General features: G+C 44.9%; 379 protein-coding genes and 13 non-coding genes across 392 annotated transcripts, besides 1 other annotated feature; 201 read left to right on the top strand and 191 right to left on the bottom strand.

Moving 5' to 3' along the window:
* Positions 1-1,054: 1,054 nt before the first annotated feature.
* On the top strand, positions 1,055-2,125 carry PUMCH_002680 (uncharacterized protein; the record flags this gene model as incomplete). Its single annotated transcript, XM_063021680.1, has 1 exon — positions 1,055-2,125. One exon carries the CDS (start codon positions 1,055-1,057, stop codon positions 2,123-2,125), a length of 1,071 nt encoding a protein of 356 aa, XP_062877750.1.
* Positions 2,126-5,343: 3,218 nt separating this feature from the next.
* On the top strand, positions 5,344-6,384 carry PUMCH_002679 (uncharacterized protein; the record flags this gene model as incomplete). The annotated part of the gene is made up of 1 exon (XM_063021679.1): positions 5,344-6,384. The coding sequence occupies one exon, from the start codon at positions 5,344-5,346 to the stop codon at positions 6,382-6,384; it is 1,041 nt and encodes a 346-aa protein (XP_062877749.1).
* A 1,169-nt stretch (positions 6,385-7,553) lies between these two features.
* PUMCH_002678 (uncharacterized protein) lies at positions 7,554-8,549 on the top strand (the record flags this gene model as incomplete). Its single annotated transcript, XM_063021678.1, has 1 exon — positions 7,554-8,549. The coding sequence occupies one exon, from the start codon at positions 7,554-7,556 to the stop codon at positions 8,547-8,549; it is 996 nt and encodes a 331-aa protein (XP_062877748.1).
* A 1,246-nt stretch (positions 8,550-9,795) lies between these two features.
* PUMCH_002677 (uncharacterized protein) lies at positions 9,796-10,791 on the top strand (the record flags this gene model as incomplete). The annotated part of the gene is made up of 1 exon (XM_063021677.1): positions 9,796-10,791. One exon carries the CDS (start codon positions 9,796-9,798, stop codon positions 10,789-10,791), a length of 996 nt encoding a protein of 331 aa, XP_062877747.1.
* A 1,249-nt stretch (positions 10,792-12,040) lies between these two features.
* Positions 12,041-13,012, top strand: PUMCH_002676 (uncharacterized protein; the record flags this gene model as incomplete). The annotated part of the gene is made up of 1 exon (XM_063021676.1): positions 12,041-13,012. The coding sequence occupies one exon, from the start codon at positions 12,041-12,043 to the stop codon at positions 13,010-13,012; it is 972 nt and encodes a 323-aa protein (XP_062877746.1).
* Positions 13,013-13,484: 472 nt separating this feature from the next.
* Positions 13,485-14,027, bottom strand: PUMCH_002675 (uncharacterized protein; the record flags this gene model as incomplete). The annotated part of the gene is made up of 1 exon (XM_063021675.1): positions 13,485-14,027. One exon carries the CDS (start codon positions 14,025-14,027, stop codon positions 13,485-13,487), a length of 543 nt encoding a protein of 180 aa, XP_062877745.1.
* A 2,104-nt stretch (positions 14,028-16,131) lies between these two features.
* On the top strand, positions 16,132-20,655 carry PUMCH_002674 (uncharacterized protein; the record flags this gene model as incomplete). The annotated part of the gene is made up of 1 exon (XM_063021674.1): positions 16,132-20,655. One exon carries the CDS (start codon positions 16,132-16,134, stop codon positions 20,653-20,655), a length of 4,524 nt encoding a protein of 1,507 aa, XP_062877744.1.
* A 479-nt stretch (positions 20,656-21,134) lies between these two features.
* On the top strand, positions 21,135-23,906 carry PUMCH_002673 (uncharacterized protein; the record flags this gene model as incomplete). The annotated part of the gene is made up of 1 exon (XM_063021673.1): positions 21,135-23,906. One exon carries the CDS (start codon positions 21,135-21,137, stop codon positions 23,904-23,906), a length of 2,772 nt encoding a protein of 923 aa, XP_062877743.1.
* A 33-nt stretch (positions 23,907-23,939) lies between these two features.
* Positions 23,940-24,395, top strand: PUMCH_002672 (uncharacterized protein; the record flags this gene model as incomplete). The annotated part of the gene is made up of 1 exon (XM_063021672.1): positions 23,940-24,395. The coding sequence occupies one exon, from the start codon at positions 23,940-23,942 to the stop codon at positions 24,393-24,395; it is 456 nt and encodes a 151-aa protein (XP_062877742.1).
* Positions 24,396-24,838: 443 nt separating this feature from the next.
* On the bottom strand, positions 24,839-26,944 carry PUMCH_002671 (uncharacterized protein; the record flags this gene model as incomplete). Its single annotated transcript, XM_063021671.1, has 1 exon — positions 24,839-26,944. One exon carries the CDS (start codon positions 26,942-26,944, stop codon positions 24,839-24,841), a length of 2,106 nt encoding a protein of 701 aa, XP_062877741.1.
* A 784-nt stretch (positions 26,945-27,728) lies between these two features.
* On the top strand, positions 27,729-30,470 carry PUMCH_002670 (uncharacterized protein; the record flags this gene model as incomplete). The annotated part of the gene is made up of 1 exon (XM_063021670.1): positions 27,729-30,470. One exon carries the CDS (start codon positions 27,729-27,731, stop codon positions 30,468-30,470), a length of 2,742 nt encoding a protein of 913 aa, XP_062877740.1.
* Positions 30,471-31,489: 1,019 nt separating this feature from the next.
* On the top strand, positions 31,490-33,061 carry PUMCH_002669 (uncharacterized protein; the record flags this gene model as incomplete). The annotated part of the gene is made up of 1 exon (XM_063021669.1): positions 31,490-33,061. The coding sequence occupies one exon, from the start codon at positions 31,490-31,492 to the stop codon at positions 33,059-33,061; it is 1,572 nt and encodes a 523-aa protein (XP_062877739.1).
* Positions 33,062-33,352: 291 nt separating this feature from the next.
* Positions 33,353-34,960, bottom strand: PUMCH_002668 (uncharacterized protein; the record flags this gene model as incomplete). The annotated part of the gene is made up of 1 exon (XM_063021668.1): positions 33,353-34,960. The coding sequence occupies one exon, from the start codon at positions 34,958-34,960 to the stop codon at positions 33,353-33,355; it is 1,608 nt and encodes a 535-aa protein (XP_062877738.1).
* Positions 34,961-36,383: 1,423 nt separating this feature from the next.
* PUMCH_002667 (uncharacterized protein) lies at positions 36,384-37,961 on the top strand (the record flags this gene model as incomplete). Its single annotated transcript, XM_063021667.1, has 1 exon — positions 36,384-37,961. One exon carries the CDS (start codon positions 36,384-36,386, stop codon positions 37,959-37,961), a length of 1,578 nt encoding a protein of 525 aa, XP_062877737.1.
* An 816-nt stretch (positions 37,962-38,777) lies between these two features.
* Positions 38,778-39,962, top strand: PUMCH_002666 (uncharacterized protein; the record flags this gene model as incomplete). The annotated part of the gene is made up of 1 exon (XM_063021666.1): positions 38,778-39,962. The coding sequence occupies one exon, from the start codon at positions 38,778-38,780 to the stop codon at positions 39,960-39,962; it is 1,185 nt and encodes a 394-aa protein (XP_062877736.1).
* A 318-nt stretch (positions 39,963-40,280) lies between these two features.
* Positions 40,281-41,477, top strand: PUMCH_002665 (uncharacterized protein; the record flags this gene model as incomplete). The annotated part of the gene is made up of 1 exon (XM_063021665.1): positions 40,281-41,477. The coding sequence occupies one exon, from the start codon at positions 40,281-40,283 to the stop codon at positions 41,475-41,477; it is 1,197 nt and encodes a 398-aa protein (XP_062877735.1).
* Positions 41,478-42,801: 1,324 nt separating this feature from the next.
* PUMCH_002664 (uncharacterized protein) lies at positions 42,802-43,740 on the bottom strand (the record flags this gene model as incomplete). The annotated part of the gene is made up of 1 exon (XM_063021664.1): positions 42,802-43,740. The coding sequence occupies one exon, from the start codon at positions 43,738-43,740 to the stop codon at positions 42,802-42,804; it is 939 nt and encodes a 312-aa protein (XP_062877734.1).
* A 2,740-nt stretch (positions 43,741-46,480) lies between these two features.
* On the bottom strand, positions 46,481-47,800 carry PUMCH_002663 (uncharacterized protein; the record flags this gene model as incomplete). The annotated part of the gene is made up of 1 exon (XM_063021663.1): positions 46,481-47,800. The coding sequence occupies one exon, from the start codon at positions 47,798-47,800 to the stop codon at positions 46,481-46,483; it is 1,320 nt and encodes a 439-aa protein (XP_062877733.1).
* A 147-nt stretch (positions 47,801-47,947) lies between these two features.
* Positions 47,948-55,624, top strand: PUMCH_002662 (uncharacterized protein; the record flags this gene model as incomplete). Its single annotated transcript, XM_063021662.1, has 1 exon — positions 47,948-55,624. One exon carries the CDS (start codon positions 47,948-47,950, stop codon positions 55,622-55,624), a length of 7,677 nt encoding a protein of 2,558 aa, XP_062877732.1.
* A 97-nt stretch (positions 55,625-55,721) lies between these two features.
* PUMCH_002661 (uncharacterized protein) lies at positions 55,722-56,360 on the bottom strand (the record flags this gene model as incomplete). Its single annotated transcript, XM_063021661.1, has 1 exon — positions 55,722-56,360. One exon carries the CDS (start codon positions 56,358-56,360, stop codon positions 55,722-55,724), a length of 639 nt encoding a protein of 212 aa, XP_062877731.1.
* A 671-nt stretch (positions 56,361-57,031) lies between these two features.
* PUMCH_002660 (uncharacterized protein) lies at positions 57,032-59,641 on the bottom strand (the record flags this gene model as incomplete). The annotated part of the gene is made up of 1 exon (XM_063021660.1): positions 57,032-59,641. The coding sequence occupies one exon, from the start codon at positions 59,639-59,641 to the stop codon at positions 57,032-57,034; it is 2,610 nt and encodes an 869-aa protein (XP_062877730.1).
* Positions 59,642-62,176: 2,535 nt separating this feature from the next.
* On the top strand, positions 62,177-62,250 carry PUMCH_002659. The gene has a single exon. It is a non-coding gene; the product is annotated as a tRNA-Val (tRNA).
* Positions 62,251-62,505: 255 nt separating this feature from the next.
* Positions 62,506-63,969, top strand: PUMCH_002658 (uncharacterized protein; the record flags this gene model as incomplete). Its single annotated transcript, XM_063021659.1, has 1 exon — positions 62,506-63,969. One exon carries the CDS (start codon positions 62,506-62,508, stop codon positions 63,967-63,969), a length of 1,464 nt encoding a protein of 487 aa, XP_062877729.1.
* Positions 63,970-64,011: 42 nt separating this feature from the next.
* Positions 64,012-65,346, bottom strand: PUMCH_002657 (uncharacterized protein; the record flags this gene model as incomplete). The annotated part of the gene is made up of 1 exon (XM_063021658.1): positions 64,012-65,346. The coding sequence occupies one exon, from the start codon at positions 65,344-65,346 to the stop codon at positions 64,012-64,014; it is 1,335 nt and encodes a 444-aa protein (XP_062877728.1).
* A 612-nt stretch (positions 65,347-65,958) lies between these two features.
* Positions 65,959-67,140, bottom strand: PUMCH_002656 (uncharacterized protein; the record flags this gene model as incomplete). Its single annotated transcript, XM_063021657.1, has 1 exon — positions 65,959-67,140. The coding sequence occupies one exon, from the start codon at positions 67,138-67,140 to the stop codon at positions 65,959-65,961; it is 1,182 nt and encodes a 393-aa protein (XP_062877727.1).
* A 942-nt stretch (positions 67,141-68,082) lies between these two features.
* On the top strand, positions 68,083-68,898 carry PUMCH_002655 (uncharacterized protein; the record flags this gene model as incomplete). The annotated part of the gene is made up of 1 exon (XM_063021656.1): positions 68,083-68,898. One exon carries the CDS (start codon positions 68,083-68,085, stop codon positions 68,896-68,898), a length of 816 nt encoding a protein of 271 aa, XP_062877726.1.
* Positions 68,899-69,111: 213 nt separating this feature from the next.
* On the top strand, positions 69,112-70,320 carry PUMCH_002654 (uncharacterized protein; the record flags this gene model as incomplete). The annotated part of the gene is made up of 1 exon (XM_063021655.1): positions 69,112-70,320. The coding sequence occupies one exon, from the start codon at positions 69,112-69,114 to the stop codon at positions 70,318-70,320; it is 1,209 nt and encodes a 402-aa protein (XP_062877725.1).
* A 521-nt stretch (positions 70,321-70,841) lies between these two features.
* On the top strand, positions 70,842-72,977 carry PUMCH_002653 (uncharacterized protein; the record flags this gene model as incomplete). The annotated part of the gene is made up of 1 exon (XM_063021654.1): positions 70,842-72,977. One exon carries the CDS (start codon positions 70,842-70,844, stop codon positions 72,975-72,977), a length of 2,136 nt encoding a protein of 711 aa, XP_062877724.1.
* Positions 72,978-73,224: 247 nt separating this feature from the next.
* Positions 73,225-73,896, bottom strand: PUMCH_002652 (uncharacterized protein; the record flags this gene model as incomplete). The annotated part of the gene is made up of 1 exon (XM_063021653.1): positions 73,225-73,896. One exon carries the CDS (start codon positions 73,894-73,896, stop codon positions 73,225-73,227), a length of 672 nt encoding a protein of 223 aa, XP_062877723.1.
* Positions 73,897-74,942: 1,046 nt separating this feature from the next.
* Positions 74,943-75,284, top strand: PUMCH_002651 (uncharacterized protein; the record flags this gene model as incomplete). Its single annotated transcript, XM_063021652.1, has 1 exon — positions 74,943-75,284. One exon carries the CDS (start codon positions 74,943-74,945, stop codon positions 75,282-75,284), a length of 342 nt encoding a protein of 113 aa, XP_062877722.1.
* A 478-nt stretch (positions 75,285-75,762) lies between these two features.
* PUMCH_002650 (uncharacterized protein) lies at positions 75,763-76,266 on the bottom strand (the record flags this gene model as incomplete). Its single annotated transcript, XM_063021651.1, has 1 exon — positions 75,763-76,266. The coding sequence occupies one exon, from the start codon at positions 76,264-76,266 to the stop codon at positions 75,763-75,765; it is 504 nt and encodes a 167-aa protein (XP_062877721.1).
* Positions 76,267-77,165: 899 nt separating this feature from the next.
* Positions 77,166-77,738, bottom strand: PUMCH_002649 (uncharacterized protein; the record flags this gene model as incomplete). Its single annotated transcript, XM_063021650.1, has 1 exon — positions 77,166-77,738. One exon carries the CDS (start codon positions 77,736-77,738, stop codon positions 77,166-77,168), a length of 573 nt encoding a protein of 190 aa, XP_062877720.1.
* Positions 77,739-78,714: 976 nt separating this feature from the next.
* PUMCH_002648 (uncharacterized protein) lies at positions 78,715-79,668 on the bottom strand (the record flags this gene model as incomplete). The annotated part of the gene is made up of 1 exon (XM_063021649.1): positions 78,715-79,668. One exon carries the CDS (start codon positions 79,666-79,668, stop codon positions 78,715-78,717), a length of 954 nt encoding a protein of 317 aa, XP_062877719.1.
* A 1,376-nt stretch (positions 79,669-81,044) lies between these two features.
* Positions 81,045-81,995, bottom strand: PUMCH_002647 (uncharacterized protein; the record flags this gene model as incomplete). The annotated part of the gene is made up of 1 exon (XM_063021648.1): positions 81,045-81,995. One exon carries the CDS (start codon positions 81,993-81,995, stop codon positions 81,045-81,047), a length of 951 nt encoding a protein of 316 aa, XP_062877718.1.
* Positions 81,996-83,484: 1,489 nt separating this feature from the next.
* On the bottom strand, positions 83,485-84,591 carry PUMCH_002646 (uncharacterized protein; the record flags this gene model as incomplete). Its single annotated transcript, XM_063021647.1, has 1 exon — positions 83,485-84,591. The coding sequence occupies one exon, from the start codon at positions 84,589-84,591 to the stop codon at positions 83,485-83,487; it is 1,107 nt and encodes a 368-aa protein (XP_062877717.1).
* A 1,007-nt stretch (positions 84,592-85,598) lies between these two features.
* Positions 85,599-89,348, bottom strand: PUMCH_002645 (uncharacterized protein; the record flags this gene model as incomplete). Its single annotated transcript, XM_063021646.1, has 1 exon — positions 85,599-89,348. One exon carries the CDS (start codon positions 89,346-89,348, stop codon positions 85,599-85,601), a length of 3,750 nt encoding a protein of 1,249 aa, XP_062877716.1.
* A 1,197-nt stretch (positions 89,349-90,545) lies between these two features.
* PUMCH_002644 (uncharacterized protein) lies at positions 90,546-91,082 on the top strand (the record flags this gene model as incomplete). Its single annotated transcript, XM_063021645.1, has 1 exon — positions 90,546-91,082. One exon carries the CDS (start codon positions 90,546-90,548, stop codon positions 91,080-91,082), a length of 537 nt encoding a protein of 178 aa, XP_062877715.1.
* A 1,636-nt stretch (positions 91,083-92,718) lies between these two features.
* On the top strand, positions 92,719-95,775 carry PUMCH_002643 (uncharacterized protein; the record flags this gene model as incomplete). Its single annotated transcript, XM_063021644.1, has 1 exon — positions 92,719-95,775. One exon carries the CDS (start codon positions 92,719-92,721, stop codon positions 95,773-95,775), a length of 3,057 nt encoding a protein of 1,018 aa, XP_062877714.1.
* A 512-nt stretch (positions 95,776-96,287) lies between these two features.
* PUMCH_002642 (uncharacterized protein) lies at positions 96,288-98,396 on the top strand (the record flags this gene model as incomplete). Its single annotated transcript, XM_063021643.1, has 1 exon — positions 96,288-98,396. The coding sequence occupies one exon, from the start codon at positions 96,288-96,290 to the stop codon at positions 98,394-98,396; it is 2,109 nt and encodes a 702-aa protein (XP_062877713.1).
* A 732-nt stretch (positions 98,397-99,128) lies between these two features.
* On the top strand, positions 99,129-100,325 carry PUMCH_002641 (uncharacterized protein; the record flags this gene model as incomplete). The annotated part of the gene is made up of 1 exon (XM_063021642.1): positions 99,129-100,325. The coding sequence occupies one exon, from the start codon at positions 99,129-99,131 to the stop codon at positions 100,323-100,325; it is 1,197 nt and encodes a 398-aa protein (XP_062877712.1).
* Positions 100,326-100,548: 223 nt separating this feature from the next.
* PUMCH_002640 (uncharacterized protein) lies at positions 100,549-101,421 on the bottom strand (the record flags this gene model as incomplete). The annotated part of the gene is made up of 1 exon (XM_063021641.1): positions 100,549-101,421. The coding sequence occupies one exon, from the start codon at positions 101,419-101,421 to the stop codon at positions 100,549-100,551; it is 873 nt and encodes a 290-aa protein (XP_062877711.1).
* A 319-nt stretch (positions 101,422-101,740) lies between these two features.
* On the top strand, positions 101,741-102,274 carry PUMCH_002639 (uncharacterized protein; the record flags this gene model as incomplete). Its single annotated transcript, XM_063021640.1, has 1 exon — positions 101,741-102,274. The coding sequence occupies one exon, from the start codon at positions 101,741-101,743 to the stop codon at positions 102,272-102,274; it is 534 nt and encodes a 177-aa protein (XP_062877710.1).
* Positions 102,275-102,290: 16 nt separating this feature from the next.
* PUMCH_002638 (uncharacterized protein) lies at positions 102,291-102,623 on the bottom strand (the record flags this gene model as incomplete). Its single annotated transcript, XM_063021639.1, has 1 exon — positions 102,291-102,623. The coding sequence occupies one exon, from the start codon at positions 102,621-102,623 to the stop codon at positions 102,291-102,293; it is 333 nt and encodes a 110-aa protein (XP_062877709.1).
* An 868-nt stretch (positions 102,624-103,491) lies between these two features.
* On the top strand, positions 103,492-104,283 carry PUMCH_002637 (uncharacterized protein; the record flags this gene model as incomplete). The annotated part of the gene is made up of 1 exon (XM_063021638.1): positions 103,492-104,283. The coding sequence occupies one exon, from the start codon at positions 103,492-103,494 to the stop codon at positions 104,281-104,283; it is 792 nt and encodes a 263-aa protein (XP_062877708.1).
* A 446-nt stretch (positions 104,284-104,729) lies between these two features.
* On the top strand, positions 104,730-105,860 carry PUMCH_002636 (uncharacterized protein; the record flags this gene model as incomplete). Its single annotated transcript, XM_063021637.1, has 1 exon — positions 104,730-105,860. One exon carries the CDS (start codon positions 104,730-104,732, stop codon positions 105,858-105,860), a length of 1,131 nt encoding a protein of 376 aa, XP_062877707.1.
* An 81-nt stretch (positions 105,861-105,941) lies between these two features.
* Positions 105,942-106,856, bottom strand: PUMCH_002635 (uncharacterized protein; the record flags this gene model as incomplete). Its single annotated transcript, XM_063021636.1, has 1 exon — positions 105,942-106,856. The coding sequence occupies one exon, from the start codon at positions 106,854-106,856 to the stop codon at positions 105,942-105,944; it is 915 nt and encodes a 304-aa protein (XP_062877706.1).
* Positions 106,857-107,310: 454 nt separating this feature from the next.
* PUMCH_002634 (uncharacterized protein) lies at positions 107,311-108,372 on the bottom strand (the record flags this gene model as incomplete). The annotated part of the gene is made up of 1 exon (XM_063021635.1): positions 107,311-108,372. The coding sequence occupies one exon, from the start codon at positions 108,370-108,372 to the stop codon at positions 107,311-107,313; it is 1,062 nt and encodes a 353-aa protein (XP_062877705.1).
* Positions 108,373-109,272: 900 nt separating this feature from the next.
* Positions 109,273-111,252, top strand: PUMCH_002633 (uncharacterized protein; the record flags this gene model as incomplete). Its single annotated transcript, XM_063021634.1, has 1 exon — positions 109,273-111,252. One exon carries the CDS (start codon positions 109,273-109,275, stop codon positions 111,250-111,252), a length of 1,980 nt encoding a protein of 659 aa, XP_062877704.1.
* Positions 111,253-111,745: 493 nt separating this feature from the next.
* On the top strand, positions 111,746-112,645 carry PUMCH_002632 (uncharacterized protein; the record flags this gene model as incomplete). Its single annotated transcript, XM_063021633.1, has 1 exon — positions 111,746-112,645. One exon carries the CDS (start codon positions 111,746-111,748, stop codon positions 112,643-112,645), a length of 900 nt encoding a protein of 299 aa, XP_062877703.1.
* Positions 112,646-112,666: 21 nt separating this feature from the next.
* Positions 112,667-114,883, bottom strand: PUMCH_002631 (uncharacterized protein; the record flags this gene model as incomplete). Its single annotated transcript, XM_063021632.1, has 1 exon — positions 112,667-114,883. The coding sequence occupies one exon, from the start codon at positions 114,881-114,883 to the stop codon at positions 112,667-112,669; it is 2,217 nt and encodes a 738-aa protein (XP_062877702.1).
* A 380-nt stretch (positions 114,884-115,263) lies between these two features.
* Positions 115,264-116,166, bottom strand: PUMCH_002630 (uncharacterized protein; the record flags this gene model as incomplete). The annotated part of the gene is made up of 1 exon (XM_063021631.1): positions 115,264-116,166. The coding sequence occupies one exon, from the start codon at positions 116,164-116,166 to the stop codon at positions 115,264-115,266; it is 903 nt and encodes a 300-aa protein (XP_062877701.1).
* Positions 116,167-116,630: 464 nt separating this feature from the next.
* On the bottom strand, positions 116,631-117,332 carry PUMCH_002629 (uncharacterized protein; the record flags this gene model as incomplete). Its single annotated transcript, XM_063021630.1, has 1 exon — positions 116,631-117,332. One exon carries the CDS (start codon positions 117,330-117,332, stop codon positions 116,631-116,633), a length of 702 nt encoding a protein of 233 aa, XP_062877700.1.
* A 4,031-nt stretch (positions 117,333-121,363) lies between these two features.
* Positions 121,364-124,600, top strand: PUMCH_002628 (uncharacterized protein; the record flags this gene model as incomplete). Its single annotated transcript, XM_063021629.1, has 1 exon — positions 121,364-124,600. One exon carries the CDS (start codon positions 121,364-121,366, stop codon positions 124,598-124,600), a length of 3,237 nt encoding a protein of 1,078 aa, XP_062877699.1.
* Positions 124,601-124,897: 297 nt separating this feature from the next.
* PUMCH_002627 (uncharacterized protein) lies at positions 124,898-127,288 on the top strand (the record flags this gene model as incomplete). The annotated part of the gene is made up of 1 exon (XM_063021628.1): positions 124,898-127,288. The coding sequence occupies one exon, from the start codon at positions 124,898-124,900 to the stop codon at positions 127,286-127,288; it is 2,391 nt and encodes a 796-aa protein (XP_062877698.1).
* A 168-nt stretch (positions 127,289-127,456) lies between these two features.
* PUMCH_002626 (uncharacterized protein) lies at positions 127,457-127,696 on the bottom strand (the record flags this gene model as incomplete). Its single annotated transcript, XM_063021627.1, has 1 exon — positions 127,457-127,696. One exon carries the CDS (start codon positions 127,694-127,696, stop codon positions 127,457-127,459), a length of 240 nt encoding a protein of 79 aa, XP_062877697.1.
* A 249-nt stretch (positions 127,697-127,945) lies between these two features.
* PUMCH_002625 (uncharacterized protein) lies at positions 127,946-128,708 on the bottom strand (the record flags this gene model as incomplete). Its single annotated transcript, XM_063021626.1, has 2 exons — positions 127,946-128,232; positions 128,696-128,708. 2 exons carry the CDS (start codon positions 128,706-128,708, stop codon positions 127,946-127,948), a joined length of 300 nt encoding a protein of 99 aa, XP_062877696.1.
* A 1,326-nt stretch (positions 128,709-130,034) lies between these two features.
* Positions 130,035-130,805, bottom strand: PUMCH_002624 (uncharacterized protein; the record flags this gene model as incomplete). Its single annotated transcript, XM_063021625.1, has 1 exon — positions 130,035-130,805. The coding sequence occupies one exon, from the start codon at positions 130,803-130,805 to the stop codon at positions 130,035-130,037; it is 771 nt and encodes a 256-aa protein (XP_062877695.1).
* Positions 130,806-132,905: 2,100 nt separating this feature from the next.
* PUMCH_002623 (uncharacterized protein) lies at positions 132,906-135,152 on the top strand (the record flags this gene model as incomplete). The annotated part of the gene is made up of 1 exon (XM_063021624.1): positions 132,906-135,152. The coding sequence occupies one exon, from the start codon at positions 132,906-132,908 to the stop codon at positions 135,150-135,152; it is 2,247 nt and encodes a 748-aa protein (XP_062877694.1).
* A 566-nt stretch (positions 135,153-135,718) lies between these two features.
* Positions 135,719-136,933, top strand: PUMCH_002622 (uncharacterized protein; the record flags this gene model as incomplete). Its single annotated transcript, XM_063021623.1, has 1 exon — positions 135,719-136,933. One exon carries the CDS (start codon positions 135,719-135,721, stop codon positions 136,931-136,933), a length of 1,215 nt encoding a protein of 404 aa, XP_062877693.1.
* A 452-nt stretch (positions 136,934-137,385) lies between these two features.
* On the top strand, positions 137,386-140,469 carry PUMCH_002621 (uncharacterized protein; the record flags this gene model as incomplete). The annotated part of the gene is made up of 1 exon (XM_063021622.1): positions 137,386-140,469. One exon carries the CDS (start codon positions 137,386-137,388, stop codon positions 140,467-140,469), a length of 3,084 nt encoding a protein of 1,027 aa, XP_062877692.1.
* Positions 140,470-141,378: 909 nt separating this feature from the next.
* PUMCH_002620 (uncharacterized protein) lies at positions 141,379-143,106 on the top strand (the record flags this gene model as incomplete). Its single annotated transcript, XM_063021621.1, has 1 exon — positions 141,379-143,106. One exon carries the CDS (start codon positions 141,379-141,381, stop codon positions 143,104-143,106), a length of 1,728 nt encoding a protein of 575 aa, XP_062877691.1.
* Positions 143,107-143,286: 180 nt separating this feature from the next.
* PUMCH_002619 (uncharacterized protein) lies at positions 143,287-143,847 on the bottom strand (the record flags this gene model as incomplete). Its single annotated transcript, XM_063021620.1, has 1 exon — positions 143,287-143,847. One exon carries the CDS (start codon positions 143,845-143,847, stop codon positions 143,287-143,289), a length of 561 nt encoding a protein of 186 aa, XP_062877690.1.
* Positions 143,848-144,645: 798 nt separating this feature from the next.
* On the top strand, positions 144,646-147,465 carry PUMCH_002618 (uncharacterized protein; the record flags this gene model as incomplete). Its single annotated transcript, XM_063021619.1, has 1 exon — positions 144,646-147,465. The coding sequence occupies one exon, from the start codon at positions 144,646-144,648 to the stop codon at positions 147,463-147,465; it is 2,820 nt and encodes a 939-aa protein (XP_062877689.1).
* A 1,326-nt stretch (positions 147,466-148,791) lies between these two features.
* PUMCH_002617 (uncharacterized protein) lies at positions 148,792-152,352 on the bottom strand (the record flags this gene model as incomplete). The annotated part of the gene is made up of 1 exon (XM_063021618.1): positions 148,792-152,352. One exon carries the CDS (start codon positions 152,350-152,352, stop codon positions 148,792-148,794), a length of 3,561 nt encoding a protein of 1,186 aa, XP_062877688.1.
* Positions 152,353-154,110: 1,758 nt separating this feature from the next.
* On the top strand, positions 154,111-155,913 carry PUMCH_002616 (uncharacterized protein; the record flags this gene model as incomplete). The annotated part of the gene is made up of 1 exon (XM_063021617.1): positions 154,111-155,913. One exon carries the CDS (start codon positions 154,111-154,113, stop codon positions 155,911-155,913), a length of 1,803 nt encoding a protein of 600 aa, XP_062877687.1.
* Positions 155,914-156,564: 651 nt separating this feature from the next.
* PUMCH_002615 (uncharacterized protein) lies at positions 156,565-157,314 on the top strand (the record flags this gene model as incomplete). The annotated part of the gene is made up of 1 exon (XM_063021616.1): positions 156,565-157,314. The coding sequence occupies one exon, from the start codon at positions 156,565-156,567 to the stop codon at positions 157,312-157,314; it is 750 nt and encodes a 249-aa protein (XP_062877686.1).
* A 63-nt stretch (positions 157,315-157,377) lies between these two features.
* Positions 157,378-158,424, bottom strand: PUMCH_002614 (uncharacterized protein; the record flags this gene model as incomplete). Its single annotated transcript, XM_063021615.1, has 1 exon — positions 157,378-158,424. The coding sequence occupies one exon, from the start codon at positions 158,422-158,424 to the stop codon at positions 157,378-157,380; it is 1,047 nt and encodes a 348-aa protein (XP_062877685.1).
* Positions 158,425-159,903: 1,479 nt separating this feature from the next.
* Positions 159,904-163,944, top strand: PUMCH_002613 (uncharacterized protein; the record flags this gene model as incomplete). The annotated part of the gene is made up of 1 exon (XM_063021614.1): positions 159,904-163,944. One exon carries the CDS (start codon positions 159,904-159,906, stop codon positions 163,942-163,944), a length of 4,041 nt encoding a protein of 1,346 aa, XP_062877684.1.
* Positions 163,945-164,031: 87 nt separating this feature from the next.
* Positions 164,032-165,144, bottom strand: PUMCH_002612 (uncharacterized protein; the record flags this gene model as incomplete). The annotated part of the gene is made up of 1 exon (XM_063021613.1): positions 164,032-165,144. The coding sequence occupies one exon, from the start codon at positions 165,142-165,144 to the stop codon at positions 164,032-164,034; it is 1,113 nt and encodes a 370-aa protein (XP_062877683.1).
* Positions 165,145-165,795: 651 nt separating this feature from the next.
* Positions 165,796-167,202, bottom strand: PUMCH_002611 (uncharacterized protein; the record flags this gene model as incomplete). Its single annotated transcript, XM_063021612.1, has 1 exon — positions 165,796-167,202. The coding sequence occupies one exon, from the start codon at positions 167,200-167,202 to the stop codon at positions 165,796-165,798; it is 1,407 nt and encodes a 468-aa protein (XP_062877682.1).
* A 566-nt stretch (positions 167,203-167,768) lies between these two features.
* Positions 167,769-168,791, bottom strand: PUMCH_002610 (uncharacterized protein; the record flags this gene model as incomplete). Its single annotated transcript, XM_063021611.1, has 1 exon — positions 167,769-168,791. The coding sequence occupies one exon, from the start codon at positions 168,789-168,791 to the stop codon at positions 167,769-167,771; it is 1,023 nt and encodes a 340-aa protein (XP_062877681.1).
* A 372-nt stretch (positions 168,792-169,163) lies between these two features.
* PUMCH_002609 (uncharacterized protein) lies at positions 169,164-170,225 on the bottom strand (the record flags this gene model as incomplete). Its single annotated transcript, XM_063021610.1, has 1 exon — positions 169,164-170,225. The coding sequence occupies one exon, from the start codon at positions 170,223-170,225 to the stop codon at positions 169,164-169,166; it is 1,062 nt and encodes a 353-aa protein (XP_062877680.1).
* Positions 170,226-170,735: 510 nt separating this feature from the next.
* Positions 170,736-171,350, bottom strand: PUMCH_002608 (uncharacterized protein; the record flags this gene model as incomplete). Its single annotated transcript, XM_063021609.1, has 1 exon — positions 170,736-171,350. One exon carries the CDS (start codon positions 171,348-171,350, stop codon positions 170,736-170,738), a length of 615 nt encoding a protein of 204 aa, XP_062877679.1.
* A 524-nt stretch (positions 171,351-171,874) lies between these two features.
* PUMCH_002607 (uncharacterized protein) lies at positions 171,875-172,951 on the bottom strand (the record flags this gene model as incomplete). The annotated part of the gene is made up of 1 exon (XM_063021608.1): positions 171,875-172,951. One exon carries the CDS (start codon positions 172,949-172,951, stop codon positions 171,875-171,877), a length of 1,077 nt encoding a protein of 358 aa, XP_062877678.1.
* Positions 172,952-173,232: 281 nt separating this feature from the next.
* On the bottom strand, positions 173,233-174,042 carry PUMCH_002606 (uncharacterized protein; the record flags this gene model as incomplete). Its single annotated transcript, XM_063021607.1, has 1 exon — positions 173,233-174,042. One exon carries the CDS (start codon positions 174,040-174,042, stop codon positions 173,233-173,235), a length of 810 nt encoding a protein of 269 aa, XP_062877677.1.
* A 2,264-nt stretch (positions 174,043-176,306) lies between these two features.
* On the top strand, positions 176,307-179,090 carry PUMCH_002605 (uncharacterized protein; the record flags this gene model as incomplete). Its single annotated transcript, XM_063021606.1, has 1 exon — positions 176,307-179,090. One exon carries the CDS (start codon positions 176,307-176,309, stop codon positions 179,088-179,090), a length of 2,784 nt encoding a protein of 927 aa, XP_062877676.1.
* Positions 179,091-179,911: 821 nt separating this feature from the next.
* Positions 179,912-180,934, top strand: PUMCH_002604 (uncharacterized protein; the record flags this gene model as incomplete). Its single annotated transcript, XM_063021605.1, has 1 exon — positions 179,912-180,934. The coding sequence occupies one exon, from the start codon at positions 179,912-179,914 to the stop codon at positions 180,932-180,934; it is 1,023 nt and encodes a 340-aa protein (XP_062877675.1).
* Positions 180,935-181,352: 418 nt separating this feature from the next.
* On the bottom strand, positions 181,353-182,402 carry PUMCH_002603 (uncharacterized protein; the record flags this gene model as incomplete). The annotated part of the gene is made up of 1 exon (XM_063021604.1): positions 181,353-182,402. One exon carries the CDS (start codon positions 182,400-182,402, stop codon positions 181,353-181,355), a length of 1,050 nt encoding a protein of 349 aa, XP_062877674.1.
* Positions 182,403-183,306: 904 nt separating this feature from the next.
* On the bottom strand, positions 183,307-184,317 carry PUMCH_002602 (uncharacterized protein; the record flags this gene model as incomplete). Its single annotated transcript, XM_063021603.1, has 1 exon — positions 183,307-184,317. The coding sequence occupies one exon, from the start codon at positions 184,315-184,317 to the stop codon at positions 183,307-183,309; it is 1,011 nt and encodes a 336-aa protein (XP_062877673.1).
* Positions 184,318-184,619: 302 nt separating this feature from the next.
* Positions 184,620-185,381, top strand: PUMCH_002601 (uncharacterized protein; the record flags this gene model as incomplete). Its single annotated transcript, XM_063021602.1, has 1 exon — positions 184,620-185,381. One exon carries the CDS (start codon positions 184,620-184,622, stop codon positions 185,379-185,381), a length of 762 nt encoding a protein of 253 aa, XP_062877672.1.
* Positions 185,382-186,275: 894 nt separating this feature from the next.
* On the top strand, positions 186,276-187,340 carry PUMCH_002600 (uncharacterized protein; the record flags this gene model as incomplete). Its single annotated transcript, XM_063021601.1, has 1 exon — positions 186,276-187,340. The coding sequence occupies one exon, from the start codon at positions 186,276-186,278 to the stop codon at positions 187,338-187,340; it is 1,065 nt and encodes a 354-aa protein (XP_062877671.1).
* A 2-nt stretch (positions 187,341-187,342) lies between these two features.
* Positions 187,343-188,005, bottom strand: PUMCH_002599 (uncharacterized protein; the record flags this gene model as incomplete). Its single annotated transcript, XM_063021600.1, has 1 exon — positions 187,343-188,005. The coding sequence occupies one exon, from the start codon at positions 188,003-188,005 to the stop codon at positions 187,343-187,345; it is 663 nt and encodes a 220-aa protein (XP_062877670.1).
* A 1,486-nt stretch (positions 188,006-189,491) lies between these two features.
* PUMCH_002598 (uncharacterized protein) lies at positions 189,492-192,854 on the top strand (the record flags this gene model as incomplete). Its single annotated transcript, XM_063021599.1, has 1 exon — positions 189,492-192,854. The coding sequence occupies one exon, from the start codon at positions 189,492-189,494 to the stop codon at positions 192,852-192,854; it is 3,363 nt and encodes a 1,120-aa protein (XP_062877669.1).
* Positions 192,855-193,015: 161 nt separating this feature from the next.
* PUMCH_002597 (uncharacterized protein) lies at positions 193,016-193,462 on the bottom strand (the record flags this gene model as incomplete). The annotated part of the gene is made up of 1 exon (XM_063021598.1): positions 193,016-193,462. The coding sequence occupies one exon, from the start codon at positions 193,460-193,462 to the stop codon at positions 193,016-193,018; it is 447 nt and encodes a 148-aa protein (XP_062877668.1).
* Positions 193,463-193,864: 402 nt separating this feature from the next.
* PUMCH_002596 (uncharacterized protein) lies at positions 193,865-194,677 on the bottom strand (the record flags this gene model as incomplete). Its single annotated transcript, XM_063021597.1, has 1 exon — positions 193,865-194,677. One exon carries the CDS (start codon positions 194,675-194,677, stop codon positions 193,865-193,867), a length of 813 nt encoding a protein of 270 aa, XP_062877667.1.
* A 439-nt stretch (positions 194,678-195,116) lies between these two features.
* On the top strand, positions 195,117-196,322 carry PUMCH_002595 (uncharacterized protein; the record flags this gene model as incomplete). The annotated part of the gene is made up of 1 exon (XM_063021596.1): positions 195,117-196,322. The coding sequence occupies one exon, from the start codon at positions 195,117-195,119 to the stop codon at positions 196,320-196,322; it is 1,206 nt and encodes a 401-aa protein (XP_062877666.1).
* A 646-nt stretch (positions 196,323-196,968) lies between these two features.
* On the top strand, positions 196,969-198,816 carry PUMCH_002594 (uncharacterized protein; the record flags this gene model as incomplete). The annotated part of the gene is made up of 1 exon (XM_063021595.1): positions 196,969-198,816. One exon carries the CDS (start codon positions 196,969-196,971, stop codon positions 198,814-198,816), a length of 1,848 nt encoding a protein of 615 aa, XP_062877665.1.
* An 865-nt stretch (positions 198,817-199,681) lies between these two features.
* PUMCH_002593 (uncharacterized protein) lies at positions 199,682-202,060 on the top strand (the record flags this gene model as incomplete). Its single annotated transcript, XM_063021594.1, has 1 exon — positions 199,682-202,060. One exon carries the CDS (start codon positions 199,682-199,684, stop codon positions 202,058-202,060), a length of 2,379 nt encoding a protein of 792 aa, XP_062877664.1.
* Positions 202,061-203,380: 1,320 nt separating this feature from the next.
* On the bottom strand, positions 203,381-204,661 carry PUMCH_002592 (uncharacterized protein; the record flags this gene model as incomplete). The annotated part of the gene is made up of 1 exon (XM_063021593.1): positions 203,381-204,661. The coding sequence occupies one exon, from the start codon at positions 204,659-204,661 to the stop codon at positions 203,381-203,383; it is 1,281 nt and encodes a 426-aa protein (XP_062877663.1).
* A 1,347-nt stretch (positions 204,662-206,008) lies between these two features.
* PUMCH_002591 (uncharacterized protein) lies at positions 206,009-207,934 on the top strand (the record flags this gene model as incomplete). The annotated part of the gene is made up of 1 exon (XM_063021592.1): positions 206,009-207,934. The coding sequence occupies one exon, from the start codon at positions 206,009-206,011 to the stop codon at positions 207,932-207,934; it is 1,926 nt and encodes a 641-aa protein (XP_062877662.1).
* A 270-nt stretch (positions 207,935-208,204) lies between these two features.
* On the top strand, positions 208,205-209,179 carry PUMCH_002590 (uncharacterized protein; the record flags this gene model as incomplete). The annotated part of the gene is made up of 1 exon (XM_063021591.1): positions 208,205-209,179. One exon carries the CDS (start codon positions 208,205-208,207, stop codon positions 209,177-209,179), a length of 975 nt encoding a protein of 324 aa, XP_062877661.1.
* Positions 209,180-209,416: 237 nt separating this feature from the next.
* Positions 209,417-210,010, bottom strand: PUMCH_002589 (uncharacterized protein; the record flags this gene model as incomplete). Its single annotated transcript, XM_063021590.1, has 1 exon — positions 209,417-210,010. The coding sequence occupies one exon, from the start codon at positions 210,008-210,010 to the stop codon at positions 209,417-209,419; it is 594 nt and encodes a 197-aa protein (XP_062877660.1).
* A 2,587-nt stretch (positions 210,011-212,597) lies between these two features.
* PUMCH_002588 (uncharacterized protein) lies at positions 212,598-214,199 on the top strand (the record flags this gene model as incomplete). Its single annotated transcript, XM_063021589.1, has 1 exon — positions 212,598-214,199. The coding sequence occupies one exon, from the start codon at positions 212,598-212,600 to the stop codon at positions 214,197-214,199; it is 1,602 nt and encodes a 533-aa protein (XP_062877659.1).
* Positions 214,200-214,462: 263 nt separating this feature from the next.
* Positions 214,463-222,583, bottom strand: PUMCH_002587 (uncharacterized protein; the record flags this gene model as incomplete). The annotated part of the gene is made up of 1 exon (XM_063021588.1): positions 214,463-222,583. One exon carries the CDS (start codon positions 222,581-222,583, stop codon positions 214,463-214,465), a length of 8,121 nt encoding a protein of 2,706 aa, XP_062877658.1.
* A 697-nt stretch (positions 222,584-223,280) lies between these two features.
* On the top strand, positions 223,281-223,973 carry PUMCH_002586 (uncharacterized protein; the record flags this gene model as incomplete). Its single annotated transcript, XM_063021587.1, has 1 exon — positions 223,281-223,973. One exon carries the CDS (start codon positions 223,281-223,283, stop codon positions 223,971-223,973), a length of 693 nt encoding a protein of 230 aa, XP_062877657.1.
* Positions 223,974-224,167: 194 nt separating this feature from the next.
* On the bottom strand, positions 224,168-225,103 carry PUMCH_002585 (uncharacterized protein; the record flags this gene model as incomplete). Its single annotated transcript, XM_063021586.1, has 1 exon — positions 224,168-225,103. One exon carries the CDS (start codon positions 225,101-225,103, stop codon positions 224,168-224,170), a length of 936 nt encoding a protein of 311 aa, XP_062877656.1.
* A 6,573-nt stretch (positions 225,104-231,676) lies between these two features.
* Positions 231,677-233,578, bottom strand: PUMCH_002584 (uncharacterized protein; the record flags this gene model as incomplete). Its single annotated transcript, XM_063021585.1, has 1 exon — positions 231,677-233,578. One exon carries the CDS (start codon positions 233,576-233,578, stop codon positions 231,677-231,679), a length of 1,902 nt encoding a protein of 633 aa, XP_062877655.1.
* A 1,598-nt stretch (positions 233,579-235,176) lies between these two features.
* Positions 235,177-239,427, top strand: PUMCH_002583 (uncharacterized protein; the record flags this gene model as incomplete). Its single annotated transcript, XM_063021584.1, has 1 exon — positions 235,177-239,427. The coding sequence occupies one exon, from the start codon at positions 235,177-235,179 to the stop codon at positions 239,425-239,427; it is 4,251 nt and encodes a 1,416-aa protein (XP_062877654.1).
* A 494-nt stretch (positions 239,428-239,921) lies between these two features.
* PUMCH_002582 (uncharacterized protein) lies at positions 239,922-240,497 on the top strand (the record flags this gene model as incomplete). The annotated part of the gene is made up of 1 exon (XM_063021583.1): positions 239,922-240,497. One exon carries the CDS (start codon positions 239,922-239,924, stop codon positions 240,495-240,497), a length of 576 nt encoding a protein of 191 aa, XP_062877653.1.
* A 1,102-nt stretch (positions 240,498-241,599) lies between these two features.
* On the top strand, positions 241,600-242,238 carry PUMCH_002581 (uncharacterized protein; the record flags this gene model as incomplete). The annotated part of the gene is made up of 1 exon (XM_063021582.1): positions 241,600-242,238. The coding sequence occupies one exon, from the start codon at positions 241,600-241,602 to the stop codon at positions 242,236-242,238; it is 639 nt and encodes a 212-aa protein (XP_062877652.1).
* Positions 242,239-242,715: 477 nt separating this feature from the next.
* PUMCH_002580 (uncharacterized protein) lies at positions 242,716-243,780 on the bottom strand (the record flags this gene model as incomplete). Its single annotated transcript, XM_063021581.1, has 1 exon — positions 242,716-243,780. One exon carries the CDS (start codon positions 243,778-243,780, stop codon positions 242,716-242,718), a length of 1,065 nt encoding a protein of 354 aa, XP_062877651.1.
* A 503-nt stretch (positions 243,781-244,283) lies between these two features.
* PUMCH_002579 (uncharacterized protein) lies at positions 244,284-245,033 on the bottom strand (the record flags this gene model as incomplete). Its single annotated transcript, XM_063021580.1, has 1 exon — positions 244,284-245,033. One exon carries the CDS (start codon positions 245,031-245,033, stop codon positions 244,284-244,286), a length of 750 nt encoding a protein of 249 aa, XP_062877650.1.
* Positions 245,034-245,804: 771 nt separating this feature from the next.
* Positions 245,805-249,326, bottom strand: PUMCH_002578 (uncharacterized protein; the record flags this gene model as incomplete). Its single annotated transcript, XM_063021579.1, has 1 exon — positions 245,805-249,326. The coding sequence occupies one exon, from the start codon at positions 249,324-249,326 to the stop codon at positions 245,805-245,807; it is 3,522 nt and encodes a 1,173-aa protein (XP_062877649.1).
* An 853-nt stretch (positions 249,327-250,179) lies between these two features.
* On the top strand, positions 250,180-252,411 carry PUMCH_002577 (uncharacterized protein; the record flags this gene model as incomplete). Its single annotated transcript, XM_063021578.1, has 1 exon — positions 250,180-252,411. One exon carries the CDS (start codon positions 250,180-250,182, stop codon positions 252,409-252,411), a length of 2,232 nt encoding a protein of 743 aa, XP_062877648.1.
* Positions 252,412-253,194: 783 nt separating this feature from the next.
* PUMCH_002576 lies at positions 253,195-253,267 on the bottom strand. The gene has a single exon. It is a non-coding gene; the product is annotated as a tRNA-Thr (tRNA).
* A 384-nt stretch (positions 253,268-253,651) lies between these two features.
* Positions 253,652-254,497, top strand: PUMCH_002575 (uncharacterized protein; the record flags this gene model as incomplete). Its single annotated transcript, XM_063021577.1, has 1 exon — positions 253,652-254,497. The coding sequence occupies one exon, from the start codon at positions 253,652-253,654 to the stop codon at positions 254,495-254,497; it is 846 nt and encodes a 281-aa protein (XP_062877647.1).
* Positions 254,498-254,603: 106 nt separating this feature from the next.
* On the bottom strand, positions 254,604-255,410 carry PUMCH_002574 (uncharacterized protein; the record flags this gene model as incomplete). Its single annotated transcript, XM_063021576.1, has 1 exon — positions 254,604-255,410. The coding sequence occupies one exon, from the start codon at positions 255,408-255,410 to the stop codon at positions 254,604-254,606; it is 807 nt and encodes a 268-aa protein (XP_062877646.1).
* Positions 255,411-256,139: 729 nt separating this feature from the next.
* Positions 256,140-257,147, top strand: PUMCH_002573 (uncharacterized protein; the record flags this gene model as incomplete). Its single annotated transcript, XM_063021575.1, has 1 exon — positions 256,140-257,147. One exon carries the CDS (start codon positions 256,140-256,142, stop codon positions 257,145-257,147), a length of 1,008 nt encoding a protein of 335 aa, XP_062877645.1.
* Positions 257,148-258,408: 1,261 nt separating this feature from the next.
* Positions 258,409-260,301, top strand: PUMCH_002572 (uncharacterized protein; the record flags this gene model as incomplete). The annotated part of the gene is made up of 1 exon (XM_063021574.1): positions 258,409-260,301. One exon carries the CDS (start codon positions 258,409-258,411, stop codon positions 260,299-260,301), a length of 1,893 nt encoding a protein of 630 aa, XP_062877644.1.
* A 107-nt stretch (positions 260,302-260,408) lies between these two features.
* Positions 260,409-260,858, top strand: PUMCH_002571 (uncharacterized protein; the record flags this gene model as incomplete). Its single annotated transcript, XM_063021573.1, has 1 exon — positions 260,409-260,858. One exon carries the CDS (start codon positions 260,409-260,411, stop codon positions 260,856-260,858), a length of 450 nt encoding a protein of 149 aa, XP_062877643.1.
* Positions 260,859-261,658: 800 nt separating this feature from the next.
* On the top strand, positions 261,659-262,933 carry PUMCH_002570 (uncharacterized protein; the record flags this gene model as incomplete). Its single annotated transcript, XM_063021572.1, has 1 exon — positions 261,659-262,933. One exon carries the CDS (start codon positions 261,659-261,661, stop codon positions 262,931-262,933), a length of 1,275 nt encoding a protein of 424 aa, XP_062877642.1.
* A 263-nt stretch (positions 262,934-263,196) lies between these two features.
* Positions 263,197-263,220: a sequence feature (Short protein (PUMCH_002569, WPK25259.1) was converted to a misc_feature.).
* Positions 263,221-265,364: 2,144 nt separating this feature from the next.
* Positions 265,365-266,846, top strand: PUMCH_002568 (uncharacterized protein; the record flags this gene model as incomplete). Its single annotated transcript, XM_063021571.1, has 1 exon — positions 265,365-266,846. The coding sequence occupies one exon, from the start codon at positions 265,365-265,367 to the stop codon at positions 266,844-266,846; it is 1,482 nt and encodes a 493-aa protein (XP_062877641.1).
* A 103-nt stretch (positions 266,847-266,949) lies between these two features.
* PUMCH_002567 (uncharacterized protein) lies at positions 266,950-267,726 on the bottom strand (the record flags this gene model as incomplete). The annotated part of the gene is made up of 1 exon (XM_063021570.1): positions 266,950-267,726. The coding sequence occupies one exon, from the start codon at positions 267,724-267,726 to the stop codon at positions 266,950-266,952; it is 777 nt and encodes a 258-aa protein (XP_062877640.1).
* Positions 267,727-268,158: 432 nt separating this feature from the next.
* On the bottom strand, positions 268,159-268,231 carry PUMCH_002566. The gene has a single exon. It is a non-coding gene; the product is annotated as a tRNA-Ala (tRNA).
* A 10-nt stretch (positions 268,232-268,241) lies between these two features.
* On the bottom strand, positions 268,242-268,315 carry PUMCH_002565. Its single transcript has one exon. It is a non-coding gene; the product is annotated as a tRNA-Ile (tRNA).
* An 862-nt stretch (positions 268,316-269,177) lies between these two features.
* Positions 269,178-270,062, top strand: PUMCH_002564 (uncharacterized protein; the record flags this gene model as incomplete). The annotated part of the gene is made up of 1 exon (XM_063021569.1): positions 269,178-270,062. One exon carries the CDS (start codon positions 269,178-269,180, stop codon positions 270,060-270,062), a length of 885 nt encoding a protein of 294 aa, XP_062877639.1.
* A 400-nt stretch (positions 270,063-270,462) lies between these two features.
* Positions 270,463-270,534, top strand: PUMCH_002563. The gene has a single exon. It is a non-coding gene; the product is annotated as a tRNA-Glu (tRNA).
* A 364-nt stretch (positions 270,535-270,898) lies between these two features.
* Positions 270,899-272,566, top strand: PUMCH_002562 (uncharacterized protein; the record flags this gene model as incomplete). Its single annotated transcript, XM_063021568.1, has 1 exon — positions 270,899-272,566. The coding sequence occupies one exon, from the start codon at positions 270,899-270,901 to the stop codon at positions 272,564-272,566; it is 1,668 nt and encodes a 555-aa protein (XP_062877638.1).
* A 201-nt stretch (positions 272,567-272,767) lies between these two features.
* On the bottom strand, positions 272,768-274,348 carry PUMCH_002561 (uncharacterized protein; the record flags this gene model as incomplete). Its single annotated transcript, XM_063021567.1, has 1 exon — positions 272,768-274,348. One exon carries the CDS (start codon positions 274,346-274,348, stop codon positions 272,768-272,770), a length of 1,581 nt encoding a protein of 526 aa, XP_062877637.1.
* Positions 274,349-275,125: 777 nt separating this feature from the next.
* PUMCH_002560 (uncharacterized protein) lies at positions 275,126-276,847 on the top strand (the record flags this gene model as incomplete). The annotated part of the gene is made up of 1 exon (XM_063021566.1): positions 275,126-276,847. The coding sequence occupies one exon, from the start codon at positions 275,126-275,128 to the stop codon at positions 276,845-276,847; it is 1,722 nt and encodes a 573-aa protein (XP_062877636.1).
* A 1,126-nt stretch (positions 276,848-277,973) lies between these two features.
* PUMCH_002559 (uncharacterized protein) lies at positions 277,974-278,729 on the bottom strand (the record flags this gene model as incomplete). The annotated part of the gene is made up of 1 exon (XM_063021565.1): positions 277,974-278,729. One exon carries the CDS (start codon positions 278,727-278,729, stop codon positions 277,974-277,976), a length of 756 nt encoding a protein of 251 aa, XP_062877635.1.
* Positions 278,730-284,920: 6,191 nt separating this feature from the next.
* Positions 284,921-286,948, top strand: PUMCH_002558 (uncharacterized protein; the record flags this gene model as incomplete). Its single annotated transcript, XM_063021564.1, has 1 exon — positions 284,921-286,948. The coding sequence occupies one exon, from the start codon at positions 284,921-284,923 to the stop codon at positions 286,946-286,948; it is 2,028 nt and encodes a 675-aa protein (XP_062877634.1).
* Positions 286,949-290,595: 3,647 nt separating this feature from the next.
* Positions 290,596-291,654, top strand: PUMCH_002557 (uncharacterized protein; the record flags this gene model as incomplete). The annotated part of the gene is made up of 1 exon (XM_063021563.1): positions 290,596-291,654. The coding sequence occupies one exon, from the start codon at positions 290,596-290,598 to the stop codon at positions 291,652-291,654; it is 1,059 nt and encodes a 352-aa protein (XP_062877633.1).
* A 765-nt stretch (positions 291,655-292,419) lies between these two features.
* Positions 292,420-295,632, top strand: PUMCH_002556 (uncharacterized protein; the record flags this gene model as incomplete). The annotated part of the gene is made up of 1 exon (XM_063021562.1): positions 292,420-295,632. The coding sequence occupies one exon, from the start codon at positions 292,420-292,422 to the stop codon at positions 295,630-295,632; it is 3,213 nt and encodes a 1,070-aa protein (XP_062877632.1).
* Positions 295,633-296,470: 838 nt separating this feature from the next.
* On the top strand, positions 296,471-297,406 carry PUMCH_002555 (uncharacterized protein; the record flags this gene model as incomplete). The annotated part of the gene is made up of 1 exon (XM_063021561.1): positions 296,471-297,406. The coding sequence occupies one exon, from the start codon at positions 296,471-296,473 to the stop codon at positions 297,404-297,406; it is 936 nt and encodes a 311-aa protein (XP_062877631.1).
* A 184-nt stretch (positions 297,407-297,590) lies between these two features.
* PUMCH_002554 (uncharacterized protein) lies at positions 297,591-298,652 on the bottom strand (the record flags this gene model as incomplete). Its single annotated transcript, XM_063021560.1, has 1 exon — positions 297,591-298,652. One exon carries the CDS (start codon positions 298,650-298,652, stop codon positions 297,591-297,593), a length of 1,062 nt encoding a protein of 353 aa, XP_062877630.1.
* A 637-nt stretch (positions 298,653-299,289) lies between these two features.
* On the bottom strand, positions 299,290-300,327 carry PUMCH_002553 (uncharacterized protein; the record flags this gene model as incomplete). Its single annotated transcript, XM_063021559.1, has 1 exon — positions 299,290-300,327. One exon carries the CDS (start codon positions 300,325-300,327, stop codon positions 299,290-299,292), a length of 1,038 nt encoding a protein of 345 aa, XP_062877629.1.
* A 1,527-nt stretch (positions 300,328-301,854) lies between these two features.
* Positions 301,855-304,857, top strand: PUMCH_002552 (uncharacterized protein; the record flags this gene model as incomplete). The annotated part of the gene is made up of 1 exon (XM_063021558.1): positions 301,855-304,857. One exon carries the CDS (start codon positions 301,855-301,857, stop codon positions 304,855-304,857), a length of 3,003 nt encoding a protein of 1,000 aa, XP_062877628.1.
* A 164-nt stretch (positions 304,858-305,021) lies between these two features.
* Positions 305,022-305,255, top strand: PUMCH_002551 (uncharacterized protein; the record flags this gene model as incomplete). The annotated part of the gene is made up of 1 exon (XM_063021557.1): positions 305,022-305,255. The coding sequence occupies one exon, from the start codon at positions 305,022-305,024 to the stop codon at positions 305,253-305,255; it is 234 nt and encodes a 77-aa protein (XP_062877627.1).
* A 523-nt stretch (positions 305,256-305,778) lies between these two features.
* Positions 305,779-307,992, top strand: PUMCH_002550 (uncharacterized protein; the record flags this gene model as incomplete). The annotated part of the gene is made up of 1 exon (XM_063021556.1): positions 305,779-307,992. One exon carries the CDS (start codon positions 305,779-305,781, stop codon positions 307,990-307,992), a length of 2,214 nt encoding a protein of 737 aa, XP_062877626.1.
* A 337-nt stretch (positions 307,993-308,329) lies between these two features.
* PUMCH_002549 (uncharacterized protein) lies at positions 308,330-309,127 on the bottom strand (the record flags this gene model as incomplete). The annotated part of the gene is made up of 1 exon (XM_063021555.1): positions 308,330-309,127. The coding sequence occupies one exon, from the start codon at positions 309,125-309,127 to the stop codon at positions 308,330-308,332; it is 798 nt and encodes a 265-aa protein (XP_062877625.1).
* A 184-nt stretch (positions 309,128-309,311) lies between these two features.
* On the bottom strand, positions 309,312-309,383 carry PUMCH_002548. Its single transcript has one exon. It is a non-coding gene; the product is annotated as a tRNA-Asp (tRNA).
* Positions 309,384-309,808: 425 nt separating this feature from the next.
* Positions 309,809-310,669, top strand: PUMCH_002547 (uncharacterized protein; the record flags this gene model as incomplete). Its single annotated transcript, XM_063021554.1, has 1 exon — positions 309,809-310,669. One exon carries the CDS (start codon positions 309,809-309,811, stop codon positions 310,667-310,669), a length of 861 nt encoding a protein of 286 aa, XP_062877624.1.
* A 544-nt stretch (positions 310,670-311,213) lies between these two features.
* On the top strand, positions 311,214-313,151 carry PUMCH_002546 (uncharacterized protein; the record flags this gene model as incomplete). Its single annotated transcript, XM_063021553.1, has 1 exon — positions 311,214-313,151. The coding sequence occupies one exon, from the start codon at positions 311,214-311,216 to the stop codon at positions 313,149-313,151; it is 1,938 nt and encodes a 645-aa protein (XP_062877623.1).
* Positions 313,152-313,454: 303 nt separating this feature from the next.
* On the top strand, positions 313,455-315,440 carry PUMCH_002545 (uncharacterized protein; the record flags this gene model as incomplete). The annotated part of the gene is made up of 1 exon (XM_063021552.1): positions 313,455-315,440. One exon carries the CDS (start codon positions 313,455-313,457, stop codon positions 315,438-315,440), a length of 1,986 nt encoding a protein of 661 aa, XP_062877622.1.
* A 267-nt stretch (positions 315,441-315,707) lies between these two features.
* PUMCH_002544 (uncharacterized protein) lies at positions 315,708-316,841 on the top strand (the record flags this gene model as incomplete). Its single annotated transcript, XM_063021551.1, has 1 exon — positions 315,708-316,841. The coding sequence occupies one exon, from the start codon at positions 315,708-315,710 to the stop codon at positions 316,839-316,841; it is 1,134 nt and encodes a 377-aa protein (XP_062877621.1).
* Positions 316,842-317,299: 458 nt separating this feature from the next.
* PUMCH_002543 (uncharacterized protein) lies at positions 317,300-321,481 on the top strand (the record flags this gene model as incomplete). Its single annotated transcript, XM_063021550.1, has 1 exon — positions 317,300-321,481. The coding sequence occupies one exon, from the start codon at positions 317,300-317,302 to the stop codon at positions 321,479-321,481; it is 4,182 nt and encodes a 1,393-aa protein (XP_062877620.1).
* Positions 321,482-321,777: 296 nt separating this feature from the next.
* Positions 321,778-323,136, bottom strand: PUMCH_002542 (uncharacterized protein; the record flags this gene model as incomplete). The annotated part of the gene is made up of 1 exon (XM_063021549.1): positions 321,778-323,136. One exon carries the CDS (start codon positions 323,134-323,136, stop codon positions 321,778-321,780), a length of 1,359 nt encoding a protein of 452 aa, XP_062877619.1.
* Positions 323,137-324,446: 1,310 nt separating this feature from the next.
* Positions 324,447-325,301, top strand: PUMCH_002541 (uncharacterized protein; the record flags this gene model as incomplete). Its single annotated transcript, XM_063021548.1, has 1 exon — positions 324,447-325,301. The coding sequence occupies one exon, from the start codon at positions 324,447-324,449 to the stop codon at positions 325,299-325,301; it is 855 nt and encodes a 284-aa protein (XP_062877618.1).
* Positions 325,302-325,322: 21 nt separating this feature from the next.
* On the bottom strand, positions 325,323-326,057 carry PUMCH_002540 (uncharacterized protein; the record flags this gene model as incomplete). The annotated part of the gene is made up of 1 exon (XM_063021547.1): positions 325,323-326,057. One exon carries the CDS (start codon positions 326,055-326,057, stop codon positions 325,323-325,325), a length of 735 nt encoding a protein of 244 aa, XP_062877617.1.
* A 1,746-nt stretch (positions 326,058-327,803) lies between these two features.
* PUMCH_002539 (uncharacterized protein) lies at positions 327,804-329,036 on the top strand (the record flags this gene model as incomplete). The annotated part of the gene is made up of 1 exon (XM_063021546.1): positions 327,804-329,036. The coding sequence occupies one exon, from the start codon at positions 327,804-327,806 to the stop codon at positions 329,034-329,036; it is 1,233 nt and encodes a 410-aa protein (XP_062877616.1).
* Positions 329,037-329,479: 443 nt separating this feature from the next.
* PUMCH_002538 (uncharacterized protein) lies at positions 329,480-331,954 on the bottom strand (the record flags this gene model as incomplete). The annotated part of the gene is made up of 1 exon (XM_063021545.1): positions 329,480-331,954. The coding sequence occupies one exon, from the start codon at positions 331,952-331,954 to the stop codon at positions 329,480-329,482; it is 2,475 nt and encodes an 824-aa protein (XP_062877615.1).
* A 1,058-nt stretch (positions 331,955-333,012) lies between these two features.
* On the top strand, positions 333,013-334,929 carry PUMCH_002537 (uncharacterized protein; the record flags this gene model as incomplete). The annotated part of the gene is made up of 1 exon (XM_063021544.1): positions 333,013-334,929. One exon carries the CDS (start codon positions 333,013-333,015, stop codon positions 334,927-334,929), a length of 1,917 nt encoding a protein of 638 aa, XP_062877614.1.
* A 918-nt stretch (positions 334,930-335,847) lies between these two features.
* On the top strand, positions 335,848-337,425 carry PUMCH_002536 (uncharacterized protein; the record flags this gene model as incomplete). The annotated part of the gene is made up of 1 exon (XM_063021543.1): positions 335,848-337,425. One exon carries the CDS (start codon positions 335,848-335,850, stop codon positions 337,423-337,425), a length of 1,578 nt encoding a protein of 525 aa, XP_062877613.1.
* Positions 337,426-338,274: 849 nt separating this feature from the next.
* Positions 338,275-341,205, top strand: PUMCH_002535 (uncharacterized protein; the record flags this gene model as incomplete). The annotated part of the gene is made up of 1 exon (XM_063021542.1): positions 338,275-341,205. One exon carries the CDS (start codon positions 338,275-338,277, stop codon positions 341,203-341,205), a length of 2,931 nt encoding a protein of 976 aa, XP_062877612.1.
* Positions 341,206-341,613: 408 nt separating this feature from the next.
* On the top strand, positions 341,614-343,863 carry PUMCH_002534 (uncharacterized protein; the record flags this gene model as incomplete). Its single annotated transcript, XM_063021541.1, has 1 exon — positions 341,614-343,863. One exon carries the CDS (start codon positions 341,614-341,616, stop codon positions 343,861-343,863), a length of 2,250 nt encoding a protein of 749 aa, XP_062877611.1.
* A 497-nt stretch (positions 343,864-344,360) lies between these two features.
* Positions 344,361-344,732, top strand: PUMCH_002533 (uncharacterized protein; the record flags this gene model as incomplete). Its single annotated transcript, XM_063021540.1, has 1 exon — positions 344,361-344,732. One exon carries the CDS (start codon positions 344,361-344,363, stop codon positions 344,730-344,732), a length of 372 nt encoding a protein of 123 aa, XP_062877610.1.
* A 313-nt stretch (positions 344,733-345,045) lies between these two features.
* PUMCH_002532 (uncharacterized protein) lies at positions 345,046-345,849 on the bottom strand (the record flags this gene model as incomplete). Its single annotated transcript, XM_063021539.1, has 1 exon — positions 345,046-345,849. The coding sequence occupies one exon, from the start codon at positions 345,847-345,849 to the stop codon at positions 345,046-345,048; it is 804 nt and encodes a 267-aa protein (XP_062877609.1).
* A 560-nt stretch (positions 345,850-346,409) lies between these two features.
* PUMCH_002531 (uncharacterized protein) lies at positions 346,410-348,149 on the top strand (the record flags this gene model as incomplete). The annotated part of the gene is made up of 1 exon (XM_063021538.1): positions 346,410-348,149. One exon carries the CDS (start codon positions 346,410-346,412, stop codon positions 348,147-348,149), a length of 1,740 nt encoding a protein of 579 aa, XP_062877608.1.
* A 286-nt stretch (positions 348,150-348,435) lies between these two features.
* PUMCH_002530 (uncharacterized protein) lies at positions 348,436-349,464 on the top strand (the record flags this gene model as incomplete). Its single annotated transcript, XM_063021537.1, has 1 exon — positions 348,436-349,464. The coding sequence occupies one exon, from the start codon at positions 348,436-348,438 to the stop codon at positions 349,462-349,464; it is 1,029 nt and encodes a 342-aa protein (XP_062877607.1).
* Positions 349,465-349,827: 363 nt separating this feature from the next.
* PUMCH_002529 (uncharacterized protein) lies at positions 349,828-352,611 on the top strand (the record flags this gene model as incomplete). The annotated part of the gene is made up of 1 exon (XM_063021536.1): positions 349,828-352,611. One exon carries the CDS (start codon positions 349,828-349,830, stop codon positions 352,609-352,611), a length of 2,784 nt encoding a protein of 927 aa, XP_062877606.1.
* A 1,330-nt stretch (positions 352,612-353,941) lies between these two features.
* On the bottom strand, positions 353,942-354,952 carry PUMCH_002528 (uncharacterized protein; the record flags this gene model as incomplete). The annotated part of the gene is made up of 1 exon (XM_063021535.1): positions 353,942-354,952. The coding sequence occupies one exon, from the start codon at positions 354,950-354,952 to the stop codon at positions 353,942-353,944; it is 1,011 nt and encodes a 336-aa protein (XP_062877605.1).
* A 4,344-nt stretch (positions 354,953-359,296) lies between these two features.
* On the top strand, positions 359,297-359,764 carry PUMCH_002527 (uncharacterized protein; the record flags this gene model as incomplete). The annotated part of the gene is made up of 1 exon (XM_063021534.1): positions 359,297-359,764. The coding sequence occupies one exon, from the start codon at positions 359,297-359,299 to the stop codon at positions 359,762-359,764; it is 468 nt and encodes a 155-aa protein (XP_062877604.1).
* Positions 359,765-359,894: 130 nt separating this feature from the next.
* PUMCH_002526 (uncharacterized protein) lies at positions 359,895-361,133 on the bottom strand (the record flags this gene model as incomplete). The annotated part of the gene is made up of 1 exon (XM_063021533.1): positions 359,895-361,133. The coding sequence occupies one exon, from the start codon at positions 361,131-361,133 to the stop codon at positions 359,895-359,897; it is 1,239 nt and encodes a 412-aa protein (XP_062877603.1).
* Positions 361,134-362,711: 1,578 nt separating this feature from the next.
* On the top strand, positions 362,712-367,400 carry PUMCH_002525 (uncharacterized protein; the record flags this gene model as incomplete). The annotated part of the gene is made up of 1 exon (XM_063021532.1): positions 362,712-367,400. The coding sequence occupies one exon, from the start codon at positions 362,712-362,714 to the stop codon at positions 367,398-367,400; it is 4,689 nt and encodes a 1,562-aa protein (XP_062877602.1).
* Positions 367,401-368,501: 1,101 nt separating this feature from the next.
* On the top strand, positions 368,502-369,410 carry PUMCH_002524 (uncharacterized protein; the record flags this gene model as incomplete). The annotated part of the gene is made up of 1 exon (XM_063021531.1): positions 368,502-369,410. The coding sequence occupies one exon, from the start codon at positions 368,502-368,504 to the stop codon at positions 369,408-369,410; it is 909 nt and encodes a 302-aa protein (XP_062877601.1).
* A 539-nt stretch (positions 369,411-369,949) lies between these two features.
* On the bottom strand, positions 369,950-371,266 carry PUMCH_002523 (uncharacterized protein; the record flags this gene model as incomplete). Its single annotated transcript, XM_063021530.1, has 1 exon — positions 369,950-371,266. The coding sequence occupies one exon, from the start codon at positions 371,264-371,266 to the stop codon at positions 369,950-369,952; it is 1,317 nt and encodes a 438-aa protein (XP_062877600.1).
* A 1,459-nt stretch (positions 371,267-372,725) lies between these two features.
* PUMCH_002522 (uncharacterized protein) lies at positions 372,726-374,045 on the top strand (the record flags this gene model as incomplete). The annotated part of the gene is made up of 1 exon (XM_063021529.1): positions 372,726-374,045. One exon carries the CDS (start codon positions 372,726-372,728, stop codon positions 374,043-374,045), a length of 1,320 nt encoding a protein of 439 aa, XP_062877599.1.
* Positions 374,046-376,213: 2,168 nt separating this feature from the next.
* On the top strand, positions 376,214-378,280 carry PUMCH_002521 (uncharacterized protein; the record flags this gene model as incomplete). The annotated part of the gene is made up of 1 exon (XM_063021528.1): positions 376,214-378,280. One exon carries the CDS (start codon positions 376,214-376,216, stop codon positions 378,278-378,280), a length of 2,067 nt encoding a protein of 688 aa, XP_062877598.1.
* Positions 378,281-378,428: 148 nt separating this feature from the next.
* On the bottom strand, positions 378,429-378,953 carry PUMCH_002520 (uncharacterized protein; the record flags this gene model as incomplete). The annotated part of the gene is made up of 1 exon (XM_063021527.1): positions 378,429-378,953. The coding sequence occupies one exon, from the start codon at positions 378,951-378,953 to the stop codon at positions 378,429-378,431; it is 525 nt and encodes a 174-aa protein (XP_062877597.1).
* A 165-nt stretch (positions 378,954-379,118) lies between these two features.
* PUMCH_002519 (uncharacterized protein) lies at positions 379,119-380,222 on the bottom strand (the record flags this gene model as incomplete). The annotated part of the gene is made up of 1 exon (XM_063021526.1): positions 379,119-380,222. One exon carries the CDS (start codon positions 380,220-380,222, stop codon positions 379,119-379,121), a length of 1,104 nt encoding a protein of 367 aa, XP_062877596.1.
* A 191-nt stretch (positions 380,223-380,413) lies between these two features.
* PUMCH_002518 (uncharacterized protein) lies at positions 380,414-381,631 on the bottom strand (the record flags this gene model as incomplete). Its single annotated transcript, XM_063021525.1, has 1 exon — positions 380,414-381,631. One exon carries the CDS (start codon positions 381,629-381,631, stop codon positions 380,414-380,416), a length of 1,218 nt encoding a protein of 405 aa, XP_062877595.1.
* Positions 381,632-382,145: 514 nt separating this feature from the next.
* PUMCH_002517 (uncharacterized protein) lies at positions 382,146-382,856 on the bottom strand (the record flags this gene model as incomplete). The annotated part of the gene is made up of 1 exon (XM_063021524.1): positions 382,146-382,856. The coding sequence occupies one exon, from the start codon at positions 382,854-382,856 to the stop codon at positions 382,146-382,148; it is 711 nt and encodes a 236-aa protein (XP_062877594.1).
* A 68-nt stretch (positions 382,857-382,924) lies between these two features.
* PUMCH_002516 lies at positions 382,925-382,998 on the bottom strand. The gene has a single exon. It is a non-coding gene; the product is annotated as a tRNA-Val (tRNA).
* A 497-nt stretch (positions 382,999-383,495) lies between these two features.
* On the top strand, positions 383,496-383,569 carry PUMCH_002515. Its single transcript has one exon. It is a non-coding gene; the product is annotated as a tRNA-Val (tRNA).
* A 104-nt stretch (positions 383,570-383,673) lies between these two features.
* On the bottom strand, positions 383,674-385,899 carry PUMCH_002514 (uncharacterized protein; the record flags this gene model as incomplete). The annotated part of the gene is made up of 1 exon (XM_063021523.1): positions 383,674-385,899. One exon carries the CDS (start codon positions 385,897-385,899, stop codon positions 383,674-383,676), a length of 2,226 nt encoding a protein of 741 aa, XP_062877593.1.
* A 3,884-nt stretch (positions 385,900-389,783) lies between these two features.
* On the top strand, positions 389,784-393,755 carry PUMCH_002513 (uncharacterized protein; the record flags this gene model as incomplete). The annotated part of the gene is made up of 1 exon (XM_063021522.1): positions 389,784-393,755. One exon carries the CDS (start codon positions 389,784-389,786, stop codon positions 393,753-393,755), a length of 3,972 nt encoding a protein of 1,323 aa, XP_062877592.1.
* Positions 393,756-393,798: 43 nt separating this feature from the next.
* On the bottom strand, positions 393,799-394,305 carry PUMCH_002512 (uncharacterized protein; the record flags this gene model as incomplete). The annotated part of the gene is made up of 1 exon (XM_063021521.1): positions 393,799-394,305. One exon carries the CDS (start codon positions 394,303-394,305, stop codon positions 393,799-393,801), a length of 507 nt encoding a protein of 168 aa, XP_062877591.1.
* A 554-nt stretch (positions 394,306-394,859) lies between these two features.
* On the top strand, positions 394,860-400,598 carry PUMCH_002511 (uncharacterized protein; the record flags this gene model as incomplete). The annotated part of the gene is made up of 1 exon (XM_063021520.1): positions 394,860-400,598. One exon carries the CDS (start codon positions 394,860-394,862, stop codon positions 400,596-400,598), a length of 5,739 nt encoding a protein of 1,912 aa, XP_062877590.1.
* Positions 400,599-400,781: 183 nt separating this feature from the next.
* Positions 400,782-403,076, top strand: PUMCH_002510 (uncharacterized protein; the record flags this gene model as incomplete). Its single annotated transcript, XM_063021519.1, has 1 exon — positions 400,782-403,076. One exon carries the CDS (start codon positions 400,782-400,784, stop codon positions 403,074-403,076), a length of 2,295 nt encoding a protein of 764 aa, XP_062877589.1.
* Positions 403,077-403,564: 488 nt separating this feature from the next.
* On the top strand, positions 403,565-406,111 carry PUMCH_002509 (uncharacterized protein; the record flags this gene model as incomplete). Its single annotated transcript, XM_063021518.1, has 1 exon — positions 403,565-406,111. The coding sequence occupies one exon, from the start codon at positions 403,565-403,567 to the stop codon at positions 406,109-406,111; it is 2,547 nt and encodes an 848-aa protein (XP_062877588.1).
* A 647-nt stretch (positions 406,112-406,758) lies between these two features.
* PUMCH_002508 (uncharacterized protein) lies at positions 406,759-408,690 on the top strand (the record flags this gene model as incomplete). The annotated part of the gene is made up of 1 exon (XM_063021517.1): positions 406,759-408,690. One exon carries the CDS (start codon positions 406,759-406,761, stop codon positions 408,688-408,690), a length of 1,932 nt encoding a protein of 643 aa, XP_062877587.1.
* A 1,052-nt stretch (positions 408,691-409,742) lies between these two features.
* PUMCH_002507 (uncharacterized protein) lies at positions 409,743-413,843 on the bottom strand (the record flags this gene model as incomplete). Its single annotated transcript, XM_063021516.1, has 1 exon — positions 409,743-413,843. One exon carries the CDS (start codon positions 413,841-413,843, stop codon positions 409,743-409,745), a length of 4,101 nt encoding a protein of 1,366 aa, XP_062877586.1.
* Positions 413,844-419,298: 5,455 nt separating this feature from the next.
* On the top strand, positions 419,299-420,825 carry PUMCH_002506 (uncharacterized protein; the record flags this gene model as incomplete). The annotated part of the gene is made up of 1 exon (XM_063021515.1): positions 419,299-420,825. One exon carries the CDS (start codon positions 419,299-419,301, stop codon positions 420,823-420,825), a length of 1,527 nt encoding a protein of 508 aa, XP_062877585.1.
* Positions 420,826-421,513: 688 nt separating this feature from the next.
* On the top strand, positions 421,514-423,067 carry PUMCH_002505 (uncharacterized protein; the record flags this gene model as incomplete). The annotated part of the gene is made up of 1 exon (XM_063021514.1): positions 421,514-423,067. The coding sequence occupies one exon, from the start codon at positions 421,514-421,516 to the stop codon at positions 423,065-423,067; it is 1,554 nt and encodes a 517-aa protein (XP_062877584.1).
* Positions 423,068-424,565: 1,498 nt separating this feature from the next.
* Positions 424,566-428,306, top strand: PUMCH_002504 (uncharacterized protein; the record flags this gene model as incomplete). Its single annotated transcript, XM_063021513.1, has 1 exon — positions 424,566-428,306. The coding sequence occupies one exon, from the start codon at positions 424,566-424,568 to the stop codon at positions 428,304-428,306; it is 3,741 nt and encodes a 1,246-aa protein (XP_062877583.1).
* Positions 428,307-428,692: 386 nt separating this feature from the next.
* On the top strand, positions 428,693-433,396 carry PUMCH_002503 (uncharacterized protein; the record flags this gene model as incomplete). The annotated part of the gene is made up of 1 exon (XM_063021512.1): positions 428,693-433,396. The coding sequence occupies one exon, from the start codon at positions 428,693-428,695 to the stop codon at positions 433,394-433,396; it is 4,704 nt and encodes a 1,567-aa protein (XP_062877582.1).
* Positions 433,397-433,715: 319 nt separating this feature from the next.
* On the top strand, positions 433,716-435,656 carry PUMCH_002502 (uncharacterized protein; the record flags this gene model as incomplete). Its single annotated transcript, XM_063021511.1, has 1 exon — positions 433,716-435,656. One exon carries the CDS (start codon positions 433,716-433,718, stop codon positions 435,654-435,656), a length of 1,941 nt encoding a protein of 646 aa, XP_062877581.1.
* Positions 435,657-435,833: 177 nt separating this feature from the next.
* On the top strand, positions 435,834-437,171 carry PUMCH_002501 (uncharacterized protein; the record flags this gene model as incomplete). The annotated part of the gene is made up of 1 exon (XM_063021510.1): positions 435,834-437,171. One exon carries the CDS (start codon positions 435,834-435,836, stop codon positions 437,169-437,171), a length of 1,338 nt encoding a protein of 445 aa, XP_062877580.1.
* Positions 437,172-437,851: 680 nt separating this feature from the next.
* PUMCH_002500 (uncharacterized protein) lies at positions 437,852-438,907 on the top strand (the record flags this gene model as incomplete). The annotated part of the gene is made up of 1 exon (XM_063021509.1): positions 437,852-438,907. One exon carries the CDS (start codon positions 437,852-437,854, stop codon positions 438,905-438,907), a length of 1,056 nt encoding a protein of 351 aa, XP_062877579.1.
* A 448-nt stretch (positions 438,908-439,355) lies between these two features.
* PUMCH_002499 (uncharacterized protein) lies at positions 439,356-439,577 on the bottom strand (the record flags this gene model as incomplete). Its single annotated transcript, XM_063021508.1, has 1 exon — positions 439,356-439,577. One exon carries the CDS (start codon positions 439,575-439,577, stop codon positions 439,356-439,358), a length of 222 nt encoding a protein of 73 aa, XP_062877578.1.
* Positions 439,578-441,473: 1,896 nt separating this feature from the next.
* PUMCH_002498 (uncharacterized protein) lies at positions 441,474-442,745 on the top strand (the record flags this gene model as incomplete). Its single annotated transcript, XM_063021507.1, has 1 exon — positions 441,474-442,745. One exon carries the CDS (start codon positions 441,474-441,476, stop codon positions 442,743-442,745), a length of 1,272 nt encoding a protein of 423 aa, XP_062877577.1.
* A 118-nt stretch (positions 442,746-442,863) lies between these two features.
* On the bottom strand, positions 442,864-444,564 carry PUMCH_002497 (uncharacterized protein; the record flags this gene model as incomplete). The annotated part of the gene is made up of 1 exon (XM_063021506.1): positions 442,864-444,564. The coding sequence occupies one exon, from the start codon at positions 444,562-444,564 to the stop codon at positions 442,864-442,866; it is 1,701 nt and encodes a 566-aa protein (XP_062877576.1).
* A 469-nt stretch (positions 444,565-445,033) lies between these two features.
* PUMCH_002496 (uncharacterized protein) lies at positions 445,034-446,155 on the bottom strand (the record flags this gene model as incomplete). The annotated part of the gene is made up of 1 exon (XM_063021505.1): positions 445,034-446,155. One exon carries the CDS (start codon positions 446,153-446,155, stop codon positions 445,034-445,036), a length of 1,122 nt encoding a protein of 373 aa, XP_062877575.1.
* Positions 446,156-448,114: 1,959 nt separating this feature from the next.
* PUMCH_002495 (uncharacterized protein) lies at positions 448,115-449,635 on the top strand (the record flags this gene model as incomplete). Its single annotated transcript, XM_063021504.1, has 1 exon — positions 448,115-449,635. One exon carries the CDS (start codon positions 448,115-448,117, stop codon positions 449,633-449,635), a length of 1,521 nt encoding a protein of 506 aa, XP_062877574.1.
* Positions 449,636-449,749: 114 nt separating this feature from the next.
* On the bottom strand, positions 449,750-452,218 carry PUMCH_002494 (uncharacterized protein; the record flags this gene model as incomplete). Its single annotated transcript, XM_063021503.1, has 1 exon — positions 449,750-452,218. One exon carries the CDS (start codon positions 452,216-452,218, stop codon positions 449,750-449,752), a length of 2,469 nt encoding a protein of 822 aa, XP_062877573.1.
* A 1,918-nt stretch (positions 452,219-454,136) lies between these two features.
* Positions 454,137-455,081, bottom strand: PUMCH_002493 (uncharacterized protein; the record flags this gene model as incomplete). Its single annotated transcript, XM_063021502.1, has 1 exon — positions 454,137-455,081. One exon carries the CDS (start codon positions 455,079-455,081, stop codon positions 454,137-454,139), a length of 945 nt encoding a protein of 314 aa, XP_062877572.1.
* Positions 455,082-455,421: 340 nt separating this feature from the next.
* PUMCH_002492 (uncharacterized protein) lies at positions 455,422-455,838 on the bottom strand (the record flags this gene model as incomplete). The annotated part of the gene is made up of 1 exon (XM_063021501.1): positions 455,422-455,838. One exon carries the CDS (start codon positions 455,836-455,838, stop codon positions 455,422-455,424), a length of 417 nt encoding a protein of 138 aa, XP_062877571.1.
* A 913-nt stretch (positions 455,839-456,751) lies between these two features.
* PUMCH_002491 (uncharacterized protein) lies at positions 456,752-460,288 on the bottom strand (the record flags this gene model as incomplete). The annotated part of the gene is made up of 1 exon (XM_063021500.1): positions 456,752-460,288. The coding sequence occupies one exon, from the start codon at positions 460,286-460,288 to the stop codon at positions 456,752-456,754; it is 3,537 nt and encodes a 1,178-aa protein (XP_062877570.1).
* Positions 460,289-464,102: 3,814 nt separating this feature from the next.
* PUMCH_002490 (uncharacterized protein) lies at positions 464,103-465,290 on the top strand (the record flags this gene model as incomplete). Its single annotated transcript, XM_063021499.1, has 1 exon — positions 464,103-465,290. The coding sequence occupies one exon, from the start codon at positions 464,103-464,105 to the stop codon at positions 465,288-465,290; it is 1,188 nt and encodes a 395-aa protein (XP_062877569.1).
* Positions 465,291-465,459: 169 nt separating this feature from the next.
* Positions 465,460-466,296, bottom strand: PUMCH_002489 (uncharacterized protein; the record flags this gene model as incomplete). The annotated part of the gene is made up of 1 exon (XM_063021498.1): positions 465,460-466,296. The coding sequence occupies one exon, from the start codon at positions 466,294-466,296 to the stop codon at positions 465,460-465,462; it is 837 nt and encodes a 278-aa protein (XP_062877568.1).
* Positions 466,297-470,315: 4,019 nt separating this feature from the next.
* Positions 470,316-470,426, bottom strand: PUMCH_002488 (uncharacterized protein; the record flags this gene model as incomplete). Its single annotated transcript, XM_063021497.1, has 1 exon — positions 470,316-470,426. One exon carries the CDS (start codon positions 470,424-470,426, stop codon positions 470,316-470,318), a length of 111 nt encoding a protein of 36 aa, XP_062877567.1.
* A 409-nt stretch (positions 470,427-470,835) lies between these two features.
* PUMCH_002487 (uncharacterized protein) lies at positions 470,836-471,069 on the top strand (the record flags this gene model as incomplete). Its single annotated transcript, XM_063021496.1, has 1 exon — positions 470,836-471,069. One exon carries the CDS (start codon positions 470,836-470,838, stop codon positions 471,067-471,069), a length of 234 nt encoding a protein of 77 aa, XP_062877566.1.
* An 82-nt stretch (positions 471,070-471,151) lies between these two features.
* PUMCH_002486 (uncharacterized protein) lies at positions 471,152-472,582 on the bottom strand (the record flags this gene model as incomplete). The annotated part of the gene is made up of 1 exon (XM_063021495.1): positions 471,152-472,582. The coding sequence occupies one exon, from the start codon at positions 472,580-472,582 to the stop codon at positions 471,152-471,154; it is 1,431 nt and encodes a 476-aa protein (XP_062877565.1).
* Positions 472,583-473,449: 867 nt separating this feature from the next.
* PUMCH_002485 (uncharacterized protein) lies at positions 473,450-474,028 on the top strand (the record flags this gene model as incomplete). Its single annotated transcript, XM_063021494.1, has 1 exon — positions 473,450-474,028. One exon carries the CDS (start codon positions 473,450-473,452, stop codon positions 474,026-474,028), a length of 579 nt encoding a protein of 192 aa, XP_062877564.1.
* Positions 474,029-474,312: 284 nt separating this feature from the next.
* Positions 474,313-474,969, top strand: PUMCH_002484 (uncharacterized protein; the record flags this gene model as incomplete). The annotated part of the gene is made up of 1 exon (XM_063021493.1): positions 474,313-474,969. The coding sequence occupies one exon, from the start codon at positions 474,313-474,315 to the stop codon at positions 474,967-474,969; it is 657 nt and encodes a 218-aa protein (XP_062877563.1).
* Positions 474,970-475,389: 420 nt separating this feature from the next.
* Positions 475,390-476,313, top strand: PUMCH_002483 (uncharacterized protein; the record flags this gene model as incomplete). The annotated part of the gene is made up of 1 exon (XM_063021492.1): positions 475,390-476,313. One exon carries the CDS (start codon positions 475,390-475,392, stop codon positions 476,311-476,313), a length of 924 nt encoding a protein of 307 aa, XP_062877562.1.
* Positions 476,314-477,118: 805 nt separating this feature from the next.
* Positions 477,119-478,795, top strand: PUMCH_002482 (uncharacterized protein; the record flags this gene model as incomplete). Its single annotated transcript, XM_063021491.1, has 1 exon — positions 477,119-478,795. One exon carries the CDS (start codon positions 477,119-477,121, stop codon positions 478,793-478,795), a length of 1,677 nt encoding a protein of 558 aa, XP_062877561.1.
* Positions 478,796-479,030: 235 nt separating this feature from the next.
* PUMCH_002481 (uncharacterized protein) lies at positions 479,031-480,728 on the top strand (the record flags this gene model as incomplete). Its single annotated transcript, XM_063021490.1, has 1 exon — positions 479,031-480,728. The coding sequence occupies one exon, from the start codon at positions 479,031-479,033 to the stop codon at positions 480,726-480,728; it is 1,698 nt and encodes a 565-aa protein (XP_062877560.1).
* Positions 480,729-481,045: 317 nt separating this feature from the next.
* PUMCH_002480 (uncharacterized protein) lies at positions 481,046-483,952 on the bottom strand (the record flags this gene model as incomplete). Its single annotated transcript, XM_063021489.1, has 1 exon — positions 481,046-483,952. The coding sequence occupies one exon, from the start codon at positions 483,950-483,952 to the stop codon at positions 481,046-481,048; it is 2,907 nt and encodes a 968-aa protein (XP_062877559.1).
* A 3,031-nt stretch (positions 483,953-486,983) lies between these two features.
* PUMCH_002479 (uncharacterized protein) lies at positions 486,984-488,186 on the top strand (the record flags this gene model as incomplete). Its single annotated transcript, XM_063021488.1, has 1 exon — positions 486,984-488,186. One exon carries the CDS (start codon positions 486,984-486,986, stop codon positions 488,184-488,186), a length of 1,203 nt encoding a protein of 400 aa, XP_062877558.1.
* A 421-nt stretch (positions 488,187-488,607) lies between these two features.
* On the top strand, positions 488,608-490,389 carry PUMCH_002478 (uncharacterized protein; the record flags this gene model as incomplete). The annotated part of the gene is made up of 1 exon (XM_063021487.1): positions 488,608-490,389. The coding sequence occupies one exon, from the start codon at positions 488,608-488,610 to the stop codon at positions 490,387-490,389; it is 1,782 nt and encodes a 593-aa protein (XP_062877557.1).
* A 509-nt stretch (positions 490,390-490,898) lies between these two features.
* On the top strand, positions 490,899-492,479 carry PUMCH_002477 (uncharacterized protein; the record flags this gene model as incomplete). Its single annotated transcript, XM_063021486.1, has 1 exon — positions 490,899-492,479. The coding sequence occupies one exon, from the start codon at positions 490,899-490,901 to the stop codon at positions 492,477-492,479; it is 1,581 nt and encodes a 526-aa protein (XP_062877556.1).
* A 1,018-nt stretch (positions 492,480-493,497) lies between these two features.
* PUMCH_002476 (uncharacterized protein) lies at positions 493,498-494,538 on the top strand (the record flags this gene model as incomplete). Its single annotated transcript, XM_063021485.1, has 1 exon — positions 493,498-494,538. One exon carries the CDS (start codon positions 493,498-493,500, stop codon positions 494,536-494,538), a length of 1,041 nt encoding a protein of 346 aa, XP_062877555.1.
* Positions 494,539-495,615: 1,077 nt separating this feature from the next.
* Positions 495,616-496,569, top strand: PUMCH_002475 (uncharacterized protein; the record flags this gene model as incomplete). Its single annotated transcript, XM_063021484.1, has 1 exon — positions 495,616-496,569. One exon carries the CDS (start codon positions 495,616-495,618, stop codon positions 496,567-496,569), a length of 954 nt encoding a protein of 317 aa, XP_062877554.1.
* A 299-nt stretch (positions 496,570-496,868) lies between these two features.
* PUMCH_002474 (uncharacterized protein) lies at positions 496,869-497,036 on the bottom strand (the record flags this gene model as incomplete). Its single annotated transcript, XM_063021483.1, has 1 exon — positions 496,869-497,036. One exon carries the CDS (start codon positions 497,034-497,036, stop codon positions 496,869-496,871), a length of 168 nt encoding a protein of 55 aa, XP_062877553.1.
* Positions 497,037-497,197: 161 nt separating this feature from the next.
* Positions 497,198-497,875, bottom strand: PUMCH_002473 (uncharacterized protein; the record flags this gene model as incomplete). The annotated part of the gene is made up of 1 exon (XM_063021482.1): positions 497,198-497,875. One exon carries the CDS (start codon positions 497,873-497,875, stop codon positions 497,198-497,200), a length of 678 nt encoding a protein of 225 aa, XP_062877552.1.
* A 1,177-nt stretch (positions 497,876-499,052) lies between these two features.
* Positions 499,053-499,126, bottom strand: PUMCH_002472. The gene has a single exon. It is a non-coding gene; the product is annotated as a tRNA-Asn (tRNA).
* Positions 499,127-499,379: 253 nt separating this feature from the next.
* PUMCH_002471 (uncharacterized protein) lies at positions 499,380-500,960 on the top strand (the record flags this gene model as incomplete). The annotated part of the gene is made up of 1 exon (XM_063021481.1): positions 499,380-500,960. The coding sequence occupies one exon, from the start codon at positions 499,380-499,382 to the stop codon at positions 500,958-500,960; it is 1,581 nt and encodes a 526-aa protein (XP_062877551.1).
* Positions 500,961-501,003: 43 nt separating this feature from the next.
* On the bottom strand, positions 501,004-502,107 carry PUMCH_002470 (uncharacterized protein; the record flags this gene model as incomplete). Its single annotated transcript, XM_063021480.1, has 1 exon — positions 501,004-502,107. The coding sequence occupies one exon, from the start codon at positions 502,105-502,107 to the stop codon at positions 501,004-501,006; it is 1,104 nt and encodes a 367-aa protein (XP_062877550.1).
* A 459-nt stretch (positions 502,108-502,566) lies between these two features.
* Positions 502,567-503,289, bottom strand: PUMCH_002469 (uncharacterized protein; the record flags this gene model as incomplete). The annotated part of the gene is made up of 1 exon (XM_063021479.1): positions 502,567-503,289. The coding sequence occupies one exon, from the start codon at positions 503,287-503,289 to the stop codon at positions 502,567-502,569; it is 723 nt and encodes a 240-aa protein (XP_062877549.1).
* Positions 503,290-504,003: 714 nt separating this feature from the next.
* On the top strand, positions 504,004-504,339 carry PUMCH_002468 (uncharacterized protein; the record flags this gene model as incomplete). Its single annotated transcript, XM_063021478.1, has 1 exon — positions 504,004-504,339. The coding sequence occupies one exon, from the start codon at positions 504,004-504,006 to the stop codon at positions 504,337-504,339; it is 336 nt and encodes a 111-aa protein (XP_062877548.1).
* A 277-nt stretch (positions 504,340-504,616) lies between these two features.
* PUMCH_002467 (uncharacterized protein) lies at positions 504,617-505,819 on the top strand (the record flags this gene model as incomplete). Its single annotated transcript, XM_063021477.1, has 1 exon — positions 504,617-505,819. The coding sequence occupies one exon, from the start codon at positions 504,617-504,619 to the stop codon at positions 505,817-505,819; it is 1,203 nt and encodes a 400-aa protein (XP_062877547.1).
* Positions 505,820-510,441: 4,622 nt separating this feature from the next.
* On the bottom strand, positions 510,442-512,235 carry PUMCH_002466 (uncharacterized protein; the record flags this gene model as incomplete). Its single annotated transcript, XM_063021476.1, has 1 exon — positions 510,442-512,235. One exon carries the CDS (start codon positions 512,233-512,235, stop codon positions 510,442-510,444), a length of 1,794 nt encoding a protein of 597 aa, XP_062877546.1.
* Positions 512,236-513,901: 1,666 nt separating this feature from the next.
* On the top strand, positions 513,902-514,285 carry PUMCH_002465 (uncharacterized protein; the record flags this gene model as incomplete). Its single annotated transcript, XM_063021475.1, has 1 exon — positions 513,902-514,285. The coding sequence occupies one exon, from the start codon at positions 513,902-513,904 to the stop codon at positions 514,283-514,285; it is 384 nt and encodes a 127-aa protein (XP_062877545.1).
* A 184-nt stretch (positions 514,286-514,469) lies between these two features.
* On the bottom strand, positions 514,470-516,929 carry PUMCH_002464 (uncharacterized protein; the record flags this gene model as incomplete). The annotated part of the gene is made up of 1 exon (XM_063021474.1): positions 514,470-516,929. One exon carries the CDS (start codon positions 516,927-516,929, stop codon positions 514,470-514,472), a length of 2,460 nt encoding a protein of 819 aa, XP_062877544.1.
* An 851-nt stretch (positions 516,930-517,780) lies between these two features.
* Positions 517,781-518,224, top strand: PUMCH_002463 (uncharacterized protein; the record flags this gene model as incomplete). Its single annotated transcript, XM_063021473.1, has 1 exon — positions 517,781-518,224. The coding sequence occupies one exon, from the start codon at positions 517,781-517,783 to the stop codon at positions 518,222-518,224; it is 444 nt and encodes a 147-aa protein (XP_062877543.1).
* Positions 518,225-518,780: 556 nt separating this feature from the next.
* On the top strand, positions 518,781-519,410 carry PUMCH_002462 (uncharacterized protein; the record flags this gene model as incomplete). The annotated part of the gene is made up of 1 exon (XM_063021472.1): positions 518,781-519,410. The coding sequence occupies one exon, from the start codon at positions 518,781-518,783 to the stop codon at positions 519,408-519,410; it is 630 nt and encodes a 209-aa protein (XP_062877542.1).
* A 16-nt stretch (positions 519,411-519,426) lies between these two features.
* On the bottom strand, positions 519,427-520,530 carry PUMCH_002461 (uncharacterized protein; the record flags this gene model as incomplete). Its single annotated transcript, XM_063021471.1, has 1 exon — positions 519,427-520,530. The coding sequence occupies one exon, from the start codon at positions 520,528-520,530 to the stop codon at positions 519,427-519,429; it is 1,104 nt and encodes a 367-aa protein (XP_062877541.1).
* A 523-nt stretch (positions 520,531-521,053) lies between these two features.
* PUMCH_002460 (uncharacterized protein) lies at positions 521,054-522,688 on the top strand (the record flags this gene model as incomplete). The annotated part of the gene is made up of 1 exon (XM_063021470.1): positions 521,054-522,688. One exon carries the CDS (start codon positions 521,054-521,056, stop codon positions 522,686-522,688), a length of 1,635 nt encoding a protein of 544 aa, XP_062877540.1.
* A 29-nt stretch (positions 522,689-522,717) lies between these two features.
* On the bottom strand, positions 522,718-524,037 carry PUMCH_002459 (uncharacterized protein; the record flags this gene model as incomplete). Its single annotated transcript, XM_063021469.1, has 1 exon — positions 522,718-524,037. The coding sequence occupies one exon, from the start codon at positions 524,035-524,037 to the stop codon at positions 522,718-522,720; it is 1,320 nt and encodes a 439-aa protein (XP_062877539.1).
* A 412-nt stretch (positions 524,038-524,449) lies between these two features.
* Positions 524,450-525,475, top strand: PUMCH_002458 (uncharacterized protein; the record flags this gene model as incomplete). Its single annotated transcript, XM_063021468.1, has 1 exon — positions 524,450-525,475. The coding sequence occupies one exon, from the start codon at positions 524,450-524,452 to the stop codon at positions 525,473-525,475; it is 1,026 nt and encodes a 341-aa protein (XP_062877538.1).
* Positions 525,476-525,607: 132 nt separating this feature from the next.
* On the top strand, positions 525,608-526,237 carry PUMCH_002457 (uncharacterized protein; the record flags this gene model as incomplete). The annotated part of the gene is made up of 1 exon (XM_063021467.1): positions 525,608-526,237. The coding sequence occupies one exon, from the start codon at positions 525,608-525,610 to the stop codon at positions 526,235-526,237; it is 630 nt and encodes a 209-aa protein (XP_062877537.1).
* Positions 526,238-527,054: 817 nt separating this feature from the next.
* Positions 527,055-529,631, top strand: PUMCH_002456 (uncharacterized protein; the record flags this gene model as incomplete). The annotated part of the gene is made up of 1 exon (XM_063021466.1): positions 527,055-529,631. One exon carries the CDS (start codon positions 527,055-527,057, stop codon positions 529,629-529,631), a length of 2,577 nt encoding a protein of 858 aa, XP_062877536.1.
* A 128-nt stretch (positions 529,632-529,759) lies between these two features.
* On the bottom strand, positions 529,760-532,555 carry PUMCH_002455 (uncharacterized protein; the record flags this gene model as incomplete). Its single annotated transcript, XM_063021465.1, has 1 exon — positions 529,760-532,555. The coding sequence occupies one exon, from the start codon at positions 532,553-532,555 to the stop codon at positions 529,760-529,762; it is 2,796 nt and encodes a 931-aa protein (XP_062877535.1).
* Positions 532,556-532,993: 438 nt separating this feature from the next.
* PUMCH_002454 (uncharacterized protein) lies at positions 532,994-534,571 on the bottom strand (the record flags this gene model as incomplete). The annotated part of the gene is made up of 1 exon (XM_063021464.1): positions 532,994-534,571. One exon carries the CDS (start codon positions 534,569-534,571, stop codon positions 532,994-532,996), a length of 1,578 nt encoding a protein of 525 aa, XP_062877534.1.
* A 736-nt stretch (positions 534,572-535,307) lies between these two features.
* On the bottom strand, positions 535,308-543,251 carry PUMCH_002453 (uncharacterized protein; the record flags this gene model as incomplete). Its single annotated transcript, XM_063021463.1, has 1 exon — positions 535,308-543,251. The coding sequence occupies one exon, from the start codon at positions 543,249-543,251 to the stop codon at positions 535,308-535,310; it is 7,944 nt and encodes a 2,647-aa protein (XP_062877533.1).
* A 1,035-nt stretch (positions 543,252-544,286) lies between these two features.
* PUMCH_002452 (uncharacterized protein) lies at positions 544,287-546,314 on the top strand (the record flags this gene model as incomplete). The annotated part of the gene is made up of 1 exon (XM_063021462.1): positions 544,287-546,314. The coding sequence occupies one exon, from the start codon at positions 544,287-544,289 to the stop codon at positions 546,312-546,314; it is 2,028 nt and encodes a 675-aa protein (XP_062877532.1).
* Positions 546,315-546,540: 226 nt separating this feature from the next.
* PUMCH_002451 (uncharacterized protein) lies at positions 546,541-548,658 on the bottom strand (the record flags this gene model as incomplete). Its single annotated transcript, XM_063021461.1, has 1 exon — positions 546,541-548,658. One exon carries the CDS (start codon positions 548,656-548,658, stop codon positions 546,541-546,543), a length of 2,118 nt encoding a protein of 705 aa, XP_062877531.1.
* A 355-nt stretch (positions 548,659-549,013) lies between these two features.
* On the top strand, positions 549,014-549,922 carry PUMCH_002450 (uncharacterized protein; the record flags this gene model as incomplete). The annotated part of the gene is made up of 1 exon (XM_063021460.1): positions 549,014-549,922. One exon carries the CDS (start codon positions 549,014-549,016, stop codon positions 549,920-549,922), a length of 909 nt encoding a protein of 302 aa, XP_062877530.1.
* An 80-nt stretch (positions 549,923-550,002) lies between these two features.
* On the bottom strand, positions 550,003-551,250 carry PUMCH_002449 (uncharacterized protein; the record flags this gene model as incomplete). The annotated part of the gene is made up of 1 exon (XM_063021459.1): positions 550,003-551,250. The coding sequence occupies one exon, from the start codon at positions 551,248-551,250 to the stop codon at positions 550,003-550,005; it is 1,248 nt and encodes a 415-aa protein (XP_062877529.1).
* Positions 551,251-551,662: 412 nt separating this feature from the next.
* PUMCH_002448 (uncharacterized protein) lies at positions 551,663-552,688 on the top strand (the record flags this gene model as incomplete). Its single annotated transcript, XM_063021458.1, has 1 exon — positions 551,663-552,688. One exon carries the CDS (start codon positions 551,663-551,665, stop codon positions 552,686-552,688), a length of 1,026 nt encoding a protein of 341 aa, XP_062877528.1.
* A 147-nt stretch (positions 552,689-552,835) lies between these two features.
* PUMCH_002447 (uncharacterized protein) lies at positions 552,836-553,216 on the bottom strand (the record flags this gene model as incomplete). The annotated part of the gene is made up of 1 exon (XM_063021457.1): positions 552,836-553,216. The coding sequence occupies one exon, from the start codon at positions 553,214-553,216 to the stop codon at positions 552,836-552,838; it is 381 nt and encodes a 126-aa protein (XP_062877527.1).
* Positions 553,217-553,625: 409 nt separating this feature from the next.
* PUMCH_002446 (uncharacterized protein) lies at positions 553,626-555,407 on the bottom strand (the record flags this gene model as incomplete). The annotated part of the gene is made up of 1 exon (XM_063021456.1): positions 553,626-555,407. The coding sequence occupies one exon, from the start codon at positions 555,405-555,407 to the stop codon at positions 553,626-553,628; it is 1,782 nt and encodes a 593-aa protein (XP_062877526.1).
* A 362-nt stretch (positions 555,408-555,769) lies between these two features.
* PUMCH_002445 (uncharacterized protein) lies at positions 555,770-556,486 on the bottom strand (the record flags this gene model as incomplete). Its single annotated transcript, XM_063021455.1, has 1 exon — positions 555,770-556,486. One exon carries the CDS (start codon positions 556,484-556,486, stop codon positions 555,770-555,772), a length of 717 nt encoding a protein of 238 aa, XP_062877525.1.
* Positions 556,487-556,990: 504 nt separating this feature from the next.
* PUMCH_002444 (uncharacterized protein) lies at positions 556,991-559,033 on the bottom strand (the record flags this gene model as incomplete). The annotated part of the gene is made up of 1 exon (XM_063021454.1): positions 556,991-559,033. One exon carries the CDS (start codon positions 559,031-559,033, stop codon positions 556,991-556,993), a length of 2,043 nt encoding a protein of 680 aa, XP_062877524.1.
* A 760-nt stretch (positions 559,034-559,793) lies between these two features.
* Positions 559,794-562,424, top strand: PUMCH_002443 (uncharacterized protein; the record flags this gene model as incomplete). Its single annotated transcript, XM_063021453.1, has 1 exon — positions 559,794-562,424. One exon carries the CDS (start codon positions 559,794-559,796, stop codon positions 562,422-562,424), a length of 2,631 nt encoding a protein of 876 aa, XP_062877523.1.
* Positions 562,425-562,500: 76 nt separating this feature from the next.
* Positions 562,501-563,313, bottom strand: PUMCH_002442 (uncharacterized protein; the record flags this gene model as incomplete). Its single annotated transcript, XM_063021452.1, has 1 exon — positions 562,501-563,313. The coding sequence occupies one exon, from the start codon at positions 563,311-563,313 to the stop codon at positions 562,501-562,503; it is 813 nt and encodes a 270-aa protein (XP_062877522.1).
* A 2,827-nt stretch (positions 563,314-566,140) lies between these two features.
* Positions 566,141-567,829, top strand: PUMCH_002441 (uncharacterized protein; the record flags this gene model as incomplete). The annotated part of the gene is made up of 1 exon (XM_063021451.1): positions 566,141-567,829. The coding sequence occupies one exon, from the start codon at positions 566,141-566,143 to the stop codon at positions 567,827-567,829; it is 1,689 nt and encodes a 562-aa protein (XP_062877521.1).
* A 1,135-nt stretch (positions 567,830-568,964) lies between these two features.
* PUMCH_002440 (uncharacterized protein) lies at positions 568,965-570,371 on the top strand (the record flags this gene model as incomplete). Its single annotated transcript, XM_063021450.1, has 1 exon — positions 568,965-570,371. One exon carries the CDS (start codon positions 568,965-568,967, stop codon positions 570,369-570,371), a length of 1,407 nt encoding a protein of 468 aa, XP_062877520.1.
* A 3,600-nt stretch (positions 570,372-573,971) lies between these two features.
* PUMCH_002439 (uncharacterized protein) lies at positions 573,972-575,459 on the top strand (the record flags this gene model as incomplete). The annotated part of the gene is made up of 1 exon (XM_063021449.1): positions 573,972-575,459. One exon carries the CDS (start codon positions 573,972-573,974, stop codon positions 575,457-575,459), a length of 1,488 nt encoding a protein of 495 aa, XP_062877519.1.
* A 66-nt stretch (positions 575,460-575,525) lies between these two features.
* PUMCH_002438 (uncharacterized protein) lies at positions 575,526-577,250 on the bottom strand (the record flags this gene model as incomplete). The annotated part of the gene is made up of 1 exon (XM_063021448.1): positions 575,526-577,250. One exon carries the CDS (start codon positions 577,248-577,250, stop codon positions 575,526-575,528), a length of 1,725 nt encoding a protein of 574 aa, XP_062877518.1.
* A 1,132-nt stretch (positions 577,251-578,382) lies between these two features.
* PUMCH_002437 (uncharacterized protein) lies at positions 578,383-579,087 on the top strand (the record flags this gene model as incomplete). The annotated part of the gene is made up of 1 exon (XM_063021447.1): positions 578,383-579,087. One exon carries the CDS (start codon positions 578,383-578,385, stop codon positions 579,085-579,087), a length of 705 nt encoding a protein of 234 aa, XP_062877517.1.
* A 20-nt stretch (positions 579,088-579,107) lies between these two features.
* Positions 579,108-580,451, bottom strand: PUMCH_002436 (uncharacterized protein; the record flags this gene model as incomplete). The annotated part of the gene is made up of 1 exon (XM_063021446.1): positions 579,108-580,451. The coding sequence occupies one exon, from the start codon at positions 580,449-580,451 to the stop codon at positions 579,108-579,110; it is 1,344 nt and encodes a 447-aa protein (XP_062877516.1).
* Positions 580,452-581,119: 668 nt separating this feature from the next.
* Positions 581,120-582,448, top strand: PUMCH_002435 (uncharacterized protein; the record flags this gene model as incomplete). Its single annotated transcript, XM_063021445.1, has 1 exon — positions 581,120-582,448. One exon carries the CDS (start codon positions 581,120-581,122, stop codon positions 582,446-582,448), a length of 1,329 nt encoding a protein of 442 aa, XP_062877515.1.
* Positions 582,449-582,522: 74 nt separating this feature from the next.
* Positions 582,523-584,157, bottom strand: PUMCH_002434 (uncharacterized protein; the record flags this gene model as incomplete). The annotated part of the gene is made up of 1 exon (XM_063021444.1): positions 582,523-584,157. The coding sequence occupies one exon, from the start codon at positions 584,155-584,157 to the stop codon at positions 582,523-582,525; it is 1,635 nt and encodes a 544-aa protein (XP_062877514.1).
* A 638-nt stretch (positions 584,158-584,795) lies between these two features.
* On the top strand, positions 584,796-586,670 carry PUMCH_002433 (uncharacterized protein; the record flags this gene model as incomplete). The annotated part of the gene is made up of 1 exon (XM_063021443.1): positions 584,796-586,670. The coding sequence occupies one exon, from the start codon at positions 584,796-584,798 to the stop codon at positions 586,668-586,670; it is 1,875 nt and encodes a 624-aa protein (XP_062877513.1).
* A 1,133-nt stretch (positions 586,671-587,803) lies between these two features.
* On the top strand, positions 587,804-587,896 carry PUMCH_002432 (uncharacterized protein; the record flags this gene model as incomplete). The annotated part of the gene is made up of 1 exon (XM_063021442.1): positions 587,804-587,896. The coding sequence occupies one exon, from the start codon at positions 587,804-587,806 to the stop codon at positions 587,894-587,896; it is 93 nt and encodes a 30-aa protein (XP_062877512.1).
* A 504-nt stretch (positions 587,897-588,400) lies between these two features.
* PUMCH_002431 (uncharacterized protein) lies at positions 588,401-588,889 on the bottom strand (the record flags this gene model as incomplete). The annotated part of the gene is made up of 2 exons (XM_063021441.1): positions 588,401-588,550; positions 588,884-588,889. The coding sequence occupies 2 exons, from the start codon at positions 588,887-588,889 to the stop codon at positions 588,401-588,403; spliced, it is 156 nt and encodes a 51-aa protein (XP_062877511.1).
* Positions 588,890-589,131: 242 nt separating this feature from the next.
* PUMCH_002430 (uncharacterized protein) lies at positions 589,132-589,524 on the top strand (the record flags this gene model as incomplete). The annotated part of the gene is made up of 1 exon (XM_063021440.1): positions 589,132-589,524. The coding sequence occupies one exon, from the start codon at positions 589,132-589,134 to the stop codon at positions 589,522-589,524; it is 393 nt and encodes a 130-aa protein (XP_062877510.1).
* Positions 589,525-590,821: 1,297 nt separating this feature from the next.
* PUMCH_002429 (uncharacterized protein) lies at positions 590,822-591,100 on the top strand (the record flags this gene model as incomplete). Its single annotated transcript, XM_063021439.1, has 1 exon — positions 590,822-591,100. The coding sequence occupies one exon, from the start codon at positions 590,822-590,824 to the stop codon at positions 591,098-591,100; it is 279 nt and encodes a 92-aa protein (XP_062877509.1).
* A 930-nt stretch (positions 591,101-592,030) lies between these two features.
* On the top strand, positions 592,031-593,350 carry PUMCH_002428 (uncharacterized protein; the record flags this gene model as incomplete). Its single annotated transcript, XM_063021438.1, has 1 exon — positions 592,031-593,350. The coding sequence occupies one exon, from the start codon at positions 592,031-592,033 to the stop codon at positions 593,348-593,350; it is 1,320 nt and encodes a 439-aa protein (XP_062877508.1).
* A 1,397-nt stretch (positions 593,351-594,747) lies between these two features.
* PUMCH_002427 (uncharacterized protein) lies at positions 594,748-601,596 on the bottom strand (the record flags this gene model as incomplete). The annotated part of the gene is made up of 1 exon (XM_063021437.1): positions 594,748-601,596. One exon carries the CDS (start codon positions 601,594-601,596, stop codon positions 594,748-594,750), a length of 6,849 nt encoding a protein of 2,282 aa, XP_062877507.1.
* Positions 601,597-602,264: 668 nt separating this feature from the next.
* PUMCH_002426 (uncharacterized protein) lies at positions 602,265-606,050 on the top strand (the record flags this gene model as incomplete). The annotated part of the gene is made up of 1 exon (XM_063021436.1): positions 602,265-606,050. The coding sequence occupies one exon, from the start codon at positions 602,265-602,267 to the stop codon at positions 606,048-606,050; it is 3,786 nt and encodes a 1,261-aa protein (XP_062877506.1).
* A 105-nt stretch (positions 606,051-606,155) lies between these two features.
* PUMCH_002425 (uncharacterized protein) lies at positions 606,156-607,193 on the bottom strand (the record flags this gene model as incomplete). The annotated part of the gene is made up of 1 exon (XM_063021435.1): positions 606,156-607,193. One exon carries the CDS (start codon positions 607,191-607,193, stop codon positions 606,156-606,158), a length of 1,038 nt encoding a protein of 345 aa, XP_062877505.1.
* Positions 607,194-609,236: 2,043 nt separating this feature from the next.
* PUMCH_002424 (uncharacterized protein) lies at positions 609,237-609,701 on the top strand (the record flags this gene model as incomplete). The annotated part of the gene is made up of 1 exon (XM_063021434.1): positions 609,237-609,701. One exon carries the CDS (start codon positions 609,237-609,239, stop codon positions 609,699-609,701), a length of 465 nt encoding a protein of 154 aa, XP_062877504.1.
* Positions 609,702-610,401: 700 nt separating this feature from the next.
* Positions 610,402-616,761, top strand: PUMCH_002423 (uncharacterized protein; the record flags this gene model as incomplete). The annotated part of the gene is made up of 1 exon (XM_063021433.1): positions 610,402-616,761. One exon carries the CDS (start codon positions 610,402-610,404, stop codon positions 616,759-616,761), a length of 6,360 nt encoding a protein of 2,119 aa, XP_062877503.1.
* Positions 616,762-617,013: 252 nt separating this feature from the next.
* On the bottom strand, positions 617,014-617,838 carry PUMCH_002422 (uncharacterized protein; the record flags this gene model as incomplete). Its single annotated transcript, XM_063021432.1, has 1 exon — positions 617,014-617,838. One exon carries the CDS (start codon positions 617,836-617,838, stop codon positions 617,014-617,016), a length of 825 nt encoding a protein of 274 aa, XP_062877502.1.
* A 4,640-nt stretch (positions 617,839-622,478) lies between these two features.
* On the top strand, positions 622,479-623,051 carry PUMCH_002421 (uncharacterized protein; the record flags this gene model as incomplete). Its single annotated transcript, XM_063021431.1, has 1 exon — positions 622,479-623,051. One exon carries the CDS (start codon positions 622,479-622,481, stop codon positions 623,049-623,051), a length of 573 nt encoding a protein of 190 aa, XP_062877501.1.
* Positions 623,052-626,778: 3,727 nt separating this feature from the next.
* PUMCH_002420 (uncharacterized protein) lies at positions 626,779-628,572 on the bottom strand (the record flags this gene model as incomplete). Its single annotated transcript, XM_063021430.1, has 1 exon — positions 626,779-628,572. One exon carries the CDS (start codon positions 628,570-628,572, stop codon positions 626,779-626,781), a length of 1,794 nt encoding a protein of 597 aa, XP_062877500.1.
* Positions 628,573-630,021: 1,449 nt separating this feature from the next.
* On the top strand, positions 630,022-630,915 carry PUMCH_002419 (uncharacterized protein; the record flags this gene model as incomplete). Its single annotated transcript, XM_063021429.1, has 1 exon — positions 630,022-630,915. The coding sequence occupies one exon, from the start codon at positions 630,022-630,024 to the stop codon at positions 630,913-630,915; it is 894 nt and encodes a 297-aa protein (XP_062877499.1).
* A 158-nt stretch (positions 630,916-631,073) lies between these two features.
* On the bottom strand, positions 631,074-632,453 carry PUMCH_002418 (uncharacterized protein; the record flags this gene model as incomplete). Its single annotated transcript, XM_063021428.1, has 1 exon — positions 631,074-632,453. One exon carries the CDS (start codon positions 632,451-632,453, stop codon positions 631,074-631,076), a length of 1,380 nt encoding a protein of 459 aa, XP_062877498.1.
* Positions 632,454-633,571: 1,118 nt separating this feature from the next.
* Positions 633,572-633,898, top strand: PUMCH_002417 (uncharacterized protein; the record flags this gene model as incomplete). The annotated part of the gene is made up of 1 exon (XM_063021427.1): positions 633,572-633,898. One exon carries the CDS (start codon positions 633,572-633,574, stop codon positions 633,896-633,898), a length of 327 nt encoding a protein of 108 aa, XP_062877497.1.
* A 7-nt stretch (positions 633,899-633,905) lies between these two features.
* PUMCH_002416 (uncharacterized protein) lies at positions 633,906-634,238 on the bottom strand (the record flags this gene model as incomplete). The annotated part of the gene is made up of 1 exon (XM_063021426.1): positions 633,906-634,238. One exon carries the CDS (start codon positions 634,236-634,238, stop codon positions 633,906-633,908), a length of 333 nt encoding a protein of 110 aa, XP_062877496.1.
* Positions 634,239-634,977: 739 nt separating this feature from the next.
* PUMCH_002415 (uncharacterized protein) lies at positions 634,978-635,910 on the bottom strand (the record flags this gene model as incomplete). Its single annotated transcript, XM_063021425.1, has 1 exon — positions 634,978-635,910. One exon carries the CDS (start codon positions 635,908-635,910, stop codon positions 634,978-634,980), a length of 933 nt encoding a protein of 310 aa, XP_062877495.1.
* Positions 635,911-636,067: 157 nt separating this feature from the next.
* Positions 636,068-637,549, bottom strand: PUMCH_002414 (uncharacterized protein; the record flags this gene model as incomplete). Its single annotated transcript, XM_063021424.1, has 1 exon — positions 636,068-637,549. One exon carries the CDS (start codon positions 637,547-637,549, stop codon positions 636,068-636,070), a length of 1,482 nt encoding a protein of 493 aa, XP_062877494.1.
* An 859-nt stretch (positions 637,550-638,408) lies between these two features.
* PUMCH_002413 (uncharacterized protein) lies at positions 638,409-638,990 on the top strand (the record flags this gene model as incomplete). The annotated part of the gene is made up of 1 exon (XM_063021423.1): positions 638,409-638,990. The coding sequence occupies one exon, from the start codon at positions 638,409-638,411 to the stop codon at positions 638,988-638,990; it is 582 nt and encodes a 193-aa protein (XP_062877493.1).
* Positions 638,991-639,119: 129 nt separating this feature from the next.
* PUMCH_002412 (uncharacterized protein) lies at positions 639,120-639,593 on the bottom strand (the record flags this gene model as incomplete). Its single annotated transcript, XM_063021422.1, has 1 exon — positions 639,120-639,593. The coding sequence occupies one exon, from the start codon at positions 639,591-639,593 to the stop codon at positions 639,120-639,122; it is 474 nt and encodes a 157-aa protein (XP_062877492.1).
* Positions 639,594-640,106: 513 nt separating this feature from the next.
* PUMCH_002411 (uncharacterized protein) lies at positions 640,107-641,468 on the bottom strand (the record flags this gene model as incomplete). The annotated part of the gene is made up of 1 exon (XM_063021421.1): positions 640,107-641,468. The coding sequence occupies one exon, from the start codon at positions 641,466-641,468 to the stop codon at positions 640,107-640,109; it is 1,362 nt and encodes a 453-aa protein (XP_062877491.1).
* A 550-nt stretch (positions 641,469-642,018) lies between these two features.
* Positions 642,019-643,077, top strand: PUMCH_002410 (uncharacterized protein; the record flags this gene model as incomplete). The annotated part of the gene is made up of 1 exon (XM_063021420.1): positions 642,019-643,077. One exon carries the CDS (start codon positions 642,019-642,021, stop codon positions 643,075-643,077), a length of 1,059 nt encoding a protein of 352 aa, XP_062877490.1.
* A 220-nt stretch (positions 643,078-643,297) lies between these two features.
* Positions 643,298-647,947, top strand: PUMCH_002409 (uncharacterized protein; the record flags this gene model as incomplete). Its single annotated transcript, XM_063021419.1, has 1 exon — positions 643,298-647,947. The coding sequence occupies one exon, from the start codon at positions 643,298-643,300 to the stop codon at positions 647,945-647,947; it is 4,650 nt and encodes a 1,549-aa protein (XP_062877489.1).
* A 37-nt stretch (positions 647,948-647,984) lies between these two features.
* On the bottom strand, positions 647,985-648,752 carry PUMCH_002408 (uncharacterized protein; the record flags this gene model as incomplete). Its single annotated transcript, XM_063021418.1, has 1 exon — positions 647,985-648,752. One exon carries the CDS (start codon positions 648,750-648,752, stop codon positions 647,985-647,987), a length of 768 nt encoding a protein of 255 aa, XP_062877488.1.
* A 94-nt stretch (positions 648,753-648,846) lies between these two features.
* On the top strand, positions 648,847-650,208 carry PUMCH_002407 (uncharacterized protein; the record flags this gene model as incomplete). Its single annotated transcript, XM_063021417.1, has 1 exon — positions 648,847-650,208. One exon carries the CDS (start codon positions 648,847-648,849, stop codon positions 650,206-650,208), a length of 1,362 nt encoding a protein of 453 aa, XP_062877487.1.
* Positions 650,209-650,218: 10 nt separating this feature from the next.
* Positions 650,219-652,672, bottom strand: PUMCH_002406 (uncharacterized protein; the record flags this gene model as incomplete). Its single annotated transcript, XM_063021416.1, has 1 exon — positions 650,219-652,672. One exon carries the CDS (start codon positions 652,670-652,672, stop codon positions 650,219-650,221), a length of 2,454 nt encoding a protein of 817 aa, XP_062877486.1.
* A 515-nt stretch (positions 652,673-653,187) lies between these two features.
* PUMCH_002405 (uncharacterized protein) lies at positions 653,188-653,640 on the bottom strand (the record flags this gene model as incomplete). The annotated part of the gene is made up of 1 exon (XM_063021415.1): positions 653,188-653,640. The coding sequence occupies one exon, from the start codon at positions 653,638-653,640 to the stop codon at positions 653,188-653,190; it is 453 nt and encodes a 150-aa protein (XP_062877485.1).
* Positions 653,641-654,850: 1,210 nt separating this feature from the next.
* Positions 654,851-655,486, bottom strand: PUMCH_002404 (uncharacterized protein; the record flags this gene model as incomplete). The annotated part of the gene is made up of 1 exon (XM_063021414.1): positions 654,851-655,486. One exon carries the CDS (start codon positions 655,484-655,486, stop codon positions 654,851-654,853), a length of 636 nt encoding a protein of 211 aa, XP_062877484.1.
* A 783-nt stretch (positions 655,487-656,269) lies between these two features.
* PUMCH_002403 (uncharacterized protein) lies at positions 656,270-657,007 on the bottom strand (the record flags this gene model as incomplete). Its single annotated transcript, XM_063021413.1, has 1 exon — positions 656,270-657,007. One exon carries the CDS (start codon positions 657,005-657,007, stop codon positions 656,270-656,272), a length of 738 nt encoding a protein of 245 aa, XP_062877483.1.
* A 402-nt stretch (positions 657,008-657,409) lies between these two features.
* On the bottom strand, positions 657,410-658,090 carry PUMCH_002402 (uncharacterized protein; the record flags this gene model as incomplete). The annotated part of the gene is made up of 1 exon (XM_063021412.1): positions 657,410-658,090. The coding sequence occupies one exon, from the start codon at positions 658,088-658,090 to the stop codon at positions 657,410-657,412; it is 681 nt and encodes a 226-aa protein (XP_062877482.1).
* Positions 658,091-659,198: 1,108 nt separating this feature from the next.
* Positions 659,199-660,575, top strand: PUMCH_002401 (uncharacterized protein; the record flags this gene model as incomplete). The annotated part of the gene is made up of 1 exon (XM_063021411.1): positions 659,199-660,575. The coding sequence occupies one exon, from the start codon at positions 659,199-659,201 to the stop codon at positions 660,573-660,575; it is 1,377 nt and encodes a 458-aa protein (XP_062877481.1).
* A 107-nt stretch (positions 660,576-660,682) lies between these two features.
* PUMCH_002400 (uncharacterized protein) lies at positions 660,683-662,653 on the bottom strand (the record flags this gene model as incomplete). The annotated part of the gene is made up of 1 exon (XM_063021410.1): positions 660,683-662,653. The coding sequence occupies one exon, from the start codon at positions 662,651-662,653 to the stop codon at positions 660,683-660,685; it is 1,971 nt and encodes a 656-aa protein (XP_062877480.1).
* A 486-nt stretch (positions 662,654-663,139) lies between these two features.
* PUMCH_002399 (uncharacterized protein) lies at positions 663,140-664,069 on the bottom strand (the record flags this gene model as incomplete). The annotated part of the gene is made up of 1 exon (XM_063021409.1): positions 663,140-664,069. The coding sequence occupies one exon, from the start codon at positions 664,067-664,069 to the stop codon at positions 663,140-663,142; it is 930 nt and encodes a 309-aa protein (XP_062877479.1).
* Positions 664,070-664,476: 407 nt separating this feature from the next.
* PUMCH_002398 (uncharacterized protein) lies at positions 664,477-665,529 on the bottom strand (the record flags this gene model as incomplete). Its single annotated transcript, XM_063021408.1, has 1 exon — positions 664,477-665,529. One exon carries the CDS (start codon positions 665,527-665,529, stop codon positions 664,477-664,479), a length of 1,053 nt encoding a protein of 350 aa, XP_062877478.1.
* A 610-nt stretch (positions 665,530-666,139) lies between these two features.
* PUMCH_002397 lies at positions 666,140-666,211 on the top strand. Its single transcript has one exon. It is a non-coding gene; the product is annotated as a tRNA-Gly (tRNA).
* Positions 666,212-667,653: 1,442 nt separating this feature from the next.
* PUMCH_002396 (uncharacterized protein) lies at positions 667,654-669,984 on the bottom strand (the record flags this gene model as incomplete). The annotated part of the gene is made up of 1 exon (XM_063021407.1): positions 667,654-669,984. The coding sequence occupies one exon, from the start codon at positions 669,982-669,984 to the stop codon at positions 667,654-667,656; it is 2,331 nt and encodes a 776-aa protein (XP_062877477.1).
* A 486-nt stretch (positions 669,985-670,470) lies between these two features.
* Positions 670,471-671,517, bottom strand: PUMCH_002395 (uncharacterized protein; the record flags this gene model as incomplete). Its single annotated transcript, XM_063021406.1, has 1 exon — positions 670,471-671,517. The coding sequence occupies one exon, from the start codon at positions 671,515-671,517 to the stop codon at positions 670,471-670,473; it is 1,047 nt and encodes a 348-aa protein (XP_062877476.1).
* Positions 671,518-673,850: 2,333 nt separating this feature from the next.
* On the top strand, positions 673,851-674,441 carry PUMCH_002394 (uncharacterized protein; the record flags this gene model as incomplete). Its single annotated transcript, XM_063021405.1, has 1 exon — positions 673,851-674,441. One exon carries the CDS (start codon positions 673,851-673,853, stop codon positions 674,439-674,441), a length of 591 nt encoding a protein of 196 aa, XP_062877475.1.
* A 251-nt stretch (positions 674,442-674,692) lies between these two features.
* Positions 674,693-675,232, top strand: PUMCH_002393 (uncharacterized protein; the record flags this gene model as incomplete). The annotated part of the gene is made up of 1 exon (XM_063021404.1): positions 674,693-675,232. The coding sequence occupies one exon, from the start codon at positions 674,693-674,695 to the stop codon at positions 675,230-675,232; it is 540 nt and encodes a 179-aa protein (XP_062877474.1).
* A 493-nt stretch (positions 675,233-675,725) lies between these two features.
* On the top strand, positions 675,726-676,517 carry PUMCH_002392 (uncharacterized protein; the record flags this gene model as incomplete). Its single annotated transcript, XM_063021403.1, has 1 exon — positions 675,726-676,517. The coding sequence occupies one exon, from the start codon at positions 675,726-675,728 to the stop codon at positions 676,515-676,517; it is 792 nt and encodes a 263-aa protein (XP_062877473.1).
* A 90-nt stretch (positions 676,518-676,607) lies between these two features.
* On the bottom strand, positions 676,608-677,225 carry PUMCH_002391 (uncharacterized protein; the record flags this gene model as incomplete). Its single annotated transcript, XM_063021402.1, has 1 exon — positions 676,608-677,225. One exon carries the CDS (start codon positions 677,223-677,225, stop codon positions 676,608-676,610), a length of 618 nt encoding a protein of 205 aa, XP_062877472.1.
* A 424-nt stretch (positions 677,226-677,649) lies between these two features.
* On the bottom strand, positions 677,650-678,132 carry PUMCH_002390 (uncharacterized protein; the record flags this gene model as incomplete). Its single annotated transcript, XM_063021401.1, has 1 exon — positions 677,650-678,132. One exon carries the CDS (start codon positions 678,130-678,132, stop codon positions 677,650-677,652), a length of 483 nt encoding a protein of 160 aa, XP_062877471.1.
* A 413-nt stretch (positions 678,133-678,545) lies between these two features.
* Positions 678,546-679,520, bottom strand: PUMCH_002389 (uncharacterized protein; the record flags this gene model as incomplete). The annotated part of the gene is made up of 1 exon (XM_063021400.1): positions 678,546-679,520. One exon carries the CDS (start codon positions 679,518-679,520, stop codon positions 678,546-678,548), a length of 975 nt encoding a protein of 324 aa, XP_062877470.1.
* A 799-nt stretch (positions 679,521-680,319) lies between these two features.
* PUMCH_002388 (uncharacterized protein) lies at positions 680,320-682,746 on the bottom strand (the record flags this gene model as incomplete). The annotated part of the gene is made up of 1 exon (XM_063021399.1): positions 680,320-682,746. The coding sequence occupies one exon, from the start codon at positions 682,744-682,746 to the stop codon at positions 680,320-680,322; it is 2,427 nt and encodes an 808-aa protein (XP_062877469.1).
* Positions 682,747-683,151: 405 nt separating this feature from the next.
* PUMCH_002387 (uncharacterized protein) lies at positions 683,152-684,357 on the bottom strand (the record flags this gene model as incomplete). The annotated part of the gene is made up of 1 exon (XM_063021398.1): positions 683,152-684,357. One exon carries the CDS (start codon positions 684,355-684,357, stop codon positions 683,152-683,154), a length of 1,206 nt encoding a protein of 401 aa, XP_062877468.1.
* A 2,080-nt stretch (positions 684,358-686,437) lies between these two features.
* PUMCH_002386 (uncharacterized protein) lies at positions 686,438-687,382 on the bottom strand (the record flags this gene model as incomplete). Its single annotated transcript, XM_063021397.1, has 1 exon — positions 686,438-687,382. One exon carries the CDS (start codon positions 687,380-687,382, stop codon positions 686,438-686,440), a length of 945 nt encoding a protein of 314 aa, XP_062877467.1.
* Positions 687,383-687,982: 600 nt separating this feature from the next.
* Positions 687,983-688,054, bottom strand: PUMCH_002385. Its single transcript has one exon. It is a non-coding gene; the product is annotated as a tRNA-Met (tRNA).
* A 1,070-nt stretch (positions 688,055-689,124) lies between these two features.
* PUMCH_002384 (uncharacterized protein) lies at positions 689,125-689,394 on the bottom strand (the record flags this gene model as incomplete). The annotated part of the gene is made up of 1 exon (XM_063021396.1): positions 689,125-689,394. One exon carries the CDS (start codon positions 689,392-689,394, stop codon positions 689,125-689,127), a length of 270 nt encoding a protein of 89 aa, XP_062877466.1.
* A 227-nt stretch (positions 689,395-689,621) lies between these two features.
* PUMCH_002383 (uncharacterized protein) lies at positions 689,622-690,836 on the bottom strand (the record flags this gene model as incomplete). The annotated part of the gene is made up of 1 exon (XM_063021395.1): positions 689,622-690,836. The coding sequence occupies one exon, from the start codon at positions 690,834-690,836 to the stop codon at positions 689,622-689,624; it is 1,215 nt and encodes a 404-aa protein (XP_062877465.1).
* A 783-nt stretch (positions 690,837-691,619) lies between these two features.
* Positions 691,620-693,395, top strand: PUMCH_002382 (uncharacterized protein; the record flags this gene model as incomplete). Its single annotated transcript, XM_063021394.1, has 1 exon — positions 691,620-693,395. One exon carries the CDS (start codon positions 691,620-691,622, stop codon positions 693,393-693,395), a length of 1,776 nt encoding a protein of 591 aa, XP_062877464.1.
* A 60-nt stretch (positions 693,396-693,455) lies between these two features.
* Positions 693,456-694,088, bottom strand: PUMCH_002381 (uncharacterized protein; the record flags this gene model as incomplete). The annotated part of the gene is made up of 1 exon (XM_063021393.1): positions 693,456-694,088. One exon carries the CDS (start codon positions 694,086-694,088, stop codon positions 693,456-693,458), a length of 633 nt encoding a protein of 210 aa, XP_062877463.1.
* Positions 694,089-695,554: 1,466 nt separating this feature from the next.
* On the top strand, positions 695,555-697,897 carry PUMCH_002380 (uncharacterized protein; the record flags this gene model as incomplete). Its single annotated transcript, XM_063021392.1, has 1 exon — positions 695,555-697,897. The coding sequence occupies one exon, from the start codon at positions 695,555-695,557 to the stop codon at positions 697,895-697,897; it is 2,343 nt and encodes a 780-aa protein (XP_062877462.1).
* Positions 697,898-698,075: 178 nt separating this feature from the next.
* Positions 698,076-699,512, bottom strand: PUMCH_002379 (uncharacterized protein; the record flags this gene model as incomplete). Its single annotated transcript, XM_063021391.1, has 1 exon — positions 698,076-699,512. The coding sequence occupies one exon, from the start codon at positions 699,510-699,512 to the stop codon at positions 698,076-698,078; it is 1,437 nt and encodes a 478-aa protein (XP_062877461.1).
* Positions 699,513-701,953: 2,441 nt separating this feature from the next.
* On the top strand, positions 701,954-702,976 carry PUMCH_002378 (uncharacterized protein; the record flags this gene model as incomplete). The annotated part of the gene is made up of 1 exon (XM_063021390.1): positions 701,954-702,976. The coding sequence occupies one exon, from the start codon at positions 701,954-701,956 to the stop codon at positions 702,974-702,976; it is 1,023 nt and encodes a 340-aa protein (XP_062877460.1).
* Positions 702,977-703,368: 392 nt separating this feature from the next.
* PUMCH_002377 (uncharacterized protein) lies at positions 703,369-704,823 on the top strand (the record flags this gene model as incomplete). The annotated part of the gene is made up of 1 exon (XM_063021389.1): positions 703,369-704,823. The coding sequence occupies one exon, from the start codon at positions 703,369-703,371 to the stop codon at positions 704,821-704,823; it is 1,455 nt and encodes a 484-aa protein (XP_062877459.1).
* Positions 704,824-705,720: 897 nt separating this feature from the next.
* Positions 705,721-706,266, bottom strand: PUMCH_002376 (uncharacterized protein; the record flags this gene model as incomplete). Its single annotated transcript, XM_063021388.1, has 1 exon — positions 705,721-706,266. One exon carries the CDS (start codon positions 706,264-706,266, stop codon positions 705,721-705,723), a length of 546 nt encoding a protein of 181 aa, XP_062877458.1.
* Positions 706,267-706,725: 459 nt separating this feature from the next.
* PUMCH_002375 (uncharacterized protein) lies at positions 706,726-707,814 on the top strand (the record flags this gene model as incomplete). Its single annotated transcript, XM_063021387.1, has 1 exon — positions 706,726-707,814. One exon carries the CDS (start codon positions 706,726-706,728, stop codon positions 707,812-707,814), a length of 1,089 nt encoding a protein of 362 aa, XP_062877457.1.
* Positions 707,815-707,933: 119 nt separating this feature from the next.
* PUMCH_002374 (uncharacterized protein) lies at positions 707,934-708,773 on the bottom strand (the record flags this gene model as incomplete). Its single annotated transcript, XM_063021386.1, has 1 exon — positions 707,934-708,773. One exon carries the CDS (start codon positions 708,771-708,773, stop codon positions 707,934-707,936), a length of 840 nt encoding a protein of 279 aa, XP_062877456.1.
* Positions 708,774-708,968: 195 nt separating this feature from the next.
* On the bottom strand, positions 708,969-710,126 carry PUMCH_002373 (uncharacterized protein; the record flags this gene model as incomplete). Its single annotated transcript, XM_063021385.1, has 1 exon — positions 708,969-710,126. The coding sequence occupies one exon, from the start codon at positions 710,124-710,126 to the stop codon at positions 708,969-708,971; it is 1,158 nt and encodes a 385-aa protein (XP_062877455.1).
* Positions 710,127-711,680: 1,554 nt separating this feature from the next.
* PUMCH_002372 (uncharacterized protein) lies at positions 711,681-713,036 on the top strand (the record flags this gene model as incomplete). Its single annotated transcript, XM_063021384.1, has 1 exon — positions 711,681-713,036. One exon carries the CDS (start codon positions 711,681-711,683, stop codon positions 713,034-713,036), a length of 1,356 nt encoding a protein of 451 aa, XP_062877454.1.
* Positions 713,037-713,077: 41 nt separating this feature from the next.
* Positions 713,078-713,347, bottom strand: PUMCH_002371 (uncharacterized protein; the record flags this gene model as incomplete). Its single annotated transcript, XM_063021383.1, has 1 exon — positions 713,078-713,347. The coding sequence occupies one exon, from the start codon at positions 713,345-713,347 to the stop codon at positions 713,078-713,080; it is 270 nt and encodes an 89-aa protein (XP_062877453.1).
* A 372-nt stretch (positions 713,348-713,719) lies between these two features.
* On the top strand, positions 713,720-714,643 carry PUMCH_002370 (uncharacterized protein; the record flags this gene model as incomplete). Its single annotated transcript, XM_063021382.1, has 1 exon — positions 713,720-714,643. One exon carries the CDS (start codon positions 713,720-713,722, stop codon positions 714,641-714,643), a length of 924 nt encoding a protein of 307 aa, XP_062877452.1.
* A 1,025-nt stretch (positions 714,644-715,668) lies between these two features.
* Positions 715,669-717,378, top strand: PUMCH_002369 (uncharacterized protein; the record flags this gene model as incomplete). The annotated part of the gene is made up of 1 exon (XM_063021381.1): positions 715,669-717,378. One exon carries the CDS (start codon positions 715,669-715,671, stop codon positions 717,376-717,378), a length of 1,710 nt encoding a protein of 569 aa, XP_062877451.1.
* Positions 717,379-718,022: 644 nt separating this feature from the next.
* On the top strand, positions 718,023-720,791 carry PUMCH_002368 (uncharacterized protein; the record flags this gene model as incomplete). The annotated part of the gene is made up of 1 exon (XM_063021380.1): positions 718,023-720,791. One exon carries the CDS (start codon positions 718,023-718,025, stop codon positions 720,789-720,791), a length of 2,769 nt encoding a protein of 922 aa, XP_062877450.1.
* A 27-nt stretch (positions 720,792-720,818) lies between these two features.
* On the bottom strand, positions 720,819-721,550 carry PUMCH_002367 (uncharacterized protein; the record flags this gene model as incomplete). Its single annotated transcript, XM_063021379.1, has 1 exon — positions 720,819-721,550. One exon carries the CDS (start codon positions 721,548-721,550, stop codon positions 720,819-720,821), a length of 732 nt encoding a protein of 243 aa, XP_062877449.1.
* A 1,229-nt stretch (positions 721,551-722,779) lies between these two features.
* On the top strand, positions 722,780-723,568 carry PUMCH_002366 (uncharacterized protein; the record flags this gene model as incomplete). Its single annotated transcript, XM_063021378.1, has 1 exon — positions 722,780-723,568. The coding sequence occupies one exon, from the start codon at positions 722,780-722,782 to the stop codon at positions 723,566-723,568; it is 789 nt and encodes a 262-aa protein (XP_062877448.1).
* A 761-nt stretch (positions 723,569-724,329) lies between these two features.
* On the top strand, positions 724,330-724,512 carry PUMCH_002365 (uncharacterized protein; the record flags this gene model as incomplete). The annotated part of the gene is made up of 1 exon (XM_063021377.1): positions 724,330-724,512. The coding sequence occupies one exon, from the start codon at positions 724,330-724,332 to the stop codon at positions 724,510-724,512; it is 183 nt and encodes a 60-aa protein (XP_062877447.1).
* Positions 724,513-724,842: 330 nt separating this feature from the next.
* On the bottom strand, positions 724,843-725,810 carry PUMCH_002364 (uncharacterized protein; the record flags this gene model as incomplete). The annotated part of the gene is made up of 2 exons (XM_063021376.1): positions 724,843-725,603; positions 725,807-725,810. 2 exons carry the CDS (start codon positions 725,808-725,810, stop codon positions 724,843-724,845), a joined length of 765 nt encoding a protein of 254 aa, XP_062877446.1.
* Positions 725,811-726,098: 288 nt separating this feature from the next.
* Positions 726,099-726,725, bottom strand: PUMCH_002363 (uncharacterized protein; the record flags this gene model as incomplete). Its single annotated transcript, XM_063021375.1, has 1 exon — positions 726,099-726,725. The coding sequence occupies one exon, from the start codon at positions 726,723-726,725 to the stop codon at positions 726,099-726,101; it is 627 nt and encodes a 208-aa protein (XP_062877445.1).
* A 774-nt stretch (positions 726,726-727,499) lies between these two features.
* PUMCH_002362 (uncharacterized protein) lies at positions 727,500-728,174 on the top strand (the record flags this gene model as incomplete). Its single annotated transcript, XM_063021374.1, has 1 exon — positions 727,500-728,174. One exon carries the CDS (start codon positions 727,500-727,502, stop codon positions 728,172-728,174), a length of 675 nt encoding a protein of 224 aa, XP_062877444.1.
* Positions 728,175-728,985: 811 nt separating this feature from the next.
* Positions 728,986-730,023, top strand: PUMCH_002361 (uncharacterized protein; the record flags this gene model as incomplete). The annotated part of the gene is made up of 1 exon (XM_063021373.1): positions 728,986-730,023. The coding sequence occupies one exon, from the start codon at positions 728,986-728,988 to the stop codon at positions 730,021-730,023; it is 1,038 nt and encodes a 345-aa protein (XP_062877443.1).
* Positions 730,024-731,391: 1,368 nt separating this feature from the next.
* PUMCH_002360 (uncharacterized protein) lies at positions 731,392-733,764 on the bottom strand (the record flags this gene model as incomplete). The annotated part of the gene is made up of 1 exon (XM_063021372.1): positions 731,392-733,764. One exon carries the CDS (start codon positions 733,762-733,764, stop codon positions 731,392-731,394), a length of 2,373 nt encoding a protein of 790 aa, XP_062877442.1.
* A 326-nt stretch (positions 733,765-734,090) lies between these two features.
* On the bottom strand, positions 734,091-736,112 carry PUMCH_002359 (uncharacterized protein; the record flags this gene model as incomplete). The annotated part of the gene is made up of 1 exon (XM_063021371.1): positions 734,091-736,112. The coding sequence occupies one exon, from the start codon at positions 736,110-736,112 to the stop codon at positions 734,091-734,093; it is 2,022 nt and encodes a 673-aa protein (XP_062877441.1).
* Positions 736,113-736,662: 550 nt separating this feature from the next.
* PUMCH_002358 (uncharacterized protein) lies at positions 736,663-738,432 on the bottom strand (the record flags this gene model as incomplete). Its single annotated transcript, XM_063021370.1, has 1 exon — positions 736,663-738,432. The coding sequence occupies one exon, from the start codon at positions 738,430-738,432 to the stop codon at positions 736,663-736,665; it is 1,770 nt and encodes a 589-aa protein (XP_062877440.1).
* An 822-nt stretch (positions 738,433-739,254) lies between these two features.
* PUMCH_002357 (uncharacterized protein) lies at positions 739,255-739,626 on the top strand (the record flags this gene model as incomplete). The annotated part of the gene is made up of 1 exon (XM_063021369.1): positions 739,255-739,626. One exon carries the CDS (start codon positions 739,255-739,257, stop codon positions 739,624-739,626), a length of 372 nt encoding a protein of 123 aa, XP_062877439.1.
* Positions 739,627-739,819: 193 nt separating this feature from the next.
* Positions 739,820-740,410, bottom strand: PUMCH_002356 (uncharacterized protein; the record flags this gene model as incomplete). Its single annotated transcript, XM_063021368.1, has 1 exon — positions 739,820-740,410. The coding sequence occupies one exon, from the start codon at positions 740,408-740,410 to the stop codon at positions 739,820-739,822; it is 591 nt and encodes a 196-aa protein (XP_062877438.1).
* A 433-nt stretch (positions 740,411-740,843) lies between these two features.
* On the bottom strand, positions 740,844-741,974 carry PUMCH_002355 (uncharacterized protein; the record flags this gene model as incomplete). The annotated part of the gene is made up of 1 exon (XM_063021367.1): positions 740,844-741,974. The coding sequence occupies one exon, from the start codon at positions 741,972-741,974 to the stop codon at positions 740,844-740,846; it is 1,131 nt and encodes a 376-aa protein (XP_062877437.1).
* Positions 741,975-742,460: 486 nt separating this feature from the next.
* PUMCH_002354 (uncharacterized protein) lies at positions 742,461-743,468 on the bottom strand (the record flags this gene model as incomplete). The annotated part of the gene is made up of 1 exon (XM_063021366.1): positions 742,461-743,468. The coding sequence occupies one exon, from the start codon at positions 743,466-743,468 to the stop codon at positions 742,461-742,463; it is 1,008 nt and encodes a 335-aa protein (XP_062877436.1).
* A 1,446-nt stretch (positions 743,469-744,914) lies between these two features.
* PUMCH_002353 (uncharacterized protein) lies at positions 744,915-745,352 on the bottom strand (the record flags this gene model as incomplete). Its single annotated transcript, XM_063021365.1, has 1 exon — positions 744,915-745,352. The coding sequence occupies one exon, from the start codon at positions 745,350-745,352 to the stop codon at positions 744,915-744,917; it is 438 nt and encodes a 145-aa protein (XP_062877435.1).
* Positions 745,353-746,157: 805 nt separating this feature from the next.
* Positions 746,158-747,645, top strand: PUMCH_002352 (uncharacterized protein; the record flags this gene model as incomplete). The annotated part of the gene is made up of 1 exon (XM_063021364.1): positions 746,158-747,645. One exon carries the CDS (start codon positions 746,158-746,160, stop codon positions 747,643-747,645), a length of 1,488 nt encoding a protein of 495 aa, XP_062877434.1.
* A 517-nt stretch (positions 747,646-748,162) lies between these two features.
* Positions 748,163-750,172, top strand: PUMCH_002351 (uncharacterized protein; the record flags this gene model as incomplete). Its single annotated transcript, XM_063021363.1, has 1 exon — positions 748,163-750,172. One exon carries the CDS (start codon positions 748,163-748,165, stop codon positions 750,170-750,172), a length of 2,010 nt encoding a protein of 669 aa, XP_062877433.1.
* An 84-nt stretch (positions 750,173-750,256) lies between these two features.
* On the bottom strand, positions 750,257-750,931 carry PUMCH_002350 (uncharacterized protein; the record flags this gene model as incomplete). The annotated part of the gene is made up of 1 exon (XM_063021362.1): positions 750,257-750,931. The coding sequence occupies one exon, from the start codon at positions 750,929-750,931 to the stop codon at positions 750,257-750,259; it is 675 nt and encodes a 224-aa protein (XP_062877432.1).
* Positions 750,932-751,379: 448 nt separating this feature from the next.
* On the top strand, positions 751,380-752,852 carry PUMCH_002349 (uncharacterized protein; the record flags this gene model as incomplete). The annotated part of the gene is made up of 1 exon (XM_063021361.1): positions 751,380-752,852. The coding sequence occupies one exon, from the start codon at positions 751,380-751,382 to the stop codon at positions 752,850-752,852; it is 1,473 nt and encodes a 490-aa protein (XP_062877431.1).
* A 955-nt stretch (positions 752,853-753,807) lies between these two features.
* On the top strand, positions 753,808-754,578 carry PUMCH_002348 (uncharacterized protein; the record flags this gene model as incomplete). Its single annotated transcript, XM_063021360.1, has 1 exon — positions 753,808-754,578. The coding sequence occupies one exon, from the start codon at positions 753,808-753,810 to the stop codon at positions 754,576-754,578; it is 771 nt and encodes a 256-aa protein (XP_062877430.1).
* Positions 754,579-754,940: 362 nt separating this feature from the next.
* PUMCH_002347 (uncharacterized protein) lies at positions 754,941-756,074 on the top strand (the record flags this gene model as incomplete). Its single annotated transcript, XM_063021359.1, has 1 exon — positions 754,941-756,074. The coding sequence occupies one exon, from the start codon at positions 754,941-754,943 to the stop codon at positions 756,072-756,074; it is 1,134 nt and encodes a 377-aa protein (XP_062877429.1).
* A 174-nt stretch (positions 756,075-756,248) lies between these two features.
* PUMCH_002346 lies at positions 756,249-756,322 on the bottom strand. The gene has a single exon. It is a non-coding gene; the product is annotated as a tRNA-Val (tRNA).
* Positions 756,323-756,552: 230 nt separating this feature from the next.
* Positions 756,553-757,671, bottom strand: PUMCH_002345 (uncharacterized protein; the record flags this gene model as incomplete). The annotated part of the gene is made up of 1 exon (XM_063021358.1): positions 756,553-757,671. The coding sequence occupies one exon, from the start codon at positions 757,669-757,671 to the stop codon at positions 756,553-756,555; it is 1,119 nt and encodes a 372-aa protein (XP_062877428.1).
* Positions 757,672-759,500: 1,829 nt separating this feature from the next.
* On the top strand, positions 759,501-760,208 carry PUMCH_002344 (uncharacterized protein; the record flags this gene model as incomplete). Its single annotated transcript, XM_063021357.1, has 1 exon — positions 759,501-760,208. The coding sequence occupies one exon, from the start codon at positions 759,501-759,503 to the stop codon at positions 760,206-760,208; it is 708 nt and encodes a 235-aa protein (XP_062877427.1).
* Positions 760,209-760,345: 137 nt separating this feature from the next.
* PUMCH_002343 (uncharacterized protein) lies at positions 760,346-760,748 on the bottom strand (the record flags this gene model as incomplete). Its single annotated transcript, XM_063021356.1, has 2 exons — positions 760,346-760,660; positions 760,746-760,748. 2 exons carry the CDS (start codon positions 760,746-760,748, stop codon positions 760,346-760,348), a joined length of 318 nt encoding a protein of 105 aa, XP_062877426.1.
* An 815-nt stretch (positions 760,749-761,563) lies between these two features.
* On the top strand, positions 761,564-762,028 carry PUMCH_002342 (uncharacterized protein; the record flags this gene model as incomplete). Its single annotated transcript, XM_063021355.1, has 1 exon — positions 761,564-762,028. One exon carries the CDS (start codon positions 761,564-761,566, stop codon positions 762,026-762,028), a length of 465 nt encoding a protein of 154 aa, XP_062877425.1.
* Positions 762,029-762,190: 162 nt separating this feature from the next.
* Positions 762,191-763,360, bottom strand: PUMCH_002341 (uncharacterized protein; the record flags this gene model as incomplete). Its single annotated transcript, XM_063021354.1, has 1 exon — positions 762,191-763,360. One exon carries the CDS (start codon positions 763,358-763,360, stop codon positions 762,191-762,193), a length of 1,170 nt encoding a protein of 389 aa, XP_062877424.1.
* A 64-nt stretch (positions 763,361-763,424) lies between these two features.
* Positions 763,425-763,498, bottom strand: PUMCH_002340. Its single transcript has one exon. It is a non-coding gene; the product is annotated as a tRNA-Ile (tRNA).
* Positions 763,499-765,181: 1,683 nt separating this feature from the next.
* On the top strand, positions 765,182-766,816 carry PUMCH_002339 (uncharacterized protein; the record flags this gene model as incomplete). Its single annotated transcript, XM_063021353.1, has 1 exon — positions 765,182-766,816. The coding sequence occupies one exon, from the start codon at positions 765,182-765,184 to the stop codon at positions 766,814-766,816; it is 1,635 nt and encodes a 544-aa protein (XP_062877423.1).
* Positions 766,817-767,128: 312 nt separating this feature from the next.
* Positions 767,129-768,469, bottom strand: PUMCH_002338 (uncharacterized protein; the record flags this gene model as incomplete). Its single annotated transcript, XM_063021352.1, has 1 exon — positions 767,129-768,469. One exon carries the CDS (start codon positions 768,467-768,469, stop codon positions 767,129-767,131), a length of 1,341 nt encoding a protein of 446 aa, XP_062877422.1.
* A 905-nt stretch (positions 768,470-769,374) lies between these two features.
* PUMCH_002337 (uncharacterized protein) lies at positions 769,375-770,382 on the top strand (the record flags this gene model as incomplete). The annotated part of the gene is made up of 1 exon (XM_063021351.1): positions 769,375-770,382. The coding sequence occupies one exon, from the start codon at positions 769,375-769,377 to the stop codon at positions 770,380-770,382; it is 1,008 nt and encodes a 335-aa protein (XP_062877421.1).
* Positions 770,383-771,970: 1,588 nt separating this feature from the next.
* On the top strand, positions 771,971-772,981 carry PUMCH_002336 (uncharacterized protein; the record flags this gene model as incomplete). The annotated part of the gene is made up of 1 exon (XM_063021350.1): positions 771,971-772,981. One exon carries the CDS (start codon positions 771,971-771,973, stop codon positions 772,979-772,981), a length of 1,011 nt encoding a protein of 336 aa, XP_062877420.1.
* Positions 772,982-775,029: 2,048 nt separating this feature from the next.
* PUMCH_002335 (uncharacterized protein) lies at positions 775,030-776,307 on the bottom strand (the record flags this gene model as incomplete). Its single annotated transcript, XM_063021349.1, has 1 exon — positions 775,030-776,307. The coding sequence occupies one exon, from the start codon at positions 776,305-776,307 to the stop codon at positions 775,030-775,032; it is 1,278 nt and encodes a 425-aa protein (XP_062877419.1).
* Positions 776,308-777,133: 826 nt separating this feature from the next.
* On the bottom strand, positions 777,134-778,924 carry PUMCH_002334 (uncharacterized protein; the record flags this gene model as incomplete). The annotated part of the gene is made up of 1 exon (XM_063021348.1): positions 777,134-778,924. One exon carries the CDS (start codon positions 778,922-778,924, stop codon positions 777,134-777,136), a length of 1,791 nt encoding a protein of 596 aa, XP_062877418.1.
* A 446-nt stretch (positions 778,925-779,370) lies between these two features.
* On the top strand, positions 779,371-782,214 carry PUMCH_002333 (uncharacterized protein; the record flags this gene model as incomplete). Its single annotated transcript, XM_063021347.1, has 1 exon — positions 779,371-782,214. The coding sequence occupies one exon, from the start codon at positions 779,371-779,373 to the stop codon at positions 782,212-782,214; it is 2,844 nt and encodes a 947-aa protein (XP_062877417.1).
* Positions 782,215-782,713: 499 nt separating this feature from the next.
* PUMCH_002332 (uncharacterized protein) lies at positions 782,714-783,829 on the top strand (the record flags this gene model as incomplete). Its single annotated transcript, XM_063021346.1, has 1 exon — positions 782,714-783,829. One exon carries the CDS (start codon positions 782,714-782,716, stop codon positions 783,827-783,829), a length of 1,116 nt encoding a protein of 371 aa, XP_062877416.1.
* A 137-nt stretch (positions 783,830-783,966) lies between these two features.
* On the bottom strand, positions 783,967-785,601 carry PUMCH_002331 (uncharacterized protein; the record flags this gene model as incomplete). The annotated part of the gene is made up of 1 exon (XM_063021345.1): positions 783,967-785,601. The coding sequence occupies one exon, from the start codon at positions 785,599-785,601 to the stop codon at positions 783,967-783,969; it is 1,635 nt and encodes a 544-aa protein (XP_062877415.1).
* Positions 785,602-786,019: 418 nt separating this feature from the next.
* On the bottom strand, positions 786,020-787,384 carry PUMCH_002330 (uncharacterized protein; the record flags this gene model as incomplete). Its single annotated transcript, XM_063021344.1, has 1 exon — positions 786,020-787,384. The coding sequence occupies one exon, from the start codon at positions 787,382-787,384 to the stop codon at positions 786,020-786,022; it is 1,365 nt and encodes a 454-aa protein (XP_062877414.1).
* Positions 787,385-788,023: 639 nt separating this feature from the next.
* Positions 788,024-788,596, bottom strand: PUMCH_002329 (uncharacterized protein; the record flags this gene model as incomplete). Its single annotated transcript, XM_063021343.1, has 1 exon — positions 788,024-788,596. The coding sequence occupies one exon, from the start codon at positions 788,594-788,596 to the stop codon at positions 788,024-788,026; it is 573 nt and encodes a 190-aa protein (XP_062877413.1).
* Positions 788,597-789,304: 708 nt separating this feature from the next.
* Positions 789,305-790,639, top strand: PUMCH_002328 (uncharacterized protein; the record flags this gene model as incomplete). Its single annotated transcript, XM_063021342.1, has 1 exon — positions 789,305-790,639. The coding sequence occupies one exon, from the start codon at positions 789,305-789,307 to the stop codon at positions 790,637-790,639; it is 1,335 nt and encodes a 444-aa protein (XP_062877412.1).
* Positions 790,640-802,363: 11,724 nt separating this feature from the next.
* PUMCH_002327 (uncharacterized protein) lies at positions 802,364-804,130 on the bottom strand (the record flags this gene model as incomplete). The annotated part of the gene is made up of 1 exon (XM_063021341.1): positions 802,364-804,130. The coding sequence occupies one exon, from the start codon at positions 804,128-804,130 to the stop codon at positions 802,364-802,366; it is 1,767 nt and encodes a 588-aa protein (XP_062877411.1).
* Positions 804,131-813,471: 9,341 nt separating this feature from the next.
* On the bottom strand, positions 813,472-814,917 carry PUMCH_002326 (uncharacterized protein; the record flags this gene model as incomplete). The annotated part of the gene is made up of 1 exon (XM_063021340.1): positions 813,472-814,917. One exon carries the CDS (start codon positions 814,915-814,917, stop codon positions 813,472-813,474), a length of 1,446 nt encoding a protein of 481 aa, XP_062877410.1.
* Positions 814,918-815,608: 691 nt separating this feature from the next.
* On the bottom strand, positions 815,609-815,911 carry PUMCH_002325 (uncharacterized protein; the record flags this gene model as incomplete). Its single annotated transcript, XM_063021339.1, has 1 exon — positions 815,609-815,911. The coding sequence occupies one exon, from the start codon at positions 815,909-815,911 to the stop codon at positions 815,609-815,611; it is 303 nt and encodes a 100-aa protein (XP_062877409.1).
* Positions 815,912-816,635: 724 nt separating this feature from the next.
* PUMCH_002324 (uncharacterized protein) lies at positions 816,636-817,493 on the top strand (the record flags this gene model as incomplete). Its single annotated transcript, XM_063021338.1, has 1 exon — positions 816,636-817,493. One exon carries the CDS (start codon positions 816,636-816,638, stop codon positions 817,491-817,493), a length of 858 nt encoding a protein of 285 aa, XP_062877408.1.
* A 356-nt stretch (positions 817,494-817,849) lies between these two features.
* Positions 817,850-818,995, top strand: PUMCH_002323 (uncharacterized protein; the record flags this gene model as incomplete). Its single annotated transcript, XM_063021337.1, has 1 exon — positions 817,850-818,995. One exon carries the CDS (start codon positions 817,850-817,852, stop codon positions 818,993-818,995), a length of 1,146 nt encoding a protein of 381 aa, XP_062877407.1.
* Positions 818,996-820,507: 1,512 nt separating this feature from the next.
* Positions 820,508-822,175, top strand: PUMCH_002322 (uncharacterized protein; the record flags this gene model as incomplete). Its single annotated transcript, XM_063021336.1, has 1 exon — positions 820,508-822,175. The coding sequence occupies one exon, from the start codon at positions 820,508-820,510 to the stop codon at positions 822,173-822,175; it is 1,668 nt and encodes a 555-aa protein (XP_062877406.1).
* Positions 822,176-822,186: 11 nt separating this feature from the next.
* PUMCH_002321 (uncharacterized protein) lies at positions 822,187-824,415 on the bottom strand (the record flags this gene model as incomplete). The annotated part of the gene is made up of 1 exon (XM_063021335.1): positions 822,187-824,415. One exon carries the CDS (start codon positions 824,413-824,415, stop codon positions 822,187-822,189), a length of 2,229 nt encoding a protein of 742 aa, XP_062877405.1.
* Positions 824,416-826,980: 2,565 nt separating this feature from the next.
* On the bottom strand, positions 826,981-828,243 carry PUMCH_002320 (uncharacterized protein; the record flags this gene model as incomplete). The annotated part of the gene is made up of 1 exon (XM_063021334.1): positions 826,981-828,243. One exon carries the CDS (start codon positions 828,241-828,243, stop codon positions 826,981-826,983), a length of 1,263 nt encoding a protein of 420 aa, XP_062877404.1.
* Positions 828,244-830,798: 2,555 nt separating this feature from the next.
* Positions 830,799-832,460, top strand: PUMCH_002319 (uncharacterized protein; the record flags this gene model as incomplete). The annotated part of the gene is made up of 1 exon (XM_063021333.1): positions 830,799-832,460. One exon carries the CDS (start codon positions 830,799-830,801, stop codon positions 832,458-832,460), a length of 1,662 nt encoding a protein of 553 aa, XP_062877403.1.
* Positions 832,461-832,776: 316 nt separating this feature from the next.
* On the top strand, positions 832,777-833,181 carry PUMCH_002318 (uncharacterized protein; the record flags this gene model as incomplete). The annotated part of the gene is made up of 1 exon (XM_063021332.1): positions 832,777-833,181. The coding sequence occupies one exon, from the start codon at positions 832,777-832,779 to the stop codon at positions 833,179-833,181; it is 405 nt and encodes a 134-aa protein (XP_062877402.1).
* A 398-nt stretch (positions 833,182-833,579) lies between these two features.
* Positions 833,580-834,047, top strand: PUMCH_002317 (uncharacterized protein; the record flags this gene model as incomplete). Its single annotated transcript, XM_063021331.1, has 1 exon — positions 833,580-834,047. The coding sequence occupies one exon, from the start codon at positions 833,580-833,582 to the stop codon at positions 834,045-834,047; it is 468 nt and encodes a 155-aa protein (XP_062877401.1).
* Positions 834,048-834,255: 208 nt separating this feature from the next.
* Positions 834,256-836,274, bottom strand: PUMCH_002316 (uncharacterized protein; the record flags this gene model as incomplete). Its single annotated transcript, XM_063021330.1, has 1 exon — positions 834,256-836,274. The coding sequence occupies one exon, from the start codon at positions 836,272-836,274 to the stop codon at positions 834,256-834,258; it is 2,019 nt and encodes a 672-aa protein (XP_062877400.1).
* A 4,504-nt stretch (positions 836,275-840,778) lies between these two features.
* On the top strand, positions 840,779-841,735 carry PUMCH_002315 (uncharacterized protein; the record flags this gene model as incomplete). Its single annotated transcript, XM_063021329.1, has 1 exon — positions 840,779-841,735. The coding sequence occupies one exon, from the start codon at positions 840,779-840,781 to the stop codon at positions 841,733-841,735; it is 957 nt and encodes a 318-aa protein (XP_062877399.1).
* A 105-nt stretch (positions 841,736-841,840) lies between these two features.
* On the bottom strand, positions 841,841-843,022 carry PUMCH_002314 (uncharacterized protein; the record flags this gene model as incomplete). The annotated part of the gene is made up of 1 exon (XM_063021328.1): positions 841,841-843,022. One exon carries the CDS (start codon positions 843,020-843,022, stop codon positions 841,841-841,843), a length of 1,182 nt encoding a protein of 393 aa, XP_062877398.1.
* Positions 843,023-844,190: 1,168 nt separating this feature from the next.
* Positions 844,191-846,026, top strand: PUMCH_002313 (uncharacterized protein; the record flags this gene model as incomplete). The annotated part of the gene is made up of 1 exon (XM_063021327.1): positions 844,191-846,026. One exon carries the CDS (start codon positions 844,191-844,193, stop codon positions 846,024-846,026), a length of 1,836 nt encoding a protein of 611 aa, XP_062877397.1.
* A 57-nt stretch (positions 846,027-846,083) lies between these two features.
* Positions 846,084-848,012, bottom strand: PUMCH_002312 (uncharacterized protein; the record flags this gene model as incomplete). The annotated part of the gene is made up of 1 exon (XM_063021326.1): positions 846,084-848,012. One exon carries the CDS (start codon positions 848,010-848,012, stop codon positions 846,084-846,086), a length of 1,929 nt encoding a protein of 642 aa, XP_062877396.1.
* A 751-nt stretch (positions 848,013-848,763) lies between these two features.
* PUMCH_002311 (uncharacterized protein) lies at positions 848,764-849,222 on the bottom strand (the record flags this gene model as incomplete). Its single annotated transcript, XM_063021325.1, has 1 exon — positions 848,764-849,222. One exon carries the CDS (start codon positions 849,220-849,222, stop codon positions 848,764-848,766), a length of 459 nt encoding a protein of 152 aa, XP_062877395.1.
* Positions 849,223-850,378: 1,156 nt separating this feature from the next.
* PUMCH_002310 (uncharacterized protein) lies at positions 850,379-851,359 on the bottom strand (the record flags this gene model as incomplete). The annotated part of the gene is made up of 1 exon (XM_063021324.1): positions 850,379-851,359. One exon carries the CDS (start codon positions 851,357-851,359, stop codon positions 850,379-850,381), a length of 981 nt encoding a protein of 326 aa, XP_062877394.1.
* Positions 851,360-851,694: 335 nt separating this feature from the next.
* PUMCH_002309 (uncharacterized protein) lies at positions 851,695-854,598 on the bottom strand (the record flags this gene model as incomplete). Its single annotated transcript, XM_063021323.1, has 1 exon — positions 851,695-854,598. The coding sequence occupies one exon, from the start codon at positions 854,596-854,598 to the stop codon at positions 851,695-851,697; it is 2,904 nt and encodes a 967-aa protein (XP_062877393.1).
* A 1,049-nt stretch (positions 854,599-855,647) lies between these two features.
* On the top strand, positions 855,648-856,646 carry PUMCH_002308 (uncharacterized protein; the record flags this gene model as incomplete). The annotated part of the gene is made up of 1 exon (XM_063021322.1): positions 855,648-856,646. One exon carries the CDS (start codon positions 855,648-855,650, stop codon positions 856,644-856,646), a length of 999 nt encoding a protein of 332 aa, XP_062877392.1.
* A 186-nt stretch (positions 856,647-856,832) lies between these two features.
* Positions 856,833-858,683, bottom strand: PUMCH_002307 (uncharacterized protein; the record flags this gene model as incomplete). The annotated part of the gene is made up of 1 exon (XM_063021321.1): positions 856,833-858,683. One exon carries the CDS (start codon positions 858,681-858,683, stop codon positions 856,833-856,835), a length of 1,851 nt encoding a protein of 616 aa, XP_062877391.1.
* A 934-nt stretch (positions 858,684-859,617) lies between these two features.
* Positions 859,618-862,152, bottom strand: PUMCH_002306 (uncharacterized protein; the record flags this gene model as incomplete). Its single annotated transcript, XM_063021320.1, has 1 exon — positions 859,618-862,152. The coding sequence occupies one exon, from the start codon at positions 862,150-862,152 to the stop codon at positions 859,618-859,620; it is 2,535 nt and encodes an 844-aa protein (XP_062877390.1).
* Positions 862,153-862,916: 764 nt separating this feature from the next.
* Positions 862,917-864,404, top strand: PUMCH_002305 (uncharacterized protein; the record flags this gene model as incomplete). The annotated part of the gene is made up of 1 exon (XM_063021319.1): positions 862,917-864,404. One exon carries the CDS (start codon positions 862,917-862,919, stop codon positions 864,402-864,404), a length of 1,488 nt encoding a protein of 495 aa, XP_062877389.1.
* Positions 864,405-864,707: 303 nt separating this feature from the next.
* Positions 864,708-866,357, top strand: PUMCH_002304 (uncharacterized protein; the record flags this gene model as incomplete). The annotated part of the gene is made up of 1 exon (XM_063021318.1): positions 864,708-866,357. One exon carries the CDS (start codon positions 864,708-864,710, stop codon positions 866,355-866,357), a length of 1,650 nt encoding a protein of 549 aa, XP_062877388.1.
* A 487-nt stretch (positions 866,358-866,844) lies between these two features.
* On the bottom strand, positions 866,845-867,519 carry PUMCH_002303 (uncharacterized protein; the record flags this gene model as incomplete). Its single annotated transcript, XM_063021317.1, has 1 exon — positions 866,845-867,519. One exon carries the CDS (start codon positions 867,517-867,519, stop codon positions 866,845-866,847), a length of 675 nt encoding a protein of 224 aa, XP_062877387.1.
* Positions 867,520-868,347: 828 nt separating this feature from the next.
* PUMCH_002302 (uncharacterized protein) lies at positions 868,348-868,995 on the bottom strand (the record flags this gene model as incomplete). Its single annotated transcript, XM_063021316.1, has 1 exon — positions 868,348-868,995. The coding sequence occupies one exon, from the start codon at positions 868,993-868,995 to the stop codon at positions 868,348-868,350; it is 648 nt and encodes a 215-aa protein (XP_062877386.1).
* A 1,355-nt stretch (positions 868,996-870,350) lies between these two features.
* On the top strand, positions 870,351-871,019 carry PUMCH_002301 (uncharacterized protein; the record flags this gene model as incomplete). Its single annotated transcript, XM_063021315.1, has 1 exon — positions 870,351-871,019. The coding sequence occupies one exon, from the start codon at positions 870,351-870,353 to the stop codon at positions 871,017-871,019; it is 669 nt and encodes a 222-aa protein (XP_062877385.1).
* An 85-nt stretch (positions 871,020-871,104) lies between these two features.
* PUMCH_002300 (uncharacterized protein) lies at positions 871,105-873,603 on the bottom strand (the record flags this gene model as incomplete). Its single annotated transcript, XM_063021314.1, has 1 exon — positions 871,105-873,603. One exon carries the CDS (start codon positions 873,601-873,603, stop codon positions 871,105-871,107), a length of 2,499 nt encoding a protein of 832 aa, XP_062877384.1.
* Positions 873,604-874,543: 940 nt separating this feature from the next.
* Positions 874,544-876,892, top strand: PUMCH_002299 (uncharacterized protein; the record flags this gene model as incomplete). The annotated part of the gene is made up of 1 exon (XM_063021313.1): positions 874,544-876,892. The coding sequence occupies one exon, from the start codon at positions 874,544-874,546 to the stop codon at positions 876,890-876,892; it is 2,349 nt and encodes a 782-aa protein (XP_062877383.1).
* Positions 876,893-877,127: 235 nt separating this feature from the next.
* PUMCH_002298 (uncharacterized protein) lies at positions 877,128-878,492 on the top strand (the record flags this gene model as incomplete). The annotated part of the gene is made up of 1 exon (XM_063021312.1): positions 877,128-878,492. One exon carries the CDS (start codon positions 877,128-877,130, stop codon positions 878,490-878,492), a length of 1,365 nt encoding a protein of 454 aa, XP_062877382.1.
* Positions 878,493-878,537: 45 nt separating this feature from the next.
* On the bottom strand, positions 878,538-881,726 carry PUMCH_002297 (uncharacterized protein; the record flags this gene model as incomplete). Its single annotated transcript, XM_063021311.1, has 1 exon — positions 878,538-881,726. The coding sequence occupies one exon, from the start codon at positions 881,724-881,726 to the stop codon at positions 878,538-878,540; it is 3,189 nt and encodes a 1,062-aa protein (XP_062877381.1).
* A 1,284-nt stretch (positions 881,727-883,010) lies between these two features.
* Positions 883,011-884,594, bottom strand: PUMCH_002296 (uncharacterized protein; the record flags this gene model as incomplete). Its single annotated transcript, XM_063021310.1, has 1 exon — positions 883,011-884,594. One exon carries the CDS (start codon positions 884,592-884,594, stop codon positions 883,011-883,013), a length of 1,584 nt encoding a protein of 527 aa, XP_062877380.1.
* Positions 884,595-885,155: 561 nt separating this feature from the next.
* Positions 885,156-887,006, bottom strand: PUMCH_002295 (uncharacterized protein; the record flags this gene model as incomplete). The annotated part of the gene is made up of 1 exon (XM_063021309.1): positions 885,156-887,006. The coding sequence occupies one exon, from the start codon at positions 887,004-887,006 to the stop codon at positions 885,156-885,158; it is 1,851 nt and encodes a 616-aa protein (XP_062877379.1).
* Positions 887,007-888,365: 1,359 nt separating this feature from the next.
* Positions 888,366-889,697, top strand: PUMCH_002294 (uncharacterized protein; the record flags this gene model as incomplete). The annotated part of the gene is made up of 1 exon (XM_063021308.1): positions 888,366-889,697. The coding sequence occupies one exon, from the start codon at positions 888,366-888,368 to the stop codon at positions 889,695-889,697; it is 1,332 nt and encodes a 443-aa protein (XP_062877378.1).
* Positions 889,698-889,757: 60 nt separating this feature from the next.
* PUMCH_002293 (uncharacterized protein) lies at positions 889,758-891,065 on the bottom strand (the record flags this gene model as incomplete). The annotated part of the gene is made up of 1 exon (XM_063021307.1): positions 889,758-891,065. The coding sequence occupies one exon, from the start codon at positions 891,063-891,065 to the stop codon at positions 889,758-889,760; it is 1,308 nt and encodes a 435-aa protein (XP_062877377.1).
* A 315-nt stretch (positions 891,066-891,380) lies between these two features.
* Positions 891,381-892,724, bottom strand: PUMCH_002292 (uncharacterized protein; the record flags this gene model as incomplete). The annotated part of the gene is made up of 1 exon (XM_063021306.1): positions 891,381-892,724. One exon carries the CDS (start codon positions 892,722-892,724, stop codon positions 891,381-891,383), a length of 1,344 nt encoding a protein of 447 aa, XP_062877376.1.
* A 1,223-nt stretch (positions 892,725-893,947) lies between these two features.
* Positions 893,948-894,214, bottom strand: PUMCH_002291 (uncharacterized protein; the record flags this gene model as incomplete). Its single annotated transcript, XM_063021305.1, has 1 exon — positions 893,948-894,214. The coding sequence occupies one exon, from the start codon at positions 894,212-894,214 to the stop codon at positions 893,948-893,950; it is 267 nt and encodes an 88-aa protein (XP_062877375.1).
* A 770-nt stretch (positions 894,215-894,984) lies between these two features.
* PUMCH_002290 (uncharacterized protein) lies at positions 894,985-904,680 on the top strand (the record flags this gene model as incomplete). Its single annotated transcript, XM_063021304.1, has 1 exon — positions 894,985-904,680. The coding sequence occupies one exon, from the start codon at positions 894,985-894,987 to the stop codon at positions 904,678-904,680; it is 9,696 nt and encodes a 3,231-aa protein (XP_062877374.1).
* A 190-nt stretch (positions 904,681-904,870) lies between these two features.
* PUMCH_002289 (uncharacterized protein) lies at positions 904,871-905,617 on the bottom strand (the record flags this gene model as incomplete). The annotated part of the gene is made up of 1 exon (XM_063021303.1): positions 904,871-905,617. One exon carries the CDS (start codon positions 905,615-905,617, stop codon positions 904,871-904,873), a length of 747 nt encoding a protein of 248 aa, XP_062877373.1.
* Positions 905,618-906,963: 1,346 nt separating this feature from the next.
* Positions 906,964-908,181, bottom strand: PUMCH_002288 (uncharacterized protein; the record flags this gene model as incomplete). The annotated part of the gene is made up of 1 exon (XM_063021302.1): positions 906,964-908,181. The coding sequence occupies one exon, from the start codon at positions 908,179-908,181 to the stop codon at positions 906,964-906,966; it is 1,218 nt and encodes a 405-aa protein (XP_062877372.1).
* Positions 908,182-911,933: the final 3,752 nt, after the last annotated feature.

The raw sequence follows: 911,933 nt of genomic DNA, 5'->3' as shown, positions 1-911,933 counted from the left end.
GAGATCATCTTCTAGTCGAACCATTTGAAGCTTGGACTTGTAGGTCATCGATGTGATGTCGTCATAATTGACGATCTTGAGAAGAAGCGTGCTGTAGATGGTCAATATGTCTGCGTACAAATGGACCGTCTTTTTCAAAGAGATGAGATATTGTCTTGTAGCGGCGTTTAGACAGAGCTTGAAAAGATGCGGGTTTGCCCGGATAAGAATTTCGTCTTCGGGCAGCACCGAGGCGCCGGAAATGGTCATGGTTCGGTCGCCTATTAGATAAGTCATCGGTGTTATGGGGGTGAATGATTAGTGAGCGGTATCAGGTGGATCAAGGGTGTTAGATATGGGCTGGATACAGGTCTAGAGGATAACATGGGGAGAAAAAAAAAGTGGTAATTGCGGGATTTTTTTTGAGGAAAAAAGCTCTGTATTTATACATTACTCGTGGTCGTGCATTTCTCTCATTTGATCTTTGGATGTTTGGTGGTCTTTGTATGGATTGATGAGGGTTGTTGGGGTATGGAATAGGTAGACGAGACATGGGTAGACGTTCAATCGAGAGAGCAACTAGGAGAAAAGAATAATTGAGTGAAGAATAGAAAGGAAAAATGGGTATGAATAGAACGGGTAAGGATTCGGACTTGGAAATGGAAATGACTGATCTCAATCTTACGGTTATATAGATGTTGATGAACACCTCCAACACTGTATCAAGCAGCGCACCGAGTTTCGACACTACTGGTCAAATTGCTCACACACCGAGTCTAATAGATGCACTCAATTTTTTTTCTAAGTTTTCTTCAATTATCGGCCTCTCACTGTTCCGACCCTCACTCGTTCGATGTCATAAAAGGAATAGCGCTAAGAGCCAACAATTCCCGAAAATAAACCATATACTCCAATAGCCCAGTTGTCAAAAAATTATCGAACACTCACCCCACCAAGAAAAAGAAAAAATACGAATTCACTAAAGCTTACACTTTTGTTGCTAAACCAGCACCTACATATACAGCCTCACATAGTGTACCTGAATATTCTCGTACTACTCTAATAGTTCATAGAAATGACGTTTCTCGGCCTATTCGGCAACAAAAAGCTCGACTATGAGCAATTCGAGAAACAGCTCACCACCTTAAGCGGCGACATTGCAAAAACCCGCAACCAGCTAACGTTTTTGCAACGAAAACGCTCTTCAACTCGTTCTTCTACGATCCTATATCTATCGGTAATCTACGTAGTGATCGTGGCTTACAGATATAGGCTAGCGCTGGCAGGGCTTGGAATTCTCGCAGAGAACAAACTGGTGTGGCAACTTTTCATTGGGTGTCTGCTGCCGCGAGACTTGATGGTGGCCCTTTTGTCACCCATTGTGATCGCAGCAGCAGTCTATTTGATCGATACTTTATTCAGGTGGTGGATCCGAAGCAAGGAGCGGCTGTTGGGGAGCATGATGAAGAAACACCGTGAAAAGCTCGAGGAATTGAAGCTGGTGACCAACTTCAGCAAAACCAACCTGCTCTTGCAACGGTTTGACTCTGCGACAGCCACAGCTGCTGCGCCGGAAAAACAAAAGCTTGTGAGGGAACCTGGCCCGGGCGGCAAATCAAGACCCGAGGCTACGCGGCCTCAACCAGCAGCAGGTTTGCAACAACCATCGAATGGACCGCAGGTCCCCAATCACCAACAAAAACGGGCTCCATTGCTGGTCAATCCACAGCCCGTTGCTGCTCCTGCTACTGACGCAGGAAATGCATCGCCTGCTGGCTGGGCAGTTCCGGTCAAAAAGGGCATTCAGGACCGGTTGTTGGACCTAATCATCGGGTCGGAGCACAACGAAACGGTGGAAAGCCGATATGCGCTTATTTGCGCTCGATGCTATACACATAACGGCCTTGCGCCACCTGGCTGTACCGATCCATTTTCTATTGTGTACTTCTGCCGCAACTGTTCGTTCATGAACGGCAAGGTCGAGGCACTGGAGCAAAAAATAGAGAAGGCAATCAATGATACCACGGAGCTGCAGAAAAAGGATGAAGATGTCGAAAAAGCAGACAAAGAATCAGGAGTTGCTGAGGCGGTGGACCTGGAAAAGAGTTCGGACTCTGCTGAGGGTTCGGAGCTGACAAGCTCCTGAAAGTGATTTTGGGGAATCTAAATTCACAAGTTTCGTAATCGGGTAATGATTTGCGCTGCTCAAGCCAGCACAATTGCTATCTTACTTTAAGATTGAGATTCCTCTACATTTTTTGACGTCTTGAATAGTTAATGAGGCAAATCTCACATGAGGGATATCTTTAATCAATGAAGTGTAAGGCATCAATTATTTGTGGTCCTTTTTCAACTCATTAGATTGAGGTTTTTTGTTGTGTAGCCGGAATCCCAAACTTACCCACTGAAAAAAACGTGAAAGCTTCTTTACCAGATCACTACCGAACCACAACTCCATTCTAAAAATTAGAGGAATGTGTTGTCTGTTTAGTCTTCAACAACATTACCTTCCCACTCGAAAGATGTATACATGATTACCTCCTTTGGTCCTGATTCACGACGATGTCAGGCCCACCAACAAAAGCGGATGTGTTAGCTATTTGATTACGAAGAAAAGACGATTCTTTCTATTTTCTTTACTGTCGCATGGCCAAATAGGCGAAGCGAGGGGCAACCTCCATGGTCTGTCTCAGATCACCAAGCTTTGATGCGTAGGACCAGTATCTTGATAAACACTGTCCAAAAAAACTCTCACTTTTGTTGTATACATCAACAATCATATCGGAAGTTTCACGGACCAATGATGGCTAGACCGTGTGTCTCTGGGGAGGAGAATAATCTATGAACTTTGGATATACTGTAAAAGGAAGCTAATGTTTATTTTGTTGTTTGAACTGGTCATGGAACCTTCGCTCACTTTGCAAACGCTATCTCTGATCTCTTGATTCGTTCCCCGTTCGTTCGAGACTCTATTTTATTTTGTCGATTCACCAAGTACAGCGTTAATTTTATCCTATAAACTAGCATTGCTGAGCTGGCTATTTCATCCGCGGTTTGACCTCCGTTCTAAATCTCAATCCTCCACGATGGAACTTGCTCTATTTTCTTGGCCAAGAATGAATCTCCTCAGTACATTCGTGTACCCAGAAATCAATACCAGGTCTGGTCATACATTGTCCAACCTGCATATACACGTTTCAGGTTCAAAGGCAGAAGACCAACCTCCCATTCGCCAAAGACACTAGAACCATAAATACAAAGATGCTAAAACCAATACATACTAATATCCTGATCCAATAGATTTCCTCGAAACTTTTGGGAGTATTATACCAGAGAAAGAGAAACAAGGAGACAAAGGTTGTTATTGGAGCATAGTCGTGAATAATTAGTGGTATTGGAACAAATCTAGGAATCCCAAAGCTGCGCATAATGTGCAAGCTCCACCAGACACCTTGATACTCACGTTTGTAGAGTAAACTGAGTTGCGAGAGATTTTCACCAATACACACTTCTAAATCGCCAATGAGCAAATCAAAAGATGCTTCGGGCAGCTCTGGGAGCAGGCGAAACCGATTTTCCTTCCGTAAAATGTCCTTGAGATCGTTTTGTAAGACTTCAACTACACCAGCCCATCTCTCTGGTTCTAACCTCACCAGTGGATTTGAGCCGTTTTCATTGCATCCATCGATTTGATCATACACCACTCCCAGGTTCGATACTCATCGACTCTAGAGAAGATTTTTGTGGCAAGAACCTCTGTAGCCAACCTGTTGGTAGTCGAGTATTTACGCCCTCATAGCTCAATCAAACGCTTATTCGCTCTAAGACGAAATTCAAGCTGGAATTTCAAATAAAAATCTTCAATGGGGACTTCTGTCAACCGTTCAGATGAAAAAGGGTCTTCAAAGCCGTCACTTTCCTCTTGTTGTCTCAGGTCTGAACCAGAATGAGACTCGGAAATGTTCTGCCTTTCGAGATCAGGTGGGCTCTGACGAATACAAAATGAGAAGCAATTCGAAATACATTTGATCATTAAATTTTCGTTTTGTTACTCTAATTGGCGGTGTTGAGATGATCGCGTAAGAAGATGCTAGCGGCTGCAATTGATAGTTGTAAGCGCGCTGACAACACTGACTATACAAATTACATGACTTGAATTTTAACATCAACTATTAATACATCTTGTTCTATAGGCAATTACTGTTTATCGTTTGATCTTAAGTACAGGTTTCCGTATTGTTCTGTATCAACGAGCAGAATATTTAGACTCACTGAATCAGCGCGATTGAATCTAAGTCAAATCAAAAATGTCGACTAGAAAGCAATCTGACTATATAACCGGAAATCAAATTAGGATGAGGAAACAATTGTTGTTCGGTGATTGTACCAACAAGAGAAGCCTTACTACGAAATCCGGTGCTGGCAAGAAATCGCAGTAGTTAAAAAAGCTCCAATTGATCCTTTTCATCTTCTACCGTTTCAATGGTCTTCTCAATGGTATGGCATTTTTCATCAGACGTCTTGTTTCAACATTGAGCGGACAAAACTTGTTTCAACCCATTACCGAAGAGAAGACAATAACACATTTGAGACTTCTAGTCAAATAAGTTTATCGTTCTCTTTTTTAATTTCTGTGGTTGTTGTTGAGGTAAAATTGAATTGGGCATTTCCATAATACCATACACTTTCTCGTTTCTATAGGACAACTGGGTTTACGTTGATACCAAGGCACACTGCATCTTAGAATGAAACAGAATCATAGCTAGAACATCAAACTGTACATGTGTCTATTGAATGGGAGACACTTAGATTTCAAAGAGAAGGAGTATGCCATACTAATAACCTACGCGTAATTTTGTAAACACACGCAGCTTAAAACGAATTACTAGCGGAAGTACTTTACAAACGGGAAGACTCCCTTATTGATACGCGCTGCTCAAGACACCCACATCTCAAAAATATTTTGTTGCAGGTAGTTCTACACCTTCATCTCTTAGCTTGATTCTGTCCGCAAATCAATTCCCAACAAAAAGTCCCTCAAAACACCTCCTATTCGTGGGGGTCTAACTAACCAACTTCTCCTAAATAATATATGTATCCTATCATTTTGAAAGTTTTCGTGTATTATGCTTATTAGAACAGAGCATAATGTGAAGCACACCCTAAACCAAATGAATGATAGAAAGTAACATTCAATGCAAAGAGAAAGTATGCTAAATTTTAAATTGTTTAATATGTGTAGTCAATGCTCGCAGTGCACTTTCATGTCTGTTCTGCTTCTGCACTGCTTTCAATTGCAGCCCCTAGCATCTTCATACGCAATCGTCTCAGCACCGCCAATTAGAGTAACAAAACCAAAATTCAATGATTGAAAGCAACCCTCAGGGCCCACCAGAGGACGGATTGCAGAACATCCCCAGGCCTCGACTCGGTCCCGTATTGAGACAACAAGAGGAAAGTGACGGTTTTGATGATCCAAATTCATCCGAAAGATTGACCGAAGTCCCCATTGGCGAATTTTATCCTAGATTCCGAGATGAGATTGTTTTCATAGTGGAATCCCATTTGATTGAGCAGGAGAGACATTTGAAACCAACCACCATGCGTGCCTACAGAAAAGCCGCGGAGGGTCTTACCAAAAGAATCCTCACTGACATCGACGAGCATCGGATCTGGGAGGCCAAAATGATCGATGAGATGAATGATACGAAAAACGCCCGTCGTGCGCTGCTATGCCTGAGACCAGATAAATGGGATTATAAAGTTGACATATTGGAACTAAATCTCACAACCAATCTTCATATGGCAAACCGGATGAGCCAGTGTTCAGACTTGTCTGCAGAGTTATCCAACCTGCTCATTGAGAAAATAGACATATGTGTTGGTGAGCACCTCTCACAACTCAGATTACTCTACATGCGTGAGTTTCAGGGCGCCTGGTGGAAGTTTTACCGTATGATTGAATTTGGGTTTCCTCGATTGAGACAGACAGATTATGCCATCTTCCATGGCATTTGGTTTCTCATTGCTGGCTTCTTCCACGCCCTTTACTGGTTTGTCGCCCCTCTGTGGCTTGAGGAGGATGATATTAATTTCTTCACAGTGTTCTCCATGCTTGATATAATTGTTAATTGTCTTATGTTACCGTTTTCTAGTGGAAAGTTGGCCTTCTACCTTTGCTCATTTCGCCCCAGTGTGAAACCATTGTACGAGCATGCGACAAAAAGTATTGCGTGGGCTGAAGGGAACTGGCCATCTTCAAGATTTGGTTTTGAATTCACATGGTGCTTCTGGAAGAAGAGAAGTGATGGATTTGTTCCGCAGGTCGGACCATATACCGATGTTGAATACAAGGGAGGTAAGTATGTTTTGAAACAGAACCTTCTGCGAAGAGTGTCAGTTTAGAATACTGTCACCACAAGTTGAAAGGGATTCTGGATCATCTAAACGCGGGCTACATCGCATTGGTGGCTCTCGTTGGCTCTAGAGTAGTCAGTGGGTCCAGAAACGAAAAAAGAGAAAAAAAAGTCTCGCATATGAATGATCTACCTTCGAGCTATGTGTGGTGTTGCAAATGGTAATCTTTATCTCAAAAAGTTTCCTTCATGTTCAGAAATCATACACATCATACACATCCTTTTAATATTGTCGAACTAGACATAAAAGATTCGATCATTAATCCACTAATCTAATGACAAACCCAACGCATGATTTGATCCTAAACCTATCCAACTACAAGAAATTTCGAGTATTCTTTCACATGGTGCTCGAATCTGATTGTCTGCCAGCACATCAATCAGTCTATTTGATTTACTAATAACTCGGTACATTCCCTCTTTCTCTGTCCTTTTGAGTAATGGTAAAGAGAGGCACTCAAAGTAATTGAATTCTTCAGAATGTTGAATTTAGGATGATGGCTTATGTGCAACTGTGCCTCCTATCCATTGATACATCCGTACCTCCGCATAGAATTGAGTATGACAGCATTGTGTGCCGTACTAAATCATTGTTCATTCTAATAATAATACAAAAATCAATTAAGGAAACCGGCGATTTAGATGATGAGAGCTCTATGGTGTTTTTTATTTGTTCGCGGCTTGGCGATTGAAGGTTGTCACAACTTTTTTCCGTGCACAAAAGAAGCATTTAGGCTTCTCTTGTTGTATCGAACTACCAACTTTCAATTGCTCCGTCCAAATTCATCTCATCGAGACTCATCCCATCATCATCAATTCTGCTGGATAGATCTTGAGTAAATATTTTCGTTTGTTACATATATTTTATCGTTTTGATTTGATCAGTCTAAATGTTATGCTCGTTTAAACAGAACAAACTGGATATCAGTGCTTAAGAATGAACCAGACCGAGTAAAATTCGATGTGAATAAATTTCTGTAACATATGCAAGATTCTAAGTCGTATTGGTTCTGGAGAGGGTGTTCCTAGCGCGCCACTACGTTTGTATCGCCCTACACTACTTTAATTTGCAGCCACTACTACTTTCTCTTGAGACCGACCCTACACCACCAATCAGATATATCGAATAGAAGAACAATAAAATACATTTTCAAGAGAATGGGTGTCGTTCCTCGTCTGCGCTCACCAGATATTGAAATGCAGAGCACTCCCGAGTCTCAGTCTGGTTCAACCCTGAGAGTACAAGAAGGAAAAGATGCTTTCAATGATCCATATTCAGCTGAAAGGTTGACTAATGTGAACATCAACAATTGTGATTTAACTTTCCGGGCCAAAATCCGTCTGATAGTGGACAATCACTTCGAGTTGAGTGATTATTCAAAGTCAATCAAGCTGGCCCACAGGCTGGCTACAAGGGGCCTTGCAGCACAATTGTTCACTAGGTTCGATGAGCATCAAAAGTGGGAGGACTACATGATTAAATCGATGAATAAAATGAAACTTGGCCTTCGGATAGCTCCACCGCCAGAAAGTTGGGTGCGCGAGATTGACATCTTACATCATCATATCACCGACATATTACATGATGACAATCGCTATAGCTTATGTCCAGACTTGCATAACGAGTTCAGCGATCTGCTAACAAGAAAGCTAGATGCTTGTCTTCGTGAACACCTCTTGCAACTCAAGTTACTCTACACGCGTGAGTATCAAGGTGTATGGTGGAGGTTCTACCTTAAAAAAACATACGCGTTTCCTAAATTGGCCTCAGTACGACAAGCTGTTGTCAGTGGTCAGAATATTCCCGTCTTTGTTATCGTGTTTTGCTTCTTCTGGCTCATTTTTCCTAAACTAATTGAAGGAAACACAATACAGAAGACATTTGGATATATTTCTTTGTGCCTCTTTGTGATCGTGACTCTCTTGTCTTTTTCAACTGGACGGTCCGCCTTCTACCTTTGGTCATTTAGCTCCAGTGTAAAACCATTGTACGAGCGTGCGAAACCGAGTATTGTATGGGCCGAGGCCAACTGGACATCTTCAAAATTTGGTCCAGAAGACACATGGTGCTTCTGGAAGGATGGTGCTGATGGATTTGTTCCGCAGGTCGGACCATATACCGATGTTGAATACAGGGTAGGTAAGTATGTCTAGAAGCAGAACCTTCTGTAAAGGGTGTCAGTTTAGAATACTGTCACCAAAAGCCCAAAGGGAGTTTGGATCATCTAAACGTGGGCTACATCGCATTGGTGGCTTTCGTTGGCTTAAGAGTAGTCAATGGGTCCAAAAAAAAAAAGCAAAAAGTATCAGTCTTAAGTATGAATCAGGGTATTTATCATCGAATTCTCATATAGTTTAATGATTTCATCGTCAACATCGAATTTTAAGCTGAAAGTGGTTCTCTCTATGTGAAGAACAAATTCACACTGAACTTAGGACAGTAATGTTCCGAATACAACTTAACAAATATGATGGTGATTCCTCTCAGCGAAACCTGAATAGAAAATCTAACACATAATCTAGATCCTGGTTCTGAATCTTTTACTGTTACAAATGGTGCTTGATTTTGATATCATGAAAGCAAATTACATGCACATCAATCAGTCTAGTTGATTTACTAGCAGCTCGCTATATTTCCCCTTCTACTGTCCTTCTATGAAGTGGTAAAGAGAGGCATTTATAGTAATTGGATGCTTCAGAATGTGGAACTTCTGAAGAAACCTGCAGGTTCTGAGCGCCTGTGTCTCTTGGGCATTAATACATCCGTGCCTCTGCAGAAGAACAAACGAAAAGAGTGTGACAGTATTGTATACAGTATCCGTTCTTTGTCTACCCTAATAATAATTACAAAAATCGATGAAGAAAAGGATAGGTTTAGTTGAAGAGAGCATTTGAATGTATTGTAATTGCTCCCAGTTTGGTGATTGAGGATTTTTACAAGTTGTTTTCCGTGCACATATGAAATGTTCAGGCTTCTCTTGTTGAACCGAAACACCAACCAACAATTGCTCCATCAAACTCATCCCATCCTCGGCGGTCTTGCTGGATAGCTTTTGAGTATGCTTTTTCGTTAATTACGTAGATTTTATCGTTTTGATTTGATGATTCTGAATGTTATGCTCATTTGAACAGAGCAAAACAGATTTTTGTACTTAAGTATAGACCAGACCGAGTAAAATTTGATATAAATCTCTGTAACATTAGCAAAACTTTGAGTCTAGTTTTTTTGTGGTTTGTGTTCTTAGCGCGCCGCTACGCCTCTGTCGCCCCTTCGCTTGCAGCACTTACTCTCAATTGCAGCACTTACTCTCAATTGCAGCATTTACTCTCAATTGCAGCCACCACTATTTACTCTTGAGACCGACCCTACATCACCAATAAGACGTACCAAGTAGAGAGAATGGGTGTCGTTTCTCGTCAGCGCTCGCCAGACCTCGAGAAGCAAATCATTTCCGAGTCTCAATCTGGTTCAGTCCTGAAACTACAAGAGGCGAAGGATACATTTAATGATCCATATTCGTTTGAGAGGTTGACTGAAGTCCCCATTCAGTGGTTTTATACAGTTTTCCATTCAGAAATTCTTGGTATATTGGTTGACCATTCGAGGCTGTTCCAAGGTTTTTCAGGCTTTGACATTGATGAAAACTGTGCGGCTGCAAACGGTCTTGCCACAGAAATTCTCACTCAATTCGAGAAGCATCAAAACTGGGAGACTAGTATGATCAAATCGATGAATGAAATGAAAATCGGCTTGCGTTCGACCACATCGCCAAGACCATATAGATGGGTAGATGTTGTTGACAAACTACAAAATGACCTTGACCGCATTTTACGGAAGGAAAATCGGCTTGACCCAACTCCAGAGCTCTGTGACGCATTTTTCGATTTGCTCATTGGCGACTTCGAAGTCTGTATTCGTGAACATCTCTCGCAACTCAAATTACTCTACGAGCGAGAGTTTGAAGGTTTCTATTGGAAGTTGTACGTTAAGCGCCACTTTGGGATCTCTAGACTTGTTTCAGTGCCACAAGATATTCACGATTATGCTCCATTAATAATCTTTGTCGGCTCGCTCCTCTTACTCTGGTATAATACTCCCAAATATATCGAGGAAAAATGGTATTTCAAGATACCAGGATGCATTGGTTTAAGCATCGTTGCATTCATGGTTTTAATTTCTTTGATGGATGGGAAGATCGCTTTCTACCTTTGCTCATTTCGTCCCAGTGTGAGACCATTGTACGAGCATGCGACATCATGTATTGCGTGGGCCGACACCAACTGTCCATTTGCACTATTTGGCTCTGGATTGACATGGCGATTTTGGATGAAGAGACGTGAAGGTTATGTTCCGCGGACCGGACCATGTACCGATGTTGAAAACAAGGGAGGTTAGTATGTTTAGAATCGAAACCTTCTACGAAGAGGGCCAGCTTCAAATACCGAATCCACGAACCAAAAGAGAGCTCAGATCATCTAAGGCGGTCTACATACTCTGAGGCTGTGATGGGGAGCATGGATGGCTATCGTTGGCTTAAGAGTAGTCAACGGGTCCAGAAAAGAAAAATAGAAAAAAAAATATTAGTCTTAAGTATGAATCAAGGTATTTATTTTTGAATTCTCTTTTTTTTTGATGAATATATCGTCAGCATCGAACTAAAAGCTCCTAGTGGTTCTCTTCATGTGGAGAGCAAATTCACACTGGACTTCAGATACAAATGTTCATAAATCAGAACAAATTTTGTTATGATTCCTCTAGGTGAGACCTGAATAGGATATCCAACACATAATCTGGATCCTGGTTCTGAATCTTTTACTGTCACAAATGGTGCTCAAATCTCATGTCCTAGCTGTACATCAATCAGTCTATTCGACTGAATAGTTACTTGGTTCATTTTCCTCTTCCACTGTCCTTTGAGTATTGATAAAGAGAGAGATAATTTTGGTTATAGAATGCCTAGAAATGTGGAACATAGGTTGAAAACTATGCGTCATATACACCGTTGTCTCCTGCGCATTAATACATCCGTACCTCTGCAGAAGAACAAACGAAAAGAGTGTGACAGTATTGTATACAGTACCCGTTCTTTGTCTACCCTAATAATAATTACAAAAATCGATGAAGAAAAGGATAGGTTTAGTTGAGAAGAGCATTTGAATGTATTGTAATTGTTCCCAGTTTGGTGATTGAGGATTTTTACAAGTTGTTTTCCGTGCACATATGAAATGTTCAGGCTTCTCTTGTTGAACCGAAACACCAACCAACAATTGCTCCATCAAAACTCATCCCATCCTCGGCGGTCTTGCTGGATAGCTTTTTAGTAGATATTTAATGTACTTTATGAATCGTTTTTGTAATTTTATGAGCGTTTGGGCGAAATCCGTTGCTGCTGCAGAACAGAACGGAAAACAGTACTTAAGGTCGAACAAGACCGAGAATAATTCGATGTAAATAGTTCTTTGTAATATAAACAAAATTATCATTCATTTTAATTTTGTAGTTGGTGTTCCTAGCGCACCGCTACGTCTGTATCGCCCTTCATTACATTCATTTGCAGCCACTACTCTGAAGAGGACACACTACAACCTTCTCTTGAGACCCACCCTACACCACCAATCAGATAAATCAAATAGAAAACTCTAGGATGAGCCTCATTTCTAGGATCAGACGTCCTCGTCAGAAGCCATTAGATATCGAAATGCAGAACACCTCCGAGTTGCAATCTGATTCTGCCCTGAGACCACAAAAGAAAAAGGTTGATATTAATGATCCATCTTCACCTAGAAGGTTGACCGATGAACCCATTAAAGAGTTCTATACATGTTTCAAGAGTAGGATTAATGTAACAATGTCTAAGCATCTGACTGAGCTAAGTCGTATTCCAGGCATAGACACCAATGCCATAGAAGTGGCTGCAAATAGTTTTTCCACCGAAATTTGTACTAGAATCGATAAATACCAGACCTGGGAGGCTCTTATGATCAAATCAACGATCGAAATGAGAACTGGCTTAGGTGTACCATTTAGGCCAGAACCAAAGGATTGGACAACACAGCTCAATACCTTCGAAGACGACCTCAATCGCATCTTGCGGAGGAGAAATCGGTTCGGCCTGCTTACAATGCTGTCTGAAAGAATTTACGATCTGCTCATTGCAGAATTACAAAAGTGTACCAGTAAACATATCTCGCAACTCCGTTCGCTCTATCAACATGAGTATCAAGGTGCATGGTGGACCTGTTACATTATGAAAGAGTATGGAATTTCTAAAGTCGTTAGAGTACCATTGATCGTTCAAGATTATTCTCCGTTGGCAACCATATGCAGCTTGTTTACCTTCTTCTGGAAGATAACTCCTAAGCAGTTCGAGGAATATTTTTGGTTCAGAGTTTTAGGATGTATTGCTTTGAGCATCGTTGCATTTCTCGCTTTAGTGCCTTTGGCGAATGGAAGGTTGATGTTTCGCCTTTGGTCATTTCATTCCGAGGTGAGACCATTGTACGATTGTGCGATCCAATATCTTCCGGATTCCGATACAAATTGGCCATATCCACCATTCGGTTTTAGAATCACATTGTGCTTTTGGAGGACGGGTGGATTTCTTCCGCAGGTTTAGCCATTTGTTAGAGTTGAATGATGGCAGGTGTGTGTGTGTGTGTGTGTTTAGAAGCTGAACCTTCTACAAAGGGTGTCAGTTTCTTATACTGTCACCACAAGCCGAAATGGAGTTCAGATCATCTGAAAACGGTCAACGTCTTCGTAGGCTGTGATGAAAAGCAATGGTGGCTTTCGTTGGCTTAAGAGTAGTCAACGGGTCCAGAAAAGAAAAATAGAAAAAAAATATTAGTCTTAAGCATGAATCAAAGTAATTATATCATATAATTCATTTGACCTTGGTAATTTAAACACACCAAGCTATGTTCTCTCACTCTGTAAACTAACATCACACCATACCCAAAGAACAAATAATGGGACAGTAAAAACCTATGATTCTGGCATACAACGGCGCAGTGAATAAAAATTTGGTAGTCATTAATTTGATATGTAACAAATGGAACGTTCGCTCAGCACACAAACTACAGCACAACCTAAGACAACTCCATGATGGCGTTGACCATGTCACCCTTGTGCTTTCTCAAAGCAGCAGCAGCCTTACCTCTGGAGACCTGGGTCTGCTCCACAATGATGCCAATGTCGTTGGCGTCCAATCCGGTCTCGTCAACCTCACCGAGCTCCTCCTCAGCAGCGCCGCCGTTCAAAGCAGCCTTCTCCAAGTCAGCAGTAATAGACTCAGGGCTCTTGTCCTCAGCAGAAGCACCCTCAGCGGCAGCAGCAGCAGCACCAGAAGCAGAAGCCTCTTGAGCAGCCTGTTGGGCAGCCTGAGCCTCAGCGAGTCTCTGGTTCATGTCGTCAACCTTGGCCTCACCGAACACAACGTAAGTGCCAGCTGGCGACTTGTACACATCTGGCTCGTTGATGGCGTAGATGATGTTACCTCTTTGCTTGAAGGTGACTCTGGAAATACCCTTGATTTGCTTCAAGCCGAGCTTCTTGATCAAGTCTCTGGCCTTCTTCTCGTTCTTGGAGATGACGTTGACGTCGGCGCCTTGGGGGATTTCTTCGATGGACATTTTTGGTTGATTGGGTTTTGTTGGAAGAAAAAGAGTATGTTGGGGGGTGGAAAATTCGCGGAGGGATTGCGGAGCGTCGGAGAATTTTCAGTGCTGCATCTTGTCATTGGTGGATCTGGAATTGGAAATGAGGGAAAATTCTCATTTTTTTTGTTGAATAGGATTGATATGAGAATTGGATTGGGTTTCGGAGGGATTTCTGATTGGTTTTCTTGATTGGTTTTTGTGTTTAGAAGTTGGCAAGTCTTTGATCTGATGGGTTGCACAGTAGTAGATACAAATTGCGCTGTGATGAATGATAATTGTTTGAGCTTGACATTCCGTATGTGTCAATTATGACTCTTTTTCTGGAATTTTTTTTCTTTCGCTTTCAAGGTCAAGTGGTGTGCTTGTTCGTTCATACAGTGTGGCTGAAGATTGGAGTTGTTGGTGTTAATAAGCCATGCGGATTAGATGGCCCCATTGGATTAGATGAGCTGAAGGTTTACAATTTTAGTCGAAATTTACGTTTGGGAGTATGATTTTCGAGCAGTTCTGGCAATTGTATCATGGCCCTATACCACGAAAATGTAATGATGGTATCCACGTTGGAGGAGCGCAATGAACAAACAATACCTTATTCTATTGTGATTGATTTTTTAAAGATAGAGTATCAACTCCATAGATCCAGAATACCTGAAAACTGGAGAGAATAACTATACCTCTATTACGTCGCAGAACACAACTGCTATGAAATATGTACTCTGAGACACCCTCGACCTGGGGATTTTCCGTCACAATTAAATCGAAATGAATTTTGTTTTATGGATTGTATAGTGCGAAGTGCCGAAGCATGTTAAGAGACATACACATACTACTGTGCACATGTTACCTATCATACGCACATGTAAAAGAAGGAATGAAGAGAATACTCTTTAGTAAGTGTAACGAGACTCTCGAAATAGCCCAGTGAAGCTTCAAATTACAAAAATACAGACTCGAGGATGCTAGTGTCTCACTGCAAATGGGAGAGTTGACTAGTATACGCGCATCAGACTCACAGTGCAAATTGAATAGAAATCTGCAATTCACTCTGGTGGAAATTTCAGTCGTTCCTCCAAGGTATGTAGATGAAAGCCTCTCAAAGTTGAACAATGTGTAATTGAAGAAGTTACACCAAGGTACAGCATTCTCTCAAGAGTTTGAAGTAGAATTTTACAACAACGCTATATTGAAGTAATGCATGTAATCAATGCGGCGTAGCATTATGAGTGTGGTAGTGTAGGATAGTAATGGGAGTGCAAATGTGTGGTTGTTAGTCATACACTGTAACAGCAGCGTAGAGCACCATAAACAAGACCGCCAAGATATACCACAATTGGTTCAAATATCTAGACCAGTTTCGCCCAATTCAACAACCGAAATTGCAAAGATTTATCAAAATAAACCCTCAATTTCACTCTCAATCCCAAAACAAAGCCCACTGCCAAGTACCCACACACTCTTATTTACAGATAGTACCAAAGTCAAGTAAAAAAGCCCACTGAATATTCTCACCATTACTTAAACCAAAATCTCCATTTCACCCAATTCAGAGCTATTTCCGTTTCGACTGCACATTCACCACCCAAACCCTTCTGAGCTTCCATCAGGTACATATTCGCATACTTGCAGTCTTCTACATGTAGAATACATCCGCTCCGCAGATTCCGTCTATCCATCCCTCGCCGCCGGAAATACCTCAACGAACAAAAATTTTAAGCTTCTTCCAAAGAACCAAACAAATGGAAGAAGAGCCGTTTATTTTTAGTTGCCCCTTTGCTTCTAACGCTTCCCCAAGAAATCCATACGGACTTACCGTCTGTTCAACTGGGCCGATTCGTAAATACCGTGCGGCGCATACAGTCCCGTCCGGCAGGGCCCACAACCCAATTTGGCAGTAGTATATAGCTTGCAGCGGGCTTTGTAATCGCAACCGCTTGCCTGCAGTACCACAGCTATTACTTCCGAACCCGACCTTTCATTCCACCAGTACTACTATTTCGCATCACCTAGTGTCTATCAGCCATCTGGAGAGATTCCGTTTTTCCTAGAAGTGGCCAATCACATCCCAGCATTTCAGCACATGGCTCATAACCAACACGCTCCATCGCTGCTGACGATGTCGGAGCCGGGCTCCGATGAGATCAAGCCGGAACTCATTATGGAGCAGGCCGGAAACGTTCAAAAGATGGAAACGAAACATGACTATGCATCAGAAGATGCCCCCTCCGCTCGTCCGACGGTCCATGATCTCTACAAAACTCCTCCGAAGACAATGCGTGACCGCTTCGAGCTTTTTTTGTTCAAGAAGGGTTTGGGAGAGGTGCCCACGTACTTGGCCGAGCTAAACAGCCGAATTCCTCGTGAGGTGTTCGTCAACTACGAGTTGCCGCCCCGCGTGGCGCTGGCCGGTAAGCCGGCCGTGAAGTTCCCTTCCAATAAGATCCGTACTACCAAGTATACTCCGCTCCTGTTTCTTCCCAAGAACTTGTATCTCCAGTTCGGAAAGGTGGCCAATGCGTACTTCTTGGTGCTTGTGATTTTGGGTGCGTTCACCGTGTTCGGTGTGGCCAGTCCTGGTCTTGCGGCAGTTCCGTTGATTGTCATTGTCGTCATCACCGCTGCAAAGGATGCATTCGAAGATTACCAGCGTGGGCTGTCTGACCTGGAGTTGAACAACACCGCGACTCATCTTTTGGTGGGTTTGCACAACGTCAATGTAGAGGTGGATGATATTGGCTCCTGGCGTATGTTCAAGAAGAGCTGTACTCGTGGAACCCGTAGAGCTTTCCGCGGAATCAAAAAGGCTGTTGCATTTACGTTCGGCCATCGTAAAATGAAGGAGCAGCTACGCCAAGAGCAGGAGGCCGAGAAGGCCCATGCTTTGCACAGAGTATCCACTATAGTGTCTGACTACTCATACACTGACCCAGTCGCTGGTGCTACTGCCGCTGGGAGACCATCAACGAGTTCACGTAATCCTCGTAAGTCTCATCACCTGGCTAGAGCAGCTACCACCAAAGTCGTCCCTGACTGTATCCTTAATCCACCTCTTCAGCAGAAGTATATCGAAAGTGGGGGTGATGACACTCACTTTAAGCTGCGAAGATGGAAGGATGTCAGTGTCGGTGACATTATCCGTGTGCGCGCCAACGAGGAGGTTCCTGCGGATATTGTGGTCCTCTCTGCCTCTGACTCCGAGGGTAACTGTTTCATCGAAACTAAGAACTTGGATGGTGAGACAAACTTGAAAACGAAAAGCAGTTTGGCATGTGGAAGCTCGTTACAGCGCTCTCGTGATTTACACAACACTAAGTTCTGGATTGAGTGTGATGGACCAAACCCTCACCTTTACCGATTCAAGGGAACCATTCACTACGAGAACTACAGCGCCGATGGTAGACTACTTAATAATGACGAGATGGAAGCCATTACAAATGACAACGTCTTGCTTAGAGGCTGTACTTTGAGAAATACAAAATGGATTATTGGTGTTGCCATCTACACAGGTCTTGAGTCCAAAATCATGCTAAATGGTGGCTATTCCCCCGTTAAGATCTCCAAAATCTCGCGGGAGTTGAACTTGTCTGTCATCATTAACTTCATTGTCCTTTTCATTTTGTGTTTCGTTTCTGGTCTTATCAATGGTCTATTTTACAATGAAACAGACACTTCGCGAATCTATTTCGAATTCGAAGCATACGCTCCTACTTCTGCCGGAAACGGTGTCTTGGCCTTTTTTGTTGCACTTATCATTTATCAGTCCTTGGTGCCCATTTCATTGTACATATCCATCGAGATCATCAAATCCTGTCAAGCCTTTTTCATTTACGCCGACGTCAAAATGTTTTACGAAAAACTCAATTTTCCGTGCACGCCCAAATCCTGGAGTATTTCAGATGACTTGGGCCAGGTCGAATATATATTCAGTGACAAAACGGGAACTCTTACTCAGAACATTATGGAGTTCAAAAAATGTACCATCAATGGTAAGTCTTACGGATTAGCTTATACCGAAGCCAAACAGGGTATGGACAAAAGAGAAGGTATCGATGTGCTCAAGGAGACCGAGCGCTGGAACAGATTGCTTGCCCAAGATAGAACGGAAATGGTTAACAATCTTCAATCTTTCGTGAAAAACGATCAATTCCGTGAATCTGCGTTGACTTTTATTTCGGACGAGTATGTGAAGGATACATTGGTGCCACACAGTAAGATTACAGACCAGAAAGCAGCAAATGAAGATTTCATGCTTGCTTTGGCGCTTTGCCATACCGTAATGACCGAGAAAAACAAAGAAGACAAATCTTTGAATGACTTTAAAGCAGAATCGCCGGATGAGGAGGCCTTGGTTTCTGTTGCAAGAGATTTGGGAATTGTATTCAAAAGCAGATTCCGTAAATCGGTTGACATTGAAGTTTATGGCCAAAGCAGGAGCTATGAACTTCTCCACATCATTCCATTCACGTCTTCACGTAAGCGTATGTCTTGCATTTTGAAAGGTAAAGATGGCAAGGTAATGTTATACTGTAAAGGTGCCGACAACGTCATTTTCAAGCGCCTTACGGCAGACCTGAATGAGGAGATGTTGTCAAAAACCGCATTGCATCTCGAAGATTTTGCCAACGAGGGTTTGCGTACTTTATGTATTGCTCAAAAAGAGGTCGACGAAGAGCATCTCGATGGTTGGATCAAAAGATTTAAAGCCATTAACAATTCTTTGGATGATGACAAAGAAGAGCGCATTGATGTGTTGAACGAAGAATTGGAGCGTGATTTGACCTTGCTCGGTGGAACCGCCATTGAGGACCGTTTGCAAGAAAAGGTTCCGGAGTCTATCTCTATTTTGAGTGACGCAGGTATCAAATTGTGGGTTCTCACCGGTGATAGAATTGAGACTGCCATCAACATTGGATTTTCGTGTAACTTGTTGAGTAATGAGATGAAGCTTCTTGTGGTTCGGCCAGAAGACGGTGTGCTGGATGCTAGCTACATCGACAGGCTCATCACCGAGTATTTGCAAGAATATTTCAATATTAATGTTGAAACCGAAGATCAAGTGCAACATGAACTTCAAATCGCTCGTGCTGACCACTCAGTCCCTACTTCCAGTACTGCCTTGATTGTTGACGGTGCCGCACTCTCACTCATTTTCCAAAAGAACACTACTTTGAAACACAAGTTTCTTCTTTTGGGTAAACAGTGTAAATCCGTGCTTTGCTGCCGTGTGTCTCCCGCTCAAAAAGCTGATGTTGTGTCTGTGGTTAAGAACAGTCTTAATGTGATGACCTTAGCTATTGGAGATGGTGCCAACGATGTTGCCATGATCCAAGCTGCCAACGTCGGTGTGGGTATCGCTGGTGAAGAGGGTAGACAGGCTGTCATGTCGTCAGATTATGGTGTGGGACAATTCCGTTTCCTCACCCGTTTATTGTTAGTTCATGGAAGATGGTCATACAAAAGACTTGCTGAGATGGTGCCATCTTTCTTCTACAAGAACGTGGTGTTTACCTTCACTTGTTTTTGGTACGGTATCTACAATAACTTCGACGGCTCGTATCTCTACGAGTACACCTATTTGATGTTCTATAACTTGGCATTCACCTCTCTTCCAGTTATCATTTTGGGAGTATTCGACCAGGATGTTTCCGATTCAGTGTCCATGGTGGTGCCTCAGCTATACCGTGCTGGTATTCTAGGTGAAGAGTGGTCCCAATACAAATTTGTGTGGTACATGTTTGATGGATTATATCAATCTGTCGTTGCATACTTTTTCCCCTACTTGATGTTCTACGTCACTTTCCAAAACCAACAGGGCCTTGGTGTGGACCACCGTTTCTGGATAGGTGTGTTGGTTTGTACCATTTCCGCCACATCATGTAACATCTACATTCTTTTGCAGCAGTATAGATGGGATTGGCTCTCATTGTTGATTAATGCCATCTCGATTTTGCTTGTCTACTTCTGGACCGGAATCTGGTCCTCGAGACCCTGGGCCAGTGAATTCTACAAAGTGGGCGCCGATCTCTACGGAACACTTGGATTCTGGGCTTGCATGTTTGTGGCAGTTTTGGTGTGTTTACTCCCCCGGTTTATTTTTGATTTCTCCGTTAGATACTTCAGTCCAAAGGATATCGATATTGTCCGTGAGCAAGTTCTCGCAGGTAAGTTCCGCGACTTGCCATTAGGCTTTGACCCTACCAACACAGCAGATATCGAGAAGCAGCGTCTTCTCGAAAGACTTAACGATGGAGACACTGAATTGTTGCACAAGCTCGAGGAAGTTGTTGAAGGAGACAATGTCTCCCGCCGCAGTGCCGACTCCACGAAATTCTCTAAGGCCATGAAGTCCGTGAAGAGAAAGATGACTGTTTCCAGCAGACCCAGAAAGAACACTGTGGAGAGTCAGACAAGATACAACCAGCAACTCTTAAGTAAGCCTTTGAACTTGAGCCAGTTGCGGATGGAAATGATCAAGAGAGGCGAGTACAAGACCGCTGGACGCAACTCGCTTGACCGTATCTCTACCACGCACGGCGTTCCAGGTTTGACCAAGGCTGAAACCTTGCTTTCCTACCATCCAAGAAATAGCATCACCTTTGAGTAATCCCCAACTCGATTTTTGTTTCTGCATAGACACCAAAAAGAGGTGCATTCTTTTATATTCTACAACATCAAATATTTGACCGATGTACATTAATAGACGATTGATTATAGTGTTTTGTAGACTCCAATATTGCATACAACAAAACATCAATACTTTTGAGCTTTTCTGAGATATTTCAGTTTTACTAAATTGAGTATCTAGATTAAGAGTACACTACGAAACAGAACATCAGCAAAAAAGGAGTATGCAAATTAATTTACCCTGTATTAAGACGATTCTAAGCATTTTCAATCCAATTCAATTCGTAGATTACTCATTTGTACATATTAAAAACCAAAAACTCAAATTTCACTGCCTGCACAATACCCACATACATATACCATCCCCAGAAACAATCCATCCCATAAATCCCAACCTTCCCCTGCCCCTACCCCAAATCTGGCAACACCTTCGTTTCAAACACCCCAGATTACCCCTAGATGGTGACTTTCACGCTTCTCGCGCCCTCTCTCGGCGCTGAATCGTTCAAAGCAGTGCTTCTAAATTTCGACAACGAAATAAGGATCTTGGCGGATCCCAGCTGGGACGGCTCCAATCCAGACGATGTGTTGTTCATGGAGAAAACGCTCAGCGAGGTTGATTTGGTTCTTCTATCGCAGCCGACGCCGGAATTCATCGGTGGATACACAATGCTTTGTATCAAATTTCCACACCTTATGGCAGCCATACCGGTGTATGCGACCGTTGCCGTGAGTCAGCTTGGCCGCGTTGCCACTGTCGAATTTTACCGGTCGCGAGGGCTCTTGGGACCGCTCCAATCGGCGCTTTTGGAGGTCAGTGATGTGGACGAATGGTTTGACCGCATAACCCTGGTAAAATACTTCCAAAACATGACCATGTTGGAAAACAGGCTTTTGCTCACAGCCTATAATTCAGGTTACTCTTTGGGTGGTGCCTTCTGGCTCATAACAAAACGGTTGCAAAAAGTGGTGTATGCGCCAACATGGAACCACTCTAAAGATTCGTTCTTGAACGGTGCTGGATTCACAGGTTTGAGTGGCACGACGCCGCCGCAACTCATTCGGCCAACTGCGGTGATCACCAGCACGCACTTAGGACTGGCCATGTCTCATAAGAAAAGAACAGAGAAGTTCTTAGGACTTGTAGATGCCACTCTTGCGAACGGTGGAGCTGTCTTGCTCCCTGTATCTATATCGGGCCGTTTCTTCGAGCTCTTACAAATAGTAGACACACATCTATCCAATCTACAAGGTGCAGCTATTCCAGTGTATTTCTTGTCTTACTCCGGAACGAAGGTTTTAAGTTATGCCTCGAATCTCTTGGACTGGATGTCCACACTGTTAATGAAAGAGTATGCCGGTCAGTCTACCGGCGATCAATCCTATGCTCGTTCTCCCTTCAATCCCTCTAAAGTCGATCTTCTCCTGGATCCCAACGAGCTTGTACAGCTACCGGGCCCCAAAGTTGTCTTCGCTTCTGGTCTCGAGTTCCGTAATGGTGACCTTTCACTGAAGACTTTGGATTATATCTGTCGTGACGAGAAGACAACAATTATCCTCACAGAGAAGGCTGCGTTTAATACAGACAATAACATTGCCACCGAATTGTACAGTGAGTGGTATAAACTCGCAGCAGCAAAAAATGATGGCGTAGCTGAGGATGGTATTCCTGTTCCATTAGAGAAAGCATTTCCATTAGACGGCTGGACAACAGAAGAGTACCTTTCGCCCACTGAGCTCAAGGACTTCACGGAGAAAGTCACTCTGTCTAGAAGACAGAAACTCATGGAGAAGGTTCGTGATAAGAAAAACAAAAATATCCTTAATGCCAATGACGATTCGTCATCGTCAGAAGAGGAAGATTCCAGTGACGACGAGCAGCTCATCACCAACACAATTGAAGCTGGCGCATTGCCCAGTGCAAATGCAGTTTCAGCCAGCAGTGCCACTGCTGCCATCAATACTTTGGATGTCTTTGTGACCGACTACGTGACTGATAACTTGACTAATAATAAGCCTATAGATTTCAAGGTTTCAAACAAAATGAGACCCAAGCAAGCCATGTTTCCATTTGCAGACTTGACAAAGAAGAGAAAATTTGACGACTATGGAGAAGTCATTGACCCCAAGCAATTCACACACACCGATGAATCTGCAGCCAACAGCAAGCTTATTGACGAGAGTCGCCGTAAGTTTGATGATGAGAGAGGCAGATGGAATGGAGAAGATGGTCGTAATGGACGCCGTTTTGATAAGCAGAAGCAACTAAACAGAGACAACAAACTCACACCTCAGGAGGCACTTAACAACGAGCTTCTTCTGAAGTATCTCGACACATTACAACATCCGATGAAGCGGGTGCCATTTGGCAGTGATCTGAACGCTGCAATCCGGGTCCGTTGTGGGCTTTCGTTCGTCGACCTTGCCGGAGTGGTGGATTTGCGTTCTTTGAGCACGATCTTGTCAAGTTTGAGACCCCGTAATTTGGTTCTTCTTCCAGACTCAACATACAGCAAGGATTTGGATCCTAGCTTGAACGGACAAGCCTTAGTAAAAGCAGCATTCCAGAAACAAATCAAGGATCTGAAATCAACCACAGGTGACGACGCCGAGCCATCTTCATCACACTTTAACCTCCTCTACAATGCCAGAAGTGCTGCCTCCACTGGAACCAGTAGTGAGCTCAAAGTATTCATTCCCGAGAACAACAAGTCGATTCAGGTCGGTGGTGATGGTCTAGGAAGAAATAGCGAGTTCGAAGTGCAATTGAACGATGAATTGAGTGCGGCTCTCATGTGGCAGAAACTTGAAGGGCAATACAAGCTCACTCATGTTAAGGGAGAGTTGGGTGTCTACGAGTCTAGTATCAATGTAAGCAAGAACAACGACGGCACCAACGCCATTCCACAATTGCTCCTCAAACCGCTCCTGGCGCCAGAACAGGCAGCCTCGCCTACATCGCAAACGGGAAGCAGTGCAATTTCTGGATCCACTCTAGCCATTGGAAATGTGCGACTCACAGAGCTTCGTAAGAAGCTTCTTTCGCTCAACATGAACGCCGAGTTCAAGGGTGAGGGATTGCTTGTGGTAAACAATGAAGTCTCCGTGCAGAAGCTCGCCACCGACAACGCCCAAGGTGAGGATGCTGGTGACATTTTGGTGGATGGACAAATTGGACCTCTCTATTACCAAGTCAAGAAGTGTATTCGGGAAATGCTTGCCTTTGTGTAAGACACATACAGACGCGGAAACAAGGATGAAAAAATGATGAAAGGAAACAATAAACTCGAATTGTCTCAAAAATTCAGTTTACCCCAAATTGAGATTCGTCTTTTTTTTTTGCAGCCAGTCGTGCACGGCCCAAAAGTCCCCAGGCCAATGAAATGCACATTGTACCTAATCCCCCTACCCCCAACACAACCTCCACCAAAACATCCACAAATGCAGCCCTACTCCCGTGACGGCGGCACCAGAAGGTGTTTCTACGAGTTCCAGACCTTCATGGCCTGCTACACCTCTGCCGAGACCTCCACCAGCAAACAGTGTACTCCTCAATTCGATGACTACTACGAGTGCATACACGGATTCAAGGAGAGAGAGAAGGCCCGTTTGATGGTCAAGCAGTTGAAGGCCAACGAGGCTTCGGGCGAGGGTGTCAAGGCGCTGGACTTGTACAAGAAGTCGGGTGCTGTTTACGAGAACTTGGAGTTGGTGAAGTGAGTAGCATTACGAAAAATAGAAAATACATTCAATGGGAAATTTTGTAGGTATATGTGTAGAGTTGCGATGGAAAGAAGGGATAGAGAAATGATGGATTGGCTGGTGAATTGGATGGTGAATGGACTTTGAATTGAACCAGGGAAGAGATGAATTGAGAGGATCTAGCGGAATCGAATTGGGACAGAACAAGAATTGTACAGAGTGAGCTATGAATCGAGAAAAGCACGAACTAAAATATCTATTTGAAAACAGTCGGAATAATTTGATGGTCTGTTGATATGAATTCAAGGAATACTTTTGAACCTAGCTCAATGAAGCAGTCAACCATTGCAAATTCGGTATCTCATACTTAAATAACTACGATGAATATTTCTATAATTTCAGTACACATTAAAATCTTTGCTTCTTGTTCATGCCATCCATACAATTATTACTCTCACTGTCTATTTAGAACCATTCTCCTTACTGTTCTTCATTATGCTCCGGGCACCGTCCTTGATGATGTTGCAGTAATGTTTATCGAGCAAAACGTTCTCCCACAATACCGCAGATCCAATGTTGTTTCTCTCCATCTCCACTTCCACGCCTTCCTTTTCGATTCCAAGAATGTATCCACCCTCTGATGCTACACGATCCTCAGAACTCCACATCGAATTCAACCCGCTTCCATATTTGCCCACGAGTTTGGCAACAAACTTCAAACTGGCAATGGAGGTCTTCTCGGGCATCTGCAAGAGAGAGATATATAATCTTTTAACGAATGGCAATGCCCGCGCCAAGGAGCCATTTCTCGAGCGGAAGAATATAAGGTCAAGACACTTAATGAGAAGCTCGGCGTTGGTCGAAACATTCACAGCAGGCTTGTCTGGAACCTCGGACTCCGATAATGGGTCCGCGAGACGTAAGGATTTATGCGAGAACTCAAGATCGGGGCTTACTGCGACGTCCACGAGAATAAGATGCAAGGTGGTGATGAACGACGAGAGGTCAAACGAGATAGGAAGACGGCCAGCCTCTCCGTGATTGAGAACCAACGAGAAAGCAGCACTGATACAAAGAAGAAGTTTCCGCACGTCCTCACTGGTGTAGAGACCACCAGTGCTGTCATCGTCATCCACATTTTGTGGAATTCCATACAACTCGGTCTGTATGGAGTGCTCTTCAGTGATATTGTTCATTGTCTCCTTCAACACTTCGAGGAAGTCTCCAAGAAGATCGAAGTTGGCCATCTGACCAAAACGAGCAAGTCCCTCCATGACTGCGGCCACAAGACTTTTGGCAGAGGTGTCTTCTCCCAAGGAGGCCACCTTCAAGATCTCCAAGTAAAGCGTCAACACCAGTTTAAGAGTTTGCGATTGAAATCTTTCTCTTTCTTCTGCAGTTATGGCTTGCTCGGCTTTACGCATCTCCTCCTCGATACCCTTGAGCTCCTTTCTCTGTTTTCTCTGTTTCTTAGACAAATGCACTCTATCCTTCTTTTTCATCTTAGGTGCTGCATCCTTCTTTACGCTGTTTGGGTCGTAATCGTCAAGAAGCGCCACACTCAAGAATACATTGATCACTGCCTCGTCAACGCGGAACTTCTTGTCTTTGATTACTTTGCAGAGAATTCTCACGATGGTATGTGTGAGACTACCGTGCTCTTTGTCGTCTTTGAGAAGTGTCTCCAATGTTCGGAGACTCATAGTGAACACCTCTAGATCAGACGCAAGAGCTGGCTTTCTATTAAGACGTCTGATGGGGATGGTGAAAAGCTCCTCGTTGTAGTTGAAATGACGCAACGACGAGTTACAGAGCTCACAGGCTGCCTTGGCGGCGATTTGTCCCAGCTTGATCTGTTGTGGAGTCACGTTTTTGCTGTTTTGCGAGTTCAGGGCCGAAATCCGCGCTTGGGTGCCCAAAAGCTCGACGTAGTCTCTATAATTAGTGACAAGAGTCTGCTCGAACTTTCTTTGTCTGGCCACATCTTTACTGACCTTCTCCTTCTCCTCTGCGCTGGTCAACGCTCTGATTCTGTAACCTGGAGCCAACGATTTGAACACAGGGATAAGAGCCAAGATGGCAAGTCTACTTGTGGCCACCTCAGGTGCCAATGTGAGTTTTCTCAATGTTACTAAGGAAGACACATTCTCTTCAGGATCCTCCAACACTCTAGACGCTAGACGGGCGATTTCCTCTTTGATTTTGAGCAAACGTTCTTGTGGAGTTAACTTGGGTCCTTCTGGTTCCTGAGCTGCTAGCTGGGCTGGCTCTTCTTCTTGAGGTTCTTCGGTATCTACCAATTCCTCCTCTGATTCTTCATCTTTCTCAATTTCTTTTGGAACTACATCACGTACAACACGCTCGACCTTTCCGCCTCTCTTGATGGGCAAAGCTTCTACTTGGCGTGTTGTATCGCCCTTTCTGGGCTGCAATTCGAAACTTTGTTCCTCATTTTCCCAGTCATCTTCGGCAGATTTTGCCTTGAAAGAACCAGGAGTGAGGAGGTCGTTATCCTTCTGGAAACGCTTGCTTTTTTGGTGGTCTATCTTCGACTTCCGCTTAGCCATTGTGTTATTTTAGTGGTATTGGATTTGGGGATGATCATCGGAAACTTCACTATGTGTCACGTGACGAGATGAGCATCGCTGAAACACAATAGTACTAAAATGTGGCTATAGTATCTTATGTTTCGATTTGGTTCGGAATTTCTAAACATTGTGTTGATGTTTCAAATTGTTGATTTGTTGTGCTGAGGTTCAGTTTGGCGGTGGTAGAGAGTAAAGCCGACTAGCGAATGCGAGTGACAAGGAAATGAAGGATTCGAACATAATGAATTTATTGAAAAGCCAATAATTTATTTGGGAATTGAACTGTGAATATTGATTATCAAGCTCCAAAACCGACCTTCCCAACACCTGGTGCATCATTATGATGTTTTGAGGATTCCAATCTAATGAAGTAAAATTGATTTGTAGCAATGCCGGCGGTCCCGACAAGAGCGCTGTTTGTAAAATTATCATTTCCTTCACACTTAGCAAATTTCTAGATCAAAACTTCTCTACACTTCCTTCACAACTTCTGAGTAATTTCTTGAAATTCAAGATAATCTTCTACCGTAACACAATATAAACGATTCTAAAAATTCTCATAAAAGTTACATCTCACATTAACCTACAATCATACGCATGTATTCGTCTTTCTTGTAAAAATTTCTCTTCGAGGAATTTATGAGCTCTGATCTTGAAGTCGAAAATTAGCCGCTCATGCATAAGCGAGGTTCTCAACCTATATATACCCCCAGGTGCCGCCAAGGAATACAATTTAAAATTTTTTGATACTTCCACCAGATTCATGAAGGCAATAGTGTTCGTGGCTGCGACAATTTTGCTTCCGCAATTGGGATTGGGATATCCTTTCGATGACTCAATCAAGAGAACTCAAGAATTGACCATTGATGGGGGTGAAACCTCGGAAAGCGGAAATATCCATGAAATAGCATTAGAGGAGAATGAAATCTTTCAAGCTCAAACATTCAATCATGAATTATTGAGCAGAGCGCCGTATGGTGTTGAAGACTGGGATGTTCAGACGATGGGACACTTCAGCCAAAAAGCCGGTGATGAAGACAATTCGGCAGCCCACACATATATCAAGCGCGCAACAGGGAGAGATACATTCAATTATTTCAACATCACACCTCACACTAGAACTGGCGTGACTCGAATTCATGACCGTGGAATCTTTGGAAAGGGAAGTGTGATCGGTATTATTGACTCTGGAATCGACGCAAATCATCCATCTCTTAAAGGTAGGGTTCTTCCGGGATATGACTTCACTACGGATTCTCCGTTGGCAGAAGGAAATTCCGATTCGACTGGACATGGTACATTTTGCGCTTCTCTTGCCGTTGGAGGCTTCCAAGCTTTCCAGGGTGTTGCACCCGAAGCAAATGTTCGTATGTACAAGGTCGAGGATCTGGTGAATGGGATTTTTAGTCAGGATCACTACGAAGAACTCGTTCGCAAAGCCATGCTACGTGCTTTGGACGATAAAGTGGACGTACTCTTGATTTCCCAGGGCCTCAATATTCCTGTTGGAAATTCTCCTACTGTAGAAGTTGTTTCTAGGGTCACATCGCAGATCCCTGTTATCGTCCCTGCCTCAGACTTGGGCCGGGAGGGATTCTACTCTGGAAAGAACGGCGCGGCTTCTGATAAAACCATCGTGGTCGGATCATATACTTTAGCTAACGCCCTCGTGTATAATTTCACGTTGACGAATGGGACTGGCGACACGTCCTTCTCATATTACACGAGCGATGGAACACCGTTTGACACATCTTCCTCGTATAATGCTACAATCGTTAGTGACGTTTGTGATTTGGAAAAATTACCAGCGGATGGTTCCGGAAGTTTCCTTATCGGTTCAATAGAAGAGTGCTCGCCACAAGTGGGTATAAAAGCGGCTGAAGAACGCAACTACTTGGGTCTTATCTTGGCTTCGAGCATATCAATCATTAAAAACTTGCCTCGGAATTCATCAAAGCTCAACTTCATTGGAGTCATGCTGAATGCCGATATCAGCGAGCGCAGAAGTACTCCTAAATTTGGAACAATTAAGTTTAACAAATCAGCCCCATTTTCCTATGGCGCAGCCCATACAATGGAGCCAAACTACATGTCCGACTTTTCTTCTTGGGGCCCAACTTTTGACCAGGGCATTTATCCTCACATTGTCGCTCCCGGCGGCGATGTCTTTGGCGCAGTGGCCGACGGTGCCTACACTATGAAGAATGGAACATCTTATGCGGCTGCTTATGTAGCAGGCGCACTAGCACTTTATGTGAGCGGCAATAAGAATGTTTCCAGCGAGCAGATCAGGAGATCGCTATTGGCTACAACAAAAGTCTGTGCAAATACAATATACTTCCTTGACGGCTCGATCCGACCAGACGCCTACTTATATGATCCATTCACCAAGCAAGGCTCTGGGTTACCTTACATGCCCAATATGTTCGATGCCCAAACAACATTTCTCTCTGATCCGCTCATTAATCTCAACGACACCGAGCATAGGGTTGCAAACCACGAAATCAAAATTCAGAATACTGGAAATCGCACTCTCGATTATTTGATCTCTAGTCTCAGTTCGGAGGTGATTAATGCCACAAACGCAGATGGTCTGATTGCTAGCCTGGATCTCTATCCTATCCCTCAGAACCACAGTCTTCTTTCTTATGATCCCGTGCCTCGATTCCCAGAAAATGAGGTAAACTTTTCGCGCACCCTGTTTTCACTCAAACCTGGTGAGATTGGATCGTTCAATGTCACCATAAGACCAACTCCCGACTTGAAGTCGTCTCTTTCACCAATTTTTTCAGGTTTGATCAATATCACGTCCTCGGAATCTCGGATGTACTACATTCCCTACATGGGGATGGAGTTTGACTCTTCCAAAAAGGACGTATGGAGTGAACCTGCTGCTCTTGGAACTGGCCAAGATGACAAGTTTGTTGCGGCAACAGACCAGAATGGAAACCTAGGAGTTTTGAAGCTGCCAGTCGTCTATGGTCCCATTTCATGGGGCTCGTCTTTAATGTCTTTTGACTTAGTGACGGCAGACTACGATCTTACTTCATACAGATGGCCAGCTACGGCCGGTGATAAAGGCATGCTTGGTCCGATTTCTCTGTTGCTGAGTACCAACGAAAGTATTTTGTTTCCACTTGCATCTACGCCAGTCTCATCGCCTAAGACATATAGTATTGATTCCTTTGCTGACGGAACTACTATTCCGAAGGGTGAATACAAGATCTTGTACCGAGCCTTGAAGGTGTTCGGAAATGCCAGCAACATTGACGACTGGTCTTTGCGGTTGACTCCAAGATTCACACTTGAAAATGACTTGAAGGCGAGCGTCAACATAACCAAAAATAGTACCACGAATGGGGCTAGCTCGGCGCTGCCGGGACGTTCAACGCTGTTGGCGCAGACTGGAACTTCTTCATCAAAGAGTCGTGGCGGAAGTGCTGCGGGCTATAGTATTTCCTCTGCCTTTACGTTCCTTGCATTGGTTTTGGCATTCATTTTCTAGCGGTTCTGGACTAAACTAAAGCGAGGAAACAGAAACTATCTACGAGTAGCCAGAGGAAAGAAGAAACTATCTTTGAGTAGTCACAGGAAAGCAATTCCGTGGACTGTTCATCACACTCATTGAATCTCCCATGTATATACATTTAGCGAATCTATGGGTCAGTACACCCTATAATGAATCACACAAACACACAACTCGTAAATGTATAGGTACCAACGCTCACTCAAACAGCATGAGAGAATACACAAGCAATTTGATACCGCTGACCAACATAGTCCCTTCTCTCGTACAGCTTTATCCTTACTTCCAAACTCAATCAAATATACAACTAAGTCCCAAAATAAGAAATCCACCATATCCCCTATCACACCAAATCCTAAACCTTCATTGCTTATTAATTCGCACCTCGTATAGATCCACGAATCGGAACTGCCGCATTTGGCCATGGCTGCAAATCAAATCACACGAGCTACAAATCACACCAAACGTCCAGAAACAGCTGACCATGGAAGCGCGACCCGGACCAATCCCAGAACATCAACCTTCCATAAAAAAAATCACCCCACCGGAAATATCGCTGACGGTCGCACCCTCAGGTCCATTCGTTTAGGCGCTCGCAAAATGGAAGCTCACAGTACAGTTCCGGCTCGTAATTTAGCCGCGCCGCAGCACCGACTATATAAACCCGACCAATTTCCCACCCATTCCAACCAATTTCCAGCCTGCAAAAAAAATTGTCCCACCACCCAGTCAGCCCATCGGATCTCGGCTCATTATTTACAGCGGCACTGCAGACAAGAGCATCAACACTGCAGGCAAGCAACGTTCCCGGTTCGTATAGCACTTTTTCGCGTCCTTCGTATAGCACTCTTCACCACCCACTATAAAGGTCGTGATTACCACCCATTCGTAAATAGTGTGCATTTCTTCCACTTCCGCCAACAAAGTCTCCCTATACCTTTGTAGCAAAACCTGCATTTTCCACTGGTTCGAAGCACTGCCCCCTTCCCCTCCTCAAAATGTCGATGGAAAGTGCTCTAAACCACACCCGTCTGTTCGACGTCTCCCAATCCGGCGTCGTATCGCTTGTTTCCACCGCAAAGGACTTTTGGATGTCGCTTTCGTGGTGGCAAATCGTAGTCTCGGCCATCGTCACCATCTTGACCTATGATCAGGTGATGTACCAGATCCGGAAAGGCTCTATTGCCGGTCCCAAGTTCAAGGTGTGGCCCATCATTGGTCCATTTCTCGAGAGTTTGGACCCCAAGTTCGAGGAGTACCTCAGCAAATGGAACTCGGGCCCCTTGTCGTGTGTATCTATTTTCCACAAGTTTGTAGTCATCGCCTCCACCAGAGATCTTGCCAGAAAGATCTTGTCTTCGCCAAGATACGTCAAGCCATGTGTGGTGGATGTGGCCATCAAGATCCTTAGACCCACCAACTGGGTGTTCAAGGATGGTAAGGAGCACGTGGACTACCGTCGTTCGTTGAACGGTTTGTTCACGCCTAAAGCGCTCGAGATCTACTTGCCTGTTCTTGAGAAGTACATGGACATCTACTTGGAGCGTTTCTGCGCGTACGAGGGTCCAAGAGAGTTTTTCCCCGAGTTCAGAGAGTTGTTGTGTGCCTTGTCGTTGAGAACCTTCTGTGGTGACTACATTTCCGATGAGCAAATCAAGCTTATCGCTGATAACTACTACAAGATCACTGCCGCCATGGAGCTCGTCAACTTCCCAATTATTATTCCTTACACCAAGACTTGGTACGGTAAGAAGATTGCCGACGAGACCATGAACATTTTCGCTGACTGCTCGGCCAAGGCCAAGAAATACATCAACGAGGAGAACGGCGAGCCAACCTGTACTATGGACGAGTGGATCTACTTGATGAAGCAGGCTAGAGACAACAAGGCCGAGGACCCTAGCTCCAAGTTGTTGATCAGAGAGTTCACCGACAAGGAGATCTCCGAGACCATTTTCACGTTCTTGTTCGCCTCGCAAGATGCCTCTTCCTCTTTGGCCTGTTGGTTGTTCCAGATCGTTGCTGACAGACCAGACGTTGCTGAGAAGATCCGTGCCGAGCAAATGGCCGTCAGATCTTCTCCAGACGAGCCTTTGACCCTTGAGTTGATCAACAAGATGACCTACACCAACTGCGTTGTGCAAGAGTCTTTGCGTTACAGACCTCCCGTCTTGATGGTGCCATACTTGGTCAAGGAGCCTTTCCCTGTCACTGAGGACTACACTGCTCCAAAGGGCGCCATGCTTATTCCTACTTTGTACCCTGCCTTGCACGACCCCGAGGTTTACCCTGAGCCTGACACTTTCAACCCAGACAGATGGTTGAACCCTACTGGTGACATGAACAAGCGCAGTTGGTTGGTTTTCGGTACCGGTCCCCATGTTTGTCTCGGTAAAGTCTACGTCATGATGTTGTTCACCGGTATGTTGGGTAAGTACGTCATGAACTCTGACATGACTCATCACAAGACCGAGTTGTCCGAGAAAATCAAGGTCTTTGCCACCATTTTCCCTAAGGATGACTTGATCATGGAGTGGAACAAGAGAGACCCTCTTGCTGCCTCCGCATGATTCAATTATTTATCTTCTCGCCATTCTTTTCCATGTCTGCCGCCAGCGTGCTGTTGAGTATTGAGGCATGCTATATAGGCACCACCATTTTTTATTAATTGCTCAATTTAGATTTGATATTCCTATACAACTGTTTGGCTGCTCTAGATGCTCAACCATGTAGAATGAATGTAGTCAAATTTTCACACATGTAGAATGTAGTCAGATATTCTACCGTTACATTTTTCTTTTTTAGATTACTGTATTCGTCTTTACACACATACACACGAGAAGAAACGTCTTCTAGAGTTTCTAAGCGTCGTAAGTAGAAGCAGAGATGTTACCACCTCTACCGGTCCAGTTAACGTGGATCCACTCACCCTTCTTCAAGAAGTCGTTCTCTTGGCCTGGCAAGACCTGGAAGGTGTGGGCACCGAAGTAGTCTCTTTGAGCTTGCAACAAGTTAGCTGGCAATTGAGCAGATCTGTAACCGTCGTAGAAGGACAAAGCAGTAGAGAAAGCTGGGACTGGGACACCGTACTCAACGGCCTTACCGATGGTAGATCTCCAACCCTTTTGAGCCTTAACAACAGCGTCTTGGAAGAATGGGTGGAACAACAAGTTCTCCAAGTCTGGGTTCTCTCTGTAGGCAGAGGTGATCTCACCCAAGAAGACGGATCTGATGATACATCCACCTCTCCACATCAAAGCGATGGCTGGGTTGTTCAACTTCCAACCGTACTCCTTGGCGGCTTCTCTGATCAACATAAAACCTTGAGCGTAGGAGATAATCTTGGAAGCGTACAAGGCTTGCTCCAAGTCGTCAACAAACTTTTGCTTGTCGGTGATTGGAGATTGCTCGTCCTCAGATGGGCCGGTCAAAACCTTGGAGGCTCTCTCTCTCTCGCTCTTCAAAGCAGACAAACATCTGGAGAAAACAGCCTCACCGATCAAAGTGACAGGCATACCCAAGTCCAAGGCGTTGATGGCGGTCCACTTACCGGTACCCTTTTGACCAGCAGTGTCCAAGATCTTCTCGACCAAAGGCTTACCGTCGGTTGGGTCGTCGAAGTACATGATGTCTCTGGTGATCTCAATCAAGAAAGAGTCCAAAACACCCTTGTTCCACTTGGCGAAAACATCACCGATCTCCTTGCTGGAGAACTTACCAACTCTCTTCATCAAGTCGTAGGCCTCGCAAATCAATTGCATGTCACCATACTCGATACCGTTGTGGACCATCTTGACGTAGTGGCCGGCACCAGCATCACCGACCCAGTCGCAACATGGCTCACCATCGGACTTAGCGGAGATCGATTGGAAGATCTCCTTGATGTGAGGCCAAGCGTCTGGGTGACCACCAGGCATCAAAGAAGGACCGTGACGGGCACCCTCTTCACCACCGGAGACACCGGAACCAACGAAAAGGATTCCCTTGTCCTTCAACTCCTCGTAACGACGGTTGGTGTCTGGGTAGTGGGAGTTACCACCGTCGATGATGATGTCGCCCTTCTCCAAGTGAGGCAACAATTGCTCAATGAAGGCGTCAACAGGCTTACCGGCCTTGACCAAGATGACGATTCTTCTTGGTCTCTTCAAGTTGGCGACGAGCTCCTCGATGGAGTGGGCACCGATGATGGACTTGCCCTTGGCCTCGTTGGCAAGGAAGTCATCGACCTTGGAGACGGTTCTGTTGTAGGCCACGACGGTGAAGCCGTGGTCGGCGGCGTTCAAGATCAAGTTTTGGCCCATGACGGCCAAACCAATCAAACCGATATCACCACTGGAACTGTTAGTACTGAGAATTGCAATAAAAATTGGGATAATGCGCTTAAATGAGAAAATGGTGAAAACGGCGAAAAATAGGCGAAAAATGGACCGAAACGGACGAGAAAAAGACCAATCGAGTTCAATTGACATCAACGAATCGACCAGTCATGGATTCAAACCACATTTCCCACGTATTACACCATTGACTGGAGTATTACGAGAAAAATCAGGTCCACGCCGGTCTCGGCCCGAACACCCATAAAACCGAATCCAATTCGGGACCCGAAGCGGCCCCCGCCAACTCACCATAGAGCGGTCCCTTTCAGAAATTTCAAACATACGTTGGAGCAGACATTATTACTTATACTATTCAGAAAAAACGGTATGGTGGTGGTAAATTCGGGCAGGTGTGCGGCCTTATATAACGTCAGGGCCAGACGTGGTCTGGCACACAAAAGTCCGAGCGGTGCGAATTTTGGGCTGTCTTTGCTGCGGTGTGTCATTAGGAGTCGGGTTGAAAACGAGGGTGGGAAATTTTGGGATAGGGAGAAAATTGGCGGGGGAAGGGGTCTATTTATGTTTTTGTGAATTGCTTTTTTGGAATTGTTGTTTTGTGATTGGTGGGCGTTTAGTTGGTATGGTTTGGTCTGGTGGTGGTCTAGTGTGAGTGTCATGTGTAATCAGTAATTAGGCCTGGGAGGTGCGTTTGTTGGAGAGTATTAGATGAAAGATGAGGATTGGAAGTGGACATTGGAAGCAGGAAATGGAAAAATTGGCCAATTATATTGGCTTCGATTATGATTGCGCTTTTCTACACGAAACATTATTGGCCAGCATCTATCTTGTTCATTTTGTTCGTTGTCTTTGGGCCGAGTTACGGCCTTGATAGTGCCTGGTGTTGCCGCCACGAAACGTGGAGGGCGCTGGAATAGAGGAGATGGTGGGGAACCTCCACTTTCTCTGTCAAAGTATGTGGGGGCCCTGTTAGAGTGATCCTTGTCATAAATTTGACTTAGGTCCAGTGTGTCTCTTGTCCTTTTTGTGTTTGACTTGCTGAGGTAATCAAGCGTTGAGAATACCGCAGAAGAAGAAGTAACCGCAAAGTAATAGAACGAATTGAAGCAAACGCCCACCAGAAAAAATAAAAATAAAAAGAAAAGAGAGGGGAAAATAAGAAAAGATTTCGAAATTGTAAAAAAAGGTCAATTGACCTCAATCATCTATTACATCACCTCTACTGTACTCTGTTCTATCTACTATATATCGCATATAAGAACCACGTCGTTCCGTTCCTCCAGTGCCGAGATTTTTTTTCCTTCAACCACAACCACAATTCTCAATTCTGCGTTCGTTTTCCTCAATCCATTTTTCTTGTCTTCTCACATTTTCCTCTTGGTCTCCCACTGTTTCACCCTTACCGTTTCAGATCAGAAAGTTGCAACCTCACGTGAGATTGCCTGATCGGGGATTGGGTGCAAATAAAATGGCAGTTGGCTCCCAGTGCCTCCTACAGCAAGAAAAGTTCCCAGGAAATTCCCCGAGGCTGTCCGAAATCTTCCGCTAAATAATCAGAATGCCCATTCCAACTCCTCACGGTGAAGTTTTGCAAGATCTCGTCATCAGAGACGCTCCAATTAGGGAGAAATTGGCCCAGGAGGCTCAATCTTTGCCTGTTTTAAAGCTCACAGACAGACAACTTTGTGACTTGGAGTTGATCTTGAACGGAGGTTTCTCTCCCTTGAACGGTTTCTTGAATGAGGACGACTACACCTCCGTTGTGGAGGAGATGCGTTTGACCTCCATCAAAGATGAAAAGACCGGAAAAGGCTTGTTGTGGCCAATTCCTATCACCTTCGACGTCAACGCCGAGACCGCGCAAAAGTTGGCTGTGGGCTCGCGTGTGGTGTTGCAGGACTCCAGAGACGAAAAGAACTTGGCCATTTTGACCGTGCAGTCGATCTACCAGCCAAACAAGCAGAACGAGGCCGCCAAGGTGTTCCGCGGTGACCCTGAGCACCCTGCTGTCAAGTACTTGATCGAGACCGCCGGCGATGTGTACATTGGTGGTTCCATCCAAGCTTTGGCCTACCCTACCCACTACGACTACGTCGACCTTCGAAAGACTCCTAGCGAGTTGAGAGAGGAGTTCGCCAGATTGGGCTGGGACCTGCAAAAGATTGTCGCCTTCCAGACCAGAAACCCTATGCACAGAGCACACAGAGAGTTGACTGTCAGAGCCGCCGAGGACATTGGCGCCGACGGTCACATTTTGGTGCACCCAGTCGTTGGTTTGACCAAGCCGGGTGACATTGACCACCACACCAGAGTGAAGGTCTACCAGCAGATCTTGAAGAAGTACCCTGAGGGCTTGGCCACCATTTCGTTGTTGCCTTTGGCCATGAGAATGGGTGGTGACCGTGAGGCCTTGTGGCACGCCTTGATCCGTATGAACTACGGTGTTGACCACTTCATTGTGGGCAGAGACCATGCTGGTCCAGGTAAGAACTCTCAAGGTGTTGACTTCTACGGCCCATACGATGCTCAAGAGTTGTTGGCTCAAGTCGAGGACGAGATCAACCACAAAATCAAGATTGTTCCCTTCAGAATGGTCACCTACTTGCCTGAGGAGGACAGATACGCCCCAATTGACACCATCGATGTCACCAAGGTCAAGACCGCTAACATTTCCGGTACTGAGTTGAGACAACGTTTGAGAGACGGTTCTGAGATCCCAGCCTGGTTCTCGTACCCAGAGGTTGTCCAGATCTTGAGAGAGAGCTACCCACCTCGTTACAGCCAAGGCTTTGCTGTGGTGATCAAGTCTACCGACAAGCTCGGAGAGTTCTTCAGCACCGCCTTGCAGTCCATCTTGAACCAGCACAGTGGTGGTCGTCGTGTCACCAAGTTGGACGATTCCAACAGCAGCTCGTACTTGGTTAACGAGTTCGTCAAGGGTGGTAACGGTGTCATTGTTCTTCTGAACGCTGATATTGCTCCTATTGCTGCTGCCGTTGGTAAGGACAACTTGATTGTTGTTCTGGCCAACCCAGAGGACAGCAATGGTGCCCAGCACTTTGTGTTGTCGGAGGACATTGTTGGTACCTTGGCTGCCGTCAACGCCTACCTCAAGGAGCAGGGGTTCCATGCGTAAGTATTTATTTCATCGGAGACATTTAGACAATAGATAATTTGAACAAGTCAGTGGCTATCGTAGGGTTGTGCTCGATTTTGTGATATTGTTAAGAGATTCGACTACGATTATTCAAGAGACGATTTTTCCGTATCTTAGAATTGGCTTTGCTTGCAGTATTCATGCCTTTTTATTGTGTAGGGATCTTTTTGCTGATGAAAGAACGGCCCACAATGAGGAATTTTGCAGCCACTGTTTCAGATTTGCTGGGCTCCCCGAGTGCGCCGATACGTTTGCTGAAATCCAGAAACTATTTATGCTATTCGAGCTTTGGCTAACTATAAAAGATTCGACTGTGCCAGATTCAACAAAAGTCTCAAATTTGTGCATTCTTTGATTTATGTACAACCACCGCTCCAAAGACCAATATTACTCACTAAAGCACCAAAACATATCTTAACAAAAAGAATTCATAAAATCTATAGGTTATAGTGTTGAATCAAAATCGAAAAAAGAAATACACTTATTTTGTTTTCGATACTGCTGTCTCATATCTATCCCCATTTCGCTCTGTGCTTTCCTGCAGTACCCACACCTAATCACCCCAGCCTACATTATCAGTACCAGAAACTACCCCATACTTTCTCGCCACAAAACGGATTTTCGCTTGAATTCTCAAGCTCACTGATCTAGTGTATACCAAGGGCTCCCAACCTGCACTCGCCAGGGCTCATAATCGTATATGGGAATATATAAAGCCCCACTGGATTCCACCCAACGTCATTACAAACTGCACAGTGTAAATTGCCAGAAACACAATATCAACAGTAAGAAACGATGGAGCCAGATTCGCTTTTGGTGCTTCTTTCAGGAGTCAGTCTCCTCATCTTTGTCGTCATCGCCCTAGTGGTGCTACAGCTCATTCTTCCGAATCGCGATGGTGAATATCGCCCTTTACTCAATAGTGTATTTAATTCCGGCGATGTTGATCGAAATTTCTTAAATGACGAAGAGTCGCTCATGCAGTTAGCCGAAGAGTTTGACTACGGAACGCTTTCGCCAGAAGAACAGAGAGCATTCCTTGAGGGAGAAGAGTTTCTGAACAATAATCCACCTAACCCGGAACACGTGAGAGGCCGGTCGTATACTCGAGAAGACGAACTCTTGATCAAGGATTGTGGCATCAATGCGTTTGAGTTCGAGCAAGAGAAAGAGATCTTGGCGGCTCGGTATATTGTAGAAGACCGTACCGAAGTAAACTTTCTTAATAATGAAGCGCTGTACTCAACTGCGACTGCAGTGCTCAATCATTCACTTCCGTCGAAGAACCGAAGTCCAGATACAATCTATTTTGAGGTGAAGATCTTCGAGTTCCCTGAGGATTCCCCGAACGCCCACTTTGCATTAGGCCTAGTCACAAAGCCTTACCCTTCGACGTTCCGTCTCCCGGGCTACAACAACTTCTCCTTGGCGTACGAGTCTACAGGGAATCTCAAAATCAACAAGCCCTTTCCTACGCCGCTACAGCAACATCGCGGCGAACAGAGCCAATTCAATGCTCAGGTCCTACCGCCTCTTTCGCAATCTGACATAGTCGGATTTGGATACATGGTGAGTTCTGGAACTATATTTATTACGCGCAATGGTAAAAAAATCATGGACGTCATGAAGGGCTGCTATTTGGATATGTTCCCAGCCATTGGGTGCTTCTCATGTAACGCAAAATTCCAGGCAAACTTTGGTCAGATGGGATTTGTTTGGATCGAGGCAAACGTTCGTAAGTATGGCTTTTTCTCGACCGGAGATCGGAGACTAACAGGCCAACGTGGACTAGCTTTTCTTCCAGAATATGGGAATTCCACACTCCAAAAGGACAAGCTCTTAGGCAAGGGAGATGATCTTCCACCCGAATATCCAGAACATGAGTATGACTTCTTTGGAAGAAGAGTAGTGGAGGGTACTTCTGCACAATTGCAAAGCACGAAAAAATACGAACAATCGGAGTACGAGGACAAGGATTAAATTGATTTAAGCATCTCGCTGGCCGGGAAAACTTTCAAGCTGATTTGTGACTTTTGACGTGACTTCTACACAATCGAGTCTTTTGAGAACAATCATGAGAGCCACAACTACATCATACGAACCCAATCAGCACATTCCTTTCAGGACCACAATTGGACAAAGCGCATGTAATACAAGGTCTCGGTTTTCCCAGAAAAATGGATTTTTTGATAACTCATTCTTGGAGATATTTATCTCCTGTCAATTTTCCAGAGACTATATCCAGGACCAGCCAATCACTACCCACTTCTCCAACCACACAAACCATAACAATCACAAATGATAGAATCGAAGGTCCCGGTTGCAGTAGTATCGCGTGCTATTCGACGTTTCCATATTAGCCAGGCACTGCGGCCTGGCGAAGCAGTAGCTTCTCCAGATTCATCAGAAACACAAAGCAACATGGTTTCTGTATTCCAATTGCCGAAATTGACCGCAGACAGCAAACTCACACTTGAAGCCGTTGGAGAGCCGCCATCTGCCGCCTCCGTCTCTCTTCCTCCGTCGCTAGCCGTCAACATCCGGCGTGGTTCTCTTTTGGCTGTGCAAGGGAAGTCTGATAACGTCAGTATCACGCAGACACGGTTCGAGCCCTTGAAGAGAATGTTGTATGGTAATCTAGCATCCAGATTTACGCAAATTGTGAGCACCGAGCCTGTGCAATTGTTGGTTTCCGCAAGGGCCGACACTATATTACCAAGAATATTCACCAACAAAACCATAAAAGCAATTGCGCCCATAGAATTGGACGGCAAATCCGATTGGGCTTTGTTCAGACGCGACTCCTTGCATGTTTATAGTGGGCCATCCCTCTTAATCGACACATTGAAGATTCCACAGAAGATTTCACGGCAATTAGCCAGAGATTTGGGCTCCAAAGTAAGAACAGAAACTGGCCTTTTCTCGTGGTTGCGTGCAGGGTACACATTTGTGGGCGGAAGAGGTGTTATTGGCGTAGTGGGTAACGGGCTGGTCTATACGGTCAACGTCAATGCGGGAGAAGACTTTGCAGTAAACAAGAGTTGCTTGTTGGGAGTTTCCATAAATGGTCCTAAAGATTTGCAGAACAGTATCGTAAAACTCGAGCAGAAGACACAAGCCATTCCAGCAGTCATCATGCCTCCTCCTAAGGTAGCGCAGATCCGCACATGGACGGATTTTGTGATAAACGCCAAACACTACGCATGGATCGCTGCAAAAGGCATCAAAGACGCCTACTTTTTTGTACGCCGTCAAACCAGAGAAACACCTGGCTTTGTGCGCATCATTGGTCCACGCACTGTCTTGATTCAGGCAGGCGAACCTCATGACAGATTTGAGCGTTCATTTGAGCTCCCCAGCTTGGAGTCTTTTGGCACGCCAATTGCATCTGAGGAGAAGCCTATCCCTAGAATTCCAGCTGATTACCTCAACACTGTCACTGTTGGTCCAAAGGGGGTGACCATTGAAAGTACAGACAGTTTTGTGAAGAAGTGAGGGGACAATATAAATATTCTGTAAATTAATGAATCCATGAACATATTCAGGAATTGCATACACTTGTGGAAAAGATGTATCTCTAAAATTAACAGCACTATCTAACGAAGCTGAGAATCATATAAAAGCAATGAAAACCCGAATGCTTTGATTTGTATTTTCTATGTAAGCATTTGCACAACTTCTCTGTAAAATCCGAGTTTCTGTCATTGCCAAAAATATCCAGCAGGCTAATCAAATACTGAATATCATCACGCAATTAAAAGTCTACAACATTCAATAACAAACATTAACTGATTAAAATCGCTCTAGCTCAAAATAAACCGGGTGTGGTCCGCGTCCCTCCCGCTGCGGAGTTCCACTTGACACCAACAACAACGAAAGATCGCGAAGAATGGTGCAAGAGAAATTTCCGGACCCATGCATAGTACAAGGCCAAATTTTCTGAGAAAAGGTGGCCATGTACCTTTCTTACAAAAATGTAGAAGTATCAAACAGTAGTGGCCTGAAGTACAAGCACACTAATATCTTATCATGCAAAAAAAATGATCATCCGAGTGACATGTTGTCAGGGCTGGACGAATTTTGAGGACTGTTGGACCGTGTGTTCAAGTCTACACTGTCATATGCCTTCAGATAGCTTTCGATCTGGTCCGGGCCTGGAAGAGGAAACGACCGGCACAAAGACGACGAAACCACGGGAAGTGAAACCCGTCTCTTCTTCTTCTTTTTCCGCCGGCTTTTCTTGCCATTGCTGCTCTTCTGTGGGTTGTCCAACGAATCAGACGTTTCCTCCAGCGAAGCGTTCCGCTCGTTGCGTCTGCTGCGAGCGTCGCCAGGCTTGTCAGTAGTAGCTTCGTGGCCATTCAGTAGAATGATCAGAGCCCATTGTCGGTCGTGCTTTTTCATGTTTGCACGAGACAACTTCTGACCCCGGCCATTTGCCACAGCACGGGTTTTATCAGAGGCGGATGTGCCATTAGCCTCACCATTCGTTGAGGCGTTACTGGTGCTGCCTCGACTGCTGCTGCCGCTATTACTGCTGCCATTCGCCTTTGTTAGAGGTTTAGCCATGGCGCCGCTGTCGCCGGAAGAGTTGTCGTCAGAGACGGAGCCTTCCAATTCTCCATCCATCTCTACGTCGCCATCATCGTTATTTCTGCCGCTGTCGGTACCGCTTGTGGTGGCCTCGGCCGAATTTCTGCCGTCAGTAGTGTAGTCACGTACCGAGGTTGATGCAGTTACTGGACGAGACCGTAGCGAGAGGTCAGTGAGGGAGCCGGAGCCTTCAGAGGCGGTGAGCGAGTTGAGCTCGTAGTCGGATTTAAAAAACCGCGACTGGGCAGGCGCCTCCAACGACGCTCTGCTCCAGGAAGATTCTAGCCCAGCTAGAACTCGCCCTAATTTGGTTGGAGGAGGGCTTTGATTCTGCGCCCGGTCGAGGCCTCGGTCGAGACTCTTTCGCCAAAGCCTTGGTAGCGATACTACGAGGCAACGCAGTCAACGAGTTGACTGGTTGCGGAGCCGTGGTGACGGCGGGAACATCAGCACGCAGATTGGCCGAGTTCTTGCGCCCCGGTACCGAAAGTACTTCGCCACTCGAGGCGTTGTTTGCGCCACCATTTGCATTTGATTCGGAAGAAGAAGGTGCAAGCAGCAAGCTTTCGGCGGTTCCAGCAGGGTTGACCGAGTATTTTGACAACACCTTGGTGAGCGCCACGTACATGGACAGCCATCTAAACACCTTCAAGTCCTTCTCGATGTTGCGCGGTCTAGGGTTGTCCATGGCCATAACGGCATTAAAAAGACGGGCAGAGGAGGTTCTGTTGACGGTGATGGGCCTGAGAAATTGCAAGTTACGGCGGATTCTACTCTTCTCCTGGGTGGAAAAGGTCTCGCCCACCAAATGCTCCAAGACGTGCAAAAGATCGACCGACGTGAGCACGTAGGTATCCTTCTCAGCCCAGCGAATGCACGAGATCACCAACGCCTCCAGATCGAGCACTCCGTAGTCCGGCGCAACCGCCTCACACTTGATGCGAAAAACATTACAGCCCTCTCTGTCGACAACCATGCGCACCAACCGGCGCTCATGGAGCAACTCCTTCTCCGACCACGCGGCCGGCATATCGTTGAAGCTGGGATCCAACTCCACGCGCACCGGAGTGTTGATGGCATCCAAATTCTCCCGAATGTACTCGGAAGAAAGCCTACTGTTACGAACTAGGATGCCAGGAAGGGGCGGCGCAGCCACGGCGACCATAGGTCCAGGACCTTTCTTGGTCTTTTTTACTGAGATGTCCAACACGGTGATATATTTGTTGGTGAGATATGGTTAGGTAAAGCCTCAGGTGTGGTTTGACTTTGTTCCGGTCGATGCCTACTCAAACAGATGAATAGAGGGTTGCTAAGTCCGGAAAGAGGGTAAGAAAAGAGCCCTGAGAAGAGAACAAACGACGTTGAGAAATTCGAGATGTACAGAGTCCAAACGTTTGGGATGCTGTTCACAAATGGAGAACTTTGATTCGTTTCTGAGGCAAATGGAGAAAAAATTTGGGCGCATGGGCGCAGTGGCACACGGCGGGTTTAAATTGTGGTGTGGCCAATGGCGCCTGTGTGGGCAGGTAGGGCAAGGAACATCGGGGTGCACATAGCGCCGGACGTCATTGCCGCTTCTGCACAGGTGCACACGGCACTGCATCGGAGAGTGGAGTGCTGCAGACAGATACAGCATGGTGTGTGGACATGAGACATGGCCTGTATGTGCTACTGTGACTATGCAGTCATGACGATGTTAGTCCTGCGCGTACTGCAGGCGCAGCTGCCTTGCTCGTTTCCGCATCTCTCATCTCATGCGCCGTAGTCTCCACAGCAACAGCACATTCATTGGCATCCGCCGCACCAGTGGAGGGTCATCGAGTCTGCCACTTGTGGCACCGTACCACGGAAGCGAATGTGGGAAATGCTTGGGGGACAATGGGCTTCAGCCACCATTGGCGAGGGGGGGGCTGGATCGAAATTTTTCCTAAAATTGACGATGTTTCATTTTGGGAAATGCTTGGAAACGCTAGGTGACGTTCGCCCTTGACGGTTGCTCGGTTGGACTACTTGGTGGTCTATGATCTGGGTGGGTACTTGTAGTTTTATTAATACCTCGGGGTGTTGCTGCTAGGGCCTTGCTGTGGTGCAGGGGCACCAGTGTCAATTGCGATGTCAAAACGATCTAGAGGCGTCCGCGGTAAACTGAGACATGTTTGTTGGAAGATTTGCTATTGGTTTTAGAGTGAGTATTTTTACCTTATTGTTCTACGTGGTTTATTGGTTTATGATTATTGTGTTGTTCCCTAGACTGCATTAGCCCTAGACTGCATTAGCCCTAGACTGGGCCTGAGATTTGAGTTCGGCCCTAGAACCCAGCCGCAGACATGCTCTGCGCGGCACTACATTTCATCGCACTCGTCTCATGGCACTACGTCTAATGCTTTACGTCTCCCGGCGGCCTTAGATTGAGGCCAAGTGGATACGAGTCGAAATTGGCGGATCTACAGAAATTTTTAGTCGATTTGGTGGGTTTACGGTTCCGCCCTTGGATCGGCCGGTTCTCCTCGAAGTACCCCTCGGTGTTAGTCTCCTGTCACTGCGTTGCCTTGTGGTGCTGCCCTGTGGTGGTGCGCCATGGGCCAATCATAGGAATCGCTACCATCGTCTTATCTTTCCGTGGTTTCCTAATTTGTCTGCATTATTCCGCCTTTTGTTTTGGTCAATCCATTCGCATTTTTAGTTGGCTTAACTCCTGATACTGCGTTGGTCCCAATTCGTAAGCTCTCAACCATCCTGTCATGGTTCGTGACCTTTCAATGACATCCACAGAACATTCGTTCGTGAAACCTTCTGCTTTCAACCCTTATTAGTCAATATTTTATTTTGTCTATTACGCTGTTTTCGCTTAGAGAATCTTGATTTAATACATTCTTAAACTTTCCCTCTCTCGCCTTCTCTTTCAGAATAAGCGCCTCCAAACCGTCATCTCTCGCCCTCGCAATATTTCACAATACTCGTACTCTCAAGTCCGATGTCCTGCCTCACATGGTTAGGAGCCATCCCAACGGTCCACGCTAATCCTACCTGGAACATACACATGTATTCTGATGTAATGTTGCAGGGCTGTCCGTTCGCTTGTTTGGCCAAATCGGGCAACGATAATTTCATGAGTGCTACCCCGATACTATCTACTGAAACTCAAAATGGAAAAGCCAAGTCTGGCCCGCATCGGTAGTGTATTTTTGCGCATTCATCCCGCATTAGTCAAATGTATCCATTTGCGTCGGGATCCGCTAATCAGCCCTGTGCTCTGCCACATTTTTTTAACCCATTAGGCTTGAAAATGGCATTAGACTGCAGTTGGGCGTTTCGGGTCGAAGCTCCACACCCTGCAGGTTGTTCCAATTCTGACTGAACATGTCGCTGGCTCTGAAACGCGCCACAAAGTGGCTCCAGTGGCTACAAAAAATTGCTGCTTGTAATCGAGATGCTTCCCCTCCCTTCCATTTTCATGGCTTTTCCCCTAGAGTTCCGAAATTCCAAAACTAGTCAAGTAAACACGAATACCACTGTGCGGCTCTCTGCAGGCCCGCGGCTTCTGAAACGGCCATTTTGCAGTCCCCTTTTTGCAGCCAAATCCGGCAAATTGGGTCACCTCCATTACATGCGCCTGCTGGGCGGGTCGCCTCGTAAATCAGGATAGCGCCTCACATGTCTTGACTTTGTTTTGATCCTACGGGATTCGGGGCGGACATTGAAATCTCTTATCGGAGTTCCGTTACGGAGAATGAGTTCCTCGACAAGTGGCGCAGGCAAGATGAAAAAGAACAGATTCTGCAGGGCGGATGTTGGAGCTTTTCTCTTGGGGCTGTGAAAGTGCATCATTTAATATTTGAATTTGGCTTAAATTTCCTTGTCACTTTCACAGTCTTGCTCTTCCCAGTAGTCTTATAGAATGAAGCTTAAAATCTGACAATGTCAATGACAATATTGACCACGCTGACAACTACCTCTAGGCATACAAGCACCACCACTATGAATTCCAAATTTTCTTCCTGCGAATGGCCTAGCTGTTCCTTCAACATCTGCAAAAGATCGGAAATGACCTCCAACCGCTGGTTCAAGAGCTCGACACGCTGATTTATATCCAAGTATCCGCGTGTGGCCTGGTAAATGGGCTCCAAGTGGGGCTCGGCCCACATGAGCTCCGGCAGGTCGAGCACAGATCCGTGTAAATTGATGTTAATGCGTAGAATAAAGAGCTCACCGATAGACTTCATGGTTTCATCTCGCGTCATCTCCACCTTACCGGTATGAGCCACCTGCTGTGGAATATCCTGGGTATCCTCAATGGTGTTGTCAACCAATTCCTCAAATAAAGAAATTTTTACTGATTGCGCCAACGCGTGCGAGATAGAAAGCTTTAGCATATAGTTAGAGTCATCACGAAGCGTGATGAAGTCGTTGTAAATCCGCGGCTGGTACGACGTGGTGATATAGTAGTTAAACTCCTCTACCTGGATATCCTCCATCAGGAGCTTCTCGCTCTCAAACCGCGCCAAATCTTCGAGGAATGCCCGTTCCTCTTTGACGGTGTAACCCCACATGATCACCACACCATACTCGAAAATGAATACATCGTTCTTCTTGCCGAACTCAATTTCTCCTCCATCATCAGCCAATCGAATCAATTTCTTCCCATCATCTTCAGCAGTGTCTCCGCGCCAATCCTTATACGTAAATGGAGTATACAAGCATTCGTCAAATAACTTGGGCAGAGTGTTGTGAATCCGTTTACGATCTTTGAGCCACCGTAGCAATTCCTTCATCTTGTACAGTCCACAAGTACAGTAGGCGGTCACTCTGGGCAAGAGATCTCGATGCACTTTCCCTAAGATTTCAGCATCCTTTCGTGCGGGCCGGTCTTTAATCTTCGTCACTTGGGAATACACACCCGTGCTCGGCCGAGTGGAGTTGTCGCGCTCGTCGTCGGCCGCTCCATCGTCGTCAATGGGTAGTTGCGGGTCTTCCGGTAAAAGACGGAGTTTCTGAGTTGTTCTGCTGATTCTTTGGAGTCCGATTTTCGGCAGCTGCGAGATTTTGGAGGTCGCACGATTGGCCTGGTGCACAGCCCCGCTTGCCAGCAATAGAGGCGTCTGTTCCAGATGTTGCAGCATAATTTGTGATGTAGGTTTTGGATTGGAGGTTAATATAGTGATAGAGAGGGTCCAGTTGGGGGTGGTGAACTCACGTGATACGTCACGTGATCGGATATTTACCATAGTTTGCCCTTTGGTCTGGCGTAATCCTTGATTCCGTAGTCAATTAATAGTGCAATTCTTCCGATTTAGATTTAAAGTTGTTTACATCCGCTTTTCACTAAAATTCTTTATGATTTCCCATTTTCTACCGGCCATCGCAGATACGTGATGAGATGGCCTCCATTGCACCCGTACACCAGCCGATCCCAGGATGAGATGAGGGATGAGATGGGGAAACCTCTCCCAACTCAGATCAACCTCCAAATGAGTACCAAAAAGAAAACTAGCACTGGTCTCGAACGACAACATGCATACCGTTCGTTCAAAGAAAGAGTGGACCTGCTAAAAATAGAGCCCGCACGTAATCTCGCCGTCAGAGCGTCCGATTTCGTCGAAACTTCGCATCTTCTAGTCACTTTGGAACACTGGAAAGAGGTCAATGTCAGTGGAAACTTCACCGATTTCTTGTACGAGGTGGAGAAGTTGTGTCAGACGTTGCCGCAGATTTTGCACCACCAAAATGCCATCTACAGTGCATTGGAGAAACACATTCGGGTGCTAGACATCAACTCGTTGCAGCCATTATTGGAGATTTTGGCGCAATTCATCCATGACTTGGGTCCAGACTTCATGGCGTTTTACGAGCAGTTCTTGCTGTTGGTGATCGATGTCTCCCAGAAGACCAACCCTAACGATTCCCAGAACATCCGTAACACTTCCAATGTCTTGGAATGGACTTTCAACACTCTCGCATATGCATTCAAGTACTTGGCGCGTACTCTTGTGCTTGATTTGGGGCCTACATTCGAGCAGCTTCTTCCTGTGTTCGAGATGACCAAGAAAACGTACGTGGCGCGCTTCTGTGCTGAGGCCTTGTCCTTTCTTGTGAAGAAACTGAAGCAGCAGCCGCTTGAAGATCTCGTGCACCGTGCATTCAATGACCACAAGCAACTTCTCCAAGAAAACCTTTCGTATCGCGAGGCCATGATTGTGCTTTTCAGCGAGGCCATGAAGAACACCCAGAACACCTTCCACTCCAAGTCTGCCACCGTCTTCGCGGTGCTTCTTGAAAACGCAATGGCCGCCGGCCGCGACAACGACTCGTGCATCGACGCTCTATGTGACATTATGCTCAACATCATCGACCACGGCTCGGCCGACGCCTGTGTCAAGTTCTACACTAGCGCGCTGAACCATTTGATATCTGTGGTCGCCGACAATACCTCCTTGAAGCGGTTAGGGTATGTGTGCCAGGTGCTCCTTTCTCTCTGCTTCGCGGAATCTGGCAACAAGGTTCAGGATTGGGACGTCATTTTCGGTGTTGTTCTGGCCATCACTGCCAACTTCGATGCGCTCTATGATGAGAACGACCCAGCCTCAGCGGCTGTTCTTGCCTCTATCACATCCTTGTTTGCCACCATTGTGCGCAATTGCAATATCAAGTACCTTACCAGACACTTCAGCGGTATGGCTGAGTATTTGATGGCCAAGGAGGAGGGTCTTTTTTTCGTCAGTTTCTACGAACTACTCATGATAAACGCAAAAGAGAAGGTTGCCGGTTTTGGCGCTACTCAAATGTTGCAGGCAGTCATCAACAAGGCTTCATCCGATAAAATCCTCTCCAGACTTGCCCTCTGTTTGACTAAGGTGGAACAGCAGAATCCAAGTATTAAAACCGACATCACTCTACCGCACTATCTCTCCACTCAGCTTCTTGAGGCCGTGGCAAAGGATTCTCAGACTCTTGCTAACGATAACGACCTTCTTGCATTGCACTGGAAGTTGTGTCTTCTCATGTTCTCTTCAGAGCTCAAAGACAAAGACTCCATTCTACTCACTCTCCTCACAAACTTGTCTGCATCCAAACCCTCCGTACCAGCCTTTGTTCATGACGTGATCGGGATCACGTTGGTAGCTGCCGTGCGTGGTTTGAAGCACGATGAGACTGCCACCAAATTCATGGATCTCTTTGAGGTGTTCACTGAGAACTTGGAATCGTCTAGACAATCCACTCTCTTCTTGAGTGGAGCTACTACTCTTCTTGACGAAGTGTCACAGTTGGCAAAGGATACTCTTCGAGAGAGAAAGTCTGCTGTCATCTCTTCTCTCACCAAAAGCTTGAGTCTGCCAGACATCAAGGTGAGAAGAGCAGCTGCGGAGCTCATGAGAAAGTACTTGGTGGCCATCAACGAGAAGGTACCATATGTTGTTGCCCAGGCGGGCATCATTGACAATGTTCCACTTACTGTTGAGAATTCAAACGATGTCAAAATGAGAATCCGTTTGATGTTGAACGATTACCCAAACCAGACTGGTCTCACTAATTCCGACCATCTGCAAATAGCAAATTACATCGTGGGTCTTTTGAGCAATGGTTATCAGCCATGCTGGCAGGCTGTCAACGAGAGCATTCAGAAACTCGCGGCTACCAATGTCCTGGACGAGTTATGGGCTCGTTTCCATGCTCTTCTTCGAACGGACTTTGCTGCTCAAAGCAACTCTTACTGGACCGGCGATGTGCCGTTTGGTAGTGATGGAGATGTCTTTGTTGGACAATTCCAGTCGTCGCACGAAAGATTTGCAAAGTACTTTGACATGCTTTCTACTACTTTTGTTCTTTCTGAGAACGATATTTTGCATGATTTGTACGAGCAAATCATCGAAAGCAGTACAACAGTGCAATACAATGCTTTGATTAGAAACCGAGTTATCCAGGCTTTAAGTGCTATTCCTTCCGTTGCCGAAAGAAACGGTGCTGCGTTGATCGAGTTGGTAATTGAGCTTCAAGATGACGACCATCAAGGATGGATGTTCAAGGATATCAATGCCTTGTGTAGCATCTTCCCTAAGTTCAAGAGAATCGCCAAGGTCTCCAATAACCAAGAGCTTTTCGCCGCTATGACCAAGCAGGTTTCCTCCAAAGACGCAGCAACCCAAAAAGCGTCACTTGAGGTACTCTTTGCATGGAACAGACCCGAGATCAATAAATACAAGGACAACTTGCTCAATTTGCTCGAGGACAAGCTTTTCCGTGATGAGCTCCAGACTCTAGTCAGCAAAAGCTCAGAGAGTAAAATCGAAGATAGCGATAGAGAGGCAGTGGTTCCTGTTGTGCTCAGATTACTCTATGGAAGAGCCAAAGGTGTCACAAACAACAACAGTAAGAATGGAAGAAAGTTTGCCATTGCGTCTGTGTTGCCCAACCTTCCAGACGAGTATATCCGCCAGTTCTTGCTGATTACTGCTGAAAACTTCGACTTTGCCGAGTACTTCGAAACAGAATTACTTCCACAAGCCACACAGAAGGATTTGCGCGCTATGGTCGGATACCTCAACATGCTTTACGAGGTTTATGTTGGCCTCGGATACAAATTTGCCCATGTACTCACCTACACCATTCAACCTCTTCTCTTCACTTTGGTGAATGCTCAGAGTGTGCTCGAACAGGCTACAGAAGACGAGATTACCATCAAGACTGCTAAGACTATTCGTCAACTCGGTTTCAAATGTCTCAATCACCTCTTTAAGGTCACTTCTAAGACTTACAACTGGAAGGACGAGGCGCCATTGATTTACGAGAGAGTTATCAAGCCCAGACTTACACATTTCGAAAGCGAGAACGCTCAACAGCCATCTTCGATGATGCAAATGATGCTCTCGTGGATCAACTCCCCGGAGCTCGTCTCGCTATACTACTTCGACGACTATGCTCCAGTAAATGCTATCGTCGCGCTTCTCTCAAACCCAATTGCCAAGGACACTGTCCGTTCTGCCCTTCTTGACTTTTGTATTGCTTGCTTCACTCAAAAAGATGTTCACGATGACCAATTCTACTCCGTGTTGGCGCTCTTGGTTGATGGTCTCTTAAATGTGCTTCCTTCCATTATTCAGAATTCGGAGGACAAGGATATTAACCTGAGAGCCTCTACGCTCCTTTTGTTGATTATAGAGGGTAAATATGTTGAAGCTCATTCGACTAAGGGTGAGTTGATCAAGTCTTGTTCCCGCGCTTTGGAAAAGCCTGCCATTCAAATCGGCATCAACGACAAGGTCAGCATTTTGCTTTCCTTGGCATCTGTTGTCGAGGACTATGATAGTTCCATGGAAGAATTGTCAGGACTTTATGAGACCTGCTCCCGCTCTCTTCGTATTTATAAGGACAGAAACATGCGCTCAGCTTTGGTGAAAGTGTTCGAAGTTTTCGGACGGAAATTCGAGGATCTTGCCATTGTTTCCGAGCTTTTGGCCTCTCTCAATGCCTTTTCTGAGCGCCGCATGTTGGAGCCAGATTATGACAGACGTATGCAAGCCTACAGAAAGCTCAACGAAGAGTTGTACTCTGAATTGAATGTGTTGCAATGGACTCCAATCATCTATTCCAACTTGTTCTTCATTAATGATCCAGAAGAGATCTCGATTCGTTCGAATGCTGCCCATACTCTCACCAGATACATTGACTGTATGAACTCGAAGACAGAGGAATCTGCTGCCGAATACGTGTCCTTCTGGCACTCAGTGATTGTATCATACTTGAGAGCTGGTCTCAAGAAGGACGCTGAGGAAATCCGTGATGGTTACATTAATATCCTCGCTCATGCTACTCGTGAGAACAAGCACCTCACTGAACTCCAATCCATGAAGGCGCTTCTTTCTGATGACACTGAAGAAGACTTCTTTGTCAATTTCAATCATGTTCAGCTTGGCCAGAGGCAAAAAGCACTCAAGATTCTCGAGGCAAACAAGAACCAAATCAGTCCTGAGTGTATGTACCACTATCTTCTTCCAATGACAGAGGTCTACACTGTTTGCCAAAATGAGCGGTATCTCAATTTGTGGAACGACGTTAACGATGCCTGGCAGCAACTCACTCTGATTCTCAATTACAAGGATTTCAGACAACTTTTCAGAAAGCACATCACTGCCGCCGCCCGGGTCTCAGACAACGAAAATGAGTTGAGAGACCGGTGTCGTTTGGTTGTGAGCATCTCTCGTGGTCTCAAAACTTCGTTCGATCAGATCAGACTTGGAGCCGAAACAGATCACTTCCATGCCGTTCCCGATGACATCGAGGTCGTCCACAAGCAGATCATGGATGATTTCCTCGCACCAATCATGAAGCTTGTGAACATCCGTAACGATGACACTATCGTGCAAAGAGCGCCATTGGTGGAAGCAGCTGTCAACTGTTTGTTGTGTGTTTCTGATAGCGTTGCAGAAGCTTCCATTGCCGGAGTATTGACAAGCACTTGTCAAGCATTACGTTCCCGTACTCAACACATTCGTGACGCTATTCGTAAGGCATTGGGCAAGGTCGCTCGTATCTTGGGTCCGAAATACTTCAGATACATTGTCAAAGAACTCAAAACTGCGCTTTCCAGAGGTTCTCAGATACACACATTGAGTTACACGCTCCATTCTATTCTTGTCGCAGTCAAGGGCGAGTTTTCGACTGGAGATTTGGATGAGTCTGCTCTGTTGATCGTAGACATTATTATGGAGGACATCTTTGGTGCCGCCGGTCAGGAGAAGGATGCTGAGGGTTATGTCAGTAAAATGATTGAGGTGAAATCGAAGAAGAGTTACGACTCTGCTGAGATTTTGACCTCGAACATCAACTTCAACAGATTCCGTGCAATCATTGATCCATTCAAAATGCTCATGAGGGAAAACCTTCCATTGAAAACGAAGAAGAATCTTGACGAGCTCATCAAGAGATACGCAACAGGGCTCAATTTCAATCTGAACGCTTCAAAGATGGACGTGCTTGTCTTGTGCTACGAGCTTCACCAGCAATCAACCTCTGTGGAAGAACCTGTGAAGAAGATGAGAAACAACAAAAGAGGATCAAACGACGACCATTTCCTTGTCAATTTGAATGCCAAGCCTGTCAGAATGGTGAATGATAATTCTCAAATCATGTTCACTCTTCAAACCTTGGCCTACGAGCTTATGCGTACCGCTCTTGGAAAGAACAGAAATCTCATGACCGTCGGAAACCTCGAAGGTTTCTTCCCACTCATGAGCCAAACGCTCGAGCTTGACAATGAATCTGTGTTGTGCTCCTTGTTCCGTGTACTCAACTTGATTATCACATTGCCATTTGCTGAGGAGAGAGATGAGTTCTTCGAGAAAGCCGCCTTAAAGGCATTCAAGATCATTCAAGATTTGCCCTCGACCTCGCCCGTGGTTTCTCAACTCAGTTTGAGATATCTTGCCTCGATTATCCGTCACAAGCCCACGATTGAGTTGAACCACAGCAGTCTTACCTATCTTTTGACCAGAATCATCCCAGACCTCGAGGAGCCCCATCGTCAAGGTCTTGCATTCAACTTCTTGAAGGCTGTCGTGCTGCAACACATCATGCTCCCAGAAGTCTACGATGTCATGGATAAGGTGTCCAATATCATGGTTCTGAACCACACTGGCGAAATCCGTGCCATGTCCAGAAGTTTGTACTTCCAATTCTTAATGGAGTACGAGCAAGGAGAACAGAAGTTGGAGAAAGCGTTCAAATTCTTGGTCAACAACCTTAGTTACCCTACTGAAGATGGACGTCTTTCGGTTATGGAGTTCATGCATTCGATTGTTTTGAAGTCATCGCCATCCTTGTTAGATCAATTGAGCGTGAGTTTCTTTGTTGGTCTTTCTAATGTTCTTGTCACTGATGATGTGCGCAAGTGTAGAGAGATGGCCTCCGAACTTTTGGCCTTCCTTTTCAGGAGATCTGCAACCAGCGCTACTCTTCGGTCAATGGAGAAGCTCTGTTTGGCGTGGTTGAACAACACAAACAATCCATTGCTTCAAAGATGTGGTCTTATGGTCTACAAGGTATATCTCTCTGAGTTTGAGCTCGGAAAGTCTACAGAGATGGACAAGCGGGCCCTTGCCGTAATAGTGGATGTGTTCAAGCGCGCTAAGAACGATAAAAGCGAACACACTGATGGATCTGCTTCGTGGGAAGAGGTTTACACTTGTATGAACGTTTGGGCTGTCTTGTGTAAGGAGCAGAAGGACGAGATCCTCAGCGCCAAGTACGAGAGTGTCTGGTTGGATCTTTTCGAAACGCTTCTTTTCCCACACACATGGGTGCGTCTTCTCAGTGCACGCTTGGTTGGAACCGTCTTGAGCAATCTTTCTGATGTTGAGTTTGAGATCACTCCTCAGCAGCTTCAGACTATTACTTACAGACTCTTGAGACAGCTTGCTGCACCTACCGTGTCTGCTGATTTGGGAACCCAAGTTGTCAAGAACATGATTCAAATCATCACCAAGTGGGAGCAAGATGGAACCAAGTACATTCAAACTGCGAAGGCTGAGAGCGCCGACTCCGAGGAGGCACCAAAGTTCGAATTGGCGACCGACTTTGCAATTGACCGGTTCTGTAAGATCATGAGACAGGAAAGATCAAGTCTGTCTTCGAATCTGTCTTCCTCTTCGGCTGTGACCGCATCTATCCAATTGGCCGCTATGGTTTCACAAATTCTCACCCCCGAGAGGTTGAAGGCTGTCGCGCCGAAGATTATTTTGGGTCTTTACATGATTGTCGAAAACAAGGCATACACGGCTGAGGAAAACGAGCTTTTGGAGCTTGGAAACGAATGTCTCAAGATCTTGGAAGCCAAATTGGGCACCACGGGCTACATGGAGGCATACACCGAGGTCAAGATCCAAGTGACGCAGCGGAGAGAACAAAGAAGGGCTGACAAGGCACAATTGGCCATCAAGGCGCCTGAGGCAGCTGCTCGCAGAAAAATTAAGAAAAACGAGCGCTTGAGAGAAAAGAGAAAACATCCAAGAGACGAAAACGGATACTTCAAGCCTAAAAGAAGAAACCCAATCCGCTAGCGGACTTGGAAAAAACATGTAGTATAGATAGATCAATATAATTTGCATTGATAACTTCCTATAGTTTTAGTCGAGTATATTCGTACATTCAATAAGTCTATTCGGTTTTGGCATCCTGTTGCTGGGTAGGTGCTGTGGGAGAGCGGATTTTGATGGTAAAACGAGGTTGTCCGTTAGCGCCCTGCGCAACAGAGTGGGTTGTGGTCTCGGTCTTGGCCTTTTTGGCCGGAGGCATCTCCGCGGCCTCCTCTTCCCTGGCAGATGGCAGGTCATGTTCCCTTGTGGATTGAGCCAACCCAGGATCAATCTGGGCAGCAGAAACCACGGGCCGCAGATCAGCCGGGGCAAAATTGTAGTTTGGGGCCACGTAGTTCCCTGAGGCCGCTGCCTTGAGGTGGTCGTCTGCGTCTCCCATGTGGTCATCGTTCTCGTCGTCGTCGTCGTCGCCTGCTCCCTCGCCGCCATCGACAGAATCGTGGCCGTTTTCCTCGCTATTTCTGAGCAGCCGCTTCTCGTTGTAGGCGAGCAACTCGCGCGCAAACCGCTCCTTGTCCTGCTCGTGTTTCTTCAAGAACGGAGCCTTGACCGCTGGGTCCAACTTCTTCCACGTATCGACCAACAACTTGGTAAATTCGGTCGCAGGAAGCTCCGGGTACTCCTTCTCGAACTCGCGGCGGAGGTTCGGTTTCTCCTGCTCGCAGAAATACAAGTACGCCGTCGTGGGCCGCTTGGGCATATTAGGATCCTTGATGATCTTGTATGGGCCACGGGTGCGTTTGTCGACGGGCCTTTTCGGCGGCGTCGAGTCGTTCAACAAATGCGGCGACGCTGGTCGGAGTATAATGTCCGCCTCGTCCGAGCTCTGGTACTGGTACACACGATCTTCCAATCGTTCTAGAAGAATGGCATACTCGAGTCTGAGCCGACGGATGGAGGTACGGGTGCGGGAGAGGGCAAGGGTGGCGATCTCGTTGCTCTCTTCAACCTCGGCGATTCGTTTTTTGAGTTCCCCGCATTTCTGCTTGAATTTGTGTTCTGGAAAGTTAGTTTGGCTGAAAAAGTGCGAAAAAAGACGCTCTGAGGCCCGGGAAAAGGCGGAAGCGGGTGTGGGTCTTCACATGGGGGCTACATACCTTCTGTTTCGACGCCCAGATCCTTGACGGTGCCCATATTGTGGTTTTGTGGGGTGTATTAGTGGAGGTAGTAGGAGTTAGAGAATGTATAATGTGTGGAGGTGCTAGGTGCACTCCGGCTAAGGGAAACTCAATGATAAGATAAAATTAGTACTGCTAAAACCAAAACGATATAAAAAAAACTGAAATGCTGCCTGTGCCGCCGAGGTTCGGCACGTTTGACGGGCGGATCCAGGAAAAGCTCATCCTAGCCGGCGGTGCCTGACCACTGGCCTTACTTCTCTTCGTGAGACACTACGGGCGACAACACCTCGTAGTCGGAGCCGAAGTCGCTGCCGGTCTCTTCGTCCGCGTCGCTGACGCTGACCATGTCGTAGTCTTCCGTTTCAGCGTCGTCGTCGTCGTCGTCGTCATCTGCCAAGTTCAAGCTTTGCACTTGGAGGCCGAGCTTGGAGTCCTCTTCTTGGGGAGAACCGGCGCTGGAAAGCCTGGAGCGGGATTCGAAATACAAGGATTCCTCGGTCGCGGTCGATTGATCAAGTTTCTGTACTGAGGGTACTGAGGTGCAGAGCTTGGGGTACACCACTGAGTGACGAACAGACTCTTGTGGCGAAGTGTTCAATGCCTCCAACTCGGCAACTTTAGAGGCAACGACAGGTCCTGACACTTTTCTGGCTTGCTCTACTTCGTTGTCTGGTGAACTTTGTTCGGGAACTACCGTTTCAGTCAATACTTCCTCGGTGTCGTCAGTAGTCTCGGCTGAGGCATCAACGGTTTCTTCATTTTTCTCAACCAACACCTCAGAATTGCTAGTTGATCTAGTTTCGCTATCCCCCTCTTTGGCTTCGTTATCCAAGACGAAATTCTCTAAGCTGGACACATTTTGATCGGATTTCAAATCAATTGAGCCAACAAAGACACCCTGCTTCAAATCGCATCTACCAGTAGAAGTGCCACTCTTCAAGCTTACCACGCAAGGGTGCTTGAAGTGGGCACTGCTGATTGGAATGTTGAATGTGACCGTTCTGTTTGGTCTGATGCCTCTCTTGATGTTCAAAGGCTTGCTCGTCAACGATCTGCCGAGGAAGTTCGACAATTCGAATTCAAGAGGATCGCATTCGAGCACATCACTTCCTTTGTTTGTGACTCTCAATATAGCCAATTGTGGGCCTGTAGGATAAAGGAAGATGTCAACAGGGTGACCAGTGGGGGCTTGTTCATTTACATCAGACTTTTGCTCGACGATGGTTTTTGAAGCCTCGATGGGTTCTGGAGTTTCCTTCTTCTCTTCTGCGACGACAGGTTTCGTTGCCTCTGTCTTCTCTTCCACTGCCGAAGTCGTAGGATTCGAGTTTGAGCGACGTTCGAGATCCTTCACGATCAAATCGCTGCAGTAATCTAAGAAATTGTTTAAGCCACGGGATTTCAACTGCTCCAAGAGTGGAGTTCTCTTGTCGAAAGTTGCGTTATCTTCGATGATACTGGACAACAGAGATTTATCTGCAAAGTTTGCAGTTCTGTAGCACCCCTTAAACACGAGAGGTTTGTGTTTGCGGATGGCCATCATTGGATGCATTTCAGTATGAGTGGAGTTCTTCTCGTCGTGATAACAAGCAGAGCACATATCGTAGTTGCGGCACATAAGACATTTGTATCTAATTCCGCGAATGAACTCGCCTTCGGTGTCAGGGTAACAAGTGTCGCAAGTGACATGCTCATGCACTACTGGCAGTTTCTGAGCTTGAGGGTTTGGTTCAGCAGCAGAAGGACTGTGAGGTGTTGCAATGAAAGGGTTTGGTTCACCGGACATTGGCTGTCTTGGAACAAACCCTGGACAGAAACCCAGAGGGGCATGTGGGTTGGCTGAAGCATGAGCCCTAGCTTGAGCACCGCTACAGAAGCCAGGAGATGGCATTGACCATCCCTGAGAGTCAGTGTGGGAATGATGGGAACCAAACGATCTAGCTCTGGCACCAGTGCAGAACTGGCGAGGGATGAAAGGCCATTCCTCGGGGCCAGAGGAGGTTGGAGGATTCTGAGGTTGTGCAGAATCAGTTGGCTCTGGAGCGCGAGGAGGCTCCGCGCCGCACGACTTGTTGATGGCCTCAGCAAGCAGCGAGGCGTTTTGGTTGATTGCAGAGGCCAAGGTCGAGGCGGTGCCATTCAAGATATGGGAAATGGCGGCAGCGTTCTCGTTGAGCGCCTCGGTCAAGTTCTGCACCCGTTTACGTCTGTAGTCATGATTAGCAGCGGCAGTGGTGGCAGCCGTGGTGGCGGCCGTTGCTGCAAGATTACGGAGACCGAACCAGATGCCCGAGTTCTGGAACTCATGAATGGCATCCTTCAACTGCTCGATTGGTTCTTGGTAAGGGAACTCGGTGTCGTTGGAGCCATTGAAGTGCAGCTGGGGGCCAGGTTTTGCAGTTCCGTCATTGGCAAAGACGTTGGGCTCGCCAACAGGAGGATCATCGAATGGAGGATCCTCTACGGGCGGGTCGTCAAACTCCTCATATTTCGGAGCGGGTGTCTGTTCGGCGCCGCCACTAGCGCCTCTGGGCACAGAGAGACGCTTACCTGCCACATGGCTCTTGACAACCAACAGCACATGGCTTTTGACACGCAAGCTCCGCTTCATGTCGTCAAAGTCGGAGGCGGAGTCCAACGTCACATACCCCTTGTGTTTCTTCGACTTGCGCTGCACCACCAACTGGGCCATGAAGTCATCGTCCACAAGGATGTTCTGCCCATAGATCTCGTTGAACACCGCCGCCACAAGCTTTTTCTTGGACAACACCAGCGACCGCTCGACCATTCCGTGCCGCTCCTCGGACGAGCCGCGGTCGAGCAACACCACACGCACCAAAACGGACTTGTTCTTTTCCATTGTGGGTGGCAAAAATCTACAAAGAAAAGGGGGACTATAAAGGGTTGGAATTTACTGGTTACTGTTGTGAGGGGGGCGGGAGGGGGGCTATTTATACCTGAGACTCGATTTGGGAAAGCAATGGGAAATATCTGCGGAATACTTCTGCTCACTGAAGTAGTAGGTAGTAGAGGGACCGATAAGAGTTGCCTCTGAGAATGGGAAGTGTGGGGTGGCGGTCATGTGACGGGTGATTAGGCAAGGCGAAGTGGCAGCGATTGAAGTTGCATGATTTTGAAGAAATTTAATATTGTTGTTGGTTATATTTGGTTCTGTTGCTATTGGAAATGTATTTCTTGAATTTTTGTTTGGTTGGTTTGATTGGTTTTCTGGTTTGGTGGTGGTTGGATGGTGGTTGGGTTTCGGTGCTTAGACACAGGTTTTTGCAGCCATAGCTAAGTGTGGCTGAACAGACTCCAGGAAAAAAGTATACTTCGTGGTGCAGATTTGAGAGGAGGGAAATTGGAGCTAAATTTTCATGGGATCTTGGCGGGAAATAGATTTGTGAAATTGGATGCGTTCTGTGGACCCTTGAGTTCGAGAGGTTTGTTCGTTGTACGTAATTTCAATTGTTTCTATTGAGAGGTGCAGTTGATTTGGTTGCGAGAATTAGACCATCGCTAAAATTCTGTATGAGAATTAGAACATTTCTGAATGTCATTGTCTGAGATCGTCGTGTTTGTATTTTTAAGTTAGGTAATTGTTTGTATGCGCCACTGCCGATATCGTCAGCACCATCACATCGAGCTTCTTTTAAGGATTTGTGTTTCTGGAAAGAAAAAATATAGAATGGTCAAATTATAAATCCAAAAATCCTCAAGTTGGCCCGTTTTGCACTTGTCATTTCGAGGCAAGTGAAACCGTAGTCTGCAGGTCCAGGCGTATGATTTGCAGCCAAAACATGTGGCACACGGACCAATGTGGATAAATGCAAAGCTGGCGAATTAAAAATTTTCGACGAGGTCGGAATTGCTCTAACCATCTATATGCTTCGGCCCGCAATAGTCTCAAATAAAGCACCCTGATACAAATGGTCATGTTCCCTCATCCAAGCTACTCACATCCTACAACAGGCACCAGGCACTTGTCATGTCCACCAGATCGAATCTCACCTCTAGTCTCTCACAGATCACCTATCACCTATCAAATATCAAATATCAAAGATCAGATATCAGATATCAAAGATCATATCTTCAAAAAGTCGCCAATCTTCTACTACACAATCGCCCACACTACAACGGCTGAGTCCAAAACCCACCTTCAACACTTCCCAAACAACGTCTCGCCAAGCAAACACCACAGCCTAAACCAAAAAATTGGCTGTTCTTCAAGCCTCGATGCCTCCAAATAATCACCTTCACACATCTCTCGTCTCTCCACCACCTACAATTACCTCACGAATCCTCACACAATCCAAACCCAAATCTACCCGAAACCTCCACCACCTAAATGAAAATATACACGGTCCCTGTCTAAAAAATTTAATTTCCGCTGCCCCAAAGCTCATCTCGGATAGATGGTAACGAATCGGACTCGTTATCCCGGGCCTCCTGCAGGACCCAGCCACTTATCATGAGACCCCGTAAATACATGCCTGATCAGGAAACGACATATATAATACACGGTATCTGACCTCAAGTTGAATACCGCAAAAACTTAGGAACAAATGTCGTTGCAGCTCAAAAAAAGAAACATCAAGCTCTCCACCGTAGCACTTGCCAGTGCCGCGATCGTGGTTGCTGGTGTGGTTGTGGTAAACACTTTCCCCCATGTTAAATCCTCGGTGATGGCAATTTTTTCGAAATCGAAGCCTGCGCCAGATTCCGAGTTGGAGGACTCGTTGGTGGATGTTTCGGAGTGGTCCGACGAAAACCTCAAGAGCTATTTGCAAGAAGTATGTATGCTACGCTGGATCAACCATAGAATGTACTAACTTTGTAGAAGGATGTGACTGCGCCTGTGGACGCGTCGCATGACGATTTGGTGTCGCTTGCAAGAACGATCCATGGTGCCAAGTAAATTGTTGGGTAACTTTGTGGTGAGTTTCGAGTTTGTGGAGGTCATCAGGGACTGTTGAATGTGGTGTAAGTTAGTAATGGATAGTAGCTGCTCAATTGGGGCGGATGTTGACACATGACTTTATATTTATATAAATCCAATTGATATGGTTGGTTTGTGGGTGGATGTAGGTATTGTGGGTGAGGGACCTTACTGCTTTATAAAGGTTGGAGAGATCTGTAAAATGAGCAGATTTCTGATACGATCTATCATCAATCACAAGCAAGTGGGTTTGTGATCGGTGACTTGTGATCGTTGTGTCTTGTCTCATGATCTATTCTATTTGGTTCCGATGAGTGAGTCATTAAAGAACTTGTTCCGGCAGAAAAACAGCTTCCTGTCAGAGTCAAGAAAACAAAATCGAACTTTATACCCTCTTCAAAATCACTTTACAACTATATTGTCTTATTATTCTTCGAAGATCAAGTTACAACAATTGGTTTCGTGGTCTAGTTGGTCATGGCATCTGCTTAACACGCAGAACGTCCCCAGTTCGATCCTGGGCGAAATCATTGTTTTTTACCTTTTTTTATCTCAATCCCCTCCTCCCTCATTCTCTTACTTTGTGGATACATTGTGAGTACCTTGAAGGCATGTAATCTCGTATCTTTAACAGAATCCCACCGTAGGCTTCTCGGTTCCCAAAAAAGAAAGCTTTACCAAATTATAAATCTGATAAATTTGTGCCAATTTTCATTTTTCTTCCATCCTTCCATTGTATAGTACACCGAGACCAGTTCTCCAGATCATCTCTCCATACTTCATAAATGCATGAGGTAATCAGTTTCGCCAACTCTCAGTCGGCAGGACATCTTCTCGCCCAACTATACAATGTGCAAGAGTCTCACTTAGCATACACGAAAGAGAAGAAACTCACCCATTCCAATAATGTGTTTCTTGCTCCAACCAAAGTGAATGGACGCACAAACTACTATCCCCGGACACTCAACGTCGAATTTTCCGGCGGCTATGGATTCTTGGGCAAATACGAGTACCATGAAAAATCAACCGACGTGTCCGATCTCGCAGAATTGTACGGTGGTGTCGTTATGGAGAAGCAACCAAAACCAGATAAGAATGAGTACCAGAAATGTCTAGATGCCGGCAAAAAACCCGATAGAAGCATGCTAACAGACTCAAATACTCAATGCTGGACATCATACAACAAGCTCATCTACCGACCCTCGTCGTTGTTGGAGCTACTGGAATTTAACCATCCTGATGGATGCAACAAGCGCTTTCCTCGCCTACGTTTCGACGACTTTCCAGTGGGCCAGACCGCATACAAAGATGTCCAGTACGATGCGGATGAAACCTTTAGAAGAAACTTGGAGGCTCTGGACAACATCCAGGGCATAAACTTTGTTACCGAATCGAATAATGCCTGGGGTGGGTTCACCAACGAGCTCATGGTCGATGTAAAGGACGAGTATTTCAATAACGGTGCCAATAGCAAACACAACTTGTGGAGTTATGGATTGTTCTCGCCCAACGTTGGCACCAAGAACATTTTGACCGAGATAAGATCTTTTGTGGGTCTCGCCAACTCCTCCACTCTTTTTGTTCCTATCATGGTGCCCAGTGCTTGCGCAGGGTTTTTTAATGCGAATTATGATTCTTCGAACCTTTGGCATCGGGGTGCGGTTCTGTCTTTGTTGGTCAATTCTATTTGGGGACTCAATTGTCAGGAGAGTCTGCCTATCAGAATGGCCGAAATTGAAGCAGAACTTCTGCGCGGCTTCAGCAAAAGAACCATCGTCAACGAAATAGAGATTTCGGCCAAAAAGCCTCCCGCTCAATTCGGAATCGTCCAGGATGTCAACATTATGGACTACTACTCGAACCCCGAGAAAATTACTGCTCCAACATCAGACTCAAACAAACTCAGTCTAGGAGTTTCAAATATTGAAGGGTCTCAGCAACTCTCGTCGGCGCTTATAGGCGATGCATCCTCAGAGAATGCTACCTTTATTAACAACCAGATGAAAGAGGTCGTCGAACAGGATTCATTTCCACAAATCTTAGATAAAGTGTCTGATTTCTCTGTGTCAATGAGGCAATCCACCGCTATCCGCCACAAACTCAAGGAGTATAAACAAATTGTCTCTCGGGTCAGGCTACCGCACCATCTCGAAATCATTGGCGAAAAGGGCGAACTTATCGAGGAGATCTCTGCCCTCATCGAGGAATATACTGTGGGCTACTCTGACGAAAGTGATTCGGATGATTAAATGAAGCTTTGTATATATGTATGTATATGTAATTTTAGGAACTTAGATGGTCTTCTCCACCAAGAAAATACCGTACTTCTCCTTCAAGGTCTTCATGATAGGATCGTTGATCTCAGAAGACATTGGAGCCAACAAACCCTTCTTGGACAAGGTACCATCCAAGATTTGCTGGGTAGCAACGGCACATGGAACACCGACCAACTTGGCCATGGAAGAGTAGCCCTTAGGGTCACCGTAGTCGACCAAAGTGGAGGTTCTGGTCTCCTTGGAACCATCAGCCCACTCGATGCCGAACTTGTGTTGCAAGCAGACCAAGTCTCTCTCGCCCTCCTCGTATTGCATCAACTCCTCCAAAGTGGCACACAAGGTGTCCAATGGGTTACCTCTTGGGGTGGTCTTGGTCTCAGAGAACAAGCCCAACCACTTGAAACCAGAAAGAATTCTCTCTCTGTCGGCAGCGTCCTTGAAGGAAGCCAATTGGTCAATCTTGGCCACGAGGTCTTCCTCAGAGCTGGAGGCAGCGCCAATCAATTGGGCGAAAGCGTCCTTCCAGGCAGTGGCGGTCTTGAAAGCTGGATGCTCAGCATCCTTCAAGAAGCCCAAGTCAACCAAGACCTTGATGAATTCTGGGAATCCCTGGAATCTCAAGGTACCTCTGACAACAGTCTCGGCCTCAGGAATGTTGTACAACTTCTTGTAGGTGGTGGAGTCTCTGTTAGGGTAGGCAACGAAAGCAAAACCTGGGTAGATGAAGTATGGCTTGGCGGTGGCCATCAAGTCCTCGGACTTGACGTTCTCCACCTCGCCGTCCTTCCAGTAGGAGGCAGAGTTGGTCAAGGCCAACAACACACCTCTCGAGGACCACGAGAACTTGTAGCCCAAGGGGTTGTCGGAGTTCTCGGGGGCTGGCAAACCACCACAGTACGACAAGAACGACTTGATCTTACCGCCGGCGGCATGCACCTCCTCGAATGTCTTGACAGCGTACAAGTGGTCGATACCTGGGTCCAAACCAATCTCGTTCATGACGGTGATGCCAGCATCCAAGATTTGTTGCTCCAACTCTTGCAACTTAGGGTTGATGTACGAGGTGGTCACAACGTGTTTCTTGTTCTTGATTGCAGCCTTGACCACCAATACGTGGTAGGTGTATGGAATCAAGGAGATGACCAAGTCCACCTTGGAGACAGCCTCATCCAATGCCTTCTCGTCATTGACATCGAGAGAAATGGCATCGGCAACCAGACCAGCCAATTCCTTGGCTTTTGACAAGGTTCTGCAAGCGACGGTGACGTTGACGCCGGGCGTTTGAGAGAGGATGTCGACGGTTGGCTTGGCGACAAAACCGGATCCGAGAAGAAGAACTTGCTTGGACATTGAGGGAGAAAAAATGTGGTTTGGTGTGGGATCGGGATGAAAAATTACTGGCAAGTAATATATGGGGGTTGGGGACTGTACATAGACGTTTGAGATTTTGTGTACAGGTCGGTGCCGTAAACCGCAGTGACTCACGACGATAAGGAATTTACTGATAGGTATAGGTGAGTGTGGAAGATGAACGGTGTAACAATCGGAAAACGAAGAAAACTGTAAATTTAACGAATTCGGGTGAGGGCCCCATTGTTCCTTCTCGACTTTGGCGGATGAATTTTTTAGATCAATCAAAGTTGTTTTTTTTGGAAGTTTGTTGTTTTGTTTAAAATTGTAGTGGTCTCAGAAAATGTAAGATCTCAGGGAAAACAGTCATTACTTGTTAAAAAAACCAAACATGCAATCAAATCCTGTTTTGCTTAGATATTCAAGCACTTACGTAAATCATCTTTAAAATCACTCACTGGCATCTCAGACTCGACGAGAAACATAACCCGGAAAAACCATCACATCTCCGAAACGATAATTCTGTATATCATTCCATCTCGCTCCAAATCCTGTTAATACATATATCAGATCGAAAACTCCTACAAGAACTACCGGGATATTATATTAAGTCTATGTGGTTTTCCAGATTTTGTCGTTGTAATGCTTCACGAACGCAATGGCATCACTGATCTTGCCATCCTTTGGAACCTCAATGTCCGAAGCAAATGACTTGATGGGCAATACCAAAACGTCGGAGACCAACTTGGGCGTGGTCAAGTCATGGAACTCCTTCCAGGTGACAGACTTGTAGATGGAGGACTTGACGTAGTCGTTCAAGATCTCAAACACAACGTCAGTCCAAGCACCGCTTCCAGTCCATCTGGACAACTCCAATTGCATATCGTTGGAGTTACCGTGCAATCCCATGTACTCGCCGTCCTTCAATTGTCTCTTCTTACGCAAGGTCTTGATGGTGATCTGAGCAATAATCTCACGCAAAATTGGGTGGCCCGGCTTAGCTTGAATGACAAACTGGCCAAACTCCAATCTGCGGTGGCTCTCCATTCTCCACTGAGGCGAGGAAGATTCACTACCAACACTGATAATGAGACCGATTTCGGTGGGCGACACATTATCTGGAATCCAGTTTGGAATAGGCTGTAATGGCAAGGTATCAACGTCGGCGTAGACACCTCCGCGAGCGAAAAGCACCAAGTACTTGAAGAAGTCGATCTTGAGGATGACCTCTGGCAAAGCCTCGAAAGCCTCGATGATCTCGGGAATGTGGCCATACAAATGCTTGATGAAGGCATAACTGGTATCATCGTTGAAGATCTCGTGCACGAAACCCGGGTTTTTGCCAGCCCACTGGGACTGACCGTCACGGTACAATGGGTTGAACTTCTCATCATTCAAGCCGTGTTTCCAAGTCTGCCAGATGTAACCAGGGAACTTGGCATCAGGATCATAAGGCAGCATGAAAATGAGCTTGTCACGGATGGTCATATCTGGAGGAGGAACGCGCATGGAATGGATCAAGTCCAACATCTCCTTGTTCTGTTTCTCCAAGACCGTCAAGCGGGCATCTTGGCTCAGCATGAACTGGCTCTGCAACTTCTCCATACGTTTGTAGAACTCGTCTTGTTTCTTATCGTTTTCAGTAAACACCAGCGAGAAAATACCCAAGTTGTCCAACACCAACGCATCCTTGGACCGCCAGGCACTCCAGCGCGAAACGGCAAGAAGCACGAGAAGAATGGCCACGGTGATGATGATGGGTTTTCGGCGCAGGGCAAGGGTCAGCTTGTTCATTGTGTGTGGATCAGAGGGAATGTTGAGCAGAAGAATGAAAGGAGAACAGAAAGAGATCCGAAAACGAAAAATTCACGGGGTTAGGATCAACTATTATCCACAAATGCCGGCCACGGAAACAGGGGAATGTTTTGTGCAGAAGCGGGCGGACACAGTGACAGGTGAAGTGATTTGATTTGACAGTTTTCTACCAGAAAGTGTCAAAAGTGGATCACCTAGAGAAGAAAAAGTCGAGGGCGGATCGGGGCGCCTTTATATGTTCCAAACTATGGTTATGAGCCCTGCAGAAACTTGACAGACACAACAAACGATCAGATCCAGGCCACGTCTCGATAATACACGAGCCACGGGTTTGTTTTAAGTGGTGGATGTGGGAAGACACGAAGAGGAGGAGTGCGCGTAATAAGCGGGAGGAAAATAACGGGAATGAAGGAAAATAGAGGTGCGGCTGAACTTGGAAAAAATGGGGGTTTTGATGGTTTTGGATAGGTGGCGATTCCTTATTAGGGTGTGTTTTTTCTTTTTCTTTTTTTTGTCGTTGGACTGTGTGATTATTGGATAGGTTGTATGGATTAAGGCGATGGGGGTGAAGGGGTAGAAAGCGTGGATCGGAAAGAGATGGAAACGGTATTTAGTGAGTATTGGACAGATAAATTACGTTTGAATTTATTGTGATGTTATTTTGTACGTACGTTCTTAGGTGGTTTAGGCAGAAGAAGCAGACGATGGTTTTAGGGATAACTGTAGATTATTCGGAGTGGAATCTAGTATGTGATTTTTAGAAGGACCAGAAGGATATGTAAAAGAAAACTGGCTCGATTATTACGGGAGAGTACAGTTCTGGAGGGAACTTTGTCCCGTTGACTGGCCAAAGTAAACCTCATGCTCATCGCAGAATGCTATCTTCCATATCATATCAACTAAAAGAATTTAAATTTCTAAATGATAATTTGTACGGCTATACACATACATTTGCAGCAATCAGCTGGCACATGTCTACCAAAGTACCCAGCTCTGGCAGAAGAACAAACTAACCTAACAGACAAAAGAATTACTATAATCCGAACAAATGCTGCAAAAAGAATTTCAAACAATACTCACTACACCAATTGTCTTCGGTTCTATATTCTGTCCCTCATACACTCATCTCACACTGAATGTATTGCACTCATCAACCACTACTCTTTTTCTACTCTCCAACACCACATAATGGTCGAATTGTACGGAGGCGCCATTTCCTCAGAATTGCCCGCAGACGCAATCGACGTCTCCACATTCCGCCAAATCCCCGACACTCAGGAGGTGTTTCTTCTCGAAAAACCGACCGGCCTCGACCAGTCACTCATCTTCGACCTTTTGGAAAGTGTAGACGCACAATCGCTCGCAGAGGTGGTGGCCGTCCACCTCGAGGATATTTTGGAGGAGCCAGCCACGCTCGTTGCGCCCCTCGAACTGTTCACCAATGAGAACTTGGCCTGTGAGTCTCACTCGTATCTTGTCAAGCCGGGTCCCTCCAAGCTCGAGTCCGACAATGCCAAAGTGTATATGCTATTAGTTATTCATCGCGTAGAAAAGGTCAACACCGATATAGTCATGAGCATGAACGTTCCCGTCGAGAGCGGCGAGGTGACCGCAGAAGTGTTCAATAAGGAAGCAGAGAATGCCATTGGCGGCACGTCTGTGGTGGGCGAAGCCTACAGCGTGATCAGAAAGGCGGCTGTGACACTTAAGGTTGAGGATTGGGCTCTTTTTGCCTAGAGAATTGCAGCTGGCCAAGAATTCTACGACCCAGATCTATAAACGTCAAAGACTTGAAGCATGATCGCGTAATGCTTAATTAGAAATGCATCGCTCAAGTCCTTTTTCACAAAACCATTTTTCATTTTGTCGCGAATTTCCGGTACCAGAGGTAAATAGTTAATTCTGAGATGGTATCTGCCTCTGACGTCAGACCACAGCCCATTATGGTTAATGACCCTACTAGAAGTTGCAGACACCGATATGGGATCACGCAGATCTGAAATTCCAATTCCGGCGTTTTTCCTTGCCAGCCGCGCTTATAAGCCGTCCAATTCCGGCAGCCTGAATACCATTGCCCTCTCCACTTTCGCACTACTTGTGTTTGTGATCCTTGAATCCATCTTATTACCCTTAGTACCACAAGCGTTAGCCATGGAGAAACAATTGTCGCTGTCAAAAGCAGGCACGGCGCCTGCAATTGCAGACGGGCCTCCTCCCCAATTCATTGAAATTCCTCCGCAATTTCTGCAGCCGCCGGCGTACGCGGGCCAGACTTTTCGTGAGATTGTGTTCTGTGATGGCCTATTCGGCTCAGACACAAAAGCGTTTCCCTCCTACGATAGCTATAGGCTATTCAAGGAGTATCATAGCATTTTCCGGTCTAATGACGGTTTTGAAACTGCGAAAGCCGATCAGAATTTGGCTCGTGGGTTGCCATTGATGGTGTCCAAGCGCAGCTGGAGCATTTGCGGCGGCGACCACAAGTACCTCCGGTTGTACGAGGCGCTTCCGAGTCCTGAGGCTCGAGACCGGCTCTATGACAAGGCCGACGATCGCAAGATCGCCGATGTGAGGCAGAAATGCTACTTGCGCTACACCCGTTTCCGGATGACCATGACTGATGGCACCAAGGTGATTTTTTTCTACCACAATTCGCTCCGAATCTTGGACTTCGAGTTCCAGGGTGGCCGTTACCGCTTTTCCAAGACCGACAATGGCTACCGCACGCATTTTTCGTACGACTTGTTCTTGCTCCATCCACAGCAGCCAAGTCTTATAGACGGTATGACCAATTCTGAGCAGATTGCGGACTCCAATCCGCTCTTGGGAAGCAGGACGCGCTACAGTTTCGGCATGAAGCCCAAGGGAATCAAGTATCAGGACTTGGTATCGCCATACCTCATGGGCAAGTTCCAGTCATGTAGGAGTGAGACGTTCTTCAGCAAGACGAACAAAGCATCTACATTGATGCTATTTTCGCCGATTTCAGGGGACACGAGTACGAACACGTCCGTGGACCTTCTATCGTTGCAACTCACCGCAGCTGCGATCATCTTGAAGAACCACGAATACGACATGAGATCAAATAACCAAGCTGCTTCTAATAGTGCTACTGCTAATGCTAACGCAGCAACAGTATTGGCTATCTCTCAAGGATAGTGGCTATCAATGATTGCTTGTGAGTACGGAAGAGCTAGCAATGCCGGTCATTGACTAACTTCTAAGTACGTTTCAGTGGAACTTCGAGCACCGAATGTTGCAAGTAAATATTCTAACCTTTGATTTTGAGTTTTATGAAATTCTTTAATTCAAGTAGTTACTCTTACTGTTACCTGACCAATAGAGCCCCAATTGGAAGACTACACCCGGAGAAAAACCTGTCCGAAAACTAATTTCGAACTTTCTTATTTCTGCCAATTAAATTTCACTCATCTATACCGCGACTTCTTTCACAAGATGTGAACCCAATAGTATTGACTATAACCTAACAGTGCTATCAGAAAGACCCCTTCCACAACACCATACTCGAAAATAAACGTGCATATATAAAATAAAAACATATAAATAAGCATACCCCCGCCATCCGATTCGCCGCCAACATTTTTTTTCATGCATCACTTTCTTCCTTCCCCCATACACCTACTCCATACTAGCCGCACCATAACACTCTCTACCGAACCATGTCCTTAGAAAAGAAGATCATAAACTTCCTCAAGGGCCCGAAGAAAGGCGAGGCCTACGAGCTCAAAGCAGGACTTGTGTCCCAGTACAAACATGAGCGGAAAGACGCCATCCAGAGGGTCATTCAGGCCATGACAATAGGCAAAGACGTTTCGGCGCTCTTTCCCGACGTTCTCAAGAACATCGCCACGTACGATTTGGAGCAGAAGAAGTTGGTGTACTTGTACTTGATGAACTATGCGAAATCGAACCCGGAATTGTGTATTTTGGCCGTCAACACGTTCGTTCAAGATACCGAAGATCCCAATCCGTTGGTGAGGGCCTTGGCGATCCGTACCATGGGCTGTATTCGCGTGGAGCGGATGGTGGACTACATGGAGATTCCGTTGCGCCGTACATTGGAGGATGACAACCCCTATGTGCGGAAGACGGCGGCTATCTGTGTGGCCAAGTTGTTCGACTTGAATGCTGAAATGTGCATTGAGCTTGGCTTCTTTGACGCTTTGAAGAAGCTCTTACAGGATCTGAACCCAATGGTGGTGGCCAATGCCCTCAACGCGTTGCACGAGATCAAAGACATGAACCATGACCAGAACTTGAAGGTCTTGACTGTAGACGCAGACCTCGTCAAGCTTTTGCTTGCTTGCTTGAACGAATGTTCCGAATGGGGGCGTATCACCATCTTGTCTTACTTGGCCGAGTATCCCTCGCCTGACCCTGAAGAAACATTGCACCTCATTGAGCGTGTAATCCCCCAGTTGCAGCACGTCAACCCCTCGGTCGTGTTGTCGTCCATCAAAGTGGTTGTCCACCATCTTGACGGATTGGCGAACCAGGCACAGAAAACCTCGTTTTTGAAGAAACTATCCGCCCCAATGGTCTCCTTGGTCTCTCTGCCTATACCCGAGGCGCAATATGTGGGGCTTAAGAACATCAGAATTATCTTAGAGAAATATCCAAGCTGTCTATCCAAGGAGCTCCGAGTCTTTTTCATCAAGTACTCAGACCCACTCTATCTCAAGCTTGAGAAATTGGACATTCTCATTCGTTTGGCTTCTGACTCCAACAGCGCCTTGCTTCTAAGCGAATTGAAGGAATATGCCATGGAATTCGAACCTACACTCATCACAAAGGCCGTTCATGCCATCGGAGCTGTAGCCATTAAGCTTTCTGACTCCGTTATTCCCGCCGTTAACTTGCTTGTCACTTTGATGGACCAGAGAGGCGGAGAATTCATCATTAATGAGTCCTCTGTCATCTTGACCCAGATTTTGAGAAGATACCCAGGCAGAAACGATCTCATTACACTCATCGTTCCTGTCATCAGCCACCATGTCGAGCAGCTCACAAGCAACCCTGCTCTTTCTGGATACGTCTTTTTGCTTGGTGAATACCCTAAATACTTCACTAGTTTGAGAGAAAAGCTACAACTTTTGACTGACGAATTTCTTGAGTATGATGCCTCCTTGCAACTCAGCATCATCACAGCTGTGGTCAAGGTATGTGCCAAGGTCAACAAGACTGGCTACTCCCTGTTGCTACAGGCAGTGCTCGACAAAGCAACCAAGGAGTGTGATAATGCTGATGTGAGAGATAAGGCCTTTTTATACTGGAGATTCTTGTCTTCGTCGTCACAAGATGAACAAGATAGACTCCTCAATGCCCAACTCCCACCCATCAAAACAATCATTCCATCCTTCAACCCGGCTGTATTGGAGGACTTAATCAACGAGTTATCAACATTATCATCAGTATACCACAAGCCAGCATCGACATTCATTGTATCTGATGAACACAAATCTAAAGAGAAGAAGTCGCGCAGATCGTCCAACAAGTCCGACATCAGTGACTTGGCCAACATCGCCAAGCAGGAGATCATCAACAATGCCAAGAACGAAAACTTACTTGACTTTGACGATGACGAGCCCCTGCCTCTTACCAGCAGTGGTCCAACTTCTGCCATGGACGAACTCGACGACCTTTTTTCAATTCCAACCACTCCACAGCCCAAAACAGGAGCTTCAAAACAGGACATCATGGATCTATTTGGTTCGTCCAGCAGCTCAGCACCAAGCTCTATGCCTCAAGCTAAGCCAACCGCTAAGATCAATAGCGATCTTCTAGACTTGATTTAGGCTGGCATAGATAGCGATCCATGAAGTAATTTATAAATAAGAAATCAGTGTGCAATTTGTAAAGCTAAACTCATTATTTTATTGATTGTTTCGAAACATACGTCACATCAGAACTAAAAACCCAGTTGAAGCAAATGAATGCAGCGTTTCAGATCTATCCATGGACGAACTGCTATTCTACTAAGTGAGTTTCTGAGAATTACATCTAAACCACCGGTTCATGAGTCTCTAAGAATTACACCTAAAATTATATCCGAGTCGCCGATAGAAGCTCCTTGAGAGCTTGTAGCTTTTGCTCCTTCAAGTTCGCCGTCTCCTCCACCTCTTCTGGACCAGATGCCGAGCTCAAGTCTGCACCTGTTCCTTGAACTAGTTCTAGAATATCCTTTTTCGCTTGGTCCATAGCTCGTTCGATCTCCGCGGTCTGAGCTCGCTTCTCCTCAATCTGTTTCTGTAATAGCATAATCAAACTTTCACGTGTCTGGTGTGGCCTATAGGTGTTGAGCAAGTGGTTCATATTGATGATAAGTCTTTTCAAATGCTCAATCTTGATGTAGAACTTGGCAGGCTCAACAGCCACAGAACCCACCAATTCCAAGAAATTGAGCAAGAGCGAGTCCAAGAGTTTGTGCAATTCCGCGATTTTCGTTTTGGACGTGATGGTCTCATCTTCATCCTGATACAATTGGGTAAACCCTAGACTCTTAAGAGAAGGGATCTTATTCTCGAGCGACCACACGCTACCGTATCCTCGGTATTGGTCTGACTGGGGGATTTCGGGTGGAACTTGGAATTTGAGTGCGCCCAGAGCCTCTTCCGGTGATGTCAACTCTGCAAACTTGTCTAAGTTGGCTTTTGTGAAGTACTTATAGTATGGGGGTGGAGGGGGATAAAGGGAAGATATGAGATCGTCGGACATTGCTCGAGATGTGTTGTTATTGGACGAATGTGATTGGAAGGTTTGAATCGGCCTGGTTTGAGTTCGGTTGTGGTATTAGTTCCACAGTGACAATTGTAGTGATTTGAAATAGAATGATGGTGCTATGATAGTTACGAAACTTGCCGAAGGACTATGTAGTACTATCAGAATTAGTGAATGAGTGGTTTTACTTGTACTGATTGTAGTAATGGTAGTAGTATTGGTAGTAGTTATAGTAGTAGTGGTAGTCGTATTAATAAGGTGGTAGGAACTGAAATATGTGGAGATCACACAATTGATCCTTTATTCTTAACTTTTAGTTGATTGAATATTATTTAGGTTTTCCAAAAATTCAAAATGATCAATTTCTCATAGATATGGCTTACCGCTCTGCTATCTTCATTGTTCACTACTTCCATCATTCCACTTATCTCAAGTACCTCTAATATCATCATCCATAAACATTACTTTCTTGAATTACGATTCATTTTTTTAATTTCCGTAGCTCAGGTGGAAATCGAATATTACTCTACCATCAGTTCGATCTATTGACAAGGAGCCGAGACTCAATTACACAGAATCTCCCCTTAGTGACAAAGCCAAATAAAGTCAAACATTTTTTGTTTAATTCCTCTTCATGAAACCTTGAAAGATCACGACAAATCACATTTGTGTCGAGCCGATTATTCATCCCAGCTCGACCATCTGTATTAACCTTAGCAAAAGCAAAAGAATCACAACAAAAAAAGAGTTTGGGCCAACTAAACTTTTTTCTAAGAAACTTCGAAGTATCTCCGGCACCAATTTTCAATCTATTTCTCCTAACCCTCCAGTCTACTCTAGCTGAACTACACCAAGCACCAAACAGAATCACCGCCAAAAAATATGAATACAGAAAACAACCCCGCTTTTCAAAAACTATATAAAGACCCCAATCCCGCCCTCTCACATTCCAATTCTTCCATTTTTTCTTCTTTCATGATACCTGCACCTCTCCCCATAACCATCCTTCTCACTACTACTACATTACTAAGTAGTTCTACACCATGAACATCGATGATCCCATGATCACAGATGACCAGCCGGCACAGGTCGAGGAAGATATGGAGCCCAAGAAGAAGGAACGCTTCGAGGTAAAAAAATGGACCGCGATTGCCTTCTGGTCCTGGGATATTGTCGTTGATACCTGTGCCATTTGCAGAAACCACTTGATGGAGCCCTGCATCGAATGCCAGCCCAACAGTATTAAAGAAACCACCAATTGCGTTGCTGCGTGGGGTGTCTGTAACCATGCGTTCCATCTGCATTGTATTCAGCGGTGGCTCAAGTCTAGACCAGTGTGTCCTTTGGATAATGTAGCATGGACGTACCAGAAGTTTGGAAAGTAGATGTGGATGGCTGAGAGATGCAAGCTTAGAAGTTGGGCATTCTTGCGGTTTAGATATTTGCACGAGTGGGGCTTGGAGAAGTGTATTTTCTAGGACCTAGAAGCTACAGCCCAAAATTACGACTAGCATTTCCACACGCTGAAGGCTTCTGCTGCGAGGAAGGCCTTTTGATGAGTTTGAGTGAAGTATGTGACGATTGCAGGCAATTGACGGCGAGTCCGAGCGCTTGGTTCTCTGACTCTGGGTAATGATATAGCTAATACAGCAAGGTTAGATTTTCTTTCGTGAAATCATACACAATACTAGAACGTAGGAGGCGAAAATTTTCAGAAAAACTGCAAAGAGGTTGCTTATAGCATTACCTCTAACCGTAACCACTATTAAGTAGCACAACAGTAGAGTTTAATTAGAGTACTACAATAACCCAACAAAGGTATGAACAGTCAACTCACCAAATCGTACATTAAAATTCCATGATTTATTGTTCTCTGGAAAACAGTCCTAACGTCGCAGTCTGGGAACAATTGCTCTTCAATTCCCGTAAACTTTGAGTGACGGCATCGTCACTTGAATGCCCCTCGATCTCAACAAAAAATACATACTCCCATTGCGCTCTGCCAGAAGGGCGCGACGCTATCGAGTGTAAATTGACGTTGTTTCTTCTGAACAGATCTAGCGCTTGACACAATGCGCCGGGATCGTTGTGACCGAGCACAAACATAAGCGATGTGATGTAATGCTGACCCTCAACCCTGGATGGAGAAGAAGACGCATTCTGTGCGAGAACAAGGAATCTTGTGGTATTCTCCTTCTTGTCTTCAACATTGGGCACTAGTATCGGCAATTCATATAGTTCGGAGCTCAGAATTGAACTGATACACGCAGACGTGTTGGAAGTATCTTTGGCAACGATTTCTGCCGCCTGCGCCGTCGATTGGGTATCTACGCGGGTCCACTTCTTGACCGTTTCGTTACTGTTCATGAACGTCGCAACCTGGCCCCATACCTGTGGATGTGAATATACGGTGACAACGTCTGAAAGGTCTTTGGCATTTGTGAGGAGATTGTGATGGATTGGAACGAATTGTTCCGCTACCACTTGGAATTCTGGCTGACTCTCAGCCAAGAACCAATCTCGAAGAAGATCGTATGTGAAGACAACCTGGCCATTTGTGGAGTTTTCCAAGGGCACCACCGCATACTGGGCCTCGCCTTTATTCAATTTTTCAAAACATTCAGCGATTGACAGCTGAGGTAGAAGCTGTGCTTGGTTATTCTTGCCGAACTGCTGAACTACAGCCTATTGTTAGTCTACCGAGTGATTTTAGAGAACAAATGAGACATACTTGATATGTATACGTTCCGACTGGGCCCAAAAAGGCAATTTTGGAGCTCATATTGGGGGACTTCACCAGGTGTGGAGTAGTTGAATCAAAGGAGATCAAATAAAGTGGGCTTCACGTGATGAGAATCAGCAGTAATTCTTCAGATATACAGATGAATTATGATAGTCATAGAGATACCGTTAATATTGTTCAAGTACCCAAAAAGGTCTTCTCATCTCCAATTGAGGTGGCAGTCATTCCGATGACTACCGTCTGAATCAAAGAAGAAAACTTCGTTGAGCACTTGCACAAGATAGCGAAAAACAAAATAAAAAACAAAGGAAAAAACAACAAACAGCTGAAGATCTTCACCACACGCACCAGAAAATGCTATGGGTCTAATCCGCAACCTTTTCTCTACGACAGATCGTTGGTGGCTCTTTATTGTGGAAGCGCAGTAACAAATCTGGAAGGCCAAGGTAAACCCGATGTAAGCCGTATTTGAACTATTAAACAGAAAATGTAGTATATATGAAATGAAGAGCAACGAATACGCTTACTCGTTGTTAATCAAACCACGCTCAGAGACGTAGATACCATCCAAGAACTTACGGATATCCTTGTTTCTGACTCTGCAGACTTGTTGGATGTCAGCAGCGTTTTGAGAAACAGCCTCCAAGGAGTTACCGGACAAAACCAACTCATCCTTTTGGGTGGTGGATTGCTCAACGGTGACACCGTCGAAGATCTTGATTTGTCTGACTCTCTTCTCACCCAAGAAGTTTCTGATCTCGACGTAGTCTTGACCGTCAACAGTAACAACGTTAACGTTGATTGGGAAATGCGCGTAGACGTATCTCATCTTGTACTTGTAACCCTTGGTGACACCAGTGATCAAGTTGGCAACCAAAGACTTGACGGTTCTCAAAGCAGCAACGTGCTTTCTGTCACCGTTAATGACGGTGATCTTGATGGCCTTGTCGCTGACCTTGCTGAAAGCAACGTCGATGTGCTTCAAGTCCTTGGTGAGCTCACCTCTTGGACCGGTGACCTTGATAGATCTGGCCTTGATGGTGACGGTAACGCCCTCAGGAACTTCCAAGATTTGGTCGGTTTGAATGTACTTCATTGTGGTGTAGCTAGGTTGAAAAGTGGATGTGCGGATGGGTGGGTTCTTATATGGGGGTGGAAAATTTGGCGAAAAAGTCACGTGTGTGGTGCATACAGGAAACAGATGCCTGTTCGCACACTTGTGACGGTGAAAAAACGGTTAGGGCATGAGCCGCGACAACTGGATGTGTGAGGGAAGTGTGGATTTGAAGGTGTAAATTGAATAAAGTCATCTTCTTACGTTATTCTGTTTCTTTTATCTTGATAGAAGGTGAAATTTCTTTAGAATGTTTTTTTCCGGGCGCTTTTTTTACAGAATTTATTCATATAATCCTTGATACTCGAGACTGCAGATAAACGCATAATTTGCAGCCATAGACCAAAGTTGGGTCAGATTGTCTTCTACCGATTCAAAGATGTTTGGCTGATGAAAAACGACAAATATTGTCTATGTTTGTCATATCTGCTCGTAAACTTTGCTTCTGACGAAGGAATGATTAATCAATCAGCACCACAAGTAACAGAATGTTCTACTGAGCAACATTTACGTTATTGCAAATTGGCTTTTGGCTTTTTTCTTGCTGAATATTGTCGAATTCTATGTAAGTAATTATACAAGAAGATTTCAACATCCGAGATACTGATTGCTGTCTCTGGCTCCGGTGAACAGATATCGATTAGCTTGAAGTACCAGCTCTTTTATGAGCTCGAAGCACTCTACAAAACCAATAGGTATGGGAATCACTTTCTAGAACTCTAGCGATATCTCCTATGAGCCCATGCTTTTTCCAATGAAATCTACATCAAGCTTTACAAGCTTCATTCAAAACAGATTCACTAGACTACTTACCCTAATTAAATCCAAAGAGACTTGAGGCATCTCCAAAGGATGAAAAGATTCGTCTGATTTTTTACCGCAAAACTAGATTCACAGCTCTCAATTTACAAGACAGAGAAAGCTTTTCAACGGCGAGAGGGCTAGTTTCTCGTTTGTTCTATCTCTTCGCAAACATGAAGAATTTGTGGTGCGGTGGCATTAAAGGGAAGGCTCTGTAATTCCAATTCTCTTCGGCAAGTTGAGCCAGTTGGCCGCCCAAATACAATTTTCCGTCGTTGGCAGCCCATCGAAAAATTTTCCAATACAACACCAGCACCAAAATATAAACACACAAAGACACCATCATAATGATAAATGAAACGTGCACACCTTTTGCCTCAGAAAATGGAACTTTGAATAACTTGGTTCTGTTTGGCAGGCCAATTACGGCCCCTATTGCACCATACAATATGGCCCTCGAAACTGAGAAGCTGTAACTCATTATGGTATTTCTTTGAATCAATTTCCTTAAGGAGTGGAGGATGGCCCATACCGGCTGCAAGTATGACTTATAATACCAAGTTGTTTGTTCGCACCAGTGAATGTGGTATAGTTTGATTTGGCCAAAGGCAATCTTAACAGCCGCCTTTGCACTGGGATCTTCAACGCGATCGATGTTGGCGTCAATTTTGGGCTTCATTTCATTGAATGCCTCATTGTATTTCTCAATAACTCGAACCCATTCTATCGGGTGCTCCTTCAAAATATTAGAAGATAACCGATTCATCTTTGACAATGAATCAATATGAGACGCGTGTGCCAATCTTAAAGTGTTGAAATCTGAGATGATAGCTTCTTGATATCCTTGCCTGTGACCCTGAAAACATTTCATTGAATCAGAATTGAGACCTTCGCTGGCCAGATCAAAAATCACCTGCCACTTGTTGCACCAGGCCTCATCTGGGTAGTGATCCAACTGAAATTCATATGGTATTGTTGTTATACGTTCCGTTCGCTTCTTCTCGATATCTTTTACTAAGTCGGACCAGTCAACATCACCTCTGTATCCATTAATGTCCTTACCGCTCTTCATCCTAAATCTGTAATTTTCATATTGACTTCTATCTGCCATTTTGAAAAACAATTCTATAGCAACTATTCAATCGAGCATGAGTATTTCAATCAACTGATCAAAGGGCACTAGAATTCATGAACGTGGTATGTCTCAAGTATTCACAAACTTAAGAATGGACGTTGATGAAAATTGAAAAGCCCACATAAGAGGGAGAAAACTGGTCTCCTTTTATAGACGAGATTTCGCAACTTCCAATCCCAAATAATATTTAGACACCTGAGCGGGAATTTTAGCTTGTTGAAATCATAGCATATACTCTATGATTTTTCTAGCAAGTACAAGTAGACTTCAGCTGCAATGGCAAGAACACAAATGAAGGCACTCCGAGTTGAATTTATTGAAAAACAGCTGCTCGCACAAAATAAATGTCAAATATTGAAAGTGATGAGATCGAAAGAGAGGAGTCAAATTGTTCGGGTCAAGCGGAATCAACCCATCTTAGGGGATAGCCAGGATTGGAAATTGCAGCATAGAAGAAAAATACAGATAGAATTTGTGAGAGACAGCTGATGAAAAATGAAGATAGTATTACGCTCCAAATTAATCAACATTGGTACGATTCACGATATGGTATCCCTTTCTGGATACGATCTATCAGGTATTTATCTCTGAGTTCAATCGGTACCCGGATTTGTTAGAGCAATCGTTCATTCCTAATTATCTGTTTACTCGAATAATACTTCATTTAGAATCTCAGTATTAGTTGCCGTATGTAATCGACCGTAACTAGCCATACTTATAGCCAATAGGTCAGATCTTCGCCAAGCCAACGAACGCTACATCTGGTTCTTTAACGGCCATCATTGGGACATCCAAGGCTTATCGAACGGTCGCCCTAGCGGCCCGACGCTTCTGTATTGCTCTATCGTCGTTATCCAGAGCTTCTCATTTGATGTCCCTAACATTAAGTTCGATAGATGGCGCATCTCATTCGATGTCTCTTGTCCTAGCATCAACAGCTATCTCACTATTTTTTTGGTACTCTAGTCATAGTACACTACGAGTTACCGAAGAAAGTACCAGCTCTTGTTAGACTCCAAACGCTCTACGAATTCAATAAGCATGCGGATCTCTCTCTTGAAAAATCTTGCAATATCTGCCCTGAACGCAAACTCATTTTCAATGTAATCTAAATCGAACTTCTACAAGCCTCATTTGAAACAGATCGCTAGATTACATACCTTAACTAAAACCAAAGAGACTTCAAGCGTCTCCAAAGAATGAAAAGATTAAATACTGATTTTCAGTGCATATCAAGACTTTCAGCTCTCGAAATACAAGACAGACAAAGCTATTCAATGCCGGAAGGGCTATAGTCTCGTTTGTCGTATCTTTTCTCGAAAAGAGAAGAAGAAAATTGACGGGTGGCTGCATTACAGAGATGAAAATTTGTGGGTTGCTGGAATTGAAGAGAAGACTCTGTAATTCCAATTCTCATCGACAAGTTCAGCCAGTTGGCCGGCCAAATACAATTTTTCCTCCTTGGAAGCGCCTTGGAAAAACTTCCAAGACAACAACAGCAGCAAAATATAAACACACAAGGGCACCATCATAATGATAAATGAAATGTGTATACCTTTTGCCTCGGAAAACGGAACTTTGAATAACTTGGCTCGGTTTGGCAGGCCAATTAAGGCCCCTATGGCACCGATGAAAAAAACCTTCGAAAATATATAGCTATATCCCAGTATCACCCGTTTCAAAAACGTTTTCTTTGCAATGTGAAGGATGGCCCATACCGGCTGCAAGTAGGACTTGTAGTACCAAGTTGTCTGTTCGCACCAGTGAATGTGGTACAGTTTGATTTGGCCAAAGGCAATCTTAAGAGCCGCCTTTGCACTAGCATCTTCAACGCTATCGATGTTGGCATCAATTTTGGGCTTCATTTCATTGAATGCCTCATTGTATTTCTCAATAGCATGGGCCCATTCTACTGGCTGCCCCTTCATAGTCTCACCAACTACCCATCCCTCTACCCATCCCTTTTCCATCCTTGACAATGAAGCAATATGAGACGCGTGTGCTGATCTGAACGTGTTGAAATCGGAGATAACAGCTCCCTGAATTCCTAGCCTGTGACCCTGGAAACACTTCATTGAGTCAGAATCGAGACCCTCGCTGGCCAGATCGAATATCTCTTGCCACTTGTTGCACCAGGTCTCTTCTGGGTAGTGATCCAACTGAAATCCATATGGTATTACACCTTTACGTTTCTTTCGCTCCTCCTCTAAATTTCTTACTAGTTGGGACCAGTAATAATCACCCAAGTTTACACCGTATTTGTTATTGAATCTGTAATCGCCATATTGACATCTATTTGCCATTTTGGAAAACAATTCTATAGTATCTATTCAATCGAATTTGAGTGCTTTGTTCTACTATCAAACGGAACTTGGGTTTAGGACTGTGGTACTTCTCGAGAATCTACAAACCTAAGAATTAAAGTTGATGAAACTTGAAAAGGCCATAAAAGGGGAAGAAATTTGCTTCCTTTTTATAGACGAGACTACTCTTTCCTCCCCCTCCTTTCCTCCATGTAGGTGTTTCAGTTTTGCGCAACTTCCAATCCCAAGTAACAATTAGGCACCTGAGCGGGAATTTTAGCTTGTTGAAATCATAAAGAATACTCTATGATTTATTAAGTAAGTACAGGTAGACTTGAGCAGCGTTAGCAGGAACACAAATGAAGGCGCTCCGAGTTGAAACAAATTATTATAGAAACAGCTGCTTGCACTTAATAAATAATAAAAATTGAAAGGTACAAAATCGGAAGAGAGTAGTCACATTATTCCGGTTGAGCGGAATCAATCCATCTGAGGAGATAGTCAGGATTGGAAACTGCAGCATAGTAACAATACTGAAGGATATAGGCAGAAATTGTCAGTTGATGGAAAAGAAAGTTGTCTTACACTCTAGATGAGTATACATTGGTACGATGAACGATGTGTTATACATTTCTGGACACGATAAATTAGGTGTCTATTCCTCAACTCAGTAGCTACCCGGAATACCTCTAACACAATTCATACTGGAAGACATGTGTGTTCGCACGAACATCTTCATAAAAAAAAGATTGTTTATTCAGGTATAAAAACGATTGATGTCTAGTCTTGTTCAAGTTGAAGGACAGTTCCCTAGGTTTGAAATTGGGTTAAATAGCACCAAGTCCGAGTTTGCTCATTGGACCAAGAATGAAAGCAAATTGAGGGATTAATCAACAATAGCTGGATTCAAGAAGTCAAGAATTGAGACCAGGTCCTAAGATTATTGAACGTTCTTATTGAAACTTATAATAAAATTAGCGATGACCGATGTATCCTCAGTCACAGAACAGACTTTCCGAGGACCGTCTTTGCATCAACGCAATATATTCATAATGATATTCTGTTCGGTTTTGAAACAACCATAAGCTCAATCGGTTACCACGAAATAATGTCCGTCCCCTGTTAGTCGCCTTATTCTTAGAAATGAAGGTGGTCAATTGAAACATGGATTTCTCTATTAGGGTCTAAGTCTCTCTTCGAACACACTAAATGTCTTTTCTAGCATTGTGTTTTGGAGAATTGCACTCATGACTAAAGTAGACGCATTGGAATTCACTCTCAGCTCAAAAAAGATACATCGTGATGCATACCACAGATTCATTCAATATTCGAAGTCAGAAACACCTCACTTAATTGATATTTCTAGTTAAAATACTACATCGTAAAAGTCCGAAACAAATTGCCTAATTGGTGGCCGCCTGGCAAATGCACCGCACACCGCACACGGCGTCTACATCGCTCACGTTTATACTTTTTATTTTGTGACTAATTAGTTCTCTTGCTCGTCCAAGGTCTTGAACTCGAAGTACTTGGTGCCTCTAGGATAGGTGCATCCGTTCTCGAGCAACTTGACATAAGCCTTAGTGAAGTCAGCGAAGAAGAGGTCCTGGTTGGCAGCGTACTTCTTGACGCTCTTGACAAAGACAGAGTCCTCCTTCAAAGCCATGTCACTTGGCAACATCATGTATTCCTTGGTCTCAACGTCCTCGTACTGCTTTGGTCCGTTCCAGTCTCTGACTCTCCACTCCTTCAACAATTCCACGTAGTAAGCGTTGTTGAACATGTTTGGCGAAGGACCCCATGGACCGTCAAAACCAGATCTCCAGGTGTGACAACGACCCAAACAGTGGGCACCGATCAAGGCCACGGTCTCCTCATCAGTGAAGCCGTACTTGCCGAAAACGTCTCTGATGTGGGAAGCGCCCTGGGAAGCGTCTGGCAATCTACCGTTAGCTGGCACCTTGGACTCGTCAGTAGCATTGACACGGCCTGGTCTCCATGGAATCTTAGGGCCGCCGGCCTCTTGCACACCCACAACACCACCCAAGGTCCACAAGTCACCTCTACTGATCCAGGGGTACTTGACCCCGATCTCGGCCAAAAAGTCTCTTCCGACCTCCAAACCGGCGTTGGCGCCATCGGTGGACTCAGGAGAGTAGATCATGGTACCACCGTAAGAACCTCCAGAGTTCTCCTTCTTGTTGTAGGTACCAGATGCGTGCCACGAGAGACGCACCAACAAACCGTAGCGACCGGCACCGCGGTCGGCGTCGTCCTCGTCGCGCACCTTCTTGGCAATGTCGTTGTAGACCTCCTGGAAGTCGGCGTACTTCTTGCCTTCTGGGCACATGGCGTTGTTGATGTTGGCGGCGGTGGTTGCACCGAACAAAGCCTTGATGTAGTTGCCGCCGTTGTTTTTATTGTTGTTGTTATTGTTGTTGTTGTTACCATTGGAGCTGGAACCGGAGTATTTGTAGGACGATTGGTTATCGTTGGCAGCATAGAGGGCCAAACCAGCAGCACCGGCCAATCCAAGAAGGACGGACGACGCGCGGGAGGCATGTGCCGATGTCTGTCTAAGAGCAATGGTAGCCATGATGCGAAGAAAAGGAGAGATTAATTACAATTCAAAAACGGATGGGGGTGGGGACGCCGGTGGTATTTATACCTCCAGGGCCGGCGGTTTCTGCAGGACAGGGTTTTAGCCGGCTGGTGTGAAATGTGGGGCCAGCCTTGCGAAATTACTAAGAATGGTTTAGGTGGTGGTGGGCGATGAGGTGTGGATAATTCTGGGTGCTTACGAGGTCAAATGGGGAGATAGTGTCGAGGATATCGGGGTTATATGTCCGCAATTTTGTTTCGTTGTATATTTCTGTGCGTTGTTTCCTCCTATTTTTGTCGTTTCGGAATGCAGTGTGTTTGCTGATTGCGATTGCATGCGGGTTGGGTGGGAAAGATGAAGAGACGTAATTGGAGGTGAAGGAGCAGCTTGACAAGGTCGGCGATAATTTCATGTTAAAATTCAGACCCAATTGTATCTTGTCAAACTTTTGGGTTTTGCAAAAATTCTATTTTCGCGCCGAAATCTGGACCCCTTTTGTTTCAGATGTACCTATCCTTATCTGTGCGATGAGATGCCCCAACTGGCCCAGGACAACGCGCAGAAAACGGAGACTTCGCAGAGATATTTGATTTAGGGCAGTGCTACAACCTATGGAAAATCTTTCAGAGAGTCGGCTTTTTTTTTCGGATTATCGCTCGAATGGCTCAGATTTTGCACCCACATGTTCGCTGTTCCACGGTCCTGCAGGAACGCGCATAACGCCAATTGCAGCCGTGGTTATTGGCTGCAAGACCGGATTTATCGGGATCTCCAGGTGGAGAACTGGCTACTGTGATAGAAACAGATTTCGGTGATAACGAATTTTGGAAGGTGGAAATTTTAGGGCCAGTTATGGAATTGGCAGATTTTCACTGGTAAAATCGCTTTTTCGTTGAATAATGTAACTTGCTGGGTTCAGAAAATACATTCCTTCTACTAAACACAAAGGTCTATTAATTTTGCTTTCATTTCTCAGACTACATAATAATACATTACCTGGCTTACGCTTCAACTTCATCCAAGTACTTCTCAATCGTCAAGGCGTCCTCATACACAAATGATCCCTCTTCATTGTACACCTTGGCGTTCGCGCACATCAACCGGAGATCGTCCATGAACTGTTCGAAAGTGTCATAGCGCTCCTGCTGCAAGTTCTTGCGGATCGGCACGATTGCGACCGGCTTTGGAATCAATTGATAATAGTCGGGATACAACTTTTTGGGCGGGAGTTTGCGGAATATTTCGGCCACAGAGTGACCATCGTTGGCATAGAGTTCATCGAGTCCATCCAAGATCAGATATCCTCTTTCTGTGAATTCATCGAGCCCGTCATCGGCCTTTTTGTCATCTGCTTGATGACGACTCTTCTTCCACGATGGCTCATCCTCGGGCTCACCGCTCTCGCTACCTGCGCGCTTTTGTCTGCGAGCCCTCTTTTCCTCTAGTCTCTTGCTTGCCTCTTCGATGGTATCGTCTTCTGCCTCTAGTGCCATGGTCCATTGCTCCTCTGTCAACCCATCGTCGTACTTGATTTTTTTCTTTTCTCTCATCCTGCTGAGATCTTGTGGATCCTTCTCGAAATGGTGTGCGATGTTCTCTGTGATGTCTTCAGGCAACTCCTCGCGACTGATCAATCTTGTACTATATCCTCCCTCGCGAGCAATCTGGTTTTCCACAAGAACACGCTCGGCGTCAATCTTTCCAAACAATTCCTTCTCGTATTCAGTTCTGGCCAAGATCTCGTTTAACTCGTCGTCGTCCAAAGAATTGCTCTCCTCATTCTCACGATCACCCTGCTCTGCATCAAGCAATCGTTTAAGGAACTCCTCTTGTTCTTCGGCGGTACTCTTGTTGTCGAATTTACCAGCTTGAATGACCTTACCATCTATGTCTAGTTTCTGGTGGGCTCTTTCAAGAATGATTTCTTCCACCGAGTCATTGGTAATCAATCTCAAGATTCTCACCTCATTCTTCTGACCAATTCTATGGGCTCTATCTTGGGCTTGCAAATCCTGATGAGGATTCCAATCGGTATCAAATATAATGACAGTGTCTGCCGTTTGCAAGTTCAAACCCAAACCACCGGCTCTCGTAGAAAGCAAGAAACAGAAATACTCAGAGTCTGGCTTGTTGAATTCTTTCAACATATCCTGTCTGTCGTCGGCCTTGGTGTTACCATCAAGACGCAAGTACTTCAAATCCTTGATCCTCAAGAAGTCCTCAAAAATCGTCATGACTGTTGTCATTTGAAAGAACATCAAGACACGGTGATCACTGGCCTTCAACTTAGGTAAAATTCTATCCAAGAGCTCAAATTTACCAGAAGTTCTCCAAAGAAGTTCGTTGTTTGTTCCCATTGGATTGACAACATTCTCCACATCATCGAAAACAAAAGGATGGTTACAAATCTTCTTCAATTGCATGACCTTGTTGTTCAATCCCTTGATTCCAGATTTGTTGGTCTCCTCAGTGGCCTGGTTTCCAATGAAAATAGCGTTGTGCTTCAACATTTGCTGATACAAGACATACTGTAAGCTCGACAAGTTACATTTCAAAACCTTCTCGATCTTGTCTGGGAGATCCTTCTCCACATCCTTCTTCAATCTTCTCAATAAGAACGGTCTCAAAACTTTGTGCAATCTTCGAATGACCAACAAACTCTCTTCTTCTGAAAGCTCGATCTTCTCTTGAGACCCAGTGTTGGCAAATGGTGTATTGAACCATTCATCGAAAGACTTCACCGATTTAAAAATCTTGGGAAGAACGAAATTCAACAATGCCCAAAGCTCAGGCAAATCATTCTGAAGTGGTGTTCCGGTCAAAATCAATCTGTTCTTGGTTCTGTAGTATTGCTTCAAAGTGATAGATAACTTGGATTTCGTGTTCTTCATTCTGTGACCCTCATCGATAATCATATGCGAGTAGTAGAAACGACCCAACATGGCCTTTTCCTTGATAATGTATTCGTAAGTTGTCAAAACAACCTGAAAATTACCGATTCTAATTTCATGCGCAAGATCCTTACGTTGAGCAGGGGAGCCCTTGAACACCACCACGTTAATGGAGGGAGCCCACTTTTCGAACTCAAGCGTCCAGTTAGTGATTGTTGAAAGAGGAACAATGACCAAGAACTTGTCCTCGCCCTTCTTCTCAATCAAATATGAGACCAACGAGATGGACTGAATGGTCTTACCCAATCCCATCTCATCAGCCAAAATACCGTTCAACTTGTTATTGTACAACGAGACCATCCATTGCAAACCCTTGAGTTGATACTCCTTCAATTGACCACCAATCAACATCTTTGGCTGCTCCTTAATCTCTTCCTTGATACGATGAGCGACCTGGTAGTAGTCGATCTTTTCTCTCAACTCATCTGTGGCTTCAGCTTGAGAGTCGTCCTCAGCTTCATCATGCTCGGCTTGTTGAACACGAACCGCTTGAGTCAACGAGTCCAAAAAGGTGTTTGTCTGTTTCAACAAATGTGTAATTCTATGGTCCTTAGTTTGATCCAACAATTTGATATAAGCTTCCTCATCGTTGGCCTTCAAGGCTTGCAAACGCTGCTTGGCAGTCTTCTCCAATTTCTTGGATTCATCCTTTTCGGTAATAGCATGGAAATTGTTGATAGCACGGAGAAATTGCATTCTCTTGATGAACTTGTTGCCCTTTGTTTGCAGGTGGTCTTTGGATGTGGAAACAAGTTGTTCGATCTTTTTAATGTGCAAACGATGCTTTTGTGCTTGAGCCTCCAACTTGAACTGATCTTGCAATTGCGAAGACAACAAATGTGGTTGGGGCTGGTCAATTTTCTCTCTTATGTATAAGCCTCTTCTTCCTTGTAGCGAGATGGCATTTGTGGCCAACTCTGGCAGGTCGTATTGAGCTGTCAAAGCGATTTTACGGATGAAGTTATTCTTCAAGCGCTTTTGGAACGCAAGGGCTTGTAGCGACTTCAACTCTACTACGGCATTGATTTTCAAGGTATTATTGTCAAGAGCATCGGCGTGTTTGGCGTTGAAATCGTAGGTGCCCAAGTTTGCAGGGAAGTTCTCCAACTCCAGAATTCTGTTCAGGATCTTGGCAGAGATGATCTGTTCAGTGTAGTAATTACCCAATGGTGCTGCGGTAGGATCGCTTGAACGTTTACTAGCAGCAGACTCGATGCCCACAGCATGAGCTCTGGTCAAGAAATCGGCAGTGGAAGTTCCGGAAAAGTATTTTTCTATAATTTCGTCCACGCACTTCTGTGTGTCAGGTGTGACTTCAGATGAGGGCTCTTCACTGCCATAGCTAGAACACAACGAGGCAGGCAAGTCCATATCACGCGACAAGTACTGAAGACCTATGAGTTGTTTTTCAAGGAGTTGCAGGTCAAGGTCGTTATCGCCAGCCTTGTCGAGGGCGCTTTCGATGTTTGCATAGAGTTTCTCCTCCTCCGATGCAAGAGAGTCATATTTCTCGCTCACAAGCATGAACATGTTCTCCAATTGCTCTCGTTCGTCCGCGTAGACGTCGGAGAAGCCCGGTGCCAGATCAGCCTCGTGGTATTGCAGAAAAGACCGCTGCGTTTCGTGTCTATCTTTCAATTCTTTGGTAAGACGGAGAAGCAGCTGGTACCGCAAGATGCTATCATCGAGCTCCTTACGAGTCGATGGAAAGCGGACCGGTTTTGGGTCTGTTGTGGTTGCAGCAGTCTCGGCTTCCTTCGTTGCAGATCCGTTTGTGTAGCTGCTTACAGTTCCGTTCATTCTATATAGAGTATGTTTACGATTAGTGGATGGAAGTGATTTACTGGTGATCAGTACACTGAGTGAGTTTTTTGTTCTGTGAAAGGACCGATATGTACACCGGTATGATAATGAATGGTCGTTGAAGAAATCAACAAGAACTTCGTCACAAATGGAGCTTTTTCTGGATTTTTTTCGCGAAACGTGGACAACAGAATGCAGAGAACGCAGTGACACCACACAGAAATCGGATTAGCGCCGTTTGGGGTTGACGGCAGATGCAATGGAGTTGTTATTTGAAGAAGCCGAAGTTCGCGTAGACATTTTCGGTAGTGCGCGGCAGGATTTTGGAGAGAGTTCTGGGGGGTGGGTAAATTGGGGTGAAAACGATTTTTTTTTTTAATTTTACTTAAATTTGAGGTTCTTGGAATTATTGGATTTTTATGCATGGCTTTTTTTTGCGTTCTTAGGTTGGTTACGGTGATGGATATAGAATTGGTGGTGGTTCAAATGGTCAAAACGCAACTGAAGAGAAAATCGAAATTTTAATGATGGACGAATTTCAGACAACTAATGTAAAGGAAGTTTTTTATTTTCGTTTTTCGATCAAATCTACACTTCTTTATCCTCTGACGGGGTTCCTTCCACAGCACAGTGTCAGATATCTACGCCTGAGCTTCGAATAACTCAAATGCTCAAATAATATAAAAGAAGGGTAAAATATCTTTTCAGTAGAAAGAAAACAGATTTTTGACCAGTGTGAGGTCAAAAAAAACTTCCTGTCTTGGAATTCAACAGTTGCAACCACTCCATTTACACCAGGCCAGTGCATAGAAATACACTTGACTCCAATTTGGTTAATTTCTCCTTTCGAGTGCTCAAAATCTCATTCTCATTATCAATATCGCATTGGTGTCACAAGGGCCCTACCAGTTCCTCCATCCCACTCTCATATCTTCTCTACTAGCCAACAACCAGACCCAACTTCAATCAAAAAACAGAAACTCCCTCAAATCCTTCCCCGCTTCCTCCAAAAAAATATATAAACCCCTAAATCCCCCCTCGTACTATTTTTCTGGCAATATGTTAACGGTCGTATGATGCCTGCACCCAACCCCCACCTCGACCCTCAAATGCATCTACAGAAAGTGAACTGATCTCTACTACTTTACCATTCCCCCTGGAGAATATTCAACACATCTCAAATTAAACAAAAACATGTTTCAGGTCATTGGTCTTGCATCCCGGGCCTCTCGAACACAGGCAATGTTCCGTTCTCTCCGCTTCAACTCCTCCAACACACAAATGAACTGGGTGGACTTTTTCAAGTTGAGAACCGAATCAAAGAGAATCAACGTTGCGGCATCGTCGCTCACGAGTTTGATGGGTGCGTTTGCTACGTTAGCATATTTGGGAAACGTCGAGATCGATGTCGAACAGCCTATTTTCGGAATTGATCCATTCATGGTTCTTGGAGCACTGGTGGTCGTGGGTGGTGTGGCTGGATACTTGGTTGGCCCCTCGTTTGGCGTGAGAGTGTTCAACATGAAAAACAGCAAGGTGTTGCCTGCGTTCAAGGCCAAGGACCAGATCTTTTTGCAGAGAATCAAGCGGAACCGCGTGGACCCCTCGTCGCAGTCGTTTTCCAACCCCGTTCCAGATTACTATGGCGAGAGAATCAACTCGTTGAGTAAGTACAAGCAGTGGTTGCGGGACTGCAATGCATTCAGAAGAAAGACAGAGGAGTTCCTCTAGTGGTATATAGGTGCTGGCAATTGCCGGCTTAATGAATGTTGTAAATGGAAAGGCGTAGGCGGGTATTGAAGCAAGTGTTGGTGAGACTGGATTGAATTGAAGATACTCTGGGTTGACCCTCTTGCTTTCAGGGTAACACATGTGAAGTTTGAAATTGGCAAGATTGGTGATTGCAATTCATAGGGTTGGTAATTGAAACAGCAAATTGGTGATTGAAAGAGCAAAAACGGTGGTTTAGGAGTGCAACAGTGTTAATTGCAAAACAAAGATTGCAAATTACAAATTTGATGATCGGATTCACAATCTCGGTCTTGGAGGTGATTGGATGTAAAATATGTCGGTAGCTTTCATAGAATGACACCTTGACGAGACCAATTCAACTCGAAGTTCTGGTGTTTTTTGAGAGACTTTCCGAAACAAATTGACCATCAAAATTCACACAATTCATTTCTATTGTCTGTAGCTTCTACCGCTAATTCACGTAACCTGTTCGGTCATCAATTTCTCCATATCTCAAGCTTCTCTCTCAATGCGTCTTTCCTCCCAGACAGCTTCAAAATCAATAGATTCTCTGCCACTTTCAACTGCTAGAGCCTCGGGTTCTCACCACACAACATCCAAAAGAGAGCAGACTCATCTTAGGATAAACCAAAATTTTCCACAATTATTAAATCAAATTTCCAGGCGCCGAAATCGGAAATCCCTCCACTACACATCCATCCAACGGTCGCAATACCCGCGGCGGACTTTGCAGCCAACTCCGAAAGCGCCGGGAGTGTGACTCAGGAGTCATCTCCACAAACGCGACACAAGAACGGACCAATTCGATTTTGGAAGCAACGCGACCATCCAACGGTCTGGCTGCTGTTTCACGGCTACTGTTGACGGAATTCCAACGTTTTCGGTCGTTGATAATTGAGTCCAATTAAGGCCTCAGTACTGTCCTACTAGTGCCATACCGACTATACGAATGTCCATGGAATACCGTACATATTACTTTATACCCATCCTCAAAGGCAAATTTCCGCATTGAATCAATTGAGTAAATCAACTACAACTAAAATAGCATTCTCAAAATCTCAATAGATCACATATTGACCAATCTGTTTGGTTGGGCGTTCGGAGTTGGCAGAAGTCATCACCGAGCCCCCGGTTTGAGACTTCCGGGGCCCAAACGCCAGTCTTGTATGCCGTCCTATACTATAATTCAAATTCACCAGAGCCAATAAAACCACGAAAAAAACGCAGAAAAATAGATAAAAAATTCATTTATACAATTTCCTAGCGACAACTTTCTTATTTCCCCAATTTCAATTTCTTTCTCGCTCTTTCACTGACCCAAACAGGCCTCACCCCTAATTAACTATAGGTAGAACAAGTATTGGGCATCGGCAATTCAATTGAAAATCCCCCTCTCCTGCAGACAGGCGGCTGCGATCGCACACCCCGGAGCACCCGGAATCGAAACCGACAAATAGAAATCCCTGCAGAGGCGCCGCAACATGCACGCTCGCACCCGATGGCTTATAACAAGGCCCTTCTCCACCCTTTCCTCCCCCAACCACAGACTACTCGAATCGAGCAATCTGTTCCCGCCCTTTCTTTCTATAGTTCGTAGTTCTTACCTCTCTACATCATGCTAGGTGCGTTTAGAGCTGTCGCTCCCCGCGCCCGCGCCAATAGAGCTCTCCATAGTAAACTTGCCTCGATTTCCAGTACCAGAGTTGCTTCCCTTTCTGCCCTTTCAAAAACATCCATGGGTAAATTCGCCCGTGGGTACGCCACCGACTCCTTCTTGCAGCTGAACAATAGCAATTACGTCGAGGAGATGTACGAGGCCTGGCGCCAGGACCCCAACAGCGTGCACGTTTCGTGGAACGCATACTTCAAGAACTTGGACGCCGGCCAGGCTCCAGCTGCTGCGTTCACTGCTCCACCTACGCTTGTTCCTACTGTTGCCGGCGGTGCTGGCGTCGGGTTCATTCCTGGCGCTGCTCCCCACAGCGAGGACGTGGTGACCCACTTGAAGGTGCAGCTTTTGGTGCGTGCGTACCAGGTGAGAGGCCACCAGAAGGCGCAGATCGATCCATTGGGCATTTCGTTCGGTGCCAGCAACCAGTCCATTCCCGCGGAGTTGACCTTGGACCACTATGGCTTCACCGACGCCGACTTGAACAAGCAGATCACTCTTGGTCCCGGTATCTTGCCCCGCTTCGCGGACGGCAAGAAAACCATGTCTTTGAAGGAGATTGTCGACACCTGCGAGAAGTTGTACTGTTCCTCGTACGGTGTGGAGTACATCCACATCCCCTCCAAGGCCCAGTGTGACTGGTTGCGTGAGAGAATCGAGATTCCTCAGCCTTTTAAATATTCCGTAGATGAGAAGAGACAGATCTTGGACAGATTGATCTGGGCCTGCTCCTTCGAGTCCTTCTTGGCCACCAAGTTCCCCAACGACAAGAGATTCGGTCTCGAGGGTGCTGAGGCCATCATTCCAGGTATGAAGTCCATGATCGACACCTCGGTCGAGTACGGCGTTGAGGACGTGGTCATCGGTATGCCCCACAGAGGTAGATTGAACATGTTGTCCAACGTGGTGCGTAAACCCAACGAGTCCATTTTCTTCGAGTTCACTGGCTCCAAGGAGTTCGACGAGGGAAGCGGTGACGTCAAGTACCATTTGGGTATGAACTACAAGAGACCAACCACCTCCGGTAAACACGTCAACTTGTCTCTTGTTGCCAACCCTTCGCATTTGGAGGCCGAGGATGGTGTTGTTTTGGGTAAGACCAGAGCCATCCAACAATACAAGAACGACATTGGCGAGTTCTCCAAGGCCATGTCCATCTTGTTGCACGGTGACGCTGCCTTCTCCGCCCAGGGTGTTGTCTACGAGACCATGGGTTTCGCCAACTTGCCTGCCTACTCTACCGGCGGTACTGTCCACATCATCATCAACAACCAGATTGGTTTCACCACTGACCCACGTTTCGCCAGATCCACCTTGTACCCATCTGACATTGCCAAGTCTATCAACGCTCCTATCTTCCACGTCAACGCTGATGACATTGAGGCTGTCACCTTCATCTTCAACTTGGCTGCCGAGTGGAGAGCCACCTTCCACTCCGACGTCATCATCGACGTTGTTGGTTACAGAAAGCACGGTCACAACGAGACCGATCAACCTGCATTCACCCAACCTCTCATGTACGAGAAGATCTCGGACAAGAAGTCTGTCTTGGAGTACTACACCAAGCAATTGTTGGACGAGAAGACCTTCACTGCTGAGGACATCAGCGAGCACAAGAAGTGGGTCTGGAACCTTTTGGAGGAGTCTTTCGGCAAATCTAAGGAGTACCAACCAACCTCCAGAGAGTGGTTGACCACCCCATGGGAGGACTTTAAGTCTCCTAAGGAGTTGGCCACCGAGATCTTGCCCCACCTTCCGACCGCTGTCGAGGAGTCTACCTTGAAGAAGATCGGAGATGAGATTTCCCAAGCTCCAAAGGGCTTCGAGGTTCACAGAAACTTGAAGCGTATCTTGAACAACAGAAAGAAGACTGTTGAGACCGGTGACGGTATTGACTGGGCTACTGGTGAAGCTTTGGCTTTCGGTTCGCTTTTGTTGGAGGGCTACCACGTCAGAGTTTCCGGACAAGATGTTGAGAGAGGTACTTTCTCTCAACGTCACGCCGTCTTGCACGACCAACAATCCGAGAAAATTTACACCCCATTGAAGCACTTGTCTGAGGACCAAGGTGCTTTTGACATCTCCAACTCCTCTTTGTCCGAGTACGGTGTCATGGGTTTCGAGTACGGTTACTCTTTGTTCTCCCCAGATGCTTTGGTGCAATGGGAGGCTCAATTCGGTGACTTCGCCAACACTGCTCAAGTCATCATTGACCAGTTCATCGCCGCTGCTGAGAGTAAGTGGAAGCAAAGATCTGGTATGGTCTTGTCCTTGCCTCACGGTTACGACGGTCAGGGACCAGAGCACTCCAGTGGTAGAATCGAGAGATACTTGCAAATGTGTAACGAGGACCCTCGTTACTTCCCATCTCCAGAGAAGCTTGAGAGACAGCACCAAGACTGTAACATGCAAATCGCCTACCCAACCACCCCAGCCAACTTGTTCCATTTGTTGAGACGTCAAATGCACAGACAGTTCAGAAAGCCATTGGTTCTTTTCTTCTCCAAGCAATTGTTGAGACACCCATTGGCCAGATCTGAGTTGACTGAGTTCACCGGCGACTCCCACTTCGGTTGGATCATCGAGGACCGCGAGTTGGGCAAGTCCATTCACAACAAGGAGGAGATCAAGCGTATTGTCTTCTGTACTGGTCAAGTTTACACCGCCTTGCACAAGAAGCGTGCTTCCTTGGAAGACAAGACCACTGCATTCATCAAGGTTGAACAATTGAACCCATTCCCATTCGCACAAATCCGTGACGCCTTGGACAGCTATCCTGCTGTGGAGGACCTTGTCTGGTGTCAAGAGGAGCCATTGAACATGGGTGCTTACAGTTTCGTTGCCCCACGTCTTGCTACTACCCTTGCTAACACCGAGAACTACAAGGACGCCACTGTCCGTTACGCTGGTAGAGACCCATCTGCTTCTGTTGCTGCTGGTTCCAAGACCATGCACAATGTCGAGGAGGAGTCTTTCTTGAAGGATGTCTTCCAAGAAAACTAAACCCGTTCTATATATAAGTCATATCGTAATCAATATTGAGAGTTAGAGTCAATTGTCTAAAGTGTACTGGGATATTATCTATAGCGCTGGTTTGAAATAACATCTAGAGCACTGATTTGCATTGGTTGTGTGAGTATGCACAGTTTATAGTGTATGCTCTTAGAGAGCCAGTGCTTCAGCGAAAACGAAAATTTTCAGCGCTCATTGATCCGAAATATCAATATTATCCAAAAACGAAAACCGCTACATAAATTTTTACGTTTAGTTGAAACTGATAAATTACCTGAAGCGACAGGACGAAATGCTGGCTCATCGAGCTACTGGCCACTCCAAAACCAGAACAAATAAACGCAAAAAATGACCTTATACTGAAAACATTTTAGTTTTGACACAAAAAAACTTTTGTTCAAAAAAAAAATCAGATCTCGAAATCTCAATTTCCCAGATTGGCGACACTTATCGTCACATGACTGAAAAGCTGGGGAAGAAACCACTTACTACAAGACCCACGAATGACCGCCGATATCTCCTGGTACAAACAAAAACATGTCCTCAAAATCGGCGACGTCTGCCGCTACACGATCCGGTACACCCGCACGGACCCGCATATCTCCGAGATCTATCTCCGAGTAAAGAACATGGAACAAACCACCCTCAGAGCCATCCATCTCCTCAACGGGCCGTTTATGCTCTACTGTCATGTGACGCCAAAAAACTACAACCAGAAAAAGCCGTTTGTGCCGCAGGATTCGGACAGCAAAAAGGGGAACAGCGAAGTGACCTTCCGGAACCAAATCAAACCAGGACAAACGTTCAATGTTCGGCTATACTTGAACGATAACAGTTTGGCGGAGACGCACGAGGACGGAACGACCACGCACGAGTGGGAGTGTGACATTATCTCGCAAATTGTACTTAACCGTAGAGCATCGATAAGAGTAGTGGTAATGGTAGGTAACGATTTAGAAGAAATGCGCCGGCTCAATCGGTCGACGCTCACTTCGCTCAGCAAGGGCGACTTCAAATTGAATCACACGCAGCTGTGGAACAGCGACTGGGGGACGGTCCTATGTAAAGACTTGCAGGTGGAGTGTAAGACCACGGCAGATTTGTGGCCCAGTGTTCCGCTGACGCCCAAAGATAGGCCGCTTCATTTGGTGGTTGTCACCCATGGTCTCTTTTCGAACTTGACCGCCGATATGTTGTACCTCCGGGACTCTTTGTATGGCATTAAATCTGATGGGGCCGCCGACAACGAAGCCATCTTTGTGGCTGGCTGTAAGGATAATGCGGGCAAAACAGAGAAGGGCGTGCACCGTTTGGGTGTGAATGTAGCAGCTTCTGTAATTGATACTATTGACGACCTCACAACATCGGGATATACGGTATCTTCGATATCGTTCGTGGGCCATTCCTTGGGCGGCCCTGTCCAGGTATATGCTCTCAAGAACATCCTTCAAGTCAAGGGAGCTCTGTATTTTAAGGACCAGAATATCAAACTCAAGCACTTGGTCCTTTTGGCGTGCCCCATGCTCGGTGTTTTGAGCGAAATGAGCTTGATCATCCTGTGGTTCCTAGACTTGGGCACTCTTGGGAAAACAGGAAGAGATTTGACGCTTCTGAAAAAACTACCTTCGATCACGAATGGTCTCTCCCTGTTCCATGCATTGCGCCCGATTCTAGAAACACTCCCCGATGACCCGATCCAAAGTTGTCTCAAGCAATTTGAGCTGCTCACATTGTACGCAAATGCCATTAATGACGGCATTGTCCCTCTTCGCACGAGCGCCCTTCTTTATTTAGACTGGGAGGGTCTTGGCGAGGTGCGGCAAGTGAAGAGCCATCATGGTCTCAGTGACCAAGAATCGATAAACCCAGAAACTTTCCAGTCAGAACATTCAAACGAAAATCCTGCTTCGTCAAACACGTACGAGCCACTGGTTGGCAGCAACGATGCAGGGCCAGGGGTTGCAGAGATCTCGGAGGAGACCAACTCCAATTTCTCCGATAAATACGCTACCTTCCTCGCTCGCATCTTCAGTTTGGATGCGGAATCTGCTTCATCTGCCAAGAAGAAGAAGCGTCTTTCAAGATTGAAGAAATACTCGAAAATATCCGCCAAAAGTAGCGACACCCGCCTCTCCGAGAAGGCTGAGGAGGAAGAAGCCAATGCTCAAAACGAAAACGAAGACGGCGCGGATAACGAGGAATTCGACACTCTCCATATTCCTCCCAAAGCATCTGCTGTCGAATCTGCCATCAATTCATTGATTTGTCCGATTCCATCCAGAAGGTATGTGTTGGAGCCGAAGTCAAGATCGCAGGTCATATTCCACGACAAGTTCTATCACCACGATAGCCTCCCTGAGCAAGAACCCAAGCGGGTAGCCGGAGTCTCCAAATTTTTCAAGTACCGCGACTGGAGAGTGGACAAGCAAGTCCGGATTGCACGAAAGTACCATGCTCCTGACGTTGCTTGGCGCAAGGTTCTTGTTTGCTTACCACCGGATGCACACAACAATATTGTTGTGCGGAGAAGATTTGCAAACGGGTATGGGTGGGGTGTCATTGAACACTTGACAGAGAATGTGTTTGAGAAAAAACTACAAGCTAAATTTTAGCTGCTGTGCTCGTTGCCGCTAAGACATCTCACTAACATCTACATTTGCGATGAGCAACTATATTTGCCGAGAACGTGTATGTTTCGCTAAAAAAAGTGCTACTTGAAATCATGTTCTAACTGTGGAACGCAAAGGCATTGTCTATTTCCTTTCAGCGCAGGGCATTTCTGAAATTGATTTGCAACCACTGCCCAAAAATAGGCAGATATGCATACATTCTGATTTTTTGATTCACGTGACCCATGTTTCAACAGCAAATGGCCCCTTTGGCTCCAATTAAAGTTTCACGCGACGTAAGCCCCTCTTCACTTCTCAGAGAACGTGGGTCTCACCTTATCAGTTTCGTAACCGGCCAATATTGACATTGATAAGGGCTTGTCCTGCAGGCACTCCAGGTAGGATCAACGCCTCACGGTTTTTCTCAGAAATCTTAGATAAGCTCTTTTTTTTTTCTAAGCTCTTTTGGAAAGAATAACAGCAAAACTTTTGTTTCATTTGGTGGTTTTTTTTTGAGCGAACTCATTGACAAATACTCAATTACCTTGCCTTCTTCGAGACTCAAGAAACACCGAAAAGAATCTCAACTAAGGATCTAAAACAAAACAGTGGAATTTACAGAATCACGGATTTCTGGAGTTCGCCTTTATTCTCCTATCGCCACCTATTTCTCTACTGATTCACCGTCGGTAGTCCTACCACTAGAAACCTGGAAATTTGACTCTTCGGAAGTTAATGGCCGGTGTTCGTTTTGTCATTGTCGGTGCTGGCCTCATAGGGCCTCGCCATGCCGAGCTGGTCTTGGAGATGCCCGATTGTTCGCTTTTTGCGGTTGTCGATCGTTCGGCCAATGGCCCATCTGTAGCTGCCAGGTTTGGCGCTTTGCATTTCAACACAGTGGACGAGATGTTTCTATATTGTGACGAGTATGGCGTAGATTATCCGGATGCGGCTGTAGTGGCCACTCCGAACCATTCCCATGCGTCTGTGGGGATCCAATTGGCCAGCAAGGGCATTCATTTGATGGTCGAAAAGCCACTTGCTTCAACCCCGGAAGATTGCGTTGCCTTGATCGAGTTTTGCGAAAAACAGGGCGTCATTTTGCTTGTAGGACACCATCGCCGATTTAACCCTTACATCGTAGCAGCCAAAGAGCATATGGCGAAGGTTGGAACCCCAGTGATGATTCAAGGTGTTTGGGCATTGAAGAAATGCCAAGAGTACTTTGCCGAGAAAGAATGGCGCCGCTCGAAGTACCATGGCGGAGGGACCTTGATGATCAACTTGATCCACGATTTGGACTTGTTGCAGTATTTATTGGGACCCATCCAGCGTGTTTACGCGGAGCTCTTGCCAAAACAAAGAATGCCAGAGGCTGAGGACAACCATGTGGATGAAGGCGCTGCGCTCACTCTTCGCTTTGCAAATGGCTGTTGTGGATCGTTTGTCTGCTCTGACAATGTGACCTCACCATTCAATTTCGAGGCTGGCACTGGTGAAAACCCTTTGATTCCTCACAACCAAGATATGGCAGGCTTCTATCGCATATTTGGCAGCCATGGTACTCTTTCCGTTCCGGATTTCACCCTATATCATCAAAATGATGTTCCCGAGAAGGACCATTCTTGGTGGAAGCCCATCCAGGCCGAAAGATTGGATGTTGTCTCCAGCGTGGCTCCTGTCGAAGAGAGCAGCGGCTTCATGACTCCCCCTCCTTCTTTTGATGCCAAAGAAATGCTATTTCCCACAGGCAAAAGCCAGCTTCCACGGCCATTTGACCTCCAGATGGAGCACTTTGTCAACTTGATCACTGGCAGAGAGTCCGTGAGCAAGTGCTCTGGACGCGACGCCTTGAGCGCCTTGTTGTGTATTGAGGCTGTCATGAAAAGCATTGAGACCGAGCAGCCTCAAGTTGTCCCTACAATTGTGTAGATCACCTTTTAGGTGATGGGTGGGTACGGCCGTGCTCACAGAAGAAAACAAAAAGTAAAGAAAGAGAAAAAAAGAAAACTAGAAAAAGGCATCCCTTCAATTCTCCCTGAAATTTTTCCCCGGCGTTTTTTGTATATCACATATCTACTAATGTATCTATTTCATCAATTTAGAGGTCATAATAAAGGTACACACATAAATAAGTCAAAGAACAGTCATACTATCAGTCAACGTTTGTCTTGGAGTACTTGGCGCGGATCTGATTGAAGATCGCAGTCAAGCCAAACTTCCTGTTGAGGATCTTCTCCACCACAAACCGTGGACACCAGTACATGAGGTAACCCAAAAACAAAGCCATGTGGCCGCGATAAACATTGAGTTTTCCACGCAACGTCACCAGCTCGAAGTCATCGGCCACCTTCCGTGCATAGACCTCAGCCGGCATGGGATTGTTCCGGGCAGCCATCTGTTGTCTCTCCTTAACGGCCTCCTTGATGCCAGGAACCTGGTACAAAGACGTCTCCGGGACTCCCCTCGTATCAGCAATATTGGTCTTGACTCCACCAGTGACAATGTTGAGCACCCTCACTCCAAAAGGCTCCAACTCCGGTCTCAACGTGGCCGCGTACTGGTGAATAGCCGCCTTGGTAGCACCGTAGATACTGGAGAAGGGGAACGGAATGACTGCACTCACAGAGCCAGTGTATCCCACCACACCCTTTGCCTTAATGAGTAGCGGGATGAACTCACGGGTCAATCGGATAGGCGCAAACACGTTCACCTCAAAACACTGTTTGAACATATCGTCGGTCACATCCAACGCAGGAAGTGAGCACGACTGACCTGCATTGTTGTAGAGAATATCGAGGTACCCATCGCACTCGCGCGCAATCTGGCTTTTGAGGTTCTCCACACTCTCCGGGGAAGTGACATCACAAACAACCGGAATTACCCCATATTCCTTGAGTGGTTCCATTGGCTCCAGTCTCCGGGCACAACTGTATGTTTTGTAGCCACGCAGGGCGAATTCTTTGGCGGCAGCATAGCCAATGCCCGAGGAGGCGCCGGTGACGAGAGCGACTTTTTGACGAGTCATTGTGTGGATAGTGTAGTAGTTGGTAGATGTGTTTCTGATTGTGCAGACTGCGGGGTGTTGTGTGAGAAGGGCGATAAGCGATAGCCGGAAGATGGTTTACAATTATGTGATTTTTATAGTTGGGAAATTCAAAACTTCTGTTGTTGTAGCGAGAACTAATTGAAATTCTTTCACTTTTATCTGTTTACTCTATTGATCTGTTTCAGTCTTCTATAGTAAATTGGCCTATCCATATGGAGTGTTTCAGATATGAAACACATCCCAGACCCCGAATTGAATGCACAATTTACTTGCTTTAGTGAGTATTTCACTTTCTTCAATGCAAAATTTACTTCCTTCAATGCAACCAGAAGAAGAACTTGTATGGTCCTTGTATTCCGAAACAGGCATAGCCCTAACCAACATGAACCTGGCTCTCAGTCATCCGAATGCAGACCAGACAAAGCTCCGGGCTCTAAGAAGTTCACTTCTCGAAACAAACAACACTCTACAAGAACAGTTGCGTTTCTTGATCCAGGCGCTGCCTCGCAAGTCTTCTCCTCCACATGAAGATGGACAAGACTGTCTTGAGAAGGCAGTAAGACTCATTCAAGAGGCTTCAATGTATACGAAGCGACCTAATATACCCAATTCTGAGTCGACTCTCGAGTGTGTCAACGGAAAGTGGACCAGAACGTACGGAGGACAGCCATTGGATGATGCTGGACAACGAACCACGGCTGTGGGACGACTCAAACGAGACTACGATTCGCAAGTGTTGAACATCCTCAGACTCGAGCTGGAGCGCAATTCCTTGCAGTTGCAGGTTTTGGTGCTTGAGAACAGGATCAGACTGCTGTCAGGAAAGCGATAGACACAACCACCCGAACCTAAGCTGCTCTACGGAGCTCCTGCGCAATTTTTTCTGCATCGAAATAGTGCATGAACTTGACCGGTTTTGCCTGCCCTGGACGATCCACATGTAACACTGGGACATCGTAACAGTACTTGTCAAAGGCAGCAGAGTTGCTGGGGTCCATGATATCGACCTTCTGGAGCTTTGTGTTCTTCAAGTCACCTTCCGCGAGTACCTGGTTGAGAATGGCATCTGCGTTTTTACACAACAGACAGGTTTCTTTCGTGAAGAACGTCAACGAAACCTGTTTCCACACGGGAGCAGATGAAAATTGACGAGTGAACGAGGTGAAAGTTTTGCTGAGCATCGTAGTGTGGCCAAACAATTGTGTGACGTCAATCAGTATAGCTCGTACTCTACAAATTACAAGACTACTGAGTGTATTAGAAGTAATACCTACAATGTAGAACTCTCCACATAGAAGAACACATTTCAACGACACAGATACACTCTCAAAACACAAACCATCAAGAATAATTTCAGATTTTCACTGCATTGTCAAAACATATCTCCGAAGTACGCATTGGGTCGAACTTATCCCATTTGGGCATTTTAACGCCTCATGGTTTTACCTCAATTGAGCCGCAGAGGGGCGCAGTATCCAATGCGGACGTCAATGTTGTAGCTATCGCCGAACCGGGCACAATGTTAATTTCCAGTGCACCAGAGCCGGATTTTTTAATTTTTCCGCCGCCGTTATTTGATGGACCATTCTCCACCGTAAATGCACCATGTCCTCACAACCCCAGGTCCGGCGTGCACACAAGAGCTCATCTCTCATCGGCGGAGCTCATCGAAACCACCACTGCCGACTCGGAGAAGTATAAATAGCGCCCGTTGTGCCCCTCGCCAATTCCGCCAACCAGAATATTTTCCAGCGCGCCGCTCTTCGATTTGCCCAATCCAGAATGATAGGGTGTCTTGGCACATGGGCTTCATAAGGCCGACTCCGGATTATTTCCAACGTGCGGCTGCTTCATGCAGGGTGCTGGCAACGGCTTGGCTTAGGCCTTCTGGTTTTAAGGCATAACCACTTAAAAAAAATTTCGGCAGTTGGCATTCGGTATCCCTCGTGTCTTTTGAGTTCGGAAATTGATTAATCCTTGTTGATACCACTGAACTAGCTCTTATTTATCGCATAGTAGTACCTCCGATCTCTAGTACTGGTTGCAAAAATGGCACAAAACAGACGCCACCTTAACGACAATTCGTCTTTGGACTCGTCGCAAGATACCTTCAAGGGCTTGCCTGTTGGCAGCATCAGACTCTCGGGAGAGACAAACGAATATGTGATTGTGGGCGACAAAAAGTACCCTACCCATGAATTCATGAGAGCGTTCGGTGGAATGTTGTTCAACCAGCCTATTCCTCCGCAGGCATGGAATTTCGGTAATCCAGCATCGCTCGGTTTGAGTGCGTTTGCCATGACGACCTTTGTGTTGTCCATGGTCAATGCTGGAGTATTGAACATTCATAAGCCACAGATCGTCTTGGGCCTTTCGTGTTTCTACGGAGGCGCAGTGCAATTTGCTGCGGGAATCTGGGAGTTTTTCTTGGGAAACACTTTCGGTTCGGTGGCCTTGACACTGTACGGTGCCTTCTGGTTGGCGTACTCATCGCTTTTCTTCGAGGCATTTGGTGTTGCTGCTGCCTACAAGGGCCACGAAGACCAGATGCGGAACGCCATTGGTTTTTTCTTGCTCGGCTGGACGCTTTTCTCATTTATGCTTTTCCTTGTCACGCTCAAATCCACGGTTCCGTTCATGTCGCTTTTCATTACTTTGGTGATTACCTTTATCTTCTTGACCTCCGGTGAGCTTGCCAATAACAAGACATTGACCAAAGTTGGAGGAATATTTGGAATCATTACATCATTCATTGCGTGGTATAATGCCTGGGCTGGTGTGGCCACCAGGCAGAACTCATACTTCACCTACTACCAAATGCCTCTTGTGAAGAGGGACTAATGTTATTTCGCGGTGTGTTGAGCATACCTTCGGGCGGGAAGACGATACGCAGGGCGGTAACGACATCCATCCTGTCAATGTACATAGATTAATTAGAGACAGCATAGTTAGACGAACAAAGACAACAGTACTAATGAAATCGCATCAAACACAACAGCACCGATAAATCCGTCACAATAAATGGATAAGGATCGCTCTAAAAATGACTCTTAAAGTCAGCACCACAACCATGTACTCTGGTACTGTTATCAGTGAGTATGCCTACTAGACCCAAGAAGCAATGACGAATTACTACAATGAACACATTTTAAACCAATCCAACAAATTTTCCATTCACAAATCACGATAATTTCGCAGATTCAAATTGCTTCTGCCGCAAAAAAAATTGCGTGCCTCTACTTTCCCGACCTCTTTCTCCTGATTATTCATCACCTACCACTACCCTAATGAAACTTCTGATCTTGGCTTACGCAGCCCTCTCGCTCGCGGCACTAACACGAGTCAACGACAAGAATTTCAAGGAAGTGGTAATTGACTCGGGCAAATATGTTCTTGTCGACTTCTACGCCGATTGGTGCCGTCATTGTATGAACTTAATGCCAGCTATAGAGGAACTTGCAGAGACGTATGCAGATGTTCCTGAGGTTGAGGTCGTGAAAATCAATGGAGACGAGGATGGCCGCAAAATGACCAAGAAGTACGATCTTCCGGGGTTCCCTACGTTGCTCTTGTTCCATGGAGAAGAGAAGCCAATTGAGTACGAAGGACTGCGCGATGCGGAATCGATCAGTAACTTTATTCAATTGGCCTCCAAGATCCGTTTGCCATCTGCAGCGGAAGAGGTTTCGTCGCTGGTCATCCAACTCACGGACTATAACTTCAAAACTGACGTCTTGTGGGCACCATACAAGACACTTGTGCTCTTTTCCGAAAACGACAAGAAAAGCAAGAAACTACATTCTATCTGGAACGATTTGACTGGTGTTTACGCAGCCGAAGAGGACCAGGTTCGCTTCGGAAGAGTGGACCTCGATCCTAAGAACAAGCCCCAAATCAAGAACATGCTCACCCTGTTTGGCGTGACGCACTCGCCCATGATTCTCTTCTTTGACCCAGCTAAAGTTGACGCTGATGGACTTAAAAGACCTGCGTACTATAGCGGAGATCTCTCGTTGTCTGGCTTCACAAACTATGTGAACATTGTAGCGGGTCTCGACAGAGACACCGAGGGACGTCTTTCCGATTCTGCCGGACGTAGTCATGCAATTGAGCTGTTGTTTGCAAAGAACCCCGCAGACGTCTTCCCGTTCATTGCTCAACTCGAGAGCCAGATAGAGAAGTCTGGTGTGGAAGCTATGATCGAACAAAAAGTGCTTTCCCTGGTCGATGACTTGAAAATGTTGGCCTACTACAAAAGGGCCGTGGCACACTACATTAAAGACGGAAAGGCTAGCTTGGAGAGAGAAAGCAACAGATTGAAGACAATCTTGGCTGGTGGAAAGGCCAATGTGGACACAGCAGCGCTTGATTACATGCAAAAGCGGTACAATGTTCTCAGCTCCCTTTTGAAACATTGATATAGTCGATAGAATTAAAATTAAGTTGATGTATACACTGTATCATGTATATCCGTAGTTCGTGGTCGCCAAATTCGACCTCTACCACTCGATAGGGGTAAATTTCTGCACTCTTCTGACATAGTTTGGCCACACCTTGCCGTCCTTGAGGATACATTCTTCTATTATGGGCTGAACGTTGTTGGGGCGGCAACGGGCAAGCCAGATGTTCTTTCCTGACTCACGCAAATAAATAATGACATTGGCGGCAAATTTGTGTCCGCCCACATGGTTAACGTATGCAATACGTACGCCCCCTTCTCTATCGTCAGAAGCGTCTCTGTACAAACCTTCGTCTCTGAGATTGATCTCGAACTCCTTCTTCATGATAGGGGCGGTGATGCCACACTTCTTATCTCTGGTCTTGTGCGAACAAAGGAACACATAGCTTTTGCTTCTGTCCACCTCTACCCTGACATCTGGGAATGCCTCGTACTTCACAGAGGGGAACTCGGTAAGGCCATCAGCTCTAAATTTGATGAGATCACCCACGACTCGGGTAAGCACCCCAGATGCATTATCAAGAGTGATGTTCCGCACCCACACGAAAAAGGGTAAGAGCAAAACATCGCCTCTGGTCTCATTCATGTAGTCCTCTTTGCACTCCAAGTCATTAGAACTGAGCGAGCTACAACTGACCTTGATGTCTGACGACTCTCCAAGCCCTTCCAATTTCGAATTCAGTGCCCATTTTGCGACCGCATTTGCAATTGTCTTCAGCTTCAGGGTGGCGTCGTGTTCCCAATCACATTTATTGGTGGGAACAATAGCATGCAATCCAAAAGGCAGAGTATTGCCGTACAAAGCAGAATTGTCATCATCTTTGAAGGACAAACTAGCAGGGAATTTGGCCGTGCAAGTCAGACACTCCATCGAACAGTCTGAAACCTCGAATCCTTCATTCTTGATGGATTCTTCTGCATTTGGACCCCGTTTCAAGAAGCCTAGAAGTCCCATTGTGAATGATTATGTAAGTAGAAGGTGAATGTGAAAAATGGTTTGAATTTCCAAGCAAGCAGGGGTACAAAGGAGGAAAAGCGAGTGGTATTTATAGTTCCAGAGTCGATTTCGATGTGTCTAATCTTGATGGCCATATTGGTACTGTATGAGGAGGCTCGGTGCATCTTCGGATACGGCTCGGGATGTAATCCACACGGCGGAATCTGAACATAAAGGGACTGTGGCCCCGGGAATTTAAGGGGCACGGACTATTTTTTGCTACTTTATTTATGTGCTCATATAAATGGCTTACTTTATCTCAACGGCGTGAAGAACGTATCTTACTGATGAGATGGCTTGTGAGATATGGTGTGACTGTACTTACAGATGACATATAGAGTGTATATGTATGGCTAGAGTAGATTACAAGGTTTGGTGGAATCGATCAATATTTTTTTTTTCTTTTTTTTTTTTAGTTTTTGGGTAGACCGTTCGATGTTCTCTCTTTTGGCCAGATTGCAGTAAAGCCTTTCAGTTTTTTTAGAGCTTGATACTGGGACATGTTGTAGATGGTCGGAAGTTTGGCAGGATGCAACAAGGGTCGTTTGCAATCATCACACTGCTCCACATGATTGGCTTTTTCTTCGTCTTCTTCATCCTTAGTTGTATCTTCAATAGTTGGGTTTTTGGCCGGAACATCTAGGGGATCGGTGATGTCTGTGACTACTTCCTGGCATTTCAATGGCCTCAACTTACTAGTAACGCAATACCATTCTCCAATGCCATACTTCATGACCATTCTCTCCCGCGGCCTCTTTTGAAAATCCTCCGGTTTTGTGAAGGTACCAGTATTCGGATCGAACCATACTGTTCGATACCATGTGTTGAAATAGAGGAACTCTGTGTGGCTCAAGAATATCTGGCCCACTTCACCGTGATCCACATTGCACTTGAGACTCATCATCAGCAAGTTTTCCCTCTCGACCTCCAAGTCGGCTTCACCGGTGGATAGTATCAGCTGGAGAAAATTGGGAACCCCGATTTTGCCTTGGGGCGTCGCTCTTGTGATCTCTGTGAGCTGTACTTTCACTACGCTGCCTTCGCCTAGGATCTCACTGTGGCAGGGTGAAACTGGGAGGAGGTCATTCGATCTCTCAATAGCAAAGTCGCTATAGAAAAACTCCACGTATGGAATTGGTCTGTCTTTGAACTTTTTCTTTAGTCCCATGGAGAGACGGCTGTTCTTGTAGAGGTTCTGGAGTCTGAGGTCTGAACTTAAGGTGTCACCATATTGAAGCTCCTGTAGAGTTTCTTCCACGTCCCAGTACTCTTGGACTCTCCGGGTGAGAAATGTCCCCGAGTCTAGTAGGCGAAACACCATCTGGTTGTATTTTTTTCCGAGAAGGGAGGAGTACCTCTTCTGGGCCTCCTCTATATCCTTAACTTCGACGATCTCGTAGTCCTTGGGGAGACTAGAAGCATTGGACAATGAACTCAATAAAAGCGAAGATAATACGACAGAGGTGAATTTCATTCTGGGCGAACGAAATCTCTTCCAGGAGAGTTTCAAAACGAGGGTTTAAGCGAAGAAATAATCTGAATATCATGCCAGAACGAGAAAGAAAGAGTCAGTGGTGTGAAGAACAGAAAATATCATACTGGGCGGAGAGTCTGTTTATATGCGTTCTGACAATGCCATGCTGGATTATGTTCTGCCAGTTCGGGAAATTGGCTGCAAATCTGGTCGATGTAGTGCACACACGAACACTTAAAGACAGGCACCACGAGGCTACAAGACAACGAGAATAGCTTCGGGCAAGGACTAAAAATCACAGAAGTGCCATTTTTACCATGAGAGAGTACCAATTTTCCATGTCTATAAATTTCCAACTTGATGCCTCATTTCCAGACAGCATTCTGCACACCCACATGACATCACACTTACAGAGCAGAAGAGTAAACCCACCACAACACGCACAATCAGCAAAGTGAGCCGATGCGAAATCGCAGCCTTCAACGTCAAAAATCTAGATTCCCAAAAGATTCCCTTCTCCCAAAGCAACCAAAAAAAACCATCTGCTCAATTTACCCCTTCTGATCGATTCTCCTGTCCACTGCCACTTGCTGCCATCCCTGATCCAGGAACCTGATCCAGATGTATATAAATACCCTAATACCCTAAACCCCGAGAAACGCACACTCGCCAGTGCCAAAGAGAACAAACTGAAAGCGAAATTCGAGAGAATCCACTAGTCTTCAAATAATCAAGAAGCCGTGAAAAATTAATTCAGCAACCTCCCTCCCTTTTGTACTTCCTGTTCCCCGTCTCCTGCACCCGCACGGTTATCTCTGTTGTTCCTTCTCTGTCACTCTACTACTGTCTCCCACTTCGCACTCACCCATTTTCTCCGTCCACCCCCACTTCTTCCATACCATGTCGCTAGAAGTCTTGGATGGGAAAGTGCTCGCCAACCCTCCGCACCCGGAGTACTTGGCCTGTCTTCCGGAAACACTTGAGCAACAAAACGGGCATCTTACGCCGACATCCAACTCGTGGGAAGAACCCCAATCGGAGTCTTCCTCTGTAGACTGCGGCGACACGAGGCCCAGTTCCGTAGAAGAGCACCACCGCGAAAGTGCGGTTGTGCCCGCAATGTATAAGTTGAAGGATATCGAGCTGAATTCCGAGCCGGTGCCTGTACTGACACAGGTTCTGCCCCAGATGGTCATCGACCACAAACACAGCGAGCTGCACCCGGGGGAGCAGGAGCCCGCGCAGAACCGCGCGACGGAGAACTTGGCCGTTTCGCATTCTCGCAAAAGCGGGCTTTCGCTCCAGTCCGACCTTGCGGCTGCACACTCCATTGGTTTGGCACCTTCCAATGCTGAGGCGTCGCCCACGCAACTCACCCACTCCCGCAGCCTGTTGCTGACCAAAAGAAGACACACGGACTCTGCGGTGCCCAGATCGCGCACTTCTGTCGGAGAGCTGGTGCTCGCAGCCAATGTCTCCAAGGAGCTGCGTCCTGCTAACATCTCCTCCTATAGTCTGTTCAAGTCCCGCACGGTGGCCGACCTCCATCTGCAAACAAAGCAGTCGGTCGCCGATAACGAGTACGCGCGTATGCGCACGTCGCTCATCCGCCGCTCCACTTTGCGCCGGAATGGTGCTACCGAGCCCGACTACGTCATCCTCGGCAACAAGATCGACGAGGGCCACCGCAACTTCGTCATGGCCTACAACATGCTTACCGGTATCCGTGTTGCGGTCTCCGGCTGCTCCGGTGTGATGAAGAGCTTGAGCGATAGCGATTTCCGCTCCACGAAGAAACTCACCTTCAATGCCGACGGTAGTGAGCTCACACCATCTTCCAAGTACGACTTCAAGTTCAAAGACTATTGCCCTGAGGTGTTCCGCGAGCTTCGCTCTCTTTTTGGCATCGACCCTGCCGATTACTTGATGTCTATTACGGGCAAATATATCTTATCTGAGCTTGGCTCTCCGGGAAAAAGCGGGTCCTTTTTCTACTACTCGCGCGACTTCAGATTCATCATCAAAACAATTCATCATGCTGAACACAAGCAGCTCAGAAGAATCCTCAAAACTTACTACTCGCATGTCAAGGAGAACCCAAACACCCTTGTTTCCCAATTCTACGGTCTTCACAGACTCAAAGTCAACGGCGGAATGAAGAAGATCCATTTTATTGTCATGAACAATTTGTTCCCGCCGCATCGTGATATCCATCTCAAGTATGATCTTAAAGGCTCTACCTGGGGTAGATACACTCGCATTGATACCACTAATAATGACAAAGACAAAGACGGGAAGGAGGAACAAAAGAAGGATATATCTGACTATACTTTGAAGGACCTCAATTGGCTAGAAAGAGAAGATAAGATCAAATTCGGGCCTGAGAAAAGGCAGATCTTCACCCAGCAACTTGAGGCAGATGTGAAATTCATGAAGAAAATCAACGTGATGGACTATTCCTTGCTTCTTGGAGTTCACGACGTCAAGAAAGGAAACTCCTTGACTACGGAGAAGTTGTCTGTTTATGAACCCAAGTCCAATGTTCGGTCGGAATTGTTCAAAACAAACCCTCGAGATATCGATCGAGGTGTCGACTTGCCTCGCTCTGTGTTCCCTGGAAGATCGAAATACATATTCTACGGGCACGACGGAGGCATCAGAGCCACGGACGAAGAAGACAAGCCACTTCCTGAGATATACTACCTCGGCATCATTGATTGCTTGACAAATTATTCTTTTAAGAAGCGACTCGAGACTCTCTGGAGATCTCTTAGCCACTCACGCAGCACCATATCCGCAATACCCGCCAAAGAATACGGAGATCGATTCGTCAATTTCATCAGAGCGGGTATCTCGACGAATAAAGTTAAGACTAGTTAGGACAACGGTGTCCTAACAGCCGAGAAGCAATAACCATACGTCCCCACTATTTATATGCATCATTTTTATATTCAATTCGGCCAGTTTGTTGTGGCAACCTTCAGGGGTTGGCGCATCACAGGCAAACAACCAGCGGTAAGAGCACCTGGCTTATCTTTTGTTGATTACTCAGGCTTAAATGAGCTCTGTGACTACAATTCCGCTATTTTGAGAAACTCTTCCATTATCCATTAAAGAGCATTACACCTCAATAAACGACCAGTTCTTTTTGACGAGATCGTTGAATGTCTTGCTTCATACTAATCTAACATCCAAATTGATTATGACCTGTAAATCTGATGCAACAAGGCTCAGTTCCCTAATAAATCTTATGGAATCATTTATTTTTTTCCATTTTAGTCTTTCTCCATATACTACTTTTCAACTCGATTTCTAGGTACACTCTATAAGTCTGTCTTTGTAGATCATTTTACTTCACCTCTTACTACATCCAATGGACTGCAACACACTATTAAACGAATTCCAGATCGTCAAGGTTCTTCTGGTTGATACTCAAACGAAATCGTTGGTTCTTCTCGGCAAAATAAACAGCCAGGATGCAATTGTCACCTTTGAAAAGACAGCATTCTCCGCCTCTTTAGAGAACAACGCCCAATTCAAGCTCCAAGATATTTTGGAATCGACCAAATTGATCAATCATAATGACATCTATTTCTGGAGCATGGGTCTTCTTGTGCAAGATCTCGATGCTGCCCCAGGGACAAAAGTAAACTTGATCTACCCAGCTACAGAGAAGCATATCCGCAAGTATGAAACGCAAAAATTGCACATGGTGCGGGAAACTGCTGAAATGTATGAGCAGAAGGTTGCTCCTTTTGTAGAAACACAGAAAGGAGACAGAATACAATGGGTCTACAATATTATTTTCAAAGATAAGGAATCGGAGTCGTTCGTGCACAATAACACAGATCCACAAAACGGGTTTGTATTACTCCCAGACATGAAATGGGACCAGAAAACCATGAACGCATTGTACTTGGTTGCAATTGTCCGTAGAACAGATATTTCTAGTGTAAGGGACCTCAATTCGTCACATATTGAATATCTAGAAGGCATATTGCGTAAGATAAAGGAGGCGACATGCGAAGCGTTTGTAATGGAGGAGGACGAGCTCCGAGTGTTTGTCCACTACCAACCATCTTATTATCATTTCCACATCCATGTGGTCAACGTCGCACACCCAGGCTTGGGCAGTGGCCTCAACGTTGGCAAAGCTATTTTGCTTGACGACATAATTGATAACTTGAAGTTATGCTCGGATTATTACCAACGCAAAACACTTACATACCACTTGGGGGAACTGCATCCTCTCTGGGAGATCTTGAAGAACTGAACGTGACATGCATTATATAATTCAATAGTTAAATTCCGATGCCTTAGACTTTTCTGCGAGTCTTGCAAGACGCAACATTTTCTTACGTGGGTCTTCCTTCTTCTTGCCCTCATTTTCACCGGACTTGCTTCCCAACTTCTTGGGGGTTTCACGAAGACCAAACGCCTTGGCCAAGTGTCCCAAATGCAATGTTTTGACGTTGAAGTACATTTTTTCCAGTCCAATGTGGGTTGCATATGCTCTAACATGGGACACGAATGCATTGGAGGCTTTTTCAAGAGCAGCTGTATTCTCTAAGAGCCATCTTTCGACCTCAAGATGCCAAGTGGTGGCATGCATATCCCATTTACCGGCTTTGGCCTTTGGATCCTTCTTTCCGGTCTTGTTGTCTGGGGCATCTTCTTGAGAAAATGCATTCTCAAGGATGGTTTCGTATTTCACGATTCTGAGGGATCCTTTCTTTGGATGTACCACTCTGAGCTTTCCATCCACGTAGCCTTCTTCTTCTCCAGGCAATAAGAAAATGGTGGCTTCACCGGCCTTACCAAGTCTGGCAGAACGACCGATTCTGTGCAAATGATCATCGACAGTGAATGGTGGATCATACTCCACAACGTTAGAGATGTTTGGCATATCCAATCCTCTAGAAGCAACATCAGTACACAACAATACAAAGTGTTTGTTGCTATTGGCTGCTGCGTTGGAGATAAATGCCAGAATTGTAGCAGATCTGAGTTGTTGGGATAATGATCCATGCAATCTGAATACAACGGAGTTACTGTTAATCTGAGGGGCTGTTGAGTACACGATCTCCGGTTTCGTTGGCTTCTTGTTCTTTTCGTCCCCCTCCTCATCTTCATTCTCCTCCACATCCTTCAACAAGGTTGTCTTACCTCCATGAGCAAAGACATCAAAGTGATAATCAACGGAGTTTGCGCATGAGAGAAATACAATGGATCTTGAAACCTCCTCACTGTGCAAAGGAACATTTTTCAAACATGCAGCGAGCGTGACCAAACGTAACTTTGGAGGAACAGTCAAGACTTTGAGGACCAATTGATCTGGTGCGGTGGCATTGATTTCGGACCCTCTGTCAATTGAAATCATTTCTGGCTTCTCCAAAATGGTACTTCCAAACTGTTTCACATCATCTGGCATGGTTGCAGAACACAAGATGTTGACTCTTCTGGGCGGTAGCTCGATCCATTTATTGCTGTTGATTCTCGAATGTTGTGAAAGATGGTCTGTAATCTTTGTGATGGTCTCCTGAAATCCAAGCTCAACAAGGCGATCACCTTCATCCAATACCAACCATCTGACTTGTGAGACATCGAGAGAAGTCGTGTTTTCAAGATGATCTGCCAAACGTCCAGGAGTTGCAACTAAGATATTGACACCTTTTCTGATACGAGCTTTTTCGGACTTCTTCTTTTCTCCTCCAACGACGACACCAGGAACAATATGGTGGTGACAACGAAGAATAGACTCCAAGACCGCATGAATCTGGACAGCCAATTCTCTCGTTGGAGTCAAAATCACGGCAAACAAGCCACTCAGACGAGTGATAAGATCGGGCTCAGTCATGAGTCTGTGAATGATCGGTAGAACAAAAGCAAGTGTTTTACCGGAACCGGTTTGTGCTTTGACAAAGTAATCTTGTTGGGAGTCAATCATCTTGGAAATAACGGCTCTTTGAACTTTCGTTGGAGCGACATATTTCATGGACGAAGTCAAATGTTGAGAAAGTTTCTCGGTGAGTCCCAAGCCTTCGAATGTACTGTCATCTTTCAATGGTGCATTAGAAGGTTGATGAGATACTGACTCTGCTGTAGTCTCCTCCAAGGTTGGGCCCTTTGTCTGAGCTGTGAATAAAGACGAGACATAGGTATTGTTTATACCACCCTTTTCACCAGATTTCTCTGTAAACTTCAATTTTTTGCTCTCGGCCAGCTCCTCTGGGTGGGAACGCTTTTGAGACCCAGAGCTACCTTCCGAGTTTTGTTTGTCCTTTGACTGGCCATCTCTATTAGGCTTGTTGAAATTGCCTTTATTTTCTCTGGGAGCTCTCTTGGCTACGGCAATGGAGTTGACTCCTGATTTAGGACCGGCTCCTTCTCCCAGTTTGAATTTGGCCCGTCTTTCTCTCCAACTAAGACCTCCAGCTTTAGGAGCTGTCTTTTTAAAGGTTTGAGTGCCATCTGGGATGGCAAAATTCATAATCAATCCATCGTCATCCATTTTGGCGGCTAGATCAGATGATTTTGTGGAGATGTCAATGGGTGCGATGAGATGAGATGGGGATGAGATGGAAGTATACTAAGAAATAAAATTTAGTGTATTGTGAGGTCGCTAAACGAATAATAATTTTAATTTAAGTATTGGAGAAAACTCAATCTCATTGGATGTATTTTTTATTGTGCTTTCAGTATTTTGTATTTATTACCTGTCGCTCTGGGAATGTGCAATTCAACTGCATCATGTCAGATTCTTGTAGATGAGGAAATTTGAAAATGTAATAAATTGATCTTTCGCCTGAAAATTCATTCAGTTTCTATTCTCTATACCTGGATAAATCCTTCTCATTGTTCATTTATTAATTCTTAAGAGTGAAACTATACCTAAAGCTCATCCAAACCCAATGCAGCCAAATTGGCCTTTTTCAATTCCTCCAAGAGCACATCAAACAGCGACTTGACTTCCACAGCAGCTTCACTAGGCTTGTTCATCTTCTCGGTAAGACCCCTGGTCGAGTCTTCGCTAGATTCATGCCACGAAAATGCTTCCCACAGTTCCTCGTTAAATTGCTTAATATGCTTCAAACACAAACCTTCACCATGAGCCAAGGGCCCATTGGCACCTCCTTGGGGTGCTTTGGAAGCAGTCTGAAGAACCTGGACAGCACTGGGCTTGGGAGCAGAAGCAGCATTTTCGTTTCTAATTTGTGCGGTTCTTGCAGCTTCAACATCATCAATGTATTTGAACAGCGCTCTGAGTTGTGCAGTTTGATCGAGAGGAAATAACACAATCCTCTCTTTTCCATCCTGGACATCAATGGCTCCAACATACAAGTTCTCGTTGGTGGGATCAAGCACACCCTGCAACGAAACCTTGTCAATTCTAGCACCGAGTTCCTGTGTTCGACTTTCATCGTAGAACTTCAGTGTGTCCATTGGGACTTTGAGCTCTACCACTTTACTGATTGGCTTCACTAGAGCCTCGAGCAGCTGTCCCTCAAACGTTCTGTTGTGTGGTCGACCGGGGAATTGGAATGTATGAAGAGTTTGAGATTGTCTCGATGCAACGCTGCTATGAAAAATGGGCACGGTGTGGATGATGGGATCATCATCATCTTCGTCTACAGCCATATCTGTGTCTATCTGATTGGATTCTGGCGCGGGAGCGAAGTCTTGGGGCACGTCCGGCATATCTTCGTCTTCATTGACGAAGAGATTTAGTTTTGTGTCGGACATTGGTGTTCTACGGTGTGATTTGTTGTGTTTGTGGAGTAGATGATGTCTCATCTGGGCATCTCATACTGTATGCACAGGTGTAGGACTGGCTGCAAAATGAAGATGGGTGCTGTGGATTTATTTGTTTGCACTTGACAAAATTACTTACTTTTTGACTCTATTGAGTGATTTCTTTATCGTAAGATTTGTCATTTCTTATTTGTTGGTGTTATGTATCATTACATAGAACATCTACTTGAGATAAACCATGCAGTTCAATTGCAAAAAGATGGAACTCTTCTGACTCAATTCGAGATATTTATACTTTTATTGAGGAGATGAAGAAGATTTTTTTACCTAAAATTAGTACAGTGATCTGTTTCATTCTACAGATATAATTTGAAAAAGGCTTCAATAAAACTATAAAACCTAAAAACAAGGATTTTTTTGTTTGAAGTTAGAGAAAAAGAAAGAATGTCCAGTCCAGACTGGACTCAAGAATTGTAAGATTTCTGGAGCGATTGTAGCAAAATACTTTAGAACATGGGTTGACCAGGTCTCAAGTACAACCAGTGCCATCTAGCATCAGCGTCAGCGTCAGCATTTGCATCTCTCTTAAACATGGGCTGACCAGGTCTAAGATACAACCAGTGCCATCTAGCATCGGCATCGGCATCGGCATCGGCATCGGCATCAGCGTCAGCATTGGCATCACGCTTGAACATAGGTTGACCAGGTCTGAGGTATAACCAGTGCCATCTAGCATCGGCATCGGCATCGGCGTCAGCATTAGCGTCTCTCTTAAACATGGGTTGGCCAGGTCTAAGATACAACCAATGCCATCTGGCGTCAGCATCAGCGTCCGCGTTGGCGTCCCGCTTGAACATTGGCTGTCCTGGTCTCAAGTACAACCAGTGCCATCCGGCATCAGCTTCTCTCTTGGAGTTTCCAATAGCTTCTCCACCATGGATCTGATCCATAACAGTGGAGTTCAAGAAGAGCATCTTGTTTGGCACGCCGTCGGTGTCCTCAACAATTACAGGAGTAATGTCAGAACCAAAATCAACAGCACCAATAACAGCCTCAGCAGGCAAGTTGAGGCTGTCAGAGCTAGCGCCAGCAGTCTCGAAAGACATACCACTAACGGTAGTGTTGGCAGAAGGAGTGGCATCCTCAACAGGAGCGGCCAAAGAGAGAGCGGAGAAGGCAGCGAAAAGGAGAGAGTAGGAAAGCTTCATTGTGTTTCTGAGATGAAGATGAAGATCTGATTGTTTCTGGTTTCTTCAAGACATTTGGGAATTTGCTAGTCCTTTTATATTTTTTCAAAACCTGTGACACCTCCAGTCTCTGTTTGAGATTTTTTTGCAACTTCCCAATTGGTGAAGTGGGCGTTCAGTTCCCCATCCGCATAGCTTGATCGGTGGGCTGTCTTAGTGTAAAATCACTCATTTTTTGTTTCAGGGTTTTTTGCAACTTCTTAAACTGGCAGTGTTTTGGCGCCAGACAGGCCGGGCCTGCAGTCAAGAGCCAGATCAGCCGAATGCGGAAGTTGCAAAAAGATCTGACACATCCTTAATATAGATCTTCGTAAAAGTGCACCAATGAACATCTTAGGACTAATTTACGAGACCTATTCGCAGGACAAACTATATTGGAGAGGAGATCCTGAAATCCAATTGGCGATTTTCAAGCGGCAATCGTGAGGCGTTTCTGGTCTTGGGCGACTTTTGTGCAATTTGATTCTCTGAATACAGACAAATGTGATCGAAATCGGGCATGATATTGCAGACAAGCAAGATTAATGAAACTCGTGCTCAATGGCTGTAGTGATTCGATTTATGCCAGTATTATGTACAGTTGGGCTTGGCTAGTTTCATATCTGTGAGTAAGAGGAGCACTAGCTCGAAAGAACATATTGGTGACAGTATAGAAGCTAATTATACTTTCAGAGGTATCAAGTAATCAGGCCAGAGAAAAAATGAATCGTCTTTAGTTTAGTGGGATGTGAGGAAGAAATATTGTATTGTGGGAACATATACTAATTCGACTACCACATACTAGAGAAAAGACAGGGCTCTATCTAGAGTATTATTCTTATGAATGAATTCGATATACCTTTTATCTTGGTGCTAATCTTGAAGCGCTTTGAAGTATGTAGTTTCGTCTATTCTGTATATGAATTGTATTCACTCCAAGCTGTAGTGTTTGCTTCATGAACCAACGAAGATCTGAAGATCTGAACAACAAAACTTTGAATATTTTGTGAGAATATCTCACCACACATTCAAAGATTCATTGTCATTGTCTTGTCTCAATGGAAAACTTGGGCAAAATAGCCACTTTGACAACGCATCGAAATTGAGTCATTGAAAGATGAAATATGAAGTTTTGAGCAAAACCTCTTGTTGAAGTCTATAAATTAAAATGCCCACAATTTCAGGAGGATGGATATCGTTCGACAGCAGTTCATTGCCCAAATACCCTTATGTAGTCAAACTATTTTCCCTCAATTATAAATTTGTAAATTCATTAGCAAAAATTGAAAAAATAGTTATTCTTCAATTCAATGATCAAAATTGCCTGATTCTCGACTTAGTTCTTTCTGGGCCTAGATCAACGTCAGGTATAGTAGATTCCCAACAAAACAACAGCTACAACCTCAATTCTAAATCAAACAAATAATCTAGATGCCAGAACCTAAACTTTTATTAGGATACGCATTCATTTGCAAATGCTTTTGTTCCCAATGTATTTTGACCAATCAGAGCTAGAGAACGATGAGGAATCGAAGAACCCCGAAAGAACAAAGATAGAAAGATTGCAGCCTTGCATCTTTTCTTAATAAAGATTAATTCCCCAAATCGAAGAATCCTCGAGTCGCTTTTATGAGTCACTAAATTTAGCCGTGTCTCAGTTGTGTATATATGGTGTTTACTCTTATCTAATCGCGCCCAACCCCACACTGATAAGATAAGGGCACGTTGACAGACAGCCAGCAGACAGGGAGCAAAATGTCAGCGTTAGTTTTTTTTTGAATTGAAGTATATGTAATAAATATCATTTTTATCTGTTTTGTTAGGCGACGTAGAGAATGGGGCTGCCAGCGCACCTCGCCAACCAGCCGAGTGGTATCAGTGAGTCAGAACATCGGTTCCGCTCAGAGACGCCACAGAGAACAAAAAATATGTAAAGATTGGCCGCATCAGCTTCTCTTGTTCAGCGACTTTCTTCTCTTACGCGTGCGGTCGGCCTCCTTGTAGACCTTGTTCTTCAAGAAGTAGTTGTTGGTCTTGAATGCCTCGGGAGGGACAAGCAGCTCGTCCTCAGGGCAGTCAAGCAACACCTCGTACTGGTTCTCGCAGAGACGCTCAGCACGGGGCATGGCGGCGGCCGTGCGGAACGCGGTCTGCTTCTTGTTTCTGGCCAACGACGCAGCCTCGGCATACGAAAGTTGTTTGTAGTGGATGTCCACGAACTCGTCGCCCTCCTTCATCGACACAATGACCGATTGCGACTCCGTTCTGCCGGGAATGGTGAACGATCTGGGAATGTCTCCAGCAGGCTTTTGCTGGGTCTGGTTGCCCTTGAACCAGCCGAAGGTGAGTGCTTTCAACATATTGTTTGATGGAGTGGAGTGACTATAGAAGATCGGGTGTCTGTTCACGATGGACTAGACTGTGGAAGCTTTTGGTGTAATTGTATGGAGTGTATTTCTTCCTTTTGGGTGGAGGAAGAAAAGTAGTACCAAAAAATAACAAAACACCCGGGCCGCGATTGCTAGTTTATATCAATAGTGGCACCGTGGAGGAGCCACGAGTGTGGGCCTGTGCACATGGGCCGGATGGGGTGCGCGGGACTGCAGACAGCGCACGCTGCCAGGTTTATTCTGTCGCAGGCTGCAGGCTGTATCCGATAGTATGGGAGGATTTCGCAGCATTGCCAATTGGGAATGGGTAGATGCTGGGGTTGGAAAGGGATAAAAAAAAGATTGGAAGGTGGATTTTTGGTGCCGTTTATATACTTTTCGTGGGTCGTGCGCGGTTCATGATTTCCCATCCCCATTGTTCTATTCCATTTACAGATTCTCATCCCGTTTGTTGTTGGTCTATTGTTAGATGATCCATGTGGGCCATGTCTCTAGTGTAGAGCATAATATCCTAGTCACATCAGATACAGTAACACAACGAAATACACTTTTTCAAGAGAAATGTGAAGCCGCCAACGGACCAATAGTATCGTGCCATTTTATTGCTGTGCTTTGTCTTTTCTGCGCATCACCCCAAATGTGACTCGTGGGAGCTGGGTGACCAGTCACGTCTAGCAACGGCAATGCCGATGGCTCTTGGCTGGGTGACGACGGCCAATTGCGCGTTGGCCGGGTTTGAATTTTGGATCTTTGCTTTCTCGAGACCAATTTTTTTTGTAAGTTTTTGTCACATCGCGGTCGGTACTTTGGTTGTGTATCGTCTATCACTGTGTATTAATGTGTATCACTGTCTATGTATATACACTTAAGTAAGTGAGCCTATAACACCGTGACAACTTTGCAAGAGTTGAAATAAAAATCAAGACAATTTTTTTTTGAAAAACCAAAAGGAGAGAAAATCATTTCTCGCCCTTATCTCCTCAATTTATCCCCGTTTGTTCCCTCCCATCTTTACTACTCATGTCTCACCTCAACCACCATCTGAACAGTACAACCCACTGCCATATCATGGATGGGTGGACAGAGGTATGTAATGTCGCCAACATTGAATAAAATCACATGCACCGTGTTCTCGGGCTCACAACCGCACTTTCGTATATATATATCACGACCCCCCAGCCCTCAATTCGATCTCTTCGTCTCTAAACCCAATGAACACACATTAACGCCCAGGTATCTCGTATCCCCGCCACAGCCGGCACAGCTTCGTCGGCCAAGTACGACGCACCCCAAATCACCGCGCTCCAATTCGACACAGTGTCGTCTCTAGTCTGGTGCGGAGACTCCTTGGGTTACACTTCGTCGTTTACGCCATCTATAGAAGATGCCTCCTCGTATCTGTCATCACACCATCTTTCGTTGTATCGATATACGCGCTTCCGCGGTCTGAACCTCCGAAACCCCATCATCAAGCTAGCGAACCACCAGCGCGGTGTTTTGTCGCTTCTGAACACCTCCATCAGTTTCAACTCGCGGCGTGGCCCTTCCCACGCTATCATCACCGATAAATCATTCAAAGATGCACCTGAGAATAGCCGCAATCCTTTCGAGGCCATCACATGCATGACCTTGGCTCATTCAACCTCAAATGACTTGATTGTCGGAGGTAACAATTCGTTGTTCAAGGTGGACTTGAACAGACCGACAACATACCTGTCTTTCGCCCATGACGGCGGCCTCTCGTTCATCAATTATTCGTCCAAGTTATTGACTTTAGGCCGCTCGTCAGGTGCGTTGGAGGTCTTTGATCCAAACTCGAACAGCTCAGTAAAGATCTTCCTGAGCAACAATGGCTTGTTGTCTGACATCGATGTCAAGGGGAATTATGTCGCTACATGCGGCTACTCGGCACGTTCCAAACGGTTCGGTATGTCGGGGCCCCTAGAGTATGTTGCTGACCCATTGATCAATCTCTATGACTTGCGCATGATGCGAGCACTTTCTCCACTTCCGTTTCCAGCGGGCGCTAGCTTCGTTCGGTTCCATCCTAAGCTACCGAACGTTCTTGTGGCCGCATCTACTTCGGGCCAGATTCAATTTCTCAATATGTTTGATCAGCTACATGTCAATTTGTACCAAGCTGATTTGACAAACTCAATGGACATGAATTCGATATCAGCTCAAACAAGCTCATATCTTTCGAACCTAGAAGTCAGTGAAAGCGGAGAGTATTTGTGCTTTAGTGATGATCACAAGACTATGCATATCTGGTCAGTTAACTCTACTCCAAATCACAGCTTCGTCAATTACGGCACCGCTCTCGATAGACCCACTGTCGTAGACGAACCAATTTCCTCTTCTGAAAAGGTCACTTTAGATGATAAAATGCCCCTCAATGCTATTGGCTTGCCCTTTTACAAAGAGTACCTTGCTTCTAAATTTCCTGCCGACATGATATTTACTAAGGAATCGGCGAAGGTTCCTCGAAAGAATTTCCCGGAGCAGGTGCCCCCGAAAACTAACGGACGAACTTTGCCTGCGCCCCAACCATATGACAAGAACAAGCTCGGGCCGAGATACATTGTCCCTGAATATGAATCATTGCAGGTCAATCAACGCTTTAAATCAGGAAGAAAGCCCGCAAATCTTACGAAAATACCGAAATTTATCAGTGAAAGGGAAATGACATCCTCTCCAGTGCCTTCTCTCAGGGGTGAATCTGATTACAGCCATCGTGTCGAAGGCCCTTACCAGGATTTGCAAGAACATGATAATGATAACGGAAATGGAACGATGGATGAAGATCTCGATAAGCCTGAAGACTCCGTCTTCCAGTACAAAAGCTCAACATCTTATAAGCCTCCGCCCTGTTGTGAAAGACTCGAAATAAGATATTCTAGATTTGGTGTGGACGACTTTGATTTTGACTACTACAACAAAACCAATGGAGCCATAGCAGGCCTCGAAAATCATTTGGATAACTCTTATGTCAACTCGCTTCTACAAGTGTACAGGTTTACACCAATCTTTTACAACACAGTCACGAATTCTTTGCTCCGTGAGTATCTCCCGAATGACGAATCTACAATAATTTCAAAAGAAAATACACATGGATCATCTGTGTTGAACGAACTTGCGTATCTTCTTGATATGATGCACAATGCAGGCTCCAGAAATGTCAGTGTCTCTAACTTTTCCTCTGTTCTCAATGAAAGCAGTATTGCGAAGACCTACGATCTCCTAAACACAGATGACGGAAAAAGCTTGGACGCACACAAACTTCAGCATCTTCTCATCACATTTAACAAATTTCTTGTCGAGTCCGTGGTAAACGATTATTCGAATCAATTCGGGATCAATGTACAAGATCTTACTGCCACTCATTACAAACTCGAATTCACCTCTCAATCGAAAGAGCTTCTTAACACACAAGTTGGTAATCAAGCTACACTCGACTTAGTGACCCCTCCTCGCTACATACTTAACAAATCAGGGAACCAATCAAACTCCGGAAATACTCGCTTTGCCAATATCAGTGGACTCAAGAAAAATAACAATTTGTTGACGTACTTGAATTACTCCTTGAATCAACAGCGAGTCATTCAAGCATCTCCATCCAATCCATTTCCCGTTGAAGTCAAACAAAGCCTTTTGAGTGTTGGCCCTCTATTGCTGATTAATCTTCCCTTCTCTGATCAAGAAGTTGATATGATCAAGGGGTATAAAAATTGGCTCGTACCTGAATTTTATACGGTCAAGACAGCAGATAACGGTGTGACATTCAAGCCAGTTGTAACTCACATCAATCAACAAGCTTTCAAGTATGAATTGCAAGGTTTTGTATGTGAAGTCCTCGTCGGATCTCCAACTTCCAGTGGTCAGCACAACCTCATATCATTTGCAAAAGTCAAATCACCAGCGCATGGAAATGACCAATGGTTCTTGTTCAACGATTTCCTAGTAATGCCTTTGCCAGAAAAGGAGGTATTCGATTTGTCTCATGCATGGAAAAAACCTCTTGTTTTAGTGTATGTCAATGTTGATGATCCTCGCAACCAAGGATTTTCATACTTCGACAGACATATGTTTTCGAAAATGCAGGGTCTCAACGACCTGATTTTGTTCAAAGACCATTTTGCATGTGGAATAAGAGAGGGATTCAAGAAAGAATATGAGCTCTTGACACAGGAAGAGGCACCCAAATTTGGTTCACTTGTAGCCATCGACGCAGAGTTTGTCTGCATGAAGGCTGCTATCATGGAATTGAACTTTACAGGTGCCAAGACCGTTGTGAGACCAGCATTGCTCTCACTTGCGAGGATTTCGGCTTTGAGAGGAGATCCAGGTCCCAAGAATGGAGTGGCATTCATTGATGACTACATTGTTCATACGAAGCCGATCCATGACTATTTGACGACATTTTCGGGTATCGAAGAGGGCGATTTGGATCCCTCGAGATCCAAGAAGACATTGGTGACGTTGCAAACGGCGTACAGGCGACTTTGGCTTCTATCGAATATGGGGTGCGTCTTCGTGGGACACGGCCTCAAGAGCGACTTCCGCTGCATCAACTTGCAGGTTCCAAGAAGCCAAATCCGCGATACCGCCGAATTCTACTATCTTCCCGAGTACCGCCGGAAGTTGAGTTTGAAATTCCTAGCTTTCTGTGTTCTAGGAAGGTCCGTCCAAACAAACAATCACGACTCAATTGAGGACGCACACACGGCGCTTCTTCTCTTTGAGAAGTATCTCGAACTTCAGGCTGCAGGCGACTTTGAACATACGTTGCAAAGGGTCTACAATGATGGCCAGCAGCTTCGGTTCCGTGTCCCAGAGATTCCCTCCGCCACGACCAATTGAACTGTACACATCAAAAACGAAAAACACGAAAAAAATTAGAAAAGCAAATAATCCATAGACCAGATCTTTCCAGAGCATCTACTGTAGGACCTTACATCTTATCTCCCTAGGCTAGGCAACAACGGCGAGAGCCAAAGTAAAAAGAACAAATGCAAAAAAAAAAAGAGAGAAACAAAACCAATTTCCTTTTTCTTCTCACAAACTCCCATATCCTTTCCTCTCACTTCCTATCAAAGCCTTTCCTGTCTCTCACCTCCCTTCTCGGTAATACTTCCTTGTCCCAGGCCTCTATACACGATGACAACCGGAACCTCTTATAGTACACTCCACAGTAACTTCACCCCACATTATTACCTCCGCCAACGCCACCAACAGGCACTAAAACATATAAATAGGCGAAATCCACCCAAGAAAAGTCGTCTCCAGCATTTTCCCTCCGCATTGATATCTCAGGATATGCCTTTTCTGGAAGACCATGAAGCCTCCACCCCCAACCCCATGGCAAACTCCGACGCTGGCCCAGAAACACAGGGCGGCGAGTCGGACGACCAATCAGACGCCAGCTCGCAGCCAGAGCTCAGAACCGCGGACCCAAAAAGCATGAGCACGGACGACGTGCGCAGTATTTCGTCTGGAACGCAACTGCTGCCCAAACAGAAGCAGGCGCCGGAGCCTCCGTTGGAGCGCACAACGTCACACAATTCCAGCACCGCGGCGAAGGCCAAGCGGCAGCCCTCGAAGCGGCCGCAGCAACATGGTCGCTCGCAGTCCAATAGCAGAGTGAGCTTGGCACTCAGTACATCATCTAGCAGTAGACCGCTAGGCACCTTGAGTAGGTCCAAGTCCACAGATCTCATTCTGCGGCCGGGACATCCGAACATGAAACGTAGTAATAAATCGTATACCAAGTTGACGTCGCTACATCCGGCGAAGTCGGCGTCCAAGGGCACGATGAACAGAGCCGTCAATTCGTTGCAGCCGCTCACAAAGACGTTGCTGAACGGGTCGCTCAATCGCGGCTCTGGCGGGATGCATCCGTTGACGAAGACCATTCTGAGGGACTCGGCTAAGCACTATGCTCTTCGAAAGACGGTGCTGAACACATCTCAGAAGGGTATTGGCACGTTGTCACGTAACAAGTCCGAGAACTCCATAAAGTCGAACAAATCCAACACGTCCCTCAAGGGAATCAACGCTCAGCTTGGCGGGTTAAAGTCGAGCGCCAAACGTGGAAAGGCAATCCTTAAATTAAATGAGGAGTACCCCGATGAAGCATATGAGGATGTCAGCGATGATTCAGAAGAGGGCGAAGACCTGGCATCGGAGCAGCCCAGACCAAGACTTGAGAGACCGGATGTTCGCCCTAATATCTCCTCTGAAGGTGTAGCAGATGTTGTCAGTAGTGATGGCCGCTCTTCCGCAACCCCCTACCAGCTCCAACTGTCGCCCAAAAATGAGCCGCTGCTAAACGACTACAAGAACACAGACAGTTCCTCGGAGGATTTGACCTCTCGCAATATGTATGGAGGCTCGTTCCTTTTGTCTCAATCTACTGGCATGACTAGGAAGATTAATCCATCATCAGAGCCCATGGACTATGCAGCATTTACAGAGAACAATAGCGCAAGCAGCAAAGCTCTGGACCGATCCGGGGGAGGCATTGTATTCAAAACTGGCCAAGCACGGGACGTGGAGAGTGAACCAGTGGTCACTAAAACCAATGCGGCCAAAAACTCGTATCACAATAACCAAACTATTTTCGGAAATCTTCAACGTACAGATCTGCAATTCTCCAATCACAAACTGCAACGGCCAGCTAGCGAAAAGAGTTTACAGAAACAATTGTCTAACAAGAACTTCGCTGGCTATTTGGAAAGCAACAATGGCCCTTCCAATTCTGGGCCTGAAACAAGAACCCAGCAAAAACTTTGGTTGCAACGTGAGAATTCTTTGATGGATGTGTCATCCAATTTGGACCCTTCGAGACTATCCAACTTCTCGAATCTTTCGTTGAACAAACTCATGTTCGCCCACAACATGAGCAGCGCCAATGTCCGCGATATGCATCTATCAAGACACGGGTCCAGCGCAAGCCACGATTTGCTCAACTCGAAAGGTGAAACGAGCTCCCCGTTCCAAAACGAGCAGGCCAGCAATTTCAACAACTTCATTAACATCATACAAAACGTGCATCAAAACTCCATACAATCTCGAACCGAATTTGAACGACTCAATCGAGAATATGTCAACGTGCGGCGTCATCTGAACCCCGTGGCGGCTAGCTTGGGCCGGATAGATCAGTACTTGAAGCACCGTGGTGAAGAAGGAGAGGGCAGCTCACAGAAGAAGGATCCAGCGAAAAAGAAGACGAAAAATGAAACCACTGAAAGTCAAGAGCAGTACAAGCTGCAGTTGATCCACAGGCTTTGGCAAGAAGCGTTGCACACAAGTTCTGCCTCGAGTGTGTCTCTCCGGCGGTACCAGGATGAACAGCTTCTGCTCCAACAACAACAACAGCAGCAGCAACAACAAGAGCAAGAAACCAACAGACAAGGATATGAGTCTACAAGCAACCGGTTGCAGAACGAAGACGCATCTTCTGCAAGGGAAAGACTCAACAGATTGAATCTCAACGGTACCATGGCCGCCAATAGGACTGTCAAGTCAGGAGGCCCCATCAAAAGATAGCATTGAAATGAAAACGAAAGGAAAGGAATAAAAATTACAATAACCACCATAGCGAAGAAAACTTTAAACTCGAACGGAAAATTCCGCACTACAATTGCCCTGACATTACTTTACATTAGAACACAGAGTGTCCCTCGAACTATATACTATGAAACTGAAAAGCACCGCTTAACCCTGTCTTTGCTTGTGCTTACCGTTGGACTTGCAGTAAACAAACACTCTGCCCTTTCTCTTGACCAAGTAGCAGTCAGGACACATTTTCTTGACGGCAGATTTGGTTTTGAAGGTTCTGATTGGGCTCAAGAGCTGAGTGGTGGAGGCAAACACAGAGTTGCACACAGCGAGAGGCTTGGCCGAAACACGAAGGCTAGGAAGCGACCTCGAGACAGCAGCAGCGATTCTGAACATGATACTGTGGGTGTGTGGAGAGGGAGTGAAATAATTGGTTTTGTGTAGCGTGAGATGCACGGGTGTTTTTCACGATGGGGGATAAATTTCAAAAGGAAAAGCGATCTTGAAGTGTGAGACAGATCTCATGACGTAGTAAATTGAAAAAGAGCTCTAGAGCTTTATATTATTAACTTTCTTTACAAAACAACATACATCAACAGTTTCCTCAAAACGCATTAGCATTACTATATGAAAATGATGGGTGACTTAGTGTCTTCTGGACTCAGCAATGATGGTGTTGATCTCCTCAACCTTCTTCAAAGCTCTCTTGTGGGTACCCAATCTCTTCTTGGCCAACTTCTTGGCTCTCTTCTCACCGGCGTTTCTGATCAACTCGATCAATCTTCTCTCGTATGGAGCCAAACCGGAGACCTCAGAGACGATGCTCTTAACGAAAGCACCTCTCTTGGAGACACGGCCCTTGAGGTTGACACGTCTTGGGGCGACCTCCTTGGCGGTGGTTTTGTGACCCTTGTTCAATCCGACAGCGATACCTGAATGTTAGTATATACGTATATCAATAATAAGGGAGAGGAGCTATGGAGGGCGAGAGAGGATAAGCGGGCAAAAGAATGATTCCAAGGGATGCATCGGTGTTGCAAATGCATGAAAAGTATCACATTTGTGGAGAGTTTTCACGATGTAGCTGATTATTGAATGAGATAGACTGTTTCGATGGGGTGGATACAAGTCACAGTGAAAAAGCATAAAAAGCGATGATTGGACAAACTCTTCCACCACTCTTCGACGGGCTTAAGTCATCTCGAGCCATCTCATCGACAATGCAGACTTTTCTCTATGTAATTCTGGGGAATCAGTGGAAATGGGTTTCTCGATGGATCTTCATCAAAAGTCAAGAAAAGGCCTGCTTGAAAAGGCACATTATATTGGGGAAAGTGATAATCCGGATCTCTGGTCTATTTGCTCCTCTGCGGTCTGACGGTGGCGGTCACATACCAGTTCTAGCCATTTTTACGATAATACAAGTAAGAGAGAAAAGCGAGATGAAGAAAATTTTTGTGTGGTGGTAGGGGCCTGCAGAGGGCCGCGCGGTGTCGGACGGTGTACTGGAGTGGCCGGGGTCACGTGCCGCCTATATGGGAGCTTAACTATGGGGCAGCAGTGAGAAAGTGGTGCGGTGTGCAGGAAACGAACCATCACGTGGCGCCAGTGACTGTTCTCTTGTTAAAGTGATATTGGCTGCAAATTGATTACAGGCGAGAAAGAGAGATACAGAGAGAGATACATGAGTTGGAATTACTTGATTCTTGAGGGGATTTATACGTGGTGGTGCATTGTTGGCGAATCTGATAATTCATTGATTATTGCCTGAAAGTATGAGATTTATTTGAGAGTAGTTGAGATTCAATTGAGAGTAAGTGGTTGGTGAATGTGACTGAGTGAAGTATACGATAGAGTGAGGAGAATCTGGTTGATTGAAAGTGAATTTGCTCACAGTACAGGTGAATTTGCTCAAGAGTTTCAAAAATGATTTTAGAGAAAAAGGTGAAGTTGATTGATGGTGGTATTTATGAGTGATGGTTAACAAGCTTATCCTAGAAAGTAGACGAGTGTATCGATCAAGAGTAATTAAGCAGCGGTTAGAACTGGAAGAGTGAATTTGAGTAAGAGTATTATTTAGAGAGAGATCTACTTTGATTTTGAGTGAACGGGTGAACCTGATTAATGCTTATCAACTCTACTCCAATTGATGTACTGTCTATGCCACCAAAACCGATTGTAACTACTTTAATATTTCGAAATTATGATTGCGCATAAAACCTACATAGATATAAGTTCATCAAGCGTGCACTATGAAATGAGGCAATTTTGGGTTTCTAATCAACGGGTATATCTGATACACTCAGAATTTCAACTTTCAAGAGCTTATCTGATAAATCTTATCCTTCCACCCAAGGTAACCTCGTAGACAACAAAACATAGAAAAAACTCTAAACAACACCAAACATCAATAAATTTGCTAATTCTTCACTGGAGTTAAAAACTGGGCTCGAGGAAACCTCAATACTTCCAGATAATGAGTGTCCGCTACCAATTCCCTAATAACACCAGAATAGACCTTACAATCCTCTTTTCTACAGACAGAACAAATATGAAAAGTATGAATTCACCAAACTGCTCTGTAATTACGTGAGTGCAATTATCGCCTCACAACACCGAACACCTCCTATTATTCTCAATGAAGGTACCCCTAAGGAATAAACAACCTTCGCACGTCGTTCTCCATATGCGTGTTCATTATATATACAAGACAATCACCGACAAACGGTCAATGCTAGACTGTGATTTCCGAGAAGTCGAATCCGCGCTCCTCCAACTTAACCACCAACTCCTCCATGGTCAACCAGGAGTGGTCTCGAAGGTAGCTCTTCTGCGAAATTGGTTCATAATTCTCTCTGTATACGTATGGGAACAAAAGCTCCAAAAGCTTCTCCTTGGTGGCAGTGATCTTCTTGCCAGACTCCAGGATGTGATAGATGGGCACGTCGCTGCCTTGAGAACGCTCGTTGAGCTCCTTCTGCTTCAAGATATCGTATTTCAATTGCCAGCCCTTGATACCGATGGTCTTGACGCGGGCCGGCTTCTCCTTCAAAAGATAGTTATCAATGCCGCCCTCTCTGTCCACGTTACGCAAAAGCGTGGTGGACACACGGGTGCACACAAGCTTGTTCAATGTTTCCGACCACAACTTGGCCTTCACCACGTTGGGCAAGTGGAAGCTTTTCGTTTTGTTGCCGCTCTCAGAGCACAAGTTGGATGCTCTTCTTTGCAATCCCGCATACAACCCTCTGTTTTGTCTCTTGAAGAACATGGGCTCATATGCATATTTTGGGTACTTGTGGCCATCGGCGGGGATGGTCTGTCTGGGCACATCGTCACCGGCCTGGTAAACAGTGGTGTCTATGGGTCTGGCGTACTTGGAGATCTTGAAGTACTTGTCTCTGCCACAGACAACGGCCGAACTGGAGAGGGTTCGGAGTCCTGTCTGGGCGGATGTGGTGGGGGCGGCCAATGGCACGCACGGAAACGATCTGAGGAAGTTCATGGGGTGTCGCCAGAGGGTTTGAGTTGTTGGAGGGAGGTTGATGCAAGGTGAGTGGTGATTTTTTCAGGCCAGTCACGTGACGCGAATAATTAACGGTGAATACAAGAAAGTTCAGTTGATTAAATAGCGAGAAGAGAATTATATCTATTGTGAAATTAGGGGCGGGGATCGATGTATTGGATTTGCGGTTTTGGATCGATGGTTTTGGGTCGGTTCTGCGTGAATGTGGTTCGGACCAGGTCTTGGTGAAATTAATGGGGAAATGAATTGATCTGGGGAATTTTTTAAACAGATAATTAAAGCTGGTAATAAATGAGAGTATTTCAGAGAAATATTGTTCGTATTTGTCCTCGCTTTTGGTGGTACTCATAAGGCTAAACATGGAGAGTGAGTGCAAGAATGGAGGGAGAGAAGAATTGATGATGAAGAGTCAAAGAGACACAGAAAAGAGCATTATATCATTTGTATTTGAGTTCACTTCAAATTGGAAACTCGAGGATGATGCAGTAAAGTGGTGTTAGTCTACTGATGAAGGGAAACAGAGTTGACGTTTAAATGAAGAAAATGCGGAAGCTGAATGAACGACCCATTGATTCATCTCCGGACGATCCAAGTTGTTTCAGACTCAAAGACATGTTGGCAGCACTGTGTTTTATCAATGTAGTAGAACCAACAATAACGAGAGGGAGTTGGAATCGTTTGGAAATAAACACAGAAGACAATAGAAAATTGAATTAGTTTATCCGCGCAATTTTGAACTGCTTTTCACTTGACAAGTATGGGCAGCACTGAGTCTGATACTGTACTAGTGTTCACATACTGAAGGCAAGGGCACAAAACTTCATTATTTCAATACGAAACACACATCACTGCTTTGCAATATGAACATTACCAATATTCAATGTTGCCCTCGGTGAATCCATATAGGTAGTATCTAGATATTGACAACCAAGATACCAATGAAATAGTAATAAGAATATCAATCACTAATGCTTCATAATTCATAAAGTTTCAACACTTACAAGTCGCATCACCCTACCATACATTGGCAATACTGAGTGATGCCTGTCTAATAAGTATACCAGTATACCCTAAATTACCCATCACTGCAGAACCATCAATCCCACAGACAAAACACACAAAACATACTAAAAAAGAAAAAAAGAAAAAAACACAAAAACACACAACAAATAACCCATCCACAATCCCACCACAAACCATCCAATCATAGCCCCATATACAATTTCCCACCTCCCTCTATACCTACTCCCATCCTTGCTCATAATTACCAGTAATTAGCTTCTAGAGCCACTACCACACCATCGATCCATGACAACCAGGTGCCCCCACCGTAGCAAAAAAAACATAAATAGCCAAGCTTCCGCACCCAAACGCACCCCAAAATTTCCCACCATCACCATAATGTAAAGTTAAAAAAAGAAATAAAAAAATTTCCTCGCTCCTCTGCAATTCCGCTCATTTGCCTAAATGGCTACTGCCTACATCTAGCGCCGAGCTTATCTTGATGCACACCGATACTAATTTTTTCTCGCCTAACCTGGACCCCCCCACCACCACCGCATCTCTTCTTCTGCTAGATACACAAATACGTCCACGCACTGAGGAAATAATACCAATTCCGTGCCCAGCTCCGATCCCGTGCTCGTAATTCCTTCCACATAGGGATTTGCTCCTCCGAAGTCTTCTTGTTCGGGCCTTTTCGCCGTTCCTTTCCTTCGTATTGACTGCCAGCACCTGATCCGAGTGTTCTTCCCAATTGCGGCCTGAGACCCTGTGTTTTTCTCGCACGCGTTCCTCCTCACCTCCATCCAATCATCGGTGTCCCTTTCGGCTGTCGCTGGCTCTTATCTGATTCGGCCTGGCTCGATCCGTTTGCGTAGAACCCTCTGTAAATCGGACCTCTAGAAACAATATCCAATCTGGAGAAAAAAGAAATCGTTTTCTTTCTTTCTTTCTTTCTTTCGGCTTTCCCATCACTAAATCATCAGTGCACTTGTTCTTTATCAGTGGCTGTCACCATTACCCTTGTCTCCCACCTCTGTCTATTCATAATCGCAACCCTTCTCCACATATCCTAACATGAGCGACTTTGCGAAAACAATCTTGGGCTTCGGTCCGTTTTCCAAACGCGAGGCCACGCCTCCCAATTACTCCGACGACCTGGCTCCGCCGCTGCCCCAGGTGTTGCACCATGCGCCCAATGAGCCCCACGGGTCGTCGAAGTTCTTGCCCAAGAACCTCGCATCGACACCCACCACGGCCGTGTCCAGCCAATCGTTGGCCTATGGAACCACCACGCTTCTGGCCGAACAGAACAGTAGCCAGGGCCAGAAGCCCGGTGCGTTTTTGAGCGACTTACTGCCCTACTACTCCAATGACCCCCAGCAGTCCCATTTCGGCGCCAACGTCTCCGCTGCTCAGGAGCAACAGCACCACCTTCTTCAGCAACAACACCATTATGGTACCATGACCGGTGCCGAGGTTGAAAAGGCGGCTGCTTTGAAGTCTGAGTATGAGCTGGGTGTTGCTAAGGGAGTGTCGTCGTCAACGTCCTCTGGCTCGTCCACACAGCCAGTCATCATTACCACCGATGAATCTGGCCATGCTCAAGATTCCAAGACGTCTTCGCAACCCAAGGGTAAGTTGCGCGTGAGCATCATGGGTGCCCGCGACTTGCTCGTGAGTGAGTTCTCTCAGCCCTATATCGTTTCTACGTTCGAAAGCTCTGAGTACGTCAACAATTCTGCCCCTACCAAGTCACCCATGCCTAAGAGAGGCTTGCCCATGACCCAACCTAAGGACAAGAGGCCTGCTTTGTACCAGAGACAAGCGTCTCATTTCAACGTTTCTGGCGGCTCCTCCGACCAAGTATGGAACCACGAAGCCGTTTTTGATGTTGTTGGAACCAAGTCTGAGTTGGAGATTTCTGTCTATGACGCCGCCAAGGATGACGCATTCTTAGGTCAGGTTAGAATCTCTCCAAACACTGAATCCTCTGCTTCAAGCGTTTCAAGCGATGCTACATGGTTCCCGTTGCATGCCCGTATTGTCGGCGAAAGAGTCACCGGTGCTTTGCAGATCAAATGGGAGTTTACATACTACGACTCCAAGAAGCTGTACGGACCGGACGACTTTGAGGTTTTGCGTTTGTTAGGTAAAGGTACTTTTGGCCGTGTCTACCAAGTGAGAAACCAAGACAATAGCCGTATTTACGCCATGAAGATTTTATCCAAGAAATTGATCGTCAAGAAGAAGGAAATAGCTCACACTATCGGTGAGCGTAATATCTTGGTCCGTACTTCGGCAGCTGCCTCTCCATTCATTGTTGGCCTCAAGTTCTCGTTTCAGACACCAACCGACCTCTATTTAGTTACTGACTACATGTCTGGAGGTGAATTGTTCTGGCACTTGCAGAAAGAGGGCAGGTTCAGTGAAGACCGTGCAAAGTTCTACATCGCCGAATTGGTTCTTGCATTGGAGCATTTGCACGACAACGACATTGTCTATCGTGACTTGAAGCCTGAAAATATTCTTTTGGATGCAAATGGACACATAGCATTGTGTGATTTCGGATTATCCAAGGCAAACCTCAACAACGATGGAACTACAAACACATTCTGCGGTACTACCGAATACTTGGCTCCTGAAGTTTTGCTCGACGAATCTGGATACACCAAGATGGTTGACTTCTGGTCTTTGGGTGTTTTAATTTTCGAGATGTGTTGTGGCTGGTCTCCATTCTATGCCGACAACACGCAACAGATGTACAAGAACATTGCCTTCGGTAAAGTTAGATTCCCCAAAGAGGTTTTGTCTCAAGAGGGTCGGTCATTTGTCAAGGGCCTTTTGAACAGAAACCCCAAGCATCGTTTGGGAGCACTTAACGATGCCCGCGAGTTGAAGGAGCATCCATTCTTCCAGGACATTGACTGGAACTTGTTGAAGAGCAAAAACATTCCACCACCTTTCAAACCACACTTGCTGTCGGAGACGGACACATCGAACTTCGATCCAGAATTCACCAATGAGTCGACTTCGGTGCTCAAGAACAAGATGGATATGGGATCGACTCCTTTGTCACCAGGTATCCAAGCCAACTTCAAGGGATTCACATATGTCGATGCCTCTGCCATTGACGATCACTTCGGAAAGTCTCACCGCCATAATCAGTATCGAACCTCCGAGTCTTTCATTCCGGGCAATCCAAATCTTCCGCCAGATGACGAGGTTATCGAGGACCAGATTGACGAAGAGGATGAAATGGACATTGACCTCGAGCACAACATGGAGAGCGAAGAGTTTGTCAATGGCCGGTTCGACCTATAATACCGTTGACACGGACGCATTAGAGGCCACAGCTGCCCATCACCACTGTTATTTACTGTACATTATCATTGTGCTTTTTATTTTAGGTGCTACAGACACTTTCATCAACAACTTTTAATTCATATTATAGATATAGAAATAGATATCATACGCAAGAGGGGCCAAGGCGCCAGCGAACTCGTTGACTAGGATACGAAAAACTGATCCATAGAAGGAACTGAATTGTATCTTAAATTAATTCTACTCGATCCTGCTAAAAAAACCAAAGACACATCTGCTTAGATAGTGTTTTTGACACATCCCATATCACAGTCATACGAGATGTCTCGAATCCAAAAATCGACCAGCCATCGACTTTTCAAAATTGAAAGCAACAACCGAAAGAAAAATCAAGCTAAAAAAAAAAGAATTGCTACATTCTCCAAATTATCGATAGCTACTACGGACTGTCTTACCAGCGCTCCTGCAGGAACGACTATCTACAACAAACACACGAACACTATCTTTCTTTGTTGCGGCAGGACCCACGTACAATATTGCGCTCAACACCTCCTGTTTAGGAAACAATGAGCACTCTCAGGACAAAGAAACCCCGTCCCAGGGAGGCCGGCCCCCACAGGGATGGCGCCGCCTACACTGCCAGAAAGAAAGACAAGGTTCCTCTCCACGACGAAGCAGACTTAGTCAATTTTCGCGCGGACTCGTTGACGCGGCTCATCACAAACCAAGATTACATGGAAAACGCGACCCTGAAGCCGTTCCACACGTCGCATATCGCCCCACCGGCTGTATTCCCTACGCACACCAAGAAAGCATATGAGGAGAAAGCTACAGACGAAGAGATTGAAGCGCTCGTGAAATCGCTCAAGCCGGAGGAATTGTGGAGCGGCGACATTCGCTTGATGCGCGCGAAGGCCAAGCTTATGGATGAAGAGTGGGCAGACATCCAGAAGACAGAGGAGCCAAATGTAGAGACGGAGTTTAGCGAGAAAATGCGGGCCCAGCGGGAAGCCGTAGAGCGGCTAGCGAAGTTGCAATCGTCTGGCGAGGGGCTTGGGGCGATGGGCAATGTAGAGGAGTCCTTCAATGCGATTCTCGAGGAGTACGAGAAGAAGCTCGGCGCGAAGTGTAAATTACAACAGAGTGGATTCAACAAGCATTCCATTCCGATAAAGGAATTGGCGCCTGCGGTTGTAGTGGAGCAGGCGCCTCCACTATATAATCCTCGCCTGATCAATCTGTACTTAGGCATGAAGGAAGAGAGTGAAGCTGAGAAAGACCTTGCGACGCAAGAAAAGACAGAACCGAGTAGGCCCTCGAATATGGGTAGGTCCAACAGTGGCTTCAACGATAACGGCTTCGAAGAGTTTGGCTTCCTGTTGGGCGGTTCTGAGGATCGTATTGACAGCCGACCAGAAAGCACGTGGAACGGTGACCAGATGAGTGGCTCACGCAACGAATCCGATGAATTCCTTAAGAATGACTCGGCCTCATATAACCAAGATTACAACAAAAGCGCACAGTCTGGGTATGAGAGCGAAGCGGCTCTCAACACAAGCGCACAGGAAAATTCCGGTGCCAGCAAACCACCGCAGAATATGGACGCCGACCCAATGGTGGATTTGAACCAGTTTCTCACAGATGGAGGGGACGACGAAGAGATGGATGAGATGGACGCATTGATGGACTTTGACCAAGGCAACAACAACGCCGCCAACGAAGGCGAAGAGGAGCCATTCGGGGTGGACTTCCTCAATGACATGGAGATGGATTTGAACTAGAGTTTGATCCTGTTCTGGATAAAAGATAAATGTATATTAGATGAACACAACAACCATTTGGGACTAATGAGTACCATAAAACAAAAAAAAGAAAGGAAAAGAAAAGAAAATGCAAAAGGAAACGAAAAGAATGGAATGGAAAAACAGAGTCCTATACTTGATGTCTCAGAGGCAGCTAGGGCTCACTACGAATTTGCACCCAAAAGCACCATTACCAATTGACAAGCCAGTCAACTCCAAAAAAAAAAAAAACAATCATGAAAAAGAAAGAAACCAAACCACCAAACAGAAAATCCACCCAAAATCCTTCACACTTCTGCACCCCCACACATTATCCCGCACACTATTTCCCATCTCTCATTTCCCATTTCCTATTTCTCATTTCCACATGGCTCTAGTCGCATACACACTATACGATAAGTACTACCAATAACCACACCGACAAATACACAATGGACGACCTCCACCCCGCAGAACCCGTGCGCAAGGCGCTGCTACAGCAGCAGCTACAGGTCCGCACAAAAATCAAGCACCAGAAACTAAAATCCAGCTTCGTGGGCTACATTGTAGTGCTCACGTTCCTCGCAGTACTACAGTTCATAGGCGTCTATTTTTTCACGCTGGGGTTTCTTCTTTCGAGGCAGGTGCTCCCGAACATCGCGCTGTGCGCTGCCGAAAACGGCGCTTCCAATTGTATGGATGCCCGCTTCTCGAAAATGGTCGTGGTGGTGATCGATGCGTTGCGGTTCGACTTTGTGATCCCGGTCGAGGGGGCCGCGGAGGCCGCGGAGGGCCGGCTGAATGTAGTGGATCTGGCCAATCCGTATTTCCATAATAATTTCCCCGTGCTTTGGGAGCTTGCGCAGGAAGAGCCTGCAAACGCGGTGTTGTTGAAGTTCATGGCTGATCCGCCAACGACAACGCTCCAGCGATTGAAGGGGCTCACGACGGGCTCGCTCCCCACGTTCATTGACGCGGGCTCAAATTTCAATGGAGACGCCATCCTCGAGGACAATTGGCTCTTGCAGCTCCATGCAAATGAGAAGAGGGTGGCTTTCATGGGCGACGACACCTGGACGGCGCTCTTCGACCAGTACCTTTGTCCCGCGCTCAACTTTCCGTACGAGTCGTTGAACGTGTGGGATCTCCATACCGTCGACAACGGAGTTATCGAGCACATGTTTCCGCTCCTACATCCTCAGAACAGTACACAGTGGGATGTATTGATTGGCCATTTCCTCGGCGTGGACCACGCGGGTCACAGATACGGACCCAACCACCATGCTATGAAGGACAAACTTGCCCAAATGGACTCCGTAATCCGTCGCATAATCAGTGAGATTGACGACGAGACTCTTCTTGTAGTGATGGGCGACCACGGCATGGACAAAACGGGAAATCACGGCGGAGAAAGTCCCGACGAGCTTGAAAGCACGCTTTTTATGTACTCCAAGCAAAAAAATACCGCTTTTTGTCGCAAAGATGACTCTTTCTACGACACCTCCAGCTTTGGCAAGAACTACCGCCAGGTCAACCAAATCGATCTTGTGCCCACCATTTCCCTCTTGATGGGGTTGCCTATTCCTTTCAACAACCTAGGATTTCCTATAGAGGAGGCTTTCGGCTCTGTCGAGGAACAATTGCGCGCGGGATATCTCACAACACAACAGATCATGCGCTATAGAAACGAGTCCACTGAAGTGCAAGGTAATCCAGAGGTCGTGTCGCTATACTCCAAGTTGACTGATCTTTACAATTCACTTGAAGATGGTTCCGAATCTTCTACAGCGTTACTTGAAGGGTTTGCCGAGTTTCAGAGTTTGTTCTTGGAGTACTGTAAAGGCTTATGGGCTAAGTTCGATCTAGTTCTCATGAGCTTGGGCATTGCCGTTCTCATCTTGTCCTTGACTGTGCTCACCACATATTCTAGATCTATCCCTTCCGTAAGGGTGCTGACTCTCTCATTTGAGTTCATTGGCTCGTTCATTGCAATGTCGCTTTTGGGACTAGTCCTAAGTTTATCCATTTATGTGGTTCTTCGTCCTCCAGCCGTTTCACTCAAGACCTGTCTCTTGACTGGATGTGCCGCCGGCATCACCATCGGATTTTGGGCACCTATCATGGACCGTTTCAGCATTCTGTGGCTCTGGCACCAAATCTGCGACTTTTTTGTCTACAATCTCAACTTCTTCTCGTTCATGGGATTGTTCTTTATGTTCCTGCACTGTCTTATTTTTGCGTCCAACTCATTTGTTGTGTGGGAAGACAAACTAATCCTGTTATTTATATCGACTGTGGGCTTCAGCTGCTTGTACACAGCTGCCTTTGGAAACATGCCTAGAGCACAAAAGATCTTGGGCATTGCCCATTCCTTAACCTTCATTGTTCTTTCTCGTATCGTCACGATGATTAATTTGTGTCGTGAAGAGCAAGGAAGTATTTGCATTCCAACATTCAAAACTACATGGTGGAGTGTTCTACTCTTATTTTTATTAGCATTTATTGTTCCCAAGATCATCAAGTCATTCTACAAGCTTTCCTCCAGCTACCACTCTGCAGCACCATTGTGGATAGAAACAGGAATGACTTTCTTGATGTTGATGAACGCCTGTTACTGGTCTCTCGAATTCATTGAGAATGACGATTACTTACAAAAGTACGTGAGCAATTGGCTCAGCTTGGAGATTATTAAATCTTTTAAATTGGCAATAGCACGAATTGTGCTTTTTATCGCATTGATTCTTGCCAACTTCAGCTGGACCCGTGGACCTCTTTGTGTGAAGATAGACTTTTCTAGACTGTCAACTTCGACTAATGAAGGAGATGCCAGTCATGGTTCCGAACCTTCAGAATCTCCACAGGAATCTGAACGCCCAGCTGCCACGATTTTGGGGTATGAAAATGTTTATGGCTCCTCATTTTTCTTGCTCGTGATCAACGTGACCGTTGCTGTTCTCATTGTAACAAAACCACTTGGAGCTATTTCTATCTGCATCTTAATTGTCCAGATTTTGTCTCTCCTCGAACTCTTTGACATCTTAGAATTGAGAAGAAATCTTATTGCGCCCGTTACATTCGGCCTTTTGGGATATCAGCATTTTTTCAGCACGGGGCATCAAGCCACGCTATCATCTATTCAATGGGACGTTGGTTTCTTGACTACACAATCGATTGTCTTTCCTTTCACACACTTGAACATTTTGTTGAACACGTTCGGCTCCTTTTTCATTGTGTGCATCTCATTACCGCTCATTACTTTGTGGAGACTTCCACCAACAGCCAAGCCAATTACTATCTTGTCACAGATCGTGACTAACGTAACTACATTAATGACCTATCAAACTATGACGAGTATTATGAGTTTCGTCTTCGTGGCTCATTTCCGGAGACATCTCATGGTTTGGAAAGTCTTTGCTCCTAGATTCATGTTGAGTGCGCTTTTGTTAATTGTGTTCAACGTGACGCTTACATTGGTAACAATGTGGTTCTCCACTAGACGCCTTTTGACACAAGTCAATCGGATTTTTGGCAAATGAGTATCAGGTTTTCATAATAGACGTTGATTCGATACCGGCCCACCAATTACAGCCTTTATTTCTTTGTGCCCTTGGGCATCTTTTCTTTATTATACAATGACAATATAGAGTTTTTGATGAGTTTATTCATTGTAGGATTGCTTTTGGGGTTCTAATGATGCTAGCTTTTCAATGCGAAAACAGCTTGTTCCTCACATTCCCGTCTTGTTCGCCGATTTTTCAAAATTTGTTCAACAATGACACTTTTGTAGATAATGTGAAATTCCGACTAAAATTGCGATAAAACTCCAAATCCATGACAAAAAGATTCTACTCGAAAAGATACTTCAATAAAATCCATTTTACATCCATTTTGACTTTTCTGGGCTGAAGCTTATTGTGAGCCGATCAGTTAACACTGTTCTGTCATTGAAACAAGTACTCGAAAGAACTCAAAGGCCAATACACAGACCCTCTGTCGATAAAAAGTCTAAGAACATTTGGAGAAACAATTTTACCTACTATCCAATTTTTGCAGATTAAACCAAAGAAGACTAGGGTCTTTCAATTACAAGATCCTTTCAGTATGGCAGCAATCAGAACTTTGCATAAACAAAAGATATCTCAAACTTCAGATGTTATTGCATGTTCACAAAATATACTAATTCACTCAAATTATGACGTTCGTGTCAGACCTCTAGTCAGAAGACTTAGTCAAGCATAAGTCTCACTTTGCACCAGAACACAAAAATACAAGAAAATTCGGAAATCGAAATTATTCACATTCATCGTCGTATCGATTTTCTAACGAAATCCTAGTATCAATTACACTTAGTGATACATACCACATCAAATCGCTTCCCCGGATTTCAGACTTGTACATTTATCTAAATTGAAGCAAGGAGAAATACAAAAAGTTCTATCACTAGGATGGCGACGGAGATAAGACTATCTATTGAAGAAACGAATAAGCTACGGGCTCAATTGGGGCTCACGCTACTTCCAACTGAAAGTTCAGATCGTAGTATTACTGAACAGAAACAAGCTAGAGTTCCATTTAGGGACGATACAAAGAATGAAAACCATACCAAGTCCTCGCTTTCTATTGAAGAGACAAACAAGCTACGTAGATCACTAGGGCTACGGCCTTTAGAATCCGAGCCATCTGAACTCAAATCAAATGATAAAACGACACTAAGTTCAAGCCAAAGTTCTCATGTAACTACATCTCGGAAAGAGCCCGAGCTCCAGGAAAAGGAAGGTATTCAAATCGCGCATTCGGCGAGGCAACTAGCCAGTATCCAAGACGGAGAGGTATTCACTCTAGAGGATAAGGATATCTTGGACGAAGATGAAGACCGGTTTGAGAACGAAAAGCTAGTAAAAATGGATAAGCAGGAAAAGATTGACCGTGAGAGGAGGAAAATGGGACTGTCGCGGAGTAATTTCTCTAATCTAATGTACAATAGCGAATCGGATCAGGACGATGAGCCAGAGGAGATCCGAGCGGTTGGCTCCAAAATTGCTCTTCCAAAAGAAAAATCAAGCACTATCCACGATATCCCTACAGAGAATGTGGTGACTATCTCTGGCCTTTTCGGGGACTTAGATGAGGAGCCGAAACCTAAGGAATCCAAAAAACCGCCCAAGTTCAAGAAAAGCAAGAGCAAAGCGTCTTCGAAAAAGAGATCCCTTGATGTTGATATAGACCAGAATATTACAGGTGCGACGGAAATGGTGACACTGGTGTTGACTATAGAAGAAGAAGATTTCGATGATATTGAAGATTCCTTGGCCAAGTCTCGAAGAGAAAAGGCTAGGGCAAGAACGCATATGACTGCCGAGCAGATAGCAGCAGAGGCAAAAATGAATCTGAGACTCGATGCCATCTCTGATTTGAAGGATGGAATTGTTTTCGATGGCACCAATGACTTTTTAGAATCATTGAGTTCGCTGAACGCTGCTCCTGCTGAGGTCACCGAAGAATCTTCCAACATTTCTGGACCAATTAAAGATGAAGAGGTCAAGGAAGCAGTGATGAGTCGCGAGCCAGATGAAGCCAGCTCAGTAGCGGAGGATGATACAACCCAACTGCCTGAAGTTGATACTACCAAGAAACGAAGTCATGAGTCAGAAGAAGAGAATCAAATTGAAAACGAGCAAAAGCCAGAAGAAGCGAAGTTTGCTTCTGTTTCGTCAACGCTTAAGTACTTGCGCCAAACCTCAGCCACCACTAGTGAAGCCGAGAAGCAAGCCTACAAAGTGAAGAGAGAAAAAGAGAAGGAGCAAAGTCTTGTTCGTATCAAGATATCAATTCAGGAGAGAATAGTGAGGGAAGAGCTAGAGAAGGACAGCTCGTATGGGCGAATGTCGCAGGAAGAAAAGGACAAGACGTTTGATCGTGTGCTCTCCGAACGATTAGTGAGTGAAGGTATCATAGCTGACGTCCCTACCTCTGGGCGCTACAATCGTTACAACAGTCAAGTTGACGACCTTGCTGACTATAATCCACAAGTGCATGTCACTCATAAAGACGACAAAGGGCAAGTCCTTGACCAGAAGCAGGCCTGGAAGGTTTTGTCACACCGATATCATGGACTGGCTCCAAAGCATGCCAAACGGGCCAAATTGAAGAGTCGGTCTGAAAGAACTGTTTAATTGATAGGAAAAAGCATCCAACGACAAGGCCCATGAATGAGTATCACAGGCAAAGGTCCACGAATGAGAACTTACTTCAAGACCTGCTAGGAAAAAATCTATGCTACAAGTTCAACACTATCTTTAATATGGGTATATTGTATCTATATTGTGCATTTGTCGACCTACAGACATGCATCCTTACTCCTCGGCCAAGATGAACTCCTTGAACTCAGCATAAGCCTTGTCCAAGTCATCGTTGACAATAATCTTGTCGTGAGCACCGGTCTCGGCGTACTCAAGCTCAGCGGCAGCAGCAGCAATTCTCTTGGCGATGGAAGACTCAGTCTCGGTACCTCTACCCACCAATCTCTCCTTCAAAGACTCGATGGATGGAGGGCTCAAGAACAAGTAACGAGCATCGATGGTGCTCTTCTTGACAGACTTGACACCCTGCATGTCGATGTCCAAAAGACAGATCTTGTTCTGCTTCGAGACGTCATCCACGGCCTTGATGGAGGTACCGTAGTAGTTGTCGGAGAACTGGGCCCACTCGATGAACTTCTCCTCGTCGATCAACTTCTTGAAGTCCTCGACAGTGGTGAAGTGGTAGTCGACACCGTGTTTCTCACCAGCTCTTGGAGATCTGGTGGTGTTGGAGATGGAGAAACCAAACTTGTCTGGGTACTCGGCAAACAACTTCTTCAAGAGAGTGGACTTACCGGTACCGGAGGGGCCGGAGATAACGACTGGTCTAGGCATGATGGACGAGGTGGATGGTATTTTTCAAAACAGAAATGTGCGCGCGTTGTATGCGACATGTGGCTGCAAAAAATAGAGTGGTAGCTGAAAAAAAGGAAATGAAATGGAGGAAAAAACAATTGAGGAGAAAAGGATATTGGAGAAAAGGAAGAGAAGATTTTTTTTTTCGAACTTTGAGGTTTAGAATTTGAAGCTGCCCTGTTTTGAGTATATGAGACGATTCTTTCTTTTATCTGCTGGAGTAGGGGATGAAAAGCCCAAGAAGTATTGTGACCAGCGAACGCAGGAAGAAAAAGGAAACATAATAAAGAAAAAAAAAAAAATGAAAAAAAATGGATAAGTGTAGAAATTTTGATGATACGTAAGAATGGTTTCTTGATGTGCACTTTGCGTTCTGAATAGGAAGGAATAGTCATCGAACACAAGAAGTTTTATAAAGCGCCCCAGCAAAAAAAAAGAGAACTCCGAAACTCAACGCAAATATCATTTTCGAAATTCAAAACAACCCCAAATCAATAATTACCGTAGAAGAAATAGCTACAGACACAGCACTCCTACCCACTCACTGCACTCTAAGTACAATTACCGAAGACAATACACAAACACACCAACCCCGTCCCAAAATATCCCCCGCAAAAAAATCAAAACCCCCCAAAATCCCCCAATTAATCCGTCCAGCTCCTCCTACCCACACCAAAAAACCCCCAACCCACGCCATTTCCCCCTTCGCATACCCCATCTCAATATCCACCACTCTCACCTGAAAAACTCTCCTCCACCATCTCTCCTCCACCAGCCATGGACCACGTGAAACAGGCGCTCGGAGTCATGTACTCGGCCTCGGCACTGCAGCAGCAGAAAAAAGAGGCCACCCACTTCTTGGAAGCGTTCCAGAAAACGCCCGAGGCATGGCAAGTGGCCCACGAGCTTCTTTCCGATCCCGCTTCGCCGTTGGAGTTCCGCATGTTTGCAGCTCAGACGTTGCGATCCAAGGCCACCTACGATTTGCTGCAGCTTCCGCACGACGCGGTGGTGCAATTGCGCCAGTCGATGCTTGATCTTCTCTCGATCTATGCAGCCAAGGATAAGCTGATCCGGGTGCAGCTATCGTTGTGCCTCTGCCAGATTGCGTTGCAGGACTTGCAGTGGGCCAATGCTATCAATGATGTTTCGGCGCGGTTGACCACGTCCGAGGAGTGTGTGCCGGCGTTGTTGGAGTTTTTGAAGATCTTGCCGGAGGAATTGACCCTGGCCAATAAGACGCCATTGACGGACCAGGAGTTCAACAGTCGCACAAAGGAGCTCATAACAAACAACGTGCAGAATGTGCTTGTGCTTCTCAAACGCATGGCGGACTCTGGCTCCCACTCGGCGTTGCTTTTGGACTGCTTAAATAGTTGGATCAAGGAGTGCCCCATTGTCGATGTGTTGAGCATCGAATCCCTCGCAAAGTTGATGTTCCACTCTCTTACCGTAGACGATACTTTTGAAAGCGCAGCCGAGTGTCTCTGTTCTGTGTTCAGGGAGACCAGGGACATAGACAACTACCAGCTCATCGACGCCTTGTACCAACAACTCTTGAGTGTCCACGATGCCTTCACAAAGAACCCGGGCAAGTTGGACGACCCGGAGACAGTCAGCGGCCTCACGAGGATCTACGCGGAGGCGGGCGAGTCCTGGCACGTCCTCATTGCCAAGAACGCTTCCCACTTCAAGCCCTTGGTCCAAATTCTTCTCGAGTGCTGTAAATACGACCAGGACTTGGATGTGGTGAAGTACACGTTCTACTTCTGGTACCAGCTCAAGCAGATGTTAACGCTCCCCAAATTCGAGGCGTCTCGCGCAGAATTGCTGCCCATCTATTTGGAGCTCATTCTGGTCATCATCTTCCACCTCCGCTATCCTACAAATCTGAGCGACAACAACTTATTCGATGGCGACAAAGAGGCCGAAGATAAATTTAAGGAGTTCCGTTACGAGATGGGTGACGTCTTGAAGGACTGCTGTGCTGTTGTGGGACCCCAAAGAGCATTGAATGTCCCATTCCAGCAAATCAACGACATGATCAATCTGCAAGGTGGCCAGTGGCAACTTTTAGAAGCTCCTCTCTTCAGTATGCGAGTCATGGCCAAGGAAGTTTCCAAAAAGGAGAAAACCATTCTTCCCACCATCATGAGACTATTGGTTCGTCTCCCAGAGCATCCAAAGATAAGATACGCTACAACGTTGGTTTTGGGACGCTATTCTGAATGGACCGCAAACAATCCGGAATTCTTGGAGCCACAATTGAACTACATCATTGAGGGTTTCCTGGGAGACGTCTCGTCGACTACGGATATTGTCAATGCAACTTCCCAGGCACTCATGTACTTTTGTCAAGATTGCGCTCCATTGCTCATCAACTACATGGAACAACTCTACATGCTTTACAAACAAGTTCAAGATAAGCTTGGTACTACAGCAGTTTATGACTTAGTGGATGGATTGTCTCATGTCATCCGTGAAATGCCTGCTGACAAGCAATACATGGCTGCGGAAACTTTCCTTACACCAACATTAATGAAAATATCTGAGCTCAGCGCGGGTAATCCTCTTGATGAGGCCGTCACGACTCAGCTCAGAGATGAGGGTGAAATCCTCAGCATATACCAAAACATTGCGCGTTGTTACAACTACGAGGTGTCAACATGCCCCACTGCCAGTTTTTTCATCGAGAAAATATGGCCAATTATTACTACTGTACTTTCAAAGTTCGGAAAGTCTCTCAAAGTGAGCGAGTTCTACCTCCGGATCATTAAGAATGCTGTTCAAGGTTGCACGACATACCTCACTCCCATTATCGGAGAGATTTGCAATTTGCTTCATGATGGGTTTAAGGCAACACTTTACGGCTGCTACCTTTGGGTGACAGGCGTTGTCATTCAATGCTCTCCTGAGTTCGCAGAAAGCCTCCAGGCCATTTTCCAGCTTGCTCTCTCGCAGTCCAATGCGTTTTTCCAGATCATATCCAAAGATTCAAGCGTAGACATCAAAAGCATGCCGGATGTCGTTGAGGACTTCTTCAGTATGGCTTCCGAGCTTCTCATGTACTTCCCTCCAGAAGTAACCTCCAACGAAGAACTTATGCGCTCGATCTTCGAGGCTGGAATTCTTGCATTGGAAAGCAGCGAAGAGTACAATCCTCTCATGGCGTGCGTTCATTTTTTCATCGACTATATATCCTGGGCGTCCGAGTATCCCCCAGTGTCATTGTACGAGGGCGATTTCGAGGCCGTCAAGCAAAACGTCAAATTATTCATGTCTGTCGACACCCACGTCGAACGTCTTCTACAAGCCGTCATCAGAGGCCTCATCTTCAAATTCTACAACGATGCCGATGGAAATGATCTTGTGATTAAGATATTGGGGGTTGCTGCGGACCCCAATCAGTCCATTGCGCGTCTCAACACCGCTATTTTGACCCTTCCTAACATCAGTGAAAAAGAAATTAGCAAACTCATGGGCTCCGTCTCTGTTGCTCTTCCCAACAAAGACATGCGTCGCATCCGCATTGCCATCAAAGACTTTGTCAGCTGGTATACTCGCAAAAATGTGAACACTCGTGCCGCGTTTAATTGAGAAGCCTGGACGGGCAACCGTTTGTGCACATGCCTAATTGACCTCTTTGCGCGAAGAGGCGGGTATATTTTCCTGATGCTACTGGATGGCTAGAAATCCCTGTCAATTCGATTGGAAACGGCAGTTCTCATCGCATACTTTAATTACACATACAGATTCTTTAATTAGCTACGTTACATTCCATCTATTTCGGGAGTCTCCTGGCAATAATCAGGGAGTCCTGAACGAACTAAATCAAACATAGTCTGCAGTCAAAGAGAATGAACGCCTGCTTTTGCAAACCAGCAAGCTTATTATAGGTGCAAAAATTTTCTTGTGCAAGTCAGACTGCTCACAAAACGCCCGTTCAGCATTGTGACCTTCAAATACGCTGGACGACTGCAGACAGTGCGGAGCGACTTGACTCATATACACTATTTGAGACGTTGTCATTTTTAGCTGCAGGACAACGCGAAAATTTCTTTTTCAACTGATGCCAATCCAGCAAAAGGATTGCCCGATTAGGCTACACAGTTGTTCGTTACGGTTTGAATCCTGCACAGCACCCATGTGGCTGCTTCTGCCCGCCTCAACCGTTCATTCCCGTCACATTATAAAAAGGCAGCTGGATCCCGCTATTTTTTCTCTTCGTCAAACAACCACATCGCACTCTCGCTTTAGTCTTTCGCTCAATACTCACAACAATGCAATTCTCCACTGTCGCTATCTTCGCCGCTGCCGCCGCTGTTGTCGCTGCTGCCCCAAAGAACGGTTCTAACTCCACTGTTACCTCCGTCTCTACCGCCTCCAAGTTGGTCACCATCACCTCTTGTTCCGGTGGCTGCTCTTCCACTGCTGCCCCAGCCAAGAACGTTACCACCACCTACATCGCTGGTGCTAACAAGCAATACGCTGCTGGTGCCGCTGCTTTGGCTGCCGGTGCTTTGTTGGCTTTGTAAGAAGCTTCGATGAACCTTCTTTCTCTGTTTTAATAGACTTCTTGTACCAATAAAGTAAACTTAATTTTTTCAACTTGGTTTGTAGCTTGGATCGTAGAAACGGCGTATGGCGCTGCATGCAGGTTAATTTTCAACGGTTTCCGCGCGCTACGGTTGTGGCTGTTTTTGGCAGGTGTCAAGCATTGCGTGTGACAGTTCTTGGCAACTTTGACCTTTTAGGAGACAAGACGTTTGAATCGATTTCCATGCTATACAGAATATATTCAATGTATAAATAAATTTAAATGCTATATATAAATGTCTTGAAAGCTACACTAGTGCACACCTTCAGACTGAGATGATGCAAGGATAAATGTATGGTCGCGCAATTCATGCGAAATCGTCCGACTTAATTTGACAGAATGAGTTCATATTCGTGATTCTCTTTGGGAATGAATTTCGACAGAAGTCCCCCGGCCCGTCTGCGACTGAACCAGTTGAGTTTGCGTATGACGTTCTGACGTTTCACGTAGTTGAAGTCATCGACGGTGGAATCTTTCAACGAGAAGCTGTTGATATCACTTTCATCAACACTGGTGAGCTCGTGGTCTTTGATTTTGGGCGGCGTCCAATATTTTAACAACAAAGAGTTGAGAACCACGCTGATAGAGCTACATGCCATGGCACCCGCTGCTGCAACGGGTGAAAGCATCAAATTGAAGGGAAGGAAACAGCCCATTGCAAACGGTAACATGAAAACGTTGTAGATGGAAGCACAGAAGAAGTTCCACTTGATCTTACTAAAAGTGGCTTTTGAGACATCAAGGGCAGTTACGATTCCATAGAGATCGTTGGTGCTGCCTTCTGATCCCAAAAGTACGATATCCGCAGAGTCCACCGCAATATCGGTACCAGAACTGATTGCCATTCCCAAATCAGCTCTGACAAGGGCCGGCGCGTCGTTGATACCGTCACCGACAAACGCGATTGAGACATTCTTGGACCCGCCAAATCTTTGTCTAATATCATCCACAATTTTGTCTTTTTCAATCGGCAAAACATCAGCAAAGATGCTTCCCCTGGGTATGCCGACTTGGTCACCAACTTTTTGCGCAACTTTGAGACTGTCTCCTGTCACCATGCCGACTTGATAATGTCCAACACTTTGTAAGTATTGGACAACGTCACGGGCACAAGGTTTAATCGAGTCGGAGAGCTCCGCGTATCCGCAATATTGATCGTCTATCACGACGTGGCAAATACTTGAAATGGAGTCCGCCAACTCATTTTCAAGCACTTTCGCCAACAGATGTCTCGCATCTGGATAATTCTTGACAATGAGCTTTGTGTTACCAACAGCAATGCTTCGAAGAACTCCATTTATGTTTACATTGGCGGAGAGGCCCATACCCGGAGTAACAATTAAGTCTGAAACGGCACCATCAAATGTATCTTCTTCGAAAGTTTTCTTAAGTAAACCCCTTGCCTTTTTTACCAAGGCTTTGGCTGTTGGATGTTCTGAGTTTGCCTCTAACGAGCCGATTAGACTCCAAAACTCCTCACCCGATAAATTTAGTTTGTTCTCGATTTGCTTGAAATTAACGACTTCCATCTCTCCGCTTGTCAAAGTGCCGGTTTTGTCAAAGAGAATTACGTTTATATCACTGGCCTTCTCCAAAATGTCACCGCCTTTGATGAGTGCACCGTGGCTTGCTCCAACACCAGTACCAACCATAACTGCAGTAGGTGCTGCAAGTCCTAAGGCACATGGACATGCCACAACAATAACAGAAATAGCAAGTTTGAAGCAAACAAAGTACTTTCCGTTGAGATCTTTGTGGAAGATGGTAGGAAGGACATTTGCGTAAAACTTTGCGCAAACTATCCAAAAGACAAGAGTGAGCACAGACAAACCTAAGATAAAGAAGACAAATCTTGCGGCAATGTAGTCGGCAAAACGTTGAACAGGCGCTTTGTTAACTTGCGAGTCTTTAACGATGTTGATAATCTGGTGAAGTTGCGAATTTTTACCAGCTCCTGTGACTTTAACGTAGATGACTGAAGGTCCATTGATAGATCCTCCAATTACCCTGCTACCGCGTTCTTTGTGCACTGGGAGAGATTCTCCAGTTACCACTGATTCGTCAATTTCGGTGTTACCATAAATTATGATACCATCAACTGGCATTTTGCCTCCAGGGGTGACAACAACAATATCTTCATTTTGAATTAAGTCAATTGATAACTCTCGTACTGGGAACTTTGAAAGGGCCTCAGGCTCATTAATGTCAAATTCGCCATCAAACACAACAATCAGGCAAGTGGTAGGAGTCAATGACAATAGACGCGACAACGCAAAGGAAGTTGCACCTTTTGCTTTGTTTTCGATCCATTTACCGAAAGAAACAAAACACACAAGCATCACTATAGTATCGAAGAGCACTTTCGGAGGCTTGCTGGATTCACCAGACCATACTGAAAGGGAAATAGAAGTGATAGAGAAACAATACGTAATGCTTGAGGAGATACAAACCAAGACATCCATATTGGCACCATGGCCCTTGTTGAGAAGAAAGAATTTGAATCTTTTGAAAAATGGCGCCCCCAATACAAAGAGAACGAAAGAGGCTAGGGCTAGTTGCAAGATACTCACAAGGAAGAGACCGTCCATGATCATGAACTCCTTCCAAAACTGTAGACCTTGAAGTGCATTGAGGACGATGGTAGGTATACCAAAGATGAGAGCGAGGAAGAAATTTTTACGCCAGAATTGAATGTCGTTAGCTTTAGATAGTATCTTCAATTGCGAAGCCAATGACTGGTCAATAGAGTTGAATATCGTGAAGTTGAACTGGTCGTCAATAGCATTCAATGCGTCCACTAAAACTCTCACGCCCGTCACATCCGGGCAAATACGGACCTGTAATATGTCTATTAGACTTTCAATGTTCGAGCCATTGAGGTTGCTAGTCTCGTCCTCCGCCTGTTGACTTTGGAATTTGAAGTGAAATGAGAGCACACCCGCAAGACTGTTCAAGACGGCCTCAACATTGTACTGAAAAGTGGAGAGTTCTGTTGCATCTGTCAAACCATAGATCTGGAGAGTGAAGTCCTCAATCTTACTTGCAGAAGTATTGCTATGTTGTGGTCGAGCAGGTAGCAAAGCGGCATCAAAACCACAGTCTTCAATGGCTTGTCGTATCTCTTCTGCATCCACTTCATCAGTATGTGTTACGACCGCCTCATTCGTTATCTGAGAGACATCCGCTGAAATGACTCCATCCATCGACTCCAAACGCTCCGTAATCGAAGCAGAGCAGGCACCGCAGGTCATGCCAGTCACTTGAAAAATGGTATTTTGCGCATTTCCCGAAGCCAGTGACGTAGACTCAATTGTAGCGTCAAAGCCGCAGTCCTCTACAACAGATAGAAGAGACTCCGGAGATACCAGGCTCGCATGGGATATCTTGGCCTCGTTGGTCAAAAGTGACACCGAGCACTTCTTGACGCCCTCCTGTTTCTCGATTGCTTCTGTTATACTGGAGGAACATGCACCGCAAGTCATGCCTGAAATCAGTAGTGTTGTCTGGGAAAGGTCACCAGAAATGTCATTATTTGGGGCATTGGTGATATGGCTGATGAGTGCTGCATCAAAACCACAATTCTCTATTGCCTCGACCAAAAGTTTGGGGTCGAACGGTTCGTTGTACGTCACTTTTGCCTCATTGGTTAGTAGAGAGACCGAAGCTAGTACAACTTGAGGGATTCGCTCCAAGGCTTCGGAGACAGACGCTGTACATGCAGAACAGGTCATGCCCTGAACAGATAAGATGGCCTCGGACATTCTGTCGGCAGTAGAAAAGAGGAAGGGATGTGTTTGACTGAATATGTAGTTAGTAATGCAAAATAAGGAACTGTCATGGGAGTGCAGATACGACCGGCTTAGGTCCGAGCCGGACTTGGCCCACATTGGCCCTGTGGTGTTTGGGAGGAGAGATATCGTAGTCGCGAGTTCGGGAGATGGAAATTTGCATGATTGGAAATTGGCAATAGTACTTTCCGGGCTCAAAATTGGCTTTGGGGTGACGTTGGTGTGGCCCAGGTAGCATTATACTTTGTGGTTCTTCTGCAGGAGCGATGGAATAGATAAAGCAGGTCACCTGGAAGCCCTTGCAATTACGAGGCCTAATTGGGTAGTTGGGTGAGAGCTTGATTTGTATTTTTTTTTCTTTGTTGTATTGGAGTGGGAAAACAGATTAAACGAGAGAAGGTATATTTGAGTCATGGGTTAAAAAGGGTAGGTGTTGTGGTTGTCTAAGAACCGGTTACTGATTGGTTACAGAGACAACTGGTTTGTTTGAGTAGCAATTTGGCGTCAAAATTTACAAAGGTTGTGTTTTTGATACATTTATGCCAAAATGTGGCTCTAAGTCCATACAATTGATCCATTCGTCAACAAGTGACTAGTATTTTTAGGCTAAGCACGGTGACTATCAACTCTTTTAAAGTAAGCACTAAACACTCTTCCTTTTTAAGTTAAACAGACTAATTGGAAGACACGCATCAGGTGCGAAGCATCTATTTTATATTCTAAAATATTGTCTTTACTCAGTCATGCTCTTAATCGAATTCCGAGAAACTGAGTCAGTCCGGGAGACAGAAAGCGCAAATGTGGCCCAGGTGACGTGAAATTTCGTGGCACACAAACAAAGAAAAACAGAATCCATAATTCAAACACAAATTCAAACACAAAACCAAGTCCAAAATTTAAACCCTAGAGCCAATTTTAAAGAGTCTTTGCAGATCTCCCATCGCACCATCTCACTCCCTCAGTGCCAGAGTACCAGTAGCCTCTATATTAAGAGTACTACCAAGAGTGCCATCGCAATACCATCAGAAGCATCACAATTTCCGCCCAGACCTAAATAAACACACAAACTTTCTACCATAAAACAAACATCCAAAAATAAGAAAAGAATCTTGTAATTAACAAAACAACTCCGATCGACTACCATCAACCACAATCATCTACAATGTCCCACAATCAAGCACAATAACACACAACCAACTACAATAGCCACAATAGCCACAGCCCATCCCACTAGTAAATCCTCCCCAATTACAAATCCCTCACCGCCTCTATACCCTCCCCCCATTATTAGCGTCTCCCCCAGGAATAGATGGATCCCTGCAGATGAGTGCGCGCTATAGCTAATCCTCTCGAAAAAAAAACCCAGCCAAGGCTCGAACTTCAGAATACCAAATCCCGTTTTTTTTTTCCTCTCCGTTTCCCAGTGCCTTGCCCGTGCGTGTGTGCCATCTGGTGACTGCCACTTCTGTCGCTGCGTAGTAGTTTCTGCGGCCGTCCTCTATTAGTCCCCGCGGTGCGTTTTTTTCTGTCACGAACTGCCTTCTTGTGTGGTGAAAGTCAGCTTTTCAATCACTTTTGAGGCTGTGACTTTGGGAGTTTCCGGGCTGTCCACTGGTGTCACCTTGTGTGTGCGCAAATAACTCTTTGTGTGGAGCATCTATTTTTTTTTCGCTTCTTTTACTTTTTCGAGGCTTTGCTCTTTTGCCTCCCGTATTCCTGTTTCGAGTCATACTTCGCTTTCGGTGGCTCCGTGACCCTGGGTTCCACATTTTCACATTCGTCAGCAAAGAATCCCGTGGAAGCTCCACAGGCCATACACGTAGATAAAATCGCCGTTTCTTTTGGTCCTGCTCTGCAATGACGGAAGCTAAACCCAAGACCACAGGCACTTTGGCCAAAATCGGACGTCTCTTCAAGGCCACCACTCCCGAACCCAAGACGCCGGCCAAGAGCCCTACTCCGGGAAGTCCCGAAAACGACACGGTCGCCGCGAAGATCCCAGCCCCACGCGGCCGCAAGCCGCACGCTCTGATGATCTCCGGGATGATCAATGGAACTGGCGACACCGACGACGACGTGCTCGCTCCGCTTCCCAACGATCGTTCACGCACAGCGTCTCCTCGCTCGGCTGTGTCTCCTACATCTTCCAAACCCTTTCAGAGCCTGATAGACTTGTCTCAACCTCAACCGACTCATTTGTCTGTCACACACATTGAGGAGGATCCAAACACCTCCCGCTCGTCTCCGGCATCGAGACTGTCTTCTGTGATCAGCTTGCCTCGCAAGAACAACCTGTTCATCAAGCCAAAGCTGTCGTCGATCTCGCGCTCTTCCTCCACGAAAAGACCAAACGAAAAGGAGAACCTCACCATATCTCCCTCGGTTTCCAGTACGCAATTGTCTGCTGCAGCCACGCCGGTCCCTATAAAGCCTAGATTCAAGATGTTTGAAGATGGCTCCCACGAACATAACTTGCGTGCAGCTAGACGTCAAGATAAGATCAGTAACATGTTGAAGGATCTACTTGGAGCCAAGAAACTCCGTAATGAAGCCAAGTCGGCGGTGCCGAACATTCTTCTGCCTCAAAATAAGCCAGAAGATGAACCTCCCACCTTGTTTGCAGGTCTTGTCAGCCAGGTCAAAAAGGAGGGAATGCCTGATGCCAACGCTAAGGATCCCGAATTCAGCCAACAGGATTGTCGCTCGTTTGTTCAGAAGTATGGCCAGTGCCAGGAAGTGATTGGCCGTGGCTCCTTCGGTGTGGTGAGAATATCCCATAAGAAGGCTGACGCAAAGGCTGGTTGCCATGACGACGCCTTGTACGCCGTCAAGGAATTCAAAAGAAAGCCAAGCGAGTCGGAGAAAAAGTATTCTCGGCGTCTCACATCAGAATTCTGTATTTCGTCTTCATTGAAGCACATCAACATCATCGATACCCTAGATCTTCTCAAAGATGCGAAAGGTGACTATTGCGAGGTTATGGAATTCTGTCTGGGTGGTGATCTATACACCTTAATTATTGCAGCAGGCAAGTTAGAATATGCCGAGGCTGACTGCTTATTCAAGCAGCTCATACGTGGTGTCAATTACATGCATGATATGGGAGTCGCTCACAGAGACTTGAAGCCTGAAAACCTTCTTTTAACACAACAAGGTGTTTTGAAGATCACAGATTTCGGTAACGGCGAGTGCTTCCGCATGGCATGGGAAGAAGATATCCACTTGAGTGATGGAGTGTGTGGCTCCAGTCCTTACATTGCACCTGAAGAATTTACACAGAAGCACTTCGATCCTCGCTGTGTGGATATCTGGGCGTGTGGAGTGATCTACATGGCCATGAGAACAGGAAGGCAATTGTGGAAGGTTGCCAACGCGAAAGACGAATTTTTCGAGGAGTACATTCAGAAACGGAAGAACGCTTCTGGATACGAGCCTATCGAGTCGTTGAAGAGAGCACGGTGTAGGAACGTTATTTATTCGATTTTGGACCCGATTCCCGACAGAAGAATCACCGGAAAACAGATTCTCAACAGTGAATGGGGCCGCGAGATCGTTGTTTGTGCCGCAGGGAACGGCGGCGTGGCTGCTTCCAACAAGTCTCAGGAGAAGCTCAACAGATCGACTGTCAAGGTCAACGAGCTTGCCAAACAGACCGTGTGAGGTAGTCTGATCCACGGCTCCACCAAGAGCCTTTTCGATGGAAAACAATTGGAAGGTTGTATATGTATAATTATAGGGAATAATCATGGGACTCAACAATAAATATAATTTAGAGACCGATTCTGTAAGCGCAACCAGAGTGTCAAAGGGCTCAGTGACCATTGGGTGCAAATCGAAACAACGACACCAACAAACAGCCACACGTGTCCAATCCAATACAGACAAAAAGAAGGAATCAATCTCCATACAAATTCCAACCAATTTCTCCACCTCCTGACCCAATTAAAAAAACGCTGTCGCACCATTTCCTCACTATTATTGACACGTCTAATTAATATGTCTCTACGCGAAGTATCTAATCTCCTACACCTCCTTGTAAACACCACCAAACACCACAATGGTCGAACTTTCAGACTTCCAGAGACAAGAAAAAGTCGGCGAAGGTATGTATCTCATCTTAATCCCCACTCCATGCTTATGTAACCCTTTCCCTCCAACAATATTCTAATCCCAGGTACTTACGGTGTGGTCTACAAAGCCCTAGACACTAGACACAACAACAGAGTCGTAGCGCTCAAGAAGATCCGGTTGGAGTCTGAAGATGAGGGCGTTCCTTCCACAGCCATCCGTGAGATCTCACTCCTAAAAGAAATGAGAGACGAGAACATCGTTCGTCTATACGATATCATACACTCAGATTCGCACAAATTGTACCTTGTCTTCGAGTTCTTGGACTTGGATTTGAAGAAGTACATGGAGTCGATTCCTCAGGGCGTCGGCTTGGAGCCGTCCATGGTCAAACGTTTCATGCATCAGTTGGTCAAGGGTATCAAACACTGCCACTCGCACCGGGTGCTCCATCGTGATTTGAAGCCTCAGAACTTGTTGATTGACAAGGAGGGTAACTTGAAATTGGCAGACTTTGGCTTGGCTCGTGCATTTGGCGTGCCGTTGCGTGCCTACACTCACGAGGTGGTGACCCTCTGGTACAGGGCACCGGAGATTCTTTTGGGCGGTAAACAGTACTCGACCGGTGTTGACATGTGGTCTGTGGGCTGTATTTTCGCCGAGATGTGTAACAGAAAACCTCTCTTCCCTGGAGACTCGGAGATCGACGAAATCTTCCGCATCTTCCGTATTTTGGGTACGCCCAACGAACAAACGTGGCCCGAGGTGACCTTGTTGCCAGACTACAAGCTCACATGGCCCAAATGGGAAAGGAAAGATTTGGCAACACATGTGCCTACCTTAGATGCAGACGGAGTGGACTTGTTGTCGCAAATGTTATCCTATGATCCTAGCAAGAGAATCAGTGCTAAACGGTCATTGGTGCACCCTTACTTTAACGACGACAACGAAGAAAACTACGATGGCTTTTTGCGGTCTAGTGGTATGAACTGAACATCTTTATTATATAAATAACCATGCATATTTGTTTAAGAACAGCGCCGTCTGGTTGAACTTCTACAACCAGCAAGCGACGAGAAGAATAAAAATAGTAGAATTGATGAAGAATCTGAGCTGGTTTTGGGGCTCCTCCGGCTCTTGGCGCAAAGTCTCGACTTGCGGGGCCGACTGGAGGCTCTCTTCCTTTTTTGGGGTTTCGGGTATTGCCATCAGAACTGGTGACGGAGTCTTTTGATGGGGAACCACAGGTTTTGGTGTTGAACTAATAAGATCTTCGTGCGCAGAGATCAATGCAGAAAAAGATTTAGTGTCTGTTTTGGCCTTCATTTTGGCTAAAACGTGGCCAAGCTCCGTGATTTCGGACTTCAACTCGCAGACTTTGTCGCGAATAGAGTCGCCGCTGTGACCAACTTTGCGAAGATATTCCAAGTCCCGCTTATTTTGCTCTTCGAGTGTTTTGATTTTGGCCTGCGAACTTTTCAAGTTCTCGGCGATGCCATGGTGCTGCTCTTGCAACTGTGAAACGGCGCCAGCAAGCTGGAAGTTGTCGTACTCCAGCCTCTCTGCTTCTTCCGGGCTGAACGAAGCAAGTTTCAGGTAGTCGTACTCCATGAGCGAGTCCGCGTCATAATCGGAATCATCCAAAGACTGGAATTTGCCAATAGTCTCTACGCTGTTCAACTCAAACAGTTCTGTAGACAGCTTCGTCAGCACCGGCTTATGCGTAAGCGGATCGGGCAAAATGGACAGATTTGTATAGACGTATGATAGATCTTCGTTCTTGACAGATGCATCAGCCGTAAACGACTGGGTATACACATTAGCCTCGGTATCGAGAACGCCAGCGCCTCGAAGCATTGCCGAAAGCGTGTTCAGCATCCGTTTATTGCAGCAGGACCGAAGCAAGTACCGGTCCAAGGAGCCGATCTTCGCCAACGCCAGCGGGTCGTTTTTGAGCGAGTGTGGCTTCAAATGTAGGAGATCCTCGATCTGAGCTACGAGTGACAATTCGTCAGTGTCAATGGGCATTGGCCCGTGGCCGCCAGGATGTCGCAACTGCCGCGGCATTGAATCGTGGAACGACGGTTGCACCGCGCCGCTCATCTGATGTTTGTTGGGATAAAAGTGGGACTTTAGCAGGGTCCCTAGGTGGTAACGAGTATGTATTTGGGACCTTGCCGCTTTGGGTCATTAGTGCCTTGCTGTGTGCAGACGGGGTAATGCAAGCACTAACCTTAAATCCAATTGGGGTTGCCTTTGGGAGAGATTGCCCAAATTTAGGAGAAAGGATTTTTTTTGGGTTGTTTGATTAGTTTGTGTTTTTTAAGAAAAAATGTCTGTTTCTGGTTTCACCCCTGGGATCGTTTTATATGTGTTCACTGTAGTATCTTATGGCTGACCGCTGGTGGTGATGGTAGGACCTTCCATTCAGATGCCATGAAAATTAAGGTCACTGGGACCAAGCCACGAATGGCACGCTCCGTGTTTTATTTATGCCGGGCGAGAAATGCTTTGGAATTATTTTTTTTGATTTCGATGGTTTGGAAATTTTTCACGAAACACTCAAAAGATGTTAAATAGTAAAACTGAAGCCTCGCTGTCTAAATACGACCCGAAACAAAGAATACGGGTGGTACTTGCACTTACACTACTGGTGGTCCGACGCCAGCCTTCATAACCCAGATCGGCTGCAGTTCCCCATTGTTGGACAGAAGTGGTCCGAGGCAGTTGCAGCAGATAATAGCGAGTACCCAACGACAAACGACAAATAACAAACGACAAACGCTAGAACCTAATCATCACAAAAAAACTCCACAAAATTCAAAACCTTATCAACACCGAAATGCTCAGCGCCCCCCAAAAAATGACCACTCTTTCCAGAAAAATCATATCCCGCCCAGCACGCCTCATCTGGTCCGATGCCCATGACAGGTGCGAAAAGGGTCCTGTCTCAGAAATGGGCTTGACAATCCGAAACCGAATCGCGGGGCTGCGAAAAAAACACAGATCAAGAGTCGGACCGAGTCGCCCATTCCAGAAACGTATCGCTGCATGTGCCCAATCGGTCTGTTTTCGTTTTACATTCCGCCCATGGTTCTATCCGCATGAATAATCTGCCAACGGGTTGTGTCAAGCTGCATCCAGGGCGATGCTTCCTGCAGGGCAGATGTTTTTCAGAAAAGCGAGGCATCTCCGTCAATCGTACGTTTTCGTAAAAACAATAAGGTGCAAAATTGAGGATTGCCTTCTTATAATCGTCTAGAATATATTTGTGTGTTTTTATCTCCAAAAAATCCCTCAATTATCCCTTTTGCTGCCTCTTCACGCCAACCTGGCCCCTGCATCCCATTGACATCAAAACGCACTGTTAGCGCCGCGCAGGGACATCTGTTTACCTTTAGCCGAATCGGGCGGCCCACTGCAGTTGCCATGGTATTTGACCAAGACAGATCTGCAACCGTTGGAAAAATTTATCGGAATTCTAGACGCAAACCCCAATTGCCTCCCCAATCCTCTGCGATATCCATCCCACCTTGTCCCGTTGCGTTTAGTGTGCTTTAGCCCTCCTCGGTTCCTGCCGCGATGAATGTTTACAAGCGCTACGTTTCGGGAGAATACGACAAGTACTACCTCCAACAGAATCTGTGTCTGGACAAGGGCCACATTCAGATCCGACCGCTAGTGGGCCACTTCGACGTTTCCCCCAATCCTCACTCCAAAATACAGTCTACAGCTTATTGGCTTCTGGTGTTTCCCCAGGCCGCTTTTTTTTCAGGCTTCGACCCGATCTTCTTCGGCCATGTAGTCACCGTCGTGTACAAGAATACGGCGTCCAGCAAAATCAGCACCGTGTCCGTCACGAAGTTCGGCTGCAATGTCTATGAGAACATCGTGTTGGACTCCAGCTCGCGCTTCTGGCCTGCTTGCGAGAACTTGTCGGAAAGTCATCGCTCATCGAACGTGCGCAAGGCGCTCGCGATATCGAACTTGAAGAACTTCAACAAGTTGTGGAACAACCGGGGCATCGTGGAGTTCACCCGGCCCTGGGATGAGACGAACGCTGGCGCTCTAGCGAGCAGCATGAAGTTGATGGATGGCTACACGCCCACAGAACTAGGGGAACGCCTCCTCGCGCTCGGCCTCCTCCAGGTGCTGAACATGTCGTCTGTGTTGGTCGATCTTGTCTACGATAACATCAACGGGGGTGAAAAGGTCACCGCGCAGAATAACGCATTGGTGTCGCTACTAGGGACCCAGATGGACCAGCTCTTCGATCCTTTGCTTGAATACTCGCCCCAGGCAACGGACTACATGTATGTTCCTCCGACCCATGCTGATGCACGCGATGTGTTGTTCTCGAACGCTCTCACAAACGATGTGCTCAAGGAATTGCTCACTGTCCAGACAAACTACACCATGGGCTTGGTTGATATATTGCAAGATTTTATCATTCCCTTGCGAATCAGCCTTTTGTCAGACTCAGCTCCTGACCCATCTCCTGGCGAGGTCAGAGTCAACCAGGTCTTTCCTCCTACTATCGACGAGATTGCCAGAATCAATTGCATACTACACAACTCACTCAAATCCGCACAAGCACATGGATACATAGAGGTCTTCAAAGTCTTGGGTTGCTTGCTTCCTAGTTTCTACAATGCCTTTGTGAGACATCAAGCCAACATCCGCAAGTTCAACCTCAAGTATATGAAGTTTCTCAAACAGAATAACGTTTTTGAAGACCAGAAAATCAACAAACGTAGATACACTCCGCAGCAAGTGGAAAGTGTCATCTCGGGGTCTGTTTTTGAACTACCTAAGCTCAAACTTATCATCATGAGACTATACCAGAGCATCATCTCCCATCTTGAGAACTCTGGAATCGAAAACCTGGAATTGGACCCTGAGCTCACCTCTAATTACAAGACCATCATCGAAACCATCAATGCATTGGGCTTTAGCAATGAGCCAGTGGAAGTCCCAGCAAAGAAGCGCATCTTTACACCATCAGGAAGGCTTCTAATAGAGATCGCAAAAGGCTGGCCAGAGGAGCTTCAGTATGGCTGGACAAACAGAAAAGTTCTTGCAGTTTATGAAGTCGTGTCAACATTCACAAAAACAGTCGAGATCCTCATCATTTTCACTGATTATTTATTATTTCTTGACATTGCACAGCTTATTCCTGGAAATGAGCGACTCAAATTTGCTGATGTGATAATGAACTCCTTGATCAATCGAATCCCACTCCCGAAGCTCTCATACGAAACTGACTTGAGAGTGAAATACTGGTGTGATATAGATAGACTCATTGTGAAGTCGTTCGATGGAGTGTATGGTAAATGTTTGTCTTTGACAACTTATGCTGGCAATTCGTTCAAACTGAAGCAACAGACCCAACCAACATTTTCACTCATCTACGATTTCCTGACCGAGTTAGAGTCTAACAGTACTTGCAACAAGATAATGAGTTCAATCACCAAAGCCCAAATTCTTCACAAATCTACAGCTTTCCATCTATTCAACTATTCTGAACCTGACCTCACTCGTTACTATTGTGCGCATGACCAAGAGGAATACAAGAACGAGAAAATGAAAGCGCCAATAGTCATTCTACTCAATATCTCTAAAAAAGAGATTGAGGACATATTTGCAACAAACCCTCAGGTCGGAATGGTGATAGCGTTGTCCTCATTGAACGACTACACCATGCATATTTTCGGATACAATAGACAAAGAAGCTATGAAGTCAAGGAGGTTGTTTCAATTGAAAATCTCATAGAGTTGTTGAAAGAAATCATTGCCAAGAGCATGTGCAGCATTTTCCACTCCAGCACAATGTCTAAGGAATTGATTCTCTCTGGAGAGAAACTACTCGAATTGTTCTACACCAGCAACTTAACCAAACACCACAGCATGGATAAGGTTGATGATAGCAACTCCCATAAACAAAAGCTGTCTAGCGAAGGTAGTAGGGACTCTAAGACAGAGGCCTTCCAGGCTTATTCGCAATATCCCACTTCCATGGCCATTGATGATAATTCCGAAAGTGTGCTGGCAGGCCTCGTAATCAAATCATCTGAGTCTACTGACCTGGGATCTGGGCAAGAATCAAATTTGAAAAAGAGAAGATCAGGAGTTTTTAGCATCTTACTGAAATTAAAGACAAGAAGCAAGAGTTCAGACCTCGGTGCCCATGAAGACGAGCACGATGATAACGATTTGGAAGATTTAGATCATCCAGAGGGAAAGCAAATTGTATACAAACGTTTGTACAAACCGGAGCCCTCTTTGAGAGAGGATACTACGGTCATTTGCGATCAGAAGAAACTGGAAAAAGAAAATCCAGACAGGGCCCAGGAAAGAGCTATCGAGTATCCGCTTCCTGACATAGCTTCAAAACCTAAAATGATCGGCGAGCCCACTCGGAAAGTGTCAGTACACTCAGCTTTGAGCCGCGAGAGATCACTCGATTTTGCCACCGAATTCCAATTCCCAGCATCGCCAGAGCAGAAACCCACTACTCGTGCTCCCGCTCCGACGGTGAAGACTGGCGCGGTACAGAAAGATACACTGAACTATGCATCGAACATCGAGGAGGCAGACTGGCAGAGGACCAAGTTGAGAACAAATCGCCATGAAAACAGGAATTACGACAAAGAAACTACGGTTTCGGAAGGCCATTGTATTAGGCTTCGTACTCTACTCTCTCCGCCTTCTGTCAAATCGAGTAAGACTGAGATTAAAGCCGTAAAGCCGACATCATCAGCCCTTTCAACACAGAAGTTTACCGCGCAAACAAATCTTCTGCCACCCTCGCCGCCAAAAATACCACAGTTGGAACCATCGCGAGAGCCCATTCGAGACGTTGAAGAAGAACCATCAGCTCCTCAAGCAGAGATAGATATTGAAAGAAATGATATGAGAGCCGATTCTTCCAAGGGAATTTCTGGCTCACTTTACAAAAAGTTCAAATCATATCAATCGCTTCCAGACTTTCTATTGAGCAATGACTCCGAGCCTAATTGGACTGTAGTCAACGAAGCTTCAGTCACTCAGTCGAAGCCGCCAAAGTCATTGACCTCGAGCAGTTTAGGGTCTGATATACTCCAAGCCCGTATTTTCTTCGAGCTGCAAACTGATCTCAAAGCTCAGTATGTCTTTGATGACAGCTTCTCGGTCGAAGCAATGAATAAGCTTCTTCTGGGCACAGACAGTTTCAACGATATCAAGAAAAAGGCTATGCTGCAATCCCCTTCGTCATCCGTGGTTGTTACTGAGTTTGGCCGCCAACTTGATAGAGAGTTTTGTTCAAAAATAAGTATTGACGACTTCCATTTTGAAGAGCAGGACGACTACGATGGAAAAACTATTTACGCTGAGCATGAGCTGCTCAAGTCGCCCACTTTCACGCCGGGACTGTTCCAAGAAATGGTCAATGCTGATAGGGAAAATACTGGATACCAAAGTGAGGAGTTTGCTGCATGCGGAGCAGTCTCTTCTTCGTGTAGTGACATGACGCTTTTCAATGAACACCGCACGGAAAGTGTTGAACACGGCCTTTACAAGCGAGACGAATTTGCGTCTCTCATGTATTTGTCAGCGGTCCTCGATGGAACAGTTACTGTATAAGTCTTTGTAATTGTTAAGTTATGGTATGATATGTTTATGGTACTATAAATGCGATGTCTCAAATCTAGTTTTTATTCGTATTCTTCATTATTGCTTCAACTGCTTGATGACAGCCTCAACGATGGCGTCACCCACCTCCTGGGTGGAGCTCAGACCTCTCAAGTCGGCCGTTCTGATACCAGCATCAATAACGTCACCAACGGCTCTCTCCAAAGCGTCAGCCTCCTTGCCACAGTCCAAGGACAATCTCAACATCATAGCCACAGACAAAATGGTGGCAACAGGGTTGACCTTGTTGGCAGGCAAGTCGGGAGCAGAACCGTGGCATGGCTCGTACAAACCGAAAGCGGTGTTGGTGTCAGGCAAAGAAGCCAAAGAAGCAGAAGGCAAGAGACCCAACGAGCCTGGAATGACAGAGGCCTCATCGGAGATGATGTCACCGAACATGTTGGAGGTGATGACGATACCATTGAGCTTGGTAGGGTTCTGGACCAAGATCATGGCAGCGGAGTCAATGAGCTGATGCTGGATGGTCAATTGAGGGAACTCCTCGGACATGACCTTGTCGACGGTCTTTCTCCACAAACGAGAAGAGGCCAACACGTTGGCCTTGTCCAAGGACCACACAGGCAAAGGTGGGTTGTGTTGCAAAGCCATGAAAGCGGCCATTCTGGTGATACGGGTCACCTCGCTCACAGAGTACTTCTCGGTGTCCCAGGCCTCGTCGCCGTTAGGGCTCTGGTCCTGTTCTTGTCTCTCACCGAAGTAGATTCCACCCACCAACTCACGCACCACCGTGAAGTTGGTGCCGCGGACAACCTCCGCCTTCAAAGGCGACAACTCCAAGAGCTTCTCGGAAACAAAGTTGCATGGACGCAAGTTGGCGTAGAGCCCCAACTCTTTACGGATCTTCAACAAGCCCTGCTCGGGTCTGACCGTGCCAGTACCCCATTTAGGGCCACCCACAGCACCCAACAACACGGCGTCCGAGGCCTTGGCCGAGTCCAACGAAGCGTCGGGCAATGGCTCGCCGGTGGCATCGATGGCAGCACCTCCGATCAAGTGGTTCTCGAACTCGAACTTGATTTGTTGGTGAGGGGTGTTTTCCTGGATGGCCTGGAGGACCTTGACGGCCTCGGCGACGATCTCGGTGCCGACGTGGTCACCGGGAAGAAGAGTGATTTTTTTAGTGACGGCCATTGTGTGGAAAAGTAGTTGGGGTGGAAATTTTCCGGGGAAGACGTGGGATATATGAGGTGGAAAATTTCCCCGGTAGCGGGCCGGAGTGGGTGCGGAACAGGTGAGACATGGGAGGTCCGACAAGGCGGAGGGCCCGAGGGAGAATGGAGAAAATTGGCTGAAATAGGGAATGGCGGATAGGGATAGAGAATTTTTTTTAGTGGTTTTGAGCCCTTTTTGTTTGGTTTCAGATTTTGGCTACATGGCGCTTTTGAGGTATATGGTTATGTGGTGAGATTTAGTGGGACAGACTAGAGGATGGTTAATTGTGGATGGAGATAACTTAAAGGGTTCATGTTTAAAATGAGTAGAAAAAAATTGGTGGAATTTATTAAGTTTGAATTCTTTTTTCAAGAAAATGAGTCGTTGACAGTACATACCTCTTGACTTGACAGAGGGATCAGTAGAACCTCGAGCAGCTCAACCTAGAGACTTTGTATTGTGTGGTTTCATGAATCGTGCTACTTGGTTCAGACAAAAATGCAATGCTTTTCAATTACAATTTCAACGGCTGTCTTTAGAAGATTTTATTGACTTCATACAAATTTGTACACCACAAAGGGCTCTGGTCATAAAGATAAATACAAGATGGAAGAGAAGGGTTCGCCGCGATTAATGACCGCTCCATTCAATGGTGTTCAAGTCAATGCCATCTTGCACCATCTCCCACAATGGAGACATTTGTCTCAAGAACTCAACACGTTCATTGATTGCCTTGATGACATAGTCCACCTCAGCCTCTGTGGTGAAACGTCCAATACCGAAACGAATAGAAGAATGGGCCAATGCATCGTCTGCGCCAAGGGCGTGCAAAACGTACGATGGCTCCAATGAAGCAGAAGTGCAGGCGGAACCAGAGGAAAGAGCGATATCCTTCAAAGCCATGAGGAGAGATTCTCCCTCAATGTATGCGAACGAAATGTTAACACATCCGGGGTATTGCTTGGACTGGTCGGAGGCAACACCATTGAACTGGGTCTCGGGAATCAGCAACAAACCATTCTTCAACTTGTTGGAGAGCTTCTCGATGTAAGCCTTGTCGTAGGCCAGCTCTTGGGTCATAAGTCTAGCAGCTTCACCGAAACCGGCCACCAAGGGAGGAGCCAAGGTACCAGATCTCAAGCCTCTCTCCTGGCCACCACCGGTGATGATAGGGTCCAATCTAACTCTAGGTCTTCTTCTGACATAGCACGCACCGATGCCCTTGGGACCGTAAATTTTGTGCGAACTGATGGACATCAAGTCAATGTTCATTTCGTTGACGTCGATGGGGATCTTACCGTAGGCCTGGGCGGCATCGGTATGGAAGAACACCTTGTTCTCTCTACAAATCTGGCCGATTTCCTTCAAAGGTTGGATGACACCGATCTCGTTGTTGACCGCCATGACGGAAACCAACGCGGTATCCTTGCGGATGGCCTTTCTCAACTCGTCCAAGTCGATCAAGCCCTCGGTGGACACAGGCAAGTACGTCACCTCGAAGCCCTCGTCCTGCAAGTGTCTGGCCGAGTCCAAAACACACTTGTGTTCTGTCTGGGTGGTGATGATGTGTTTCTTGGTGTTTTTGTAGAAGCGCGGCACACCCTTGATGGCCATGTTGTTGGACTCGGTCGCACCAGAGGTGAAGATGATCTCCTTGGGATCCGCACCAATCACGTCCGCAACGTGTTTCCGTGCAGCCTCCACCTCCTTCTCGGTTTCCCACCCGTACGAGTGCGTGGACGAGTGCGGGTTACCGTAGAGCCCCGTGTAGAACTGCAACATCTTGTCCAACACTCTGGGGTCCGTTTGTGTGGTGGCCTGGACATCCAAGTAGATCGGTCTTGTGCCGTACTTGGACTCGTCTCTGGTGGCGGACTTGAGCGAGATTGTGGATCCGGAGGGGGGCGTAGGCGTCGATGTTGGAGGGACGCTGGTGGCCAATGATCTTCTGCCCAAACAGGAAGCGGGCTGGCTCAGCGCAGCGGTGAGGCTGCGGAGATTTCGCACGGCCATGCGTTTGATGATTTCCGACATCATTGTGTGTTTTGTGTGGGGGGCCGGAGACGGGTGGTGGTTGTGTAGTGGGAGATTACGGGGTTGATGACGGAGCTGCGATGTGCGGGTTAGGAACCATAGAACGGGTGGTCCAAAAAATGAAAAAGAAGGGGAGTGGGTGCGAATGGAGGAGGGAGGATGGGAGAGAGGAGAAAAGATGGACGGAGAATAATTTGGGGATATTTAGAGGATCGGATGTTGTGGATTTGCTTTTGGAAAATTGGACCTGTGGTGCTTTTGTTCCGGTGGAGATTTTTAGTGTGGAAGTGAGCGGCGATTAGTAATGGTAGTAGGGAGGTACTGATAGACTTCCGAGAAGCTTATTAACTATGTAGGAGATCAAGAAAAGAAACTGAAAAAAGAAAAAAAAAAAATAGAAACGCAGACATTCAAGGTAGGGTTTCGGCGAGACGCTAGCGGGCTGGCGCGAGAGATTAGGGAATATTTCTAACATACACAAGAGGGGAGTCTGCAGACTTTCCGTGTTTCGTAAACCACAGCATTTGAAAAAACAATATTCATGAAATGGAGCAGAAAAAACAAACACATTACTCCTTTTTCTGTCTGGCAGCCTTCTTCAAGGCCCTGGTGCGGATGCTCTTGTGCATGTCAAAGTTCAACTTGTTGGCAACGCTGGAGTAGACACCCACAGTGGACTCAATGAAAAAGTGCATGAATGCATGGCTCCAGAATGGAGTCGACGTGGCATAACGGTCTTGCGCACCGCAACGTTTTCCAACGGATCTCAAAGTGGCCCTGACGAACAGCTTAGGGCCAGGAATGGTAGCGCTTGTTCTGCGGATCTTCGACATGGCCGAGGCGACGAGGTACGACACCACCAACTCCACATCAACGCCTTGCGGCTTCAATTCTCCGGCCAAAGCTGCAGACCACTGCTGCAAGAAAGCCTTCGAGCCAGAGTACACCGCCAAGTAGGGCGTGGGGAGAAGACCGCCAAAGGAGCCCATGGTCAAGATCAATCCACGCACGGACTTCTTCTCCTTGACGGTGGCCGTGATCACCGGAGCCACGGTCTGGGTGATTTTCAAGGTCACGATGTTGTTGATGGTGACAATGTCCGTCAATTCCTTTTCTGCGGTCTCCAAGAACGGAACGGGAATACTGTGCGATTGGCCCACATTGTTGACCAACACCGTCACTGGAAGTCCAGCAATGGCTTTCAGAATGGCCTCGTAATTCGCAGGATCATCTACAGACGCATCAAATGCCACCACCTTGGTCTGGACAGAGTACTTGCTTTCGATCTCGGAAGCAATGGCCTCCAACTTGGCCAAGGTTCTGGACACCAACACAACATTCAATCCCTTTGCAGCCAATTGGAAGGCGTACTCCTTTCCGATACCGTCCGAGGCGCCGGTGACGACTGCCCACAGACCTTTTTTGGCTCCGTACTTGTTGAAGTTTGTTGGAGCAGAGAGGAAGAGATCGTAGACTACAGAAAAAAATTGGAGACCGAACGAGATCAATTTATAGGCGCCCACAACCGTGGCAAGGGCTACAAACGCTTTGCCGAGGGGCGATTCGTGGAGAGACTCTATTGCTGCAAACATGGAGAAAGAGTAGTAGTAGTGATAGATCTATGGGGTTGGGTGAGGACCCGAATGAGTGTTTGGTGGGACGATTCGATTTTGTGTGGGGTGTATTTTATTTGAATGAATTTGAGAGGAATGCTTTGATTTGAGATCATTTATTTCTCAATTTATAGATGAGGATTCTGGCTTCAGACAGTTTTGGTGTTTCGTTGCTTAAGGTTCGCTATTTAAGTGGTCGTACATATCAGGGACCTGACTAAAGTGGTACCCCATAAAGAAACCAGGGAAATGAATAATCGGGAGTTAAATTGAATTAGTAGAAAATATATGAGTGGCAAGAGTCAGGTGACTGAAAATTTTTTTCTCCAACACCTGGATTTTGATTGCCAACTAGATGTACGAGAATTCTTCTAGTTTTTCAGAACACAACTCAACATTGATGGCGTCTCTCTTCGCGTAGAGGTCGAAAGTGGAAAGCGTGCACTCAAGCTTGATTGTTTCAGCTTGTAGCTTGGCAAGCTTCTCATTGATTATGGCCTCCTCTCGATAATTACTTTCCATTTGGGCCACAGCTTTCAGATCTTTAATGCCCAATATAGAAACCCAGGGATTGCTTGGTCGCGTAGCTTCAGTGTATGGCGACAGAGATCCATTTCGGAGACTATCATTACGGATCTTAGGATGGCCACGGTCAAACTTCGTATCTGGCCGGTCCTGCTCCCGGCGCCGAGGCGTCTCGTCTGATCTCTCTCCTCGGGGCTCTATGGAGCCTGAATGTTCTCTTGAATTGAAGGGCCTTTCCAGAGCTCCGTTGTGTGGACGATGGTTCTCACGGGCATCACTGTAACTTCTTCGTTGTTGATAGGGATCTCTGCCCTGATCGTCTCTGTGATCTCTGGGGTCTCTTTGATCTCTTTGGTCTCTTTGGTCTCTGGGGTCTCTTTGATCTCTATACTCCCTCTGGTCTCTTGAGTCTCTCCGATCTCTGTATTCTCTTTGATCTCTTTGGTCTCTTTGATCTCTCAGACCTCGGTAATCATGACTAGATGTGGGCTCTTCACGGTCACGTGGATCATAATCCTGATGATCTCTCAGACCTCTTTGCTCGCGCTGATCTCTATATTCTCGATCCCTGTGGTCACGACCATCTACGGAATCTCTATGGTCCTTGTAGTAACCCCGTGTTGATCCATTCTCGCCATGATAGGAGCCCAGCTCTCTACCATGACCATACGACTCTCTACTATTCTGATAGTTGCCTCTCGGACGACCGCTGCCGCCTCTTCCAGAGTAAGATGAGTTTCGAGAAGGACCTTGCAGATTGTAACCCCTGGATCCTCGGTATCCGCCTCTTCCACGGTCTCGGAACAGATCGTAGCGTCTATCTAGGTCCTGCCTATCGTTGCCACGGTACTGCGACTGTTGTCCGTAGTAGTCTGAGTCGTTGTTCATTAGAGATATGTAGTGTAGGTTTTAGAGTGATACTGTGAAGGAAAATGGGGTACTACATTGAAAAAGTGGAGGACTTTAAGAATAAAAGTTTTGATGGTCCAAATGATACTCTCTAGAATTGATGAGTCTCATTCGTCAATATTTTTGTTTTTGTCTTTATCCCCTACAGAAGTCTTAGTGGTTTGATCTGAAAATCGTCGCAAAAATGAAGTGAAAGTTCCTGATCTGAAAAATTACCAAGAGAGAGAGAGAGAGAAATATATATATATATATATAGAGAGAGAGAGAGAGAGCTTTGTTCTGAGTGAAATGGCCGTAAAGTTCAGTAATATGTCATCTTATGCTTTACAGCCAGCATTGACAACAAATGTATCGCTGTCGCAAACCACTTATCATCATATCTAATAACACTATAATCTCTATAAATAATGCGAAGCAACAGTAGCAAACTGTCTGATTTTCTAACGTTTGGCCGGTCTTCATCGAAGCCGCCGTTCTAATACACCGCCTCTACTCAAGTGCTTTGGCCTTGAGAGCCGACAGCAAGTTCGTATGCACAAGTTCATAACATCCGAGGAAAATAGCACCTCCAGCACTCACCCAGCTGGTTCTAGGACCAACGCCCTTCCAAAGCACTCCATATCCCTCCTCGGCAATCATCTGTTTGACCAACACCGAAACCTTTACACGCTCCGAGTGTAGCATAATTCTAGTTTTAATCACATCGAGTGGTGTCGTACTAGCAGCAGCCACACCTCCCGCAATGGAGCCGCAGATAGCTCCCTTTAGGAGAGACAACTCGGCATTGTCGTAGGACGACCAAAGCAGCTTCAATTTCTCGTATAGAGGGAACTGAATGACAGTGAAAGGAATTTCTCTCATGATGGTGGTATTCCAACCACGATACAAACCCCTAATTACACCTTCTCCGGACTTGTTCTTCAACAAGTATTGCAAGTTAGCCCAAGAGGTAGACTTACCACCAATACCAACTACACCGGCCTGCGTTCTCTGCTTGATAACCTCAGCAGGCACACGAACCAAACACGCAGCCACCTCTCCAGACATGGCACTGACCATATGGCTGACTGGTGCTGGAAGCTTATCTTTGGTAGAAGCCTTCATACCATCATAAGTGACAAAAAACAAGGATGCAGATGGGGCCAGCGCTACCAATGCCGTTCCCAATCCTTTGTAAATACCATGCCATCCTCCGTTGGCGAAAAAGCCTCCTCTAGCCTGTAAACGAGTCTTTACTGTGTCGATGGGAAAGAAGGCAAGATCGGTGGAGGTACCTGCGCAGCCACCAGCCTTATATTGTTAGTAGATGTACATGATACATTTGCGGATGTTTACATACCACTAGAGACGTGAAAAACGCCGTGTTGTCCATGGTCTTGTTGTACCTGTTGGAATTTTCAGCCGAGATCGGGAGAAGAATAGAGACTCAATGATTCTGGAGTAAAGAAAAGATGAAATTACAGAGAAAAAGGGTGATCTGATTACGGAAAGATCCATTAAATTGTCTAATTATTTTTTCTGGTCTCCATAGGTGTGCAATTATCGTATTCGGTTCTTTTACTTGTGACTCTGAGACATCTGAGTCGCACTGTTCCAAATTGAGTCATCTTGAATCGATATGGTCGTACTCATCTAGGACACACAACGAACAGCTTTCCCATCCTTTTCTTCTTGGCATATTTTAGAATCACGGCGTCGGCCTTCTTGGTTGCGGGAATGAACTCCTCCACGTAGGGCAAGAACTCGTCGTAGTCCCAATCCTTGGTGATCTTGAACATGTCCTTGATCCGGGCATGGATCTCCGGACTAAGCGTTTCTTTATTTAGATATTGTAATCTTCCTGCCAACGGCCTGTAGAAGTGGCCCCGTAGAACCTTCAAGTCCAACAGCGCATTGAAAAAGGGCGGGAGACTCGACTTCCATTGTAGTAGTAGGTCCTTGTCGCTAGTAGCGGTCGCCAACTTTTTCAACGACATGATTCCAAACCATTTGGCAATCTCGGGTCTATTTAAAGATAGCTCATTGTCCTTGCATTCACAAAATTTCCCGGCAATTGTTTCTAGTACCAGCCGAGTAAATTTACTATTCTCACTGGCCAAGCGAGGCGCCATTTCCTCTAAAGTGAAGCTCGACCACTTTTCAGCAATTGCCACCGCAATGATCGTATAAAGCACGTTCGTGACAAAGTCCGGAGATAAAATCACCGCGATACCATCGATCTCACTTCCACAAAGCGCATGCCATTGAGACTGGAAACATGTGCGGGCGATTGGCGAGCTCTGCATCAATGATTCCACAGAGAGAGGTACGGACCCGACAAGCAGCTCTGCTGTACCATCGTAGAGCGGCAACCCGGCGGTCTCAATTTCGCCCAGTGAAGGTGTAAGCTCGTATAGATACGAGCACAGACCAACAGCAAGAAGACTACTGGAGGAATCGGGACCCAGACCCATCAATTTCCGACCGACGGCAGGAACTTGCAAATCCTCGACAACGAGTTGTGTGTTCGAATGGTTCATTTGTCTGACTGTGTAGGTTTCGGACTCGGTACAAAGAACCAAGTGGTTTTTCCTTGACAGCGGCAGCTTGAATTCCAAAACGTTATCCGGCGTTTTCAAGTACTCGAGCAACTCCTTCGGGAGCTGCATGAGCTTGTATTTGTGGTCATCTGAGCCGCCAATTTGGCTGTAGACAGAGAAAGACATGTCTTAGATCGTAGATACGCGTCTGGGAAGATAAGATAGAGATAAAGTGGGATAGATCAAAAAAAGTAGTAAAATGATGTGTTTATACTAAATTGTGAACAAAAGTCGAATTTGCGATTTCCAAACGGATTGAGTTATCGTTTGACTACTTGACTGTGTCTTATGATACGGAACTAGAAGCAGTGAAAAATTACCACTCTACAATGAAATGCCTGGAGCATCACAATAATTCAAATTTATTTGCAGCCAAAATATACATACTGATGAACCGAATCCCGAAACTAGGTCTGGGTCTCAAGGAATGCGTCAATGTCGATCTCATCAACCTTGGCGTGGCCAGCCAAAGTCTGTGCCTTCTTGTTTTCCTCCTCATAACGAATTCTCTCGATTCTCTGCACAGCACTCCAGCCCTTCACTGGAGCCTTCAACAGGAATGGAGCCAACCACCGGGTCACTTCCTTGAAGTGGTCACCCAATGACACTACCTCAAGAATCAAGTCCTCAATACAAATGAAGCCGAGGTCATCGCCGAACTTCTTCTCGACGTCATCGTTGTTATCAAGCTTTGTGTACGGAAGCTCGGAGTCTGAGTCTGTGTTAGGAATCTCGGCTCTCTTTTGGAACAAATGACGAACAGAGGCCAACGAGGGAGTACCCACGACGATGTATGGCAGAACCACTTTCAAAGCGGTCTCGACGGCAGGCGACATCTTGATGAAGACACCCTGGTTTGGCTCCTCCAATCTCATCACTTTGAGAACGGCGAGGGCTTTCTCTGGAATACGTTGTAATTTGTTTTGGGGAGTGATGCGAATGACAAATAAAAGACGAGGGTCGACCTCCTTAGCGGAGGAAACCTTCTTTTTGTTTTCGTGCTTCAAGATGTTCTCGATTCTCTTCTTTTCGATGGTGCTCAAGGCATTCTTCAAGGCCAAGGTTTCTGCTCTGACGAACTTACTCTTGGGGATGAGTCTCTTTCTTTCAGCTTTTTCTTTGAGCACACGGGCGGCTTCTTGTTTTTCGATTCTTTTACGGTCGGCATTCTTACGTTTGCGCAAAAGGACCTCTTGGTCGTTGTTGAGGACAGCCATTGTAGATCAATCACAGTAGTTTTTTCAATGCGATGAGCTGCGAGATGAGCATGGGGTACAGATAAGAGATGGGGTGTGGGAGGGAGTGAGAGAAACAAAAAGAAAAAGATAAAAGCTGAAAAGTTGAAGAAGTGAATCTAAGGAAGATATTATCGTTGTGTAAAACTAGCGTTTTTTTTTTTTATGTCAGCAACTTTCGTGGTAGTTGTTGAGCCCTGCTCCATTCTGTCTGAAATAGCATCCAGAGGAACTGAAGACATGACGTTTACACGTCAAGAAAGTGACAAGAAACGAAGAACGGGAATATCTTCCCACTCCATGATTCATTCGAAAATGCTTACTAACATAGACTCGGGTGTGGAAGTCGAGGTGCCACTGTCTGTAACAGGTATTAACCCCGAGAACGTAAATGGAAAGTTACGATTTGCGGCGCGATTCATCCATTTTTTAAGCTAGGGATACATACCATTGTCGCAAAGATTAACTAAGGCAACTATCTCCGAACCATGGCAGCCACTGGCTCGCAAAAAGTCTAAATCGTGACAGATAGGACATTTTTCGCCCGAATATTCGATTCTTTGCCACGGCACCCCTATCAGACTACTGCTAACGTTGGCTGTAAAAGCGCCTGTACACATCGCATGAAGTCTTAGTCATAAGAAAGCGTGCATTACGCCGGGACTATTCACAGGCGAAAAAAAAAATGCGGGTATGCGCTCTGAGAGGCTTTGCGAGTGCACAGCAATAGATTTGATTTGATGGACATGTGGTTATTACGTGAACTAGCCAGCTGTAGATTACTCAGAGGAGGAGGAAAACTCACGCAACTTTTACCGGCCGTCCCCTGTAAATTCTAGCCGGGTTATGTGTCAACCTTAACAACCAACCCAAGTGACACCACCCGCACACGAACCAAGGTGTTTGACAGCAGGCTCCTTTTGTGCTGTAGCTTGGCATAATTTTTCACCTATCTGACAATTCCGCGCCAGATTGTTGACCGTTTCTCGCCTAGGTTTTGTCCGTCACAATGTGCGGGTAAAACTGCAGGTCGCTGATGAGGGAACGGCTGCAAGGCAATGGTGAGCTCAATGTAGACTACAGTCCAGGAAAGCGGAATGTGGGTATGCGGTGGAGAAGGTTATGGAAGCATACGGCAATTAGAGACTCTCAGGCTGCGGGTTGGTCGACATCCATACCCTACCCACCAGCAAAAACGCAGACCACGGAAGCGGAGTTTGCAGCCCTTGGTTAAGACAGCACACGTAGAAGCGCTAGCTTGTTATCTGCAGCGGCGCTTCAGGATATACGTTTTCGCGTATGCACGCCGGTCCTGGATGGCAGCGGCACTGCAGGGCGGGTAATCATGCGACCTGCCTATCTCGACTGGGTCAAGATGGATGCAAACTGACCCACCCTCAATGAGGCAACCGGACGAAGAATGTAAACCCCAGATTGAGAGCGCGCCATTGGCTACTGCCCAGTGTGCATTATCGAAAACGATCAGAAGAGCCTAATTGAACGAAACGACATGGCCTGGTTATTCGGAAATAGTGCCGCTTTCCTCCCTAACCCCCCTTTATGTTCGTAATTACTATCTGAGACTTCAAACGGAAGGCTCGCCTAAAGTAGCTTCGGCTAGCTACCTTTATTACCAGATGTGTCAACGCAACGAAGCCCTGAAGGCCTCCCGCGCAATATAAAATTCAAATTGCTCTGCATCTACAAGATTAGGAAACAGCAAAGACACACAGTCTACCAAAGTGTGACACTCTCCGCTTCGAACGCACTATCTTTCCGCACAATCTTCCCACCCCACCCATCTCCAGGTCGCCATTGATGCTATCTCTGTGTACATTCCAGTGACTTTGGATGACGCATCAACGCCAGCACACCTGCGTAGATCCCCTATACATGTGCCCAGGATTTTCTTGTTTGCAAGCGTCGCAGATTCGACCGCCGCACGCATGTTGCATTCTGCACTAGTTCTTTGTTCTTTTATCCTGTGTGCAGCGAATGTGTCGTCTCATTACATTCCACCTTCAGCTCCGAACTTCACCATAACGCTCCAACTCTCTGTGTTCGGCCCTATTCCTGGGGCGCTGGTCGTGTTTGCATCCTCGGTCTTTTCCTAGCTACTTGTCCTCTTCCCCTGTAAATCTTTGAATGGTTTGTCTCCGACTGCCACTACCTCTTCCCTGTCATAATAGCTCCCGCTCTCCTGTTCTCCGGTAGTGTGGTTGATATCCTGCTCTTAGCCAGCGCTCATGGACTCTGTCCAGCAGTCCCTAGACCCCCGGCTTCAGCCCGCGTATAAGCTGAAGCCTGTGGGGACCGATCCACTCGAGGGCCCGTACTACTCGCTGGTAGCGTATGCTGGTCGTGTGTATGGGAAACTAGCCTACGACCCAGCCGCTGCCTTCGACAAGTCCGACCATGCTGAACTCATATCGCCGTATCTGAAAGGCCACGCCTACCACATGTCGCCTGTGCATGCCATGGGGAACTCCAACGGCAGCATCGGGAACATCAATCTCAATGCGCTCTCCAGCCATGTCCATGCCTCTGCCAATAGCAGTATCAGTGCGAACGGCAATGGTGTTGGTGCGCCCGCCAATGTCAATCTCAATGGCTCGGACTCGTTGTATGCCTCGCTGGGGAGTATTTATCTGCATCTTCCTGTTCAGCAGCATCAGCAGACGCCGCAGTCGCTCTATGGCTCTGCGGTTGCTGCGCCTGACCTGGCCAACATGGGTATCGGTGTGTATGCGTCTGCCCATTCACTACGACCGCTGGCTCGGACGGTTCCCTCTGATAGCTCTTTGTTTGTTGCTTCAGGCAACGGCATGGATGCATACGCACGGGCTGCTGCCGAGCCTTCGGCTAAATATTCCCACAACAACTCTAATATCTACAACTCTTTGCAGTCTGTTCCGCCCCACGCCGGCGGCGACGCACAGCTGTCTCTATACTCACAGGCTCGTCCGCAAAACCTGGCCATTGGCGGCTCCTCATACCTGGCCTCGTATCCCATCCCTTCGCAGGATCCCAAGGACTCGCACTTAAACATGTCAAATGTCCATCTCATGCAACGACGGCCTCCACACGAGAACCAACTGTACATTTCGCACTCGTCTTATGCCTCTGGAGACGGGATGAGTGCAGATATGATGCACACGCTGGCTGATGGAATGAGCTCGCTCATGACACTGGCTGCATCTGCCAAGTCTTTGAAGCCCACTTTCAAGGGTCATGTTGCGGTGTCGACTCCTCAAAAAGACTACGGGTTTGTCATGGAAAACGACACTGCCCTCCATAGCACCGACTCGCCGGAACTGCGGCCACGCGACCGGGCCGGTGAAACTCCCCGTAAAAGAGCCCGCACTCAGCTCTCCGATGATATGGAACATCACTTGAAGCCGCTTCTGTTGATCGCTGCTAGGTTTTCTTTTGATGATTTGGCTGCGAGACTACGACTGCTCGACTCCAATGATCCTGTGTTCGGTCCTTTGAATAATTCGAAGGATATCCGCATGGAGAGGCATCATCAGCTTTTTGCTCTTGCTTGGCTCACTAAACAATGCGAGGTTTCTTACACGACGGTGATCACTAGAACTCGAGTTTATGCTCGATATGTTGACACCTGTGCCAACCAAAAACTTGCCCCTCTCATGCCTACCAATTTTGGAAAACTTGTCCGTGTCATTTTTCCCAACTTGACGATTCGTAGACTCGGTATGAGAGGCAAGTCGAAGTACTATTACGCCGGACTCAAATTGAAGGGTGATCCTGAAAAATCTTCAACACCTCTTTCTCCTTCTTCGGCCAACGGTGTTGACTCGCCGCAATCAGTGAACGCAAATACTCCTGGTGAACTCGAAAGTATAGACACAAGTGCTCAGGCCTTAGCCTCGATCGAGTTCAATCAATTTAATCAGCACTTTAAAACTATCGAGTTGAAGTATATCCCCAACTTATTCAGCATGATTGACAATTCGGTCAATAGTGGGAATATGGCGCAACCGTTAGACTTGCCTTCAATCTACTCATACTTTCCAGACGACTACGAAGTTGACTACTCCTTGGCTGAGAATTTGCAGACATTGTACCGCGCGCACTTGACATCAACATTTGAACTGATCAGATACATGCAAGCCGATAAATTGTTCGAAATGTGCTCCACATTGCTGGTTGATGTGGGTGATGCTTCGAATCTTTTGTCAGATGAAGTGTTGAGCGACTGGGTCAAAGATTGTGACACGGTGATGTATCGCGCCGCAGTGAAAATGTTGGCTAGATTGCATTTGCAAAACGTGCCTGCCAGTATCTTTGATCCACTCAAAAAGTTGGCTCGGGAATTGCGGTCGCGGTTGGTAGAGACAATGTCCAAACATTTCCCACAACATTTCGTAGAGCTCAAAGTGGACCTAGCTTCACTGTTCCTCGAGATATTGTCCAGGCTCTTGCGTTGTATTGAGTCGGGTATTCATATCTCCAATATTCTTTCCAATCCGAACGAGAAAGTGGTGATGCTTAATGACTGGTTATCTCTAGACATTCCGGATATCATTATGCGTGAATTGCCATGTGGCAGTACGAACACCGAGTTGCTCATAGAAATCTTAGATACTCGGTTTGTGAAACTTATGGAGGAGCATCTGACTACCAAAGGGCCAATCATGGCAAAATACTCCGAGTTTTTGTTTGATCTTCCAGAGAAGTTTCCGAAGGTCAGTCCCTGGTTGTTTTCGTTACTCGCTTCGAATGTCCTTACCACTTGCATCAGAGAGATGACGCTTGCAGGGTCAAGAAGTTTCAAATCGTGGTGGATTTTTCGGTGCTGGGTTGATGAATTCATCAAATGGAGTATGGAACTAGGCGGGTATCTCTATGACGACTACAAGCCAAAACTCGAGCCAGTAGTAAAGTCCGAGGCGTTTGACGGACCGCTAGGACTCAACCACTCCTATTCACAGGACCTGGCAACTAATGACAGTAACTATGTCGATTTGTTGGAGCTCATTGATAACGGTGGCTTCAACTGGATATAAAAGACCTTCTGGTCCCGTGTACCACATCTTACAATATTTTATTATTCATTGGCTTATATAGAAATTTCACGACCATAATTCGTGTTAGGCGTAGCAAGGCTCCGGCGAAGTAAATGCGGGAGAGAGGTTAGGAAGTTTTGGATTTTGTAGTTGTTTCAAATATTTCTTCTCTCATTAAAGAGTTTCATTGACATGGCTTAGTTTTGACACTTCTGAATTGAAGATTTCGGCGAAATGAAACAAGCCAATGGCAATAGAGATGGTTTTAATTTCTTACGATTTCTGGATGAACCATCACTTAATTGGAGGTGAAGGTCGAGTATTTGCCTCATACGTTCTAGAACACAAGTAAGTAGAGTGAAGCAAAACCCTCTCGAAAGAAACTAATTGAAACACGCCCCGATTTGACGAATTTTCCAACAAACATTCAATTGTCCAAATATATTATGATTTTCACGTCTCCATTTTTCTGCGGTAATATTACCTCACTTCAATTCTACAAACCAACCGAGGCCAGTAGCAATACATCGAACACTACCAAAACGAAACCAAAAACAAAAACAAAAACAAAACAAAGAACAAAAAACAGCCAACTATAAAAGAACATTCTTTTCCCCCCCCTACCCAATAATCTCCCCATTTTTCGCAGCTCCATTGCTCTGCTCTGCCAGATCCCGATCTGCTCCTGCGTGAAACACTCGAATCTTCGAGAACACCCCAGTACATGCCAGAAACCCACTCCAACTGAATATACCTATACTTCAACACACCACGGCCTACAGTCCCGCACTAGACTTTTTTTTTCGCCAATCACAACCACAATGGTCAAAGAAACAAAACTCTACGACTTGTTAGGCGTGTCCCCCTCCGCCTCGGACACAGACATCAAAAAGGCCTACAGAAAGACGGCCCTCAAATACCACCCCGATAAACCCACCGGAGACACCGAGAAATTCAAGGAGATCTCCGAGGCGTTCGACATCTTGTCCAACGCAGACAAGAGACAAGTCTACGACGACTACGGTATCGAGGCTGCCCGTGGAAACGCACCCGCAGGCGGCAATCCGTTTGCTGGAGGAGCAGGTGGAGCAGGCGGCCCGCAATTCAATTTCGGAGGCGGTGGTGGCCATGGCTTCTCGCAGACAGATGCGTTCAACATTTTCTCGCAGATGGGCGGGTTCGATATGGACGACGGTGGGTTCAGCTTCGGCGGCTTTGGAGGAGGTGGTGGCTCGCACTTTGGTGGCATGAACGGCGGCGGTATGGGCGGTGGCATGCCTGGCGGCTTTGGAGGCGGCAGATCGGCCCGTAGACCCGAGCCAGACACTGTTTCCATGCAGTTGCCGGTGACGTTGGAGGACTTGTATGCGGGTGCTACCAAGAAGATGAAGTTGAACAGAAAGGGCGCCGACGGCTCCAAGGAGAGCAAGATCTTGGAGGTCAAGATCAAGCCCGGCTGGAAGGCTGGAACCAAGATCAACTTCGCCAACGAGGGTGATTACCAGCAAGAGTGCCAGGCCCGCCAGACTGTCCAGTTCATCGTCGAGGAGAAGCCACACCCATTGTTCAAACGTGACGGTAACGACGTCATTGCCACGGTTCCTATCTCGTTCAGGGAGGCCTTGTTGGGCTTCGACAAGGAGATCACCACCTTGAGCGGGCGTAAGATCAACATCTCCCGCTCCACACCAGTGCAACCCACTTCATCCAACAGATATCCTAACCAGGGTATGCCAATCTCCAAGGAGCCTGGTAAGTATGGTGACCTTGTTGTGACTTACAAGATCGACTTCCCAGTGCACTTGAACGCTGCCCAGAAGGAGGCCATCAAGCTGGCTTTCTAATCCAACTTTGCTCTTCAGCACCATAGACCACATGTACAGATTCAGATCCACGGAGCCATTCTGACAAGTAGGCCAGCATCCTGCTTGCTATTCCGTGTCCCAATTCCAATGAAAACATTAATGATCTCAAAGCCCTGGTGGTATGACATTACCTGGGGCTCCACAAGCTTGCTACGTAGTTTGAATTGAACATAAATAGAAAATTTATAGAAAAATTTGAAAAAAATGAATAATAATTATAAAAAAAGAAGTAGTTATGTAGCTCTTAAACCAAAAGAACATCTTGACATCTGATGTCTCTACAAAAAATAAAAATACAGGTGGAATTTAATAAAATTACACAATTATAGATTGATTGATAACCTGAATCCAAGTTGTGCAACAGAATGCATTCAATGTGGTCATTGCACAGCTAGGTTTACAAAGTTGGAGCATCTGCCTCAATAGCAGTAGCATCCTCTTGGGGGGCCTCTTCTTGAGGAATTGGAGCAGCATTTTCCTGAGGAGCGAATTCTTGAGCAGGTGCCTCTTGAACAGCAGCTTCCTGAGCAAAGCCCTCTGCTGGAGCGCTGTCCTCTTCCATGTATTCATCTTGGGTAGCAGCACGCTGTGGGAACAGAGCGAAGGTAATGTTCAATTCTCTTCCACCGTAGTTGTAGAGGTCCAAGTTCTTGATTGCCAAGTCTGCTAACTCCTGCAGCTCAAACTCGACGACAGCGTTTCCGCTGGGTCTGCCACCATCATTGTACTGAACTTCGGCGCGGGTCACACGGCCAATGGTCTCGAACAACTCGAACAAATCGGTCTGAGTAGTGATGAAAGGCAAGTTGCCAACGTAGATAGTGTTGGAAGGGTTACCGTTGGAATACACACCGTCTGTGAATTCGGTGTTGGTGAAAGCAGGTTTTCTTCTCTCGCCAGGTTCTTTTCCGTGACGAACCTCGAGAGTTCTTCCTTCGAGAACATAGTTTTGGAACTTGGCGACGGCGTTGTCGGCATCGTCAGCGTTGCTGAAGACAACAGTACCGAAACCACGAGACTTGCCGAACTTGTTGGTCATGACGTCAGCGCGGATGATATCTCCGGCTTCGCGGAACATGTCCTTCAATGTGTGCCATGTGGTGCTGAACGGCAAGTTACCGACAAAGACCTCAGTGCCCGGTCTTGGAGCTTCATTGGAGAATCTCTCCCTGCGCTCGCGTGGCGGACGCTCATCTCTTCTATCGCTTCTTCTCGAGTCCTCTCTGCGGCCGCGGTCTCTGTCGTCTCTCTCTCTTCTTCTCTCGGATGGAGGAGGCTGGTCCTGTCTGACGAAGATCTCACGTCCCATGAAAGTTGTGCGGTCAAATCTACGGATGGCCTCGTCGGCGTCGCGCTTACTATCGTACTCCACGTAAGCCATTCCTCTGGAGCGTCCCTTGTTGCTTATGACTCCGGCGTGAACAATGCGACCTCCCAGACCAAACATGTCCTCGATATCTCTGTCAGTGGTCTCGAACGAGACGTTTCCGATGAAAATGGAGTTATCGTAGTTACGGTTGATCTCCTCCGAGCGCGGTCTTCTGCTGTCTCTGCTGTCTCTGCCAAAGCCGCCTCTTCTGTCGTCTCTGCCGAATCTTCCCTGGCTTCTGTGGTTTTCACGCGGAGCCTCGTAATCTCTTCTGTGGGAGGGAGACCGAGATCTGTTTCTGGCCGGCGAGGGCGAACGATCCTGGGTATTAGCATGCGGAATTTGAAAAAAAAAGGTGTATTCACGGGGAAATGATTGAGAAAATGCCAGAACGGCTGTCCCAATTTAGCTCTAACCAAACTGTATCAATGCATCGGATATGAGCCCTGGGGCTACTCCTCGGTAGATTGCGAATACCCGAATTTCTATGGGAGCGGGATTACATACTCTTGAATAATCGTCTATGTCTATATTATCCATGATGGTGGTGATTGCAGTTGGTATATGAGAGATCCTCGATTTTTCAACTGGCGTGGGTCACGTGCAGCGTGGGGAGTAGGTTTTTGGAAGACGTGGTTTTGTTTGTGGAATTTTTTTTAATGTGGCAATAATTTCTTGATCAATTAGAAGGATATTTACTCTCCGAAATTTTCATGATCTTGTTTTTCTAGCTGCTCAATTGGCTGAACGCATGGTGTGGTTATCAGTCGATACTTGTCTCCGGCCACAGGCATAGATCATTTTAAATATTATTACAAAGTCCGTTGTGCAGTTGGGTTTCTGTCATTGTTCATGAAGGAATGCAGTTGTATCGTTTGACAGACAATGCACTCCACCTTACTCAGGAGTCTCGTCCCTTTCCTGACTTACTTCCTCATTGCACCAGTAAGCGCCCATAAGGTCAGTATGTTAATTTAGAAGATTACTTCTCGGGGAAAGGTAACACCAAACGTCTCTCCACCTCGGTTTCTTTGTTCACCTCCTCTTCTCCATCAAACTTGAGCCGCACCTTACCGTCCTTCTTAGTTCCCACAACCACAGCAGGATAGAACGTGGTGGTTTCAGGATATCGCGCCAACACTTTCGTTCCATGGGCATACTGTATTAGATTGGGCACCTCGGCTTTGGAAGGAATTAGGAGAATCTCCTTGTAGTTGGCCTTGAACGTCTGGCCCGGGTTGTTATTTTCATCGGGCTCAGGGTCCCGGATCTCGTATTTCATGCCGTCGCCTATGATTTTCGTGATCTCGCACTGGATCCACTCCTCCAAATGGCGGCTTTTGAGCTTGAACGCAACCTCTGACCCCACAATTACTGGCTCATCCGAGTCGTACTTCGACTGCCAAAAGATCCGGCCTTGTTTCTGCGTCGAATTCTTTTTCCCCTTCCCCGTAGAGCGCCCGATCTTACCTGCAACCTGACTTTTCAGGCTTCTTGGAGGTAATGCAGCCAACTCTTGTTCCTTGCGCTGTGCCTCCTCTGCTTTGGCAATGAGCGTTTGGAGATTCTGCTGGGATGTGCTTATTATTCGCTTGGCGGTGCCGATGTTGAGGTTGTGATCTTTGAGCTCGTCTTTGAGTGCTTCTAGTTCGGCGTCAGTTAGCGATTCTAGCGACTTTTCTGCCGGATCGAAGATTGGATCGAACGTTAGAGATTCATTTGCGTTGCAGAGGTCTTGGAGCGACGAAACTACAATGTCCCAATATCCGTCTGTGTCGCTTGTAGCCATGTTGATTGATATGTCAATAATGAGAGACAGGCTATCAATATATGGGGTAGATGTGCGTGTGAAGACGGTCAAAAAGTGAATAGGCGAATTTAATGAGATTGAATACAACTGATTATTGTTTGTTTTTGATCCTAATTTTTTTGCATCATCTGTACAGTTGTGGTTCTTCTGCTTTCTTAATACTTGGTCCATATCCATATACATCAGACGGTAACTGCGATAATCTAATTTTTAGCCAAGATTGTTTATTTTAAGATTCAATTTGCTGAGTTTTGGCTTGACGGTTGACAATTCCTCTTTCCCTTTCGCTTTCAATACGTTCAGACTGGTAATATTCGAGACCCAATCCAATTCAATAGGACCTAACAAACACTCGTGTTGAATTTTGTTTTGCATAGTATCTTTTGTAATAAAATTTCAGTACCTGACTATAAATACACTTCCCTCCCCTCCAAATATTACGCATTAATACCTCCCGCATATCTCCCCGGATAATCCACCAGACAATGTCTTATCTCACTGACTATATATTTGTGCCGCTGGAAATTGCACAATTAGTGTCGACTTTACTAACATGTCGGCGCATTAGGCTACGAAAATCTCATCTAGGCGTGCTGCTTGATCTTGCAATATATACATTTGTCTCGTGTTTAGCCAAAACAGTAGCTAGTCTATTGTATCTGCTGCAATTGGCTCAGGAGCAATATGTAGCCAGATATCCGCTATACTACAGTATGCCTTTGCTGTTTTTGGTGTCATTGATTGGCATTGGAAGTCTTTTCTATAGCACTATGCTTCTACATCAAATGCTAATTTGGCGGAACAAAGAGACGGAGTGGAGTCTCGTTTGTAGAACAACATTGATAGGTCTATTCGGGACTCTAGCCTATGTTCTCTTTTTGTATTTCCACCGGATGGCCACGATCAATTTGCTTGATATCGCCGATTACTTGAGCTTTGTCTCTGCATTGACCTGGGCCTGCAGAATTATCCCACAGGTGTCCGTGAACTGGTTTTACGACACTTTTAATGTTCTTCATAAGTACTTCTTGCATCTCGAAATTCTGGGATGTTTGTGGGTCCTTGCGTCGTACTGGTTACTGGGAAGAACTGGCTTGAGGTGGTATAAAATGCCATTGAATGCTCCTCTGAAGTTTCTGGCCATGGTAAATTTATCAGCCTGTATTTTATTGGTGATTGAAAAGAAGATGTATCCGTCTCGCTCTTTGGCGTATCATGCCATTCCAAAGCAAGAGGATCAATGTTGATCGCTTTGGTACATGGAGGAATTTTGGCAGAATGGCAATACTGTGGATGTATTTTCTTATAGAAAAGAAATCAAATGTTAGTTTTCAATTGTTTGGAGTGGAACGCTCTTGAGCTAACATTAGGGGAAGTTCTCCATTGAGGGCCTATTCAGGGATACACACTTCGTCATCTTCTATTGAATGAATCATGTACAAATTTTGGTAAGATAAAACATCATACCCCTGACTGGCTTTTCAATTTTCAAGAAACAGGAATTATGGTGAATTGAGGAAGAAAAGTTCATCAACATCACAGCAGGAAGGGTTTCTTGTCTGATGTATGGTGATTGTAATTCGCAATATGATGTTATGGCCTTAGCGCCGCCGTTTATTACTTTCAGTAGTAGATTTTACTCCCCTTCGACTGAAGGTAGCTAGTATCTATACCGACCCGAACATGAACTGAGCGAATATGTAACCATGAGAATAAAAGACAAGTAGTATTACAATGATCGAAACACAAATACAAGTTCTTTCGAATTTAATTTTTATTCAAAATTTCGCCAACACCAAATACAAAAGGGCTTCACTTTTTCACCACCAATTACCCGGACCCATCACCTATTAGTCCCAGCTATTACATTTTTCACCCATCCACATCACAACTACATCTGAGTTATGGTATGTGAATGATGAATATTTATTCAACCTTATCTACATTATCTGAAGCTTCGGCTAAGAAGAGAAAAAAGTTCTGACTAACACATACAAGACCTTTCTTTTATGATGACGCTGGTATCCTAGCCTTCACATAGCACCCCAATTCGGTTATTGCTTAGTAACCCCTTTCTTTGTTCATAAAGACCCCTCTTGGTTTGTAAATCTCGTAGTTTCTTCTCTCAATCTCTTTCTGAAATGGCCAGAACACGATCTGTCGCCGCATTGACGGCCAAGTCCGTTCCTAGATTCCATAGTGTCAAAACTGCATCGGTGAAGGTCCAGAAACCCGCTCTAGGGTCGAAAACAAATGTTGCTGGGACCGAAATGAAATTGGAGCAAAAATCTGTGGTTGCATCCACTTCATCCAATCCCATTGTATCGGCTGCTTCAAGGAAGACCAAGCCCCATATCGAAACGTTCTTCTCTCATATTGAAGTACCAAGCGACTTGTGTCTTCCAGCTGATTTTGTGACGTATCACACCCCGGAATTCATCGAGGGCGTCAAGTATATTCTAAGCGTAGATCCGTCGTTGTATCCGGCTACTGTTCATGGTAACTTCACCGTATTCGCTCGCGAGAATGAGCCAAATAAGAAAGGGCTGGACTTGATTAATCACTATTGGTTTTCGTTAATTACTTCTATTCTAGGCCAGCAGATATCTGGACATGCTGCCAAGGCTATAAGGGGCCGGTTTGAACAGCTCTTCGATGGAATTCCTACACCAGAAGCGACACTTAAATTGCCTCAAGAAACCGTCAAAGGCGTAGGTCTCTCTAATATGAAACTAAAATACGTCATCCACATAAGTGAAACATTTGCTACAGGAGACACCAAGCTTCTGGACCCCCTGTTCTATGAATCGGCGCCCACTACCGAGCTAATAAAAGAGCTCACTCTTCTCAAAGGAGTAGGTGAATGGTCTGCTCGAATGTTTTGTCTCTTTACTTTAAAAGACTTGGATGTATTTGCATACGATGATCTCGGAGTCGCTCGAGGTGTAGCAAGATATCTCGAGGTAAGACCGCTGGTTTTAGAGGCAACGAAAGTCGGTGTCCATGCAGATGAGATTCTCAAAGCCGGTCTCAAAAAGAAAGGGAAATTTGCCAAGGCAGATTCGAAGCGCGATTGGACGCCCTTGCACGATGAGTACATGAAGTTCTTAGCAGCCAAATTTCAGCCGTACCAACTGATCTTCATGCTTCTAATGTGGAGACTCTCTGCTACCAATACAGAAGTGCTACTGAAGCAAAATGTTTAATTTCATATGGCTATTATGAGAGCACCGGACACTAATGCTACACTTGTGATAACAAATGATGTTCGGACATGCGAAACGCTGGCCTCCAGAACCTCACCCCATACTTCAATGTTGTGTGCGCTCCTTTCACGTTCGTAGATTATTGAAAGTTCTTCTTCAATCTGCTCGTATCCATAGTCGAGATCCTGACGATGCAAGAAGCGGAGGTCTTCGGCCTTAAATCCTCTATTCTCTACCAAGTACAGAATGAACTCGTCAATTTTTAGGTCGACGCTTTCCTCCTCCTCATCTTCGAGCTCAATATCTGGATCTTCTCGATCATGATCGACTATGTAGCGAGTCCATGAGCGTAGGTCGTGTTCGTTTGACATTGTTCGTTCCAAATTCGTAAACTTTGAGACAAGAGGTCGATTGTCGCCCGTCAGTTGCACTGAGACCTCATAGGATTTGGACGCCAAAAATTCTTTAATCCATGCAGTGGGCAGCACCACTCTAGCCTCCAATTCCGGCACTGGTGCGAGGTCTGGGGAGTCTTCTAGGGTTTTGTGGTCTGCCAAAGGTGAGTTGTGAATGCTTCTCGCAGGCAATTCTCTGACACCCAGAATTATGGCACCAACAGAGACAACAGTGAAGGCACAGGTTAGGATCGCATCACAGAATCGCATGTTTCAGGGAAAATCCCAAAAGAAATGTAACGGTATTGAAAAAAGAAGGAAATTAGAGGTTTTGTAAACGGCTGCAAAAGGTGTGCAAAGAGTGCAGAGAGCAGTGCGGAGCTATACGAGGCGGTACTGATTTGGGCGATAGGGGCTAACCAGTGCATGGCGCAAAGTGGGTTCTATCATTGCAAAAAAAATAGGAATCTTTGATCGAATGAAAAATTACATTTAGAATGTCGAAATCGGTCCAGGGAAGATTTTGGCTTTTGGGGTGTTTTCTGCAGGAACGATGCAAGCATCGACGCTTTGGGAATGGATCTGAGTTAGGTTTGCAGCCCCGCGGTGTCCATCCTGCAGTCTCATTTACCTTAATTTGTCAATTTCAAGCTTGAAGTGATCTGCGAATGGGGAAAAAAAATCGAAGCTGAACTTTTGGTCAATCTCACTCCAGCTCGCACATGTGTATCCAGGCGATCTTTGAAACGAAATTCAAGACTTGTGGCCAAGAAGACCTAGACCAAGAATCTGGCCGACATACAAGGCCAACAGAAGCATGGTATCGTTGCTACCAGAGAACTAGGTACTGTTAGACAAGGTCCTAAATTTGGCGTCGGAAAGTTTTTGAAGAAAAAAAACAACCAATCTACGCCCAATGCAGTTTTTGGCGGAGATCATCACCGGCCGCTCAGAGCCGCTCGGACCCCGCAACACATCCACCTTCTTGACAGGGCCCAATGTCACTAGTCAGGGGACAACGGACCAATTAGAACAGAAATGAGGTCAGAAACCCAAACCCCAAAATATTTTTTGGAAATTGGCCACCCTGAAAAACTGACCCCGGTCGACAGTCGCACCTTCGTACCCGTAGAACCTTATTTAGCCTCCGCGCCGCATTTTTCACCTGACTGCAAAAGAGATCTTAAATTAGCAGCAACGACATGTGGATTCCCCAGCGACCGAATCAAGTAATTCCCCCCAGTGCATTTCCATCCAAATGTCGAGCCACACAATCTAAAATAAATATCTTTTGCCGCACTCTTCCCCGTCGCAAAGTCTATTCTTCCTCTGTAACTGTGTTCCTTCCGCTAAGCATGTTCCTGTCTTTTTTGAGGGTCTGCGCATCCAGATAATGCAACTGTCGATACCACTTTTTCTGCCGAGCTAGACCTCCTAAGAACACACACACGACTATCTTTGGCATCGACACGAGCGCTGCGTTTGAAACTCTGTTCCGCATCCTGTCCTGTCTATCTAAGCTCCAATTTCATCTGGATTGTGGTGTTCTCTTCGTAGAAACCGTGGAAACCATCTCCAAATATCCATTCTCTGGCCCTGGTGTTTTGCAGCAAAGACATACATTGAAGATTCGCAAAGGCTTCTTTTTCTGTTTTAGAATTCATCCTCCACTTTGTTGGCCGCTTCTCTCTTTCTCTCCTTGCTCTAGTCTATCTGAGTACCTACTCTGTCATTCGCTATTAATAACCACAATACCATGGACGCCGTCACTAGAGGCGCCAAGTTGGGCCACCACAGCTCCTCCAGCAGCTCAATCTCGAATCCCCGGTCGATCCCGGACCACCCGGTCGATAGCTCCACCGACTTCATCCTTCTGGTCGAGGATCGTCTCAACAAGCTAGCCAAGAAGCCCGAAAGCCCGTATCCCTCGAATCGCGCGCCGTTCAGCTTCCCCAACGGCGAGACGTTCACGCCTCGACTCACTTCGCAAAAGCGCAACAAGCCCAAGAAGATCTTCCATGGCCACAACTTGCCTCCGACAAATAGACCCAACAACGTCCTGAGGCTGAACTCCATACGGCTGGACATCCAGTCCCACTTGCCCCGCAGCTCATCCATGGTCCTGCTTCCGCTGCTTCGATCGTTTGGCGATATCCCGGGCCCGCATCCAGCTAGTGGCCTGACCACTTCTCTTTCCAAGCATTCGTTCTTGACGAGAAGTCCTTCGATGAACAATGTGCGCACCAAAAAGAAAGACTTGGCTGCGTTCATTCGCACAATGAAAACCGACACACCTACAAACATTGACATTGGCGCCCTACAGTCGTCGTCACATGTGCCTCAACCTCGCCTTAATTCTTTGACCAATAACCGCTACCAAAAAGGCTCCAACAATATTGTTGTCCTGGAGCTGATGCTCAAAAGCCCAGACCTCACTGCCGAGAGCTCGAACTTCAGAACCCTCAGTATAGGCAACAACAGCTCCCATTCTACCAAAGTGGGATCTGACAATACTCCAAGCTCCAATCCATCTAGTGTGTCAAACTACAACGTCAATCGTTCGGACTCAAATACCCCGGAAACTTCCGTCTCGGCTTCAGATTTGGCCACGGAGCCCGTTGTCAAGTCTGAAATCTTGGCAGGAACTGCTCTAAAAGATCTTCCAGAGGAGTCAAAAATGAACTCGTTTTCGCCTTCGAGAACTGAATCTGCAACTCTATCAGTGGTATCATCTCGGTCATCATCATTTGCAAGTGCTGACGAATATCCGTCCAGCGAGAGGCTTGATTTTGAAACAAAACCTCAGGCACAAGGCACCGCTTCAGAACAGAGTTCTGCCGACGATGATGTCTCGACAAGTGATGCTGATTCGGTCAGTGATCATCCAAAATTGCTCGAATCTCCTCCTGTAAACGCGCAATTAGATGAACTGGTGGGGCTGTCCCAAGCTGAACAAGCTGCTGGTCATGAATTGACACTGATAGCTGGCAACAGCTCGGATTCTGTCGATCACTCCATCATAGATGCAAGCTCCAATTTGTCTCTGAAAGTAAACTCGTCGAAATCATCCATAAATCCCCCTGAAAATAGCTCGGAAGATAACAGCAAGAACACTATTGAGATTAATGCAGGTGTTGAAACTCCTTCTACACTTAGCTTTGTTGATACAACAAGCTCCCCAGCTTCCAAAGTTTCGATGAAGACGGCTACTAATGAGACAGAAGGAGAGTTAAGCCAAGGTGGACAACCAGACGAAACAACAGAAGAGGTCACGAGACAGTCAGCTCGTTCGTTTAAACCTGCTAAAGACACTGAATCATTGCCCTCTCCAACCGTTTCAAAAGAGAATACACTTCATGAAGCCCCATTGTCGCCGGATTTGGAGGAGAAGCTTCAGAGAGCGGCTCTGGAGTGCGAGCTGTTATCTCAACATGTTGGTGCTAGATTATCTAAGTCTCAGAATCGTGATTCTGAAGTGCTGAACGGGGAAATGCCTCATGCTCATGAACAAACTACTGCAAGTGACCTATATGAGTTGAAACAGCCCTCATCATCGTTGACTGAACGCAGAAATCCAGGTCTCTCGTTACCTTTACCCACCATGCAACACAAATTTGTCCCTCCTTCTGGTGCAGGCACACCTAGATCGACTGATACCCTTCCAAGCCTTCTTAAGACGGAGGAGAGTGAGTTCAAATCGCCAATTCCCCATTCTGCTCATAGCGATCATGAAAATTCTCCAAGCAGCAGAGTCTCAATGTACTCCACTCAGCAATTGCAAAAGTTCTTCGACGACGACCAAAAAGAAGTACCGCCCAGAGGCGACATCCTGGCGATGGAAGCCCACAAACGCTACTCGGCAACATCGTCATTTGGCTCAGCGCTCCCAAGCCCCAAGGCTTTCCAGCTAAAAGCATTTCCAGAAAGTCCAGATAACTCAGAGAGCATTCTTAAGAACAGACTCTCGTTGCTTGGTGTGGTAAACGTCGATTTTGACAAGTCCTTGCCCGCCTCGCCAGCAATTGAGAATGTGAAGGATAAGTGGAATCTCTCTGCTTTGAGCGTTGAGTCGCCTTCTCGTGAGTCTTTACAAATCAAATCTGAGCCCAAAGCATCACCCAAGAAGGAACAAAACGAGAAGGGGAAATCAGGCTTCAGAAAGATGTTCAAGATTTTTTCTTCCAAATCCAGTGCAAAACTCACCAAATCTTCTAGCGCTTCTTCTTCTTCTCTGTATGCTGAAGCTCATAGCAAGAAAAAATTCCTCTCATCATTCAAGCTGACTTCCAAATTGTCTCCAACTTACAATGTGAATGACGACAAAAACCCAATGGACATAAAGATGACCAAGCCAGATGACGAGGCTGCTTTGCCTGTCGAGAAACCGTCATATGATTTGCCTGCTCTTGAATTCGAAGACATTTTTTTCAAGGATGTTTTGGTCAAATTCGACGAGGTTGAGCAACAAGCCCAATCTGAAGTAGATCGTTTGAAAAGAAACAAGAGCATCAACAACTTGTTTTTGAAAGATGACGAGCTTTCTAAGGATCAAATCGCCAACCAACAACAGAAAGATGCGGGATACTCTGACGACTTTTTGCCATTAGATGCTGGCAAAAGACCCGACTTGGGTGGTTCTGGTAGACCATCATATGCATCGTATTCGGAGGAACTAATCGCTGAATTGCCCATTGGATCGGAAAAATCCCTTGTGCTCTCAAAGGAAGAGATTGGAAGCATTCTCGCCAATCCCGGTAGCTTAACGTACCAATTTTTGCGTTCGCTCAGACAATATGCTGATCTGAATGAAGTTACAGTGAAGTTGACTGGGTTCGATCCGTTGAACGATACTCAAGTGGACACCTCTGGACCAAAGGCCCCAATTCTCAGCCATAAGAAGAACTATAGAGCCAGAAAAAGCGTCAAGTTCGCGAATGTGATTCACATCAGTGAGACATTCGACCCAGACATGTACAAGCGGTACAACAGATCGGTGACGCATTATTATTTGACGGAGTTTGCTGAGGTGAACCGAATCAAAAACGAGTTGAACTACTATAAATGCCACGAGATGCTTGTGCACCAAAAATCTCAATGCAACACTCATTTTTTCTACTAATTGGGAGTCAAGCGTCAACGTACCTGACTTGACTAGACTTGACATGAACAATTATAATTTAATGCTATTTATTGAATACTTCTCGTAGCCTCGTAATGAGATACAATTCTGTCAACAACATCTAAAGCCCAGATTACTCTTTCGATTCTACTTCAATTCTACTAACTGCCTCTATACGTAGAGTAGCTGAAGTTACTTAGAAGCAAAGGAACATGGTAATGATGGTCAGGCGGATCTGCAACCTCAAAAGTGATCTCGACGCAGGGAAAAAACGTCCTGCTCTCCATACTAAGTTCATGGAAATACTTCCCGGTCAAAAACTTGATTTTGTAGATTCCCGGTTTCAACGTCGTCCACACACCAGACTCAATTCCAAGCTGAGATTGCTTTTCCGATGACGTGGATGGATCCGTGACCCATGTTTTCACACGCCCGTCTGCATCGGTCTTGCTCAAGGCAAAGGGTTTCGGTTCTGGGCCGAAATTGTACGATTCAACCTCGCTCAAGTCGGCAATTCCGGCTGAGAGATAGTAGATTGAGCAGGTGACATTGGCCGCTGGTTTGCCAATGGCGGTGTCTAGTATGTGGCATGTAATTGGACTCACCATTGTTGTAGTTGAAGTAGAAGAGTAGGTGGTGGGAACTGATAAGAGATATAGGGAATGGATCGCGGAGATTGCCGAGATCTTATCGGGAAGGGAAAAATGATTGCGAATTTTGGAAATTCGGGGAGAGAATTGGGAAGAAAAAGGTAGAAAACATCATTGGATGCAATTGTTCGTGTTGTTTGTTTTACGTACCTGTAGGCGTATGTTTAGTTTGTCTTGGATTGGTGGTATAGTGTATCCGTAGTGTTTTTGCTCTGAAGAGAAAATTTGACGTAATTTGACATAATTTGTCAAGTAGACGGTTTTAGGAAAATGCTCTTCCAATCAAGTCAGCTTTGCTTGGACTTGTTCGGCTCTCGTGGCGGTACGCTCATTGAGCTGTTCATTGATGAGCCTTAGCTCTTAAGGCTCCTCTTCATCGGATAGAACCCACACAACTCCGGGATCTTCTACATTTCGACGTTCTCCGCGCTTTTTCCGCGCCGTTTCTACCCACAAACTGTCATCGACGGCTGCAATCTCGTGTGACGTATAGTACTCCTCGTCATCAGTATCTTCGTCGGAAATTAAGATAAACTGCTTCTCGGCAGACTTTCTCTGATCAGCTAGCAGCACTTTCGGAGCTCCAATCGTAGAGATAAGCTGAGGGGCCTCGTACTTCCATGGCTTCTCTAGAAACTTACGTGCAGCGAATACAGTCTGCAACCAGTCCAATTCAGCCTCTAACGTCTGGAAACTCCTGTGAGATGTCACATGGTCGACCAGAAACGTTGTCGCATTGGAGTAAAAGGTCAATTTGCCCACCACTTCTAGAGCGTTTCCCTCTTGCAAGGCCAGCTTGAACAGGGAACAATTGGCTTTTACGGTGAGCATCAGTTTACGGCCCAGGTAATCTTCGAGGGAAATTAGATAAAATGGCGGCCGGCTCGAATATTCCATCATATGGTACAGTAGCACGGTTCCTCTGATCTTCACAAGCTGGACAGGATAATTGCCCACCATGATATAGCCCTCAGCATGTTTTTTTAGCCCCGTGACGCCATAAAACTCCAAAAGACATTTGCTTTTGAGAAGGTCACGTATAGTCAACGGAACAATGCGTTCATGTGTTGGCGCCATGTGAAATAGCGACGGAGAGTAGTAACACACGCCGCCTTTTCGGAGCGCTATATGCGACTCGCCCGGCGCAGTATCTGCCCGTAGCTCATGCTCCATGCAATTGTTTAAATAGTGTAAATGTTGTGTTTTGGCGGAATTAGAGAATAGTCAATGTAAGTGGTAATTGGGGTAATTGGAGGTGATCGCGTCGGAAAAACCCCGAAGAAACTTTAAAGTCTGGCTAATTGTAGCTGCTAGAATATGACGGTATCTCAAAGTCCGTGGTTTGGTATCATTTGTTCGAGTTAGCGGGAATCTTCCCAGAAAGATACCGTTTATAGTGGTGAAATACAGTCCCAATACAAATACATGGACCACACCAAGAACGATTGTGCCAATAATTAGACGATTTTGTCGATATAGTAAAAATTTATTGACGTAATTGAAACAATTCCAAACTATTTTATTCATCGGAAAATTATTTCTGGGGATCGCTTATCTCTAGTCTCCCCAACTCATCGCTCATCTCATCTCGTCTAATCTACACTCACCAAAGATGCCATTGTTTGAAACAACAGGATGGAACGTGACCGCAGATAAAGTGGCCTTTGGCGGAGCCGAGGAGCCAAAGAAAAAGTCCAAGCTGAAAAAAAATAAGAAAAAGGCCCCCTTGACAGAGATCCAGCCAACAGAACAGGACCTACCCCAAAAGAGAAAGAGCGCTGAGACAAAAGAGCCCACAGCCAAGAAACCAAAGACAAAAGAGAGCTCTCAACATGACAGCCAAACCAACGATGCGCCAGCTAAACTGGCCCCAGGCCCAATGCCTGTAATGAACTCCAAGTTGACTGCATTGCAGCAAAAGATGATGGCCAAGCTTTCTGGGTCTCGCTTCAGATGGATCAACGAACAATTGTATACGTCGTCGTCTGAGTCTGCACTCAGTCTTGTGAAAAACCAGCCAGAGCTCTTTGACGAGTACCACCAGGGGTTCAGATCGCAGGTGCAACTGTGGCCCGAGAACCCCGTCGATGTGTTTGTAGAACAAATTAAGGGTAGAACTCATAAGCCAATTAGCGCTCCAGGCGGTTTGCCCGGAAACTCTCAGAAACAGGTGGTGATCGCAGATATGGGCTGTGGAGAGGCACAATTGGCCCTTGACATCAATAACTTCGTCAAGCAATACAATTCGCAGAAGAAAGGTAAGGGCAAGAAGGATCGCACCAGTGGTCCCAGGGCCCCAACGAAATTGGACATCAAAGTGCACAGTTTTGACCTCAAGAAGGCCAACGACAGAATCACCGTGGCCGATATCAAAAAAGTGCCATTGAAGGATGGTTCTTGTAACATTGTGATCTTTTGTTTGGCATTAATGGGTACTAACTTTTTAGACTTCATCCAAGAGGCCTACCGTATTCTTGCACCCAACGGAGAGCTCTGGATTGCCGAGATCAAATCGCGGTTCTCCGAGTCCAACAGTAGCGGCTCCAAGCCTCAAAGACCCGAGGAGGTCGGTAAAGAGTTTGTTGACTCTTTGAAATTGTTTGGTTTTTTCCACAAGAAGACAGACAATGAGAACAAGATGTTCACCAGATTTGAATTTTTCAAGCCATCAAAAGACATCATTGCACAGCAGATGAACTCTCACAAGAAGACCAAGTTCATTGAAGCCGAGTCGAAGAAGGAGGAACTCGAATCGAAGAGACTGAAGACCGCCGAGGGCAACTGGCTCTTGAAGCCCTGTATCTACAAGCGGAGATAAACGTTCTGTGACCGAACAAAGGAACTCAAAATTTAAGGAATGTTTACGTGTAATTGAAACCAGAATTTCCCTTCCAATGGCTGGCTTCTGCAATACTTGGCTGCCACAGGTGCTGCCACTACCTAAATGGAGACTCAACAATAATACTTGAGAATACGCTCATAGACGCGGTCGCGCACAAACGCGTTGCACAATAACACTGCATTTTAATGAATAATCGTACAGCTACACAATAAACATACATGGTCCGAGATTAGCTGCTGGATTTTACTCTGAAATGGGGATCTGCACCAGGTGTTGTTCCTGCAGCTAGTAACGTCACATTAGCGTGTGAATCACAGATGTGCAGATATCTCGTACATTAAAAGCCTCCTGCCGTAAATCACTCGCAAAATATACAACTATTCCCTTCACTGATCAAACACATCTTTTTCCCTTTCATTTTGCAGATCGGGCCCTCACACATCCCTGAACAACCCTGAACACCCAGTTTCATTCCCCCAACGGCTGCAGTCCTGCAGAGAGGCCCGCAACCAGCAATTTGCAGCCAGCTTCTGGCTTAACCGATTCAGGTGGTGCCAGCCATCTCTAAGGGTATCCATTTATAAGCTGTCAAATGTCCAGGGAATCTACGTCTCCATAGATAATGGATTTTTACGAACCAACCTTTTTGTTCCGTCAAAACGCTCTCAGAAGAGCCTCCTCACCCAAAAAGAACAACTCCACCAACCCATACCTCAACGAAAACTGCTCCACATCTTCACTGTGGCTTTTGAACAGCGATATGACAAACGACGTTTCTTTGACCAACAGGGTTTGTGCCTTGGACAGGGTCAACATCAAATCCAACTACTGGAAGATTCCTGATAGCGAGATGAATTTGACCGCTTTGGCACTCAGTGATCCCGACGCAGCCAATCCGTCTTTGGCTATTTCGAGCGCCAACTCGGAAAGTAATCTTTTCATTTACGAGCTCGATCCTTTCCAGCACTACTTGACGCATCACACCACCATTTCGCTTCCCAACATCCATAGTCTCTGCTGGGTCAAGAACACGCAGTCCAAATTTCTTGTTTCTGGAAACTCGAAAGGATACGCACATTTGATCTCTGTTCCACGTAGTGGTGACGAGGACGAGAGCGCCGAGATTGTCAAGAGATTCAACCACCGTAAACACTTGAAGCTTGTGAACAAGGATTCGGCACTTTCATCGCATCAAAGCACAACGGTTCCAAACCTAGGGTTTCTCTCAGACAAGTTGGTGACCACATACGACGACACCTTGTTTGTGTGGAACATGAACGATGTGCACCTGGCCATGAGACCCAAGCCAGAATCGATTTCGGTTGTTCCCGGAATCACCAATTTCGACGCTCCAATCACCGACTCGTCTACACTTGCACTTTGCGGTGCATTTGGCGTGACTCTTTTCGACACCAGATCTGCGCAACACAGCATTCCAAAATCGAGCTTGGCCATGAGCCACGATGCAAAACGTATCAAGACAAACCTTGTCAAGTGGCACAGCAGCAATGAATACACTTTGGCCAGTGCGCACGCCGATGGAATGGTTCATCTTTGGGATATTAGAATGAACGATACATTCTCCCAAATCTCTGGACACAAGGGTAAGACCATCACAAGCATGGCATGGAACGGCAACGACTTGTTCACTGGTGCAAGTGATGGTATGATTGCCCACTGGGACCTTACAACCGACTTGGACACGACAGTAGACTTGTCTAGCCATGCGGAAACACTCAAGCACTGCTCCCTTCGAGAGGGTATCAATAGTGTTCATTTCGATGCAGTGACCAACTCGCTCGTCCACTCTGTATCTGAGAGACAGTGCGGAACCATTCTTCCAGCGCTGAACAACAAGATCGTCGGAATGTGTCAAATTTCCGACGGCGACAAAACAGACGCCCGCTGCAAGATCCTCCTGATCGACGGAGCCGCATTCTTGGGATTGCACGCCAAAATCTACGACGCAGCCGGCTCTGCTGATGGCTCAGGCGATAAACAATACTACTCCCAGGAAGATCTTGCGCTCATGTCGCAAGGAGTCTCTGACGAAACCCTTGTTGGTACAGAGGACAAGTTGTTTGGCCCACTCAGTCTCAAAAAGAATCTCGACGTCGATGAGGACGTGGAGCGCCATGAAGTGGAACTCTTGGGCATTAGTGTTCCACCCGCCGGAGACTTGAAGAACGAGTTCAGCGCCAAGAGCCTTGATCCATTCTACAACTGGCTGCCTAGTCTGCCGGTCAGATCTCTTCACTCTGTGGATTCCAGCACAGACCTACAGGATTCGCCTACACTTTCGAACATTTCCAACAACGACTCTATCTTCACGCTCTCTACAGCCACAACGTTCTTCGAGGAAGAAGTTGCGCCCACGAAAGATTTTCTGCTCAATGCGCTCGACAAGACGTTGGAGGAGATCCGCGGGGAGTATGCGATCGATAACGGCTTCCATAACATATATGTCTAAAATTAGGTCTACGGGCCTAAGCCTTTTTAATTTGCATTAGCCCACATATGGGTATCAATAGAAACATAGCTATATCGGTGTAGAAATCTTTTGATTCAGAGAAATCCGGCGATTTTAAAATTTCAAAAAATGTCAACTCCCCTCGTCTTCAAGTCTTTAAATCTAGAAGTATCTTGAACTATTCACTCTGATCCTATATCTCATATATACCCACAGTACACAGCCTATCCGAAAAAAGAATCCAAACTTAACCTCAAATTATTTTCAATTTTCGCTCATTCCAATTGACGTATCCCGATCATCCTCGCCTATCACATCAAACGAGCGCAATGCCCCTGCTCGGATTTTTCGCTCATGCACCCACCAAGTATGCATTTGCGGTTCCTAACCGTCACCGGCCAGGGAACAAACATTCCCAACACAAACAGGGCCACCGTAGCCGAAACAGAAAAAAAAGAGAATATATAAACCCTCCATCCCGCACTCATTCGCTCCAATCTTTTCTGCCCAATTTTCCTATCTCTCATGCTCACGTCACCCCCCATATAGCCCCCCCATAGGAAATTTCATGCCCGCACCTGTGCCTCCCACGCTATTTTCTATTCCAACCCACTGCTTCCACTAATCAACCACCTTTCCTCGTCAGCCCGCATCCCGCCCCATCGGAACATCCCTGCCGGTATCTGCTGCTGCTAGCCAATCATCGTGCGCCTTCCCCGTGTCTGGCCCTTTCTTGCTACTCCTTCCGAGCGTCTGGCTTCCGAGTTCGTCGACTTTTACTCGGACTTCCAACAACAGCATAGTCAGTGACTGCCACGACGCCAACGAAAACTAGACCCGCCCACATCCGCTCATCCGGCCGCACATGCCTACCATCAACGTCAAATTGGTGGCTGCCGAGTCGCTATACAAGCGCGACGTCTTTCGGCAGCCAGATCCGTTTGCGGTGATAACCGTGGATGGATCGCAAACCAAGACCACCAAGACCGCCAAGAAGACCTTGAATCCGTACTGGAACGAGCTGTTTTCGCTCAATGCCAACGAGGACTCCATTCTCGTCATCCAGGTGTTCGACCAGAAGAAGTTCAAAAAGAAGGACCAGGGCTTTTTGGGCGTGGTCAACGTCCGCATCGGCGACGTGATCCACATGTCCTTGCAGAACTCCGAGGAGACCATCACGCGCGATTTGAAGAAGCTGAACGAGCACTTGGCCGTGAGTGGTCGTGTGATTATTGTGTTGAGCTACAACCTGGCCTCTGGAACCGGAACTGCCGCCTCGGCTTCTGCTCCCGTGGCTGGCGCCACTGCTGCTGGTGCTTCCATTGCGGCCGCTCCGGCCTCAATGCCTCCCGCAGCCAACGGTACTGCTCAACCCTTGGACGCTCCACCTGCACCAGGCGTAGATGCTCCATCCAACGGCGACTCTCTGGCAAACAGACAGTATTCGTCGTTCGAGGACCAATATGGTAGATTGCCCCCTGGATGGGAACGTAGAACAGACAACTTCGGCAGAACCTACTACGTGGACCACAACTCTCGCAGCACCACTTGGCAACGGCCAATGGCTGACCAGTCTGAGACTGAGCGTGGCCAACAACGTGAGAACTACACCGAGGCCGAGAGACGACAACACCGTGGCCGTACTTTGCCCGGCCAAACCCCTCAGTCTCCTGTGTTGAGCGCGACAAACTCCACCAACAACAGTAACAGTGGAAGCGTGACCGTCAACTCTAGTGGCGCTAACACCCCAGTGAGTGCTGCTGCAGCTGTTTCCATGGCCGCTTCTGGCGGTACTACCCGTGGTTTGGGAGAATTGCCGTCCGGTTGGGAACAACGTTTCACTCCGGAGGGAAGACCATACTTTGTGGACCACAACACAAGAACGACCACATGGGTGGATCCTCGCAGACAGCAATACATCCGTACCTTTGGACCAAACACTACTATTCAACAACAACCAGTCAGTCAGTTGGGTCCATTGCCATCGGGATGGGAGATGCGTCTCACCAACACAGCCAGAGTTTACTTTGTTGACCATAACACCAAAACGACTACATGGGACGACCCTCGTTTGCCATCCTCATTGGACCAAAACGTTCCTCAGTACAAACGTGACTTTAGACGTAAGGTTATTTACTTCCGTTCTCAGCCTGCCTTGAGAATCTTGCCCGGTCAATGTCACATCAAGGTGAGAAGAGACCATATATTCGAAGACTCCTACCAGGAGATTATGAGACAGACTCCAGATGACTTGAAGAAGAGATTGATGATCAAGTTCGACGGTGAGGAAGGTTTAGATTACGGTGGAGTCTCCAGAGAGTTCTTCTTCTTATTATCTCACGATATGTTCAACCCATTCTACTGTCTATTCGAATACTCGAGTCATGACAACTACACGTTGCAGATCAACCCTAACTCGGGAATCAATCCCGAACATTTGAACTACTTCAAGTTTATCGGAAGAGTTGTTGGATTGGGTGTGTTCCACAGAAGATTTTTGGATGCTTTCTTCGTCGGTGCCTTGTACAAGATGATGTTGCACAAAAAGGTTGTTTTACAAGATATGGAGGGTGTTGACGCCGAGTTCTACCGTTCTTTACAATGGATTATTGACAATGACATCACGGACGTTTTGGATCTTACATTCAGCGCTGAGGATGACCAGTTCGGACAAATTGTCGAGGTCGACTTGAAGCCAGGTGGAAGGGACATTGAGGTGACCCAAGACAACAAGCATGAGTACGTCGAATTGATCTGTGAGTGGAAGATTCACAGACGTATCGAGGAGCAATTCAAGGCATTTATTGACGGATTCAATGAATTGATTCCTCAAGAGTTGGTTAACGTTTTCGATGAAAGAGAATTGGAGTTGTTGATTGGAGGATTGTCCGAGATTGATGTTGAGGACTGGAAGAAACACACCGACTACAGAGGCTACCAAGAGAGTGACCAGGTTATTCAATGGTTCTGGCAATGTATCAAGGAGTGGGATTCCGAGCAGAAGGCCAGATTGTTGCAATTCACCACCGGTACATCCAGAATCCCCGTCAACGGTTTCAAGGATTTGCAAGGATCCGATGGTCCCAGAAGATTCACCATTGAAAAGGCAGGCGAGCCACAACAGTTGCCCAAGTCGCACACCTGTTTCAACAGAGTCGACTTGCCTCCCTACACTTCCTACGAGAGCATGAAACAGAAGCTCACATTGGCCGTCGAGGAAACCGTCGGTTTCGGGCAAGAGTAGTTTGTGCAAGCCAGCTCCGGAGCCACTTTGAATAAAAAAAAAATCCTCTTCCTCTTCATTTCTCTGCCCCAGCAGCCATCTACACCAGGTTCCTACGGATACATTTAATTAAGTACATTTCAATGCATATCTGATAACAACGTCGCAATTGGAAGGCGCCATTACAACCAATGGCATCCACCAATCGCAATCTAACTACGAAATCCAATTACGACATTTAACCATTCCAAATTGTGTCAGTGCCAAGTCCGGCACAAACTGCACCCGCCCTCGTTTTGATGTAATCGTGCACCCTTTGCTTCTGCCTCCCCTCCTAGTCATGGTGTACTGCAGCCAACCGCCATCTTCCCTTCTAGGTGCAAATGGACCAGGATTGCATTATGACAAATGCATAAAAGCAACTCCATGTAGAATGATACCATTCGAGGGGATCGCTCGACGCTCGTAACTTCTCCGCAGAGGGAGGGGAGGTGGCCAGTAGAAAATAGTATATATAAGCTGACGAATTGCCGTTGCTAGAATTTTTGTATCCTTCTTCTTTAGATATATTAGTAGCGCTCTGACTGATACATCTATAGCTTACTGCATTAATTCACAGCAACACTTTATCCAGTATTTTTCCCTGCGTCGGCTTTTTTCGCTTCCAATTCAATATGCCTGACTTGTTCGATAATTTCTTCGGCAAATTGTCTTCTCGCTGGAACGGTGGAAAGACTACACCACACTACGGAGGCTCTTCTCAGGTCAATTCCGGTAAGTACTATAGCTACCACCAGAATGCCACCAACAATAAGTATTGGATGCCCACCGAGAAGAACATGGTCGACCATAGTGAGGAGAAACCTCCTATGGACATGAACCTGATCCGGAAGGGCTCTGTGTCCAGTATGTTGCTGGAGGAGAACAGCAAGTCCAGAAACTCCAGTATTTCGGAGTAGAGCCAGCTAGGTTGGCGTCGCTAACGAAACTCATGATTAAACAATAAAGTTCACTTCTTCCTGCTGCTGGGTCATGTTGACGTCAGTTTCACTTTCAAGTCTTCCTGAAGTTGGTTATAGTATATATTGATGTGCTTGAATATAGTCGTAACCACTGTACATATTTGTAGAAGCAACATGAATTCCGTATTTGCAGATGTGGCCCTTATAGAGGCGCGTGGCATGGATGCAAATGCTCTATTAATTTGAATATATTGCTCAGGTAACGGAACAATTACCGTAGCGACGAGGTATCCCCGAAGGCAACGCTGATGAGAAATGAATAAGGAAAGAACGTAAGTGCTAGGATGTGTAGCCGGGAATATGGCGTCGAAATTTTTCATTAGAAACAGCAGAAGAGCCGGCGTAGGAACGACCGTTTGTTCCGTTGTGCGTTGAAGCTGGAGGCATCCGAATGCAAATCGCTGTCACCATAGCCCGGATGGACACCATTTCTGAATGGAGAGGCGCTGGTTGTGTTGGCAGCTTCATTGGTTCCACTGTACGCGCCATATGTCAACGAATGTGGTCTATCGTTCCGTTGCAGTGATGACAAGAGAGGCTGGTTTTGGGCCAGGTTGAAGGGGGACCTCTTGCTTCCAGAATTGATAGCTCCACGACTCGTGTCCGTTGGCTTGCGAGGCTTTTGTGGAGGGTGTGGGTTTCCGTACCCATGCAAGTTAGCCTTTTTGTTGAGAGCAGCATCCCAGCCGCGGCCGCCGTTCAAATCCATCCAGTCGTAATGTCCATCTTCCTTCTCTCCAATTGATTCAAGGGCTCCGTCCATTAAGTTGAGCAAGTAAGCGTAGTCCGGGTCTTCGTCAAACTCGAGGTTACGCACATATGTGAGGTACTGCGCAAACTGAATAGGAAATCCGTAGCAGAGCTCCGAAATGGAAGTTGTTTGCTTGGTCAAACCAATTTTCTCATACTTCTGTTTGTTGGTGGGTGCTTTTAGTCCCTGCCATGGAAGGGAGCCCCTTAAGAAGTACATGAACACATGGCCAAGACTCTCCAAATCATCTCTTCTCAGCTGCTCGCGGCCCAAGTGGGTGTTGATAGACATGTATCTTGCCGTGCCGCTCAAAGCCTTCTTCTCTCTGAAGGGGATGTGGGCTTTAGTCTTAGGGTCTCTATATTGCTTAGCCATGCCGAAGTCAACAATATAAACCATGTTGGCATGAGGGGTGTTGGGCTTTCCTATCAAAAAGTTATCCGGCTTCACGTCACGGTAGACAAGATTATGTTCGTGAATGTCCAGCATTCGCTGAAGCATCTGCTTGGCCACCTGGACCACCGTCTTGGTCGAGAACTTGCGCCCGCACCAATCAAACAAGTCCTCCAACGAGGGCCCCAAAAGATCGATTACTAGAATATTATGTACACCCTCCTGGCCAAAAAAATACGCCTTGGGCACACCACTGACGTCGCCCAAGATGCGATAAGACCGGTACTCATCGCGCAACTGCGGAGCCTCACACTTCCGAGGCTCAAACTTGATGGCGATCTGCTGGCTGTTGAGGAGGTTGATGCCCTCGAAGATGATCCCGAAGGAGCCCTCGCCAATCTTCTTGCCGACTTTGTAGTGCACGCCTACTCTGTTTCCTCCACCAGATTGGGCCATTGCGGTCAGTTTTCGGGAGAAAGCAAGATGCGCGCGGGATGTGTAGGTGAGCGCCGGGGTATTGACCGTGAAAACGGGGAGCTTTTCACGGGGATTCGCTTGGTTCGAATATACTGCTTGGATCGAACAAACCTCGGATTCGGGCCGAAATTGAGCGGGGAAAAAAGTCGCGAGATGTCACAGCCACTGGGATTCGCAAGGACAAGGTGTTCCTGGGAAATTTTCGGGTTGTGGGTCGGGTATGGTTGCTTTGGAGGGACTGGCAATTGAGTGTCTGGTTAAGCGAACTGGAAAAGGAATTTTCCCAGGGCCCGGTGTACGGGTGTGGTGTGGGAAGCGGGTGGCTCCATCTTTCGGTGGTTACTGTGGGGAAGAGAGGATAGGGAGAGATGGAGAGTTGAATTTTGGAATTTTTTGTTTTTGTTTTTTGGTGGGGTTTTTGTTTTGGGGATTTTTGTTCAATTTTTTTTATTTTCTCTCCGAGGGTGTGGTGTTGTATTGAGGTGGTTGAGAGTGTTCAGAAGTACTTGGATCAATGGGTGAGGAAATCTATTTTTGTAATTTTGTAGTTTTTTTTTCTATGAATTGTTTTAGTGCAAAATTGTTTAATCTTATGGAAGACGCGCAAGATAAATGAAGTTCCGTCTCCTTTGTGAGACCCTATTGTTAGTAACTCATAGAGAATCACCACTAGAATACTGAGTCAGGAGTGGGACCGGGTTAGGATACTAGAATAAAACATATCAAATTAAATAATTGATTGACGATGTAAAGACAACTTAGAATTTGTCGGGCCGTCATTGGTCCGGTTACTGGTTCTAAGAGGGCCCACAGATGTACCCTAATCTAACTAGATCGGTAGATCGAGACATAAATAGTCCTAGCGAAAATTGAGTTTATCGGGGAACGACTTTGGGTCTTTAAAGTTAAGTAATAAAAGAGAGAATTGGACACCAAACATGTATCATAGATCTAAGAAGGAGATAATCAGACCAGATGGGTCAAAGATATACTTATGTCACTCCATAAAGACATTTCGCTTCTTCAGTATTATTCAACTTCAAAAATTTCAAGTCATTTCAGCATACATATACCTTAAATTGAGGTCGCTGTATCTGTGTATTCGCCCCAAAAAGACCATATCTCCATTCACACAGCAAGAACAATCCAATTTTCAGCACCAATAACTTATATTCAGTCGTACCATCGATTTTGAAAAAAACAAAATTTATCTTATTTGACACTTTTCAAAAAATATTCTCAACTTGACACCAATTCCTTATCGCCCATTCCGCTTACTAACAGCTCCTATCAAATGGTTGCAAATTCCCCCAGATCCACACTACAATGACTGATCCAACGGACTATTCACACATCTTTCTAAGTCAATGGTTTCCCAAACTCCCCTGGACCATTGTCGAAGATATTCTCCGCAGACTCCCGGCCGAACTCATCAGCGAGACGCTTTTGCATGTTCCGTTTCTTCGCAAGTTCATCATTGAACTATTCTACACCAACGAGATCCATCTCATCCTCTCTCCGGCCAGAAGACCGCATTTGTGTGTTTCGGATGGTCAGAAACAGGAACTCATCGATATCACCACGTTTGGCGAGATCGACGATTTTCTATCGCTCAATCCAGACATCAATCCGGACATAGTGAAGGTGATAGCCAACCAGGACTTCCGCTCGTTGGAGGAATTGTTGACGAAACATCGCGAGCGGTTTGCCCGCTGCAAGAATCTACAGGTCTATGTGGATGACTACGAGTTCACCGAGACCGACTTGGCGTTCCTCTTCTCATTCAGGAATCTCCTGAAGTTCCAGACGTCAAGAGTGAAACTCAGGCGAACAAAGAAAGCGTTATCGGCGTTGATGCTGTCGCTGGTGAATTTGAAAGATCTCGTCTTGTTGGGCCATGAAGTTTCGAATTGGTCCGAGGTCACCTTCCCTTCTAATTTGTTGCATCTAGATCTCTCATGGTATTCGGCCTTAGACCATGCCTCAGTCAGGCTTCCTGAATCTTTAGAACATTTGTATTGGAACCAAGTGGGCTTCTATGATTCCACCTTCGATTCGGTTGCATTCCCTTGTAATCTCAAAACCCTCATGTTAACTTACAATAGTCTTCACGAGCTCAATGTATCTCGGCTTCCACAGACCCTTGAAACCTTAGACCTTTCGGCAAACAGTCTACAGAGGTTTGTCTATGATGCAAGTAATCCCAGATGGCCGCCGATGTTGGAATCGATCCTATTGAACAACAACATCATCGGCGACGACACGCTCAAACAGCTCCAGCAAATAGAGTGGCCGCGAAATTTGCGCAACTTGCGCTTGGATATGAACTCCTTCACTACTCTCGAGTATCTTGATACGTTGCCAGAGGGCTTGACGTATTTGGATTTGTCGGATACCGCCCTTCGCACATTGGAGGTGAAGCACAACCATGATGAGTATCCATACTTCAACTTTCCCGGTTCGTTGGATGTGCTTAATATACAATGCTGTAGAGATTTGAGGTATGAGGCTAGATCTTCTGCTTCGTCATCTGTACAATCAAGGATCAAATTTCCCGAAAATCTTCGGACTCTAAACATGACGGAGGCGAATTGTGAAGACCTCGGCAACTTCATATTTCCCAAAACACTCAAGTCTCTCTCGCTAGCTGGAAATCGCATTAGGGATATCAACTCTTACAACTTGACTCTTGACGGAGTTGAAATTGTGCATTGGTCTCATTTGAAAAACCTAAGGGAGCTTGATTTGTTCTACAATCTCATATCAGATCTCAAAAACTGGCATCCTCCAATTAACTTAAAGGATCTCAGCTTAAGGAAAAACGAGTTCAAGATTCTCTCCTCTATTGACACTCCTTTATTCGATTCAAAGTTCAGGGACAAGTTCAACATTCAGGTATTAAACTTCGACGAGAACCAAATCCATACGTTGGACCAGAATCTCTGTCTTCCCAACAGCGTCAAGTGTTTTACTCTATGGGGCAATGCATTGTCACAGTTCAATTTCACCAAGGCAATCGGTGACCATCCGAATCTTGATAGGTTAGACTTGACCCTCAATCAAATCGAAAAGCTCTCAATTGTGCCTTCTGATGCTCAGTATCTGTCTCATTTGACTTCTTTGGATTTGACAGGCAATGAGCTAATTGGCAAATCTATGACAATCGATAACTTCTACGCACTTTTGAAACAGCTAGACATCACACCACTACAGCACAAGCGCAACCTCAAGACGATCCATGTGTTCAAGTAGTATGTTTATAAACGAATTTATAGAACCGAGTCACAATAAGTTGCCCAAGCGAAGCTGGTACCAGTATCATTTGTGACTCTCGAACTACAACAAACAATACATTAATCCAAAGAGGCAACTTCGCAACAAATCAAAACCAAACAAGTAAACATTCACCTTTGGAATTCTCGCTATTTAATTCACCCGCTTTTTTATTTTCCGCCTTTTTCTTCCTCGTACTCACACTCAATCCCAAATACAAACGCGCCCACTGGACTCTACCCATTCCTCATGGCTGAACCACTAGAAAAGTTCCGGCCCGGGTCCAAAGCACTCGCGTACCATGGCCCTTTGGTGTACGAGGCCAAGGTGCTCAAAATCCACGAGGAGGGCAGTTCGGTAGTGGATATCGGCGACGGCAAAACGGAGCCTCTACTGGCCAACAAGATCCCGGCCTTTCTCCGCGAGAAAGACGCCTATTTCTTGCACTACAAGGGTTGGAGCTCCAAATGGGACGAGTGGGTGTCGAGCGAGCGGATCATGGAGTTCAACGACGACAACTTGGGCCTTTCCAGAGAGCTCCGGAATGCCCGGAAAAAGACCATTGAAAGATTGGACTCGGGCCGAGAGAACGACAACGAGGAGGCGGCAAACGCAAGCAAGAAGCGGAAAAAGCCTGCGAAGGCGTCGACTCCACAGCCGGCCGGAAAGACGAACGGGCTGAGCAGACGGAAGAAGCCAGAAACGAAGGCTACGTACGAGGTGTTGTTGCCCATTCGGCCCAGATTGAAGTGTATATTGGTAGACGATTGGGAGATCATCACTCGCGACAGAAGACTTGTTGATTTCGAGTCGACAACGGCGGTCAGCAAGATCCTTCAGGCGTATCTCAAGCACAAGCTGCAGACCGTGAGCGAAGAGGACTACGAGATCGCGAAAGAGGTTGCGTTTGGGCTTCGAACGTACTTCGATGAGTCGTTCAGTTTGCGCCTCTTGTATCGTTTTGAGCGGCTACAATACGTCGAGGAACTCAACCGCCGAGGAGCGTTCAACGCCTCGGACATATATGGTGTAGAGCATCTACTACGGCTTTTAGTGAGTCTTCCTGGTTTGACAGCCCAAACGGCAATGAACTCCATCAGTCTCAACGTTCTATTCAAGCATATGGAGGATCTACTGGACTTCTTGGATGACAACATAGAGTCGTTCTCCAGTGTATACTGCAACGTCACTCCTCAGTACGACCGTCTATCACGAACACAATAATAGCTTAAGAGGAAAAATGTACAAAATAAAGGAACATCGGGATAGAATTCTAAGTACAGAGGACGGCTGTCTTGCGTTGCAATACAGTTAAAGAAACATACAGATCTACAACAAAGCAATGATAATCATCAATTCGTATATTTTCATAACTCGTTAAAACGTAAACTAATATGTGCACTATGTTACATGGCACAGATGTCACCTCATTCGATGACAGAACTCCCAGGAGCTCGGGCTTCAAACAGGAACAGACTTGTAGTCGACCTCGACCATTGGATTCTCGTTGTTACACTTGACCTGCAATTCTAACTTCCAATGTCTGTCGTACATGTCCTCTTCCTCCTTGTCGAAGCCGTGGTCGCCTGCGTCCTGGAACTTCCAGGTGATGGCCTTAGGAGTTTCCTCCATCACAGCCTTTCCAAAGTCCATCTGGAAACCAGAACACTTGGCCATGTCGGGCATTAAGTGGCGCTTGATGTGGTGTTGAAGGTTTCTTCTGAACTTTCTGGAGTTCTTGTTCATGGTGGGCTTGATCTTATCTAAATTGCCGTGGACCTCCTTTAAAATGAAGGGTGGGTAGTAGTTCAAATGAGCGTGGCAGTAGTCGAAGTCGTTGTCCCAGGTCTCGTCTCTGATGTACGACTCAAAGGCGACGATATCGTCGAAGTCCTTTCTTGGAGGAGGCTTCAAGACTGTCTGCATGGTTCCATCCTCGCTCTCGATGGAGGTGATCGAAGACGAGCGGGATTTGGGGATGGGCTTGAGGTGTTCGAGTTTCTCCATGTTGTCGAAGTTCAACTCGACAACTTGGGTTTTCTTAGATTTGGTCATGGTTGCGGTGGTTTTTCTTTCTGCTGGAGAAGTTCGTTCGTAAAAGCACTTTGAGGGCTAGCTTGGGTTAATTATGGAATGACAAAAAACCTCGACGGGGAAACAAAACTCAAGTGGTGGTTTCTGTTCCGAAAGGTTGATGTGTGACTCCAATAATTGTATGGTGGTGGAGATTGGAGTAGTGGTGGCTGCAAATCTGGGTCTTTTATATCATTGATGAAACGTCTCTCTGCAGTACCGCTGCCCCCTTATCCGAGCAAAGGTCTGGTGATCACTCCACAGCTGGTCCTACAGGTCTCTCCACCTTTTGCTCCCCCCAATTAGGCCCGTCAGCGAATCCATGAAACAGAAATGTCTCTCCACCTTTTCTGGGTACAGGCCGTCCGGATGGGGAGCACTGCCTAAGCCAATCGGAATTTGGGCGGTCATGAGCACCCAAGTTGGTTGGAGCCCCTATCTGGCGCCCAGAAGGCCGCAAGTGGTGAAAGTGGTGAAATTGGAGAAGAATCGGGTTTTCTTTTTCTGAGAACAGGCTGGTATTGGATCCCACTTTCATCAACGGTGAGGTGGAAATTTGGGGTGGATGTGTGGAAGGAGGGAGGAAGTGGAAGCGGGGGGATTTGCGGTCGATATACGAGACGGGCGGTTTGTATTTGGTATGTGTTCGATTTTGGTAGATGGATGGATCGGTGGATTTGACAGGTGATAAGGCTATGGGGGTGGTGGGCGGAGTGCACAGAGACGTTTCGAGTGATAAGCGGTGGACGTTGTAGTGGAGTGATGGAGTATGGGGTTGGGTGTGTCTTTAGTGCGGAATAATTGTTTGTTCGAATTGGGTAAGGGGTCTGTTTTGTGTGGGCTGCTTTGTTTGTTGATCCGGTGTTTCTGGATGGGTGGTCAACACTGAGTCATTGTGGGAAGAGTTTTGGCATTGCTGAGAATATATTTAATTAAATCTTGATTTGTGAAAAATTGGAGAGGTAGAGTGAAATCTTAGATAGTGAAAACATTTAGGTGGTCGTCGAAATGCATTGGAAATCGTATTTTTGTGTGGTTCAGGTAATTCCTGTCGTCAAGTGAGAATCGACAAACATGAGCTGGGAACAAGCCAGATGTGTCGAAAAATTGAGAATGCAGAACAAAAATTGAAAAGGCCAAAACACAAAACACCAAACAAAATTCAAAACTCATCAAACCAGAGCTTCGTTATCCAAGTTCCCACGCAAAACGTACTACGATATCTATACGAGCCAACACATCAGCCAATCACCATACCAAACCACCAACAAAAAACCAATCACCTAAAAAATCCATCTCCATCAAACAAACTCAAACCTTCTCGAAAGAAATAAAAAAAAAATGAAAAAAACCTTTTCCTTCAAATAGTCTATTTCCCATAACCTCTCGCTCGCACATTCGCACATTCTCACTGGCCCATCTGGCCCCACATTGGCCGCCCCCGTGACCTTCTCCGCTTTTGTGCGTGGTATTACCCCATACTTTCTGCCACTGTTCTGAATAGACTTTCTCAGCGCCAGTTCCTGCCATATTCCAGCGCCTACCTTTGGGGGCTCTACGTTGGAGTCTAAACGTTGACATCTGGTAACAGAGCCCGACTGTAGTTATTTAAAACCCCCTATTCTCACTCACTCTTTAATCTCCCTTTTTCTTTCTTTCTTTATTTTTTCTTTTCCCTTTCTTTACTTTTCCCTTTCTTTACTTTCCCTTTCCCTGTTCTTTCCCTATTCTAGGCTCATCTCTATTTTCTTTAGGTATTCTTCATCTTCTAGTAAACTCAGATCTCTCCGTAGGCGCAAACGTAATCGGGCCCACGCCTAAAATTCCAAAATTCCACGCTGGCCTCACATTTCTGTAGCCTATTCGCACTATTCGCACTCGCACTGCACTATTCGCACTACTCGCCCTCGCTGCGCTCTCCCTGGCGCCAGTGGTGTGTACTCGCATCTCCAACTTTCCGCGCACCACTGCCGCACTCACCACTTCCGGGGTCCTCCTAGGTCTTTTCACACCAACACAACATCCGTCCCACCGCCGGAGTTTCTGCTGAAGTTTGCTGTTCCAGACTGCTCGGCGTTGCTCGTGTCCACACTCGACCTTTTCTGTAGCACCTCTGCCTGAAATTCCACACGCAAGTCGCTCGCCCCCTGTCGTTTCCTGTGTGGGTGGGTGTTATTTTTTGTTCGTTTTTTTTCTGGCAGTCATCCCTTCCTTCCACTAGACCAGTGTTGCCTCTGCTGTGGGAACTCGTTCGCGCGGTAGTGATATATTCCGAGCCTCTGCCCGGTTCCCTTTTTTTTTTTTCCGCTCGGTGCTTGTTTGCCGGTCGCTGATATTCTGTTGTTGTGGCCCGCTTTTACCTTTTGCGGGGTCACCATCGAGTCGGCACATCGCTACCCCAGTCGGTGAAAAACACCCTGCGCACGTCTGAAAAGTTCCTCCACCAAATCCCCTGGGCGCTTTATTTTCCTCGTATCGTTCGTTCTGTCTTTAGAGTCCGCACCCGCGCCGTCCTCTGTCCCTCGGGCTTCGTTCTTGTTCCAGCTCCCCACACGTCGGGCCCTCCAGAATGATATCGTCCAAAACCGAGGCGAAACGGAAAGATCCGGTCTCGCGGCCGTACAAATGCACCATGTGCGAGAAGGCCTTCCATCGGTTGGAGCACCAGACCCGTCATATCCGTACTCACACCGGAGAAAAGCCCCATGTCTGCTCCTACGCCGGCTGCCACAAGCGCTTCTCGCGTTCCGACGAGTTGACCAGACATCTGCGCATCCACACGAATCCAAACAGCCGCAGAAACAAAAACTTGTCTCGCTCCATCGACACCACCATGTCGTCCGGCGCTTCTTCGGCGCCTAGGTCCCTGGCCGCCATGTACTCCGCCATGAGCCATTCGCAGTCTGCCAGCGCATACGATCATCCCGATCCCGCCTTGCACAGCTCTTCCGGCCTGTCGTCTTCGTCGAATTCGTCGGTGTCGCTTCTGCGTCAAGGTAGATATGACCCCGCGGCAGCTGCCCTCGCAGCTGCACACTTGGGCGAGATCCAGGTCTCAGATCTACCTGTTAACACGCCGGTGAGTGCTATGTCAGCGCAGAGTCTACAAAAGACTGCTGCCGAGGCGTTGAAGTTGGCTGCCATTCCTATCCACACCGACCCTGCCTTGTTCGAGGTCGATGCGCGGTTAAAAAAGGAGGAGGCGGACGATCAACTTCAAAATGCGAGTAATACGAAAAATTCGGATTTAGACTCAACAGACGCTGACACAAAGTCTCCCCCGCAGCATAAGCTCCCGATATCTGCCAACTCGACAATGAACATTGACTTGTTGGCCTCGGCCGCGACTCAGGAGCTTAAGACATTAGAGCGGTTCACTTCGCCTACCCATGAAGAATTGACAGCGAATTCTCGTTCACTCCCCTCGCTTACCAAATACTTCAACTCTGGGAACCAGGCACAATTGGGGTTCGTCAACTCCCTGAACAACCTCCAATACTTGTCAAACATTGCGTTAACATCTCGTACCGGAAGTTATACAACCCTTCTGGAGTCGGGATCCAGCAGTGGCACAAACCCTAATCTGAAAAGCCCACTTTCGCCTCACGCAGGCACTGCAAAACCGGCTTTCTCAACACTTCTGTCCTTACAAAAAATGACTCCATTGAAGCCACAAGTACAGCAACCTACTCCGAGTAAGTCGCATGTCTTAGAGTCAAGTGATATGGATTACGTTAAACAAAGGTTGAAGAAAAGCAGACCCAATTCACCAACCAATGCCTTCACATTGCCTGCTTCACCGGTGTTGGGGCTATCTTCAGCAAACACTCCAATCATTTCTGCCAATAATTCGATGACTAATTTGTCCTCGTTTTTCATGACTTCGATACACCCCACATCAAATCTGACTACTAGTCAAGGTGGTCGTGATAAGGCATTAGAGCCTTCAAAAACTCCACCCCCTCCCGCAACAAAGTCTGACACTTCCGAAGAGGGAATGGAAGTCGATAGCCTGCCTACTCAAATCGCAAATAATCTTCCTCCATTGAGAAGTTTAAAGCTAGATTTGCCCAAGAATCTCAAGATGCCCAATGCTTTGGGTGGTCTGTTAAGAGCCAATAAGCGAACTATTTCTTCTAGCTCTGTTGCTCTGCTTACTATGGACAGCTAATTATTTTGGGTATCATGTTTTATATTTTTTTCTTGGAGTAGAATTGGCCATGGGCCTAAAATCTGAGGGTCTAAACTTATTCGACTATTTTGACGTTGGGGATTAGAAGCAGGTTGAATTCTTTGTTTTGCGAATCTGTATTATCAACTATATTATATACTTTTATGTATCTAATATTATCTATTTTGTTTCTAGTATTTTCTTCTCTGTTTCTAGTATTATCTTTTTTGTTTCTAGTAATAGCTATTTTGTTCCTAGTAAGATTAATGTCCACCAACGGCCCAAATTTCATCTTCGTCTTCAATACGGTCGCTGTATAAGGTTTCATCGTCTCCACCAGCACTAAGCCTCTCTCTTTCAACAGAAGCTAAACGAGAGGCAACCCTCTTAGTGTAGTCACCGATTGATCTAGGCTGAATTTCGCCACCACATGGAGGAACGATTGGACTTTGAGAAGCCTTCTCAAACCAACTGGAGAACATCTTCAGTTCAGAATCTTCGACCAAGTTAAAAAGCGCCAAGTACGCTTTCTCAGCTGCCAAACGAATAGGAATAATGGAATCTCTCAAACAAGAGAACACAGTTGGAACTAGAAGATCAAGGTATGACTGTGCAATGCTAGAGTGCTTCTTTCTTGCAATAGTTCTGATATCAACCAATGCCAATCTTCTGGTGTCACTCGAATTCGAAGCGGGCTGAACACCATTGACACAGATTTGTTTGATCAATTCTTGTTGTGACTCAGCAGGCACTTCGAATTCTGTAGCATTTTCGTCCTTTGCGTTTTGCTTTGGAGACTTTTTCTCCTCGTGTAAGAGCAAAAGCTTGCCCATAGCCACAGTAGCGTTGTCACTCACGTATGGACTTGGACTGTTGGCGCAGAAGAGAACAAAATCAACGATTTCATGCAAGAGGCCGGTACTGAAAATGTGCACAGGTGCGTCTCTCAAGAACGAATTGATGGACAAAACACCGAACTTCAATTCGTCGTCAGAGCTACGTTTGTTGAGAATCTTGGTCTTCAAGATGTTTGCAGCCTCCTCAGTGGACAACACCTGGGAAAGGGATCCCAACAATCTTGCATAGGCCACTGCCGATTTCTCATTGACATGAGAGATCTCTTCTTCAACAAGAGTCATGATAGAGATCTTGGAGGCATCGCTCATGTTCGAGCCTCCCTTGAGAACAACCTGCAACATGGCCATAAGGAAAGAGTTCTTAACATCTTGCTCTTCGCTTCCACGGGCACCACTGACTAATTCAGTGACTAGGGAGTCAACACGAGGCTGAAATTCTACCAAAATTCCCAAAGCAGTCACAGCACCAGATCTCAATGATTCATTTGACGAGTCTGACAAGGATCTGACAAAGGTTCTTTGAAGCTGTGGAATGAATGGTCTCAAGAATTGTGGGATCTTCTTCAACAAATTGATCAAAGCACTCAAAATGGCAGATTTGATGTCGGAGGAGACACGCTCACCAATAACACGGATCAATGGACCCGTGATTGGAGTAGCAAATGGTTTAAGGTTGGCTGCTGGAGTTCTATCAATAACCTCCGCAATCGACAACGCCGACAATGTCTTCTGCTCGCTGTTTCCATACATCAAACCATGAGAGAAAATGGGCAAGACACAGTTAGGTCCCTTAGGCAACTCGAAACCAGGCAAGGTCGTACCTTTAACACCAGCAATCATCAAAGCTTGATGGGCTGGTTTGACCAACTTCTCCAACATCGACTTGTCTTGGGCCTTGACCAAAGCGGCTAAGGCAGCTTGAACGCCAACAACAACTTCAGGGTTCTTGTCACCCAAGTAGAAAATGAGTTGAGACATCATGTCCAGAACATAGATTGAGTAGTCTAGGTTTGTGTTCTCAAAGAAGACACTCAATCTCTCGGCAATGGCTGCTCTCTTCTCGGCGTCTTGATGTTTGACAAGAGACATCAATTGCTGCATAACAGGGTGAACACCGGCATCATCTTCGACGGACAACAAGGTCTTGTCGAAAGCAGACTTGACTTCAGCAACCTCAGCTTCAGAACCATTCTTCTCCGTGTCGATAATGGCTTGAAGCAATGTGTTAATGATCGAGGCAAGTCTGGAATACAAGGCGGATCCGGCAACAGCAGCCAAAGAGGAAAGGGCCTTCGTCTTGAACACATCAATTGGTGGGGACATCAATGTTGGAATCAAAATTGGGAAAATAACGTCAGCCTTTGTTGCCATAATCTCTTGAAGTGCAAACAAGGCATTCTCGGAGTCATCAGAATCCAACTGGTTCAACAAACTTGGCAAGACTTCGTCAATGACAACCTTACCCATTCTATCCTGGAGAGCCTCAAAGGCTTTAGCGGCAGCTTCACGGACGCTAGGAGAGGCATCCACCAAAGCATCCTTAATGATATTAATGAATGTATCTTTGTAGGACTCCAAAGCATCCAGGGAGGCTGAAGTAATCAACTCTGTAAGCGCGATACAAATACCCAACTTGGCGTCGGTATCACTTGATACAAGCAATTCTTCCAAAGATGGAAGCAATTTCGCCAATGCATTTGCACCGACACGACGAACGACATCTCCAAGAGTTGCAGCGGCAATGGTTCTGTTGACATCGTCACTGGAAGCCAATCTGCGAACAAGAGTATGCGTCAAACTTGGAATAATCTCCTTGATTGTCTTAGGAGTGTTGGCCACCAATGCCTTCCAAATATCGATTGCTGCTGCTCTAACCACACTGGTAACATCAGAGCGGCAAACGAAGAGAGCAGCCAAGATTCTATCACGACGATCCTGGCCCAAAACACTGACGAGGTTTCTGTTGACCTCAGCTTGCTCCTCAGTGAGCTCGTTCTTTCCGGAGATTCCGGTGACTTGGAACAACAAGTCACCTGTAAGCTCAACCGACGAAAGACGAATACGGTAGGATGAATCGGCAAGACCTTGCTCCAACTCTGGAAGCAACAAATCAACCGCCTTCGAGGCGTAGTTCTTGACGATCAAACGTCCTGCCTTCAAAGCAGTCTCTCTGATTTCTTCATCGGTATCAGCAAGACCTTGCAAAATTGGTGGAATGATACGAGACAAGTATGGAGCAAATTGAGAGCCAAAACACACAGGCAAATACAACAACAACGGAATGAAGCCAGCACGAACGTGGGAGTATGGCGATTGAGCATTTGCCAAAATTGAAGGAAGCATTTCGTCCAACTTAGACAATCCAAGGCCGCAAATGACCTCTGAGAGGGCTTGAGCAGAACCAAGACGGTCTCCAGCCTTGGATGGATCGTTAAGGGTACGAATAAGTTTTGGAATCATGTCTGGGAACTGTTCCTCACCTAATTTCTCGACCAAAGAACCCAATGCTCTGGCACCAGTGGATCTAGTTTCAGGAACAGGATCAACCATGGCAATTTCAAGCTCGGCAACCAAGGCTGGCAAATATGGCTGGAGATCGTTACCATCAACCAAAATGGCCATATTTCCGACAATTTGACAAGACTTCTTCTTGGTGGAAGCAGATCTATCTTTCATACCTCTATGAATGACATGGATGATAAGAGCCAAAGAAGGACCATCGATGTAGTGAACGAATTGAGTTTTGATCAACTTATCCAATGCCTCATCAGTGTACTTGGTAGGGTCTCCGATGGCGTTGATCAAATCAGGAACAATCTCCTGGATTTCAGGATTTCTGATAACCTCACCGAACCTCTTAAGGGCTTGCTCTGAAGCCTTACGGACTTCCTTGTGAGAGTCGTTCAACACACCAACAATCTGTGGCACAATAGTCGACAATGAAGCGGACAATTGAGTTGGATCAAGGTAGGCCATAGAACCAAGCAACTCAACAGATCCTTTCTTCGTTCTCCAAGCAATATCATCCAAATTCCTGATAGCAAGAGGAATCAACTGCTTAACACCATAACTTGTTGTACACTTCATGATTTGTCTAGCTGCCAAATCAGTTGCATCACGGACGGAGTTGTTTGAATCTCCCAATGACTTCAAAATGACAGGAAGAAGCTCGATAACATAAGGCTCAAACGTTGAGTTGAGAGATTGCGACAAGCAATCCACCAAGAAAGCAACACCCTCACGATACTCAACCTTCTTCTCATCAGAAGCCGCGATAAGGTTTTTCATGACATCGTTGGCAAAAAGAGCCTTAATATGAGCACCTTTGACCAAACCAGCAATACCGTACGCAGCACCCTTTCTCACAGCCAAGTTCTTGCTATTCCAGAGTTTCTCAAAAAGATCATCGAATTTGTCTTGCAAGACATCCTCGAAAGCTGGGACAAGAGGCGCGATACATTCCGAAATCGCATGCTGAACATCCTCAGATGGAGTGTCAAGAGTTGAGAGCAAACGGTCGAAAATGAGAGCCAAACGGGAGTCATCAGCTTTCAAGTGACGACCCAAAGATCCATAAAGAATAATCACCGACTCCTTGATTCTATCTTGAGTCTTTGAGTTAATGTCAGGGGCAGATAAGGCTGCCTCGAAAGTTGGAATAAGTGTTTCAACAAAGTTGGCTCCACTGATCTTGATGATCTCAGTTCCAGCTTCTAGAAGTTCCTGACAGACCAATGGCTCTTTGTCTCCCAAAGTCTCCTTTTTAACCAAGAAATCGAAGATCTTTTCGATGCTTGACTCTGACTGACAGAGCGAGCTGAGGAGACGAAGCGAAATGGCTAAGGTGGATCTTGACTCCCAATGATCACGTTGGGAAGCATGGTTGTTGATAACAAGGCCAAACTTGTCTCTAGGAGCGGGTGGTGGAGTCTGCTTTTCGATGAAAAGCGATAAAATCGTATCTAAAGCGCTATCAAAAACGTCTTGATGAGACTCTTGTAATGCAATAACGGCGTTGGCAATGGCGCGCGCTATGGTGAGTCTCATACCAGAGTGAGGTTCGTCAATGAAGGTCAAAAGAGAGGTGATTGAGTCCGGAGTTAACACAAACTCGTTATCTTGCCAGATCGTCTGCGCTGTTTCAGCGACAACATGATCATTGTCGTGCATAGCAATCCAGATTTGATCTGAGTAAGTCAAATAATCTCTCAAGTCAAACTCAGCATCTAATCCCTGAAGAATGGTGGTTTTAACATAAGTGTCAGTGCTGACCACATTTTTGAGGAGGATTTGCAAGTCTTCGGCACTGAAATTCATTGAAATGTATTGGCACAAGGTAAGGAAACATTCCTTGGCCATTTTCGCTTTCGATGAGATTTTCATAAGACCGAGTAATGATTCAAGAATAGGACGACGAGGAATTAATCCATCGGAAAACATATCCAAAGCCGACATGATACTCAAGGCTAAAGACAAATGTTCCTCCTCGGGGTCTTCGTTCGAGAATTCGGATATCACTGCCAGCTTCTTTGAATTTTTCAATGCAACTTCTCTACCAATGTCAAGGACCTTGGTGACCAAAGGCGCAATGTAAATGAAGCCATCAGTGTGAAACCAATCATCGACCATAATCTTTGTTCTGAACAATACTTTTCCAATCAAATCGACCAATGGTAATTCACAGAAGTTTTGAGGTACACCTTTGATATCGAGTGCTCTCAATGTGACTGCTCCTGCAAGCTCAGATAAAGGCTCAAGTCGGTGACAGACTTGAGACGCTTTAATGAAAGTTCTTGTAGCACTCTCCCCAAGAAGCTCGTAAGCATACTGAGTCTGCATAAGATCAATCATTCTAGAAATAGCAACAGCGAACCAATCACAACCGAGAGCCGAATAAGGACCTGTGAAGAATTTGATCAAACTAAATGCCCTATGGTAGTGCTTGATCAATTCATTCAATTGCAGGCGCACTTTCAGTTCTGTGGCAAGTTGTTCGTTGACAAGAGCTTGCTCCTCCCTTGTCAATTTTTTGTTGCTTTTGCCTTTAGAAGAAATTTCTTTCTTCAAACTCTCCTCCCATTTTCTGGTCTCGTAGTCCTTTGAGTTTTTGTCCTCGACCTTTGGCTTCGATCCAGCTGTGTTCAAGATATCAACCACTAACTCGCCTTCTGGAGCCTGCCAAATTTGGAGCATTTCAGCGGTGATCTCCTCCAAGTGCTCGACAGAGAGATCCTTCTCGAGGGCAGCCGTGATGATAGGCTCAACAATAGCAGCTTCAATGAAACTCAAAGTCTTGATCGAAGCGCAAGCGGCTTTGTGGATGTCACTGTCAGCCTCATAATCCTTCATTGCCGCGTATGCCTGGTCAAAGAGACTCTGGGCTTTGGCTTTGACGAGATTCTCTGGGACAACGCCGGCACGCAAAAGGAGACCAATCCACTGATCTTTGATAGAAAATTTTGCCAAATGTGCAACCACAAGCAATTCGCATAAGTTCTCTTGTTTGACCAGAGCATCACTGCTTTGGAGGACACAATGTAAAGTGGGGGAAAACGTTCCATATGATAAAGGAAAACCAGAGGATTCGTCGCCGAAGCCAACAGATCTGATGGATTTAGCGATTGCAGAGCTCAACTGATTCTCATTTGACGAGAGAAGCGTTGGTAGAGCATCAATTGCAGCTGTTTTAGTCTTATTGTCGACAGCATTTGAACAAGAAAGGAAGAGTAGTGCTGCACCAAATGACGAGAAGTCTTCTACTAATGTTATAGAAGCAATCAAAGATTGCAAGCACCAGAATTGTTCCGAATGCAGCAATTTCGTAAGTACTTTACTGCTTGTTAAAATCGAAACTTGGTCACCGGAGCTTTTGAGAGATTCGAGGATAGTTGACTTCAAATCTGTTGTCAGCTCTGGGAGAACAGAAGTGAGCGCGATGCAGACATAAGCGGGTGTAATGCCCTTGGCAGTAACGGTTGGAAGCGGAGACTTTACCGCTTCTTCAAGAGATTTAATAAGAGAAGGTTGTAGTTTCTCCACAAACGTGAGAACAGAAGACTTCGGCTCCTTACTTGTACGTAAAATGCCTTCGCCCGTGACACCAGCCCAAATGCTTTTGGTTGAAGCTTTGGGGCTGCTGAAGCCTGTAACGAATTGAGAGAGGTGCTTCTCTTGGTCAGCAATAGTCCATTCGTTGTCCAAGACGAGGAGGAAATGTTTGGAGTATACTGTCACTATTTCTGCAAGAAGAGTCTCATTGGCTTCTTTGGCAGCCAAGGGTTGAAGAGCCTTCAAGACATGTTCTGTCACAGGTTCCAGGACTATCTCTATTTCTCCAATAGCCTTGATTAATTGAATCTTGATATCATTATTGGTTGAAGACTTGAACGTTTTAAGAATCTCGTTGACAATGGAGTTGACGTCTTCTGGGGTGATGCAAGGCAAAGAAGTGTGGAAGATGTTAGCAAGGGTTCTGAACGACAGCTGAGATACCCATTCCTTGGGGGATTTGGAAGCATTGAGAATGTGGGTCAAAAGTTTAGACTTGGCGAAATCTTTACTGATATCGATGCAGCCACTTGTCTCGAAGAGAGAAGGAGCAAGACCGCAGAGCCCCACCTCCGACGACCTGACGATTGCCTTCTCCAAGTTGGGGAGGATTGTCGAGGTGAACGTGGCGCTGTCCACAAAGTGTGCGATGTAATGTTGGGTGAATGCAGCAATGGCAAACGGTGCCGGCGCTGATTTGGCCAAAAGGGCGTTTTTTACGAAGTAATCTACAATTGAAGCCCGCAATGGTTCGTCCGCCTCGACGCTGTGGAACATGTGCGGGTGAGAAGGCTGCAAGTCGTGCAACGCGTCCACAACGACGGCGATGTAGGCAATGGCCGCGGAGGCATGGGTATCCTTAGTATCAGTAGAGACGGCAAGCATTGTCCTTATGAACGCAGCCGAGGCCTCTTGGTCGGCGTTTTGAAGCAACTTTTTCGTGATGGCCCGCTTGGTCTGCACCACGCAAGACTTCTGGATCCGTTTCCGGTGCGAGGGCTTGTGCACCAGCAGCTCGCCCGTGCAGCCATCCAACACCGAGCAGAGCAAGTACATCTGCGACTCCAAGAGCTGCTTCAACGCCGTCTCAAGCCCCGAAGCCGGAACCAACAAAATTAAACTGTTCACCCATGCAAGCAACGAGAGAGCATCTGTAATGGCCGAGTTGAAGCACTTGCTAGCTATGGTATGGATATACTGAGCGAACAACTGCAAGTACTGGATGTCGTGGGCTACGTAGGCCAGCAATGTGGAAATGACCTCGGCGCGCGATTGCGAGTCCTGGTAGTAATTGTAGGTGCTCAAAACCAAGCGGGCCACCTGGCGCTGGGCCTTTTTATCTTCGTCAGAAAGCGATTCTGAGTATTCGGCCAAGTGAAGGCGGATCTGGCTCAAGGCAGCCACACGCACAAGCCTGTGGGACGAGGCAAGGGCATTGGCGGCGTGTTCTCTTATGGAGACCCAGGATTTGACGTCCATTTGGGGGATTGAATTGGGGTATAGGGTAGATTTTGGGTTGCAGTAGATGGAAATTTTTTAGGACAGTGGATGGGTGATCCGGGTCACGTGAAACTTTTCACTTTTGATTCAGTGGTAGTGAAGGTAATGAGAAAGTATGTGATGGGAGGTATTTATCGGAGTAACAAAGCTTTTTTTTTGAGTTTTTATTGGTCTTCCAGTTTTTGTGGTTTCTATTTTTGGAGAAGTGTTGGTTGAGCTTTGGAGAATGGCTCCCTGTGAATGCTATAGGTCACAGACGGTTGTAAATGGATTAGAAGTGAAGACATCCAGAACAATGTCGATTTTCTTTAATTAAGTTCGTTGGTCAATTCATTCATTTTCCTCCAGAAATTTATGTATAGTTCGGTATGACAGGTTGAAGTACACTCATGACCTAAGAAGAAGTATCAACGTTTACCACTATAGGAAATCCAGAATTTTAAATTTCAAATTTTTCTTTTTTCTTTTTTCAATCTTACAATTCGAAAACTCTCGAATTTTTCATCTCCCACTATTTGTCCTTTAAATTCCCTCTAGCTGTATCTGTCTCATTGAGTACCCCATATTTCTACCCATACACTACATATAAAGTACATCACATACATCACTTAATCCTCCTACACCTTTCATTTACACTGCTCTCCACCCCCTAATTCCACTCAGTCTCGATCACAAAATGTTGGTAGAGGAGATCCCCAAAACAATCAACCCAAACTCGGCCACAATCTACTTCCTGTCGCTGATCAATCTCCAGGCCAGACCAACCCAGAAATCCGCCGAAAACCAGTCCGAGGACTCCGCCAGAAGCGAGAAAAACAGACCGAAAGTCAACTACAACATCACAGACTTGCTGAATGCGCAGACGCAGCTAAATTACAACAGCGGTACCGTGAATGGTGGCACCTTCAAGTCTTCCCACCAGATGCAGTTGGAGAAACTCATCACCAAGAGACTCACAGAGCTCAATAAGGAGTCGCCCAACCCCACATTTGAGCTTCCGAAGATGTTTGCGTACACGAGCATCCACAAGACGTTGAGTGCGGCCGATAAGAAGAAGATCCGCCACGGAAACTCGCTGGCTGCCAAGAAGATCCTCGCCGCACGGAGAAACTTCAACTCGTATCTCGATGAAGAGAAAAATTGGATCTGGACAAACACCATCCAGGGCGTGCATTTTTCGTTTGCGGAACAGAACTGGGAGCTGGCCTCCAAGAAACGGAAGAATTACAGCGAGCCCGTGTTGAAGCCCAAGGTGCGGCTCTGTTCCATGTGTGGTTCGCGGAGCCCGTACTCTAGATGCGGCGCTTGCGGGCTCTACTCATGTAGTGTTCGGTGCCGCCGGCTTCACTTCGAGCTGAGATGTGTGTAGTGGTAATAATATAAGTAAGGATAGGAAATAGAAACTACGCTCTAGCTGTGCTTCACAGAGAAAAAAAATGGTATCGATTATGAATAATAAGAAGAAGATGTTCTAGAACCTGTCATAGTGTTTAAGTTATTTATCTAAATATGTAAATCGTACCTCATTAACGTCATTTCATGCTAGCAATAAATATTCGACTCTTACTCGCCGTGCTTAAAACAGCAACGCTTGCCGTAGCGACAAGAGCCATAACGGGTCCAGTTGGCACAGGGCTTGGATCTCCAGTTGGATGGTCTTTCGACTCTCTTCAACTCAGCCTCACCATGCGCAAACTGACACTTGTTGCCATAAGGGCACACGTTTGTCTTCATAAAAGACATGCAGAGCTCAGTCTTGTACAATTGGGTATTAAGAGACTTGTTGGTAGCTTTGGATGTCTTGGAGTAGCTCGAGCTGCCCGAGTGGGAGGAATGAGCCGACGAGGATGTGGAAGAGACGGAGTTATTTCTGGCCTTGTGGGGGTGCGGAAGTTTCTCGGTGGTGAAGTCCATGTTCTGACTGTTGTCAAATGTGTAGAACTCATTGTACTGAGGCTTGGTGGCCTTGTGGAAGTCCAAGTTTTCCTGGGTCAAGGGCATGAGAAGACTGTGAGGAAGAAGGGACTGTGCGTACTCTAAAGATGAATCACGAAGAACCGCGGTGGCAGCCAACCCGGGAGGCGGATTGCTTCTTGGTTTGGAGTTCCAGCCAGCGAAGGCCACGTTGTTGGTGTTGCTGTTCGATGGTTGATGCATGAAGGGGTGCTCGTGCTGATGGAAGTCTGCACCGGGACTTGGATGATGGTTGTAGTGATGAGCCTGGCCGCTGCCCATGGACTCGGAGTTGTGTCTGGTGGCGGCGGGAGGCAGCTCGAGCCACAATTCAGGCAACAAGTCCTGTTGGGCGACCATGTTAGAGAACACCAGAGTCTCGGAAAAAGACAGCGAGGGCGAGTTGTGCGAGTACGATTCCAGCGCCTCGGACGAGTGTGTAGGAGAAGGAGCCGTCCACTTGGAGTTGGAGTTGTAGCCCTGGTCGTTCCAATGGGTGTGGGAAGCTTCGACGGAAGGATGGAAGTAGGAGAGTGTATCCATCATGATTAGGTTTGTAGCAATGGTGTGTGAGAAGCAATTAGAGATACGGCGCTCTTTTCAGAATACTTTTGGTGGAAGTACAAAGAACAAAAAGAAAAAAGATGAAATGCCACTTGTAGATAAGGAATCGGAGATGCGCTTCTAATATGAACAACGCAGACACGAAACAGAGAGAAGAGTTGATAAACTAGACGGCAACGAGATCACGAGCGAGTCCAGTCAAAGGCAAAAATGGGAAAGGAAAAAAAAAAAAAGAGTATCTGAGGTTTTTTGCAGCCGATTATATAGGAACCAAATGGGGGGTACCAAAAAAAGAGGAGAACGGCGGCTTTTCTGCAGTCCGGCAGCGGAGGGGAAATGCGATTTGGAGGCAGCCACAGATGGGAGGAGTACCGGATTATTGAGCGGCGTGTCTGCAGGAGCGTGCAGGACGGGAGTGGAACTCAGTGTACGTAGGCCCAGTGCACGAAAGGTTAAAGTGACTGGAGACGAAACGAGATTTAGCCTTTGCAGGTGAGGAGAGGAAAGGGTTTCTTTTTGTGTATTTCACTAATCTGGGGAAGACGTTGAAATACCTTTTGGAAAATAGGGGGAACGGGTTTAGGATTCACTGTGTATGGTGAAGGTGATCAGTGGTGATTTTCAGTGGTCGGTAAATTTGGTGATTGCCAGTAAAGTTAGGTGAATTAAACTTTTGTAGGCAGCAACTATGATTGACAACTTTGACAGAATTGTGGTTGACAGAAACGGAAAACTTGGCGATACAAAATTTCAGGTTGGCACAAATTTCAGTGGTTTCTGGTACTATTTGAAGAGATAGTAGGTTGTAGGCGGTAATTGATGGTGGCCAGTATTGTAGCCGTCCGTAGTACAGTGAGCAAATAACGGCTCCAGATGCAAAATTCCAATATGTATGTCACTCGACAGAATGCGGAGTTCAAGAACAGCGGAATCAAAAACGTCTAAAAAATTGTATGGATTTCTTTTTGCAAATAACAGTGCGCTAGCTCAGGCAGACGCAGTCCTATTTATGTTGCTTCAGTATTGCCCAGAGACGTTACAGCACAAAGCCGTCTTCGGAACAGTTTAGACACAGGTAAAGTGAGGCTTTGATCGGAGCAGTTGATCAAAGGCTGGAGGGTGGTGAACAAGAAAATTAACAGAATTAAGCGTACTTGCAGAAGCAAAAAAACGTGGAGAGAAAGGGTTCTGTCAAATCATCCGAAACACTCGCCCTTTATATCCTATTCTGGTTTTCGATTGTAGGGTTGAAAAATCAGGTGAGCCGACAACCCGGCCATGGCACCACTGGCCAACGGCACCACCGAGGGTGCGATCCCGAGGGTGCGCAGCCAGTGCCCAAACCTTTTGGATGCGGAACGAAACTGGTTGAAATGCTGGAAAAATTTGTTGTTGGCAGAAGAAATTTTCACACCATCAAAATTTTCTCTTTGTTCTTTAGTGGCTGCCTGAAATCCCCTGGCCAATTTCTCTATGGGGGAGCTGTGGTTGGTTATCTCGCTTATCCAGTGCGACCCCCGGAAGTGGCTTCTATTTTTCCGAGTATCCTTTTCCGTCATGCCGCACACCTTCTCTGACCTACCCACCATCCCAAAACTGCACCCCGGCGCAACAACCAACAATGCACTTAAAAGACAAGCAAGCAGATAAGACTATGGGGTCCGCATACGAGGGAATTTCGCATGCTCCGTTCGTCCCCCAGGTTTTCTTTGGGGCCAAAGGCGGCCGTATGTAGGATATGTTCTTCCCAACCGCTGGGTCTGTTGTTGCATGGCATATTTGTGGTAATTGGCTGCAAATCGTCAATGGGGTTAGGCCACTTAATGGAATTTTGGGGTGAGGCCTCGTATGGTTATGGATAAGTAGACCGAAGGAATTTGTTGGATTGTCACAGTGTTTGGGGTGGTTGGTTCTTATTTGGTGAAACGGCGTATATATTTTTGTTTAGTGTTTCAGTTTTGTGTTGTTCCGGGACCATGTGTGTAACACTATTAGTAGGCACATTAATGAGGAATAAGTTTAGAAAAAAAGGGGGAAATACTTCTGATAGAAAATAAAATGAAGAATACAAAATGAGAAAGCTCTCCGATATGTAATTCAATGATTATGTTGTTCGTTTGTGTTTTTTTTTTTTGCCAATATGGCCCCTATCCTTCTTCCAAAGATTAGTGGTCATAGTCAATGAAGTACATCTACATCCGAAAAAAAGAAACCAGGGTTCCGCGAACTAATCGAAGTTGTTCCTGCTTTTTTTTTAGGTTTTTGTTTTTCAAAATCTTTTCTCTTCACCTCGATCGTACTACTTTCAATACTCGCCGCATCGGGAAATTCCCATTTACCACCAATGCGGATATTCCGTAGCCATTTTCGATCCATTGTTCCCCTCCAATGTTCTCCAATAATTTCTCCGCCCAGGCCTGTATAACCACGCTCGTGTGCTTGGCTCCAAACGGTGAGTAGCCGCATTAGCGTTTCTTTTTTGATTGACGGATTGCTGACGCCGTTTTGGTCCAGTTTCCCTTCTGTCGGTGGGCAACTGGACCATTGGTTGTAGACTGTAACCTATGAATAGTGACAATATCTCAAAGAAAACGGAACTTCGACAATTTGGTAGATGAATTTTTTCTTGGTTTTGTCAGGAACTTGGTGATTTAGCAACGTTCACTATTGAAGTTACCTTTCATATCGCACATATTTCCATTTGTGCTCCTACGGCTGAACACAACTTCAAGGATTATTCGCTAGAAGAACCTGCCAACGTTAAACTCCGGCTCCAAATTCTAGAAGTTTCATTAATTGCTCCCGGTGAATGACCTCCGTTCACCACACTTTCTCCACATACTCTCACTACTGGCCCTACCCCTCGCCTCCCCTCGCCTAATTCTGTGCCTTATCCCTATCTCTATGTCTACGCCCCATCTGTCACTAATTCTCCGCCAAATAGCTCCCCACACATGTACAGTGGCAGCTTAAGCCCTGACACATCCATGCATCTGCTACTGCTGTCAAGGCGACCACTGCGTGGCACAGAGGCCCCGATGGCTTCCACCAGATAAGGTCCTACAGAGGGGTACCAAAGGGCTTGTGGGGGTAATTAGACTACTTGTGATACTAATATGTGGGGAGAATCAACTTTATGGAAGTTAACCCTCACGATTTGACTACTGAGTGTGGAGAAATGGTTGATTGATGCGATGGGGAAATCTACAATTCTAGGGCAGCGGTGTTTGTTCCTTGTACTGATTTTTGCACTCGCACCCGCACGGTACCGCACTGGTATGGCACTGGCACTAGAATTCTAGGGCCACAGTGCGACTGGGGGACTATTCACTGTTCGCGGTCCCCGCAAGAAAACTAACTTCTAGACCTTTCGAAGTTTGGTTGCGAAAAAATCTGAGAGAATTTTGTTTTTTGTTCTGTCCAATTAGAGTTGTTTTTATTTTGTTTTTTTTATGTTTTCTGGGGCACTCCTGGTTATCGCTTCGCTGCCACTAGAGTTACTTCGAGTCGCTATCTCTTATCTCTGGTAGTTATCTCCGATAGTGAAATACAGATCAGAGTTGACAACGAACATTTTCGAATTAGATTGACACGAAGGTTGTTCGCCTCATTTTAACAATTACAATTGCATCAATCTTGCAACCGTCATTAAATCTGAGTATTCATTTATTGTAGAATCCACTACGTACTAGCATTGAGTTTTGGGCAGTGTCAACAGTAAAGCATTACTCGATTTTGCAAGAAAAACACGAAGAGATCGCATTAGCACAATTTCACACATAGTTTGACATTGCTCTCTCACTGAAATACTTAATGTGATTCTGGACGAATGTCAATCGAGGAGGAGACAATACTGACCACTTTGCGGCATGAAATGGAACAGAAACGTGAGTTTCGCACCCATGGGATCTTGCGAGCGTGAGCGCGGTTTGTTTAGCTTTGCTCAACCTCTCCCATATGCTGTGAAACGTGACTAGGTCTTCATGAGACTGTTTTTTATCCTCGATCTCTGGAAGGCTTCTTAGTATCGCTTGTATTGAAATATTTACTCTTTGCTCTGATTAATTCATCTAAGTTGACTAGAGAAACTTACAGCCAAGAGCCTTCTACTGTTAAGGGATCTTATCTAAGCTGCTGTGATCCTTGGCATGAATTGAGTCAGAGGTGTCAGCAACATCTGAGTTTCAGGAATTCTGAGGGTTGGTGTTGACTCTGAATTAATTTGTTTGTCAATTTCTTGAGTGGAGTTATCTTCAGGCGTTTCAGAGCGATCAGCGAACCCCTGAGAAGAAGCAACGTTTTGTACATGCCCTTCAGATTTTTTCTCTTTTACTGACATGGATTCTATCACAATAAGTCTTCTTTCCATTCTCGAAATTGAGGAAGAAAGGATGGTTAGTTGATGTAAAACATCCAGTAATTGAGTTGGCGCATTGTCGCTCGTTTGTTTCTCTCCAAGAGTGTCACCTTCCTGAAAGACGTGACCATCAGTACCAGATGGTGCAGAAGCATTCGCAGCCGGAATCCTAGCTAAGTCAGAAGGCATGACGTCATGGTGTAAATTGGATCTTGGAGTTTGTTTCAATTTTAACCCCTTGGCTTTGGCTTCCCGTTCACGTTTCTTCGTGTAGTATTCGTGAAATTCTTCGTATGACTTTCCGCGTAAAGCTTCATGCTCAGGTGTATTTCTGAGTTTGTAGTCAAGAATCTTCTTTCCATAGAAGTCCACTCTCTCAAAATGGGGTGCTTTTTGCCACTCGCTATCATTCACGAAATAGACGCCATCGCCTCTTGATTCCTCTTTGGATAGTAATGCATGCAAAACAGAGTTATGTCCTTGGTGACATGGCATATAGATGCCCATCTTGTGACCGAGCCAATGAAGGACATACGCGTAAGAGAACTCTGAGCCATTCCAAATACACCCTGTATTTGCAAAAGCCACTTCGGGCGCAGGACGAGGACAAAAGGAGTAAGACTCTCTATCTTGCCATTCTTCCAACATAGTGAGAATCCTGTCATATCTTTCATCTCGGTGGTAGGGGCTACCACCAAATTCTGAAACAAAAACAAATCGAGCCTTTGGTCTGTCAGGAGGAGAGGACATAAATGGTGCCATTACGTGTAAGATCAGGTTCAAAGCCCTTGAATCTAGTTTTAAAGGACTACTTTCCATTTTGAAGTACAAGCAGCCAGAAATTTTGCCTGAAAACTTTCTTAAACGTCTGCGTGAAAACTCCAGAATAGTTCTGGTCAGCAGCATATCACAATTTTCGAGTACTACAGTGCATTTTTTGGCTTTTTTCTTCAACTCGACTGCCAATTGTTCATAGATCTTCTCCTCCCTTGAAAAATGAAATAAATGTAAATGTACGCCTCTGCGAACCAAGTCGAACAAGACTGATCTTCCAACTGTTGAGCTTCCGTTCATCACATAATACCGGGTTTCATCCAATTTGTATTCACTCTTAAGTTTCTTAGGCTCTCGTGATAAAAACATGAAACGTTCGTTTAAACTGCGGACGAGAATGATGGTACCATACCATATCACACAGCAAACCAAAACCGAAGTCACCAAAAAAAGCATCTCAGAAAGAACTTATTGTGTTTATGATGTATTAAAGAGGTATCGCCTCAATATATATAAAGAGGAAATGATAGGCGTTTCTTGCATACAAGTGGTTCCTGCCTGCAATTGTTTCATACCTGTATTCTATGCTTGAGTCTGTCCTATGAAGTCCAGATGTGATAAAACTTTGAAAGATAAGTTCAAAAATTCGTGAGTAGCTTTTTCGTGTAGCTTTCAAACTGCAAGGCTTTCAGGCTTAGAGGAGAAGTCTCAAAAAGATTTAGTCTTTATCTGGTGCGCCTATATATGAAAAAGGAGGCTCTTGGACGATATTCCCGCAATTGTAGAAATCAGACAGTTTTTTCTAGTTTGAACTTACATTTTCCTGGAATATGCAAGCTCGTAGAAAATGATCCTCAAAAGTGCCATCCCCCACAGTCGGTGCAAAGCGAGGATTGGGATACATACTTGAGAACAACAAAACCATAGCAACGGTCGCCAGTTGTATCTCATACGTCATTTTAGGAAACTCGTAGGGTATTGCAACTAAATTTTCGAATTGAGAATATCGGGATAGCTGTTGATACCAGGATAAGAGACATCGAATGACAAGCTCTAGATAACGACGATAGGACATCACCGAACCTTTGGGCCGCCATCGACGGGTCGTCGATAGGCTAAGATAAACCGAAGATGAAATTCAAATTATAGTCGGCTGATCTGAGGCTTATCATCGGATAGCTCGCGGCCCACCCGAGATCTGACTAGTAGGTGAGATCTCGGGATATAAGTAGTGCTAGCTACGGTCGAGTATATAAAGCAACTAATAAAGGTTTTCTAAATAAAGTGACAGCTGAGAAAAACTATCATTGGACATGAATGATTTACCTAACAGACTAGGAAATCCAAAGAGAGTTTTCAAGAAGCTAGAGACGCAGCAATGTTAGTTTTTTAAGTTTATTAAGGAGTGCTATACGAATATAAATTTACAGTGACACCCGACTATTAGTCATCATATCCTCTCTTTGCTGATCTACCCCCTCGCTCATTACTGATTCGGATGTGCTCTTGTCTGAATCGGATGTACTCTCGTCTGATTCAGATGTGCTCTGTAAATTCGCTGACCTAGCTAATTTTTTTTTTTCCTGCCAATCCAAATACCAATCATAGCAGACCAAAACACAATCAATGAGATGTAAAATATGGAACACTCCCTGAAAGACTATAATGATCCAAGTAGAAACGGATGCAGTCATAAAGGAAACCTCCAAATTGAGAGACATCTTCTCGGTATGTATCAGCTTCTCTCTGATATCGTTGGAATCACGTAAGCCCGTTCTGAAGACTGCAAACAACAACAAAACTGCTCCCGAACAAAAGAGCATACTGGTCGAAATCCGGCCCCTAAAAGACTCTAAATAATACCAACGACGAAGTTTTGGTATGATCGGCTCGTGCCGATCGATCAAACTCTGTTTAAACTCCAGTAGTTGCCGTACCACCTCGCTGTTTTGCTGACGCATTAATTCGAGGTGACTCTGAAATTCAGTCATTAGCAAACTTTCTCTTGAGAACCCGGTGCTACTAAAGTATTCCATTTTCATCGAGCTCAACCTATCAATTTCCCACTGAATGGCTTCTTCATAAGACTCGATGCTAAGATTGAGTTCCCTGATTTGCATGTGCCATGATTCGCCGTTCAGACCCTTTGCTTTGATGATTTTCTCCTTGATATCAGCGACACGACCTGTGAGCTTCACAGATTCTGCTTGAATACCGGCGAACGTGGCATCTTGTAGAGAAAGATAAGCGCTCAAAGAGGTTTTATATTTTCTCTTGTCCGAATCCCGTAGTTGATCCAAAACCTCGGTGGGTAGTTTGTGCAATTCGGTTTCTTTGCACGATTCCATGGATAAATAGTACTTAACATTGAATTCAGAACAAGCTGTGCCTTCGTAGTGTAGCCGAGCTTCAACGAGAGCTTCTGCAATATACAAAATTGCTTCAGAGCATTCGTTCATTCTCCTGCAGAAATTGGCCCATATAATAAAACTTGGAACAAATAACCGAAGACAGATGATTCCAACACTAATGTAGTATAGAATAGTAATCGCTCTGTAGGGTTCAAAAGACTCGAACATCCACAACCTGAATAAACAAAATAAGGTAGTGGCAGTCCAATAGTTTTCAGTTTTGAAGACAAAAGCTCTTGTCTGACCCAATCTTTTAGTTCTAGCCTTCCTTAACTTCTCCAATATGACATCGTAGGTGTTACAATGTTTCTCCTTAATTTCTTCTAAGGTTTTTGAACATAAGTAATCGAGAGTTCTTAGTTCCTTATTCAACGCATTATGGTCATCTTTGCTTTCATTCCACAAGATCAGCCAATTCTGCTTAATCAGTTCATCTAAATCGGAGATTGCGGGTGGAAGGAGAGTATTGAGCAAATCGTGTTGTTTCATGTCAATTAGAGTCGTGCGGCCCGAGTCTATCTCCATCAATTGAATCCGGTGATGATCAGAGGATTTAAAGGCAGCAGAAACTTCCGTAAGCTGTTCTGCAGCACAGTTTCTTCTTCTAATCGAGAGATTCTTATGGTTTTTGATGACCTGTTCGAGTTGATCTCTTTTCTTGTTCAATATGAATAGTGCTGCCGTCTTCACTTCATCGTCGTAGTTCATCAGATGAATTGCCGATTCCAGAAAAGAGATTTCTGACTCCATATGTTTCAAAAGACGCGGATATTCAAGATGACATGAAAAGAACTCCTTTGTGGTGTATATTTTCTTTCCGCCAGAAAGGGTTGTGCTGATATATTTCAAAATTTCACAATCTTCCATGATGTTATCAGGAAGAAAATCATTATCAATTTTGATATCAGGATCCATTGCTTCAGAAATAGGTGCTTCAGATTGGAAGGTGCTAGGATAGAACCGGGAAGGTACTCAATCCTAGATCACTCTATCTCGAAGAAGCGCTGAACGAACCAGACAGAAAAGAAAAGTGAGGAATAAATATCAAGATGTATCGAGATACTGTCTCTTTATATATTTTCACGACTCACTCCGTGTGTTTCAGGTGTGTTTCAGCCTGAAACACTCCATGGCGACGATGCCATTTTCTTGATCAAAGACTGAGACTTTGGCAAGAAAAAACTTGAGTGACAAGGCAAATCTTTCACAAATATTGTGCATTTTTGGGGTATCTCATTCTCTGGGTATGAAAGCAGTCAAGGTTCAGTTTTCATTCCTCAACAATCAAAACCTAGGCTGATTGCTCGAATTTGAAGATCAAGCAAACTTGCTTGATATTCAGAACAAATTACTTGAGTTAAGGTAAACACTTTCGTATTGGCCTTAATCCTATTAGGCTAACGAGTGCAGTAAGTAATCTGCTAAACAATTTGTGAAGACAGTATGGATATGAAAGATGACAGAATTGAAAATCTCTCCAAAAATCTCATAGACTCAATGGGCCTTAGGATTTACGGTTGCTTATGTTGACTTGCGTGTTGGTGTATCCGCAGTATTGGATCTACAGTTAAACAAGCCTATCAAACGATCTATTTGTAGCGCAAAAAATTCAAAACCAAAAAGATTGCAGCACCACATTTTCACACATGGTCTCCCACTGCATTACTCAGTGTGGCTCTAAGTGGCTTGACTAACGTTGATCGGACGGGAAACAGTACTTTCCACTTGATATGGCCGCAACCGCTATAAAAACACGTAAGTTAGTTAACAAAGAGTTTCTTTAGCCGTTCGAGCTATTGCTGATCTTTACTTTGTGATAAATTATTGGTACAAACAAGGTGAAGCGGAAAGCTTGCAAGCAGGCATAGTTAGTAATACGGTATGCGAAAGTATTGACGAAGCGATTTACGACTGCAAAATTTCTTCTGTCAAGTGAGAAGCACTTTGTTGTCGCTCCAGTAGTGGAGCTTGAATATTCGCTGGGCTACTTTTGGGGCCAAGCTGCCTGGGGCCTCAAACCTTGCATTGAACGGATTTGTCTCACGAGTTCTGCGGATACTTTTTCCATTCAATATTTCTGCGTAACTTTTGCAGCAAAATTTTCCATAGACGCTTTTTTGGGGAACCAGTGGTTCTCAAGTAGCTTTTGTTTTCCTATAGTTAGATTGAGTAGGCAGATGAGTGTGAGATTGGAAGATTCAATTTTGCCGGGTTTTTCTGATCTCCGTTTTATCTTCTTTTTGCCTTTCTTTTTGCTTCTCCTCAATACTCTGACCATGTATCTTTCGATTCTGGCACCCGTGCCATTTTAACAAGTCTATCTAGAAATCGAAGGTAATCGCCAGATTTTTTTTCTTTGTCTTCTGCTACCTCCTTCATCTCTCTTTTTTCTTTTTATTTTTTTTTTCTTTGTTCTCTCTTTCATATCACATAATTGTTTAGCTTGTGTTATCGCTCTTGTTTACTTCATCGCTGCAATATGTACTACTACGCCTTCACAATCTAGTCCTAGAATGGCTATACTCAATAATCTACGGGAGATCAAGGACTGGATCTCGTCTGCCTCTCCCTCAGCGGTCCCGCAATGGGAGACAGATACTCTCCTACGATGTGCGCCGAAAAAATCGCCTGGTTCAGTCATTCCTGGCGGTTTGGACCATTCTTCAAGTACAAAAACACAACCAGGCCGTCCATCTGTCCCGCTTGACGCGTCGCGAATATCGGATAGCAACGTATCACATAGTACTATGGGATCATCGGCTTCGATGCATAAGAATGGCGTTTCTGGCGCTTCTATGCTCTCGCTTCTGTCAAATCAGAACTCACTGAATAGTGTGCAATTTGGGCTGAATAACAATTTAAACACAACAACTCATTTAAGAAACCACAAGGACTCTTCTCGAAATATAAACCACAATATAAACGTCATCAGTGATGATGAGGATAAGCCAGATGACGATGATCTCGAGCTTCTAGATGATCTAGACTTCCCTCTTCCCTCTAATACCCCTTTGCCAAAAGTGAACCCAAAACGGCCTCTAGATCATTCCTCGATGAGTTCTGCCCCTTCTTCCACCCAATTTGAGAAGCCCATGAACTTTTCTGGCTCGTTCTCCATTATAGACCCTGTAAAACTAGGCCTAACAGATTTACTAGATTCAGCGTCATTTAAGGAGCCACGACAAAAAAAACAGAGAGTCGAATTGACAAGCGCGGAATATTCGGCTGCTTCATCTGAGACGATAAAGAAGAAGTCCAGTGGGGTTATTTCACAACTCGAGGGCGTCTCTAAGCTGTCACAACAGAGCATTTCTCAAGCTTTTAGCCGGCTTATTCCCTCCACATCACAAGTCATTTCCGCATCTGAGAGATCCGCGAACACAGATATCTCTCAGCTACATAAATACATCCGCCTTTGCGAAGCCAAGATACAACTTCTTACAAAACGCAATGCAGTTAATGATTCCACGTCTCTTTCGCTCGATGCAAAAACACAGTGGATCAAGGAAAAATACGAACCTAGAATGAAAACCATCTCATCAGATATCCAATCAATACGCCCGGCATTCACGTTCCTAGATCCTCCTTTGGATGAAAAGAACTTGTCTAACGTCAACTCTGATATAGAGACAAGTCAATTGCCGCCTGTCAGAAAATCTTTATTCGATTCTTCTCCTCTCAAACCCGCTGTTGATGACTCTCTAGAGCACAGCCGAAGGGTTGAGATAAAAAACTCAATTAGTGTTGATCATATTGCCGAATCTATCGAAGACTCCGAGAGCCTTATACAAGAATATCGACCAAATGACTACACGTCCAATATTGAAGAGGCTCGTCGGATGGTGCAAGAAGAAAAAGAGAGGGCTTTGCACACAAAGACTTATGGCGCAAAAGATGATGACTCGGAAGATGACTTCGGCGCTAATTATTTGGATGGTCTTGTCTCCTCGCAAGATGAATCAGATAACACCGATTTGAGTGGCTTTGTCGTCCGTGACAATGAAAATGGAAATATCAACAGCCCTAATTCTGTAGACAACACATATCTTGGAACGCAAAACACTCAGGATGATTCTGCAATTGGAACCGATGACGATCAAGGCGATATCTCTGAAATCGAGGCTCTGGTACCAATACAACACGAGTTGCAAGACTTACTTTCAGGTGATGACGAACAAAATTCTAATCAGACGCCTGATGCTATCGAGATTATTGACGATGACAATGGCCCGATCGATTTCACGTCTCAGCTTAATGAGAATCGTGACGAGATCGTACATATCCCCTCAGAGGATGAACTAGATGATGAGGATATTGATGGCCTTCGCGAGTTGCTGCATATCAAATTGGAGCCCTCGCAAAATTCTCTGCCAAAACTTATTAGCGAGAGTGATTTCAGTGATGACGATGACGAATTGCTTCAGCTCACGAAGAATGTAAATCCTTCACCATCAGATCTCAACTTGATGGCGAGCGACGAGAGACGTGTGATCCCGGGATCTGAGAAATTCATTGATGAAATTTACACTGTACTCAATAAGAATTTTGGTCTTGCAAAGTTTCGACCAAACCAACTCGAAGCAGTTGTCGCCTCTCTTCAAGGAAAGGATGTATTCGTACTCCTTCCAACTGGTGGTGGAAAGTCTTTGTGCTTTCAATTGCCGGCCTTAGTTAAAGGCGGCATCACTCGTGGAGTGACAATTGTTGTATCTCCTCTTATCTCTTTGATGCAAGATCAGGTTCAACATTTGCTCGAGAAGAACATCAGAGCTGGAATGATCAGTTCGAGAGGAACAGCAACTGAAAGAAACACTACCTTCAAAGCTTTGACTAGCGGTCAATTGGATTTGGTATACCTTTCACCCGAAATGATTAATAATTCAGGGCGAGTTCAAAAAATCATTTCGAAATTGCATGAAAATGATATGCTCGCAAGGGTCGTAGTTGACGAGGCTCATTGCGTTAGTTCTTGGGGCCACGATTTTAGACCAGACTATCAGGGTATGAATTTCTTCAAGCAAAACTATCCTCGAGTACCTATCATGGCTCTTACTGCGACAGCAAGTGAAAAGGTCATTCTCGACATAATTCATAATTTGCAAATGGACAATCCAGTTATGTTGAAGTCAAGTTTCAACAGAACCAATTTGTTCTACACAGTGAGAAATAAGCCCCCTGCTATCTATGAATGGATCAGCAATTATATACTCTCCAAACACAAGGGCCAAACGGGAATCATATACTGTCATTCGAAGCAGTCGTGCGAAACGACTTCTCAGAAGCTTAATGAATGCGGGATTAGCTGCTTGTACTACCATGCGGGAATGGATTTCGAAGAAAGACTCGATGTTCAGCTCCAATGGCAGAACAACAAAATTCAACTCATCTGTGCAACAATCGCATTTGGTATGGGAATTGACAAGCCAGATGTCAGATTTGTCATTCATATGTATATCCCCCGAACGCTAGAAGGATACTATCAAGAGACAGGCCGTGCAGGCAGAGATGGTAAAGAAAGTGATTGCATTATGTTCTATTCCTACAAAGATGCTCGCGCGCTAAATGGCCTCATCCAGCGCGATAAGAATTTAGAGGAAAGAGCTCGTGAGTGGCACCTAATCAAGCTTCGTCAAATGGTCCAATATTCCGAGAACAAAACAGATTGCCGCAGGCGGCAAGTTCTCCATTTTTTTAATGAGGCATTTGATGCGAAAAAATGCCAGAAAAAGTGTGACAATTGTTGCACTAATACAAAATCAATTATCAAAGATGTCACTCAGCATTGTGTGAATATAATGAAAATGGTTCAAGCAATTCAGAACGACAAAGTCACAGTTCTCCATTGTCAGGACGTCTACAAAGGCTCCAAAAATAAGAAGATCGTGACACAGGGCCACCATGAGAATGAGTTTCATGGTATGGGGAGAGATTTGGATAGAGGAGATATAGAAAGAATCATATTCGAATTGCAAAGTCTCAACGGATTAGTTGAATACCAAGTGATGAGAGGCGGGTTTGCTACTTCGTACATCCGGCTTGGCTCGAAAGCAAATGAGATTTTGAAGGGGAAGCAAAAGATAACCTTGAGTTTCACAGAAGTCTCCAAAGCTCCTACTGCACCGTCAACTGGCCCACGGCTCAAAGCAACAGGAAATGGGCAAGGGCTAGACAATTACAGGTACACGGACTCTTTTGTGAGCGCACTTGAATTTAAGAACCAAGGAGAGCTGGAAAAGGAGAACTACAGCTGGCTGAGCTCGTCGTCAAAGATCGTGCTACCTCAAGAAACTTTCAACAACGCGGTTAATGATTCGAATAGTGCTATAATTGAATCTGCTTTCACAGAGCTTCGCAATTTCCGGCAGCAGAAGCTGTCTGAGAAAGGGTTTGCTCGGTCCAGCTACTATGTCAGCGACGCGCTTCTCAAGGAAATGGCTATCAAGCTACCTACAAATGCTCGAGATTTTGCAAAGCTAGAGAATGCGTCAAAGGATCAAGTCACTACGGTATTTGCGGACTTCAAAAAAACACTTGGCTCATTGGCGCGGGCACGTAAAGGCGGGTCGCAAGACCCTCGGACAACATCACAAAACTCTTCGCCATATTTCAAGCTGCAGAAAGCAACTCAATCCAATAGGAGTCACGGCCGTGCAAAGAATCGGAACTCACAGTCGGGCTCAAGGAACAGTGGCTCGCGGCGTGCTAATGAATCAAAAGGGCCTAGTCAAAGCACCTCCAAACACATTCGGCAAATGCCAATTTAATAGTAAAGTCATGAATTTATTTATTCAAGAGAGATGAGTGGAAGTGTTTGCTTCTGAGACACGACATCTAGTTGCGGCGGTAGAATTATAGATCAAGTCCACAGTAGAACAAGAAGAACAATGATTCTTTAAGTAGAACAAGGAGAACAGTGTTTATTCCAGTAGAACAATGTCTATCCAAAAAGAGCATTGTTCATTTTAATAGAGCATTTATTGCATTGATGTGACATCATTCGATTATCACATATTGCTTCAGTGAGACAATACTAGATGTCATTCACGGCCTATGCATAGAGAAAAAACGAACACCGTCATTCTAATAAAAGTTCCCCTGAATGTATCCGAATTTTAATTCTTCTCTTTTTCCGCAAAATAAAATTTTCATTTCTTAGGGTTTTCAGATATCGAAATCGTGTATATTCTCCCACTTGCACACCGCACTACCTTTTAGCGACCTTGAAAAAATTTCACTCCTCCCAACTATTTCACCTACGATGTTCACGAGGACGAACCAGGCCGGCTTCCCCCGCCTAGCGGGTTCTATCCAAAGTGTTAGATTCGCCCGCAAAAGGGCTCCCGAATACCCCTCCTACACCATGCAATTGGCGCCCTTGGGCCACAAATCAAAGGACCACAACGGTGTCTTCAGAAGACATTTGAAGGCATGGTTGGGCCCCAAGAACGTGGTGGGTGAGTACCACGAAAACAAGTACTACTACGTTCCGCAAAACAACGTTCCCAACTACGTTGTTCCGGACGGAAACCCACTTGTGTCTTCGACGGAAACCTCCAACGTGCGGGGCTACGCCAAGCGGAATCCCAGTGTGAACCCGTTCCCACAAAACCCTAGCTGCAAGACTGCTTCGATGGTCTCTGACGACTTGAAGAAGGAGATCTACAGCGATCACGAGAAGGGCGTGCTGGCACAGGAACTTGCTCACAAACACCGGATGAAGATTGCCAGGGTGGAGGCCATTGTGCGTCTACAGAAAATCGAGCAGGTTTGGAAAGAAGAGGTATGTTTTTTTTTTTTTCGTTTTGTTGCTTGCTTGCTTGCTACGGTACAATGATGAACATTTGATTAGTCTTGAAGACTCCTACATGGTTAACACTTTTTAGCTCTAGATCTGAAGTGCCAAAGCACGCAATGCGGTTCAAATCTCGCTTTCTTTTTTGTTTAAAAAACAATTATACTAACTACAGAACAAAACCCTGGAGGAGCTTTCTAGATTCTCGTCCATCGTCAAGAAGATGTTCCCTGTCTTCAACTCGGCCAAGGATGGTGACAACCTCACGGAGATTCCTACGCCGCACAAGACGTTGAACCAGCGGTTCTTGACGATTTCCGAGTCTGAGCCGTTCGGCCCTGTTGACGCTGCGCGCGTGTTCGACTTGGAGCCAGCTCTGGAGACGCTAGAGAAGTTGACAGAGCTCACAAACGAGGAGATCAAGGAGACCAAGAAGAACAAGGTGATTGTCGGTGTGCAGAAGCAGGGCGACGACAGCCAGTTCCGGTTCACGCTGGCCACTTCCGGACAAGTCGGGTACCGTTACGGTGCCTCCAGACGTGATACCAAGAAGAACAGAGCTGTTGGATTCGACACCGCAGGTAAGATGATCTACACTGTGGGTTTGTAGAGATAATATGTACATAGAATACGCTAATGGGATGCATGAAAGGAACTGAGATGTAGGCAGCAGTGGGTCCAGGTCTATGGACAAAGAGCACGGAAACTAAGCTAACCTAACCAAGTTAAATCGAGCTCTGATTTTGTCCAAATCAACGAGTAAAATTAAATCTATAAAAAAAACCGTTTGTCAATTCTGTTCTCTCCATTCTGTACTTTTCCCTGTGTTCTGATACCCTCCCATACAATAATACGCGGTCTGCTATTTTAGCCTCACCGCCTTACTAGTATCACCAAAAGAGCCAGACAATTGCCGGAACCCAAGTCAATTAAAACCAGAAAAACCATAAATTCAATTCCTTTTCCAAAACCATAACACCAAAAATAAACAAACCACACAAATTAAACGCCCCCACCACACTATCCCCCCATTTCAGCTCCCCCATAACCAACTCCCCTGCACACACCCATAGGCACTTTTTCGCTTCCACGTCCTACACCTCACTCCAACTCCAGAAACTCCATCATTCCTAACAACCACACCATGCTCTTCCGCATCCTCGAGATCTTGGCGCTTCTCCAGCTCGTGGCCGCCAATGCCTTGACCTTCAACTTGCCCGCAAAAGAGGCCGCCTGTTTCTACATATTCACCGAGGTTCCAGACACCCAAGTGTCGTACTACTATGCGGTGCAACAGGGCGGTTCGTTTGACGTGGACTACTTCATCAAGGATCCATCCGGCCACGTGCTTCTCTCGAAAAACAAGGAGAGACAGGGTGACTTGGTGATCACGGCGCAGCATCCGGGCGAGTACGAGTTCTGCTTCTCCAACGAGATGTCCACGTTTGCCGACAAGGTGATTGATTTCGAGATCAAGTTCGATGGCGACGCGCACCAGCAGTTCCGCGCGTCGATGCCGGAGCAGCCCAACTCGAAGCCCATCGAGCATGTGGATGCCATGAAGAGAACGGCCGACCACATTGACCAGCAGTTGGAGGAGCTCAAGCGGTCGTTGCAGTACTACAAGACCCGGAACAACAGAAACCAGGCCACCGTGCGTTCCACGGAGTCCAGAATCTACTATCTTTCTGTGTTGGAGGTGTTGTTGATGGTGGGAATGGCGGTGTTGCAGATCACAATTGTGCAGTTGTTCTTCAAGGGCTCCAGAAAACAGTTGGTCTAGGCGTGTATAAAATGTATCAAACAACGAAATGTGTTCGGGCTGGTGTAGTTTTGAGTCGTGTGTGTGTTCTGTTGTATTGAGTGTTTTTGGTATGTGTTCAGTGTCAATGAGATTCTGTGAGATATGGATCGATTTTGTTTTCAAGAGTCGGTATCATTGATAAGACAGACTCTCTTTTATTATTGCGTTATTGATGTATTTGTTTTGATTATTATCACTCTTTCGTAGTTTCACAGCTAGTCTCATTGCGTTTCATTCTAGGTAACTGCCTGAAAGTATCTGCTTCGGAGAAATCAAACAAATTTCCGTTAACAAAATAAATACATAAGCCAAACGGACTTCCTGATTCTTTTTATGAATTTACTATATGATGCGATCACTAATGTACACGAACGAGGTCTCATTAGCTGAGTTGGGGTCTGGACAGAATCTAACGATACTCCTTCTCTATTATTTTATGCAGCCAAAACAGGCCGTTTACTGTCCAATAGGGCAGTTTCTCAAGTAGTCGGCCTTGTTCTTAAGGATTCTCACGGACTTGAGGAAAATCTCCAGTGGAGACATGGCGCCAGTAGACTCCACGTTGAAGATGAAATGGCTTCTCTTTCTGCCAAGCTTGACCTTGCCCTCGAACTCCTCGTGCCTCAACACCTCTCTCGAAACTGTGTCTTTTCTGGCGTCGGCAACGTAGGCGGCGCCATTCTCGTCAATCTCAATCACACCGGAGGGGAAACACTTCTGGAATCTCTTGGCCAGCTCTCCCACAATAGGCTCCTTGATGTCAATGACGGGCATCAATCTGTAAGAAGCAGTTGCTACAGGAGAAAACTTGGCATGGTCAGAACCAATTCCCAAAATACAGTGGACTCTTAGCGAAATCTCCTGGCCTGGTCTCAACTTAGCGAGCAAGATGTTGGGGTCGCAGGGAGCAACAGGAGAGTTCTTGAAGAGCTGTTCCTGACGGCCCTGAGGAACAAACTTGAGGTCTTTGGCATACACGCTGGAGTTACGGTACAATATCTTAGGGTCGGTGGTTCCCTCAGGAACGTTGTCTCTCTTCGAGCAGCTCACATCAAGAGTCATGACATATGTATTGGCATCGTTGAAACGCTCGTTCTCGTCGGCTGCAGGGTCGATCCACTGCAACGTGTCTGGATCCACGTTCAATGGGATAAGTCCGATTCTGTGGGCCAACACCTCATCTTGGATCACAGAGGTGTTGTTGTAGATGTAGACGGTCTCAGCGGCCACCGAAGGCACCTCGGCAATCATGATTCTTCTGAAGGCATTGGCGATCGAGGTGTCGATGTTGATGAGGTCGAAGTTGGTGGATCTGCCGGCGAGATGAGAAATGTTGATCTGCAAGTTCTTCTTGAACTCCTCCAAGTCCCAGGCATTTTCTTCGCTGGAATGGCCTGGGAAGTCGGTGGACGTGGTGTTGGTCACACGGTTGTACTCGATACCGACAATATCGGACATGTTGGGGGGTATTTGGGGTTTTGGATGATAGCGATATTTTTTTGGCTCATTTCTCATCTCCATCTCCTGGTGCACGGGTGCGATGTGGTGCTCTTCTGCATTATCTGGTGCAGAGCTGATTACGAGGATATGTGTTCTGTTTTTTTGTTTTGTGTTTTGTTTTGTTTTTTTTGGTCAGATGAATTGGATGGGATTTTTGTTTGGATTTTCGTGCTAGTTTTCTTGACAATTTAGGTCCACTTGTGCTTGTGCCTTGATGAGTGCTTGCAATACAATTAGTCAGTTCCCAGAAATATCGAAATTGTCTAACTGCTTCTACTTTCGTTTTATTTGCTTTTCTCGGTTTGCTTTACCTTCATGCATATTAATTGATTTTCCGTAATACATCACTCAACTCATTACTTGTCATTCAATGTTGGGTAGAATTGAATAGCGCCAAAAGACATAATGTCTCCTTTCTTAGCCGTGCGACTCTCCATTTGCAATACTTTGTCCACCAATTTCTTATCAAAGCCAGGTATATGCTGTATCTACCCTCAGACCACATTACAACCCATCAAGAGACCTCACACTAAATTCCGCAGTAGAAAGTGAGACGTACGGCTCAGACTTTCTTGAGACGCTCCGGAACTGCTCAGAGAATCTCCTCGTACATAGTCAGGCAGCGCCCGCCTCAATGTGTACTGCAAGCTCCCCCAAAGGTCAATGGTGAGCAAGAACACATTCCCGTCAAACCCGTCCGAGAGTGCATCGTTGTTCGCCGAAACCTCATCGGACAACACACTAACGGCCCTGCTTTGCACCACTGCCAGATCATCTGTCGCCCACATCACACAAAAGTATATGTACTGAATGCAGAAGATTAGAACATCGAACACCAAGAGCTCCCAGCGCCCAGCTGGAACTCTCTCGCCTATAAACTGCACCGTGACTCCCCCATGGAGCATATGGTCACCCATCTTACTGCTTGTGTATGGTGCATAGAGTAAGTGACTGATGATACTGAATAGTCCACTGACGACCACCCCTGTAAGCAGAAACATCCGCTGCTCCTGCCGATCCGTCTCATTGAGCATCAAATGAGGAATCTGTTTGGATGGCACCGAGAGAGACATCTGTGTAATTAAGCGAAGAACCAACGGAAAGAACGAAACATCTCGTAGGTAGGCAACGCCGATGAGCACGCAGCAAACAGAACCAATGAGGCTCCTCAATTCCGCCAACAGACCCCTTTTCTGTTTTTCTAGACACGTAGCATTGTTGACGATGGTCTGTTCGACTGTGGGGTATTGTTGAGTTAGGAAGTCTTGGACCATTTGGAGTCTAGACTGGGCGGGTGGGTGATTTTCTGTCTCGTGATTGGATGGATGTGTATGATTGGCGGGAGCGAGTGCTGGATGGTTATGGGAAATGGTGTTATCGCTTACAGATGCGTTTTGATTAGGAATACTACTAGGTTAGAGTAGAGTATGCATACGAATGCACTATAGTACATAAATGTTTAAACCACGAATAGGTGAAGATAAGAATTGATAACTTTCAAATGTTTGCATTTTCTATTGCTCAATATTGTGCAATCGTGCAATCTTGCAATGCATGATTCTGCTTCATTGAATGCATTAAGGCGGTTTCAATACACATATCTGAGTGCAAAAAGATTGCAGCACCACAATTTCACACATGGTCTCCCACTGCATTACTCAGTGTGGCTCTAAGTGGCTTGACTAACGTTGATCGGACGGGAAACAGTATTTTCCACTTGATATGGCCGCAACCGGTAGTTAATCCGATTCATTTGACACATTTACTCAAAATCACTTACAACTAGCATGCGCTTTTTGTTTCTGTCGATGTGTATCGGAGAATTGGCATCGCCTGACTTTGTTAAATTCAAATATCCAGCAAAGATTCGATCCATCTATATCTAGAGTAACCGAAATACCGGCCTCTGGACTTTTAATTAGAAATATTGAAGTTCGTTTCGGTCAATTTGCAATACTACTGTTTGAATCAAGTTGCGAATTTTCGATTCTGTATTCTTCGATTTAGTATTGTAGTGTATTACAAAGTTCTATTAGCTAATTTACCTATTTCCCAAAGCTGATCGACTCTATCAAGTCCCCTCCCAAATTCTTAATCTGATCAAGAATGTCCTGTTTGTCGACCACAACCTCATCATTTTCGCCCGTTGGCTTGACGTCTAAACCAAGTGTCACCCGGAATTTCTTCTTGGAAATGGCAGTTGGAACAAACACTCCACTGACATAGTTGGTCTTCTCACCAAATGCAGCGGGGCACAAGCGCGTGGAAAAAATGATCTCGTTACCGAACCACTTGGAAATGAGGTCCACGAATGGCTTGGTCAAATCATACTTGGTAGTGAGGTCAGATGGGAACGAGGTCTGGTGCGGATTGAGGTTCTTGAGCTGGTCAGCCTTCTGAACACCGGATGATTTCAACAAATCGTTCTTTTTCATCTTGATAACAAGGTCAAAGTCGTTCAATGCTGGTGTGAAGAACAAGTCAAGGCCAGATTTGCTGATCTCGTTTTCCTTGACATGGTGGATCACAACACGGGCCAATCCTGTCAATCTACTGGCGATTGGGAGGGTGAGCTTGTTAGACCACAAAATACCAGATGGATCATCCCTGCTTCCAACGAAGAATTGAGTTTTGACTCCAACAGGATCACTCTTTCTGATTTTGTCGAAGTTTTCTTGGATGAGCTGATAGGCTTGAACACTCAACTTGTCACTCAACTTGTTGTCGAGCTCATCCACCTCTCCGTCGATTCTTTTAACCATATCCAAAATCAAAGCATCATCCTTCCAATTCCAAGAAGCAATGAAGTTGAGAACTTGCAAGAATCCCTTCTCCACGGAGTTTGGAACAGTGTATGCGGCAGGATCAAGGAATGGCTTCAAAGCGATGAGCTCCACCAACTCGTCTGTGAAATGACACAAGAGGCCATGAGCGTCTAGCCACTTCTTGAATAGTCTCACTGTAGGAGAATAGTATGGGAAGCTTGTGGAGAGGATACCAATTGTACGAGTATGCTTGACTGATCCAATGTATCTCTGGTTGAACTTGAAGTATGCCTCTTGGACAAATTGTTTGTCAGTTCCAGCATTGGCGACTGCTCTCAAGTAGATGATTTCGTCTCTTTCGGTAAGAACCCGCAAGCGGAATCCAAAACCGTCTGGGGTTAAAATGTTCAAAAGTGACACGTCCTCGTTGAAGGGAATAGTGTCATCCTTTGTCAAAAATGAGGTGTAGTTGGTCTCGTTGCTCATAACCTCACTGATTCTAAGCAAAAAGGCAGTTTTGGTCTTTTCCAAGGCCTTGATTTCGTCGGGCCATCTGGAAGAGCTCTCAAACTGGACAATTACGTCGTTCCAAAAGTCAGGGTTACTGACAGCAAAGGCAACAGGTTGCAAAATAGATGTTTTGCGGACTCCGGAAGAAGCGGGCAAAAGTGATTTGATACCCAAAGGCAATTGAAGAGTGTACATAATCTTCGACAAAGTGTCAAAGGAGTTCTTTAAAAGAGTGAAATTAGTCGTAGAAGTGGTAGGGAGCGATGAGTTGAACAGGGGGGTAGGGAGTAATGCATTGAACACCGATGAATGGCTGGTCAAGTACTTCGAGATCAACGGATGGAAGTGAACGCTCAATGCGTAGTTAACGATTTGCGTGATCACTGGCTGAAGAGGTTCGGTGGTCCAGACCACACAATGCTGGATAGTACCGTCCTTGAATTTTCTCAAGGATGTTTTAGAGCCCCAGAAAGCCCTGAATTTTGCGGCTTGTTCGTCTTCAGTATCGTTGGGTCCCTTGGTGACAAGCTTGTCACACTCATCAGGATTCAATTGGATGCCGATCACATAGCTCTTGCTGTGCTGGTGTGTGTTGTTTCTTTTGTTGAGTGGGAAAGAACTGGCAACCTTCTTATTCTTGATCATGATACATGTAGTTCTCTCACCCAATGCGTTCTTCAAAATGGAGAACAATTTGTTCTTGATGTAGTTATCATATGTGATAAAAGTGATTTTCTCGAGAGCTCCGTAACTGTCGCTCAATTCATCTGGTGTTTCGATAGTGTACGAGACATCGTACTTCATGGCCTCCACTGAGCCTACATTTTGGAGAAGAATTGAATCAAATCTGTCAAACACAACATCGTTTAGTAGTGTGAGGGTATTGATGGCATTGAGGCGCAACTCCTGGTAAGTGGCCTTTGTCATTTTCCATAGTAGGTTCAATTTGACGCTCTTGTCAAAGATTGTAGGAGTGTTGAAGCCTTGCGCGTTGTACACGCAAGCAGAGGTTTCACCAAACTGACTAGTGAAAGAAAGGTATCCCTGTGTGAGGTCCATTGTTGCCAAGTATTTGATGACACCCTTGAACAATTGATATGAGGAGAAACCATGCAAAAGGATTTTGTTTCCGTTGTTACCGCCTCCCGATAAAAGAGCACTAAGTAAAATGGCGAATTCGAAGTGGCCGAAACCTCCCTTGGAGATGGAAGAGCCAAATCCTCTTTGTTGTAACCACAATCTTCCCAAAGTGCAAGCATCTTTGAATGCCTCAGTTGATTTCTTGTTTGCATACAAGAATTTGAGGTAGTAGTCGTACGTCGTAAGAGACATGAGCGACGAGTTGTAGTATGGTGTAGGGGGTAGTTCTTCGGCATCACTCTGAACACGAACACAGTTCTTATCTGGGAGAAGCTTCTTGGCCTCAAAGACACCGAATGGAAGAGCCACAAGAATATTAATGGTAAACTTGGTTTTGTGGAACGACAAGTCCTCTTCGTTGTCGGTTTTGATACTCTCGAGTCGAAGCACAGGACACAACACATCGTCATTGAGATATAAATACGAGATCTTCACGGGGAGATTACTCTTCTTGGTGATCGGAATCAACTGATCAGCCAAGTATGCAAGATAAAAGCTTCTTTTGTACAAAGCTCTGTAGTTTAAGTAGTCCTTGGGCTGGAACAATTCCTTGGGCATCGTAAGGGCAATGTCGATGGCCATGCCGTTTGCCTGTGCAATGCCAGTTTTCAAGCCGAAAGAGCCAACTAGCGACACATCCTCGGGCTGCAAGAACGAGAACCGGTAGTTTGGGTTCGAGGGCTTAGGGTCTGGGAATGGAATGGCGACTCTCTTGGCCTTGATGATCTGTTCCGCCTCCCTAAGCGTCAAGTTTTCCACGGGCGGCACCAGCAGAATGCAGTCGTAGAGTCTGTGGAGCACCTTCTCGGCACGCACAATGTAGGAGTCCTTGATTTTCACCTCGCTGACAAGCTCATCGATCTGGAGCTTGAAGATGTTGGACTTGAACAACTCCGCGGTTTCGCGCGCCAACTGCACCTCCTGAGCGGTGATTTGTTTCCGCTGTTTCTTTGTGGGAGGCCCGTTGTGTGTGGTTTTGGTGGCGGTCTGCTCGGCGGCTACAGCGGCGCCGTTTTCTGCCTCATCGTTCAGTTCTGAGTCTTCGTCGATGTCTTCGTCGCTGGAGTGGTTGGGAGCGCCGTTCAGCAGCACAGACTCCTCGACATGGGACGTCTCGGGCGTGGCTGCTTCGTTTTGAGATCTCTTGCCCATATTCGTGGAACGGAGAAGACAGAGATGGAATTTTTCAGTGGTGAAGCTGCATTTTTGAAGAAATGCGAAAGCCTGGAGATGGCTCACGTGACTGCGCTGACAGGTTTCTTCGGCCGGGGGCTGTTTTGGGGTGGGAATGTGGGAGAAGGAATTTTTTTAGTGGAGTAGGATGTTGGTTTTTGGCGTATGGCGATTTTTCATCAATTTGTTTTGGTCTGGTTTGGTTTGGTTTGTGAAATCTGTGTGCGATGGGGGAAGCCTTCTCAATCCAGTACATTGGCTGCTAAATGGAAGCGCGAGAAGAGGTAGACGGAATTATCGGAACGCGCCAGCCACAGAAGGAAAAAATCGGGATTGATTCGGGGGAAGAATTTCTGTTTTATACATTGTGGTGGAGAGAAAATGTTCCTTTTTTTCGCAGTTTGTGTATTTGTGTTGAAGGTAATGAAGATAATAGATGGCCTACAGAAGAAGGGTCAGTAGAGACGGAACAAATTTCTCAACGGCGAGCAAAATATAATCATGGGCGCCGAGTTAATTATTTCGTATTGTGATTTTTTTGGTTTTCGGTCGCCCAGGATTTCTAGAACACATTTGAGATTCCGTACTTAATGCATCTTTCTGACTGAAATTGTAGAACCTGATCAATCGTACAACAATTCTTCTCAAAGCGAATCAAGAAAAAATCCAATTTAACATGCAACCAAATCAAAAAACATTCAATCCAAAACTCCATATTATGATACAAAAAGAAAAAAAAATGAATTATCGATCACTTTAAACTATCCATCACTATCAGATCACCTCATCTATACCCCACATTACCACTGTCCACCACGCTTCCCGCCGACAAATGACCCAACGCTACTACTCGGACGAAATCGGGCTACCTCCCTCCGACCGGTCGCTCTGGAGACTCAGAGTGTCCGAACTTGGTGCTTCAAAATGGGAGTTTTTGACTGAGGAACAGGCCAGGAATGATCCGCAGAAGAATAGCACCAAATACCACTTGAAGATGGACACGTTCGAGCCGCCAGCCGCAGAAGAGAGCATTGTGTTTCCAATTGATGCTGCCAAAAAAGGAGCCGAGTTTTTCAGCCTTCTTCAGGAGGAATCGGGCGTGGTGCTTCATCAGTACATCGGCCCGATGTTTATGACCACGGGCTGGGTGTTTTCCTCGTATTTCACAAACTCGCCCATAAATCCCGTTGTTAAACATGAATTCATCCGCTACATCGTCAACAATGCGCATCCAGTGGACGGTGGTTGGGGTTTACATACTGTAGATAAGTCGACCTGTTTTGGAACCACAATCAACTATGTCCTCTTGAGACTTTTGGGACTCGAGAAAGATCACCCAGTGTGTGTCAAGGCACGAGCAACGCTTCACAAACTAGGCGGTGCCATTGGCCTTCCACACTGGGGTAAGGCATGGCTCGCGCTCTTGAACTTGTTTGGATGGGAAGGTGTGAATCCGGCCCCGCCTGAATTGTGGATGCTTCCATACTCCATGTTCATCCATCCGGGCCGTTGGTGGGTACACACTCGTTGTATTTATTTGCCCTTGGCGTATTTGAGTGCAAACAGAAGCACCTGTAAATTGGACCCTCTTTTGGAGGAAATCCGGTCGGAGATCTACCTTCCGCGCCAGTTGCCATACGAGTCCATTGATTTCTCCAAGCACAGAAACACCGTGTGTGGTGTAGACCTCTACTACCCCCACTCAAGAACTTTGGACACATTGAACTGGGTCGTCTGCAAGTACGAGAAGTACTTGAGACCAGATTGGCTCCTCAAAAAGTCTAGCAAGGCCGTGTACGAACTTATCAAGAAGGAGTGCGCAAACTCCGATTATTTGTGTATTGCGCCAGTCAGCTTCGCCTTCAACATGATCGTGACGTACTTAGAAGAGGGCCCAGACTCCTACGCATTTTCACGGTTCATGGAAAGAAGAGAAGACGTGATTTTCCACGGACCTCTGGGAATGGCCGTCATGGGTACCAATGGTGGTCAGGTGTGGGACACTGCCTTCATGTGTCAGTACTTGATTATGGCAGGACTAGAGACTGATCCCAAGTTCCACGACATGATCATGAGAGGATACCACTTTTTGCGTCGCTCCCAGTTCACAGATGAATGCGTGGATGGATCTTTCAGAGACAAGAGAAAGGGCGCATGGCCGTTTAGTACAAAAACCCAGGGTTACACCGTGAGCGACTGCACAGCAGAAGCAATGAAGGCTATTCTTATGATTGAAAACAATGATAGCTTGGGTAAATATATTCCTATGGAAGACAGGATCGCACGCAAAGATCTCGAAGATGCAGTGGAGCGTATTCTCTTCATTCAAAACACTGGTTCGTTTGAATTCGGTTCATTTTCTTCATACGAACAAATTAGAGCCACTCCCGCATTGGAGTGCCTTAGTCCAGCAGAGGTGTTCAACAACATTATGGTTGAATACCCTTACGTTGAATGTACCGACTCATCAGTGTTCGGGTTGGTTAGCTTTTCTACATACCATCCAGACTACAAACCAGAAATCATTCTGAAATCGATAGACACTGCAATTGCATATATTGAGGATGCCCAGGACAAGTTCGATGGCTCGTGGTACGGCTCGTGGGGAATTTGTTACACCTACGCGGCCATGTTTGCCGTTGAGGCTTTGGAAACTGTTGGAAAAGTCTACAGCACATCTGAGCACGTGAAAAAGGGCCTTGATTTTCTTATCTCAAAACAAGAAGAAGATGGTGGCTGGAGTGAGTCGATGAAATCCTGCGAGACACATACTTACATTCCCACCGGACAGACGCAAGTTGTTCAAACTGCATGGGCTACAATTGCTTTGATTCTTGGTGAGTATCCAGACCGCCGCCCAATTGATAAAGCCATTCAATTGATAATGGAGCGCCAATCATTGCATGGTGAATGGAACTTCGAATACATTGAGGGTGTGTTCAACCATAGTTGTGCAATCGAGTATCCAACATACCGATTCTTGTTCCCAATTAAAGCATTGGGGCTCTATGCGCGCAGATTTGGAGGCAATGCCGTTCCTGGTGGAAAGATCTTTCTGGAGTAGGGTGCAAACTTAGTGTCGATAAAGATACTACCAAAGAATAATTATGGAATTTTACGATGATTTTTTTATTGGATTCAGATTGTGGAACAATTTTTTTTTTGATACTTGCCGAAACATTTTCCTATCTTTCTATTCTCGCTTAATCCGAGATTCGCTTATCACCCCACTGCTCATTTAAACGACTATCTACCAGAACTTCTTTTCACCAATTTGCACCTACAGCCCGCAATTGAAGCAGAGCATGTGTCAGATGATTCCAAAAGTAGCCAAAGACGAAAAAGACTGTTCGAGCGAGAAAATTGAAACTATGAGCGACTATACCTTGATTTCGGAAAAAGAACCAATCACTCCTCAAGCCAGAGACTTGGAGGCCAACAAAGACGACGTCAAAGGACAGCAAAATACCACCAGACGCAAGTTTGTTCTTTCTTTGCACATGGTTCTTGTTGTTGTCACATTGACGTTCTTTGGTGTTTGTCTTTACCAAGATATGAAAAGCTCGATCTTTGTAGCGAAGAAGACGCCCGTGGCCGAGAAACGTCCATGCCACATGATGAACAATTGAAGAATTGAATGAAAATCGTTCGGGGTGCGGAGTAGAGTTGAGCTTTACTCACCAAGCACTGAGGGAAGGTATTCTTCAAGTGGTACGAGGAACATTAACGAAATCTACCTAATGAATGTAAGATGACAAAAACATATAATGTATTGTAGAGACATTACAAGAAAAAAAAGAGGATAGTTTGAGTAAAACTATTACATTGAATGGGGCCAAAAAAGAAATGCCTTCAGCCAGATTCGAACTGACGATCTCCTCATTACTAGTGAGGTGCCTTACCAACTTGGCCATAAAGGCTTCCTTGTTGACTGAAAAATGGTGGTTTACTACAACGTACAAAACGCTATTCTTGAGCTTTCCAAACTACTTCGTCTGTATTTTTTAGTCTCTATTCAAGTATTCTCTCGAAGGCACCTGTTTTGTATCAGAAACGTTTTCATTCAGCAAAGCGTCCATCGTGTTCATCTACGTCTCCCGGAACAAGATCAACATATCTATGAAATAAAAGAAGAAGTACTGGCAGAAATATCACCAGTTTTTTCTTTAAATTAAAATTAGAGAAAATCTCTCAAGCTCCAAAAGTTCACCCCGATCTCTTTTATCAGTATCGATGTGCGCACGACCTGTACTTGAAAAATTCACCTACACTGTGAACCACCAACTCCAACGTCACCAAACAGAATGTGGGGACTTTCCGCTCTTTCGAAGCCCAGAATCAACGTGGGCCAATTCCTACAGAGCATCAGAAACTCGTCCTACTTGGGCCAGCTCCAGCACCAAGAAGGCGCCGTCAAAGGCTACAAAAGACTCGGAAGAGGTCCAGCCTCCGGAAAGGGTAAGACCTCCGGTAGAGGTCAGAAGGGTCAGAAGGCCCGTGGCTCTGTTCCGTTCTTATTCGAGGGTGGTCAAACTCCGTTCTTCAAGCGGTTTCCTATTGTGGGTTTCAAGAGACCTCATGCCAAAGAATACAACTTCCTCTCCATGAAGAGAATCCAGGATTTCTGGGACAACAAGAGAATCCCCTTGGAGGCTGGCCAGACCTTGACGATCCGTGTCATGCGTGAGTGCGGCTTGATCTCGGGAACCATGAAGGATGGTGTTAAGTTGATGGGCTATGGTGGAGAAGAGTACACTGTGCCGCTTAATATCGAAGCTTCCAAGGCGACCGAGTTTGCTATTGAGAGCGTCCAAAACACGGGCCATGCCTACACCAGTGTTTACCACACCAAGTTGGGCTTGAAGGCACACTTGAACCCAGACTACTACCTCTTAAAAAAGGGCTACGTTCCATTGCAGGCACGCCCAACGCACAAGAAGGATGTTGCTTACTACTCCAACCCAGACAAGTACGGATACTTGTTGAAGGACCCAGACATGTTCTTGGAGAAGATCAGTGTTGGAAAACAATCCAGAATCACAAAGGAGGTCAAGAAGTCTTCCTTGGAGAGAATGTTGGAGGGTGCAAGCAAAAAGGTCCACGGTGACTTTTCCCAGTCGGCCATTGTCGACGTCTCGAGCTTTGCTTAGAACTTGTATATATAAAGGTACCTTGTATTATGTCGATGTAGGATACTATGAATAAGAAAGACACCCATGCAGCAGATATTGATGCAGATATAGTTAAAGAATGGCACTACTTCTTCGGTATATCGACAAACGCTTGGAGAAGCGACTCCACTATGTCTTGTAGCACAGACAACAGTAGTTCATGGTGGGTCTCACCAGCATTAAAGTCATATTTAAATTTCCTCACTGCGAAAAGAGTAGCTTTTCGCGTCATTTGATGGATCTCTCGAATGGCGATTTTATCTTTGGCCGAGGACAGACCACTGGCTGTAAGACCGCGAAGCCTGAGACCCAGTAGTATGATCTTATTGATTGCCAGCGAGATTTGTGCGGGGGTCGTGAGCAGCAGGCTTGTGTGTGTAGTAGCCTCAGAGGGCGATTGCGTGAAAGACTTCCTGGAGCTTTTGTTCTCAAGGACTCTGTCAAAGACACTGGTATCGGATCGTAGCGAGCCCCATTTCGTCCTGCTTACGTAATATGTATTTTCTGAATCCTGGGTCATTTCCCGAAATTCTAGTGCCTGGGCGATAATGGAGAAGTCCAAGCAGAAACATTTAATTCCGCTGGACAGTTCATCCACATAGAACACCACAAACAGGTCTCCGTCCAGCTCCGGACATTTCGCGAGTAGACCGACATTCATATTCTGGCATACTAACGACCGTATGAAAAACGCCTCTGTGTCATTATCGTCAGAGTAGACTGGGTATGGCCCATTTGAGACCAAGTAGAGCGGGATGAGCTTGTAGTTCACCAACGCGACAAAAACAAGATGAGCAGGCGCTCGGAGATATGGAGCATCTTCGGGACTACAGATCTGGATGTCCCGGAAGTCCGATTGTGCTGTTTTGAGTGTGAGCGCTACTGTAGGCATACTCCAACGGGCCTTTGATGAATTAAATGTAGAGAATCGAGACTGTATTCGAGTAAATTGGGGGTTGAGCAATGGTTATGATCAATTTGAATAGTTATATTAGGCACATTGTGTGTGTAACTGGATATAGATGGTTGTAGGTGCCAGTAGTTGCAAAAGGATAGAGTGGATCCGTCACATAGGGACTGGATCCAATGAGTACGTAGTAGATGATGATTATCTAGGATCGTACGAGATAATAAAATTGAAATGATTTTGTTGAGTGGACGAAAATTCGTATGCTAGGTGTAGACGAACTGGTTCTGTTCACTGGTCTGATATGCTGTACCTTTATCTTCAGAATCGTCTGAAGACCAGAGAAACAAGCAGATACATGCCTAAAATCATAGAGTTTCGAGATACAATAACAAAGAAATAGAAAACTACAAGAAAATAACTTTATTTTCATGTTTAGTCGCAGATTCTGGTATCACTAGACTCTCCCAATGATATTTGCAACCACATGGTCCCATCACCCTAACAGCACCGAATAACCAAAGCCAAATCGACACCGATAGGCCAAAAATAGGACAAAAACACACATCTAAAACCAAAGCGCCAAACCCGTGAAACCAAAAACCCTCCCCAAATAAATTCCCATTCCCAGACCCTAATCATTTTCCCATATCCCCCCACCTTTCGAAACACCCTAGTGCGCATCTCGCCTCCACCCATCTACAACCACCACCAATGATGAGCTCCAACGTCTATTCCGTCGCGAGAGTATACGCAGACGTCAACAAGTACAAGCCGCAGGAATACTGGGACTACGAAGCACACAAAATCGAGTGGGGCGACATCCGTAACTACGAGATCGTCAGCAAAATAGGCAGGGGAAAGTACTCGGAAGTGTTCGAAGGTGTCAATGTGTTGAACGAAGAGGCATGTGTGATCAAGGTGTTGAAGCCCGTCAAAATGAAGAAGATCTATCGTGAGGTCAAGATCCTCAAAAACCTCACGGGCGGCCCCAACGTCATTGCTCTTCTCGACATTGTTCGGGACCACAAGTCCAAGATCCCGGCGTTGATTTTCGAGCAGATCCGCAACGTCGACTTCCGCATTCTTTATCCGAAGTTTACCATCGCAGACATCCAGTACTACTTCACCCAGCTTCTCATTGCATTGGACTTCTCCCATCTGATGGGGATCATGCATCGAGACGTCAAGCCGCAGAACATCATGATCGATCCGCAGAACAAGAAATTGCGTCTCATTGACTGGGGCTTGGCCGAGTTCTACCATGCTGGAATGGACTATAATGTGCGTGTGGCCTCGCGGTACCACAAGGGTCCAGAGTTGTTGATCAACCTACAACAGTACGACTACTCGCTTGACTTGTGGTCTGTGGGATGCATGTTGGCTGCCATCATCTTCAAGAAAGAGTATTTTTTCCGCGGTGACTCCAATAACGACCAGCTCGTCCAAATCGCCAAGGTGTTGGGCACCAAGGACTTGATGGCGTATGTGGATAAGTACGGCATCAAGTTGAGCAGTGAGTATGACTCGATTCTCGGGAACTACCCCAGAAAGCCCTGGTCTTCGTTTGTCAACAAGGAGAACAAGCACTTGGTGCTGGAAGAGGTCGTGGACTTGATCGACAAGTTGTTACAGTATGATCACCAGCTCCGTCCGACGGCGAAGGAGACGCTAGAGCATTCTTTTTTCCAGACAAGTACTGAGTCCGCACGCCAGCTGTAGTTGGCGGCAGACTCTCAGCCAATCCATCTTCATTTCTTTCGAAAGAACTGTCGGATCTCGTGTTATGTAGCAGCGAGCTGGGATGGTCACATCCTCCATATCCTTCCTAATCTAATATAAATTATTTGACAGACGTACTCCTTCTTGGGAAGCAGATTTGATGATTGAGGCAGCCCATCGGAGATTTGTAGTATCGAGTAGAGACCTTCCAGGTACGGTCTTTAATGGGATAGTCTTCAAGGGTCTCGTATCCAATAGTCTCGTATCCAATAGCCTAGTGTCCAATGGTCTAGTATCCAATACTCTCAATTTTCATAACATACACACATTAACTTCTAGTTCAAAATGTCTCCCTTCCTTTTTGAAGTCTCACACTTCCGTCTACATACACCAAAAACACTGCAATTACCCAGCAAAACGGACCACATTCATTCCGCTAAACCTTCCCAAACCATCTCAAACCCCACTCCCCCGATTTATCATTTAGCACCACCTTCCTACGCCAAGTTGTGTTTTGATCCTGACCACATTCCGAAGGTGTTTTAGTCCGAAACCCTCGATTACCCCGAAACGTCTACATAAACACTAGATCCGGTAACTCCTGTCAGTCAAGTCCTGTCACCAAGCAAATATCAAATCACTTTGGGTTAAAAGGGACGGTGCTACTGTAGATGGTGGGTGCAACAGCGCGTCCTTCTGCAGGAAGACAGATTGAGGATCTGAGCAGTAGGTCCCGCTAAAACCGCTGATTTGGGGTGAAAATTGGAAGAAAAAAGAGACGGAAACCGAGAAAAATACTTGGATTCGATCTCTGCATTTCCTTACTCAATTTGTGCCACAATTGCCCAGAATAGCCCGCATATCTGTTGGTTCCTAAGACCCTGGTGCCTCATGCATGGTGCAGGACTATTTAGATGTTTCAGCTTGTCTGCACGCCTGACACCCGTGCAACCTCTGCATTAAACGCGTTACCCTAGAAACCACCGTACTGTAGCGGATGGGAGATAAGTATACTGGCCATCAGTTACTACACTCTCTGGTAAATCGTCTGCTAGCATCTGGGCTCGTAACCAAAGATTATCGCCAGATATAAATACGTCTGTTTCCGCCGTTCAGTTCCCTCGTTCTTGGCTTTTTTTTGCTGTTGTAAGGTCAGCCAGCAGTTGCAAACTACACAATCGAGGCCGCATTGAGCGCCAAAACCGCAGAGAAAAAGCACCTCTACCCTCTCTAACCCACACTCTTTTCCAAGGTCACAATTATGGCGGACGAATGGGTCTCGACCCAACACAGAACCATGGCCAGATGGGTCAGTTCTAAGGTCAATGTGCAAGTGACCGATCTCACCCAAGACTTGGGCGATGGCACGATATTAATTGCGCTCGTAAATATTTTAATTGACGAATCGGGCGGCGGATATACCCTCCAGCCCGTCTATAAACGGCCCAACTTCACGCTTCAAAAGGTGGAAAACGTGGACGACTTCTTGAAGTTCTGCCGGCTTGTGTTGAAAATTAACACATGCAACATCAGCGCCGAGGACGTTGTGGGCGGAAACCTCAAGCTTATTCTCGGCCTCATCTGGACCCTCTTTGTGTTCCTGATATCTCGCCTGGCGTCTGTGTCGAACGATAGCCGGTCTATCGCAGACATCAAGACGATCTTGATCAAATGGATCAACACGATTGTGCGCAGCCGCGCGCTTCCCGAGGTGACCAATTTCAACAAGGATTGGTCTCTTCAGCAGAACAACAGGCCGGACCTCATCTTTGCTGCGATTTTAGACTTCTACACTCAAGATCTCATCGTGTACGACGCGTATGTGTCTGGAAAGAAGTACGCTAACTTGGAGATTCTCATCGCGCTAGCAAAGAGCCAATTGGATATCCCAGATCTCGCAGAGTCGCTGGACTTCAACGTTTTGGTGCCTGACGAGAAGTGTGTCATTTTGTACTTGCTCCAGTGGTATCTTTGCTTCGAGCGGGAGGAAGAAGAATCTGTGCCAGCAGAAATGCCGGCTCTCCGATCCAGCGAGGATCAAGTCGCCTCCTTCATCTCACATATTGTCTCCGCGGTGAGATACAGAAACAAGTATGAGACGAAAGCATTACGTCTACTGAATCAAATGAGTACGCAGACCCAGAAACTCAGGTCGCAGGCTCTATTCTTTGAGAATCCTCAAAGTCTATGCGCCCTTGAGCAGTCCCTAGACAGTTTCTGCAGTCTTCTTCTGGCCAGTGAACTGCTTGAAGAAACTCTAAAAAATAAGCAGGACTGCTCATTCATAATTGATCAATTCTCCGAATTGTTTGGTCGCCTCGATCAGGTATGCCAGTACAAAATCGAAATCAAACCCATGTTCTGTACAACCGAACTACCTGAACTTAATAATCTATTCCGACAAGCTCTGTTTGAACTCAAAAAGTGCGGCATTACCACCGGATATGAACCATTCAAGCAACTATCGCTAGCGCATCTATTATCCAAAATCGAGTCATTGGACACCATTGATCATGAACTATGCTCAGCAATTCAAACGCAGTTGAGCCAATTGGGTCTTTCCGCATTAAGCAACATCGACTCGAACATTGAATTTCTTCTCAAAAATTTACGAGCAAGGGGTAAGCAAGTATGCGACGACACCAAGAGATATGCCGAGGCATTGCAGCAACTTCGGGATTGTAAAGTAAAATTGTGTCATTACGAGGAAACCATCGCGCAAAGATTCTCTATCTCCGAGCTTCAAGCACTCTTAGCATCTATCGACACAATAGAAGTCCCAGACACACCAGACACACCACAGGATTCCGAGTATATGGTATTCAAAGACTTGGTGAGCGGGCTCAAAAACCAAAAGAACATGACATTTTACGACCTCAAACAATTTCTAAAGAATTGCCTCACCCAGGATTCTTACAACAGCACCGAAGTGAAAGAGTTTACAAAGCTTGTTCCCACCAGGAAGCTTTTGACCCTGTCAGAAAGTGACGACTTCTCATGTCTTCTCAATCTGGATGACAGCGACCATTCCACAAATATATTCGATCGTGTGCTGAAGACTCTCGAGTACAAGCTTTCCGGCACACACAATCGGCTCTACGATATCTCACTCTTTATCAGTCAATTGGAGAATGGGTTTTGTATCAATAGTTGATACACCCGTGCACCACATATATTCGCATCAACTATGCAGGAGCATCGACTGGTGTTTTGAAATTTCAGTCTTATCCATCGTTTGGAGTAGAGTATCTCCAGGCACAAATGTCCGAATTTACCGTCGATGAGCCGCTCACTTCAAATGTGAGACCTGCAACAGATGCACTTTTGACCATCAGAATTATAAAATCTTTCCCCTACAGGAACGTCAAAAATCATATTCTTTCTTCAGTCAACCTCAAGGAAACTACGCCCTCGCAGCTCTTGGACCAAGTCAAAACCATCATTATGTCGACCGGCTCTCTCCGGCCTTATCGTAATGTGGATTACGATACCGTGAAAGTGTACACCCATGCACATGGAACCAAATCGATGAACTTGGTGATCAACTTTGGCAACGATGAAAAGGATATTCTTGTTTGCAGAGACGGCGATAAGGCTGTAGACCAGGAACAGTCGCTTTGGGACTTGGGTGTCGAAAATGAGACTGAGTTGAGTGTATTCAATTACAAAGCATACCTTGAGTTCCAAGAGAACCCGGAGGAGAAGTGGTGAGATGTTTGCGAACGCGAGCAGAGAATTGCATTCGAGACGAGATGAAAGACTACGCATTAATTAAGTTATAATATCACGAATACTAATTGATTAGATGTAGCATGCTTTTCAGGGCAGAGGTACCATGCCATGTTTGAGTGCTCTTAGTGACTAGAATCGAAGAAACATTTGTCCGGCTGAGTATAAATTGACCTAAAATTAAAGTTGGCGCTGAAGAATATGTGAGCCCTTCATAACAGGTCTAGATGTAACTGTTCTAATAAAAGGTACCATAGATTTATATGATAAGATACAATCCAATAAAGGTCACTTCTTATCAAAAAACAAGAATCAAAAATCGAAAGTCGAAGGCAAAAAAACATATCTCCTGATAATTCTTTTATGTGTGAATTTCATCCCTCCCATTTATTCTAGACTCTTCTCTATGTCTGTTATCACCTCTGTCATGTACATAGATGACATTTTGCAACCAACACGTATCACCTTTAAGTGACACCTACGTCTTCTTTTAGGCCAGGGGCAAATAGTATAAAAAGGTTATATTGCTCGCATTCTCAATTCGAGAAACCAAACGTGACTGATCCTGGATGCACTGACCGTTTCGGTACAAGTATCCATTACACAGCTTACTTAATAAGACAAACTGGAAACACATCCGGAAAATCTTGCTTAAATTTACCAATATCAATTGGACGTAAAAGCTCAAATCGTTTTGATTTTGGGTGCGGCTACAGATTCTTTACTAGCAATACATCTGGTTCTAAGATTGAACCTACTTGATATCTACCACTCATCGCAGAATGCGGTTGCCTTACGTCACTCTTCTCCTTCTAGCATCTGTGATCAGTGCTCGAATCATAGACTCCTCTGCGGAATTGATTTGTCCGTCCGAGAGTCCACTGGACTGCTACCCCCAGTTGTTTGAGCCAACTAACCAATGGCAAGTAGTCAGGGAGGGCCAGCAGATCCCACCGGGACTACATGTGCGTGTAAATCTCGAGACAGGGTTAGAGGAAGCCCGTCTTTTACAGCAGGACGATCTGTCGAATGCTGAAGTAGTCCTTGTAGATACAGACACAGACAAGACACCAGAATTGGATCTCAACAGCGACGAGGTGAAGCAAAAACTACAGGAGACCATCAACGAGTATCGTGAGCGTAAAAAGGCATTCTCAAAAAATAAGATCTCGCATGCTGACCTCACCGATTTCGATCTGTCTGTCAATGAGATCGTGGGCTACCAGCCAGGAGACAGCACCTATAGACTCGAACAGGCGCTTTCCACATTGTCGGAGTTAGGCCATGACATAGAGTTTGGCGCCAAGTTGGCCGATAATGCTGTCATCATACACAGTATGACCGGCTTGGCTGAGGAATTGCTTAGTTCCACAGAGAAAATTTCCAACCCAACCAATGTTCGCTTAGCGGAACTCATTTACAGAGTAATTGGTTCTTCTCTAAGGAATAATCCCGAGGCAGTGGAAGCTGCGTTGGACAAACAGCCTGTCTCGTTTGTTGATGGATTATTCAGTCTCTTGTCTAATCTGAAAATACCAGACGTCATAAAGAAACGTGCTCTAGGGATTGTCCAGGCTCTTGCTGCCAACAGAAATTTTGCCTATCGTTATTTCAACGACCAGAATATCTCAAACGCTCAGGGTTTGCACAATTTAATCACCGTATTCCCATCCTTGGGAGCTTCTTCACAAGTTCGCGCAGCAAACATACTAAATGATTTGAATTTGCTTCCTAGAGCCGAGAAACGCGAAGAATTCGACGAGTCCAATGTGGCAAGGGAAGTCTCCAAGTACATCCAGAGCTTCTTGTCAGGACGCACAGCCGTGCCAGAGGAGCAAATGCAAGTATACTTCAGATCCTTGCTGGACCTCCACTCCAAGGGCGATCACCCGGTCTCAAAAGAGTTCTTGCAATGGCTCAGTAAAGAATCTGAAAACCGTAAAAGTTCTCTTCGGGAGAGGGACTCGGATCTGCTGGAGCTGAGCTTTGACGGATTACTCTTGAGGGCCAGACATGGAATATTTGGCAATCCGTACGCCAGAAAGGATGAACTTTAACGATAGACAATTCAAATAGCACGATCAAATATTTACTTAAAATTACAGACTGTAGATTGAGCATGGACCTAGGGACAGATAACTCCGGCACATCTAATTTGCAGCCAACGATACAATCACCGCGCCAAAATTCAAACTCGCAAACAATTATTTAGTTCTCAAACGCACTCAATTAGAAATCGTAAATGTCACGAAAACTTAGTTTACGCTTCTACAGACCCAATATCTCAAGGTTCTTTATTACATGTATGCTACAGAGACGCTTAGTCGAACAAACCGAAACCCATGTCGTCGTCGGACTCCTCCTTCTCCTCCTCAACAGCCTCCTCAGCGGCCTCCTCAGCAGCAGCACCAGAAGCGGCACCACCAGCAGCTGGAGCACCAGCTGGGACAGAAGACAACTTCTCGTTACCCTCGGCGATCAACTCCTCAACGGACTTGCCCTCGACCTCAGCCAACAACTTCTCGATCTTCTCGTCCTCGACCTCGATGGAGACGGACTCCAAGACAGACTTGATGTCTGCAGCGGATGGGGTGGTGTTACCGCCGGTGACCAACAATAAGTAAGCAGCAATGTATTTCACTGTTTGTTAGTATAAAGTTTTTGGGAAAAAAGGGACCATTGGAATGGGAGTTTCGTGGAGACCGGAAATTTTCTTGCTTCAACTAGATCATCCAGGTTGTTCTGGATATGTGCTTGGATAGGTGAAATATGGAAAAAGGGCTATGGACGAAATACTAGTCAATTTGGCAGTCAATCAACATAGCGGTTTTCACACAACTTGTATAGTCCCATTATTGGGCAGAATTCGCTTCTCCAGTCTCTAGGTACGGGGTCATTTGAACATACTCTTTGGTGTAGTTGTTGAAGAGTCTTCGTGGTGGAAACTAAAAAATGCGACCAGGGTGGAAAATTCACAGTCACAGATGTCACGTGACCCGATTGATCTGGGAATATCGTCTAGTATAAATGATAGTAATTAATTATGTAATGGATATTATTGGTGAATGTTTTGATTTTTATTATATTTGGTCCTCCGTTGTGTTGCTGTGTCTCTCCTTTTGTCTTGTAGCGGCTGTACTGATTGAAGGAAGGCCAATGGATATACACAGCAACAAACGCTCATAGATAAATTACTGATATGAAAAAGAAAATAAAGGAATATTCTAAAACGGAATTTCATGTAGAGGGAACCTCTCACTTTCAGTAGATCAACGCTCGTTCTGTCAGTCAGATGAGAACCATCTAGTGGATGCCAATTCATGGTCTAGGAAAACTAATATCTACCTAAATAATCTCAGGTCTACTTTATGGCGTAATTCTGTATTGTTATCTAGTCAATCGTTTGGTTAATGTTGACTCAAACTGCTCGTAGATCTTGAAGTTAAACCTAGAAGAGAGATGCTGCAAATGCTCTTGTCAAATAAACCTACTAATAGCTATGTCGGTGGAAGTTTGGAGATCTCTACATTACGAAACACTTTAATGTTCTCGTATTGGATCTTTTCGGATTTGCTAGATGGCCGAAGAGGACTAGCATCCTGTTAACTCTATTTGAGTTTTTCGTAGATTCATGAATCGAAACGATGTTGTGTCTATTTGAATTTCAATGCACAAGGAAATAGATGAGTTGAATTAAACTCTTCTGGAATACTAGCGCCATGATGAATGAACTCTTCAAATTGATTCTTCACTTGCTGCTGAACCATACCTCAAAAGGGTGATGCTCAGAGCAATTAGGCACATTTTGATGTTCATCTTTTTCATTTTATTTCATTTTCGATTTTTTTTTAATCGTTATTAATTAGAATTCCAATCAAGTGTCGTGGCTGTTTACCCAATTGAGCTGCTTATCTAAACGCCCAAAACCTTGTCTGATGAACTTTGACAAGACTATAATATCATTGATTTAAAGATTAGCTTCTTTTAACACCAGCTTCTATTGTTCTTCAACGCCCCTTCCCCCTCCGGTCTCATACTATTTTGCTCCTTTTATTTTCTGAAGAACATTTTATGCATAGGTATGTTTTCCATTTTCAATTGTACCCATAGACCACTACTCACAGTAAAGAAATTCTCAACCCCGTAGCTTCGTCTTTTAGTTTCTTTTCACTGATCGATCCCTTTTTCAAATTATCATCGGTTATCTGCTTACATAAGATCTAGAGCCACCTAAAAACACCTCTACTAAACCAGCCAGTATCCTCTATCAAAATCAAACAAAAAATCGGAGATCCCACCAAAAATTCTAAAGAACTAGGCCTATATTTCATACACCTTCAACATTATTTTGATCTGCCGCAGGCTGTTCTATTACTAATACCATTGATCTCGCAGTTATCTTCCTGCAGACACCGAGCACGTCAACTACTTACCGATAATCGAATATATACCCACTGTAACCTCTATCTAACCACCCAATTCAACCAAATGAGCCGATCCTGGACCCCCAAATCGATTCCGCAACTCACCAATGAACAGGAAAGTCTTCTTTTGGAAAGAGTCTGCCAATACTCGCTCGCCAATGGCCTAGTAATGTATCCACCGGGATTCACAATCTCTAATGCTGATATAGCACCAGTGACGCTTTTCCCGACCCCGTTTCCTAAAGATTTATTCGAACATGCTGTGAAAGTACAGAAACTGTTTAACAGTCTCTACGCACAAGTCGTTTCTGGCCAGAGAGAGTGGCTTTTGGAGATCTCCAAGGAATTGGCCAAGTTCGACCGTGACTTCACTGGTCAATTGTATAAAACCTATATTGAATCTGTAGAATTGAGTGGCGGAAAGCCTTTGCAGCCGCTCTCGCTCGGGCTTTTCCGCTCAGATTATATGTACGATGAGATTGAGCATTCGATTAAACAGATCGAGTTCAATACCGTCTCTGTATCTTTTGGAGGGCTTTCCACCAAGGTTGGAAAATTGCATCAGTATTTGAACAGTAACGGCAGCTACAATCCTACCGAAAAGTTCTATGGCGAGGGTATTCCAGTGTCTAACTCTATAAACGAGTTGGCTCTGGGTCTAGCCGCCGCCAACGCAGCATACAATGATAAAGTTAACAAATCACAGAAGCCGCCCGTTGTTCTCTTTATTGTTCAGGACAATGAACGTAATTGCTTTGATCAGAGACACGTGGAGTATGCCTTACTAGACAACCACCTGACCTTGTCATATCGGTGCACATTGGAGGCCGCCAAAGAGTTCACTTTCATTAAAGACGACAAATTGTACATCAAGACCACTTCGGAAGAAGTGGGTGTGATCTACTATCGTTCGGGTTATAGTCCTCTGGACTACGAAACAGACCCAGAGTTGACCTGGAGCAATCGCTTATACTTAGAAACCACATATGCTATCAAGTGTCCTTCGCTACTCACTCAATTGTCAGGCACCAAAAAGGTTCAGCAGGCCTTGACGAGTGCTGAGCTTGTGCAGTCATTCATGCCTGAGCTCAGCTCACAAGCAACGCAGGAGCTTCTAGACACGTTTGTCAAAATCTATCCTTTTGACGACTCTGAGGAGGGAAAAATCGCCAAGAAATTGGCATTTGAGTCCCCTGAAAAGTTTGTCTTGAAACCACAAAGAGAAGGTGGTGGCAATAACATCTACAAGGAAAACATCCCAGCATTTTTGAATAGCATTGACGAGTCTGAATGGGGTGCCTACATCCTCATGGAAATAATAAATCCCCCAACCTATGAGAACAAGATTTTGCGCCTGGGCCAAGTACATCAAGAGCACATCATTCTGGAGCTCGGAATCTTTGGAACGATTTTATTTAACGAGGACACCGGTGAGGTGTTGTCTAACGAAAATGCCGGACATTTACTCAGATCTAAAGTCAGCTCGTCGAATGAGGGAGGAGTTGCTGCTGGGTTCGGCTGCTTGGATAATGTGTACCTTCAATAGACCAAATAGGTAGATAAATAAAAAATAGAAGTTTTAGAGCATTTTTGTTTATCACTCGATTTACAAACATACTAATCATCAGTCTTCATATCATGTGCTGGCTTTAGTCTGCAAGGGTAGTTTTTGCATTCCAGATTCTAGACTTCACCGAATTGATTGGCAATCTGAGATACTCTCTTTTCTTTACCTCGTTGGCTATTATCTCGACATTTGGGTTCTCAGTTTCAGAAAGATCGGGTAGGTCCTGGGCCGTAGGCTCTTTCATTATTGGACCATGCGAGCTTGTCGGTCTGCCAATTTCGCCAAGTTTCTCATGATTATCCACGCTCCAAAGCGCCATCCCTACGTTGCTAGTAAACATAAAGAAAAATGTTAGACCTGGAATCAATTCCAACACCAGTGCCATCAATCCGAACTGAATGTACTCGAGACGGAAATGCCAATAACATTTGTTTTTTTGTTGGTCGTCCCATCTCATGAGCGTAAAATATCTTTCATGGATCCCATACGCTTTTGCTGGCGCTCTCGCTACCAATATAATGAGAGGACCGAGGATGGGTATGAACTGAACTACAAGAAGAGTCAATTCAGCAGCAAAGGTTGGAAGAAATTTAGTCAAAAGTAGGCTCGGCAAATCAAAATTTCTTTTCGATTGCTCCTTCATGATGTTGTGGCAATGCACCACATCGTAGAGACCCTCTCTGCTCAAAATAGCATCAAACATAACGCTCTGAAACCTTGGAAACAATATCAATTTCAGGACAAGCGACACAATTTTCCGAGAAAGATGGAGCGTCGAGAGAAAAGATGCAATGAGCCCAAGCGGGCCTAGAAAGAGAGTCAGCACAATAGCATACGTTGGAAACACAAAGAGAAACATTCCCCAGACAACAGACAACAGTAGCACGGCCAAAGGCACAAATAGAAGTGCAAACACCAGTAGTAGCAGGGGAGTAAAGAGTAAGTATTCTATTCCCTAGGTGTTAATATTTGAGAGGATTTTAATTCGAAACGCCGCCATGATACGAATTACTCAATCGAAGAGTATCGGCCTGAAAAATCACCAAAATCAACTGTTTTACATACTTTAAGAGGATAATTATATGCCGAGTTCCCAAATATAGATGAAACCATTGATTTCTTTTAAGAATAGCTTATAGAGCCTGGGAGTGTATTTGCAGCCACGCATGAGATGCGATTTGTCTACTTCTAGGTTGGCCATAGTGAAATATAAAACGAAGACTCTAGGACCCAAAAAAACAAGAAAAAAATGTCAGAGTCTATCTACAACCATCAAAAGATGAAAAAAGAATGGACGAGTCCGGAGTCGAACCGGAGACCTTTCGCATGCTAAGCGAACGCGCTACCAACTACGCCACACGCCCGTGTGAGGAATGGTCCCTAGCAGGATCGAACTGCTGATCTTGGCGTTATTAGCACCACGCCTTAACCAACTGGGCCAAGGGACCTTTCTTGTTGAAGTGAAATTGAGTTGTTGTCTGACTGTTGACTCATTTTTGGTTTTGCCGATCTTGATAAATATTATGCACCTCTACTCTTTGTTCTTAATGAAAAATAAATTCGTGATTGATCAAGAATAGATATGCTCGTCCACAACAAGAAGGTGCTCTTCAAATCACAGCTTTAATTCCTCGGCGCAGACGGCTGGGGACCAGCGGTAGTGGACTGGTATTCTTTTAAATGTACCGGAAAAAACATCTTTTCGGAATCTCACAAAAAAGTATGATTAAATCTGACACACTTATTGGCATCTACCACAATCGATGATCTATATCTACCATTTATGCCCAGATATAGGTTCAGGTATACTTGCCATGCCAAAGCCACAAGGTAAAAAAAAAAGACAGAAACTTTAATGGTCCACTTCCACAACCTCTTTCAGTTTTGATTCACTTCTCCACTACTTCTCTTTCTATTGCTGGTAATTCGACATTGATTAGTAATTGATCTCACATCCAATTAGCTCAGCTTAGTTTTACGTTGATCATACACACAATGACGAATCCACTCTTTCTTCTGCCGTTGCTTAGTCAAAACGCCCTCATATACTCAGGGATACCATTAGGCTCGTATTTTGTTCTGTCTGCAGGACATTTGTCTGGGATTTCTAATCAATCAAATGGCAATTTCAAATGGAGAATTCAGCGATAGCACATACCAAAATTAGTCAGACAGAAGAATATAAAAAGGGCTGTAAAATCGCTGAAGAAATTAATTATCATCATCCCAATCACCTCTTCTTTCACCTTGAACGAAACAAACTAAATACACATTGAACAAAGAATTCAAATCAAAACCAAAACCAAAACAATGACTAAAAACTCAATTGCTATTTTCGGTGCCAACGGCGCTTTAGGAGCTCCTCTCTTGGCAGCTTTGGAAAGTCCTCTCTTCAAGGACAAGTTCGAAAAGCCGGCTATTCTTATCACCAGAGACGCTTCTGGTAAACAAGATACCGAATTCATTCGGTATGTATCCGGCGACCTTGTTGCCGATCCCGAAAAAGTCGCAGAGATCGTAAAAGGCGTCGATGTAATTGTCTCTTTGTTGACCTTCAGTCCAGAGGTTGCAATTGCCGCAGAAAAGGTTGTTTTCTTAGTGAAACCGAAGGTGTATATTCCCTCACAATTTGGTGGCGATATTTCGAAATTGCAAGATGTCTTTCCGGGGTTCTTGGTCGAGAAGGATCTCCACAGTGAAGGCTTAAGATCAAAGGGTATTAAGGTCGTCGACATCCTCACCAACGTATTTGCCGGCGGACCTTGGATCTACGAAATCAATGCTCATTTTGGCATCGATACCGAGTCCAAGTCCGTCACTTATATTGGGTCGCCCGATGCGAAGGTTTCCTTCACTCACTTGGATGATGTCGGCCGCGTTATCGCTGCTGTGGCGGTAAGAGATCCATCTGAGCTTCCAGATAAATTATTGGTCCAGTCTGGAGTAGTTACTCCTGCTGAGGTAGCCAAACTGTGGGAGACCAGACATGATACTAAGCTTGCCGTGAAGACTCCAATTCCCGCAGAAGTTGCATTAGAGGACGCCAAGAAAGATTGGGCCGAGAATGGCTTCCAGTTTGAAAAGTTTTTCCACTACTCACAGGTTCTCATCGGAAATGGGTATGTTTATTTGGAGACAGACGACAATGAGTTCATCAACCCAGGCCAATCATTGTGGAAATGGAAATCATTTTAGTGGTGTTCTGTCTTAGGTTTTATACTCAAATTAATTTTTAAACTCAATCTTATCTTACAATGTGGTCGAATACTTCGATCTTTTAATACTACGTTTGGGCCATCATAGAAGCACGAAGCATAGTTCTGATTACAATCCTATTCGCAGCTTAATAGCTTGCAACTCCAGTAACTTTGTCTGGCTTGATGTTGAGCACCTTGCATTTGATTTTTCTTCTGGCTTGTAGTTTGACTAGTCGATGATGGGATCATGTGACCGCTCTAACAGTCTCCTGGCTAGCCTTTGAATGATATAGTTTCAACAATAATATCGCCCGCTCTTCTTCAGACTCTGGAGCTACGAAGATCAAAAATAATAAAATAAGGTTATAGACTTCATTGCAATTTTAAAGTCAAGAAAATCCGATATGGTGTAATGGCTAGCACAGTTCGCTCTCACCGAGCAGATCGGGGTTCGATTCCCCGTATCGGAGTTGATTTTTTGGTTGTATCCCTTATACTTTTCGATTCATTTTCTGTATCCCAGTCCTGGTCTCTGCATGTCAGTTCATGGCAAGCGTCTCTTTCTACAGATCCACTTCACTCTGATGATGTACAACAAAATATAGAACGAAAAACAACGCACGCACAAATAAAATCGCATGCTCAAAACCTTTTTTTTTTTTTTCTTTTCAATTTCGTCCCTGATTCAAAAAAAACCTCTCCCTCCCTCTAAATGAATCTGCCCTCATACCCCAGAGACTATGAATCACTGCTGTAGCGGAATCTCCCAGACCTACATATACCATATTTCATCACACAACTTTTCGACATCCACTTCTCCCTAAAAACACAACCATGTCTGCAGAAGAGGCCCAGAAAATCGACGAGCTTTCCCTCCAGGAAAACGCCGCCCCCGCCGAAGTCATCTTGGGTGAGGACGGCCAACCATTGTCCAAGAAGGCATTGAAGAAATTGGAGAAAGAGAAAGAAAAGGCCCGCAAAAAGGCCGAGAGAGAGGCCCAGTTGGCCAAGGAAAAGGCCGACAAGGAGGCCCAGGCCGCCAATGATCCCGCCAAGGAAAACTACGGCAAATTGCCCTTGATCAACTCCGGTTCGAAGACTGGTCAGACTCGTGTCCAGATCAACACCTTGTCTGCTGCCAACGACGGCCAGGAGGTCATTTTCAGAGCCCGTTTGCACAACTCCAGACAGCAGGGAGCCACCATGGCTTTCGTCACTTTGAGACAGCGTCTGAGCTTGATTCAGGGTCTCATCAAGGCCAACGGCGAGTCTGTGTCGAAGCAGATGGTCAAGTGGGCCGGTTCCATCAACTTGGAGTCTATAGTTGTAGTTCACGGTGTTGTTCGTAGCGTCGAGGAGCCTATCAAGTCCGCTACTGTCCAGGACGTTGAGGTGCACATCAGTAAGATCTACACCATTGTGGAGACTCCAGAGCAATTGCCAATGTTGATTGAGGACGCCGCTCGTTCCGATGCTGACGCAGAGGCCGCTGGCTTGCCTGTGGTCAACTTGGACACTCGTTTGGATGCCCGTGTGATCGACTTGCGTACCCCTACCAACCAGGCCATCTTCCGTATCCAGCACGGTATCCAGGCCTTGTTCCGTGAGTTCTTGTCCGAGAGAGGCTTCACTGAGATCCACACCCCTAAGATTCTTGGTGCTGCCTCCGAGGGTGGTTCCAACGTGTTCGAGATCAGCTACTTCAAGCGCCTGGCTTTCTTGGCTCAGTCTCCTCAATTCTACAAGCAACAATTGATTGCTGCCGACTTCGAGAAGGTCTACGAAATTGCCCCTGTGTTCCGTGCTGAGAACTCCAACACCCACCGTCACATGACCGAGTTCGTCGGTTTGGACTTGGAGATGGCTTTCGAGGAGCACTACGACGAGGTCCTTGCCTACTTGCAAGACTTGTTCATTTTCATTTTCACAGAGCTTAAAGCTAGATATGGTGCGGATATTGCCACTGTTCGTAAGCAATTCCCAGTGGAGGAGTTCAAGTTGCCTGCTGATGGCAAGATGGTCAAGTTGCACTTCAAGGAGGGTATTGCCATGTTGAGAGAGGCCGGTAAAGACGTCGATGACTTCGAGGACTTGTCTACTGAGAACGAAAAGCTCTTGGGTAAGTTGGTCCGCGAGAAATACGACACCGACTTCTACATCTTGGACAAGTTCCCATTGGCCGTCAGACCATTCTACACCATGCCTTGTCCAGAGGACCCACGTTACAGTAACTCCTACGATTTCTTCATGAGAGGTGAGGAGATCTTGTCTGGTGCCCAACGTATCCATGACCCAGAGTTGTTGAAGGAACGTATGGCCGTCCATGGCGTTGACCCATCCACGGAGGGTGTCTGTGACTACATCGATGCTTTCACCTACGGATGTGCTCCACATGCTGGTGGTGGTATTGGTTTGGAGCGTGTGTTGATGTTCTTCTTGGACTTGAAGAACATTCGTCGTGCTTCCCTCTTCCCAAGAGACCCAAGAAGATTGAGACCTTAGATGACCAGAGCGTATATAGAAATTAATTGAGTTGTATCTTCGCGTATCCCCCCACTGGCCATTGTATGAGTGAGTGGGAAGAATGTATTGTTTATTAGAATTCCTTTGAAATATATTGGTGGTATATATGTAATTTACATCTCCGTCTTCCATGTACAAGATCTAAAACATCAGACTCATTATGCTCTGTAATTGCCCTCCTTAATGGTTTCTGTCCGCAGTTCTAGGCTTAGCCCTGAGAATATTGTCAACTCTCAACAAGACTTCTGCAGCCTCGGCGGCGGAGGAAACGACAGCTCTTTTCAATTTGAAAGACTCCACGATTCCGAGGTCTCTCATGTCGGCAACTTTGCCGTTTGTGAGGTCCAAACCAGAAGTGGTCATACCGTTGTAGATAGCAGAACGCAACTTGGCGACCAAGTCGGAAGAGTCAAAACCAGCGTTGTCGGCCAAAATGGTTGGCAAAGCACGCAAAGCACGGCCGAAAGCCTCGATAGCCAAGGACTTCTTACCGGTTTCATTTGCAGCAGCTTGATCCACAGCCTTGGACATCACCATCTCCGAGCATCCACCACCCAAGACAGTTCTAGTCTCTCTGGTAGTTTGGGACAAAACAGACAAAGCATCATGCAACGAACGTTCAGCCTCGTCCAAACCTTGTTCTGTGGCACCACGCAAGACAATGGTACAGGCTTCACCAGCAGAAACACCAGAGAATTTAAGGAAAACATCCTCTCCAATGAGAATCTCTTCGATCAGAGCACAAGTTCCGATACGGACATGTTCTGGGTTGTCGAAGGTAGACACGACCTCAGCACCGGTCACAAGAGCCAATCTTTCCACACCGTCAAAGTCAGCATGTTCGATGGAGTTGATTTTGGCATCGGTGAACAATTGTTCTGGGTAGTCGTAGATGAGTTGTCTATTGATGAAAACATTGATGCCGAATTTCTTGATTTTCTCGATTTTGGCCTTCATCTTCTCCTTCTCGGCACGTTCCAAATCAGCAAGCTTCGAGGTCAGGTCGACCTTGAACTTGGCGCCGAAGATCTTCACCTTGTCGGTATCCAACGAGGTGTTAGCCACCAAGATACGGGCATCGGTAATTTTCTTTGGCTGGTTTATTCCAAAACGCTTCTCTAAAAGGAAACCCTCCTCCAAGTAGGAGTCGGACATTCTCCCTCCCACCTTTTTAATGATCTGGATGTGGTCCAAGTTGGTGCTGCCCTTTAAACGCAAAACGGCAGAGACAGCCAACTCCGAAAACTGGACCTTGTCCTGAGACAAGATCTTGGACGAAAGGGTGGTCTGCGCGATGTCGATCAAGTCTGCACGGAACTTCTCCTTGTTACTAGCATTGTCTACAGCTACGTTCTCCAACGCCTTGACGGCAGCCGTGCGAGCGATGCGGAAACCCTCGATGATGGTCTGCGGATGGATTTTCTTCTCCACCAACTTTTCGGCCTCCCGCAAAAGCTCAGCGGCCAAAACGGTCACGGAGGTGGTTCCATCTCCAACCTCATCATCCTGAACCTTGGCAATGTTGACCAAAACCTTGGCGGCGGGATTGTCGAGAGGGATCGATTTGAGAATTGTGGCACCGTCGTTGGTCACAAGCGACCGGTTGGGATCGCTGGCAGACTGCAACAACTTGTCCATACCTTTTGGACCTAGGGTGGACTTGACCAAGTCTCCGACGGCAATGGCGCCCACGAAAGCAGACAACCGGGCATTTTCGGCACGCTCTTCACGTGCCTGGTCTGAGAAGATGTTGACAGACATGGTAGCACGGGTTGTGGGAGGTGGTGGGGGATAGTGTGGATCGGTTGGAGTATAGAGGTATCTGTGGTGGGAGGTACGGATTAATTTCGGAGACGAGTGGGAGGTGGATGAAGATGAGCTAGATTTTAGGATTTACGAATTTTTGTCTTTGGGGTTTTTGACATTGAAAGGTTTTGATATCAGCTCTGGATATTTGTCTCTTTATTAGTGTGTTTATTAGTCTGCCTGTTTGCTTGTTTGTTCGGTGTCTGAAGGTGATACTCAGGATGGGCTGAAGTAGTGGTAGAAGCATAGGTTTCTAAGGGAGATGAAACAGAATTTCTCAAAACTATATTATTTAAATAGGAAATTTTTCGTTTATTGAATTTTGGGACTCTTCTCTTGAAATGATGTATGTTTCTACAGTACATGGCTCTATGTCTCTCTAATAACGGGTCCAAATTCTTCCACTGTTCTCACCAACATAGGCCATTGCAACTTTTTAAAAAGTAAAAAAATAAATAAAAAGAATATCTCATTTTTTCATTCCTGAGTCCCGTTTGCATTGTACGCCTCTCACCTTAAATGATGTTCAGCGCTGGTCTACTTCCATCTCACGCGTATACCCCATCAAACTACGCAATTCTACAATATAAACACCAAACGAAATAAATAAAATGAGACCGATTTTTCCAATAAATCGATAAAATCAAATTTGGCTTTCCGCCAACCACCTTCTTTCCATTTCGATCAGATTCTACTCTTTTATTACTTTCCTGCAGACAACGCGCTACTTCAATGACCTGTTTCCACCATTACAAATCCCAACTCTACACACCTCCATCATCAGAGTCTAGCGATCTTCTTTGCCGCAATCACTCTCGTAGATCTTATATAGAAGCGCCTCTTATTCCAATTCTGCCTTTTTCTTCCTCCAAATCGGCAAACTCAAGTAATTCAAGGATTACATTCTCCACTTTCCACCAACACACATTCATCCAAAACACAATGTCGTACGACCCTAAAGGCACCGTCGCCAAAGTTTTCGAGCCCCTTCTTGCAAACGAGCTCGCGTCCACTTACGGAATCTCCGACGATGCCCAGGACACCGCCGAGTACATCAACGACAGAATCGGCCAAGGTAAGTCTGCCGCAGAGATCTGTCTGGACGTCAAGGACGTGATCAACATCCCGATCGACGAGGCTTTCATGGGCCGTGTGTTCGCTGAAATCACCCGTTTGCAGCAGCTCGAGGCTTCGGGACAGCCACTCACTCCTCAGCAACAACAACAACAACAGCAGCAGCAGCCACAGCACCAAGAGCAGGCTCCTCAAGAAGTTGCACAACCTCAAATGACTCAGAGTCTGTTCCCTGCTGCTGCCCCCGTTGCTCCTGCTACATCCGCTGCACCTGCCCCTGCCATTAATCCATTCTTCCCCAATGGCGCCCCTGCTCCCACATTCAGCACTCCAGTTGGCGGAGGGTCTCAGCAAAACCAGAAACCAAAGGTGTTCCCTTCTGGCCCTGCAATGAAGGGCAACACCCAGAAAAAGGGCCATGTGGACTTCCACAAAGTCGGCTCTGAGCCCAGAAAGACTGGCATCCAGAAAGGAAAGCCAACCCGTGGCGGCGTGGGTAAGGACTATGACTCCAAAACAAACCAAAGAGCCACTCAGAGAAAGGGTATCAACGCTGCCAACTTGCAACGTACCTTGAACGCCGGCTCTGATGCCACCGTCAACATGCAAACGTTTACCCAACGTCCGCCAAAGGGCCGTTGTCAGGAATTCCCACACTGCTCAAACATTGCTTGTGAATTCTCACATCCTACTAGAAACTGCTTCAAGTATCCAGAATGTCCCAACCCACCAGGAACCTGTGACTATTTGCACCCATCTGAGGATCAGAAGTTGATCCAGGAATTGGCAAAGACTAAGACCGCTTTCAGAGACCGTAGAGCCCAAGCTGCTGTCACAGTCGACCTGTGTAAGTTTGGTGTTCTTTGCTCCAAAGAATTGTGTCCTTTCGGTCACCCAACTCCAGCCAACAAGCATGCCAAGGTCATGGTTCCAAAATGGTGTTCCCAACCAAGAGACTGCAGTGATCCCGAATGTCAATTCGCTCACTCTTCTCCCAACTACCAGGCAGAGCCTGTTCGTTCGACTCCAGCACCTCGTCCAGGTGCCAAAGGTGGTCGTCTGGCTAGAGTTGCAACCACCTTGGAGCAATGTAAATTCGGCAAAGGATGCACCAATTCATCCTGCCCAAAGAGACACGCTACCTCGATGGTTGCATGCCATGGTGGTTATACCTGCACACGTATGGATTGTACTTTCGCTCATCCGATCTTGGAGCCTTGCCGGTTTGGAGACGAATGCAAGAGCAAAACCTGTTTCTACATCCATCCTGATGCTCGTGAACATCGTCTCTTCTTTAGAGGTGACGGTCTGGAAAACACTTCCAATAGAACGTTTGCCGTTCCTGAGGACCAGGTAATGGAGCAGGCAGTTCAACAATGATTTTAATTTGAAACAAAAAAAAAAAATAAAAAAAAAAATACAAGAATAATAAAAAAAAACTTAAAATTACAAACATACTCTCGAGCTGCAGAGATTGGGTGTTGATGTTTATTCATCAGGCCCTTCTCCCTTGAACATTGCATTATAGTTAATGGCTGGCCCATTTTCTAAGACTTTTAGATCATAGACGACAATTTTACGATTTACGAACGGTTACAAAACTCTCTGCTTGTAGGCGGCATCGTGTTGCCATCTCTAAATAGTTTTGAAAAAGTTTCGGTACACAGTAGTCTAAGAAAATATTGCATCATACTATAAGAATCTGTTTTGTCAAGAAAGAGGGAATAGGCCATTAGCTAAGATGCCCGTTATGTTTAAGATATGTCACACTTGAATGAGAATAGTCAGGAGTAAGAAGTGTGGTGATCTCTGATGGAGAGAACCTTTAGATAATTTAGATACACCCATAAAATATATAGATAATTAACGTTTCATCGGTAGTTTTGTTTGAATCTCGAATATTGTTTGGCTTGTGTCTTTTCGCATTGTCTGAACATTTGCTCCTAAAATTGAAAAATTACAAAACAGAAGTCACATTGAACAATATAACTACAGAAAAGAAAACGGATAAATGATTGAGACAAAAACGGGAGAATCAAGTGAAGCTCGAAATGAAATATGGTGAATGTCTCAATTTCGAAGTTGTAATTAGGAAATCCCGCCATAAATCATATCACTTGGACTCGACTACATGGGTGGATTGGTTATTGATATAAATTGGATCTAGGCAACAAAGAGCCATTGAAAAGAAGCAAAAATAATTTTTGTCCTCAAATTTCTTTTTCTACATATTGCATAATCATCGCTTCGAGCCATCTGGCTGGATAAAGAATCGAGCCCACAGCCACGATAGAGACAAAAAAATAAGCATAAGAAAAATCAAATGAAATACAAAATACCAAACAAAAGCAGCATGTAAGACTTTCTCAAAAAAGCGAAGACAAGTCTCAATTCACTCAACAGTTCAGATTTCGATATGAGCTTGAAGCTGAGAAACTCCGACAAACAGCCTACAATTAATTTGAGTGAGAAGTTATGTATTACAGAAAATTAATTAACATAAAACTTAGTATCTTCTCTTACCACCCTTAGCAATGTCAGCGTAGGTGTCCAAAGGAGAAGCAGCCAAAGCTTGAACGGCCCACAAGTTAGGGGTCAAGAAACCGTAAGTGTTACCGATGGCAATGAAAGCAGCCTTCAAGGTGTTCTCGGTGGTTCTGGTAGAACCGGAAGAAGAAGTGTAAACATCCTCAACACCAGCCAATTGCATCAACTTCTTGACGACTGGGGAAGCAATGATACCCTTACCTCTTGGGGCTGGGATCAATCTGACGGAGACGGAACCACACTTACCAGTGACCTTGGTTGGCAAGGAGTGAGGAGCACCCAAGTTGGAACCCCAGTAACCTCTTCTGATTGGGATGATGGACAACTTGGCGATGATGATAGCAGCCTTGATAGCGGAAGCAACCTCCTTGGCGGTCTTGATACCCAAACCAACGTGACCGTTGGAGTCACCAATGATGACAACAGCCTTCATTCTGGTTCTTTGACCGGCTCTGGTTTGCTTCTGGACAGATCTGATCTTCATGACCTCGTCCTTCAACTCTGGGAGCAATTGGTCGATGATTTGGTACTCCTTGACTGGCAAAGCGTGCAAGTAGATCTCCTCGATGGTGGTGATCTTACCGGCTTGCACCAATCTACCGAGCTTGGTGACTGGGGTCCAACCCTTCTCCTCGTCTCTTCTACCTCTTCTTGGGCCTCTACCGCCCTTCTTGCCGAAGGCTCTCTTTGGTGCTTCAGTTGGTGCAGCGGACATGATGATTTATCGGAATGTTACGTGGAAAGCCGGGGTGGTGGTTTTCGATCGATAAAGGATGGAGGTGGTAGGGAGAGGATGGAGAATTTTTCGATGGGGTGCGCGCATCGGTGGTGCGAGGGCTGAAGCCCTAGTGTCAATGTGCAGGGGGTAATATCCTATGAGGCCTATATTGTGAGATAGGCAATGAGACACAATAAATTGTGAAAAATGTAAATTTCAATATCGTTGATTTATCAATAGCGTGGCATTATTGTTCTTTCATTTTTTAATTTTCTGCTTTTCGGTTCATGGTGGAGGTGGTTAATCCCCTCTAACTATAGTACCTGAGGTGCTTCCACCCTAACCTAAACGGTCAATGTAGCCAATTATCGTCGGCCGACACACGGTAGCAATTGTACCCCTTTATCCCCAAGTTCCCCGTCCACCTGTCAAATCTCGGGCCGATTTAAGGTATTGGCCATGGCAACGCCCCAGCGACGATTATGCAAAGGCAATGATTTAAGGATTGTTGCATTCACCACAAAAGCCACCACCAGAATTCATCCGTGCTTCGAATCCACAGTCGCTGGTGTCTCACGACCTTTGGTGCCTGTGGTCAGCGACAATTAGATGTAGGTAGCTCCTTAAGGTGCATATTTCGGCGGAGTTTCTGTTCCTCATCAGGGCAACTGTATTGGATGTTGATTCAGTATTCCGTGTAACGGTTATGGTGCATTTTCCCAATTGGTCCGATGGTGCCCCAGTCTAGATCATTTGGTGAATTGTCTCCTGAGTCGAGAACAATTGTGCATGATCTTGCGTCGATGGTATGCACCATTAATAATTCAAGCTATTTGCAGGTTAAAAATATTTTAGGTTTTGTGTCATTTCCTCAAATGGCTTGGTATATTCTCTTGTTCATGTCAACAGTACGAGCCCTGGCCGATGCATGGCATTTGCCCGAAATTGCTTCATTAGCCGCCGCGCGTTCAATAATTCCAAAATGTGGAACAATTTTCTCCACTGCATGTCAAGCTATTTACGTTTTGGAAGAAAATCCGCGTTTCTGTTTCGGTTCGACGATTGGTTGCGGGAGTTGGCGGATTCCGCCGTTTGATTTGCCAGCGTCCCCATGTGCAACTCAAAAAGAGTTCCCGTCAGACCTCTGCAAGTTCCAAAAAGAATGAAAGACGCCGAAAATGATCAGTAATAGGCAATATCTGAAAAAGCCAAGTGAATCGCTGTTGCAATGGCAACCAGACATGCAGGCTTCTTTGATTTCAAATACTTTCGAATATGATTCCGCACCCCAGACATGTTGACCCATGAAGATCAGAATTTGTTTGATTCGATATAAAAGCATTGAATCCATGAAACGAAAAAGATAGAACCACCAATCCCCGACTCGCCTGGTCAAGCCGTTTGTGTGGAATGTGCTCTTCAACAATGACTTCAAAAAGCGTATGAGAGCACAAACAAGACAGAAAAGCACACCTAATCCCTTTGGATGTGATACAGAAGTATTGATTCTAACATCCAGAAAGTGTATCTGAACGTTTGGTTGTGTTCATTCCTGATTTTAGGTTTCGTGAAGCTTTGAGTCTTTGAAACGGATAGCGCCATGAATATATCCAAAAGATTTTGAGACAGGGCGCCTTCAAAACCATACCTAAACCAATAGGAACTATAATTTCCGAAGAAAATGAAGTATTTGTCCTCAGTGCAGAAGGGTATGTCTGACATAGTGGCCTTCCACCCACAATCACTCGAAGAAGCCTGAGACACAAATCCACCAAAAAACATTCCATGGATTCATACAAGGGCCACACTACATCATCCAAGTCAGATCAGACCAGGGACTTGAGTGTCTCTCACAAAGATCGGTTCAACGGAGCCCGCCAAACAGTCGATGGACACCTGAGCTGCCAGAAAACGACGGCATCACACAATCCAAAGACATCTAGCAGAAGAGAAGTTCCACCGCAGAAAAGTAAAAAAAAAATCAATAAAGCTACGGTTCAATCTACCACTTATCTGATCCTATCTATCACACCACCTTGGTGTAAGGGCCCGATCAGCCAGAAAGACGTCTTTCCTGCAGTACAGCAAACCTCCCCCCCGGGATTTGATAGCAAACACTGTACCAAGCAACTTTTCAGTAACTACCACACTATTTTCCACCAAACACCCCCATTTCTTTAGAACAACCGGACCAATTCCCATTGTCGTTCGTCTCTAAACCACACCCGCACATAAATATATTCCCCTGCAATTGCACTGCACCCATAGCCCCAATCTTATCTATTCGTAAATCAAACCATGTCTTACGCCGAAGCCGCCGCCTCTGCCCCAGGCCCTGCTGCCCCAACCAAGCTCCCCAAGCCAGCCGAGCTCGAGGTGACCACCGACCCATCCGGCTCAATTGAGACCGTTGATGCAGAGACATTCGAGAAGGAGAGAAAAGAGGCCGAGAAGGAGGCCAAGGCTGCTGTTGAGAAGACCAGCAAGGAGGTCAAGGACGTAGCCGAGAAGACCGGAAAGGTCAAGAAGGCTGCCGGCGTTGTTCGCGACGAGGCCGAGGACCTCAAGAAGGAAGCCAAGAAGGAGTGGAAGGACTTCAAGGAGAGCTCGTCTGTGGAGCAGGTTGTGGACCACGTCAAGCAGCAGCTTGCCAATGTGAGCGCCTATGTGAGCCAGACTTTCAGCAGCGAGAACGTCGCAGCTGTGTCGACTGAGTTGCAGAACCCTGTAGTGTTGGGTCAGCTTGCGGTGCTCGGTGCCGGTGCCGCCGCTGGTTGGTACATCAACAGTGAGAGCCACCGCATTCGTTCCGACAACAAGTACGTTGTGGCCATCCACGCGGGAGTGATCACCGCCGCCGTTTTGGCCGACATGTACGTCTTCCAAGCCTTGTACCCTAAGTACAAGAAGTAAGGGGAGACGGCGGTCGCAAATATATAGTCAATACAGTCATCCATTGGAAAGGCGGTAGGGTCTGGTTTGAGATGTGAAAGCGCATTGACTGCGAGAAGAACCGTGTTGTCGGTTCTAGTGGCATGGCTGCGTTCTCGTTTAGACACTCTTGCACAGGTTTCGAGGATATGATTTCCTCGATCCCGAAAGGGCATGGCTACGCTCTCGTTTAATTAATTCAGCATTGGTTTTGAGTAAATGACTCTCTTGGTTTCGGAAGGGGCCAATTAGGCAGCTTTAGGCGAGATCATAACCCACCCAGACAGAGAGCACTGATGCATGGGAGAAAGCGGCGATTGGTTTTGGAATCGGGTAAGGTAAGTTAATTTCTCGGAAACGGAGACTATTGCTTCAGAGTTTACCGAGTTTATGATTCCGGCGGTACGAGGACATTGGGAACCAGACCACCAGGCCAGATTTACCAAACGTCTCGAAACCAGAAAAACCAATAAACCCTGATGTTGAGGCAGTTTCCACTGAACTCGTTTCCGCCAGTAAATAACGACGCTAAATATTAATTGCTTAAGAACAAGCGCTAATTAACAAGTGGTCAAAAACAAGTGCCGAGCATCAAGCGCTAAGTATCCAATACATAGTCAAGTACCAAAATTCCATACAAATCAAAATCAAATCAAGACCAGGATCAAATACAAAGATCAAAATCAAATACTAAATCCATCTTTAAAACATAAACCAATACTAAATACATACCCCCAGTGAACGCATACATTGCAGGCACCACACACGTCACCAAATGATCCACATCTGGCAAAATCTTCGGACGTCGCCGCCTACTTAGCCTCGTATTCACTAAACTCAGTCTGCAGCATTATCTCGAAGAATCATTCCCACAGCCACGACCACCAAAGTGAGCTGATTTTTAGCCGCACCCATGGCCACCGTTGGCATGGAAGATCCAGTGCCCTTGGCGAAATCGCTCGAAACGAAAGGGAACATGCAAATAAACACAACGGTGAAATTTGCAACGCCGTCGTCCATGCCGCCTCAGATCCAAGTTCGGTCTCTGAGATAGCATATTTCCACATTGGTGCTTGGTATCTCTCTGTAGGCGCATGTCGTCTATTCTCAGGGCCAGTTAAACTTTTCAATTCTGCATGGATCCCAATGGCGACAGGTTCTGCGTCATTGGAGCTGCACTATGCCAGTGCCTGAGTAACACGCATGGCATATCAAGGGCTTGTTTCTTTTCGTTTTCGGAACTATTAATTGGAGGGGCACTGAGACGGAGCCTGGCTCCGAGTGGGTTTGGCAGATTGAGGGAGGGTCATTTACACGGATGTATTAGGAATGGGGAGTGGGGATGGAGGCATGACGGGCATGATTCTTTTGTTCCTTTTACGTTCTCATTCATCCTTTTACAATCTATTTTCTGGGTTTTTCTTTTTCTTCTCTGTGTTATTGCTTTTGGCCTGTGGACCGTAGTGGCACTGATCATCAACGGCTGTCGTGGGGTTTGATGTTTGGAGCCCGAATCGTGCTTCTAGCTGTGCAGCGCGTATGTCGTTTTCGGAAAAGCCTGTAACGAAGCTGACGGTAGCGAGGGGTGAAGGATAGGAGAGGCCAGAGGTCACCGAACGGATGGAGCGTCGGCAAAATTAAGGTGTGTCTTGAAATTGTCGGCGGCTGTTCAAGTCGGTCCCCTTCTCTTTCTCTTTTTCTTTCTTTTTTCGTTCCACCTTTTGTGGCTTCATTCGACAGATGCTTTCTAGACGAATAGGACACCGCTCCATCAGAAGCCCCAGCATGAGCGCCGAGCATATCCAAAACCTAATTAATCTGCCTAGCAAACTTCACCACAACATAGGCTATAGTTTCCCACGATAGTTTTACCAGTTCCGGGCCCGCAACCTGGGCTCCACTGGCTCTATCCGCCTGGCCCAATTCGTTGAATGTGGACCAACACGCGAGTGCCCCTGTATCCCCAGAGGCGAGGCATGGCACTGAATTGGCCCAGTTGTGTTTCCAGCAGACGCTTCGTAGCCAGTGCTCCTACAGCGATGCAAGATATCCGTACAATGGACCGTTCCAAACCAGAGGCTATCAATGGGTACTCTCGCACAGAGTGTGTGTTGTCCCACAGACTTAGGTGCGTGTGCAGCAGAAGTAGGCGTCACTGCATGTGCACCGTCGCCTTTGTCTGTATTGCGGCACTTCCCACATTGTTTTCCGATACAGGGGCAACACTATTTGACCATTAACTATCAGTGGCTGTTTGTTCCAGACGCATTCCGATGCGGCCCCAGATCCGGCCAGCCGAAGAATGAAAGAGGGTTAGTTCGCCGCTAGCGGCTGGAATGATCAGGCCGGCTTGCACCGCCAGATCTATGCAAAAACCACCCACCCACTGGAATGTCCCTGTTTAGCCGCTGCGCCGCCAAAGCCGCTTTTTCCAGACCATCATACCACTCCTTCCCGGCGGGGAGAACAAGAAAACCACTCATGCAAGAGTTGAAGCACAATGCGGGCCGTGCGGCGCCTATGCAGCTGCCTGTTTGTGCACAAGAGCCTCTCATGCATGACGCACACCCGCGAAACCATCTGCCACCGACCCTACACTAACGCACCCAACGGGCCACGAACCGGACGTCAATATAGTTCTTTTGGCCGCGACATAAATACTCTTGATTTCCTCCACCAGGCGTGACAACATCTTGGCCTCCGTTCTCTGCTATCTGCTCCATACATCGTTTCCACATATTCGTCTCCGTAACTGTTTTTGCCGCGGCCTTTTATTTTCTCAACTCCCTCGCCAGATAGCACCGCCTGCTTATCCTTATTTACCCTGGGCTGCTACTTAGTCTACTTACTTAGTCTTGGAAGACGAACGAATTCCAGGTACCGTCTTTGGGAATTCTTCCGACCGGATATATCGTCGTCCACGCCTCTGACTGCTTCCGCGCCACGGTCCTCTCGTCGTCTGATCCACTTTCCGCCGTTCCGTCGCTGTTCTGGTTCTGTTCAGTGTTGGCACCAAATCAAGGGGTTATCTCGGCCACAATCCAGCCCTGCAACTCCCATCTGTAGACTCCCGCAAGGCACATACCACGGAGGAGCTTCCAATTGACGAGTCTTAGCAGACCAAGACCGCTCGTCTGCCTTTTGTCGGCGTCGTTCATCACACACGCACAGACGACCAAAAGACACTGTTCCCGGCTTCTGGCCACCACGCTCGATCGTAGTCAACTCCAAGCAAAATACTAGACACATACCTACAAATGCCGGATAGAGAGATTGGACTTCATTCTCTACCGAAGGGCAAGGGTTCGTCCTATGGAGACCAACATGGCATAGACGAGGGCTACGGCCAGTTCCCGCCGCAGATGTCCTTCCACAACCAATCAGTGCCGCAGGCCGGTGACTGTGATCCGTCATTTTATAATTGTATTGGTTCGGGCTCGGCGCCTCTTCCCATCGTGCCCCATGACCAGGACCTTCCTTACTATCCGCCGGTGTCGTCGGACTCGAACTTCATGGAAACGCCCCAGCGCTTCACGTACTCGGCAATGGGCGATCTACTGTCTCTCCAGCCGTCTGTAGAGTATACTCAAGATGTAGGGGCTGTGTCCACCTCGTACAACCCAAATATGTACGTTCCTCAACCCGAACGTATGGAGGCAAGGAGTAATAATGTGTATGGCCAGAGCCTTCCCAACTTTGTGTACAACCAGGACACGCTGCTTTTGGAGCCGTCGCTGACCACGGCCCTGTTTCTGGGAGTCACCGGCCTCAACTCCTCCTACTTAAACAATGGTTCGTCGTTGGCCAGCAATGACACCACAAGCACTGTTCAGTCCTTATACAGTCACGACAACAATGACAACTTTCAATTCGCACAGTTTCACAACTCGAGCTCGGGCGCCATTCCCATGCAAATGGATGTTGCAAACAATAGTTCCCCAATGCCCGTCGCACAGAACAACATCAACTTCGGCCATGCCAATAACCACATCCAGGTTCCTCATCACTCTGAGTTTGATCGCGCTGCCCTTCCATATCGCCCTAACCAGACTCGTGGTTGGAGCCAGCCTGGAAGAGAACAGACGAGCACGCTGGATTCGGGATACAGCCCTGAAGTACAATTGCATTGGATGAACACACAGAAAAACGCTAGTTTCGATGGACTTCCAACTAAAAACAAACGCGATGATTTCGGTGCGACTTCAAGAAGAGGAATGGGAAGCAGCTCAGCTATAAGTCTCAACATGAACTATCAAAATGCACCATCAATTGGATCAGGGAATCAAACACCACAGAGACTACAGCAACAGAACTTTACAAAGCAGATTCCTACTACACTGCAACAAGATAGACTACAGGAGCTTGAAAACGCTCAACCTATGACGGAGCACAATGCAAAGGCTGCCATAAAGCAAAGGCACATTGAGAAGTTTGCGCCGATCACAGGTTTCGAAGCAACCATACGTTCTGTCGAAAACACACCCTTCGATGTCATGGGCTCCGTGGAATCTATCCCTATTATCAAGACACCTAGGGATAGCATTCAAGCCCGGGAAGAACAAGCACAAAAAAGTAAGAAACAGTATAAGATCGTCCGTGGAGGACTTGGTGGACCCAGCCAAATGCCCAATTCGCTCAACAAAATTGTTCAGTATGAGCCACTCCAATTGAACATTCTCTACTCCTCCCATCAAAGGGTGAAAAAGTTTCCCTGGTCTGACGTCGAGATTGAGCAAGGCCGCCGAATCATCAGAATGTACCGGCAACAAAAAGGTACTACTATCGAAGTTTATTTTCATGTTGTGAATGCCGATGTGAAACTTGACCCACCTTTCGATAACATGGAAGACGTGGATGAGGTCGAAGTCTCGGTGATACGGTCAATTGAAACACAAAAGAGTAAAACCAACACACGAACAGAGCATTTTATGACGTCGGTGGATTTCATTGAAATTATAGAATGTCTCATTGGCAAAAGATCGCAGGATAATTCCGAGAGACGCAGAGAGAGAGGCAGGATCCGGCTGAATCTCATGCGGTTTTGGCTCAAGACGCCTCTCCCGTCCAAAAAAAGCATTGCCATCGGCGAACACGACTCAGCGGTGGTGGAACTTGCCCTGAAAATACGCAAATACTCAGTAAGTAAGCCGCCGGGATTCAATAAGGAGGTACGCATCATGCCATGGGATAAATTGGCTCCTGCAATGTTGCGAGCGTTGGAGTACTATTTTGCCGAGGTGCCGCTCGTCGATGGCCACAAAGAAGGCATACCTTCCAATAACTAGCTGATGATGAGCCATGGCTACATTTCTGCATCCATGCACGGTAATAGCATTTATTGAAGGAAACTAGTAGTGACCATGCAGGATATGCGTCAACGTCGATCGGAGGCCATGCACACTCCGCCTGCACCTGCAGGTGTCTGTTGATGTTTCTTGAGGCGACCCGGCAGTCAGAAAGCCATTGACCAATACCAGAAAAGCCACTTTTCTACAGCAATTTCGACAGCGCTAGTGCATTCTTGTGAGAGAGTGCCAGTATGTACCATAATACACATTTGTAAACCAACGCCCTCTCGGTTGCATATACACACACGGCGGCATTTTCCATGTCATCACGCAAAGCGTCTGTTTTACTCTCTGGTCCGAATCTTGCAGAAATGGCTATCGGGGGGTTACAATGGCAGCACAAGATACGGAACAGCAGTTGGCGGCAATTTTCGTTCATGTGCGTCTTTTGCATTTGCATTGAAAACAAAGGCTCATGCACCCGCTAACAACAAGACCATTCAGACGTGCTTCAATGCGCCAAAACAAACCTGGAACCTACGTCAACAGCACAATTGGCACCAAGTTCTTCGTTGATCTTTTAGAGGTGATAATCTGCCTTTGAGGTTTGCCTTGCCCGGTACCTACCAGATATGGGTCAGTGTATGCGCGGCGGAACTTTAAAGTGAAGATTAGGAAAAAACAGTCATGCGCGATCTTTCATGGGACATATCGGCGCAATGGCATATGGAGTGGCTGTACTACATAGGGGTTGGCAGATATGGTGATTTTACGTAGCGTATGTCTAAGAAGATCGGTTCTCGGCTAGCCGTTCTGGGAAGGAGATTCAAGAAGATAAAGCCATCGCCGTGCTCGCGCTCGTAACTGAAGGTTTTCCAAGATACGTCTAAATGCCTACAGGATCGGGGAGTGCACACAATCTTTCTCAGGTTTAAACCCGGCACATAGGCCCGCTGCATGGTGGCTATGAACTCTCCGGTGAATCGGAACTGCAGAGAGCGGAATTGTAACCTGCAAAAGCTCCAAATGGGGAATTCGACTTGGAGTTAGGGTTAACTTTAGACGCTATTGGAGAATCGCTCGTAACCTCTGCAATACTGCCCCTCAGCGGCTGTAGCGCGTGGGTTAGAAGACTATGTCCCTCTTTTTAAATCTTGACAGAAACGAAGGCTATAGAGAACGTGTGGCCTGCTCCGGTTCAGTGGGACTCGTTTGATACGGGTGAATCCGTCAATCTGAGCTCGTACTGACAGCTGGTTGCTGTGACGACCATGCGCATTGTCTCGTCTGTGCTTTGTTGTGTGTGTAGATATCATTTGCCATGGCTCAGGTTCCTTGCAGATGCGCAGTCCAGCGGTTCTGCACAAAAACGAGCATTACTAAAGTCCTTGATTGGCAAACTAGGATATCAACCAAATGAGACTGTGGGGTGAGCTTAGGCGCCATGATATATACAAATCAGCAGAAATTTAAGGCAGTTACTCTTAAATAGTTCTGGAATGAGAGTGGTGTCGTTGTATCAGGGCATATCCAATCTTCAAAATTTCACTATACACGAAACAGCGGTTTAATGCACAAGTAGTGTCATAAACGCTGGCTATTCCAACGCCGAATGGGGAGAAATTTCCAACGGCATATGCTGCGGCGTGGGGGAAGTTGGGTCGTGTTTTAGGCGAAACAGAAAAGTCTCGGAAATGTGCTTGAACTTTCTGAATGAAAAAGTGATCTCGGTAAAAGTGTCTCAAATAATGGCCAAAATAGTTTCGTTCTTGTTCCTGTTTCTTCTAGGGCCGTTGGGCGGAGTTAAGCTTTATTTCCGTGGTATTAATGGAGTGAAGATGATCACTTTCTCTCCAATTTTGCTGCTGGACTACAGTTGAGCTTGAGTTTGGCGGAATCGTATGGCTGACAATGATTGACCGCGCTGGCTGTTTCTTCGTTTATTATATGTTTATGTATTTACCCGTGTCAACTTGTGTGATTTAGTTACGACCCAAACCCTTCAGAAGTCCGATCGATGTTCTTGAACAATTCGAAACGTTGGCGCTTTGATTAAAATTATGGATACACGTTTCCAGGCACAAACACTGACAAGAGTTTCAAGCAAAATGAAATGGATGCCTATGCGATAGGTTTCGCCAGGGGTTTGTTTCTTCAATACAGTAGGAAAGAGGTTTGGGAGCGACGAAACTCTTGCATCTCGGAGAACGAGAAACATCCAAAGTAGAATAAAAAACAGAGCAATTTGAGGAGCTTAAATCACCGGCTGTGAGCCTTCATTCTATGATGTCAATCACAATTGAAATTTATGATAGCCGAACACATATACTCTAGAAGTCTACACCCCACGTGCGGGTACTTCTATTGCACGAAACGTATTTCAAATTGGAAATTTTCGATAATCACCACTCGAAAACAGTAATTCTGCGCATCGATGTCAATGTCTGAGGAAACCCGACTAGATCTTGACTCAGATCATAATGAAAACAACCGGGAACACCAGGAACACCAGGAACACAATACACAGTAGACACAGCAGACACAATAGAAAAGCCAGTTTCCGTTCCATACTAAGTCACTCAAAAAAAGAAAAAAAAATCGACTAGGCGCCCGTCAAGTACTGTATCGGGTTTGACTGACCCATACCGTCTGATACCTTTTCGTCACCGTTTAAACAGAAACACTCGAGAAATATGCCAAATCTGACAGTTCCCATTATTCTTTTGATTTATTTCAGAAATGAGTCAAAGCCGTCAGTCAAGCGCCTTTAAAGTACGCTATCAATGTCAACTTTTCATGTTCGTTCACTTGATCGTCACCAGTCAAACAGGAACACTAGACCTGGCCAATTTCCGTATTTTCCGAATCTATTCAATCACGCCAGAAAAGACCTCCCAAAAAAAAATACAACATCAACCGCCCGCCCTTTATTTACTATCCGAAGTACCTGACCTCACTTTTCGCTTACATTTCCTATTCCAGAACAAAGGGCCACAACGAAGAAAAAGCAACCAGAAAAAAAGCAAAAAAAAATACGACTATTGAAACCGCACTCCTAAAACGCCAGAAAACTCATCGCCAAAATTTTTCGCTCCCCCCTTACCAGCTCCCCTTTTGGGAAGGCACCTTCAAGGTAATTTACCCCAAAGTGTCAACAATCCCTAATAAGACAGGCCTGCCTGCAGTACCTCTTCCACTTTTGAATTAGGTCTTGTCCGATACCTTAAAACTTTAAATTTCTTCTCCAGCACTTTCAGCCGCGCCTACACCCGAATTTCCGGACATCCTCCGTATATTTTCTGTGCCTTTACCCGCGAACTACAACCGATTTCGATCTAGAACTCAGACAAGCTCGGCTATCCGTTGCTTTTGCAGTATTGTCCCACTTATCTCCTACACCAAAGGTACTGATTTCTCGCACGCCAGAGACGAGACGAAAATTTGGAAAAGTGCAGGTTTTTGTCAGAAACACATTCCATCAATCTCCGTTTTTTTCGTATCCGATCGTCGCTTTTTTGCCATTCTTTCTGTGGTTGAACCTAGACTGAACCCTTAATCGCACCCCTCTCGATCCTCATCTCCAGGATAAATCATCGTAGCATTCGATCCGATCTTTCAGTTGAAAAATATATCTTCCCTTCAAGATGATGCCCGTCAACCCGTTGAACAGCCGCAGACCCGCCAAGTTGTCGTTATCGTCCAAAGCCCGTCGGAACGTGCCATTTCAACAGAAAGATACATGCAACCGGCTGGAGGCCACGTCGATTTTCTCCGTGGCATCGCAGCTGTCGGCACCCTCGTTGCATCTGAAAAATGAGGACAACTACGGCATCACACGCGTGGACAGTTCGTCGTCGTTGAACTCGATCCTCTCGACCCAGTCGCAGTACAAAATCACCCTCAACTTGTCGCAGAAAGACATCTCGCTCTTGAGATACACCTGGAACAAGATGTTGGTGGAAGAGCTGCTCGACACGCCCGCAAAAAGCACCGCTGCTCGGTTCACCACCCCGGGCTCCATCTGGAACATCGTCAAGGACAAGCCCACACAGATGACGCCCAGACTGAGCATCAGTGCGTCGTCTGCGTTCTGCTCGCAGCTCTACTCCAACTTGCTCGCCAAGGCGCCGGAGTTGGAGGTTGCATTCCCGTCGTTGAGACACCAAGCCGTTGCGTTTGCCGGAACCATGGCTTTGGCCATCAACTCGCTCGACAACTTGCTGTCCTTGGACGATTACTTGATCGAGTTGGGCAACCGCCACCTGCGGGTGTTGGGTGTCGATCCCATGCAATTCGAGCTCATGGGAGAGGCGCTCATCCAGACGTTCCAGGAGCGGTTCGGCAAGAGATTCACCCACGAGTTGGAGCTTCTATGGATCAAGTTCTATCTCTACCTCTCCAACTCCATTTTGCAGTTCGGCTTGGATCCCCGTCTTAAGCTCACCAGCAACGACTTGGCTCCGCTGGAGGTATACACAGAGCTGGTGTTCACCAACGACTCGGACCACTTCTCCATGACCAATTCCACCAGAAGAAACTCTATGGGCACGGAGTTGCTGTCTGTTGCCGCACGGTCACACATCGAAGACGATGCCAGAAGCAACATCACCAAGTCTAGCTCCATATTCGGCATGAGGTCTAGCAAGTCGGAGAAGAGAAAGTCACGGTTGGGCCGCAAAAAGGGCGAGTGTGTCGTTATGTAGAGACACAAATCCGGCGGTTCCGGCTCTGTTCCGATATTTATTCTCTTTTTGCTTCTCTGCTCCGTTGGGCTTGTCTAGACGTTCTGTTCTTTTCCAGCCAGTTCCAGATTTGGTCACACACAGTCATTGTCTAATTCCGCGCCGTTTGCGCGCCCACGCAATTCTTTGAACATCTCAAATACACAGGATCATATCTCAAGACTCATCCCTCTCACCTTGTTTTTTTTTTTCATGTAGAGTTTAGGCTTCATTTTGTCAATATTCAATGAAACATAGAGATGTTCGTTCCTGCACCGCAGAGAAACACCTTCGCACCTCGTCTTTCACTTTACTTTGAATTACAGTTCGCAGCCAGCACTGCCTGCAGTACCGACGCGTATAATTACCGCCGAATCGAGTAATGTCCCACAACTAACGTCCATACCCAGCGACTGCCACACCATCGCATAATTCCAAAAATAAAACCTCAATCCAAAAAAATCTCCCCATTCAAAATCACAACGTCCCCCGAATTCCCAGAGTCCCCACCGCCAATTTACCCCTTGCTGCAGCCTCCACCTTCCTGCAGTATCGCGCGATCTGCTTTCCTTACATTTCCACCTTTTAACCTGACCCAGCTGCTGTACCTCTTTCAAGTCGGCTCTCCGGACACTTCAACCGCCACCGCACCGTAATTTAAAACCATCTCAGGGCTCATAATCCGCCTGTCCAAATCCAGCCTCTCAAACGGCCTCTAGACCCCACAAAAGCGACTTCCCAATCCAGATGTCGACCGTCACCGACGACTACGAGCTGGCGTTGTGGGACAACTCGTTCTATTCGTCCGCCGCGGCCATCACGCAGCTGTCGTCGTCGAACCACATCTACAACTTGCAAAAAACCGTCAACATTCCCAACTCAGAGCTGTCCCAACTGATCGCAGCAGGCCTTCTCGAGTCGCCCTCCGGCGATGCGGGCACGAGTGCTGCCAAGAAGAAGACGCTGCTCATGAAGGTTTCTCCGTCCATGCGCGCGTTGGAATCCGCGCTCAATTCGGACGCTCCGGCGAGGAGCGCGCCCGAGGTCATCTTGGAGGAGAACGAGAGTCCCGACACACTGGTCGTCGACGGCAGCACGCGTGTGCATTCGGCGAGCCAGGACGCTGGTCTGGCCAAGGGCAGCGTGCACTCGGGCTTCACTGCGGAGTCCGACGAGACGATCCGGGCTAACTCCGATGAACAGTCCACCATGGACAAGGCACAGATAAAACCTCTTCCGCTTCCCAAGACGGAGAATGGGGCACAGCTGCAGCACAGAATGAGCGGTGCGGCTGAAAAGTCTCCGCCCGTGCCTCGGAAAGAAGTCAATGTGGCCCAACAGAACTTGAACAGGCTCGAGGCGCCTTTCGAGCCCAAGCCCGCGTCTCGGCCTGTAAAGTCGATGCTCGACGCTGCTGAGGCTAGCCCCCAGAAACCTGCTCGTAAGGAACCTAATGCTCTTTCAAGAGGCATCTCTAGCAGCTCTGCTGGAGCATATAGCTCCAAATCTTCATCTGTGTTTGGAACTCCAAAGTCGTCTGCGCATGCGTCTGAACAGATCCCGCCAAGCAGCCCTGCGCCTATCTCGAAGCGGAGCGCGACATCGGGCGATATCCCCAAACTTGCCAGAAATGCTTCTAGCTCGGCGCAGTCCACAACATCCAACAGCAAGAGGTTCAGCTTCCGGGGCCTTTTCAAGCTGAAATCAAAAAACCACTCGCTCAATAACATTAAAGAGGAGAAATCCTCACAACCCAAAAAGATCTCTGCCAAGTCGCCCTCGACTCCAAACTTCAAAGAGTTGGCCCGCCCCGAAAGCTCCAAAGATACCGAACCGGGTCCCGCCGAGAACTTCAAAGGTATGTTCCGCCGGCGGAAATCACAGAGCAGCATGGACTTTTTGTCCGAAGACTTGCCAAAGACAATGACAAAGTCTGCTACTGACATGGCCCTTTCCCTGCGGTCGAAGCCGCTTCCCAACATCCAGAATGAGCAAGCAGATGATCAGAGCAAATCAAGAACTTTGCCGAAGCTACCCGAGCCAAGGAAAGCGACAACCACCGCGAAAGAATCACCGCAATTGTCTGACTATGTTCCATACATGGACACTCCGGTAACAGCAGTTCTCAGCCGGGAGAGTAATACCATCAGAGAAGTGGACGATTCAGACTACCTGCTAGGAGTTCACGAGATTCAACCTGAATTGAAAAGCGAGACCTGGGAGCCTCAAACGCCCGTGGCTGATGTCACCGACGAAGTTTCACAAGATCTACACAACTTGTCCTTGATGAAAGACTCTGAGGACATTTTCGGCTCACCTTTCTTGGTGCCAATCCCAAACCAAGACTCCAGGAGATTCTCCTTGCCAAAGCCTCTGAGCGACCTTGTGTCAGAGCTGGACTCTCGATCCAGGCTGAATTCTAATAGAGCATCTCTTCCAGTGAAAGAGCAATTAGTCGGAGAGGCTTTGTTTCCTAAATCTTTGAATCCACATGAAGTCGAAAGCATCGTTTCGCTTGAACGGTCCATCTCCATGCGCTCCCTTCGATCGAATGGGAAGCGGAGCTCCTATCTCAATTACAATGGTTCTGATGAGAACATTTTGTTGGGCTCGGAGGTCGGAGTCGTGCGCCTGGGTCTGATGAAACGGTCTGGCTCCATCCTCAAAAATTCACTGTCATCCAAGAGTCTCCGTGCCGAAGTGCTCAGCCTGATTGACGCCGCTTTAGAGGGTAACACCACCGAAGAACAAGCAGTGTACTCGGAGCAAGGACAAGACGGTACCACCAACAACAGCACTACCATAGAGCATGAGACCAACAATGGAAAGGTAGCTACATCTGCAGCCAGCACGACAAGCTCTCAAGACAATTACAGCGAGCTTATCGAATTCTCTGACTTCATTGATTTCGACAATCTTGATTTCAGCGCAACACACGATTTCCTCGACGAAGATCAATACAATGCAGCTAGCCCAGAGCCTTTGCAAGTTCCTACATATCCTGCCTCGGCGGATCAAATCGAAATTTACGTTGAGGATGAGCTGGTGATGGATCAGGCCGACGCAGAATCTCATACAACATCTCCAAACCCGCTTCAAAGAAAGATATTCCAAAAACAAAGCGAGCCAGAAATCATTGCCATCAGCTCAGGAACGGATCACGACGAGCTCTCTCCTCTGCCTGATCTCGCTGGAAATACAGCTCCTGAGACGCTGGCTACTGATGATTCCAACCAAAGCTATGACTACTCTTATGGTATTGGCATCCAAGATTCACAGCAACGCGAAAGCCCAAGTTTGGCGGCTCGCCCATTCTCAATGTCTTTCAAAGGCTTCAACGGTTCCTTGGGCAAAAGTAAAGTGATGAGGAAACACGGCCTGCATCAGCTGCTTCAATTTTCTAACGTTTCTTCGGAGGAATCCTCTGTCGTAGGTCAAGGATTTGGTTCTTCGGATGAGGAATTCTCCGAGGACGAACGAGAGACCACGGACGACTTCACTAATAGCTACAACCTGAGCCCCAATGAGTCCAGGGACTCTCTACAGGCCAACCAGGAACAACGCCAGAAAGCATCCAGCACGTCTGCAGAGCGGAGAAAACAACACCTCAAGAATGTTCTCCAACTTCAACCCCCATCGCAGAGCATGCCGTTCCGCCATGACCGCATCCCGTCAATATCCGATCAAAGCGCAGCGTCGAGTCCCAGACTGTTGACATCTTTTATCGGGCGACTCAGAAAGCCGCCTTCGCCAGCGGCTCCGCAACCCACTGTCCGCTTCTCGTCTCGAATCATCTTGTACGACACTTACCACCCAGACGAGTACGACAGACATCCAGATGTTGCTACATGTAACCAGTTGACACCCCTTCTAGCACAACAGATCAAGCTGGAGCTAAACGAATTTAAGGCCGAGATGACGATCCATGCCAGCAGCCGGGAAAACACCCATTTCTTCTAGGTTTCAGAGCCATGGAGATCTCAATGCATTTGCTATAATTAATGAGAACAGTATTTATCGTTACGAATATAAATGATTTAAATTGGAGTCCTTAACTACAAGTGAGAAGATTTCTGTTTATAAATTCTAGATGGTTGGATTGAATGGATCAGTTTACTGCTGTATTGATGCAAATGTGTGTGACTGTCGCAACCAGTCCCAACCAAACAAAAAACTCTAAAACAAGGAATCAAACAATGAATTCATATATTATGTTTTACCGAACTGGTTTATTTCTGCACAATCTGCTGTGTAGACGGCCACCCTAAGCCTCCTTTCTCTCGACCTTATCCTCCTTCAACTGCTGATAGTAGTTATCGTGGGCGCTTCTGAAAATGGCATCGAGCGCCTCGTAACCGCTAGGATCGATTCTGGCCACGATCTGTTCGGGCTTCTCCATCACCACTACGACGTATCCATCCTCGTTCCTATCCACACACGTGGTTCCAGCCCAAGGAGCAGCGTCATACTCCTTGAGAGTGATCATTGGCGGTTTTCCGTCGATGTGTTCTGGATAAGACATACTTCACAGGTTCAAGTGTGGTCGTTCTGTAAGAAGTACAATGAGCTACGTTAAATCGTCTGAATCAGTACAAAAATCGATCAATGTGATGAGAACGGATAATTAAAACAAAATAATCGAAACAAATTTGAGAAATTTTTTCCGATTCCATTATGTCTCATCGCTAAATTCCATCCTACCCCACACTTTTCGCCATCTCCATCGCCATCTCCATCGCCATCTCCATCGCCTCATCGCCATCTCATCTCATCTAGACACTACAGACCACCTACAACCATGACCACCGTTGTGCCTGGCCAGTATCTCGAGCCAGAATACAAACCAAACGACAATGGCGGCACAGAGGAATTGTGCCGCTATTTCCCAGGAAAAGGCGCCGCCATTTCGTCCGTCAAAGTCGGCGCACACACTCTTCCAGTGGTGGTAGCAACCCTACTAGGCAGAAAAGTGGTGCAAGAACTCAAAGATCCTGCCGAAGACGACGCAGAGGAGGATGCAGACGACAAGAACAACCCCGCAAAGCCAAAGTTCCGCAAGTTTTTGGTGTCTGTTGTCGCCGGAAAGCAGAGCCAGTATAGCGAATACGCAGACCAAATCGAAGCCAGCGCCGTTGCTTCCGTGCGCGCGGCCGCCACAAACTTGCCTCGAGAAGGCGACATTGTGTTGGCCCGCGTGACCAGGCTCCAGCTGAAGCAGGCTCACTGTGAGATCTTGTGCGTGTATGGCCATGGAAACGTGTCCTCGGATGGCGGTGTCGGGTCCATCGGCACAAATGCGCATATGTCGTTGCCTATGGGCGGCGGGTCGCAGATCTTGTCTTCATACGCCGCCGTTGCGTCCAGCCAGAATGCGATGCCGGGCGCTCAGCCAATGGACATCGGGGAGGCGTACAGAGCACTCATAAGAACACAGGATATCAGATCTACAGAGCGCGACAAGGTGAAGATCATCGACTGTTTCAGACCGGGCGATTTGGTCAAGGCCGTTGTGCTCTCGTTGGGTGACGGCTCGAACTACTACTTGACCACTGCTAGAAATGACTTGGGGGTTGTGTTCGCCAAAAGCGAGGGCGGTGCGGGCGACCTGATGGTTGCCATTGATTGGGAGACCATGGTCTGCGAAAAGACGGGTGTGGTTGAGAAGAGAAAGTGTGCCAATCTCTTTTCCAGCGCCGAGGCCGCTGGCGAAGAATCGTCCTCCAACACTGCTTAGAGAGCTGCATTTCTTTCATTATATAAGTGTATATTAGCATTAAAATTAGAACTATTTGGACAATTCTGGCTCAGTCGATACCATTAAATATGTATATGTATGTATTCGTCTTCAATGACGAGGTAAACACAACGAAAGTTGTGCTCGCAAATGTCTAAGTCTAAGGACACAGATGTTGTGTCACCTAAAGTTTGTACCAGTCAACAGGCATCCGTTGTTCAGCGTGGGTGCCGCGCAAATCTTCTTCAGCCAAACCAACTGTGGCGCCAAACTCCTCGAAACGCTTCATGTAGAGGGCTTTCTTCTCCTTGGCGATTTTGAGCATCTCTGGCCAGTACTTTTCGTGGTCGTACTCAAAGTTGACTTTTCCTCCGAAGTCTTGATCTAACTGCTCAAGAGGAACGTAGTTGGCGAATGGCTCGTCGTAGACCAATTTCTGTCTCGTTAATGGATCGATGAACGGATGGATGATGTTCAAAAATGTACGCGCGAGGAACGGAATGTTGGTCAAGAGAGCACGTCCCAATCTCTCAGGATAGTGTGTTTGAAGAATATGCAACACCTGTCTACCAGTGCTGACAGGTGGAAGCTTCTCCTTCACAGTACAGACAGGGGTAGGCTTGAAGTCAATCAACAACAGCAAAGTGTCTTGGCCCGAGGGCATGAAGTCAATGACTCTTTCAAGCAAGAAGACATTGAGCTGGATCTGACGAGGACCGGACTTGGTGTTTTGTCTGCCGGGCTTCAAGTAGAGGCAAGGTCTAGTGTTGTTATCGTAGCCCAAAATCACCTCCTTGCCTGTTTCGTTTTCGACAGCAACAAGCTCGCTGTTCACCTCATTGTCATCAAAGACAGCTTTGGAGATGCCGTACTCTCTACGCCAAGCAAGCGTGCCCAAAATTCTGGCGATAGCGTCTGCTTGCACCCAAGTGGTTGCACGGAGATAGCGCAAAAAGCACTCTTTAGTAAGCCATGCCTTCTCATCGGAGGTAAGAGGCGTAAATCCGTGGCCCTCGGGTGCATCTTTATGGGCTTTCTGGTCCTCCTCCAGCTGGGCAACTACCAAGTCGGGGTTCTGGAAGTGTTTAAGGACAAACTCGTATTTCTCTTTCTGCTCTGCAGTGAGTTCGGCGGGCGTTGGAGTCTTGGATTCGGGAGCTGGGGCCTGGAATGGGACATACGTCACCTCCTTGTTGACCTCGACGGAAGCTACCGGTTCTGTTTTCTCGGATTTGAAGAACATCATGTATGGTGTCTAAAAGATGGCTTGAAATGTGACTGGGACCCTGTCACTACGCGAAGATCTGTGTATTTTGCTTTGACAGATGTGAGTTTGGAATGGAAGCTGTAATGGAAGAAATGGGGACACAACAACCGGAATATCTAGAACAGGGAATGGATTGCAGTGGATCAATAGCGCAACTAATAAACGGAGGCAATGGACGGATCGGGTCGGAAAAAGTGTCCGTATTTAAACGGAATATTGGAAGCATAGACGGGCCTGCAGCCAACACGCGCGCGACTCGGCATCTGGTTACAATACTGCCGACGGCAAACTATATACCAGGCAGAAGCTTCAAAAACAGGACAGATACGGGAACAATTGGCAGGGCTGAGGCCTGAAAGCTTAATCGGGTGTCTCGACCGGCTTCCAAGGCCGCCCTGAAAGCCTTATACGAGCGAGAAGGCGCCGCTGGCACGGTGCCGATGTCTCCGGTTTGCAGGGTAGGGTCGCAAGAAAACGCATAGCTGCTTATGCATGGATGCCATCAGAGACCTCTTGCTGAGGTGATGGGTCAGAACGCGGAAGTGATCCGCAGGACACGAAGGAACGACAATCATATTACGTAAGCAGTTTTTTTGCAATTTGTAGAGGGCAAGTATTACTCATGATTCGTAGACCAGAGCACCACTTGATCGTCAGCGGACGCGAACGTTAGGAGCTTTGGATTGAAGGCTAAGATCTTGGCCGCCGTAGCGTCGGACCGCAAAATCGTATAGGGTCGCAAGTCAACCTTTTCGGTGGAAGCCTTGAGAACCAGAAGATCAAACACAGAGATGTTGCCGTTGGACATTCCTGCCATCACGAGCTTTCCGTCCGGAGTGAAGCACACACATCCGGTGGTCGAGTAATCTAGAGCAGGCCATGATCTCAGACCCTGCACCACGAGATTTGTAAGAAGCTTCCCCAGAATGGCGTCCAACACGTAGTGCTTGTAGGAATCGGTGCCGATGAGGAGGTATCGGCCATTGTTGGAAAACTCCAACTTGGTCCACTTCTCTCCGCCCGCAGGGATCTCAGAAACCAAAAAAGGCCCTTTTTCGTACGCGGCGCCGTCATAGAAGGAGACTGTGCCTTTACTACCATCTACGGTTGCTGCAGTTGCAAATACAATGCCTCTAGGATCACTGGCGACAATACAGGCAGAACTTACACCAATACTTCCCGTTGGAGCAGACAAGCGGAGGTCCCAATTCTTCACCGTGTGGTCTGCCGAAGAGGTAATGAACTGGTCAGAAACAGGATTGACCTCCAACTGGAGCACCTGGTCCTTGTGGCCTTTAAAGTAGCGTAGATAGCTTTTGGTGGACAATGCCAAGTACCGAATCGAGTGATCCGGATCGGCGGTGCCCACCAGAGGCGTAGACGCATATAGGCATTCGTACGAATGTGTGAATTTGGCAAGATGGGCGCCGTACTTCTGCGAGGGAACCTCGATATGGCGCGTTCCCTTGTAGCAGTCGTATACCTGGATAGACTTGTCTACGCCGGCGGAAACAAGGTATTGGCCGGAATCGTCGAAATCCAAGGATGTGATGGAGGCGCCGTCGTGGCCCGCGAGTGCTTTTGAGGGCTGGAAGGTGGCTACAATGGCGTCTGTGATGGGAACCGTCGTGGTCACTTTTTTCGATACAGACATGGAGAAATTTTAGGATGTGACTGGAATTTTGGGAAGAGCGTGCTGAGATTTACTATATTGAGTAAGTTAAAGGAGAGGAAATGTGGTGGATCAATGAATGGATTAGGTTGTGTGAATCAGTATGGAGTAGTAGTGGGTGCAAAATATGGGGTAATGATCTGGCAATGAGGTGGGGTTGGGAGGAGTCGGGAAGAAGAAATTTAGAAGAATTTAAGGAGTGAGTTTTAATTGTGAAGATTGTGGGAATCGTAAATTTCACTGTTGCATTGTGAATGCTGTGGATGTTTTAGTAGATAGTGTATGGTGTATACGGGATAGAGATGTACAATGGATAGAGGTGTATAGTGCATGAAAAGAGTTCGGAAAAGTGTTTCTTGTCGAAATTGTTTTGAAAGGTTTGTCGACTATCGTACTGTTTTGTTAATTTTTGATTTGGTTTGTCATTTGAGACTTGGCTGTGGCTTCACTCAAGAAATACGAAGTTGGAATTGATACACGAAAAGGAAGAACTCAAAAAAACATGGACTTTGTTTTTCAGGAATCTGGATTCGACGCTCACAAGTTGGTGTTAGTGAAAATCTTACGGCTCATCAAACATTTCCATTAATGACTAGGAGATTATTGTAGAGCTACAACTATCTAGTAATGAGATCGTATTCAGCTTATACTTATGATCTCCCTGAGAACAACCAGAACAACATTGAGAACGGAAACTGGTGAATGGAAATTTTGCAATTTAGTTTTAGAATTGGGCACACAACTCACCAGAGAGTCCATATTGCCTCTTCCTGTAATACAGATGGAGTGTGAGCATCTCTGCGTCACTTTGTGATTTCTCGCCTGACAATCTACAAATTGCTAGATTTCATTGGAATAGCTCTTCTGGAACTATTCAAATTCATTGAAACCAATTCGTCACAGTAATGTTCGAAATCACAAACCCTCTAATGAACTCTCGAATTTACAATGAACTCTTGAAATCACAATGTACCCAAAATTAAAAGTGATTTATGGCTCTTCAATAAACCAAATCCAACCACACAATCCTACGCTCCCCAGTAACTATCTTTGTGATATTGAACACCTCCAAGATCATTCAAGATGGTGCAGAATATGAACAATCACATGAAACCAAAACCTCAATTTCAAACAGTGCCTTTCTTTCTAACAAAAATATATATTAAGGTTAACAACAATATCCCGCCGGTATTCTATCCTCATTATCACCACCAATGTTATACTTACCGTCTGTCAACATTCTGCGTTTCCAACAAAACATCCAGAACCTCAAATTCAAAATAATCTAAATCTAATTCTTAACCTCTTTCTTCCACTATTTTCAAAAATTCCCACCACTTTTCGCTCCCACTACCCATTATTCTTATCTACCTCACGTGAGCAACCCTCCCCCACAGTATTTAGTATTTGGCAACCCCTATACCTACAACCAAACTACATTCCCACCAATTACCGCCAACAACAAATAAAATCCCTCATATTCCATTCTCAAAAACTATATAAACGACCATGGATCCGCCCTTCCAAGTCAGATCCATCCTGGCGTACAATTCCGAACACGAAGATGATTTGTCCTTTGCTGCCGGCGAAATCATCACCGTGACCGAGATCGAGACGGACGATTGGTACATCGGCACCTTGGATGGTCGCCTGGGTATGTTTCCCAAAACATTTGTGACCATTGAGTCGCCCAAACCTGTAGAACCTGTAATTCTGCCTCCTGCTTCAAAAATACAATCTGAGTCTGCTCCCGTGAAGGAGGCGGAGAGTGATGCCGGTGCCGATATGCCCGAATCCCAATCTGCGCCTTTGCCTACTCCCGCTGCTGTTCCGGCGGCTAGTCTTTCTCCAGTAACTAAGGATCATACAGTAGTTAAGCCACCAGTGCCTTCTGTGCCTCTTCCCATGCCAAACACACACAGAAAGGAGGACCCGTACGCCATCAACAAGCAGTTCATCGGCGCCGGAAAATCTACATATATTCCACCGGTGAAGCCGCGCGACCAGTCCAATGTTGTACATGGGTTCCATGATGTGGCAGAAAATTCCGAAATATTCCGCGAACAAACCGAGCACAAGGAAGAGGAAGATGCCGGCCCTCAGGTGAGCGTAAAGGAAAGAATCGCATTGCTTCGTAAAAAACAGCAGGAGGAAATCGAAAAGGCTGCTGCTCGCCAGAAAAAGAAGGACGAACAGAAGGCGGCCAAAGCTGCTTCGCTTAAAAACCAAAACACCGCCTCTCTGCTCGAAAGTGTTCCTCCGTCTTTAGTTTCTGCTACCTCCACAGGCAGTGTTGGCGACGTAGAGTCCGAAGCAGGTCTTGATATGTCGAAAAAGGACATTACCACCGCCGAGCAATCTCACGCAACAGAAAAACCACGAACATTGTCCACAGGAGGTACTGTGAATGAAGATACCAATATGCACTTCGTCCCCGTTACAGCACCAAAGGACATCGATGACGGAGATGCCAAAAGCGAGCCGTCAGAGACCGAGGAAGCCGAGGAAGCTACCAGTGCCACAGTAGATGAAGCCGAACATCACAAAGATGACGAAGGCCAAGAAGGTGCAGAAGAGGATGCGGAAGGCGAAGAGGACGGGGATGAGGAAGATGAAGAGGAAGCCAAGAGACGTAGACTAGTCGAGCGCATGGCCAAGATTTCAGGCGGGAGAAACATGTTTGGTATGATGGGCATGTCAACACCTTTCGGCGCACCTCAGAAAGAATCTTCTAAGCCAAAGAGAAGCAATCTGCTGAAGAAAATTCCATCAACTCAGGAGAATCCAACGTCCCCAACCTCCGCCCCTTCAGTACCGATCGTTCCTCCACTGGCAATGCCGCTACCTGGCATGGCACAACCTCTTCGCCAGGCTCAACCTGAAACTTCACATACAGTAGTAAATGATGATTTGTGTCATCAGGGCGAGTCTGATGACAATCTGGACTTTGTACACGTGGAAGCAGCTGGCGAGGCCAACGAGAAACTCGAACTGCAGGACACAAAATTGAGCTCATATCCGGAAAGTGTTTCGTCTCCTAGACGTAGTATTGATGCCACGAGACTCGAAGAGTCTGTTTTGGAGGGAGAGGCAACTGGATATGAAGCGGACGAAGATGTGTCTGATCGCGGTGGACTCGTGACACAAGATGAAGAACTTCCGCCCACATCCAATAGAATTCCAACACATAAGTTACCTCCTCCCCCTCCACCATCTGATTCTCTGAGAGCTCCGCCACCAATTGGTGTCTCGATGCCTCCTCCTCCCCCACCACGCTCCTCTGTGCCACCGATCCCCAGAACTCCAGCAGTCCCCCCAGTCCCACCAACCAGCTCAGTCCCACCTGCTAACTCTGCTCCACCCGTGCCGTCATGTATCCCACCAATTCCCTCAGAAGCTCCACCTGTGCCGGCTTCTCCACCTCAAACTAAGTATGCTCCACCACCAAATCCTCTAGTGTCCCTGGCTCAAACTGAGAAAAGCATTTCTTCAGCTGCTGGACTGTCCATGAAAACTCTCAGTGCAGATGGGGTCGTTAATGATTTTGAGGCGAGCTACGACACGGGGCTAAGTTACAGTGAACCCCCCAGACAGTTCAACACCACAAAAGCCAAAACTTTCTCAAATCATGTCTCATACGCAGAGCCAGATGCTCCGCCACGTAGAAGAAGCTCAGTACACGATGGTCTCAGAAGAAGCTTTTCCCTTGGAAGAAAATCCCTGACTTCCTCAATCAGAAGTGATAGCGATCTGATTGAGAAAGACTTGGAAGATATAAAAAGGGAGTTGAGTGATCCTGCAAACTCCAGTGGCTGGTGGATTGAAGATAAACTCCCCGAGCTTTATTCGTCAAAGCGAATTGAGGTCCAATTCGAAGTCGACACCAATGACGTGCAGAAAAGACATCATCGAAACGTCATTTACAAGGATTTTTACATTCTCTACAGTGATTTATCTCAGATTGTTCTTGAACTTCAGTTTGACCAGAAACGTCCAAGAGAAAGCGTTCACTTGAACGGGTCTCGCATAGTAAGAGCCCCACCAATACAAGAAGAAGCTCTCAAAGAGCAAGGACATGCTGTTGGAAGCCTAGTAATCAAAACTGCGAAAGGGCTCATTGGAAGCCAAAACAACGAGTCTATCGTCAATATTATTTTCGACTTGCTCGACTGTGAACCAAGCGTGTTACAGCCAGTGGGAAAGAAATCGTTTGGAGTTGTCATTTACAAAGCAGGTTCTCATCTGGTGGCAACATATGCAAGCATTATGCCGGGAGATATTGTTTGCATGAAGAATGCCAAGTTTGCTTCGCCCAAAGACCTTACTGTAGGAGAGACCAGTCTCTACTCCAGCGTTGTTGTAGCATACCACCCGGAGAACAATCTGATCCAGGTCATTGAGGATGATAAAGACGGAAGTGTTTCTACGGGAAATTACAAGCTTGGAGAGCTCAAGTCCGGGCAGGTTCGTATTTTCCGGGTGGTGGACCGGGAATACGTTGGATGGGACTAACCGCCGAGACAAAATCCAAAATTAAGTAGCATACGACTCTCAATCAACCACTGTTTTTTTTGCTCCATTTAGAAAGTACTACTGCTTAAGTATATTATCTGTATTTGTACCATTACATAGAACCATATAGCTCTCCTGTACTAACCAGTCACTCTTATCTAAGCATGACTTCAATAGCCGACGACGAACCGGACGAATGGGACAAGCGCATCCTCAACACCGGCTGCTACGAGGAGAACCTCGCCTTGCAACTCTGCCATGCCGACAAGGGCGATTGGCGCAAGTGTCTCGGCGAAATGGCGGCTTTTCGGAAGTGCTGGGACCAGAACAAGAATAACGCGAGAACGAGCACCGTAGACAATCCGAGCGACAATTCGAACGATAAGGCAAGTAATTAGTTTACAGTAGTAACATAAAATCTATATATTTTAGTCAAAAGGGCTCCGACTGAGCCATGTACATAGCCAATACCAGATACACCAACCAATAATCCAGCCAATGGACGACGTTTGTGGTGCAATATCTCAGTATATAAGGAAACCTATATAATGAACGATAAAGTTTACGAATTTGAACAATTGAAAAAATACCAAAAGGAAATGTATGGCTTCATTGAGTAGTGAAGAGTAAGACTAGGAAGAGCAACAGAACCCAACCACACCATCAACGGGACCAGAACCAGCCGAAAAAAATACTTGAACAGATCCAATTGCAGGAATTGAGTCGATTTCCACCCCAATTTTTCCATCTCACCATTACATTCCCCAAATTACCCAGCCGCACTCTTTCGTCACCCTTTATATACTCACTAATATTAGCGCTACTACTACTACTACCACCACTACTACTACTACTACCACTACTACCACTACTACCACCACTACTAATTATTAAGTATCTCTTTCCCAAAACACAATTGCAATGTCGCTCCACAAACTGGACTTTGTGTTTCTGGTGAAAGCCAACACCCCCAAAAAATCTCTCTCGACGCTTATGTCTGCGTTGCTGACCGCAGGCTTCAACTTCCAGGCCAGACCCGGTTCTGCCCACTCCACGTTGTTGTTTGTGCAGCTTTCCGCAGCCTCATACACAGAATTGGTGCAGCAGGACCTCGTGAAATGTTTTGAGTTCGGTGTCACCGTGAAAGACGACGCGCCGGCAGACAGAACGCAGCTCGTGTACCACTACTTGACAGGAAGCAAGCAAGTGAGTGGGATGGGGATCACGCCCGGTAGGGGCGAGTGGGCCTTTGTAGATGCGATCATGCCCGTTTCGGGCTACTTGTCCGATGCGTCGCTCGGCGCGCGCACGCAGAAGAGCTTGGCCTCTGCTTCGTTGCAGACGTCGACGTTCAGGAAGGTGTACGGCACGGGGATCGCTATGTATTTCGAATTTCTCAAGCACTACGTAGGTTATTTGGTGCTTCTTTCCGTTTTCGGCGCGGTGGCCTACAGCAAGTCGAAGAACTACTCCATGACATACACGTTCGTGAACTTGGTGGGCAGCGTGGTGTTCATCTTGACGTGGAAACGCCGCGAGCGCTACTTGGCCAGCGTGTGGGGCGTGCAGAACAGCCACAAGCTCGAGCAGCACGACGCCGAGGTCTCCAGCTTGAACAAGGACTTCGAGTTGAAGTCCACATACAAACATGGCAAGAGACATGATGGTGCGCGCTTCATGAAACAGTGGGCGTTTGTGCCGGTGGCGCTTGTCTTTGTGACGGTGTTGTTTGCCGTTCAGATGCTCTGCTTCACCGTTGAAATCTTCACCGCAGAGATCTACGATGGTCCGCTTCAGTCCCTCTTGAAGTTAATTCCAACGGTCGCACTTGCCGTGTTCGTTCCCGTTTTAACCATCGTGTACAAGATGACCGTCAACAAGTATGTGGCATGGGAATGCCACGACAACAAGTACTCGCAGTACGACTCGTTTCTTGCCAAGACGTTCATCTTGAACTTTTTGACGGGCTACGTGCCTCTCTTGGTGACATCTTTCGTGTACTTGCCCTTCGCCCATCTCATCCAGGACTACTTGCCTGAAATTAAGGCCACCCTCACCACTAAAATCCCCGAAAGCAAGTTTATGCTTCATTACTTGGCCAAGGTGAAACGTCAGGAGGACTTCATCATCAACCAAGATAGACTTAACAGCCAATTTTTCTTTTTCATGGTCACCAATCAAGTCATAGCTTTGGTATTGAAGTATGCGTTGCCCCTCATCTTGCCTAGAGTGATCAACTTTGTGAAGACAAAGGTTCTTAAAAAGGAGCCAGAGGCTCCTATTTATTACTCTTCAGAGGAAGACAAATGGTTGGATACCGTGCGCAAGTCAATCGCTTTGCCCGAGTTCAACTTGCATGACGATTTTGGCTCATTGGCGTTACAGTTTGGCTATCTCGCGATGTTTGGCCCAGTGTGGACTTTGGCCCCTGCCGTATGCTTGATTTTCAATGTTATTATTTTTAAGCTCGATACCTGGAAATTGGCTAGTGGAAAGTATTACCGTCCACCTGTACCTTCGAGACGCGACCTGATTCATCCATGGGACCAAGCATTCCTCATCTTGGCTTGGTTGGGGTCTGTGATCTCACCAGTTGTCACCTCTTTCTACAGAAACGGCACCAAACCTCCTAAAACTTTGGGTCAATTTGCTTTCGACAAAGCTAGCATCAACGTATCCTCTTCAGTTTTGTTGATGTTGACTCTCTTCTTCTCTGAGCATCTTTTCTTTGGTCTTTACATTATCGGCTCAAAGGCATCAAGACTTATTCTCACCAAGGAGGAGGAGCTCACGAATTTCCTCGATAATGACTTGAGGGTAAGAAAGGACTACTACAGCAATTTGGTGCAATTGAAGGCTGACGTCAGTGACTCGTCAGAGTGGAAGTCACAAACCGAACAAGAGGCAATGCAGACTGCACAAGCCGCTTCACTGACTGGTATTTCCAGCAAGGGCGAAGAACAGGCAAATTTGAGAGCTAGAAAGGGCAAAGGCGACAAAATTATCAACGTCAAGGACGCCGAAGGCCACACGACTGAAGCCATTATTGATGACAACCAACATATTCCAATGGAGGATGTTAAAGAACTAGAGGCTAAGTTAGCACAAAATGCCAAGAAGTCCAAGAAGGCTTAAAGTGCCAGGAAGGCCAAAATGGCTTATCGTTTATAGTTTCCAATGATACCATTCTCAAATACAGAACTGTTTCCGTGATCTGAATGAATTATATGAGTAGATCATACCGTAGTTCTATTGACTTATTCTTTTAGTTATCATTTCATGGTTTCATTGACTTATTCATTTAGTGATCATTTCGTGGTTTCATTGACTTATTCTATGTAGTGTAATTAGGAAGTGATTTCGACCAATCTTATCACTTATTCTAACAACAGAAGCGTTAGTGTTACCTGGCCCGCCCATGCATGTTTTAGTTTCATTCTCAAATGCTGATTCATTTTCGTTGCGGACCCAATCAATTTCTAGGTGGACGGGCGCCGAAAATTGAAGTTCCAACACGAACAGACAGGGCGCCCTGCTTGATTGCAAGCAAGAAATCGCTACTCATACCCATACTGAGCAGCAAAGAGGTCGAGTACTTCTCATCGAGTTGCTTCTTCAAAGTAGACAAAGCAGCAAAGTCCTTATTCTCATCGAGATCACCAGTAGATTCAGCAAACAGCCCAATGGTCATGAGACCCCCCAAGTTGAGGTTTTTGCTCTTATTTAGAAGAAACTCTACAGTCTCATATAATTCATCTAGCTTCTCAAGCGAGTAGCCCGACTTCTGGTCCTCGCCCGAGGTATTGATCTGCAAGTACACATTGATTTTGGCAAAGCCCGTGCCCTCGCGAGCCGAATCGAGCTTCCTACATTTCTTCAAACTGTCAATGGTCTCAACCGCATACAAATTCTCGATATGGCCACCCAAATCCTTGCATTTGTTGGTCTGAAGGCCTCCAATAAAGTGCCATTTGATGTCTTTTGGCAATTCCTTGGCTTTGGACACGAGCTCTTGGACGTAATTTTCACCAAAATGACGCACGCCATGGTCATACAATGCTTGTATATCCGAGGATGGTTTCAACTTCGATACTGCCACTAGTGTGACTGGTTTTCCTACTTCGGCATTTTTCACCTGTGTTTCGATAGAAGTGTAGTTTTCAATGAGTTTCTGTTTTCTCTCAGGAGCAGCCTGCACAAAAGACATGACCGATCGTTTAAAAATTGACGATATGAGCTTTGGCGAATGATTTGTAGCCAAGTAGCGCATTAATTAGTGATTCCTGATATCGCAACTGTAAGTAGTGGGTATAGACCCGTACACCACAGAGGGCATCGACTTCAGAAGTTGGCAGACGTACTGAACGAAATTGAAAATTCAGGAATTTCATCTGTCAAGTTTTGCAAGCCCGATGGTTCTCTGTTCCTAAGAGTTCAAAAAGACAAAAAGAAAGCTCCGAGACGGGGAATTGAACCCCGGTCCTCCGCGCGACAAGCGGAGATTCTAGCCACTAAACTATCTCGGATTCGATGTAAACTAAAATATTACTGATTATCATGACCTATAGCATAAATTATTGTACTTGAACGTTGTTGTGGAGCATCTTTGTACTTGATTTTGTGTCCAGCAGTCTCTGAATTCTCATAGGCATCGCTCCGCCATATAGGTGTTTCAGATTTCGCAGTCACACTCATTGTACATAGATTCAGCGATTGAACACAACAAATCATGGCACAAAATGAGAAAATCAATCAAAAAAAAGAGTAAAAATCAATCACATCTCATCAATTTCCCTCTCTCCCAAATCTCTCTCACGCTCCACCACTAAAACCTCATCTCTAACCTCATCCCTAATCCCCACCCCCCAATCTGCCCTAGCGTGGGAGGTCCGGGTGTCTCCCCCAAAGTGAAAAGTTACCTATACCCTCATCTCCAACCCAACCACACAACATGACTGATTCCATCTATACCGGTGAAGACTTCGAAGACAAAGTCAAAAAGCAAGTCGAGTTTTACTTCTCGGACTCCAACCTCCAACAGGACAAGTTCTTGTGGAGAATCTACGAAGCCAACGATGGCTGGGTCGAGTTGAAGACCCTTTTGACCTTTGGCCGCATGAGACAATACAGACCGGAAGAGAAGGTTATTGCCGCTTTGAAGGCTTCCGACAAGCTTGTTTTGTCCGCCAACGAGGACATGGTGCGCAGAAAGGATCCAATCAAGGACTTCAACGAGGTCAAGAACATCAAAAAGAGAAATTCCGTTCACATCGAAGGGTTCCCATCCGAGACCACGCAAGAGGAGGTCGAGGAGTGGTTTTCCGAGAAGATCGTGCCTTCTTTGCCCAAGGAACAGGGTGTGTGCTCGATCCGTCGTATCAAGAACCGTGCTACCAAGGAGTTTTTCGGTGTGGTTGATGTCGAGTTCAAGACCTTGGAGGATGCTGAACACTTCTTGGGTGTTTCTGTCAGCTACCCTGAGGGCATTGTTGCTGAGAACGAGGTTGAGGGTAAGCAGCATATCTTGAAGAAGATGTCTCTTTTGACCTTCAGAGAGATGAGAGAGTCCAGCAAGCGTTTCGGTGTCAACGAGGTCACCAAGAGAAGAAACTCGTTCAAGGACAACAACAGAAAGAAGCCTAGAAAGGATGACAGAGACGAGAAGACCGAGGAGGCCATCGAGGAGACTGAGGAGAAGGCCGACAAGACTGAGAAGACTGAGGAGGCTACTGCTGAGGCCGAGAAGGCTCCTGAGGCCGAGGCTGCTTCCGAGACCGACAAAGTCGAGGAATCCGCTGCTGTCGAAGCTTAGAGAGGTGTACACCTCCGGACCGGTATTGATAAAAGAATGTTGTGTGATTCGGATTGGCGGCAGGGCGCCCCGTTTCGAATGCTTTGAAGGCTCGTATATATTATATTGCATGGCGAATGTTTATTGATGGTATGGTGGTGTAAAGAGGGATTGCTTACTGGTTGTTCCAGAGCCAGAACGTTTCATATGGACCAGAATTGTCCCAATTGAGGCAAATTTTTCAGAAAGGAAAATACTTCGAGTTTATGTAACTTTCCAATAGGCGCTCCTTTTGGTTTTGCTGCCATATTCGCAATAGCACAGCTTAGAGGAGCAACGAAACAGACCCAATTTGGCAACAGTAGCACGAGCAAGAGAAACAGAAGGATCTCCAAAACCACAAAACAACACAGAAATAATTCCAACCATTTCAGCGGTTCCAGATCATCTCCCTCATCGCCCCCATCGCCCTCATCTCCCTCATCTCCCTCATCGCTCACTCCACACGCGCACTCTTCACCTACTCATCTATTTACCTAACGCGTACCAACCAACACGTCTCACCATGCCCACAGAAATAGACACCGCCACGAAGGATTGGTTCCGCACAAAGTTTGGTCTGCTGGACGAGATCACCCTCGGCAAACTTTTGCTCATCAAGGACCTCTTCAACCTCACAAACAACGATGTATACGTCCAATGGGAGTCCTTCGTTGTAACTCAAGGAGACGGCGATATGGACCTCAGCGCGCCAAATCTCGACAGATTCCAGCATCACCTACAGAGTTCCCTAACGTATGCTCACAACAAGCGAACTCCGGCGTTGAAGAAGGTCCGGGACCTTGCAGGCAACAAAAGAAAGGCACAAGGATTCGACTTTTCGTCCAGTCCGCAGACGGTAGATCCCAGTCCTCGGTTGAAGCGTAGAAACGATGTTCCCAGTAGTGAGCCGTGGTCATCCCCCTCGAAGGCAGAGGTGCCTCTGAGTCCCCGTGCAATGGCTCTGGCCGAGTCAGATACTGTAGTTGAGTCTTTGAATCCGTCTGTAGAGGTGGGAGAATTGGCTCTGTCGGTGCAGATTGCTGCCAATTTCGACCCGGAGAAGTTCCGCTTCCGTACCATGGCGATGAAGTTGTTGGAGAGTGCCGATGTGCTCGATGAGCAGATCGATGCTGTGAGTCTGCAGCTCCTGGAGATCTACAAAAACAGTGACATTCTGCTTGGAAACCCATGCATGAGCTCGCAGCTCGATATTATTTGCTGCGGCCGTATTGTGCCCGACTCGCCGCTCTATGACTCCATGCCCGCGCTGTCGTTGAATGACAAGTCGTTGTTCTTGGAGACCTCGCGGTTCGGTGGCATTGGTCAACGTCTTCCCTTGGACTTGTCAAACTTGAAAGAGTTTAGTTTCTTTCCCGGTCAGATTGTGGGCTTGAAAGGCCGCAATCCAACCGGCCGTGCGTTCGTCGTCCACGAGGTGTTATCATTGCCTTCTCTCGGAGCTCCTGTCTCCTCGCTCGCCGAGCTCACCGAATCTGCTGATTCGGATCTTGGCTCCAAAGTTTTCGTGGCGGCCGGTCCTTTCTCGAATCTGATTACTTGCGACTATACCAAGCTCGAGTCTCTCGTTACCAAATTGAACGACGTCATCAAGCCCCAAGTTGCGATTCTTTTTGGCCCTTTTGTGGATTTGGCCAACAAATCGGTGCAGGTGGGCGACATCGAGGTTTCGGGATTGACTGCAAACCAACAACCCAAGAACCTCGACGACGTATTCAGAGCCATGGTGACACCCATATTGAAACAGATTGACTCACTGATACAGGTCATTTTGATGCCCTCTCTCCGAGATGCTGTTTGCAAGCATGCGTCGTATCCACAATCTCCGTTGGACAGAAAGAAGCTTGGTCTACCTAAGAATTTCAAGTGCTTTCCTAACCCAAGTGCTTTCTCGATCAATGAAGTCATGTTTGGAACTTCAAATTTGGACGTTTTTAGAGATCTCAAAGATATCTACAAGTCTTCTGCCGAGGACAGCTCGATTTCTTCCAACAGGTTCGAGCGAATTGCCAACCATATTTTCGATCAGAGACGATACTATCCAATATTTCCCGGATCCATTAAGACAAGCAATGATCAATCAAATTCCGCATTATACGACGGTATGATGAGCGAGGAACTAAGTGAAATCGAGGTTGGAGGCTCGTGTCTTGAAGTACCATACATGGGGCTCTCTGAGCTTGGAGACTCACTCCCCGACGTCATGATTATTCCTTCCGAGCTCAAATATTTTGCCAAGGTGATCAAGGGAGTTATTGTCGTCAACCCGGGACAGTTTATTAGGCCGCATAGAGATGCAGACCGCACAGAGGGCAGTTATGTTGTGCTTAACATTCAAGGTCCTGATGCCAATGCACCCGACAATGTCGAAAAAGTGGAGAACTCGGATTTGTACTACCACAATGTGTACAAGAGAACGAGAGTGGATATTTATAGAAGTTGAGTTGTTCGAGCGAATCAAATATAGTTGTCAACACTAAATGTGCTACTAGATTACAGACAACTCTTAGCAAATAGAACAATCTATAATGAAAAAGTCCCAAAACTTTTCAATTAAATAAGTAAAAAATGCCTTATGTGTGATGCTCCAGCTTTTATCCAAGCTACTTCATTATTCAATCTATCCTTCATATAAAGCACCGGTTTTTAAACATAGAATATCTTAAATTCACGTTCGCTCCATGGGATCGAATCAAAAATACTCCAAAATAAGAAATTCATCTAGTTCACACTCAAAATATCCTTAATGTTTCGTCGCTGGTACTCAATTGCTGTGCAGAAACCCATTCTGCTACGAGATTACCAACTAGATGCGGTGAACAAAGTTCTCGATGCGTTTAAAAACGGGGTAAATCGACCAGCCGTTGTTTTGGCTACAGGAGGCGGTAAGACAGTCGTCATGTCACACCTTATCCCGAAGATACAGTCTCCCTCTCAACAGAGATCAAAGACTTTAGTTTTGGCACATAAAGAGGAGCTTGTGAGACAGATAGCACAGACGCTTCGGCGCGTAAATCCAACTCTCTGTGTAGATATAGATATGCAACGACAAAAACCGTCGCCCGAGGCCGATATCATTGTCGGATCCGTGCCCACATTGGTGAGACTAACCAGGCTTAATTGGTACGATCCCGCCCAGTTTAAGGCTATTGTATTGGACGAGTGCCACCATGCGACTGCCTCCTCGTGGACGAAGATCTTGGGCCATTTTGGCGCCTTGGAACCGTCGCTGGACACGAAAGTGGTGGGCTTCACAGCTACTTTGGAGAGGGCAGATGGACAGTCTTTGGGGAATGTATTTGAAGAGATAGTCTATGAGCGTAACTTGCTAACTATGATCGAGCAAAATGAATTGTGTGACGCGCGTTTCCTGTCAATCAAGCTTGCAATGAACCTCAATGCTGTGTCGGTAGTCGCGGGCGACTACAAACAGACAGAACTCGATACTTGTGTCAATACCGAAGACGTCAATCTCCAGCTAGCCTTTGCATATAAAAGAATCAGAAAAAAGCTCCAGCTCAAGTCCACGCTCATTTTCTGTGTGTCTGTGGAGCACTGTAAGACGCTCTGTGGAGTGCTCCAAGCTCAAGGCGTCAATGCCCAGTATGTCAGTGGCGAGACCGTGAAACATGAAAGGCGAGAGATTTTAGAAGATTTCAAGTCGGGCAAAATCGACGTTTTGTGTAATGTTTTGGTGTTCACTGAGGGCACCGACATCCCGAACATTGATTCTCTTATCTTGGCGCGGCCCACCAAGTCCAGACCGTTGCTCACCCAAATGATTGGCCGTGGTCTCAGACTTCATCATGGAAAAGAACATTGCCATATCATTGACATGGCAGATGCTACCAGTCTTGGGATCCTGTCTGTGCCTATTCTATTCGGACTACCAGCTACGCACAACGTGAACAAGAAAACTTTCAAGGACTTGGAAGAAGAGAAAAAAGAGTATGATCAGGAAGCTGAGCTTGAGGCTGCAATCGAGCGTGAGAAGGCTATCCAAAATATTCTACAGAGATCTAATCGTGAAGCTAACTGGCAGATCAAGTTAGAAAAAAGAGGAGGGTTCGCAGACTTCCTCAAACTTCAGGAGACTCCAACTAATGCTCTGAAGATCTTGAGCAAGCTCTTTTATGAGGACTACAACAACAACTGGGTCAGATTGGAACGGGATGTTTGGGGCGCCCAAGCAAGCACCGTTAGGAGAATCTGGGTCGTGGAAAACACGGACGAAAACGAATCTGATACATGCTCATTGTATTTGGTCGAGAATGCCAGCAGGCAACAGCTTCTTGCGAGCAACTTTAAATGCCAGCGTCAAACAAAACTGCTTATCAATACCGGCAAATTGCCCTACTTACTAGGTATTGTGTCGCAAAGCAATGGGCGCTCGCAAAAGTTCAAAAGATTGAGTTCACCGGCCACAATCAAGCAGCAAGACCTCCTCTTTAAAAAATACAAGGGAAAAGTCAAGGGTGTCTTTGGGGCCGGCGCGGTATCCCACTTCGAAAAGCTGTTAGAGACCTTGACTCAACGGCAGGTAGACGAGTTGATCGTGGCATCTGACTACTCCATGGATTGCTGGTTCGTTTACAAAACCCTTAAGAAATTGATCGATGCCGAAAAAAATAAAATCAAGGAAGGAGAGAAAGAGGCGGGAACGCAAGAGTTCAATGAGAGAGCATTAAGCGAGAAATCGGAACTTGGAGAAACCCAAATCCGTTGGGATTAGTGATCCATAATTGATGTCCCGCACCAAAATTCCAAGTCGCCATCCCCGTTTTCTTCCTTTATGTATCTACCATGTTGAGAGCCCCTCTGAACACACACAAGAAGTAACTCGGTTCGTACCCAATAAAATCCCAACCCAAACCATGTTCTTAAAGAATAAAATTCAATTCTAATTCTTCCTTCTTTTCCCGACCCGGATCGAAAAATTCGCGTTTGTGTACCTATACCCCAGACCACCTACTTGCTTACACACTCTACCCACAACGCCATGAAACTCAACATCCCATGGCTATTATGGGCCATAATATCCTCGGTCTACGCTCTAGAAGCCGCCGAGGCCATATCGCCGGAAAAACAGCTCAGCACCTCCGGCCACACCAACAATTGGGCCGTTCTTGTGTCGACGTCAAGGTTCTGGTTTAACTACAGACACATGGCCAACACGCTCAGCTTGTACCGTACGGTGAAACGGCTCGGTGTTCCCGACTCGCAGATCATCCTTATGATGGCGGACGACATCGCCTGCAACCCCAGAAACGCCTTCCCAGGAACAATCTTCAACAACATGGACCAGGCGATCGATCTCTACGGAGACGACATCGAGGTCGACTACCGCGGCTACGAGGTGACCGTCGAGAACTTTGTGCGGTTGCTTACGGACCGCTGGGACGAGAATCAGCCCCGGAGCAAGCGGCTACTCACAGACGAGAACTCCAATGTGTTCATCTACTTGACCGGGCACGGCGGCAACGAGTTCTTGAAGTTCCAGGATGCGGAGGAGATTGGCGCGTACGACTTGGCCGACACGTTCCAGCAGATGCACGAGAAGAAGCGGTACAAGGAGATCTTCTTCATGATCGATACTTGCCAGGCCAACACCATGTACCTGCGGATATATTCGCCCAACATTCTCTGCGTGGGCTCTTCCAGACTCGACGAGAGCTCGTACTCGCACCATTCCGACATGGATGTTGGTGTGGCTGTCATTGATCGTTTTACGTACTACACGCTAGAGTTCCTCGAGAAGATCGACAAGAACTCGCAGACTACCATCGACAAGCTCTTTGAGGAGTACACGTTCGAGAACGTGCACTCGCATCCGGGCATCCGCACCGATCTCTACGGCAGAGACCCTGCTACCGTCAGACTTACCGACTTCTTTGGAAATGTGCAAGAGGTCACCGTGCGCGACAAAAACGAGCTGCTTCTCTCCACGGTCAAAAGCACACGCATGCAAGAGGGACAATTGCCGGTGGACGACCATGAGATCTTGCGGATTCCCATCTCGAACAAGGGCTACGAGTCTACTGCCTTGCACCAGGTCTCGAAGAAGGAGTCGCAGATCATCATGGCTGTGCTGGTTGCATTTTTGGGGCTTATTTGGGCCGTTTCCAAGGAGTAGCTTATGTCCCGTTTTCTACAGTCACTCATCTACAGTCACTCATCTACAGTCACTCATCTACAGTCACTCATCTACAGTCACTCATCTTTCTTCGCTTTACAAACTATAATGATACAATACATACGATACAAGGCCGAAACATTGCATATGCTCTACTTCTACGATAAAAACAAAATGTCGTTTCCATTCATTCTAAGTAATTAAAACCTTTTTCTTACTATTAGCTGCAACTTTACCAGGACCCTGTCTAAACCTACACATAACATCCTACTGTTTACACTTCAGATCAAGAGAATACTACATCTTCAGCCGGCGGCACAAAACGACGCAGCCCACTAATTAGCGTCTCTTCCCCATAAACCACATCTCCACATCCCTATTCTCACCCTTTCCCCCTTTTTCCCCGCCTTTTCCCGCCCTTTACCGCTTAAATCACAAACCGTAAACTAATCAAAACGATGGCTCTCTCCGGCGATGCGTTCCACCGAGCCATTCTTTCCGGAAAAAAAGAGTCTCGCCGTGACGTCCTCCTCCTGTTCAAAACGCACGTGAAAAAAGATAACGTAGAACTAGCGTCGGTGCCCCGATACTTCGAGGCACTAGCCGTATCCATGAATCTTCTGGATCCCGAGCTCCAATTGCTCGCGTTCAGTCTGGTGTGTCACTTGGTCAAGCGCGTCAGCATCCAGGATAAAATCGGCACCATTCTCTCGGATGTGAGTGCGGTGGTGCTACCGCTAGTGGTGCCCAAGATAGCCGATGCCCGAAGCTCCGTGAAGATGTCTGCGCGGCGGGCGTTGGAGGCGTACTGGCTCAGTTCGCCGCGGAAAACGGAACGCGCCGTTGCGGAGATCGGGTTGAAGAACGGCAGCCTGCTTTTGGCCAACGAGTCGGTGGTGTGGTTGAACACGCTTTTGCTGATCAACGCCAACTTGGATCTCCATGCGTTTTTCGAGCCGCTCGCTCGCGTGTTGGCGCGCTCTCCGGAAGACGCCATGCTCATCTCCAACGTAAAAATTCTCTTTGCCAACTATTTCGATCTTAAACACAATCGCCTCCATAGGTTTGAGCTACAGAAGGTGCTCGAGGCTTTAAACGTAGATGCTGCATTGCGAACCTCCATCATAGGCACCGATTCGCTTCTTCTGCGTGAGTATGAGAGTAAGAGGGAACTGCCTCGCGTGCCCGTGAAGCCCGTTCTGACGTCTTCAACCCTTCCTGAACGCACTGAAGGTAAGAAAATACAGGTTTTACCAGAGAAAAAGTTCGTCAGTCAAACTCCGAATGAGCCTATAAAACCTGCTCCTGAGGCAAATACAGATCTAGATGTCTTACTATCGTCTCTTGTCGGGTACTCTTTGGAGGACAATGTTGAGCCCTTGAATATGGAGAATGAAGAGGAGCTCAACGGCGCCTTCGCCAGCTGTATGCCCTGTTTTGAAGGTAAGGAGACTGAGAAGAACTGGATTGCGCGAGAGAAATCAATATCCACATTGCGGGCAGTATTCCGCGGTAACTCTCGAACTCTGTTTCCGGATGCTTTGCAGCTCAATCTAAAGCAATCCGCAGACGCAATTTGCAAAGGACTCATGTCTCTCCGCACCAGTTTGTGTTTGAATGCATGCCAGTTTGTGAAGGAGTTGGTTATGTTCTTGAAGCAGGACTTCGGAGCATTGTTGGACTTATTTTGGCCGACCCTTCTCAAGCTTTGCTCAAACACCAAGCATCTCACAAGCTCCAACGCACACATCGTCATATCCGCAATTTATGCCAACACGTTTCTCTCAAACAAATTGGCGCAGAAAATACAATTATCTGCGCGGGAGAAAAGCGCAAACGTGAGAGCCTACTCCGCGTTCTGGCTGCAAATCTACATGATTAGGAGCCACAAAACTTGGCCAGTTCCTCCGAGCTGTGAAATTATCGAAAGCGTGCTTTTCAAGTTATTGCCAGATCCGAATGTGCAAGTTCGTCTGGCTGCAAAGGATGCTTTCTGGAGGTACTACGTTTTTGCTGTTGACGCTGCTTCTAATCTATTGAGTCGTTTGGACTCCAACACAATCAAAGCTTTGGAAAGGTCTCGCCCGAAACATTGTGGCCAAACACCTTCGATGGTACCACCTCGCAAATCAAGACCATCTATCAAGGAGGCCATTATGGCAAAAAACAAAGAATTGAGAGGGCGACAATCTATTTCTAGAAGCAGTTCCCGAAATGGACATACACCATTATTCAACACCCCGAACCAATCCACCGACGACATATCACAACATGTCTCTCAGCTGCAAGACGAAAGGTCAAGCAGCAGAGCTACATCCGATTTCCTTAGGTTTCAAGGAATTCACAATCGCCAAAATGGTCACGAACACGATTTGAAACTGTCTATACAAGCATCTCGGGATAGTTCATCATTGACCTCTCAAAACGGCAATCTTAGGCAGCTGTTCTCGCTGCAAATGATGGCTTTAGCTGTTTCGCAGCCAAATCTGGATTTAAGAGCATCTGTACCAGAGACAGCAAATGGCCATCTTGCTCAGAAAGAGCCAGAACATGTCAACCTTGATACCATCAAAACACTACTTTCCTCAAAGGGATTCAAGCAGATTCAGAGTGGTGTCGATCAATTGAAGTCTGTCTTGTTGACCCAAATGTTGTTGCCAAATGACCTCAAGGCCCAAATACTAAGCGTTTCTGTATCTCATCCCCAATGCTTCGAAACGCTTTTATCAACCAAACTTGAAGCAGCAGGACTTGCGGACATTCTTGGGCCTGAGGAATTTGTTCGAACGTGCTTCGTTACTACGACAAATCGTGATGAGTGCTGGCTGCTCATCTCGGGTATTTTGAAGAGTGATGAGATCTTAGGATCAATAAACTCTCTTTTGATTAACATCTGTGACATGGATGCAATTCGCAGCAACAAAACCTTGGTCATGCAGCTCATCAAGTCAAAAAGCTTAATTCTAGCCACTCTGATGCATTGTTTGCTTCGAATTATGGATTCTCGACTCACAGAACCACACAGTCTTACAGCAATTGTGAGTACTTTATTGAACTTAGTTCCTATCGTCTACCAAACAGATATCATCGACTCATACAAAGAACTTTTAAAGAACGTGTATGAGTCAAATGAAGCCGATTTCATGGCGCAGTTGAATAAAACTACGCAGCAGAATCGAAGTGCTATAAAGAGTCTACTTGGCCTTGAAACGGAATACAAATCAGCTTTTGAAGATGCATCAGCACTCAATCCGTCCGAGTTTACCCTTATTGCTCCGGGGATGTCAAATTCCTTATCTCCATTAAAGCACCCATCTGACTTCACAATGCTATTTCCGGCAAAGGCACCAACATCTTCTTCACTGGCTCCTAGCTCTCATAGTATACTGACGGGGTCACTCAATGAACATCAAGGAAACAATCACGAAATTGATGATATAGAGCCTTCCAATGGGAAGTCAAAAAATCAATTTCGGAACGATTTCGTTAATGTGCAAAATGAGGAAGAGGTAGAACCAGAGCATTTTGACAGAACGACTAGCGTTCCGAGCTTACCTCATCCAACAACACATCAGCGTTCATTCCAGAATATTTTTGCGAAATCTGATTCTCAAGGTCTTAAATCCGACTTCGTGGCTAAACTCAATTCTGATCCTGCGAAGGATTTGGTGGATGACTTTGCTCAAGTGAAACTATCAAACTTCTCGAATTCTATTGAATCGTTTATCGAAAAAGTAGACCCTTTGAATTGCATGTCCACAAAGAGCCGTCCGATTCAGATTTACGAGGACCCCAAAGGCGGGTCACCTCAGAAAGCGAAAGATTACAAGTACACAGACCTCAATTGGTTTAACTTTCTGATCGCACGTTTATCTATGACAAATGACAGTACAGATGAAAGCGGTCTTGATTCGATTTGTCAAGACCTATCTAAGGGCTGCATTACCTCTGGCCAGCTTGCGCAGATCCTCAAAAACCTACAAGATGCACAATATGACGATGCAGCACATTCTTCGCAATTGTTGGAAGTTGAAGATTCATTGTGGCTTTATCTCAGTTTTGAAACCTCCGAAAAACTCACTGCATTGATGATTTTAAAGCAATTATTGGTTTGTCGTCATTCAATGAATTTGCCCCGTGTATGGTCTGCATTATTGGAGATCATTCTGCCAAAACATTTAGAGAAGATGAATCTCATTGAGCTGGCTCTCTCGGAGGTCTTCGAAGAAATGATGTGTGGAATGTATCCAAGTTTGGACTTGTTCGCGGTAATTTTTGGGACACTTGAAAGCCGTTCCCAGATTCAAGAAGAGCTCCTATATTTCCTTGTTGACTCATTGCACCGGCTCCTGAAGGCCAAACCATTCCTTTTAATCATCAATCACGAACTAATTCTGGCCATGGATAGTGCACTTCATCAATACTTGGCGCATGAATCATCTCGCATCAGAAAGATGGTCTATAAAACCTATGGTGCTTTTGTAAAGGCATCTGCTATGCTTGCAAAATCGACCGAGACGAGTTCTGTTGATCATAGTGACACATACCATAGTATGACCAGCGTAATACAGGGCTTGTCAAGCTCTGAGCGGAGCCTCGTTGAATTTTATGGAAAAGATGATGTGTCTCCACGAGTATAGAATGATGTATATTTATTATTGTATTAATTTTCCCTCAAGGATTTTTCCTCTTTGTAAAGAGGCATACTTGACATGTACATGAGATCAAGAGATTCCGGAATCATAAGCACATCAGACTTGTAATTCGGAGATGGGGCAGAGCAGAAATGAATTTTTTTTGACTAGACCCACGATTTGTGAAAGAGAGACTAAGGTATGTAGAGGAAGTTGCTATTTTGGCTCCTGAAACGCTTTCCTCTGCTCAAGCAGAACCAGCTGCTGGCAGAGTCAAAAGATTAGCGGACAGATTCGTCTTTTCAGGTCTCGCTTGCTTGTTGAGTAGATTCAGGCGTGGGAATTGATTTCTTTCCAGGAACCTCTGTTTTGACTGATTTGTCGCCAGAGTCGATTTTAGGTAACGACAAACCGCGCGCATCGTGCTCCGGATCTTTGATTTGAGGAAGACTGATCGTTTTCCCGTTTGAATCCTGGTAGTAATTGTCGAACGTGCAAGGCATCTGGGACGAAGCTGACAAAGGTATCGGAGTGGCTCCAAACATCATCCTGCCGTCTGTTGCCAGCAAGGGCAAATGAGACCCATAGCTGGACCAGATCCCAGGAATGGCACTCAAGGGAGGCAATATCGGGAAGGATTGGTTGTTGTCGGAAGCCAGTCTAGGTACCAACATGTGTATTGGCACGGCGGGATACTTCGGCAAGGGTGACTGCTCAAGAATATAATCATCATTTCTAATGATATTGACAGGACTGCTTTGTAGAGGTGGGAACGCACCGTGGTGGAAGTAGCCAGGAGAGGGGCCAAAGAAAGGAGGGTAAAGTATGTCCTGGCCAGCAGAAGGGTACGGCACCTCTCTGTCAATGTAATCCAAGGGAAAGTCGTCTTCGTTGATATCGCGGCGAAGTTTCTTGACAACAGGCACTTCTGGCGAGGTCTCTGGAGAGCGCTTGCGGTCTTTCGACTCCAAGGGAGTGTTAGGACGGCTTCCGACTTGGTCGTAGTGTGTGCTTTCGGAAGAGGCGGTGCTTGGAAGGCTCAGTGCACTCAAAGGAGGAGCTCTGAATTTCGCCTGCGCCAAGTGGGCAGTCAATTGCTCCTCAAGCGACTGAGAACTGCCCGCCTTGTAGTTGAACGAAAGCGCAGGTTCTCTCAGGGCGACTGAAACGGCTAGTTGGTTTTGACGTTCACGCTTGATGTCTCTCTCCAACGCGTCCGCCATCAACTTGTCATGGGCGACGTTGAACCAAAAGAAGACCTTCTGCTTCTTTTGAGTCCGGATACACTTGTTCTTGTGCAAAAAGTCCAAGAACTCCAGCTTTGGGTTCTCCAACACCGAGTCATTCCCAACGCGCAAGTTTCTAAGGTCCAGGAAGACGCCCTCCTCGAACTTCTTCCGATCGGTGATGGTCCGGCCGAAGTGGTGGAATTTGTACATGATACATCTCACGATATCCGTGCCGGTGATGAAAAAGAGCCCGTTCCATCTCACGCAGCTGACGTAGCCCTCTTCGTTGTTCAAGCAGTATCTTCGGATGATCTGGTTCCCAAGCCAATTGGCCGGCGCAGTGAGCAAAAAGAAGCGCATATCCTCCACCAAACGCACCGCTTCGGTGGTGGAGACCACCTCGTCCGTCTTGGCTTCCTTGTCGTTCGTCATCTGCTCTGGGGTGTGCGTTTCAGGGCTGGCTGATTTAAGAATGTTTCAGATCACCAGCGATGTTTCAGATATGAAATCGGAGTGAAGCGATGGTATTGGCCCAAGCGATATAGAGCAGATCCTGAATAGATTTACTTACTGTGCAAATGAATTGCAGGCCGTCTTTTTGAAATCAATTTTCCAAAGATACGCAGTGGAACTTGGGTTTGGATCGAATACACAGAAACCCAGGATTCGCAGATCCAGTTGCAACAAATAATCTCGGAAAAGTGATCGGAAAGATTTACAGGCTGTATTTTTCAATCTGGTCGCAAATTTCTCCGAATAAATGAGCGTGTGTTCTGTCACAAGAAAGATGAATGGTAAAGTACTCACATTCGAGTTTCAGATGTCAAGATGAAACAGCCGGGTGTGCATACAGCCCGAATCTTTCCTGATCAGTTTGAGTGGGCGCCCATGTTCTGCAGGTAGAGGAACTAATTTCCGGGCCTATGATTTGAATAAAGACACGATTGGTGGAATATTAGGATTTGCGAAGAAAGGACTTGATTCTTTTTTGTTATTTCATTCTAATTGAATTGATATGGGATACATTGCTGGCTTCTGTCGTCAAATCTGCTCGGAGTGTATTACTGTATGTGATTCTGAAACACTGGCGATTGAATCTCAATTGTGGTATTTACGAACGGGAGGCGGTCACATCTTGCATTGAAAAATGTTCAAAAAATGATAAATGTTGTAATGTAGCTTTGGGGCCTTGATAAAATCTCTCATTTGCCAAAACGGGGCCCATTGCCTTTACTTGCTTGTATCGTGTAAAATATAGGGGAGAATTACATAATTTCAATTGATCCCAAAAATTGAATTCTAGTTCAGCAATAGTCTAACGATGTCTGAGCCATTGTTTCCTATATTTATCCTCGTGTCAATGTTCTGTTCTCATTTGGTAGCTCCTGCTCCTATATTAGTCAAGACATTCAGCAATCCAAGTTCTGTGTCCCTATCGTTATCGCTTAGCATTAAACCTGAGGCTGCTGTATCAAGTAGGTGTTGTCATTCATGCTGTAGATCGGGAAGGTTGAACCAGATAAGATTCGCACAAGTGACAGAGCAAACACGATGAATGAAGTAAAATTTGCGAATCCCCCTTTCATAAAATTTGTTGGGCCGGTATTGTTGCTCGACTCGGCTCGAGCATTAGTTTGCGAGAATCAATTGTTCTGCCAGAGGACAGAACACTTTTGGTTCATATATCCCACAGCAAGTCACTCGAAATCAACCCTAATAATTTTCAAAATTGTTTCCAAAGCATGAATCAACATTCCTGGCAGTTGCAGCTACCACTTCTTGCAGCTGTCGCCGCGCATGAACAAAACTCTGGGCAATGGCGTACACACACGAACACTGTGGTCCAGGCAAGTAGAACCAATGGCGCAGTCGTCCTTCCAGGTTTCAGCGAATTAATTAGCAGTCTTCAATGCTCTCAAGAATGCTATAATGGATATCCACATAGGCGGTCTGTGGATTCTGCCGTTCCATATCAGTATTCCCAATACCCTGGCAATAGACCGCAACCTCATCCAGTACAAGGAGGTGCACCGCAGCCACATAGATTCCAACCGCAAGGGTATGTTTCTCCGATATACTCACTGCTGCTTAATTCGGCCACTCACAGCCCACCCTTTTTCCCGCCGAATCAACCTTCCCAATCACCCAATTATGTAGCTCATGTAACACCGCCATCAATGTCATCGTGTGGAAGCTCTCCAAGACATAACCCAATCAAACAGAGAAGTCCAGAGCCTATTGTATCCATTAAACGTGACTCAAGTGTGTTGATGAAGATTCCCAAGAAAAGAGGCCGCAAGAAAAAGGCCAACACAATCTGCACCCACTGTCTGCTGGAAAGCACACCGGAATGGCGAAGAGGGCCAGAAGGCTCTCGGACCTTGTGCAACGCATGCGGATTGTTTTATCTGAAACTTGCCAAGAAGTTTGGATCCGAAAAGGCAGGCACTTTCATGAGATCCAAAAAAGCAAAGAACGAGATATTCGATAGATTGGTGCCCAGCGACGAGCAAAAAGATGAGATCATCAAGTGGTACCAAAGCCAGACTGAGGGAAATAAATTAGAGTTGGGAAACGTAGCCATTGCGTCGCAATGATACATTCTTGTATTAGAACACCTACCGAGTTTTGCTCAAGCCTGTGATGCGTCTGTTAATTTGCGAGGAGGCAAAGTTGACGGCACTTAGCTGTGCAATAAGTAAACATAGATGGGAAGTAGTTAATTGGAGATTGTCCTCTGAGGTCAGGCTCTTGTAGTTTGTTAATAACTGGGCTAAGTGCACGAGAACCCGATCATGTTCCGGTCCTTTCGAGCCTTCTTGAAGAATCTTCTGCACTCTGTTTTGCAATTGCGCTAAAGACAGTACCAAGATCTCTTCATTTTTTTGTGAAAGCTCTTGTTCCTCTTGGGTATAGTTGGGGTGGTTTTGTATGGTAGATACTGCCACAGACTCGGCATCGCCGGGTGCAAACAGAAGCTGCAATTGCTCGCCGGTTTGAACAGAGAAGCACTGTATGTTCTCAATGTCTGACGCCTTCAAGAAGAGTTCCGGAATCGGAAATCCATTGTTGGAGAACTGCTCAAAAAAGGACCGATCTGGAACGTCAGCGGCCTCTGTTGAATAAACACCAACCATAGAGAGCTGGCCGGACACCTTCAGTAAAAGCTCAAGCTTCTTTCTTAGGAACTCAAAGTCCGGTGAGCCATTCCTTTCTTTGAGATCGAATGCCTCGCTCAAAATGAGGTTACAGGCTGGCCGCTTTCCGAGCAAAATCCCATACTTCGGCAGTGCTGTCCTTGCTTGATGGTCTACGATATGAATGCAGGGTGTAGCCCTTAGTATTATTGGCATTGGGGAGTTTAGGGTATGTGAAATGGGCCAAATTGGGGTATCAGTGTGTGATAAGATAAGTAAAAGTAGGGCGAAAATTGACCAGCAAAAGGATTGATTCGATGAGCGACGAAAGAAATTATTTGAGATTATGTTCAAATTTCAATGTTAGAATTTTTTTCTCTCTCTATTCCACACATTGCTTCTCTTTCGACATTCATTAGAATCACACGGTGCTATCTCACATATTGATCTTTTTGAACCAGCAAACAACTTTCAGTTATTAAGCGCCAAATTCATCTACTTCTAGAACCAGATAGTTCAACCCAGTCCCATGTGATCCACAAGCTTTGGTCATGAAGTAACAAGGTAGTATCAAATACATCTAAATGTTTTAAATTTTCTAGAAAACACTCACTCACAAAACGCTCTTAAAAATAATTGCCACGAAAGATCCCCAAATTGTATTTCAATATGATGGTTGGTTATTTAGTGCTCGTGTGACGAGGTGCCCTACTAGGAAAGCTTATCACTTACCGAAAGATGAAACAATAACACCGCCTTTTGCGCGCAAATCGGGAATCAAACTCCCATAATAAAAAAATAAAAAAATATGCAAACTACATTTGAATCTTTGTCAGAAAAGGACAAGAACTTTTATTAATTTTTGAATAATTACCTAACCTCGTTTAGCACATCTCTCTGAAACAAGCCCCATACTGTGGCGTATCTGCTCGAAAACAGGGCAAGCCACAACACCACCAAAATCGTTGCCAAATAATACCTCGCACAAAAACCAGTTCCAAAAACCGCCAATTCTTCCCGTCCACATTCCGATCTAAAAAATTCCCCATCAGCACAATCCTCATCGCTCTCCCCCTCTTTTTGCAGCCATCCGCATTTCACATCTCTCCTGCAGTCAGCCAAAAATCTATCTCATCACCTACTCTTCTTTTGAAATGATAATGTCAGTGCATGACCCGTTGAGTCGGAAACGAGCCATTCTGACCGAAAACGTCCCCGATGAAAAGAGGCTCCGGTCCAACCCCGAGTCCGACGCTTTTTCCGAGAAAATGTATAGTCTTTTTGTCAAGTCCGCCATGGAGTCCATGGAAAAGGTATGTCAGATCCGTTTGCCTATGAAACTTTCCTAGCCATTCTCTGCTTTGTCACCTGTCCGGTTTGTCACGACTTAGTCTCTTCGCGCGAAGCTTTTGGTGCTCTTGATTCGGCTTACTAACATTGCAGAACGACTCTCTTCAGATCAACTCGCTCACAACGAAGATCAACTTGCCGCGCTCGCACAAGGATAGTATCTCGTTGGCCAACTTCGTGATTGTTTTAAAAAATTTAACCGTAAACATTTCTAAACTCGATAATGCCCCACTGGCGGCGCTCATCTCTGCTATCTTGGGCTACGACTGGATCCACTCATCGCTCGCAGACCAGGCTGGATATGCCGAGTTTTTGCAGACATACTCCAACTTCTTGAGCGTGCTTGTTTCCTCTCTACCCAAGTATTTGCACGATGTGTTAAAAAAGCTCATTCGTGGCTTCTGTAATGTCCACGATGAGTCGTTCCCTCATCACAAAGTGCTCCAGTCCTTTGTAGCATACTTCCCCACCAGTGTCAATTCTATTCCACAGCTTCTCGTCAAAAACTTTCCTCATCATTTGTCCAGTTCCGCAAAGGAGTTGACCAACTTCGTGCGCAACACCCTTAGCATAATCAGATACTGTCCTGACTTGCAGTTCAACATATGGCAGATGGTGGTCGAATGTTGCATCAAGCTTGACGTCGAGCTCCAGAACGAGTTGGATGACTTGGATGACGATTGCATAGAGAGTCTTATCGATGGCTCCGACGACGAGATAGATGATGACCTTGCTGAGGGAGATGACGACGAAGATGACCAAATGGTCGAGGAGGTCTATACTGTTTCATCCACCAAGAATATCCGTAAATTGGTTTACAAGCTCGACTCGATCATGGAGTTGCTCATCAAGGCAACCTCCTACTCTTTCACTTCCGAGGAGTTGAGCTCCGGAAATGGTGTCGATCTTTTCAACACCCTCACTTCATTATTCAAATCACACATCTTACCTACACATTTCACCAAGTCCATTCAGTTCTTGTTGTTTCGTGTGTCTCAATACCAGCCTGAGTTGGCTGACTCTTTCTTGGTTCTTCTCATCGACATTGCCTTCAACCCATTGGAAATTGTCGAAAAAAGACTCAAGGCCATGCAATACTTATCGTCATACATTGCAAGAGCAAAAAACCTCACAAAGCACCAGGTTGTGTTCATTGTTAGTTACTTGATCGGCTGGATCACCAAGTACATCGACGAACGTGAGCTGGAAGTTCATGACATAACACACTCGACCTCTTCATCTGCTGGTGGTATGGAGAGATTCAAGTTGTTTTATGCTGCATTCCAAGCCTTGTTATACATTTTCTGTTTCAGGCATCAAGACCTTACTCGCTCGGTGGAGGATCTTAGGGCCGGTGACAGCCAATGGGAATGCACCTTGGACAAGTTTTTCCAAAGGGCAATCATTGCAAAATTCAATCCTTTGAAGTATTGTGATGAGACCGTTGTGTTCATCTTCGCCAAACTTGCCACGAAATTGAATGTCTGTTACTGCTACTCTATCATTGAGCACAACAAGAGAGAAAGAATGACTCAAGGCAATTTGAACTTGCCAACATCTTATGGTAATTTCAGACATAAACAAGAATTCTTGGATCTCGAAGCCTACTTTCCTTTTGACCCAATGGTTTTGCCCAACTGTAAGAAGATCATCAAGGAAAACTACATCGAATGGAGAGAGGTCAATCCGACCAGTGAAGATGACGATGATGAAGATGAAAGCGGAAGTCACAGCGATGAGGAAGATGATGACGATAATGATGAAGACATGGAAGATGGTGAACTCGATAGTGCTGCGGAAGATAGCGAAGATGGATTATCTAGTGATGATGACGATGACGAATAGATTCTCATCTTTCTTGGAACACTGACTGGAAAATCCATTAGCAACTAGTCTCTCATAGCATTTAACAATACACTCCTTGCATATTTGTGGCCCGCTCTGTAGAAGTGCCTTCAAAATTCCCTCATGACTATTATTCTGAAGCCACTTTTTCTGAATTTGGAGTTTCAGAAAGTGGCTCCTCTCAAAACCAAGACATCCATTAGGATCCGGAATCCCCTAAGTCTCATTGTACACTCGGTTCTAAGCAACCTTTTCAAATATCAAAGCTGAACTTAGAGTAGCTTTTCAATTCTTCATCTGAGATCAGAATATTACACCAAGTTTCAATGTACATAATGTGCTACATTGTCAATTATATTTCCTTTTGTTTATTAATTGTAACTCCTAGGCTTCCGATTTATTGCTTGATCTTTTCGTAAAATGCATCGATCTCTATTCCTTGACTACTCAATTTTCATATTCTTAAGCATCTCGTTGGCTGTCGTGATTGTCGGTTTGCCCTCGTCATTTTGATGCTTAGCACTCTCGGGCAACGCCTCAGTTGGTATTTGCTCTTCGAAGTCGATATCCTCTTCTTCGTCTAAATCTTCTTCTGCATCCTCATCATCAATTTCAGGGTCTTCCAGGTCATCATCACTTGTGTAGTCGTAATCTTCCTCTTCATCTCCGTCTTCATCATCGTCGTCGTCTTCATCCTCTTCATCATCATCTAATACTTGATCATAGTTTTCGGGCTCGTCGTCATCATAGTCATCCGTGAAATACTCGTCGTCATCATCGAATGTTGCATTTGCGGAGTCTGCCTCTTGGCCAATTTGAATATTAGACTTCATGGGCTTAGGAGCAGGGTTTGTGTAATTGCTGCGAGCCATGAATGACTTGAGAGGAGATGAAAATGTGGATGAACTTAGGCGATCCGATTTGAGTGACATTCCTGGAGGACTTGACTCGCGTGCTCTTGAAGCTGGAAATTTGGGAGAGCTTGCGACAGAACGCCCTGGCAGTTTGGGTGAGCCAGGTGTCGACTTTGGCTCAGTACTATCGTCGTCCTCAATGTCACTCAAATCGCTGAGGTAGTCCATGTTCTCGCGCCAGTAGTTCAAATCAGTGTACTTCTCGTCAGCACGGAACACATGCTCTGTAGAGTTGATGCTTCTGGGGGAGCCTGGGCAAACCAATGGCCTCGAAACACTTTCATCCCCATCATCTTGGGATCCTTTTTTGCTCATATAGTCATCTAATTGATTCTGGTCCCAATATCCGTTGAAGTCTGTGATGTACTTGAGTGGAGGAAAGAATTGGTCAACCAATTCTCCAATACGTAAATATGTCGATCGATATCCTGCTAACTCTAGCAACTCCATATGCACTTCGCCATTGGGATTGATGGTAAAGATTCTGTGCGATGGAATCTTCACACTTCTGTAACTGATGGCATCTGTGATTCTGTTTCCAAACCCAGCATAGAACGGGGTTCTATCGTCTTCTTCATCTTCATCATCATCCTTTCCTTGGTTTTGGAAAAAAAGGCTCTTGATATCACGAAGGCATGCCATTTTGAACACCTCAGGTTTCTTCAAAATGATTTCTCGTTTTAGAGCTGCCATAGTTCGATCTGGACTCAAAATCACAGGACCTTTCGGTAACCTCATGCCATCTTGATTGATACTATCCAAGTATTGCCTTGTGGTGTCAGCCTGGCCAGCAGATCTGGCAGTCAAGTAAAGCACATTGTATCCATTCTTATTGATATCCTGGAACAAATTTGCCACACCAGGATGAGTCCAATCTTTACCAAACATATTAAGCACATGTCCAAGAGCGTCGGACTTGGTGATGGTTCCGTCAATGTCCGAAATGACAATGGGTGTGGTTGACTTCCAGAGATAAAGATCCGATTCAATCTGGGATGTTCCATGAGAAAGTTGGAATCTCAAACGATTGCGGCCATACTGTAGTTTCATATTTGCCAATTGCAAAGACGTGAGTCTCAAAGTTTTGATGTAAACCTTATCCTTGGAGGGATCGCTGTTGGGAAGAGCATCACCATTATCCTCGGCTTCAGGAGCAAAAGTGAGGTCTTGGGAATCGAGAGCCTCGTCCATCATCTCAAGTTCGGGTTCCTTGTTGATGATCCGAATTCTACCATCGGAGTCCTTCTTAATGACGCTTTGAAGCAAATCATACTCTGTGAAGCCAGGCTTGCCCTCATCGGACGCGCCCAAGTCGGAGCCCTCCAATGAGCTATACATTTCCTTCAAAAAGATGTCGTGGACCATTTTATCGGACAGAGCGATGTTCTTTTCGGCACTGGGCTTGTATCCATCCATATCTAGGATGACATCGCCATTGACGTCGATCTTGGATGGAATGTTGAGCTTCTTGGTCAACTTCTTGACCTTCTCGAATGTCAAGCGCAGCGCCTCGCTTCTGGGCGACCCTGGCGAGCCTGGCCGTTGCGAAGGTGGAGGAGAGTTTGACAAGCGGATCTTGCTCTCGATGTCGTCTTTGCCCTTTGGAGAATTCAGATTCAAGTCAAGATCTTCCGGCTCGCTGCGCATGTCCAGCGTCCCCGAAGAGGGACTCATCTGTGGAGAACTGGCGGCACTGATCACTGGAGAGGTGACTACGGACAGAGAGAGGTCGTTGGAGTCCGTTTCGAACACGAAAAAGGCCTCGCCGCCCTCGCCGAGTTTCATGGGCAAGTCCGTCTTGGTGTCATTAACATACACGTCGATTTTCTTGTCCAGCGGCTTTAGAATTTGGAACACACCGAACCGAACGTGCCAGGGCGAACATTGAAGCGTGCCGTCGGGCTGCTCGATGACGAGAATGTCAATTGCGCCCGAGAGCGTTGCCGGGTTGAGCGAGTTCCACTGGTTGTATACGTAGCCTCCAAATTGACCCACGTATTGCATTTTGGTGGGGGACTTTGCTACTACACTAGGACTGCTTCACATGATGCGACTAGTAGTGGGTAGGGGAGGGAAGCGAGGATGTGCGATAAGAAAAGATGGGGATGGATGGGGTCGGAAGATGGGGAGAGGTGGGTGTTTGAATTGTGAAATTATATTTTAATTGATTTCTTTTTTTTTTCGTTTGGTGTGTACGGTTTGAGTGGGTATCGGTGGTAGGGAAGTAATATCGAATGCAACCATTGGCGGGAATGAAAAAGTGTTTTGGAAATCAATTTTGGGCAACTGAAGAATTCTTGACAAAAAAAAATGGGTTTTGGTGTGTTTTTTCGTGTAATTTAGGAGGTCACTACTGACATTGGCACATTAAGAGGGTATTGCCAAGACCAATCAAAAATTAAAAACTGAAATAGACTACTCATATTTTTGTAGTTGGCTCCAAAAAAACTACTCCAAATTGCTTAATCTCAATGAAGTTAATAAAAGTCTCAATTGGTATTCTCGAACCGTTTCATGCTTCCACTTCGCTCTACTAATTGCCGTCTCTTGCCGCAATACCCATCACAATATCAACGATAAAAATAGAGCAACAATCTTGCATGAAGATTCAGCGTTAACAAAAACACGGCAATTTTAGCAGAACTTCGAGCCGGGCATACAACCTATACCTGACCGTCTAAATGACAGAATAAGTCCTGATGGTTGCCGCACCCCAAACGCTGGATGCAAGTCTAACGGTTGTCTCAGTCGTAAATATGTGTCACACTGCGGAAAGCCAATCCAGAACCAAAAGAGATTGTCAAGGGGCAGCCCGTGGAACCAATTGAGTATGAAAAATTTTTTTTGCCCGTCGTTGCCTCTGAAATGTTATCAGTAGCCGGCATTTTCTAGGTTCCGTGCTTAGTTCACGGCTAGGGTCCATAGTGTATGCGGCCCCGTACCAATACCGCGACTATCCTGTGTTTGCCGCGAAAGGCCGCCAGTTGCCGCCGCTATCCGAGCCTAGCCGCGACCACAAATAGCCGGCAAACGACAAAACCCAGCAATCCGTAAAATATAAAATGATCAGTGAATCTCCGAATTTGACTATTTTTCATCAGAAATCATCACCGTCAAATAATCATACCATGGCTCCTGTTATCACAAGACCCGGCTCGGAGGAAAACCTCCTGAACATTTCAAGCAACGACCTGTTGCCTCTTGGAGAGTTTCTCTTCATCAGAATTCTCCAAGCAAACCCCAAGCTTCGCAGTGTTTTTGGAATCCCGGGCGATTTCAACTTGAACTTGTTGGAGCACTTGTACAGCGACTCACTCGTCAACGAGGTCGAGTTCATCGGTATTTGCAATGAACTCAATGCCGCCTATGCCGCTGATGGTTACGCCAAGGTCATCAAGGGCTTGAGTGTGCTCATCACCACTTTCGGTGTTGGAGAACTCTCTGCTATCAACGGAATTGCCGGCGCTTTTGCTGAGTTCGCTCCCGTGTTGCACATTGTTGGAACCTCCGGTGTTAAGGCGATGGCCAAGGCAGATGTTGCAACTCCAGGCAACATTCACAACATCCACCATTTGGTTCAAAATAAACACCCCTTGCTTTCTCCAAACCATCACGTTTATAAGAAGTGCATTGAGGACATTTCAGTAGCTTCTGAGTCCTTGGACACCAATGTCACTGCCAACTTGGAGAAGATTGACAAAGTTATTTGCACTATTTTGCAAGAAAGCAGACCCGGGTACCTCTTCGTTCCTAGTGACATTCCCGACATTAGAGTCCCCAAGAGCAGATTGACTGTTCCTCTCGATTTGGGTGAATTGAGAGACCCTGTCTTGTTGGAGCAGGTCTCCTCGAGAATCTTAAATAAATTGTACCACAGTCAAAAACCCTCTGTTGTTGGCGACGCTTTCATGACACGTTCCAGAGTTGAGGCTCCTTTCAGAAGTTTTGTGGACAAATTGCCCAATGACTTTGTCAAGTTGTTCAATGCTTCCATGGCTCGTAACATTGATGAGACCTTGCCTAACTTCGTTGGAGTCTATGCTGGAAACATGACTGGTGACAAGAGTGTAGTTGCTAGCATTGAAAAAGACACTGACACTTTGCTAGTCATGGGATTCCTTGATAATGAACAGAACAGTGGAAACTATTCTCAAGACTACTCTCAAATCAAGGACGTGATCAAGATTCATCCCGACTATGTTTACATCGACGAAGAGTACATCATGATCAAGAATTTTAAAACCGGCGAAAGGGCTTTCTCGATTGGAGATTTGATCAAGAGACTTGACAAGACCGTCGATGCTAACAAGTTCCTTTATAACGACCACACTCTGAGTAACATCCCAGCCAAAAAGCCTATTGTTCAACTCTCTTTGAATGATCCAGTTCCATCCGAAGTGATCACACAGAACAAATTGGTAGACTTCTTCAATCAATACCTTCGTCCTAACGACATTTTGGTGGTTGAAACTTGCAGCTTTTTGTTTGCCACTCCAGACCTTGTGTTCCCAAAAGGAGTTGAGTACTATTCTCAACAGTTCTATGGGTCTATCGGTTATGCTCTTCCAGCCACATTGGGTGCTTCTCGTGCCGAGAAGGATTTGGGAACCGAGAGAAGAGTGATCTTGGTTCAGGGAGATGGATCCGCACAGATGACGGTACAAGAATTGTCTTCATACATCAGATATGATATCAAGGCACCTGAAATTTTCCTTTTGAACAACGAAGGTTACACTGTTGAGAGAATCATCAAGGGCCCAACTAGATCCTACAACGATATCAAGGATGATTGGAACTGGACCGAATTATTTAAGGTGTTTGGTGACGTTAAATGTGAAAAGCATGAAAGCAAGAAAATCAATACTACTAGCGATTTGAAGGAATTATGTGACCGTCCAAAGACCTCGAAAGTGGAATTTTTCGAACTTCGACTCGCGAAGTTCGATGTCCCACAACGGTTCCGCGACATGTTCACTTGAGCACAAAGTGTGTATTTATGTATAAATAGTTAAGTCAAAAATTTGAAATTTCGAATATCAACTAATTTGCAGCCACTTCCGAATCGGATGAGCCGCGATGAGATGGGCGATGAGGGTCATTATCACATGCAAAAGACGATACACACTGCTGATGCAGGTGCAGTTGTAGTATGTACAGTGCCGCCGTTTGACAGGTTCGATGCAAGTACGTCCTTTTGCTGTATAAAAACCTCGGCATTCTTCAGAAAAACCCAAGTATCTTACTTTTCAGAGAACATGATTGATGGACCAAAATTTAAAGAAAAAACACCCTTTACACCTGCCAGAATCAGACCTTCTCCCAATCTAACGTCCTGCAGAAAAGCACTGTTCCGACTCTGATACCTCGAAAATTAAAGTAGGCCAAACTTATGTGCAGGTTAATAAACGATAGAATACGATCCCAACAAATGAGCAACAAATAAGCCCCTTTACGTGAAACGGCGCCGTCATTCCCGAACACACGACTACACAATTGGACAACAAAGATCACATAAATGAAACACTGCCATCCATCGACGAATCTGTTCATCACCCACCATGCACCAACCATCATGCACCGACCTTATCGGAAACAGGCCTGCAGGACGTGAAGCACCTCAGAAACTAAACAGTAGCATCGATGAACACAGCATGGGACACTACAAACAGTTCTGCCGCCCGCCCTACATCTAGAACGAAAACACCAACTTCCAAAAAAGATCCAGCCGCAAATCTCAACGGTTTCCATTTGCAACGCCGATCTCTCTGCACCAATTATGTCCCACACAGTCACACGATAGCAGCGCAGCACGCCTCCTGCAGGACACGAGGCGTTCCTTCCCCAGACCATATATAAGTGGAAAATTTCCGCATCTTCTACCATTCCCAGTGCAAGCCATGGATACAGAAAAGGTACGCAACGAGACGTTTCTCGATTCGCACGTCGACACCGAGAAAAACTACGAGCTGAGCTCCAACGCCAGCATCGCTGCCGGCCAGTTGAAAAGAACGTTTTCGGTCTGGTCGGTGCTTGGTATCGGTTTTGGCTTGACCAACTCCTGGTATGGTATTTCTGCATCGCTCGTCACCGGAATCCAATCGGGCGGGCCCCTTTTGATTGTGTACGGTATCATCATCATTGCCTTCATTTCGTACTGTATTGGCATCACTCTTTCTGAGCTCTCGTCGGCCATTCCTTCTGCGGGTGGACAGTATGTGTGGACCAGAGTGTTGGCGCCCAAGAAGTACTCGTCGTTCTTGGCCTACTTGTGTGGCTCCTTGGCCTGGGTTGGTTCCGTGTTCACCAGTGCGTCGATGGCTTTGTCTCTTGCCCAGACCATCTTGGCGTTCTGGAAGTTGACCCACGCAGACTACGTCTCCAAGCCATGGCACAACTTCGTGTTGTACCAGCTCATCAACGCGTTCGTCATGTTGTTCAACTGTTACGGTAAGATCTTGCCATACATTGCCAACGGTGCCTTGTACACTTCGTTGTTCTCATACACCGTCATTTTGATCACTGTGTTGGTCTGCGCCAGAGGCAACTACAACTCGGCCAACTTCGTGTTCGTGGACTTCCAGAACAACACTGGCTGGAAGAGCGCCGGTATTGCATTCATTGTTGGTTTGATCAACCCCAACTGGAGTTTCTCCTGTCTCGACTCTGCCTCCCACTTGGCTGAGGAGGTCCATCAGGCTGATAGAGTCATCCCAATCGCCATTTTGGGAACCGTGACCATCGGTTTGACCACTGCATTGACCTACTCCATCGCCATGTTTTTCAGTGTCAGAAACTTGGACGCTATCATCAACAACGGTACTGGAATGCCTATTCTCGACATCTTCTACCAAGCTCTTCAAAGCAAAGCCGGTGCGCTTTGTTTGGGTACCTTGATGTTGCTTACCGGTACTGGTTGTACCATCTCCTCCCACACATGGCAAGCTAGATTGTGCTGGTCTTTCAGCAGAGACAACGGTTTGCCATTCTCCAAGTACCTCTCCATTGTTGACCCTAACTTGGGAGTTCCATTGAACGCCCACTTGTTCTCGTCCTTGGTTGTTGCCGTTTTGGGCTGCTTGTACTTGGCTTCCTCCACCGCCTTCTACTCGATGGTGGTTGGCTGTATCACCTTCCTTTTGTTGAGTTACATGGTGCCAACCTGCTGTCTTCTTTACAGAGGCAGAAACAACATCAAGCATGGATGTTTCTGGCTCGGAAAGTTGGGTTTGTTCGCCAACATCATGACTATTGCATGGACCATTTTCGCCATGGGCTTCTTCTCTCTCCCATCCTACATGCCAGTTACCGCCGGAACCATGAACTACGTCAGTGCTGTGTACGCCGTGTACTTGGTTTGGGCCTTGGGATACTGGTTCTTCCCAATCAAGAAATACTCTTGTAGAGAGTACTTTGCCGGTGGAGTCAGTCACAATGAGGAGGAGGAGTTCCCAAACGTTTGTTTGACCGAAATTTAGAAAAAGCATTGTAGATAATATGTCTCGACATGGAGACAACCTTTAAACTATTCAAAAATTTGTTTGTTTTAATACCATAATTTCTTAGACGTTTTGTAGAAGTCGATAAAGCATTACACTACAGAGACGTGAATCTTGTGTTCAAGGACTAGTAACACTGGTAAAGTTAAGTTCTAGTGCATAAAATAAAAAATACACTCAAACTCATGTTTCAAGGAAAACAAAGTTTCCCAAAGACATGAATCTGATGTCCAGAAATTGAACCAGCACTGATGAAGGCAAGTTCCAAAGCACAAAAACAAACGTGCTCATACTGGCGTTTTGAGGTTATTCAATTTTCCAGATGTCCGAAAACTTCATTGGATCTCTGAAATCAAAGTCAACTCATCTCAACAGATACCAACGATCTTCTACTTCAAAAGCTACAAAACTACAGCGTCATAAATATCAGGACCCACTGACACCTCTCTTTCATCTCTAAATCCAGACAGGTTCTTATTGAGTCCATGTTATTCTCTCCATCAGCTATCGCACCTATTACTAAAGGGGTGTAGATAAAGTGTCGGCGTGGTGCCAAAGCAAGAACTGCCCCAGAACCACAGACCTCTATCCACAATAACGGTGCACTGTCTATTGTGATGGATCACTTTTGGACAAAGTTAATGAAGAAAATTTCAGTAGGCCATACCTTCGCGTATTTATACACCCAAGGCATGTGGCCGGGTAACCCCAGAGCACTGAGTGCGTATGTACTATTCAACTCACCAACACAAGCTAGAAGCACATAAACTATACTGGATTGACCCTCATTGTAGTAACTGAGGTTCATTTCGGCTAGAATACTAAGAAATGTCGCTCTTTGGTGCAAAACCCGCCGCGCCTGCGGCCACTCAGCCCCAAACCACGGGGTTTTCGTTTCCAAATCAAAACAACACCCAACCCACCTCCGCCAATACCACTGCATCAAACACCTTGTTTTCCACACAGAATAATGTTGCGTCTGCAAACACAGCCTCTTCTTTTGCGTCTGCACCGCCCCCTGCAACGAAGCCTGGCCTTCCGTCGGAGATAGCACCAAACTCATCCTCCAACAAGATCTTGAAGGACTTGTTGGATTCGGCCAACAACTTGCCGCGCTTGAACCACGGGAACTTGGGTCTGATCCATCTTCCATTGAACGAGTTGCAAAGGGAAACACAGCAGTTGCGCAAGAAGGACGACACCACCCATTCCAACTTCACAAACGCTCACTACTTGTTGTCTGCCAGCGGCGTCAATGCCACTGACATCGAGAACCAGTTGAAGAATCTCTCCAACAACAAGTCGCTTGGAAGATACGGCAGCGAGCAGGAAGTGGCGGCCGCTTTGAGTCACCAGGGGAATGATCTCGACACCATCGAGAACTATTTGGTGGCTAAGAAGGACGAAAGCATATTGGCTGCCATTGAGCAGTCATTGCAGACTGCATCGAGAGACTTTGATCAGTTCATTAACCAAAACATATCGATCGATTGGAAAGTGCGTAAAGATGATTTGAAAAGATCGTTGGGCATACCAACTAACGGAAAGATCACTAGTGAGGAGCTTTCCAAGTCTTTCACATGGAACAAGTCCTTGCCAGGTAATTACAAGATTCTCGCGCCATTGAGTGGAACTGCGCCATCTTCCGTGCGCCAATTCAGTCGCGAGCGCTTCGAGAGCAATGCCCGTGTAGTTTATCACTTAAACGAGTCTAGAATGCAAAACAAACTGTTTCCTGTCTGTCTCAGCTTCGAGGAACTCAGCAAATCTTCGGTCGACCTCAAGTCGAAACAACTAGGCGAGATTTGGAGAATTCTTGCTGAATTGACTAATGAGAAGTTCGCCAAGACGTCCCAGGAACAGCTCTTTTTTGAGGACTACCAGGTGAAAGAAAACAGCATCAACACGAAGAAAAAAATCGTACAAAACTCCAGAACCTACTTGGAGCAACAATTCTTCAACTACATGGATGAGATCTACACGAAGGACGAGAAGAAGTCTCCAGCATATCTCCCCGCAACAAATGTCAACAAGGTCTCTTACTTCATCGATCAAGTTATCACAAAGAACAACGGCCCCGAGCTTATGAGCACCACTTTGAACTTCAATGGTGTACCTATATGGGCCCTTTTGTATTATCTCCTCAGAAGTGGTCTTTACGAAGATGCCATTGCACTCATGAACACTAACAAAGATGCATTTGATAAATTCGATCGCAATTTCCCTATATACTTGAGTCAATTTGTTAAAGGCGGCTCGATTGGTTTATCATCGGAGCTTCAAGAGCGCATATCAAGCGACTATGGCCAAACTTTCCAATTTCTCACTGAAGATACACCAGGCTTTGACCCTTTCAAATACGCTGTCTACAAAGTGATCGGAAAGTGTGATTTGGCAAGAAAATCACTTCCCTCTGCATTGAACTTGAGTGTCGAGGACTGGCTCTGGTTCCACTTGCTGTTAATTAATGAGTTCAACCCAGATAGCTCTTCCAGCTTGCTCTTCGAGAACTACACGTTAGAGAATTTGCAACGCAAGGTGATCTCCTTAGGCCCCAGCAAATTCAATGCCTCATCCAACAACCCGCTGTACGCGAAGACGCTTACATTGATTGGATTGTACGAAAACATTGTTCAGTATGTTTTTGAAGCTGTGAACGAAAGCGAAGCGGTCCATCTTGCTATTGCCTTATGCTACTACGGTTTGCTAAGAACTACTAGCACTCACAGAGATGACTTGATTTCAGTAAACCACAAAGATCAATTAGAGATTAACTTCAGCAGACTTCTTGGGTCCTTCAGTCGCTCGTTCAAAATCAGTGACCCCAAAGTTGCAGCTCAATACCTCATTCTTATCTGTATGAGCAAAGGCGGCAAGTCGAATGAAGAGGCAGCAAAATGTCATGAAGCCCTTCGAGAGCTCATCTTGATTTCCCGAGAATTTGGTCTTTTGTTGGGTGAGTTGAATGCCGACACGGGAGAAATTGAGGCTGGTATTTTAGAGAAGCAAAGAGCTCTCATGAACTTGCCCGATGTGCACAACTTCTACCGCCAAATCACGCAAATCAGTGCCTCTCGCTGTGAGGAAGAGGGCCGCATTTTCGACGCTGTGCGTCTTTTCCAACTCTGTCAAGAGTATAATACGGTGGTTGCATTGATCAACAAGTTTTTGAGTGAGATTTTGGCGATGACCGAGTTAGACAAACCACTCCTTGTTCATGATACCTACAAAACCACCTCCGGAGAGATTCGTCCCTCTGAGACAATCGAGAATAACTTCATCCTTCTCAACAGACATATTATGAAGGTATTCGGAAACAACAGCAGCATCTTGCAGAAGATTCTGCCAAAGGAGAAGGAAATCAATGGATATCTTCTGCCTATCGTTGACATTCGCGAGCAATTCGTGCGCAAAGAATGGCAGGCTACACTTGACTCCGTTAAAAACTTGGGCTTGGTTCCAGTGGTGGAGACTGACGATGTGGTGCTGATCAGGAACGCAGCTGAGGCTCTCAGCAACTATGACGTGAATCTTGTCAAGGTTGTACCCTCTCTTCTCTTCATCGTCATGACCTGTGTGCTGCAACTTCATTACGCTCTCGTGACCAAGAAGTTTGGGTTGGGCGGGCGTGAAAGACAGGAGGACGAAAGATTGAAGTTGGTCGCAAAGAACTGTATGGTTTACGCTGGTATGCTACAATACAGAATGCCCAGGGAGACGTATAGTCTCTTGGTGAACTTGGAGTCACAGCTCCAATAGTCTTGAAAAGAAGGAAAGATCTAGATGTTTCAAATAAAAATATGGAGGTTTGGCATGGCCGGTTGTAGTATTTAGAATAATTGAGTGCATAATCAGTAACACCGTACATAATAGCACGACCCACAGCCGTTATTAGGCAACCAAGGGGAAGGACTAGTCCCAGCCAACAACGCCAGTCAAAGCTAATTAATAAAAAAGAAGCATTGTATGAATACGTTACCAAAATACACGAAATACAAAAAGAAAAAGAAAAAACAACGAAATTCAATTCCTCTATTATTCGTAACCACCTCAACCCATCCCGCACTATAACCACACATACAGCCTCGTCTCCTCTATGCAACCCCGTTATCTCCTACACACTGTGTGACCTCACATACTACGTACTACCATCTACCCTAATCCACAATGGCCAACGTCACCACCAGCTCCGTGGCCGGAGTCGTGGCCGGAAAAAACCCGCTCGTGTACAGCGCCTCGTCGCCCTACACCATATTTCTTTTTCAGGCGGTTCTCATCCTTGCGTTCTGCCAAATCCTACACTGGCCATTGAAGAAGATCAGACAGCCACGGGTCATCGCAGAGGTCATCGCAGGCATCATTTTAGGGCCCACTGTGATGGGCCGCATTCCGGGCTTCTCGGCGATGTGTTTCCCGCAGGCGTCCAAGCAGGGGTTGTCGCTTGTGGCCAACATAGGCATCATTCTATTTTTGTTCATAGTGGGGTTGGAAGTAGACTTAAAGTATATAAAGAAGAACTTGACCGCGGCCGTTTCGGTGGGGATCATCAACATGGCCATCCCGTTCGCCATTGGGTGCGGAATTGCCAAGGCTTTGTATAATCACTATAAAGAAGAGGACCAGGACGTCTCGTTCACCACGCAGATGGTGTTCATCGCCGTGGCCATGTGTATCACGGCGTTCCCCGTGTTGGTGCGTATTTTGATCGAGCTCAACTTGATTGGCGATCTGGTCGGTACCATTGTGTTGTCCTCGGGCATCATCAATGACTTGACCGGCTGGATTCTTTTGGCGTTGGTGGTCACCTTGGCCAACGCCGACAACGGCATCCAGACGCTCTACATTTTGCTTTTGGCCGTGGCGTGGTTCTTTGTGTTGTTGTACCCGGTCAAGTACTTGTTTACGCTCTACTTGAGAAGATGGACAAATGACCTCACTTCCGGGCAACCGTCGCCACTCCTGATGATTCTCATCATTTCCATGGTGTTCACTTCTGCATTCTACACAGACATCATCGGTGTCCATCCGATTTTCGGTGCGTTCATGGTCGGTGTGATCATACCGCGTGACAACGGATACGTCATTCGCATCACCGAGAAGCTCGAGGACTTGATTTACATTTTGATGATTCCAATCTACTTTGCTGTGGTCGGCTTGAGTGTCGATTTGACGAAACTCAACAAGGGTATCGATTGGGCGTTCTGTATTGCCGTCATTGCCTTGGCTATGTCTGGTAAGATTATGGGCGGTTTCATTGGCGCCAAGCTCAATGGTTTCTGCTGGAGAGACTCCCTCACGGTGGGTGTTTTGATGTCTTGTAAGGGAATTGTCGAGATTATTGTTTTGAACGTCGGGTTGAACGCCAAGATCATCTCCGAAAGAGTCTACTCCATGTTCGTTGTGATGGCTGTTGTCACCACTTTTTTGACCACTCCCTTGACCATGTGGGTCTATCCCCCAAAGTACAGAAAGGGCACCAGCAATTGGAGCGATGATAAGAAAGGCAAGGAGGGCGAAAATGAAGAGATGCTTTCCGAAACAACGACAAAGCTATCAATTGCCTCCTTAGACCGTTTCGGCTTCTCGGGCGTTTTGCTTCTCTTGAAAAAGATCGACGCCATCTCAAACCTCATGCTTCTTTTGAAAGATTTGGAGAAGGATAGACCCGGTGCAAACATATTCGCAATTCATCTTCGTGAGTTCACATCACGTACCTCGCATTTGTTAGAGGCCTCTTCCGCTGGAGACTCGTCCAAGAACGAGCAGGAATACGCAGACTCGATTTCTATCTTATCTATCGTGAAAGCCTTCAGCACCATGCTCGATATCAACTTTCTGGCAAAGTCACTCTTGTCGCCAATCAACAGCTTTATGGTTTCTGTGAATGACCAAGTTACAGGTCCAGGAAACTTTCTTCTCACTTCTGCTTCTCCCTCTGGTCTCTTCCAAGCTTCCACTGAGGGAGATTTTGAGATGTACAAGCAAGTTCTCGAGGAATGTAAATGTCACGTTGGAGTTCTTATTCCAAACACCACTAAGTTCAGCGAGGGTACCAAGACCATTCGTTTGATCTTCAACCAAGACGACCGTTTGAGTTCTTCGGACCTACTTGCATTACACTTGGTGCATAGATTCGCGCTGGTGCATCCAGATATCCATGTCTACGTGCGGTCTACAGCTAGTAGAAACAAGGAGTTTGAGCACCAGTTCGAAGAGTATCTCGAAAGCAGTCGAGAAGATGTATTTCTACACATCAGCTACTTCAAGACCCTCAGTGATATCATGGAGAAGAAGGAAGAAGAGTTTGGTGGGTCACTTTTTGTGGTCTCCAACGAGTTCATGGAAGATCACCTCGAAGACATGGTGAGACACGGCCAAAGCAAGGAGTTTGATACACTTGTGGTGAGAGCCAAATGATTATGTTATGATTTGTTTTTAATGAATGATTTTTCTAATGCAACAACAAGAGTACTTGTAGTGATGTAGCCAACGAAACTAGTGACGCAAAAAAAAAGACGAGAATATTGCCTGAAAAAGTAGCAGATTCTCAATTGTGTCGTCGCCGCCATCGACAAAAAAAAATGTGCCAAACGTTTCACATCAAAAGACCTAAAATTCCGCACATCTGAAAAATCCTACACCGATGTCTCCGAAATGGCCTCCATGCGTTTTTTGCCCCAATACAGAAAACCAGACCCGGTTGACGTTCGAAGAGCATATGATTGGGCCGCGTCCTGCACGCAGACGGGTTTTCCCTTTGGGTTCCTAGACTTCACATGTTGTGGGTGTGCACACAAGCACAAGCCTCTGGTGCACGCTCAAGCGAAATCGTACACCGATATTTTTACCCACCAACTGGTTCTTCTTTATCGCCACCTTTCCCCGAATCTTCTTCTATCCCATACTGATCTATCATGTCTGACGTCAAGACCTACACCATGGACGAGGTGAGCAAGCACAACACCGCCGATGACTTGTGGATCGTATACAACGGCCAGGTATACGACGTCACCAAATACTTGGATGAGCACCCCGGTGGTGAGGAGGTCATCTTGGACTGTGCTGGAACGGATGCCACCGAGGCCTTCAACGATATTGGTCACTCTGACGACGCCCACGACATCTTGAAGGGTTTGTTGCTTGGAAAGCTTGAGGGTGGTGTTACTGTTCAGCAGAAGGGTGTTACCACCGGCAGTGGCTCTTCTGACGTGTCTGGGTTGCCAACCCCATTGATTGCCATTGGTGTTTTGGCCGTTGCTGCTGGTGTGTACTTTTACATGCAATAGAGGGACACTGGAGCGAGCTGGCGGAGAGGATGTGCTGCTGGTGGATGTATAGATCTCAATAGCTGGGTTATTTAATTGGTTAAACCTTGGGTGCGTGTAGTGTGCGACGCGGGCGAGTGTTTTTACGTCCGTTGAGTTTTTTTCTTTCGTGTGTTGGTTTCTTTTTGGACCTTTGGGTTCTCTGAGGTCTTTGCTTGTGATCCAATTCAGGATTAGGGAGGGGAAGACTAGATGGAAATCCACGCGTAGATACTTTAGATACTCTTCAAATCGAAGGCTTTTCAATGAACTTGATTGTTTTTTCGGTGGCCAACTAGCCATATCTCTTCGCGAGGACTTGTTCCAATTGCGAGTGCTCTGAAAAGCCCCAGAGCTCAGCACCGCGTAGAAGACTGGCCACTTTTCTGTCGGGCGTTCCATCCCATAGCTTGGCGCTCTTCTTGTAGTTATGCTGCGCTGCTGCTCTCGCAGCCTCTGGGGTCTCAAAGGTGACAGTAGCCACAACGTAGCTGTCGTCACTACTACAGAGCTTGGACGAGGAAACGGGCCCGAATTGGGACATCAAACTACAAATCCGCTTTTCGTCAATCGCCGCTTCCTTTTCTGCGCGGAACTTCCACCTCACACGCACAACCCGCGGCCGTAGAAGCCCATCTGTGTATTTGGGTGGAGGAAGATCTAGGATCGTAGAGTATTGCAGCCGTTTCTGCAATTTTTGCTGGTACTGTCGACGAATTTTGAGACCTGCTGTTTGAAGCTGGGCAAGATTCAGAGGCGGTGCTCCATCATATTGGCGCCGTTTCCGCTGCTGCACCTCTACTTCCTGTTGTTGTAGCTTTTGGCGAAACGCAAGTAGATCGTCTCGAACATCGGCGCTCTTTTTGTTTCGAGAAGCTCTCAAATCGTCGTATTGTTTCCTCAAGGAAGGGCTGCTGAGAACAGAATGCACAAGACTGAAAAAGTGGAACTTATCTGGCGCTTCGGGTGAACTGTTCTTATCTGGATGGTACTTCAAGGCCATGCGCCGATACTTTTTAGTGATGTCTTCGGTGGAGGCGTCTGGCTCGACCCCCAATTCATGGTAGATGTCGATATCTCCGTCCAAAATCCGGTCCATTTGTATTTTGAAACAAGCTGGAGTTGGAATCTGGGGTAACGATGAGATAAGATGAGATGGGGTTTGAGTATGGCGGTCTGGAAGAAATCTTAGGCAAAAAATTGAAGAAATTTTTGTTTAGATCTCACACAAGTAATCAGTTACGTAATGTAATTCGGTTCTTCAGTTAATATGTTAGGTCAGTACACATGAGCCTTCACGAGAGTGTCTTTCCCATCTGCATTCAATCCAGAATAGAGAATTTGCATTGAATAAAAGCTGTGTAAAATAAATCCCTCGGAATCTGGACAACTTTTCGTTCAGACCCTCCGATCATTGTTCGTTATGTTTTTTCATCGAGCATACAGCTACGCAATGCACTCTACAGAAAATGCACAAAGAAAGCAAAAAACACACTTTGCCTTAAAATCAAAATCAGCGATTTTTCCCAAATCGTCAGGTAAACCCGCTCTGGACCTAGCATCGCTACGATCGTGTGCTTGTGTAGCCGCACCCGTACACCGCACCACCAGACTCCAACTGAAATTTTCCCCACCGTCAGCAGAACCTCCAACACCAAAATGTCCCTAACCTCGCCCTTGGGCATCACCTATGGTGAACGTACCGCCGCCTTTTTCGCGGCCCCTGAGGACTTCCGCAAATACAGAAAGAGCATCAACAAAAGGCTCTTGAAATTACGTCACGAACTCGGAATCGTCACCAAGGATACTCGCAACTACCAAGAGAAGGAACAAACGTCCTCCATTTCTGCGTCGCTGTACGAGGCCGATGTACGCAACGGTCTTCTTCTTCTTTTGCTCGCAGAACGTGACGTCGTCCATGCATTGGAGGTGAAAAGTCAACTCGAGGTGAGTCCCGAAAGATCCTCGTCGCACCGGAAACTCATGTCGACGAAATTGAAAAAGGCGGTTTCAACGTGTAGAAAGCTCTTGGACGTGACCCAAAATGAGTCTTCGGCCGTCAGAAGACTCGAGCTTTACTTGTATGCTGCCCTAGTTCATGGAACTTACAGTCTCAACAAGCAGCGGTGGAGCGAGGCGCTCTACAATTTTTCTATTGCGAGATGTGGGCTTGAGCTTTTGAGCTCCCGTAGCAACGAGTCTGGATTGGCGGAGCCAGCCCTGATGTCCAAGCTGGCCATCTCTGAGCTTCTCGATACCTTGGTGGATCCCTCGTTGAACTTGACGATTTCTCAGCACGCTGCCATCGATGATAATGCTGCTGATGTTCGCACCATCGCCAGAAAGCATTGCCGCGACGGCACTGTGGGTTACTTAAAGCCATGTTTTGACCTCATTGTGGACCTTGACAGCTCTTTCGTTGAAGAAATTGAGGAGGAGCAAGTCTCCAAGACCATCACCTGGAGACAACACGAAGCTACTTTGCACAATGACGAGCTTGCTGTAAAGCTTGCCCGTGTCAATCGCTTGGACTGGCGCGCATTCAGTGAGCCTGAGCAGTTTGACGGGCTCTACTCACAGTGGTCCGCCTTGGTCGATCTTCACACCGCTGACTTGTCCAGTAACAAGGATGAGGACGACGAAATGCGCGTCCAAGACGGTGCCATTCTCTTGACTTATCTTCGTTACAATATGTTCTTTGTCAGGGTTCGGAGAGACCTTCTTCTCGTGGACAAGTTGTCAGCACAGAAAACCGTCAGTTCTACCAAAACTCTTCGCTCCAGTAAGGATGTGTTGCGTTTGTACTCTTCCATTGACCTGACTGTCTCTGAAATTAAAGACCTTCCAGGTGTTTACAACGACGACGAGCTCTTCCAATCTTTAGAAAACTTGAGTCTTTTCTTCACTGCCAAGCGGTCTTTGGTTGTTGCGTTATGTTATTCTGCCGTTTACCAAGCTGATAAAGCCTTGACCATCCTTCTTCATCTCAAGCGCACTTTTTCCGTCAGCGAGGATTTCTACAAGGTGAGTGAATTTCCATACGATGTCACAAGCTACTCGCAAGCAAAAGACTTGGAGCAAGTCATTAATAAGAGATCCATTGAGGTCTCGGCTTTGTCCCAAGTGTTGAAGTCGCAACAGCGTCACGAATACGAGTACATCTCAGATAACGTCAACAAGTTTGACTTCTCCCTAGACAGCATAAACCATGTGATCAATGCAGACAAAATCGGAGGAATCAACCCTGTTTTGAGTAAGCCGGTCTTATTTGATATTGCTTTCAACTACATCGGGTATGCTAACGAGGAAACGATTCAACCTAAGGTCGAAAAGGCTATACCTGCCAAGCCCGAAGAAGAAAAGAAAAAGAGCGGTCTCTTTGGTCTTTTTGGCCGCTAAGAGGGGGTATTGATGCTGTATATTAATTATATAAAATTGAATGTATTAATTCGGAATGCAAAAGATGAACTTGGATTCGAGGATTGTGTTGATCTTCATTTAAAGAACACACGAATCAGCAAGATATAAATGACAACTTCCTTGTATATGATCGTGGATCTCTTTTTTTTTTCATCATGTCCCATATTTATTTCTTCTGTCCAAACTCTACATACTCGATTCTTCATAATTACACTCTTGTAGATCTACAACTAAGAACTACGAGTACTTTCGCTCCTTGTCTGCAATGTCTGGCATGTCTGGCGCAACAACACTCATACTATGCGTCCTCGGCCTATATTCTCTGTTTTTGTCGTGGTCTTTGCTTCAAGAACGAATCAATACAAAGCCCTACGGTTTTGACGGAAACGCACCCATCTTCTTTGAAGCACCCCTAATTGTGAATAGCATACAAGCCCTATTTGCTTCGCTAGTTGGAATCGCGTATTCCTTGATTGCATATGGCCTGAACCCGTTTTTGGTGTTCAAAACTCCAAAAGGAGGAATCAATACCCTCTACGTTAGGAATTTTGTGATCATAGCCATCACCTCCAGTCTTTCGTCGCCATTGGGTTATGAGTCGTTGAAACATGTCGACTACGTGGCCTATCTTTTGGCCAAGTCATGTAAATTGTTGCCTGTGATGTTGGTTCATTTCATTCTCTACCGGACCAGATTTCCGTTCTACAAGTATGTGGTGGCCGGGCTTGTGACCGGCGGTGTGGTTTTATTTACTCTTGGCAAAGGCAGCGGGAAGACGCGTACTAGCAATAATGATGGAAATGTAGTCTTGGGGATGGCACAGCTTTTGGGTTCAATGCTTCTAGATGGGTTCACCAACTCAACCCAAGATCAGATGTTTCGCGCGAAAAGCGATTCTCGCAAACTTACGGGAGCGTCGCTTATGTGCATCCTCAATGCTTTCGTGTGTTTACTTACTGTTAGCTACATTTTGCTATTCAAGTTCGAGCAGGAAGCTGTGTACACTATGGCTTTCGTCAAAACATATCCACGGATTGTCATCGACCTGGTCTCTTTTGCGTTACTTGGCGCAATCGGGCAGGTGTTTGTTTTCATCATCCTTGAAAAGTTCGGGTCCTTAGTACTTGTGACGTCCACCGTGACGCGTAAGATGATCAGTATGATCTTGAGTGTGGTATTGTTTGGCCACCATTTGACCCAACCGCAATGGATCGGCGTAGCAATGGTCTTTGGGGGTATTGGCTATGAGGCCTATACCAAGATGGGTCCGAAGCCCAAGACGAAATCGGAGTAGGTTAATAGAAATGAAAGAGGGATTCAAGCTGCAGTATTTCAAAAGATTCTTTTGTAGAGAAACTGGACATGAAACATAAATTAGCTTGAAAATACAGTAATCTAGAATACAAGGTCCATCGTCTCCATCGCCAATGGTATCACCCAGAGGTGAGCTTCTACCTAAGAAATGAGAAGAAAAACAACCAGAAAAAAACAAAAACCTTCAAAATGCCAATTTCCCCAAAATAACCAACTCCCGCCGAAATGAGCCAAACCCTCACCTTCAGATTTGCAACCTTCGATTCCTCCCTCCGTACGCACTACACTATCCAGTCTCCAAAATTCTCCACATCAATTACCAACTTGTACATACCACCAACCCATGTCCCTAGACCAGGAATTGGCACTTGAACACTCCGTTCATGCAGACCACTATGTAGAAATTCCCTCGGACTCCCTTGCGCCAGCACACACCGAAAGCTGTGCCTACTGTGGTCTCGAGTCATCTCAATCTGTAGTCAAGTGTGGAAACTGCCACAAATGGTTTTGCAATGGAAAAGGCAAGCTCGGCACTTCTCATATTGTCATCCATATGATCCAGTCGAAGCATAATAGTGTGATGCTTCAGGAGTCGTCGCCGTTGGGTGCTGAGACTTTAGAGTGCTATAACTGTGAAGTGAAGAATGTATTTACACTTGGGTTTGTGGCCGCCAAACAGGACCTGATGGTTGTTCTTTTGTGCCGTATGCCGTGTGCTCATCAGCGCGATATCAACTGGGCCACTGATGATTGGCAGCCGTTGGTGGATGATAGGGCATTGCTTCCGTGGGTAGCGCCGTTTCCTTCTCCGGAGGAGTCTGCGAATGCGCGGGACGTGCTGATCGATGAGGTGCGTCAGGTGGAGGCACTTTGGAAACTGAACAAAGACGTTTCTTTGGAGGAGGTGGTCAAGAACTCGGAGCCACGCAAGCTTCTCCCGGTGCTTTTGAGATCTCAGGACGGTGCCATTTACCACAACTCTTACATTCCTTTAATCGAGGCTGAAACAGCAGCCGAAAAAGCATCTACAGAGTCGCAGGTCTGGGATTTGTCGTCTATAGAGTGGTCGGAAAACTCGGCTGGGGCCCATATCGCAGAGTTCGTCCTCTCGCCATACGAGTCTAAAAATGTACATATATACGAAGGTGAGGAAGTGAAGCTTCACTTCCGTGACATCAGAAGTCACGATGGTGAAACATGGACCGGCCAGGGCACCTTGATTCTGATACCACGGCCACACAAAGACCGATACACTTTCCGCTTGAAGGGTGGCGAGAGCCCGCCACAAACTAGCTCCGGCGCTGGTTACTCGATTGAGTTTTTGTGGCTGGGAGTGTCCCACTTCCGTATGATGAGAGCGGTACGATCATTTGCAACAAACAAAACTTCTACAAGTGCATTCATATACCACACAATTCTAGGCCACGAGGTTGAGCCGGTCGAGTTTTCGACTCCATTGCCAAAGAGCTTGTCATTTCCAGCTCTGACTGGACTCAGGCCTTTGAATGCATCTCAGGAGGCTGCTGTTTCGGCCGCTATAAGAAAGCCTTTTGTTCTCATTCAGGGTCCACCGGGTACCGGAAAATCTGTCACTGCTTCAGCTATCGTCTATCATCTATCGAAAATGCGCCAAGGAAAAATTCTTGTTTGTGCGCCGCTGAATGTTGCTGTGGACCACATTACAGGAAAGTTAGAAGATCTTGGCTTGTCTGTGGTAAGAGTGTATTCGAAAAAGCTAGAGGGCTTCGAAGGTAGTACGGAGAACTCTTCATTGCATTCGCAGGCTAAAAAATTGCTTCTGCGCAAAATGAAAAATTTGTTGTCTAAACAAGAAGAAGGTTCAACTTTAGCCACTAAAGATGCTGCCGAACTCAAGTGGAAAATCGCCGAAATTGAGCGTAAACTAATCAAACAAGCTCAAATAGTTTGCTGCACATGTGCGGGTGCAATGGATGTGAGATTGCAGAAAGAAGTCTTCAGATGTGTTTTGATTGACGAGAGTACACAAGCCTGTGAGCCAGAAATCATGATACCAATCACAAAAGGTGCCAAGCAAGTAATTTTAATCGGTGATCATCAGCAGTTGGGTCCTGTGATATTGGACAAGGGGGCTCGTAAAGCCGGTCTTTCGCAGTCTTTGTTCGAACGTATGATCGCTTTGGGGCAAATCCCATACAGACTTGAAGTCCAGTACAGAATGCATCCTGCATTATCTGAGTTCCCCTCCAATATGTTTTACGAGGGTGCCTTACAGAATGGTGTTATTTCTTTTGACCGTGAGTGGCCCGGATCTACATTCCCTTGGCCGGTTCCTTCATTTCCTATGATGTTTTGGGCAAACTACGGTAAAGAAGAGGTGAGCTCTCTTGGATTGTCTTATTTAAATCGTGTGGAAGCAATGAATGTGGAAAAAATTATTAGCAGACTATTTCGTGATGGTGTGGAACCCTCTCAAATTGGTGTTATCACTCCTTATGAAGGTCAGAGAGCATATTTGACTAACTTCTTGCAACTCAACTCACTGATGTCCGACAAGAGATCATTATATGAAGAAGTTGAGATTTCTTCTGTGGATGCTTTCCAAGGCCGTGAAAAAGACTTTATTATTCTATCCTGTGTGCGTGCCAATGATGATGGAAATATCGGTTTCTTAAGAGACACACGTCGTCTTAATGTCGCTATCACCCGTGCTCGGTATGGTCTCATGATCCTTGGTAATCCTCGCTCATTGAGTAGAAATAAGCTTTGGAGAAGCTTATTGATTCACTACAGAGAAAGAGGTTGTCTCGTTGAGGGACCTCTAGAGAATTTGCAGCTTTCGGTCGTTCCTCTCAAGGAAGATTCCGAACATATGAGTGGCCCGAACTTTGACAATGACTTGTACATTCCGGACGATGTGCAAAGTATGGTTTCATATGTTCCAGAGTTTGAGCATTCTATGCCTCAAGAGCCTATGGCAGAGACTTATGATGACCGTTTATGGCCAAAACTTACTTCGAATCAAGCTTCAAGACTCGACGGTGACGCTGTTGCAACTCATAATGTTAACCATGACAGGCTAGGTGAGGACCTTCACCAACCATTGAAAGAATTTGCTAATGTCTTCAGTAGTGCTTTAAATATATAAGCTATGGCTCTTTCGTCATTGTAAAGGAATTTTTCGTAGTTAAATTCATACCGTGGCATAAGCTGGCTCTCCATTCGGGTGGACGGATGAGCCATTAGCATGTCGAATTGGCAATCCTGTGAAAGCTCAAAATCAATGTCGAAAAATATTATAACTTCCTTCTCTAAATACAACTCTTTACAATTGTCTCTTTTTGTTTTGTTTTGAAGCATTCCCGCGGCTATTATACATTCGATGCGATTCGACCTTAATATGAGTAGAATTGAACATAAATAAACTCACCCTCAAGTATGGCAGCTTCAATGTTAACCATATACACACAAAGTCCTCATCCCAATATTCTAATTCCGAGCCTCGAAACTCAATAAAGTTACATTTGAATGGCTTTCTCTCGATGTTTGAGAGGTGAAATGAAGCACAACTCTATAGTGATGTTGAATACTGTTTATTATTAGATAGATTGGACGCCGCTCATTTTTTGAAACTTAGAAAAGTTTTTCAAACGAGTTCTGTTTAGGTATGTTTGATTGCATGTCTCGTTCCGTCGATTTAAAAACTTTCAAAAAGTCAACGTCACCAAAAAAAAAAATGATAAACGCAACGTAATTTATAAAAAGGTAGCGTGATTGTCTAGACAAGAACCACTTCGGTTTTCTGGGGCTTCTTTGAATCTTGTCAAGAAACGATATGGCATGGCCTGATCACCGGTTCTGTTTTGTTTCGATCTTGTAGTTCTGACCTCTAACCAGGATCTCGAGCTATTTGAAATTACTGTCTACGACCAGGAGGCCATACGCAAAGCATGCGTTGGAGACCTTCGGCCTTTTTCGTCGTCGTACTGCCTATTTTTGCCGTACCCAACTAATTGCTTCGGAAAGTTGCCCGATCTGTAACACGTATAGTAAGCACTCAACCCGAACGGCACCTGTACTTTGCATATTTTGCTGTTCTCATTGATTCTAATCCTTTGCTAAGTCACTGCTTATTTGTGTGTTTTGAATTTGCAAGACATGGGGCAGGATAAAGCAGAATGTTAAACCTTGAACATACGAAGTAAATAGTGAATTCTCTGGGATGAAAAAATGAGTCACAAGTCTGTTTCTAGCTTTATCATAAGTTCGAAAAGCAACTCGGTCTTTTTCATATGATCACATATGATCACATGCCGAGGTACAGTGAAGTCTAGGTATGATATGTTTATTCCGAAAAGATTAAATAAATAGAGGTATAATTGCGCCAAAAGTTTTGTTTTTTAGAGCACCAATACTAATGAATGAAAATTGTCACCTCTTTGAACGAAGGAAAAAGTAAAACCAGTTACTAGTGACCCTTAGAATGCAGAGAACGAGGCTGCGTCGAACTCGCAGTTAAAAGCAATGTCTTGAGGACATTCAGGAATGGCCTCATTTGTAAGAGAAAACATATCAAGTTGGTCGTTCCAGTTTTGAGTCACATCTGCCTTTGAGAATACAAGATCGTCTTGCTCAAGCTCCTTGATAAAAGCACTCAAGTCGAGATCATCTGCGACTGGTGTGGAAAGGGGGCTTGGGAGAGAAGGCTCTTGAGAGAAATTTTGAGGTTGAGCGTTTTGCAATTGGTCAAGCTTGATGAATGGCTCAGAGAGACTTCTTTTATGTACCTTCAGAGAAGTCTTTGGGCCTCTGTAAGTCTTGAACTGAATTCCGCCAGCGGATTTTCTTCTAGACTCAGAAACGGAACGGGCTCTCTTATGTGTGAGATTTGGAGTGGGGTATACGTTTGTTTGTGTTTGAAGTTGTGTTTTTTGTTCAAAGTAGTTGTTCTGAGGCTCGGCAACCTGTTCATTGTAGAAAGGCTCCAGAATCTTTTGAGTTTGGAAATTTTGAGGTGCATCGAAGTCACAGTTCAAGTTCAACAAACCTAAACCGAAAAGATCGTTTTCTTGGGGGATATTGTTTCCGTAGTAGAAAGGCAAATCCAATTCCTCGCCGTATGAATTGTTCAGCGAGACGGAGTCACTTCTTCCGACATATGTGGGGGAGGAGATGACGGAAGTGTTTGCCGACAGAGCCGCCGACATAGACGAGAAATCGCTGTTAGACGAAAGTGAAGCCAGTTCATCATCGCTAGACTTGACCGGGCTCAAATCCACGAAAACAAAGTCTTTTGGCATTCCTGGTTTGGAGCGAGGTCTCTTTGAAGGTGGACGCTTTTGCAAGAAAGACTTGCCAGCGGCGGAAATTCTCAAAGAATTGTTCAAACATTCAAGAGAAGAATTGTTCTCTTTTCCAGATGGACCGGAGCACGAGGCTCTTTTGACGCGCCACAATTTTTTACCGTTTGGTGGAGGTGCAACTTGCATGCTGAAATGTTAGAGACTGGTGCTTATGTACTAAAGGTTTTGCAGCCACATACTTTGATATAATAGATGAGTAAAGTTAACTAATTTATAGTTCACACTGAACAAGAATTATTGTGGAACGGGAACCACATATATATATACATTTATTCAAATTGCAACTGAGGAGAAATTGAAAAATGGGGTAAGTTACCATTGCGTTGTCTCACAGCTTGAGATCGCATACATCGGATACAAGAGGCATGATACGGCCTTACCTGCGTCATGCAGCACTTACATCGTTCGGTTTTGAGCTCCGAAACTTGGCCTATTAAGGCTAAAAGAGGGTAGGTAATTGATGTACCCCAGATTTAGTTTGGCATCTAGTCTGGCGTATGTGCAGGTCATGCATCTACCGGGAGAGCCGCTACCGTAAGGCACTGGGGATTGCATGCTATCGTTCTTAATTTAAGCTTAATTGAGATCAACGAAAACTTTGGAACAAAGAAGTCGGTCCAGATCACGTATTTAGTCTCTAGAATATAGATTTATTGTACTATTTGCAATTCTCAAGCTAAGGCCTTTAAAGGATCTCTATACCACAGCCCCGACCCTTATTTCTCAAAACCTCCTTGACGTTAGGTACTTTGCCTCTTTAGGCAAGTATATCTGCACACAGGATGCACGAACCGTCTGGGGTATGCCGGCCAAAAGGCACAACCTCATTTACTTGATTAGGCAAGTCCGGTTTATACAGCACCTCTCCGCTTTGAAACGGTTAGAGATGAGACTTGGAGTGGCTATCCCCGCCTAAGACTCATTATTCTTTCCGCAGGACCGACTCAAACAGACTAAACTCAAAATACGGACCGAGGCCGTATTTCAAAATCTCGCGCCCGGGTAGTTGGACATTTCATCCCTTCAGTCCTAGAATAGAAGTCTGATTCAATAAGATTCTCTCATACAGACTGCACGGCTAAACACTGCGACTATACTGTTTGTCAGTGACTAAACAAGAAATCGGTAGCAATGACGTTTATGCAGCCAACCTAATCGGGTATCTGATACTCGATTAGGCCTAGTTTAAGCGTTCTTGCAGAAATACGACTTGCCCGATGTTACAACCTTACCCATTACGTAATGCGGACGAGGATTGGACTTGGGTTTGATCACTTGGCCAAGGTAATGGTCACCAGAGAGGAAGAACAACGCGTCATCAGCAAACCACCGTTAGGAGGGACAGGCGCGTTTAATTTTCCGCCAAGGGTTCCACAATCCCACAACAAATTTTGGTCCAGCTTATTTTCAAGCCTACCCATTGTGGCACTTACCCGCATTCACCAATTTAGATTGTTCCATTCGCAGCAGATCTGATACACCTGTACATGTGGGAAAAGGTACAACAGATTGGCTGCGGAAAAAAATCGCCGACACAATTTGTCATTTGGCCTAACTAGGCTCGACTGTGGCGCAGCGATAAGCTTTATGGAAGCGGAGAACTCCAGAGCCGTGATGTGCTTAAACGGGCGGACTTATCCTGCAGACACCCCAGGCTTGTGCCTAATCGGGCCCACGGCATATACTCGAAGCCGATCCTTACATCGTCGACATAAGCGAAGCAATCTCATGTTTAGGCTTCTCCACTTTTCGTCTCCAACTGTAGCCCTGATAGACGGAGCTTAAACGGTCGAGGCATTGCAGGTAGGTCGACGGCGCCTGCACCTATATGCACCTTATAAACCTAATCGGGCCGAGTATGCATGACGATTGCAGCCTAAATCTTTAGAAGCAAACGTTGTTGTCAATCAAACGCTTGGAAGGTCCTGGGGTATATGACGTAAACCTTCGATGACGTTTCTTTTCATCTTCCAACCTAAAAATTGTGAGACAGCGAAAAGCAAGGCTGACTTTTTCCATTCTTCAGCAATGATGCTTGCAAGTTGTTGACGTCCATCGGCGCAATTTGGGATGCCGATTCAATCCACCTCGCCGTAAGGGGTATAATCATTCCGATCTCCTGTGCTACACAAATGCAGGTTATGTCCTTTGAGGCCGCTTGCGCGGCTAACTTTGTGGAGACGCATTCTGAAGAACCGAGGTCTCATAGATTTGATTATCCGGATGGTCCGGGCGTACCAAGGCAAACGTCATTTTTATGCGGAGCAAGTAGATTGGAAGATTTGAAAATTCTGAAGAATACAAGTTTTTGCTCCGATTTTTCGTGTTCATTTTTTGGTTCTTTGGCCAAGCCGACGAGGTGAAGTCTGGAACTTGCGGCTCACAGTCATTTTTCTGCGGCCAACTTTAAATTATGCCGATGCCAGACGAGGCACCACGCGCAATGGATGCCTGTACGCATCTTGTATCGGTAATCCACTAAAGCGGAATAAAGTGTGGGGGGAAAAATGCCCAGGAGGTCTAGCTCGGAAGATTCGATGTGACAATTGAGAGTGAAACTCGACTTCTCGGACTCCGGCGGGTTACAAATTCTAGTAGCCAATTTCTGGAGCTCTTGTGGTGTAACGTAGGAATTGACCTTGACTTTTTGTGTCTCTAAATAATCATGTTAGTGCTCGCTCCGCTTCAATGAAGACAGAATCCCACGAAACATGAAATTGAGATAATTATGCTCAGTAAAAAAAAGGTAATACTGTCATAGAAACCTGTTGTCTTGATTTTGACGATCTCTTAAAATGTATGGCCGTTAATCACTCTCGAACTCAGATCAATGATATATCCCCAAGCCTACCACAGTTCAGCTAGGATTAGACGGTAAATTGCTGAAAATCCTCCACTCATGAAATTAAATATTTACAAGAACTAAGCATGAAGTCCGATACCCGAAGAAAAATGGCGCTGCCTCCATAAACTAGTTGCCAGAACTGTTCTTCTTTTCTTCCTCCAATTTCTTCTCCTCCAAACCCTTCCGAATCCTTTCCTTCGCCTCTGGCGTGTATTCCAATGTCCTCGAGTCCGTATGGCGAAATTGGAATCCGATTCTTTCCTGTTTTCGTCTTTCCACCTCTTCTGGCAGATGGGGTGTGTACTTGATGAACTCAAAATCCTTCCCAACAGAATTGAAAGCATACATTCCAACAGCCATGGCTATGGTGGCCACTATGAGCTTGTGTGAGAATGGTGCCGAGGGCGGAAGCTTGTTCATTCTGTTGGAGTACTTTGTTAAATGAAGAGATCTGGAATGGGTGCGAAAATGTATGGTGTGTCGGAGGAGTTAGGGGAGTGAATTAAAAGAAGGTTTTCTTTATTAGTGCGGGATCGAGAATTCATGCGATAATTTGTTCTTGTAAGTTGATATATTTGGATGTTTGATATCTGATTCGTTCGGTTCAGTGGTGTCAGCTTTGCCTAGTTTTTGTTAAGTTCAATGAATTAATATATTATTCGAGGAAGACATCGAAGCAAAGATCTAGCAAATATGGAATATGATCTCTTTCTGGTTTTGTTGTTAGAATCGTAATCCAACTCTGCGAGGAGTCGTTGGTGGCTAGCAAGTTGAGCCGTTCAACACTACACATACAATGAAGGATCTTGAGGTCTTCAAATATAAAGCGACACTGATAAGTATACCATCGACAGCCAATTTAGGAAGATTGGATATTACCTCTTGGATGCTGATGGGTGGGCGTAACTCCGAATTCGTCAAGTAATTGAAGGTCATTTCCTATTTAGGCAATTGGTGAGCCCAACAAGGTATCGCTAATCCCGAATGAATCGGACAATTTACCGATTTGAGGCAAATCAGATGATACGATCGAGCAACAAGAACATTCTTGCCACGCTGCATTACATCGATTCGGTGAAAGATTCCCGTTAATGGCCATGGGTTTCGTGCAAATCTCTGGCCACATAACCCAAAGCGGCTCAACAAATTTTCTAGAAGGCAGGTGCCAGATCGTCAAGAATGTTGGGAAGTATTCCAAGTTTTCCATCGCCAAATTCTTCAGGGGCAACTTTTCTCTCTTCGGTTATACTTAGCTGCGTAGTACATTGTGAGCCGGAGAGTCGAGCGAATACATAAGACCGCCAGGATTCCATTTCCAATACTTCCCATTCGTATATTCCTTATGTTCTTTGTTCTAATCACTATTTGATGCTTTTCAATTTGTGTCAGTTTGTCGAAAGAAGGCTCTGCATGACCTACCGAAAGACAGGCAATGTCAAAACGGCGTGCATAAAAATTAATTTGATCCTTCAATTCATAAAGAAAAATGATCCTACTCAACTTCAACCCAAAACCCTTTTTTTCTCAGACCACCCTCTCTCATTATGCTCCCTATGATTTATGCAGCACACGACCAGCGGACCTAAACCTGACTCTGCAACCAGACACTCTCCACAAACCACCCAATGGCAGCATTACCCAAAAGAATCATCAAGGAGACCCAGAGACTAGTCTCGGACCCCGTCCCTGGCATCACTGCCACACCGTCCGAAGAGAACTTGCGGTATTTCCAGGTGACCATTGACGGACCTTCGTCGTCACCATACGCCAAAGGTCGATTCGACTTGGAATTGTTTTTGCCTGATGACTATCCTATGTGTGCGCCTAAAGTGCGGTTTTTGACGAAAATATACCATCCCAACATCGACAAGTTGGGTAGAATCTGTCTCGATGTGCTCAAGGATAATTGGTCGCCTGCTTTACAGATTAGAACCATATTGTTGAGTATCCAGGCATTGCTAGGTGCTCCGAACCCAGACGATCCGTTGGCCAATGACGTTGCTGTAGACTGGAAAAGCGACGAGGCTAAGGCTATTGCAACTGCTAAAGAGTGGACAGAGAAGTACGCTGTTCCAAGCACTGACTCCTCGTAGCTGGTCTCTATCTTATATACATCTGTGGCTGGTCCCCAGCATACCAATATATTTCAAACTCTGAGTTTGCCATTGTAGGATTGTGTTTTTTGCCGAGATGGCTGCCAGTAATGTAGAGCATGAGAAGAACCTAACAAACTGGCAACGTGAGTCCAATGGTCCAATTGTACAGGCCTAAAATCAAAAGCATGGCCACGAAACTGGACATGACAGAAACAGCTCCATATGTGTAAGAAGGTGACATTGTCAAGGCACAAAGCTCGACAATGAAAGTAGACACGGTAGTGAGACAGCCACAGAAGCCATCATCGAGCCCCACAAGAACATCACAAGCCTGGGAATGATCAACAATTGGAATTGATGATAGTTTTGATTTTCTTCCTCGTATTAGGAGATTGAAAATTGTAAGAAGTATAGACCCGCAGAAATTGGCGGTGTATGTGCCCAAAGGAAAGTCCTTCTTAATCGGGTTCAATTTCTTTGACAATGCAAAACGAAGAATGGCTCCCCATGGAGCAAAGAGGCAGGATAGCGTCCACTCACGCCATGTGTTTCCTTTCTTCAAGGCAATGAGAACGATCACGACTATGTAGGCAGCCACACCAAAGGCAGAGCTAAGGAGCTCCAAGAAATAGTAGCCCCTAGGCAGGAGCGAGTAATTGAGACGCTCAAGGTATCTAGACGCATGCTTTCCCGCGCGATATCCCGCAAGGGAGAGGCCCAAATGTGTAAGGACAACCTCAATTGCGCCCATGACTCCATAGCCAGCGTTTGGATACTTTGCAACTACCGGCGGAAGATTCGCAGCTTTATTGAACATCTCAAGGATCATGCTGGAAAAACTACTACACAGACCACAGAACCCGGTCGTGATGCCTACGTAAAAAGGTATAGCTCCCTTGGTCGGAAAAAGAGGCAGCTTTCCGTCGGCCGCCAACAACAACTGCAGCCACAAAAGCTCCGATTCCATCGCCATGCCCATCACATAACAGGCCGCAAAATTCGCCCACACCAAACCCCCGAGATATGCACCTGGATAGGATGTAAGTGCAATTAGACCCTTTCTAGCTAACACACCCCAAATCGAGCCGCATGCAATGTTCAACAATGTAGCCGCCAACGAAGACTTCACAATGGGTCTGTCAAGATGTAGAGCATGAAGAAAATTCGCTCTTTCCTTATGTGGAAACCCTTCAGGTAGTGCTTCAGACACAGATTCTGCTTCAAGTCTAGATAAATTAGACTCTGTGTGTTGTCTTTGCTGGGCAAGATTTCGTCGAGAGAGTTGGGAGTATGCCATTGGTTGCTGGTCGTTTGACTGTCCCGCCGCTTTGGGATTAGAAATTGCTGAATTCAGAGACATGCTCATTTGAGTGGGACTTGTTATCAATGTGTCAATGAGTAGTCTGTATTGGGACTGTATGACTCGTCTGCAGGTGGCTGCAACTTTTCAGGGTGCATTATTTCTGGGAGATAATCTACGGTGATACAGTACATTTGTTACATTGGGAGAATATGTGTGTGAGTGCAAAGCATTTGAAGATGTATGGAAATTTCAAATGAGAGCGAGTTTTGGAGCGTTCTTCTCTTTTTGATAGATGCACGATTCCGCTAAGACAATTCCGCCACGACAATTCCTTGTCAGCAATAAAAGATCTTCGTATCTGCATTGGGCGGCGCCGAAGATGCTTTAGCCTTCTATCTCCTACTGTTTTCCTCGTAATATTTTGACAAGTCTATTTTTGGTTGGGGCGTTCGCACCGGCGAACACACATAACCATCGCTGGCTAAATATAGTCTTCGATTCATCGAAACAAAAACAACTTTATCTCAGGATTGAGACACCAATATTATGATTCAAGCCGTAGTAGTCGTTTTCCGTTAATTTTTGCCCTAAAGGGCCATGCACTTTGAATTAAAAATAGACCACGGGAAAAAAAATACATTTACTCATTTTAAAAAATCGAGAACGTTCCGAATACTTGGGGATCTTCGCATTGGAAGTTTCAGAAATCTCTTTTTCATAATTTTATTAAACCCCAAAAGACTGTTTCCGCTAGAAAATTTTGGTCCACCCCAATTAGTAGATTAATAAATCTCCTGCAGACACCACGTTTAGCGTTCGTACTCCTGCGCGAAACGTTATTCTGCAACTCCAACTACGATGTCTGTCAAAAACACAACAAAGAGTCGAAAACTTAATTTAGAAATTTCTCAGAAACTCTAAAGCCCACAACGCCAAAAATCATCAATTTTTCCCATCGACATCTATAGACATCTATGCTCATACGCGTACTAGCGGAAGTCTCAACAAACGTTTACCTGGGCATCTAACGCAGATGTCAAATCAGAGCCCAAGTGCTCCACCACCACCATCATGCCCAAGTAATCGAAACCAACTACCTGACGGATTCCCACCGCTTGGCTATTAATAGCCAGCCTCACCAACTACAACTTTATTTTGGCTAAGAAATTAGGTTGTTATTTCCTGCTTCCTGGCTTAACCCTTCATTTCCAGCTGCATCTCCCCTGCAGGCGAGAGACGCGAATGGGCTACTTCGGAGAAGAGGGAGGCAAAAAAACCCGGTGCAACTAGATCGCTTTAGATCCTATATAAGACATATTCGCCCTCCCAAAGGAGCCTAATTGTATCTAATTTGGTCATCCTGGATTTACCCCTGCTTTTGTCCATCCTTCTATTCCCATAGCCCTTGGTGTGTACTTCCTTTGACGAATCAAAAGACATCACCTCTCACCATTCCAGCCTGGAGCACTCAATATTACCCAAAATCTTGGATCAAACCAGTCCTGCCCATTCCTTTCATCCTTTCCAATTTATCATCCGGAGCTCGCCGTTGTACTCTACGGCTACTCTTCTGAACACGTTTGATCTGCGCAGAGATTACACACATCACAACCACAGGCGTCACCACCGCGCACCATCACCATGGATCTGTTCCTATACCCAAAGAGTCCCTTCAGCGATTCGTTTGCTGAGTCGGGCTCGGCGCGATCAGAGACGCTGTCCATAGCCTCAACGCCTAGCATAGTAGGTACTCCCAATCTTGAGGTGCGGGAACCGCCCAAGCCGCAGAAACTCCGCTTTTTGGATGTCCAGTCGGACTCCTCTGATAGCCTATCGCCGTTCAATGACCACAACGCTACGTTTAGGCCGCCTGGTGCCGCCAGGCCGCCAGGAACACCACTCCACTCCATGTTCCCACCCGAAGATGAGCCGACGGAAATGAAAAGACTTCGATGGGGTACTACTCGCCGGGCGGCTGGCCGCCCCAAGGGTGGGGTTCACCGCTCTCGTACGCTCAAACAGCTCTTTAACAGGGACTCTCCCTCTAAAAAGTCCTCATCTTCTCATGCCCACGGCGCCAAATCAAGCAATAACTCAAGTGATTCTGAGAGCGCTATAGATGACTCTCTAAATATTATAGACGATTATGGAGACGATCCTGCTGCAGCCAAAGATCCTAAGGATCGCAAATCCGAGGAGCGGACACTCGCATTTAACAGAACTCTCCCGCAAAACCTACTAGATCCTGAGACGGGGCTTCCGGCTCAGGCTTACCCAAGAAACAAAATCCGGACAGCCAAGTATACACCTCTTTCCTTCTTTCCAAAGAACGTCTGGGGCCAGTTCTCGACCGATATCGCAAATGGGTATTTCTTGTTTGTGATTATCTTGGGTGTTTTCCCTCTTTTTGGTGTCCCTTCACCTGTTCTTGCGGCTGTGCCGCTCATATTCATTGTCTGCGTCACAGCGCTTAAGGACTCCATCGAAGACTCTCAAAGAACAGCCACAGACATGGAAGTGAACAATCAATCCACGCACATACTCACGCAAGTACGCGAAACTGCGCTGGGTTTCATCTATAAGAACCAGAATGTGTGTGATGAGAATGTGTCTTTATGGCGTCAGTTCAAAAAATGGAACACTCGCCGACTCTTCCAGTTTCTCGGATTCATGAAGCGTATTACCTCCAAGAAATCTGAAGCAGTCAAGTTAAAATCTGAAGCATCCAAGAAGGCAACCACACAAGACCGCAAGAGTTTCGATAGTGTTGCGGAGTTCAATCGCTACTCTATGGTCTCGATTGCAACCCACAAAACTCACAAAAAACCCAACTCCCGTGTTTCCTGCGCCCTGAGTAAAACCCTAGCTTTTTCGAAAAAGACTTGGAAGGAAGTTCGTGTCGGAGATATTGTGAGAATCCAAAACAACGAAGAGGTTCCGGCTGATGTAATGATCCTTGCATCCAGCGACGAAGACAATTGTTGTTTCGTGGAGACAAAGAACCTTGATGGAGAAACAAACTTGAAAGTTAAACAAGCTGTCAAGCTCACTGCGGAGTCTGATTTGAAACGCGCAGACGATTACATGGGAATCGATTTTCAGATCGAATCTGAAGGTCCACATCCAAACTTATACCTGTATCAAGGAGCTGTGCTATACGATGATGATGGTGTTCTTGGAAAGGAACCGGTAACAATTAACAACATGATGTTGCGGGGATGCTTTTTGCGCAATACCAAATGGATTACGGGTATTGTTGTTTTCACTGGCTCAGATACCAAAATCATGCTTAACTCAGGGCTCAGCCCTACAAAAAAATCCCGGTTGTCTCGTGAATTGAATTACTATGTTCTCCTCAACTTTATCATTCTCTTCATCATTTGTTTTTTGTCTGGTCTCATCAGTGGACTAATCTACAGAAATCAAGATACCTCAAGAGAAGAATTCGAATTCGGTACTATTGCAGGTACACCCGCAAAAAATGGTCTTGTGAACTTCATCGTTGCAGTTATTTTATACCAATCACTTGTTCCAATTTCACTTTACATTACCATTGAAATTATCAAGTTGATCCAGGCTTACTTTATTCACTGTGATGTCGGTTTGTATTATGACAAATTAGATTTACCTTGCAATCCGAAAACCTGGAGTATCTCTGATGATTTGGGCCAGGTTGAGTACATTTTTAGCGACAAGACTGGAACTTTAACTCAGAACTTGATGGAATTTCGCAAATGTACCATCAATGGTATCTCCTATGGTCGCGCTTACACTGAAGCATTGGCTGGTCTCCGCAGAAGACAAGGAGTTGACGTGGAGACGGAGTCTAGAATTGAAAGGGGCCTCATTGCCCTCGATAGGGTCGAAATGCTTTCTTCTTTGCGCTCCATCAGCTCGAACATCTACGATGACGACCTTACTTTTGTCAGTAAAGAATTCGTTTTTGATTTGGCGGGCAAATCAGGTGATATACAGAAACATGCCGCTGAAGAGTTCATGTTAGCTTTATCGCTTTGTCATTCTATTCTTTTGGAGGATGACCCTAAAAACCCCGGAAAGACATTGTTGAAAGCGCAATCACCAGATGAAGCTGCCCTTGTGGGTACCGCAAGGTCATTAGGCTTCAACTTTTGTGACAAGACGAAAAGAGGATATGTTGTCCGCATTCAGGGCCAAAAGCGTGAATATCAAGTTCTCAACACCTTAGAGTTCAATTCGACGAGAAAGAGAATGAGCGCTATCATTAAACTCCCGAGCGACAACGATGCTGATGAGCCTAGAGTTGTCTTGTATTGTAAGGGTGCGGATTCTATCATTTATTCCAGATTGCTGACAACTGAAAATGATCCTCAGATGCTCAACGAAACATCTCAACATTTGGAAGGTTTTGCAACTGAGGGTTTGAGAACCCTCTGTATTGCTAGAAGGGAACTCACTTGGGCTGAATATGAAGAGTTCAATGCTCGCCACCTCGAGGCTGCTGCTTCATTGACTGACCGTGAAGCCAAGATGGAAGAAGTTGCCGATTCCATTGAAAGAGAACTTGTCCTCATTGGAGGAACAGCTATTGAAGATCGTCTTCAAGATGGTGTCCCAGAGTCTATATCGACCTTAGCTCAAGCAGGCATTAAGCTATGGGTATTGACAGGAGACAAAGTGGAGACAGCCATCAACATTGGATTCTCTTGTAATCTTTTGGGCAATGATATGGAGCTTTTGGTCTTAAAGACTGACCTCCTGAGTGAGGATCGAAAGACACACTCTATTGACTCAGGGGACTCGGATGTTGAAATTATCGACAAACTTATTACCGGCTATCTCATGCGCTATTTCCAGATGACGGGTTCGATCGAAGAACTCGAAGAAGCCATGAAAGACCACTCCGCGCCATCGGAGGGATTTGGTGTAGTGATCGATGGTGACGCTTTAAAGCTAGCTTTAGCAGACCCAGAAATCCAGCGCAAATTCCTTCTCTTGTGCAAACAATGTAAGGCAGTTTTATGCTGTCGTGTGTCCCCTGCTCAGAAGGCAGCTGTTGTCAAAATGGTCAAGGATACGCTTGATGTTATGACACTTGCAATCGGAGATGGCTCCAATGATGTCGCAATGATCCAAACAGCTGACATCGGAGTGGGAATTGCGGGAGAGGAGGGAAGACAGGCGGCTATGTCATCCGACTATGCCGTTGGGCAATTCCGTTTTTTGACGAGGCTTTTGTTGACTCATGGTAGATGGTCCTACAAACGTTTCTCCGAAATGATTCCTTGCTTCTTCTACAAAAACATCAACTACACGTTTTCTCAATTTTGGTTCAGTTTCTTCTGTGGTTTTGATGGAACCTACATGTTCAATGTAACATACTTGATGCTCTATCATGTTGTTTTCACATCGTTGCCAGTCATTACTCTTGGTGTGTTTGATCAAGACGTCAACGCGGCGGTATCGATGGTCACTCCTCAATTGTATCGTTCTGGTATATTGAGAAGTGAATTTACTGAGAGCAAGTTCTGGATTTACCTCATGGACGGAATCTTCCAGTCCCTTGTATCGTTCTTCTTTCCTTACTTGGTCTATGCCAAAACGTTTCAGACCCACAATGGGTGGGGATCTGATCACCGGTTTGCCATTGGAATTTTAGTGGCCACCATATCATGTCTGTCGTCAAACTTATATGTGTTGTTTCATCAATACAGATGGGATTGGGTTTCGTTTCTACTGGTCTCCGTTTCTATTCTTATTATTTTCCTCTGGACAATCATTTGGACGTCAGGATTGTGGTCCTCGGAGTTTTATGACACTGGTCGCATCATGTTCTCACTGGGCACCTTTTGGGCCTGTTTTGCCATTGCAGTCTGTGTATGCCTCTTACCTCTGTTTGTTCATGATGTGATCCAGAGGTTATTTTATCCTACAGACAGTGATCTTATCAGAGAATGTGTCAAAAGAGGAGATTATAAGAAGTATCCCGACAATTATGACCCAACAGATCCCTTAAGGGCTGTGGTTGATGACAAAGTTACGGAAGACCTTCAGGCCTCGCCTGATACGAGCGGCACTATGGCAAGTGAAGCCGAATTGACCAAGAGACATTCTACGATTTTGCAGAGGGGCCAAACGAAGTCAATCTATCACGACAATATGTCTATTATCGACACATACAACCTTGCGCCAACCGCAACAGCAATGACCGATGAGGTTTACGAGTTGAAGGAGCTCAAGTCCAACAATTTAGAAAAGCAGAAATCTCACATCAGAGTATCATTAGAAACCAGTGATGTGACCACAGCCATTGGTCTCCGGAGATCGATGGATACACCCCGGCCACTCTAAACGAGTTGTCGTACATAAATAAATAAAGATAATATTCATATTTATCATTTCAAACATTAGTCATTTTAGTTTCTTCGGATTATCTTGTTATTGGCTGCAAATCAGTGAAGCTAATGAGACTGGAACAGGAAATCATTAAGGGCGGTCAAAGTTCAAAATCAATATGGGCGCATTTTTTTTTTTCTTTTTTGGTGCTACTCCATTGCTACGACAATTGCTGGGCCAACGCAACTTTTATCCGATTGGACGCCAACAATCTCAAACGAGAGGTATGCGAGTAACTGGAAGAAGTGAAGATCGATAAATCCGAAGCCAAACCCCGCCGAGACGAAACTGTGATTTTTAAGTCTACAAAAGGCCTTTTACGAATTGAATTTTGATATTCTGTAAAAATCAGTGACAGAGTTCGGCGATAAAAATTTTCTAATTCACAGTTATCACCGTGAACATTGGCGTTGACGTAAAATCTCAAATAAAGCGGAATTGCAAGATATGGACAAGAACAAAGTAACAAAAAATGCAAAAGTAAAAACGAAAAGACAAGGAACAATTTCACAAAACTCACCAAAAAAGTCAAACAGAAACTTTCAATAATTATTCACGTAGAGATCTACCAATTTAACCACGTCTCCTATCACTAAAGCCGACCCAGAGAGCCATCTCCAGCACTTTTACACGAAAACATGGATTTTTTCCCTACAAAAAAACGCGCCTGCAATCCACAAAAACTACACATGCTGCGAACCACAAAATCAGCCTCATTGACCTAAATTGATGTCTCCACACCGAAGGTCCACGGACGGAAAATTGATACCTTGCCTTGCAAAAGAAATGTTAGAAACACCCCGAAAAGGGCGTAGCACCTGCACAGAGGGGCTGGTACACACGACCAGATGGTGATCTGACCAATGAGGCGCGGCGAATCGCCCCGACATTCACCGGGTCACGTGTGCCGCGCGTAGACCAACGAGCTGCGGAAGAAAACCCTCGCGAAAATTTTCTGACTATATATAAGGTACAGCTACCCCCGAGAGTGCGAATTTTTTTCTTCTTCAGACTAGTTTCTCAGTACAAACTTCGTATCTAATATATTCTATAAAAATGGCTGGTGACAACTCTTTCCTTATCGACTTCTTGATGGGTGGTGTCTCTGCCGCCGTCTCTAAGACCGCTGCTGCTCCAATTGAGAGAGTCAAGTTGTTGATTCAAAACCAAGATGAGATGATCAAGCAAGGTCGTTTGGCTAGAAAGTACGATGGTATCGTCGAGTGTTTCAAGAGAACCGCTGCTGACGAGGGTGTCGTTTCCTTCTGGAGAGGTAACACCGCTAACGTTATCAGATACTTCCCAACCCAAGCCTTGAACTTCGCTTTCAAGGACAAGTTCAAGAAGATGTTCAACTTCAACCAGAAGGAGAACTACTGGAAGTGGTTCGCCGGTAACTTGGCTTCCGGTGGTATGGCTGGTGCCACCTCTTTGGCTTTCGTCTACTCTTTGGACTACGCCAGAACCAGATTGGCTAACGACGCCAAGTCCACCAAGGTTGGTGGCGGTGACAGACAATTCAACGGTTTGTTCGACGTCTACAAGAAGACTTTGGCTTCTGACGGTATTGCTGGTTTGTACAGAGGTTTCGGTCCATCCGTTGTCGGTATTGTTGTCTACAGAGGTTTGTACTTCGGTTTGTACGACTCCTTGAAGCCTGTCGTTTTGGTTGGTCCATTGGAGGGTTCTTTCCTCGCTTCTTTCCTTTTGGGTTGGGCTGTCACCACTGGTGCTTCCACCGCTTCTTACCCATTGGACACTGTTAGAAGAAGAATGATGATGACTTCCGGTCAAGCCGTCAAGTACAACGGTGCTTTCGACTGTTTCAAGAAGGTTGTCGCTGCTGAGGGTGTCGCTTCCTTGTTTAAGGGTTGCGGTGCTAACATCTTGAGAGGTGTTGCCGGTGCCGGTGTCATCTCCATGTACGACCAATTGCAAGTTATCTTGTTCGGTAAGAAGTTCTAAGTTAACTAGGAGTGCGCATATATATTTACTCTGATATTTATACAGTTAATTTGAACCTTTTATTATCCATTCGTAGTTGTCTTATTTCTTCGTCATCATTGCTTGTTGTCCACTGCATTCTCCAGAAGGTTTGTAGCCAGTACACTCATCGCCAAATTCTATTTTTGTTTACTTTGTCAAAGGCTTCTGCTTCAAATGGCAATATGGCACACGATGATATTCGACTTCATGTTTAGTAACCTTGCTTTGCTGAGATGTGCCAATAAGAAAAGATAGATCCTTGACCACAGATTTATTTGATTAAAAAGAATCGTCTTAATGTTCGAGCTACAATTTTTAATTTTTATAATCGTTTAATTGTAAAAGTATAATTTTTGGTCTTCACCTGCAAATAATGTACCAGGACATAACTCCAGAAACAATCGAGGTGACATATACCACTCCAGATTATGTCAATTCTCGATGTATCGAAGGGCCTGTTTCCTGATATCCCCCAAGATTTGTTGGCTCAGACCGAGATAGTATAAAAAAAAATCAAACTATTTCTTATCGAAGTGCAAGTACAAAACATTGCATCCGCTTTGCAAATTGTAAACGATTTTCTCGTTCTTCGAGTAGCCCAATTTGCTCAAAACACCATCACAGTTAGCCAATTGATGGAAACTGTTTGAAGTAGATGGGCTTCCGTCCACGTCACTGAAAAATGTCACTGAAAACCGGCCAGGCTCGAAGATTCTCAAAACCTTCACCATGACGCCCACAATATCAACCGAAGAGTTGCTAGAGAATGGGAAGTTGGTTTCGAAAGAAGCATACGACCAACCGCTTTCAGGTGTCACATGAAGAGTATAGTAGTGACCGTCCTTGGTGTCGCTCACAGAGTTTGACGAGAATCCACAAGGAGTGAAAGCAAAACCATCATGGATGAAGTGTGGCTTAGCGTTTTCGCCATTCTCCTCTTCGTCAGAAAGCTCCATGTTGTCACTCAACTGAGGCGAAGGCATAGCGCCTGCTTCAATGTTGGAAACTTCAGGAAACAGTTTGACGAAGGAGCCGTCCAAGACAGAGTCTAAACCAGTCTTCTGCATGATTTCGGCACCAAAGTCATGACCCAAGTCATGATCTTCGGAGTCACTTTCGACAAGACTCTCAGCACCAGGGTTACGTTTAGCAACGAATGCCTTGGTTTTGTCCTTGGACAAGTTGGTCATCAAAATCTCGAAAGTCTGATCGTCGCTTGGCTGGGAAGACTGTGAGGTATTTCCAATTCCTCCCACATACAAGTACCAATGATCATCTGATGACGAGTCACCTAAAACGTACAGTTTTCCACGCACAAAGTGATCGTTGAGAAGCTTGACCTCGTTTTTCCAGTCGGTGTGGACATGGATCTGTTTTTGAGGAAACATGAAGCTTCTACGGGAGTAAAAGACCTTGTAGACCGACTTCGAGTCAATAGGCGAGGTCAAAGCGTTGCTCGAGGCACCAATGTAGGAACGAGCAACCTCGAACAATTCATCGAGACAAGCCAAGGTTGTGGTTGTACCGCAGGTCTTCAAGATCATCTTGTGTGGGAAGACGAAGAGAGAGGACTCAGACAACAAGTATGCGTCAACCGAGGGCGACGATTTCATGGACAAGATCTTGCAATTGACCAAATCCAAAACGTGCTGCCATTTTTCCAACGGAACGGCTCTCAAGCCCTCCTTTACGAAGGACAGAGGGATTTCAGAAGGCGATGGCCAGAACCAGACTTCAAGGAGCTTTTCAGGACCCTCAAAGGCGAACGAGGAGTCCAAGTTAGCAGACAAGACATGGTCGACATAAGTGTCTTCGGAGTAAGCAGGAGCGACCATTTTTTAAGATTGAATGGAGTGGGTTGAAACTTACTTTGCGATTAGATTAGTTTCGACAGAACCGAAGAGAAGAAACAAGAAAGCGGCTCTGGAGGAGGGACAAGCGAATGCTCAACAAAAGACAAGCCGAAAGAGGGCGGCGAATATTTTTTTTTTCTGTTTTCAAGGATGATCAGAGTCTATCACTAAAGGCGGAAGGGGGAGGGTCAACAACCGATAGTGAAGAGAATAGGCGCAGAAAGCAGCGCTAAGAGTGGATACTCAAAATGGGATAGTGTGAATGGGACCAGGCGAATGTTAGCCAGGGTGAAGGAGTTTGCTGGGGATGTGGGAGTTCGCTCGTGAAGGTTTCTTCGGCATAAACCACTTGATTCTTCGTCAGAAGGCGGTCAAAATTGGGGCAAGAGCAGGTCTTTCTACGAAAGGTGTCTTGCGGGGTTTCCAGTTAAAGGAGATGAGGTGAAAAAAAAAGCAGCGGTGGGCGGCCGAAAGCAAAAGTTGTCAGTGGAGGGTGAAAGTATAAGGCCGACTGAAAAATTGTAGAGTCAGAGTGCATTGGCACTGCAGGCAGCACCGCTTTTTTTTTTGCAGCTGCGCCCTCTAGGCATATGGGAGAGGGACATATGATAGGATAGGAGGGGCTAGGGGTGCGGGATTTACAGTTGCGGGATTTTTTTTTAGAGGAGTGTTTTGAAAAAGTTGTTTTGGTGAAACGGAAATTCTCTCTGGTTTTTTTTGACGCTGGCACCTCGACATCTGCGGGTTCATGCATCCCGTTATCTTTGTGACTGGTCCTGCAGGGCCCCCACGATCCCTTGCTGTTAGTGGGTGACTGGCAGAGGATGGGAACGGGAGGGATATTTCTTTACTTTGTTTTTCATTATTCAATCTTTCGTTTTTGCTCTTTCTTTATTTCTTTTCATTTTTATTTCTTTTCGTTTCATTTTATTCTTTTTCTTTGGTGTTTCACATTGACATCGTCTATGGATGGCTTGAGGTGTAAATCACCTGGGACGTTTGACCTGCGGCTGAGAGTGAGACACGTTGTGGCCGTTGCCAATGCAGTTTGCACCCATTTGAGTATTTTAACGGTTTCGGATTTTTTCCTCTTTCAATTGTTTTGAAGCAGAAATAATGCTTTTGGTTGGTCTCTTTCCGTAGTGAGTTGTGGGTATCCAACGTCACAAAATACATAACAACAGCTAGACTTAAAACACGGAATCAGTGGCCGATTTCTGCAAATGACCCCAATTTTTGTCTCCCACATGAATGAAATAGTCGGTCCCATTCCATCACGCAAAATTTCAATCCCCACCTATTATCCATTTATCCATATTTGCAGCCACTCATCGCACTACTATTAGGCAAGTATTACCTCTCGTAAATGGTCACTCCACAAGAGTCTTGATGTAGCCTGCGCCAACAACAACTAATATATTCATTTTTTCTCGCTTCCACCATGCCATTATTCACCTTTGACGAAGAAGCCCTCCTGGCAGAAGTCTCTGCCATCGATTTCGAAAGCGAAGACCCAGTGGCATACCAGCCGCAAGAAGAATCGCAGCCGCTAGGAATTCCAATCACTCGCCGTCCCTCGTCTGTTTATAGGAGACTCTCGGTGCGGTCGTCCGCGCCCCGGAGCGTTGGAATCACCATTCCTGCTGACTTCGGCCACGACGCTCCAAACACACTCAAACGGCTGCTTTGCGACTTCGAGCCCATTCGCGTGTTGGGCCAGGGCGCCTACGGAAAGGTCCACTTGGTGCGCGACCAATTGAATGGAAACTTGTATGCGCAGAAGCAGATCCGGAAGCCTCAGATTGACGTTCAGGTGACCGATGAAGATACCACCAGTGACTGGAAGTCGGCTCATGTGCAGCGCACCATTGCCGAGCGTCAGATCTTGAGTCAGATCTCGCACCACTCCAATATTGTCAAGCTCTTCTATGCGTTCCAGGACCACGACAAGTTCTACCTTCTTTTGCAGTACATCCCTGGTGGAGAATTGTTCCACCATTTGACCGCGGCAAACAACACGCTCGGAAACGTGTTCTTGGAAGAACATGTTGCTTTCTACGCGGCTGAAATGGCCCTAGGCTTGAAACATCTCCACCAGTTGGGTATAGTCTACCGGGACCTCAAACCGGAAAACTGCCTTCTTGACACTTCCGGACACTTGGTTCTCACCGATTTTGGCCTTTCGAAGGCCATTGAGGTTGGCGAGACGGAGCTAGAATGCCGCTCCATCATCGGTACCCCTGAGTACATGGCTCCCGAGATCCTAAAAGGCGAAACCTATGACTATCCAGTTGACTGGTGGCTGCTTGGATGTGTCATATATGACATGATGATGGGCAAACCTCCCTTCACGGGAAAGTCGCACAAGGTCATCCAGGACAAGATCATTAAATCGAAGCCCCACTATCCAATGTATTTCTCGCAAGATGCTAAGGATCTTCTCGGCAAACTTTTGCAGAAAAACCCTCTGAAGCGGATTGCTGTGGATGCCTCTTGGAACACCTTTGCAAGCCACAGATTTTTTAGAAAGATCGACTGGAAAACAATTGAGGACCAACTGGCCCAGCCCCCAATCATCCCTGTCATTACGGATCCATCACTTGCAGAGAATTTCTCAGAGGAATTCACAACGATGAAGATCAGCAACTATGATGTTGGGCCTGGACAGATGGTAAGCAACAACGTCTCTGCTTCTCCGCATATGTTCAAAGGGTTCAGCTACACTGCTAGTCACAGTTACATCGAGAAGTACAAAGCATAGTGGCAGTCAGAAACAATAACCTATTTAAAGAAAGGAATTGCACCAACCCTCGCAGATTTATAGATTCATCGGTATTTGTATTATATGTATTTGGTATAGTGGTCATAATTGTAGTAACCTACAGGATATTGTATGTTCTCACCCAGCATGCTTTGCAGAATCTCAATGGAGATCCGAAACATCCTGTTGGTATTTGCCCTAACGTTTTTATAATGATATTTACGTCAATTACCTGAGCTCGAACAGCCGCCCCTTGTTTTGAGGAAGCAATTGACGCAAAAGAGATCAGCGGGACAATTAATTAGAGTTTTTGACCCGAATTATCAATGTATTCACTGAATTCTACGAGTTCAGGAGTATGTGATTCAAGATGTAGATGTTAAAGATAACGTTTCAAGGACGGCTCTCATATCTATTCAGAAGAACATGGGACAAGTATTGGCATAAATAAACCAAATGATACTACGAGATCCACGCACAGCATGTTTTTAATATTATTGATGCTCACAACTAGACTTATTGAGTTAATTCTCGTCTTTAAGGTGATATTTTACCTCTCTTTTGCAGCCTCGATCACCTTGCCTTTTAGAAAATGAGCTACAAGACGCTCGGTTGAACTAGGATACTGCGAGCCTTTCTTTCTGTTGAATATATACCGTTAGGATTTTATCTTGCTCAGTACTCGAAAATTATATTAATTTTTCGAAATCACAACATCGTTCGGGTGCTATCGGTGAGATTGTCCGTCATACGAAACTAAGATTAAGAGTTTTAGGACAGTGGAATGATGTATCCCTATCCAACATACTATCGTGAGATATGATGGATCTTGTAAGATCCGAGTTTAAATGTGAGTCTCATTCGCTTGCTCGAAAAATTCCAATTATTGCACTACTCCGTAACACAAACATCACGATGTCTGTCAGAGAAGGGTTTGTGCTTTCAACTTGGCCGAATTTACAGGATTCCGGATGCTATGTTACCTAGCCAACCTATCGGCTTCACTATTGAATATTCTTCAGTTCAATAACTAGATTCAATCCATTTCCTCATTTCATCCTCTCTGCTGCACATTGAGGTGTCATCCTGCACCTTCTCGTATTTAGAAGTATTATAACCACTACTACTTTCTCAAAACTGCACTCTGATTTTTCATGGTCTGCTCCAAAAAGCTGGAACCAACCTAAATTTACTTCCAGTTCATGCCTTTACGACCCGAGGAAGCTTCGCCATCCTCAAAAAGGGCCAGGTCTCACCCGACTAACTTGAGTCAACCTCGAGGAAAAGCCGTTGGGCTCTTAACATTCCTCAAATATCAAAGGAATATCTGCAATGAGTATTTGGTAAGTCTCTTCAGGGTTCGGACATTGATGATGACGCGCTGCTGCTACTGATATTGTCTGGAGCAATGCTAAACAATGCGGTCTCATTTTCAATAATGACAGTGACAAATTTAGCTGTGCAGCCGGACGAGAGCAGATTTGCTTTGCAATTGTCACTTATCTTGACGTGCATGGAGTACCTCATGTCGTTGGTGTGGTTGACTAAAAATTGGAGATACGTTGAGCTGGCGCTTGGCCGACTCGGTAATAGCTATGTACTCTCTTCCATCTTCGGTAGATTGAGTATTACATTGCTCAAGCTAAATTTCTTCCCGAAAATGTATTTCTTCTTTTCCAGCCACTCTCTTCCTGGCTCTCGAGGGGCTGCATTTGCTCGGCAGTACTCTTGGGTGCTGTCAAGGTTGCTAGTTGTCAATTGCCAAATCCCAGTTATCAGTTGCCAGTTGCCAGTATTAAAAACTGGTTCAATTTTTTGAAAATTAGTACATTGATATTTTCACACTGTTCTTTTAATACTAATACTTCATATATTAGGCCTCTAGACAGTATCTGTCAGTGTTCAATCTAAGCCACCATCTCAGCACCCACCATATACCCTGCAATGAATTCGAGACCAATACTCAATCATCAAAAACTCAATTCATCGAAGTATTATTTTTTTCATCAGCAACAACCAAAATCCAAAATCTAAAAAAATTCCAGCCTTGCTCCCCCGTATGGCTGCAACACTATCCCCCAGTGCTGGTCCGCGCACTACCGCCACCTCCCCTGATTAAGTACTATTGATAGCTCCCTACTCCACAATCAACAACACCAACTACAAAGATGGATGAACATTTGATTGCCACCATCAACAAATTACAAGACGCGTTGGCGCCATTGGGCGGCGGCTCCTCCTCTCCGGTCGATTTGCCCCAAATCACCGTTGTGGGCTCCCAATCCAGTGGTAAGTCCTCTGTGTTGGAGAACATTGTTGGAAGAGACTTCTTGCCCCGTGGTACCGGTATCGTGACACGTAGACCCTTGGTCTTACAGCTCGTGAACAGAAGACCCGGCATCAACAAGAACGACGACCTGCAAGTCAACAAGGTCAACGATAAGGGCGAGGCCTCCGAGAACAACTTGGAGGAGTGGGGAGAGTTCTTGCATTTGCCCGGAAAGCGTTTCTACAACTTCGAGGAGATCCGCGATGAGATTGTGCGCGATACCAATGCCAAGACCGGCGAGAACTTGGGTATTTCTCCAGTCCCTATCAACCTTAGAATCTACTCTCCACACGTCTTGACGTTGACCTTGGTGGACTTGCCCGGTTTGACGAAGGTGCCCGTGGGCGACCAGCCCAAGGATATCGAGAAGCAGATCCGTGACATGATCTTGAAGTACATCTCCAAGCCCAATGCCATTATCTTATCTGTCAACCCTTCCAACTCGGACTTGGCCAACTCGGACGGCTTGAAGTTGGCCCGCGAGGTCGACCCAGAGGGTGCTAGAACCATTGGTGTTTTGACCAAGGTCGATTTGATGGATGAAGGTACTGATGTGGTTGACATTCTCGCAGGTAGAGTGATCCCCTTGAGATTCGGCTACATTCCGGTCATCAACCGTGGTCAACGTGACATCGAGTCCAAGAAAACCATCAGAGATGCTTTGCGCGACGAGGCAAACTTTTTCGAGAACCACCCCGCATACAAGGCAAAGCCTCAGTTCTGTGGTACTCCATACTTGGCCAAGAAATTGAACACCATCTTGTTGCACCACATCAAAAGCACCTTGCCAGACATCAAGATGAGAATCGAGGTTTCGCTAAAGAAATACCAACAGGAGTTGAACATCTTGGGCCCTCAGTTGGAAGAAAGCCCTACTTCGCTCGCATTGAATATGATCACCAACTTCTCGAAAGACTACAATGAGATCCTCAATGGTGAGGCCAAAGAGTTGTCCTCGCATGAATTGAGCGGTGGTGCTCGTATCTCTTTCGTGTTCCACGAAATCTTCAAGAACGGTGTCAGTGCTATTGACCCATTTGACCAAATCAAGGATGCTGACATCCGTACCATTATGCACAACACCTCCGGTTCTGCCCCATCTTTATTTGTGGGAACTCAAGCATTCGAGGTTCTCGTGAAGCAGCAAATCCACCGTTTAGAAGAACCATCGTTGCGTTGTGTCAACTTGATCTTCGATGAGTTGGCCCGTATTTTATCTCAGATCGTTTCTCATCCACAATATGCTCGCTACCCAGCATTGAAGGAGCGTTTGTCTCAGTGCTTCCTCCTGTTCTTGAGAACCGAGCTCGTTCCAACGAACGAGCTTGTCACAGACATCATTAATGCCGAGGAAACTTACGTCAACACAGCCCACCCTGAATTGTTGAAGGGTTCCCAAGCAATGGCCATGGTCGAAGAGAAGTTCCACCCAAAGCCACAGGTTGCTGTTGACCCTAAGACTGGTAAGCCATTACCACCATCCCAACAACCTGCTCCCGCACCTCCCGCCAACAAGGAGGAGGCCAACGGATTCTTTGGTGGCTTCTTTTCCTCGAAGAACAAGAAAAGATTGCAGCTGATGGAAGCTCCACCACCAGTGTTGCGTGCTTCTGGAACCATGAGTGAAAGAGAGCAGATGGAGACGGAAGTTATCAAGCTTTTGATCTCTTCGTACTACAGCATCGTTCAAAGAACTGTGTCTGACCTTGTTCCAAAGGCCATCATGTTGAAGTTGATCACGCGGTCTAAGGATGAAATCCAAAAGGAGTTGTTGCAAAAGTTGTACAGTGCGCCTGATTTGTCAGACTTGGTCAAGGAGAACGAAAACACCGTGCAAAAGAGACAGGAGTGTTTGAAGATGGTCGAGGTGTTGCGTAATGCTAGCGAAATTGTTTCCAGTGTCTAATTGTTAGAGAATCTCATGTACGTAATGGGTTTAATTAATTCATTGATATGAACGGAGACATAGTAAGAAGTCGTAAACATAGATTTGGTTCATCTGACTACCAAACAATCATGTTATTATAGTAAAAATTTATTCATATCTCATTATTTTAATCAAGAACGTAAACTTTGAAAGACAAATCCTGACACTCCTCGAGCAATGCTTCTGTCCCCTCCCAAGGCACATTGAAAATCCCACTATTGATCTGAGGCATGTTCACGATCGGGTGACCCGAGTCAGTTTTCTCCACGTTTTTCATACTTCCAAGCTGCCGCTTCAAATCGTCCAAAGCTGTTTTAGTATAGGATAATATCTCGGCTGGTGTATTATTGAAGTCACTTGTGAACAAGCACGCAACAACCGGTCCACCGGAACCACTTTCAATGAGAGCACATGATCCCAATAAATCGTGATTCTCCTTACAGTGGCTTTTATATGACTTATAGGCCTCAGGATATCTCAGCCGAAACTGATTGGCTATTCCGCCTCCCCACAGACCAAATGGATTGCAGGCATGTGCCAAGATGGTCGTTTTGGATGAAGATACAGCGGAAAACAAGTCACCTCTTATGTATTGAAGAGGAGACATTGTGTAACTCCGTTCTGAATCTGAAATATGGGGAAGATAAGACATCGATACTGCATATTGTACACTTAGTTTAAACGATAAAGGTGTATCAATAAGAACAGATTTCGAGGATTGAAAACTATCAATTGATCGCAATTTAGGAATATATACATGGATGGATCGTATTTAGCGACATTGAAAGCTTATCCCAAAACAGGTGGTCGTAAACTTCTAATTGTAGCTCATAGACAAGGACTCACCAGGACTAGTGTGTTGTACATTTGCAGCCACAAATCCGCTCTCACTACCACAACCAAATAAATTTTCGACAGTCTGGGTGCTGAGGCTCTTCTCTCCGTAAGCTTTCGCTTCTGCGGCGCACTCAAAAAGAAATTGGTTGGAAACAACTGCAGTGTTCATTTTGCCCTGGTCTTGAGGAGCCACCATGAAGAACTCAACCCGGTCTCCGATGCTCAACTTTGCCTCAGGTGAAAGCGCCAACAAGTCTGCTTTGGCGCCCCAGCCGCCTCCGCCGGCGATGACCTCGTATCTTTTGCAAACGCCCAGCTTGTCGTAGATCTTCACGTAGACCTTGGTCTCTTTACTGGCCAAACTCATGAGTTTGGTGTTTTTCTCCAAGAACAGCGACGCCGGCAATTTGTTGACGCCCTTCAAAAGATTCCCGGTGCATTTTGTCACGACGAGCGGCTCTTCTGACGTGCTCAATGCGGTCCAATTATCGTAGATGGTGGCTTTATTCAACAGAGGCTCCAAGTTGGGCAAGGTGACAGTGAGCCCGCACAAGGTCTGGCCGACACTCGAACCCGCCGTGACCAATTCCTTGGGCTGGAAATAAAATAGCGTGCTGAGCAAACTGGTGTAAAACGCCGTGTTTGCGAGCGGCAAGCTAAGGCTCATCTCCTTCAAGTTCAACTCAAGCGACGCCTTGACATTTTTCCAGTTGACCTTGGCCCCAACTGGATGGACACCATCGCTCTCCCTAAGCGGAGCAGGCTTATCCTTCTCCGACAAGAGCACAGAGTCTCCGATTTTCATGAGTTCATTCATCCAGAGCTCCGATACTCCATTGTCGACGCCGTTGGGGACCACGCGCTCAACACCGGCCACCACGACCTGCAAATTCTCATTCTGGTTCAAGTTGATTGCAGACTCGATTGTTGCGGAGAGATTTTGCGGCGTCGCTAGTATAAGAACAGACTTTGGCTGGAGATTCAGTGGGATAGATATGGGTGTGTTGGGAGCCACGGTGGTTCTTGCAAAAAATGCTGCACTGGGGGTTATTGACGTAGCCAAGCGGCGACGGAGAGATAGCATGCTGTGAATTTGTTTGTGTTGTTGGGAAAAAAGTGATATTGGAGATCAGCCGCTGCCTCATCTATGGAGTACCGCTGCGCATAGTGTAGATATAGAGGAGCAAGGAAACGGGAAATTGAGAGTGGGCTTTACAAATGTATGTATCCTTTAGAATTTTATATTGATGCTAATTATGTTATGTTCATACGAGTTCATGGCTCCACTTTTTGTCTCTTCAGATTGGGAAGCTCCTCTGTGCTGGAGCCGGTGTCAGTAGGTTTATCTGTCTGCTCCGATTTGTCAGATTTGTCAGTCTGTTCGGCGCTCTGGGAGTTCTCTGCCTCTATCATTGGCAAAACAATCTCTTCAATTGTCCTGAAGTTCTCGGCCAAGTCCACCTCGGGGCCCTTCTCAAAGACACTCTTTAACACTGGCCCCCATACCCTCTCATCACGGTCGGTGAAGTCCGAAACAGCGAAGACATTTTTTCCCAATTCCCAGTCCGATTGCTTTGTTCTGATCAATTCCACCATGTGCGCCGAGGAGCCCACGGCTCTGCCCAAGTCACTGATCAAACTGCGGATGTATGTTCCAGATCCAACGGTGGCAGTGAGATGAACACAAGGCAAGGCTTTGGCGGCAGGCGTCGAGGGATCGAGCAACTTGGATTCGATTTTCGTGGATTTCTCCTCGGCGGAATAGTCGGCATTGGCCATGAACTCCTCGGAGAAAAAGAGCTCGTGGTCATTGAGGGTCGGGTTCTTGAACAATTCCTTACCCAACTCCAGAGGCTCTAGTGGAGAATACTCCGTCGAAGGGCCAAAATCGTCATGGATCTCGAACAGATGCACCTGCACGTCTCTTGCAGCTATTGGTTTGGGAACAGGGATCCCGCTTCTGGCATACTCGTACAACGGCTTACCGTCGACCTTCAACGCAGAGTAAATTGGAGGGGTCTGCTTCGATTTGCCCACGAATTTGAACGCAGCCTTTTTCAAATCCTCAAGTGAGACATGCTCTGTTTCTGTTTGCGTGACCACCTCGCCCTCCGAGTCGCCGGTCGTCGTGGACTGTCCTAGAAGCGCTTTGGCCTCGTACGTTTTGGTACACTCTCCAAGATAGTACTGCAACTTCTTGGTGCCAGCACCCACGCCAATAATAAGGACTCCACGTGCAAGAGGGTCTAGCGTTCCGCCGTGGCCGACCTTGATTTTTGTGTTTTTCACTCTGTTGGCGATTTTGCTGGCCAGCCATCTGGTTCCAGAGCTGAGATCATTGTGGACTCTCTCTTTGGCCTCGACCAAGTCCGCGGCGAAAACGTCGGAGCTGTTGAAAATCGATTGGAGTTGAAGAATTAATTTCGACGACGTGACGCCGCTGGGCTTTTCTACCGCTAGGATTCCGTTCATGTTTCTGGGGAGATATCTCATACCCCAATGAGATGTGCGATGAGATACAGTATTGGCTGCAAATCAAGCATTGAAGATTACAGGTCGTTGTACGAGACCCGAGTGTTGTAGTGGCTTATTATGTGGAACAAATTTTGCGTTTGGTTATTGTATTTGAACTCTATTTGTTATTAATTACTTTGTTCATTCGTTTGAGTGGTCAGTGAGATCTGGCTACCACTTGATTGTATGGCATTCATGGCGTAATTTATTGGGATGATGCTTGCTGAATCAATTGAGAATTCTCTCTTTTGTAGGTTTTGAGGAGTTGAGAATGGTCATATCGAGGCGATGTATCCCCGAGGTGGACTCTACTGCGTCGTAGCATCCCAGAAGTGCTTGTGCAACAGTCAAAATGCCTCCATTTTCTCGAGAATTGATCAAAACGTTTCTGTATTGTTCAGTTGATTCTTCTTCCCAAAAATCGCCATTGTTTCTGCATCTTCTCCAATGACCGACGAAACGGCAGCAGACTACAAGAAGGAAAGCATACAGACTAGCGAGACGACATGAGAGGCGTTTTGTCCAAAGGCTGCTTTTTTATTTCCCTTGTCAACGGTATTTGAAAATCTAGCAGGAGAAATCCAGTCCGACTCAACAGGATCATCTTGAGGTCTGGATGGCGAGCTTCAAATCCTAAATTCACATTATTGGTATACGCATCAAGCCTCTGGCCCATTCTACTACCCTTTTTAAGTAATTGACTCCCAATGGTCGACAATAGAGTAACTGTAAGTACATCAGCAAAGCTCACCAACGCAGAAGTCCACGTCAAAGATCGATTTTCCTCAGCAATCAAGGCATTAACATGGGTCACAATTTCGCGGAACTCTGCGTCGCTCACCCATTGCGGCACTAGTTGTGTTTTAGAAGTGGTTCCGTAGACATAGCCCTCGTGGATCCCATATCCCGAGGTTTCGGGACCGGAAAGAGCCGCTGGTTCATTTCCTGGCGTGTACGTTGAGAATTGAGGAATTGCCTCGGATCCATCCATCACATCGTATGCTCTGGGGATTCTGACTATTCTTGTTCTGTGATATACTGGATCATCCTGCGAAACATAAGGGTTCGGGAAATGATTTACGACAAGATTTAGAGGTAGGTCGTCATCCTTGTCTGGTCCAGTGAAATTATTTTTCCGAAAGGATTGACCAGGAACTACATACTCGTGATAATTGAAGTATACCAAATCTTGGGATGAAGTCATAGATGTTTTATGCACAGGCGATCCAAATGTGCATGAAATAGAGAGACGAAAAAAGAGCAAAAAAACAATGATTTCGCCCAGGATCGAACTGGGGACGTTCTGCGTGTTAAGCAGATGCCATGACCAACTAGACCACGAAACCAATTGTTGACTTTAGAATTTTGTTGTTTAATATGATGGCATTTTTTTGTCTGACTGATTGCTTCATTATTGTTATATGCCTCGTTAATAAAGTACTTGACGTCGCTTATAAAAAAAATATAAGAAAGAAGGCAATTGATGCCGCGACCCAAGTAAGTTGAAATGAAGTCTCTTTGTTTTCACTTATACTTCATGTTTGTAGTCACTTTCTCCGGATCGAGATATAGATTCAGGAATTTAAAACGGTATGGAATGGGCTTAGCTCTCAATCAGATTTTGGTTTAGGTATTAAAAATTTTAAGATTGCTTTGGTGAAATTTCTCGGACTTGATGCCTCTAATTATGCAAAAAGAATCTAAGATTTCTGGTTTCCATACCTTGCCCAAAATTCTACCTAAAAGAATGGACAAGCTCTTTCAAGAAAACTCTATTTATTCAAATAAAAACAAAATGACTTTGCTGATTCTAGTTATCACACCCCTCAAAAACCCAACGATTGGTTCCATGGTCTAGTTGGTTACGACATTCGCTTCACACGCGAGAGGTCTCGAGTTCGATCCTCGATGGAATCAATTTTTTTTGTATTTCATACACTAATTAAAGTGTAATAGAACTTCATTTTTTATTGCTATAGGTCATTTTCTTGATTCTAGTGTAAATTTTGGTTTGCAGATACTTACTTTTCATCTCCTGAGTCACTATCCATGTCTAGCTCTGGAATCTCGATCTCAGATCCACCCTCGGACTCATCGTCATCAATCTCGACTTGTGGTTGAGCAATTTCTACTTGAGGCTGTTCAACCTCAACCTGAGCATCAACAACCATCTCTTCAACAACTACTTCATCTTTGGTATCGGATGTATTCACTGTGACTTCTTTGAAGATGAGATGCTCTGGCGCCTCGAACGTAGTCTGAGTCTCTTGACTCACCTTTGGCGCATCAAATTGAGTAACCACGCTGACTATTTTCTGCTTTTTTGAGGCTGGCTCAAGGTAATCATCTTGAGAGTCCAGGTCCTCATTGACTGGTCCAGCATTTCTTTGGACGATAGGAAGCGGCGGGAAGCGAGGGTTTTGCACGAGTGACAACTTAGTTGAGTTGGTCACAGAGTTTGCGATTGGGTAAATAGAAGCAGAATTTGCTCCAGGATGCAACAGCGAAGCAACAAGCACATCGTTAACTTCGGTAGGAACAATTCCATACTTGGACTTTGATTTGTGCAGCACCGCATCAGAAACGATAAACTTGCTGAGTTTGTTGTATTGTGTTGGGGCCACGGGGGTCTTTTCGATTACGTTTTGAAGGAACTGAAGTACAACTTGACGAGTCAGAGATGGAACGTTTCGTTGGAAAAGATGCTCATGTGCAAGAAGGTCTGCAAGTGCCACAGCGCCTCCTTTTTTAGCGTTTTTTCTAGCAGACTTAGAATGTGTAGAAGAAGCAGCATTCTTAGCGCTGGATGATGGCTCGCTTGGCGCAGCTCGGGGTTCCACGAGAAACAAAGCAAGGTCGACAATACGACTGATCTGGGAAAAGTCCTTCAAATAGGAGCATAGCTTGAGGTATTTGGATGTCGTAGATACAATCGAACACGAGAGATCCTCGTTGGCCAAAACCTTCTCACCATCAATGCGGTTCTTTTGGAGGAAGATAAGCAGCTCCAAGCTGGCTAAGATATTGGACATGTGAGGAATGAGCGACACCGAGTATTGGCCAGGCAAAGAGCCCAAAACATGGAGTGCTGATTGGTGCACCCGTTCAAGAGAGATATTGACGAATTCTTTGGCGGAAACGTCCCTCAATTCCCTCTTGAACTGTACAAAACGGGTGTTTATGGAGAATGCCAGGTCAAGAATGCCAATCACTGATCCCATTGGGACCACTACAGCGAACGATGTGGGCAGAAGAAGGTACCCCTTCAACAATTCGAATAGAAGAGCGATACGAGTAGAAATTGAAAGAATACTCATTGGCTTGTTGATGTCGATTTGAAGACCAGAAAAGATTTCTGTGTCGTCAAGAGCTTCAAGAGTCTTAAGCACGCGCGAAAGATCGTCATCCTCAGAGAGAGAAAGGAAACTAGAGTAGATGTTCAAAGTTCTAGCCAAATTACTGAGAATACGGTTGACATCTTGGGCCCAGAATTTCTCCGGTCCATCCTTCTCGATGATCGTCAAGGAGGCCAAAAGCGAGCATACAGATGCACGCAAGCTCTTTGGGAAGCTCATGAACGATTCATTGGAGATTACCTCGAGGAGCTTGGCTTTGATCTTATTTCCATATGGACGTGAGGTTGTAGGGTGCTCGCGGATCAATGTTGCAAGTGAAGACACCATCAATTCGGGACTTTCAAGCATTCTGTCCAAGTACGCAGCCAAAAGTGGTCCCAAGTTGGGTGTAAGGACTTCACGGGTAAGAGTTGGTTTTCCACGAATATTCTTACAAAGTTTGTTCAAACACTCGACTATCGAGCGGAAGATTTTTGGGTCTCTGGCTTCTGGAGCTGACCCAGCCTTCAAGAGACTGGAGAAAAAGAGAGAACCCTCAGAGGACAAAACGACAGAGTTCTCAATGAGGACATTGATGATGTTGGCTCCGCACCACATTGAATACGGTTCATGTTTTTTGAGAAGGCCTACGCTTCGACTAGTCAAGTGCTTCAAGTCAACTTTGGAGATGAGCGAGATTGCTGCATTTTCAGCATGAAGGGCTTGAAGAATAGGAATTATGCTGCTCGGCGTCAGCTTCAACTCGGCGATTACTGCCGTCAATGGGAGAGACATTGTCGATTTAGTCGATTTCAAACGAGATGCACCTGCACTGTAGAGAGATGAGTGGGATGAGGACTGAGATGAGTATTGAGATGAGTATTGAGATGAGTATTGAGATGAGATGAGCATCGATGAACTTTCGAACTAAGGTACTGAAAATGTGAGTAATTAATTGAGTCTGATAAATTTAGACTTTGCTATTTTTTGTTTTTTGAAATTTTTTGTCTGTGTGAGCGCCAACTCAATCTCGGTCAAATCCAATCGAATCTGCGGAGTGAGAAAGGAAATTCAGGAACTTACAATGATATTCTAAAATTGTTTATTCTAGTGTTATTTAGCTGATTAGAAAACACCCGACAACAAGTCAGTGAATCCGAATGGTTGGTAAGCAGTACCTTCACCCTCGAAGAACTTGGACATAGATTCAACCCAGTGCAATCTCAAAGAGTGCAACATGGCAGAGGTACCCTCCATGACCACGAGAATGACGACAGTCAAAACCAACCACATGGCGAAGAGGAAGACCGTCATGATGACACCGACGACACCGGTGAGTCCAAATGCATTGTTGATCGTCATTGTCCACAACACTGTAGACAATTGGGCATGGGCTAAAGACAAAGCCCACAAACGCAAGTAGGAAGCTGTGTGAGAAACACAGTTCAAGCAAAATTCAATTGTGTGGATAATTTGATGAATAACAACATCCATGAAGTTATGCTCCTCGTGCTCCCCATCCTCGTGCTCTTCGCCATGGTTCTCATGTTGAGCAACTTCTGACTCAGTGTCCTCATCTTCAAGCAATGCCTGGTATTGATGTTCCTTGGCTTCCTTGTTCATTTGAAGCTTGACGAAGAGTGGCTTGACTACGATCAACCATGGAACACAGATCAAGGCGACCGCCAAAAGAACCATCTGAACGGATGCTTGGCCCTCATACAAGGGTTCCAAAACATTTCCTGGAGACAAAAACATGTTAATCAACATGTTCAACAATCCGGGTGGCTGCTTTTGCACTTCAAACCAGTTGACTGTCCACTTGTACACAATACAGAGGGACAAGTAACCGAAAATACCTTGCATGAACAACAAACCAGGAATGAAGTTACCAAACACATCGATCATGTTCTTGAAGTAAAGAGCGTTTGCAAGAGAGAAGAAATAGGAGTAAGTCATATGCATGTATCCCATCAAGACAGACAATTTCATCTTGTAGGAGTTAGAGAACAACAAAGCATTCTCGGAGCCATGCCATGCAGAGTCCAAACCGAAAGCGTAGACACCGACCTGTTTAGCGTGGATAGTCTCGCCGATTTTGAACTCCTCGGGCCATACCCAACCGGAAGGGAAGAAGTCCATCGACTTGGAAAAGACATCGTTGTACATCAAACCTGTGTACATAGAGAAAATACCCATCAACAACAAAATGTATCTTCCCAGGAATGCCATGTCAAAGATTTCGTCACGCTTCATGGCCGTGATAGGCTTTTCGTAGTAGACCATGACCGCAGCGGCCATGAAAAGGATAAGACCATGACCCAAATCACCGAACATGATGGCGAACATGAAAGGGAAAGTGATGATGGTTGGAAGACCAGGATTAACCTCTCTGTAAGAAGCAATACCGTAAGTGTCACAGATGGATTGGAAACCAGCAGTGAACTTGTTCGTTCTGTGGAAGGTTGGTGGTGTTTTTGTGGTCTCCAAAACGTTTACAATAGTAGGAACAGAGGTGTTCAACGACTTGACGGAATCGCTCAAGTTTTCGATTTCATCAGTGGGCACCCAGCCCTCAGCAATGAGAGTCTTTCTGGAGTTGTCGTAGTCACAAAGGTTCATGGTTTGGTAGACTGCCTTCTCCTTTGCAATGACATTCCACCAGCGACTCAAGTCTCTGGAGATTGCGACCAACTCACTATTCAAAGCGTTCTCGGTTTGAGAGAGAACCGTGCTCAAGTCAGCAAGACGCACATCAAGAGATTCAAGTTGCTCCTTTCTCAACTCAGAAGATGCATCGACAGAGTACAAGTCGGCGTCAAGAGACTCGGCGATTTTTCTGATACGGTCGTAAATCATGTTACCGTGCGAGAAAATAATGAATGAGTTCTTATCGACGTGGGTGTTTGACTTAGGGTCAAACACAGGCTCAGGCAACTCCTCGGTGTGATAGTACAAGTTACCTCTCAAGATACGCCACAAAATCTGCTGCAAAGTGCCTACTTTTCTACGATCAATGACACCGCTGATGAAGCGGGTCTGATATTCTGGAGCTCCACCGTTTTCCAATTGGCCAGCCTCAGAGTCGGCACCGCTGTGGTCTTGAGCACTGTTGGCAGCGAAGAAGTTGTCAACGGCCTGCACGGTGTATTTGTATTGCTTCAAGTCCTTTTGTTTGGCGAGCAAGGTGTCTGCGGAGTCGGACAACTCCTGGACTCTAGACTCCAAGAGCGCAGCGTTCTCGACATGCTCGTCGATTTCGGCCTGGCTACAAGCAGTGAGGTCGGTGTATGGGTACTCTGTGGCCTGGATGCCCTGCTTGTCAAGCTCGCTCTTCAAGTATGTGTACTGACGTTCGATGTTGTCGAGCTTGCGCAAGTCCAGCACGAAAGCACGCTGGAACTCGCTGACTTTCGAGTTCAAGTCACGGAACTCGACCAAGTTGAGCTCTCCGATCTGGTGGATGACATCGCGAGATGCCTCTGCCGGAACGTAGAGCTGCACCAAGGACATTTCCACGGAGCCTGGGTGGTTAGTATGTGCGGACGAAAAAAGTGGTTCCCGGGGGAGAATTGAGTTTCTTTATATATTGGGCATGAATGTGGATGGCGGTCTACATACGGAAAACACCCTCGTACTTCTCAGACATGGTGGGGGCGAAATTGATAAGGAGGAAAGTGGTTGGTATCGGTAGTATTAATGGCGGGAAGGTGGGTCTAGTGTACCGGATCAATTTGGGAGCATATTGAGATACTGAGGGAATAAGATCATGGAGGACACTAGGTGATTTTTATAGGTTAGAATTTTTATAGTTTGAAGAAATGAATTTTACAGGTTGCTTTTTATTTTATTTTTGTATAATGTCATTCTTTGGTGGCCAGTGTGGTTCTGTGCTTTTTGTGGATTGGTTGGTCAGTGCTGATAGTCTATTTCCTGAGAGGGATTTGGATTAGTTTGGGAGTTTGGCCATCGGGAGCGAAGAGATTCGGAAGGAACAATTTGCAAAAGTATTCTGGATTAATATTCTTAATTTGCACTTGAGGTGGTGTGTAGGTAGCCCTTGTGGTGTGGATTTGTAGCCTTTGAATTAGTATTGGCTGAGGCAAGTTTTGTGAATAGGCACTTACAAACAAACATTTTATTTAGTTAAAGGTATCGGCAATTGATGCTTCTATAAATGTTTCATTTTTGGGAATTTCTTGCTGTTCATGTTCCCCGGAGGTGACTGATCAAACTCACTTTTGACGTGCAAAGTCAGATTACCAACAAAACTGTCGATCATACTATAAACAATATTAAATTGTGGAAAACGATCTACACATCTCTGAACGAAATTCTTAATTATTCTTCTCAATTCAAAAAGAGCTAGTGCCATATTCTTTCTTCTTAAAATAGTGATACTCATTCACTATCGATCTTTGGTCAACATTGGACTACCGTCGAGACATATAACACACATCCTTGTTTTGACATGAAATTTTCAAACAAGATTCGAAATCCTCTCATTACTCAATTATTCATCAATACTCAATACTCCATTGGATCATTGCACATTGGCTATTCTCACTCTAATTGTAGTACGAGACACATACCAAAGAATACACACCGCCCGCTACAACAAACAAGAAACCCCAAAATTAGATCTCCAAATTATACACCATCAAGTTATCCTTCAACTGCAAAATCTCCTCGCAGATTCTGACCGCATCCCAGTACCCCACCATCCATTTGGTCAATGCAGGAGATGAGATGGATTCACTAGCAGCTCATCTCATCAGCTCATCTCATCATCGGCCATGAGAAACCTTCGACTCCTCAATCGTGGCCGAATTGCTCCACAATCACTCACATATCCCGACTTGCCGCTCATCGATGCCGTCTTCGATCCGGTCTTCGATACCGTTATCGTGGCGCTCGGCAGCGAAGAAGCGCAGCTCATCGAGGTCCAACAACTCATGAAGGATGGCCTGTCCATCATTTTGGCAGCGTTCCCATCTCTGAGCATCGCCTTGTTGGCATTTGCTAACTCTCCGGACGCTGGAGAATTGTCCTTTGTGTTTGCCAATGGTGATATTGTGATAGCCAGATACGACCTAGGCTCTCCCAACTACGAAACTACCACTACTGAGATCGTTGGTCTGATTGACTGCGGCATCAAGGCTGCCGAATGGGCCTCCGATGAAGAAACCCTCTCCTTGATCACAAACGAGAACAATCTCCTCGTCTTATCCAAGTCTTTCGAACCGATCGCCGAGAAGCAATTGGACCGCAATGATTTGGGCCACACCGACAACAAACACGTTTCTGTTGGCTGGGGTAAAGAAGAAACGCAGTTCAAGGGAAAAGGTTTCATGGAACGTGAGCGCCAGGCCATCAAGCACGCCGGCCTCGACTTGTCTGAAGATTCACCACTCAGAGATCCTACTGTGGCTCAGGTGCAAAAGGGTTCTCTCCTGGATAAAGATGATTACAGCGTGAAAATCAGCTGGCGTGGTGACTCTGAGTATTTCGCAGTGTCTACTGTTGAGGAGACTCTAGACACCGGTGATCTCCGAAGAGTGATCAGAGTCTTTTCCCGTGAAGGAGTTTTGGACTCCGTTTCTGAGGCTGTAGACGGCTTGGAGCAGAACCTCTCATGGCGCCCATCTGGCGCTTTGCTCGCCACCACCCAACGCACCACCGATGAAGACGGCGATGATGTACTTCAGCTTTCGTTCTTCGAAAGAAATGGTTTGAGACATGGCGAGTTTAACACTCGTCTCAATCCATACGACGAGACAGTGGAACGCATTGCTTGGTCTTCTAACAGTGAAATTCTTGCCGTACAGTTACGTAGCAGAGTTCTCTTGTGGACTACCAAGAACTACCACTGGTATTTAAAACAGGAGCTCCACGTGGATCTCGACATACCAAACAACACCATTTCCTTCATCAAGTTCCATCCAGAGAAGCCGTTGCAACTCATGGTAGGTACTTCCCTCGGCGGCATGTTGATGTACAACTTTGCAGCTAGCATCGCTTCCGGTCCAACAGTTGTCGGATCTGATATTGGAATGACTGCAGTTGTAGACGGGACTGATCTTAAAATTACACCACTCGCTGTCGCTAACGTTCCGCCTCCAATGGCTTACGCAGAATACACCCTAGAGTCTCCGATGTTGGATGTTTCGGTTTCTCAATCAAACACTTCATTCGTTGGTTTGCTCAGTAACTACAATGTCCAGATCTTGACAACTTCCCTTGAAAATTTGCAAGAGAACTTGGAGCCAAAAACATCAACAATCGAGAAATTCCAGTTTGCTTCAGATTCCGACTTGGTCAAACAAGTTTGTTTTATTGGAAACAATTGCGTTGCGATTCTTATTGATACCACACAAGCTTCTACTGTTGTTTTATTCGACATCACAGATCTCTCAATGCCCTCAGCAATTTGTGAGCTCGAAAGAAGAGCAGTGTTACTCAAGAGTCGCTCTGATTTTGAGTCAGCCATTGTGCAATACATCGATGGATCTGTAGTCGAGATTTCCTCTTCTGGATCTACTACACTTGTATCTAAATTGCCAACACTTTGCGTGGACATTGAGGTTTCGTCATTGCAATCAGAGAGTACTGAATTGAAGGCTTTTGGTCTTTCGAGCAGCGGCAAACTATACTGTGGAGAAGAGCAGCTCACCACTGGTGTCACTTCGTTCAAGGTCACAGAAAACCTCCTTGCATTCACCAACTCCCACGCGCAGCTATTATTCATCCATTTAAGTGCTGCTTGCAATGCTTCAAGCTTCCAGTTTGTTCAGACTGCAAACACAAGCTTGGATGAACGTGTCAGACAAATTGAACGAGGATCCGTGCTTGTTCTGTGTATTCCTTCTAAGCACTCGGTCATTTTGCAAGCACCAAGAGGCAATTTAGAAACAATTTGCCCTCGTATCATGGTTCTTACAGGAGTGAGGAAGTTCCTTGAAAATCAAGAGTATCTCAAGGCGTTTATTGCCTGCCGCACACACAGAATCGACTTGGACATCTTGTATGATTATGACCAGACAGCATTTGAACACAATGCGGAGAAGTTTGTGCAACAAATCAACCGTGTTGATTACTTGGACTTGTTCGTGTCCTGTTTACATCAAGAAGACGTGACTGAGACGAAATATCGGGATACTCTTCTCAATGCTGACTCGCTTGAAACCAAAATGAACGAGATCACTTTAGAAGAAAACCAGGTTTCGAGCAGCAGAAAGATGATCATTAACAAAGAGACAGAAACATCATCTTCGAAGATCAACAAAGTATGTCAAATTGTTTTGGATATCTTAGCCAAGCCCCAATTCGAGGACAAGTTTTTGCAAACGAGAGTGACTGCGTTTGCTTGTCAAGCACCTGCTAATTTAAAAGGCGCTTTGTCGCTTATCAGTTCTCTCGGAGAGACAGACCTTCAAGATTCCATGATTACCCACCTCTGCTTTTTGCTGGATGTGAACAAGCTTTACAACCATGCTCTAGAATTATACGACATTAAAATGGCTCTCAACATCGCACAAAAGTCTCAGAAGGATCCAAAAGAGTATCTTCCATTCTTGCAGAACTTGCATGTACAAGAGCCCTTACAAAAGCAATTTTTGGTTGACGATTACTTGAAAAACTATACGAAGGCTTTGCAATGGCTAGCTGACATGGGTGCGGATGCAAATGATCGTTTCTACGCTTACATTGTCGAGCACAGCCTTTACAAGAATGCATTGCTCATCTGTAAGTATGATGAAGAGAAGACTAGGAAAGTGTATGACTTGTACGCTGACTATCTTTTCGATGCGAAGAACTATGTCGAGGCAGGCCTTCTATACGAGCTTCTCTGCAAACACGAGAGTGCTTTGGAGAGTTTTGTGCTTTGCAAACGTTGGAAGGAAGCCCTCTCGATCGTCTACAACATAAAGGACAACGATATCCTAATGGAGACCGCCACAAAATTGGCAACTGCTCTCACTGATGACCACCAGTACTCTCTGGCTGCCGAGATTACCATGCGCATTCTAGGGAATGTTGAAGAGTCTGTTTTACTCTACTGTAAAGGCTACAAATTTGACAGTGCAATCTACTTGGCCACTGAGCAAAATCGTCAAGAGCTTCTAGACGAGGTCGTTGATGTGCAACTAGGAGAAGGTTTCGGCACGATCGCGGAGTTGATTGCTGACTGTACCAGTCAATCCAACTCACAATTGAACCGTTTGCGTGAGTTGCGTCTGAAGAAAGAAACCGACCCTTATGCATTTTACGGAACTCTGCATGATGATTTAGACACACCAGATAATGTCTCGGTAGCTGCTTCAGAGACGTCAACGACACCTTCCTTTTTCACGAAGTATACTGGAAAGACTGCTGGCACGGCGAAAACCGGCGCATCACGTAGAACATCCAAAAACCGGAAAAGAGAGGAGCGGAAGCGTGCTAAAGGAAGAAAGGGAACGGTGTATGAGGAGGAATATCTTATCAAATCCATTGGCCGTTTGATCGAGCGTTTGGACCAGACTGAAACAGACGCTCTTTCGTTGATCGAGGGGTTGATCAGAAGACAGAAGATCCATCAAGCTTACCAAATCCAGCAAAACTGGGGAACACTCACAGCTTTCTTGAAGGAGCACATCACCGAGATCCACAACATGAGCGAGCGAGACAGGGAAAGAATCGATGACGACGGCAACGTGTATTTCATTGATGAGATTCCTATCCCTACCATTAAGGAGCTCAAAAAGACGGAGATATTGGACTTCTAAATGTCATATTATAGTTTTAGCATTTTAATACAGGCGAGTGGTATCAACTCTGGTTGGATAATAAATCAGGAAACAGCATTATTGCGTTTCGTAGACCATCGGTCACGGCCATCTTCTTACTGGTGCTGTACCCGACAGCCCTCTGCTTACAATCTAAAGAGTACCCTTTCCCCTCTGCATCGACAAACGTGCCATCTTGAAAAGTAATTCTCACTGTGGCTCTCTGCTCGATGGAATATGTTTCTTGTTCGGTATTGAAGTCATCGGCAACACTACAGCAGTCTAGAATACTGGACGACCAGCCATTGAAGCCGAACGCTTCATTGACCAAACTGACGAGAAGACGCGTCAGGATCTTGCGGCCACGGCTTCTTCTTTGCTTGTGATCGTTGCTTGCCTTCAAAGCTTCTAAGCGGGACTGGAACGTGCCGATTTTAGATTTTGCCCACGCCGATATCTGCGGCTGTTGGTCTAGTTCGCCTTCATCTTCTGACTCCTCGAACAAGGATATGTCTGGAAAGAGTATTGACTCTGTTTCTTGTTCAGACATGAAGTAGATAGAGATACGAAATGGGTTTATGGAGTAAACTTTGGATAAAAAAGGATGAACTTATTGAAATGTATTAAGAGAAGAATTGTTGTGAAAGAAAAATAGGAATTGAATATGCGATCAGTTGGAAAGTGATCATTTGCAATGGCTGCAAATTAGTGCTCCAACTAGCACTAGATAACAGATTTCAAGTTTCAGCCATTCCACCGAGAAGAAAACCCTTCGAACGTGATCAATTGGGTCCAGAAAATATACCAAATATTAAAAGTGTTCTTTTTTGATCGAAAAACGCGGTATTCTGGTACCACATCTGGTCAGATCACACCCAGTACCAGAACCACAAATCGGTTAATACCAAATCGAATACTTAATCTAGAATATATACCAAAATCAAATCTCAATCTCAAAACGAATCAGTTTCCAATAAAAATCGTCCAGTATAAAAAACTCCAAAAGTGTTCTCTCTACATTCACCTCCCATTCCACGTACTCTAGTAGTACCACTGCACTATATTCACTCCCCACCAACTGAAAAATCCCCCAATTCCACCACCATGGGCTACTTCAACGGCATTTTGCGCCAAAAAGATCCAGTAAACAACGCAGAAGAGGTCATCCAAACATACGCCAACCGTCTCCAGCATGCCACGTTGATGAACGACCGCAAATCGGCCGTCAAAGGCCTCAAAAGCTTCAGTAAAGACCATAGGGAAATGGTCGTGCAACATGGATTGCGTGCGCTTCTCATTGCGTTGGAGAAGGACGCCGGCGACTCGCAGGCCGTGAAAGCGGTGTTGGAAACGCTTCTCATTCTCTTTCTACGTAGCGAAACCAGTAACGAAGATCAGGCACTAGGCTGGATCTCCAACCAGTCCCGGCTCCAGAACGGGAAGTATCCGTCGCCGCTCTTGGTGGAGGATATTGAAATAGACCAGTTTTCGATGTGGATTGCCGATGAGATACTCTCGCTGGAGGCACACATCCAGACGTTTCTCACCATTCTCCAGGAACACGCTGGGTTCCAGATTAGATTATTTTCGCTTCAGCTCCTTGAGGCACTCGTAGCTGCACGTCCCGTAAGAGCCAAGGAGAGCTTGATCAATATTCCCCTTGCGATCTCGACCATAGTCGCTCTCTTGGGCGACCTGAACGATCCCATTCGGAACGAAACCATCTTGCTCTTGATGGCGCTAGTGAACAACAACTTCAACATCCAGAAGCTCGTAGCATTTGAGAACACCTTCGAGCGCATTTTCGAGATTATCGAGGAGGAGGGCGGCATCCGCGGCTCCATTCTTGTCCAGGACTGCTTGACCCTTCTCACCAACTTATTGATCTACAACGCCTCGAACCAAAAACTCTTTTTGGAGACTGAGTGCGTGCCGAAGTTGGCGCGACTCATCTCAGAACCCATCGAAGATGACTACGATGAGGGGCTTAAAGACGACAATGGTGAGCCCATTCCTCTTCCTCCTATTGTCTGGACAGAGCAGCGGCTCCAGAATATGATTGTGGTATTGGAGATCTGTAAATCTTTTGTCGACCCTGATAACCAACAGCTCCTCCAAAATCAACAGAAACTTGAGTCATCGGGAATCTTCTACTCTGTGCTTAGGCTAATATTTTCCCCGGTCATGGGAAACTCCATTCGCCGGACTGCCCTTCAGGTTGCTGGCGACATAATGGCAGAGAACACCGACTTGCAGCTCAAGTTTTCCCAGTTAGATGTTCCATATTTGGACCCTTCGTTGCCCATCCAGGTGCAGAGGTATGACATGGCAGTGCCCGCCCCTGTTGCGCTTGTGAATTGGGCTCTCTTGATAAATTCGGTTCATGTCTTTGAAATCCGTCTCGCTGCGGTCCATTGCTTGTCTTGCTTCTTCAAAAGCAATTCAGAGGCAAAACTCGCTTTTGTAAACGACCAGATCAAGGCTCGCTCAAACCCATCGTATTATCAGGAATTGCAGAATGCTTTAAATGACAATGAACAAAGCAATCAGCCAGAACCCTCGGATTCGCAGTCACAACCTACACCTATTGCAAACATCTTCAGCACCTTGATGGATTTTGACACAGATGTTAAGCTCAATCCCTATAGCGTTTGGTTTGCTGCGAATATACTTGTGAATATAATTGAAGATTGTCCTGAAGCGAGGGAGTTGGTTCGCAGTCTCAAAGACGGTGACTCTGATAATGGAGAGGAGGTTTTGACCATAATCCAAGCTGTTGCTGGAAAGCTTACTGCAAATTTAGAAAGTTCTGATCCAAGAATTGCCATTGGGTGCCTCATGCTCCTCTCATTCTGGTTGTTTGAAGATTTTGATGCCATCAATGACTTCCTCCTGGATTCATCTATCATCAAGTCTATTCTAGGATTCCTTTCCAAGAACTCATCCGAGTCATCGCAATTAGTCCACGGATTAGCAACAATTTTCGTCGGTATAGTTTATGAATTCAGCACAACCCTGTCGCCAATTCCACGCGCAAGCCTCTTCGAGTTGGTGACCAAAGCTCTAGGTGCTGACAATTACTCCTCAAAAGTCAAACAATTCAAGGAAAACCCAGTTTTCAAAAATTACGATGGTAGCATTGAAACCGGCTTCGAGAGAGATTCCACTGGACTTCCAGAGCTCTTCTTCATTCCTGAATATGTTGAACTCGTCAAGGAAAATTTCTTCGTTATCAAACGTGCCTTGTTTAGAGGACCAGAATTTGAGCCAAGAGTCAAACTATCTCACGAAGTTTTGGAAGATCTTGAGTCAAAAAACGCTGAGTTTATGCTGGAAATTAAATCGTTGAAAGAATCATCCACCGCAAAGGAGGCGGAGCTCAAGAAATTGATAGATGAAACGGTCGCAGAACAAACTACCACGACCGAACTCCTTCACAAGACACAAGCCGATTTGGATGAATCCCGAGCATCAGAAACAGAGATCAGTGATAAACTCGAAAAGTTAGCAAAAGAATTGACCGAGTCTCAGAATCAACGTCAGAAGTACGAGAAGAGCTCTGAAGAATACATTGCTAAATATAATGCTCTTCTCAAATCTCTGAGCAAAAATGAGGAGGCTCTTAAACGTACCACCAAAGTCCTTGCAGAAGTGGAAGAGGCCAAAGCTAAAGCTGAGGCTGGCATCAACAAAATGAGTCGCGAATTATTCCAATTATCCAAGCAGAAGGCTGATGCTGAAACCAACATCTCGAACTTGGAAAGCAAACTTTCGAAACTCAATTCAGACCATGAAAAAGCTGTTAAAGAGCTCAAAGAGCAAGCAGCAATGGCGAATCGTATCAACGATGAACTCAGATCCAAAATTAGATTCTTAGAAGAGAACGGTGGTCCTGGCGTTCAAAGCAGATCGAGCATTTCAGGATCTGAGGATACCAGTGTGCTGCAATCGAAGCTTCGTGATCTTCAGAATCAGCTTAGCGAGCAACAAGAAGAAAACGATAATCTCCTCGAAAAGTTGCGAAGCGCCGCATCTGTTGTCCTGGAATTGCGCCTGAAAGATGCGACTAACAAAGAACAATTGAACTCTTTGCAAACAGAGCTTGCAAAAGCCTATGAAGACCTTGAACTCTATTCTCAACTTTTGGATGAGGTAGGAGCTCTTGACGTTGATTCGAAGTCTACATCAGAGGAGCTCATCGAACTAAGAAAGCTGCTAAGAGAAGAAATTGATTCATTTATTGACGAGCTTGGAGAGAACAACACTACAAAGAATGATGTTGATCAGAGCAAGGACCTGAAAGACTCTGATACAGAAGTTATTCCCGAAAAGGATTCTGAAGAGATTCAAGATGTTTCGCTATCAACATTGCAAGAAAAATCAAGCAATAATCTGCACAATTCAAGCGATGCAGCTGAAGAAGTCAATTCTGACGAGATTACACAAGAAATTCCGCTGAATAACACAACAGACATGGATGAGGAGTTCGAAGAAAAGTCTCTCATGAGGGACGCTATTGGATTGTTAGCACAATTGAAGGAGAGGCTTGAAGCTCAAAAGCTCATCAATGAAAAATTGGAATCAAAGCCACTGGAACCAGAATTGAGTCCGGTACCTTCTCCAGATCTCAAGAGATCTGTGTCTCAGACCTCGTTGGTCGAGAAGCTTACTCTTGATAACAAAGACGAAGAATTGCAAGCCGCGTATACTCGCATAGCTCGGTTGGAAGGAAACATTCAGGCTCTTTCAATGAGCGCCAAAGAATCTCTTACTTCATTTAACTCTTCGCGTGATTCGTTGCAAGCTCGCGTCACAGAACTCGAGTCTATCAAATCGAAATTGCAGGAAGAAATAAGTAATCTCGAAATAACATACAAGAATGATCTTGCTGAAAAGGATGAGGCTTTTGACGACTTGGAGGGCTCCTACTTTGATCTAGAGCTTCTGATGTCAAATGCTGAAAAAAGCAAAGAAGAGCTTGAAATCAAGTTCAAGCAAATGAAAACAGAGTACATTGTTAAAATCGGTCAATTGCAGGATGAGACAGTGTCTCTCAAGAAAACATTAGCTGACACAGTGGCCGACCGAGATGCAATTAGCCTTGAATTTGCACAACTAGAAAAGCTGAGCAATAAACTCGATAGTGAATTGAAAGCCAAGGAGGCCCTTTTGCAGGCAATAGCTGACAAGGGTGCGGATCTTGCTGCGAAAGATGCCATTGTTATCGAAATTAAAGAGAGATTGGCCTCAACAATTGCCCAACTAGGTGAGGCTGCACAAAAAATTCGTTCATTATCAAAAGAAAAGGAGGATTTTGAGAAGTTGCACGAGGAAACTGCTAAGAAGTGCAAGGAAAGCTCTCAAAAGATCCTGGAGTTGGAGGACTTACTCAAATCAAAAACGGAGGAATCTTACAAAGCCGAGAGCGACAGGAAGAGACTCAATGCATTGCAAATTGATAAAATTCAAACCAGCGAAGTCATTGAAAAGCAAAGAAATGAGATTAGTGAGTTGAAAAATCAAATCACCGACTTGGAAGGGAGTTTGAAAGAATCATTGCAAACACTTGAAGATGAAAGAAAGACCTATGCTACAGCATCAATCAACACCACACTGGCACATACGGAGCAAGTGGCTAAACTTGAAGAGTCTATCACACACAATCAGAAGTTGCATGATTCCGATATTAAGTCGTTCGAAGAGAAGGCCGAGAACAGAATCCAGAAACTTAACGCTGAAATCGAGGATTTGAGAGCAGAGTGCAAAGAACTAAGTGAGAGACTCGAACTTTCCGAAGCAAGTGCGAAGACTTCCGAACAGAACTCAAAAACAGCTGATGACGAGTCCAAAGCGACTGAATTGCATGCGCTCCAAACAAGCCTCGAAGAGGCTCAGGTACAATTGTCAGAGAAAGCATCCGCTCTTGCCACCTCCGAGGCTAAGCTTCTTGAGTTGACCACAAGCTTGAAGAGTCAACAGGAAGCCGCTAGTCATGAAACTGCTGAATTGGAGAACCAGATTAAGGTTCTCAATAGCAAGGTTTCTGAATTTGAGGCCAATAGGTCCGATTCAAGCGCTCATCAACAATCCCTACAAGAAGAATTGACTAAGCAAACGGATTTGGCCAATGAAGCACAGGCCTCTGTAATAAGCCTAGAGGAGCAGATTGACTCACTCAAACTTGAGGTTGAAGATTTCAAGAGAACGGCGAACGAAGCGGAAAACGGTGCCTCGAAAGAGGAGGCAGCACTTTCATTCAAGACCGCTATTGAGGATTTGAAAAGCACTCTTGCAGAAAAAGACACACAGTTGCAGGAGGCCAAGGCGCAAAACGATATGCTTATTCAACATTGTGAAGATTTGAAGAGCAAGATGTCACAGGCCGAGAAACAAAGCAGTGACGACAAAGCCCAATCCGACCTCTTGGCCGAAGCTATCTCGAGGGCCGAACAGCTTGACGAGAGTAACCGACTCCTCGAACTACAAATCTCCGAAATGAGAGACGCCGAGAAGCAGCTCCAGGAGAAGGTGGACCAAAGTGAGAGCGCAACTTCTGCTGCGAGCGAGAAACTCACGGAGACCATCTCCGAAAAAGATGCAGAGATCCAACGCCTTCTCGAGCGTTTGGAACAAAAGGAAGCTGGTGTGGTAGATGAAACCAAATTTGCAGCCATTCCTGCAGGAAGCACCGGTGAGGAAGAACGAAGCTCCACCACAGAAGCCGAACTAGTGGAGGTCTTGACGCTCTGCGAGGAGCAAGAAAAGACGATCCAGAGACTCACGCGCCGTCTTGAAGCCCTCGACTTGCCAATTTCCGATTCCGAGGAACTCGACTTGTGCTAACCCCAGCACAAAGCAGTCAATAGCAGCTGCACTGCCTGCAGGTCCACATCGACAAAAGCACCAGCTGCTTTGAGTAATCTACGCCTCTCATCCAGACGGATCTCCACCCACCTACTAATGAAATAGTTCCCCACATACATACACACACATACCACCTCCACCGCATACACCCCCGCATATATCATGATCCTCCTCATTGACTCCTACGACTCGTTCTCCCACAACTTATGTCGTCTCATACAAGATAATACCCATCAAGAGGTGATCACGATCTTCAACGACACGTTTGCGCCCGCGGAGTACGAGGCCGCGTTCCAGAACTGGATCCGCCATTTTGACTATATAGTTGTAGGTCCTGGCCCCGGCCATCCCGAAGATGCTGCCGACGTAGGTATTATACGGTACATCTTCCAATACTTCTCTGAACACCCGCAGGAGGCGGTGCCCGTGCTCGGCGTCTGTTTGGGGTTCCAGAGTTTGTGTCACGAGTTTGGAAATAAGGTCGAGCGGCTTGCAAACATTAAGCATGGCCAGATCTACGAGATGAGGACGCAGCCATGTGAGTTGTTCCCCGAGGGAACCAATTCTTTCCCCAGTGTGAGATACCATTCGCTCCACGTGAACAAAGATAGTTTGAACGATGCAATTGTGCCGCTCGCGGTGTGTAGTGAACCCGACGGAACCGAGGTGCTCATGGCAGGCCGCCATCGGTCGATGCCTTTGTATGGAGTGCAGTATCATCCGGAGCTGATCTGTTCGGAGGAGGGTGATGCGTTGGTTCGTAATTTTAGCGCCATTGCGGCGAGCTACAATGCTCGCATGCGCCCTGGTTTGAAACAGGACCAGGTCCACCTCTCGTTGAAGGACAAGGCCATGGCGCGGTCGCGCGCGGTGCACGATGACTGGCTTGTGCCGTCGGGAGTGTTCAAGTCGGGCACGGTTCCGAGGGTGGTTTACAAGGAGTTTTGCTTCTCGCAGAAGGATACCAAACCCATAGACGTTTGTGAGTATTTGTCCACTCAGGGCACCGATTTCGTATTTCTCAACTCTGCCGCAGATCCAGGCGACTGGTCGATCATTGGCCTACCGCTCGAGAACGAGAGCGAGATCATCACCCACTCCATAGATACCCCCGACGTGGTGAAGGTGCTGAAGTATAAGAGCCCAGATAGTGTCACCCAGCCAATTAAAAGCATAATGAAGTTCGTGGCCTCTCGGATGGAGGACCGGTACGTTTCCCGCAAGGACCTTGAAGCTCAATTAGGCGCCAGACAGGGCACACCGTTGCCGTTCTTTGGTGGCTACATGGGCTTGTTCTCGTACGAAGAAGGTAAACATCTTGTCACCAAAGACATGGAGCCCATCTGCGACCAAGGCACTCCCGACACCAAGCTTGTTTTCATCGAACGATTCATTCTTTTCAGTCGGAAGACTCAACAGTGGTTGCTTGTCTCAATTAGGCAACACGATGATGAAGAAGAGAAATGTCTGCAATTGATCACCGATTTGACTCAAGTACACCCAGATCTTCGCATCGACATCAATTCGGTTCATTCAAAAGTCAAGGACTATTGCAGACCTGAAGATCAGGACATCGAGTATACATTCCCCGACAGAGAGATTTACAAGAAGCAATTCGAGCTCTGCCAAGAGTACCTTCATTCTGGAGATTCGTATGAACTCTGCCTCACAACGCAGCTGAAGATAAAGCTTCCCTCGTATTTAGATCCATGGCTGATTTACAAGATTCTCGCTCTCCGCAAGAACCCCTCGCCCTATCTGTGTTTTATGAACTTCGATGACTGCGTTCTTCTCTCATCTTCCCCTGAGCGCTTCCTATCATGGCGCGACGGTGACAAACAGCCAAATAAGAAGATGGCCGAGTTGAGACCAATCAAGGGAACAGTCAAAAACAACGAGTCGACAACTTTAGAGGACGCCACTCGCATTTTGAGAACACCAAAGGAGATGGGTGAGAATCTCATGATTGTCGATCTCATTCGTCACGATCTCCAGACATTCACCGACTCGGTTGTGGTCGATGCTCTCATGGCCATTGAGGAGTACAAGACAGTGTACCAGATGGTAACGGTGATCCAGGGCCTTTTACCCGACGTTGGCTACAAGGGAATCGACATTTTACAGCTGTCATTACCTCCTGGATCCATGACTGGTGCTCCAAAGAAAAGATCGGTCGAGCTCTTGCAAAAGATCGAGGCGTTGCAGCCCACCATGAACTCGAGCGGTAGAAGAGGAATCTATAGCGGAGTAGCGGGCTACTGGTCTATCACCGACGACGCCGACTGGTCTGTCATTATTCGCTCGATGGTCCACTATAAGAGTGACCGGGAGAACAATGACGAGTATGGCATTTGGCGGATTGGCGCTGGAGGAGCCATCACTGTACTCAGTGACGAGCAAGGTGAATGGGACGAGATGCAGCTCAAATTGCACAGCACGCTCCAGACGTTTATTTAGTCATGTGAACAGAGTCAAGGTTTGCATTCATTTTATTTACAGACATGTACATATCTTATTATAGAGCTTACGGTATACGCATAAGGATCTCAACAAACCAGAAAATGATTGACGAAAATCAAAACCCTAAAGAGAATTTGAAAAAGCTGTTTCTGTTTCTTTCTTGAAAATTTCAGAAAGTAGCACCACAACCTTAAATTTGGTACCTCCAGATACTTCAGTTAGTGATAGCAAGACATGAATCAACAACACAATAACGTACCCAAAACCAAAGAATACTCACAAACAAAAAATAAACATTCTCAAAATTAACCTTCTCAAAATTCATCATTCTCAAAATTTACCTCCCTCAAAATTAATCACTATCCAAAAACCCAGTACCCAGTACCCAGAGCCAGCGTGCCGGACTCAACTTTCGTCCAGTCCACACCTCAGAAACAACCTGAAAATTCCCCATACTACCCCCACCAAACACACCCCACCACCCCATGTCTTTCTTCGGCTTCGACCCCTCCGGCCCGCCTCCCCAGCAGCGCCACCCCGGGCCCCAAGAATCGTACGATTTCCAGGAAACCTACGAAGGTTTGGGCGAAATCGACGACGGGCTTGATGACGCCATGAACAACGAGACATTCGGCGTCTCTTCCGTCGGAAAGAACTTCGACTTTGCCTCCTCCGTGCCTGCCGCCGCCGCGCCCTCTTCCGTTCAACCGCAGCTTTCGTTTGCTCGCGCTGCGGCCGCCAACGACGACGACTTCATGAAGGATTTGTGGGGCGACAGCACTCCCGAGCCCAAGGCGCCCGCGCAACAGGCGCCTGCCGCGGAGAAGCAGGACGGAAGAAAGATCTTGAGCTTGGAGGAGATCGAGGCGCAATTGACGGCGATCGACAACCCTCTGCAGAGAGGCATGGCTCAGGGTCCAAACATGCAGCAGCAGCAGCAGCAGCAGCAGCAGCAGTTCTACCCGGGCATGCCTCCTCAGTATGGTGGATACATGATGCCGCAGGGCTACATGATGCCCCATCCGCAGTATGGAATGCCTTATCCTGGCCAGTTCATGCCGCCTATGCCTATGGGCCAGCAGATGCCTGGTATGCCCCCCATGCCGGTAGGATCCATGCATCCCAACCAGGGACCCCCTGTGTACGCACAGGCTGGTGCTCCTGGCATGCCCGGCCCTCCAGGTCCACAGTCGAGTTCTGCTGCCAACACCGCTTCGCAAGCACAACTTCAACAGCCTCCACAACAACAGCAGCAACAACAACAACAGCAACAACAGCAACAACAGCAGCAGCAGCAACAGCAGCCACAGCAACAGTTTGCTCCAGGTGCTGATGTTAACATGGTCCAGACGCTGGCTGCCAAACATCCAGCTCAGGACGCTGCTGCCTTCCAAGCCCCTGTCAACCAAAGACCACAGTCTCATGCTGCAGACATGTCTCAGTTCCCGGTCTTGGGCGCTCCACAAGCCCAGCCACAGCAGCTTGGATCCGGGCCTGAGATCTTAAGATCTGCAGACTCTCCCCACTTGGCTCATGGCCGTCACCATCCTGCAATGGAAGACTTGCTGCCTGAGGAACAGCAGAAGTTGGCCAAGCGTCAAGAAAAGGTGTCGCGTATCATGCGCTATTGCGGTGTCATGAACCCCAAGGACAAGGATTTTGTGACCCGTTTCCAGCTCTCGCAAATTGTCACAGACGACCCTTACAACGAGGATTTCTATGCACAAGTCTACAGAGTCATTCACCCCAAATCTGCCTCTGATGGATCTGTGGTTCCCGTTTCGCAACCAAACTCCATCGCCCAAGCTTACTTGGATCAAAGTGGCCACAGATTAGGTGGCCGTTTCAAGCGTGCCGATGTTGCCTTGCACAGAATGCAACAACAAGTTCAAAAGGCTGTCACCGTTGCCAAGGAAAGACAAAAGTTGCCACAAAACGTCCGCGAGGGTGTTTTGGGTAAAGTTTCTGTTGGTTCGGGTAAGAAACCACGTCAACAATTGGTGATTTTGAGTAAAGCTGCTCAAAAGGCCAAAGAAGCTGAGGATTCTGGTGAGGTCGAGATCCCAGTGGACTTCAAGAAGGGTAGATCCGGCTCCATTGCAGCTCCTAGCAAGCCAATTAAAAAGTACACTAAGAAAGACATCATGTCCATTTTGGAGGAGATCATCAGCAACTTGATGACATGCGAAAGTGAATCCAGATTGACCAATGACGTGGACACCACCAAGTTGTGGGAATCTCTCCATGTTTTGGATCAGAAGTCATCATCAGGAGACGACGAACTGTTCGTGAACCCATTCATTCAAGCACTCAACTACTCGAAGGCGTTGAAGATTCTACCCAGATTGTTCAAGTTTTTGACCAGAGACCAAATTCTTACCGTGGTGACCTTGATAATGGCTAACTTGGAGAACTTGAAGGTAGTCAAAGATGGTTCTTACACAACATATGCCGACAAAAAGGTTCCAGAATCCATCACAAAGTTGGTTGATGTGTACACTTTGACATTCTGCAAGGTATTAATGAATGCTGTTCAAGAGTTCAAGTTCACCGAGATTGTCGGCTTACTTCATATTTTGATTCAGCACAACGTCCTTTCTTTTGTGTCCACGACCAAGATCGGATTGTCTGTTGTGACCTCATTGTTGTCAAGAGCAGAGTTGATGACAGGAGAGGGTCATATTTCTGCCACCGACTTGTCTGCCTGGACGAGTTGTTATGATGAATTGTTTACTGCGTTGGAGTCGCGGATTGCCGCTATTTTCTCACCCAACCAAGCGGACACTGAAGATGACTATGTGTGGCAATTCTTGGCCACATTGTCTTTGGGAGGTAAGTTGAGTCACCAGAGAATCATTGTGGACGAGGTGAGAGATGAGATCTTTGGTGTGATGAACCGTGCCAAGGCACTTGATTGCAGCAACCCCGCCAATCTTTACAAGAAGCAGAACATGTTGAACAACTTGAACATGTACTTGGTGGTGATGGGATTGGTTGCGGACGAGAACGAGATCCAGGAGTTGAAAAATTAAACGTTTCTTTATGTGGGGACATAAGAATCACAGCACTGAACAGTATATAAGAGGTTATAGTTAACAATACTGATGCTACACTAAGAGGTTGTCGGTGAGAGTAGAAATGTAGAAATGCAGAAGTTGCAAATAGTAGAAATATGCAAACGCATGGATTTGTGAATGTAAAAGTCACAAAGGCAAATCTTCGTTTGATTGTGCTTTGAAATAGAAGCCCAATTGTAAGAACAACGAAAAAATAAGCAACGGGGAAAATTAGTAATATAAATACATATTGATGTATATATTCAATGAAAGAGAAATAAAAAATACTTCCTTGTACCAACCTTCTCCTTTTTTAAGTTCTGTACTCTGAAACGGTCTGTCTGAAACTGGCTGCAAATTGGCAGATGTGCCTGCAGTACGCACCTACAGTTTCCAGCTAACCAAAAAACACAATCCACCACCACCACACACAATAACGTCTGGCTGCACCGGCCAAAAAATCGAAAACCACCAACAGAGTCAAAAACGACTCCGGCCACCACCGCAATATAAATACCCCCAATCCCCCCGTCGATTCTCCCTCCCAATTACTCATCTCACCTACCTCACAGCTAATAACCACCAGGGTCAGTCCCTGCAAAAGAGCCACTTTTCTTCCTGAAATGCTAGATGAGCTCGTCCCCAGTGGCCGGATCTCCATCATGAAAGACGAAAACCCCGTCTTCACCCACGGCTACGTGCACGGCCATGTCCACCACCACAAAAATCATATGCATATCCATGGACACATCCATAACCATGACCATGTACCCCACGACGCTGCAAAACCGGAGCCGGAATTGGAAGGAGCGGCCGCAACCGCGGAATCGTGCAAACAGTTCCAGAACGAGTTCGATTTGTGTGGAGACATCTTCTGCGAGGAGTTGGACGACTGCTACTTTGACGAGTGCGATGACCCGGCAGTCAACGACAAGATCGGCGAGGCGTCGGGGCTGGTTCTCGACAACTGCTTTTCTGGATTCCACTCGTCGCCGACAGCATCGGGCGTGTATGCTGGGAGAATGCCTGAGACAGAGACAGAGACAGAGACAAAAACCACACAGCCGTTTGCGATGACGCAGGAGGTGGGGCCGCTGCAGAACAGGTTTTCGGGCAGTCTCTGCGAGTCGCAGAGACCGCGGCTCAACATCTTCGAGAACTTGATCAACAACGTGCAGCAGAACGTCGAGCAGTTCACCGCCCAGCCGGCAGACAGACCGGCGTACCCGGAGCCGTTGGTCAAGACGGAGGAGCCAGACCTGGCGCTCCACCTCCACTTCCCGCACCACTGCCACCTGGACAGCGCGGAAAACCGGCTCAAGAGTGAGTTCCATACCCTCCACCAGTCGTGCTTCCATGCTAAGATCCCCGTGACGGGGGCCCAGATCACTAACGAAGACGTCAAGTTTCCGCCCGAGAAGAACGAGCAGTTGGACTTTGATTTCTTTGCGCAGTTCAACAACTTCAACAGAATGATCGGCGCCAGTGGCGGCCTGGACCAGATTCTCCCGTACGCGCTGCCCATGAACTCCTACAACTGTCAATGGGATAGTTGCACTCACTCCGTCGATAATTCCTCGCTTGTAGACCACGTTGTTGGCGCTCACATGAAATCGGAAGAGAGAGTGCTGCCGTACAACAACCAACACTCGAACTTCGAGTGTGAGTGGGACCATTGTAAGTTCATAGATGCCGACTGGAACGTCTTTTTGGAGCATCTCAGATCGCATAGGGTAGAGCCTGATGGATCTACGAATGCTTCCGTCGACACCCACTATGGCTCCGCCAGGACGGAGCATGTTTCTCCGATCCTCACTCCAAGATCAATTGAGGCAGTATCTCATTCTCCACATAGCGCACAAGACGCTACGAAAGATCCTTACGCCTTGAATATCACGAAAATTCATATCTGCCCAAAGCCAAAGCCGAACACCCAAATTGCCGACGATAACTTCACCTGCAAATGGCACATCGGAAAAGACGGTGATGGAAACCCCATCATCTGCAACAAGACTCACAAAGACGGCGGTGCTCTACAGAAGCATCTACAAGATGACCATATAGGGCTGAAGAAGTCACAATACGAGTGTTGCTGGGACGGCTGCGAGCGTCACAACGGAAAGATCTTTGTACAAAGACAAAAGCTACATCGCCATATCCATATTCATACCGGGCACAAACCTTGCAAATGTGACATTTGCAGCCAGCTGTTTGCTGTTCCCGCCATGCTCAAACAACACATGCGTGTGCACTCAGGAGAAAAACCTTACAAATGCGAGGAATGCGGGAAAAGCTTCGCGACCAAGTCTTCTCTCACCATCCACACACGGCTTCATTTGGGGATCAAGCCGCTCAAATGTCCCTGGCCCAATTGTGACCGATACTTCCGAGAGAACTCCAACTTGACGAAGCATTTGAAAAGGCATCACAACTTCACTTGCCCAGTCTGCCTGCAAGTGTTTGACAACCGCGCAGAGTTTACCAAACATAAAAGGACTCATGGTCAGGTCGCTGAAAATGACCATAGCTATACAGTTGTGAACGTCACCCAGTAGTGGTCCTGCTTAAATGAGTTGTTGAAGAGCTGTCGGTTTCTTTTTGGTTGATATATTTCAGAAAATTGTATTATTAGAACTATCCACAGGGTTTGGTTGGAACAAATGTGTTTTCACAGTCGATTGTAGGTATATTCCAGATAGCAATTTAAATCCCCAGGAAACATAATTTACGTAGTAATATAGACAAAACAAAAATTATTTACATTGTCAAGTTCAATTCTAGCAATAGTTTTGATGAAGCGCCGTTTCAAGATTGGGTATCCAAACTCTCATATGCCATATCTACCACAGCAGATAATTTCGAATTCACTCCAAAACAAAATCTCAACAATCTCAATTTATTCCAAGAATTCAATTAAATCATACTTTCCAAAAAAATCCCAAAACCTCATTTATTGATTAGTCCCTGTTCTGGTCCATATCTCCACCCCAGACCTATACACACTCCCCAAATTTTTCACATACACTTTTCACCAACACAACATGAGACAAACCGCCAGACTTCTAAAAGGGCTCAGCATCGCGATGCCCAAGGCCGAGATCCCGGCCTACGTCCCGCTCTCGTTGACTTCGGTCTCCGCTTCCCAGCTCCCCAACAACACATTTGAGACACAACAACTATACTCCATCAGAAAGACCAAATTCGGCCACTGGCCCGTGTACAAGAAGATCCAGAACACGAAAATCACCACGGAGGTCAAGCGTGTCGAGGGTAACGTCAAGTTGTTCGCCGAGGAGTTGTGCAAGATGGTTAACAGGGGCAATGTTCTTGCAAGGAACGTGAAGGTGAATGAGCTCACGGGAGAGGTCAACATTAAGGGAGACCACGTGGACGAGATCAAGGGGATCTTTGACAAGCACTTGTGATTTGGTAGTGGTTGTTGGTCATGTAGTTTGATATGGAAGGGATACAATGGAAGCTAGGACTGACCAACGGTTGCAATTGTTACTTGTAACTTGTAATTTGTGCCTGGAACCAAGAAGAAATAGATTAAAAATTCGTGTAAATAATGCAATAACGTAATCGCCGCAAGCAAGCGTGTAGTCTTTTATGCCAACGTCGAGCTGTTTTCTGAACTAGGGGTGGTGCCTGGCTCACTCGTTCCAAAGGCTGCCTGTCTGATCTGGACAATCCAGGGATCGTTGAGAAGTTCGGCGGCGCCGGGTCTCTTGCGTGGGTCGTGCTCCAAACATCTGGAGAGGAACGCTCTTCCTGCTTCACTGAGCTGATCCGCCGAGGGCAACTGCGGCTTATGCCCGGCAGCGATATGGTACATGATAGCCCATTCATTGTCCAAGTTGGCCCATGGCCGTCTTCCAGTGGCCATTTCAAGAACACAGCATCCAAGTGACCAGATATCGGTCACACCGTTCCGAGGTGAAGACTGTCCGGTAATAACTTCGGGCGACATATACATTGGAGTACCGGTCATGGAATTGAGATTCTCTGGATTACCTCCTCTTCTTGAAGACGAAGATGAACTGGTTGCTGGATTCCGTGTCTTGCCAGTAGCTGCAATGACCTTTGCAGCACCGAAATCAACAAACTTGATCACACCATTGTGATCGAGAAGAATATTCTCAGGCTTGATATCTCTGTGAACAACATCAGACTGGTGGAGATAGGCTAGACCTTCAAGCATTTGAAGGGTGTACACCTGTATGACCATTTCATCCTCGATTCTGCCATGCGCGAGAAGGCCTGAAAGCGAACCACCTTCACAGAACTCCATGAAGATGTACACCTTGTCACGATGAACCTCCACTCCGAAGTATTGGACCACATTCGGATGGTTCAACATCTCAAGCACGGTCATCTCCTCCTTGATAGACGGAATGAGCTTGAGCGACTGGCTATCGTGGAAAACAATCTCCTTGACTGCCATGACACCACCAGTATCCAAATTAACTGCAGCGTAGACTTGCCCAAACGAACCACCGCCAATAAACCGACCCTTTTGCCATCTGATAGAAAGACTCGAGAACGAGGATGCGAGGAGGGTCACATAGTGGTACTCCAGATCCAGAACATCCAAAACACGGCCAATGGAATTAAGTTGTTCCTGAACATCAGTTCTGTATCTTTCGATTTCTTCAATTTGACCCATGACCTCGTTCTGATACGATTTCAACACCTGTTCGTCATCCACAGTATTTTCAATTCCTTGTCTCAGCGAGGTCCACTTCAACAAACGTCTTTTCTCAGCCTCACTAGACCGAGCACCCATGATATCGAAATGAGAAATCAAAAGAGACATACAACGAGCCACCTTCAATTTCAACTTATGGAATAGCTCTTCACTCAAGACTAGGACATTAAACCCGCGAGTCATCTCCATAGCAAACTCGAGTGCTAGGACACACCATCTAAAAGTTTTGCGATCTGTTGGAATACAATCGTCGCATATAAAACTGACCCACTCAATTGACAAATGAATCAAGCGCATAATGACAGTGGACTTCCGAGATGCATCTGACCACTTCACAGAACTCTTACCGAAATCTCGAGCATAAATGAAGTAATTGTTCACAAGTTCTTGGTAATTGCCATCACTTATGAGGATCCTGCATTTTTCAATTAAGATGCTGCTTGAATCCAAGACCGCTAAGGCCATTTTAAAGAACATCTTGTTAATTCTACTCAATTCCTGATGAACCTTTGTGAGGGAAGAACGTTGTTCAATAGGATCCACAAGACATCCGAAATCAACTTCAGATACAAAGTCGACGAAACGATCACGTATTATGTGAAGATCGTAGTATGGAAGTTTCGTAATCATGAGCATCTGGCCTTGTTTCAAATCTGTGACAGGGACTTCATCAATATGCAAATTAATCATTGCACCATCCCAAACAATAGCTTTCGGAGGACAAAATGCCAAGACGTAAGAATACTCTGATGAATAATCTTCTTCAGGACTTTCATAAAATTCTTCCGAATAACTGTCTTCTTTGATTGATTGGAGAAGATTGGAAAACTCAGAAAAGCCTCTGTTGAGACCAGTGCCAATGAAACGGCCATTTATAATTTTCAAGATTTCTCCCTCCTTATCACTCAACTCTGGACTAGCAAAGAAATACATTCCTTGCGCTTCAACAGTCCCGGTATAGACAAGAACATGATTAGATTCACGAAGAATTTCTAGGATGCTCTTGGTTCTAGCACCGCTCTTTGCAGTGATTTCGAAAATGACAGAGTTCGTGAACTCTCGCAGTATTTCTCCAGTAAATCTAGCGAGCTTACGACGAAGCTGACCGAAATTGTCTGTAGTGGAAGAGTACCACCTGATAAGGTCTCCAGAGCCATTAACTGGCTTTGGAGGATGATTCATTTGGTTGAATAAATAGCCAAGGAGCTTTTGACAAAGCCTCGACGTTATAGAGGTGATATTTTCGGCTACCAAAATTCCACCACCATCGATATAATGCCCCAAATTCATCAAGAATTTCCATGCATCTTCAAGCTCCTCTGGCTCCTTGTTGGTTCTGAAAGTGTAGGGTGAGCGGCTACTATCAATAAGTTTCTTATTCAAGAGCAGAAGATAGTAGTGCACACATTTCAAAACAACTTTCTCGAACTCCTCGATGTCCTTCTCGAATAAGTCTCGAATATACCAAGTTTTATTTGCATCTGATTTGCAATACTCCATAATCCCGCTATTGAGCTCTAAGGCGATAGTAATGTAAGATTTAAAATCATCGAGCATTTGATCAATCATCATAAGAGTAGGATTTTGGAGTTTCATGGCATACTTCATACGAAGGGTGATGATCTCTTTGATGAGTCGCATGGGAACAAGACATAGATCGATCAAATGGTGAACGTAGTCTGGGAGCTTCAATTGCTCGAAAATGCGACAAAGCCTGATGTAGGTGATTTTTGACTTGACCATCCAGGGTGCGAGTGGTAATGAAATGCGCTTGCGGAAGATCATGTGCACATCTTTCTCTTTGACTATGCGCTCGGCCAAAGACTTATTATCTTCCTCGAAGATCTTCTTCACCTCGTTTACTTCGCTTTTGTTATCTGTCAATTGTACTTCCTCCGCCATTGGAGTTGTGACAGTACCTCCACGAGTGATGTCAAGGTCGTCATTTCCAATCCAGGAGGCGAAGGACTTTGTTTCACGGTCAATAGCGTCTGTGATGGATAGCCAAGCGGTGAGAGCATCAATACGGTCTTGGAAAGCTTCGCTTCTGCAAGATGGTTTATCATGTTTCATTTCTTCCAAGGTGCTCCACAAATCGCAGGCCTTTTCGTAGTCGTCTAGAATCTTCACGATTTGCTCTCGTGGGCTCGGCGCGCCCGACTCGTAGGAGATCAGGTAGTTCATCACCTGATCAATGAGATTGTCCACCAAGTTTCTTCTGTACAAGGTCAATTTTTTCTGGTCGTCTTCTGATCTGTTGAACAACTTGGCTCTGATCCCGAACCAGAGGTTCTCCTTATAGTGCGTATGGGCAAAGCTCTCTTGGCCCTGTGCCGAGTTGGGGGCGTCTATAATTTTAGTCTTTTCGGAGCGCACCACGTCACCGGTCAAGACCGAAAGGAGCATGGCCTGCCACTCCAACCGTTCCAAGACCAAGGGGTCCTCTATCGTGTGTTTGTCGATGGTCTGATTGTTCTTATCTATGCTGAGTCTGACACCGCTACTCTTCATGAGATCGAAGGCCAAGCTGTAGTCGACCTCATTTTTCTCGTCGGCGAAGTCTGTTAGAAGGTCTGAGTTGCCGTACGACGAGAGGTCGTCGTCGCTGTCGTTTTTGAGGTCAAAGTCCTTGATATCTAGAGCGGCACCACTGATGCCCTTGGTGTAGTAGTCGTCTGTGCGCTGGTTTCGTATTCTCTTGAGGTACGCCTTTTCCTGGGCAAGATACAGATTGGAGTTGCCGGCGATCATCTGGCTGAGCGAGCGGGCTCTCAACGACCCCTTCCGCGACTCGGTAAGCGTGCTGCTGGGGCTAGATGTCTTCTTTGCATTTTGACTGGATGCGGCGCTGTTGCTCTTCAAGCTGGGACCGGAGCCGGTGCTTCCTCCGCTGGAAAGCGAGCCATGACTCGAGTAGCTTTTCGTGAGTGGAGGCCGTCGAGACGAATTGATGGAGTGTGTTGCACGCAGAGTGTGGTCTTTGGGGGAGTAGCCTGTCATTGGATAATTGGCCGGACTGTGTGTGTTGGGCTGACTATATATAATATATAGAGTGACTATAGAGTTGACTATATGTGGTATATAGGGTTTACTATAGAGGGTATTACGGGTTTAGATTAGATAGGGTTCTCGAGATACTAGGAAGAATTGCGTGTTTGCGCGTAAAAAAGGGAAAGTAGAGGAGTAGAATGTATGAGGAGACCACGGGGGCAGTGCAAGTATCGAGAATGGCACTGTGTGGGTATGTTTGGTGGAGTATGGGGGAGGTGTCTTGCTGCAATGGGTGGTTGGGGTGGATTAGGCCTGGTGCACGGGTGCGTGTAGTTGGGAAGTGTAGTGGGATTAGGGGATTGTTTGGGGAGTAATTTTGGATGAGTTTATTTTTTTGATTTTGTGCAATGTTTGTTTTGATTTTGGAGTGTGTTGGTTTGAACTTTTGCAGTCAGTTAGAGTATAGAGTGTGATGTCTTTGTAGTGAATGTGCACTAGTGTGGTGAGTATGGCTGGTGTAGTGGATATCGCTGGTATAGGTGATATCTGAGGGATCTACTTGTGAACGGTGTAACTTTAATTTTTCAAAAGAATCTTTTCTTCTAGCCTTTTATAATTTGTCGTGTTTGTTCCGGTTTTTCCAGTGGAAGTGTGCTGGTTCATTGTGCTTGTATTACCTAGAATGTGATGCGATCTAATTACACCCTCACGAAGATAATAGTTCACTTTCTGTTGAAACTTCTTTTAGTCTTTTCTTTTAGTCTTTTCTTTTAGTCTTCATTTTTATTAGTTATGAACATGCTTGCCCAATATCGCAACAGTTGACAGTTTCTTGTGACTATGGTTCGTTCAACTAAACTCTAGTAAGTATCTGTACTTTCTTAAAGACCATACACCTCATACTTATGAAACAGTTCTCATATTTTCTGAAATTGCTACGAGAGGTTCTTTCAAATTGCACTGCCAGAAGTATGCTTGCTCATTATCCCTGCCACCACTATTACACTGATGTGTATTGCGTAGCTGCTTCTCACTGATTTCATTCAAAGAGCGTAGAAATAGTCCCAAACAACAGTTAATTGGTCTTACTATAATTTATGTAGATTCATGTTCATAGGGCGCTCGTAAAATCGGCTCTTCCTCTTTTGATTGGCACTCTTAGTTGGGTATTGTCTAGACTCATCTGAACTGTTGGTCCCATTCAATTCATTTTCAAACAAACCGTCCTCGAATGTTTTCAATTACTCCTCAAAAATACTCACTCTACTATCACATTAATTTTGTTCGCGTATAACTACAATCTGATTCAATTACCAGGAAGTAATAGTGCCCATACATTATCCATGCAACTGCAATATGACGACCTTCAACACCCAAAATCAAAAAATAAACCAATTCCATTAACCTCGAAAACAAAAACTCAAAATAAAAATGCTTCTCTCCTACCTTTTCCAGCCTACGTCTACAGTACAGGCGTACACCATAATTTTTCAGGCTTCTACAACAGCACAGTAACAGCAACACCTAAACCCATATATTCTCACGTACGTAGTACCAAAATGCCATGGTCTCGCTTTTCCATATGAGTACCCAGGGGTCTCGCTGGGCACATTTGGATACCGGCATCGCAACGATCAATCTGATGCTAGATGTCAAGTTGGACGCCATCATAGATCTCCAAAGCGTGCCGTCAAACGCTGCAGTATTTGCGATCGTGGCCAATTTGATAGCCAGCCACTTAGAGAAACCGGATACGAGGGTTGTGCTCATAGAATGCTTGAAGCCGTTCCATTGGCAGTGGCTCCAGTGTCATGCATCGTACCAGGAGTCCTGGCGTCTTGAAAAGCGGTTGGTTCTTTACCGGTTGGACTCCTTTGCTAAGCTTTTCGCTTTTTTCTCGCAATTGCCCATGGAAAACACTCAGTCAGGCGCTACTCTTGTCTTGATCTTGAATTTCCACGAGCTAATGGAATACTACCGGCTCCAGCTCGCAGCCAGTCATGAAGAATTGCTTCTCAAGCATCAAATCGAGAAGAATAACGTGCTTATTGCCAATAAGGACAAGGCAACAGAGGAAGGCTACGACCTGATCGAACTTCAGGAACTTCCTAGAAATTCTGGTCTCCTAAAAATAAGTCCGTATCATCGCTTTAAGGAGCACTTTGACTCGCTCATGCTGCTCATCAATGATTTCACATACAGATACTCGGGTGTTGTGGTGATGCAAGGGTACATGTTGCCAAAGTATAGGCAATACAATAAAACAAAACTCGTGGCCGAGTCTTCTCAAAGAGAAACGCAAACAGCTAGCGAAACGTCAAACATGGCTCCGCCTGAAAAACAGTATTCTCATTCTAGATTAGTGTTTACTCCGGTCACTTTTACGCGCGAGCTGGAATCCGACAACAAAGCAGCTTCTAGAATTCTACTATACAATGACTGGTACTTCAATAGTCCCCATTTCCTCTCTGAAAAACGTCCGAAAGAGGAAAGCGACTACCATTTTGTGTTCGTTGCAAAGATAACTAATTTTCAGGGTCTACAAACTATAAACGAAGCCGTGTTTTTTGATTTTCAGAGAAACCCCTTTCACAAGAGTATCGAGGCACTGCAGGATCCCTGGTTCATAAATCTACTGGCGACGCAAAATGATGAGGGAGATGAACAAGTAGAGGAAGAGAATCTATCAACTTTACTCCAGACCACCACGCAAAACTTGAGCCGCAAAAGAAAACATAGAAGTCTCAGTATGCCTTCATCACCTCCTATCACAGCTTCACAGTTGAATCTACATATAGACTATCATGGTGATATCGATGATGCTGAAGGCCACGATTCTGATCACTCAGACGCTAAAAGTGTCGAAATCAATATAGAGGCATATTCCTTTGATGGACGCCTGGTAATTGAAGAATCGGATGTTGAGCTGATTGGTACAATTTACGGCAATCTAGAGGACATGGACTCTCAGGACTCCGGTTTTGGCTGGTTGTCGCGTCACACTTGAGCGTCTTTTGTATGGTGAGCAAATAACTACGACCCGCTTCAATTCAAGCTGCGTTCTGAGTTCAGCTGGTAGTAGATGCAGTTGTAAGAGATCGGTACGAAATACTTGGAGGCTCCCTGGCATTGGAGTGATATCTTTTGGAACCCGATTGTGAGAGATGTTGAGCTCAATGATTGAATTCGACAAACCAACAATCAGCTCAAGTGAGTTGTTGCTCAAGTTTAAACTCAGTAGAGCCAGAGGCCAATTTCCTTCGAGGAGACCCTGAAGAGAATTATTCGAAAGATCGAGTGATTTCAACAGCTCCGGGAACTCGAAATATGTCCAATTATTGATGGCGTTGTATGAAAGATCTAACGTGATCAAACCCAGTGGCAAACTCAAATCGGAAACGTTTTTGATGTTCCAATTGTGAATTTGCAATGTACGCAACATTGTAAAGCTCGAAAGGTCTAATTTATCGCATGAAGGTGCCGAAGCATAGCCGGTCCCATCTAATTTGAGTCTCAAGATATTTGAGAATAGAGCTGAGTTGGTTCTGATTATGTCGTATACCATCAGTTCAAGGTTTGGATTAGCGTTTACTTCATCCTCAACATAAAAGTGAAACTGTTTAATCAATGGATGCAATGCTGGCGGCAACATTCTCAAAAAACGTTTGAATGCCTCGAGCTCTTCTAGAGTCGTGCTCTCCTCCTTCTGGATCCCAATAATCACACTGATTTCTCTCAAGACATTGAATTCCAGGCTCGAGGATGTAAGAGAATTCCAAAACGCCGGTTCAGTCTCAAAAAAGTCATGATGGCAGAATCTAGAGAGGACTTCTACAGAGTGTACCTGTAATGCCCTAGGCAACAGATGAAGCTCGTTGTGCCATCTGTTGGTGACAATGTTTCGTGATACCAAAACCGACTGGACTAGGCGCTTGAATGACAGTGGAACCAGCGGAACCCGCTCAATTGCATCGAGTAGACACGAAAGCTTATCATGTTCTAGAAATTGAAGTATGTTGATAAGGATGTCGTCAGGAAAGTCGTATAGTCTCATTCTGTGCATAGTGATAGGTCTGAAGTGAGTCGAAAACAAGCAATCAAAACATAACAATAATAAAAGAAGGAGGCACTCACAGAGTCGTCTAATACGAAGAATACAGCGAAAAAAATGACCGTTCCTTGTAGTATTTAAGTGTGGATTGTGGGGTACAAGGGTGCAGGAGATCACTTATCAGTGATGATCTGCTCGGCAGATGTGCAGGCCAACTTTTCAGCCAAATTTCAGCCACAACAAATACATACCGATAAATCTGCACGTCGAAGAATACAAAACGGGAACACATCTAGGGAGCCGTTGCATATTCTATTTTAATTGAGCTTGACATAAATGCTCTGAAAAATCAACTTTCGGTTGCGGCCATATCAAGTGGAAAATACTGTTTCCCGTCCGATCAACGTTAGTCAAGCCACTTAGAGCCACACTGAGTAATGCAGTGGGAGACCATGTGTGAAATTGTGGTGCTGCAATCTTTTTTTGGACCCAGTTCAGTATTTTTTTTTTTTTTAATTGCTACTGACAGTTATTCCTTCAATTCTTTTATTGATTGATCCTAGAGTGTAGATGTTTTTTTTTCCTTTGTTCAAGGTCATATCACAAGCTTCACAAGAAAACAACAGCAATCCTAAATTTTAACTCGTGCAGCTTCGAATAACTTTGACAGAAGATTCAAAATTGATTCATTATGCTTGTTGATCTGTTTGCCCAGGTAAGTTCTAGTTAGAAGACTTGTAGTCGATTCTCTATATACGCGACCATAGCTAGCCTTGTTTGTATCCCGATTTGGCCCGTTAGTCAACTTACGAAATGACGACTAGAAATCTGAAGCAAAGCTTCGATGCTGGCCTTTTTTCGTTACCAAGAGCTTCTCATTCGGTGTGTCCTTTCCAAGTGTCAATGCCGAGAGCATATCTTGATATCCTCAATTCAGTAATCTAGCGAAAATATTCTATGAGGTGCCTATCAGTTTCTGTGCCATCTCTTTATTAGGAGATAAAAAGTGATACACTTGAATGTGTGCGAGTGAAGATTTCGGATCCTATTTGGCTCATTTTATTATTTTTGAGTGGTCTTTAACCACCATGAGCCTAATGAGGCCCTTTGAGTCTATAATTGCACTAAGTGTCGGTGCCCTCGGAATATTCTTTAATGACCAAGCGCTTTCCGTAGTTTGAGCCCTAGTAAACGATATCTATAAATCTTAAAATTCCCCTAAATTGATTTGATTTTCTAATTTCCTCTGTTGCACCCAAGAAGACTTTGCATAACATACAGGTATGAAACAATCGGACGCAGGAATCACTTGAATGGAAACACCTATATGGCAGGAAAACGCTGTCAGTTCCCATACATATCAGGACCATTTCCTTGTAATTTTCACCTGACACAAATCAAGTCCTTTTGAGAATGGTTTCCATCATGGTTTTCTTGGTGTCTTCGATTTTCATTTGCAGTGTGCTATGGTATGCTTCCCGTACTTTCATCCGCAAATTGGACGAACGTTTCATGTTTCTTTCGAGAAAGCCCAGAAAATTTGAGTACAAACGCAACTTGAAAGGTACTCGGTATCTTGTGATGAACGGGTGCTCTGCAGTTGGAAGAGCAGCCTTGCAAAACTTGGCAGACAGAGGCGCCTCTTTGCATTTGATCCATTCTCCTAAGGAAGAGATCATTTACAATGATTTGGCAGTCAACTTAAGGAAGAACGCCAAAAAGTGCACCATTGTACTCGAGAGATGTGATATACTGCTGTGGAAATCTATTGACGAGCTTTCAGAAACCCTCTCTGAATCGGCAATCAAGTTTTCTAGCTTCTTGTATTTCCCAACGGAGGGTGCTTCTATAGACTCAGATTTAGGGGATATGTCCTATTGCTTTCTGAAGTTGAACCTAGCTTTGGACTTGGAGTTTAATAAACCAAGTCCTCGTGTCGTATTTGCTGCAGAGTTTGGTGGTCATCCCTATCGCCGAGATGAAACGTATGACGCGGTCTTCACTGAATTGGAAGATTGGCAAGATCATGAAGCATATCACAGTTGTCCGTTGCCTGCGCCAAAAGTGGCTTTTGCAAATACAGGGTGTATCTGGAATGACTCACGGTTCTCTTTTGCTTATACGCTTCATTGGCTCGGTCACAAGATGAAAGCTCGTATGCCATGTCACCAAGGAGAGAATTCCGTGATACATGCATTACTATCAAAAGAGAAAGAATCAAAGGCGGATGGCGTCTATTTCGTCAATGATAGCGAGTGGTGCACAGCACCTCATTTTGAGAGGGTAGACTCGAAAGGAAAAAAGATTGTTGACTTTCAACTTAGAGTTACACCTGAGCTTGAAGAATATCGTGGAAAACCTAGAGAAGTCTATTTCGAGTATTGCAAAAAGAAATCCCGTGAGAAAAAAATTGCCCGGCGCAAGGAGTTAGGATTGCCGGACTGGTTTGATTATGAAACAGAAGACGCTGATCCGAAAGGTTCAGTCAAAGGAGTTCATCAGCCCGAAGATATTCTGAGTGTCGCTGCTACAAACAGTAGCAAAGACTCGAAACCTAGCCTTGTTGAAATTACTACCATTGACGAGAAAGACTCGAGCAAAAGCGCCCCATCTCAATCACTGGCTGTATCGAGTGGTCAGCTGGAGGCCCTTGCTTCTTCGATCACGAGAATTGAGAAGACTCTTCTTGAAATGAACTTCAAGCCGGAGTTAGAAGTCATCTCTTCGTCAATTACGAGATTAGAGAAAAATCTGGACAAAATCATGATGGTCCTAGATGCCATCTGCTCCCTGATGACGAGAACGGAGACAGATCATGTATCCTTGCCAGATCAAGAGAAGAACTCAGAAGGGGATGGACAAAACATTGTCCTTTCTCAGGAGTTGGCTGATCACTCTGAGACGCCTGAAAATGTTTCTAGTCAAGAAATTGACCAATAGCTTAATTTATAACAGGAGTACCAGCTCTTTCAATATGGAAACTCGGATGTTACTGTCAACTCTGCCTCAATTCATGCCTAGGCTCACAGCTGTTTAACAGTGACTCAACAACAGTATGTGGCTATGGGCTGCGGATCACTCGAGTGCTGAACCATAAAGAGCAAAAGGTAAATATTATAATACAAGCTAACTCAGAAGTCTTTTACAAATCGGGCAAAATTGCAGTGTCATGGATTAGTGACGTCTCTTAGCATATGGGAGAGGTTAGGCAGAGCTTATAAAAGCTGGACCCGCGCTCAAAAGCCCCGATGAACACAAAGGTCAGATTTTGATTGATTTCATGCAGCTAAGAGGTTAGTCTTGTTTCTCGCTGGCTCAATCATTTATTGTCCTGAGGCTCATTAAGTATTGCAGTGGGAGACCAGTGGGAGACCATGAGTGAAAATGGAGCACTGCAATCCTTTTGCGCTCAACGCCTTTCTTTTTTTTTCGAACAAAATAAACGAGAGACTGCTTCAACTTTTCAGTATCATTTTTTTTTCTATATGATCCCATTCTATCTCCCATTGCGTAGAGCGCAGCTTCCCATTGCATCTCCCTATGCACTCTTGGGATGAGCATCGCCTTTTTCGAGCCCCCACATTACACAAAGAAACACACATAATTTCCCGGAAAAACACCGCTCATCATGGCTACCGTCATACCGCCTCCCTCCAAAAAGCAAAAGAAAGAGGCCAAGCAAGTTCGCGAGGTCGACCTCATCCCCTCCGATCTTCCGAATGTTCTAATAAAGTTCCAGGCTGCCGATTCAGGAGATTCGGTCGGCGGCTCGTTGAGAGTCCCTGGTGGCATCACAGAAAAGCAATTGGAGGAGCTTTTGAACCAGTTGACCGGTACCAAAGACGACCCAGTGCCGTACTCGTTCTCTCTTCTCAACAGCGCCAATGATCTGCCCGAGTCGAGCTTGGTAGACATCAAAGACAATCTCTACACATCGGTGCTTAAGCCGGGTATCAAGACCACGGAAGACTTCATGACCATTGTTTATACGCCGCGGGCCATCTTTAAAGTGCGCGCGGTCACCCACTCCAGTACGGCCATTGCTGGCCATAGTTCTACCATTTTGTGCTGTCAGTTTGCACCCAACGATTCGGGCCGTATGTGTTCCGGCGCTGGTGACTCTACGGCCAGAATCTGGGACTGTAACACCAATACTCCTTTTAAGACCCTTTCTGGCCACACAAACTGGGTTTTGTGTGTAGCTTACTCGCCCTGTGGCACCATGATCGCAACAGGATCCATGGACAATACCGTGAGACTTTGGAACGCAGCTACCGGTGAGGCTTTGGGAGCGCCATTGCAAGGTCACGCTAAATGGATTTCCAGTTTGACGTGGGAGCCATTGCATTTGGTGAAAGAAGGTGAAACACCAAGAATTGCCTCTGGCTCCAAGGACGGCACCGTCAAAGTGTGGGACTCTTCCAGAAGGGTCTGTCTCATGACTCTCAGTGGCCACTCCAACGCTGTGTCTTGTGTCAAATGGTCTGGCTCCAACATTTTGTACAGTGGCTCGCATGACAAAACCATCCGTGCTTGGGATATCGAGGCTGGTGGTAAGACCATCCAAATTCTCAAAAGCCATGCCCATTGGGTCAACCATCTTTCGATTTCCACCGACTATGTGTTGAGGAAGGGTGGTTTCGACCACCAGTCCTCTAGAAGCTCTACCAAGACAAACATGGCAGAGTTGCGCAAAAAGGCTTTGGCAGAATACGAAAAGGTGGCCAAGCTCGGTGGTAGCGTTAGTGAACGTCTCGTGACTGCCAGTGACGACTTCACCATGTACTTCTGGGAGCCACTTAAATCATCCAAGCCAGTTTGCAGAATGACCGGCCATCAAAAGCTCGTGAATCATGTTCTGTTTTCTCCGGACGGAAGATTCATTGCATCTGCATCATTTGATAACTCCATTAAGCTTTGGGACGGTATCAAGGGTACCTTCATTGGTTCTTTCAGAGGGCATGTAGCTCCTGTCTACCAGACTGCTTGGTCTGCCGACAGTCGTTTGCTTGTCAGTTGTTCGAAGGATACAACTCTTAAGGTATGGGATGTTCGTAGCAGAAAGCTCAATGTTGACCTACCGGGACATGCAGATGAGGTTTACGCTGTTGATTGGAGTATGGACGGGCGTAAAGTGGCCTCTGGAGGTAAGGATAAGATGGTAAGAATCTGGTCATCGTAGAACCATCATATTGCACTTTATATCTCATAGAAATTTATCCATTCATGTCAAACTGTCAAGTTGTAACAGAGAATTACGTATATGGTAGAAGAAAAATACTAGTCTCTGAATTAAAGGCTCGGCATTATATTTTTCTTTGTCAAAATCTAAATGAGATAATCAGCCATACATTCTTGAAGCTGAATAGGGTAAGTCATACTTCCTGTGTCTTGATTTGCCTAAATTTGTGTAATCGAATACTACACCTTTGCACAGTATATGATGACCTTGAAGTTTAGAAAGATCTTCAAAATTAATTTGCAACCGATTAATTATCATGCAGAGCCATTTGTGTATCTTGAATCTTCATCAGTTTAAATCTTAAGTTGCTGAAAGACTATTGGCTGACATACACCACTTGAATTTCATTTTGCAGCCAATTTAACAACCGCAAATAAATCTAATGTTTTTTATGTTATACTAGTGTCTCAGAACAATTAGCAAGAGACTCCAGTCATCACACAACTACCTCTTTGTACATGGTACCTTCCGAGGACAGTTTGGACATTGTAGGGTTGAGCGATCGATTGAATCCATTCATGGAAGATCTACTGATTGCGGATTCATATTTGTGTACAACTTATGCTTATCTCGAGGAAAACTCTGCTCGGATCGCTGATAGATAATTACTAGATCCTGGCGATTCCAAGCTGGGAAAGACTTCGGTCCATTTTAGAAAAAATGTCAATCACTTTATCCTAAATTCACAGCTTTCCGGTATTAAATCAATGGAAAGTTTTCTTATTGCGCTTGTGCTATTCAAGAACATGATCGGATCTCTACCAGTATTAATACAAATTTTGGAGAACGGCACATAAACTACAAACCAATAATGCAAACGAACTGAAATATCAAATCTTTTTTGACTCATTTTGAATGAAGGCGACATTTTCATTGTAGACAGGGCGACAGATCTCTTCAGGAAACGAAGTAAAGTAAAAGTTTAAAATCAAAAAGAATCAAACAAGTAAAAGAAAACAATCATTTTTGTCGTATTATCGAACAGACGCCAGAATTGTAGAAGGACTGAAGAGCCTTAATCTCGAAATACATTGAGGACATAGCCAGGACAAATAATGCCCGACTTCCTACAGATCGCATATTTCGAATTACATCAAATTTAAAATTCAACTAGAATCTTTAAACAGTTTTAAACCCAAATTCAGTTTTGTCTACTTTTTTATCCACCGTCGTTTCGCGTAGCATAGTTCTAGCTTAATAAACATTCAGATTCACACACACAATCAACAAAAGCACAAAACATTTAAACAAAAAGAAAAAAAATATAAACAAAAACAATTCCGCTCTCACCTCCAATCCACCGCCAAATCCATTTCCCACCCCGATATCGCCCCGGCAGCAATTACTCAATCTGCTCGGCTATACCACCCCCCACATATATGACCAGATTGGACGCACCTACATTTCTCCACCAGACGTTTTCCGCCAATTGCCACCAATGGGACTCGTAAATAGAAAAGCCCGGTCCAAGCCGAAGGAACAGGTCGTTCCCGCCAAGACCGGTATAAAAAAAGCAGAGTTCGACCTCACCAAGAAGAAAGAGGTTGGTGTTTCCGACTTGACGCTCTTATCGGACATTACGGAGAAAGCCATCAACGAAAACCTCCACAAACGGTTCATGAACGGCACCATCTACACATATATTGGCCACGTGTTAATTTCGGTGAATCCGTTCCAGGATTTGGGTATATATACGCCGCAGACGCTCAACATGTACAAGGGCAAGAATAGATTGGAGGTGCCGCCCCATGTGTTTGCAATTGCCGAGACCATGTACTACAACTTGAAGTCGTATGGCGACAACCAGTGTGTGATCATTTCCGGCGAGTCCGGTGCTGGCAAGACGGAGGCCGCCAAGCAGATCATGCAGTATATTGCTAATGTTTCTGTAGACGATAATCTGGCCGGAGCGCCTAGTGGTATTTCTAAAATCAAGGATATGGTGCTCGCCACCAATCCGCTTTTGGAGTCGTTCGGCTGTGCCAAGACGTTGAGAAACAACAACTCCTCTAGACACGGTAAGTACCTTGAGATCTACTTCAACGCGAAGAACCAGCCCTCGGCAGCACACATCACCAACTATCTTTTGGAGAAGCAGCGTGTGGTGCAGCAGATCGAGAACGAGCGTAACTTCCATATCTTCTACCAATTCACAAAGAACTGTCCTCCTCAGTACCAGCTGAGCTTTGGAATCCAGGGGCCAGAAACATACGTGTACACCTCCGCGGCTAAGTGTGTGGATGCCGACGGTATCAACGACGCCAAGGATTTCAAAGAGACCCTTGACGCCATGAGAGTCATTGGTCTCAACGAGGCTGAGCAGGACAATATCTTCCGGATGTTAGCATCTATCTTGTGGATCGGTAATATCTCATTTGTAGAAGATGAACAGGGCAACGCTGCCATCCGCGATGAGAGCGTCACCAACTTCGTGGCTTATTTATTGCAAGTCGACGCCCAGACATTGGTCAAGGCTTTGATCGAGCGGATTTTGACAACGTCGCATGGTCTGAGAAGAGGCTCCACATTCCATACTCCCTTGAACATCGTCCAGGCTACAGCAACTAGAGACGCCTTGGCAAAGGGTATTTATAACAATCTCTTTGAATGGATTGTCGAGAGAGTCAACTTGTCTTTGAAAGATCAGGCTGAGAACTACGAGAAGAAGTCAATTGGAATCTTAGATATCTATGGCTTCGAGATTTTCGAGCACAACTCCTTCGAGCAGATCTGCATCAACTATGTCAACGAGAAATTACAACAAATTTTCATTCAACTCACATTGAAAGCCGAGCAGGACGAGTATGTCCAAGAACAAATTACCTGGACACCTATCGATTACTTCAACAACAAGGTGGTGTGTGATTTGATTGAGGCTACCAAACCAAGACCCGGTTTGTTTGCTGCTTTAAATGATTCCATCAAGACAGCACACGCTGACTCAGACCAAGCTGATCAAGTCTTTGCTCAGCGTTTGGTTCCTCTTGCGGATGGTAATCGTTATTTCGAAGACCGTCGTGGTAAATTTATTATCAAGCATTATGCTGGTGACGTTGCTTACGAAGTTGCTGGAATGACAGACAAGAACAAGGATAACATGCTTAGAGATTTGTTGGAGCTCTTATCTTGTTCTCAAAATACTTTCATCACGGAGTCACTTTTCCCTGCTCATCTCTTGGGAACCTTGATGGACTCAAAGAAGAGGCCAGAAACAGCGTCAGATAAAATCAAAAGAAGTGCTAATGCACTCGTTGATACTTTGTCTCAATGTCAACCCTCGTACATCAGAACTATCAAGCCCAATCAAACAAAGAGGCCAAAAGAATATGACAATCAACAAGTCTTGCATCAAATCAAGTATTTGGGTTTGAAGGAGAATGTTCGTATCAGAAGAGCCGGATTTGCATACCGTACAACTTTTGATAAGTTTGTGCAACGGTTCTACTTGTTATCCCCTAAAACTGGTTATGCAGGTGACTATATTTGGAGAGGAGATGATATTGGTGCTGTGAAAGAGATTCTCAAAAGCTGTTTCATTCCATCCTCTGAGTATCAAATGGGAACAACAAAAGTCTTCATTAAGCAACCAGAGACATTGTTTGCTTTAGAGGGCATGAGAGACAAGTATTGGCACAATATGGCTGCAAGAATTCAAAGAGCATGGAGACATTACGTTCAGCGCAAAGTGGATGCAGCTATCGTCATTCAAAGAGCATGGAGAAACAAAACCCACGGAAATAAGTTTGAACAGGCCAGGGATCGGGGTAATCAGATGCTTCAAGGAAAGAAAGAAAGAAGAAGATTATCGATGTTGGGATCTCGCTCCTACATGGGAGACTACTTGGGGTGCAATTATCCAACAGGTTACGGTCGCTTTGTTGTCAGTCTGGCTGACATAAGAGACCCTGTTCTCTTCTCTGGCGAAGGTGAGATTCTCTTGGCTAAATTTGGGCGTTCTTCTAAAAGACTTCAAAGATCATTTGTTCTCACGAAGTCGTCTTTGTACATTATTGCGCATGAGCTTGTCGAAAATCGTCTACAGCTCCGTCGGGAATTTGTGATTCCTCTTTCAGGTATAAACTATATCGGCATGTCGCTGCTTCAGGATGATTGGTTGGCTATTTCGCTTCACGCTCCTACACCTACCACTCCAGATGTCTTCATAAACTTGCCTCTCAAAACTGAATTGGTTCTTCTCATCACTGAAATTAACAGAGGCATTTCTCTTAATATTGAGCCCACTGTCAAGTATCAGAAGAAAGCTGGCAAGTTTCACACTGTCAAGTTCGTTTCCGGAGCAGCCCCTGACAGGGGAGATATCTACAAGTCTGGAACCGTCACTGTGCAGCCAGGTCTTGATCCTCGAAGCGTGAATCCTAAGAGACCACGTCCAAAGTCTAAACCTGTGGATTACAGTAAGTACTACAATCGTGGTGCATCGGCTCAAAGAAACAACTATTCTCGTCCTGTTCCACAACCTACAAGACAAGGAGACTATTCTCAACAGCCACAAGCTTCTTATGCTCAGGCAAGACCGGCACAAGTTCATCAACCTGTGGTACAGCAACAACCACAAGCTACCCAGCCACAACAACAGCAACAACAGCAATATCAAAGACAGCAGCCGCAGCCACAGCAGGTGCAACAAGAATCGGTCCAGAAGGCTGTTCCTGCCCGCCCTGTCCGCAAAGTGGCCCCAGCACCTCCAGCAAAGAAGTCTGCACCCCCTCCTCCGCCACCCGCCTTGGCTGTTGCAAAACCCAAGTTCCCTACATATAAGGTTATCTACGACTATGATGGATCTGTCGCAGGCACAATGGCGCTCACCAAAGACGATATTGTGTATGTTGTCCAGGTGAATGGCGAATGGGGTCTTGTGAAAGACTTGAACGAAACGAAAGAGGGCTGGGCTCCACTCACGTATATGAAAGAGTGCGAGCTCAATCCTAACAGCATCGCAAAGTCTGCACCCCCACCACCGCCACCCGTGGCTCAAAAATCGCAGCCAGTCGCACAAAATGGAAACGGAGGTAGTTTAGGAGCCGGGTTGGCGAATGCTCTCAGCGCCAAGAAGAATGAAGAGGTTCACATGGCAAGCTCTCTTGCAGATGCGTTGAAGAAAAGAGGTGCCACCAGAACGAGCAGCGATGAGGAAGCCGATGATGATGACGATTGGTAGTCAAGCCAAGAGTAACAGTGTTCTAGGCGGAACGGTTGACTCTATAAGGATCCACATAGAAGAAACACAATAAACAAACATATTTGGGAGTATGCATTTATGCCAAAATCTATAAATTTCTAGTTTTGACCCACAACTGAAATTTTTCAAATATCATTTTTCCCCCACCTACTTGACCCCAGATTTACATATTTCAACTCTATACTACAACCAAATCGACCAAAATCGACCAAAATAGGTCAACTGTATATCAATTCCATATCTTGAAATCCCCAATTTCATACATATCAAATCAAAATCATCATTGCCATCGCAACTGGAGAGATTATGCCATTTGCGCTATCGGCCAAAACCTTACACCCAATTAAGCCAGAAAACTGACCCCGATGAGCAAACAAAAGAACAAAAACTCGCTCCTAGCGAGCCACGCGCGCGCCTCGCCCACCGTTCTCGCCAAGGACGAACTTCTAGCCATGAAGTATGTGATGGACAAACCACAAATCCCAATCTATCCATTGGGCGAGAAGCCGCCCCAGACGTATCCGGATTTCTGTCCGTGGGACGAGCCCGACCTGAAGAACGAGAAGCTCAACAATTCCAATTTCTTGAACAAGGGCTATTTTGAGAGTCCGCAGGTGTCGAATGAGTACTACTCCGCACGGAACCTAATACAAGAGACGCTTTTTTCTTCGTCTGCAAATTGCACGAAACTCTTGAACGAACTATCTTTAAACTTGACCAATGCGTTTCGTACCCGTAATGAGGTTATCAATAAGATCAGCCACGATTCTGCAAGCTTCAAGCTTCCTCCAAGAGTGACTCTCACTGCTCTAAAGAGGGAGGCTTGGCTCAAGGACTTGGCAAACCCGGACATTCCGCTCCAGAACGTTTCTTCCAAAATTCCGCACGGGATCCGTAATAAGGTTCTCATAGAGTGTATGTCCAACTACAACGTTCCAACCTCGCGCGCCTTGTGGTTCACCAAATGTGTATTATACAGCGAGCAGCTTCTCATACGTAAAAAACTCCAGGCAAAGGTCAATTCCGTGAAGTTGAATACCGCCATCGATATCATGGAGGCGCGCTACATGCTGGAATGGACGCTGCATGTCACAGACTATTTGCTCAAGTTTTCCCGGGAGATGGAAACGGTCGCGACTGCTGAACGCAAGGCGCAATACCACCTGAAGCTCAACTACCTTCTCTCTTTTGTAAAATCGCTATACATCGAGTGTCTCATCAACAAGACAGCGTTCTTGTCCGGAATAATAAACTTCCTTCGCGAAGACCTTCCGTTTAGACAAGAAGACCTTCTGCTTCTACTTGAGTTATCTAGAATCGATGGCGACGATAATGAGGCATCGATCCAGAGCATTCTTGACAAATTGAAGCCCATGAACTACGGTCAGATTTTGGTAGGATTGACTCTTGTGAAGACCTTCTGGACCGATATCATCAAAGAAGATTTCTTGTGTAAAGCCACAAGTGAGGCTTTGCTCCTCAACTATTTTCTCATTGAAAAAATATGCTCGGAAGACACAACTTGTCTGCCTACCTCGGAATGCTTTTCCACACAAGCTCCTTTGGACTTGAAGAATAACATTCTTAAATTAATATCTACTTCCATCACAGACATGTTCAACTATAACTCGAATGTTTTCATTGTTCCGGAATTCTGGATTCTTATTGGAGATGTGTTGTACCATATCCTTATGAGTGATGGAGACTCCTCAGTCAGGAAAGAAAGTATTGAAAGCACCCTCAAATTGATCAGTTACCGAAATGAAAGCTTGATGCTTAACATGAAGTACAGTTTCAAGCGTAAAAAATCGGCCATTCCCGCTAGAATGGCTAAAAGTGGCCGGAAGAATTCCTTTCTCCTGCCAGCACTTCGCTCTGGACGCTTAAAAGATAAATTGGATCAGCCCCTCGAGACCGATTTCACTTATTTCGGTGGCTCCAAAAATGACATTCTACGTTTCATCAATCAACTCGACAAGAACAAACTAAATAACTTCGTGGTCCTGTCACTCACGCCTAAACGTCCATCTGATGTTGGGTATCTTGATTGGAAAATAAAGCTCAAGGTGTCTGTTTATTGGTCTGTGTCTGCATATCGAGACATGGGCTCGTCTTCTGTGAGGATTCTTACATTTTGCAACTTCTTGAAGCGAAAGGTCTTGCACGGGATTACAGGAAGGGGAAGTGCGGCTTTGAAAGCAGAAGTAGAGAATGAAATACTAGAAAGTGTCTTTTCTCTTGCGTCCGAGCCCAGAAGCTCATTTAATATGAAGAAGCTATATGTGTTAATCAATGAGTTGTATCAACTCAAGATTATTACCATATCATCTTACCTCAGAAAAATCATTGCTTGCGGAATTTTTTACGCAACTCCTTCGAGCGAAAAAGAAATTGACGAATTCTCCCTCGACCCGCTTGTCAATTTTCATATTTCAATTCTTCAGAACTTCCCTGTTCTTAACAACAAACAATGCGATCACATCTTGAAAAAGTGGACAAATGATGGGTCCAAATTCAACCGGAATTTTAAGAGAGGTATTGAGTTAGCTCAAAAGTATGTGGTGGACGCCATTGTTCAAAATAAGTTTGATCCAAATTATAACGAGTTCCTCGAGCAAATTTCCGAGCTTGAGATGGGTGTTAAATTTCTAATTGTTAATTGGCTCACAAGTCAGATCAAAACTACCATATCAAAATCACCCAAGCTCATTCATTTTTCCCCATCAACTATTGCGAATATCTTCCGCTTTTATGAGACGACTGATAATCTTACTGTGTTTTACAAAGCTTTGGTGAAGTTTCTCCTAAAAAATGAAGACAAAATCATCATCTTCTACCTAGAAACACTATACTTCATCTGCAAATTGTTGATTAGTCACTACCCTTTAATCAAGCTAATAGCGGGGCAAACACATGAGACCTCTAGTGTTGCATCTGAATTATTTAAGTTGGTTTTGCTTTGCTACAAGGACATATCGTCTCGAGAAACAGATGTCTATAGGTTTTCAGAAATATGGGACTTCATCGCTAAGTCCATGGAGAAACCAAGTACAGTCGAGAAACCAAACCGTGAATCTCTCAGAAGCCTCATTTTCGACAAGGATACAGCAGAATCTCCTCTTAGTATCCAAACACATGCTTTAAGAAGAAAGGACTTTTATTCTCCAGAGCAATTTCAAGCTGATCTACATGACTTTGTCTCTAGCAAAACAACCTATTTGACAGAAGACGAAATCAAGGATTGCTTGCAAGAGACTCAAATTCCTCAGGATGAACTCAATAACGCATTCACTTCGGGTAGCCCTAATTTCGAACACACAATTCTGCTTTTGCTAGAAGGTTGGTATTCCAGAGATAGCAGTAGTGAAAGCGTGGATTTGTCGTATTTCAAGCTCATTGAGAATCTAAGAAAATTAGTCAAAGCTTCTGCCGGAGAAGAATTCTACTCAGCGATTTCTTCGTTTTTTCTTACGAAGAATGAGACAAACTGTGACTTAGCAAGAATTACAACATTCTTGCGGAAGCTCTTGAGTTTTGAATTGTTCCTGATTGTTGACTTATTGACGATGATCGAGAACTCACTTTCAAGAAGTATAAGCTTCTGGAACACCATCGTCTCGAGCCTTTTGTTTGAAAGCGCGGAAGCTCTGTTGCTTCTAGCAAGTCAGACTCTTCTCTACGAGGTCTTGCTCAATGACTACAAGCTGAAGAACCTCGAGCATTTATATGGGTACGCAGTTGCTGACTTGAAAGCAGAAAGATACGGTTCCAAAATCCAAAAGCAATTGGAGATCATTATGAGTAGCTTGATTCTCAATCAAAGAACATGTCTGGAGCTTCTCATAAAAGAGTTTGAAACACCTTTTCTTGTTACAATTTGCAATAAACTCATCGGAGAATCAGAGCCTATTGAGAACATGTCACAGATTTGTTCGGCTAGTATTGCGCCAGATGAATTCTCTCTACCAGTGTGGCAGCTACTCTTAACGGTTCTCAGCAACAACGCTCCTCCCTCCAGATCACTTCTCGGTGAAACTGCTCTATCTATAATACAGAAGTCACGCTTCCTGTTTGGAAGCAGCAATTCTTTTTTTGGAGAACTATTCGATACATTGAGCTGGGAGTATCGACATGAACTCTTCTACTTTTTCGAGGAGTCTTTCTTTGCCAGCTGTGACTTATGTTTAGACGAGGATAAGGCAACGGCTGATCTAGTTGTACTCCATGTTGCACCTGCGTCACAGAACATGTTGGCAATCTTCAAAGAATTCTTCAAAAAGTTTTCCTGTCCATCCGTTGAGAAGTTCGAGACCCTGTCAGATCTCTTGTTGCAGATCTCCCTGTTTTTGAAGAAGTTGACTCTTTTTTTAAACCTGAACGTGGTCAATGAAAGGCCTGATGAGAGCATCTACAACATGGTGTCCATTTATCTTAGAATTCTCATCATCCACAATGCCACACTTGCAGAAGAAGCAGCGCGCAGTGATCTGATAAATTTAGAATTCTTCCAGGGTTTGGTGGATCTCCTCAATTCAGAATACCTAAGTAAAGGACATGAGAAACTTCAAATTCTTCTTTATGATTTGCTTCTCATGATGAAGAGTACCCTTACTCAAATCTTGGCCACAGCTCCTAGCGAGTCCCTGTTAGAAACACTTCCAGAAGTGAGCCAAAGCGAGGGTTCTGGAGACCAAATGAAGACATACAACGCAGCCGTGGTTGCTGAAATTTCAAACATCATAGGGATTCTCAATTTGCCGGAGCCGAAGACGAGCCTTTTGGCCGGAGCTCAAGGGCGGGAAACTGACTGCATTGTTACACTTGACGACGACGAGCTCAACCACACTGGCGACATCTACATTGTGAACAACGAAAAGCTCGAGATTGTTTCAAATTCAAGCGACTCCATCAGTATGACCAGTCCCTTCGGCGTTCCGAGTGAAGAGCCCAAGCGCGTGTTCAACATGAACAGTGTTGCGCTCATCGAGAACCCCTCGTCGGGAATCAACAATGGATGTGTCAATCTCGCATTGTTCGATGCATACTCCACCAAGGAAAATCCACTTTAAATCGTTTCGCTGTCAGAACACTCCAGTCAAATGAACAATGAGGCGACCCTAATGGTTATAGATAAGAACTCGAAGCCACGGAAAAAAGCCGAAACAGTCAACGAATCAGTAAAATTTAGAATCAATTGCCATTTTTCTACATTTAAAGTAACCCCTGGCCGATCCGCCAGCCTTCATATAATCCCAACTACGAACCTTAATCCCCAGAGTTTTGGTTTGCATAGACGCACCCACCGATACTAAACCTACCACTTCGTATTCAATTCTTACCCCCTTCTCGTCCATCCATACCCCCACTTTTTCGCCGCCAAATAACTGCATGTCTGAAGATCCCCACACGCCAAACGGGATCCCATATGGCGTCCCGGATCGATCTCCATCGCCGGAATTCTCCAATGATCCACCGATTCCAGGAACAGAAATCAAGCCCGATCTCTTCAATCTCAGCGCAAACTTCTCGACGGAGTCGCTATCGCTCGACGCTGCCGATACGCCTGTGACGCCCTCGGTGCCAACGTTTGGTTTCAACTCTTTTAAGCGGTACCATGGAAACGATAGTTCGCTGTCTCTAGGTAATTCTCCAGTGGTGGCCGCTCCGCTGCAATTCTCGCATCAGCGTGCGGGCCTGAACCTGGCGGCGTCCCGGCCACGGCCGCGGTCGGCGTTTTTTGCTGATGGGTTTGGTGAAGCCATTGCGGAAGATAACGTCCATAGTTTCGGCGGCAATCTTCTGAGGCTGCCGGCCATTTCCGCGGGCCGCCGTGATAGTCGGCAATTCGCCGATGCTTTTAGTAGTTTCAATGCGTTCAAGCCGGCGGCTTCAGAGCGCCGTAGTAATCGATCCCGCTCGGGGTCTCCTGTAAGAGCACGCTCGCCTGTAAGATCATTCAACACTTCGCCGCAGCGAAAGGGCGGGTCTCCAAAGAAATCATTAGCATTCAATTTCAAGCCGCAGGAACTAGGCGACGGCTTGTCGAGTCCAGCAGCGCCGGGCTTGAAACCGGCGCAGAGAAAGGGACACAGGTACAAACACTCGTCTGTGTCGATGAACATATTCCAGGAGCCGCTTCCGATTGCGGATGCCAACCATCAGCCGGATTTGATTCCCGATCTGTTTCTCATCCCCAACGTCCGCGAGCTTCTCTCGAGCACTACTCAGTCTCAGAAACTCAAGCTACTTCTCGCGGGCGCACACGCATCGACAGCAGCGTTGGTGTTTCTTGCCGGTACTCGCCTCAACCAGCCCACATTCTCTACGCTAGCGCATTTGGTCTTTTACGACTCACTCGGCTCCATTATCATTGCATGTGTGGATGTGATGTCCAATTTCGAGGTGTGGTCCAAGCCTTCGATCGCGTATCCATTTGGCTTGGGTCGGCTTGAAGTGCTTGCTGGTTTTGCATTGAGCACCTCACTGATCATGGTTGGATGTGATCTTATAAGTCATTTTGTAGAGGAAATGGTTCTCGAACTCGTGAGTCCTTCTACGGAGAAGTCTGCAGAACACAACTCTCACCACATTCACGCATCTGCGTCCGGCTCGACCAATTGGTATTTGTATTACTTTACTATTGCCTGTGTTGGTCTTGTATCCTGGCTATCATCAACCTGCATTGCCGACAAAACATCCATCACGCAGCTCCTAGAGAGTGCTGATAGGAGCTCAATGAAAGATAACACACTACAAGGTCAAGATAAGGGCATTTTGGACGCCGACCCTGACAATTGGTCCTCACTGCTGGGTTTTGCAGGACTCAAATCGAAGCTGCAGAGACTAATTCGTCTGGCGTCCAAGAATCCGATCCGGATTCTCACCTTGGTGGATTCTTTGTTTCTCTTCATGGTTCCATTTGTGCCGAAATCACTCAAAGAGACGTTCGGCTTTGATATCAACGAAGCATCCACTTTCGTAGTTGCATCTGTGTTGTGTTATGTCGGCTGGACTATGGCACTGACGTTGGGTGGCATTCTCTTGATCTCTTTCCCCTACTCGGACTACGACTACAACGTGTTGAAGGCGACTATCTACGACGAAATTGTCAACTGCACGGGCTTCAAGTCATCTTACGCCATTTCCAAAATCTTCCTTGCGAAGGCCAATCACCGGTTGTACATTGTTGGCATCGACGTGTCGATGAAAGGAGGCAGCAGCGATGACGAAGCTAGACTCACATTTGATATCAGCAGAGTCATCACGGACTCGATCAAGAAATTCGATGATGAGAGTCAAGTTGAGACCACTGTCAGCGTCTCCAGATGAGTCAAGAATGAATCATAAATTAGATGAGATATTGGCTGCAATTCTGGGCCTGCATGTTCCCCAGTTTATGTGCAGTCGTCGCCCGATATGGTATGTTACTCATCTAAGCGCGGTGCGAAATTTTCCAGATAAGTACCCACCACTACTCCCATACTGAACGCTTATCGCACATTTACAATGCTTCGGGCCACCTTCTTACGGAACAAAAAACTACCAATCAGAGTCAAGTTGACTCCATCCTTGCATATCCGTCACGCAAGTTCCATCTCAGATGCCTCGGCCGATTCTGTCACTGGAAAGTATGTGGAAGATATCATTAAACCCTACACCGTCACCACCTACGCTCGTCCTAATCTAGTCCTTACCAAAGGAAAGGGGTCCTACATGTATGACCTTGAGGACAGGGAGTACGTTGACTTTACTGCGGGCATTGCAGTGACGTGCTTGGGCCACAGCAATGAGGAGGTCACGAAGATCATCGCCAACCAGGCGCTGACGTTGATGCATTGTTCCAACTTGTACTACAACTTGCCTGCTGGAGATTTGGCCAATAAGCTTATTGTAAAGACCATTGATGCAGGCGGCATGGCCGATGCCCAGAGAGTGTTCTTGTGCAGCTCCGGAACAGAAGCGAACGAGGCTGCGCTTAAATTTGCCAGAAAATACGGAAAGAGCATCAGCGAAGAGAAGACGGAAATCATCGCCTTCCAAAATGCGTTCCATGGCAGAACCATGGGTGCGTTATCTGTCACGGCCAATCCTAAGTACCAACAGCCATTTGCACCTTTGATCCCCGGCGTCCACACTGCTGACCCCAGTGACATCAAGAGTGTGGAGAAGCTCATCAGTAAAGAGAAGACGTGCGCTGTGATCATCGAGCCCATTCAAGGAGAGGGAGGTGTGAACTCTGTCGATCTCGAGTTTTTGAAGCAGCTCAAGGAGCTCTGCGCAAAGAACGACGTCGTTCTCATTTTCGATGAGATTCAGTGTGGACTTGGTCGTACTGGTCAGTTGTGGGCGCATTGCGCCTTGCCCAAGGAAGCACATCCAGATATCGTGACCATGGCCAAGGCTTTGGGCAATGGCTTTCCAATCGGCGCGGTGATGATCAGCGAGAAGATCGAGTCTAAGTTGCAAGTGGGTGATCACGGTACAACATACGGTGGTAACCCGTTGGGTGCCTCTATTGGTTCTTACGTTGTTGACCAGGTGAGTGACGCCGACTTCTTGGCCAATGTGAAGGCCAGCAGCGACAAATTTGTCGACGCATTGAGCAAGATCGCAGAGGAGAATCCAGACAAGGTTGTTGGGATCAAGGGAAGAGGCCTCTTGTTGGGCTTGCAGCTCAAGTCGTCCGTGGATGCGACTGCTGTGGTGAACAAGTGTCGCTCGTACGGGCTTCTTGTCATTACTGCAGGAGGAAATGTGATCAGACTTGTGCCCGCGCTTAACATTCCAAATGAAGCTATTTCCAAGGGTATGGACATCTTGGCGCAGGCCATCAAGGAAGCCTAATGCTAGGATATGTCGGCTTATTTAATAAAAGAGAAATGCATTTGAATTCATGTAAATTTGGTTGGGAGTATTGTGTATTTGATTTCTTGTAAATTGGGGTCTATTGTAAATTGATCTGGATCTGTTGCGTATTTGGATCTGGTGCGTAATTAAGTAGATCTCCCATGGACTGATCTGGAGGCTCTACTAGATCCATACAATTACTGCTATAAATTAATTCAAAATTTTGGTAAACCAGTAAAAGATTCTCTTCATCCAATTGAAATTTCGCAATCTCATCCAAATCTCCTAAGAACTCCTTTTCCCGTATCTCTACTTCGTTCCTCGAGATCACTATATACGTATCGCAGATAGAGATAGGCACACACACTCAATCCAACGTCTGCCGCCATTAACAATACAAAACCAAAGCAGAAAATTGCCAATAAACGGCCAGTGCCTCAACCCTCGCCCAAAATTTTTTTTGGCCATTTTCCCGCCATTTTCCGTTAATTTCCGCCAAATCCCGCGTATTTCCCCATCCTGTGATAGACCCCATACTCCCGATACTTACTCCCTATACTACCCAATACTACCCATAGTACATCCCGCGCACACTATAATCTACCCCCATACTAACTAGTCTCTCCTTTCAAAAACACATCCCCCACACCCCCCACACAACCCCCAATTCCCCCCACATGACAGTGTCGTTCCTGGTCCCCACGCTGGACCTCGACTACTGCCTCGAACAGCTTCTAGACCACAAGCCGCCCCGGCTTTTGCCCGAAGACACCGTGCACCAGCTCTGCCATCTGCTCAAAACACAGCTTCTCAGTGCTCCCAACATCATCTCGCTAGCGACGCCGTGTACGGTGGTGGGCGACATCCACGGCCAGTACCACGATCTTTTGGAGATCTTCCGCATCGGGGGTGCACCGCCGACGACCAACTATGTGTTTCTCGGCGACTATGTAGACCGCGGGTATTATTCTGTAGAAACAATCACGTTATTGGTGGCCCTTAAGCTTCGGTACCCGAGCCGCGTGGCTCTCATTCGGGGAAACCATGAGTCTCGAACTATCACCACCAACTATGGGTTCTATACTGAGGTGCTCAACAAGTACAGTGGCTCGCTTAAGGTGTGGAACTACTTCACGGACTTGTTCGACTACTTGCCGCTTGGCGCGACCATCGACGGCACGATTTTCGCCACGCACGGGGGGCTTTCACCTTCGTGCCAGAAACTAGACCAGGTGCGTGTGATCGACCGTTTTAAAGAGATTCCTCATGACGGCGTGATGGCCGATTTGGTGTGGTCCGATCCAGACCCAGATATCACTGACTTTAAGTTGTCGCCGCGCGGCGCCGGGTACTTGTTTGGACGTGATGTGATGGACAAGTTCTGCCACGAAAACGACTTGGTGCAGCTCGTGCGCGCGCACCAGCTCTGCAACGAGGGCTTTGTCAGCTACTGGAACGGCAAGTGTCTCACGATCTGGTCCGCGCCCAACTACTGCTACCGGTGCGGGAACCTGGCCAGTGTGCTTGAGATCTCCCATTCGAACTATGCGCTGAAAGAGCGCAAGGACCAGACCTTTTTGCCAGGACAGTACTGTAACGTGTTTGATGCTTCTCCGGAGAATACAGAGGACACGCATGAGGGCCGCAGTGTCAACGGCATCGGCGGCGCCACGGACATCCTCACCACTTCTCTTTATGAACGGCCGGGCCGTCACGTCGAGTATTTCCTCTAGAGACCAACATAGTGCATCGTGGTTTTTATTTATTTCTGTCGGCTGTGCGGGCGTGTGCGTCGCGCAAGCCTGTGTATTTATTCCTTATGTGGTCATTGGCCTTTGGTGTTAGACCACCACATCCTTTAGCATGCTTTATATTCCGTGTACAATAGTGTATAGATATATCAATGATATAAAGATCTTGAGATAACAAGTATGCAGCGCAAATTTGCAAGATTGTGTTCCTCAACTTTGATGGTAAATCTTGAATTCATGTTTAGACTCTAGTTGCAATTTCATCCGCTACTAGTAAAAAAGGCATAGAATATTTAGGCCGCAGCAACAACAAATCGAGTCAAAACTGCTCCGTCCTCGTCAACAGTTGACGCTTTAGTAGTAAATAGAATTGTCGAGCAAGACACATTCTAAGCCGCAGTCAAAACACTTCAATAATCAGAATGCTAGATCATCCGTAGTACAATTCAAAGTTAAACCCGTCATGAACCTCATAGTCATCGAGGGTGATATGATCCTTGTATATCTGATGACCTTTCTTCAAGATCAATTTCTCATGGGAAGTGCCGAGTTGAAGCGACAAAATCTTTTTGAGGTCGCCTATGGTATCTTCCGGAAGACACTTGACAGCGATCTTCTTTCCTAGTCTGTCGTTTGCCAATACTTCGATCATGATGTAGTTAAAGTTGTAGTATCTGGGGTACTTGAAAATGGTGGATCAAAATGAGTTGATTTTTGTCGAAATGGATACTGGAAGAAATTCGCTGTTTGGATCCATTTCAATTTATTTTGTTTTATTTCATTTGACTCCATGTTGCTTTCTCATTGTGGATACTTACATGATTTGGTTTCTAGTACCCTGACCATGATCTATGATCTAAATAGCATGGTGTATGGTCCAAATAGTACAGTCTAGAATTTTAATTTGATTTTGAGCACGAATACAATTTGAAACGTTGAAATTCAATGAAATACGTTACGTGGCCTCGTGATTTGGGTATCCAACAAGAACTTACACGTGCTGTTTCATAATCAACATGTATTGCAAGCCACTTTTTAACTATCTGTTATTTTTTGCTTTAGTATTAAGATTTTTTTGATCGGCATTGGGGATTTCGGGGTTGTTTGGGTACCTCACGTGTATGGCATTAGTTGGTGACTGAGAATGAACCCGACAGAAACTGGAGTCCTGCGAGTTTGAATGGAAAATCTAATTAATCAAGGTCATAGATTGGCTTTCACAGACATGAGTTCTGCGCCAGTTGATTTCACTTTGGCTGGGGTTTGTTGAGAACGCTGAACTAATTCTGCCGCATCCAAATGAAATCAGAGACATGATTATGGATTGCTTTACAATGATGCGGTTATCATGACCAAAACCTACTGTGGGCTGAATGTAAACGCCCATCTGAACAAAAATATCTTCCATTCCGGACAGTTAATGGCTGCAAAATCAGATTGTTCCTGTAAGACTGCAGGTGAAGGTTTCACAATCCTAGCACACTATCAAAACAACTATTTGATTGAAATCAGTGGGCTTTATACAAGGGATACCCTGAAACTACATTTATATCCATCCATATCTCAAACTAAATCTTCGCCCGGTCAATTCATCTCACAACCGAAGTCCCATTGCACAATGCATGCAAGAACTAAGATAGCCACCTCACGAACATACCGATACACCAAACCCATAAAATTCCGACTCATAACAAACCATACCGTTTTCTCTGTGACCAATCACATCGCCGCCCCAATTCACATCTTTCCCAAACATTTAATGGCCATTGGTCATGTCTCAACGCGGAATCAGATAAGCCCATCTGAGGTGCACCCTGCATCCACCATAACACACCACAGATTCAAGCATCAAACAATTGAGATCTGCAGCAATTCGGCACAGAAAAGCGAATTATGTTCAGATTTCAATACGAAGCACAATTAAAAACTCCCCAGAAGCAAAACTTCCGCTCTCCCACAGCCACCACCATCACCATCATCAATGTTGCGCCTAATTCCGCACTCCCACCGCTTTTCACTGCCTCATCGAAACCTGCACTGGACCCCATCCTTATCATCAGGGCTGCGCATTCCTCCAAACCCATCGCATCTGCAAACTCATCTCCAAGTTTGACAGTCATCGCGCTTCCAAACCATCGCGCCTCATCGTTTCGGAAAATCCCCTCTTGCATACACTCATCCCCTCCATCGCCTGTCTTTGCCGACTTATGAGTAAATGTCATCGGTCACCTTCAAGGAGCCCAAAGAGTATCTAGTGGCTGCACTGGTCTCACAGATAGCCGGAGTGCTTTCGCTAGCGGTTTGGTTGTTTGCACAGCTTCCGCAGATTCTCGAAAACTACCTCAACCAGTCTGTTTCGGGCGTTTCGCTAGCGTTTTTGGCCTGTTGGATCGGCGGCGATGTGACCAACTTCTTGGGCTGTATCTTGACGGGCGCGCTTCCGTTCCAGACGTGTTTGGCGTCGTATTATTGCTTTATCGACTTGATTCTTTCGCTCCAGTTCTGGTACTACACCCGCGTGTATCCCCGCCAGAAGGTCCACCACAACATGTTGCAAAGTCCCAACATGATGCGGCCGGTAACCTCTGCGGAGAGTGTCAGTAGCCGGTCGATTCCGCGGCTCAACCGTTTTGATTCTTCTGCTCATCACAGTCGCCTGCTGCGCTCACACTCTGTGTCTTCGTCCATGAACGCTCCAGACGGGATCTTCCTGCGTCTTTTGGCGGGGTCTGTGCTCAGCTCCTCTTTCAAGGGTGCAAAAGCTATGCCTGTAGATTTAAAAGATACTTCGGAGCCTCTCCTTTCTCTCAAAACATTACAGGCTCTCTTGGCGCCAGTACAGTTGGTCGCAGCCACGTTTGTAGCTCCGGGAGACGAAAAGGCGTTGATTGGCACCATTTGCGGATGGTGTAGTACACTCTTATATATTTCCTCGCGCTCTCCGCAGATTTGGAAGAATTACTGTTTGAAGTCGACTCACGGTGTGTCTCCGTACTTGTTCCTCTTCGCGATGTTGGGAAACTCATTGTACACAATTTCCATTCTCTCGGATCTCTATTTGCTATCCAAGTATGAGAAATACCTTGGAGACGTTGACTTTCATACCGTGTTCAGATCGCAACTTCCTTTCTTGGTAGGAAGCTCCGGGACAGTGTTCTTCGACTGTATTTTGCTTATCCAGTTCTACGTGTATGGCCTGCAGAGCTCAATCGGACACAAGTCTAGGAGCAACAGTCATCCTGAAATCCGTCATCGGTCGCATTCTAGAAAATCTCAGCGTCGCGTGTCACCCAGCGCCCACTTCACCAAGCCAGACTGGTACACTTACCTGAATAATGGCCAAGACCGAATGGGTATATACGAGGATTTCAATGAAGATGCTCAAAGCGAGAGCCGCTTCGACGAAAGCCGAAAGTCGAGCTTTCTGTACTACAAGAACGCCGCCTACGTGCCGTCAAATGAGAGTACATCTCTCCTCCAAAACTCAATATCATCTCCACCTTTGCATTATGTGATGTCATCGTCACACATTGAAAACAGCTATCAGCAAAAAAATAGAAAAAGCTTCGCTGGAGCGTTCTCGTCTCTTGCGAAATCCTTCTCGCAAAATCTGTTTATCAGATCTGCCTCGATTGGATCTTCACACCAGTCTATCTCAGCATCGCCTGTCCGGGACACTTCTCTCATACCGTCTCTTGTGGGCACCTACTCGTCGCTTTCTAAAAGGATGATGGACGAAAACAAAATCCCGTTTCTGCCAATTGACTTTTTGCAAAGTGACTTCTTGCATCGTGAAAGTGATTTAGATAGCAATCACTGAGCTTCACAGAACATACATTAATGCGATTCATTCATAATCTGTATATTAACAGTAAAACTTTAATAATTTTGGTAATTTCTATGGTATTGTCTAGATATTCAGTGGTATGAACCGGGGATCATTTCACCCTCCAAGCAGATTGTGGAATGGCCTGAAGATGCACAATTTTTCTTTTAACCCAGAACCAGATGACTATGCCCAAAAATATGCAAATAGCGCTGGTGTAATAGTAGCCGTCCTGAACAAGGATCACTTTGCCGCCGTTGGACAAACATTCATGCTTTTGAGCCTCGGAATGAATCAGATACTCGGCTGAAGATGTCACCATCTGGCACTGTGCAATTGTGAATCTGTCTATCAAATAAAAGATGATAAGCCGCGGCCAGGTTCCTCCATAATTGGATAATGTGTTGAGGGTGGTCATGTATGTACCGCCAATAGATGGATCGGCAATCTTGGTGTGGAACGCACACAAAGAAACGAATTGAATGGTGCTCATAAATGAGTTGAACAAATGCTGGGCAATGATGAGTAAGAATAGTTTGTATGGGATCTGGCCATTTTCGACTTTCGGAAAGAAAAGCAAAATCAAATGGGCAATGAAAGCCGCCAATAATCTCCCAGCAAAGCCAAGAAGCCAGGGGCGGAGCGGTGTCTTGCCCGATGACCATCGGCCAGCATAGAAGCCGAAGATCATCTCGAAAGGAAAGTCAATGAGAACGGTGATTGAGAGGTCTTCTTTCGAGAGCCCTTTCTCCAAAAGCTTCAAGTTTGTGGCGGCCTCGTTCACCTGGAATCCCAATTTGGCAAGTAGAAGAATGACCACCAAGGTGTGGATGTTGGGAAGTTTTAGCACCTCGATCATCGACGCATACACGGACTTGAGCTCCTTCCAGTACCGCGCGTACTGGGACGTAGGTCTGTTGTGCGAGCCTTCGTTTTTGTAGACGGAGTCCGAATACATGTCGAAGTTGCGTTTGCGCAAGTGGGCGGGTTCTTCGGGAATGAACAACATCACCCCCGTCACCGTGATGTACATCCAGCCCCAAAACGTCAAGTAGGCGCCCAAATCAAACAAGCCCTCGGGTTTAGGAATCGCGCGGAGGTACTTGTTCGCGAAGTCGGGCGAGCTCAAGGCGAGAAACACCGTGAAGCTCAGAAAGTAGCCGCAGTTCATGCCGATGGTCTGCGCGGTCGACGCAAACGACAAACTCTCCGGAGAAAGGCACGTCAAGGCCCAGCCATCGACGGCGATATCCTGCGTCGCACAGAGAAAGATCAACGTGAAGAAGCAAAGGGTGATGGTGCCTAGGTACTGCGCCGGGTCGTCCATGAACTTGTCAATGACAAACCCGAGATATATAAGTGTCGCGCCCGAAACAAGCTGCACCGGAAGAATCCACGACTTGCGCCGGCCCAAGCGCCTACTATATATTGCATCTACTACAGGGGACCACAAGAGCTTGAGCGAATACGGATACAGCGCCAACAGGAACACACCCACTTGCAGGTACGAAACCTTCGACTTGAGAATAAACGGCACGGACCCGAAGGCTAGCCCGACCGGCACTCCTTGGAGCGTATACAACACGATAAGAATGACGAAGTTCAATAGATCCTTCCTCGGTAGTTTCGGCAGCCCCGCCACGTGCAACGGCGGCAGCTGGCCGGACGGCGGCACGGCGATCGGAAGCAAACCATCGTTTTCTTCGCCGAAGGCCTCGTTGTTGGCGTACTTGTAGTGTTCTTCTGCCGCCCACTTTTCGTCGGTGGAGTTTCTGCTGGAGGCGGAAACGGTGGGCCTTTTATGTACATCCATGGTTATGAGCGTGTGCGTGGTTCATGGATTGCGTGATTTTTGCTAGCAGAGCGTGTTTGGCCGTGCGCAATTGTATTTTTCAGTTTTGAGTACTTGATAAGATCGCGCTTCCGTATAGGGTATGTAGGCAGATCTGGGGAGAAATGGATCTGAAAAATGAGAAACAGAAAAAAAAAATCAACTTGTATTCGAAAAATTGAATGCGCTTATTCTACGGCATTGTTGTCAACATCTGTATTACTACGGCACGGCGTGCATTCTATGGAGAATATGTCTCTATTAGTAATAACCAGTTCTTTTTACTCTTCGAATTTATATGGTAAACGACAGGTCCAACGAACGTTCTCGTTGTTGAACGCGTCGGTAGCCATCCTGACTCGTGCCCAGCCATCTCGGACTCATGATCTAGAATGGGGAGGCAGTGGTCGAGAAAGGAGGCGGTTTATGTGCAACGGAGGCTCGCGCAGAATTACAAGCCCAAAACCTTTCTGGAAGCTCTCATGACAATCTCGGTGTCTGGGAAAGCAAAGTCCTCCAACTCCTTGGCGTATGGGGTTGGCACCTCGCAACCGGTGACTCTCTCGACTGGGGCATCCAAGTAGTCGAAGGCCTCGGACTCCATGATCTGGGCACAGATCTCGGAACCGACACCGAAGGCTGGGAAACCAGCCTCAACAGTGACCAAGTGGCCGGTCTTCTTGACGGACTCAACGATACCTGGAACGTCCAAAGGCTTGATGGAACGCAAGTTAAGAACCTCGGCCTTGACGCCGTAGTCCTTCTCCAACTGCTCGGCAGCCTGGAGACAGTGGAGCACGTTTCTGGTATGCGACACCAAGGTGATGTCGGTACCCTCTCTCTCGACCTTCAACTTACCGAAAGGAATGACGTAGTCGGTGGACAAGGCCTCCTCGGAGACGTCGAAGACGTCGTTGTAGGCGATCTCGTTCTCCAAGAAAACAACAGGGTTGGGGTCACGCACAGCAGCCTTGAACAAACCTCTGTAGTCCTCGGCAGAGTAAGGAGACACCACCTTCAAACCGGGGATGGAGCCGTACCAGGCAGCGTAACACTGGGAGTGCTGAGCACCGACACCGGCAGCGGCACCGTTGGGACCACGGAAGGTGATGTTACATGGCTGGGTACCACCAGACATGTACAAGGTCTTGGCAGCGGAGTTGATGATGTGGTCGATGGATTGCATGGCGAAGTTGAAGGTCATGAACTCACAGATTGGCTTCAAGCCGGCCAAAGCGGCACCGACAGTCAAACCGGTGAAACCCATCTCGGTGATGGGCGTGTCCACGACTCTTCTCTCGCCGAATCTGTCGAGCAAACCACGGGAGATCTTGTAAGCACCGTTGTACTGGGCCACCTCCTCACCCATGAGGAACACGTCGTCGTCTCTGTCCAATTCCTCGGCAATGGCGCTGTTCAACGCGTCTCTAACGGTCATGGACTTTGGGCCGGAAGCACCGGAGGCCATGCGCAACGCAGAAACGGCGGCTGGGTTGGCAGCGGCAGCAGCGAATCTGTTGGTTCTGGCGGCAGCGAGATGGGCTGTTTTGGCGACACTGGAAAACTTCGACATGGTGTGCTGTGTATGAAATCCACTGGAACTGGGGTGATGTAGCCGGGAGTAGGGGGGCAACGACAGAAAAGTGGTAGTAGGAGAAGGGAGGGTTGTAGGTGGAGGGGGAGTATTAGTGCGGAAGGAAGAGGACCGGCGCGCACGGATGTATAGCTCCGCGGCCGGGAGCCATTTGAGGGAAGGGTACGGTGGGTGTGAGGAATGTGTGGGATGGGAGATTGTTTTAATTTTTTTGGCGGTGGGTTTTGGTGGGATTTATGGGCTTTTTTTTTTATTTTGCTGGCGGAGTTTTGGGATGTAGTTTGGGTGGATTGTTGGAGGCCTTGATGGAGATGGATGTGTGTTGAGAAGGGAGAGGGATGCGAGATGAGAAGGATTGAGATGGGAGATGGAGATGAGATGAGATGAGATGAGATGAGATGAGAGCGTGAATTTTGGTTTATTGAGACGTTTCTTTTTTGTTTATTTGTTTTTGCTTGTTGCGTTGCTTTGTGTTTCTGACTTGTTCTTGTTCGTCCGCTTTTGTCCTACTTCCTCGATCTCATTGTTCCGGGCTTCATTGAAATGTAGTAGCACGATATAAATTTCCCAGTTGTTGGTTCTTGATTGTTGGTTGTTACTTTTTCTTTCGGTTTTTTTCATTTTTCTCAAAATCCTTTTCGTTCATGTGCTTTCGTTTCGCGCTTGTTCAGTGTCTAGCTCGTTCCGGGCTCGTTTGATTCATAGGACTTCCAGTTTGATAGCACGTTCGTTGTAATTATAAATTTCCTCTTTACAATGGATTCCGTCTTGTTGCGATGTTCTTTTTTACTCATTTGCTTTGTTCTCTGCTTGTTAAATTCTTTCCTCTGTCAAGCTTCATAGATAAGACCTACGACAGATACCGATGTCTGCATTCTCGAACTACAAATTGATGAAATTCAAAGCTAAAATTGATCTAAATTTTCTCAGATGATACTTCACCAGTCTCTACTTTCTCTGATTATCCGGAAAGGTCGAGGTCGATCGATCTTACGGGGATTCTGACGATTCCATTCACAAATGAATTGAAGACCGACGTAACAACATATAAAAACAGTGAAGACAGGCCCAATTCGGAAATTCCCAGATTCCCAACACCTACGTAAACACACAACTTATATTCAGAACGTCTTTGACCAAACAACCTATGCTCTTGTGAATCATGTCTATCTCCTACATGGGCACAACCATATGGGTCAGACGTAACTTTTCCAAATTTTTGGGTTTCCCTTCATTGAATTAGCCAGATGCATAACCTTAGAGAGCCGTCTCCTATTTGAGTGATAAGCTCGCACAAGTCCAAATCAATGTAATCACATCTTCCAAAAAAATACATTTGCTATCGCCGGAAAAATTGCGCATTCCAAACAGTCTGTTCTTACTTATCAATTCCTGTGTCATGGCACGCAACCACATAATTGATCCGACACATGTTGAATTAATCCGCCCGGAGTTCTGGCCTCCATCACGATCAAACAACAAAGCAAAGCGAAGTTCTCCTATTCTCAAACCACCCGACACTTCACATATCCCACTTCAAATTCACCTCGAAAATTACGAGCTTTTTTTTGGGCCCAATTGCTCTACTCTACCAGGCAGGTCTACATGGAGGCTGTGGCTCCCAAGCGTCCAGAAATTAGTACCATTTTATCGACCGAAATGACCCATCGCCATCGCCATCTCCATCTCCATCGCCATCGCCAGCCATCATGGCCCTAGGCTTTTGGGCCAATTTCTCCGCTCCCATCGCCCATCCCCGGGCACCCGTTCCACCCGGGTCTCGGCCCCGCGAGACCCAACGCTATAGATTGTGTGTCAGTCCTGCAGACAGCGTGGTTCGATAAGGTCCCCCTCCCTGTACTCTATATATATATAGTGGCTGCTCATCTCCTCCAATTGTACCCATTCATAGTTGCTGAGCGATCCATTTCCCACACCATGATGATCAAATTGTCGCCCATCCGTCTGCTCATCGCACGCCCCGCTGCCATTGGCCGCACAGTCCGCCCCACCCGCTATGTTCCGATGAGCAATGGCCCATCTCGCTTTTACACTACAGCATACGAAGAGGCATCGGAAGATCCTGCCGCCGCCGCCGATGCCACGGCCACCGTGGTCGCCGACCAGAGAGACATCAAGAACTTGATGCATTCGGCCACGTGGTTGGATGCGTTGACCGAACGTGAACGCCAATTGAAGGACGGCAAGACGTTGGACTCGTACAGCTACGTCAACCCCAAAACGACCGCCGTGACGGAGAAGACCCGCTCGGAGTCCTTCTCGTATCTCATTTTGCCCTTCAAGGATGACCAATGGCTCTGCGACTCGTACATCAATGCCTTTGGCCGTTTGAGAGCGGGCCAGTTGTTCCAGGACTTGGACGCCTTGGCCGGAAGAATTGCTTACAAGCACTGTGCTCCTGCTGAACCTGTTAATGTGACCGCGTCCGTCGACCGAATCTTGATGTTGAAGAAAGTGGACGAGATCCAGAACTACAACTTCGTGTTGGCGGGCTCTGTTACGTGGACTGGTAGATCCTCGATGGAGATCAGTGTCAAGGGGTATGCGTTCACCGAGTCCATTCCCGAGAAGATCGTCGAGCTGGAGTTGCCCAGCGAGAACGTGTTCTTGGCTGCCAACTTCACTTTTGTAGCCCGTAATCCTCTCACCCATAAGTCCTTCGCCATCAATACCCTTCTACCAGTCAACGAGCAGGAGTGGCTCGACTACCGCCGTGCGGAGTCCTTCAACGCCAAGAAGAAGCTTGCCGCCAAGAACAAGTCCATCATCGAACCTACTGATGAAGAGAACAGACTCGTCCATGACATGTGGAAGGCCTCGAAGACGGTTCAGCCCAGCGTCAACAGCTCCGTTCAATTCATGAAGGACACCACGTTCACCTCGACCTTGTTCATGCAGCCCCAGTACAGAAACAGACACTCGTACATGATTTTCGGAGGTTATCTCTTGAGAAACGCCTTCGAGTTGGCCTACTTGACTGCTGCTGCCTTCACCTCGGCCGGCCCAAGATTCGTCTCGTTGGACTCCACTACTTTCAAGGCACCAGTGCCTGTCGGCTCCGTCTTGTCTATGACTGCTTCTGTTTGTTACACCGAGCACTTGGGAGAAGATACTGGATTTGAGAGTCCATTCAACTTGCCGCCAACGAACAAGCTCTCGTCGAAGCCAGACTCGTTCTTGCTGGAGGCTGGTACTTTGGTTCAAGTCAAGGTTGACACTACCATCAAGGCATTGGACTCGCCTGAATCCAAGGAGTCTGGCTGTTTCATCTACTCCTTCTTCGTGCCACACAGCTCGTACTCTGACGCAGAGGAGCACTGCTCTCTGGTCATTCCACAAACCTACTCTGAGATGATGAGTTACCTCGAGGGAAGAAGAAGAGCCTTGGACACCGCCAACTATGTTAAGAGCATCCTGGGCTCTGGCAAGGGTCTCTAATTCAGATACAACCCATTCCCTAATTGCAAGCGATCTTCTTGAAGTTCTGCTTCCCATTAAATTATATTAATACACATTATAGAATTAGTTCTGGCTGTCGCCGTCTTCTTTCAATTAGGTAAGTGAGTCTTCATCGTCCAAGATCTGTCCTTCTGTTGCCGAGAACTCTTGTCTCTGCTCCCGAGACGAGTCTTTCAAGCTACCCTTTCGGGTAAAATCCACGAGCTTCGCCTTGTATGCTTTTCTGTCTTCTTCGAAATGAAGGTTTCCCAAGGGAGAGTTTAAAGGAGAGTCTGTTGGGAAATAGGCCTTCGTTGTGGATTTAGGATTAATCTCCGAAGTTTTCGTCATGGAGCTGGACGCATCCACATAGTCTTCATTCTTCCAGTGCATGATGTCACTGTCATTGGGAGCGCTATGTTTGAAAGCTTCGCCAAGCGAGTTCTGTGAATATTGGCCAAAGCTGGGATCTCGCTGCATGTCTTCGTGGTTGTCTAGTTTAGCCATGAGACTATAGATCGAGGACGCCTGTGTTTGGTTTGTGGTGTTCGGGCTTTCCTCGACGGTATTGAGTAGGTGGTCCTTGGATCCGCTGGTCTTGACAAGGTCGGTTCCCTCGGCAATGTTGCCATCACTGTCCAATCGAAGAACATTGGCAGAGGAGGTGTCTCTCGTCAAGTCCCCGAGAATAGATTGTCGGGAGACCCGATTGGAGTTGTTGTCGTCGACAACCCTCACCGAGAAGAGCTGCTCGGTATTGATGGTGTTGAGAGACATATCGGAACGACGGTGCTGTTCCAAGAGCATCTTCTTCACGGCGCTGGAGTCAGACATGTCGTTTGCGCGCCAGGACTTGGTTGGCTTTCCTCTCTCGTCCAAGTAGGCCACGTTCTCTTCTTCGGAGTCGACGTGGGTCTCACACAGAATATCCGACTCGTTGTCTGCATCAAGCTTCATGGCGTTGAGGGCGCCGAGCTGGCGCGCGATTTCATTATGGTCATCAAGATCATACGTGGTGCCGAAACCCGGACCGGTGAGCTCGGGCTCTGTTGGAGAGGCTGAGCGCTTCTCGTCGTCGTCGTCGTCGTGTCTTTTCCGGAAACAACAGAACAAAAGCAAGCCGAGAAGAGCAAAGAGAAGCCCGCCAACGATACCGGTGACCAAGCCTATAATCAAGTTCTTCTTGTTTGTATTTCCACTTTGAGGAACACTCAGCGCGGTGCTTGTTGCAGTAGCAGTTGCTTGAGCTGTTCTAGAAGGTGAAGAGGAACTGGAAGCGCTTGATGTTGACGAAGACGAGGATGTACGAGAAGACAGCGCTGACGAGGAGGAACGAGTGATGGCGTCAACGCCGCGAATCACAAACGAGAGCTCATCGTTGAGGTTTCCTTGGCTGGCCTTCACACTGACGAGAGCTTGCAGCAAGTCGCCTGGCGCATTGCCCAAAAGCGTCATGTTGGAGCTCTCGTAGCTGAGCCACGACGAGTTTGACGAAACGTCGATTTTGGACGAGTTGTACTCGGTAAAGTACGTCTTCGAGAGCTGGAGCAGGAAAAACTGGCCTCTGGTAGCGTTTGCATCCGGCAAGGAGGATACAGTGAACAACGAGCCGTAAGACGAGATCTGGTAGGGCAAATTGACGCTGTTTCCAAATACATCTTTGACCACCACGCTGAAGTTCGCAGCGGTGGTGCTGTTGGGGAAAGTTCCCGACAACTTGTACTGGTCGCCCAAAGTGACAAAAGAGGGCGCATCCTGGAGGTACACCGCCGAAATGTTCTGTTGCAAGATTGGCTGCTGGTCCAAGAACACGCTGGAGAGCACCGGCACCGTTTCGTTGAGCGCGGAGCCTAGCGTACCATTGAACTTAACCGGCTCGGTGAACGAGGTGCTCAACAGATGCGCGCCCACGACCAAGTTGAAGGTGCCGACGGCGCTCGCGTATCCGGGCTGGTCTGCCGCAATGAAGCAGAAATTGTACGAGAAAGAGGGCGCTATACTAGAGACTACCTGAGGGACCGTTCCGGAGAACGTAAGCGAGTCGGGGTCGAAATTGACCCAGTTGGGAAGCGGCGTTCTATCCTGCGAGCGGCCATAGTACGCCTTCACGGCCTCGGCCGGATTAAACGTATTCTTAGAGAACTGGATGGAGAACTGCTGGCCAGGACGCACCACAAGGCCATCCTCGCCATTTGTCTGGCCGTACTTGGCAATTGTGGTAAACATCACGTCCGGAGAGCTGAGTTTAATTGGCTGACTGTTGGCTACTAGCATCAGGTAGCTATTTGAGAGCGTCAGTTTGTCGTTCGAGTCTGTGCCCTGCAACGTGATCTGGAACGTGCCGATGTCAGACGACGAGGGGGTTCCAGAAAACGTTCTGGAGCTGCCGTCAAATTTAAGCCATGAGGGAAGACCGCTCGCCTCGTACGCGACAGCACCATTGGTAGAGGAGCCGTAAGTACCTTGAGCCAAGGTGAACAGATAGGACAGGCCTACAAGCGCGACATTGGGAAGCTGTTCGTTCATGGGCCAGCCCACATACAACGCAGCGGAAAACGCCAAAAAGAACACCCACAAGAGCATTTTCGGGCAGGATCTCAATGGCTGCAAATTTCACGATAGACCTGGGAAGTGGTAAAGAGGGACAGGGGTGGAGGTTCCAGGCGGGACAGAAGAAGAGCGAGTTTATGGGAGTGGCGGAGGGAAAAGACGTGTCACTAAAGAGTTGAAAAAGGTCGGTGGTCTGAATGAATGGTGCACCTGCCATGGTTATAAAGGTACCGTGTTTCAGGTTCGGCAAGGCCTGTGCTGCGATGCGCGATGCATGGCTGGCTGCAGGAGCGGTGTGGTGAGGATTTGACATGGATAGGGGTGTTTTGTGTGGATGGGGAGGGAAAGGATTAAAATTATTGGATCGCGTGAAAGACTTGTATAGTTTGGTGATTTTTTTACTCTTTTTTTATGAAATTTCCAGATTCTATGGTCGTTTGGGGCCGTCAATAGGAGATATCTTCCTGCACCATGTTAGCCGCACGACATATAGTGCCTTCAGATCGAGATGGGGAAGAACAGTAGTTCTCTCATCGAGGACGAGATCTGGGTCATATCTTGAAATCAAATTAAGTAGTTTTTACATTACACTCATTCCTAAGTAAACTCTTACAAAACATTATCATAAATCTCACAGCTTCCCTCCCATTTCATGTATCTGTTCTTACTCTGGACCAAAGGCTGCGGTAGCCGCGCGTGCAGTTCTATTTCAAAAGGAGGTTCATTGCGTCCTTATCGAGACATCGATGCAGAGGATTCCCCAAACGGAAATAGCGGCTGTGTGTCCCCAAAAAGCTCCCAAACAGCCCCGTTTTTTTTGTCCACAAACAATTTTCATTGATTGATACAATAATTAAAAAATTTATCATTCTTCATGTGTCTCTCCCCCAGTGTGGCTACCTTTCTGCTATCCCCCCTTGTGTTTGTTTATACTAGGGTGCCTGAACGCGAGGTGCGAGTTGCAATAACAACACGCGTCACAACGGCTGGCGCGCTTAAATTTAGTTCTTCTTTGACATGCAGCTGTGCTTATTTTTATATGAGAACGGTTCACGTACTTAGTTGTCCTAATGTGGTACAGTAATGGAACCAATTTGTGAGTACTTGATTTCTGTCATATTCCATGTATTCTTTTCGAGACGATAAAATTTGTAGATCTTTTATTTTGACCAGATTTTGATTAGATTCTGACACTTTTACTTGCTTTTTTTGTTTTTTCGTTTTTGTCAATGTATGTTATTATTGCTAGATTGTTGTGAAAAGTTAATCTGTTTAGTGAAATTCTCATTCCACTTCAAAAAATGAAAATGGAAAAAGAAGCCGCTCACGAATTTAAAGCATCAATTGGGCTCCTCTTGGGTTTCTTCTGAAATTTTACTGAGGAACTAATTAGTTGTTTTCTACGATAAAATGATCTTAGATAATTGATAGAATCTCTATCGAAAAAGTTGCTGGTTTTTGAGGAACAAGTAAAGCGACGCAGAATAATCCCTCAATTCTAGATGATAGAGCCCTTCATCTGTTCTTGTTGTTGCCGTCTGTTCCAGGTATTCCAACTTTCTACCTAATGGTATTGGTATGTCTAGATCAACCAGCCTCAATGAAGAAGTTTTACATGAAAACCATCAATGGAAATATTCGTGTAGTTTCATTTGATGTCGAAACTTCAACTTGTCGAAAATTTTCATTTCACCAAAACCTACCCGATTCAAACAGCTATTCTTTCCTGACAAAGAAATCAAGATTCTAGGCCATCTCGAGAATTCTAATTTCCTCATCCAAATCAAGAAAGAATACATTTCCTTGCATATCACAATCTGCAAATGCGATGGTTCCGGGTATGCGTCCATTTGAAGCGTAGACTGTAAGCAATATCAAACACAATTTATCTATCTATATACTCTATTATACAAGGTCAAGGCAGCTTCACCGCCGATCGTGGAATCTGTAATCAGTTGAGCCACCGAGGCGCAATGTATACCAAAAAGACCCCAAAGTATCCAAAAGCAAGCCCCACCAATTTCTCGGCCAACAGGTGGAAATACATGTTGGTCATCAAGAGCATGAACCACCAAAGCGCCATGAGCATCAATAATGGAACTTCAGGATTCTGCTTCACGAACGACCATACCCCGAGCCGGGTCTTCTTTGACCCGAAAATACGACGGAAGTCAGAAAACAAAGAGCTGGCGCCATTCCAGTGTTCCGTCAACTCAAAGAATAGGTAAAGCGACGAATGCACTAACAAGAAAACGTGTCCCAGCGGGTCGTGGCCGCCCTCCCATGAGCCTCGAAGTCGCCGGCAAACCTGCGAAGACACAGTGGTAGACTCGTAGATGGTGTCCAACTTCAGGAAAATTTTGTGGTCGAGAAGTTTCCCCTTTAAGTACCTCAACAATCGATCCTCGGAGATGCTGGCACACTTTCCGCCCGTAAAGAGAAACACTTTATCCATGATCGGAACGCCAAAGCACCATTGTGTGAAGAGAATCCACCAAACGGTGGCAACTACATATCTTAGCGCAGCCGTACATAGACGAGCTACAGTCATTCTTTTACCGTGTCCATTCTTGTCGTTTACGCCACCTGTCGAGTCCAGAGAACCCTGAATCGCCTTTACGATGTAGAAGAAAAACACCCCGAGGGTTGTCCAAGCCCAGCCCTTTTTGACGAAATACTGGTTGAAGATGTTGCCCTTGTCGTTGTAGTAATTGTAGACCTCTTCTTTTTGGGAAAGCACATGGAGCAATTTGCCTGTGATGAAGTTGAGCACAAACGAGCCAATGTAGAGGACTTCGGCGGTGCTCAACTTGTGTCGGTGGAACACATTGAAGAGGGTGTTTATTCGCGAGAGATGGTGGTACCGTTGTTGGTACCGTTGTTGGGTGTTCAGCATCTTGGCTTAGTTAGATTGTGGAGAACACCTCACAGAATTAAGTGTGGAGCAGGGTAAATGATGGTTTTTTTTTTTTTAGAAATGGGAAGCGAGTTTGGAATGTGAGCCAGAATTTCAAATATTTCCGAGACGAATCATTTTTCTTCTCTGCCGATTGTCGTTTTGGAAGTTATTCAATGTGTGTAGTGTCAGAAGTGGTATTAGGGTATTGTCCACTCAATATAGTATGCGATGAATCTAAATTGGACGAGAGCAACTAGCAAAGATACATGTGTTGCACCATCACATTCATCATCAACTTTTCGTTAGATATCACATCCATCTGCGTTCCAATACTCTATTAAGCCTTATCCACAGAGCCGCCATTCTGTCCATTCTCAGGTATAGAAATTTCAGGAACCTGAGCGTCGGCCGTTAAGCCCAAATTATCTTCCGTTCCATTTTTCTCCTGGCCGGTCTCTTCTGGCTGTTGCCATCTCTTCACCATATCGTTCATCAATGCATTCATGAACTCTGGATTCACGACGCTCTTTCGAAACTCTTCGCTCTGGAGTAGTGTCAAGATATGGAGGCAGTTTGGATAGACCAAGTACCGGGAATACTTCTCGTCTTTCCAGTACATCAAGTACTCGAGATAGGCGATGAACGTTGGATCGTTGAAGTACTCCGACTGGGCTAGATAGTTGACGTACTGGATGTTCGCCAATGATTGGACGAACTCAAGCTCAACCTCCCATCTTGTTGGTAGGTCGTCCATGGTGTGGTGTGTGGAGTGGTGTTGATAATGTATTAATGAGTAGGAATGGAGCGACAGACTGTAGAAGGAAACGCAATTTAGCAAGGGGAGATACTGCGATGGCCGGCGATGAGATGGGTGTGGCTCGGAACAATTATTTATCCGGAATTAGTTTCGGTGTTAAAAGTCTTCGGAAAAACTCGACCGTGCTAAGTGATGGTACTGTAGGTTGTACCCCAGAAACCACATACCTTTTCCAATCTGAGACACGAGCTGTCCATTTTCTCGCAACAAAACGGAAAAATAGCAGTTCTTGCACATAGCCAATTACATCCTAGTCAAACTCGACTCTAATTCTTCCATCTGTTCTTTATCGATCAAAACCAAACAATGACATCACCTTCGTTGGAAGACGAACTCAAACATCTAAAATCGCTCAATGCGACAGTAGACCTCCTCCTTGACACTGCAAGGGATACACAGTCCAAAATCCACTCCGTGAAGAGCGCGACTGATAGCACCGCAGCTCTTCTAGAAGATTGGATACGGATTCTTAACCAAACACAATTCACGCGTTCTGCTCTTCAAGATCCGCAATGGAAGGGCTCGGAAAGCGAGGAAATCGACGCGGAATTGCACAGTGCGAGGGAGGCCGAGTTGGAGGCGGAACTACAGGCCATCGAGAACGAAAACGAACGGCTAGCAGCAAACCTTCGGTCTCTTCAGAAGACTCAGGACCAATTGATGTAGCGCCGGCAGCTACAGCTACAATAAGCTCACACGATTTTATAGTTCCACTTAAACAAGTAGTTCTCCGTTTCATTCTCTTAACCATACTTGTGCCTTAACCAGTCTCTTCTCTAGATGTTACTACTTCCAATACATTCCAATAATTTATCATATCTATATCATTTCGTTACTAAAATACACGAGTCTACTTGTTGACACTGGTAATCAAGTCTCCAGAATCCACAGAGTCACCCTCCTTCACCAAAACCTCACCGACAATACCGCTGACTGGCGCACTGATGATCATCTCCATCTTCATGGCACTCAACACGGCAACAGGGTCACCCTTCTTGACCTCAGAGCCCTTCTTGACTCTGGTCTCGATAACAACACCGGCCATTGGAGCACCAACATCGTTGGGTTGAGAAGCCTTTGGTCTGGCAGTGTTCTCGATGGAGATGGTCTTGTCGTCAACAGTGACAGATCTCATCTCACCGTTCAACTCGAAGAAGACCTCTCTGGTTCCGGTTTTCTTGGAAATCTCACCGATAGCCAACAACTTGATGATCAAGGTCTTACCTTGCTCAATGTCGACAACCATCTCCTCGCCAATCTCCAATGCCTTCAAGAAGTAGCGGGTTGGCAAGACGGACAAGTCACCGTACTTGTCGACGGTCTTTCTGTAGGCCTCGTAGACCTTAGGATACATGATGTAAGAGGCAATGTCGCACTCAGTGACACCACTGCCGTAACGAGAAACCAATTCTTCGCGCACAGTGGCGAAGTCAATAGGCTTCAAGAACAAACCTGGTCTCTTGTCCAACTTTGGTCTCTTGTTGCCCAACATGTTGGTTCTCAAGGGCTCTGGGAATCCTCCGTATGGAGTACCCATCAAACCCTCCATGAAGTCCAAAACAGAGTCTGGGAAGTCCAACTCAGGAGCCAACTTGATGACATCCTCCTCGGTCAAGTTGTTGGACACCATGAATTGAGCCAAGTCACCCACAACCTTGGAGGTAGGGGTAACCTTAACCAAGTCACCCAAAAGCTGGTTGGCAACCTTATAGTTCTCCTTGGTGAGCAACCACTTCTCGCCCAAACCAAGCTGTTGGGCCTGGAAGATCAAGTTGGTCAATTGACCACCTGGGATCTCGTGTTGGTACACTTCTGGGTCTGGTCCCTTCAAGTCGGCCTCGAAACAAGAGTACAACAAACGCATTTGGGCCCAGTAGCCGTCCAACTCTCTGACCAAGCTCTCGCTCAAACCATGGTTGACGTCGCCCTCGAAAGAAGCAATCAAAGCACTGATAGATGGTTGCGAGGTCATACCAGACATGGCGTTAGAAGCAGCATCAACAACATCAGCACCAGCCTTGGCAGCGGCATCCATACTGGCCACACCAGTTCCGGCAGAGTCGTGGGTGTGGACGTGGATTGGCAAGTTAGGGTACTTGGCTCTGATGCTTCCAACCAAAAGAGAAGCGGCTCTTGGCTTCATGGTACCGGCCATGTCTTTGATACCCAAGAAGTGGGTACCCATGTCGACAATCTTGTCGACGACATCCAAGTAGTACTCCAAGTTGTACTTCTTACCAGGCTTCAACATGTCACCGGAGTAACAAACAGTGGCCTCGACGACACCGCCAGCCTTCTTGACAGCCTCAACACCGACTCTCAATTGGTCCAAGTCGTTCAAAGCATCGAAAACTCTGAAGATATCCACACCGTTCTCCTTGGCTTGCAAGACGAATTGGTCAATGGCGTTGTCAGGCAAAGAGGAGTAAGCAACACCGTTGGCGCCTCTCAACAACATCTGGAATGGAATGTTAGGAACCAACTCACGCAACTTTCTCAAACGGGCCCATGGGTCCTCGTGCAAGAATCTCATGCTGACGTCGAAAGTAGCACCACCCCAGCACTCCAAGGAGAAAGCACCGTTCAAAGCGTGGGAAGTGGTTGGGGCAATGTTCAACAAGTCAACAGTTCTAAGACGAGTAGCCAACAACGATTGATGGGCGTCTCTCCAGGTGGTGTCGGTGATCAAAGTACCGTTGAACTCTCTGACCTTCTTGGCAAATTGCTCTGGGCCAACCTCCAAAAGGACCTGTCTCCAACCACGGGGTTGAACTGGAGTGTCCAAATCAATTGGAACACCAGTGATAGGATCGTGCAAGGTTGGGATGGATGCATCGGTGGTAAGCTTTGGCAAACCAACTTGACCCTTGATGGAAGAGCCATTGACGGCGACGTCTCCCAAGTAGTTCAACAACTTGGTGGCTCTGTTCTGGGACGAAACCATCTGGAAAAGAGAAGGAGTGTCGTCAATGAAGGTGGTCCAACAGTTGCCGCTGATGAAGGTCTCGTTTGTGAGCAAAGCCAAGAGGAAAGGAATGTTGGTCTTCACACCTCTGATTCTGAACTCGATCAAGGCTCTCAACATCTTTCTTCTGGCAATTTCATAAGTAGAACCAGAACAAGAGCATTTCACCAACATAGAGTCGTAGTGGGGAGAAATGACGGAACCGACGAATCCGTTACCACCATCCAATCTCACACCGTTACCACCAGAGGAACGGTAGACCTCGATCTTACCGGTGTCTGGCTGGAAACCCTTTGCTGGGTCTTCAGTGGTGATTCTACATTGAATAGCGAAACCACGTGTGGTGATTTTGTCTTGGAGAAGACCCAATTGTTGCAAAGAAGCGCCAGCGGCAATTTGGATCTGGGCAGCGACAATGTCGACACCGGTGATCTCCTCGGTGATGGTGTGCTCGACCTGGATTCTTGGGTTGATCTCAATGAAGTAGTGTCTGTCTTGCTCATCCACAAGGAACTCGGCAGTACCGGCGTTTCTGTAGTTGGCAGACTTGGCCAACTTGACTGCGTCAGTCAAAATGGCGTCACGGACGGACTTGGGCAAGTTCTTGGCAGGCGCAATCTCAACGACCTTCTGGTGTCTTCTCTGCACGGAACAGTCTCTCTCAAACAAGTGGATGACGTTACCGTAGTTGTCAGCGAGCAACTGGACCTCGATGTGCTTAGGCTTGTCCAAGAATCTCTCTATGAAACAGGTACCGTTGCCGAAAGCAGTCAATGCCTCGGACTTGGCTCTGTTGAAGGCGTCGGCGATAGAGTCGCCCTCTCTGACGACTCTCATACCACGGCCTCCACCACCGAAAGCGGCCTTGATGATGACGGGGAAACCGTACTTGGCCACGAACGCCTCGGCCTCCTCAGTCGAGTCGATTGGGCCCGGGGTTCCTGGCACAACAGGCACGTCGTTGGCCAAAGCCAAGTTTCTGGCGGAAACCTTATCTCCGACGGCATCGATGGTCTGGTAGGTAGGACCAATCCAAGCAATGCCGGCCTCCTCGACCTTACGGGCGAAGGTGGAGTTCTCCGAAAGGAAACCGTAACCGGGATGGATCATGTTGACGTTGTGCTTTTTGGCGATCTTGATGATCTCGTCGATCTGCAAGTAGGCCTGGACGGGAGAGTATTGGCCCTTCTTGCCGATGACGTAGGACTCATCGGCCTTCAATCTGTGCATGGATAATCTATCCTCGTGGGCGTAGATGGCCACTGTTTGCATGGACAACTCGTGGGCTGTTCTGAAGATACGGACGGGGATTTCACCACGGTTGGCGACCAAGATTTTGTTCATGGGGCCCAACACCGTCAGGTCGGTTCTCATTTGCTGGAGCTTGCCCTGGTCTTGGGTGGTAGGCGATACAGCAGACATTGGGGTTTCTGTAGAGATGAGTAGTAGTAGTGGATTATTATAGGACTTGAGGGGTCCGGAATATTAGGGTGATGGCGGGGAAAGGAGATAATCCGGTCAGATGAGGTTCCGATGGATGTTCGTTTGACAAAGCCTCAGGAGTCCGGGTTTGCCTTTCTTTTTTTCAAAATTCGATTTTAGAAATTTGAAAATTCAAAAGTATCGGGTAATGGGGGGATGCCGACGAAGACTTATATATATAGGGCAAGATAAGGAAAGACAGGTGCAGGCACAAGACGAACTATGGGCGTGGATGGGTTGCGTTGAATATCCAGACAGGTCCGTTTCCACAGGTGGTTCTGCAGTCGTTTAGATGGGAAGTTTAAAAAAAAACGGCGGTGATGGAGGGGGCTCAATGCCATTTAAATACCCATGGCCTGTTGGCATGGAACCACTTTGGCTACCTGCAGAATGCCTTTAGGGAGGTTGAACTCCGAAGCCGAGCTCTGAGTCAGATGGATGTGTACAGGCGGATATGTGGGCATCAGAGTAGTGAGCCTGAACAGGGCCGAAACGAGGGACGATCCAATTGGACGGAGAATGTCTTTTTTCCGGTTGCAAAAGTGCGCTTTTCGCATTCTATTTATATCACTTTTGTCAATTGATTTCAATATCATTTCTCTAGAATATGGAAGTTATACCGTTCTCTGACGTGCAGAGATGCTCTTCACTGGGTGTGGATCCGGACTATTCTGCTCCATCGGAGTTGGCCACGGAGTCATTTGCCCGAAGAAAACAAACCCCAGTGACGTTTTATCAGCCCCAGAATGTCCAATGGTATTGGCAGGATTCCGTCTAAATTTGCGATAATACCTGCACTGATTTTCCAGGTTCGTTTTCTGCGATGACGTCGCCCTCCACTCAATTGAGCGACGTCACAATTGAGCCAGATTGGACCTTTTATTTAAAGACTAACAACCACGAATAAATACAATCACATGGTGGAGAAGTCGAAGTCGAAAAAAATTTATAGCCTTATCCAATTCAAACCTTACGTGGACACAATGGTGGATGTCATTGACCATCCCAGTGAATTTCTCCGGCACACACATGTCAAGAACAACTTGAATCCGGCACGGAGCCTGCACATCGCCTGCAGACGAGCGTTTCGTCGTGCACAGACAATGACATTCAGAACTCTATTGGCTTGAGATAATCGGGGGAACATTCCTAGCTCCACGAACGATGAGTAACTCGTTGCGAAAAGTACAAGTATAGCTGTTTGGGAGTTCATGGTTCTTGTGGCCTACAATTATTTGCTTTTGTACTTCCTCGGCAATACATCCATGAAAATGGTTACTTGCAAGAAATACGAGCTGGAAATGATTCTAGGAGTATTTAATTAAGATGAGGAATTGCGAGGTTCCAAGTCTGGCGCAAAAATGCGTCTTCTCAGAGGGGAACGTGAGTAGCACCTTGGAGCTGAAGAAACTCTTGACTGCGGACTTAAGAGATGGCAGAGTGCCGGCCCAGAGGAGTCCTAATTCCGAAAGCAGAAGTGGAAGCAACAAAATAGAAGAGAAACCATCTATTGCTTTGACCAGATTGTCCAGCCGCACATTCGAGCTTTGATCCCAACTATAGGGGCATGCGATTACAAATGACTAATTTGCCCTTCAATTTATCCGAGTGCGATGCAGCAATCGGCCAGAATGAATATGCGAAAAAATAAGTTACCGGTACAAGAGGGTACAGCGACATGAGGAGAACAAACCCAAAAAAATAAAATACACTAGAGGGGGGGCAAATGAAAAAGAATGAATAAAAAGAAAAAAAAAAAACAGCACATTCCACTCTTGCGTTCCCGATGGCAAAGTTCGCTATTTCGGCGTTAGATTCGCGGAAAATTACACGATAAAGTGTCTCCCCACCACGATGGCTTGACTCGTAAAAGTTGCTAGGGCCCAAGTCTCCCCACTGGTAAGACATGCACATCTAATCTAACCGCATATCCCCCTGACTCATCGCCCTCAAGCACTGGAATTGGGAAAGAAATCCCATATATTCCAACACATGAACCGATAATGCCTTCCAAAAACAAACCTGGAAAAACCATCCTCATCGCGCTGCCATCGCTCAGCGCTCTACTTCCTCGTTTTCAGCCCTTTGTTCCTCGCGTCCGGCACACAGCCCCCATCTATCCCAGTATACCGGCCAGTTGCGCCGAATCGCATATTCGCAGCCTTTATCAGAAGGACGCCCCTGCAGACAACACAACCGTTCGGCGGCATTGGCCCGATAGATGAAAAATTTATAAGCCCATATGACAAGGAAGTACATCACCGGCCTGCGTGTGCGTTCCCCTCCTAATACCACAGATATATAAATGGCTAGTGGCAGCCACATCTGTTTGAAAGGCCACACTACGTTGACTTTAATGATCAGAAGACTCTCTACTACCGCTTACGCTACATTCAAGAAGGAATCCGTCACTAAATTCAGCAACTTGGTAAAGGCGCTGGCCGTCCCCAAGAAGTGGCAGCCAACCACCGGCAACTCCTTCCGTTCTTTTGCTGAGTACAGATTGAAGGCCGTGAACCAGCTGCCATTGACGATCAGAACTGCCAAGAAGGCCAACTAGGAGCTGGGATCCTGGTGGATTTTGTATCTCATGAAGCAGACGATTCCTTCACTGGTATTGTAGGAGACACATGTGACGGGGAATTTTTCACTGGGTGCAGGTGTCTGTGCAAGTTATACCATCATACTTTAATTCTATACAATTTTGCTTTCACTGTGCTGTAGACCATTAGTTATCGATAGAATATTTTCGAAATATTGGATATCAGTGGCGTAATACTTGGACTTTCCCATTTTTCGCTTCTGCAAACTACTATATTGTATATCTACGAGGCGTTTCATTCAAGCTACTCACTTCCATGAGATTGGAAATCAAGAGTCAATAGAATTCCGTGCGACTCTAAAGAAATCGATGATCATCTACTGTGAAGTATGTAGACATTCTTGTTGTATTAGAGTTGAATAGTAATCCACTGGAATATGCTCACTGCAGCTATTAGCTTATGTAATGTAGAGTATTCATACAGTAATCCTGACAGAATTTTAGCCTCTCTCTGCTGCATTTCTCTAAAAGATAAGACAGTATTTGCATCACCATATACGTCTATCCTTCCATCTGGATTTATCCAAGCTGACGATGACTTCCACAGCGGTTCGGAGTTAGGTGCCGTCTCATCGATAACCACGAAACCATTAAACACTACAAATAAACTAACAAAACCAAAACAAAAGAGTCTAGAAGAATATCGAAAAGACCACAATCAACAGCCAATCATCTCCTCACCACAAAAAATCTCAAATCACCATTTCTCCAGCCAATAATCACTATCTCCGCCTCTACAGCAACTCCATCCAAAATCCCCCCTAAATCAACTTACCAGAACATACCTCTTCATCACCTAAACCCATCTAACCTAGTCACATGACATCACGTTCGAAACCAAGTGGGAGCAGTTGTCGTCACTTCAATGGTAATCTCGTGATATCGCACAATATACACCGAGATGAACCTCACGGTCACGTGGAAACACCTCTAACTATGGCTACTGTTAGTACGGATGGTCAAATGCACCCCAAAAGGGTCACCTTGCCGTCCACTCAATTGATTATGCTCAAAAAGTAGCCGCTTTCCTCTTCCACTCCCCCCAGCCCCTGTACCTTTATCGAAAGTCTTCTTGATCTCATCATCTTCCCCGACCGCTATCTACCTGTACCACTACCTATTACGCACTAATCGCTATCATTTTGCAGCCAGATGCAAGAGACACCTGCTGCTCTATTAGACCAGTTGGTCTACATAGACAATTTTTTCAACAATTCGGACACGCCGAATTTGGACGCGGACGGCCAACTATCTCTTGATTTGGCCGCGTTTGCCGACGAGGCGTTTGTGTTTGCTGATGAGGAAAAGCCGAACAAGCCGTTCTCGGACGACGACGACCATGCGGCGGCCAATGATCCACAGGAGGGAACTAGCTGGCTCAACCATAACGAGATTCTCGGCGGCAACTTGCGTGCGGACTCGGCCAAACTTGACGACCACGATGGCCCTGGCGGCCTAGGTATTGGCCCTGAACCGATCGACGCCGATGTGTCTCACTTGGATGACTTTTCCGAAATGAAAAGCAATTGGACCGCGACGGAGCGGAACCCGCAGAACCATTTCAGTGCCTATAGCATCAGTGATAAATCGCGGACCTCGAAGTTGGGCAAGAGAACCTCGCAGAACAACAATGGCCATTCTCCGCCGCCGCCAAATGTGCTGGAAGCACCGCGCCAGTCAATCCCCGACCTCAGTAATATTCCCAAGTTCCCGGTCCCGCCGGGCGCTGAGATGTCTTTGAAACAGGCTGGCCTTTCTCTGAACCAGATCGATCTACTCTCGGCACTTATCGCCCAACACCAGACATCGGTCCAGGTCTCTCCAGCAACGACGAGCAGTCGAGGAGAAGGTTTGCGTGCCGGCGTTGGCTCGTCAGAACCATCCGTTGCTTCCTCGCAAGCTTCGGGCCAGAGTTCTACCTTCAATTCCACTGGCATCACCCGCTCATTTCCAACCCATTCTCTAAATCACGATGCTGGCACAATCAAAACCGAGAGTCCCAGTTCCGTAAACGGGTCGGAATACAGCAGTAGCGGATCCGTGTCCGGTCATCAAACGCCGACCCATTCCAGTAGCAGTATCCTGGCGGAGCTTGACAAAAGGAGACGGAGCTTAGCCGCTAGTGCAAGGTTCCGGATCAAGAAAAAGATGAAGGAGAAGGAGTTAGAGGAGCAAATTTCGCTGCTCAATGACTTGGTTCGCAATTTCGAACTCAAGATTGATGAATTGGAGCTCGAAAACAGGTTGCTCAAGAATCTCATTATAGAAAAGGGAAATCAGAATTCCGACGAGGAACTCAAGCTTCTCAAAGAAAGAGCAAAGCGTAGTTCAAAGAGATGATGGTGCCGGAAGCTTATTCATGTCTTTAGTTCTAAATCTACATGCTACTCGCTCTATTTTGTATCTACTATTAAACGAACAGTTTTGACTTGGACATCGTGAAAAGCATTAATATGTGCGAGGTGAAATCTATAAATTGTCTATGTCTATAAAAAAGAATCCGTAATAATTATGTTAAGCCCAGAGACACAGGCTCTACCTTTTCTTGGGACGAACGGCGCATTTTAAACCGCTTGATGGTTTTGTTCCAGCCGGAGTAGTCTTTGATGTTCTCAACAAGAGAGCCAATTGAGGAACAACGGGTCGAACAATTGGGCGTTAGCAGAGAGGAAGAGTCATTGATGCGAGCACGATTGGGGGTATTGGCGCATTTGCTACACAAGCTGCCGCTATCTCTCGACTCTTCGTACACCTTCAACGCCTTTTCCCATTCATCACTGAGGTCGATTGAGCACTCATTGATACAGGCGACACTCAGGCGCGGAATGAGCAGATTGAGCTCAGAGGAGGTCAACTCTGGTGCGAGGATATCCAGACACCGCCGGCGAGTGATTTTGTCATTTGTGAGCTCCCTGGTGTGAGAAATGAAGTCATTGTAGGTATCCAACAAGAGCTCGTATCCTAGCTTTCGAATGAGAAGTAAATCGGAATGTGAAGGTAGGATATGAGGCAGAAACATCAGCGCGACCTTGTATGACAAATTGACCTCCTTGGTGGAATCCTTCGCCAAGAACGCACGATGGATGAGCAGCCAGTGCTGTAGCACCTCCAGATTGTCTCTTGTAGTTTCATCCGAGAAGAATGCTGTATCTTCCTGAGTAGAGATACTCTGAAGCAAACGGTCAACTTCGACGAAGAACTCTAGGTTCTCCATACAATGAGACGACTTTAGGAACAGAATGAACGACCCGCGGTTAAAAGGACCGCAGTCATGGAGGTGCACATCATTGATCACTTCATCTAACGTTGGAATCGTATAAGTAGAGGTAAACTTAATGGCAGTCATCGATACAAAGACCCGGGCGGGTTCAGAGATCTGGGCCGAGGATATTGACGAGGCCTAGAGGATATGTACTTTGACCGGAGACAAGTTGAGATATGGAGAAGCGATACGTTTCTTTAGTTCTCCTTTTTGGAATGGTGACAACGTGGGTTTCCAAAATAACAGATTTATCAGCTTGGGAATTGGTCAATTGTAGTATCGAAGCAGACCAGGAAACAATTGAGAGCGATCTGGTTCGATAATAGACGCAGCACACTTGACACTGATTGATTAGTGTTTAGGGGCTGAACGAGAACAGGACTGGTGCTCGGTAATACAGAGGAAATATATAGAGCTCCAGAGAGAAGGTGGAAAGAAGCTTGAGAGGTGTTAACAAGTAATCCGAGAAAAAAAAAAGAACAGAATCTCCCGGAACTGTGTGTCTCACAATTGAAAAGCGGATTCCACCCTCCATATATGAGGCCGGGGCGGGTACAAGTCCCGAAGAGTGACAGCCAGGGCCCATGTAAGCAGCGGGCACTCTGCAGGAATGCGTCACTGAAGCCTCTATTCGGATAGCGAAACATAGGCTGGCTTGCAGGACCATTTGCGCGCCTGCAGTATGCAGTGGTTATGAGACCACCACAAATTAGGAGCCCGTATATGGCGAGGATAGTTTGCAGGAAGGTTGAATCGTTGGCCAGGACTGTTTGGCGGACACACTGAAGATCACACAGTACAAACCACACCAGAGATAAGGGGAATGGGAGGGGACCGATGGTCGGGGCTCCGAATAGGCTGGAGAGAGGAAAAGATGGGGAAACTTGAAAAAAAAGGAATCTTTGATCTGGCGAAGGTCACTGTTTCTGCGAACCGGGTATTAATTGCATGTGTGGATGTAGGCAATAAGTGGTGGGCTTTGGTGGGAGTGGTTACGCTGGAGCGTCAGCTGGTGTGGATGGCGGGGCGGTTTTGGAGCATAGGGCAGGGCTGCAAAATCTGGGACCCGTAAAAGTGTGGATGCTAGATAACTGTTAGAGTACTTGACAATACCAAATTACTGTAGTAGATGGCAATTTACAAGGGAATGAGGGATTGAGCTAAAACATGAGTGATAGTAAGCAATATCGATGAATAGGGGAAACGTTACGAAATTTAGGGGTCGAGTTTAGAGAACAGAGATTAGAGATACTGGAGAATAGGGATTAGAGGTCAGAGATAGATTAGTGATCAGAGATTAGTGCTCAGTGATTAGTGATTAGTGATTAGAGACTAGAGATAGAGACTAGACACAAGAGTGAGAGGTGTGGTGGCTGTAGGTACTCCTATTTCGCCTTCTTTGAGAAACGTTCCCATCAATGAAAGTAAGTCATTCATGGACTTTCGGTCTGCACCTACACCGACTTGATGGATTTGTAATGGCATAAATGGGTAATCTTCCTGACAAATCAATGCTCTCCCGACCACAAAATACGCACAAAAGATAAGAAGGGAACACACACAAAATACTATCAATTTTCATGGTTACCGTGCCACTTCTGTTTCCGTACCGTTGCTTCCGACAATGCGCAGCTGACAAGATAATGATTTCGCCGATCAACCAGGTAAATTAAGCTTCCAAAACGTTTTCGCTGCAGCATAGCCCACAATGCCGCAATTCATTGCCACCGCATGTAAGTCCGAATGGGTGCGGCCCCTATTTGACTGTGGGAGTAGGGAATAGGAGACTAGGCAGTGAGATTAGCACAGTTGAAAGAACTAGAAGATTACCATCAGAAGAAATCGAAAGTCAACATTTCAATTTGTCGAGTGACGTAATGGAAAAAATAAAAACCATTTCCTCGGTTGAATTCTCCAATTCCCTTATCAGTAATCAGTACTATTTGTGGCTCTAATCCTGGATGCATCAATTCAGTCTGTTGCGCATAATGCAGATGCTGCACATCTTCTAACTAGACCATTGTACTCCTCATTTAATGGGCGATGCTGGATTACATATTTGCGCATTTTCAGGTTGATTCCAAACTGCTCATTCCTAAAGGTTTCCCACCGAGCAGTGCATCTGTTCCACATCGAGACCGTTGCAGTTGAAGTGCCGAGAAGCGGTTTTTGGTCTCACCATGAACTGTTCTGATGTGTCTTTCTTGGTACTTCGCAGCTCATAACCTGGCGCATAGTCTGATTCAAGAGTGAAGGGCCCCTAACGACTCCCCCCACAAACCAGACTAGGAAATAAAAAAAAACTTACTCCAAAGTGCAATACCACATCCACATTCCATTCTAATTTTTTTTGCCGCCTTTTGCCTGTATCTCAACGGTCGAATTCCACATATAGCCTGAGATACGAATGTGAGACGCGGGGTGTTGCATGGTTGATCTCCTTGTATGCATGTTGAATGACCTTTGAAAGCCTCTGTTTAGCCGCAACACATCGCTCGCTGGCCCACGATAGATTGGAATTTGGCCGTATCAAATGAGCGACTCACCTTCGGAGAGAAATACCTTTCTGCCGAGCAGCACCACGGACAAACGAAATCGTATTTCTTCTTGCCGGCAATGATGGCTGCGCGATTAATTGCAATTTTACACCAGTGTGCTGCCACGTTGATAGGGAGGGTAAACACCTCAAATTGACGCACCTTATACGCTTTTCTGTTGAGGAATCGGGCTGAGCAGATTAATGAATCTGCAAGTTGTCTGAGCAAATTGCAACATGCGGCATTAATTCTAGGGCCGCATTGTGTCAAGACACTGCGATTGTGCACATTCATCTGCTATCATGAGCCGATGCTTGAATTTGGGATTTAAGTGATGTAAGTTCATTTTAGTAGGTGGTGCATGGTTAGTGCAATTTCGGCTGCAATCCACATCTATTTACCACTAAGCCACGGTAACGAAAAAGAACAGGGCAAATCTTTATCCTTGGTGTCTGAAAAGTTTCGCAGATCTAATGCCGTTTCAGGGTCATCATTTTTGATGTCATTGATAATCCCTTACATTTGACCATGGACATCTGATGTTTCTGGCCGTATTAAGCCCCTGTGCTTTTCCAAGTCCCATTTATAATCAGGATTCTTCGAACAAAACACACCCTGGACTTTTCTGTTGTGCATCGACGAAGACATGTTCTGGTAACATACTGTATCCTGACTAGGTTTTCTGGGGAAATTGGACTCTCCACATTCTCACATACCGTCTTGTTCATAACCGCTGGGGGATTCATAACTTGCAATTACGAGCAGTGAGCGCATATTGGACGCGTTCCATGATAGAAATTGTTGTGAGTAAATTTCTTTCCATTTTCATTGGAAAAGTTGCGATACGTTCTTCATCTCCCTTGGTATATCGAGGCCTTGCTGAAGTAATTTGTCATGTCTGATTTGAGTATGAGCAGTATCACATTCAACCAAGGGGCTGATCCCCTCCTACGAAGAGCCTTCTCCACATCGTAATCTTCAGTACTGCCGTTATGTACAACGGTCCATACGATTACGTCAATGGAGGATTGGAGCAATTTTGAGAAATTCGGGTCGGACTCTTGAAGCACTCACTATACCCAATATGGTGCAGAGGGCATGTAGGTTGTGTTTCCTGAAGTTGCAGCTATATGTCTAAAATGTGGACTATTGCAAAACTTACAATCAGAGATGTATCGCATTTTGTAGCGGTGGATTTGATATTTACTCATGGGTGAATGGTGGGCTCTGGCTGCTAGCTTTCTTTTGTCCTCGATGAATAGCTGTACAATACATTTTACAATTTTCAGTTTCTGAAACGGATATCCCGTTGCAATCGGCATTCTATACAATTCTGGTTATTCTGGTGGTCTACGCGATCGCTCATGAAGTGTTCACTGTTGGTTTCCTGTGAAGCATAGCCGATACGTACCACGCCCAAATCTGCAAGCGAATAAAAGAAAGAACAAGATGGCTCATCTTTTGCGTTTCAAACACCGGGTGAGTCACCGGATCCAGTAGTCAAACTGCCTCAATGGGCAATACACCCACATCTACAAGGGCTCGTTCAAGATGTGTATTCGCTATTTAATCGTGGTTTTTGTTGTTGACAGAAATGGCCTGGTATACCATAATCAAGCCCACGGATAAGAACCCGAAGGTCAACACGACTGTGTTCAAGTCGTCGTCGGAAATCATAGTGACAGGTAGTAGTATCGATATCGGTTCTGACCACGGTGTACAGGAACCGTGGAGTAATTAACAAACAGACGCGAAATTTAGAATACAGAAAAGCATCGAATATACATATATGTATTTGACATTTGTAGATGAATTTGAAGCGTGCTATTTCGGGATATTTAAATAGGGCTGGCGGTTTCCAGACACACGGGTTACATTCTATAGAAGTGGTAACCTAATAGGATCTAAGGAAATCCATGGAACCATGTAGTCAGAAAAATCCTGCCAAAATTTATCGACTGAATTGATAGACCAAGAAAAGAGAACGGAAGAAGCGATCCATCTTACAGAAGATTACCGAAGCCAAAGCATCTCCGCAACTCACAGTTTATCAGTGCAGTATACACTTCTTCTTCAACGAGACAGAATGAGACAGCCGCTTGAGGAGCTTCTCTATCAAAAACTCATCCAATCTCCGGTATTCAACTCGTGGGTGAGGAGAATCCATGCTCGTATTAACAGAATCCCACTTGAAGAGCAATCTTTCAGTGCTCACAGAATCGTAGACATCAACGACTACACACCAACCACCTGGCACAAAATCAACGCCTTCAGAATCATTTTTGCGGACGAGCTCAAGAAGGCATTTCTATTTCGATGATTCAATCATACTATCACTCTGAGATATCCACATAGTGGAACCGTGTAACAGACCCAAAGTGTTCTCAAACCAGAGGAATTCATTAAGACAGATCATCTTGTAGAATAAGGGTCGTGCTTTTGAGATCTTCAAGGTTGAGAGAACTTTTGTGCTTGACTCCGTGGGTATCTTCGATGGCAGTGATTTCAGAAACAAACTCGATTCCATTCTCCGTTTTTCGAAACGCGCCCAAGAATATATCTGAAGAATTGCTTTTTGCAGATTTCTGATTTTCAGGGGAATGGAATTCATTAAGGGAGGCTGCTTTGTGGCCCTGCAAGGCAGTGGATGCAAAATTAGGAATAGAGCCTTTGCGGGAGTCAGCCGAAATATTCTTTGCGAGGCGTGAGTCGGAACTGCTAAGTTTCACAGAGCTCAAGCCCTCGGAAACCTTTCTCACTTCATCGGTATCTTTGTTCTGGGCAACATTCTGGTACATTGAAATTAAATATTCATGCTTGAACGCTTCGAAGTCGTTTGACTCGGCGAACTTCAAAAATAGGTTTAACTCTTTCACACTGTTGGTGTTTGTAGGCAGATACATGAACGAAAGGCCCAAGTACTCCAGGTAAAAGGCCAGTTTTTGTTGTTTCAGTAGAACAATGGAGAACCCATAATCGGGGGTTGTGGATATGAGATGAAAGAGCCCTTCTGTGTCTTCAGTGATTGCAATGGTTGCATCTGGTTGTAGGAGGGCAAATGCCTCGGATTTGGCATCAAAAGACCGTAGTTCAACCGTATAACGGCAAAGCACCTTTCCAGAAAGAGGCATCGCCGTTGCGAAATCGCCAGTCGTCAGTGTCTTCAGCTCGGAATCGCATGCAGACTCAAGCCTGGTCTCTGGCGAGAGTAGTTCTGGGACAGAGGGCCTCTTGACCGTATAACTCCGTAATAGTTCGAACGAGGCCTGTTGGGAATTGAGAACGGGCGATAATGGCTGGCAGAACTGCAGACGCAACTCCTTCTCGGGAACATCTGCAGCGCTCTTCTCGTTCACCAGCTCGTACAAACACCGATATATACATACAGTAAAGTTATCCACCTCGTTCTTCTTGATCTCCTCATCGACCACAAACTCGTAGCAGTCGCCCAGATCCCCACTGATGTCGTCCCAACGAATAACCTGCGTGCCGTCATTCTTACAGTATAGCCTCACATTGAGTTCCGGGGTAAGGAAGAACAGTCTTTCGTCTGTGTTGTGTTGTTCTTCATCTAGAACATCATCTCCCTCGTCGTCATCGTCACCATCCGAATAATTGGCACTTAATTCGCCTTCCTGGTATGCACGAGTAACACATAATTGGTAACAGAACGGCGCCGATGTTTGTTTGATGGTGAGAACGGAATCGTTGTACAAACATTCAAGAGCGCCTTTTGGCGACAGCAACGACCGGGATAGAAATAGTCTTCCGGACGGTATACTGGCCACGTCGTCGGACGGAGGCAGTCCTATGAATTTTCGAAGAAAGTTCATGTTGTGGCTGTATATGTCAATAGTACAGGAGGGGTGATAAAGACTGAGGTCGGGAATAGGTGTAGTAGTGGTGGGTTGTTAGTGAAGATGGAATAGATAAGAAATCTTGAGTTTATTATATTTAGATTTTTGTTTCTTTTTATTGAAAAAAGTAACATTAAGAAAATGACTGATTGACAGGTTTCTTGTTTGGCAGAATATCTTGAGTAATGCTTGATTGTGACCTTTGACAATAACGAATGAAGCGAACGAAGAGATTAATGCGTGTGAAACGGCGGATATTAAAAGTCGACACTTCTAGGCAAATGTTATATGGAATTCAGTTTGTTCAAAAATCATACCTTTGTTCGTTTGTGCGTGAACTATGGCTGGTACACACTAGCCTAACTAAAAGAACCCACTGTTTGTTGAAATGACAGTGCCCTATTGGCAGCAAAGAATCGACAGTCGGAAGTGAACAAAAGCAGTAGTTTGTTTTGGAGGTGCTTGAAAAATATTTGAGAAGTTCGACCAGTATTGGTGTTGAAGTATCACAGAACAAGCAACATCATATACCGTGATAATTAAAACCACCATCAACTCGTGAATAATCTTAGACCAAAATTTCTGTTTGTCGTGCCATTATAATTCATCAAGACATTTCTCCCCGGCAAGTTCCCCCAAGCCATCTACAACTGAAGTGAGGAGATAACAATACAAAAGCATAGGAAAATCATTGAAAAAGAGACAGCCCATCGATAAAAAAACTCGCCAACAAGAATTTCCATTATCCAAAATCAATAATATTGACGTTTGAAATGGCTGCAAAATCTATCCCTCACGTGATTCCATCTTGATCTATGGCATCTCTCTACTATCTTCCCCATCATGATTTCACGATTCCGCCAGGGCCTACAGCTCTTATTCAGGCGATCCAATAGTACAAAACCAACCGGCGAAGAAGTCTTCAAGCAAAAATTGGCGCTTGCCGAGAAGGCGGCCAAGGAAAGACTCCCCGAATGGGAAAAGAGAGAAGAGGCACTACGAAAACGGTACGGCCACTGGAACCCGACCCACAAACTCTCCCGCCAGCAGATGGTCGACATTCGTGAATTCAAAAAGGCGGCTCCGCACTTGAAAACCGTGCAAATAGCAGACCATTTCCGGGTGAATCCTGAAAGTATACGACGCATTCTCAAGTCGAAGTGGACTCCTAAAGAGAAAGAACTCGAGAATATTTTGGAGAGGGCAGAGAAAAGAAAACAAAAAAGTAATGAGCGGAAACGTCTCTCAAAATCGGAGCTTCTGGGAACTTTTGGCCAACTAGGGCCACAGAAGCCTGGAAACAACTGGCAACACAAAAAACACCACGCATACTCAAGCCGCCGGAACGGAAACGATCCTCGAAAGTCTTCGCCCAGAGATAATAAACCGTACACAGATACTATTGGAGACTTGTTGGATTAGTCCGGTGCCACACCCGTACACCCTCGGCTCTTGACCGCTCTCACAGTCGGCCCCCATTTCTTACCCCAGGTATTACTGACTAGTTCACTTGTACATACCAAATCCTGAGGTAGGAGTGTAATTTTGAGTCGCCAAGTGTCTGTCTTCGTGCGCCCAACACATTCGAATATCTTGAACTGTAATACCTCCTTATCGAGCGTGCTAGCACGGATTAACATCCTAACTTAACTGTCTACAGATATACATCACAAAACGCTCCCAGTGCATCGATAAGATCTCGAACCATGTCTGTTCCGAGAATCACAATACCCGAATCGGCTTTTGATCCCGCTGCCTATAATCTCAACAGTCGGCAGCGGCCCAAAGTGAGCACACTTCTGTTTTTGCTCCAACTAACCAGAGGCTCCGCTTTGGGAGTTTTAATTGCATACTGCGTGGGCATTTTCGTGTTGAGACCTCTAATGGCCAAAGCCACGTTCCAAAGATTGGACTATCTCGAAGAATGTAGAACAAAGCTTCGAGACTTGTACCTCAACGTCATATGCCGCGTAAAGAACATACCAATGATACGGTTTGACAAGTCTTCGGGAGAAGGCAAGGTCTTGGTTGATGCCATTTGTCAAACAGAGGATTTGGCTACACAAGCCGAAGCCGCAGCTCCAGTCGACACCCTTGGGCAAGATGTAGTTGTGGACAAATTGGGTAAGCTCAATGATGCGTTGAGAAGGGTCTCTGCGTATCTGTCTCAAAACGTGCCACATTTCAACGTCGTCAACTTCACTCTCAAGGACTTGCGCCAGAAGAGCGACTTGGTGATGTTCAACCAGAACGAGATTTTTGCTGCTCCACCTTCAGCTGCCAGAAAATCGGCCAACGTGGCCCAGGATGTGAAAAATGACATTAGGAACATTAAAGGTATGTTCATGAGTGGGCAAGCGTAGGGCGTGTTAGGTTGACTGACACCGTGAAACAGTGCCGATAATGTATGAAGGTTCAACTAACACCATGAAACAGTACCGATAATGTACGATACTGTGTTAAGTAACGACTTAATGGATCACAATAAATATATTTTCTGCTCGAGCAGCAAATTCAGAAGATTTTACCTTTTAAATGTAGGGGACTATCTTAAGTGACCACCAGTAGATCAATCAATCAATAGAAGACGAATGCACACCATAAGTGAAGCATTAGAAAAAAGGAGGCATTAAAGAAAATTAAATTAATAGACCTCTCTTTTTTCATTTCCTAATCTAATATTACTTGCACATTACCGCATCATTACATCATTTAATACCACCCATTCTCGCACCCATTATTCACTATCTGTGTCTAGACTCAACCAGACACAATCAGTAGACATGAAGGATATCTTTGCAGATGACGACGTTGACGATTCAGACTCAAATGAGCTCAGTGACGTTGCCATCGACGACGAAGAAGCAGAGAAGCAATTGAACGAAGCCCTTGTTGAAGAACTAGGCGAAGACGAAAACGACGAGGAACAAGAAGAAGAAGACGAAGAAGAACAAGAGGACGAAGAAGAGGAGATCGAGGACCCGGACGACGCAGAAGACTTCGACGAAAATGACGCGGAGCGGTACGATTTACAGGACATGGAGTCTGACGAAAGCGATGAGTATTCTGCACCAGTAGCAGCGCCGGTGCGGTCCAGCAGGCCGTCGAGAGAAATCAAAAAACGCCAATTGACGTTCTATGAAGAGGACGAGTTGCTCGATAGCGAGGAGGAGGTGGCAGCACCCAAGAAGAAGCAGGTGAAGCTAACGATACCCAAGCGATCATCTGCCAGGGCAGCGCTGAGAGCGCCCAAGAAAGAGGTGGACGAGTTTGCTGATTTCGAGCTGGAGTACAAACCTAAAAAGCTTACAGAACGACAACGTGCCAAGTTGGAGGAGGATCCAAATGAGCGCTACGAAGACCTGATGTTCGCGAGAATGGACCAACAATTGTTGGCCTTGAACCGGAAGATTGTGAAGCGAGAGGAAACAGCCGAACAGGCCGCTCTTCGAAGAGCGGAAAACGCCCGCAAAAGACAGCACTACAAGGTCAAACAGCTAGAAGAGGCCAAGAGAGATACCCTCAACAAGTTGTTGAAGCGCCGAGCCACGAAAACGCGCGAGAAGGAGGCCGAGGACGAGGATGCAGACAGTCTGACATTAAAGCCTCGAAGGCCTGTCGTCAACCATCCGGCCATGCTTCGATGGGTTAGCCGGGCAGAGGGAATCGTGCTTGCCGCTTCCGAGCCGGCCTTTTTCGAAACGTAGCGTCTGCGCCAACCGTCAAACTGGCGTAATGTTTAGAGCCGGTCTAGATATTATTTGCCAAAACCTTCATTTCTCCAAATCTCACCATCACCACTCCTGTCAGCACCACCCTGAGTAGATCTTGAAAAGGGAACACCACAATTTTAAAGATCACAAGAACGAACAAAAAATTAAAACACTACACAAAAGTAAAAAAAAACAAAGCACATTTCCCGATCCGCGATAACACAAAGTACCGGCCCACGCATCATCGGCCTCCTCATCCTAGCACCCCCCCACCAACTAAAAAATAGTTACCCACTTAGGTCGCACTCTTGACATCTAACGGTCACAGTCAGCCGTCCTTACCCTGCAACCTCCAACCACACAAACCGTTACCGGTGAACAATCTTAGCTTGTGTTTTTCAGTTCCCTCCCCTCTGTATTATATATCTGCCCATCTCTCCATCGCTCGGCCTGAGACCCCCACTACAGTGTCTCTATCTATACCGAACCAACAACCACTCTTTTATCTTCAAGCCAAAGGCTAGGCATAGTGACAGCCGCTAGATCTTTTGATAGTGCTCCATTCCATCTCTTTTATATATTCCGGTTCAGATCTCGCGATCGTCTTGTTTGATAGTTTCCTTTGGGTATTGTTTGACAAGATCGGGGAACCCAATTGCTGAGATTTAACAGTAAACATCCTCGGCTCATTCCCAAACGAATTCCCCAAATTGTCTATCCAATCTTTAAAGTGCAGAATTGAAACTCATCGTCGCTCTTTTCGTCATAAGCAAGACTCCTCACACACCTTCTTACCCCCATGATGCTGAACTTCTACGTAGGTATGCATAATAACCAGAACGGCCCGCAGAATTCACAAAACAGAATGGTTTCGGGCGGCCAGTTCGACCAGCGACTGAACTCGCAGATGATGGGCTCGCCTGTCATGGATACACAGCAACAGGCAACCCGCAACCAACGAGCAGCCATGCAGCTGCAGTTCCAGAATTCGGCGGGCGGAGCCGATCCTTCGGGCGGCCAGAAGAACGGCATGGACAAAAAGCAGCCGGCCCAGTTCAAGATCATCCCGAACAATGCCTCTGGCCAGGCCTCTTTCCAGAACCTGACGCAGCCTCTGGGTCAGGGCGTAGGCATTCTGCAGCAGCAGCTCCTGATGCTTCAGAGGCAACTGAGCTCACTGGGCCAAGGCGTAGACACCCAGGAGTCCAGTTTCGGTGACAACCCTCAACCGAACCAGATGCAACAACCTCTGCAGGCCACAACGCAGCCGCTGATGCAAAGCCAGCAGAGAGTCCAGCAAATGCAGCAGCAACAGCTTCAACAACAACAGCTGGCCCAGCAACAACAGCTTTATCTTCGACAACAGCAGCATCAACAACAACTCTACCAGCAGCAGCAGCAACTACAGCAAATGCAGCAGCTCCAAATGCAGCAGAACTTGACCCCTGGAGGCCAGCACATGATGCCTCCTTCTGACAAGTCGTCTCCTGGAAAGACTGGTTCTATTCTGGGCCCTTCGGGGGCTGCTGCCAAGGCGGCTGCTGCTCCCAACGCCTCATCCCAAGCCACCCAGATTGAGGCTAACATTCGAATTTTCAAACGGAACTTAGGTAATGCTGCGGTCTCCCGTATTCTTGACTTAGTTGATATGATCAATAGTGAGCCTGTCGATTCTTCTTCCACATATGATTTCTGGCAACACATTTGTCTGACATACGCCATTCCACAGGCCGCATTTAGAATCACTGTCCCAGTGGAGCCCACAAAGGTAGATGAAGAGAAATTCAATGCTAAAATGCAGCTGTTCACCCTTACTTCCAATACCGCGCCGCGGTTTCTTCTCGCAAATGCGATTGCCCAAAACGTAGCCAAGAGGGAAGTTACCATGCCTGGTCTACGTTTTCATGTATTGAACAGCGGGTCTGTATTTATGGCTTCTAGACTATCGATTATACATACCTATAAGGATGGGTCTTCGACCTATCTCTCTGGTGTTTGTCGGTTTGTATTGAGTCGCGATTTTCGCATCGAGCTGATTGACTGTCATATTTTGACGTATTCGAGCCAGATCTCAATGATGCTGTTGGAGAAAAAGTGGCAGACAGGCTGCAAAACAGAAGCGAACCCCCGAGACCTCGTCAAACGCTTGTTTACTGAGAGTATGGCTAAATCCGCGGCTCTGGATTGTGGGTTCGATGAAAGCGCCATGCGAATCCTCAAAATCAGCGACGTCATGACGCAGCTACGTCCTCTCATGGCCTTCACTCTGAACAATAAACTCAATTCTCCAATAAAGGCCCTTGATGCATACATGAACGTCAATGGCCAGAACACCAACTCGACGCAAGCAAGTGGGGCTGGTGGGCCAGCAGGAACGCCGATGACCCGGCCCATGCCTATGGAAATCAAAAGCCAATTCAAAAAAAGAAAGGCTTCTACTGCTGCTCCGAGTCCACTCAATTCCGAGCCACGATGAGTATATATGAATGCAACCGCTCACAGCAGCTCAAACAGTATCTACACAAATACTACGGATCAGAATTTTTCTTTCGCATAAGTTGTAAAAAACAAAAACAAGAAAAGCAAATGTTTCAACAAATACACCTTTTCCTTTCCTTTTATTCCTTGTATCTGCTTTTCCTCTTACTCTTCTCTATATCCGCTATCTATATTAACTACACACTACTCATCAACACAAACGATGGGCTGCAATGACTCCCGACCACAACTTCGAGGACGCCTATGCAGCACCTCTTGCAGAACTTCTACGGCCACGCACACTCGATGAATTCGTAGGACAAACACATCTCGTAGACTTGCACCACGGCCAAATCTCGGGCTTCATTCAACTAGGATATCTCCCCTCAATGGTTCTAGCGGGACCGCCGGGAGTAGGAAAGACGACGCTTGCAAGCATCTTGGCGGCCAGCGCCAACTACATTTTCATTGAGCTCTCGGCGACCGATTCCACCGTGTCGGAGTTGAAAGAGCTACTGAAGAGCATTAGAGAAGAAAACGCGAAGCGTCTGCGACACTTGGGATATGATAAAGATGGCCGATTGCGTGTCGCGGTATTTATCGATGAGATACATAGATTTCTGAAGATCCAGCAGGACTTCCTTCTTCCGTTCATTGAGAGCGGGGACTTTGTCTTCATTGGAGCGACCACTGTAGAACCGCACAAGCGGATCCGTAGAGCGATATTATCGCGGTGCCAGTTGTTTTGTCTCACGGCTTTGGGTGAGCAGGACTCGCTCCAGATCTTGCGCAGGGCCATTTTGAACGAGAACATTCGCCGGAAACGGAGCAGGGCGCTCTGCTTTTTGGACTATTCGGATATATCTGTGATGGACATTGCCAGGTATGCAAATGGCGACATGAGAAGCGGCATCAACTGTGTTGAATTGCTTAGCTCGAAGTTCACTGGCTCTGAGTATAGGATCGAGGTTGTGGGACAGTTCTCTAGGCTCAGTGAGGATATTGTGCGGAACACAATCGAGACACTCTACAAAAGTAGGTTGGGTATCAAGGACGTATCGAATCTTGGCTTGGTAGAGCTGCTCCTACTGTGTATTAGTGGAGAGCTGTTGGATGTTTCCTCCGAAGGTGTTGAATTGACTTCAAAATCTGAGCCTGGTGCTACTATCGCTGATTCAGAGAAGCAGCTTCCTGTGAAAATCAAGCTTTCTCCCTTCGTTTTGTCTCTCTTTGAGGTAGAGAGGTCCGAGCCAATTCCTGTGGCTATTGAGAGTGACTTCAAGCTTCCAGATAGAGAACGTCACTGGGTTGAGGCTATGAACTGTTCAGATGATAGTGATGAGGAAATTGGAGCAATCCCAAGAACTTCAGACTCCTCTTCGTTGCAATCGGTTGATTTCGAATCGTCTTACAATGACTATCGGTTGTTTTCCGCCATTTACGCCATGTCTCGCCTCCTCGAGAATGGCGAGTCTGTTCTTCTCATTCTAAAATACTTGATTTTATTCACCTGCTTGTTTTCGGAAGGCAACGGAGGCGAATTGCAGAGTGTTGTTGGCTCCATGAAAGCTGTAGGCAAAGCAGCGGTGAATCCTTCCCGAGTCCTCAGTGATTGCATTGAATTTCTATGTTTCATGCCAAAATCAAGAGAAGAACTGCTTGTTAAGCGCATCGAACGAATAAAAAAGTCTCTAGCCTCGAATGCGGCATCGGACATTTCGAAAGAGGGAGTCCACGACCCGCTTCTGTTTGAAATTGTCTATGACAGAGACTTAGAATCGCAGTTACTTGCACCAGTTACCAGTTCTCAGTCAGCGGGTCCTTTCACTGCTCAAAATGAGTTTAAGGTTGAATTGATGAGTTCCATGAGTCTGAACGACCTAAGAGAATTTGAATTCGGTTTGGACTCATCATTTTTGACAGCTTCATGAGCGGATTATATTTATATGAGTATAGTTGTAATTGCATAAGAATTTTGGACGTGGTCAATGATTTTCTGCTGATAGATTTGGTACAGATTAATTCAAACAAGAGGAGACAAGACTATTGAAATATACTTCAAAACACCTTAGCAACAAGTTCTACAATGAATCACTTTAACTGTTTTCTATGACAAAGATATGAACTGATTTTGAGACACTGCCTAGGCTTATGATGCCAAAAGAGGCTATGATACAAGTGGTGCAAGAAGAAATATGCAAGGTAAGAAACGGTACGTTAGGTTTGACATGACGATTAGTAGCACCATTTACTCAGCTGCATGTTCAGCTTCGTCATCATCATCACCGCCCAAAGCAGCGAAGATGTTGGATGCAACGGAATCGGTTCTCTTAGAATTCTCACGTGGAGCAGTAAAAGAAGAATTGCTCTCTGGAGTTGGTCTGTTAGACTGCGATCTGGACACAGAGGTGAATCCTCTGGCATCCTTGGTTGGGAAGCGGGATTCCTTCTTACTTCCCCAAGAAGAGTCGTTTCTAGTGGAGTTGGATCTTGAGCCACTTCCACCACCATAGCCGCCACTGTTGTAGCCACCCTTGTTTTGTCTTCTCTTCTCAGCTTGAGCCCTGCTCTCTTCAATTCTCTTCAACTCTGCTTCGTTGTGAATCTCCTTGATTGTCTTGGGGCCAGCATCTTGCTTAGCTGACTTCCAATTGCTTCTTCTCAAGTCTTGCAAGTCCATCAACATGAACTTAATTCTTGAAGAGAGTTTACAGTTGTCCAAAATTTGTTGGATGTTGTCGTACACCAATGTCAATGCAGCCCTATTACGCTCCAGGGCCTCGAATCTTGGACCCACGGTCTTAATTAATTGAGCCAAGTTCTCCAAAGAGTCTTCAGAAGGATCAACGACGTTCTTCGACTGGTCCCTCAAACAATGCAAAATAACTTGATCATTCAACATGTTCAAGATATACAAGTTACCAATGAATTTGACAAGACCCAAACCTCTTCTCTTAGCGGCGGCCATTGCATAATATTCATCAGACATCATTTCTGGCTCCAATGGGGAGCCATCAGGGTTAGTCGGAAGCTTGTCAACCCAACCCTTCTCGTACTCGCTTTGACAGGTGGCCAACAAAATTCTTCTGGCCATGTCACCACCAGTGGCAGGTTCGCCGGTCTTGGAAATGATGTTAATATCCTTGACCTCGTCAGGAATTTCCTTCAACAACTTTGCGCAGAACTGAGCGTAAACGGAAGACCAGAATGGCTCATCACAAGCTTTGGCAAAAGTAAGAGAAATCACTTGTCTGACAGTTTGTGCGTTGTCTTCCCAAACGGATTGCTTGGCAATAGCCATCAAGTCCTCGGTAATAGGCTCAAACATCTCCAAAGTCAATTTGTTCAATGCAGATTTGACCTTTCTTTCAATGTCCTCCAGGCCAAGCATGACACTTCCATCTGGAGCAAGTTTGACTTCCTCTGTCTTTTGTCTGGATCTTGGTACCCATCTGTTGGCAGAAGGCACGAGAGGAGCAACCTCAACTGCAGGCTTAGATGGTTCATCGTTTTCTCTAGAGTCTCTACCACGCTTGCTTTGGTTTCTGTTTCTAACAGACTTGTCTCTGGAAGAACCGGTGTTGGATCCACCTCTTCTCTTCGAGCCACTTCTGGAGTTTTGTCTGCCGTCGAACAGACCCAATCTGCCTTGCATGGCACCATTGAAACGTCCGCCCAGCATTTGACCACCGAATTTGTTGGAGTTCATTCTTTGAGTACCAGAAGCAGATTTCTTGAGGGCATTGATACCAAGGCTCTCGAGTTTATCCTTCCAAGCATCGTCTACTGGATACTGGACGACGTCACGGAACTGGAGCAAGAACTGTGGGTCGTATCTGTACTGTTTGGCGCCGGCCTTCCATCTGGCATCAACACCAGTCAATGGGTAGGGGTATGTGCAAGAGAATGGATCTTCAATGAACTTGACGGTCTCCAACCTGTTGAAGAATTGTGTAAGATCGAAGACAGCGGCTTGTTCAGACTCATCTTCATCGGCATTCTCAGTGTTCTCCTCGTCATTTGCATCTTCGGCGTTTTCAGCTGGCTCTGTCTGCTCAACAGTCTCGGATGCTTGTGGTTCGGAAGTTGCCTCTTTGGTTTCAGAGTCCTCAACCTGCTGTTCAGCAGATGGTGCAGCTGGCTCAGAGACTGGTTCAGCGCTCACAGGAGCAACAGGCTCTTCTGCGGATTTTTGTTCAGTCTCAGCCTCCTCGGCGGCGGCAGTGGCAACGGCAGTGGCAGCGGCGGCGGCAGCAGCAGTGGCAGCAGCCTCTTCTTCAGCCTTCTTGGCGGCGGCAACAGCGGCAGCTTGGGCTTCACGCTCATGCTCATCCTTCTTTGCCTTTTCTGCGGCCTCGATCTTGGCCTTTTCTTCATCCTTCTTTTGCTGAGCAAGCTTGGCCTTCTCCAAAATCTTCTTTCTGAATTCCTCAGCAGCGGACAGCTTGGCAGAAGCAGCAGAAGCCTCGGGCGAAGCGCTAGCAGGAGCAGCGCCAGACTCGGCAAGAGTGGCGGTGGCAGCAGCAGGGCTTGCAGAAGAAGCCTCGGCTACAGTTTGAGCACGAGCAGGAGTAGGTGTAGATGAGACAGACGAAGATGCAGAGCTCTTGGTCTTGTCCTCCAAGTCAATTTGACGACCCTCCTTGTCAGTGATCTTAATCTTGCCGCCAGCTGGAGAACCTTGGTAAGGCTGCATGGTGGCATGACCCTGGGATGGCAGTTGAGGAATGTAGGCAGGGATTTGGCCCATGGCAGGCATCATTCCCTGGGCGTAAGGGTACGAGTAGTAGTAGCTGTTGGCGCCGTACACAGGAGGATAGGTGTAACCCTGGTACTGCTTGGGGTGGCCACCCTTCTGGTTGTAGTTACGCTTGTTGTGGAATTTCGTGTTGTTCGCACCGCCCTGGTAGTTTTGTCTGTTCCCCGTGTGGCCGGAGCCCTCCTGCGCGCTTGCGCCCTGGCCCAGACCAGAGTGATGCTTGTAAGGCTTGCCAGAGTACGAATGCTGTGACTGGTGATGAGGGGCAGAGTGCTGCTGCAGAGGCAGGCCGGTTTGGGGCTGCGACTCGGCGGCGTCGTGAGAGACGGGCTCGGAAGCAGGAGCAGATGCCTGTTCCGGCTTTTCCGGCTGTTGTTGTTGTTGTGATTCAGACATTATGAGAGATGATCTGAGGGGGAAAATTCAAGCGGTTCCCGGCAAACGATGGACGAAAGGCCAAAAAAAGGTGCGGGGCTTGGAATTGGACGGGGTGGTAGCCAATAAACGCCAGATTCCGTCCTAGTTTGAAAAAAAAGGTCCGGTGGTGGGGGCGTGGTCTCCGAAAAGCAAAGATGCAAGAACGTCAGGGGCAAACAATTAAGCGAATAATTCGATGCCGCAAGACGCAGGGTGGAGAGAAAGAGGTCCGTGTGGCGCTACGTGTGGTTAGCGCTCCGAGTCTAATATGAGGACGGATTGATAGAGTAAGTGCTCTGGATCTGAGGCCGAAAATTTTTTTGTGAGGGTTGGGGCAAGCACGACTCTGGGGGAGTGGACCAGAGGTGGAGGGAGAATTGGGGGCAGCGGGACTTTGAGATTTTTGCGGGCGGAAATTTTTTGAGATTGGGGGGGAAATGCGGTGCCTTTTATATTTTGAGCGGTTTTTTTTGCTTTTGCGACGAATGTTCGCGTGTTTGTTTGGTTGGTGGTGGTAGCCTTTGGTGCCTCGCTCCAGGTGAAACACCTGAAAAACTACATACCTGAAAAATATGGCCTGGGACTGTGTGATAGTGAGAGAGAATAAGGTATGGGTGGGAGCACTATTGGTGCAGAACTTTTTAGAAGGTGATTGAGAATTGTTTATATATACTTTTTGTTTGTTTGTTCTTTTGATGACTTCTTTTTTTTATTGTCTTGTTGTTGCATCGCGATCTGATGCGTTTGTCCAGATCTTGGTTGAGACTTCTGATGTCATGGTTCTTATTCATGCCAAGGAATTGGTGAAAGATTCATGACAGAGAATTTGTGACGAAGTATTAATATCAAAGAATTGATGGAAGATTTATGTCAAAGAATTGAGTCAAGATTTGATTCGAAAATTTTAGTAAATCGCATACAACTCGATCAAGATCATGTAATTACCACGGCCAGAAGTGAATCTGTCCAGCGCATGCCAAGATCAGCATCGACATTCCACTGGATTTAGAGTTTCCGTGAAATTGTGTCTCAAGGGATCATTTATGTTTATTAGGATATACCTGGTCGTTCTCGTATCCATAAACACACGCTTCTGATGCGAAACTAAATGATCTGTCTATCCATGTGCCTTGATTTGACAAGTCAAACCTAGTCGCCATTAAATCAAACCAATACTTCGAAAGATTTTTGTCCTGGGACCGCGGAATTATGAACTGAACTATTGTAGATCCACGTAGATCATCCAGGGTAGATCGCCATACATACTTCTTCAAACACCAAGAGTGAAGGTCACGCAAAAACGAGATATGTTCTGGTTTCGGTCGTGTGCAATACTAACTTTCTCCAAAATACAAAGCGAGTGAAAATTCCAGAGACTCTCGGTTCAATGATGACTACCAATGGAAGTAGACTTCGATTTGTTTCAAAGATGATCACCGTGCAAACGCACAAAGTAGCTTGACCAATTCTCATGACCATAGAGATTTACAGGCTTACTCCAACACGAGATCTGCAACCCATCACGAGAGATCAGACAACACAGGGTGTATAAATCAGAGCCAAATTCACATCTTGTTGACAAAATAAACTTTTCAGTTCCTCGAGCACTATGGCGATTCCCTTATTTCTCATTTGGATGTTTGGCCTCGCCGAGCCAGAGAGCCCACTCAATCATCTTCTGTGGTATTCTCCTACAATTGCGGACTTTCCGAAACTTATCGGCCAGATCGAGGACCTCACGCAAGGAACAGAGCAACTCCTTTGCAGGACCAACTTCTTGTACTACAACGAGCCCTTCAATGTCCAGGACATGAAGCAGAAGGGCTACTTTGCGGAGCCGGGATACCGGCCAGAGAACTTCGGAGCCACTCCGGAAATGATCAATTGGTTGGGGCGCTACTTTATCAATTTCCGCAACACCTACAATATGGACTGGCATGAGCTTAAGTATACTATCTGCCCAACTGTATGGAAAGATGCTGATGGCAATTACCACGGAGTTTAGGTGTCACGCATTATTGAAAACCCAATAAACAAACCACATATACTTGTCATTCAAATGATTGTTCGTAGATTTTATTGTATCGTTTGTATAACGATAAAACACTCGATAAGAGTTCCTAAAGAAGTGCAAAAGACTATCGTTGAAATGACTTGATCAGCTTGTATGCCAAAAGTCCTAGTACGAGAAGCAGAAATAGCAGCACAATGAAGAACTCTTTCCCTGATTCTCTCTGGAAACACAGTATCGCCATTACCTCCTTTGTCTCTCCGCAAAGATCTGCCTTTTGTTGCAAACACCAGTCCTTAGTGCACAGAAGGCAATCTTCGATTTCAGCGACAACTTTGTTGCCAGCGCATGAGCATTTGCAGTACTTTTGGTATCCTACAACCATAGTAGAGCATGCTAGAAGGAGAAAGAAGTTCATTGAAGAATTGAAAAATTGTTTTTGTGTAAGAGTGTCCTTTAAATATGAACGTACGTGTCCAGTTTTGTCTATGAAAAAAGGGAGTGTGGTTGTACAATGGATGTAGTATTGGAGTTAACTGAGGAATAGAGTCTAGTATGGTAGATCCTATTATAGTGGATAGGCAGACAATATAAATGAGAATTGGGGATCAAGAAATAGTCTGTTCATGTCAACTTAACTCAATTTAATATGATTACAATTTTGTATATTGAAATTAATCACATTCCCAATTGTATTCTCGTTTGTGATCTTTTCCTTTATTAAAGATCTGCTTTGATGCTTCCTTCACTGGGAATAGTACCTCCTCCAAGAAGTAAAGTCATCCAATTACTTACAACCCAAATAAAAAAAATTAAAATCAATTCGTACTCCAAACCTCTACAAAATTAAATCCCATTCATTAATTCCTCCATTTCTCGACTCTTCCACTGCCTCACCACTGCCACCACTCCCACCTCTACCCCAACTTATCTTCCTGTACAATTCACACCTTCTAACAACGGCAAATCTACACCCTATCTATCTCTCCTCTTCCCACAATGGCCGCCGTCGACACGCCCTACGTCCACGAAGGAGGCATCAAGCCCTATTTCGAGCAGCAGATCCAAGACGCAGAAATCAACATCCAGACCACCACCCAGAACTTGCGCCGGTTGGAAGCACAAAGAAACAAGCTCAACTCCAAAGTCCGCCAGCTAAAGGACGAGCTCCGCTTGCTCCAGGAACCCGGCTCGTACGTCGGGGAGGTGGTCAAAGTCATGGGCTTGAAGAAAGTTCTCGTCAAGATCCACCCAGAGGGCAAATACATCGTCAACGTGACCAAGGACATCGACATCAAGAAGTTGACGCCTTCGTTGCGGGTGTGTCTCAAGTCCGACTCGTACGATCTCCATAAGATCTTGCCCAACAAGGTCGATCCGCTTGTGTCGTTGATGATGGTGGAGAAGGTGCCCGACTCCACCTACGACATGGTCGGAGGTTTGGACAAGCAAATCAAGGAAATCAAGGAGGTGATCGAGTTGCCCGTCAAGCACCCGGAGCTTTTCGAGAGTTTGGGTATTGCACAGCCAAAAGGTGTGATTCTCTATGGCCCTCCCGGCACGGGCAAGACGCTTTTGGCAAGATCGGTGGCCCACCACACCGACTGTAAATTCATCCGTGTGTCTGGATCGGAGTTGGTCCAGAAATACATCGGTGAGGGTTCGAGAATGGTGCGTGAGCTTTTCGTCATGGCAAGAGAGCATGCACCATCCATCATTTTCATGGACGAGATCGATTCGATCGGTTCGTCCAGAGTCGAGGGCTCCTCTGGAGGAGACTCGGAGGTTCAAAGAACCATGTTGGAGTTGCTCAATCAGTTGGATGGTTTCGAGAGCTCCAAGGACATCAAGATCATCATGGCTACCAACAGATTGGACATTTTGGACCCGGCCTTGTTGAGACCCGGCCGTATTGACAGAAAAATCGAGTTCCCTGCTCCTACAGTCGCTGCGCGCACAGACATCTTGAAGATCCACTCGCGGTCCATGAACTTGACCAGAGGCATCAACTTGCGCAAGATTGCCGAGAAAATGAACGGATGCTCTGGTGCCGACGTCAAGGGTGTCTGTACTGAAGCTGGTATGTATGCATTGAGAGAGAGACGTATCCATGTGACACAGGAGGACTTCGAACTAGCTGTGGCTAAGGTTATGTCCAAGAACGACGATGGTGGTGTATCCTTGGCTAAGCTCATTAAGTAGCGAACGAAAATAAATAGAAGTTACGAGAACGAGTAGTTTGCATCATTGATTTGAATGGAATTTTCACGTATCAATTCTTAAATCCCTATTGGTATGGACAGCGCTACCTTCATCTTTATTAGAGTAACCTACTTATTGACCCAGAAGAATCTACTAGAACGATTAATAAAAAGTAAAATAAATTCATCAATTTAAAAGAGATTCAGATTTCTCACAAAACCACTATTCGTCAAAAAAATTAATCTCACACATTCTATGTCTTATCTGGCCCCAACTTTAGACGGAAGTTTCAGTCCTGCAGACACGTAGAAAAAACCACGTACTTAACTAATTAGTCTGTCACAGAACACTCTACTTCTCCACCAACACCACTTCTTTTTCCTCAATTTGCAACCGCATCGACTCCTCTTGTTCCGCGCATATGAAGAAAATTCTCCTTGTACCGCTTCTCCTTTTGAGTGCCGTGTCTGCGTCGGATTTGAATCTGCGCATTCAAAAAGCACAGAAAGCGCTCCTTTCCAGTGGTCCCAGCTTTGATCTCCTTGCCGATTATGAAAGATTGGTACTTGATATCCGGAGCGAAGTGCTTACGTCTGCCGCAACTGCGCAGGTTTTCTATCAAAAGGCATTGGTAGAGATTAGTTTGAACAAAGTACTGGCTGCAATTGGCGATCTCACCAAAGCGTTGGATTTAGATGACACATTTAAGCCCGCCGCAAACAAACTCATCGATGTGTGGATGGATCGGGGCCTGTTTGACGAGATCCGCGCCCGTTTTGATCGTAAGCTGCACCCAGATGTGTACCTGAAAATGGATATGTGGGACGAGGCCTGGGCCAAGATCGAGGCGCTTGTGGGCGGGGACGACGTCCCAGACGAGGCGTTCTCGTTGTTTGACGATGTGATATTTAGACTTGCGCCTGAGCTGGCGTCTGCGTACGAGCTACGGTTGAATTGTTTGAAGAAAAGGCTTCAAAACACTCCATCCGAGTCTAGAGACGATCTTTATAGTTCCATTGTAGCCGACTTCTCCAAGCTTGTGAAATTGCTGCCCCAGCGGAACCTCAGCCAGTATGCGGAGTTGGCTCAGTACTTGTTGTACACGCGTGGAAACTTCCAGGATAGTTTCGGCTTGGTTAAAAGCTGCTTGCGCATGGACCATGACTACAAGCCATGTGCCATGCTATCCAAATTCTACTCACGGATGCAAAGTATACTTAAGCCTGCTGAGGACTACTTCATCCGCGATGAGTACCTTTATCATCCTTCAGGTGACTCCGTAGACATTCTGAAAGAGAAACTTGATCAATTTACTATTGATTGGTCTCTAGTCTATTCTGAGTTATCTGCGCCGGTGAAAGTACCAAAGCGTGAGTTGAACACGCTCCCAAGTGGAGTCAACACGAATTTCAAGTACATTCTTTGGCAAGCGGAACAATTCGCGGTGCTGGAGTTCGGCGACAAGAATGGCGCCAAGCATCTTCCTTTCATACGCACTTTCAAGAGACTTGCTTGTGAAGCTAGTGTTATGGCAAAGGGCGACTACAAGACCTACTGTAGCGACGTTGATGAGTCGAAGGGAAAGTTCTTCCCAAAACATGTACATAAGATCGACTCATACCTCAAGAAGGGCAAATTGCAGGAGGCACGTCAAATTCTTCAGGATTTCAACAAGAATGTCCAGAAAACTGATATGTTCCAGAGACGGTACGAGCCTATTCAGCGAGAAGAACAAAGACAACAGCAAGAGCAGCAACAACAACAGTTCTTCCATCAACAACAACAGCAGCGTCAATGGCAGCAGCAACAGCAACAGCAACAACAGCAGTCGCATATGGATCGCTCTAAGGACTATTACAAAATCTTAGATGTGCCCAAGGATGCGGACGAAAAAACAATCAAGAAGGCCTACCGCTCCCAGACTTTGAAGTTCCACCCAGACAAAGTCAAGAAAAGCAATCTTTCCGAAAAAGAAATTGAGGAAAAGATGCAAGAAGTGAATGAGGCTTACGAGGTCTTATCTAATCCTCAGGCCAAAGCTGACTACGACAAAGGTCCTCACGAACAACCACAAGGATTCCACCAGGGTCATAACCAACATCACGGACAGGCTCAATTCCATCAAGGTGGTTTCCAATTCAACCCTGAGGATTTCATGCGTAAATTCCAACAGGCTGGCTCCAACATGCGATTCCAATTCTAACCTCCGACCAGTTGCAGCAATCCATTTACCGCATCGATACACAATCCCGGACCCTATGACTCAAAGGTAGACCATTGTGCAGACCGCGGAAAATCTAGCTCCATGTTTCCACTAAAAAACCCAGTGACACAAGGTGCCACACAATTACTGAGCCGTACGAGGAAGTGTGCCACATAGGGCTTCGCCAAAAAGATAAATCTGAGAATATCTGAGACCTATTTTACGGAGAAACCACCAAAATCGGCCTAGCTCAACAAATTCTCAAATCCGAGACTTCTCAATAATTTTCATGCCAGACACTCTGTTCGCTTGTTCAGATTTGCAACCAGTATTCGATCTCGGATAGCTCCGAATCTGGCATGAGCATCCTGCACCCACCAATATCTCAGAGTTTAAGCCATAAAAATGCCGAGATGTACTGGGGTCCCGAGAAGATATAAAGCGGAACTGTCCCCCTCATATACTCGTATCTCACACATTTCTGGCACCCAATTCGCTCCCAAATTGCCATGAAATTGACCCTCGCTTCGTCGCTCGCCCTTTTGGCGGCCGTCAATGCCCTTCCCACGCTGCCAATTGACAAACTCCAAGCACTCATGGACGACTCCTTGGTCATCAACCCAGATAAGGTTGGTACCTCTGGCTGGAACTGGCCCCCTTGGTTCAAGCCAATTGTGGACTCCGAGAAGTTGCAGAGTCTGATCACCGCCGATGCATTGAAGGCTAGAGCGGAGATCTTGTACAACATCTCTCAGAGCTCCGTCAAAGAGTACGGACATCCCACCAGAGTCATCGGCTCCAAGGGACACTGGGGAACCATTGACTACATTTTGGGCGAGATGAGACTGATGTCCAACTACTACACTGTCGATGTGCAGAAGTTCAAGGCCCTCGATGGTGCCGTCAAGTCGTTTTCCCTTTTGATCGATGGTGTTAAGCCCAAGCTGTTGCTGGCCTTGTCATTGACCCCACCAACCCCACACGGTAAGCCAGTGCACGGAAACTTGGTCTTGGCTGACAACTTTGGCTGTCAATTGAGCGACTTCCCTGCTAACTTGACCGCAGGCAACATTGTCTTGGTTGCAAGAGGCGAGTGTCCATTTGGCGACAAGCTGAAGAATGCCGGTAAGTCCGGCGCAGCTGGTGTCATCATCTACGACGACGACGCTCCATTGCATGGAACTTTGGGTCCTCCTACTGGTGATGAGGTACCCACCGTCAGCATCAGCACCAAAGACGCTAAGGAGTACATTGATGCTCTCAAAAAGAAGCCAACCAAGGAGTTCGAGACTACTTTGTACGTGGACTCGTATGTTAAACAAATCACGACTTTGAACGTCATCGCAGAGACTCGTGGTGGAGACCACAACAACGTTGTCTCTTTGGGTGCTCACTCTGACTCCGTGGCCGAGGGACCCGGCATCAATGACGATGGCTCCGGTACCGTTTCCTTGCTCGAGGTTGCTAAGCAATTGACTGGTTACAAGGTGAAGAACGCTGTTCGTTTCGCATGGTGGGCTGCTGAAGAGGAGGGACTTTTGGGTTCTTACGCTTACGCAAACTCTCTCAGCCCAGAGGAGAACGCCAAAGTGCGTCTCTTTATGGACTACGACATGATGGCTTCTCCTAACTACGAATACCAAGTTTATGACGCAAACAACAAGGACCATCCAAACGGTTCTGGTGACTTGAAGGACCTTTACGTCAACTGGTACAAGGACCACGGATTGAACTATACCATGGTCCCATTCGATGGTAGATCTGACTATGTTGGATTCATCGATGTGGGCATTCCTGCTGGTGGAATTGCCACCGGTGCTGAGGGAGTCAAGACAAAGAAGGGACAAGAGAAATTCGGCGGTGAGGCCGGTAAGTGGTTCGACCCATGTTACCACCAGCTTTGTGACGATTTGTCCAACCCAGACTATGGCGCTTGGGTTATCAACACTCAATTGATTGCTCACTCTGTTGCTACATACGGTAAGAGTCTTGATGACTTCCCTGTAAGAGAGCTGACCACCAAAGCTGCTGCCATTGGTAACAAGTTCAGCGATAGCCTTAAGTTCCGTGCAAGCTTGGCAATCCTCTAAGCACAAGGACCATTTGCACCACTCAGATTAGGTACACACGGCAGAGACCACGTACATGAGCGTCTGTCAAAAGGACTAGACGTGCTGTTTGAAGCTCGAAGAAAACTGATACGCTCGTTGATAATTTAGAATGGCTCCGTTCACTGTAGTTACATGACTAAATACACATCTACACGCAATTCGGTAATCCTAAGCTAGAACCAAGCCCTTGCAATTGAGGCAATGAATTATATAACATCTTCGACATCTTTAGATCAACAGCCCTGCAATTAAAGCATTGAGAATACATTCCATCTACTATATCTTTAGATCAACCGCCCTGCAGAGAACGGTTTCGAAATTCCGAGCAGCTTCTCCAAATAGGGGTCGATGGTCCGACAATTGTGTCAAGACCACAATCCAGGCGAACTGCTAAAACCCGAAACTTTTCTCTTCTTGCGGCAATTTCTCGCCCAGCTTTCGCTTTATCGGTCCAGTTGACTCTGTTCGCAGCCGTGGGACATGATACTTGATGCATGGGCGGGACATTATTGCCTTATCGGGCGTCCTTGTGCGACAGTTTCATAGACGCATAATCTATGGGAGTTTGCTCGAAATGAAATTTTTTTGGAATTTGCTTCAGAAATTCTAGTAAAACAGAACTCCACGAGAGCCCCCACGTCCATTTTCTATTTGATTCTTGTTGTTCTCCATCTGATATTGGGGGCTTTCGTGGGGGAAGCTCGCGTGGGGGGCCAGAAATGCCTACAGACGTGGGGGAGGGGCTTGTAACTGAGCAGCGAGCCCAGCTCCTGCAGGACAGCAGATTCTCTACTATCGCTCTATAAAAGAGCGCCTAATTCCGCCATTGAATTTTCGTAATCATCTGTGTGTGCATATCAAATCTCAATCTTCTTTTCCTCAATTACACCAAGAGAGGATAAAGCCTAATTCTGAACGCTACATACATCTCCATATTCCCAGTTAACATCCCCAATTAACATCCACCTACATATCTCTTATCTAGTATCACCATATAATGACTGTTATCAGACCAAAGGTTCTTAGACTCGGCCCCTGGAAGTTCAGCGAGAAGAGATGGAGCGAGTTGGCCACCATTGCCGATGTTGTTGACTGTGAGTCTGCCAACAGAGAGGAGTTCCTCAAGGACTTGAAGGGGAAGTACAGCGATATCACCTCGATTGTGCGTACCTTCTGTTCCATCGGCGTCACCGGCCGTTTTGACGCCGAGTTGGCGTCGCACTTGCCTAAATCTCTCTTGAGTGTGTGCCACAACGGTGCCGGCTACGACCAGATCGATGTTCAGCCTCTTACCGACCGTAACATCCAGGTCTCCAACATCACCACTCCTGTGGAGGCTCCTACCGCCTTGACTGCAGTCTACTTGACTCTTGCTGCCATGAGAAACTTCCAGTGGGGCCACGACTTGTTGGTCGAGGGCAAGTGGGAGAACGGTGGAAAGTGCGCTGGCGTACCTATCGGATACGACCCAGAGGGAAAGACCCTTGGTATCTTGGGTATGGGTGGTATTGGCCGTGCTATTCGTGACCGCTTGCAGCCTTTTGGATTCGGCAAGACCGTCTACTACAACAGAAGCAGATTGTCTGCTGACTTGGAGGGCGACGCCGAATATGTGTCCTACGACGACTTGATTGCAACAAGTGACGTGATTATGGTCAGTGTTCCATTGAACCCAAAGACCCACCACTTGTTGAACGCCGAGACCATCGCAAAGATGAAGGATGGTGTTGTCATCATCAACACCGCCCGTGGTGCTGTCATCGACGAGGCTGCTCTTACCAAGGCATTGCAAGCCGGCAAGATCGGTGCATTTGGCTCTGATGTGTTTGAGTTCGAGCCAAAGGTGTCGCCTGAATTGTCCAGTTTGCCAAACGTGGTTTCCTTGCCTCACATGGGAACTTTCACCGTTCAGGCTATGGAGAACATGGAGATCTTTGTCATTGACAACGTTGAACAACTTTTGAGAACCGGCAAGGTGAACACAATTGTTCCCGAACAGTCCGGAAAAGACTTTGGCCACCCAGCCTTGCTCGCATAAGGGGGCGCCGAGTGTATTTTATAGATTTCATTGTTAATTGGTTCCAGGAAATACCATACCTAATTCACAAAAGATGTGTAAGAACGAAGGAAGAAATGGTGCGTAGAGCATTAGGAGAGGCAACTGTAAATTGAAATCAAGGCCGATTTGGTCCTTTCAAAATTACATTTTGTCATGAACTGTGTTTCCCTGTTCAGAAATTTGTCGCCGACTGATTGTCAATATTTGCAGCTCGGGTCGCATTAATTACTCTCAGGCTTGGCTGACTCAAGGTGCATAGTCTGGCCAAGCCTCAATCTGCGTAATCATAAAGACAATTCTCAGCCATATGACAAATTCCACGAACAATAAATCTGTCCCCATTTTTCAAGTCGATTGTTCAATCAAAATCGCCAATCCCAAATTCCCCCTCCATTCGGCGCAAGCCACTATTTAAACCGTTTAGGGTTTTGCACTAACATGGTTTGCTCCCTTCTCACACGCATGTACTGGCTGCAAATGATACCCCCACATGCGCAAGTGAAAAAAATGGCAAGAGATGAGTGAGACCGGTGGCCTAGACATGGCGGCTTATCCACAAATTTCGTTTCTCAAATTTTTTTTCCCGCATATCTTTTCGCTGCACCGTTCTTGTCTGCGTCGTCCATCGGGTTTTCGCTCAAATCAATCTTATCGCCGTTTCGGACTTCCCACACACGGCTCTGCATCTACAGCCCTTGTTCACACTGAAAATTCTCAGTTCCTACCTGAACTTCACCGACTGATTTGCGTTCTCTCCTCGCACAGCTTTATTTCTTTGGCAAACCATTTGCTGAGCATCCATTGCACTTTGTCTTTCCCGCTGTACTCTATCCGTGTGCTGTGCAAGTCGAAGCCTTCATTTGTACCTACATTGAGTCACCGAGTATTAGACTCCACACATCAGGCCGTTGTAATTAGTACGAGAAATACGGGCCTTGCAACCTTTTGACTTGCATATTTATATCCGGTGCTCAATTTTGTAAAAGAGCCCGAAGAATTCTGTCCCAAACCGGTCTCTGTTGAACCGTCCACCCCATCTTCACAAACCATACAATAATGTCGGACCATCCGCACTCTCTCGGCGCTGGCACTTTGGAAGTTGACTATGAGGCCCTTCCAGATGACGCCAGCATAGCCGCCCACCTCTCTGCTGGCGCTTTCGCCGGTATCATGGAGCACACTGTCATGTATCCAGTAGACTCGTTGAAGACTAGAATGCAAATGTTGGCTTCAGGCGAGGCCGTGAACCGCTCCGTCATTTCTTCCATAAGCAAGATCTCTTCTAGCGAGGGTGCTTACGCCTTGTGGCGTGGTGTCTCGCTGGTTGTGCTTGGCGCTGGACCTGCTCACGCAGTCTACTTCTCTGTGTTCGAGGCCACAAAGACATTCTTGGTCAACCAATTGACCAAAAAATCCAATAATAAGTGGGTCACCGACGAAACGCATCCTTTGATTGCCTCTGCCGCTGGTATCACCGGAACAGTGGCCTCCGACGCCTTGATGACTCCATTCGACATGTTGAAGCAGAGAATGCAGGTTGCTCAGGCCAAATCTTCGGGACTGAATCTTTTGAAGACCGCCGTTAGCATCTATCTGAAGGAAGGTCTCAGCGCATTCTTCATCTCGTATCCAACCACTTTGTTCACGAACATACCGTTTGCTGCCTTGAACTTCGGTTTCTATGAGTATTCGTCCTCAATTTTGAATCCAACCAACACATACAACCCATACTACCATTGTCTTTCTGGTGGTATCGCTGGTGGTATCGCTGCTGCATTGACAAATCCTTTTGATTGTGTGAAGACCGCTTTGCAAACAAGAGGAGTATCTAGTCATGAGTCCCTACGTAACGTAAACGGATTCATCAGTGCTGCTAAGGTCTTGTACCGTCAAGGTGGCATGGCTGCATTCATGAGAGGTTGGAAACCAAGAATCATCTTCAACATTCCAAGCACTGCTATCTCTTGGACCGCCTACGAAATGGCCAAGGAAGTGTTGTTGAGGGACTAAATGTATATAGCTTAATGAATTCATTAGATTAGAAGTGGATTTTTTTTATTTAAGAATGAATGGCGTGTTTATTAGACGATCTTCAATACATTTTGACGGCCTGCTCGGCTCACTCAAATTATGTTCGCAAAATCAAGATATGACGTATTGCTTTCAATACTTAGTTGGTTGATGGGCATAGGTAGACTCTGCTCTGGCCAGTTCAGTGCAATTCGTCCTCTGAATTCATGAAATGCTAGTATCTCTCAATCAACAATTCTCCCGATATGCCAGTTGCTGAAACATAGAAGCGCATAGCTTCACATTATTTGATGCGGCTGTTTTGAAAGCTTCTGTGCCACAAAGGAGAAGAAGACACAGCTTCCTAGGAATCCAAGTAAATTGAAGAACGCACTGCGTGAGTAAGATTTCTCCTCCTCTTCGGTTCTAAACAGAGAGAAGATTCGACGGATGCTAGCCACGATCATCTTCTAAAGAAACACTTGACCCCACATATCAAATCAGTTCACACTCAGTCAGTTTCATACACTAGTGAGGTTTTTAAAAAAATTCTTCCAAAATAATACGAGAATGGATTAGTTCTAGGGACTCGGTATATTTGCACCCATTCAAATTATTCTATCAATATTTATTCCAGCTTAGATCTAGCCTCAGCCAAGACGCTCTGGACGACAGAGCGGAAGTCCTGATTGAATACGCTCGCCTCTTTTTGAAAAAAATTCTGGGCTTCTTCAAAAACTTGATTGAAATCCGCTCTCTTTTCTCCGCTCATTGCCAACATGAATCGATCTTCTTCTGCGGTCCTTAGCGATCCTTTCTTGACACTCCCTAGCGTCTGGTCCAATTTAATCAATTCCGAGTAGTTATCATAGATGATGGTTTTTTTCTCCAGATCTCTGAAGTTTAACTTCAGTGCGAGTTCGTTTCTTATACGTAGCATCTCTGGTGCACTGGATTTCTTGATGAACTGATCTAGCTCTTCTGGATCTTTCAACTTTTCAGCGGTTGACAAAGATTCACTTGGATCAGGCTGACTCTCTGTTTGCTTCTCATTGGTTTCACTTTTCTCGGCGTGGAGTTTGTAGAACTCCTGTAGCTTTTTACGGTGTGACAGAACTTTCCTGGTTCCCTGCGATATTTTGGGCGATTCCGCTCCTGAAGGAGCACCTGCATCTTTTCGCAGCTTCTTGTTGTAAGAAATTTGCGGAACTGGGCTTTTTTGGCCTTCCGCTAGAGAAGTGCTGGATGTTTCTTTGGATAATACATCGGGTGTGCTTATACGAGATGTATTGGCTATGTTTGACATACTATCGTAGTAATTTCGGTGTGTATCTTAGTAATTGAGTTAAATTGTACAAGTATGTTGGGTCTATCCAATGGTCTGTTTAGTTGAGTGTGGTTTAAATTCTGTTTCGGTAGTGTGAATAGTACCCCACTGACAGCTCCAAGTGTTCGTGGGGTAGCACAACAAATAATACAAATGGAAAATTTATCGAAGAGAATTCGTCGTTCCGTGCAATTGGACAAGAGATTTCACTTTGCAAAAGATATTGTACTCTATTGTTGTCGAAATCATAGCTAGACACTACTTTTGGTAAATAGAATACACAGAAGCTTTGTATTGTGCATCAGGTTATTATACTCGCTCAAAAAAGATTTCGATTTCGATCTTTAGTTTTATCGACTTTTTGGAAAACAACCTGGCTCCAACAGTTTGAACATTCTCTCTGGGTTGTGATTCTTTGTCAAAAAAGAGAAATTTACTGAAATTAGTTAGAATAAAATAATTGGCAACAAACCCAAAACAACCGAAGACAAATTTCAAGCAAATTTTGAAGAACACTACATCAGCATCATCAGTCAATTCCATCCATTCAATTTATACTCTGAGTTTAATCCTCCAATACACCCAGTCCATGCCTAAACTTACCTTAAGCACCATATAATCATCAATTATCAAATGGCGAATTTGTCTACATTTACACAAACAAAACAAAAAAAAAGAATCCTGACTCATGACATTGATCGGTATCGGGTGCCAAGGCCGCAAATTGCACTCAAAAACCCATAAGTTACAAGAACCTACAGGCCAACGGGCTGCGTATCCTCCCATGCTCCGAGGAGCTGCTTTCTGATGGACACGCCCAGCGTAACTTTCTACGCTCAGGAACCTCTCAAGAGGAAGAAATACCACGAATGGTTGCCCGCGCTTCACCGAATTTCCCACCCATTTTGAGACAAGCTCGAGCAGCAATATTCAAACACGAAGTTCGAACATGAGCCTTTGAACAGGGGTATTTGCGGCTTGCCATGAGAAAGGTAGACCACTATGCCAAGGCGCAATAATCTAAGAAATTTTTCCGTTCAAATTATTTATTGATCTTGAATTGAAGCCATTTCCAGATTTCTAGAGATTGCGAGCGTGCTCGATAGACAATCACCATAAATGCTTATTGATTTAGTCGAGCACGAAAAAATATAAGCGACCTCGGTGAGGATCGAACTCACGATCTCAAGATTAACAGTCTTACGCCTTAACCAGCTTGGCCACGAAGTCTCGCTTGAATAATCGCGACTGAAAATATGTTAAGACAATGCTTTTGGTTACTCAGTTTTTGTCCATTTTTGGCCATGAAGATCTTGAATTTTGTTGGTGATCGTTGACTGCCGCCAATCTCAAATGTCGGACCCAAGATCCCATCGCCATCGCTGGCCGTGTTGCCTCTTTGGGATTGACACATTGTTCACGTGACCTCTGTTGACATCTAGAAGTGGGTTTTGTTTCCCCCGGAATATACAATTAACCGGCGATGGCGATTTTGAATCCAGAGCCGAAGGAGCGCTTCCACACAACCTTTGTCAGGTATTTCTTGATATTTTCCTCTTCCATCAACTCCTTTATTTTCGTGACTGTTCTTCTCGTTGGAGCGCTCTACCATCATATCTTAGATAAGCTTTCCGGCCGAGAGAAGAACAATCAACCCAGGAAGGACAATGATACAGAGAATTATAAGGTGAGAGAACCATTTCCAAACATCGAAAAGATGAAAGTCACACTCGATTTGAGATATTATGCCCAACTCCTAGATCTTGATTTGGAAGAGTACACCATCACCACCAAGGACGGCTACGTTCTTACGTTGCACAGACTAATTGATCCTAAGGATAGTGATGAGCAAAGGACAAGTAAGCCTCCTCTTTTATTGCAGCATGGCTTGTTGCTGTGCTCGGGGGCATGGCTCACCCCGGGTCGGAACTCTCTAGCGTACTACTTCATGGAACAGGGCTACGACGTGTGGATGGGCAACAATCGTTGTGGTTTTGAGCCCAAACATGAAGAACTCCCGGGAAATTTGTTTCACAGCGAAAAGTTTTGGGACTGGGATGTCAGATGGCTCGCTTACTACGACTTGCCTTGTATCATTGATAATGTATTGCAACACAAACCCTTGCATCAAAAATTGTTTTTAATTGGCCATCTGCAAGGCTGCACCCAGTCGCTTTTGATGTTGAGAAATGGCGAGCTTGCCCAAACTCACAAGAAAATCGAGTGCTTCTTTGCATTGGCTCCAGCCGCGTTTCCAGGTGCCATGTTCCACGATAGATCTTTCATCAAGTTCATGCACAACCGTTCCCTCAAGGGCTTCCGATTCGTTTTCGGCAGTTGCTGCTACTTGAAACTCTTGGGGGTTACTAGGTCTCTCATTGGCACTACATCTTTATTCAAGACACTCTCGTATATCATGTTCAAATATCTCTTTGGATGGAGCATCAAAAACTCTTATCATGATCAAAAAGTTATACATGTTCAGTTCTTGTTCAATATTAGTTACATCTCTTCAAGGCTCATGTCATGGTGGCTTTCCGAGCCGGTCGAGGAAGGCTTCCTGAACCAATTGCAACCTAAACAGGCTTATTTGGATGGATCGAATGCTGCGTTTACTCCAGCTGCTTCTTTGATCACCAAACCCGAGCAAGACGGAGTGGAAAGAGATCCCGAAGAGAAAACATCGGCCTCTGCTCAATTGGAGAAGAAAGTTTCACGCTCATCCATCAGCCATTCCTCACCTGCCAAGAAAGAAACCCTCTTGAAGGATGACTCGAAAACGTTCTTCCCCTACAAGGAGGAGTGGTTTACTTCAACGGCATTGGCAGAAATTATCCCCATGGTAGCTTTCATAGGCGGTGAGGACTTTTTAGTCGATGGTCAAAGATTCATCACTCATATGAGACACTACGAGCGTCATTACTTCCGAGAAGGCGGAAACTTGGAACTATATGAGATTCCTGACTACAATCATTTAGACGTTATTTGGGCACTGAATTGTATTGGCCAAATTGGTATGCCAATCGATGAGAAAATCAAGGCCATTCTTGCTCAGAACAATTAGATATTCAAGTTATTTTATGTATCCCCTATATCTTATAAATAATTCATGCATAATCAACATTATCATTGGCGACTCTTTCGTCCGCAAGTTGTAATGCCAAATAAATAGATTCCCAGAAAGCAGCAGCACTAATATTTTGAGCGATGTATACACCTCCCTCCTCCATTTTAAGCGGATCCATATTATCATTGATCATGACAGTTTGTCCCAATTTCTTACCTTCAAGAACAACATCAACCTGTCTTTGAATGTAGCGGAAATCGCATTTCTCAGTGAAATCATCCGAAAGCGGATTTGAGCGATCGAGCATGGGAAGAATAGCGAAGAGAGCAATGGGATCATGGATAGGAGGGCCTGGGCAAGAGGGATATGCCGCTTTGTAATTGTGGGCATAAGATTGCAACACAACAGAGAAAAACTCTCTTAAACGAGAATTGTTAGGCCCAGCGGGATTGTAAATTCTACTCATCACTTTCGGGGTAGCAAGGACTGTATGGGTCAAATTGAGTGGTACCAAGACGATCTTGTTCATGAAGTGAGGGTGGGCAAATACAATCCTTGCAGCATGAGGGTCACAGAAAATATTAAATTCTGCGTAAGGAGTGATATTTCCCATATTGAATGCGCCTCCCATAATTGAGACCAAACGGATCTTAGAAGTCACTTCAGAGTACCGTTCTACAAAGGTGGCCATATTGGTCAAAGTGCCCGTGCAAACAAAACAGATCTTCTGCTCATACTCCTCTACAGCCGCCTTCATTGCTTCAAGGTAAGACTTGTCGCTCGATTCATGTATGTCTAAGCTTACAGGCAACACTGCATCCCCCATTCCAGTCTGTCCATGAATGTGTGCAGCATCAGGAGCGTCGATGAGCAAGGGATGCTTCTCGCCCGAATAGACCTTTACGTCATCCTGTCTAAATTTCAACTCATTGAGTATCGCCAAAGCGTTGAAAGTGGTGCGCTCTAGCAGAACGTTGCCGTACACAGAAGAGATACCAACCAATCTGAAGCGCGGATGCAAGGCTGCAAGGAGAATTGCAAAGGCATCATCATTGCCCGGATCACAATCGAGCCATATTGGGACCGGCTCGCATGCTGTCAATGCGTCATAGGCTGTTTCATCTTTTGTTTCGACTGTAGGCATAACTTGCTCAGCGAGATCGATTTGTAATAGAGAATTTGCACTTGAGTAAGCGGCAGTGAGTGCTTTATCAAAATAAATTCACGATTCGTAATAAAAACGAAGTGGTTTGTGTGTTTTTGTGTATTCGGTGGCACCTTGCCTCTATTTATATGTATTAGGTGGCTGACCAAGCTAAGTAGCCATAGCTACCCCACATAGTGGCTGCAAACATGATGCATAGTCGGGACGTTTCACGTTGTGTGCAGTGCCGCGGTAATACTGTTGTAGTATGAGCGCGGATCATTTTGTAACCGAGATGCGATTCAATGATCTAGAAATAATATTGATGTGGAATTGGCCTTTTTCCGAATCCAATGATATGTTCTTGAATGATTTCATGCTTTTGTATTCGTGATAATTCCCGAAAATACAAGGCGAAACCTACTTTAGATTCTGCAGTCTTGGTTAAAATTAAAATACTTACTGTTCATCCTCCACCTCTTCAACTGGGACAACAAAGGCACCGGACATATAGAAGGCAGGCTCCTCGATGTTGCAATGTTGGTAACTCAACACACCAACACCACCGGCATCCAAAAGCAATTGAGGGTTTCTGTCAATTGGACGACCCACCCATCTGGCGGCGAAACAACGCAAGATGTGGCCATGTGCGACTACAATGACATCACACTCGACATTGTCCTCGATAGCCTGTGCATGCACCTTTCTGATTCTTCTGATTAAACGGTCAAGACGGGCTGTGACGTCTTCATGCTGCTCACCATTCTCACATCCGAACTTCCAAATGTTCCAAGTCTCACCGTCCTGATCGAGTCCTCTCAGCTTACGCAATTCAATGATCTCGTCGGTCTTGAGACCCTCGTAATCGCCGTACTCCCATTCTCTCAAGTCTTCATCAATGACAACTGGGATCTCCAGTTTAGCCGATTCATCCACACCTTCGAGAAGGAGATCGGCGGTGTGAGTGGCTCTAAGACGAGGAGAGGTCAAAATCAACTTAATGTTTTTGGGCTTGATCATTTGGAAAGGCGTGCTTCCGATCAAATGCTTACCAGTATTCCTCATCTGCTTGACTCCAAATGGTGTCAAATCCAAGTCGGTGACTGAGGTATACTGACCGGATTTGGACCAGACTGTCTGTCCATGACGAACAAAGATGAGTCTAGGGGTGTGTTTAGTCATTGTAGTATATGGCAGTGGAAAATTGGATCAGACCCTGTAAGGTTATACAAGTCTGTGTCACGTGGGAAGTGTAGAAAGGGAATATACGTACGTAGAACGAAGCTAAGATGACGAAAATTAATCAGGGCTATCTTTAGTTGTGTTATGATGTATTTGTTTGAATTCTTCTTTGAAATTTGCTTGGTTGTTTGGTTTTCGGCCGACATCCATGCGTGAATGAACAAAGGAGACAATGTGCTCTTAATTACGTTCAAAGATTCATACTTATGGGAATTCCCGGATTAAGAATGGGCGAAAAAAAATTGAACAAGAACGATCTTGATCTTAACCATGATTGAGTGAACGGCGACAATAATTGAATGTGCATTTGACTAAAGGACCATGAAAGTGGAAAGCAAGGTCTCCCCGAACAATTCGCGCAGAACAATATCAATCATAGTACATTCTATTTTCCATTCAAGATGGATTTGTAGGTGGAAACTTCCTCATATCACGTTGTTTCGACTATTGATTCTGTTCGATACAAAACCGTCATGCAACCAAATTCCACAAGATAAAATTCAAGCGAAACAAAGCTCTACACATTAACTATAATTCCCTATCATTGACCTGATTTCCAAAGGAAAACAAACCTCTGAATGTAAATTGCATCTTATCGCCCTTTACCCCAGAACACTGCGATATACTCATCTGTCTACACCACATAGATCTCCAATGTCCAAAGCTGAGCTCGCAGAAAGAATCCTTTCGGTCTTGAAAACCCTTCCCAAGGACAGAATAAAGCACTACGCTTCCTTCAAAGACGTCCAGATCGCCAGATTCCTGGACGCTGCCTTTATTGAGAAGACTCCCGAAGAGGACTTGAAGCTTCAGTACATCGCTCTTCGTGACTTGGTCAACGACAAGTACAAGAACTACTACAAACTCGACGACAAGCTTTTGAAGCCCAAGGGTAACCCACAGTACTACGACAGAATCATGTCTGAAATCAAGGGCGAGAAGAAGGAGACCTGGCTCTCTGCTATGAGAACGGTTGTGTTCGGAAAGTGAGCGACAATGTATATATATTTAAGATAGGCTATAGGAACGAAATAAATTGGTAAATAGATATTTCACTTTTGAGTCCATGTAGAGATCTGTACATTTTTCATTTCTTCATACGATTTTTCTTCTCCTTTCTCACATCGCCTTTGGTTCTTGTGTACTTGCCCGGATCGGCCTCAGGTCCTGTCTATTGCTAGATGAACTGAATTAATAGTTTGTGAAGTGTTAATCCTGCCGTTTCTAAAACACTTTCGCATCTGAAAAATCCATTTGCAAAACAAGAATGACGCTTGCTTTGCGCACTCGTGCATACCTTGGCATCACGCTTTTGGCCCTACTATATCTCTTGTGGAAAGGTCTTTTTGGCGGCCTTTTCGGGTTATTCAGTCCCAGGCAGACAACGTCCGATCTGGCCGATGTAGGATCTGAATTTCGTCGAGTCGAGTTGGAAACGCAAAGAATCGATTTGCCCTTTTTGGATCTGAACACCTTGAGATCTCCCCATTGGAATATCGCTGGAGATGTGGTCATAGACAACTACAACTATGTTGCCTTGACCAGTGACAAGCCACACCAAGCGGGCTTACTATTCAACAAAAATAGCTTTGATGCCGAGTCTTTCGAAATGGAATTGACTTTCCATATTCATGCTGCATCCAAGCTCAGCGCTGATGGAATGGCGATCTGGCTCACAGAGAAGCCATCTTCAATTGGCGAAGTTTTTGGCGCACGCAGCAACTTCAATGGTCTTGGAATTTTCATCGACACATTTCGCAATGGCCCCACTGGCCATTTCCCATACGTCAGTGCTCAGTTCAGTCGTGGCGGCTCCGAATACAATAAAGATGACGACGGTTTGAGCACTCAGCTCGGCGGCTGTACTGCCAAGTCTTTGCTAAATCCAAACTCAGGGAAAACAAAAATGAAACTTTTGTACTTGAAGAATGGATATCTCTCCGTCCAATTTAACTACAATCCTGATGAATTCGATAATTGGCACAAGTGTTTTACAATCTACGATGTTGATCTTCCTCGGACCAGATACTTGGGATTCTCTGCTGAGACAGGAGAGCTTTCTGAGAGTGTTGAGCTTCTAGGCAACACTGTCCACGCTTTGTTCGAGTCTGACCAGGATGTATATATCGACTCGCCTGATCAAGTGGAACGCTATGCAGAAAAAGCAGTCGAGGAGCCTCAAGATGTACCAACAGACAGCCGGAATAAGCATCAAAGAAGAAGAAAGTCTGCTCGCCGTATGAAGCTTACTGAGGATCGGGTTCAACAGAGAGCACGCGCTCGCAGATTAGAGAAGTATGGTGATCCAGATGCCACGTTTGTCAGAAGGTGCTGGTCAAAGTTCATGAAAGCTGTAAAAATCACTGTTGCGCTTGCCTTCTTGGCATGTTTTGGATGGGTGGTGCGCCTTGTATTGAAGACACGGCGTCAAAAGCGTCGCTCCACACGCTCAACCGGAATCCTCAGCTAGATAAATTAGAGGAGGATATAATTAGATTTGGGTATTTATAAAAGTTAATGGTTTTATGTTAACCTGGGTGTAGATGAGAAAGACTGGACGCCATATTGACTTTTAAGGCAGGCTACCAGATCGGGAAATTCACACCAAATTCGTGGATTAATCTGCCTGCTCTCTTGCTAATTTTGCTGCCATCGAGGAGCCGTCTTCTAGTTCTTCCAAATATTATTTCTGCCTATTGCACTTGATGTTCTTGACTAGAAAGGCCCTAATGCAGCAAACACGAACAATTTCACAGAACTCATAACAAAACCATAACAAAACCACAATGAAATTAAAATAAAAAAAGAATCCTCACAATTCATCAACCGCACCTATTCCTCCCACATTCTTCATATTTTGCACCCATTCCTCACCAGGCATCCAGCCTCGCAATCACCAGTCTGTGCCCACGTGACCAGGGTGAGAATACCCCCACCGTTCATTGGCTCCCACCTCTCCTGCTCCCACTACACGCCTAACTAGCAGAAACACTATACCCCAGTTGCTTTCATAACCCAAACACATCACACACATCATGTTTGGAGCCGTCCGTGGTGCTACCCGTACCGCCACCCGCATCAGCGGCAAAAGATTCTACTCTGCCCCCCACGAAACCCCATCACCACAAACCGAGATCGACCTCACCAAAGTCATTGGGTTCGCCTTGTTGGGCGGTGCTGCATTATACTTCTACCGTAGTTCCAAAGAGCCTGTGGTCAAGACTGCCGCTTACAAGTTTGTAGAGGAGCGTCCTCAGCTCAGAGACGAGGACTACTTGAGAAAGTACAAGATTTCCTCTGTGAAGAGTTTCATTCAAGACAAAGGAGGTATTGGTCAAAGACGGTTCTTGAACCGTCGCAGTGATGTTGTTCCTCAGACCGTTATCCCAACACACTCGCCTTTGGGCGACCAGTTCGGTGCTGGTATCAAGACTGATAAGTTGGGTCCTAGAAGGGAGAGAATCAGATACTTTGCTCCTTTGGAGAACTAAGCTGGACATTTAGAGATGAATTTGAGACGGGGTTCGTAGAGTTGAAGGGAGTGAAGGGAGACAGCATGAATCTGCTGTTTCCATGGGTTTTGTTCTGGTGTAGTGGCATGGCGAAGCACAGCCTAAGCCATCTTGCGTTGTCATTACGTTGAATATTTGCATGAGACAGCACTGCGCTGTCGGTTGTTTCATAATATAAAAGGAAATGAATGTATTTGTAGTTTGAAAGTATTGGAGTAGAATGAGTGGAACCAGGATGGGCATAGGTAGTTAGATATGAGGAGAATCAACATGTTTATTCTTCGACTTTCTGGCTTCTCCTACATTTGCTTTTTTTTTGACTCGATTCTATGAGGCATCAATACACTCATATCATTGGTGTGTTTCTACGAAGCATCCTAAATCTGTTTTGGTGGCACTTTGGTTAAACGAAGAGCGAACCAATAAGTCGAGCTTACACTTCATAAAGGTGACATATCGAGCTTAGCTAGAAGGTGTTTCTACATGAACGGTGATTCCGAAAAAAGAGCAAAAAGACCACAGCAACACAATTTCACAAGTAATCTCCCACTGGGCTCCACCTGCAATACTCAATGTGGTTCAGGACGAATGATGATTGAACGGGAGACACGACTGACCTCTTAACTACATGGATTGAATCGAAACATGAGCTTCGCGTCCATCTGAGCTTTTAAGCGCTAATTCGATTTTCTATTTCTGCCTAACCTCTCCCACATGCTGAGAGACGTCACTAATCCATGACACTACATTTTTGCTCGATTTGTAAAAGACTTCTGAGTTAGCTTGTATTATAATATTTACCTTTTGCTCTTTATGGTTCAGCGCTCGAGTAATCCGCAGCCCATAGCCACATACTGTTGTTGAGTCACTGTTAAACAGCTGTGAGCCTAGGCTTGAATTGAGGCAGAGTTGACAGTAACATCCGAGTTTCGGAACTCGTAAGAGTTGGTGCTGGTTCTAAATTAAGCTTTTGGTCAACTTCTTGAGCAGAAACATCTTCAGGCGTTTCAGAGTGATCAACCAACTCCAGAGAAGGGACAATGTTTTGTACATCTCCTTCTGAGTTCTTCTCCTCTCCTGAAAAGGAGACAGGATCTTTCTCCTTTTTTGCCATCGAGGCCTCAGACACCGGCTTGGGGCTAATTTCAAGAAGAGTCCTCTCCATCCTCTTGATTGACAAACAGATGGCTTCTAACTCCGGCTTGAAGTTCATTTCAACGAGAGTCTTCTCAATTCTCGTGATTGAAGAAGCAAGGGCCTCAAGCTGACCACTCGATTCAGCCAGTGTTTGAGATGGGACGCTTTTGCTCGAGTCTTTCTCGTCAATGGTAGTAATTTCAACAAGGCTAGGTTTCGAGTCTTTGCTACTGTTTGTAGCAGCAACACTCAGAATATCTTCGGGCTGATGAACTCCTTTGACTGAACCTTTCGGATCAGCGTCTTCTGTTTCATAATCAAACCAGTCCGGCAATCCTAACTCCTTGCGCCGGGCAATTTTTTCCTCACGGAATTTCTTTTTGCAATACTCGATGTAGACTTCTCTAGGTTTTCCACGATATTCTTCAAGCTCAGGTGTAACTCTAAGTTGGTAGTTAACAATCTTGTTTCCTGCCAAGTCCACCCTCTCAAAGTGAGGTGCTGTGCACCACTCGCTATCATTGACGAAATATACCCCATCCGCCTTTGATTCTTTCTCTTTTGATAGTAATGCATGTATCACGGAATTCTCTCCTTGATGACATGACATATGAACGTTCATCTTGTGACCGAGCCAATGAAGCGTATAAGCAAAAGAGAACTGTGAGTCATTCCAGATACACCCTGTATTTGCAAAAGCCACTTTTGGTGCAGGCAACGGACAAACGTGATACGAAACAAAATCTTGCCAATCTTCCAATTCAGTGAAGACCGCGTCATACGTTTCATCTCGGCGATTGGGATGACCACCAAACTCTGCAGCAAATACGACACGTGGATTTGGTTTTTTTAAATCCAAGTCCAAAGCTAGGTTCAGCGACCGAAGGAAACAGGACATATCCCATAAATCTGAGTCTATAGAACCACCCTCTGTTGGGAAATACAAGAAGCTAGAAAAATAAATCGCCGATTCAGAGAAGTTCCTTGAAAGCTTGTTAAGAGATGATCTCAGAAGATACTCACATCTCTCGAGTACAATGGTACACTTTTTGGCTTTCTTCCTCAAGTTGACTGCCAAATCATTGTAAATGATCTCCTCCTTAGGAGAATGGATCAAATGCAAAGAGGCGCCTCTGTCTGCCAAGTTTTGCAAGGCTGCTCTTCCAACTGCAGAGCACCCGTTCATCACAAGATACCGAGTACCTTTCAAGTTGCGTTTGTACTCAAATTTTCTGGGCTTTCTCGAAAGAAACATGAAACGTTCGTCCAATTTGCGGATGAAAGTACGGGAAGCATACCATAGCACACTGCAAATGAAAATCGAAGACACCAAGGAAACCATGATGGAAACCATTCCGGAAAGAACTTATTTTGTGTCAGATGGAATGTACAAGAGAATCGCCCAAGTATATATGTCGAGGAACTGATAGCAGTTTCTGCCTGCAAGTGGCTCCTGCGTCCGATTGTTTCATACCTGTATGTTATGCCAGCTCTGCTTGGGTGCAAAAGACTCAAGTAGAAAATAAGAAATCAAAGAAGAGTTAAACAATTCTTGGGCAGGGTTGTTTAAGAGCTCAAACTACATAGGATACCCTCCTGTTTAACAAAATCTCGAGAACGCCGAGTCTATACAAAGTGTACTTTTGGACTCGAGAGGCCTTAGTATGGGTATTGCAAGTGGTGGAAATACACTTCAAAGCTGTAAAAATCAACCAAAACTGGATTTATGTCTTAACTTGAGCACCATTCACTCGTAGATTGTGACTTCGCTAAATTGGGATTCATTTTAATGGTCGCCAGTCGCGTCTCCTTCCGCGATGAAGGGTGTGACATCATTTTGGTCCTTATCAAAAAAATGGCACAAAATCTATTTGGCACCTCGTATAGAATTGTCGCTAGATTTCCGAACTAAGGATATCGAGATAAGCTTTGGAAATGACGCTTGGGCAAGACACAACGAATGAGGAATTCTGAATCACGACTATAGACCACAGAAGGTGTCATGTCTCTATTGGCCTGGTAATTGGGCATACGAGGACCAGCCAACATCTCGTTAGTAAGTCAGGTAGAAATTTAAATAGGGCTATCTATGGTCGGTTGTATAGAGCAACTAACATAGGTTGTCTGACTAGAGAACAAATTGAGAGAATACATGACCAAAGATTGATACCCAGAGATTCAGATCAAACAAACAACAAAATAGTACTCTACGAGTTACCCAACAGTTTTGGACCATGTTAGATTCATCGCCTCCTAGCGCTCCCTGTATCTGGGGAAGCAGACTCGAAGCTAGGATATTAAACTATCGCTATGTCTTACATTGAAGAAAGGACATTTTTCTGTCCTCTGGAATAAAAAAAAATATTATTAAATAGTAATTATGTGAATACACTTGGTCTGATTTCAATTATAAGCCCAAGTTTCACAAGAGCGGATGGAATCCTTATTGTGGCAAAAGAGGCTCATGTCTCCAGTACCTCCTGAACCAGGGAATACAGGTTCTAACAAACATTACCCCCTTACTAACAATTAAAGCAAGGCAGAATGTTCCCCCAAAAATGATAATCAGCCAAGAAAAGAAGGGGGCAGAACTCTTGGAGAACTCGAGGCGAAGACACTCAATCTCACTAGGATTTGTCTTTTTCTTTATCTCGTTTGCCTTCTGTAACACACCGGAGAAGATGGGATACAGCCACAAAACTATCCTCGAACAAAAATCCATGACAGCTGCAGCTCGACACCGAATATACTCCAGAACATATTGATGGCGGAGATTCAGTGAGATAGCGTCGCGTCGATGGATGAAGTTTACTTTGAACCTCAACAATTGCCTGGGTACCTCGCTGTTTTGCCAACGAACAAATTCGAGATGGCTACAGAATTCAGGCATTTGCAAACTTTTTTCTGAAAAACGATTGCAGCCAATTTGCTTATTCAGGGAGATCAACCTATCAATTTGACTCTGCATGATTGTTGCATGAGGTTCGACGGATAAATCAAAATTCCAGACCAGCATATTCCAAGAGTTGCTGCTCGAAATTTTTGACTCTATGATATCCCTCTCAAATTTAGTGGAAACAGCTTTCATCTTATTAGATTCTTTCTGGATCCTCTCAAACGCGATTTCCCGCTGAGAAAGATCAGGGGCCACAAAGTCATTATATGTTTTCACATCAGAGTCAAGTAGCTTATCCAAGACCTCTGTGGATAGCTTTGAATGTTCAGTGTTTTCGCACAATGCCATAGAAGTATAGTTCTGAACATTGAATTCAGAAAACGCCTCGCTTTTGTATGGCTCAACTTCAACAAGGAGCTTCTCCAAAAATATAGCTGCCCGACAGCACCGGTTATAATGAAAGAAATAATAAACCCATGATAAAGCGCCAGGTCCAAACATTCGTGCAAAGTTGACAAAACCAATGATGTAATACAAAATTGTCGAAGATTTGTAGGCCGCAGGCGTCTCGGAGGCATACAACTCGTAGGCAACTGCGATGGTTTCCCATTTCCACTTCTCTACAATTTCGGAGATGAGAGGACTTGTTGTGGCCAACCTTTTTGTTCTGGCATCCCTTACAATCTCCAACAAGAATTTGGAAGTATTGCAATGCTTCTCCATAACTTGGTTCAAGCTCGATAAACAGATAATATCGAGCTTCTTAAAAAGCGCAGTTATGGATTTATGGGCCATCGCGTCCTCTTCATTCAATGCCCTTCTAAAATCTCTCCGTTTCTCATTTGATTGGGAGCTCTCGAAGTTGGGGTTTCCGGCGCTTCTTTGTCTCTCGTCAATGAAACTCGTGCTGTCCAAGTTTACATCCATCAATTGAATTCGATGATGTTCAGTTGATTTCAAGACTTCAGAATATTTGAAAATATTGCTAGCTGCGCAGTTTCTTCTTCCTATCGAAAGATTCTGATGGTTCTTGACGATCTGTTCGAATTCTTTTCGTTTTGCTGTCAATAACAGATGAGAAGCTTTTTTTGCTACATCACTTGGGTTTTGGAATTTTGGTTCAAAATTATCCAATTCTCCCTGCAAGTATTCCAAAATAGAAGAGTATTCAAGTTCACATGAGAAAAACTCCTCAACAGTGTACATCTTCATGTTTCCATGAATGGTTTTGCTAATGTAACCAAGTGATTCGCACGCTTCAGTAAGATCCTCAGAATTTTTCATTTTCAAATAATCTTTCAAGCTCATTTTCGCTGATTGAGACAGAGGTGTTTCAGACATATCGGCGGTCAGCGACAATCGGGAAGTCAATCAACACAGACTCACTCAATCACAAAGACGTCTTGAATGTACCAGTACCAGATTGAAAGAATTATGGGTGTAAAAAAGATGAACGTATATGAGTTCCGTCTTTCTTATATTTGGGCGGAACACTGTGTGTTTCAGAGTGTGTTCACGGAGTGTTTCAGAATGCAGACCAGAACCAGGCGCCACATACTGAACACATGACAGGAGCAATACTATTACCTTGATTAGCAGGACCTGGATTTATATTATAAATTATTGAAAGAAATACTGAAGGTACTTCTGAATGTCGTACAATTTGCGATGCTTGATTCCCCTTCTATGGAAGCAATCACGGCTCAGGTATCATTCCTCGGCACTAAGATTAAAATCAGTCTCTCGTATACCACAATTGAGAATATTTGCTTTACTTTGGTGTAGCGATCAGAAAAGAAAATACAAGATTGGGTTCGAATCAAACCCTTGTGTGTTGGATGTAATACGTATGCTAACTATTGTACTGCGCAAGTCTGTTGAATTATATATAAATGTAAAAATAGTTGTCGAAGATTTCATTATCATCAGACCTCTATTTGGTACCTCATGCTGTAGTACCGCTGAGTTGTAAGAAAATCAAGATCGCTTTGAAGCTGGGATAAGACATGGGCCTAGATAATATAGAGAACGACAATAACAGCTCTTAAGGCCTGAGATGGCTCACTGGTATCTCTCGAGCTCACTAGTGGGGCAATTAAGGATATTATAACTGCTATCTACATTCGATTTTATAGAATAGGGAATACAAAGCTTAAAACTAAAACAGTGACCGAGAATACGTATCAATACTCATGAAAGTTCAACCTCACATCCGCTATCAAATTCATGTCATTCTTAATGCGTAAAAAATTGTTGTTGTGGGGTCCTTGCGAAGGTTTCCTGATGACCTTAATCAAAGGAATAAAAGAGAGCATCCACACTTTGGGGTAAATCAATAAAACCATTCTAAGAAACAGCTCTCCGTTGTAGTTCATTAAAAATAAACACATACATAGGTGCGAAAAAAGATTGCAGCACCACAATTTCACACATGGTCTCCCACTGCATTACTCAGTGTGGCTCTAAGTGGCTTGACTAACGTTGATCGGACGGGAAACAGTATTTTCCACTTGATATGGCCGCAACCGTAAGTCAAAATTTTAAAAGGTATAACACCAGCAAAATGTAATGATCTATCTCTCTCGGACTTCCACAGTAGTATCGCATTCAGATGTTAAATATTTATATTTTGAGTCATCGGATTGGTGAAAGTGCACTCTCGTAGGAATACTATCTACTGATCTCACTACCTACAAGTGCAAGTGATCTGATATACTTATCTCCACGAATATTCATTGTCAAGCTTCTTACTTATTCCTCTCTATTTCAATTGAGGTCCGCTTCTGGCGAAAAATTTCTCCAGCCAATTCAGATTGACAAACGGAAATCACCAAACGGAAATCTGTCAGCGGAAATAGGTGACACCATAAAAATCAAAGGTGAAAAAATTCTGCAAATGATTTAACCAATGTACATAACTTAAACATTTATTCAACACCATCCAATACTCACTACTTCCTCATTCAACGTCTACAACTGTATACTGTATGGGGCCGTATCTTACCCCATGCTCCTTTCTCGTGCTTTAAAACCACTTTCATTTTACAGATCAATTGCAACAAAAATGGCCAAAATTGAGTGGGCTGTGACTATCTTTGACAAGCCAGGTGCTGACAGAACAGCCGTGCGTCCTCGCCATGTGGCTGCCATTCCAGACGCCGTCAACGCCGGTGTGTTCACCGCTGCCGGTGCCATCTACAAGGATGTGGAGAAAACCCAATTTGCTGGCTCCACGTTTCACATGATGGCCGAGTCCAAGGAGGAAATTGCCGAGATCTTGAAGAAAGATATTTATTACGAGGAGGGGATCTGGGACATCGACTCGATTGTGGCCTACCCTGCTGGAATCGCTGTGCGTATTGCCAAGCCCATGGCTGGTGTTAAGATCTAGATGTATAGTTTGAATGCAATTTGATATTTTTAGTTTGCTTGTACACACTGTCGTTTCTGGATGATCTCAGTCGTATGGAGGGCGACCACTAAATTCTTCGAGGTGCACAACCCTCTCCATAATGCTACAGTAAAAGTCAAGTAAGTTCACATGTGATTATTCTTTCATCTCAGGCTATTCCTATCTAGCTGTATAAGTCATCATCTTCGGCATCGGCCCCAAAGGCAGCACCAGTGCTTTCACCACCCTCTGCGTTTTCGGAGAATCTGAAGTTGGTGAATTGGCCACGAGAAGCCTGTAGTTGTTGTGCGTACGATTCGTACCTACGCAAGTCGGCGTCTGAAACGGAACGCTTGGCGGTCTTCATGGCCTCCTCAACATGAGCTCTGGTGATGAATGGGACTGGGTCCTCTTCTTCCTCCTCTTCCTCAGTCTTGACCTTGTCAGTCATTTCAACATCACCTCCCTCTTGTGCCTCGGTCTTAGCACGTCTAATCTGGGCCTCGATGGAGTCCTTGATAGCAAACTTGGCAGATCTTTGCACAATGTAAGACAAATCAGCACCAGAGAAACCGTTAGTGATCTTGGCGATTTCACGCAAGTCCAACGATGGCTCCAATGGAGTGTTACGCAATTGAGCTTGCAAGATAGACAATCTTGCAGTCTCGTCTGGCAATGGCACGTAAATTAATTGATCCAATCTTCCTGGTCTCAACAACGCTGGGTCGATTTGGTCAGGTCTGTTGGTAGCACCAATGACAAACACGTTCTTCTTTGCATTCATACCATCCATCTCAGTCAACAACTGGTTGACAACACGGTCAGAAGCACCGCCGGCATCACCATGCGATCCACCTCTAGCCTTGGCGATGGAGTCCAACTCATCCAAAAACACGACAGTGGGGGCAGCAGCTCTAGCTTTGTCGAAGATGTCACGGATGTTTGACTCTGACTCACCGTACCACATACTCAACAACTCTGGACCCTTGACGGAAATGAAATTGGCAGAAACCTCGGTTGCAACAGCCTTAGCCAAAAGGGTCTTACCAGTACCGGGAGGACCATAGAACAAAACACCCTTAGATGGTGCCAAGCCAAACTTTTGGTATTGGTCTGGGTGCAAGACTGGGTACTCGACGGTTTCCTTCAACTCGCTCTTGATACCATCCAAACCACCAATGTCATCCCAAGTGACGTTGACGTTCTCGACAACAGTCTCACGCAATGCAGATGGGTTAGAGTTGCCCAAAGCAAATTTAAAGTTATCCATGGTAACACCCAAAGAGTCCAAAATCTCGGCATCGATAGTGTCTTCATCCAAATCAATGAGATCCATCTTCTCACGAATCTGTTGCATGGCAGCCTCAGAACACAATGAGGCGACATCGGCACCAACAAAACCATGAGTCTCGGAGGCGATAGCTGCCAAGTCGACATCATCAGCCAATTTCATGTTTTTAGTGTGAATATTCAAGATTTCAAACCGACCAGCAGCATCTGGAACACCGATATCAACCTCTCTATCAAATCTACCGAATCTTCTCAAGGCCGGGTCGATGGAGTTAGGTCTGTTGGTGGCGGCAATGACCACGACATTGGATCTGGCCTTCATACCATCCATCAACGTCAACAATTGCGAAACCACTCTTCTCTCAACCTCACCATTAGTCTTGTCTCTCTTTGGAGCAATAGAGTCAATTTCGTCGATAAAGATGATGGCAGGAGAGTTCTTCTCGGCCTCTTCGAAAGCTTTTCTCAAGTTGGATTCGGATTCACCGGCCATTTTCGACATGATCTCCGGACCATTGATCAAGAAGAAGAAAGCACCAGTCTCGTTGGCCACAGCACGAGCCATGATGGTTTTACCAGTTCCCGGAGGACCGTACATCAAAATACCCTTTGGTGGCTTGATACCGATGGATTTGAACAATTGAGGGTGTCTCAAAGGCAACTCGACCAATTCTCTGATCTGGGCCATTTGCTTCTTGCATCCACCAATGTCGTCGTAACCAACCTCGTTGATGTTGTTTTCTTCGTCTTCTCTGTTGATTGGCTCACCCTCACAGTGGATGATGGTGTCTTGAGAGACAATGGCATACTCATCAGGCTCCACCTCGACAACCTTGAACTCGACCTTTCTCATACCACCTCTGACTGTGAATAAGTCGCCTTTACGCACGGGTCTGTATGCCTCTACGAAGTATGGCTTCAAGTACACGTCGAACAAAGAACCAGTGATACCCTCCACGGTATCCTGGATTGGCAAGACGGAGATTCTAGTGGCATACTTGATGTCGTGGCAAGGGTGCACCGTAACGATATCACCCAACTTGACACGCAAGTTGTTACGCACACATCTGTTAATTCTAACTACTCCGTTCTCGACCTCCTCGTCGATCAACACAATCAACGCGGTGTCCTTCCGCTTCTTGCCCTTGACAATCACCGTGTCACCACGGAAAAGCTCCAAGAGCTCCATTGTCTCAGGAGACATGGTGATGACGGAATTGTCGTCGTTGACAGCGTCGTCCACAATCAAGGCGTTGTCCTTCTTTTTTCTGCGCAAAATGGCGGTGGCAGTTTTATCCTCTTTGGCTTCGGCGGCGCCGGAAGCGTCCAACAAATGCTTTTTCGACTCGGTCATGGTATGTGTATTACTAAGAAGAAAAAGCGTATAGTAGGGATCCACTATGCGGTGAGTGGCAATGTAAGATCTGGTGAGGGAATGTACTGGTGTGGTGGCATGAAAATATGGGGGGAGCGGAATTGGCCCAAAAGTTACGGGCGCACGTCTTCAATAATTCGGCGATTGCAGCGAAAATTCGGCAATTGATTTGTTTATCGGTACTGATATAAAATTTTGCTTTGGATTTGAATTTTGGAGGTTTTTGGGCTCACAATGGGTATTCGGCTGGCCCAATACGACGGTGCGACTCTGAGAGGTGTAAGTTCCATAGGGTTCTTTCAGATAGCCATGAATTGCAGCAATTGAAATTTCGAATTCTTTGTGATTTTGAGAAAAGAAATTCAATTGCATTGAGATTCGTTTCGAAGAAATTTGTGTAAATTTTATCCGCTTTCTGGTGTGTTTGTGTTCGTTTATGTGCTTCCAGGCTGCAGTGGTAATCGCCGAGGCCCAGTATAATTTATGCCAGCTAATGGTAAGAGTCGCTGTGCCCGGGTCTTTTGCAGGATGGTCAGAACTCACCCCCATAAACGCCTCTTCAAGATTTCTTGCAATAAAATGTAGAGAACGAAATTAGGACCAATCGGAGAAACCCATTTCTTGTCGGAGATAAGGACTTGGGCAACGACTAAAATGCAAGCTAAACAAAACTATTGAAAGGGATTTGTTCGAAATATCGATCAATTTCAACTCGTTTAAGATTGAAATTTCCTTTCTTTCAAAGGCACTCACCTGCCTCCAATCGTACCATCCTCACCAGCCCTCAAGCGCTCCCCCACAATTCCAATTGAATACACCCTATTCTTACAATGGCCTCTTCAGCGCTGTGCATCTTCTGCAAAATTCTCAAGGGAGAAATCCCATCCTTCAAATTGTTGGAGACCAAGTTTTCCTACTCGTTCTTGGATATCCAGCCAACTGCCGAAGCGCACTGTCTTGTCATTCCCAAATGCCATGGAGCCAAATTACACAATATCCCAGATGAGTATTTGGCAGATATCCTTCCAATGGTCAAGAAATTGACCAAGGTGTTGCAACTCGATGAGAACAACACCCCGGAGGGCGAGGGTTACAACATCTTGCAAAACAACGGAAGAATTGCTCACCAGGAAGTGGACCATGTCCATTTCCATTTGATCCCCAAGAAGGATCTGAAGACTGGTCTTGGTGTTGGCTGGCCAGCTCAAGCTACTGACTTCGACAAGTTGGGTAAGTTGCACGCATCCTTGAAGGCTGAGTTGGAGAAGTTGTAGGGGCGGCAATGTCACCAGGTAGTCTCCACCTATACCAAACGTTATTGATATTGAATTGAATTGAATTTGATTGAATTCGATTGAATCTAATCGGGCAATTGCGGTCCCAATGTAGATGTAGATTGTGTACTTCAAATGTAGAAGCTAAGTTTGCAAAAGAGACAATGGCGTAGAAAGTGACCGGAATTTGAGAAATTCTATACAGCAATCCTCTTGATTTTCTTAATTGATTTGTCTTTTATCATTTCATGTTTCACTGCTACACCTCTACCAGAATCGAATCAGACCCTGCACTCTTTGTCTGCGAACGCAGAAAACAAAAAAATAGCATTTGTATTGGATGTTTTTTGTTTTGCAAAATCAAATCATTTTCCCTTCCCCAATTTAGCATACGTGGCACACATGGTCATTCTTGCCACTCCACACTCTAGATAAGCCTCTCTACACTACTGTAGTACCTGCTTCACATTCAGCATACTACTCTTCTTTAAGCTACAGCAATAATCGATCAATCACTATACAATAGCAGTATTTGCTCACATCTATCAATTCCATAATGTCACAGCCTGAATCGGATTTCAGAGCCCAGTTTGGAAACTGGACTTCTCGCATAAATACAAGAGCATCGAACTCTTCATTCCCAGCGTTTCTGGATTGGGGAGACTATGTCAAGTCGGGTGCAAATGATCTCTACGATTCTTTGCCCATGTACAACACTAGCACGCTGTCAACACAAGAACCCTCGTGGTTCCAACTAAGTAGGTTTGAGAGAATAGTTGGGTTCGGGTGCTGCCTCGGAGCCTCTATCCTCTGCTTTGTGTTGAGTTTCTTTTTGTTTCCTGTTCTTGCATTAAAACCGACCAAATTTGCTTTTCTTTGGCTGATGGGCTCCCTATTATTCGTGGTGTCCTTTGGTATTCTTCAGGGGCCTAACGCGTATCTCAAACACATCTTCAGTGCTGGACGGGTCGTGTTTACAATTGTGTTTTTTGGCTCGGTGTTGACTACCATGTATTGTGCAGCAATTCTCAAATCCACCATTTTGACTATTCTAGCAAGTGTGGTGGAAATCTTCGCCATTCTCTACTATGCGTTCAGTTACTTCCCCTTCGGAGCGACCACCATAACCTGGTTCACGAGCTACTTTGTTGGCTACATTGGAGGAGTGTTCGCCGCTCTCTTTTGATGGATCTTCTAAACCATTATATGTACACTTCCACCTCAAAGTCCTCTTCAAGCTCCGTGTCTCCCACGGTTTGGTCCAAACGTAGCGGTTCACTATCGAAAACTAGTCTCGGATTCCGAACTGTAGCCGGATCTATACCCTTTTGTGACAAATAGTGTAGCAAGAGCTTGTTGATTGGGGTACTTGAGTTCACCTCAACCTCAACGCGCTTGTTGTCTTTCCCTTTGAGAGCAATGACAAAGTAATTATCGCTGTTGGCTTGTGTCGGCGTCTCTTGTAGAGGCTGAGTTACCGGTACGTCGTCCTCTGATTCATCTTCAATGTCAATTACAAGTGTGTCAAGTTTGACTTCCGCCACACCTTCCTCAGCATCTTTGAACTCAGGGTATATCGACTCAAAGTCGAGGACATGTTCAGTCGGTATTAATAAGCACGTAATAACTGTGATACTGCCATCCTTCGATGGGTTAATGCGAAGCGTGCTGGGTTTGGCAAATCGCTTGAGTTCGGTTCGTCCCTCCACCCACACCAAAGCCCCATCTTGCCAGCAAGACCGCGCCGCCCGGCTTCTTCGATTTGCATTCAACATATCATTTATCAAGTTTTCAAAAGTGTAGTTTCCATGGATAGTCTGTTCCTTCTCGAATGTTGGGTGTATCTTAGAGACCACGCGAACATTGTAATGTCTTTTCAGTTCGTCAGTCAACTTCTCCTTGGAAAGGTGACTGAAAAATTCGTTTAAATCCGAATCTTCGTCGCCCTCCAAAGCAACCGTTTGAATTTGCGACAGCCGTAGGCTATTACTTTGCAGGCTTCTAGTTTGGCGCAACTCTGGCAGTGTCTGTTCTTCTAGAGAGATTGGTGCACGCATTGTCTCATCCGCAGAGTAGAATGTATTTAGATCATCGTTGGGACTGATACTTCCCAATTGGATTGTTGGTTGTGGAGATTGTGGATGTGGGGTTGTAGCCGAGTCGATGGGCAGAATCAATGCCGCTTTGTCCTTTTGCGAGTCAGCTGACTTCAGCTTTTTCGCCTTCTTGATGACAAAGAAGTCGTCGTCATCGAAGACGAATTTCTTCTTCTTTTTGGGCAGCTTTTGTGTTTCTGTGCTGCTCATCTCTGGAGCGTATATAGAATGCAATGCGAATGAGGATGAGTTTATGCTGAGGAATTTTGGCTTAATGTATTGTGTGCAATCAAGTTTATTTAGATTTGTGTCAATTATCTATTATTTCTAACATTTTCATGTTTTTTTTCCGAAGTGATCAGAATTCTCGCTGTTGTTTGTATGTTGACAAATTTGCTTGGATCTGGGTATACTGAGGACATAATTCAAACCTAGTACGAAAACAAGAAGTGAAAATTGGATAAAAATATCCATTATCAATTTCGAAGCTGAGTTATGTTATGGATTTGCATTGGCAAAACATACAAAATTTCCGTGATGCGTATTTTGATATATGGGGTGCCTCTTTGACGTAAACAATAACATCTTCACACTACGTAGAACACTCTTGCTTATAGGAAACTTTTCACCAGTTCCAATAGCCAATTACATTAAAATAGAATTCATTGAATTGAAGGACTAAATTCGATTCCATTAATCACCCTTGCAATACTCAAATCTATAGCTGTTTAACATGACTCTAGATCCGAATCAAATCTTGCTCAAATCCGAAATTGGCCGGATCAGTGAGATCAATTACGTCGCCAGATTCAACCAAAACTTCGGCTACGAAGATGGTGTTTTCGAATTTCTTTTAAGTCAGAAAGATCTATGGGCTGACAAGCTATTCTACGTTCCCGAAGAGCACTTCACTCAATGGGTCAAGTCAGAAAGCCATCCTGTCAAAGATGTGCCTACATTGAAAGCTGACCAATACATTTCAGATTACGAGCTGCAAGAGATTACAAAGGAGGAGTTTATTAGCAGATTTCACCCAATAGACAACGTAGACATCAAAGTGACAAAATCTGGGCTGGCCTTGGATTGCTCAATTGCAAATGGTGAAAGCGCTCATCTCAAAGAGAGCACCGGTCGCGAAAGTGTAGCTATAAATGTGGGTGGCCGTGTGACCTCACTCAAATGGACTCACTATACCTCCACATCTTATCTAGCCGTCTCTATATTAGGAGGCGAGTCGGATCTAGAGAAACTAGTCGCAGATCCAAATTTGAGTATATTCCCCGACGCAAGAAGGAGCAAAGGCGCCCTCAAGGCGGCTATTCAGATATGGGAGTACGACCACGTAACGTCGTCTTTGGTTTTGAATCAAGTGATCGACACCTCGGCCTTTGGAACGACTTCATGTTTGCGATGGGTCCCTGCGCATTTTGAGCTGGATGTGATTGGCATACTTTCAGCCGTCTTTACCGACGGTAACCTTCACTTCTTCAAAATCCGACCAAAGACACCAGGACATCAGTACCATGAAGCTACCAAAAGCTCTCATATGATATCGGCAACAAAGCAGCGTCGCGAAGATAAATCATCATGCACTCCGATAACTGCATTCGATTTTGTTGATCATCTGAAGGTAGTCATTGGCACATTCGATGGTTCAATCGCAGAATATGTAATTCCAGATCCAGCCACTGACGGTGGATCGGCTTCTATTCCATCTTTCAACCAGTTCGTTTCAGATGCGAGTGTCAAGTCTGTCACAGTAGGCCGGGTGGGGGCTGCACATGTAATTTTAATCCACTCAATGGGGAATCAAAGCTTTGCGTTCCATTATGAGAATATGAGACTCGGTCGAGCAGATGTTACCTATACAAACTCTCTTGTCAGACCGACATATTGTGAAAACCTCAGATGCTTCGTTTATCCAGACAGCGCGGAAAGTTTTAGTATATTCTTTGCTAGACATCCGCAACTGAAAGGTTCATTGATCATGAAATCAGAGCTCATATCATCATTTCATACCAGTGAATTTTTGAGTCATCCTTTTGCAATTGTCGGAAATGTTCTTGGACAGGTTTTCGTCGTAAACATGTCTCGGCGGATATTTGCATTGCCTAAAGGTCAGCTGAAATTCGTTAACCCTCTCAAAATTTGGACCCTTCACAAATCCTCAGACGGTTCTGGATTGGTTTTAAATGGAGATTATGAGCTAGTCCCTTCGGATAGGAGTTCCGTCATGTACACTTTTACTCCACCAGAAATTGTCATTTCGGCTGCTGCATGGAACGAGAATATCAATGGAAGCTCAGTATATGCCATAGGAACTTACAGTGGTTTGCTTGTCGTGGAAAAATTAGACACTGGCAAGTAATTATTCAATCATAGATTTTGTTTATAGAATCAATACCTTGGAATGGAAGGGTCAATCTCCGAACTCCATCTATCAATTCCTCCAATGAGGTCGTATACTTTTTTTAGCCCAAATTGGTCCTTCAATTTTCTAAGTGCATATCTTGAATCGTTTCCGTAACGACACATGACCAAGATATTGTCCAGTTCAGGACTGAACTCATTAGGCAAGATGTTTTCTAGCGAATCAGCGCGCGATAAAGTCCGCTCCCAACCTGAGTTGACAGCATTTGGGAGACGTGTGATTTTGAATTGCTCTTCTGGCCGAACGTCTAAGATAATTGTTTTGGGATCTTGAGCTAACAATTGCCGAGCTTCCTCGGGAGAAAGCCGCTCGTCTTCGGAAACGACGTTGTATGAGATCTTGCCACAAAACGACAGATAATTGATAGTGCCACTGAGGATGTCTCCCTTAGAGATTGTTGGATTAAGCCCGCAGACCGCACATTCTTGCTTGCGGCCTCTCATTCTGAACGACCTGATTGAATGCTGCGGAAATGCAGAGTATTGTAGAAGGAAAGGCAGAAAATTATCATCATAATAGTTCGTCAACACTTTAATTGCTTCTGTCGCTAGCATAATTCCCGTCAATCCAATAGCAGGGCCAAATACACCAGAGTCACCACAGGTCGAGACGGACTCAGGCTTTGGGGGTGTTGGATAGAAGCAACGATAACATGGGCCCTCGTTTTTAAAATTCAAAATTGTAACTTGGCCATGAGTCTTGACACCGGATCCGCTGACAATTGTTTTTCCAGCTAGAACACTTGCATCATTGATGAGGTATCTAGTAGCTGGAGTATCTGTGCAATCCACCACAAGGTCGTAACCTTCAATGATATTAAAAGCGTTGCTATTTTCGAGTCTCACAGGATGTGTTACGATTTCCACATTCGGATTTAGTTCGTTCAAGTATGACTTGGCCGATTCACATTTTAGTATACCCACAGATGTGGTTCTGTGAAGTACCTGCCGATGCAAGTTGCTTTCATCCACTGTGTCGTTGTCTAGTATACCAATTTTCCCGACTCCAGCAGCTGCAAGGTAAAGAAGCGCAGGGCACCCAAGTCCTCCAGCACCCACGACCAATATTTTCGCCTGTCGGAGTTTTAATTGAGAAGGAAGGGATCCAAACTCAGGCACAATCATTTGTCTCCCATAACGCCTATATTCTTCCAACGAAAGAGAATCCAGGATTTTCTCGCTTGGAACGATAGGCGATTGACCAAGCTTCAATTTCAAGGCATTGTTTTCTTCCTCAAGTTGTGCAACCTTGAGACGTAAAGCCACTAACTCTTCTGAATCGTTCATTATGGAAGTGTCTATGTAGCTTTGTCTCTATATGTGAGAGCTGCAGATCAACTGCATTTATTTCGATTAATAACTATAAACCCAAACGGATCTTGAGTGTGTAAACCACTATATCTCTTATGCACTAGCGATGCCACCTGAAATGCACCTGCAGAGACTCATTCATCAAGGCCAGTATAAGATAGTGAAATTTCCGGATCAGCGATCAGAAAGCTCATGAATTTTAAAGATTCCAAATTAAATCTTAAAGATTTCAAAACTTTTTTCAACTATACCAAAAATCAACCGCATTGACCGTATCAATACTGCTCGGATCATTTCACACCAGATTGCTTATCTGCAGTGTCGATATGGACGCTATCGAAACCTGGGGAAATGAACGGCTTCCGACAATACGAGGCTTCTTAGAGGCATGATGAGAGATGCAGAAGATTATAAGTTGACGCTTTTTGATTTGCCACATGAAGTATTGGAACAGATATTCTGTCGCGTTTCGGGGAAAGATATCAAACTGTTATCTTGTGTGAATCGAGAATGTCGAGACAAGGTTTCTTTCTATCTATTCAGAAAAATTCGTGGATCGTGGGAGCAGCTCATGGAGCTTGGCGACTCCAAAGTGTCTTTTGACCAAAAGAATTACGTGCGCGATATCGAAATTACATCTGCAGAAGCGAAATATGAGTACCAGACCAATGCTCTCCGAAGAGTACTCAACCTGTCGGTGTTTCCAAACGTAACTGGCGTGAGTGTAAATTCTAATAGTCTGTCTTTCTGGCTAAAAAACCACGATTGCCCGAATATCTCAGTGCTACTGTTGTACCTGGCGAGTTCATCTCGTGGTAGCGAGAAGTTATTCCACCTTTCTCATGTAGACCTGTTTTCCAACTTGCGCAAGTTGTATCTCAGCAACTACAATTTCAGATGGGGCCAAGACGACGAGGTTCAGCCCTTGTCGGCGCTTCAAGAGTTGAATCTATACAATTGTACCTGGGAGTACCCCTTCAACCTAGCACGGTTCAACCAGCATGACACACTCACATCGCTCACTATCACATATTCCGATGACAATACATTTGTGCTTCTGGAAAGATACCTCGACTACCTCCGAACGCCTTTTCAAGGCCACCTGCATTCGCTCCGACGTGTGGATCTAGCCTTCACTCATTGCAGGCTCTACAATGGCCATCTTAGCCCTACGGTATTATACAACTTTCTCGAATGTTTCAGCGGTCTTGAGGAGCTAAAACTTAGAGGCTGGGCCACAAATTTGGAAAGCTTGCGATATGTTCTCTTAGCGAGAGACTACGAAGATCCGTTCAATCTTCGAATTGAGGTTGGCTACGAGGATGAGAAGGCGATCATGCTTTTCCTACACCAGGTAAAAAAGCACAACTTAGAAGTCAAGGTTGCGATCATGGATGAAAGCGATCAATTATAGATAATCACATAACAATGCATTTATTATTTCTGCTCGTTCTCAAAGTACTCTTTGATCTTGTTTTTGCAGCCAAACCCGTACACCCCAGTGAATTATTTCAGTTGAGGAATCATAGGTAAAAAGAAAAGAAGAATGATTCTCCCAATTCTCCTATTGTTTGCCCCGCTCACGGTATGGGCGAATACTGAGACATGCATGTTCAAAATACCCTACTACTACAATATTCCTGTCGACACAGAGTCCCAGAATCGACCGGGGATTGCACAATTGAATGAATCAACATACGTAATCGACTCCCATCCTATACTCGACATAAACAATTATCAGCTTTCAGAGAGCAGCCTAAAATTGCCTTACGATTACAGCTCCAAAGATCCCCGTCGTTTGTTGGTCAAACTTAATAACTATGGAAACGACACATATGATGCCAATGATGTAATCAATGTGAAATTGTGTTGGCCCGCCACGAGTCCTTTCAGCTTTCAATTAGACCATCATTTTGTACTCACACGCGAATTGAATCCAGAGGCTGCCACTAATCAGATGGATATCTATGTCGAGGTGATATATAGTGCAGATTTCTATGCGGTCAAACCTATCGAGGAAAACACTGTGCCAGTCATATTAGCAATTAGCAAACTACCGAATCGGTTCGTGCCAATTCCGATTGAATTGTATGACTACATCTTGTATGCGATGGATTTGCTTATCTTTGCAGTGACGCTTCTACCCATTGCTCAACGGTACATAAGAAGCATATAAAGTGGACACAATATTAGCAGCACAGGAGTGGCAAATCACTGAGTCATCTAATAAAACAATGCATTCAAAAAAGTACTGAACCTAGGATGGACTCAGACTGAGCTCAATCATATCCTCAGCGTAATTTATGGAAGATATCATGCCATCGGAGTTCTGCAGTCAATGAACTAGGCCAAGTCAAGGACATCAAGGAAATGAAGAAACAAAGCGCAAAAACTTTTTCTTTTTCAATTTTATTTACCATCAACAATCGCTACTTCTCAAACCCTACATTCTCTAAATAAAACTCATCTGATTCTCATAACCCATTTCAGCCATATAAGCCTCTTCTAGAAGTACATTTCTGCTGCAAAAGCCCTGACCGTGAAATAATCACATTGACCGAGCGCGCGCTAGTCATGTGAATTTTTGGGCTCCTCTTGCTTCAGTTCCAGTCTTCGTTTCCTAATATAAACCACCGTGCACTCCACAGCAACTGTGTAGTGCAGGTACCACCGTATTTAAGGTACAACTACTGATTACTTCCACCACCCATCGATTACTCGTATTTTGCGACTTGAATCGGTGCATTGTCTTCTTTAGTGTTACTCCTAGACAATTGAAGTTGCTGCTGCGTTCTTTGTGCGACCAAATCGTGTCAATTGCTCAAGCTATCAGATTACTGTTTGCTCCTTTGAACAACCCATTTAAAGCATCTAGAGCTGTGGTATCAAGCCAGACGTCATCCATTGGGCTCTTCCCTGCAACAAGCACATACCAATTCTCCGAGAAACTCACATTGAGAGCGTTCAAATACACCACCTGATTCTCCCAAGCCATGTTTAAGAGAAAGTCTAGATACAACGTGGCCTATACCGGCGTCGACCATGTGCCGCTTCCTTCACAAGAACCAGATAGTGGAGCCACGGCTGCTGCACGCTCAATTGGTGAGTCGTTGAAAAAAGCTCAGCCAGAACTCTACGGCAAGCCTCAGGCCCAACAGCAGGCAGCACCCCAATCGCGCAATTCGAGTCTCTTAAAGCGAAACTCGTTGCTTCTGTCCAACAACAAGGCTGCAGCCTCTCCAAAGCCACAGGCTAGAACTGGTGCTCACCAGGCCCCCACCACCCACAGACAAGCACCACACAGGGCGCCAAATGGGTCGAGTATCCAAGGTGAGTCAACTAGATTGAGCTCTCTCAATGCAAATAACGAGGCTCGTTTGCGTGACTTGAAGTTACTGCACCAGCCGCAAGGCCTCGACCATCAAGCACCTGTCAAGATGATAAAGAAGTACATCCCAACCCCCAATGGTATCCAAGTGATTGAGGTTCCAGAAAGTTCGTACAAGCAGGAATTAGCCCGCTCTAACTCAATGCGCTCTGGCTTAGCCATTCGTAGTGGTCTGTTGTCTCGCCATACAAGAACACCTTCTCTCAACTCATCCTCTGGTCATAGACCTCCTAAAGTTCAACAGAATGTCAGAAAGTCGCCTGGACTGCGGCTCTCGTCTTTCACAAATCAACCTAGCATCGCAGAGGAGCCCGATATGCTAGCGGAATCAAGAGAGGAAACCATTCAAAGAATCAAAGAACTGGCTTACCTCAAGTCTGAGCTCGAGAAGGAAAGACTCAGAGCGAAAGAACTCGAACAACAGCGTTTGGAGTACGAGCAGCTCGAAAGCTTGCGCGCTCAAAACGAAAAAATGTACAAAGAACTTCAAACATTGAGGGAGAAGGATCATTCTAGCGAGCCTACTAGCAACGAATCTCCATTACCTAAGACCGTTGATCCTAAGTTACTTTCGAATAACGTCGAGGAGCTCCCTGTATTGAACTCGGACTTCGTGGATTTTTCCAATCTCTCTGATAGGGCCGAAGAAGGTGATGACGAAGAAGAAGATGTACCAATTACTCACGTACCTCTTGCAGTAGACGAAGTAGATTTGAAACATGCCAAGAATGGGAATTCTGGCTCTTTCCATCGTGACTCATTTGTTGAAAGTGCATACACAATTGATGACGACTTCTCTTCCCAAGAACACCCCACATTCACTTCGGAATTGGAAGTTCTCGAGACATATGAAGATCAAGTTCCCCCTCCGCTTGCGATGGAAGACAAAGATTTTGGCATCGAGGAGATTGCTACCGAGCATTTTGACTCACCAAAGCTCGTCGACCAACAACTACCAACTTTTGAGCCGCCAGCCATTATTGCGGACCCAGACGCTGATGAACAAAAGACTATTCTGCCCACCTTTGATCCTGTTCCCGAGGTTATCAAGGATTCTATTCCGATCCCAAATGTTGCTTCTTCTATTCGATCCATTTCTAGCATTGATTCAAAATCAAAGCCTATCAAATCAGCAATGAAAAATTCAAACCCCAAACCATTATCCAACAAACAGGGAGTGGTTAGCCCGGCAGAACAGGCGTATCTCTCTTTGACGACCGCCGAAAACACACGGCTCAACTCGAAGTTATCAGCATCTCAATTGAATGGCGGCGGTTTAGAACCTAAGCCTACCGTTAAATCTCCTCCTCCCTCGGTGACAAACACTCCTCTGAAAAGAATGTCTCAAACACTCAGAAAGCAACCTAGCGCTTCCAGTTTTGCTCCTGGTGGTATGTCCAATCGGGCCATGAGACCTAGAAGACATTCTGACATACCTCAGCATAAACCCGTAGAAGCTACAAGAGATGTTCAAAGCGGTGGCATGTCCTCTAGAAAACTCAGAACCGAGCCACAACCAATTGCTCCCCATCCAGCTATGAGCCCCAATTATCAATCACCATCGAAGCAAAAAGCGGCAGCACTTTACGCGAAAGCAAATTCGCGTCCTATCTCTCATTTCGAGCCATCTTTGAGAAGAAAGTCCTCATTCTCAAGAGAAGCTGAGCATCCAGATGGCACTCCAATCGAGCCTCCTCCTAAGCCTCATATGCAATCGTTGCGGTCGCCTGTTTCTAAGCCATCCAACACTGTGCATAACACTGTGCATAGCACTGGGCCTAGCCAATTTCCAGCCTCAGCTGCTGGATCACATCCTGTCGTCATTCCTAAGCCAGACCCACTTGCTTCGATACCAAAAGGTGTGCCTCCAGCTTTGAGAGGACCTCAACTGAATCACGGAGGAAACACTAAGTTTAGGTCCAAGATTGTCGATTCCGATGACGAAGACGGAAATGTTCCATTTAGTTCTAGCATTAAGCCTTCGCGTTTTGTTGATTCTGATGACGAGACTCCAGCTGTCAATGCAGTGCCTGTCAGCAATGTCAGCAATACTAGCAATGTTAGAAATACCACGATGAGGCCACTTAGGGAGTCAAAGACTCTGAAGAAAGACGAGCCACCCAAGGAAGAAAAAAAGAAGAAGAAAAAGCTCTTGAAGAAGCTTTTCGGGCTCGGCAAATAATTTAAGAACTACGGTGTAATAAGTAGAACTTACCATCTCCGATAAATAATTAGATACAAACCGTTACGATGTAATGTATTTCACGTGTGTGTATGCTGAGTATATGAAGAATATGGAGATTGCTACGTTCAATCAAAGTCAATGAGGTTATCATTGGCTTTTTTCGAGGAGTGTTGGGTATCGGTTCTGATATCATGAAATTGGCGGAGATGACGGCTATCATCCGTTTTTGAACTGACTGGATCTGCTAGTGCTTGCACCTCTGCGGCAAATAGGAAATCCTTTTCGCTTTCGTCAATATCTATCGCGCTGAAGTCATCATCTCTGTCATCATCATCTTCAATATGAGATTTGCTGCTCTTTCGAGATTTCAAAGACGAATTGTCACTAGATAATTGACCTGGATGTGCTGCCGAGTCCATACGGCGGCGGACCTTCTTTGCTACTTCTCGCCCATCAGCCAAGAGCCCATCGAACATATCTCTTAGGTTCCTCATAGGATCAAATCCATCCGTAGGGGTATCAATATGAATGGAACCACGTATGGTCGAACTGAAGAGAAGCTCATATGTCTCATCTGCAAGTATAACCATTCTGAAGGTTGGGAGATTGAGAAACACTGGCAATCGAGGATTCAAAGCTGCATTGTGAGATAATTTGTGGTCCACGGGTAAGTCGCTGATGAGTACGTCCTCTTCGTGTGGTTGCGCATATTCAAAAGCTCGTTGGATAAACGTGCTGGCTGCAGATAAATAACGCTCAATTTGCATGCTTTCAATTTTTTCCTTGTCTATGTCAATGTTTGACGGTATAGGAATAGGATCTTGGTTCGAAACACCAACTGCTTCTTGTTGTTCACATATCTTGTCAGCAATTGCGTTTTCAATCGCCGTAGCAGTAAGTGCATCATGCAACTTGCCCATTTCCCAAGGCAGAGTGATAAATAGAAGATCTTCTGAAATTGTAAGGATACCCTCGCGATCAACTTTCCCATTTTCACAATACAAGGCGAAAAAATTGGATATTGACGTGAGCAAATCAGGTTCTATGAGTTTGTTGAGTCCAATTACCAAATCTTTAAGGGAAAGCTTCGAGCTATCCTCGGAGCACCAGTGCTCAAATAGCCTTTTCAAGAAGCGCTCTTGTTTCTGGAAAGTATTGTCATCTGTTGGCTCCGGATCTATGAAATCGCATATTTGGCTCATGAAAATTGTGAACAGCTCAAATTCCATAAAACTCGATCCTCCACTCACGGTGATTTGTTGGCGTACAATGGAATAAAACCTGTCGTAAATAGAAGACACATCATCGTTCGAAAGATTTGCGATTCTAGGTAAATTCCGCAATTCAGTGCGCTTCACAAACTGAGATATATTTCCGAAAACAGTGTTCCGATGCTTTGTTCGATGCTTCTCAACCATTTCGTCGGTGATGACTGAGAATTCCCTGAACGCAACCAGGAACAAGTCCATGAATTTTGTCCTTTGTGCATTCTTTGGATTCGTAGACGAGGGCTCAGAGCGCTGGTCAAGCGAAGTGAAGTACTTCTTGAGGATCTGAATAAATGTGCCATCATCTGTTGTTTTTATAAGCTCCTCTCCATTTATTTTAAGAATGGCTAGAGCCACACGAAAAAGGGTGGTTGGACCTTCCATGAAGAATACATCTAAGATTCTGAAAGCAAAAATCAAAGGCATCGAGGTGAGATAGAGGCATAAGAACCATGGAAGGGAGATGACTGAGAGCTGGATGTCGTGCTTGGTAATGTGATTCCACAACACAGGCATCGTTTGCTCAACAAGAGACTCAAATACTCTCTGGTCGAGTAGGGTACCATACATAGTTTTGGAGTAATAGCCGGGAATGATTCGATCGCAAAGCGTGTTCAAACACCAAAAGGCCTGCTCCTCTGACATATAGATCAAAAGGGCCGCGGTGACGATATTCATAGCCTGGCAGTAGCCTATATCTGGGTTTTTCCAAGAGTATGCGACAAGGACTCGGCGCAACCTCTCAATTCCTTCTGGATCTTGGTAGGCTGCATACTCAGGCAAGGATCTATACAAATCTTTAGATATTTCCTCCACGGCAATCGAGTGTTTGTTTTCGTTATCTGTCAATAGTTTTTCGTATTCGTCCTTGTGATCAATACGCATATACATGGAACCACAATTGAGCTCCCAAATCTCACCACGAAGACGATTTGGTAATCCCACCCGCACCAACTTTGCAAATGTCGGGGTTTTAATAAGCGACAAGTTGCGGCCATCTGCTCTGAATAAGTCAAACCAGAGCTTCATTTTGGACCTGTCGCGCAACTCTCGCAGGTTTCCGGGATATCCAAACGTTAGTCCCAATCCACTGGCTGGAACTTGGTTTACGGTCTCTGCCGAGGGCACATGGTTTTTCGCCAATAAGTACTCTGAGTAGCATGTCTGCACAAAAAAAGCCATATTCTTGGCCTGTGGTTTGTTGGACTGAAGGGCACCCATGAGCTGCGAAGAGAAAAGCTCGCTTTCAGAGCGTAGCCCTACGAGATACAATTTCACGTTAATATGAGAGTGGGTGTGAATGCCCAACGCAAAGCCATACGAGCTTGCGGGAAGTCTCTCGACCTTCTTTATAGCCGAGAGATGGAGCACGAACAGGCAGCTTCTACCATCATATATATCTTGAAAAACCAAAAAATGGGGGGTCAAATACACTTTCCCCTGCGGATACGAATTCGTGCGGTAGGCCGCTTTTGTCGAATCCGCCAGATACCCCACTTCAACGGCAGATTGGTTGAGTACCTTCTCTCCAAGTGGAAGCCTATGCTGACGGCAAAAGAGCTCGTCTGGCGACACGCCGTCACTGTCTTTCCGCTCAATTAGCAGCGAGATGGTTGTGACAGCCTTGTCGCGGAGGCTCTCGAAAAACGACATGGTTGTGGGCGGTGTGCCAGGTGGTCTTGGTCAGTGAATATGTATTAGTCTAGGTGGTGCAGTGCAGGCAGTTCGCGGCGATAAGAATAGGACATAGGGGATATTGGGGGAATTGGAGCGAATACGAAATCGAGATTTTTGAAAAAAAGATCAATTGGATTTCACTCTGTACATTTCTGGAATTTGCTTTTTGGTCTGGGCACAATTACTTTTCTACGTCTACACGAGATCTGTGAACTTGACACTGTGGGTACCGAATGTCCAGTTTCAAAGTGCACTTCTAATGAGGAGGAAAAATGTTAACAAATTTAATGTGAATCGACTGAAGAATGGGGCATTGCATGACTAGACTACATTGTATGTTTCCGAGATACAGGTGAATATGATTAAAATTTAAAAAATTTAAAAACAAGAGAATTAAAGGTACCAGCCACTTCTCTAAAGAGAGTATCTGAAGTAAGGGTTTTCGAAATCAGTCAAGTCAGCAAACTCCAAGTTGTCGTGTTGCTTCAACTCGGAAAGGTCCATGACCGCAAGATCCTTCTCCTTCTTCTTGTTGAGTCTCCAGTAGTTCAAGTAAATCAAGGCCAAGAACAAAATCGAGAACGCATCACAAATGACAAAACTGATCTTACCTCCAGTGTAAGTTGGTGCTTGCTTGGAGATAAACGTTTGTGGACCAATAAGGTTACCCACACAGTAGCCAATAAGGAAAATGGCATTTGTGGAAATCTTCTTGGTGTGCCCAGCAGTGTTGGAGGCGAAACAAGACAAAGCACAAATGGTGGTGACAGGGTACACGTACATGACGTAGTAACCAGCAAGTCTGACGTGTTTGTTGTGGTGGAATGCCAACAAACAAGAACCCATCAATGCAATCACCATGGCGAAGATAGAAATAGCCATACGGTGCTTGAAGAATCTGACACTCCATGCAAGAAGAATACAACCAACGAATTCCACACCTCCAGTAGGCATGTTCATGTACAAGGACTGCTTGGGGGTAAAACCAAAGTCAGAGTTCAACAAGATACTGGCGAAGTTTGTCAAGGCACCGTTTGGAATGTTGTTGGCAATGGCGTAAGCAAAGAAAAGCCAAGTGTTGATATCAGTAAGGGCCTCAATGAATTGATGCTTCTTGAAGTGCTTGTTACCGTAACCTTGCTGGTTGGATCTAATTCTTTCAACGTGGATGATCTTCTCCTCTTCGGTCAAAAACCATGCCTTAGAAGGAGTGTCTGGAACATGGAGGAAAAACAAGATACCGGTGACAATTGTCATCAAACCGGTAACAATGAACAAGATTCTCCAGCCCTCAACACTATAGCTGTGAGAGTGCTCTGCGACACCGTAGGCGATACCACCACCGATGATAATACCAAGACCGTTACAAGAAAACCAGAAAGCAGTTCTAAGGAATTGCTCCTCTTGCTTGTACCACTGACTGGTCAAAAGCACCATAGCGGGGGTGACTGCAGACTCGAGCATACCCAAGACGACTCTCAAGGTGATGATACCGGCGTAGTTGGTTGGAACAGCATGCAAACATAAGATCATACCCCAAAGAACAATGAAGGCAGAAATGGTTTTGGAAAGGGGAAATCTTTGAAGAAGAGCATTGGCGGGGAACTCGAATAGAAGGTAACCCAAGTAGAACGCACTACCACACCACGAGTACATCGTTCCCACCATATGGAAGTCCTTCTTGAAGCCCATGACGGCGGCATAAGAAGTAGTGGTCTTGTCCATGAACTGGAAAGCGTACAACAAACCGATCAATGGAATCAAGAAAAAGTCGATTTTGCGCAAAACCTTTTTGTTGGCCTGCTCAGTGATCTCAACATGTTCCTTACCAAGGACCATGGCCATGGCCTCATCTGCATCAGCCGTGATGGCAATTTCCTTACCGCGAGCAGAAGAGAATACAGCGATCAATTCATTTTTGCCCAAGTTCTCTTGTGTGAACGATCTGACCTGTTCGAGCTCGGGAGTGAGTTCTTCCTTTTTGATAGACATTGTGATATGGAATAGGATTGAGACTGAGAAGCTACTCTTAAACCACGACTATCGATGTCTATTACAAAATCAAATCTACAAAACTGTGCTATTTCTACATCCTTTATAAGTTTTCCGCTATCTTGCGTTACGAGCTTTGTACAGACTAGACCGGACTTCGATGAGAGGCGATACCATTATCTGAATTACCAGATTAATAGATGCACTCCCTGGCGGCCCGTCTGTCGCCTATCTTAGGTGCAGGCCGGACCATATTGCGCAGACCTCATCGGAAGCAAAATAGATAAAATACTCGATCCAGGAGAATGCGTTCTGGGCAGCATTGAACTCTGGTAAAATCTTACAAAAAATGACCGCTGGATTTCATTTCTCCCTTACGTTTCCCCTTAGAGTTTTGCTTCAAGTCATCTATGACATGACGTCGTACGAAGAAGAGAACCAATCAAAACGGTGCGGTATCTGCAGGAGAGTGGCTGCAAACCGATCTGCAGGCCCAGCGCCGTTTGAAATTACGATAACAGATTAAACTAAGCGCTTGCCAATAGCCTGTATCCGCTCTCCCGCAACGGATAAATCTTCTCTCATCATGCTTCGAAGAGTGATGCGAGGGCAGTTTGCAGGCAGCCCTGACGTGTCGTGTGTTCGTAGATAAGACGTAGTGGATTTACATTGAGATATGAAAAATTTTAAACTATCGTAAGATCATCGGCCCGAGAATATTCGAAAAGAGTCGTTTCTATTTCTTTGAAGCAGATCGGCTAAGATTGCCTTGACTGTTGAGGCGTTCATCCTCAGTCCGCCCCTCGCTTTGTAATTCAGACACAGTCATGAACTGTGAGTAGTTAGCAATTTGCTTGAGGGGTGTAGAGCCAACCTCGCGATGCCTGTGTCGAAATTTATTGCCAATAATTTTACCGGTATGGGCAAGAACTATTTTGATCAAGTCTTTTTGTAGTTGCGAAATGAAATCTTGACTGCTCCATGTCTTGTCTGAATAGTGAATGCGAGGAATCGACAACGTAAGATTATGAACATCAATAATGTTGAGATGTTTTGGCGCCCTGAAACTAAGGCAGAGTTTGAATTTCAGTACCTGGAAATCTCCCACAACAAAATAAGTGGACGACCTGTTCATGATCAACAGAATCTCGTCTGAGTGGTGTTCCTCTCTTGACTTTCTGAGTAGCACCTTCTTCCATTTGGATGAATTCGTCGCAGTTGAACGGGATGTTTGCGAGCTCATTTTGGATTCGGTCTTGGATTCAGATCTTGATTCAGTCTTGGAATCAGGTTTGGAATCCATGCCTCTGGAACCTGATGCGTCATAGCTGGGGCTCGAACGATGACGGCTACTCCGAGCACTATGTTCAGAGCTCATATCTGTACTGTCATCTCGTTTTCGGAGAATTTGTCTGAACTTGTTCGCGAATTGCGAGCTCGATATAGCAGAGCTATTGGCGCTATCGAAACTCACATCATCAGGGTCAGAACCATCGCTATTGGATGAATTTGGTGTGACAGGACTTTCTTTAGTGGGATCTTCCTTGGGGAAAAGGTAAGTTACAAGTTTTGTTGCTGTATCATAGTCCAATTGCACGTGCAAGGGTTGGATTTGAAGCTTTGCATCACTCATCACCCTTATGCCTCCGACAGGAGAAAGCATAAGCCAACTCATCTTGATCATCGACGACATGTACTTTGGTGTCTCGCCATTTTGAGACAACGGACTAAGTAGAACTGGGTAAGGCGTATTTGGTTGCAAATTGAACCCTTGCATCATAGACACCTCGACCAGATTCCAATTTGAGCCGTCATGTGCCTCGACACGAGTGAAATGCGAGCTTGCGAGCGCTAGATCAACCAATGGAGCTCGGTCATCGTTGAGCAAATGGATAATGATTTGATCAGCCATGAGTGACCAATTCATCATTGCGGCCTTTGTAGAACTCTTGGAGCCAATAAACTCAATACTTCGTATTAAAATGATGAGTTCAATTTTCATCTTCTCAATTTCTAGACGTAAATAGTCACGTTCGCGTTGATGGAAGTCAGAAATGGCACCAGTGTACTCGTTGATCTTCAAAAGAAGACGTCTGCACACTTTAATGTTTTCTTGCAAACTTTTCAATTTTTTAGAAGTATCCAAAAAATCAGATACTTCTGAAACAGCAATGATTTGCTTGACCCGTTCCCTCAAGAAATTCTTTGTTTCCTTGCCGCCCATAATAAGATCGATCATAATGAAGTAAATTGCGGAATATTGCGAGGATGTTGCATTTATAACCATTTTTGCTAGATGAACAACCAATTCACTAGATCGAGTTTTTTGCAGTGAAATTTCCATTGAAAGCATGTTTGGCTTTGTCATGGAAATTGCCATCGTTGTCTTCTCTACGACTAGATTTTTTTGCAAGGTTCCTTCTTCGCAGTCTTCAACATCAATCCAAGGGGGCCAAGATGATGTGTCACCGGAATATGAATCGACTGGATGGGTCTCCTGACCCTGATTCTCTGCGGAGTCAAAAACATAAACAAACGTATCTTTGAGTAAAACACCATGTCTTGTCTCTATTAATGACATCTCTTTCGCATCATCATGTATAATAACACTTGTTCCCTCAATGTTGAGCGAGGCTATGCGAAGCTCAATGTCATTAGCCGTAAGAATAGTGCATGAAGATCGATCAGCGTCACTTTGTAGCTGAATTTGAGGTCTTATGAACTTAACAAGGTAATTATGCTCTAATTCGTGCTCATGTGATTTCACTTCATTCATGTAGCTCTCAAAAGCTTGAATGACATCATCACCGCACTTGAGGGCTTGCTTTGGCATCGGCTTTGGCGCTTCCTTTGAATCATCCTTTGGCAAGTTTTTGAGAATATTCTCCACCAACTTGACAGCTTTGGTTGACATTGACAAATGAATACTTCTCTTGTCTCCAAGAAGTGATAAGAAGGTGGTGAAGAACTCTTTGACTTCATTGTTCCATTTCATTCGCAAATTATGGATCAAAAACCTATTGTGGTATTCGTTGTTCGAAGCTTCTGTCTTCGTCATTTCACTTGCAGCTTCCAATAAGTTTATGCTCTCATGAATGGACTCAGATTGAGTCGTAGATTTGCAAATAGATGTGCCGTCTTTGAGTGATTCTTCGTCAATTGAACCAGCTCTATAAGAAGTAGTGTCAGCTAAGGTATCGTACTTGACCTGTAATTTCTCCATCTTAGCTTTGCCTGTATCAATTGCCTGCTTGAGCGAAACGGTCTCTGCATTATCCGATGAGTTTCGAGAAAGAATATGTTCTAAAACTGCTTCATTCTGAGTAATTTCGGACCTGGTTTTCGTGACTTTGCGAAGAAGAATATCAGCTTGAACTTTTCTCGGAGAATTAGATCCGATTCTGCAAGTGTGTGAGGGCTCACTTCCAAAAGGATACTTGGTTTGAGATTCTGTAGTGAATTCTCTATAGTAATTAAGCTTTGGATATTGGAAAAATGGAACAACTTTGACCAGAGGGTCTGGTGAAAGAATCTCGCCATACTCAAGTTCGACGAAATCATTTAAGTCAATCCACAGATAGTCAACATCACTATCTGTATTTCCCTTAAAGAAATGTAATCCATGTGGCATTGCTCGCAGGGCCAGTCTCTCACTGGCGAACAGATCAACTCCTATCAAAGTATTAGTCTCTCCCGTAAAATAGGATAAGAGCTTTCCATAAAGCGAAACGTCACTGAACTGAGCTTGAACCAATCGTATATCTGCATCAGAGACGTCAATTTCACCGGCATTCATTTTCAATTTGCGGACCTTCTTGTCTATTCCAAGTTTGTCATTAATGTATCTAGCCACCTCTTTTCGTTGATGTAGATCGATGATGCAACTGGAGAACTTTCCTTTAATTCCAGTTCCAATCACCCTGTGATTCTGTTCTTGACTTCCACTCGACAATACCATGTATGATATGACGAGTGGTTCAAGAATCAATTGATACTTGAATGTGAAAAGGTGAGGTCCAAATTTTATGGAAGAAGACTTCTTTGCTTCTCTAGTGAAAAGCAGTCCCTCACGAATTGGCAATGAAATAGAGTCTGTTAAAGTATTCCACCACACAAAGAAATATTTCATAGTCATTGGAGATAGATATGCGTAGTTGTAAGAATTCCCTTTCTTTGAGTTGGAGGTGACAGACACGGCAAAATGAAGATACTCTGAGCGATAACCTATGAACGAATCCGGATGGTATTCGTACATGGGGCCAGTAACGCAGACATCCCAATGCGGCTTAAACTTGTTAGTTCGTTTCATATTTCCGCTCAAATCACCCAGGTTCTCATTGACGTTTCGTTCGAATAGAACTCCAAGTCTCCAGACTACTCGTTCATCAGATGTCAATTTCATGACCTCCTTCTGGAATTTTCGGCTTTCCATGTCATCATTGGCTGTAAACTCATCTAGATCTGCGTAAAGAAGACTCCAAGACCCCCTTTCAGGAAGAGAATAATTCGGTATTCCCAAAACGAAGCCATCACTTTCAAGGAGTAAAAACTCCTTCGGATCTTCTGACTCGTTTATCTTAAGTTGTACGTTATCCTTCCACGAAAAGACGAATCCAGAATTCTCTGCTGAAAGGGCATACGGCGAAAGAGAGCTTTTGATATGCAAACAGAGTTCATTCTTTATATTGAACCGAACCTTACCATGAGCATTCAAGGCTAGCTTGTCCCACCAGCCAAGAGGACTGTCATCTATCTCCGGTTTGGTAAAATTATCAAGAGCCAGCATTGCGCTCAGGAGGGTAGATTGATACGATTTATTCCAACTCATGACACAAGCTCTGTCCGTAGTCAAATTTATATCCAATTGGAACATAAATTTGACTGGCGTCAAGGTTCTGATAACATCAGAGCCATAGAAGTTATTCTCAAGATGGATTTCCGCTACAGCTGGTGAGAATGGTATGTAGATATGTCTGAGCTCCTCAGGAATGGCAACGAGCTTTTCATTCACCACAAAGGTTCCTTTGAAATCAAACACAGGTTTTCCAAAATCGCTGTTCAAAGGAAATGAGAGAATTGGTAATAAAAAGTCCTTGGCACCAGCATACACAAAAGCACTCTTGATTTGTACTAATGCTGGCACAAGAATAGAGTAGTCAAGCTTTGGGGTACCCTTGCCATACTTGTGCAAGAAGTCGTGGATATCGGGGAGCTTTGGATCTTGTACTGAGATGTCAAAGTCTTTGAAAATCATGTACATTTGAGGTGGACCAGGAGCATATTCTTGAATTGAATATTTTTTAGCGAGAGATTCTCGAACACGGTCAGAGCCCCAGGTCTTGTCCCCACGAGCTCTCCATAGTCTCAACTTGGCTCTCTTGAACACTTGATACTTGTGAATCCAAGCCGAAGAAAAATCAGCGAGCAAACGATCTCTGGCCATTTCAATCTCTTTCTCAGCCAACTCTTCAGTGAAAATAGGCTGATTTTCTGGCTCGTTATCTGTCTCATTTTCTGGCTCCATTTCTCTCGAAGCTATAGGACTGTCGAACGATTCACTAGATAACTCTTGATCTTCTTGTATAGGCACTGGTGGTTCTTTGGTACCTTCGGTATGACAATGATTTTGTAGGCCAAGGGTTAGTATCTCCGTAAGTTTCTTGGACGTGTTAGTCCGTGTTCTTCTACGAGCAACAAACCTATTTGGCTCAGGAGTTTCTTTTGATAATCGATCTGCAGCTTTTGCACGAACCTTTTGAGCTTCTGCTTCGAACAAAGCCATCTTTCTATGGCGATCAATTTGCTCTATCATTCCCAATTCGTAGATAATAGCAAGCTCAGTCTCAAAAGCATCATTTTCTACCGTCAATCCAAATGTTTTGGTTTTCCATTGAATATGAGGTAATTTGACAGCTTCCATGGTATGAACGGGGAAACTTGTGAAGTCATGGATACTCTGAGACAAATTTTTGAAGTTGAGCCGGATTTGCCGGGCAGCTTTTGCCATGGTGATGAGATTATCGATCACGGTGTATACCAAAAATTGGAACGGAATGTTGAGTCTGACAGTACGTGAAGTTAGAGATATAGACAACTGCGAAGCAGCGTCCAAGTTCACAGAAAACTCAGATACTGTAAATAACCGAGACCAGAGTTTCGTACTCGGGTTTATACAATAGAGCCTGCAGTGGTTTATTTGGCATTGAGGGGCCCTCAAAATGTTCGTAAGGTCTACGTTATCAAGCTCGAATAGAACGTCGACATCATGCGGTATTTGGGCTACCACTGCCAAAGAGGAAACATGAACATCAAACAAGAGATATTTTGAATTATTATCCAACTGTTTTTCTTGTTCTTCTGTAAAAGTTCTTTCAATCTTTGGCGCAACCATTTCAAGAAGAATCTGAGCATAAAGAACACACCAAATTAAAAAGATGTCAACTTTGGCGTCAATTTCCGGTATCAGAAGCAACATGCGGTTATTTTCACCTGACAAGTTGGTCACACTGCAATCAGGAATTGTCAAAACTTGTTGTACTATGTTGACTTCCTTCTCGCAATTGAACGAGTTCAAAGTGTTGAGATCGGAATCAATGCTTGAAATATCATCAGCTTCAGCATCGTTGGTGTATCCCCCTCGTCCGTGTATAAACTCGGAGGAAGAGTCACTCAAAGTGCTAGCTTCGATATTTTTTGTTGAAAGCTGAACATCTTTATCCAACTTATTGTAGAGAATATTAAGCTCGTCAAGCGATACGGAAACACCTCTTTTAATTTTGCCTAAATCCACCTGTTCGTTTAAATTCTTATCGTAGAACTCAAATGAGGGGAGCATATCATTACAAATGATATAAGCCAGAAGGTAGGAGCCTCTTAGCTTGATGGATCCAATGTTAGGAGGCAAAATCGAAAACAAGTCTAGAAGCTCTGACTCAGTATGGGGAATACTTTTAGCCTCGGTGGTTCGGCCCTCTTGTTGCGATACGGACAATTGAGCACAGGCAGAATTTTTATGGGTAATTCTGGCTTCTCGGATTCTTCGAATCACATGGAAAATCATTGTATTTACAGACTTTATCCAAAGCCGTTTGTACCTCACATTAAGCAGATACAGATTTTCTTCCACGCAATATGAGACAAGGGCGTTACAACGAGAGAGGTGTAATGCATTTTTCTCGACATCAATAGATAAGTTTTTGATTTTGAGGTAGCTCCTGAAGACATTATTGGTACAACCAGACTTCTTTTGCATGAGCAAATTAGAGAGACTTTTTGTTGAAGACTTGATGGTGAAAGCTTTTAACTCGGCATTAGACACCACATTGTTGATGGACTGTCTTTCGAATTTTTCTGTATGAACTTCAGGCATGTGGAGAGTTCCCTTCAAATCTACCACAGCTAACTTGAAGGAAACCCTACGCAACATCATTAACCACTTCTGATATTTTGCAAGAATATCCTTTGGTGCCACTTTTGGCGCTTTCTTTTTAGCGTTGCGGCATTGTTGATGAGCATTCGAAGCATCCCAGAGGAGATCGAATTGGTCAAAGAATATATTCAAAATTGGATTCATCATAGTGAACGTAGTGGATACGTCTATAAAAAATTTATCCGAGTTTTCTGTGTCTCTCGCACGATATGCATCCGTTAGATTCACTTCTAAAATGTGAGAGAACGATGGGATCTCAAGGCATTTCAGCCCTATGTGATAGATTTTAGCAGAAGTGACATTGGAGTAGAGTCTGATCTTTGTCTCTTGTTTGTATGATTTATCTTTTGTTAAACTCAACGAATAGCTCGAGGACAAGACTTTAACATCGTGATATGAGATGGTACTTTCTTCAACTTTAATCAGAACTGAAGAGATCAAATCCACAAGGCTTAGTGCCTTGGTGAATTTCATTAATAATTCCTCTTTCGATGGTAGAGGTTTGACCGAAACAGGATCCTTGTGTGCTTTGTTGGTTTTTATGAAAGATGACAACTCCGGCACCTTCAAGCTACCAAAGGCTAAGAGAAACTCGAAATTGGAAACTTTCATAAGCAAAGAGCGACTGTTGTTATTATCAAGAGTGAGGGCACTTCTTGCTTGGATTTCCAAGTTGTGAAAGAGTCGAACTTCTGGTCCATCAGTGCCTGCTCTCAAATATCCATCAAGAGCCGACACTGTGAAGCTAATCGTGGATTTTGACAGGTGAAAAGTGTTCTCCAATTTGAGGTAATCAATAAAAAATGACTTTTGCTCGCCCATTGCATTGTGATTGTAGCTGATCTGGGAAACATGGAGACCGATTTCGTTGATCCAGCCTTTCCGAAAGAATATAGAATAGAGCCATTTGGGAATTTTGAAAGATACGCACTCTAGGTCCGAGCAAGAGCCACAGCTTTTGGAAGGCTTCTGGGCTGATTTCTTGTCATCCGAGGACGAAGTCTGCACAATCACCACTTTAGCAATATCCACCACAAGAAAGCGGAACGGCGTATCGAAAGACCATGAGGGATTGAACTTCAAGCCAAGTCTTCCAATGGATATCTTCGCATTCGGGAGTCTAAAAGAGACACCACAGATGGCCATCCATCGGAAAGCTCTTACCTTCACACGTGGAATGGCATTGACCAATAGAAGACAGGCAATATAAACTACGATTGCCCATATCAAAATGGTATACGCTGACCACATACTTTGTCGTTCTGGAATCAGTTGTTTGTTCTTTCAGTGCCGAGGCTAATACCAAGATCCAAAGAGATAATTGTAGCAAAAACAGAATAATCAATTGACCGAGAGGACGAAAAGTACATCAATTGCACGTCGAAAATCCTTTTAGCTGCGCAAATGAGATGCGGAAAAATATCAGGTATTCCTATTGGTAATTCGGCTATCGCCTGAGGCGGAAATCTGGGGTTCTGCTTAATTCGGAAGTGGGGCAGGTAAGATGAGATGGCAGAGGAGCAAAGCGTAATTTGCAGAATAGAAATAATTTGACTTTGTGCAGAGAAACACGTACAAAGTTTATTATTTTTTTTTTCTTAAATATTGAGTTTCTTGGTGCACTTATGTATTGATGCTGTCAAGGCTTGTCCTAATTGGGCATGGTAATGGAACCGGACAGCGGCGATAAGAAATTCGGACATGCTTATATACCCTTCTGGAAGTCGACGTCGAACGTGAGGCTCAACTTAGACTTTTAGCAGAGTTTAGTGGACCCAGAAATTCCACAAGTTTCCTAATCCACACATTGATAAACAAAATCCGAATGAATTTCCATCTTGGAGGAAAGCTGCAATGACTCGGTCACTTGCCTGAGAACAACGTGAAAACGAGAAATTCCATTGTTGGTCCCGATACAAAACCCACCAGACAAATTCTCACTGATGAATTTGTGCCAGCGTAATTTCACATATGTATCTGTTGCACTAGACGAAATGCCATTATTCTACTCTCAATATTCGCTCTCCAAATACCCGAACCCAATCGAAAACCATGACTCGGCCATACTGAACATGGAAAACTTCCAAGAATTTACGAATCCTTCCCTCAACAATGAAAAAAAAAAATCACCTCCAAATTATAAAGAAGCACTCAGCCCTCTTATCTACCCTACTATTGCCTCCCACCAGTTGATCCTGTGTGCGGTCCCCGCACGACTGACAGGTCCCCTACAAAGAGCGCTCCAACTTTCCAAGAGCTTCTACTCCCACCAAGTCTACACTGCCAATGTCGATCCTATCCAAAATGGCTTGCGGTGTATCTGCGCGAAGCGTGCTTCGGTCCCGGGGCCCGTTTCCTGCTAGACTACCCATCAGTCCCGCCATCATACACCATACCATAAGAAGCATTTCCACCAACACAATCAACCGTCTTTCCTCGCTTGAACAGGCCGCAAACGCCGAGATTGCCAACGCCGAGGTCCAGGCAGAGTTCTACAAGCAGCTTCTTGCCAACAATTATCCGCAGATCGTGGTGCAGCGGTTTGAGACCGCCGGGGTTGCCACCAACCACTCGTGTGCGCAACTATACTTGGAAGCGTTGAAGAAGACTGGAAACAAGGCCAAGGCGGAGCAGATCGCTCTGGAGGTGCTTTCGGGCTCCTACAGTCAGTCCAACAACAACGCCCAGAGTCCGTTCCCGTTCCTGGCTGGACTGGGCTCTCGTATCGATCCAGTGCATGTAGTTGTCTCCGAGAGCGGCTTCTCTCTTTTCTCCAAGTGGCTCAAGTGGTTGATCCCTTTGGCTCTCTTCTCGTACGGAGCATCTACGGCATTCAACTATTTGGTCGAGAATGGTACGTTCTTCCGTAGCTCCGACGCAGTAGACAAATCTGTGGATGTGTCCCAATCAAATGTTCGTTTCAAGGATGTGTGTGGATGTGATGAGGCCAGAGCCGAGCTCGAAGAAATCGTCGATTTCTTGAAGGATCCATCCCGTTTCACTGGTCTTGGCGGTAAGTTGCCCAAGGGTGTCTTGTTGACTGGTCCACCAGGTACCGGTAAAACCTTGTTGGCTCGTGCCACCGCTGGAGAAGCCGGTGTGCCCTTTTTCTTCATGTCTGGTTCCGAGTTCGATGAGTTGTACGTTGGTGTTGGTGCCAAGCGTATCCGTGAGTTATTCAACCAGGCTCGTGAACAAGCCCCTGCCATTATTTTCATTGATGAGTTGGATGCCATCGGAGGAAAACGTAATCCTAAGGACCAAGCTTATGCAAAACAAACTTTGAATCAATTGCTTGTGGAATTGGACGGTTTCAACCAGACTGAAGGTATCATCATTATTGGTGCCACTAATTTCCCCGAGTCTTTGGATAAAGCCTTGACCAGACCTGGCCGTTTTGACAAGGAGGTCATCGTTGACTTACCGGATGTTCGCGGTCGTGTTGATATTTTGAAGCACCACATGCTCAATGTTGAGACTGCCGAAAACGTTGATGCTTCTATCATTGCCAGGGGTACGCCGGGTTTGTCTGGTGCTGAGTTGATGAACCTTGTCAACCAAGCTGCCGTTCATGCTTCTCAATTGTCTGCACCCTCTGTTGATATGAATCACTTCGAGTGGGCCAAGGACAAGATTCTCATGGGTGCTGCTAAGAAAAAGATGGTCATCACAGAGGAGTCAAGAAAGAACACTGCCTACCATGAGGCTGGTCATGCAATCATGGCTATGTACTCTCCAGCTGCCACACCCTTGTACAAAGCTACGATCTTACCCAGAGGTAGAGCTTTGGGTGTCACGTTTCAACTACCGGAGATGGACAAGGTTGACATGACTAAAAAGGAATGTTTTTCGAGACTTGATGTTTGCATGGGAGGTAAAATCGCAGAGGAAATGATTCATGGTCCAGAAAATGTTACCAGTGGTTGTTCATCTGATTTATCCAATGCCACAGGCATGGCTAGAGCTATGGTGACATCTTACGGTATGAGTGATGTTATTGGGCCAGTGAGATTGAGTGATGATTGGGAATCGTGGTCTCCCAAACTCAGAGATATGGCGGATAATGAGGTGAGAAACTTCTTATTGGAGTCAGAAAAAAGAACAAGAAAGATGCTTGGCGACAAAAAATTGGAGTTGAAGAGGTTGGCCGAGGGCTTATTGGAGTATGAGACCTTGACAAGAGAGGAAATGGAGAAGGTCGTCAAGGGAGAATCAATTAACAAGGCAAAGACGATAAGCAATACGGTTATCAAGTCAAATAGCGGGAGATTGGAAGTCATAAATGATCCAACCCCTGTCCCAGCGGAAGCTTAATGAAATATATATTAAGAGCATACATAGATAGCGAAACAGGCGTTTCGGAAATGAATAATACCATGAGCACACTCGTAGATCATTCGGATTAAAGTTAGCCCTTTTGTAGAATTGTAAACTTACTTGTTTATTAAACATAAAATTGAATACTATACAATGAATTTTTGCTGATGAAATCTGAGAAGAAGCCCAAGAATTGTCTTATATATGCAGATGACTCGAGTCCCTAACGCTGTCCATTTTGGAAGAAATTTTGTAGCTGGGAGCTCAAACCATTGTTTCCGTAATTGCCCTGGTATCCTTGGTTAGGAGGTGGAACTTGCCCTTGAGGAGGATAGCCTGGGTTTTGAGGAGGCTGGTTGTTGAACAAACCAGACAATGGATTTGCGCCTTGGGAGTATGACATGTACTCTTGTTGACCACCCATGGAGCTGGTTTTGGCATAGAGCTCGTCGGACTCTCCGGGGCGATTTGATTTTGGTCCATTTCTAGTGGAGTTTGTTGGCATCTTCTTTGACATTGCCTTCGAAGAGATACCAGTACCAATTTCGATATCTGGCTCATCAACGACCATTCCACTGACGAGTGGTTCACCACCGGTACCTCCCCATTGGGCTTGAACAACCCACTGCTTGTCAGCCTCTGTTAACCTTTGGATTGGGATGATGGAGATACCATGCTGGTAGTTGCAACAATCTCTTGGTCCAAAACCGACACCCCAACGTGTTCTCAATGGGAGAGCGCCATCTTTGTTGAATGACTGGATAACTGCCTCCGCCTCTTTTCTGGAGAACACCTTCACGAAAGCATGTTTTCTCTCCATATTCATAATAATAGACTGAACCTCCGCATATGGTCTCAAATGAGATGCCAAAGCCCTCTCATCCATTCCTCTTGGCAAACCACCAATGAACAAGGTTCTAGACATGACCTTGAAGGAGCCCGCTGGCATTGTGTTGTCAAATCCGACGTTACGAGGTCTGTAGTGTGGTGCGCCAGGGTCGTTAGTTTCGCCTTCTTCGGTAAATTGACCTGGTTGAGGGCCTCTACGTTGTTGATAAACACCGTCATCTTGTCTGTCAAAACGTCCTGTTGGAGATCTAGAACGGTTTCTTCTCGAATAATCATTCTCGCGACCTCTTCTATCATCGCGGCGGTCAAAGGCGCCTCCTTGGTTTGGCTGGTAGCCCCCATTGCCACCATAGTTCTGGCCAGCGTTATAGTTTTGGCCAGCGTTGTAGTTTTGGCCGCCATTGTAGCCTTGGTTTCCGTTGTAACCTTGGTTGGCATTGAATCCGTTGCCGCTGTTGTAGTTTTGACCACCATTGTAGCCTTGATTGTAGCCTTGGTTACCATAGTTCAGCTCTCCGTAGTTTTGGCCGTAGCCTTGGTTCGATCTACCATAACCTCCTTGTTGTTGGTTGTGACTGTTGTACCCATTCTCCATGCGATTTGGTCCGTTAGGTCCACTTGGTCCATTTGGTCCATTGCTTTGATATTGCGAGCCTGGTGGTGGTGGTGCATTGTTCATGGTGGCATTTTGGAGTGGAGGTGTGGAATTAGATGAGGTAGCTTGCATTTGAGACAACATGTCGAAAATATGTTCTTTGTTAGGAGGCTGGTTGGAGGCTTGTGGCACAGGAGGCGAAGGCAGAGGCTTAGCCAAAGCGGACAATTGTGACAAAATGTGGTTGGCATTCTGTGCGGGAGCAGCAACTTGTGTGATTGGGGAGTCATTAGAAGGAGCAGCACCTTGGGGCTCGCTCTTTTGAGCCAAAGTGGCCAATGCCAGAAGAATGCTGCCTGAATCAGTTGGTGGCTTGATTGGCTCGACTGGAGCTGCCTTGGAGCCACCAGCAGATGCTGGAGAACCAGGCGGCGTGAGAGACTTAAAGTGCTTATTTCTCATTCTCGAGATGCTCTCGGGGCTAAAGGTTTGAGCTCTCTCCCAGATGTCAACAAGTTTACCTATTTTGGCATCTGTGGCAGGATTGATCAGCAAATCCATAGCGTCGTCAATCAAGGACTCGATCAAACCACCAATCTTTACGACACCAGCAGCAAAAGTACCGTCAGGGGCCAGACTGTTGATGGTTTCGCCCTTCTTTTTAGCCTCGTCCATATAAATTCTTACAATGGAATCAACAACATACAAAGCGCCTAGTTTATGGGACGAAGGGGTGGCCTTACAGCATGCGTAAAGCTCGTCGATGAGTTTAGACTCATCTGAGACATTCTGGACAGCTAAGTCAGTCAACTTCTTAATACGGGTACCAGAAACACCAGGAGCCTTCAACGTAGGCAACTGTCTCAACACGTCGCCGAATTGATCAATGACTGACATTATTTCTTGGATATTAATCTCGGATCAGGAAGAAGAACCACTAGTCCACGGATTGGGAGACTATAATCTATTGCTTATTTCTAAAGGGGGGGCTAAAGAAAAGTTATGATATGATTTACAGCACCTAACTTCTTCTACTCCTACCAAATAGTTTAATGTCCAAAATTCTATGGATACGGGTTTCACGGGTCGATTACGATAATAAAGGCACCTACCGGGATTGGGCCAATCTATTTCTAGCCTTCAGTTGGTCTGAATTTGAGAGTTTGTGGAAGAAGAAGGAGGAGGGCACACATGACCGCTATATATACTCGGCGCAGGGTATTTGGTATGCACACGCCCGGATGGTGCAGCCATGCTGCGCTTTACGCTGCGCGCTCCCACGTTTACGCGTGCGCTCCCTCTACTGAAAAAATATCCAGTCTCAACTCACAGATCTTGTAGAACCCCCAAACCAACCATGTTCCACAAGCAGGTTTCGAGGCTCTATAGCACCGGATCAGTGCAGCTGCTGGCAAAGATCCTGTCGACGCTTTTGTTGCTGAGACCGCCCGTGATTACGGCCGATTTGCCCAAGTTTGAGTCCCAGTATTACAACTACCAAAAGGAACTCTGGAAGAGATTGATGTGGACCTTCCCCAAATGGTTCTACTTCAGAGAGGGTACTTTGGCCGAGCAAAGATTCCGTGAATTGAACAAGAACCCAGTACACAACAATCCAAACATGGAATTCATTGGTGGAAGACCCATCATCAAGCATCAAAGAGACCTTCGTTTCAAGCAGGTGCTTCGATTGCCCAAGCCATACCTGGAGGGCGAGGAAGGTGAGGTTGAGGGCCTGGAGTCTGACAAGCCTGTTGTGCCTAACTCGCGGACCACCCCAGCCGATGCTTCCAACGACACCACTTCTTTGGAGAGAAAGTTGGCCAGAACGTTGTACTTGGTGATCAGTGAGGACCAGGGTAAACTGTGGGCCTTCCCCAACTTTTCTTGCGAAAACACCCCGCTACATAAAGTGGCTGAGGAGGGATTGTATGGCCTTGGTGGTACTGAGATCAACTACTTCAATGTGTCTCCTACCCCATGCCATGTTCAAACGTCTGACAAGGGCAAGGAATTTTTCATCAAGCTGCGCATCTTGTCTGGTTCCTTCGTTGCCCAGAACAAAAACACTACCTTCAAGTGGTTGACTAGCGAGGAGCTCGGGGAGCATTTGAGCAAGAACTACTACGAAGACATTAAGCATTTGATGAGCGCAGTATAGACATTGTACATAGCAGATTACAAGTTCATTATGTGAGTTTTTCTCTATAATTCAATACTTTATAATACTTATTCTTACATTTAGGCATCCTTCTTGCCTCTCAACACCTGTTCAGCAGCCCATACTGAGCGGTCGAGGGCGGCGCCCACAGTTAAAACACCCGCTATGGAACTCACAATGCCCAAGATAAACCCAGACCATGTCTTGGCGTACTCCTCTCTGGTAATAATTCTCATAGGGGAGATGTCAAAGTGGAAGAATACACCAGGAACTCCACCCTGTGCATGCATGGTGTTTCTGTGGTCATCGTCTCTTCCTCCCTGGATCGGACGATCGTGTGTTATTACAGAAAATTGATTGGTGTCGACAGGATCACGCTTGTTCTCCAAAAACTCCACTCTGGTGGCCACCACAGACAAGTAGTACAGCGCTACGTGGTTTTTTCTGCCCACATCAAAAGTGAATCCATCAAGTGGATGGATGGATGGAACCTGGTCAATGTCGGAGTACGCAAGGGCTGCAGACGAGCCAGGGTCCTCGCCAAAAGAGAAATGGTCGATCTTGTGTTTCATGGAGAACTTCTCGGCGTACTTGCCCCACAAGGAGAGATCATGCAGATGTCTGCCTCTGCTGGAGAATGGTGCGCCTGGAGCAAAATGCAAGTTACCAGAAATACGGTTGATTTTCGCAGAGCCCTTAATTCTACAGCCCTCGTTGTTATTGATGCGCTCCACCATCTTGGCTACGTACCCTTCGTCCTCACACTGGCTGATCTCCGAGCCGTCAAAAAAGCCCCACTGTTTGGCAGCATATGCCAAGCGCACAGATTCACACGTATTACAACAGTATTGCGACTCGCTTTGCTCCAAAGCTCCGTAACAGGAACCACATGGCGCACCGTTGTTTCTCTCCTCCTCGCTCAAACCTTTACAGAGCTCATCGAAGTTGCTCGACAGCGCCATGATGGGCAAGTCATCCTTGACCTGCTCGCCCAGTTCCAAAATACGGAACATCTCGAAGCCTGACTGGACAACGTCCAAGTGCAAATCGCCTGTGAGGTCCAAGATATCCAAGGTAAGCACACCACAGGGGATCTCTGGGAAGGTGATGTCCATGTTTATGTCTAGCTGCTTGTTAATGTCTCTATCGACGACCAACTCGGGTCTTATCACCACACTGGTGTACTCGTAGTATTCATTTCTTATGAGTAGAAGAACGATGAGCACACAGATCATGGTGATCATACCACCAGAGGCGGTTTTCACACGTGCATCCTCCACTGTTTTGGCAAACGCATCTAGCGAAAGGAGCCTGGGGTGGGATGGCATTGGTGGTGGTTGTGTAGTGGTGACTGGAGATAATTAGAGTGTGCGGCGGAAGCCTGAAAAATTATGTGACAGATTGGGGGCCGCAGATCTTCAGCGATAAGTGCATAGTGCCAAAGGAGAGATCTGGGGTTTATAATTTTTGCTTTTTTGGAATGACTTGATTTTAATTTCATTTTTCTCTTTTCATTCCTGCAGTTCTGAGGGCCCTCGATGATTGTTTCTGAACACTGTGTCTCTACTCATACCTATAAATCTACTCACTATATATCTCATAGTATGCCACATACGTTGTATAGTACTGAAACTAGCTAACTTTCCCTTCGCTTTATACCTCTCGCTTGGCAGAAATCCACAGTTCGTTTGTTAAATATCAAAACTCAATACATTCGCTCAAACAAAATTCACCGTCTCCATGTCTTATCTCTCTTCTTTACGGCTCACACCCGTCAAAGAGACAGATCGTAGTGGAAAACAGATAAAAGCAGAGGTGTCGGCACTCTGCCTAAGCAATTCTGGCTCGAAACTCGTCACGGCGCGTCTGGACAAATCAATTAAAGTTTGGCGTGTCACTGGGGGTTCTATCTCTGACGCCGTCACTATTGAAAATGGCCATGGCAGAGGTGCCACAAGCATTTGCTGGAATCCAAGCACCGAGCTGAGCTTTGCGACGGCTGGTCTTGAGCCTCTGGTGAAAATATGGACCCCCTTGGGTCGTTTGGAAAGGGAGGTTGCCGCTACAGGCCGGTGTAAGTTGGTCCAATATTCTTCCGATGGTAGGTATTTAGCTGTCGGAAATGACAACCGCAAGGTCTTTATATATTCTGTGCTAGCTGGTTATGGCAAGGTGGCTGAATACGACGCTGAAAGCGATGTGAACGATATCAAGTGGTGTAATCAGGGCAGCGAGATACTTGTTTTGGCACTCCAGAGTGGAGCCGTCCAATTGCTCAATTGGAACGGAGAGCACATATCGGAGCTCCGCAAGCTTACTTGTAGGTTTCCCGCTACCTGTGTAATGTTCGATGTCCAAGGAAGGTATGTTGCTGCTGGCTCTCAAGATGGCCTGGTCTACTTCTGGAGAACAGATGACCTCATCTGTGTGAAAGTTTTACAATCTACTGGTCTGGACATTTGCAGTTTAACCACAGATAAGGAAGGTGTGTATATCTGTGTGAGTTTCGTTGGGGATTGCTCCTCCAAGGTGTATGACTACGAGTCGTTGGAGCAGGTTCACGACCTCCAGGACCTGCGAGGATTGCGTCTGAGAAATGCTGTGGCCTGGTTTCCTAGTAAGTTTATGTTCATATCAACGCAAGATCGGGGTCGCACGATCTCCTTCACCAAAAAGGACCGAGTCGAAGACCGCAGGCAAGACGACAATGGGCCAGATGATCGCAGGAGAGACGACCGAAGAAGAGATGACCGGCGCGCACGGTAAGAAACCTACATCTACAGAAGAAAAAAAAAATCAATTTGTGCTCGTACATTGGCTACATCCAGGCAATTGGCCTGAACTATAACATGTCCGCTCAAGTCAGACAACTAACATTCGCACCATCCATTGCTGCTAATAACAGATACCCAATTAGTAGCCCAGACTGATCAAATAGTCAGCCAACTTCTCCACAACAGTGGTGGCCTCTGGTGCCTGAACACCTGATGGGTAATGGGCAATCAAGATGGCCTGCTTAGTCTTGACAGCAACAATTCCGGTATCTTCCTGCTTTCCATAGATGGATCTCTCGTCTGCTCTCAACAAGAAATACTTCTGGCCCTCGACGTGGAGACCGTGGGCCTGCAATTGCGAAGGGTCATTGTAACCCCCGGCAATGGCTGTGATTTCTTGCGGAGCGATTTGGAAGGCGCCGGACTCGGCCCAAAGAGAGTCGCCGGCGACGGAATAAATGGCAGCCTTGTCGATTTTGCCGGTGCCGGTGAGACTGTCAGTGTAGGCGTTCCAAGACATAATTGAGGTGATTGGTAGGGTATAAGTGTAGAGTGCACTGACTTTCGTAGCGGTGTATCTGGGGTACGGGTGGGCTAGCCAGATTCGGGTAGTCTGTTCTGGGCTAAAATAAAAAAAAGTCGTCATTAGATTGATGTATGTTAGAATGATTTCGGTCTGTCCGAATTTAGGTCTTAACTCTCTTTTTTTTTTTTCTTGTTTTTTTTTTGGAAGTTTACAATGTAACTTCTTGAGTCTGCTCAATGACAGTGAACTCAATACTTGGACAATCAATAGGACTACTGGAGGATGGTCTTCCCACGGTAATAGAATACTTTAAATCTTATTTCGGTGAAATCCTTATTCATTCGCAGTAGAATTAGTAAGCTCTTTTTTCTCATTGAAGACAAACTCTATACAGACTATCTATCTAGAGAATCTCAATTTCCTCCTGAATTTTTCTCTTTTTGGCTGGTGGCTCGTCTTCGTCGTCAATTTCAATAAAACCGGCTTCAAGCTCGGGTCCATTGTCGTCGTTCTTGTCCTCGTCCTCCTTGGGCAACTCAACTTGGGGCTTCGGTCTGAGCGTCAAGTCCGGAAGGTCAAAAATGGAATCCCCATCCACAAAATTGAGATAAAGCTCGAGATTCTCCCAATTGTCTTCTTCATCTTGAATCAGAAGGATTTCGTTGCTTTTGAAAGACTTGATGTCGGCCAACTTGGATTCTAAGTTATCATCAAAGTCATAATCATAGATTAATTCGCCCTGTCCAAGAAGAAGAGAAATATCATCTCCATATCCATACTTCTTAATGATCTTCAGGAGGAGATCTTGAACTGTCATCTTCAACATGTCCTTAGATATGTTTGCAATGCCACGACTTACTTGTCCACAAGACGCACATTTCTTGGATGGCGGTCCAACTGCTGCGGAAGTAGCACGCTTGTTTTCCTTTATGCTGATGAAGGTAGTCTTGGCATGTTTTGTTTCGAAATTCGAATTCCAATAGTTCAAAGAGGCAAGATCACTGAAGCCACTTATGATAGCATTTGTCGTGGCAATTGCAGGAATGATATTTCCTGCAATTTGCTTGATATCAAACTTGGTCTGAAGGTCAATGTGGAATGCATGCGACCGCAAGTTGGCAGCGGCCGATACAAAGTTGAGGGTGTCTTCGTCGTCTTTATCGAACAGTATATCAAGCTCTTGATTTTCATTCACTCTTTTCTGGAGACGAACGATGGAAACCCAGAATATGTACAATATCTCCAAGAGCGTGCAACTTCTGGCATCGTCAGACAAAATAGATTCGTTGGATGCGTCTGAAAGCATATCCATCAAGGGACCCTTGTAGGTATTTTCGAAATCCAAAACTTGTGGCTTCTCTCTGTTTTTCCAAAGAGTTTCTAGACGCAACGATTTTTCTATATCTTCGTCGTAAATTTTACGGATCACTTGTGAAGGGAAGTCTTCCTGGCTGATGAGGCTCTTCAAAGCAAACAACTCATTGGCTTCCTTATTGATGCGGTCGATCTCCTCGGAATCATCCGTTTCACCTCTCAATTGGTCCTGCAGAACTTCTTGCAAAGTACTGAATGAGAATAACTGTTGAAACAAGAATTCCTTGGCCCACACTATACAATGCACCGGTTTCGAGGGAGTGGATCGAATTGTACAAACCGGAAAAGTCTGTGGGGTAGCCTTCTCCAGGCAATCAAAACATTCGGTTTCATAAGGATAGATTGGCTGGACCTGGCCATCGAAACCAGTAGTTCCCGATTCCATAAGAGGCTTTCGCAAGAAAAGAGCAATTTTGTTCACATATCTTCTGGCCTCCAAGTTGTCTAGCGCGTTGTAAATGTAGTCAAATTGATTGTACCACTCAAGAGGGAAAGCTTTGGTATCCATTACGTTACCATGATAAGGGATAAGTTTGCAGTCAAAGTAGTTGAACGACTGCACGTTTTTGGCAACAATTAACGACTTCAGCTTGTCGATATCCTCTTTCAGGAACAAGAATTGTCGATTGAGATTAGAGAGCGTGATCGTGTCCAAGTCTATGATATGAATCTCTCCGAATCCAGACAAGAGAAGGTCCTTTAATAGCTCACAGCCAATTCCTCCTGCTCCCACCATGAGCACCTTGGATGCTCTGATTTTGGAGAGTCTTTCTGGGCCGAGAATTTTTCGTAGATAAGTGTCTTTGCCCATGTTTGATAAGAAGGTATTGAGGATCTCTTGAAGAAGGATCTGGGGTATTAGGTGAAGTGAAAAATACGGGAGCGAAACGAAAATTAGTTGACCGAAGCTCTGACACAACTAATGGTGTATTTTTTTTCTTTGTTTATTTATTTTTCGAGGTTTGTATTTGTGCACTTGGTATACTCTAAAATCTCAGATTGTCTTTTACATTGATTAGTACAAATACTAGGTAATTATGAGTAGGAGAAAGAGATCAAACCAGTGACTGTAATTTGCTTCTATTCATTTGAAAATCGATAACTAACTCATTTCATCACATTGACTACGTGTTTATTCCTATAAGCTTCCTTTTTTACAATGTTTTCCTGCGCTTAGACACTGACAAACAAAGACAAGACACCCTTCAAGTACTGGAAAATCTCATCTCCTCCCAACTTACTCTCACCATACAATCTGTCCACAAAGTTGATTGGAACCTCGCCCACAGTGAAGCCCAAGGCTCTGGCACGCACCATCATCTCCATCTGGAACACGTAACCCTTCGACTTGGTCTCGCTGATGATCTTGGCCAAAACGTCCTTCTTGTACAAACGGAACGAGCCAGTCAAGTCGCTCACATTGGGTCTCAAAACAGTCGAGGCAAGGAAGTTGGCGCCTCGCGACACAAGCTTTCTCTTCAAGTCCCAGCCATAGACTCCACCGTTGCCAGCGTAACGGGTACCAGTAACAATGTCGTAGTTGTGCTTCTTCTGAAGAGCAATGAACTCAGGAATGGCCTCGGGGTGGTGCGAGAAATCGGCATCCATGATGATCACGTAGTTTCCGGTGACAAACTGCAAACCGTGCACGTAAGCAGTACCCAAACCCAACTTGCCAGCTCTTGGTCTCAATTGAATGTGGTCTGCGCCGAAGACGTCGATCAACTTGCGGGCAATCTCTTGCGTTCCGTCCGGGGAAGCGTCATCGACAATAACAACCTCCCAGTCGATTTTGGCCTCGCGGAAGGTTTTGTCCAAGAGATACACGAGGATGGGCAAGTTTTTGCGCTCGTTGTATGTGGGGAGGATGATCGAATATTTGTCTCCCATTTTGTGTTGATCTGGTGTGGGTTATGGAGGAAGTGGGTGTTCGAGTTGAGTAGGTGTCGCACTGCGCTAGTAATACGTGTAACGTGTGGTGTGGGTAGAGACTACGCATAGTGTGAGTGGAAATAGTGAACGATCGAATCGAAATGAGAATCCAGAATATAGAAAATACACATGAAGAGCCGACAAAAATTGCTTCAATTCTTTCTATTGATTCGTTATTGCTGTTTACAATTGTTTCGACCGAGTATACTCTTCGTCCTAGTCCATTTACAAAGAACCATTTATAAGAAATACAAAATATATACTATCCAATCGACTGCAGATATTCTCTTGCTGTCTTTATTTTTTCGAGAATACATTGCTTGTATGCCTACAAGCGTAATACACCAACACTTTGCCATTCTTGTCCTATTCCCTTGAACGCAGTAATAAACCCAAGTAAAGCCACATTTCTCCCTGAAATAAACTCCATCCCACATAAAAAGATAAATTATAGAGTCTCGACTAAATGCCAGTGTTGTTCAAACTCAAAGAATTGATTTGGCTGCTAAGCATGTTAACACCTCCATTGCCTATCCCGTTGTCTCCCTTGTATTGATAGCCTGGATGCTGGCCATACAATCGGGGTGAATTACTGGCCGATTGCAGGTGCTTTGGGCGGTTTTTTTGATTCGCGTGTGCGCCTTGTCCTGGTCCCTGCAAAAGCGCCAAGTGTTGTGGTAAGTGGCTAGGAAGGTGTTGTTGTTGTTGCTGCTGCTGCTGTTGTTGTTGTTGTTGCTGTTGTTGCAGATGCTGTTGTTGTTGTTGTTGTTGCTGTTTAAACTGAAGTTGTTGCAATTGTCCAAGGTTGGAGTACAAGCCGTTGCTGTTCATTTGCACTGGTATCTGAGGCTGCAGTTGGATGTTGCCTTGAGGCAGTCTATTTGTTTGCGAGCGCTGTCCGTTGCCATAGTTGCTATTCAAGTTCAATGGCTGCCCGCTTGCGGTAGCAGCCGCTATTGCAGCAGCTGTTGTGTTTACAGTGTGAATATTTGCTTGGTTGGCACCATGATGATTTGTCATGTTTCCGGAATGGGAATGCTGCATTTGATTTGCGACAGATGCGGGCTTAGCTCCGCCGCACTTCAAACAACAGAGATTTTTCGCAAAGTTGTGATAATTACAAGCCTCATTGGTACACTTCCAATCACCAGCACGGAAGGGCACGCTATTATTGTAGTGCATTCTTTGAGAGTTTCCATTGTTGTGGACCTGAGAGTAATTAGTATTGTAGTTGGAATTGAAATTACCAGAGTTGTTTTTCACCTGGTGATGAGGGGAACCGTAGTAGTCATTGTAACCATTGCTTGAAGTGTTGTTCTGTTTGTCCTCGAGTTTGTGGCGTCTCATCAAACCATTATCATGAGAATTGTTCTGTGGAGCATTGTAAATCTGCTCCTGGATGGCCACCGCTGAGGTAGCGGGGAATGAACATCTAAAGCAGGCGATTCTTCTCTGGAAGTTAGAGAAGCCACAAGATGGGCAGTTCCAATCTCCTGGACGTGGTCTGTTCTTCAGGGAAGCAAATGGCGTGAGCAACTCAGATGCCCTATCGAGTATGCGGGTTGAGGATGCCAGAACTTCAACGACCCTGTCCATAAGCAAACGGCCGTTCATGTACAATGATTCGGCAGCCTCTTCGTGCTTCGAGAAGATGGCGAAGCCACAGATGCTCTTTGATTTGTGTGCTGTTGAGTTCTGATTATTCTTAGCATCATTGTCGACATTCTTGAGTGTCCAGAAAGCGACAGGTCTACACCCATACTGGGCAAACCACAGCTCGAGCTCAGACTGCGTCGTCTCAGCAGGAAGATTGGACAAAAACAAGATCTTGGAGCGTTCGGCTAAAAACGCCTTTGCATCCTGCGCCGAATCGTATGGCTTCGTGAGAACCAGTTTGTGCGCTTCGTATGGCACCGACTTCTTCACCATCTGCACCAAGATAGCAGCATATGTCTCGACAGCTTTGGGCACATCCTCCAATTTGTCTTCCGACCACCCGAGTGGAACGTCCACGCTCAAGGCGGTGATCACGTTCGACAAAGATGAGTTGGGATAGCTCATGGCCTCCGGATGAACGGCCTGCCATTTCAGATATTCGTTGCACAAATCGAAGACCCGGGGATGCTGCAAATACGCAGGCATCACCACACCCTTATCTCTAGCCTCGCGAGGGAGAGACACTCGCAACATTGGCAAGTCGACGGTGACGAACGAAAACTCTCTTCCATTGACCTGTTCGCTGAGTTTCTTGTCAAACTCGGCAATAGCGTCTTTGAACGAGAGACCGTTCTTCACTTCATCCCACGACACGTTGTATTTGTCCAAACAAGCAGGGGTCACGGGGATATTCTCTGGTTTGATCAAGATACTCTGTGACGGCAGCACCTCCAATGAGGTTGCCTCTACAACACACCAGGAGATGGCCATGAGTTGGCTGGCATCTCTGAATGCAGAAGCCTCGTCAAGCGTGGTGCTGAGATGTATAGCCACGTACACGTCGGCCATTGTGTTTGGGGTAGAGTTCAGGGTTGAAAAATAGGTAGATAGCAGTAGGGTACATAAGGTGTCTCAGGCAAGACATGGAGCTACCCTGCAAAACGGAAAGTTGGAAATCGGGGTGATGTAGAAAAATGAAGTGACGCAGTTGGTCTTTATATAATTTGATTCATGAGTTTTGATTTTTTTTTCTGGACTCTCTTGGAGGTGGGATTGTTCCTTTATCATCATTCATTGGTAGTAGAGCGTCAATCACGAAATAGCAGTACTCGTCGAAAAGACGTGAATGTGATCATATCATAATTTCGTGTTGATCAAGACTTTATTCAAATATTTTTCCTCGGTTTGGTCGGTCTGATTTCTGAACAATACGAAGCCATGAATGTGCAATGCATGGTTAGATCTCATTAACCAACGCCGATATCTTCCTGGGTAGTGTCCCATAAATCTAAAATAAAAGTCATATATCATAAATAAATACTTTCAAAAGCTGTGCTTAGCTAAATTCCAGCAACACATTTGTTCAATACTCACTAAATCCAACACCGAGCCCTACTGGGTCACATAGAGCAAGACTGACAAACAGAAGAACCTCAACCATTCTCGAGCACATCATCGTCAAAGAATCTACGACAAAAATCACAACTTTTTCTCTTCTCTCCACTCCACCGGCCTCATTCTCTCCAGAGTTCCGTATACCCGCGTCTGTACCCTTTTGTGGCCGCGTTCTGAGCCGCATAATTAAGCGATTGGTGACTAGTGACTACTCATGGACGACGACAACAAACTCTACGGCCCGAGCCAGCTGCGGGTGTTCCAAACACAATTGGCGCTCTCGCTCACGATCGGAGTGTTCACGTTTGTCCTCTTCTGTTTCTTGCGGCGGAAATGGCCACACATGTATGCGGTCAGAACGCTACGCAAACCGCTGATCCAACAGCATTCTCTTCCCAATAACTTGTTCAGCTGGATCATGGCGGTCTTGGCCATATCCGATGAGGACGTTTTGGAGTTGTCTGGCCTAGACGCGTATGTGGTGTTGGCCTTCTTTAAGATGGGCATCACTGTATTCTTCCTCTTACTGATCCTCGCCATGTTTGTGCTCAGTCCCATTAGATATTACTTCACGGGGAATTACGATAAAGATAGCATTCCATGGCGTGTTTTGGCCAGCTTGGAATCGCTTCTGGGCTCTGGAAAGCCTCCTCTTGATGAGGACTTTCCCAGGTACCTATGGGTGTACCCTGTGTTCACCTACCTCTTTTCCATCATTGCCTATGTCAAATTGTTTCATTATACCAAAATCATTATTCGTACGAGACAGAAGTATTTGGCATCCCAAAACTCGATCACGGATCGAACCATTAAGCTAGAGGGCATCCCCAGAAAGTTGGTCAAGCGCAACGACCCAACTGTTTTGAAGAACTTCATTGAAGATTTGGGCATAGGTCGCGTTGTGGATGTGAAGCTCAACTACGATTGGACACCTCTTGAAACTCTCTTTGACAAAAGAAATGATCTCATATCGAATTTGGAGAAGCTATATTCTCAATTCTTCGAATTGAAAATCGATTTGTACAACGAACATAAACTACCCAGAGTGGTACCAATTAATCCCCAAGACCTGCTATCGTCTCCTACTCCATCCAAGCGGCGCTTAAAGAGGAGGATAGACTCATTGTCGCAAGAGCTAGCTGGGTTGGACTCTCAGATCAGAGCGATCCAGTGCAAGTATGACCCTAGACTGTCCACATTTCCTGTCGGCGAGGATTCCGATATTAAAACTCTCCCGTCCGCGTTCATTACTATGGATTCCGTAGCATCTGCCCAAATGGCTGCCCAAACAGTCTTAGATCCAAGAGTTTACAAGCTTTTGGTCACTTTGGCGCCCGCCGCGAAAGACATCAACTGGGAGAACCTCAATCTTTCGTATTACGAAAAAGTTACAAAATCTTACATGATCACTTTTGTGATCATTCTTAGTTACTCTGTGATTTTTTTTCTCGTGACCTCCTTGTCGTCTTTGCTTGACTTAAAAACCATTACCAAATTTTGGCCTGCTCTTGGCCATATGATTGCCAAGTCCAAATGGTTGAGTACTTTTGTCACTGGTATTTTACCAACCCTTGTCTTCTCCGCCATGAACGTTTCGCTTCCCTACTTGTACAGGAGCCTTTCTTTGGCTCAGGGATATCCTCTGTCAAGTGAAGTCGAATTGTCGTCGCTACTGAAGAACTTTTTCTTCATTTTCTTCATTTTGTTCTTAGTGTTCACTATCACCGGTACATTATGGGACTATTTCACATCGATAGGAGACACGACAAAATTTGCTTCACAACTTGCTAGCTCTCTCAAGAAGCTTTCATTGTTTTATGTGGACTATATTATCCTTCAGGGCCTTGCAATGTTCCCGGTGAAACTCCTACAAATTGGAGATTTTGTCATCTTGAATATTGTTGCGAAGCTCTTCTTCTTCAAGAATTTCTTCTTCAGAACGCCTCGTGATTATCGTTTCTTCTACTATACCCCTCCTATGTTTGACTTTGGGCTTCAACTTCCACAACACATTTTGATCTTCATCATCATTTTGATTTACTCTGTCGTCTCCACCAAGATTGTTGCTAGCGGGCTAGTATATTTCTTGTTGGGTTATTTCGTTTACAAGTATCAATTGATATTCAGTTTTGTCCACGCTCCCCACTCTACTGGGAAAGTTTGGCCAATGATTTTCAGGAGGTTGATTTTTGGAATAGTCATTTTCCAGCTCTTCATGTGTGGAACCTTGGCTTTGGAGGGTGCAATATTATTGTCGATTCTCTGCACGCCGTTGTTTTTGGTAACACTTGTAGTTGCATGGAATTTTGAACGTTTCTATGTACCTCTACACAGTTTTATAGCCTTGAGGGCAATTTTAAATCCCACAAACTACGAGAAAGAATTTGATGATGACTTGCTGCTGTCTCCTGCCTCAAACAGCATGATTAATGCTAGCACAGACAGCTTGACTGGTACAAGCTCCCAGCGGCAACAGGAAACCGTGTTGAATGATGGAGAATCAATCGGGAGCTCAGCCTCTGAACTGTCTTTGTTGTTAGAAGGAGATCATTCCATTGTCCATTCTCTGGATCAATCGGGTCATCATAGCCGTAAATTCTCGACTATAGATGAAGAGAGAGAACAGTTTACTGACTATACATATCCAAGGTTAATAGACCCTCTCGATGGGCCGTGGATTGGCTTTGAGGGAAACTACATCTCGATGGTGGAGAACAAAAATGACGTCAAACCGTTATTACAAGAAGACTTGGAGAACGCGGAATCCAGAGGATCTCCGGTAAATTCTGTCTCCAGCGATAATTTTATTTTACGAAAGCACATTCGTGTTTCAGAGTGGGAGTAGACCATTTTTTCGTTGCCGCTGTGATGATAAAACATATTTAATATAATGAGTTAAGAATTCTATAAAAGTCAAGGTACTAGTCTGAAATTCTGCGTCGTTTTTTAGTTGTGATAGAATTGAGTTTCTCCCGTCTGAGAAAACTGTTCAGCACATATGCTGGGCGAGCTTCAGAATAATCACAACAAATCCCAAATCTTGTGCAATTGTTGCAAGTTGGGCGTATCTCATCGCATTTTAAGTGTTTAATTCTGCATATCCAACAACCCGTTCTCGATCTCGCCATGATGTGCTTACGTTTATGCTTTTTAGATGATCCAGAATCATTCGATTTTTTTGCTGGTAAGGGTGTTCTTGATCTGTTGAAATTCATGTCTGAATCTTCACCGGCTGCCATGAAGAAAGGTTGAGCACCACTTTCAAATGATTGATTCATCAGAATGGGAACCGACAGGATATTTGGAGTGTTTATTGCAGAGTCGCTGAATACAGATTCCAATTCCGGAACAGGATTAAAAGACATATCCTGTCTTAGGTATTCATGCTGCAAGTTCATGTATCGTAGGCTATTCTCAAAGTTGTAGTTCATTTCGACATTGTTCAAATTCGATTCCAATGACTGTGCTAACAGTTCATAGTTTTCTTGCTCTTCGCCTGAGACAAAATAATTGTGGCCGAGGCCGAATTGAGCTGGTCTCATAGGAATGTAGTATTGAGGAATGGGAATTGGGTTTGCAGGTTTGAAACTAGGAACAGCTGAATCAAAAATACCAGCAAACTCTTGAGGTATTCCTAGTTCATTTAAAGTACCGTCTGATTCACAGTATGAATTGAAAGAGACAGTGTTTCCGTCCATAGATTGAGACGGCTCAAAAAGGTATTCTGGCATCATCTTCGATAGTTTAAAAGTGGCTCAAAACCTGATTGACAACAGAGTATAATTAATTTTTGGCAAGATGCGTTTTAAGTAGTTTGAATTGTTGTCTTTTTGTATTTCTTGATGGAAAGATGAATCACTGAAAATAGAGCTCTAGATGGAGACAGAAACGCTCATTATTTATTTGTTTTTCAAACCCCTCACTTTATCGTCAGTGGCTGAGACATACCTCGATCGAAATTGTTTGATTGAGGAACAATGAAGCCACTGAGGACCGAACGGATGCGTCTAGCTTCAACTTTGCCGCTGCCACATGGTACAAATAGCCGCTTGCATTGAATAATGAATTAGAAAAATCTTGAAACCCACGAAATAAACATTTAAACATTATCATAATAAGTCTTATAATTATTGGATGAGCTATTTGGGAATACATCTGATGGTCCGAAAAACCTGGTATCATGGGTGAAGGGAGTCTGACAACCACGAGCATTAACCATCTTACTCAAAATTTCTGGGCATTTTCATTCTATAAGCTCCAGGCATCGGTCTTATCTATTGTTCGGAACATCGGTCCCGCCGACCTCATAAAATTGTGACGCCAACAATGCATACATTCAAAAGGTATGGATAAAATGATCCGCTCAAGATAAATCCCTTGAATCAATAATTCGAGTAGGTTTTATCCTCATATTACTCTAGTTACATTCAGTATTGGAGATACTATGTTTTACCACAAATTAGCCGACGAAGACGAGCGAACAAGACCACCAAGGTTTTTCGTTAAGCTAAGCCGTACAGACGAAAGTAATTTTAGAGATTGGAGGTATTGAATTGAAAAATCTCATATGCGAAGCAACTGCATCTTTTTATGACTGCTTTTCCTAATGTCAAAGACATTCAAATAAAACAATTATTGAGAAAAGAGTGCACTCGTAATTTGGTAGAAATGAACTAGATTCACATATGCTCAGGCCATTGCACCCCCTTTCTGCGGACGTTCGAGCGCATGACCATTCTAGGCAGAACAATGGAAGACAGCCACATGATGGGCCCGTTAGGTTTACGGAGCAGAACTGCTCTAGGCATGTAAAACGGTCTAGGGCTTTTGAGCACTGCCGCGATAAAACGGCAAAATACCTTGGCAACGTGTGTGGCTCAAGGGTTTTGAACTGATTGATCTGTAGATAATTCAGATAACGGACCAAGCGATGCGATGAGTCCGGGGAAGCACCGGTTTTGTTCGCACGGGGCTCATTAATTAAAGCAGCCTTCTTCTGCAATTTCGCTAGAGATGTTTCTCAAATTAAAACAAAATGGTTCATCTACTATAGTAACTACAGCATGTTGACAAAAACGTCGGAGCAGGAGGGAGGCGTATTTTATTGATTAATTCTGATCGGATATCATTTTGTGAATAACTCCGATGCACAGTTACGAATGTCGACCGCTTTTGTCGAGATGCTTCGATTTGCAGCCAAATCCCTAATACTCTATGGGTCGCGCACGACCTCCCATACTTATTCTCAAGTCTCAGGTCTCGATGACTTTTTCTTCTTCACATATTTTTTTTACCCATCCGGAATACCAGCAAGACCAATTGTACCTCTGTTTGGTTAAGCACAAATGGCCGGATGCAGAGAAACAAGACCAGCTAATAATCTGATGGAGCCAAGTCCGTGGCTTCCTCGGTTCGCTTGCTGGAGACAAACGTATAGACTGTAGAATTTATCGTATCTGTTTGCCCTTTCAATCTGCTATTGCACTCACACCACCAACATCATGTGTTCGATCATGATGGTCCGTTTAGATTACATGTGGGACAATTTTTCGGCACGTAAAGCAGACTACAGCCGTAATAGTGTACCTAGATAAAGGAGTATTGTATCATGATCGTTCATCGGAAGATACGGAGAGAGCTCATTCATTCTCGAAAGCTAAATTAGTGTTGTTCGTGTTGGCAAAAGAAGCTTACAGTGATCGACCGGGTTTGTGTCGAGCATGCAACTCAATCGCCATTGCTAACAATGCGAAAAGTTTCATGCCCTTGATTTTGCCAAGCAAATGCTTTTTAAGATTTATTACTACGAGAGGTGAAACATTTCCACCGAGCCACATGGATGGGTGACACGTTCATTAATTCGTAATAAGAGGGGATATTTGTCGGATCCAGATGAACCGCACCAGGATAGATTTCTCTTTTGGTCCTCATTAATCGCTTACTTCGCGTAGTCATTCCACGGCCATGTATTCTTGAGTTGGGGCGGTGACGATCTTTTTACAAAAAATAACTACGTTTTGAGTCACCCCATTAAATGTTATTTAGATTCTTGTCATTCCTGCTTAAAAGACACGAGACCGGCGGTTTCATCGAATGTAACTATAGAGATTCAGATGGTCAAGTGACAGATAATAGTGTTTTGATAGATTTTGCCGGAAATTGAACTATTTTTTCCCAGAAAAAAATTAGAAAACTACAGATACGCGAGACTTCTACTCGGCGGATATAGGTTTCTTCTTTATCAGTGGACCAAAAAAATAAGGTTTCAAGCGCTACAGGATCCAACACCAAGCGAGGAAGGAACACGAATAACAAACAGGCAGCATAAGACCAGAGAAAATTTTGTTTCATTCCTTCAACATTCCTCGTAGGAGAAAAAAAATATCAAAAGAAGAAATTGCGTAGTTCAACTTCTTCTCACTCAGTCTACATTCTCTACACCAACCCTCTGACAGAACGCGTACCTGCCAAAACAGACCCACGTCTGAAACGGTCACGTGACCTTTGTTGGTAGTAAACTATCAGATCAGGTCAGCCGTACCCCCTTCTTCTTCAAAACTAATGGCATCAAAGATTTTCCCAAACGGCGTCCGCCAATTGGAAATCTCCAAACCGACCAAACTCGGGCATAAGGAGCCCACTCTCCGCGGGCATATCATCTTGGTAGCAAAATTTGACTTCGTTGCAGAATCTGGAGAAGAGCTTTCTGTCTCTAAAGGTGATGTACTTAAGCTCTTAGACCGTCTGCCCAGTGGCTGGGTGTATGTTTCTTCCATTGAAAAGGTCGACACTGCAGGACTTGTGCCTTCTTTATACGTGGATATCGCCGTGAACGACTCAAATCATCCCATCACTACTCTGTGGTTACACGAGACGAAAAGGGATGCTGCTAAAGCCGCACAAAACACATTCAATGATGTGCAAGTGCAGATGCTTTTGAAAACGAATTTCCCGCTCACTATCAACAATAGTCCTTACCCATTGACTGCCACTGTTGTTTGTTACCTCGCCTGCCAGGATAGGTTCTGGTACAGAGTTGATGTGACTTACAGCACAGGTGAGATTGGGTACCTTTGTCGGTTTTACCTGGATTTTTTTGATTTGCACGCTATTTTGCTCGAGTACGTAGCCGAGTACGATGCGGCTCAATTGTCAAATGCGTCAAATCTTGCAAGTTCCCTATCTTCTCCAGATTTGAACACCGAGCAGGCCCCTTTCAGATTGCCACGTTTACCTGAGCCGATCATGAATCAAAATCAAAACCCAGAGCTTCAATCAGAACTCTTCTCCAAGAGGTGTAAGGAATTGAGTACTTATTTAACAGTCTTGGCCTCTGATAAACGTATTCAAGTATGTCCTGCCTTTGTCAAGTTTTTGGAAACGGACTTCAATGGACAGCCCGGCTTCGTCTCTGAAGAAGTTTTGAATGACTCAATTGAGGCTATATCTCAGCAGATTCTTCCTGGATCAAAACTTGTGGCCACTCAAATGAACACAGAGCCCGCCAAGGCTTCCGACTTGAATAAGTTTGCTGATATCAGCTGCTACTCTGCGCTGCCCAAAGGTGTGCAAAGAACAAAATCTCTCAACTATCAGTCCGGTGGTGCTCTGAGCAGTCCTTTGGGTAGATCCAAATCTGTGCGCAATGCAGAGCAAAAGCCTCCTCTCCCTGATATCAATCTTTCAAGAAGTCGGACGATCAGCGCCACGGAGGCTTTGCGGGCAGCTCAGGGAATGGACAGCACGTTCACTCCCCCTCCCCTTCCACAAATGCCACTTCCAAGTTCGAGTCCAAGAACTCCGCCAAGAAACGTTTTTGGGCCACAGCGGGTACCTTCTCGGTCGAAGCCTCATTCTCAGCCTCAAGCTAATTCATATTCCCACCCCAGCGCACCCTCGCAGAATCCCCCTAGCGGATCTCCCTTAATTAATAATACCTCCAAACCCATTTCTAATTTTTCACCCAAGCTTGCAGCTCCAAATGACGCTCCAACACCTATACAACAAAGCAATGTTTTGATTCGCTGTGAAATCAAGACACCTTCCAACGATGTGATTGCAGTCAAATTCAAGCAGGCTGAGATTACTAGCGTCTATGCGTTCAAAGCGCTTCTCTCGCGGAAAATAAGGTTTTCGAATGTGTACATTCGGTTCGAAGATAAAGAATCTTATGAGGAGCTTGAATCTCTGGACTTCGAATTATTTTCGCGGTTGAAAAAATCGAGTGTCGCATTTGTTCTTCTTACCTAGATAGCACAGCGATCGTAATTTTCCCTTTGCTAATCTAACCGAGCCGCATTAACCACTCTATTGTTCCCTACAGCCAGCCCAATTCAGTTCATTCCAACACATTGGCGCCACGTGAGCGGCTCTTTTGATGTTGCCGTTAACCGTATTGATCGCCGTTTATGCCGCCAATCGTTCGTGCGCGCTCTTATTTGCAGTACCGATATGAACGGCTTGATCAGGAGAAGTGTGTCTTGAATTGGGAAGTCTTGTGAAACAGTCAACAAACAGATACGCTCACATTCTGTTAAACCCGTAAATGAGTGGCCTTACTAAGTACTATGTAATGGGGATATGCCACAATGGCTATCAATTCGCAAGCTGTGAGTTTACATCCATTGAGGAACTCTGGGTGTCATATACTGTTATGTTACAACGAATGAGGTGTATACCGAGGATATTTTTCTTTTCGTTTTTTATTCTTCTCTGGGAACTCAATTTCAGGATGAATGCTCTGACCCTTTTTTTTCGCCCGTTTCTCGAAAAAAACGAAATTCATGCAGAGAAGAGTGCCGCCTACAAGATGAAATTCAGCTGTAGCATCGCTTATCTTAGCCTTCACGCAATTTTTGACACGCTTTATTGTCGCTTCAGAAGCTTAATTTCAGGGCCACGCATGAAATACGTTTCAAGAGTGGCTGTATTTATAATGTTACCACATGAATTATTTCCCAACTCGGACGCATAGTATCAAGTCGTCCTCTGACAGTAGATTTGTGCTTCTAACCAAAGCAAGTATTGTTTCGTACCCTCCATTCCAAGTGCTGTGTGCAGTCTTGTTTACGTTTCGTCATCTGCAATGTTGCCCGCCGTGCAGACACTCCATGTTATGGTTATTAGCCCCAGTGCGTGCGTCAAACGGCCATGCACCGAAGTCAGAAATATAGGGAGCTATATATCACCCAGGAAATCTCGCCCAGCGAGGAAGGTGGTGTGGGCCCTGAAAGTTTTTCAGTACTGCTAATTCACTCCTTCGTTATCCTTTCCAGTATTTATTTGCAATATTCGCCCCTTCGTCATTTCACATCACTTTCGTTTATTCTGATTTTTAACCACATCCCAATTGCAATACTATATCATCATTTATTGAACGTTTCTGATGTCTTCACTTACTCTCGGACACAAACGCAACAAATCTCTGAAGTCCAGCAAGACGCTCCATAAATTACTGATCTCTGCGCCGATCTCAGACTCGCAATGCAGCCCGATCTCACCAACGGTAAGAAGTCCTTTGGCTGGTCCTGTGGTCATTCTTCGGGCTAGATTTGATTTTGAAGCCCAAGCTATTCCTGAAATTTCAGTTCGTTCGCAAGAATTGTTCATGCCTATCGAAAGGCGTGATGATGGCTGGATCCATGTTCAACTTCTAGACAGAAATGCGAAAGGACTCATACCCAGTCTGTACGCCGAAATAGTTGTCAATGATCCCAATAACCCTGTCACCATGGATTGGTACAGTGGTGCTATGGAAGGCAACATTATCAACAAATATCGTATTGATCGTACCATCGTCTCGCAGGTGCTCCTGAATGAAACACATCGATTGTGTTACAAGGTAGAAGCCGTTATAGAATCTGACCGTATTATCAAATGCTGCAAAATCTATGAGGATTTCAATGATTTGTTGAATTTGGTAAACAAAAAGTTTGGCTCAATCAAGCAGTTTTCCATTCCAGCGCAATTGGTAAGTCATGTAAGCCCGATCAAGTGCAGCGAAACTACAAAAAGGGACATTATGACTGTTGCGCTTGGACTCAAGAGTTTCATTCTGGACCTTACTCGGTTCTTGACCCTGCGTGATAATCTGCTTCTTGCAGATTTCCTACTAAAGGACACTGCAAATTTGAGGCTGAAGAGCAGCAAAACACTCTCGACTGCCCCACTCATTTTAGACTTGCTCAACCAAAACCTTGGAGGACTACTGCCCATTCAGCGTTCCCAATCATTCTCTCCTACTGCTCCCCTTCCACTTGGAAGCAGACCTATTACTAAAAGATGTGCTTCATCGCCCAAAGAAAGCGATTCCTACAAAAGTACAAACATAAAATATCTGGCTTATCTCGCATCCATCCAACAAAATAGAACAGAAAAATTCATTGCATCTGTTCCTCAGTCTGAATCAATTACAAGCATACTGTCGCTTATTGAGAGTTATGACGTCTCTAGTTGGGATGTGTATGATGAAGGAAGCCAGTCTTCTGGGATCGGCCGCCTGCATGGTGAGGATCGGCCAAACGATCTAAGTGCACACCACAACTTCCATCCCCTGCATTCCTTGAGCAGTGGAACAGAAATGAAATCCGGTAATTCGCTGTGGTCAGAAGTTTCCGAGCCCAATTCTGCTGAACCGATCACCCCACCATTAGGACACCAATCTCTTGCCTCTCTTGTCTTGCCCATTCAAGAGAATGGAACTGCACAGGATTTCGACTTCAGTCCACTCAAGCCCCAAATGCATCAGGAGTTTCTTAAATCACCTGGGCAGATGGGTCAGGCATATGAATAGATGGTTCATGGTTTTTTTTTCGATTTCTCTCGGCAGATCTGGAAGTTTAATTAATTTTCGGGGGATCAGCATATGAAGCGCAAGTGCGCGAATTACCGCTGATTTGGCCGAAAAATGATCCCGCATGCATCTCATCCAATGTATAGGAACACAAAATAAACGTTATTTGTCTTGATATTTGTGGTCCAATGAAAATTGCTCGCACTCATCTCGGATATAGGGTGTGGATGTTATATCCCAATTAAAATCATTCACGTGTTCAAGAGGTAGTTTGGTTTTCTCACAAGTGTCATCGCAGTCCAGACACTGCCCAACGAGCTCAGAGACTTGTTTAAGACATAAATGACGATCTTTGATTGGCCCACTCGTAGATCAAAAAGATTTCATCACAAAGAATAACCTTATTTTTTGAGATCTCGGTATTGATTTCCCCACAAATGACCATCAAAACCTCCTTCTCCCCGAGGTTGTTGACTTGACTACGCTATCACAGCAATACCCCAGAGGCATCTTCAGTTCGAATGGCCTGACGACTCTGTTGTCAATGTAAACGCGACTTGTATCTTTCCGCGCGACTGGTAGTAGACTGGCTTGACAGATGCGCGGTGTAGTTCTTTATGTGGTCGTTACTGACAGTGTATTGCATATAGCACCTGTGAGGCCCTTATGCAGTCCTCTTTGTCTCAAATAAGCTCAGACAGCTGCAGGTTCGTAACCCTTAATTCATGTCAAGCGGCACTTTGATCACATACATCAAACTCACTTTCGAGGCCCTTGAATACTTTGCTGCAGGTAGAAGCTCTTAGATACTCTAAAAAGTGGAATGTAGTGCTCAATCCTGACCCTGCCTTATAAAGGGAGCTGGTTCCCCTTTCCCATCGATTCGCTTCCACACGTCCAACCTCCAGAGACTTTTTCCTCCTCTACCACTCAATCAATTGAAACCGTCATCACCTACAAGTCGCCCTAATTTTCATCGAATTAGCCGATCACTAGATATCACACTCGCTGATTTCCCCTGCTTTTGTCGCCCTTCTCCAACCACAAAGCTAATGAGCGATACAACAAGCCTCGAGTCAACTGACTCTTCAGTATTTGATTCAGCTCCTCAAAGTCCTGAGCAGTGGCTGATCAGGAAAAGCATTCATGAAGATGCGCTTGAGGCAGACCTTCCGATTCCGAAACAGTCACAGAACCGCGAGTCTCGGTTCTTTGACTTCATCGAATCTGAGCTCTTTGCTTGCGCAAACGACAAGCGGCCTATATCAATTTGCAATCTTAGCCCATTCTCTCCTTCGTTGCAAGTCCCTTCTGAGAAGAATACTCCACAAGGCCGAAAGCTTCCGAAGCTTCCGCAACTCCCAAGCTATTCCTCTCAAATCAAGCAGAACAAGGAGCTTGATGTCCCAGTTGCTTGGAATTCTTATCCTGAAGCACGAAGAGAGGAGCTTGCCGAGGAGGCTCTAGAGCTCACCTCTGGGTATACTTTACCCCGAAGGGACCTTGGGCGCTCTCAGCCCATCAAAACGAAGCCAAAGGTAAAATCGGGACGCAAAAACATACTTAAAATCAAAATCTATACCAACATTAATGACGAAGTCTTTGTGTTGAGCCGAGCAAAAGGCGAACTTACTAGCATAACTGAGCTTCGAGGAGCCATAATCAGAAAGTTGGAGAAAACTTACGAGCTTTCTCCTCAGTCAATGAAATTGTATCTCACTTTTTTTGACAAGAAACTTAAGCCAATCGAGCTTTTCAAGGGTGATCCAGCTAGTTGCTTGTATGGACCCTTAATTATGGAGTACATCTCAGGGAAGGACAAAATACATGTGATGGCAGATGTATCTGGAAAATGTTAGAAACTTTAGCTATATAATTATATTTGAGAATGTAATCTACGAATCTTCTTGTTCCTATTGTTGCTGCGGGTATCATTCAATTCTGGACTTGACGAGTGACTATCACTTTAATTTGAGGGGGACGAAAGAAGCTTTTGCGTGGCTATGACGACACCCAACAAGATAATTGTGGTGCGTAATCTCATACCGTGTCGTTGTCAATTCATCATTGGATTTGCAACCGTATCCCTTCTGGGCGTTGCGCAGTGCGACCCAGTGATGCTGGCTATGAATATCGGAATGAGCAAGAACACACGGTAATAAAAATCAGAATATGCCGAATTATAATTAAGACGGAATGTGAATAAAAAAGGGGACATGAGGGTCCTTTTTCAATCATCTTGATCCCCAACTTTTCCCACATCTTTGATCTGGGCCCGCCAAAAATTAGACTTCACTCATTTTGAAGATGTTCCGGATAATGACTATATAAAGAGCATTTTCCTTGCAGATTGGCAGTGTTCATATCGGGCCCTGTAGAATGTTTCTTCGTTAGCCACCATTTGACTTCAATCCTTCGAACCACCCCTGATTTAGCCGCTAGGTATAGATCACGTTATGCAGGAAAATACTTGAGAGGTCTGAAAGGAATCTTAAAGGGGATCCAATAAAAGCAAACGAACATTTGCAGTGAGAAGATTCGAAACAGGTTGCTCAAATCCATAGTTTCCAAAACTTTATGGGATCGCTGTGTTTTAGCTCGACAATATGACAACAAATGAGATCTGTACTGAGTGCAGATTCATCGGAATATGTTACCTCGACCCCTTATCCAAAATACTCGCCTATTTCGGCTCCGCTTGCAGCTCATGAGGCCAGCTTGCTATTGCAATGCGGACATTTCTGACTCTCATGCATTTGACAGATGTCAACTGCACCCGCGAATATTGGACCAGCTTGGCAACGGCGTTCAAACATAACACTCCCATGTCACAATTAATATTGAACTGGAGTTTTGCGCCAAAGCACAATGAAAATAAAACCTGGATCGCCTATTTTAAACAGGGTATAGTTGAAAAAGTGATGAGTCGGCATGTCAACAACAATTCCACAGGGCGGGAGGGTTCGAGACGCACAATAATATGCGGATGTGTGTTTGGGTCCCAGGTGCAGTCCTATTTTTCCAAGTAGGGCCAGGTGCATCCGTGGGTCATAACCGGATGCTAAGACCTACAAAATGTCGTCATCATAATAAGGTCAATTTTCCGTTCCGAGAAAAATAGACACGAGTGTTTGAAACGATGTCATAACAGATGGTTAGATCCTCCCATGGATGTCAGATTGCTTCAGCTGCATCTGGGTGCTGCACTTGATTGCCTATTTCAGTAAATTCAATACAACCAGGTGGACTCAGCCATCCGGATTCCGGAATCTCAAGCAAAATTGCAGTCGCGTCAACCAAGCGTGTTCTGAAGTACTCTTGGCGGGTAAATATGGGATCTTGTGTCTGTTGCCAGGCTAGGCTACAGGTGCCATACCACAAATAGACAGATAGAGGCTGAAAATAAAGTGCCGTTTTGTTAATTCGATTTTTTGCTTCCATTGTAATCTATTGATGGAGTACCGTTATGCTACTTATTTTTCAGATGTAGGTATCTGCCGCGCTCCGCCATTTCAAGTATAGTGCTGCACGTTCTCTAATAGAACCAGCAGATACGTTCACTCATTCCACCACTTAAGGTCCCATGCTCATTCTTTAGACATGTCTGATATATTCGCAATGGACGGCTACGAAGCCGATCTTGCTGTGGGCTTTTCCAAATTGAATTATCGTCTTCTTGATGAAGACGCTGCTCCTGTCAGTCCTCAATCTTATCCAGAGGTTGTGGTCGAAGAACACATAAGTGAAACAACGTTAGACGGTCTGGAAACTCACATATTCAAGAAAACAACTCTATTCGGAGAACCAATTCATGGCTCAGTCTTTCCGTCAGTCAAGAAGGACCGCAACTACGTGGAATCGGAGCCGACGAGTGATAGTGACACAGTTGCGGATCTCCTCCCTCGTTCCATTCCCATCCTCACCCGAAGACAAAGCAGTGCCTCTAGATTCTCGTCGTCATATGAGGTGGAACTTCACGACTCTTTTGTGTCCGCTTCGTTGAATCGGAGACACCTGGTGAAGCATTACAGACCGAAACTTACGGACTTTGAAACCATAAAGGTTTTGGGGCAGGGCTCCTACGGAAAGGTCTTGTTGGTGCGAGAGAAAAGTACCGGTCGCTTGTTTGCTCAGAAGCAGTTGCAGAAGGCTTCTCTAGTCATTAATGAATCTAACGAGATCCATGAAAAGAACTATCAACGAACACTCAATGAAAAGACAATCCTTGAGAAAGTCAACCATCCTAATATTGTGAAGCTTTTTTACGCTTTCCAAGATAACAACAAAGTATACTTAATCTTGGAGTACTTAGATGGAGGCGAGGTCTTTCATCATTTGGCGCAGCAACGCTATTTAAGCGAGAAAGATGCTAGTTTCTATATCGCCCAAATAATATTGGCCCTACGGTACCTCCATCTCAACTTGAAAGTTATCTACAGAGACTTGAAACCTGAGAATTGCATGTTAAACTCTTATGGTCATTTGGTTCTCACGGACTTCGGTCTATCTAAAGTTTCTACAGACGAAAGCGACAGAAAGCATTCCATGATCGGAACAGCTCAGTATATGGCCCCGGAGGTCATCAAGGGCGAAAGTTATGATTTTTCCGTGGACTGGTGGTCTCTTGGATGTGTCGCTTACGACATGCTTACTGGAGGTCCACCTTTCACGGGACACACCAATGAAAAAATAATGGACAAAATTGTCCACTCGAAAAAGTTTCTCAAATTTCCATTCTATTTATCCTTAGATGCAAAAGACTTTCTCCGCAAACTTTTGCAGCCAAATCCTCAAAAGCGGTTTGATATAGACAATGACTTCGAGAAGTTGAAGCAACATAGATTCTTCAGATACCTCGATTGGGAGATGTTAGTTGATGAAACTAATTACGAAGACATCATTCCTCCAATTTTGCCAGTCATCACTGATCCAGTTTTGGCAGAAAATTTTGATGAGGAGTTCACAAATATGCCGTTCACGCCCCCACAGAGCTCTTTGTTGTGTACTGACAGCGATGTATTACATGTAAAAGGGTTCACCTATACAAATGAGAGTTTTTTGGCAAGTGTCTATGCAGCAAAATCGTGAGCCTAATGTTCTTCAAAATGTTTGATAGACGATTATTTATTAATGAATTTATTTCTTTCCCATCGATCAGTACATCTGGATATAAATCATATCAAGAATAGCAAAGAAGGATATGTAAATCAAGAATTCTGTTAGAATTGAAAATTTGTAGGATCTAGTACTCTGTAAGTACAAGTACTTGACGCAGAACAATTTGGTGATAATCATCATCAAAATGATCAACGTTTCGATCCAATGCAGTGTTGATGGTTTGATGAATGGCAAGGCTAAAGCAAGAGTGTTAAGAAATTGCCAGGTCATGGTGTTGAAGAAGTAGATTGTAAGATAGAAACTTGACATTTCGGGAATTGGAGCGCCAAAGCGGATAAATGAAGGATCGATTGAAGCGTGTACAGCCTCACTGTCGCTATTCCACGAGTCGAGGTATCTGTTTGCAAATTGGTTGAATCTGAATACCAGTTGAGCGTTTGGTGTTAGAAGATGGGATCCTCCTCGCTCCAAATCCACCGACAGATCATCATAGGTACTGTTGTACAGGAAATTAGAATCACATACTCTAAGAGATGTGCTATCGTAATTGATCGTGTAGTTTGAAAGTTTCTTCCTGATGGTGGCATTTGTTGTACTGGCAGATACGTTTGATTTGACGGTGTGATCGTGAAAGCATGAAAGCCAGCAATACCATCTATAGTTCGGGAACATAGAATTTGACGCATGGCAATCGCTTCTGAGCAGTGATTTAGAGGCTTTGCTTCCACGGCGAAAGTCGAAGCCTGCTCCACCCCCAAATTTTAACCTGCCCCCATTCGGAAGTTTGTAGTCAACGTTTCCTCCACCTCCGCCTCCGAAGTGAGTATCCTGAGTTTTGAGTGTGGATGTATCGTTTTCGGAAGATACACTGCACAAAGAACAGTTCTCCTCCGGAGACTGGTCAAGGTTGAGAGAGTTAGAATCCAAGTCAAGGTTCATCAGGGTTTTGAACTTATCGTATTGTAAGTATAGTGTGTTTTTTGGTGACACGGCATAGAGTCGTTCAAGCACATCAGGACATCCATTGTGCTGTGAGTGGAGGTCAATAGGAAGCAGCTGAGTTTGTTGCATTGGTGTAAATGAAAATGTGTTGAATTTAAAATCCGAGTTTGAAACCGTTGGAGATTCCGAATTTGAAGAATTGGCGTCTTGCACCAAGGTGGTAGTGCTGGAAGGACTGTCGTCGTCAGAAGAGAGAGAGTTCCCGTCAAAGCGGGATTCTTTCAAGGGAGACGAGACCAAGAGACTCAGTGTCTCGTCAAGAACACTGTTGGCGGGTTTCCGGTAATCCCAATCGCCGCAATTATTGATGTACATGTCATAGTACCGCGTGAACTTCTTATAGTGAGCTTCGTATTCACTAGGTGTGAATAGCCACAAAAGCCACACAAGTTTTTCCAAAGCAATTATGGCGCCCACCATACAAGCAACTGTCCTCATAAGTTCTGGCTCCACCATGTATGAGAGGATCATCAACACTAGAAATCTTGTGGCCTCTTCAATTAGCGAGCCCCATCTGTCAAACGCGCTATTCAGAGGATACTCCGGTAATTGTTTTGTTTTACGGCTCTGCACTGAAATATGTCTAATCGCAATGGCAGTCCGATAAAACCCTTGGGTCAAAAGTGTGAGGGCCACCACCCTGGCGCCAGTATGAATGTTGGGAAAGGTGGAACACAAAAACCACAGCGACCCTGCTAGTCCAGCTAGCCCCAATAAAGACGCGGGTGCAACAAAGGCGTGGAATTCTTCCCGTCGCATTGGCTGGTCTGGTTCGGTGGTTCACAAAAGGCGATTTTCTATGTCCAAAAGTGTGGTTCCCAATTAGGTTTAAAATAACACTATGTAGATACAGTGCGGAACAAGAACAAGCTTTGGGAGAGATGCCATTAGATTGGATATTTTGGGTAATAATGTATGGGCGTGGAATTTGGGCCAGAAACGAGTTTATTTGAAATTAGGGTTTTTTTATAGATATTCGTGGAGTTTTGAAGTTACTCTGCTCATCTATGCTTATCACACATACATCCCATCATCTGGGCCTGGCCTATGAGAAGCGCGGAATTTGTAAGCACCCACCGCTTGAAGATGACCGTGTTTTAATAGCGATGATGTGGATTTATAAGGACTTCCCAAATTTTGAATCGTTTATTTTCACTTCGATGTGATTTCGGTCGAGAGTTTTTTTTCTACACAAACTTCGTTTGGAATTTGAGCATCTAAAATGCCTTGGCCCTACAATAAATTAGAGGGGTGACATACAGTGCAAGCTGGGATAAAACACCCCAATGTTATGTGCACTTCAAACTGATTTTGCAGCCGATGCAAATACGAATTCTATGATTGGGAACCACAGATACATTTGATAATATCATCGTTACATTTGAAGTAAATGTCGTAGACTCTTCATTTTTCGCATTTATTGTCTGTCCAGTCTATTCCCACTCCACGTGAAAGGAAGTGTCAGAAGCGAACCTTTTACAATTTTCGCCAATTTAACAACACCGAATCAAGAGAGTCTTTTCAAGAGTACGTTCGATGACTTGTGTTTACAAATCACTGTACCTAGATATTCTCCATCTATTACTAAGACTATTTGCAAGGTTGCATTCTCATAAATAGAAGAAAATCGAAGTCAGGAGGCAAATAAAATTTGAGCTTTGGATCTTTATCGGCTTTTTTCTTCTTTAATTCCAATTTTTGCTTTTGCTTTTGCTTTTTTTGTAAGTCTTCTCTTTCCCTCTTTATCTGTCATATTGCTTATGTAATTAACTTCCCCACGTATTCTTCTCACAGTCTTCTTGATAGAACGAGACTAATCAATTGCGACACCAACCTTGATTCTTTTTGCCATCAAATAACCTTCAAACGTCCCAAAATTTTCAATCAAGAAATGTCTGCCCTGGTCGTGCCTCTAGAATCTAACCCTGAAGTATTCTCTGAGCTTGCTCATACCATTGGTCTCTCTCCAGTTTTGCAGTTCCACGATGTGTTTTCATTGACTGAACCTGATTTGTTAGCATTTCTTCCGCAACCACTTCTAGCAGTTGTTGTTCTCTTTCCGATTTCCGCTGGATACGAATCGGATCGTAAAGTAGTGCCTGGATCTGGGGCAATCAGAAGTCCCTCCATTAATTGGTTCAAGCAGACAATCAAAAATGGTTGTGGTCTATACGCATTGCTTCATGCCTTAGCCAATTTAACCCCTGACTATATCGTAGAGGATCTGGTTCTCAACAAGCTCGTGCTTAGCAATCTTCGTCCGGACCAATCTGATGATGAAATTGCAAAGCTTGTTGAACAACTCGAGAACTCCATTCAACTCGACGCTAATTTTGGGCTGAAAGGACAGACTGAAGCTCCTGAAGCAGACGATGATGTTCTGTTCCACTTCATTACCTATGTTTTCGGCACTGACGGGCACATATATGAACTTGATGGGCGTCGTGATGGACCGGTGGATTTGGGAAGCAGCGAGCTGGAATCAAATATATTAGGAGATGGCAAAGTGGCAGAGCGTGTCAAATTCTACATCGACCATACTGAGGATCAAGACAAGGATAAGTTCGCAGTGATGTCAATTGGTCCGAGCTTTTAGGTCAACAATACGCTCTGACTTTAAACCTGGCCTTTAATATCCACTTTCTTAAATCTTCCTTGGTCAATGATCGCTTGCAACTTGGCCCGTGCTGAGCCTAAGTCAAATTCCGTTCCAGTATCAAACTGTTCAAGTTCAAAATTTTTGCAAAACTCGGTGTATTGTGCAACATCTTCGAAAGCAAGTTCCAGCAATATGTATTCGCGAGGCAACTTCTTGTAAGCTTTACTCATTGTGTTCATGGCTATCAATCGCTCTTTAGTTAGAATGAAGTTTTGTATCAATAAAACTGCACAAGGTATGTTAGCCGTCAAGAAGTACCTGAACTCTTGAAAAAACTTATGGTAATTTCCCTCTATCAATAATTGTTGGAATCCAATGACTTTGTATAGACACTCGCGATGCCTTTGGTATTTCTTGGCCAATCTGTTAACGTCTGTGGCAGCATCACGAGCTAGGAGCTCGATGTGAATTGAATTTATCCCCGCATTATTCCCGGTAATCAAAAAATAAAGAACAGAATAGCACTGAAACTCATACGTTTGCATATACAATTCTTCTTCCTTGCTGGAATTATAAAGGTTTCTGAGCTGGGACAGGCACTGGTTGAACTCTCCCAAATCACTATTTTCAATTGCAATTCTTCCATGAACCTCGTATACTTTTATAGCAAAAGTGTTTTTTATATGCTGCACGGTAAGATCTTGACGAATTGCTTTAAGCTGGTCATTGATGTAGTTGTACTGTTTGTTAGAATTTCTGTAATTGTCGACGACAAATTTAAGACTCAGTTCTAGAACAGATTGTGGTCTGACTGTTGATGGATCAGGCGCTGATGTGAGTCGTAAATACCGTTTCTCGAGGGCTTCCAGTGTACCCCGAATCGGCTTTCGAGGATCTACGATTGGCTGTGGTTTTGTGGCAATGTCTGGGGAGCCGAAACGCGCACTTCTTTGATTTTTACGTTCATTCGAATCGAATTTCTTACTTTTTTTCGGCAAGAGCCCGGTTCCAAAGGATTGTGAAGGTGCAATCTCAGGGGCATCTTGAACTAGCTGCAATGGTGCTGAGGCGTCGAAAATAGGAAGTCGTTGCAAATGCCATGGATTCGACCATATTTTCTTCTCTTTGGCAGCGACATAGATAAGCTGCTGTATTTGATCGTTAAAGATAGTCCGTTGAGCCGCATCTAGTAGTTCTGCTTGCTGGAAGGATTTGTTCACGAAATCCAGGAGCGATTGTGGCCAGTTGGCTTCGTTCTGTGGACCAGAACTGTTCTTGTTGCCGTTTTGTACCTCTGTCTTCCTCTTCTTTGGTTCCTTCTGACCCAATCCAGTTGGGTTTACTTCATTGTATGGTCTCATTATTATGCATTAAGTCGTAGATGCAATGTCAGCGCGGTTATGGCTCTGGTGTCAAATTCAATGCTTGGGAAGCTTACGTCTATAACTGTCTATGTGAGGGGATGCTCATTCAGGTGAACTTATCCAGACTGATGAGGCAGGGCGATACCAAACTTGCCGAACAAATCGGCACAAATTGTTGAATATTTAAATAGGAAGCAAATTTCATCGTCATTGAGCTAACGATTTTCAATTCAATCTAAAGCAAAACAATTTTCTCGACTGTTTGAATATTGGGAGAATTTGGTTCAAATGTGTGAATATACTAAAACTCGGAACCATAGCCCATGTTCAGCTACTTTTAGCGTAAATTTTTTTGATATATTGTAGAAAGAGTCAATGTTTATTTGATGAAATACGCAAAAAATGAATAGATTGGTAAAAATCATTGCTCAACCCACTGAAATAGAGCTTTCTAGAGTCCATATGAGAAGAAAATACAACCTCACATTCACAATTGTCACTCAAAAATTTATCAAATACGTTCCATGAAATCAAAATATTTGGTCTCATATGTTTTTATTGCTTTCATACACCACCGGGATTTCGTGACCAATATTTACCTCTTGTCTATCATGTATTCTCGCATTTAGATAGCGAGCACCACTATTAGATACTAGGTACCTACCATGAAATCAGCTATATTTCAAGGTCGACAGTCTCTGCAGCCCCGAACAGCACACAAGAATATAGCACGAAAAAGGCCACAGACTCAATCACCACAAATCGGCCCCTCTCATGGCCCGAGCTTCTCTAGTTGGAGCTTAGATGATCTCATTACCAACTACACAGTTAGCGGATCTCTCCCAACACCTCTTTCGCCTACCCTACCGCCACGTTTTGACCTGAAGAAATTTGAGCCGGAGGATAATGAACACGAGGAGGACGACGACTCGAACGATAGTGATATCGAAGGCATACCTCTATTACCTCCTGCCTCACAAGGCCCTAAGATCGTTCAACCTACCCCAAAGGCACCAGCTAAGGTCAAATCTATTCCAACTCAGAGTGCTCCGCAGCCTATAGTCACAAAGAGTGGCAATGTGAAGATTTTAAATAAGCTCCATGATCTCGAGCGTCCGCGACTCTTGGTAAGAATAAACTATAAGGCGCTGCTTTCTAGATTGAAATCTAAGTTCACTGTGAAATCCGGTGACGAGTCTAATGCTACCAAAAGTGTTGAAACACCTAGAAAAGAGCCCGAAATCAAGGGGAAGAAGGAGCTGGACGTTCGTCATACCAATCCATGGCTAAAGACGGTCAAGGATCTACAAACGCAATGCGATAGAGTCGCAAAAACAGACTTTTTTTTCTCGGTCGTGCTACAATTTGATTCCATCATGTGCTCCGTGATCGCAAATCTGGCCGAGGAGAAGCTGAAGCTCAGTAGATCGATTCTCATCGACCGTTGGCAGCATATACACTCAAGCATTCCTCTATTCGTTTCTCGGATCGAGAAGCATTTGAAAACAAATACCGTGTCAGATAAAATGAAGTCAATGTTATCTTTCTTGGTCGCAATCCTAGCAATTGCTCGCGCCCTTATACTAAAGCGAGTGAATTACCAACTCGAGCTCCAGGTAGATCAACACAACAAGGACAACGGTCTGGACTCAAAACAGAAAATATGCGATTTGCAAAGGCAAGTCATCGAGAATCACCATAAGATGGAGGATAACTTCGCTCAATCCCAATCATTTTTCTCCTTGAGTCCTCCACCTGCAACCGTTTTCCCTCATAGTTGGCACAATAGAGCGTCCTCTATACCCAGGCCAAGTGGTCTCATTTTATGCCCGTCATCAGATAAGTATTTTCTTCCTTTGGGATCGTATTCGGACATCCGCGAGGCCCTTGCATACTTGCACTGCTGTGTTCGAGAATTTGGCGAAATTTTTGGATCTGAAATAAATGGAGGTGTCAGGTACACCTTACAATCCGGCCAAAAAAGGCCCCGTTAGAATTGGATCTAGTTTCAATCATACATGCTTAATTCTTGATTCAAATTGTCATCAATGCTATAAAATGTAGTATGCTAAAAAAGTTTACGATCCTTTGGGATCTTTTTATCATCATCAATCTTTTTCCTCTCCATGTACTTCTCTTTAAAGATCCAGCTGTTTCCCATGTTTGTTTCTCCGAATAACTCACCGAGTCTGAGCCAGGCGGCAGCTAAATGCAAGTCTTTCTTGAATGACTTTGACTTGTTGCTCCAAAGTTCACCTAGGACAACCATCGCATTGGAATATCCAACGGACGCAGACTTGGCGAAAAACAGCCTTGCCCTTTCTTCGTCTTTCTCAATTCCTTGACCATGGAGTAAATTTTTGGCAAGAGCAAAGTAGGCGCTACCTAAAACGTTGTTATCCTTTGTGTTAAGGAGCACAATTTTCTTTATAGTAGTTGGACTCAACGTTTCAAAATGACTGTTAAGTTTGAATGGATCATTGCGTTCGTCCGACAAATTATGATCAATGATGGATATCAATCTATCAGGCAGAACCTCAGCCAATTTAAACACGTAATTTGTCAAGACAGAATCATCACTTGGAGGTGTGGCTTCAAGCATGTAACACACCAAGATACAACGGCAAAGCCAACGAACACTTTGCAAATGGTTTAACTTGACACCTTGTCCTAATTGTAAGGCTTGTGAGTATAGGTACATTGCCTTTGGATAATTTGTTGGCGGATTCGCCAAAATTTGGAGTTGATATGAGGCTTCACGGTGATTTCCTTCTGCCCTAAGAGCCATGGCTTTCTTCAAGTTCAGCTCTACTTGAGCGTCAAAAAATGAGGCAAAGTTAAATACAACCTGCGCACAATCAAATGATGTCACAGAATTGGTAGATGAAACGGACTGGCCCGATGCACTTCTCTGTTTCGCTTGTGCGTCAAGGGCGCCAGCTTTCGGTAGAGATACGGTAGAGTTTACATGAGAGTTGAGTTCTGGCCTGCCATTCTTAAAGATCTCATGTGAGCTGGATCTCTTGGGATTCCCGAAAGAGGAGCCCTCCAAAGATGTAAGCGAAAGTGCAGAGTTGGGGCTAGTTATCGCGATGTCTCCATGAAGCGAGTCAAAGGAGGAATTGGCAGGTTGGCGAACGACTCCACCAGGAGCAGTCATTACTGGCAATTTACCGGACGCGCTATCAGTGCGAATAGGAACTTTGCTTGCAGATCGAAGTCTTTCCATGCCTAGAGAGGAATTGGCTCGAATGGGCACAAACCGAGTGTCCAAGGTCAGGTTCGATGACAGGGAATTTGTATGCTGCATGCCCATAGGCTGAGCGGTTTCTACAGTTGAATCTTCTAGCCCCAATCTATCAAGTAGCCTACCAGTGCTTTGCACCAGAAAAGTCGACTCCCTCCTTCGGAGCCAGGTGTCATCGTTATAGTCATCAGGATCAAGATCCAAGCGATCTAGAAGTCGACCACTGGTGGAAACAGAGTCAAACAGATAAATGCTCTCATTGTCTAAATTCTGCTGTAGGTCTCTGACACGATTGGACCCACCAGATATGGAATGTTCTAAGGAGTACTTGGTATCTTTGGCAATCTCTGTCTGGAGGCGATGTAGAGGCGAACGAAGGGGGTCTGCTTTTGGATCATCCACAATTCTTGTACCTCTCCTGTCGGGATCCGCATATGCGTCCATATTCCCGGACATGAGACGAAGGGGAGAGCGAGGAGATAACGTTGCACACTGAATAGGGTGTCTAGGGTCGTCATGTGACTGTAGCAGGAGTAGGTGGAGCAGAATGAAGGAGAATTCACGGCATTTTAAGCAAGAAACAATTAATCCGGGCGAGAAATAGAACTAAACTTTTTTGATTGGTTTTTCATTGTATAGAAGCATGTAATGGAGCCAGTGTTAGTCGCTAGGCTTCGTCGCTATCGAAGAGAGAATGCACGGCCACCATTTGTACCACATAAAAGTATAGCACAGAACCACAGCATTCATCAGATTAGGGATTCAATTGGGAAATCAAAAATTACTCCATTGAAACTTAAGATTTCACGAAAGCCCCCTTTCATGAGCTCTACAATGGCTACTCGCGAAAATTAACGATTTGAGTTCGTGAAAAAAGAAATCAAATCAGTACACTTAACCGTAGAAGAATTCTTCCAACTAAATTGAAAATATCACTCTTTTCCTTTAAAATATGTCTGCTCTCCCCACAGCAATATTCCCCTGAGTGTATCTGTATCTGATCCACCCCGCGCATTAGTGCGGCTTCGGGTATAAGCGGAACTACTCAGAACAATCTGTCACATATTTTACAACCCCATCGCCTATAGTACAGAATGTTGTCAGAAAAAGTCAGAAACATCATTGCCGAACACCGGCCAAAGATATCTCCCGAAATTGACCCTTCAACCCTCTCCAACTATACCGCTTTCAACATTGGTACCGTTTATCTCAAGTTTGATGTCGATTTCGAAAAGAAGATCGTAGCTGGTGAAGTCCGCTATGCTTTGGAAAACATTGGGGATGCGAAGGAAGTGATCTTAGATACTTCGTACTTATCGATCCAAAAGACTACCGTGAACGGAAAAGTGGTTGAGTTCTCCGTGCACGAGAGAAAGGGACCCTTGGGATCGCCCTTATCAATCCCGCTAGATGAGAGCACTCAAATTGATTTGGCAATTGAGTTCGAGACTACATCGCAATGTACAGCATTGCAATTTTTGGAAAAAGAGGCCACCGATGGAAAGAATGCTCCGTACTTGTTTTCCCAGTGCCAGGCCATCCATGCTAGAAGTTTGTTCCCGTGCTTCGATACTCCTTCCGTGAAAACTAAGTACGAGTATGAGGCTACATCTGAGCTTCCAGTCATAATGAGTGGCCGCCCACAGTCCGTTCAGGGCAATGTCTATAAGTTCTCGCAACCAATTCCTATTCCTTCTTACTTGGTCGCAATTGCGTCTGGAGATATAGACAAATTGCCTATTGGTCCTAGATCGCATGTTTACTGTGAGCCAAAGCACTTGGGTGCTTGTCAGCATGAGTTCAAAGAAGACATGGAGCCATTCCTTGTGGCTGCAGAGCAGCTCGTTTTCCCATACCCCTGGGATCAATACGATGCACTCGTGTTGCCACTGAGTTTTCCCTACGGTGGTATGGAAAATCCCAACGCAACATTCGTGACTCCAACTTTGATAAGTGGCGACAGACAAAATGTAGATGTTATTGCTCACGAACTTGCTCACTCTTGGTCTGGAAACTTAGTGACAAATTGCTCTTGGGAGCATTTTTGGCTTAATGAAGGCTGGACTGTGTATTTGGAGAGAAGAATCCAGGGATCTATACACGGAGAACCCACCAGACATTTCTCTGCAATTATCGGCTGGTCTGATCTTGAAAATTCTATCCGTGCCATGGGTGACTCAGCAAAGAGATACTCAACTTTGGTGCAAGACTTGAAAGACAGGAGTGACCCTGACGATGCATTCTCTACTGTTCCATATGAGAAAGGTTTCAACTTGTTATTCCTTATTGAGCAAACTGTTGGCGGCAAAGAGTCATTCGATGCATTCATCCACCACTATTTCAAGAAATTTCAGTTCAAATCCTTGGACACCTACCAGTTCTTGGATGAATTGTATTCCTTTTTCTCTAGCAAATCAGACCAGCTAGACTCAATTGATTGGAAATCGTGGTTATACAAACCAGGTATGCCTCCTACTAAGCCAAAATTTGACACTTCTATGGTTGATGTATGTTATTCCTTGGCAGATAAATGGTATCACGCAGTGAAAAATGAAGAGTCTTCCGACTTCCACAAACTCTTCAAGGCACTGGACATCGAATACTTCACAGCCAACCAATCTGTCGTCTTCTTGGACACCCTTGCCTCTTATGAAAAGGATGGCAGCCTCAAGTGGACCTCCAAAGCTTTGAATGCATTGAGCGACATCTACTCGAGCTACTCCAAGAACAACAACGCTGAGGTGTTGTTCCGTTGGTATGTTGTACAAGTTCAGGGCCGCAACACTGACTTCTACGATAAATTAGGTGAGTGGTTGGGAACAGTTGGAAGAATGAAATTCGTCAGACCCGGCTATGTTTTGCTCAACAAAGTTGACTCGAAATTAGCTGTCGAATATTTCCGTAAATTCGAGAGCCGCTACCATCCCATTTGCCAGGCTATGGTAAAGAAGGACTTGGGATTGGCATAATCACGATCTAGCACCCGAGAGCAGAACATGAGCTAGCCATTCCATGCTGCAAAAGACTTCTATGCCAAGAGACCACTTTTTCATCTTTGATTAATTTTTGTATGGGTAAGTTTGGATCAATACAAATCAAAAGAATACTTTTCATAAGAGGCGGTAATCACGCCCGAGGAGAAAACTTTGGTAAATTTACTTTCACGAATGCAATGAAATTGCCTGTCATTTGCAACAAATTCGGTGGCTGAGATAGCTGCAACATCTATATATAGTAATTGGAGTTTGACATAGATAACAAGGCAATATTTGCAACGCTGAGAAAGCGAATTTCGGGAAGCTACTTGTTGAGAATAAAAACTACAATTTTACGCAATCGAAGAACATTTCTTATTTTTTGATTTGAACGATTATTGGCCCAAGCTGGACTTCCTCGCACCATTTCTTTTTTTACATTATTCACGCCTCATCACATCGACTCAGCCCTACATAGAGTCACTGCAGCAGGAGAGGCACGGGTGTCCTGTTACTTTATCTTCTCGCGACTTTAACACGAATCTTGTACTAACACAACAATAATGTCGTTCTCGTTGTCGTCTATTCCAGTATGTTCAAGTCACTTTTAGAATCGTTGTTAGCCCCATATTGAAGCATTCAGGATCGTGGAAAAAAACCAGGGAATGTGTCCCATTTTCACTATGCTTCTTACAGAACAATATCCCAACTAACGCCAGCTTTCGCAGATTTCCGAGAGATTCAGCTTGGAAAGAATCAGATCCGACTTTGGATCTGTCCAGTCCAAGATCTCCAAGCTCAGACCTCCTCAGGAGTTCTTTGACTTCAGAAGAATCTCCAAACCTAGCAGTTTTGGCGAGGCTCAAAGCAGAGTTGGCTACAACTTGGGATACTTCCAGGCCAACTACATCGCAGTTGTTTCGTTGCTCTTTGTCTATGCTTTGGTGACCAACTTGTTGTTGTTGTTTGTCATTCTCTTTGTCGCTGGTGGTGTGTTTGGTATCAGTAAGTTGGACGGCAATGACTTGGTGTTGCCTATTGGCCGGTTCACCACCTCGCAGTTGTACACTGGTTTGATAATAGTGGGTGTTCCTTTGGGGCTTTTGGCCAGTCCAATCTCGACTTTGATGTGGTTGATCGGTGCCTCTGCCGTCTCTGTGATGTCCCATGCTGCCTTCATGGACAAGCCTATTGAGACTGCTTTCGAGGAGGAGGTATAGATGTTAGTAAAAGAAAGAATTAATAGAATATATTTAAGCGGGTATTTATGTGTATGTTTTTGTTTTGGAAACGCGTATGACTACGTTGATATTTCTATGGTAGATCATATACCTGTCACGATATGACCGGAATCTCTATTAGCTGTGTCTAAAATTTGTCTACGATAAGAGAGCGCTTGGGCTAGTTATGGTCCGAAATCCAGAAGGACAGACATAACTAGGAGATTACTCGCGTTTCTTACAACAGTATTGAGGGATATCCGGGTATCTACTGAATGTCCGTATTTCTCTAACAAAGTATTCACATGATCCTATGTATGACAAAGTCGACCGAACAGCGAGCAAGCTGTTGAAGTCTTGAATGATTTCTTATCAAGGACATAGAGTTATTGAAGGCTTTCTTACATGCGTTCATATTTGTACAGAGCTGAGGTCACTAAAGCCTCAGGTGACTACGATGTTTCGGCTCTTGCCAATGGGTAGATGTATTTCTATACAAGGTGCTTAGATGTTCAACTTGGTTCTTCTCCAGTGTCTTCTCTTAGCGTTGTATCTGATGGTGTTGTCAGTCTTCATTCTGATCCACTGAGGCAATGGTCTGTTTTGCTTAGAGGCCTTGGCCAACTTTTGCTTGGTCTTGAAACTCTTGTTAGCCTGGAAGTTAGTATATGTTATTCGGATATGTCCTGAGCTTTTTGCAACTCAGACTTTAGATTATATCGAACAGAACTCGGAGCTACGATCTCCAGTAAACTCAGGATGTAAAGTCTTGGTTCAATACATGAGCGCATCATCACGAGTCGCAATGGGTTTATCTCTTCGCTTGAGGAAGCATCTCATTGGAGGGTGAAAAATTGAAGGCAGTGTAGTAGACACATAGACACATCATGAGGGAACTTCAAACGACACAAATACGAATTGCATCTAGATACATCCATTCGTTCACTCTAGTTTGTTCATTTTCTGGGTTTGCCCCATTGTACATACAGGCATCGTGTTAAGGAAGAAAGCTGTGAAGTGGAGCACCAGAAGTTTTTTTGCTTAACAAGTGGTAGGTGGACTGTGCAGGTGCAGCGAGGAATGAGCTGTGACTGCTTTTTTTTCTGGTAGTGGTAACGTGCGACATCCTACACATTTGGCTCGGGACATGGCCGGTGCACGGGTGCGGCCACCCCCCTCGCAGTGAAAAATTACATCGCAAAACCACCCATCCTTAACCTGACCAACACACCAAGATGACCAGAACCTCCGTTCTCGCTGACGCCCTTAACGCCATCAACAATGCCGAGAAGACCGGTAAGAGACAAGTCTTGATCAGACCATCCTCCAAGGTCATCATCAAGTTCTTGCAAGTCATGCAAAAGCACGGTTACATTGGTGAGTTCGAGTACATCGACGACCACAGATCCGGTAAGATTGTTGTCCAATTGACCGGTAGATTGAACAAGTGTGGTGTTATCTCCCCAAGATTCAACGTCAAGATCGGTGATGTCGAGAGATGGACTGACAACTTGTTGCCAGCCAGACAATTCGGTTACGTCATCTTGACCACCTCTGCTGGTATCATGGACCACGAGGAGGCCCACAGAAAGCACGTTTCCGGTAAGATCTTGGGTTTCGTCTACTAATTGTGTACAAATAAACTTTTGGTGTGGAAACACCTGATTCGAATACTCCTGCTTGTAGTTTCCATTTTAGCATGTTGTGTTTTTTTAATGTAAATGAAATGATCAAAGTTATTTTGGGTACACTGACTATGGTCTTTGGAAGGGCAGTGTCGAATGTAGATGTCATAAGCACCATTTAACGCTGTGAGGACAAGAATGCGTACAATACGATAAGTAAAGTTCGAGATAGTGACAAAAGTCGAAGAAAATCCTTTGATTAGTAATTGGAGCATTTGCGAATCATCGTATTTTAGTTTTACTGTCCATAGCCGTCGAAACTTGCTAGCTCTGTCGTTCAATGACTACGCTTGTAGGCTGCAAATGTACTATTTAAGGTAGGAAGTTCAACAACGAAATATGCGGTGAGTAAGCAGATTATTTACACAATAGAAATGAATAGAAATGAAAAGAAATGAAAAGAAATGAGTGGGAAACAAAGTACTAATAATTTATTTTATCTTTAAGTCGCCCTAAACCCTCTACTTTGACCTTGTGATACATGCTCTGATGGCATTGACTAAGATCACTACATCATCGAGACGGGAACAACATATCAATTAAAATCAATCTCAATCCTCAAATTCCAAAGAATGCTAAATTCCACAGCCAAAATAATATTGTATTTCGTTTCCTCATATCTCCAGGTTCAGATGGCAGCTACGGCGCTTCGCAGTAGGGCTCTTGCCCTAGCCGCTCAGGACCACCATACACTCCTCCTACATCCCAGACTCCACTGGGAAAAATTCTCAAAGAACAGTTTTACTCGTACTCCATCAATACGTAACCACAGGTAAACATGTCTGCTGGTATGTGAAACAATTATCGACAATCGGCCATGTGAATTGAACAGCTATAACCTCAAATATTGAAAACCCCTCGTGTTTATTTCTATCTCATTGACTTCTGATCGGAGATCATCAAATCTGGAAAAGCCCTTTAAAAGACACTTTGCCTGAGTGACATCGAATCTGGAAAGACCATTTATGAGCTCGTAAGCGAAGGCGACATTAGCTAAAGTTTTGATGATCTTTTCAGTGACTTCCAGGACCTCATCTCCATAGCTCAGTTTTCCAGAGAGTCTTCTCGTGAAGCTTCTCAAATCCATGGCCGACCATATTAATACGTAAAACAAAATTACTAACAGACAGACCGTTCCCAAGTTTTCGGTGTTGCTCGTATCTTCGCCTCTTTCAACGATACCTTCGTTCATGTTACCGATCTCTCTGGTAAGGAAACCATTGCCAGAGTTACCGGTGGTATGAAGGTTAAGGCTGACAGAGATGAGTCTTCCCCATACGCTGCCATGTTGGCTGCTCAAGACGTCGCTGAGAAGTGTAAGGAGGTCGGTATTACCGCTGTCCACGTCAAGATCAGAGCTACTGGTGGTACCAAGACCAAGACCCCAGGTCCAGGTGGTCAATCCGCTTTGAGAGCTTTGGCTAGATCCGGTTTGAGAATCGGTAGAATTGAGGATGTCACCCCAGTTCCATCTGACTCTACCAGAAGAAAGGGTGGTAGAAGAGGTAGAAGATTGTAGGAGTGCTGGGTTGTACCGGTGCTTCGTGTCTTGCACCTCAAATTAATGTGTAATTTGGCCATCTGAGCCGGGCTTGGTGATAGCTTCTGCAGTATATGGTTCATTCATAAATGTACATTTTCATGGAGTTTTTTTGTAGGAATCCGTAGTCAGAATTCATCTAACGAGAGTGATGACTTTTGTTGATTGTGAGTTGATTAATTCACACTGTCGTGAGTTCATTTGTGTCTAACAGAGCTGGATTCGATGTGCAAGATTCTGGGTTGATATTCTACTTCTACTCAGTATTGATGCCTCATGACCTCGGAACAAAAAGGAATGGCCCTGACAATTCAATGGCAAAATTGCATCAGAATATTAAATGATTAAAATCTACTCATATTTGAATTCATATACAACAAGTCATCCGTGCATTATGTCTTGACTTCCCGTTTTTCCCCTCTGATTACATATGTAGGGCCCTAATCAAGGGTCTCCATATTCATGTCCACAAAACAATTTACAAGATAAGACAAATTCTCAAAAGTAAAAGATTACACAATAATTAAACGCACTGCTACATCTGGCACCACTTTAATATCGCCGGTCCCTTATGAAATACCTCTTTCGGAGACATATTGACGGTTCTGATTAATCCCGGGTCATGAACATATTAAGGAAATATACAGCAATTCTCACTTTCGGGAAATTACACCCAGAGGAAGCAAAAAAATGACACTGGGGTTAAACGCTGCGTAGAAGGAGAGTGTCCCAGTTAGGCAAAGAAACCCAGAGTACAGTATCGCTGCGCCTCTGCAGGAGAGTTTGCAGCCAATTTGTGATAGACCAAGTGATCTTATCAGATGTGATGGGTGTATAAATAAAACGCTGAATTGCTGAGAACAATTCATTATAATTCCAGAAGTTTTCAAATCAATAGCTATTGATAAAATGATCTCCGATAAACTCGTTTTACCCTTTGCGGGTGCTGTTATCTGCTTGTTGGTACTATCATCTAAGCAAGTACGTGCCATTGTAGCAAAATACTTTCAAAGTCCTATTTTAAATGATAAGGCAAACACCGAGACCAAAGAGGAGAAACCAAAACAGACAATGCAAAAGCCAAGTCCGCTCATGATCACACCGGAGCAGGTGAAAAACTGGGACGACCGGCCATGGAGACCATTCAGATGGCCTTACCACCAGACCATGTCCATTTATAAGTTGGATATCAACCACTGGTTGGACATGGACAAGTACTACTGGCACTACATCCAGGAGAAGGAGAGAATCTGGCACAAGTACGGCAGGGAGAACATTGACTGGCTTCCTGAGTCGGAGGACGCTTGTCTCGAGTTGATGGAAATTGTTACCGAACATATGGTTGACAGATACCCACTTCTTTTCACCGTGTTGGCAGACAAGAAGGAAAAGGGTAAAATCATCCGTAACGAATTGACAAAGGAGATTTTGGATATGACTTTACCTTTGAAGGAGCACCCTTTGATGTACGTCACGAAAATGGCCAAGGAGGACTTTTATGTGGTGTTGAAAAACCCCACAGATGGGTTGCACTACTTGGTCGCTGCTGCAGTTCCGTTCCCTGGTGGATCTTTTGGAATCAACCACAAGATTGGAAAGCACCTCGACATCATCCACGATGACGTACCTTACTACCATGAAAAATTGAAGAAGTCCATGGAAAGATGGTTTGAGAAGCTTGATGAATTCTCCCCCGTGGAGAGAGCTTCGTGGTACATCACCTGGGACCACAAGTTGAAGGTGAACAACATCTACCAGTTGCCCAAATTTGTACCCAACTTAGAGTCAGACATGAAGTCGACTGACCCTAAGGACTTCAATATTCGTGTCGAGAGACAAACATTGAGAAGATTACCCAGATCTCGTGCCATCATCTTCACCAATCACCCCATCTTCTACTCTATTGATGAAATGAAGGATGAGCCCAATGTTCCTTCTTTGCTTCGCAAGATCATCTACGAGGCCCCGGAGAGTATCATCAAGTACAAGAACTTCCAATTCATCAGAGACCACATTTCTGGGTACTTGGACTCACTCATTAACCGCCAGAAGGACTTGGGGCTCATAAGCGACGACACTCCTGTCAAGACACTCCCTACGTACCCGTTTGCACATTGGACCAAGACTGACTTCGATATGCACAATGGATGGTCGAACCCCAAATTCCCAGAGAAAAAGCCCGACTACAGAGAGTCAATGCAGGCAGAAACCAAATTCGGCAACGAGTAACACACTGGATGTGATACAATAGCTACCAAATACAATTCAATAATCTTGTTAAAGTGATAGACTAAATTGACTTCTATGACACCGTAAGCATGTAGTTTTATCTCCTCTTCTTTGCATCCGCCTTTGCTGCTCTTCCCAGACTTGTACTCTTTGTGGACTCTTCAAGTGCCTCTGGAGCTTTATCAGACGTTTCAGATGGTTCCTGAGGTTGAGCAGCCTTTGGGTCCTTCAACTCGGCTGCGAGCTCAGGGTTGAAGTACGAAAGGATAGAGGGTCCCACCATGACCAAGATACTTACAATAAACAACATCGTCAACGTTCTGTTGCGGAAAATGGGCCCCAAAGGACTGCCCATCAACATTGCGGTGAGCTTACCCTCGTGCGACTCATAGTATTCGGTGTACCCATTGAGTTGCACTGTCAACGGTGCGCTGATACTCACAGTCGTCATGGAGGACTCGTTGTAGCTGGGACTGGAAATGTCGTCCTCGTATACAGAGACACTGTCGCCAGCAACAAAGACCCTGTACCAAGGCTTTTCCACGTTGAAATCATGAGAGCTGATCTCCAATCGATACGATCCCTGCTCCAATTCGGCCACGAATCTGAAGTTCTCCTTGACAGGAACCCGAATCAGCTCAATTGGCAAAGTGTCGAGGTGACGAAACACGACGTCGAATCTGGATTGGAAATTTAAACCATTCAAGATTGGAGTGCTTGTTTGGCTTTCAGCGGCCAAAAGCGCATCTTCAGGAATTCCGGTGAAATGACCAAAGAAAGTTACGGCAGCGGCATTGACAAACAAAAAGACACTTACCCCAAGTGCGAGAAGCATTTGAACCATGCTAGATGGTGTATTCAATTCTAGATCAGTTGCAAAATGGTATCGGTCTGTGCCGTTACCCGCACCGCACCTGGCAGTATATAAACTCGCGGCTCTGCCATCAAGTTTTAAAAGGCTATTGTACGTGAATGCGTATTATTGTAGGGCTGTAACTTATATCCCCAGGGTTGCGGCTCTCTACAACGCATCCTAGAGCACTCCAGTCTTATCTGTGACGGGGGAGGTTTCAAGGCGCAGTCGGTCAGATTCCGTTCATTTCGGTTCTGGTTGCGACTGGGTGGTAAAGCCCTTCCTGACATTCCTCGAGAGAGTTGTCGTTGTTTTTTTCGGTCGTTGTGAAGAATCCTCGTAGGTCTTGTAGCTTGTTTATTTGTGGTTCTATAATGCTCGATTAAACCGGATTGTGGTGTATTGAACTATGTTGAGTCTGCAAAGTAACAACGCTATGTATCGTTCCGAATTTAGAGTAGCGATTGCAGTCAATGCACCATTGTTCCAATTTGGGATCGAGATTTGGTTTTGTTGGCTGGTACTTATGATAAAGTCAATTATACTAGTAGGTATACACGCGGCCTTTGGAGTCCCCCAAAATGAACTTGAACCGACCCCTTGATATTTTCTCTTCTTCATCTGTCTTTGTTTCTTTCATCACCATCATTGTTGTAATCGAGTTCAGCATCATGGCAGACAAGTCGTACTTTTGCGTCAAAGTAAGCTCAAATCCGGTTGTCGTACCCTTCAACTCGTACACACGAATAATGTGATTAGGCGACGAAAAGGAAACCGACAAGAACTCCGAGCTCCAAAACGAATGGAGAAATTCGGACTTAGGTGCATCGAGAAGTGATGTATTAAACTGCGCAAACGCAACACTGGTCACTTTTCCAGGCTCGATACATTTTTCCAACAACAAATCACCATTCAATGTGTACACCGTTAAAGTGTTCGAGAACTTGTTACTGGACATGATACAAAAATGACCTGTGTCGTTTGAGACTGCTATGAGTCTCTTGCTCTGAGACTCCTTCTCTTCCGCAGAAAGTATCTTTCTCACAAATTTGAAGCGAGCCATATCCCAGAGAAGTAAGCCGCCATGTGAATCAAGGCTCAAACACACATTGAAAGACTTGTTAAATGAGAGAGATCGAATTGGATAAAGATGACCTCTCAAGACATGTTGGAGGGTGATCTTGGAACCATTTTCAAGATGGATTCTCCACATCTTAATTACTCCATCGACTGATGCTGTGAGAAATTGTTTGTTCCCAATCGGCAAAATCGTTAGAATTTCCGCCGGATGCAAATTAGAATGGATCATGTTATTCACGATGAGAGCACCGGCCTGGGAGCGACAACCAACTGTGTGAGGCTTTCGAATTAGCATCTGGTCTTCTGAAGACGTGCAACTATTGCGTCCAATCCATCTGTTGGTCTTTGAAATACTGAACTCGAGTTTCTCAATTGGAATCCGCCACTTGGACTCGAAACTCAATTCGAGTTGTCTCAGCGATGCATCGCTGTCGATGAGGTACCTATTTGCCATGTTAAGTATTTCTTTGGGCGGATGAGGCTTTGAAAACAACTTCAATGGTGTCTGACCAAAATTATTTATCATTCCAATTACAGCACGTTTCTCCACTTCATCATCGATATTGTCGAGATTGATGGCGCCTTCGTAGGACAGATGATGGAAAACGTTAAGCGCATCCACCGCTTCTTTACCATTCTGTTTGAAACCAAATATGAGATCAATCCATTTGTGTAGATTTTGAGAAACGTACGGGCTTTCAAGGGCCTCCCTATTCATGTTGATGAATCTTTTAGGATCGCCGTGAGCCCATGTAGGAAGCTCGACATGATTAACAGATTTGCCGTTCTGAAGCTTTCCAAACTCAAAATGATTGGAGTTTGTTAGAAATTCGGGAAGATAGAAGAACTCAGGGGTAAGTTCACGAACATCTGTTGTGTTCTCTTTCGACGCTGAAAGCCAAGCTTTTTTCACTGAATTGAAAAGTCGATCAGCATGGTCGAAAGACCCACCTTGCAAAAGCAAATATGACTGAACAAATGGCTTCATTCTGATCAAGTATGATGCAACAATCATTGCAGAAGAATAATGTGTTCCGTAGTGGAAGGCTGGAGAAGAAGGATCTTCAAAGCTCTTGAGCGCTTCATATCTTGTCCGGAACTCTTGTGCTCGAGTTTCTGTTTGGGCTCCCATAGGTTTCGATAGGTCTCGAAATGATCGTGGATCATTTAAATCAAGATTCTCGCTATCATAGTCTGCGAGAACCCATGGAAACACAGGGTATTGCGAGAGGTCATTGAATGTTCGGCCCGCCATAGTATTGATAGCCATCAAATAGAAGAAATTGCTCATCTTGCCCTCCTGCCATTTCCTTGTTAGTTTTTGAAGCTTGGATGCGACAGAGGAACTTGAGGAAAACGCAGAAGCAAACCTGGAAGAGAAGAAAGATCCGGACGAAGATGCATCCTGTATTATCAGCAGAGGGGAAGATGAAACTTCCAATGTGGCAGCTAGATCTGTATCTAAACTTTGACCCGTTGTATGTGATGAAAGACTTAAATAAATTGAATCTCTTAATTTGCTAGAGAGGCAGGTGATCAAAATGCTTGCACCATCACTGAAAAACATTTCTAGCCCAATATCTCTCAAAAGAAATTTACGACGAGAGATATTACTGAGGGTTTCAAGAGGCCAACTCCATGTTCTGTGAGCTTTACCATTCGCCGAAGGAACAGTAGGTTTGATTAGTTGGATGAATGGGTCTCTCAACTCTCTAGGTGCCTCCTCAACGTCAATAACGTTTCCATCTGTGCAATGAAAGTAGTGCTCGATTAGATACAAGTGGCTATGGCCTAGAATCAACAAGCTTTCTATCGAATCCAAGCCCTGTATTCTAGAAACATTGAACAAGTTTTGAATGTGATCTCCCAAATAAAGACTTCTGAGTACTTTTCTGTTTCGATCTTCGTGAATTGTTTTGCTGTTTCCAAGGCCCTCTGCTTCGCCATTTTCATCTATCTCTTCGTATTCTTCGAGATCTAAGTCTAGCAATGAATGTTCAAGAATACTTAAAGGGTTGGTTTCCTTTTGGGGAAATCCAATGTTAAGTCCTTTGAGGGAGTTTTCCGTATGGGCTTCCAAAGGCTTCACAGGGACACGGACAGCATACGAGAGCCGTTCCGATTCAGGAAGATGATCCTCCAAAATGAGTAGTTTCCGCATTCTGTCCGCACTTTCAGTGTAATGGAGGGTATAAGAAGCGTTTGGCAAATCTGAAATGCCGAAGATCCTCAAAATCTCGATTTTAACTGAACTGAAGGAGGCCGTTGCATAAATGTCAGCCTCTTGTTTGTCCAGCTCTTCTCTCCCATACTTCGTCAATTCGCCACTGATACAGGTCGCTTTCACTAAGCTAGAATTCGATTTAAACTTATCGATGTGTGAGGTTGAGAGGTTTCCAAACAGGCCACCATTGCCCAAAACAACTCGCACCATATCAATCATTTTGATGGATCCGATGTCATCTAACTTGCGCATCCTGAACTGCCAACTTTTGTTGAATATAAGCTTTATAGTTGGATGCTTCTGGAGGTATCGAATACTGTCCTCATCATTTTTGCTAACGATGTTTTCGAAAAATTCTTTGATTAGGTCTCTCGAATTGTTGTAGTCTGAAACATCAATGAGACGATCAATAATATAATCAAAAGTATCATTTCTCATCATGACCAAGGCACGCACGAAGTTGAGAACATGCTCCAGGATCTGTCCTTGACTTTCTGTGGACAATTTTAGGTAGAAGCCCATTATGATGACAATGACTTGATGCATTGTTTCATCGCTTATGATTTCCGGCTGTAAAAATATGGCTTGCTTGTAAAGACAATATTTCACTTGTTCATCTAAGGCTTCACGTGCAGAAGCGTCACTGAAGTTGCCCGGAACCTGAGACAAGTGGTCTTGCTTATCATTGATTTTGAATAACCTCACAAGGATTGATTTCCCAACAATATTTCCTAGAACTCGTTTCATTTTAGGGGAAACATCATTTCTTTCGAGTATACCACAAGCACAATCAAGAAACAAATCGAGATCCGTCATTGGGATGAGAAAATTAAGCTGCACATACTCATCGTAGTATATCTCTAATAAATCACTACCCCCTCTGAGTACCTCTGCCTCTTGAAAAATGAATTGAGATGACAATGTGAATACCATGAGGTGGTCGAATAATTTGGGAAATATGCTCTCGTAGATCAATTTTTTAGTGATATCATTAACAGACTTTAACATCGATATGATAAGTTTAAAGTCTGGTAATCTTGTGACAAAAATGGAAGTTAATGCCAGGAGGAACTTTTCTTGAGTGGCACGAAACGATTCTTTGACATCTGCTAGCGCATACAAACGGAGTAACTTCACATATGCTACAATCTCGAAAGCACTCTCAAGCCATTCCTTGCTAAAGAATACCCTCTGAAGTGCCAGTGAACGCGAGTTCTCGGAGATGACAATGCTTGACAATTGATTGATCACATGTAGAAAGTCAAAAGTTGTATCCAAAATTTCGCTGTTGTAGCTTTCGACACTGATCACTTTGCTTGCGGGAGAATTTGGAGCGCTTAATACCTTACCCTGTTTTTGTGCCAAGACATAGCCACCCACTAGTGCTAAATTGTTAAGGAGAAGAATTGTCTCAGGTAGGGTGATTTTTTGACTCTTTTTAACAAATTCTTCCGATTCTAGGATTTGATACACATTTGGTTGCTCACGATTGATATCTTGGTAATCTGACTCGAAAGCAGATACAAGTAATACAGCGAAAACTCTCTCGTCATTCCACCAATCCTTCAAAAAGTATGTCAAAATATCCATGCCTCGTGACTGCCTCATGAATTTTCTAATAATTGGGACGCCAAGCACTTTTAATAGTTTCGCTAATAATGTGAGCCCAGCGCAAACAATTTGGCCAGCAAATTGCTTTGAATCGCTTTGAAACTCGAGAAGAAGCAGAATCCAATAGACACTCATAGACCTTGAGAACTTCCGGAGTTCCTTGATGGTCAATTCTGAATCACAGAACTTATCAACGAGGGCTTGCAATACACTCAATCCCGTTCTCTGAGAGCTAGTGTCATGCTCATTATGATAGAGGCAGAGGATGATAAACTCTGCAAAGCATCGTATTGTATCCACAGACGGATCTGCCCTAACGAGAATGCCTGTTACTTCGTCAAGCTCTGAATTAAGGGCTTGCTTGGTGTTTTCGCAAAGTACTTTTCTTCTCAATGCTTGACAAACTTTACTGGACATCTTCATTTTCAAAAAAGTATCTTTCGGTTGTCCTTGACCGTTGTCGAAGAGCCCCTTCAAATGTGCTTTCAACGAAGAAAAGTCTTCAGTTTTGTCATAGATGTCAAAGTTCATGACTAGGTTCTTGTACCCACTAATGTTCGAGATGAGAAGTTCTTCCGAACGTGGATTCTTAATTGAAAAATGATCTAAAAAGCACGAGAAAAGACTAAGATCTGCGGGTATTTCAACTCCTTGCAAAGTTGAAGTATTCTGGTCGTCAACTGTGAACTTGAGACTTGAGTCGAAATTGTTCTTGTAATAAATAGCCATGAAGGAGAGGATGTAATATCCCTCGCCTTCTTGGAATTCCTTTGCCAGTGCAGGGTGTCCCTCAAGGTAGGTGAGAAAGGTGTCAATGAGTTTCAAAAAAAGGCAACTTTTGGCCTGTGTCAGAATCGAGTCGTCCTTCATCAAGTTCTCGAGAGCCACCAAGAGAAGGCCGCCACCTCCCAAAACGTAGAAAGAGCTGCTTAAGGGAAGTGTTCGGTTATAATAAATATGAAGCGATTGGTTGATTTCAATTGATTTCAAAAAATCACTGGATAAGAAATCAAAAACGAAGTCACGCTTTAGAAGCTTCTTGTGAGATAAGATTTTTGCCACCATGGATTTGCTATGGCTTTTTGTACTGTTGAGTGTTTTAGTCGACCTCAAAGAATTCAGATTGTTCAGAAGGAAGTGATTGGCAGACTGTTTAGAATCTTTGATAATGTCACGGACACGAAGTTCGAGCATCGCAAATTTCTTGTTCTCCATTTGAATAAGTATTTCAGCAATGACACTGTCTGAGAAATCTTGTCGAGACCATTCGTAAGCAACTCCCATAGCATACATGAAATTTATCCACTCGAAAGATAATGGCAAATCGAGTACAAAAAGGTCATTGAGTAGCAACTCACATTTTGAAAAGGGACTATGGGGGTCATGTTCTTCTGTCAAAGTTCCTATGTAAACCTTGTTCCAATTAGAGGGGTATTGAGATAAAGCAGGGCATGGTATTGACTCGCAGTACTCTCCATCAATGAAAAGATTAAGGTTCTGATACAGATCGTATGTCAAGACCATATGGGTAAAGCCTTGGTTTTCGAGATGTTTCGGTTCCAACGCAATATTGAAGGATAAGCTCATTCTGCTATTGCTCTCCCCATTATGGATCACCATTACGAATTTCTTGAAATCAATTAATTGCATCTTGAATACGACATCATGCGAATCATGAGAGCTTGTGAACAGGAAAAGGGAAGTACATATGCTCTCGTCGCTCAATCTCGATGTGTTGTTAGACCAAGCATTGAGTTTGAACCAAGAACAAATGGTAAAGCAGTTCAGCAGAGGCGACTCGCTCGAGAATGGAAGCGAAATGTGTGTTTTCAAGAAGTTATCAAATATTAGAAATGTTGGCTGTTCTGGAAACTCGTTTTGGGCTGATGCTAGTATCTGGAGGTAAGTTTCACGTAAGCGGCCGTCCTTGTCACATCCAGGGCCGAACACGATCGGAGCGAGCAACTGCTTCAAAATGACTGGGTCGCATCCGAACTCCATAAATGATATTAGAAACTCTTGTTTAAGCCTGAATATTTTCTCCCAGCGTTCTGAGGTCAGCAGGACATTACGATCCAAAAACGACACCATATTGCCAACCAAAAAGGCGAGGAGGCCATGTCTACAGAGTTGGAACTTGAACGATTTTAGCGAGGTGGTTGCTTGGTGTATGGTCTCATACATGAGCACTTTAAAGTTGAAATATATCTCGTTATCTAGGCCATCCAATCTACCAATGCACGCCTGCAATGCATCAAAAGCTGCGGAATCATATGGAGAAAGAGAATCTGGATATAAAAGAAGGACTTCGTTGGCGACTTGGTTCGAGATCACAGCCTCAACTGCCTCGTGATCTAGTTCCGTCTGCCAATTGCATAGGAAGTCCTTATTGATGGAGTAGCCAGGAAGGGCATCGTCACAGAGCAAATTGACGATATCGGATTCTGGCCCGGGCTCAATTGCGGCCTCCGGAGTCATTCTGTGGGCGGCGGTCTTTGGAAATTGTGCCAATTACAAGAAACGTTATCGTATATTAGAGACGATGTGTGGGGTTATCTACACGCATATCTTCAGTACTGGGACAGACAAAATGTCAAGTGTCAAATGTCAAATGTGAAAATAACAAATTGTGAAAATTTGGAAATTTTTGGAGTTGTTGATGATGAAATTGAATGATGAAATAGATGTTAAATTTATTTTGGGGCGAGCTACAGGTTCTATAATTCTGTGTGACTCGGGCTTGATGATCTACAGCTCATCTAATGAAGCTGGCTAACATCATAACTACGCGTACTGGAATCGGAACGCACAGAAATAACAACCAAAATATAAATTAAAGTCTATTTTCCACTTCGCGCCTTTGCCGCCGCCGCAATTGGTTCCGTATAATTGACAATTGCCTAGCGTACCCTAATTCAGTCTTGGGCACTTACTAACAAGAACATAAAGGACATTTACCAACCAATAGAATCCGACAAGTCCGCATAAGTAATTGAGTGGAATACTTTCGCCTAACCTTTATCCGTCATTTTTTTCATGGTGACGCAGCAGAGCGAACCCAAAGAGTATCTGCGTGGACACCCCCCATATAATACGGCTCTTTCGCGTATGACATCAGTGGCATCAACAAACACGCACCACACACCATGAACGACCCCTCCAATCCTTTGAGCCAGTCAATTCTGACCCTCGGCTCCTCCGTATCCAACATGACCGATGCACTCGACACATCGACCGCCAGTCTTATAAATCTCTTGAAGCATCTTCGTAGTACATGGAAAGAGCTCTTGGATCATACGTTTGAAAACGGCGAAGTAGCTTATATAGTTCCTAAAATATTCATTGACAATTTATTCTCTCTTGAGGCCGACAACTTGACTTCTCTCAAAGACCAGGTTGGTAGTATTGACTTCGCTGGTATTCTCAATCGAGATGGAAATATGTATCGGGCTGACGAGGAATCGGTCGAGGTGACGCCGATATCTGCGAAGGCCTTCAAGACGTTGAAGAGCGAGTTTGGCTGTAAAAACTTGCCCGTCACGAGAGTCATGTGTCAACTGGACGACGGTCTGATCCAGATCGAAAGGTTTCCCCCAGTGTTCATCATTCACACATTGCCTAAAGCTTCTCATCAAACCCGCTACGGTGGCTTCAACGACAGACTAGGGTCAACACATAATATCCAGTCTGTGACTGTTTCACAGCTGTGTACGTTCCAGGACTTGGTCGAGGCGATCCGTCAGACATTGTACAAGGATGGCCGCACCAAGATCCGTGCGTGGTTCATCACTGCCGAAGACGTCGAGAGCATTCCCGCGTCGTTGACGGTGGCGCTGTTTGTCAACTCCACGTATACTAAGAAACTAGTGAAGCCCGACATGTTCAATGATACGCTACAAATGCATGAACTTGGCGCCTCGCGCGTGCATGTGGTGGCTGAACCAACAGACGTGACCTCCAAGACTTTTGTCATTGATGCGTACTTGAGCTCACTCAACCCCTCTGCATACGACTCTTCCAAGATTCTAGAGAGCGGAGGCCACCTTGGTTTGTCCAATCTTGGAAACACCTGTTACATGAACTCCGCCTTACAGTGCCTTGTACACATCCCCGAACTCAACTACTATTTCCATCTCAACCTCTTCAAGAATGACTTGAATACCCTGAATCCACTTGGTTGTAATGGTGAGATCGCTGCCACATTCTCCGGATTGTTGCACAAATTGTTCGACGTGACATCGAGCAATATGAACTCTATAACCCCAAGAGACTTCAAATCTACCATCGGTAGGTACTCTTCCATGTTTCATGGGTATCAACAACAAGATTCTCAGGAGTTCACAAGCTGGCTTCTCGATACTCTTCACGAGGATCTTAATCGTATCCAAAACAAGCCATATTTAGAAAAGCCCGAGTTGAAGGACGACGAGACCGAGAGCTTAGAAGCATTGGCAAGAGTTGCAAACGTCTGTTGGGACCAACATAAAATGAGAAATGACTCGGTCATAGTCGATCTATTCACCGGTCTCTACCAATCGACGCTTGTTTGTCCTACTTGCAATAAAAAGTCTGTCACTTTTGATCCTTTCAACGATTTGACGCTCCCCTTACCACTAAGCACAAAGTGGTACCACACAATCACTATCATCGACTTGAGAGAAGGAGAAGATATCATTCCATTGAATAAACTTGAAGTCGAATTACTGAAATCTTCCAACTTGAATGACTTGATTGATTATTTGAGTGCATTTCTCAAAGTCGAAAAGAGCATTCTCTTCCTCTATGAGATATTCAAGGAATTATTTTACAAAGACTTCCAAGCAAAGGCAACCGAGTACAAGTTTTTACCCGTCAGCGAGCTCATTTCCGCTGAAGACATTATTTGTGCTTATATCATTCCTCACAACCCATCAGTTGATGTTATATTACCGGTCTTAAACGTTGTGCCTGATGCTGATTCGACGTATCACTATTACAGCCCTTTTGCTTTTCCATTGTTTGTTGTATTGAGTCCGGCAGAAACAATGAATCTGGAGATAATCCAAGGAAAAGTTGAGAGTTTGGCAAAAGTTCTTATGAAAGACAAACCTTCTAAATCTCTCGAAGCCTCTGAAATAAGTGATAAATTTGACGAGTCAGAGATATCTCGTGATACAGAAGATTTAGAAAGATCTGATAATATTGATGAGGAAAAGGATTCTTGTGAAATTGAGCTCACGCAACAGTGTGAAGATTCTCGTGAAATTGAGCTCACGCAACAGTGTGAAGATTCTCGTGAAATTGAGCTCACGCAACAGTGTGAAGATTCTCGTTCCTCCACGGAAGCTCAAGGTTTTGATCTGGAGCAGGTGTCACCTCAACAAGAAGATTCTGAACGCCTTACTATTCCTGCCCTCAAAGCCGAGCCTCGAGAAAATCCCTGCTTCAGTCTCCATGTCTATAATGACGAGCCTAAGGCTCGTATGGGCTTCAAGTACAGAAACCAAAAAAGGAAGCACACACAAGAGGATTCTTCTCCATTCATACATATACCTTCGGATCGAATTCCCTTCGGAAACTTGCCATTGTTGGAAAAGAAAGCATCAAATGATCATAAAACTTCCACCAGACGCCAATCGATCTTCGACCAAGATGAAAAAGACCTGATGATTGTCTCCGATAACGAAGACACCGACTTCATTCTCGTCGCAAAAGAGCAAAATCTCAAAGACTCTGCCATCATGTCAACTGAAACAGATATGATTTCTGAAGATACTCCTGAAGATGCGACGGTCAATGTGAGTGCAAGGCTGAGCAGTCAAGGGAATTACGAAGACAATCTCCCAGAAAGATCAGAGACGAGTAGTGTTCCTTTGGTGACGAGGAAACTGTGTCTTGTTGCTGAGTGGTTTCGAGAGGTGTACGAAGAAAACTTTGAAGACCCCGCCTGGGAAGATATTCCACAATTACCTAACCCAGAATTGGAAGCAAACAAAAGACGCCAAAGAATCAAAGAAAAGGCTTCACTCTCACTCTATGATTGTTTGCGGAATTTCAGCTCTCCAGAAGTTTTGGACGAGCAAGACCTGTGGTATTGTCCACGTTGCCAGGATCATAAGAGAGCCACTAAGACGATTCAACTCTGGTCTACTGGGGACATTCTCACTGTGCATTTGAAGCGTTTCCAAACCTCTCGTTCTTTCAGCGATAAATTGAATATGGTCGTCGATTTCCCAATTGAAGGTCTTGACATGTCCGAGTTTGTCAGTTCGAAGCCCGAAGATGCCAATCTTGTCTACGATCTCGTTGCTGTAGACAATCATTATGGTGGCTTAGGAGGCGGGCATTATACTGCCTACGCGAAAAACTTCCGTGATGGAAAGTGGTATTATTTCGACGATAGCAGGGTGTCTGAAGTTGACGATCCAAAACAAGCTGTCAGTAGTGCAGCTTACTTGTTGTTCTACAGAAAAAGATCTGCGAAACCTTTTGTTGGTGGCGAAAAGGTAGAAGCCTTATTGATGAAAGGTAGAATCGAATTTGATGAAGCCTTGGAGCAGTCAAAAGATCGGGTGAGACAATTTTTAGAAGAAACCGATTCTTACAACAATCAAGAAGCGCAGATTTTGTCCAGTGAGAATGAGCTGAACTTATCTGACAGCGGGGGCAACTTGAACTTCAAAAGTCTAGATGATGACGACTTGTACTCTGATATTTTGGCCGATCCAAAGGACCATGAACCTCATAAGATGGCTTCAAAAAATATGCGGTCACCCGCAACAGCTCAAATTCTGAGTTTTGACAACGAAAATCAAAGAAAACAAAGGTTGATCTCGAAGGATAGCAACGAACCTAGGGCTATTAACATCAATTTAGGACTCTCCTCTTCGGCGTCTAATCTAGCTTCGCCAGAAGTCTCGTCTGATGACAACATTGAACCTTTGGGTGGATAGACTACAAAGTAATATATTTTGCAACGTTTCACTGACTTTGAGAATCAGGACGCATGTAGATTAAGTTTCTAGTTAGTTATTGTACCCTACTTTAAGCACGCTGCTTTATGCGAATTTACGTTCTCTGGCGATTTGCAAAGCATTTTGAATCGTATCCAATGTCACATTTGCTCCACCGCCAATAATGGTGACGTGCCTAAGGGACTCGCCAGATGCAGTGACATTGATTCTGGATTCAGAGCAAAATTCCTCCGCCTCGCCCTCCAAATCGGCGAGAAGAATCGACCTTGACTCGTCTTGATCCATGAGTTCAACTACACCAAATGTGGAAGAGACAGCAGCATCCAGTGACAACTTCAAAGGAGAAGCAATATCTTTTCTCTCGTCAACGTAGAATCTCTGTTCGGCTTGAGTCAAGTGACCAAAGTTGCCTCTGGACCTAATGGGAATGCGAATGTTGGGGTCAATGCCTGAGTCGGCCAAGTAGACTCTCGGAAGGGATACGTTTTTCAATGCCTCGATGGTGGCGTAATGAACAAGATCGAAAAGCGGTCCCGAGCGCGAGAACACTTTGATATGGGCGTACAAGATGTAGCGGAAGTTTTTCTTGGATATGTTCAACTCCTGGAAGGACTCCTGGTCTACCTCATCGCCCATGTCTTGGGGATACAAGATGGTCAGGGCCGAGTCCTCCTCCAAGATTTGGTAGCCTGGAGTCACGGAAAGCAGCAGGAGCGGAATCAATTTCAGGTGGAAAATGGTGTCGTGAAGGGTCTGTGACAAGATCATCTCCTCGTCTGTGGGAGCGCCGCTACGACCACGACTGATCTCGACCACGGGGTAAATCGACGCATACTCTTCGTCATTCAGCTCCTCGAAGAACTCAGGCGACTTGCTTGTTTCAACTACACCGAGACTGATGCCGCAGAAGGCAAAGGCGTCTCCGTTTCTGACGGTAGCCAGCCCCACGACAGAATTGGTACCGACGTCGTTGAAAGTTCCGGGAGTCGAAACAAGGGGACGGAACTCGTCGAACTTTCGGAGGCTGGGGCGCAATCCTTGTACCAAATGACGTTGGAGTAGAAGATCTGGCGCTATTCTTGAAAGCACTTGTGGAGGGAACACCGTCTGGGGATATGACATTGCAAGAAATGTGTAGTATGACTTATGTATAGTGCGACTAATGTGTAGTGCAACTGTGATGTGTATGTATTAATGAAAGGGACAGGTGTGGTGGAGGTGTGTCGAATTGGTGGTTGCAACCTGAACAAATATCGAGTGAGTTGCCTATATGTATGCGATGAGGAAGAGCCTGGGGTAGAATAATGAGACTGGTATTGTTCGGTGCAAAGATAATAATTTCGAGGCATTAAGGAGAAGTTAGAATTTCAAATGCGTTTAAAATATTAATAGTGTTTCTTTTCATGTTTTGACTGTTTCGTAAAGGTGTGTGTGTGTATGTTCTAGCGATAGACCAAATGAATTAGGTGCAACGATCGTGAAGAATTAGAGTCACTTGTTAAATTGGGCAGTCCTGAATCCTGAGTTTTCGAAAAAATTGAATCTCATTGGAATTTGAAACCCTGCCAAATGATTGTAGATGTCTCGTACCTACCTCCAAAACGATGCAACGAATGTATTGTGCAATTCGGGCGTGCTGGTCAATTGTCTTAGTTTTGATAATTTTGAAATGAGTGAATAATACGTTGGATTTTTCAAAAAAAATAAAAATTGGAATTGGTTGAATGTGACTGGGCTGAGTTTTTTCTGTAATTTTGCAGAGAATGGCGCATTCGATGATAAAGAATAATTTAAATAAAAATTGCTCAATGAGCAAAACTTAAGTCATGGATTACAACATTGATACCCTTGAAGTGTCCTATCCGTTGTTATCAAATTCATTCGGAAGCTTTCTTCGATGGAAGGTTCTAATTTCAATAGAATCAGGCTAGTGTTCCAGAATCAAAGGTATACGAAAGTGAATAGAACAAATTAGAAAAGAACTTAAAAGAGATAAAAAGAGCGAAGAACGAGAGCTCGGATAATGACCGTCGTTCCAAAGCAATTTTGAACTTCCGGCTTCTCTGTTTAATTTACACCGATTGAGTAAAAAGACCCGCAACCGACTACACTACCTACTATTTCCAGGCAAAATAATCGACTGACAGACATACTCGAATGAGGCTCGTTGGTGCGATCTATACTAAAATTTAGATAGGAAAATCTGGCCCTCCCAGACTTGCATGTTCATTAGCATTATGTTGGAAACGTACCAGTCTCCATATATCGTTTGTGTTTTCCGAATTCGGAATAAGAACTAAAAAATGGTTCCTCACAGAAAGCGCCGAACCGATATGTTTATATCCGAAAGGCCGTTATCCAGCCAATTAACAAGTGGCAGAGCTCAAACCACAAGCCGGTGTAATGGCGGAATATTCAGTTACAAGTCATGTCAACACTGCACGTAAGTGATTCAGGAATGGAGGTGGAAGCTGGGGCCGGAGTTGAGGAAGGGAAGAACAACGGCGGAGTTCCTTGAAGGCAATTTGCCGCCTTTAAATTTCCTTTTCATTTTCTATTTTAATTTCGATTCCAATTTCACTCTCACTTTTAAATCAAATGTGACTTTGAAAAAATTGACTCTGTTTTGAATTTATTGGAGGTCCGAAGGGGAATAGGAGAAGATAGGAACTCCATATAGTGCGAATCGTTATCTATTACTGTAGCCTAGGCCACACACACAAAGCACTCGAACTCGAAAGTACAATTGTGATTTACTTACTGATCCAACCTCTTAATAAAATAAAGAATAGAATTTCGACCAAAGAATTCGACTACAAGAAATCATGGACCAATGCTCGGACCTGGCCGTCAGCAGCTGGGTTGCCCCTAAAGCCGAACACCCCACCCACACAGCTAATACAATTGGCACCAGTAGAGTTCATCCATCTCAGAAGTCACAGCACAAGTTTCCAAAGAAATGGTAATTAGAGAAAGAAATTCCAGTAAAAAACAAGTGGATAAAACCCCCTCAAATGCAATGTATATTTATTCCCTAAACTAACAAAATGTCCATTGGACCCACCGATCCAAACGTCACCGTTACAGGGCCGAAACAGCACTCGGCCCACCGAACCGCCTTTTTGCGGAGGAGGGGGAACATGGGTGTGACTGTAATCATGAACCATGGGCCAGTGTGCCAGGACCTGCGGATTATTTCCTTTCCACCCCATGGTCGCGCCGTCCTGCGCCGGCCTGCACGCGCCTGCACACGTCTGCACAGAAACCCGTTTTCTTACTATCTCCGCGCCTCCCATTGGCCAGCGACCCATTTATCAGCCACCGTGCAGGCGCCAGCGGGCACCACACACACCCGCATTCCTGGCCTTAACCACTCAGGCGCACCGCAGTAGGTCTTATCCCCAGGCATGCCTAATTCGCTACAGATTACACTCCAGTATATTTGCAGTGATCCTGCCGGCTGCCCCGACCGGTTTGGAAATTTTTTCCTTTCTTCTTTTTTCCCCAAGCACCTATTCTCTTCATTTTCGATTTTATCCCTGCCGCGGTCTCTATTCTAGTAGCTTAGTATCGTATTCGTCCATTTGCAGGCCCCCTACTCTTCACACATCGGTCCCTCTTCTTCATTGATTGTGATTTCTAGCTTGCCTGATTCCTACTGATAACTGATATACTGCCGCCCCAAATAGATTGTATGTACGTCTGCTGGTTCCCGCTGTGAGCTATTCTTTGTGTTTTTATTTTTTTGTGTTGCATTTGGTCAATGTTGAATCTGTTCTCTTTTCTGGGTTGAGCCCTACTCATTTTGGTGGGATGCACTGGGACGCACTAAGTTGCAGTTCAGCCCTATGTCGCCAACTGATCTGGTGTCTGGCGCGCAATGCGCTGGTTGTGAATGCGGACGCCGCGATTTGCCAGTGGCCCGATGTGCGCGGGAGCATTTCTTGGAAGTGCGGGTGTTCGCGGGTCTGAGCATGGTCCCAAATGGCGTTTGTGGCAGATCATGGGCATTTTGGGGGTTGCACTGGAAAACGCCTTGGTGGACTTTCGCGGGGTCCCTGGCGTTTTACCACAGACTCGCAATTGGTAGCCATTGGTAGCCATTGGAAGCCATTGGCAGCCAATGCTCGCCTTTTCTAGCCATTTCCAGCCCTCAACAGATCTCTGTGCGCGCAGTTCCCATCTTCGCATTTGATCAAAACTCAATTTTCAGATTCTCCAGATCAGATCAGATTATCCGTCCAGATCGACAAGGCAACACATGAAAAGCTCACAAGCGCTCTAATAACCTTGCACACTCTCTCCTCTCCAATACTAACTACTCCAGGATATGGCCTCTTACTTACCACATGACGAGTTGAAAACAAACGTATACACATACGACGAGGTACCCGAGAACAAGTCATGGGCTTCCGCTTTGCCTGTGGCCAAGGGTCTCTACAACCCGGACCTCGAGAAGGACGCCTGTGGTGTCGGTTTCGCCTGTCACTTGAAAGGTGATGTCTCCCACAAAATCGTCTCCGACGCCCGCAACTTGCTTTGCAACATGACCCACAGAGGTGGTGAGTTGAACCCAAAGGATGGTGACGGTGCCGGTTTGTTGTCCTCTTTGCCTCACAAGTTCTTGACCCGTGAGTTCAAGTACCACTGCGACGTGGACTTGCCTCCTTTGGGCCAGTACGGTACCGGTAATGTGTTCTTCAAGAAGGACCCGGCCGTGTTCGAGAAGTCCAAGGCCACCTTCGAGTCTCTTGCTCAATCCTTGGGCTTGAAGGTCTTGGGCTGGAGAGCGGTTCCACACGACTCCAGCATCTTGGGCCCTGCCTCTTTGTCCAGAGAGCCTTTGATTTTGCAGCCAGCCGTTGTCTTGACTGAAACCTACGGCAGCGAGATTTCCGCCGAGGACTTCGAGAAGTCACACAAAAAGAACTTCGAGAAGAACTTGTTCATCTTGAGAAAGCAAGCTTCTCACACCATTGGTTTGCACAACTGGTTCTACATCTGTTCCTTGTCTTCCAAGACTATTGTCTACAAGGGTCAATTGGCTCCAAACCAGGTGTACGCATACTACTACGACTTGGTCAACGCCGACTTCGAGGCTCATTTTGCCCTTGTCCACTCCCGTTTCTCCACCAACACCTTCCCATCTTGGGACCGTGCTCAGCCATTGAGAATTGCTGCTCACAACGGTGAAATTAACACCTTGAGAGGTAACAAGAACTGGATGAGAGCCAAGGAGGGTGTCATGGCCTCCGAGTTGTTTGGCGACGAGTTGGAGAAATTGTTCCCTATCATTGAGGAGGGTGGTTCCGACTCTGCTGCTTTTGACAACGTTTTGGAGTTGTTGGTCATTAATGGTGTTTTGTCTTTGCCTGAAGCTGTCATGCTCATGATTCCTGAGGCTTGGCAAAACGACAAGCAGATTGACATGAAGAAAAAGGCCTTCTACGAGTGGGCTGCTTGTTTGATGGAGCCATGGGATGGTCCTGCTTTGTTCACCTTCGCCGATGACAGATACTGTGGTGCCAACTTGGACAGAAACGGTTTGAGACCATGTCGTTACTACGTTACCGACGATGACAGAATCATCTGTGCCTCTGAGGTCGGTGTCATCGATGTCGAGCCTGAGAAGGTTTTGCAGAAGGGCCGTTTGCAACCAGGTCGTATGTTGTTGGTCGACACCATTGAGGGTCGTATCGTCGATGACCGTGAGTTGAAGAACAAGGTTGCCTCCCGTTTCGACTTCAAGTCATGGGTGACCGCTTCCATGATCACTTTGGAGGATTTGGTTGAGAAGTTGACCGCTAGAGACATCAAGGTCTCTGGCCCAGCTTACGACACCACTCACACCGTGCAAACTGACCCACGTTTGTTGGCTTTCGGATACTCTAACGAGCAAATGAACACCATCTTGGCTCCAATGGCCGAGGCTAAGGAGTCTCTTGGTTCCATGGGTAACGATACTGCCTTGGCATGTATCTCCGAGCAACCACGTTTGTTGTACGAGTACTTCCGTCAATTGTTCGCCCAAGTCACTAACCCTCCTATCGACCCTATCAGAGAGGAGATTGTCATGTCTTTGGAGTGTTACGTTGGTCCTCAAGGTAATCTTTTGGAGATGAAGCCAAACCAGTGTGACCGTTTGTTGTTGCGCTCCCCAGTCATCTCTAACAGCGAGTTGAGTGCCATTAGCAACATTGAGACTGTCGTTCCAACTTGGTCTGTTGCCTCCATTGACATCACCTTCGACAGAGCCGATGGTATTCAAGGCTACATCAACAAGATCGAGGAGATCTGTCAAGAAGCTTCTCGCGCTCTTGCTGACGACAAGAAGATCATCATTTTGACCGACAGAGCCATCTCTGTCAACAGAATCCCTATCTCTGCCCTCATTGCCACTGGTGCTGTTCACCACCACTTGGTTAGACAAAAGCAACGTTCTAAGGTCGCTATCTTGCTCGAGACCGCCGAGGCTCGTGAAGTCCACCACATCTGTTGTTTGGTTGGTTATGGTGCTGACGGTGTCAACCCATACTTGGCCATCGAGACTTTGTGCAAGATGAGAGACGAAGGCCTCTTGAAGTTGAACTTCAGCAACGAACAGATCTTTGCAAACTATAAGGAGGCTGTCGACGCCGGTGTTTTGAAGGTTATGTCCAAGATGGGTATTTCCACTTTGGCTTCCTACAAGGGTGCTCAAATTTTCGAAGCCTTGGGTATTGACAACTCCGTCATTGACCGTTGTTTCGCTGGTACTGCCTCCAGAATTAAGGGTATCACCTTCGAGTACATTGCTCAAGATGCATTCTCTTTGCACGAAGCCGCTTTCCCTACCAGAGAGACCATCAAGCCTCTTGCTTTGCCAGAGACTGGTGAGTACCACTGGAGAGATGGTGGAGAGAAGAAGGTGAATGACCCAGCTGCCATTGCATCTCTTCAAGACGCTGTCCGTAACAAGAACGAGCGTGCTTACGATGCTTACTCCAAGAAAGAGTACGACGCTATCAAGAACTGTACTTTGCGTGGTTTGTTGGACTTTGACTATGAAGGCGCTACCCCAGTTCCTATCGACCAAGTTGAGCCATGGACCGAGATTGTCCGTCGTTTCTTCACCGGTGCCATGTCCTATGGTTCCATTTCCATGGAGTCCCACTCTACTTTGGCTGTCGCTATGAACAGATTGGGTGGTAAGTCCAACACTGGTGAGGGTGGTGAAGATTCCGCCAGATCCCAGGTCAATGCCAACGGTGACACTATGCGTTCTGCTATTAAACAGATTGCCTCTGGTAGATTCGGTGTTACCTCCTACTACTTGGCTGACGCCGATGAGTTGCAGATCAAGATGGCTCAGGGTGCTAAGCCTGGTGAGGGTGGTGAGTTGCCTGGTCACAAGGTGTCTGAGAGCATCGGTAAGACCCGTCACTCCACTCCTGGTGTTGGTTTGATTTCTCCTCCTCCACATCACGATATCTACTCCATTGAGGACTTGAAGCAATTGTTGTACGATTTGAAGTGTGCCAACCCTCGTGCTCGTACCTCTGTCAAGTTGGTCTCTGAGGTTGGTGTTGGTATTGTTGCCGCCGGTGTCGCCAAGGCTGGTTCCGAGAACATTTTGGTCTCTGGTGGTGATGGTGGTACTGGTGCCGCCAAGTGGACTTCTATCAAGTACGCTGGTTTGCCATGGGAGTTGGGTCTTGCTGAGTCCCATCAAACCTTGGTCTTGAACGACTTGAGAGGTAGAGTTATCTTGCAAACTGACGGTCAAATCAGAACCGGTAGAGATGTTGCTATTGCCTGTTTGCTTGGTGCTGAAGAGTGGGGTTTCGCCACTACTCCTTTGATTGCCATGGGTTGTATCATGATGAAGAAGTGTCACTTGAACACTTGTCCTGTTGGTATTGCTACTCAAGACCCAGAGCTCCGTAAGAAGTTCAAGGGTACCCCAGAGCACGTTATCAACTTCTTCTACTACATTGCCAACGAGTTGAGACAGTACATGGCCAAGTTAGGTTTCCGTACTATCAACGAGATGATTGGTAAGACCGAGGTCTTGAAGGTCCGCGATGACTTGCGTAACACCAAGAACGCCAACATCGACTTGCTGCCAATCTTGACTCCTGCTCACACCATTAGACCTGGTGTTCCAACCTACTGTATCAGAAAGCAAGACCACAAGTTGCACGTCCGTATTGACAACAAGTTGATCGATGAGTCCGAGTTGACCTTGTCTAAGGGTTTGCCAGTTACAATCGACTGTGAGGTTGTCAACACTGACCGTTCTGTTGGTACTACTTTGTCTTACAGAGTCTCTAAGACTTTCGGTGAACAAGGTTTGCCACACGACACCATTCACGTCAATGTGAAGGGTTCTGCTGGTCAATCGTTCGGTGCTTTCTTGGCTTCTGGTATTACTTTGGAGTTGGAGGGTGACGCTAACGATTACATTGGTAAGGGTTTGTCTGGTGGTAGAGTTATTGTCTACCCACCAAAGGGCTCTAAGTTCAAGGCCGAGGACCAAATCATTGCCGGTAACACCGGTTTCTTCGGTGCCACATCTGGTTCTGCTTTCATCAGAGGTGTTGCCGCTGAGCGTTTCGCTGTCAGAAACTCCGGTGCTGTCATTGTTACTGAGGGTACCGGTGACCACGGATGTGAGTACATGTCCGGTGGTCGTGTTGTTGTCTTGGGTTCTACTGGTCGTAACTTTGCTGCTGGTATGTGCGGTGGTATTGCTTACGTTCTTGACATGGCCCAGGACTTTGCAACTAAGGTTAACCACGGTACTGTCGGTTTGTCTTCTGTTACTGAACCAACCGAAATCGCCTTCTTGAGAGGCCTTATCGAGGACCACCGTCACTACACTGGTTCTGAGGTTGCCGACAACATCTTGAACGACTTCAACCGTATCTTGCCAAGATTTGTCAAGGTCTTGCCTCATGACTACAAGAAGGTTCTCGAGAAGGAGAAGCAAAAGGAGATCGACGCCAAGCAGAGCCAATTGAACACTTTCTTGAAACTGATCAAGGAGGACCCTGAGTGTGATGCCACCAACGGTGAGGCTGCCAAGATCAAGAAGGGCCACGTTCACTCTCACGCTAAGTCTGAGCCAAAGGTTTTGGATGTTGAGGACACTATTCGCGACTCTGAACTCGAGAAGAAGGCAGTTGCCAAGATCGACAAGGTCAAGGGTTTCATGAAGTACAAGCGTAGAAACGAGAAGTACCGTCCTGCCGAGGTCCGCACCAAGGACTGGAACGAGATGACTTCCCGTTTGACCAAGGACGAGTTGAAGCACGAGACTGCCCGTTGTATGGACTGTGGTGTGCCATTCTGTACCTCTGACACTGGATGTCCTATCTCTAACATCATTCCAAAGTGGAATGAGTTGGTTTTCCAAGACAGATGGTACGATGCTTTGCAAAGATTGATGATGACCAACAACTTCCCAGAGTTCACTGGTAGAATTTGTCCAGCCCCATGTAACGGTGCTTGTGTCCTCGGTATCAACGAGGACCCAGTCAACATCAAGTCTGTTGAGTGTGCTATCATTGACCACGGTTTCGAGCAAGGCTGGATCAAGCCAAACCCACCTCACCACCGCACTGGTAAGTCTGTGGCCATTATTGGTTCTGGTCCTTCTGGTTTGGCTGCTGCCGACCAATTGAACAGAGCTGGTCACTCCGTCACTGTCTATGAGAGATCTGACAGACCAGGTGGTTTGTTGATGTACGGTATTCCAAACATGAAGTTGGACAAGGGTATCGTGAAGCGTAGAACTGACTTGTTGGCTGCCGAGGGTGTGGAGTTTGTTTGCAACACCACCGTTGGTGAGGATGTTACCATTGAGGAGTTGAAGGCTTCGAACGATGCCGTCGTTTACGCCGTTGGTTCCACCATTCCTCGTGACCTCAAGATTCCAGGTCGTGACTTGAAGAACATTGACTTTGCCATGCAACTCTTGCACAGCAACACCAAGGCTCTCTTGGAGAGCAACTTGGAGGAGATCCGCAAAACCATTGCCGGCAAGAACGTTGTCGTCATTGGAGGAGGTGACACTGGTAATGACTGTTTGGGTACCTCCACTCGTCATGGTGCCGCTTCTGTTACCAACTTCGAGTTGTTGCCAACTCCACCAAATGCCAGACCAAAGGACAACCCATGGCCACAATGGCCAAGAATCTTCCGTGTTGACTACGGTCACACTGAAGTCGCCGCTCACTACGGTAAGGACCCAAGAGAGTACTCTATCTTATCCAAGGAGTTTGTGGGCGATGATGAAGGAAATGTGAAGGGTATCAAGACCGTGCGTGTTGAGTGGAAGAGATCCGACTCCGGGGCTTGGCAAATGGCCGAGGTTCCTGGTTCCGAGGAGTTCTTCCCTGCTGACATTGTTTTGTTGTCTATGGGTTTCGTTGGTCCAGAGACCGACAAGCTTGAGATCAGCAAGACCAAGAGAGGCACCATTCCAACATTTGATCCATCTGGCTACAGAGTTTCTGCCACTGATAACTTGTTCGCTGCCGGTGACTGTAGAAGAGGACAGTCATTGGTCGTGTGGGGTATCCAAGAGGGTAGACAATGTGCCCGTGAGGTTGACTTGTACTTGATGGGAACCACCAGATTGCCTGGTAATGGATCCATTGAGCAAAGAGACTTCCAGTTGTTGGAGAACTTGGCCGAGAAGGTCTAATAATACTTGTATGTTTTAATTTTTATACGAATGGACGATAATATTTAGGTATTGTATTTTATATGTGATTGACGAGTGTATCCCACACATCAATACAGTCCAACTTCTATCTGAGCTCAAGAGAAGAATTGTAGATAGTTTTGTATTTTATCGATCGAGAAAAATTGTTCGGAGAATTAAAATTGTATTTGGATATGTCAATGACTTCGCTATCGTTGCTGTGTCAACGGAAGTTATTAACAGTCCTAAAGATTAGATAGTGCTCCGATATGTATACCTTGGCAAAGGCGATGTCAGGATTCTACATCTTTGTTGTTTCTCCAGCATTACTGGCAGAGCATTTAAAAAGTCATAACCTTCGCTTTTCTTAATTTGTGGCTCCATGAGCTTCACGACTTTGAGCCGCATTGCAGCTCCAAAAAGAGATTGGATTCTCTCTGTGAGTATCATAACAGTCTTCGATTTTGCAACTAATGTATTGTATTGCATTCTTGAATTCTGAATAATATCATCAACATCACATTCCTTATCCTCATTTGCCATCTGCCATATCCGTGGCTCTAACAGTTCGAACAGTTTTTTAAATTCTATTTCGAGCTCCTTTACTTTATTTTCCATTTCATCAACAATTCTTTTGTCTTGGAGGATGAGACGTGTGAAATTTGAGAATACAACCATTTCCGATTCTAAATAATCATTTTCTTGTCTCCAATTTTGATTCATGACCTTTTGAAGACGTTCTATTTGCTTTGAATGATAAGCTGCTGATTTCACATCGTAGTTAAGGAATTTCATTGTTTTTCTGACATTTTGAGCAGCATCCACCGATGTGTATAGATCTTGTTCCAACCGCAAAAACTGGACACTCGTTGTTGGAACTTGTCTCACTTGATAATTTGCGTGATACCGATTCGATTTGGGTTCGAGTAATCTGTTCTCTGACCTCATAATATGAGTCAACCGTTCAAAAATATGTTGAATATGATCAAGTGCAAGCCTGACTCGAAATATTGGCACAGCAAGTGAGTCATGATCGGAGTTTTGACAGAATTCCTCAACCAACTTAGAAATGGACATCCTTTCAATAGACGAGACCTATGTCAAAGTAAAATTCATACAAGAGGATGCTTCTTTGAGGTGATTTATATTCATCATTGCAGAACAAAAAGTTCGAAGAATCTTAACGAAGCATAAAAGCTAATAGCAACGATTTTCAGGGAATAGTACTAGTGTCTGATTTATTGGGACTGATCTGTATATCAGCGGTCTTTTCAAGAGCAACATTGTAAAAGGAAATACGAAATATTTCTAAATTAGGAAAGAATAAGTTTGCAGAGCAGATGTCTAAAGAAAGTATACGAGCAGACTCACGCCAGAAATAAAAGTCAGATAGTATGCTCTGGCAGGACAGCGTTCCAAAAGAATTATTATAGAGACTTGAGAGGCAGCAAAGTTACTTGATCAAGTCTATTAAAGAAGGCCTTACTGTTAGGTTGGTCATTCATGTATGATGATCTTTTCTCTCAGTTATGAATTGAGTTGGAATACGTCTATTATTTGGTCGAGATAATCGACCATAGCTAGCCCTACTTACACCCCGAGATCTACTAGTCAGATCTTGCAAGCCAATGACTATCTCAGGTTTATCAACGGGTCATCGGCGGGCCATTGATAGGCTGTCATGACGATCCGAAGCTTCTGTGCTGTTTACGTCTTATCCCCGAACTTTACATTTGAAAGATTTCATCCAAGCGCCGACATCTAACTCGATATACTGATTCGGTATTCTAGCGGTTTTACTCCATGAGTTGTCTTACTGTTAGCACTTAAGATAAAAAATTAGATAATTATGTATTTTATCGATTGACAGCAATCAAATTGTCTTAGAATTCGATGACTATACTTTCTTCGTTGTGTCAACAGCAGTTTTTAGCAGGTTTGAAGACCGTGTAGTATTTTCATATAGAGGTGATATCAGTATTCTACTCTTTTGGTTTATCTACCATCACTGGCAGAGCATCTGAAGAGTCATCACCTTCGCTTTTCTCAAGTTGTGGCTCCATGAGCTTCACCACCTTAAGTCCTATTGCAGATTCAAAAAAGGTTCGGATTCTATCTGTAAGTATCTTAACAGTCTTCGATTTCGCAACGAATGAATCGTATTGCTTTTTTGATTCCTGAATTATCTCATCAACATCACATTCTTTATCCTCATTTGCCATCTGCCACATTTTTGGTTCTAACAGCTCGAACAGTGTCCTAAATTCTATTTCGAGCTCCCTCATTTCCTTTTCCAATTCATCAACATTTTCTTGTCTTGAAGAATGAGGCGGGTAAAATTTGACAACAAAATCATTTCTGATTCAAGATTATCATTCTCCTGTCCAGGATTCTTTTTCATATTGTCTTGAAGACTTTCCATTTTCTTTGAATGATGTGCTGCTGATTCTACCCAGTAGTTGAATAATTTCATTGTTTTCTTGACATCTTTAGCAGAGTTCACCGCTTTGTATAGGCCTTTTTCCAACTGCGACTTCACTGAGCTTGTGTATCTAGATACATATCCATGTTGATCCCTGCTCTCAATCTCTTTTTCTTGGACCAACTTTTCTAAAATATGTTTAATATGATCAAGTGCAAGGGTGATTCGAAAAAGTGACTCAGCAAGTGGGTCTTGATCAGATTCTTGACAGAATTCTTCAACCAACTTAGAAATTGACATCAATTCAGTAGATGTGGCCGTTGTCAAAGTAGAGATTATAGTATAGGGATGCTCATTATAATTAATTTATATATCATTGCAGAACAAAAAGATCGAAGGATCTTCACGAAGTTTGAAAGCAAACAGCAAGGTTTTTCAGAGATCAGTGTCTGATTTGTTGGAGATCTACGCATCGGCGATCTTTTCAATAGCAGCGTAAAATACCCTTCAAATGACGTTAAGGAGAGTTATTGATACGTGTTATGTTAATCGTTCATTTTCTGTTGATCAGAATGTTGATTTGTTTACTTAGTTATTACTTTGGTAAGAGGACTTTTATATGTCGCTTTACATAATCGAAGGAAGCTCACACTATTTTTATCCCGATCTGACTATCCAGTCAGATAACGAGATGCCATTAGCCCCGATTTGGCCCGTGCTCTTGTATCGTCGTACTCCTGAGCTTCTCATTCGAAAGATCTCATACAAGCGTCAACATCTAACTCGATATTCTTAGTTTGGTAATTTAGGGCACTACTCTATGAGTTAACAAACAAGTCGAACTTGAAGGATTGTTCATTTACCATTAGAGTGATGTTAACGTTGACGTAGACACAAAAGTACACTGATTATTAGAATCGAGGGTTCAATTGGATCACTCAGTAATAAGTACTCTCGGAATCCGGTGCTTGTTTTGTTTTGTTTCGATGTTCTTCTATGTATTCACAATTTAGACACCATCAAGGTAGAGTGACAATGTCGGTATTTTTTTGAAAAAATTAAAGGACAAAAATTGACCACATAAAATCGATAGATTCCAGATATACAAGCTCTCATAAAAATTATTTTAGTTTTGAGTACTGACTATTTAGGCGCACTTGCTTAGAGTGTGGTAATTACTATTCCTATTTAGGTTAAATGAGCATTTACGACGACCACCAAACACTCGCACAGATCGGAAGCAACAAGCCAATTACCATTGAGTAAGCAATTCCCCTTCAAACCCCTCACTCAACCCTTGAAACGACAGCAACAGGCAAATCTTATCATATCGATCTTGTTACGTTCGAAAGGCAAACAGTCCGCTGGTTCTGGGTTGACATGTAGGCAGCCCTGCAGGACTGCCCTCGGAAGGTCCTTGACTTTTACGGCACACAGCTCGACAACGAAAAAGAAACAGGAGATACTCCAAGACATTAACTCTGGCTGCTGCAAATCTATACTTATCTCGCCAATTTCTCTTTGCAACAGATCAATTGCGCTTGTCAGTTTTTCCGCCCATACACCATTCCAGCAAAACAGGGCCCACATTCTGCGATGGGACTAGGAACTCCAGGTCTTGCAGATATCAACTTAAAAAATTGACGACAACAGTGTATGCATGCTAGGAACAGGGAATGGATGGAACCAGACAATGCCAAATGATGCAGGGCAGTGAAAACTCAGCGGACGATTCCAAAATAAGAACCATGCAAACCTTCGATGAACTGTCCTTTATTTTTTTCGGGCGTCGTTGCCTCTCCTGTTGCTTCTGTCTGGATTGCGGCAGCCAAGACTGTCGCCCCATCAAATTTTCAGGGTACATGAGACATCCCACTTAGGAAATGTAATAACAGTAGTGGGACGGGGTACATCTGCAGCCCTGGACCAAATAACACCTGAAACCAAAACAGAGTGAATCAAATCTTGAAAGAGAAAAAACTGCTTCCGTTTTTGCCTCAAAAAATTCACATCTCGTCGATTTATCGCCAATCTCTCTTTCCCTTCCCTCGAAAAGACCGACATATACTGATTCGAGGCGGGCATGATGCAGGGAGGATATGCATTTAGGCGCAGTGGATGCAGTGCGGGCCACTAATAGAGGGCCATTTTTCCCTAACTTCTGTGGTCCCCGATTGCACCCACAGTATAAATAGCCCCTGAATTCCGCCGCAGGTTTTTAGACGCCGACTCGACTCCTCGACTTCTCTTTCGCTATGCAATTCAAGTCCTCTGTAGTTGCCGCCGCCTTGGCTGGCCTGGCTCTCGCTGCCGTTAACAGTATGTATATTTCCCGATCCAGGTATTCTGTCATATGATCCAGCCCTGAAAATTTTATGACATCGGGTCGGATATGGATCTTCCATGTCCAGCAGTTCTCTATGTATTTGTGTTTGGTCGCTCATTATCAATTAGAGTACTTCGATATCTCCGGTTATGTTAGATGGGGTTCTATTCACTGCCTTGAGCTCTGCACTGATATAGTTGTAGATGTTGATTTGAGCCCGAAACATAATTCACATAGCTTTAAGGAACATAACATTTCCACCAACGTCACCGAATTCAATTGATGATCCTGCTGTGCCATCAATGTTGTCTTTACAGTAACTAAATTACTAACTCACCAGATTCTACCTTGACCACTGCCACTCCATCTGTTGACCTGGCCTGTTCCTTCAGCAGCTTCACTGCTACCGCCCCATCCCAGGTCGCCCAGGTGGCTGCCTGTGCCACTGCCGTCGGTGACATTTTCATCACCGGTGACGCTTTCGGTCTGATCGACATCACTGGTACCCAGCAGATCTTCGGTAACTTCAGAATCAACAGCACCCAAAAGGCCACTGCGTTTAACGCCCCAACCTTGCAATTGGTCTCTGGTGAGCTCAGAATCTCCGACGCCACCGTCTTGGCCACCGTCAACTTGGCCCAATTGTCCACCGTTGGCACCTTGACCTACAACGCTTTGCCCGCTTTGCAAGACACTGGTTTGACCACCGGTGTCACCTCTGCCGAGGCTATTACTTTCGCTAACACCGGTTTGACTTCCTTGAGCGGTGTCAACGTGAACTCCTTGAAGTCTTTCGACGTTAACAACAACCAAGACATCGAGACCATCAACTCCACTTTGCAGGCTGTCACTGGTGTTTTGTCCATCAACTACAACGCTGCTTCCGTTGCTGTTGGTTTGGACCAATTGTCCTCCGCCAACGACATTTCTTTCCAAAACATTGGTACCTTCTCCGCCAAGAACTTGACCATGGTCAACGGTTCTCTTTCCTTGGACTCCAACTCCATGGAGTCCTTCAACTTGAACACCTTGACCAGAATCGGTAACTCGCTTTCAATCGACAAAAACAGCAAGTTGACCCAGTTCAACTTCTCTTCTTTGGGCTACATTGGCGGTGCTCTTAACATTGTCCAAAACGACCAGTTGACCGACTTCTCCTTCTTCCCCAACTTGACCACCATCGGTGGTTCTGTTAACCTTGTTGGCGGTTTCAACAACGGTTCTTTCCCATCCTTGTCCAAGGTTGCTGGTGGATTCAACTTGACCTCCACCGGTCAATTGAGCTGTGCTGCCTTTGTCAAGTTGAACGGCAACGGTGCCATCAAGGGTGACAAGTTCTACTGTCAAGGTGCTTCTTCCACCGTGTCCTCTTCCTCCTCCAAGGCTGGTAACGCCAACGGTGGCTCTACCGACACCGCTGTTGCCTCCAGCAGCGGCGGTGCCAGTTCCACCACCAGAAGCTCCGAGGGTTCTGCTCTTGCCAAGGCTGGCTTGTTTTCCTTCGCCGCCTTGTTTGCCGGTGTTGGTGCCTTCTTGTACTAAGCACAAACTCTAAAATTCTCTACGTCTTTAATTTTTTCGAAACCGTTCACGCGGGTCATTTAATACATTCAGCACACTAAGATACTGTAGACTCAGCAATGACAAAAATATCCCATGCCTGCGTCGATATACAGCCGTAAAAACTTGACCCGCCCTTCAGTGTAATTTAAGCCAGCACTAGTTAGATGCCTACAATCCAGATCAAGAGGCTATAAGAACAACGAATTAAGAACAGAAGAACCTTGTTAGGTTGATCATTCATCCTGAATGATCTTGTTTACTCGGTTATTACTAGAAAACCTGTATTAGTGGCTCTCTATAAGAGACCATAACTAGCTGTACTTATAGCCAGATCTGACCTACTGGCCAGATCTTGGGCAAGCCAATGAACGTCCCCTCTGGATATCCAAGGTCCGTCATTGGTTCTTCTGAGGCTTGTCGACGGGCCTCTAGCGGCCCGATGCTTCTATAATGCCTTATCGTCGTTCTCAATAGCTTCTCCTAAAAGTGCATAAGGAGATGCGATGGGAAGCTGCGTTCTACGCTACGGGAGATAGAATGGGATGATAGAGAAAAAAAAAAATGATATTGAAAAGTTGGAGCAGTCTCTCGTTTATTTTTTTAGAAAAAACAAGACTGTTGAAAGCAAAAGGATTGCAGTGCCCCAATTCCACTCATGGTCCCCCCACTGGTCTCCCACTGCAATACTAAATGAGGCTCAGGACAATTGATAATTGAGCGAGAAACAAGACTGACCTCTTAGCTGCATGGAATCAATCAAAACCCGAGCTTCGTGTTCATCAGGGCTTTTGAGCGCGGGTCCAGCTTTTATAAGCTCTGCCCAACCTTTCCCATATGCTGAGAGACGTCACAAATCCATGACACTGCATTTTTACTCGATTTGTAACAGAATTCTGAGTTAGCTTGTATTATAATATTTACCTTTTGCTCTTTATGGTTCAGCACTCGAGTGATCCGCAGCCCATAGCCACATACTGTTGATGAGTCACTGTTAAACAGCTGAGCCTAGGCTTGAATTAATTGAGGCAGAGTTGACAGTAACATCCGAGTTTCGGAACTCGTAAGAGTTGGTGTTGGTTCTGAATTAAGCTGTTGGTCGATTTCTTGAGCAGAAACATCTTCAGGCGTTTCAGTGTGATCAGCCAACTCCAGAGAAGGGACAATGTTTTGTCCATCCCCTTCTGAGTTCTTCTCTTGATCTGGCAAGGATACATGATCTGTCTCCGTTCTCGTCATCAGGGAGCAGATGGCATCTAGGACCATCATGATTTTGTCCAGATTTTTCTCTAATCTCGTAATTGACGAAGAGATGACTTCTAACTCCGGCTTGAAGTTCATTTCAACGAGAGTCTTCTCAATTCTCGTGATTGAAGAAGCAAGGGCCTCAAGCTGACCACTCGATTCAGCCAGTGTTTGAGATGGGACGCTTTTGCTCGAGTCTTTCTCGTCAATGGTAGTAATTTCAACAAGGCTAGGTTTCGAGTCTTTGCTACTGTTTGTAGCAGCAACACTCAGAATATCTTCGGGCTGATGAACTCCTTTGACTGAACCTTTCGGATCAGCGTCTTCTGTTTCATAATCAAACCAGTCCGGCAATCCTAACTCCTTGCGCCGGGCAATTTTTTCCTCACGGAATTTCTTTTCGCGATACTCTTTCACGACTTGTACTGGTTTTCCACGATATTCTTCAAGCTCAGGTGTAACTCTAAGTTGGTAGTTAACAATCTTGTTTCCTACCAAGTCCACCCTCTCAAAATGGGGTGCTTTTTGCCACTCGCTATCATTGACGAAATAGACTCCATCCGCCTTTGATTCTTTCTCTTTTGATAGTAATGCATGTATCACGGAATTCTCTCCTTGATGACATGACATAGGAACGTTCATCTTGTGACCGAGCCAATGAAGCGTATAAGCAAAAGAGAACTGTGAGTCATTCCAGATACACCCTGTATTTGCAAAAGCCACTTTTGGCGCAGGCAACGGACAAAAGTGATATGAAACACCATCTTGCCAAACTTCCAATTCAGTGAAGACCGCGTCATACGTTTCATCTCGGCGATTGGGATGACCACCAAATTCTGCAGCAAATACGACACGTGGATTTGTTTTTTTTAAATCCAAGTCCAAAGCTAGGTCCAACGTCAGAAAGCAATAGGACATATTCCGTAAATCTGAGTATATAGAATCACCCTCCGTTGTGAAATACAAGAAGCTAGAAAATTTGATTGCCGATTTAAAGAGGGTTCTTGAAAGCTCGTCAATAGAATCCCACAGCAGTATATCACATCTCTCGAGTACAATGGTACACTTTTTGGCTTTCTTCCTCAAGTTGACTGCCAAATCATTGTAGATGATCTCTTCCTCAGGAGAATGGATCAAATGCAAAGAGGCGCCTCTGTCTGCCAAGTTTTGCAAGGCTGCTCTTCCAACTGCAGAGCACCCGTTCATCACAAGATACCGAGTACCTTTCAAGTTGCGTTTGTACTTGAATTTCCTAGGCTTTCTCGAAAGAAACATGAAACGTTCGTCCAATTTGCGGATGAAAGTACGGGAAGCATACCATAGCACACTGCAAATGAAAATCGAAGACACCAAGGAAACCATGATGGAAACCATTCCGGAAAGAACTTATTTTGTGTCAGATGGAATGTACAAGAGAATCGCCCAAGTATATATGTCGAGGAACTGATAGCAGTTTCTGCCTGCAAGTGGCTCCTGCGTCCGATTGTTTCATACCTGTATGTTATGCCAGCTCTGCTTGGGTGCAAAAGACTCAAGTAGAAAATAAGAAATCAAAGAAGAGTTAAAGAATCCTTGGGCTGAGTTTTTTGAGAGCTCGAAGTACATAGGATACCCGCTTGTTTAACAAAATCTCGAGAATGTCGAGTCTATACTAAGTGTACTTATGGACTCGAGAGGCCTTGGTATGGGATTACAAGTGGTGGGAGATATACTTCAAAACAGTGAAAATCAACCAAATCTGGATTTTTGTCTTAACTTGAGCACCTTTCACTCGTAATTTGCGACTTTGCTAGATTTAGATCAATTTCAATGGTCACCAGTCGTGCCTCCTTCCGCGAAGAGTGTGACATTCTTTGGTGTACGAAAAGATGGCACAAAAACTGTTTGGCACCTCGTATAGAAGTATAGTACTATCGCTAACATACTAAATTAAGGACATCGAGATAAGCTTTGGAAATGACGCTTAGGCAAGACACAACGAATGAGAAATTCTGAATCACGACTATAGACCACAGAAGTTGTCATGTCTCTATTGGCCTGATAATTGGGCATACGAGGACCAGCCAACATCTCGTTAGTAAGTCAGGTAGAAATTTAAATAGGGCTATCTATGGTCGGTTGTATAGAGCAACTAACATAGGTTGTCTGACTAGAGAACAAATTGAGAGAATACATGACCAAAGATTGATACCCAGAGATTCAGATCAAACAAACAACAAAATAGTACTCTACGAGTTACCCAACAGTTTTGGACCATGTTAGATTCATCGCCTCCTAGCGCTCCCTGTATCTGGGGAAGCAGACTCGAAGCTAGGATATTAAACTATCGCTATGTCTTACATTGAAGAAAGGACATTTTTCTGTCCTCTGGAATAAAAAAAAATATTATTAAATAGTAATTATGTGAATACACTTGGTCTGATTTCAATTATAAGCCCAAGTTTCACAAGAGCGGATGGAATCCTTATTGTGGCAAAAGAGGCTCATGTCTCCAGTACCTCCTGAACCAGGGAATACAGGTTCTAACAAACATTACCCCCTTACTAACAATTAAAGCAAGGCAGAATGTTCCCCCAAAAATGATAATCAGCCAAGAAAAGAAGGGGGCAGAACTCTTGGAGAACTCGAGGCGAAGACACTCAATCTCACTAGGATTTGTCTTTTTCTTTATCTCGTTTGCCTTCTGTAACACACCGGAGAAGATGGGATACAGCCACAAAACTATCCTCGAACAAAAATCCATGACAGCTGCAGCTCGACACCGAATATACTCCAGAACATATTGATGGCGGAGATTCAGTGAGATAGCGTCGCGTCGATGGATGAAGTTTACTTTGAACCTCAACAATTGCCTGGGTACCTCGCTGTTTTGCCAACGAACAAATTCGAGATGGCTACAGAATTCAGGCATTTGCAAACTTTTTTCTGAAAAACGATTGCAGCCAATTTGCTTATTCAGGGAGATCAACCTATCAATTTGACTCTGCATGATTGTTGCATGAGGTTCGACGGATAAATCAAAATTCCAGACCAGCATATTCCAAGAGTTGCTGCTCGAAATTTTTGACTCTATGATATCCCTCTCAAATTTAGTGGAAACAGCTTTCATCTTATTAGATTCTTTCTGGATCCTCTCAAACGCGATTTCCCGCTGAGAAAGATCAGGGGCCACAAAGTCATTATATGTTTTCACATCAGAGTCAAGTAGCTTATCCAAGACCTCTGTGGATAGCTTTGAATGTTCAGTGTTTTCGCACAATGCCATAGAAGTATAGTTCTGAACATTGAATTCAGAAAACGCCTCGCTTTTGTATGGCTCAACTTCAACAAGGAGCTTCTCCAAAAATATAGCTGCCCGACAGCACCGGTTATAATGAAAGAAATAATAAACCCATGATAAAGCGCCAGGTCCAAACATTCGTGCAAAGTTGACAAAACCAATGATGTAATACAAAATTGTCGAAGATTTGTAGGCCGCAGGCGTCTCGGAGGCATACAACTCGTAGGCAACTGCGATGGTTTCCCATTTCCACTTCTCTACAATTTCGGAGATGAGAGGACTTGTTGTGGCCAACCTTTTTGTTCTGGCATCCCTTACAATCTCCAACAAGAATTTGGAAGTATTGCAATGCTTCTCCATAACTTGGTTCAAGCTCGATAAACAGATAATATCGAGCTTCTTAAAAAGCGCAGTTATGGATTTATGGGCCATCGCGTCCTCTTCATTCAATGCCCTTCTAAAATCTCTCCGTTTCTCATTTGATTGGGAGCTCTCGAAGTTGGGGTTTCCGGCGCTTCTTTGTCTCTCGTCAATGAAACTCGTGCTGTCCAAGTTTACATCCATCAATTGAATTCGATGATGTTCAGTTGATTTCAAGACTTCAGAATATTTGAAAATATTGCTAGCTGCGCAGTTTCTTCTTCCTATCGAAAGATTCTGATGGTTCTTGACGATCTGTTCGAATTCTTTTCGTTTTGCTGTCAATAACAGATGAGAAGCTTTTTTTGCTACATCACTTGGGTTTTGGAATTTTGGTTCAAAATTATCCAATTCTCCCTGCAAGTATTCCAAAATAGAAGAGTATTCAAGTTCACATGAGAAAAACTCCTCAACAGTGTACATCTTCATGTTTCCATGAATGGTTTTGCTAATGTAACCAAGTGATTCGCACGCTTCAGTAAGATCCTCAGAATTTTTCATTTTCAAATAATCTTTCAAGCTCATTTTCGCTGATTGAGACAGAGGTGTTTCAGACATATCGGCGGTCAGCGACAATCGGGAAGTCAATCAACACAGACTCACTCAATCACAAAGACGTCTTGAATGTACCAGATAGAAAGAATTATGGGTGTAAAAAAGATGAACGCATATAAATTTCCCTTCTTTTTATATTTGGGCGGAACACTGTGTGTTTCAGAGTGTGTTCACGGAGTGTTTCAGAATGCAGACCAGAACCAGGCGCCACATACTGAACACATGATAGGAGCGATACTATTACCTTGATTGGCAGGACCTGGATTTATATTGTAAATTATTGAAAGAAATACTGAAGGTACTTCTGAATGTCGTACAATTTGCGATGCTTGATCTCCCCTTCTATGGATGCAATCACGGCTCAGGTTTCATTCCTCGGCACTAAGATTAAAATCAGTCTATCGTATACCACAATTGAGAATATTTGCTTTACTTTGGTGTAGCGATCAGAAAAGAAAATGCAAGATTGGGTTCGAATCAAACCCTTGTGTGTTGGATGTAATACGTATGCTAACTATTGTACTGCGCAAGTCTGTTGAATTATATATAAATGTAAAAATAGTTGTCGAAGATTTCATTATCATCAGACCTCTATTTGGTACCTCATGCTGTAGTACCGCTGAGTTGTAAGAAAATCAAGATCGCTTTGAAGCTGGGATAAGACATGGGCCTAGATAATATAGAGAACGACAATAACAGCTCTTAAGGCCTGAGATGGCTCACTGGTATCTCTCGAGCTCACTAGTGGGGCAATTAAGGATATTATAACTGCTATCTACATTCGATTTTATAGAATAGGGAACACAAAGCTTAAAACTAAAACAGTGACCGAGAATACGTATCAATACTCATGAAAGTTCAACCTCACATCTGCTATCAAATTCATGTCATTCTTAATGCGTAAAAAATTGTTGTTGTGGGGTCCTTGCGAAGGTTTCCAGATGACCTTTGTTAGGTTGATCATTCATCCTGAATGATCTTGTTTACTCGGTTATTACTCTAATTAGAAAACCTGTATTAGTTGCTCTCTCTAAACGACCATAACTAGCTGTACTTACAGCCAGATTTGACCTACTGGCCAGATCTTGGGCAAGCCAATGAACGTCCCCTCTGGATATCCAAGGTCCGTCATTGGTTCTTCTGAGGCTTGTCGACGGGCCTCTAGCGGCCCGATGCTTCTATAATGCCTTATCGTCGTTCTCAAGAGCTTCTGATTCGCTGTCGTTTCTCCTAGCGTCCAAACGCCATCTCGATATCAATAATCCTAAGTCGTAGTACTCTAAGAGTTACCTAACAAACCTAGATAGAATAGAAAAAACAATACAAAACAAAAGACAACAAAAAACGAAAACGAAAACGAAAACAAAAAAAACAAAAAACAAAAAGCAAAAGACAACATAAAGAAACAAAAGCAAAACATTCATAACTTTCAATGACTCGCACCGCTCTATAATGGGATCTGCACCATTGTACAATTTCCCCCCGTTTTTGGGCCCCTCTGATACCCAGTCGCACAGTCACTCCTCTATATATACCCCCACCATCTCCCTACTACCTACTACATCTCATTCCCTCTTCTCTACCCAAAACCCACAACCACCCACCATGAAGATAACGAGCTTTGCCATGCTTATCTTTGCCTCGTGCATCGTGGCCAAAAACCTCGTCTACTTGGAAAATCTCGCCGCAGCCTCCAGCGGTGAAGCCAACCAAAAGAGAGCACCCAAGAACGTGGTCGGCATCCACGAGTTCGTGGAGGGAGTCCTGGAAGACGAAAGCAACTTCAAGCTCGACGAGAGAAAAGTGATTTTCCACGATGGAAGTTTTATCGGCCACAAGGATAAGAGGCTGATTCCCCAGAGACCGCTCCAGCCAGTACCCTTGCTTCAGAGCATTCTCTCGCAGGTGCTGCAAGTGTCCATCTTTGCGCGCTACGTGCGGGACGACGAGAAGGTTCTAGCCGAACTCGAGGATCCGGCTGCGTTCACGTTGTTCGTTGCTCCTTCGGACCAGGCCATTGCTACCTTTTCCACCAGTTATAGCTTGAAGCCTTGGGAGTTCCCTGAGGCCGTTCCGGGCGACGCAACTGACGATGAGGTCATCGGGAGAAATCTTGATTCGTTCATTAGAGCTCACACGTCCCATGGCGATCCAAGCATCCAATCGGACAACACCCTTTCGGGGACCTTGTTGAACGGTGTCCCATATAAGATCGTGAAACTGGACGTTTCGAGCACCTATGTCCTCGAGGTCGACGGACAGAAGATTGCAGTCTCGGACGTGCGCCTGGCAGGCAACGGCATCGTCTTTGTGATCGAGAAGGTCTTGGTGTCTGGCAAGAAGTAACGCCGAGACGCAAGCTCTGCTCCGCGCTCCACTCGTCATGTTTCAGTTCTACTGGTTTGGTTTTTCACTTTTTAAAATTCACGTAAATCGGCGGCGTGAAGACGCTGCCCTAAATTCAATTCCTATCACGTTTAATATATTACTTCTTGTAGCGCTATCTACTTCAACACTGTCAATCCCTGCTCTTCGACGTTAGCGCCAGAATGAGAAAATTCAACCTTCCACTTCAACTTGAGCTGTTTATCGGCGATGCTGTTGACAGAGAAGTCTTGTGTCAAACCTCTTTGACTGAAGCTGTAGACAGTGTCGCCGCTCTGGGGCCTCAAATCCAATTTGAATCCTTTAGGTGCGGCCACCATAAGCTTGAAGTGATTCATCGGACTGCTTCCATTGTTGCTGACGTAGAATCGTCCAGTGGTTGCACCCGACTGCTGGGCGAACTCAATCTCTATCTTCAAATCATTGGAATCATGAGCAGTAATGATAGTCTTTGGCTCTGAAGTCTGGACTTGAGATGGAGTTGATGATGGGAAGTTCAAGGCAAATGGGTCCAATGGTTTTGCTGTGTTGGATTGAAGTTGAGGCGAAGGAGAGCCCAAGTCACCCAAAAGGTCAAAGTTGGAGCTCGAAGTACCAGCCTGAGACGTTGCAACTGGCACCGGTTGTCTCAAAGTGTTGCTTCCGGTGGCTGGGTTGCTCAAGGATATCGAGCCTCCCGCGCCGAAGAAATCAAGAGGGTTGACTTGGTTAGGTTTCGACGAACCCACAGAAGAGTCGGTAAAAGCCAAGTTGGACAAATCTGAGAGCAAATCCTGATAGCCCTGTTCATCCTTACCTGTAGTGTCCGAGCTGATTGGCTCATCATCGAAGTCAATCAAGTTCAATTCTTTCTTTGCGTGGGTGGAAGAGGAAGCAACATTGATGTTCGAGGCCAGAGCAATATCGCCAGACTTCATGAACTCGAACTTTTGCATCAACTGGTTGATGACATCGTTGAGTTGTAGCAATTCTTGAACATACTCCTCGTCGTTGTTTTCATCTTCGATGATCTTAGTCACAATTGGACGAGCGCTCTTGATGGAGGCGTACAATTCAATGAGAGTGTCGCTGTCCTCGGTGATTGGAGTGTTTGTTTCTTGAGCTGTGGTCAACATTTCCTCGAAAATCTCCGTCTTACGCTTCAAGCGGGCCACATCTTCGGAAACCTGCTTCTTGTTCTCTACGACATTATCGTCCTTGAAACCGGCCATGATTTTCATCAACCGGTTAGCCTCCTGCAAATCTTGCGGCTTACCTCTACGAATGAGCTCCTGTAACTTAGCACTATGGACTACAGCCTCCTCCTTCTGAATATCCTCCAACAGCTTCAAATTGTCCGATGGGTTCAACACGGCTGCGTCTTCGGTCTTGACGTCCGGGAAGATGTAACCCTTCTTGTTGAGCAACCGGCGCATGTCACGAATGTAGGTGAAGTCTTCTCTATACTTGGAGGTCTTACAGATGGTCTGGTACCACTCCTCGATCTGGGCCAAAATCATGCGCTGGATATGGGTGTATCTTAAGGTGGGACGCTCTGGGAACCGTTTGACCAACTCGTTGAGGAACTCCTTTCTGGAGATTTGTAAATGGAATGGGTATCCACAGTTCTTGACCAAGTTGTCCAAAAGATGGAGCGCCAACTCTGCAGTCTGCGGATCTCTCTGGTTGATCAATTTGACAATCGCAATTGCGGTTTCTCTGGGCGCAGAGCCCTGTCTGGCATTGACATAGTCACAAACCTCCAAGTTGAGTTGCAAGTTGGGCTCGGTCAACGTGGGGCGACATGCACGGTCTGAAGGGTTAGTATTGACACAATTGAATAAAGCATAACAGTTTATTTACCAATGACTACATCGTCTGGTGTATAGATGAAGACATCGGCACGATTGCGGTCGAGAACAGTCAGACTACGTCAACAAGACACAATTGAACAATTGAACGAATGTGAGTCTGGGCACGTGGTAACATTGGAACAGCCAACATACAGATTCTCCGCAAAAGCTTTGGGTTGATGCTGGAGAGCGAATATCCCGACGACGACATGGTGGTGTTCTAGCTCGGCGACTAGGGAGATACGGATCTTGGTCAGTGGGGTACAGTCTCAGTGGAGCCAAGACGTGAGGCAATAATTTGAGAATTTTGGGGTGAGGAATATATAAAGGGGTGCGAAACCGCTGAATTCTAAAATTTTGAGAATATACATTCTCTACTTCTTTGACCACAGACACTGCCATTGTCGTGTTGTCGGTACTTTGAGCCAAGTGTGTGCTGATAAGCACTCTGTAGTCGATTGGAACAGATTCTGTTTTATGGGGGCTGCTACAAAATAATTACATGAAATCTAGATTTTGATATTTTGAGTGAAACTTCTAATCTCTTGATGAGTTGCATAGAATGGGAACCAAAGTGTTCGTTCTTGCTCTATTGTGGTCAGACAAGGTATCAGCCGGAAGGCTAAATGGCCAAGACGCCAATAAATCGTATATTGCCAAAATCAGTTCACACAAATTGACAACTTCATCGCAATTTCCGAAAATCATACCCAAAAAAATACATATGTTTCCGCCGCCTATAAGTACCCCTGATTACTGCACCCCATGCTATCATCAATACTCCAATGTCCAATGATCCGCTTCAACTCAAAGGCCTAGCGGTCAATTTCGACTATCTCATGTACAAAATCAGCGACCGCATCAGCACGCTCTCCGACCAGACTCATGCCGCGGTGCTTTCCAAAGCAAACGCAGTGGAGAACGACTACTTGGCAGAACAGCTTCAGATAGAGACCGTGCTTGCTGAAATCGAGACGTGCCACAAAGATTGTAGAGAACTAGAGGGTCTATTTGCAAAACTAGATCAATTGTATACATTTGTTGACGAATTTAATGACCGTTTGACCGTGCTTGAAGCTGGCTTTGGTACGGCCACTAACAATAACAGATGAACTGCACTCATACCATATCGTGCCGGGTGTACACGCCCGTGTCAGTAGCTGCCGCCTCGTGCGGTGGTATTTTATAGTTAGATTGTTTTACTGGCGGCTCATTCACGGCGCCAACGGCCTGTGTTGGCTTGGGGACTCCTGTTGACGTTGCATTTTCCACCAAGTGCTTCTCCAACAACACAAAGTTCCGCAGGTTGGCCTTGTACATGATATTGATAAAGTCGCCGACCAACGGAATCAAGCCAATCAAGAAATCAAAGATCACGTTGGCCATCATCTGCAGCCGCAAGTTCATAGGGAGGCCTCCCTCGATTTGCTCCGCCTTCCGTATGAGCTGCATGGAGAAGAGAAGACACAAAAGATCGCCGATCCAGGGTATGAGCCCGATGATTCCCGCCCATCCGAGCCGCACTCCGCAGACGCCCAATTGCAAGTCAAGGCGGTAGGCCTTGCGCTTGACAGAGTTGAGCACCTTCAAGTCGTTCTTGGCCAAGAACCCCGGAAGCTTCCGCTTTCTCTTTGCTCCTTTGCGTTGGTAGAAGTGGAGATCATCCTCGGGAATCTCCTCGAAGTATGGGTCCTGCTCCTCGCCTATCTTGAGGACCGAATCTAGGTTGGTCTATTGTTAGTATGCGGCTGATCTGGGAGCGTTGATCTTACCTTCAATTGGGAAGACATACCTTTTTGAGGAAGAACTTGTATACAAGCTTGCTCATTTTTCGATTGTGTGTGGCTGGACTCGCAAAGCTACGAAATCGAGATTATCTTAATTGTTGTTTCGGGGTGTCAATTGATGGATGTTGGTATGATGTCTCTCTCTGATTGCTGGGGCTTACCTGCAGGCAGTACAGCCTTGTTTCACATTGGAGAGTCCTGATACGGAAGCTACAGCAATAGTGAAGTGGAAAATCATGCATTTATGATTTTAAAACATCTTTTTTATAGACGATTTTTGTTCAGATTGGAATGTACAAGATATTTGTGTCATTATATACGTTGTAACTATTGTTTATATGTATGTCATCCTTCGTTACTCTACGTAGCCAAAGTCGCCGCCTTCGGCTGCTGTTTTTATGTGATTAATTTTTGGCAGCTTTTTTGGCCGCAAAATACAGCTTGCGCATGGCACGGAGATCTGGCGGCTGCTCAATACACATTTTCTTGCGGAACACATCCAAGTCCTCTTCAAGAATGTTCTCCCAGTAAACATTGATCAAAGGCTTGGAGTTGAGGCCGCACTTGATTGCCCAAGGGTAGTAAATACTGTACAAGCGCTCCATTTGATGCTTTTTCAAGTGGAATGGTGCGAAGAGTGCCCCGAGTCCTGACATTGGCATGCCAATGTTCATGAACTCAAAGACCTTCACTGCAATCTCTCCCTCAATGATGATTGGCAAGCCAGTTATTGAGTGGTAGAAGTCGTGACACTCCCGGTAGCGCTGATAAATATACGCCAACTCTGCATCGTCAATGTATCTTACAGGGACTCTCGTGTCGGGCGAAACACCTTCCTTTTCTAGCCATTTGACGTATGTGTTGCCGATTGTGTTTGGTGGAAGAGACTTCAAGTAGTCCAAGTCCAAGGATGTGCTTGTCATTCTAGGTCTTTCCTTCAAGATTTGACGACCTACTGGGTCCGAGAGCATCTGCTTTTGTAGTCTTCTCAACACAGGTTTGATTGCTGTAGATTCACCGAGGCCAACAATAAACTCGTTTCTCTCAGGATGAAAGTATGCACCAATTCCAGAACCAACAAACATCATGAATTTTTCAACATTGTAGAGTGGCACATGGCTCGGATACTCTGGAGCGCGTCTCTTGAAAGTGGCTTCGGTGAGCATCTTATCGAATCGGGAGTTGGAGTCCTCGTAGTGAAGTTTACCGGATTCCATCTTCGAAGCAAGCCTATTGTTCTCGCTGAACATTAGAGATGCCATTGCTGTAGTCAATACGCTAAGGCCAAAGGATCTTTTTTGTGCGACTGAGCGCAAACCTAATCCCGAGGAGAGCATTGTGCAACGTGAAAGGCAAGAGACTTTTTGGTAGGGTCTTGCGAATCAACCTTTTTGTCTCGAGAGATTGGGTTGCAAGTAAGTAGACCAGTATTGGAAATCAGCCGATTCACTTGGCCTGCAGGTAGTATCACGCGGGTGGGTACTGGTTGCAAATTCACTTATTGTACTGTTGAAAAACAATACCCAAAACTGCAGCAGTACCCATTCCAACAATTAAGGGATGTGTTATGATGCCATATATTCCCCTGTTTTTGAAAGATGTTCCTGGTTGCGAAATCGGACCGGAATCATCGGAGGGTGTGGGTAGAGATACTTCGTCAAGAGACCTAGCCAGGCGCTTATCTTCATCATTGAGTTCTTTTTCCGAAAGAGATCGAAGTCCATTTTCGTTTTCGATGTCTTGATCCTGATCTATTGGCGATTGTTGTGGGGAGATGGTCAACTGGTGCTCAAACCTTCTTTGAAGATCGAGATCGTGCTGGATTCGTAACTCGTCATTTTCAGCCCGAAGATTCGAGGTCTCATCTTTGAGAGCACTCAATAGTCTTTGCAGCTCCCTCAATTTATGTTCATGGTCCGAGATAAGCTTCGCAGAGCGGGCTTGCTCGGATTTGAGAGCCTTCTCAGCTTCGGCTGTGGCGCGCTCAGACTTTTCCATTTCTTGTTGGAGGAACTTAGAGTTAATTTCGGTCACCTTAGATGAATAGTTTGTAAGTACAGTCTCCAAAGACTTCAAAGCAGCGCTTTGTTGTTTTATCTTCACCAAATTTAAGGTTAGCTGATCCAATGACGACTGAAGCTCCGGCGAGTAAACGATGTTAGAATTATCAAAGAATCCAGCGTCAGTCGGTTTCAGTCGGTATACAGCGCTATCCATGGTGGGAATGAGGTCGCCAAACATTGCATTCTCAATAACTGTGTTGGCACCTGCCGAAGACAGATCGCTTGGCGAGTCACCAGGAACCTCTGACGTTGCGGCAGGATCCTTTGATACTTCGCCAAATATTTGAGAAAGAAACTTCAGCATGAACTCATAGTGTTTTAAGTCAGAATCCGAGAAAGAGTCGATCACCGAATGGGTGAGGCCCGGGAGAGCAGTCAGAACGGCAGATTTGGGCGTGTTGGACATAATATTTATTGCCTCCACCTTGGCACTGATCTGTTTGTGGTTAGTCTCCACCTGAATGTTGAACCCGAGGTTAATTGTGTCACCTACCTTCACTATCACTGCTTCCGTTGAGATTTTCTCCAGGTTGACAAAAGTTCCGTTCGAAGAGCCCATATCCTGAATATATAACTTCCCGGTCAGTGAGTCTACAAACATGCATGCGTGATTTCGACTCAACACGCGTGAGTCGAAGTAGCCATTGGTAGAGTTTGGTTTAACCTTAGCTCCAGTCGGGCGCCCTAGCTTGCAGGTCTCTGGAAAATAGGGTACCTTGATGTGTTTTGTATTGAATGTGTCATTCAAAGAGACGAGCGTCACGTAATACTCGGCTAGCTGCCTTCTGAGAGGTTTGTGTTTTTCAGTCGGAAGGGTCGACTTCATCGGAGGTAAGCCTGAGAACGTCGAGGACGTCGATACTTGCGAGCGTGAGTTGGATCGACGCCGACGATGTTCCTGTGACTCCAGCATTTTCCAAAGCTATTGTGTTAAAGATCAGGTGGTTTGGTTTGGCGCAAATGTATGGCGGAATCAGGGGTCTAGACTTGGTTTAATGGTGATATTATTAAAAGGAGGCAAAGAAGAAAAGTAGTTGGAAGCAATGAAAAGCTTAGCTCATCAATTCTTCGGGTTGATAGCTCAGTAACCGGAGAGACGTCACTAGACTCGGTATATGTGTGGTATGAATAGATAGGTTACAGGTACACGAAAACAATAACAGAGGAGGAAAATGGTGAGTGTAGGGCGAAGAAATGGAGCGGTAGCAACTTGGGGTTTATGGAAAAGATTTTGTATTTCTTGGTCCCCTGATTTTTTTGTGAGCTTGAACGGCGACTTTTGCTATTGATTGTTGAGTTTAGAAGAGTAACTCTGGTGACAAGGCTATTACATCTCAGATCAGAATTCGAGAAGTTTTTTGGTTTCTGAGATTAATCTTGATTGAAATTTATCACATTTATACAATTTTCTTTTGTCATTGCCGATAATTCAATCAGCAGCTTGGTTGCGAGAGTACTGGACCAACGGAATATCAGAGTCTGAATGGAGAATACCATAAGAAATAGAGAAAACCTCATTACGTTCAAACTTCAAAATTTCAGGAACTTTTTCAATTTAATTCACCTTGATGCTAATCGAGTCCTCATACATTGATTCTATCTCTGCAGGCTTTATCTCCACATTAACAAAACCAAACCGTTTTCCACCTAGAAGACTGTCAATGGCTGCCTGATCAATTGTCAACGAAATCCAAGTCACCTTGAAGAATTCTACCCTCTGCTTAGGTTACAAATCCTCTTAGATCCCCCCTTTATATATAGCACTGACCAGAATGGAGAACAATCACATCTACCAGCTTCTAGCTCAACCTCGTTTGTACAACTACTCCTCATATTTGGAGCTGCTACCTGGTGTTGACCAAAAGGAAGCAAACACCTTGGAGCTATTCTCATTTGGAGACATCGAGCATTATTTAAAGTACACAGATCAGTACTTGAGCCTAGACAATGTACTCATAAGAAAACTCATATCGCTCTCTATACTCTCTATAGTTTCTCGCAATGTTGGCAACGAAATCCCTCTCAAATCCATTCTCACTGAACTCCATTACGTGCCTTCAATCGAAGACCTAGAGGACCTTCTCATACAAATGATCGACATGGAATGCTTCCATGCAACGATAGACCAGAAAAAAGGTACCGTATATGTACAACAGATGCTAGTACTACGTGACGCATTCAACTTGGAGACGCATGCACTGCTCAGAGTTCTTACAGAGGAAGACATCGAGCACAGATCGGTGGCATGGGCCCGCCGTGTGCTTCAATCGTGGATGGATGCAAAGATCTCACCCGCAAAGGAACAGCTTCTGCTGGAGCCTCCGGCGCCAGAGGACAAACTCGTGATAGAATAATCATACTCGTATATTCATTGTACATGGAACCTCCGATTTCTTCAACGGGCTACATGAGAAATGGTGGTTTATATGATGGCATTCGCGACCCATTTTCAAAATTTTCAAAGCTACCGAATTTCAAAGTCTCTATGCCTTAAATATGCGACTGACAACACCAGCCAAACCGCCCTCTTCCTTCTGCTCAATCTCATAGACACCGTAGCCGGCAACACCAGTGCCGAAGGTCAACAAGTACATGCAAATCTTGTGGAAGGAACCGTAAACTCTCAATGGAATGTAGTCGATGATACACGACTGGAAGCCAGAGTGAACGTGGTACAACATGAATGCAGCAAGGGTTGTGTCGATGATGGTGGAGGAGGTGCCTGCGAAAGAAGAACCAACCAAAGGCAACAAACCGACAGCAACGATTCTCTCGCTGGTCCAGTGGAAAGAGCCATGCGACTTCAGTGGCTTAGGTGGAACATAGGCCTCGTTGACGTTACCGGTAACACCTCCGGGAGGCTGGGGGATGGTGGTTAAGGATCTGGCGAAAAGGCCGGCTCTAGCAAACGAAGATGGCTGGATTTGGCGAAGACCTACACGTGTGACGGACAACATTATGAGACGTGAAAGTGGTAGAGCGGAAGGTTTTCTGAAGACCTGGGGTTGTAAGATACTGGGGTATCCATATGTAGGAATGCCCGGGTTTTCTTACTTCATGACAATATGATTGGCTCTTGCGCGCGAGGGTAACGGAAACACACTCGGAAGAGAACCTCGGGAACAACAGAAGAATGCCGGAAATGAAAGTGTGATGAATTTTTTCTTTTTTGTTAATTTCATGGAGATTATCAGATGATTTTTTTCACAGAATTTCCTCGATGAAATTTCATTATGCACTTACAGTCCTGTTGTGAATTGTATCGGTGCTAGTTCCACACCCGGCTATTCGGTTGGAATCTTTTGTTAAAAAGATATTAAAGCACTCTAATTTTTTTTCCTTCCTTTTGGAATGGAACTGACATCAAATTGAAATTGTTTAAGCAGAATTGGCGCTGGAGCAGGGTTTCCTTTGTAACCTTTGTAACCTTTGTAACCTTTATAACATATATACATAACGAAAGCTATTGTTTATTCTTCGTCTTCATCTTCATACGACTCAATGTCTGGAAGCGGCTGGACAGGACCAACGCGCTCCTTAAGAGCCTTCTCAATGACTCCCAATGGGCCCTTGTGATAGATAATTCTGGTAAACCGGCGGATGAGATTATCGTACCAACTACGCTGCCCTTTGTCAAAAACATTCAAATCCTTTCTCAATGCTTCACATCTCTCAGACTCTTCGGGTCGTTTTGTTTTGGTGTACATGAGTTGCAAGTTCCCTAAGACCCCGTCAAGAATAGGCGACGCTCTGGCATTTCGAGAATGCTCAAAGTAGATGTCGTGAACAATCTCCTCGCTCCACGCGATTGCACTCTCTTTGTGATTGGTGGCCCATAGAATCTCGCTGATATGAGCCTTGATCTCGGCCAAAGACATGTTTAAACCCTCTACATCACAGTTAATCAATGGATATGATGCCTGGGAACGTTCTCCTGACACTATGCGGTCCTTGACGGTAGTAAGGGCCTTCAAATTTGCCAAGTAGATATTCAACGCTTTGTTGAGCTCCTGCTTCTGTTGCTTTCTCGAAAGCGTGGACGCATATTTGGCATGGCAGAACGCAAGGGCGTTCAAGGAGAGGAGAAGTTCATCTGTGAGCTGCGAGTCATCTTGCAACAAGAAGTCTTGGTCAATTCGGACGCTCTGAAATGTATTTGAGAGCATTGCGATGGATCGTTCCAAATACTTGAACTGCTCTGCCGGATCATCTGTGACTCTACTCAATGTTCGACAGCACTGCGACATCTTCTCAGGGTCACCGATGTAGTTGAAAATCTCGTCATCGTCAGCAATTCCTTTAAATAGCGCTAGTGCGTTTCTGAGCAACCCTTTCGCCAACAATGCCCGCGCATATCTGAGCACAATGTCTACGTAGAAGTTTGCGAATGCTTTGGATTTCTTCTGGAGCAAAACGTCTGATGAGAGCAACGGAACAGTGTAGTTTCTCAGGCCATCGGGCAAAGTCTCGCCGAACTCCAAATCCGGATCATCTTTTTTTGCCAACTCGATCAAAAGCCTTCTGTAGTGTTTCACGGCGTATCTAGGACTCTCCAACACATCGTCTTTACCTATGGCCTTCACAGCCGTGACCGTATTATTGACGCCGATCTCAAATGGAATATTCTGTCTATCAACAGCATCTCTGTACAATAGAAATAGCGAAGCACTGCAAATAATGAGGCCTCCGGCGTACGCAGCAGTGATTACGTTTAGGATTGGCGCCCATCGTTGTAGAGCAGCACTCGATGCATATCTTCTATTTACGATTTGTGGCTGCCGAAGAGGCCGGAAGTTTGCTGGTCTGGATATTAGTCTCGCCCGACCGAACATTGGGTGAGAATGGTTAGAGTATATGGTAGTAAAGTAATAGAGAGACTAGAGTGGAGAAGATAAAGACGGCAAGTGAGTTTGAGAAGGAATTTGATAATTTGAATTTATATAATAAAACAGATAAAAGAATTGAGTAAGAAATTGTGCTCTCAATTTTTGGGTCTTTTAGATCAGTACCATTGTGTATTCTACTAGACACTTACTACATTCACGCTGTGAGATGGTAGCTTTATTAGAGAGATGGACATCACACAACATCACACTACGAACCCAATTCAATTTTTGTAATCATTCTCTTAATTTATTCTCAGTTTCTTCAATCCATCAATCTTATCTTTTTCACAAAATTCCTCGCAGAGTAAAGCATCATTGGAATCACATTCTCACTTGTCTGAATTTCCATGCCCCACACATAGGCGACTACTAGGAAAGTATACTATTCCACACCCTTGACGATATCTTGATGTAACTCCATAAATTCTTTCAGCATCAATTTCACCACATTCCTTTCTTGTATACCGTCTGATTCAATTCCACAGACTCATGGCTAATGGCTGAGGAAGACTCTCGACGATACCGTTACATCCACTATGTTGTCGATCACTGCCTAGCCAACTGGGTCGTCACTGATCCCAATCGAGTGTCGCCTGAAAAAAGGCACAGAAATTACCAGGCCGCAACCGAGACGCCGTATGTGTATCTATGTGGAGGCAGATCATTCTTGGTCAAAAAGAACCCGTATGGATTGGCGATCGGGTTGACTCTCATCACGGCCGGGATTTTGTATTGGGTCTTCGAAGCTCCATGGGCATGGCATCACCAGAGCCCTGCTGTCGTCATTATATTCTCTTACTTATGGGTCTTGACGCTCTGCTTTCTAGTGAAGGCTTCAACCAGTGATCCTGGGCTTCAGCCAAAAAATATTCACTTGCCCTTCGATAGCACCAAATTGCTCCTGGAGTCCGGGCCAGATGAGTATTTTGATACAATCTCGTTGCCTTACTATTCAAACCGTACCGTAGGCGCTAGTGTTAAGTATTGTGCAACGTGCCACATATGGAGAACTCCTCGAATGAGCCACTGCCTGGTGTGCAATGTGTGTGTGCAAAACCATGATCATCATTGCGTGTACATCAATAATTGCGTTGGGGCGGGGAATTACCGTTTCTTCCTTTGGTTCCTCCTCACCACGGTGATCACCTGTTTCTATCTTGGGACTTTCATGTTTTTGCGATGTTCCCGATATCGGAGAATGGAAGGGTACGAATCTTTTGCAGATTTCGTGAAGCACAGCCCAGTCTCGCTTTTGCTAGGTCTTCTCTCGTGTGTGGGCGTGATCTATCCGTTACTTCTCCTACTATTCCACACCTATTTGACGGCAAATAATATCACAACCCGCGAATATTTGAATAATGCTCGAGGAAATCCAGACTATGTGAATGTGTTCGATACCCATTCTATTCTCAAAAATCTAGCCATCAATTGGCTCGCATCGCCATACAAAAATAAAGTATATCATCCTCGCGATACAATCAGAGAAGATTTAAGCACCATGATATTGCCACCCCTCTCGTCGTTCAAGATCTCTAGATTTGCTACAAATAACTAAAGTGAATGATAGTTTTGAAGATGCGAGTTGTAAAGACATTGAGCAAATTTAAAGGGATTTTTATTCTGAAGCTCTATGATTTATTAAACAAATAGAAAGTTCGGCCAGTTCATGCTGTCATAGTATCTTTTAACATGGAGGAAGAAAAAAACGTCTTCAGTACAGATCACTAAGTGTATACCCAAATAAATGCTACATTTCAAAAAGAGTTAATATTTAAATGTTTTTGATCTCCCATGTGAATAGATATGTTAGTATAAATCTGGTCAGACCTGTCTCAGATCTACCCCATACTTATTCAAAAGGTAAGACAGAACGATTGTCTTCACGTATGCAAGAAAAGAAGCCTCAGCTCAACTTGCCTGATATACTTGGAATCACACCATTGTATCATCTCATTCCTAAACAAGAATTAGTGCCTCTTCTATGCTTTTCTGATGTTTCAGTTCCTAATCCTGATCTTACCCAATATCTCCCCCAGGCATCACAGCCACTTCTACTGCGCGTGTTAGATTGCCTAGATTCAAATGAGAATGATGAAATATCTGCTTGTTCGGATTTGTTGCTGGAAATTGGTGCTTATGAGCATACGGATGTAAGTAATGTCGTCTTTAGAAGACCAGTCATGGCTACCCAGACTAAAAGAGAGGTCGTTCCGAATATTTCTAAGCTTGAACTCGAGACTTTGCAAGCAACGAGCCGGATCAAATTCGAAGACCTCGTTCTCAGGGATCAACAAGTACAATTAGAACTGGATGATGCGGAAGATATGAGAGACATTCCAAAGAGAACGAACAAAGAAGCTTTTCGAGAACATGTCAGAAATTTCGATACCAAGTTTCGGAAACTCAATCCCACAAATACAGGTAAAGCTCCAAAGAGCGTCAGAAGGGAACGACTACCACCCAGAAACACGTCTCTTTCTTTTCCTCAACTCAAAGATGCAAGAGTTGCCAGCATCTTGGCAATCGTAGATCAAGTGATTAATGATGAAGGTAGTATGAATGCCTCAGATCAAGTACCTGACAATGCGGAAATCAAATTACTTCATCCCGCAGATATGGAAACGATCTCAAAGAACTTAGACGCTTTGTATAATTCCGCGGAATTCAGGGATCTCAGTATTGACATGCTTCTTAAGGTACAAATACTATGTATGCGTGATCTTTCGCAACCCGGAAACATTAATCAAAGAAGTATGGACGATTTGAGCGCTTCTCTCATGGCATGCTCCATTCTTCTCCGTACTCTCAACAGTCAACTAGATGATCGAAGGCTTTATATGGACTCTCGTTTGGGAGAGGCCATCAACTTCTTGTCAAAGCTAGTGTTTGAGATCTTTCGTTCTAAAAGATGCGCACTCTTAATTCCTCAAACAGTCGAAACTATGAACTTTCTAGCGCCTCTTCTCAAGTTGAATCTGGGAAACGATCAGGTGTTGGGCAGTGTTGAGACTTTTATTCTATCACTGATTTTCGAAGATACATGCTACAATGGTCTCGATGATTTGCGGAATTGCATTATTTTACTTCTCGTTCAAATTTACACAAGCGCTCCAAGCCATAGGAGTTATATTATCAATGAACTCTTAATGAAATTCAAGGATAATTCTCAAGGGAGAGCCATTTCAAGTGCCTTTAGACTTTCGAATGGTTCCTCGATTCTGGTATTTGCAGCTTTGCTTGTAAAACTTATAGAATCACAAGATTTAACTCAACTCAAAAAGAAGCTAGACCTCTTTTCAGGTCAAATCAAGACCTTGGGCGAGGAGCACCATATTTCACAGAAAAGGCTTGGTCTAATCGATACTATTATATCCTCTGGTGAAGATGTGCAATTTGTGACGAATCAATTGGTAGACTTCGTCCTGCAGTTCCTTGCCCTGAATGACTCTTCAATTAAAGATCGCTTCGCAACATTGCTCCAGGAACTTCTAGAAATGGCCTTTTTACCTGAATATCCGGGAGCGCCTATTATCATTTCTGCTATAAGCCAGAGACTCTTAGAAGATTTTCGAAATGGTGTATTTGCAGCAGGTATTGAACCTTTCGTATTGGAAATCGTAAGCAAATGTGCAATAGTAGTCTTGAAGATGAAGATGAATGCTTCTGAAGTACCAAATTGCGAAGGATCGATTGATACCAATATTCTTGCAGCTGCGTCAAAGCTACACAAAAGCAATTTATTGAGCTGCCAAAGAGTGTATTCTGATAAATTCGAGTATCGGGTCCAAAGTTCTCTCATCTACTTTGCCAAATTATTCAATACACTTCAAAGGCACCGAACATTCAGCATATTCTACCAAATCGATGTGGATTCAGAATCTTCCAAGCTCGATCATGTTTCTACAAGAAATTTGGATATTTTAGATGAATTTCTGGACATGCTCGTGAATGGACACACACTGAGGTTCTTGAAAGGATATGCTCAAGACGACGAAAACACTCAGAAACTATATGACCAGATGTTATTGAGTACCTATTACATCAGTATTTATGATCATTTCTTAGAAACGCTTTGTATGAGTTTAGAGTCGCACAGGGCAAAATTGGCCTCAAAGGCAATTCGAGTGCTAAGTCTCTTAATTGACTTAGATCCTAAGCTTCTACTGATCAGTAGTATTAAAATCTCAATTTCTAATTTGTTGCAAGAGGGTTCGCCTCTCTCCAGAGATGCAGTTATTGAGTTGATTGGGAATTACATGTTCACAGGATCAGAGCTACTTGAAAAGTACTATCTTTTAATTGGCTCGCGCATACATGATGACAGTAAGCTAATTCGCAAACGAGTAATACGATTGATGAAGCGCCTTTATAGCGAGTCAACAACTTCTGAATTGAAAGTTTACTCGTCGCTCAAACTAATCAGGTGTCTTGACGACCGAGAAATGAGTGTCGTCAATCTTGCAATCAACTCGATAACTTGCTTATGGTTTAAGGAGACAAGCAATGAGAAGTTGCAGATTATTCTTAGTGAAGTTGTTCTGAAAGACTCTCGTCTGTGTCGACTCTTTCAGGACTTTATTAGAACAATTTTGACCGGGAAAGATCAGGGTGAATATGTATCTGATATCAAGAGCATCATTGGCTTTACTTTCAATTCAATTGTCAATGATATTGAATCGGAATCTCTGACGTCCTTGATTTCCCATTTGAATCTTGCCATCGCTTTTGCCGAAGTCGATGGAAACTTGATAAGTCAAGCCGATTTATTGACCGTCAGCCCATACATTGTTTTACCTGAATCACTTGTTGGAGGATCAGCACTACTCATTCTCAAGTTATTACGAATAGTTCTTCCGACTTGTCGAGTGTTGCGTCCAGACTTCGTGACGACTACCCAAACAGCGCTATTACAAAACCTTACAAAATTCTCTTCTTTGGAACTTTTTGAAGCTATATCGGTTGTTCATGAACTATGCAAAGTACAAAACGACTTCACTCGTGAACTAAAGGCCTCCATTTCATCAATGAAATTACTCTATTCAATGACAGATGCCGGATACGCCCTAACGAAACCGGCTGAATCGCGGAAATTTGTGCGTTTGATAAACTTGATAGGTGCCTTTGTGTCTACTTGCTCTTTTGACAACTCTCGTCCATTATTCCAAAAACACAAGGTATTATTGCCAGGTGCCCGGGATGTGTCAAGCTCATTTGTAGAGCTTTTTTTAATGATTTACCACAACAATGTGAACTTAGAAATCAGAATTGCTTGCATTGACAATGTTCTTCGGATCGCCAATACTCATCCTGTGATGTATTCTAACCAAAATCTTCTCAAAACTGTCGATAGCATATTTAGTGGGGCACAAAATGATATCAAACTCATAGTTGTTGAATGTTTGATGAGTTTTTTGCACAAGGAAGATGAGAATGCTAAGCTTCGCGCTGGGTTTAAGTCCACTTCGTCAAAAAGTATTAATTTCAATGGAGCCAGCTTCGACGATGTTGTTCCACGATCCGTGAATGACGAAATTTGTTCAAATGTTGCTCAAAAGTATTTACCAGCGGTGCTCAATATCTGTATATCACAGCCGAACGCAGAAAGCCCCGTTTTGTTCATGCAGCTCGCTCTCAAACTTGGTCTAGCAAATCCCAAGGTGTGCATCTCCACAATTATTGCTCTAGAAGCATCTCACAACAAAAAGATACGAGGAATTGCCACAAGTTTACATGTAGATTTATTCCAAAAGCATGAATCTTTGGCAGACTCGAATTATCTAGAGGCTTTCAGGTTGGCTATCTCTTACGTCAAAGCCTTCACGAATGGACAAATTGATCAAGCACCTCACTTTCTTAGAAATGTGTATCGTGTTGTCAGCAGCGCGTACATATCCAGAAAGAAGTTGGTATTGACTTTAATGAGAGTCTTTGAGAGCGGCTTCTCTGCTCAGACTTTAGCAGACGCTTGTTCTAAAAGAGACGAAATTATTTTCCTCGCTCTTAACCTCCTGGCTGTCAACTACACTTGTCTTGAGGAAGTTTGCATCATCTTACATACATTGGATCGCGTCATCCTAAGCGATGGATATGATCTCTCTGATCGTGTAACGGATGCAATGGGTCTTCATCAGAAAGGTGGCATGATGATTGAAAATTTACAAATCATTTTTGTCCAGTGCCAATCGATTCTAGCTCTCATTCAATTGCGCTTCGTTTTGGCCACAACATACAACATACGTCCAATGGTAATGAGGGAATTTAGGCCCAATAAACCTAACTTGGATTTACGCCAGCAAACCAGGATCTACAAGCAAATTGACTTCTCAGTGAAAGAGCTCGGTCTCAAAACGAATCTCTCGGTCCCAGCTAAATTTGGCCCTATCTATTCAAAAGTGGTGCATGCTATAGCGGACCACGTCATTTAAATATGGTAGTTTTACATTAAATAGATATGTTTGCATCTTATGAGGTACCAGTAAGTACGATCCGAGGCTTTCTGTGAGGCATTGCCAACAAGTCAAAGCCATTTCTCAAGACGATACGGACCGGCGTACCGTGTTGAGCAATCCTTAGAGCTGCCCTTTCCTTAGCTAATCTATCTAGTGATCGGTCCAAAATAAGGCCGTTTGAGTCATCCTCATCTCCAAGGCCGATATTTCCTTTTAAGTAGTTTTTCACCGCCAAAGTATGGGCGGTTGTGCGAGCCTCCCAGTCTTGGAATTTCTCAAGATTTTTTAGGATTTCCCTTCTGGCAAGAACTCTTTTCCTGGAAAGCTCCTCGTAGTCGTTTCGATCATTTAGCGATACCATCGTAGGCACATGTTTAATCCAATCGTGCTGGTTCAAAAGAGTCAACTGTCCTCGTAGGTTATCGACGTCGAAGTGGAGCTTGCTCCTGTCTGCCAAAGTGACCGACCTCTCGTCTTTCTTCATCCTACGATGAAAAGGTTCGTAGACCTCATCTGCCAAAGGATCGACGGTATTGCGGTGCCTTCTATGCGGCAAATCCAAATCCCGAAACTTAGGAGGCTCCCTTTGAGCCAATTCGGGCTGTGCTTCAGTCACTTGAACACGTCGGAGCTTTGTTTTATTGGGCTTTAGCTGTCTATCCAAGTAGATGGGTTGGTTCAGGCTGAGGAGAGCATTGCCGTTATCGAAATTCAAGAGTCTGGTATTGGAGGAAGCTAATTCGTGGTTCAGGCGCAACTTCCTTTTTTTCCGTTCCGCCATGAAGAAAGTGCCGAGGCGTTAAATATAGATCTGTCTATTTACTTGAAATATTGGGGAATGGTCGCGCGCATCATAGAGACTCCCTTCTTTCCAAATGTCAGAAGGATTGAGAGAGCGAAAAAAGGTCTTTCTGACTCATGTCGACAATGACCATAATTCTGGAGACCAACAATTGGTTGGGAAAAGAGCAGCCTCGCCTAGACTCTTCAGGATCCTGGTCGTGGTACCTGTTCTTGCAATAGTTGCGTTATGGATAGTCACATTCAATTATTTCGAAAGAGTTCGGGTGAAAAATGCATTGAATGCGTGCTCATGGGAAACCTGGGAAGGATGGGAAGGGGAGCAGGCAAACACTAGACCGCACAGATTGGCCATTTTGGCCGATCCTCAACTTGTAGACGACCATACCTATCCGCACTTGCCCAAGATAATTGACAAAATTCTTCGCAAATTGGGCGACAATTATCTCCATTACAACTACAAGTATTTGCAGAGCGAGCTTCAGCCCGACTCCACTTTGTTCATTGGCGATCTCTTTGATGGTGGTCGTGATTGGGACGATCAACCCTGGATCGAGGAGTTTGAGCGGTTCAATAGAATCTTCCCGCAATATGCGGGCCACAGAAGTTTTCGCGGGCTTCCTGGTAATCACGATATTGGCTTTCAAAATATTTCTGTGGCTACCAGAAAGAGATTTGCCGCTCATTTTGGCGAGCTGAATGACTTCTATGTTTTGGGAAATCACACCTTTCTCCAATTCGACACAATCTCGTACTCTCACGAGGATCCTGAGGTTCACACGGAGTCTCGTGAATACGTTGAAGCTATCAAATCTGCCATTGACCCTCTGTTGCCCAAGATCATGCTCACACATGTACCTTTGTTCCGGGATCCAAAGGTCGAGACATGTGGTCCTGGACGCGAGTCCCAAAAATTATTCCCGCTCATGCGTGGAGTGCAATATCAAACAGTTATTGATTATTGGGTCACGGACAAGCTCCTTCATGAATTTGATCCACTAATCGTCTTCAGCGGAGACGATCATGACTACTGTGACATGACGCATCTCGATTATGATGACCAGTCAAAATATCTAGCTCGTGAAATTTCTTGTAAAACACCTTCAATGACCAACGGCATCAGGTTCCCAGCATATCAATTGCTCTCCTTAAATAACCCAGTACTGAATGAAGCTGGTACGAATGCTTTTGAAAAGACTTACGAAACCAAAATGTGCTATCTACCCACACCATATGTGAATGTCAAGGTCTATGCATTCGGCTATATTGCTACGTGCATTCTTTGGTGGTTACTAGTTTTCAGATCGGCAAGTGGCACTCAGAGCGTGTCTCCAGGTGCTTCACGCAAGCCTGCTGACTACATTTCCTTTTCATTTCAATGCATTGTCATTTTGGGTTTCATTTTATATCTTTTGTCATTATACGTCGACATGTAAGGCCCGCCCCTTACTTCCTTCCAAAAATTCTTTCAAGGTAGCTTGGTGTAAAATCAGTACGTTTTGAAATATATTGTCTCACAGTAGATATCTTGAGACCCGCTAAGTGACCTTCAACTATCAAAGAGTTGATGAGGTTAGGTTGTACTGTGAACAAGTTACTGATCTCTCGCAAGAGCTGGAATTTTTCGCTCAACTCTGCAATTTCCCAAGAATCAATGACTGATTGGTAACGAATGACGTCTTGAGTGAGAACAATACCACCCGTAGTATTGACTTGGAATCTCTTGAAATGGTCCAGTATAAGGTTCAAGGTAATCATTCCTATTTTGATAAGAGAGTTAGTGTAGTTTTCATTTGTTAGATGAACCTTCAACAATCCTTGTGTGTGAATGAGGAAATCAGAAATCGCTTCACATGTTTCAGTGTAGTCTTGGTTGGAGTCTATCATTTCGCAAACAAAATCTTTTTTCTTCTGGGTAGTTAGTAAGTGGCTTATGCGGTCAGTAACATATCCCATAACACTCTCTAGGATGAGATTCAATGACAACTCGCATTTTTGGATGAATGTATTTGTCAAACTGATCATCCGGCTTCTCACCGGTAAGTTGTTTACAGTACAGGGAAGCAATATGCTTTTGATGCATGAAGAAAGCATGAAAAGAATCTCGCTAGTAAGACTGAAAATTCGCAAACAATCTAGTCTTGTTGTCTGCGCCGTAGTTGCATTTGCCTTTTCCTGGACAGCTGTATCATATGCAACCTCTAACCCACATGCAACGTAGAGTCCTCCGAAGTCTAAAACAAGGAGCTCGAGAATTTCGAGAGAGAAATCAGCGGCTTTGTGTGGTGAGAGCTCAAGAACTCTAGCGATTGTCTCGATGGCCAACGATAAGACGACTCTTGTTTGCGATATGCTAGGAAGTTCTTGATCTTTTGAAGGAGCTTCGACACGTTCTCTCAGTATGTCTAGACGGGTCTTCATAAACTCTCTGAATTTTCTCACTCTTCTGCTCTCCACAAGGTTGAATCTACTATGTTCTTGGACAGTGGTTTGAGTGCCCACAACACTCATGTTCAACGCGGATGACTCGTTATCGATGCCCTGTAGCTTTGTTTCCAATTCTTTTCTGGACAAAGCACGTTCATTGACCGAATTAAATGGATGAGCAATACCGAAAATAACGTTTTCAAGCATTTCTTTTTCGAGATTGAAATATGAATTGTCAGAGAGTGTATCGATGAACAAATCAGCAAAGCACTGGTCCAAAGTGTTCCCAATATCATTGTTCTCATCGAACTCATTGGTGACGAAAAAGTCTTTCATGTCTTTTGTGAAATCGCCAATTAAGATATAAAGATCATGTAGTACTCGTACATGCGCTAGAGACCCTGCCTGTTGTGAGTACAGTAGGAGAGTGGACACTTTATTCAGAATCATCTGCGCATAGATTCTTTGTATCATAATCTTGAACACAGGGGTCGGGTTCTCGAACACAGTTTGCATGATACGAGCATGGAATTTGATGGATACTTTAAGTGAGTTCAAACGATGTTCTGTTGCCTCATTCTTGAAGAGGTCATGTACTTGAGTGCTTGGATCATCCAAAGCTTTCCATAAATCATCATTATCAAGAAGAGATACGACGCCTTCAGTCTCGGTTTCATCGTCAATGATCAAGTCACTCATGTTGATGAAAGCCAGAACAACACTACTGCCTCCGTTGAACTCGAAGAGAAGTTTAGCGATACGGCCCATTTCTTCATAATCTTCATTCTCAGATGCAACTTCAAACCGATCAATGAGAGCCTTTTCCATGGTTTCACCGTATTTCTCAATGGTCACTTCACATTTGGCCACCTTGGGTATGTTGCCTGTGAGACTATTTATTTTCTTTGCCAATCTTATGAGATTCTTGACAGTTGTAGCACATTTCATTTTTTGGTCCATGGAGTTAGCCACGCGGAGCTTCTCAAGAGGCTCGTACTTCTCCTTGGTGTAAAAGCCATGGTAGGCACGAATCAAGAAGATGGCTTCCATGGAGCGCTCCCGCGAGTTGGTGATTTTGTTCAAAGCCTGGTTGAGCGGATCGATTTTCTTACTGATGCTAGAGATTTCGCGGTCCAACTGGTCAAACTCCGACACGATGGATTGGACCTGCGATGATAATTGAAGCACATTCTTGGAGTGATTGAGCTCATAATCCTCCACTTCCTTCTGCGCAGCAACTTTCTGGCGTTGGGCTTCCTCGGAGAGCTGCTTCAAATGTCTCAATGTCGACTCAAAAGTACGGATGTATGGCTTTGGATCTAGATACTCTAGGTTGTTGACTTCGGCGCCCTTGCGGATGTGATCTTTACTCAATTCCTCCACAAACTCGGTCGTTGTTCTTCCGTCGAGAAAGTTGTCGAGCTGTAGTAGGCTACGCACATCTTCCTCGAGGTCGTAGATGGCGAAACTCATAGTTGAAGTGTAGTAGTCTTATCGAGGACTTGTGTGTAGTAGCCAAAACAAAGATGAGTGGGGGGATAGGATCTGGAAATGAAAAGTCAAATTAGGATTGGATTCAGTGGATGTTTAATAACTTCTAGTTTATTGAACTCCCAGGAGATCAATTTTTTTTGTAGGTATTTGTGCAAATTGTGACACCGCTGCGGATCTGACAGTTTCTCTATTTCAAGCAGTGATCGCTAAATCCACAGAAAAGTGAAACATCGCAAACAGTGCTGTAATGCAATTTTTACTTAGAAAAACAACAACTCGCCGTTTTTGTCAACATTTCAATAAGCCTCGTCAAAATACGATTGCTTCGAATAGATCTTGTTCTCATTCTTATTCTCATTTTCAATTCCCCCAGGTAACCTCTTGTTAACTCTGACCTTTCTCACTACAACTATGAACTACGATAAACTACGATAAACTACGGTGATCTACAACATAATGAAGATAATTAGATGTTGTATTAGTATCTAAACCACTTAGGCGTTAACCTTGAAGGTGGTGTGACACTTACCACAGTATTGTCTGTCAGCGTGGTTGGCCATGAAGATACCAGAACCACAGTTAGGACACTCTCTTCTCAATCTCTCGACCTTTCCGTCAGAGTCGACCTTGTAGTAAGTCAAGACAGCCAACTTGTGCTTTCTGTGCTTGTGCTTGATCTTCTTTGGGGTGGTGTAGACCTTCTTCTTTCTCTTTCTACCACCACCTCTCAATCTAAGGACCAAGTGAAGGGTGGACTCCTTTTGGATGTTGTAGTCGGACAAGGTTCTGCCGTCCTCCAATTGCTTACCGGCAAAGATCAATCTTTGCTGGTCTGGAGGAATACCTTCCTTGTCTTGGATCTTAGCCTTGACATTGTCGATGGTGTCGGAAGACTCCACCTCAAGGGTGATAGTCTTACCGGTTAAGGTCTTGACGAAAATTTGCATATTGGCTCGTCTGCAGCGGGTGTTGCTTCGTTCTTACCAACAGTGAGGAAAAAAGAGATGAGGCTTCTCTGCGAAAATATCTCGCCAGCGGCAGGCAGGTGCCTACTGGCGGTACTGCAGACAATCTCATCATCCTTGGTGCGCACCATTAGGGTTTGTGCCCTAAGTGGACCAGTTTGAAAAGTATAATTAATTTAGGATATTTTCGTTTGAATCGCCAGATGTTACAGACGATAAGTTTATATGTTTAATGATTTTGCTAGGCTTTTTTGTTTCGGTGTTGGCAGTGGGAGATCATCTGAGATTGAGAGATATTGCAAGAGAGTGGTCGTTGACATGATAATTCAAGCAATTTGAAACGCGTTCGAACTCAAACAATCCAGTATAAAATTTTCAATTATTGGAATCGTCTAACATTTGCACCCGACTTGAATAGTCGTTGGGGAGAGGTAGATTAGTCTCGCTCACATTCACCAATTGAGAATTTAGAAAGCGCAAATCCTTTTCGACACAATCAAAATCAATGTAGAGACAGAATTACTCGCGAATTACATTATTGTATTATGTATTTCTCTTCACAACTCAAGTCCATTCCAATATGTCACTTCTATGGGTTTTCTTCTCTATGCACGCACCTGTCAATAGAACTAGACATACATGAACAACCTCATCAAATTGCAGCAATTGATGTAAATTTCTTCTGAAATATTGGAAATGACTCCACGAATCAATTATCGATGTATTTCCTACGATTGCTTCGTGCCTTATCAATATTTCAGTGTCCACAATGGCATAGCATCTCCCCAGCAATACATGATATCTTGGGCCAAGGAACAATTTATTCAGTTACGTTCATAAACAAACAAAATGTCTATCCAAAATTGAAGACACTTTATTTGAGTCTGTTTATAACATAGACATCCACCACATATCCGGGGTTCTATCTTGGCACCGTTCGCGTTTGCAGCCAGCCACTTGGAAATTAGCCAGTCCTAATAGCACTAGCAACAAAAGAGAGATGTCCATAGGCGACAAGGTGCTTAAAAACCGTCGCAAGCGGTATAGCGCTAGGGATTACTACTCTGATTATGATTCCAAACCCCCAGTAAAACGTGTCAAAAGTCAACACAGGCAGCGTTCCTGGTGGAGCACACTATGGAGAACACTCTTGTGTAAAACTTAGCTCGGACGAGTCCGAATGAAATGTCCATTAGTACCAATCGTCACCGGAATCCTCTTCGATATCAATTGCCTTCTTATCGCGTACGCTTTTCGTGTTGGTAGTTGTTCTGTCAATTAGTCCTCGCAGCATCAAAAAAGCCTCGAAGCTCTGCAACGAGGCACCCTTCTCTGATCCACCAATCCCCTCAAATCCAACAATTCTTGAAACTTCTCGGCCTTGTTTATAGATCACAACAAACGGGAGTATCTTCACCTTGAGTTTACTAACTAGGAATGGCGCGTCCTCAGCTTGTATTGCCAAAACTTGAATGGGCAAGTGCTTCTCGGCAACCAAACTCAAGAGGTCATTCATTGCCTGGCACCTACTGAAGGCAGGTTGGTAGAAGTGGACGATGGCTGTGTTTGCATTTGCAACAGTATCCATGAGCTCTTTCTCGTTGTTCGTGTAGTGTACTGTTCCAGCTAGGTCGCCAAAATCCTCAACTGCGCGATCTATCAGACGAAATTCCTTTTTCAATTGCGAAAGGCGTTCCTCCCTATATGTCTCGAGCGCATCGTCGTTCTCCAAGCTTTCTAGAAGCTCCAGTAGCGACTCTGTATCTGAATTTTCAGTGGCCTCTAGCTTCGACTGCTGATACTTCTCCACGACTTGAGAATCATCCATCTTGTCTATAGAATTATATAAATGTATGCTTATGAAATGCTGAAAACTGCAATAGGAGTAAAGTAGTTGTTTTCACGTCTGTTATCAGTGTTTAGATGAATTCGCGAGTTGTGAAAGAGAAGCGAATTAAATCGAAGTAATCGAATCATTTGCAAGGATATACCAAAGAGTTCCACAATTTTCGGAGAGAAGTGCTTCATTTAAATTTCTTTGAGTAGTTCGAGAATGTGTTTGATGCTTTGAGTATTGCGTTTGACCAACTCTTCGTACGAAGCGGTTCGGACGGAGCCCGTTTGAGGATTCTCGAGAAGTCCAATGGACTGCTTGAGAGAGTCGTCTATTCGCCGGACCGTCATCAAAATCATATGCAATTCTAGGAGGACCAGTTCTTGGTGTTTGGTCAAAGAAGTCATAATGTATGCCAATAAATCTGGGTTCTGATGAGGGTGTTGAGACTTGGAGACGAATTTGGTTGATCGGAATTGAGTGCTTGTTCAATTCATTTAGGTTTTGATATCTCAACGAGCAGGCCCACGAGAGATTCCGACAATAATTGTAGGTGGTTGAAGGGAAGAGGTTGGGGTCACACAAGAACTGTTCCTTGGACACAGGTTGGGATTTATAGTATAAATTAATTTGGGTTCTCTTTTGTGGTTCTCGTCGGTCTCTCAATAAAATCCCAAATGATTCCTCTGTCTGTGGTCAACGCCAGCTAATGCCCTATACATGAACTCTATGATGATATGCAATTTTCTATAAATGATGAGGCAGCGCCGCTAGCGTCTATAAACAGGCCTTCTTTTTTTCGAGCGAAGCTAACTGCGTCTTGTACTGTTTGCGGTCCATTTCTCTGTCCCTGATGGCCTCCCATAAAAGCTTCCGTAACTCATTATTCTCGTGAATCAATTCGATTTTAATCCTCTCGTTCTCATTGAACTTCCCTAGTAAGAAGTTGAATTCCTTACAGAGCTTAAGGTATGTCGTCTTGAGGGCGGTGAACGTGCCGATGAGTCTGCTGCTACTGGCGATCGATTTCTTCAATGTAGCCACAGTCTCGACACACACCGTCGATGCAGTTTTTTGTTGGGGCTCGAAAACCTTCTCGTTGTCGTTTTCGTTTTCGCCCGAAGTCACACTTTCTTGTTTCACATAGCTTTCAAAGGGGCTAGTGTGGGGCAGAGTGTTGTTGGAGGTGTTCACGCAAGGGGTTTCCGAGCGTTTGGCCTCGATGCAAGGGTCAATGCGTGTTTGCAAAGCTTTGTCGATTTCCTCGTCCAAAAAATCAGCTACAAACTGTGCTGAGTCGTCGGTGGGGAACTGGATCATATGTGGGTTCTTGTCGAACGATGCAAAAAGCGACGAGTCGGGCTCGCCGGAGGGAAAGAAGTGGTCATCGAACTGGGCACTGAATCGGCGGGAATCGTACCCTTCTTGTGATGACTTCGCTCTTTTCCTCCCATTACTTAACATCGAGACTTCGTACCGACTAGAGTTACCTGGCTGAGGACCAGAGATGAGCATCTCAGGTGAATCCACAAAGCCGTCTGGCTGCAGGATGCATATTGTGTGGTAGGGGTGGTAGGTGCGGATTTGAATCACGACCACGCTACTGGTGGGAGACGTTCGTTAGCTTCGTGTAATGATGTATTTACAAATGATCTATCAATAAATAAATAATGCTATGTTTGGATCCGTCCTTGCGGTGCCTGTTGTGTTTGGATGTACCTTTGGTGGTGGGTCCTGTATGCGCCACACTTCCGAACAGCTTGAAATAATGAAGCTGGGATCTGCAAGAAGTCTTGGAAATTCATAAGTGGAAGTGAGGTTGTCGTCGAGTAAAGTTTTCGGCTCGTTACATTTATCTTGAGAGCCGCCATGTAGAAGATGTAGAAGAGAATTGAAGAAGTTTGAGACTGTTCGAAACTAGTTTCTCCAGAAACCCTTGAGTCTCTGAACCTGGCTTAAAACGGAGTTGGTCTTGACAGTCACATCATTTACAAGCTCGTGGGTCAAGTCGTTGACCTCGTCAATCTCCTTCAAGATGGATGTTCCGACATCTTTTACGAGCACCTCGGACTGCTCCAACTTCTGAGAAAGAGTGTTGAGGACCAACTCGAATCCCTTCTTGCCGATCGTGGCATTCTGTCCAAATCTCTCCACAGACCAATCCTCAATCCTGTTGCATATACTGGACCAGGACAGGAACGCCGTGATCTCTGCCTCTTGCTCGAACTTTGTACGTCCCTCGGGGAGTTCAGAGTCAGGCGTGTATGTGACAGTCTCATTGACCAAGAGAAGATGGCTCATTGTCATATTGGAAGACTTCATTACCAAGGTCTTCTTGGCCAAGTCCACCTCGCTAATTTCACGAACATATGAAAACTCATCTCCGCCGACAAGAGCACGGAGCCAGCTAGGAATAGGTTGTTTGCATGCGATCAATCTCTCAGTACGTAACACGTTGGTGACGGGGTCGATTTCTCTGTTTAAGATGTCTACACTCACGACGTGTGTGGAAAGCTCGTTGGGGTATTTTTGCCAGTTGGCGGCAGTCACTTGTTCCCACGAATAATCAAAAATGTGCAGACTTTCAAAGAGCTTCATTGTGGTTGTTGGTGAAGAAAAGAAGTGGTGTACAGTAATGGAAAATTGTAGAATCAGACTTTGAAAAAATAAATGCGGGCCGGGAGATAACGGCCTGTGTAGAGGGTGGTGGATACTGATGAGGACGTTACAATCTGGGGGGCAAGTGTGCACTCCTGGCGTCGGAATACTTTTGACAATTCAAGTATTGGGGCTCGGGATATCGAGGAGTTGATCATTATTGAGGCCTAATCCATCTGGAACGAGTTGTCTTTGGTATTTGGTGTTGTTTCTTTTAAAATTTGGCTTTAAACTCACCGGAATTTCGAAGAGGATGGATAATCATCGAACCGGTTCTCTGCAGGAATTTATCCTCGTATGACTAGTCGCAGCCGCCTTCTATCGGAAGATATAGGGAAGTGGTTTCGAAAAAGTAATTCTGGTCCAGAGAAATACAAAACTTCACAAGATCGATCGATTGAATTGTTGAATTGAATTCAGTTGTTGAAAGTTTATTTGATTTACTGCGAGCCGTTTTGTACTTTCAATTTGATCTTGCAATGGGTTGAGAAGCCATTGAATGTGTGAAGAGTAGACTAGAATACCAGTGCAGTAATGACACCAAGCTGCAAAGAAGACAAAAAGAAATGGGTCAAAACAATTGGCTTCAATAAATTGTCTCATACAAAAAAGACCTTAATTTAATTATGCGAGGGCTGACTAAATTAGTAAGGACACCATTTCCAGTAGGAGGCAAATCTAGGCGCCCAAGTGCCAGAAAAACGAGGTCATTTTCCAATTTGACAAGCAAGTCTGACGCATTTCTGATTTTTCAATGCAAAACTTTTATATACTCTCTTTTTGTTCATTTCGCTTGAGAAATGCATATCCTTGTCAAGAGCCTCTGCTTAAATAATCAATACCATGTCTAGATCTCAAAGCTATGTAATACAAGGCAAGAGCATCACAACCCAAACATACCCAACATAGATAAATTCTCAGATAAAATAAACAAGCTTACTTTTATTTTCCTCTGCTTTTTATTCCGTTCGCCTCTTATTTTCACTCACATCAATCAAGTACTCACATCCTTTCTCTTCTTTCCCCAGATTACATCCATACTACAACGATGCTTAGACGTTGCGCCAGAAACTTGGCCACGGCCGCTTCTAAGGTGGCCTCGCCTACCTACAAAACAACCGTGCTCCCCAACGGTCTTACGGTCGCTTCTGAGGCTATGCCCGGTACAAAAACGGCCACCGTTGGAATGTGGATCAATGCCGGGTCTAGAGGTGATAACAATGCCAATAGCGGTACTGCCCACTTTCTAGAACATTTGGCCTTCAAGGGAACTTCTAAAAGATCTCAATACTCCCTAGAGCTCGAGATCGAGGACTTGGGATCTCAGATTAATGCTTACACCTCCAGAGAGAACACAGTGTATTATACTAGATGTCTAGCTAGAGACTTGGAGCAGAACATAGACATTTTGAGCGATCTTCTCACCAAGTCCAAGCTAGATAAGCAGGCTATCGAGAAGGAGAGACCGGTTATTTTGCAAGAGAGCGATGAGGTCGATAAGATGTTTGACGAGGTGGTGTTCGATCATCTCCATGAAATAGTGTATGATCGCCAGCCTTTGGGCAGAACCATTTTGGGACCCCGTGAGAAAATCCGCACCATCAGTAGAGATGACTTGCTTCAGTACATCAAGACCAACTACAAAGGCGACCGCATGGCCCTTGTGGGAGCAGGCTGTGTAGACCACGAAGAGCTTGTGAAAAACGCCACCAAATACTTCGGCCATCTCGAAAAGAGCGAGAATCCTTTCACTGCTCATGGTGATGATCTCCCCATTTTCCACGGCGCGGAAAGAAGGATTCAAGACGACTCCTTGCCTGTGACTCACGTCGCTTTAGCTGTTGAGGGTGTGAGCTGGTCGGCGCCAGATTTTTTCACATCCTCGGTTGCCAACGGTATCATTGGATCATGGGACCGCTCCATTGGAATTGGTTCTGACTCACCTTCTCCTCTTACTGTCACCGCAGCTATGGGTGGCCCCGGTAGCACTCCTATCGCTAACTCCTACATGGCTTACACAACTTCTTACGCTGACAGCGGTCTCATGGGAGTTTACTTCACTGCTGACAGCAACACTGACATGTCTTTATTTGTCAATGCAGTGATGGGCGAGTGGGCTCGTCTCAAGTCTGGAAACATCACTGATGAGGAAGTTGAAAGATCAAAAGCTCAATTGAAGGCATCTTTGGTATTGGCCCTCGACGACTCCACCGCCATCGCTGAAGATATTGGCCGTCAATTGGTTAACACAGGTTTCAGATTGTCCCCTGAGGATGTCTTCGAGAGAGTTGAAAGCATCACAAAGAAGGATGTTGTTGACTGGGCCAATTATAGACTCAAGGATAAGCCTATCGCCATGGCAGCTTTGGGAAATTGTACCTCTTTGCCATCCCATCAGGAATTGAATAAGGGCATGTCTTTGTAGAGACATATCTAAATTAGCACGTACATAGACCAAGGACTTTCGATTATTTATGCACGCCTGTAAGACTCTTGCTTGAATTTAGAAAAATATTGTGTGTATTATACAAATTAAGTTGCCTCCTCTGTTGTACCTACTTCGACTTCTCCCTCTGCATCCTCATCATCAGATTGTGTTTCTTCTGTGAAAATAGATTTGCTCGCAATTCTTTTCATGACCTCTGGTGCCTTGAACACTTTTCCAATATTTGTGATCCATCTGTTTCTCTTGTCTAAAAGTGACTTCAAGCCACTATTGGCTGCTTGCTGCTGAGGTGTGCTTGTGGGCTCTGTAATGGTCTTCTTTTTCTTGCTCTTTGCTTTGAGTCGTTTTATGTAAGCTTGATCCACCTGCTTGTCCAAGTCTTCAGCTATGGTGCAGTATTCCTGATAAGCTAGGTGCTCTTTCAAGATTGGAAGCAATGCCTTTTTCCGTCTACGATTTCTCACAACCGCACCTTTCAACTCTTCTTGTAAAGATCTTATCTCGAAACATATTTCATCGTCCTCGCGATTGAGAATCCAGTCCTCAGAATCGACCACGTTACCTTTTCTTGGTTTCTCCCCGCTTGTGGAAGGTAAGTTCATGAATATACCAATGTATTTCAATTCTCTCTTCAACCTTTCTTCCATTGAGTAGAAGTCATTGTTTTCTGCAATTGTCTTGTAAGTGTCTGGAGAGTCGAGCTTCGAAGCAGGTTCTCTTGAAAAAATGTCTTCGCCAAGGCTTGACTCCTCTTTTTTGATAATGTCAGATTCCGATTCCTCTTTATCATCATCTCCTTCGTTACTTTTGCACTCATGAACACTCATTATTGCCGATAACAAACGATTTGATAGAGGCCCACAAGAAACATCCTCAGTTAAGAGCTTCTCGTCATTGATCTCCTCGAAATCGCCTTTTGGTCTAAATGACTCGATGGGAGGTCTTACTGTTGCTGGCGAGCTCAATTTCGAGCCTAACGCAACATCCTCCTCCCCCCATACGTCAACGTAAAAGTCCCCGAGTTTAGGTATTAGGTAAGGCGTTACCAAGGGATCATAATTTTTCTCAAAGCCCGGTGGGATGACAAAATCCTCGTTCGCAAAGGTAATGTCCTCGTTGGAGAATGGACGGAAATATGACTCTATGTATGTTTGATAAGTTGTGAATTGGACTTGGTTTTGGGGGACCTTAGTCTTGGAAAAGTCCATATCAGGTATTTCTCCAGGTAAGTACAGCTTCAAATCATTCTCAGGATAAGAGGCCACACCGATTCTCTTTTTCAAGTACTCTTTACCTTGTGTCTCCAAGCCATTATGCTCCTCTGAAAATAACCCAAGCTCGGCAATTGCTGAAGCTGAGAGCGATTGCGATGTAACGAATTCACTATGAGGATTCTTGAGTCTGCTGTCATGTTGTGGGGTGAATGACCCAGTTTGTTCTGGAGGGACTGGATCATCTTTCGAGTTAAGATTTTCCTCTTCTTTCTTTATTTCGGGCTCTGGTACTACACTTCCATTGCCAGAATCAATGGCCGCAACCTCCTCTAATTTAGCTTGTGTTTTGTCCGCAGTAGATTCTAAGTCACCATCTTCGTGTTCATTTGAGTTGGCTTTGGAGTTCGATTCGGCTACTTCATCTACAGCCGAACTCTCTTCTTTGAGTGGTGTGCTTTCTTCTGCATCATCAGGAGCAACCTCTCTCTTCGGTCTTTTGGCAAGTGGTATGCTTTCTTCATCGTCAAGATCGGAATCTCCACGTTTCTTACTTTCCGCAAGCTCTTCTGTCTCCTTGCTGCTCTCTGCCTCAGCATTTTGTTCCTCGGCACGTTTCGCAAGGATAACATCAATCTCTGAAACTAAGTCTGAGTCTTGCGCCTCGGTAACATCCAAGCTCTTGGCCAATTTAGCTAGAAGTTTGTTCAAGTTCAGAAGGGTATTGAGGCTCGGGAGCTCTCTTACAGCATCACCATCTAGTAATCCAACCAGGGAGTCATATTTGAGTCTGAGTTCGTCTAAAATGTCGTCAAGACCCGCTGTAGCCGCACCAATAAGTGACATTTACGGTGTGTGTTGGGTTCTTATATAATCAGTAGAGCCTCCAAAAGTGTGGGGTATTGAGTTCGAAGATCCAATTTTCAGGCAACTGAATTTTGATTCAATAGCTAATTAAGTTAAAAGTTAGTGGTTTGTGCTGGAATTCTATCCTGACTATCTAGATCACTTGATGTTGTTTCTTGACTTGAGTTGAAAAAGATAGGTGCACGGGTCTATAAAATAGTGTAGAAAACGAAAAGCCAGGGTATCGATAGATTCAAGTATTGAGATAAATTATTCTTTGATAGAGAATTTTCTCGGAAATCAAATGTCTTGCATACTTAATGAATCTTTTTCACATCTGATTGATTTCATTCTCGATCAGATACACCTAACAATTGAATACTCTCAGCTTCTGGTCTCATCTGTTGACATGGGGCAGATTTCAAACTAAAATCTATTCTACTTTTTAGCTGAATCGGTGACAATTGCATTGATTTATTTACATGTTCATGGAGAAATGCTCTTGATGTACTCGCTCTCCTTCTTCTCTTTGTATGACTGGATGTAGTTCTGGACAACGTTGTGACGCTCCATTGGCGCATCTTGTGGTCTCTTCCAGCTTTCAGGGAATGCATACACAGGCTTGACTGGCTTGTGTTGCTTGGTGTTGATAGGAATATCCTTGAAGTCGTTCTTTGTCAAATCCTTAGACTCTTTCAAGAGCTTGTTGAAAGTCTCAACCAACCAGCGGGCGTTTTGAGTGGACTCGGGAAATCTGATGGAGGAAAATTCCAAGGTACGGCTGTGTTGATCAAACTTCTTGCCCGATAAGAGGATGAATTTCTTCTGTTGATCTTGCTTGAGGTTCAAATCGTCAAGCTTGACAGAGAGAGTGACCTTAGAGTTGAACTCATTTGGCGAATCACTGAAGTCCGACTGGAATGTGAGCTTGAGAGGGTTTTGAGCAGTCTCCTTTGGACGGTACTCCTGGCGGTACTTGGCCAAAAGCGGCATCTCGAAAGCAGCAGTTCTGAGAGTCTCGCGCTTCAGACGCTCCTTGTGTATCAGATCACCTCTGTCATAGACTCTTTGGTTGCTGAGTTTAGGAGGAAGGCCTCTGAGGTTCGAGGGGGTGTTGTTCATGACTCGCTCCTTGAAGTTGTCGATCTCGTATCCATACTCCAACTTTGGGGCTCCGCCCTTCAAAGAGGTGACTGTCGACAAGATAGCTCTTCTTTCAGCGTTGTTTGGAACATACTTTTCGGCAAGATTGGTTTTTCTTAAGTTGTGGAGCTCAAAGACTCTGTCGGCAGGTAAACCGACCCATTTGTGTGGGTTCAAGTACAACGCACTGGCGTCGGCTTTTTTGGCGTTTTGTGCTGTTGAGTTGAGACGAGTGCACGATTTGAGCACAAGGCCGGAGCGCCGAAACGACATGTTTGGGGGTTTTTCGTTGGGATTGGAGGGAGACCTTGAACTGAAAATTTATCTGTCTGCACACTGAACAGGGAAAGGGTGGAGGAGAAAATGTGTACCAATAAATAATGGGATTTGAAAAGTGAAAATTAAATGAGAGTATCGAAAAATCCTTGGATGCGCTTCAAAAATTCATGTTTGTTGTTTCCTTTTTCTTTGTCTCCAAAAACTCGAATGAACTTCGAGTCTACTGAAAATGGCCGCCAAACAAACCTTGCACAGGAATTACATTTTCATTCCAGACATAAACTTGAAGCTTGGCTGTAATTTTCCGAAAAATTTGGTCTACTCTTGTATAAAATTGTCGAAACTGTGTCTGATTATGGCACCTTACAATCTGATCTCGATCAACATTCATTGGTGTAAAGTCATACATCCTCCTCATCTGCGTCGTCCAAGTCTTCTCGAAATGCTGTTTCAGATCCTTGATGTTCTAGCTTGACTCTTTTGGCAATAGGTAACGAGCCATCCCCCAGCTCGCCATACATGTTGTCTGTCCTTCTGGATTTAGTGTTACTCACGAAGTTCATAATATTCATGGTATCTTTCTTCTCTTCCTTCTTGACACCTTCACCTTTTACGTTTCCTTCCGATTCCTCCTTTGGCGCTGCAGTTCTTTTTTTGGGGGAGAAGAACGACGAAATCGATTTTTGTTTCACCTTCACCTCCTTGATGACCTCTTGTGAATGATTCTTTGGATTTCCCACGGTGTTGCTAACGATGTGCCATTTTAGCTCCTCATAGACGGGATTTGTGTCTGTGTTCAAACACTCCAACAACGAGTCATCCCAACCACCTTTTGGATCGAGCCACAGATACCATTCCTTTGAAAACTCTTTGATGAATATAGGTTTCCTAGAGTGTAGCCACTTCAAATCATTCTTGTCCTCGCCCGTTGCTGGTCCTGTAACGATAGAGAATGAAGAGAAATATTCCTGTGAGTGGGAGACAAGGTCCGTCTTATTGTAGTTCGTATTATGGGCATACAATCCAGCCAAGAATAATAGCGGCTTGTCGGAATGCACGTAGTAAGGCGTTTTCTCGCCTGATTTCGTGGTGAGCCATTCAAAGTACCCCGTTATAGGAACAACACAACGCTTGTGCGCCCGGGGCTGAGTCCAAACCGATTTTGGCTGCGATAGTGTCTCTCTCCTGCAATTGAAGAGCTTTGCTTGCTGTGCCTGAACTTCTCTTGAATAACTAGCACCCAATCCGGATCCCTTCTTGACTGGCAGCAGATCCTTAGGTTTAGCCCATTCTGGAAGTACACCGAATCTCAGCGGCTCTGCTACATATTCGTAAGTGTTGTCATTGTCACGATTCACGTAAATTATCACACCTGTGGAAGTAGGTGGGATGTTGTAGGAGCCATTGAAGCCAGCACCCTGTACCGATAAGATAAAATTGTCACCATGATTCATTTGATTCAATCTATTGGAATCATCTCCGCAGGAAGAATTGTCTTGTTCGTGTGTTCCGCCGCTGCTTTGATCGGTTGCTTCATAATCTGAAGATTGATCAACGGTCTCTTTGAAGTACTGCGGTAGATCTCCAATTGGCTACTATGTTAGAAAGGATTTGCATTTGCAATTGTGTCAACATACCATTGGCAATGCATAGCGGCCACACATGACTGGGCGACAATTTCAGCGAATCTATGGGGTGAGAGAGCTAATCGATAAGATAGGAGCAACTCGAGATATACCGAGAAGAATTTTGCATGTCAATGTAGCAATGAAATTTTGAAAGGCTATCTTTTCTAATCAATTTATAAATTAAGGAGAACGAACATAACGAATTGGTTGCTGAAGTTGCATTCACTTCATGATTGGAGTTTATGGAGTTCGGATGCAAGTGATTGGAATAGCCACTTTTGAATTATTTTATAGAATAGCATTCAATTTTAACGTGTGATCCAATTCAGTCCCCGGGTAAATGCAAGGTCAACAAAAAGTATGAACGAATGTGCGGAAAGTATAAAAATTACGTCCAGGAAGACAGATAAATCTACGAAAGACAACTTCCGAAGTTGGGTGGTTGGTGTAATGGTTAGCATTGCTGCCTTCCAAGCAGCAGACATGGGTTCGATTCCCGTACCACTCAATTTTTTTTCGTATTTGGCATCTGGCACCACGCACAGATCGCTCCATGCGGATGTCTCTTCTTTTTTTTTCTGTACGATTCCTTTTTCAGATAGATCCCCTTGCTTACTAGCAGGTCAAGTGTATCAATTGTTAGTCCCGGGATGTACATTTTCATGTAAGGGAGAAATTTCTTCACACAATCAGAATAATGTGAACGAGAAACTAATTTAAGACCGCATGTTTCTGAATTTAATAGATAGCGCTCAATGAACATATTTGAAACTTGATTGATCAAGTCCCTCATCAAGCGTCTGCAATACTTTGGCAAATCCAAAGCCCGAGATAGTTCTACGAGAGAAGTTCTGTACGTGTAACGAGAAAATGCGCTTGAGCCGAGTTCCAGTTCCATTCTGTAACTGGAAAATACGTACTTGCTATCATTCATCATTCGCTTGAGTGATCTGAACTTTTGAAAGCCTTCAAGTGCAAACACCCTTGACTTGGGTCGAAGATTAACAACGCTCAAGAAGCAATTGTCTGGAAACTTAATTTTAACGACAATTACGCGCAGCTTGAAAAATAATATCACCTCTGGCGTTGAGAACCGCGCCGCTGCCTTGTCACCGGTCGATCTCTGAAGGTCTGTGCTTGTGAAAATGTTATCTTGAAGAAATATGTTCTCAAAGGTTATTGATCCTGGAGAAACCATTGAATTTTGCTTCAATGGGTATGATATTTTCATCGTACTTGAGGGGCTGATTTGGCGTGGCCGAGCTTTAGAATCTTCATCTTCTGACAGCACATGGACCTCCAATATGCCCGGCGAACTTGACCTAAGGACTTTATTTGGAGAACCGGGTGGCGCCAAAGTATAGTTGTGAAATGACCAGGGATTTTCTGACTTGTCAATTGGATTTAGCAGCTTCTTGGGTGACACTACGCATGGGACAGATAGAAAATCGGGAGCTGTGATAGTGAGAATTCCAGGAACTTTTTGCTTCTCGAAGGTCGCTTGAATTCCGCCAGTAGTTTGAGTGGGTATCTCGGCGACAGAAGGTAAGCACGGATCTCTTTCTTGGTTCTTCAATTCTCGGATTAGGATCAGTGCAACTTCGTCTTCTCTGAGAAGGAAATGCGCCATTTTTCCTATTTTGATTCTTTGAATGCGATTGGATTATGAAGGGGCAGGCGGATTTTGGTGTTAAGCAAAGTATTTGAGTATCAAACAGATTATGGAACTGTACCTTAATTCAGGAGGAAGTCTGACATAGAATGTGTCAACCTGCAGATGGTTTTCTGTTTTTTGCAGCCAAATGTCTATTGAAGATTTATTTCCAAGAGATCTCAGATTGTTTGGGTAGTTTTTATATTAGCCTTACATAATTCACCAGGAAAATGATTTATTTTTCTTGCACAGTTGTGATAGCTTTTCACAAAGGTGGGCTCTTCTGAATGAAGACCCTAAAATCTATTCGATTCGATGATCTTTTCAGCAACTGAATCAACGCTCGCATTTGCGGATTTGCAATTCATAACGATCTGAATTAATTTTCTAACGCTGATCTCCAATTGCTCAGTGCAGTTCTCTTCCAATTGACGGAGCACCTCATGGCGTTCGGCTGGGCTCATGAAATTCAAATCTTCGAACACCTTGTTGATTTCTTCAAAGGTCTTAAGTCTTCTCAAGTTTATCACTGCAGTAAAGTTCTCGACCAAGTTCATGTGATCAAGGGCGCTGTACTGAGATGTCGTTCCAATGATGAGCAATCTTCTTCCATTGGGTGGGTATTTCTTGAGATACACAATCAACATCTGCAAAATCTCGTTGGAAAACCGAGGTCCAATAGGAACATAATTGATTAACGACTCAATCTTATCAATGACAAGAACGTTCAATGGAGATTTGTAAATGTCTCTCATGACATTGTCAATTGCGACCATTTTCTGTGGCTCACTCATACCCACCAAGCTCTCTGCACTGAGCATTTTCACAAGAGGAAATCCAGACGTCATGGCAAGCTTAGCTGCAATGGCAGTCTTTCCAACACCGGGATCACCATGCAACAATACACTGACGAGCCTCTCCGAGTCGGAGGTCTTTACTTCCGTCACATATGACTGAAGTCTGTCAAATACGTGTCTCACATAGGGATTAAATTCAATCATACCGTGTCTGTAGGCTGACTTGAAATCATCCTCATCTATACCAAACGCAGGTTTGACTTCGTTCAAGGCCATCATAAAAAAGCTTCTGCTAAGCTTAACATTTGCATTGCTTGCCATTTTTCCGAGTTCTTCGCCTCTTTGTTCGTAAATAGCAAACGATGACGCTGAGTTGCACAAACCCTCGAGCTCTGCACCTGTGTAATTCTTAGTCAATGCTGCCAATTCGTCAAAATTGACGTCTGAGTCCAAAAGCTTGTTATCAGCCATTTTTTTGGTGTGAATCAACAAGATCTCCTTACGGCCTTTCTCGTCAGGCAAGGAGATCTCGATTTGAATCTCGAAACGTCCAGGACGAAGCAAAGCGCTATCAATCAAGTCCAATCTATTTGTCATACCAATGATCAAAATATTGTTTAAGGGTTCAACACCATCCATCTTCGCCAAAAGCTGGTTGACAACGTTATCACCAACACCAGTCCCTCCGGTACTTCCACCACCTCTCTGTTTGAACACGGAATCCAACTCATCGAAAATGATGATATGCAATGGAGAATTCTTGCCCATGCTCTTCTCATCTGCCTCGGCATTCTTGAAGAGATTACGAATATTCTCTTCGGAAGAACCAACATACTTGGAAAGCATCTCAGGACCATTGACAATTTGGATTTCCTTCACGTTCAACATTTTTCCGATCTGACGAGCGATCAATGTCTTACCAGTACCTGGAGGACCGTACAAAAGCAAACCTTTAACGTGACGCACACCAAGCTTTTCAACAAGTGTAGGTGATACTGTTCTCGAAGCGAAAGCACGACGGAAAATTTGCAGGAACTCCAGATCTAAACCTCCGATTCCCAAATTCTCCAATTTGAAGTCAGAGTTGATAAGTTGATTGGTAGGGGCAGCCTCCAACGAGCGACTATTCTCCGATTGTTGAATTTGAAGGAGAGATCTGTCAGCTGGCGAGAATCCAACATCAGTTCCCTCTTTAATGAGCACACCCTTCGCAGAAATATCGGTAGAAGAGGCCGAGGTTGGTGCTTGCAAGTGTGCAATGTCTACAGGCAGGGTCTGACGAACCGTGACCATGAGAATTTGACCACGGAACTCCATGGTGATTGGCTGACTGGGCTGCAAAACCTGGTTTTCGTAACTGTTGAAAAACTGCTGCACAAGGTCCTCCTCCTTAACGGTCATCTCACGAGCTCTAGCAGATGATCGGAAATCCACGAGAAGATCGATTGACCCTAGATAGATATCTTCATTGGGTTTCTGTGTGGCAATGTTGTATGATTCTACGGTAATCTTCTGGCCTACAGATGCTCTGATCCACTGACGAACATGTCCTGCCAAACCCACGGTGCCGGGTTCCATGGCAGGGCTCTTGCTGATGGAAAACACGAAGAGGCCATCCAAGATCACGGTTTGTCCGTCGTGCAATTGAGGGAAGTCGTTGGGGTTGACAGCGATTCTGTTGGTGAGTGCTACTTCGTTTGAAGGCGCGTTTGCGGCTCGCAAAGCGACTTTATACTGGGTGGACCGAGGCTCGTTCGGTCTTGAGTGGGAGATTGTAGGACCTCCGGTAGAAGGGTTGTTTGAAACCCTGTTGAAGCCGAATTTCTCCATGTTTAGACGTATGATTGATTAGATTGTAAGGCGAGCCAAATATACCTGTACGTCACGTGATTGATACCATTCTAAAGATTATTCAAGAGGATGAATCTACTCCTTAAATAATATTTATATTAGCATAGATAGTTCAGCTCAAGCTCTTTTGTAAATTCTAATTTTTTTTTTTGTTATGTTCTGCTCATTTCTTTAGATCTGGATACCATTGCCTACGACGCTACAGCGTGGCATAAGTTGACACGAGTGATATCAAACTGCTCGGTAAATTCTACTATTAATGAGGCTAACAAATTTTTCCAAGATAACTGTGGTTACGACACTCGATTGTAGCTCGATTAAATCAGATCTTTGTAAATCAGCCAGGTCTCTAGCAACTAGGCTACACTTGTGTATTTTAATTCAGATCACATTCATTCATAAATAAAATTATTCATAATTCATAAATAGAGCGGACTTCTCAGAAGCTCGCATTTGGCCGAGATCTTACTTGGAGGTGTCAACAACGTATCTACCCAAGATCTTACCTTGCTCCATCAACTCGTAGACTTCTGGCAATTCAGACAAGCCGACAATCTTGATTGGACACTTGATCAAGCCTCTGGAGAAGAAGTCGATAGCCTCAGCAGAGTCAGCTCTGTTACCAACGTAAGAACCTCTGATGTTGACAGACTTGACAACGGACTCGAAGACAGGAGCGACAACCTTGGCGCCAGCTGGCAAACCGACCAAGACGACAGTACCAGTGGATCTGACGTACTCAACGGATTGTTGCATGGCTCTCTCAGAGACAGAGACGTTGATGACACCGTGTGGACCACCGTTGGTGATGTCTTGGACAGCCTTGACGACATCCTTGGTGGTAAGGAAGTCGACGAAAGCCTCAGCACCCAAGCTCTTGGCGAACTCGGCCTTGTCAGCACCACCATCGATACCGACAACTCTGTAGCCCATAGCCTTGGCGTATTGGACAGCCAAGGAACCCAAACCACCAGCGGCACCAGAAATGGCGACCCATTGGCCGGCCTTCAAGTTGGCAGTCTTCAAAGCCTTGTAAACAGTGATACCAGCACACAAGATTGGAGAGATCTCAGCCAAGTCGGTACCTTGAGGAATTCTGGCAGCGTGGATGGCATCGGCAGTAGCGTATTGTTGGAAAGAACCATCGTGGGTGTAACCAGACAAGTCAGCGTCAGCACAGTTTGGCTCGCAGGTGGTTTGACAGAACTCACAGGAGTTACAAGAGGAGTTCAACCACTTGACACCGGCGTAGTCACCGACCTTCCAGCCCTTGACGTTCTCACCCATGGCGACAACAACACCGGCACCCTCGTGGCCACCGACCAATGGCAACTTGGTAGCCAAAGGCCAGTCACCCTTCCAGGCGTGCAAGTCGGTGTGGCAGACACCGGAGTACTTGACGTTGATCAACAACTCATTTGGCTTTGGAACTGGAACTGGGATGTCCTTGTAAAGCAATGGACCGCCGTTGGTCTCGAAGATAAGAGCCTTTTGGGTAGTTGGGACAGACATTTTCTTAGTTTAAGTTTGTTTGGGGAAGAAAGGTTGTTGGAGAGCTGAGGTGGTTGTTCGTTGTGTTGGTATGCAACTGATGGAGAAAAGAGAAAGCTAGAGGGATTTGAACCCATTTATATACCATTGATGGAAGGTATCATTACTCCTCTTTGATGGCATAAGTCCGTGTCAGGACCAACAAAGGGAGGATAGGGCAGATCGGACCTTCCGCCGAATTGTGGGGTCCAAACGTGGAGTACATATCTGGAGTTAAGAGTGGTGGAGTGATATAGGACAATGGCCTGTAGACAATGGGTGTCGAGCGTGTGTGTAAGGTGGTTGAGGTAGTGGGCAGCGTCGCGCCGTTAGGACCACCCCGCTGTCTGCAGTAGTTTTCATGAACGAGGCGGAAATTGGATTAGTACCCCCCTAAGGCATATCCCAAGCCAGCGAGTTCCGGACTTTTGCATTTCGGTGAATCAAGAGGGGGGCAATTTTGGGGCTGTTTTTGGTGGTTTGATGGTTTGGTGGTTTGGGTGTTCTCAGATGTCCGATGCAAGGAGCGGCGATTGGCAGTCAACAGACTGGATCCGAAATGTAGCTTCAAGTGCGAAAAGCCGAACCAACGTGGGAGTATTGGATACATGGGATACATGGGATACATGGGACATAGGTGAGACAACTAGATGGGTATGGTATTGGGTATCATTTGCAATTGAGTTGACAAAACTCTGAATTCTAAATTCTGTAAATCTCGATTTCAAATTATCTTGCAAATCCTGTCTTGGTTGTGAATAATTGCAATGAGCCCAAATTTGGGAGTTGGTCTGGTTAGTCCTACTCTCGGAGTTACAGACCCAGGAAGAGGGTAGAGAGGGTTCGTCGCCCTTTACCGTGTAATACAGTGTCAGTCCATGCACTGGTATACTAGGATACCAAACGGCGGCGCTATACGATTTCTACTGTTGAGCTTGGTTTGACTTGAATCCATATGGAAGGAGATTTTCCAATGCCATCTATTGTCTGAGGTTTGGGCGACTGGCTGCGAAACCTCCAATACTTATACTGGCTGCAAAACCACCATAACTTCTACTGAGATACCCTAGAGGTTGTTCTATATACCGTGCAGCCACCGTTGTGGACATCACATGATCTTGGCTTTATAGTTTGGATGAAATTAAATTGACAGTTGACCATTGTAGTTACCACACTCAGTAGCGTCAGTGCGAGTGGTTGCAGACTGATGGTAGATACAATCAGCCCCTATTCCATTGTTTTGTCATTGTTAAAGTTTATAAAATGTACACCCATTTTTGCATTTCCTTTGATTGATTTTGCGTGGAGATGTGTACATCCATGGTACGACCAATATTGGCATACACTTTCCAAAGCGCTAGAATGGTCGATTTCCAATTGGGGATTGTAATCAATTTTTTGAATGAAATTTGATTCGTCTTACAACAAAAATACCTGTTCGTTTAGCGTCGTATGCGTTTCTATACGAATTTTTCAGATTCCATATGTACGATACTCATGCGTTTGAGACACCGCATACAAAGCACCGAATGAGGATAAAATTCCCGGCGCGCAGTGGGTATCAAACGGTGAACAATACTACAGCCATTGCATTGATATGATGCATGATACCTTACAAATCGATGTCCTTGTCAATTGCTTTCCTGGAGATAATTGCCACATGAAAATTCACGTCTTACATCATTGAGCCTCGTATCGGTGATGCAAGGAAGCCCATCGAGTGTGTATAATGTGTGCAAATCCTAGGGGAGAACGGTGTGAAATCTGTGTGAAGTATGTGTGAGTCTGGGTGAGATTTGTGTGAAGTTTGTGTGTAGTGACTCAAAATCATCTGAATAATCAGTGCGCTCTAGAACGCCCAGGCTCTGCGTCAGAATCCACCAGATTGTTCTTGTCAACCATTAGAAATGCCTGTCTACTAACTGTGGCTCATCCGGGAGATGCCGATCTCGGCTATCATTCCCGCCTCCTTCCAATTCCTAGAAGCTTTTGGTAGCAGAATTGAGCGCAGAGACGCAATTTCCACTATCGCAAATTCAAGGGTTTCTGCGCGTTGCTCTGCTTCCTCACAATTGACTTTCTCTCAACGATGAGTCTCCCAAGACTGAGGTTCTGGACTGCAGGCAGAGAGGCACATCGGCATCCCAAGCCCAAACAAGGCAATTGTGCGGACACCTGCCACGGGGCACCTGCACAATCCCGGCTCTATAAATACAGCCACAAGTCTCACCAGGGCCACACTTCCAGATTTCCAACTTAATCAATTCTGTCTTCTGACAACACATAAACAAAAAAAAAGAATCCTCACATACACAATGTCTGCCGTTATCCAAAAGCCAGCCCCAGCATTCAAGAAGACTGCCGTTGTCGACGGTGTTTTCGAGGAGATCAGCTTGGATCAATACAAGGGTAAGTGGGTCTTGTTGGCCTTCATTCCATTGGCCTTCACCTTCGTGTGTCCAACTGAGATCATCGCTTACTCTGACGCTGTCAAGAAGTTTGCTGAGAAGGACACCGAGGTTTTGTTCGCCTCCACTGACTCCGAGTACTCTCTTTTGGCTTGGACCAACGTTGCCAGAAAGGATGGTGGTTTGGGCAAGGTCAACATTCCTTTGATTGCCGACACCAACCACTCTTTGTCCAGAGACTACGGTGTCTTGATCGAGGAGGAGGGTATTGCATTGAGAGGTATCTTCTTGATCGACCCTAAGGGAACCTTGAGACAAATCACCATTAACGACTTGCCAGTTGGTAGATCCGTTGATGAGTCTTTGCGTTTGGTTGAGGCTTTCCAATTCACCGAGAAGTACGGTGAGGTCTGTCCTGCCAACTGGACTCAAGGTGCTGATACCATCAAGCCAGATGTTGCTCAGTCCAAGGAGTACTTCGGTAAGCAACTGGAGTAAGCATATTTAATAGAAGCTTAGAATAATAGATTGATAGATTAGCGGACTGTAGAATGCTCATATTGGTGATTTGGAAACACTCGAGCCTTATGGTAGTTGTTTAAGGATAGTAAAATGTATTTTAACTATACTCAATTGTAGATACCCAAATATGGTCACTTGATTGAATTTATTCTGTTTTTAATACAATCCTTCTTTCTTGCTGAATATTCAACTATACTCCCCTTTGAGTCCCAACTAAAACTAACACAATGTCAGAGGTATTATTCTACAAGTTCCCGGTGACTCCACAGGTGTTTTTCCGCTCGCGCTTCACGTATGGCCTCGTCAACCTCAAGCCGCTTGTTCCAGGTCATATCTTGGTTGTCCCACTAAGAACCTCGGTTCTTCGTTTTGGTGACTTAAACCCCATAGAAGCGCAAGATTACATGGAGAGCTTACAATTGATTCAAGGATTCATCACTAAAGTTTACAAAGCAGACTCTTTGAATCTTGCCATTCAAGACGGTCCTGAATCCGGCCAATCGGTTCCCCATTTGCACACACACATCATTCCTCGATATGTGAACGACAAACACGATGACAGCATACATCGACAACTAGAACGGACTGATTTGGCGAAATCCTACGAGGAATTTTTCGCCCGGAAGGCCAATTTCCAAAAGCTGCCTGGCTTCATTTCAATTCCTGACGAGGAGAGACATCCACGCACGACGGAAGATATGGCTGTCGAAGCGCAATGGTTGCAAGAGGAGCTAGAAAAATACGTTCAGGAGAAGAAATCCCAATAGAGCACTGTTGTCTAATCAACAGTTACAACTAGACTAGAGGGTGGTGTAGTGCCCAACAGGGTCTATAAGCAGATCCCTGATCCATTTTTTAGAGGCAATTCGATTTGTCAAATGGGTAGCTTTGAATTTTTCGCCCAATCGTGGCTTTCAAAAACTATTGTGATCTGAGTTAACCTTATAGAACCAAGGTAATTGATGGATAACATGCAAGAGACATACTGATTTCAATCTTATTCTCGATTCAGTTTTTTAATTAACAAGAATATTTACGCAAAATCCTCTCATGTCCAGGTGTTAGAGCCCAATGCACTTTTATTGATTTTTCACTTTCTCCATGTACACTCTCTGCTATCACTACTTATCAATTTACACATAAAATCAACTTAGGACTATTTATATGAGGAATAACTTACCCTCGTCAGCACAATTGTAAAGCACATTCCCTCAGTTCCACCATCCACATCTGCATTCTCGCTTCTAATACTTCATTACAATGTCCAGCAGTCCTCTAGACGAGATTCAATGGAAATCGCCAGAATGGATCCAGCACTTCGGACTCCATTCAGCAAATGTTCTAGACTACTTTGCAGAGTCGCCTTTCTATGACAGAACCTCGAACAACCAGGTTCTTCGCATGCAGCTACAATTCCAGCCCATTCCCCCAAACGTACACCCACAGAAATACTTTCAATCTCGGCTTACAGAAATGACCGGCATCGAGTTTGTGGTTGCATATACGCGCGAGCCTGATTTTTGGGTCGTTCGTAAACAAAATCGTTCGAGCCCAGAACATGCTGCTCCTCTCAATGATTACTACATTATCGGTGCCAATGTGTACCAAAGTCCAGTGATTTATGACATTCTCTCTTCGCGGTTGCTTTCGAGCGTGCTCTCGATGAAAAAATCGTTGAGTCTACTAAATTCAATGGCATCGTTTTCCATCGCAGAGGGAGGGCACACATACCCAGATCAAACCGAGTCCAGTGCCTCACAGGCGAGTGGGAAGCCTCTGTCTGCAAGCATGTACACAAATACTCCTACTTCAATTTCCAATCCTGGCACCGCTGCTGCGACTGCCGGTGGTGGAGAAACCAACATGCCATCCATTACTGGAGTCGTGGCCAACAACGAGATCCTGTCACAAGCTTTTGACAATCTATTAGGCAGTATCTTGGCGACTGGCACAGAGAAAAGCATATATTTGGACGACATTCCGTTGTATGGCAAAGGAAGCACGGTCGAGATGTTGGGTGTAAGGCTCAATCTCAACGATGACACTGAATAGACGAACATCAAGCCATAAATGCCTACTTCTTTTAACACTATGTAAATCAATTGCGTTCATTGGAAACTATGTAGGAATCTTCCTCGCCATTTAAAGCTCGTCCTTGACTGGAGTAACTGGCAATTCACCACAGTTGACGATCTTCACCTCCAACTTTGGTCTGTCGGCACCAGTGGTTTTGGTCTTCTCAATGGTGTCAACAACATCGAAGCCGTCGACAACCTCGCCGAAAACAACGTGACCACCATTCAACCAAGAGGTGACTACAGTGGTGATGAAGAATTGAGAGCCGTTGGTGTTCTTGCCTGCATTGGCCATCGACAATCTGTATGGTCTGTCGTGCTTCAATTGGAAGTTCTCATCGTCAAACTTGCCGCCGTAAATGGACTTGCCACCGTAGCCTTGGCCAGTCTCGAAATCTCCACCTTGAAGCATGAAGCTAGGGATCACTCTGTGGAAAATGGAGTTTTTGTAGCCAAACTTAGGGTCCTCGGAAATAGCCAATTGTCTGAAGTTCTCAACGGTTTTTGGGACAATGGTACCAAACAAGCCAATGGTGATTCTGCCTAAGGCCTTTCCGTCTTGCTCAATGTCGAAGAATACCTTGTGAGTAATTGGTGGGTTTTCGGGCAATTCAGCGGAGGCGGCCATGTTGAACCATGCGAAAAGCGCAAAGATAGCTGCAAATACCGAGACAAATTTGGTCATTGTGGGAAGACAAACTAGTTGGAGAGAACAGGTGTTGTGTGTGGAGAGCTCACCTACTATATAGTGTAGGGAGACTAAGGACAAAAAAATGAAATAAATGTCGACTTGATTAATAAGATCAAGAGATGGATGCGGAATTTGGGGTTCATTTCGTTTGCAAATATTTTGTATTGTTAATCCCTTTCTTGTTTCCTCGATTCTTTGGACAATGCTTCTCTGTACTCATTGTACCTCAACTATGTATTTCTAAGAATCAACAGGTAATAAATTTATCAAAAGAATACAATCATTATTCATTGTCCTTGTGGCCAACGCCCACCTTTAGGTAAGAAGTGTGAATAAAGGATAAACTCACGGTAGCTACATCATCTGTGAAAAAATGTCCATGACTTCAGAAGGCAGAGCCCTCGCACAATATATACAATTAAAAGACTCTCTCATCGCTGACCAAACCAGCAGCACGGTCCTTGGCGAACTGTTGTCTCTCCTCCTTTCTCTTCAATGCCTTTCTCTGGGCCAACACCTGCTTCTCCTTTCTTTCACCTCCGTTACGCTTCTTGCCCCTTTGGTGCTCACGCAAAGGCTCCAAATCATTGATGAATTTGTTTTTCCACCTCAACATGTAACGGCGGGTAGATACATCGATACCCATGGCCTTCATCTCCTTCGAACTGGTATCCAAGAACTTCTGTAAATCGCCTTCAAACGAGTCGTGGTGCTCTATGGTATCTCTTCCAATTAACTCAAAAAACGTTTTCAAGTCGTGGACGTTTTCCTTTGTTCTTGTGGATGTGTTCGTTTTGTAGCTCACTAGCGAAGACGAGAAGAGTCTCTGCGATGTGAGGCCTTGGGCGGCTAGTGGTTTTATAGAAATGACATTCAGTCTAGCAAGTCTCGACAAAAACATCTTGTGCTTTGAGGGCCACGATGTGGATGTATGGGTAGGTACAGATAGAGAAGGGTATTACTGGAGGTGAATTTTTCAGCGCGGAAGTATGGAGTACAACTGGAAAAATGAACATACCAAGAAAGACTTCAGTCCGTTTGTTATCAGCAATTCACAAAAAAGAGAATGACTAATTCCAATTTGATTCGACAGTGTTGATTTCTTGTCGTATTTTTTTGTAGCGTCTACGTTTCTGTTGCGAGACCTTGTCGATCGTGCTTCACAATTAAACAAACAGTGTGGATGATAACTGATAACAAAAAAATTGATTTGATTTCATAGATTCAAAACGTTTCAAATCATGAAATACACTACGAATACTTCAAACAGTTCTGCTCATCATGACTATAGCACATTTTTATTTACCAGGTTCTTTACAACAAACCCTTGTTTTGGAACTCCTTGTACAAAGAGTTACCCAATCTAGCAGGAGACTGCTCGACAACGACACCAGCAGCTTCCAAAGCGGCGATCTTGGACTTAGCGTCACCCTTACCACCAGCAACGATGGCACCAGCGTGACCCATTCTTCTACCTGGAGGAGCAGAGACACCGGCAATGAAGGAAACAACAGGCTTTGGACCCTCTGGTCTGGTCAAGTTGTGTTGCTTCAAGAACTCAGCAGCCTCCTCCTCGGCAGTACCACCAATCTCACCAATCAAAATGATACCCTCGGTCTCAGGGTCCTTCAAGAACAAAGTCAATGCATCGATGAAGTTGGTACCTGGGAATGGGTCACCACCCATACCGATAACCAAGGATTGACCCAAACCGACAGAAGTGGTTTGAGCAACAGCCTCGTAGGTCAAGGTACCGGATCTAGAGATGATACCAACACGGCCTCTCTGGTGGATGCTGGAAGGCATGATACCGATCTTACACTGGTCTGGGGCAATAAGACCTGGACAGTTAGGACCGACCAATCTGGTCTTAGATTGGGTCTTCAACATCTGGGCAATTCTGACCATGTCGTGTTGAGGAATACCCTCGGTGATGGCAACAGCCAAGGAGATCTCGGCCTCGATAGCCTCCTCAATAGCACCAGCAGCGATAGAAGGTGGAACGAAGATACCGGTGGCAGTGGCACCAGCCTCCTTCATGGCGTCCTTGACAGTAGCGAACACTGGTCTGTCCAAGTGGAGAGTACCAGCCTTCTTAGGGTTGGTACCACCGACAACCTGGGTGCCGTAGGCAATAGCCTGCTCGGCGTGGAAAGTAGCCTGCTTACCAGTGAAACCTTGGTAAATGACCTTGGTTTCCTTGTTAATCTTCAAGTTTGGGATGGTAGAAGCGTAGTTCTTGACGCATTGAGTGGAGGCGAACCCACGGACAAATTGCTTGGACAACATGATGAATATGTGATGGTCTCGACTTTGGAGTAATGCTCTTTTTCAACAAAGACTAGGTACGAACTGGAGGGACACGTTGAGAAGACTTGTATCGCATCGGGGGGATAGTCTCCGGGTGCACACCCGTGCCTCCGTCACCGACCTTGATCTCTCTTTTTCTCCTCATCACAGCGGTCGCGCCCGAGTATTCCCGGGGCCAACAACACAATTTCATGAGAAATTCATGGAATTTATAATTTAAAGACGCGTTCCTGTGAAGAGTTCGTGTAAGTGTATATTTTTCCGTGTCACCACTTCAAATTTGGACCACTTTGGAGCACTTTACCGTTTCTTTTGGAGGGGTAATGCGTATGGCATTGGCTCCCCTCGGTGCGGCGATTACACAGGCTCTTTCCCGGTGCTACAGCCTCACCGTTAGACGTGTTGGGGCGAGTCCAATTAGCAGGAAGACTAAAATTTTACATCGGCCAGCTAAAAGTCGCATTTCCGGAGCTTTTCTGCGACATTGTTTCGAAGGCAGTTGAAATATTGCGTATTTTTTCGTATTCCCCTGAGTCCGAGTCTCGGCTGCACAAAGGGCTGAACAGGGAAAGATGCGTATCTGCAGGTTCATGCTTGGACTAATTTGCAGCCAGTCCTCTTTCAGACCATTCTCACCGAGGAGGTGCATTCGATGCGATTCCTGAACTAAACTTGAGAAATTATTAACGTAGAGATAAGAATCAGCATTTATTGTATTGATTGATGTCATAATTTAAATGAGTGCTATTCGTATTCTATTTTTGTTCCTCTTCGTGATCTAGTAATTAAACAAACTTTTGTAGTACAAGCAACGTGAGTTTAATAGTTCCCAATCCTCGCGGGATATCCATAATTCCCCAGCAACCTTCAATCTTGCAAACACTCCACCACCTTTCCAGCAAATCATTTCTGGCTGTAGCTCCTTGGGGGGCGTGAGAATATTCACTGGTGTGGTTTGTCCCTGCTCTGCTATAGCATCTGCTCGGTCAAGATCTATAACGAATTCGGTCTGCTCATCAATTTTTTTGAGCTCCTCGGGACTTAGCTCGATCTCGTCTTGCGATGACGCTGTTTTCTTTTTGGCCTTCAAGGCTGTGATGAGAGATTTCCGTACACTCTCCAGTTTCTCTTTGTCCTTAGACAACATCGAAACAAGGTCTTCCAAGGAACCTGAAGATAAAAATCGAGGCCGCCATATATTGACTCGGTCATTGAGTAATGTCTCGAACGCAGGAAATTTGGCGAGTCCACCACCAACAACAAGAATGTTATCATACAATTTTTTGGCTCTGTTGAAGTCAAGCGATATTCCAGCATGCGTAATCGACTCGATGATAGCCTTATCTAGTGGTATTGACAGTGCTTTCTTTGTAAAAAACAATGCATCTTCTGATTCGGGTCTAGATATGCCAGGATTTCCCAGTTTGTAAGCGTGTCTGCCATCAATCAAGCGTTGAAGTAGGTCCACATCTGGAAGCTCCGTAAAGCCCTGATTAGCTAATAGAAGCTCTTGAGCTTTGGAATATGGATTATTAAGCTCACCAGAATAGTGGTCAACTGGGCTTGGAAACAAGGGCCGGGGGTCAATCTGCGAGGAGATCCCAAATAAGTCAGGGTAGAAAAGACCCAAGGGCGCTAACATTGTCTCATCATAAACTTTGAACTGGTATTTTTTTGTCTCTTCATCAGGCTTCTTCATAAAGAAATTGTACAATTGAATCGCGATTTCTGCGTCATCAAAGGTGCAAAACTTTTCTTTCAAACGTTGAGCCAATTCCCAATCGTCATTGTGTCTCAAATTTATTGAGTTGTAGGGAAAGTCTTGCTGCAATAACATTTTCGTGAAAGCCTCTGTTATATGATTTCCTCCGTAATTCAAATAGATTCGTGAATCACTGATTATCATTCCCTCGTCAACACAGGAAATGGAAGTCTTCTCAGCTCCAACATCAATTACGCAAGCAGAGGACACACCTGTTCCGAACGTTGCAGCGACACTTTCTTGAATTAAACCGAACTTTGCAAAACCTAAGGTCGAAAGTAAAATTGTCACAAGGTTCTCAACCATTTGCTTGTCATAAACGTCTGGGATTACCAACATGCATTTGAATTTCGAGTAGTCGTCGCCAATGTCAAGCTTTTGCAAAGCATAAGTAATTATACGGATTATATCACTTAGAACCTCTTGGGCCAGTCTATAATCGTCCGGACTTTGGTTAAGCAAGCCACACTTAATCGGGTAGCGCAATCTCCAGGCACTGAAATTTTCTCCATATGGCAAACTCAAAGCTTCTTCGCCCACAAAGAACTTCTTTTCTTTTAATAGCTCTGATTGGGCACTAATGTATGTCTTGTCATCAGGGTTATTACTCGAGCTGATGATTTCGGGCGTTTGTGTAGCATTGAACTGCGCAGCACTGTCTCGTGAATTCGGATTGACTCTTCTTTTGTAGTACCGCATCCGTGCTCTGAAGTCCTTCGTCACCAAACTCTTGGCTGACTCAAAGGTCTCACCGAAGGTTAAAACACCATCCTCGTCATATATACGCTCAGGCTCAACACTGGGAACTATATCAGAATCGAAATTCGGCACTGCGATTACCATTGGGAAACATTGTGGATACTCGTCCGACGCTCTACCGATACGCAAATTGCGTGATCCTGGGTGAATGACAATGGTATCCAGACCAAGCACGCCATTCTCATCATCGTCATTATCATCATTATCATCGTCATCCTCGTCGTCATCATCTCTTTTGATGCCATTGGGCTTGGGTGCCAGTTCTGAAGAATCCCCTTTTGAGTTTCTGTTCATGGATATCTGATCATCACGCTTCAAATAATCTGTGAAGTAGTTCTTCTGGTTGACAAGTGGAACTTGCCGAATGTTTGTGTACGGAAAGCCATTCTCGTCTTCGAACCGACCAATTCCTGTCTTTTTCAAGTTATTGGCGATAGTAGCAGCTGCCTTGAGTCTACCTTCGCGTCGACGTTGCAAAGCTTCTTCAGTTATTCTTTTCGGACCACCACCGCCTTTGGCTGGCTTCTTACGCTTCTTTTGGTTCCCCAGCTGTTGCTCGGAATCACCATTGTCTGGGTTTTCGTTGTATGCTCCGTCGTTCTCAGTATCGAAGATCGGAGCAGGCGAGCTTTCAAAATCAACGGGCATGTCATCGTCTGCGGCGGTTGGCAGACTAGCTGACATATTCAATTAGTGCTTGGTGTGCTAGAGAGTGACAGGTTACTATCTATTTGTGGAGTTAGGTTGAGGTGAGATTACCGAAAGAATTCAGTTGACAAAATTCGTGCAAAAATCACAGATTTAGTATGGAATTGTTGAGAGTATGCTAATATTTTTATTTGAACTGTATGAATTGGAAGGAGATAATTGGTCGTTCGCTTGTGATAGGAGAATCGTTCTACAACATGAATGCGCTACTTCAGAAATGTGTTTCATGACAACTAATAATAATGCCTTATATATTTTGGGTGTATTAACTGAAAATTTTGCTTTTTGAAAAGCTGACAGTTACCGATACGACGGTAGACTGGAAAACGAAATAAAAGATCATGGATTGTTGGTAGCTTTAATGCAAAAGCATAGACGAGATCAATAATTGAGAGTTATCTTCGTGCGAGCAGCTGTGACTGGAGTAGAACCACGTGGGTTGGGAGCGTTTCGCTCAACACTAGAGTCTCTTGTGAACTTGTCTACGCTGTGAAGTCGAGCTGAGGAGGGGGCCAGCGAGCTAATAGCAGATGTACTCATCAGCTTTCGGTGCTTTGAAAGATTCATGACGGTCTCTGCCATATTATTCTCATTGTGGTAGTCCCAAAGCTTTCGCTTCCACTCCGCCAAAGAGTTGTGAAGTTCGAATAATCTCATCAAACTCTTCTTGCTATCAGAACTTTTGCTTTGAGAAGAGCCACGACCCATTTGCTTGTGAAGAATCTCATACTCACGGTAACGCAGACGAAACTTCTTTGCCAACTGTTCGTAAAATTGCAGCTTCTTCTCTTGGGTAGATATAGCACTAGAAGGACGTGCTGGAAGTTGAAGAGATTGTTTGGCTACAGCAGGGTATTTTATGGATCCTCCGAATGCTTCTTCTTCGTGACCATCTTCAGTTACTGAGTATGGCAGAGTGTATGAGCCACTGCTTTGGTGACTGTGCATGCTATTGACCGAGCTGACGCTATTGGTGCTTGTGCTACTATTTGACCGATGTCCCTCTTTTTTAGCCTTCTTGGAATGCTTATCCTCGTCAGAGGAGGACAGGCAAACGGTCAGAATAGTCTCATACTTTCGCTTAACTTGAGTTTCTTTCAAAGGAGAAACACCCAAGCGAGATTCTGGCCGTTTTCTTTCAGATTCGACACCAGGAGATTCAGTCCCGGCTCTTCTAGCCGGCAAGGAAGTCGGTTGCGGAGATGAAGGTGTTGAGCCCTTTTTACCACTGCTCAGAAGTATACCTCCACCAAGCGCAGTGGCCCTCTTGAGAGGAATATTATGCACCGACTTTTCGACAATTTTACGTCTGAGAGGATGAGTGTCCAGAAATCCTAATCTGGTCAAAGCATTTTGTACATTGTCAATGATGAGGCCCCTCTCGAAGGGAGTATAAGCAGTCCATAACCAGGGACGTAACTCTTTGTATGCTTTGTCTTTGAGAATGAGCAATGCTTGATTATGCTTTTGAGGAAGATTTTGCAGGGCAATGGACGGATAAACGTCTGCCTCAGTGAATGTGTTGGCAGCCGAGAACAGCTGCGTGTGTGTAGAAATAAGGGAGTTGAGTTCCGAATCAGGAACCATGCGATGCAGATTGAGTCTAGCCACAATATCAGCCCTGCTGATAGGCCCAAGTGCCAATAGATGGAGGAACTTGGAGGCAACGTCTGCCGAAGAATCCGAAGCGTTCACAGCGTACAAGCCTGACTCAAGCGATGAGTCGGGCTTTGGATATGCTGCAGGACTCTTGAGCTTCTCTGGGTCGGCAAAGGCTTCGGGCGTTCTCTCAGAATTGTTGCCTCTTCGAGATAATGGCTTGGTCGGCAGTAAAGACGAGGAGAGGGCCGCGGACCTGGAGAACTCTTTAATTTGTTTTGGATCTGTGATGACATTGAGGCGATTTGCTACGGTTCCTGTGAATTGAAATCCGCTGTCTCGTGATTGTGGCGAGTATACATCTAGCCGTAGAGTTTCTTGGGAGAAGGAACATGGATAGATCACAGTGGGTGATAGATGTATCAGCTGAGGTTAGCAAAGAAAGAAAAGAGAAAAAATTTGGAGTTGTGCAAAGACCACCAATGCTCATGACTGATAGAACATTCGTCCGTAGTGCTGCACAACTAGTCTAAGTGTTAGGGCCCAGGGCCCAGGAGCCTAGTGGGTACCTAGGTAATACATACATATTGGCCGTTTTTCACCACCAACTTGGGCTGAAACGCAGATTCTTGCGAGGCTAGAAGTGCCAGTACAACGTCGGGGTTTAGCTTAACCGCTAGAGCTGGGGCTGCTGGTGCCGGGTGCAAAGTCTGAACTGACGGCATTGCGCCCACGTTATTTTAAGGTTAAGGGAAGGGATTTGGGAAGGGTCTTGGGAAAGAATACGAGGAATTATATTTTATCTGGAGAGCAAAACGAACTGGTCGCAAGATTTGGGATCGGGGCCCTTTTTGGAAAAATGTGCTTTTGAATTGGAAAAAAAAGAAGTGGTTTGACTGGAGGCGAAATGTGGTAGCGTTACCCAGGACAGGCCCAGATGGCCCAAACAGGATCCTTCCAGGCGGGGGTGCGAAATGGGTCTGCCCTGACCCACAAGAATTGAGGGCCCAGATTGCATGAAATAAGCGGAAATTAAAATAAAAATTATTCTTTAATATCACCTAATATATGTGGGGCTGGTCTTGATTTTATTTATTTGATTTTGGTCAGCAATTTTCATGCCAGCCTCAGCGCTAACCCGTTACTACAGGATCCCATCACTTGGCCGCTAATTGATCGGCCTTAGGCAAGGCTGAGACATATGAATAACGTTCCGGTATCGACACTTTATATTGAAACGTCATGCATGAGAGTCGGTTTCTACTAAGTTTCTTGACGTCGTTTCATTATGGTGTGGCCTCGGTTCTTTGATCAGTCATCAGATTTACGACCCATAATCTGCGAGTCTTGCCATGTCACCTCCCTGAAGGATTCGAGTAATAACATCTGTGGCTCGGGTACAGTACTGCTGTGCGTCGCGGCTATATTGTTACAGCGTTGTGCAGGCTGGCATTTGTCGGAGTTCTTCACCAAAACCGTTGCTCGGTAATATTTGCCAATTTTGTCGAAAAAAAATTCTGCTCTATCTTTAAAAGTATTGGTGCACTCTTGTCGATGTGCTTCTTCTTGCAGTCATCGCTTTGCAGGCTGTTCTACGGATTTTGGTCCTCCTGTCTCTTTCGGTCATAGTACATACACTATTCCGGCAAAGAAGTCCGATTATGGTGTGTTGCCCCTGCCAAGTTCGACCATCTTTGCATGGGTGTATCGAAAATGTGTAACCTGGCACCACAAAATCTTCTCCGTTTGAGTACATCTTGCTTAAAAATTATTCGACTTGGCTCGTTTTTGTTGCTTTCAGATTGGCTTCAGTAGATCGACGGATCCCCGTTATGTTATCTGATGCAGGTCGTAATTGACTGCCCAACATAACTCGACAAGGGTCTGAGAGAGTCATGTAGCTCATAAATGAGCATATACTCTACATGCTCTTAGCTATATGAACTGCTTTTCGATAGATTTGGGTTCTACAGTTTGCATACAATTATCCAAGTTCAATGCTATGTTACACAAGTAAAAAAATTTTGAGTATCCGAGAGATCTGTGAAGCTCTATGAAGTAAGTATCTCTACTCATTGAGTTCGAGTTCGTAGCTAAGCCTTTGTATGGAAAAGAACTTATAGAAAACGGACAATGGCACGATCTTCATGATCTTCTCTGATTTTTTCTCTCTTTGGAACGAATTAATGTGGTAAGAGGAGCCAGTGACTTTGAAGCCGTTTCTCAAGTACAAGGCAGGAAGAATTGGATCAACGGAGTACGCGTCTGCCAAAAGGATCGTCTTGATCTTCTTACCGTTAAACTTGTTGTCTTTCGCATATTTCTCACTTAATTCCAATGCCTTGATCTTGGCATACTGAAGAAGATCTTCCTCCAATCCAGCCTTTGCGTAGGATTTTCTGACATGAAGACCGGTGATCTTAGCGTAGAATACCTTGTCTGAAGATTTCTCGGGCTCTGGAACAACGGTAATGACAGCAATAGGTGAGTTTCTGTACACGATCAAATCAGTGCTTCTAGAGCCACTTTCAATAAGAGTCGAGTCCATGTCTGATTCTCTGGCATTGGCGTAAATACGCAATGGGAAACGGAACACCTTGGCCATAGCCTCATCAGTGGACATCACGTCACTCATATTTCTGAACTCATCAGTGATAGTGAAGGTGATCACACCAATGAAACCTCCAATAATAATAAGGGCGGGAAAAAAGTTGGTGAGAGCGAACTTGTTCGCCCAGAGTAGAGAAAGAAACTCACCGAACGAGTCGGAAATTTGATAGATGTCCCGGAAGATGTAAGCAGTGATTCCAACGAATAAGGTCACCAAAACCAATTGCAACAGTGGGTCCCAAACAATACGTCTGTTGCATTTACTTTGCAATTGACGATAGTAATCACCATGGAGAGTCAAAGCCAGGAGTGCCAATGAAGGTTTCATGGCCACACGGGCAATTGTAGACTGTGTGTCTGCATCCAATGGTTTATTGAGGTCCAAATCAACTTGTGCAACCATTTTTAATTGTAGTTAAAGATGTGTCAGTTGGCGATGATAGGAAGTCCCATCACAGAGGAGATGCCAGTGTCTGCATATAGAACTGCCCGCCTCTCATTCCTTGCACGTGGTGTTATACTGAATTGGATATAAATGGTGGCGCTAGGATGTGTACAGACGAGACTGTGAACCAGTTAGTAAATTTGAGAAGTTTCAAGCTTTGTAAAGGGTTTTGCTCTATCCCCGATCTCTTGTTGTGGTCACAAATGTGTCTTGGCAAATGCTTGAATTAATCGTGTGCCTATATGCATGCTTATCTAATATCATATAGAATGGTTGCAACATTTGGCGTGAGCGGTTGTTCTGTTCCCTAAAATGTTTGCAAAACCATTGAGGAAGAGACTGAATGGCACTCATGTATCGCTTTGGACTCATAGATAAAATTTTCTTTACTTGTGGATCATTTTGGTAATCTATGTCACTTTAGTTCGAGCCTGACAGTAAGCGAAGTGCTTCGTGACGGTATGAGCGAATAGACTTTTAGTGTTCGATTAACTGGACTACATCGTAATTCAAAGCTAGTTAAGAAGGCTCATCCCGAAGATATTGAAAACAAAAAAATAGCGCCGCCCGGTTTCGATCCGGGGACATCAGGGTTATGAGCCCTGCGCGCTTCCACTGCGCCACGGCGCTCAACTTGAAGGTTGAAATGCACCAGTTAAATAAGACCCTTGTAAGAATATTTTGTTCGACGAGCCTTGCTGCAATTCTTGTATAGCTGCTTTGAAGTTTTCATAAAAATGGAATCTGGTCTGTCAAAGGGATTTCTCGGAGAACAACGTTCCTTTTGTAAGAAGGCGTCGGTCTTAGATAGCAGGATAGATGGCGTCTCGGAGGTCCTTTCTTGTGGTTAAAGTCTTTATTGCATACGTTCATGACACAAATTCTGTTGGAGTTCCTTTTACAATATTGATAATCCTTTCCTATTAGTTAAATGAATACTTAACCCTGCCTTCACACCAATGCATCAATGCAAAGCAGTAATTTTCTAACATAGAAATAGTTATCCTGAGTAGCCTATCAACTTCAAATGTTTCGTATTATTGTATTGAACTCTATTTATTCCAAACTTATCATTAACTTTATGATTGGTGTGTTGTCAAAATGTCGCTGTTCCTCATTAGTTTTAACTTTTGCGACCAAGATACCATGATTTGAGAAAATGATAATACTGTTTAGAAAATCCATTTTTCATGCTAAAACAATTCTAGCAATGTCATCAAATGCCGGTGAATGAAATTCGTGGATGGCCTTTGCACAAACATAGAATCCTCAAAGGTACCATCCCTCATTTGGTTTTGATGAACCGTATCACACATCATTGACTTCAGAAACTCAGCCACATCAAAAACATTGATATGCTAGCTACAGAAGATATGAAACTCAGAGAATTAATTTAATTCACGATAAAGGCTATACACAGATAAATGAAGAAAGAATCATGGCTGAAACACGAACGTGTTGACAGCTTTCAATTGATGGTCCGCAATATATTACCAATAGTAGCGTCTTAATACAGATAAAATTAAGTGAACTACATTGCGGCTCAATGCGGTTCACCTTGAGTTGAGTGGAACGCCTTCCTATGATTCATGGGAACCAACAAAGAGATCTTAAAGAATGATATCAAGAGGTTGAACTCCAAGATGGGTTCTGCCAAAGCTCCAAAGCCTGTACTCGGCAAATTTGAAATGAGATCGTCTTTAGTGGTGTTTCTTTAATGGCTCCACCACAAGCTTCTCGAAAGTGAACATTTGAGAGATAGCAGACTGGCGATTCAAAAGAGCCAACTGGTCAATACCTTCATTGTAGAGACGAGTTATTTGTTGCTCATCTGCAACGTTTTTGTGTTCTTTGAAATCGTGCTGAGCCTTCCGTCTGAAATACTCTCTGAAGTTGTAGTTATCAAACTTGGAGGCCTTAGACAAGATGCTCTTGTACAACTGAAGAACCTGTTTCGATGTAGGAGCCATTTTGTGAGTATGTGGGAATCAAAGACTAGTTATGACTATGATGAATAATCGTTTTGGAGGTAGTCCGACATGCAGGTCCAGTGCTATAGAGAGGTGGAGACCGAAGGGTTGTAAAAGGGTGCGTAGAATTGTTAAGATTAGTGGAGATTAGGTCTATATTTAGTGTGATCTCAATTGAGAGTCTAATTAGTAGGTTTATTTTCTCTCCCGACATCTTGAGGAGTTCATCATGTGGTAGTCTTTTTAGGTCCACGGGCCTTCGAAGACTTCTTGCTAGCTTCGGTCATCATCTCTTCAAATATTCTGGCTTCTTCGGCTTCCTCTTCAGTTCTCTCAGTAGCCAACATTTTCTTTCCGAAGAATAAAAGTGCATCTGCCCGGGCGATCTTCTGCTTCTTAGAAAGACTCTTGTCCTTAAGGATATTCTGGGTCACTCTATTGAGGATTCCACTGACCTCAAATTTGATTGAGGCCCAGGCAGTGGCCAAGAATTTTCCGGTGAGAAGTCTTTCAGCCTCCATTTGACGTACTCGTTCACTTTCGGAGAGCTCGGCCTCATTGGACTCGTCAAGAGCACTGTGATTCATCAATTCTTCCGCCGAACGCTGCGCGTCTAATGCCGACTTGAGAATCAGGAATCCACCCTTTACTCTCTCCGTTTTTCTCTTCGTAGAGGTTATGATTTTGGAAACTCCAAATGTTTTGAGAGCCACGATGGTGGCGTTAGCCTGCGCGACGTAAGTTTTACCTATCAAGTGAATAAGTTGTAGACCAAACGACTCTAGCTTAAGCTCCTCAAGCTCGGTTTGGAGATTGGCCTCGAATTTGTTGAGTGTGCCGGAGGCAAGTGCTTCCTCATAGCGCTCAATCTTGGCTATCAAGGTTTGACTCAACTCGGCCACACGTTTGTCGGCAATCAACCTTGATTCTTCCTGCAAAGCGGCCAATTTCTCATGCCTTTCTCTGACGGAGGAGTTCTTAGAGGTGTTGGGGTGTTCTACTGAGATGTTCTCACCATTGCCAATGGCTAGCTGGTCCGGATTAGCTTCCGTAGCTTGTGGAAAAGCTTCCGGGTCCATCAATTCTGCACTTTTGGTCATTTCATTTAAGATGGAGATTTCACCAATCCATTCAACGAAGCTGTCTCCACCAAATATCATCTTGAAGAAATCATTCATGTCGAAATCCTCTGGCTGTTCGCCATTTGCGCTCTTCTTCAAACCCTCCACACCAACTTCATCATACAAGACTCTCAATTTTTCATCTTGCAAAACATTGTATGCTTCATTTAAGGCTTGGAATTTGGCAGAGGCCTCTGGGTCACCTGTGTTTTTGTCGGGGTGTAGTCTCACAGCTTGCTTTCTGTAAGCTTTTTTGAGCTCTATGTTTGTGGCAGTGACTTCCACACCAAGTATCTGATAATATGTGGTATCCTTGGGCATTTGCAGGGTGTTGTATGAAGGTGGTGACACAATTGATTAATGTTAACTTAGATGTTTCTGGCGAAATAATAAACTAAAAATACAGTGTGCGTATAGATTGGCTGCAGTACCAATTGCTTAGATAAGCTGTCTATGTTATATGCTTTGCTAATTCGAAGTTAGAGATAAAGAATTGTTTATAAAAACGTCTTTCTAATATTTCTTTCAATAGGATTTTGACTTTGGTTGCATTTTTGATTCATTTTTATAGATCACGACGGTAGTTAAGGTAGATGTTTCAGGTTTCTGGAAACACTTCACCTAACATCCGGACACCAGAACAGAACTACAGATTATGTAAGCTGTGGCGGACTCTAAGGTAGACCTAGCAGAACAATATCAATGACAGAACAATGAAGATAACAAGCTAAATTTTGAAAATTATCTTGATTCCAGTCGTGTTATAGAGGTAGCGTATGACAATTCCGTCCCCCTATCTTTTCCGAAAAGGGCAAGAGTGAGGCAGGCAATAATGGAAATAACCAATCTTTCCATTGGATATTTTTTTTTTCACGCTTAAACCTGCAACAGATGCTTTCCTAGCAAGAGTGGTGCCGCACCAGTAACCCGGCCACCGAGTTCGATCTCCGAAGTTTTCTCCGAGACTGATCTCCGACACCGAATTCCGAGATCTATGCCACACTTTACAGTATATGAGTGACGATGGTTCTGATGACTACACATTATATATAAAGAATAATTGGCCCGTCCAGTAATTAATGGTTTGAAAATTCATTAAATATTATGACTTCAGAAAATACAACTCAAGAACATACGCCCGACAAAGCCTCCTTATCGTCCCTGTCGCTACATTCTGAAGCCTTTGAAGCAATCGAACTTGAAGACCAGGCGACTTTGAGTAATTCGCACAATGAGGAGGACCAGACGCAAATTGAGCGTGCTCTAAGTCGTAAATCCACAAAATTAGAGGACAAATTAGGTCAGGTACATGATAACATCCTCCCAATGAAGCAACTCATCGTGTGCTTCTTATCCTTATCGTGCAGTTTGTTTGTATCATTTTGCGACCAATCGAGTGTTGCAATAGCGCTTCCTTTAATTGCAAAAGACTTGAATGCTGCCGATAGCATCAATTGGGCAGGAACTGCTTCTCTTTTGGCCAACACAGTATGTCAAGTCCTATATGGTCGTCTTTCTGACATCTACGGCCGTAAAAACATTCTCCTTGTTTCCATCGTCATCCTTCTCGTGGCAAATTTGCTCTGTGGCTTCGCAAAGAGTGGACCCGAGTTCTACGTCTTTCGTGCATTGGCTGGTATTGGAGCAGGTGGAATTCAATCACTAACGATGGTCATCGCCAGTGATTCGGTCACTTTGAGAGAGCGTGGAAAATATCAAGGTATTCTTGGAACGAGTGTGGGAATGGGCAACATCGTGGGACCTTTGGTCATGGCTGCTCTCACCGAAAAGTCAACCTGGCGAGATTTTTACCGCATTTTTCCTGGTATTATTGCATTAACTTTTGTCATAGTTTGCATCTTCGTGAAAGGAAATCAAAGCAAACAATTGAATTCAGTTCTCACCCCCAGACAGAAGCTAATGAAAATCGACTATGGGGGAATGTTCCTCTCTTGCGCGGGATTGGTGCTCCTCTTGGTGCCTTTGAGTGGAGGTGGAAGTACATTCAGATGGGACAGCACCTTAGTTATTGTGATGTTCGTGGTCGGTGGACTTTGCATCGTGGCCTTTGCAATTTACGAGCTAAAGGTGCCTGAATTGCCAATGATCCCTCTCACAGCCATGAAGAGTGCGACGCTCACTATCCTTTTGATATCAAACTTTCTCTTTGGAGCCGGCTACTTTGGATTCTTCTATGTTATTCCGTACTACTTCCAAATAGTTCGTGGATACTCACCAATGCGCTCAGCTGTCTTGCTTATTCCTATGCTTACTGTGCAGTCATTTATGTCAACTGTGGCAGGAACATTAATGTCAATAACGGGACATTACATATACATCATTGCCTTTGGATACTCCATATGGTTGACTGGATTGTGTGTGACGTTGAAGTGGGGAACCGATAGTAGCATCGGCTTGATTACCGGAACGCTTATCATGATTGGAACTGGCGCGGGGTTCATTTTCCAGCCAAGTATTGTTGCCATTCAGGCAAACTGCAAAAAATCACAGAGAGCGGTGATTATTGGTTTCCGAAATGTCTTGAGGTCCTTCGGAGGTGCTTTCGGTATCGCTGTGAGTTCTCTTGTCATCTCCAACACACTCAACAACTCCATTAACAAAGAAATGAGTACCGGGTTTTTACCTCAGTCGTTTTTGCTAAACATGAAGTCACATGTGTTCTCTCACCCAGACTATTCAGGATTCAGCCCGCAACAAATTCTTCATGTCAAACAAATGTACATGCACTCTATAAGGGACTCATCCTATTTCCTCATTCCTCTTCTCGCTCTCTCGCTTCTCACTTGTGTCGTTATTAGAGACAATGGACTCCATTGCATCGACGAGCCCAAAGAAGAGAAGAAAGAAGGGCAAGTGTAAAAAACAATGCATCAAAATCATTTATAGATAAAATACAACGTCATTTTTAGTTCAATTTCATCACAACTTTTCAAAAAATTGTTTGAATGCACCTGTGTTTGACCCTTTAGCCCATTCGGATTGCACATTCTCCTTCAATTTGTGATACTGTTCGAACACAAATTGCTTGGCTGGCCTCTTGAATTGCTCATATTGAGCTTCCATGAATTTGAATTGGCCAGAGTTTTTATTTGTCCATTCATGTGGAGAACTGAAACTGGGGTTGTCCAAGATCAATCTAGTAAGTATACTTGACAACGAAGTAATACCACCAACAATTTTTTCAGTAAATAGGGCACGGTTCGTCCAACACATCTGGTAAACAAGCGGCAAATCTTTCGAGAAAAACCTCTCCATACCTCGCAAGTAGACTGTGAAGACGATAAGCACTAGAGAAAACCCAAGTGTAACTTTAAGGGTAGTGACAACAAGACGATACCAAAACCAGAAAACGGCTTTAAAAGATCTCCAGACGACATATAGCCCCATCACGGTGAGAATTGCATCGTAGGCCACTGGGAACTTTTCGCTGAACATACGAGTTGCAAACGCAGCGTGTTCGAATGCGTCTTGAGTACCGCCGAAAAGGAAGAAATAAGCGGAGACAAGCGATACTATGAGGTACGCATTACGTTTCGAAAAATGTTCAAGCATGTTGATGAAAGTTGACTGAGGTGGCAATCCGGGGTAAAGTACAGATGGCAGGTGGGTAGGATTGTGAAACACAAACGGCTGAAAAATAACAATTCGAAATGTTCTAAGCGGCTTCAATTTATCATTATTTAAATAATGAAGAAATAGGGCCTTGCTCTTTGAATTTTTTTAAAATTTTTCCTGTTCACCTGTGGGTTGTTCATGTTGAATGAGCAGTGATCGCCGTTCCACTCAGACCATAGGACCTGCGAAATTGTTTTGCAATTTAGGGTCAGAAACAGTCAGTTGAGAATTTGTTTGAGTTGTCAAATTGTTGGTTCTTCGGATCGTACACCCATATTATTCTCGTTGAAACTATCTTCCTCAAAAACAAGCTGCTGCTCGAAACAAAAAACCATCAAGCCTGAAAAGGGACCGATTTAATCTCAAACCAAAATCCTAGGAACAAAAGAATCATTTATTTTTCAGTCACCTGAATTGTTCTGACGGCTGCAAATTCGTGAGATACCTCATCTCCTAAAGGCTTACCCGGCCACAAATCGAAAGTATAAAACCCATCGCACAGGCCCACAATTTTTTGTTCTCCAGAAAGTTGAACTCCGGAATTCTTACTGAGTGCTCTTCGTCTAACCCTTCGGGATCTTTTTCGCTTGGTTTCGGCCAAAGCGGATGCAAGGGTATTTCGCCTATTAATTTAGGGAGATATCTATTGTATTCGCCAGGATCTGATACTGGAGGACTCGGGCAGTGTTGTGTAGTCCAAGGGTTCCGGTCAGATAAATGTGGCTACAAAGAATATGTCCGAGGTTTGAAACTCGGGGGTGTCCCGTTATGTCACAACATTTCCTCTGAATTTGTCCACAATTTTTCAGTAGGATGGCCTGGTGATAGGTATTGTTGTATGTCAGATAATCTTGATGAGATGCAAAGAAACAATATTTTTCGCTCCAGGTTAAGTGTAAATTTTAGTTTTTTTAGTTGTATGTTCGAAGATCAGCACATTCTGCTCGTTGCTTTGGTGAACCACCAGGCTGAAGTGGGTGTATTCATTTAAAGAATGAAGACCAAATGCTGACTTTCAAAAAATGCGCTTTTACCCTCAATGCGGCCATGTGAACAATTCGTTCCAGAAGGCTAGGGAATATGCCAAGGAACCACATTTTAAAAATGTTCTGTCTGGAGGCACTGTGCTCTTACGACCCTTATCGTTACCACAAAGACCCTGAGATCTGATAAGCTCAAACCACCCATCATACCAGAAACACATCCGGCCAAAACCAGCTTTTTAGATTTAAACCCGTCGAACAGAATTCTGATTTCATTTTTACGTGGTTAATTTTCCGTCATGCAACTCCCAAGTGGGCTTACGTAGATTTCTTGAGTGGTGCACACAGTTACACAAGAGTTGATCTCTCTCATATTATTAGAATACATAGGCTTGCTGCTCATTCTTTGTCCACTTATCTATGTTTCTGAAACGTAAACAGCCCATTCCTTCATTACTGGACCTAAAGGTTATCTACAACGATGCCGTAGACAACACACTAAAATACCATTCGTTGGAGCAGGCAGGCCGACTAGAAGAAGCACTACGGGGATGGAAGTCCCTTCACACGTCGCTACTCTACAAGATTGACACTTTCGAGAAAAATAAACCTCGTTTGACCGCCCAAGAAAGCGAGGTCATTGCGGAGTTAAAGGGAATCCGGGACGAGAACGTTAAGCATCTAATTAGAGTACAACTAATGCTCGAAGAGCAAAATGGAGGACCCAGGAAATCGGCGCCTGCACCCTCACTGAATCCACACAAACTTTCTGTGCCTTCTTTGCGGTCGGGGCTGTTACTGGATCGCACTTTGAGCGGCAACGGACACCAGCGATCTATGCAACGTTCGCTTCGACCCAATCCACCCAAGGCTCCATCTTCTACATCTGACATCATTCAGGCTGCCGCCAACATATCATGGGGCCTTCCCAAGCCATCTCCAAGCACTCGGAGCGAGCCAGAGCCATTTGCGGATTTCGATCAAGAGGAGTTCTCGGGCTCAAACTGGGAGAAGGTGAGTCGCGGCGAGTCAGTCTCTCCTTCCACAGACTCCACCGATTCAATTAATTTGATAGATTTAGATGAGGGCGAGCACATGAGTCACTATTTCGATAATCATGGTGATGGCGATTATAGGCGGTCTTTTGAGAGCTTGTCTATTTCAAGACCAACCTCTAAACCACCACCTCCCCCACCCAAGAAGAGAGGGGTTTACATTGCTGCTGCAAAGTTGAGAGAGACTCTCGAAAAGCCACTTGTCCCTGAAATACAAGTCACTCCCAATATGCTGAAGCTGCCCAATATGCTGAAGCTGCCCAACATGCTGAAGCTGCCCAATAGCAGCACCTCAAAACTAGTGCCCGTTACTTCCCGCGAGCCGCCACCAGCCAAGAAGTACTCATACACACAGCCCAAGCCAATGAATGTTCAAGAGATCATGCTGAAAAGCAGAAGCAAACTGGAACAGCGCTCAACTAGCGCCAAGTCGCACACCAGAAGTTCTGTGGCCAAGGTGGTGAGTCAGCCAGCCAAACCCTCACCTGTTCAAAAAGGCCAATCATCCCAACCCAAGTCACTGAATATCACATATAATTACAAGCCATTAGAAAGGCCTACAAGTCAAGGAGTCCAAAAACCGAAGGTTGTGGTGAAAAAAAAGGTAGCTTCCAACAAAGAGCCAATTAGAAAAAAGGCAGTTCCTTCGAAAGCTAAGCTAGAATCCAGCCCAAATACACCATATCATAACGGAATCTTTGAAGATTATGACGAAGAGATTCCCGAACAAGAAACATCTTCTGATGAGATGACACAAGAGGAACAAGCAGCCCTCATTAAGTCAATTAAAGGAATTGACGAAACCGCGGCAAATCAAATACTCAGCGATATCATCGTGCGTGGTGATCCCGTAGAGTGGAATGATGTAGTTGGCCTAGAGAGTGCAAAAAACTCTCTTAAAGAGGCCGTTGTCTACCCGTTCTTGCGTCCCGACTTGTTTAAAGGTTTGCGTGAACCAACAAGAGGTATGCTTTTGTTTGGACCCCCGGGAACTGGTAAAACCATGTTGGCAAGGGCTGTTGCGACGGAGTCGAAATCTACCTTCTTTTCTATCAGCTCTTCTTCCCTCACCTCCAAATATTTGGGAGAGAGTGAAAAACTAGTGAAGGCCTTGTTTCTATTGGCTAGAAAGCTTAGTCCGTCGATCGTGTTTATCGACGAAATCGATTCGATTCTAGGCCAGAGATCCGAAGGTGAAGCTGACAGCATGAGAAGAATTAAGAATGAATTTCTTGTCCTGTGGTCTGACCTTTCCTCGGCAGCAGCTGGAAGAGATACAGACGAGGACGTCTCTCGTGTCCTCATCTTAGGTGCCACGAACATGCCATGGGCCATTGATGAGGCTGCGAGAAGACGTTTCGCCAAAAGAGTATACATCCCTCTTCCAGAGCGTGAAACTCGCAAGAAGCAAATTTCCAAGCTTCTTGAATTCCAAAACCACTCTCTACTGGATTCTGATTTTGAAACCATTATGGATCTAACCGAAGGTTTCAGTGGAAGTGATATTACTCTTCTCGCCAAAGATAGTGCCATGGGCCCTCTTAGAGCTTTGGGTGACCAGCTCCTCAGCACACCAACGGAAGCTATACGACCAATTCAACTTCAAGACTTTCTAGAGAGTTTGAAGTATGTCCGTCCCTCTGTTTCAGAGGAGGGATTGGAAGAGTACGAGACATGGATGTCCAAATTCGGCTCTTCAGGTGCTTGAGCATCTCAAATCATTTAGCATATTCGCATCTATACAAGTCAATACCACAACTTGGATACACATACGCAAGCATTTTATTCAATTGATCCGCGAAGAGAATCTACAAGAGTCCTAAAGTTTTCTCTATTGATACCTAAAGTATCCTATGTATGTCACTAATTCTTTAATTTGTTTGAACTTAAATGCCATCAGTGTAACCGCTGACGACAGACTTGGCAAATCCACCCTCCTTGACGGCCAAATCATAGTAACCGTAAATAGTGGTAACACTCAACAAAATAGAGGTACCACTACCCAAAGTGCCTATCAAATCACTGACGACAGATAAGGCACCAATGGCGACACCACCGAAGGCGGCGGCGGTTGGAATAATCTTCTTCAACTCCTTGTAGGCGCTGGTGTCTCTGTGACCAGCAATGACCAAACCTTGCTCCTTGAATTGCTTAGCAACGTCTCTTGGAGAAGTACCAGAGATCTCAATCCAAGTGGTTGAGAAAACGGCACAGGAACCCAAGACGAATGTGATGTAAACAAAGGTCTTGATTGGGTCCACCATTGCATCTGTGAGAGACATTGGTGGTTGAATGTAGTAGGACAAACCGCTGACGGCGTACAATTGGGAGGAACCGCCCTTGCTACCCCAAGAACCCAAAATCTTGACAAAGGCGTTGTTTGGCCATTTCATGAAGAGCATTTGAGAAATGAGGAAAATGTTAGAGGACAAAGCAGATTGCAACATGATTGGGGTGTTAGAAGTGTAGAACAAACGGATTGGGTACATGGCGTAAGGACCTCTTTGTCTGGTGGATTTAATTGGGATCTCAACTCTGAAACCCTGCAAGTAGACAACAGCGAAGAACACGAGTACAGTGGCCAAGACCTGGAGCATGTTAGGCAAGTTTTGTCTGTAGAAAGCCTCCAAGAGGGCTCTCTTCTTGTCCTTTCTGGAGCCCAACAAGTGGAACAAGGCGACAACTGCACCGTCGAATTCAGCGCCCTTACTGGAAGCAGAGGTGGTAGGAGCAAAAGCCTTCCACATAACTTGCTCACAAACGTTGGTGGCAGTGAACAAGGAAATACCGGAACCGAGACCATAGCCCTTCTGCAACAATTCGTCCAACAAGATGACAATGATACCGGCAAACACCAATTGCAAAACCAACAACAAGCACACACCAGCACCCAAGGAGCTTGGTGGACCGTACATACCGGTCAACACATACACGGTGGCCTGGCCAACAGCCAAAAGCATGGCAAAGAGCTTCTGCGCGGTCTGGAACTGCTCTCTGTCCTCCTTGTTGGACATGTCTACGTGTATCAATTTGGTACCTTGCAACAATTGGAACACCATGGATGCAGAAACAATGGGAGTGATACCAAGCTCCATCAAAGTACCTCTGTTGGAAGCCAACATCATTCTGAGCCAGATCAATGGGTCGGAACCATCGGAGGAAATAATACCGTAAAGTGGAATCTCAGACATCACAAGGAAGATCAACAAAGTGACACCGGTCCACATGACTTTCTGGTTGAAAGGCACCTTACGTTGAGGCGCAATGACCTCAGGGACCAAGGGCTCGAACGGCTTGACTAAGTCCAACACACGGAAACTCATAGTTAGGGGTGCTTGGGAAGAATATGTGGAGGATGTGGTGAATTTTCGTGAGTGGTACTGGGAGACCCTCGACGTGTTCGCAACGGGGTCACGTGATCGGGGGAACCAGGACCAGATGGGGGTGGGAACACGAAATTACTGTCATACGTAATAGTAGGTGCGTTTAGTATGGCTTGAAATTTTTTGAGTTGGGAGATCGATGGATGTTATTGGGATAGACTTCAGGTTTGGTTTTGTTTTTGTTCGGTATTTTAATTATATATGCTGGGCTTGCCTTTTATCTGATTCTTATGTAGGTTAATTGCAGCCCATGAACTGATTTCAATAATCGGAGAGGTTTATGCACCGGAGAGCGGAGCTGGCCTAAACGAGTTTAAAATTTCACCAGAAAAGAAAAGGAGTTGATTTTTTGTGTTTAGAACCCTTTCACGATATACCAATTATACTAAGCACTGTACATGTGCTGAAGTAAAGGCGATGCACAAGGGTAAGGGAATATTGCTGTCGTGGAGCTTTTGTGGCCTCTTCAATTCTACATGATTTTGAAAATATATAATCTGAAACCGTGTATCTTTGACGAGTTGAACATGTCTAGTGTCATCTTTGCCTAGAAACTATAGTCAAGCCTTATTGGAAACGAAAAAATATTTACAGCGCGATTCTCACTACAATCTCGCAATGTCGCAAAAAAAATGCTTATTCATTAATTTTGACCGTGATTGACGAGGTTCACATCTACCCTTGACAAAACAGAAATGAAGGGAAGGGTTTTCAAACGTGAGGCACTTTTTACCAGCAAAGAAGCTACTTTGAAGTAAGAATACCTCAGAAAATATTTGGATAAATTGTCAAATACAAACACCAACCATCAGAGCGCTCATTTGATACACACTTCCTGTTGCCTGGACCAATTTCTCAACCACCCTTAATTTCCACATCCACTCAATCCATACAGCGCAAAACAAACCAGCACTCAGCACAGATTTCAATCCTGCATTACCGAAAATTGAATACATAAACCAAGATCTATCGTGATTAGACTTAAGACAAAGACACCCACCGTTCACCGTTCACTACTACTTAATTACAGAATGACTGATTGGGCTGATATGCCGCCATCCAAACCCGAAACGGTTCCCGCTGACAAGCTTCCAAAACGCTCTACACCTCCTAGTTCCTCTCAGAACACTCCCAAAGAAATTTCACCAGAACCCTATAATTCCTCTGAGGTCCTCTCATTCTTGAGTGACCAGTACAACACAGAAATTAACGCTGCCAAACAGGACAAAGCCGGACATAAATACCGGATATATCGGTCGCTTGATTCTTCATCGTCCTGGAGTACTAAAACAACCTCTTCTGGCAAGAGATCCATCCAGAATGATGAGTTTAACTTGTTGCGAGAGATTAACCGGGAATTGACAAAGAGAAGTCAAAGACCTCGCAAAAGTACTTGATGTTTTTCATAGAATTGTGCTGTTTCTTTTTTGAAGATATGATAATTGAGCCTTGGTGCTATACAGAAATTGTGGTTTCGCCAATATCTGGCTGAATATCATCAAGATTAATTGACCCGGACAACATTAATTTTCCAATCCCGAAGTAGAGTAGAACCAAACAAGATTTCAAAAAACGCAGAAAAGCATACTAATTCTGATTCTGTTTAATACTCATTGCAAAAATTGTTTATCACGGAGACTAAGCCGACGACTCTGAAATAAACACCCTCGAAGAAAAACCTTATCAATTATCTACGATACAGATGCCTCATCTGGAATCTCAAAGAAGTCAAAACGGACACCGAATTGGCGCTCTTGTCGCCATCAATTTCCCCCGGCCATATCCTGTCCCAACTGCTTAACACCGACTCTGATGGTCTTACACCTCCGAGATAAGGCATCGGTCGAAAACGCATCACAACTGGGCCAAAAACCAAGCGTCAATTTCTGAAATTACGTGATATGGAATTGCGCCCCTCGTGGATGCGGAGATGTGAATCATTGTGCATATATTAAGGTTCAAATTCCAGCCACTTTCAAATATCACAACTTGTGGAAGGGCAATGGGCGGACCAGTAAACGCGACATGTCAATCCTAAACAAGAATTTCTCTTCAATCGCAACCCGGAAAATACCGACGACCGTTCGGCAATCCTTTCACGGGCATTTTTGCTGCCTCTCGTCCGACCCTCACAGGCCCGGGGCTTGTCGGAACATGCAGTCACTTTCGCACTGTGATCTACCCCAGACCCACATTCCTAAAGCGTGCACCCCCGGGCTATCCCATATATAACCCCAGTCTAGTCTAGGATCCCCCAGATTTTCTATTTACTTGGTTTTTCCTGTTTTTCAAAGCCTGTAGATAGATAAACGCAAGACAACCCGATTTCACCCCACAAAATTCCTGTTTCCTAGACTCGATTGTAAACCTTCGTATCAAACATGCCTCAATCCTTATCGGAACAGATGAAGGTGGAAACCGACATCATTACCCTCTCCCGCTTCATTCTTGAAGAGCAGCAAAAGCACGCGCCAAAAGCCACAGGTGAGTTGACTCTCTTGTTGAACAGTCTTCAATTCGCATTCAAATTCATTGCACACAACATCAGAAGAGCCGAATTGGTCAACCTTATCGGTATTTCTGGTACTGCAAATGTTACCGGAGATGTGCAAAAGAAATTGGATGTCATTGGTGACGAGATTTTCATCAATGCCATGAAGTCATCCGGAAACGTCAAGGTCCTTGTTTCTGAGGAACAAGAGGACCTCATTGTTTTCGAGGGTGGTGGCAGATATGCTGTCTGCACAGACCCAATTGATGGTTCCTCTAACATCGATGCTGGTGTCTCCGTCGGAACCATCTTCGGTATCTACCGTTTGAAGGACGATCTGACTGGATCCATCCGCGATGTTTTGAGAAAGGGTACTGAGATGGTGGCTGCCGGCTACACAATGTACGGTGCTTCTGCACACTTGATGATCACTACCGGCCGTGGTGTCAGCGGCTTTACCCTCGATACACAGTTGGGTGAGTTCATCTTGACCCTGCCAAACTTGAAGATCCCACATTCGAGAGGTATCTACTCTGTCAATGAGGGAAACTCCCACTACTGGCCAGAGTACACCAAGAAGTACATTGAGGACTTGAAGAAGCCACAAGAGTCGTTGGGCGGTAAGCCATACTCCGCACGTTACATTGGATCTATGGTTGCAGACATCCACAGAACATTGTTGTACGGAGGTATATTCGCATACCCTGCTGACTCCAAGCTGAAGAACGGAAAGTTGAGAATCTTGTATGAGTGTTTCCCCATGGCTATGTTGATGGAGCAGGCTGGTGGAGCTGCCATCAATGATAAGGGAGAGCGTATCTTGGACATCTTGCCTAAGGGCATCCATGACAAATCTGGTATTTGGTTGGGTTCCAAGGGTGAAATTGACCGCTACAAGGAGTACATTCCATGAACAGGTGCTTGGGAATGTACTTAGCTTATTTATGTAATGACTGGAAATGAACTGATTTCTACTACAGACTTAGAAAATTGAAAAATGGAAATATTAAACATAGAAGATAAACAACAGCAAGCAATTGCCAATAAGTAATTCCACCCTCTACCTAAGCATTGACGCACCGATCTCCCAATGACTCAATATCCTCGCAACACACCATTTACACACCCACACAGTCACTGCAGCATCGACCGAGTCACAGACTATAATTGTAACTTGAACCACGCATCTAAGTTGAGAAGAATCTTCTGACTAACCAACACAATAGACACTCTCTACCACGTCTTATTTTTTCCAAGGTTCTCTAGCCTCTTCCCATAAGCATCCTTTTCTTTTGTGCATCAGACATGAAGTCGGTCATAAACCGAATCTCCCACAGAATACGAAATTACTTAGCTGCCCGTCATGATCTTAAACACTTGAAAGCGTTAGCGTTTGGTATAGCACTTATGAGTTGCTTGTCTCTGGGCTCTATAATGCTCTTCTCTCTATTTGCACTGGCCCTCCACAATTCAGTGGGATTGTCGTACACAGAGATCAATTTGATTGTGTCATTGTCGGCTGTCGGAATGTACTTGTGCCTTCCTGGTCTCGGGTACTTGGCTGATTGCCATGGTCCTGCGTTGCTCTCGTTGATTTCCATCTGGGCCTTCTGTCCGGCTTACTTTGTCAATTCCACCATCGTCAAATTTGTAGCTGAAGGAGAGCAGACACTTACTCCTTTGAGTATCTTCATGATGGCTGTTAGCTTCTGCTTCATCGGTTTGGCCACAAGCTCTTTGTACTTTTCTAGTTTGCTCACCTGTGCAAAAATATACCCAAACTACAGAAGCTTGGCCATCTCGTTACCGGTGACCTGTTACGGTGTCTCATCCTTGATCGGAGCTCAGCTTTTGAAGCTCCAATACTTTCACCAAAAGAGCGGCGTCCTTGACTTGTACAAGGTCTTCCGCTTCTTCTCCGTGCTCTACTTTGTGGTAGGCATTCTCAATTTCGTTTCGAACTCTATTGTATCAATTGAGCAAGAAGTCATTTTTGGCGACGAGGAGCCGCTTTTGTCCTCCAGCGAACAGTCTAGCCTCCAGGGATCTGAGTCGTGTCTCCCTGATGAAGCTTTGACACCACAAAGATCTATGATTGAGCCCATAAACCATCATGAAAGATACGTTGCCTTTTTGAAGGATAAGTCAGCCTGGCTCTTTTTGGTATCTTTCTTCTTCTGCGTAGGGCCAATGGAGAGCTTCCAGAACAATTTGGGTCTGATTATTGCCTCGACGACGGGCAACTCGGCCAATTTAGAAAACCAAGTGTCAGTGGTGGCTGCGCTGTCCACAGTTATTAGACTTTTCGTGGGTGTGGCCGCAGATTGGGTCTCAAGTCCCAGCAGGAAGTATCGGTTGTCCAAGGTTTGGCTTTTGATTATCTTGGCGACAATTGGAGCGATCGGACAGCTCGGACCTATGATCGGTCTCGACTTCACCACTGTATCTATCTTTAACGGTGTGACATACGGAGGTGTTTTTACGACATATCCTACTATTATAACCTCGATCTGGGGAGTCGATATCATGGGCTCCACCTGGGGCTCATTTATGGTTGCGCCAGCTCTAGGAAGCATCTCATTTTCGCTATTGCACGGAGCGCAAATGGATAGGTGTCCATCTGATATTGGGATTGGTGGAAACAACGGATGTTTGAACGACTACTTCAAGGTCACGGGCGCCAGTCTTGTTGCCAGTATTGTGTGCATAATGATTGTTTGGCGCTTCTTTTGGATCAAACGAGGCATTACTTCCTTGTAAACACTACGTTGGCTGCAAAACCTACTCATCCCATAGAGTTTTCAGACCCTCAGGCCTAGCATTTAAACAGACATCTTCGATAGGGAGACGTCTGATATTCATGATCGCATTTGAACCAAATTTGGTTATACTTTAACGACATTCATAAACATTCTAGTTCAGTATTGTGCATCAAGTAAGAGTCTACCTGCATACCACCTCAGACCAATATTTCATTGATTCAGTGTGTACACACCTATTTTAGATAACTTTATCCAGGGTGCCAGAGAACAAGGTGAGAACATCCGAATTGTAGATAATCAAACGAACTAAAAATAGACGCTGGCTGATAAGGGCAGCTGGTTGAGATCAGCCTAATTTAAGGTTTGACCAGAATTGAGGATCATTTTTTGCAAGCACCCAACGTATGCAACCTGCTGGGGCCTGTACGCTTAGAGAAGCCTGTCCAGCGAACAACTTGGACTCCCACCCCAAACTGACAATCTCAGATATCTACAAAAAGAAAAGCATACAATTACGAATAGAAACAAAGCAAAGCAAGTACGTCAACCATGGTTGTCCACCCCTATCTGAACACCGAGTGCCATTGACGTTTATTGGCGTTTCTTAGGTGTCGCGATATGTGCAGCGCAGGCGTCGCGTTGGGGTTATGAGAAGGCGAAGGGTAAATATGTCAGGCGGCATTCTCGGAGCTGCCACGACAAGTATGGCCAAAAAAAGCCATAATGCAGGGCTAGACGAGAAAAAAAAAACTTTGGGGCAGCGGCCGCATTGATTAGGTTCAGTTTTGTGCCAGAACATGATCGAGCGCCATTCAGGAAAATAGAGCCGGGCAGTCTGGTTAGTAGTCGCACAAAAAAGAAAAGGTGCACTGGGCGTAGGCAGGACCAGGTTACATCAGAGACGGCAGAACTGAGAGTCTATGGCAGCGACAGAGAACTGGAGCACATATAGAACGACAGAATGGCAGAACGACAAAAGCACAGAGTCCCTTGCGATGAAACGTTTGTGAGTGAGCGACCCAGAAACAAATAGCTGCGTCAAGTAGCCATTGTTTGTGTCAAGAAGCGGCTGCAAAGATTGCATCCTGTGTGGAAGCACAAAAAAAGACGTGCAGACACTGGAATGAGAGAAAAGGCTACTACAACGGGAAGCGATGCTGCGGAAGGAAAGAGGAAATGGGGGACGCAACACCGAAGAGCCCATCCACAGAATTTTTTTGGGGGCCAGCATCCATCTCCTGAGCAAATGCAAAAAGATTCTGCAATGAATTAAATAAAAAAACCAACGAAACACTGTTTCTTCGACAGAACCACCCGTATCTGCACTGCTGCACGATTGGGCCCTTTGCAGCCGCTTTCTCGCATATCCCGCAACAAACAGGACCCATACAAACACACATTGGTAGCCACGCTCCAGCACACACCAGTACAGTACCAGCATTGGAGCTCTCTTCAGTGCCAGATACCAGTGCACAATGGATCACTCTATCACCATTGTCCACCACTAACGACTACCAATGACCACAAAACAAAACCTAGATTACCAAAATTTAAAATCTACAGCCAAAAATATTATCTCCGAACATTTCTACTCAAGATTTGTCCAACCTTCCACCACATCCAACAACCTCGTGGGCCAAAACGTGCTGGTACGTGTCCTCAGTGCCAGCACCAGAATATGCAGAGGATGCATTTTTTTTTCAGGCTACCACAGTGGATGGGGAGAGGAGTCCTGCAGACAGCAGGGTTGGCGACGCACCCGCGTTGTTCTCGTACCAGGCCAGGCCGAAGCGAAAAAAACACCGTGGCTATATAAGTAGCGCGCACCACCCGCATCGCGTTTTCTGGATTGACTTTTCTTTGTTCCTTGAAAACACACTCTTTCCTCACACAAATCACAATGAAGGCTATTATTCTCGTCGGCGGTTACGGTACTCGTTTGAGACCTTTGACCCTTACTGTCCCCAAGCCAATGGTTGAGTTCGGTAACCAACCTATGATCACCCACCAGATCGAGGCTTTGGCTGAGGCCGGTGTCACCGACATCGTCTTGGCTGTTTCCTACAAGGCCGAGGTCATGGAGAACTTGTTGGAGGAGTACAAGGCTCGTTTCGGCATCAACATCACCTGCTCCAAGGAGGAGGAGCCATTGGGCACTGCTGGTCCTTTGAAGCTCGCCGAGTCTGTCTTGAAGAAGGACGACTCTCCTTTCTTCGTGTTGAACTCCGACGTCATCTGTGACTACCCATTCAAGGACTTGATCAAGTTCCACCAGAAGCACGGTGCTGCTGGTACCATCGTCGCCACCAAGGTTGACGAGCCATCCAAGTACGGTGTCATTGTCCACGACAGAGACACCCCAGACTTGATCGACAGATTCGTCGAGAAGCCAGTCGAGTTCGTTGGTAACAGAATCAACGCTGGTATGTACATCTTGAACCCATCTGTTCTTGACTTGATTGAGTTGAAGCCAACCTCCATCGAGAAGGAGACCTTCCCAATCTTGGTTGAGCAAAAGCAATTGTACTCCTTCGACTTGGAGGGCTACTGGATGGACGTTGGTCAACCAAAGGACTTCTTGACCGGTACCTGTCTCTTCTTGTCTTCTCTCTCTAGAAGAAAGCCAGAGAAGATGTGCAACGAGAAGTTCGTCCACCAAGGTAACGTTTTGGTCGACCCATCTGCCAAGATCCACCCTAACGCTTTGATCGGTCCTAACGTCGTTATCGGTCCAGGTGTCGTCATCGGTGACGGTGCCAGAATCCAAAGATCCGTCATCTTGGCCAACTCCCAGGTCAAGGACCACGCTTGGGTCAAGTCCACCATTGTTGGTTGGAACTCCACCATCGGTAAGTGGGCCAGAACTGAGGGCTGCACTGTCTTGGGTGACGATGTCGAGATCAAGAACGAGATCTACGTCAACGGTGCCAAGGTCTTGCCTCACAAGTCTATCGGTGTCAACGTCGAGAAGGAGTCCATTATCATGTAAACGCCTTTATACCTTACCTTCTGTCTTGTATTCTACTCAAATAGCAACTTATATCAAAATTCATAGACTTTATTCCATACATGACATGTCTTAACGAAACAACTTTTTCTATGTACAATTCAATCAACAAGAGTGGTAACGTACGAAACGAAGTTTTCTCTCAATGGTTTACTCAAGGGCTGGAGATTGCTCAAGTACGATACAAGGAGCACTCTTGAAATGATTTGCTCTCCGACCTGACCCATGTCCTGCTCATCCTTCACGTTGTTGTGCAATTTGGTACTCTTTGTGTCAGAGATTACCCACAATGTCTTATTCTTAGGGAAGGATCCTCTGAAGTTCTGGAAGACAGTTCTTAACTCCTCCACGCCACCAGCAACAGCATCACGGAATTCCTTGGCCATTGGATTGGCGAGAATAGACTTCGTGAGACCATCCTTCATATGTTGAAAGTCTGTATTTCTGATCGGTGTGATTCTGACCGCATATGGAACGACCTGGGAGATCTTATCTACCGCGTCTTGCGAAAGCTTTTTATCATCGAGTAATGTCTTTACCGTGTGATCTGGGTTTTCCTTCAACAATTCCTGAATCACAGATTTCAATTTTGGCTCATCCTTCGCGGAAATGTAAAGACCAACTCCGTAGACCTTGAACCCCATAAACGTGACAGATCTCACTCCAGAGGCGATAAGTTTGTGGTCCGAACTCAAAAATGGCAATTGTTTGCTTGAGAAGTATGTCTCGAATGGAGTGATAGCACTATCAACTTCGACACCGTCCAAGGAGCGATTGCTTACGTCATTCAGGATAGGAGATCCGTTAATGAGGAGTGAAGCTGTAATTGCGGCAACTGAGGCCAGCAAAATGTGCGCTCTTGAAAATTTTCTAGCAGTCGCAGTTCTGACAAAAGCGCCAGTACGTTTGACGTTGTTTATTCTGCCAAATACGCCCCACATGATTCGATAAGCGGAGATTAAATGGGACCAATAATGAGATTATAGTGTGGAGTGAGGTAGTGCACATGCCTCCACTGGCTGCAAATTATTGAAACATACTTAAACACACATCGTCAGGATTTAAACAAAGCTTGATGTGGCTTTGAGAAATTTTCTCAATGATAAATTGAGTGACTATATATCTTTTTTTCAGGGTTATTTCATGGTGCGGATGGCTTCACTGACCGCCTGCGAGCTCTCAATTGTCAAGCCACTGGCTACCTGTGATTTGTATATTCCTTCCCATTTTCCCCATTCCTGCTCTAGCAGTTCTACACCATCTGTGAGCCAGTCGTTTTGAGCAAGCAGGGCCACCAAGCATCCCAAAAGGGTATCGCCTGCTCCAGTGACATCAACAACCGATAAGTTTGCATTCTCTGGTGGGACAGCGAAATACTCTATGGTGATACCTAACGTTTTTCCTTCTTCATAGTTGCGACCTTTCGAGATCAAAGTGAACGTTGGCTTGAATGGAGATGTCGTGGGCACTGATTTATAGTCATTAACGTTTGTGTTAAGAGAGAAGAGGACACATCCTCTTGATCCCAATTTAACCAAAATTTTTGGTATGTAGGGAAGAATCTGGACTGCTTGCTGCACTATTCCTTTCTCAAGCATGTGCTTCATAGCTTCGTTTTTGCCGGCGAGAGAGACCATTTTCTCTCTGAATAAGGAATCAATTCCCATCAGATCCAATAATGGAAACCAAGAGTCATAGTCGTCAAAAAATTCTCTTTTGCCAAAAGAACTGTGAATCACAGCGAGTTCTTCAGCAGTAGGAGTGATCATCAGAATGAGGTTCTGTGGGTACACTTTTAAACGAGACGTATTCACCTCAACCAATCGACTCAGCTTTGGGGCCGAAGTGGGCTCTACTATGATCCGTGGAGTAATGGGAAGACTTGAAGCAGCCTCAAGCACAGCATCCAAACCATTCTTCAGGAGATTACAGTCAACAATTATCAACTTCGGCTGTGATTTTCCAATTTCACTCACGATATGATCAACGCATTGTGGACTTTCAATGATTCTCATATCGGCCGATGCGAGTAATAAGTGTCCATTCGAATCAATGCTTGCCACATACTGAGCCGTTTTACATCCAGAAAGGGTTTTGACACCATTATGATCAATTCCATAGTCCTTTAAAAGGGTCAATATTCCCGCACCGGCAATATCGTCACCCAATGCACTCACAAGACGAGACTTGTTGGTGAGATTTTTTGAGTTCAACGAGTAATGATTTGCTAAAGCGACATTGAAACCAACACCACCCACAGAAGATGTGATCAGGCCAGGATTCGAATCTTGCATAACCACATCCCCGGTAATAGTGCAGATAGTATCTTGTGCAATCAGTCCTATAATCAATGTTGAAATGGGCTCTGAATGAGTCTTGCCAGACAGTGCTTCCAGAACTTCTTTAGGGGTATTTTCTTCGATCGGAGAGGCTGCCGCCGCCTCATTCTTCTGAAAAACAGGTTGCAAAAGTGACTGATACTGTTAGTAAGGTCAGAGCATAAAATTTATGGTTTAAATACATACCTCTGGTCCAGTTTCTTCGAAAGAGAGGAGCTCTTTTGCAATCTCACAAGACGCTCTTGCATTATTGACAACAAATTCTTTGTTACATTCAACAGAGACTCCTTGAGTTGCAGCTGCGATCTTTTTCAATAGGAATGGTGTGAGTTCCTTGCCGGAAATACCTTGCGAGAATGCATCCTCATTTGCGTACTCGATGATATCGTCAATATAGTCGCTGGATAACGCAGAATCTTTTGGAGGAGGCACGCAGACGAGAGCACCAGAGGTAAGGCCCATGACAGTGTTGTGATTGTATACTACAGATGCAATATCTCTCCAAGCACTGAAGCTATAGGGAGAAACAACACCTGACTCACGACAAAAGAAGCCTGGGATTTCTACTGTTTGCCTTCCATCATCGTTATAAGTTCCAACGAAGACGCCTTGAGTCTCCAAATATTCCATAGTGCGTGGCACATCCAAAATCAGCTTGGGACCCGAACATACTACAGTTACCGGAGTCCGGCCAAGTTCAGTCAAGTCAGCACTTATGTCCATGGTAATGTGGCCATCACGGTGAACACCTCCCAATCCGCCAGTCGCGAAGACTTGGATATTTGCCTTGTGGGCTAGAATCATGGTGCCTGCAATTGTAGTCCCGCCATTTTGCTTTTGACTCATAACCACCCCAATATCTCTTCGCAGGACTTTGTTGACATTGGTTTGTGAAGCCAAATATTCGATTTGTTGCTGGTTCAATCCCACATGTGGTACTCCTTTGATGAACGCACAAGTGGCAGGTATACAGCCATTACTACGGATCTCCTGCTCTACCTTCAAAGCCATATCAAGATTTTGGGGGTGAGGAAACCCATGTGTGATAATTGTGGACTCTAGAGCCACAACAGGTCTCTTTTCAGCAAGTGCCTGTTTGACTTCAGGAGATGTGACAATGCTCAGAGATATCGATCTAGAGGGTTGTAACTTTGACAATTTCGATTTTGGAGAGCAACTATAGACACGAAGCTTCCATAGCTTAGCAAATCTTGTATTTGCACTATACATCGGGGCCTTTTAGTCTTCTGAAGGGTATAGTCTGGGGTAGAAAGGACCTATGCGATGTCATTAGCATTGAGGCAATGCCGACCTGAAAATCTAATTTTTTATCGAGTTTTTTAGACCCAGAAGCAATTCAATTCTCAATTCTCAAATTTCAAATATGTACCGATGCTATGTTGTCTGAACTCAATTTTCCACCGATGCTTATCAGGTATACTGCCTATACTGGTAGACTATACACTTATAGAATATAATATTTACACCACCACAACCCTGCTTTCCTAGATGCCTTTAATCCAAGAGCTACCGTCATCTCCAAACGACTCATTGATTGAGAAATGTCTTCGATCATTACAGCTCCGAACCCAGGATTGGAACTGGTTTGTAAGCGCATCAGACATCAGAACAGAATCTCATCTACAAGAGGCATTGGAGATACTCGAGACCCAAAACTCCGAAATTGGCGACGAAAGAAGGCTTCAAATCATCATCGCTATATCTCAGTACGCAAATGAGAACACCCCTTGGAGCAACACTGATCTAGCCAGGAAAGCACTCTCAGTCCCTAGGGCCCTTGTAGAACCGTTGCTCCCGAGACTTTTCAGTTATTTTCAGGATAGACTCTTGAAATCGTCACCCAAAGTCACTCTGGATAGAAATCCCAGGGCCGCAAAAAATAGAGGGTTGAGACCGATCTTGGGCCACTCTACGCCGACGTCAGAGTTGGATCTCAAGCGAAAAGAATGGAAAGAGTCCGATAATTTGTACATGATTGGATCTGTATGCTTCTGGATGCATTACGACACATCTCCAGAGTCTGTGGCGCTAATCGCGGCTTTTACATTAAATGTCATGGATGATTCAGACCCAGCATTTAGAGCACAAGGGTGTTTCCTAATTCGAAAACTAATTGAGAATGGGTTTTTCATGAACATACATAAACTGGGACTTGTGCTGCTTTTTAAAGAAGAAATCCGTGTTTGTTTTAACTTCTTACCTCGCTTGACACCTGGGTCCATTTCTCTAGGATTAATGAGGGCCGCGTATCCAACCATAGTCGCTATTCTTGATGAGGAAAAAGAGCAGAAAAAGGAAGCCAATTCAAGAAAATATTTGTCCTACTTGGAGATTTTAGATCTGAATATTCTCGGGCTGATCTCGCATATTCAGAGCCATGCAGAAGAGGCAAGCAACAGCCTCATTCAGTACTTACTTTCCTTCGGAACAGAGTTGATCAAAAGCAGTATTGGCGCTGCAGTTCTTGCTTGCTTTTCGCGACTCAACGCAACTCTTTGCCGCCTAATCACAGACCCTATTGTCGTCGACTCTGACAATGGACCTCTTGTGGTCGAAGCAGCCCTCAATCTACAAAATACCGTTCTCTCTGAAATTTTGCATGCAAAACCGGGAGCTTCAGATCTCCTTTTGAGTTACAAGTACGATTTCATTGCAGCATGGTCAGTCTATCAGACACGAGTCTTGCGCTACGGTGTCGGCACTCCCGAGTCGAAAGAATTGGTCCGTTCAAATTTCGCCCTTCTTATCGAATTGGCCAGGCAAAACGAAACTACATTCCAAGAATTGGAGGAGGATTTGAGAGCAATTAAAGAGCAAAACACAGAACTTGAGCTGTGCTTTTAGATTCTCTATTATTCTATGTACATTTTTCACAAAGGGCCTTTCTACTTTTGGGCCTGCAAGGCCGATACAACCTTAATGTTGGTATCAAGGAATCTGTTCAAACAGTTTGTGAGACATTTTTCCTCGTGTGGGGCCAACATGTTGGAGGTGATGGGAACATTATCGTTGCATTTCTTGAAACACATATCTGTGAAGTTGTGGATGGACATTTGAACCTTAGACTTCGAGTTTTCAGATTCTATGAATTGCAAGATGTCTTTTCTGGAAGACTCATCTAGGTTTTGCAAGGCAGTTTGGGTGATTTGAGACATTTTGTTTGTGGGATGAATGGATCAGTGGTCACAGTGATCTCGAAAGGCATAGAGCTGGTGCACGGGTCAAATCTGAAAAGTGATCTTCTAATTGATAGACTGGGGAAAAATACTCGGCAAAATAAATGGCATTTTAGATCTAGCAATATTCTTTATCCTCTTCATTTCCTAGCGAGTTTTATTTTTTGTAGTATCTCGCGTCAAAGACCACCGTTCATGATAGTGATGCATTAATACATACTTCCAAGACCAATCCTAGATCAGTGATCCACTAAATTAACATTACAAAGAATAGTGTCGTTTAAATACGACGCACATACCCAGTCCCAGAATTGATCGTTGCTGCCATCGCACGAAGAGATCAATACTACAATGACAAAAGCCACAAGAGTTGGCAATCTCCTTGCGGTGCACGAGATGCCAGGAGAGCAGTCTTGCTCTCAGATACAACAAACATATGTGCGAAAGCTCCAGGCTGATCTTGACAGAACAAAGAAGTTTGTAGATCAAACAGATGAGGCCACTGCTCAGCTCGAGGACGAAGAAGACAAAGAAACGAGGGCAGAAGAAAAAAGGGATAATGCAACCGAAGAAAACGGACAAAATAATCAATCCAATGATATTAATCGCAAGGCCCATTTGTTGGCGCTCTATGAAGTTTACAAGCAGCTTCCTTATCTGGCGATCAAGAACGATCTGATAGGGATCGCAACAGCCACGAAACTAACCGCAGAGGCTGTAAATGAACAAATACGCACATCAGAGCAGTTTGAAAAGGAGAATGCTGCTGCAATTGAGGACATTGAGTCACTCAAAACGATACTTTCAGACTACCAGAAGGTAGTGACGCTACTACAAAAGCGACTCGAGAGCCATCCAGCAAGGATGGCCGAACTACAGAACAAAATTATAGATTTAGATACTAGAAAAAATAATTTGAGCTCGCTCAGGGCAAAAGCTCGCGAATCCAGCGGAAATGCCAAAAAAGTGGAGGATCTGTTGTATGTCCATGCACAGAGGTTGATTGTCAAGCTCCATGCAATGATGGATTGGGAAAATACCAGTGTGGCAGATGAAAGCACGTTTCGCACAAACATATTGCGAAGCAGTACTTTTCTCAAGACTTTGGTGTCTAATCTTGTAAGTTTCGAGTCCACCTGGGTATCAGTGGGCAAGGGCACCTCCGAGGAGCACTTGGCCAAATTGATGATACAGCATGGTATTTTACAGGAAAGAGATACGCAACACGAAGGATTTGAAGGCTACGAAGTGGCATTACGAAGGTATGGATATTAGAATAGAATCAAAAAACCGATGATCGAAACACTCATATTACAATTCTGTTTGCAATGAATGAAAACTATCAAGCGGATATAATTATGGGGGAAAAAAAGAAAAAAAAAAAAAGAGAAACAAAGAAAGAAAGGACTTTCCGCGACTACTTGGAGCTGCTCAAATTCCCACAGCCGACATTGAGAAAACCTAATAGATCCGAACATTTCACCCGCAAAAAAAAGAAGAAATTACGACAGGGTAACCCACAAGACATTGAGCCGTAAAAAATTTCCTTGGTAAGTGTCAACAAACATGAAAGTCTATTCAACCAGAAATCGGTACCCGCGGAGTGACGGCATTGGGGTCCTCCAGAGATAAGCCATTCCTGTGGGACCACCAATAGACGAGGGCAGACCAGTTTCAAGATCGTGGTCCCGAAAATAGCCGAGGCGGGCATACTAACAGCCAAATCTCGGTATATTTTGCATCATATCATATTTTTGCGAATTCGTGCCATTTGAGCCAATCGTCGCGGTAGAAAGTTATTGCACCGCTGGTGTGCTTCCTTTTTGTTGCATCCTAATCATGGTATCTGTGCAAGATTGGTCAACAGACCCTCGAAACCCGAATCTCATAACGGGCACAAACTTTGAGATGCGCGAAACGAGCACCAAAAAACGTCTCCCAACCAACCAGATGCATGGCCGCCACTTCTGAATTGGGAACCAGTTGTCGTTGCACCGGCACAGATCTTGCGTTCGGTTCCTATTTTAGTGGTCTGTGTGTCGGAATCTTCCCCGTCAGGCTCCCCCCATTATTCCCCAGAGTTACCCCATTCCGCAGCCTCGGAAAGATGCGCAATAACAGTATGGCCTCCACTCAACGTCTGGAGGGGGATGCAATAATTTCTGGGGTAGCATGCATTGGAATGCTAGGCCATCCCTGCCCACCTATATAAGTGGGCCATGTCCGGTGCGTTTCTCTGTTTGATCAATTCACTTATCCAACGCTACCCAGCTAACTAGAAAATCGATTAGTTTTTTCAAATGCCTCACACTCAAAAAGACATCTGGTGGAAAGACGCTACTGTCTACCAAATTTGGCCTGCTTCTTACAAGGACTCCAACGGCGATGGAATTGGTGACATTCCAGGTATCATTTCCACATTGGACTACGTGAAGAACTTGGGAACCGACGTGATTTGGTTGTCTCCAGCCTATGACTCTCCTCAAGATGACATGGGATACGATATTTCCGACTACGAGTCTGTTTACCCAAAGTATGGTACCATGGAGGACATGGACCAATTGATCAAGGAGTGCCACGACAGAGGCATGAAGCTCATTTTGGACTTGGTCATCAACCACACCTCGTCTGAGCACCAGTGGTTCAAGGACTCCAGATCTTCTAAGACAAACCCCAAGAGAGACTGGTACATCTGGCAACCAGCCAAGTACGACGCCGACGGCAACAGACAGCCACCCAACAACTGGTCCTCTCACTTCTCCGAGAGCGCTTGGGAGTGGGATGAAGGCTCGGGCGAGTACTACCTTCACTACTTCGCCAAGACCCAGCCAGACTTGAACTGGGAGAACGAGGAGACTAGAAAAGCCATCTATGCTTCTTCCATGACCTTCTGGTACGAGAAGGGTGTCGACGGTTTCAGAATTGACACCGCCGGTATGTACTCCAAGCAGCCATCATTTGAGGATGCTCCAATTGTATTCCCAGACAGAGACATTCAACCTGCCGGCATGTTCACCGACTCTGGTCCAAGAATCCACGAGTTCCACAAGGAGATGTTCTCCCAAGTCTCCTCCAAATACGACTCCATGACTGTCGGTGAGGTTGGCCACTGTTCTTTGGAGGACAAATTGAAGTATGTCAGCGCTAAGGAGGGCGAGATGAACATGATGTTTTTGTTCGACCTCGTTGACGTTGGGTCTGGACCCAACGATAAGTTCGACTACATTGGCTACGACTTGGTTGACATCAAGAAGGCTGTCGATAACATGAGTTCTTTCATCAAGGGTACCGACGCATGGTCCACAGTTTTCATTGAGAACCACGACCAAGCCAGATCGATCACCCGTTACGGTAACGACAGTCCAGAGTTCCGCGTCAAGAGTGGTAAGTTGTTGGCTACCATGCTCACCACCTTGACTGGTACCCTTTTCTTGTACCAAGGTCAAGAGATTGGTATGACCAACGTTCCTCTTGAGTGGGATTTGGATGAGTACTTGGACATTTGTTCCATCAACTACGTGAAGAAGTACGGTGGATCCAAGACTCCAGAAGAGTTCGCACAAATGAAGAAGAACATCAACTTGCTCGCCAGAGACAACGGCAGAACCCCAATGCAATGGGACGACTCTGAGTACGGTGGATTCTCTACTGGTAAACCATGGATGAGACCCAACGATAACTTCAAGACAGTCAACGCTGCATCTCAAGTCAATGACCCAGACTCCTTGTACAACTACTACAAGAAGGCATTGACTGTCAGAAAGGAGCACAAGAATGCCTTGATCCACGGTGAGTTGGAAATCCTTGACTACGAGAACAAGCAGGTCTTCTCTTACCTCAAGGTCGGTACTACTGAGACCGCCTATGTTGTTTTGAACTTCACATCCTCGGATGTGAAGTTCAACAAATTGGTCGAGGGCGACATCGAGTTGGTCCTCACCAACCAAGACAAGTTTAGAGAGGGTGTGTTGTCGCCATATGAGGCCAGAGTCTACACTGTGTCACAATAATTTTATAGATTGTCATTCCGATCAGTGACTTAATTATTGATTTTAATGTTTATGAATTGATTTTCGCACTTCGAAATGTACTTACTAAGCTTTGGCCCCGTCGTCCCAACGAAAATTAATGCCGGTTTGCCGCCACCCAAAAGTCTGCGCCAAGTCTGCAAGTGTATATATAGTACTCCCCGCGGAAAGGCGTAGTGTTCGATCAGGTCCAAGAATTTCAAACGGCTAGTGAAGTGGTTTCAGACGAGTTTTGAGCCCAAAGGAAAAACGGCGTTTATCAGTGGGTGTCATATTCTAAGAAAAGTGCCCATAACCGCCCCCTTCTTTTTTTGTAACATCAGTTTCACACACAACCCAAAACGGCTGTACTGCAGTGAGGACGTATTATTGCATCCTGCTTCTACAGACAGGTATCAACCTATTCTATCAAAACACCACCATTGTGGGTCTCCTACTAATTTACCAACTCGGGCCCAATTCCTGTATCGGTCGCTGAAATAATTTCTGGAATTACTCGCCCAAGTGTGCCGATATCTTTGTCTAGCCCAAAACTCAGATTCCGGGTACCCCACTTTCTAGTCACCGAAACCAAATAACACGGGTCTCACTTAAAAGCAAGTTCTATTCTCAAAAGAAAGATAAAGATGTCGGGAACCCCCGAACCCACCAAGAAAAAGAGAAAGAGAAACACCATTGTGTGTTTGCGTTGTCGCAAGAAGAAGGCTCGGTGTGATAAGAACTTGCCTTGTAACCAGTGTATCAAGGCTAAATGCGCCAGTGAATGCACCTATGGTTCAAAACCCATATGGTCGACCTCGCCCGAAAACAGGGCCACGAATCAGCCAGCACATAGTACGGTGCAGTTGGAAACACCCATAGACTACTCATCGAAGGTGTACCCCGAGAAGGAGGTTTTCATTCCTCGCAACTCGAACCCTCTCCGAATTCATCTCGAAGACAAACAATACCTTGTTGGCGTTAACCCCATGGTGCGTTCTACAGACATGATCAATCTCCATATGGATCTTTCGCGCGTCGAAGACTATACGCATGGAAGTAATGACCCCAAGAAGAGCTGGTCTCTTCCCTATAGAGGTATCAAGGTCGCTGCGCGTCCAATTGGGTTCAATGAAGTGTCTCAACAGGAGCACGGTGCCAGTTTGTTCTGGAGTTACAGCTACAACGAGGAGCGGTTGCGAATCTTCTTGGCGCAGATGTTAAGAACCCGAGACCCCAACGTCTTGAAGACGACCGCGGACTATTTTGGAGCGCGCTTCATCAGCAACTCTCCCCAAAGTCAGCAAGATGCGAAGGCAAAGGTTACATTGTATGGCCTGGCTCTCGGTTTGGGCTACAACCTCGATTGCTCAGAGCAGGACCATTTCCATATCTTGCTCGGCAAGATCTTTCCGAAGAAAGTTGTTCTCGTCACATACTTAGAGTGGTTTTTTGCAAAAGTCTACCCGGTGTACCCAATTGTGGATGAGGCTTGGATATACGAGCAGGTCAACCGCTTGTTCACCTACTCTATGTCTGGCGAAGTCTTACTACTGGTCAACTCGGGATCGCGGGTTGATTTCCTTATTCTTGGTATTATCCTCTTAATGACGAGGTTGGCGTATCTTTCACAGCTAACTAATATTCGAACTCAGAATGAGGTCACCTTGATGTCAACCCGTATTGGTAACCTGTCGATGGCAGACCATCCTATTACTTTAAGCGCTGTCGATTTTGCTTTTGAGCTCATTCATCAGGGAAGTAGCCGCCGAAAGGTCTCTTTCCTTTATATTCAAGCTTGCATGTTTAAATGCATCACCAAAATGCTCGCGCTTGAGAACGAGGCTGCTCTTTATGCGTTTGACAGTGACTGTAGCGTCAGTCATCTTGTGCTGATGGCTGTATCCCTCAGCTTAGAACGAGATCCCGACAATATCACAAACTTTCCGGGTGAAGCCAAGCATCGTAACTTACGAAGAAAGATATGGTACACGCTTCTTATCATTGACTACCAAACAGTCACTATTTACCACAGCGCTCGCTGTATTGCTCCTGACTCATATAACATTGTTCTCCCTGCTTTTACAAAAGAAGGCTCAAATTTGAGCGATCTCGAGTTGGAAGAAGCATCAATTGCACACTTGCGCGATACTTTTCGTGCATTTGAAGCGGCTGAAGATCTTATTGCCTTGAATCTCAATTTGCAACTGAACTATCCTGTCATAACAGTGTTGGAAAAACTACATGATCTTGAGGTCACAGTCGCAGAAAAGTTGGGTACTACGGGATCTATCATTGAAAACGCCCCTTCCAATAGATTTACCCAGGTATTGGGTGCCTCAAAACTCCGAACTCAAGTTGTTTTGCGTCTATTCATGGCTTCGATTTATTATTTCCTTCATATCTACTACCTGTATAAGGATGATCAAGACCTTGAATTTTTCTTCTTCAGAAAAGTTCTACTCATTGTGTACTCAGAACTTGACTGGCTATCTATGGAGCTTGTGGTCAAATCACGCGAATTTTTTAATTCAAATTTTGCTCTTATCATGAGTCCTATTATTCTGATTTACATTCACATCTATTCGATGGTGTCGCTAGGGTTTTTTGTCCGTTTACGCTGCTCGATGATAATATCGCAGAACTCTCCTGAAAAATTGGCTCATTACCAGCAGCTATTCAATCACAATCACAGCAAGGTAATCTCAAAACTCAAAGTCACAAAGCTTCTAGGCGAAAGATACTTTTTTGCGTGGAAATGCTCAAAAACGCATGATTTTGGATGTCAAGTCATATACGGAACCTCCTTGTATGAGACTAGTGTTGAACAGCTTGAAAAGACAGCCTTGAAGTTGACAGACCTGCAAATTCTGGACTTGAGCGCGACAGTTTCAATCGAGACCCCATTGCAATTTGATGATGCTCAGTTTCTTAGTGATCACTGTTACGCCGATTGCGATAGGGTCGAAGAGAGGTTCCTCAAAGGCAAAGACTTGTACAAAAATATCCAGACAGACAATTTTTGGATTCAACTCAATTCTATCACAGAAAAGGATCTCGTCATTTTTGGACTTTCGACAAATCTCAAGACATCGAAGGAAAACGGCGAAACACATGTGGTATCCACTAATTCAATTCCAGGTGTGACCCTGAATGTTTTACCTCAGCCAGATCTGATCTTTTCTAATACGGATATGAAACCCGTTTTGACACCAGGCAATGGAGCAAAGTATCCACTTCTTCCTTCCATGTCTAATGGTGGGCCAGCAATGACAATGTCCCAACAAGACGCAAACATTTACGCATCTGATATAATTCCTGAACTCAGAGACTTGTTGGACTTCAATACTATGACGACAGACTTGAGTCTTGACGACTTTTTTGCGTGTTCGTTGAAGCCTAATAACATGCCCTAAATAGTATATGTATTCTTTTTTAATTACTTAGACACTGACCGCTGAGTGGTGGTCCTTGTACATGAAAAACTGGAGAAAGATAATGCAATCTTCGAAAATTGTTCCGAGCGAACCCACCAACCAACTAAGGTTTAACATGACATACTCTGAGTCGTTTCTGTAAAACAAGATTTGACCCGCGTAGGTGAGGTTTCCAAGAGTAGAGAACAAGAAGAATAACAAACTCAAACCCTCGACGGATCTTCTTTTGTGGTTTTGCAAGATTTGGGGGATTCTAGCGCCCAAATAGAGGAGGGCGGAGAGGTAGCCAATGACTTGAGGACCCCATGCTATACTTGATGGAACATCTCCTTCCTTGTTGTTGTCTCCCAGAGTTGAGTCCGACAAAAAGTACCCGAGACAGCCAGCACCGACAACAAATAAAATTGGAAGCACGTATTGGGTGAACACACCGAACAGCTGTGGCTCAAGGGCAATGTTGGTGAGTGTGGAGGACCGTCTCCTGATCAAATGTTCAGACTCATGCGACCCAGATGCAGAATGTGTTCTCGAGCTTTTCCTACTGTGTTGATGCTTAGGGTAAATCTTGGCATAGTAGAAGTAGGAGAAGATCATGAGCGAGTCTGCAATACAGAACCACACTGCAAGAAAGATAACCTCGGGCAACAACCCAGCCCAAACCGCGCCCGCCAAATTGAGCAAGTCGCCCATGAACCAGATGGAAATGAATCCAATGGCCATTCCATCAGCAGATTTCATTCTCCATTGTTCAATCAACTGAGGCAAGAGAAGAACAATCCAACATGCAAGGCTAAAGGTTAGCAAGAACAAAAAGAGCTAGCAGAGGTAGCAGTACATACGAGGTAGACCCCATGATTCCAGAAACAGCTGTTCTCCAACCATTGTCGGTTTCAGGGAGGGATTGCTGAAGAAGAAAGAACATGGTCAGTGGTGTAGATGGACAGTGCGGAATCTTCCGAGATAAGCTTCGGACTAGATAAGCCACACAAAACGATGCGACGTTTTTTGTTTCGGAGGAAAAGGAGCCGGTTCAATGCTTCAAAGGATTCTCAACCTACGGTCTTCCTTTTTTTTTGTTAAGGGTCATTCATCATATGTCATTGGCTGCAAATATGCATACAACGTGTTAGGGCAAAGGTGGGAGCTGCTTAGAATTGTCGTGTTGGGTGCGATTTAAAAAAGTCTTGTATTTTGGTTTTGTTCAATCGAGAAAAATATCTGAATGTATGCTTTTCCCTTTTTAAAATTGGTATTGAGAAGATACGCTTCTAGATGACATCGAGCCTTGGGTACGCCAGATTGTTGGGCAGAATGAGACTTCGAATGAAAAAGATATATCGCGAAAATAAGGGTTTAAAAAACATTGATGGTTTCTGACTAGAAAGATTAAACTAGGTCATCATGCTAGCCCTGGAAATTGGATTACTACAGTTTCATCACTCAACAACTACTTGAGGCAAATCAGTAGAACACAAAGCGAAAAGATATACAAGCAAGATTTCTCGGAGTAAATCAAAAAAAAGCCCCAAATATTTACCTTTATCCCTAATTTATTTACCCATAAATTGGACCCTCGAATGTAGCAGGCAACACCCGTACACCCAAGTTCATACATAAAGTCCATCTTCGCACCATGAAAATTTTCTTCCTTAAGTTTTTTCTTCCTTACACATATACAAAAATGGTATGTTCTTAGAGCTGAAACTCTTCTACAATCGCATGATGCACCAGGGAGCGGACGTACGGTCCTAGTGAGTGTTTGTCTGCGGTAGAGGGTGCTCTCATCGAGGTCGCTTGTGTCCCTTTTACTGTTTTCTTTGTAGAATCGTATCATCGACCCCGATGGTCCCCTCGGCTATCAGGTATAACTATTCAGGAATGTGCGACCGCTTCTTGGAGCACAGGCTGAGTATTCTTATGAATACTGTAGAGTGACGTTTTCTTTTTATAAAGACGAAACTAACTCAATGACACAGCCTCCATCCAAGAAAGTTGCCCCAGCTCCTTTGGCCACTAAGAAGGCCACCCAATCCCAAGCCAACCCATTGTTCGAGAAGACCAAGAGAAACTTTGGTATTGGACAAGCTGTCCAGCCAAAGAGAGACTTGACCTCTTTCGTCAAATGGCCAAAGTACATCCAATTGCAAAGACAAAAGAAGATCTTGAACTTGAGATTGAAGGTTCCACCTGCTATTGCTCAATTCCAAAAGACCTTGGACAAGAACACCGCCACTCAAGCCTTCAAGTTGTTCAACAAGTACAGACCAGAGACTGCTGAGCAGAAGAAGGAGAGATTGGAGAAGGAGGCCGCTGCCATCGCCGAGGGCAAGAAGGCTTTCGACGTCTCTTCCAAGCCTTTGGTTGTCAAGTACGGTTTGAACCACGTAGTTTCCCTTATTGAGAACAAGAAGCCAAAGTTGGTTTTGATTGCCAATGACGTTGACCCAATTGAGTTGGTTATCTTCTTGCCAGCTTTGTGCAGAAAGATGGGTGTTCCATACGCCATTGTCAAGGGTAAGGCTAGATTGGGAACTTTGGTTCACAAGAAGACCTCTTCTGTCGCCGCCTTGGTTGACATTGCCCCTGAGGATGAGGCTGAATTGGCCTCGTTGGTCTCCACCGTCAACTCTAACTTCGTTGAGAAGTACGAGGAAAACAGAAAGCACTGGGGTGGTGGTATCATGAGCAACAGACACAACGACAAGAAGGCTAAGCAAGCTAAGAAGTTGGCTGCTGCCACTGTTGTTTCCGCCTAATTTCTTCATCAACCTCCTTTACATATTAATATAACTCATTTTCGTTTAATTGTGCTACATTCACTTCGTTTTAGTCTCTTTGGCTGTGCCTTATTTACCATCTAGGTCTCATAGGTTTTAAATGTCCTGCATGTAATGTTTCTTGAGCCGATCGCTAGGTGATACAAAATGCGATAGGTTCTTCAATTATCTCATAAATAACCAATACAAAAACACTTACAAATATCCGTTGTGTATTTCAATTGAAGATTTGACAAACATGTCTTGAGTATCGTAGAAAATCGACCATACACGTGACCAACGTGACTGTTTGACACGCGCACGACCACAAATTTTTACTACTCACTCTCATTGAGGGAAGTGAGTACAGATTTTTCCATACTAGGACAAACGGTATGTCACACTCAAACCCAGCTATGGAACCCAGGCTATACCGTCTATTCAGCCAGGAATGTTGCTGTCGTTAACACGTTGTTGAATATCGAAACATTGGTACCAATGCCCTGCTTTCTCGGTTCTCAGATTAATACAACAAACACCGACGAAAACCCTCCAAGACATCTGAACAGTGACTTCTCCGGTCGATGACCTTTTGATTCTTTGATCACTTATGCTCCTCGCTAGCTTCATCTTTTGGCGCTCTCTCATGCTGCCATGGTATCCTTTGGAGAAGATTTCTTGAACAACAGTCATCGAAACTATATAAGCCTTTGTTTCATAGTGCCAGCTATCATCATGTTCCTTTACTAACTTGCAGAAAAATGGCTAAGTCTAAGAACCACACCGCCCACAACCAGACCAAGAAGGCTCACAAGAACGGTATCAAGAAGCCTAAGACTTACAGATACAGATCTTTGAGATCCGTTGACGCCAAGTTCAGAAGAAACCACAAGTTCGCTTTGGCTGGTACTGCTAAGGCTTTGGCTGCTGCCAGAGAAGAGTAAACATATTGCTCTTGTATAGTTTCAGTATTTAATGGTACTCTAAGTCTTTGAATTTTTGTTGTAGAGCAAGAGTGGAAAGATTCGTAGCCAATGAGGATACAATCAAGCATGTCGTAGAACGTTTCAGTACACCTCCATTAGCATTTATGGAATGCTGATACCTGAAAATGGTGTCGTTGTCGTTGTTAGATGATTTGTTGAATAAAAGAAGCTTTTCGACATAGACAGTTCTTGTCAAGAAACAAGCAATATTTCTCCCGGGAGGTGGACAATCTACAAGCACTGAAACGTACAAGATATATATTACTTTTGCATTACTACACCACACACCTAATCCAGGGTCTTTTGAGTACCTCTCAACAAACCAGTTCTTCTGGCGGCAATCAAACCAGCCTTTTGACCTGGAACGGCACCTCTGGAGATGGTAGAAGCCTTACCAATATGTTGATGGTTACCACCACCATGAGGGTGATCAACTGGGTTCATGGCCACACCTCTAGTTCTTGGCCAGGAGTTTCTCTTGACCTTGTACTTGTGGAATGCTCTACCAGCCTTCAACAATGGCTTGTCAATTCTACCACCACCGGCAACGACACCGATGACACCTCTAGCGTTAGAAGAGATAACCTTCTTGGCACCAGATGGCAACTTGACTCTGGTCTTACCCTCGTCTGGGTTGTGTCCGATGATGATAACGTAGTTACCGGAGGTTCTACCCAAAGCACCCTTGTCACCAGCGTGCTCCTCGACGTTGGAGACGATGGTACCCTCAGGGCAGGCACCCAATGGCAAAACGTTACCGACGTTCAAAGAAGCCTTAGCACCACAGTAGATGAATTGACCGGTGTAGACACCCTCGTTGGCAATGAAGGTCTCCTCTCTCATCTTGTACTTGTATGGGTCTCTGAAGGCAACCTTGGCCAAAGGAGCACCTCTACCTGGGTCGTGGATGATTTGCTTGACGACACCGCGGATGTAACCGTTACGTTCAGCATAGTCCAAGGATCTCAACTTAGCAGCACCCTTTCTCAATCTGGTGTTGGCAGTGAAGATGGAGCCAGCACCCTTTCTCTGGTTACGAATAACTCTACCTGTGGATGTTAGTAATGTGTTGAAAAGTGGTAACAGGGGTTCTTTTGGGGGTTTTCTTCTGTCTTTCGTAACAGCAAACGGAGACGATTGGAAGTGCGTAGGACATTGGGGTTTGCAGCAAAATATGGGTTGTCAGGATATTCCCGGTAAAGATCATCTGTTTGAATGCTTTGACAGCATTTAGTGGTGCATTTTCACATACCCATTGTAAGTGATTGGTGATAGTTTCGATTAGACAGAAGGGCTTTTTTCACTGTGCGAAAGTTTTTTCGGTGCGATGGACGGCAGGTAGGCAGGGCTCGTTCTAGGGTGTCTGCCCTAGTTGATCACGTGCTGCTTTGTATACAGTGCAGTTGCCTATTAGCTAGATAGGTAAGCCTAATTAATTGATGACAAGAATAATATAGACTTAGAATTATTTCAAGGCCAGATTTCGGTGATTTTAATTTGTCGTAACATTCTCTATTCTTGCAATTTTTTACCGGTTGTTGTGTTTACCATCCTGTTCCCCTTCTGATGCGGACACCAATGTAACGAGCAAACTCATCGAAAATCTCCTTGAGATCATCGGCAGTAGTGGTTGCTAGTCTATCCTCGGCAGACATTCCGCCGGCTGCATTGGCCAATTTCATGGCATCTTCGGGCGAGAGATCCTCTGAATTGAGTAGTTTCTCGTCTTCTGTAGATAAGTGGTCCACAAATAGGTCGTAGAACTCGCATAACTTAATCAAGTCGAGCGGCGGAAGTTTCTCCAAATCACCTAAGGTTTCTGGGAAGTTTGCTGGTGCAGGTTCGCCATCTTTATTGCACAATGGGGCTATCTTCTCCCCAGCCAGGCTATCCTTCAGAAGGTGACTGTTGTACACTCTCTTAATGCTTCTGTCCTCCAAGAATTCTAGTTGGTTCAGGATCTCAAACACTAGTTGAGCAATATCTTCGTTAGAGGCAAAATCTTCGGGGTCGAATTTGGGCTGCTTGTTGTCGATCTGGGCCATTTTACTCTTGACATCCTTAACTTGTAGTTCCATAAGTTGTTTTCCTGTCTGGGCGGTCAATTTCGACTGCTTCTGCACCAATTGGGTGAGATCCTTTACTTGTTGCTCTAAAGAGGGTTCGGACATGGTTAATTGATGTAATTGTTGTGGAACGGTGTGAGTTATTCTTATCTCAAAGAAGCAATTGACAATCTGGGGAGGTATTAGACTAAGGAGTGTGCACAAGGAGCCGACCGCATAATTCCATCAGAAGCGAAGGGGAATTATTAATGAGACTAAGGATAGACTCATTTCAAAGAGTATGAATTTCATCCCGATTCCTGATCTGATTGACATTTGAAGCCCTTCTTCAGTATGTGAGAACATCTCACAATGAATAAGAACACCATGTTCTGTGGTCACACCTTCGAAAGATACTGCACAACAATGACAGGAGAAAACACAATTCTATGTATGAACTCCAGATGGCTTGGTCAACATCGACCATTTCGGGATCATTATTTGCCCATTCTGTTTCAGATCGTGTTCACCAGCCAGCCGCATTTGTGTTTATCTGCAGGACTGGAATCCGTATTTGCAACCATTAGTTCTGAAACAAGGGCATTTTCAGGTCATTAGATAGTGCTCTGAGAGTGTATCAATATCCCAGTATTAAATTTTGTCTTCCGATTTTGGGATTCTCTGCACGATCATTTCTTTTTCAAAAAAAATCGACTTCAGTTCAGTCGAGATCCGCCTCATTTCTTGACACATGACATGGTGCTGGTCAAGTTACCAAAACGGCCTTCCAATGATCATCTCAGCCCCAGCACACACTATAAAGGCACTGCATTCTCCGCACTTCGTTCAAACTCTTGATCTTTTTTCTCCCTGAACAAGATTTTCGATATTTATTTAGAGATGTCAAAGAGACTTATCAGTGTTCTTCCTCTCATCTGCCTAGCGGGCACCATTGTGGCCTCATTCTTCGTCAACCTTAGTGGTATCAAAGGAAACACACTTGCATCCAGATTCTATTTTGCCACGGCCACTCTCGATAAAGAGTACTTTTGGACAATGTACAACTTGTGCACCAAAAATGCCTTGGGTAAATTCGTGTGCACCGCTGTGAGACCTGCCTTCCCATATTCTCCCGCAACCAATTTCGATCCAATGATGGTTCCAAAGCCATTCAGCACAAACGTGAATTTCTACTACTACATGCTGCGTGTTAGTTATGGATTTTTGCTTGTTGCTCTCGCTTTTGAAGTCGCAAGTTTGATTCCAATGTTAGAAATCGCCTACAGAGGTCTGGTTAATGGCCTCTACGCCTATATGGTGACTGGTCTTGGGCTTCTCCTGGCCATTGTGGGTGCAGTTTTGTCAACAGTGGTTCATGTCAAAGGTGTCAATACCTTTAAGAGCGCAAACGTCGCGGCACGAGTAGGTGTACCCATGTTCATTTGTATGTGGGTTGGTGTTTTTGGAACCATGATCGCGTTTGTGAGTGTCTTCCTCTTCCGTTGCAAAAGATCTGATGATGAGCCAATGCATTTCGAGGAAGAAAAAGCAGCAGAGTCCATCATCTCTGAATAATTAATTTTTAGTTCTCCAAAATCTTTAATATAATCTAATTAATGTGTACATCAGCACGTATGTAGACAAACAATGGTAGATGGGTTGAAACCTAAGCTGGATTTCCGAAATCGAGTTCCAACCGGAGAAATTATCGTTAAGCCAATTTTTCACGTCAATTCTATTGATACAATGTCCCGTTCAAGTCTCGAACTCTTCATTATTTTGTTTAAAATGTTGACATATACAGGCTCACTCAAGACTCCAGCTACACTAATCACAATCCTGATTTCGTACCTGTTGCTAGAATTCTGAATCTAGCATCGTTTATCTTCAGCTAGCTTACTCTTCTCTCCATCAAAAGTTTCTTTCATTTGGCTAGAGATCCCCTGTACATTCATAGATGAAATCATTGTTTACCTACCCAATACTTGAAACATCGTGGCTTATAATTGTGACTGAAAATGCCGGTCATTTCTATTACAACAAAAATACTCAAGAGTCAGTATGGCAGCTTTCAGAAACTAACATCACCAATTTTTCATCCAGAATAGACTTCAACGAACTAGCCATATTATTCGGGAAAGCCAATGGGGCCTTATACCCTCCAGTTTCTAAGAATATAGACAGTGGTCAATCAAAGAAAAAGAAGTCCGACGAAAAATCGAAACCATTTGTTTCACAAGATAGTGGGGACGACTTTCCTTTGGTTTCAAATGTCGAAGAACTGATCGAAGCATCCAAGAGCGACAAAGATATAGAAACCTCTTTTCAAATAGATCCAATATCTGCAGCCCCAAATTTACAGTCGGAGATTTCCGATCTTGGATCTATGGAAGAGAAACCATCAGGATTGGATCTTGGGTATGGTAGTTCCGAGAGTGATGAAAGTGGAACTGATGATGATGATCAGAATGATGATCAGAATGAAAATGCCTCTGAAGAAAGTGACAATGACTCCGATATTAACGCCGGACTCGATTTAGGTTTCAATTCCGATGACGAATTTGGCAGCGACATTAACAAAGACCTTGGAGAACCGGAAGAGGTGAAAGAACAGAGCCGCCAGCAGTTTGACAAATTGTTGGATGAATTCTCCTCTGACATTTCCATTTATGATCCATGGTTCATCGTCGAGGAAGAACTATTAAGCAAGCTTGTTTTACGCCCGGAATACTTCGAGGTCGAGGAATCTCTACGCGAAGAATTCTACAACAGTTGGGCCAAAACAAAACAGGAGATTTCAGCAGACGCAGGTACAATTTGTGTATCGCTGGATTCAAATTCGAATTCTGACGCAGACCTAGCCTTACTAGCAAAACTGAAGTCTGATAATAAAGCCAACTCAAAAACGCAAGAAAAACACACCAATTCTACACCGTTATATCCTACAACAACACAGCTCTTCTACAAATTCTTGCAAGATTACAAGACTGATGTCAAAAAATTGTACTACCTGGATTTTGCAAAGCTCCATCACACCGAGGTGTCGCAAATGCTATCTAAGATAGGTATCAGCAACCCGGGGGAAGTCTACCGAAAGCTCCGAGTATCACTCAATGATTTCTCTAAACTCGAACGAGAAGCAAAAAAATCAAAATCCACTCACATCAGCAATTCCGTTTCCTCAATATCAGGGGAAGGGAACCTGAAGGTTCTGTATTTATGGAATTTTCTAATCAACGCCAAGGTACCGCAGAACAAGGATGAAGTCTTGGCACCCGAAATTGGCCCAGTTATTCCCTTTAATCAATGGATCAGGATCTGTAACCATCACAGAATTCCGCTTTTGGTGGCAAACAGTCCAGTTAATTTTGTGCTAGGCGACGAAAAAAGATTACAGTGTTACAAAGATTACTTCAATGATTGAGGGTAAGTGATCATCACTAACATGGCTGGCCAGATTAAATGATTATTATGGGTTCAGATGACTAATTAATGGATATCAGAAGATGACTAGTCATGATCAATAGATCTGGTTCAAATAGCCGCCGACCGCCAATAATATAGAAAAGCGGGCTTCTGTTGTCAATTTGTCATATTAAACTCTGGATTGACAGCGGTGTTGCCCTTTACGGACAAATTTCTTCGGAAGAGTAAACTTCCGTCCCTTGCCATTCCGTGTCTTTTATACGCATGCACACTGTCTCAGGGCATAACGGTCTACTGAGCGCAATTAGATTAAGTCCAGGACTAATTAAGCAACATTCGGGGAGCGAAATGGATTTTTTCGTCCAGTAAAAAAGAGAGATCGAACCTTGTAATCAAGCTAAGAATTCAATTCTCAGGACGATGTCTTACTCATCTTTGCACCTAGTGCTTGGGCTATAAGCTCTCGCCCTCCATTTGTCATCCTGCACCCAAGCACGGGCTCTTAATTTCTACGGACGGCCCTACCAATGTAGGCGCCGCACCGACGGCCCTTGGTTTCCGTGATTTAACGGCAGATCTCTATCCGTCTTAGTACATAAATGGAGACGAATCCAGGACTCCACATACCATTAAATTGAAATCATTGGATTGCTCACTACATTTTTAACAGAGTGTGCTTGGTTAGCGACACGCATCAATTTTTACAGACCATATTTTTTTGCCTAAATTGGCCAGTGGCTGCAACAACCCTATTTTTGCATCTAAGGAGGGTCCATCTAACATAATGACACCTCAGATTTCACTGGTGTTCAGAATCCCTCTGATGAAAAGATCGAAGTCGACCGCAGAGGCACCAGATAAACAGCCTTCTAATCCTTCGTTTTTCAGAAGATGGAAATCATTCTCGGGTGCTCTATGCCCTACCACATCCAACAAACCTGAAAACATCACTGTGGTGAGTCGCGGTCAAGCAAAATCGAAACCAATTCTGTCGTCGCAGGCGATGACAGAATCCTCGCCACGTCCTAGTCGTGTCATTGATCGTGTGCGGGTGCACTCACTACCCCTGAGTAACTACAGTGGCTCTCAGTCTCTGTCATCACACCTGCCTTCTCATGTTTTATCGCCAGAGTACGTGCTCGATATGTGCATAATTCCATCGCACAATTCAAGCATTCAGACAAGCCCTACAGAGATTTCATTTCTTGAGAAGTATTGAATACCAGATATGCCTGAGCACAGGTGCCAATACATATACGACAATTACGACCGCCTGTTCATAGCCCGATTATAATTATTTATTTGAAAATAGTTTGAATGTGTAAGTATAATAATTGCGATTTGCTACCTATATCCATGCTCGAGGTTATATTGGCGGTAAGGCGGAGCGACAGACTGGACATTGCAATTTTTGTATCATCCAATCCTCCAAACATGTCAAATGGAAAATATGGTGGCAAGGCGTGACTAGAACTTTGCTCATTAGAGGGTTTGCGATTTTGTCAATGGGCTTATCTGCGACAAAAATTGGCAATGTAAGCGCAGACATGCAGATGGCACAATCAATCTCGCATAGCAGGAAATCACCTTGTTGCTCCTCGGGTTTCAAGTTAGCTAGTATATCAGAGGAGAACCCTGTCTCTAGATCCTTTAATGTAAGAGTTGGTTGATAATTGTACTGTTCTGGAAGCCATTTGCTCTTCACCCAAAACCTTGCCCCAAATCTTTTTTGACAGAATAACAAAACTAGTTGAGCCAGCAACCAGCATGTTATAACTATAACTAAGACGGGATCGTAAGGGTGCCTGAATGGATTGGACGGATTCAAGCAAAGGTAGTAAAGAGGAATCAATCTGACTAATGCAGTTCCAATGCTGAATTCCCAAGACAATGTTTGAGATTTGTTTTTGAGAGTGTTTCTCAAAAATTGAGGGAAAAGATAGGAATTGAAGACAAGGAGGCAGAAGTACTCGAAAAAACGAAGGGCCCAAAGACTCCAGCTGAACGCATTCAAAGCGATCACAGTGACAGCGAACGAGATAAAGAAACTGATCATAAAATATTGCATGGGGTTTGTAGCACTTTGCACTATAGTATCACCTTGATTTGCTGCCTCTGCGACTGGCTGTGTCGCAGGTGGAGCTGCAGCTGCAGCTTGCGTAGTGTCAGTTTGTGCTTCCAAGTCCCTATCACCACTATTTCTTCTGACCAAAGATCCTCTGAGAATTTCTCTCCAAGTGCTTCCTCGCTCGTTTGCCTGAGTGGCACTTATTGTCAACAAGTATCGAAGTTGAAAAACATAGAACAATAAGATGTTGAAGACTGCAAGACATGCACAGATCAAATATAAGTCTGTCAACCACATTACCAGGGTCATAATCATTGCGATTAACAGATCATACCCACTGAGAAGTCCGATCGAGAGGGTTGAGATATTCGAAAGACTACTTGGAGTCCGACTATACTTCGTTTGCCTCATGAACAACCTGAGTTCCAAGATGGCCAACAAAAATACGAAAAACAATGCTTTGCGCAACTGGGAATACTTGACCTCCTGTCTAATTCCGACGAAATCCTTGTCGGTACTACTCTCAAATAGAATTCCACAGTCTGGCGAATAGAAGAGCGATTTCTTTACTTCAATCCGTGGGATTCTCTTTGGTAAAGGGAGTCCCTGAGGGCTCTTGAGTTCATCATCTATGAAACTCAATTGCGTCTTATCGAATTGTGTTTTCTCAAGTTGAATGTAAGAGATTAATTCACATTTGGTTTGTGCCAGCTCCACAGTTCTACCTACATCTTCAGCAGCAATATCTCTGTCAATGTTGGTCAAATTGAGGAGTTTAGATACGAGAAACTTGGATTTTTCGAAATTTTCCAGATTTTGCGTGAAGTGGGGTAACGCATGGAGACCCATGAATTTAGCGGACTTGGTAAGACCAACCAAGGAGCCAGTGTCTTGGAAATACACAGCAAACATGTCGAACGTGTTGGAGTCTGTCCTTGGATGGTTTCTTAGTTCCACCAGTAGCGCCACAAGTACAGCATCTTTGTGAAGCCCCAACTCGCTTTTGTCAATGTCGACATCCGAAAGAGTTGATTCTAAAGATCTAATTTGTAGTATGACATCACCTTCAGTGTATGTGGTGATATTTCCGACTTTTTCAATGGTATCACTAACTTCCTGTGGCGGCAGATTGTTTTCTGGATCATCTTCGTAGCGCTGTTTCTCTTCTTCATATTTTTGATTCCGCAAAGCCTCGTAGAATTCTTCCAAAAACTTAGGTAGCTGGTTCAGGTACGGTTTTAAAGGAGTTGAAGGTTTGGTAATTGTGAAGTCGCCATAGACATCTCCTGAAATATTTAGCAAGTAAGCTGGCTTGCCGGGTGATACCCGATCTTGGGCCCAGAAGCTTTTAACCTTGCTACTCACAATGTCTGGGAGTAGAGAGTCTTCTTGTCTTTCTTTCCAAGGCTGTCCTGGTGTGTAATCACGGAAAGGCCAGAGCAGAGCATTTCTATCCGCCAAGTTATCTTCATAGGACAATTTGAGACCTGTCAAATTGCCATATCCAAGCCCATACTGACTTTGTGTGACTGTTTCTTTTGCTGTCTTGAGGATTTCTTTGTAGCCATTGAGGGCGCGCTCACTATAATCAGTAACAGGATATTTGCCGTTTTCAGTGAGAAGTAAAAAAAAGGCAAAAACGATAACGAAATAGAATGTGTCCCTATTCATCGTGGCCACACCTAATGTCTCTTAAGTGTAACCTGATTGATACACTTGGTGCACTGTAGGTCACGTGCCATCAGCTTGTGCATCGAAAATAGATAAGAAACTAAAGCTATCAGTAATCAAAATTTTCAAGGGGCTCATACAATTTTTATAAAACAAATTTCAAGAGTAAGTTGATTTTAATTTCCACGGCATCCGTGAGATTGCGCGGATCAGCTAAGCTAGTTTAGATAAGGTACTGATCAAATTGAAGCATATAGTGTACATTAGCTGTTTTTTTTTATATATTCAAAGGGAACTCGGAGAGTTAAGGTAGAAATCGAGGATGTTTAAGCAGTAGATGAAGGCTTTTGAGTTGTTGCCAGCGACAAACTCGAAGCGGAGGAACTTGACAAAGTCAGGGATTGGCCAGATTTAGTCGCCGAGGAGCTTGAACTTGAAAGCGTCTTTGATGAGCCGGACAGTGATGTAGTCGATGCTAGCACCAGGGTGGACGCCAGTGATTTAATCAGTGATTTTGACGTCAGCGTAGAAGTTGTGCTGAAGAAATCGTCATCGTCATCGTCTTCATAGACACAATCACTGTAGAATGAGTCCATGCCGGTCGTTGTGTATTTCTGTACACCCGTGGATGTAAACGAGGATACCATGGTGACCACAGTGGTTGCTTGGGTAACCTGACCCGCAACAGTCGTCTTATAAGTCACTGTCGCCTTTGAGGTGACTTTCAAAGTCGATGTAGCTACCGATGAGGTACCTTCATCATCGGTGTCATAATAGTCGTAGTCTTCGTCACCACAATAGATAGCATCGCAATTGGCCTGACAAGTTGTGTCATAACCTCCCAGAGAAGAGCCCTGCCACCATGGAGTTTTGGTAGTCGAAGCTGGTGGAGAGCCACCTTGTCCGTATACAGCAGTTGTTGCGAAAACGAAGTCTGTGTCTTCTTCACAGTACCATTCCTCTGAAGGACCTGTGGAAGGGTAGATGGTCTTCACAACATAAGTGACCACTCCATTGGAAGTGAAAGTTGATGTATAGACACCAGTATTGAAGCTAGTGTATAGTTGAGAACTGATTGTTGGTGTAGGCGTAGGACCCGTTACCACCTTGGTCGTGACTGTCGTGCTAGGAGAAGCCTGCTTTGAATTGGATCCTGGTGTTGCAGAGGCTGATCCGGATCCAGTAGTGGTTTGAGAATTAGAATTTTGTGTCGCTGAAGTGGTAGTCGTCTTTTTGTTCCACCAATTATCCCAGAAATTTGTTTTCAGAGAGGTAGAGCTAGCAGTAGAGTTCAGAGTTGCCTGCGCTGAGCTCGATTGCTTTGTAGCAGAAGCCAGAGAAGACGAAGCCGAGGCTGAAGTTGAAGCCGAGGCTGAAGTTGAAGCTGAGGCTGAAGTTGTAGATGAAGTTGACGAAGAAGACGAAGATGTGGTAGATGTCTTTTTTCCAAACCAATTATCCCAGAAGTTGCCTTTTGAAGAGGTTGTTGAGGATGAAGGATTTGCACCAGTAGCCCCAGTTGACAGTGATCCTCTTGACAGAGGGCTCAGACTGCTATTGGTAGTTTGGGAGCTTGTCGAGCCCAGCAGAGAAGCGGACGAGCCCAGCAGAGAAGCGGACGAGCCCAGCAGAGAAGCGGACGAGCCCAGCAGAGAAGCGGATGAAGTCTGGGAAGCTCGAGACAGACTTGATGCACCAGAGGCTGCATTCGTGTTGGAGGCAGGGGTAGCTGTCTTAGAAGCAAGTTGACTGGAGAGGCTACCCAACCAATCACTTTCGTCGTCGCTGTCATCAATGCAATCGTCGTCATCACCGTTGCTGGTTGAACTTGAAGTGGAGCTAGAGGACGATTTGCTGGATGATTGAGAAGCGGAGCTTGAACCTGATTGGCCTGAACTAGAGGATGTCTTTCCCGGAAAGAGTCCAAATAGACCTCCATCCTGGGTCGTACTTGAAGAGATGGAAGCACTAGAGATTTGCGACGATGATGATATCTGAGAAGGTTGTAGGCCCATGAGAGATCCAGCAGGCGATGTGGTCAGCACACTAGAAACTCCAGTTGAAGTTGTGCCAATATTTGCACTGTTTGTTGACGAATTTTGAGATCCGGCAAGCGGGTTTGAGAGGCCAATGGATGCCCCAACTTGAAGAGTGGCTCCCACATTAGCTCCGCCTCCTGTCGAGGCGCCGCCACCAAGCCCATTAAGTGCTCCGAGCAAAAGATCTCCTATTCCTCTCTCATCTAGCGAGTCTACTATAGCTCTTTTCTCGTTTTGGGTATCATCCAAATTGTGAGGTTCTCCCACTGCTGTACTAAGAAGAACAAAAAGAATTAAAAGACTCTTCATAATGTAGTATAATAGATAGTAGACGAATGAAAGAGATGATCAATTCTTTTCACTAGCGAATCCTGGGCCAGAGGATATTGCTTCCTATAAATCAGACTCACGCATTTACCCTTCCTGAGTATTACTGAAAGAGGAAATACTCATTTGCAGCCACTTAACTCGAATAGGCAGGAACAAGATCCTGATTTCGAAATTTTCCTGTATACATTGGGTTTCACTCTGAAGCTAGTAACCATACCTCCAAAAGGAAATATCGACTTTTGTAATATTCAATTACCCTTTTCAGAAAACAACTGGTTTGAGGATCAGAAGTTTTTGGTGTATTTCAAAAATCAGGTTTCAGAAATGCCTCAGTAACCGTTAGATGTAGTATAGGCTGCTGAATCTAGAATTGACTAATTTAGAAATTTGTTATTTTAGGTTCGCTGAGTAAATGATTACTTTCGTGGATCAGATTAAAATTGATTACGAAAATAAAGTCGGAACAAAGAGGGTATATTTCGACTATAAACTACCACTTGAAAAAAATAAAACCATCATATGTGTGCGCTCATTTGAGGAAGAAGTTCATTAATCCCTCACTTAAATCTAGGTCGCCTGCGGCCAAAGATCTCTTAACGGATCTTTTCAACTTTGCTTGCAATGCTCTCTTCATGGCTCTTTGCCTAATTCTATTAGGCGAGCAGCAACACTGCTTAGCTGAAGTAAATGCACCTGTTGGTGATGCTGAAGATGAGGTTGAGCTGCCAGGTTTAGAACCAGACAGGCTGCCCCCAAATAGTCCGCCAATCAAAGATCCAAGGCCAATACCTGCACCAGTTGATGAACTTGAGGACGAACCAGAGGAAGGTGACGAAGTGCCGGGCCGAGATCCGGACTTAGGGAAAAGAGAATCGAAAAGGGTTGCAAGTAGTCCCTTTCCAGATCCTGAAGACGAAGAATTGCTCGAAGAGGAGCTAGAGGGCGTAGAAGAGGAGGGCTTGTTTCCTCCGAACAAGCTACCAAGTAAACTAGAGAAAAACCCACCGGAGCTGTTTCCACTCAGTCCAGAATTTGAACTTGAGCTTGAGCTTGGTTTTGGTTTAAATAAATTTCCTAGAAGAGTCAGCAAGAAGCCGCCAGAGGATGAGGAACCGGTGGTGGTGCTTGATCCTGAAGGTGAAGTTTTTGGCAGAAACAAACCAGATAAAAATCCACCAGTGGATGTAGGTGTGTATGCTCCCGAAGTAGCTTTAGGTGCGGAGTAGAGAGGAACACTACCGGTAGCAGTCGAGGGATTTCCCTTGAAATTACTTGACAAGTCTGAGAGAAGGCCGCTTGAGCTTGATTTGTTGAGACTCGAGTACAAACCGGAACCAACTTCAACGCCAGAGCTCAAAAGACCTGCAAGAAAAGACTTATGTGTGGAGTTTGAGCCGCCGCCAAATATTTCTTTGATCAATGATGAGAATGAACTTCCTGCAAAGAAACCTGAGACGAGTCTTATAATCAAATTGAAAATCTTTTGAATGAGACCACTATTCTTAATTGCTGTGAATAGCTTCCCCCAGTCAATGCTGCGGAAGATCTTCCCAAATAGATTAATAGAGTATTGAATTAGCGATTGATTTCCGATGATTGAACGCACGATCTTCTGCACTAAGCCGGAGTTCGAAATGGCCTTCACAATGGATATAATGGAGCTTAAGAGATCTCTTTTAGACATGCCATGAGTTTCAAAAAAAAGGTCTTCATCAAATGCTCTCTTTCTTTTTGGACTCATTGCTTCTGAAAATACTGTGTGAATAAAAGGCTCGGTTTCGGAGAGAGCATTTCTGGCGGCAAATTGGCCTTCGGCCTGCGATTTCTCTGCAATGCTTTGGGCTGTGTGGTACAATTCGTCATTCAATTCTTCATTGTTGAGGACAGAGTCGAAGAATTCGCCCAACTTTCCACTTGCTCTCAAAGAGTTGACGAGTAAGGGCTCATCCACTTCTCCATTTGATATGAGGTTCACCGTGCTTTCCTCCAAAGCGTCATGTAAATGTGGAGCGTTTACGAATTGCTCCACGAAATCATCCATGAGATTGTGCTTGTGAAATTCCATCATTAATTGATCGATGAAATCGTCGTCATCTCTCTTTTGAATCGAGCTAATTGCACCATTGTTATAACGGTCATTTATAGCGACGATGGAGGAAAACACATAGTCAAAATCAATGCTTTCGAGACCGGATTCGCTTCTTTTGATAATGTTAGAAGCCGAGCTTCCTATTGTTGGTGCTGCTGTGACACTGGTAAGCCAGAGGGATCCAACTGCGAGGATGGTTGCGACTTTCATATGAACAACAAAAATCTAGATAAAATTTTCTTTCATCAACCGAAGAGAAATTCGAGTCAAATACAGGGAACTTGCGTGTGTGGGACAGCAGTTTTATATGAGGACTTAATTTGCACCCTACCCGAATCAGGCTATTACCCAAAAGGGTAATGGGTAGGGTATGGTTTGAAGGATCCTTTGCAACGATACATACTGGAAAGAGTAATTGACTTCTGCAGGAGAAATTTGAGTCTCAAATTGGTAAAAAGAATAATTCTAGGCACAATCGGCTTTTTTCTGCCGTTTTCTCGCAAGTTGCATATTGCTACATCGAAAGGTATATCTCTTGTACGGAACTTATAGCCAGGGGGAATTGGAGTGGTTGTTATTGCACCACATCCTTTGATTTGACAGGATACTTTTGGAAGCCTCCGTTTTGACTCTCTTTGTTAGGTCTGTTCGACAAACTCAACTTAAGTTGTAGACAAAGCAAAGATATCAAGATAAATTTTCTACTCAATACTGGTATGAGGATTGCAAACCTAATTCACCTTTCCCTGTTGATGAACTGCGTTTTTGGATTTTCTTTTAGGTATTTGTTATTTCGTAAAGAATCACTGAAGCTATGAGTAAATACGATTCGTATGACACAGGCGACTTTCAACTAATAATCAAAATTTAAAGTGCATTCAGTGTATTTGGAATTCTAATGAAATTATGTCTCTTTTACTTCATAGTATTCTCTGGAACCAATTTCAAAGTTTCGTGATTCTTTGTTTTTTGGTTGTTCATTTAACACATCTCACGTGAACTCTCCTTCGACATAACCTTACTACTAACAACATGAGAGCCTCGATTCCACGGCTTCTACGCCAGAGACGTCCCGAAAGAGCCGCAGAGCCGCTTCTACCGCCATTGAAACTCTACAGAGCCATCCTCCGTGCTCATGTTCACAAGCTTCCAAAGGAGCTTCGTTATCTTGGTGACGAGTATGTCAAAGCTGAGTTCAAGGCGCACAAATCAACAGATAATCCTCTTTACATTGTTGGATTTTTAACGCAGTGGCAGGACTACTTGCGAAGCATCGATGGTGGTAGCTGGCATGAGGGTAAGTTGACACAAGGTGAGTTGGAGAAGATGTCCCCTGAACAAGTGGGTCAATTGTACGAACTTATGCAAGAGACTCAAAGACTTGGTCAAGAAAGTCAAGAGTAGGCGCATGTGTATTGTGCCTTGAATCCAAAGGCTGATCCACCTGTATCCATAGAGTTCTTTTGAGGTCACAGTAAAGGGCATATTTTGTAAATAGAATAGAATAAAGTTACACCATAGTGTACTCTGTACTACAATTTCCGTTTTCTACCTATACTAGTGTCTATTTGTGATTTTCAATATACAATCGCTCGAATTACAAGCCCTTACCATAGTCACCCTTAGCGAAGAAGTCCATGATGATAGTTACAATCTCCTCCAAAGCTTTCAACCACTTCTCCAACTCCTCGTTGACTTTGGTCTGGTCATCACCCAATTTCTGGAAGAAATCCTTTCTGTATGGACAAGCCATCATAGCCACCTTGAAGATAGGCTTGACCAACATTCCATGGTACTTGGACAAAGTCTTGTTGTAGGCATCAGTAAAAGTGGCCTGCAATTCTTTGCTTGGGTCGTTCACAGTGTTTCTCATGGCCTGTGCAGTGAATTGCAATCCTCTGACCAACCACAAAAGACCTTGAGTAGCCTTCTTTGACTTGGTGCCTGCCTCAGACAAGATCAAGTCTTGCAAGGTGGAAGCTTGAGCAGGGTCAGCCAAGAGCTTGGCACGGACCTTCTCGATGTTGCCAGTCATATCCTTCTGGACAACAGCGAAAGCAGTGGAACCCAACAAGTCAAAAAGCTTGACGAGAGCCTCGGAGGCCTCGAGGAAGGCAGCAGTGTCGATTTTGGTGTCGACGATTGGAACGTCAGCGAAAGATTTCTTTCCGTCAAAGAAGGTAGTCATGGTGCTATTTGGAGGTTGTTTCTGTCGAAAAAGTTATCGCGACGTATCGGGCAGGACCCACGTACGACTGACACAGCCGCGCGTTGTAGATAGAGGAATCTCCGAGACTGGGGGAGTGAGAGATTGGCAAGAAAAAAACGAAAGAAAGACAATACGTACGGATGGCAAGGCCGATTTTTATGGGAAAATTTCTTATTGTTTCGCGAATAGAATCTGTCAATCTACTTTCTTCAAAACTCGTGATACCATTAACTCTCTAGTCATGTAGCTGCACCGAAGAAAATAAATGGAAAGCCGAAAAGAATTGAATGGATCGGAATACAAGAATCCTACTGACACTCATCCAGAATCCCTTCCTATTACCCGTTTTAACCATTTAAAAACCATTGAAAACCATACATTTTCGCTAAAAATACACTGATTGTTTATAATATTACCACTCAAGATCCTCCGCCCAACGCACCGATTTTCGGTCGTGGTACACTGACATCTGACTGTTTGACTTCAGCTTGATCTCCTCGAATTCACGCTTAGAGTAGAATCCCACCTTTTCACATTTATCTATCTCCTTGCTCCACAATCGCTTGCCATAAATGGCCTTGATGATTGCCATTTTTGGTGCAGAGGACATGGGGCCAGTGGTGTTGGTGGGAATCTGAACCACCTCGTTTATATCGTCTGGAAGAGGAAACCCTTCACAATTGGACGAGTTCAATTCTGTACCAAACTGTGTCGCATCGCTCACAGAGCCAGTCAGTGAGTCGACTAAGAATATGCTGCTGTTCTTTCTGTGCTTAAGAGCCGGCTGCTTGGGCAGATGAACGGCCCTAGGCACACAAACTCTGTTAGGAGAAGTCACCAGGACCTCCAGGGAACTTTGGCCTGACAATACTGGAATGGATGAAGTGTTTACCATTGAAGCTGGTAATAAACCATTGGCCAAAGTAGACGTGGGCAATGGCGGCGTGGAGCGGCGCTTACGGAAAGGTGTTTTTGGACCGGAGTCTATGAGCTTGCGTTTTGACGGCTTAGCAAGAGAAGACAAATTCTCCTTATTTTCGTTATAGTACTGACTTGGCTCTGGTTTTTTTGGCTCCTGAAGAAAATTATCGAGATGGAGATCGAACGCATCGAGAGACCTTTTCTGAAATCGGCTTGTAAAAGCTCGAGACCGGAGGTCACTATCCATATCGAAGTCGCCCTCTGTGTCGTCACTTAATTGGTTCAAAAGCTTTTCGATTTTGTTGTTGCGCAAGCGATCCTCGTGTAGATTGAGGCCATCATGCAATTGTCTGTGTTTTCTGGGAGAAGTGGCAACCAGGCCACCTTCTCGTAGATGCTGAGTCATCAGAAATAGTTCACTGGAAAACAGCAGGTGGCATCCCAAATCTGGTGTTGATTCAAGGGAAAGACTCATACAGGGTCCAGGCTGCAGAAGGGTTGTTTTGTCTCTCTTTGTAGGGCTAGGACTGAATTCAGACTCAAGCAAGTCAGAAGCATCCAAGGCATGAGAATCTAGTAGAGCTGAAGTGTCAAAGGACACCTCTACTGAAGAAGAACTCATGGCACAAACAAATCTGCAGATGAGAGATCTGGGACCGTAAATAAGAGCGAGACAGTTTGGGGATGTTTACAAAGCGACCACAAATGGCAAGGGTACAAGGGTGCACGGGTGTTATTCTGCGCTGGTTTTAGCTATTCAGGAACCTAAACCCTTCATACAGAGACATCAGTATTATATAATCGAGAAGATTTATCACGAAATTGTTCTAATGTGACAAATTTTTTTTTGAGTTCGTAGTTGACAATAAAAAATTTCCATTTTGGTAAATTAGGCAGATATTTCTTTTTCGAACAGACTGATAGAAGAGTCCTTATGAGGGCGAGTGGGTGTAAATCTTGAGCGAAGGAACTTTGGACCATTCATAAACTTAAAGTCGTATCAGAAAAATCTACATTGCCTGAATTTCTAAATTAGTTTCCTTTTATTTAACACAAAACGACATAACCAGCACTTTTCAGTGAACAATGCCATTACAAGTTCTAAGACTCAACAAGTGAAAGTATACAAGACTTTGTACTCGATCACTACCGAGGAACCGTCCACAACACTGGTTGTGGTGGACATGGAAGTCAAGTAACTTCCAGGAGGCACGGAGAATGGAGTTGGTGTGGGCGAAGTAGGTGCAGCAGTTGGGTTGGAACCTGAAGCATTAATTCCAACAGATCCAGTTGTTGCAACGGAGCTAGAGGTTGTGGTGGCAGTAACTGGAGCCAAAGTGGAGGAAGAAGCCGAAGCCGAAGCCGAGTTAGGAGATAAAGCCGAACCGGAGGAAGTGGAAGAAGCTGAAGCCGAAGCCGAATCTGAAGATAAAGCCGAAGCAGAGCCAGAAGCCAGAGTTGATACAGAAGCCACGGCAGATGCAGAAGCAGTATTAGAAGAGCTTGTGGAAATTACGGGCGACGAGCTAGTGGACCCAATTGAAGCAGTTCCAGAAGAAGTACTCGAACTAGAACCGGAATCAGAGGTAGAGGAGACAGAGCCAGAGGAGACAGCACCAGAGGAGACAGGACTAGAGGAGACAGCACCAGAGGAGACAGCACCAGAGGAGACAGCACCAGAGGAGACAGGACTAGAGGAGACAGGACTAGAAGAGACAGGACTAGAGGAGGCGGAAGAGACTACAGTGGGAACAGTCAGAGTAGATGACGCCGTAGAAGAGAAGGGAGTAGAAGTCACAGATGGTACATCTGAAGAAGAAGTCGAGGTGGTGACGGCAGCAGCTGTACTGGAGGCAAGGGCGCTACTAGGAACCGTTCCCAAAAAAGTGGATGTGATCACACTGGATGTTTGACTTGTTGCTGTGGCTGGAATGAATTGTGTTCCACCAGTAATTGCAACGGTAGTTAATTGACCATTGGTGGTGAAGATGTACTCCGAGATCGTCACCAAGGCAATAACACTGGATGTGACTGTAAGGACACCACCAGCGGCAGTGTCGGCCCTAGAGAGACCAAGTGCAGCGAGAAGAAGCACCAAGGAGGAGATTCTGGCCATTGGTGGTTAATGTGAAATGAGTGGAAAGGGTGTGAGAGGAGTAAAGAGAGGATCCACGAGGGAGATGAAACAGTTGCAGAACAAGAGAGGAAATAAAAGAAAAGGATTGAGGAACGGGGCCGGATCTTCTCATTGCTTTATACTCCAATAAGGCCCTCCTTGGCTCAACATTCCTTTAGCTGGCGTATTCTACATTTGCAGCCGTGATTGAAAGGGCTCTGTTCCTGCAGCGCACTTAGCCGTTGTACAGGGGTAAAAGGGTGGGAATGCAGAAGTGGGGGACAACGGCAACATTTTAGACCCAAAGAGAACCGGTTTTTACTCAAGCCAGCAGATTAGGACCACTGACTTTGCGCAGGGTCTAGATATTCCGGTTGAGCCAGACATGATCATGGAAGCTGCGTCTGACTATCGCTGGTCCTTTTGTACTAATACGGACGGTACTGCACGAGATCCCTGATGTGCAGGCGCGAAAGTGCATGACTGCCCATCTGTGCATAAGGAGTAAGCAGAACGTCATTGTATGCACTGTTTTTGTACCTAGGTTACGAGTAACGGTTGTTCTTGACACCACGACCCTTGAATTTTTGAAGTCCCTGAAATAAGGAACGGGTCATCCACCACCAGTTGGAATGTGAATTAATTTCAGTCACGAAACCCACGGAACTACCAACTAGTCGGGCCTAGCCAGCTACATTTATTGGATCTAGATTAAGAATTTTGGAGACACTAATGGGTGCACATTAGCAAACTTTAATTGAGTTCAACCTAACGCGGTGAAATAGACGTGGCTGGCTAAAGACACATTGAGAGGTCTTTCGCAACGCAATAGTTCCTCGGCCAACAAACTTTGTTTTAAAAAAATAAAGTTGGAATTTCCACAATTTTTTTTGGATATTGATTTGATCGCGTTCCCTTTGCTACCAAAATTCCAGGGACATCTTCGACTACGTGTCGCCGCTAAAATCAAGATGTGCCTCTTCCATGCAACAAGGCACAATTTTGCCAACAGATTGTTCCACAGAGCAACAATGACGTGGCAATGACGGGATGTGTTTGGCGGCTATATTTTAGAAATTCTGATGACATAAATCCACCAAACAATTGTACAAATCCTGATGAAAAAGTATAAGATTGTCTAAATATGAACGATTGCGCTCAGGAAGCCGAGCATTTATCACAAAGATTTGTTAAATATGTCTGATACTTTTATTCAAAAAAATGGCTCTTGTGGGAAAGCACACAGCATGTCTGGTTTCTTTGTCGTAAAGAGGGTTGACACCAGCAGTGACATACCCGCAAATGACCATAAATTTTAGCGCAATGTCCACACTATCAATGATCGGATTCAGGGGAAATCACTTTAATCCTAAAATGGATCGCACGCCTCTGCTAGGCCCATAAAACGATACATCGAACGATTCTCCGTAACATACGCTGAAAGACTCACGACCCACCAGTTTTTCTCTTGATATCATCCACTCCTGGTTTAAGGTGCGGAAACTCGTCCACTAACTTCTCCCCTAGAACATCACGTAGCTTTTTGAACGCAAGCATTTTGCCCTTCAACCTAGCATTTGTCTTTGCCGTCACCTCGACGAATTCTCTTGTGTAAATATCTGGATTTCTACCGTCTTCGATATAGCTCACCACATCCAATGGAATCGGGAATTGTTGCGCAAACGGACTGTTCGTTAGCCCCGAAAGTAGACTCACCACCTGGTTTGTCTTATGTGTAAGAGCTGTATGTGACTGGGGTGTTCCTTGGAAATCGTGAACCATCACTCCCAATTCGATGAGAGACTCTACAAGAGACTGTAGGTTTGATGCAATAGCAGCTAGCGGCTCATTTTCGGTGTTTTGATTGAACTCCGACGTAGTCATGGCAGAAGGAACAAGTGAGATAGAATGCGAAAGTGCAACAATGAGAGGTCAATTCTACCTCAGAGGCTTCAAATGTGTTTAGATGGGAACTGTACCAATGGGAGAGTGTACTCTCGATATAGACGAGTAATGGATCCCTACAATGTGATGTACTTCAGTGTACACCAGTGAACTTATTTTTGTAAATGAGATAAAGATATGCAGCGATATCGTGTGTAATCACGAGCGATTATTAGTAGTTGAATCAACCCAGTGCTAGGAAGTTCATGTACTGTATGCGGTAGAACCAACAGTCGGATATCGATATCTATGGCAATCGAAAAAAAAAAAGGAGTTCCCTATTTCTCACAGAAGTACCCCCTTCTATTTATTATTATAAAATTCCACCATTTTTTTTTCTTCAATATTTGCTGCCGTCACCAATATCAGCCGTGAACGTTCGTACTCCCTGCACCTCTGCCCACAAATATGCACTCTCCCTCCATCACTGTATGGGATGTAAAGCGAACTGCTTAATCAACTGTAAAATCGGCCTGGAATACCTTCCTTTTCTCTGCAAATAGATATCATTTCACGTTACAGTGCTCAACTTTGGTCACATGTTTGACGCTTGATTCGAAAAAATTTTTATTCTCACACAGACTCACATTTCCTTCCCATTGCATTTTACAGCAGAATCCAATACACTGCCGACGACCTATTCACTATAGGCTTTGGAATAACAAAACAAATTTGTCATTGCTTTGGATTGTTAAGTACCGATACGCCAAAAATTGATCGAATACTTTAATTTACATTGTAGACGATGGATCTGGGCATTGTCACTATCAAATATAGTCCCTTGAAATGGGCACTGATGCAAAATGGGACTTCGTTAAAATTGCCAAATGACCCCGGCTCAAAGCAAAACTCACGATCCAACTCTCCAACAAAATCCGCACAAAACCTTTTCTACACCCGAAGGAAGCATGTGCAAGCTTTGTCTTCACTGAGTTTCATAAAGCCAATCGAGGATTCTCTCCAAGCAATGAAAAATTATCAGCCAAATTCTGAAAACAGTTCAATATCTTTTGAGGTGCTAGAACAAAACTGGTACGGAGATGTTACGAATGTTGGACAAAGACTTAAACTACTACGGGACACTTTTAAGGTTATACAGACGGTGCGCAAAAAGAAGGCAGCAGGCCAAAAAGTTGACTTTAAACCAGTTTACGATATCAGAGCTTCACAAATTGGAAGTCCCCCACATCTGGATGATGAGGGCCCACGTCCTAAGACCGAAGATGAAGATGAATACCGCGTGAAGGTATATCCTCCACCCGCAAGGAGAGGACGCCCAAGGAAGCGGAGAGGTAGAGAGAGGAAAGTTCCTGTCGGCAGTGAGCGTTCGACTCCTGCTCCTAGGGGTAGACCTGGGCGAAAACCAAAGGATCGTTCATCACTGCCACTGGTGGCATTGAGTCAAAGAGCTGAGAGATCTACCACACCAGCACAGCCGTCTCATTTGGGAGATAGCTCAGTTGTCAATTTCGAATCTGATACGCCATCGCCATCACCAGCGCCTGGTGCTGTCACCTCGGATGCAAGTTTTGCGCTGAGCTCACAACCGGAGACAAGCAAGGTCCCAGAACCACAAGGCCCGCCATTAATGTACCTGCCTCCAATACTTCCTAGTCAACGCCTCCAACTTGTACAAGGCATACCACCATACAAACATATGAGAGAAATAGAGACGGGAAACTCAACTAATGAAGTCCCTAGTGGCCAGACTCCCACTAGGAATATTTTAGAGGCACCGGCAAATTCCAGCGTTGGTGGGCCACAAAGTATTCAAGCAGTCCCTTCCGAAGCTGATGCTCCTCATGCGCAAACTATGGAACACAGTAGAAGGGAGGAAGTTCAGGGAGGACCTGAAGCCTCAGAAATGTCTGCAGTGTTCCGACAGTTGGCAGAAGGCCAGGCAAGTCTTCCATCGCTTCCTAGCATTAATGGGTCGTTTCTTGGGCAAGAAGCACGGCAACAATATAATAGTCAATTGCCACTAGCACAATCCTTTGCCAGCACGCCCAACTTTCAGACCCCATACAAGCAGCAAATTCCATCAGAAGTTCCAAATGTACCTCTAGATACAAATTCTACCTTCTCTAATGGGAATTCAGTGGATTATGATTTACATAGAGTTGAGATGGAGCTAGCAGCGGCTCTCAACCTGCCGTTCGATCAAAAAGCCGACACTCCCAATCCACAAGCTGGCAACTCTGACCAGTCGTTTATCAACCGCCTTCTCAATTGAATTTAATAACAAAAATGATGATCGGAGTTCAAATCAATTTTATGTAGACAATTGTTTAGTTTAATGACAACCGAGTGCCGCCTCACCTGTAGGTATTCTCTGCAAATTAGTAAGCTTTGAAAATATGCAAAAAATTCATTGAAAAAAACGATATCAAGCGTTAGGCTGTCATCTTTCCTATTTCACTAGAGTCTCTGTTGCTCTCATATGTGCTGTGTGTCTCACATTCCGTAGATTACATTGATAGGGCGACATGCAGTCCCCAGCAGTCCCATTTTGCTATCATCATTCCAAGAAAAAAAAATCATTGTCGACTTAATTGAAAAGCCCATACGTGTCAAGATTAAAGATTCTTTTCGTCACTCCCCTTGTCTATTTTAAGAATAAACGTTGGCCCCTTCATACAATCCTCTTCTGCTTTATCTACAATATATACAGTGCGGACCTTCGCTACGGCTGATTACTCACTTGAACCTGTCCTTCCAGCTCCATCCTAAACAAACGAATCTGCAAGCTTATGTCTGCACCTACAGCCGAACTCCGGCAACATCCTATGCACGTGGCTTCTTCGCCCAGTTTGGCTCTAGCACATGAGCAGAGTATAAACAGTCGATTGGCCTTGCGTCGAAGAAACAGCTCCTCAGGTCTCACAGAGCGGAAACTGGCAGAAGTGCTCTTGGAGTCTCTTACCAATAGACTGAACGATGAGTATCGGAGAATACAATTTCCTACAAAGGAGAAGAGCATGTTGTATGAGCAGAGAGTATCGTTTGACACCATAAATATTGAGTACAATGAAGACGAGTCTAGTTACGATTTTTCTGACGACGAGATGTACCTCCTGGATCCCGGTAGTCGTGTAAGGAGACTCTCTGTTGAAAGCAACCTCCGAGGACGTGAGCGTGATAGAGACTTTTTCGCAGGAAGATCTCCCAGCTCGTCTCCCACTAGAATGATGTCGCCATTGAGAGGCGTAGATATGGCCTTTTTGTTCAACAAAAACCAAATTCCATATCCGACAAGACCTATTATCACACGCAAGGGGTGCACACTCACGAGAATGCATAAGGACTTTGAGAACTTGTATTTAGGCAACCTTTTAAAGAAAGGCTTATGTCCTGTGTTACCAGGAAGAGTAATTTTGGTATACGTCAGTGGCAGAATTCATACATGGGTCTCTATTGATTGGATTCTCCGAACATTTGTTCAACACGGAGATACAGTCGTGATATGCTCATCTCTTCCTCACTCCTTAGCTGCACCCAGCACTAAGCTCTCAAGATACTCTTCTCCAGCCAAATATCCCCCAATGACCGAGAGAATGCGCCTGCGACAAAGAAACCATCCTCAATACATCAAACAGATCGCCACAGATATTATGAGGTATGCACAGTCGGTGGTCGATCCCAAGGTCATTGTCAAATTAACAGTAGAAATTGCAGAAGGAAGAACTAAGGAAGTTCTCAAGGATATGTATCGCTTGTATGAGCCAAATATTGTTTCAACAGGCTCAAAAATCAATTCTAGAAACAGCGCGCCCTTGAAGTCTTGGAACTCCTCGCGTCTTAGTGACAGACTTGTCAAAAACTTCCCCTTACCAGTCGTTGTCGTGCCTGCCCTGAACATGTCATTTTATGAGAAATGGTTGGCAGCGAAGATACTGGGTTCCACCTCTATGAGCCAAACTTCAACCTCACAACTATCCATGAACAGCATCTATACAAGCGAGTCATCTCCTCCTCCCATGATGATGCCCATAACCGATTCTGCTCGCAATATGAATACCGCATTATTCTCCAGTGATGAAGAGTCATTTTCGGATGATTCTGTGAACAGTGACATAAGTGCCAATAGCGAGTCGTCCCTAGAGTCTGCATCATCATTCCATGAAATTGCTGATTTGTATGATGATTATCAGGACGAGGTTCATAGAAAGCTAAAGACGCTTGCAGCGGCCGAGGTCAATGAGCACTACTTTTCCAACTTCATAAAAACAATCTCAGATCTGTCCTTGAGATTCTGCGAGGATCTACGGTCAGTCAACCCTGACTTCAAAGGACAAGGTGCAAAGCTCGCGCGTATTATTACGGGTTCCAACAATTTTGGTGCCATTCCCTACAAAACGAAATCATTGATTCCTCCGATTGAGCCTCAAAAGACTACTAGCAATTCGAGTCCAGGAATTTCTATTGCAGAGTTAAAGAGAAGTCTCAAATTGAATGCTGAGAAAGCTCGTCAGAATCAAGAACCAATTGGAGGAAGTACACCCCAGATTGTCATTTCTGATGAAAGCGTTGCGCCTCCACAAAACAGATCATTGAAATTTCAAGAAGGGGAGCGCAGCTCAAAACTAGCTATTACGCGCCCACTCAAGAAGTTTCTTTCCAACGAAGACTCTTATGAGACTAAGGTTAAACTTGAGCCCAGTAAGTCACACCCTGATATAAGGACTCTCAATAACGGAGATTCAGAGAAGGATGCCAGCAAAAAGAAGAAGAAAAAGAAGAAGTTCTGGAAGCTCTTCTGAGTGTCACATACATTTTTGTTCCGTTCCTATTTAAGACACAATTCGCCCCTACATCTATTGAATAGACATTGTTATAGCATTGTATTAAGATTTTTTACACTCGAATTCCGATGACGTTGCGAGCATCTCAAATGTGTTTCTGGCGTAGACCAAGCTCGTCATTTCGTTGCCACGGTATTCCTGGAGGCCCATATCGAATTCAAGGTCAGAAGCAAAATCGAGGTATTGATTTGCCATGTTAAGACTAAACCTCATAACTTGGGCTCTGAAACTAATCTTCTCAATCTCAGTTTGAAATGTCACATTTTCGATGTCGAATCCCATGAAATTTTCTAACTCGAATCCAATCTGTGTGAAATCGATCTTGGGAGAAAGAAGGTGTTGGACCTTACTGAAGTTGTCAGCGAGACGATGTAATTCTGTCAAGGCTTCCAGTAAATATTTCGAAGCTTTTCTCAGAGCCTCTAGCCATTGGCAAGCGGTACTGGAGCCTGTCTCTTTTCTGTATACTAATTGTTGTCTGCCATACTTCATCCGTGCTTTGTTCTCGACAAGCTTGTTTCTGACACGCTCTTCAGTTTCAGCCAATTGTTTCAATATATTATAGAATATTCTTTTGAGCATACCCACAATCATTTCAATTGTTTCTTCCGCCATACTTGGGGAATCCTCTTGTAGGCCGGTGAAAATCTCCGAAGCCAGGTTTAATTTCTCTCTATCCCAAAAATGTAAGCCTGCTATTTCTATAGTTGAAACCATTTTTAATTGAAAAAAAAAAGGATTCTGTCAGCGTTTTTTGGATACCCGTTCTGTTATACGGGATGATTTTGGACTATACTATGGATGATGCATAATTTGGCTATGGATGATGCATAATTTTGCTATGAATATGTGTTGAAGAGTCTCTATCAAAAACTTTCTGAAACCTAAAGAAAATTTACAAATCATAGTCTATATTTTCAGATCAATACGTGCTGGATACTCAATGTGTTATTCTCTGAAGGTTGTTTTAGAGCCTCTTATCTGACACTTGATACATCATCCTGCATTAGGATTATGTCTTAATAATTCTATACCACAAAACACAACCAAAAAGTATTGCTCATTTCATCTTTGAATACTTGAATCCGGTGGCAGTGACAAACAAAACCAGACAGTTATCGTCATATGGCCAACATTGTTACTTATTTCCGAGTATTCCCCTAATATGAATATAAACCTATCGTACTTCGCTTGTCTCTTTCTCCTAGCTTTTGGCGCTGCAAATTTCGTGAGTTTGAATGATGAGCTAATAGATAGATCTTTGAATTTGCGTGATGATCTGAGCAATGTTATGGATGTGGGTTCAGATGTTCAACAAGAAATCTTACAAGGCCAAACACAGTACCTTCGATACACCTTGAATGCCAGCGATTTTACAGGACAGAATAACACAGGTTCATATGCACATCTTTATATCAGTGGTAATATAGCACTGTGGCCCGCCAGCTATAACTTCTCTGAAAGCGATGCTCTCGACATATGTGTTGGATTACTGGACATTCTGCAAAGCAACGTAAAACCTCTCAATTGCAGCGGCTTTCTGCTTGGATTGTACGGAATTCTAGTACCTGTCAATGTAACCTCTCAAAAGGATATCTATCTCTCAGTCTCAGCTCCTAAGTCAGCCAACGTGTCTGACCTGTGGCTGTACCTTTTAAATCTTTCTCCGGATCAACTAGCGTATTCGTGGAATGGAAACTCATACTTGGATCTCCTTGATGCTGACGATAATAGTGCGCTTCTTGTTACGGGGCCGTTGATGGGCCGGCCTCTCAATTCATCGTCGCAAACGTTTTCGAATTTGAGTGCTGGGTTTCAAATCTATTTATATCCAGCTGATTACAACGGTTTAGAAGGTATGATTTTAAGTTATACTGCCATCACCAATGGCCCAGCCATATATGCTTCCTCAAACCAAACATTGGAGATGACCAATAGAGGAGGTGGATTGCATCAGCAATTCTACATTGGGGGTTTGAATGCGTCTACCTCATATGTAGTGTACCTTACCAGTTGGAACGAAGACCTTGAAGTAAAACAGGTATACCTCGGCTTTGAATTCCGAACGATGGACTCAGCGGCTTGTAGAATCATCTACAACCTAGACTTCTGTGACCAGGTTGCATACGCGGTGCCTGTTTCGTCTCGTAAGGAATACAATTCGACTGAGGCTCTAAAAGAGCTCTACGATAAGGAGGTTGAGCATCTCTACGCGAACTTCTCGAAAGCTTTACAGCAAGTGCCATGTAATGCGTCGAACGGAACGGCTTACTCTCCCTTAGTGACATGCACGGATTGTGTCAATCTGTACAAGGCATGGCTTTGTGCCGTGACCATCCCAAGATGCTCTACTTTTGACATAGGATACTACACCGATAGACCAGTGAATGAGTCAAGAAATGAATTTGTTAACGAAGTCGTTCAGCCCCCTTTGCCATATAATGAGATTCTACCATGCATTGAACTATGTCAGGACATGGTGAGGACATGCCCAGCACAACTCAAACTATCATGTCCAGTCAAGCAGGATTTCGTCATGCAATCATATGGAGTTTTCTCAAATTCTCTGGCAAATGATACCTGCAATCTAATAAGCAACCAGTATTTCAAACTCACTTGGAAAGCATGGAACACATAAGCTTAAGCATAAAAAACTCTTTGGGAAGCAATTTTGACTGATGCATTGAGCATGGTCGTACTCATAAATGACATTGTGGCATCTTGAATGACTTTTAAATACTCATAAAATGAAAAGCTGTATACGCCTAACTGAGCATTGCTTAGATTTAAAGCTAATCATCACAATTTTTGATATTCTAACGGTTCTAGTTTCTAAGGTCAAGTCCCTTCAACAACTAACAAGAATAGTCATGAAGTAGTGAAAAGCGTATTGCGCGTCCAAAAAAATATTTCGTAAATACCTAATCACTCTTGAAGAAGTATAACTCATTTTGTTTATATCTGCCACTAATAACATTTTTTTATTTTGCTAAATATATTCATCTTAAAATCTTCAAATTCGTACTATCCTCGTGGTAGTACATCTGTCAAATTTAACAATACAGAGAAGATTAGCATTGTCCTTGCATAAAGATGACACGCTATACAAAGAGATTTACCATTTTTTTTTTGAAAGTTTCGGACTTTTCATGACATATTGATCTAATTGCTCCTCGAAATGAATATTTTAATGTCGATTTATGCTGTTTCTTTGTTTTTAACTGACAAACGCGTCCAGGTTCAACTCCAGGGGTGGAGAGATTGCGTCACGTGATTATCAATATGGCAGCTACCTTTGATCTGTTCCATTATTCAATCTTAATCATCTAAAATGGCAGCCAAAGATAATCTTCCATGGTATGTAAGCAAGTAATTCATCATTGAGATACATAACTAACAGAACTAGGGTGGAAAAATATCGTCCCTCTTCGCTTGAGGAGATATACGGCCAAGAAGAAATCGTGAACACAGTACGCAAATTCGTTCACGAAGGCAAACTACCTCATCTTCTCTTTTATGGACCTCCTGGTACGGGTAAGACTTCTACCATTACGGCTTTGGCGAAGGAAATATACGGCAAAAACTACAAGAACATGGTTTTGGAGTTGAACGCGTCTGATGACAGAGGTATCGATGTGGTGAGAAACCAAATCAAAGACTTTGCCAGTACGCAGCAAATTTTCAGTCGAGGCTTCAAGTTAATTATCCTAGATGAAGCTGACGCTATGACAGCCGTGGCCCAAAACTCCCTTCGTAGAATTATCGAGAGGTACACCAAGAACACACGTTTCTGTATCCTAGCCAACTATTCGCATAAACTCAACCCAGCGTTGCTTTCAAGATGTACGCGTTTCAGATTCCAGCCAATTGCACAGGAGGCAATCCGGGAAAGAGTGAACAACGTGATCAAGAAGGAGAACTTAAGCTTGGCTCCAGATGCCGAGAACGCACTTCTTTCGCTCTGTAACGGTGACATGAGAAGGGCTCTTAATGTTTTACAAGCATGCAAAGCCGCCCTAGACAACGAGGACGACGTTATAGATACAGACATGATCTATGAGTGTATAGGAGCACCCCATCCACAAGACATCGAGGCAGTTTTAGATCTGATTCTTAAAGACGACTGGACAACATGCTTTTTAACGTTCAACAGGTATAAGACTACGAAGGGTTTGGCTTTGGTGGACTTGATTCTGGGCTTTGTGGATATTTTAGCCAAGTACGATTTGAAACCTCAAACAAGGATCGCTATTTTGAAAGGACTTGCTGACATAGAATACGGTATTTCCAAAGGTGGAAACGAAAAGATTCAAACCAGCGCTGCCATTGGTACAATCAAGGAGGCAATGGAGGGCCAGGCATAGAAATGTACACTCTAAGTGGCCTGATGGAACTTGGGGGAAATTTACTAATGAGAGACTGTGTATTCTTTGGACGCTCAAACTTCCTTATGTACTTGTTCATTGGTCTGTAGGCCGATTGTTCAAGCTGGAATTGTGAAGAGCAAAACCCATTGTCATAACGATAAAAATATGTAATTAGCAAGGTCAATTTTCTTTAGCGGGAAACTCATTGACACAATTCTCATATATTTTTTCTATTTTTTATTTTTATTTTATTGTTTGAAACATACAAATTTCCACGGCCACATCTGAAACACATATTAAGCATACCTTAAGAAACATCTGACTACACAGAAGAGCAACCAAGAGCAACCACCCACACCATGACGGACTTGTCTAGTATTGATACCGTCTCAGATATATTCCCATCATATCCTAGATCAGAATTGGCTGCTCGGTTGCTTTGCGCTAACTCTGTAGACGAGTTAATAGAAGAACTATTTGCAGAGCAACAGCCCAAGCCGGCTCACTATGATGTTGGGGTATACCGCCTCAAGGATATGTTTCCAAAAATGCCTCTTGATGTTTTGGCCGCTCGATTGCAAAAACACAATGGGGATGTGATGCTGTGCATTGATGGCTTGATGACTCCAGACGTTGCTCATCAATTGAGTGAGCTTCTTGGGATTCCATTGGAAAAACTGAGGAAAAAGTTGAATGAAATAAAGAAGAAAAAAGGAGCTAAAATCCCACTGAAATTATTATCTGGATCAAATGATGAGACTGTAGATCCATCCAATAAATTGTTGCTACAGGCTGTTGCTGAAATCATCTTCGAAGATATCGGGCTGGCATGGAACAGTGCTGAAATTGCACAGAGAAGAGCCACCCAGCAAGAGATTGAATTGAAAAGTCAAATTAAATTTGAGCCTTTGTTGCAGAGGCTCAATTACAACTTCTTGAAGCGCTCATTGAAATTCTTCAACAATGAATTGGGCAAAGTTTTGGAGGTGTCGTACATGTTTATAGAAGCTGGTTTGGAAGAGTTTCTGTTCACTTTCGATCCACGATACTCAGGAGCCAGTGCCTTGGTGCCGTTAGCAACTCCTGAGTCTTCTGTTTGGGGCAGAAATCAATCCGCGCAATCGCAGGCGATTGCAAATGCGAAGGTCCTGGGTCTGAGAATGGCTCCCCGGGCGCTTTCCACTAATCAAAGCTCCTTCTCCACGTATCTCGACCTCCACGGCTATACAGTAGCGGAGGCGATTTCTTTAGTGGAATCCACTGTGGCAGCATGGTGGGGCAGAGAGCAGGAATTGAGAGTTAAAGATGGCCGTTTAGAAAAACAGGGTGCTAAGGCCAACTTTGTCGAGTATCTTGTCATTATTACAGGCAGAGGATTGCACTCTCTTGGAGGCCCAAAAATACGCACCGCTGTGATCAAAGTGCTCAATGGTCAAAATTACATTTTCCAGGAGCAGGTTGGGCTGCTTCATGTTCAAGGAAAACGTAAGTGATCTTTTTCGTAGGCCCACCTATTTATTGACCTTATGCTGTGCATAAGTCATTTCAATTCACCAAATTAATACGCAAATACAAGAATTTTTTTAAAAAAAAAGGTATTAGATTGATCGGTAGCCGAAAAAATTACTTCTTATTTTGCTGAAAAAGAAAGTAGAAAAAGATAAAGCTGATTTCGCCCAGGATCGAACTGGGGACGTTCTGCGTGTTAAGCAGATGCCATGACCAACTAGACCACGAAACCATCTTCGAGAATTGAAAATTGGTTTATCAATAGATCACTATTTTTTAAGGACTTCCACGGTCTGTATGACCCGTATCTGACACCTGATTTTTAGAATGAGTATCAAATGCCTTTTAAAAGTCAGATTTTCTTTTTGACCACTCAAGAAGAAACACCTTGCTCATTGTAAGATATCTTCTTCCGGGTCAACTACATTAGCTCCGAAGAACCAACTAACGCCTTTAACTTTATTAATCTCTCCACTCTACAAAAACCTCGTCGGTTCTGAATCTCTGAGTGCACACCGTATCTTCCAACGCATTTGTCTGGCCAGAGCGGTAAGCTAGTAGCCCGGCGTGTGCAATCATTATACCGTTGTCTATGCAAAATCTCTCGTCGGTCGAATAAACAGAACCGTTCTTACGATCCTTGACCATAAGAGCCATCATTTCTTGAAGTCGCTCGTTGGAGCCTACACCTCCAACAATAAGGACCTGGTTACTCTCGACATGTGCCATTGCTCTTTCGGTAATTTCCACAAGCATCGAGAAGAGCGTTTCCTGCAAGGAAAAGCACAAATCCTCAGGGGTGATTTCCTCTCCGGTTTCCTTGTCTACGAGCTTCTTCTGTTGTGGTCCAAACATCTCTTTAGCAACACCATCAATGTAGCCAAGAATACCTGACATCGACAAGTCCATTCCTTTGACTGTGTACGGGAGTTGAACAAGGTGCTTACCTCTTTTCGCCATTTGTTCGATGTTGTACCCAGGAGCTGGCTCATTTGGGATTTTAAGTGTACGCGCAAACCTATCGAGACAATTTCCAATTGCGATATCGAGCGTCTCACCAAAGATTCTGTATCTCTGGTTCGAGTAGGCAATGACCTGGGTATTTCCTCCACTGACATATAACACGATGGGATTCTCGGCCCCAGTTATCTCTCTGCCCATTTCAATATGGCCAACGCAGTGATTCACACCCACCAAAGGCAATTCCCATAGTTGAGCCAAAGTTCTTGCAGCTATGACTACACTCTGCAATGGAGCGCCCATGCCTGGCCCCTGGGTGAAACAGATGCAATCCAAGTCTGCACCTGCCACGCCAGCATCGGCAAGTGCTCTTTTAATTATTCTCACCACCCAATTGCGGTGATGTCTAGCTGTATCTCTGGGAAGAAAGCCCTCTCCCGGTGGAGTGATGTATGTATCTCTGACATTAGATAGAATCAGAGCCCTATTTTCAGGTGTGAGTTCACCCAACGGATGCTTGATGACGCCAACACCGAGTTTGTTTGCAGAACCTTCAAGGCCGAGGGCCAAAAAGTGATCTTTGCCCGGCCGGACGTATTTGTCCAAGTCTATAGGAGCCATTATTGTAGGAGAGAGATGAGAATGTGGAATTGGAGATAAGGAGAGAGAATACAGGGGTTTGAACTTTTGAGACAAATTGTAATCGAAGTAATATTACACAATGGACTAAATTTAATGGCAATTTTGTTGGTGTCAAAAAATTGGACTTTGTGAGCTTTGTTCTATTAGGTTACAAATTAAATGTCATTTCTAGCCCCCATCTCTGGGTCCCACCTTGAGATTGAAAACTTTAAAGACACTAATCCGAAGTCTCGTCAGTTAAACAACAAAGGATCAAATCTCAATTTCGCTGCGATCGTTTTCGTAAATTTTCTATAATAATGAACAATCTATTGAAAGTACTTGATCTGGCAAGAATTGATCTGTAACATTCAATGCCTTCAAGCACTCTCATCACTACACTACATCCGTAACAACATAACGTTCGACAAAAGTAAACTACAAATTGTAAATTTAACGCGTTAAATCCTTCATATTATTATAAACCGAAACCCAATCCCTTAACAAGAGCACTTAGAGCACTTGCAAGAAGAGCTTTGAGTTTGACCGCACTTGCACTCAGAACAAGTGCACTGAGCACATTGACAGGTGTTACATTTGCAAGGAGAACAGGAGCAAGCCATTTTTGATTGTGTTATTGATTGATGAATTGATTGATAGATATCGAATAAAAAATTTGGAACCCGGTGGATTTGGACTTCCTTATATAGATTTACGCGATTTGTGCGGTGCGATGTTTTCGCGGCACAGGCCAGTTTGCGAGAATTGTGCGAGCCAAAGAAACGGCTCGCCTGCAGGCTGCGATGTTTTTGCGGCGTCATCATGAATACCTAATTATGATTGTGACATAGCATGAATGACGGTGCAACATGATTGGATAGTGAATTTGTTGCTCGTGATCTCTGGAATTCGGAAGATTCGAGAACCTCAGGCTCCGGTCATGAGTTTGGCAATGGAGGTGGATGTGACTCCAAACGCAGATGTGCAGGAATTTGCAACCAAACAGCGTCAGAGCAGAGGGGGCGTTTTTGATAGGGCAGGGCTATAGCCGAAGTAAGCTCAATTGATTCAAGTCAGACTTCTTGTTACATGGACCAGACTTTGCCTTTTTAAATTGGTTTGACAGGTGTGTTCCATTGTAGTGTATACGCTGTACGTCTTTTTCTATTTTTGCTGCTTGGATATTATGCATAGTGATACAACAATGAGCTTAACGGTAGCCCCACCATGACCCTTAGATAATGCCCCGGGGCAAAATTGCTAGCAGATCCAAAACTTGCAAGCACGTGTATGTAGTTGGCGACATACAGATTTCATCTCGATCATTTGGTCCAGAATTTGCGGAATTGTCAATTATTCTTCGTTGAAAGGATACCGTTATTTTCGAGTATAGGCATCATTATCTAGGTCACTCTGTCACTTGCTAGGAAGCACCACGAATTGTATTGCCCTCAATAATTAGACAAAAGTACCAATTTCGATAAAAGAAAAAACAATTAGATCCGAACACTCAAAATTTCTTCATGATTCTTGAATTTCGCATGGTTTTCGTACAATTTTTCGTGATGAATTTTCCAGAATGACCTGGCTTGGTTCTCCACACTATTTACATCCACTGTTTACATGATTGGAGACGCGAAACGTATATCTACACTTAGGCAACATTCGTCTCTTCATTTACCAGAAACTCAAAACCTTTAATTTGGTTGATCGGTTTCATTGATTCTATACATTACTTCTGTCTCCACGTCTTTGCATACTTGTGTGTTGCAGTTTCTAAATTCATTAACCAATCTACTTTTATAGCCTCATCGAGCATATCATACAATATGGACCAAGCGATCTCGACAATACAGTCGCTGTGCCATTCTATACAAAAAATGGAGTTTCTGTCACCTGGAATCTTCACAAACGCAATGATGTCCAGACCTGAACTCACAACATTAATTCGAGATGCCCTGCCTGGAGAACTGCAATTATATAAGATCACACCAAAACTGGGAAGCTCTCATACCGCAGTCCATAATGAAAATGCAACAAATCGACGCCACTCTGTCAAGCACATGGAAGAGGCCATCGTGGAATTGGGACCTGTTCGTGTCGATGGTCGTTCAACCTACAGCGCTAGAATTGGCGCCAAGACGGCAGTCGACACTCCACAGGTTCCTGTGCAAATTCCAGTTCTTTCTGAAGAGATGTCGCTGCCTACTAAACAGAATGTTGCCTCTCAATATAGTCTTCTTTCGAGAAGAGTCATAGACAGCACTGATCCAAAGGAAATATGCAACGCAATTTTTTCTTTGGATGACTCTGCGCCTCATTTAAAGGGATTGCAGCATTCTAAAGAAAAGGCGGCCCAGTTGTTGGCCGAGTACGAGCGCCTAAGTAAAGATGTGGGAAGTCTACGCTCCCAGAATCTAGATAAAGCCAGCGAAAATGACCCGATTTACGAACTACTGACGCAAGACATCAACGAACTTATAGCGAAGGAACAGCTCGAGGTAGACAGGCTTGAAAAGGAAGTAGATCGGATATGAGAGTAAACGCATCTACCCATACTAGTCCGTAGATTACCTGCAATCAGGAACAAACACTAATTAAAGTTCTGAAAATGAAACATCCCTACAAAAAGATTGTCTTATGTATAAATTAATATCTAACTAGTGGAAGATACTTAGATGGTAGACAAAATGTCAGAGTCACCAGCGTCCAAAATGGCCATGGTTCCGACTCTGAACAACTTACCGCAAACGGTACCCAACTCGTTGTTACCACCCTCGAAGTAGTAAACTTGAGTCTTGGACAACATAGCGTAGTACTCCAACTCAGACTTTCTCAAGACTGGGGTGTTACCAGCAACGACAATCAACTTAGCCTTACCGGTTCTCAAAGCCTTGACGGTGGACTTGTAACCCAAGGAGTATTTTCCGGATTTCATAACCAAACCCAACTTGGCGTTGACATTGTCAGAAGTCTTGTTCTTTGGGGCCTAGCATGTTAGTATGGAGGTTTCTGTATGATACCTTTGGCATTAGCACAAGTGAATGGCTTCAACCAGAACAAAATATACTGACCATCTCTGTGATTTATCTGTACACTCCGGTCGATGAAGAAGAAGAAGTTTGTGAAAATTCGGTGGTTGGTCTTCGCGCAGGGCCTGCGCCAGAGAGGCAAGAAAGCAGTCCTGGATGATCACGTGAGACATCCAATTTAGGTCCCCGTCTTGGGTGCGTATGTCACGTGACTGGCGGGTTTGGGACATAATTTAAAGAAAGTGAACAAGAACGGGCCATTCTGGAGGGAAATAAGTATAGGTTTTGCAATGCAAAATATCTTTACAAGCCAATGAACTAATATGCTCTGGTTTTGTAAATTTAGATCCCCTTTGAGCTCGTATTATCGCACTCTTTCCGCTAGGTCTGTCTCTCCATATATACATTAGTAGAGGGAGGTCGCACCCACCTGCATGCAGCCACCGCACCTCTCTCCATTGAAAATTTTCTCTTAATCTGAACTTTCTCTCCTTTCTCAGCTAATCAAACTGGTATGTGTCCACACTGAAAACACGCTAGAAATGAAGTCAATGAACCCTGAATTAGCATGAAACCATACGATCGATAACAGTCACCTATTATTCCACGATATCCCGGTCCATGTGCCTTCAAACCTCTCCTTAGGTTTTGCCCTTGTAGAACATCTCCAGAAGGCAAGCGAAACGGAAAGACATCCTTTTTTATATCATATCCATCTCGATTTTCATTGGTGCCGAGTCCATGCGCTGACTTTTGTCCGTTTTAGCTACAAACTAGCACAGTCCAAAGGAAAGCAAGTGACTGTGTGGCGACTTCAGTTCTTCCCTCCCCCGACCATCATCATACTAACAAACAGCACCATGAAGATTGAAATTGACTCCTTCTCCGGTTCTAAGATTTACCCAGGTAGAGGTACCTTGTTTGTCAGAGGTGACTCCAAGATCTTCAGATACCAGTCTTCCAAGTCTGCTTCTTTGTTCCACCAAAGAAAGAACCCAAGAAGAGTTGCCTGGACTGTTTTGTACAGAAGACACCACAAGAAGGGTATCTCTGAGGAGGCTACCAAGAAGAGATCTAGAAAGGCTGTCAAGCACCAAAGACCAATCTCCGGTGCTTCTTTGGAGTTCATCAAGGAGAAGAGAGCCCAAAAGCCAGCTGAGAGAAAGGCCACCAGAGAGGAGAGAATCAGAAAGGCTAAGGAGGAGGCTAAGGCCAAGAAGGCTGAGAGAAAGGCTGAGATCGCTAAGAACGGTGGTGTCGCTCCAAAGGGTTCTAAGATGGGCCAAAAGGGTGCTTTCCAAAAGGTCCAAGCTACCTCCCGTTAATCTTCTTCCCTTTCATTGTATAGCGCTTCCGAGCAATTAATGAATGCAAACTGGTAAAAAAAAATACTCAATGTAGGCTGTCCGCGTGTAAGTTTGATTGTCGATACATCATTATGTTCAAGGCTTTCTTTAGCCTATATATGAGTTCTCTTAATTGGAATTTCATAGAATATATTCACCATATAAAAACTTGTTTGAGTTGTTGTCCTTTCGGCTTAAAACAATTTCTGTCCCTCCCTTCAGTTTGAATCCAAAGTAAAATGACTCAGTACTATGACAGTAAACCAATCGTTTGTACTCGCGAGTTTCTATCACCATGATTACTCCTAAATATATCGATGGTTCATTGTTATGGTCAACTCCAGATAGTTCATATTGCTTAGACTTTCGTAGCACCATCTCTATCAATATCTTTCCAAAATCGGGGGTATCTTCTGACAATGTATCCAAATGAGTAGTGAATGCGTCACTGAGATAAGAAGCTAAATTCATTCGTGTTATGTCGTCTCCGTTTCCGGTACACATCGTTGATACCTTGATATGGTTAACGCAACTGAAGGCAATGCCAGCGCCAAGCACGCCCGCACAACTGACTCTTCCAGGAATGCGAAAAAAGGTTCCTCCTGAAGAAGACGCTAATTCGTAGCCCTCTGAATTGAAGTGCATAATTCCAACCGTATCTTGAACGTTGCACTCGTCGGTTGCCGATTCTGCTTCCAGCGTCGCTGCTTCCAAATCACTCATTTTTTTCCGCTTCCCAATAGAAAGATTGCTATTTGTCGTTTGATTCTTGCGTTTTGTTCGGGTATTATTGGGTTGATCTGCCTTGACATCTGATTCTTGTGCTTGTTGTCCGAACAAGGCCGCAATTCTTTTGTACGCTTTTCTCGTTGAGGGTCGAACCAAATCGGCCTCATCTTCAATTCCCATACCTCTAAATTTCTGTAAATCTCGATACTCCATCATAAGCGGCCTCAGGAGCCCCAACAGAGATGATATTGAGTCTTTGGCATACTCCTGATCGAGCCAATTCACAGCCTCCAACACTGTCTCTGTCGGATTGTCGTTGCTTATTTGCAATAGTGCAATTGCCTCAGTCACCTTTTCGTGCCTCACTCGGATGTAAGAGGCATCCAGCGAGCCATGTCCATTTCTATCGACATTACAACCGAACCCAGTATTGGTTAATGGATCCTTTTCCACTATAGATGCGACATCCTGTATCAGATCACATTGTAATGCTGATTTGATGAGCTTCTTATATGATGAATTGAGTTTTGGAGAGTGAAAACCTGCCCCCACATGAACTACAAGCAGATCATCAAAACCCATCTGTCATAATTGTAGAAGGAAGGAGATTTAGGAAAACAAAAAGAGTAAGAGATACAAAAAGAAATGGTCCCTAGCAGGATCGAACTGCTGATCTTGGCGTTATTAGCACCACGCCTTAACCAACTGGGCCAAGGGACCTTTGTATATACTCCGGGGAACAGCAGTTTTATATGTCATTGATTTTTTTTGCGCTGCTGCTACTAAATTTTGCAAGAACTTCAGTGATGAAATATACGAGTAAGCTTTAACTAGGTCCTTTTTACAATTTTGACGTCCTAGGTAATTGATTGGGTGTTCATTGAATCAATAAAAGCAATTTCTTTCGATTTAGGCTGCGGAGTATCATGGAATTTAGTCATTTACAATAAGACGGATAATTGGTTTAGTGAATAGTTTTAATTTCCTCCTTCTTAAGCACCCCTCTTTAGAACACACACTACGTGCTTCCTGCAACTTCTGTCAATTGTTCCATATAGGGTCAAGTGTTCAGAATTCGCGAGTCACGAATCAAAGGAAGGTTCTAACTGGTAATTTCAACAGGAGAGAGCTATTCTTTTTGAGGCAAAAAGTTTCTGTGAGTACGGAAATATAGCGACGTACGTTCCAGTCTTCTCAAGAAGCTCCGAAGTGTACATTTTCTCATAGCCTATTTTAACTTGACATGTTACAATTCGTCAAAATTGCGATTAGGTCCCCTTACACGTAGAATGTTCACACCCCTTCACTTGGGTACAAGGACTCTAAAAATGGAACAATGATGGGCTACGTCATACCTGTCAGGCCCCACACAGTGGAATGGAATCACAATCGAAACGCGAAATTACATCACCAAAATTCTCCAATTGATTCAACGAGAAAAACTTTCTGCGGCTGTGTTTTTGATTTTTGTGAAACTATAATTAAATCAACTCTGTTAATTGTTTCAGTACCACAGAGTGACTAGAGATGATCATCGGAACAACCCTAACTATATGATCTCCAGAAAACCGACTAGCAACCCAGCAAAACAGTCCTCGCTGGCGCCCAAAATTTCGACGCGGATGTGACGCCTGTCGCCCCACAAACCTCCACGCTACTCCCCTGATCAGCAATTGACACTTGTATGCGATTAGTGGACAAAATGCGACACCCTCGTTTCTGAGGCGGGAAACCAATTTCATGGGTCACAATACAAAAATAATTGAACTTTGGAAAAAGCGTCCGGTGGATGTCCTGGATATTGCAACTTCTTCCATCTTAATTTCCCAGATTACGACCTTCAGGTACAGTGTTCGTACGCTGCCAGATTAATTAATCTGTCCATCTGCAGGCCTCGCATTGATGCGGCGTTGAAACATGACATCAATGCCTAATGAGAATAGGAGAAGAGCCGCCAAGAAAGGCGAATTCGAGTGCAAAACGGCTTGAATTGAAACGTCTTTTGGTTTTCAAATCAGCCGTCTTCTAACGCCGGCGCCGCTGTTTTTTGTGCCCGCAGTTTGCGGCTCGCGTGTGCCATCTTTATTAGCACATTTAATTTAGCAACCGGCATGGTGCCGCACCGTTTAATTGCATCCACTCCGCCACTTCTATCCAGATCTTGTCACAATCTATTTATTCGGCCCTCTCGCCATCTCAGCCGCAACGACCCATAGCTCGTTTGCCCTGTTTTATATATTGCCGCCCACCTCTCCTTTGCATTTTTCACTAAGGTGGCGCTCATCTCATCTCATCTCTCATCATCTGTACAGTAACTCATCACATCGGTATAGTCACTGTTCAAGAACTCATCAAAATCTATAGCCCTACACGGAGTACAACCAGACACTTCGATATCATACCATGCGGCAGATTCTTTGGGGCCGGGGCATTCTAAATGACCTCCGATGTCGTGGACCTTACTACTGGTCCGACCTTAAAGATGCATACAACTACAGAGTGATCCCCTCGGTGGTGTTCATTTTCTTCACCAACTTGCTTCCGGCGATCGCATTCGCTCAGGATATGTTCGACAGAACCGATAATTCGTATGGTGTCAATGAAGTGCTCATGAGCTCTGCCATGGCTGGTGTGGTCTTTGGGCTCTTATCGGGACAACCCCTATGTATCGTGGGTGTGACTGGACCCATCGCCATTTTCAGTTACACGGTGTACGAAATAATGAAGCCAAGGGGAACGCCTTTCTTTCCCTTCATGTGCTGGATCTACTTGTGGGGAATGGTCATGCACTTCATCATTGCATACTTCAATTGGGTGTCGTTCATGAAGATCATCTCCAACTTCTCTTGCGAGGTATTCGGTTTTTTTATTTGTATCGTCTATTGTCACAAGGCTGGTGAGATGCTTGTTCGTCAGTTTGAAACTGACGGCGTTGCAGCTGGATTTGCCTCGGTCACAATCGCGCTTCTCATGGTCCTTTTCGGTCTTGGAGCTACGGTCTTTGGCTCCCAGCTACATTACTTTAAACCTTGGATCCGTAAGATTTTCGTTGACTATGGTGTGCCTCTCTCGGTCATCTTTTTCACGGGCTTTATCCATTTTGGCGGCTATTTGGGTGATGTGCATCTCTCTAGACTTGCTACCAGCCGCGCCTTCGAACCCACAACTAATTCGGCCGCTGTAGGTAGAGCACATGGCTGGTTCATTCATTTTTGGCCTGGAGAGAACATCTCTGTGGGTGATGTTTTCATTGCTGTGCCATTTGCTCTCCTCTTGACATTTTTGTTCTACTTTGATCATAATGTCTCATCTCTCATGTGTCAGCTGAAAGAATACCCATTAAAGAAACCCGCTGCTTTCCACTGGGACTTCATGCTTCTCGGACTCACGACTGGTATTTCTGGTATTTTGGGAATCCCAGCTCCAAATGGCTTAATTCCTCAAGCTCCTCTTCACACGGCATCTCTCGTGGTTCATGATCATAATGGCAAACCAATTTCCGTCGTTGAACAGCGTCTTACCAATACTCTTCAGGGCGTTTTTACATTTGTGTTGATGACTGGGCCATTTTTGATCATATTAGGTTTAATTCCCCAAGCAGTTTTGTGTGGTCTTTTCTTCATTATGGGTATCAATGGCTTCCATGAAGGTGCTGTGATTAACAAAATCAGATGGTTGTTTTTGGATAATGACTATATTGAAAGCGATCCCGATGCCTTGCCTATGTGGAAAGAGTTGTCGCGCATTCCGAAGCACAAGTTAAAATACTTTTACATTTATCTCACCTTACAATTCGTTGCTGGTGTTGCTGAATTCGCAATTACTTTGACTAGAGGAGCAGTCGGGTTCCCAGGTGTGTTGTTGTTCTTCATGTTTTGCGCAAAATGGCTCTGGAAGTATATAATTCCCGAGGAGGACTTGGAGTATTTAGATGGCGCAGTGGCCGAGGACTTCATCATTAAAAGTTTGGAGGTCCATCCTAGTGACGGTGAGAAGCTGCAATACGATTCCGAAGCTGACGATAAATTGTCGGCCTAAGGACATAATTTAATTCAATCCATAATTTTTTTGATATTCTGATGTTATATTTGGCGGTAGATTAGTATTGACAACTGAGTTTAACTCTGTATTATCGAGTCCTCCGTGGAGGAATCAGAAATCAAACCGGCTAGCCTTCAGCTAGGCGGTTAGCCTTCAGCTAGGCGGTTAGCCTTCAGCTAGGAACGGCTTTGGGTAAAGAATATCAAAAATGGGCATGAACGAAGAGAATTTTCAAATCATAATGAAACCCATATGAGTAGCAAATTCTATTCGTTCACAAGTCTGACGGCGCTAGGATTATATACTGAATCAAAGAACGTTGTCTGGCAATAACCACTGCTCGAAGTTGTACTTAACTCTCAATTGAATCTCAGTCGCAGTGGCATTGTAATCCTCCTTGCCATTCAAGTAACCAATTTCTAGGTTTTCACATTGTTGAACTGCTGTAACGATAGCTTTGTCCAAAGTTTCCTCCTTCACCTTCTCGTCTTCCTCTTCAATGGAATTTCTAAGACCATTGATGATAATCTCAACTCTTTTAAAGTTCAAAATCAAGTCCAAGTCGACCCAACCCTCAGTTCCCATATTCTTTCTCAAGAAAAGATCTCTTATCAAGTTCTCCAAAGAGAAGTAGTAGTCTATTTGTTGGGTCAAAGCTTGTTGAGGATTCTGTTTAGGGCTCAAAGGTGGGGGAATTTGGACAGGCATAGGGGCGTAAGGCATGCCACCCATCATAGGCTGTGGGTGATGAGGAATGAAAGTCATGGAACCTTGCATTGAGCGACTGTTGGGCCCGGTGTAACCAGGCATTGCAAGGTTTCCATTGCTACCGTTTCTTCCGTAAGAATTCGACATGGATCTGTACTGTTTGTTATTAGCCTGGAATTGCTGTGGTATCATAGGTTGATAGTACCCATTACTCTGGTGGCGATGCAAAGGCAACTGTTGTTGCTGAGAGCCCGAGGCTCTGGAACCATAGGATCCATTTTGGTACTTTTTGTAACCTTTTTGTTGATTGTAGTTAGAGGAGTTAGTGGAGCGCTGCTTAGCGTCGCCAGATTGTTGTTGTGAATGGGCCTCGGAGGAAGAATGAAGCGCATCAGACTCAGAAGCACCGTCAGTAGCAACAGTTTCTGAGTCATCTTCCTTGGATGCATCGTCCTTCTTCAATGATCCTTCAACATGAGGGCCGCCACTGGTGGACTTCTTTCTAGGAGCCTTACTCTTCCGCTTTCCCTTTTGAGAAGAGCCGTTTCCACTACTAGATGGAGCATTTCTAGGACTAGTGAAGACCACTTTGGCGGTGATTGGAATCCATTTGTTAGACTTGACGAACTTGGCAGAGTTCTTGTTAGAGTTTTGTGCGGCTTGAGGAACCTGACCTGGCGTAGGGAATTTTTGTTCATCAACCATCGATGCGCTGGACTGTGTCGCCGTGGAACCCCACACAGACTTGGCAGGAACAGGAGCCGGGGCCAAAGCCTTGCTGGGTTTCTCGGTTTTCTCGGTTTCGGTGGACCTGCTTTCCTTTTGCTCGGTTGCAGGTATGGTTTCGCTTACATCGGAGTTCTGAGACACTGGTTGTTCCGAAGACTCCTCGGGTTTTCCGGGAACTTTGGTCGATGCTGCATCGGCGTACGAGACAGACATTTTTGTAATTATTGCTTCTTTTTTTTTTTAAGATTGTGTGCTTGATGACTAAGTTGTTTGGATGAAACTCAGCGACAATTTTTCTGGGAATGGGGTTTTGCTACGAAACCAAATTGGTTCAGCAATTTTGAATGACGACGATGAATAAATTCACAGATTAAATACGTGCAGTTTGCTGACGAGAAAATTACTGGCCTTTTTCTGGGGAAGTTCAGCGGATGGAAAGTAGATGGGAATCCACGAACTTTCAAGGATTGCAGAAGATACAATGCAGCCTGCTCGAGTATATATGAAGCAGATAAATGCGAAGGTCGATCTAGATAGTTTTCGCAGCAGAAATGGGCCGGAGGGGACTATTTGGATCGGAGAGGTGTGAGTGGAAAAAAAGGCGAGGTGAGAAAAAAGTCAAAAAAGGTAGTGAGGACCTGCACCGGCCCTGGCCATAGATCGACGGGTTGAAGGACGTTGAGATGCGACAAAAGTCACATGTGCTAGTGAAAACAAAAAGTATTAATAAAAAACGGAGAGTTTCAACTCTGTGAATTTTTATTTTTGCTATTTGTTTTGCTATAATTTATGGAAATGTTTCACTTGAATGGAGTGACTCTGGTGTCACTGAAGTGTGTATGGAATTAAGCCTCAGACGATGTGAGAGTTAGGGCCAGTGACCCTAAAGCAGAACAAAACCGAAACCAGCAAGTCAGATAATGAGACGGGCAGTATTTTCTAATGCAACAACTTATCCATAATATACATTGGATTTCAAGTAATTTAATTTGTATAGTCAGTTTTGGTAGTGCACTTACATGTCGCCCCCGCTTCTACACTACTTTCAATTATAGCCACTAGCGTCTTCTTACACGACTGTCTCAACACCGCCAATCAGAGATAACAAAGATTATTTAATGATCAAACCCGTTTTGGATTTTTTCTCATTTTGGGCTCGTCAGCGCACATCAGGATCCGGATTGCAGAGCATTCTCGAGTCTCAATCTGGTTCAGAGATGAGACAACAAGAGGAAAGTGACGGTTTTGATGATCCATTTTCAACTAAAAGGTTGACGGAAGTCCACATTGGGGAATTTTATCCTAGACTCCGAGATGAAATTTTTGACATAGCGAATACTCATTTGATCGAGCTGAGAGAATGTTTGAGCCCACTTACCAATTATTCCTACAGATACGCTGCGGAGGGACTTACCGAAGATATTCTCTTTGCAGTTAATCAGCATCGGAGCAGGGAGTCCTATATGATCGATGCATTGAATCGTATGAAGAATGGCCTTTTTGCGCTGAATTACCTGAGACCAGATGAATGGCTAAAAGATGTTGATTTCTTTGAATCTAAGCTCTCCTTTATTTTGAATCAGCAAAACCGGTTTAGCTTGTGTCCGGACTTGACTGCAGAGTTGTGCAATCTGCTCATTGAAAAATTAGACTTCTGTCTTCGTGAACACCTCTCACAACTCAGATTACTCTACAAGCGTGAGTTTCTAGGCGCCTGGTGGAAGTTTTACCGTATGTATTATTATGGGTTTCCTCTATTGAGACAGACAGATCATGCTAAACACCATGTCTTTTTCTTTCTTATGGTTGGATTCTTCTACGCCCTTCACTGGTTTAACTCTCTGTGGATCGAAGAGGATCTTGTTTGTCTTTTTACAGTGGTCGCCATAGCTGATATAATCATTTATGGTCTTTTATTATCGATCTCGGATGGAAAGTTGGCATTCTACTTCTTTTCATTCCGCCCTAGTGTGAGACCATTGTACGAGCATGCGACATCATGTATCGTATGGGCAGAGAGCAACTGGCCATCTTCAAAATTTGGTTCTGAGTTTACATGGCGATTTTGGAAGAAACAAACTGATGGTTATGTTCCGCGGGCCGGACCATTTACCGATGTTGAATAAGAGGGATTTAAGTATGATTAGAAGCAGAACCTTCTGCGAAGGGTGTCAGTTTCAACTACTGTAATCACAAACGGAAAGGGTGACCGAATCATCTAAATGCGGTCTTTATCTCATGAGGTTGTGATGGGGAGCAATGGTGGCTTTAGTTGGCTCAAGAGATGTCAAAAAAAATATTAAGCTTAAGTATGAATAAAGGTACCTAACTCCGAGTTTTCATTTGATGTCGCTATTGGTTTAAGCTCAAAGAGTTCCTGTTAGTACGATCATTCATGTCGGATGATCTGTTTACTCGGTTATTACTTTGGTTAGAAAACCTGTATTAGTTGCTCTCTATAATCAACCATAGCTGGCCATACTTATAGCCAGATCTGGCCCACTGGTTAGATCTTGGCCAAGCCGATGAACTTCACCTCTGGATATACAAGGGCCATCATTGGCTCATCTAAGGCTTGTCGAAGGGCCTTTAGCACCCCGATGCTTCTGTAATGCCGTAACGTCCATATCCAGAGCTTCTCATTCAATGCCTCTTGTCCTAGCGTCGAAAAGCCATCTCGATATTCTTAACTCGGTATTCTAGTCTTAGTACCCTATGAGTTACCCAACAGTTCTCTCCATGCCGAGAATCCATGCACACTAAACTCAAGCTTCGAATTTTGTAGAATAAGAATAAACATTATATGATTCTCGTAATTTTTCAACGAACCCAATGAATGAATTGGGCCCTAGACTTGTTTAACTACAACAGAGCACGGATATTCTTGCTCATGAGATTCGATATCCTGCAGGTAAACCACCTGCACATCAATCATCCTAAATCTCTACTTGATTCACTAATGACTTGGTTCATTTACCACGTCCACTGTCCTTCTAGGTAGTGATAAAAGAAGGATTTACTGTGATTGAAAGCTCCATAATTTAAAACTTAGGACAAAAATGGTTATGTGCACCGGTTTGTCTCCATCGGAATGTTACATCCATACCTCTACTAGATTTGACAGACAGTCTGACAGTATTGAGTACAGTACCAGATCATTGTTTAGCCAAATTATAAATACAAAAATCATTAAAAAGAACCAGAGATAGGTTGATTGGAGCTCTTTAATGTATTTTAATTGTTCCCGGTTTGGTGATTGAGGGTTGTCCCAAGTTTTTTTCCGCGCACATATAAATTAATCAGGCTTTTTGTGTTGAATCAAAACATCTACCAACAATTCCTCCATCAAAACTTATCCCATCCTCGGCGGTCTTGCTGGATAGCTTTAAGTAGATACTTCATGTACTTTATGATTCTTTTTTTGTAATTTTGAGAGCATTTGGTTGAAATCCGTTGATGTTTCCGAACAGAACGGAAAACAGTACTTAAGAATGGACAAGATCGAGTAAATTCAATGTAAATGAATCTCTATAACATAAGAAAATTTTTAACTTACTGAAGTTTCGTAGTTGGTGTTCATAGCGAGCCGCCACGTCTGCATCGCCCCTTCCCTACTTTCTTTTGCAGCCACTACCGTCAAGTTAAGCCACTACAACCTTCTCTTGAGACCGACGCTACGCCACCAATAAGATTAATCAAACTCAAAATTCTACGATGAAATGGCTTGAGAGATTAGGTATCCATCGTCGTCGGCCCTCATCAGATCTCGAACTGCAGAACACCTCCGAGTCTCAATCTGGTTCAACCCTGAGCCCACAAGAAAGCCAGGAGTCTACTAATAAACCTTATTCAGCAGAACGGTTGACAGAATTTCCAATTGAAGGTTTCTATTCTAATTTACGGCGTGATTGTGGGATTATAGTGGGTCACCGTACCGAGGAGCTAAAAGCTTCAGGCTTAAATGTGGATCTCATTGAAATAGCTGTAGAAAGGCTTTTGACAGAAACTTTTGCTAGAGTCGATAAGTATCAAACCTGGGAGACGGCTATGATCAAATCAACGAATGAAATGAGAAATGGCTCAAAACCACCTTGGAGGCCAGAACCGAAGAAATGGGTAGAAGATCTTAAGCTCTTGAAAACCGATCTCAAGAAAATCTTTTGGGAGACAAATTGGTTATATGGAGTATCAGCGCTGTCTTCAGTTCCTTTTAATTCGCTCATGAAAGAATTAGACGTCTGTATTCATGGTAATCTCTCGCAACTCAGTTTGCTCTACACACGTGAGTATCAAGGTGTCTGGTGGAATTTTTACATTATGAACCATTATGGAATATCTAGAATTGTTGATATACCAAAGGTCATTGACGACCATGCTCCAGCAGCAAGCTTTGCCGCCATTTTTGTCTTCTTCTGGAAGAATACTCCAAAACAATTTGAGGAAAAGTATCGCTACAGGATACCAGTATGTTTCGGTTTAAGCGTAGTTGCATTTTTCATTTTAGTGTCTTTGGCGAATGGAAATGTGCTCTTCTATCTTTGGTCATATCACCCCGATGTGAAACCAATATACGAGGAAGCGGCATCATACTTTGAGTGGCCAGACGAAAACTGGCCATCTCCGCCATTCTGTTCGAAAATCAGGCTCCGCTTTTGGAGGAAGGGTGGATATCTTCCGCGGGTCGGACCACTTGTTGATGGTGAACACAAGGATAAGCAAGAGTAGAAGCGAAACCTTCTGCAAAGGGTTTCAGTTTCAAATACTGATATCACAGACCAATTGGGCGATCGCATCATCTTAAAGCGGATTTTATCTTTCGAGTTTTTAATGGGGAGCACTGGTGGCTTTAGTTGGCTTGAGAGAATTCGATGGATCCAGAAAAGAGAATAGAAAAAAAGTTGGTCTTAAATATGACTCAAGGTATTTATTTCATAATTATTCATGTGGTGTTGCTGATGGTAGTTTTAATCTCAAAGAGTCTGCGACACACCTAGACTAACTCAAGCGTCCAATTATGTAGAAGAAGAATGAATACTTCAATATGATTCTCCTATTTTCAGAATAAACTCAACGAATGAATTGGGCCCTTGACTTAATTAACTACAGCGAAGTACGGGTATTCTTGCACATGAGAATTGCCAAAGAGAGAAACTCAGTGGCTTGTGGGTGGAAGTTATTTTAGGAGTACGCGTATACAGCGATCTAAAGCATTGGATTGATTTTCTTTCTTTTGCAACCACATCATACAACCATCGGAGATACTCCTATGTCTCCGAAGCGCATCAAACAACACTCTGTTTCCCTACCACAGCGGTGACAAATCGTAGACTATTTCAGATTGGGATTATATGTTCCTAATTACTACTGATATTTATTTGCTTTGGTCTCAATCATTTCACTACCGTCTAGATGCTGTCAACAAACAGAGTGAACTCTACAACGAAAGACAATCCTTCTACCGTACAAAACGTAGTTTCGTATCGCGATTGAATGGCATCCAATTAACTCAGAATCACAAAATAAACATAAATTCTCGAGATGGAATTTTATTCCAGGTTTAAAACTTTACTTGTATTCTGTTTCGTGCATCTAAATTTGCAAACCCTCGGACAATGAGTCAAACTGGAACAAAACCACCAACAAGATTTCATAAAAATCAACACATGTTCAATCAATACTAAACAGTTACCCCCAGAAATCACAAGATTACCAAATTCTGATTCTTCACCGAGTATTGTCGTATCTCTCATATTTCGGCTCTCGGCTCATTACTCCACACTCCATCTCCACACATAGTAGTACCATACTTCTACACATACAACAACACCTTATGTCGATCCTCGCCAACCCTGCGTACCGACCTCTCCTTGAGATCATTCGGTCATCTCGGAATGGTATTGTATACGGAGGAAAAATCCGTTTTTCCCATGCCCTCGTGATCAATTTGTTGTACCGACTGGGTCCATTGAAGCCTCGTTTGAAGCTGGTCTTTAAGGCGACCAAAGATCACTCGCTTGTATTGGCACTGTTTGCTGTCATCTATAAATGCGCATTGAACATCTTGAAACAAGACTCTTTCATTGGTTCGAACTCTAGTGTGGTGAAGTTCATTGCTGGAGCTCTAGCTGGATGGGTGGTCTACTCACAGCACTTCAACTTGTTCAATGCGGGCATCACCCATCAGATCACATTGTACTGTTTCTCTCGAGTGTTAATAGCTTCTGGTAAGATCATACTCGATAAGTACTTGCAATGTACACAGCCAACTTTGCGGGTCAGGGGAGAGTCCGTGAAATACAGAGATCTCACGGATGTGCACGCGCAGCGGTTCAAGAATAAAATCTACGGAAAATCGTGGAAGTACTTTGCGGTACTAACATGGGCGCTAGTGATGATGATCTACGACTATCAGCCTCAGTACTTACAATCGTCGTTGCGCCATTCGATGGCGTACATCTACGACGTAGAGTTGGACACATGGAGCTCATGGAGAGATTTCTTGGGGATTTCGGGCTTTTGATCAGGAATGTGAATAGACTTATAGTAATGGCGATGAATTATGGTATGATCTCTGCAGCATGAAAGTCGCCTCCAGCGAGCCTTTACAAATGATTGTTGGAACGTATTAAATTATTGAACTAAATTATTATTAAACGGGGTGGTATGTTGGCCTTGCCGTCCTAGCACATACGGGAAGAGGCCAACAATACACGAATTGCCAGTCACATTTGCCAGAAATCCTGACTGGTAGTAAGCCGGAGGGAAAAAAGCTCTCAGTTAATAGCCTGATTCTTCTGAGAGGACTCCTTCAACTTCTCCTTCAAGGCCTTATTTTCGTTGCGCAACAAACCAAGCTCGACCATCAAGCTCTGCTTGTTGCTAAAGCTGACCATGTTTAAAAGAGCCTTGTTCTCACAACTCAACACGTTCATCTTGTTTGTGATACGGTGGGCCAACTCCTGAGCATCGAAGGAGCCATGGTCAGTGATGGTCTTGTCCTTGCTCATGACAAGACCAACGAGCACGGCCTCCAACCTGGCCTTTGTCTCGTCTAACTCCAAGGTTCTTTCATTTAAGGTGCGTGTGAGATCTTTAAACAAGTGATGAAAGTTTGTTGGCATCTGCACCTGGTCATTGTGGGAGGAGTCATTTGCAGACTTCAACTTGTCGTAGCTTGTCTTCAACTCAGACAACTTTCCGTTCAAGGTCTTGTTAACTTGCTCCTTAAACAAGAGTTCTATTTTCATGGCCTCTAAGCTGTCCTCATCGGCAGACCGCATGGAAGTGTGACTCGTTTGGTATTGCAGCAGATGTGGCGACACCATACTGTGAGCGTTGTTGCGACTCGATGCTGTGCCCTGAGAGGCAGGTCCTTGAGAGAGAGCACCCTGAGAAGTGTATCCAAAGTTACCATGAGAAGGATTTCTGGCAGCGTATTGAGAAATGAGAGGTTGCTTCGTCTCGATGGCTCTGCCTCTAGCATCATTGAAGGGAGCGTAATTCCCGGTGCTGGAGTTGACAGTATATCTTTTCTTCTGAGAATAGTTAGATTCAGACTGAGATGCGGCGTTCTCAGTAGCTAATGTCATCTTTGTCTTGAACGGGTCGTTCAAAGTCAATTTGTCCATCGTCTCAGGAGTAAAGTAATCCGTGTCATAGTTACTGAAAGAGGAAGAAATAGTGTTTGGTTCAATTGCGCCGCTCTCACCAGCCCTCATATCCTGAAGCCTCGATAAATTGTTTTGCATGGAATGTTTCACAGGCGTGGGATGGTAGAGCTGGTGGTTGATAAAGTCGGGCAACTGGAATTGTGAATCAGCACCAGAATAGCCACTGTTCTCTGCGTTGGAAATCAGAGAAGCAACAGAATTGTTCCACAACTGGTTCTGTCTGAATGACGAGTTGACCTGCGACGAGTCCTGCGACAGAGAACAAAAAGCCTTCGCTTGATTGGACTCGTATGGAGTCATCATGAGCGATGGAAGCAATGCTTTTTTCTCATTTTTTCCGTCCATGTTGCTAGTCTGATAGTCATTTGAGTTACCGATCATGGCTATCGAGTTCGTGACCTAAGATAGTTGAAGGGATGTGTCCGATGTTTGGGAGCTTACAAAGCAAGAAATGTTCCGTAGGCTATGAAAAAAAGTCACTGGAATTATCAGAGAATTGGGGATAAAAGTGGGTCTTTTATAGTTTTTAAGACCAGTTCCTTGATTTCCGGGTGCAGGAAGCTTCCCTTTTGGTCAATGGCTGCAAAACTCAACCCCCCTTTGAGATATCGGAACCCGGAGAAGGCTAGACAATTCAAAAAAGCGAATATGTTCAAGGAAATGCCAAACGGTTTTCAATTTTCAACTTCCACATTCTCTTTTCGAGTTTTTCGCTTAATCTCGCTTAGTTCTCGCTTACACCTAAGCGGTTTCATATGTGAAACCGCCTACTCCGTAAACAAATACACGTCTTCAAAATGCCATATACAGAGCCTTAGGAATAAGGACTAAGGCGTTGTTTCTCTCAATTCAATTAAAATCGTCGAGGGTTAGTTTTTTTTGCCCCATACATACACTGAGCAATAGCTACTGGTTGACACAGAAATCGGCCTTGCCTGGAGATCAATGGAAAGTTTAGATCAGAATTCGTAAGGGTCTGGGTTCAAAGCAAATTTAGGCGAGAATAGGCGAGAATAGGCCGAATTAACCGCAGTGCATATCAGACACACAGAACACAACCTTGACGCGCCCTTAGTATAAATAAATTTCGTGTATTGTGGAGGAATTCATGGTAATATATACAGAGAGTGCCCTAGGGCACCCACATCACATCATCCTTCCTTTTAGATGATCAGTCCCGAATATAAAGCTAGTACAGAGAGCATACTTATGGGTTAGCAGACAAGTACTCGCTGATCTTGGCACTCAAGACAGGATCCTCCTTGATTCTTAATTGCATCTTGGTGGCCTCAGCGAAAGAAGTAGCTTGCACCTTCTCTTCAAAAGTTCTAGCCAATTGGGAACCAACCTCGAACAACTCGACAGCCTCTTCAGGCTTGTCAGTCTGCAACTTAACTTGTGCAAGAGAAATTCTTGCAATCTCGGACTTAGGGTCCAACTCGCAGGCCTTGGTGAGCAACTCCTCAGCGATTGGCAATTGTTCAAGACCCTCTCTAGAAATCAAGGAGGCCTTGTTGATCAATGGAATGGCACCAACACTGTAGTTTGGCAAAGCATCTTGCAATCTAGCAGCAATTTCGTACTGCTTAATGGCACCCTTGATGTTGTTGTGATCAGCCAAGATCTCACCGTAGTAGTTCAAAATTTCAGGAGAAGTTGGGAACTTCAAACGAGCATCGGTGAAAGCCTTCTCAGCCTCATCGAAGTTACCTTGTTTGTAGATAATACATGCCAATTGGATGTAAGCGTAGAGGTTTTCTGGGTTGTATTCCTTAGCCTTCTCGAAGTTCTTTCTAGCAGAGTCCAAGTCGGAGGTGAGGTAGAACATTTGACCCAAGTGGTAGTAAACATCGGGGTTCTCAGGGTTCATGTCAAGAGCACGCTGGAAGTCGGCGAGAGCCTCAGTGAAAGAGGATCTGTCGGCGTTGATTAAAGCTCTGGTAATGTAGGTTCTGGCTCTTGGCTTCAAGGCCACAGCCTTCTCAATGAGCTCGGAAGCTTCATTAGGAACGTTCTTCATGAATTGGAAAGCAGCAACATATTCCAAGGCAATGGAAGCCTTGGCGGCCTCAGGGGACTCAGCAGTCAAGGTGTCAACATTGTAAGCAGCAAGAGCTTGGTTCAAGAAAGAGTCAGCCTTTTCGTAACCCTCAGCAGTGTTGAGGTTGATGTTCTCCAAGGCATCATACAAGTACTTGTCAGGGATCTCAGACTCGGCGGAGATGCCCTCAGGGGAGGTCTCAGGAACATAGGTGCCGAAGAAAGAGCCAATGGTGGAGGCAGATGGCAACTCAGGAACTCTGTTCTTCATGTTTTCTTCAACAATACGGATGGAGTGCTTTTGCAAGACCTTCTCCAAGGACAGCTCTACGGATCTGGTGTTGAAACCACCGAAGATGGTCAAAGCAGTCAAGTCAAGCATGGCCTCTGGGTACATCTCCAAAGCCTCGTAGGAGTTAGCACGACGCAAGATACACTTGGCGTAGTCGCGCTTGATTTCGATAGCAGCAGAAGCATCGTCAATGACCTCCTTGTGCTTGTTCAAGGCAGCGTAACAGGCGGATCTGTTGGAGTAGAAGACGGGGTCTTTCTTGATCTGCAATGCAGCGGAGTAGAACACAATGGCATCCTCGAAGATCTGAGCCTTGTACTTCTCGTTACCGGCGGTTTTGAGTGCCTGGGCCCACTTCTCCTTGTCCTCACTCAGAAGCAGCTCAATGACGTCGTCCGAGTAGGCAGGGAAGCCGTTGGCATCGACGGGATAAGGAGGCTTGGCCTCTGCCGTCTTCGGTTTCTCTGGCTCAGCGGAAGAGGAAGCGTCCGACTCCTTGGCGGACTTTTTCTTCTTGTTCTTCTTCTTTTTGGAGGCGGGCTCACTGGGGCCCTGTTCCACCGACAGCGACTTGTTGAGGTAGTAAACACCGGCCACACCGGCGAGGGCCACTACGGAGGCCACGATGGCGGTCCTGTTTCTGGCGAAAAACGACGTCTCGGACATGATGTGGGAGAAGAAGGTAGTGGTAGGGGGTAGAACGGTGGAAAATGTACAGTAGAGTGCGAGTCCCCAGATCCAGGTAGAAATTGCTATAGGGAGAATGCGAGGGAGAGAACGCACACAGGGAAGGCACTTCCGCGGGGGTACAAGTGCGGGACAAAAATTTGGGATTTTTTTTAAAAAGAGCACGCTCCAAAATATTTCATTGCGAAAGACCCTCTATTTATATTCCCTGCTAGTGGCGTCTGTCACTCTTGCTTGGGTCTCCCAGGCCCTCGCTCACCCCGGTCGCTGCCGCCACCATACAGGCGTGAAAATTTATGTTACGCACTCTTTCACCTACACTGTGAGATCAGCACCCTACAGTACCATCGCTTCACCGCTCCACATTACTCCCAAAAATTAGTTAGCTGGTGGCTGATGACAATCGTGTGGCATCCCAAGCACAAATGATCCCGCCGCATATTTCCTCTGCCGTCGAGCAGTATTCGGCCCAGCTCGCGGAGTTCTTAGCTGCCAAATTTGTAGATCAGGCCCTTCTCCAGGGCTTTGTCACCGTTCTCCAGGCAAAGTTCACGGCGTGGATCGCTGCAGACTTGGCGCAGTTCCGCGCGCAGTTTGATGTGGAAGGTCCTGCCCAGGTGGACTCCACCACCTTGGCGCTGATCGAGCTTTTGCAGACGATGTGGGCCAAGTTCCACCATCCGATCGTGAAGTTCTACCAGCGCCAACATGCCGAGTTGTTGGCGCTTCTGGCGGAGTCGTTTCGCAACAGCGCCAAGGCTCTGAAGAGCGGCCAGCCGAAGGCGAAGCCCCAGTTGAGGGTCGTCGAAATGCGCAAGTTGAACGAGGCCTTCACAAAGCTTGTCACCACGGCATCGGCCTTCTACGAAGACGAAATTGTTCACATTATGAAGAACTACTCTAATCCATTGATCCCCAAAGGTTTTCTAGACGATCTTGCCCTTGGAGCCTCAACTGGCTCTGCTAAATCTAGTGTTGCAGCTCTGCAAATGCGCTTGACTCAGGGCCTGCAAGACGGCCTGCAACAGAATCTGCAGCCCCTTCTATCCACAAGCTCCGACTTCAACTCAACTCTTTCTTACGCAGTATTCTATTGTTTGTTGAACCTAGGCAATTTGAGCAGACATGCGGCCCAAATTGATCTCACGTACGTGCAGCCCGTAAAGAGCGTCACTGCGTACTACAAGAATCTCAAAAGCGGCTCTGCTGATACCAGCTTGGCCAATAAATTATATTTGAAGCCTATGCGCTATTACTCGAAATGCATTGGAATCTTGCCGACTATGCATGAGCCATACAACCACATGGGTGTGATCCACAATGCTCTCGGGGAGAAATTCACGGCCGCAACCTGGTTTTTGAGATCACAATTCACCCGTGATACGGCAACCACGGTTGGAAGATACAACATTCATGCTCTATTTACTAAACAATGGCTTGAACACCTGTACAACGACACAGTACACAAACCACAAGCATCTCTCACTGCTTCCGATGTAAACAACATCTTGATGAGAATTGTTGCTGACTATTTCTTCACAACGGCTTACAGGAAGCCTCTCTACTCATGTAAAGTCGAGACAGACTTGCTTGACATTCTTTTCACAAAGCCTCAGACCCGCCACATAGCGGCGATTTCAACCCTAGTCACTGACCATATTACCATGCTTATATGCTTCTTAACTTTGGCAGAAGATGAGAAAAAGTTTGATGTCGCCAAAAGATTCGGTGCTTTCACATTCAAGTACTTCCAAAAGTATCTTTCTTCTGTGTGTGTATTACCCCCAGACCTGATTAATCTTGAATCGCTTTTGAGAAATATGAGGCTTATATTTGCATTTATCAGAAAAAGTGACAATGTATCTCAACGCATTGACAACGAGTTCATAAACACTGTGGCCAAGCTTATGAATCTTATAATCGACAGCGACGATGAAGAGGTCAAGATGAATGCTTTAGAATCTTTCCAGAATCTGGAAGTACCAGTGAGGTCACACTACTTTGCAGAAGATGTGAACTTCAAGGATTTCACACCCATTGGCTGTCAGTTCAAGGACTTCAACGATTCACATTTGTTCGCAAGCAACAACATTGATCTTTTGTATGGTTCTTACTTTTACACACTGTCTGGACAAATCCCAAGCTTTTTGGACAATCAAGCAGTACTCCGAATCAACAAAGAGTTGGAGCTTGGAAGTACACAAAATGATTTTGATCGTCAGCGAGTAATTGCTGGCGAATGCTCCAGATATGAGACCCTCATGAGAATCAATGCCATTGTGGTGATGTCAAAGAAGCTCTTTGGCTCGCGATTATCAACGGACGGTGATCAAATAGTTGCCGAAAAGATCGAAGTACCTGCAACGCAGACACCACCAAAAGCAAAAAACACGAAAACAAAGACAAGAGATCCTAAGCCTGATACTCCTAAGCCGAAAAAACCAAGCAAAAAAACCAAGGCGAAAGAGCAAACACCGAAAATCGATGTGGCTTCCAAGGATCCAGATGTTTCAGAAATTCGCGTTTCCACACCAGAGAAGCCAGATGCACCTTCCACATTCAAGGAGATAGAAGCAATGATTATCGGCCACGCGCCCAAGATCCTAGTGCGCAAATCTGGCCAGGCCTCAGAGAACACGGGAGGTCTTGCCGAAATGGTTGACTCAATCGTATCCGAGGAAGGATATGCACTGGATGCTAAAGACGAGGAGTCTCAGGTGATAATCGCCAGTGTGGAGAAGAAGAAAACGCAAATGAATGAACCTGCAAACCAAGTGGGTGCTGCCAACCCCTTGGGGCCCACAACCAACTTGCAGACCAATTTACAAACCACCGAGCCATTACACATCTTGCATCCGCCAGAACCCAGAATGTCTTATCCTGCACAACATCTAGAATCTTCGGCCCCGGTTTTTGCACCTTCTTGGTCGGGTTATGTTCCAGGACAGGCGCCAAGCGGGCCACAATACGCGCCAATGCAGATGCCCTTAATGCCCATGAGCTACTACGCGCCAAATTTCGGAATGGGGATGAATCCGTCTTCGGCACAAAATCCGAATGTGCCGCCGCAAATGCAGCCCACTATGGGTAGTGGACCGTTCGGTTTTCCATATGTTGGCGGAGGTGGATTTCTGTCATCTCAACCTGATCCCAACTATAGCAGCGGTGGTACTGTTCAGCAGCAATACGGAATGGACCAAGGAAGACCTTGGACGGAATCTGATCGGAACTATCCGGGCTATGGCAACATGTATCCTCAATACCACTAATAGTCCTAGTCCCATGCTCTAATGCTCCACTGGACGCACGAACCTAATACCATACAGACGAAAATTAATGTAAGCACTGGCAACGAGCCAGCGACGCAAATATCGGCAATACCTTAATCTTTGTATACATAAGTTAGAACTTGCTGCACGACGAAATTATCTACATGAGATTTCACTGCCAGTCTCAGGGTGCATTGCGTGATGCACTCTAACAGAACAACGTCCACCATAATTTGGTGAAAACAGCCGAGCATCGAAAATGTTACCTAAAAAGACACTTCTTAGATCTCCTATGCGGCTATAAATTTTTTCACTCCAAGTGGCGCGATCGCACAGCCCATCAAAGGTGGTGTCACCAGATCAAAAACTGGTTTTCGAAGCCATCGCCCTGCAGACAGCCGCGCGTCGTATATGGGGAAATTACCATACTGTCCTTTCCTTTTTAGACTTGTTTCTTCCCTAGATTCAGCCTCAAAAAAAGCGTACACCCTATATTCACATGGCCAACATCACCCACCGTGTATCCCAGCAGACCTACGAGGTGGAAACTCCTCCTGCGGATGCATCTATAGAAACCTTGAGTGAATACTACTGGACCAAGGAAGCAGAACCTCATGCTGCAAGAAGAAAGGAGATTTTGGCCAAACATCCCGAGGTGACCAAGTTGACGGGCCACGAGCCCTTGACCAAGTGGTTGGTTGCGATGGTCGTGGTGCTCCAGTTTTCTGTGGCCTACTATTTGAGAGAGACGAACCCCTTTACTCTTAAGTTTTTCGCTTTGGCATACGTGATCGGAGCCACGTCCAACCAGGCCATCTTTCTCGCAATCCACGAGTTGTCGCACAATCTTCTTTTCAAGAAGCCGCTTGCCAACAAGCTTTTTGCCATCTTCACCAACTTTCCCATCGGGATTCCATACTCAGCGTCGTTCACTCCATACCACCAGTTACATCACAAGTTCCAGGGAGATGAGTATTTGGACACAGACTTGCCAACCCGCTTCGAGAGCATTGTGTTGCTGAATGTGTTGGGCAAAGTGTTCTTCGCGACGTTCCAGATCTTGTTCTATGCTCTCAGACCCATGTTCATCACCAACATCCGCTTCACCTACATCCATCTCTTGAATGTGGTTGCCCAGATTTTGTTGGATTTGGCGATGGTGAAGATGTGGGGCTGGAACTCGTTTTTTTACTTCATCATGTCGTCTTTCCTCGCGGGCTCCTTGCACCCTTGCGCGGGCCACTTTATCTCGGAGCACTATGTTTTGAATAAGAACAATGTCCCTCGCAGATCGATCTCTGCGACCGAGAAAGAGAATGTCTCGCCCCAGCTTCTTCCCGCCGAAACATATTCATACTATGGTTCTTTGAACTTGGTGACCTGGAATGTAGGCTACCACAATGAGCACCACGACTTCCCATTCATTGCATGGACCAAGTTGCCTGAGCTTAAAAGAATTGCCAGTGAGTTCTATGATCCTTTGCCACAAGTAGATTCTTGGTGCCGCGTTTTGTGGGACTTCTGCTTCGATGACGTGAACACCTTGTGGTGCAGAGTCAAGAGACCAGGATCTGAGCGCCACGGTTCCAGAATTAGGGGGTTGGATAAAAATTAAGTTAAAATTCGTTTGTAACACACATTGGGCTTTTTATATCATGATAAAATATAGAGTATGACATTAGCGTCAACCCTGTAGCATCGAACCACTCCTATTTCAAGTTTTCCAAATTATCTATTAATGCTTATACTTATCTACAAGTTCTTCACCATTCTGGCAACAACATCGACACCATCCTCGTGGTAGGAAGACAACTGTTCCTTGACGTAGTCAACAAAGTTGTCAGCGTCAACAAGATCACCCTCGGTACTGTCGTCACCACGACCCAAAATCTTCACTCTGACCTTACCGGCTGGGAATTCTTCCTTACCCAAGATGACGGCGACCTTAGCACCAGACTTTTCGGCAGCGTCGAACTGTTTACGTGGGTTGACCTTGGCTTTGTAGACATACTCAGCGTTGACACCGGCAGTCCACAACTTCTTGGCAACGGCCATTCTCTCCTTCAAGAAACCAGTCCAGCCTTCGCCACCACCGAAGGCCATGATGAAGACGTCAGTGTGAGTTGGAGACAACTTGTCCCAGTCCTTGGCGGAACGAGCCTTGACAATGGAGAACAAACGCTCAACACCAAAAGAGGTACCGACACAAGGAACGGTTTTACCGTTTGAGAACATACCAACCAAGTTGTCGTAACGGCCACCAGCGGCAACAGAACCAATACCGACGTACTCACTGGCATCCTCGACTTCCTTACCAGCCTCCTTACCTTGAGCCTTCTTCTTGAGCTCTTCAGCGTTGGTAGGTGGAGCAGAGCCAGCGGTGACAGCCTCGAAAATCATACCAGTGTAGTAGTCCAAACCACGGGCAAGCGACAAGTCAAATGACAAGTGGCCCTCGATAGAGAAAGCCTCGGCATATTCAGCCAAACTCTCCATATCCTTGATACCTTGTTGAGCGGCTTCAGAGTCCTTCAAAAGGGTTGCAGAGCGCAAGTAGTCGAGAGTCTGAACAATAGAGCCAGAGACCTTGACGAACTCACCGATCTTGTCGGCGACTTCCTCCAGCTGGCCCTTCTCCACGGTCATCTCCTTCTTGACAGCTTCCCATGGCAACTTGTCCAATTTATCGACAGCAGAGGAGATTTTTCTGACATCCTCTTCCTTGACACCACAAGCCTGGAAGATACCGTCCAAAATCTTTCTGTGGTTGACTTTGATCTTGAAGTCACGGATACCCAAACCGAGCAAACCCTCACAGGTGACAGCCAAGACCTCGGCATCTGGAATCATGGTATCGTAGGCGCCTGCAACATCAAAGTCACACTGGTAAAACTCTCTCATTCTGCCTTTGGTCATGGCAGGCTGGTCTCTTCTGTAGACCTTAGCAATGTGGTATCTCTTGATGTTGGCAATGCTGTTGGTAGCCACAAAACGGGCAAAAGGAACAGTCAAGTCGTATCTCAACGAGGTCAACTCACCTCCCTGATCTTCCAAGTTGTAGATCAACTTGGAGTCTTCACCATACTTTCCGGTCAAGAACTCCCGGAGCTCGAACACTGGGGTGTCAATGGTGACACCTCCGTGTCTCTTGAAAACTTTAGAGAGAGTGCCGAAGATCTCCTCACGGAGAACCATGTCCTTATCGGCCCAGTCCTTGGTTCCTTTTGGGGTTTTCAAGAGATACAGATCGTTTTTCTTAGACTTCTTTTGCTTGGCGCCCGCGTTAACAGCTTTGGCGACCTTGGCGGGTGCCGGCTCGGTTCCGGCGGCAGAGGTAGACATTTTTCGGACGGAGTTGACGGTGCTTCGAAGAAAAAGTCTGATCATGGGTTGTGTGAAAAAAGTGAGATAGCTTTTGGTGCACGGGCCTGGCTGGGATGACGCTGACAGCCTTGAAGAAGATGGAGGTGACTCGATTTTTTTTAGTGTTTGGTAGAGGATGGTGGGATGGATTTGGTGTTCCTTTTTGAGTCAAGGATATCGGTACACTTTTCAATTCGTATGGTGAGTATCACTGATGGTTGCTTAAGAAGGATGTGCAACACTTGAATAGAATTACAATGTTTTATTACATACAGCATAGAAGATTAGTTCTAACATATAAATAATGCATTAGTGCTTCCAGGCCTATTCCGTGGAATGCAAACATAGATAGACTATAAATAAATAGGGCCCCATCCGAAACCAGAAGAAGTGAAGAAGTGAAGATTTTATGTCCCAAAGAAGATTCCCTGCTGATGCTTGCTTAGTCCTCATTTATGCCGTTGGATTTAGAGTAGTTGAGGCGCATCACACCGTCACTAAGAAGTCTCTTACCCCAATTACCTGCGGCGGGATCACCAGTCTCATCTCTGCACTGCTTCAAGAAGGGGAGTAGGGACGTTCCACCTGTACCTCTTTCTTTTGCGCCCTCTTGCTTTTGCTTTGCCAAACCAGATCTTAAAGTCTGCAGCGATCCCATGGATGGTGCTCTCTTGGCTTGCAAGACGACGTAACGAGTCACAAGCTGGATGTGCTTGTCTCTGAACAGCTTAAGCATGGCCAAACAAGCATCGTAACTCAATGTAAGCTCACTGTTCGCCTTGTTAGCCATGACCACTTCACGAATGGTGGACGACTCGTCGACCATCAGCAAGAAGTCGCGGTGCTCGCGGGGCATGTATTGTCTCATTTGAATCAAATACTCATTCTTGGGGCTCAGTTGCTTGAAATCTTCAAAGTTGTCCACGTTCGAGTCAGCTTGGTGTGGAACTGGGCGCTTACCAGTGGAGAAGTGGTGAACACTGAGAAGGGCATCCAAGAAGGATATGAGCGAGGATTGGGCATTCAGGCCTCCGGCGTATGATCTGCGCTTGGATTCAGTGCCGTAGAGAACGCCGTCCTTGTCCAAGCCCACCTCTGTCATGTTCAGCCAACCCGCCAAGTAGGGTCTGATACGGAAGTAGAACACGTAAGGATCACACATCTCCTCCATTTTCAACAAAATCGAGCCTAGGTGGTCGACGCTCTGGGCCAAACTTTGCAATGACTTGATCAACTCGGGGAAGTCACCGTTCTGTGCATGTTCCATACTGTCCAAGCCGAACTTCACAGTCTTGGCACCAGCCAACTCGAAAAATACAGACACGAGGTAGAACCACGACTCATCGATGGAGCCGGTGAATGTGTTGATGGTGGTGATGTTGTCGAAGTCCATCTCGGCAGTGGAACCGCCAGAAGGAATGATTTCCTTGAAGTTCCAGAGACAGAAACTGGCGTATGTTCCCAACGGAGGAAGACCCAACTCGTCTGCGGTCTCCACTAAAGGACGAGCAATCAGCTCAGGCAACTGGCTCACGGGCTGGTCGGTTCCCCAAACGTAAGCATGTGCCAAATAGCCCAAGACCTGATAAGCTCTACGGAAGTTTTCCTTGGACCCAAGGCGGTCGGTGGACAAAACTGGAAGTTTGTCAACATAGGTTCTGATCTTCTTTGTCAAAAGAACAGCCGGCAAGTTTTCCACGAGTCTTTCCCAGGGCTGATAATACTCATCTGCAATTCTGGTGATAGGATACTGGGCAGGAAGAAACCCGGTTTGAGGGTCTACGTCAAACGACAGAACGTCAAGCATGGCAGAAGTGAAACGGCGCGAGGCAGAAAACGAAGAAACGAAACGAAACGAAACGAAACGGTGGGTGTGGTGAACTATGGGGTGAGCAACCGTTGGGGTCTTATATTGAAAAATCAGTTAACTCCGGCCGCGCACGTGACCTCCAGATGGAGAACAGTGCGCGCAGGATCGCTTCTGTCAGATGTATGCGGTTAGGGTCTCCTCTGGAGTTAGGTCGAAAGAGGGGGAAAGAGTTGCGGACGAGAGGGTATTGATAAGGGAATTTGGCGGCCGTGCGTTTTGGTGGATTTGATGCGACGTTGACATTTTTGACATTTACTGGTGAGTTGCAGTCGTGTTTTGGCCCGGTGCTGGTGTCTCCTTTTAGCCATTTCGCAGCTGGTCTCACCTGATATACGGGATGATATGGTGCGATTGGAGAGAGGTGTAGTGCTAAAGAGACAGGGCAATTACATGCAACAAAGAGGCGAAAAAAGGAGAGACAGAGAGGATACACAGATGATGAATTCGCTTGGCCATTTTTTTCGTTTTTTTCATTAGTGATCAGTCGGGGATATGCAAAGATGAATGGTTTATTAGCAGGTATTGAGCTATCTAATTACTCAGACTGATCGAAATCTATTTTTTTTTCTTTTTCTTTCATTGGTACCGATTCCGGAGTTGATACCGAGTACGGACTCGTTGACTACCCCTGTGATACCCGTGGTCCAGGAAGCTTCTACTTGTGTAGACCCTGTGGGAGGTCGCTGAGAAGGGTACACCATTCCTAGACACTTTGTCTACTCTGTCTGAGTTTCGTAATTTAAAGTAGCGCATACGTATAGGCTTGGCTGTATAGCTTTCTTGCCTTCGGTTGTAGTCCCCATGTATACTCTGCATGCCCTCTACCTTCCTCCGATAGGTCTCTTCCAAACGATCAATTTCCCGATCTATCCGTCTGATTCTCGCAAAGAGATAGGAGAAATAATTCCATACGTGAGTCATCAATTTGAAAAAAATGTGAACAACAATTGGGGGTTTCTTTGTCTGATAATACTGCAAGACCCTCAAGGCTAATTCCAAGGGATGGACCATCCAAGAAAGAGGAGCCAAAGATATTAGCACAATAAATTCTATCGCATTGATCAGTTCGTCTACCGCCAACTGGACGAACAATGCCAACTGCAATATTCTACGAATGTAGCGGCGCTGCCAGGAAGTCATGTAGGACATAATTGGCAGGCTCAGAGTGTTTCACAGAATGGGTGAACAATCAATGTGAACAGAGGGAATTGCCAACGAAATATTTCCAAACAATTTACAGGAACACAAGTAGCACAACGAGCTCGCACCCGTCTCTATTCATCTTTCTCCTTCTGATTCTCCTCCTGTAGAACAAGGCACAAGCGCCATGACCCACGGTCGATAATTACGGCCCAAGTCCTTGAAACTCGCTGATTTCGAAAGATGAAAATTCAATACGAAGATGATTTTAGGAAATTTCTCATTGACACATGCCACTTTACCATGCTTCCAGCAAAGGCATGTTGCCAAACATACTTCTATTGAACTTAATTGAAAGAAAAAACAACTCTTTAGAAATTCTATCTCCAAAGTAACACTCGCAGGTATTATTGACCCCAAGCCTCCTACCTCTACCGACTCGCCGTGTCATTCACTAATACAGCGTTCCTGCAGATACTCCCTGGGGGGTTTACTATCATCCATTCCTAGTTCAGCCTCCAATAAACTGAGCTTCTATCAATTGCGCCAACCACATCGCTTATTACAGTGAGTCTTCTCAGTTGCACAAATACCAAGGAAGTGAAATCATTCGCCAAACCTGAAGTCGAATATCTCCTCCAACTATAGAGATATTTTGTATTCTGCCTACCGCCACCAAACACCACCAAATACCACAAAAAGAGGCATCGGCTCACAATGTCGTTCAAGGGTATCAAGAAGTCGCTTGTGCGTGCTCCCCAGTCTTTGCGTCAAAAGATGAACATGGGAGAGGTCACGCAAGATGCTGTTTATCTCGATGCTGAGCGTAGATTCAAGGAATTGGAAATGGAAACCAAGAAGCTCAGCGATGAATCTAAGAGATACTTTACCGCGGTCAACGGAATGTTGGATTATCAAATCGACTTTTCCAAAGCCATTGAGGAGATCTACAAGCCCATCAGTGGTCGTCTCTCCGACCCCAACGCAACGGTACCCGAGGACAACCCAGAAGGTATTAAGGCTGCTGAGCAATATCGGGAGGTTGTCAAAGAAATGAAGGAGACGTTGAAGCCGGATCTTGAGCTCATTGAGAAGCGTATCGTGGACCCAGCTCAGGAATTGTTGAAGGTGATTAACTCCATCAGAAAGATGGCCACCAAGAGAGACCACAAACAGGTCGACTTGGATCGCCACAAGCGTACATACAAGAAGTATGAGGAGAAAAAGGAACGTACGGTCAAAGATGAAGAGAAGATGTACGCTGCGGAGGCAGAGGTACAAATTGCACAACAGGAATACGACTATTATAACGAGATGTTGAAGCAGGAATTACCAGTTTTGTTCCAAATGCAACTGGACTTTATCAAACCTTTGTTTGTCTCCTTCTATTACATGCAGTTGAATATCTTCTACACTCTATACACAAGAATGGAGGAATTGAAAATTCCTTACTTTGACCTCAACCTGGACATCGTTGAAGCCTATACAGCTAAGAAGGGTAATATCGAGGATTTAACTGACGAAATTGGTATCACACATTTCAAGGTTGGGCACGCAAAGAACAAATTGGAAGCTGTTAAAAGAAGACATCAAATGATGGGTGGCCCAGGTTCCGCTCCAAACTCTGCCTCTGGAAGCTCGCTTCCTTCCTATTACCAGAGCCCAGACTCGACGTATGCGCAGTACGGTGCTGGTAATGAGAAGCAAGGCTTCCCGAATGAGAAAGCTGGCTATTCCGCATCCCCTATTAGTGCAACGGGAGCTCCTGCTTCTTACGGAACTCAGTTCAATGCTCCTCAGGCTAGCTCATATCCACAACCTGTTGGTGCGACTACCCAGGCTGGCGCCTTGCTGCCACCTCCATATCAAAATGCACCTGTGGCCACATGCACAGCATTGTACGACTACAATGCGCAAGCACAAGGTGATCTCACATTTACCGCAGGTGCTGTGATAGAGGTGGTTGAAAAAGGCGATGCTAACGCATGGTGGACTGGACGCTACAATGGGCAGACTGGATCATTTCCGGGAAATTATGTGCGGTTAAATTAGGGTATTACTGCCCACCGTGGGCTTGGTTCGAAGCCTGGACTTCTTGGATCATCGAATGCAACCAGCTGTGTACTAAGGCCTCCTAACTATGCAGAATCGAGCCCCATAACAGGGTGCACAAGATCTACAATGGGATAGGGTATTCCGATTTTGGATTGTTGACATGTTGCAAGCGGATGGCCTCCTTAGCTCATAGAATCCGAGTTGGTTTTGTTGACATAGAATTTTCTTGGTATCTAACCCCGACACGGGAAGAATACTCGAGCGTTTCTGCGTTTGATGCAACTGGCTTACCGCATGCTCATTTGCGTCACTGCAGTACGCGTTTGGTTGTTCATATCTTGCAATAGCTTAAATTTGGTTCTTGATTCATTAAGGCGATTATGGTCTAGAAATTGTCAATAGTTGTCTCTTAAGGTCAACGGCGTATTGAAAATAAATGAAATGAAGCAAATCCACGTATGACTGTAGAGATTTTTTTTCCCCCACATGGTAATGACATATTCAATTGTACAAATCGAAAGAAGCCACACATCATCTCTTGACAGCCTCTCCCATTACAACCAGGGATGGCTATGCAGCGAGCTCAATCACCACTAGAAAAATAAACTTCCTAGCTTTTGCGCCCCAAACCGCAAAGACTGAATCAAATAAACAACTACGGATCCGATTGGAAGATTTCAATATTTCGATATTGGCAGTGCTAGTGCATGTAAGGTCATTTCGCACTGTTGAATTGACGGGCAAGAATGATAATATGCACTGCGGGTAATTAAACGTGATTTAAAGACTCTAGAAGTTTAATTTGGCGAGATCGAACTGGGGATGTGCACGTTATCATGCTGGCTCATGTGAGATTACACAGAAACTAGAATGGAAATATACACCCGCAACTTCTGTCAATGCAGGTCCGCCTAAGTCACTGAGATGCAGAAGGACAATCATGAAATGCAAGTTCATTGATTTGGCTAATGAAAATTCATGCTGACATTAAAAAAAGCGAGGATTTTTGCACTGAACTCTTTGATAATTCCTTTTCTTGCCGACAGACTCTGTAGCCTGGTTTATTTACAAAATGAAAGCCAGTCCATGAGGTGGGCCTCGAACCATGCCCCACATTGAAATAGGAGAGCCAAAATCCTTCTCTAGGGCTGGACCAAGCAACACGCTTAGATGAATGTCTAATGTGTAGTTTTGCGCATCATGCATGGGCGGGCTCTCGAATCTATCACCGAAGGCATTTACCAAAAGAGTTCAAATCGCGCCCGATCGGAAAACAGTAGACAGATAGTGGAACAATTGCGCGATGGCATCTAGATTATTGAGCTTTGCATGATATGTATGCCCTAGCCTGTGAAATCACGCCAATTTAGGCAGAAGCCATGCCATTTGTGGCTGTGGATTAAGAAACAGATTGCTGCAGGTTATGTACTTCAATAATTCGAATTTGTCCTGCTTGTACGAGTTTCTTCCAAATGAGGTGACTTTCAAGAATTCTGTGGTTGGTTCGAGGACATACAACGCGATTCAGTAAACAAACGATATCATAAACAAAAACAGAATACTCAAGATGATATTTGAATATTCCGCCCTTCATCCAATGCCCCTCTTCCTAATTGTTGCTGGGCAATTTTTAACATTTTCGTAATTCGGTTTAAGACTGTCAGTGTTAAATTTACGAAGCTTACTGAACTGATACTGCAGCCGTTGCTCAAACGGTTTGGTTGGCATCCCAATCAGGTGACGTGACTACGTACCGAAACAGACCATTCCACAATTCCACAGACCACTTGATTCTTCGACACGGTCAGTGAAATTTCGAGAATCTGGTGCATTGATTAATAATGCATTCCATCTAGGTCAAGCTTTGGTTTGTTTAGTATACGTTGGGGCGCGGCGATGCGCTGCATCATTAACCCCACTGCATAGCTGCACACGGGGCAGTAGTAAGGAGTAGACTGGTGTCCCGATCAGGCCTCTCAAACCGGGTGGAGGCTCAACCATACAATTCTAAAAGACTTTATATACAGGATAAACTCTACATACAACATGATTTTTTGGTTCTACGTAGCAACGCGTATTCTTGTGCCGTAAAACAGTCATATTCAGTACGGTTGTGAGTCCTGTGCCCGCCCGATTCGCAATTGGTAGATAACGACACAACCTCCAGAAGGAATCTTAAAAATTAGCGCCCTTTGGTCACGTTAGCATGCAGAATTGCCTCAAAACATACGAACTTTAATCAAACAAGATCCTGAGGAGGAAGAGGGAGGGAGCTCAACCAGTCCATTATACAATAGGAAAGCATTCTTTTAGCCTCATACATATGTGTGTTTAAATTCATGGTTTGAATCAATACAAAGCAGCAAACCGTATCAAAATTTACAGAACACCATTCGTGCATATGTGAAAAAGTCGTTAGGAATTAAGCGGGGGAGATTTAAGCAGCCACGCTTACAACGTCCGCGCAGTGCATATCATGTGGCTGTCCACAAGAAGAAATCGCATCAAGCAAGCACTCGAAGTGAATGTTGCTAGGTGCATCTCAGAAGTAGAGCCGGATCAGAGTATGCTTAGGCCACAATACAGGACAAGGTATATACAGGTGCACTGTACTGTATGAACTTACCGAGCTTTTGCGTTTATGCCTACAACCGTTTATTGGAATAGTTTAATTCGTTGATGGAAAGTTTCTTCGAAACAAGAATGTGCCAAGAACCATCGAGGTAACAATTAAAGCCAAAGGAGCACTGATCTGGCAGAGAATGATCAGTTCGGGTTGCAAACTACTTGACCTTGGCTAAAGCATTTACGAGCTCGTAAATGACGAAAAGGGAAGTTCAAATGTGATGTGGAATGCAATTCATTGCAACATGCCGCCATGTCCGTGATACTGTAATTTACGGGATTTTGAGTTTAAGGTTTGCGAGATCCTGCACAGCGAAGCGGAATTCGAGCGGCCCCGAATTTCGGCTGTGGAACGTATGACCATGAACCGCCTTTCGTAACCGATCGTAAAGTGGAGCTCAATATACGACTTTCTACTCCATGTATGGAATAAAAGAGGGCGGGGTCTGCAACGAAGTCTCCACAACTCATAGTCTCGTAAATAGAAGGCGAACGAACGGCTCAAACCGTAAATGACCCTTCCCGTAGTCTTTGCTTGTTCGGGCCAATTTAGTCATGAATGCTAACACAGGTTGAACAGAATAAGGAGAGTTTCCACGAGGGCGGTCAAGGACATGAAGGAAGGTAACTGCTTGCGAATTCTGTACATAGAGCTACATCATCTTTAGCTCAGAGGTATTGCTTAATATGTAATTGCGGCGACATAATTCCTGAAATCTTGGAGCTTCCATTTGGGAACAAGTCCAATAGTTGCATGGCAGCACCCTCTGGGTTTTTGTGTGGTACTGATTGTAGTGAGGTCACATGCTCCGGTACGTGCAAAATTGGAAAGACGCGTCATGCATGAATTTCAATAAGACGTAATGCATAAAACCGCTATACATCATACACTACTTAACTCGGACCTAACGCTCACAACGGTGCAGTAAGTTCCGAATTAGGGTCACAGAGGACTAGTTCCATAGATTGCATGAGCACGGTATTCTGCAGTGTTTCAGAACAATATAGCCGCAATGATTATGCATCACCAGGCGAGTCACTAAATGGGCAGGTTCGGTTTTTAGCTTAATATAGGTTTTTGTAATATGCACGTCGCTATTTCGTTCCGTCAATCTTAAATACCAGGGGTTTGCCCATTTATTTTTCGTTTGGAGTAACGGTCCAACTAGGTTTTTAATCACTTTCCTCTATACCAGTCCTAATACTGTTACTTTTTTGTGTTAACGATTACAACATCCTTACACCTCATCTCTCTCTCTCTCTTTGTCCTCACTGTGACCCTTTTATATTAATCCATCATCCACAACATACCTTACAATGGATAAAAAACCTAAGATGTCCCAGAAGTTGCTATCTTCGAAAGTCAACTCGGTCCGTCCATACAAGTCCAGGTCCAGTCGACCATGTGACTTCTGTCGCAGAAGAAAGACCTGTTGCATCATCAAAGATCTGATCCCTTGTATGGCATGTGTGGGCTTCAACAATGGAAACTGTACATTTTTAAATGGTCCACTCAAAAGAACTCCAAGAAAAGCTGACGAATCTTCTGCAAAAATTGAGGATGGCTACGGTATCAGCTCACTGGTTTCTGCTTCTTTGAGGGATGCAAACTCCAAGAAGAAGACGAAGAAGGCAAAAAAAGGCAAACAGGCCTCTGATATTGGTGCCGATGTCTCTATATCGTCCTCGTATCTGATGTCTGTGGCTCCTGTCTTTAACCCTGTGGATGCTAGTTCTCCTCAATCCATTCATTCCTACCATACTTCTCCCACAATTAATCATCACAACGATTACCAAAATGGAGCATCCATGTCACAAATAGGTTTGCTGGGCCAAACTCTCTCGCAGCCACAATTCCAATCATCTGAGGTCAGTATGCATGGAACCATGGATGGCAATCAATATATGATGCAAGTGTCCCAGGAGTACCCGCCATCGCCTAGCCATTCGGTACAATCCGAGGTTGCAACGTTCAACATGCTGAGAAGCCTTCCACTCCGTAGTACCCATGATCAACTTACGCAGCAATATCTGCAGGCAGAGGGTTTTGAACCAATGACTCGCGAACCTTATTTACAGTCATTCTCTCAGTCAGCACCCTGCAACGCCCCACCCACTGCAACATCATACTATGAACCCACCAGACATATTTATCCAAATGACTCTGTATCACTTGAGATGATGTCGAGCCACACCCCTTCGCACAAAATCATCAAATACGACGATTCAATTTCTTCTTCTATTTCCTTCGACTCTTCGCTTTTGCATACCCAATCTGAGAAAACCTCATTTGGTTCCCACAATAGTTGGCCATATTTCTCACAGGAAAACTTCTATGCAAGTTCGTCCAAAATCACCCCCCAAACTATGAGCAGTAGTTCCTGGGGCCAACAACCAACTCCCAAAAGTTGTGGGCCTCATAATTCTATGCATGAAGACGCTCAAGATGAGCTCTTCATCGACAACTCTAACATTGCTTCATCAGAATTATACCGCGACAATGAGAGATTCCACTCAAGAAACCACAGCCAATTCCAGGACCGTATCCAACAAAAAGACTTCAGCCTCAGCTCGGAGTGCTACGACTCTTTTGGCATCCTGAACGCCTACGAGAACCATGTGACCGTCGAGTCTACAAATGGCGTAACCTCTGCCAAATTGGGCAGGGCTACTTCACGCCTTCTCGCCCCAATGTACAACCAATTGTATCTGCCTTTGGACCATGCTATTCCGGAGCCATTGTTTCTGGCAGATTAGTTGGAGTAATCATATTTTCGCCTTGCATACAAGTTTGCCCTTCGCACAGGACGTTGGGAGCTTAGTTTCATTTTTAGTTCTACTTAACCTGCATTTATAGAATATAGACTCTTTTATACAGACTTCCCGTATATCCAGTTCAACATGACACACTTTTTTTCACCTCATATGTCACCGGAATAGAGGCAGTGCTTGACGCGTTCCACCGTCACATCAATTTCCTCAAATACTGTTTCATTAACTATTCTATCACAACTTCTGGATGCAAAACTGATCATAGTTTTTGGGGCGTGTTTCACCAATCGCCCCAACTTGTGCCTGCAGAGCGCTTCTTCCACTGTCAAGGCTGACCTTGACCTACTTTTACTAGCTTTACGTCTAGCGGCTAACCGTTAGAGATAGTCTTAGGGGTTGCACCTTGAGACCATGACAACTACCAAAACTGGCAATTCCTTCCTGATCAGAAGCACTAGCCCTCAGCCTTACTTCCTTTTATTTCCAACCTTGGACATTCTTCTATTTAGTGACTCGCATCTAGACACCTTTTGACGTACCAACTTGGGGGTTTGAGCTAGGTTTTTTTATTTTCGTAGATATTTGTTTCGCCGTATTGTCTAGATTCCACAACTTGCGCCTTTCAGGTTCGTTCGTTGACTGCACAGGCTATCTTTTGTTGAGCCTATTTGTGCATTAGTTCACTTTTGAGCCTAGATCGGGATGGCTGTGTACAGGACATCCTTTCAAAAAAATGGTCGAATTACGGGTTGTAGGTGGACCCATTTTAAAGATAAACCCTGTCCGCGATGCGCGTATTTCAAAATATGAATAAGCGCTGAGCTGTTTTTTTTACTCGCTTGTTCAGACTCGCTTTGCCTTCCTCCTGCAGTTGTCTTCTTGCTTCACACTTTAAGAATTGTGTCATCGCATCATTTTATCCCTAAGCCCACTTAAATGACGCACGCCAATCATCAGTGTGTCTGTAATACTGTCCTGAATCAGAATTTCTTGTGTCATCTATGACTTAATGGTGAGAATTACATGGATTCGGAAGAATATAGAGGAACTCCTGTCTCTTTGTATCTGGATTTTTTATTGAAACCTACAGAGAAATTTAGGCTTTAATTCTAGATTTCGCATTTTACTCCTATTTCGGTTCAAGCGCCGCCTTTTTTACGATACGTATTGTGGGTTATTGTAGAACCCCACCATACGTCGCACATAGCAACAGACACCTACATCTCTTATCTAATGGTTCCACCTAGGGATGCTCAGCCAACCACGAGATGATGTGGCTCGCAACCGCCAGAGGGTTCTCACGGTGCATGAAATGGCCCACATCCTCGATTAATGCTACGCGGGCTTTTTCTTCTGTCGCTAATACTTTCTGTTCAAGCCGGAAGAGTTGTGCCAGCATGCATCCATCCTCTGTGCCACCAAGAATCAATGTTGGGACCTCATCAAAATTGACATACCAACGGAAACTCTTCCAGTTTTTAGGTGTCAACAAACATCGATAGTAGGCTGTGGCACCGTCCAAGACAAAGGGATTGCTAAGAGTAGCTGCTACTGAGGCCAATTGGGTATCGGAGAAGTTCCATGTAGGAGACCAGTACCGCCATAAATCATGAAGATAGTCTCCACCAAACTTATAGTGATACAAGAATTTGATTTGCATTGTGAGCATATAGCTCAGAAGCCAAATTTGCTTGAACAAAAGAAGCGGAGAAAAGAGGATGATCCTCAATAAACTGAGGTTTGTTAAGTATGGAATAGCTAGCGTTACCATTGAAGTCACTAAGTCCGGATACATCGATGCCGTTTTGAAGGCTACAATAGCACCCCAATCATGACCAACAATGTGCACGGGTATATTTTTACCGTCCACCAATGTATCAATCCAATTTTTTATGTCTGTCGCAACTTCGTACATGCAATAGTCTTTACTACCGCCTAAAGAATTAGACTCATATCCTCTGAGAGCCGGCGCTACAAACAAGGCGCGAGTATACTTCTTCTGCAATAATGGATATAACTCAGCGAAGGTTTCGTTGTTGTCAGGAAATCCGTGTAGAAGAAGAACGAGTTTGTCGAATCTTCTTTGTCGAATATGCTCCTGCGAAAGGGATGACCTGGCACTAAGTGTGAGATGACCAGTGGTCAATGACAATCTGTAATCCATTGTAGAAGAAAGTGGTATAGATACTTGTTTAGAGGATAACTCCTATCATATGTACTCTATCCTGATTGCTTCTTTGCCGTCTCCTGGACTCACATGCGACCATGTGATTCATTTCAACGTAGGATCCCAAATTGAGGTCAAATAATCAAAACTAGCATAGGCTAGTGACGAAGGAGTTTAAAGGAATTCCACAGAATTGAATTAGGGCATTAATTCCATTCGTGACACACAAACCTTTCCTTTAATTATGCAGAGTCCTTCACGCGGTTCCAACAGTCCTGCAATGCAGTAGAGATGATGTCTGGAAAGCGGAGTTTTACTTTCGCCAACACTATGCAGCATATCTTTCCATATGAATCCCAGGACCTAACTTCAAATCTAGTCTACACCATTTGAAGATCTCTATATTTTAGAAGTATTTAAAATTGATTTCATTTCTCACTAGATCACCATTTTTGAGGTCTGATCCTGACCCTCGTTTTCCAAGTCAAGTCCAATATGTATAGCTGCTTAAATATGTAGCACTTCATATATTAAATTATAAACCGGACATGCGTCAAGTTAGTGGACTCCTTCTATGCACATCAATACTGCAAGTTGAGTGCAGGAGCTCGTTGCAGTCTACAACTACAGAAGAACATATTTCCAAACCATATCAGGCATAAGGCTCTAACCACTAGAAGGATGAAAACCGGTGGATGCAGCACGGCATGCACTTCTCGAAAATGACCATAACGGCTCGTGCTTCCATTTGGGGTATGGCATTTTAAGCGCCCTACATTCTCTATTGAGTTGACATCACAATTGAGCTCAAAATGAGAAGAGAAAATCATACCGAGGTCGTAAAAACATGTCTCATTTAGAACTGAATTTCTCAAAGAAAAATTTTAGTCCTTCACTGAACTGTATTCAATTTATTAAGGTTTCTCAAAGTTTACGCCAATAGCTACCCTCCTACAAACAAGCATCTTGATTCAAATGCCACGCCACGCCTCAAATTTATTGAAAAGCCTTCCGCAAGCTAGTTTGGAGAGTTTTCATGCACCCTAGTGGAAATAAATTACCACCTTTGGCAATGTTATGTAGCACAATTCAGAGTAGTAGCTGCATTGATTGGTATGCAGGTCAATAAATACAAGACAAGCAATAGAAGACATCTTTTGGAAAACGAAAGTTGAAAAACTACCAAAAATGGATCGTTATAATAATTTCAGATTCATTTTTCAAAAACTGATACCAAGCCGCACTAACTGAGCAACTTTAGACATCAGATCTTTCAAGACCAGGCTGAGTCTTTTCTCGAGCAAGCGGACAGTTCATTCACAAACGCCTTGAGCTTCAAATCATGCAAGGTAAAGCATCGATTCAAAACAAGGTGCATGGGATCATCAAAATGTCGAGAGAATTAATGCTGGTGGTGGTAGCTGCAGGATTGAAGTATCGCATCAAGACGTTTAAAGCCGAAGCGCAAAACCAATATAGGTCTAATGCCGATCAAATTGATCCCGGCCAGACTATTTACCAGACTCATTTCGTCGTAAAATATTGCTTGGTATATGCGGACATTGTAGCCGCCACCAATTTATTCTCTAGTTCAGTCACTAGAACATCATTAGGGCTTCACAGGAGGTGGTTAAACAAACCCCGGGAAGTAATCTTGGCAGTTGAAAAATAACAGAAAAAAACGAAGAGCCAAGACTGATATCTTGAGTTAATCGATGACGCCTGAAGGGCAGCTGAAGGCTTTCGTCTCACCGACGAGAAATTCAACTTCGTTTGATATGTTTCTTGAGGTCATTCTACAACCCTGTTTCACCTGCGGGTGTTGCAGGGCAAATTTGGAGGTTACGAACATGGTGTTTAATAGGTTACGAGCATTCAAGAGGACTACTATGTAACGGTAAAACGTCACCGTGAATCGTTTAGATCGAAGTTAGGGGCACTTTGAATTCCAGGGACGCTTAAAAAACGGTTGCATGTTGCCTTGTGTTCCGTGAACCATGCTGGTCGTTGTATAGAGACTGTTAAGTGCCCGCGCCCGAACGATGCCGCAGAAGTCACCATAGAAAAGCAAAAAGAAGGCAAACGATGAGACGAGGAGTATCTACAATTGAAATTATACAAAAAAAGGTGTCCTTGAACATACTCAAGCCTCCTCGAGGGAGATGCCATAGTTCTGGGTCAAAAACCGCAAGTGCGTCTTGAAACATGGACCACAGCATGAAACTGACCAATATCATGGAAGAGTTATGCACACAGTAGAAAAGATTTAACTTTATTTACACTCAAAAAGGAAACTGTGTACAATTCACATATCCAAAATTGTGTCGCTATAAGCGAGGCCTTTCATTGGTCTGTCCAAAACTCCTTCCATCACAGATGTCATCGGAAGAATACAGGACATACATTGACATCATCGGAACAGTTATGGAGCAACATGGCAGGATTAAAACTTCAGAAGTCCTAAGTCCGAGGAGCCGCTGAACATTCTACGTCATGTCAGTAAAAGAGCTTACGACCCTCTGACGTTGTTTGCGGGCATCCGAGCGCTTGTAGCTGCATATTCTTTTACATGGTTCTGCCCTCCTGAGCAGACCCGAACCATGTCCCAATTATTCCGGCCCGCACCGATCTTAGCGAGAAGCCAAATTGAAGAATAGAACAGCTTCAGGCATTCAAATAAATACAACTCTAGCTTGGCAAAATCGGGAAAACTGACGACCATTTATATTATCGAATGGAGATAACGGGGAAACAAAAAAAAAGGACAGAAGATGGCTGAAAACTAGCAAGTTAAACTCATCTTTTTTGGTTTCTTCACCGACTTTGCTCCCACTCTGCCATGTAATTACTCACACTGTTTATCTTTCCTTATTATCTCGGCCGAGTATACAGTTTCGTCGGTTAATTAATAGCAGGAAACACCAGCTTGCCTGCATCCATTATCAGTGAAGCGGAAGGTTGACCAATAGTCTAAAGTACAAACACACACCCCCGCCCCACATACAGAAAAACATCTAGAAAAGTACATAGGTACTCCAATCGTCGACCGAAAATCCTGTGCTCCTTTTCTACCCAATTCCCCCTGATCAAATCCGCCCCTCCCCCACCTGCTCCCTTAACGAATACCCTCGGGAATATATCCCGCACCGAACCAGGCCCCGGAAAAGTCTGCAGACAACGATGCCGGTAGCATTAATTGTTGTTTTGCCTGCCCAATCGGGCCCATCCACACCCAGAAGCGGGGCGAGAAAAATGTCGCACAGTAATAAATACAGACCCACTCCCACCCGGACTGGATTTTTTGCATACTGCGGTCTTTTCTGCTCTAATCCTCTAGTCTTCTGAAATGCTTCCAGCTGGTGTTATTGTCGTGTTCGTTTTGGTTGGCTTGGCCGCCATTGCTGTCATTTCCATTGGAATTGGTAAGAAGATCAAGGCTAAGAAGTCCAACCAAAGATTTTAAGTCTGATGGACGTTAGTGATCCGATGTTTCGTTGAAGAGGTAGCTTCGTGCTCATGAATCAAACGCACTGTGCAATGCTGGAGATGGTGCGTTGGTGAGGGTGAATCATTATCTGAACTTTTTTTTTATATCATAAAGACGGGAATCTTTAATAAAAGTGACGGGAATCAGTTTCGTGTAGAGTTGTAGTTGCGTTGGTGCCACAGAGGCGCTATAGTACCACTTTTGATCCAATAGATCCACTAGGCGTTGAACTTTTCATGTGAACGTATCTCCGTTGACGTCCGTTTGATTTCCTTCATTTTGACGTCTTCTTGCGTTCTTCCATCGTTGACGTTGATGGGTTGACTGATTGTCTAGCACGGAAGCACCTTGCACTATTCGCTAATGCCCAACTGCTCCATAATGGAGCTGCTGTATCAAATCAATTGGACCAACATCCATGTCTCAACTCGTTTCCTTAAGTTTCGTTCTTTTGTGGAAACGTCTGAAAAGTGAACTGATGTTACATCTACTAGACCACTCAGAACTTGTGACACAAAGACTGAGATCAACTAAATAGAGAATGGAAAATTTTTACATGCTGATTTTATTAGTTTTGTAGTAATCCGAATATTGAGAGCCCCACATAAGCAATGCCCCGCAAACTCCAAAAATATGCAAATTGGAAGAAAGATATCTGGGTGCTTGAAACTTACTCGCTTTCTTCCCCTGCTGTAAGATCTTCGTCATACTCATCTATCTTGAAAGCTAACACCAAGCCAAGCACAGCTATTCCACATAGAATATTCCAAGGAACTTGTGCGAGACTACGGGCATCAAAGAACGAGGTCAAGGAACCCCAAACCAATGGGGCTATAAATCGTGCCAACGAATTTGCACTCATGGTTGTAGCGTTGACCAAGGCTCGGTACTCCGGCTTCGTAGCTCTAAACACCAAAATTGTAATTTGTGGGAAAGCCAAAGAGTTACCAAAAATGGCTAGAATAGAACAGGAATATATAGCAACAGTGTGCAACCATTCTGGGAAGTCTGGGTTGTATTGTTTCGTGAGAAAAATGCAGTAAGGAAGAAAGAAATATGCAATTGGGAACATGGAACACGCAAATCGAAACCCATTGATCGTGCGAACATGTCTATCCAAAAATGGGAATACAAGAAGGATCAGGAAACAGCCAACAAGACCCACGGAAGACAACATAGTACCAATGTCTTCGGTAGACCATTCCATGCCACCTTGGATTTCCCAAGGGAACTTTAAGTGATCTGTCTTGAATTGAGCTGCCAAGAACACAGGCACAAACTCAGAGTAGATAAGGGCATGAAAGGCTATTGAGAAATAACCCATCATGGTTCCCAAAACCCTGTACGTGAAGATTGTACGATCGGCAAACGCTTCGAACAAACCTGTCACTTTCTCAGTAGTAGTAAATTCAGAAAGACGCAGATTAACAGGCTGGATTGAATATGCAGACGAATAGCGTCTAATCATGGCTCTCGAGGTTCTCCGTGTGAGGTATCCCTCGGGTTGAGACCGCACAGGCTCAATCTCATCATCGTCCGAGGCTAATTGAATTGGGCGATGGAGAAGAGCTGTTTGCTCTGTCGACTCAGAAGCTTCACTGCTGATGCTTGCAGCGTCATCATTTGCCAGGGAATCTTCCTGAATAGCCTCCTCAGTACGTGTACTCGTAGAGACTTTTTCCCACTCTCTGACAGGAACGCCGAAGCCCAAGAATCTTCTTATGGAGTCACCAATGGACAAGCCCAAATCATATTTCTTGCGATTTCTCTGTTGAGTTTCCTCTAGGAACAAGAACCCGGCCAATGCACTGAACGTAAGTGCAGCCGCCACGACGAGATTGGAAAGTGCATATGGATGATTGTTCAAGAATTCATCGTGTATCAGTGCCAAGCTCAGTGCCACTACCTGGTCAACATCTTTGTCCTTCTGTGGTCTAGTCAAATACTTGGATCCTCCGATCAAAGGCCCGATTACACTTCCGACATTCCACAAAAGAGGCAAAGTTGCAAACGCAATACTTTGGTGTCTTCTCTCCGTCACCAGCTCTCCTACAACTGTTTGTAACACCGCAACATTTCCGTTCAAGGCGCCTGCGCAAGTACGGGCTGCTAAAGCTACATAAAAGTTCTTAGCAAACCCAAAAATGGTGATGGTGACAGCCAGTCCACAGAGTCCAATGAGAAGGACTGGTTTTCGGCCGATGCGATCGCTGAGACGACCCCAGTGAATACAACAAAAGAACTGGGCCAAAGCAAAAGACGCTGCCAACATTCCGGTATATTTGGAGATATCAGATGGCGTTTTGGCAATGCCAAAGTCCCGAATCATGAAGTAAACATAAGGAAATAATGACGTGAAAGTGATTGGCTCTGAAAATCGAATGATACAGATAACGGTCATCTGCCAAAGGGGAAACCCTTTTAGAAACTCCTTCATTCTACTCAGAGTGTGGCTGTATGTGTGAGGTGAGTTTTATTGAACAGTGCGATGAAAATCGTGTCTCAATTATAACTTTGCTCAACTGATGGCAGAGAATATATACAATAAACAGTGGGGTGTGAGTCAAATGTGTGGATTGATTACATACTTACTCCTGCATCCTGGCGGGCTATCAGGGACCTGCATGAGTAATAAACGAATTATGCGGCCTGCATACATATGTTGCAGCCACTCAAACGAGGGCTGTTATTTCATGACAGCCTAATCCTCGTAGTCGGTCATGAAGAGTGTCTGGGCGAATCCCGCAAATGCAAGAAGAGCCATAACCCACCACGGCAACCACGCAACTTTGTAGTTGTCTCCGAGGGTCATGATATATCCAAAAGCGATGGGGCCAATGCATCGTGAGAGAGCTACCATCGACAAAGCAACGGAGTTTACGTATGCGAGATTCGACTTGGAGGCTGCCCTATGGGTTAAGATCATGACCTGAGGCAGACCGGTAGCTTGAGCTAACATTTTAAGAGATGTGAGAGCGTAGAGGCAGAGCACTGTCAACCAACTAGGGAATGTAGCGTTGAATTTTTGCAGAGTAAACACGGCCATTGGTACCAACAGATACACAATGGGGAATATAGACAACGAGAATCTATACCCGCAAAGAGTGCTCCAGTGGCGGTCAATCCACGGGAAGATAAGGATGATAATGATAATTCCCATAAGTCCAGTCGACGAAAAAAGCTTTCCGATTGTCGAGGTATCGAGTCCAAACCCGCCAACAATTTTTAAAGGAAACTTGAGTTGATCTGGGTGGAGGGGTGCAGCGAGGAACACTGGCAAAAACTCATTGTATGACATATTGTGCAATGAAATGATACAGTTGGATATGATGGCAGAAACAACTCTTGGAGAGAGACGGCTTTCCTTAGCAACAGAGTTTACCGAGGATGCAGAAGTCGAATGAGGTAAATCTTTCTGATTATCGACGAGCTCAGGGATAGGAGCTGGCTCTTCATCACCAGTAGAATGTGTTTGAGCCGCATCGTGAGAGTCGGCAGATCCAGTCGCAATTTCAGCAGAATTGTCAACAACGGTTATCAATGGGGTCTCTTCGTCCAATTTGGAAGACTTCCAAGTTCGATGTGGTCTGTCGACACCGAACCGGCGCAAAATAGCATCTCCAATTTCAAGACCAATATCTCTTCTCTTCTTAAACTTATCATTTGTTTCTTCCAAGAAAAGAATGCCAATGATGCAGCTGCACCAGAGAATGGTGGCAACTACTATATTTGACAAAGCATATGGGTGTTGCTCTCTGAATCTTGACAAGGTACTAGAAGCGGAAAATTCTAGAGCATGAGTGGGTATTTTTTTGTAAGGGCTCTTTTTAGGAGGAGCCGTCAAATACGGACTTCCTCCAATTAAAGGCCCAATGACTGAACCAAGACTAAATAAAAGTGGGAGTGTGCTGAAACCCAACGCCTGGTGTCTTTTTTCGACACAGATCTCACCAATGGTAGTTCTTAAAACAGCAGTGTTTCCATTTAATGCTCCTGCGATTGCTCTTGCGGCAAAAGCGGTGTAGAAATTCTTACTGAAGCCAAAGACCAAGAGGCAGGCGGAAGTGCCAATAAGGCCAATAATAAGTACGGGCTTGCGGCCAATTTTGTCTGAAGTTTTGCCCCAATGAACCGCGAACAAGAATTGACAAAATGCAAAAGAGGCAGCCATGTAGCCTGAATACTTCGAAATCTCAGCTTCCGTCGGCGCATAGTGAAAGTCACGGATCATAAAATAGAGATATGGGAAAAGCGAAGTGAAGGCTAAGGGTTCAGAGAAGCGGATAACTGATATAACGGCCATTTGCCAAATCGGAAAGCCGGCTATTTGGTCTCGAAACGACATACTTGGGTATAAAATTGGAAGGAGAATAAGTAATCAGAAGGAGAAATATTTCGGAAAAAAATTGCCTCCAGTCAGCTGGTTTAAGTATTAACATGGGTTGTGGTTGAGCATATGCAAGAGTGCTTAAACCGATCGAGGAGTGGGCACATAAGAAAAGGAAGGGGGACAGTTGTGTCAGCATGCAGAGACAGACCAGATTCTAAAAAGCTTGAAGAAATGCGAGAAATTGGCAGAAACTCTTTGATCCTGACAGATCCAACCATGAAACAAAAAAATACTCGCACTCATTTAAAAAATCCCTATTTGACTTTAGACATAGAGATGATCAGTGGGTTGATTATTGCCATGACGATCTTGGCGACGTAGTTTTAGGTTCTGCAGTGTGTTGCAAGGTAAAAGACCAAAATCTCCGAAAGGGGCCGGTACGGCCCGCTGATTAATAAATTGAATCATCACGACATGGGCGGGACATTGATTTGATTTTTTTTGGGTGGGGCTATAATTCGTTTGATAAGACCTTTTTGGAAAGATTGACGCCCTGAAAATTCTTCTGATCTGAAATGTTCGCTCGCTTATAGTTATCGCGAAACTGGCAAACTCGGAGGGCCGTTGCAGGGGTGCCTGAATCAGCCATTGGCGGCGTTGCAGGTTACCTATTTGGTGTGCCAGGAGGAGGCATTTCATGATCTAATTGACAAAGCAATGACTTTTGTCCTGCCTCCCGCTCCACATGAGTAGCTATAACCGAAGGGATAGGGTTGCGAGCTGTACCTGCTTTTGGCGTAATTCCATAGCTGAGGTCACTCAAAAGGGCTTTGTGGAGACATTCCGGGAGGACAAGCGGAATGATCGAGGATAAGAGACTGAGCTTCAATGAGGGTCCATGGGACAATTTAGGTGTGAACAAGCTGGGGATTCAAACCGTAGCAAACAAATCAAACAAGCAAGAACCATGCAAGCACTCAAGCAAAAATCATACCAGTACGAACGGTGGGCATGGCAAATCCGTTGCTGGAACCAATGGCTCCCAATTTCAAGTTTCCTCTTCCGTTTATGCTACTGCAATCTTATCTGCGGAACCGGAACGCAACCCGCCTCATCATTCGTGCGGAAAGAGAGATGGAACAAAGCGTGGGGTTCCGGGCCCTTAACCCCACATGAGAGATACCTTCTCCAAAATGATAATTGCGTTCACTAGTTCTTTTCTTTTTCTTGGCCGAATCCATCAAATTTTTCGATTCTATTGACTGGTCGGGATCAACGAATCCTGCAGACAAACATCCCTAGTTCGTGCCATTGCAACGTCAACACTCACACCGCCCATTTCCTGCAGTATCACTCCTTCGCATTTCAGGATGAGGGCGTCCAACGCTCTTTACGGTTACGGGTAGTCTAATGACCGAATTACGACTGTTATCCAGAAATTTTTAAACTTGCACGTCCGACATGCATAACCACTACGAATTAGGATACGCAACTGTACAGATTTTAAAACAGGATTACCGTTTCGGGTATCCAGGGATTTCGTTTGCACTCTAATTTAGTCCTTAAGTTCCTGCTATTTTTGGGTGGGTCAGCCTGGCTGTCAGTGCGGTCACGTGCCCTATTCACCACCTCTTCCTCACCCGGAAGAGGCTGAGAGTTTACATTCTTTCTTTTGACGAGATACACGCCACTGATACTCCCAGTCTTACCAGTCTTCTTTAGGAAAAAAGGAAGATTCGACTCGTTTCCTCTCCATTCGATACCTTGCCGTTCTTTTCCCTGACCGGGACTCTCATCTAGTCGTCCGTTCTTGAAACTTTGTTTTCACTTCTTCATTCGCTATTACCATATACCCATTCCTAGTCCAAACCTTTGTTCAAAGCCGTTACTAGGTTTCTCATATTCGTTTCATAAAATGCCCGCCACTGCTTCTTCTTTTTTGACATTGGCCACTGTTCTTTTGGCATTGGGCCAAACAAATGCCTTGCCTCAACTTGAAGACGTCTTGCCCGAATCAGAGCCTGCCGTGGAGATCATCGACATTGTTGCTCGAGCGGAAGTAAACTCGCTGTCTGTATTTGGATCGCCCACAGGAGCTCAGGCCTCTATTTCGCTGGTCTTGTTTCTGTCGGTCACCTCTTCTTCGTCGACATCATCTTTCTCATCGGTGTTTTCGCCCCTGACTCTGACTGTAACCCCAAGCTCGTTCACATTCCCTTCGCTGTCACTGTCCTTTTCTGAGTCGCTGTCGCTGTCACTGTTCTTGCCTCTGTCTCTGTCGTTCGTTTTCCCTTCGACTCTGCTGACCTCAACTACTTCACCTACGACTACTCCGAGCTCGACGACAACGACTAGATCTCCAACAACCACGCAGCCGCTGACATCGGAGTCTAGCTCCAGTAGTTCAACGATATTGACCACTTTTGCGTCCGTAGAGAGTGGGCGTACCATCATTGTTACCCAAACCTCTGTGGTAACTCAGTCTACTCCAACACCATCATCCTCAACTACATCCAGCCCTCAGCCGCTGAGTGGGTTGAGTCTGAGTAACAAGATTGTAGTTGGTGTGTGTGTAGGTGTTGGAGGTGCTATTCTTTTAGCATTTGCAGCTACTTTCTTCTGGTTCAAGCGTAACAGTAACAAGGGCCGTGAGAGCGGATGGACATTCTGGAGAAAGAGCGAAAAGGGAGGTGATGACCTTTTCAATGGAGAATTGGGTGTTCGTGACAGAAACATCAACCAAGGTCTGAATTTTTAGACCATCACACCGCCAACCTCTAGACAACTTTCATTTTTGGGCGTTGACACAAGTTATTAAGATATTTAGATAGACAATTTTAAGATTTTAAGATTTTAGGGATTTCCACTCTGTAGGCGAATGAACATCGAATACTTATGATGGAACTACTAATTGTGTCAAAACCATTTGTAATGAGGACAAACGATGCTTGTATCCCTAATCACACTCTATGAGAGAGAAAAGTAAGAAATGAATGTATTCATAGACCAGTACGGCCAATCGAGACAAAATGAGAAAATTCTGAGAATGAGAGTGAAAAAAAATACAATCAAGATACCGTGAGACAAGTCAATATTAGGAATAGATCTTGAAGTTGTCATGACACGCATATCGAAACAATTTCACCGGTACAAGACAATCTCCCACGGTTCCTTGATAGACTTGACTATGTTGAGATCAAGGAAATCTGACATATCTGCACACACAAAAGAACCAAGTGCATTTCTCCTCAGCTCCTTGTATTAGCCAACTCAAAAGTCAGCAACGGAAGTCAATACAGGAAACGGCTATTACCGTTGCCAGTTCCAAGCTAACAGCAATCCTACATCCAGAGGCTATTTTTTTCCTTTGCGTATACAGAGTTATTCTCGTATCCTCAACCCTGGATTGTCCCTTGTCACCTGCCACATAAGCCCATGGACTATCCATGAGCCTCGATGCCATTGACACCACAACAAGCCGCCGAAGAGGTGGAGAGACGAACATTTGCCATTTTTAAAAAAGCGTTGTGGCAAGTTGTTGTCTACGCCTTGACTTTTTCAGAGGTGCAGCGCTGCAGCGCGCTAAAATCCGTGAGCGGGCATTAATTCTGTCAAAACGGGTACCGCATTCGGCAGTCTACGACAATATTCTTCCAGTTTTGGAAATACGGCTGCTTCTAGCCAGTTTTGAGCCGTTCAGTTGCAGACGGATTTTTGGATTTAGGGGCGGTTTGCAGAGGTTTGTCGATCTTTGAGGCTGAGCAGTTGGAGAATGGACACAGGTGAGAGAATAAAGAGGAAAATTAGCATTGTGGCCTGGTCCATGCGGCAAATTTGTCGAGGCAACAAGCTGTGAGTCTCGCAATAGGAGATTTGCGAAAGGACAATTCCATATTGTATGTAAACGTGGCGGCGTTTAGTTTACAGCCATCACCATAACGAGAGATGTTGTAGTGTGCACTTCAAACAGTGGTGGACATTAGCCTCTAAGTCCGAATACTCTCCACCAGATTCATGTGCGCTACTTACCGGTCTGTCTCAGCTCCTCCACTGCTAGAGGGCTAATTTCCCAACGCCAATACCTCAGGGTCACAGATCTGCTTCCAGATGCGGACCAAAACATCACAGCACAAAACCCAACACGAACACAAATAAATTCCTGGAATATGCTTATTGTCCAAGAATCTAGTCTCCATGATTGTGCCTCACTTCTGTCTATTTTTCCCCTTTGGTCGATGTTTCACCCACTGATCCACGCCAGGTCCCCTCACCACACAGTGCTATCATGAAACACACCAGCCCAAAAAGGAAACGATCCCAAAATCTGCGGATGCAATACCACTTAAAAAAGTCATGGTCTGCGTCACGCAGGAGAGACCACCTTTTGCAAACCACCCACGCCACGAGTTGGCCAATCGAACCGCCCCAATCTCCCATTCCAGTTCCATTTGCCTACTCTGCGCCACGGACGCCCCGCCATGGTCAACAGACCAATCCATCGATGCACATGGGCGGGCGTCACTGGGCCTGTCTGCAGGCGTCATGCGGATATCATGCAGCGCTTGCCTGCAGAGAACGCAAGTGCCGATGATCCATCGCTTTCATTGGCAAACGCCGTCTTGCTCTGTGCTGCCAGTCATGCTGCTGGTCCGTCACAGGAGGCGAGTGTTCGTCATACTGTGGTGAGACAGTACAGGCTGCGGGCAAACAGTCGCAAAGGACCACAACTCCACGCACACTGGGTGGGACTTTTTTTGCACAAATTAGAGCAGCCACAGCAGTGTCGGCGGGCGTGAGTATTGTGCAAATTCTGGCTTTGAAATGGGCTCGATGCGCCTCGGAAAAAGTGAGACATCCATTCTGCATTCAGGTCTGTGGTCCAGCACACAGTCTATCTGAGACAACCATGCTTGAACCGCCATGTGCGCCGTTAACACCGGTATAGCGACGATAAACAATAAAATCAAACTAAATTTCTGATTTTCCAGAAGCCGTGGTACCGGCAATGATTTCCCTTACTTTTTTGTAATTTTCACGCTTTTCCCCGACCGCAAATGCTTTGAAAACACCGCCCCCGCCTGCGTTTTTACCTTAGCAATGGCCTGCCCCTTACATAGAGTGCGGCTTAATGCTTCTATATAGCCACTCCGGTATCCGTAGTGGTGAGACCCAAGCCATTTTTTTCGGAAGCCGATCTTTTTGCAGTTCCATCACTACATTGCTCTTGTCTCTTCTGTAAAGAATCCTTTTTCTCCCTAGAGTTTAACATCGCCTGGCCTCTACTGTCGTCCCTATTACCTACTGCGCCCAAATCTCCCAAATTCTGTTGTGTCTCACCTGTCAAAGTGTCTCACTCGCCACGTTTTGTTGCCCCCAGTTTTTTGTTTTAGAAGTGTCTCACTCTCGATACTCCTTGTAGAACAGCTGCGACTGCGTTTATCTTTGTGCTCACGTTGCTGGCCACCTCTCGGCCCTTCGTTTCCGTCCACCGCACCCACTCGGTTGCTGCCTTTGGCTGACTTCTGGTAGAGTCTTTATTGCTACACCGGAACGACTCTCGGAGCGAACCCTTCCTGGACGATTGTAAAATTTCCATAAGCTCTACAACTAGTGGAGACAAGACTTTTCGGTTGCCTTTGAACTCTATTCATCACTGATCATCTGTGTAGCACTCGGCCTGCCTTGACGAATACCAAGTCAAACTTTCAACAAAGGATTTTGAGACTAGTCTACTTGAAACATTCCGGCCAACTCGTTACTGACTCCCTAATCTATACATTCTGTTTGGTTTCGCTAGAAAACCTACAAGGATGTTAGGCATTCCGGACCTCTTGAACCAGGATGACGGCAACATCACCGGATCGTTGCCTTTACCGCGTGAACTGAACCAGTCAGACTTGCTGCCGGACTCTTCTGTGCCACCGCTGTCACTGAATGAGTTTCGTCCGAGAAGGCTACTATGTTCTCGGATTCATCCTAGGGTTCTCAAGGGCCACTCTTTAATCAACATAGCTTTACGGAGGAAGTCCACCAACAAGCGAGCCGTCAATCCGGCCTCTTTTGGACTGAAACTCCATCTTAAGCTGTTGGAGGCTGGACTTAGAGTTCGATTACTTCTATGCCCGTCTGTGTACGAGATCTACAACCAATTGATCCCTATCACCCTCCAAAACTCACATCTTTACCACCTTGTATACAATGGCTCTATGGGGCACTTGCAGGCCGAGGACGTCACTGGAGAATTGTATACTGTTCGGAAACGCCCGGTCGTATCCTACTTGAACGGCGATCAACACAGAGCTAAAGACTTTCAAGGAAAATATCTACGGTCTGGTCCATCGTCTGTTGGACTGGAGATACCAGATTATTCTAATTACCCAGTTACAGAGGCTGGAACGGCGCTCTTAACTCCGGGTAAGTGCATTTCCAAAAGGGTGCGCTTGATTGACAACAATCTAGTCGACTTGGCTGGAGTGAGCACAAAGGTGCTCAAGACTCTCACATACGACGGCTCATCTGCTTCGCTGCCCAGAAGTGGATCGGATTTAGATGGTTTCTCTCCCATAGATGTCGTGACTACATTTAATATGCTTGACACGGCTATCTCGTCGCTATTCAAAATTCAAAAATACGCTTTAGTACGTGTCACCAAATCAGCGTCTTCGAATACTGAAGGGCTGACGTTGGTCAAGCTTGAGACGGCCAAACCAGGCGATCCATTGCTTATTGATGATAAGGACTTTGTCGAAGACATGGTCGCCTCTTTGGGAAGACCTAACCAAGTGCCTAACAATCTTTTCATAAAAAAAGTGGTCGCAAGACCTAGATACAAAGTGGATATGAAGTTATTTGTGACCAGCTCGGACCGGTCCCTCCTGTTATACGTTGATCCTCGAGTCTTTGAGCGCGATCTAATCAATGGCATCATTGATCTCGAGTCACCACTTGACAGAGACATTTATACCACTTTCCTGCCAGGCCGAATTTTAGACAGAGTTCACAGTATGCTCGTCGATAGTGCAAACATTTCCGGCAATGAGGGTGAGCCAAGTATTCCAAATCATATGAGAGATGACATCAATCACTTTTTGGATAAATCCATCTATGGTATGAAACAGGAAGGTAGCACTGAATCTTCATCTAACTCCCTGTCTCCGTCGGTATTTTCACCATCCGCATGTTCCCTGTCGGCTTCTTCTTCCTCTTCGACAACTGGCCTTGCGAAGGTTGAAGAGTAAGCGTACTTCTGTGCTACTCACATGCCTTGATTGCTTCTCAAGCAGTCAAAATCTTCTCTTCTTGCTATTTAATTTAATTGATTTTCTTAGAGACTTAAGTATACTCCACCGTTTTCGAGGCTATATCATAGTTATATCGTATCGTTTCAAATTGTATTCGTTTTATAAAAAATCTTCATGGTCTTGTTATATTCGTATTAACCGCCTCGATTAAACGCTCAAAGAGACGTTCTCAGAGGTGATCATGCTCTTGAATGGAGCCAAAGCCTCAGCAACATCCTTGTTGACGAACTTCTCGGTTTGTTGAGGAGCTCTACCAACAAAGGTGCTTGGGTCCAAGAGGGAATCCAATTCAGCCCAGATAGGCTTGAAGTACTCAGTCTTCTTAACTCTCTCGATCAAGTCGTTGTCACCACCTTCCTGCTTGACAACGTCAGAGGCTTGGTGAGACAAGACTCTAATCTCTTCGTGACAGTCTTGTCTAGAACCACCTTTCTCAACCATGGCCATGATAATGTTCTCGGTGGCCATGAATGGCAACTCAGCGTTGATTCTTCTCTCGATAACCTTAGGGTAGACAACCAAGCCAGAGGTAATGTTGATCATAGTGGACAACAAAATGTCGGCGGTCAAGAAAGCAGAAGGAAGAGAGATTCTTCTGATAGCGGAGTCATCCAAAGTTCTCTCGAACCATTGGACAGATGCGGTTTGAATGGCATCGTTCAACAAACCTCCCAAGTGTCTGGACAAAGAGCAGACTCTCTCGGATCTCATTGGGTTTCTCTTGTAAGCCATAGCACTAGAACCAATTTGAGACTTCTCAAATGGCTCCTCAATCTCCTTCAAGTTAGCCAACAAACGGATGTCAGTGGCGAACTTGTGAGTAGTAGCACCCAAAGAGGCCAATGGACTCAACACATCAATATCGATCTTTCTTGAATAAGTTTGACCAGTGACTGGGTACACGTGCTCAAAGCCCAACAAGTTCACGACGGTTTGGTCCAACTCCTCGACCTTGTCGTGGTCACCGTGGAAAAGGGACAAGAAAGAAGCTTGAGTACCGGTGGTACCCTTGACACCTCTCAAACCCAAGTCGTTTCTAGCTCTAACCATGTTACGCAAGTCCCACAACAACTCTTGGATCCACAAAGTGGCTCTCTTACCAACAGTAGTCAATTGAGCTGGTTGGAAGTGAGTCCAACCCAAAACTGGCAAGTCCTTGTATTGCAAAGCGAACTTGGACAATCTGTCGATGACGTTGACCAACTTAGGGATCAACACATCGTAGGCGTCTCTCAAGAAAATCAAGTCGGCGTTGTCAGTGACGTAACAAGAAGTAGCACCCAAGTGGATGATACCAGCGGCAGCTGGACAAGTCTCACCGAAAACGTGGACATGAGCCATGACATCGTGTCTGACCTTAGCCTCCTCAACAGAAGCAGCGGCGATCTCCTCGTCGGTGATGTCCAAGTGCTGCTTCATTTGCTCAATGGCCTCATCAGTGATCATTGACAAACCGACCTTTTGCTCAGCAATGGCCAAGTTCAACCACAACTTTCTCCAGGTGGAAAATCTGTTTCTCAAGGAAAAGATCTTGGACATCTCCTCCGACGCATAACGGGAGGACAATGGAGTAGAGTACTTGTCGTTGGACATTTTGGGTGTGATGAATGAAGTGTTGAATTTGAGAAGAACCACGGGTGGATAGTCTTTTATGTAATTAATTACTGACTCGGATGAGTGCGATGCCCTGTATAATTTGAGAGCTCGGAGATTCTGGGGAAACGAGTGGACTTGTTGGGGTATCAAATAAGAAGACAATAATAGAAATTGTAAGACGAGGGACTTCAGTATATTTTTTTTGCTTTCGTTTTTTCTGAAGTTCGTTATTTTGGACCCTTGATCGAGCTTTTGGTGATGTTTGTGTGGATGTTGAGTCCCACTAAAGATGCATTCCGGATAGTCTTGGAAAAATAAAACTCGATGGCTCTGAATTTATGCGCATTCGGCTTCGTTTCCAATTCCAGTACGCGTTAGTTCTTCTAGATTCCTTCGGGGATTTAACAACGATCTTATACAAAAGAGAAGGTAGCAATAGCTAATTCGCTGACAATCGCTTACAATCCCAAGAGGACTAATTTTTGAAAGAGTAAGGTTCTTCATCTTCAATATCTTTTCCAAGTGAAAGCGCCCTTATCGGGAGCAGCTTCTACTGCCGTTTCTTGCAATTGCAAGGTATAAATCACGACACCATCTCATATCATTACATGAAATCGGTCAAATTGAAAGTGAAAAGTATTCGCTTTAGCTAATTCACAAAGGAGAACTTTCTAGAAAGGAGGGCTATTCATCTGTAGCCACCACGCTCTTCAGTATTTTCAAGTAACAAAGAGTACACCGCTGTACGGAAGAACGTGTATACTAGTCCCATTTTTCGTTCTAGATCTCTGATATTTGTGAGTAATGCGTCAGCCTGTCCGCTTGGACCAGAACTCTGCAGCTCTGCGGCGTATCTATTCATTTTTGCCAACTCTTCAGCCAATGAACGTAGTTTGAGTGCAAGCAGTTGGTATTCGGAAAGAACTTGCTGTTCGATTGGTAGAAGAGTGGAATCTGTACCGAAATCTTTCGCAAGGATATTCTGTGACATGGTGGGGGTAAGTATAGAAACCCTGAAAGACGAATTGTATTTGAGTTGAGAAAGGAACAACAATTGGTGGTGTAGAGATGGGAAAAAGTAGTATCAGAGGTGGTACAAATTCGTCAATTGAACAGTAGGCTTGACTTTTAAAGCGAAGTACTATAGTCAGTAGAGTAAGTTGATGTTGATAGTGTCGCGTCTACAGTTCTATAAAAGGAATGATGTGTTTAGTATCGATCAATAAACTAGGAGATGAGAACTTTTAGAGTAATATTATCTGAAAAGATTATATGAAAGGAAGATATTGACTCATAATTTTTTCTGTTCGAAATGCGTTCGTTTGTGAATCCAACCTTCCCACCAAGAATTTCACATTTCGCAGCCATCGGGAAAAACTGCGTCACGACCACAAAACAAACTTTTCCATTTACACCAACAAGACCAAATCATCATCCAAAATTTCACATTTCTAAAACTCTTCGATCACTTGAGACGAAAAAAATTATGATAGTCACATCTGCGATCTCGCTGCCGCATCTCAACTCTGTGCATTTCTAGATCTCAGCCCAGTTCCATACCCCTGATTCCATCCTGCGTGAAGAGCCCCATTCGAAGCAATACTCATAAATAGAACATCACTACCCCATCCCCTGTTCTTCCCCAATTGATCCCTGCCACACACATTAATTCGGCTAACTCATCCACAAACTTTTCTCTACTGTCATTAGTCACGATGTCATCCTCATCTTCTGCGCAGCTACATAGCACGGTTGCCAATGGCAGATCAAGTGAAGCTGCTACGAAAACACAGAAACCGGAACCAACAAAGGAGGTTCCAATTGAGCCAACCAATAAGACTGTTGACGCAGAGTTCCGCAAGAAAAAACTTGTCAGAAAACATGCAGGGCCCTCGAAGATCAAGTACGCTGTATGGTTGGGTGGCCATGCTACATGTGTGGTTTTTGGAGTGATTGCCTTAGTATGGAATCTTCTATGGTTTAAGGATCACTATTATTTGAGCAGCATATGCTACAGAATATCATTGATTGGAGAAGTCGTGGCGTTGGTGTGTACAACGTCTAGACGGTTTGGATTTGCGCATCTTCCTCGGTTTTCGATGATGCTAGCTCAGAAAAATTTCCAGTACATTCTTTTGTCGGTAGCATGGCTTTTTACTTTCCGGTCAGTGTTGAAGATTGTGCCTGTGATCCTTATTTCGATGTTGCAGTTGGCCGAGAACAAGAAGATCGAGCCTCTTCTCAAATTGGGCGACATGTTCGGAACGATAATTGCCTTTGATGAACTCATTTTGGTAGCTTACTTGTTTGCCAGAACCGTGGCTATGATCAAGACTTCGGGGTATCAATTGATTTTGATGATGACTCTCTTGTGGTTGCGGGTATTGTTCGATGCAAAGACCGCAGAGATGTTTGCGTATGTAGTTGACCGTCTTGATGGAAAGATGTCCCAGGTGCAAAATAAAAAGGTCCGGAAGGCATGGAACAAGCTCAGGGCTTTTATCAAGGAAAAGGTTGAGGGCCATGGGCCAGACAATCAAGTTGATGCCAACCAGAAGATGAGCAAGAATTAGGAAATCATCCAATCGATTAGAATAAAGATAACGGGAGATATGCGATTACGAGAAGGAGGAGAACTGAAATGTTACAAATGGCTGTATAAACGTAGTACTGATAGAGACAATCCAGACAGCCCGAATACAAACTTAAAATTGATGAACACTTAGATTTCATTTCTGAAAGATAGCTCATTTCCGAACGATTCCGAAAATTTTACTTCATTTTGATATTTTTCATTTCTGCCCCATACAAGTTGAGAGGCACTGGTGAGTCCTCACTATCTACAGTGAACACTCCAGCATACCCCTACTTTTGTCTGCTAGCAACTCCATTTCACAGTAGAGAGCCCTCCTGTGCCCCCAATTCCACTATGTCCTCATCTAACTCTCCCGTCGTTTACCAATTGGGTCATAAACCCATCAAAGACCACTGTTACTCGCCAAACTTTGATCTTTTGGCAGTCACCAAAGACAATGTGGTTGAATTGTACCAGACCTCGCTCAACTCTACCGCAAGGCCCAAGCTTATTGCCACATTAGAGGGCCACGACAAAACCGTCACTTCTGTAGACTTTTCGCCGGATGGAAGTCGTATTTTGACTTGTTCCCAAGATAGAAACGCATTGGTGTGGGAATACAACGCCCAACAGGGTCAATACAAGCCTACATTGGTTCTTTTGCGTATCAACAGAGCAGCAACGGTGTGTAGATGGTCTCCAAAAGGTGACAAGTTTGCTGTTGGATCTGCTGACCGTGTCATTGCCGTGTGTTACTACGAAGAAGAAAATGACTGGTGGGTGTCGAAACACTTGAAGAAGCCCTTGAAGTCTACAATCACCAGCTTGTCATGGCACCCAAATAATGTGCTCTTGGCCGCAGGCTCGACCGATGGCCATGTTAGGGTGTTCTCTGCGTTCATTAAGGGGTTGGACGAGAAACCAGAACCTAGTGTATGGGGTACCAAATTGCCCTTTCAGACCTTGGTAGGTGACTACACAAATGTCAGCGGATCATGGGTACACGATGTCGCTTTTAATGAAGACGGTGAGGCCAATTCATTGGCGTTTGTCTCCCACGATGGAACACTCTCTATTGTATACCCGCAAGGAGAGGGACTTCCACCTGCAGCATTTGTGAGTATCAAGACGGGCTACTTGCCCTTCAGATCTTTGCTCTTTTTAGCCGACTCTGTTATCGCTGGAGGCTACAACTGCAACTTGATTGTTTTTGAAGGTGATCAAAATGGATGGAAGGAGCTGTACGTTGTTGAAAAGCAGAAGGACTTGATCCACGATGAACCTCCAAAGGATGATGACCAGGAAATTTCCAGCCACCAAGCTCTCAACATGTTCAAGCAAATGGATCTCAAGGGTAGAGTCAACTCCAAGCCTCTGGCTGGCTCTGGCAAAGCTTTGGCTACCACACACCAAAACACCATTACTAGCTTGAGATGGTATGGAGATGGAAAGGTTTCAACCTCTGGTATTGATGGCAAAATCGTGATTTTTGATCTCTAGATAGGCATATACTACAAATTATACATTGACGAAGCAATGGTTCCAAGAACATTAAATAAATCAAATCTCCAGACTTGAATAACTTAATATCAAGAGGTGTTGATGCCGAAAACAATGATAATAGCACGAGAGAATGATTCGTCAGAAATTGAGCTTTGGTATTGGGTTATCTTCAGAAAAGTTTGGTTCAGAAGCAGAACTGAAAAGTAGGTTTTTCATCAGAGAATCATCTATCGTGGTATTGTCAAGGTCCTCAGACACTGGTGGTTCCACCAGAAACCACCAACCTCTTTGTACTTTGCGCCGATAAAAAAGGAGTCTAGGTATTAGTACGTTGTTACGGTGGAAGAAGCGTTCAGTTGGTGATGCATGTTATTTCCAAGCTCAGGAGTCGCTAGAAAAATGTTGTGAAAACAATCATCCTCACTACTAAAGACTAGCACATACCTAAAGTTAGTAGATGCCCACTTAAGAAACGGCGGTTTGCTTCCAGGTCATAAACGAAGAATTCCTTAATTATTTTGTCCTGCATTTACATCCTCAGTGTTGAAGTTACATCTTTGTTTTTAATCCTTTGGAAGATACAAAAGACATACTGTTAGAAAGAAGTAGCTAGAGAAATTTCACGGATCGGTGTGAAAAGTAGTCAAAGAGAGCGAGCGGGTAACCCGCGGCGCTGTGTGCAGGTCATAGGGCATCAATTTGCACCCATTCACGAATATCAAATCGCCCGCACTATTCTATATGGATGGGTCGATGGGCTGTGCCCAGAAAGTCTTTCTCTTTAGCTGCCTTACAAGATTTTCTTGATGCACGGTGGGTTATTGAAGTTGAGAGTGCCGAGAGTTCTATGGACTGACAACAGAATGGTAGAGGCAAACCTGGGAAGTTGGGACATTTATGTATCACTGACAGCGCAACAGGGCTCGTAATGCAACTCAAGGATTTTGCATTCGGTGCGATTTTCCATCCTCATGCAATTGGAAACTTTGAGTATCACCAATGCATCGCATCAAATAATCTGCGGGAGTGCACCCACATGTCCTAAACATCCCCATTCATCAAATTACCTGCATTAGCTTGTATGGTGTGTCAGAGGGGGTGTATTGATGGGCAATAAATTCCAAAGAGTGGAATACTGTGATACGAAATAATATTTACCAAGGAGAAAATCTCGATTCCCAGCTGTTCCAGTAAATTATCTCGGAAAATCGAATACCTTTCCGACGTTCGGAGTTCAATGATCCTTCACCCGTTTACCTATAGTGCATGTGCGCCTAATTGCAGTACAGACTCAGCCTCTACTGACGTTAATACATCGAATCCCGCTCGGATTTTCTCTTATATTTATTGGCTTTTCTGTCTGCGCATTTGCACCTCCGTTTTGGTTTGAGCCCTGATTCAAAGAATTTCTTAACCCACTCTTCTCGGAGTACACTCAACTTAAAGACACCCTCTGACATCAATAGGGGACATTCATATTCACAGTTAAAACAAAGATTGGAACCAATCATGGCTAACAATCGCTCACCTTCGTTGCCCTGTCTCGACAGAAAACCGCTCCACACAGAGAGTCTGCCTTTGTTGGGTAGACAGCACGGAATCAAAGATCAGAATCAGCAAAACTGGAAACCGCAGGCAGCTACCATAAACCAGCCCTACACAGATGAACAGGAGGATGAGCTCCGTCGCAATTCTATCTCCATCTTGGAATTCAATAGACACAGCAATCATGCGGCGCAGCATCAACAGAACACACCTTTGTACAAGAAGCTTTTCTCGTCGCTGTTCTCGGTACTGAACCCCAACTCTTCGCTGTATGACCTTTCTTCTAACCTTCCTTTGGGTACCGACACATATTCGGTGCGTAGTGGAGGAGAATTGGAGGCCTCCATTCCAACAAGAGCAGACATCCTCCTCGCATTACGTCCAGAAAAGCTCATCGGGCAGTACAAAGTGGTTGCCGACTGGAGCCGGTTGTTCCGTCATGATGTTGATAGCATTAAGAACCGCGCGTTGCGTCAATTTTACGAGGACCAGAACTACCTCATTGAAAGATACACAGAGATTGACCATTTCTTGGATAACGGACAAATGCACTTGAACATGTTGTCGACCTACACTAATAGTGGCAACGAGAATAAGGCGTTTGCAGAGGCTGCCACCGAGGAAAATCAAATAGGCGAGGCCATGCAAAAAAGCACATCTCGTTCAAGACACAATGACTTGCCTGGCAACATCCGCGAAGGTGGTCAGTTTTTGGGTGTCGACAGCGAGCACGACTCACAAGTCTACTTGGCCATCATGGTCAACTTCTTCATTAATTTCCTTCTTTTAATTGGAAAGATTGTGATCGCATTGTTGACGAGTTCCTTGTCCGTGGTTGCATCTTTGGTCGACTCTGTATTGGACTTTCTTTCCACTTTTATTATTTTCATTGCTAATCGTCTCTCAACGACAAAGAATTGGGAGACTGAGATCGCTTATCCAGTGGGCCGCACTAAGTTCGAACCCATCGGCATCCTTGTTTTTTCGGTCATCATCATAATCTCTTTCTTCCAAGTGGGCCTAGAGTCGTTTAAGAAATTGTTTTTGGATCCGCTGGATAAGGTGGCCGTCAAAATTGGCTGGGATGCCGTCATTATCATGTTGACAACTATCTTAGCCAAAGTTGGTTGTTGGATTTGGTGCGCGTCAAGCAAATCTAGCTCGGTGCAAGCTCTCGCCCAAGACGCCATGACTGACATAATCTTCAACTCTATTTCATTGATCATGCCTGCCACCGGGTATGCCCTTGATATCTGGTGGTTGGATCCTGCGGGCGCTCTCCTCCTTTCCATCTATGTCATTGCAAGCTGGAGCATGACAGCTTTTGAGCACATCGAGAATCTTGCTGGCGCGGTTGCCGATCCAAAAGACTACAAAGTTGTTTTATACTTGGCTTATCGTTTTGCCGAGTGTATCAAACAAATCACAGCCTTAAAAGTGTATCATGCGGGTGACAACTTGACTGTCGAGATTGATCTTGTTTTCGATACTGAGAATTTTAATCTAAGCTTCAGGGATGCACATGATATTGCCGAAGCTTTGCAATACGCCATTGAAACACTACCTATGGTGGAAAGAGCATTTGTGCATATTGACTACATGGAGGGCAACTTTAAGGGTCATTTGACATGATTGCATGTATTTTATTTAATATCAGGAAAATTATCAGCGAGACACTTCATAAGTCCTAGTTTGTATTGGGTAATGATATCGTAGTCATTGTTTTGAGCCACTCTCTCGAATTTTTCGATTAGAAGAATCACTGGTGTCAAGCCATAAAGATCGTCGTTATCATTTTTGAGACCTTCTAGATCTCTCAAACAGTCGTATTTTTCGTGATCGATCGCATGTTTTGTAGTTTTAATTAAAACGACAGCTCCGAAATAAAACGAGAAATAGATTTGATCTGAAAGGTATGCAAAATAAGAATCATCCTCGACTAACGTCACGAAGTTAACCAATTGATAAGCATGATTCAAAATTTTCACAAGCATTTCATCTTTGCATTGATCAAATAGAATTTGAATGATGTCAATTGTTGGATAAGTAGTGAAATCTGGGTTGGGTCTCGAGCTCAATTCTGAGGTAATTAGAGTCTTGGTATGCAAATAGCTCAAACAGATCTGAATATTACAAAAATTGTAGCAAAATTCAACGAATTGGAGTGCTGGTTGCCTGAAAAGATAATCCCATTGCTCAAACCAATTCTTAACCTCATGCTCAACAAGCATGAGGCTATCTTCGACATCTGAGAGGGTTTTGACGCTGTCTGTATTAAGGTTTTGTTGAATGTAATTGTATGTGATTAGTAGGATACCAATCTCACTAACCATTCTCCCATCGAAATTTGTGGCGCTGTGAAGTCCTAACGATAGATTACAATATCGCAAGCGCGCCTCATCCACAACACACATTCTGCCAGTGAGGATACAGCTGACGAGATGAATTAAGATTAAATGATTATAGGTACGGAAAACCGTAATTTTCTGAGTTTCTTCAGAATCAAAGGAAGGGTAGAGTGCCGCCTGGGCGTTCATGTTGAGGTCCTTGAAGGAAAATAATGTGCCGAAGCACGATTTGGAAATAAAATGAGTGAGCGCTAAACCTGAGAGTTTCCATGGGTCCATCTTCAATTCACAAGTATCGTTACTGTGTCTTTCAGATTTGATGGAGGCACCTGCGGTAGATGCGCCAGAGGCAAGCAAACCAGCCGCAATGGTAGAGAGTGAATACAGATATATGCAAATGATTACCATGGCTTGGAGGAACTCTATATCTCCTTCTAGACTGTCCTCACCAATTGTGTAATGTAAGATGGCTTTCTTGAGATCAGAGAGTAAATGATTGATTACACCACTAAAAAGAATCGATTCTTTGCTGTGTGTTTCGTCTAATTTTTCATTCTTGCAGTTGAGCAGATATCGGAGAGATATAGTACAGCATGTTGTTAGAAGGAAGGGAGATTTTCTCCTCAATTGGCGGATAAGCTCATCGGTGAACATTTGTAGAGGAAACAGAACCCACCTCCCGTAATTACTTCTGAAATCTTTCATGAGATCAATAGCTTGGGCTTCTGAGAGAATTCCGGAGCTTATGATGTCGAGATCCATTGGATCATCTTTAGTCGTACCTCCCAGATCACTTAACCCACTAGTTAACCGCGCTATTGGGCTTGGAATATGTGCGAGATGCCGTGAAACAATGAAAAATGGAGAAGTTTGAAAGGATTTTGAGGCAAAACAAAGACATGCAGGGTCGAACTCCAGATCAGGTTCGATTATGTTTGCACCATGCTGTGTCTTATTTGTCTCGCTGCTCCTAGATGATGAGCTTAAATTTGAAGAACTGTCAAAAATGTCCAAATGACTTGCCAAACTACTAGAAGAGTCAGGCAATTGTACATTTGAGTTTAGAGAAGCAGGAAGCGAAAAGCTTTTAGCCATTGGTGGCGCCCCTACAAGACATCTCATATCATTTTTTAGAGCAATTGCACTCTCAGAATTGCAACAAGCCAATAATTCTGAAATTCCCAGATAAATTAAATCAATTTTGTTTCGAAGCATGGCTTCGGGCTCGTTCTCTTGAGAATTGTGGTAGCTATTGGGATCTTGCGGAACACCATCCACGACAGGAATATTAGGAAACCTTTCTTTGAAATCTGTTTCTAACGAACATGTTCGATTGAGGTTTAGACACCTACTACAGCTAACAGCCGAATCTGACGCCTTGAAACACCTTGACTTCAGTTTTCGACAGGAATCGCAAGCTTTAATTGTTCTGGGCAAAGACCTTTGCATTCTTTGCCGCAAAAGGCTACTCGGACCAGCAGAATCTTTTTCTAGATACGGCAATGAGCCGGGCCTTCTTCGCATATACTTGATGTATTGTTATGTTTAAGGATGGATAACGATCCAACCAGAGAATCATGTACAGTCCGTTGATAGTAGCGATAAGAACAATAATAATGGCAGAGGTGTTTAAGCCTTATAAAGTGCAGCTGTGCACAGCCACAAATAATACACGTGGAAATAGGGCCAATTTCTGTTTTTGTCTGAGATGGTTGTCACACTAACTTGCAATTTGAATGTTAAGTCTGGAGAATTGATAGGTGGACCGTTCATATCTAATGAATTTTTTACTCAGATATTGCTTTTGTTGAAAATACTTTATGATTTGCTATACACAATCGATTGTAGCTAGCCTCACTAATGGTTCTCGTAACTTATTCTTGTAGTTGTTGTTCAGGTGAACAATGACTTGGTAGTACACAAAACTGACACACTCAGATGTACTAATGAGCAACTGGGCGAGACACAGGTGCACACAAGCCACAGTATTTAACCTAAGTTCAACATCTTGAGGCATTCTATAACCAAAAATATCATTCTCGATCAGTACTCAAAAGAGTTGTGAAAGAGGTGTATTTTCTGAATCACTACTGAATCAATCAAACTAACTGATGTGCAGACAAAACATCAGATTCAATAACCTGTAACGTAATTTCCTGTAGTTCAATAAGTCTGCCAAAATCATGCGTTGGGGTTGTAATGTGAGTAGGGGAAAACTTATAAATTTCTATGTACTATTCGACAAAGGACATTACATAAAGGAGACTCTTTGAGCTTGAAAGTACCATGAGCAACATGACATGAGATTTCGAAGGTAGACACCTTTATTCCTCCTTAAAAAATATACATTTTTTTTCTTTTCTGGACTTGGCTTACTCTGGAACCAACCAAAGTATACATGCTCCCCATCGCAACCTCAAAAGATGCAGACTGCGGTTAGTTAATAGAATCTTGCTTTTAGTTTGTGATTACAGTAGCTGGTACTGACACCCTTCGCAGAAGGTTTTGCTTCTAGTCATACTCAATTCCCTTGTATTCAACATCGGTATATGGTCCGGCCCGCGGAACATAACCATCAATTTGTTTCTTCCAAAATCGCCATGTAAATTCAGAACCAAATTTTGAAGATGGCCAGTTGCTGTCTGCCCACGCGATACATGATGTCGCTTGCTTGTACAATGGTCTCACACTAGGGCGAAATGAAAAGAAGTAGAATGCCAACTTTCCATCCGACACCGATAATAAAAGAGCATAAATAATTATATCAGCTATGGCGACCACTGTGAAGAGACAAACAAGATCCTCTTCGATCCACAGAGAGTTAAACCAGTGAAGGGCGTAGAAGAATCCAACCATAAGAAAGAAAAAGACATGGTGTTTAGCATGATCTGTCTGTCTCAATAGAGGAAACCCATAATAATACATACGGTAAAACTTCCACCAGGCGCCTAGAAACTCACGCTTGTAGAGTAATCTGAGTTGTGAGAGGTGTTCACGAAAACAGACGTCTAATTTCTCAGTGAGCAGATTGTACAATTCTAAAGTTAAGTCTGTACACAAAACAAACCGGTCTGGATTCATTATAATGTTAATGAGGTCTTCTTCTAACCAGTCAATATCTTCTATGCATGTATCTGGTCTTAGCCATGTCAGTACACAAAAACCGTTCTTCATTTTAATTAACAAATCGATCATCTGGGCCTCCTGGTCTTTAAACTTATCGACTTTAGTTAAAATTTCTTCAATAAGGCCCTCCGCAGCTGAATGGTAGGCATTGATGGTAGTTTCTCTCATCTCAGTCGAATGTGATCTTAATATTTTTTTTATTTCTCTCTCAAAACTTTCATAGAAATTTTGAATGGGAACTTTAGTCAAGCGTTCAGATGCATAAGGATCATCAAAATCATCTCTGCCGTCGTGTTGTCTATGAGGGTGCAATTAAAAGCAGTATCGAAGCGGAGCAAACATGTAAGTACGCTACTAAAACTGACTCAACAAATTAAATGACTTGAAATGTAGCATGTATACTAGATATTTGGTTGTTTGTAGGTACTGTTTTCCGATTTGTTCTGTTCCAACGAGCATAACATTTGTCATAGAATCAAAACTATACAGTTTATTTAGGAAACAAAAGTATTTACTTAAATGTCATCTAGCTAGACAACCGGGAACCGGATGCAATTTGAGGGAGCAATTGTTGGTTGTTGTTTGTACTGTTTGGTTGATTATTCATGTTTGATCTCTTCTCTCACTTACTACTCTAGTTAAAAATACTGTAAGAGCTGCTCTATAAAATCAATCGAAGCTAGAGATAATCATATCTCGAGTGACTTCCTGGTCAGATCTGGGCTAATTTAAGCCCTTTCTTTGGTCCATCATAGGCCTAATGACGAGCCGTGGCCCGAGGCTTCCGTGTTGCCCTATCGTCGTTACCCAGAACCTTTAATTTCATGTGTCTTATGCTAGCGTCAACTGCTATCCACTTGGCTATTTAGTGGTAATACCCTGTGAGTTACCTAACCGAATTAATTTAAATGCTAGATTGAGTTCCGGCAGTGAAAACCAAAAATGAACTTCCCAACAAGCCAACTACGCAATTTTGTATGAGATAGTTTGCCCGTTTTCCGTTGTTCGCAACTCCAAGTAAACCACCCTGAAACCGCAGTTGACGCCTGGATGAGTGAAGTCGATCAAACCAATGTAATGTAAAGTACCCACAGATTTGTTTGCACTGTTGCGCAATTGGTATGAACCTTCTGACAAAACTCGGTAGTTCCTCTCCCCACATTTTTCAGCCACTTTTGCCAGATCGCTGATATTTGAAGCAGGCAAAAGTTCGATGCTCGAAACGTCGCCAGCGACGCCCAACCCACATTCTTCTCCACAAACCATTGGATCAAATTGCGACCCGAGATCTGCAATCATACCCTCGATATCTCCGTACAAATTTATCGACCGGATGCGCCAATTTGCCAGTGCCCAAAGCAGACCGTCCCTTTTACCAATCCTTATGTCTACACCATGCAACGATGGATGCTTGGGCTCGATCCACATCGAATAGCCAGCGGCTTCATCCGAATGGATGGTCAAAGGTAGACCATACTTATCTCTGATGACGTTCAGCTGAAACAACTTATTGAGGATCTGGTATTGGATGTTTCTGTCTCTTAATTTGTGCAAGCATTCAGGATCATCAAGATTATGCTCATAATGTTTCAAGTCTATGTATCGCAAGTACTCAGGAAATGGATACTTCCTTTGAACCGGCCAGTCCATGCTAAACCAAAGGGGAAGAAAGACGCCCTTCGAGTCAACATTGGAATCATCAATTGTATAAACTCGATAAGCTTGTAGCAAAAAAAATCCAAAAAATGCTGTGGATAGGGACGCTATTGTCAATACCACTTTCGATCTGGTACCCCTTGAATTAGAGTGGGGTGACAGATCAGAACCCAAAGACAGGCTAGAGGGGTTTTGACTTCTGTATTTTGAGGAGTGAAACTCACGAGCAACACCAGGTGCGTTAGTGGTTTTGAAATTGGGACTATGCCTTACGTCGTGGGCGAAATATAGTAGGTTCTTGCTGGGATTTTGTCTTTGTCTATATGATAATCCAGACTTAGAGTAACAAATAAATCTGAAGTGTCCTGATGACGTCCATGGTCGATTATTCAATAATTTATCAGTAATCAGTGGTAATTTTCGAAAGGTTTTCAATTGCATTAAAAGGAAGAAGGTGTAGATTGAAGTGATTAGTAGGTGGTATGAAACCGGGACCGATAAAGGTAAGAGATATGAGGAAGAAAAAAAAAGACTAGAATATCCGAAATGAACTGGGCCGGAAGATTTCATGATGCCATACGGTTATTTGTACGCATTTTAAATTTCATTGTTCGTGTTGTTTCTTTGGTTATCGCTGCCCAATTAGAAAGACACCTCTTACGAAAAAGCGTTTTTCATTGCCCAAAACTACAAATTTGAGTTGTTAAGAAATTCAAGATTGGTCCCAAAGCATGCAAATGCCTCGAGATTATTTCATTCAATTAATTAGGGACATGGTAAGTATTGTTCATGATATAAAGATCTATCACATCAATTGTTCACATGATAAAGAAAGACATTGTTTCCGGTTCAAGCCAGTTGGATATCCAAATTAGTCTATACATCTGCACTTGAGAGTCTGTGGAAGTGATCTTGAAATGATCTCTTTGAAAGTTCAAAGCGAATGCATGGGTTTAAAATAGTATTGAAGGAAGCATAAGGCACTTCAAATATAGTACTGGATTCGAAGTTCAATCCTCGTCCTCGATGTCTGCCCAACTGGTGGACTTGTCCGACATCTTATCAAACATGGCCTGTACCTCTGCCTTGACAGCGTCACTTATGTCATCATCACGGCGGGGCTCCTGATCGTGAATCTGTTTACTCAGAGCTTGATTTATGTGTCCTTTGGAGTTTGCGGGCTTCGGTGGCTTATACTTACCATCCTTCTTAGCGGGAGCTCCAATACGCATTGCAAGAGCCTTGGCACCAGCAGTCATCAGCCCAGGCTCATCATGCGTACCTCTCTTGTCGTGTGATTTTCCTTCATGTTGTCTGTGACCGGCGTTATTCCTGTGAGTAGGTGTTTGTCTTGACTTATGTTCGTGTGGTCCAGAGTGTCCCTCACTATATGTGTGGTGTGCGTTCAGCGTCTTGTGACTTGATCGAGTATCAAAATGTTTCTTGCCATGACCAAAATGCTCATCTTGTTGCAAATTTGGCGATACGGGGCTTCGTTTAGTGTTCTTCTTATTATCTTTCTTCTCTTGCTGAGGTGCACCAAAACGGTCTGCTAATTTCAATGCACCGAGCCTAGTCTCATTAGAAACAATCTCGCTCTGTTCTTTGGGTTCGCTAGCTGAGGTGGGTGGAGTTGGGATATTGCTTTTGGCAACCTCATCTCGGGCCCATTTCGACACGAAAGCAGCAGGTTTTTGCGGAGACTGAGGACTGGCCAATTTGGGAGTCTCCAGAAGCACAGTAGTCTTGACTGTGTTGTCTTCTACAGCCCATTTGGAGTCGAGAGTCATCCTGAGTAGTTAGATTATGCAAGTAGATCAAACTGTGGAGTATGTGTAATTACGAATCTAATGAGAATCTTCAAACGAGGCAAAATAGGAGAAGACTGACATTTTCTTTATGCAATAATTCCAAGAAAGTCTGTTCTTTTTTTTTTTACGGCCTCAACTTCGCTGAGATTTTCGGTTTTGGTACCGATGGTCCGTTAAAAGAAGGGCTACTGAATGGAGCGACACACAGTTGAGATTGGAATAAATTTCTGAATGTATCAGAAACCAGAACAACGTATTCAGTACGATACAGAGTTATTATTTGATACTTCATTCAAAGCATTTGACACCTTTGCAAGGCTGTACTAGTCAAGAATGAAAAGAAAACCACAAAAGTGAAAGAGTTATATCCGGTGATGATGTTTTCTCTAGTTTTGACCCAAGGTTGCAGAAAGTTGTGTTATTGGACTTGCTATTCATCACGATCAATGGCTGCAAAATCTTGCATATAAAACTACAACAGAGGATTCAATTCAAAGATTGGTTTCCGCCTGACATCTGGTTCCTCTGATTTGTCATTGAGACGATTTTGCGATTTGGCAACTTGCTCAGTCTACTATTTCTTGTCGAGTGTGCGGTGGTTTCTTGTTTGCAGAGACACAGATCGATCACCCAGCTTCAAAGCTAGTTGCGATGAAGGTAAAACAGAGAAAGAATAAATGACTTGCACTTTATGTTGCATTGAAAAAAGCCATTCTATTGTCCCCACCAAGGTTTCTGAAAGACTCACCAGGTGTTGGTGCTACAACTACAGAACCATTTAAAACTCCATGACAATACTCTATTAGCGGAATAGTACAATTAATCAAATTCAACAAAAGGAACGAGAACCCATTTTTTCTTTTTTGTTTTTGTTGCCAGCACTAATATCCCATGGATCTGTTCTTGCATACACCCGTAAGCACATACCCACCTGTCTCACTTATGCTTCTACAGGGACAAGCATCAGAATATTCAGAATCTACAAGAACACCACGCTAATTTAATCAACCAACGAATGAAACGAGCGGAAAAAAAGTTGTAGAACACGTTCTTGACAAATTAAAAAAATCACATTAGCCCTGCCGCTCTAAATCTTCAATTGGTCTTCCCGGGCCACTTTTCTCTTCTCCTAGAATCTGCTCACCTGACCCAGGACCTCTGTGCACCGGCTAGTCGCTTTCAAAGAATTACCACTTAAAACCTCTTCTTCCAGCACTTGAGCCAATTCTCATCACCCAATCGATTGCCAATTTGACACAAGTGACGTGACAGATCCAATTGATTACTAACATTACACCAAACCCTTTCCTCACCATGTCTGAACAATCTTCTTTCAACTTATCCACCGAGTTGCCAGCTTGGAAGCAACTTGAGACCACCTACGAGGCTGTTGGTAAGACCCTCAAGGTCACCGAGGAGTTCTCCTCTGACAGTGAGAGATTCTCCAAGTTCTCCGAGACTTTCACCAACTACGACGGTTCCAAGATCTTGTTCGACTTCTCCAAGAACATTATCAACGACAAGATCAAGAACGAATTGGTCGAGTTGTGTAAAGAGGCCGGTGTCGAGAAGTTGAGAGACGCCATGTTTAGCGGTGCTAAGATCAACGAGACCGAGGGCAGAGCTGTGTACCACGTGGCTTTGAGAAACCGCTCTTTGAAGAAGATGGAGGTTGATGGCCAGGACACTGCTGCTGAGGTCGATGCCGTTTTGCAACACATGAAGGAGTTCTCCGAGGAGGTTCGTTCTGGTCGTTGGACTGGTTACACTGGTAAGCAAATCACCGATGTTGTTAACATTGGTATTGGTGGTTCTGACTTGGGTCCAGTTATGGTCACCGAGGCCTTGAAGTCCTACGCTCAACCAGGCTTGAACGTCCACTTTGTTTCCAACATCGATGGTACTCACTTGGCCGAGGCTTTGAAGGGCTTGAATGCTGAGACCACTTTGTTCTTGATTGCCTCCAAGACCTTCACCACCGCCGAGACCATCACCAACGCTAACTCTGCTAAGCACTGGTTCTTGGACTCCGTCAAGGACGAGGCTCACATTGCCAAGCATTTCGCCGCTTTGTCTACCAACGCTGAGGAGGTTTCCAAGTTCGGTATTGACACTAAGAACATGTTCGGCTTCAACGACTGGGTTGGAGGCAGATACTCTGTCTGGTCTGCCATTGGTTTGTCCATTGCCATCTACATTGGTTTCGACAACTTTGAGGCTTTCTTGAAAGGTGCTGAGGCCTTTGACGCCAACTTCACCTCCACTCCTTTGGAGCACAACATCGCCGCTATTGGAGGTATGTTGTCTGTCTGGTACAACAACTTCTTCGGTGCTCAAACTCACTTGGTTGCTCCATTCGACCAATACTTGCACCGTTTCCCAGCTTACTTGCAACAATTGTCCATGGAGTCTAACGGTAAGTCTGTGACCAGAGGAAACTCTTTCACCAACTACCAGACCGGTACCATTTTGTTCGGTGAGCCAGCCACAAACGCCCAGCACTCTTTCTTCCAATTGGTGCACCAAGGTACTAAGTTGATCCCATCGGACTTCATTCTTGCTGCTCAATCTCACAACCCAATTGAGGACAACTTGCACCAAAGAATGTTGGCTTCCAACTACTTCGCCCAAGCCGAGGCTTTGATGGTCGGTAAGAGCGCCGAGCAAGTTGAGCAAGAGGGTGCCAAGGGTGGTTTGATCCCACACAAGGTCTTTTCTGGAAACAGACCTACCACCTCGATTTTGGCTCAAAAGATCACCCCAGCCACTTTGGGTGCATTGATTGCCTACTACGAGATGGTCACTTTTGTTGAGGGTGCCATTTGGAACATCAACTCTTTCGACCAATGGGGTGTTGAGTTGGGTAAGGTTTTGGCCAAGGCCATTGGCAAGGAGTTGGATGTTGCTGGAGATGTTTCCACCCACGACCCATCCACCAACGGTTTGATCAACCAATTCAAGGAGTGGAGCCAATGACTGCCAGTTTATCCCGGAAAGTTGTAAGTCTTGCCGTAAATAACAAAGATTAATAAAATTATGTGAACGATAGTATTTGTAGGACTCAGATCTCAAAGTTAGAACGTTGCTCAATACTCAAGAACATAAATATCATACACACTCAGGCGCCAACATAAAAAAAAAAATATAGATACGATCCGGAAATCCATTATTCTAATTAAAAAAATGCCTATTGTTTCGGAACCGACTTTCTTTCTGCAAGAACCCTTATCTCTACCGATGCTCATCTCATCTACCTAGTGTCTACAAGTTTCCCAATCAACCCATCCACACAATGACCGAGGCCGTTGACATTCCCAACCACAAAACACACATGGAGGGCGAGGGTCTCGATAACCCCTTGCGTGCCATTGTGGTTGTAAACTCTCCAGAATCCCCAGAGGGAGAGATGGAAGAGAGAATGCTTGATGCCATCCAGGCTTTTGACGAAGTGGAGTCCTTTTTCGACAAGTTTGACGAGGAGGTGGCAGTTCCTAACGAAGAGCACATCAAGTACGAGGTTGGAAGTGATGGATTGGTGATTTTTGTCGTCGATTCGTTGGCTATTCAAGAGAAGGTTTTGAAGTTCTTAGATGACTTCTGCAGAAACATGGACGAGGAAATCCCAGAGGATGGTAAGATCGAAGAGAACGAGGACGAAGACACGCCAAAGAAGAAGAAGAAGTCCAGAGCCGAGTAAGCCAATCCCATGCAATCGCTGATTGATTGCCCATAGTCATTCTGACTTGTACCATAAGAGCTCCCAGCGAGTGAACGAAACAAAGGCTAAACTTCTACTGTGCTGTCAACACAAACATGAACAAAAGAACCTCACTTCACTAGACCGGCTACTTTCCCCTTGTCCAATCAAGCATGCCAGACCGCCGTTACTCAACTTACTAGAAAAGAAACACACCACAGACATACTAAACATGAGATGTAAATTTAATACAATTTATCTAAGTTTCCTACCACATTTGAGTCGATTGCATCTCATCTTGACCATATTTAAATTTCCATTTCTCCATATTCTCCCTATTTAGATTATCTCCTGCAACTCCCACCTCCACATACTAACACACCCTACAACACTCCCCAATGGACGACTGGAGAAGAATTGACATTGACGCCTTGGAACCTGAGAACCATTTGTGCAAGCTGGACTTGATTCCACAGGTGGACCCTGTTTCCCCTGAACAGGCACAAGCAGTAGCTCAGTCAGTGAAACAGAACTTATCCCTGGGCAAGTTTCTAGAGGCCTTACAGACTGCATTGGACACTCCTCCATACGTCAGCGACGAGTCTACAAAGGTATTACACGCGGAGACTGTTTTCGAGGTGCTTGCGTCCATCAAGAACAATCACAATGCCTCTGAATATGGCAACTTTGTATCACAATTGAGTTCCGAGCAGCAAGATACTTTGATCAAATACATCTACAAAATCATGGGGATGCCTTTTGGAGCGAAACATGGCGCCTTGATGTTGGGCTGGTTTGAAAAGACCGTGGATGTTACTGGAATGGGACCTGTGGTTCGGTTTTTCTCTGATAGAAGAACCGTTTAAGTGTTTGCGAGAAAAGGACAGCGATGAACTAGCAGCTTTTAGAAAACATGATGTGTGATTGTGGTTTTGACGATTTTCGCGATTCAAAGCTCGGGTCAAACTTATTGATGCTAAGAAATTAGTAGGTTTACTGGATTGTACACTCGATTATATAAAATACATAAGAAAAACACACACGCGAAATAAAAAAAAGCAATTTTTACGAATATCACTGATTCTCAATGTTCTCAATGTTCTCAATTGACCGTCCATCCTTCCTCACTGGAGAACTGGCTAATTTGCCAATGGGCGGAGCATTAAATCGGATGTTAGACTGTCTAAGAACACGATTTGGACTTGATGCAACTCCTAGAAGCGGCTTTTTGTATGAATTCGAAAAATCGATCTGTGAAAGCGCATCAAAGCCAGTAATGGGAGAGAACGTTGTGGACAAATTACCGAGATCATTATCGGAGTAGCCAAAAATCTTTGCAACATCCTCATGAGCATTCATCGATTGAATCGGGTTGGCGGAAGAAATTCCTCCAGTGTTGAACAGATTTCTTGACTCTTGCAACTCTTTTTGGAGTTGCGAAATCGTGGTCTCTAGCTCATTTGCTCTAGTCAGGTGTGTTCTGAGACTTTCGATAGTCTGGCGATCTTCAGCTGCTGTCAGTTTCAAGGCCGCGATTTCAAGTTCCATTCTCCTTTGGAGATCAAGTTGATTTGCTTTTCCAGCCTCAAATTCTTTGACTTTGGATGAAAGTTCCTTGATATGCTCACCAAGACTATGAGCATTATCATGAGATCTAGATTGGACATTGTGTAGATTTTCACTTAAAACTTTCTGCTCGTCGCGAAGGCTTGACTCCAGTCTCCGAAGAATCTCAATTTGCTCCGACAATTTCAACTTGTTAGCGTTAAGATCCTCAGCCATTTGTTTGTACTCCAGAAGTTTTTGTGTGGTTGTTTCAACAGATTTGAGGCTGTCCTCATTTGACCTTTGCAATTCTTGAATTCTAGACTTCAATTCTTGAGCAGCTTTTTCATTCGCCAGGAGTGAACTCTTTAGATTAGAATTTTCATGCTGTACGGATTCAAGTTCACGAGTGGCTTCCAAAAGCTCAGCTTGATGCTGCAGCACAGTCCTCTCGTGGATCTGTTGCAAGTCTGTGATTGTACCCCTTGCAGTTGAGAGTTGGCTCAAGATAGCCGAGGAAGCAGACTTTAAGTTTGTGATTTCTTGTTTTAATTCTAACATAGTAGCATGCTGTTGCCTCTTCATGTCTTCAAGTGCTTTGTGAGACTCTCTTTCCTTGACCGTTGAAGAATATCTGTCAACAAGGAATTTGGACTTGGCCGAAGTCAATTTTTTCATTGGCTTTACAGAAGAAACAGACACTCGAGGTTTTGAAATTTGAAAAGAAGGATGTCTGGCCTTGGGTGTTACAGATGACTTTGTTGGTCTGGCATAACTTGGAGTTTCTGAAACGGAAGGGCTACTAGATCGGCCAGCATCAGACAAAGCTGCCAAGTCTTTGGCTTTTTGATATGATCCAAACATGTTCAACAATGCAGAAATCTCCTCTGCATCACCTCCTTGATGAAGATGTAAAATGTACTTCGCGTTGTCCATTGGGACAAGATCGAAAACAAACCCGGCCAAGAGTCCTTGATTAATTAATGATGCAGATGTGCCATCATTCAATTTACAGAAGCTATTGAGTTTGTCAGTTCCAGCAATGTCGATCACCGTAAGCGTGTTTCCTTCATGGAAAATTGAGGCAATTGTCACTGACCTCAATCTGGACAGATCTTTCGAGATGATGTCTTGTTTTGAACAGCTATCTACTATTAGAGATGCAACTGCATTGTTCATTCTCACTTTTTTGAGTAGCCTGCCCAATGGCAATTGTTTGAGAAAACGTTTACCCCGAGACGAATTCAAGACATCTACGAAACTTCTATTCTTGGACAAGTTGGCAACTGAAATAGTGCAATTTCCAATTGAGCAACTCGAATTGAGTATTTCATGGAATGTCTGGGCAGCAGAAGAGGACTCACCCACCAAGATCAATGTAGACGACGTTGAAAGGAGCTTAGCAAACACCGACTCGGAGAGAGAACTAGTCTGAATGGAAGAAAAGGAATATTGCGAGCCTTTACATTCTATGGCGTTTCCCGAATGGTGGAATTGCGGATTTTGAGATGTACATTGTACCTTTACGGATAGTGGGTAGTTTTTCATGGTTGGAAAGCGTGGATATTGCAAAAGAAAGTAATTCGAGTCCCTGAAGCAGCGGAGTATTTTATTGGTGAGCAGTTGTCGATTCTCAGTAATATCTGTTGTGTACTTAGCGTTGTTTGGTAGGGTGTTGTATTGTTTGTTTATCTTTCTGGCGGTACTGCAGGATAACTTCCCAAAACAATATTCACCTAATAATTTAAAATTGCTTCGGGAGAAAAATTTGGTTTTTTTTGATGGTGGAATAAAAGGAATTGTACGGTTGAAAGAAGATTTGTCTACATTTCTGGAGGTACTATTTACGGCCTTTTATCGAAAAGCGTCTGAGTCAAGTCAGAACATTGGTACCAGTGACGAAAGCAATCTTACCCAATATTTAATAGTCCAAAAAAACCCGATCTAGAGGCAGACAAGTGTTTTGTTTGTCTATACTTCCGGTCTGGAATATTAAAAAAATTAAGACGAAGTCAATTTTTGAGCGGATTTGAGTGATCAATTTCTGTTCACTGTCACCAGAAATACATTGAATAGGATAACATCAATAGTTACCGCGTCATGATTAGAGAAATCTGGTAAGAGAAAAGAGTTTAATCATATCGCGTAACGAAAGTGCCTAGAGAGCTACAATCAAATTCAATAAAAAACAAATCACGTTGTCACGAAAGAAATAAAAGGTTAGTTAAGAAGAGAAATTGACCAGAGGAAATCTTGCACCGAGTGCTCTAAAGATAAAAGCACACTCATAGGCTGTTTTAAAACATGTTGAGAATAAAAGCACCAAAAACGAGAGCTGAGACGCCTGCAAAGTTAGAGGCAGCCTTACCAGCAACAACTGTGGAAGCAACAGTTGGAGTGGCTTTGGAGGTGGAAGTAGCTTTCGAGGTAGAAACAGTGAGAACTTGAGAAGCATTCGAGGAAGTAGCAGCGGTCACAGTTTTAGTAGAAGCTACTGTGGTCTGTGTGGTGGGAACAACTACGGAGCCAGTAATTGTAACGAAGCCCGCCTTAGTGACAGTAGTAGTGTATGGGACACAAACAACATTGCAGCTCTGGACAACAATAACAGTGCTCAAAGGACAGTATGTCACGTAGTTGGTGACGACTGGAGCAACATAACTACAGGTGAGAGTACCACAGTCAGTGATGGTGACGAGGGTAGTCGAGGTAGAGGCCTTGGTAATAACATTCGTAGTAGTCTTACTGGCCTTGGAGGAAGATGATGAAGAACGAATACCCTTAGCAGAGGCAGACGAGCTGGAGGACTTGGATTTCTGAGTGGTAACACCGGAACTAGCCGAGCCAGAAGTCATGGATCCGCTGGAACTCACAGAACCTGAAGAGATTGGCATAGCAGCACTAATAACGGCATTTGGAGCGGGAATGGCATAGCTGTTGACAACAGCGACGTTTTGATAGTAGAATGCGTAGGTGAAAGGTGCCTGGCCGGACAACACTCCATAGGTAATTGTAGTACCAGTGTTAATTTGAACCGTTGGACTGTTGGTGTCTGGAAGACCGCGTTTAGTCACAAGCGGGACGACCTCGGTGTTAACTTTGGCGTACAAGGTAAAGTTACCGTCTAAACCAAAATGGGTTGAACTCCAATCGTTGTCAAAGTATATCATGAAATTACCATCATAAAGAGGGCATGCGACGGTACCGACGTATTCTCCGACAGTATCGTACATGTCGTACCTAGATGGGTATCCGTAGAAAGCAGCTGGAATAGAGAACACGGCATAAGAGTTGTTTGGAATCATTGAATAGTAAAACATCAGAACTGTGATTGACATCACATCACCGCGGTAAGTGGCAGTGCCCTTGTTGCTATCATCATCGATTTCCACAGATGAAATAATATCGATATTTCCATAAGAAGACAAAGGAGATGGAATGTATGTACGGTCGACATCGACGATCAGACTTGGACCAGAAGATGAACTCGAGGAAGTAGATGTAGCGGAAACAGTGCCATTGTTGACAGGGTCATCACGTCTAATGACAGGACTTGCAAGAACAGAGGCAACATTTGCTAAGAGCAAAGCGAGAGAAAAACTGAGTTTCATTGAGAAAGGTATAAGAACAGTTTTTTAGATGCTTAAGAACTGACCGGAAACTGTGTCGCTTTATATAGGAAGGGTTTGTTTATTGAAAGCGAATATTTGCAGCCGTTTATTTAGACCGCGATGCATGTGCAGGGTGCAGCTAAAATGACACATCCGAGCGGGGACTAAAACCAAAACTAGTGTTAACTGGAGTGAGATAAACCAGTAAATCTGCAATTCCGAAACTGCGCAAGATTGCTTAGTTGCAATGAAGCTATATATTCTTCCAGTCTTTCGCGTCTCTACTTGGTTTTTTTTAGAGGTGCCTTGAAGCCAACACAGACCGCTTTTACGATTACTGAAGACCAGCCGTTTTGGGTTGGGGCGTTACTATTATCGTTGAGAACCCAATTGGACACAATAATCCTGTACTTAAATTGGGACCAATCTCAGCACGGTCAGGCGGTACTTGTGTCGCATTTCTTGCTGATAAACAAAAAGTCGCCTCGTTTCATGAGCATTTTCAGATGCCGGTTGGATCTTTTAGCCTTAGAAAGCCCTCAATTGAGAGACACGCTTGATAGTCAACATTCCAACCTCTGTCAAGCATCTGCACAGACTGCATGCCGCCAATGCAGGGTTTCCGATACAACGGCATTGAACGAGAATTAATACGCGATGCATGCGTAGCGTATAATGAAAATCTATGTATAATAGACTTGCTCTCTGCAAAATGCAACGTGCTTTGTATGTATTGATACTAAGATGCAATTTATGGAATATCAGGATACCCCATGTGTGCCTCAAGTTGACACAATTTAGATGCAGGTTGCTATAATGAAGTTATTGTCATTTTCGGCATAGCCTATTCCAAATCCGTCACGTATTGTACTTCTTTAACTATTCACGGTTTACGACGTCGTGTATGCAGATTCCCCTAGTAGCGGGATTGGACTGGTAGTTGCAAAGCATCATACTAAAACCGAAGGAGTGCAATTTTTCTTGTTATTTGGTTTTCAGAATCATAATTTTACCGTGTTTCAAGTTGTCTGTTCATGAGTGCACCTGCATCAGTAAAAGGAGAGGGAGAGTTGTTTTTGTATACGTGATCGGGGCTGAGTGACTCCGTTTAGATTTTTACAAATCGTTGTGTATGCCATTCTTGTTTTTGTTGACTCAGGCCGCTGCGTTTTAAGCTGGGTAATTCTGACCGGGCTACGATACAGGCGTACATCGTGGCTGATACAAGAGTCACGCAAATACATCCTATTGCTAAAAAATATCTTCGTCTGAAGAGCGAAATCCGTTCAAGCTTTGAAAGTATTTACGTGCTCTTTCGGCATCATCTGAAGTTGGCAAAAGAAAGACTACATCGGAGAGCAGACAAATTGAACTTGTTCAAGCAATAGAACACATTTATTGAAGTGATGGCTCAGGTATGTTTCCAAGTATTTTTTTTATTCAATCGTACTTCTGCGATCCTCTTAGCATAGAAGAGATAGCATTAGAACTCATATGGACCAGTAAAAAGTAAACAAACGACAAAATCCTGACCGAACATCATGGCAAACAAGATCGCAGTGTGTAAAATTTGCGGATTTTTTCTACTCAAGATGACACCTCTTTCATAGGTCTGTGATTGCACATATACAACGACTGTTCCCACTCACACTTCTAACTTCGTTGTCATGATGAATGAGGGTCAGAATTGTTCAGCTTATGGTAAGTCTTCCAATTCTAGCCTCTTATTAACATTACAGAAGAGATTTTCGTTTAAAACTTTTGAAATTGGATTCGTTGAAGAGGCAAGGTGAATGTTAATACCAAATGACATCCAAGGACCTTGATTAAATTCGAATTCTTGTCACAAATGCTAATACTGATACATAGTATCTCATTAAAGAGCTATTAAGTTATTCCAGCAAGAATTTCCCCTCCATATTCTCCTATTTCAAGGTGGTTCATCTTTCAGAATTGGAGATCGCCATAAACATTGAATCGTACTCGAAGATAAAAAATGAATAGAAAAATAAAAAAATAATGATGAGGATATTTCCCCTTTTGATTGGCTCTTCAAAAGGATTTTGTGCGTTGGTATTCGGATCAGCAGCAAGCAGAGCCTCTATTGTGGCTGCAAAATAAGTTATCGACCGAACATATTGAATCAAACATGATAAATTGTCAGAGAAATTCACGCACTAAACTCATCCTTTGAATCAGACCTATATTTCACCAACAGGACCTTCCTTTGTCAGCAAATCTCGATTCGTAACTCCACAGTGGTTGATCCGGAAACTTTTCCTATTCTAGCGAGAATGGCCATTGTACACAGAATATCACCTGTTGTATACCGGAATGCGGAATCGATTGCCCCCACACCGATCCACAGGTATAAATATCAGACACCCCCCTATTCCAAAGTAAGAATTTAATTCTATCCATTCTACTTAATCAATCATACAATGTCTACCATCAAATTGAACAACGGTCATGAAATGCCTCAGGTCGGCTTCGGCTGCTGGAAAGTCGACAATGCCACCTGTGCTGACACCATCTACAACGCTATCAAAGTAGGATACAGATTGTTTGACGGTGCTCAGGATTACGGCAACGAGAAGGAGGTTGGTGACGGTATCAAGCTTGCTCTTGATGAGGGTTTGGTTGCACGTGACGAGCTTTTCATTGTGTCTAAGCTTTGGAACAACTACCACGACCCAGCCAACGTCGAGACTGCTTTGGACAGAACCTTGAGCGACTTGCAGGTTGATTACTTGGACTTGTTCTACATCCACTTCCCAATTGCTTTCAAGTATGTCCCACACTCCGAAAAATACCCACCAGGTTTCTACTGTGGAGATGGCGACAACTTCCATTACGAGAACGTGCCATTGCTTGACACTTGGAAGGCATTGGAGAAATTGGTCCAAAAGGGCAAGATCAGATCCATTGGTATTTCCAACTTCAGTGGTGCATTGATTCTTGACTTGCTTAGAGGCGCTGAGATTCCTCCAGCCGTCTTGCAGATCGAGCATCATCCATACTTGCAACAACCTAAGTTGATCAAGTGGGTTAAGGAGAAGAACATCGCCATTACTGCATACTCATCCTTTGGGCCTCAATCTTTCGTTGAATTGGATCATCCTAAGGTTAAGGATTGTGTCGCTTTGTTCGAGCACAAGGATATCTTGTCTATCGCAAACACACACAAGAGATCTGCAGCACAGGTGTTGTTGAGATGGGCCACACAAAGAGGCCTTGCAGTCATTCCAAAGTCCAACAAGACCGAACGTTTGTTGGCCAACTTGACTGTCAACGACTTCGACCTTTCTGAGAGTGAGATCGACACCATTTCCAAGTTGGATGTTGGATTGCGTTTCAATGACCCATGGGACTGGGATGAGATTCCAATCTTCCACTAAAGATCTTTTTGAGTTTGGACTTTATAGATTGAAAATTAATATACTTTTGTCTTACCTACTTCGATTATCCACTTCGACAAGTCTCATTTCAAAGAGTTCTTAATTCTAAAGAGTTTCAAGTACTTTCTCACGGCCAAGAGTAAGAATGCGCAATTTGCTCACGAAATCGTCTCTATTGATGTATGCTCCACAAAGCCTACGCTTTCCGGTGAATTCTGTTCTTGAATGGAAGCAACGCCAGTTGTCAAAGATCAAACATTGACCAGGACGCAATTGATAGAAAATCTCATTCTCTGGAGATGAAATAATTTTGTACCAATGACGAAGGGCAGCGTAGAATTTGGGCACATCTTCAGGGTTTGACCAAGAGTCCATACAAGAACGGTCACTTTGATTCCATCTCACTTGAATTAATTCTCCATTGGCATCAAGCTTCAACACAGGCTGCGCAATATCAGGCTGAATACAAACCTTTTCTTCGCCTGCGGAGTGGGCAGGAACTGGGATCTTGGTCAAGAGATCGTAGCTGTCTGGATGCTCCTTTTTCAAAAGCTCGGCACATTGGAAAGCATCAACCAAAGACGTGGTGCCTCCAGTACCGTCGTGGTACAAGAGATGGAACAACTGCAAACCAGGCGTGTCAGACCAATAGGTTCCATCTGTGTGCGCCGAAATGTCGAAGTTGGTATAAGCAGTGTCTTTCTTGCCTAGGTCCGAAGTAAAATCCCAGAAACCACCATAATGAGTCGGGCGTATATACATGAGCTTCTCGCAAAGCTGTTCGGTCGCCTCAGGGGTCACCGGTACGTTGTCAATGAGACTAAAACCATGGCGCCAGATTTTCTCACACCAGTCCTTGATTGCAGCCTCGCCATCAGATGCATCGCTGGAAGCCATGATTGAATTGAAATCAACAGCAGGCATGTTGTTCTCCATATCCTTGGTTCTCCAAAATTGACGACTCAACAACTTCTTTTCGTTCTGAACAGTCTCCTTGGGCAAGACTGGAGGATTGTAGGAGTGAAGTTGCAACCAGCTCAAGTCATAAACCGACTTGTGCTGATCTTGACTCCACGTCACATGTAGTTTTTCATTGTTCACAGTCACTTCAACAGGATGAATGTCCTCATCTATGGTAGCGGAATTGAGAAGACGCTGTTTTGTGGTGTCAAAGTAGCATGCCTCACAACGACAGTGGTCCCGGAGCCAAATATGGTGGAAAGTTGTTTCAATACCGCTCAATTGAAGAGTAAGAGTGTCTTTACCTTTTATAATACTTTGAGTCATGGTTGTTGTATTATCTTGGAGGCCTGCGGTATACCTGAGCCTATATATATATGCCAAATGTGGGGCGACTGCATGATTGTGAACTCGGGATTGATTTCCCAATTGAGACACTAGGAAGCGTGGAAGACAAAAGCAGACTTGAGTGCGATGAGAAGGTAGTTAGAAGGGAAATTGGAAAAGCAATTAAGAATTTGTTTTCTATAATTTTCGTATTGCAGTTAAGAGTGGTGTTTTAGAAGCCTCAATTAAATTAGTGTCTGTAGTGCAGATATCCCGAAAGCTTTAGCACCGATCAACTGCCTTGAGAAACAAGCCAGAGAGAACTGTGGTTTTTTTTTAATCGAATAACGCCAGTTTTGTCTTTTCTATTATATAGCTTCCCGATATAGTTGTTCATAGTTTTTGAGGATCTAATGAGATCCTTCTCGAACAGAATTGTAGAATTCTTCACGGGTATAATTTCTCAGAAATAAAGAGGAGTTTTACAGAAGAGAGACTAAAAGGTTAAGCTCCATGACACTTGACTAATGTATCATCTATACCACGAGAACGGTCGTCTTTGGTTTGTTTCAAAACAGCTATCTTTGTACTTGTTAGGAACAGCTGTTCTTCATTACCCTGAACGAAGTAAATAAACTTCTACGATAGCACATACTACAATACTGCTCAAATCTCCCAAATGAAGAGCTTCTTCTTTTCGGTCATCAGTTTGCAAGGCGGAGTTTGTCTATTTGAACTAGACCAGATGCCACAGTTCTTGGCAAGACTATAGAACGCAAAGAGAAAAACCCTCGTAGAATCCAAACAAGGAATTGGATGTTTATTTCCATACTCGCTTGATTGAATCCAAATTCTCTTGTATCTCTTCTTTTATCTCCATTTCTTATGTCCTGGTCGTGCTCCACACCAGCTGCAGGCTTATCTCCATGTTCACTCCCTCTTGTTCATCATCTACAACTATTCGTACTTGAGTATAAACATCATCCAAATCAAAACCAAAGCGACCCAGACCAAGAAAAACCTTCAAATCTCTACCTGTACTTCCTTACATTTATTCTTGAATGTCCATTTGTGACCAATTACAATAGGTCATACTTAATTCAAACATAGTACTTTCACTACTTCCTCAATTCACATAATCATACATGGACAAGTGAATTTCACTACAATGCAGTCTGTTAGCTACTTCCCCACGGAAACTCATTTCTCGAAAGATTGGGAGGATTTGCAATTGGCGCATCTGCATAACGCCGAAATCGAACCTGCTCATACTAAGGACGAGGTCATATTGGACGCTATTGACAGAAAAGATGCCCTCAAATTAGCGGAACTAGCGCGGCAATCTGATGGATTGCTCAATGCTCATTTGAGAGCAAAAGCTTGGCCAATCCTTATGGACCACTGTCATAGTCTAACTGACAATGAGGGTTTCTTGAGCACACTAGAGGTGAACGATTCGGAGCCCCACAAGGACGAGGATCAGGTTTTGCTTGATATCAAACGTCTGTTTACGATCTTGTCTCATTTCAACTCTTTCAGCCACGAAGTGAACTCTTCGTACACTACTATACTCTCTCAAGAAGACGTAGAGGCCATGCGCAAGCGCTTGTATTGCTTGATTGTTAAAGTGTTGCGTAAATATCCCTGTTTGCACTATTACCAGGGGTTTCATGACGTTGCTAGTATTGCTCTAATGGTTTGCAATGATCTAGAAGACCACGATGATCAGGCTTTTGCAATAGTTGAAAATTTGGCTCTCTACCACTTAAGAGACTTTATGAATCCTCACATGGGTCTTTCTATCAATCATTTGAAATTGGTTCCACTTATTCTAGAGCAAGCAGACCCGGCTTTGTTCCAGTTGGTTCGCCAAACAAGCTCGTCATACACAGCCACATACGGCGCCTTTTATGATTACAAGTTCTTCCCTGCACTACTGGCTTTGCTCACAATGTATAGTCATGATGTTTTGAGCTTCAATCATGTCATGCGGGTCTGGGATTTCATTTTTAGTTTTGGTGCCATCTCGGTGTCAGCTTATATTTATGCCTCATTCATCCTACATTCTAGAGCCAAGATATGTGATGAACTAGGAGTAAAAGACTTGGAAGAATTATCAAGTGCCGATGCTGATCTTGTGCACAAAATAATGTCACCCACTTTTCTTTTCGCAGGTGTCTCAGAAGCGGACTTGAATAGTGTATTAGACAAAACCGCCAGTCTCATATCACAATGGCCGCTTGTATCCTTGTTTGACTCAAGCGAAATGGCAAACCTGTGGTTTAGAGAATTCAATACTGAATCGGTTGTGGTGACATCATCCAAGTTTGAAAGTGACGAAAGTGACAGCAGCTCGGTTCCAAGAATCATAAGTCCATCAGATCTCCCAAAAATTGTGGATATTCAAGAGGAACAACAAACTAAAGAATCGCTCTACGAATCAGAATTGTTTCAAAGGGCCATCGAGCAGGACTCCTTAGCAACCTCTGTAAATTCTTTAGATGGCAACAGCCCATCTGCCCTGTCGCTCAGCTTACTCACTAATTCCTTGTCTAACCTAACGGCAGTATCTTCTTCGATTAATTCCCGGCTTTCATACACCTCGTCTGTTATCCTTAAGAAATTGTCAATTCAATCAGAGGAACTGAAAAATAATAAACCGACAAGAAAAGAAACCGCATTATCTGTCCGTACCAACATTTACAAGCTCAGTCTCACGATTGGTCTCATCGGGTTTCTTCTTCATTTTCTCCTAAAGCACTCTGATGTTTCGCAAGGCTATAGTTCCAAGAGTTTCTATTCTCTTGTTAGAAAATTTGGAACTATATTTAGTAATGAGAGCTTCTGGAATAATCGCTTGGTAGTACAAGCTTCGAAATCTGCTGGTGACTTGATGTCTGCGATCAAAGACTCCGAGTTTTCTAATTGGGGAAGATACCTTCCTGAAGTGGGACTCGGTAGTGTGAGGAAGTCTGTCTTTGCACTTGAGAAAATGACTTTATGAACAATTTGTATTATAAATATGTATAACCCCCTGAATAAAACGTAATTTATGTATTTATCAGAAATCGACAGAATACACGAGGACATTTTCAGCGTGTGCTTGATGGCCCCATCCTCTATTTCCACTTGCAGTTATCATGAAACGTCCTGTCTCGTCAACGATCATGCTGCTAATTGCTCCACCATGATGGCCAGGGATGACAAGATAAGGAGTCGCCCTCCTTTTGGTAGAAGTCGAGTTTTCCTCTGGAAGTAGACTCAAATCGTAGAGACGAATATTATCGTTTGAGGCACAAAAGAGAAAGTTATCATTTGGAGTTATTGTCAATGCTGTTACTGGTCCAGACCCCTTAGGGAATAAAAGCTTCTTCAGCACGTTTGGCTTCATAGTGCTTCCTGATTTACTTTCATGAGGTTTCCTCAAAGAAATTTCCTCAACAGTATTGTTTCTTCTACCGATGTAGATCTTGTCACCATCGTTAGACCAGGTTGCGTTCATACACCAAGGAGGGACACCATCAGGTACAGCGAGTTTTAAGACAGAATGAGATCCTGAAACACGTGTGTCCCATATGTTAATCGTACCGTCTATACCAGAGCTCATAAAAATGTTCTCATCTGTTGCTGATTTACTAGAAGATGAGCCGGATTTCGATACCCGAGAGGTGTTGGCTTCGTTCTCTTCTTCCTCGTCGCTCCCGAATAGGGAGTCAACGTCACTATTATTTGCTTCAAATGTAAGATCAACAAGTCCAGTTGGACGGTATTGAAGACTTGAGATCTGACCAGAACTTCCTTTATAAACGTTTACGATGCTTCCCTTATTGAGATCCCATTCTCTTATTGTTTTGTCCCAGGAACCCGAGAGAAAAGATGTTTGAGAATGATTTAGCCGAAGAACTGAGACAGCATCCAGATGACCAGTGTTGCGATCCAGGGCGGATGAAGATCTATTGTTTGAATGTTGAAAATAGTGATGAAGTCCACCTTCATTATAGATCATTGTGTAGAGAGAAATGCCACCAGACTGGAGTCCAGACAAACACCAAAGACCATCATTTTGTACCTCTAAGGCATACACGGGGCTGAGCTTGGGCTCGTACGTGGCATTTCCACTAGTAAAGTCAGAGTCCTTGAATTTTGGATTTGCTGCAAGCATCTCGGATCTGGTCATGGGCTGCTCATTTTCCCAGTAAGATCCAATTACACCTGCTTTGTTGATGCTCTCAATCAAGTTGTGCTTCTGGGCAACAGTGAGCGGAGCTTTGCCTTCAATGGACGCTGTGAAATCATACTTCCTGATAAATCCATCTTCTCCACCAGTGAGAAGCCATTTAGGGCCATGAGAAATCGCGATTGCATGGCACTGCTGTACACATGGCACTGCCACTAGAGGCACCACTTCGAGTTCATCGGCGGTTTTAATTCCAATTAATGCATTCTTTCGAATAGTGTCGCGATCAAGTTGTGTCGTTGTAGATGTGGAGTCGGTGCTTCCCTTGTTGCCTTTCGAAGCATCTTTGTCATTAGTGTTGCCATTGGAAGTATCACCTGACGCTCCATTCCTAGTCCTTGGGTCGCTCGCTTCAGTGCCGGTATTATTCGTAATACTGTCATCCTGGCGCTGAGAAGAAGTTGTTGTTTTGCTGTTATCCTCATCTTGTGAACCAGCCTCGGCTTCGTTCTGGTCATCATTATCGCCACGATCATGGTCATCATTTTCGTCATTCTCGTCTTCGTCTTCATTTTCTTCGTCATCTTCTAGGTTATCATCGTCCATGTTATCGTCTTCTTCGTCATTTTCGTCATCTTCATCGTTTTCCATGTCATCATTGTCGTCGTTCTCGTCATTGTCGTCTTGATCCATGTTGTCATCTCCATCGTCGTTATCGCCTTGATCGTCCACATCCATTCCATAGTTTTCGGCATCTTCTTCTAGCTCTACGTCATTGTCAGCCACGTCAAACAAGTCATCATCTATGGTCATATTTGAACAAGATTAAGCACTGAATGTAGAATGAGGGGATGGATGCAAGAGGAGTTGAGGCTAGTCAAATTGTAGAGGCAATGTATGCTAGAAAATTAAAAGAATGTGAGGCTCCTACGGTGATTGGCGGAGCTGTTTGAAATTAGGTTCAATTGAACTGCTTAGTATGTGGAGGTAGAATAATCTGGGGATAAAGCAGTTGTCACCTTACTTTCGGAATTCTAGCAAAATAGATTTATTTATTCACGGATATTCCAATGGAAGATTTCGGAATGGATCTGCGTCTTGATATACAAATCGTGTTTGTGAATTGATATTTGTGGTCAGCTTTTGAACTTGGTCAAGAGGGTAGAGGAGAACTCAATGGAGATAAAGTAAAGAGAAATTTTATGTGTTTTTTTCTTCAAGATTTGCTCATGGAACGCTTATGTTTTGGATTGGAACTTTCTCCAATGTGGTTTATCCTTCCACTTTTTACAAATACTTCGGTCTACATGGCGGCATAAAGACCTACAGAAAATGGTCAATGACACCAAGAGAGGTGCCATGTAAATCAATGAGTCAATTATGCATATTGTTTCTAGTATGCCTTGATCCCTCATTCTAATCATCAGTACAGGTTCTTAAATTGATGTACAAGAATAACAAACGAGAACTAAGCTCCATAAATGGACCCATTCCCACCGGTTTCAAAACTACACATCTGTAAGGAATATATCGTATTCGTTATAAGCACTAACTATAAAAGCGCTTACTCGTAGATCCAGGAGAACATAGCTGGCTTGTACTCAACCAACTCCTCCTTCTTGAACCACAAACCAATCTCCTTGTTGGCAGACTCAACAGAGTCGGAACCGTGAGCAACGTTTCTACCCATGTCAATGGCGAAGTCACCTCTGATGGTACCTGGAGCAGATTGCAATGGGTTGGTGGCACCCAAGATGGCTCTACCTTGCTTGACAACGTCCTTACCCTCCCAGACGGTGGCCAAGACTGGACCAGACAACATGTAGGACAACAAAGATGGGAAGAATGGCTTCTCTTGCAAGTCCTCGTAGTGGTCTCTCAACAAAGACTCGGTTGGTTGGCACAACTTGATGCCGACCAACTTGAAGCCTCTGTTCTCGAATCTGGAGATGATGGAGGAAATCAATCCTCTCTGGACTCCGTCGGGCTTGATGGCAATGAAGGTTCTCTCGTTGTTGGACATTGTGTAGTTGGTGGTGGAGATTTTTTTTTCCACCTTGGACGCGGAGAATTAATACTGCCCGGGGTCACGTGTGGGCGGGTTACGACGGCTTCCCCATGGAGAAAGGAACGTGTTAGCTTCAAAGGCAGATCTTAGGAATCTGTCCCGAAGTAAAGGTGCGAATAAAGCAAGGAGAAAGATTTTTTAAATAGATCTGAGTTGTTTGGGATAAATTGCATTCCGGCTCAGTCCTCTGTATGATTTATACCAGGCTACACATCTCAGATCGAGTACTGCAGAATAGCCATTGAACTCAATTCCATTGGTGACAACAAAACATTCCAAAATTCCAATTAATTGAATATTGAAAAGAAAGGGAACTTGATTATTGGATTTCTACTGGCTCTTGAATCACGCTTGAACATTTCAGAATTGGGTCTCGTTGTTGTTTGTTTTCGTCACGTGATGGAAAACAAATAGAGAAACTCAATACCATATCTAGATTCCACACTTGACCGAAATAATGACCGATGTTCTGACTGTAGGGACCCCACGCACCAAAGGAGGAAAAAGAGCGCCCACAACTCCTCTTGCTCTGGTGAACGTTTCCTTTAAAAGACAGCTAGCGGCCAAGAATGTGGTCTCAGAGCCCCATTCATCAATCATAGATACGATGCCTGCGTCTGTTGCAAATTATAAGATAGAACTATTAGAAGCGAAGTTTGAAAATTGGGCATTGGAGAAAAGATTGCTGGAAGAGAAGGATACTCGAGAGTTTTTGGAGCTAGAGAGAAAGGCACTCATGGGAACTCTTTAACGATGCAAGATTGCAATTTATGCGACTGAGAAGCCTGGAGCTGGTCTCGGTCGATTGTGCATTATAGCGGGTCTGATACTGTGATTTCTGTGTACCTTTGTTTGCAAGTTAGGACTCCGTTTTGCGCATCTGGCTCACTCTAAGTCGCAAGCCATTATTTAGAGAATACACTGGTGTATTATATACTTATCATAGTTAAGGCAATCCAACATTGGTATAGACTTACACAATGTAAGCAGACGGCGAGACATCGATGATACATTGACACCTCGGAAAGTCCTAAATTGTTCAAACATGAGTGAGAGCTTGTATGTATTGCTCAATGCTTTTGAACAAGCACAAATTTTCTATATCTAAATCCTAGTTGGGTCCACGGGTGGCTTTGAAGTAGTCACCGAGGCGCGAGTCGCTATCGAAGTAGTGGTCCTGCGAGTTATCCCAGCCATTGATCTTCTTTGCAATTCTAAGCTTTTCCTCCTCACGCGAGCCGCGGATCTCTAAGTCATCATGAAGCCAGTGCAATACTAGCGGGTGCAAAGACTCTGCTAATTGAACATCAATGTTGGATACCTCTTTGGAGGCATTGGTTGTAATAGCCACCCCGTCGACATCTGCAGTGAAATTGATCTTGGCAATGTCGATGTCATCTGTTTTCTTACCCTCGTTCAAATGGATGACTCGGTCGCACCATTCCTTACCCAAACCATCAAAGATGTGGGTGGCATAGACAACACAACAGTTTCGCTCGCGACACTCACGCTTCAAGAAATTGAGGAGATTCTGTCTCACAATAACGTCCAAGTCTACAGTCACCTCATCTAGCAAAAGAAGCTTCCAAGGCTTGAGAAGGCCCATGACCAATTGCACTCTTCTACGTTCTCCATCTGAGATCGAGGACATCGACCAGTCTGGATCTAAATCCATCAATTGAATGAGCTCATCGCGTCTATCCTTATAGATTTCACCACCAATTGATGAGATCAAAAGCTTTACTGGAATGTCTCTCTTAACCACAGAATTGTTGGCCCACTCGGTCCCCAAGTATGAGATATAGCTATTGATATCAGAATTGTGATGACTGTTCCTGGCAGACAGAAATTCAAACGGATCAAAGCCACCGAGACGCAAGCTTCCTTGTTTGATGAGTGTTTTACCTGCTAAAATCTTGAGCAACGTGGATTTTCCAGCTCCATTCGGTCCAACCAAAAGGTTCGTAGAGCCCCAAGGAACCTCTAGATTGATGTTGTCGAGACCACGGCGTTTATTTTTGAAAACATAGGTGAGGTTTTTAACTTCAATAGCCAAATCAGGCGTTTCTCTATCAATTGTTGGAAGGCTCATAGTTTATAGTTCAGTACTATGAGGTATCTTGCTTCAAGAGATTTATCTTGCTCCTGCAGCTGTGAGGCAAGTGGCTGCAAAGTGACAAACGCTAAGATGGCAGGTTGGCTTTGAGACAAAATAAATATTTTGATTGGAAGAATCAGTGAGAATCATATGATTGGGATAAAGAAACACTCTATAAGTATTTTTTGAATGCCTGCCGTTTCTGACCGGAGCTGTTGCTGCAACTCTTAAATGGTCTGCTATAACTGGTGTACTTACTTCAATTACCACTTAGCAATCGTCATTAATAATTTTTACATACAATAAGTATCATCTATACATACGATGTATTAGCGGGAAAGCTCTTCGATCCATGCAAGAACATCATTTTGAAGCGGCACGTTCTCGATGTTCTTCAATTCACCGCGTATTTCATCAATGAATGGTTTCATCTGCAGATCAAATTGTCTCACATAGGTTTTTAACAAGCCACGGTACTCGTAGAACAACCATTGATTGTCAATTTTTTGCATGAGTTCCTCATCGTTGGCTTCCTCCTCGGAAAAATCAGTTGTAATTTTGACCGCGTCATTCACGGCATCTTCGAGACCCAAGCGACCAAGAACTGAATTCAAGTTCTTGACAATCAAACCAAATAGAACGACAATGACTTGTTGAAAGCCGGTCAGACTCTCCGAACTGGCACTCAAAACTCTATTGATAGATTCCATACAAGAGACATTGTTGATGATGAGATTGTTGTCGATGTCCAATGCTCTGCGAATCAAAAATCTGGATTCTAAAATGTCGAACTCAATGAGATACTCCAAGATCAAGAACGCAACTTGTGGCTGATGAATCCAGATTCGCAAAATACTGTCAACTATCCAAAGTTGTCTGTTCTCAAACTGTTCGGTTGTGAAACTCAATTCAGGGAATTTGAAGTCCGTCCCACTAGCCTTGTAGTCCTCATCAGTAATCTCGACACCACTGATGTATTTCAATTTAGCAATGTCTCTGTTTATGATGCTCACGACCGAGTAAATGGAACGGGATCCAATATAAGCGTATGTTTGGAAAAGAAGGTTTACCAATACTTTGTCGGTATCGGCATTAACGACTGATGATTTGATGGCATCAATCGTTTCGTTGACCATTGCACTGAATTGTTCATTGGATCTCCAATTTGCGATAATAAAGTCATAGAGTTTATTGGCAATTTCGCTGAGTGGCAATTGTGGGTTGGAGAATTCGAACAAAAGCTCTTCTTGTGCCGAAACCATGGCCTTTCCGGAGAGGCCTTCGACTCTACCCCGAATCGAGGTCTCGATGGTGTTTTTGAGGTCATCATTGTCACCGCCATATAGTTCATAGTCATATTTAATGATAGAGTCGATGGCATTAGGAAACAAAGAGATGTCCAAATATTTATAGAATTCTTCCAATGCCACCACATTGCTTTCGCCATTGTCTCCAATGGCCATAGTCACGAAACTATCCTTGATTCTTGCCTTGTTCAGCAATCTTATTTCCTTGGCAATCAAGTTTTTGATGAAGTTCTTTTTGGGGTGGTAGGTCAACTTTGAGTATTTGGCTGAATCGGCGACCCATTCGTCCCACTTCCAACTGAAATCGAAATTAGAAATCTGGGTGGTCATCCAGTCCATAAAACGAATCTTGAGCTCGTAGTCAAGGGTTTCTAAGTTTTTGTACAAGAAGCGGATAGCTCTCCCGAACACGGGAGCAATAGACTCAGGGCTCTCACGACAACACGAAATGAGGACAGTATAATAGTATATCTGTTGGTGCAACGATTTGGGAAGCTGAAAAATCATTGTCAAGATACTTTCAACGGCAACATCCTCAACTTTCCACGTGGACAAGGGAGGAATGTTTTCCCCAGCTTCATTATCCTTTGCAATGAGAGCAAGTTGATCAACAGAAGACCCTGGCGGGCTGAACAAATTTTTTGAGCAGAAAAGATCCAAAATGGACAATTGGATGGAAGCTTCCTTTTGATTGAAAGACATGTTCGTTAAAATGTCAAAAGACAAGTCCTTGAAAAAGAGACCAAGGTAGGAATGAATGGAGGGAACAGTTTCAAAAGTCGTGGCGCAATTGTATACCTGAAACAACAACCTAGGATGTTCATACCACAATTTGTCAATGAGTCCGATGGGCTTGTGGTCGAGTAACTCTCCAGTAGATGGAATAGAAAACTGTGGAAGTGAGTGCTTCACGATATCGGTTGAAATGGAGTTATTCCTGAGACTTTCTTGAATAATGGGGTTAACATATGGGGCGAAGTTCAAGAACAACGAATCCTTCAAACCATTCCAGTCCTTCGAATCTTCAGATTGCAAAGAAACAAGAGCCGGAAGGATTAAGTTGATGAGTTTCTGGGGAGTGTATGGCAATTCGTCTACAAAGTTAGAACCCTTCGAGTCAAAAGGCTCTAGAATTGCGATAGTGGTGTTCAGCTCGCGGATGGTGAATTTGTGAGCCAACTCGACGATTTCATTTGCCTGCTCAATAGTCTGAGTAGAGAAATCATTGGCAAAGAGGTATGGTGTAGCCACAAGAACGTTATAGAAGAGTTCCTCTGCCAATCCAGATCTATGCTCGCTAGTCTCTTGCATGTCGATAGCAGTCTGCAAGAACTGCTTCAAAATAGCACTCACTGCTCCATCCTCAATAATAGGCGATAATGTTGCCAAGAACTTAAAAATGGACTTGAGGTCATTAAACACGCCTGCATTTTCAGACTGAGAAGGCGCTTCTGGGGCAGATTCAGCAGCAGGGTTCTCCTCATTTTCAGGTGCTGTGGCTGGCTCTGCCTCATCCATAGAAACGTCTTTAGCACGGATTGTGTCTAGTAGTTGCTGGGCTTGGGCATGAAAATACTCAACCACAAACTTTGATACCAAGAAGTTCTTCGCGTTACAGATAAGAACCAAAATACTGACGTTTGGGATCTTCTGCGGTTGCTCCTTAACCACCGCGTACAAGGTGCGAAGAATAGCTTCACGCAATGAATCGACTTTCTCAAACTCAGCAACAATTGGGTTGGTGATGTAGGATATATCGTCCACTTGGTTGGTGATATTGGAGTTTTCACCAATACGACGAATATCCTTGCAAATGTTTGCGGTCAACTCGGCCATTGGGTCGATGTGTTGTTTTTTGGTCGGGTCATCGTATTCTGAAGGCCCCAGCTCGAACTCATCCCGAGATCTTTTGGCTGAACCGTCCATTTTATCTATGAGAGTGTTGTGGATTCCAGATGTGAAATTTCGCGGGGACAGTTTAGTATGTATGCAATCGAGATCTCAGGAATATTGGTGTAAGCGATTAATTTATATAGAAAATGGCCAATGCAAGAGGTGAGAATATTGGGAATTATCGTTTTCATTCTTTCAATACTTAATTTTTTGTGAATTTTGAACTTGGCAGATTTTGACAACTTTGTATGAACTTTTAAAAATCGCCAGCTACGAAGGCATTCCTTTAGAACAAGAAATATTGTGACGAAAAAATGATGCGCAAAAAGACAAATAAAATACGAAAACATCAATGAAGCAACCTTGCACTTTAAAGAAAGCGTAAAAAAATATTTTATTTACAGTTCTTTTCTTATATTACCCGTTCTTCGCAGCGTTCCTCAGTGAGAGTGTGGCTCCTCACTGGACTACCACTTCCGGATTTTACGAGCGGGCGAGCCACAGAATAGCGGCCTTCGGTCAGCCTCAGCGAAGGAATTTTATAAAGGATGTCCCCTGACACATTACCAGCAACATTGAGGCCCTCAACAACTCAAGCGGTGGTCAAAATTAAAGCAGTGAACATTTTGTAACGAAACAAGTGAAATGCAGTATGTTTTCCAATTGAAGGGTTGTTGAAGTCTATTTCGATGTTGTGGTCTGAGCCCTAGTGTTTCAGGTGTGGTGGTTCCAACGGCCTCGCATTACCCCCGCCACATCCCACACCTAGCGGCGACATCTCGGTGTCTCCTACCACTTTCAAAACGACAAGAAAACTAGTCTCGACTCGCTGCCTCGAAAATGGCGCAAAGCCCTATCATTTCTGCCCTAAATTTCCAAGATGAATCATTCATGATTCATAAATGATTCATCGTCCTGCAGACAGGCGCATTGCGTCCCATTTTTCACCCTGGCTGCAAATCTTCCGATACCGGCGAAACCAACTTGTCTTATTTAACGGCTTCTGTGCTACTTTCTCGTCCCGCAAACAAGTTTTGCTGATTCAACACTGGAAACTTACTTTCAACAAGTAACTACACATAATGTCTCTCTCTAATCATCTCGCTCTGAAGCGCTTAATCCAAGATGGCTCCATGGGAACTTCGCTTGAGGCGCTTGTTCCTGACGACCACCCGCTTTCTGTGAAAGGTCTGCCTTTGTGGTCCACAAAGGTTCTTCTCCAAGAGCCTTCCTGGGTCACTAACGTTCACAAGACGTACTTGGATGTTGGCGCTGAGATGCTCATCACTGCTACATATCAGGCCTCCTCCCAGACTTTGAGCAAATTTGCTGGTCTTGACATAGAAGGCGCTCGCAAGACATGGCAGACTTCTGTTGACTGCGCTCTTGACGCAATCTCGGAGTCTGAGTGCCCACAAAAGGTGTACATTGCTGGATCGATTGGTCCATACGGTGCCTTTTTAGCTAATGGTTCCGAGTACAGCGGTGAATACAACGGTCTTCAGGCCGCTGCTATCGCTGATTATCACCGCGAACACTTGAAGTTCTTCGTCCAAGCCAAGGGTGTGGATTGTATCGCCTTTGAGACCATTCCTAACATGGACGAAGTGAAGGGAATTTTCGAGTTGATTCGCGAGGTGTACACCCCTGAATTCCAAAAAGAGTACTTTGTCGTTTTGAGTTGCAAGGATGAGAAACACTTGGTTGACGGTACTCCTCTTGAGACTGTCGTTGAGTACATCCATTCGCAGTTGGATGGCCTTGTTGCCTCCAACTTCATTGGTACTGGCGCCAATTGTATTTCTTTTGAATTAGTGCCAGGAATCATCCAGAGCATTAACAATACCTCTTCTCGTCTCGGAAAGGAATTTTTGCCACTCATTGTCTACCCAAACCTTGGCTTTAATAATGATATGTCTGACCCTGCTAATTATGGATTCCGTACCGACACCAGTGCATGGGGCACTGGCGTTGAGAGCTGGCTTTCAGTACCAAATGTGCGCATTATTGGAGGCTGTTGCAGCACCGGTCCAGCTGAGGTAAAGACTATCGCTGATCTCGTTAATCAACTGCCAAACTAAAAACACTGCATATCTACTGTACAAATACAAATCATGATAAATCTTCATTAAAATAGAATACACTGTCCTCTGTGCTCTGCACAGATTGATTCGTGTGTATACACATATTGTCATCAGTTCTGTTGGTTGCCAAGGGGTAATTATCCAACAGATAATTTAAAACATTCCGGAATTCAAGCTTCTAATTCAAGCCGACGAGGTGAACCGGCCACGCTTCATAACGTGGTCTTTGAAGGTGAAAATTGTCATTTCCCAAGCCATGATCAAAGTGACCACACCTAGCGTAAGATTCAATGAAAACATTGGGGTATAGCCGTAATATTCCATCGAGTGAACGATAGGAGAGCACGACTCCATGAAAATGAGGCCTCCAGCGATGAGACCGAATGCCACTACCAATTCTGACATTGGCATTTGAGGCTTGGTAATGGAATTTTTGTTTACTGGAGCAAGCAAAAAGAAGAGATATGTGATGATACGGAATGCACATGCGTACACGAACATATTTCCCCACTGTTTGTGAATATCTGTGGCCAATTGCGACTCTTGATCGTGCTGTGACATGAGGTATCCCATCCAGAAGATAGTAACAAGGGGAAATGGATTTGGAGAGAATCCCGGATTAGCATTTTGTACAGCTGAAACCATCTTCTCATCAGCAACTTGCCGCAATGTTTCTACAGCTCTTTGTAGTCTCCAATCGGCCAACTTACGCTCAAGCAACACACCACAAAGACCACAGCCAATAAATATGAAGGCAATTGAAACATGTTGCAAATCTTTTGCAGACCATTCTCCACCTGGATTCGACAAGTGTTCAAGGAAGATATTAGTTGAGCCATAAAATAAAATTAAGGCACTTTCGACCATTTCCATGGTCCAGGTTCCGACTGAGAACCAGCGCGACAATGCCGAGGATTGTCTGCCAGCTGTGACGAAAACATGATTCCAGGCCCAGCCCTTCTGTCTGAAAGCTCCACAATAACGAGCCAAAGTGACGAGGCCAAGGACAAAAAACACACCTCCTTTGATGAAGTGCGCCAATAAATTAAACATACCCTTACCCTGTCCATAAAGAGAGTAAGTAGCTACTCCGGTTCCGAGATACACAAAGAAATAGGCGAAGGCGGCCCAATTTACGATTGAGGTCAAGGTCGAAGCGGTGCGGCCACATTTTTGGGTAAGTGCTTTGAATGACGAGTTGCTGAGAAAGACTTGGGATAAACGTGAAGACGGAATAGTCCGCATGGCGTCATTTGATGTTTCCATATGGCTGTCATCACGAGAGAGATCGTCCAACTCGAAAATGTCAGAGCTGGAGGTTGATCCGCGGAGTGTCGAGCTAGGAGAGTCGATGGAGTCGCGGTCTTCGTCCAACTCGGAGTATTCATTGCCACTACTGAGGCTGAGGTATGAATAAGCAGAAGCAATGAGTGCAAGGGCCCAATGACAAATTGTGCCTATAAATAGTATGGTGGTCATGGTAGAAAACGCATTCTTTGGGAAAATGTCGTCAATAGAACTCTCAAAAACAAAGAAGGAAATTGCCGACACCAAAGCAAGTGCAGAATGCACTGTCAATAACGGAAAGTACCATGAATGGCCAACGTTCCAGAGAACAAGAACAAAAGGATATAAAAACAAAAACGTTCCCACGTATGATACAATGTGCAAGTAGAGTGAGTTTCTACTCAGAGAAGGTGTGTTGAAGTAGGTAACAGTGGAGTAATTTGTCCAATAAAGTCTTTCTTCAGGAGTCAAGTCCATCTCAAGGATAGGCATTCCATGGTGATGGCCGCCAGAATGAGCCTTTGGAATTAAATTGCCATTCTCATCCTCAGCGTGTTCTGAAGAGTCATGATGATGTCCACCATGTTCAGTAACGACCGGCCCATCCATATCCATTGCACGTTTGTCGGAAACACTCAATTGTCGACCCAAGTGTGCATTGTCTTGCAATTGACTGTCCCCAACGCTTACTGACGTTGCTAGTCCCATTACTAATGGAACCGCCACAAGGGTCCTACTAATACGCATGGCTGTAGATGATCACGAAGTATGCGAGAGGGCTAGAGAAGAAAGAAGATACGAATATTAATTGAAGTAGAGCCTCAGCTTCCACAATCGCGATTTCTCCAATGCAATTGTTCACTACAAGAAGATGCTGGTGCAACCAAGGTAGATTAAATAGCATTGAGGTTCGATGGCCTGCAGGAGCGGCATTTAGGGCCAAGATGCCGGCAGACGTATTTGGCGGACAACCGAATCGGGACGGTACGGGACAATTGTGAGTAATTCGAATGCACATTTAGGTGGGAGCTTCAATTCGCTAAAAGAGAATTTTTTGGAATCGCTGAAGATTCAAGTAATTCTATAGAGCACTGGTCTCTAAAATTAGGAAAGGCTGTGTAGGCCATCCACCTTTCCCCCCAGAGACTTCCAAGAATTGGCTGTTGCAACGGTGCAATGAAAATCTCCGAAAAAGCCGGACATAACTACTGCGGGTGCATTTGCCAATGGCTGTCACGCCACAGGGCAAAGTATGCAACAGTCATTAACTGCCCAGACCTATTTGTCATGGGTGGATCATAAGTCCTGTACAGAGGCCGAAGTTCCGCCAGTTTACAGGTTCTTCTTTGCTATATACTTATTCGGAACTTAATTGACATTGGGCTCTCAACCATTCATTTCGGCAGCACGAGCGTTGGTGCCGAGTTAGCCGGCCCAGGGCCTCGTAACCGCTGCTCGCGCTTATTCCTGCAAAAGAAGTTTCCTAATTGAACATATTACATGCATGGCTAAGTGCAGTTCCATGGTATTGTCATTTCATTTTCCTATTTTAATTCACATAGGGCGCCTGGAAATACTCCCGTCAGTTGTACGCCATTGAGACCAAGAAGAAAATTCGTTAGATGCACGAGAAGAAATGTCTCATGTCACACTAAATTTGCGCTCTGCCTGATTCCAGGCTTTAAAGAGCATTCTTCCGAGTCAAGTAGTCGAATCTGGAGTATGTGTACCCAATAAATGGAAGGTCTTCATTGATGTTCTTTCCATCCTCTCCCACAGGCTGTGCTGCTGCCGGGATCATGGCGGGCTCGGTCGAAACATGCTCCAACTCGTCTGTAGGGAAAAACCGTGTGTCTGTGATGGACCTCAATTTTGGAATAAATGGCGCGTCCACTCTGCGGATTGTCTCCCAGTCAACTCCACGGAAAAATGGGTGCTGTTTAATCTCATTGGCACCATCGTGACGGCCAAGTCTATTATCGCTGCTTGTCAAAAGACTGCGAATGAGATCTTCTGCCTCAGGCGACAAGTGAATGTCGTCTGGAATGATCAAAGATTCTTGCCAATTGATGATCTTTCTGTAAGTCTCATGAGGAGTCTCAGAGCAGAATGGAGGCCACCCGATAAGACACTCAAACATGATTGCACCGAGAGACCACCAATCACACTCTTGTCCGTAACCCTGATGAATGAAGATTTCAGGAGCAATATAGTCTGGGGTACCAACCGTGGAGTAAGCCATCAATCTTCTTGACTTTCTCCAGGTTTGCATTTGCTGTCTATTGGTCATTGTGAGATGGATAGCATCTACCATCATAGAGTTTCTTTCAGCATTCTTTTGAGGAGAGGGGTTTTGATTCTGATCAGGCTTTTCGAGCAATTTGCGGTAGTAGTTGGAGTCGTGCGTTTTGTGGAATCCAGTTGATAGTCCAAAGTCCGAAAGCTTAATGTGGCCTCGAATGTCAATTAAGATATTGTCGGGCTTAATATCTCTATGGATGAAACCCAATTTGTGAATGGCTTCAATTGCCAAAACACATTCAGCCATATAGAATCTAGTAATGTCCTCTGTGAAGATCTGCCATCTAATAAGCATTGTCATCAAGTCTCCACCAGGGAGGAACTCCATAATCAAGTACAAATTAATGGAATCTTGAAACGAGTAGTAAAGAGACACAACCCACGGGGAGTCACTGCCTGCCAAAACATCTCTCTCAGCTTTCACATGCGCAAGCTGATCTTTCTTGTACATTTCAGATTTCAAAAGAGTCTTCATGGCGTAAATCTTACCAGTATCCTTTTTCTGGACCAATCTCACCTCTCCAAAAGCACCTTTACCAATGACCTTCACCGTAATAAAATCTTCCAAAGATAATTTTGTTCTCCTGAGTCGCAAAAACTGAGATTCTTTCTTTCCGAGGTTTTGTAATTGCCTATTTTTGCGCTCCTCGCTCATGGTCTCTTCTTCCTGCGCTAGTTTGTTTTCCAAATCCAACCATCGTTGATTTCTCTCAATTGCATGACTCACTGCCATTTGATAGTGGTTCTCCAAACGCAACTTGACCGCTGCTGCTTTATCCTGCGACAAGCGACTCATAGAACTGGCATTTCTATCAAATTGAATATTGGCAGACTTTCCGTTGTCAAAATCATTAGCATAGTCATGATGAGGTGGAGTCCGCGGTTGACTCGATTCATTCGGTGTCAGGCTGTGTCCAGGCTCGCCAGGCTGGCTATGCTGGTCATATTGAACTTGTTGCGCTTGTTGCATTTGTTGAGCTTGATGAGCCTGTTGAGCCTGTTGAGCCTGTTGAGCCTGTTGAGCCTGTTGAGCCTGTTGAGCCTGTTGAGCCTGCTGTAGCTGCTGTTGTTGCTGTTGTTGCTGTTGTTGTAGAAGGAGCTGCTGCTGTTGTGCTTGATATTGTTGTTGATGCTGCTGCTGCTGCTGTTGTTGCTGTTGTTGCTGCTGTTGTTGCTGATAATGTTGACCATTGTTCGCAGGAGGATAGTGCGGCTGTGAGGGAGTTTGACCATAGTTTTGTCTATAAGCCTGATTTGAGGGAGTCTGGGAGTCCTGCGCAGCTCCAAAAATGTGGTCATACGTCGGATTGAAGGGTGATGGTGTCTGATGAGCCGAAATGCCATCATGGCCCCCATTAGTCACTGCGGAGTCCAAGAAGCCCAGACCAGAGTGCTGTGGCTGATCATAAGGGCTTGGCGCGCTGATGTGGACCTTCGAGGCGCCGACCCCATCATGGTACGAGTAACCCAAAGAATTCGAATTATTCAGAGTGCTCGTTTCTGAGAGATTGGTGCGACTGCTATTGTTCAAGGCAGTGAATGCCGAAGGAGGCTTGAATGCAAGAGACGACCCCAGATCAATCAGTTGGAAGTTTCCCCGAGGCTCGTTGAGGTCATCGAATGTGTTGCCGGAGAAGGTAGGACTGAGTTGGAACTGATGGCCTGGAGCCATTGGAGCAGCCAAATGAGTGGTTCGAAGAGGCAGGTTTCCCGTATTCCAATGTGAGGGCGCCTCTTCCTGTACGGAAAGTTCGCGCGAGTCTTCTTCCATGTAACTATCGTCCTGGTTGAACTGCAAATCTTGATGTGGATTGTATCCCAAATCGGGCAACTTTTGCGTGCTCAAATGCGGAAACTCGGGGTCCTGATACACCTTGTGACCGCCATAGGGCGAGTCGTGGTAGTTGGACGTCATACAGGAATGGCACAGAAACGTTAATTGCTGTTGGAGGAGGTGTTGTTGTTGTTAGAAGTTGAGGAATAGTGAATATGGTTGATCTGAGACGAGAGGCACGGGTCTAGATGCGCGAGAATGCGACTCAGGTACGTGTCTAGGGGAGCGAGGGACCTATAGGGAAAAATAGCCGTAGCAAGTGAGTTGGGTGAATATTATAATTCCATTTTTTTTTCCACTCCGGCTAATTTTCGTTTCACTGTACTCTGAATATTTTGACACTTCCTATTAAGATGAACTTTTTTGTAGCAATGTACGTTTGACTGAGGATGGATTGTAGGATGGATTTAGAGCACGCTCAAGTAGGAGCTGAAGAATGTCTCTAGCTAGAGGTAAAAAATTTGGGAGATTTTGGCAAACTTAAGAATTAAAATATACCTGCAATTTACGAGAGTGTAGTTTGTGGGTAAAGTTCTTTTGCCCATATCGTGTTAATGGAGACTCAGAGAGATGTTCTTATCACCCAACTCATACAGAGAACTGTCCAAGGCAAATCATCAATACCAGTAAAATTAATTTGAAACATTTATCTGAAAACTCGCTTCTTTCTTCAATTTTTACCGTTCACTATACTATTTCTCTCCCTAGTTACAGTCCTCACTTCAATACATACTGGCCCCATATGTACTACTTGCCACTTCTCGTACACAACATATCCTAACTACATCAAACAACCCTTCCTCAGTATCATTGAAGATCTCAATTGTACCGCCACAAACCCTCAGATGCCCGGCGATACCACTCTTCGCCCATACTACAACCATGACACATTCAATGCCGGATACCTGGTGATCTATAAACCCGGCGTGGGCCTAATTGACACTGCCACAAATAAGGAAATCGTCTCTACGTTCGGCGGCTCGTTTGCACAGCATGCCGGTGAAGGCTCTGGGTCGAGTTTCGGCCAGGTTGGACTCATGAACCAGTCCAGAGCGGAACACTACTTAGCAGCCGATAAGAACTATGCGTACGATTTGGAGTTTCTGGAGTACTTAGATTTCGGGAATTTGCAGGAGACATTCAAGGACTTGGTCTGGAACTTCGTCAAGAATTACTGCAAGGCTGTGTTCTCTCAACCGTTAGATATCGTCCGGCTCATACTTCAGGTGGGGTACTTTGATTTCAGTGACAATTCAGCTTCGACCCAGCTGAAAGGCACGAAACATTCACTGCAGACCACTGTGTCCGAGGAAGAAATCTCCGACGACGACGAGATCGATTTTTTCCAGTCAAACACCGTCTCAGAGACAACAGTAAGTGAACACAAAGCACCACCCTCACCAAGAAACTCTATATTACGCGAAAAGCCAAGCTACAAAGTGCAGCCCATCTCTCAGCATACTCTTGACGTAATCAATGCTGTTTGCGCCAACGACTGCGCCTTGGCGATGCTCAGAGGAATCAATGCTTCGTTCATTTACTCGACATTGTCTCATACAATAAAGGCATGGATCACCGGATTTGCGTCTCCATTTCTCAATATCCCAGACCCATTTTTCCTAGATTTGACTCACTCAACTGAACCCGCAAAGTCGTTGTGGCTATCTGTAATCGCCTGTGTATTGACCGGCATCATATTAATGCCATTGGACCTCATCAAAGTGCGTTTAATGCTTACTCCAATCCGCAAAAGACCTTCACTCGATGACGATGCGAACTCTGCCTCTGCCGAAAGCTCACATCCCTCCATCAATTTGAGATCCATCAGAGAGTCGTTGAGACACTTCCCAACGTCGTTCTTCGTGAACCCGCCCGTAGGAATTACATTATTGACGGTCTTGCATCAGTTCTCTACGACTGTATTCCGGATGTCAGCACCATATTTGTTATTTGTTCGCTACAATATCGACTCATACCTGTCGCCCTCGCTCTTCACCATTGCCAACCTATTGCTCTCTATTTCCGAACTTTTCATTAAGCTTCCTGTGGAGAACTTGCTTCGGAAAGAGCAAGTGCGTTATTTGCTCAAGCCAAAATCTAGAGAGGAGGACGAGTATAGGGTCGTCACAATTGACAAACCCGAGGAGAACCTAGTGGTGGAATATAATGGATGGGGAAAATTCTCTCATGTGGCACAAGACGCAAGTTTGTGGTCTAAAGTCGTTTCGCTCAGGCTTTTCAGCGGATGGCGTGTGGGTGTTTTGAACGTGATTGGATACTGGGGCTATAATATCTTCAAAAGTCTGCCTTCCATGACCGAAGAACGTCTTTAGTCTGTCTGTATCAGACAATTCTTGTATTTATGCACGATTGCGAATGTCCCAGCGGCCAGATGCCACTTTTCTGGTTAATTAAATAATGAACATAGTTAAGATCATACCAAGCAGTCGACTATAGGAGCAGAAATGCAACTCGATAGTCAATTGAATTTTTCTTCACATATTTGTCAAATCTCCAAATTTATTTCTTATGGCCGTATGATATTATCTCCTCCACCTACACATTTATTCTCGCCCTCCACTATCTATGCGTATCTCCACCCAACTGCTCAGCAGGACTGACTAATTACCCACACAATGGCGTCAGCAATTCCTTACGACCCTGACGATTTCGAGAACAACAATCCTTTCGCGGAGCCCGAGGACAATGCACCTTCACCCAATCCTCCCCTTCAATATCTGACACCTCATCAACACCCCCAGTACCACCAACAATACCAACAAACCCAAACCCAAACCCAGTACGACCAATCACAAGCACATTTCCAAGCACAGGGAACCAATGGTGCCAACGATGGCACAGGTAATGTAGCTGAGAGCCATGTAGACCCTGAACAGCTCACGGATCTGCTTACCAAGAAGGAGTTATTGAAGCTATTGCCCGAGCGATTCCAGAAAAAGTACCTGTTAAAGATCACGCTTGAATCAATTGAAAAAAATAGACCCACAAACCCGATCATTAGGTTTAGCGCAGAGGTACAGGGCCTCCCCAGGTACCGCCAGAGCACATACAAAGATATCCGTAGAACATACAGCGAAGTGGTGAAATTCAACCAGTACTTGACAATTTCAAATCTTGAGGTGTTCGTGCCCGTGATCCCGCTGCCACAAACGTCCTATCCCACTGGTGGGGAGGATGAAACGAAGCATTTACTCTATTTGTGGCAGGAGTGGTTCGACCGCATCGCTCGAAACCCAATATTGATCACCGACGAGGAGCTAGTGTATTTCATCGAGAGTGACTTTGGCTACTCGGTGATCAACTCTAAGCGCCGATCGGCAGTTGCCAGTGGATTTATGCGGAAGACACTCAAACAGCTTTCCGTTCCTTATGACCCCTTCCTTGACTTGGCAGAGTTCCGTCCGATGGTCAAATCATCATACTTGCTCTGTCAAAAGATACACAAAATCATGGAGCAAAGTCAAAAGTGCGACCGGCTGCTTTCAGCGCTCGTCTCCGAGCTCAGTACTAAGCTTCGCGGCTTGGCTCAGTTTGAGCAAGTACATCCTGGAATGAAGAACATGTGGGAGAAATTCTCAAAGGTTGCCCAGACACAAGCCGAGCTCACTCTTGTTCAACTGGTAACCGATATGGTCTCCATCGGAGACGGAGTGGAAGCATTGGCAAATGACTTGTTCGAAGTGAAAGAAGCGTTGACAAATAGGCATCTCATTATGAGAGAGTATCTCCAGGCGCAGGCACAAACAAAGGCGAAACAGATCCACGCTGCAAAGCTCAAAAGCAGGTCCTCCCTTGATCCCATCAAAGTTGACGAGGCTATCAATTCTTTGGAAATGTCTACCATGGCTGAGGAAAACCTACTAAGACAGGTCAAGCGTATTTCTGGAGAGATGAGATTTGAGAGAAAGGAGGAAATCAATTTTATCGAAAAGAAGTTCCATCATTTGCTAAAATCCTTTACGCTAAATCGCGTGGATCACCATCGAAAACTTCTTAAACATTTAGAGAGCATTCGTCTCGATGTTCGTATTATTGACGCAAAAGGAGGTTTATCTCGGTTGAATCGTGACAACCTCACACAAATGAAGCACAACTTGAGCCAATCCCAGGCAGAAGGAGGTGATTCATGGTCGTCACGAACATTCCGCAGCTTGGCTGTTGAGGAGGCTGAGAAGGAAGACCGCATCAAGAAGCGCGATGAGTCGATTCCAATCAAGGTCGATGCTGAACAGGCAGCATCACTTTTAGGCGTGGCAACGTTCTAAGCTAAGTGTATAGCCAGGCTTGCTTCAGAGTTAATTTTTATCAGGAGAACGGCGCTTGAAATACAATCTTGAATCTCGCACTTGGAGGCTTTCAAATTTGTTTTGTTTGGTCTACGCTATACAGTCATTTATGTTGTTCAACATGCTGTGCAAGATTCTCCACCTCAACAGAATGATGGATCCACCTCCGAAGGTCGAATTTTTAATCTTCCTTTATATGTTTTCATTCTGACATTTCTCACGAATCCCGATAGATCTTCTGAGGCTACGCCTTGCTTCTCACAATGTTAATAATGCGATTCATTCCCTTGACTTTGCCCACGATCCCACATTATTATTCTATCCCCTACATCGTTTATTGGGTCACTTCGTTTAAGAGATAAAACACCCTAAAGTTAACGAAAAGCTCAATAGTTTCATTTTTTACTACATTACACATCAAACTTCCTGAAAACATACATTGTAGCGTATAAAGTTCATACAACGCTTAAGCATTGAATCTCTTCTCAGCCTCCTTCCAGCTAATCACATTCCAGATAGCCTTGAAGTAGTCAGCCTTGACATTTTGGTATTGCAAGTAGTAAGCGTGCTCCCAAGCATCAATGGCAACCAATGGGACCAATGGGCCACCAACGGTGTCCTGGTTGGCAGTAGTGACAACGTCCAACTTGCCGCCGTTCTCGTTGTTCTTGACAATGAAGGCCCAACCGGAACCCTGAATACCGGCAAGCTTAGCGTTAGTGATGGACTTCAAGTTGTCGAGAGAACCATACTGCTCAGCAATCTGCTTACCAAAGTCGGAGCTGGCAGATGGAGCCTCACCACCGCCCTGTTTCTCAGGAGCCAAGTTCTTCCAGAACAAGCAATGGTTGTAGTATCCACCACCGTGGAAGTTGATCAACTTCTGCAATTCAATGGTCTTCTTAACCTCACCTTGAGCGGCAGCCTCGGCATGTTGCTCAATGGCCTGGTTGTAACCATTGACATAGGTCTGGTGATGCTTAAGGTAGTGGAGCTCATTGATCTTAGAAGAGATGGAGGGCTCAAGATCGCCAAAGTCCCAGTCCAAGTCGGGCAAGGAAACCTTGGTTCTGAGGGCACCGATTGGAGCGAAAGCGGTTCTGGCGGAGCGCACAGAAGTGGTTCTCAAAGCAGAAAGCATTGGTAGATTTGGTACTGTTAACAAGGGAAGTGCGCTACGAATATAACACAATCAGATGCGACAATTGCAGTATTTATAGCCTAAGAATGACGATCGGAGGACGTTGGTCGGAGAAAATACTAGAGTTTCTTCAATTGGGTCCGGCGGTGGTTATTGGAATAGGAACAGCAAGTGCGGAGCCGGGGAATATTTCTACTTATTAATGTGTATGAGTTCCTACATGAAGTTGAGTAATGGTAGGATACTATTGGATGAGAAAATAAGATCCGGGGAAAATCACGTCGTGGAAACTTGGCAGAGACGGTGTTTTTGAAGACTTCTCCGATTTTAATTTGGATTTAAGAATTTTTTGTTTTGCGCTTCTGGGTCTCGAAGATGGAAGCCTTGGCACAGAGAGACAGGGATAGAGATGCATAGAGAGCAGTATATTTGAAAAAAGCGGGTGAAAAAAGAGTATTTTTTTCTTAAAACAAGTGGGTTGATTTGATCACTATTATGTACAATGGGTTGAATCAACGCTATATTTGTAGTGTGTTCTAGATAGTAAATCTACAGAGATATAGTGCTAAATGAGCGTATTGTATTCACTGCATGGGAAAGACACAGACCAAGACAGTGCAATGGCTCCATAGGATGCTCTTCCTGATTCTACATAGGCCAATGGGTCTCGTCTAATGTGTATCCCATTAAGAATTTTAGTGAAACTAAGCTCAGTGTCCGTTAATGGCCACCAGTGACCAATTAAAACACGAAGAGCCTCAAGCATTCAACTGCATATCAGTCAATACCACAACTACTTTGATTATCGGGGCAAAACTCTCCTCAGTTTTAGTTTCTCAACGCACGCAAACGTTCAGCAAGACGATCCTCCTTTTCTTCGGATATCGGCTGCGGAGGAGTCACAATGTCCACCTTGGTTTCATTCAAACCTTGCTTCATCTCAATGCCAGCCTCATCCGCAATCTGCGACATCAACTCGTCCACCTCTTCTTGCGGTGTGGTCAAAGCATTGACATTGTTGGTGGCAGATTCGTAGAAGTTGGTCAGCGCATCCAAGTCTTCGAATTGGGTCTCGAACTTGTCCATCACAAGCGAGATTCTCTCCAAGTTCATAGTCTGTAGAGCCTTGTCCATTCCCTTAATAACTGTAGCCATGTTGCCAGTGACAGAACGCATCGTCACAGCTGTCTGTACACGAGAAGCCACAGCGTCTATTCTAGAGGCCAATCTTAGAAGATTGACTCTTTCATTGGCCTTGCGGATTGCATTCTGGGCGTAGAGCAGGGCGATATCGTTGTTGCCTTGCATCATCGCCTTTTTCGTCTTTGTTTTCTCCTGGAGCTCTTCCTTAGCAGCTTTGGCGGCCTGTCTGTTCAACAGCTTGGCTGTGAACTTGAGCTGGAAAAGCGATTGTTCCAATCCGGCCATTTTGTGGAAGTAGTTGGGAGGACAGTAGGTGTTGATATGGGAGAACATGAAGAGGGGTTAGTGATAAGACAATGGGAGAAATAAAACCTGTCGATAAAAGTAATTCTTAAGGATCTGAAAAAGATACAGAACATATACTAAATTCTCAGATTTGTCTCGAAATTATTATCACGCGGGCTCCTCTGTATTTGGCCTACTGATAGACTGCTCTTGAATTTGCAGCCAGAACAATTATTAGGGGTGGAATTTTGTAGAGATGAGAATGTGTAGAATTCTCAGCTAAATTCAATAGCGTAGCTAATACACCTCATATTTATTAAGTTATGCTCCACCTAAGAGAATTTATTCGCCTCTTTAAGTTGTGTGTGTTTAGAGTTAATGTTGTGTAGATGCGTGCCGCAATTGAGAGATAGAATGCAGTCGTTCCATATTGATTTAGTATTTCTGTTATCTAATTCCAGCTAAGTTCGATTACTATTTATTGTTCCCAATATTAACTTAATCACTTGAGATCTCATTCCATATCTCTGGGGGTACAATGAAACACAACAAACCATTAATTATATGAAACCCTAGAGATTTTGAAGGATGTAAGAAATGTATTCCTATGAACAAATCGGCAATATGTTCTCTGTTTTGTTCCGATCGGCTTTGGTGTTCGGTCGAGCCGTTAAGAAGTAGACTGGGGACTCGAAGCAGAAGCAACGTCACAACGATAATGACAGACGAAAGTGACAAAGTGATTCGTGTAATTCTTTTCTTTTTACCGCGGAACTGCCCAATAGGTCTTAGTGACCCGTAGTATCATGATACTTGTCTAATATGACTCAAGCTTTATATCCGGTTTCGTTGAAAGCAAAAACGAAAGCGAATTGCAGAGTTGCAAAACTCTTATTGGAATCATATCAAAACAAATCACAATTTAGTCGTTTTAAAGCTCCAAAAAACCCTATTTTCGTAAGTCAAGCCTCTTAGAGCCACACTGAGTAATGCAGTGGGAGACCATGTGTGAAATTGTGGTGCTGCAATCTTTTTTTAATATTCTTGCTGTAAATGTTACCAAATACTTCACGTTACACTCATTTGTGATCGAATGAATCTGCAAGATGAATTGTGCTTCTTCTTAGAGTTGCTTCAAATCCCGTTCCCTAGAGAAGTCTTTAAGGAATGTACTTATTCGAGACACTCTCATTCCTCACCATATCCAAAAAATGTTGTGTCTTGTGGAAATTTCTGCGGTAATTGATTTGTGAATGAATTTAGCTCAAAGAAGTTCTAAAAACGTTCATTGCTCCACTTTTACAGTTCGCCAAACTCAACCAGCTCAAAACCACACTAGATAAGATATTTTATAAATCCAAAATAATCAAATAATACTTCGAAAGTTCAACCACTATTTAAATATGATTCACTCATACATCCCTAAAACATTTCTTGTCCACACCTACTTTCACGCTCTATCTAGTCTCACGAGTACTTCTCTTATCTCACTACACATCTGTATTGATCCACTACACCAATATATTCTTTGTACAATGCTATATAGAAATCTAGAGGGAAACAACGAAATTCCAGATCCCAGCACTTCGACCAAATTATTGCACGATGCTGCGGAACTTTACTCGCCAGAGTTTTGCCACTCAAACTCCAGAATCAGAGCGTTTCTCTACGTATCGAGATTGGCCTCTGACGACTCACTCAGGGTGCACTTGAACGAAACAGACGCCAAGCATTGTGCACTGTACTTTGAGAGTAATGTGCTTCCCCACTGGAAAGCAAGGGCGCAATTGTTGGATTTCTGCTTTGGAGAGGCCGCCAAACTCCGCAAAAGCGTTAAAGTGGAGGAGGCTGCCACTGCTAAAGTTGATTTGAGAATCGATCCGTACGCGGTCCAGGATGCTACCGAGAGAACACTGAACCGATTTGCTCAATGTGCTGCAATTGAGAATTGGGTGGCTAACGAACGAGAAGTCGAATCGATCGTGCTCAAACACTCCCTGGATGTGCTCAACCAAAAATGCTACTTCCATGATTGGCTTCGGGATTTCCGTGAGGCCTATACAAAAATGTAAACTTTATCTGCATTTGCTTCATTCATGAATGTTCTGAGGAGACCTCGTCACCGAAGACTCCCTCTTGTATATATTTCGATAGGATCTATCTATGAGCAGCTGCAGCCGCTGCTAATGCAAAATTGTTGAGCGCCTTCTTTTCGGTCGGGCTCTTTTTCTTGTTTAATTGTGGACTGCTCCCCAACTTTGGAGTGACAGGCGCCCCATTAGCTTTTTTCGTTGTTGAGGATCCGGCTGATCCTTTATTCTGTGCTGATGGTGCTAATGGTGCCGTCCTTTGCTGCAATTTTTCGTCGTCCATAATCTTTTTGGTTCTAATGAGACAATCGATCCATCCGAGATCGCTACCGATTCTTATTGTATCACCATTGGCTCCCACCACCCGAACAGAATTGCGAAGTTCAGGAGGACTGTCTTCGCTAAACCGTTTCAAGAAGACAAGATCGCCATTCTCCTGGATCATTTCAATAATTAAGTACCCAAAAACATCTTCTCCTTGCTCGCCATCGCTATCATCGCTGTCAACAAAAACACTTTCAAACTCGTAGTCGTACATCAGATAATCATGACCCTTATTGGCTGCCAAATCAATCATCAAGACATTAAGATCACCATCAATCAAGAAGAGGCGAGCCTTGTTGGACACACATGCTACGACTGGTTTCATGTCTGAGTCAAGAGTGATTTGGTTCTGTTCAATTATTTTCTCTGTACTTTCATTATCGAGATTACCAGACTTTTTCCGGATAAAACTGTTTTTCAATCGAAGCTTGAGGATTGAGTCTAATTTGACAATCTTTTCGTCTGGCTCAAGAAATGAGGTAATTTCCTTGATGGTAATCATTGTTTGTGGAATTTCTCTTCGAGGCTTGACAAGGCGTCTGGGTTGTACCTCTGAATTTGTAGGATGGAAATCTGGGCTCACTTTAGCTGCTGGTGGTTTCTTGGAATCCGGAATAGCTTCTGCGGTCGGGCTTTGGCGACTGAGGGTTGCAAAAGCAGTATTCTGTCTCAAATCTTTTCTTTCCGGCGATTGGGGAGGACCAAGAGTGGCCTCTGACATTTGTTTTTCCAATGGAGGCATGACAGCTTGCGAAGCAACTTTTGCTATTTGAAAAGCGGTGTCTTGTCTTCCCAGGTGCTGAGCCTGCAAATGTGAGTTCGAGACTCCGACGAGTCCATTTGGCCCTGGAATTTGTCGTTCAGGTTGGGCTACGTAATTGTTACCATTGTATGGACTTGGTGGCGCCGCGCTCTTAAAATTTCTACTAGGAGATGCAAGCAATTGTGGCCCATTCATGTTCTGTGGCTTGCCGTATTGATCCGACTGATATCCTTGAGAGTGGTACGAATATTCTTGGCGGCTGGGAGATTGTGCTTGATTGTGGGCTCCTTGGAATTTCGGAGTTGATGGTGATGCTGGAACTTGGTTAACGCGCGTGGCTGGTTGATAAGTTTTTTTGGCCCCGATGGATGGGAACAAGTTGTCCGATTTTTGTAATTGAGATTGAAGCATGAAGTTAGAGTTCGATTTGTGAGCATGGCGGTTTGAGCCATTTTTAAGCTGTGGAGGTGGGAGGGAGTATTGCTGAGTGCTAGAACTTTGATTTGGTGAAACATATGGTTCAAACCGTGGAGCTGCACGGTTCCACAAATATTCTCTGTTGTTCCATGGTACTCCAGCGAACCATGGCATAGCCTGAATTTCGGAGATGCTGGGGCGGTCTTGTGGAGAGAAAACCAATGTTCTGTCAATAATCTCCTTTACCATTGGAGGCAATTGTCTGTGGTACACATAGTCTATATGGATGATTTTCTCGAATGTCAAGTACTCGGAACCTCCCTTGAATGGAGGCAGTCCGTGAAAGAACTGATATAAAATGCACGCAATGGCCCATATATCTGTCTCAAATCCGCAAGCATTGTACTTGAGGAGTTCAGGTGGCACGTACTCGGCCGTGCCCACAAAGGATGTCTTTCTGTCCTTCAGAGGCTGGGAAACTCCGCCTGGCACAGCGTCATAGTCGATCCGTTCTTGTGCATCGTCTTCATCTGAGCCAAGCAACTTTGCGGTTCCGAAGTCTGTGATTTTTAAATTGAAGTCATAGCCCACCAAAATGTTCTCGGGCTTCAAGTCTCGGTGAATCATGCCCTTCAGGTGTATGAACTTGACAGCGTCTAGGATCTGAAGCATGTAGAACTTCAGCACCGCTTCCAGTAGCGATCCGAATTTGGAGAGAATGGAAAGAAGCTCGCCGTATTCGGCAAAGTCCAACACAAAGTATAGTTTCTGTTCATCTTGGAATGTGTAATATAGCTGTACTATACCGGGGTGTTGCTGGCCCAACCGATGCAACGCAGTCTTCTCTATGTTGACATACTTGATTTTGTTCTCGCGAACAATGTGTTTCTTCGAAAGAACCTTGATTGCGTATGTCTTCTTGTTATGTAAGTCTACAGCCAGATATACTGTGGAGTATGAACCTTCACCGATGCGTGTGCCGAACTGATAGTCCCGCACATTTCTACGATATGCTGTCGCTCCAGACGACTGGACGGGGCGCTGTGACGGCGAGTCTGTCATGGTGGTGTGGGGGTTGCTTTAAGGTAAGCAAATCAGTATTAGCACTCTACTGACGCTAGTGGAATGTGAGGTAAAAGATGGGGAATTGGGGCCACTTATATAGACTTGAGGGATTTTTGCAGGGCGTGGACGGTCCAATTGTATCCAAACAAATGGATTCTCGGTCTTTGAGGTTTCGCAGTCGTTGTTGCAGCGAGAAGGTGTTGCGATAGGGAACCTTTTTTCGGCACTAAGTGTTCTTGAGGGGTGCATATGGAGCGCGATACAGATATGACAGGTGTGCCTTCAAGGAGAGGAAGCAGGGAGATGGTTATCTTTAAAATTTTTCAGATATAGATCTTTTTCATTATGTTTCTATTTATTGGAAGACATAGACCAATTAACATTTTGAGTTTCGTTTAGATGTGATGCTCTGCGAGTTGATTGCTGGGTGAGCGGCTCTATGAACGAAGGAGCTTCAGAAGTTTAGGCTGGGAGAAAATAACAGGAAACAAATTTTCAATTTTCGTCATATAATTCGTATTGGCAAGTTGAAATGGCTGCATTATGCTCTATAATCTGACTCTTACAATAAAGAGAATTCCTTGTTCATTCCAAAAGATCATGTGCGTCTCAATTTGCAGCCAAGCGATACAAATCGATTACGGAGAAACACATCCAAAATCAATTTTCCAATAATCTAACGGTCAACGATTTCGATTGTCACAGAAATCTCCTGATTTCCTAAATATTATCTCAAACTTTTTCCTTTTTTTCTTTTTCCTCTTTGGGCCGATCATCGAACAGTAGCTCATATAGTCGTGCGATGTGACTCTCAATCATCCTAGATCTCACCTCCACACATCCACGATTGATGAACATAAACTGCCATAAATATCTTCTCTAACACCCTCGTTTCTCCATTTCTCAAATCTCAATACATCACTCATTTCTCTCAAACATGCTTCTAAAACAGCACACTCTCCTACGCAGACATGCTGCTCTACAGATCGGCCGCCAATTCCATAAAACGACGGGCTCGGATCGTATTCTCAAATTGTTCGATAGCCCCAAATACTTCGCCAACTTCAACCAATCAGATCGACTGGTCTTTTCGCTGCCCAACGTTGGGCTCTTCCGAAATGAGAAGCTCACGTCTCCAGATGGACTCATATCGTTCTCCAAAGGATCGCTCAAGAAGGCCAAGGAATTGGTGCGTACCATGCTCCTTGAAGCCAAAAACACCGATGTGGGAAAACTCAGCTACATCCGTAAGTTGGACCAGCTCAGTGATACCCTATGTAGAGTGATAGACGTAGCCGAGTTTATCCGGGTCGCCCATCCAAGCCAGAAATGGGTGGAGGCTGCTCAGCAGACCCACGAGATTATGTTTGAGTACATGAACCAACTCAACACCAACGTAGAGCTCTATGAGACCCTTGTGCTGGTTTTAGATCTGCATTTGCGTGGCCGCCTCTCGGACGAGGAAATCGAGGTGGGAAATTACTTGCGTCAAGATTTCGAACGTTCCGGCATTGCAATGGATCCAACAACTCGTGAAAGTTTCGTTGCTATCACTCAAGAGATCTCCCTTTTGGGGTCTCTGTTCAACAACGAGATACACAATTTACCCTCTTTCTGGGTCAATGTCGATAAGGCCACATTCGAGAGCTCTTGCTCAGCAGCATTGAAGCGAGACATTCTTGATTTGCAAATGAAGGCGCCACTGGCTTCGCTGACAGAAGTCAGTATCCCGCTAGCAGGACACTACCCGTTCTCGGTTTTGTCGACCTGCTCAAGTGAAGACATCCGGAAGCAGGTGTGGATCGCTCTTCACGACTCTTCAAAAGATCAAATTGCCACTCTCAATGGGTTCTTGAAATATAGGGCCTTCTTGGCCAAGATGTTGGGTTACAAGTCCTTCGCTGACTATCAGTTAGAACATAAAATGGCAAAGACCCCTGAGAATGTTGTCACTTTCTTGCGAAATGTGCAAAAGCATCAACTTTCAGAGAAATCCGATGTCATCAAAGAACTCAGGAGTCTCTACAAGTTCAAAGACGAGTCTCACTTTTGCTCTTCGGACGAGACTATCTTGAACAATTTGAAGCCTTGGGATCGAGACTATTTGCTTGAAAAACAGTCGCAGGCAAATGAACAAGATCAAGCTCAGCTTGAAGACATTTCTCCTTACCTCTCCATCGGCACTGTGATGAGTGGTTTGGACAAAATATTCAAAAGCATTTACAACGTCTCCCTTGTACCCGAGCAGACACATAAGGGTGAAACTTGGGATCAGACACATGTTAGGAAACTCAGCTACAAGGATCTAGAGACTAATGAAACTTTGGGCTACTTATACGTGGATTTTTGGTCAGACAAGGTCCTTCCCTCTCATTTCACGATCGCATGTTCGCGTGAACTCAATCTTGATTTGAGCACAGAGTCGTCCTCCGAAATACAGCGGGAGGTTCATCTTAGCAACGACGGTACTTATCAGTTGCCAGTTATTTCATTGGTATGCAACTTTTCAAAAACACCCGCAGTTGGTTCGAAGAGTCAGGTAGGTGCCCAAATGAGACGCTTGGCTGGTTTAGAAGGTGATTACGGCGCTACATTGTTATCATTAGAACAAGTGAGTACCATTTTTCATGAGATGGGCCATGCTACTCACTCCATGTTGGCTCGTACAAAGCTTCACAATCTTTCAGGAACCCGCTGTCTGACTGATTTCGTAGAACTCCCATCAGTTTTAATGGAACTGTTCAGTGTGGACCCTCGTGTCTTGTGTCGTATCGCTAAGCATTACCAGACTGGCGAGCATCTCCCTGAAGATTTGCTCAAGGCTCACAGAGAGAAGCTGAATGCCTTGCAGCACACAGAAACATATATGCAATCCAAAATGGCTCTCCTTGACCAAGTTTTGCATGGTGATATTGTCCCAGATTTCTCAGACAACGAGGCACTTGAAAGATTCGACTCTACCTTAATATACCACAATCTCGAGAAGGATCTCAAGGTCTTTGCCGATAAATGGTCGACCTGGCATGGAAAGTTTCCACACCTCTTTTCGTATGGAGCTGTTTATTACTCGTACTTGTTCGATAGAGCTATTGCAGACAGGCTCTGGAATGGACTCTTCAAAAAAGACCCTTGGAGCAGAGCTGCCGGTGAGAAGTACAAACAAAGCATCTTGAAATGGGGAGGCACCAGAGACCCCTGGTTGTGTTTGGCAGACGCATTAGATGAAGAGCAATTGGCAAAAGGAGATGCCAACGCGATGGCCATAATTGGGGGCTCTAAAGACTAGGCTTGTAAATAGAAATCGTCTCATTATGTCATCATTCATATCGGGGACAATTGTTAGTCATTCAATACACATGAACATTGAAGCAAGTTCATTTGGATAAAGTTTTAATATTCCTAAATCAATTGAATTTCATCCTTTCTTTTTTTTATTTGGTCACAAGGTCATTGTAAATCGGATGTGCATCTCGTTTCTTAAGACATGAGTCTGGGGTAAACCACAATTACCTGCTATAACAATGCTACGAACGTTTGCGCGCTACAACTCTTTTAAAAGTACGGCGACACTCAAAAAGCCAGTTTTTGATATCAAAAGCATCCTCGGAAGAGAAGATGAGATGAGATCATCGATCCGTCGGAGACAAACAGACAACATGGCCGACTTGGATCTCCTTATCGAGAACAGACCAGTTGAGATATCGCTACAGAATGAGAGAAACAATCTTGTGCATGAAAGAAAAACGCTCAGTGCTAATTCGTTGAATATACTCAAGGCTAAGGCCTCAGCTGAAAAGGATGCTTTACTCAAAAAACTTCAGGTCCTCAAGGAAGCTATAGCCGAGACCGAAGTCAAATTATCCGACTTGGCTGCTAAAAACCATCGTGCAGCAGAGTCTCTACCCAACTGGATTGACCCTAGTGCTCCAAAGGACCCTGCAATTGCAGAAGTGCATCTGTTCATCAATGGTGTAGATCAAGAAGAGATAGAGGCTCTGCTTCCGGTCAACGACTTTGATCACAAAACGGTAGGCGAGCGCTTTAAATTGGTCGAGCTTGCTAAAGCAGCAAAAATCTCAGGTATGTCCTGGTATTACCTTATCAATGATGGAGCTCTTTTGGAGCAAGCTCTTGTTCAGTATGCTTTGGCCAGAGCCAGGAAGGCTGGATATAAAATGGTTATCCCCCCTTCTATTGTGAGGACAGAAATTGCCAATGCTTGTGGGTTTAAACCCAGAGACCAAAATGGTGAAAAGCAAGTTTATCGTATTGAGGGCGAGCCTTTATCTCTTACCGGCACTGCTGAGATACCTTTGGGTGCCTTACACAGTCTGGAAATAATGAAGGGGCCAGCTAAGTATGTTGGGGTTTCCCGATCCTATCGAGCTGAGGCAGGAGCGAGAGGCAAGGACACTGCTGGCTTGTACCGAGTTCATGAATTCACGAAGGTGGAGTTGTTTCATTTTGCAAATCCTGAGTCGTCGACAAAAGAACTCGAAGACCTCCGTGAACTTCAAACTTCCATTATCACGGATCTTGGTATAAAGGCTAAGATGCTAAATATGCCTACCACAGACCTAGGTGCGCCTGCCATGAAGAAGTACGATTGTGAGGCCTGGATGCCCGGTCGTGGGTCTTGGGGTGAATTGACCAGCTGCTCGAATTGTGGTGAGTATCAGTCACGTAGACTTGGAATCAGGCACTACAACTCACAAGGTGAACTTGAGTATGTCCACACACTCAATGGCACGGCAATGGCTGTTCCTAGGGTTATCGTTGCAATTATTGAACAGTTCTATAATCCCGCCAGCGATTCCATTGCTATTCCAACGGTTCTACAACCATACATGGATGGTAAAGAATTCATTACAGTCACTAGTAACTAGAAAGATGTACATAGATAATAATACTCATGAATCATAATTCATTCACTAAAAACCAAATTTACTTTTAACTGCCAGGCTGTACATCGATCTTTTCTGTGATTCAACGGTGTCATTCATCGTCTCTGAGAATCCACTTGCGTAGTTGTTGACTGTCTCCTCTACTGAATCCATTCCGTCGCGTATACTCTTCATGAATCCCTGTGTGCCAAAGTTGTATGGATTGGTTTGAGTACTTCTTCTCACAGGTTCTGCGTAAGGGGACTCACTTTGGGCTTTTTTGTTGCTACTTCCACCGTACGCTCCATACGCTTGGTTAGGGTTTGCCTCAGGGCTTATGTTATAGGCAAGTTCGCTTTCCGTGTGTTTTGGTGCTTTTCTATTTGGACCTGCAATCAACAAAGCTAGATCCTTTGGTGTGATGAATGTGGTTTGACCCTTGGCCCACAGTAAAGCGCTTGAAGTGGGCCTTGGTGGAATAATCGCATTTTCATTGAAGAGCATGTCTGTAGGCTTATCCTTGAAAGACTTGTTTTTCGACTCGTCATATAAAATCAAATTCATACATTCAGTAGCACTGAGCCAGGAGAAAATGTTTCCAGAGCTTGAAATGCAAGATTTGTAACCAGCCTCAGTGCTCAATCCAGATTGAAGCTTGGGGAGAATCAGAGAAGAGATCTTGATGTCACCAACATCACTGAGAGAAGGAAGGCTGAAAAGCTTAATGAAGCCGGATTGGGTTATTGTTGCAAGAACAGCTCCCTTCTCCCTGAGTTGGATGACGCCACTACAGAAACATGATTCATCCACGACTTTATGAGCTAGTTTCTGTTTAGGCAATTTCAACGTACGGAGATCTCTCTTTGAGACGCACAATATAAGACCTGGAACGAGGATGTTTTGGGCAAGTCTTTGAAAATTCTCCATGGTTGCAACTGCGGATTCACCTGTGGCCGAATTGATTGGAATAATCAGATCTATACCAGTTTCTCCCAGGCCATCTGCGGGTTTATAGTTGAGACCAAGGGTCTTATCGGCAAAGACTGCTGCAAAGGCACCGTTTCTTTGTGGAACGAGTTTGAAAACAAGAAAGTTGCCTCCTGCGCTAGTTCCAACAAGCATTAAAAGAGACGAGAACCCTTCTTGACCGTATTCCATGATTGTAAACTCTATGCTGGTGACGTAACACTCTCCGGATACTGAGGGCAAATGTTGTGTGATTGAATCAAGGTTCAACATGATTCCAGGCCCACGCACAATGTCGCACACAATAAGTCTTCCAGACTTGTACCCAACAGCTATGAAACCAGCATGACAGATTTGAAGGCAAGTGATTACGTCTTTATTGTCGAGTTTCAACAAGTAGGCCGGGATGAATGTTGGTTGTTGAAAATGGCCACCAACTTTTTGCGACATATCAACAATTGCAGCAGAGCCATCATCATGTAAAACAGGACAGTCCAGGTAGTCGGCCTTTGGTGGAGTTGGTGACAAGGTGCCAGTTGATTTTGCGAATTTACATATAGCCACATTGCCATTTGCCAAACCCACAGCGACCTGCTTGCATTCAAAACTAGGCGAAACGGCCCTCACTCTAAAAGAAGAAGATTCCATTCCATTGAAAAGCGTAGATTTTAAGTTGATTTCCATCTCTTGGGTCTGTCCTTGATGGTCACCATCAGTCACATCAACAAATCTGATAGAACCGTCTTCATGACCACTGACAAGAACATCCACGAAGTTCTCCATTGTTCCTAGCCTTCTCGGGTAGTGACGATTTACTGGAGCTCCTCCACTCACCACATGTGTGTTTGACACTGACTGCGATTTGCTGGCTGGAATGACTCCAAACCATTCGATTCTCTTTACTGAAATGACGGTGCTGTAAGTAGAGGGCGGTGCGACCAACAGCAATGAAGGAGGTAAGAGAGGTTTTGAGTCTTGTTTCTGATATGATACATAGTAGAGAGCCCCAAAATTCGACAAGAGGATGAGTGCGTCTGGATTGTGGCCACCAGAAAAGTAAGGTTGAGAATCAGCTGAGACAGGTAAGATCAGCCGGATGAATTCAAGATCACCCTTTTCTTGCGATCTTCTGTTGAAACGAATGGAGATCCGTCTTTCACCCTCTACTGGCTTGGCATAAAAGTCACCTTGTTTTTCGTGCGATGTGAGAGTATACTTTAAAGTGTAGCCAAACTCGAGGACATTTGCGACATCAGGACTTGAGGACAACGCGCCACAAACAATAAGTTGAGTTAGCTCTGGGTCTTGACCTGTGACCCATTTAGCTGTGATGTTCGCTGGTTCTTCCCAAGAGACAGAGTCACCCTTCTTATGAAGATTACGTTGTTGGATGGATCTAGCCTCCAACAATGTGCCATCGTTACAGTCCCAGAACACTAGAGTTCCATCGGTGTGGACAGTGACTATGTGGAGACCGTTAGGATGATACAATGCCTCAGTCATACGGGGGGTTACCTCTTTGGCTGATCCAAAAAGTTTCTTTTTCCCGCCTGTTTCAAAATTGTTGGAGGTAGCGAAACCTCGGCAATCTGGAGTCAAAGAGTAAACGAACGTGTTTTTGATGCCGCCCAGAGCAATCAGGTACTGAATGGCACAATGAGAGTATGTCACAAGGATGGTTCCAATATCTCTTGGATGCCATTGAATGGCAAGAACAGGCGACATTTTCTGTTTTGGCATAACAACCTTCTGAAGATTATCTGTTCTCATGGGCGTCAAGTGAAGTCTATCGATGTCGTAGTACACCAAGGAGCCATTGGCCAATCCTAGCACCAACCAGTCGAGTGAAGGATCTGTCTCAACAGAAGTAACTGCATTGGGTGCCAGATAGGTTCCCAATATTTTTTTCGAATGGAGCGAAAGGATGGTGATGTTGCCTTTCGTCTCAACGCACACCAAATAGACACCTTTGACAAAGCGTAGGAACTGGATTTCGCCCGAGGTTTTAAGTTCAAACACAACCTCTACACTATTTTGGCCATAGACATGGACCGAATTTCTAGTTGTTGACACCACCAAGAGCGATTGCACCGGATCGTATGCTGCTGCAACTATGCTATCAATAGGTAAGCCGAACTGGTCTCCTATAGCCAACTTCAAGCTCTTTTTCGGGATCTCAGGGGTTAAAGTGGCCAGGCCCGACGACTTGAGAGCATTGCTGACGGAACTCAACGAGAGCGGTGCCTTTCTCAGCTTGAATTTGTCGAACATCGTATTGTGGAGAGAAGTATAAGGTTAGTATACGATAAGGCGCAGTGACAACGGTTAAACGGTTGGGAAATTGGGATTTGAGAACATGTGACATAAATTTTTGTTTTCTCGAAGGGTTGATTTGGATAAACTGAGATTTTGGTTCTTATGCGATCTCTTCTCATTTAGGTTGGTTGATACATTTGATTTCTATTTCTTAAGGCATAAATATTAGCATTGGGGTGGTTGATTAGAGGGACCACAAAAGAATGACTCAAATAACCATTTCATTTACTATAATTCTATTTTGACCTTTCAGTCTTTGTAATTTTGCTCCCAAGCTTGAATTGGTCGTTTGGTCTCGAAATGTGTGAATTTCCATGAAACCAGAAATCTAGCCAAGGTCACAGGCTTTCAGATTCAATTCGTCGCCAAATTGACCCAGAGTCAAACGAAAATCTAATCAAAATCAAACCGAAACGAAAAATTTTTATAATTCAATATTGAACTACCGCCAAATTCACGATTTCGTCATTCTTCAGATTCCTCCATCACCACCCAAGCATCTACCCAGGATTCAGCCAGGAACGAAATGACACTCTCTATTGCAAATTGTATGGAAAAAAAATATTCAAAAAAGGAATTATAGCCACAAACGAAAAATTTCTGTTCAAAAATTGTCCGTGACGCGTTTACCTCCACCGACATTTTTGCTATCCTCACCCCAGACCTACCTACGTGTATTACGCACACGTTAGCACGAACTACCTCCTCTAAACCTTCAATGGTAAGTCACATCAAAGACTGGGACGGCAGCCGAATTAATATCGACAATGCTCAAAACCCACATCTCTACTGCAATTTTACTAACGTCTAGTCCGCAGACAAGTTGATTGGCCTAGGTATGCTTGCCGTGGCTACCGCTGTATTCTCATACTATTCCGCTTGGGTGTTCTTGCTTCCATTCTTGGACGATGACAACGTGCTCCAGGGCTTCTTTTTGCCCCGCGAGTATGCTATCAAGTTGCCTTTGCTCTTGCTCTTGCTTGGGTTCTTGGCCGTCGGTTCATTCATTGGAAAGGTCATGGTAAACAATGCCCAGAAGGAGAAGTTGAAGAAAAGTAAGAAAACTGACTGAGTAGCCTACGATTTGCATTACTAACGTGTAGGAAGATCTAGCGGCTCGCAAGAAGAGATGAGCCGGATGCTACAATGATACTTCAGTTTGCGAGATATTCTCATTTTTGACGCCTTATAAATATACGATCCCATCGATTTTTCCACTGAATGTGTTTAGAATGTAGTTTATCGAGTTCTGATGGTGAAATCATCTGTCTTGGTGATGTACTTGACACCTTTATAAGGCTTCACACCATCGCCTAGACCCTTGACAGATATCATTTTGAGGCTGTCCACTTTGAGTCCACTAGGGACCAGACCCTTGTAGAGATAGGTGACTTGGAAGTGTGTCGGGATGATGGGCGCCCGATTTGGCTTGACGGCACTTTGCACTTCAAGCAAGTCGTCGTTAGAATTGACAAGAGAGACATCACTGAGCAGGTCGCTGGCAGTCCGAATGCTTGCACGTAGAGTAGAGTGAGCACCAGATTGGAGGTTTTTTATTGTCCACTCTCCTTTCCCGTTGCCTTTATACGTGAAGTCACCATCTGTGACTCGTGAAACTTTAATGTCTGTGATGGCATTTGCCTGGCTATCGAAACTTTCATTCACAGAATGATCGTCACCCTGATCTTCATCTAAGAAGGGCTGAAACGAGAAGACCTCCACTTTTACGGAGTCGATTTTAGAGACCGCCTGGTCCTTCAGCGTGAACAAGCGGAATTCGAATTCATTCTGAGACGCACCGAGACCTGTTTCGCAGTCGAACTCAAGAAGACCCGGCGTACTGTTTTGCAGTGATCCTTGTGACTTATCTAGATCGATTGTGTAACTTAGGAGTGTCGACAGCTTGTCTGGTGGAATGAAAGAAAGAGCACGCGACGTCTTCCAAATGCCCGCATTCACACATTCGTGCAACAGAATTGCCTCCATGTTCAGCGCTGCCGAGTTGAAAAGAATCTGGAGCTGCGGTACACCTGTGATATGTGATAAGAAATTAATGTTTCCGGTGATGGTGCTCGTGATCGGCGTGAGCTTTGTGGAAGCCGGCAAGGAGGACGAAGAATAGAATGCAGAATCGAAATTAGAGCTTGATAAGAGCTTGAGCTTATTCTTGCGACGCGTTGGGCGCAAGACCGCATGCACCGTCTCCTCGACATCGACAAACATCTCGTTCACGGCATACTTGACATTAGATCTTCTCCAGGGGACAGTATCCTTTTCCGATACAAAAGAGCCGCCCTGTACTGTGGAAAGAGACGAGAGAGAATTATTGGCAGCGGCGGTCGCCAACTTATTACCTGTTCTGATGATAGTGTTCAACAAGCTCTTCAGCAGCACAATATCCTTCAAGTTATTTACTTCGGTGACATTTGGAACACCATTGACGATCATTTCATTGATGAGTAGCGTAAACGTATCGCTGTTGGCCGAAAGCTTGGTGGGCGCAAGAGGAACGCCAAAGTACTCTTGAGCAGCTAGCACTAGCTTCTGAAGAAACACCCCGGGATAAAGGGGGTTGCCCGGTTTCTCCTTATCCTCAATCAGACACAACATGCACAAGGCAATGCTCGTGGTGGTGTAAGCACACAAGTAATATTCCAGGTTGAGCGGGATATGTTGGATCTGCTTGTTTGCAGCAGCAGAGAGAGTGCCAATTTTGGTAGCAATGGTTGCGCCTACATCAGCAAATGCTGGAGAATGGGGAAAGACCAAGTACTCGTACGTTAGCGCATGGCTGGCGTCGGTAACGTAGATGGCCTGGAACATATACTGTGATCAATGGAGGGTAGTAGTGTATGTGTGTAGAGATAGATATGGATGCGAAATTTGGGGGCTTGGAGAACTTCGAGCGAATTATTGTGAGAAATTAACCAGACTCAATTGCGTAAAGAGGAATTGGCAGCAAATTTATCCAATTTTATTTCTCGGTTTGGCCGCTTTGTCTTCGAAGGGAGGTTTGTCGTTGATTCACAACATGTAGAGCGTAAAAATTGTTCATCGAAGAACTGTCGCCGGAATATATCATGAATTGGTCTTTCGGAAAGGGTATCTGTGCTCAATTCTACTATCACTTCTACAAATATTTCTAATCAGGGTTTATCATTAACTACTAAGGGGAGGGGTTAATCATAAGTGGTCGAGCCGTTCTCACAAAGTCAAAGGGAGTTGTAATGTTGATCCTAGTCAACGAGTCCGGCTGTCAAGAGCACGCAACCTGATTGAAAGAGCCAAGTTTTCCACACACACACAATTTGGAAGAAAACTGACCACAGTCAACGGAATGCGCCCAGACCTCTTGGACGAGGAAAAACATCACAATTTTTCTGCTTACTTAGCAGGAGAAGAAGAGGAAGAAGCCTCGCCCATGTCATGGAGCTCAGCAGATTCCTCAGAGTCGGAAAGTTCGACGTTCATGTCTCTCATGACACGCTCGTCAATGTCCTTGATATCAGCCATACCGTAGAAGGAGATGGCAATCATACCGAGAATACCGGCAATGGTCGAGAAGACCAAGGCAACGATACCACGGGCAGTGAATCCATCTGGCAATGGCTTTTCTTGAACGTTAGCACCAGTCAAGTCCATGAAGTTCACAGAGTTTCCTGCGGCATTACCGGTGTAGTTGACACCAACGTTCTTACAAACTTGCTTGTGGTTCTCAGTGAATTGCTGGCTTTCAGTCTTTTGCATCTCCTCAGGAGCCTCGATCAAAAGAATAGCCAAACCTTGCTCCAAATGCCACTCAATGTGACAGTGGAACATCCACACACCAGGGTTGTCGGCCTTGAATCTCATAACGATGTAAGAGTGAGGATAAACAAAGACGGTGTCTCTGGCCATAGGGTACTGTGGCAAAGTTACGTTGGCAGGGTCGTAATCAATATCAACCTCAGACTCTTCACCTCTAGCAATGAGTTGGAAAACGTGACCGTGCAAGTGGAAAGGATGTCTACCAGCATCGTGGTTGTTAAGAACAATGTCCACGACTTCGTCCTTTTGCAAAACGATGGAGTGAGTGTTACCATAGATGTAAGCGTTGGTGGCAAGCTCACCAGATGACAACACAGTTCCAAGAACAGGAACCTTAGGAGTGGTGTAAGTAATGTTGTTGAAGAAAGCATAGTTGACACCGTTACCCAAGTTCTCCATAGACACATCAATGGTGATGGTGTGGTCAGCATCTGCCATAAGAGTCTCGTTAGTCATTGGACGCAAGTAGAAGTCATCCAAGAATTCAAGATCGTCGACCTTGTACTCGGAAGCCTTGGACAACGACTTGTCATAAACAATGGTGTTGGTGGAGTTCAAAACCAAGTCATCTGGGATAACATCGAACATGGTGTCATCGAACAAGTTCATGAAAGCGTAGTTCTTGGAAGTGTCGTTCTTGGTGTGGATCAACACACCGTAACGTTGAGCAGTGGTGATGTAAAGCATGTTGGTGACATTTGGCTGAACATAAATACCATCAACTTCAACGACCTCGAACTCGTGGTCCTCCATAAACAAGTATTGAGAAGCAAAACCACCAACGTTACAGATACGCATGTAGTAGGTGGTGTCAGGCTTGACGTTCCACGTAGCGTTTCTGGTGTCGTTGAACAAAGAGTTTTGAGGAACAGGCTCGGCACCAGTAGGATTGTATCTGCTCAAGAACTTTGGCTTCAACACATTGGCATCCTTGTGGTACCAGTCACCAATACTCAAAGTGACCTCCTCGTCGAACTCGAAGGGGTAGTCAGACTTTTGCTTCTCCTCGATGATGAAAAGACCTCTCATACCATCACCGTATTGACCGGCGGTGTGGGAGTGGTACCAGAAGGTACCAACCTGGTCAGTAACAGTAAAGTTGTACAAAAAGGTGTCGCCAGGAGCAATAGGACATTGGGTCACCATCTCTGGACCATCCATCTGGTTGGTACCGTTCTGGAACAAACCGTGGAAGTGCAAAGTGGTGTTAGCATCCTTAAAGCCGTTAGTCAAATACAAGTTAACAGTGTCACCGGTGGTAACACGCAAAGTAGGCAAAGGCCAGGAGTTGTTGAAACCAATCACCTGTCTTTCAAAAACACCATCTGGATTAGCAGTAACCCAGGTAGTATTGAAGTACCAAGTGTGAGTTTCGGCTGCAACTAGGCTAGCCAAAATAGAGAAGATGATAACAGATACTGTTCTCATTCTCGTAATGTGTGGGTCCTGCGAATAGTAAAGCTTCCCTCCCTAGAAACGTGAAGAACAGGCTACAGAAAAAAGAGAAAAGGGAAATTTAAAAGGCTCACCGCGCACTTATATATGTCAAATTGGGATGCCCGAATCGGGTTGGGCATGGCCAATAGCGATGCCAAGGCTCTGCAACGTTGGTAGTCTATATATGCATGCGGCCAATAGCCACTGGATGAAACGTCCTGTCTGCAGGAGAACACCGAAAAAATCATCAGCCGGTTTCACAATTAGGTGCCGCTGCAGGCGGTTGTATACCCGCCGCAAAGACAAAGGGTGCAAAGAATGGGCGTTTGTGTCAACTAACGGGTTGTTTAAATGGGCGGGGGTGATCTGTATGCTGCCTGAGCGGTAGACCACTTTTTTCGCTGGACGATTTCCCATTTTTGCGTGCGTGTGGGTCGACGTAGATCTTTTTGATAAAACCCGGCCTCGCACCAGTATGCCGTGCGATGATTTTGATAACTGGCACATACTCGTGCATCCTGCAAATAAAGCGGTTGTCCGGTGCCCCTGTAATACCTTTGGAGCGACGAAAACTGGGAAAATATGAGGTCGAGAGAAAATGGTGAATGAGAGTGTAATTGCAGTTCTCAGCGAAGCCTAACATTCCATATGAGCTGGATCGGACATGTCTTGTCAGTATAGGAGCCCAGTCCTTCTACAGCGGCTGAGGCTTCTTTCCAATTCTAGGCATCAGATCCTTGGTCCAAACCTGAGGGGCACAGTAGAAGCCATTCGATGGTGTCATCTATTTTTTTTAGATTTACACATGTTTTCCTTTAAAGACAAAGAATGTTTAATTAAAAATACGTAGTCGAATTCGGAACCCGTTGTTCTTGTCATCCAAAGCATCCATAAGTATTGTATGTCCAGGAACCCGCTAGGCAGGAGATAGGTGGGAACAGAATTGGGTATCGATACGAAGCTTTGCTGTAAAATATTGAAGACTCGGTTTCAACTTTCTGAATATTTTGTTTGACTGTCGAGGATCCTCTTCCAGTTCCAAAACGGTTGTTTGAATCACGATCACGGACACCATTCCAGTCAACTGTAATACTACAAGTCAGAATGCCACACATCCAAATGAAATTTTGGTTTGCAAGAAAGCTATAAAAAAACTGTAGAAGGAATGAAAAACAAAATTAATTGAGTTTATTCGAAACAAAATACGCATGACTCCATATCCAAAATTCTATTCGTCCCATTTTTTTTGTCTCACATTCCTGTCACCCCACATATCATCCCAAACGGGAAATTCTACAACTCATCTCCCACAGTTTCTTCCAAACACACCGTGACTCCGATGTTTTCACGATGATGAGTCTTTCGCCAAGCTCGACTACATTAACCCTTTCGCGTCAAGTGCGAAATCTCTGTTCGTCGCCCTCTTTATTCTGTGGGCTGAAAAATGAACTATCCACTATACAGAAACAATCTACTCCACTTATTGACGTCAACAAACTCAAAGATCCAAGTGTAAAAGATGAGGTGGCCAAGACTATGAAGGCCTATAAAAGGGCCACACATCCAACGTCTGTTCCGCTCAAAAAGCTCTTCCTGTCTCAGTTTCCACTCTCTATACGAGAGCTGCTTCAAGACTACTCGTATCGTGACAATCCCCTCAAATTACAGCATGATCTACTTTGCACACTTGACTTCTATCCCAGCGCAGATTCTCTGGGTAAACGAGGTGAGGTGGTCGAGACAACTTTGAGTAGTGGTCATAAGATCAATGAGTTTGCGATTTATCCACCTAGTCTTGGCCGCACCGAAACTGACCCTACGAAAAGCGAAAAGTATAGGGAATGTAAACATTTAATTATGGTACACGGATATGGTGGTGGTCTCGGCTTTTTCTTAAAAAATTTCGATGCGATTCTGTCGTTGGATGACTGGGTCGTTCACAACATAGACCTCTTGGGGTACGGCTGCTCTTCACGGCCACCATTCACTCCTGACTCCTTAGAGGCGGTGGAGAGCTGGTTTCATGATTCTTTTCAAGAGTGGCTCCACTTACGTAATCTAGATGGCCTTTCAGACCAAACGTTGGTCATGGCCCATTCAATGGGAGCATACTTAATGGCCACTTATGGTATCAACAAAGATCCTGATTTCTGCAAAAAATTGCTCATGGTATCTCCCGGCGCAGTCATCAAACACAGGAAGAAGGTTTTTGTGCCGACTTATTTTGCCAAATTGTGGGAACAAAACATATCTCCTTTTACGTTAGTGCGTAAAGCAGGCCCTCTAGGATCAAAGCTTGTGAGCATGTGGTCCTCGCGCCGTTTCGCACTTCTTCCACGCAATGAGGCTGCCCTTCTTCACAAGTATGCATATGGTATTTTCCAGAGTCGGGGATCTGGTGAGTACATGCTCAATTACCTCTTAGCCCCAGGTGCTGATGCAAGACATCCTTTGATAGAACGCGGCATTCACAAACTCCATTGTAATCTCCTCTGGGCCTATGGTGAGGATGATTGGATGGACAAAAAAGGTGGAGAGCTCTGCACTGCAATTATAAACAGATTGAGTGGAGATGAAGATAGAAGTAGTGTTTGCGAAATCCCCAACTCTGGACATCATATCTATCTCGACAATATCGAGGCATTTAATAGATTGTTGTTGGACGAGATGAAAAAGTTTTAGTGTTTTCAAGTATTTATTGACAAATTATATTCATACATTCAATTTCGGTAAAAGAGATTCTCACGACTTCAATAAAGAGCTTATATCCTGGGGTTCGACATCAGGTCCATCGTATTTGCTGACTAACAATCTCATCGAAATTGGGAGATTTGCGTCAGTGACAACAACTTCCTCTCCAGGAGACACCAAGTCTATTAGCTTCATATTCAAATTGTTCTCCGTCAGGAGCCTCAAGTGCTCAGGCAGGGCGATATACAATGGGATGTCAGCTTTTGCAACCGACGGCAGCTTCAACAAAAACTCTTGCTTGGTCTTGAGTACGTCAATGAGATTCCGTAGAGTCCACCAGCGCAAAGCGGATATCGCTCTGACTTCAGTACCGCACACTGGACAATTAGCCTTCTTTGCATGTGCATATGTGTATGTGAAGATAGACTCATCTCCGGAATACATCATGTAGTTATCTAGTACGGGGTTGCAGCTTGTCACAAGCTTGAACACCTCATTGCAACAAGATGCAGCGATTATGGCGTTTGTGGATGCAATTGCAGGTATTATATTTTTCACCACACCCAAGGTGAGACTCCTAGTGACGTTTGCGATTCCAAACTCTTTGGCGCGTGCAAGGGCTATACTATGCATAAGATCGACGTCTTCGGGGATATCCGCGTCGAATTTTCGATCCCCGAAGCGTCTTGGCCACTCCAACTGACTTGCCCACTCTATGCAATGTTCAGGTAAGCGCGGCGTATTTGCTATGGTACAAACAGGGTATGTGAGTTTAGGAGAGAGCATATCTAGAGAACACTCGAAACATGAAGTTACCGTGGGAATGATCACCCTTGATTGTCCACGGAATCCCTCAGTCCCGCCATCAACCATTGGAATAAGATTATTTAGAGCTGAATCTACCATGCCCACCAAAAGTGCATTGATCCATCTACGAGCCTCGACATTGTCTAGACCACAAATTACCACAGAAAATTGACGGTAAAAGCTCTGGTCTTTTTCTTGAATGGCACAAAAATGTGAAGTAATTTCCAATGATTCATCTTTAATTCTGCGTCGGAGAAACGCAGCTGCAGCCTCTGCTTTAGATTTGCCTATGTCGCTTTCTCTGAAAAGAAACTGCCGATTCAAATTTGAGACGTCAATTGTGTCCATATCGATAATGTCGATTTTGCGAAATCCTGTGAAAACTAAGTTCTTGAGGATCTCACATCCCAAACCTCCGGCTCCAATCATTAGCACTCTTGTTTCCTTTAAAGCTTTGACCGCTTCTAGAGGACTGAATTCTCCAGGAAATTCATTAAATGGACCCGGGGTATTTAGTAGAGGTGTTATACTAGAATTAACAAGTGACTGCATTTTCTGTTACAGCAATTGTAAGATGTTTGGAGTAGTTTAGGAGAATATCCGGGGTATATCCTTATTAATAGTGTAGTGCACAGATAAGATATGGGGTGGAGGAGTGAGAGTGACAAAACTCAAAATCTTATTTGAATAGTGTAATGTTGTGGTAAAATTTTTCTGTAGACAATCGCTTTAAAGTCTCGCCCAGTTTTTGCTCAATGAATTTATCCTGGGTGCTACATTTAACGAGGGTATTGATGCTTTAATGACATAAATATCTTGAGACTTTCGATTGACTCAAAATTCAATTTTTGCTGTATCTCGAGAATCTCAAGAATCATCGCCGGGTGTCATGGTGGTGTCTTCGTTCTCCTTTCCCGACTGATCTGAGTCCCTATGTGGACGTTTGGTCTGGAGCCTTTGCGACTGAGGTAGACCCAATTGTCGCTTTCCGAGCCCCGGCGGACCATTTGATATAGACAGCCGCGAAGAATTAATCTGGCTGGCAGAGAAGGGAGACGGTAGGTCTGCACGACGTATCTTGGTGGATTTAGTAGGATCGACGCTCCGCTTCACACCCTCGGCCACGAACTTATGGTCATAAACAGGGACATCGGATTTGTTGGGGGTCTTCTGAATATCAAGAGCCTTTTTGGAGCTAGTGAAGAAAACTTGAGCAGGCATTGGCGGGTTAGACTGCTCAGCAGTATCCTTTTCATCAACGACATCTGACTTTTGCTCCTCCTTCATCTCCACATCCTCATCCTCAGGGTCAACTGGAAGATCGTCACTGAATACGAAAGAATCGTCAAAATCATCTAGATCGTATTTTCCGACCTCCACTGGAGTCAACGAACGCCCTGCCACAGAGCCTTGAGGATTTTTTGACGGCTGTAGAGGTGCGGGAGTAGAAGCAGTATACGAAGCAGAATTTCCATTGGATGCAGATGGTGTGTCGGGCGGTCTTGTTCGAGTCTGGCCCATGCTATTTGTTTTAGAGAGCTCACTTGTGGCAGGAATAGAAGCACGAGTGGTTTCTCTGCGCATGCGTTGACGGGCCAATTCCTGCTTGGCCAATAGTGGATCTCTATGGAAGTCGTCGGATTCCAATTCTGGCGGTGGAAGTTTCACTTTCTGCATCTTAGCGACTATGCTTTTGTCGTAGAGGCAGTTTCCTAGCACGTTTCCAAAACATCGGAGACATCTCTTCAAGGCATCTGTAAAGGCTTCTTTTTTACACTTTTCGAACGCAACAGCCTTATTCTTAGCGTTTTCGAGAAATCCGTACCCAAAGTCCTCGTGAAATGTGCCATCCCTGATAGTGATCCTAACCACGACTGAAAGACCAAGAGACACGCGTCCAGACCCCAACGAGTCCAAGAAGTCCACCTGAATATTGATGAGTTCCGAGCTCCAACCATTGAACCCAAAAATTTCATTGGCAAGGTTGAGTGCTTTCCACCCCTCTATGTATGACACGTTCTGGCCGCCGCCACCGGGGCGAAAACTGACATATTCAGGACCTAGAACCTTGTTTAGCTGAGACTGAATACGCTCTTGCTCTTCAGCGGAATACGGGACTGTCTTGGTTTGACGAGACGCGGAACGGTCTGGGAATTGCGGTCGATTCGTGTTCTGCGGGCGTTTTGGCGGAGGATTATTGTTTCCATTCATATCTGCTTTTTCTGTTAATGAGTGTAGTTTCGAATCCTTGATTTATATGTCTACGAGATGCAATTATTGTGAGAGGATGGGGGATCAGTTGTAGTGAGTAATTCAGATAGCGAGTGACAGGAAGTGAGAGAAACAGTGAGCCCTTATCTTGAGAATAACGAATTTTGATGTTACACTGAGAAAGATACAATAATTTTCCGGCACTGATTTTTTTTCTTTTTCCTACGTGGTCACTTCGAGTCTGAATGGAACTTTGATGGTAGACCCTTCTGTTTGGTTTGCTTAATGGACTAATCGCTTATTGAATCACTAAGAGACACGCCAATGTAGAGTAGGTCCGCGTTTGGAGTCTACTGATAAATTTTTCTAGCGAATACTGGAAGAAAAAAAATATGCCATGAGCTTCGAATTTCTGCTAAGGATTTATCTCACCAATACTGGGCACTTATCACTAACACTACGCTAATCAGAACAACGCGCCTTTCACATCAGCTATTCGAGTTGGACTCATACAACCAGCCCCCATGTGACATTCGTCATGTTGCTGGGTACCGTGGATTTACAAAGACAATCAAGTGCATCTGGCTCAGAGGAAAAGGTAGAGCTACTAGATGAGAAATTGAAGCGGGCAGAAGAGACAGATACACAAATCGAACAGGCAGATACCGATAATGCTCCGGATACTGTCCTCGATAATGAAAACGCGGATGAGCCGGAAGTGAAAATTAAGAAGAAGTCTGGTGCACGTAGAGATGAAAATCAAACCCTACGACGCGAGCAGATTGAATCCTACAACAGCAAAGTGCTACGAGAGAATCGAGAACGGCGATATCGGATGAGAAACGGCGAGACACTTCAAGAATCACCAGAATCGCCCAAGAAGAAAAAATGCGTCAAGTTCCAGGGTCCCTCTTAAGTCCACAATTAGAACGTGGGCAGCGGACAATAGTAGATATGACCAATATGACCAATATGACCAATACGACCTATAATGACAGAGGAAATTAAGCCCTTCATCCACACAGCCAAATCCTGCCTTTATTGGCTTTACTTTTACTGAGGGAAAATTTCCGCGCCAGCCTCTGTGGCACAGCTTCGGTCCCTCCGGACACTCTCCTCTGTTCCCACTCCACTTCTGACAAGTCTACAAGGGACACTGTCCAGACACTGTAAATTTTGTATTTCTATTATATTCTACATCGTTTTTGCTCGTCCGTACCGTTCTAAGCCTCTAAACTAGAGATGAGGGTGATACTATCGCCTTTTAACAAGATACGGCCCAATTCGTCTCGCGAACCATCCTCGGTCGATATTTCACAGGCATCGTCTACCACCACATTCATGAACTCGTCAAAGCCTCGAATGCGGCCCTGGATTCGCAGTTGTGTCTGTTGGTATAACCATATCGTCACTAGTGACTGTTCCTGCAAGTATTTGAAGATGAGGTGAATAGGCGGGAGCATGGATTTTTTACTTTTAACGGTCGACATGATGCTAATATAGAGTGGGATGCGGCAGCGTGGACAATGGTGCAGTAAAGTGAATTATTAGATGTTGTATTGTGATGGAGATGTGTGCTGCAATTTCTGGGGTCAAGTAAGATGCGAGTCGCTGAGGTCTCGATTTTTGAAAGAACAATATTTTATTTTGTTTATTCTTGCGACTTACTCTGGAAGGAAATACGATGGCTGATTATTTCTTGCTTGAATTTTGGGATCCACTCATGCTTTTGGCTGAGCACATCTACTCTAAGTAGTCAGTGCCAACATCCAAAGATTGAAAAATTAGGGAATATACAAAAATTAAAGAAGCATAAACTTAAGAGAAAAAAAATTACTTTCAAATTTACAGAACCCGCAATTCGGGCTCATCACCTGAGCGTTCTCCAACACATGAACATGTCTTGAGATGAGGCAGATACAAATCAACCTAATTCGTTTTATATTCAACCGCAACTTTCTCAAATTAGTTCACTCAAATTTTTCTTAAACAATTGCTGAACCCAATAAATATCCCATCCCAGCTGGCCCACACACCAGATCCTCAATGTACTCTTCGGGATCCATAATCGGTCCCATACACTACCAATTCCGCTAACCCCTGGAGCTTCCTTTTGAAAGCACATATAGCGCCTAGCAATCGTAGTTCCATCTAAAGCTTCAGGACACAAAGTCTCAATTCCATAGCCTCAGCCCATATAAATACCCCAGTCCCCCTCCCCGTATTCTCCAATCATAGGTATTCACTCTTCTCTCCATAGATGAACGGAACAAAGACCTATTCCAAATTGGAGGAGGACTCCAAAGACGTGAAACCCTTGGTCGATGAAATTTGTAATGCGCCCATTGACCAACTAGCCTCCGTCTTGGAGGCCAACTTGGACTGGAACAGACCGCCGGGTGATCTTCTCCACTGGACTAAAGTCCTCAACACAATTGACTCTGTCTTCGAAACGAAAAATGCCGAGTACGGCTTGGACAAGGATGGCCCTAGACCCACTACCGTGAAACCGGAAGACTCACGCCTTCTCCAGGCTTGCTTGTCCTTCACTGCTACTCTTTTGCAGAACTGTAGAACAAGAAGCCTCTATTCGAGTCAGGAAAGAATATACCAATTATGCGCCTGTGGAGATGCTGACGTTCTCTTGAAAGCAATGGAAATTGCAATGCAATTGTCTCACAGATACCTTCGTAGCAGTCTGATTAAAAAGAACCCGCCACCGAAACAAGTGAAACTTCACTATCTCGAAATGGCCAAATTCTATCCACCTCCTATGCCCACAAGCTTCATTCTGAAATCTTTGCAACTGTCCGCATCATCTGGATCAACTTCTAGCTCTGTTCTTCTGAGTAATCACAAATATGAACACTATAGTTTGTCTGATTCCATCGATAAATCGAAAAAGTATCCTAGCAAATGGAAGTCGCTCAATTTCCAATACTACGCAACAATCTCCCATAAGTCCGCTGAAAAGATTTCTAAAAAGAATGATAAGAAGATGAGTGCAAACTTTCAAGAAGGTATTTTAACAATCGCTGTTCCAGAAGACAAGGTTGCTTCAATGTCTTTGCAACAATTGTATGATTTGGCAGCCTCTCATGATCTTCCTCAAGAATGTAATACTCTGTTCCTCTTTGCTTGTCTCAACGCAAAGGCATTCAACTCAAAACTGGCCGATAGTATGCAATTGCGATCGAAACTCTTACAAATTAAATGCATGGCATTTTCTGCAATATGCTGCTTCTGTAACACTGACTTCACTTCAACAAACTTATTCGAAGTAGAGGCATATACCTTTGGCTTCATGGTCGATTTGATCTCTCCATTGAACACTCATCTCCCTGAAGGAATCTTCAATACCGCTGCAAACTGTCTTGAGATCATATCATTGAAGCGTGTGTGGGGTACCGAGATTGTCAGACTAATGGGAGGCAATGTACGCCACGGGCTTTTGTATCAGTTGATGAATCACATAAGCAAATTAGTGAGGGAAGATAGCGAAAGCGTAAATGAGGTTGGATTTCTTTCCTTTTTCGAATTGATTGCAAATCTTGTCGATACAAAAGTCATCACAACTAGATTCGCTGCAGGTGGCTTGTTGCAAGATTTAATTTACTTTTTGGGCATTAAGACCGAAAAAAGACGCCTCAGTAGCATGGTTGCAAACATTTTAATCAATTTTCTAGAGAACTCAACAGAGAATGCCAGTTTGTTTGCGGATTCAGATGGATTTAAGGTCTTAGTGGATGTTGTCGAGGCTGAAGTCGAGAGTGCAATCTATAGCCCAGAATTGAAGAACGGCCCACCTGAGAAATATACAGGGGAGTCGAAAGCTGCGATATCTCAGCTTGAATTTCTTGGCAATGTCCTCAATATCCTTTTTGCTCTTGTTGAATCAGACCTTGGCGATAGACTACAGAATCTTTTGGACTCGTCACTTCTCAACACATTCAATCGCATTCTCACACATGCTAGAAATTTGGGCGAATTCGTGGTGTCATCAACCTTGAATGTCATCTACAAAATTCTTCATAATGAACCAACTGCCTTTTCCATTTTCAATGAAAGCGGTGTGATCGACTCTATCATCAATCATTATGAACAATTTTTCGGGCCAACATTTTCATGGCCCACTATTCTTGTCGATATACTTGGCGCCATATCTTTGAATAATGACGGGATACAGAAAGTTCTCAAGGGAGACTTGATCTACAAGTTTTTCAAGACATTTTTGAATTTTGATAGCGCTAGAGCTCTTATTTGTGATGATATATTGAATTCTTTGGCTGCTTCCTTCGAAGAACTTGCAAGACATTTTCCCGTGTTTCAGCCCGTGATCCTTGAAGCCTTGAAAAAAGTGGCTCTTCAACTTCCCCAAATCGCTAGCCTGGAGCTAGAAGCTATTAGATTCTATTCAAGTTCTTCAGCCGATAATTGTTATTCTAATCAATCACAACAAGTTGAATTCGACTGTGAAGGAAATTCTGAAATTGATGCGTGGAATTTGCAAAAGGGCTCTGTTTTGATTGATGGGTTCTTAATTTTTTGCAGCAACCTCATCCAGGAATCGAAAAAATGGGCTACTAAAATCTCGCAGGCCATTCCATACAATGTGTGGGAGCCATACTTCACACTACCTGCCACTATTGATTTTAGTGTATCCAGTGCATACTCATCATTGAAAATCATCACTAGGTACACGAATAATGCTAACAAGCTTGAACCTCTTGTGAATGCCACATTCAGGTGCGTGGACTTAGACTTGATACAGAAGTTTATCAACCATCCAAATGACGAGTATTTCTTGAGCTCTATTGCCCTGAATCCTGATGAGGCCACAGAATTCATGCGCCAGTTCAATCAACTTCACAGTTTCATTCACATGCTCTCCTTCGTGGTTGGTGAACATTTCGATGCGGATACAACTCAAATACAGATGCTCCTTCTGAAATTTGAGAATGACTCTAATTTGCTCTCGAATTTAATGAAATTACTAACAAAGTGTATCTCCGAACAAGCACATCTTCTAACTTTGACACCAATAGATGTTTTGGCGGAAACGTCCACTTTCTTGCTGCGACCTGATATTCTTGGATTGTCAGCATTGTACAAGACAAAGTCAGCATCTAAAAAAATCACAATTGCTAAAACAAAAAACACGTATCAGTACAGGTGCCTCACAAACCTGGTGGGGACCTCTTGTTTGCTAGTGATCACAGCATTATGTAAATTAGCACTTCACCCGAAGATCGAAGGGTTATCATCAGCTCAAGCAAGTTTTCTTGTTGCACTTCACAAGAATGCCATTGAGAAATTTAATTCTATGATTTCTTTCAGCAGTCGTTTGCAAACGGAGTCGAGATTCTTCTATACTCGAAGTGTTGTGAAGTCAATAATCCTGGTTTGCACTAGCCAAGAAACGGGTGATCAGTCTCTAAACATTCCATCACTCTTAATTATTAGTGAAAAGCCCGAAATTATTGACATGCTAGTTGACTCTGCAATTGACACTTTCCAAGAATTCGAACATATTGGATGCAAGCAGTTGCAGAGCAGTATTGACTCGTCTGACCTAATAATCCTGCTTAAAATTGACTACTTTGTCGAATTGCTTGGGTTCTTGACCAGACTGATGTGTGAAGATGATATTGTTCCCTTGCCAACTTTGGCCACCCTTTTCAATGCTGCTTATTGTGACGACGATGAATTTTTGAAGGAAGGCTTTCTTACGGTTAATGCCGATCTTATTATGAGATTTATTTCCACCAGTATTGGCTCGAAGTCTCGCATGTACCAGAAAGATGACTATTCTCTCTTTTCTGCACTCCCCTCTAAAGTGACTAGTGTTTTCTTCGACTTGCTACATGTTGCTTGGGCTGTCACTCCAACTGATGTGTATTTCCCCATCAAGGAAAGATGGATGGGAACTTCTTTGGAAGAATTGGAATACTTGATGCTGCAAATTAAATTAGATGCTAAAGAGAGTGAAGAATTTCTTAAATCCGTGGGGTCACTTCTCTTGGTCAGTTCCTCGACGCAAAGCAGCATTGGCAAAAAAGTAATAACTCAATCTGTTTCTAATTTTATAAATTATGAACCAATTGAAATCCAAGCCGGAAAGAGTCTTAGGAATTCGAGGGAAGCAGAAGATGAACCAGTTTTTGACCTGGCATTTGTTAAAATAGCTTGTTTGCTGAAAACGTCTGAGTTTCATTTCATGGAAACTGTTGGTCTTTTAGATTTCGGTGGTAGAATGATGAGAGATTTAAGCAACGAAATTCGCAAATGCAAAATCGATGATATAATTGCATTCCCTGAACGGATTGGAAATATGGTTCATCTCTTTCAACAAATTGTGTTTCTGGTAACTTTGAACACTCTGGCTGAAAGCCATGAGAAGCAACCATACTTCGAAGAGTTTGTTCCTTATTTTGTTGAGATATTGAAGAACAATCCAAGACTAGTTGACACTCCATTTTGTTCAGCAGTATTGAAATTTGTAACCCCATTCATTTCGCACAACCCGCCATGTGTTTTGCCTGGGGTCAACCCACAGTTTCCAAACTTGAATTTCCCCTCAGATCTTCGAGATAGGTTTTGTGATGCTATCTTAGAACTTGAGCCAAAAGACAACACTGACTCTGTGATCGCTCTATGTGGGCTACTCTACCTTTTATCAAAAGATGATTCCATTAAGAATCGGGTTCTTGAGTCGCGTTGTTTCAAGTTCATTATGAGTCAATTGGATTCTTACTTTCAATCATGCCCTTTTCAATTGTTTAAGCCTTTGCAGGATGGTGTCATTCAACTAATCCGTATCAATTATGAGAGTCTGTCGTATGTTGAGGGTATGATGATCACTAGTCTCCGCCAATTATTCAAGGCTCACTATTCTAGTCCTCAAGAATTGCAAAGTATTCTTGAAGAGTCAGGTTTTGTGATTGGCCGTAATCCTCAACAGTATGTTGATGTTGCTACCAAATATCTCCGCCTTGATGGATGTCTTAGCAAGGAGCATACCGGAACGAAAGTGTATTTATTGGACCCCTCCTCGAGCACAAATGATGACACAGATAACATGGAAGACATTAACGAAACTCCGATCAAGACGCCCAAGAAGATTGGGCTAGTTTCATTTATCTTAAACCATATCATGCAAGTCAGTAGAGAAGACTGGTTTTCAACTCCATTGGAACCCGAAGCTATCAAGGGAACAAAAGATGTTATAGAGCCCAAGGCTAGAGCTTTTGCCAACTTAGCCAAAAACAGAAAGTTTCGGCTAATTTGTTTCCTTCTTCAAGTGCTTTGCGAACTTCTAGGCTCATACATGGAGGCAAAGCTCGAGTTTATCACTTTCTCCAAGAAAGAGAAAAATGATTCAGACAACAAGCCTCGGTCTACTAGTTTAAACTTCTTTATTCATCAATTGATATCGAACCCGGATTTGAGATCCTCAAATTCAAAGGATGAGCAAGAATCGCAGAGAAAGACAACCATAAATTCTCTTGCTAAACTTGCTATCTTTTCTTTGACATCGACTCCTGAACTCAATAAACCCTCCGATACTGACCAGCTGGAGGACCCAGATTTGGCTATAGTTCGGAAGCTCACGGCCGATCTTATCTCTAAAACCTTTAGAGATTCTATCCCAGTCGGAAAATTTACCGCAGATTCGCATTCTAAGTTATTGGGGTTGTTCAGCTTGTGTTCATCTCTTCTCTCAACAAAGCACCATGAAGTTTTCCTGTCCTTGTTCAATGAAAATGCAACGAAGATGGATAATTTTTTCTTTGCTTCGGCTTTATTGGATGCACAAATTCCGAGCCAGATATCTTCTGTCTTAGCCAATCTCGACTTGAACTATCCTGACGTAAAAAAAGTGTCTGGTGCTGGTTTGCGTGTGATGACCGCTTTAGCAAAAATAAAGTTAGCCAATGCTAATCTTTTGGAGTCGTCCACTAGCGCGGATAAAGATGATGATGATATAGGCGATGTCGAAGATAAGGATGATACCCCTGACTTGTTCCGCAATTCGACATTAGGTCTCTACGATATTGATGTCGATAGCGATGAACATGATGAGTATTACAATGAAGCTTCCTTCAATGCAATTTCCGGCTCAGATATTTCAGAGGACAATGATGATGATAATAATGACGGTTCTGATGGCATTGAAGATATGAGTGACTATGAAATGGAGGGAAGTATCGAAGGAGAAGAGGTCTTCGAAGATGATGTGGAAGGTGAATTTGAAGGGTTCGACAGCGATAACAGCGATAATGATATAGACATTATCGAAGATTTAGATATTCAGTCTGGAAGTGAATCCAACCTGGGTGAATATGAGTCTGACGAATTTGACGAATCGGAAGGTGAATTTGACTTCGAAGTAGGCGAAGGCGGTGCCTTTGAAGATGACGCTGAACTCGATGAAGAAGATGCTGAGGAAGAAGATGTTGATTGGGATGGGTGGATTTCGGCTTTTGGTGATTCACTGGGTCCCCCTGTACCTGGTCATACTGGTCACAATTTAGATCAATCATTTGAAAGTGACCTGGAAGCAGGTGAGTTTGAAGCAAACAGCAGAATTCAACCGAATGCGCTGGCTCGGGCTTTGATGAATACCTTCCTTGATGAAATGCGCCCTGGAAGAAATCAGAATGTTGAGGCCTCAGACAATGAAGATGATCTGATGCTCCCTCTGTACTTACCAACTAATGATCGTTCTAATCCTCTAATGCGATTAGCAAACCTTCGTTCCCTCTTAAGTTCTGTCCCTGGGACGGCCTTTGACGAAACGAAATCATTTATACACTTACGCTCAACATCGGAGAGGTGGCGGAGTATGTTCTTGATTTATCAAAAGATGTACTCGAGCAAGCTCAATAGAGCAGTCAAGCAAAGTATCATTGAGAACATAATGGACGAGAGCATCAGATTATCGAAACAAAGAGCAGAGCAAAAGGAACTCGCTAAGAAAGAAAGACTCAAAAAAATCGAAGAAAAGAAGAATGAAAATAAGGGTAACGAAGAACCTCCAACTGAGGACTCTGCAGATATCTCACTACCAGAAAATCAAGTTAACAGTGGAGATGCTGCCCCTGATGACCCACACGCACCTGTTGAACATATTCCAATTTTTGTCCTGATTGGGGACCGAGAAGTTGACATAGGTGGAACCGATATTGACCCAGAGTTTTTTGAGGCCCTTCCTGAGGATATGCGCGAGGAGGTCTTCACACAACATGTTCGTGAGAGAAGAGCTAACGCTGCCAATGATATAGATGTTCGTGAAATTGATCCCGACTTCTTAGATGCTCTCCCACCAAACATTAGAGCTGACATTATTAATCAGGAGCGGATGGCAAGAGTGGCGGGAGAGCACTTTGATTTTGGTCATGAAGATGACGATACTGAAACACTGGAGTCGGATGAATGGTCAGACGAAATGCCACCAGCGAGCGAGAAGCCTAAAAAGGAGGTTACAAAACGAAAAACATTCAATGTTCCCCTTATCGATCGCGCTGGTGTGGCTAGTTTAGTTCGCATTCTATTTGTGCCAGTTCCAATCAACCAGCGTGAGGGTGTCTATAGATCCCTTGTGCTGGTCTGTCATAACAAGCAAACGAGGATTGAAACAGTCAGCATGCTCTTAGCTATTTTGGCTGACGGTTTAAGAAGTCAGCGCTCTCTTCAAAGGGCCTACAAACATATTTGTATCAGATCAAAGGGATCCTTGAAAGAGGTATCTGATAAAACACTGTATCCGCTACCCATGAATGCTACCCCAATTACGATTGGAATACAAGTTTTGGAAGCTGTTCTCAATTTACTCGAGAACATATCTCCATTGCGAGTTTTCATGTTGACTGAACATGAAAATGTGTACCTATCCAAGAAACGGGTCAAACATCAGCCAAGCCCTTCAAACGCCAAAGAAGATCGCTTTCCCATTAATTTGCTCCTTAAGCTTCTAGAGAGCCCAGTCTTGAGCGAGGAATACTTTTTCGTTGATTTGCTAGCAAGCGTGGTTCACTATGCCACTATTCCATTGCTAGTTTTGAAAGATAGTGCGGGCAAGCAAATTCCATCACTGTTCAAAACAAAATTCATTCCTGATAGTAATCTTCGTCTCATAACTAAGATTTTATCTTCCGGGGAATGTTTAAACTCTACATTTAAACGTACCATGAGTTCCATTCAACATCTATCAATGATCTGTGATTCGGAAATGATATTGACTTTGGAGCTTTCAGAAAATGCCAGTGCTCTCGGTGCAGAAGTAGTTAAGGAGCTCAAAGTTGTCACTGATGAATTGATCATGAACCCAAGCGACCATGCACTCAATAATAAGCTGACAGCAGAATTCACAGCTCTGAGCTCAAATCAAGCTAAGCTCCTCAGAGTGTTGACTGCATTGGACTACATGTTCAACACTCACCAAAAGATTGCAGATGAATCGCATTTGAGAGGTTTGTACAATCATTTGAAACTTGGGCCTTTATGGGAGGCTCTTAGCGAGTGCTTGACCCTTCTAGAGTCCAACCCGCAAGTTTCCAGCAATGCAACTGCCTTGTTGCCGCTCATTGAAGCCCTCATGGTTGTTTGTAAACATAGCAAGGTGAAGGACATTCAAATTAAGGAAATGATGAAGTTCCAGAATAAGAAGATCGATTTCTCCAATGAGCCTATTGAAAGATTGTTCTTTTCATTTACTGAAGAGCATAAGAAGATCTTGAATCAAATGGTTAGAGCAAACCCAAATTTGATGAGTGGGCCTTTCAGCATGCTCGTGAGAAACCCCAAAGTCTTGGAGTTCGACAACAAGCGAAATTATTTTGATAGACAACTACATGATACGAAGGACATTCCTCACAAAATGGCCTTCACAGTTCGTCGTGAGCAAGTGTTCCTTGATTCATACCGTTCATTGTTTTTCAAATCATCAGAAGAGTTTAAGAAATCTCAATTAGAAATCACATTCAAAGGAGAACAGGGAGTCGATGGCGGTGGTTTGACACGAGAATGGTATCAAGTTCTCTCAAGACAGATGTTCAATCCTGACTACGCTTTATTCTCTCCAGTCTCCAGTGATGAGAATACTTACCATCCAAACAGAACTTCTTACGTTAATCCAGAACACTTGTCATTCTTCAAATTCATTGGCCGCGTGATTGGAAAATCAATTTTCGACAGGTGCCTTTTGGATTGTCATTTTAGCAGAGCGGTTTACAAGAAAATTTTAGATCGCTCATTGTCGCTTAAAGACATGGAGACTTTGGATTTGGACTACTTCAAATCGCTCATGTGGATGCTTGAAAACGATATCACCGATATAATCACAGAAGACTTTTCAGTGGAATCAGATGACTATGGTGAGCATAAAATTATCGATTTGATTCCAGATGGAAGAAACATTTCGGTCACAGAGGAAAACAAACATGAGTATGTTCAAAAAATCGTTGAGTACCGTCTTCAAACATCGGTTGATGAACAGATGAGTAATTTTATCATGGGCTTTCATGAGATTATTCCAAAAGATCTTGTGGCAATATTTGATGAACAAGAACTCGAGTTGTTGATCAGTGGCTTACCAGATATTGATATCCAAGATTGGCAAAACAACACGATTTATCAAAACTACTCTGCTTCTTCTGAGCAGATTCAGTGGTTCTGGCGAGCTGTTCGCTCTTTTGATAACGAGGAGCGCGCCAAACTCTTGCAATTTGCAACAGGAACTTCCAAGGTTCCCCTTAATGGATTCAAGGACTTGAAAGGTGCTAATAATGTCAACAAATTTAATATTCACCGTGATTACGGTAAGACAGACAGATTGCCCTCTTCTCATACCTGCTTTAACCAGATTGATCTTCCTGTGTACGAATCCTACGAGACTCTCCGTGGCTCACTATTGTTGGCCATTACAGAAGGATATGAGGGTTTTCAAATAGCGTGATTGGTCTACCTCTTCGTGTTTAAATATGTATCTACTTTAATCATAAATTGTTGAAGGGCGCTCATAATCATAGTTGTCGTCAAGACTGACGAGTACTTCTCTGTATTGAAACAGAACCAAGACTTTTCATACCTCAAGATTACTCTGTAAATCTAAATATGCTAATTCATGGAGCAAGCTCCCAGACAAATCAATGCATAACCTTTGAATCTAAAGTCGAAGCCCAAGCCTCTAAACCCTCGGAAGTCTCCAAGTACGAAATCAATTTGTAATTCTCAGCGTTGATTTTCTCGACCTCATTGTTAAGCAAACCGCATTCAGCTATGAACTCTGCAGGTTTCATAGTAATGCGGCCGTTCCTCTTGAAAACGTACTTAGTGACTGCAACCGCACTCAAAACCCCTTTCGACAGAACAAATTTCAGAACGACATAAAGCCACTTGTGATCCCATGCGAACACAGAGGATACCACAGAATACTTTTGGAAAACTTTGAACTCACGCTTGAATGTACATTGAACAGTCCCAACCGGAATATATGGACAGTTGTTTATAGATCTTTTTTTAAATTCACCAGATTCATTGTTCCAGTATTTCATGAACAATTTTTGAAAGATCACACACACCAACTTTGTTCTGGCAATATCCAAATCCGTGAAATATGTGGAGTTGGATTTATGGAGATACATATCGATTTCGAGAGGAGACGTATAAGAGCGATAAGCTACTTGCCGAAACAAGTCAAGTGGCTGGTTTCCGATTCCATAAGTATTTTCTTTCGTCTTGACATATCCACTACGCTTTGTGAAGATATGACGGAACACTTGATAGTAGAACCGGATCATATACGCAAACGGAAGCAGCTTGTATGATGAGAGGGCGAACAAGGCCAATGCTACCTTGATCATTTGGGGCCGGAGTACACTCGATTCAAACATTATCCTAAATGAAATGAAGTCCTTGTGATGAAGTAAAGACGACAAGTATGGGGGAGTATCGGGATCAAGTTACAATGAGGAGAACCGAGGTCGAATTACTCAAAGTTGGCAAAAATCAACAACAAGATGCATATGTCTTATAATGAGACAAAGATTAAAATAACGCATCATAAGCATCACGCACTCATTCTGAAGGTAGCTCTCTAAAGTATCGAAAAAAACATTGGAAGGAATCACAAATCTGACTGTCTTCCAAGTGAAATCTGGAAACACAAAAGACGAGCGTAATTGACAAACAGAGCAAATCGAATCAGAAATTGACTCCGATCAATCTCCTAGCACAAATCTGTCTTCGACCGGAGATAAACCGATATGGGTTGGGTTACATCCGAATTTCAAGAATGCATTTGGAACAAACAAATATCCAAAACGCAATTCTTTGAAATGTGATCTAATTGAAAAGCGCAGTGTCAGATAAACGAAAAACCAATTCTTTTTCCCCTAAGCAGGCGGATAAAGGCATGTATATCGAACATCTACAAGGTGGTGGTGCAATATTACAAGCAATGGTTGTGAAACAACTAATTCTGAATGGCAGCAGTCGGGGCTAAGCAGAGGGAAACGACCTTGCATAAAGACGGGATGTACTGCAGGTGAGATATATAAGCCTCGTAACAACGCACGAATGAGAAGGCGTTTTGTCACAAATTGGGAATACCATCCCCCAAAATCGTCCCTACAGTATGGAAGACCTGTATATACTCTCAGTTACGCGCTTGTGCACGACAGGACTTCGTCCCCTTGACCTGCAGCGCTTCTAGCGCTATTCTGGTAGCAGCCGTTCCTGTGCCCGGTATTCCGTGCGGCCCGCGACATCAAAACTGCCGCTCCTATGCAGGAGCAAGAATGCACCTCAGACACTGAATTCGGAGGTGGAGATTTGTTACCAATGCCGAACTTAGTTGGACAGCCTAACTAAGCATGCGGTAGGTACTGACATGCGACACAAAGAATATTAGCAAAGGTCAAAACGAGTAAATAAGCCCCCGAGTGCAAGGTTTGTCACGTTTTCCGCCATTTTACGGAGTTTAGGTAATAGATCACATATTTCTCGGCTGCATGATAATGCTAAAAAAAAATTGCATCCTGAACCGAGTTCTCGCAGAATTGCAGACTACCGGATGAGCAAGTTTGAGGTTGTGCACAGGAGTGTTCAGCCGTTTACAGAGACTGCAAAACAAAATGTGAAGAAAAAAGAAGTGCTGTCGTTTCTATAAAATCAAGCTAAATAGTTAATGGTGGCTTTGTAAATTAAAAGCATGAATTAAATGGGCTGCGGACGAACTTTACGTGCTTTTGCCGATGTAGGAGCATTCACCGTTGTCGACATGTGTAGAATACCAATCATCAACATTTGAGAATTCCTTTTTACAGAGTCTGCAACATCCGGGAACGAAGCTTCTCTCACTTTTCCGAGTACCGCTTGGGTATTGGAAGTGGATCGCTTTCAAGTGATTCTTGTATGTGTCACACCGGGAGAAGATACCCAGCAAGTGGCAGCAGTGAGAACCGCGAGGTCCGTTTTTGAAAGGGCACTTGAATTGGCCACCGTCAGCGCCTATTTTTTTCCAATGACATTTGAAGTGGCGGAATAAATCGTTAGGTCTACTGAAACCACGACCACAGATCTTACAAACATGAGGACGTGCCGTAGGATTAAGGTGAGTGGATTTATGAGTGGCCAAGTTAGAGAAGAATAAATGGCACTCGGGGCATTGTCTCTTTTTCCGTTTCAGCGATTCGCTACTGGTAGGCTTCAGAACCCGGCCTGAACTAGGGCTGGGCTTTCCTACTGGAGGTTCAGCCTCAGGACTGGTATCTAGGTGTTGTTCCAAGGTAGATGGAGACTGGGACGAAACAGTGTTTTGTGTATCCAGAGGAGCAGTAGCGACGATATTGGAATCCTTAGATGAGATGGCATGGGACTCGGGCGCGGTGGAGCCAGCCGACAGCACTATCGAGGTAGATGGAGACAGCCCTTGAGGACTGTTATATGAGATGATGTATTCTGAGGAATGTCTAGGCCATTGCTGTTGAGGAGCAACAGACACGTATTGGTATCCAGGGGGCGAAGATACAGCAGACGACTGCGCACTAGACAAAGCGGGAGCTGCAGTAATGGCTGCAATTGAAGGAATTCCTGATCTGTTGTTGAATTCAATGGCAGCCTCGTTGATTTGATGAGGAGCAGCGACGGCCATCTTGGGAACAACGCTACCGGAGGGTGATCCGCGGCCACTATTGGAGGAAAATGAGCCTTCAAACGGCGAATTGAGAATCAGAGTAGCTCCTTGATCTCCGTATGCGTAAGCCGGAGTAGCTGTGGCTTGGATAGCATTAGAACCAGGCATAGGGGCAGCGCCAGGGCCCAAATTTGCAGGATGCGAAACGTAGTAGGACTGGCCAAGCTGGGGAGAGGTTTGCGCAGTTTGATACCCGGGAAGGGGGAAATCCAACGAAAGCAGGCTAATAGATGGGAGTCTATAAGCGACCTTATTACCCATATTGATTAGAGGCTATAAAGGCTTGGGTGGAGAAAGAATGAGATGAGAAGACACGGATTCAATAGAAATAGAATTGAATCAAGTGTGTTCCAGGAAAAAAAATTCGTTGCAGATCTTCTTAGTCCTGATGGGGTTGACTCACTCTTATGCGATGTGAGAGGCTATAGAAGTGGTGAGAAATAAATAGGCTTGTGAAAATTCAAAAAAGGAATATCCAAATTGATTGGTGCTTCAAGATTCTTGAATTGATTGAGTGGATTTCGAGATAACAGGCTTGACTCGGTGGATGTGGGATGCAATATGTATGCAATTGGCTTCAAGAATACAACAGGTAGAAGACTTGAAAGATTTCCAAAGGTACGGATGGAAGATATAGGGAAGCACGCGAAGTGTTGGCAATGAGATGCGAGCTTAAGAAAAATATTGGGTGCAATTGAAGACGCCCAAAGTATCGAAGAAATATGGATGGGTAGGCACTAGTCATGGTGCGAAAGCCGCCGTATATAAACAGCTTACAAACGGCGGTTAGGCTGACATTCTCACCGAAGGCAATACCGGATACTCCAAGCCATTCAGCCGGCTAGTCTGCCCCGACAGATTCCGAAAGCCAAGATCGGGACGGCTGAAGCGCACGCTGCGGCAGTGCACCCTTGCTGTGCCTGCAGGTGAAGCTGTGTTGTGCAGGTGTACAGTGCATTTTGCTGCAGCATAACCGCGCGGTTTAGTGTCTCACAGGAAGACCCAAGAGAGCCACTGACACAGATTCCCAATTAGGTCACTTTGGCAACTTTTTGCCATGGGCTCCGGTGTTAAAATTAATAAGGTTGGTGAGAAGCGAGACTTTGATTTGATTAGGTACTGTTTGGAGTGGAGGGGGCTGTACGACTGGCCCTATGTTGGCGGTGTCTTCGGAAGCGGCGCTGCTTATGCGGGCCTGATCGCAGTCAGCGAGGCAAAGCTGTTGGAGGAAGTGGATCGATTTAACTTTGGGTTTTGGGGCGTGGGGCATGATCCAACGCCTGTATGACTTAGGTGACGATTTTCGTGTATTCGTTTATTTTTGCCACAGACTCGTTTAGCGAGTTCCAGTTTTGGTGGCTACCTCCTATAGAGCTTGTCGGATATCTCATTCATCTGGGTTCCCGCGCGTGGCGCCAAAGACGCTTGGACCACCTCTCCCAACCAGCGCGGTGGTAAATGGCTGCGGCTCACATTCATATTTCCATTACTAATACTAGCCATTCATGATGAATGACAAATTCCGAGACCCACGGAATATCAAATCTAGAAGCCGTGTTGCTTACTTATTCAATTTATTCAATCAGTGAGCACAATCTTTGGATACTGTTTGGTGTCACAGTACACACAACATTTTGGGCTCGCGCCATCTCATCTTCGCACTTTTTCATCTTCGCAAGATCTCCCGTTGTATCCGACCAACCCCCACACCACCACACCCAGCCTTTTAATGCATGGCCATGTCATCCCCGGCATGGATACACTACAGTTTCCATAACCCGGGGAGATGTGCCAAGATAAATTATGAGCTCACTTGGGAGGTAGTTTATGACGACCTAGAGAGAGCGGCATTCGGGTGTTTTACTCACGGCACCATAACCAACCACCTGGCGCGGCTTTTTAGGCACCGTGCGAAGTCCACTAAGTACAGCTGCCAAGACGTCTATTCATGTGGGTTGGCCCCATTTCCCCAGATTCCGTTTTTTGGCGGGATTTGCGACTTGGGGCACGGCAATTGCCAGTGCTGGACTGTTGGCTCTAGAACCGGGATTTTTTAGATCCGGGTATGGTCGAGGCTGATGGGGGATGAAGGGAGTGTAAGCCTGTTCATCCCATGTCGCTGAGATTGATCAATTGTTTCCGAACTTCTCTTCCCGTGCAGCTCATTGACTGTCAATTACACCAAGAGGTTCTTGCCTCATTGTATTTCTCTTAGCAGCGGTGCGCCAAGTGCCGAGATTAATTCGTATGGCATGTACCGCGCTTATATGCACTGAGTGTATGCTTTTACATCCCATACCTGCAAACAAAGCTGTGACCGTGCAGACTTAAAACCAACTTCTTTCAATACACCAATAAGTGTATCTAGTGTGCTCTTCGTCTCGGTTCAAGCGTCCTCATTCCAATAGTTCATTCGCGAACCAATCTTGCAAGTGGATTTTTCGCTTTTACCGCCCATTCTTTTCGTAATACCCCTTTTCCTGACAACCGCATGCAAACTAACGGTACATACCCATAGCCGCAGCCGCAGCCGTAGCCGCCGCACGATGACACATCGTTGGTATTCATTCTGGTCAAGAAGTTTGTTCCCATTTGATTTGATTGATCTGTTTGCGGAACACATTTAGATGCATTGTAATTCACGAAGGTATCTGATTTAATTCTGTTCATGGAATGGAGAAGAAGACCAAATTAATAGTCCCACATAACAAAGTACTAAAGAATGCTTGACAGTGTCTCACCGAAGGGAAAGCCAGCTCTGTAAGAGAATACGGCTCTAGTTGAGCCGTATACCTCTTCCGAATTTCAGTGCATCACAGGAACATCCAATTCTGGTTCAAAATGCCGAGGAACAAACGCAAACGAAGTCTGCAGTGCATTTTTGATCCAGTTGCAGTTATTCGGGCAACACAATAATATTCCTGGAGTCAATTCTACCCTTCGAAGTGGGAACGGCTGCAACATGCGGTTTTTCACTAAAAGGGCAGACGCCCGCAATTTAACTCCGTGAGACATCTCCGGGTCGAAATGATTTGTGAAGGCTCTGGAAATAGGTTGCAGTTCTTCACATTGTTGAGACGTAGTAGCCTCAGCAGAACAAATTGCGCTCTTTCTGTTTCATAAACTATCACTGGTCATTGCTTTCTACCCGAGTCATCGCTTTGTCGGAGCCGTTTCGACTTTTCCGGGGAGTTTGGAAGGTTAGGAGTTATGGTGCAGGCATGCGCCAAAGTTTCCGCTTTGCATAATCTCTTTAGCCCCCTGCGCATATGTGCGTTAGACCCACCGGACGGCTGCGTTCAAGATACTCAACGCTCTTAACACTTTGTAATACGAATGTATCTGTCTTTTACTCATAGAAAATCTGCCACAAATTTGATAGTGTGGAACACCTAGCCCCTTATCTTGGCGTTCTCGGGGCATAATATGCCTGTCCGATATACCCGTAGGTCTGAATTCATGACACAAGCACTGCTCAATTAGACCTAGTGGCTGATCGGAATTTTTCGTATCACATTTTACTGCTTTGTCATATATTGTGGGAGGAGAGACAGAGCTTTTGTGTACCTTTGTAGCCGATCCCGAGCTTTCCGAACTGATTGTCAGCACCCGCTTACTTAAGCAGTATGTCCGAGGAGAGTATCAAACATCAAGGATGGTTGAAGGAACTAATTGATGACTTCAGAATATAACTATGCATACCAACTGGCCATTTAATGCCTTCGTCATAGTCTGACTCTCTTGAACCGCTGCGCATTTAGACTTGCAGGGAAGTGTTCCCTTCTTTCGGAGTGTCAATGCCGCCTAAGAAGTGTTGCGGTGGAAGAATAAATATGAAGCGATCACCTTAATCCCAATTGACGTTAAAGTGTCATGCAATTGCCTCTTGGTTCAAATAAACTTATGTTATACATCAATCGTTGTGCACTTTAAGGATTTCTTACATTACAAGCTCTTACACGAAACAAATAGAATCCCGCATATGATCAGATGTGACGCAAGCTCCAAAGCTC

Source organism: Australozyma saopauloensis, chromosome 3 (genome assembly GCF_035610405.1).
Source record: "Australozyma saopauloensis chromosome 3, complete sequence".
Classification (NCBI taxonomy): Eukaryota; Fungi; Ascomycota; class Pichiomycetes; order Serinales; family Metschnikowiaceae; genus Australozyma; species Australozyma saopauloensis.
This window is presented reverse-complemented; position numbering and strand designations above follow the sequence as displayed.